At 41.7% G+C, this 1018905-nt stretch overlaps 1 protein-coding gene, 1 non-coding gene and 1 pseudogene across 2 annotated transcripts; 2 read left to right on the forward strand and 1 right to left on the reverse strand.

The window, feature by feature from the left end:
• The first annotated feature begins 43741 nt into the window (after positions 1–43741).
• LOC126234906 (voltage-dependent T-type calcium channel subunit alpha-1G) lies at positions 43742–834608 on the forward strand. The gene is made up of 37 exons (XM_049943646.1): positions 43742–43814; positions 82880–83013; positions 95728–95825; positions 204104–204275; positions 308177–308462; positions 321420–321512; positions 327680–327858; positions 335920–336056; positions 353444–353553; positions 389024–389116; positions 402442–402589; positions 425826–426154; positions 432920–433071; positions 453374–453577; positions 457507–457627; positions 549872–550027; positions 603099–603257; positions 632764–632899; positions 635175–635338; positions 642629–642828; positions 650870–651040; positions 689389–689584; positions 703430–703590; positions 706056–706214; positions 731286–731478; positions 735012–735161; positions 749150–749311; positions 751044–751262; positions 754417–754609; positions 768995–769146; positions 769233–769342; positions 780420–780550; positions 780668–780817; positions 784694–784986; positions 809531–809783; positions 823019–823251; positions 832711–834608. The coding sequence occupies exons 1-37, from the start codon at positions 43758–43760 to the stop codon at positions 833611–833613; spliced, it is 6957 nt and encodes a 2318-aa protein (XP_049799603.1). The 5' UTR covers positions 43742–43757; the 3' UTR covers positions 833614–834608.
• On the reverse strand, positions 358806–358923 carry LOC126238366 (5S ribosomal RNA; annotated as a pseudogene).
• On the forward strand, positions 677773–677847 carry Trnat-cgu (transfer RNA threonine (anticodon CGU)). Its single transcript has one exon. It is a non-coding gene; the product is annotated as a tRNA-Thr (tRNA).
• Positions 834609–1018905: the final 184297 nt, after the last annotated feature.

Below are 1018905 nucleotides of genomic sequence, written 5' to 3' on the forward strand. Positions count from 1 at the left end.
TACTCTTTTCCGTTTTGGCCTACTTAGGATCGTTTTGACTTTTTACACGGATCTTCTGTTTCTTCTTAGACAGGAAAAGTTTCAGTTTCTGGTTGTGAGCAGGCTTCCCCTCCTCTTTCCACTTCGATCTGCTGGTTCCTGTGCTCTTTTTGTTGTTGAGGGTCACTGAGAATGCCTCTCGTAGAGTGGTCTGCCAAAATTTGGACCGATCCTGTATGGTTTGTTGTGGAATTTTAAGTTGCCCCGGGTCTGATTTTCCTGCGCTGATCCATCTGCTCTTTGAGGTTTTCCCTATATCACTTGTGCTGACGATGCTGACTGCAGGGGTGAATGCGGCTCAGATTTCCTCAGCAGGCCAGTCGACTTTTCCTCATAGGCGTGATTATGACTTCTTGGACTTGGTACAGCAAGTTGTTGTGTCTGATGCTGTAGTTGCAATCCTACTTCTGGCTCAATCATACTCCTCATGATTTTCCCTTCCACCAGTTATTTATCACATTAGGAATTAAAATGGTGCTATATTCAAAGCTACTGAAGCTGCTCTAAAACAATATTTATTATTATTATTATTATTATTATTATTATTATTATTCCGCACTATTCACCGTCGTACATTCTTTGGAATTCTGGAGGTTGTACAGCAAAACTACAGAGAGCGAAGTGTTATCCACAACTTGTACCGAAACCAGGCTGCAGTTATAAAGTGTTCGAGGATATGCAAATGAAACAATAGTTGAGAAGGGATTAAGACAGGATGGTAACCCATCCCCGACGTTATTCATTCTGTACAATGAGCAAGAATAAAAAGAAGACAATGAGGAATTTCTAAAGGGAATTAAAGTTTAGTGGGAAAAAAATCAAAAAAAGTAAAACAAGGGTAATGGAATCAAATCTGGTGACACTAAGGTAATTATATTAGGAAATCAGGCACCAAACGTAGTACAAGTGTTTTGCTATTTGTACGGAATTAACTAATGATTGCTGAAGTATAGAAGATAGGAAATTCAGACTACCAATAGAAACAAAAATGTTTCTGGAAAATAATCTTAACATTTCTATAAGTTATTATGATAGGCAGTCTTTTCTTTGCCTGAAGTGTAGCCTTATAAGAAAGAGAAATGCGGACGAGAAATAGTTCACATAGGATGAGAATAAAAGCCTTAGAAATGTGCAGCTGCAGAAGAACACCGGGGTTGAGATGAGTAAATGGGATAAGTAATGATGAAGAGGTACTGAATAGAAATAAAGAGAATTTTATGTCATTACTTTACTAAGAGAAAGATCGTATGACAGGACATATCCAGAACCAACAACGGTGTACCGTTGAATACAATGAGAAGGTTCAAATACGAATATGTAGGCTGTTGGAGTACTTACGCAAAGATGAATAGGCTCGTACAGGATAGACCAGCGTGAAGAACTGCATCATACCAATATTTGCACTTAAGATCACAACAACAACATTATCTCTATAGCTTGTATTTAAAGGTGGGCAGCCTGAATACACAATGATTGTCGAACTAGCGGTGGAGTTGTTTGAGTTTGACAGCCTACGACTTTAATTCGTGGAAATTCACGATGGGAAGGTTGCGAACTGAACATCGGCCTCAATGCCCTCGGCTCCATGCCGAGCCTTAAGTAGCATCTACAATAGTTTCGTAGATCGTTAGATGCATACTGAATTAAATTTCTTTGTTTGTACGTCAGAATCTCTGTGGATGTTTTTACGTGATTTTCTCACTGGATTAAGAAGTTTCTATTAACACTGATGAAACCCCTGATAAAGCGACTTTCAAAATTGCGTTTTACAGTTTCTATAATTTTCCATTTTTTGGTCGTAATATTAACTGGAACTGTGGAACTTTCGAACCAATATAGAGGGTTTTTCAAAAAAATTTTAGAAGACGACATCTTCTACATAAATGAAATTTAAATTTCACACCAAATTTAGAAGTTTATTTTAATGCCAGTTGCAACTTGTCGGTTTAAGAGCTTACATGGATTCCACATCACCCCAGAATTTGTACAGATCGTCCCTGAAAAGCATTTTCATAAACTAACATCGCACACGTTGCTACAATTAGAAGCCATGTTTTTGGTACTTACCACTGTTTACATGCACATGTCCTTACGAAGGTGCCTTTCGTGAGAATCTGAAAATAGAGACTGAGCTGTCATTTCTTGGTTTATGGTGGAACCATCAACTATTGCGAATAAAGCGCGTCGCGTACCTCGTTTTACATGCAATAGCTCTGCCTCTACATCTTCAAATCATTTGTGTATATTCGGAACAACAGAGATGCTGTTACGCTTCCTTAGGCTCACACCCGATGTTACTTTCGTTTCTGTAGAGCATTCGCTATCCAGTGTAACAAACTGGGTTTTAATAAAACATTCATCGGGTCAATCACATGCAGGGTATAAATGTAAACTGCCAAAATTACACGGTGTGCTTCACAAAATAGTCTACTGAAATATCGTTATATTATGTTCTTTATTTTTGTATTCCTAAAAAGACAGATATTTGTAGGAATTATAGTAGACACATTTCCGTTTACATTGTCATAGGCGGTACACGACCTAGCTTATGTATTACCAACATTGACGCTGCGGTCAGAGAAAGGTAACGGACGAGCCAGAGTAATGTAAACATTGGACGTGTACAAGGACGTGCAGCGGCGGTCACGTGCTACCGAAATGAACCATGTAAACAGTCATTGGGTTGTCAAGAACGCGTAAACAAAGAATTAAGTTCAATCAGACATTTTCTCTTTTACAATATTACCGTTACGAAGGTCGTGGTTGTAAAGAACCGTAACAAAAATGAAACCCACATTACTTTGTTTCCTCTTATACCAATACTATAATAAGTGTTCAGATGCACACCATTCTATTCGACACATGCTTCATTACGGCAAACCCAGTTTTGTCGCACTGGTTGAGACACATGATACTGGCAGCATCGAAAATCACCGAGTAAGTTTGTCCACTGTATTTTCTTGCTGAGTATAAATAAGTTCCTTTATATGGCCCCAAAAATAAACGTCCAGTGAATTTAAATGAGGACCGCACGCTGGCCCTCGACGTGGACCAAAACGTCCTATCCACTGTCATGGAAATCATCCATTCAAAAATCTTCGTACCTTGTGACCACTGCTGGATGGAGCACCATCGTGGAGGAACCCCATATTATGATCTATAGCTAACGGAATTTCTTGTAATGAAGTTGGTGGTAATGTTTCCTCTAGAAAGGGTCGGTAATTGTTACCGGTTAATCGTGCAGGTAAAATGTAAGACCCAATAATATAATCATCGATTATACCCGCTAGCAGATGGACGGAAGAGCGGTGCTGAAAATGTGTTACTACTACTTGGCACGGACTGTGTACACACCACGTATGCGTATCATGGAAATTAGTTTTTTCGTCACGAGTGAAACACGCATCATCTGTGACGAATACTTTGTTTACAAAATCATGCTGCGCACTTTGTACACACACAAAAAAAAGGACTCTGAGAACTCTCATCGCGGAGGGATACCTTGCGCTTCCAACGCTTCAACGCGATGAATATGGTAAGGCAGCAGGAGCTCCTCTTTCAAAGTGCAATGAACAACAGTGTGCCATACACCCAGCTGGCGGGCAACGCTGCTGGTACTCTGAGTAGGATCTTCGTGGTAGCGGTCCTGAATTTGTTCCTCAGCTTCCAATAAACGTGCTTCGCGTTGTGGGCCTATGCCTTCTGCGCGGGCAGAAAGTAGCCAATATCTCTCAATCTATGCAAATTTAAATACTTACTCGTGAGTTGTATTCTCTCATGATTTATTTAATAATAAAATGCAAGCATATCAAAACAGACATTACGTTTCACATACAGAATTATATGTAAAGAGGTATAGATAACTACTGTACTTCGTTACGAATGAATTGCCAAATAATCGAGAAAAAGTAGAGAATTATAATGGTACAAACCTTTAGTGAACAGTAACAGTTGTCCATCGAACAGGAAGTCTTTGTTGTGGGAAGGTTTCCGTTAAATTCATAGAGCTGAAATCGCAACACCTTTTACCTTGCATAAATTAAGTGAATATCGCATTTTTCAGCCATAGTAAATCTCCCTTACATCCTAACGCTTAATTGAGGCCGCGCGGGATTAGCCGAGCGGTCTTTGGTGCTGCAGTCATAGACTGTGCGGCTGGTCCCGGCGGGGGTTCGAGTCCTCCCTCGGGCATGAGTGTGTTTTTGTCCTTAGAATAATTTAGGTAGCAGTTAAGTCCCACAAGATTTCACACACATTTGAACATTTTTTTTTTTTTTTTTTGTGTAACTGAGTTGCAATAACGTCTGCACAGGTAACTCGAGGACTGTGTATTACAATGACTCAACCACGCAGGCCGTAGTTCCCTAAGTGGCTCAAATGGTTCAAATGGCTCTGAGCACTATGGGACTTAACTGAGCTCTGAGCACTATGGGACTGAACATCTATGGTCGTCAGTCCCCTAGAACTTAGAACTAATTAAACCTAACTAACCTAAGGGCATCACACACATCCATGCCCGATGCAGGATTCGAACCTGCGACCGTAGCGGTCACTCGGTTCCAGACTGTAGCGCCTAGAACCGCACGGCCACTCCGGCCGGCGTTCCCTAAGTGCTTGCCTACTCACACTCGCAACGTCAGTACGCACAGCGGTAAATAACACGAACTGATTGCTTACATAAGTGGTGCACCTGTGTTGGGGGAGGAGTAGAGTGCAGTGTTTTGATACTGTTTAATGAATTCCGCCAGTGTACTGTACATAATATGTACACAGGTCACATCCAATCCGGGTGCACCGTCCAGTGTTTACTTGTCTGAAAACATGGTCACGAGATAAACTGTTTCTTTCTGGGACAACCGTAGGAAATGGACAAACATATTACTAGAAGTTTTAAAACAATTTCTTACCTTCTACTAATAGGATTTTTTTGGCAGCTGATACCGTTTACACCCTGTATATTCTAAGATAGTGTGACGTGGTTTCCGTTGATTGAAATAACTATATTGGTTCATTCAGGTTTGTATTTAATTCTTTGTTTTATCTTTACAGCGTGAAATAAAACAGCAATTTAATTTTATAAACGCCATTTTAGAAGTTGGTATGTTTCCCTAGTAAGCGAGGTGACCCAGGCACAATTTTGGAAGGTCCGCCTGCGGATCTGTTCTTTAGCCGGCTCTTTAGCGACATCGTGTTTACACACGTCCGTCGTTGGCGCCCTGGAGAAGCGGTAGACGTCTAAAGCAAACTTCCGGGACTCGTCCATTCCTCGCCAAAGCCTATAACAAACCAATTTTCGACGAAAATTGTTTGTTTTTTACCAAGAATTAATTTCCTTTCCAAGCAGTAAGGTTTATCTTGGAGAACTGCCTTAGTAAAGCACCAAGGAAGCAGTAAACATGAACGCACACGACCAGTATTCCTCTAGTACCTTTTTTGCATTGAGTTTTTTATTTCGTCACCAAACCTACAGGCGCACGCCGGCAATAGACTGCTATTGTCTGTTGACGCATGAACACTTTCGGCTCCTTCTCACAGCGACATCCATGTTATGCGATGAGACGTCAGTACAGTTGTATCACGATGTCAGTATGGAGATTATGCTGCAGTAGTTATTCTAATGTATGGTTTCTTTAAAAATACAACAAATTCGGTAAAACACGATCCCATTACAGCGCACTACAAGCAAAATAAAATTGAATTATTATTTCACATTATATGATTTGCTAACATGTACACACAAATCACACCGATTCTCAGAACTCCTGAAGACAGGCGTTGAATGCTGATATTGTATCACAAACACAGTCCTTTTGACTGTTCAGAGATGTCACTAAACCCGTCCAAAAATGTAAACAACCATGCATGAGCAGCTCCTATTACACGGAGAGGGTCCCACAGCCGATCAGTTCCACGAGGAAGGAGGTGCACGGCTCGTGTTGTCTGTAGTTCAACCATGCCTAGACGGTCAATACTTCGGTTCGATCGCGTCCGCATTGTTACTTTGTGCCGGGAAGGGCTCTCTATGAGGGAAGTGCCCAGGCGTCTCGGAGTGAACCAAAGCGATGTTGTTCGGACGTGGAGGAGATACAGGGAGACAGGAACTGTCGATGACATGCCTCGCTCAGGCCACCTAAGGGTTACTACTGCATTGGATGACCGCTACATACAGATTATGGCTCGGAGGAACCCTGACAGCAACGCCACCATGGTGAATAATGCTTTTTGTGCAGCCACAGGATGTCGTGTTACTACTCAAACTGTGCACAATAGGCTGCATGATGCTCAACTTCACTCCCGACGTCCATAACGAGGTCCAACTTTGCAACCACGACTCCAAGCAGCGCGGTACAGATGGGCCCAACAACATGCCGAATGGGCCGCTCAGGATTGGCGCCGTTCTCTTCACCGATGAGTGTCGCATATGCCTTCAACCAGACTATCGTCGGAGACGTGTTTGGAGGCAATCCAGGTCAGGCTGAACGCCTTAGACACACTGTCCAGCGAGTGAAGAAAGGTGGAGATTCCCTGATGTTTTGAGGTGGCATTATGTGGGGCCGACGTACGATGCTGGTGGTCATGGAAGGCGCCGTTGCGGCTGTACGATGCGTGAATGCCATCTTCCGACCGATAGTGCAACCATATCGGCAACATAATGGCGAGGCATTCGTCTTCATGGACGACAATTCACGCCCCCATCGTGCATATCTTGTGAATGACTTCCTTCCGGACATCGCTCGACTTGAGTGGCCAGCATGTTCTCCAGACACGAACCCTATCGAACATGTCTGGGATAGATTGGAAAGCGCTGTTTATGGACGACATGACCCATCAATCACTCTGAGGGATCTACGCCGAATCGCCGTTGAGGAATGGGACAATCTGGACCAACAGTGCCTTGATGAAATTGTGGATAGTATGCCACGACGAATAGAGGCATGCATGAATGCAAGAGGACGTGCTACTGGGTATTAGAGATACCGGTATGTACAGCAATCTGGACCACCACCTCTGTAGGTCTCGCTGTATGGTGGTACACCATGCAATGTGTGGTTTTCAAGAGCAATGAAAAGGGCAAAAATATTTATGTTGATCTGTATTCCAATTTTCTGTACCGGTTCCAGAGCTCTCGGAACCGAGATGATGCAAAACTTTTTTTGATGTGTGTATATATAATGGAATTTTGTTTTCTGAACAAATGTGTTAGAGTACTTTACCTTAAGAGTATTAAGGTACTGAATATTTAATCGATAACACAACAGATATCTATTATGTGTATGTGTCAGTATGGGAAATAATGTGCAATAATGACGCAAGTTTTCCTTATTTATAGAGGTTGGTAATGGGATCATCCCGAAACATCAAGCGTTTAAAAAAATCCTCACATTTGAACAAATGGTGAGTGTCATTATTTTCATAGTGACATTCATATTGTTTCTCTCGCTCTTTCACAGTGACGCTTAACATTAGTGGAACAAAGCCTTCGGTGTTGACTCCTTGCATTTCAGCCCGATAGGTGCATGGTGACACACTGTGCCGCAAATTGTAAGCCGTCTAGATAATATGCAAAATACTGAGAAAGATCTTGTTCTGCCTCTAATATTTCTCCTTCTTGCTACTGTGGGCATACGTTCGTATATTTCTGTGTATTCCAAAGGTCTGACCAACAGTTTTCCAGATATTTCTTGAATGCACGTGTATGATGGTGAGTGTATTCAAACTAAAACTCTAGTTTGGAAAAAGCCACTGGACTCGCATTCGGAAAGAGGAGAGTTCAAACCCGTGTCCACCCATCCAGATTTAGGTTTTCCGTGATTTCCCTAAATCGCTCCAGTCGAATGCCGCGATGGTTCCTTTGAAAGGGCACGGCCGATTTTCTTCCCCATCCTTGACACATTCCGATCTTATTCTCCATCTCTAATGACCCCGATGTCGACGGGACGTTAAACCCAATCTTCATTCATTTCTTCTAGAAGAAAGAGATTTTTAAACGGGTATCGACGGTACGATCTGATTCAAACTTACTTCGAGAAATGCTCATCTTTTTACAGGAACCACTTAGCAATAGCCAAAATGAGTCGGGAAAACCTAAAACTGGTCAGCCAAGTGGCGATTTGAGTCCTGTTCCGCCCAATATGAGTTTTCTCAACCACAGCACCGGCTCCAACAGTGGTACTTTTTTACCAACAACGCATTAGCTATGAATGTTTTATTTTCTAAAGATTACGTAAGTCAAACAAAATTTTTGCAGCTGCACAAAATCTTAACTTCGTTCTATCCGAACTGGACTTACCGTGATGAGCACTTCAAAGTAATCCCCTTCTGAACCTTCGGTTCGAATAGTTTCTATAATGCCGTCTGCGTTTCTAAATGATACGCTCATATTATTGTCGTTTCCCTTACACCGATCAGACAATGGAAAGAAAATCGAAATGTCTACATGTAGGACTATTAATTTGCGCGAGAAACTTCAGTTAAATGTTACATAACGTGTGTAACTCAGTTAGCTCTCTGTTCGCGTACGGCGGAACTGTATGCAGAGGAGAAGCGCTAACCGAAAAATCGTTTAAGGACGTCTTGCAAATACCATGAGGTGCATTTGTCATGTTTATTTGACAAACTGGTATTAGGGTGTGTAACCTATCGATAGTGGCATCTGATACAGAAGAACAAATGAATGTACCCCAATTTCTACAACTTGAACATAGCAATGACGTCCGTGTCATAAAATATTTAGGATTTATAAGATCGTATTTGTATACATCTATGACACGCATTCAATTACGTATATAAAAATGAAGATGTAAGAAAAAAACAACAAATATAGACACCTTGACATGTCAGTTCAACGTTTACACTATATGACAGTAATCTCAGATATGATTAAAAATCGTCACTACCCAGATTTGTCAGTAGTAACATAAATCCAACGTATGTACTTTGACATAGGACGCATGTCACATCCTATCGTGTTAAAGCAGACATTGTTGTCTGCTTCTTTGATGCACACAAAGCTGAACATCCTAGAGAATTTACAACTGACGCGCATGTTATTTCTGTAGGGATACATAATGTCAATAGACATATTTTTCAGCTTTTATACAGTATATACAGTTGTTCATGTTGTAGTAATTGATTACATACATTTTTTTCTTTTATCAGATGCCACTGAATACCTCTTTCTGAAAATGAACTTTTCAGGTGCTGCTTGTGGTGTTTAGAAGGTGCCCTTTAATAAATATTTTAAAACTGTGAAGCACAAGGCATTCAAGATTTTCACAACTTAAAATCTCTCCGTTACTCATGTATGCCTGCAGACGCTCGACACATCAAAAGTTTACCAAATGGTAAAGTAATGAGCAAACCTAAGCGATACGATCAAGTACGCAGCATTTTATTGGGTAATCGCAGGGCATTTCTGTCTAATCAGTTTCAACCGCCAAATATGTTGTTATATCCCTGCGGAGGTGCGCGATTATAATAGTTGCCGGGTGCGAAGGAACAAATTTGGTAAAGTATAATTCGTCATTGAGGTTGACTTTTACAGATTTTCGTCCGACTGATACTGAGAAGTGAGTGTTCCAGTTGGGTCATAATCAAGCTAAATTAAATAAAGAGGCGGAGGCAATTCCAATGTTACGTGTAATTTAAACCATAGTTTTCCTTAAACTGAATAATAGCTTTGTTATTGACGTTCCAGCGACTCAGCGACTTCATTAAACAATGCCGTGTGACACGGGCCTAATCTAGGTAATGACCACCGTTCTACAGTTACCAAATTTCTGGCATGCTGATTACTAACTGCTGTTCCAAGCAGCTCCAGACATTTTCTATGGGATTAAGAAGGGCTGATTTAATGGGCCAGTCGAAGTGCGTTAAGGTGTATGAACCTTCGTAAAATAGGAAACATAAGCGTGCAGCCTTATGAACAAGGCAGTTTACATTTTCGAATACGAGATTGTCCACATAATATTTGTTATTAAGTTGTAGAAGAAAGCGGAGCTCTGGACCACCTACAACGTTGAAATAACGTGCTGGATAACGGAATCCTGTAGGCTTACGTATTCGTTGTCACATAAGGTAAAATCTTCTAGTTTGTAGGCAGCGTCATATTTCTCCTACACAATCGACGTTTTGACTCCTCTGCTGGGATCATCTCAGGATCTTGTGGCGTACGCGGTTAGAAGAACATTTAACTATCCGTGAACACCAGGACTTTCCGAGGAAGATCCCAACAGAGGGGTCGGAACGTAAACCTTGTGGAAAAAATGTGACGCCTAGGAGATTTTACTTTCAATCCTGGTTAATGTTCACGTGATAAAAACCACGGAGAACCACCCCCACACCGCGTGATAAATACCTCATTGTAGGATTTATTTCAACATCTATCCTCTCCTACAATTTTTACCGTCTGCATCACTCCACGAGTACCATGGAAGTAATTCCTTAATGTCTTAATACATGTCCTACTACCAACTACTTTCCAACTGTTCCTCGTCTCGTAGATTTTGTGGAGAAGCTCGTCATTCCTTTCCTTATAATACAACATAATTTTCACCAATTTCCTGTAGCACCACATCTCAGTCGCTTCGATCTTCTTCTGCTGCATCGATTCTCAGAAATGTCTTCGGCAAATTAAGGCCTATGTTTGATAGTAGCACACTTCTTTTGGACAGGAATGACCTGTTTGCTCGTGCTATTCTGCTTCACATGTCCTTCTTGTCTCGTCGATCAAGTGTTATTTTGCTTCCAAGATAGTAAAAGTTCTTCCCTTCGTCTCATTCGTGTTCACAAGTTTGATAAATACATCGCTGATCCCATTTCTGCTATTCCTCATTACTTACTGCGCTGATTTTATTCAGCTGAAAGGTACGTCACTGCCGTGACGTACGTCAGTGTTGAAATGTCACGAGACCGTCTGCTACCAAGTCACCAACACCTTTTTTTAAATAAAAAGTTGAAATTTTGAGAATGTATGTGTTTTGATGTAAAAATAAGATTTAGAAGTTTATTAAAGTAGTAGGTCTCGCAATCTATGCCCTCAATCATTTGTTGTATGTATTCCAATCCCTATCTTCGCTCAGAGTTGTTACCTCTACAGCTCCCTCTAGTACCAAGGCAGTTATTCCGTGAAGTCTTAAAAGATATCCTGTCAGTTCTCTCTGTCAATGTTTTCATACATTTCTTTCCTCGCCGATTCTCTGGAGAACCTCGTCATTCCTTACGTATCAGTCCACCAAATTTTCAACTTTCTTCTGAAGCACCCCATTTCAGATACTTCTATTGTCTTCTCTTCCTGTTTTCCCACAGTCCATGTTTCACTACTATACGATGCTGTGCTGCAAACGTACATTCTCAGAAATATCTTCCTGAACATAAGGCCTATGTTTGACACCAGTCGATTTCTCTTGGCTACGCATGCCTTTTTTGCGAGTGCTAGTTTGCTTTTGATGTGCTCCTTCCTCCGACCGTCTTGGGCTATTTTGCTGCCTAGGTAGTAGAACTCGTTAACATCTACTTCATGATGACCAATTTTGATGTTAAGTTCCTCGCTGTTCTCATTTCTGCTGCTTCTCATCACTTTCGGCTTTCTACGATTTACTCTCAGACTGTGTTCTGTACTCATTAGAATGTTCATTCCATTCAATTCTTCTTCGCTTTTGGTTCAAATGGCTCTGAGCACTATAGGACTTAACATTTGAGGTCATCAGTCCCCTAGAACTTAGAACTACTTAAACCTAACTAACCTTAGGACATCACACACATCCATACCCGATGGAGGATTCGAACCTGCGACCGTAGCAGTCGCGCGGTTCCAGACTGAAACGCCTCGAACCGCTCGGTCACTGCGGCCAGCTTCTTCCCTTTCACTGAGGACAGCAATGCCATCAGCGTATTTTATCGTACACCACCTACTGCGCTCCAAATCGACCTGTGTGCTTTTTTTAGGGATAAATAATGTTATTTCCGGCGAGCGTAAGTGAAGTGGCCAATAACATCCTTAGCCAGGCACAACTAAAAGACACTAATAAACTTCTTTCTTCCTTCTGGACGCATCACATGTAATTACCAAGACATAAGAAAGTTTGTGCTCATGCAACAATGTGGCGAGAGATGTTGCTCGCTTATCATGTCGTTTCTGGAAACCCAGAATCTACTCTGTAGGAATCAACATGGATTCTGGAAACAGCGATCTTGTGAGGCCCAATTCGCTTTATTTGTTCATGAGACCCAGAAAATATTAGATACAGGCTACCAGGTAGATGGCATTTTCCTTGACTTCCGGAAGGCGTTCGATACAGTTCCGCACTGTAGCCTGATAAACAAAGTAAGAGCCTACGGAATATCAGACCAGCTGTGTGGCTGGATTGAAAAGTTTTTAGCAAACAGAACACAGCATGTTGTTCTCAATGAAGAGACGTCTACAGACGTTGCAGCATTAGAAAATTGCAGCGAAATGCAGGAAGATCTGCAGCGGATAGACACTTGGTGCAGGGAGTGGCAACTGACCCTTAACATAGACAAATGTAATGTATTGCGAATACATAGAAAGAAGGATCCTTTATTGTACGATTATATGATAGCGGAACAAACACTGGTAGCAGTTACTTCTGTAAAATATATGGGAGTATGCGTGCGGAACGATTTGAAGTGGATTGATCATATAAAATTAATTGTTGGTAAGGCGGGTACCAGGTTGAGATTCGTTAGGAGAGTCCCTGGAAAATGTAGTCCATCAACAAAGGAGGTGGCTTACAAAACACTCGTTCGACCTATGCTTGAGTTTCGCTCATCAGTGTGGGATCCGTACCAGGTCGGGTTGACGGAGGAGATAGAGAAGATCCAAAGAAGAGCGGCGCGTTTCGTCACAGGGTTATTTGGTAAGCGTGATAGCGTTACGGAGATGTTTAGCAGACTCCTCAAGAGAGGCGCTCTGCATCGTGGTGTAGCTTGCTGTCCAGGTTTCGAGAGGGTGCGTTTCTGGATGAGGTATCGAATATATTGTTTCCCCCTACTTATTCCTACCGAGGAGATCACGAATGTAAAATTAGAGTCGAGCGGGCACGGAGGCTTTCCGGCAGTCGTTCACCCCGCGAACCATACGCGACTGGAACAGGAAAGGGAGGTGATGACAGTGGCACGTAAAGTGCCCTCCGCCACACACCGTTGGGTGGCTTGCGGAGTATAAATGTAGATGTAGATGTAGATAATGCCATCTGAGAATAGCATGCATGTTGAATTATGAGGCGGAGGGTTGTTACAGGTGGACTTATACATGGTACTCATGTAGCTGTAGCCTACATGTAAATATTGGAGAGAAATATTTTAATGATTTATTCGTATAAATCAATTTTGTGCCAATCAAAAGATGCGTTACAAGCTTGTGCTTGTACCGTCCTAGGGAATAAAGACGCGCGCACTTCTGCGCACGCGCGCCTATGTCGCCGCTATACTTTCAGCATTAGTTCGCCGCGCCGCAATCCCGACATTCTTAATCGACAAAAGCGTTCACGCCTCCACGCTCAGCTGAGTTCAAAGAAGCGGCAGCGTGAATAATCGCGTTTCGAAGCGTGTGACATCGTCAGCAGAACGCAGCCGCCGCTCGCGCCGCTGCGCTGGGCAGGCGCGCGGCTCCCAGCTCGGAGCGCGGGCTCCACTAATGCTAATCCGGCACTGCCCATTCGCCTCACGCGCCGTACTCCCAACACGCCGCGTCTAATCGACTTAGAAATCGCGACGTACCGTTGTGTTGCTTTATTCATAGCGCTTGCTGCCAATGCCGCTGATCCTGGAGGTCAGTGTGCCATCAAGAAGAACAACGTCGGCTTTTTTTATTGCGGTTACTCTGCAGTTATTGCTTTTAAGTTCAAAGGAATTATTTTTTAATTTTACAAAACAACTTTCAGTAACTTTTTATCAACATTCTCTGGCATTGTGGTTGCCCCTTAGTATTGTTAAAAACGCAATGTAATAATAAAATGCTGCTATTTTAGCATTATCAGGTACTGTGACTATGTACCCCTACTGTTACATTTTTCAGTAACGAAATGCAGTTAGTAAATGTGTACAAATGAAAAACTGTGCACAAAAAATGCAAGAAGGGTGCATTGCATTACTTCTTTGATTCTCAATATATATATATATATATATATATATATATATATATATATATATATATATATATATATATATATATATATATATATGATAGGGTAGTTTGGACAAAAAGAGAATAGAAGTTTTCGAAATGTGGTGCTACAGAAGAATGGGTTGGGTTGTTTTTGGGAAGGAAACCAGACAGCGAGGTCATCGGTCTCATTGCATTGGGGAAGGACGGAGGTGGAAGTCGGCCGTGCCCTTTCAAAGGAACCATCCCGGCATTTGCCTGGAGCAATTTAGGGAAATCACGGAAAACCTAAATCAGGATGGCCGGACGCGGGATTGAACCGTCATCCTCCCGAATGAGAGTCCAGTGTCTAACCACTGCGCCACCTCGCTCGGTACAGAAGAACGCTGAAGATTCAATGGGTAGATCATGTAACTAATGAGGAGGCCCTGAATAGAATTGGCTAGAAGAGAAATTTGTGGCACAACTTGACTAGAAGAAGGGATCGGTTGGTAGGACTTGTTCTGAGGCATCAAAGGATCACCAATTTAGTATTGGAGGGCAGCGTGTAGGGTAAAAATCGAAGAGAGAGACCAAGAGATGAATACACTAAGCAGATTCAGAAGGATGTCGGTTGCAGTAGGTATTGGGAGATGAAGAAGCTTGCACAGGATAGAGTAGCATGGGGAGCTGCATCGAACCAGTCTCTGGGGTGAAGATTACAACAACAACAACAACAAAAACAAGGTGGGGTAAATCCGACCTAGTAATTTCTTGTGGCTATAAAATGCTTATCCGAGGTCTGATCTCAACGTTATATACGTTAAATTATAGGTAATACAAAGGAGCAACTGTTTTCAAAATAGTTTTGTTATATCATCAACAGTTTTTGAGATATCCGTATTTCATGAAACGTCCATTTTTGCCATTTGCAAAAATGGTGGGGTAAATCCGACCCGCTATTTGTTTGGCTGATTTTGCACAGAAATAATTCTAAATGAATTGTTTTTTTTGGGGGGGGGGGAAATAATTACAAGCAATTATATTTTTTACATAAATGAACAAAATGTATTCAAACAAATAACAATGTTTAGAGTACTAAATGTACTGAAAGTTAAATGAAAATAAATTTTAATTGAAAACGATGATTTCATTGCACGGCGGTGCAACAGCAATGTCGATCTCGGAATGTTAAAATCACGACCGACAGCTCGTAAAGATATTCCCATTTGCATTGCAGCAATTGCTCGGCGAATATCGTTTTGTTTGCGTTTTGTCGTTTTTCGTTTGTAATTTCGTACCATTTTCCTAAAAATAAACAGAAATTCACTTTATTTACATAAATAAATAATTCCACACACATAAATGATAAAAAATATGCGGTCGGATTTACCCCACCATTTATCGGTCGGATTTACCCCACCCTGTTATGTTTCATTTAACACACATAGAAACAATTTACACGACATTTCCAACAAAAACCATACATACACTGAATAGGTCACTAAATGCTCTATAACAATCACTTACCGTTTCTTTTACGATCGTTTTATTTAATAAGGTAAATATAGTGATTCTATTTCCACAAAAATTAAATTGAAACAGTCGAAGACACACTTGTTGTTTTTTGGGTGTCTAAATGTCTAATTCGGCAAAGTTGTCAAGGTGACATTTTCGTTAGGTCGGATGCTCTATACGGTAACACTAATCCGAAATCGCTCCGCTTTGCCGTTTCTCACAAATAGAGGGAGGTCGGGTTTACCCACCCGGTCGGATTTACCCTACCTTACCCTATGCATATTTATTTATAATGCGTGTAACGATACGTGGGGATACGACCTGATTGCGTAGTATGAACCGTAGATGAAACGGCTGGAAATTTTCGATTGATTTCTGGGATACTGAAGGAATTCAGAGTCTGCAGAGGACAATGTTTACAAATGTTCGTGCGGCCCATTCCACAATACCGTTCAAGCCTGCTGGATCCATACCAAATAAGACTAGCAGAGGCCCTTCAATGTGTACAAATAAGGGTAATACGAATGGTCATAGGTTTGTTCAAACCGTGGGAGATCGCCACGAAACTGCTGAAGAACTTGTATGTGTATACATTCACACACGTATAGGGTGATTCTTGTTAACATTTTAAAAAGCCCGAAGCACCTTAGGCGACGCTCAGGCAAGTAATTTGTTATAAGACACATGGGGCCGCAAATGTCGGGAAATATCCCAGAACTGGATGAAAAATATTGAACGTTTGAAGTCAGCAGGTGACATACCTCGCCACATGAGCAACCGCTGGGCTTGTCGACCCTACCCTCGCTGGCAGGGAGCGGTGCTCCACTTCGCTCAACTAGGCTACTCTGTTTTCGAACGCTTTTTGTAAAGCGATCTCATGTAAACGTAGAAGCAAGCAAAAACAGTTCTCATTTTGTGTTTCTTTCCTTTTGTCCCTTATTTTGTTTATGGACTTATTTAGTGATGAAAACGTAGATCATTTACTGGTAGTGGCGCAATTCAGAAGCTTGTACTCATTTACTTGTGACGCAATACGCTAGGTATCTGTTTTACTGGACTTTGCAATAAACCAGTGGAGGCCACGAAACCGGTAAACAAAAAAGTAAATCGTATCTCAATGTCAACACATAGCTGTCCAACGCAATGTAAAGAAGTACTGCCTGCCACACGCAAGACTCAAATCCTTCTTCCCAAGCGCTACATTCGCTAACGTAGGCGGAGAAGCACACCGACGTGAATACTAGACTTGGATTGGGATGATCAGGTGCGACAAACCGATAGGCTCAATCGCTGTACAACATCTGGTGACGTCACATTTTCAGCACTTGTCATCGAACTTGGGGTATTTCCCGACATTTGCGTCCCATGTGTCTTATATTAAATTACTTGTCACAAAGACGTGGAAATTGCTTCGGTGTTTTGTAAATGTTAACAAGAATCTCCCTATATGCATACACATGTATACATATACATTTACATCTACACTGTTTTTACGGGTACAAATTCAGATATTTACATATTTGGTACCTTAATACGTACACACATCAGTGTGTGTGTGTGTGTGTGGTTTTCTTTTTTTTTTTTTTTTTTTTTTTTTTTTTCTCTGCTTCGAACAGTCTTTCCACGAGCTCGTCACAAACTTTGCGACCTGATGTCTTCTGCATGGCCGTAATGCACCACTAAGTAGACTATGCCCGTCGGTGTAGACTAACCGTTTTGCGTCCATGCGCCCACACTTCAACAGCCGTCCTGTTGCCTAAGGGAAAATAAGCACTAATAGCTTGCTGTTGCCTCGTGTATTTGTAAGTACTACCCAACCTAAAAGCATGCGATTTGTAGTAACTACTGTTATTAGTATGGAAATGACCTAAATACTAATGTAATGTTCTCCAGTACAACGTCCTCGGTCACCAATAGAAATATCTGCCCTTATACCCGTTACACTCTGTATAAATTCATGCACGAACAGACCAGTATTCAGTGCCAACCGATCAGTCATTGTGTTGGTCTGTAACAATCGTCATGAGCAACGGTTGCAGCAAGTCCTCGGATACACTCCATAGTTCTCAGAGCCATTTGAACCATAATTCGCTACAATCACGTTTAATGCTCGCATTGGGTACGACATTCACAGCACAGCGCTCAGAAATTTACTGGACCTTGATTCGCTGCCGGAGAATGCGTGACGCAGGTGCGCAGTACAATCCTAAACTCTACCGCCCTCGTCCGTGACTCCAACTATAATGTACGATGGTGGGACCGAAACAAATGTAAACGATAAGGCCATACCTCAATAAATGAAATTTTTCTCCGTCTGGAATGACATGGCAGGTCATCGCCCCGCGAGAACGGCGGGCAGTGGATGGGATCACAGAGAATATTTATTTGCACACCCGCAAGCAGCAGCCGACGCGACGGCAGCAGAAGCGCTCCGCGCCCAGGGGACTGTCCGCGGGCGACACGTTTGCTCAGAGCGGCCGCCGGCAGCGGGCTGGCGTCTAGTTGGCCAACACAAACAGCCGCGCGACAGAATGGATGCCAGTGTCAATACGGGCCGCGCCGCAAACACGACAGTTCCCACAAACTTAAATTAACGCCGGTCCCGCGCCGCGGCCGACGCGCCCCGCCGCTCCGGCTCACACAGATCGAACGGCCGCAACACAGTCGCCGCCTAGCGCCGATCACTCACCAGTCATAACACACAAACACTGGGTTCTAAAATATTTCTGCAACTGACATAAATTTCTTTAAGTTGATCAATAAGAGTGGTACGAGAAAACCATAAAATCTCTTATTTTACACTACTGGCCATTAAAATTGCTACACAACGAAGATGACGTGCTACAGACGCGAAATTTAACGGACAGGAAGAAGATGCTTTGATATGCAAATGATTAGCTTTTCAGAGCATTTACACAAGTTTGGCGCCGGTTGCGACACCTACAACGTGCTGACATGAGGAAAGTTTCCAACCAATTTCTCATACACAAACAGCAGTTGACCGGCGTTGCCTGGTTAAACGTTGTTGTGATGCCTCGTGTAAGAAGGAGAAATGCGTACCATCACGTTTCCGACATTGATAAAGGTCGGATTGTAGCCTATCGCGATTGCGGTTTATCGTATCGCGACATTGCTGCTCGCGTTGGTCGAGATCCAATGACTGTTAGCAGAATGTGGAATCGGTTGGTTCAGGAGGCTAATACGAAACGCCGTGCTGGATCCCAATGCCCTCGTATCACTAGCAGTCGAGATGACAGGCATCTTATCCGCATGGCTGTAACGGATCGTGCAGAGACGTCTAGATCCCCGAGTCAACAGATGGGGACGTTTGCAAGACAACAACCATCTGCGCGAACAGTTCGACGACGTTTGCAGCAGCATGGACTATCAGCTCGGAGACCATGGCTGTCGTTACCCTTGACGATGCATCACAGACAGGAGCGCCTGCGGTGGTGTACTCGACGACGAACCTGGGTGCACGAATGACAAAACGTCTTTTTTTCGGATGAATCCAGGTTTTGTTTACAGCATCATGATGGTCGCATACGTGTTTGGCGACATTGCGGTGAACGGACATTGGAAGCGTGTATTCGTATCACCCGGCGTGATGGTATGGGGTGCCATTGGTTACACGTCTCGGTCACCTCTGTTCGCATTGACGACTCTTTGAACAGTGGACGTTACATTTCAGATGTGTTACGACCCGTGGCTCTACCCTTCATTCGATCCCTGCGAAACCCTATATTTCAGCAGGATTATGCACGATCGCTTGTTGCAGGTCCTGTACGGACCTTTCTGGATACAGAAAATGTTCGACTGCTGCCCTGGCCAGCACATTCTCCAGATCTCTCAGCAACTGAAAACGTCTGGTCAATGGTGGCCGAACAACTCGCTCGTCATAATACGTCAGTCACTACTTTTGATGAACTGTGGTATCGTGTTGAAGCTGCATGGGCAGCTGTACCTGCACACGCTATCCAAGCTATGCCCAGGCATATCAAGACCGTTATTACGGTCAGAGGTGATAGTTCTGAGTACTGATTTCTCAGGATCTATGCACCCAAATTACGTGAAAATGTAATCACATATCGGTTCTAGTATAACATCCGACGGCCAAGGTAATCAAAACGACGCAGGCACTGCTCAAGCACTCCAGAATCAACTTCGACAAGGCCAGAAGATTCATCCCGCAAGTGACACAGGCACCAAGGATATATGGTGTACCGAAGGTACACAAAACCGACTTCCCCTTAAGGCCCATAGTAAACAGTATAAATTCGCCGACCTACTACCTAGCGAAAGAACTGGCACCTAGGCTCCGACACCTAGTGCATCAAACCGAGTCCTACGTTAAGGATTCCACTCACTTCGTGTCTCTCCTAAAGGAAATGCGTGTTACGGACCAAAATCTGATGGTTAGTTTCGACGTCAAATCCCTATTCACGAATGTCCCAGTGTCAGATACTGTGAACATCCTAGAAGAACGCGTGGCACCTGATATATGTGAGCTTGTGCGCCACTGTCTGACGACCACCTATTTCATGTGGAGAGGTCAATTTTATGAACAAACAGATGGTGTAGCTATGGGCTCACCCCTATCGCCTATCGCAGCAGAAATTTTCATGGAGGCATTTGAGGAAACAGCCCTCCAGTCCGCACCATTACGTCCAAATTGTTGGTTTCGCTATGTCGATGATACTTTCGTTATCTGGCCCCACGGAGAAGAGGAGTTACAGAACTTCCACAAGCACCTTAACCAACAGCATAGGAAAATTCAGTTTACAATGGAAACAGAGAAGAATGGGGTGCTGCCTTTTCTCGACGTGGAAGTTTATCGAAAACCTGAAGGTAAACTTGGCCACAAAGTGTACAGGAAACCAACCAATACGGACAGGTACCTTCACGCCTCCTCCCACCATCACCCCACGCAGAAGAAGTCCGCCCTGCACACGCTAACGAAGAGAGCGTACAGGATAAGCGACGAAGAACGTCTGAAGACAGAACTTGAACGCCTCAGGTCCATCTTCGGAACTAATGGCTATGGGAAGCAGATGATAGACAGCACCATGTCGACAAGGGAGAAGACTAATAGGGAAGAGGAGAAGGAGGCACAGAGCATTGCTGTGTTACCATATGTACAAGGGGTCACCGAACGTATTGGCAAAATTCTACGAAAAGCCGACATCAAACCAATTTTCCGAAGCAGAAACAAAATATCAGACATGCTCGGTTCTACCAAGGATGCAGTTGACAAACACACAGCTGGCGTGTATGAAATTGGTTGTGCGTGTGGATTTGTCTACATAGGTGACACGGGACGTCCGATTAGCACAAGGCTCTCGGAACATGAAAGATATATCCGCCTGAAACAACACACTAAGTCAGCAGTGGCGGAACACCGAGACGAGAGCGGGAAACCAATATTTTTTCAAGAAGCCCGCGTCCTGGCGAAACAGCCTCTCACTTTCAAAAGAAAGATTAGAGAGGCGATAGAAATAGCCAAAAGACCCGCCAGCATGAATAGAGAGGACGGGTACAAGCTTCCGAGGTCTTGGCTGCCTGCAATAGCAGGGCTACGGAGCGGCGGCAGAGCCGTGGCGGCCCATGCAGACACGCGGAGAGCCGCAGTAGTGGTCGCGAGCACACAAAGCAATGGCACGCCGCAGCCGGCTTCTGGACAGCATGGAAACAGTGTGACGTCACAGCCATCACCTGTTCGCTATTCGTCCGTCTCCTCCAATGGGGTGGATTAATATAAAGACCAATAGAAAACAGCTATTTCAGCCAATGACAGATAATAAAGGAAACACCAATAAAGCATACCTTTCACCCCTCCTCCTCCTCCTTTTACAGTCAATCAAGTAACGACACGGTTTTCTCGTGCAGCTATTTAAGGAACCAAGTGTGTTCATTTAGCAGTTAACGTAAGGCCCTGATGAAGGCTAGCTGCAACGCTGGCCGAAACGTTGGCGCATTTTAAATTATGACGATGCGGTCTGATACCCTGAAGAATTTTATTGAAGAAGACAACGGCCGCGGAAGCCTACGCTTACAATTAGTATAATATATTTGTCCAATGAATACCCGTTTATCATCTGCATTTCTTCTTGGTGTAGAAATTTTAATGGCCAGTAGTGTAGTTGCATTTATTAGTACTACTGCACGATGTCGCCATCCGACAACAAACCGTAAATTTGCGTATAATGTTAAACAAAACAGTTACATATGCATGATGTTGTCGTCTCGCAACATACAGAGTCCGGCTGCATCGAGCTAGACTCTGTGTAGTGTCATTATTTTGGTAGAAACACTTAAAAATCGATCATTTTTACCGAAGATCGAATGTGCATAAACACACCCGAAAGCAGCTGACGCAGTGAATTGTTTCTGCCACTTAGATCACATCTAGTTGCATTTTAACATGTGTAAAATGACGCTTAATGACAGCACAGATATTGTTTTCGTGTCTCTGTAACTGAACGAAAAATAATTAATGGCAACAAACTAAAATGTTGAATAAATCAAAATTTCTATGTTCAAACTGTAGCACAGCATTTTGTGCGAAGGACCCTACCCCCACATATTTTTTTCACTAAAACTGGTTTCCTAAACAAAGTCGTACAATAGACGGTTAAGCCTCGACGGGTTTCATTCTTATGAACATCTCACGAGACGTGCAGTCGGTAAGGCCCATATTAGGATAAAAGATACTAAAACATGCATATACACTGACAGAAAAAACTGCAACACTGAAAACTAATTAATGTAGAGTAACGAAATTTTGGAAATACATTTGTCTAAGTGACACATTCAAGTGATTAACATTGCAAGACCGCAGGTTAAAATAAGCAAGTATTAATCAATTGCCAAAGTGAAATGCTAGTACATTAATAACCGGTGTAATGGCCAGAATGCTGAATGCAAACGTGCGTGCATTGTGGTGTACAGGTTCTGGATATCAGATTCTAGGATTGACTTCCATGCCCGTTGCACTATCTCGGTCATATAGGGGCGGTTAATGCTGGTTGTCGATGACACTGGAGCTGTCGTACGAGTTTGTCCCATTTCTGCTCGCCTGGAGGCAGACCTGGTGATCGAGCAGGCCAAGGCAACATATCGGCATTCTCAACAGCATGTTGGGTTACAAAAGCGGTCTATGGGCGAGCGTTGTCTTGTTGGAAAACACCCCCTGGAATGCTGTCCATGAATGCCAGCAAAACGGATTGAATCACCAGACTGACTTATAAATTTGCAGTCAGGGTGATTGGGATAACCACGAGAGTGCTACTCCTGTCATAAGAAATCGCATCCCAGACCATAACTCCAAGTGTCTAGCTGGCAGACAGGTTGGTTTGCAGGCCCTCAACTTGCCTCCTTCTAACCGAAACACGACCATCAATGGCACCGAGGCAGGAAACACAACAGGTGTCCACTCTATACTCCAATGAGCTCTCGATTGACACCACTGAAGTCAAAAATGGCAGTTATTTGGGGTTACTGGAATGCACACTGCAGGGCGTTGTCCTTGAAGTAATAGATTCGTAACCGTTTGATGTGTCACATAGTGCCAACTGCTGATCAAATTGCTGCTTCGATGCCGGAGCCATACTCTGAACACGATGGTCCTCCGTCTCAGCAGTGCCACGTGGCTATTCAGAGCCCAGTCTTCTTGCAATCGTACATATCATGACCACTGCTGCCAGCAGCCATGTACAGTGGCTACATTCCTGTCAAGTCTTTCTGCAATAAAGCAGAAGGAGCATCCAGTGACTCGTAGCCCTATTACATGACTCATACTCTGTGAGGCACTGATCATGGTGTCCTTGTCGTCTTAAAGACATCCTTGACTAAGATCAACTCACCATGTAACTAACGCTTACGACTGTTCCAGCGTGTATTTAAAACAAACTAGATATGCATCTGCATAGTGGCGCAACTGGCGTCATTCTTACGTGAATGGCGCGAAATCTGAAAACACATCTTTCAGACGTGGAAACAAGTCTATCAATTTTCCTTTATGTTGCACAAGTCCTTGATGTTGCGATTTTTTCCGTCAGTGTAATAACTACTCACTCCGAACCCACTGTATCGCGCCATTTTGCTCTTGCCTGACTACGTTTTGGTATTTTTATTATCATAAATGACTCATTAGCATACTGATGATTCTTTTTTGGGTAACATGCATTTTCGATCCATCTTATGTACCGCTTTCATTCCAGTGATGAAGATTATACAAACAGACCGCTAAAGAATAAAGTTGAGTGTGCACAGTTTCAAGTAACTGTTGCAAGTTGCCTACGTTGTTGCTGTGGTCTTACAAAAAAATCAAATGGCTCTGAGAACTATGGGACTTAACTTCTGAGGTCATCAGTCCCTAGAACTTAGAACTACTTAAACCTAACTAACCTAAGGACATCACACACATCCATGCCCGAAGCAGGATTCGAACCTGCGACCGTAGCGGTCGCGCGGTTCCAGAATGTAGCGCCTAGAACCGCTTGGCCACTCAAGCCGGCTGTGGTCTTCAATCCAGAAATTGGTTTGATGCAGCTCTCCATGCTACTCTATCCTGTGCGAGCTTCTTCATCTCCGACTAACTACTGCAACCTCCATCCTTCTGAATCTGCTTAGTATATTCATCTCTTGGTCTCCCACTACGATTTTTACCCTCCACGCTTCCCTCCAGTGCTAAATTGGTGATCCCTTGATGCATCAGAACGTGTCCTACCGATCGATCCCTTCTTTTAGTCAGGTTGTGCTGCAAATTCCTCTTCTCCCCTATTCTATTCAGTACTTCCTTATTAGTTACGTGATCTACCCATCTAATCTTCAGTATTCCTCTGTAGTGCCACATTTCGAAAGCTTCGATTCTCTTCTTGTCTAAACTAATTATCGTCGATGTTTCGCTTCCATGCAAGGTTACGCTCCATAAAATACTTTCAGAAAAGACTTCCTGACACTTAAATCCATACTTGATGTTAACAAATTTCTTCAGAAGCGCTTTCTTTCCAGAGCCAGTCTACATTTTATATCCTCTCTGTTGAATGGTCAGCTCGCCAGAAGGGTTCGATTTCTGGACGGGTCGGAGATTTTGTGATGATGTGTTGTCTTCATAATCATTTCATCCTCATTGACATGCATTAAATAAAAAGGCGACTGGACTACGCAGCAGGAGGCAATAGCCACACCGACGTTTAACTTTTTTCATAGCTGTTATAAATTCATAATCACAAATTATCAAGACTATCTTTATGTAGTTGGGATAGGAGAAAATATTTTATACGTTTTAGTCCAATTTAAAAGTGTATATTCAAAACCCATTTTTATTAAAATATTTCTTTTTTGTCCTTTTTTGGTGAAAATAGAAAGTGTTATAGCATGAAACACGAATTCGACAGTCATCAAAAAATTGTTGAGTCGTTTATCACATGGTGAATATTAAATGGATAATATTTAATTTCACTAGGATCTTCTGCTCATCATTTCATTCGTTGGTGCAACGAACAACGTCCGAATGTCAAACTGACGATTTTTTTCGACATGCCTGAAAGAGATACTGTGTCAGTTCAAGAAAAGTGCTGGGTGGAGGCAGGTATGGAGGTAGACACCTTCCCATCGCATCCCAGACATGCTCTATGGGTAACTAACGAGTCACGGCAGTCAAGGATCCGTGGTGTGAACTGCAGTCTTCGGTCTTGCGTCATCGTGCTAGAATACGCCATTTAGTAACCTGGTCAGGAAGAAAAAGAAACAGGTTTACCATTCTTGGCCTCTATTGGCGAGCATATAGCCTTCCTTTAACAATTACTAACTCAAGTTTTTTGTATGTCCATACTTGTGACTGGAGGTCTGAGAGACTTCGGCCGTTCACTTGGGTAATAAAATGGAACACCTACAGCCCTCCTAATGACGTCATTTATTATACCGCTATCAGTTTCGGTGCTTCAGGCCTGACGCTGATACAAGTGCTGGGTGATGGTGTTGAAACTGCATACTAATTACGGGAGGCGTCGATAAACATATGCAAATTTACCCTCCAAAATTGTGAATGAGGAAACATTACTCTTAAATGAAACAGTGGTTATAATTACTTTATTTTATTTCAATAAAAACGATTACTAAACAAGTGGCAATCTGTGGCAGCATTAATATGATAAAATTGTCGATAAATAAATGACAGCATATGGGAACATTAAATCCTTAGCATACAGAACATAAGTCTTCAGGGGGAAGACGCTAATAAAAATTATTTTTAACGACCGAATGAATAGCTACGGTTGCAAAGTTTATGGAACGAGAAAGTATTACGATAAGGAATACGTCACATATGTGGGTAAATTTGAAAGCAAACTGTTCAATACTGTAAAAATGCTTAAAGTAATCGGAATAAAAAAGTGACTCTAATTTCCTTACACCTCATCTCGCAAATGTGGCATGATCTCATCATAACATAGCAGGTGGTGGATGGAGGGTCTGGGAAACTGATCACTGGTGGAACCGATGATCCACCCCAGTGGCTGCCCAAATGAGACCGAAATGTTTCTAAGCCCACAAAAATGTATCCGTTCAGGCAGCTCTGCAGTGAGTCTCAGCTTCGAAGTCTGTCAGCAGACACTCTGGATCAAGATCTTGATCTGACTTATAATCAAATGAGAATTGAAAGAAGATTTTTCACTGACACATTTGTTGTCGTTCTCTGAATTCTAATTGGCTCGGCTGTAGATCTTTCGAGTGCCGACTAATCGAACTGCTCATTCTATAACACTTATCTCTTTCCTCTGACAGATTAACCAGTAATTTGCATCCTACGATCCTCTGCCGAAAAAAGTCACATCCCTCTCTCTATGTCTTTTTCTCTGGCCAATGAGATGCCCCGCCTGATCACTGTCTAGTGCCTCTTTCTAACTTAAAATCTATTTAGGCCAGCCAGTAATGGTAGGTTTTACACCAAGTATGCATTCAATTTTGCCAAGTCTAAGCGTTCGGCAGCCCTCGCGTTTACAGTGGCTCATGATCGACCGTCCCCTATCCATCAGTTAGATGTTTATGTTTCGTTCTCTGTGCTTTTATGGAGACAGCTAGCTTTCTATATGTTGAGTACAATGGTTTCTGCCTGGTAAATTAGAGAGTCTCCTCGCTCCATTTGTTGGTCATAAAATGTTTTCGCCAGGCGTTTTCTCCATGGGATATGCATCTGTGCGTCTATACAGTAGCCTGAAATCCCACTACGGTTCTCCACAGTAAAAGCTGCCGGCCGGTGGCCACTTACCCTTGGCCTCCTGCTGCAGTTTCCAAGAATCTGGCGCTAATGGTGGCTCTCTTTTACACCTTCTAGTGGGCTCCTGTCCGTTCTAATCATCTAAGGTGCTTGCAACTGCTGTCAATCTGTACAATGTGGGCCAAACGTGCAGGAATTTTAGAACCAGGTATACAGAACCTCACGCTCACACTCAACATTTTTAGACCACCTGGGCGCCGGCCGTTGTGGCACAGCGGTTCTAGGCACTTCAGTCTGGAACCGTGCGACCGCTACGGTCGCAGGTTCGAATCCTGCCTCGGACATGGATGTGTGTGATGTCCTTAGGTTAGTTAGGTTTAAGTAGTTCTAAGTTCTAGGTGACTGATGACCTCAGATGTTAAGTCCCATAGTGCTCAGAGCCATTTGAACCATTTGTAGACCACCTGGTAGCACACAATCATCATCCGACAAACAGTGAAACTGACTTACGCATCCTGAAAACTAGTAGCAGCTTATACCAAAAATTAACTGTAGAAGAAAACTATCACATCCAGAAATCAGTAGCCCAAGGAAAGAAAGTTCTAAATGAATACTGTGCAATAACAGTGCAATAACACTGTGCAATAAAACCCTCTTCGCCACAATAGAACTACAGCCTACAAATAACACCCACACCGCACCAAAACTACTCATGAGAAAAAAAAAATCTCTCTCTCTCTGTCTCACTGCCCCAGTCCTGAACATACATACACACACACAAACACACACACACACACACACACACACACACACACACACACACACACACACATACACACACGCGCGCACGCACATTCATACACACCAAACACCGCAAACACCAAATATACTTCATACTCGCGCGTCTCACCCAGCCAAACACGCCACGAAACAAATGAATACTACACAGCCACAACAACACGTAACCGCGGCGAAAACTCCGCCTATGTTTTGAAAAATCGGAGGAAGTTCAGTGTCAAGCGACCATAGGCCACGAAGTCAGCCTGTCCCACCTCGCCAACAACATATGAGAAACCACTGCAACATCAAAGCCGTAAGTTACACACAAAAAAGTGATATATACTCATATTCGTTTGTAAATGCATAATAAATAGAAAAATAAAAATTACGTCCTGCTGTTTGCGGATGGGAAGTTGTAGCTTGTGTAGCAGACTAGCTACCAACATAAATTTCAAATGGCTCTGAGCACTATGGGACTTAACATCTATGGTCATCAGTCCCCTAGAACTTAGAACTACTTAAACCTAACTAACCTAACGACATCACACACATCCATGCCCGAGGCAGGATTCGAACCTGCGACCGTAGCAGTCGCGCAACTCCCGACTGAGCCCCTAGAACCGCTAGACCACCGCGGCCGGCCAACATAAATGTCGAATAAAGGTATGTAAACTATTGCATACATCCACTCTTTTGCCGACTAAGCTATAACTCGAACTTTAGACATAATGTTATAAACAACACATAGTGCATCAGGTCGTTAACACATATCTCAACTGTGAACTATGAACAAATGATGTATAACATTTTACAACAATTATTTATTCAAAAATATAAATATTATGTACCAAAAGTTTCATTACATGTTAATGTGTAACAACAATTTTACAGTAAGAAAATAAAAAAATAACCCACTGAAGACAGCACAAAAAATGTTGAAACACGTCTTGGTAGAACTAAATTGAGAAAGGTGTCTTGCATAAGGCGGAATTCCTCGTCCTACTGCATTAGTTAATTACTAACAGTCACCAGTGCTGTGTCGTATGATTTTCATCGATGTGAGTATTTCGGTCGCATAGTTCTTTCATTACTAATTTGTATGTTGTTGTTGTGGTCTTCAGTCCAGAGACTGCTTTGATGCAGCTCTCCATGCTACTCTATCCTGTGCAAGTACCTACTGCAACCTACATCCTTCTGAATCTGTTTAGTTTATTCATCTCTTGGTCTCCCTCTACGATTTTTACCCTCCACGCTGCCCTCCAATACTAAATTGGTGATCCCTTGATGCCTCAGAACATGCCCTACCAACCGATCCCTCCTTCTAGTCACTTTGTGCCACAAGCTTCTCTTCTCCCCAATTCTATTCAATACCTCCTCATTAGGTATGTGATCTACCCATCTAATCTTCAGCATTCTTCTGTAACACCACATTTCGAAAGCTTCGATTCTCTTCTTGTCCAAACTATTTATCGTCCTTGTTTCACTTCTATACATGCCTACACTCCATACAAATACTTTCAGAAACGACTTCCTGACACTTAAATCTATACTCGATGTTAACAAATTTCTCTTTTTCAGAAATGCTTTCCTTGCCATTGCCAGTCTACATTTGATATCCTCTCTATTTCGACCATCATCAGTTATCTTGCTCCCCAAATACCAAAGCCCATTTACTACTTTTAGCGTCTCATTTCCTAATCGAATTCCCGCAGCATCACCCGATTTAATTCGACTATATTCCATTATCCTCATTTTGCTTTTGTCGATGTTCATCTTATATCCTCAAGACACTGTCCATTCCGTTCAGCTGCTGTTCCTGATCCTTTGCTGTCTCTGACAGAATTGCAATGTCATCGGCGAACCTCATAGTTTTTATTTCTTCTCCATGGATTTTAATACCTACTCTGAATTTTCCTTTTGTTTCCTTTACTGCTTGCTCAATATACAGATTGAATAACATCGGGGATAGGCTACAATCCTGTCTCACTCCATCCCCAGCCACTGCTTCCCTTTCATGCCCCTCGACTCTTATATAACTGCTATCCGGTTTCTGTGCAAATTGTATAGAGCCTTTCGCTCCCTGTATTTTACCCCTGCGACCTTAAGATTTGTATAGGTTGCGAGACTGGTTCCGGAAAATCTGTCCCGTAACGCGAGATATAGGTGTAAGAGCTGCTGCAGTCTTCTCAGACTTGAATGGGAGTCAGTCACTGCGTGTACTGTGTCTCGCCTCGTGCTTGCACGCAGCAGGCAGCCGAGCAGCGGCACCTGTGTCGGAAGCGGCAGAGCTTACGGCCGCGCCTGAGGACTGGCGGCCAGGTGGCTGCCTCGTGCTCCCCGCGGCGCCCTAATGAAGCGAACACAGCCGAGTGGCGTTCGTTACCGCTAACAGCCCACCACTGCCGCCGTTCCGTGGCCGCGCTGCAGCCTCTGCCGCGGCTGCTACTCCACTCCCTACCCCCTGCTCCCAACCGCTACGTCACAATAAACAATAACCTCAAGATAATGAGCACACCCACAACTTCCAGTATCACCAGATGTTTCCATGGAACGGCCCATGCCACTAGATTCACCAGCGTTGTCTTACAACAAACAATTTCAACTGAGAGCTCCTTGCTTAATAAAAATAAGATCGGTTATATTATACAGAGGGAAGAGTAAGAAAATGACGATGAGATGGGAGAACGGTACTGAGAGTAGAATTTGACAGAGGGTGGAAAGATCTATACCGAAACAAGGTGTCTCAGTATTATTGAGATAAACTGAGAAAGCAAGCCGTGACGAAAATATTCCATCGGGTGTGCAAGGTGAAATCTCAGACTTCAAGAAGAACATCATGATTTCAAGGCCATTATTTGGAAATTTGTGGTAAGGTCTTATGGGACCAAATTGCTGAGGTCATCGGTCCTACGCTTGTTGTTGTTGTTGTCGTTGTGGTGGTCTTCAGTCCTGAGACTGGTTTGATGCAGCTGTCCATGCTACTCTATCCTGTGCAAAAAAAATGGTTCAAATGGCTCTGGGCACTATGGGACTTAACTGCTCAGGTCATCAGTCCCCTAGAACTTAGAACTACTTAAACCTAACTAACCTAAGGACATCACACACATCCATGCCCGAGGCAGGATTCGAACCTGCGACCGTAGCATTCGCGCGGTTCCGGACTACAGCGCCTAGAACCGCTCGGCTACACCGGCCGGCTATCCTGTGCAAGCTTCTTCATCTCCAAGTACCTACTTCAACCTGCATCATTCAACTCTTGGTCTCCCTCTTCGATTTTTACTCTCCACGCTGCCCTCCAATACTAAAATGGTGATCCCTCGATGTCTCAAAACATGTCCTACCAACCGATCCCCTCTTCTAGTCAAGTTGTGCCACAAGCTCCTCTTATCCCCAATTCTATTCAATACCTCCTCATTAGGTATGTGATCTACCCATCTAATTTTCAGCATTCTTCTGTAACACCACATTTCGAAAGCTTCTATTCTCTTCTTGTCTAAACTATTTATCGTCCACGTTTCACTTCCATACATGGCTACACTCCATACATATACTTTCAGAAACGACTTCCTGACATTTAAATCTATACCCGATGTTAACAAATTTTTCTTCTTCAGAAACGCTTTCCTTTCCATTGCCAGTCTACATTTTATATCCTCCCTACTTCGACCATCATCAGTTATTTTGCTCCCCAAATAGCAAAACTCCTTTACTACTTTAAGTGTCGCATTTCCTAATCTAATTCCCTCAGCATCACCATACTTAATTCGACTACGTTCCATTATCAGAGGGAAGAGTAAGAAAATGAAGATGAGATGGGAGATACGGTAGTGAGAGAAGAATTTGACAGAGGGTGGAAAGATCTATATTGAAACAAGGCCCCTACGCTTACACACTACTTAATCTAAATTTAACTTACGCTAAGGACGAGACACACACACCCATGCCCGAGGGAGGATTCGAACCTCCGACGGGGGAAGCCGCGCGGACCGTGATAAGACGCCCTAGACCACTCGGCTACCCGGCGTGGCTCAATGCCAGCCGTGAATGGTGCGTATATTATCAAAACCAGTTCAATAAGTCATCATTGCAAAATACTGAGACGAGTATATCAACAGTAGCCACCCACCTGCATAAAACTAAGCATCATGTTATTAACATGAGTATCTACATAGTCTGCCTCTTATACCATTCGAAAGAAATAACACGTATCGCACACATTATTAGACAACAAGATTTTTTGGCATCCTGTAGTCATTTATACAATCAACGGGGCGCTTTGCTGGTGCTCTGTAAATTACAATTAAATCTCATGCGATTTTAAGATTAGAATAGTCAAATGCGGTACTGACTACTGAATTTTCAACACCAGGAAGCAGAGCAAATAACAACTTTCACGTACTGTAAGTGTACTGTATGGGACTAATAATAAGTATACAAATTTTAAGGTCATTTGTAAGTTTACCGGCTGTGAAATTTATTGTAATACACAAAGCTATCGATACCGGCAGCAACATCAGCATTATGCTTGGTGGGTATCGTGTCGAACTGAGCTTCGATAGCATATATCACAACTTAAATCCATGCTTTGCCATAGTAAAATCTTCTGACTTATGACTGGAGCCGAACGAGTCTCTCGCCAAGCCATGATAAGATGATTCCAATAAATGACAGATCTAGAGAATCAGCTGGTTATGGAACAGTCGGAAACTCTCTCTGTCGAGGCAGTTCAGAACAGCATGTAGTATTGCGTTATGTTATTGAAAGATAAAGCCACGAAGACCTCAAAGCGTCAGAAATGTGATGCCTACTGCCAAAATTGCCAGCATTGCGAACAAGAGGTTATCGTGTTTTGTGTCCATTGATACATCATACGATCACGCCAGGTGCCGCACCCATATGATGATGCCGAATGCAGTCTGGCAATATCTGGTCACTCAATACCCTCCACACATGGTTACGTCCATCGTGACGCCGTACGCAGCACTGTGATTCGTCTAAAAAGACGAGGTGGTGCCAGTCCTCTGTCCAGCGTCGCCGTTCGGTGCAACACTGTCTACGAGCCTTTGGCTATTGCTGTTATTTTTTACAATTCGCCATCAAGACGTTGCAGTTTTACTGGCTAGCACTGTAGATAACAGCGACCGCAAGTGAGGAGCTGGAAGTGGTAAGGCGTCAGGCCACAAAAAGCGTAATACATCAGCCAGAAATAATAAATGGATTTTACTTGACAAATTCCACAATTTGATAATCTCAAATTAATGCTATTATTTATGGCAATCTAAGAAAATCACCGATAAACATTTCTTATTTCAATTTCAATCAATATTAATCTGAGATTTCAAATCTAGATACTGCGTAGAGCAGTCTTTCCCAACCTTTCTGAGACCATTGCCCCAGAACGAGATCACATGTCATCCAGTACCCTAAACATTAGACTGTAAAAAAAATTAGCACTCTTATTTTTGAAATGACATATTATATATTATATATTTATATTATGTATTATCTATATTATATATGACAAATTACATATTATAATTTAGTTAACGTTCGAACAGCTGAAACTCGTGCGTTTCCCATGTTTTTGGCTAAACAAAAAATAAGTCAACGAGTTATTTGATTCTGTTTATTTCTAACAACCCCTTTTTTATATTTGGTTTGATGTCCGCTATTGCCTTCACAAGTCACATACCTAGTTCATTCAGGTCTTCACTTTTGTTGTTGTTGCTACTGTAGTGCAAAACCTACTTTCACACCTGCAAGACGTGGCGAATGGAATCGGGAAGCGGGCCGCTATTAAGTATAACACATTTGAACTGCAGTGGCGCGAAGAATCGTAGCAAGTTTTGTATTTAAGTCGTCCAACAACCTCCAAGCAAAATGGACGGATGTGACGTGGCTGTGATAATAATTTATTTCTTATGTGAAAAAGAAGACTATAAATTTATATACGTAAACGTTTGTGACAGTGGAAATAATAGCGATGCTGGGATCTTTTGACGGTCAGATTTAGCAACAAAAATGGAAATAATACTTTTCATATACAAGGCCCAAAAGAATTACCAAGCACGATAGTTCACCTAAAGTGCTTGTTGGAGACGAAGCTTTTCCAATAAATGCCTATTTGACGAAACTTATTCTGGTACACATTCAGAAAATATACAGTTACAGACATAATACAGCCCGAAGAGTTTCAGGCAATGTTACTTTTCCTGGTGCAATACATATAATGTTGATTTTGAAGGTAATATAACTTTGCATACACTTAGACATACAATTAACTTTCCCTCGTCTGATGCCATTTTGGTAAACAAACTTTGGTTTCGCACGTCATTAGAGCTACGATCTGGATGATGTGCAGTGTTGCGACATTTGTTGTACCCCACTAGCGACAACTGAACTACGCGATGCTGCGTGATGCGTCATAGTTGGCCAGTAGGTGAACTTTGGCTCGCAGTGCTAGGCCGCGCCCTTCCACTGCCAAGTACCGCGTTCTGTCTCGTACGGTTTCATACAAATAATATTTGCGATATTATAGTACCTGTATTATTCCGAACTACATGCATGCATGTCCGAAGGAACTTTGCACCGTAATTCTGAATAATGCAGACACAGCAGTATCGTATTTATCCGAGACTTCAAGTAAAATGTTTCTCCTGACGGGAATATACATAATGTATGTACGACTCAGGATGAAGACACATGGTTGACGACATATGGAAGTTTGGACCTGACCGTGAGTCGTGTTCGGATAGCCTAATGGCAAGGCGACCGCGATAAGCGGGAAATCCAGGTTATTGTCCCGGTCCGGCGCGAATTCTCACTATCGTCGTTCTGTTGCATACGTGATGGTAGTCAGTATTCGCAACTACGAATACACTTCATGCAAAACAGTATTTGGTCGCGTCGTGCCATGCCGCTCTGCTGCAGTGCAGTTGCGTTCAGTGCGGTCTTAAGTCGTCGCTGTGAGGAGTGCATATGCCCCCTGGCGGGATGCGAAGGAGACGGTTTCTTAGCTACACACGTAAAGAGATTATACTACAGTTTCGAGCTCATATCGAAGCACCAAACGGATCTGTAGATAGCAGCAGAATTAATATTGACTATTTTCGGCGCAGTTGTGAATCGTGTGATTATTGCCACAACATATTTCGGGACAACATTAGACCATTTTCAAGTGCTTGAAATTTTTTTATGCCTTTAGGCCTCGTCACAAATTAAAAACAAGCAGCACACGTGCACTGTCAACTCAAAGCATAAAACAAAAATATATCACAAGCCGGCGCATTCACTGTTCCCGAGGTATAATTTCGGTTTGCAATTGTACCTCGAGATGCACCAGCTTGTGATTTTTTATTTTTTACGGTTGGAGTTGACAAGGCACTTTTGGTGTTTGTTTTTAAGTTGTGAAGAGGCCTAATGGCACAAAATAATTTTTTGAGCGTTTGAAAATAGGATAACGTTGTCCCGGGACAAGTTGTTGCAATAATCACACGATTCACAACTGTGCTGAACACCTTTAGTATTGCTTGAATAACAGTTGTATGACGCCAGGATGAGATTTTCACTCTGCAGCGTAGTGTGCGCTGATATTAAACTTCCTGGCAGTTTAAAACTGTGTGCCGGACCGAGTCGTGCTTGGGTAACTCAGTTGGTAGAGCACTTGCCGGCGAAAGGCCAGAGTTCGAGTCTCGGTCCGGCACACAGTTTTAATCTGCCAGGAAGTTACATATCAGCGCACACTCCGCTGCAGAGTGAAAATCTCATTCTGCAAACATCCCCCAGGCTGTGGCTAAGCCATGTCTCAGCAATATCTATTTCAGGAGTGCTAGTTCTGCAGGTTCGCAGGAGAGCTTCTGTAAAGTTTGGAAGGTAGGAGACGAGGTACTGGCATAAGTAAAGCTGTGAGGACGGGGCGTGAGTCGTGCTTGGGTAGCTCAGTTGGTAGAGCACTTGCCCGCGAAAGGCAAAGGTCTCGAGTTCGAGTCTCGGTCCAGAACACAGTTTTAATCTGCCAGGAATTTTCAGTTGTATGATGGTTTCACATCATTAGCAGAATTAATTATATGATGCCGTCTTTGATAACGGCCAACGGCCTTGTCGCAGAGGTAATACCGGTTCCCGCCAGGTCACCGAAGTTAAACGCTATCGCAGTGGGTTTTCGCACGGATGGGTGACCATCCGGTCTTCCGAGCGCTGTTGGGAAGTGGGATGCACTTAGCCCTTGTGCGACGAACTGAGGAGCTACTTCATTGAGAAATGATAAAACGGCCGAGATAGCGGTTTGCTGAGCACATCCCTCTCCGCATCCAGTAACGCCTATGGGTGGAGGATGACACGGCGGCCAGCCGGTACCATTGGGATTATATTGCCTGTTTCTGCGGTGTTATATTTTAGTCTTTGATAACGGGTTTTTATCCGGTGTTTTGTGTCCATAAAAAGTTTAAAGTAAACCCTATGTTTATTGATGCGTTGTCTAACAGTATTTAAAGTACACCACTGGCCATTAAAATTGCCACACCAAGAAGAAATGCAGACGATAAACGGGTATTCATTGGACAAATATATTATACTAGAACTAACAAGTGATTACATTTTCACGCAATTTGGGTGCATAGATCCTGAGAAATCAGTACCCAGAACGATCACCTATGGCCGTAATAACGGCCTTGATACGCCTGGGCATTGAGTCAAACAGAGCTTGGATGGCGTGTACAGGTACAGCTGCCCATGCAGCTTCAACACGATATCACATTTCATCAACAGTAGTGACCGGCGTATTATGACGAGCCAGCTGCTCGGCCACCATTGACCAGACGTTTTCAGTTGGTGAGAGATCTGGAGAATGTGCTGGCCAGGGCAACAGACGAACATTTTCTGTATCCAGAAAGGCCCGTACAGGACGTGCAACATGCGGTCGTGCATTATCCTGCTGAAATGTAGGGTTTCGCAGAGATCGAATGAAGCGTAGAGCCACGGGTCGTAACGCATCTGAAATTTAACGTCCAGTGTTCAAAGTGCCGTCAATGCGAACAAGAGGTGACAGAGACGTGTAACCAATGGTACCCCATAACATCACGCCGGGTGATGCGCCAGTATGGCGATGACGAATACAAGCTTCCAATTTGCGTTCACCGCGATGTCACCAAACACAGATGCGACCATCGTGATGCTGTAAACAGAACCTGGATTCATCCGAAAGAATGACGTTTTGCCACCCAGGTTCGTCGTTGACTACACCATCGCAGTCACTCCTGTCTGTGATGCAACGTCAAGGATAACCGCAGCCATGGTCTCCGAGCTGATAGTCCATGGTGCTGGAAACGTCGTCGAACTGTTGGTGCAGATGGTTGTTGTCTTGCAAACGTCCCCATCTGTTGACTCAGGAATCGAGACGTGGCTGCACGATCCGTTACAGCCATGCGGATAAGATGTCTGTCATCTCGTCTGCTAGTGACCCAAGGACGTTGGGATCCAGCACGACGTTCCGTATTACCCTCCTGAAGCCACCGATTCCACATTCTGCTAACAGTCATTGGATCTCGACCAACGCGAGCAGCAATGTCGCGATACGATAAACTGCAAACGCGATAGGCTATAATCAGACCTTTATCAAAGTCGGAAACGTGATGGTACGCATTTCTCATCCTTACACGAGGCATCACAACAACGTTTCACCAAGCAGCGCCGGTCAACTGCATGAGAAATCGGTTGGAAAGTTTCCTCATGTCAGCACGTTGTAGGTGTCGCGATTGTAGGTGTCGCGACCGGCGCCAACCTTGTGTGAATGCTCTGAAAAGCTAATCATTTGCATATAACAGCATCTTCTTCTTGTCGGTTAAATTTCTAGTCTGTAGCATCATCTTCGTGGTGTAGCAATTTTAATGGCCAGTAGTGTAGATATTAAAGGTTTCCAGAGATTGCAATATCTCTATTACCAGTTACACCCTAGTTCGCTTCAGCCAAGCAGGCGACTACTACATGAGGGAGAAACCTGCAGCTGAGCGGTGGAGCTTTTGGAAGAGTCGCGCCCGCTTTTACTTCCTTTTTGTGAGCGCCGCAGCTGTGAGCTCCTCCCACGGCCGCGGTGTGTGACGCCGCTGGCCGTGATTCCGGCAGCGACCGGCCGGAAGCCGCTGTTTGGCGACGCGGGGGCGGAGGTGTGCGGCAACAGGTGGCCGCGCCCGATACAGCCGCGGCTGCCGCTGTCTCTGCTCCCGCGTCTGCTGGCTACATGCAGCGCTGCCGAACCGCCGCTGTTTAAATCGCCGTCTGCCAGGTCTAGTTAAACGGCCCAAACATACCTCCATTTGTATGAAGATAGTAACTGTTCTCGAAATAACAGATACCATTCATGACCGTGCAGCTTCTCTAGAATAAATGATAATTAATTGAACCCTCAGCTGCCGACAGGTGTTGTTGATATACCTCGATGGGGACAGCTGAATATGTGTGCCCCGACCAGGACTCGAACCCGAGATCTCCTGCTTGCATGGCAGACGCTCTATCCATCTGAGCCACCGACGACACAGATGAATAGCGCGACTGCAGGGACTAATCCCTTGAGCGCTTCCCGTGAGACCCACACTCCCAACTGTCCACAACCTACATACGTGATGTACCTAATAGATATTTGCCCAACCACTCAGGATACCACGGGTTCAAGTCCCGGTCGGGGCACACATTTTCAGCTGTCCCCATCGATGTGTATCAACAACACCTGTCGGCAGTTGAGGGTTCAATTAATTATCATACCTCCACTTTGCTTTTGCAAAAGAAGAGCTTACTCCGCGCTACTGAGAAGAATGCTCGCGACAAAACTCGTCGCTATTAATATACGTCCTAAAAGCATACGTATCGTTAATCTAGCATACCAGATTATGTCTCAAGCTCTTATCCTTTGGTGTTAGAAGGAACAGTTTCATTCGAAGTGCTTTTCTTTCTTCATATTTACATTGGTCAGATTTACGTTACCGTTTAACGAACTTAATATTTTTGCAAAGACTGTCTACTAATAGCTACTGCATGTTTTACACATTCTCTTTGCACATCGCTTCGTCAGATTCAGTCTCACTGTTATTTTGTGCCACTCGTTCATGTGTTTTGACTAAGACACGTTAGAGAAATATGTGTTGACTATATTCAAAAGGATCACTACACTGAGGTGTCAAAACCCATGGGAAAACTCCTGACACCGTATCTGATCTTCTTTGGCATGCACTAAACCGGTACTTGGAGGTTCCCTGCCTAAATATTGCACCGTGATGCGAAAGTCTTGCCGGTACACGATTTTGTGCACGAACTGGCATCTTGGAAATAAACGTTCGATGGGATTCATGGCGAAAGATCTCGGTGGCCAAATCAAATGGTTCAAACGGCTCTGAGCACTATAGGACATAACATCTGAGGTCATCAGTCCCCTAGAACTTAGGACTACTTAAACCTAGCTAACCTAAAGACATCACACACATCCATGCCCGAGGCAGGATTCGAACCTGCGACCGTAGCAGTCGCGCTGTTCCGGACTGTGGCCAAATCATTCGCTCGAACTATCGAGAATGTTCTTCAAACCAATAGCGAACAATTGTGGCCCGGTGACATGGTGCATTGTCACCCACAAAAATTCCAACTTTCTTTGGGAACAGGAAGTCCATGGAAGGCTGCAAATGGTCTCCAGGGAGCCTAACATAATCACTTCCTGTCAATGATCTGTTCAGTTGGACCAGATAATCCAGTCCACTACATGTAAACACGGCCCACACCATTATAGAGCCATCACCATCTTGCACAGTGCCTTGTTGACAATTTGGGCCCATGACTTCCGTGGGTTCTGCACCATAATCGAACCGTACTATCAGCCCTTGCCAACTGAAATTGGGACTCAGGCCACGGTTTTCCAGTTTTCTACCGACCAACCAATACGGCCACGAGCCCAGGAGAGGCGCTGCAAGCGAAGTGCTTTTAGCACAGGCACTCGCATTGGTCATTTTCTGTCATAGCTTATTAACGCCAAATTTCACAACACTCTCCTAACGCATATGTTCGTCGTACGTATCACATTGATTTCTGCTGTTATTTAACGCAGTTTAATAAGCTTTTCATAATGCGGAGCCACAGTCATTATATTTCTTTAAAGTCAGTACCGCAATTAGACTGTTGTTTATTTGCAGTGTTACATTTACACTTACACGATCATTATTTCGGCATCAAAGTGCCATTATCAAGTGGTTTAAGTGTTATACAGTACCTAAGATTCCATACTCTCGTATTTTAAATATACTATTAGACACATTGTCTAAGGGTCGATATTTCTGGAAAAGCCTACTGCTTTGTTTTATCACTGAGTATACCATCTTGACTCCTTAGACAATGTGTCTAATAGTATATTTTAAATAAGAGAGTATGCCCCGTTAGACACCGTATGACACTTAAAACGCTTGATAATGGCACTTTGAAGCCGAAATCATGATCGTGTACGTGTAAGTGTAACACTGCAAATAAACAACAGTCTAATGGCGGTACTGACTTTAAAGGAATTTAACCCAGTGTTGCTTTTGTGTTAGCACTGACAACTCTAGGCAAACGCGGCTGCTCTCGGTCGTTAAGTTAAGGCCGTCGACCACTGCGTTGTCTGTGGTGAGACATAATGCCTGAAATCTGGTATTCTCGGCAGATTTTTAACACTGATATTGAGTTCCCTAACGATTTATGAAACTGAGTGTCTTATGCGTCTAGTTCCATCTACAATTCCACGTTCAAAGTCTGTTAATTGCCGCCGTGTGGCCATAATCACGTCGGAAACCTTTTCACGTGAATCATCCGAGTACCAACGACACTTCCAGCAATGTACTGCCCCTTTATAAGTTGTGTAGCGATACCACCGTCATCTTTATATATACACATCGCTGACACATGAATTTTGTCATTTAAGTGTATATCTATGAACTGTTCGGAGATTTAAGCCTCTAACCGCTGGAGTGTAGTCGTGTGTCCATACAATTGCGCCAATACACGTCAAGCTTTTTCCCGTAACGCATCTTTCTTACGTCACTGTTTTTTCAAACACATTCCTCGAGAGTAAAACGTTACTACTTATTTTGACGCAGTGGATTGTCTGTTAGCGCGAATCTTTTCCACACACATATGCAAGCATCTGAAATGAGTTGTTCACCACTCGAAACTAGCAAAGCGTTTGCAGACAAAACAACAATAAAGCACAATGATTTTTTGTGCTAATAATATTATTATATAAAACGAATAATACATATGTTCTCCTCAAGCAATTGTCACGTTCAAAATAGCTTGCGGAACAAGTTTTCTGATTTTGTAAGATTTTGCGGAAGAATAGGAAAAATTTAACGTTGATTTTTCACTTTAAACTGCGCTACACCATAGCGTGGCTGATAGCGTACCTGACTGCCGCAGCAGTGCTAAGAATTTTTTCTGGATGAGAATAATGGAAACTAGGTGTACTCAACCTCCTGCGGCCAACTCAAAGGCTTCTTGAAGGAGATGTAGCGGCTCATGTTTAGAAAAACTAACTTTAAGTACTGGAAGAGTGGTGTGGTATCCACATTGCTTTCCATGCAAAAGTATGACTGAGTACAGAATGCACTTCAGAACGCAGAAACACGGCATTATGCGAAGTAGCGCATCGCGGGGTAGCCTACATCGTAGGCGATTCCAAGACCTATTGCGTTTGATGCGGCGTTCGTGAATTCTACGCATCGTTTCCTCCGAAACCGTTGTCACCATTTAAGATTAATATACAGGTTGCGTATGATTCGTTTTATTTCTAGTTTTGCCCATTAGAAGCTTTGTTCAGTATCATCTTTAGCGCTAATTTTATTATATTTGGCCGGCCGCTGTGACCGAGCGGTTCTAGGCGCTTCAGTCCAGAACCGCGCTGCTGCTAGAGTCGCAGGTTCGAATCCTGCCTCGGGCGTGGATGTGTGTGATGTTCTTGGGTTAGTTAGGTTTAAGTAGTTCTAAGTTTAGGTGACTGATGACCTCAGATGATAAGTCCCAAAGCGCTTAGAGCCATTTTTTATTATATTTGATAGTAAATATCGAGAATTTATTTGGTTCCTAAAAAGAAAATAATGTTCCACATTGACTTAATGAGAGAAAGAAAGATTAATAGTTACTTTTTTATCACAGAAAGTCTATTGAAGGCTGATGACACTGTTTCTGCCATTAGCATTACGTTTCCTGAAAAACTTTCCTTTATTGCATCAACACGATTGACCACGAGCAACCGAATATGCCACTTGCACCTGCTACCAAGTAAATGAATGAGAAAGAGTGTAAAAATGGTTTCAGAATTTCAGACAACATTGTAAGTGTCGGACATGCAAGGAATTCGGATGCATTCAGACACAGGTACAACGTTGGTCCATTTTTAAAAAAGGCTTACTAGGCATCTGTTCACACTCTGCAAGTAAGCAGCAGAAACAAAAAAAGAAACGGTATGCAATAGAGAGACTAACTGGTGTGGCTGCATCGCATTCAGACAACAATGAGCACCGTTTACACTAGCGGCAAGCTCAATTAGTAAATCTTGGCGTTTATACGCCCAAAATGAAAACTATCCCGGGGATCCAAATGGCGTCTTAGTGTCGACCTGGTTCAGCCCCGTCAGGTGGAACTCTCGTGGCAGTCCCCGCCGTGCAGCCAGAATAGATACCTAAGCTCTAAAGAAAAAATTTATTTTCTCTTGATCCTACTTGATACACCAGAGATAGAGGGTCAGCTGCTATTCTTCTGAATATATGCCAACTTTAGCGTAACAGAAGACGCTTAGTTATACTATTTCAAATAAGTTGTGTATCCTCGTGTTTAACTGAATAGTCTTTGTGAAAACAAATATACAGTCGATAGGCTACACACATCGACGGTGCGAGAGCCTCGTTTGGTACTGTATAAACAGAAGTAGCCGATTCCGAACGCTTTGTCTTTCAATTTTAGTACAAATTTCACATATATTTTGCGATACGTTTCACCGTTAACGTTAACAAACTTTATATCAATCTGCTTGTCTTTTCGAAAACTTTTGAAAGCTGTTAAAGAATTTATCGTTCCATTTAAAATAATAAAATATGCTTGTTTCAATATCTCGGTTGAATCAAGAGTATTAAACAGAACATGCGACAGAATTATGTACCTAGCTGCCTACCGTTATTTGAGATAAACTGCGTTACGATATATTGAATCAACGAAAAGGGGAGTCAAATATTATGCGAGTCACTCTGTATCTATGTAAAGGGCAGTCAAATGAAAGCGCTGAAGATGGAGAAAAGTAAAAAAACTCTTTATTATTTCAAAAGTAATGGCCCTAACTGTAATACATTTATCACACTGTAAGACAATACCGTCAAAGCTTGCAGGGAAGAAATTTGCGGTTGTCTATGGAACAATGATTGCACCCAAGCGTACACCACTTCGTCCGAAGTAAATCAACAGGCACCCAAATCTTCAGGGCTCGAAAAATACGGAAATCACATCAGTGAGTCCACATGTTGTGAAGCTTGTTTCTACACACTGCATCGTTTCGCTGGGAAGCCTTTACACATATTGTCCCGATCTCTCCCCATGCGATTACTATATTTTGGAGCCCTGAAGAAAGACATTCGTGGCTGTCGATTTGCTTCGAACGAAGAGGCGTACAGCTGGGGACAGTCATGGTGCCGTAGGCAACCGCGAACATTTTTCCATGAGGGCATTGACCGTCTTGTTTCATAGTGGGATAAATGTACTAACAGTTATGGCGATTAATTTTGAATTAATAAACAAAGAAGTTCCTTTTTTCCATCTCTCTCATTTTCATTCTACTCTCCCCTATAAACGAGTACATGCTTTATCTATTCTAATTATAAGTGAAACTCCCAGTATACTTGAGAGTGTGTTAATTAGTATTTCTTTTGTCGGAGATTCATGTTGTACATGCATATGTTTTTCAGCATTCTCTTGATGTGTGTTCATTTCATTAGTGATTAATGTTGTGCACGTGTCAGTTTCTGGATTTTTCCTTAACGTTTTCTCACGTGGTTCGAACGCGTCAGCATGCTGGTGATCCTGCTGAACTGCGTCACGCTGGGCATGTACAGGCCGTGCATCGACGACCCCTGCACCACCAACCGCTGCAAGATACTGCAGGTATGTATAGCTCCACTTACATCTAGCACTCAGAAAAAGCAATTCGTGGCACCTCTGAATTTTTGCTCACAAACTAATCACACTAAAATTTGAAACTTGTGTCATTTCTCGACGTAATACCCCTGCAGCCATACACATTTTTCAAAACGTCGACGCCAACATTCCGCAGTCGCTGCAAGCGCTTTAGGTGTCTGGGTTGTCCAATGGAAAATCGCTTATGCAATAGCGGCTCGGCTGGTGGATGAGTGATCACGGAGAGTGCTTTTCATCGTCGGAAACAACCAAAAGCGAGTAGCAGAACTCACGTCAAAGTTGTTGTCTCGAAGAAACTGCAGCATCACGTTAGCCCGATGAGATGGTGCGTTGTCTTGATGAAAGTGCGCACGTACAGCCTTTTCTAGCCGTTTTTTCAGGCAATGCTGGAAGGAACTTGTTCTTCAGAACATCGTGGTAGGATGCACTTGTCACCATACTGCCCCTTGGAACACAATGACTAAGGATTGCACCATAGCTGTCCCAGAACATGTACACCGCCATTTCTTCAACACTGGCGCTAGCCTGAAATCTTTTGGTGGCGGTGTGTGTGTCTGTGTGTGTGTGTGTGTGTGCTTCCATTGAGCTCCTGGCACTTCTCTTAAGAAGTGAAAAATGGTATCCATGTCTCATCCATTGTCACTGTTCCACAGTCTCATTCATGCCGTCATCACGCTTGAGCTTTGCCTGTGAACGTGCCACGCACGCATACTTGTGGTCGTCCGTCAGCATTCGTGGCACCCATCTAGAGGATACTTTTCGCATTACCAGGTCTTCATGCAGGATTGTGTGCACAGATCCCACGGAAAAGCCAACTTCGGTGGCCGCGTATTTCTTACACTTTCGGCGATCCTCTAAAACAACTTTCCGCTCTGGCTCGATCATGTCGTCATACCAGCTGCTGCGAAGCTGGGATTGTCATCGTTTGTTTTCACACTACGTTCTGCCTGCTTTGCACAGTCATACCCACGAACGAACATTAGACACATCGGTGAGGCCATTCTCACATACCCGAGCACGGGGTCCCGGGTTCGATTCCCGGCGGGGTCAGGGATTTTCTCTGCCTCGTGATGACTGGGTGTTGTGTGTTGTCCTTAGGTTAGTTAGGTTTAAGTAGTTCTAAGTTCTAGGGGACTGATGACCATAGCTGTTAAGTCCCATAGTGCTCAGAGCCATTTGAACCATTTGAACCATTCTCACATACCTCACTCAGCTGGCGACAAAATTCAATCAGTATCACATCACGCAAATGGAGAAAATGAATGGCTGCACTCTGTTTCGTAATGAAAACGTCGCCATTTTAAGTGTCGAAAACAGCCGTCACTCGCCGCTGTCCCTAGAGGTCTGTGTGCCGAACAGTGCCGCCGCGTCTGCCAGCATTTACAATGAGTGCACGCGTATTTTAAAACAAACCGCATATTTCTATTTGCTTCGAGTCCGAAGACAAAAACATTGGAGTTGTTATAACGTGAATGTACCTCGTATTTCCCGACAGCATAAGGAGATATGGAGATGCTGAGCTCCGATCAAAAATCAAGAATTCGAGAAATCGGAACTTGCTAAATACAGCCTCACAAATAAACACAGAACAATATTTAATGAAACTAATATCTTGTCGTACGTTTCTTCATGCCGGCATTATTTTATTACAGAAACAGTAGAAATTAGAATCTGCAAAAGCGACTTCAAATGGAACAGTGGCTGTAATCTTAGTGGAGTGTGGAAGCGAGCTGTCGGCGCTAAAACGGCTGAATTGCTTACATTGCCACGAGACCTTTGAGAACACCAGTGCAAACATTGGTGCATATTCTGGCGGCATGACGTAATGGTGATATTCACCGACCTGTCGCAAGCCCTCTATAAGCTAAGAATAGTCACCACAGCAGCAGTCACGACAGTCAGTTGCTCCTGATGAAGACGATGGCAAGTAAACCGAAAATTTTTTACACAGGATATTGTGAGGTGTGGGTGAGCTGTTTAGTATAACCCAAGATGCTGTAAGCCCGATCCCCGGTGACCTAAAAGGAATGAGAGCTCCTCATAAGATCATACAAATTTGAGAAAAAGCAATGTCAAGCAATGGAAACATTTTCTCAAAGGAAAACTACTAGGGTGGCCCAATTAAGCATAGAAGTACAGGTACCACACCACACATGATCAAAGGAATTCAAAGCAGGCTGACAGGCTGACAAACTGCCTATTGGCTTCTGTCTCGGGTTCTTCAGCCGACGTTCATCTGATGATTTTACTGACGTTTCGCCAGCACGAGTGGCTGGCATTGTCAAAGCTTCACCCTCCACTGCCGGTGGTGAACTGGAGCCGAGCTCGCGGTCTCAGACTATATGTACCTGGCGCGCCAACGTCCGAGGGCTTCTCCGCGGTCATTTCCGGTGCGGCTCTCCTCTTGCTACCTGCGACGCTCATTCACTGCAGTACGGGAAGCCAGGATCCCTTTACCTTAAGGCCTTCCTCTTTATTGTTGAAGCTATTCACATTTTTTTTTATTTCTACAGCTTCTCTGAAGTAGCCGGTGTGATAGTGCTTCTCTACAGCCAGAATTTCCATGTTGGCGAATTTTATTACGTGGTTGGTCTCACTCAGTGCGTGCTCTGTCACGGCCGATTTCTCCATCTGCCCCAACCTGCAGTGTCGCTCATGTTCTGTGATCCTGGTGTCAATTGATAGTCCACTCATCCCGACATAAACTTTTCCGCACGTGCATGGTATGCGATATATTCCCGACATTGCAAGTAGGTCCCTTTTCTCCTTTGCCTATCTAAGACACTCTTTGATCTTCCTTGTCGGTTTGAAAATCGCCTTTACGCCGTGTTTGCACAATATACGCAAAACAGGCTGCCAGATTTGTTACTGCCAGGTTTGAATAATATGCAAGTATTACGGAGATGATTCGGGAACTCAGATGGAAATCTTTGGAAGGAATGCGACGTTCTTTCCGAGAAACACTATGGAGAAACTTCAGAGAACCGGCATTTGAAGCAGAGTGCCGAAAGACTTTACTGCTACCAACATTCATTCCGCCTAAGCACCACGAAGATAAGATACGAGAAATTAGGGCTGACACGGAGGCACATAGACAGTAGTTTTTCTCTCGCTCTATTTGCGAACAGAACAGGAAAGGAAATGACAAGTAGTGTTACAGGGTACCCTCCGCCAAGCACCGTACGATGGCTTGCGGAGTATTGATGTAGATGTAGACATACATATTAAGAATGGACTCATATAATTGCAAAAGAAGTCAGTAGTCACTGTAACAGTTTGGTTTATTACAATAAGACATCAAATAAATGAATTAAGCATGTAGCCGGCCGCGGTGGTCTAGCGGTTCTAGGCGCTCAGTCCGGAGCCGCGTGACTGCTACGGTCGTAGGTTCGAATCCTGCCTCGGGCATGGATGTGTGTGATGTCCTTAGGTTAGTTAGGTTTAAGTAGTTCTAAGTTCTAGGGGACTGATGACCACAGATCTTAAGTCCCATAGTGCTCAGAGCCATTTGATTTGAATTATGCATGTAAACATTTACTGAGTGGATAAAAATTTTGTGATCACTAAATACAGCTTTGGGACTGGCGGGGGGACACATGAAAGCATAAAATGGAACTATGCAACAGATATGGCAGTGAAAATGATTAGTGGTTTAAACAAATAACCCAGAAAAATGAGCGCGAACACCATTAGAACCGCCAAAGTGCATAATGGTAGCAACTAAATTTGATTTAGACCAACCAACCTTGAGTCTCCCTCAGTTGACTGACTGCATTGCTCGCTCATTTCTATCTCTCTAATACAATGTGAATGTGGAAGACGGCAGGAATAACGGCTGGAAATTTTCAGTCTAACTCGACCTCCATGCTCAGTTCTAATATGGGGACGTGCTTCTGTGTGACGCTTCAGCAGCAAGAGTCTACTCTTCAGCGCCCCAGTAGCATGTATGTACACACTGATGTCTTGGCAGCAAGCATATTCTGACCTAATTACTTGAAACCTGGCTGGATCTGCCAATATAGGAATCTCACCGCCAATTACAGCAGACCTTGCGAGTTATAATCAATAATAATAACATAATCAAGCTTAACAATGTCCTACAGAAAAGCTCTCCCATTCCATGACAAGTCTCAGCCCCAGCCAAGCAAAAGTCTTACACGAGGACACCTGCAGTTACTGTGAGCTAATTGTACTCTGTATTACTAGGATTTTAAACGGATGTTCTTTCATGTTGTGGTCCACGCTCTCCTATTCTGAGGGCTACAATTGGCTTTTAAATTTTATCTTTCCTAAAAGGATTTCTCCTAGAATTTCAAACAAAGTAATTTTGCAGTTGACAGGCTGGTCCCCGAAGTGCCTGCTGTGCAATAATGGGAAACAGCGGATTCTTTGACATCTAATAGCTTGGGAGGGATGCTCTCAGCTCCGAACACTTTTGCGACTCTCTGGTCAATGTCCAGAGCCAGATAGGAAGAGTTCCCAAGGCTGCAGAAAATGACGTCCCCCTCACCATAATAAATGGAAAGTGGAAGAACAAATAAGGAGCTGTTCAAAAATGGCTCTGAGCACTATGGGACTCAACTTCAGAGGTCATCAGTCCCCTAGAACTTAGAACTACTTAAACCTAACTAACCTAAGGACATCACACACATCCATACCCGAGGCAGGATTCGAACCTGCGACCGTAGCGGTCTCGCGGTTCCAGACTGTAGCGCCTAGAACCGCACGGCCACTCCGGCCGGCAATAAGGAGCTGTGCAATCGTAGTAGTGAATATTGTCTGCAGTTATGATGCAGCATTAAGGATTAAATATACTGATTATCTGGATCTGCATATTACATTGTAAAATATGTTATGTGACAGTTTGGGAATAAATTGGTACGTACCACTGTCATCATTAGAAACTTCGATCTCATATAAGTTTGTAATAATACTTCTCTCACTTTCAGAAAGAAATGCATTATTAGTATACACATAAATCACAGGTTCTTAATCTACTTAGCAGACTCAGTGAAAGAGATTACAACACTTGCCGATATAATCAGATAACTGCTGACCTCACCTTTACCATTTTTGAGTAATATGGTCCCCAGGAGGACTCTCAGGCTCTCTGAAGACATTGGGATGATAAAAAAAGCCTTAAATCAAATTTGAACTCATTATATATCAGGTGCTGAACAATCATCATTAATCAGCACATTAGATGTTTCCGCCAGTGTGGATTTAACAAATGATGGACCATCCTCCGGTGAACACGTTTCAAAAGAATGTTTTATGACTTACTTTACTGCACTAAAATATCATTGTAAATATTTCAGATTGCCAGTATGTTAATGATCGTAGCACTGAGGTGTTGATCTAGCTCTGTATCGACCTTAAGACTTCCAATGAAGGGAAATTTCATGTGCCACAGATAAACTCAGTATGTCGTTACTTGCTGTTGTTTTTGTTGCTGTTTTTGTGGTTGCTGTGGCCTTAAGTCCATAGACTTGTTTGCTGCACTTCTGTATGCTAGCCGGTCTGGTGCAAGTACCGTCATTTCTGTTTACTTATTGCAGCCAACGTCGATTTGAACCTGCTTAGCATATTCAACCCTTTGTCTCACCCCACAGTTTTCACCAAACCCCCACTTCCCTCCAGAACGAGTTTTCACTCTGCAGTGGAGTGTGCGCTGATAGGAAACTTCCTGGCAGATTAAAACTGTGTGCCGGACCGAGACTCGAACTCGAGACATTTGCCTTTCGCGGGCAAGTGCTCTACCAATTGAGCTACCCAAGCACGACTCACTGCCCATCCTCACAGCTTTACTTCTGCCAGTACCTCGTCTCCTACCTTCCAAACTTTACAGAAGCTCTCCTGCGAACCTTGCAGAACTAGCACTCCTGAAAGAAAGGATATTGTGGAGACCTGGCTTAGCCACAGTCTGGGGGATGTTTACAGAATGAGATTTTCACGCTGCAGCGGAGTGTGCGCTAATATAAATCTTCCTGGCAGATTAAAACTGTGTACCGGACCGAGACTCGAACTCGGGACCTTTGCCTTTCGCGGACAAGTGCTCTACCAACTGAGCCACCCAAGCACGACTCACGTCCCGTCCTCACAGCTTTACTTCTGCCAGTACCTCGTCTCCTACCTTCCAAACTTTGCAGAAGCTCTCCTGCCAGGAAGTTTCCCCACTTCCCTCCATTACCGAATTAACTAATCTTTGATGCCTCTGGAAGGGTCCTACAGAACTGCACCATAAGCAGCTTTACCCTTTGACTTAATTCAGTATATCTTCATTGGTCACCAAATGTACACATTTTGTCTTCAACATTCTTCTATGATATCACATTACAAAAATTCATCTCTTCTTGTCCGTGCTGTTGAGACAAATGTTTTCAGAAAAGTCTTCCTACTAACTAAAACATCATATTACAAAAATTCATCTTTTCCTGTCCGTGCTGTTGAGACAAATGCTTTCAGGAAAGTCTTCCTACAAATTCTTAAATTGCTGCTTCATGTTCTCATTTTATACACATTTCAGTAACGCCATCATCAATTATTTTGATACCTAACTAGAAAACTTGTTTACTACCTCTTGTGCCTCATTTGGTAATTTAATTTCCTCTGTATCACGAGACTGAGTTCGATTACAGTCCATTGCCTTTTTTTAAAAAAATAATATAGTGAGCGAGAAACTGTGAGTGGTAAAGTGCCAGGTTACAAAAACCTAGCATTTGGATCAGAGAAAAATATTTTTAAAAGGGTACTCCAGTTAATTGTTGTGGGTTCCTTTAGCAATAATAAACCCAAATTAATGCAAACAAATGAACACTTCAATTTTATAATCAGAAATTGAACAGGTTAACTTGGGATATAAAGCCATTGAGTTCCACTTCACTCTGGTGGACCTACTTCAACACAGATTAAATAAACAGTATCCACTAAAATAGAGAGAAATACATTTCAATTAACAAATGTTCTAATCATAATAAAGCCAACATTAATAAACATTGTTTTATGAGGTAGAACAGTAAGTGATCCACTAAAAAACTGTGAAATAAATGGGTAACGATAAAAGATGTACAAATAAAATTTAAAGAACATCATCCAGTTGGCTTCAACACCGGGTAGTAGAATCAACCCTGAGAACCAGATCCAGCACAAATACTACCGATATACTGCAAACCAGGCTCAGAGATGATAGACTAGAATACTTGAATCGTGGCTAGACAGAAACCTTTAGCAACGTACAAAGTCTGATTTCAAACTGAAATTACTGAGACCTCTTTTCTTGTGCCATCAGTCTTCTGAGTGGTTTGATGTATGCCGCCACAAATTCCTCTCCTGCACTAACCTCTTCTTCTCAGAGTTGCAGTTACACATTTCTTAGATGTATTAAAATCTTTGTCTTCCTCTACAGTTTTTACACTCTATACATCGTAGGTTACTTCCTAGTGCCTCAATAGGTGTCTTATCGCCCTGTCCCTTCTTATTGTCAGTGCTTTCCACATGTGGCTTCCCCCAGCATTTTGCATTCATTGTCCTCAACCTTTAACGGTTCGCTATTTCCTGACGGAATGCCGTTATTTTAATCACTTACGTTCTAATGTACGTTTGCCGTCTGAGTTACTGGCTGCTTTAGCGAATGACACTCGGGCTGTCGACCGCGGTTTACTTTTTATCCGTCGTAGCAATACGGCGAAGGACATTTAATCTTTAATTCAGGACCTCCGTTGTGTCTATGCCGTATTTTATGGACCTTTCCCTAAGTCTCTGTTTTTAGGTGTCTTTCCTTACGTCGATTGGGCTTAACCTGCAGTCGCTTTTAACTCATTTTTCGTCTTTGTCTTCTACGGTTCTGACATGGGCGCATATGGCCTTAGTATTTTTTGTGCCCTAAAACAAAGCAAAATAAAACAATTCCTTATCTTATAGCCGGCAGGTGTGGCCGAGCGGTTCTAGGCGCTTCAGTCTGGAACCGCGCGACCGCTACGGTCGCAGTTTCGAATCCTGCCTCGGGCATGGATGTGTGTAATGCCCTTACGTTAGTTAGGTTTAAGTAGTTCTAAGTTCTAAGGGACTGATGACCTCAGATGTTGAGTTCCATAGTGCTCAGAGCCATTTGAACCATTTTTAACCTTATCTTATAAATCCACTTGATTTTCTACATCCATCTGTAGCATCACATCTCAAACGCTTTTGTTCTGTTCCAGTTTTCCTACTGACCATGATTCACTACCATACAACACTGTGCTCTAAATGAACTTTCTCAGAAATTTCTTCCTCAAATTAAGGCTCACGTTAGATAGCAGCAAATTTGCCTAGGCTAGGGATGCCCTCTTTGCTAGTCTGCTTTATAAGTCCTCTTTGCTTGTCCGTCATGGGTTATTTTGCTGCCTAGATAGCAGAATTCATTAAATTTATGCAATTCATGCTCCCCAATTCTGATGTAAAGTATCTCGCTGTTCTCAGTTCTGCTACTTCTCAATGGTTTCGTCTTTCTTCGATTTACTCTCAGTCCATATTCAGTACGCACTAGACCATTCCATTCAACAGATCCTGTAACTCCTCTCCGCATTCACCAAGAATAGCAATTTTCTTTCTTTTCTTTCTCTGCGCCTTGTCCCGCGCCAACGCGGGGTCGGCGTTGTTATTACCGATTTGGCAGTGTTAGTTGCAGAGGGTACCCGGATGCCCTTCCTGCCGCTACCCCGAACCCCCCGTGATGTAAATGGTATTCCCCCAGCTGTCTGCGTCTAGTGTAAGCCATGAAATAGTTCAAATAGTCGTGTAACTGAGGCGGAACGTGTAGACCAGCCCGGTATTCACCTAGCGGGATGTGGAAAACAGTCTGAAAACCACGTCCAGGCTGGCCAGCATACCGGCCCTCGTCGTTAATCCGCTAGGCGGATTCGATCCGGGGCCGGTGCGCCTACCCAAATCCAGGAAGCAGTGCATTAGCGCTCTCCACCCAGAATAGCAATGTCATCAGCGAATCTTGTTATTGATGTCCTTTTCGGTTCGATTTGTAGTCAAATTCTTGAAGCTTTCCTTTATTTCTGTCATTGCCTCTTCGATGCATAGTTTGAACAGTAGGGGTGAAACACTGCATCAGTTTCTTACGCATTTTTTAATCCGAGGTCTTACTTCCTTGTCTTTCAGTCTTATTATTCCCTCTTGGATCTTCTACAAATTATATATTAATCGTATATCCCTATAACTTATTCCTATTTTTCTCAGAATGTGGAACATCTCGCACCATTTTACACTGTATAACGCTTTTTCTAGTTCGACAAATGCCATGAGCGTGTCTTGATTTTTCTTTCTTTTTTTTTTTTTTTTATTTCAACCTTGCTTCTATTAAACGCAACTTACGAACAGTCTCTCTGGTGCTTTTACTACTGCTAAAGCCGAGATGATCGTCATCTAATTATTCCTCAAGTTTCCACTCCATTCTTCCGTATATTCTTCTTGTCAACAGCTTAGATGCATGAGCTGTTCAACTGATTGTCTGATAGTTTTCGCACTTATCTCCAGTGCCATCTTCGATATTGTGTGGATCATATTTTCCGAAAGTATGGTGGTATGTCGCCCGTCTCTTAGATTCTGCACACTAACTTGAATAAACGTTTTGCTACCACTTACCCCAGTGATTTTAGAAATTCAGATGGATTGTTACCTACCCCTTATTTTATCTCAAGTATTCCAGAGTTCTTTTAAATTATGACTCTGATACTGGAAATCCATATGTCATCCCTACAGACACCAATTTCTTCTTGTAACACGACATCAGACAGGTCCTCCTCCTCATCGAGGCCTTCAATGTACTCTTTCCACCGATCTACTCTATCTCCTGCGTTTAACAGTGTAATTCCCGTTGCATTCTTTATGCTACCAGCCTTGCTTTTAATTTCACTGAAAGCTGTTTTGCCTTTCCTAGTAGCTGAATCAATCCTCTCCATTTTTTTCGGTTTCTTCACATCTGCCCTGCATTTGATGTTTATTTCTTTCTTAATTTATTTACTCTGCTATATTTCTGTCTTCCCGTGAACTTTTTTTTACTTTCTTCTTTCATCGATCAACTGATGTAGTTCACCTGTTACCCAAGCTTTCTTCGCAGTTATCTTCCCTGTACTTATGTTTGTCTCTCCAACATTTGAGATTTCACTTATTAGAGATGTCCACTATTTTCTACGGAACTGCCCACTCTGGTGTTTCTTATCGCAGTATCCGCAACCTTAGCGAAATGCAAACGTGTCTCATCACTCTTCAGTGCTTCAGTATTCCACTTTCTTCCACAATGACACTGTCGGACAATTCTCTTAAATTTCATTCTGCTCTTCGTCATTACTAAATTGTTATCTGAGTCTATACCCGCACCTAGGTATGCTTTACAATCCAATATCTGATTTTGGAACTTCTGTCTGACCAAAATGTAATCATGTGAAACTTTTCCGTGTCTCCCCGTCTTCTACAAGTATACCTTCTCCTCCTATGCTTACCATCTTTGTCCTCTCTCATTCATATTGCCAAGCTCATATTCTCCAACAACCCTTTCTTTTATTGTTTCCCATACAACAGCGACCCAATCCCCTTGACTATTAGGTTTTCCCTTTACGTATTGAACTAGCCGTTCACTATCATCATATATTATATTTATTATCTGTATCTCTTGCTTGAGACGTATGCATCTATACATTGCTATTCGTAACTCCTGTTATGCTATATTTGTTTCTGTTGATGTCACTCTATGTTTTTCTCAACAGAAATCCTTATTTTCTTTCCCTTTTTCACTTCGCTGACCCTCCACCACATATAGATTGAGCCATTGCATTTCCCTTTTCAGATTTTCTTACTTCCCTACCACGTTCAGATTCTGACATTCCACGCCCCGACTCGTAGAACGTTATCCTTTCGTTGGTTATCTTTTTCTCAAAGTCAACTACCCTTTGGCAGTCGCCTCCCGGATATCCGAATGGGGGTTCATTTGAAATTTTTTACCAACGGAGTGATCGTCCTGACACCTTTTCAATTACGTGCCACATGTCCTGCGAATACACATTATGTGCCTTTAATGCAGTCGTTTCTGTTGCATTCTCCATTCTCATGTCGTTGATCACTGCTGATTCTTCCGTCTTTCAAGGGCAGTTTACCACCCCAAGGGCAAGAGAGTACCCTGAACTTCTGTCAGCTCCTGACCGTGCTTTTGTTCACTACCAAGTCTCCATAGACATTCTGCAAGCGCCTATGAATATCTGCGATGCTCTGGTTTTCCGCCAAAAGAAACTTCCGTTACAGACGCCTTTTTGAAGGCTACGTATGTCGCCACCTATTGAAATTTCATGAAACTAAAGCGGGGATATTCCACACTGACCCACAACAAATTCCTAATTTTTTCACCTGAAACTGGACAAGAAAAAAAGTTTTGCATTACTTACTGAGCGCCCCTCGGACAAACTATGAATGTAGGTTTGACGTTTCTCAGTCTATCTTCTGATATCTCGCACGATTCTCTTGATTCAAATTTTCTCTGGAAGCGAAACTGATCCTTCCCCACTTCGACTTACCAGTCGTTCCTTTCTTTAGAATTGGTGCTCGAGATTGTATTACAGAAAAGAAGAGCAACATTTTCCCAGGAGTTGGGGTATATTTGACAGTACAAAACTGGATGAGCCGGGGTTTTTCGAAGTTTAAAGCTAGCCTATCTATGCAAACCAGTAAGTAACTCGCAAGAATGTCGTTTATTATTTCTTCTGTTGATGGGTCTTTGCTCGGCTTTGCAACAGTGCTTGTATCAACTGCACACATTTTGCTTCTTGATGCAAACAAATTGGTAGATCTTTGACATGAAAACGATGAACGTTCCAATTAGTTAGCTTTGTATTCCTTCCTAAGTCATTGATTAACATTTTCTAACATTCTAGTTTCAAAATTATCTGTGGATGGCTCACGCGGATAGTCAGCACCTCGTACCGCTATTGGACCACATGCTACAATTAATAGGATTCGATGCAGACGCTTACTTAGCGAGGCTATATGCTCGAATATCCAGCCCATTACGTCGCCTCCCGCAGAATGGCGGCAGCTGTTGACACACAGACAACGTCGCTCTGTTGACACTACTTATCGCATTTGGAACGGCTTACTGTTCCCGTTGCTTTATCGCATGTGGCTGTAATTAATGAACTTGCTGACTCGAATTCAGAGCTTCGGAGTGGATATGGCGGAATTTCGCCGCCGTTGCTGGAAATCTCCTAACGTTGTCGTCGATGAGTAATAAACCCCACGAAAGTAGTTCCCAGCCTAAAAATATCTAAGTTTGGAAAACATAGTAAGGTTTAGTCTAAAGAAAACAATTTCCAAATGTAAAGTTTTGTCTTAAAAGATAACTTCAGTGTTATTTAGACGCAGGACATTCGTAATGAAACAAACTAACCCTTTCTGTATGGAGCCAGCTAACACAATATTAGCTATATTAAGACAAGTCCTGAATAGATGTATCCATTGCTTCTTCGGTGTATAGTCTGAATAGTACGGGCGAAAGATTGCATCCCTGTCTTACTCCTTTCCTAATGTTCAAATGTTCAAATGTGTGCGAGTTCCTAAGGGACCAAACTGCTGAGGTCATCGGTCCCTAGACTTACACACTACTTAAACTAAGTTAAACTAAATTATGGGAGGAGGGAGGACTCGAACCTCCGGCGGGAGGGCCGGGCAGTCCGTGACACGGTGCCTCAAACCACGTGGCCATTCCGTGCGGCCTTTTCCTAATTTTATCGCCTCGTTCTTGCTCTTCCATTCTTATCAGTGCCTCTTGTTTCTTGTACATAACTACCTGTACGTTACCACTATGTTAAAAAATCCGGGCGAAAATGTGATTTTTCGGGGGGTCATGCCTCAGGTTTTATTAATCAAGTGGTTTGAATAGACCTAGGCCTGCCGACCATTTGTATACCTATCGGAAGAACGGACGTACTGTAGCTATCCGACAGCACACGTTCAAAATTTAAACATTACACACTTCTTCCAGGCCAGGCAAACCGAGCAAATCAGTCGTCTAGGGTGGACCTTAGGCAGCCTATAAAAGCACGTTTTGTTCATGGGCAGCTCCTAAGAGCACCCCGGAAAACTGATTTTTCGGTGCGATGGGCACTTCTGTAATTTCAGTCGATGGCATATCATCTAAATTTTTGCAATATCTTGCTAAGATGATGGTCTCGGGGAACCCTGAATTTTTTTCGATATCATTATCCATTACGGAGATACAGAGGTTCGAACTTATGGTACTTAGACACGTACAAAATGCATATAACACTCGGTATGAAGCGTGGCTCGAACTGACGTAGTGAACGCATGATACGGGTTCTAGAGTCGTCGCAAGGATTCTGAGGCCACTAAACTATGTTTTAATCAGCATTTTTTCACCAATAATACATTATGACGCGCTGTCTCTGCATAATGGGCTATTCAGGCGTATACAAATACGCCCACAATGGTACATCAGCGACAAAAAGTGGGCCAAAAAGGGTCTTAACATACCTGAAAAAGACTTAAAATGACCGCCAAAAATTATGTTAAACTAAAAAGACTGCGAAGTAAAATGTTTCTAATACCATTATTACTCTTTTAAGATACTAATCATAAGGGGTTGTCGATGAATTGCGATCAATGAGCAAAGTATCTAGGAAAAATCTAAAGCAAACGATTTTTTGTTAACCTTATCGTATGCGTACTTAGTTGTTGTTTATATGTGTCACGGCATAAAAATAGGTCTAAGTATACGAATAAACTGTCAAAACTTTTCTCTCCTACAGAATTAGTTTTGTACAAACAACACACCCTACTGTGGCACGGAAAAGAAGGGAGATAGCTGAAAAATGCTCCGAAAGGCGAATACGTTCCTCTCTTAAAAACCCTGACAGAAAAGTGGGATACTTTTTGGCTTGCGAAAACATCCGTGCTTTTTTGTGCTGACAGTAGCAGAAAGGCAGTGACTGTGGAAGAGAGAGGGACAGTGCCAGTGGAAGAGAAAGAGAGAGGGACCGTGAAGATTGGAGAGAGAAAGTGGTAGTGAAAGAGAAAGAGCGACGGATGGAGACAATAACAGCGGAAACCAAAGAGAGAGAAAACATTGATGGTCAGTGAGAGACAGTGGCAGTAAAAGAGAGAGATGGATGGATATAGAAGCAAGGGGAGCAAAAGAGAGATCAGACTGTGGAAATGAAAAATACAGCTGAATAGAGACCATAGATAGGCTATGGGGGTTTGGAACCTCCCAGAATGACGAACTTCAACACTTAGGTGAAAGGTAGGATGCATTTTGAATAGAAATTTTAAACACGTGTGTATAGGGGAAAAATACGTTGTTCCATTCAGAATTTTTGAGTTGCAGACATATGGTGGAGATAGTGTCAGTGGGAAAGAAAGACAAAAGTAGATATACTGTGTATAAATCGGAGAAAAACCAGACCGTCTAGAAATATGGACTCAGCCGGTTGCCCTTCATCCATAGTTCGCAGTGTACCATGTGAGAAAAGAGCGAGCTGGGTTTCACAAGAGCGATGCTTTCTAAGCCACGCTGATTCGTGGACATGAGCTTTTCAGTCTCTATGGAATTTATTATATTCGAACTCAGAATATGCTCTAGAACTCTGCAGCAAATCCATGTTAAGGATATTGAACAGTAATTTTGTGGGTCCGTTCTTTTACCCTTGTATATACAGGAATTACCCGTGCTTTTTCCAGTTGCTTGGCACTTTGCACTGGTCGGGAGACACTCTATAAATGCAAACTAAGTAAGGGGCCAATGAAGTAGAGCACTCCTTGTAAAACTGGATTGGGATTCCATCTGGGTATGGCGACTTATATGTTTTCATCTCTTTCAGTTGTTTCTGTACGCCAGGAATGCTTATTAGTACGTCATTCATATGAGACTCCCTGTGATTGTCAAACGACGTTACGTTTGTGTGATTTTCCTGCGTGAACGACTTCTTAAATAGGGAATTTAAAATTTGGGCCTTTCTTTTGCTATCTTCTGCTGCCAAACAAGACGGCCAACGAGTAGCTGGGTGGAACCCTTAGACCCGCTTGGAGATTTTACATGGGACCAGAATTTTTCGGGTTCTCCGCCAGATCTTTAGTCAAGGTATGATAGTGATAGCTGTTGTATGTTTCGCGCATAGATCTTTTCACAGACGCACGAATCTCTACTAACCTTTGGCAGTCGTCATTTGCCCGGCCTCTTTTGAACCGAGAGTGCAGCAGCCTTTGCTTCCTCAGCATTTTACGAATTTCGTTATTAAATCATGGAGGGTCCTTTCCGTCTCTAAGCCACTTACTAGGCAAGTACTTGTCCATACCACGATTTGCAAATGGTTCAAATGGCTCTAAGCACTATGGGACTTAACACCTGAGGTCATCAGTCCCGTAGACATAGAACTACGTAAACCTAACTAACCTGAGGACATCACACACATCCATGCCCGCGGCAGGATTCGAACCTGCAACCGTAGCAGCAGCGCGGTTCCGGACTCAAGCGCCTGGAACCGCTCGGTCACAGCGGCCGGCCACGATTTACCCTGTTTAAACGTTGCCCATAATTCCTCTATGCCCATCACTCTGGAACTAAATGATTGCAGTTCACTATCTAAGTGAGATGCTAAAAACTGCTTATCTGCTCTTTCCAGCAGAAACACCTTCCTAGCCCTCTTGACTAATTTATAAACTTTCGTAACCATAATCGACGTGCCAGCATGATCACTAATCTCCGTCTCTACACTGACGCCATAAGGTCCCGCCTGTTTGTAGCTGCAACGTCCAAGGTTACATCCATTGCATGTGGGCTGACAAACTAGCTACTCAAGACAGTTTTCTGTAAACGTAATCAAAAGTACGAGGGTGGTTTGAAAAGTTCTCGGAACGAAATAGAAAAAAACTACTTGCATCACTGAAACTTTTTTTTGGTTTTCAATGTAGTCTCGTTGTAGATTAATGCATTTGGTTCAACGATGTTCCAGTGCCTTGATCCCATCTCGAAAATGAATTTCCTCCAGGCCTGTAAAATAGCTGCCAACTCCGGCAATCAGTTCTTCGTTTGAAGTGACTCTTCGTCCAGTAAAAAATTTTCAGTTTTGGGAAGAGATGGAAGACTGACGGAGCCATATCAGGCGAATAAGGTGGGAGTGGAAACAATTCATACCTTAGTTCGTAGCCTCGGCACCCATCTTGCAGATAAATTTTTCATTTCTAATTCCTCTGTTAAAATGTGATAGACACTTTCAGATGACATCTGGCAAGCGTGAGTAAGTTCACGCACTTTCAATCGGCGATCATCCATGACCATCTAGTGCACTTTTGCGATGATTTCTAGAGTAGTGGCACATCTTGGCCGACCACTGAGCGGATGATCATCTGAGGTCTCCCAACCAATTTGTCCAGCTGGCAATAGATGAATATGAAGGAGCAGAGTCCCCAAGTGTATTCTGGAAATCGGCATGAATGTCCTTTGCTTTCATAGCTTTCCTTACAAAGTACTTAATCACTGCTCGAATCTCGATTTTTTCCATCTTCGCAAATCACTACGCGGAAACAACAACAGAGCCACGTCACCGCCACAGATCTCTTACGAGAGCACTGACGTGGCACGTGTTTACAGGCAACAGTCCAATGAATATCACGTTAACAACTCGTTGCGCTAGCGCTGACCTCTCGTGGTGATCCAACAACTTTTCAAACCATCCTTGTACTAGCCAAGATTGTCTGTCCGTACATCCTGCAATGAATCCATCCATGTCCCAGTCTATACTCGGTAGGTTAAAGTCACCTCCAACTAGTCTGATCTGCCCAACTGACCATAAACTTACTTTGAATGACTTTAGAACTATCACAGCGGAGTCGCGTGGTTGGTAAAAACATCCAACAATTACCTTGGTTTCACCTAGACCTGTAATGCGCGACCAGATAACTTCACTATCACACTTAATTTCAACTTCAATAGAAACAATATTTTTGTCGACTGCAATGAACACACCCCCTCCTAAAGCGTCTAATCTGTCTTTTAGACAAACATTCCAGTACTCGCTAAGTATCTAAGAGCTTTTTACTTCGGCTTTTAGCCATCTCTCAGTCCCAAGAATGATTTGAAGTTGAGAACTTTCCAAGAGGACGGTAGATTCTGGAACTTTTTTGCGATTAATTTGCCAATTTACTTACAAAATTTTTGCAGTCGAGCTGTCTTCATCTGAACGCGGTCTGATTTCCCTATATGTGTATCGACCGGCGAGTGTTCATGAGAGTACCTCAAACTAGAGCCTAGCCTAAAAATCCCCCATACGCACTCCACAAGTACTCTGGTATACAAGTTGCTGCTTCCTTTGCGTAGTGTATTCCTGATCTATCAAGGGAAGTCCCACAAATGCCCACCCGATAATGCAGATCCAGTAATCTGCAGCCAAGACCGTCACAGAGACGTCGAAGCTTTTGGCTGAGACCATCCACTCGGGTCCAAACCAGAGGACCCCGATCAACTCTGGAAACGGTGCTGCAACTCCCAATAACTAGCAAGCCATAGCATGTATAGTGTCACGTGGTAAAGCTATATTCACAACACGGCAAACAAATTCGCACACTGGGAACGGAGTTTTACGAAGACGCAAAATAGTTCACATATTCAACCTCATAACTTATTATCACGGTATTTGTGTAGAATTTAGTACTCAATCATACATACCTTTTACAAACAGCATAATTGTGAATGTCATCCTTGACAGGTTATGCCTCAGAACATTGATGACTCAGATAATTTCGTCGTATGAGGAGGGGTAGCTTGTGCACAATTACGAATTTGAGATCACAACCTCCTTAAACAGCTGAGAACCAGAAGGCATCTCTGCGCGCCCTGTGGATAAGAACAATTTCGGTTAAAAATCGTATTATTCCTTCTGACAGGCAATATTTCGTCCTCAAATGTCAACAGTATATAACAAATAAAGAATAACAACATATTAAGGTTTCAAAATATATGGAAAACAAGTAAATAGAACAGGAACTAAAGTAGCAGACTTTAGTAGAACGATTTTATTGAAAAATCTTGAGATCTAACATAAATTGACAAGAAAGGGAGAGTCATATTGGCAGTAACAGACCGCTGATCCAAATCAGAGGTAGAATACGGTCATGAAAACTAGACACAATCATAAAATTAAAATTATACTAATAGTCCCCCTTCATTAGTTCTCTTAACACAAAGGAATAAAATGTTAAGTGCTTAAGACGCAATCACAAAATAATTTACAGAACCATGATATTCAGACCAATGGCCTTTGTAGTCTGGTCCCTTCACACCTCCCCCTCCCCCCCCCCCCCCGACACCACCACCACCATCATATTCAAGACAAATGACGGTCACAGAAGTGGTATAAAGAAATTGTTCTGAAAGTTGAACGAAGGTCATTAGCGAAAAATACATTCTTCAATTCAGTTTTTAGTCTGCATTCTAATGAAAACAGAAAGTACAAAACTACGAAACCTATCGCTTATTTCAAAAATTGACATCATTCGTTCTGTTTTCATTTTACGCCATTTTCCAGTCTTAAATAGCAACACATGGTTTCCTAAATCTGTTCATTCCTCATTACACATTAATTCTATTGGAGTGCGTTCCTAAACGATTGACGATGATGACAATGTTTCAGTTTTAGTATCGTTGCCCTCGATACTCTAATCACAACAGCAATTATTTTATATACACCCTGAGGACATAATTCACAAGGGCACAAGCTGGCCACCGTTTTAAAATACGATTAATTTTCGCAGAAGTATGGAGCATCAATTATCGTTCCACATCACAAAAGCTTTCATTAAACCTACAGTTTGTGTTATTTCAGCTCCACTGTTCCGGAAGCCTGCTCACGCTTTCACATCGGGGAATATTTTTCATTCTCTGTGACAGGCGACAGCAAAACCAACATAAGTTAAAATACCAGGCGTGCCGTTAATATAAAAATACGCGGCATTTCTCTTGTACGTTTGGATAACATTTCACTCCAGCTGTTCGCTGTATGTTCTGAATTCTTCACTCATTTTTTTTTTTCTGTATCATCGAAAACTTCGAACGATTATATATCAGTCAGCGAAGCAAAATATAAATAACACTTCAGTTCACCTAAAAGTTTGCCTACAAAGGAAAATTCAGGACTGAACTTTATCAAGCTTGTTTGCAGGAAAGAATAGGCTAGTTCCTAATTGAACGAAAGAGGCTTTACTAATTAATTCTTTGCGCCAAGGGATTTTATTTGTCCAGATAAATTGGTCATCATTTATGAGTGACAATGAGAGCGATTTGGAAGCGGCAATTCTGCAGGAATAAAGATTAGCCTTGCCGAGACAATTCTCCTTGAGCCGGAGTTCTTTTTCTATTATGCCTTCTGTTCTAAAAAAACAACACTAAAAAAACCACTGCTCCGTCTGGATGGTCCAACTGCTATATCCTCCAAGGCTCAACGCAATCGAATTACATTCCATCGTAAACCGTGAAGTACTGCAGTACAAAAACTTCCCTCAGTATTTTTCTGATCAGTTTATCGTAATTCTAGGATGCTCACAGCAGAACCCACATTTGGCTAATGAAACGAATGAACAGTCTAAGCAGACATATGTTGTACATCTAATATTGAAAAGCTTTATATCCAACATACTACGATGACGGGAAAGAAAAGTTAAGTAGCGGGATAAACATTAAGGATGAAAGGATATCAGAGGTTTCAGATGACATTGCTATCCTAAGTGAAAGAGAACTACAGGCCCTATTGAACGGAATGATGTAATGAATACATAAATAAAGCCGAAAGTAATGAGGAGCAGTAGAAATAAAATTATCTACAAATGTAATATCATATTTGTGGACACATGGTCGAAATAATCAAAGAATTCTGCTCTGAATCTCCTAAGTTGTGACTAAGCCATTTCTCCGAAATATCCTTTCATTCCACTGCAGAGTGAAAATTCGTTCTGGACGCACTGTCGCATGCTGTAGCTAAGCCACTTCTCTACAATGTCTTTCTTTCCATGGGGTGCTAGAGCCGCAACATGTACACTACTGGCCATTAAAACTGCTACACCAAGAAGAAATGCAGATGATAAACGGGTATTCATTGGACAAATATATTATACTAGAACTGACATGTGATTACATTTTCACGCAATTTGGGTGCATAGATCCTGAGAAATCTGTACCCAGAACAACCAACTCTGGCCGTAATAACGGCCTGATACGCCTGGGCATTGAGTCAAACAGAGCTTGGATGGCGTGTACAAGTACAGCTGCCCATGCAGCTTCTACATGATACCACAGTTCATCAAGAGTAGTGATTGGCGTATTGTGACGAGCCAATTGCTCGGCCACCAGACGTTTTCAGTTGGTGAGAGATCTGGAGAATGTGCTGGCCAGGGCAGCAGTCAAACATTTTCTGTATCCAGAAAGGCCCGTACAGGACCTGCAACATGCGATCGTGCATTATCCTGCTGAAATGTAGGGTTTCGCAGAGATCGAATGAAGCGTAGAGCCACGGGTCGTAACGCCTCTGAAATTTAACGTCCACTGTTCAAAGTGCCGTCAATGCGAACAAGATGTGACCGAGACGTTTAACCAATGGCACCCCATACCATCACGCCGGGTGATACGCCAGTATGGCGATGACGAATACACGCTTCCAATGTTCGTTCACCGCGATGTCGCCAAACATCGATCGACCATCATGATGCTGTAAACAAAACCTGGATTCATCCGAAAAAATGACGTTTTGCCATTCGTGCACCTAGGTTCGTCGTTGAGTACACCATCGCAGGCGCTCCTGTCTGTGATGCAGCGTCAAGGGTAACCGCAGCCATGGTCTCGGAGCTGATAGTCCATGCTGCTTCAAACGTCGTCGAACTGTTCATGCAGATGGTTGTTGTCTTGCAAACGTCCCCATCTGTTGTTCAGGGATCGAGACGTGGCTGCACGATCCGTTACAGCCATGCGGATAAGATGTCTGTCATCTCGTCTGCTAGTGACACGAGGACGTTGGGATCCAGCACGACCTTCCGTATTACCCTCCTGAAGCCACCGATTCCACATTCTGCTAACAGTCATTGGATCTCGACCAACGCGAGCAGCAATGTCGCGATACGATAAATCGCAAACGCGATAGGCTATAATCCGACCTTTATCAAAGTCGGAAACGTGATGGTACGCATTTCTCCTCCCTACACGAGGCATCACAACAACGTTTCACCAGGCAACGCCGGTCAACTACTGTTTGTGTATGGAAAATCGGTTGCAAACTTTCCTCGTGTCAGCACGTTGTAGGCGTCGCCACCGGCGCCAACCTTGTGTGAATGCTCTGAAAAGCTAATCATTTGCATATCACAGCATCTTCTTCCTGTCGGTTAAATTTCGCGTCTGTAGCACGTCATCCTCGTGGTGTAGCAATTTTAATGGCCAGTAGTGTACGTGAGAACGTCTGTGAAGTCTGGATAGCGGAAGAGTTACCGGCGGAAATGGAGTTACGAGGGTGGATCTTGAGTCGTGTTTAGATAATTGAGCCGGTAGAGTCCTTGCCTGGGAAATGAAAAGTTCCCAGTTTAGAATCCCGGCCTGGCACACACTTTTAATGTGAAGTAAAATTTCACACCTGAGCACACTCCTCTGCAAAGTGAAAAATCGTTCTACAAATTTATCCCATTGCGTGCAAGAAGGAAGGGTAGATCAATAGGCAAAATATTGACGGCTTCCTATATCTGAATAATCTAAAGAGAGAATGAATGTTTTATTAATAGTATAAGTCAACGTAGGCAGAACGTCTGTGAGGTAAGCACGACGTCTAAAATGAAAGTTCAATTCCCATTCGTGTTATCGTAATATAGACTACAATGTTAGGGATGTTACAATAGCGGAGGAGTGACATTTCTGTCAGCCAATAGCAGCTAATGATCAGTCAGTTGCAAACATCCCACTGCTGACGAAACAACAATTATCTGAAACTTAATGAAATGCATGTGAAACTTCGCACGTGGATAAATGTGGATGCTCGCGCGCCTGTGGCCGACAAGGTTAACCGTGTATTTCCTGCAAACGTTTATTGCTGTATCAGCTGTAACCACTTGGCACCTGCCTGGATCTGCTGAGCTACTGCATTATGAAACCAGGCACTGGAGCGTGCCTCCAAAAGAGGTCAGCGGGCATTTTCATCACAGCGGAGACCCTGCACGCTCCAGTAACTGGATCACGCCGTATCTTAATGAAATGTATTCCGGCCGTAGCATCGATCGAGCGGCATCTTATCTCCCAGGTCACCGTCCTTAGCAACGTCACACTGAGCGTGCGGCTCAGATAATGGCCTACATCTGCAGCTATAAACAAAGTAGGCCAGGAATTTTTTAATTTACTAAGTGTCCTCTCGCTAAGGAAACTATTATAACTATAATTGGAAGGAACAATCAGCATTGGCCGTATTTTGTTGTTTTATTGTCAGCAAAATCGTTTTTCGGTCACTTAGTGACCATCCTCAGTGCTGTAATATACAATTAAAATTGGTAGGCACTGGTATCAAGCTATACCAGTGCCTACCAATTTTAATTGTATATTACAGCACTGAGGATGGTCACTATGTGACCGAAAAACGATTTTGCTGACAATAAAACAACAAAATACGGCCAATGCTGATTGTTCCTTCCAATTCTATCCACTATCTGGTCGTGGTGCACACAACATGCCATGGAGTCGCCAATCAACTATTATAACATTGTATAAGCAAAAGCTACATGTACATACAAACTTTGGCAATGATTAATTTTCAGGGAAAGATCTTTGCAGGCTAATTTGATGTGCTTTACAGAATGGCGAGGTGTAATTTCACAGCGGTAATTGCTAAACTACAACGTGAAGAATGGACAGTCAAGTGCAGAAGAAAGAGGAGTGAGAAGGCAGGACTACATCTAAGATCTATACAATGAAGAAGAGCGAGTGCAGGATGGGCTATTAGGAGGAAAAGGTGAAACAAATGAATGATGCAGCAGTGTGGCCAGAGTTTGACGAAGGACTTAATTATTGCAGTATAAAAATTTCAGCAGTAGTCAGTATATGTCAGAAGCTGCTGAAGTCAATGACAGATGCGACTGCCAGCAGTTAGTTGGATGTCCTGCCAAAACACTATGAAACTAATGACTTGCCCTTCACGTTATCAGATGAACGTTACCATAAAATTAACTAAGAAGCTATCAATGGATAAACGGGACACTCTCACTGCTAGGCAGAAAAATATGGAAAAAAAACAGAGAAAAAATGGATTAACCAAAATTCTAGACTTGAGAGGTGATTAAGGTATCAGAAAACAAATTTAAACATCGCATTTAGAAACGAAAGGAAGAAAACAGAAAAACATAAATTTTTCAATGTCTTTTGGAGACCTAGAGGAAGCCTTCGCCGATGTAACCTATTCAAAATAAAATACAGTGACAGATGAGTAATTACAGTATCTACAACAAGCGTTACTATCACATTAACCTAGAGCTAAATGTTGATCTATGTGAAATGCATCGGTCGATCGAACTGACATGCCATCCTATTGACTACAATAATGTACAAAAAACGAGGAGATTATCTCATCCATAATAGTTGAAAGCACCTCCACTGTTTTCGCAAATATCTCTGAAGAAAAAATGCAACCAGTCGCACTTTTTGAATGAATGATTTTTTTCAGCGTCGTTATTTTAGGTCATTGGCCCATCGTCGTATGCCAGCGAGGACTTCTCGTCAAAATTTCACATTTTTGTCCCATACTTACTTACTTTCGGTGTCCGGAACTAGACTTCAAACTCCCAAAAATCAGCAGCCAATACAGCCGTGTCATTTGCCTCCCATAAGTCATTCATTGTGCTGGGATGGTCTAAATATGGACAGATAAGCAGGTGTTGAGGATCCTGGACAGAACCACACAGACAGAGAATGTTCTCATTCGCTTTTAGGAAACCCCATTGCTGCAGGATTGTCTTCTACTCTGGCACTTCTACCCTCATACGGTTTAGGGTTCTCCAGACTGTGTATGGTAGGTCTCCACCAGGCGCCAGTTCTTGTTTTACGTATTTATGGGGGTTTCTCAGGTCGATTTCCCACCTTTTCAAACGATTCTCTGCAGCCGACCCTTCCAGGGCTCGGGCACGTGACAGGAAACTCTTCCTCGAACAAAGCCGTCGGTCAGCAGGCTGGTGTCCAAGGGTGACGCATGTCCTTTACTTGCTTGGTTTTTTCGGCTTCGGCAGCGATGTCACGTCGTATGTTGGCCGGTGCGACCCCCATGATTAAGTACCTCTTGTGCACTGGGGTTGGCCTCAAGCATCCGGTAACAATCCGTGCCATTTCATTCACCGCAACATCAACTTTACTCGCACGTGTTGATGCAGACCATACTGGAGCGGCGTATTCCGCGGCTGACACACTGAGCGCAAGGGCTGAAGTTCTCAGGACTTTTGGGTTTGCACCCCAGGATCCCCTGATTAGTTTCCTGATGATGTTGTTTCTAGTTGAGACTTTTTCCCTTGTGGCATTACAATGATGTTTATAGGTCAGTGTGTGATCCTACGTGACACCAAGATATTTGGGCGTTTTACAGTGCTCGAGACGTTGACCTCTCCATATTACATTTAATTCACGATTTGCCTACGTGTTCTTTAAATGGAATGCACAGACCTGCGTCTTGGAAGGGTTCGGCCTTAGGTGGTTTGCCTCATAATACTGGGAGAGAGCTTCCAGGGTACTGGTTAATTTCTCCTCTACATCCATAAAATTGTTACCTTGGGTTGCAACTGCAGTTTTGTCCCATAGTATAACAGAATTCGTAATTTTCTGGTTTACAACAGCTTTTACATCACATACAAGATGTTTACATTAAACAAAATTTTGTGAATTATTTCTGCATACCACCTGCTATATTGCAGATCGCCAGTTCAATCCTAAGCACTGGAGATTATTTATTATTTAAAATTTATCGTGTCTACAAGGTTCTCGAAAGTTCCTATGTTTGTATGTTCCAATGTTCTAGAACATTCTATGTTCGTTTAAATAGCACTCTTCTCTGTAAGGGAGTGTAGTTCACTTCTGTAGATTGATGTTCGTTGTAAACCCGCTTCTAGTTCTACGTTTTATACTTCAGTGACGACCCTGGTTTCGGATTTGGACTTAGTACCGGTTACCAGGTGACACTGCTTGGTGCAGACGCCGGTTACACCAAAACACCAACATCTCCGAGATTCCAAATAGGCGAAGTAAAACCCGTCTCACAAGCACAGGAGCCGGAGTACAAGCACTACATCGTTCCCACGGTCCGCATATTCAGGAGAGCAGTGGATTCTAAAACTTAACAACTGGGATAAATCCCAGGCCTGCCTGAACAGTACGTGTGGCAACAATCAGTAGGAATTCCGCTTAGTGGAATAAACAACGAACAGGATCCAGTGTCATGTGGAAACGATAGTGGGAAACGACATAGTCCGAAAAGATTACACCCTATGTCACAGTGTGAATTCTAACATTCCAGAAGCTGAGAAAAACTCACACTTGATTAAAGGAGTTGTGGAAAACATGTAAAAGGTTCTTCTTGTAATGAAGTCACAAGAGCCAACGAATCCTTAAGCTGTGCCCAAGTCACTGCTGAATTGAACAGAAAAAGTTCACCCGAACAAGGTATGACGTACTCCCAAATGTGATTACTATGACAATTGTGGAAGAGAACCATGATCTCACGTGTCATACGCCGTCTTGTACGAGAAGAAATACAGCACTTTATGGCATCCAGAAATTGCGGAGCGAATAATCAAGAAATAACAGCCATGAAAGTCGACACTAACGTTAGGAGGTAATATAGAATTTTGACGAAGAGGCGTATCAATCTTTAGCACCAATCCACAGTCGAATGTACCAGCAAGAATGGACTCTGCCAACTCGCACTTCAGTCGTCAAACGACAAATCAGCACCCATCTGAAGGTACAGCTAATTTCTGCACCAAGCATATCGCCTGCAGAAGTACAGAAATTTGGATTGGTTGGTTGATTTGAGGGAGGGGACCAAACAGCGAGGTCATCTGTCCCACCGATATTTGAAGGAAAGAGGACAACACACCGGTATGTTAGCAATGCGGACACCCTGGATAGTAATATGCTACTGCAGAAAAAGAAAATGGGTTTTTTGCCGATAACTACTCTACTAGGCTTCAACCGCCACAGCATCCCTATTCACGCCAGGCATCTGCTGACGGTCACGCACTGAGGTGACAAGATTCATGGCGTACCTCGCAATACCGCGTCGGACCTCCTTTTGCCCGGCATAGTGCAGCTACTCGTCGTGGTATGAAGTCTACAAGTCGTTGGAAGTACTCTGCAGAAATAATTGTGCAAGATTTTGTGCACGAACCGACCTCTCGATTATGTGCAATAAATTTTCGATGGGATTAATTTCGAGCGATCTGGATGGTCAAACCGTTCGCTCGAATTGTCCAGAATGTTCTTCTCACCAGTCATGAACAATTGTGGCCCTGTGACAAGGTAAATAGTCATCCATTGAAATTCTATAGTTGTCTGTGAACAAGACGTCCGCTAACGGCTGAAAATTGTCTCCAAGTACCCGAAAATAACCATTTCCAATGAGTGATGAACACAGCCCACTCAATTATGGAGTCACCACCAGATTGCGCAGTGCCTTCTTGACAACTTGGGTCCATGGCTTCATGCCACACTCGAACCCTATCATCAGGTCTGACCAACTGAAAACGGACTCATCTGACCAAGCTGCGAATTTCCAGTCGTCTAAGATCCAGACGACATGTTCATGAGCCCAGGAAAGGCGCTGCAGGCGATGTAGTGCTGTTAGCAAAGGCAGTCACGTCGGTCGTCTACTGCCATAGCCCATTAACGCCAGATTTCGCCGAACCGTCTTAACAGATACATTAGTCGTACCTTTCACATTAATTTTTGAGGATAATTGTGCTGTTGTGGCACATTTATCATGTTAACAGAATCTTCCGTCGGTTCTTGGTAGAATATCATTACAATAAATGAAAAGCGCCAGTTTTCTTTTGTCCTACAATATTACTTTTACTGTCTGAAGATGGCCTTGTAAGCCGAAAACCGGTTAACAATAAAAGTAATATTGTAGAACAAAAGCAAACTGGTGTTTTTCATTTATTAATTTTTAAGGTTGTTTCATGCAGCATTGCTTGTCTGTTAGCACTGACAACTCCATTGCGCTCGGTCGTTAAGTGAAGGCTGTCAGCCACTGCATTAGTCGTGGTGAGAGGTAATTTCTGAAATTTTATATTCTCGGCGGAGTCTTGACACTGTGGATCCCGAAATATCGAATTCCTTCCTGCACCCTGTGTCTAGCTTCAATTACCATCCCGCGTTCAGTCTCTTAATTCCCGTCGTGCGTCCATAATTACATCGGAAACCATTTCGCATGTATCATCTGAGTGCAAATGACGGCTCTGCCAATGGACTGTCCTTTTATAGCTTGTGTACGCGATACCGTCATGTGTATATGTGCATAATGCTATCCCATTCTTCGCCATTCACTGGTGGTCGAGGCAGAAGGACATGTGCATATCGATGACGGGAGCTGAAGACCTGTTCGTTGATCTCGAAATTTCAATGACAATGGATGTATTCGACACTTCATCATAAAGAGGATGTGACAACGTGACCAAGATGTGCGTATCCTCTATCGTTTCCATACGACCATCGACAAGATCTAGACTCAGGGTGCTGTAGTCAGTCGGCCGGAGTGGCCGAGCGGTTCTAGGCGCTTCAGTCTGGAATCGCGCGACCGCTACGGTCGCAGGTTCGAATCCTGCCCAGGATATGGATGTGTGTGATGTCCTTAGGTTAGTTAGGTTTAAGTAGTTCTAAGTTCTAGGGGACTGATGACCTCAGCTGTTAAGTCCCATAGTGCTCAGAGCCATTTGAACCATTTTTTGTATCCCATGACTTATGTCACCTCGGTGTAGTCGACCTGTGGGACAAAGTTCATCGCCATACCCTGGACGAGGCCGCTCCCCAACACCCGGTAGCTGTTCCCCGTCGTCATATAGAGGTACCAGCCGTTCGTCGAACCGTCGAATTCGAGAAAACTAAACGAGGTGACTGTTAATGGAAATGAGACCGTCACAGATAAAAATCCTCCATGAACGACTATCAACAACATGTATGGAAATCTAATTGGTGTCATCATCGAAGGCTAACCACTCCAGGTGCCAATAGACTCAGGGGCATTCATGTCGAATGCTTACCGTCACTAGTTAAAGAAGTGTGTGTTCGTGATACGAAAGCGATTGCGCAGAAAGTCGCAAATGGGCAATATGTCCAGCAAACAGGAACTTGTATTGCAATCATAACTATCAATGACAGAACACAACCCTCTGCTGTTTTATCAGAATGTAGCCGTAATCTTCCTCTCGAATGGAATTTCTTGCAGTAACCACAAGTACTCATGAACTGTGGAATAACAGGGGTCCAGACTGACGAATCTATTTCAATAAGCAAGCATAATAAAGATTGCTCAAGACGGTTGTTCGTCGTCCTGCTGTTATCTGCGAGACGAGTTCCAGTCATCAATCTAGACCCTCAGTTAAGCTCTGAAGCTTTCCTCGATTGCAAAAGTTACTTTGGCTCAGAGAAGAAATGTACATGCAGTGACTGTCATAAGCATTGTAGCTGGTCAAGAACTTTAGATTACTAACTGTCACAAGGAACCACAACTCATTGCTAAAGGTACGCGTGTCGAGACAGTTAAACTGCCCCAGGAGGCGCAGCTGAAAGCCATCGGCGAAGGATAACAGCTCGCTAATCTTGCAGGAAAGGTAGAGGAACAGCCCATAGTATTGGGCCTGAGGAACAGCGTTGGTGAGTGTTATCCGTTCTATGGCAATCGTCGGATGCTGTACCTGGAGTGGAGGAAAGTCAGATCAAAAGGCTTATGGTAAAACACCGCATCAACAGTGGCAATCATTCACCAATCAGCCAGTGCTCGTATAAGGCGTTGCTGTCTGGTCAACGAATAATCCGGAAGGATTTGCTGCAAGATAATATCATTTAATCTTGAGAGAGTCCTCAGTCCCCTCCTGTGATCCTTGATGAATAAGGATGGCACATGGCCTTCTGCATCGATTACTAGTGACTGCCGAAGATCATGAAAAACATATCTACCGATTGTTTTGCATTGATAATACACTACACTACCTGAGAGGTGCAAATTATTTCTCAACTACGGACATGCAGGCAACCTATTGGCAAATCGAAGTTTTCAATGCGGTCTGGGAAAAAACCCCAAGATGGCCCTGACAGACTCCATAAGTTCTATGTTATGCCATCTGGACTATGTAATGCTTCAACTCAAACCAACCAACCAACCAGCTTCAAGTATTTCATGGACAACGTATTTCGACACCTTACGGGGACTATGTGCCTTTACTCTATGAATGACTGTTAATTTTTCGAAGACATTTTAAGACAATGTGTTGAAAAAAAAATCTGCAATCGTTGCATAAAAGAAATTTTATTTCTTGCCAGTTTCGGGCACCTAATGCCCTTCTTCAGAAGATTCGAATTATCACATTGTTAGCGAGCATCAAAAGTAAACTGGTGTATACATCATAATACTGCAGTCAGTTGGTACATAGTACATGAACAAATACGATAAAAGAACACTAAGCAACAAGTGGAGACATCATCATTGGTTCCAGTTTTTGCAATGTGTCTGCACTTGTCGCTTGTTGGCCTTATACCATACTTCTGCATATACAATGTTCCGTATACCTGCCTATTTTTGATACTCGTTAATAACGCGATAATACTAATCTGCTGAAGAAGGGCACTAGGTACCTGAAATAAGTAAAGAAATAATACTTCTTTGTGCACCTGTTAGCTGATTTATTCAAAAAATACACTTTTACAGAAAATGGGTAAAGTAATAAATCTTAAACCCTGTCCAACTGTGTGCAGACTGCAGGCCTCCAGTTAAATCTGATAAAGTGCGCCTTCACTGCCCAAGAAATAAAAGTCTTGAGGCCCTAGCTAATGGTGATGGCGCCCATCCTGAATCAGAGAAAATAAGAGTACTCACATATTTTCCAACTCCATGACACAGAAATGATGTGAGAAGTTACTGGCGATTCATAAACGACTTCTGTTGCATCACATGTCCCTTGCAGGTACTACTGTAGGAAGAAGCCAGATTTTTCTGGAACAAGCTGTTGCTTGTTGTTAGGGATATACTAACGTCTTTTTCAGTCCTAGTTCTGTATGACGAGAATTCCGAGACAGAATTTCATACAGATGCTAGTAGTTTTGGGATATACACAGTTATGGTACACATTCACAAAGTTGTTAAAAAAGTGATATCTTGTGCTTCCAGAGTACTTCCCACACCCCAGTGTAACTGATCTACAATCTAGAAAGAGCGCCTTACAGTTGTTTCGGCGATCAACAAGTACCACCTACATTTATTAGATAAAAGATTCACCACTGTGACAGACAACCAATCCCTATGCTGGCTGACCAGCCTATAGAAGTCACTAGGTCGACTGACAAGACTGGCACTGAGGCATCGGAAATACGACGTCACAGAGATGTCCCAAAATGGAAGCAAGTACGAGGTCGCTGCCTTCTTACAAAGAGGTGTCCCGTGGCAGAACACCGTACCCTGAACGAAATTTCAGTTATAGGTCGATTAAATTATATTGATACTGAATAGACGGAAGATAAAGCATTGCTGAAAACCATAGACGCCTTGAAGAATGAGTATCCGATTAAAGGAGAATTAGAATTAATAAACAGAGTATTGTGTAGTTGTATAAGAGGAAATACGATGCGATATGGCACAAATTATTGCTCATCATCTCAGCTCATCTATGGTCAGCTAGTCTGAAGTTTTTCCGTGATCCTTCAACATGTCGTCAGTTGTAATTCGAGAAGAGTCTAGACAGAATCAGATGCAGGTATGACTGAACAGGTGTCTACCGATCCGTCAGACATTGTGTGAGCCACTACAAAGAATGCCAGCGGAGCATGTGGAGAAATTACCTCTGGAGCATCAGGTCCCAATTCCACATACAGCAGAACCGTTCCACCGTATCGGAATCGAACTCTTGTGGAGGTTCACGCAATCGACAAACAGGATTTTACCGACAATAATACGCACTGAGTATTTTACCTACTACGCCATTACCAAAGCTGTACCGATCTGAATCTCTGGAGTTTGTGATGTTACTTGTAGAAGATCATTCTGATGCACGAAGCACCCCATGCGATGATCTCTGATCGTGCAAAAGTTTTTCACACGAGACTGATATCAGAGGTAGTTTCACTTTGTGACGTCACCCAAGGGCCTATCATACACACTGAATGATCTCACAGAAAGCTTTAGTAAAACTTTGTCACATATGCTCTGCATGTTAGATGATGTCGAACAGAGACGGGATAAACACTACCGGTCTTGACATTTGCGTACAACGCATCGAAGCATCGAAGGAAGACACAGCCGGCCGCTGTTGCCGAACGGTTCTAGGCGCTTCAGTCTGGTACCGCGCGACCGCTACGGTCGCAGTTTCGAAAATGGTTCAAATGGCTCTGAGCACTATGGGACTTAACATCTGTGGTCATCAGTCCCCTAGAACTTAGAACTACTTAAACCTAACTAACCTAAGGACATCACACACATCCATGCCCCAGGCAGGATTCGAACCTGCGACCGTAGCAGTCGCGCGGTTCCGGACTGAGCGCCTAGATCGCAGTTTCGAATCCTGCCTCGGGCATGGATGTGTGTGATGTCCTTAGGTTAGTTAGTTTTAAGTAGTTTTAAGCTCTAGGGGACTGATGACCTCGGATGTTAAGTCCCCTAGTGCTCAGAGCCAAAGGAAGACACTACAGACTTCATCTCTATTTCTGCTCCACAATCGTGAGGCCAACACAACAATGGATACACTGTTCCTGTTTCAATCATACAAAACTCACTCATCACCGATGAAGCTAGGCAACTGGTTTGCATACTGACACCGGACGTCCAGGAAAAGCCCGAGAGCGCTATATCGCCAACCATCAGCAAGTGAGGTACGTCTCGTGAGACCTGGTAAGGATTTTTACACCCGTGCGGAAAGTGGCACTATCAGAAAAGTTATTAAAACGCTACTTTAGTCATTATTGTATCCTTCGATGTTATTCATATGTCATACAGCGAAATAGAGGATTATGACGCTTCATCACCAAAGATAATAGCGAGATGTTGACTATATCCTTCATATGAAACCCTTGACATGTTTCTTCATGATCTTCGCCATTCACTGGTAGTCGAGGTAGAAGGACATGTGCATATCGAAGATGGGAGCTGAAGACCTGTTCGTTGTTCTCGAAATTTCAATGACAGTGGATGTATTCGACACTTCATCATAAAGAGGATGTGACAACGTGACCAAGATGTGCGTATCTTCTATCGTTGCCATAGGAGCATCGACAAGATCTAGACTCAGGATGCTGTAGTCAGCCGGCCTGTGTGGCCAAGCGGTTCTAGGCGCTTCAGTCTGGAACCGCGCGCCGCTACGGTCGCAGGTTCGAACCCTGCCTCAGGCATGAATGTGTGTGATGTCATTAGGATAGTTAGGTTTAAGTAGTTCTTGGGTCTGATGACCTCAGATGTTAAGTCCCATAGCGCTCAGAGCCATTTGGACCATTTTTTGCTGTAGTCGTATATGGTGAGTTCTGAAACAACAAGTGTCTGTTTCTTCAGGAGAGGGAGCAATGCTGCGACCTGTGTGGTGTACAGTGTGGTGAAACGGTTATCATCGCTGGTTGGTGAGCTACAGGTCGCCATTTCAAACTCGAGCGTCAGTAGTTATTGGTTTTTTGCTATCATTTCTGGAAGCTTCTCAAAAGTTCCTCTGGTTGTACTATTAGTATATTCTGGAACGTTCCAGGGTCAAATAAATAGCATAGGAGCTTCCAGAATGAGATTTTCCCTCTGCAGCGGAGTGTGCGCTGATATCAAACTTCCTGGCAGATTAAAACTGTGTGCCGGACCGAGACTCGAACTCGGGACCTTTGCCTTTCGCGGGCAAGTGCTCTACCAATTGAGCTACCCAATCACGACTCACGCCCCGTCCTCACAGCTTCACTTCTGCCATTACCTCGTCTCCTACATTCTAAAGTTTGGAATGTAGGAGACGAGGTACTGGCAGAAGTGAAGCTGTGAGGACGTGGCGAGAGTCGTGCTTGGGTAGCTCAATTGGTAGAGCACTTTCCCGCCAAAGGCAAAGGTCCCGAGTTCGAGTCTCGATCCGGCACACAGTTTTAATCTGCCAGGAAGTTTCAGCATAGAAGCTTAATTCTCTCCTGGCTGTACATGGGTGATCGTAATAGAAATACTTTCAGTGCTATGTGTGACGACCCTGCTTTAAGATTTGGGTTTGATTCTGGTTAAGGAGTGGCTATCTTGCAGGGCAAAAAAGTGAAATTGTAAGAAAGATCCTTGCTGTCCTCTGACGTTGGGTGGAAGCGTGAAACTAGTTATGGTGGAACAAAGCATTTATTCAAAAAGTGTGGCTGGCTGCAATTTTATATTCAGCGATATTTAAAAATTAAAGCGGTTCTAGACGAAGATTGTTTTGTGCCTCAGAGGAAGACAAGGAACCAGCGAAACAATTATGACATCTCCTGCAATAATACGAGCACGAACAAAGAGAAAAAAATTTCTCAGTAATATACCGAGGCGAATAAAATAACAGAAACTGTGACATGTGAGTAATTATAATATTTACGAAAAGAAGTGGGAATATGGTTTTAATTAAAGTGTAAGGCAGAGCTCGAATTTATCACTTCTTGTTATTTAACAGGTAAATGGAATAATGGAGGATGCGAATGAGAAGTTATGAAGAGGAATATTTGAGGGGGAGCAGAAACAAGAGGTTCAGTGACGACATAATAATAACGAACAGTCTTCTTCGTCATCATCTTCAGCCTCTTACATATCCACTCCTAGAAATAGGGCTCTTTCAAAGAGCATGGCTGTTTGAATCCATCTTTTTCCCTAATGTCGAAGAATGTCGTCTCAGTATCTCACCAGAGGACGTCCGACACTTATCTCTGAGACCCTAGGATGCCACTGAACCAGTATTTTGGTACGACTCAGGTTGTTCTTGGGCACATGTCCTCCCCAAGCCACTTCAGTCTCGCTATCCGCTCGACAACACCATACAACCTTGTTCTTCTCCTTATCTCTTAGTCTTTTATCCTGTTCCTCAGAACCACTTCAAACATTCCTGTGTTACTCTTGGACAAACCTGGAGTCAATTTCTACTGCTTGTTGTGTCACTGTTTCGAGCCCGCAGTTTGTTGCAGGCAGGATGCATGTGACAGAAAACTTCCTTTTTAAAATTATAAGGATACCTGGTTTGCGGAGAATGTAACGAAGTTTCCCGAATGTCATTCAGGTGAGGCGAATGAGTCGAGTGATCTCTGTTGTTTGGTCATACATTCCAAATTGGATTTTATGTCCCAGACAGACTTATTCATTTACTACTTGCAGAACATGGTTTCCGATCGAGACCGTAACACTGACAGGGCTCATGTTGGGTTAGTTTTTTTAAGGTTAATTTTGAGGCCTACAGCTTGGGAAGCATCTTTGATCTCTCAGATCATTGTTGACAGTTCTTTTGCGTCGTTCCTAAAGAGAGTAGTAGCATCAGATGATATCTACTCTCAGGACAAAACCTACTTTACGAATAAAAAGACTGAAACAAAGGTGATGAAGAACAACAGAACAGAGAATAGTGCACTTCCAAAACCATGATTCGGAAAGACACGGTAACTGATGTGTTGGCAGAAGAGCCAACACCGTGTTCCTAGAGGAGGCCGAAATGCACGCGTTTAAGCTCACGCAGACTGGCGTGAGGTCTGGAACAATTAAAGGAGTTGAGTCTAATAAATAAAGAACGTAGTTGCTTGAATACTTAACTTTAATCCATAATTGGTGAACATCGCTCTTGACGGTACATAATTACAATCTCAATATAAACTGGTAATGGCGCCTTGCTAGGTCGTAGCAAATGACGTAGCTGAAGGCTATGCTAACTATCGTCTCGGCAATTGAGAGCGTATTTTGTCAGTGAACCATCGCTAGCAAAGTCGTCTGTACAACTGGGCTGAGTGCTAGGACGTCTCTCTAGACCTGCCGTGTGGCGGCGCTCGGTCTGCAATCACTGACAGTGGCGACACGCGGGTCCGACGTACACTAACGGACCGCGGCTACCACCTAGCAAGTGTGTTGTCTGGCGGTGACACCACAGTAACTGGACAACTTAAGGAATTATACACTCAAACAAACTGCACAAAGCGGTAGCAAAAACGAATACATTGAAGTCCGAGGAGGCAAAGAAACTTTTCCGCGACGAAATATCTAGTGGTATCATATATTGGGATACAGATAAAGGTGAAGTTGTTTGCAAATTTAGCTAACATAAAGCTCTCTGGTTCCCAACCGGGTGAGCTCGTCTAAAAAGCGGAGCATGTCGGCAGCCTCATTCTGGGAGACAGAGACACTTATCGGACTGTCACCCCTCGGCCGGCTCGGTATGAGCTTCATAACCTGCTGAACTTTTAGGTCTGGATCAAAAAATCAACACGAAATTAACCGTGAATGATAAGGAATCCAAAAAAATACACCTAAAGCATAAGCACTTCGTGCCAACGACCTTGCCGCAGTGGTAACACCGGTTCCCGTCAGATCACCGAAGTTAAGCGCTGTCAGGCTGACCTAGCACTTGGATGCGTGACCATTCGGTCTGCCGAGCGCTGTTGGCAAGCGGGGTGCACTCAGCCCTTGTGAGGCAAACTGAGGAGCTCCCTGACTGAGAAGTAGCGGCTCCGGTCCCGGAAACTGGCCTACGGCCAGGAGAGCGGTGTGCTGACCACATGCCCCTCCATCCAGTGACGCCTGTGGGTTGAGGATGACACGGCGGCCAGTCGGTACCTTTGGGCCTTCATGGCCTGTGCGGGAGGAGTTTAGTTTTAGTTTTATAAGCACTTCGTAGAAAATGTTATCGAAAGCCGACGAAATAAAATGGGTAATGTATAAAATGAAGCGTTGCTACTAGGAGACTTCAAAAACTAAGTTACATATTATTATAGCAGGCCAAGAACAAGTATTTAATGGTGCACTGCCCTTAAAAGTGACAAAGATTCATGACACTATTTTTCAACGTAGGAGCCAAGCCTCTGTAAACGACAGTCCGAACCTTCCACCAATCATCCCATTCCTCGATGACAGAAATCCGTTTCCTGGTTACAGAACCAGTCGATAATCGTTGCGTAAACGTCCTCATCGCCAGAAAATCTGCGATTCCTATAAATCTGTTCGTTGACTGCCCGCATATCGTCGTCTGTGGGCGATACCGATGACCTCCACTCCCAATCAGTATTACCCACGTATGTGCGGCCTAGGTCAAATTTTTGGTACCATTTCACTACAGGTGGACGCGTCATGGCATTTGGTTCGCATATCGCCGGGGTTTCACGCTAATCTACGTGAGAGTTAGACATTTTGCCCACAAGAATCGTGCTCTCCCGCATATTTCAACTTTGGAGTACGTACCCAGTGCACTGTGTTGCACCTGTTATCCGTACTGCAGCAGAACTGTCTCTAAAATAAATTCAGAACATGTATTCACTTCTGGCGCCACTCTTGTGCAATGGTCTTACTGTGGGACGACATGCGTAACTTACTGTCTGAAGTTCCCTCGATGACAGAAATCAAGAGGAAAGACATCGGCAGGGAGAACTAATGGTTGGGAGCTTTGGTTACTAGTGAAAATCATAGGATAGGAGATTACACTTTTATCTGCATCTATATTCCGCAAGCCAGTTTTCGGTGTGAGGTCCAAGATCCTTCTGGAAGCACTAATAATTTTCCGCCCTCCCCCCTCCCTGTTCTAATCATGTATGATGTGCGGGAAGAATGAATTTCTTTGATTCTCCCACCGGCGGTCTGTACGAGATTGCCAGAGCTGTTTAATATAAGTTGTTTGTTGAGATATAAATATCAGCATAAGATAGCAAGAAACTCGGTATAGTATCAGAACTGCCGAAAGGCTGATAATTTCTTTGGAAAATATTAATTTAAGCGTAGGCTCTGGATATAAATTCCACTCATTAAATATTTAATTTCAGATATTTCCAGTATCGAAATCCAAATTAACAACCAAAAGCAACTAGCAGTTTTTCAATTGACGCTCTATGTGGGTAAAATACGCAACCAATAGCTTTTTGAATTTGATACGGTTTGTTGTATCAATAGTTTTCGTAGTCACTCTAGGCTGATCATCAGTAAGAAGGAAATAAGTGTTAGAGGAAGATTATTGTTTGGACCACGTGCTGCTAGACGAATGGAGTCGTAATATCCTAAAACATTACCTTCTTGTGGCTTGTTTCTGAAACTTATCCTAAATTTCCATTATCTCCACCAGCACCAACAGATGGTCCAGAAAATAATATTCCTGTAACACCTTCATCTGATGATAAGACTACAGTTACTCGGGAACTACTTAATGTATTAATTAATTACATGATTATTATAATTATGATTGTTATAAACTGTGCCGTTGCAGTGTGTATTCTGAATGGTAGTAATATAGTAAATTTCGAGGTGGAATATGTAGTCAGTTATAAAGGACGTCTCTGCAATATTTTTGTATAGTTTGAGCTAGCCTTGCTTACATGAAAAGATTAAACTCCTTCCTACTACACTGTCCAGACAGAAATACTGTTCTTCACGGGCTATCGGTTTTTGGTGGAGGAGTTTCGAACTTCACGTTTACGTAGGATGATACTGCCCAAAGTCGTTGTGGGTGGATAATCGCAGCTATTGTACATTGTGGTGATGCTAATCTCATGAACAGCAAAACCATGGAGTCTAATGATGTTACTCATTTTGTGGACTTCAACTCTGATGATATGCTGGTCTTGGCACAATTAGTTGCCTTTTATATTTTTCCATACCCACGTTACCTATCGCGACACAACTTGCTACATCTTATTACTTAGATGGGTTCGTCACCTATAAATAGGTCGTCAGGGTATTGCCTTCCACTCCAGGGAAATAGTATGACATTGTCGACTGAGATCTTGGAGGACTCCCCTTGATTAAGTAGAATTTGAGATCCTTGTGGGATTGTTCCAGTTGGTAATGCCGACCTGTTAAGTGATATAAAGAAAACCAAGTCACATCTTTTTGATTCGATTTGATATATAACCTAGGACCACAAGGTATTTGTGAATATTCTTAGCATGCTCTTTGCATTCAGTTTTTCTCTTAATATGTCGACTGCCGTTAGGTTTTTCGTCAGGCTGTTTTTTGATGCTGTGACAACTAATTATGTCACCATTTGTGGTAGTACCTAGGCCGTAAATATGCATATTATTGTACTTCATAGGACACTGTGTGACATTTTACTTTAAATTAAGATAGGTCCTCATATATACTAAGGGTTTTCTCATCTATAAGAATTTTATAGGATTCTGTACACATATATTAAAAGAAAAGGATACACTGTACACTGCATGTATACTCTTTTATTATGCAGGAGCCTGAAGATGGCATTGTCAGATGCTGAAACTGGTAGCCTTCAAAATAAAATAACATCTTAAGTTACACGGCTCTTTTTGAATTTCTTTGATATTGACAATTACTTAACCAGCCGATGTCCCCTGTCCATGGAAGATCAACAGAGAAATAGACATAACTTCTACAGAAAAATAAGCGTAATGCATCAATGTTAGGGATCAATTCTCCTCCCGGACTTATACTTTAGTGAAAGTTAGTTTAAATACTACAATTACCAAGAACAAAAAAAGCAATAAGAAATATGGCAGTAAAGGGTGACGCAATCAAGCAATTAGAAGACACTGTCCAGTGTGAAAGTGGCAATTATTATTCTCTTTACTGACAGAATGTTTAGTAATTTTACCGTTTGCATTTCAGATATTCGACGATTTTATATTCGCCTTCTTCGCACTGGAGATGTCTGTGAAGATGATTGCGATGGGGGCCTATGGGAAGGGAACGTACCTCGCCGATCCCTGGAACTGGCTGGACTTTTTCATCGTCATCGCTGGGTGAGTGAATTTGTGATTCATTTCCTTAACAAGACAATCACTCAGTTAAAGGTGTGTTATGTACAATACTGTGTTATGTCTTCCATTGTTTTTAATGTCTTTTGGTCCACTACGGATCTTTTTGGTGCTGAGAACTTCTAATCAATCTCTCCTCCGTTTTCGTAACATATTCCTTCTTCTTCCACTTGCAATATAAAATGTATATGTCTCTTAGGTAACAACGTATGTGGTTCGTTGACCTTTTTTTAGATAAACAGGTCTTTTATCTTCACAATAGTATAATGGACCATACAAAGAAATAATATGAGTGTCTCTACATCCCTCGTCATTCATTGGGAAGTCATCCTTAACTGGCACATTAATTACTCGGAGAACATCAGACACGCACTTCACCAAAATGAATATAAAGCGACAAATCTGTGGGCCTTATAGTTCCACAGATGCGTCCATGTCTCGTAAGACGAATATTGCTGGTTCAGATGCGATCTCTGGACGGCTGAGTGTTTTAATTGTGTCGTTACAGTATGCATTCTGAATGGTTATAATATAGTAAATTTATAGAAGGAAATATGTACTGAGATGTAAAGGATGTTTCCGAAATACTTTCGTATAGTTTGAGCTAGCCTTGCTCGCATAAAAAAATTAAAATCCTTCGAACTATATTGTCCAGACAGAAGTACCGCTCTTCGCGGGCCATCGGTTTTTGGTGGAGGAGTTATGAACCTTATGTTTGGTAGAATGATACTGCCCGACATGGTTGTGGGTGGATAACCGCAGCTATTGTAATTTGTGATGATACTAAAGATAAATCTGGTCTTGAAACTTTCAACGCAAGAGACATTATTGCTTATCACGATTTTCTGATATCAGAAGCTTTTAATAGGGACATCGGAACATCATATTTCAGTTCTAGTTATAAGCACTCGCAATGTTCGTAAGGCCAAAGAGACTGGCGATATATTGCTACAGATACGTGTTTATATTTCATATTTGTAAGATTTGAGGTTAGTCTGGTGAAAAAATTCACACGTGGATTGGTGATGAGCTACATGGCAAACGTTTTGTATCCTCATTTCGGGAACAGGCAGGTTTAATTTTATGAGCAGCCGCGCCAACGGTTTAAGACGAGAGGCCCTGCAGTTGCAGCCGAACACGTTTAATGACAAAAGTTAACTGCTGACTATTGCCGAATATCACAAACGGCTAATTAAGGAAGTTTAAGACTTACTAGTACGCCTGAGTGGGAAGAATTATGTCCCGCTCGATGCCCAAGAAGACTCTGACATCAGCATGCAATTTTTCGCCGAAGCAAATGATACGTATCATAGCAGCACGTGAGAAGACGATACTTCAGAGGCATTCATGTACAACTGCTACTCTGAACAGGAGACGGCGCCTACACGTCATCACTGATTTCGTCGTGGTTAATGGCGTATGCAGCACTGGCCACAAACGAAGGTGACAAACGTGGGAACTACAGGTAACCAAGCGTTTAGAAAAAAATATCGTTTTGGCGAGGATCAGACGAGGCGCTATCCTTTTGTGCTAGCGTATTTTACAGACAGCGTTAGGCGCAATGGAAAAAAAAGGATAACCCAAGGATCGTGGGGTCGAGGTCATAGGTGAAAAAATTTTTCTTTCCTTTACTTTCAGTTTCTACGCTACTAAACTGCAAATAAAGCGAAATATTAATCATTATATCGTATTTATTAATATTTCCGTAAAAGACATGAAAATCAAAGGCAAAGGAAAACTTGGTTTATGAGTACGTGGAAAAACATGGGAGTGTCGTAATTACTGCAAAAAACTTTGGTATTTACAACAACCTCATACAAAATTCGAAGAGTGTTGCTTGCAGGGAAACAAATTCCTTCTGTCAACTGAATCGTAGGGAGAAAAAGCAAATCCACGATTATGTAACGAGATTTTTCAAGATGAAGAAGGACTGCCATCAGCCCCCCCCCCCCCCCCCAAATGCATCTGCTAGGGCAATGCTCAGATGTCTGTTTTTATTATCACGTGCAGAATTTCATCAAAAAATCTTTAAAAGTGCTCTTATCTCATCTAGAGAAAAATAGAAATCCTATCCTGAGAAGACTGTATCGTAATAAATTCATTGTCAATATTTTGTGAAAGGATGTGGTTTGCTGCGACACTGTGGGACAAGAAAGAATCTTTTCTGAAGGCAAGCCAACTTTGTTTCTCTACGGAAACTTTAAAGTCACCATTTCATTATAAAAATTTGTCGTTTATAATGTGCGCAAGATCCCAATAAAATTTTTACGATGAATATCCCCACAGGATAAACTGTTAAATAATAAAAGAATCTACTTTTATTTATGAAATTCTCTTTTATGCCTTACAATCGCTTCCTCGTAATTTATTTGCAATCACAAATTTTCATTGACCTTTTCTTTTCCTGCCTTTTATTAAAATACCAATAGACAGAATATACTAACCAATATTTTGGTTTACCTGCATTATAATTAACGTAAAAATTGAAAATGAAAAAAATGTTTACACATAGGGACTCGATCCCGCTACCTTCGGAGTACCAGTGTACCCTCTTTCCGCTGCGCCAGCCTCTCCCTGCCTGCAATGCTCACACAAATGGCTCATATGTCTCCCGTCCGACCCAAAAATGCTGTTTTCTTCTAAATTTTTGACCATCTGGAGCTCCCACTTCAGTTGCTTTCATTTTTGGTCAAGCCCTGCGTATACCATAAAGCTGGACGAAATCGATGATGATGATTAGACGCAGTGTCTTTGTCAGATGAAGAGATTTCTATAAGAGAGGGATTTTTCGAGGGCAGCATCAAACCAATAAACAGATTGTTGAACACAATATCTTCAACTTGTGCGAGTTCTTTCACCTGCGGATCTTCAACCGCAGCACTGATTTTACTGTTGGCTGAATATCGAATTGTTAAACCATCATTCGTATCTTCAGCCACGTTTAGAGACGAGCCAATATTGACAGAAGATGAAATAGTAAACAGTCACAGCAAATTTGTCAGTGGATGAAACTCGTCATGATGACATTGAAATGATACCGGCAGGAGTTGATAATTAATATGTGAGCTAGAACTGTAGATGACTGGTAGGGCCGTATTTTCACGCAGCGCAGTAAAGGTACATATTGTCTACTATTCTCCGAGACGCGCTATACATAATATATTCCTAATATATTCCGAGCCACAGCACATAAAAACAGGTTTTTTTCCTGCGCTCATACCTCGGGTTCTATTGGTGACACAAAGGTAGGGTCAAGTATTTTGGATAGTCCTTGTGGTATCCTGCAACACAGGGTCAAAGTAAAAATACTGCATACTTCCTCCAGCGTACACAAATGGAACACATTGGTTGGTTCTTTTTGTATTTGATGTGGTCTAGATGGGCCTCAAGGGGCTTATGGAGTCATTTCTAGATCGTGGAAGGTACTTTAGAAAAACCCCCAAAAAAGTTTTTCAGCCATTTTTTCGGACCAAAACCGAGCCGCAGACCCCAAGACAGCTATGCACAGCAAGTGGCTGAAATTTTTGTTATATATTCCCACGATCCCGCTCTGTAACAGCCTTGAAACTTTTTTCGATATGTTACTAGTTTCCGAGATACAGGATACACACGGAAAATGCAAACGTAAAAATCCGATGTGAGCGGAAACGTAGTTTATAAAGTGACGGAGCGCGGAGAAAGATGCTATAAATTGTCTCCATTTTCACCTGGGGACCCCTTGTTGCACTTAAAATCCAGTCTAAGACGAGAAATTAGTTTTGCGTTTTCTGTTCCACATAAGTAAACTTGTAAGTTCCCCAATATGTGTTTCTGTATGAAATTTAGCCGGCCGCTGTGGCCGGGCGGGTCTACTTGCGTCAGTTTAAAACCGCGCTGCTGCTACGGTCGCAGGTTCGAATCCTGTGTGTGATGTCCTTAGGTTAGTTAGGTTTAAGTAGTTCTAAGTCTAGAGGACTGATAACCTCAGACGTTATTCGCAGGTTCGAATCCTGTGTGTGATGTCCTTAGGTTACTTAGGTTTAAGTAGTTCTAAGTCTAGAGGACTGATAACCTCAGACGTTAGTGCTTATAGCCATTTTGTATGAAATTTACCTCCCACTGTACCAAAGGTCTACGTATTACCAAAACTATGGATCCACAAACTGTTATTCAACTTAAACTCATGTGCTAACCTTTGACTAAACAGAACCTAATTTGAACTGAACTGTAGTTGGTCTGAATACCATTTGTCTTTATATTAAATGCGCAACTGAAGAAAAACAATTATCTGACCCTTATCAAAATATCCTCTTACCTCGCGGTTTGACAACATTGTTGCAGATTTCTCGAAAGCACAACAGCAAACAGCAATCAGGCAGCGGATAAGCTAGATTTCTACTTTTAAGTAAAATTTCCAAACTATATACAAACTGCTGCATACCACATGGTTCAATCTACATCTACATCTACATCTACATCTACATGGATACTCTGCAAATCACATTTAAGTGCCTAGCAGAGGTTTCATCGAACCACCTTCACAGTTCTCTATTATTCCAATCTCGTATAGCCCGCGGAAAGAATGAACACATATATCTTTCCGTACGAGCTCTGATTTTCCTTATTTTATCTAGGTGATCGTTCCTCCCTATGTAGGTCGGTGTCAACAAAATATTTTTGCATTCAGAGAAGAAAGTTGGTGATTGGAATTTGGTCAGAAGATTTCGTCGCAACGAAAAACGCCTTTCTTTTAATGATGTCCAGCCCAAATCCTGTATCATTTCTGTGACACTCTCTCCTATATTTCGCAATAATACAAAACGTGCTGCCTTTGTTTGGACTTTTTCGATGTATTCCGTCAGTCCTATCTGGTAAGGATCCCACACCGCGCAGCAGTATTCTAAAAGAGGACGGACAAGCGTAGCGTAGGCAGTCTCCTTCGTAGATCTGTTACATTGTCTAAGTGTCCTGCCAATAAAACGCAGTCTTTGGTTACCCTACCACACAACATTTCCTACGTGTTCCTTCCAATTTAAGTTGTTCGTAATTGTAATACCCAAGTATTTAGTTTAATTTATGACTTTTAGATTAGACTGATTTATAGTGTAACCGACGTTTAACCACATCCTTTTAGCAGTCATGTGGATGACTTCACACTTTTCGTTATTTAGGGTCAACAGCCACTATTCGCACCATTCAGATATCTTTTCTAAATCGTTTTGCAGTTTGTTTTGATCTTCTGATGACTTTATTAGTCGATAAACGACAGCGTCATCTGGAAACAACCGAAGGCGGCTGCTCAGATTGTCTCCAAAATCGTTAATATAGATAAGGAACAGTAAAGGGCCTATAACACCACCCTGGGGAACGCCAGAAATCACATCTGTTTTACTCGATGACTTTCCGTCAGTTACTACGAATTGTGACCTCTCTGACAGGAAATCACAAATCCAGTCACATAACTGAGACGATATTCCATAAGCACGGAATTTCACTACGAGCCGCTTATGTGGTACAGTGTCAAAAGCCTTCTGGAAATCCAGGAATACGGAATCGATCTGAAATCCCTTGTCAATAGCACTCACCACTTCATGTGAATAAACCCATGTTCTAAACCTATGTTGAATGTGTGTCAATAGACCGTTTCCTTCGAGGTAATTCATAATGTTCCAGCACAATATATCTTCTAAAACCCTACTGCATATCGACGTTAACGATATGGGCCTGTAATTTAATGGATTACTCCCACTACGTTTCTTGAATATTGGTGTGACCTGTGCAACTTTCCAGTCTTTAGGTACGGATCTATCGTCGAGCGAACGGTTGTATATAATTGTTAAGTATGGAGCTAATGCATCAGCATACTCAGAAAGGAACCCAATTGGGATACAGTCTGGACCAGAAGACTTGCTTTTATTGAGTGATTTAAGTTGCTTCACTACTCCGAGGATATTTACTTCTATGTTACTCATGTTGGCAGCTGTTCTCAATTCGAATTCTGGAATATTTACTTCGTCTTCTTTTGTGAAGGCATTTCTGAAGGCTGTGTTGAGTAACTCTGCTTTGGCAGCACTGTCTTCGATAGTATCTCCATTGCTATCGCGCAGAGGAGGCATAAGACCAGAATCTCTTTGGATTTTCTGCCAGGTTTCGAGACAAAGTTTCGTTGTGGAAACTTTTATAGGCATCTCGCATTGAAGTCCGCACTAAATTACGAGCTTCTGCAAAAGATCGCCATGTTTGTTTCGTTGTTTCTGCAACAGTGTTCTAACCCGTTTTGTGTACCAAGGAGGATTAGTGGTAATGCGTGATGATACACATTCTTTTAAACGTGGGATGGGGAGAGTAACTTTTGGTATGAAATAACATTTCAAGACAACGACTTTAGAATGAAGTACGTATTCAAAGAAACAGAGTAAAACTTAGCGTGATCTTCACACATAACACTGGTCTGAACAATACTAAGCTTACCGAAGAGAACAGTGATTTAAAAAGGGTAAATTTAAACAGAAAATTTCTGTATAAACCGAACATTTTAGGCAGTTGACTTATAAATGTATGATTCAGGGATGTGGGGTGGTCTTTGTCTTAGCTCTGAGCAATTGAAAATTATAAATCAGCTGACATTAATCATCCCAACAAACTAGCTGCGCGGTCTATCACCTACAACTGTTCAACTAAAAACGTATCAGACTGCGCAGAGGCAAAAACTGTGCCACAACAAGGCCAAGGGTTGTTTAACAGTAACATAGCTTGCTCTCCCCCTGAAGTGCATATCGATAACTTACAAAAATCAGTACGACATTCCTGCGTTACAAACTATCTAAATTTTACTCACCATCACATTTCTTTTCATATGATTTGTATTCCTGCTGCAGCAGAAAAAAGAGGGGATCCAGCAGAAAAAAATCCGAATATGTCCCTGTTTATTTAAAAGACTCTGACTGAAAAATGGGGTACCAGGCTGCCTCATCCCACCTTCCTCAGCACCTTTAAAATTTTTCCGAAAAATTGTGGCATGAGAATATATTCTCGCTTTTTTATGCTGAGAGAGGAGACAGTGGCAGTGGCAAATAGACTTAAAAGTAATAAATACTGGAAGGTAGTAGACAGTTGTCGGTTTATAGAAACAGCGAAGGAGACAATGGCAGCGCGAGAGAAAGAGAGGGACACAGTGACGGTGGAACATTATTGACAATGACAGAAAAGTGTTAAGAAAAGAGGCAAGGAGACATTCCCTGGGGATTAGGGGTTTGGGAAGGAGGGGGAGAGGAGGAAAGGCAAAGATAAAGTGGAAGTGGGTGAGATACAGAGTATACGACAGTGAAAACGGGGAAGAAGAACAGTGAGAAGAGGCAGCAGCAATAGGAAGGAAGTAATGAGATACTAACAGTAAGAGAGAGCAAAAGGAAGACAGTGACAGCGAGAGGAGATTGAATAGTAGGACAGAACGAAGGAGGCTGTGGGTGTGATACAAGGAAGTTTGAGGTGAGTTAAGTGTTAAAAAGGTGCGAGTATGTTTTTGGGAAAATTTTGGAAGATGCAGAAGAAAGTAGAATGAGGCAGCTGGTAGCTCTCTTCCGGTCCGAGTCTTTTAAATTAACAGGTACACAATCGCATTTTTTTGGGATCTGACAGAAACACTTTTCAGCTGGTTAATGAATGACCAGGAAGTTACTACACTTTTCTTACTATAAATTGTGTTACTATAGACTGTATAAAGCTTTTCCATTCAGGAACTGCTGTCATTTGTACAGTGCGCTTTGGAACCACTGTCTAAGGCTGTACTGAGATTACTGGCACGGTAGCTCAGCGTATTCGGTCAGAGGGCTGGCCGCCATCTGTAATAAAAAAAGCTGAGTGAAATATTCAACGATGAATTTAAAGTAGTGTCATGTAATGTCCGCTCAGACCAAATGATGAGAACAATGATGAACAAAAATAAAAAAGGTAGATACACAGGTTCCCGTTAGATCACCACCGATAAGCACTGTCGTGTGTGGCCAATTCTTGAATGGGTGACTGTCCGGGTGATGTTAACAAATTTTCCTTTACAGCAGAAAGAGTGGGAGGGGTGGTGGCGTAAAGTCCACGATCGCCAGTCTTCGTGCCAGTGTCCTAGATTCAGTTCCAAATCTCTCCGCAGAGTCTCACGAAGTGAGGGAATCCAACACTTTTGATTGTTATCCACCTGTCGTATGAGGTGTTATGCTTGACGGGACTCTCTGTGCTCTTTGAGAAGAGAAAGCTATGTGCCAGCCAAGTATTCCATCGTCTCCCTTCTCTCATCATGTCGAATACTACACACACACACACACACACTACAGTCATATAAACTTAACAGACACACTCACATACAGCTCTCATACTTCGCTAACAAGTTATGCCTGCGGCCGCGTAGCGTAGGGAAAATCTTTCCAGTTAAGGCGGCAGAACCTACCCTTCGCGATCTCCCTGAAGTTCTTGATATAAAAATTAACTTTAGTGAAGCCACTTTTCACACATCCACAGTATATCTTCCAAGGAGGGTGCCAATATATCTCTACATCTACATCTACATTTATACTCCGCAAGCCACCCAAAGGTGTGTGGCGGAGGGCACTTTACGTGCCACTGTCATTACCTCCCTTTCCTATTCCAGTCGCGTATGGTTCGCGGGAAGAACGACTGCCGGAAAGCCCCCGTGTGCGCTCGAATCTCTCTAATTTTACATTCGTGATCTCCTCGGGAGGTATAAGTACGGGGAAGCAATATATTCGATACCTCATCCAGAAACGCACCCTCTCGAAACCTGGACAGCAAGCTACACCGCGATGCAGAGCGCCTCTCTTGCAGAGTCTGCCACTTTGCTAAACGTCTCCGTAACGCTATCACGCTAACCAAATAACCCTGTGACGAAACGCGCCGCTCTTCTCTGGATCTTCTCTATCTCTTCTGTCAACCCGACCTGGTACGGATCCCACACTGATGAGCAATACTCAAGTATAGATCGAACGAGTGTTTTGTAAGCCACCTACTTTGTTGATGGACTACATTTTCTAAGGACTCTCCCAATGAATCGCAACCTGGCAGCCGGCCGGAGTGGCCGAGCGGTTCTAGGAACTTCAGTCTGGAACCGCGCGACTGTAACGGTCGCAGGTTCGAATCCTGAATCGGGCATGGGTGTGTGTGACGTCCTTATGTTAGTTAGGTGTAAGTAGTTCTAAGTTCTAGGGGACTGATGACCTCAGATGTTAAGTCCCATAGTGCTCAGAGCCATTTGAACCATTTGAATTTCAACTTGGTACCCGCCTTACCAACAATTAATTTTATATGACCATTCCACGTACTCCCACATATTTTACAGAAGTAACTGCTACCAGCGTTTGTTCTGCTAGCATATAATCATACAATAAAGGATCCTTCTTTCTATCTATTCGCAATACATTACATTTGTCTATGTTAAGGGTCAGTTGCCACTCCCTGCACCAAGTGCCTATCCGCTGCAGATCTTCTCTGTATACTACAGCATCATCCGCGAAAAGCCGCATGGAACTTCCGACATTATCTACTAGGTCATTTACATTTATTGTGAAAAGCAATGGTCCCATAACACTCCCATGTGGTACGCCAGAGGTTACTTTAACGTCTTTAGACGTCTCTCCATTGAGACCAACATGCTGTGTTCTCTTTGCTAAAAACTCTTCAATCCAGCCACACAGCTGGTCTGATATTGTGTAGGCTCTTACTTTGTTTATCTCCTGGAATAGGATTTTCGTTTTCAGGTCTAGAACAGTAATCTGCTGTAATGCATTGCTTGACTTATGTTGAAATATCTCCATAACTCCTAGATGAACATTTAAGCATCTTCAGATATCGGGAGAGCTGAGGCTGGGGTAACGCATATGATACCCTTATGAAATCGCCGTTTTCGACAGCATACTGATAGCAGGTTACACATGAGACAGGCTCTGCAGTATGGTAAACAGCTGACAGCTCCGGCTGTTTATTTATTTTACATAATATCTCACTTGAGGCAACGGCCTTGCCGCAGTGGCTACACCGGTTCCCGTGAGATCACCGAAGTTAAGCGCTGTCGGGCGTGGCCGGCGCTTGGATGGGTCACCATCCTGCCGCCATGTGCTGTTGCCATTTTTCGGGGTGCACTCAGCCTCGTGATGCCAATTGAGGAGCTACTCGACCGATTAGTAGCGGCTTCGGTCAACGAATACCGTCCTAACGGTCGGGAGTGCGGTGTGCTGACCACACGCCCCTCCTTATCCGCATCCTCCTCGGAAGATGACACGGCGGCCGGACGGTCCCGGAAGGGCCACTTGTGGCCTAAAGACGGAGCTAAAGAAAGAAGATAATATCTCACTTAACAACTGAAAATGAGTACTCATTTAATAAACTATAATTAACTCCACCGTATAAACACAAGCTCAGTGAAATATTTTGTCGTCTCACTTAAGAGAACTGCACAGGAAATGCTGGGGAGGTACAGACTGTCTGTAACCTGAAAATCGAGCAGCGCTCACTGTTATATAAGGTAGTCTCTCCCCGAAGAACGCTACAGCCGCCGTACAGGCGGCACTAGCAGTTTAGAACAGTGTGCAGAGATTTATGTAGATTCTGTCCACATTCGTCTCTTGCGTTAGTAACTCATATCTCTATTCAACGTAGTGTTAACGCACTTTGAGGAAAATAAACATCCCCTTGGTATGTCTGCACACTGTATCGGCAGTGATTCATAAGGCCCGAAACGGAGGGTCGATATAGCTTTGTGAAACATCCTGTAGTTGTCCCTTGTGATGTGGTGCGGTAGATAGGTTGGGGAATCACCATTCGCAGACCTGTGATTGGGGGAGCTGCATGACAACATTCCGGCGATACGTCTTCCCTCGCGCTTCTACCCTCCACCCCCGTCCTCTGCACCCTGTTACAGCCCCGAAACCCAATTTCTCAACACGGATCTACTGCCCTCAGAAGTGGTGCACAAATTTAATATTTGTTCTTAACCAATTTCGTTTAGCAATAAGCATTAATTTTATCCTATGAAGACATTATTTTTAATAATCCGCGAGTTTTTTATCCCCTATAACGCGGAAAGTATTAGCCCTACAGTAAATATCAGTAGGCACTTTTCTGCAGGTAATTTAATTTACAAGGGGAGGCCGCCAATTGTGAAATTCAGATTCAATTCATACTGCGCATAATAAAAGCTCATGGCCAGAGGTGTAATGTGGCAAAGCACCAAGATGCACTTCTCAGCCGTTGTCGAGAAAATTGACAGTTAAAAGAAACCGTTGCGGTGAAATACTCTCTACGATTACTAGTTTTCTATAGCGTCGTGGCGCAACGGTAAGCGCTCGGGTTCGTAATCCGGAAGTCGCCGGATCAAATCTCGCGCCATGCAATTTTTTTATTATTAGTTTTTTGTAATATATATATATATATATATATATATACTATTAATGAATTGCTTATGCATGTTGGTGAAGGCGGATCGCTCTCCAATTGTACCGCCTCCATTTTTCCGTTTTTTTAACAGCGTGTACCAAAGCTCTCCCGTCCGCATTGATTTTCGACGATGTTATAAGTTGCGCTAGGGACCGCATCTACCTTCTTTCGAAGTTAGCAGGTAACTACGTTCTTATGCGGCGGCTCGTTTCGGCCCATTCAACATCTGTCCTTCAAGTGTAACGAGCGAGTAACGCAGTTTATATTTCACACCTGCCACAGCAAATTTGTGTTCGTGGGTCCTATTCTAATTCGAACGTTTGACTTACGCTATACGTATTCGTTTCGGAATATCGTTTCTACGTCTTCCGTTAACTATACGTGATTAACATTATGAAGACAATTAATAACATTTGTGAAATACAACTTTGTTTGCGGAAAACATAATGATGTTCAAAGTCGCCAGTTTTACCACGACAAACGACTTTCAACAACTTATTATATGCATAATTGTTGCAACTGATTGCCGGGATATATATATATATATATATATATATATATATATATATATGTGTGTGTGTGTGTGTGTGTGTAAAAGTCCGGCTCGTTCGGCTTTTTCAAGGCATATATATATATATATATATATATATATATATATATATATATATATATATATATATATATATATTTGAATTAGAAAAAACAAATACTAAAAAAAAAATTGCATGGTGCGAGATTCGATCCGGCGACCTGCGGATTACAAACCCGAGCGCTTACCGCTGCGCCACGACGCTGTTGAATATCACTAATCACCGCAACGGTTTCTTTTAACTGTCGATTTTCTCGACAACGGCTGAGAAGTGCATCTTGGTGCTTTGCCACATTACACCTCTGGCCATGAGCTTTTACTATGCGCAGTATGAATCGAATCTGAATTTCACAATTGGCGGCCTCCCCTTGTTAGTTCAATATTGTACTCGGAAACATTTTCACTTGAAGCCGCGGATTTCGATTTATTCGCAATGAAAGTAACCTTTAAACTCCGCCACCCCAATGCTTGCTCCCCGCCAGTGAGGATTTTTAGTATGTTGTTCACGACACTCCCCATGATAGCACAAAAATCTGCAACTACACGATTCTTTTCCTCTAATTTTTCTTTGTTGACTGGACTGCTAGTCGAATCAGACAGGTCAGTTTGCTCTAGGTCATTCGTAATCCTCCTTCCTGCCAAAAACGCAGAGACAGGTACTTAGGGCACTTTGCTTGTCTTGTTTGTTCCAGGGCACTGGAGTACTGCCTGAACGTGGAGAACATGAACCTGTCCGCCATCCGAACCATTCGCGTGCTGCGACCTCTGCGCGCTATCAACAGGATACCAAGTGAGTTCTACTCCGTCACTTTACGCCGCACTCGACGACACTATTGTTTATTTTAAGAAACTTTATAACGCATAATCATTTTATTTTAAAACATGTATAATACCCAGAGAAAGACCTAGTGCAGGGGTCTCCAAACTTTTTAATCCGCGAGCCACATTGACTCCTCCACGAAGTCATAAGGGCCAAGATCTACCTAGTGGGATTAAAGCAACCTAGCACTCCATGATCACCGTAATGTAAGGCTAAAGGAAAGATGAAATAGCAAAAATCTAAGGTTGTGGGAACAGCTAGCACTGAAACGAGCTACGATTTTTATTTAATTACATAATTTTGATTGGTGGACGTACCTGACCGAAATTCTGGCGTATTTTATTCTGGCGAATTTCACCGACAAAAAAGTATGACACTGCACATTCTGTATGTATTTTACGACGTAATCAAAAGAAAGTGAAACCTCGCTTAAGCAGCATCTTCCATAATGATTGATTACTAAGGCTAGTCGCCGAAGTGGCGTCCATTTGAAAGACTTGCACCAGACTCGTGAGTAGAATAAAATGCTCGAATAAGCTTTTGACGTGAACTTCTTCTCATTTTTATTTTAAACTACAAACAGAACATGAGTTTTTGCACCTCTCTTTGGTTTTTCCGTTTCTTTTCACAGTTTATTGTTGACCTCAATGGTTGAGTTACTTCTTCAGTTTTACCGGCATGAGTAATGTAAACCTGCAGGTTGAAGGTAAGTAAGGGCAAGATTTGGGCAACTATATGTCTGATATGGTTGCATACCATACTTATTGTGATCAAAATAACACAAACTGCTATTGTGCTAGTCTGTTAACCGTTCTTTTTTTTTTTTTTCACTATCTCACGGAGCATGGTCTGTTTATTGTGGATAGCCACAAGTTTAACCATGACCTTCCGCTTTGTAAAGATAGAGCTCCGACAATGTCGCGATATATTGGTCGCGATAGGCCTCGAAAATCAATTGTTGCTAGTATAGGTACCACCTCAAATATTTGGCGGGCGGGATACCGGGGCTGTCCGGCCAGTTAACGTGGGCCGGTTTGCCGGTCCTCGCGGGCCGGTTTCGGCCCGCGGGCCGTAGTTTGGAGACCCCTGATCTAGTGTAAGGTAACGAAAATAAAACTTTCGGTTATCCCCAATCCAAAAACGATTTCTTCTCTTAAATGGCGCATCCCAGAATAGTGGCAGATTAGTCGAAACTTTCAACTTTCTCTAACACTGATTTCGATAACCCTGACAGTTTTATTCCAGTTCTAGGTGCTACAACAATAACCGAATACTGCTTTTGTTATTCACTTTTTTGCAAGTTTTTAGCCATTATGGAATTCCTTATTGGACGACGATGTAAATAAAAATAGTAAATGAATCCGGGAGCAAGATTCTGCACTCAACGCCCTTGAGGCTGTAATATAGGTTTTTCTCACGATGATATACTCTGCTTTCTCAGCATCATCTCCTGTCTGTCTACCCTTCGCGGTGTTGTAAAAACTGCAATGTTAAAATATTAGATCTATAGTAAAATGTAGGATAAAAGTGGGTGACGTTTGATACTAGATCATAGCCTGCTCCATCATCATTATCTTCATTTTTCTAACACCGCTTTATGATATCTCGACTGGAATACTCTCCTTCAAATTCCGAAGGTGGCAATGGTAAAATAAAGGGAGCGAAAGGTTATTTACAATTTGTACAGAAACCATATGGCAGTTATAAGAGTCGAGGGACATGAAACAGAAGCAATGGTTGGGTAGGGAGTGAGACAGGGTTGTAGCCTATCCCCGATGTTATTCAATCTGTATATTGAGCAAGCAGTAAAGGAAACGAAAGAAAAGTTCGGAGTAGGAATTAAAATCCATGGAGAAGAAATAAAAACTTTGAGGTTCGCCGATGACATTGTAATTCTGTCAGAGACAGCAAAGGACCTCAAAGAGCAGCTGAACGGAATGGACAGTGTCTTGAAAGGAGGATATAAGATGGACATCAACAAAAGCAAAACGAGGATAATGGAAAGTAGTCGAATTAAATCGGGTGATGCTGAGGGAATTAGATTAGGAAATGAGACGCTTAAAGTAACAAATGAGTTTTGCTATTTGGGGCGCAAAATAACATGATGGTCGAAGTAGAGAGGATATCAAATGTAGACTGGCAATGGAAAGGAAAACGTTACTGAAGAAGAGAAATTTGTTAATATCGAGTATAGATTTAAGTTCAAAAAATGTTCAAATGTGTGTGAAATCTTATGGGACTTAACTGCTGCCGACCGAAGTGGCCGTGCGGTTAAAGGCGCTGCAGTCTGGAACCGCAAGACCGCTACGGTCGCAGGTTCGAATCCTGCCTCGGGCATGGATGTTTGTGATGTCCTTAGGTTAGTTAGGTTTAACTAGTTCTACGTTCTAGGGGACTAATGACCTCAGCAGTTGAGTCCCATAGTGCTCAGAGCCATTTGAACCATTTGAACTTAACTGCTAAGGTCACCAGTCCCTAAGCTTACACACTACTTAACCTAAATTATCCGAAGGACAAACACACACACCCATGCCCGAGAGAGGACTCGAACCTCCGCCGGGACCTGCCGCACAGTCCATGACTGCAGCGCCAGAGACCGCGCGGCTAATCCCGCGCGGCTAGATTTAAGTGTCAGGAAGCCATTTCTGAAAGTATTTGTGTGGAGTGTAGCCATGTATGAAAGTGAAACATGGACGATAAATAGTTTAAACAAGAAGAGAATAGAAGCTTTCGAAATGTGGTGCTACAGATGAATGCTGAAGATTAAATGAGTAGATCACATAACTAATGAGGAGGTATTGAATAGAATTGGAGAGAAGAGATGTTTGTGGCACAACTTGACTAGAAAAAGGGATCGGTTGGTAGGGCACATTCTGAGGCATCAAAGGATCACACCAATTTAGTATTGAAGGGCAGCGTGGAGTGTAAATATCGAAGAGGGAGACCATGAGATGAATACACTAAACACATTCAGAAGCAGGTAGGTTCAGTAGGTATTGGGAGATGAAGAAGCTTGCACAGGATAGAGTAGCATGGAGAGCTGCATCAAACCAGTCTCTGGACTGAAGACCACAACAAAAACATCGATTATTAAAGCAAACTTGATCGCGACAGCTAGCAACAAATTATTTGATCCTAACCTAAACTGATATTACGTAATTGCTATTTTTATGCATAATACTTGTTGATAACAACAGCACACCATAGCTAACTGCTTCCTGATTTCAAGATACCGTTCAGTGCTACCGAAATTATGTGAGAAGTCTGTATTTCGAATATTGTAACCAGCTAAACCTTCGTCACGCGATATTTTGCTACCATGAACTGATGATCTATAACAACTAAAGATCATAATAAGACATTCATTTGGCCAGTTCCAAATATTGTTTCACGTATCAACGAAAGAGTCATGATGCAATATTGAAATTGAACTACACAACTATTTTTAAAGGTAGCGGTCACTTAACTGATGTTACAGAACAAAAGGTCACGTTTTATACATATCACTATAAACCGAGTGCGTCAGCTGAACTGATAGTAACGCAATATCAGTAAAAAATATTAAGTTCTCCAGAACTTCTGCAATATTACAGACTCGCAAAATCTAATACCAGTTTTGAACTTGGCCCAAAAATTCCTTCAAGATAAGACATTTAAAGCGTCATTTTACAATCCTTTTAATTTCGTAAAAATTATGTAAGTTTTATTTTACTAAGAAGTCAGAACGTGCTGTGGAAGGAATAATAAACTTAAATATTGTTTCTAGCTCATTAATATGCATTTCGGTTAATTTATGAGACAAAATATAAACTCATTTACGTAAAAAGTGGTAGTAAAATATTTCTAGCCATCAGACAGCTTAATTTTACTAGGAATTATATATTTATATTTCGTTTTCGTTGCATCACCTCCTGCAAACGGGTAGGGAGAGGGGAGCTTGTATAAAGATTTTTAAGAGACTCCAAAGGCAGTTCTGAATTAGGTAAAACTGAGATAGGTCGCTAGACTTCCAGTACATTATTTTGTACGACTGCCTACCAAAGTTAGGTTGACAACACTGGAAACACTTGGTTGATGCTTGCAGTTATTGTGAAATCTGCTTGTGATCTGTGCTTACCTAATAAATGTAATGGAGACATGTTTCGTCTTTGATTGGTGCATCGAACACAGTGACTAGCACAAGTGAACACTGGGACCAGACTTCTGGAATGGACTGCAGTCGGTTTCGTTAATTCAGCATGTTAAAATATCCTCAAGCTAGATTTGTGGCCCAGAATTTAACTGTTCATTGTCATCGACTTTAGAAAACGCCATAATGTTTCAAACCAGCTACTATCAGTTAAGTTCCAGCGTGCTAAGAGGGCTGAAACTGTCCTGTCGATTGGTGAGCTTATCAAACTTTCCTTTTCCTCCATTAAAAAACGTGAAAATGTTATTAAGCTATTTTTATGATTACCGTAATACACTCTAAAACAAAACAAAAATACAAAAAACAATGCACCACGAAGGAGTTATCTGAACGGGACGGAAACCGTTAGGTTTGACGTACATGTACACACAAACGAATGATAACAGTCTCAGAAGAATTGGATGATTTATTAAAGAGAAACAGCTTCACGAACGCGTTGGTCCACCTCTAGCCATTACGCGAGCAGTTGTCTGGCTTGGCATTGATTGATAGAGTTCTTTGATGTCCTCGTGAGGGATATCATGTCCAATTCTGTCCAATTAGAGAGATCATCAACAACCAGAACTTGTTGGAGGGCTCAGCTCATAATGTTCCAAATGTTCTGAATTTGGGAGAGATCAGGTGACCTTGCTGGCCAAGGTACGGTTTGTCTAGCACGACGACAAGGAGTAGAAACTTTCGCCGTGTGTGGGCGTGCATTATCTTCCTGAAATGTAGGTACAGGCAGACGTGGCTTGCCATGAAGAGCAACTAAACGGGGCGCAGAAAATAGTCGAAGTATTGCTGTAAGGGTGTCGCAGATGAAAACCAAAGAGGTCCTGCTATGAAATGAAATGGCACCCCAGACCATTCCCCCAGGGGGGTCACAAGTCTTTCGTGAGTATGTGGTAGGCTGCCATGGAGTCCCAGCCTTTGCACCATTACTTTCTTTCCGTACTGTACACTTATATTTCCACTATCCCTTTCTCCTCTGTCTCTCCATCGGATGGCTTTCTTGGTGCTGACTTTGCTTGGACCTAGTTTCTGACTGAGACTCGAATTCCCACTTCCGACGTTTTCTACAGCTTTTCATTAAATACACTCCTGGAAATTGAAATAAGAACACCGTGAATTCATTGTCCCAGGAAGGGGAAACTTTATTGACACATTCCTGGGGTCAGATACATCACATGATCACACTGACAGAACCACAGGCACATAGACACAGGCAACAGAGCATGCACAATGTCGGCACTAGTACAGTGTATATCCACCTTTCGCAGCAACGCAGGCTGCTATTCTCCCATGGAGACGATCGTAGAGATGCTGGATGTAGTCCTGTGGAACGGCTTGCCATGCCATTTCCACCTGGCGCCTCAGTTGGACCAGCGTTCGTGCTGGACGTGCAGACCGCGTGAGACGACGCTTCATCCAGTCCCAAACATGCTCAATGGGGGACAGATCCGGAGATCTTGCTGGCCAGGGTAGTTGACTTACACCTTCTAGAGCACGTTGGGTGGCACGGGATACATGCGGACGTGCATTGTCCTGTTGGAACAGCAAGTTCCCTTGCCGGTCTAGGAATGGTAGAACGATGGGTTCGATGACGGTTTGGATGTACCGTGCACTATTCAGTGTCCCCTCGACGATCACCAGTGGTGTACGGCCAGTGTAGGAGATCGCTCCCCACACCACGATGCCGGGTGTTGGCCCTGTGTGCCTCGGTCGTATGCAGTCCTGATTGTGGCGCTCACCTGCACGGCGCCAAACACGCATACGACCATCATTGGCACCACGGCAGAAGCGACTCTCATCGCTGAAGACGACACGTCTCCATTCGTCCCTCCATTCACGCCTGTCGCGACACCACTGGAGGCGGGCTGCAAGATGTTGGGGCGTGAGCGGAAGACGGCCTAACGGTGTGCGGGACCGTAGCCCAGCTTCATGGAGACGGTTGCGAATGGTCCTCGCCGATACCCCAGGAGCAACAGTGTCCCTAATTTGCTGGGAAGTGGCGGTGCGGTCCCCTACGGCACTGCGTAGGATCCTACGGCCTTGGCGTGCATCCGCGCGTCGCTGCGGTCCGGTCCCAGGTCGACGGGCACGTGCACCTTCCGCCGACCACTGGCGACAACATCGATGTACTGTGGAGACCTCACGCCCCACGTGCTGAGCAATTCGGCGGTACGTCCACCCGGCCTCCCGCATGCCCACTATACGCCCTCGCTCAAAGTCCGTCAACTGCACATACGGTTCACGTCCACGCTGTCGCGGCATGCTACCAGTGTTAAAGACTGCGATGGAGCTCCGTATGCCACGGCAAACTGTCTGACACTGACGGCGGCGGTGCACAAATGCTGCGCAGCTAGCGCCATTCGACGGCCAACACCGCGGTTCCTGGTGTGTCCGCTGTGCCGTGCGTGTGATCATTGCTTGTACAGCCCTCTCGCAGTGTCCGGAGCAAGTATGGTGGGTCTGACACACCGGTGTCAATGTGTTCTTTTTTCCATTTCCAGGAGTGTAGATACATGGTCCCCATCGTTCGGTTTGACCTGCCACCAATTTTCAAAATTCCAGAAGTGCTGATCGTACAGGGAATGTGCCCAATGCCGTGTGCACCTTTCGACATTTGCACCCTTCCCTTTAATAAACCCAACATGGTAGCCATCCCATTGTGGGTGGGTCATCGAGCACCTGCAAGGTGGTAGCCCTATGACGAAGCAAGTATCGCACTGAAGTTAAAATCTTCTGGGTTATTAGGCCGCGCTATATTTCTTCTAAAATGATCGACGTTTCGGCCCCTCTGCTGGGATCTTCCTCAGGATCAGTAGTAGTGGGAAGATCCTCAGGAAGATCCCAGCAGTGGGGTCGAAATGTCGATCATTTTAGAAGGAATATGATGCGGCCTAATAACCCAGACGATTTTAACTTCAGTGACAACGGCCCCGAAAGCCTGCAGACTTGAATAAGTATCGCACTGTTGGTGCCTGAGTTGAAAACTCGCCATGTAGGCGAAGGAGTATATGCCCATCGTCACCGGGGCTCGGGGATTCCAAGCAACGGACTACTGGCCAGGTAGCCATTGCTGAGGCTGGGTGGCGCCCATGCGCCGGCCGCTGTGGCCGAGGTGTTCTAGGCGCTTCATTCAGGAACCGCGCTGCTGCTACAGTCCCAAGTTCGAATCCTACGTCGGGCATGGATGTGTGTGATGTCCTTAGGTTAGTTAGATTTAAGTAATTCTAAGTCTAGGAGACTGATGACCTCAGGTGTTAAGTGCCATAATGCTTAGAAACATTTGAACCCTTTTTTGTGTCGCCCACGGGGAGAGCCCTCCTTCGGAGTTGGTGGCACAGTGGCGGATGAAGTTATGCCCCAGCAGTATCTGTGGTAGAAAAGTCCTCCTTTTAATGCAAAGGGATATGACTAAAATGTTCCCTTCCATGGCGGCAGTGTGGGAGGAACGTAGGGCTAAGCGGCAAGCATACAAATACTCCCCCCCCCCCCCCCCCCCCAATAGTTAGTTTGCACAAGAACTGATGGGGATTTCTTCTTGGCAACAAAGCCCTTATTCTTTTTGGAGAACTTACATGACAAGTTTGGGGAAGTGATAGCCATCTCTAAAATGAAAAACGGATCAATTTTGATCCAAATAGCGTCCTCTGCCCAGTCACGGGCGCTGCTCGCTTGTAACAACCTGGGTGACATACCTGTGACCGTCAGTCCCCATAATCAGTGTATGTATTGTAAAAGTAAGTGTACAATGTGCGTGCCGCTAAAACCTAGAAACGAGTCCCGGTGCGTTAAACGGAATTATATGGTGTGGTAGCCCTCTATCCCCTTCAATGAAGAAGGGTCCCGTTTTTACCTGCAGGGAGTGTTTTTGAAGATATAAGGGCTGAGAAGTTCCCCTCTAGAAATTCTAGAACCTTTCAAAACATGTGAGAGTATTCTAGAACATTCCAGAACATTCGAGAGCATTCCTCACCACTCCAGAATGTTCGGGAATTTTCCACAATGATCCAGGATGTTCTGGAATGTTTGGGAATAGTCTGAAATATTCGGTAAGATTCCACAATTTTCTGGAACATCTCTGAAGTTCCCAGATCATTGTGGAACATTTCATAACACTCTCGACTGTTGTGGAATGTTCTGGAAGGTTGTGGACAATTCGAAGCCTTCTGGTACGTTCTGGAATTCGCCATTTGGAGAGGGGGGGGGGGGGAGCAATTTGGTAGGAGTACATAAAGCAAGACCCGTCTTGGGTTCGAAAGCGTTTATTATCAGTGACGAAGGGAGGAACCGAAAAATAGACGAGTGAGTGAATAAAAACAGAGAAGAGCGAGTGGTCAAAGTGGTATAATAATAATATCGTGTGACGAGGGCCTCCCGTCGGGTAGACCGTTCGCCTGGTGCAAGTCTTTCGATTTGACGCCACTTAGGCGACTTGCGCGTCGATGGGGATGAAATGATGATGATTAGGACAACACAATACCCAGTCCCTGAGCGGAGAAACTCTCTGGCCCAGCCGGGAATCGAATCCGAGCCCTTAGAATTGACAGTCTGTCGCGCTGACCACTCAGCTACCAGGGGCGAACGTCAAAGTGGTGCAATGGACTGCATATAAACCAAAAAAAGTGTGAAAAGCATGTTAAGTGTACTTAGTGTATTTTTTAATAAAAACAATGAAAAAACGAAACAGACGAAATGCGCGAAGCATGTTTAAGTTCCCGACGAACGACAAGGACCACCATGAGAAGCAGAGAAACCGAAGAACAAGGAAATGATCGGATTGAAGAGTCAAGAATTGCGACGCAATCTTGTAATATACGATTGCGAACTCAAACCAGCCATGAAAATATGAAAATATCACCCTGCAAGAGGCGCGGGCGAAGACAAGTAAATAGTACAACCTAACAAATGAAGCATTCCATTATGACCCGATGAAAGAATATAACAAGGACAAACACGTCATAATCATAAAAATGGAAAACATCTGTCAATTTTGCAATGCGAAAAACCAGGATTTGGTTGCATGAATGGAAAAATTCCATTACCACCACTAGAAACACCTCCACAGGAATTTTTACATTAAATGACCAGAAAAACTAGTAATCAAAACACCTTCAGAATATAAAAGTGTGCCGGCCGCGGTGGTCTCGCGGTTCTAGGCGCGCAGTCCGGAACCGTGCGACTGCTACGGTTGCAGGTTCGAATCCTGCCTCGGGCATGGATGTTTGTGATGTCCTTAGGTTAGTTAGGTTTAAGTAGTTCTAAGTTCTAGGGGACTAATGACCACAGCAGTTGAGTCCCATAGTGCTCAGAGCCATTTGAACCATTTGAATATAAAAGTGTACAGCGCATACTTTCAAATGACTTGTCACGATCAACACTAACAGGGATGAAATACATTTTTTTTCATCCAAGGACAAATCTATCACAACATGGGGTCATTACTACCACTAAGCAACGAACACCATAAATTTCTGCAAGCATATTTCATCGGAAATGAAGAAACAGAAATTGATCAACGATGCACAAATATCAGTGGAATTAGAGGAGAAGAAGTCCCAGATGTACAGAGACTCTTACACAAATACGATCAATTGATTCATATATTCAAAACACCACTAGACCGAATGATTTCTGATGGCTATAAAGTTATAATTCGAGCCGACAAAAGACCACCTGGAGAACACGAACGTCTGTTTAATGCACCACAGACAGACGAAGCCCCCATCGTAATTGTTGACCATGAAAATACAAGCCGTGACGTAAATGTACAACGAAGAAGAGAAGGACTACAACGCACTGCAGAGACACGCCGTTCATATGATTTCCTCCGGGATCTGCTAATATTTCTGCACGGAAAGGACGGATATCATTTTAATGTAAAACAAATCCAACCTGAACCAGGCGTAGAAACAAACAAAATGTCACTTCCACGGAATTCTATGCTTACCGCTTAATGATCAGAGACAATAAAACATACAATCATATTCTCAACGCTCGCCGTTTATTCCAACAATTCCTGGAAGATATATATGCAAAAACAGAAGCGGAACGGATGATTTACATGAGACTGAATCAGATAAAACTACGCACGGAAGAATACATCCACCTTCGAGACGCAATCATAAATGACGGAAACACTGATGACATTGGAACAATGGTAATCTTACCCTCATCATACATAGGAAGTCCGAGACACAAGCACGAATACATTGAAGATACTATACCTGCATAAGAAAATATGGACGACCTGACCTCTTCATAACGTTCACATGCAACACCTCGTGGCCAGAAATCAAAGAATAACTAAGATATGGACAAGCGCCCATGCATCGGCAAGACATAACAGCCCGAGTTTTCCGACAAAAACAAATGATATTTATTGAATTCATCACAAAAGCACCATACCTTTCATTGCTGGATGTACATGATCGAATGGAAAAACCGAGGACTACGTCACACAATGCCGTATGGCCACACGACAGAATTCATCTCAAGGATATCGATAAAATCATCCAAGCTGAATTTAAGAATCCCCAAGAAGATCTGGAACTGTGCGACGCAGTAGTGAAAAGCATGATTCACGGACCATGCGGCCTTTAAACCCGTTTCGCCATGAGTGATGCAAAATGTACAAAAAAAATGCCACAAACCGTTCTTGGAGACGCTCAAACCGGTGTTGATGGCTGTCACAAGAACAGAATACGATCTCCCAGAAAAGGTGGCTTCACAACAAAAATACGAATACGAGGTAGCGACGAACTGTAAATAGATAATCAATGGAAAGTACCATATGACACACTACTTTCCACAATGTTCCAAACACAGATAAACGTAGAATACTGCAGTTCAAATATGTCTGTATGTATGTGACATGGCAGTATTTCATTTAGCCAAAGGCAGCGAAAAAAAAACAATAAAAGACGGCGAGATGATGTACCATATTACCATATGGGAAGATAACGTAACAGCAAAGAAGAAGAGTGGCAGGTTTTCAGTTTTCCCGTACACGAACGGGAACCGGCTGTACAACATCTAGCTCTAGATTTGGAGAATGGACAGAGAGTTTACTTCACAAAAGACACCCCCAGCGAGACTGCAAGTGAAACGCCTCGGAAAACAATATTAACAGATTTTTACCAACAGTGATAAATGGAGCCATTAGCGAAAACACTACTAATGTCGACGTCCCTACCTAAGATCTATTACATGTGAAACACAACAAGAAAAATATTTCAAAGACGAAAACATCTGCTTTCCCTGAAGACCTACATATGTGTTAATTATTAGTTAATTTCTTGGAAATTCATTCAAATAATGTCGATATTTCGTTAGAAATTATGGAAACAATAGAAGAAATGGGATATAATTGACGATTCCATAAACTGGGGTTCGAACGATGATTGTCTTGCTAATTAAAGTTCGTAACAAGAACGCATTACCTCCATAACCCTAAGAAAACATGTATGGTAACAGCTATCAGTGTTAAAGAAAAGATTATACATTATTTGGTCAAACGAAGAAGGGACAAAACACTTAAAGTTAAGCAATGGGAATTGTACAAAAGGAACAAACATTTACAAGAAGTACGAAATGCACGCCAAAATGAAACTCGCTAAATTGTGAAAGAAAAACTATCTGAAAGATATAGAACTGCTCGTGAGAATCAATGCACCTCTACCGAAAGAGATCTACGTGACATGGCCCTCTGAACTGCAAATGAGATTAACATTACAGATTTCCTGGTTTCTTCGACCTAGTTCAACAGACCCAGGAAATAATACGAAAAAGGAAGTCGCAAAATTACGGAGTTTTCTTGAAGTAAACGTGCAGAGGAGGTGTGATTAAAGGTAATACTTTAAAGAAATTCGTCACTGACGTAAAGATTAAGCTTCTTGTTATACCCTAAGATGCAGTGTATAAAGCCAATCAGTCCGGTTTCGTGCAAGAACTGCGTGTAAACTACATTTTATCATTTCGAGTGAAAGAACTACAGAGTCGCTTCTTCCGTCGATGAATGCTATAACACATTCCTATACAACAACACCAGTGAACGTGTCAGTGGATTATTGTTTCGCCAGTTTTATTCCTGTCTTCAGGAACCTCAAGGCAAATTAGAGTCAACAATTTAAAAAAAGTAATGTTTACTCGCAAAACTATTTCAAACGACGTAGCAGAATCTGGAAATATGGAAGAGAGTACTTTTCAGTGCTACATACTGAACCTCATCTTAGCATTTACAACAAGTAACGCATTGCTTTTCTTGGACTCTTGGCCTACACATAACATCACATCTGTCTTTAGGAGGGCGAAAAGATTCAGCCTCTCAATGAAGAACTTTTTCAGCACTGTAAAGCATTTTTCAGAAAATTGTCAAACACCAGAATTTTTTATAACTTGTGGTCATTTCAGGCTTGTCAGCGGAACAGTGTTCTTAAACTTCAGTCACTTATGGGTTGTCAGTTTGCATCAACAGCTTTTAAGGATATGATGAATTACGCAGCACAGTATACGAAAAAACGCCCATAGGCATTTCTTACTACAACCCAGTTTTGTCTAAATAAAACTAGTAATTACTGTGACGTGCTTAAATCATAAATCCTTCCTTTCCCAGAAGTGTATGGTGGAAAGAAAATGTTTTCTTCCCCGTCAAATAGACACTGCGCATTTTTGTAACGACTACTGGAAATAATCAAGAAAGTGTTTCATTGTTAGTAAAATTTACATTATTCAACACTATCATAAGAGAAGGGCTACAGAAATTCTTAGAAAATATTTTATATCAACATACTGATGTTCCGATCGATAGACGTCGTCTGTAATTTAACATCATACATTGCCTTCATGTTCTTTCCTCTGCTAGTCACTTGTATAACAATTACATCTGCAACAGTTCAGCTGCCGATATGAACTGCAATTTATTCAAAAAATTAAAGATTTGAGACATTTTATTGGGTTTAAGTGTTCAAAATTCCCGTGTGTACACTTTGCACTTCGAGGTACGCGGCACTAAGTTCCCTTGTCATGGCTGCGTCTATTTGTTCGCAGAGTCGCGCGCCAGGCAGGAAGAGTTATGCAAACCGCTGTTATAAGCCGTTCTTGTGCTACAAAAATGAGTCGGCTTGTACAGTTTCCTAGTACGTGCATAGTCTAAAAAAAATGTCACCTTCAGCATGCTTATTCAGGCACTTATGTCAGAACTACACTCCTGGAAATGGAAAAAAGAACACATTGACACCGGTGTGTCAGACCCACCATACTTGCTCCGGACACTGCGAGAGGGCTGTACAAGCAATGATCACACGCACGGCACAGCGGACACACCAGGAACCGCGGTGTTGGCCGTCGAATGGCGCTAGCTGCGCAGCATTTGTGCACCGCCGCCGTCAGTGTCAGACAGTTTGCCGTGGCATACGGAGCTCCATCGCAGTCTTTAACACTGGTAGCATGCCGCGACAGCGTGGACGTGAACCGTATGTGCAGTTGACGGACTTTGAGCGAGGGCGTATAGTGGGCATGCGGGAGGCCGGGTGGATGTACCGCCGAATTGCTCAACACGTGGGGCGTGAGGTCTCCACAGTACATCGATGTTGTCGCCAGTGGTCGGCGGAAGGTGCACGTGCCCATCGACCTGGGACCGGACCGCAGCGACGCACGGATGCACGCCAAGACCGTATGATCCTACGCAGTGCCGTAGGGGACCGCACCGCCACTTCCCAGCAAATTAGGGACACTGTTGCTCCTGGGGTATCGGCGAGGACCATTCGCAACCGTCTCCATGAAGCTGGGCTACGGTCCCGCACACCGTTAGGCCGTCTTCCGCTCACGCCCCAACATCGTGCAGCCCGCCTCCAGTGGTGTAGCGACAGGCGTGAATGGAGGGACGAATGGAGACGTGTCGTCTTCAGCGATGAGAGTCGCTTCTGCCGTGGTGCCAATGATGGTCGTATGCGTGTTTGGCGCCGTGCAGGTGAGCGCCACAATCAGGACTGCATACGACCGAGGCACACAGGGCCAACACCCGGCATCATGGTGTGGGGAGCGATCTCCTACACTGGCCGTACACCACTGGTGATCGTCGAGGGGACACTGAATAGTGCACGGTACATCCAAACCGTCATCGAACCCATCGTTCTACCATTCCTAGACCGGCAAGGGAACTTGCTGTTCCAACAGGACAATGCACGTCCGCATGTATCCCGTGCCACCCAACGTGCTCTAGAAGGTGTAAGTCAACTACCCTGGCCAGCAAGATCTCCGGATCTGTCCCCCATTGAGCATGTTTGGGACTGGATGAAGCGTCGTCTCACGCGGTCTGCACGTCCAGCACGAACGCTGGTCCAACTGAGGCGCCAGGTGGAAATGGCATGGCAAGCCGTTCCACAGGACTACATCCAGCATCTCTACGATCGTCTCCATGGGAGAATAGCAGCGTGCATTGCTGCGAAAGGTGGATATACACTGTACTAGTGCCGACATTGTGCATGCTCTGTTGCCTATGTGCCTGTGGTTCTGTCAGTGTGATCATGTGATGTATCTGACCCCAGGAATGTGTCAATAAAGTTTCCCCTTCCTGGGACAATGAATTCACGGTGTTCTTATTTCAATTTCCAGGAGTGTATATTCCAGTTTATTAATTGCAGCTTACTTTTTTCACCATTCTTCTGCAAACGTTATTGAACTGTACAAAAATTTTAAAAAATAGTCTAAAAGAAAAGCAAATTGCATTCCTTCCTCAACGGGATATGACATGCCTAGATGATTTTCAGTATAACCGTTCCTGGGATTATGAAACAACACCGAAACAAAAAATCTTGCAAAAAGACGGTATTTGTCTACTTATTTTATTATTCTTCATGGACAGGAGAACAGAATTTGAAATTATATGCTGATGTGAATCGATGGTGTATCAAGTATTCTGCCGCTGAACTTGGTACTTTAATCTCATACGTCTGCCACAAGGATTTCGAAAAGTTTCATATCATTCATTTCCCGCTAGAAGAAACGAACAAGTGTCTTGTTATAGCCAGCTAAGCGAATTTACCTCACAAGCTCTTCGTGCAGAAGCGTTCGGAAGAAATTCCTAGATACGGAGTCTTAGATGCTTCAGCAATGGAGTAATTGGCGCGTTTGCAGGATAATCATGTCCTCGAGAGGAAGTCACTCAGTGACGCCTGCGAAAGTAAATAAATAAACATGATGAAAGTTAGGTTCTGCAAGAGATTCCGCGCGCAGAAAAGATTAGGAAAAGAACAGTCCTTACAACTCTGTGCAGAAAACGTAGCTACTAATGAAAGGAAAAATCTGACTTTTTAAATACAGCGACCGAAGATGTCGTCCGGCTCCGGAATTTTCTCGGTATGGTTGGAATCGAGATTTTTGTCATGAAAAGGAAGGTAATACATGAACTAGCAAACAATATTTGAGTACTTTAAAAGATCGCCAGAAATAAATTAAGATGAAGAATGAAATGATACATGAATATACGCATTCTCATATTGAGTAAAAAATGTTCATTAATAAAAGTGATATTGATAATTATAAATTCTGTACCATTTAGTTGATTTCAACGATGTATAATGAAACTCCAACCGTTCTCATTACAGATACAGTTAGTCACAAATACAGACAGGCTGTGAATATGTAGAATATCACCGATAGAACTTCACCTATCATTTCTCGCAGCTGCGTTCTTGAACGATACGCGGAACGCCAAACAACATAAATAAACACATTAACAATGAGGGAAGTTCGGTTTTCTAACCTGTTATTTTCTAGTTACCTTTTTTAATGAATCCTCCCCATTGACGCACTATGCGATAGCATTTTTACATAAATGCCTTTGTTCCTGACCTAGCAGAAGATTAAATACGCGTGTAATATTAAGCCGGGAAATGGTAGAGCCCGAGAAATCTGAATGTCACGAAAAACGTGTGAGGAGCGAAATCCAAGCCATGATAAATTAAAAACTGTCTCTTGCACCTCCGAAGATGAAAGATAAGTTCCTGTGCGCAAATAACATTGATTTTCTATAAGATTAATCAGTTTTCGTGTTCTGATGTTACAACTGTTGTTGGAACCTCCACGCACACTTACCTTGCCAGTGAGATGAATTATTGAATCATCCGGAACTCGTACCAAAACCTTGTGGAAAACAAAATTCCTCAATTGGACAGTTGTAATAAAGCTAGAGCTGAACAACCGTCCAGCAAAGCCACTTAAGCTCCTTTCAGTTCTCAGAAGGGCTACAACTTCCGTGTGTTGCTGCGCACGGGAAAGAAGTATATACAGCACTCTACGACATGCAGTAATGGAATAAAACAGTAACGCAGAGCGCTAACTCCACCAACAGCTCAAAGTGGGCCCTCGACGCACTGCACTGCCTTCTCAAGCGTAATGAGGGCATCCAGTGCGGCAATTAGCGGCTTATTAACTATCCACCAAGCGGCCCAACTTCATAACACTCCTTGTTCAAGGGAGTCTCTCTGCGTTGCTGTTACTTCTTTGTTTCTCTTCCGCAGTTTGCCTCCATTTCTACGCTGCCGTTCACAGTCCACGCTTGCCACTAAAGATACTAGCAAAGTTTTAGAATTGAGTCCAATTGTTCTCCAGCTTCCGTTGCATCTGGCAGCTGCGCTCATTCTCGCCCGACGCCTTCAGATGCTCTTCTGTTATATCAGATAATCGTCTCCACGGATGAAAACCGAAATATAGGAAGCAGGTTAAGATTTATTTGTTTATTGTTTTACTTAGCTTGGTGGATTAGGGACCTGTGGTCCTCTCTTACATCGGACCAGGAACTGTACATCTAACAAGGTATTACAAAACATTCTCAGTTTATTTGCATATTTATGGTTCGAGTGTGTACTTTTGCAATATTATCACGATGATAATTATAATTACTACCACAAATAATAATAGTGAATAATAGTGACTGACATTAGAATAACAATAATATTAATTCATTTATTGTGGGATTCATAATGTCGATCGTAACTTCTGGGCTGCATCAGCGCATTCTCCAGACACTTTCAATAACTTTGCATGATGGAAACAAATACAGAAGAAACTACTTCAGATGCTACACTGAAAGGTGAATCCGTCATTGCAACAAGCAGATCCCAGACAAATATGCGGGGGTGAGAAAGACGCGCAGGTTTATGGAAATTGGAAACTCTAAAATACAATTCAAACGTAAATATTTCTTTGGAACACATTTACACAGGTAGAAGAAATGAAACAGTTCACCAAAATCCTTGATGAACAGGACATAATAATTTTAGCTCTACAGGAAACGAGAATCATAGATGAACAAGTAATGGATTTAAAGCCAAACCCGCGAAAAGGATAAAAGGATAACGAAAGGCATGCCGTACTTGTGAACAGCTACTGTAACCTACATGAACGAATTTACGTCTCCCACTGAAAGGAATTCTCTGATAACAAGAAAATGTGCAAACAAAACATATACTTCAATTAAGGCTCATGCACCAATCAATGGCGTTAACAGTAAGGACCCAAAAATAGTTGAAAATTTCTGTGAACTTCTAGAATCGGAAACTTCGAAAATACAAAATAATAATATAAAAATTCTACTTGGAGACTTTAACGCCCAAAGTAGGAAAAGAAAACGCTTTCAAAAAATTCTTGGGGACTCCAGCACATAAACAAACAGATACAAATGACAAAGACTTGTAGAACTGAATCAATCGTTTCACCTGAAATTGATGTCTACAAATTTCAAGAGATTGCCTCAAAAACGTCATGAATATGAAGTTAGAGAATGGGCTAAATATCGAAAAGACAGCTATCTCACATTTATTAGGATGAAGCTCATCCCCCAAAATTTGTTACACTGTAAGAAGAAAAGTGTAAATAGATTTAATTTAGGTAACATAATAATAACTTCGAGATACTGGTAAACAAATATAAGAAACGAAGGGCAAGACGATAAAAATGCTGAGAAAATAGCTTCAGCAAGTAGAACTAAGAAACATAGCTGGTGGAAGCAAGTCTGTGAAGGAACCCTCACCAAACGGGAACATGCATGGAAAGAGCGGTACTCGACATTTAAAATTTAAGGAATATCGACAACAAACAGCTAAGTGATAAGAAACTTTATGATAAAATGAACTCCAGACAGTTGAAAATTATTTTTAGGAAACAATGACCCGAGACTTCTTCATTATAAAGACAACCTCTTAAGATACAACAGACACCCAACCCCCCCACGCACCACCACCAAACCTTTTTTTTTTAGTGTAAAACTAGCATCGTCCAATAAAGAATCTCTATGGATTATTAATTAAATATTTTGAGAAACTATTAAACTGCGATTAAAGAAAAGCGACTCGCCACCTTAACTAGTGAGGTGAACTTTCCAGAATCGAAGCCACCTAGACTTGGAACTACTTAAACCCAACTAACCTAAGGACATCACACACATCCATGCCCGAGGCAGGATTCGAACCTGCGATTGTACCAGCAGCGCGGTTCCGGACTGAAGTGCTTAGAACCGCTCGGCCACTGCGGCCGGCCAGAGAGCTGTCACTGAGAGCATCGTAAGCACTTATAGGCGCTAACAGAATGTCTACGGAGGCCTGACAGCGAACAAAAGCACTGTGAGTGGTTGGGTGAGGCGTCTGTTGTGAGAACGTGCGTACACTCTCATTCGAGGTGATCGACAGATCACAATAAAACACCTACTCAACTGGTCGTCTCTGTTGGTAGTGCTAACACAACCGCTCGGTACCCCGCCGCGTAACAGTAGACCGTAATGAGCAACGAAACATCATCTGTGTGGGACTGCTTGCGCATTACGAGGCTAACTGTGGCAATTTTTTGTCGAACATCGTTACAGGCGATGAAACATGAGTTCATCACCCTGTAGCCTTCCGACTACCATCTGTTTGATCCAATGAATAATGTACTCCGCAGGTAGCAATACATGGGTGATGGTGAGGCTACTGTGTGTGTGTGTGTGTTTGTGTTTGTGTGTGTGTGTGTGTGTATGTGTGAATTGCTAAGGGAAGAAACTGCTCAGGTCATGGGTCCCTAGACTTATACACTATTTAAACTGAATTGAACTAACTTATGCTAATAACAGCAAACACACACATGTCCGAGGGAGGACTCGAACTTCCGGCGGGTTGGAGCCGCGCAATCCATTACATAGCGCCTTAAACCGCGCGGCTGCACCGCGCGGCGTGAGGTTACTGATGCAGCAAGATGTTGGCTCCGACGTCGACCAGTAGAGTGGTACCATTAGGCTATACGTGTCTTCCCAGTAATGTGGCGTAAGGCCGTCGCATTGAACCGAGATTATGTTGAGAAACAGGATTTTGTAGCCAAAAGAATGGGGAATAATACGGTGTATTGGAATCCTAAACCAAAAACAGCATGCTTCCAGAAAAAAATGTGTTGCATTACTTATTGAACGCCACTCGCAGAATATATGGCTAACAAAAAAAATTCCAAAGGATTCGGATTGCGTATTAATTCACCCTCTACGTAAAAGAGAAGGTAAAACTAATGCCAAAAACTACAGAGGAATGTCACTGTTATCAGTTGCATACATGCGGTACTTCACAGATTAGAGAAGCAAATAGACGACAAGGAGGTGAGTAAATTTCGTGGAACTGAACTGAGTCTTAAGCTCACTCTCCAACAAAGAGTAGCGAGATGAATTTACCACAACGCTGTGTTTGTAGACTTCGGAATACCATATAAGTCTGTTGACAGAACATCTTTATACCCATTATTGGGAGAGTTTGGTGCGGATGATAAAACATAATTAGGCAAATAAATGGGTTCAAATGGCTCTGAGCACTATGGGACTTAACATATGAGGTCATCAGTCCCCTAGAACTTAGAACTACTTAAACCTAACTAACCTAAGGATATCACACACATCCATGCCCGAGGCAGGATTCGAACCTGTGACCGTAGCAGTCGCGCGGTTCCGGACTGAAGCACCTAGAACCGCTAAGCCACCACGGCCGGCTTTAGGCAAATACTAATAAAAACAAAACTGAAAGTAAAATTTTTAGAAGAGATATCTGAAGCTTTTGGGGTGCAAGCAAGTGTCAGACAACGAAATGGTCTATCCTTTAAAAGGTGATCCGAGAAAGAGAACAAGAAATCAAGGGGTGGAGTTATAGAACAAGTGCAGTTGCGCTATAAAAACAAGAATCTTAGAATTCAGTGTTTATCTTTTCCCAATGATACTACAATACTGCCTGGGAACATAGCAACCAAATATCGTACCTAAAAATAGAATATATGAGAAATATAAAAAATGCTACAAATTTTATGAAAACAAGTTACAGAAAAATAAAAAGAGTTAATAAATTTAAATGTCTTGGTGAGGTAATACAGAAGAACGGCTGTGACGGCGAGGCCAATAAATTCAGGCCAAGGAAGGCAGAAACGACCTTTCAGTTAACTAAAGATCTGTACAATAAGAGAACCATCTCCTCTACAGCAAAGTTGCAGCTCTGCGTGAAAGTAAGGAAACGTTAAAGTATGAAAATTAGAACACTTATACGCAGCCAAATAGCGGAACTGGCTAACGCAGGACAAACAGAAATCTTGGAAAAGGAATAAAGAAAAATTCTATGGAAAATATAGCGACCAATAAAACACAACGGTGAATACAGAAACAAGCAGAATGCTTATCTGTACAAGAAAACCGAACATGTAAATGTAAACAAGAGAAAATGTAGGACAATATTGATTCGGGCGAATGAAAACTGTATGTCAAGAGAATTATTGAGCATCTGAACCATAAAAAATCTTCCTAGCTCAAAAGATCTGAGAGAGATCAAATTTGAAGAGAATGATATTGTGAAAAGAAATATGTTTCGAAAAAAGGTTTTAGTCTCAAATTGTTGGGAAAAATGTACTACGATGGAATTAAAAATTATTGGAAAAACCGGAAGGTAAATCAGAAGTAGCTATTTATGTGCTACATTAATAACGTCGTATGACTAAGGCCTGCCGTCGGGTAGACCGTTCGCCGGGTAGCAAGTCTTTCGATGTGACGCCACTTCGTCCGGTGTGAGACGTTCCCTGGGGGGTCCACGGGGGGCCGAACCGCACAGTAACCCTGGGTTCGGTGTGGGACGGCGGAGGGGTGAAGTGGACTGCGGTAGTCGTCGTGGGGTTGTGGACCACTGCGGCTGCGGCGGGGACGGAGCCTCTCCGTCGTTTCTACGTCCCCGTTTAACATACAGTACAATACAATACACATTGAATAACATCGGGGATAGGCTACAACCCTCTCTCACTCCATTCTCAACCACTTCTTCCCTTTCATACCGCACGACTATTACAACTGCCGTCTGGTTACTGTACGAGTTGTAAACAGCCTTTAGCTTCTTCTACATCACCCCTGTGACCTTCAGAATTAGAAAGAGTATATTCCAGTCAACATTGTCAAATGCCTTCTATAAGTCCTCAGACGCTATAAACGTAGGTTTGTCTTTCCTTAACCTATCTTGTAGGGTAAGTCGCAGGGTCAGTATTGCCTCGCATATTCTTACATTTCTCCGGATTTCAAACTGATCTTCCCCGAGGTCGGCTTCCACCAGTTTTTCCATTCGTCATAGTATTTCGCAACCATGACATATTAAATTGATAGTTCGATGATTTTCACACCTGTCAGCAACTACTTTCTGTGAAACTACTACATTCATCTTGAAGTCTGAGTGTATTTCATCTGTCTCATACGTCTTGCACACCAGGTGGAAGAGTTTTTCATGGCTAGCTCTCCCAACGCTATCAGTAGTTTTGACGGAATACCGGCTACATCCGGAGCCTCATTTCGACTTAGATCTCTCAGAACCCTATCAGATTCTTCTCGCAGTGTCATATCTCCCATCTCCTCTTCCTCTACGTCCACTTCCCTTTCTATAACATTGCCTTCAAGTTCATCTCCCTTGTATAGACCCTCTACATGCTCCTCCCACCTTTCAGCTTTGCCTTTTTTGCTTAGGAGTGGTTTTCCATCTGAGCTCTTGATATTCATACTGCTGCCTCACTTCCTCAAAGGCCGCTCTAATTTTCTGGTAGGCAGTATCTATCTTTCCGCTTGTGAAATATGCTTCTGAACTCTCCTTAGCCATCTCTCATTCCTTGTCAGTCACATTTTTTTTAAACGTTTGTATTCCCTTTAATCATTTTCGTTTGCTCCATTTTTAAATGTTCTCCTTTAAATCAGTTAAATTCAATAACTCTTGTGTTATCCAAGGATTTCTACTGGACCTCGCCTTTTTACCTATTTAATCCTCTGCTGCCTTCACTATTTCATCTCGTAAGGCTAACCATTCGTCTTCTACGATATTCGTTTCCCCTCTTCTAGTTTGCTGTTGCCTAATGCTCCTTCTGAAACTCTCAACAATCTTTGGTTCTTTCAACATAACCAGGTCTCTTCTCCTTAACTGCCTACCTTTTTCCAATTTCTTCAGTTTTAATCTACAGCACATAACCAATGAACTGTGGTCAGAATTCACATCTGTCCCTGGAAGTTTACAATTTAAAACCTGATTCCTTAATCCCTGTCTAACCATTTATAATCAGTCTGCAAACTTCCAGTGTCTCCAGCTCTCTTGCACGTAAATAACCTTTTTTTACAATTCTTAAACCGACTGTTAGCGATGATTAAATTATCCTCTGTCCAAATTCTGCCAGGCGGCTTCCTCTTGCATTCCTTTCCCCCAGTCCATATTCATCTAATATTTTTCCTTCCCTTCCTTTTCCTACTATCAAATTACAGTCCCCTATCACAATTAAATTTTCGTCTTCTTTAATTTCTTTTATCTCGTCGTACATTTCTTCAATCTCTTCATCACCTGTGGAGCTAGATGACATACAAACGTGTATTGCTGTGGTAGGCGTGGGCTTCGTGTCTACCTTCGCTACGACAATGATTTCACTATGCGCTTCACAGTATCTTACCCACATTTCCATTTCCTTATTCATTGTTAAACCCACTCCTGCATTACCCCTATATGAGTTTGTATGTACAACTCCGTATTCGCCCAACCAGAAGTCCTGTTCCTCCTGCCGTTGAACCTCACTAATTCCCACTATATCTAACTTCAATCTATCCATTTTCCTTTCTAAATTTTCCCGTCCACACTCCGATCCGTAGAGTGCCAGTTTTGTTTCTCCTGATGAAGACATATTCCTCTGTAGTCCCCGCACGGAGATACAAATGGGGGACTATTTTACCTCCGGAACGTTTTACACAAGAGGACGCCGTCATCATTTAAGTCCGCAGCTCGTGGTCGTGCGGCAGCGTTCTCGCTTCCCACGCCCGGGTTCCCGGGTTCGATTCCCGGCGGGGTCAGGGATTTTCTCTGCCTCGTGATGACTGGGTGTTGTGTGCTGTCCTTAGGTTAGTTAGGTTTAAGTAGTTCTAAGTTCTAGGGGACTGATGACCATAGATGTTAAGTCCCATAGTGCTCAGAGCCATTTGAACCATTTTAAACCATCATCATTTAACCACACAGTAGAATTGCATGCCTTCGGGAAAAATTACAGCTGTAACTTCGCTGTTGCTTTCAGCCGTTCCCAGTGCCAGCACAGAAAAGTCGTTTTGGTTGATGTTACAAGGCAAGCTCAGTCAATCATCCTGACATTTGCCCCACTGCTACCGAAAACGCTGCTGCCCTTCAACAGGAACCACACGTTTGTTTGGTCTCTCAGCAGATACCCCTCCGTTGTGGTTGCACCTACGGTACGGTTATCTGCATTGCTGAGGCACGCAAGCCACCCCACCGACGGCAACTCCATGGTTCATTGGGGGTTTAATATCAGGAACGGAAGGGATGATAGCAAAGTAGAAAGTTGAACTGACAGCTACCCTAACTGTTCAGAAAGAGTAGACTCTGTCTACAAAGGACTCCGTAGACAAAGGAGAGGGGAAAATTGGTGGAGGATGGGGTAACGTGTGTGAACTACAGTTAAGTATGAGAAAGAGACAGATATTGTGATCGAAGATGGATAGTAAGTTGGAAAGGAGTGTAATTCTCTGCAATTTTGAGGAAGATGGTTCTCGAGTTGGGTTCTTTATCACAGAAAATTATTTTTGACGATGATTGTGCTATGTAGTTGTATAGAGAGGATTTTGCGTCGTTGAGAGCGAGTATTTCTGATATTTTCCCGTTCCTATCCATGTTATAAGTGGAGTGGCAGATGAGGTGGGAAATTGTCAGTGAGCTTTGAGAAGGAACCATCCACACATTGTTCAGAGTGTTTTAGGAATCACGATAATAGCCGGATGATGATTCGAACTCCATTCCTCTCGAATGCGATTGCTCCCCCTCACTTATTTAGCTGAGGGTTAACATCCGTAGAACGACGAAAATTGTAAACCAGTCAGGTGGAACACTGTCACGATGAAAGAAGGAACTGTCGGTTATCAATCATCGACGAACCGTGTCAAGATCCTTGTGACAAATACTATTTCCCATATACCACTTACCGGTCGCTTTTATAGTCAAACGCATCTTTGGTGAACACTTCTCCTAACACTGAGTGACATAGCGAACATTCTTGTGTAACTGGGACTTTTGGTTTCAGTAGTATGCATCAGCACTGAAGATATTAAGGGTGGTCCATTGATCGTGACCGGGCCAAATATCTCACGAAATAAGAGTCAAACGTATAAGTACGTGGTATCACGTAACATACCGCCAGTGCGGACGGTATTTGCTTCGTGATACATTACCCGTGTTAAAATGGACCGTTTACCAATTGCAGAAAAGGTCGAACCTACCTGTTACCACCTGTTCTTCTAAAATTGTGAGCCATATGTTTGTGACTATTACAGCGCCATCCATCACAAAGCGAAAAAAGTGGTCCAACTAAAACATTCATATTTCTTTACGTACTATACGAACATGTAATAAAAAATTAGGGTTCCTATCTAAAAAAACGTAGCTGATATCCGTTTGACCTATGGCAGCGCCATCTAGCGGGCCACCCATAGCGCCATCTGGTTTCCCCCTTCAAGCTAGACGAGTTTCGTTCTTTGTAGTTTTTTCGTTTGATGCTTATTTCGTGAGATATTTGCCCCAGCCACTATCAATGAATCACCCTGTACATAAAGTGGGACGTTCCAGAATAGAGTCCCGATCCGGCACAAGTTTTTACTTGTCGCTAACGAATATATTTCAGTAACCGAATCCGGCTGATGCCTGTGCTTCTGTCAAGTTATAGTCAAACGTTATTTTTTTCCACTTCATGACACAAAATGATGTAAAGCCTATCGATAAAATGACACTGACAAAACTGATCTCATCGAGCGAGGTGGAGAGAGCAGAAGGTAGCACACTTATCTCGAGTTCCGAAGGACGACGGTTCAAATCCACGTCCCACCATCCTGATTTAGGTTTTCCTTGATTTTCCTAAAGCGTTCCAGGCAAATACCGCAAAGGTTCCTTTGCAAGCGCACGGGTGATTTCCTTCCCCATCCTTGCCATATTCCGAGCTTTTGTTCCGCCTCTAATAACCTTCTTGTATACAGGACGTTAAACCCTAACCTTCATTCCTTAAAACTGATCTAAGGAACTTTGTTAGAATTTAAACGAACGCTCAAATATTATGAGAGCGTAAATTACAACGTATTATGCATACTATATTTCATTAACACAGAAATGCGCACACGAGACTTATTGCAGCAAAGAGTCAGCTTCGACTAAAAACTGTTTCAGAAGATAGTTTTAAATTGTTGTGGTCAGCCAGGTGAGCTGCCGAGCGGCCACAACATGCACCACCAGGATACGAGTAAATGAGGGCTTCAACATCGACCCCATTGATTTGCACATCTGCTGCAGTATCGCACAAAGTTACTTGACTGTTCGCAAGGAGCAGTTGTTGAACATTCAGTGGTGCGACAGTAGTTGCTCAAACCTCATTTAATTTTACACCGAACGGTTGATACACCCTTGCCCTCGACAGTGAATCTTTGTCATACCATGCCACGAGTGTAGTACAAATTTCTTCTATTTCACATTCTGCTGCACAAGCAATGTTATTACAGTATGTTATCCTACGTAGCAAATACACTACGTCCGGCATGTTTGTTTATCCAGCCTACCATGTTTATTTAATCGGCTACGCATGCGCAATTGGAAACATAGCGGGCGCGCATTTATCGCGAAGCTTCAGGATACATTGTCGGTGTGTTCTATTATTATTTATTCGCAATTTGTTAATAAAAAATCCAGCCCTGTCGGCAAAGAATCTCTGTACAGTCGAAAAACAAAATAAGAAAACCCAAGTTTCCCGACAGTTTCCCATGAATATACTTTCTGATTCAAAAGTAATCGGACACCCCTACGTAATGCGAAACTGACGGCTAGATGGTAGGAGAGGCGGACACGCCAGTATTAAAGGCGACGGGGAGTACTCTGTGGTCAGTAAATAGGCAATAACACCAGAATGCCTCGTCCAGCAGAGTTGAGTCGTCTTGGGGTTGTGTAAAAACAACGTCACTGGACACTGGATGACTGGAAATGAATGAGAAATCACGCTATTCCGTGTGCTAATCTGATGAAAGGATTTAGATTTGACCATTGCCTGGACGACGGTACCTGCCATCAAGTTTGGTGCCAACAGTGAAGTACGTAGGAGGTGATGTTACGGTACGTGGAGCGTTTTTCATGATTAGAGTGCGGTCCCGTTATTGCGCTTAAGAAAACGTTAAATGTGGATGGAGGGCTATGAATACATTTTACAGCATTGTGAACTCCATACAGTATAGGATTAATTTGGAGACGAAGATTGTTTACATCAGCATGACAATGCACTCTATCATAAAGAAACATGCGTCAGGCAATAGTTTATGGACAATAATATTCCTGAAATGGACTGACTTGCACAGTGTCCCAATCTAAAAGCAATGGATTACCGTTGGGATGTTTTAGAACATCGACTTCGCTCCAGACCACAGCGACGCACATCAAAATCTTCTCTGGTTTCGGCTCTTGAAGAATGGCTTGCATTCCTCCACAGACATTCAGATATCTCGTTATCCCCAACAGAGTTCAAGCCGTATTAAAGGCGAAGAGTGGGCACACCCTACATTAATTTCAGCTAAGAGGTGTCGGGATACTTTTGAAGAGATAGTGTGTTTCTCTAGGCTGTAGGAAGACTTGAGTTCCTCAATTATCATAACAATGCAACTACTGAAAAGAAGTTTTGTATGACCTGCATATCTACAAACATGTGTTGGCGTACTGTTAAGAAGAGAAGGAATTGAATGGAGAAACTTTTTGGAACTAGCACTGTAAGTTCACTGTTAAATGAAAACTGGCAAGAATCGCCCAAAAAAGTTTGTCACCACCTGCACATCTGTGAACGTGACTGAGAGTAGTGTCTTGGAGAACAGAGAATGAAAGAGTAAATCTTACGTAGCGGGCTGCTAAGCTTATGAAACCAGAAAAAACTGTTTCTGCAAAGAGAAAATAAACAGCCAAGGTTAGGTCGGCATATTCGAAATTACAAATCTTTACACATGAACAATGAAAGTTTACTGCTGGGTAAGATCACTACCTTGTTTCTCCACTCTGTGGATTGCAACACGCTTATTTTGGTAGGAGTGTAACACGCTTATTTCGGTATTCTTTCCTCTTGCATTCTGCGCCAGGTGTGAGAGTCGTCTTTATTTTCGTTGACTCTTATCGTCTATTACAAAAACGTCCAATTCTCTCTGCACATCGCCATTTTTAAATCCACCCAGTTTCCTGCAGGCTTTCGTAGATCTCTGGAATCTCGTTACTGATCCCTGTTGTTTTGCTCTGTCAGCCACGTCTCTGAGCGGCAAAGTAGCGCTGGCACAGCCGTCATTCGTTCTAGAAATGTACCATTAATTGTTCCATATATGGTCTGATCCTTTCTCAGTTTGTAATCGACATGACGTTCAGTCATAATTAGGGTGTGCTGAGAAATAATAGTTAAGAAAAAATTCGATGCGTTGCGTCATTTCTGAGTTGATTGTCATTGAAGTTAGGCAATGAGGCCGTTGTGCCGGAAGTTCAAGCGGCCTCTCAGATGCAGTTAGTGTCAGTTGTTATCATAGTGTAGATGACAGCGCACGAGGCTCCTCAGTCTTTTGCTCGGCTTCCATCGATACTAACGTCGCCGCGTGCAGTGGCCACGCGGTTTGAGGCAGCATGACGCGGATTTCGTGGCCCCTCCCACAGGTGGTTCGAGTCATCCCTCGGGCATGGGTGTGTGTGTTGTTCTTAGCATAAGTTAGTCCAAGTAATAAGTAAGTCTAGGGACCGATGGCCTCAGCAGTTTAGTCCCTTAGGAATTCACACACATTTTTTTTACTAACATCTCATGTCCAGTTATTGTATCGCTCTCTTGTTCGGTTTTAGGAAACCAAATGCAGAGCGTGTTTTACGACACCGCCTAGGAATTTACTCGGGAAAAGACCTGATGGGCTAACTTCAATGCCAGTTAACTTGGAAACGATAAAATGTATCATATATTTTCTTAACAATTATTTCTTAGCACAATCAACACTGTTTCTGATTGTCCTATTTACAGGGATATATATCCGGAATGAAACAAAATGTAAGAAATTTAATTGGTCAGCGATGCACCTATGTTAGTGGCTCACACAATACGCAGGAACGTACAATCCATAAACGTAAACAAACATCATATTCAAGGCAAAGTTAGGTTTCTCTAACTGACGCATGTATGTTTTTTCTACAGAAATGAAAACTAGCGGTACAGTTAGTAACAATAGATTTGTTTTCACTGTCGTAAATCTCATACTTTCTGAAAGGCGTAGACTTTAAAGCATGACAAAGGCGCCACACTTTCTGCCCTAATGTGCAGAGCAAGGGTTGCCTGTAGAAAACTTCAGGACAGCGTAGGAACCCTCATTTCGGCATTACAGCATTACGGCAGAAACTATGTGACTGAGCTACCATCCTTCCTCCTAACGAAAACTCATGAAAGGGAAGGCAACCATCCTCTTCCACCCCCATCGTAAAACGAATGTTCAGGTGCATCGAGTTCAGATATTCTGAAAAGGCATTCAAATTCTCCCTACCATGAGGCCAAACAATAAAGTATCGCCAACGTATCTGAAGAAAAGGCGCGTTTCAAAGGCGCCAACCCCAATGCACGTTTCTCGAAGTCGGCGCATCTGAACTCGATCCACCCGACCATTCATTTTACGATTAAGGTGGAAGAGGATGGTTGCCTTCCCTTTCTCGACGTTTTGGTTAGGAGGAAGGGTGATGGATCATTGGGACATTCAGTTTACAGGAAACGTACTCACACTGACTTATATCAACAGGCTAATAGTTGTCACCATCCAGCTCAGCGTGAAGGGGTACTTCGTAACTTGGTACACAGGGAACATGTCATTTCAGACTCTGAAACATTGCTAGCTGAGCTGTCCCATTCTGAAGTTAGGGATCGTCAAAATGGTTATTGTGAAAAACAGATTGAACGTGAGTTGCCCTATCGACCAACTGTGCATCGGGTTATTAATGGTAATATTGAGTCGTCACCTACTTCTACTGCCTTTTTGCCTTACGTAGGAAGCACTTCCAACAAGATCGGTCGTATTTTACGGAAATTCTATGTGAAGTGTGTTTTCCGACCTCCATCTAAAATTAGAGTGCTTTTGTGTACTGTTAAGGATGATCTTGGTTTGCGTAAGGTGGGTGTATATCGCATTCCTTGTAGCTGTGGCATGGCTCATATTGGTCAGACTATCAAAACCGTGGAGGTCCGATGTACTGAGCATAAACGGCACACACGATTACAGCAGCCAAGTAGATCTGTTATTGCCGAGCATTGCTTGGATACTGGTCACCCCATGTTATAAAAGAATACCGAGATGTTGGTATGCACGTCCAGCTATTTGGACAGTGTTATTAAGGAGGCAGTTGGGATTAAATTAGCGAGCAACCTTGTAAACAGAGATGGAGGTTTTTGTTTAAACTCTGCTTGGAATCCTACTCTCTCCCTTGTCAAAAAACAGAGGGACAGATCAGTGTTACCTCATCTGCTAGTTCGTAGTCTTCCACTTTCGATATCTCTGGTGGCACTAGTGTTCAATGTATGTGTGTGTGTGTGGTGTGTGTGTGTGTGTGTGTGTGTGTGTTGTATGTTCCACGTCTCCTCCTAAACCACTACACCGATTTCAACCAAACTTGGTAAACATTTCCCTTACTGTCAGAAAATAATCGCCGTGGGGGTAAGACCCACCTACCTATCTTAGATCAGGAGCTATGTAGTCATAAACAATGACATGCGTGAGAAACTGCTGCATTATGTAAGACGTCTTGCTGCTAACCCAATCCGCAACATATTTTGCACATGATTTCCACATATGCCACTGAATGTACCTACATAAATACGTCACTGTACGACACATGGTTCAAGAGGTATGCTGTCATAAACGCTGAGATGGGTGGAAAAAATACCCACATCGTGTATGAAGTCTGAATACATTTATTCTTTCTACTACACTACTGGCCATTAAAGTTGCTACACCACGAAGATGACGTGCTACAGACGCGAAATTTAACCGACAGGAAGAAGATGCTGTGATATACAAATGATTAGCTTTTCAGAGCATTCACACAAGGTTGGCGCCGGTGGCGACACCTACAACGTGCTAACATGAGGAAAGTTTCCATCCGATTTCTCATACACAAACAGCAGTTGACCGGCGTTGCCTGGTGAAACGTTGTTGTGATGCCTCGTGTAAGGAGGAGAAATGCGTACCATCACGTTTCCGACTTTGATAAAGGTCAGATTGTAACTTATCGCGATTGCGGTTTATCGTATCGCCACATTGTTGCTCGCGTTGGTCGAGATCCAACGACTGTAAGCAGAATATGGAATCGGTGGATTCAGGAGGGTAATACGGAACGCCTTGCTGGATCCCAACGGCCTCGTATCACTCACTAGCAGTCGAGATGACAAGCATCTTATCCGCATGGCTGTAACGGATCGTGCAGCCACGTCTCGATCCCTGAGTCAACAGACTGGGACGTTTGCAAGACAACAACCATCTGCACGAACAGTTCGACGACGTTTGCAGCAGCATGGACTATCAGCTCAGAGACAATGGCTGCGGTTACCCTTGACGCTGCATCACAGACAGGAGCGCCTGCGATGGTGTACTCAATGACGAACCTGGGTGCAAGAATGGCAAAACGTCATTTTTTCGGATGAATCCACGTTCTGTTTACAGCATCATGATGGTCGCATCCGTGTTTGGTGACATCGGGGAGAAAGCACATTGGACGCGTGTATTCGTCATCGCCATACTGGCGTATCACCCGGCGTGATGGTATGGGGGTATTGGCTACACGTCTCGGTCACCTCTTGTTCGCATTGACGGCACTTTGAACAGCTGACGTTACATTTCAGATGTGTTACGACCCGTGGCTCTACGCCTCATTCGATCTGTGCGAAACCCTACATTTCAGCAGGGTAATGCACGACCGCATGTTGCAGGTCCTGTACGGGCCTTTCTGGATTCAGAAAATGTTCGACTGCTGCCATGGCCAGCACATTCTCCAGATCTCTCACCAATTGAAAACGTCTGGTCAATGGTGGTCTAGAAACTGGCTCATCACAATACGCCAGTAACTACTCTTGATGAACTGTGGTATCGTGTTGAAGCTGCATGGGCAGCTGTACCTGTACACGCCATCCAAGCTCTGTTTGACTCAATGCCCAGTCGTATCAAGGCCGTTATTACGGCCAGAGGTGGTTGTTCTGGGTACTGATTTCTCAAGATCTATGCACCCAAATTGCGTGAAAATGTAATCACATGTCAGTTCTAGTATAATATATTTGTCCAATGAATACCTGTTTATCATCTGCATTTCTTGTTGGCGTAGCAATTTTAATGGCCAGAAGTGTAAGACACTCCTATAATCGAGGCAACTTACGAAAATTCTTGAGACCTGGCAGCGCTTTTGACAGCTTTCAACCGTGAAGCGCAAACAGCAGTAGGCAAAAACAAACCTGTGTATAGAACTATGAAGACACATTACCAAGGAAACGTTTACAAAACAGCGTTATAGACATCCGAAGAAGCTGCACTCAGCATGCAGAAACTGTCCAGTATCATCTCACACCAACTCTACTGCAGCAGTACAATAAGGTTTCGCTTCTATTAGAAAATTGGCAAAATGAATAAACTGGTAATGTCAGCCTTTTCGGCTAGTTAATAAATAAAAGTAAACAGTTGCACATATAGGTTTTCGAGACCAGTTCAGAGTTTCATATTACTCCTTTTTTGGTCGCAATGCGGTACGATGTCAGAGCGAAACAAATATGTACTGGAGAAAATAGTTTTGCAGCTTCATGGTGTCTTTTATAGCCATCGTTTGCAGTTCTTCCGCATTTTCCGCGCGCGTTGCCATAACACTGGTGCAGATGCCTTTATTAAAATACGCCGTCCGCGCGCGTTTTAGCCCGCACTCATACTCCCTGAAGGGCGGGGCCGGAGCTTTATGAGACATTCAGGGCAGTCCCACCTCCCTCCTCCTCACCAACCCATCCAGAGACAGAAGGACTTCCGTAGCGCTCAGCGGAAATCCGTCGTCTCGCGCATTCGCTTCCTCCCAACAGCAGGCACCCGTATTTCGCCGCGTGCCATCGTATGCGCATATTGTCCTAGCGCGCACGTTCGGTCGTGTCATCCAAAAATATTAATTAACGAACGTGTGCCTCTGTCGTTGTAAATTTAGAGTGTTGTGTTCTGGAGTTCCCTATTCTGCGCTATTTCTCGTCCGCCGAGTATTTTCCGCGGCATTTCAATTTACTTTCACATGTCTGTTCCAAGTTTGATATGCTCCAGAAATTGTGCTGTCTAGGAAGCCTGCATACTCGCATCGCTAGACACACAATCAAGCCAGCCGTATTAATGAGTTTTATTACAATAAGCAAATTACAACACTTAACCTTTGCAATTGCACAGATGTGTCGCAAGCAAACGGCAATATAGAAAATACACTACTGGCTATTAAAATTGCTACACCAAGAAGAAATGCAGACGATAAACGGGTATTCATTGGACAAATATATTATACTAGAACTGACATGTGATTACATTTTTACTCAGTTTGGGAGCACAGATCCTGAGAAATCAGTACCCAGAACAACCACCTCTGGCCGTAATAATGGCCTTGATACGCCTGGGCACTGAGTCAAACAGAGCTTCGATGCCGTGAACAGGTACAAAGAGAATGGTTTATCTGTTGTTACAACACAGTTACCATAACTCTTATTTGGAACTACACCAATAGAAAACGTACGAAAGCTTATAATATCTCTCTCATTATAGCTCTCGAGTCCTCCAAGCGGTGTCTCACCTCCTAGTAGTATAGCAATCGTCAACCAAGAATTACCACTCACAACCTCTGTAGTTGTACAGGAAAAATTAACTTTACATCCATCAAAAGTTATTGGTCCTCCAAGTAGTTGCTGTTGTCCAGTTGGCTTTGGTGTAACATCAAAGGTATCTACATTCTTCACAATAAAAGGATGACAGCCAAAAACAGTTGCAGGATAAAATTTTTTTTATTAAAATTCTTGACCAAGGTTTCGGTACATATAAATATACCTTCATCAGAAGTAAAACTTCTAAAATTACATCATGCAATGGAGAATAATAAAACAATTATGCCAAAGGCGTCGTCAGTAATAAAGATATCATCTCCATTTGTATAACATGTGTAATGGGCACAGGGTCAAAGCGAACAGTTTAGCACCATTACTTCGCTTATGAACTATTGAGACACGAGTGTGAAAGCACTAGGGCAGATGGTTTCGCCGAGAGAGGGCACTTGCATCATGCATCATGCAAGTGCCCTCTCTCGGCGAAACCATCTGCCCTAGTGCTTTCACACTCGTGTCTCAATAGTTCATAAGCGAAGTAATGGTGCTAAACTGCTCGCTTTGACCCTGTGCCCATTACACATGTTATACAAATGGAGATGATATCTTAATTACTGACGACGCCTTTGGCATAATTGTTTTATTATTCTCCATTGCATGATGTAATTTTAGAAGTTTTACTTCTGATGAAGGTATATTTATATGTACCGAAACCTTGGTCAAGAATTTTAATAAAAAAATTTTATCCTGCAACTGTTTTTGGCTGTCATCCTTTTATTGTGAAGAATTTTAACAGTTGCTGCTGCAGCCATGTTTAAAATCTTGTTATCTACATTCTTGTAAACTGGTAGTCTCATTCTCCTTCTGTATCTTCTGCTGCTGCTACGGTAAGGCATGGCTGTGTGTACTGTGCGGCTGCCTCGAGTCGAATGAGCATGCTGTTGCCTCACGAGCACGACTGGGCGGATGTGGCTGCTGATAAGCCCACAGCCAGCGAATCAGAGCCCCGACCGGATGGGCATCGCCGCACCGGAAGGAGTTTTTGCAGCGGATCGCGCTCTGTTAAAACTAGAGCGCGATCCTCCGCGGCCAAGCGGCAGCGAGTGGAACTCGTTTCAAGGTCACCCGCCTTGCGCAACGTTATGCGTTGTACTGAAGACAGTTCATCAAAAGTAGTGACTGGCGTATTGTGATGAGCCAGTTGCTCGGCCACCATTGACCAGACGTTTTCAATTGGTTACAGATCTGGAGAACGTGCTGGCCAGGGCAGCAGTCGAACATTTTCTGTATCCAGAGAGGCCTGTACAGGACCTGCAACATGCGGTCGTGCATTACCCTGCTGAAATGTAGGGTTTCGCAGGGATCGAATGAAGGGTAGAGCCACGGGACGTAAAACATCTGAAATGTAGCGTCCACTGTTCAAAGTGCTGTCAGTGAGAACAATAGGTGACCGAGACATCTAACCAATGGCACCCTATACCATCTCGCCGGGTGATACGCCAGTATGGCGATGACGAATACACGTTTCCAATGTGCGTTCACCGCGATGTTGCCAAACACGGATGCGACCATCATGATGCTGTAAACAGAACCTGGATTCATCCGAAAAATGACGTTTTGCCCTTCGTGCAATCAGGTTCGTCGTTGAGTACACCATCGCAGGCGCTCCTGTCTGTGATGCAGCGTCAAGGATAACCGCAGCCATGGTCCCCGAGCTGATAGTCCATGCTGCTGCAAACGTCGTCGAACTGTTCGTGCAGATGGTTGTTGTCTTTCAAACGTCCCCATCTGTTGACTCAGGGATCGAGACGTGGCTGCGCGATCCGTTACAGCCATGCGGGTGAGATGCCTGTCATCTCGACTGCTAGTGATACGGGGCCGTTGGGATCCAGCACGGCGTTCCGTATTACCCTCCTGAACCCGCCGATTTCATATTCTGCTAACAGTCATTGGATTTCGACCAACGTGAGCAACAATGTCGCGATACGATAAACCACAATCGCGATAGGCTACGATCCGACCTTCACCAAAGTCGAAAACGTGATGGTACGCATTTCTCCTTCTTACTCGAGGCATCACAATAAGGTTTCACCAGGCAACGCCGGTCAACTGCTGTTTGTGTATGAGAAATCGGTTGGAATCTTTATTCATGTCAGCACGTTGTAGGTGTCGCCGCCGGCGCCAACCTTGTGTGAATGCTCTGAAAATCTAATCATTTGCATATCACAGCATCTTATTCCTGTCGGTTAAATTTCGCGTCTGTAGCACGCCATCTTCGTGGTGTAGCAATTTTAATGGTCAGTATTGCAAGTAATCTTCTCCATTAAACAATTCCAAGTCTGTGCTATGGAGAGAGTACAACCGAAGTGATTAGTCTTGATACTGCTATAGAACTGGGCCGTCATCAGTAGGTCGCGGCGCTATGTCCTCTTCACATAGGGACCACTGCTGTTGTTTTGTCGTCCTGGAAGGAGGTCCGGTCAGCTTGCGATTGGCTGACTTCTTCTCACAGCCTTTTCTTCCCTGTCGTTCCCGACTGGCTTAACAAAAATGTCGGTCAGCTGGGGTTTCTCTACCTCTGTAACATTTGATAATGCTCTAATCTGACTTCCACAGCCAAAATACACTAGTTCGTAAAACTAATGAACGAAAGTAACTTTGGCTTGATGTTCCACTGTCAAGAAACATAGCCACATCAAACTTGGGCTACCCACAAAGAAATCATACAGTAAAGTACAGAAGCAAAATGGAAGAAGTACGCAATGAGACGAATGGAACGACACTTTTATACTCAGACAGCAATTACTGGTTATTAATAGATCCCACACTGTGTGCGATGGCATTAACGTCAGGGAAACGGACAGGACAGTCCATTTTCCAGATATCCTAAGGTCCCAAGAGATCCTCTGCCTCTGCTGTTCAGTGAGGCTGCACATTGACATCCAGAAAGTTGAAGTCAGGGCCGAATGCACCCCTGAAAAGATGCATATGTGGAAGATGTACAGTGTCACAATAACGTTGGCCGTTCGGCATACCGTGTTCAAAGATTTGTAAGTCAGTACGCCCAGGCAACATTATGACTCCCCACATCGTAACAAATTCGACCACCAAATCGGTTATGTTGTCCAATGTTTCTGACTGAATGACTACCTTTCTCTGACGAGAGGTGGGAACGTGTAATGCATGCGACAACAACTTGGAAGTGATCGCTCTGGTGCTCCAGGTATTACGGTGTTGAGAGGCATGATGTTGCGTTTGCTTATAGGCCTCAGAATCTTTCAACCGGGGACAGTCATCGCTTAACGTTATTGTGACACTGTACTGCTTCCCCGAGTGCGCTTTTCCGGGGGTGCATTCGTTCCTAACTTCCTTTTCATGACAAATCGTGATAGCATCGAACAGAAGAGGCGAAGGAGTTCTTGGAAGGAGAAGACATTCGGCAAATGGGCTGGCTTGGCCGATCACACAGTTTAAATCCCAGTGCGCACATGAAGGATGCTTTCGAGAGACGTTTTGCCGCATGTCCGCATGCACTAACGGCCATCCATCAGTTGCCAACTACCCTGGTGGAACAATAGAGCGCCGTCCGCTGTGGCCAAGCGGTTCAAGGCGCTTCAGTCTGGAACCGCGCGACTGATACCGTCCCAGGTTCGAATCCTGCCTCGGGCATGGATGTGTGTGATGTCCTTAGGTTAGTTAGGTTTAAGTAGTTCTAAGTTCTAGGGGACTGATGACCTCAGATGTTAAGTTCCATAGAGCTCAGAGCCATTTGAACCATTTTTTGAACAATGGAAGGTCCTGTCACAGGACCTTCAAAAAATGTTCAAATGTATGTGAAATCTTATGGGACTTAACTGCTAAGGTCATCAGTCCCTAAGCTTACACACTACTTAATCTAAATTATCCTAAGGACAAACACACACACACACATATGCCCGAGGGAGGACTCGAACCTCCGCCGGTACACAGGACCTTCTTACCAACATAGTGTCCAGCATGAAACCACGTCACAGAGCAGTCATTACCGTATGTGGTGATCACACATCGTATTAAGAACCACGTCCCGCCGTTTATAATGTCCAGGGTACCGTGGTGAATCATGGTGACTTCAGTGTTATGACTGTCGTTGAATAAAGGCGTAATTTCTGTTCGTCTCATTGCGCATTTCCTTCATTTACCTTCTTGGTATACCTTTCATCGAGCTATGTTACTTAGCAGTGATAAATCATGCGGAAGTAATTCGGCTTTCAGTTTTGGAGACCAGCGTATTAACCACATCTTTCGCACTGGTCGCTATGGAGCGATATAGAAACCACCTGGTCGTGTGGCTCCACCGCTGATGAAAATCGCGGTCGTATTGTGAAGATATCGTCAACAGTGACCAGGGAAGTGTGATAGGACCTCTCCTGCTCTCTGTATACATAAAGGATTGATAGGTAACTTGAGTAGCAATTTGCGACTATTTACTGATGTTGTTCTAGCGTATGGGAAAGTGTTGGTATTCAATTATGTAGAACGATACGGTAAGACTTGAACGGAATATCTTTTTGTTTTGATGAATGGCAGTTTGCTCTATAAGAAGAAAAATGTAAGTTAATGCGGATGAGTAGGAAAGACAATTTTGTAATGTTTGAATATAGAATTAATGATGCTCTGCTTGACAGTCAAGTCGCTTATGCTGAAACTTGCAAAGCGATATGAAATTGAACATTAACGTGGACTTGGTAGTAGGAAAGACGAATGGTCGACTTCGGTTTATTGCGAGAACGTAGTTCATCCATGAACGAGACTGTGCATAGACCCCTGGTACGGCCCGTTCTTGAGTATTGCATGATTGTTCGGATCCCCAACAGTTCGGAATGAAGACATGGAAGCTATTTAGAAGCGTGGTGCTGGATTTATTTCTGGTAGATTCGAAAAGAAAAAGAATTACCGAAATCATTTGTGAACTCTGGAGGGAAGACGACGTTCTTTTAGCAAAACACTATTGTGAGAATTGAGAGAACTGTAATTATTTGCAGGTAACTGTAATACGATTATACTGCCACCAACATAGCCTTCATTTCGCGAAACGACCACAAAGAGAAGAGAAATTAGGACTTTTTCGTCAATCTTCTGACTGGTTTCATGCAGCACGCCAAGAATTTCTGTATAGTGCCAAGGTTTTCATCTCAAAGTAGCACTTGCAATCGACATCCTCAATTATTTGCTGCGTGTATTCCAATCTCTCTCTTCCTCTACAGTTTTTACCCTCTATCCGTTCCTCCAGTAACATGGATGTTACTCCCTGATGTCGTAACATATGTACTGTCATCCTGTCCCTCCTTCTTCTCAATGTTTCGCATAGCTCTTTTTCTTCAGCGTTTTTGCGTCTCCTCCTTTCTTATCAGCCCAGATAATTTTCAACATTCTTCTGTAGCATCACATCTCAAATGGTTCGGTTCTCTGCTGTTCCGGTTTTACCACAGTCCATGTCTCAGAAATTTCTTCGTCGAATTAAAACCTATGTTTGACACTAGTAGACTTCTCTTGATCAGCAATGCCCTTTTTGCCAGTGTTAGTTCGCTTTTTATGTCCTCCTTGTTCCGTCCGTCATGCGTTATTTTGCTGCCTAGCTAACAGAGTTCCTTAACCTCATTCTACTTCGTGATCATCAACTCTGACGTTAAATTTCTCGCTGGTCTCATTGCCGCTAATTCTTATTATTTTCGTCTTTCTTCGATTTCCTCTCAATCCATATTCTTTATATGGAGGCTTTTTCCCCTCGCTCTATTTGCGTCTCAGTCAGGGAATGGTAAAGGTAAAAGGTCCCTTCCACCACGCAGCGTACGGTAAAAATATTTAGATGAACTGGTGTGTCAGTCGGTTATATGGAATCAGATTAGTCACGAAGAGATATTTTTGGTATTAGCATATTTTTCATACATAACACAATATGCCACTGCTAACTCGAGCATTCCACGTCAATAGTGTAAAACTTTAGTCTGATAAAGAGGACGATGGCACAAAAGAACCAATATGGCACCTGTTTAAGTAACGCCAGAAATGTAACCTCCCGATAGATAATTACGAAGAATAATTTCACGTTTACTAAAATCAGTAGTGGCTGTCATATCACAATGTTGTAAGACAGCATTCAACAACAACAGCAACACCAGAATTACGGCTGAAGCAGCAGAGCCTGAGTCATCCCATATACTTAGGAACAAACATCAAATTTTCGTCTTTTATTTCTGAATACTTAAGTATTTTTGGAAAAAAATTTCGCTGAAAAATCTGTTACCTTGTATCTTGTCACATTAGTAATTTTGGATGCACAAAACTTCGTTCTGCGAAAATATCCGCTGCTACACCACAATGTAAACTACAGTAAAGATTTTGTAAAGTTTTTTTCTCATTTTGGGCTGCTACTGAACTACTTGATTCATGAAAATTACTAGGTGTTCGAAGACAATCTATTTCACCAATGGCTTCCACATGTAAAACGACCAAAAATGGTGATTCATAACAGCTGCATAATGGTCCATTTAACTTCTGTGGCAGATGATTTTTCATATAATAAAAAGTACTTCGCTCTTTAGAAGAAATCTCTCTCGACCGTCTCGTAAAACTGAAAAGATGATTCCCAGAGGTCATAACTCGTGCCGACAGTGCACCACTGCGAGAAGCCGCGAACTTTTACTTTTCAGAAGCTCGTCATCTGCATAGTAACGGAGTAGAATGTTCGAGATTACACAACCCTCCTCATAATTTGCTTATGGCGCTATCAGAATCATGTTTTGTTTACGTTAACTCTATCTCACTTTGAAATGAACCTTGTCAGTTAATTTATGTTCCTGCAACTTGTATATACGCTAAATTCTCGTGAGGTTCTTGAGTTCTGATCACTTATAACACAGCATAAGAAACAGAGCATATGTTGGACAAGTTTAATAGTGGGTCTTTCTGCGACAAAGGGGGGTGAGCCGAACATGGACAGGGTCTGCACGCTGGTTTGGTGACCTCTGTTCAGGTACACTGAGCAGTCCATGCATATCACTGAGTCGATTTACAAAAACATTTAAACAGATACGTTACTCAGATAACCAACATAAAGCAGTCATCAACCAGAACAGTAGTCTGAATCACAAAGTGCTTTTTTATACTCGGTCCAGTTGAAGATGGTATGCCAACATCCGTCCCAAGAATCACCTCACGTAGCCAGTTAGAGGGGTACAACAGTATAATTCACCATATAAAACACTGTCACGCTCGAAAGTCTCCATATGCATAAAACGCTCTCTAAGTTGTATGTCACACATTTTTCGTAGTGTGAGGTAGGGTGGTTGCAGTTCTAGTGTACTCAACGACGAACCTGGATGTACGATTGACAAAACGTCATTTTTTTCGGATGAATCCAGGTTCTGTTTACAGCATCATGATGGTCGCATCCGTATTTGGCGACATCACGGTGAACGCACATTGGAAGCGTGTATTCGTCATCGCCATACTGGCGTATCACCCGGCATTATGGTATGGGGTGCCACTGCTTACACGTCTCGGTCACCTCTTGTTCGCATTGACGGCACTTCGAACAGTGGGCGTTACATTTCAGACGTGTTACGACCCGTGGCTCTACCCTTCATGCGATCCCTGCGAAACCCTACATTTCAGCAGGATAATGTACGACCGCATGTTGCAGGTCCTGTACGGGCCTTTGTAGATACAGAAAATGTTCGACTGCTGCCCTGGCCAGCACATTCTCCAGCTCTTTCACCAACTGAAAACGTCTGGTCAATGGTGGCCGAGAAACTGGCTCGTCACAATACACCAGTCACTACTTTTGATGAACTGTGGTATCGTGTTGAAGCCGCATGGGTAGCTGTACCTGTACACGCCATCCAAGCTCTGACTCGATGCCCAGACGTATCAAGGCCGTTATTACGGCCAGAGGCGGTTGTTCTGGGTACTGATTTCTCAGGATCTATGCACCCAAATTGTGTGAAAATGTAATCACACGTCAGTTCTAGTATAATATATTTGCCCAATGAATACCCGTTTATCATCTGCATTTCTGCTTGGTGTAGCAGTTTTAATGGCCAGTAGTATACCTTAGAAATATCTTACGGACTCACTTCATAGCCTGACTAGAGTCGGTGTTACACGGTATCAGCGTGATATCTCTTGGGGGTAATTAATATCTTATTCGTTGAGCTTATAGATCTCTTTTCCTCGTAATTGAGTTAGTTTACACGTAACAGCTCTGGCTGTCGAAATAGAATAATTTAGACTTCTGCAGCTACAGAATTAGCACCCGGTGTTTCGCACATTCTTTTGTATTAGACCCATGTGTGTACTGACACACGTCATGTTCCGAATTCTCTTTCACGTCTTCCAACGTTTATGTATTTTTCGACCCGTAATTATGTTAGTTGCTGTAGCGACACGCGTTCAGCGAAGCCGGGGCAGGTAGGGAGAATTTACGACCTTCAGAGCTCGTAACGTCAGCCGGAAGGATCATATATTTCTCCGCGGCGGCACTGGCGGACCGCTGCACCGGCCCTGCCTCTGGAGCGAAGCGCGGAGAAGTATGCTCAGCTGCGGATTACGTGGCAACTCTAGACAGGCCGTAAACACCAGCTGCGTCTCCACTCCTAGCCCTCGTCTTCTTTTATAGACGCAGCTGAACCTAGACTACGCGTTGCTGTGAGTTTTAGTATTTTGTTGCAAGTTTCACAGCTCAGCTCGCAATACTGAACTGCCACGACAGCAGTTTGTGTCACGGACGGAGTCCCACAGGGTTCAATTTTGGGTCCACTGCTATTCCTTATATAAGGAATTATATAAGGAATGACCTTCCACTTAACACTTATCAAGCAAACTTGGTACATTTTACAGACGACACTAGTATTATGAAGACTCCTGATGGAGATAAAGTAACACAAGAAATTGTTAATGATGTTTTTCAAAGGACTATTAAGTAGTTCTCTGAAATACGATTCTTCCTTAGTTTTGAGGAAATACGCTATATTCTGTCCTGGTATTTGTGCTTCCTCTGTGACTTGTTCTTACTTAGATACATCAGCTTCATTGTGAATACTGCGGTGATTCACATTATTTATGTTATTTTATACTATACTATACAGCAGAGCCTCATTTATCCGACCTAAACTGGCCATAGCCTGGTCGGATGAGTAGGAAGGTCGGGTGAGGCGGAAAGTGGTAAATTAAAACTGACCAAATACATTAATTTTATGACTTTTTTTACAGTCGCCTTTTGTCCCGCCGACCGGTTCGAATTAAATAGAAGATCGGATTAGCGAAATTCGGCTGATTGTGACTCTACTATGTTTTTATTTGTAATATTTATATTCTTTCCTACCTTTTTCCTTAAATATGGTTAATCAGCAAGCGAACATAAATATTTGGCCTGTAGAACTATCACATGTGAAGATACATCGATTTGTATTACTCGTATTATTCTTTCGTAGGCTGTCTAAAATTGCTACTTAACACGGGAATAATCAGCAGGGCATTGTTGGAATACCGGCAAATCCGTAACAACATTTCATATGAAAAGCGGATTCTGAGATACTATAAATACTATGGCACGATCACTGGTACCTTCAGAAAATTTCCCTCAACAACTGCGAAAGTTTGTCGGAGGAGTCGGGATCACTGTGTACACAAAACCTAAATAGTTGTAGTAGTAAATAACTTTAACTGAACTTTTGCTTCACGTAATTTTCTCAGTACGTCTGAGAGAAGACCTATGCGTGTCTGGGTGTCCTACCCAATAAGGGTCACATATTCTGCACAGAGTTTAGGTTACTTAGACTGCACCCCAGCTACACAGAGAGCTTGCACCACTAACGAAGACAGCTGGGTCAGTCGTCGAAACATTGTGGTCCACGATGTAATCGTCCTTTTTTATCTTTTTTTAAGGATTACATTTTACAATAATTTCTGTGTTCTCCCAAAATTATAAGTTCCGCACGCTGTAATCGACCTAAAGTTTCCAGAATGAGTTTTCGCTCTGCAGCGGAGTGTAAGGTGATATGAAACTTCCTTGCAGATAAGCACTGTGTGTCGGATCAGGACTCGAAACTAGGAGCTTTGCCTTTCGCGGGCAGGTGCTCTATCAAATGAGCTACCCGAGCAGGACTCACAACCCGCCCTCAGCTGCCAACATCTAAACGTATTCGTAAAGGTGAGGGCCCCGTGTTTTGGAGTCCTAGTCCGGCACACAGTTTTAATCTGCCAGGAAGTTTCAGCCTAAAATTTGTTTCTGTTTTTCAACATCCTACATATTTGGCAAAATATAGTGGTCCAATTAGATTAGTTAAGATATCCTGTTGCACAATGGCGATAATATTGTGATTTAAATGGCATGCAGACATTAATTATTGCTGTAGGAATAATAATCAGCCTTACAAATATGAGCAATAAATTCAGCCTTCTTTCAAATATTTGAACTCCATTACTCGTCTGTTTGCAGTCATAGATTCCTCTTAAAATCGTTTTGCAGGAAGTACATTATTTCAGCAACATCATATCCTTAGATCGATGGAATGCTGAGTTAATGGACAGTGGTAATTCTGGTGGTAGTCTTACGATAACAAAGGAATGTCTATGGGCCGGCCGCGGTGGTCTAGCGGTTCTAGGAGCGCACTCCGGAACCGCGCGACTGCTACGGTCGCAGGTTCGAATCCTGCCTCGGGCATGGATGTGTGTGATGTCCTTAGGTTAGTTAGGTTTAAGTAGTTCTAAGTTCTAGGGGACTGATGACCACAGATGTTAAGTCCCATAGTGCTCAGAACCATTTGAACCATTTTTGAATGTCTATGGGGCAGTGGTACGGAAGATCAGGACGAGGTGCAGCAGTTACAACAGGAAGTTAAAGTCATCTCTTGCACGTAGCTCTGCAAATTGTGACAAGAAGTAAACTATCGACCAAAACTGACAGCATCCACCTTCATCACAGTGGTCTAAGTCAAACTATTCCCATGATGAGCACTGTTTCCAGAAAGTAGGATTATTCCTTAGGCATTGAACAGGGGACATGGTCAAAGTGAACACGCTGAAGCTGATATCACACACAGTGGAGTCGAACCGCAATTTATAATCGAGCTTGATACCAAACTTTTTGTATCAAGAGACAGTGTGAAATCTGAAACTACGTGCCAAAAACACCCTGTGGCATAGTGACGGGTGCAGGATTCATCATGAGCAAGCATATGACACAGCCCATCATCCTAAATGGTTCTCTGACAGATAGTAAGCACAGGAACTTCTTCGTCAGTATTTTCTTCTACAGTATGCCACTCCAAGGCAATTTGTTTCTGTCTCGTGGGTGAAGATAATCGTCCCAAGACAACTCCGTTATCGGGCATCGCATCAAACACAATGTGGGGACATCACTCTAAAGGTGCGTTTAGCGTTTACACTTGTATCTCGTCGCCGTACGGCTGTAGCTTGCCCCACGCGGAAGTAGCGGCACCCATTGTGAAGACGGATGTGAATGCAACCACTCGAACGCACAGTTTAAGGATGAGGCATGCACCTGCACGGGTGCTTTTACCTACGTGTGGAGCGAGCTACAGCCGCACGGCGACTAAAGGGGAGGCGCACAGGTTTGTTGTTGTTGTTGTGGTCTTCAGTCCTGAGACTGGTTCGATGCAGCTCTCCATGCTACTCTATCCTGTGCAAGCTTCTTCATCTCCCAGTACCTACTGCAACCTATATCCTTCTGAATCTGTTTCGTGTATTCATCTCTTGGTCTCCCTCTACGATTTTTACCCTCCACGCTGCCCTCCAATACTAACTTGGTGATCCCTTGATGCCTCAGAACATGTCCTACCAATCGATCACTTCTTCTAGTCAAGTTGTGCCACAAACTTCTCTTCTCCCCAATCCTATTCAATATCTCCTCATTAGTTATATGATCTACCCATCTAATCTTCAGCATTCTTCTGTAGCATCACATTTCGAAAGCTTCTATTCTCTTCTTGTCCAAACTCGTTATCGCCCGTGTTTCACTTCCATACGTGTCTACGCTCCATACAAATACTTTCAGAAACGACTTCCTGACAATTAAATCTGTACTCGATGTTAACAAATTTCTCTTCTTCAGAAACACTTTCCTTTCCATTGACAGTCTACATTTGATATCCTCTCTACTTCGACCATCATCAGTTATTTTGCTCCCCAAATAGCAAAACTCATTTACTACTTTGTCTCATTTCTTAATCTAATTCCCTCAGCATCACCCGACTTGATTCGACTACATTCCATTATTCTCGTTTTGCTTTTGTTGATGTTCATCTTATATCCTCATTTCACGACACTGTCCATTCCGTTCAACTGCTCTTCCAAGTCCTTTGCTGTCTCTGACACAATTACAATGTCATCGGTGAACCTCGAAGTTTTTATTTCTTCTCCATGGATTTTAATACCTACTCCGAATTTTTCTTTTGTTTCCTTCACTGCTTGCTCAATATACAGATTGAATAACTTCGGGGACAGGCTACAACCCTGTCTCACTCCCTTCCCAACTACTGCTTCCCTTTCATGCCCCTCGACTCTTATAACTTCCATCTGGTTTCTGTACAAATTGTAAATAGCCTTTCGCTCCCTGTATTTTACCCCTGCCACCTTCGGAATTTGAAAGAGAGTATTCCAGTCAACATTGTCAAAAGATTTCTCTAAGTCTACAAATGCTAGAAACGTACATCTTGCTCACCAGATGGTAGAGTTTTGTCATGGCTGGCTCTCCCAAGGCCGTCAGTAGTTCTAATGGAATGTTGTCTACTCCCAGGGTCTTGTTTCGACTCAGGTCTTTCAGTGCTCTGTCCAATTCTTCACGCAGTATCGTATCTCCCATTTCATCTTCATCTACATCCTCTTCCATTTCCTTAATATTGTTCTCAAGTACATTGGCTTTGTATAGACCCTCTATATACTCCTTCCACCTTTCTGCTTTCCCTTCTTTGCTTAGAACTGGGTTTCCATCTGAGCCCTTGATATTCATACAAGTGGTTCTCTTTTCTCCAAAGGTCTCTTTAATTTTCCTGTAGGCAGTATCTATCTTACCCCTAGTGAGATAAGCCTCTACATCCTTACATTTGCCCTCTAGCCATTCCTGCTTAGCCATTTTGCACTTCCTGTCGATCTCATTTTTGAGACGTTTGTATTCCTTTTTTCCTGCTTCATTTACTGCATTTTTATATTTTCTCCTTTCTTCAATTGAATTCAATATTTCTGCTGTTACCCAAGGATTTCTACTAGCCCTCGTCTTTTTACCAACTAGATCCTCTGCTGCCTTCAGTACTTCATCCCTCAAAGCTACCCATTCTTCTTCTACTGTATTTCTTTCCCCCATTCCTGTCAATTGTTCATTTAACCATCGCACAGGTTTAAAAGCACCTTAATGCTGTGATCATAATTCTGCATGACATTCGCTTGAGTGGTGCACTTTAGATGCACCAACATTTCCAAAGTTGCACATGGCTCCTCATAAACGCTAGCAAAAGATTCTCCAAAGAACTGAGAAATAATATCAATGAATCCATGCGACGAAACAACAAATTTACTCAAGGCAAATAAATAGAATAAATGAGTAATAAATCAATGAAATACAACAGTATGAAATTAAATCCGGGAAATCTGTATAGAACTACTAAACTTCCTATGTAACGAACTTGTGACAAATGAAATTTTGTGGGACACCAGAATTCTAAACCGAAGTTCATGCTTATTTTGGCCATTTGCTTTATTAGGCCACTAGTGCACAATACAGGACCATCCCGAAGATTCACTGTAATTTATGCTTTCCCCCTCTTTTTTTCCGAACAAAGAACCGGAGGTGCGGCCTTAGTGATTAGTACACTAAGAGGAAAGGTTATAATACTGGAACGAGGCTCGTTCAGTAAGTAAGCTAACAAGAGTCTCCCGTCTATTGTAGCAAATTTATTGTAGTTAAATTTTTTACTGGGATACGTTTTCCATGGAGGCCATGATTTTCGAATTATTCAAGAAGAATGTTCTAAAATGACCTTCAAATCCACATACATTCCCACACTGAGACCCCACCAGTCAGGATTTCTAGTATATTGTTCGTGGCACTTCCTCCCATCACTGTGCGAAAATTACGACAGCACGAAATATTCCCGATATTCGACATTTTTGGTCTCCATTGATCGCGCTGTTATGCCGCCAGCACAGGCGGCTTTTTCTGTAACGTTAATAATTTAAACGGGACCGTGAGCGTAATTAAAGAAAAACGACTTTTTTAAACTTTATAGTAAAATTAGATACGTTCACATTTCGATGCAGGCTTAACCCTTGCAGGTACAGTAGCTTCGTAGTCAGGAGCCCTGACAAATACAGCGTTGTAACAGTTAATTCTGTGTTTTAAAATTCACAAAATTATTATGTTAATTTTACACAAACGTCTATTTTGGAATCTGTATGTGCTCGATTACGCCGGTGTCGTAATAAGGAAAGTCAATGAAGATCAGAAAAGGTGAATGTGAGAATATTCGTGCACTCGCAAATTTTTGTAAAGTGGTAGCAGGGAATGCCATGAACGACATATTAGAAATCCTGACCGGAAAGAGCAGAGTGCGGCATAGGGGGATGCGTTTGAAAGTCACTTTTGCATGTTCTTCTTGAATAACTCGAGAACTACAGCCTCTAGCGATAACGTACCAGAGTTAAAAATTTAAGGGGAGATTGTATGTCCTACGCCGCAGTGTTAAATTATCGAATTTTGTAACCCATTGTCTTGCAAATTTTTAAAGACACCAACTTACAATTTTCCATAATTATTAAATGCAACTTTCTAGATATACTGAACAAGAATTACTACTAAAATTGTATTGTGGGGCATGTTATCATTCTTTTTTCAAACACTCAAATTTTGACAGAATTTTGTAAATAAATGAACATAAAAACAAAACAACTCAAGATATTTAAATTATTATAGTACCATATGTGTTGAATCTCACACTTGGCATGCTACGAAAATTTCATGTCCCTACCATCAGAATTTTCCTAGAAAACGGGTCATTTGTTGCAAAAAATGTAGCTCAGAGATATTGAGGTTTAAAATTTTTTTTATTACAAATTCTTATACACGCTTACATTTCTGCGTCTTTTATGCACTACAATTGCCCTGACCCATAGTCTGTGTCTTCTACAGTGTCACAACAGCTCAGTGCTTGCCTCCTCCTTTGCTTTCTTGCTTCTTATGTCATTTACTGAGCAGCTAACTCTGCTTCACGTACACGAAGCTCATCCAGTTCCCACAGTCCTTTAACTTTTTCTGCCCAAATCTTACCCCTTACTTCTCCAGAACATCAAGTTTTTCATAGTTGCCATCATTAAAAGTTATTACAGCATCAGACACTGCTAACTTTAGAGTCATAAGGCCAACAAATACATTTTTAGGCACATGGCAGCACACAACGTTATTGAAGGACTCATTCACATTGTGGGTCATCCCATCTAGACACATCTTTAATAGCTCAGGATTTGCCAAATCTCTGTAAATATGTTTGATTGCCTCCATTACTGCCAAAGGAAGAGAATGTTTATATGTAAATTCATGCAGGGTGCTAGAAAATTCAGCTTGCCTATATTTACATCAAGTGTTTCGGGGAGGTGGACACAAAGCATGACATGGCTTTTCATCGGTTGATCTTCTCTGAATTGTCACAGTTATCTCTAATGGCCTTCCCATAACTTTCCTGTAATTCACCAATTACTTTGTCCGTTAGTTTTCCAGCACATTTTATTGTCTTGCCATCAGACAGTTTTGTGTTACCCAACTTGCTTTTTAGGTTACGCAGACGTGTTCCCATCCTTTTCTTGGCATGTCCTACACACTCAAATTTTTGTATAGGCACATCATATGGCTTACTGTTTTGTACTGCAATGAAAGCCTTGCTGTCTCCATCACCTAATTAATTCACATATCTGACACCTCTATCCTTCTGCGAACGCTGGGAAATGTTAACTGCTCCTTTTACCTCCATTCCTCCATTTGTACCATCATAATTTTTTATACACTGCTGCTTTTGAAGTATTCTGTTCTTCTGGTTCGCTGTACAACCTTGACAGTACTTACTGAGAACTTCAAAATCCAAAACTTTTCCAGTGTTAATACTTATTGCAGATGAAAAATCATTTTTAGAACTAAACCCACGCTTTTCCAGGATGCATCCACAGTAGTGCTAATGTCTGTGTCACCCTCATTTTGTTCAACAGCTTGTGATGTAGCAGCAACCATTGAATCTTCATCCACAGCGTTTACAAAGTTCCCAATTGCTGTTACATATTTCGTATACCTAGAAAGTAGTTTTGGCAAATTCAACACAATGCAGAGATCATTACCAACCCTTGTACCTTTAACAATGCATCTAAGACCATAGAACAGTCTCATATTAATTTCATAAATTCATTACCTGAACACTTTGATGAAGTATGAAATGCTTTTTCGTTTTGCACTTCTGACATTTAATAATTAATTTAGGCACAACACCTATTCTAGCTCCAACATCCTCATAAAGTCTGACTTCACCACCACAATTACAGCAAGAGACAGTTTCAGAAAGAACTTGTGCAAGGATTTGCAGATCAGTAATGACGTTGTCCATAATATCATTACTTTAATCACTGTCACCCATTTCTAAAGTTACTTTCCTTTTCGAAGCACTAGGGGGGCGTGGTCACTTCAGAAACATCATCGTGGTTTCCTTCACTGTTAGCATGCATGTTTTCAAGTACTTCAGAAGAAAATGCAGGTCTCACATATCTGTTACCCACAAATTTGCCTTTCTTGAAATTACTTTTACGCTTGGTCATTTCATTTACGTGTAAAAAGCAATAGAAGTTAGCTTACTACAAAAATAGCCGGTAATCACAATACTTTCAACGAAAGCTAGTATCAGAAACAAAGGATTGATTTGTTTATGCCAACTTCTGAGGCGTAGCAGTAGGCACAAAACAAAGCAATTCACGGATTTCTAGACTGTGTAGTTCCCAAGATATGACTGCTCAACTGTGGCAGTATATGCGTAGCCGCGAAATTTGACAGTCACATGTCAACATTCAAAGTATTATTTGAAGGTCTCACAATTGTCTGATTTTAATGTATTACACACCAAAATGTTTAGAAAGGGCCAAAGTACATTATGGAGTAGAAAACAGAAAATAACAAATTTCAACGAATTTCACATGCAATGTCCCCTTAACTAAATTAAATTTCCTGTAAAAAGTTCATGTTAATTTTTTCTGTAGAACTAACAGTTTGAGCTTAGTGAGTGAGAGAATATCAAAATCTCGCGCGTGGTACTTGAAGGTCAGATACAACATTGTGGGATGAATAAAACCACAACTGTAAGGGCAGCTGAATCGCCATGTATATTCAGAATCATGTTGTTTCACACACACAGTATTTTTTATAAAGCACACCAATTTGTACTTCTCCAAACATCACTTGGCACAGTTCCATTTCATTTTAATTACTGTTCTGAAACTAATTGTTCTAATAATGCAATGTGCTCTTTGTTTCTCGCTTAAAAGTGATAAATTATAATACTCAGTTTGTGACACGGATATGGAATATAATGGGCGGCATACAAACCAAGTTAGAATAGACCAAAAGAGGCATTTAAAATATTAAAATTCACGAGAAAGTTTCCTGGCAGCACTCCAAGGCGTCCATACACAGCTAACCAGTGACTCGCGTTTGTGGCTGTGGATACACCACAGCGCGCTTCATTGCAGACCTCAGCACTGACATGTCTGACGACGAAAGACTTTGAGGCAGCTCCAAGAGTTACATAAATAGCCTCGGTTCCGACCGGGGCTGATCGTGAAACGCAACAGTAGCTGCTACTAAAACTCCCTGCACGTTAAATTATTAACAACGTTTTCAATTAGGTCCGTATCACAGCTATAATTATTCCTACTGTATGTCCATTCTCTTGGATTTTACTGTCATATCCAGTTCATTATAACTGTTAGGTTTTTTCAGCGGAACCTCGAGTGCACCCTGCCGTCTGAACTGTCCCCTTTATTATTGCTGTCCCGTAGTAAAATCCGTTAAATGCAGTTTGACGTCTTTTTTATATTTATAATCTAAATAAAGGGAATTCCACTGTTAAATAGAGACAGCAGATAGGTGGAGAGAGTATATTCAAGCTATCTATGAGGGTAATAACTTGTCTGATGACGTGACAGAAGAGGGAACAGGAGTCGATATAGAAAAAATTGGGGATCAAGTATTAAAATCAGAATTTAAAAGATCTTAGGAAGACATATGAACTAATAAGGCAGAGGGAATGGATAAAATACCATCATAATCTCTAAAATACTTGGGAGAAGTGACAACAAAACGACTGTTCAAGCTGGTTTGTAGAATGCATGAGGTTGGCGATGTACCATCAGACTGTCGGAAAAACATCATCTACACGATTCCTAAAATTGTAAGGACCGACAGTGCGAGAATTATCGCACAATCAGCTTAATAGCTCATGTATCCAAGATGCTGACATGAATAATACACAAAAGAATGGAAAAGAAGATTGAAGATGTGTTAGATGACGGTCAATTTGGCTATAGGAAAGGTAAAGGCACCAGAGAAGCATTTCTAACGTTGCGATTGATAATGCAAGCAAGGCTACAGAAAAATGAAAACATTTTTAAAGGATTTGTCGACCTGGAAAAGGTGCAAGATATTCGAAATTCTGAGAAAGACAGAGGTAAGGTATGGGGAAGGACGGGTAATATGCAATATGCACAATAACGAAGAGGGGACAATAAGAGTGGAAGACCAAGAACGTAGTGTTCGGATCAAAAAGGTGTTATACACGGATGTAGCCCTTCGTCCCTACTGTTGTGTCTATGCATCGAAGAAGCAATGATGGAAATGAAAGAAAGGTTCAAGGATGAAATTAAACTTCAATATATCTATGACAAGATTTGCTGATGACTTTGTTATTCTCAGTGAAAGTAAAGAAGAATTACAGCATCTGCTGAATGGAATGAACAGTCTAACGAGTATATAATATGGATTGACAGTAAACCGATGAAAGACGAAACTGATGAGAAATAGCAGAAATGAGAACAGTGAGAAACTTATTATCAAAATTAGTCTTCGCAAAGCAGATGAACTTAAGGAACTTTGCTATCTAGGTAGTAAAGCAACCCATGACGTACGGAGCAACGAGGACGTAGAAAGAAGTGTAGCAATGGTAAAAAGGGCATTCCTGGACGAATGAAGTCTACTAGTATCAAACATAGGCCTTAATTTGAGGAAAGGTTTTCTGAGAAGGTGCGTTTGGAGCACAGTGTTGTATGGTAGTGAAACATGGACTGTGGAAAAACTCTAAAAGAAGAGCTCGCAGCATCTGAGAGACGTTCAGTTGCTCCCTCACCTGGAACCTGCTTACTTTTACCCTGGTTTCGACTTATTGATTTACTAATGAAATAATTCTTAAGACAAACATGATGACTGCGTGCAAAAATAACACAGTGCATCTCCTTGACTTCTGGAATTAACCTCTCTTCTCAGAGGAAATGTTACCTTACATTTCAACCACTGTACATAAATTCGGAACAAATCTGTTAAAATACAGTGATATGAAACAATATCACTGAATCCTTTCATAAATGCTGAACCGACAGTACAGTCACTATTTCGTGATCCCGGTATCCCGTGAGACAAACGTCTGTAGCATTTTGAAAGGAGATGCACAACATAAATACCTCGACTCTATTCGTCGATCCTGGAGGCGCGAGAAAGTGTTCTAAATGGTGAACAAGAAAAGCAGAAGATTCAGGTTCGAATGCCGATCGGACTCAGATGTCCATTTCGCATGACATATTCATTAAATTGCAGGTTAAGTACACGGGATGGACAAATATGTAGAAACACCAAAATTGCAACACATTACCAAGGCTAACACGGTGTAGTCGCATCAAAATGAATAAATACAGATCCTGTATGATTTCCAAGGGACCCTTATACTATTCTTTCTGTAAAATACTGGTAAGTTTAGGTAACGAAGATGGGGGGTGGATAGTAGTAACGCAACCTTCTATCCAAAGTATACTACAAAGCCACATTAATTCTGCGGTCTGGTGGCCGTGTTAGCCAGGGGAGAAGCTCACAAAACCAATCCTGGACAGTGCGAGCTATGTGAACAAGAGCCATCTTGTCTTGAAACACAGCATCACCACTGGGGAATAAACAAACATGGTACCAAGTGATGGATCTGATCAGCCACAATGGTCACATAATCCTGGGCGGTAATGCGATCTAGCAGAGTAACCATGGATCCCACCGAATACCACGATGTGAACGTCCAAACCATCACCGAATCTCCGCCATCTTTTCTCTTGGGCCGTTAACAAACCCAGAAGTTGGAAACAGCGTGAAACAAGACTCATCCAAACAAATGACTTTCTTCCACTGCTACACAGTCCATTTTAGACCCTCGACACCACATTTGCCTATTTCAGGCGTTTGCATTAGTGATGTGTAGTTTTTTAATTCCAACTCGAGCTGCAATTCCCTGCTTCTCGAGCTCCCTTTGTGTTGGTTTAGGGCTCACAGGGTTCGCGAGTGCGATATTCAGTTCTGCAGTAACTTTTTCACCTGTCGTCCTCTTATTTGTCATCACAATTCTTTTTAATGGCCATCTGTCACGATGAATCATCACACACTTTGTCCGTGTTGTGACTTAGAAGATTTACCCGAAAGCGGCATAAATATTCGATACTTTAATTTTTGAAAGACCGAACACTTCGGCTATCTTGGTAATGGAACACACACCATACTAGTACCAACAATTTGCCAAAGTATGTGAAATTAAGACGGCCTGTAGAACTAAGGAGATGATAGAGGTAGAAGCACGAATGTACTGTAGCACAATCTGTGATGACTATGCTGCTATACACTGAACACACAAGGAAACTGGTACACCTGCCTAATATCGTGCAGGGCCCCCCCGAGCACGCAGAGGTGCTGCAACACGATATCTGAAGTAGTATTGGACAGAACTGACACCATGAATCTTGCAGGACTGTGCATAAATCCGTAAGAGTACGAGGGGATGGAAATCTAAGCATCACAGATATGCTCAGTAACGTTCATGTATGGGGAGTTTGGTGGCCTGCGGAAGTGTTTAAACTCAGAAAAGTGTTCCTGGAACCACTGTGTAGCAATTCCGGGCGTGTGGGGTATCGCATTGTCCTGCTGGAATTGTCCAAGTCCGTCGGAATGCACAATGGACCTGAATGGGTGCAGGTTATCAGACAGGATGCTTACGTACGTCTCACCTGTCAGAGTCGTGCCTATGCAGATCAGGGGTCCCATATCACTCCAACTGCACACGCCCCACACCATTACAAAGCCTCCAACAGCTTGAACAGCCCCTACAGGCTCAATGGATTCATGAGATTGTTTCCAAAAGAGTACAAGTCCATCCACTCGATAAAATTTGAAACGACCAGGCAACATGTTTCCAGTCATCAGGAGTTTAGCGTTGGTATTGACGGGTCCAGGTGATGCGTAAAGCTTTGTGTCGTGCAGTCATCAAGGGTACACGAGCGGGGCTTGGGGTCTGAAAGCCCATATCGACGATTTTTCATTGAATGGTTGGCACGCTTACACTAGTTAATGGCCCAGCATTGAAATCTGCTGCAATTTGCGGAAGGGTTGCAGTTCTGTCACGCTCGACGAATCTCTTCAGTAGTCGTGGTCCCCATCTTGCAGGATCTTTTTCCGGCCGCAGTGATGTCGGAGATCTGATGTTTTACCGGATTCCTGATATTCACGGTATACTTGTGAAAAGGGAAAACCCCTAATTCATCGCCACTTCTGAGATGCTGTATCCCATCGCTCGTGCGCCGACTATAACACCACGTTCAAACTCACTTAACGTTTGATAACTTGCCATTGGTGCAGCAGTAACCGATCTAACAACTGTGTTAGACACTTGTTGTCTTACGAGGCTTGTTTTTTAAGTAACTACCGTCTTGAAATTAAAAAAAAAAGCGTGCTATGGTATCTCAATAGCTTTATTTTGACATGAAATCCTGTACCTTAATCTACGCACTGACGCCATTGCAGTCTGATTCTTCCTTGTTTACGTTGTGTACTGAGTGTTTCAGATGCCTCCGGTAATCGAGAGTCCGGCCGACTGTGAAGTACGGGCTGTTATAAGATTTCTTAGTGCTAAAGGCCTAAAAGCGATCGATATTCATCGTTAGATCTGTGCAGTTTACGGAGAAAACATTATGAACGATGGAATGGTAAGAAAGTGGGTGAGAGCATTTAAAGATGGCCGCACAAATGTGCATGATGAAAAAGGGAGTGAGCGTCCTTCAGTCGTTAATGAAAGTTTGTTGCAGGAAGCGGACAATAAGGTGAGAGAAAACAGACACTTTACGATTTCCTCCTTGCGGGATGACTTTCCCATTGTTTCTCGTAGTGTTTTGTATGGCATTGTGACGGAGCACTTGAATTACCGAAAACTGTGCGCACGTTGGGTACCGAAAATGTTGCCGGATGGACACAAAACCAAACGTTTAGACAGTACATTTACTTTCCTTGAGCGGTACCGCAACGATGGCGATGACTTATTAAGCCAAATTGTTACGGGCGATGAAACATGGGTGGCGTACGTCACACCATAATCAAAGCAACAGTCCATGGAAGTTGAGCAAGGGCATCGTTTTGCTGCAAGACTATGCCCGTCCGCATGTGGAGAATCAGACCAAAGATCTCATCACATATTTTCGATGGGAAACTCTAGATCATCCTCCGTACAGCCCCGATCTTGCGTCCAGTGACTACCATCTATTCCTGCACTTGAAGAAACACCTGGGCGGTCAGCGTCTTCAAGATGATGATGAAGTCAAAATAGTGGTGATGCAGTGGTTAACAAGTCAGGCGGCAGACTTTTATGAGGAGGGTATTCAATAACTGGTACAACGTTATGACAAGTGCCTCAATATTGACGGAAATTATGTAGAAAAATAGATTAAGGTACAGGCTTTCATGTAAAAATCAAATTATTGAGATATCTTAGAACATCTTTTTTTAATTTCAAAACGGTACTTACTTAAAAAACATGCATCGTATATAGGCGTTGCCGACCGCAGCGCCGTATTCTGCCTGTTTACGTATCTCTGTGTTAGAATACGCATGCCTTTACAAGTTTCTTTGGCGCTTCAGTGTATCTTTCTGTATTCACGACCTGAATTCTGTCAGTCTGCTCATGTTCGTTGCAAGTCAGTGATGTAACTATGTAATCCTCTGGTTTTTATCTGAAACAGGATTCTGATGATTGCTAGTGCCGAAATGCGTAAAAATGGAATAATATATAAAGGAATACCGGTTTCTAGTTTTCTTTGCGTTACAATTCCTTCATCTGCTACAATTTCGGCAGACTGCAGACTACGCAAATTACCAGCAATCTGTACACGTTCGAAGTCACCTAGCTTCGATACAATGCTCTCACAACGAAGCGTAACTCGTTTCTGATCGCAACTGACAGGACATCGCACAGGTGGCGTTCGTCGTCAAATACGTCAGTGCAACCTGCAGACTATGATAGCGTCTGCATTTTTGATCAAGTACGCATTTCTCGCGATGTTTCCATATTTTTGTCCAACCCCTGGATTTCTGAATTGTTACGATGGTTTAGCGGCAGAATATGTACATCACAATGGTTTGCAAAGTACAGGTGTAGGTGTAAATGCAAATGTCGCGGCGAAATACGAGGAGACGGAATCTAGTTTCGCTGAGAAAAGCTGGAAAAGCGCCGTGACGGGAGGTCCGCTGGCGGCGACGGGCTCTCAGCGCGCTGACTGATGGCGACTTTTATCGCCGCGGCTCGGCCGGCGATCCGTCAGCGCCGCCACACACACTGCCATTAGGCGCCATAACAGGTGGCAGCGCGTCTCTCTGGTCCTCCTCTGGTGACGCTCGCTTTATGTTTTAAAGCGGAACGTCTCCAGATTCTCCTAGAATCGCGTAAATGACTAGAACATGGAACTGAGCGCTGTATTACAACAAAATTGAATTGACGTACTGTCTCTAGATTCGTAAAACTACCGTAGGCTACTGTAGATTGTATGAAGTATGTGAAGACTACGGTAGTTTTCCTAGTACCTTTGGTCAGTTACGTTCGTAGCCACGTTACCTGTACCTTAGGTGTGTTGCATACCTATCAGGTGTTACTTCACATCGATCAGTTTGTTTCTGTATGCGATCACTGTCTTGTTAGATTCCCCTAGAAACAGGAAGCGGTGAACTTTCTAGAAAATGAGTGAGAATATACAAAGAGTTGTGTAATCTACAGAGCATTTTTGTTCCATATAGTTACCCTCCTGTGTTTTCCTTAAAAATAAGTACTATTTATAGCAAAATTTTAAATTGTCATTGGTAAATTCAGGTTTCATTCGAAAATTTGTACCGTGAAACAGAGTGATGCTGTAGCAAAAAATTAAAAAAAATATTCAAATGTCACACAGAACTAGAAAATCCTATGTCTTCAAAACAAGGTAAAGTAAAAAACGCAAAACAAAAACATATCTAACATTGCTTCAATACTTTGTCGAGCTTATATAAAAAATGTTTCCATTACTCGTAAACAACTTCTGCATTCATCAATAATAATAATTACAGGAAACTCTTCCCTTTGATCATGATCAAGAACATTCTAGCGAGTACAAAATATAACAATAATAATATAGATTTTTTATGTTTCTGTATGCAAACTGTATTTACATCAAAAAGTAGTTACATAAAAGCGCAGACGTTAGGCGATCAACGAATTTTTATTGCGCATAAAATGCAGTTTGTATTTCGTAAAGATGTAGAATACACAGTGGACTAACACTGAACGATGTTTGGTTCTAATTATGTGAAACACAAACAAACAAACAAAGAGAAGTCTTCAGCCCCAATTTCTCTTTGACACATACATTTATGTTTCTTTCAATACCAACGCTGCTAATACTACCAGTATTACTACCATTGACTACTTCATTTATGTCTTGTACCAAAGCGACCGAACCATAGTTTTGGTAGAGTGCAATTCTTACTGTCCACATCATGGTTCCAGCTCTCCATTCACAACAAACTACTCCAGTCACTAACACAGTAAATTATTTAGGACTAACATTGACAGAAAGCTAAAACGAAATTCACGTCTCCTTTCCCAACATAAAGCCAGAAACCGCAACGGAAAGCCAAAAATGATCTACATTTTTCGTACTGAAACATGTTGACAGAAAAATGATGGTTGAAAATTACGTTATTTTACAACATATTGACCTTCCTTTCCAGTGCAAGTGGTCTAGCGGTCTACAGGTTTACGCCTTCCTCCCAAGAAGGAAGCTCCGCATGTGGGAAACCAAAGACATCACAAAGTATCCCTGAGTGGCCCAAACAAATACAATTCCAAGCGATAAATACCTGTGCAGTAGGGTAGGGGTTCGAACAGCTCAAAACTCGATTTCATGGTGGCTTCAACGGTGTGGCAAGCTGTCTGCGGGCGGACAGTCACGCAACAACATCTCTTCGATAACACACCTCATCTTAAACCGTCTAGATCTCTAAATATATCTGTATCACTACAAGAAACCTAGGCCTCTTTGGGGTGCTTTTCCATATTGACACTGAACCTTGTTTCACAACTTCTAAGTTTCAATCTGACAGTGGCAGAAGTCTAAACTACGTTATAAGTAACGAAATATATTAAACAATGTAGATAGTTTTATTCACTAAATATGCACAATAATCGGGGATTGTACGAGACTGTTTTTTGGCATTTAGCTCTGACTCCGTATAGCTGCCTACGTAAGTAAATCATAACGACATACAATCAGCTTTGGCTACAAAAGCAAACTGACAAAAATAAACATTAACGTTGTTGAGAGAAAGCAAAATCGACAGCAACTTAAAATAACGTACTCAAATAACACAAAACTATATTCTAAGACAAAAAAAAGACGCACCACGAAGGAATTATCGGAATGGGGCGGAAATCTGTAGATGTGATGTACACATACAGGCAAACAAATGATAACAATTTCAGAAAAATTGGATGATTTATTCAAGAGAGAGGGCTTCACAAACTGAGCAAGTCAATAATGCCCTTATACAAGCAGTTATTCAGCTTTGCATTGATTGAGAGAGTTGCTGCATGCCCTCCTGACTAATATCGTGTCAAATTCACTCCAATCGAGCGTTAGAAACGGGTGGAGGGCCCGTCCATAATGCTCCAAACGTTCTGGATTGAGAAGAGATGTGGCACCCTTGACGCCAACATAGGATTTCATAAGCACGAAGACAAGCAGCATAAACTCTCACCGAGTGCGAGTGGCCGTTATCGTGCTGAAATACAAACCTTGATGGCTTGCCATGAAAGACAACAAAACGGGGCGTAGAATATCATCGGTGTACTGCTGTGCTGTAGGGATGCCGCGGATGTCAACCAAAGGGGTTCTGCTATGAAAAGAAACAGCACGCCAGACCACCACTCCTGCCATTTCGGCAGTATGGAAGTGATAGTCAGTTTGGCTTACCACAGCTGTCCGATAAATCTCCAGACACGTCGTCTCTGGTCATCGGGGCTCAGTTACAAGCGGGACTCATCACTAAGAAAAAAAAATTGATTCAAAGGGCTCCGAGCACTATGGGACTTAACATATGAGGTCGTCAGTGTCCTAGAACTTAGAACTACTTAAACCTAACTAACCTAAGGAAATCACACACATCCATGCCCGAGGCAGGATTCGAACCTGCGACCGTAGCGGTCGCGCGGTTCCAGACTGAAGCACGTAGAACCGCTCGGTCACACCGGCCGGCTCATCACTAACACAATTCTACTCCATTCAATGAGATTTCAGGCGAAGACATGTCTGGAGACACTCAAGGCAGCGGTGGGGTATCAATTTGACCGTCCCCAGTTGAGAACGTTTGGAACTTTATGGGCAGGCCCTCCAACGAGCTCGGGATTTTGACGATATAACGGGCCAATTGGACAGACGTTGGCTTTCATAGCCCTCAGGAACACATCTAACAACTCTATCAATTAGTTCCAAGCCGAATAACTGCTTGCATAAAGGCCAGAGGTGGACCAAGACATTATTAGCTTGGTCAATTTGTGAATTTTTATGAAATTGTAATAACTTGTTTTTCAGTACGTGTATATCGCATCTACTAATTTTTCCCGAGGACATGCAGCTTTACTGTATGATTAAATGATGATGGCGTCCTCTTGGGTAAAATATTCCGGAGGTAAAATAGTTAGACATAGTGGGAATTAGTGAAGTTCGGTGGCAGGAGGAACAAGACTTTTGGTCAGGTGATTACAGGGTTATAAATACAAAATCAAATAGGGGTAATGCAGGAGTAGGTTTAATAATGAATAAAAAAATAGGAGTGCGGGTTAGCTACTACAAACAGCATAGTGAACGCATTATTGTGGCCAAGATAGACACAAAGCCCATGCCTACTACAGTAGTACAAGTTTATATGCCAACTAGCTCTGCAGATGATGAAGAAATTGATGAAATGTATGACGAGATAAAAGAAATTATTCAGGTAGTGAAGGGAGACGAAAATTTAATAGTCATGGGTGACTGGAATTCGTCAGTAAGAAAAGGGAGAGAAGGAAACATAGTAGGTGAATATGGATTGGGGGGAAGAAATGAAAGAGGAAGCCGCCTTGTAGAATTTTGCACAGAGCATAACTTAATCATAGCTAACACTTGGTTCAAGAATCATAAAAGAAGGTTGTATACCTGGAAGAATCCTGGAGGTACTAAAAGGTATCAGATAGATTATATAATGGTAAGACAGAGATTTAGGAACCAGGTTTTAAATTGTAAGACATTTCCAGGGGCAGATGTGGATTCTGACCACAATCTATTGGTTATGAACTGCAGATTGAAACTGAAGAAACTGCAAAAAGGTGAGAATTTAAGGAGATGGGACCTGGATAAACTGAAAGAACCAGAAGTTGTAGAGAGTTTCAGGGAGAGCATAAGGGAACAATTGACAGGAATGGGGGAAAGAAATACAGTAGAAGAAGAATGGGTAGCTCTGAGGGATGAAGTAGTGAAGGCAGCAGAGGATCAAGTAGGTAAAAAGACGAGGGCTAATAGAAATCCTTGGGTAACAGAAGAAATATTGAATTTAATTGATGAAAGGAGAAAATATAAAAATGCAGTAAATGAAGCAGGCAAAAGGGAATACAAACGTCTCAAAAATGAGATCGACAGGAAGTGCAAAATGGCTAAGCAGGGATGGCTAGAGGACAAATGTAAGGATGTAGAGGCTTGTCTCACTAGGGGTAAGATAGATACTGCCTACAGGAAAATTAAAGAGACCTTTGGAGAGAAGAAAACCACTTGTATGAATATCAAGAGCTCAGATGGCAACCCAGTTCTAAGCAAAGAAGGGAAGGCAGAATGGTCGAAGGAGTATATAGAGGGTTTATACAAGGGCGATGTACTTGAGGACAATATTATGGAAATGGAAGAGGATGTAGATGAAGATGAAATGGGAGATAAGATACTGCGTGAAGAGTTTGACAGAGCACTGAAAGACCTGAGTCGAAACAAGACCCTGGGAGGAGACAACATTCCATTAGAACTACTGATGGCCTTGGGAGAGCCAGTCATGACAAAACTCTACCATCTGGTGAGCAAGATGTATGAGACAGGCGAAATACCCTCTGACTTCAAGAAGAATATAACAATTCCAATCCCAAAGAAAGCAGGTGTTGACAGATGTGAAAATTACCGAACTATCAGCTTAATAAGTCACAGTTGGAAAATACTAACGCGGTTTCTTTACAGACGAATGGAAAAACTGGTAGAAGCGGACCTCGGGGAAGATCAGTTTGGATTCCGTAGAAATGTTGGAACACGTGAGGCAATACTAACCTTACGACTTATCTTAGAAGCTAGATTTAGAAAAGGCAAACCTACGTTTCTAGCATTTGTAGACTTAGAGAAAGCTTTTGACAATGTTAACTGGAATACTCTCTTTCAAATTCTGAAGGTGGCAGGGGTAAAATACAGGGAGCGAAAGGCTATTTACAATTTGTACAGAAACCAGATGGCAGTTATAAGAGTCGAGGGGTATGAAAGGGAAGCAGTGGTTGGGAAAGGAGTGAGACAGGGTTGTAGCCTCTCCCCGATGTTATTCAATCTGTATATTGAGCAAGCAGTAAAGGAAACAAAAGAAAAATTCGGAGTAGGTATTAAAATTCATGGAGAAGAAGTAAAAACTTTGAGGTTTGCCGATGACATTGTAATTCTATCAGAGACAGCAATGGACTTGGAAGAGCAGTTGAACGGAATGGACAGTGTCTTGAAAGGAGGATATAAGATGAACATCAACAAAAGCAAAACGAGGATAATGGAATGTAGTCAAATTAAATCTGGTGATGCTGAGGGAATTAGATTAGGAAATGAGACACTTAAAGTAGTAAAGGAGTTTTGCTATTTGGGGAGTAAAATAACTGATGATGGTCGAAGTAGAGAGGATATAAAATGTAGACTGGCAATGGCAAGGAAATTGTTTCTGAAGAAGAGAAATTTGTTAACATCGAGTATAGATTTAAGTGTCAGGAAGTCGTTTCTGAAAGTATTTGTATGGAGTGTAACCATGTATGGAAGTGAAACATGGACGATAACCAGTTTGGACAAGAAGAGAATAGAAGCTTTCGAAATGTGGTGCTACAGAAGAATGCTGAAGATCAGGTGGGTAGATCACGTAACTAATGAGGAGGTACTGAATAGGATTGGGGAGAAGAGAAGTTTGTGGCACAACTTGACTAGAAGACGGGATCGGTTGGTAGGACATGTCCTGAGGCATCAAGGGATCACAAATTTAGCATTGTAGGGCAGCGTGGAGGGTAAAAATCGTAGAGGGAGACCAAGAGATGAATACACTAAGCAGATTCAGAAGGATGTAGGTTGCAGTAGGTACTGGGAGATGAAGACGCTCGTACATGATAGAGTAGCATGGAGAGCTGCATCAAACCAGTCTCAGGACTGAAGACCACAACAACAATTTGCAGCCCATTCCGATAATTCTTTCGTCGTTTTTCATTTCTTTTGTTTTTCTTCCTCTCCCCCCCCCCCTCTCTCTCTCTCTCTCTCTCCTATATTTAGTATGCATGAGTTAGTTCATACCTCTCTTTTCGGTTCCCTTAGAAAGAAGTAAAGTATTTTATAAACTGCAAAGTCTGTGTTTGACAAAAATGTTCCCACAGAAGTTGGTAACTGGTATTTCTTGCTCTCAACTTCGATATGAGGTCCCATCGATGGATGCATACATAAAGTATATGATTTGTGTCTCCCACTCCACCATAATGACAAAGTGAGACAGTATGATATCCGTGCGGTGTAGGTACTGTGCATATCGACAGTCATTGAATTTTAGCTACGCTGTGGTATCTGAATATTTCCGTCAACACACAATTCCAATGGTCCCAAGGCTTGGTGAGTACCACTGGCGTTGTTTGAGCTTAGTATTTCCTTTAGTTTTCAGGGAAGCTTGCCATTATTTGTCGCACTCAGGTCGAACTGTCATCTTGTATAGGCCTCTACACGTGAGGTCACCGATTTCTTAGCAAAAGTGGCTGCAACCTCGTTACCCACGACGTTGGCGCTTTAGTCCAATAGATGGAGAACCTGTGACAGGCCGTCCCAGTTGTTTTACGTATGCTGTTATCTCGTTGGCTATCGGTTGTCCTCAATTAAAGTATTCAAGAAGAGTGATCGCAGACAGAATCCGAGAAGATGACAAAGTTTTCCTCTGATACCTCATATCAGTTCTTTAACGGTTTCCAACACCGCCGAAAGTTCTGCCATCAACACTTCCATTTCCTACTTGCACGTTAGTATTCCTCCTGGTTCTTTGAGTCGTCTGTGTAGAGCATCCTCGTCTGTAGATATTTGGCTCGGAGCTCGAGCAAGGCATGATTTGAAATAGTTGAAGAACTGTTTGATCAAATCGCACATCAGGTTCAGCAACAGTACATAAATAACTTTTTTCAAACGTGAGCAGTCTTCGTCCAGAGGGGTCTAATCGAATGTCCGGTGCTGCGTCTCTAAATTTCCTTGCTAGTGGTGGTATATCCTTACGCAATCAATAATTAGACGTGTAACATATCACACAAGGTTTCTGGATGCGAGATAATAAGGTGGGTCCTCTTCATTAGGAAATTAACGCTTAAATATTTGCGCCGCAAGTGTAGCGGTGATTCGTTACTTTCCACAAGTAATTCATCTGTTTGTGCTGACTTCGTGGCACCATGACGTATTCCAAGCCCTTTTTACTGTATCGTACTAAACTTCTATAGTAAAGTGTCCGTCATCGATCCGTAGAATATACCTACATCTGTAGTCAAGAAGCGACTGTACTAGACCGCGATACATGTACATGCATGTGTAATTGTCTGCATCCCTTGTTATTCCGGCCATTATTCTTAACAGGTTAATCTTTGTCTCACACTTTACTATTACTTGATCTATGTGTTATATCCATCGCAGTTTACAGTCGATGTTCAGGTCAGGATATTTCACCATTTTCTCCTAGAGTCGTAGAGGGGGTCTTTTGCAGCCGATGTCTGGTGTAGATGTTTACAGCATATTTGGTCTCTGAAATGGTCAGTCCGTTTTCCTCAAGCCAATGGAAGAGGGCTGTCATCGCAGCGTCATTTTACGCTGTCCTTCTCCTAAACTGTCGCTTGTTGTGTATATACACAAATTATCGGCATATTGTAGTATGTTGATATTGGAGTCGAAAATGGTGTGGGTATCTGCGGTGCAGATATTAAACAGTATCGGCGATAGAGCTGATATTTGCGGTATACTCTTACTCGTCCTCCTTGATTTCATCCTGCTACTACTAACATTCATAAAAAGTTCTCTATCTTTAAATAGACAAATGAGGCTGTCAATGAAGTTGGGGGGATATTGTGCCCTTCCATCTTCTTGGCTAGTAACCAAAGGTCAGCTACATTATATGCATTCTCGATAGCCATATAAATCGCTATTAGCAACCTGTTGTTGCTGACACAAAGCAGGATATCTGTAATAAGTTTTAAAAACGTTTCACAGGTTGCACTGCCTCTGCAAAGCTCATCTGCCCAGTTTGAACAGGCCCTTATGTTGCTACCTCCATTCTCTGCAATGTTTTATCATTATTTCTAACATCTTCAGTGATATGATTTTTAGCGCAACGGGTCTATATGACAATTTTTTCCGGAGGTTTTCCAGTCGTCAGAGCCGGAAACACTGTCTGCAACAGCTTAAGTCCTACTGGACGAGGAATTGCTTAACATATTGCGCAAGTGATTCTTTTCCTTGTTCAGTCAAATTATACAGCAAGGGGAAAACCGTGTAGTCAGGATCAGTTGCCGTACTTGCGTGAACTGATAACACTCGATCCAGTTCTGCAGAGGGTCGAGGGGAAGCACCTCTGTGTGAAGCCAGGTTAGCTGTTGGGAACCTGTGGATCGTGTTCGGCAATAGTAAAACATTATTGGAGTTCAGTCATTTGTTTACAAGTCGTCATTCTTCCGCACCAGCCCAGACTGACGCTTCATTCACCTGCATGTACGATTTTAGCTGACATCTGTCGAGTGAGCTCAGCTTCTGCATGTCCGGGCAACGGTGCGAGTGACATCAGCAGTGCACTGTGTTGAGGGCGAGCAGGCACGTCTGTTGCCCACCGAAGTCGTCTCATTTTGACTGCTGCAGTGTCCTTAGTCCCACTCCACATTCTATGATGACATTTGATGATCCACCAACGGTACATCTGATGTTGGTAGTGGCGTGATTTGTAGGTCTCCTCCCTGGAGAGTGGTAAGTTTCAGCACCCATGATGCACCTGGACATTCAACAGGAACATGGACCCCAAGAGACACTGTGGATGGCTACCACATTGCATACCCTCTGGTATGTTGTTATCGGATTACAGTCAGTTTCTCCATCAGTAGACGGTAGGCAACGGACAGCAGGAAGCTCATCAGCTGAAGACCATCATGGAGTACGTCTTTGGCTAGTTCATAGACTGTGCTCAAGCATCTAGGACATAGATTCACTGCAGCATCGTAATCATGGAATCGAGAGCTATTACTGTCAATTCCATCAACCCAACGATCAATGCCTGACAAGAGCTGAAACGCTGGAGTGTTTAGAGGGAGCTAGGTGAGGCTATGACATGAGACACAGTTTCTAATGACTGTGTGTGTCCTTATTCTGCTGTATTAACTTAATTCGCTGTTAACTGCTGTTCAGTTCCTCACTACATGTTCTTGTGTAAGAGACAGAGTTTCTTGCACTCTTATCTTATGAGCTAACAAGTATGCTTATCTCGCTTCCTTTCTACTGAAACTGTGTTGTGACTTGATTGAAGGTTTCGCAATGTGTTGAGGGCTCGACCCACTTGTGATATACTGGCTCACTTCCTGCTTCTTTTTCTGTCTCAGGCATAACTTGGTTTTGCCTGTGACAATGTTAATGAATTTTAATGAAAATTTCTAAAATTTCTACCCTGTACCATTCTGTGATGCAACACATCCTTTCTCTTTAAGAAATTCGTTCAGATTTTTCCCTTTCTTTCAATTAATACTAATGAGTCTGTACCTGCCTTCTCTGTTGCTCTCAATCTAAATCTTGAATCCTAGTTTGATTAATCTACTTCGTCTCCTTTCCTAGTTCCATACAATATTTACATCTTCCACTTACATTACTTATTATTAGTTGCTATCCATTCTACATGTATCTGATGGATGGTTGCTTCTGCTCAATGAGATACCTTACGCGCTTTATACAGAAATAAGGCGAACAAAGAAGCAAGATGTCTGATAACTGACGTCAGTCTCTGAGATGCCAGGTACTATCTTGGTAGTAAGATCTTCACGGCTACATATTCTCTATCTGCCAAGATAAAGATACCATAATATCACCAACCCATTAGCCAACTTTGTTTCAGTTACATAGACTAGCCAAGCAGCCTAAAGTTAACAAGTGACCGTCTTATTAACAAATTTATGTTACTGATTTTTCCGTGTTTTAACAGCATGGCTCACCAAATAAGGCTATATACAGTGATAAGCTAAATTTTGATATGCAATTAGCTGAAAACGTACGTTGTGTTTGAGACTTTACCTCCACATTTTTATACCTAGGCAATTGCTCTAGGCATAGGCGTGTTTAAAAAGGATGGCTCAATACTATAGTAGGGTCGAGCTCTACACGTCTATTTTCATGCCCTGCAGCTAGACTCGTTGCAGATAATACCATGTACCTGTCATCCTGTAGCCAAATAGTTTATATGTTGGCCAGAATTGAGAATCTGAAATTGATATAGATGACACCAAAGTATTATGCCGAATAATGTTTATTCAAGTAAGAAATCTCAAATAAATGGAAAGTTAACAGTTATAAAACAGCCAGAAGGCTTCCCCTATTATCACGCAGTTAAGTGGCAGTAAGTGCAGTACAAGAATGGGAGCAGAATTCCCAAGCTAAATACTCATCCGAGACACACAAAAAATTAGGTCCATTTCATGTTAAGGATAAACGAAATATTAGCCAGCTCAAAATAACTCAGAGTTCAGCATGGCGATTTGCAGACCAACACACAAGAGCTAAAGAGTAGATACCCATGCACGTCTACAACTTCGTAACGTAAGTGGAGAAGGTCAAAGTTCTGAACTGGAGCACATTCAGACTTCACAGAAGTTAGAGTCCTTTCGAAAGTTATAGTATTCTAGCGGCCATCTACTGCCCAGAACAAATCACCTATATGACTCCCCTCAAAAATAGATGTGTGTGTGCAATTGATTCCAGTTCTGTCGTTGTCTAATTCTCATTGGCCGAATGCCATCCCCAGTACTCGTTCTTTTGTTGACCAAAATGATTTGACTCAACTTGACCACTTTCTGCACTACACTAATAACTTATAACAACATTTAATAAACATTCAGTCACACTTAGACTATTCACAATAAGTACAAATAATAGTTTTTTCGTAAATAAATTACCCAGCACTGTTGTGCATGTCCACTCACAGTAGATGACTGTTTAATGTTGTTAAACGTTAGTTAAGCTGTTACTTAGACCAGATTGACAGAAGCATCTTTTGGCACTCATTCCAATGGTGGTACCAGTTAATACATGTGACTGACCACTTTTAAATTACAGTGGTTTCTAATATCAGTTATAAGCAACATTTAAATAATGTTACTGGCAGAAATAGAAAAATACTCATTAAATAACTACTCAAGTACCGTAAGGTGCGAGGCATTCATGCTGCATCCAGTTGCTGTGTTGTTGGGGAGAACGCTATGTTCTGACAGATATTTGTATAATGAAAAAGATAACGATGTAATAAGCCAATAAATGAAAATCAGGAATGACACCTATAGCCCTACGCTGTCATCCAATCATTTAAAAGTGGTTAATTTCAAGATTTATTGTGAATATACATATACTGTATATATTTAAATTCTGCAGTTATTAAGATTTTGAAATTATTTTTGTTTCAATGGATGCACCTCAATTTTCTGAGATCTCAGGGGTATTCATATTTGCTTTACTATGGAACTACGATTTATTATTGAATTTCTAAGAGTAGTAAGCAGCCATATTTTAGACTGCTTTAAACGCCACCATTACTGATACATCCTTTGCGCTTTGGCCATGTGAGAAACTGCCGTCCAAATTCTCCCTGCTTTTAGATTACCCATATTCGGCCACACCCTGATCGCTTTTGTATATGAGCTCATGTGGAACAGCCGATCGGCCTCCTTGCCTTGCCAAGCAAGCAATTTCACCTCTCCTCAATACCAATACTAGCTGGCTGAATAGCTCTTCTAAATATGTGTAATGGTACATGCTCATCTACTGCATAGACAAGAGCCAATTACCGCACACAGAGGAGACAAAAATTAAGGGCTAAATCACAATCTTCTATTTGTAAGTAGTGTAACTAATAAGTTAATAGATCACCTATTTCACTACAAAAACTTCATTTTTAACCAATGTACTTTTTATAAAAATACTGAAAGTATCTAACACGATTAGATGAAATATGACTGTTAAAAATAGTAATACATTTCCTTTGCGAAATACAGATACTAGTAATATTTATTCTTATCTACATGTTATACATAATTCAAGTAGCAAATGAGAAAGAATGGCTGCATTGGTGCCGGCCGAAGTGGCCGTGCGGTTAAAGGCGCTGCAGTCTGGAACCGCAAGACCGCTACGGTCGCAGGTTCGAATCCTGCCTCGGGCATGGATGTTTGTGATGTCCTTAGGTTAGTTAGGTTTAACTAGTTCTAAGTTCTAGGGGACTAACGACCTCAGCAGTTGAGTCCCATAGTGCTCAGAGCCATTTGAACCATTTGAGCTGCATTGGTAGTATAATACATGTTGGTATGAGAGCATCAAGAAGCACATGTTAAAAAGCGTTAAATGCCAAATTAAGCTTGCAGTTATATTCTTTATGAAGCGTAAACTGGTAGTATTTACATTTCGCTGGGAGCATGTAAGAAGTAAGAATCATACAGTATGATCAGAAACAGTCTGAGAAGCTCGTAAGGGTGTTGCAGGGTAGATTGTGCTGAGAAAAAAATTAAGAAAAAAACTGTATACGTTGGGCTGTTTCCAGTTAATTAACACTGAAATTAGCCAATTATGTCAATGCGCTTGCAATTTCAAGTGGTCCACCAGAGACGATGTCTCCAAACATGTTCTTCGTTTGGTGTCCTAAAACCGAACAAGAGAGTGATACAAAAATTGGACATGGGACAGTAGTAAAGCTCGAACCCGATCGAAAGGCTGAGCTGTCTCGCCCGCTATCGTCCACACTACTAGAACAATTGACACTAATTGTAGGTGGTGGGCCGCTTGAATTAGCGCGCGCATCGGCCTGATTGGCTAACTTCAATACTAATTAACTCTGAATAGGTGCAACGTATCACCTTTTTTCTTAATAATTGTTTCTGAGCGTAGTCTTCCCTGCAACACCCTTACAAGCATTTCAGACTGTTTCTGGCCACCCTGTTTAATGGTCTCTTTGAACGATGGCATGTATAAAACAATTTACTGTTATAAATCTCTCAGGTTTCCAACTTTATACATCAGTTCAATCCACCGAGAAAGATAACGAGATCATAATATACTCGATGTATCTATTAATTCGGAAAGCTTTTTTTGTTTTTTCGACACACGATTATGTAACTCATGCAGGAGTTTAACATAAAGGCACTTACCGAATATGGGGTATTACTTTTAAGTGGTTACGCACTTAAACTGCTTCCGAGTAAAATAAAGAGATAAGACTTGTTGAGGAAAAAGAGTTCAGCATGAGTACATTCTAGCTCCTGTTCGAACGAACTACGTTGATCAAAGTAAATCTCAAAACACAACACATAAGAAAGGTTTCTTCATACTCTTTCCCTTGACCTGTCTCTGTCTGGTGTACATTAACACCGCCGTATCGAGAATAATGCGAACTTTCGCAGACCCTGTCTCCACGACGTCACAGCATTACAAAGGAGTTCCTCAGGCGGATTAAGCCGGGGACCTCCGTGCCACAATGGATCACTTTTTCCGCTTGGCTTCGCCCATTCGCAGAGTGCCAAACAATACGAAAGGAATTTGTTAAACGACCGATTGAGCACATTATCCGCCGTCGAAGCCTGTTTCCAATACCGATCCATGATTCATGCAGCTCGCTACATCAATTCAAAATTATCTGCTTGCCGAAATACGCCCCTGCGTGTTTTATAGCAGACAAGGCAGATGAAAGGCCCCGTCTTACATATTTCTACACGCTTCCGCCAGCGATACTGGCTCTTAAAATTTATTTAGAGCAGAAAGGTTCAAATGGCTCTGAGCACTATGGGACTTAACTTCTATGGTCATCAGTCCCCTAGAACTCAGAACTACTTAAACCTAACTAACCTAAGGACATCACACACATCCATGCCCGAGGCAGGATTCGAACCTGCGACCGTAGCGGTGGCGCGGTTCCAAACTGAAGCGCCTAGAACCGCTCGGCCACTTCGGCCGGCGAGAGCAGAAAGATCCTCACAAATGTCTCTGATGTGCCGTTGGCCTCTAATTAGGTCCTGTGAAGTTTTCGCTGTTAATTTACCCTAGTCACGGTAGCTGTTTCCAGATGCTCTTCCTTAAAGCGTAATATCTGCTGTCTTGCATTGAAAACGGAGAATGTATGCATTACTTATACCGTGTGGCTATAATTAAAGTGCAGTTATTCATGGAGGTCCACTGTGGGCAGTAATTATCGTATGGCAGCGAAACTACGTAGTTATGCAAATACGTTTACGCTGGAAAAAAATTAGTTCCAATTTTAACCACGAGGTACAAATATGGCGCTGTATATTGCTTGTATAAAGGTGTGATATACACGCCGCCATTTAAGAAGCCATAACGTGATTGAACAGTCTGGCTATCGAGAAGAGAGACCGCGCACTGTTAGTGAAACTGTTTTAAGTGAACGGCAGAAATTGCAGTGCTGCATTTGAGAGAGTATCACCGATTGCCAGGTCTGAGGAGAGCGCGATGTCTTTAAATAGTTTAAAGAAGATGATAATGAAATTCGAAAATTGTGTGGCACAGGGAAGAGGAAGGCATCCTATCACAGTGGAAGTTATTGATGAGTTTACTGCCGAATTTGGCTTACTGTGAAACCGCCCTTCGTGCACAAACGACCATTGCTTCGCCGTATGTGATTGTGCGGGGTGGATTTAGTCACCTTTATTCTCAGTCGGTTCTTCCTTGAGGAGAATAAACCCAGAGGGCCTGTCAGGCGTACCGTGATGTCTGTACGTTTTCGAGACCTCCTTGTACAGCACGTGATTTCTGCTTTGGAAGATCGAAACTGTGTGGAAACTTTTGTGTTTTAGCAGAAGAGCCAACACCGTGTTACGAGTGGAGGCCGAAATGCACGCGTTTTAGCTCACGCAGGCCGGCGTGAAGAGGGAAGAACTATACTGACGTGAGGTCTGGAACATGACAAGGAATGAGAATTCAGAAAGCGGACATAATTAGTTTGACACTTAACTTTAATCCGTTAATGATGAACGTCGCTCTTGACGGTACATGAGTCACAATATTATCTGTTGAGAATACATTCTTGAAGATAGTACTTATAGTAACTGAATAGGGCGCCTTGCTAGGTCATAGCAAATGACGTAGCTGAAGGCTATGCTAAACTGTCGTCTCTGCAAATGAGAACGTATGCAGACAGTGAACCATCGCTAGCAAAGTCGGCTGTACAACTGGGGCGAATGCTAGGGAGTCTCTCTAGACTAGACCTGCCGTGTGGCGGCTCTCGGTCTGCAATCACTGATAGTGGCGACACGCGGGTCCGACGTATACTAACGGACCGCGGCCGATTTAAAGGCTACTACCTAACAAGTGTGGTGTCTGGCGGTGACACCACAGAAACCACTGTTTCCGTGGAAGAAGGGGTAAGTCCCACGTCGCTCGCCCAGAGAAAGATCTGCCTTACACAACCTTTCACCAACGTGTTATCTCCAGAGGTTTTCCAGATGTATGGTTTGCAATATTACCAGTTTTGTGATGTTTTGCTCTGGGGATATCTAAAAGAACGCCTTTACGGGAGACATGTTCGTCTCTACCTGATCTGAAAGCCAGTATACAGGAAACGTTGCTCAGATTCCAACAGAGCTGCTGCGAGCAACCGTTGGTCGTGTGTTTTTCTTATGCAGTTTCTCGCCGAGGTCTCCGCTGCTCATATTGAAAAAAAATGTGAAAGTATCGGTTAATAATAAAATCAACAATATGCTTTCCTCACTTGTTTGACATTTTCTGCCCACGTCCCGTTCATAATCCACTACATTTCTATACGTCTTTCTTGCATTCACAGCGCCAGATTTTCACCCGGTGGCTAAAACTGGAAATAATTTTTTCTATCGTAAATCGATTCCGCGTTAACGCATTAAAGTATCTACCAAGTTTCCCTGCCGTACAATAATGAAAGTCCACACTGCACCTTTGTGAGTGGCTGCAATTTAATTATAACTAATTGGTATCTTTGTGCCTTCCACTGCCACTGGAGTCATTGAGAAGGTGATGTATACCAGAATAGCATCTCACCTCAGCATCAATAATATCATCAGCAAATCACAGTTTGGATTTCGGAATGGTTTCTCTACTGAAAATACCATTTCCACGTTCAATCACTACATTTTACAAACATTAAATAATGAAATAGCACTGGCTGGTATTTTCTGCAACCTCTCTAAGGCATTTGAATCACAGTATTCTTCTAGATAAAGTGAACTTTTATGAGACTGTTGGTAGCCAACCAGTGGATAATGTCATATCTGTTGAAAAGAATGCAGAAACTTGCACTTAGTAATTCGATCAGCATAGTTCGGGAACATAATTCTGACTGGGAGAACACACTTATCGGGTTTCCCAAGCCTCTGTCTTAGGTCCACTATTGTTCCTCATTTATGCAAACGATCTTCTGCCTAATATACAACAAGCAGAATTAGTTCTCTTTGCAGATGACACTAGTATTGTTATCAATCCAAGCATATATACAGAAAGACAAGAAATGGTAAACAAAGTTCTTCCAACTATCATTGAGTGGTTTTCTGTGAATGTCTCACCATCAGTTTTTAAAAGACACAACATATTCAGCTCTGCACATCTAAAGGTACTACATCAACGAAAAGTGCAACATATGGCGAGAAAATAATAAATAGAATGGAAACTTCAAAATTCTTAGGTTTCCATATTAATGAGAATTTAAATTGGAAAAAAGCACATTTGGGAACTCCTAAAACAAATGAGTTCAGCAACATTTGCACTTAGAATCACTGCAAATCTTGACGAGAGGCAAATCAATAAGCTGACATATTTTACACACTTTCATTAGATAGCATCACATGGAATAATGTTCTGGGGTAACTAATCTTTAAGAAAAGAAGTCTTAATTGCGTAACAACATGCTGTAGGGATAATATTGGTGCTCCCCCACGATCATCTTGTAGACATTTGTTCAATGAGTTGGGCATTCCGACGACCGCATTAAATTTCGGGCACGCACCCGCACGAATGCTACTTCTTCTGTTGATATTTAGGCCGTGTATCGTCCGAATATCCTCAGAGTCGGAAGGCTTACGAAAAGTTGCCAAGCGCTGTCTTATATAGTCCACGGCGGCAGTGCTAAGCATGCAGGTCACAGCTGCTGGTCGGCAACAAAGAGGTACACTAATACACGCGCCATCTATTGTGAAAGCGTCCATACATTCGTACCGCTGATTGATGTTCATTCGGCGGCTGTAACACCTTGACCCTTTTTTCTCTACAATTTAATTACACCAAGAGCGGGATTCCATGCCCCACCCAAATTAAAACAATTGTCTCTGTTTATTATGTTATTGGTTAATGTAATGTCTATGGATTCCTTGAAAACAGAATCCCAAGAGGAATGTAGATGTTAAAATCTTCGCGTCACTGTAGTTCATAGAATAACCCATATCAATACAATGTTCGGCCGCCGCCCAGGGTGGTCGAGCGGTTCTAGGCGCTTCAGTCTGGAACCGCGGGACTGCTACGGTCGCAGGTTCGAATCCTGCCTCGGGCATGAATGTGTGTGATGTCCTTAGGTTAGTTAGGTTTAAGTAGGTCTAAGTCCTAGGGGACTGATGACCTAAGATGTTAAGTCCCATAGTGCTCAGAGCCATTTGAACCAATTTTTGCTCAGAGCCATTTGAACCATTTTTTTGTTCGGCCACAGCTGACTTGTCTGCCTTTAGTAAGTGGGTGTATCTTCGATATTCCACGCATCTCTCATGTACGGTGCGTGTTGTCGGACCTATATATGACGCACCGCAACTTTCGCAAGGGATCTGATACACACACCCCCTACCAAGCAATAAATTATCCTTCATAGGAGCGAGTAAGGCTGCAATACTCGTAGTAGGCCGGAGGATCACACTAACACGGTGTTTCTCTAGAATGTGGCTTGTATTCGAAATCACCCACATAAGGCGAAAACATCCCTGATCTGAAGGTTTTTTTTTTCTTCCAGATCACGTTCTTCCATTCTAGGATTCATATTGAATTCTCTTCGAATTTGTTGCTGGGACTATCAATTCGCTTTAAAATGCTGGTGAGGTATGTGAGTTCTTCTTGCAAACTATCATTATCGGATATACAGGGTGCCCTGTGCACTGAGGTCTTAAGGGCACCTAGGTTTTATGAAGGGTGATGGCAGCTAATGGGTTGTAACCAACAAGGTGACATTAAGAAGTGTTACCTTATTGATCGCTTCATCGGTACCAAAGGAAGTTAAAAGAAGTTGAGAAGTGTGAGGTGCGGTACCACCTAGACTTTACGGGTTTCCTAAGGTTCATAAGATGGATGAAGATGAGCGTCCAGACGATTTGTCTATGCGGAAAATAGCGGCCGCTAAGGGTTCACCAACCTATCTTCCTGCCAAATATTTGATTTCATTATTAAAACCATTGGTGCCGGCTGGTGTGGCCGAGCGGTTCTAGGCACTTCAGTCTGGAACCGCGCGATCGCTACGATCGCAGGTTCGAATCCTGCCTCGGGCATGGATGTGTGTGATGTCCTTTGGTTAGTTAGGTTTAAGTAGTTCTAAGATCTAGGGGACTGATGACCTCAGATGTTGAGTCCCATAATGCTCAGAGCCAATTTAACCATTTTGAAAAACCATTGGTAGGAAAATGCAGTCATCACATTCGTAATTCTATACATTTTACTCAGAGACCTAGCAACCTCAGGCTAAATAGTACCTATGTTCTGTTTACATTTGATGTAGTATCATTATATACCTTGAAAGGATTCTTTGTCTCGTATCAGCCAACATTTTGATAAAAGCCTCACGTCTGTCATTTTATTTTCAGTCTGATGGTGAATTTTATGAGCAGATTGGTGGCGTTGCTATTGGAAGCCTCCTCTCCCCACTGGTAGCAAAAGTTTGATACCAACTCTCTTATGTAGGTACGTGGACGACGCATTTGTAATTTGGCCTCACAGGAAGGATGAATTACATCGACTTCTTGAGCATCTGGATTCTATCCATGCTAGTGTTAAATTTACTATGGAATTAGAAAAAGGTGAATGTCTCTCTTTTTTGAATGTTTTCGTTCATCGTAACGTTGACATGCAGTAGATCGCAAACTAACACATACTAATCTACACTGAAGCGCCAAAGTAACTGGTACAGACAAGCGTATTCAAATACAGAGATATACAAACAGGTAGAATACGGCGCTCGTTCGGTAACATCTATATAAGACAACTAGTGTCTGACGCAGTTTTTGAATTGGTTACTGCTGCAACAATGGTAGGTAATCAAGATTTAAGTCACACTGAATGTGGTGTTATAGTCGGCGCATGACCGATCGTACACAGTGTCTCCGAGGTAACGATGAAGTGAGCACTTTTCCGTACGACTATTTTTTGAGTGTACCGTGAATATCAGGAATCTGGTAAAACATCAAATACCCGACATCGCTGCAGTCGAAAAACATCGTGCAAGAACGGGACCAACGACGACTGAAGACAATCGTTCAAAGTGACAGAAGCGCACCCCTTCCGCAAATTGCTGCAGATTTCAATGCTGAGCCATCAACAAGTGTCAGCGTGCGAACCGTTCAACAAAACATCATCGATATGGGTTTTCGGAGAGGAAGGCCCACTCGTGTACCTTTGATGACTGCACGAAACAAAGATTTACGCCTCGCCTGAGCCCGTCAACACCGACATTGGACTGTTGATGACTGGAAACATGTTGCCTGTTCTCATTTCAAATTGTGTACGGGTACGGAAACAACCTTAAGAATCCATGGACCCTACATGTCAGCAGGGCACTGTTCAAGCTGGTGGAAGCTCTGTAACGGTGTGGGGCGTGTGCAGTTGGAGTGATGTGGTACCCCTGACAAGTCTAGATACGACTCTGACAGGTGACACGTACATAAGCATTCTGTCTGATCACCTGCATCCATTTATGTCTATCGTGCAATCCGAAGGACTTGCGCAATTCCAGCAGGACAATGCGACACCCCAAAAGTCCAGAATTGCTATAGAATGGCTCCAGGAACACACTCCTGAGTTCAAACACGTCCGCTGGCCACCAAACTCTCCAGACATGAACATTATTGAGCATACCTGGGATGCCTTGCAAAATGCTGTTCTGAAGAGATCTTCACCCTCTCGTACTCTTACGAATTTACGGACAGCCCTGCAGGTTTCATGGTGTCAATTCCCTCCAGCACTACTTCAGACATTAGTCGACTCCATGGCACGTCGTGTGGCACTTCTGAGGGCTCCCGGTGGCCTACACGATATTAGGCAGGTGTACCAGTTTCTTTGGCTCTTCAGTACATATTGACATGCCAGTAGCTGCCATTACCCTTCACAAAACGTAAGTGTCCCTAAGATCTTAGTGAGCAGGGCACACAGTATATCTGGTAATGATAATTCGTAAGAAGAGCTCACACTCCTCAAGAGCGTTTTTAGTGCGAATGTATAGTCCCAGAAACAAATTCGCAGAGATTCAATGTGAATTCTAGAATGCAAGAATGCTACCTGAGGAACAAAATAATACCTTGAGATCAAGACTTTTTGCCATGTGTGGGTGTTCTTTCCTCGAAGATAGGACGTATTGTCGAGAAACACATATGGGACATCATAGGATGACAACTCCAGCGTAATCCACAACCCGCATTAACTGTGCTTTTGTTGACTGACAAAGCGCAATAGGCACGGAACTTCATCCCACAAACTGACATCCGACACCTGTACAACACAACGCTTGCACGTTTATATGCTTGCATTCAACATTCTGGCGGTTACACCGGTTATTTGTGTGCCAGCATTTCAATTTTTCAATGACGTATCTTGCGCTTACATTAACTTGTGATGTTGCAATGTTAACCACGTAACTATGCTACCTCGACAAATGTATCCCCAAAGATTCATTACTCTACATTAATTTTTTTTATTTTGTGATGTTTTTCCGTCAGTGTAGTGTTAACGCGTCTGAAGGCCGAAGTTAGTGATGCTTCATGATTAACATACCTTTCCAAAACGAAAATCCTACAAGAATTCTAAAGCGCGTTTCCAAGTGCGGGCGCGGATTTCTGGTTACTTATTTCCTGGTACTGTAAGCGAGTGTTGCGATTTAGTAAGCGCACATGAGCTCGGTAGGAAGGGTGGTTATACTAAAGCAAGGAATCGTCGGCTAGCTGGGGGTGATGGTTACTAAAAGAGGGGGATATGGCGAGGGCCAACTAAATTCAATAAGTGACATTGTTTACATGGGATCTTACAGCATGGTGTTTTCAAGTGTCTTGTGAGGTGTTGTGTTTGAACTATAATCCTGTTGTGTCTTTGTGAAGGTTGTCGGAAATTCATAGGGAACAATGGAGATGGTGTATTTACTCTCACAAGTATCCGTTTTCGAGTCCAGTGGCGGGATATCGGAATCTTGCTAGATGCAGTTAATTAGCTACAGCACATTACTATTGGTTTTGTACGAGAGACAATTTTAAGCCTGTCTCGCTTGTTAAAGCGAGTCTGGCTACACTTACATGGACTGATTTTAATAGTGTAGCAACAGTGCATAGAATTAATCCAGGTCCATCAAAAAGCGTGTCCTAATAAATCTGCGCATCAATGGGTCGCGTAATTAGTTCCATGCGCCACGTGGGCGTGAAATTCGGCTCTGGCAGGAAATGATATTTTACAGGACGCCACGGAGGCTCCGAGAACTATAGGAATGGACATGTCAGTTTGACATGACGAATTGCTATGCGCAGTCGCATAACGGCATCGAGGCTCTTAAATGTCTTCCACTGCCTTATGTTACACTATCCGATCAGAAAGAATCCGAACATCCCCAGTTAACGAGAAATTGACCAGTATATGCCATTAGAGTTAGAAGGAGGGGAACAGTATTGTATTGTCAGTCACGAGAGCGAAGTGACTTCGAACATGGACTATTGATTGGATGTCACCTGAGAACAAATCCTTCAGGGACAATTCAGTCTTCCCAAAGCTGTCCAGTTCGTCTGTTGGTGAGGTGACTGTGAAATGGAAGTGCTAAGGAACAGTCACAACTAAACCAAGGCCAGGCAGACATCATGTACTGACTGGGACCGTCGAGCTTTGAGGACGGTGTTTGCAGAAAAACAGGTGAAACCAACTGAGGCAATCACTCGTGACTTCCAAAAGTGCATACCTGTGCGTATGGATTAAAAAGAATGGATTTTTAATGGTCGAGTACCTCCTCATCAGCCATATACACTATCGGCCATTAAAATTGCTACACCACGAAGATGACGTGCTACAGACGCGAAATTTAATCGACAGGAAGAAGATGCTGTGATATGCAAATGGTTAGCTTTTCAGAGCATTCACACAACGTTGGCGCCGGTGGCGACACCTACAACGTACTGACATGAGGAAAGTTTCCAACCGATTTCTCATACACAAACAGCAGTTTACCGGCGTTGCCTGGTCAAACGTTGTTATGATGCCTCGTGTACGGAGGAGAAATGCGAACCATCACGTTTCCGACTTTGATAAGGGTCAGATTGTAGCCTATCGCGATTGCGGTTCATCGTATCGCGACATTGCTAATTCATTTTGTCGATATCCAATGACTGTTAGCAGAATATGGCATCGGTGGCTTCAGGATGGTAATACGGAACGCCGTGCTGGACCCCAACGGCCTCGTATCACTAGCAGTCGAGATGACAGGCATCTTATCCGCATGGCTGTCACGGATCGTGCAGCTACGTCTCGATCCCTGAGTCAACAGATGGGGACGTTTGCAAGACAACAACCATCTGCACGAACAGTTCGACGACGTTTGCAGCAGCATGGACTATCAGTTCGGAGACCATGGCTGCGGTTACCCTTGACGCTGCATCACAGACAGGAGCGCCTGCGTTGGTGTACTCGACGACGAACCTGCGTGCACGAATGGCAAAACGTCATTTTTTTGGGATGAATCCAGGTTGTGTTTACAGCATGATGATGGTCGCATCCGTGTTTGGCGACATCGCGGTGAACGCACATTGGAAGCGTGTATTCGTCATCGCCATACTGGCGTATCACCCGGCGTGATGGTATGGGGTGCCATTGGTTACACGTCTCCGTCACCTCTTGTTCGCATTTACGGCACTTTGAACAGTGGGCGTTACATTTCAGATGTGTTACGACCCGTGGTTCTACCCTTCATTCGATCCCAGCGAAACCCTACATTTCAGCAGGATAATGCACGACCGCATGTTGCAGGTCCTGTACGGGCCTTTCTGGATACAGAAAATGTTCGACTGCTGCCCTGGCCAGCACATTCTCCAGATCTCTCACCAACTGAAAACGTCTGGTCAATGGTGGCCGAGCAACTGGCTAGTCACAATATGCCAGTCACTACTCTTGATGAACTGTGGTATAGTGTTGAAGCTGCATGGGCAGCTGTACCTGAACACGCCATCCAAGCTCTGTTTGACTCAATTCCCAGGCGTATCAAGGCCGTTATTACGGCCAGAGGTGGTTGTTCTGGGTACTTATTTCTCAGGATCTATGCACCCAAATTGCGTGAAAATGTAACCACATGTCAGTTCTAGTATAATATATTTGTCCAATGAATACCCGTTTATCACCTGCATTTCTTCTTGTTGTAGCAATTTTAATGGCCAGTAGAGTATTTCTGTCATTGCTAACTGGCGCTTGTTATGGTCTAGAGAGCGACGCAAGAGGCCAGTGGAAGACTGGAAATGAGTGATTTGAACTGATCACACTGTATCTTGCGGCAATTCGATAAAAGTGTTTTGATCTGACGAATGCCTAGAGAACGTTTGCTTCATATATGACATGTGACATTTTTTTCCTGAAGTTGTGAAAAAGTTGTCCTGTGAATTTGACATCAATAAATTGTAAGCCTTCAAAAATAGTGAATGAGTAAATCTTGAGCTACAAAATTAAACAATAATGACACTTAATTTAGTTTGCAGCATTCGAATTAAATCGCATTAAATCATCTGACAAACATAAAGAGTATCAAACTGTTAACTTGGCAAAACTGGGTAGAAAATCTGGGTGTCCAATTCTAATAAATGCCGGTAATATTGGTGAACTCGTACCGTGGTTGCTGAAATGTTACTATTAAAAGATAGATAGGACATTCATTTACATGTGTGGGAGTAACTGAAAGGAGACTGATCGTAAAAATCTGCAAGCAAGTCTCGAGAGTGAAGATTTAAAATTACTGGAATGATTTGGCTGTCTCTACAATCTCATTGTTTCGACTAGATCTCACCTTGTTTGTTTGCAGCTGGAGGCTCAGGTGGCTGCTGAATCAGTCATTGGCTCAGCGCCAGTAAATTTCACCTGAGGCTAAGTGCAACTCAGCTCAAAATATTTCTAAATCCCCCAGCGCTCACCGAGGCTCTGGAGGCTGTAAATTCAACTAAATAAATACATAGGGATTACAACTACAAATAACCTAAATTGGAGCGATCACATAGATAATATTGTGGGTACAGCAACCCAAAGACTGCGATTTATTGGTAGAACACTTAGAAGGTACAACAGGTCTACTAAAGAGACTGCTTACACCACGCTTGTTCGCCCTATTCTTGAGTATTGCTGTGCGGTGTGGGATTCGCATCAGGTGGGACTGACGGATGACATCGAAAAAGTACAAAGAAGGGTAGGTCGTTTTGAATTATCGTGAAATAAGGCAGATAGTGTCACAGACATGATACGTGTATTGGAGTGAAAATGATTAAAACGCGTTTTTCGTTGCGACGGGATCTTCTCACGAAATTTCAATCACCAGTTTTCTCCTCCGATAGCGAAAACAATCTGTTAGCACCCACCTACATAGGGAGAAATGATCATCACGATAAAATAAGAGAAATCAGGCTCGCACAGAAAAATTTAAGTGTTCATTTTTCCCGCGTGCATTTCGAGAGTGGAACGGTAGAAAGACAGCTTGAAGGTAGTTCATTGAACCCTCTGCCAGGCACTTTATTGTGAATAGCAGAGTAATCACGTAGATGTAGATGTAGATGAGATGTAGACTGCTTATCTGGCGGTGACGGACCTTGGCGATGAAGATGAAGCATTAGGATGAACTCTAGAGCTGAAGTGGTTTTGTTCCATCCGCTTCCAATCAGGAAGACTCGGTTTTCGCTTTTCCATTCTCTGCATCATTTCTGATTGGCTGAGAAAGGGGTACTCAGAGTATCGGCTAGCAAAAAGAAGCCTTAAAAGAAACTAGTCCCTTCTCTGATATCATGCGTTAACCAGTAAATCGTATCCTAACAATCGCTGCTAGACGACTGTGTGCTGGTCTCTCTGTCTTTTCCTATGGCCAATGAGGCGGGTTCTCGACAGCACAGACATTTTTCTCTCTTCTGGCGGCTCTTAAAGTGTGTTAAAATTTCTGTTTTTGCGGTGCCAGAGGTCGTCATTACCTCGCGCTCACAAAGGTGTCTTCACTGTGGGTTCTTGCTCCACGTTTCGATCTTTATCTCCTGGGGGAAATGTATATCGGAAAAAGCTCTATGTTTTGCTCACAAAAGCGTTTCCCGCTCTTGCCAGAACTGGCATTTCTTCTCCTTCCACGTTCGAGTTGTAAGCCATCCGTACGCAGGACGCTATTGTTACTTCAGTGACCACAGGGCACCTCCTCAAAGAAAAGCTGATCAGCCATGTAGTGTTGACCGGTGTAGCTCACAGCTGCTCCCATCTGGAACCTCGAGAGGAGGTAACCCTCCCCTGTCGGCCTGCTTGACCTAACCGTACCTGACTGCTTGCAGCTCAGCTTACTATATTCCGAAATAGGCCTCTTATTTAAATTGAACCATGCGATGCAGTAAACAATGTAAACTACGCTGATTAACTGCTATCAATCACAAGTACGTATATACACCTCATTATCAGTGGGCATTAATTGTTGTGATACGCTTAATTTTTTAATTCTGATTGTATATCAGTTATGGGACACTTTTGGGAAAAATAGTCACGTAACAGCACCCATTCCTGCTTTCTTTTAAATTCATGCAGATGCAGTTGCACTCGGAACTTGTTAAAGGATAACCGCATCAAAAGATTTTGTCTATGGGGCACTGAGATTATGAGCTCATTTGAGGCACTGTTTGGGGCTTGGATTTTGCCAAGAGTACACGAAAACATTTTATTCTACTACTAATTAACCCTCAAAACCATCACCTACTCACTTTTTTTACTTCCACTCACTCTTTTATTTTGGTGGTGTCGAGTCAATTTGATAACAGTGTCTTTTAATGTACCATTTAACAACTCATTGACTCCTCCTTAAAACTGAAGTTACAACTTAGCTCTTAGCCTGACACACACTGACATTAAATGATTTCACAAACCATGTAATATTGCTTTACTTGTTCAATCATGCACTAGTTACTTATACACAATCGTACTTTCCATCCTTTAAAACATCGATTAATCACTCATCCCTACTTCAATTCCCGTCACTGAACTTACACATTTTCGAAACTATGCAGGCTAAGATATAGCAAACGTAAGAAAAATCTTGAAAAATTACATCATTGTACAGTGAATTCAGATATATAGCAATATAGTTGTTACAGAACAAAAGAGAATTCAAAACATATAAATGCTGAAAGATAAAACGAGATACATAAATACACTCCTGGAAATTGAAATAAGAACACCGTGAATTCATTGTCCCAGGAAGGGGAAACTTTATTGACACATTCCTGGGGTCAGATACATCACATGATCACACTGACAGAACCACAGGCACATAGACACAGGCAACAGAGCATGCACAATGTCGGCACTAGTACAGTGTATATCCACCTTTCGCAGCAATGCAGGCTGCTGTTCTCCCATGGAGACGATCGTAGAGATGCTGGATGTAGTCCTGTGGAACGGCTTGCCATGCCATTTCCACCTGGCGCCTCAGTTGGACCAGCGTTCGTGCTGGACGTGCAGACCGCGTGAGACGACGCTTCATCCAGTCCCAAACATGCTCAATGGGGGACAGATCCGGAGATCTTGCTGGCCAGGGTAGTTGACTTATACCTTCTAGAGCACGTTGGGTGGCACGGGATACATGCGGACGTGCATTGTCCTGTTGGAACAGCAAGTTCCCTTGCCGGTCTAGGAATGGTAGAACGATGGGTTCGATGACGGTTTGGATGTACCGTGCACTATTCAGTATCCCCTCGACGATCACCAGTGGTGTACGGCCAGTGTAGGAGATCGCTCCCCACACCATGATGCCGGGTGTTGGCCCTGTGTGCCTCGGTCGTATGCAGTCCTGATTGTGGCGCTCACCTGCACGGCACCAAACACGCATACGACCATCATTGCCACCAAGGCAGAAGCGACTCTCATCGCTGAAAACGACACGTCTCCATTCGTCCCTCCATTCACGCCTGTCGCGACACCACTGGAGGCGGGCTGCACGATGTTGGGGCGTGAGCGGAAGACGGCCTAACGGTGTGCGGGACCGTAGCCCAGCTTCATGGAGACGGTTGCGAATGGTCCTCGCCGATACCCCAGGAGCAACAGTGTCCCTAATTTGCTGGGAAGTGGCGGTGCGGTCCCCTACGGCACTGCGTAGGATTCTACGGTCTTGGCGTACATCCGTGCGTCGCTGCGGTCCGGTCCCAGGTCGACGGGCACGTGCACCTTCCGCCGACCACTGGCGACAACATCGATGTACTGTGGAGACCTCACGCCCCACGTGTTGAGCAATTCGGCGGTACGTCCACCCGGCCTCCCGCATGCCCACTATACGCCCTCGCTCAAAGTCCGTTAACTGCACATACGGTTCCCGTCCACGCTGTCGCGGCATGCTACCAGTGTTAAAGACTGCGATGGAGCTCCGTATGCCACGGCAAACTGGCTGACACTGACGGCGGCGGTGCACAAATGCTGCGCAGCTAGCGCCATTCGACGGCCAACACCGCGGTTCCTGGTGTGTCCGCTGTGCCGTGCGTGTGATCATTGCTTGTACAGCCCTCTCGCAGTGTCCGGAGCAAGTATGGTGGGTCTGACACACCGGTGTCAATGTGTTCTTTTTTTCCATTTCCAGGAGTGTAACAAACTCTGCTCGAGATAGTATCAACTTAAGCATACAAAACACAAAATTCAGTATTCAATTCACAAATCACACTTGTGTCACAGTGTATGAAACGAAGTACACGTTTATAAATAATATATAAATTGATACGAAGAAGGATACGTACAAGTGAAGTTCTCCATAGGTGATCATGGTTACTCAATTTAAAATAATAAAAATGTACAAAAATCAACAATAATGTTCATTTCAAGATCTGTAGGTCAATCTCTATCACATAAAATGTTGTATAACCCACAAAGTACAAAATGAAATTTCCCTGAAAAAGAAGCACACAAAACTGGTCTTTATTTAAGGCACAAAACAAGCTTGTCACACACGATGTCATAGTCTTGGCTCGAGGGGTACGCGATTATTTTCAGTGCTCAACGTTCGTGGAAATAAGTCCAGGTGGTTGACGCACATTGTCTTAAATTTGAAAAACTGGTGAAATGATTGCGATACAAGATTGTCCACATCATAGAGTCTTTCCATATTTTAAGTGTGGCACACATACGCACGAGATTACAAGTTTAGGTGTACACAACGTTGGTGACAGTAATGAGTCCAAGTCTCTGATCTGATCAAAGCTGTGCACACTGGTCTTTTTAAGTACAGATCTAGAGATAGTGTCCAACAATCCCTTTTCCTTCCTAAATAACGTCGCAAGCTACATCAACATTGAGTGGTTAATATCTTTTCATTTGCTGGACATTTTGGATTGTAACTAATGTTTAGTTGAGAAGCGGCCAGCAGCCTCCTCTCATTTCACAACAGAATGTCTCACTGTTAGTTTGGTATGAAGACACTGCCTCTTTGTTCATTATGTGTAAATACACAGTCAGTGTTCTTTAGGTATGAAAACAACAGTAAGACTCACTGAGGCTTGCTGTAGTGGTTTGTTGACAGCTGCGTGGACTCCTCACATATCATCGTTTGTATGTAAACAGTGTGGCTGGCGCTTGCCGGAGCCCTCAGCATACCCAGCTGTGCGATCGGCGAGCCGTTGCGCTTGTCAGTCCCCTTGAGATGGCTGCTTGCGTCGCAGATTCTTTTCTCAGCGACAGGAAATCCGCTGGGCGTCTGGCTTCAGACGGCCGTTTACGCTGACAAGCGGCAATCCTTGGCACGTTCCCCCAACTGTCTGACAGTCAGACCTAATCTTGTGTGCTCTGTGCATGTGCTTGGCAGAGTCTTTAGCAGTTGCACCTCATACTTGTTCCAGCCCTGTCGTTCCGGTTGGCATCTCCTCCACTCCCATGTCTCCTTCCAGTATGTGGCTGGTGTGATCTTTAAGAAGCTCCTTGGCTTTTTGCATAGTGCTCTGCCACATCTGGTGAACATAAAACAAAATAAAACAAAACCAATATGCAATCTTCATCAGGGCAACTACAGCCAATGATCCGGTTAATGTTACACTGATGTATCTCCCTCGCCATCTTCCTGACGCCTTCTGATGACAACTGAACTTCTTTCATGAGAAAAATCTCGTTTACTATGACTTCAAAAATCTTCTATTTTTCATAGGATAACTCCATTTAATTACTACTACTCAATCTTCTTACAACGGACTTTAAACTGGATATCACGTGTCTGCTGACTTCTTCAATGTTTCTCATTCTCTGGATACTTTAATATGGGAAATGTGATGGTTTACAATTGGCTTGTGGCTTTGCGGTGTTTCTTGTTCTACGACACTGGGGTGAGCAATGTTTCGTAAGGCTCATAGAATACTAACTCTTCTTGTATCTCTTCCTTGGCCATAGCAAAACTTTATCCCCCATGGTAAATATCATCTCTCTTTTCGATAACGAGTGGCTCATTTGCATTTACTCCAGTTAGCAAATAACAAGAAGAAGGGGTACTCAGGAAAGCAGGAACTGAATATATATATAGCAGTTCACGAGAAAATAAAAGAATCAGGAAGCATTGAGATTGCAGTTACTTATTCTGAAATACTAAATTTTGAAAGTAAAGTTAAATGGAATTAATGACTGGCTTGACTTGATCTGTGTTATGTAAAAACAGGACTTTCACTAACCTCAGGATAACATAATGCAGAGTTTAGAAAAAGGCAAGCAATTTACTTGTTATTATTGAAAGATTGAATTGAATTTACTTTAAGCAAATGAGCAACTCATTTTACTTTTACAATAACAACAATAAAATACATAACCACATGAGGACTCACTCGCTAAGCTGAATAGAGAATAAATGAAATTGCGCACTCTTAATTTGTGCTTCAGTTATCAGTTTTTCCAGTGAATTTTACATTGCTTTATATCAATGAGGTTAAAACTAAAATTTACGAATTAGTGTAGCCTCTGCTATGCAATACAAGAATGAAAAGTTACTGAGGCTGGAAATTTAGACTGAAACTGGTCATTAGCAGACACATGAAACTGGCAGTAAATAGCTCATCAGTTTTCATTTGCTTACAACACTCAGTGATTACATGGAAAGGAAAAGGACCCTGCCAGGTAATAATGTCTGAGGACAACAACAACACAGGTATCCTACAAGTTTTAACTACTGCAAGCTATTATTCAAGTTAGTCATACTTTGTGAAAGAAATGTAAAGCCTCTACATTCCTGTATCTGTCAGTTGATAATTGTTCGATGTTGTAGCTGTGCAGACGACGAAGAATGTAGCCAACGACATTTCTGAGCTGCAGTTGTCGCTGCTGCTGCTGTTTGAGAACCCCGAGTCGTCTACAGGGCCACGGATAATTACGGGACGGGCATTAGTTAGAATTTCAGCTTCCTCGGCCTGCCCACCGCAACCGTGCGCTCATCACTCGCGGATTAACGAATCATCCACGTCTGCACTGGCGCAAGCATAGTGCACGCCGCGTCGGCGGGAGCGCCCAACGAACACTTCCGAACTTTCTTAACTCAAGCTGGTCTGCCTCCTCTCTGATTGCAAAGCGACAGAGAGTCTCCATAACAACGGCACAGCTACTGCCATTTCGTCGTTGATACTAATGCGAATTCTTTACAGACGAATGGAAAAACTGGTAGAAGCCGACCTCGGGGAAGATCAGTTTGGACTCCGTAGAAATGTTGGAACACGTGAGGCAATACTGACCTTACGACTTATCTTAGAAGAAAGATTAAGGAAAGGTAAACCTACGTTTCTAGAATTTGTAGACTTAGAAAAAGCTTTTGACAATGTTGACTGGAATACTCTCTTTCAAATTCTATAGGTGGCAGGGGCAAAATACAGGGAGCGAAAGGCTATTTACAATTAGTATAGAAACCAGATGGCAGTTATAAGAGTCGAGGGGCACGAAAGGGAAGCAGTGGTTGGGAAGGGAGTGAGACAGGGTTGTAGCCTCTCCCCGACGTTATTCAATCTGTATATTGAGCAAGCAGTAAAGGAAACAAAAGAAAAGTTCGGAGTAGGCATTAAAATCCATGGAGAAGAAATAAAAACTTTGATGTTCGCCGATGACATTAGACAGCAAGGGACTTGGAAGAGCAGTTGAATGGAATGGACAGTGTCTTGAAAGGAGGATATAAGATGAACATCAACAAAAGCAAAACGAGGATAATGGAATGTAGTCGAATTAAGTCGGGTGATGCTGAGGGAACTAGATTAGGAAATGAGACACTTAAAGTAGTAAAGGAGTTTTGCTATTTGGGGAGCAAAATAACTGACGATGGTCGAAGTAGAGAGGATATAAAATCTAGACTGGCAATGGCAAGGAAAGCGTTTCTGAAGAAGAGAAATTTGTTAACATCAAGTATAGATTTAAGTGTCAGGAAGTCGTTTCTGAAAGTATTTGTATGGAGTGTAGCCATGTATGGAAGTCAAACATGGACGATAAATAGATTAGACAGGAAGAGAATAGAAGCTTTTGAAATGTGGTGCTACAGAAGAATGCTGAAGATTAGATGGTTTTGTGACGGCCTTCGTAGCGACAACACTTCGCTGTAGAAACGGCCTACGAAGTAACCGCCACGCTTTTAATAGCGGGCCGACCGGTACGCTGGAACAGTGAACAGAAAGATGAAAACCCAAACACTCGGATTAAATGAAAGTCGGTACTTATCTTTATTAACGACGATACAGAACACAGTGGTGAACATGGTCTACAGAAATCTGTCTAGTTGGAGTCGGAGCGGCTAGGTCAGCGTCGGCTGACGACAAACAACAACTCTGCTGCGATGAACACACAACTGACTAGCAGGTACACAATTCGGTGGCGAGTATACAACTGAGCGGCGAATCCAGAACTGTCCTAGCGCTCGCGACTCCAGCGCTTAAGAAGCCAGAAGCCAGCGGTGGCGCGCGCAGACTTGCGGCGATTTCCTGTATCGCTGGCGCTGCTTATGCGGACGGCGTCCGGACTTTGATGCTGCCAACCTTTTGGCAGCGGGCTCGGGTGGCATTACTGGCTAGGATATAACACTCCTCCCCCCCAAATCGCCGCACCGTCGTTGAATAATGACGTGGCGAGCGTCGACGGCGGGGGAGGGGTCTGGCCGCAGGCGTAGCAGAAGAGACCGGGGCGGAGACTGTTGTCGGTGGCAGTCCCCGGTCCGCACCCCAGCATTGGCTGCGCGGGGCCTCGGGAAACACCGACTGAAAACCGAGGTCAGGGTGCACGCCTGTGACCACGGGCGCAGCTTCTGGTACTGGACGCGACGGGGCGGCGGAACCCACGAAGAGAGGCAGCGTCTCCTGACGCTGCGTCGACGGCTACCGAGTGGGCGCCGGACAAGGCGCTGCGGTGTCAGACTCCTTGGGGGTGCCCAAGGAAAGCGGCTGCAGGACAGGCTGCACAGCCACCGCTTGGGAAGGCGGCCCGGCTGAGGGGTCGACGTCCATCAGCTCCGAAGGTGGTGGCGACTGAAGAGGGACCGCAGGCGCCGGAGCGACCACCTGGGGCGCTCCCGGATGAAGCTGCGCGGGAGGCATCAATCGGACGGGCTGTCGGCGTGGTAGCGGCGACGGCTGCTGCTGCTGCTGCTGCCCTGGGGGCGGCAGCGAAGTCGGAAGGCGCGGCTGGAACCCGCCGCGGACCAAATCTGTGGACAAAGAACGAGCGGCAGAATCCGGGCGGCCAGCGCGGCGCAACTGGTTCTGATGCCTCCTGTGCACCCCAGTAGCACCTTGAACAGTATAAAAACCGCGACCCTGGACACTTATCACGGTACCACGTTCCCAACGACGGCGACCGTGATAAACTCTGAAAAAAACGGCGTCGTTGCGCTGAAAACGCGTGCGATGCTCAGAAGCGGCGGGTCGATCCGGGGGGTGCAACAACCGTAGTAGGGTGCGATGACGACGGCCGTGGAGAAGCTCCGCAGGCGAAGGGCCGTCGCGTGGCGTGGTCCGGTACGACGACAGGAACGTGATGAGGGCCTGCTGACGAGAGTGCGTAGCACGAAGGCGGTCCATATGATCCTTGAATGTGCGTACAAAACGTTCCGCTGCACCATTCGATTGAGGGTGGAACGGCGGAGTAAGAACATGGCGAATGCCATTGGCAGAACAAAAACTTTCAAATTCAGCAGAGGTAAATTGTGGACCATTGTCAGACACTAAAACTTCTGGAAGACCCTCAATACAAAAAATTGAAGTCAACGCCTGTATAGTTTGTGCAGACGTTGTAGACTGCATGGACACAACAAACGGAAAATTACTAAATGCGTCTATCACGATGAGCCAACGAGAATTCCCATATGGACCAGCGAAATCAATATGTACTCGCTGCCAGGGACCGGCAGGGCGTGCCCACTCAAAATAGCGTTGAGGCGGAGCAGCTTGGTGTTCGGCACACGTCGAACAATCTGTAGACATCTGCGTAATCTGCTTATCAATGCCGATCCATGTACAATGACGGCGGGCTAGCTGCTTGGTGCGGACCACTCCCCAATTACCTTGATGCAACAAGGCGAGGACCTTGGATTGGAGCACTTGGGGAACCACTACACGAAGCTGGTCATTCTCGGTGCGTAACAGCAAAACTCCGTGCGAAACAGACAACAGATGACGTTGCGGATAATAGCGACGAACCACAGGATCCGATATGTCCTTTGCCTTGGACGGCCAACCACGTTGAACAAAACGTAATAGTAAACTCAGATGAGGATCCGTAGCTGTCTCACGTGCCACCTGACGATAATCAATCGGAAAATATCGGAGGGATTGATGCTCATCGGCGTCAATCTGATGGCAAGAGTCGTCAGAGGAATCGAAGACATCATCCGCAGCAATCGGCAATCTAGAAAGCGCGTCAGCGTTTGCATGCTGAGCTGTAGGGCGATACAGTATCTCATACTGGTATTGTGATAACAAAAGAGCCCAACGTTGTAGTCTCTGAGCTGTCCGCTGAGGAACTGGTTTAGACGGATGAAACAGTGACGTCAGGGGCTTGTGATCTGTTACTAAATAGAATGGTCTACCATAGAAGTAGTGATGGAATTTTGTGACACCGAACACAATAGCCAACGCTTCCTTGTCCAATTGGCTATAATTACACTGAGCTTTGTTTAGCAATTTAGAGGCGAACGCAATAGGACGTTCGGTGTTACCGACTCGGTGAGACAACACAGCACCGAGGCCGAAAGAAGAAGCATCACAAGCTAACACCAGAGGCTTGTTAGGGTCGTAATGGACCAGACAACGATCATTCAATAAAGCCTCTTTAAGCTGCTGAAGGGCTGATTGGCAATCAGCTGACCACACAAACGGAACATTCTTACGGCGGAGACGATGCAACGGTGCAGCAATGTGTGATGCATTAGGTATAAACCTAATATAATATGTCAATTTGCCAAGAACTGCTTGCAATTCATGCAGATTGTGAGGGGCGGGCAAATCACGAATAGCCGCTAAATGTGACTGGGAGGGATGAATGCCTTGAGCATTAATAACATGTCCCAGATACTCCAACTCCGTAAGGAAAAATGAACATTTATCGATGTTGCAACGTAGGCCTGCCTGAGACAACACTGTAAACAAACACTCCAAATTACGGAAATGTTCAGCAGGCGTCCGACCGGACACAACAATATCGTCTAAATAGTTGCAACACGATGGCACATTAGCGAAAAGTTGGGACAAAAAACGCTGAAAAACAGCTGGAGCCGACGCACAACCAAAAGGCAAACGCAGAAAATGGAACAACCCCAACGACGTGTTTATGACAAAATACTGTTGTGATTGCTCGTCGAGGGGCAATTGCAAATATGCTTCACGGAGATCAATTTTGGAAAAGAAACGAGCTTCCCCTAACTTATCCATCAGCTCGTCCGGTCTAGGCAAAGAAAAAGAATCAATGACAGTCTGAGGATTAACTGTCGACTTAAAATCAGCACACAAACGTAACTTGCCAGACGGTTTCTTTATAATAACTAAGGGAGAAGCCCACTGGCTCGCTGAAACGGGTTGAATAACACCGTTGTTTTGCCAACGACGAAGTTCATCTTCTACAGGTGCCCGGAGGGCGTGAGGCACTGGACGAGCACGAAAAAATCGAGGCTGAGCATTATCTTTTAACGTAATATGAGCGGCAAAGTTCGCAGCACAACCGAGTTCGTCTTTAAATATCTCACTGTATCGTTTACACAAATCGGTTATGCTGTCTTGAGGAACAACAACAGAATTAAGTTGCAACACATTGTCTTGGATAGACAGGCCAAACAAGTCAAAACAGTCTAATCCGAAAATGTTTACACTGTCTGTAGCGCGGAGCACTGTGAATGAAACTGTTTTTGTGTTGCCCCGGAATGTGGCTGGCATGCTACATACACCTAACACAGGAATGTGTTCGCCACTATAAGTAGCCAAAGAATGTTTTGCCGCTGAAAGTTTAGGGCGGCCGATAGCCGCATACGTAGCACTATTTATGAGAGTCACAGACGCACCAGTGTCTAATTGAAAATTGAAGGTCTTATCCCGGATGCGTAGCTTCACAAATAGTTTGTCTCTGGATCGGTGCAGCGGAGGCGGAAGACACAAAATCAGCGCGTTTAGCGCGTGTTCGCTGCTTACGACAACTCGTGGGTTGGGCGGGTGGAACAACAACTCCCGCTTCACTTGCAGTCTGTACATTGCTTTTTACAGCGTTTGAATTACGCTTGGGTCGCATAGCAGAGGGCTGGGTGGGTGGCTTATTGCGAACAAGTTTATTACCCACACGAACCGTGCAAGAGTCATTAAACGCGACCTTCTGGGCGGGCTGGCTTTGAAGAACATGAATATCCATGGGCTGGGCAGCACTAGAATTGTTCTTGCGTTTACGCAAACAAACAGTCTGGATGTGTCCTTTCCTTTGACAAAAGTGACAAACCGCGTTTCTTAACGGGCAACGTTCACGAGGATGAGAAAGAACACACTTAGGGCAAGACTTAACTCTATCATTTTGCACACGCGGCTGACGAATGTGTTTAACATGACGCGGCCGGCTAGTGTTTACAGTCTGACTCTGCCGGTGGGGCCGCGGGCGTGACATAACTTGCTTAGCACAGGCAATTTGAGAAATACATGGCTGATCTAACTCACACTCAGCATAGTCAAAAGTATCTTGGGCTTCAATAATGTTCATCACAGTCTCTAATGACGGGTCAGGCAACTTAAAGATAGCAGCACGAATACGAGAATCTGCAATGTTTTGAGTAATAGCGTCTCGTAACATGACATCACTGTAGGAAGCTCCACACACACAATTAAATCGGCACTGACGGGTGAGGCCCCGTAAATCTGTTAACCACTGTTTATTAGACTGATGTGGCAGTTTCTTTAATCTGAAGAACTTGAATCTGGCCGCTGCCACATGAACTCGCGACTCGAAATACTCAGCAAGCTTGGTAACAACAACGTCATAGTCTAAAGCTTCTGGCTTGGATTCCGGGAACAACGTACAAAGTAGTCTATAGACTTCCACGCCTGCAGTGGAAATTAAATAAAGCTGCCGCTCATTACCTGTGATTTTGTAGACTGACATGTGCGCCTGCAACTGCGCGAAATATTCTTGCCATTCTTCTCGCGATGCCTCAAAAGCACGAAAAGGCGGTGCTGCCTGTGCTTGTTCCTTATGTGATGGTGGATTAGCCGCTTGTTTGGCGATTGCTTCCACCAGACTTTGTATTTGATGACTCTGTAACAAGATCAACTGTTGTAATTCGGCAGACATAGTGAACACAAATTAAACCAGCCCCCAAAATTCTATCTCAAGAAACAAGTTGAACCAGCCCTGCACACGAGTTCGGAAGTCCTCGTCGCCAGTTTTGTGACGGCCTTCGTAGCGACAACACTTCGCTGTAGAAACGGCCTACGAAGTCACCGCCACACTTTTAATAGCGGGCCGACCGGTCCGCTGGAACAGTGAACAGAAAGATGAAAACCCAAACACTCGGATTAAATGAAAGTCGGTACTTATCTTTATTAACGACGATACAGAACACAGTGGTGAATATGGTCAACAGAAATCTGTCTAGTTGGAGTCGGAGCGGCTAGGTCAGCGTCGGCTGACGACAAACAACAACTCTGCTGCGATGAACACACAACTGACTAGCAGGTACACAATTCGGTGGCGAGTATACAACTGAGCGGCGAATCCAGAACTGTCCTAGCGCTCGCGACTCCAGCGCTTAAGAAGCCAGAAGCCAGCGGTGGCGCGCGCAGACTTCCGGCGATTTCCTGTATCGCTGGCGCTGCTTATGCGGACGGCGTCCGGACTTTGATGCTGCCAACCTTTTGGCAGCGGGCTCGGGTGGCATTACTGGCTAGGATATAACAGATGGGTAGATCACATAACTAATGGGGAGGTATTGAATAGAATTGGGGAGAAGAGGAGTTTGTGGCACAACTTGACTAGAAGAAGGGATCGGTTGGTAGGACATGTTCTGAGGCATCAGGGGATCAAAAATTTTGCATTGGAGGGAAGTGTGGAGGGTAAAAATCGTAGAGGGAGACCAAGAGATATATACACTAAGCAGATTCAGAAGGATGTAGGTTTCAGTAAGTACTGGGAGATGAAGAAGCTTGTACAGGATAGAGTAGCATGGAGAGCTGTATCAAACCAGTCTCAGGACTGAAGACCACAACAACAACATCGATACATTAAACAAAGTTTCCTTGGCTATTACCCATAAATTTATAATAGTTTCATTATAATTACAATCAGTTATATACAGTCAGAAATAAATACACTATTACATCGATTACTTATTAAATGTAGTTTCTGTAATACAGCTTACAGATTCAGAATCAGAAGCACAGTACAAATTATCAACGGATATTAAATGGCAGTATTTTTGGATGGTGCGGAAGGTATTTTATGTGCATTTTCGGTGTTACAGTCTCTGAAATCGTGCTTCCCCGTTTTCGTCTTATTCTTTGAAAAAGGCAGTTATAAAGCTCTGCAGGTTTTGTAAATCAAATTCTAAAGGGGTTGAGGTGTGGGCTCAGAAGTGGCATCGCTCTGAGCTGCATCACTGTGACCCCTTGTTTCTGAGTTGCCCCTACGTATTACTCTCGTCATCTCTGCTAAATTCTACTTTGTATACTTCGTCATTAATATGCACGTGATCCTTCTTGTTCCCCATGTTATTCTCGGTTTGCGATGCTGTTTCCCACAGCTCGCTAGTATCTACATCTTGAATATTTCCTTTTGCCGCTCTATTTCTGAACTAATGTCTTCTGTTTCTAAATTCTTTGAAGGCTCATTCTTTGTAAACTTCGAGCTCTCACTTTAGTAAGTTTTGACATATTCTAACTGTGGTGACAACGTTGGACACCACGCTACAGGTCGCGATAATCGATAGCGGTCCAGTACTTGCAACCTTTCTGGACTCGCAGACGCTTCCAGCGCCGCCGTATGGCACGGACAGAGACTGGCAAGATCTCACCGGCCGAGTCAGCTACAGATCGTGAGCGAAGTCAGATTAGAATAGCCTTCAGCGAGCTAGGTTTGCAGCCTCTAGTTTGCCCATGTATTACGCACGTAATACCAGAATTATGCCGGCCGCGGTGGTCTAGCGGTTCTAGGCGCTCAGGCCGGAACCGCGCGACTGCTACGGTCGCAAGTTCGAATCCTGCCTCGGGCATGGATGTGTGTGATGTACTTAGGTTAGTTAGGTTTAAGTAGTTCTAAGTTCTAGGGGACTGATGACCACAGATGTTAAGTCCAATAGTGCTCAGAACATTTGAACCATTTTTTGAACCAGAATTATGTTATCTTGCTTGTTGTATAATCCAGTTAATGTGCCATTTGTATTCAAGAAAGATAGTTGTTATTAGTTATGTTCCTGGAGTGCAGTAGCAAGACAAAGGTAATGGTTCAAATGGCTCTGAGCACTATGGGGCTTAACATCTGAGGTCATCAGTCCCCTAGAACTTAGAACTACTTAAACCTAACTAACCTAAGGACATCACACATATCCATGCCCGAGGCAGGATTCGAACCTGCGACCGTAGTGGTCGTGCGGTTCCAGACTGAAACGCCTAGAATTGCTCGGCCGCTGCGGTCGGTGTCAAAGTTAAGTATAAGTTATTTACTAAAGTATTGCAGTACTAATTATTATAGAATGTTCGAGATTCCTACAACCACCCCACTCGTGCTAGCCTCTATCATCCCACTGCAAATCCCAGGGGTACCGATCGAAAAGCATCCTGCATTTGTGTAAGGTCATGACTTGCTGCCATGGACCTTCAAATCACTAACACCATCGTTAAACTTTAACACACCTAACCTTAGAATAAAACTAATCACCCTATGGTAAAATTTCTCAAATCTCTCGTACGCACTGAAATTCAATTCCCTTCAAACACACAAAAATCTGTCTTTTTGTATAGGAAGTGAGGTGGGTCCTCGACGGAGCAGCTGTGTTTCTTTTTCTAGCTCCTAATTTATTGACGTTAGGGCAGTCCTAGCAGTTCTTACATTGTGTTAAACATTTGATTTTTGTAGTGCCAATGGTCAGCAGCATTTCACTCTCACAAAGGAGATTTGACTGTGGATTCTCATTCCGAGTTTCGATCTTTATCTCCTGGAGGAAGTGTATTTTGAAGAAAGTCATATTTTCTACGTTTTGGTTCCAAAGCATCTTTCCGGAACCTGCTGAAAACACAATTTCTCTTCCTTCTACACGCTGGTGGCCCTGCAGAGGAGGCTACTGTCGCTACAATGATGGACACAATGCGACACCCCCTCATAGTAGATCTGTTCAGGCAAGTGGTGTTGAACTTTGCGGCTCACGGCTGGACCCTTCTGGGGGTGTCACTCTCTTGTTGGCCTGCATGACCTAACCACACCTGCTCGGTTAAAATTCAGTTTAATTTTTCTAAAGAGGCCTTTATTTTACTGACCCAAATAGAGCATAAGAATGTAAAATACATTGATTAACTACTGGCAGTCACAGGTGCTGATATACATTTCATTAGCTGGTTGGGCTTAATTGTTCTGATGTGATTAGTCTTTTTAATTCTGATTTAATATTAGTTACAGGACATTTTTGTGAAAAAAGTTCGTGTAGCACCATCACGTCTCGTATCAACAGGGAAGTGAGGAAGAAGTGGTGTGTTACGGTATGAGTGAGTTTTTATTGATTAAAGTGTGGTTCCCTTATTGGGCTTACAAAAACATTAAATGCAGAACACATTTTATAGCGTTGTGTACTGCGTACAGTAGAACAACAGTTCAGCGATGGTGACTATACCAGTATGACCATGTCATAAAGTACTATAAGTAAAGCAATGATTTTGGACAACAACAATCCTGAAACGGATTGCCCTAGCCAGAGTCCTAACTGAACCCAATGGAACACTTATTTTCAGTCTTACTGACCAGGTTTCATCACTTCTAAGAGTGCCTCCATCAGTATTTAAACAATTAAAATTTCCTATAACATAGTTACAAATTTATAGGAAAAGATATATTTTTATATAAAAAGTGTAAGTACTGACTAACAATAAAAGACAGAGGCAGTACTTACATGTCACATATAAAATAATTAACAGGCCAGAAGGGCTTTAGTCAAAACTCGTATATAAAAAGGAATGCGTGAAAGCGATCCACTATGGGCTGCTCGCACCTGTACAGCCACAGCTTGGAACGGACTGAGGCGCCCGTGTTAACAAGTGCGTACAGGCGAACATGACATTACATCGAGAGCGCCATCTACTAGCCGCAGGTACAACTTGGCTGTTAACATTAAAGTGTAGACAGACGAAAATTATAATGAATCTTCTTCAGTATATAATGTAAAAAGTAATATTTTGTTAACAGCGACAGGTAAAGTAACATTTTGTCTGCAACAGAGCTTAGCAGTACAGTGTGAAGTATAAAAACGTCATTATAGAAAATACAGGAAGGGCTGAATGACACAGCTTGTAGAAAGCGATATAACATGAAATACAGCCAATAAACCATTTAATGGTTCAAATGGCTCTGAGCACTATGGAAACCATTTAATAAATGAAAAATTATAAGTTAACTTAGACGGGAAAAACATTTCGGTACACTTCACAAGGAGACCCGAAATTAAATGTCAAGTAACGGCTTTATACCGTTGAAGAAATTTTTATTACGCAACTGCAGCTGTTCGTTGAGAATGAGACCATCACTTCGAGAAAGATGTTTAAAAATCTCTAATTCTTCCACAATGTCTAAACGTCCTTTCTTCTCGGCGTGCAAAATGCTGATATCGCAAACAGCTTTAGGCGAATGACCTGTAATTAGAATATGGTCGGCAAAATACGATTTTTGGGGGACAGTGCCATTTTTTCTTAAAAGGTGTTCTTTGTATCTGGTTGTAAAGGCACGTCCTTTTTGTCCGATGTAGTAAGAAGAGCAGGTATCGCAGACAATCTTACAGACGCCACAAGTTTCTAAAGGGGAACGAATCGATTTTAAATTATGAATGAAGATTTTTTTCAAATTATTATTGGTAGAGTGGTGGTGGTTAGTGTTTAACATCCCGTCGACAACGAGGTCATTAGAGACGGAGCGCAAGCTCGGGTTAGGGAAGGATTGGGAAGGAAATCGGCCGTGCCCTTTTCGAAGGAACCATCCCGGCATTTGCCTGAAACGATTTAGGGAAATCACGGAAAACCTAAATCAGGATGGCCGGAGACGGGATTGAACCGTCGTCCTCCCGAATGCGAGTCCAGTGTGCTAACCACTGCGCCACCTCGCTCGGTTTATTATTGGTAGAAAATGCAACGTTGCAGTTGTATTTATTACGAAGAAGGCGTTGGATCTGATAGGAGATGAGCCCCACGAAAGGAACAGAGAAGTATTTCTTTGGGTTACATTCAATGATAGACGTTCCGAGCGTAGTAACTCTTTTAGTATTCTTTTTAAGGATGTCAAGTACTATGCTAGCTTTATACTCGTTATTGAGTGCTATCGTTTTGAGTAAATTGATTTCGTCGTTGAACTTTTCTTTCGAAAGTGGAATGGAAGTAGCTCGGTGAATTGCAGAATGAAAGAAGGCGTTTTTATGAGACTGTGGATGAATGGAGGGCGCAGCTACATTATCAGTATATGTTTCTTTACGAAAATTATTGAATGACATTTTATTATCTTCTTTTGTAAGCGTCAAGTCAAGAAAGTTTAATTGGCGGGCCTCGTTTTTAAGTTCGATGGTGAAAGAACCAAGCAGCCATGTTTAAAACTTTCCAATGGAACACATTGTCAAAGAGTTAGGAAGTCGGTTTCATTCCAGATCACGGTGTCCAGCATCACTACCTTCTCTGGTTTCAGGTTTTGAGGAGCAGCAGTCCGACATTCCTCCACAGACATTCAGAAACCTCTTTGAAAGAATCCCCAGCGCAGCTGAAGCCGTCATAAAGACAAAGAGTGGTCGAATTTCATATTAATGCCCATTAATAGTCGTCCGCGTATTTTTCATCAAATAGTGTATCTCACTGGATCTGAACACTTCTGCGCATACCAGTGCAAGGCTTTGAACATATAAACTCCACTGACCGGCCCATTCTCGAGTCACCAGCTGTCACATTCCACCTGGAGTTACTCAAATTTATTCAGTGCTGTACGTGGCGTGCAACTATTTCAACAACACTGTCTCAAGTTTCGATTCGGTATTAAGGAACTTTTCAACGCGGTCACGTAACTACCTGTCTATATGTGTGAACGCACTGTCTCCTGTGAATACGTGGACAGTGGTTTGTTGCCGGAAGGCATCTGTGCCCCGCGTTGGTCAGCTTCTCGCTCGTATCACGATCGCAGCAGGTATTATTCCGGAACAAGAGAGAAAGTGCCGACTCCAGTTTCGGAGTTTCGGCTGTGGGAAGAGCCGTACGAATTCCATTTCCCGGGGCAGCGGGAGCAACAAGGCGCCGGCGGCCTGCCTGCATAATGCAGCCGGGAAATTGAAGCGAACTGGCGCCAGTAGCCGTGGGGAGCCATTCCCGCCGACGAATTACATTTCACTTCTTGTTCCCGTCCGCGTCGCAAACAAATTCAGAACTGTGACGCTGAACAGGGTGACGACATCATTTCTTGACGTGAATGCTCAAATCCCGGAAATCGCTTGTATGATTCGACCGTTGGAACATGTCTATATTTTTTTCATCGTTGCTAGTCTGACAGTCAGCACCATTTGCTTGCACACTGTTAAAGATTCCAAGTACTCTGTTCACGGCAGTAGGGAACAGTATTGTGACTGAGAGTTTTTTTTTTCTTTAACAGCCCAACAGTAACAGCATTCACTACGTATCGTAGAAGTGAGGCTCTTAAAAGGCTCTAAGCGCTATGGAACTTAACATCTGAGGTCATCAGTTCCCTGGACTTAGAACTACGTAAACCTAACTAACCTAAGGACATCACACACATCCATGCCCGAGGCAGGATTAGAACCTGCGACCGTAGCAGCAGCGCGGTTCCGGACTGAAGTGCCTAAGAACCGCTCGGCCACAGTGGCCGGCCGTAGAAGAGACTTCAAGTGAATAACATAAGAGGCTGTTACACTTGCTGTTGTGCAAACATATAAACGAACAGTAAGAGAGTCTGCGTATGTTTTAATGTATTGCGTATCTCTTCTTTTGGCGATGAAGCCACCATGATCAATGTTTAGGTCTTCCAGTTCTTTAGTCTCCATACTCTCTTCCACGAATACTCATATCTTCAACAACATCCTGCTTCATATTGCCATATTGTTCTAGCTACATTACATTCAGGAATGCATAGCAAATTCTATAATCAGTTATTTCTGTTTTTTTGTTATTTGGTTATAAATCACAGTTCGTTTACTTCTTATTATAACCGAACAGTGAAAAACTAAGTTAAAGATATGAGACCATTTTATTGGTACCAGGTACTTTTTATGGTACCACACACCAGGAACGGTAATGCAATTATTTTATATAATACGAAGGAGGATTCCCTTCTCACTTTTGTGATCTAGCTTTCACTGCACTGACTTAGAAAACTTCTATATCTATTACGTTCATTGTAGCGCTTCAGCGATTATACAGTTGAAACTGCTTTTGCTCGGAATTAATTTTCTGCTTAAATGGGAGTCGTGTTTGTTTTCTGTGAAGATAAACTCGGTAATACGCGAACAGTGCTGTAGTATTACAACAAATGTCCTTGGTCTATCTGCCACCTTTTGTTCGTCTGCCTTACGTAACATCGATGGAGAAGAACCGTCAATGACCTCATTTTATTTTAGTTGTAAGATTATTTTATTCGTTCTTATTCTTAAAACTTAGTTACTACACAGTTTTCTGTTGGATTACTGCGCTGCGTCTCGTGTCGTATATGTGTTCCAAAAGTTGTCTCCTCCACATCTCTGAAAAAACCTTCTCAAATTTGACTCATACGTCATATTTGGTGATCGTGCTGGTGCAATGTGCATACGGTCGCCCCGCCCCCACCTTTTTTTTATTTTTTTTTAATTTTTTTAGACCCATGATGGGTTTGTTTTGCTGTGCAAATGTTCCCATGAGTGGCACTGACCTTTGTGTTTTACCACTCATTCAAAAATATAAGTTCAGTAATCATTGGCCTCGTAATAGTTTTATTATTTTCTTTACGTAAGTTACTCTGTAGCCAATACATATTTATAAGATTTAGTTGTCTTCGGGCTAAAGCTTCTTGATCATGTTCAGTATTTTCATTGATCTCTGTGCCTTTCTAATTTTCATTGATCCCACTGCCTTTTTAATTTTCATTGATCCCAATGTCTTTCTATTTCTAGTGTCCTGTTCACTGCTAGGCAATATTTTTGCAAGTAACCTAAACATTATCATACTAAAAAGGGTAAATTAAAAGATTAATTTTTATGTGGTTGACTGTTTCATGCTTATGTCGGTGACTTCCTATATCAAGCTATACTACACTGAAATAGAGCTTACATTATGTCGAAAGATTTATTACATATCTCCAGCTATTGCTTAACTACTTTTGTATTCGAATCTACATTTAGTATTCCGTGATTAATATGGTTACTTCTTGCGACGTAGGTAGGCACAGACGAGTAAGCTTACAGTTTGTCTGTCATATACTAGACTGGTACACCTGTGAAAATGATGTTCGTTTTATCGTATTACATCTGACTTCATAACACGATTCTAGGAGGTAGTTACAATACTTAACAGGAGTCCAAATTAACTGAAAACAAAAGACGTGCGACATATTTCGTAAAACCAACTGTCGTTTTGGGGCAGTGGATGGGAGTTTTATCAGGTAGTGTAACAACCGCTGACCTGAACTTGGACGCAAATACTTTTAATTAATGCCATTATCTGCTTCGATTCAGTTTCACACTTTAATCTAGAAGTCATGTTTTCTAATCTCAATTTCTGAATCAGAATCCTAAATTCATTTCACTATAGAGCTATTTAGATACCTCCAACTATTTCGACGCGAAAAACTGCAGGAACATTTTGACACTCCATGTTCTGTATTTGGGGGATCGTTTTATTGCTGGTTGGAACGATTCCAGTTCTCGACGTTTTGGACTTGGTACAGGTAATTCCCGTTAGTAATTCTATGTTAGTGCACAGTCTAATACAGGTCTGAATTCTGAATGAATGGTAAACCTCGAGAACGTATATGTATTGTTCATCACATGTGAAGAAAAACTGTGAAACTTGACCTCACTTTTTATTTAATTTTAACTATGTATAATTTCTCTATAGATAATGTAAGGTAGTAAATATCACAAAGCCGGCCGGAGTGGCCGAGCGGTTCTAGGCGCTTCAGTCTGGAACCGCGCGACCGCTACGGTGGCAGGTTCGAATCCTGCCTCGGGCATGGATGTGTGTGATGTCCTTAGGTTTAAGTAGTTCTAAGTTCTAGGGGACTGATGACCTCAGAAGTTAAGTCCCATAGTGCTCAAAGCCATTTGAACCATTTTTTGAAATATCACAAGAAAATCAGAATGATAAAATATTGAACAAAGAAATATCAGAAGTAAATAACAATGAAAATAATAATAATAGAAGTACCAGTAATTTTAACATGCAGCAAATGTAACATGTCCATATCTGGAAGTTCTCCAGTGGCTCGTTGAAACGTTAACTTTTTTGTTGATTTTGTGAATAATAAGTACAGTGAAAACTGTTGTTTAGCTGTTGTGCTAAGTAATATTTTTCTTCAGTGACAATTCGCCTTATTTATAGCTTATGTACCACTTTTCAATCTAACCAATACTTAGGGAGCAATCGCTACTTACCCGTAGCTCGCAAACAGCTAACAGATACGTAAAATTATTATCGTATTACATAGATTTCATGGAGCTGCTTCGTCTAAATGAACGATGGTCACAAACTGAACGAAAAGTTCCAGTAGTGAACGACGCTAGCTGGCAAATGTCATCGACTGTATGTATCCGCCGTATGTGATCAACACAGACTAGGAAATCTTCCATGTAGCTGCTTGTTCCATAGCTGATTTCCGAGGTCGTTACTTCACTGAAATAGGTTGCCGGTGCGCTTTAACAAGGGGATTTGCTAGGCCTCAGCGTACTAAAACATTTAACACGCACAAAGGCGGTAATAAACGCTCTACCAAGCCGCCTGCGACTGACACAACTACTGAGCCACTGTGTCGAAATTCACACTATTTATTACGGAATGAATAATATACGAAATTTAACTCCCGTTTGAAAGATATCCTACGTCAGGTACAAAATTTGCCAATTATCACTCTGAATCAAGGTCCTAATCCGGTTGTAGACACTTCCAAGAAATTATTCTAGATCCAATCGTGAAGCGGCGAACTAATGCATGAGCGGTGACCATTGAAGATAGGTTGCAGACAGTTTTCTGGCACTCGTCGTAACTAGAAACCTGAGCATCGGCTCCAGAAGTAGACCCAACAAATGACTCTCCAGCTGACTTTCTTACCGGGCTGTGTATCCCATGTAAATACCAGGCGGGCAGAATGATACCAAGCAACGCTCTATTTCCGCCCAACGACAGGCGATACAAAGTAGGGCGCGAACGTGTTGCCCTTTGTAGACCACACCACACAACGATTTCAGCCGCACGTTATCTCGGTGCTTAACGCCTGCTATGCAGGCAACCCAAATGACACCGCTGCACTGCGCGGAGCCTTTGCATGCCGTGGTATATAGCAGTGTGATCACCAATAACCTCTGATGTTAATTATTGACTAAGTCTATTGGCAAAGAAAATATTGCAAGAGATGTTTTCATGTGCATAATAAATTCAGCTACATACATATGACCAACTTTTCAAAACACTTGATGGCCACTGGTGCTCAAACTCGAGTCTGATACGAAATCTTATATTTTTTGGCCCGCTCTACGAACTCCTATAATCAACTCCCTTCAAAATTCGTTATAAAACCTTCAAAAATCGCTGGTAAAAAGTAGCAGATGCAACAAATACCATTTTGTCTTCTGGTATGAATGTATCAATACGAATGAAGTCTGTTAGTTTATTTTATTTTGTTGTATTAAGCTACGTTTGCTACAATATAAGACTGGTAAACTGAAGACAACCTTTAAACTGATCAACAATGACCAGTTGGTATTGGTTTGAAATATTAAAGCATCTTTGTGCATGGTTTTTTTATTTTATTTATTTATTCATTCCGTCTGTTCGACTTACAGAAATCGGATGCAAAAACTTTGTTGTGTTAAGATGGAGAATATAATAGATAGTGGATCCGTATTTTTCTTTGATTTTCGCCTACTTTAGTTAGAAGAGAATCTCTGTTCCGAGTGACTGGTGCACTTTGCACTTGGAAGACACTCTTCTTTATCCGATGTTGAAGTTTTTGCCCAAGTAGAAAAGACATTTCGTAAAATTTCGGAAATTTTAAATCCATAGACACACCAAAAAGTTGCCGTTGAAGTAGGTGAAACAAGGAAAGACTTTAAAATATTTGTTACAAGCAACTACGTAAAAATTTTAAGCCTATAAATAGGATCAGTGATCTGAAAAAGATTCATTTGAAAAAATACATAGCCGATGGAAGGGTAATTTTAGTGAGAAAGAACATTCGTCTTAGATACTTTTCTGATGATCTTTCAAAGTGCTTTTTTCCATTACACTGTTGTGGATACAACTTTAGCAAAGTAACCTATAGAACCGAAGTGTCATCTCTCAAGGGGATTGGACAAGAAAAATGACATGTTGGAGAAAAACTATTAAGCTTCAGATTTGGGAAAAATCGGAGAGAAGATGAGGTACTGGTACTTAAGTTTTTCATCGAGATTGTCAGCCTTCTATGTAATGACTTTATTGCACAAGATACTGTTTGTGATTCTTAGAATATGAACGTTTTTTTTGGAAATATAATGTGAACACTGTCATTGGAAATGAAGCAAGTTCCTTTTTTTCTTTCTACTTTTGGTGTTAAGGTGCTTTATTGAGTATTAAAAAGTGAATTTTCAAAAAATAAAGTGTATTTACCAATTCTGTGTAAATTAGAACTAATCAAAATCCATTATGTCGACATTAACTTATATCAAAAGACATATTGTCCAATAGAAAACAAGAAACGACATTTAGTCTATCACAAAAGTCCTCAGGTCTTGAAAGTAAAAAAAGAATACCTTGTAATAAATACATTTTTATGAACAACTCTGGCTGAGTATATTTTTTGTGACAAGTTTTTCGCCACTTCTGCAAATTTTGCTTTCTATGACATACGTTTTGAAAAGTTGCGCCTCATACATGTGGCGAACCAGAACGCCACTGAAATAACGTTAAGAGGTTATTTTGGTAGAAGGAGCCCAAGGTGTCATTCGACTTATTATAGAGTCATTGCGTTTTGTTTCTTGTCCCAATTAGCTTTGTACATGTACTGCACTGAAAATAGTGCACAAGAGTGCAAATATCGACGGTGATCGTACATCCATTATACCAATATTGTGTTATTCGTTGTCGCAGTTCGTCGACGTTTCCCGGAAGCGGAGCAACAAAGATATTATATTTAATGTAACCCCATACACAGAAGTCCGTTGGGATTAAATCAGGTGTTTCACCACGCCCAGTGCAAATCGGCACATTCCTACAGAGATGTCCGACAACTTCACGACGATAATTTGGTAGCGCACCACCTTACTGAAAAATGAATTCTGTACCTACATCCTGTTGTAATTGAGGCACTAGATAATGTACAATTATGTCCACGTACGACATGCCAGTTACAGCTGAACCGTAAACCTTTGGCGTCTTACAACGCAAAAAAAAATTACCTTAGGCGAGTTCCATACATGTTAGATTACTTGACGTGTTTTCTGCTCATCCTGTATCCGGACATTATGCCGATTCACTTTACCACAGGTATGGAAGTGGCTTCGTAACTGAACGCAATTTTATTAAGAAAATAATTTTCAGTCTGTATTTTGTTAAACATTTCTACATAAAATTCATCTCGTTTTTCTTTGTCACTTTCTCTTAAAGGTTGCAATAGTTCCAACTCGTAGGATTTGAATGACAGGTGTTTCGGTAATACCTTCCACTATGTAACATTAGGCATATTCAGTTATAGGCTGGCACGCCTCATTGATTTACCCAGACTACGAATGTATGACCACCGAGCTTGTTCAAATGCTACATCAGAGACTACTGACCGACCCTGACCCAGCGTCCTGTGTGGTACACATCAGGTTCGGTGAAACGATTATACCAACTAAAACAACTTGTCTCTGTGGTGGTAGCTTTCGATATTTAGTCGTGAGTTGTCTCTGAACTATAGCAGCGGATTTGGATTCCTGAAACAATAGATAACTCTGTGCACGCTCTGCACGATTGTACGACTCCAGATGACTGTTGGATAACTCATTCGCGCACGTCACCTAGCGGGAACGTCAGGAACTGACAGTGTTAGGCAGGAATAAATCTAGAAGATGTACAGCATTCAGTGCTGTATCAAATATTTCTGTAAGTTATTTACCTTTTTTACATTTAAAGATATGTTTAACTAATTTATAAAAAGAGGACCGGTGAGTGAGTTTATAGCCTGTAGCCGTGTCACGTGGTGCTGATGTTGGCAGGCATGCGCATCCTGGTGATGCTGCTGCTGGACACGCTGCCGATGCTGGGGAACGTGCTGCTGCTGTGCTTCTTCGTCTTCTTCATCTTCGGCATCGTGGGCGTGCAGCTGTGGCAGGGCATCCTGCGCCAGCGCTGCTTCCCCAAGACCCCGCCGAACGTCACGCTGCCCAAGTGAGTCCGCCGCCACCGCCGCCACCGCCTTGCGCTACGACTAGACACTTCCCCTGCACAGTGGTCACGCGTAAGCGATGTTTCTTGTTGCCATTAAGAAACAAGGAGAAGTAAGAAACAGAAATTTAACTTCCCGTCGACGACGAGGTCATCAGAGACGGAGCTCAGGCTCGGACTCGCAAAGGCTGGAAAGGCCATGCTCTCTCCAAATGATTTAGGGAAACCACGCAAATTCTAAATCTGGATGGACACATAGGGATTTGAACCGTAATCTGCCAAAATACGAGTCAAATGTCTTACTACTGTGCTCTACAGTCGATCTCGATGCTTGAGAACACAAGTCGCTTTGTTATAAAGGACTCATTCGTAGTACGCTAGCTCCACCAAATAAGATAACACCACTTTAGTAGTTTCATCATAGATATTCGATAGCACTCATTTTCGTACTTCCCAAGCCATCCCATTCTCGTTGCGAAACGCTTATAAACCCAGTACAAACAGAAAACTGATACAAAGAATTGACTCATAGCAATAAAACGAGACTCAAACTCTTCAGATTGTACTTCCCCTGTGGCTGTAAAACTTGTAGCTATTCCCCTTGTTCAACGTTTCACTTGCATCTCTCTTCTATAAAGGGTGCAACAAAATGTTGCGATCAAACTTTCAGGACATGTTCCTCGCACGTATTAGGATAAAACAGAATATCATATCAGAGTCTTCAGTTCAGCTCAGGTGCTTACAGACAAATAACAACGAGTAAAGGATGGGTCTTTTTCTTGCAAGTACGGTATTGTTATTTTTTTTTATCACCCAAACATGTTTCACCATAGTTGTGGCATTCTCAGTGTTTTTTTTTTTTTTTACATTTTATTTCCTGAAGCACATACATGCAGACTATGTTTAGGTTATGGAATATGATACATCAGATTGTGTTGTTATTTAAATTACGCCACTGGCCTTTAAAATTGCTACACCAAGAAGAAATGCAGATGATAAACGGGTATTCATTGGACAAATACATTATACTAGAACTGACATGTGATTACATTTTCACGCAATTTGGGTGCATAGATCCTGAGAAATCAGTACCCAGAACAACCACCTCTGGCCGTAATAACGGCCTTGACACGCCTGGGCATTGAGTCAAACAGAGCTTGGATGGCGTGTACAGGTACAGCTGCCCATGCAGCTTCAACATGATACCACAGTTCATCAAGAGTAGTGACTGGCGTATTGTGACGAGCCAGTTGCTCGGCCACCATTGACCAGACGGTTTCAATTAATGAGAGATCTGGAGAATGTGCTGTCCATGGCAGCAGTTGAACATTTTCTGTATCCAGAAAGGCCCGTACAGGACCTGCAACATGCGGTCGTGAATTATCCTGCTGAAATATAGGGATTCACACCGATCGAACGAAGGGTAGAGCCACGGGTCGTGACAAGTCTGAAATGTAACGCCCATTGTTCAAAGTGCCGTCAATGCGAACAAGAGGTGACGGAGACGTGTAACCAATGGCACCCCATACCATAATTCCGGGTGATACGCCAGTATGGCGACGACGAATGTCACCAAACACGGATGCGACCATCATGATGCTGTAAACAGAACCTGGATTCATCCGAAAAAATGGCGCTTTGCCATTCGTGCATCAAGGTTCGTCGTTGAGTACATCATCGCAGGCGCTCCTGTCTGTGATGCAGCGTCAAGGGTAACCGCAGCCGTGGTCTCCGAGCTGATAGTCCATGCTGCTGCAAACGTTGTCGAACTGTTCGTGCAGATTGTTTTTGTCTTGCAAACGTCACCATCTACTGACTCAGGGATCGAGATGTGGCTGCACGATCCGTTACAGCCATAGGGATGTCTGTCATCTCGACTGCTAGTGATACGAGGCCGTTGGGATCCAGCACGGCGTTCCGTATTACCCTCCTGAACCCACCGTTTCCATATTCTGCTAACAGTAATTGGATCTCGACCAACGCGAACAGCAATGTTGAGATACGATAAACCGCAATCGCGATACGCTACAATCTGACCTTTATCAAAGTCGGAAACGTGATGGTACGCATTTCTCCTCCATACACGAGGCATCACAACAACGTTTAACCAGGCAACCCCCGTCAACTACTGTTTGTGTATGAGAAACCTGTTGGAAACTTTCCTCATGTCAGCACGTTGTAGGTGTCGCCACCGGCGCCAACCTTGTGTGATTGCTCAAAAACCTAATCATTTGCATATCACAGCATCTTCTTCCTGTCGGTTAAATTTAGCCTCTGTAGCACGTCATATTCGTGGTGTATCTATTTTAATGGCCAGTAGAGTACATATGCACTTTATCATTTATTTTACATTGTATGTATCCTATGGCTGCCAACCAAAATCAGTAACAGGTCTAAATTAGCACACCATGTCATCTACAAACATGAGGGTTGTTGGAAAAGCATCTGCACTGAATTTTTGTGTATTATCCAATCTTTAAAATGTATGTTCTGGGAACATTCGTGGCATGAGCCCGTTTTTGGCCTTACCATTGTAGTGTTTGGCTAGTTCTGAGCTGTGACAAGTTTGTTTTAATGTAACACACGTGCTCTTGTGTAGCTGAGCTGAACCTGTGAACATCGGTAAAAGTTCTGTGAAGCTTAGTTATGGTGAACTATTTCCTGTCGTTTGTTATTCATACGCTATGTTTCGTATTCTGACAGTGTTTACTTCCGTCTTCTTCTGCCTGTTTGTGAACACTGCGTGTTGCTATGCTCCTGTGGCGTGGACACACGTTTCACTGCACAAATTTACGTCTCTCATGGGCTTGCTGAAGCTATGGCAAATAGTTCGCCGTACCTAAGCTTCACAATACTTTTTCCGATGTCCGCAGGTTGAGCTCAACTACAGAATAACACGTTTAGTACATAAAAACGAACTTGTCACAGCTCAGAACTAGCTAAATACTACAGAAGGTAAGAATGACAAAACACAACAATCATCGTACAACGGTAAAGCCAAAAACGGGCATATGCTACGAATTATACCAGAGCACAGATTTTAAAGCTTACATAATAAACAAAAATTCAATCCAGACGATTTTCCAACATCCCTCATCTTTACAGACGAAATTTTGTGCTAATTTAGACCTGTGACTGATTTTGGTTGGCAGCTACAGGACACACACAATGTAAAATAAAAGGTAAAGTGCATATACAATTTAAATAACAACAAAATATGATGTTTCACATTCCCCAAGCTAACCATAATTTTTATGTATGTATTTCAGGAAATGTATGTATGTATTTCAGGAAATACCGCTCAGGATCCCACAACTGTGGTGAAACATTTTTGGATGATAAAACAAAACAATAATTTGTGTACTAGTAAAAAAGCGGACCCATCCTTAATTCATTATCATAAAATGAAATATATGCTCATCGGTACGGAAATGCTTTATTTCCATTCCACACTCTTAACAATATATCAGTCATGATCAAGAGCCAGAAAATGAACGTACCAGCATACCGCATAACACTTTATTACATGAACTGTACAAAATTCCCGCTGCTTCCATTAACGCTTGAATCATCCCACAGCACACTTAATCTCTGGTGTGCTGACGACCCCTGGAGTACGTATTCCCTACTGTTTCGCAGTCCGAACAAGAACTTCCAAACGCCTCCACAAATTACTGGCCCAGGCGTGGAGAAAGCAAAGGCGAAAAATTCCGGCTACCCTTTCCAAACTACCTGGCGCTGAATCTGCCACTTAGAAACTCATGGTATTTACAATTTACTTAAACCGATATAACAAAAAAGGAACTTGAATCGTTTATATGCCACGTACGCTCCTTCCTATGTGCCTCCCATGATTAAAATACTATGAAGGTCTGTATGAAAAAGTGGAAATTTCCAGATCCACATACATGCAGTACATACTTTCCTTAAATGTGTGAATAATAAGCCCTGAAAGGTTTACCGTTCTCTTCTGTTACGCCTTAATACGGCATGCACATTTAACAATGCATTCGTAAGATCACGTGCCACATGCCGAATTTTGCTGCAAAAGTCCGATATACAAATAACATAACCTCGTAAATCAACACATCAGCTGCTATTCCGTACAGTGCTTTATTGGTTACATGCTTAGAACATTATCAGGTGACATCTGTCCATATACTGACTGATAACGTTTAAAATGGCGTACTCTGAAAAGGGAGTTCTCTTATATACAGTTCTCCCATTACCAGGTACGTTTCAGTTAGCTTATCCTACCGGTATTACCTATTCACCATTAACAGATACCTTTCAATTAACGGACGTTCTCTTTTGTATAGACCTCTCAAGTAATACATCTCTGTCAAAGCCTCTTGGAAATATTACCTGCAATTCTGCCTCTCGCTCTCTCTCATTTTTTACGTCCCCGTTATTAACAATAAAGAACTCTACAGAACAGCAGTTGCGGTGTTTATTTACGAATTTAGGTTAGCATGTAGTAACACAGTTACGCTCAAAGTCCATAAAATTCCTTAATTTATAGATCAGCGATGCCCGTCTTTCGTAGCAGAAAACTCGTAGCTTTACTTCCCAGAGCGAGCTATTGCACAGGAATGTTGTAACTCCAGAGTGAACAACAACAGCTATACATCCGGCTTCCATCACTTATTTCTAAATGAAAGAAATTACTTTTTTTAAGTTCCACCTAGTTAAATAGTCATTTGAAAATAAATTTGGTTTGAAAATTCCTGAAGCTGATACATGTGTTCTCGAATGTGACACCATTACTGCCGTGTTTGTAAATCATTACCTGCCTTAAACTTTATGACCCCTCTGCCGCAGCAAAAAGAATGAAAACATTATGTTTTAGGGTTGTAAGTAGATGAAAAAGAATTTTTTTTTTTCAATCAAGGTGCTCTCTGGCTCCACCAAATTAGTTGGAGAAGGCCATGCCGTTCATTGTGATGCAAAATTAATAATTATGTCTTAACATACTTTGTGGCATCCAGTAGTTTACGAATGAACATCAAAATCAGTTCTAAAGGTGTCTCGAGTAAGAAATGAACTGCATTACACAGATCAAAAACCAATTTCAAATAATTGATGAACCACGTAAATTGAACTCTAATCTCCACCATGTTACTAACGTCCGACTGCAGCATCCTGTAATGATTCGCCGATCGAACACCGTTTCTTCAAGCCTGTTTGTACTCCCAGCAATGATAACTGGAATAACAATACTATAGACTGAATCAGTTCGCCTTCAAGTGAAACAGACAATTTCCCAAAAGATTGTATTCAGGAGATTTTTCATTTAAAGACTGATTAAGTACAATATCAGACTTGATTTGTAGATTATAGATGCAAGTGTTGGAAGTACACATTTTGCGTGGTTATGTGCAGTGAAGGTTCCGGTAATCACTTTATTACCATTTACTGAACTATTCTATGTTCCACAGACTCAGTGAAACTGTGCGAACTGAAATAAATTACCTAGCTTTTTCCAGTCAGCGCGAGAGAGAGGGAGACAGATAGAGAAATTTTGCGAAAAGCCACAAATCGATCGACTAGGAGAGTGCCTGAAATATGCATAGAACTGGATGCCACGCATCGTGCTCATCACGTTTTAACAAGAGACGTCGCTTTAGAATTTGATGGAGCTCGTGGGTACAACACGCGCTGAATTTGTTCCTTCCTCCAATTGATTCTGCTCTAACAAACACGCTAACAATGTCCACATTACGAATTATCAATGTTTGTGTGCGTGTAGTACAGTCGAAAAATAAGAGACAGATAACGTGTGGAACATTGGTAACGAGATTCATGTTGTTTTTGCCGTTCCCATTATTTTTTCAGTTGTCAATATTACAGTCTATGCAAGAATGGACTTGTAAACTGAGTACTGTTATTAACCACTAAAATGCATCTATCAGGTAAATAAATTTTGTTAAAATACTGCATTGGAAGATATCCAGTAGTGGACATGTTTTGCATATTGCAGTTATTCCAGACTGTTACGTAAAACAATATTCAGAAACATCGCTTGCGTCGATCACATAATAAGACAAAAAAATATTTGTGCACTTAGCTTGATTTACTGTTTCCTGCTATCTGCTTGACTTCAAGCCTTTGTCAGTGTTTTTGCTGAAATGCTGCTTCTGCTTCTATGCTTTAAATGTTCTGCCTACTCATTTCACTAAGTTTCAATATCGGATCATCACTCAAGTATTAATCTATTCAGTATATACGTAATATGAAGTTCTTACATACATAATAATAAATGTACACTCATGCCATATCATACGCTTGAAAATAAATCAGCACGTTTTGTTTGAAGTATAACATCGGCAGAAAAAGTAATTTTTAATATTGTGCAGATTTACGTTACATTTATAAGCAGCTATTACTTTCTCATCAAAATACAACTTTAAAATATGTGTGTTTAAAATTGGCTTTGTTTCCTTAAACTAATATTGATTTCAGGAATGTTGAAAATTTAATTTTCCAATGTTGTTAGTATCTAGGAAATCTTCCATTCATTTTGTCAAGTGAAGAGTGTTTTTTATTTGTTAAGCTCAAATTGGCTGTCACATGTTTCTTAAATCCACAGAAATAATGAAGCATAATTATAATAGTTAATAAGTAATTCACAAATTTTATAATACTAAATGTTGTATAAATAATAGAAATGTATTGAATCGATACAAATATAAACCTTTAGCTACTGAAAAATTAACATGATTATAGTAGTGGTAAATATAAACATTCTCATCAAATGAGATCAAAAGTTAAAGCTACAGGATCGTATGGTAATTCACTTAAATACTATAATGTATTAACGATATTGAAATTTAACTGCATAAGTGCTAAATGACAATTACATATCTCTAGACAGACATAAATCATCTGTCATAGTACACTACATTGTAAATACCACATAAAAATGATTATAGATATCATAAGGTATGTACCATAAATCATACATTTTGCAGTGAATGCACAAATGCTTTCCCCTGTAATTTCTTTAACCAATTGGCATGTAAAATATTTATAATTGAAGTTTCCTTATAATCCGACTGTTTCCTATTAATGAAAATACTCTATTTAGTTACTATCATGACCAAACCCAAAGTGTTTTTAAAGCATCTCCGTGTGACTAAGCGCAAAGTCACCCAGCATGAATGTAATGTGTACAGTGTACAGTAACTATATTTCTTCGTGAAATGTAACTTTATAAACACTATCTGATACAGTCCTCAGTGACAAATCAGTGGTTGTGGTAACGACTGATCATATCACAAATATAATATATCCTTAACAAGGAAGCCGAACAAGCAAATAAGCTGCAACAATCTGTTGAGTTTATTTGTTGATTTAGTTGATTTGCAGGTGACCACTGACAGCTCCTGCTCTTTCAGGAATGTTAACGTATTACTTACTATTCCTAGCTTCCGCACCAAGAGCCATGGTACAGGGACCATTAAAAATCACTTCATGTCTTTAATAAACATCTAAAACAACTATCGATAATATGCTTGCAATAGTGTAACTATTACTTGCGAAGTAAAAATATGATGAGGCCAAATGGGATAAACTGGATCTCAGGGTCGAGTTATTCCATACATGTACATACTTTTCAGTTCGTACTCTAGCAAATTTCTACGAACCTGAGCAGGACGGAGAGTAGGGAAGGTCAACCATACAAGTGCAAAGAAAGAAGAATATGAATGGAAAGGAACACATTCTTTTAAACAGAGCTTAAAAGGAAGTGTGATAGACCGAATAAAACGTTTTCACGCATATTTGTGGAAATTTATGACAAGACATCCAGTCATGTGACACACAAGTACTCTTCAAATACCTTAAAAAGCTCCTATTGTCTCTGGCGAAAAGCAATTTGTGTTTATTACTGGCGATCGTCGAAGTATTCTGTTTGCCTGAGAAATGCCACAGGCAATAGAAGACGTGGACTCCATCGATTCGACAACATTAGTTTGGATTGCCACAGTAATTGCTACGTGGAAGCCTGAGTACCTTCACGCTATAATTCGTGGCGTTTTGTTCCGAACATGCAAAATTCGCCAAAAGCAAATATTTTGCTTTAGATTCATATCTTACTTATAGCTGATGCTGCACCAAGATGAAACACGCAGCAATAATGGACACAACTGTGTAAAACGTTTGACATAAGCCTCGTAAAGTAATCTGAATTTTTTCCACAGGATGCGAAACACTTTCGGAAATGTTAACTTCTGGCGTGAATATGAGTTTTTAAGTACGGAATCAGAAAGGAACTGTGAGAAAGCCATCTTATTAGTGTCGTTCACTCAGCGTTTCTCCCCTTTTATTCGAAACTCTAGCGTTACTGGAATACATTTCAGATTAATATTTCACTAGAAGATACGAAAAGTGTAGAAATCCAACAATTTCACAAGCATAAAAATCTAGAATTTTTGATGAAAAGATTTCAACACATTTACAACAACATAAGCGATTTTTTTTTAAAAAACATTGAACATACTGGATCTAACCCGCGTAAAATAATAAATGGTGTTTCTAGAAAATATCCAAGGAATGTCTGACAGCACTTACTCACGTCATCCTCTATACATCAAGTAGCACAAAAAATTAATTCACATCCTAATCATTTTCGAATTAAATCCGTAATTACCATTAGAATTTTCTTAAAATAATTTTAATGAATTCGATTTAAAGCAAGTAAATTAAATACACAAATTAATTCATTTTAATTAACAATATTCTTAAAAGAAAATCTTTTAAATTTTTGTTTCTTTGATAATATATTACAACACGATAAATCATTTCTTTCTGATTAATACAAAGACACTTCGAAAATTATCCTTTAAAATGCGCTTCACAAATGGTAGAGTGGATTTACATGTGAATATTGCTTATCTGCACTGAAATTTCAAATGTTTCAGATGGCTCTACGCAGAGACACCCAATCATAAGTAAGCTGCAAGTTAAAGCTCTCATTCCTCCACTCCAAATAATATTTGTATATTCAGCCTAGCTAATAGTTTTGCCTTGGAAAGAAGATCACAATATTTTACTGACATAGATTTTTCTTCCTTTTAATTTTGATTTTGATAAACAATAAATGTTAGATTTACGCCTGCCTACTATATTTTTCTCTTTTTTTGGTCCCGACTTGTGATTGGTTGGCATGTCTGGTACACACATTGATTTCAGTGTAGCGTTCTCTGACGAGATGCGCATGCATAATCGATTTTTCAGCTTGTCTGAGGTTGCCGGACCCGAATTTGTGAAAGAGTTCTGCTGCCGCCCCGCACACGAGCCTCTGGGACGTGACGTGTGCACCTCCCCCAACCCCCTAGCACCCCCTTCAAGGAACTCGAGCCGGCAGCCGCCACCCTCTACCCCACAACCTAACATCCCATGCATCCACCCCGCCCCACCCACCTTCACTCTCGTTTCGTCTGTTGCAGGGAGCTCGACGAAGAGTTCACGATCCATACCAGAGCTACTCTGTAAGCAGAAAATTAAATGAAAACACCCCTCCACGGTCATGTTCTGTTTATCTTATAAAATAACGTATGCCGTTGACGGAAAGCAGTCCTACATTTCCTGTGTTTTGTAAAAATGTTCGCCTTTAGGGCTTAGTTTTGTATTGTATGTGTGTGTCTCTTCGTGCATATTCCCTCCCTTGGTGTCGAGTTGCAGAATAATAATTGTCCCTTCCAGGATAGGGTAACATCATTGTCTCCTGGTTTGGCCATTTCTCTGAAACGCAGCAATTCTCGTAAGCGAAAGATGCTTGAAGAACAATATCATAAATGTGCTGTTGTTATGCAGCGTCTGGAAACTGCGTGTTTCGTTAAAATATCTTGCGGAACAGTGATTCGTCCAAATTTCTTACAGTCACAGCTCAGGCCACTGCGTTACCTTAGATAACCCTGCACGATTGTTATTGCAACTCGAATCAAGCTTGAGAGGAACTTTGCTATGTTTGCATTTATGTGTCAACGTGTTGCCTTGTCTGTCAGTGATAGGACAGTACGTTCATGTTTAAAACGTGCGTCGCATTTTCCTCATGTTTGCATTGTGTCATGGACTGTATACCTAACCACAGCGGCCTACAGGTGCTCGAAATGACTCCTTTGGCTTTCATAGCGTATTAAAATATCGCTGCTATTACTTCACAATGTTTGAGACAAGAGAAGTATTCCGCCCCTTTACAAGGATATTCCATTGAATGATATTATTTATGGTTATTCAATGATTACATCTTTTGATATTAACAGTTACACATAAGAATGACTTCCAATTTTTGCACAGAAGTTCACGCCCCCGAGTTCTATTCACGCTGTAAAAATATCTATGATATGTCTCAAATGGTTGCGATACTTACAGACGTCGAATATGCTGTAATGGAAAAAGAGAAGAAAAACATAGTTGTCTGGCATGTCATAGAAGGATTCTGAAGATAGCATGGGTAGATCGAGTAATGAGGAGGTACTAAATCGAACTGTGAAAAAAAGAAATTTATGGCACAACTTGCCTAAAAGAAGGGCTCAGTTGGCAGCAAGGAATCGTGGGTTTGCTGACGAAAGGAAGTGTGGAGGGTAAAAATTGTAGAGGAAGTCCAAGGAATAAATACAGTAAGCAAGTTCAAACGGATGTACGGTACAATAGTTATCCGGAAATACAGAGGGCACAGGATAGACCATCGTGGAAATCTGTGGCTAAACAGTCTTCGTACTGAAGGCCACACACCATGAGTGACTTCAGTAAATCACGATGCTTCTTAGGTCATAGTGAAATGCCGGGAGCTTATTTGCATTGGAAGATAGAACAACAAATGGATTCAATACATACTTGCTTTTGATGATGAAAAGGACCGGAAAAGACGTCTATAAGTAATGAATAAAGCCAGGATGCTAAGAGAGGTTTATGCCACAACAATAGTTCAGGAAAAAGTTAGCAATGTATGTGCTTATCATAAAATTTATTTCAAAAAACTTCACTTGTTTTATGCTTAGAAAGAAATATGAGTGCGCACATACGGAAGCGAGCATCTACAGGGTCTTTCAAGGTGTTGCCGTAAAATTTCTAAGGGTGATGGATCACTTCATAGGAAACTACGTTCGGCGCTTCCTGGCGACGCCAGACATCATTTTCTGAACTCGCTGGCAATGGCTCGACGAGATTATACCTAGCTATTGGGGTCTACTAACTAGATGAGCTGCATCTGCATGCTGCCTATCACCATTGAATTGATAGAGTGATTTTCAAAAAGAAAACATTAAGAATGATTGTCTAAGTAGAGAATGATCTTTTGCGATCTTCGCTACCGCCTTTCAAATGGAGCAGATGACTAGCTTATAGGCAGCACACAATGCATATAAACGCCGCAAAGTGCCTATGCCTTGCTGTCTCTCAGGGGAATAACTAGAGTTGCGCTCTACCAAAATTACGATTCGATAGTTTTGGTACACTACGTAAATGACGTATGAAATGATAGGATTACCTTTAGTATTGGTAGCATTGGTAGGGAAAAAAAAATAAATGAATGTTTTAGAGAGAAACTGGGAACCAATGATTTCACTTTTTTTCCTTGTTTGTTTTGCACATAATTAGGATTACACATCATTCATTTTTAGTCCATTACGTACCAGATATCCTTACATAATGTAAACAGCATTTTATAAGTGATACAAATTAGTTGGTCGCATAACTTCTGAGCTTTTATGTAATCAAAGCAATTACATTCATACACGTAGAGATTATGTGCACAAATATAAAAAATTATATAATAATAGTTGTTATTTTACATTCTGTACAACGTTCTCCATCATGATCAAAGGCAAGTGCTTCCTGTTATTATTGATAAATGCGAAACATGTTTATGAATAACAGAAACACGTTTTATAACAGTGTAACGAAGTATTGAAATAATGTTTGATATAGTTTTGTTTTGCAGTTTTCTTTATTTTGCCTTTTTATTGAGGAAATCACGTTTTCTAACGCCATGTGATAAATATGTAGTGTTTTCTTTATTTTTATTGCAATACCCCTCAGCTTCACGTTACAAATTATCGGTTTTCTCAATAAATCCTCAATTAAATATTGACAAGTTCAATTTTGCTGTGAATACTATTTATTTTTAAAAACAGACAGGAGGATATCTGTGTAGAACAAAAATGTTCCGTAGGTTACGGCTCTTTGTATCTCCTCACTCAGTTTCTAGACAGTTTACCGTTTGGGTTTTTAGGGTAATATAGTCAGACACTGATCGGATATGTAAAGAAAGCTATCAATAGGAGGTAACGCCCGACTGGAATGCGACACACCTAACGCACATTTAACGTGGGTATGATCTTAACTCACCACAGATATTAGGAAAATTCCGTAGTCGACGGCTAATTATGACAGCCTACAGTAGCCTGTAGTAGTTTTACAACTATAGACATAACCAATAATAATTGACGCCTATCGTCACTGGGAACCGTTAGTGAACATTTTGTCTCTAGAAAAAGTTGTTCCACATAACGTGATCTGTCTCCCCTAGACGTTTGGTTTACAGATTTTGAAACGCCCTGTATACAGTTGCTTCCATGTATGTTTATGCGTATCTCTTCTAAGCAAATACTTGTAATGTTCGTTAAAATAAATTTTAAAAATAAGTGTCATTCATAACGCTTTGTTTTAGTCAGAAACTAAACACAGGCTAATGGTGGCATGTCTACTGCAGGTGCGATCACTGAACGGCAGCAACAGAATGAAACTCAAGTGCTAAAGATGAATGCTTAAGGTTCGAAACTGGTACCTGCAAAACTCTCACTTCTTCGTCGATATTGAAGTCATTATAGTGCTGATTATCAAAAGATCATCATCAAAAGATCGGAGATCATTACAAAAGGTTTACTCACACCATAGGCGATCAAAAGATAGGTAAGGAAATAGTAACGGACTTGCTGAAGCAAGTATTAATGCCATCTTCTGGAAATCCAGAGAAAATCAAGGTGGCTGGAGGAGATGACCAGTTTTGAAGCATAAACCGTGCACCCCGAGGTGTCAGGTATACGTCATCAGCTTTAAAACTGGGTTGGGGTTCCTCTTTGTGCCTTGATGGGAGTCTTGATTGTGACTTTACTCTGTTTCGGTGTATCAGCAACAAAAATGATAATTAAAAATGAGAATTTCTGGGCAGTGCATACCTTTAGGAACCAAGATTATTAGCACATAGAAAAGTACGCGAAATAACTACAGATTTCGGAACTAGGATTAGTTTGGGGAAGATCATAAAGGAAGAGTACGATATAAAATATCTTTGTAAGTGGTGCTCCGCAACTGTAACACGTTTAATGAAAGACATATTTCTGGAGCTACAATATCAACTGCTACAAAAAGTTTACTGAAATGTGCTACTAGTTTCAGTCTGTACGGCCTACCTCCTGGCTATGAACATAAGATCGTTTTAGTATATCGCTTTCTAATGTATTATACATAGTTACCTCAACTTTTTCTTAAAGAGGCATCTGCAAAAAGCACAAAACTTATTCGTTAAAACAGCAAATAACTAGTCGACTGCTTCCTGAAGGATTTAGCATCTCGTGCGGGTCCGTGCAAAGCATTTTAACCGATAATTTGCAGTGAGACGTGTGAGTGCAAAATTTGTTCCCAGACTTTCATGTGATGAACAGAAGGAAAATTGTGAGTCATATTGCGTGGAATTGAAGGGTCATCTTCATTACGATCCATACTTCACGTCGAAAATTGTAACTCGACATGAAAAGAAGTATGACTCCGAGACGAATCGAAAATCAAGGTGTTTCCTCGTCCTAAAAAGGCACGCCAGTCAAAATCGAATGTCAAAGTCATGCTCGTTGCTTTTTTACGCTATTGAGGGCATAGCGCAATCAGAGTTCGTTCCAAGGGCAACAACTGCAAACGCCGAATTGTACATGGGGATACTACAACGTTCGCAAATGGATGTACGGAGAAAGAGGCCAGAAAAATTGGCCAATGGCTTCCTTCTTCATCACGACAACGCGCCGTGCCACACCTCGCATTTGATTCACCAGATTTAGCACCATGCGGCTTCTTGGTCTTCCAAAAAATTGCGCTTCAAAGAAAACGTTTTGACACCATTTCTGATTCGAGGGCCGCGTCAGAGCAGCTGAACGCCGTTCTGAAAGTAGGCTTCTAGACATGCATCCAGTCATGGATACAACGTGGAATAAGTGCATTGCTGGCCAGGGACAGTAATTTTAAGGAGGTTAAATCAAATTCCATGTAAACTTAAATAAAACTAAAAAAAAATCATTTCAGATTTTGGCTGTTAAAACTTTATTTATTGCGATTGCAGTTTAGGCATGTTACTCATTTTCAAGCAGTCTCAAATATAATATACGTAGGTACGAAACTGACAAACACTGAAAGTGAAAATTTTGGAACTACTTACGTGTGATGCTGTAACCCACTTAATAATATACAACAGTTCCGTCTACTGTATACATTATAGAGCTGGTGAAATAATTATATGAACATTGACCTTTAAATTTCATATCGTAGTCGGGTATCACAAAAGCAGCAAGTATGTAAATATGGGGTCCAACGATGCTAATATATGGAGTGGACACGGTGTGCTTTGGGAAATACGTGCGTAGACAAGTGACGGAAATACGTGTGAAATATAAAGGGAATCTACAAAAGATACTGAGAATACATTTTCAAAAACAGGTAAAGATGAAATGACTATTAGGTCAAAATAAACCAATATACAAAAATACAAATATAGAAAAGGGTCTAAAATCTCAGATACAGATGAAAGCTGTGGTCCGCATACGTACAACAATTGCAAGAAACACATGAAAGTAGGAGAAGTGTGAAGTAGTATTAAGCGTAGCGCAGCCTACAACATTTTCTGGGATTAACTAGATTATACGATGTTCTTGGAGCAGACCAGAAAATTGGCGTTTGTAATGTCCGTCTGTTCATTCAAAATGCATTCTGGCTGTTCGCGAAATGCCCTACCGATGTCTTCCAAATAATCAAGTTGTCTTCTTTTTCCTGAAAATGACAACCTGTCGCAACTGCAATCCCAATAAATAATGTTTTAACAGCCAAAAGAGGAAAAAAAAATTCACATAGGCTGTGGACCCAGTAACCACCAAACGTCTAATAAAATTATTCACCGTATTTTTTGATCACACCTCGTATGCGCCTATCAGCAGTTAGTACACGTCAGCATTTCTGTCTCATACTTTTACAGTCGTTATCAGAAGAAAGAAAACTGGCGTTCTACGGATGGGAGCGTGGAATGTCAGATCCCTTAATCGGGCATGTAGGTGAGAAAATTTTAAAAGGGAAATGGATAGATTAAAGTTAGATATAGTGGGAATTACTGAAGTTCGGTGACAGGAGGAACAAGACTTTTGGTCAGGTGAATACAGTGTTATAAATATAAAATCAAATAGGGGTAATGCAGGACTAGGTTTAATAATGAATAAAAAATAGGAGTGCAGGTAAGCTACTACAAACAGCATAGTGAACGCATTATTGTGGCCAAGATAGACACGAAGCCCACGCCTACTACAGTAGTATAAGTTTATATACCAACTAGCTCTGCAGATGAAGAAATTGATGAAATGTATGATGAGATAAAAGAAATTATTCAGTTAGTGAAGGGGGACGAAAATTTAATAGACATGGATGACTGGAATTCGAGAGTAGGAAAAGGAAGAGAAGGAAGCATAGGAGGTGAATATGTATTGGGGGTAGGAAATGAAAGAGGAAGCCGTCCGGTAGAATTTAGGACAGAGCATAACTTAATCATAGCTAACACTTGGTTCAAGAATCATAAAAGAAGATTGTATACATGGAAGAATCTTGGATATACTAGAAGGTATCAAATAGATTATATAATGGTAAGACAGAGATTTAGGAACCAGGTTTTAAATTGTAAGACATTTCCAGGGGCAGATGTGGATTCTGACCACAATCTATTGGTTATGAACTGTAGATTAAAACTGAAGAAACTGCAAAAAGGTGGGAATTTAAGGAGATGGGACCTGGATAAACTGACTACACCAGAAGTTGTACAGAGTTTCAGGGAGAGCATAAGGGAACAATTGACAGGAATGGGGGAAAGAAATACAGTAGAAGAAGAATGGGTAGCTCTGAGGGATGAAGTAGTGATGGCAGCAGAGGATCAAGTAGTTAAAAAGATGAGGGCTAGTAGAAATCCTTGGGTAACAGAAGAAATATTGAATTTAACTGATGAAAGGAGAAAATATAACAATGCAGTAAATGAAGCAATCAAAAATGAATACAAACGTCTCAAAAATGAGATCGACAGTAAGTGCAAAATGGCTAAGCAGGGATGGTTAGAGGACAAATGAATCGATGTAGAGGCTTATCTCACTAGGGGTAAGAGAGATACTGCCTACAGGAAAATTAAAGAGACCTTTGGAGAAAAGAGAACCACTTGTATGAATATCAAGAGCTCCGATGGAAACCCAGTTCTAAGCAAAGAAGGGAAAGCAGAAAGGTGGAAGGAGTATACAGAGGGTCTATACAAGGGCGATGTACTTGAGAGCAATGTTATAGAAATGGATGAGGATGTAGATGAAGATGAAATGGGAGATATGATACTGCGTGATGATTTTGATAGAGCACTGAAAGACGTAAGTCGAAACAGGGTCCCGGGAGTAGACAATATTCCATTAGAACTACTGAAAGCCTTGGGAGAGTCAGTCCTGACAAAACTCTACCATCTGGTGAGCAAAATGTATGAGACGGGCGAAATACTCTCAGACTTCAAGAAGAATATAATAATTCCAATCCCAAAGAAAGCAGGCGTTGACAGATGTGAAAATTACCGAACTATCAGTTTAATAAGTCACAGCTGCAAAATACTAACGCGAATTCTTTACAGACAAATGGGAAAACTGGTAGAAGGGGAAGATCAGTTTGGATTCCGTAGAAATGTTGGATCACGTGAGGCAATACTGACCCTACGACTTATTTTAGAAGCTAGATTAAGAAAAGGCAAACTTACGTTTCTAGCATTTGTAGACTTATAGAAAGCTTTTGACACTGTTGACTGGAATACTCTCATTCAAATTTTAAAGGTGGCAGGGGTAAAATACAGGGAGCGAAAGGCTATTTACAATTTGTACAGAAGCCAGATGGCAGTTATGAGAGTCGAGGGGCATGAAAGGGAAGCAGTGGTTGGGAAGGGAGTGAGACAGGGTTGTAGCCTATCCCCGATGTTATTCAATCTGTATATTGAGCAAGCAGTAAAGGAAACAAAAGAAAAATTCGGAGTAGGTATTAAAACCCATGGAAAAGAAATAAGAACTTTGAGGTTCGTCGATGACATTGTAATTCAGTCAGAGAGAGCAAAGGACTTGGAAGAGTAGTTGAACGGAATGGTCACTGAAAGGAGGATGTAAGATGAACATCAACAAAAGCAAAACGAGGATAATGGAATATAGTCGAATTAAGCCGGGTGATGCTGAGGGAATTAGATTAGGAAATGAAACACTTAAAGTAGTAAAGGAGTTTTGCTATTTGGGGAGCAAAATAACTGACGATGGTCGAAGTAGAGAGGATATAAAATCTAGACTGGCAATGGAAAGGAAAGCGTTTCTGAAGAAGAGAAATTTGTTAACATCGAGTATAGATTTAAGTGTCAGGAAGTCGTTTATGAAAGTATTTGTATGGAGTGTAGCCATGTATGGAAGTGAAACATGGACGATAAATAGTTTGGACAAGAAGAGAATAGAAACTTTCGAAATGTGGTGCTACAGAAGAATGCTGAAGATTATATGGGTAGATCACATAACTAATGAGGAGGTATTGAATAGAATTGGGGAGAAGAGGAGTTTGTGGCACAACTTGACAAGAAGAAGGGACCGGTTGGTAGGACATGTTCTGAGGTATCAAGAGTTCACAAATTTAGCATTGGAGGGCAGCTTGGAGGGTAAAAATCGTAAAGGGAGACCAAGAGATGAATACACTAAGCAGATTCAGAAGGATGTATGTTGCAGTAAGTACGGGGAGATGAAGAAGCTTGCACAGGATAGGGTAGCAACTCCACTGAATTTTTCTTTGGTGCACGTGTTTGCTTATGATTAAGTATAGGTAGATGCAGTACGAAACTAGAATCAGGTTGCGCTGACTGAATGGAATGGTAACCGAAAGCCAAAATTTAAAGAAAACGTCTAAACTGACCGTGTAGAAACCTCAGAACCTTCCACGGAGTCAGCTCGGGCGCCTGTGGCGGCTGCACCCGACTGCTGCATGCACTACCCCCTCACTGTCCCACGGCACCCCCGCCCCCCTGCTCGTGTGCTGCCTGCTGTGTCGTGTGCACTTGGAGACTGCGGACTGCGGCCTGCTCTTCTCTCTGTCTCTCTTCTCTCTCTCTCCTTCTCTCCTTCTCTGTCTCATTATGTTTGCCATCTCTGTGTCTGATTATCTTGTGTCTGCCGATCATCTCTTGTCACAATTACATGCACATGTGTACTCAGTGTTCGTATTAGTTTTTAAGAATCATCTACAAAAGTACAAACTTGTTAATGCTCTAGAACAGAAAGAAAAACTGAAAAAAAATTCTAATTTCTCATCTCTTGTTGGAATTTGCATCATAGTTTAAACGTATGTGTTGTATGAGTAATTTAGTCAAGTATACATAAGTCAAGAAATGTTTCTCATGTTATTTAGTGTTAAAGTTATTTAACGGTATGACTGAAAATGCAACACGAAGGAATGCAATTATAGACTAGAAAATGCATTGTATCGCTGTGATTGTGAAAATATTATTCATTGTACTTTTGTTTCAGAAAGGAATAACATTTCATTTGTAATATACAGGGTAATTCCATGATTATGTTACAAACTTTCAGGGATGATGTAGATGGATAAATGTATCAATTAGAGGTAAGGGACCGCGATCTGGAAACGATTTGGTCTAAATTTATAAGCGAAAAACTCTCTGATATCTCCGCGAAGTACGTCTACCGTTACCGTTGTTGCTAAGACTGTAGAGTGGGCAAGTTTCAGAAGTGGTAGAATGGACCAAAAGGATAAAAAAAATTTTGGTTATCACGGGCTCTTAAATGTATACCTTAATAGCTACGTGCTCTTGTTCATCTTCTATATTGCGGACACATCTCTTCCATCGAACAAGTGTCCATAGCTCTTAAAGTATGCGTTTAAGAGCCCAAGTTTACTGAACTTTTTTCCTTGTTTTGGTCCACACTACCACCTCTGAAAGCTGTCCACCCTAAAACCTTAATAACAGCCAGAAGTATCAGAACGACTTTCGCTTATAACATTCTACCTGATCCTTTCCGGACGGGGGACCTGACCTCAAATTGATACTTTTCTCCATCGCCCCATTAACTTTCTAGGATCATCAAGGAATCACCTTGTACGCAGTGGACAAAATAAAACTAGTCTGTGAAATGGATACGCAATCCCACTTACATCATCTGCATTTTCGCCAGGTGGTGTAAGTTGGGCTGCCTATCTTAAGGTGCACTATACAACATACAAACTGTTTTTTTGCCCACCCTATATTTGCCACACACGGTATCACACCTGTCTTGAAAATCGCAGTAAAATGTTAACATATGGATCACTTTTCTAATGTTTACACATTAATAATGATTCCATTACGTTCTTGTTTTAAAAAATCTAAAATTATACATAATATTCCAAAAGGACCTTAAATTTTAAGAGCAGAATAAGACCAGTACACCATGAACTGATCGTTAGGCAGCACACCGACGTTCTAGGTGAAGTTCTGCCTCCGATAATAATAATTTATCGTAGTTACATTTGCGAAAAAGGTTTCCAAAAAATGAAAAAAGGAGTCACACGTATCGCGTAGACTGCCAGCATAGCCGCTCCATGCAAAAAGCGTACTCTTTCAGTGAGCGACGTTTTTCACAGAATAAGAACAGCAGATAATTTCAAAAGTAAAACTGTCGTTCTAAAACTAAACTGTCCCAGCATTTTAACTTTCAGTGTCACAATTGATATTAACAACACAGATAAGATTGTAATCCGACACAAGTAATCATGAATATCAGTACACTACCACGAACACAATTCTAAATCTCTAATCCTAACAATTTCAGGAGTTTAAGACTGTTACACAGTTACGTAGTTCACAATTTGCCTACTATGCCGTATCTGACAAAAACTATTTCCGATTTTTCTACGTGCAATTTACGAAGAATGCGCATGCAGATAAAGTACACAGCAGGAGGTTCATCGTGTAGAAATACTATTTTTAAACAAAGATTTGTTTCCATGGAGCAGAATTTGCGGAATTTTTAGTTAAAAAATGGTGCTCTCTTAAAAGCTTTGTACACGATGATGGGCTGTAAGTACGCTGTGTAGCTGTTACGCGCCTCATGAAATATTTATTTCTCATGCAGGAAATCAGTACTGTAGGCGTCTCTGAAATGCGATTTTCATTTTTAAACATGTTATATAATTAATAAGCCCGTTTTACAAACACGCTGCTCATTATACGGCTTCATTAGCGAATGTATTGCAGTCGGTGGCAGGTTCGCTAAATTATGGCGAATCGTTCGTGGTTAAGTGCATCTTCTCAATCTATGAAAACTTTTCAGTAGCAGCAGAGCTACCGTAAAACCTGATAAATATGAAAAGATACCTAAGATCAGTAATACAAAACCATATACGATTCGAAAGGAGAAATGACATAGAAACAGAGGTGACATATAATCTGCTGCCAAAAACTGCGTATGGTTTCAAACTTATCTAAGTTTTTCATGAGCACATCATGACCTGTAACATGATGGTTTCTCATCAGAGTCGTGTTTTTCAATCGTTGAAAACATCACTGTTGTTCTCAATGGAGAGACGTCTACAGACGTTAAAGTAACCTCTGGCGCACCACAGGTGAGTGTTATGGGACCACTGCTTTTCACAATACATATAAATGACCTAGTAGATAGTGTCGGAAGTTACATGCGGCTTTTCGCGGATGATGCTGTAGTATACAGAGAAGTTGCAGTACTAGAAACTTGTAGAGAAATGCAGGAAGATCTTCAGTGGATAGGCACTTGGTGCAGGGAGTGGCAACTGACCCTTAACTTAAGCAAATGTAACGTATTGCGAATACATAGAAAGAAGGATCCTTTATTTTATGATTATGTGATAGCAGAACAAACACTGGTAGCAGTTACTTCTGTAAAATATCTGGGAGTATGCTTGCGGAACGATTTGAAGTGGAATGATCATATAAAATTAACTGTTGGTAAGGCGGGTACCAGGTTGAGATTCATTGGGAGAGTCCTTAGAAAAAGTAGTCCATCAACAAAGGAGGTGGCTTGCAAAACACTCGTTCGACCTATAGTTGAGTACTGCTCATCAGTGTGAGATCCGTAACAGGTCGGGTTGACGGAGGAGATAGAGAAGATCCAAAGAAGAGCGGCGCGTTTCGTCACAGGGTTATTTGGTAAGCATGATAGCGTTACGGAGATGTTTAGCAAACTCAAGTGGCAGACTCTGCAAGAGAGGCGCCCTGCATCGCGGTGTAGCTTGCTATCCAGGTTTCGAGAGGGTGTGTTTCTGGATGAGGTATCGAATATATTGCTTGCCCCTACTTATGCCTCCCGAGGAGATCACGAATGTAAAATTAGAGAGATTCGAGCGCGCACGGAGGCTTTCCGGCAGTCGTTCTTCCCGCGAACCATACGCGACTGGAACCGGAAACGGAGGTAAAGACAGTGGCACGTAAAGTGCCCTCCGCCACACGCCGTTGAGAGGCTTGCGGAGTATAAATGTAGATGTAGATGTAGATGTAGAAACCGAAGTTACTGATTGGGAAGTGCATAAATTTCGCAGCAGGGAGTGTTAATCAAATATATTTGCACAAATATTTCTTGAGAATTGCATATAATACGCGGCTGAGAACTGGTGTTTCATGACTAGTAGTCGATCTATACTCAGGTGACAAAAGTCATGGGATACTTCCTAATATCGTGTCGGACCTTCTTTTGTCCGGCATAGTGCAGCAACTCAACGTGGCACGAACTCCATATGCCGCTGAAAGTCCTCTGCAGGAATGTTTAGCCATGCTGCCCTTATAGCCGTCAATAACTGTGAAATTGTTGCCCCTGCAGCTTGTTGTACATCAATTAGATTATGTTTCATAAATGTTCGATGTGGTTCACGTCGGACGATCTGGGTGGCCAAATCATTCACTCGAATTGTCCAGAATGTTCTTCAAACAAATCGTGAATAACTGTGACCCGGTGAAAACTCCATCGTTGTTTGGGAACATGAAGTCCATTAACGGTTCCAAATGGACCCCAAGTAGCTGAACATAACCAATTCAGTCAATTATCGGTTCAGTTGAACCAGAGGACTCAGTCCATTTCATGTAAACAGTGTCCACACCATTATGAAGCCACCACCAGTTTGCACAATACGTTGTTGAAAACTTGCGTCCACGTCTTAGTGGGGTCTGCGCAACACTCGACCTCTGCCATCAGCTCTCACCAACTGAAATCGGGACTCATTTGACCAGGCCACGGTTTTCCAGTGGTCTAGGGTCCAACCGAAAACGAAATAGTTACGATCCCAAGTGAGGCGCTCAGGCGATATGGTGCTGTTAGCAAACGCAATCGTGTCGGTCGTCTGATACCATAACCCATTAATGCCATATTTCGCCGCAATGTCGTAACGGCTACGTTCGTCGTAAGTCCCACACTAATTTCAGCTTTTCTTTCACACAGTATTGATTGTCTGTTACCACTGACAACTCTACGCAAACGCTGCTGCTTTTCGTCATTAAAGCCGTCGGTCACTGCATTGTCCGTAGTGGAGGTAATGCCTGAGATTTGGTATTCTCGGATCTCAGAATCTCAGAACACTGAATTCTCTAATGATTTCAGAAATGTAATGTCCCATTCGTCTAACTCCAACCACCAGTCCGCGTTGAAAATCTTATTCCAGTCGTGCAGCCATGATTACATCGGAAATCTTCTGACATGGATCAGCTGAGTACAAATGACAAATCTGCCTCCGTCAAAGCACTGCTTTTTATACCACGTGTACGCTGTACTGCCGCCCTCAGTATATGTGCATATCACTATCCCGTGATTTTTGTCACCCTACGGGCCCCAAACTGTATACGTTTTCGACATTCATTTTGGTGTGTTTCCTTCGCAGACTGTTGTCCGAGCTGTGTGTAACGCCGTGGCCCGATAGTTCCTCCCGTTTGTTAAACGTAAGATACTCCGTAAGATACACCTAACGTGGTCGACAGCAGATCTCTAATTCCGTCGTTGCTGCGATAGAGCGTTTTAAAGTTCAGACGGTTAACGAGTTCCCCCACACATGGATGACTTCCTGCGCATACTCTAGAAGATCATGTCGTTTTTGTCCTTGTCCCTCTCTCTCTTATTATTTGCGGACATAATTTCTACATACGTTTTTCGTTGTATCCCTTAACTCTAGGGAGGGTATGTAGCCTCTCAATTTCCACATTTACGTGGTCCAGTAATTTACAATGGCATTCGCAACCTAAACTAATTTTGTGGAGATTGACACTGTCCGAGAAAACATATGAACTAAGAAAAGTCTTAGGCTTGGCAATAAATTAATTTACCACACACGTGAGGTTTCTAATAGCTCACAGAAAAATGTTTTGGATCTGCTGAGACTAGTAAGTTTTGGAATGATCGGATTTCAAGAGAACAGTGTATCTCACAATTCCCACATCCATTTATTTTAATGATGCTACACATGAAATGTGAACTAGGTGAAGTATTGGGTTTATTTTGAGAATATGTTCTTTTATTTTTGTATCTTGTGGCAATTTTACACCTCCGTAGCAGAGCATTTTCACCTAGCGTCCACACGTAATTATATCAATTCCAGACTTATTCTCAATCTTATTAAGCGTTTATCTCCCGACGAAAAAGAGATTATGCTTCAGTGTTCGTATGGAGGCAACATCCTAAGGCAATTTGTCGTTCCTTTTTATACACATGAAAATTTCCAATTGCAGCTAGCGGAAACTAGTGTATAGGAACTTCTAATTTAGTCCGTACCAAGAGTTGGTGGCGCTGAAACTGTTCTGGTGATTTCCTCTACTGTACAACACCTTTAGAACGTCGCTCTTTAACGTTCCGAAATTATACTGAAGCATTCTGCGCGATACCCGTTTACTGCTATAGAAATCCAATGGTTAATGAATAACTTCATGCATTTGTAAATGGAACCAACGCCAGAAGAAAATTGATAACTCAGCAAAAGAGAAATTGGATTTTAATATTTAACTGCAACATACAGGACATTTCAATTACCAGACAATGAGATTGGCTGATACTGGATTGATGCGGCCGCTGTATTGTCCTCTTTATATTATTGCGCGCGCGATGATTAGGCGGAAATAGGTGCAACCGTATGAAATTCGTAAACTAACTCCACCATTACTGTTGTCTAAATTCCATCCTAACAGATGCTGTGACACTCGTCTGAGGTGTCTGGTCACACATGCTGTGGGATTAACACGTGTCCCAAGTCCTCTATGGGCTACAAGGAAGGGCATGGGCAAGCTCTGACCGTTCCCATGACAACGAGCAGAATATTTTGTGTATTTTAATCATTTTATCGATGGTAGTACTAAATTTGGATGATGGCTACAAATCGTTAACGGCGCGGGACGCAAGCAGGGCTGCAGTTTAGATGCAGTTGACACAAGCAGCTAAACAAAAGTGTAATCTCGGTCTCCCTCATGGGAAGAGCTGTTAGAGCTAGTAACGAGACAGCGGAATCTGCTTGCAGTTTTCGGGCCTGAACGGAAAACATTAATAATAAATATTGGACAAAATAGACAACGGGCTCACATATCGATCAAAGGATAAAATTCTCATAAATTGCCTGTATCATTTTTGTTTTTAATTGCCTTAAAAATAAAAGTTTTACAAAACACTTGCCGGTGAGTTATGAAGCCGGAAAGCGAAGATGGCACCAAGGTTAACGGCATTCTGGTACTGCAATTTAATCTGCTAAGAAGTTAGTCAGGATCGGATTTGGTCTCTGGCGTATCATGTGTCACTCATGATGAACGTGTGAGAATGATTTCATTTTGTTGTTTTGATCGTACTTGAGAGAGAATGGACCTTGAAATGGTGTCACGTCACAAGTAATTTTTATACGATATGCGACGGTACTTCACAAAGTATGTTGCATATTATTATGTCAGCCCAAGTACATTTTAAAAATTTCATCGTATAACACACAGCTATACTACTTTATTTTTGTTAAAGGCGATCGATTTCAGGCATGAATATGACCATCTTCGTGTTGCACAGTAAGTAGTGGAGCGAGGTCTGGTTATTAAATTGCAGATTGACAGCTAAAGATATTTACGAATTAACCACATACAATCTGTTACTTGAAAATTAAAAAACACAGGCTTGTAAGCCAAGGAATAGAGAAAAATACTTAGTATAATAGAATAATAATTCAGTGAGTAAGGTTGGTAGCTTTTTAGACGGAGGTGCATCCACAACTACAAGACGGCAATACTTAAGTTCCATGTGGCCAGTCACTTACAGACTACTTAAGAAAGTGACTTCTGCCATCTGAAAAAATAAGGAAAAACCATTGCCAAGAGCGGTTACAATGCTTCTCGAAAAAAAATTTCATCTTTGTTTAACTTCCATCCAGCTCCGGCCGAGAATTGGATATTATAGCTCGGTGCAAACTCAAAGTTAACTCTTCAAAATACATTAGCAAATACAGAAACCACATACAGGAGAATACGCCTAAATACGAAACTCACTCAGATCAAGGCTCAACATTTGACAAGCTTGTCAATAAAATAACTTCAAATTACACCCTATTAGGTTACTATCATGAGGAGTCCCACTTCTAAAACCACAGAAGCAACACACGTCATAGAAAATAACTTATAAGACCTAACTACAAACTCTCAAGACAAAATACATTAAAATTTTTCTCAAACATCCTGCCCAACACTGTGGTCCACAATAATGAATCAGTTAAATGCACCAAACAACACGGTAAAACATACGTCAAGATACCACTTCTTACAACTGTGCAGTACAACGTTAACGCCCAACAACCACAGTGGAAATAAGCTCATGAGCACAAGCCCTAGTGGCTAGCTAGCTCCGTCAGTAACGGTCGCTACCAAACCCGAGGCAACGCCTGCGATGTCTGAACAAATTTCCTTCTTTAAAAAAAACCACACGAGTTAGAAAACGAAACCCCAGACAGTCAGTCTACAAACCTGGGACGGAATACGCTCAAACACTTACTATGTTAAACAAGTCACTTTAGTTACCAAAAGAGACGCACGGCTTTTATTTAATTTTCATTGGAGGGCCGTGTATCGCAAATTTCCGCCCTGGAGGTTCAGCTGCACACGCAGAATATTCCAAGGTATCGTAGATAGTGACAGTTCGTATAGCACTAGGCGCTAATCCTGATTCCAATACAAATGCCACTCAGCAACGTGCAACGTGGCCAAGAGTCAAACCACAACACGCTTTCCACTGCTCCATCAGCTGACTGCAGTATGCAAGGACTCCGGCATCAGGAGTGCCCCAGGTAAATGTGTTACAACCACTATTATTTTCTATATACATAAGTGATCTGGAGGGCAGGGTGGGCAGCAATCTGCGGTTGTTTGCTAATGACGTTGTGACGCTGTGGTGCACGGGAAGGTGGCGAATTTGAGTGACTGTAGAAGGAAACAAGAAGGCTTGGGAAAAATTTCTAGTTGATGTGATGAATGGCAGTTAGTTCTAAATGTAGAAAGATGTAAGTTAATGTTGCGATTAGGAAAAACAAACACGTAACGCTCGGATATGGCATTAGTAGTATCCTGCTTGATGCAAAAAAAAAAAAAAATGGTTCAAAAGGCTCTGAGCACCAAGGGAGTTAACTTCTGAGATCATCAGTCCCCTAGAACGTAGAACTACTTAAACCTAACTAACCTAAGGACATCACACACATCCATGCCCGAGGCGGGATACGAACCTGCGACCGTAGCGGTCGCGCGGTTCCAGACTGTAGCGCCTAGAACCGATCGGCCACCCCGTCCGACTGCTTGATGCCCTCATGTCGTTTAAATACCTTGGCGTAACGTTGCAGAGCGATATGAGATGGAACAAGTATGTGAGGACCGTAGTAGGGAAGGCGAATGGTCGACTTAGGTTTATTGGGAGAGTTTTAGAGAAGTGTGGTTCATCTGTAAAGGAGACGGCTTATGGGACGCTATTTCGACCTATATCGAGTACTCCTCCAGTGTTTGGGATCCGTACCAGGTCGGACTGAAAGAAGATATCGAAACAGTTCAGAGGCTGGCTGCTAGGTTTGTTGCCAGACGGTTCCAACAACACGTCAGTATTGCGGGTACGTTTCGAAAACTCAAATGGGAATCCCTGGGGGGAAAGCAATGTTCTTTCCGGGAAACACTACTGAGAAAATTTAGGTAACTGCCATTTGAAGCTGACTGAAGAACGATTCTGTTGCCGCCAACATATATTTGGCCTAAGGACCACAAAGAAAACATACGAGAAATTGGGGCTCATACGGAGGCACGTAGACAGTCTCGCTCAGTTTGCGAGTGAGGGGGAGCCGGAACGATCCATCTCCTCCATGTTAATTTTAACAAATTGAAGGAACATTTTTTCTAAAACCATTAAACATATTCCTCAGAAATTGGGACTAAATGTTCAGTGAATATTTCTCTACAAAGTTGTAATGCCATGTTATGAAATATTTATTGGTTTTTGTATTACAATTTTTTTAAACAGATGCTTATTTTATCTCTAAAATTTTGCACTTTTTCTTCTATAACTCTTTAATTATATAACTTTTTTTTACAATTTGTTATAATAATGAGGTAAAAGAAGTAAACAGTATTTTGTATAAATTTCATTGATATACTGTTAGTGGTTTTTGAGAAAATGTTCCTCAAAGATGAAAATTTTAAAGTCACGGGAAATGGCTTTGCAAAATTTTTTAGTACATTCCTGCCCCATATGCTGGATTATCAGCATCCTCTTCTTTTTCCAGTGTTAGTTTCCTTTTAACTGGTCTTTTCTTCCCTTTTGCTGCATTGTAGGCTTTTGTCTCTTCTTCCTGCACCTCTTAGTCTTTCGTCATCAATTAGGCGCAATGTGGAAATGGTGTTGTGTCCTGGATGGAAACCTAAACGTTTCAGCACATCACATTTGATAATGTTTCCTTCATTGTATGTTGCCACTGCATCATACACTCCAAAATTCAATGTTTTTATCTGTCAAACACTCTTTTGGCAATCCTAATCCAAATTAAATTATTTACACTTCCACTTGGATTTTGTGTTTTCGTATGTAAACACTTTTCCAATAAACTTGGCTGTGATAAATCTCTGAATATGGGCTTAATTACATCAATTACAGCATTTGGCAAATTGTTTTTATGGGCATATTCCTTTCCTGATTGGTACTTACACCATGAGTCATCACCTGTGGGGCACAGTGCATGTTGTGGGTGCTCATTTGTTGATGCAGTATGAAAAATAATGCCCATACTGCTCTCCTCATATACTCAATGCTTCTTGTATTTTGCCTAATTGCACACCCATAATACATCTGCACTCTATCAATTGCTTCATCTGTCAATCTTCCTCTTCCTTCAACGGTCTTACCATCACTAAGCTTCTGGGATCCTAATGTCTGCTTTAGTTTGCGCAAGCGAGCCCCCATGCTCTTCTGCACATCTCCAATGCACTCCTGTTTTTTAATGTGAATTTCTTTGCCATAAGGTTTGAGTTCCTCTACAGCTTTATATAGCTTAGAATCACCATCTCCTAGATAGTGTATCGTACATTATACCATTCCTGTGATCTGGCAAAAATTGCTTTCACTCCCTCTATTACCATCGCTTCACTCGTGCCGTGAAAATTTGTTTCACAACTATCACTATGTTGGTCCTTGGTATTGCCCTTACATCTTCAATGTTTTGAGGGAATAGAAACATCAATTACTTTGCAACTGTCTCCACTGGTAGTTGCCACAACTCCATTTAGAGATTTATGACCTCTACGTTGCCATGATCCACCTAAAGCAACAGTTAAATCTCTACAATTCCCATTATCTGTCACAGCTTCTTCAACTGCTTCCTTCATTGTTGCTTGAGCAATATCTTCAGGAGAAGATCCCACCAATTTATTATAAAATCCAAACTTGGTTGGTGGTTGTGGCAAGTTCATAATTCCACATAACATTGTCCCTGCAGCACTGACCTTGTCAATGCAACGCAAGCCATACACTAGCCTAACATTTACATCATACACCTTCTTTCCACTATTACCACTACGAGGAATACTGTTAGAATTAGAAAACGAAACTTCTGCAGCACATTTGTTACACTTCAAAAACATTTTACATGCCAAACCAATGTGTGAAGTTATTTTCAATTCCAGTCCTCTTTCTTTGCAAACGTGGCATAATACGTTACGTTTCAAAATATTAAAGAGCAATTATTTCATTCACATCATTACTGTCACTCTCATAGTTTTCAAAGTTTTCTTTGCTGGCACAAAGTTTCTTGCTGGAGGAAGTTCTATCACATTCATTTAGAGTTGTCGGTGATGCAGTCTGAGCAGCATCTCCCTTCGAAACAACAAAAGATTTCTTCTTCCACTCATTGTGCCTTTTCTTAAACAATCGATTGCTGAAACTTTGTATATTGATATCCACAAACCAAATACGTAAAATAGGTACGAGCAAAATTCGTCAAATACGCAAAATTGAACAGCTACGAGGTGCGGCTAGAAAAAAACCGGACTGATGCTGGAAAAAACATTTATTTACAATTATTTACAATTTCATGTTATCTCCTTCAATGTACTCTCCTCCTCGGTCTCTACACCGCTCCATACGAATTTTCCACTGTTCATAACAATGCTGCAGATCATTTTCGGTAAGTCCATACATTACTTCCGTCGCTTTTTCTTTTACTGCTTCAACAGTCTCAAATCTAGTTCCTTTCAAAGCTGACTTGACTTTAGGGAAAAGAAAAAAGTCACAGGGGGCCAAATCAGGTGAGTAGGGTGGATGATCTAAGATGGGAATGTTGTGTTTTGCCAAAAACGTCTTCACTGACAACGCACTGTGAGCTGGGGCATTGTCTTGGTGAATGATCCATGACTTTTTTCTCCACAAATCGTTCCGTTTTCTCCGTACTCGCTCACGTAGGGTAGCCAGGACGCTAATGTAGTAATGCTGATTCACTGTTTGTCCCTCTGGTACCCAATCAATGTTTGCATCAGTTTTTGCTGACAATGGTCTGCCAGTGCGAGTGTCATCACTGGTGTCTTCACGGCCATCTTTAAATCGTTTAAACCACTCAAACACTTGTGTTCGCGATAAACAATCATCGCCGTACACTTGTTGTAACATTACAAACGTTTCACTTGCAGATTTTCCTAGTTTGAAACAAAATTTGATGTTAACACGCTGTTCTTTCTGTACACCCAACATTTTCCGACGCACAGACAAAACGTCAACTACTTAAAACAGACGCCACGGGCAGACTGAGTGCAGGAGGCAGATGAAACTCGAGCAGTAGGCGGAGCGAGAGTCACGTGACAGGCCACGCGACTTTCAGCCTTATTGCATTCGTTTTATTGTTTCACCAGTACTAGTCCGGTTTTTTTCTAGCCACACCTCGTAAACAACACAAAGCAAACTCCACATGTCAACACACACGGTATGGCGTTTATGTTTACCGATATGAACAGTCACTTGTCACAGAGATAAAGCCATACAACATTGGAAAACAAAACACTGTCTAATTCCGCAAAGATACCATGCTTGCAGCCAGTGAGCAGCGCCGTCAGAGGTGACACACCAAGTCGCTACAACCGTTTACGCGGCGCAGCAACTTTGCGGCGATAAAAAACACACTTAGAATTACTCAGAAGGGTGAAACTTGATTCACAAAACGTTAATTTTGTCATTTTCATCGTTCCGGCTCCCCTGAAACAGGAAAGGAAACGACTAGTACTGATACAGCGTACCCTCCGCCACGCACCATACGGCTGGTTACAGAGTATGTATGTAGATGTAGATCTTCCTGGTCGTAGGCTCACAACAGACTTCCCGCCCCGGCCACTCCGAGCACTATTTCCATCAACTGCCTTCATGTGTCGCCATCGCAAAAGGTCGAAGATGCTCATAACAACTCCAATGTGTAGCCAAGCGGAGCACTCGGGTCAAAAAAGGTATTCGGCTATGCATCGTACAATTGCAATATCCAATTAAATATTTAAAATGTCTCCTTCTTAGTACAGATGACTGAGTAACAGAAATGTCATATAAACATGAAACACGTTTTACACTGTTTTTCAACATAGTCACCAAATCTCTGTATACAATGGTTGGAACGTTCTACCGACCTTCTTGAAAGATATAACCGTCATTTGACTGTACAAGAGGTTTTATTCCACAATCTAGGTTTCGGCCATAGACCATTTTCAAGTGCTACAGATTAAGGCATAACAAAAGTATCAGAAAAATAGCAGAGTAAGTAGTTAAATCAATGTACGGGCTACATAGTTTGTTCTCTTACTTATTTATCAAAAAACATTAGACTTGAGTAAAACGCAAGCCATCGCCAAAACATGCATCTTCGGTTACATAAACAAATTTTATCAAAAGTAAATGCGAGAACATTTGTGTAATAGGCTAATTTATTAGCAAATTAGCATGACTTACTCACTTGATATGGTTCTGGGAAAAAAAACAGATGACCAAATCACAAGTTTTAAACTTCGCTACACTGTGTCTAACCAGCCACTGACATAAACGTAAGTGAAACGATCGTCAAAATCCGCCATAAAGACATACCAGTTTGCACCATGTGATGTGTGGTATGTCATGGGAACGGGTAATGGAACTCTTTATTATAAAAGCTGGTTTCATTATCTTTGAAGCAGGCTGAAGATCCCAGTGTTTACATTATATGGTGTGAAGATCCAACTTCCAAATTCCCAAGTGTGATGATTTTTGATACATAAGTAAGAGAACAAACCATGCAGCCCACTCATGCTTTTTTCTTATATTTGTACTGTTACTGTGCTTTAATCTGTTGCAGTTGTAACACTTGAAAATGGACTAGGGCCGAAATGTAGGTTGTGGAATAAAACGCGTTGTACAGTCAAACGGTGGTTATATCTTTATATGACTGTGTCTCCACACCATAGTAAAATAATTACTTCTGTCAGGCTTTCAATTCCTCGACAGAATCAGCTCCTTGGTCACCGAGCCATTCGAGAACTACACTGTGAACATCCTCATCGTTGGAAAATCTCTTTTACCCGGATGTTCTTTCAGCTTCATGAATATTCTGAGGTGAAAGAAATGGAATGGAAACGGGATGGGAAAGAGATGGGAAGGAAATAATGCCTTCCGACGGCCCAAGGCATTGCGGCAATGCAGTGGCGAGAGTTAAAAACTTGTACCAGACCAGGACACGAACCCAGATGCTCCAGTTGTCTAGAACGGTTGCCATAAGCGCCTCGGCCATCCGGACACGCTTTCCGTCAGATCCAAATTCCCAACGTTCTGTTCACCAAATGGAACGAACCCAGCCAATTAACCCCCTACTCGCAGATTTCTGAGTCCCGTAGGAGTTCGGACGCATTCGAGAACTACACTGTGAACATCCTCATCGTTGGAAAATCTCTTTTACCCGGATGTTCTTTCAGCTTCATGAATATTCTGAGGTGAAAGAAATGGAATGGAAACGGGATGGGAAAGAGATGGGAAGGAAATAATGCCTTCCGACGGCCCAAGGCATTGCGGCAATGCAGTGGCGAGAGTTAAAAACTTGTACCAGACCAGGACACGAACCCAGATGCTCCAGTTGTCTAGAACGGTTGCCATAAGCGCCTCGGCCATCCGGACACGCTTTCCGTCAGATCCAAATTCCCAACGTTCTGTTCACCAAATGGAACGAACCCAGCCAATTAACCCCCTACTCGCAGATTTCTGAGTCCCGTAGGAGTTCGGACGCTGGTTGTCCATCCGCAATGAGACTTTTCATCAAACGGCCGTCGCGTACGTGTCCACGGCTATTTGATGGAAAAGTTTTAATGTGGATGCACAATCAACGTCCGAAATCATATAACGCTCGAAAATTTGCGACTAGGGGGTTAATAGGCGGAGGTCACTGCGGTGCGGTGCGGCTTCGATTGCTGGCCGAGTTGCGATTTTTCTCCACCCTGGGAGTTTATGTTTGTGTTGTCCTCGTTATTTCATCTAATCATGGTCGACGCGCTACTTACCGAAGTGGCGTCAAATAGAAAGACTTCTGTGGCTGAGCTATCCCTGACGGGACTTGCCGGTCTGACGCAAAGCGTGTTCCGGAAGGCCGAGGCGGTTACGGAAACCATTCCAGAGAAGCGGAGCATCAGGACTCGAGTCCCGATGCTGCACAGAGCTACAACTCTCGCAGTTCCGTTGCCACAATGCCTTGTGCAGTTAGAAGTCACTATTTCCTTCCCATCTCTTTCCATTCCATTCACCCCCCCCCCCCCAAAAAAAAACACAAAAATAAAAATATTCATTTATCTGTCCTAGCCCGCTGCTTCATCATAAGTAATGTCTGTTCTGTCGGAACAGACACCACTCATGTCTATAATTCTTTCAGCCTGCGAAGAGATGGATTTTGCTTGGCGAAAGATCTGGAGTATATAACAGATGCTTCCAAACCTCCCACCGAAAAGTCGAAGCGAAGCTTGTGTTGGCGCGCATTGTGGGGGGTTCCGTTATCGTGCAGGAGAATAATACCTTTTCTTAATTTTCCACAGCTCTTAACTCTTTATGACCATAAACCTCCTTGCCTTTTGTGTGCTTTGTTTTCCACGGCACTTGCTCTTTACGGCCGTAAACCTTTTGCCTTTTGTGTGCAGGTGACGATGGTTGCGGGGTCCAGATTGTGCACCGTTTCCGATACTGCAGACGACCTCGCTCACTGATGTGATCACTTCCTATTGTGATACGCATCTGCGGAGCAGCACCAGCGATAGTTAGTCCGCGACGGCCGCAATTAGTGGTCCCGTGGTTAGCCTCGCTGCCTCTAGATCCTGGGGTCCCGGCTTCGATTGCTGGCCGGGTTGTGATTTCTCTCTACTCTGGGAGTTTATGTTTCTGTTGTCCTCGTTATTTCATGTAATCATCGTCGACGAGCTACTTGCGGATGTGGCGTCAAATAGGAAGACTTTTGTGCAGAACTATCCCAGATGGGACCTCGCGACTAGTAATCCTGTACCATAATTTGTTTTTACTCTGTGATTGCAGCAAATGACCATCAACTCACATCTTTGCGGCCTTGGTCAGTTGGGTGGCACTGTTTCACTACGGCTTGACACGATATTGCATTTGAATCGTATGTACCCAAAATTTTACGGCGAATCTGAGAGCGGTTTGCTCACAAGAATTGTACTGTCCCGAGTACTTCAACTTTGGAGTAGATTTTCAGTCGCTGTGTCATTTCACACACTCACTGTGATGCACCTGTTATCCGTACTGCAGCAGAACTGTCTCTCCAGGAAACCAGGAAGGTGCTCTTACATTAGACAGTGCACCACTCTTATTGCGCAGCGGTCTTAACGTAGGACGTACTCGACACTTACTTCTCCACTCGATAGCGTTGGAGCAGTAAATCTCAATAGCAGCTTCAGGGGTTGCCCAGAAAGTAATGCACCGCATTTTTTTCTTCAATAATTCTTTATTGAAGCTAGTGAGAATTACACACACGAAGGAATCGTGTTTTATCTACACACCCTGTTTTTCCACATACTCTCCATCCCGTTCTATGGCCTTCCTCAAGCGCAAAACAAGGGCGTGTATGCCTTGTCAGAACCAATCCTTGTCCTGGAATGAAACTTCCACTCTGCAGCGGAGTGTGCGCTGATACGCTGATATGAAACTTCCTGGCAGATTAAAACAGTGTGCCGGACCGAGACTCGAACTCGGGACCTTTGCCTTTCGCGGGCAAGTGCTCTACCACTGAGCTACCCAAGCACGACTCACGCCCCGTCCTCACAGCTTTAATTCGGCCAATACCTCGTCTCCTACCTTGCAAACTTCACAGAAGCTCTCCAGCGAACCTTGCCCGCGAAAGGCAATGGTCCCGAGTTCGAGTCTCGGTCCGGCACACTGTTTTAATCTGCCAGGAAGTTTCAATCCTTGTCCTGGTGGCCAGTGCTTCACTGTGTGACTCACCTGCTCATCGTCCTCAAAAAGTCTTCCACGAATGGCATCCTTTAATTGCCCAAATAAGTGGAAATCTGAAGGGGCTAGGTCAGGGCTGTAGGGTGGATGGGGTAACACTGTCCAACCCAGTTTTGCGATGTGTTCAGCAGTCCTCAGACTTGAGTGGGGCCGATCGTTATCATGTTGCAGCAAAACATCTCTGGGATTGCTGTGGCGCCGAAATTGCAGGAACCGCGTCTCGAGTTTTGTTAATGTGTTGACACATACTTCTGAATTAATGGTACCGCCTCTTTGAATCACATCAATGAGAATCACACAGTCCCAGAACACGGTGATCAAGACCTTGCCGGCGGAAGCAGTTGATTTGAATTTTTCTTCTGTGGGGAGTGGGAACGGCGCCATTCCATCGAATGTCATTTTGTTTCGACCTCAAAATGGTAAACCCAGGTTTCATTACCTGTTACAATCCGGGACACGAAGGCCTCATCCTCAGTTTCAAAACGTTACAGCAAATCAAGACAAATGTTTTATCTGTGCGATTTGTGGTCCACAGTTAGACGCCGCGGGACCCATCTTGCACACACTTTTGAATATCCAAGAGTGCGGATAATTGCATCCACCCTTCCTTTACTGATTGACAGATGCATCGCCAACTGCCGAGTCGTAACGCGTCTCCTCGCGAATGACAACATCAGCTCGCTGCAACATGTCAGGTGTGACAGCCGTGGATGATCTACCCGAGCGCTGCAAATCGTGGAGCTCCGCCGAACCGCCTTCTGATGACCTCACCCTCAGTGCCCTGCAATTAACTGTACTTCTGTCGGCAGCAGATGCTCCATAGACTTTCCACAAGCGTTTGTGAATATTCCCCACAGCTTCTTTCTCTGCAGTGAGAAATTCAATGACGGCACGTTGCTTGTCACGTACTTAACTTCCAGACGCCATTTTGAAATTGTCCTACAGCTACGCTATCTCTCGGAAGTGAAGGAAACTTGGTGCGTTCACTCAGGAGACTTCAAATAATACATACGTGACGTTTCGCATTCGTAGCATTGTTTTCGGCTGAGAAAAAAAAGGTAGTGCATTACTTTCTGGGCGACCCTCGTACCTCCCGATTCGCCAATGTGAGCCAATCCATTTTCAGTTACAATGCATAAAGAACATGAGTCCCGCTTTCCATTGCAAATGAAGTCCCATGCTTCTTGACAGAGCGTAGGGAAACGATGCAGGAGACCCACACCGCCTTACTAGGCAAGGTCCTAATGGAGGTGGTTTTCAGTTGCCTTCCTCCGAATGTAATGGGGATGAATGATGATGATGAAGACGACACAATAACACCTAGTCATCTCGGGGCAGGTGAAAATCCCTGACCCCGCCGGGAATCGAACCCGGGACCCCTTGCGCGGGAAGCGAGAACGTTACCGCGAGACCACGAGCTGCAGACCCGCCTTCCATTAGTATGACGAAATACGCTCATTTGCAGTAACTATAGAGGAGAAGAGAATATATTGAGGATGCCTTGTCCCAGTAGTGTTATATACCGTTAATGAAGGCAGCTGCCGGCAGGAGTGGCCGTGCGGTTCTAGGCGCTACAGTCTGCAGCCGAGCGACCGCTACGGTCGCAGGTTCGAATCCTGCCTCGGGCATGGATGTGTGTGATGTCCTTAGGTTAGTTAGGTTTAATTAGTTCTAAGTTATAGGCGACTGATGACCTCAGCACTTAAGTCGGATAGTGCTCAGACCCATTTGTACCAATGAAGGCAGCTGGTTATTTTGGCTGAAATATTAATACATAATTTTTATGCATAATGCGGTCAACAATAACAAATTTATGGAAACAAAGGCTTTCAGTTTTTCATAATAATGAGTACAAAATTTGCCGTCTACCACTACAACCGATTTATTGCCATGAAGAGAGATCAACAAACCTGTCCTGCTCTTGTGATTCAACTAGTTGTCTTTTGAGACAGGGAGGTCGACCACACCCAAATCGATTCCTCGCGGCGGGTTAACGGCAACTGGTCGGCCAATCCAGCGTGGTTCTCGGGCGAATTTCCAAGATCGATTGGGTGAATGCTGGGCTGGTCTCCAGCCTCCTCCTCAGAAAGTTCAATACACACAGAGCAACGTTTCCATGATTCACAGACGGATGGCGCACACTACTTCCCTCCGGTTAACTGACAATAAATTGTAGTTATTTGCAGATCTAGAAACCTGGCCAAGTAAAATGCGACGATATGACTGGTGATTTAGCACCACTGCATACCAAGCAACAAAATAATAAAATGTCTATTTTCTCCTGGGCAGCAGGTCAAATATTGATGTGAGGATGCGTGGATGCGAAACGGTTAGTCTATACTGACAGTATAGTGCCTTTCACAGCAGAGTTATCACCTTGCAGAAGACATCAGGTAGTAAATTATGTGATGAGTTTGCAGGAAGACTGTTAGATGCAGAGACAAAACAATCAACATACTAATGTGTGTACGTATTAAGGTACCTCATATAAAAATATCTACACTTATTCCCTTTACTGTAAAGGGTCTCTCACATATCTTACCCGCAACAATAACTTTTTATCCAAGAGAAAACTAGCTTTCAGAAGAAAAATATGCATGCTCCATATAAGTCTACGGAGGTCAGCTTGTGGTATCCGTTCCTATTCTTCAATGACAGTCCATGAGAGTTCTTAAAGAGTCTATAGTGGAACAGGACGATCACGAACACAAGTGTTAAGCATGTCGCACTTATTCAAGATGAGGTTTAGGTCAGGACTCACTGCCGGCCACTCCATTACTTCAATGTACAGGCTTCGCAAGACATCCATTCTGGCGCCCGCCACATAAGCCCTAGCATTAGAAGGAATTCAGAGCCACCGCAGTATGCAGCTGCCACCACACGATCAACAGAATCTGTTGGATGTTCTGCCTGGCTGTAAGGCGGCCGTGGACAGTGACAAAATCCAAGTGGCTGTCAACCCTGAAGTGACCACAAAACATCACAGAACCTTGGAAATCTGTCGATTTCATGGACGACATTTGGCAGGTACCCCTCGTCCCGGGTCTCCGCACACGAACACGACTATCCCCTTGCATCAAATTAAATCGACTTGTCTGCGAATGACACGTTTCACCATAGAGGACGTTGCCAGTTAACATGGGAACGGTACAACTGAGGGAGTGCTGCAAGATGACGTCGCGTCAGGTGGGGTACTAGAACAGGACGTCTAGTTCGTAAGATCCTTTCTCGTAACCTGTTCATTACAGGCCTATCGGACACAGCGGTTCCACTCACCCTCCTGAGATCGTCTTGATGTGCTCTGAAGATGCTACGCAATGCAGAGATGACCGTATGTCGTTCATCACGTGAAGTTGTAATGCGTCGGCGACCTTGTCCAACTCGCCTTGTGTACTGACCTGTCCATTGCAGCGTGTCCACAGACTACGGATGACACACGGAGAGGCATTGGCACCTGAAGCAAAACGACCGAGGGTTCTTTTTGGATCAAAAAAATCGACCTTGCAGGTTGTATTGCATTAAGATGTCGCACTGCATATGTGTGGTTGAATACAACGTCCACAAATGACAAATGTCATCTGTGTATCTCACTAGTTAACACTGGGACACTGGTACCCACTCCCTTCTGAGGGTCACCTTACAATGAAAGAATAACACAGCCAATACCAGGCGAATGATTTTAATTGTTGCCTACATTGAAAGCGAAGATCAAGCCATGCTGTAAGACCACAGGCTGTCTCATTTAGCCTTTGCAGCTACGTAAGGCGGGTGACCTTGAACGGGACTTAGCCGCTGCACGAGGCGCCAGGCGGATCGCGCCTGTATCAAAATAGATTTCATATACTGGACGTTGACACTTGTGTTCCCCTAACTGTTTTGAAATGCGTACTTAATAGCGTGCTTCCTGGTGATCGGCCAAATTGTTTCCATTTTATGCACAACATTTCGACAACCGATCCAGCCGTGTTCTCCAGGTGCTGAGAGTTTTGCTGCATGTATACTCGCTGCCTGGAGTTTTGTTGCTATGTGTATTCGCTACCTGGGCTCCAGGAGTATAAAATGAAAACAACTCGGCAGCTTTCTGCTAATCAATCACGCCGAGAAAACCTGAGAAAATAATATATTTATTTCGCAATAATGTTACTGCTACGTATGTGCATCTCAATATATAATAAGCAATGATACACGGTTGTGTAATACCCTGCGCTTTTACAGCGACAACTCACAAAAAATCGTTTTCACATCTTGGAATAAGAACTGTGTTTCTCCTTAAGAGACTCTATCCCTGATGAAATACTTAGCAAACAGTCATCATTAGAGTGCACATTGCTTTCCTAACCAATTATCTTGTATGGACACATTAAGTACAGCCACTCTATGTCTCACCGATTCAAGGTTTGCCTAGTGGACACGGTAACTCCATGCCACTTGCTAATTAAGCTGATGAGCTATTGAATTAGGGATCGCTCATTTGTCATGCTGGAGAGACGGCAGACCTGTCAGCTCACCTCATCGTCCACATGCCGCTGCATTGTCAAGTCGGTCACTGCAGTGGCTGACCGAACCGAAGCCTTTTACGGATCGTTCAAGAGCTGAGATCTCAGCGCATTTAACGATTTAGTAAATCCGGTAAACGCATTTAATAAAAGCATAAGTGTTTTTCGATGGAAGTAGGATTCCCTGCAGTCCCGCTCTGCAGTTTGGTTGTTTCTCCCGACGAGGTCATCGACTTGATCGAAGCCTTAAAAACATAAAAGAAGCAGGAATGGACAGGATTAGTGCTGAGTGCTGGAAATATGGTGGAAGCTGCTTACATATTAGACCAGTGGTTCCAAATCAGAGACAATTCCCCTTGAGGGGCAAAATGTAGTTTTCGAAGAGGTAAAAGCGAAAGTGTCCAATTGTGTTTCGGTCACGATACAATATAATTTATAAAGATAATTACTAGTATCATTACTTCATTAGACTATAATACTGATTACAGAAGTTATCAGTAATTACATTTATTCATATACTAGCATTAACGCTTGGCACAATGTCTTGGAGGTTACAGCTTATGGAACTAACGTATGCACATCACCTTTCTCACATAATCCACTCACTACATACATATTTTGTAATTTCAACCTACAGGGTGACAATTATTGACCTACATGAAAAAAAAAGTTACAAACTACGGCGTCCACACACTTTATGCAACATGTACACGTCACTACAAATGGTTCAAATAGCCCTGAGCACTATGGGACTTAACTTCTTTGGTCATCACTCCCCTAGAACTTAGAACTACTTAAACCTAACCAACCTAAGGACATCAAACACATCCTTGCTCGAGGCAGGATTCGAACCTGCGACCGTAGCGGTCGCGCGGTTCCAGACTGTAGCGCCTAGAACCGCATGGCCACTGCGTCACTGCAAATATTCGGATTTAAGTTATGATATGTTCGATATGTCTGCCATCATTGGCGCTGGTGTGGCGCAGACAAATGTCGACTTTCTGCATGACCCACTAAAGTGTCGGAAGATCGACCCTGTCGATGACCTCCTGAGTGGCTGTTTTCAGTTCAGCAATGGTTTTGGGCTTTTTGCTATATACCTTGTCTTTAAATATAGCCCCACAAAAAGGAGTCGCATGTGTCCAGATCCGGAGAATATCGCGGCCAACCGAGGCCAATTTCAGTGGCTCTGGGCACCCCAAAGCCAGAATGCGGTCCCCAGAGTGCACCTCGAGGTCATCAAACACTCTCTTGCTTAGATGGGGTCGAGATCCTTTTGTATGAACCACGTCTTGTCGAAATCAGGGTCACTTTGGATAATGGGAATGAAACCATCTTCCAAAACCTTAACGTGTCACCGTGTCATCAAGGAATATCGCACCGATTATTGTGTGACTGGACACTGCACTCCACACAGTCACCCGTTAAGGGTGAAGACACTTCTTGATCACGAAAAGCGATTTCTCAGTCCACCAAGTGTGCCAATTTTGCTTACTTGACGAACCCATCTAAATGAAAGTGGGCTTTGTTGCTAAACCAAACCGTACTAATTCCTATCATGTCCCACGGCCAACCGTGCAATTTCAACGTCCTAACGCAAACCGTTCAGAAGTTACGACGATTTTATTTCGTACAGTTCAGTAACTGTCGTCCTGTATGACAGTAAACCTGAGACATACACATCGCATATGCTTAAATATCTGATGAAAATGCCTTTTCCGGGACGTACGTAGCTCCCGCAAAGGACCACAAATTGCTTCATTATTTACTTCGAAATAATAACCGAACTAATTGACAGCACAACACAAAAATAACTACGTAATGGCTACTACACTGATTATTATTATTATTACTATTGGCAGTGGTCAGAAACGAAGCAGTTGCCAATTGTGGCTTTCCAATTTCTGCCAGTTCAAAAGCAACAAGTCCAGAAATCAAGTGATTTACAAATAGTGAGTATAGTGCACGTATTTCAACTTAGTTGATGCACTGAGAATTGTTTTATCATTTTATAAAAGAAAGGGTTGCCAGAATAAGCAGTATCAATTGTTTAATAAAACGCCTACTGTCACTAAATATTATTTTTCTTTTGTCATTTTAAAAATGAGTATTCAAATTTAGTTCTTTTTCGTGTCAGAGTTTAGTTAGGCACTAATGTCGATAAGAGTGGGAGGTGGGTGTAGGGGCGGGGAGAGGGCGGGAAGTACCTAAAATATGATTGCATTCAGGGGCAATGCTCTCAGAAAGATTGGGAACCACTGTGTTAGACTCATATGCTGGAGACATGGAAAAATACTTGAAAATTATCTAAAAGCGAGGACCATTCCTATAAACAGTAAAGGTGAGATGAGTGCATCTGAAAATTAGTTTGCCGGATTTCGCGTAATCAAATTGAGGCGTACTAACATACTTTCTTCCTGTGTACCATCACTGAATTGAATGGAAGGTAGGTGCTACTAGCAATCTACGTAACATCTTCCATACACCCTACTGTGGCTTTCGAAGTAGCGCAGTAAATTTCATCGCTAATATCTTGGCAAACAACGAAATAAAGGGAATCGTGTGACTTTGTTCTTCATCTATATTTCGAGACATACACAGAAAAGGCAGAGGAAGAACAGCATATGTTTAAAAATATTTTCGGGTCTAAAGTTGTGCAGTTACAAATGCAAGAATTTTCGGTTGGTTGGTTGATTTGGGGAAGCGAACCAAACAGCGAGGTCATCGGTCCCATCGGAATAGGGAACCATCCCCGCATTTGCCTGAAGCGACTTAAGGAAATCACGGAAAACGTAAATTAATATGGCCGGACGCGGGTTTGAACCGCCGTCCTCCCAAATAAGCCTTCAGTGTGCTTACCACTGCGTCACCTCACTCGGTCGAATTTTCGGCAGGGTCCACTGCGACCATCGTCAAATGAATAAATGCCGTGCAGTGGCTGTATCAAAGATCGGCTACAAGTCCTGATATCGCTGATGGAGCGTTCCAGACAGATTTTCTCAAAAATGACTAATCAGAACATTGTATCCTCCCTTCGCACCTATGTTTTCTGATTTTTAACTGAAACAGGTTTCTTCGCATACGGGCAAGGGATGGCTAACAGAGATAACACGCTTCGTACGAAACCTGACCATGTGTCTGTTTTCTGTATGATTATTGAATTCATTAGTTCATTAATTTAAGAGAAAAGGCTGATTTTAAAGGAGAATATTTCATACTATTTACGTCGTTCATTGAGTTCGTAAGTAGCACATATTTTAGCAATGGCTAAACCCAAACATGCTCTTATGTACAGTAATATTCTCCTCTAGTTTCACACTGGAGTTTACCATTGCTGTACCACTTTCCCGAATTAAACAATATGTTAAAATATCTGCGGTCTTCTTAATAATTGCTGAAGTAATAATATAGTCCGTCAACGGATACTCACTTATCCGGAGATTTATCCAGTAATTAAAGCACACCCTCCGCCAATAAACGACTCATTGTTGCCCTGCTGTGGATAGAAAACGTCCAAACTGATATTTTGTCAACATCTGCAAACCGTTCATAATTTCTGGTACGTTACGCCTTCATACGTCCGTTCCACGCGAAACGTGACGAACTGCCCTCACCTCGCATAAACAGCAAGACGGTGTTTCCTGCCGAGTGAGGCACGTTCGGCTCCGAATGTTCCAGACAATCAACGATACGACTGACTACGTCTTACCACTATTAATATAAATACCGCTTACAGTTTTTCGGTTACACAGCGGTTTTGACGGATCTTTTGGATAAAATCAAAATCAGACATGCACTGCATAGGAACCGGAGAACTCTTAAAAACACTTTCAGAATATTAGACAGGAAGACGGTACGATATTAATATCGTCGAACGAAGGTCTCAGAATTGAAATACCTAATGATGGAACTGCTTTAAAGTTGCAATGCATCGCTCCAACCGCACAATGTCAGACCTAAGACGTGTACGAGAATTTTGATTCTAGATAACATTACTCGTATTTCATTTCTTGTTGTTCCTTGCCTCGCGTTAAGAGGAATTCCGGCGGTATGTGCACTACTAAACGTTTCTAGCATCTTTTCTAATTATTTCAGATAATGGCGTTTGTTAATAAAGAACCGTTTTATACTGCAGAATTCTGCAGAATTTACGGGCAACCTCCAGGATTTATATAGACGAACACAAGTTCGTCGACGACTGCCATAAGTTAAAGACACGGCTTCGCATTACTGAGTAAATGCAATTGTCCCACATTCGTAAAAATCAGGGCAGAACTATGAAGTATTCTAGGAACTGTATGAGATTTAAGGGAGAGCAAAAGTAATAGACTTTGTTGTACGTCGGAATACTTTTCAAAAACTTTCACCTCTGCCATCTCTGTAATAGAAGTTTAATACAGGGTGTTACAAAAAGGTACCGCCAAACTTTCAGGAAACATTCCTCACACACAAATAAAGAAAAGATGTTACGTGGACATGTATCCGGAAACGCTTAATTTCCATGTTAGAGCTCATTTTAGTATCGTCAGTATGTTCTTCCACCTACACTCAATGGAGCACGTTATCATGATTTCATACGGGATACTCTACCTGTGCTGCTAGAACATGTGTCTTTACAAGTACGACACAACATGTGGTTCATGCACGATGGAGCTCCTGCACATTTCAGTCGAAGTGTTCGTACGCTTCTCAACAACAGATTCGGTGACCTATGGATTGGTAGAGGCGGACCAATTCCATGGCCTCCACGCTCTCCTGACCTCAACCCTCTTGACTTTCATTTATTGGGGCATTTGAAAGCTCTTGTCTACGCAACCCCGGTACCAAATATAGAGACTCTTCGTTCTCGTATTGTGGACGGCTGTGATACAATACGCCATTCTCCAGGGCTGCATCAGCGCATCAGGGATTCCATGCGACGGAGGGTGGATGCATGTATCCTCGCTAACGGAGGACATTTTGAACATTTCCTGTAACAAAGTGTTTGAAGTCACGCTGGTACGTTCTGTTTCTGTGTGTTTCCATACCATGATTAATGTGATTTGAAGAGAAGTAATAAAATGAGCTCTAACATGGAAAGTAAGCGTTTCCGGACACATGTCCACATAACATATTTTCTTTCTTTGTGTGTGAGGAATGTTTCCTGAAAGTTTGGCCGTACCTTTCTGTAACACCCTGTATATTTCCCTATGCTGTTTGTGAATGCTGGAATTCAATTTTTGTGAACACCACTCTTTTCCTGAAATTACAAAGATTACTTGGGACAACTAAGGATTTACGAAACGTAAAATCGTGTTCCAACGTACAACATGGTCATGCACCTAGGAGTAAATATTCTATTGAAATTTAACAGTGCTGCAGTAATCTTGTCAATATTGTATTTAGTCGGCTACCTGTTACCTTATTTCTCTACTTCACCCCAGTAATCAGCAAGTGAAATTAAATTAAGCAGTATTATTATTAAAAGCCAGTCACAAAGTAAAAACATTCTGAAACTGAAGCTATTCGAAACTAACACAAATTTACATTTTCAAGACAGGTAAAATTGTCAAGACATGAACGAAACTCAGTTAATTTGCAAATATCGCACGTTTCATGGTAGCAGACCTCCTTCGGTTTCATTGTACAAAGAGGTACACAACTGACTAAACATGGCTTTACCGTACAAACGTTATGCAGTACAACTGGTTTCAAAAATGTATAAAGTTTTACTAGTTATAAAATTCTGTAAATGAAAAATTAACTCTATATTCCAAGCAGCTTTAATATGTTATCCAGCACTTAAATGAATAGAACACGAAATATTTACAAATGTTGCACCAAACACAAACTCATGTTACCAACAGAAAAACTATAGAAAATGGCGGAAACTGCTTATGGCGGTCTCTGGTGTCTATTCCTTCACGTGATTCTGAAACCGATTGCTAGACTAAAGTATCGAACAAAAAACATAATGTTTTCCTGGATATACTATCCTCTATGTACAACGATCTTCCCTGCCATGTGAAGAATTCAGCTAGTCTGTACTTTACATTCACACCATATCTACTACTATTAGCCGTTACGTCAAGAAGATATCCTAAAGTTAGCTTCCTTCTGCAGCTTGTTTCTAATCAAAATTTGCTTTTTGTATCATTCAGTTAAGAGACGAGACTACTTTCCCATCTAACGCAGTCCCAAATATCCATTACACTCACTAATGAAAGCGCCTGTTGTAAATCGGTAAGACTTCTGTGGCATCGGTAGCTTCTACACTTGATGTAAACTCATTTGTAATCAAGTTATCAAATTTCGCTTTGAGGAGCTTTTTACTGATGAGCGGAGCCATGAATGTTTGCAAACCGCGTTGATGAAATTCTACAGAATATTCAATTAGCAAGAAAGATTCTTAAGACACAAGCAAGAGTACTACAAGTGGGCTTATTTTTCATTGGTGACCAGGCATACTCCAAATTCTTTTCTTCCCTGTCGGTAGAGCGGGTGAGGGATCCAGTGGCTTGGTCGCAACAGCCGTCAGACTCAAATCCCCTACCTCTCCCTTTTATTTACTTTGGTATGCATCAGAGACGCTATATAAACAGTGAAAAGCAAGCCTGAAGTAAGCTAGTCCCTGTGAGCTGCACAAACATTCTGCGTACCCAGAGAGCACGGACACGGCCATTCTTAAACAAGAAGGAAAGCAATTTCAGAATCCGTAATATCAGACGCAAAATACACAATGTGTTCTCCCACAGTAAATTCGAAATGAAAGATCATTTCTAAATTTCAGATCTTGAATTTGTCACTGTTTGCATGGCAATAACGTTCATGTAAATAAATGTATAAGGAAAAACTTTTGCCAGCAAAACATTAGTACTTTCAAGCAGTCCACTATACGTCAAAATGTAGAGGTCATTCCTTAAGCGCCGTTCGGTTCTTCAGCATCAGGTACATTATTTAATGTCACCATGCTGCTCGTTGTAAGATACCAAAACACATTACAAAGAAAAAGAACCTTATTCCATGTTGGGTGCTATGTTCAAAAATTTTAATTCTGTACCAGCTTCATATTTTAAATTCTGCAGTTGACTACGATTCGCTCCCGTGTCCAGAACATTTTAGGTGATGTGAGGTGCACTTTTCATTAGGCCTTTACAGGCTGGCCTAAAATTCATTACACCCGAGGGAGCTGGAACGCAGCGTTTTCGAGCAAAAGAGCTGATACGGCAAGTCTTCGATTCCAGCTGTAAGCATTTTTTAGCCGAGAATCCGATGCACCAGTTTAGTTTGCTACCACTGGGCCCAATCCGTGGTGTAAATGCGTATCTCCGTCCCAGTTCAAGGAAAGTTTCTGATTTCAGCATTTTGTTGATAGAAAGACGTTCTGTTTTAAACACGTAAGTTAACCATGCCCATTTTCTACAGCACCTCTGCTCAAAGTAGATTTTTGTGGTTACTTTGCTACTACACATTTGATGTTTACTGTTTTGTTGTTTTACAGTTCGACGCTTAAAATAGAGACATTAACATGTAGCTAACAAATGCACAGGAAATGAGTACACCCGTTACTAGATAGGCACTCAAATACGGTAATGACTGTCTAACGTCGTCGATACATACAGGTCTTAGTACTTAAGTTATTTAAGTTTAAGTAATTCTAAGTTCTAGGGAACTGATGACCTCAGAAGTTAAGTCCCTTAGTGCTCAGAGCCATTTGAACACACAGAACACAAATACATAAAATTAAATTTTTACCTTGGACAATGGTCAACATTGTCCCATAGGAAATTAAAATAGTTTCTGTCCACTGCTTCAGACCAAGGTATTCTGGAGGTTTCCCTTGGTTACCAGGCGAAAACAGGAATTGAAAATCTTCCCCCAGATATTCACAGTTGTTAACCCTTCTGCCCCAATTCCAGCTTACTGGGTGGAATAAGGCTGAAGTGTACAAAGTTTTGCAACAACTTGCCCAGCTCTCAGCAATAGAGACCAAATCCCGTTCGTCCTGAACGATTTCGCGTGACATAACACTTTTAATTCAGCCGAAGTCTAAAATTCTGAATGCATGTACAGGTAGCCGGAACTGCTGCAACGTCTGATACTAGGAGAAAATTTACGAGTTGTTAGTTAATTAGCTTGTTACTTGCATTTTCGAAGTGTTCAAACCACAGCATATAACAATAACGAAGCAAGTATCAACTGTTTCAGGAAATAATCTTCCATAGTAAAATGGTATGGACAGCTGAATATTATTTACTTGAATACTTTGTCTTGATATTCCCATTATTGATAATCCAGGTTTAAACGTTCTGACTACAAACATACACACACACCTGAATTTCAGTAACTACATGATGAAGGTGAAGAAGTTGCATGAAAATATAATTTCAATTGTTTTTAAATTTAAATTTTGTGCATCATTACCTTTAATTAGAAACTACACTGAGGGACAGTTTTGACATCAGGATAATTATTAAGGTATGCTTTTGGTTTAAAAGCAACCTACACGATATGTAAATATGTATACAACATGTTATCGTCATTTAAAATCATTTTATACATTGTGTCAGATTTCAGAAGTTTGGAAACTATTATTCAGTATGACTTTAAGGAGTGAAAAAAAGGAACATAGGCTAAGCTTCGGAGGCATTCATCACCACAATCATTAGTCCAACACACATGGAAAGTTTCGAATTTCAGCACTCCAGGATATTTGTAACAATTGGTTTTCATGGTAGCTCTTTGTCAACATACACATCCAGAAATAATGAACACTTTGATTTAGATGTTGCCTTTACCCCATGTTCTGCTGTTTTTGCGTAAGCTTTACACAGATTTGTCTGTATTGTGTTTCTTTCAGACTACGGAAAGTCAGTCAAAGATTCCAATACAAATAGTAATTTTAACCATCGTTCTTTCTATCGATACGCTTCTAGCGATACCTTAATTACGATGCTTGTGTCATAAGTAAACGGAGTTTTATTCGCTTCACCAGGAGTGTCACTATTTATGACAGAAACAGGGGTGGTGCCAGTATGAAACAAGAAGAGACGTGGCTCCAGTGTTGAACTGTACGGCAGGCTGGTGGTGATTTGTCCCTAGCTGGGAGATAACTGAGCTTTACTAACTGAGCGGACCCTTAAATCAACGCGTTGTTTCACAGTTACTTATGAAGACAACCAGCTGTTAGTCGTTCCTTTGGATTCAACCGAATTTATAAAAATAGAGTTTAATATTATGACACTGAAGATACTAAAAACGAAGCTGATGGGAACAAGGACAGCAAGGGGAAACCGGCTGAAGGGATGAATTCTAGCGACCGATTCCAAACGTCTGGTTTGGCCAGCGAGGTCATACCTGAGACTAAGACGCTACACAGAAGCGATTTTTGAAGGTAACAGTCATTTCACAAGACGTTCTGCAAAGGTGACGTCATATCACGTCACGCGAAATATCGACAACCGCAGGAACTGCTGTCGGCTTCGTGACAAGAAAGAATAAGAAAGTTATTGTTCCTCGTTTGACTCGCAGCGATAGGTTGGGCTCTTAGATTCCTGCCTAACAGCACATTCGGAAATCGCCACATATTCGGAAATAAAGGGCCGAATATTTGTGAGAAGGAAGAATATGAATTTTATTGCTGCTTGTGTCAGTCGCAGCACTGAAAGACCTCTTACATTTCTGCATAATCGCACACTCGGAAATCACCACGTATTCGGAAATAAACAGCGAAGTATTTGTGCCAAAGGAGAATATTAATGTTATTGCTTCAGGGTGTTTCACTCGAAACAGTTTATCTGTCCTCTTAGGTTTCTGCCTAACCACACACTCGGGAATCGCCTAATATTTATTTCATTCTTCGTTCTCTAATCAGACAGAAATGTAAGTACCACAGAATACCGCAGAACATACTTGTATCACATTCATGAGGAAGTCCCGGAATGTGTTAACAACGCTAAGCTGAAACCTTTTTTTTGTGCGAACCTCCTTACTTCAATTCTACAAGTCCCCTTATTATATATTTTCCACTTTATAATGTGATATTAATCTCCTGTCTTGGATATCATAGCATATTTTGAAGTTTTATATCGTTGATGTGTTATTAATTGACATTTAATGATAATGGTTCCATGTTTGTAATAAATTTTCAGTGCGCCGTTGCTTGAAACGGAATACTGCAAATTATAATAGAAGTATGTTTCCTGCTTTATTTGTAAATTATTGACGTTAAAAACTCACTACTGAGAGAAATCTTATATGAAAGCATAAACTTTCGATAAATCATAATGTGACTTTTAATTATAACAAAAATTACAATAAATCGTAACAAGAACGACGTGTTTTTATAAATCCCGATACGTTTGCGTAAAATCTTGTGAGAGGACCGTATCGAATGCTAAAGAAAGTTCGTTACGCATGATATGAAAATGAGGTCTCGTTTGTAGAAAGTCTTGTGAAATTTTACCGGCTATTTGAAGGGAAAAACGAACAAAACAAACGAATGTATTACAGAAAAAAAGATAACACACATACATGCAATAAATTACAATTATACTTCACACGATCAATTACGCAACCACGAACTTCACTGACGGAAAAAAAATCGCAACCCAAAAAATAATTGATGTAGAGTAATGAAATTTCTGGAATACATTTGCCTACGTAACATATTTAAGTGATTAACATCGCAAGAACAGAGGTTAATGTAAGCACGAGATAAGCCTATTCACATGTGAAATGCTGGTACATTAATAACATATATAACTGCCAGCATGTTGAATGCAAGCATGCAAACGTGCAGGCTTTGTGTTGTACATGTGCCGGTTACCAGTTTGTCAAATGGCGTTCCATACCTAGTTCTCTAAGTCAGTACCGGGACGCTTAATGCTGTTTGTGGATGACACTGTAGTTGGCATTAGATGATGTCCCATACGCGCTCAATAGGAGACATATCTGGTGATCGAGGAGGCCAATGAAAGATGTCGACATCTCGTAGAGCATGTTGGGTTACAATAGGGGCACTTGGCCGAGCGTTATGCTGTTGGAAAACACCCTCCTGGAATGACGTTCATGAATTATGGCACAATATGTCGAATCAACAGACTGATGTGCAATTTTTCAGTCAGGATACGTGGATTAACCACGATAGTACTCCTTCTGTCACACGAAATCGCACCCCAGACCATAACTCCAGGCGTAGTTGCAGAGTGTCTAGGCCGCATATACACTACTGGAAATTGAAATAAGAACACCGTGAATTCATTGTCCCAGGAAGGGGAAACTTTATTGACACATTCCTGGGGTCAGATACATCACATGATCACACTGACAGAACCACAGGCACATAGACACAGGCAACAGAGCATGCACAATGTCGGCACTAGTACAGTGTATATCCACCTTTCGCAGCAATGCAGGCTGCTATTCTCCCATGGAGACGATCGTAGAGATGCTGGATGTAGTCCTGTGGAACGGCTTGCCATGCCATTTCCACCTGGCGCCTCAGTTGGACCAGCGTTCGTGCTGGACGTGCAGACCGCGTGAGACGACGCTTCATCCAGTCCCAAACATTCTCAATGGGGGACAGATCCGGAGATCTTGCTGGCCAGGGTAGTTGACTTACACCTTCTAGAGCACGTTGGGTGGCACGGGATACATGCGGACGTGCATTGTCCTGTTGGAACAGCAAGTTCCCTTGCCGGTCTAGGAATGGTAGAACGATGGGTTCGATGACGGTTTGGATGTACCGTGCACTATTCAGTGTCCCCTCGACGATCACCAGTGGTGTACGGCCAGTGTAGAAGATCGCTCCCCACACCATGATGCCGGGTGTTGGCCCTGTGTGCCTCGGTCGTATGCAGTCCTGATTGTGGCGCTCACCTGCACGGCGCCAAACACGCATACGACCATCATTGGCACCAAGGCAGAAGCGACTCTCATCGCTGAAGACGACACGTCTCCATTCGTCCCTCCATTCACGCCTGTCGCGACACCACTGGAGGCGGGCTGCACGATGTTGGGGCGTGAGCGGAAGGCGGCCTAACGGTGTGCGGGACCGTAGCCCAGCTTCATGGAGACGGTTGCGAATGGTCCTCGCCGATACCCCAGGAGCAACAGTGTCCCTAATTTGCTGGGAAGTGGCGGTGCGGTCCCCTACGGCACTGCGTAGGATCCTACGGTCTTGGCGTGCATCCGTGCGTCGCTGCGGTCCGGTCCCAGGTCGACGGGCACGTGCACCTTCCGCCGACCACTGGCGACAACATCGATGTACTGTGGAGACCTCACGCCCCACGTGTTGAACAATTCGGCGGTACGTCCACCCGGCCTCCCGCATGCCCACTATACGCCCTCGCTCAAAGTCCGTCAACTGCACATACGGTTCACGTCCACGCTGTCGCGGCATGCTACCAGTGTTAAAGACTGCGATGGAGCTCCGTATGCCACGGCAAACTGGCTGACACTGACGGCGGCGGTGCACAAATGCTGCGCAGCTAGCGCCATTCGACGGCCAACACCGCGGTTCCTGGTGTGTCCGCTGTGCCGTGCGTGTGATCATTGCTTGTACAGCCCTCTCGCAGTGTCCGGAGCAAGTATGGTGGGTCTGACACACCGGTGTCAATGTGTTCTTTTTTCCATTTCCAGGAGTGTAGAATGGGTACAGGCCCCCGACTGACCTCATTCTGACCAACTCACAGCCTTCACGAATGGCAGTGATGTAGAACCAACTTTCATCAGAAAACACAGCTGACCTCCACCCTACCCTCCATTGAGCTCTCATTGGACAGCACTGACGTCGCAAATGGATCGGTGGAATGCACGCTACAGGGTGTCTGGTTCGTATCTGTCCTTGAAGTAACCCATTTGTAACAGGTCGTTGTGTCACTGTGGCGCCAGCGGGTGCTTAAACTGCTGCCTGCAAGTGTTGTACGATGCGCCAGAGCCATATGCCGAACGGGATGGTCGTCCCTCTCGGTAGTGCCGTGTGGCCGTCATTAGATCGGTCTTCTTGCGACCGTACATTCTCGCAATCGTCGCTGCCAGAGTCATATACAGTGGCTACATTTCTGCCAAGTCTTTCTGCAATATCGCAGAAGGAACATCCAGTGTCTCGTAGCACTATTACACGACCTCGTTAAAATTCAGTGAGGTATTGATAATGGCGTCTTCGTCGAGTTAAGGGGCTCCGGAACGCCCTATGCTTGCAATGTTAAAATAACGCTTATAAATTACATCTTTCCTCACAAAGTATTTGAGGTAGGAAGTTGAACTTTTTACAGATTATTTATTGGAATATGGGCTACAACTTAACACAGGGATTTTACAAAATTTTAGTTCAGTTATTAAAGATGATTTTTTTTTCAATTGTAATGAAAATTCACAACATTTTTTTGCAATTTTTTATTTATATATTAAAAAATATACAGTTTTTTGGAAAAAGGCTGTGTTAAATTATGCAGAAGGTACTGTGTAACATTTACTGAAAGTTTGAAACAAATATGTTTGGAAGATCCTTAGAAAACATGTAATTAGTATGAGAAAATAAAAGTTTTGGGAATCTAGCGACAAAGATTGGATTAACTTTTTAGTGCATTCCAGGTCCATAGGATGGATTATCTTTTTCCTCTGCAAACTCCTCCTCCAGCTTCCTCTTGTACCTCCTCCTGTTTACTCTTGCTTGTATTTCTAGACTCTTTACAGCCCCGTCTGCAGCCCGAAGGCGTTCCTTGTCTAAAGCAAGCATCGCTCGTACCATGTTAGAACCTATCTTCATTCCCATATTTCTAAATACCTTGCACCTTACAATGTTGCCATCATTGAAAGTCGCAACAGCATCATACACACCAAAGTGAAGTGTTTCTATTCCAACAAATACAGTCTTGGGGATTCTCGACCATATAACACTATTTACACTTTCATTGGGGTTTTGAGTTTTTCCGTGAATACACTTTTTCAGCAGTTCAGGCGCTGCTAAGTCTCTGAAAATAGGTTTTATCACCTCCATTATTGCATGAGGCAGACTATGCTTATGAGTGTACACTTCACCAGTTAGCAATCCTTTGTTATATTTACACCAACTGTCTTCTTCTTTGGGACACAAGCTATGTTGGGGATTTTCATCGTCTTTATTGTTTACAGTAATAACACATACCTTTTTCTTTCCAACATTTCTCCTTTTCTTAAAAGCCTTCAGAGGATTTCTAATAACTTTACTTTTACTCATTATTATACTTCAACAAAACAGAGACTCAAGAAACAGAATTAATTACGAATATTTTCGAGATAACGACAGAATAAATAAACATGAAACAATCGACAATCACACCAGAGATATATATTGAACCATCACAGGTTAGCCACAACACATACTTTATCTCACATCACTAAAATGTACCTGATGAACACGGACGTTAATAATAACACCATTTGACAGCAGTTTAACAGCGCCACAGTGGGTCACGCCCATGTAGAACACATTTCAAAAAAAATTTAAAAATAGTTGTAGTCTTCGGAATTGAATAAATTATACATCTATTAAAAGGTAATAGTCTGCAGATTCAGAAAACGCAATAAAGTAAAAATTGAACTTTTCATGATTTTGAGCCTTTCCGGAGCCCCTTAAAGGCTTTCGTGATTGACATCAGCTCTCCAGGTCCAATCTGAAAGGTAACTGACGCCCACGACCGTTACAGCATGTATTTAAAGCAAACTGGATTTGCATCTCCACAGTGACGCTACTAGCGCCACTTCTATGCGACTGATGCGAAATTTTAATAGACTTCATCTTTCAGATATAGAAACACACCTACCAATCTTCGTTTATGTTGCACAGCTCCTTCTTGGTGACGTAATTTTTTTTTTCAGACAGGGTAGATCGCAAAGAAATTAAGGTAACGAAAAAGAAAATAAAATCCGGAGAAAATGAAATACACACGTGTGTAATAAAGCGCTATCATAGTTTACGCCAGTAAGTGGAAGAACCACAGATGACCTTTAAAATCCGCTACAATATCATGCATCGTAATCTCGTAATATAACGGAATAGCGGTAATTCTGAATACATATTGAATTTAAGGGGACTATCGCGGGTAAGTGTGTCTTTTGGACGAAGAAAAGCTAAAATCTAACATAACAACCGCCAAATGAAATCAATAATAACATAAGAAACGTAAAAAGGACGTAAACAGGAAGTAAAGAGAAAGTAACACAGACATCCTAAAAGAAAAGGCACTACACATGTAACGAAAATTCACGAAAAAATAAAATATCTTGAACTCGGTAACTAGAATTCAGTTATGTAGGATAATTCTGGCTACCGATTCCAAGCTTCATTATTTTCAGCGTTTTTGCAGCAGGTGTGTGCACTTATTTGAATACATGGATTTCAGTTTTTGGTACTTCTTTCACTGCTGGTGCAATAAATAAAAAATCTTGGAATCGTTTACTAGAATTGATGTCTATAAGTCAGTTCTCTTTGCCGATTCCATTGTTTTTCATCGAGTTTTCTGAAGTAGTACAAGGAGTGATACCATACGGTTAAATCGCTAAAGAATTAGCAAATACAACGGATGAAAATTTGTAGTAAAGGAACATGGAATCGACAGTTAGAGCGTAACCACATAAAATTCTAAAACAATGAACAGCGCACATCTGTCATAAAAAAGCGAAAAATAGTAAACCTTCGAAACAGTTACTAGAATTGACCTATATAGGTGATTTATTGTTGTCACTTTCGAAATTCATTATTTTTAGTCTTTTGCCAGTAGCTGTGTGACATGATTTGATGCAGGATTTCTATTTTTCTGTTTCTCTCTGGATTTCTGCGAAAAATAATCAGTTTTGAAATCAGTAACGAATTAACCTATATTGATGAATTACAGTTACTGACTGCATAGTTCAATATTTTTCGCGTTTTCTGAGTAGTTTGTGCAGTGGTTTGTTATAGCACTCCTATTTTTCGTGTTGCTTTTTGTACTACAGCTGTTTCGCTAGGTCCTTACTGTGCGTTCTTTGAGAATTTCCATAAATTTTTCGTGTTGCTTTTTGTACTACAGTTGTTTCGCTAGATCCGTACTGTGCATTCTTTGAGAATTTCCATACATGGTATCGTTCTCTGAACTACTGCTGAGACGTGATAAACAACAGATCTTGGAATCGACAACTAAAATTGACCTACTCAATTGTAGTTACTAATTCCTAGATTCGTTATTTTTCATGATAGTGCAAGAATAATTCACTTGTACAGGGAAGTCTGAAATAGTTTTGAAAGCTTGCAATGATGTCGAAGGGAAGGTTGTGCTGAGAAACAATTCTTAAGAAAATTCGACACGTTGCGCCGTTTCCGAGTCAATTAATGAAGTTAGCCAGTCAGGTCGTTGCGCGCGCAAATTCAAGCGGCCCGCCAGGCACAATTGGTGTGAACTGTTCTCACAGCGCAGGTAAGAGATTGCTCAGCCTTTCGCTCTGGTTCGATCCTTACTACCTCCCCGTGCCCAATTTTTATATTGTTGTCTTGTTCGGTTTTAGGAAACCAACTGAAAGACGCGTTTGGCGACACTATCCCTGGCAGGCACGTTGAATTGTGCGCGCAACGGCCTGATTGTCTAACTTGAGTGCTACTTAACTCTGAAACGGTGCAACGTATCGAATTTTTTCTTAACCATTATTTTTCAGCACAACCTAACCCGCAACACCTTTCCAAGCTTTCCAACCTGTTTCTGACCATCCTGTATAGGCCAAATGTACTTGTCGATTACAAGTATCTTAGTCTATTATTTGAAATACTACAGATATCTAAAAAATATCATTGCACACGCCAACTGGAAGAACACGAAAACCATGAAATCACAATGTAACTTCACCCTCGGAAAACGTGCCGTAGTCAAATATTTGTTAGAACCAAGATTATAAATATGACTTTACATCGTTTCACTTGCAGCAATATAAGCTGTGTTCTTAGGTTCCCGCCTAACCTAACCCATGGAAATCGTGACACATTCGCAAAAAAAAAAAAATTAATAAATAAATAAATAAATAAATAAAAATTGAGAACTGAGCTTGTAAATGGGATTGTACATCATTTCACACGCAGCCATTTAGGCTGTACTCTTAGGTTATTGACTAACCACGTCCTCATAAATCGCGACATATTTGAAATAAACATCAGTCAGTCGCCAAGCCAAATACAGATAAAATTTAATAACAGGCGGCTTACATCGTTCGCATCATTAAGTTATGACGTCACTGGTCAAAGCTAACGGCTGCAATCGGACATTAGATTTGGCCCCTGGTTTGCATAAAAAAAGGTCGCACGCATTAGTCTCAAGTGATCTAGAAAATATAGATACCCTGTATGTATTGTAAATTGAGTCGTCTCGTCTACCCGTACACACTTAATCAATTCCAAGGCTATTTAGTTGCAATATAAAGATTGTTATGAACATTCGAGATGATCTGATAGGAAACCAAAGGTCATATGACAGTAATAAAACCGCTGCAGTAAAAGTAAGCAGCGCAATCAAAAGTCATGTATATATAAAAAAATAAAATCGCTCTAGCTAGCCCCCTTAAGAAAGAAATGTGATTCCTCTACAATTTGTAAACTATAATGAGAATGATTAGTACAGCCGTAAACGTTTGAAGCTGGCATTTTTTACCAAAAAGTTCCACCAGAAGCTAATGTTTGGTCCCCCTTAAGAGAGAAATGTGATTCCTCTACAATTTGTAAACTATAATGAGAATTATTAGTACAGCCGTAAACGTTTGAAGCTGGCATTTTTTACCAAAAACGTTCCACCAGAAGCTAATGTTTGGTCCAACTAACATTGCCAACATCGGGTTCAAGTTTGTGACATTATGACAGCTATCCTTATTATACCTCCATGGACTGATGCGACAGAACCATGCACATTTCCGGTTCCTATGAAATTTCTTTCCAGGAAACATAAATGATAAAACTGAAAGAACACGGTTTCAAAGTCACAAACTGAACGTATAGATACTGCATCGGGAAACCAAGGGACGAGAGCAAAACTTTGCATAACGAGGCCCTCATACCCCACAAAATACTGCAGCATGGCTGGTCCGGTATTCTACATTAATTCTTCTGGAATGCGATGCAAGTATCTTTACCGTTGCGCTACCATGCTCACTGTACGAAATTTAAATTTATCCAAAATAACAATTTAACTGGTATTGTTAAACTTCCGAGACATAGTAGAGAAAAATTAGTTTGATGCTTTTAAATTCAGTTACGTTGTTAGACAATTGATGGTAAATTCACTCTAACTCATGTCTACTGATACACAAATCATATTACTAATAATCATGCAATCATACATAAATGAACAAACTAAAAGTATATGACTTGAAAATCACAAAAAGAATATACCAATACTGCTTCGTGAAAACTAGTTAAAAGACTGATACCATGCGAAGCTGCCTCCATCACCCCTGAAAACGGGCCTGCGTTAAGTGCGTAGCGAGGTGATAATACTGGCTGGGCCAGTGTTTACGGAAGTGCCCAGCATCGTCCACGTTGACTCAACGACCATAATCCTTTAGGGGAACAGATTCACTGCATCGCGAAATAAACAGGACGTTGGGGCTCGTTTACTCGCAAATTTTCTTCAAAGAGTTCATTAAATCTGAAAGAGTAAAACATACGAGATACGTCTTCAGAAGAGCTGATAGCTAGCTATCTGCACAACGGCGGCACTGCTGTTCGTAATTTTATTTTCGTTCATTGTCGGACTACGACGAGAACCCTAAAAAACTATTCCCCGAGTAAAGCAGCGATACTTTTTTGACGGGAGGGCAATAATAAGTACGTTTTAAGCAAATTCAGGTGTGTATCACAGTCTTAAACACCGACACATTACCAAGAGGTTCGGGAAACGCAATGACAAACCGCTCTCAACGAGTCCTTGTCAAGAAAGCAAGGTGGAACTGTCGTATGGTGACATTCCTCCTCCGTATGTGCTACGCAGTTTCTTTCTGAGTGTATTTAGACATCTGCCAAACTCTAGAGAAGTTCAAGCATTCCAAATTTCCGCCAGAGAGAGTTTAGTTTTATGCAGTTTCTCGATTCATTAGCTTTCGATTTTGTTCGCGCTAAAGTGACCGTCAAGTATATAGTTCTCATTCGAAGAATCTACTATGTTCTCGCTCCTTGAGATACTTCACGGAACTATGGGGTTGAACATAAAATACTGACGAACACTCTATTGACTACAAACTACAACCTAACCTCCCCTACTCGACTTCGGGTAGTTAAACAGTCTTACAGCAACAGCGAAGCGGCTACTTACTCGACAGGAGGGATGGGCAATGTTTAACGTAACTATTAAAATAATGCAGTTACTGAGTAGCACCTATTAAGCAGGTAATAAGTTCCATGCTTGAACCTATCAACTTTTTAATAGGGTAGTATTCAGCAACGGATAAGAGTATTTTCATTATTCACTCTTTTTATGGATAGCAATGAATACACTATTCAGTTTTTTGTGGCTTTTCAGTAATTTTAAACAAGTCATTGTCAATCGTTCCTTGTAATAAGTAACCTCAGAATTACCATCTCACAACCTACAGCACACAGAGAGGGCGGTCAAGGTGTTACGCACTTGCAAGGTAATCATTTCCTCGAAACATACCATAGCAGCAACATTCCAAGCGGCAGTCGTGACTCATTGATGTCGTAAGGATGTTACTCGTACCTGTAACTTATACAGGGTGTAACAAAAAGGTACCGCCAAACTTTCAGGAAACATTCCTCACACACAAATAAAGAAAAGATGTTATGTGGACATGTGTCCGGAAACGCTTAATTTCCATGTTAGAGCTCATTTTAGTTTCGTCAGTATGTACTGTATGTTCTTCCACCTACGCTCAATGGAACACGTTATCATGATTTCATACGGGATACTCTCTACCTGTGCTGCTAGAACATGTGCCTTTACAAGTACGACACAACATGTGGTTCATGCACGATGGAGCTCCTGCACATTTCAGTCGAAGTGTTCGTACGCTTCTCAACAACAGATTCGGTGACCGATGGATTGGTAGAGGCGGACCAATTCCATGGCCTCCACGCTCTCCTGACCTCAACCCTCTTGACTTTCATTTATTGGGGCATTTGAAAGCTCTTGTCTACGCAACCCCGGTACCAAATGTAGAGACTCTTCGTTCTCGTATTGTGGACGGCTGTGATACAATACGCCATTCTCCACGACTGCATCAGCGCACCAGGGATTCCATGCGACGGAGGGTGGATGCATGTATCCTCGCTAACGGAGGACATTTTGAACATTTCCTGTAAGAAAGTGTTTGTTGTCACGCTGGTACGTTCTGTTGCTGTGTGTTTCCATTCCACATTCCATGATTAATGTGATTTGAAGAGAAGTAATAAAATGAGCTATAACATGGAAAGTAAGCGTTTCCGGACACATGTCCACATATTTTCTTTCTTTGTGTGTGAGGAATGTTTCCTGAAAGTTTGGCAGTACTTTTTTGTAACACCCAGTATTTTCCGTTGATAACACTGATAGGAGAAGACTGGTGAGTGCTGAGCCGTTCCGCTGCACAAGTTGTACCCGTTTGTACGTGGAAAGCGTGACACTTGTGCGCCCTTGACTGCACTCCTGTACTCACGTATTCTATATCATATTGACTGATGACTGAGTAAGCTGAGAAAACTTATGCAGCGAGGTTGTCCAACAATAGATTTGCCAGTTCACAAGTATCCTCTCACTCGCTGAAGCGTGAAACGTATAACCAAGGCTCTCTTATCGAAATTTGAATTTTTATTTGCTAGAGAAAACATAAATGCGTTGTTTAGAAAAATTTCAAGTATGCAACTTGTACTCTGCAGCGGAGTGTGTGCTGATAAGAAACTTCCAGCAGATTAAAACTGTGCGCCGGACCGAGACTCGAATTCGGGCACACTTACCAGCGAAAGACGAAGTTCCCGAGTTCGAATCTCGGTCCGGCACATTATTCTACTCTGCCAGGAAGTTTCATATCAGCGCACATTCCACTGCAGAATGAAAATTTCGTTCTGGAAACATCCCCCAGGCTGTGTCTAAGCCATGTCTCCGCAGTAGCCTTTCTTCTAGCTGTGGTAGTACCGCAGGATAGCTTCTGTGAAGTTTGTAAAGTAGGAGATGAAGTACTGACAGAAGTAAAGCCGTGAGAATGTGTCGTGGGTCGTGCTTGGGTGCCTCAGTTGGTAGAGCACTTGCCCGCGAAAGACACAGGTCCTCAGTTCGACTCTCGCTCCGACACGCTGTTTTAATCTGCCAGGAAATTTCAAATTTCAACTCAACCAAAATTCAAAATGATATCTTTAGTTACATAAAACACTTAGAAAAAGATGCTACGATAACGTATACAGTTCTACATCTACATCTACATACACATACACACTCCGCAAGTTACGGTACGTTGCGTGGCGAAGTGTAGTCCGTATCACCACTAGTCATTCCCTTTTCTGCTCCTTTCGCGTATACAGAGAGGGAAAAACGTCTGCCTCCGTATGAGCTCTAATTTCTTGTATCTTATTTTCATTCTCCTTAGGTGAAATGTACGTTGCCAGCAGTAGAATCGTTCTGCAGTCAGTTTCAAATGCCGGTTCTCTAAATTTTCTCAATAGGGGTCCGCGAAAACAATGTCGCTTTTCCGGCAGGGATCCCCATTTGAGTTCCCGAAGCATCTCCGTAACACTAGCGTGTTGTTCGAACCTTCCGGTAACAAATATGTTACCGCGTGTCTGAACTGCTTAGATGTCTTCCTTTAATCCAAAGCGGTGCAGATCCTAAACACTAGAGCAGTACTCAAGAACAGTTCGCACTAGCTTCCTATATGAGGTCCCCTTTACAGACGAACCATACGTTGCGAAAATTCTCCCAATAAATCGAAGTCAGCCATCCGCCATTTCTACCACTACCCTCACATGCTCGTTCTATTCCTTACTGCCTTGCAACGTTATGCCCAGATATTTAAACGACGTGACTGTATCAAGCAGCACACTACTAATGCTGTATCCGAACATCACGTGTTTGTTCTCCCTACCCGTCCGCATTAACTTACATTTTTCTACATATAGAGCTAGCTGCCGTTCATTAAGCCAATTAAATATTTTAATTAAGTCGTCTTGTATCCTAGTACAGTCACTCAACTTCGACACCTTCCTGTGCACCACAGCACCATCAGCTAAACAATCGCAGTATGCTTCCCACCCTGTCCGCCAGCTCACATATGTATGTAGAAGAAAATAGAGGACCCATCACAGTTCCCTGGGGTAGTCCTGGCGATACCCTTGTCTTTGACTAACACTCGCCATCGAGAACGGTATGATGGGTTCTATTACCTATGAAATCTTCGAGACACTCACGTGTTTGAGGATTTATTCCATACGATCGTACCTTCGTTAACAGTCTGCAGTGGCGCACAGTGTCAAATGCTATCAGAAAATTCAGACATATGGAATCTGCCTGTTGTCCTTCATCCATAGTTCACAGTATATCATGTGATAAAAGGTCGAACTGAGTTTCGCACGAGCGATGCTTTCTAAAACCGTGCTGATTCGTGGGCATAAACTAGCGCTATCAAAGAATTTTATTACATTAGAACAGAGAATATGTCCATCAATTCTGCAGCAAACCGATGTTAGGACTGTTGATCTGAAGTTTGGCGGGACCCTTCTTTTACCATTCTTATGTACAAGTGTCGCCTGCGCTTTTTTCCATTCACTTGGGACTTTGCAGTGGGTGAGAGATTCGCAATAAATGCAAGCTGGTTTCAGTGTACTTCACGATCTACATAGAACCTATTTAATAGTTAATAGGTTTCTGGAATCTGTTATATGATTAGAACTATGGTATTTGACCATTTTATCCCACCCCTACTCGAAAACATATGTAAATGAGACTTCGGTTTGGCTGGACTAATACGCTATTCAGAATCAGATGCTAAATGTAATGGACTACAGCTTTAAGGTCGGGGCGAGCTCTAAAGGCGAAGCCAACTTAACTAGGAAGAAAACCTCGAGAACGAATCCCAGGGTCCAGGGACATCTGAGTGGCAGCCCATCTACTGGGCTAACCCCCACAAGGCCGCAACGCGCTCGGAGGACATTTCCAATTACTGTACTAACCAACGTCACACAGCGAAAGACGGAGACGATGTTTGCGGGACAACAACAAGCGACTATGTAGTAAGAATACCGTAAAATTAGCTAAGAAGAGACTTCAAATTATGATTTATTCTGGAGTAGACTAGAATATGACGTAGCACTTCAGGTAGGTAAAAAGTTGTAGCGGAAGATAATCAGTTAGTTTATATAAGTGAAAGAATTGTGATCAAGAGGTTGAATAAAATCAGAGATCATTATTTGAGACTGGTGCTTCTGTTCCAGTGGACGACATCAAGTTTTGTTTTAATCAATGGTGATTTCAACATACATGTATACATCGAATTGTTGGTGGTTTTGCCGAACTAATAATTAAACCTACACTGCATGGAGTTGAGACAATTTGTTACTGAGAAATACGAATTGTTAGGCACAAAGACAGCCATAAGGACGTCTAGAAGCTTAATATCGTTACCAGATCTTGTCACATAAGAATGCAGAGTCTCGCGGCGGTGAAACCGAACAAAAAGTTTTTCAGGTTTCCGCCGGCGTCAAGTGATGAAGTTTACACGAGCTTTGGGCCAAGCAGTCCCTGTCCATTGTCGACTGGTATGACTGCCAGTAGGGCGCTGAAACGTCCTTATATAGATTAGCTGCCGGTTGCGACGTTGACTCACGTTTCAACTTTGCCGGTACACATGTCGTGACGCACTAACGGCTTCTGGGATTGTCTAGTTAAAGAAGCCGTTGAAATAAAAGCCAGCAATAACGTCCTTAATAGAGACGACGGCATGCAGCTCATCGCGGCGTGGGATCCAGTGATCGCGCGGTTGAACTGGGCACATCGAACACCGAACCAACGTACATCCATATATGGGGATGGCACGAGACCAGTCACAACGAAGCCGGCAGCTAGTGTGTATAAGGGCGTACCTGCATACCACTTGACAATGGCCGAGTAGCGCTTACCTGGAAGCTAGTGTGATTTAATCACTTGACGCGCTTGGACCCCCAACAACTCATTATTCAGATCTTGTCACAGTTTAGGAACAATCATCATCTCATATACTGCCACTAAATGGTCTTGTATACATCCGATTATTGATGAGATGGATGAAAGCCGGTCCAGAATTAAAAACACCACCGTAGATGTCTTCAAACTGCACAAAAAGATGCATCAAAAAACCTGTATCGTCGTAATGTATTAAAGGGGACACGACCGTAAACTACCGGAAAAGCGGCCTTTTTCAAGTATTGGAAAGAATAAGAAAATCAGGAAAAGCTAGACTCTTGCTGTGCGGCGAAGAACTCGAAGTGACAGTGAAGAAGAAACGATGGCCAGAGTTGAAGCATTTTCCAAGTCGAAGAGGACAGAAATATAACCAAAATAGAAACAACGTTAAAGTGCTTACTCAAAAGGCACGTCAGTATTCCTGGGAGATTTTCATCGCAGAAATAAAAGTTCATGAACGTGTAAGATGGTTCAAATGGCTCTGAGCACTATGGGACTCAACTGCTGTGGTCATCAGTCCCCTAGAACTTAGAACTACTTAAACCTAACTAACCTAAGAACATCACACACACCCATGCCCGAGGCAGGATTCGAACCTGCGACCGTAGCAGCAGCGCGGCTCCGGACTAGAGCGCCTAGAACCACACGGCCACCGCGGCCGGCAACGTGTAAGACAAGAGGTAGCCTACAATATAGTGATACAGTGTAATAAAGTGCATTTTAATGTAACAAACAGAGGGAAATAAGTTTACCATTAGAACTTTTAGTACAACACACAGAAAGAGCTAGATGAAGTAGTACATCATCGTTGTTATTATTATTATTTACATATATTCTAAATGGTTCAAATGGCTCTGAGCACTATGGGACTTAACTTCTAAGGTCATCAGTCCCCTAGAACGTAGAACTACTTAAACCTAACTAGCCTAAGGACATCACACACATCCATGCCCAAGGCAGGATTCGAACCTGCGACCGTAGCGGTCGCGCGGTTCCAGACTGTAGCGCCTAGAACCGCTAGGCCACCCCAGCCGGCGCACATATTCTACCTTTCATATGCATAAACATGTATGCATTAAGCTTTTAATAAACTTATAGCTGGTGAAATTGTGGCACCCGAAAAGATTATACAAATTGAAAATTAAACTCCAAGGAGACAATTAAGTAGTTGCATTAACGCCGAAAGAGCTGTCGCAGGAAGTCAAGAAAAAAAAAAAGGAAGTTACTAGTAGCAGTAACATAAACAAAATGATTCTTCAGGACGAGAGCATCATCCTCCGCTCAAGACTTATACACTTACAATGGACGTTGGCAACGTTTAATAGTACCACAGGAAACATCAACACCTCGAGTCACAAACGCTGTTGATAAAACAGAACCGTAGAAGCCGGCCGCGGTGGTCTAGCGGTTCTAGGCGCTCAGTCCGGAACCGCGCGACCGCTACGGTCGCAGGTTCGAATCCTGCCTCGGGCATGGATGTGTGTGATGTCCTTAGGTTAGTTAGGTTTAAGTAGTTCTCAGTTCTAGGGGACTTATGACCACAGATGTTGAGTCCCATAGTGCTCAGAGCCATTTGAGAACCGTAGAAACGGTATGAACTACCGAGCGTTCATCCTGGTACATTCTGTGTACAAAACTTATTATTAAATTGTTGAAATGAAACTTCATATAATATTTGATTAAAAGAACGAACTTGAAAATGGAATAACGCTGTAACTAGTTAAATTATAGGAACACAGAATACTGCATTGACAAAGTTTGAAAATGCTGTGGACTACAGCGAACGAAAAACGCCTTCCAAAGCACTTGGTAGAATCTCTCATAAGCCTTTTTAAAATTACACTAGTGGTACCACACAACCTTGTAAAAATCATTACGCACGAACACACACACACACACACACACACACACACACACACACACACACACACACACACACACGAACAAACACACACAAACGTAAAATTACCAAATAAGCAGCAACCAGTCGCAAAAATCATGTTTTATTTATTCACTTTTGCAAATTGATTTCATCTGATTAACAGCCACCATCGGTGCTCTCAACGAATATGTGCCCTGTGTAGACTTTAAGACAGTTTTACTACGCAGGGCACATATTCGTTGAAAGCACCGATGATGGCTGTTAATCAGATGAAATCAATTTGCAAAAGTGAATAAATAAAACATGATTTTGCGACTGTTAGCTGCTTATTTGGTAATTTTATGGTTTACAGTCACTGCACAACTGGGGAACCACATGGAGCCCACCATTCACACACAAACATGTTTCACCACGACACATTATTGTGTTACAAGACCACCAGTTGACCATCCAGAATCTCAATTTTTTCACTTCTTCAATATTTTTAAATCTTTATTGCCGATTTATTTACAGGAAAATTATAAAGTACATGAAAAATTTTGAAAAATGGATATAGGTTAATGGGTAAACATAAAACATGGTGAAACTTCCTGGCAGATTAAAACTGTGTGCCCGACCGAGACTCGAACTCGGGACCTTTGCCTTTCGCGGGCAAGTGCTCTACCAACTGAGCTACCTTTCTTTCAGGAGTGCTAGTTCTGCAAGGTTCGCAGAAGAGCTTCCGTAAAGTTTGGAAGGTAGGAGACGAGATACTGGCAGAAGTAAAGCTGTGAGTACTGTGCGTCAGTCGTGCTTCGGTAGCTCAGTTGGTAGAGCAGTTGCCCGCGAAAGACAAAGGTCTCGAGTTCGAGTCTCGGTCGGGCACACAGTTTTAATCTGCCAGGAAGTTTCATATCTGCGCACACTCCGCTGTAGAGTGAGAATCTCATTCATAAAACATGGTGCCGGCAACTTAGTGTGGAGAAAGGCCGCCAGGAGCGCCACTGTCCACAGTTACAGAAAATGGCAACAAGTAAGCATTTTGTGTGTTAGAATTTGTCCGGGTGAGCGTGTAAATAGTTTGTTACGGCAAGTTTCACAAGGCATCACGAGTGTAACCAGCGTAGTGCAGTGTTACGAGATATTCGAGGAGGATGGTTGTTTGTCAATGGCATATCTCGACAGACTGTAATTGCGACTCACGCCACAGCGTGAAACTGATAACAGGGAATTCAACTTTCACTAAGATGGCACCCCTTCACAATTCCACAATACTGTGTACGAGATTACCTGAATGAGGCGTTGCTACGTCGCCGGATATGCTGCATTGCACCTGCTGACCTGCCGCTACTACAGTCGTCGCACTGGGCGCCTTGCGATTTTTTTCTTGTAGTTACATCAAGGATACGTTTATGTTCCACCTCTATCATAGAACCTCGAAGATTCGTGACATTAAATCACAGCAGTTACTCTTACCGTCACTCCTGTTTCGGACATAGGCGCAATTGGTCTATCGGTTAGATGCGTGCCATGTGACGAAGGGTGGGTACATACGAGGGCAAATCAAAAAGTCTTTGCCCTATTTTTTAGCCGAATTACGGTTGTAAATGTGAAATCAATATAACCGTTCCCAGCGTTGGACCTTTCTTGGTTTTTGCCGGCCTTATCTGCCGGTAGCTTGGCTTAGGGCATTGCTGTCAGTTATGGTGGTTGTGCTTCACACGTCCACGGCGTTGGAACAACGAAGTGTGATTCGTTTTCTAAGGAGAAAGGGAAGAACGCCCGTCGAGATCTACAGGAAAATTTAGCCCACATATGGGGAAAACTGTCTTGCTTTGAGAACTGTGAGGTGATGGTGCTGAAAGTTCGACAAAGTTTGTGAAGTCTCGTATGACAATGAGCAGACGGGGAGGCCGCGTACGTTGCTGACTGAGGACAACATTTCCCGAAAGGATGCAATGGTGAAAGCAAGTCGGCGTGTCCACATCACGGCCATTTTTCCGGGAGCTTGGCTTATCGTATGGAAGTACAGCGATTCACAAGCTGCGATAATGCCAAGACAGCAATCCAGTGGTGGCTCCTTAAAAAAAATGGCTCTGAGCACTATGGGACTCAACTGCTGTGGTCATAAGTCCCCTAGAACTTAGAACTACTTAAACCTAACTAACCTAAGGACAGCACACAACACCCAGCCATCACGAGGCAGAGAAAATCCCTGACCCCACCGGGAATCGAACCCGGGAACCCGGGCGTGGGAAGCGAGAACGCTACCGCACGACCACGAGATGCGGGCAGGTGGCTCCTTCGTCAGCCAGACGAATTGTACTGCAGGGGCATCTAAAATTTAGTGCTGCGATGGGACAACTGTGTGAACCGGTGTGGGGGCTTTGTGGAAAAATAGTGTGAGGTACGTAGAACAGGATGCATATTTGTTATTACCTGTATGTACCTTACTTTGGCTAATAAAGTATAGGGGCAAAGATGTTCTAATTTGCCCATGTAGAACAATATTGTAAAAACTCTTTGATAGTTGTCTTTCGCACAGTGTATCGTTTGTATAGCTTTTCTGAGATGTATCATGAACTCTATAATTTCCGTGTATAACGTTTGAGTGAAGCGAAGACAATTGTCACTTGTAGTTAATCGCTCTTAGGTATTCCGAAATGAAGAAAATAAAGCTCCTTCTGTTTTATAATTCGTTCTCCATGAGGACGTGCAAACCTTCCCTATCTAAACATTCTCATCCTCAGCGAAGTGATTTTGCGTGTTTTCGCGTTTAAGCGTTGGGGGTACTGTAGCAAACGATTCAGTTTACTTGCCGCTGCCTATTTCCTCGTTTCTCGCTGCCGTCACAAAGGAAACACGGCTCGCTTACTTAATTTTAATTTCATTTCGCGCTCTGCGAAGGGGCGGAGCGGAGTCTCAAATAACATTAACGAATAAAAGCAAATGGCAGGACGAGGTAAATTGCACCCCGTGAAAGACGTTCGTAGGCGCGGATGGCGAACGAGCGGGCCGAGGCATCCGCTGGGAATCCCACCACGGTGACGGCATTTGCTGCCTAACGAAGCCCTCGGCTGAGATGCGCCTTCAACAGTATTTCCATGGAGATGACGAACGACCTACCCAGTAACCGCAGCTTGCAAGAGTTATATTCTCGCAGTGTCATCACAGATCTGTCAAATAATTCCAATTGAACTGACTTCACTCAAAACTGATCAATTTTACCCAACATTGTTGAGTGTTTGTCTACAACAAGACTGTTCATTAAAAATCACTCTGTGACAGTATGTTGCTTATCTTGGTACACATTTTGATGTAACAAAATAAAAGTTATGTTGTTATTCAATGGAAAAGTAGGAAACTGAAATTTCGCTTACTGTTTTATCAATCACAATTGGCGTAAGAATCATGGACTGACCATTGTCATAAAATATTGCGGTGGTGGTGGTGGTTGTTGGGATGTTTAAGGGGGACTAAACAGCGAAGGTCATCGGTCCCCCTAAAATATTGCATTATGAAATGTGAATAGCCCTTACTTGCAGTTTCGCGTGGCTTGAAGCAGTCACAGCTAGCGTGCTATTGATTAAGAAATTGCATTATCGTCTTTCTAATTACTTCATGATCGTAGATACGATCATACCAGGTTGTGAAGTTATTGTCACGACAAAACAATTTCCTAAGGGACCAGAAAGTTCTTAAGGGCGAAAAAATAATTGTAACATCGCACAAAAGGGCAATTCAATATTAAAGCTGATGCAAGAAGACGAAAAACAGTTTTCTTTTTGTCAATGTAACATGCACATTGGACTGCTGATCTTGGTGTCTGTAATCTTATCAAAATGCATAACTAAAATAAAAATAATACTGAAGGGATGATAGGAATGAGCACTGCTAAATGATTCAGTATTTCCAGAACAAATATTTATTATAACTAACACATATCGTACCTTATGCCTAGTACTACAATGACGGTAGATTTTTATGTCCGTTTCATGTCCATTGAGCGCTCTTTTATATAGCCATTGTCCTTTTGAGTCGCCCGTGCGTCGTCACGATAAGTTATAACAGTTCTTCTTTTTACACTTCCCTCAAACTTAGACGTAACAAGTTTTTATTCATTTAGTAAAAATTAGATCAGACGGCCACAAATCTGCGTCCGTCTTACTTAAGAAAAACAGTACAAGTGTTTAGCGCTCAGGGCTTCATTTGTTCTCCAGCGAACAAAATAGTGAAGGATCGCATATCGATCCGTATTCTTTAGTTTATATCGCCGCCCAAAGACGATGAATTACATTATTTATGAAATTACACCGTCGCAATGCGACGCCTTATTATACATTAATCATTCTTTATAAACAAGTATTTGCCTTCTGGCTGAAAGCATTAGCTATTTGCTGTTTTAATTAAGCCAAAAATAGCGAATATCACAACATGGCACGCTCTCTCTTTCTCTGCGAAATTGTGGTTGGAAACAGGAGAAGTCTGCTATTTAAAAGAACAGTCTGTGATATCAATACAGTTCAGATGTTTATTCTTTTGTAAGTAAATCAAAATTCAGAGAGAGAGAGAGAGAGCTGACTTTATAGAGCGTTAATTATAAGAGTTGGACAAAAATGTGGAAACACCGTGAGAAATGCATTCTTGAACATAAATGCAGATGCTAGCTAAGCCTGCATGCAGCTCTGTTTTATTCGACTACGAACGGCACTTGTACGAAGTTACAGCTGTGATCAGGACGGCTTTCTGTGTAGTTGTGAGCGCATTATGTCGGATCTAACAAGGGAACCTCCCCATCGCACCCCCCTCAGATTTAGTTATAAGTTGGCACAGTGGATAGGCCTTGAAAAACTGAACACAGATCAATCGAGAAAACAGGAAGAAGTTGTGCGGAACTATGAAAAAAATTAGTAAAATATGCAAACTGAGTAGTCCATGCCAAAGATATGCAACATCAAGGAGAGTGCGAGCTGAGGAGCGCCGTGGTCTCGTGGTTAGCGTGAGCAGCTGCGGAAGGAGAGGTCCTTCGTTCAAGTCTTCCCTCGAGTGAAAATTTTACTTTCTTTATTTTCGCAAAGGTATGATCTGTCCGTTCGTTCATTGACGTCTCTGTTCACTGTAATAAGTTTAGTGTCCGTGTTTTGCGACCGCACCGCAAAACCGTGCGATTAGTAGACGAAAGGACGTGCCTCTCCAACGGAAACCGAAAACATTTGATCGCAAGGTCATAGGTCAACCGATTCCTCCACAGGAAAACATGTCTGATATATTCTACACGACACATGACAGGAATATGTTGTCGACCCACCTAACTTGTAAACTTGGCGAATGGGTAAAATCATTCTTCTACGTTGCCCGATTTAGGTTTTCTTTGTGGATGTGATAATCACTCCCAAAAAAGTGATGAAATCACAAGAGTTTGTCTCATAAACTGCAACAAATGAATGCAACAGTTTCACAGTCGCACAGTTATCCCTGTGCTCTGTTAAAACATATGTTTTTAACGTTTTCAAATTTTTCCGTGTGTACACCGTCAAATCCAGCATATGTCCAAGCAAATCTGAACATGTTTTGGAACTTTGGAGAGCGAAGTTGATTGTGTGTGTGTGCCTGAACTTTGATAATTGTCTCAAAAAAAAATTTAAATTTTCACGCGAGGGAAGTCTTGAACCAAAGACTTCTCGTCCCACAGCTGCTTACGCTAACCACAGGACCACAGCGCTAGTGAGCTGGTCCTTTTCTAAATGTTGCCTATCTTGAGCATGGACTACTCAGTTTGTATATTTTGCTTATATTTTTCATAGTTCCACACAACTTCTTCCTGTTTTCTCGATTGATCTGTGTTCAGTTTCTCAAGGCATATCCACTGTGCCAACTTATAACTAAATCTGAGGGGGGTGCGATGGGGAGGTTCCCTTGTAAGTAACTCCGAACTTGAGCAAATTGTTGGTGCTCGGGTGGTGGCTGCTACCGTAACCAAGGTAGCCGAAGTGTATGGTGTTTCAAGAGGCACCACGTTGAAGATTTATACCGCGTACAGGGAAAGCGTAAAGCATCACCCGCTAAATCAAAATGCGCTCAAACGTGTGTGCTCAGTGATCGTGACAGACTGTCATTGAAGAGGATTGGGTCGAAAAATAAAACGACAGCTGCAAAAGTCACTGCGGAATTGAATATCGCACTCGCGAACCCTGTCAGGACCGAAACGACACGAAGGGAAACCCGTAAGCAGGGAATTACAGGGCGAGTGGAATTCCAAAAGCACTCATCGGTGATGCTAACGTCCGTAACTGGAAACTGTGGTGCCGAACCCATAAAACCTGGGAAGAGTCGTTTGGTTGGATAAGTCTTGTTTCAGACTGCTCCGACTTCTGGAGAAGTTTACGTCCTAAGAGTGAAACACGCTAGTGTCCGGTGATGATTTGGGCGGCCATATCGTGGTATTCCGTGGGCCACATGGTTGCTCTACAAGGTAGCATTTTGGCTCAACAGATCCATCCGATGGCACAATGTTTGTTCCCCGGTGGTATTACCGTGTTCCAAAACAACAGGGCCCCTGTTCACACAGCTCGCATCGCCCGGCACTGGTTCTGTGGGAGCGAGGATGAAGTGTCGCAACACCCCTCGGCATCACAATCACCAGATCTCAGTTTTATTAAGCCTTTGTGGCCAGATTATGAGAGAATGATATGTGACCACTACCCACTCGCATTACCGTTACCTGAATTTGCCGCTATTTTCCAGGAAGAATGGTATAAGATTCTCTTGAAAACAGTTTATCCATTCCTAGACTAGTGGAGGCTACAAGGCCAACGGTTTCCCTACGCAGTATTAGGCACTGCAGTGTCTTGTGTGTTTTGTTTTGTCCACCACCTCTGGCTGTACTGCAGTTCAGAACTTTATCGATATTCACAAAGTGGTTTATGCTGGCACAGTAATAAATAACTCTCTAGCAGCACCATCAGTAACTCTGTAGGAAGCAACTATCCATATGGTCACATCCAGCGAGTCAGGAACAGAGCAGTTTATTCCGTCAGATACACTTTCACGTAATTTGTGTGGTCCAGAATTGTAGTAAAAATAGTTCCCTTCCCCTGGTTTTGATCACGGGTTTCACTTTGTTGTAAGGCAAATGACGCAACTGAAAATTCCGTCCAAAATATTCCCAATCGGAACCTCCTCTGTCCCCCTACCAGCTCGCGTGGTATTTGCCTCAAAAGTCCCTGAACCTACATGGGTTATAAACCGATCGGCTCTCACTACCTGGTGAATGAAAAGCACAAAAATAGGTAGCTTCATTCATTAGATTAATACATTGACAATTCACGATACCACGTCACAACGCCGTCCGCTCCAAAACACCACACATTCGATATCGACCGCCGTTCGCAGACAATGTCTATCTTCCCTAGCCAACGCTACCTAAAAAACAAAGGCTAACCGCGCACACCGTGACGTCATTACTGTGCAGCTGAGATGCGTCTGCATTGAAGTCGGAGCCTCAGTCAGCGTTTAAAGAAAGACGTGAACAAAAATGCAGAAACCTTTTACGGGTCCGCAGCTCGTGGTTGCGGTAGCGTTCTCGCTTCTCACGCCCGGGTTCCCGGGTTCGATTCCCGACGGGGTCGGGGATTTTCTCTGCCTCGTGATGACTGGGTGTTGTGTGCTGTCCTTAGGTTAGTTATGTTTAAGTAGTTCTAAGTTCTAGGGGACTGATGACCATAGATGTTAAGTCCCATAATGCTCAGAGCCATTTGAACCTTTTACGGCTAAGCAAGTACTGTGTGCTATGTTACACTAGGTTCAAAAACATAAAAGCTCTCATAACAGACTCGAATTATTCCTATGTTGGAACATTTACCTTTAAAGGCAAAATATCTATGAATATCGAGTTTTATATACTTACAGCATATACTTGCTAAAAATACGCGTTTACAATTAGGTAAGTTTCAACTCAGAGCTCTTACTTTATATTTAATTACAACAACAATTTTCTTTGGAGGTGGAAAAATTGCATCACAAACACATACAAAATATTTACTGCAAAATTCGTGCACAAATCCCAACCCAACGTATTTATTGATATTTTTTCGTTCAAACAAACAAAAATTAGGGCGAAAATGGTACTGAGTGTATTTAATAGTGTCACTCAAGGAGGAGACAAATAAACCGCTCATTTTTTTCTCTAAAGCATACTGAAACATAATTGGTTCAAATGGTTCTGAGCACTACGTGGCTTAACTTCTCAGGTCAACAGTCCCCTAGAACTTAGAACTACTTAAACCCACCTAACCTAAGGACATCACACTCATCCATGCCCGAGGCAGGATTCGAACCTGCGACCGTAGCGGTCGCGTGGTTCCAGACTGTAGGGTCAGGAACCGCTCGGCCACTCCAGCCCGCGAAACATAATTACTTCAGTATCTCACACATCAGTAATGCTTGCTCTCTCTCTCTCTCTCTCTCTCTCTCTCTCACACACACACACACACACACACACACACACAAGAAATCTGTACAGTATGTTTCTTCATTCGCCTTTGCAATAGTCGTCAGACAGGTGACTTGCACTAAGCCGGGGAATAACTCAAATGGTGTCATTTACATCATTTTTTCCCGTGTAAAGTTTTTAAAAAAATATTTGCACAGCATAACTTCTGATGGTGTCAGGTGTGTGGGTTTGAATATACAAAGGTATTCAGGAAACAAATGTCGGGCCATATCGTTTGTTGCTACTGTCACAAGCACACTTCATTGATTTGTTTGCTGCAGGAAAAAAATTTCCCTTGCTTTAAGGATTTTTTGAAAACTTGAGCTTAGAAATGAAACACATGTGACTACATCATCGGACGGATATTTTAGCCCTCCACTATCCTTTGTCACTATTAAATCATCTGCTTCTTTTATTTCTTCAGAGGCGAGAAACACTTTATAACACGTAAAACGAATTTTTTAAGCACCCGTTGTTAACAATAGGATATCGGACAATCAGCTTAATGTCTCATGTGTCCAAATTCCTGAAAAGAATAAAATTCAGAAAGAAGTGAGATAGGCAAAAAGTCGACAGACTGCAGCCAGCAGCGCGCATACCTTAAGTGAAAAATGTCACTGACCTGATTGGTAAACTCCTTCGCAGGGTTGGTGCCGTGTCTGTTTACCGCAGCAGCCGCAAGATTCAGGACGTGCTAGGCTTCAGGAAGGACATGATAGATGCTGTATACGCTGCAGGTGTGAACAATGTGGAATGTCACAGTGGAGAAGTATACATCAGTGACACCAGCAGGCCGAAAGTAGCGCGCATAAGAGAACATGAGCGCTACATCCGTCTGGGGCAGTACAACAAGTCTGCGGTGGCCGAACACCGGCAGTAGTACGGCGAATAAATCAAATTTAACGAATCCTGAGTCCTGGCTAAACAGCCGGCCTTGACGAAACGCAAGATCAGAGAAACCAACACGTGAACAGACCACAGCAGCATCACATGACGCGAGCGCAACGGCGAGTAATTGCCGCCGCGCGGCCTGCGTCCTGCAGGAGGAACACAGGCTCATTCGCCAATGAGCATCAATCATAGTAAACAATGGGAGAAGTCACAGACGGCAGCAGAGCTCCACTGTTTCCACCGCAGCAACCTATTATTGTACAGAACACGCTCCTTCCGACTCAGGTGATAAGTCATAAAAACGATCTTTTAAAATCATGACGTAACGTAATGCTCAGTAAGCAGCAGTGACAAACAATAGCAATAGAACATCAGTAGACCCAGAAGGAGGTCACTGAATGTGTGCCCGAAACGTTGGTTTCTTCAAAGCTGAGCCGTTTTTTTCTTTTTTTTTTTTTACATTATAATGCAGGTACGAGTGCTCAGAACACTTTTATGTCAAAATATAGAAGAACAGAAAAGAAAATTGCGGATCTTTAAGATGACCATCACTTTGGCTTTCGGAAAGGAAACGGCTCCAGCAGTTCTGACGTAGCACTTGATAATGGAAGGAAGACATGTTCATATGACATGGGCGAGACAGCAAAATCGTACGATAATGTGAAACGAAATTTCCAGGACAATAAGCTTAATCTATAGCCAAAGATGTTAAATTGGGAAATACACGATATGTACAAAAACCAAGACGGAACAATAAGAATGGAAAACCAAGAACTAAGTGCTCAGAGCAAATAGGGTGCAAGACAGGGATGCAGTCTTTCGCCCCCTCTGTTGAATCTATAAAGTGATGCAATTACGGAAATAAAAGAAAGGTTCGAGAGTAGGATTAAATCCCAAGGTTAAAGGATATCAATGACAAGATTCGCTGGTGGCATTGTTGTCCTAAGTGAAAGTGAAGAAGAGTTACAGGACCTGTTGAATGGAAGGACTGTCTAATGAGTGTAGAACATGGATTCAAAGTAAACCGAACAAAGACGAAAGTAATGGGGAGTAGCAGAAATGAGATTAGCCAGAAAATTAACATAAAACATGGTGACCACGAAATAGACGAAGTTCAAATATTCTGCTGTCTCAGAAACAAAATAGCATATGACGGACGAAGCAAGGAGGACATAAGAAACACTTTGGTGCAGAGAAAGAGGGCATTACTGCCAAGAAGCCATCTACTAGTACGAAAGGTATGCCTTAATTTGGAGAAGGTTATGAGAATGTACGTTTAGAGCACAGCAATATATGGTAGTGAATCATAAGACAGTGGGGAAACCGGAACAGAAGAGAAGCGATTGCGATGTGGTGTTACAGAAGGCTGCTAAAAATTAGATGGACTGGTAAGGAATGAGGAGGTTCTTCACAAAATCGGTAAAGAGATGTTTGAAAATATTGGCATAGAAAATGCATTTGACAGGATAACTTGGCGACAGCTTTTTAAGACGCTTAGAGAGATTGGCGTAAGTATATGCACGGGAGAGTAGTGCAGAGACTATAACGTACCGTCGACAACGGGGTCACTAGAGACGGAGGTCAAACTCGGATTAGGGAAGGATGGAGAAGTAAAGCGGCCCTGCATTGTCGAAGGAACCATCCTGACATCTCCATTAAGTGATTTAGGAAAACCCACATCAGGATGGCCGGACGCGGATTTGAACGTCGTCCTCCTGAACGTGAGTCCAGTGTGCTAACCACTGCGCTACCACGCTTGGCTTATAGATTGTGATAAGGTGTGGAGAACATCCAGGAGAAGCCACTATTAAGAAGGGCGTAATACAGCGCTATTCACTCTACCCTCTCCTGTTCAATGGATTCATTCACAGGGCAATAAATGAAGCTAGGGAAAAACTGAGAGCTTCCTATAAGATGAAAATTAACAAATGCAAAACAAAAATCCTAGTGGTGAGTTAACAAAACACAACAACCTAGCAATCACTTTAACAATGAGCGACCGGAGGTCGTCGGAACCTTTGACTACCTAAGGAGTAAAATTACATCAGGCGGAAGATGTAGGAAGGATGCTGCAGCTCATATCCACCCGTCAAAAGCTCTTATTAACAAGAGTAGAAACATTTTCACATCGAGCAGCATAGACAAACATCTCAGGAAAGACGTCATAAAGACGTTTGTTTGGAATGTGCTTCCGTAGAAAAGTGAACCATCGACAGTCGGAAAGCAGAAGAACAGAAAATAACAGCCTTCGAGATGTGATGCTACCACAGGATGCTCACGATTTACTGGGTAGACAAGATAGCAAACGAAGAGGTGCTCCACAGAGTGGAGGAAGAGACTGCTTGTCTCCTGAAGCTCACGAAACGCAGAAGAAGGGACGCATGGGTCGGCCGTCTGCTAGACGTGATAGTATCATCAAAAGCATCACTGAAGGGACACTAGCAAGAAAGAATGAGTGAGGTAGACCGAAACCACAATATATCAACCAGATCATGCAATATACCAGATTCACCACCTACACCATTCTCAAGAGGAAGGCCGAAGACAGAAATGCATAGCGAGCTGCTGCTAACGAACTTGATGGTTGGCTAGAAAAGAATAAGAAATTCTCTGATACATTTTATAACACTTACCACTTCTTATTAATGGTAATTTCTATTTGTACAAACTTGTCTAATTTTTTCACTATGCAGATCACTGATTTTTATTTCCAAATTACCGATTATGGGCAATGTCGTCCATCTTCGGATCATACAGTCAACCACCAAAGAAACTGATATAGGCATGCGTATTCAAATACAGAGTTATGTAAACTGGCGCTGCAGTCGGCAACGCCTATATAAGACAACAAGCGTCTGGTGCAGTTGCTAGATCGATTACTGCTGCTACAGTGGTGGGTTATCAAGATTTATGTGAATTTTAAAGTGGTATTATGGTCGGGGCGCGAACATTTCACGAGTGTACCGTGAATATCAGGAATCCGGGAAAACATCAAATCTACGACATCGCTGCGGCTGGAAAAAAGATCCTGTAACAACGGGACCAACGACTGCTGAAGACAATCGTTCAACGTGACAGAAGTGCAACCCTTCCGCAAACTGCTGCAGATTTCAATGCTGGGCCATCAACAAGTGTCAGACTGCGAAATATTCAACGAAACACCATCGATATGGGCTTTCGCAGCCGAAGGCCCACTCGTGTACCCTTGATGAATGCACAACACAAAGATTTAGGCCTCGCCTGGGCCTGTCAACACCGACGTTGGACTGCTGATGACTCGAAACATGTTGCCTGGAAGGGAGAGTCTCGTTTCAAATTGTATCTAGTGGATGGACGTTTACGGGTATGGAGAGAACCTCACGAATCCATCGACCCTGCATGTCAGCAGGGGGCTGTTCAAGTTGATGATGGACGCCTGTAATGGTGTCGGGCGTGTGCAGTTGGAGTGATATGGGACCCCTGATACTACTCCGAGAGATGACACATACGTAAGTGTCCTGTCTGATCACCTGCATCCATTCGTGTCCACTGCGCATTCTGATGGACTTTGGCAATTCCAGCAGGACAATGCGATACCCCTCACCTCCAGAATTGCTACGGAGGGACTCCAGGTACACTCTTCTGAGTTTAAACACTTCTGCTTGCCACCAGACTCCCCAGACATGAATATTATTGGCATATCTGGGATGCATTCCAACGTGATTTTCAGAAGATATCTCCACATCCTCGTACTCTTGCGGATTTACGTACAGCCCGGCAGGATTCATGGTGTCAGTTCCCTCCAGCACTACTTCAGACATTAGTCGAGTCCGTGCCACGTCGGGTTGTAGTACTTCTACGTGCTCCCGGGTGCCCTACACGATGTTACGCAGGTGTACTAGTCTCTTTGGCTCTTCAGTGTATGTTGTAGTTACAGAGTAACTTGTCGTTAAGGAACTATTAGTTCACTGCCATATGAAAGTGAATTATCCACTTCACGCTCATATGACAGTCAAATGACTGTCATGTGACATATGACACTGTCAAATGACAGTGAATTACCGGTTTCTGGCAATGTCCTCCATCTACAGATCATATGTTGTACTTACAAAGTAGCCTGTCGCTAAGGAAGTGTCATGCCACCGTCACATCACAGGTACTGTACAACTGCAGAATATGATCTGACGATGAGCGACATTGCGCGAAACCGGTAATTTGGAAATAAAAACCAGTGAAGCATTGATCCACAAACTGAAAAAATTAGACAAGTTATAAATATGGATTGCGGATGCTGTAATGTAAAAATATAAAAACAGTGATATGTAAAAAATATACCGCAGTCTGCCAATGTAATCGTATTCTTAATGACTCAATAGTAGGGGTTGAAAACGCTTTTCTGAAAATGAGTCACAAGAATATTCTTAATGGTGCAATATCTTTTAAGGTAGCCCGATACAGATCAGTAATTAATAAACTAGCTCAGTTCTCAGGGTAGTTACGTAATCGTCGATAGTTAACTGTCCTTTCCTTCTTTACCCAACACCACAGATATTATTCCAGGCTCGTGAGAAGTCGTGTGCTTATTGCACCACAGAATATTTCACAAGTCTGTTCGATGTAAACTACTGCAATATCGTGGTTTTGTCTCGATTCCCCAATATAAGATAACAGGAGTAGCATCTACAAACGAAATCCTATAATGGAACTGGAATCCTGTGACCAGACCTTTTCTGCCTGGGATGTTATCTCATTATATAAAGAAAAGTTGTAACTAAAAATTGTTCAATTATTATCAGCGGCCTCCGGGCTCGTAGGATCTGCAAGAAAGTGAATTGTCCTAACCGACGGCACGTCTCGTAGATGAGCTAAAAGAAAAATGTTAAAGATTTTCTAAGATGGCACCTAACAATGAAAATTCTTTGTTAAGGCCCATATCTACTTAGGACAATCCAGGTATCAGATTACAAATCGATTGCCTGCATACACAAATTCTTTTGACAAAATAACCCTTATATTTTTCTGGTTTTAAGTACAACTTACATTATTAGCAAGATGAGCGTTACACAAGAATTAGGTCCGCATCCAAGAAGATAAGATAAGCGAATGACAAAGGAAAGATAGTTCATGCATAGAAGCGCAAGAGTCCATGGAATAACATGTCCATTGTAGTTCTATCTCTTCTTTCTTGGGGCAACTTGTCGGTTCTTTGTAAAATTTATCGTAATATTTAGTTTACATATTTTTAAACCCAAGACCACTCAGGAGAAACAGTACAATGCCCCATGTGTCCAGTTTTGATAAAAGTTTATTTGGTTTTCGTTTTACAATGTTGGCGACTCTAGCTCAAGTCTATAACATGGAGCAGCAGTACTACCTTGATTCTCGGAGGCCTGTCACCTTATATGTACGTTCTTTTTATGATTAAATCTGGTTTTGTGTGGAGGTGTGGGTAACGGGATAGAAGAAGTGATGTGGCATGATATACGTACTGAATATTGTAAGCACTGCGTATTATACAAATATTAGGTATCATGTTCTCATGTAATAACTATAGTGCTCAGATGCTCCCTCGAAATGCAAAACAGTACACATGTACACAAAAGTAACACTACAACAAACAGACGGGCGAACAAGTTAGTGAGAGAACCCGAGAATAAGAAATGAACATAGACATGGTAAACAGGCGCAGGGAATATAAATGAGATGGCTCGGGGCGGGGGGGGGGGGGGGGGGGGGGAACAGGGTGCGAGCGCTGATGATCCGCCTGTCGGCTGCATAATTCTGACACAGCGCTGCACGAGGGTGGGAGCGAGGGAGAGAGAGAGAGAGAGAGAGAGAGAGAGAGAGAGAGGGAGACGGCCAACCACTGTAGTCAGCATTGCGCCGTTTGCTGACGTCATGTACAGCCGATCGGCGGGGAGTCAATGATACGCACTGCTTGTCCGCGCCCATTGGCTCCGACAGCGACACGTATCGTAGTACCAGAGCGAACATCAGCAGCTGGAGAGGCGGCGACTGATACCATGTATACAGTACATCGGCAGCAGGAGCGCAATCTGGCCTAACGCCTGGACCTGTCTGCAAACCCTATGACGGAGAGACCATCGTCAACATTGGACGTGCTACGCCTTTACCTTTCGAACATAATATTTCGCATTTTTGTAAAAAAAAGAAAAGAAAAACTGAAATTTTCGGAGTAGAACATTTAAAAAAAAAGCACCTGTGCACCAGCGCAGTTTGGAAGATATTTCAGGGGAGGTCAAGTGTAGACCTTAAAGAATTTATGTGTTTCGTTGAAAAAAATGTTGCACACAATTACATCATTTTTCAACGTAGTCTCCCTCAAGTTTGGTACACTTCCTCCAGATTCCTATGGAAAAAATTCCAGTGTTCGAGTGCATAGCAACCCCTGCACTGCCTGTGTACTTCTTCGTCGGAACGAAAAATCTTTTATCCCTCCGCCTCTTTGAGTGGCTCTAACGTCTAGTAATCACTTGGGTGAGATCTGGTCGGTATGGTGGATGTGGAAGAGTTAAAAGTTAAGGTCTTGATGGTTGCAATTGGTTGCACAGACGGTATCATGTCAAGCATTGTCATGTTGCAAAATGAGACCTGCGGTCAGAAGCCATTGTTAGTTTGTTCTGATTGCAGGCTGGAGATGATTTTTTAACGAATCGGAATGTGGCTGACTGGGAATGGTGTTTCTCCTAGGTGTGTCGAGTCCGAAGATAATGCTTCGTTCATCCCAAAACAGAGTGAAAACAACCTTCCCTGCAGATGGCTGCGTCCGATTATTACTGGGTTTTGGTGATGACGAAAGGCGCTATTCCATGCTTTCTCTCTTAGTTTACGGTTGGCGGTAGTCCTCAGGTTTCATTTCCTGTAATGATTCTCATAAGGAAACCATCACCTTCTGCTTCAAAGCTTCGCTATCGTTATTCACAGACGTCAACGCGTCAGTCTTTCAGATGTGGAGTGAGATGCCGTGTAATCCACTTTTCAGACAGTTTGCGAAATCTGAACGTGTCATAAGTAACGTGATATGCTGTTGTTGTGGTCTTCAGTCCTGAGACTGGTTTGATGCAGCTCTCCATGCTACTCTATCCTGTGCAAGCTTCTTCATCTCCCAGTACCTACTGCAACCTACATCCTTCTGAATCTGCTTAGTGTATTCATCTCTTGGTCTCCCTCTACGATTTTTACCCTCCACGCTGCCCTCCAATGCTAAATTTGTGATCCCTTGATGCCTCAAAACATGTCCTACCAACCGATCCCTTCTTCTAGTCAAGTTGTGCCACAAACTTCTCTTCTCCCCAATCCTATTCAATACCTCCTCATTAGTTACGTGATCTACCCACCTTATCTTCAGCATTCTTCTGTAGCACCACATTTCGAAAGCTTCTTTTCTCTTCTTGTCCAAACTGGTTATGGCCCATGTTTCACTTCCATACATGGCTACACTCCATACAAATACTTTCAGAAACGACTTCCTGACACTTAAATCTATACTCGATGTTAACAAATTTCTCTTCTTCAGAAACGATTTCCTTGCCATTGCCAGTCTACATTTTATATCCTCTCTACTTCGACCATCATCAGTTATTTTACTCCCCAAATAGAAAAACTCATTTACTACTTTAAGTGTCTCATTTCCTAATCTAATCCCCTCAGCATCACCCGATTTAATTTGACTACATTCCATTATCCTCGTTTTGCTTTTGTTGATGTTCATCTTATACCCTCCTTTCAAGACACTATCCATTCCGTTCAACTGCCCTTCCAAGTCCTTTGCTGTCTCTGACAGAATTACAATGTCATCGGCGAACCTCAAAGTTTTTACTTCTTCTCCATGAATTTTAATACCTACTCCGAATTTTTCTTTTGTTTCCTTTACTGCTTGCTCAATATACAGATTGAATAACATCGGGGAGAGGCTACAACCCTGTCTCACTCCCTTCCCAACCACTGCTTCCCTTTCATGCCCCTCGACTCTTATAACTGCCATCTGGTTTCTGTACAAATTGTAAATAGCCTTTCGCTCCCTGTATTTTACCCCTGCCACCTTCAGAATTTGAAAGAGAGTATTCCAGTTAACGTTGTCAAAAGCTTTCTCTAAGTCTACAAATGCTAGACACGTAGGTTTGCCTTTTCTTAATCTTTCTTCTAAGATAAGTCGTAAGGTTAGTATTGCCTCACGTGTTCCAACATTTCTACGGAATCCAAACTGATCTTCCCCGAGGTCCGCTTCTACCAGTTTTTCCATTCGCCTGTAAAGAATTCGCGTTAGTATTTTGCAGCTGTGACTTATTAAACTGATAGTTCGGTAATTTTCACATCTGTCAACATCTGCTTTCTTTGGGATTCGAATTATTATATTCTTCCTGAAGTCTGTGGGTATTTTGCCTGTCTCATACATCTTGCTCACCAGATGGTAGAGTTTTGTCATGACTGGTTCTCCCAAGGCCATCAGTAGTTCTAATGGAATGTTGTCTGCTCCCGGGGCCTTGTTTCGACTCAGGTCTTTCAGTGCTCTGTCAAACTCTTCGCGCAGTATCTTATCTCCCATTACATCTTCATCTACATCCTCTTCCATTTCCATAATATTGTCCTCAAGTACATCGCCCTTGTATAAACCCTCTATATACTCCTTCCACCTTTCTACCTTCCCTTCTTTGCTTAGAACTGGGTTGCCATCTGAGCTCTTCTCTCCAAAGGTCTCTTTAATTTTCCTGTAGGCAGTATCTATCTTAACCCTAGTGAGACAAGCCTCTACATCCTTACATTTGTCCTCTAGCCATCCCTGCTTAGCCATTTTGCACTTCCTGTCGATCTCATTTTTGAGACGTTTGTATTCCTTTTTGCCGGCTTAATTTACTGCATTTTTATATTTTCTCCTTTCATCAATTAAATTCAATATTTCTTCTGTTACCCAAGGATTTCAATTGGCCCTCGTCTTTTTACCTACTTGATCCTCTGCTGCCTTCACTACTTCATCCCTCAGAGCTACCCATTCTTCTTCTACTGTATTTCTTTCCCCCATTCCTGTCAATTGTTCCCTTATGCTCTCTCTCAAACTCTCTACAACCTCTGCTTCTTTCAGTTTATCCCGGTCCCATCTCCTTAAATTCCCACTTTTTTGCAGTTTCTTCAGTTTCAATCTGCAGTTCATAACCAATAGATTGTGGTCAGAATCCACATCTGCCCCTGGAAATGTCTTACAATTTAAAACCTGGTTCCTAAATCTCTGTCTTAGCATTATGTAATCTATCTGATACCTTTTAGTATCTCCTGGATTCTTCCAGGTATACAACCTTCTTTTATGATTCTTGAACCAAGTGTTAGCTATGATTAAGTTATGCTCTGTGCAAAATTCTACAAGGCGGCTTCCTCTTTCATTTCTTCCCCCCAATCCATATTCACCTACTATGTTTCCTTCTCTCCCTTTTCCTACTGACGAATTCCAGTCACCCATGACTATTAAATTTTCGTCTCCCTTCACTACTGCTGCGGTACAGTAATGTTCAGATGTGCGTCCATTGATCTACCGTCAGACGGCGGTCGTCCATCGCTGGAGTGGACTCCGGTGTCACAACACGACATGCCTGTCCAGGGCTAATAGCATCTGCCACAGAAATCACCTCGTATCTGAACTTCCTGCTCCACTAATACATTTTAGCAGTGATAAACATGCCTCACCGTAGTGGACTTGCACCACTTAAATAGGTTTCGTACCTTTACTGCTCAAAAAACATATGAACTGTTCTTCACTGGTGCGTGTCGCAAGTGAGGCAGAAATTTTAAATTGGTATTGTGGTAGCGTTTCGTTTTTGTGCAGTATTCTACCAAAGGTTGGGCGTTCTTTAAAGCACTGTTACTTGTACTACCAATCTGCAGAACAAAGGAGCGGCAAACTGAATTTTTAGTACGTTTTGAGGGTCTCCATTTTACTTCCCGTCGTACATCTCCCATCCTCCCCCTATCCCCAACAGAATATTTTAATGTCATCATGGCTGTTTAAATTTTTAATGTGGAATAATATTGGAAGTGTTACTCATCACGTAGTTCTCAGCGGGGATGTAAAGCTAACTGCGGCAGCAGCCCAAGCGAGTGTTATAAGGCCGTTAAAGATCACGCTATACAAAAACGTTTAAAAACTTGCTTGCGGTTTCGAAAGACAGTTACAAGGAACTTTTAATACAGGCGTTAGTATAACCACTATTAAAATTTAAGGAAAAATTTTTTAGTTTCCAAGCATATTTAACTCCGTCTGTCTTTTAAAGTCACTAAGACAACAAAATTTATCAAGATACGAACAATTTTACACCGATTAAATAACTGCAAAGCAAAATAAAAACACTTTAATTGACGGATTCACTGCATAGTTAAAAGGGAGCTGAAATTTAATGCACTAACCAAGCTCACGTCGGTACGTGAGCTCGGCCCACGCATCAGTTGCTTGGTTCAGCCCACACTCATATATTCAAAAGGGTACACATTAGAGATATACAGGAACAGATACAAATTACAGGTCACATCATGCGGGTGCTTGTTCTGAGAACAAGACAAAGTGTGCCCGTTTTACTCACAGAAACAAATACAATACTTACCAGGCAAACATTTTAAAACAATGTAAACAACCGATCATCCAGAATGAGATGCAAACATGATCCTCAAGAATCAACATACGAATACTTTAAATACAAAAAATGAAACACGGTTTGCCGGCCGATGTGGCCTAGCGGTTCTAGGCGCTTCAGTCTGGAAACGCGCGACCGCTACGGTCGCAGGTTCGAATCCTGCCTCGGGCATGGATGAGTCTGATGTCCTTAGTTTAGTTAGGTTTAAGTAGTTCTAAGTTCTAGGGGACTGATGACCTCAGATGTTACGCCCCATAGTGCTCAGAGCCACTATTTAAAAAAAAAAAAAAAACACGGTTTGAACCCCTCAGCATTCAAATTAGTCCTAGGTACAGAATTTTAAAAAAATCTCTGTTCTTAATCAGGTAACAGTGGAACTAGAGCCAGCCAACATGTGACCGCCTTTAAAACAGTCTTAAAAATTATTCGAGCATATTAAGGTTACAAAGGATGCTGATCCACTTTTTAAAACCTACCCCAAATAAAGGTCACCAGCGAGAGCCACATGCGGTATACGTGAACGGAACACAGCTCTGAGTTACCAGGGTTCAACAAAGAACACGGATTTCCGCAAATCGCATTCAATACTTAATCACACGCGAACTAGGTGCTCACCATTTATTTCTATGCCAGACCCCGGAAGTACCAGGTGTGGTGGCACGACCACATCCATCAACCAAAGCACCAGTAAAGGGAAATGACCGGCTCCAAAGACGCAGTCTGCGCCCACAAACGCAGCAATGACTCTTCAAATGGCCTCGGAACACATTTAAACATTGTGAACAGCCGCCAACCTCAGCACGGCGGCTACACCTCTGTTCTAGACGAGCGAGGGCTCTTAGCGTCCGGAACAGCCAGCAAAACCACCGCGTAATGTTAAAAATCCCGCCGGCCGGTGTGGTCGAGCGTTTCTAGGCGCTTCAGTCTGGAACCGCGCGACCGCTACGGTCGCAGGTTCGAATCCTGCCTCGGGCATGGATGTGTGTGATGTCTTTAGGTTAGTTAGGTTAAAGTAGTTCTAAGTTCTAGGGGACTGGTGACCTCAGATGCTAAGTCCCATAGTGCTCAGAGCCATTTGAACCTTTTTTGTTAAAATCTTTTCAAGCAGTAAGTTAGCTCCGTAGCGAGACGCCAAGCAGAAAGTCCCTTGGTCACGAAACCAGAGACGTACAGCCATTGGCTGGAATCGATATGAGTGCATTCATTTAACTTAAACTTGTCGTCTATTGTAACAACTGGGCAACAAGAGTGCCGCATTGTTTCAGTCTGACATTCATTGGTAGAATCCAAAACAAATGTAGTTCATTAACTAAGAAGTAATTTACAAAAGCACTTAGCCGACCAATTCTTGATAGCAGTCAGAGATTCTTACCAGAGAGGATTAACAGAGATGATAGAGAATAGCATCAGGTTTAGTCAAGGGGCCGTTTGGTAAGGGCATCTGTGTAATACGGAGAGGTTTATTATCAAACGTCTGAGAATACGCGTCCTGAGATGAGTCAAGCTATATATCTTCACGAATATGACTCGCCAGCTGAACGCGAATGGAAAATCCCAAAGTAGAGGACCTGCGGAGGCTTAGCAGCATTCGATTTTGCTAGGAAGCATATGCGAGTGGAAAAAGAATGTAATAAAATAACAGTGCATATACATTGTCATCCAATCGAACGACTGCTCGAAACATGCCACGGACACAGGACAATTGGTGCAGTATTACGCTTGGGGTGGGTGTACAGTGGGGGAGAAACATTCACTTGGGCTTCCTTGGAACTGTGTTAGTACTCGAACTCACCATGACAGCTATAAACATTATTGCAAACCACCTGTATCCCTTCATAGTTGATCTCTTCCCGACTGAGATGAAATCTTCTAACAGGATAACTGTCCTCGTCACTAGGGTAGAATCATGCTACAGTAATTTGAGAAGCATGATAGTGAACTCATATTGAAGCCTTGACTATCAAAGTCGCCTGGTCAAATCCGATGAAACACATCGGGGACGCTATCGAGCTCCAGTTCGGCATCCACAAACAACTTGCCCATACCTTTTGGGAACGGCGTGACCTGTATGTAGACATCTGGTGCCACATGTTTCCGTAAACCTAGCAAGGACTTAACGAAACCGTCCCACGCAGAATCGCGATCGCACTGCATTGAAAATGTGGATCAACACGCTGTCAAGCAGGTGATCACAATGTTTCGGCTCATCAATGTAAAGATACTGTATCCGCAAAGAATCTAAAAAAAATATTTTTGAGGCATGGATAGTAAAATTCAAAGTATCTCCATGTCACAGCTATCGTAATAAAATGAGAATGTAGACGAAACTCTCCAAGAGCTTAAACTCGTTTGAGATGCTCATCGGTGTGCAATGAGATTTCAATCGTGTTGAAGAAAAATGTACGTAAGTGGCCTTCAAACGTACCTCCACCCACACACTCATCCCTCACCAGTCATGATTTCTGGTATGTTATTCGTGGCACTCCCTCCTGCAGTTGTACATATATTTTTCACTACACGAACTATTCCCGATATTCGATCTTTTTTATCTCTTTTGACCGACTTATTACGCAACCAGCATAATCGGCTATTTCGTTAACATTATTAATTTAAAAATGTCCTTGAGGATAATGGAATAGAAATGACTTTTGTAAACACTAAGCTAAAACTAATTGCGTTGAGATTCGATCCAGACTTAACCCTTAGAAACACACTAGTTTCGTAGTCAGAAGCCCTGAAGAATACAACAATGTAAGTTTATTTTATGCTGTTAAAATTTACTGCCGCGCGGGATTAGCCGAGCAGTCTGAGGCGCTGCAGTCATGGACTGTGCGGCTGGTCCCGGCGGAGGTTCGAGTCCTCCCTCGGGCGTGTGTGTGTGTGTCTGTCCTTAGGATAATTTAGGTTAAGTAGTGTGTAAGCTTAGGGACTGATGACCTTAGCAGTTAAGTCCCATAAGATTTCACACACATTTGAACATTTTTTTTTAAATTTACAAAATTGTTAAGTAAAATTTTCACAAACAGTTTCTAAGTGCTCGACTAAGCCGGTGGTGCAATAAGGCCAGTCAGTGAACACCAAAAAAGGTAGAAAGTTGGAAATAATTCGTACAGTCGTAAATTTTTGTACAGCGGTAGGAGAAAGTGCTATGAACAACATACTAGAAATACTGACCGGCAGGAACTGACTGAGGGAGTGGTGGTGCATTTGGAGGTCACTTTTGTCCATTTTTTTTAATAACTTGAGAACTACGGCCTCTAGGGGAAACGTACCCCAATACAAAATTTAACTACATTAAACCCCCTCAAAAAGGTCTTGCTCGTTGCTTTTCTGTGGGACTAATAGTTCGCGCGTAGAGAGCGAGAGGCTATGAAAATCTCGCGAATGGTTTCTGAGGGAGTTATAAAACTGCGGGTTGCATACAACGACATGGGTAGGGGCAGGTGGATCACCCCGTATAATTGTTATAGAGTATCTGCATTACCATACTTTTTTTAAAAGTAGAGGAGAAACATTCAGCAGTGGGATTAAAATTCGGGGTTGAATGATACCAATGATAAGACTCACCAATGACATTGTCACCCACAGTGAAAGCGAGGACACATTACAGGCCCTACTTAATATAATGAACAGTCTAATGAGCTCAAAATGTGTATCAAGAGTAACTACGTAGCAGACGAAGTGAGGGATTATGCTACCTTGAGAGCAAATGAGCACATGAGCGAAGCAAGGAGAAGGTACGAAGTAGACTAGCACAGTCAAAGAAGGCATTCCTCGCTAGAAGAAAGTCTACTAGTATCAGACATAGGCGTCACATTGGGGAAGAAATTTATGGCAATGTACGATTTGAGCACAGTTTTATATGAAAGTTAATAATCCATTTCAGGGAAACCAGGACAAGAACATATTCTAAGTGTCTGAGTGTGGTGCCACAAAAGGATGCTGAAAATAAAGTGCACTGATAAAAGGAGGGGATTCTACGCAGAATCTGTGTCAAAAGGAACAAGACGAAATCGCTAACAAGAAGTCACGTGTTAAGAAACCGGGAAATAACTTCCCCGGTACTAGAAGAAAAATTAGAGTGAGAAAATAGTAAGGTAAGGCACTGAATGAAAAATTTTTTTAAAAAATTCAGGAATTTTGGTGAAAACTTTAAGGCAAAGAGTTTGCACGGAAAAGGAAGACGTGGTGGGCATCATAAACCAGCGCGTCTAACGTAAAAAACTGTTCGCATTTGGTAACATACCTGTAATAATTGGAGCCGCATTGACAGTGCAACGAACTTGAAGGCAATCCCTTCTTCGGCAGAACTGACACGTGTTGTCACAGAGTAGTCGAATCACAGGTACTCTCATGGCATGAAGAGGGGGCAAATTTAAGTTTCGCAACCACCAGGGGGCTCAAAGCGACAAGCTGAGCAGCAGATGGAAATATGTAGCAGAGTGTGTATATTTTGTACTTGTATCACGGTACATTTTATTACTTATGGAAAGTCCCTCACATGCAAAATATACTTATAAAAGCATTAAGTAAGTAGTATGTATTAGTGTGTCTATTAATAACTCACAATCATATCTCCGCTTAGCAGTCGTACCTCATGACAGCACCACAATGGACAAAATCAGTTCGATTCATTGGTATCACAAAGACCTACCGTTTTTTTAAAACCCTTTTTCCTTTTGCTACCCCGTTTGTAGCAACGACTTTGCTGCTTTTACATACACAATCAAATGAAATACACAACATTCATAAACACCTCCAAAAATAGCTCATTGCTGAGAGGATCTGATAAACACATCTTCACTGCAGCAACATAAGCACATAAAATGACTGTGTGTTTCCTCTTAAATTTACTGTTCGAAAAGGACCGCTCTACGTACGGTAGACGGCGATACCCGGCCAACTATTGCAGACTGCTTGAGAGAAATAAGACATTTACATATCCGATCGAAATGCCACCAGATGATTAACTTTCGCAATATTACACGTGTCACGTTTCCGACAAAAACCTTAAGTAGATTGATCACATTAAGCCGCAGGTGTTTTGTGATTCACGGAGCAACGGATTGTCAGGGAATAATAAGAGTGGCCGGTCTTCTTGGAACACAAAGTGCTGCTGTCTGTTCTTCTCTAAGACCCTCTGGGCGAAGCGGTCTGTTCAGAATAACTAGCACCTGAAGTTAAAGATTGTGGTAAAAAATATCTTCAGTTATTGTAAAGGAAACACAGTTACAAGCGACCTACCTGCCGTGTTCCAATAAGGATTTAAGCTCATTGTTTCTATGAGACCTGGCACATGAATGTGTAAAAAGAAACCTAATGTACTCATTACAGTTGCATTTCCACGACATGTTATTTTCACAATGTGCCTAAAAACATGCATCGAGTTAACTACACACCCCTGTCAAGTTTTTCATTACAAGCAATCTATTGTTAGAGATACCAAGAGCTACATAAATGACTGATTGATTTGAATTGATGTAATGTCCGGTGCAGGACACAACGAAACACGTGAATTGCCGTATATAACACAAGAAAGAAGAGATAAGATTTAGAAGTATATGCTGTATAAGAAATTTAACCAAAGTAAAATAGACACAATAATTATCTTCTATTTTCGTATTCTGACGCTTACTTTTGGAAACCTGGTAAACTTTCGAAATATTAACTGAGGTCTATATAAACAAGGGTTATTTTCTACAATACAAACCATCTCAAGAAACATTTAATCAACTAATATGAAATACAACATAATATGTTCATGACTGGATACCTACTTTTTTTCTCATTCTGTTTAACAGCCATAACTACACATGTTGACATTTTCTTATCAAATAGTTTTCATCAAAGACTAGATAAATATGCATATGGAAAATATTGTAACAATTCGTCCAGTGTAAGAGGTGATGATAAAACATAGAGTAATTCTGTTACTATGCATGTAATATAGTTTAAAACACATAGCACTTTGAACACCGTTACAATTACTGTAAAAGTTTCATTTTATTTATAATTTATATTATAGAAGAGTTCATGACTGCAGTAAATAAAAGATTCATAAAAAATACTTAAATCATTAGCTTTAATGAACGCTGACTATGCCATTACTGGTTTCGAGAGACAAAGCTCATCAATAAATTGCGTGTATTCTTATTCATACACACAAATGTAGATACTGTTCATCAATATTTAACTGACTGTTCTTCAAAATGTGTTACAAATTTCAAATGAAGACGTATGACATCTTCGGTTTCCATTAGATGCCACACATGCTGATTGGTGTCAATGAAACAAATGACATCAACGGAGTTTGCATAATTAATGTTCCCTATGATCACGATATGTTTTAATTTAACACTATAAAACATGCAGAAAAATGTCGTAAATTACCTCGCGCCAGACACAGAATCCATTTTTACTATCACGAAAATGTATTTTCACCTCCTACATAATTATTTGCCTAAGTAATGAACGAAATATTTTATAATTGGCCTACGATAAACGTCCTCGAGCATATACGGGGAGTGTTTCAGGAGTAATAATAAATATTTTAGGATGAAGTAGTGTACACTAATTCGAATAAAACATTCCATATAATATGTATCCAATTTTTATTGGTTACAAAGGTACGGCTGGTTACAGAGGTACGCCTGGTTTCAGAGATAAGTTTTAAATTCGTTTGTTGCTATAAAAGTTTCTGTTGTGAAGCCTGAGTTTCTCCCGGCGTATACAATGTTCAAATAACTTGCGGGAATGCAGCCGGGTGACATCGTCGACAACCGCCAATATTTCGACGGGAACATGCAGCAAGTAAGCGTTGTGTAAGGGAATTTAAAATTCGGTTTTCAGAGGAACTCCGGAAATATAAAACACATACACATACACACAAACACACATACTGTGAACATTAGCGCCATCATAAACCAAAGATAACAGATGTCAGAAGTTATCGATAGTGAAATTAATAACCAACGAGTGAGGTAGCATAAACTCTGTCCCCTTGTTTTTGCTATTATTTTTTATTCTTGATATTGGTGAGAGCAGGATTCCGCGCAGAATTTAAACAAAATCCACCATTTCTATTTATAATGTTTCTTTCTAATTTAATTTCAACTGCTTTCTTAATAACATTATCCCAATAGCTAGAAGTGTATGTCAGAATCTCCGTGTTGTTGTATTCCAGGGATACCGGTACCGAGACAATGTTCTGCAATGGCGGATTTGCTTGGGTGTTGTAAGCGAGTGTGACGCTTATGTTCAGTAGGCGGATCCTTCACATCATAGTATGAAGGCTTTCACGACCGAATGACATATCTTCTGTTAAACCTTCCGGGATGTAAGGTCGTGGTCCATGAAACTCTTCAGCTCCTAACGTTTCGTCCAGAGCTGCGTTGGACATCTTCAGAGGGGTGTTTCTCCTCCGGTGAGTCTTGCCGACTGACGGGTCGGACGTCTGAGAGCGACTTATATATCGTAGAAAGCGGTCGTGATAACGCACACAGACAGATACTTACATAAAAACTCTAACCACCATCCACAACAAAAGAGAGGTGTGATTAAAAGTCTCGTTGACAGAGCCAGACGGATTTGCTCGCCGGAGTATCTAGACGTCGAATTAAAACATCTGAAGCACGCTTTTGAGAAAAATGGCTACTCAAAGAAAGAAGTAAGCAGAATTCTGCACCCAAAAAACAAAAAGCCTAAGGACAATCCCGAAAAACGATGGAAGAATACAGTCTCTCTCCCTTTTATAAAGAAATTAACGGATCAGATTGGAAAGATTTTAAGTAAACATGATATTAGACCTGTTTTTAGACCAACGAAGAAAATTTGTCATGTTCTCCGGTCTGTAAAAGATAAACGCGCTCCTCTATCAGCCAGTGGCGTATATAAAATTCCGTGTACATGTGGTAAAGTTTATACAGGAAAAACAAAAAGAAGCGTAAATACACGGTTAAAAGAACACAGAAGTCTTTGCCGATTAGGAAAAACAGATAAATCGGCTGTAGCAGAACACGCTTTTCTGTCAGGAAATAATCAAGTGAAGTTTTCCGAAACAAAAATTTTATCTACGACGACGAACTATTACCCACGGCTTTTTAGAGAAGCAATTGAAATATATAAACATAGGGATAATTTTAATCGGAAAGAAGAGACCATGAAACTTAGTGATATTTGGACAGTAGCACTACAGAATTGCTAGACAGTTTTATCCGTGACGAGATTACGATCAATAGTTAAGTTTTATCTCTGACAAAGATTATCTCTGCATATCACGTGCAACTTTGGTCACGCCCACTTTCTACGATATATAAGTCGCTCTCAGACGTCCGACCCGTCAGTCGGCAAGACTCACCGGAGGAGAAACACCCCTCTGAAGATGTCCAGCGCAGCTCTGGACGAAACGTTAGGAGCTGAAGAGTTTCATGGACCACGACCTTACATCACGGAAGGTTTACCAGAGGATCCTTCACAGTCCTGGTAGTCTGGTCAATATATGATATGCCACAATTGCAAGGAATACCGTGGACACCCGGCTTACATAAACAAAAATCATCCTTCATGGAGCCTAAAATGACCCTGATCATAGATGGTGATAACGAAACACACTTCACATCATATTTCCGTAAAATACTCCACGCGTAAGGTAAAAAGGCCGTAGACTTCTGTGCTACCATGACTCACCCGATACACAGTTGACCGGTAGCACAACGCTCGTCCGATCTGTCTTTCACTGTAACCATTCCGATGAAAGGTGACTTCGATATGGGCTAGCTCAGCTGACAAACTCTCACAGTCCGAAAATTTCTGACATCGGTCACCTTTGGCTTGTGATGGTGCTAGTGCCTACAGTGTGTGTGTTATCATTCCTGAGTTTCTCTGAAACCGAGATTTTAAATTCACTTGCGCAGCGCTTACTTGGTGCAGATAAGCCTAGAAAATTGCGGGGTGTGTTCTTCTCCAAATATCGGCGGTTGTCGACGAAGTCGCTCGGCTGCATTTTTGTATGTTATCTGAGCAGGCTGCTATCGGTTTGTTTATCAACTGTTATTTTTGGTTTGAATTTCAAGTTGTGAAGTTGTGCTTGAGTTAACATAATCAAATTTTTCAGCTGTGATTGTGACCTGCTGGCTAGTTCTACGGTACCTTTTAAGCATGAATCACTTATTTACAAATGATAAATATGCCGATATGCTATTTGTGTACAGGTTTTGTAATGGAAACGCTGCTGCTGCTTTTAGAAAATACGTTAGACTACTTCCTAACCGCACAGTACCAGATTCGAGAGTCTCTAATGTTTAACTAAACTGCCTGAGACTGGCTCAGTGCCCAGCAGTCGCATTTCATCTGAAAGTCAAATGAGTGTGGATGAAGTAGAATACACCATTCACATGGCTCAACGTAGTCCTTCTATAAGCACACGCAGAATTTCTACGAGTATTGATGCGCAACATGCAAGAATATGATCTACATTACGCGTGCACGCTCTATCCTTATCATTTACAGCGAATTCGACACCTTCAAGAAGGGCACGAAAGTAGAGGATTGGAGTGTTGTCGTTGACTAATTACAAACGCCGAATAACCGCATTAATACTCTTTACTGATGAAGCCACTATCACTCGTGGCGGTTTCAGTATGACATCTAAGTCACGTCAGTGACCCGACAAAAACCCACACGTCTTCGTGGAGTCGTATTTTTAAGAGTACGTCCCTGACGTTGTGTTGTGTGGTGTGAAAATCAGTTGACTGGGCGTGTTGTTAAAATCGTTGAGCAGCCACAAGTTGCGTGTAACTTTTTCTTTATTTTTACATGTTTCACTCGATCAATGCGAGCATCTTCTGAACTGTTGAAATTAAATGTTTTACACCACCACACAATAAGGTAAATTCATAGAATCAACTTACAATCGGAATACTTACATTACGTAGCGGTAGCCACGCGTAACAAACATCAGGCTTTGCATAGCGCCGCTGGTGTGCCAGTGTGGCGGAAAGGGCAGCGCATCTGTCTAGCGACCTGGGTTCGAATCCTGGCAGTGGTACAAATTTTATTTCATTGTTTCAGCCTGCATCATTCTGGTACACAAAGGCGTGACCCCATAAGTGTCAGGAACATCAACTGTATATGATTCAAACTTCACCCGCCGCGTGGAGTGGCCGCGTGGTTTGAGGCGTCATGTCACGGACTGCGCGGCCCCTCATTTCATTGGCTCTGAACACTATGGGACTTAACAGCTATGGTCATCAGTCCCCTAGAGCTTAGAACTACTTAAACCTAACTAACCTAAGGACATCACACAACACCCAGCCATCACGAGGCAGAGAAACTCCCTGACCCCGCCGGGAATCGAACCCGGGAACCCGGGCGTGGGAAGCGAGAACGCTACCGCACGACCACGAGATGCGGGCTGCGCGGCCCCTCCCGCCGGAGTTTCGAGTCCTCTCTCGGGCATGGGTGTTTGTGTTGTTCTTAGCGTAAGTTAGTTTAAGTTAAAGTAGTGTGTAAGTCTAGGGACCGATGACCTAACCAGTTTGGTCCCTTAGAAATTCACACACATTTGAACATTTGAAACGGAGGAAGTCAGTTGTGTACAGTTAACGTAAACTCTCCGGTCAGTTACATTCTAAGATTAAACAGCAAGACATATCAGTTCTTGATGAGCGAGTCAAAGCCCTAGCAATACTCGCTTTAGTTGAAGCTACCTCATTAAGCTTAATGTAAAACAATGCAATAAAGAAAACGCTACCATCACTAAACTAGGGCAAATATCCGCCGCTTTCTAGGGCGTTCACAGAGATAAGTCCAAAAAACATATCTGGTTATTAAAATTATTTTAAAAAGACATAGTACTGTTAAAAACTAAAATTATAACTGTCGCTTTTACATGCGTTGATACACATTTGTCATGTACTGGATGGTTATAACTAAACTTTCCCTATTTAACATGTATTAACACGGAAACTAACTACCGTACGAGAACCAAACTTGGTAGCATAAATGTCACGAATATGGGGAAGACAAATACTGCAGAATCAATTAAACTGAAGCACTTTTAATGTGCTTCTACGGTACTTCGTACCATTACATACCGGTACCAGTACTGCTACAAAAGTGACTCAATATGGCGGCCATCAGTGTCCAGAAGAGTTTGCAAGCGCCGTGTCGCATTCTGCACAGCAGAACGAAGCATGTACGTAAGTACGCTGGCTACCTCTCTTGATATGCTGCGCTCCATATCAGCACATATGTGAATGTTCCCCTGGTAAACCCTGTCCCTCAGGTAGCCCCACAATCAGAAATAACAGGGAGTGAGATCAGGTGATCGTGCCGGTCAAGCATTTGGAAAAGATCGGCTGGTAATTCGATCGTTAGAAAATGTGTTTCGGAGAAGCAGGTGAACTTCAAGAGCGATTGCGGTGACCCCATCTTGCATTAAAACTGTTGAGTCCATTGCGTCTCTCTCCTGTGGGGCTGGTATGACATGGCTGGCGAAGCACATCGCAGTAACGCTGGCCAGTCACGCTGATCGTCTTTAGTCCTTGAGCGCCAACCTGTCCAGCATAGCCCTGAAGCCACACCATACGGTGACGAGTTCACCATACAGGGGAACTTTATGTACAATGACTGGAGGTGAAAATCCCCACACTTGGCAATTGGTTCAAATGGCTCTGAGCACTATGGGAGTTAACATCTGTGGTCATCAGTCCCCTAGAACTTAGAACTACTTAAACCTAACTAACCTAAGGACATCACACACATCCATGCCCGAGGCAGGATTCGAACCTGCGACCGTAGCAGTCGCGCGGTTCCGGACTGCGCGCCTAGAACCGCTAGACCACCGCGGCCGGCTACTTGGCAATTCTGTGTTTTCATATCACCCGTTAGAGAAAAGTGAGCTTCGTCTGTTCATAGGGTGGCCCAGGGCCAACCCTCGTCAAATACAATCCTTGCGAGAAAGTGGAGAGCGAAGTCAACGCGTCGTTGTGCGTCCTGTGGTGCAAGCTGCTGTACGATATGGATATTGCACGGATACCATTTGGGAATGGTTCGAAGCACCTTCTGTACAGTGGAGTATGGGATGTTCAGGTGTCGTGATACGGCACGCGCACTGCCTGACGATCTGGAATTGCGCGCAGCGTTGCCTGCCATAGCAACAGCGATTTCATCAACCACCTGTGCTGCAACCGTTCGTCGGCCACTTCCCAGAGCGACGTCCAGATCAGTTGATTTGAACTTCATCATGCTCCGCACAGTAGGTGGAGAAAGAGGACCTTCTGTCATCCTTTCAGCCGGCGATATTCTCGAGGGGCAGCCGCAGCATTACTGTTGTTTTGGTAATAGAGCTCCACCTGCCCCTTTTGTCCAAGCTCATGCTGACACGTCAACAAGCGCACTGCGACTGGTCAGGTGTGTGAGGCTATGAATCACGATGACTGATCACAGCACCTCGTGGCCATAGTTGGAACTGGACGGTGGCGCTGTGACGCACCCCATACTCTGGACATTAATGCTACCAAGTTTGCTACTCGTACGGTAATTAGTTACCGTGTTGTAATGTGTTAGATAGGGAAAGTTTAATTAGAACCATCCGGTATATAACAGTTCACAAATGCCATTAAAACTGCCCTATACTAGTGTAGATTAGTTATATCATTCAGATGTGGTGGCATGATTCTCCTTGTGTCTACAACTACTAGAGTGCAATACATCGAGAGGAAGGTATTTACAACATACATATTAATTTACAACGTACATATTTGGTACATATATGTATTTTCGTATACTCATGAAGGAAACGAATTTCAGATTGCATGGAATTTTCGTATTTAAACCAGACGTCAATTACGAAACCTATTCGTGTTGGCTCTGCTAACATCAATAAACGTGGTAAAGAATCGCCGCCTTTTACGGGGATGAGCAGATTCCTAAATTCGTAACTGGTTATATATACCTTTTAAATAAACATAAAAATGACATTAAAAGTGTCCTTTTTTCGGTTGTCGTCTTATGTATGTCGTATTTGTGAATGCTCAATACAATCATTTACTCGCTCATCAGGAAATGATGCGTCTTGTTGTTTAAGCTTAGAATGTACCTGACCAGAGGGTTTGTGTTAACTGTACACAAACAACTTGCTCTATTCTATGTATGATGGCGGCGCTATACACAGAACGATATTTGTAACGTGAGGGTAAGGCTCTGTAATATATGTAGTCGTTGTTGTTGTGGTCTTCAATCCAGACACTGGTTTGCTGCAGCTCTCCATGCTACTCTATCCTGTGCAAGCTTGTTCATCTCCAAGTAACTACTGCAACCTACATCCTTCTCAATCTCCTAAGTGTGTTCATCTCTTGGTCTCCCTTTGCGATTTTTAACCTCCACGCTGCCCTCCAATACTAAATTTGTGGGCCCTTGATGCCTCAGAACATGTCCTACCAACCCATCCCTTCCTCTAGTCAACTTGTGCCACAAATTCCTCTTCTCCCCAAATTCTATTCAGTACCTCCTCGTTAGTTACGTGAGCCATCCATCCAACCTTCAGCATTGTTCTGTAAAACCACGTTTTGAAAGCTTCTATTCCCTCCTTGTCTAAACTACACTCCTGGAAATGGAAAAAAGAACACATTGACACCGGTGTGTCAGACCCACCATTCTTGCTCCGGACACTGCGAGAGGGCTGTACAAGCAATGATCACACGCACGGCACAGCAGACACACCAGGAACCGCGGTGTTGGCCGTCGAATGGCGCTAGCTGCGCAGCATTTGTGCACCGCCGCCGTCAGTGTCAGCCAGTTTGCCGTGGCATACGGAGCTCCATCGCAGTCTTTAACACTGGTAGCATGCCGCGACAGCGGGGACGTGAACCGTATGTGCAGTTGACGGACTTTGAGCGAGGGCGTATAGTGGGCATGCGGGAGGCCGGGTGGACGTACCGCCGAATTGCTCAACACGTGGGGCGTGAGGTCTCCACAGTACATCGATGTTGTCGCCAGTGGTCGGCGGAAGGTGCACGTGCCCGTCGACCTGGGACCGGACCGCAGCGACGCACGGATGCACGCCAAGACCGTAAGATCCTACGCAGTGCCGTAGGGGACCGCACCGCCACTTCCCAGCAAGTTAGGGACACTGTTGCTCCTGGGGTATCGGCGAGGACCATTCGCAACCGTCTCCATGAAGCTGGGCTACGGTCCCGCACACCGTTAGGCCGTCTTCCGCTCACGCCCCAACATCGTGCAGCCCGCCTCCAGTGGTGTCGCGACAGGCGTGAATGGAGGGACGAATGGAGACGTGTCGTCTTCAGCGATGAGAGTCGCTTCTGCCTTGGTGCCAATGATAGTCGTATGCGTGTTTGGCGCCGTGCAGGTGAGCGCCACAATCAGGACTGCATACGACCGAGGCACACAGGGCCAACACCCGGCATCATGGTGTGGGGAGCGATCTCCTACACTGGCCGTACACCACTGGTGATCGTCGAGGGGACACTGAATAGTGCACGGTACATCCAAACCGTCATCGAACCCATCGTTCTACCATTCCTAGACCGGCAAGGGAACTTGCTGTTCCAACAGGACAATGCACGTCCGCATGTATCCCGTGCCACCCAACGTGCTCTAGAAGGTGTAAGTCAACTACCCTGGCCAGCAAGATCTCCGGATCTGTCCCCCATTGAGCATGTTTGGGACTGGATGAAGCGTCGTCTCACGCAGTCTGCACGTCCAGCACGAACGCTGGTCCAACTGAGGCGCCAGGTGGAAATGGCATGGCAAGCCGTTCCACAGGACTACATCCAGCATCTCTACGATCGTCTCCATGGGAGAATAGCAGCCTGCATTGCTGCGAAAGGTGGATATACACTGTACTAGTGCCGATATTGTGCATGCTCTGTTGCCTGTGTCTATGTGCCTGTGGTTCTGTCAGTGTGATCATGTGATGTATCTGACCCCAGGAATGTGTCAATAAAGTTTCCCCTTCCTGGGACAATGAATTCACGGTGTTCTTATTTCAATTTCCAGGAGTGTAATATTCCCCCGAGGATGTGTCGGCAGAAATGTTCACGTTTCTTGACACCTAGGTGCCCGGCCTTTGCGGCTTCATAATCTTACCCATGGGAAAGGTTGAAAGTCGTAGTATGAAGAGAAAAAAAAAACTAAGACACGAACTGAATAGCGCTGCTCTCATAAAACAACGTCAAGATCTCAGTTTTCAAGAGAAATCGAAAGCTTCTTGATACTGGATGTGGAAGTTATGAAAATAAACTTTGAACTTACTCACACGCTTCTGGTTAAAGCCCTCTGTGAATATTTGTGTGTGTTACTATTTAACGATTGCATAGCAATAACCAATAAAACTGTACGTATGTTACATGGAACGTTTTATTCGAAATGGTTTCTAGTATCACCCCCCAAAATATTTACAGCCTACGTAATCATATCCATGAGCAAAAATGCATTTTTTCTGATTATGAGCTCTGCAACTCAGAACCAGTAACGACATTAATAACATTTATTTACCATGATTGGTTGCTATATTTACAAGTTAATCCTGTGTTAATAGTCTACTACCAGCTCAGATATAAGTAATACTGGTGTTTCAGAATACAACTGCAGTACTTATACAATAGACACGGCAAAAAGACTTGTATCTCCAAGCTTTTACTGGTAATAACTGCCGGGACAATGTTGAAGATTGCACCACTAGACGGCATTAGTGTCAGAACGTGGGACCATATGTGCTAATTTTTAATTCGACGGACTCGAATAAATTTTAGAGATTCAAAGGCTTTGTACCACCAACTAAATAGAAAAACCTCATGTAATTATGGAACAAATTTATTATTTCCCAAGCTGAATATATTCTGTACACTATTTCCTCACCCAAACCTATAGAGCACTCTTATTCACAAAGTGCTATTGATTTAGTGTACCTGGACAGGCTGTAATTGTGGCTTGAGCCACAATTACGGAAGAAATGTGATGTTTTGATTTTGCAACATGATTGTACTTCATCTACAACACTTTCATGTACGTGATTGTCTGAACACAGAACTTCAGAAAACCCGAAATGAGTGTGCCTTCCATCACAATTCTCTATTTTTTAAATGATTCGTTGTTGCCTGCAACTGTTGATTTTTCTTTCCTTTTTCTATTTTCGCCTTACGCTATTTTCTTTTAACTGGATAAATTTTTACAACGTCGATACATCGCTTTCGGATAAATTGGCAGTGTTTGCCATTGCGGATATTTCACAATCAAAGAGCTGGCAAATGTATCAGAGTACCTGTAAATGGCCTAAGCTGGAACTGTTCAGTAGTACAAAGATAAAAAAGTCAACAGTTTCAGGCAATCAAAAAATCGTTGCAGCTGTGGACCTAGGATCAAACAAAAACTCTCTTCATTCCCAGTGGTCTCTAGTAAGAGATGATCTAACTCCACGCAATCTTTTGCAATGTTCGTGCTTCCAGCGAACCTTTGCAGGATGTCGAATGCGGTCGTGACGTCGACCATAACATAATGGTAAGGCTGTTGACTGTAATGTTTCATTTTTCAATACGCAATTGCAAATTTTGACACTTGGGCCACTGTCAAACGCTAAAAACAGTGCCTTAGTGATTCAGACACGTCTGTCATTACATAAACGTCGAAATATCCTAGAATGGTTTCAAGAAGACCTGGGTGGGATCACCACTTGAGTTGTCAGTGTTCAAGACATACTCCATGTTCAGAAGGAGAGAAAAATGTGTATACAGTTTGATCCGCACACGCTGACCCCCGAACGAAAACAACTATGCATGGACGACTGTTGCCACTTGATTGAAATGCAAAGCGCGCACAGTTTTTTTTTCCGGAAGAAATCATCACGGGTAGCCATACGACAAAGTGGAGAAATTCACATGAAAGATCAACGCATTGACGACATAACCGACATTCAAGCCAATGTGCTGCACGAGCTGTACTACATCCCAAAGAAGGAGTTTCCTGACAGTTTCACATCGTAACAAGGTTCTGAGTGTTTCACTCGAGGCGAAAGAGACTATGTAGCATTAATACAGCCATTTTAATGTTCCTCTATTTTTATTAGAATAGCAACGTTTTGTACGGACGGGGTATATTTACGGTGGTATGTCATACCGATCACAGTACGACAGTACAGGAAGAGACAGCGATAGCAGATGAATAATAAAAAAATTAAAAAAAAAACAATAAAAAGAAGCTGCGTGGAGGAAAACTAAAAAGTGAAGAGCCTCATTCTCCGCAAAGAAGTACTGACAGTTGCCCCTTGCGATGGTATACCTGAAAACTGAAGATATTCTTTGTACTGGGTGACTCCCTGGTGATGCTACAATCTTTCAACGATGATGGAGAATGTTAAATGTATCAGTTTGAGCTAAGGGACTCTGCTGGTCTGGAAACGAAGTATCGACAATTGTAAGCGAGAACCGTTGTGATACCTCTGATAGTGTAATGTATGTACTGACATTATTGTTCTTAAGCTTGTAGAGTAGGCAACTTCTAGGAGGTGGCAGTATGAACCAATAGAAGAAAAAAATGTTTAGTAAACATGGGCCCCAAAATGCTTAAGAGCTATGATCTCTTGTTCATCTTCGATACTGTGAAAAACATCTCTTCTACTGAAAGCACTGTTGATTCTCATTTTTCGAAGCGTTAGTATGGACCAAAACAAGAAAAAATAGTCCAGTAGACATGGGCTCTAAAACGTATACCTTACGAGCTATGAGCGCTGTACTAGTACCTGCGAAAAGAGCCTACCCTGCAGTCTCAGCAACAACAGTACCTGTAATGTATTCGACTGTCAGATGTGTCAGAACGATTTTCGCTTATAAGCATCGACTCAGTCGTTTCCAGACCACGGTCCCTTACCTCAGATTGCTACATTTACACTTCTCCATCACCTCCGACAGTTTATAACATCATCATGGAATTACACTATTTTTTCGCTGTGTCTATTGTAGCTATAGTGCAATCGTATACTGAAACAAAAGAGGCAGTTAGGAGTAGGTATAACTGGCCCCAGAGCTGGCACGTCCCACAGACGTGCATGAAAGTACGGCCGTGATGTGTAGTAGAGCTGTTAAGGCGAGGCGGGGACGAGTGAGTTGAGCGGCTCGGGCGCGGCTGCCGGCAGGGCTGTGGCGCAGTACTACCACAGTGTGGACCAGGAGCGCGACTACATCTGCTCGACGCCCAAGGACTCGGGCATGCACCTCTGCCGGGACCTGCCGCCGCTCGTGCTCGACAGCGGACTCGTCTGCAACGCGACGGCGCTGCCCAACAGCCCCAACGAGCCCACCAACGCCTCCTGCGTCAACTGGAACCAGTACTACACCGAGTGCCTGCCCTCGCCCTACAACCCCTTCCAGGGCACCATCTCCTTCGACAACATCGGCCTCGCCTGGGTCGCCATCTTCCTCGTAAGTACATAGCAACGTCGCGGACACTGCCAACCCCATTTTCTATAGACGCTGTAGATTATTTACTCTGAGGCGACAAAAGTCACGGGATATCTTATAATAGTGTCAGGCCTTTTTTTACTCGGCATAGTGTAGAATCTCGACATGGCATGGACTCAACTAGCGGCTGGAAGTCCCCTGCAGAAATATTGAGCCACGACGCCTCTCTAGCCGCTCGTAATGGCGAAAGTGCTATCGGAGCAGAATTCTGTGCACGAGCTCACCCCTCGATTACGTCCCATAAATGTTCGATGCGATCTGGGTGGCATTCGCTCGAGTTGTCCAGAATATTCTTAAACCAATCGAAACAGGTGTGGCCCACTGACATGTCATCGTCGTTTGCGAACATGAAGTCCATTCAGGGCTGCAGATGATCTCCAAGTTGCCGAACATAACCATTTCCAGTCAATGAGCCGTTCAGTTGGACCATGTTAAAACAACCTACATGTGCAGAACTATAGACCTATATCTCTAACGTCGATCAGTTGTAGAATTTTGGAACCCGTATTATGTTCGAGTATAATGACTTTTCTGGAGACTAGAAATCTACTCTGTAGGAATCAGCATGGGTTTCGAAGAAGACGGTCGTGTGAAACCCAGCTCGCGCTATTCGTCCACGAGACTCAGAGGGCCATAGACACGGGTTCACAGGTAGATGCCGTGTTTCTTGACTTCCGCAAGGCGTTCGATACAGTTCCCCACAGTCGTTTAATGAACAAAGTAAGAGCATATGGACTATCAGACCAATTGTGTGATTGGACTGAAAAGTTTCTAGATAAGAGAACGCAGCATGTCATTCTCAATGGAGAGAAGTCTTCCGAAGTAAGAGTGATTTCAGGTGTGCCGCAGGGGAGTGTCGCAGGACCGTTGCTATTCACAATGTACATAAATGACCTTGTGGATGACATCGGAAGTTCACTGAGGCTTTTTGCGGATGATGTTGTAGTATATCGAGAGGTTGTAACAATGGAAAATTGTACTGAAATGCAGGAGGATCTGCAGCTAATTAACGCATGGTGCAGGGAATGGCAATTGAATCTCAATGCAGACAAGTGTAATGTGCTGCGAATACATAGAAAGAAAGATCCCTTATCACTTACCTACAATATAGCAGGTCAGCAACTGGAAGCAGTTAATTCCATAAATCATCTGGGAGTACGCATTAGGAGTGATTTAAAACGGAATGATCATATAAAGTTGATCGTCGGTAAAGCAGATTATAGACTGAAATTCATTGGAAGAATCCTAAGGAAATGCAATCCGAAAACAAAGGAAGTAGGTTGCAGTACGCTCGTTCGCCCACTGCTTGAATACTGCTCAGCAGTGTGGGATCCGTACCAGATAGTGTTGATAGAAGAGATAGAGAAGATCCAACGGAGAGCAGCGCGCTTCGTTACAGGATCATTTAGTAATCGCGAAAACGTTACGGAGATGATAGATAAACTCCAGTGGAAGACTCTGCAGGAGAGACGCTCAGTAGCTCGGTACGGGCTTTTGTTGAAGTTTCGTGAACATACCTTAACCGAAGAGTCAAGCAGTATATTGCTCCCTCCGACGTATATCTCGCGAAGAGACCATGAGGATAAAATCAGAGAGATTAGAGCCCACACTGAGGCACACCGAAAATCCTTCTTTCCACGAACATTACGAGACTGGAATAGAAGGGAGAACCAATAGAGGTACTCAAGGTACCCTCCGCCACACACCGTCAGGTGGCTTGCGGAGTATGGATGTAGATGTAGATGTAGATGTAGATGTAGATCATTATAGAGGCACTATCGGATTGCAGAGTGTCCTCTTGACAACATGGGTCTGCCTTCGTGGGGTCTCCGCCACACTCGAACCCTACCATCAGCTCTTACCAACTGAAATCGAGACTCATCTGACCAGGTCAAGGTTTTCCAGTCCTCTAGGGTCCAACCGACATGGTCATGAGCGCATGAGAGGCGCTGCTGCCGATGTCGTTTTGCTAGCAAAGGCTCTCAAGTCGGTAATCTGCTGACATAGCGCGTTAACACCAAATTTCGCCACACTGTCCTAGCGAATACGTTCGCCGTACGTCCCACAATGATAACTGCAGTTCTTTCATGCAGTATTGTTTCTCTGTTAGCACTGACAACTCTGCGCAAAAGCCGTCGGCCATTGCGTTTTCCGTGGTGAGACAATGCCACAACTCTGGTATTCTCGGCACACCGCGACACTGTGAATCTCGGGATACTGAATTTCCTAACGATTTCCGAAATGGAATGCTTCTAGTTTCAACTCTCATTACGTGTTCAAAGTCTGTTTTTTTTTCCGTGGTGCGGTCATAATCACGTCGCAAACATTTTCACATGAATGACCTGAGTCCAAATGATAGCTCCGCCAATGCACTGTATGTTGTGTACACAATACGACCGCCATCTGTACATATGTGTATCGCTATCCCATGACTTTTGTTACCTCAGGTTAGTTTCTTATAGTAAGGCATAACAAATCACACATGGTGGGCAAAGTGAAAATGGCCCAGAAAACATTTCATGCACCTTAAGATAGGCAACCAAATGTACATCATCAATTCCAGTTTCAGATACCGTAAGTTTGCCTGCTTGTCTTAAGGTTGTAACATTATCTCTTTTAATAACAACAATGTTTAAACACAAGTAAATGTTTGCCATATCTCACTTGTTCGCTGTGAATGATTTTCAGTACTTTAAAAATCAAAAAAGAAGTTCAGATTCAGAACTGTTTCTTTGCATTTACGGTATTTATGGTTGAGTTTCTCACTAAACTTCTGATCGACGCCCGTTACAGATTTTTTGTGTAGTTATCAGAGCTAGTTGTCGACTATGATGATTCCTGCTTCATGGAAGACATTTTTCGGTTCACAATGTTTCTATGTTTAAATCTGAATGAAAAGTCACAGGAGTAATATTTCTTTGATTCAATCGACACAATACAATATGTTCAACTGGTATGCGCAGCCGAAGAGAAATTATTCGACTCCCAACTATTCGAACCCACCAAAACCGGTCAAAGATCAGTTAAGCTATACAAAGACACTACTAGACAATGCGATAAAATTATCTTTGTGTATTTAGCATTTACAAATTGGTGTTTTGATTTCATTATGATTAAATTCAAAATTAATGCCAGTGATGATTATGAGAAATAACAATAATAATTAGTGTCATTTTCTCAAAAATACAAAATATAATTGACATTTTTAGGGCTACAGCATTTCATTGAAAATAACTTTTCTACATACATTTTCCCATGTGTACATACATGAACTGTACTCATACCGCGGAAAAGATTTGGACCCAAAATGCAAACAATATATGGATGCAGAAAAGTTCAAGATATTTGTATTTCGGGATAGAATTATTTAGTTTGATTGTACGAAAAACGACAGAATTTTTGTGTACATGTAGCACAAATGGATGGCCGCAAGTTTATTCAAAAACGTCTTCAGCATCACAAGCATAACTCAAAAATCAAACTCAAATGGCTAGCCGACACCCAGAATGACAGCAGGGAAGTCGCTGTCAAACACTAGCAGCCACACGGACCCTAACAGACACAAGATCGACTCTCATTAAGTTCGCGCCCAAATAACTAACAGCGAGAAGTCTGAAACTAAAAGATGCATGGGCACTAGAACGTAAACAGACGCATGCTGCCAGGATGATGAAGTTTTAAAAATATAAAAAGAAGAAGAGTAAAGCTGACTACGGTAATGTCTCTAAATGTTCTTTAAAGGGCTAAATGATTTAATAATAATAGTAGTAACAAATGTCCTTTGGGAACTATCAACCGGTATCAAATGTGATTTAGAGCTGGAACTGTTAAAGTTCAGCTGTGCTAGTCCTTGCGTTTTTAAGTTATGGCGCCACAGTACTGGGTGAAATTACGTAATTGAAGCTTTAGAAAGATAAACATTGGAAATGACAGCGTTGAAGTGTTTCAGGAACGACCACGTGAATTATGTATTAGGTTCTTCGGAATTAGGCTAACCTTGAAAGTGATAAATTTAGTCTTTTGGGCCATGGTCAGTTAAAACCTGCTAATGACAGCGATGTTTTGTTTAAGTTCTGTTCTGCTGAAGAGTACATTGATTTACTCAAAGTAATTATCTCCATATAACAACTATTTCATAGTTTCTTCAATTACCTATTTCATATTAGAAATTAGTAATTTAAGCTTAACTTCTAGGGATCTAAAGCTCAGCGATCTGACTTATTCACTGTTATTCAAAATGAAAAAAAGTGCAAAAAAGTTGTTCGTTTGTGTCCTTTTGTCATGTATGTCCATTTCTTTTTATATGAACTTGTTTATCTTTTTTTATTTACTGATATGATCATAATATATAGGGAGGGAAAATTAAATCTGACCTTATAATTTTTAGCATACAACACGATACATAAAACAGATAAACTACCAGATATCGAACACTTTTCACACATAATTATTTTATGATTTTCTATTGCAAGAATAAAGTTTTGCCTTTCCATTTTTTCGGTGGCTTTGACATTCGAGGTTAATGATGGTCTCTCAATAGGTAAAATTGCTTCTGGCAGAACGACTGCTTGATAGTGGCGTAGTTTGGGCAGTTATTTATTTTATGCTTCAGCTGTTTGGTTATTGGAATGATTTAATAGCTCCCAAGGTTATGAAACAAGCAGTAGTTTTCTACCTTTATGTCAGCTCTCGTCGTTACAAAATTTAGCCAATCCTCTATGTACTACGACAAAACAAAATCATTTCATAGTTTCTACACAAATCCTTCTTCAAGTAACAGTAGACAGGATCAGTTCCTTTGCTAAAGCATTTAAGAATATGTCACTGGAATTTCTGCCTCTCTCTGGTGAATCTGAACTGCACATGAACGAGTGAAGTCTTGTTTGCCACATTAAAATTTCGTAATTTAAATCATCACAGTGACGTGTTTACATTGTTAAACTTATTGTAATTATGACTCAGGAAATTCACTTCTTGTCTAACTACAGCCACTTTATAAGATTGTATTGGAGCACATTTATTGTCCTTTTCAAATACAAGAAGCAGAAAGAAAGCTGATGTTCCTTCACAAAAACTAATAGGAACGAAATAAGATCTTGTCTTATTACACTTTAAAAATGCTATCCAGCTTGCACTTAGCAAATTGTAGCATGTCTAGATCGTCCATAGCAAGCTCTGTACCATTTCAACACGACTTTTCAGTGTTTTCAAGTACTACCATTCTCACATCATTAAACATCGCCTTTCATTACCAGATCATTCAACGAGCTCCAGTTTGACCTGCCTTCTTCCATATTTCTTCATCCAAGGCAATGTACCATTCGTAATTGAGTTTTCACGGCTTCATATCACTGCAACTGTTTAAAGCTTTGGCGTTTCCCACGTATCGTGCTAGAAAACCGTGGTAGAACACCACGAAGACCACATTCAAAATGTAATCGTACTTTTTCGCTACACAATTTTCTCAATTTGTATATTACAGTACACAAATAATAAATACCAATGTAATTAGTACAATTAGTAATACACGTAATGTTTAGAATGCACTGTGACGCTCCGCCGACGTGTCCCGGTAATAATGATCTTACTCACCTTACAGTAGTTTCACATAAACTAGATGAGGAAAACTGCAGACACGTCTCAGCAAGACATCGTTTGGACAAAAGAAAGGTAATTTAGGAACCGCATCGGTTGCCACAATTTGCAAATCCAGATAAATTACTGCCAATGATTACAATAAAAAACATAAACTACAGATGTGCAGTTATATGGTGACACGTGATACGGTCTGAGCTGCGTTCAATATTGCGCGATCTACTCAAAATTTTCAATCACTGCAACCTAATTTTTGTTCGTTTATAATAATAAAATAATACATTTCTGCTTAACATAAAACTTCCGGACGGATAAGACGTGGTCGATGCATAAAAATTCCCCTCATGTTTCATCTCCGACTGCGTGAGATATCTTCAAAGGTAAGGCGGCGAACTGCAACCATAACTAGAGAGAGTACCCAATATAGGCAGCGCAAAGGGCACCACGGTCCACCACATAACGTCAGCTACGAGGTTATCACCGATAATGCCAACAATCTCGACTGAAAGTAATCGATCGTCATTCAATTCAATCGAGAATGTTGGCATTAACAGAGATAATCTCGCAGTTGACGTCATGTAATGGACTGTCGCACCCTCTTCACTGCCTATGTATTGGGCGCTCCATCGAGTTATGGTTGCGGTTCGCCGCTTTACTTCTGAAGGTCTGCCGCAGACGGAGATGAAGCGTTAGGAGGAATTTTTATGCATCGACCACGGCCTGTCAGCCATGAAGTTTTTGGTAAAGTCAATACCGGCCGTGAAAGCCTACATTGTATGATCAATATATTTTTACTTCACCTCGATCTATAATAGGCTGCTACCAATGTCTTCAAAATAATTATAGGTGGAATTGTCTTTGAGACAGTAACTAAATCATTTTCTCTGTCCTTGCGTAAAGGTGGGCGTTCCATTTCGCATCGCAACTTTCCTTTGTTATATCTTCGACATTCCAACGATATTAAGCCCATTTAAACTACTCGTAGCTAAGCATCTGGTCTTTGCAAAATATATTATTTTTGTTTTCTGTAAAGTATAATAATATGGAGTATTATCTACGTTTCTTGTGGTACAATCAGGACAAATTACGGATCAGGGACTTTCAATTTTTTATCGCTCTCAGTTATGTATACGCTTTAACCGTGAGACTTTTCCCTAGAGAAATAGTGTCTATTTTAATAATAACGCTAGAGAATGATGCTGAAAATCAGATGGGTTGGTGAGATGAAGAATGAGGAGGTTCTAGCCTGAAACGGCTCAGGGGGGAACATGAAATACACTGACAATAAGAGGGGCTGGATGATGGGACCTCAGAGAATAGCTTCCATGGTACTAGAGGGGGCCTCAGAGGGTAAAAACTGTTGGACAAACTGGATATATCCAACAAGTAACTGAACACATAGGAGCCAGGTGCTACTCTTGGATGAAGAGTGGGCCTGGAGAGAAATACGTGACGGGCTGCATGACGCAGACCAATCAGAAGGTTAATGACTTAAAAAACACGCGGAATCAAATTTTTGAGATTTCGCTTTGAAATAATTAGGTACTTTATTTTATTTTATTTTATTTTCATTTTTTATACATTCACTAAACATCAGTTCCCTACCTCCCCTGGTTTACTCAAACTCTTGGCCTTCCTTGATTACAAGAAAAGGAAAAGACAGCTTCTGGATTGACACCCCCTCTTGTCACAAAAAGACAAACAGAAAAGATGTCACCTCATTAACAAAATAATCCCAAAATAAACTTGTCATATTAGTTTGTGGAAATTCAGGCCAGCACGTTTATAAGTGAGGAATAATGCTGTTACTGTTAACTACGGTTACGTTATCTACAGTACCACAGCGCTGGTAGCTAAAATCGCTGTTCATGTTGCCCTCTCTACGTAACACAAGCTATCAACGTCTCGAACTATCCGAAATCATTACATTAGTATCCATTTCACTAAAATCAAATTTATGAGCCTAATTTGCACTCATTCTCAGATTAAAATACCGCCTCAGAACAACAGCTACCGTTCTCACTAAATACGGCACTGTTCATAGATAATTTTTTTTAATAACACATCACTACAATTACCAGAAAAATTATTCTTCCCAAAATAAAGCCCTATTCACTTTGTACGAATGCGCTTTCCTCAAAGACCCACTGACGGTTATTTATTCAGCATAACATATTACTCAGAATCCGGATTCTATTTTATTTTCTTGAGCAATTTTTTTTTTCTAATTCCGCTGGAAAAATGTAAGCTGAATTCGGTCATAAATCAGGGCACTCGCTTGTCGTTGGTGTGGGAAACTGTCCCTAAAGGCGGAAGAATTAACGATGATCAACGATATGAGGATGCAGAAGGCAATGGAAACCACCGCATTAAAGAAACCTAACGTGTATCCACAGGACACGTGGCCTATGATTGAAAAAGTGTCATGATGATCTCTCTATTGGCAAAAGATTCCGGAATAGTCTCCCATTCGGTTCTCTCTGAGGGAACTACCAAGGGGAAGATGACCATGAGAAAAAGATTGAATTATTAACGAAAGGATAACGATCTGCAAGTCGGGGCGTGGGATGTCACAAGCTTGAACTTGGTAGGGGAACTAGAAAATCTGGAAAAGGAAATGTAAAGGCTCAATCTAGATATAGTGGGGGTCAGTGAAGTGTAATGGAAAGCAGACAAGGATTTCTGGTCAGATGAGTGTAGGGTAATATGAAAACTAGCGGAAAATAGTGTAATGGGAGTAGGATTCGTAATGAATAGGAAGCTATGGCAGTGAGTGTGTTACTGTGAACAGTTCAGCGATAGGGTTGTTCTTATCAAAATCGACAGCAAACCAACACCGACAACGATAGTTCAGGTATACATCCGACGTCGCAAGCTGAAGATGACGAGATAGAGAAAGTACATAAGGATACTGAAAGGGTAATAGAGCACGTGAGGGCAGATGAAAATTTAATAGTCATGGGGAACTGGAATGCAGTTATAGGGGAAGGAGTAAAAGAAAAGGTTACATGAGATAATGGGCATGGGGCAAGGAACGAGGGAGGAGAGAGACTAATTGAGTTCTGCAATAAATTTCAGCTAGTAATAGCGAATATTCTGTTCAGGAATCACAAGAGACGGAGGTACACTTGGAAAAGGCAACGTGACACGGAAGATTTCAATTAGATTACATCATCGTCAGACAGAGAATCTGAAATCAAATATTTACTGTTAAAAACAGTCTTGATCACGATTTATTTATCAAGGTGACCGGTTTCGACCATTACTGTGATCATCTTCAGACCATTGAGTAGGAACCTCTTTCTGTTGGAGAATCACTACTAATCAGTGATTCTCCAACAGAAAGAGGTTCCTACTCAATGGTCTGAAGATGACCACAGCAATGGTCGGAACCGGTCACCTCGATAAAAAAAAATCGTGATCAAGACTGTTTTTAATAGTAAATATTTGTAAGACATTGATCACTGCCTTTCCCATAGTGTATTCAAAAGTAATTCTGAAATCAGATAATGGATTGTAAGGCACACCCAGGGCAGATATTAGCTCAGATTACAATTTGGTAGTGATGAAGAGTAGGCTGAAGTTTAAGAGATTAGGCAGGGAGAATCATTACGCAAAGAAGTGAGATACAGAAGTACTAAGCAATAATCAGATACCCTTCAAGTTTCCTAAGGCTATAGATACAACAGTAAGTAATAGCTCATTAGGCATTACAGTTGAAGAGCAATGGACAGCTTTAAAAACGGCAATCACTGAAGTTGCAAAGAAAAGCGTAGATAGAAAGAACGTAACTGCGAAGAAACCATGGGTAAGAGAAGAAATACTTCAATTCATCGATGAAAGAAGGAAGTACAAAAATGTTCAGGGAAATTCAGGAACGCAGAAATACAGTCGCTGATGAATGAAATGAATAGGAAGTGCAGGGAAGCTAAGACGAAATGGTTGCGCGAAAATGTGAAGAAATCGGAAAAGAAATGATCGTCGGTTACAGGATTGTCAAAACAACCTTCAGTGAAATTAAAAGCAAGGGTAGTAGCATTAATAGTGCAACGAGAATTCCGTTGTTAAATGCAGAGAAAAAAGCGGATAGGTGGAAAGAGTACCTTGAAGGCCTCTATGAGCGGGAAGATTTGTCTGATGCAATAGAAGAAAAAACAGAAGTCTATTTAGAAGAGATAGGGGATCCAGTATCAGAATCAGAACTTAAAAGAGTTGTAGAGGACTTAAGATCAGGTAAGGTAGAAGGGATAACATTCCATCAGAATTTCTAAAGTCATTGGGAGAAGTAGCAACAAAACGGCTATTCACGTTGATGTGTAGAATGTATGAGTCTGGTGACACACTACCTGACTTCTGGAGAAATATCATCCAAACAGTTCCGAAGACACCAAGAGCTGAATAGTGCGACAACTATCGCACAATCAGCTTATCGGCTCATGCATCCAAGTTGCTTACAAGAATAATATACAGAAGAATGGAAAACAAAATTGAGGATAAGTTAGATGAAATCAGTTTGGCTTTAGGAAAGTTAAAGGCACCAGAGGAGCAATCCTGACGTTACTGTTGATAATGGAAGCATGATCTAAGGACGAGAGGATGTCTGTAAAGACATGAGGGAATAAGTTGCATGGTACTAGTGAGAGCCTTAGAGGAAAACAGAGATTGAAAAATACTCAGCAAATAATTGAGGACGTAGGCTCTGAGATGAAGAGGTTGCCACAGGAGAGGAATTCGTGACGGGCCTCATCAAACCAGTGAGAAGACTGAAGGCGATTTGGGCAGCTTGAGAAGGATTGAAATATCGCTGATGGTTTTGTTACTCTGGTGAAAAAACTAGTCTGCTTTCGAAGTCAGGAGCTCTCCTGATCCACCAGTTCAGCTGACACTGCTTCACCACTGACAACACAACACTGCTCGCCAACTTCAGTACTGGTGGATCGGCCTCTAGCGAGATCTAGTGGTCAATTCCGCTTTACCTATGGATGACCGGATACTTTTGATCAGGTAGTGTAGTTAAGAGGAATAGACACACAAGTTTTATTGTTTTTATGTGTAGAATGTCCATTGGTTGTATATGGTTTTTCCTATGTTTCTGCAGGTCCGAAGATGGTATCGTCGAACGAAACCAGTAGTCTAAGGATAAAAACACTTTTGTCATCATAGACGGGAATAAATGTGATTCATTCTAAACGTCAGATATATACATATGTGTGATGTTGTTACCTTACATACCGTGGTGTTTTACATAGTTTCTCTGTTGTCATCACATTGACATCTGCCTTGGGTTGTTCTGATCCTCCTGAGAGTAGTTCTTTTTTTCAAGTGGGAGGATAGTCCAGTTTTACTGTGATACAGGGAAGATCGTAGGCACATACTGATCAGACCTGTCCATAAATATTATTAAAACTGTCGGCGAGCAGTTTTCTGTCTTTAAGTACGGAGGAACTATACCTTATGGCAATCTGTAGATTTACGTACCTTCGGACACTTGATGATTTGGAAAAAAAAGGCTAGTTTGTAGTTTAATGCAGTCCGGGCAGGAGCACTGTCCCACTGTGTTTGAGTTAGGCGAGCAGGATCGTACCTCATGGAATGGTTTGCAGGTTGAACACGATGAAGATTTCATAAGCAAGGTAGTGAAACACAAACAAAAGCAGAGGGTGTGAGGGTTTAACATCCCACAGACAACGCAAGCCCGTACCACGCTACGATATTTGGTCGTCATGCAGATACAGTCAGGCAGTTTGGTGCACTTAAAGATAGCTTTGACTCAAAAGGCATCGTGACTCATTAAACATAAAATACAAATATAATTCTGTATGATAAAATGAGTGTTGTCCTCTCCCCTTTCAACTGTTCATACCATAGAACGTTTCTTGCCTCTAAATGATATCTTTGTGAGCTCATACGTGTACATTACAGCAAAATGAAAAGTTTCCGGCCTGATAAAGAAGGAGCTAAGCTCAGCACGTAAAAGGAACACAATATACACAAATTTCGCAGATCTCTTTCGATAATTCACTTCATAACGACTTTCTTGACTGATATGATTTCTCGGGTGTTCCTGGCGACTTGAAATAGTTTTTCGGATTGTCAACCTGATAGATAATTACATCTAGATGAAACCTGTTTTTGGAATAGTAGCTGTGACATACCGTCTATGAAACACTAGCTCTTCATCCCAGCATTAAATTTACAGTATATCGTAACTGATATTGTTTCAACGACTGATGATTTTTTAAAATTGTTGTCATGTATTTGTACACCCACCAGCTCATTCTGCCTTGTGTCTATCCCTTCATATCAGTTTATAAGGTACAGTCAATGCCCTGGAGAATTCACTGTCTAGTTTCCAGTCTTTGTCTGCCCCTACAATTATTCTTTCTACATCTTCACCAAGTTAGTTATTCCTTAATACCTTACCATGTTCCCTAAACTGTACACTCTTCCGCTAAGAAGACTGCTTTCATCCCCAAGCCCTTGTAGTAGTACATTTGGGGGTGCCATATGATATTCTATTAGCACAACAAAACCAGTACATTACGGATAGACGTTAATTTACGAATGTCACCCACTGGATGATGTGCGGTTATTCTTTATAGTAATGTTTCCTTATCTAAAGTTGACGATGTCTGTTTACGGCTACTGTAGGAAAAAGGGTAATGGCCAGTGGACACTTTTTTTTTCCTGTGACAGGTGTATTAACGTTCTCGAAAAGTTACAAGGAACTGAAGCGGTCAACAGAATAGCAGGAAGGGGCTTAGCAAGGATGTGTACCTGTGGGCCAGTGTTCATGTCCCACTGTGGCTATAATGCGTCTGAATCGGTGTTATCCTATATCATCGCAAGTAAGCTGAGCAGTACCACGGTTTCTTCCACCCTCGACTATCGACCAAGAGTTTTCGTTCCCTAGTGTTAACCAACTTGCTTTCCATGGAACGTTTGTACCCTACATACGTTAAAAAATTAACGAAACACACGTTCTGTAACAACACATGAACTTTTATTTTGTTTTCTTTACATTTTGTGACTGGATGAACAGTAGTTGACTGCGCTTTATTTGCGCATGAGATACGTCTTTCTTTCTAGAAACAATAGCGGTAGATACCCTTTCAGCATCCTAATCAGACCTAGAATATTGTTTTTCCTAATAGTGCAATGCTAAGATTTGTTACTTACTTTTTCACCTCCTTATATTGTAAATTGTTAAGTACTTGAAGGCTATAATACCTACAGATTAAATAAGATAGTAAATAATAGTTTTATTAGTAATGGTAGTAAAAATGCTGTTAATACTAATGGAACCTGGATAACTTGTTGCAGGTCATCAGTCTTGAAGGCTGGACGGATATTATGTATTATGTACAGGATGCCCATTCGTTTTGGGACTGGATATATTTCGTATTGCTCATTGTGGTAAGTATGTTATCAAATTACTTTTTCCTTCTGCTTTAACTCTTTTTCTCTTATTGGTATTGGATTTTTTGTTGTATTCATAACATATTAACTTATTATCTCTTGTTAAGTTAATGGAATTTAAATAGATGAAAAATATTGTAACTGTGTTTAAATTTGTACCCTCGCTCATAATGGTAACACATCCGCTAGACTAGATTATTTTCAAATTACTAAACACAGATGTATAATATTTCAAAAGGAGCAAAAGAAAAATAAAGCAAATTACAAATAAGACTGGTAGACTTAGGAAAGGACTTTCGCCAGATTAATCTCAACTGGTTACTGTTCGTACTTTTTCGTTACGAAGCTAAATGATAAGCTTCCGAGTATTCTCAGTAGCATTCTCCAAAACATTATCGTCTCTTCTCCAGAAGAAATCTAGAGAATAAGAATGTGAATTCGCGGGGAACGGGCTAAAGACATTCTACTAGAAATATAACACATAAATTGCCTGCGATACCTAATACGTTACTCTTCAAAAATTATTTCAGACTTCCTCATCCCCTTTGCTTACTTGGGTAGTTAATATTGCATTTTACGGCAGAAGGAAAATAATCATTTTCTGCATTCCCCTGTTACTGTCAACATTTTTTTCAGTTAGTGTGAAGATGGTGGATGTTGTGAACTAAATCAATAAAGCGCGTGTTAGTGTACTGATAACAAATGTCACGACGGGTAAAGAAGCTGAAAGCCCAGTTTTTTTCTGCTCGGTGTGCCGTCGCTTAAAATATAATGCCAGCTCTCGACTGCAAGGCAAGATAATGACATTAGATGCTTAAAAGTGCCGTCGAAAGACCTGACTTCTCTATTACTGGAAGATATAACTTCAGATAATAAAATTAAAAGTAACCAATATTTGTTTAGGACATTTTACAGAAAATTTAAGGCGCCGAAAATTCTACATTTGTAGGAGTTGAGGAAAAATAGAAATTAGTTATTATGCGATTTATAGCTAAAAAATAAACAAGGCACATATGCAAAAATCATCAAGGAAACATGCTGTGTTCCATAAAATAATGTTTCCAAATGACGTACAGATCAATTATCAATGCATTATTTTTCTCAGAGTGTGATCCTAAATTCTGCAAAGCAGTTTATGAATACCGATAAACATATTAACATTGTTTTGACATTGATACCAGCTTTCTTCACCATTGCATACCACAACGTAATGTGACCTGTTTGTGGTTTTATAATCTGAAATTTTTCTGAAAGGTAGTGTGTGTATCACATCTACAGGTGAAACATGTAGATGTCCGCTCACAGTTCTGATAGACATGGCAGGTCTGATTTCTGATATAAGCGTCTACCAGCCTCTTCGAAAGGTAGTAGCCTGTAGCGGTGATGGTTGCAACGATTTAGTTTCTTTTGTCTAGTACATGCCCTTCATCCTGCAGCAGGAGCATTGCACAGAGTCTAAGTCGTGACTCAGGAAGCAGCAGACGAAAGTTTTTCAAGAGCTGCAAAGAATGTACAGAAACGTTTCCGTAAAGCATAGTTCACAGATTTACTTCCCACTCTTTGGTACCCTTGAGAACCCAGTACTCTATGAATACTGTCCATTACTGCATTACTAGCTATTATGTGAATGGCAGAAAGCAATGTACATATACATAAATGATATTTCACCTGCAGTTACAGAAGATGTGAATTTTGTTCATTTTTGCAGATGATAGAAGTACAGGAATAAAAACAGTACCAGTCCTCATACTGAATAGGCAGCTGGATAAACATTTGAAAACATCAACTGATGGTTCAAGGCAAAATGGATTACCACTGAATTTTGAGACGATTCAGAACATGCAGTTCAATACTTATCATAGAACTCCACAAGCTATAAAAACTGGTTTCGCAAACAATGAAATACAAGAAGAAGGAAGTGTTGAGTTTTTGGAACTATAATCACAGCCGTAATTGGAAAATCCCAGAATTAATGAAGCCTGTTAGTTTACCTTGCACGTGATCACCACTAGGGAGAATTTTAGAATGGAGGTGCTGGTTTATTTTACATTTTTCTACTCACTAATGAGCTGCGCAATGATTTTGTTCGAAAACCAAACGTACAGGGAGAATACTTTCAGAATGCGAGAGCATGTTATAAGAATTATATCAAGTGTTAGTTCTAGAACTTCCTGCGAAGATATCTTCAACAGAAGCTGGTTATTTTGACAACGACTTCATAATATTATATTTATATATCTCCTTTTCTTTTAGAAATACTTCTTTCTCCTCGTAAAATAGTGAAAAGCATGAATATAACATCAGATAAAATAGAATCTATCAAGACTTCAGTGGGCGAACATTTGTGCGGAAAAGGCTGAGTCACATGGGTACACATGTATTAAACAACGTACCAGAACACATTACATGTCGTGAAGATATTGTGGTGAAATTTGAGACAGAATTAAAGAACTAGCTGATTAATTTCTCGTTCACGAGGTACACAACCATGTAGAACTTTTTAAAGGACATCGTACTCGCCGTTGACTGTAGAAATTATTCTTTGACAATTGTTATTTCAGCCTTTGGATCATTTTCAAGTGGTACTGCAAATAGATTTGCTTGAGCACATTTCAGACTTCAAAATCCTCTCACATGTATACATGTCATCGTCAAACACAAGCATTTTCAATGTAGGAATAGACTAACATCAAACGTGTGCGAAGCCGTTTACACCGTGAAATGATGTAAATTTCGAGTAATAACATGGTTTTCGACAGATACACAATCTGGTGAAAAGTATCCGGACACCCAATGTCATGCAGAATTGACCACTAGATGTAACGAGAGGCGGACCTGTCAGGATAAAATGAGGCGAGGAGTTTTGTGCTGTCAGTAGACAGGCAGTAACAGCAGAATGAGTCGGCCAGGAGAGCGCACTCACCTCGAATGTGTCACCTGAGTAACAAATCCATCAAGCACACTACAGCACTAGCTGTTGGTAAACCTTTCGGGATGTGATGTTGTGGTCAGAAACTCTTCTGTCCCTGACTTTTCGCCCAGGACTGCGCTGGATATCCTCAGAGGCGCTCCTCCGCTGAGTCTTACCGACTCGGCAAGATTCAACAGAGGAACGCCTCTGAAGATGTCCAGCGCAGTCCTGGACGAAACTTCAGGAGCAGAAGAGATTCTTGGACCACGACCTCACATCCCGAAAGGTTTACCAACAGCAATGTCATCAGGTCGTGAACGCCTTCATTCTACACTACTTCCAAAGCTGCCCATGTCGACTGTGGGTGATGTGATCGTGATGTTGAAATGAGAAGGAGCAACCGCAGCTAAAGCAACACTAGGGGACTCATATATGGACCTCATATACTGAAGTACAGGGACCGTAGAGTATCTCAGAGCGTGGTTGTAAAAAAATTGAGTGAAATCAGTGGAGGGAACCCCTTATGAGTTCCCCATTTCTGCCAGTTGTCCAGCTAGATCAATGTTTATGCGTAGAGGGTTAAAAAGCAGCTCCTCATAAGCCCCGCGTTTCTGTAGTCAATGCTAACCATGTGTAGTGCCAACGGTCAAGAACAGAGGACGTGGAGTTACGACGTTAGGTTCTGTTCCCCTTAATGCACCTAAGAAAACGCTAAGTGCGGAAGGATACGGCATTGTACGTAGGTTGTAACTTAAATAGGGCAACACTGCTGTGGAGACACTATGCAACGGAATCTACTATTGTCGCTGATAGCACACGTTGTTGACATACCTACCTTACCTGCGAGCAAATGGATTCGCCCGTCCCACGTCACCTGCGTGCGCACAATCGCACTTGTGAGTGAGCGGTCTAATGTAACGGTGTCACTATGTTATCGAAACAAGAACAACGGAGTTCGATCAAGATTTAATGTGCCAGAGGTCGTGCAGCACGACAGTGTAATCAAGGTCTTCAAGAGGCGTGCGAAAGAAGCGGTGACACTTTCTACATCTACATCTACAACCATACTCCGCAAACCACCCAACGGTGTGTGGCGGAGGGTACTTTGAGTACCTCTATCGGTTCTCCCTTCTATTCCAGTCTCGTATTGTTCGTGGAAAGAAAGATTGTCGGTATGCTTCCGTGTGGGCTCTAATCTCTCTGATTTTATCCTCATGGTCTCTTCGCGAGATATACGTAGGAGGGAGCAATATACTGCTTGACTCCTCGATGAAGGTATGTTCTCGAAACTTCAACAAAAGCCCGTACCGAGCTACTGAGCGTCTCTCCTGCACAGTCTTCCACTGGAGTTCATCTGTTATCTCCGTAACGGTTTCGCGATTACTAAATGATCCTATAACGAAGCCCACTGCTCTCCGTTGGATCTTCTCTATCTCTTCTATGAACCCTATCTGGTACGGATCCCACACCAGCGAGCAGTATTCAAGCAGTGGGCGAACAAGTGTACTGTAACCTACTTCCTTTGTTTTCGGATTGCATTTTATTAGGATTCTTCCAATGAATCTCAGTGTGGCATCTGCTTTACTGACGAACAACTTTATATGATCATTCCATTTTAAGTCACTCCTAATGCCTACTCCCAGATAATTTATGGAATTAACTGCATCCAGTTGCTGACCTGCTATATTGTAACTAAATGATGAAGGATCTTTCCTTCTATGTATTCGCAGCACATTACACTTGTCTAGATTGAGATTCAATTGCCATTCCCTGCAGCACGCGTCAATTAATTGCAAAAAATGGTTCAAATGGCTCTGAGCACTAAGCGACTTAACTCTGAGGTCATCAGTCGCCTAGAACTTAGAACTAATTAAACCTAACTAACCTAAGGACATCAGACACATCCATGCCCGAGGCAGGATTCGAACCTGCGACCGTAGCGCTCACGCGGTTCCAGACTGAAGCGCCTAGAACCGCACGGCCACACCGGCCGGCCAATTCGTTGCAGATCCTCCTGCATTTGAGTACAATTTTCAATTTTCCGCTGTTACAACCTCTCGATATACCATAGCATCATCCGCAAAGAACCTCAGTGAATTTCCGATGTTTTCCACATGGTCATTTATGTATATTGTGAATAGCAACGGTCCTATATCACTCCCCTGCGGCATACCTGAAACCACTCTTACTTCGGAAGACTTCTCTCTATTTAGAATGACATGCTGCGTTCTGTTATCTAGGAACTCTTCAATCCAATCACACAATTGGTCTGATAGTCCATACGCTCTTACTTTGTTCATTAAACGACTGTGGGGAACTGTATCGAACGCCTTGCGGAAGTCAAGAAACACACATCTGCCCAACCCACCCATCATTTTGCACGACAATGCGCAGGCGCATACAGCGCAAGCTGTGGCTGCTCTGTTCGGTCGATGGGACTTGGAAGTACTGTGCCATCCAGTATACTCCCCGTACTTAAGTCCTTGTGACTTTGATTTGATTCCGAAGATGAAGGACCACTTCGTGGCATTCGCTTCAGAACTGTTCCAGAGATACGACAGGCAGTAGACCGCTCCATTCGCACCATCAACAGAACAGGTTCTCCTGGCGGTATACTACGCCTTCCATATAGCTAGCAACGGGTTCTACGCAACGCTGGTGACTACTCTGAAGGACAGCAATAGGTGCAAACATGTAACTCTTTTGTATCGGTTGTGAATAAATAGTTGTCACTGTTTAAGTTCCAACCCTCATATACTTGCATTAGTGGACGAAGAGTTTGAGGACGGTAATTGTTTATATCAGCATGACAATACAACCTGTCACAAAGCATCTTGTGCGAGGCAATGATTTGAGGACAATAACATTCCTGAATGGACCGGCGTTTCCAGAACCCCGACGAGAACCCAATGGAACACCTTTGGGATGAGTTACAAAGTCACTTCCGATCCAGACCCCAGCCTTCACTTCAGCATCCAGCATCATCTGCTTTCGGCTCTTGAGGAAGAATGGTCTGCCCTTCTACCACAGACGTTCAGACCCTCCACCGAAAGTGTCCCCAGCCGACCTGAAGCCGTCATGGTGAACACGCATCATATTAATGTCCACTAATAGGTGTCCAGATGCTTGTGATCAGTTAGTCTATCTGTAAGCTGTAGTGCACCCATTGCTGGAGATATTTCGAAAATAAAATAAGTTATTTGGCGTGTGTCAAATTTTGGTGGCTGTACCCGGCGATGGTGTGTTGCCGCAGATCGGGTCGTTCTTCATGATCAACCTGTGCCTGGTCGTCATCGCGACGCAGTTCTCGGAGACGAAGAAGCGCGAGATGGAGCGCATGCGCCTGGAGCGGGAGCGCTTCCGGTCCAGCAGCACGCTCGCCTCCAGCACCAACAACTCCGAGCCCACCTCCTGCTACGCAGAGATCGTCAAGTAAGTCGCAAACTTGAAGCATCTTGATTCAAGTTTTCTGCACTCACTCTATCGAATTGGGTGAACTAGTGTCAAGTGGGTGTAAGATTCTAAAACTGCCATTATTTGTGTAGCTGATTCTATGACCTTAAAGACGTGTAGTGCCCGAAGAACTAAATATCATAGGAGAAGAAGATTCACAAATCTTATTGTATCTTTGTGCTGTGATATGTGTTTAACTAACATATTTTTCCAGAATGAGATTTTCACCCTGCAGCGGAATGTGCGCTGATATAAAACTTCCTAGAAGATAAAAATTGTGTGCTGGACCGAGACTCGAACTCGGGACCTTTGCCTTTGGCGGGAAAGTGCTCTACCATCTGAGCTACCCAAGCACCACTCACCACCCGTCCTCACAGCTTCAATTCTGCCAGTTCCTCGTCTCTTATCTTCCAAACTTCACAGAAGCTCTTCTACGAACGTTGCAGAAGTAGCACTCCTGGAAGGAAGGATATTGCGTAGACATGGCTGAACCACAGCCTGGGGGATGTTTCCAAAATAAGATTTTCACTCTGTAGCGGAGTGTGCGCTAATATGAAAGTTCCTGGCAGATTAAAACTGTGTGTCGGACCGAGAATCGAACTCGGGACCTTTGCCTTCGCAGAAGAGCTTCTGTGAAGTTTGGAAGTTAGGAGACGAGGTACTGGCAAAATTGAAGCTGTGACGATGGGTCGTGAGTCGTGCTTCGGTATCTCAGATGGTTGAGCACGTGCCCGCGAAAGGCAAAGGTCCCGAATTCGAGACTTGGTCCGGCAGTAAGTTTTAATCTGCCAGGAAGTTTCAACATATTTTTGTTGGTTGATTACTTTGATACCTTTCAAGTAAGCAGTTTCATTAGGGTACGCTAAGAGTAACTCTTTGTGTTATTAATATGTTCTAGATACCATTGTTTTTAAGTTGTTGTTGTTGTTGTTGTGGTCTTCAGTCCTGAGACTGGTTTGATGCAGCTCTCCATGCTACTCTATCCTGTGCAAGCTTCTTCATCTCCCAGTACCTACTGCAACCTACATCCTTCTGAATCTGCTTAGTGTATTGATCTCTTGGTCTCCCTCTACGATTTTTACCCTCCACGCTGCCCTCCAATGCTAAATTTGTGATCCCTTGATGCCTCAAAACATGTCCTACCAACCGATCCCTTCTTCTAGTCAAGTTGTGCCACAAACTTCTCTTCTCCTCAATCCTATTCAATACCTCCTCATTAGTTACGTGATCTACCCACCTTATCTTCAGCATTCTTCTGTAGCACCAAATTTCGAAAGCTTCTATTCTCTTCTTGTCCAAACTGGTTATCGTCCATGTTTCACTTCCATACATGGCTACACTCCATACAAATACTTTCAGAAACGACTTCCTGACACTTAAATCTATACTCGATATTAACAAATTTCTCTTCTTCAGAAACGATTTCCTTGCCATTGCCAGTCTACATTTTATATCTTCTCTACTTCGACCATCATCAGTTATTTTACTCCCTAAATAGCAAAACTCCTTTACTACTTTAAGTGTCTCATTTCCTAATCTAATCCCCTCAGCATCACCCGATTTAATTTGACTACTTTCCATTATCCTCGTTTTACTTTTGTTGATGTTCATCTTATATCCTCCTTTCAAGACACTGTCCATTCCGTTCAACTGCTCTTCCAAGTCCTTTGCTGTCTCTGACAGAATTACAATGTCATCGGCGAACCTCAAAGTTTTTACTTCTTCTCCATGAATTGTAATACCTACTCCGAATTGTTCTTTTGTTTCCTTTACTGCTTGCTCAATATACAGATTGAATACCATCAGGGAGAGGCTACAACCCTGTCTCACTCCTTTCCCAACCACTGTTTCCCTTTCATGCCCCTCGACTCTTATAACTGCCATCTGGTTTCTGTACAAATTGTAAATAGCCTTTCGCTCCCTGTATTTTACCCCTGCCACCTTCAGATTTTTAAAGAGAGTATTCCAGTTAACGTTGTCAAAAGCTTTCTCTAAGTCTACAAATGCTAGAAACGTAGGTTTGCCTTTTCTTAATCTAGCTTCTAAGATAAGTCGTAAGGTTAGTATTGCCTCACGTGTTCCAACATTTCTACGGAATCCAAACTGATCTTCCCCGAGGTCCGCTTCTACCAGTTTTTCCATTCGTCTGTAAAGAATTCGCGTTAGTATTTTGCAGCTGTGACTTATTAAACTGATAGTTCGGTAATTTTCACATCTGTCAACACCTGCTTTCTTTGGTATTGGAATTATTATATTCTTCTTGAAGTCTGTGGGTATTTCGCCTGTCTCATACATCTTGCTCACCAGATGGTAGAGTTTTGTCAGGACTGGCTCTCCCAAGGCCATCAGTAGTTCTAATGGAATGTTGTCTACTCCCGGGGCCTTGTTTCGACACAGGTCTTTCAGTGCTCTGTCAAACTCTTCACGCAGTATCTTATCTCCCATTTCATCTTCATCTACATCCTCTTCCATTTCCATAATACTGTCCTCAAGTACATCGCCCTTGTATAAACCCTCTATATACTCCTTCCACCTTTCTGCTTTCCCTTCTTTGCTTAGAACTGGGTTTCCATCTGAGCTCTTGATATTCATACAAATGGCTCTCTTTTCTCCGAAGACCTCTTTAATTTTCCTGTAGACAGTATCTATCTTACCCCTAATAAGATAAGCCTCTACATCCTTACATTTTGTCCTCTACCCATCCCTGCTTAGCCATTTTGCACTTCCTGTCGATCTCATTTTTGAGACGTTTGTATTCCTTTTTGCCTGCTTCATTTACTGCGTTTTTATATTTTCTCCTTTCATCAATTAAATTCAATATTTCTTCTGTTACCCAAGGATTTCTACTAGCCCTTGTCTTTTTACCTACTTGATTCTTTGCCGCCTTCACTACTTCATCCCTCAGAGCTACCCATTCTTCTTCTACTGTATTTCTTTCCCCCATTCCTGTCAATTGTTCCCTTATGCTCTCCCTGAAACTCTGTTCTTTCAGTTTATCCAGGTCCCATCTCCTTAAATTCCCACTTTTTTGCAGTTTCTTCAGTTTTAAGCTACAGTTCATAACCAATAGATTGTGGTCAGAGTCCACATCTGCCCCTGGAAATGTCTTACAATTTAAAACCTGGTTCCTAAATCTCTGTCTTACCATTATATAATCTATCTGATACCTATTAGTATCTCCAGGATTCTTCCAGGTATACAACCTTCTTTTATGATTCTTGAACCAAGTGTTAGCTATGATTAAGTTATGCTCTGTGCAAAATTCTACAAGGTGGCTTCCTCTTTCATTTCTTCCCCCCAATCCATATTCACCTACTATGTTTCCTTCTCTCCCTTTTCCTACTGACGAATTTCAGTCACCCATGACTATTAAATTTTCGTCTCCCTTCACTACCTGAATAATTTCTTTTATCTCGTCATACATTTCATCAATTTCTTCATCATCTGCAGAGCTAGTTGGCATATAAACTTGTACTACTGTAGTAGGCATGGGCTTTGTGTCTATCTTGGCCACAATAATGCGTTCACTATTCTGTTTGTAGTAGCTAACCCGCACTCCTATTTTTTTATTCATTATTAAACCTACTCCTGCATTACCCCTATTTGATTTTGTATTTATAACCCTGTAATCACCTGACCAAAAGTCTTGTTCCTCCTGTCACCGAACTTCACTAATTCCCACTATGTCTAACTTTAACCTATCCATTTCCCTTTTTAAATTTTCTAACCTACCTGCCCGATTAAGGGATCTGACATTCCACGCTCCGATCCGTAGAATGCCAGTTTTCTTTCTCCTGATAACGACGTCCTCTTGAGTAGTCCCCGCCCGGAGATCCGAATGGGGGACTATTTTACCTCCGGAATATTTTACCCAAGAGGACGCCATCATCATTTAATCATACAGTAAAGCTGCATGTCCTCGGTAAAAATTACGGCTGTAGTTTCCCCTTGCTTTCAGCCGTTCGCAGTACCAGCACAGCAAGGCCGTTTTGGTTAATGTTACAAGGCCAGATCAGTCAATCATCTAGACTGTTGCCCCTGCAACTACTGAAAAGGCTGCTGCCCCTCTTCAGGAACCACATGTTTGTCTGGCCTCTCAACAGATACCCCTCCGTTGTGGTTGCACCTACGGTACGGCCATCTGTATCGCTGAGGCACGCAAGCCTCCCCACCAACGGCAAGGTCCATGGTTCATGGGGGAAGATTTTTAAGTTAGTGATTCTAAATTACACCTGTATATGACGATATCCAGCGTATCCAAGGAGTCTTGCATGAGAGACAATTGCAGTCGCAAGTAGACATCTTGAGTAATAACTGCTTGGCTGTTCTTGTAAATTATTTATTTAACGACCTGTTTCGTAGCCTAGAAGCCGCATCATCAGGTGAGATATGGTGAATCATGATATTAAAGTTGCAACGTAGACGGGACCTAACATTCCTTGTCCAGTTCACGTTTCAACTTTAACGCTGTGATTCTTAACAGATCCTTAACATCTGTTTGCTGCAGAAGTGTAGAACATATTCTAAGTTGGAATGTAATAAATTTCCTAGAGACCGAAAAGCTTATGTCTATGGATCTGTAAGGTTTTAGAAAAAATCGTTTGAGCGAAACTCAGCTTTCCCTTTTCACACATGACATTGAAATTACAACGTGGAAGGGACAAGGAATGCTCGGTCCAGTGCAAGTTGCAACTTTAATGTCATGATTCACCTTATGTAACCTTATGATGTGGCTTCTAACCTACGAAACCGATAGTCAAATAAACCATTTACAAGAGCAGCCAAGTGGTTATTATTCAAGACGTACACTGCTAGAAACTATTTACAAAATAAATTTTTGTTCATATATGATAACGATAGGTTGAAACTAAAAATTCAAAAGCTGAAATAAGAAATGAAGACACATCTGATAAATCCCTCTTGAATACTACAAAATACAACAACTGCTTACAAAGGTTAACACCTTGCCATACTAATGGATTTATTACATTATTTTTATGACTTCTGTTTTTTGAAGTTGACTGGCATAAGCAAAGCTTAAGCAAATGTGCTATGAAATGAACATCTTTATGAGTTGTTTCTGTACAGTGCAACCCAGGACTGTCATTCGACTACATGAATGTTGGAAATGTCCCTGTAAAACCGAGTTCTTAACAGTCTAGGATTGAACCAAGGCCGTCTTCGCCTTCCCATTATGCATCCTAACCGACTAAATTGCCAAATTCGGCACTCTGTTATTTGATTATAGGATATGAACTTGTGGTGTCTGTTCTTTCGGACATTACAATAACTATAACATTCCTGTATGTTAAACATACGTGTTGTACTTGACTATAGCTCAAAACAAAAGCTTTTATTAGTTGCATGCTGGATAAAATTATTACTTATACGTGACAGCATGTATCGGATAATTCAGATGTAAATTAGGAACAAGTGCTTTTACAAACATTGGTATCGACTACTACAGTAGAAGAAGAGGGATGAAGTAGTGAAGGCAGCAGAGGATCAAGTAGGTAAAAAGACGAGGGCTAGTAGAAATCCTTGGGTAGCAACAGAAATATTGAATTTAATTGATGAAAGGAGAAAATATAAAAACGCAGTAAATGAAGCAGGCAAAAAGGAATACAAACGTCTCAAAAATGAGATCGACAGGAAGTGCAAAATGGCTAAGCAGGGATGGCTAGAGGACAAATGTAAGGATATAGAGGCTTATATCACAAGGGGTAAGATACATACTGCCTACAAGAAAATTAAAGAGACCTCTGGAGAAAAGAGAGCCACTTGTATGAATATCAAGAGCTCATATGGAAACCCAGTTCTAAGCAAACAAGGGAAAGCAGAAAGGTGGAAGGAGTATATAGAGGGTCTATACAAGGGCGATGTGCTTGAGGACAATATTATGGAAATGGAAGAGGATGTAGATGAAGATGAATTGGGAGATACAATACTGCGTGAAGAGTGTGACAAAGCACTGAAAGGCCTGAGTCGCAATAAGGCCCTGGGAGTAGTCAACATTCCATTCGAACTATTGACGGCCTTGGGAGAGCCAGTCCTGACGAAACTCTACCATGTGGTGAGCAAGAAGTATGAGACAGGCGAAATACCCTCAGAATTCAAGAAGAATGTAATAATTCCATTCCCAAAGAAAGCAATTGTTGACAGATGTGAAAATTACCGAACTATCAGTTTAATAAGTCACAGCTGCAAAATACTAACGTGAATTCTTTACAGACGAATGGAAAAACTGGTAGAAGCCGACATCGGGGAAGATCAGTTTGGATTCCGTAGAAATATTGGAAAACGTGAGGCAATACTGACCTTACGACTTATCTTAGAAGAAAGATTAAGGGAAGGCAAGCCTACGTTTCTAGCATTTGTAGGCTTAGAGAAAGCTTTTGACAATGTTGACTGGAATACTCTCTTTCGAATTCTGAAGGTGGCAGGGGTAAAATACAGGGAGCGAAAAGCTATTTACAATTTGTACAGAAACCAGATGGCAGTTATAAGAGTCGAGGGGCATGAAAGGGAAGCAGCGGTTGGGAAAGGAGTGAGACAGGGTTGTAGCCTCTCCCCGATGTTATTCAATCTATATATTGAGCAAGCAGTAAAGGAAACAAAGAAAAATTCGGAGTAGGTATTAAAATCCATGGAGAAGAAATAAAAACAAAAGCAAAACGAGGATAATGGAATGTAGTCATATTAAATCGGGTGATTCTGCAGGAATTAGATTAGGAAATGAGACGCTTAAAGTAGTAAATGAGTTTTGCTATTTGGGGAGCAAAATAACTGATGATGGTCGAAGTAGAGAGGATATAAAATGTAGACTGGCAATGGCAAGGAAATCGTTTCTGAAGAAGAGAAATTTGTTAACATCGAGTATAGATTTAAGTGTCAGAAAGTCGTTTCTGAAAGTATTTTTATGGTGTGTAGCCATGTATGGAAGTGAAACATGGACGATAAATGGTTTGGACAAGAAGAGAATAGAAGCTTTCGAAATATGGTGCTACAGAAGAATGATTAGATGGGTAGATCACATAACTAATGAGGAGGTATTGGGATATAATTGAGGAGAAGAGGAGTTTGTGGCACAGCTTTACTAGAAGAAGGGATCGGTTGGTAGGACATGTTCTGAGGCATCAAGGGATCACAAATTTAGCATTGGAGGGCAGTTTGGAGGGTAAAAATCGTAGAGGGAGACCAAGAGATGAATACACTAAACAGATTCAGAAGGATGTAGGCTGCAGTAGGTACTGGGAGATGAAGAAGCTTGCACAGGATAGAGTAGCATGGAGAGCTGCAGCAAACCAGTCTCAGGACTGAAGACCACAACAACAAATGGTTCAAATGGCTCTGAGCTCTATGGGACTTAACTTACGAGGTCATCAGTCCCCTAGAACGTAGAACTATTTAAACCTAACTAACCTAAGGACATCACACACATCCATGCCCGAGGCAGGATTCGAACCTGCGACCGTAGCGGTCGTGCGGTTCGAGGCTGAAGCGCCTAGAACCACTCGGCCACTCCGGCTGGCCGACAACAACAACAACAACATCGACTACTACAGTAGTATGAATTTACCTACCACATCTCTGAGATAAATTTCAGCATTTCAGTCGTTAAATTGAAGGGCAAACCCAGTCAGAGGCAGGTAACATTAGCTGTCTCCCTCCCCCCTCCCCCTCACATATGACCAGAAAAAAATCATCAGAAACTGAAGTCATATCCTGCCCCACCAAAAAGGCATGTGTTAGTTCAGTATGAGTTTGAAGAAAGCCAGAACATGTAGCGGTCATTGACTTGTAGCAAATGTACGTAATGCCATAAGTCATGAAATGTCAAAACTATTTCGTCATCAACCGCGAAATTAACAATGGTAGACCACCGTACCTCAGGTGCTCAATATGCCCTTATCTGTATGGTTTTGAATGTTGTGGAAGTTAACATACTTCCAAAACAGGACTGTGACAGTCACCATGGAGTGTGTCTTGTTGAAGTCAGTCTTAATTCGAGGCTGTGAGAGTGTGTTGTTGTGTCGGCAGGTACGTGGCGCACCTGTGGCGGCGCGGCAAGCGGCGACTGATGAAGAAGTGGCGTGTTTGGCGCTACCGCCGGCAACAGCGCCGCCAGGCCAAGGCGGGCGCCATCTCCTTGCAGCACTGCGGCAACAACGGCGCCGGTACGACTCCCGCTGCAATCCCGTATACTATAGTCGAGAAGGCGTAAGAAGCTTCCTGACAGCACGGAGCGCTGTTGCCAGCTTTCAACTGCAATTCGTAAACGGCTGCAGGCGAAGACCACAGCCAATATAGAAATGTGATAACACTGAGGCATTGCCACACAGACGTTTACAAAATAGCATTACATTACCGGTCGAGGTTGTCGTGAAAAGCTACCGCGACCAGCCTGTGGTAACTGTCAGAGATCGGCTTTCGCCAACTCGACTATACTTTGATTTATTAACTGCTGTTGCAGCATCTCGTACGATTGTCACTTGGTCGCGACAGTACAGTATGAAGTGCCAATGTTCACCATTTACCTCACAAACAGTGACGATTGCCTAACATTATCAGCTGTATTGGTGATCATTTCAGAATCTAAACAGGGTTGTTCTTCTATAAGGTCGCATAAAAATATACAATAATTACTAGTTTCAGCGAAATTAGGTCGCCATTTCAGATCATTTGCATAGGAAATAAATTTATTGGGCCAATCCATTTCGTCGACTGTTCCCATTAATTGGACGCAAACGTAATGTACATATAGGAACAATTATGGAAAATTCTAACATCAAACCAATATAAAATGCAGACAAATTCAAAGTAAATATACTGTATAGAGACGATATTCCATAGTACTGTCTCTCATCGTACGATAATTGAATAGCTGTGCAAACAGTGCGCAATAGTCGCAAATAAAATACCTAATATGTCTATAAAATCCTTTCATGTTGTGTCCTTGTTGACATCTGTTAGCAAACTTATGAGGCAATCACCGCAATACACTGTGTTTTCAGGTAACACCAGATGACAGGAGTCTTTTACAACATACAATTATATCTTCGAGAGAGAATGTAAAGAATTTTGCATTTTTTATAATCTTCATTCATACAAAAATCTATAAAAGTAAAAGGATTATTACAAGAATACTTTCTGTATCACATATCAGTGTTATGGAGATAGTTACCAGACAGATAATGTTTTAAGCTATTAACGTTACAATAACAAATTCTTGGTATAAAAAGATTAAAATGATGAAAACAGTGTTGTGTGTCTTTACTACATGCGAGTGTAGGCTCTTGTGTAATAATGTGTCTTCAATTATTTGTACCGAGTACCTCGAGGTCTAGGTTGTGGTCCGACGTATTAATTTGTTATCTGAGTCATGGTCTAGCTTACGATATGTGTTTCATATTGACTAATTATACAAAAGTTTCGGACCAAACTCCATCTTCAAACTTAAAAAGCGAGAGAAGGGCTCCAAGACAGAACCATAAAAATAACAGAGGAGGCATGTTGTTATCATCTATAAAACAAGCTGGTGAGCTCTATTTTAATCTACTGCAGCACCTTCCAGCGCTATTTCACATACAGTTATGTAACAGACATGAATATACTAAAAAAACCATTAATGCAGTACACAAAAACAACACTACAATCGTTACAATACCAGGTATAAAACACGCTGGTGAGTTCTTGTTAATTTATTGGAGCGCCTTCCAGCGTAATATGTTGAAAAAAGCTGTCAATGCAGTGCATAACGAAACCATTACAAAGCTTACAATAGCAGGTATCAGATCTCATTAATATCAATAAAACTACCAGCTTCATAGAGTATATCAAGTAATAATACTCCAAAGATATAATCGTTTATTGTGAAAGAATTCTGCCATCTGGTGGCACCTCAAAACACAATGTACGAGTATTCTGTTGATTGCTTCCCATAAATTTCCTATCAGATGTCAACAAGGGCACAACATGAAAGGATTTTATACACGTCTTGTGTATTTTATTTGTGACTATTATGTACTGCTCGCACAGCTATTCTCTTATTGTATGACGAGAGACAATACTGTGGAATATAGTCTCTATAACGTATATTTGCTTTACGTTTTATGTTGGTTTGATGTTAGAATTTTCTATAATTGTTACTTTATGTACGTCACAGGTCTTCCAATTAATGTCAACAGTCGACGAAATGGACTGGTGCCCTAAATAAATTAAAAAAAAAAAAGCAGATGAACTAAAGACGGCGATTGAATTTCGCTGAAATGTGTAATCATTGTATATTACTTCAATAATAAGAAGAACAACCGTGTTTACACACAATGATCTTTGCCGCTAGAGCGTCGCCTTACCGCGCCCCTCACTTCGGACACCGGTTGACATCTGACAGCTAGAGGCCTCGACTCTTCCCGCCACCGAAACACTAACGGGAGCCTGACATTGCTGACTACCTCTGTGTTGCCATTTCCGTTGCACAAAGCCTTGTGCCCGGCAGTTGTGAGGGAGCCATTACATTAGAGATTCGTATAGTGTTGTAGCAATTAGTTCTGAGCTGTGAACCTTACGACGTGCAATGAAATTAGAGCGGAGCATCGATTATCGGAAGGCACGGCGAAAGCAGGAGGTTTGGGGAGGTGGAGAGAAGAGATTTTCAGATAACCGATCATTTACGAAAACATGTACTAGTGAACGTATGACTGTGAAACAAAGAAACATTGAATCAAGAACAAAGCTATATGCAAATGGCGAACCAAAATGAGGTATAGCAGTGGATAAAATCTGGCATTGAAATAATCTGTGAAGTCAGTTCCGAGTCTAAGTCTAATTTTTTTAACATTCTAACTTGATAGTACATGATGCGATATCAAACTTATTCGTTGTACATTGATTACAGCAGCCATTATACAAAAGACGTGCAATTATTTAGCACTAATGCAGAAATTAGATTGCAATTGTAGACATTACTAACTCAGTATTTGGAATTTCCCAGGTTAGTTTATTTAACTTCTATTAGTGCATCTCCTTCTTCCCCTCTCTCTGTCCACCTCCTTCTCCACTCTCTCTCTATCCATTTACCCCACCCACCACTATCTGGTCATTTCCCGCTGAACCTGTCTTTGTCAGTTAATACCCACCTCTCTCTTTCAATATGCTGCTCCCCCAATCTATCTGCTCCTTCCCCTATGTCCGTCTCCTCCTATCTCCTCTAAACCTTCTCGAATTGCATCCCCTTCTCCGCATCTCTCTGGTCAACTACTCCTGCGCCATTTTTCTGTCCTTCTCTTGCCCCCTCTCTCTGTCCATTTCCTCTTCACTTTCTCTGTCCAGTTTTCCCCTCCTATCTCACTTTCCATCTCCTCCTTCCCCATATACGTGTCCATCTCCTCCTTTCTCCTCTCCTCTCTGTTTCTACATCTCTTCCTTTCCCCCTTCTCTCTCCACATTATCACCCTCATTCCAATGGGAGGTTGCTTTTTACCCGCGGCTTTGACCACATACACACATGTCACATATATTTAACGTATATCTACCCTGTTTTACACATATTTGCATATGTATTTCCCATGTACCACTGGCGAATTTAGTCCTGCTGTGTCGTTTTCACTCAAATTAATGTTTACGACGCCACATCTCCTGAACAGTGTGTCGTTTTGGAGGAACATTCAGTGGTATATGTGAATACCGTCTGCAAAATATCTAGCAAATAGCGTTATAAGTAAAGAAGTAATCAATTACAAGGTCATGCCTGATACGGCAGTTTTACTGCGTGAGCAGCAAAAATAAACTGACAAAAATTTTTTTGTTTCATGGTGTCGCGGGAAAGGGGGGGGGGGGGTTTGGGGGATGTGAGCTTGTAGAGTTCTCGTAAGGGTTTGACTTATGTGTAAAGTTTGTTACAAGTCAATAAGTGTCCTCATTCTCAAATAATGGATGAATGTAGTCTGGCTATTCACACGTCGTGAGATACGCTACTTTATCACGCCCACATCGCCCCTTTGAGATGTAGATGGTGCTTATCCCCACAGGGGTTCTTTCCAGACAGTAGACGATATTTGTACCAAGTCTTCTTGAAATTGGTCAAGCGGTTTAGAAGGAGATGTGAAGCAAACATAAATACACACATACATACATGATATATGCTTTAATTAAATGTATGGATTCTATTTTTAAGCGAACACTCCAGAGCAGCATGATCCAGTGAGTAGCTAAATGCTTGGAGATGAAGGTAAATCGATTTAGCAAATGCTCTAAAGACAGCGGCTTTTTTTTAAGACGCGGTCATTCATAGTGTATTTAAAAATTTGCAACTCGTCACAATAACTGAATATAGTCTCGATGTTAATAAGTTTTGTAATTATTTCTGTGCAGTTTTTATGTATGGTATAGGTAGCGTCTGGCGCAGACCAAGCAAACCAGAATAAACCAGAACGTCCGTCAAGATACAGTGCCCAACAGAGTTTGAAACTCTGCGCCAAGCAACCTGATTGACTGAGAAGGCTCTATTCTCAAAATACTGCGTGAAGACATGTTTCTCTACACTCAGCTAAAGATAAGGCTTCTGTAGCAGACGAAAACATGGACTGTGTGGTCTTTGAATCATTCGAGTGGTTTGCGACTTGCGCATTGATACGTAACATGGATGACGTTTATAACAGATGGCTTTCAACTTCTTCCTTCAGTCTAGCTTCTCAATACAGGCTAGTAGACCCCTGAGAAACGTATTTCTACAGTTCTAATTGTTTTCTCACTCGGCCGTCTTGTTCAGTATAGCACCACAAGCAGTAGAATACTTTCATCTACTACAATTGTGTAGTCTTCAATTGTGATGTTTGTCAAGTTGTTAAAAGTCTTCTTTTTCGTCCCAACCACATTGCTTTCTAAAGCGAGTTCAGAATAACGCAGGCACAGATGTGATGACTTAACGTTACCATGAGAATTTTCACGCTTTGTGATTTTATCACTCTCCTCTATTTATGTTTTATTATTTTCGTGTCCTCCGAAATTAAATAGCAGAGGCGAAAAACTTTAATGTAGAAAATTCTTGCTTATCTTTCCTTTTCTTGTACTCTTCTATAAGCAACATAGTAACATTCTTTCCTGTAGGCGCTATAAATTAGTACTATGCCTCCGTAGGAAGATCCCGTTCCGCCCCCCCAAACGGTACTCTACAATTATCATTTAACGTAAGCTGTCGGTTATATTCGCTACAGAATTAACATAGCTTCACTGAGGAAGGCACTCATTCAAAATGAGTGTGGATTTTGCAAGGGGTTGAACGACAAGAGTTTGTGCTAAATGGAATTCCGTCGATTGACCGAGGCTGTTTATCATTGTTCTCTCTACTTACAGAAACCTTCGTAGAAATCCTAAGATCAGCAGAGCCCTTCCAGCTATGTAACTTCTTCGCAGCGACTACAGCCTAACACAGTGGCTGCCTCCGTCGACGGTCGCTTATCACGCCTAACCCATACTGTCTACTCTGCTCAACCCTCAAGTTCCGACGGATGACCACATGTTTCTGACTCCATCTCTGACGACTGACTACATGTTTATAACTGCTCTCTGGACCCGAGGCCCTCTTGTTTTGTTCATCTTCGCCCCCATCAGTCCCAGACGTCACGCAGGGTCGAAAACCTCACATCGCCGTATTGCTATCCTTGTACTTTATTCTTCAGCTATTTTTCGGGTGATGAGTAGGGAGGATAAGAAGCCGTTCCCTATAAGATAAAGAAAAGCTTTCTAAGCCTTTCATTCACTTCCTATGACGCAACGTCTCTCCTACCACGAGCTCTTTCTCTCTCTCTCTCTCTCTCTCTCTCTCTCTCTCTCTCTTTCCCCTTGTCTCTAAGGCCATGGCCTCTGTTACATTACTTATTTCTCATCGTATAAACACAGCCTTGATTAACTCTGTTTATTTATTTACTCCATTATCCTCTAAGGACACCCTTCATAAATTCTGTCACATAACTTCTTGAGTTATCACCTACCCCTTGCCTCGTTAAGTCTGTCTCCTAGATTATTTTACTGGGGTTCGCGCCTCCTGACCACGACCGCAGGGTCCCTCGGTCAGTCTGTGACTGCTTCTCTTTCTATGCACAGACTCTGGCTTTGCTTAAATAATTTCAATACAGGACTTGTTTTACAGCTACTCGCACGACAATAGGTAGATGAAATAGGTTTTACCACCATCCAAAGGGCCACATTCGCCATATTTCGCTGAATTTAAAATATTACAGACTAGGAATAAAAACATTAAAACAATAAAAGCTATGGATCAAATCGGTTTCAATATTTCTTTTCAAAATTATTTTTATTGTCTACAGTGTGAACCCATACTGTGGCGATAAAACTGGGAAGGTTGTTTAGGTACATTTTCTCAGTATTTTGGTACTACGGCTCCAATGTCTTCGGTGGCTCGTAGCAGAGTAATATTGTAATTACGATTTCTTCCGTGTGCTCAAGCACTCTTAGTTTCCTCCAAATTCCTTTACAATAATCAATAAGCATGTAATACGCAATTACCAAACCGTACAACATAAAATACACAGTAATCGAAGAACTTTTACACAGATGGCAAAGCTGCTGTGATGTGGCTGCCTTTGCTGCCAGTACAGCTTAGCGCAACGTCGATTTTTGCCGTTTTTATACTGCACTAAGACACGCATATCGGTCGAGTCTTCTTCAGTAAACGTATCCATATTGCTACGTTCGACTGTTAAATTACAGCTAACACTGTCGGAAAAATAAACAGAGACAGACCAGAGCAGTACTGAATACAAGCTTGAGGCCTGGGAGTAAAGTGGTCATTTCTGGTGTCAACAGCAAGTACTGTGAGTACATGGAACAAGCTCGTTTGAAAACAACATGCAGCGCATATCATCGACAATGACACAGTTGTGCAGATATTTTTAGTCAGATACACATACAAAGATAAATGGAAGGGAGAGAGGAGAGGTGGTAAGAAGTCAAATGAAACGCAATTATTCTGTAACAAGCCACAGTAGACCACGGATGGAGTCAAATAAAATCGTATTGTAAAGTTCTGGGCTGTATTTATGTTTTTAGAACGTGTTACTTCCCCTGCCATAGTAATTTCACCTCAGTGAATAGTGGAAGTCATCTTCCTTGCTAATGTTATGTGCTTTACTCCAAACGTTACTTCGAGAGTTACTTGTGTTACGGCTTCCGCACCACTTGTTAGCAGCAGACACAGTGGCTGCGCCAAAGACAGAGACGGCGTGGAGTTTTACAATTATTTATTGAACTTTCTTTACAATTTCGCCCTCGTCGTCGCCGCCCAGCCCTGCGGGTCCCTCCGCCTGGCTGCTGCTGTGTAGATTCTCCGACAATGCGCGCAACGCGCGCCGCTGATCGCACTAGGGAGCCTCAGGCCACCAGTGCTCCGCTGAAGCCAGGATGCCCTGTGGTTGAGATGAACTCGTCGCCGCCAGGCGTCCCAGTGCGGCACGCCCACGGAGCCGCGTCGCTGTGAGGTCAGCTGCTGACGCCTGCTGCACCGGCGGCTGGGAGGCCGTCATTCGCGATGTCCGCGAGGTCCCGTCATGGATGGACCACGCGGCGTGGGGCCGGGTTGCCGTGAAGTACGGGCGTCAGTCCCCTGTAGCACCTGTGACCGAGACCGCGCTGCGGCCGGTCCTGCTGGAAGTTCTCGCTGTGGTTAGTCAGCCATGGTGCCGATCGAACTCGGGCTGACCTCCAGAGCTGAAGTTGACATCTGGCGGCAAACAGATGACTCCTGCGAGCTGGAACAGACTTCCGGAATCGTCACCTACGAAGATTGAACATTCGGACACGGACCACGTCTGTCCTTAGATCCGAACTGCTTCCTAATGGCTTCTGTCTGTTGCTGCCTGCGCTCCACTATTTATATCCGGCAGGAGGACGTTTTTTACCCTTGGTGGTAGCTTTTTGTTGTTACCCCCGCAGTATATTGCACCGTAACTTAGTGTGCTGGCCTCACTTCCCCTTACTCAGCACTCTCCAGGCTTCGCTCAGCCCTCTGTCTGTGTGCGTCCTTGCGTCAGTCTGTTGGTAGAGTGCTGCTGTCAGCAAGGCTATCTGTCTGTGCGTGCTTATTTCGCAACGCCTCGGTCGCCAGCATGCCTTTGTTTTGCCATTCTCCACTGCGTGAAGCAACACTTACTACATGTGGCCGCAACACTTGTAATGGCCAAACAAGGTAAAATCAGAATGAGATTTTCACTCTGCAGCGGAGTGTGCGCTGATATGAAACTTCCTGGCAGATTAAAACTGTGTGCCCGACCGAGACTCGAACTCGGGACCTTTGCCTTTCGCGGGCAAGTGCTCCACCAACTGAGCCACCGAAGCACGACTCACGGCCGGCACTCACAGCTTTACTTCTGCCAGTACCTCGTCTCCTACCTTCCAAACTTTACAGAAGCTCTCCTGCGAACCTTGCAGAACTAGCACTCCTGAAAGAAAGGATATTACGGAGACATGGCTTAGCCACAGCCTGGGGGATGTTTCCAGAATGAGATTTTCACTCTGCAGCGGAGTGTGCGCTGATATGAAACTTCCTGGCAGATTAAAACTGTGTGCCCGACCGAGACTCGAACTCGGGACCTGCAGAGTGAAAATCTCATTCTGGAAACATCCCCCAGGCTGTGGCTAAGCCATGTCTCCGCAATATCCTTTCTTTCAGGAGTGCTAGTTCTGAAAGGTTCGCAGGAGAGCTTCTGTAAAGTCTGGGAGGTAGGAGACGAGGTACTGGCAGAAGTAAAGCTGTGAGTGCCGGCCGTGATCGTGCTTCGGTGGCTCAGTTGGTGGAGCACTTGCCCGCGAAAGGCAAAGGTCCCGAGTTCGAGTCTCGGTCGGGCACACAGTTTTAATCTGCCAGGAAGTTTCAAGGTAAAATCAATTGCACAAATTTTTGCTCAAACTATTATTAGCCGAAACAATACTAAAAACGAATCAGAGGCAGGTGTTGACATCGTCGCAAAGTTTCGAGTTTCAGGAATAACGTTGCTGTCTTACGCTGAAACGTGAACCTTTTCTGTTTATATCTTCACAAGGCATGTATAGCAATAATTATAACCCTTCTTAATAAGTGCTTCATATTTTGTTATAGTCTTCGAAACACCTCATTTACTATATTTTGCTGTTCCATTCTGTGTTTCACACCAAAAGACTGCAAGACTCGTCCTCACGAGATGCATACACGCTATAACACCATCAAAGTACACAGGGGAATGAATGTTCGAAATACCATCTGCCACAGTATGTACATGGTGACACACAATGTCGTTACGTATAACTTACGTATGAAAGTCCAGTGCGTCCGGTGCCCCCCCCCCCCTCCCTCCTCTTCTCGTAAGTGAATTATAGCCTGTTTGCTTGCCTAGCCTCTTGCAGACTTTGCCCCATTTGGTTTCTTCTCCGTCGGTCGCGAGGCCAAACGCTTGTGCAGTTACCAGTGCATAATAATTTTGCAAGTGGAGATTTCAGTGCTTAAGCATAAAGAGAATCGTAAAATGTTAGGATGCCAACTAATCTTGTTTTATTTGTCCACTCGCAAAAGTAGTAAAACGATTTCTAGAGCATGTATGTCGTTAGTGTTCTCAAGAAGATTCCCGATCATTAGTCATTAGTTCATGGACATCGCAAACGTCACAAAATACTTCACGCGATCTGAGAACCCACATGGGACCGCAGAAATATGCTTTCCGAAGCAACTTTAACAATTAATTCTGTCTTTACGTGGAGTCGAACGTTACACACTTGTTCGTGTGTTGCCATCTTCAAAACCGATCGAAGACTGCCTTGGATTAACGCAACATCGCAAAAGTACATCATCCGAGGCAATTTTTCAACAAACTATTCCGTCTTTGCATGAAATCTGATTTTATACACTGATTCATGTATTGCCTCCTCGGAGACTGTTTGTAGACTACAAGTGAGCTGTCCGCCCCCGGTAGCTGAGTGGTCAGCGTGACAGAATGTCAATCCTATGGGCCCAAGTACGATTCCCGGCAGGGTCGGAGATTTTCTCCGCTAAGGGACTGGGTGTTGTGTTCTCATAATCACCATAATTTCATCCCCATCGACGAGAAAGTCGCCGAAGTGGCATCAAATCGAAAGACTTGCACCCGGCGAACGGCCTACGCGACGGGAGGCCCTAGTCACACGACATTTACATTTTAGTGAACTACCTCAGCAGTTTGGCGCCTGCCCTCTCAGGGCGCACTTCTGATTGCCCCATCCCTTCCATCAATGAGCACAACAGTAACTAAAATTTGGAATTATCATACCCTGATGAACTGAGCAATACCGAAGTTTTTAGACAACATAGTTGCGTGGAGATAGCAGCGATTGGTTTACTCATAATCAATTAATCGTGGAGGGCGTTACCGTCTGCCCACGTGTTGTTGGCCGTTATTTAAGCTCACGCAGAGAACCAACCATGCATAGTTACCAACCGTGAACAGGCAGGGTGACGACTCCAGCGAGCGACTAAACGGGTATAAAAATCTGTTTATTTATGTAACTTTGACTAATTGCTTGTAGATTACGTACATGATTACTTACTAATATTATAACTTTACAGTGTAAATTGCCCTGAAGATGACCCCATCGCAGGTTGAAACCGGTTGACAACAAAGTAAATAATGCGACTGTGACTGTCATTTTGATTAATTGAATACCGAAGTTATTGTTAACAAGTTCTCAGTGCAAGTAACGTCATCAGCGCTGTTAGAGCGGTATATTATTATTTAAACAGTCAACATAAATAACAAAAAATTCGCTACTTGGCGCCCACCGTTGTAGGTGAATCCCCACAGTCTCTCTCTGAAATGAAATGATCGTATGGCATTTTTTGCTGGGAGGCCCCATGCGGGGAAGTTCGGCCGCCGTATTGCAAGTCCTTTTCAGTTGACGCCACTTCGGCGACTTGCGAGTCAATGCTGATGAAATGATGATGAACAACACGCAACACTCAGTCATCACGAGGCAGAGATAATCCCTGACCCCGTCGGGAATCGAACCCGGGACCCCGTGCGCGGGTAGCGAGAACGCTACCGCAAGACCACGAGCTGCGGACACAGTCTCTCTCTGTTCCAGTACGATATTGCTCTTACTCATTCGGCCGTTCCCACGCTATGTGAGCATCTGGCGCGTGATTCGATGAGTCTGCTTTGTGATCCTACTTACTCGCTAGCATCCCGTAACAAAATCTTCCCATACTGTACATTAAAGCATAGCAACAAAAATGTAATAAACATGGGCACGTATGTGGCATAAACGCCACAACGCTCAGAAGTGCAACCTTAAAGCCTCGTCCTTACAGTGCTGTGGCGTCAAATTGAAAGACCGGCACCTGGCGAACGATCTGCCAGACGGGGGGCCCTAGCCATACGATGAAATGAAATGAAATGTCTTGGCGCTACTACTCCGACGTTCAACAACGCACCATTTATCAAGCCCTCAAAAGTTTACACAGTTTAATACAGTCAGGCATGCTGCTTTTATTTTCGGAAGGGGGCGTTGCGATTAAAACGCGATGACACCTCTGCAGCCCTCCCACTTAAAGCGGAATCGGATGTCTGGATGTCGGTTTTTTTTTCATCGTGACAATAGCAGACGCTGTCTCGTGGCGACAAAGAAAATCTCGCCGCGCCGTGCCGTTGGGTCCCCGGAGACGGACGGCAGGCTCGCATTGAGCGAGATTAATGCCCGTCGCCGAGGTTCCGGGAACACGCTCCATCTGTCTCCTCGAGCAGACGCGCCGCCGTTCCCAGAACGAGCTTTACACGGCGATCAACTCGCTCTCGAGTACAAAAGAATCGCGCGTTCGCTCCTCAAACCAGCCGCCCGCTCAAATGCGCTCGGCTGGCGTCAACACTTCATACTTCACTAACCAAAGCCGCCGTTGGCTGGCTGGGTAAAACCTTCCAAATCCCCGCTTCACTGTATTAAGCTCGTACTCAAGGATGTACTACAGTGTATAAAATACAGTTATCGAAATTGCAAGTGTTATCTCAGGAGAATCACAAGTCCGTTATTTATCAAACTTTGTGGAGATAGTATTAAATAAGTAACACTTTCCTAATGTTCTGCGAAATATTATTTACTTTATCACAAACCGCCTTTCGGTTTGTTAGGCCACCATCAGTTGACAGCTGAATGTCGTAAACACGAATAAATGATGAGCGGTTTTCAAAGATTTTACTTCTACAACGAATATAAAAGCGACGACATATACAATGCCTACAAGGGAAAGTATTACATTTTTATGTCACGCAGGAATAGTTACATTTAACGAAAAATGACACATGACGTTTCTAACGTCAATATTGTTACTTTTCACAATTACGAAAAATAGATTTTAACTTACAATTGTAGTCTAATATATGTACACCTTAGACTTAATTTAAGACACGGGAAAAAAGAAATAGAGTTTAATCATTTTAATACTAAGCTGACATTCCGTGTCATATGTTTTGATTTCAAGTATTTCCAGTTGGATATTCTTTCTGCTTATCGTAACAGTATGTGACACGTTACATGCCACATCGCATTGATGATTTTCTCTTGAAAGATGTTCTGCAAAGGTTGGCTATCTTTCGTAGCCTCTAGCTTCTCTCATGTTCTGAATAATGCTGCGGAAATCAAGTTATCAGAATATGAAAGAAGCTGTGGAGTAAATCAGACCGATTTGCAGAACATCTCAAAACAGAAACCACACGTGCGATGTAGATTGTGAAGTTTTATAAGCTTTTAAGAAAATCAGAACGATGACCCTACTGAAAATACTTCACATCAATAGTTACATGATACAGAATGTGACACTCAATTTTCTTTTTCCCCTCGTTTAAATTAACTTTCAATTCTATAAATAATAGATTACAGTTGTAAATTCAAAAATATGTTTCATCTGTTGTTAAATGTAACATCATCCACATCATAAACTTTATTTGTCATTTTTAATTAGATGTCATTATTTCTGCATGTCACAAAAATGTAACACTTTTCTTTGTAACTAAACAATGTGTCATCCTTTTTGAATGTTTTATATCTTCCATATAAGTAATAGCTGTCTAAGCCGCAAGTCATTTTATCTGTTGATGATATCCCAGTAATATATCCAGCCCCTCTTTTGAGTCTTTGAAACAATATTTAGAGGCCCTAATTGGAGCTTCACGTCGTACTATGTTGTCTAAGTTACCGGTTTGCCAACAGATTTGTGGTGTAACCGTTTATATATTGTGATATGAAGTTTATTTCAGCCACCTGTCTCCTTCATGGTTTCACAGTATTAGTAAACATAATTGGATTGCGTATCATCGCATTACATTTAAGTCGAAAGACTACTTAAAACGAATGGCAAGTAAGGCTGATATCCAACTCAGTGTTACTGGAAGATTCCTCGGGAAGTGTAGTCCACTCACGACGAAGGAGGTATCCTACAATACCCTCGTTTCCACAGACAGAATTCTGCTTGAGAATTGCTTGTCAGTGTGGGACTCGTACCAGATATGATTGATAGCGGGAACAGAGAAGATCCACATACGAATAGCGCGTTTCGCCACATGTTCAGTCAGTACGCGCGAAAGCGTCACGTAGATGTCGATCCAACTCTTGTGGCGGAAGCTACACGTGGGGTATTGTGCATTACAGGGTGGTTTAAATTCCGTGAGCTTACTTCACCAGAAGAGTAATCCGATTTGTTTCTTCCTTCTACATATATCTCACGAAAATGACAATGGATTAGCAAGATTCTAGCCCTCATGGAGTCTTACCAATAACTGTTTTGATCGTGCGCCATTCGCTACAGGAAAAGAAATGCCGGAAACTAACAGTGGTAACTGTAGTATGGTATTTTATAGTGTAAGTTCAGGAAAAACATTCACTATTTAAAAGATGCACCAAATCCACAATTTTGAAGGTAAGGCAATGAAACTTCGAATTACGTTTTAGTTGAAAGCAACACATTTGTGGTTGGGTTCGTTGGATTATATGTATTTTACTTTTTTCATATTCATGAACAACACACTGTCTTCATAGTGACCCACCACACAATCCTCTTAACAGTCTATCTCCATTATTTCTGGTCTTCTGCCTCTCGAAGTAACTGCCCACATGTTTGAAATGTCTTCTCCTTTATCTGGTCAAATCATAATCTCGTTGTCTTCCCTGCGATCTTTTCCCTTCGAATTTGATTTGGATGATCAACTTTTCCAAGTTATCCTCTTGTCGTCGAATTATGTGGCCAAAGAATTGCAGTTTTCGCTAGAAACAGACATTGGGAAACCTCTTCTCCACGCTGAGTTCCTAAATGGTTGATTTGTAGGTTCGTTTGTCCATCCATGATAGTCTCAGCAACCTCCTTTCTGTCCACATCTCAAAATCATAAAAGCTTCAGTTCTTTAGCGGTGCCCTTCCGTTAGTGTCCATGCCTCAGCGCCATAGAGCAAAACTGGAAACAACAGAGATTACAGCACTCTCAATTTAGTATACCTAGTTAGGGCTCGGTCTTTCCAAATCACTGTTAACTTCGGTGCAGCATTCCTACCCAGAACAATACTACATCGTATTTCCTGTGTAGAGAAACCCTCTTTCTGAACCACTGAACCCAGGTAGACAAAGTGATCAACTTCTTCATATTCTGATACTACATCAGTAGCTGGTGGTAACTCATGTCTCTCAGTTATCATCATCTTTGTCTTTCTCTTATTAATTGACAATCCAAATTTCTCGTTTTCTCTCTTAACTCTATCCAGTAGTTCCTTCATTTCCACTTGTATTTCTGCGTCCACTGAGGCGTCATCATCAAATCTTAAATTACTAATTCTTCGTCCTCCAATTCGGATCCCCCCAGTTTTCCCATGAAGACTCTTTCTTATAACATATTCTCTATAGATGTTAACTAGAACCTACGACAGAATACACTCCTGTCTAACTCGTTTACATGGTTGAAAAGGACTTGAAATGGTTTTATCTAGTCTGATTATTGCCTTACTATCAGAGTAAAGATTTCTGGTAAGGATAATAAGATGACCAGGAACGCCCATTCCCGTTTGTACATTCCCCTGTTCTTTCCGTCGAACACAGTCGGAAGCCTTGCTATAGTCCAAGAAACAAAAACTAATAGGTTATTTAACTCTCTACATTTTTCAGGTAGCTGCCTGATATTGAGAATCTGCTCTCGCGTTCCCTTACATGTACAAACCCAGCTTCCTCTGGTGGTATTTCTTTATCTAAATAGATTCTCAGGCGTTAATGGATGAGATTTAGAAGAGTCTCGCTGGCATGTGAAATTAATGAAATGATTCTGTAGTTCTCACAACACTTTGCGCTCCTTTCTTATAACACGGAGTCTTATGGTACATTTCTCTATCAATGTTCCGTTATTCCATATGCTGTTACATATTTCATGCATGATTTTCAAACCAAAACCTCGGCAGTAATAAGGTCAGGCCCAAGTGCTTTGTTATTTTTCAATTTAGCTATAGCTTTTCAGACTTCTTCTATTAAGATATTTGGTTCCTACTCTGCTGCAATGTTTGCACGACCAAGTTTTCCATTTTCATCCATGTATAACTTGTTGCAGTATGTTCTCTGCCGATCAGCAGCTAGTTCTATTTTAGTTAGAGGTATGCCGTCTTCGTCTTCTATAACCCATGTTCTTGGTTTGAAAGATCTTGTTAGTTTCTTTATTTCATTCAACATGCACCTGGTCTCATTACGATCCCCGAGTTTCTCAATTATCTCACATGTTTCATTGATGTAATTATTTTTGTCTCTTCGGCAATTTCTTTTTATTAAAGCCGATAACTAGTATTACTGCCGTATTCCCTGTAATCCTCGTACTGCCGTATTCCCTGTAATTCTCGCATATTCAGCACTTTCCTGTCCTCAATGACTTGTATAGTTTCGTTAGTAAGGCAGTTATTTTTATTCTTCCCTTTTTTACAGTCCTTGACCATTCCCCCCCCCCCCCCCCCTGTTTTAACTAAAGTCTCCCTCAGCAATTTCGCAATTTCTTTTTCTCTGCAGATGTCATGTCGTCTGACTGATCGGTCGAAAAGTGTTTCTTGGACTCAGTTTTTAAAATTTCAATTTAAGCCTTTTGCTCTAATGTTCTTGCTTTTTGAAATGTCCCTTTATATTTTGACAGTTTCATTCTCACTTCTACAAAACTTTATCTGTTCAATCTCTTTGCGTGTAGTAAGCTTCTCTCATGAGATTTCTTGAATATGTCGAACAAGAGAATTTTAATAATTTTTTAATTGTAATTCTGTAATTCATGCAGAATTCCAAGCATTTTGCCCCAAATCTCAACTTGGGCCCAGAATTTCAAAATTTAATGTTGAGAAAACGTTTATTGTGTTTATATTAATAAACGTACAAAGTATTATAATTCCAGACTTCATAGATACTGAGAAACAGGTACACAAATTTTTACAAAAGGAAAAAGAAGTACCATTTTCAGGAAATCTAATTTAAAATTCAACTTAATATTTTTTCTTATTCCACCTCTTCAGATTCCTTGTTTTCTGCCTTTTTCTTATGTCACCTCTTCAGTTTTATTGTTTTCTGCCTTCTTTTTCTTTACCAGGTCTTCAATTGGCTTTTCAGCTGCAGAGAGGCGCTGTAAATCTATTTTTCTTAGGATGCCTTCCGTGAAATTTCCTAACTTAAAGCCCATTCCCTCTCATACCTTCATCCTCCCTACGTTCCCATCATTAAATTCAAGAACTGCAATGTAAGCTGCAATTCTGGACTAAATCCGCCAGTAGCACAAGGCAAAACAGCAAATGTTTCTTCTTGAACGAAGCAGCTGCTTTGTTATTGAAGTTAAAATCTTCTGGGATATTAAGCCGCGTCATGTTTCTTCTAAAATGTTCGACTTTCGACCCCTCTGCTGCGATCTTCCTCAGGATCTTTTGGTGTCCACTACTGCACTCACGGAAAAATCCAGACGCTTGAGGTCAGGTGACGTTATAAGCCCAGATGTACACTCAGCTCCAACTATCCATCCTGCTACTGCTAGCAGTAGTGGACACCAAAAGATCCTGAGGAAGACCCCAGCAGAGGGGTCGAAACGTCGAACATTTTAGAAGAAACATAACGTGGCCTAATATCCCAGAGGATTTTAATTTCAGTGACAACGGCCACGAAAGCCTGCAGACTTACACGGTTTGTTATTGTTTCCAAGATATGGAACAGAGTCACAGGTGATCTACAAAACCAAAGAGTAAATATCACAGCCTTCTAGAAGTATCCCCCATAAGTATGCTTGAGAGTAATCCACGGAATCGTTGTTCACCGAGCTAATAGTCAAGTGTTGCTTCAAAAAGTGGGCTTGGCAAGAAGGTCGCGTCAAACATTTAATTATTTTTCAGCCTCTTCAGATGCAATTTGATCATTGAAACTTTCTGTCCACAAATTCTACTGATAACTAAAAGTAAACTGAAAATTGACATTTTCTCTCAGTTTCATAAACATCCCCACTTAAGGGCAGTTGTGTTCGAGCGTCAGGCCATGGACATTAAACGAAAGGAATATGTGTGTGTTGCAGGCATGCTGCGAGCCCACGCGCACCACCACCACCACCATCACCACCACCACAGGCACGGGCACGGGCACGGCCACCACCACAGCAACCACCACCACGGGCACCGCGGCCACCACTCGCACCACCACCACCACCACCATCACCACCATCACCACCACCACCACCACGCGGCGACGCCGCGGCACGAGCACCAGCCGCCGCCCCCGCCGCAGGCGCTGCCGCCGCCACAGCCGCCCCCGCAGCAGCAGCCGCCGTCGGCCGGAGACCGCGCCGCCCCCGACTCGGCCGACGTGGACGCGCCGCCCTCGCCGCGCGGCCTGCTGCGCGTCTCCTCCACCACCAACGGCTGGGACTCCGCCTCCGTCGCCGGCGACGTGAGTAGCCTACTCTAGCCGCGACTCACACAGACACTTGTCGAATCTCTCACTTTATTGCTCTGTAGATTACACCTCCCCTAATCTCTGGCTGGTCTGATGCAGCCCTCTTCTTCTTCTTCAGATTCTTAACCTCATAGCAGCACCTATACCCAGCATCTTTTCCTCGATTATTTGTTGGATATACACCCTAAGATTAAAAAAAATCGGTATCTACATCTACATCTACATCCATACTCCGCAAACCACCTGACGGTGTGTGGCAGAGGGTACTTTGTGTACCTCTACCGGTTCTCCCTTCTATTCCAGTCTCGTATTGTTCTTGGAAAGAAAGATTGTCGGTATGCCTCTGTGTGAGCTCTGATCTCTCTCATTTTATCCTCATGGTCTCTTCGCGATATATACGTAGGATGGAGCAATATACTGCTTGATTCCTCGGTGAAGGTATGTTCTCGAAACTTCAACAAAAGCCCGTACCGAGCTACTGAGCGTCTCTCTTGCACAGTCTTCCCCTGGAGTTTATCTATCATCTCCGTAACGCTTTCGCGATTACTAAATGATCCTGTAACGAAGCGCGCTGCTCTCCGTTGGATCTTCTCTATCTCTTCTATGAACCCTATCTGGTACGGATCCCAAACCGGTGAGCAGTATTCAAGCAGTGGGCGAACAAGTGTTCTGTAACCTACTTCCTTTGTTTTCGGATTGCATTTCCTTAGGATTCTTGCAATGAATCTCAGTCTGGCATCTGCTTTCAAAAAATGGTTCAAATGGTTCTGAGCACTATGGGACTTAACATCTTTGATCATCAGTCCCCTAGAACTTAGAACTACTTAAACCAAACTAACCTAAGGACATCACACACATCCATGCCCGAGGCAGGATTCGAACCTGCGACCGTAGCAGTCGCGCGGTACCGGACTGCGCGCCTAGAACCGCAAGACCACCGCGGTCGGCGGCATCTGCTTTACCGACGACTAATTTTATATGGTCAGTTGCTGACCCGCTATATTGTAGCTAAATGATAAAGGATCTTTATTTCTATGCATTCGCAGTATATTACACTTGTCTACATTGAGATTCAGTTGCCATTCCCTGCACCATGCGTGCAGGTACATGTGATGTACAAGTATAGGCAAACAAGTGATTGAATGTTCAGAAAAATTGGATGATTTATTCAACAGAAACAACTTCCCAAATTGAGCGTGTCAATAACGCGTTGGCCCTTATGCAAGCAGTTATTCGGCTTGGCATTGGTCGACAGAGTTGTTGGACGTCCTCGTGAGGGATATCGTGCCAAATTCTAATTGTAGCGTTAGATCATCAAAATCCCGAGGGGGTTGGAGGGCCCTGCCCTTAATGCTCCAAACTTTATCAATTAGGGAAAGATCCGACGAAGTTCTGGACAAGATAGTGTTTGGCATACGCTAAAACTAGCCATAGGAACTCTCGCCGTGTGAGAGCGGGGATTATTTACGTGGCATGGAAGCCCAGGATGGCTTGCCATGAAGGGCAACAAAACGGGGCGTAGAATATTTCCGACATACCGCTGTGCCATAAGGGTGTCGCAGATGACAAACAAAGGCGCCCCTGCTATGAAAAGAAATGACAATCCAGACCGTCATGCCCAGTTTTCGGTCCGTATGGCGGACGACAGTCAAGATGGCAGACATGTGTACGCCGGTCATCGGGGCTCAGCTCGAAGCTGGACTCATCAGTGAAGGCAATGCTTTTCCACTCAGCAATATTCTACTCTGCGGATGTGTCTGGAGACGTCCCAGACAGCTGTGGGATACCACATTACTGTTACTCGTCATACGGCCCAACAACCAGGAGTAGCAGTCTATGGTGTAATTTCATTAATTTCATTTCAAAGCAGGACCCCTTTAGCTGTCAGTCGTGGCACCTTTACAGTACGGCGGCACGTCGACGAGTCGACGAGTTTTGTTGCCTTTCATGGCAAGACATCCCGGGCTTACATTTCAGAAAGATAATGCCCGCCCGCACATGGCGAGAGTGTCTACAACATGTCTTCGTGTTTGCCAAACCCTACCTTGGCCAGCAAGATCGTCGGATCTCTCCCTAATCGAGAACATTTTGAGCATTATGGGCAGGCCTCGCCAACCATCTCAGGATTTTGACGACCTAACGCGTCATTTGGACAAAATTTTGCACGATACGATATCCTTGAGGAGGACATGCTTTGATAAAGGCCAGAGGTAGACCAGTGCTTTATTGACGTGGTGAACTTGTAAAGCTCTTTCTCTTGAATAAATCATTCGATTTTTCTGAAATTGTAATCATTTGTTTGTCTAAGCATATACATGACATCTATCAGTTTTCGTCCCAGGTCTTTTTTTCACTCTCTGGCGTGTCCTGCAGTTTTAGCTACCTACCGCTAATACCGTGAAAGCTATTCCCCGATGTCTTATCACATGTATCATTATCGTGTCCTTCTTTCAGTGCCTGTTATACCTTCCTTTCCTTGACGAATCTGCAGAAGATCTCCAACTCATTTTCAATGTCTTTCTGTAACTCCACGTCCTGGTGCAATTTCCTTCTTTTCTGGTCGTCCAACAGTCCATTACTCATTTCCCTACATTTGCTCTGCTTCAGACGTACGTTCTCAGAAATTTCTTTCTCAAGTTAATAACTCTATTCGACACTAACAGACTTTTCGTAACGAAGAATGCTCTCTTTGCCTGTGCTAGTTTGCTTCTTATATTCTCCTTGCTTCGGCTGTCATGCGGTAGCTTGTTTGCAAGGATAGTATCTCCAGAATACTCAAGCATCTTATAAAAATTATTAATTCTGGTACATCGTGTAGAGACCTCTTCAAAAATCTATTTTGACGGCTATTTCACAGTAGAAGCACTCTTCAATATCCTTTGTTATTACCAATATTTCGATTTTCTCAAAAATAATGAACAACAAGGATGTATCGCTAGCACCAAAAACAACATCTACAAAGACTTCAGGGGTCCACAATGGAGTTAGATAAATCAGTACACATGAATTCAACGACTTACCAGAGCACACGTCTTGTAGATAACGTGGTTGAGTTTAAAACTGCATTAACGAACTTTCTTTTGGGCTACTCCTACGCCACTGAAGAGTTCCGTCACAGAAACTCTTAAATTTAATGTTTCAAATTAATTTACAGTTATAATTAGCACTGTAGTATAGTAATGTAATGTCATTTCCATGTACTGCACTAAACTAAATATTACCTTTGACTTCTTTCCACATCCCAGAGTCCACTCTCCATAGGATCCATGGATTATGACTGCTTTAATGTAAATGTAGTGCGATGTAGCAAAATTTCTTTACTTCATCTGCTAAGTGGTCCCCAGTTTTCATGTTAAGTTTATAGCTACTATCATTTATCGTACTTTTCATAAATTTCGTCTTTAGTTTGTCTATCCTCATACACTCTTACTCTCAATCCATATTCTGTGCTCATCAGACTGTTCATTCCATTCAAAAGGACCTGTAATAATTGTTCCTCGCATTCTCCGAGGATAGAATTATCATCAGCGAATCTTATCGTTGATGTCTTTTCACCAGAATTTTAATTCTAATCTTGTTTCTTTTTTTCGTCGTTGTTTCTTCCATGTACTGACTGAACAGTAAACGCGAAAGCCTGCTTCCCTGCCTTACACCCTTTTTAATCTGAGAAATTCTCTCTTGGTCGTCCAGTTTTATTTTTCCCTCTTCGTTCTTGTACATAATGTATACTATCTTCCTTTCTCTACTGCTTATCTGCACCTTTCCGATAATTTCAAACACACTATCTCCGTAACCTACTCCAATTAAAGTCTTTTTTCACTTATTCAAGTGGATATCCCCTTCCTTCCTATTCCTGGACCGCAACTTGCGTAAATGGCTTATAGCACACCACATGCCAATGTCGTTCGGATTACCCGGAAGGGTGTCTCGCAAAAGTAGTGATTTTCTTGCTTCCAGATTCTTCTTGTGGTAACAAATAGTCTTGAAATTTGGTCCAGTCTCCTTGCGATTTGACCCAATCCTCACGTAATGACCTACCAAATAGGTAGCAATATTTCTTTCATTAGCAGCGTAGTTATTATTGAACAACTATCTACTGATATCCGTAAGCAAATCGGGCTTTTCAATAAGTGTCTTAACGACCAAACCTTCTTGTTCAGGCTACACGAACTAATTGCTTTATCACTAACGAAATTTAGACAGAAGTTTGCTCTTGGTATAGTCTTCCTATAGTTCCTAGTAATGATCTCTACATCTACATTTGCACCCCGCAATATTTCTTTCACTGTGGGCAGACAGCTGTTGTCTAGTCATACAACAAAGAGTTTTTCTCCCTACAGCTTTCATTTCTTTAGTTTGAGGGTCAGTTGTCAATCCCTGCCCCAACCGACGATCTTTTGCAACTCTTTCTGAATTTTGCTGCAATAGTATAGCAGTGCGACTTCTCCCTAACCAAAGGCATCACCAGTGAATAGTCTCTTAGACATAGACTAGATGCTGGCACATGAACACTCACAGGACGATTTTTCTAAATGAGAACAGACTGCAGGAAACTCGCTGAGTGAATGAGGAGCAAAAAATAACACAGGGGCGTAAGATTGGATATGTACTCCAAGAGAGGCCAACCAGCTTGAAGGTTAAGGTTAAAGATGTTTGATAGTGACTCCAGTATCAGCAATTGTTAGGTGGCCAGCCAGCGTGGGGTAAGCCAGGCAACAGTGTGGAACATCTTCCACGAATACTACCACTACCCGTACCAACGTACATTGAACTGAACTCCGTCAGAACAGGCCTTGGAAGACCCAACGGTACCGACCGGCCTCCGTGTCATTCTCAGCCTATAGGCGTCACTGGATGCGGATATGGAGGGTCATGTGGTCAGCACACCGCTCTCCCTGCCGTATGTCAGTTTACGAGACCAGAGCCGCTACTTCTCAGTCAAGTAGCTCCTCAGTTTGCCTCACAAGAGTTGAGTGCACCCCGCTTGCCAACAGCGCTCGGCAGACCGGATGGTCACCCATCCAAATGCTAACCCAGCCCGACAGCGCTTAACTTCGGAGATCTGACGGGAACCGGTGTTACCACTGCGGCAAGGCCGTTGGCTACCAACGTACATTAAGGTGACGAAACCCGTGGGATACCTCCTAACATCATGTCGGACCTCCTCTTACCAGCAGGAGAGCACCAACTCGACGTGACATGGACTCAGCAAGTCGTTGAAAGTCCCCTACATAAATATGCAGCCATGCTGCCTCTACAGCCGTCCATAATTGCGAAATTCTTACCGGTGCAGGATGTTGTGCACCAACTGACCTCTCGATTACGTCCTATAAATGTTCGATGGGGTTCACGTCGGGCGATCTGGGTGCCAAATCATCCGCTCGAATTGTGCAGAATGGTCCTCACACCACTCGTCAACAACTGTGACTCGGTGACAGATGACGTTGTTTGGAAAATGAAGTCCACGAATGGCTGTGGATGGTCTCTAAGAAGCCGAACATAGCCATTTCCAGTAAGCGTTCCGTTCAGTTGCACCAGAGAATCCGGTCCATTCCATGTAACTACAGATCATACCATTATGGAGCCACCATCAGCTTCCATAGTGCCTTGTTGAAAACTTGGGTCCGTTGTTCCGTGGGCTCTGCGCCAAACTCGAACCCTACCATCAGCTCTTAACCAGCTGAAATCGGGATTCATCTGACCAGGGCACAGTTTTCCTGTCGCCTAGGGTCCGTCCGATATTCTCACGATCCTAGGAGAGGCGTTGCGGGCGATGTCGTGCAGTTAGCAAAGGCAGTCGCGTCGGTCGTCTAGTGCCACAGCCCATTAAGGCCAAATTTCGCCTCATTGTCCTAGTGGATACGTTCTTCATACGTCCCACATTGATTTCTGCGGCTATTTCACGCAGTGTTGCTTGTCTGTTAGCACTGACAACTCTACGCAAACGTCGATGGTTTCGGTCGTTAAGTGAAGGCCGTCGGCTATTACCTTGTCCGTCGTGAGAGGAAATGTCTGAAAGTTGGTATTCTCGGACCCTCTTGACACTGTGGATCTCGGAACATAAAATTCCTCACGATTTCCGAAGTGGAATCTCCCATGCGTTTAGCTGCAACTATCATTTCGCGCTCAGACTCTGTTAATTGCCGTCGTGCGGCCATAAACACGTCGTAAACCTTTCCACGTGAATCACCTGAGTATAAATGACAGGTGCGCCAATGCACTGCCCGTTTATATCTTGTGTACGCGACAATACCTTCATCTGTACATGTGCATATCGCTATCCCATGACTGTTGTCACGTCAGAGTATGCAGGCCTTGTCACCTACGGACTTGCCCCCGTGGCGATGATTTTATGGCTGGTTCGTCGCACAGACCACCATGGTGCTGGGAACTCTGTCATCTACCCTATTTACACACGAGGCTACATTTACGAGGGGCTGTATCATCAACAGTCACCTGTGAGTAATGGAGAAATACCATGATGTGGTGGCACCAAACCATCAGCATCGGTTCAGTCCCAGTGTTGGGAGAGTATTTTTGCTGACCGCCTCGCGGGACCAGTCATCTTTCCACAACCCCTCATAGGCAAGGCATATCTGCTTTTCCTGCAGATGACGTTGCCTCTCCTTCTGCACGAAATGCCTTCAGTACGATGGGTAAGGTGGCTACTACATGATGGTGCTCCAGCTCACTGCTCTCTTGAGTGTGCGGCTAAAGCACTCGTAATGACAGAACATCCTCATTTGCCTGGTGCATTCTCATTAGAGATGGCAGTTATCGCTCAAACAACAGGTTTTCGGTTATACCGACGTTTTCCAACTCCAGGTTAACCTGACTTAAATCTGCTCAAAATAGCCGGTTTCTGAAGTAACTGATTTTCCATTTATTATTGCTTTTATTTCTAGTAAAACGTAGACATTGAGCAAAGACTGATATATTCTGAGATTCCCTCAGACTTTCACATCACACTTTTCAAGATACCTAGAATCTAAATGTGAAATAAAAAATAAAATTAACTTTCGCCGTATATTATTTGCGGTTTTTTTTTAATAAAAGTAATCGGGCGCTGTATACTTCCAAAAAGCATTAGTATTCTCCCACTGATTCTAATTATTTTGAAACTCTGCTAAAAATTGTTCAGTAATCGAGGGTCGTACAACTCTTCGGGCATTACGTACAATCATTGCTAAAGGATGAAAACTGAAGTTCGAGAACTCTATTTTGCGTGTTTTTATCCGTTTCCACGGGCTACAAATAGATAAAGGCATACTATGTAAACACAGGTAGCTGGCCAACTACTTTCCATTTTTATTATAAACAACGATTGAATTGTTGATTTTTTAATTTATTACTTTTGCCTTAATTTCCTGTCTCTTTTATTATTTGATAGAAAAAGCAGCTAAATAATAAGCTTATGTGCAACATTTGTAGCTTTTCTTGTGTAATAATTTCGAATGAAATCCGGTTTTCTAATCAAATATCTATATTTGATTTTTAACAGGCATTTGAATGCAGTTGATTTTTTTATGACAAAATCAAAAACGCTCTACCAAACATTTCAAATGAGCAGTTTAGACAGTAGGTAAAACAGAACCTGTAGTAGGAACCATTACTTGACAAAAATATCGGTAACGAATTAATCTACCGACCAATATTTACTGTCCAATCTGGTCATAAATACTCGTTCTATAATGTGTTGATCTCCAATTTGACTCCTTTCATCAGAAACAACATCGTTCGAAGACAATACCAGTCCATCAGAAGGCACAGAAATTCCTATGAACGAGAAATATTTTTGTGCTACAAATTACAAGTCTTCTACTCTACTCCCAAACAACAAACGGATCGCAACTTCTGGGTAGTAAAAGACAACAGGTATCTTATTTCCTCAGCAATGCTGTGCCGATGCTTATGACATATGTTTGTTCCTCGTTTCGTTTGGCGTTGTTATTTAAAATAGCTCTGATCGGTTTTCTATTTTGTATAATAACCCAATATTTCAAAGCAATGGAAACTATACGAATAGACATTATCCATTTTTAAAAACGTTTTATTTAAAAATCAAAATTTTAGAGCCACTTATATGGCAAATTTATATAACGGCTTTTTATCCGTTATTAATAACAAATAAACAAAACCTGCTATGACCGAAACTAAACAAATACCTAAAAGTGCCGGTTATGCAGAACCAAAATACCGGTATCTGTTTTAACCGGTCGGTTTTTCCCATCCGTAGATCTCATGTGTGCTTTGAATCTTCGAAATCTTTCAGACATCTCGAAGTGGGTGTACCTCCCTTGGAACGCATCTCCAGCCTTATGTCTCTATGACCGTGTTTGCTCCTTGACCTCTCAGAAAACTTTTCCTGCAGTTTGTTCCGACTTCATAAAATCACACTCTATCCTGGACATTGCGATCCCGTGGCACTATCTTGGGATACTCCCAGAGTTACTCTTACTTCTAAAGGTTTCTTTCTGTTAAGAATGACATGTTCTATTTCGTGTAATTCAATGAAATAAGTGCCCAAAATGGTGTGGAGTTGATTCCTGACACATACATTCAAACTAATGCAGACAAACGATGGGATGGCTCCTTATCCAACAGCGCAGGCAAACTTATTGCTCAATCATTGTCATCACGGACAAATATTACGAAAACTATCAGTAGAGACGTGGCGTTATGACTTACCACTGCTTCGTCCTATTCGTAATACGATACTGGACTCCAGCGTTGGAGCAGCATATCGCTCTCCTGACCATTAAAGTCCGCTTTCGAAGAAGAAGAAGAGAAAGAAGGAAGCTTTGGTTTTAAAGTTCCTTCGATCAGGAGGTCGTCAGAAAAGTTCGCTTGCGAAACGAGAGCAACTGCTTGCAGTTCAGGAATATCATAACAAACTGAATGGATCCCGATCCAGCCCTCCCACAGATTAAACTGCGATGTGATACTCACATGTACTAATCACTCTCAGCACCTTCCAAAATCTTACCTTTAAACGTTCTACAAACCTGACGAGTCCTCACGTTCTAGCTGAGATCAACTAAAGTAACTCATCACGTATTTTCAATTGGCGAATTTTTCTATCAAATGACACGATGCTTTAGAATTTTAAGGTTGCCTAAGTATCGAGATAAGAAGAAACTGTAGTTACTCAAGTGTATTTACTCAAGTGCTCAAGCGTTTTAATCCCTGAACACTAGTTACCTCCTACATCAGATGATGGCCACGTAGTCTCATCTTTCTGTCCAAGTCAAACTTTGTGGAAGTTAAAAATCAGTTTATGACACAGTACTAGCCATGCAATTCTGTTGTGAGATATTGGGATACAAAAACATGGAGCACTTCCGATATCGTCATACGATGTTCCTGACAGCAGCTTTTTGAATTTTGTCCCGTGCTAGTTCTGTTGCATGTGCCCGCACATCGACCGCGTATTATTGACTTCAAAATGATGTGCAAAAACTTCCATAATTTTCTTCTCTGTAGCTAAGCCGACTGTAGACGATGGATTCTAGTTCCTTGAGTTACGTAGTGGTATTCATTAGCACTCAACTCTTCCCATAAGACGTAAATTCTCGTATTTCGACGTTTTGACGACATTTACAGTCCCGTAATGTACGCAGGAGAAATTCAGTGGAGTTTCGGAAGTAGAAGAGGAATAATGGCGGTAGAGCCACTAGTAAGGAATCTGTCCGCGAGAGACAAAAGTTCCAGATCGATTCCCGATCTGACACACAATTTTAATCTGCCAGCAAGTTTCAAATCAACTCAGGCTCCGCTGCAGTGAGAATTCCTGCTAGATGGTAATAGTTGCCAATAAACGGACATGGCTAAATAAAGAGAATTTCTTATGAAAGGGTGGTACCTAACAGTGTATTTGTTTCCCTTAAGAAACTAAGCTTGATACTGGATTAACGTTTAGCAGTTAATCAGTTCCGCTACGTATGTTACTACCCTCCGAGCCATCGCTAACGGTTCAACTACATAATACTTAAATATTTGTTTGTACGATGGTACCAGCTCAAGGCTCTCAGTTAAACGATGGTGTTGGACAACGAATTCTGGGAGCTACAAACACAAGTTCGTACATACAATTTCCGTTTTAAAATAATTCTTTAGCCTAAAAGGGCCAATTTTCTGCTTCCTTTTATGGTTACCTGTAACGCCATCATTGAAGAGATTGAATTAGTTCATCAGTGATAAGGACAGGTGGAATGAATTGTCAGTCAGACGGAATGTTTTATCAATTCAAACCATTGTTCATTACAGGAGCAAATCATGTAATGTTCTAATTGCTTATGAAGACAACCTTCACAGCCGGACCAGTGAACTGCCAGTAATTACGGCCTACAGGAGGGCTCAACATAAGGCGGAAACATACTGCGATGGAGCAAAAGGCACTGGGTTACAGATGAAGGAAATTAGAAAGTGTGATGGGCATGGTTGTCGAAAGTGTCAGCAAACTTATCCATATCTTTCTGTCTTGTTCCAGTACCCTGATTCCTCCGGGAAACTTGACAAACAGAAGAATTTGTGAATAGAATTCTCGAATGATTTTAATGAATGAGCGCTCTCGTATTTGCAGTTTTGCTGTTTATCTTAAACTTCATACTGCACTGTGTTTTACTTACCAGTGTTCACCGCTTGTAGGTTTGAACTACCGCTACCTATGTGCACCATCACCTGCACAGTGGAATCTTTTGATGTAACACGCTTAATTCACTTCAAAGCACCTGCTTCAATCCAGGGTCTAGCTCTGTCCTTAATTCCAAAGACACTGAAAGAAAGCAACAGTGAAGATCAGTTACCGATGTCTTTAGTGCTGTGCAAATCTCTTAAGTTTTGTGATAACGAGGAAAGTTCTGAATATTGTTTTATGTTATTAGTTACACTTTACGTTTACATCTACAGCATTTCATTGGCGATGCATTCAATTGCAATCATGTAATGGAGGAAACTAGAGCCACCATCTGTTGGAAAATAAAATAAAGTTACTATAAGAGGCAGGAAAATCAAAAACAGACGGACGCGAAAAAACTAAATAAACTGTTCATTATTTCAAAAGAAATCGCTACAACTGTTAATAAATTTATCTCAATGTGAGACAAAACGGTCAATGACTTCATGGAAAAATTATTGCGGTTGCCTACGGAACCTTGATTGTACCCAGGCAAGCACCTCTTCGTCCGAAACAAATCGACTACCACGAATGTCCTTCGTCAAGGCTCCAAAAATATAGAACTCGCGTGGGGAGAGGTCTGGACTTAATGAAGGATGCGGAAGGCTTTACACACCCTCCATGCAGCCCAATTTCTTTCCATGTGAATTCCGTATTTTTTTGGAACCCTGACGAAAGAAATTTGTGGCCGTCGATTTGATAATACAGAGGTAGTGGAGCCATGACAGAAACATTTCTGAAGATACGTTTGTTAACATCGAATATAAATTTAAATGTTAGAAACTCGTTTCTGAAGGCATTTTTACGACTGTAGACCTGTATAGATGTGAAATGTGGCCAACTAACAGTTCAGACGAGAAGACACTAGAATATGAAAAGCTTTCACAAATATCGCTCCCTGTCATAAAACTTGTTGACTACTTAAATTATTTAATTATCTGCATCGTTCGAGGTTATTTCTCATCATCAGCCTACAGTGACAGTACAAAAAACATTTAACACAAGTGCACCTAGATATTAACGTTTCTTTGTATAGTCTTGGTATACGGGGTAAGAGAAGGATAAGCTAATAAATGGCGATGTCACTTTGTCTGTTGGTCTGCTGTTCACATGAAAAATGTTTCAAAAATAATTATTCAGTTTGTTCTTGTGACGTGACAGTCTTCTTATGATGTGTTGAGGTACCCCACCCCCTATTTCTATGAACCTTTTTGACTTGTAAGCCATTATTAACAAATTTCTAAATGTAACTTGAAACACGATATCATAAACAAATCAGCAGTGCAGAATACAAGGTGGCGGTCAAAACAAAGTGTATTTCTGTTTGATTATTGATATGTCGAACTTGTTGTTCTCAGTCGATTGCTGTGTCTTCTGCTGTCGCATCACCGATGTTTGGTAACGAAATATACTAAAAAATGAGCGACTGTGACAGTTTTATAATAACAGAATACCAGGAAGGTAACAGAATACATTTTTTGAGCTTAACAGTAAGCAGTACAAACCAGCCCCTGAACAGCAATGTGCACAGAAAAACCAACAAACGCAGGCACTGCCTTTAATAAATCCTCCACACACCCCAACTCGCGTAAAAAATTTGCATTACGATGTTTCTTAGATAGAGCACAGAACTTCCCACTTAATGCTGACGACTACGAGACAGAAATAAACACTTAACAAGAGCTATCGCGAACATCAAATAGATATAATTTCACAGCACATAACAAAAAATAAATACAAATAAAGTGACACAGCCACTTCGCACGACATTCAAAAACTGAAGTATATCAAAGCTCTGTAAGTCCATCTTTTTATAAGATCGTTGCGGGACCTCGGCTGTTCGGCAAGTGATGATCGAAGGGATCGCTGTGTTAAGAAGAAATCTACGGATACCAGTCACTGAATGCTGGTCCATGTTTTGATTGGGGCAGAAGTAGATTCTTCTCATACGTCGGTCAGGAGATATGAAGATGGCATAATATAACGCTGAACCGATTGCACAAATAAAATAAAACTGGAATTTTGGACGGCTGAAGGTGTTTTGATTTGACGTTTTTATAAACTACGTAACTACCAGCGGAAATACGCTCCTGTCGGAGAACAAAAAAGTGGTACGTTCTTCTAAGAGACTCTGAAAGGAAAATGGGGAACCACCTGTCTCAATCCTGATTTCGCCGTCCTCATCAAAAAAATTGGCATAGGAACATTTTCGTGCTCTTTTAACATGCAACATTCTAAATCCTTTTACTCAGTCTCTCTTTGCAGTTAAGTCTTCATACTCAGCATCTCCCTCTCACTGCCACTGGCTGTTCAAAGTATACCAAGTGTAGAAGTATGAAACCGGAATTTCCCTACAGATGATGCTAGCCGTCAGTGTAGGGCCCCTGGGAGCGCGTCTGCAGCGCCATCTGCTCCTGTAACGGCTGACTACGAATGTCAGCACCCAGTAACCCAAGTTCCATACATATGTATCTGCTTCAACCCCGTAGCAGGTCGATTTTTGTGCCTAAGAACTACGATTTGTGGAGAGAATTGGTTTTCTATTATCATTTGAAGAAAACTGCTGCAGAATCGCATCGAGTGCTTGTCGAAGCTTTCGGCGAACATGCTCTTGGGAAAACACAATGTTACGAGTGGTTCAAATTCAAAAGTGGTGGTCCTGATTTGAGAAATGGCGTGCGCAGGAAACCACCGAAAAGGATCGAAGACAGCGAATTGCAGGCCTTATTGGATGAAGATAATACTCAAACTCAACAGGAGATCGCGAGACAGTTGAATGTGACGCAGAAAGTCGTTTCTCTTCGGTTGAAAGCTATGGGAAAGGTGCAGAAAGTGGAAAAATGGGTTCCGCATGAACTGAATGAAATACAGCAAGTAAATCGAAAGACCACTTGTGAAATGCTGCTTGCAAGATACAAAAGAAAATCGTTTCTCCATCGAATAGTTACAGGTTATGAAAAATGAATATATTTCTAGAATCCTAAGCGTCGTAAATCATGGTTGAATACAGGCAAACCATCGACATCCACTACAAGACTAAATCGCTTTGGAAAGAAGACAGTGCTCTGTGTTTGGTGGGATCAAAAGGTATCATCTAATTTGAGCTGCTAAAATCTGGTGAAATCGTTAACACTGATCGCTACCAACAGCAAAGGATCAATTTAAATCGAGCATTACATAAAAAACTATCGGAATATAGAAAAAGGCAACACAGAGTCATATTGCTCCATGATAACGCCCTATCACACACAGCAAAAAGGGTCTGGGAAACTACCGAAGCGTTCAGTTGGGAAATACTAGGGCATGAGGCTTATTCTCCAGACTCGGCTCCTTCCGATTATCATTTATTTGCAACACAGAGACACCTCTTGCTGAATAGCGTTTCAATTCGTACGAAAATGTACGAAAATGGCTCGCTGACCGGTTCGCTTCAAAAGAAGAACTGTTCTTTTGGCGTGGCATTCATAGCCTGCCGGAGAAATGGGAGAAACGTATAAATAGCAATGGAGATTAATTTGAATGAAATATTGTTTATCAATTTCAGACAACAGACGTGTAATTACTGCAACCAAATTCCGGTTTCATACTTATACACGTTGTACATCTCTCACTGTCTTCTTTTTCTCCCATCGATTTATAGTACACCGTCACTATCTTCTCTCTCACTTACATTGTCCCCTTTTGTCTTTTTTTTTTCCTACTGCCACTGTCTCCACCACACCTCGGCAGCTCAAAAACTTTAGGGTCCCCAACTTATTTTTCCCCTATATCCACGCGTTAAAATTTCAGTCCAAAATGCGCCCTTCCCTACAAAAAATGGTTCAAATGGCTCTGAGCACTATGGGACTTAACATCTGTGGTCATCAGTCCCCTAGAACTTAGAACTACTTAAACCTAACTAACCTAAGGACATCACACACATCCATGCCCGAGGCAGGATTCGAACCTGCGACCGTAGCAGTCTCGCGGTTCCGGACTGAGCGCCTAGAACCGCTAGACCACCGCGGCCGGGCCATCCCTACACCTATATGTTAAAGTTCGCCAGTCTGGGGTGGGTCCAGACCCTGAAAGCACAAGCATCGTCTCCAGTCATCTCTCTCTTTTATCATTTCCACTGCTTTCTCTCTCTTCGGCTCCCACTACTTCTTCCTCCATCCATCTCTCTTCCACTTCTACTACCACTGTCTCACCGAACACCGCAATCTCCTCCCTCTTTTTCTTCAACTTCTATAGTCTTCACCCATCTCTCTTTTCCTTCACTGTCACTTTCTCTCTCTCACCATCACGGTCTCTCCTCTTTTTCTCTCCCACTGGCCTCCCTCCATTCTCTTAAAGGTCACAGTCGCGCTGCTACTCTCTTTTAGTACAAAGAAATGCTAATATGTCGCATGCCAAAAGTTTTTGGTGAAGAAGGCAGACTGGGTATTGAGGTAGTTGAGTCCCCACGTTTCTGTCAGGGACTTTTAGGGGAACATAGTCACACTTTTTGTGCTGCGACAGGAGCATTTTTCCAATGGTTCCCTTCTTTTCCCAGCTACAGCAGGATGTACTCCTTATACAAAATAAATTATATAGCTGAATAAAGTTTTGACTCATTAATTATATATGTTGTTGATGTTGTTGTCTTCAGTCCTGAGACTGGTTTGATGCAGCTCTCCATGCTACTCTATCCTGTGCAAGCTTCTTCATCTCCCAGTACTTACTGCAACCTACATCCTTCTCAATCTCCTTAGTGTATTCATCTCTTGGTCTCCCTTTACGATTTTTACCCACCACGCTGCCCTCCAATGCTAAATTTGCGATCCCTTGATGCCTCAGAACATCTCCTACCAACCGGTCCCTTCTTCTTGTCAAGTTGTGCTACAAACTCCTCTTCTCCCCAAATCTATTCAATACCTCCTCATTAGTTACGTGATCTACCCATTTAATCTTCAACATTCTTCTGTAGCACCACATTTCAAAAGCTTCTATTCTCTTCTTGTCCAAACTATTTATCGTCCATGTATCATTTCCATACCTGGCTACACTCCATACAAGTACTTTCAGAAGCGACTTCCTGACACTTAAATCTATACTCGATGTTAACAAATTTCTCTTCTTCAGAAACGCTTTCCTTGCCATTGCCAGTCTACATTTTATATCCTCTCTACTTCGACCATCATCAGTTATTTTGCTCTCCAAATAGGAAAACTCCTTTACTACTTTAACTGTCTCATTTCCTAATGTAATTCCCTCAGCATCCCCCGACTTAAGTCGACTACATTCCATTATCCTCGTTTTGCTTTTGTTGATGTTCATCTTATACCCTCCTTTCAAGACACTGTCCATTCCATTCAACTGCTCTTCCAAGTCCTTTGCTGTCTCTGACAGAATTACAATGTCATCGGCGAACCTCAACATTTTTATTTCTTCTCCATGGATTTTAATACCTACTCCGAATTTTTCTTTTCTTTCCTTTACTGCTTGCTCAATATAGAGATTGAATAACATCGGGGACAGGCTACAACCCTGTCTCACTCCCTTCCCAACCGCTGCTTCCCTTTCATGCCCTTCGACTCTTATAACTGCCATCTGGTTTCTGTACAAATTGTAAATAGCCTTTCGCTCCCTGTATTTTACCCCTGCCACCTTTAGAATTTGAAAGAGAGTATTCCAGTCAACAATTTCAAAAGCTTTCTCTAAGTCTACAAATGTTAGAAACGTAGGTTTGCCTTTCCTTAATATAGATTCTAAGATAAGTCGTAGGGTCAGTATTGCCTCACGTGTTCCAATATTTCTGCGGAATCCAAACTGATCTTCCCCGAGGTCGGCTGCTACCAGTTTTTCCACTCGTCTGTAAAGAATTCGCGTTAGTATTTTGCAGCTGTGACTTATTAAACTGATAGTTCGGTAATTTTCACATCTGTCAACGCCTGCTTTCTTTGGGATTGGAATTATTATATAATTCTTGAAGTCTGAGGGTATTTCACCTGTCTCATACATCTTGCTCACCAGATGGTAGAGTTTTGTCAGGACTGTCTCTCCCAAGGCCGTCAGTAGTTCCAATGGAATGTTGTCTACTCTCGGGGCCTTGTTTCGACTTAGGTCTTTCAGTGCTCCTTCAAACTCTTCACGCAGTATCATATCTCCCATTTCATCTTCATCTACATCCTCTTCCATTTCCATAATATTGTCCTCAAGTACATCGCCCTTGTATAGACCCTCTATATACTCCTTCCACCTTTCTGCTTTCCCTTCTTTGCTTACAAGGGAACCTCCCCATCGCACCCCCCTCAGATTTAGTTATACGTTGGCACAGTGGATAGGCCTTGAAAAACTGAATACAAATCAATCGAGAAAACAGGAAGAAGTTGTGTGGAACTGAAGAAAATAAGCAAAATATACAAATTGAGTAGTCCACGTGCAAGATAGGCAACATCGAGGAGAACGTGAGCCCAGGCGCACCGTGGTCCCGTGGTTAGCGCGCGCAACTACGGAACGAGAGGTCCTTGGTTCAAGTTTCCTCGAGTGTGAAAAGTTTAAATTTTTATTTTCAGACAGTTATTATCCGTCCGTGCGATGCGAGATAACTGCGCCGTAGTATGGGGCGCTACACCTTAACAAACATCGAAACACACGACGTCACTCGACTACAGCGCACGGAAGAGACAGTATTCCTGCTAACGAGGCTCCCTGGCTGGCAGTTGACTGTTCGCTACTTTGGACGAGAGTGCATTAAATACGTGAGGTGTATTCCGTGGGCAATATGAATCCAGCAAATATAGCTCGCGACTTCAATAATAATCGCGCGGTTCTGCGGTGCGGTCGTAAAAAACAGACACTAAACTTATTACAGCGAACAGAGACGTCAATGAACAAACGAACAGATCATAACTTTGTGAAAATAAAGACAGTAAAATTTTCGCTCAAGTGAAGACTTGAACCAAGGACCTCTTGTTCCGCAGCTGCTCACGCTAACCACGGGACCACGGCGCTCCTGAGCACACATTCTTCTTGATGTTGCCTATCTTGTGGATGGACTACTCAGTTTGTATATTTTGCTTATTTTTCTCATAGTTCCACACAACTTCTTCCTGTTTTCTCGATTGATCTGTGATCAGTTTTTCAAGGCCTATCCACTGTGCCAAGTTATAACTAAATCTGAAGGGGGTGCGATGGGGAGGTTCCCTTGTTATAACTGGGTTTCCATCTAAGCTCTTGATATTCATACAAATGGCTCTCTTTTCTCCAAAGCTTCTTTAATTTTCCTGTAGGCAGTATCTATCTTACCCCTAGTGAGATAAGCCTCTACATCCTTACATTTGTCCTCTACCCATCCCTGCTTAGCCATTTTGCACTTCCTCTCGATCTCATTTTTGAGACGTTTGTATTCCTTTTTGCCTGCTTCATTTACTGCGTTTTTATATTTTCTCCTTTCATCAATTAAATTCAATATTTCTTCTGTTACCCAAGGATTTCTACTAGCCCTTGTCTTTTTACCTACTTGATTCTTTGCCGCCTTCACTACTTCATGCCTCAGAGTTACCCATTCTTCTTCTACTGTATTTCTTTCCCCCATTCCTGTCAATTGTTCCCTTATGCTCTCCCTGAAACTCTGTTCTTTCAGTTTATCCGGGTCCCATCTCCTTAAATTCCCACCTTTTTGCAGGTTCTTCAGTTTTAAGCTACAGTTCATAACCAATAGATTGTGGTCAGAGTCCACATCTGCCCCGGAAATGTCTTACAGTTTAAAACCTGGTTCCTAAATCTCTGTCTTACCATTATATAATGTATCTGATACCTTCTAGTATCTCCAGGATTCTTCCATGTATACAACCTTCTTTTATGATTCTTGAACCAAGTGTTAGCTATGATTAAGTTATGCTCTGTGCAAAATTCTACCAGACGGTTTCCTCTTTCATTTCTCTCCCCCAATCCATATTCACCTACTATGTTTCCTTCTCTCCCTTTTCCTACTCTCGAATTCCAGTCACCCATGACTATTAAATTTTCGTCTCCCTTCACTACCTGAATAATTTATTTTATATCATACATTTCATCAATTTCTTCATCAACTGCAGAGCCAGTTGGCATATAAACTTGTACTACTGTAGTAGGCATGGGCTTCGTGTCTATCTTGGCCACAATAATGCGTTCACTATGGTGTTTGTAGTAGCTTACCCGCACTCCTATTTTTTATTCATTATTAAACCTACTCCTGCATTAACCCTATTTGATTTTGTATTTATAACCCTGTATTCACCTGACCAAAAGTCTTGTTCCTCCTGCCAACGAACTTCACTAATTCCCACTATATCTAACTTTAACCTATCCATTTCCCTTTTTAAATTTCCTAACCTACCTGCCCGATTAAGGGATCGACATTCCACGCACCGATCCGTAGAACGCCAGTTTTCTTTCTCCTGATAACAACGTCCTCTTGAGTAGTCCCCGCCCGGAGATCCGAATGGGGGACTATTTTACCTCCGGAATATTTTGCCCAAGAGGACGCCATCATCATTCAACCATACAGTAAATCTGCATGCCCTAGGGAAAAATTACGGCAGTAGTTTCCCCTTGCCTTCAGTCGTTCGCAGTACCAGCACAGCAAGGCCGTTTTGGTTAGTGTTACAAGGCCAGATCAGTCAATCATCCAGACTGTTGCACCTGCAACTACTGAAAAGGCTGCTGCCCCTCCTCAGGAACCACACGTTTGTCTGGCCTCTCAACAGATACCCCTCCGTTGTGGTTGCACCTACGGTACGGCCATCTGTACCGCTGAGGCACCCAAGCCTCCCCACCAACGGCAAGGTCCATGGTTCATGGGGGTATATACTGACGGAAACACCAAGAAGGAGTTGTGTGACATAGACGAAACTGGAAGACTTGTTTCTACACCTGAAATTTTGTGCCAGCCGCATACGAGTGGCGTGTGGCGCCCCTATGAGGGTGAAATCAGGTTTCCTTTACGCACATCCTGTAACGGTAATGAACGTTAGTTATTTTTAAGATTGGACGTGGTGAGTTTATGTTACCGAAGAATTCGTTTAAGGGGACAAAGACGCCATTACCAACAAGTCACTGAGTTTTAATGGGATCGTGTAATAAGGCTATGAGAAGCTGGAAGTTATTGTACAAAGACTTGGCTGGAATGTTGCCACTGTACATGATTGCTGGCAGTGGTGGTCACGAGCAGAAGTTTGAGCAGCACTTGGCATCACAGAGAGACAACGAACAGTTACTGATCGGTTACTTCAAGGACAGCTCCGAGACAGCCACCCTGTAGCGTGCATTCCTCTGACTCCAAACCATCGTCGTTGGCGACTTCAAGATGTCAAGCGAGAGCTCATTGGAGGGCAGAGCGGAGGTCTGTTGTGTTTTCTGATGAGAGATGGTTCTGCCTCGGCGCCAGTGATCGCCGTGAGTTGGTTAGAAGGAGGCCAGTTGAAAGCCTGCAGACAACCTGTCTGCGTGTTAGACGCTCTGGGCCTACACGTGGTGTTATGGTTTGGTGTATGATTTCGGATGACGGTAGCAGCAATCTCGTGGTTATCCAGCGCACCCTGACTGCAAATATATACGTCAACCTGCTGATTTGACCTGTTGTGTTGCCATTCACGAACAGCATTCCAAGTGGTGTTTTCTAACAGGATAACGCTCACCCACGTTCCACTGTTGCAGCCCATCATGTTCTACGGAGTGTGGACATGTTGCCTTGGCCTGCTCAATCACCAGAACTGTAGCCTATCGAGCACGTATGAGACATCATCGGACGACAACTCCAGCGTCATCCACAAAAAGCATTAACCGTCCCTGTATTGACCGACCAAGAGTAACAAGCATACAACTCCATCACGCAAACTGAGATCTAGCACCTGTGCAACATAACGCATGCACGTTTCCATGCTTGCGTTAAACATTCTGGCGGTTACACAAGTTATTAATATGCCAGCATTTACTTGCGATTTTGCAGTACTGATCACTTTAATTGTTACCTAGACAAAAGTATTCTCAAACGTTTATTGCTCAACATTAATTGTTTTGTTGTGGTAGTGCACTTCGGCAAGTTTATGTGCTTTGACGTACTTAACAAGACCTTACGCACAATATAAGGTTAACACGAAATCGCTCACTTTAATTTTTTTCCTGCGTACTTTGCTCCTCGATTGCAGTTTATAGCGAAAGATCGGCTTATGATTTGCATTTTAAAATTTTTAAAAATTTTACTACAAATATTTTACTCGATTTTGAGTCTTTCCAATTTTAGATAACTTTTCGTGTCATTCTCAGCTCTTTTCAGGCATGTTAAGAACCTTTGTCTTCATTTTTTGTCACTGCAGCACCACTTTGGGTATATTTCTATAGACGTGAAGTGCCCGTTATACAGAGACAGCGCGTCATAAAGCTTAATTGCTGAAAATATGCTGTCGAAAACATAGTTTAGTGACCTCAGAAAAGCTACTCTGACCTTAGAACCCTTGCCATGTGATCATTTCGTCAGTTAAAACTACATTTACGATGGCATTCAGTGCTGTATCAAACATTTCTGCAAGTTATTCATCTTTTTCGCAATTTAAAGTTATTTTTGTGTAATTAATTTATAAAAACCCTATAAGTAAACGATCTGACAGATAGGTTGAGCAGCACGGGAAGTCTTATCTTTGAGTTGAGACTGTAGGAGAAATGAGGATGACTTGGACAGGATTTGTGTTTGATGTGATGAATGGCAGCTTGCTCTGAATGTAGCTAATGCAGATGAGTAGGGAAAACAATCCTGTAATGTTCGAATACTGTAATAGTGATGTACTTTTGGCACCGTCACGTCGATTAAAAATCTAGGGATGATGTTGCAATGCAGAAATAGAGCGCAAGTACGTACAGTAGTAGTGAAGGTGAATAGTCGACTCAGAAATGGGAGAATTCTAGAAAGGTGTAATTTATAAAGGAGACTGTTGAACACTTGTGCGACCCATTCCTGAGTACTCTCGAGTGTTTAGGATCCCCACAGGTTGAGTTAAAAATAGTCGTTGAAGAAGACTGGTTACCGGTAGGTTTAGTCAACACGAAAGTAATACGAAAACGCTCCATGACGTCACACTGGAGTCTCTGGAGAGAAGATGTTCTTTTCGCGACACACGTTTGAGGAAGTTTAGGGAACCGGCATTTGCGACACAATACGGAACTATCCTACTATCTCCGACAGGTATATCGCATGAGGACCGCTAAGACAAAAGAAGCCAGAGCTCGTGCGGTACCGTAGCAACAGTCGTATTTCTCTTGTTACATTTGCAACAGGAGTATGTATGTATGTATTGAACTGGGGACCTAGAAACGACGGAGAGGGTTCGTCCCCCGCCCTCCCCCCGTAGCCCTCTGTGGTATACAATCCCACAACAGACTACAGCAGTCCACTCACCCCACCGCCGCCCCACACCGAACCCAGGGTTACTGTGCGGTTCGGCCCCCAGTGCCCCCCCCCCCCCCCATCCCTCCCCGGGAATGTCTCATTCCAGACGAGTGTAACCCCAATGTTTGCGTGGTAGAGAAACGATAGTGTACGCGTACGTGGAGACAGTGTTTGCACTGCAATCGCCGGCATAGTGTAACTGAGGCGGAATAAGGGGAACCAACCCGCATTCGCCGATGCAGATGGAAAACCGCCTTAAAAACCATCCTCAGAGTGGCCGGCACACCGGATCTGGACACTAATCCGCCGGGCGGATTCGTTCCGGGGACGGGCACGCCTTCCCGCTCGGGAAGCAGAGCGTTAGACCGCATGGCTAGCGGGGCGGGCTTTGCAACAGGAATAGGAAAGGGAATGACTAGCGGTATTACGCACTACCCTCCACCATACAATGTGTAGTGGCTTGCGGAGTATGCATGTATATGTAGATTAAAAAGAGGGATCGGTTGACGGGATATTTCCTGAGGCATCAAGACACTAACACAGTCGCACAGTCACACATCTGCAAGAATCTGACGCCAGGGGTTCGCCGTCATCGGTCTTCCTCCATACAGTCCCGACTTGGCCTCACCTGATTTTCCTCTCTTTCCCAACCTTAAAGAACACCTTTGAGTACCCCACTTCGGTAGTCATGAAGCGATACAAGTAGAAGCGAGTTGTGGCTCCGTCAACGAAGTCAAACATTGTATAATGATGGTATCAAGAAACTGGTCTCTCGTTGGAGAAACGCACTCGTCGCCAGGGTTTCCGTATTAACAAAACATTGGCCAGCGGCGAGTAGGATCGTACATTGAGGGCTCTACACAAACTTAATCATATATATAGACAGTTCATCCATTTCGGATAACGAGGATCTCGACCATTTTTGCCTGTTATCGACACTAATACTGACGAGATATCGGTCCTAGTGATACAAAAATTTTCGAGAAAGTTTTAATTTCAATAATATAAATGTGACAAAGTCATGCAGGGTGCAGGCTACCATTTTTATAATAATCAGTAGTTCTCCATTTAATCTGAATGGTTCGCAATGAAAAAAATCAAACATCAGGCAAGGAATGAATTTATTGCTCATATGACACGTTTCACAATTTATCCGTTCATCAGGTATCCAGGAGCAACTACTGCACATTGACATTGCTTTTCAAATTATATGTGAGACGCCATATCCATGTGCAGTAAATCGTTCGTGGATATCTGATGAAGGATAAATTCCTAAACGTGTCATATGAGCAATAAAAATCATTCCTTACCTGATGTTTGACTGTTGCCATTGCGACGCAGTCAGCCTGAATGCAAAATTACTGACAGTGTAAATTTCAAGTTTGACGTAGGACAAAGAACGACAAAAGAAATATTTTTTCATGCGATATAGTTAAAATTAGCAACTCTCAGATTTTTTTTCTTTACTTGTACTGTGAAACCTTACTTCTTGCCAAATTTCATCACTGCAGATCTATGAGAAGTACCCTACACGAGTCGATGAGTGAGATTGCAACTATCAGCATATGTGGCATAAACAGCCGTATATTTTGATTGCATTGACTCAGAAGCTACGATCTTTTACACCACCAAGGGGCCGTACACCTCAATATGTAACTTACATTTCAACTTCGTACGTCTACCCGTTCCTAAGGAAAAGGGTTTTTACAGCCAAATTGACACACAGAAGAACAGCAAAGCGATCCAATAAGGGTTCCGTTTTTACCGATTGAGACACGACACCCCAAAAACTACGTAGACGTAAAGAATAAAAATGTAAAATGTTAATGACGTTTGTTCTATTTAAAATGTTTGATGAGCTTCCACACAAAAATTTCGGAGGCATTACTTTTCAGCAAGCCCTCGTATAAACACGATCTAATATACACACATCAAAAAAAGTTGTGCATCACCCGGTTCCCAGAACTCCTGAAGACAGGCGTTGACTTTGGATATTGTATCACAGACATAGTCGCTTTCACTGTTCAGAGATGTCACTAAACCCGCCCAAAGACGTAAACAACCATGCATGAGCAGCGCCTATTAGACGGAGGGGGTCCGACAGCCTATCAGTTCCAGCCATACCACCAGGAAGGAGGTACACAGCTTGTGTTGTCTGTAGTTCAACCAAACCTAGACGGTGAATACCGTGGTTCGATTGCGTCCGCATTGTTACTTAGTGCCAGGAACGACTCTCAACAAGGCGTCTCGGAGTGAACCAAAGCGATGTTGTTCGGGCATGGAGGAGATACAGAGAGACAGAAACTGTCGATGACATACCTCGCTCAAGCCGTCCCAGGGCTATTACTGCAGTAGATGACCGCTACCTAAGGATTATGGCTCGGAGGAACCCTGAAAGCAACGCCACCATGTTGAATAATGCTTTTCGTGCAGCCACAGCACGACGTGTTACGACTCAAACTGCGCGCAATACGCTGCATGGTGCGCAACTTCACTCCCGACGTCCATGGCGAGATCCATCTTTGCAACCACGACACCATGCAGCGCGGTACAGACGGGCCCAACAACATGCCGAATGGACCCCTCAGGATTGGCATCACGTTCTCTTCACCGATGAGTGTCACATATGCCTTCAACCAGACTATCGTCGGAGACGTGTTTGGAGGCAACCCGGTCAGTCTGATCGCCTTACACGCATTGCCCAACGAGTGCAGCAAGGTGGAGTTTCCCTGCTGTTTTGGGGTGTCATTATGCGGGGCCGACGTACGCCGCTGGTGGTCATGGAAGGCGCCTTGACAGCTGTACGATACGTGAATGCCATCCTCCGACCGACAGTGCAACCATATTGGCAGCATATTGGCGACGCAATCGTCTTCATGGACGTCAATTCGCGCCCCCATCCTGCACATCTTGTGAATGACTTCCTTCAGGATAACGACATCGCTCGATTAGAGTGGGCAGCATGTTCTCCGGACATGAACCTTATAGAACATGCATGGGATAGATTGAAAAGGGATGTTTATGAACGACGTGACACACCGACCACTCTGAGGGATCTACGCCGAATAACCGTTGAGGAGTGGGACAATCTGGATCAACAGTGCCTTGATGAACTTGTGGATGGTATGCCACGACGAATACAGGTATGCAGCAATGCAAGAGGACGTGCTACTGGGTATTAGAGGTACCGGTGTGTACAGCAATCTGGACCACCAGTTCTGAAGGTTTCGCTGTATGGTGGTACAACATGCAATGTATGGTTTCCATGAGCAATAAAAAGGGCGGAAACGATGCTTATGTTGATCTCTATTCCAATTTCCTGTAGAGGTTCCGGAACTCTCGGAACCTAGGTGATGAAAAACTTTTTTCGATGTGTGTAGAACGTCGGAAGTTCCATAACGCTTTTAGCGGATAATGCTGTTGTATACAGAGAAGACGCAACGCTACAAAATTTTAGCGAAATGAAGGAAGACCTGCAGAGGATCAACGCTTAGTCCAGGGAGTCGCAATTGACCCTCAGCGTAAACAAATGTGACATATTGCTAGTATATAGACAGAAAGATCCTTTATTGTATCATTAGACGTTGCAGAATAATCGCTGGAAACCATACAATATACAGGGTGTTACAAAAAGGTACGGCCAAACTTTCAGGAAACATTCCTCACACACAAATAAAGAAAAGATGTTATGTGGACATGTGTCCGGAAACGCTTAGTTTCCATGTTAGAGCTCATTTTAGTTTCGTCAGTATGTACTGTACTTCCTCGATTCACCGCCAGTTGGCCCAATTGGAGGAAGGTGATGTTGACTTCGGTGCTTGTGTTGACATGCGACTCATTGCTCTACAGTACTAGCATCGAGCACATCAGTACGTAGCATCAACAGATTAGTGTTCATCACGAACGTGGTTTTGCAGTCAGTGCAATGTTTACAAATGCGGAGTTGGAAGATGCCCATTTGATGTACGGATTAGCACGGGGCAATAGCCGTGGCGCGGTACGTTTCTATCGAGACAGATTTCCAGAACGAAGGTGTCCCGACAGGAAGATGGTCGAAGCAATTGATCGGCGTCTTAGGGTGCACGGAACATTCCAGCCTATGACTCGCGACTGGGGAAGACCTAGAACGACGAGGACACCTGCCATGGACGAGGCAATTCTTCGTGCAGTTGACGATAACCCTAATTTCAGCGTCAGAGAAGTTGCTGTGTACAAGGTAACGTTGACCACGTTACTGTATGGAGAGTGCTACGGGAGAACCAGTTGTTTCCGTACCGTGTACAGCGTGTGCAGGCACTATCAGCAGCTGATTGGCCTCCACGGGTACACTTCTGCGAATGGTTCATCCAACAATGTGTCAATCCTCATTTCAGTGCAAATGTTCTCTTTACGGATGAGGCTTCATTCCGACGTGATCAAATTGTAAATTTTCGCAATCAACATGTGTGGGCTGACGAGAATCCGCACGCAATTGTGCAATCATGTCATCGACACAAATTGTCTGTGAACGTTTGGGTAGGCATTGTTGGTGATGTCTCGATTGGGCCCCACGTTCTTCCACCTACGCTCAATGGAGCACGTTATCACGATTTCATACGGGATACTCTACCTTTGCTGCTAGAACATGTGCCGTTACAAGTACGACAAAACATGTGGCTCATGCACGATGGAGCTCCTGCACATTTCAGTCGAAGTGTTCGTACGCTTCTCGACAACAGATTCGGTGACCGACGGATTGGTAGAGGCGGACCAATTCCGTGGCCTCCACGCTCTCCTGACCTCAACCCTCTTGACTTTCATTTATGGGGGCATTTGAAAGCTCTTGTCTACGCAACCCCGGTACCAAATGTAGAGACCCTTCGTGCTCGTATTGTGGACGGCTGTGATACAATACGCCATTCTGCAGGGCTGCATCAGCGCATCAGGGATTCCGTGCGACGGAGGGTGGATGCATGTATCCTCGCTAACGGAGGACATTTTGAACATTTCCTGTAACAAAGTGTTTGAAGTCACGCTGGTACGTCCTGTTGCTGTGTGTTTCGATTCCATGATTAATGTGATTTGAAGAGAAGTAATAAAATTAGCTCTAACATGGAAAGTAAGCGTTTGCAGACACATGTCCACATAACATATTTTCTTTCTTTGTGTGTGAGGAATGTTTCCTGAAAGTTTGGCCGTACCTTTTTGTAACACCCTGTATAGGAATATGCGTACGGAACGATATGAAATGAAAAGGCCACGTAAACATCAGATGTCAGACTGAGTATTACTGGAAGAATTCTCAGGAAATGCAATCCATCAAAAAAGGAACTAGCTTACAAAACATTCGTATGGCCAACACTTGAGTATCTGTACCAGATAGTATTGATAAACAGAGAAGATTCAAAGAAGAGCAGCACGTTTCGTTACAGGTTTATTTAGTAAGCGCGAAAGCATCCGCTAGATGATCACTCAACTCAGACGCAGACGCTGCAAGGGTGGCGTCCTGCATCACAATAGGATCTACTGTTAAAATTCCGAGAGAATACATTTCCAGAATAGACAACCAATACAGGATGTTTCAAAAAGGACGTTACAACTTTAAAAATTCATATAAATTCGTTGAAACAAGATATAGAACTGGGTTTAGTGTTATTTTGTAGGGAAACACATCAAGTTATTTTACCTTAAACTAAAGATGTTGTTTGTGACTTCCGTTGGTTATCCTGCACATATCGGAAGTCTATTTCTTCCCTAACTCGCTGTAGCATTGCAGGTGTAACTTGCTCAGTGGAGGCGCAAGTTCTTGCTCTAAGTTCAGATAGAGAAGCCGGCACAGGAGGTACAAACATGACGTCCTTTATGAATCCCCATAAAAAAATCGAGTGGTGTCAGGTTTGGGGAACGTGGGGGCCATGCAATTGGCGCATCACGGCCAATCCATTGACCTGGAAAGCGGTCACTGAGAAAATCCCGGAAGTCAGGCAGTAATGGAGTGGTGCACCACCTTCCATGAAGTGAACATTTCGTTCTTAGTCATCCTCATCGATCTGTGGTATCAAACATTGTTGTAAAATATCCAGATACACTATCCCATTGATGGTTCTCTCACAGAACAAAGGGGCGGTACACTTTGTTCTTGCTCAATGCACAAAAAACGTTCAGTTTAGGGCTATCACGAATACGTTGCAATGTTCTATGTGGATTTTCACTGCCCCAAATCCTACAGTTAGGTGTACTAATCTTGCCACTTAAGTGAAAAGTCGACTCGTCAGAAAAGATGATGTTGTCCAAGAAACGTTCATCCTCAAGTAATCGATTTAACAAATACGCACAGACGCTATTTCGAGTAATTTTATCTTGTCTTTTATTGCTTGTACGAACGTCAATATGTACGGTTTCAAATGCAAACGGTTTCTCAACACACGGCAAACAGTCGTATGTGCGATTTGCAGTTAGCTAGATCCACGCCGGGTCGATTTGGTAGGGCTGTTGACAAAACGTTGTCTCACTCGCTCAAGGATGCCGTCAGATGTGCTTGGACGACCTGAGGATTTCCCATGTCTTACCGAGCACCCTGTTTCCACAAAACATTTGTACCACTCATAAATTGTAGGCCTACTAGGAGGATCTTTAGCGTGCTTGGTACGGAAATTACGCTGAACTGTTGTCGCCGACTTCGATTCTTCAAATCAAAACAAACAGCTAGCACGCTCGCGTCCAGTGAAGGCAGCCATCCTTAACACAACAACTACTAGCGCTCCTTACGTTGTAATTTGGCACTAGCGAACTACGCGAGACAAAATTTGATGTATTTCTCTACAAACTGACATTACAATCACCTCTGAAAGTACTATGAATTAATTATATGAATTTTCAAAGTTGTAAAGTCCTTTTTTAAACACCCTGTAGATTGCTTCCTCCTATGTATAACTCGACAAAAGACCATGAAGATAAAATTAGAGAGATTCGAGTCAACATGGAGGCTTACCAGCAAATCGTTCTTCCCGTGAACCATACGCGACTGGAGCAGAAAAAGGGGATGTGGCAGTGATACACAAACTCCCTCCGCCACTCACCGTAAGATAGTTTGCGGAATGCAGATGTAGAAATACTTGCGATGACCAAACGAACGAAACGGCGATGGAAATCGATCGACTTTACTGACCTGTATTCAAACTAATGAACAGTTTAACTTTACTACAGCATGGCTGTGAGTATAGAACAATGCGGTCTCAGTCGGTGTAGAATCATCTACTAGTCGCTCCGAGAAGTTCTCACACAATGGGCAGAAGTGACGCTGGCCAGGCCTTTTAAAGACCGATTGCTGCCCCACATTAATATACCTACGCCTTCAAAGGAAGAGCGTATAGTTCTAGCCTGATGGGCCACAGAGACTGGCCACTTTCCTTTGGCCACAGAAGTTCCCTGCCCTGGTGCCGTATCAACCGTTAGAGCGGCTGTCTTTTCTGTGTTTTAGTGCGTCTCACGACTAAGAAGACGCTCCTTTCAAACTTGAATCGTTTTAACGATACCGCCATCTCGAACAAGCTGTTAACTGTTCTCAAAACGACGGCAGCCGAGATTCCAGCTCCTCTGTATGTCTGGCCTATAATTACATCGCTTTCTTCCTTTCCCCCAGGAGTTAGCCGTTTTCGACCTCCACAGGCCTCTTTCGTTGCAATCTGCCGGGGCTAGATTTGTGTCTTCCATTGCTTCCTGTATGATTTTTCCTATCTTAGTGCTGGCCTTCCTCTCCTTCTTCTTGCGGGAGGCTGCTAGTTTAAAATCTTCCTTGGCCATCTATGGCTGGGCACTCTCTGTACATGCTTGTACGTCTGAAGCGTTCCAACCTCCAAAGTTTTTGTTACGGAGCGCGTTATCTCCAGTCGCCTCCATACCTACACATTTCATATCCTACGAGTATCTTGCCTCCTTAAGTGAGATATCTTCTCATAAAGCTCAATTCCCATGTTCTACTTCCTGCGTAACTTTCATTGTTTCAGGACACATTTCAGCTCCATACCAAACTATTTTGTCCACCACATTTTAAATATTATTTTCTCTGTGTCTTGCTCAATATTATTATTCCGTATTACTCCACGCAAAGCTTTATTAGCTCTCTTCCCCACTGTTGTCCTGGAACTAATATCCTTGTCACATGTACCCAAGTTATCTGTTATTGTTCCCAAATATTTTTAGCTTTCTCAGCGTCAGATTTCATCAAATACAGTCCCCTAAACATTCACTGCGTCTTTTCCTGACTTATTGCCGAATTCCATTTGATGTCCCCCTCTTAAGCTTCCTCAGCATGTATCCACATCCTCTTGATCTTGAGAGAATATAACTTGATCACCGGCCAGAGCATTTTTTGTATCAGCCATTCGTTGCCTGTTCCAAATAAATAATAGATGACATTCCACAACCTGGTTTAGACATTTGTCTAGTAAAATACTTTGAGTAAGCTTGTTTCCCATGTCAATCATTACTTTTGTGTTCATGTGTAACATTTTAATCAGGTTAATCTATTTTTCTCTCAATAACCCTTCTCATTACTTCCCAAAATTTTATTCTAATGCTGTAATTATCGGTTGAATTTTTAGACAAAACGAAGTAAAATTGGTATACAAATTATTAATATACCAGCGGGTTGCTCATCATCAAAGGGTCCCGAATCTGTCACCTTATTTGTTGCGTCTGGATTCATCCTTTGTTTCTGCTCTTGTGCAGCCTCCCATCCGCTCGTCACGACACGTGGAATTCTTAGGAGAACTCGTAGCATCTGGTGCTGTGGGTTTCCCACTCGCAATATTTTCCTGGTACTCTGAAACTTGCTTCATCGGAATCCGACTGTATGAAGGACGTTGAATAAGTAATGCAATACATCTTTTTCTCGGCCAATTTCGGTTGAAAAAATTTTTGAAATTTGCTGTGGGTCGTCGCGGAAAACTATAGTTTCATGAAGTTCAGAGGGGTGGCAGCGCTGTACATAGCCTTCAAAATAGCATCTGTAACAAAGGTACGTTCCGAGCAGAGCGCTGTTTTTTAGTTTCTTTTGGCGAAAAACTAGAGCATATCAGATATTCATAGGCACTTGCAGAATGTCTACGGAGACTTGGCAGTGAACGAAAGCACGTTGAATCATTGGGCGATGCGTCTATCATGAGCGCAATAATGTTGCTCGAACCTATCGGATGTCTCACGTGCTTGTCGGCCATATACACCTGTGACTCCTGCAATGTAGGAACGTGCGGACACTCTCATTCGAGGTGATCGACGGATCACAATCAAACACCTCGTTGCTCAACTGGGTGTCTCTATTGATAGTGCTGACACACTCTTCCACCAACTGGAGTACTCTCGGTTGTATGTCCGGAGGGTTCCTGGCCACTTAAGTGAAGACCATAAAGAGCAAGGAAGGACCATCTGCGCGGTATAGATTGCGCGTTATGAGATTGAGTGTCTCAATCTTTTGTCGAACATTATCCGACGTCGAGCAGTAGAGTGGTGTTATGTGGGCACAAAGGTCCTCTCACTAAGGTGGCGTAAGGCTGTCGCATTAAATTGCGATTATGTTGAAGAATAGGATTTTTTACCCAGAAGAGTAGGTAATAATATGTTGTAAAACCAGGCCGATTTCAAGGAAAAAAATTTAAATTTGAAGTGAAGGAGAGGCAGAGGGGGCGGGGAGGAAAGGGAAGGGGAGGGTTTATTGATGTTAATTGCATCGGAACTTCATGCGGATTCAGCGGCGACGAGTGAAAATGTGCTCGGACCGGAAATCGAACCCAGTATTTCCTGCTTACTAGGCAGTTGCGTTAACCACTGTGCCTTCTGGACACAGTGTTCACCGCAGTTGCTCGGACTGTCTCGGCACGCCTTTCGGCTGACACACACTCCCGCCTAGCGCTACCTATCGACAGTCCCCCTCGACGTCCTCCTTGCTCGCTACTTTGAGATTCCCGCAGGAGCTCGCATAGAACTGTGCGCCCGCACTGAAGGTGGTGCATTCATGGCCCATCGAGGCGAGTCAGCTAACAGAAAGAGTGGTGTCTGTTCTTTCAGACTTGTCCGAAAGAGTAGACACTACGCAGACCTATAAAAAAGGTTATGTATTAATATCTTCAGCTGCTGACGGGCGTTGATATATATCATCGGGGACGGGCGAAAATGTGTGCCCCGACCGGGACTCGAAACCGGGATCTCCTGCTTGCATGGCAGAAGCTCTACCCGTCTTTTTTTTTTTCATTTTTGTTTGGTATTGTTCGTTGCGTTTGCTCTGGGCGGACGTCACAAGACATCCGTTCAAGTTGATCGTTGATTCCTGTACTCAGTTTTTTTATTACAGAGAGCGAGCAGCCCTCTGACAGAACACGCTGAGCAACCGTGCCGGCTCCCATCTGAGCCACCGAGGGCACTGAGGATAGTGCGATTGCAGGGACTATCTCGCGCACGCCTCCCGCGAAACCCACATTCTCACCTTATATGTCCACACTTTAAATTCGTAGAGTCCCTACCCAACACACTCATTACACGTAGAAGACAATTTTACCAAGTCTCGTAAGAGTTCGGGTAATATATGTGCATCCGCACAGAAGAGGAAGGTCATGGCCGGTATTGCCAGAACTATATACTTATATAGATATGGTGTCTGTTTTTTCGGACATCAGCAGTCGCACTGTCCTCAGTGCCCTCGGTGGCTCAGATGAATAGAGCGTCTGCCATGCAAACAGGAGACCTCGGGTTCGAGTCCCGGTCGGGGCACACATTTTCACCTTTTCCCGTTGATATATATCAACACCTTGCAGCAGCTGAAGGTTGTTGTTGTTGTTGTTGTTGTTGTTGTTGTTGTGGTCTTCAGTCCTGAGACTGGTTTGATGCAGCTCTCCATGCTCCTCTATCCTGTGCAAGGTTCTTCATCTCCCAGTACCTACTGCAGCCTACATCCTTCTGAATCTGCTTAGTGTATTCATCTCTTTTTTACCCTCCATGCTTCCCTCCAATACTAAATTGGAGATCCCTCGATGTCGCAGAACATGTCCTACCAACCGATCCCTTCTTCTAGTCAAGTTGTGCCACAGGCTCCTCTTCTCCCCAATTCTATTCAATACCTCCTCATTAGTTATGTGATCTACCCATCTAATCTTCAGCATTCTTCTGTAGCACCACATTTCGAAAGCTTCTATTCTCTTATTGTATAAACTATTTATCGTCCACGTTTCACTTCTATACATGGCTACACTCCATACAAATACTTTAGGAAACGACTTCCTGACATTTAAATCTATACTCGCAGTTAACAAATTTTTCTTCTTCAGAAACGCTTTCCTTGCCATTGCCAGTCTACATTTTATATCCTCTCTACCTCGACCATCATCAGTTATTTTTCTCCCCAAATAGCAAAACTCCTTTACTACTTTAAGTGTCTCATTTACTAATATAATGCCCTCTGCATCACCCGACTTAATTCGACTACATTCCATTATCCTCGTTTTGCTTTTGTTGATGTTCATCTTATACCCTCCTTTCAAGACACTGTCCATTCCGTTCAACTGCTCTTCCAAGTCCCTTGGTGTCTCTGACAGAATTACAATGTCATCAGCGAACCTCAAAGTTTTTATTTCTTCTCCGTGGATTTTAATACCTACATCGAACTTTTCTTTTGTTTCCGTTATTGCTTGCTCAATATACAGATTGAATAACATCGGGGATAGGCTACAACGCTGTCTCACTCCCTTCCCAACCATTGCTTCCCTTTCATACCCTTCAACTCTTATAACTGCCATCTGCTTTCTGTTCAAATTGTAAATAGCCTTTCGCTCCCTGTATTTTACCCCTGCCACCTTCAGAATTTGATAGAGAGTATTCCAATCAACATTGTCAAAAGCTTTCTCTAAGTCTACAAATGCTAGAAAGGTAGGTTTGCCTTTCAATAATCTTTCTTCTAAGATATGTCGTAGGGTCGGTATTGTCTCACGTGTTCCAACATTTCTACGGAATCCAATCTGATCTTCCCCGAGGTCGGCTTCTACCAGTTTTTCCATTCGTCTGTAAAGAATTCGCGTTAGTATTTTGCAGCTGTGACTTATTAAACTGATAGTGCGGTAATTTTCACATGTGTCAATACCTGCTTTCTTTGGGATTGGAATTATTATATTCTTCTTGAAGTCTGAGGATATTTCGCCTGTCTCATACATCTTGCTCACCAGACGATAGAGTTTTGTCAGGACTGGCTCTCCCGAGGCTGTCAGTAGTTCTAATTTAATGGTGTCTACTCCGGGGGCCTTGTTTCGACTCAGGTCTTTAAGTGCTCTGTCAAACTCTTCACGTAGTGTCTTATCTCCCATTTCATCTTCATCTACATCCCCTTCCATTTCCATAATATTGTCCTCAAGTACATCGCCCTTGTATAGACCCTCTGAAGGTATTAATATAGAATTCTAATTTCGTTCTATACGGCTGCAGATCATCAATGGTGTCTGTTCTTTCGGACATGTCCGAAAGAACAGACACCATACCCATATAAGTATTTAAAAGAAGTGCTCCATTACTTAGTGAACGACCCTCGTATCCATTGTCTATTAAAATCGTTCTGGTTGTTCATTTCCTTTTCCAACGTGACTTCTCCAGCTGCATCTAGACGCACTGCCAAGACAACAGACTCGCATTTGGTAGGGCGACTGTTCATGGTTCAAATGGCTCTGAGCACTATGGGACTCAACTTCTGAGGTCATTAGTCCCCTAGAACTTAGAACTAGTTAAACCTAACTAACCTATGGACATCACACACATCCATGCCCGAGGCAGGATTCGAACCTGCGACCGTAGCGGTGTCGCGGTTCCAGACTGCAGCGCCTTAAACCGCACGGCCACTTCGGCCGGCCGACTGTTCATGTTTCTGTCTGGACATCCGGTTTTTTTTCCACAAATCGCCCTAAATCGCTTAAGACAAATGCCACGGACATTTTCTTTAAAAAGCACACTGCCCATTTTCTGCTCCATGCTTCCCCCACGTGAGCTCGAGTGCTCCTTCTCTACGAGACGTTAAATCCTAACCTGTCCTGCTTCCTTGTCCCACGCTAGCAGATTTGTTGAGACACAGAGACACGGTAGTAGTGAGTGTGGAGCGTTCCCCTGAGACGAGCGCGGCCCGTGCACCGCAGGCGACGCCGGGCCTGCTGTCGCCGCCGGGCGGCCCGCGGCGGCGCTCCAGCGTCATGTTCAGCGAGGTGGTGCTGCTGCACGGCGGCGCCGGCGCCGGCCCCGGAGGCGCAGCGGGCGCGGGCGGCGCCGCGCGCAACGTCTGCTCCAGCGAGAAGATGACGCAGACCGGCGACGGCAACGTCTGGACGCCCGCCGCGCCGCAACCGCCGCCGCTGCGACAGGTGAGCCGCACGCCCCCCCCCCCCCCCCCCGTCCATCGCACCCAGTTTATTCACGTTTGTCACAAAGCTCCGCCTAGAATGCTCAACGCCGTCTTTCCAGCTCTATTTGCGAGAACCGGAAATACTACTAACGTACCCTGAAGAGCTAAAGAAATTGGTACACCTGCCTTATATCGTAGCACGCAGAAGTGAACAGCACATTGCAACGCATTACATATGCTCAATAATGTTCACGTCTGGGGAGTTTTGTGGCCAGCGGAAGTGTTTAAACTCAGAAGAGTGTTCCTGGAGCATCTTTGCAGCAACTGTACACGTGTGAGGTGTTACATTGTCCTGCTGGAATTGCCCAAGTCCGCGGAATGCTCAGTGGACATGAATGGATGCATGGGATTAGACAGGTTCTTTACGTACGTGTCACCTGTCAGAGTCGTATCTAGACATCTCAGGGGTCCAATATCACTTCAACTGCACACGCCCCACGCTATTACAAAGCCTGCGCCAGCTTGAACAGTCCCCTGCTCACATGAAGGGTCCATGGATTCATGAGGGTGTCTCCATACCCGTACACGTCCATCCGCTCGATACAATTTGAAACGATGATGATGATGATGACGATGTTTGGTTTGTGGGGCGCTCAACTGCGCAGTCATCAGCGTCCGTACACTTCCTCAATCTGAACACAGTCCAGTCTCGCAAGGAATGATTGTGGAAAGATGAGGGCAACACGAACACCCAGTCCCCGGGCAGAGAAAATCTCCATCCCGGCCGGAAATCGAACCCGAGACCCCGTGATCCGGAGGCAGCAACGAGACTCATCCGACCAGGCAACGTGTTTTGGAAGGTAGGAGACGAGATACTGGCAGAAGTAAAGCTGTGAGGACGGGGCGTGAGTCGTTCTTGGGTAGCTCAGATGGTAGAGCACTTCCCCGCGAAAGGCAAAGGTCCCATGTTCAAGTCTCGCTCCGGCACACAGTTTTAATCAGCCAGGAAGTCTCATAACAGCGTACACTCCGCTGCTGAGTGAAAATCTCATTCTGGAAACATGTTTCCAGTCATCAACAACCCAATGCCGGCGTTTATGATCCCAGGCGAGGCGTAAAGCTTTGTGTCGTGCAGTCATGAAGAGTACACGAATGGGCCTTCGGCTCCGAAAGCCCATATCGATGATTTTTCGCTGAATGGTACGCACACTGACACTTGTTGATGGCCCAGCTTTGAAACATGCAAAAATTTGCAGAGGGTTTGCACTTCTGTCCTGAACTATTGTCTTCAGTCGTTGTTAATCCCGTTCTTGCAGGATCTTTTCCGGCCGCAGCGCTGTCGGAGATTTGAGGTTTTACTGTATCCCTGACATTCACGGTATACTCGTGAAATGGTCGTACGGGAAAATCCGCACTTCATCGCTACTTCGGAGATGCTGTGTCCAATTGCTCGTGGGCCGACTACAACTCCACATTCAAACATACCTAAGTCTTGATAACCTCCCATTGTAGCAGCAGTAACCGATCTAACAACTGCGCCAGACACTTGTCTTATATAGGCGTTGCCGTCCACTGCGCCGTATTCTCCCTGTTAACATATCTCTGTATTTGAATACGCCAGCCTACACCAGTTTCTTTAGCGCTTCAGTGTATTGTCACAAATCCGATGTAATACCAGGATATTATTATTGAAATGCAGTTACTCACAGATATCAAATGTGCACTCAAATTATAGTGTGGCACCGAAATTTGGTAGCTACTATAATTCGTTACTGCGGCCTCCATCTCCGCTGAAAAAAAAATAGTTCAGATTTTGGCCACAAGGTGCAAATAAGGCGCTCTGAATGCAGGAAAGACATATAGAAATATGAGCTAATAATACAGTCTTCGTTGCGGAGGTCTTTATTTCTAAATTTCGTTGACTCATTTCGCCTGTGGTAGCCATCTTCAGATAACAGAAACTTGTCATGGCACACGCAATCCGTAAGAATGATTACACGATGCGAATGCATCGCAAAATGCCACCAGAATATCAAAAAGATGAAAATCCCCAATGGCTATCAACTGGGATCCTTACTCATTGCAACCCATTTCACAGGCAATGAGGTTTTTCAACTTTTTGGTATCCTAATTGCATTTTGCGATGTGTCTGCATCAGTAATGATTTTTATGGATTGTGTGTGCCGTGACAAGATTCTATAATCTGAAGATACCTACCACAGGCGGAAGGTGTGGTATCAGATATCGACACCGTTGGTAACAGAACCGCAAGTTTCGGTTAGACGCTTATAGCGGTCACGCGGGATCAGGCAGACCCAATGGTGTGTGCCCACTGAGCCACAACTCCAGCGGCTCTGGACCACGAGTGCCCTCAGCCGCCATGGTGTAGGACGGCCGGCGGCAGCCACTCAGCTCACTTGCACTGGGAGCCTCATCGCTACGACACCGTTGTTTGTGCTTACTTTAGGGAGTATCTTCCTTGTTGACCTTGAGAGCTGGATTCTATTTCTTGCTGCATTATTTGTAATGAGCTTTCGTCCACATGTAGAAATACAGGTTAAGTAAATCTTCTGCTTGCTGTGTCAGCTTGTTCGTTAATCATTCCTGCTCGTGCTCAGCTTTGCCATGACGAAAGTGGCTGGACCATTCTGTAGCCCACCTGTCCTTACTCTTGTGTACAAATTCCTACACAGCAAAACGCGTAACTCAAATTGGAAACAAAATTCTCTGTAACCAAGATTCCATTTTTTGCCAAAATCTTACACTGGTTGCTGCATCAGCCGCAACGGTGTAATGGAAGAAATTGTATAGATATTTATATGTATGCAATGAGTCAGGACCGGGACGTGGGCAGAAAATCTAAAAACAAGTGAGAAACATTTGTGTTTAAATGAAAATTCCGCCATTTGACTGCACGTTTGACTGAAATTTCATTTAAACGCTATTATGTGATTGTTGCCCCAAACTAACCAAAGATTATCAACTGAGAAAGGCATAATGTTGATTTTATTATGAAGTGCCGGTTACACAATTCGCCCAATATGAGAACCAGATACATCAACGAGATACTGCAACCATAAAACGCGGTGATCAACAGTTACTCGCAGCAGTTTCGGTGGCATCTGAGCAACGTGTTGCTGTATACTGCCCACTGCCGTTCAGCCCATGTAGAGACCGAATGTGCCCCTGATACAAGTGCTCTTTCAAATATCCCCAGAGTCAAAACCCACATGGAAGAGATCAGGTGATCTTGCACGTCATGCGTCTGGAAAATCTGTGGAGATAACACGTTCGTAGAAGGTTGCATTAAACAGATCTTTCACTGGGGAATCGACACGAAGTGTTACCCTTCTTGCATGAAAAGAGTGGTTTCCACACAGACGCGCATATCCAGAGTGGAAATCACATGCTGAACAAGAAGGTCTCCATAGTTTGGAGACGTCACGGTACATCTGACAGGCACTCTGGGTGTATTCTCTCCAAAGAACGGACAGAGAACAAATGTGTTTCTGAATCCACGCCATACATTCACATATGGCGAGTGCAATGACCCTTTTTGCACAACACGCCCCAGATTCGGCAGTTGTGTGTATTCACTGCATTCTTTAATGAAAAACATGCCTCGTCACTCAATACAATATTGCCTGGCGATATATCATCAGCTTCGATCCTTACGAGAAACCGAAGAGAAAATTCAGAACGTTGCTGCGACCATGAGGTTTCAGTTGCTGCAACGTCTGGATCTACCTGTTTAAAGTAGACTACAAAACTTTGTAGACTGCTGACCATAGGATGAACAATTCTCTTGACACTGCTCGAGCACTAGCACTACCGGTGGCACGTCTGCAAGGTCAGTTATAGCAACAGCAATCTCCTCAACAACTTTCACGGGGGTAGGACGCCCTGCTCTTCCAAATGCTACGCCTAGCTCACCAGTGTTTTCGAATTTCATTATCATCTTCTTTAACCCTTGTAATGACATTGGGCCTCTCCTCAAACTATTCAGTAGGCGATATTCTCTCAATGCAGCACTGTAATTTCCGCCGTTCACATAAAATATTTTGACTAAGAGCGCACCGTCTCTCGTCTCAACAGCCATACTGTTCACTCAGTTTATGGCTTACCAGATGAGAACGTGGATGTAACAACGTCATAAAACAATGTACAGCGCCAGATTTTCATCTAGTAGCAGCAATTGACTTTTTTTCAAGTATAAATTGGGTTAGCATTAAAGCATTAATTTATCTACTAAAGCCGGCCGCGGTGGTCTCGCGGTTCTAGGCGCGCAGTCCGGAACCGTGCGACTGCTACGGTCGCAGGTTCGAATCCTGCCTCGGGCATGGTTGTGTGTGATGTCCTTAGGTTAGTTTGGTTTAAGTAGTTCTAAGTTCTAGGGGACTGATAACCACAGCAGTTGAGTCCCATAGTGCTCAGAGCCATTTGAACCATTTTATCTACTAAATTTCGCTGCCATACAATAATTACAGCCCACAGTGGACCTTCGCGTGTAGCTGCCCTTAAATACAACAACCTGGTAAACGGAAATGAGCGTATGGCATCGTTGGCTGTGAGGTCCCTTTTCGGGGAAGTTCGGCCGCCAAGTGTAAGTCTTATTTCATTCGACGCCACATTGGGCGACTTCGCACCAGTGATGAGGATGAAATGATGATGAGGACAACACAATACCCAGTTCCCGAGTGGAGAAAATCTCCAACCCTGCCGGGAATCTAACCCGGGCCCGCTTGCATGGGACGCGAGCGCGTCACTACCCATCTAAGCAGCCGGACAACAACCTGGTAAATTTGATTACTCGTTTCGGCCATTGAATCCTGTCTTCAGATCTACAAAAATGACAAATATGCAGGAAGCCCCTAGATACCCTACTACACTCCTGGAAATGGAAAAAAGAACACATTGACACCGGTGTGTCAGACCCACCATACTTGCTCCGGACACTGCGAGAGGGCTGTACAAGCAATGATCACACGCACGGCACAGCGGACACACCAGGAACCGCGGTGTTGGCCGTCGAATGGCGCTAGCTGCGCAGCATTTGTGCACCGCCGCCGTCAGTGTCAGCCAGTTTGCCGTGGCATACGGAGCTCCATCGCAGTCCAGTCTTTAACACTGGTAGCATGCCGCGACAGCGTGGACGTGAACCGTATGTGCAGTTGACGGACTTTGAGCGAGGGCGTATAGTGGGCATGCGGGAGGCCGGGTGGACGTACCGCCGAATTGCTCAACACGTGGGGCGTGAGGTCTCCACAGTACATCGATGTTGTCGCCAGTGGTCGGCGGAAGGTGCACGTGCCCGTCGACCTGGGACCGGACCGTAGCGACGCACGGATGCACGCCAAGACCGTAGGATCCTACGCAGTGCCGTAGGGGACAGCACCGCCACTTCCCAGCAAATTAGGGACACTGTTGCTCCTGGGGTATCGACGAGGACCATTCGCAACCGTCTCCATGAAGCTGGGCTACGGTCCCGCACACCGTTAGGCCGTCTTCCGCTCACGCCCCAACATCGTGCAGCCCGCCTCCAGTGGTGTCGCGACAGGCGTGAATGGAGGGACGAATGGAGACGTGTCGTCTCCAGCGATGAGAGTCGCGTCTGCCTTGGTGCCAATGATGGTCGTATGCGTGTTTGGCGCCGTGCAGGTGAGCGCCACAATCAGGACTGCATACGACCGAGGCACACAGGGCCAACACCCGGCATCATGGTGTGGGGAGCGATCTCCTACACTGGCCGTACACCACTGGTGATCGTCGAGGGGACACTGAATAGTGCACGGTACATCCAAACCGTCATCGAACCCATCGTTCTACCATTCCTAGACCGGCAAGGGAACTTGCTGTTCCAACAGGACAATGCACGTCCGCAAGTATCCTGTACCACCCAACGTGCTCTAGAAGGTGTAAGTCAACTACCCTGGCCAGCAAGATCTCCGGATCTGTCCCCCATTGAGCATGTTTGGGACTGGATGAAGCGTCGTCTCACGCGGTCTGCACGTCCAGCACGAACGCTGGTCCAACTGAGGCGCCAGGTGGAAATGGCGTGGCAAGCCGTTCCACAGGACTACATCCAGCATCTCTACGATCGTCTCCATGGGAGAATAGCAGCCTGCATTGCTGCGAAAGGTGGATATACACTGTACTAGTGCCGACATTGTGCATGCTCTGTTGCCTGTGTCTATGTGCCTGTGGTTCTGTCAGTGTGATCATGTGATGTATCTGACCCCAGGAATGTGTCAATAAAGTTTCCCCTTCCTGGGACAATGAATTCACGGTGTTCTTATTTCAATTTCCAGGAGTGTATGTCATTAAATATGTACAGGATGGAACAAATAATACTGGTCCGCAAAATATTTCATGCATCTCAAAACAAAAAAACTTACACAATCTACCCCAGACGTGGACGATGTAAATTGGGTTGCCTATCTTAAGGTGCATGAAACATTTTCCGGGCCAGTTTTAGTTTGCCCATCATTTGCAATCGTTTCAGTACTTTCCAGCGTGTAGCTGGAGTCAGCCCAAATAAATACTCATCACCATGTGTTTTAAGCAATACTCCAGCCCTCGCCGCGTTGCCTGCTACTGCCGTGAAGCAGCGCTGCTCGGTCGCTCCTGGAGTACTGGTTATTCATCGTATCTTATTGTCACTGTTAACAAATATCGATAAAACGCATATTGCACTACACTAACTGGGGACCGCTCTATCAAATGGTCCCGTGAAATTACGCTTTAAAAATCATGCTATTTGTGACGGGAAAAAGACCGACGCTTTCCGTCGCATCAAGGACGTGATGAGCAGAGTTTCCTTGGGCTAACGCCAGCTCCACATTGCGAAAACAAAATTGCAAACATCCGCCGAAACGTCGGAGAAAACGCGCCTGACAACTCTGAAGAGGGGCACCCGGTGCATGTATAAAATTACTCTAACTGTTTAAGCCTGGATACGTTGTATATACATTTACGTGATTACTCTGCAAATCACACAATTTTTTTTCGCAGACCGTTCGTGATACCAGTTTCAGACTATTTCTTGACCGTTCCATTCTCGAACAGTACTTGGGAAAAATGGAAAACTCAATCTTACCGAGCAAACTCTAATTTCCCATACTTTATTACGATAGTCATTTCTCACCACGTAGGTGCAGTCAACAAAATACCTTCTCGCTTGGACGAGAAATTTGGTATCTGAAATTTCGAAAACCCCTTTGCTTTAATGATTGCCGGTCAATTCACATATCATAACGTGAACCCTGTCCCCTACTTCGTGATAATGCAAAACGAGCTGCGCTTTGAACGTTTTCGATGTCCATAAATCCCACCCAAGAAGGATTCCAGAAGAGGATGTTCAAGTTTGTTGTAGTCATCTTCTAAAATTTTTACCAAAATGTATATTTGGTTCGCCTTCCCCACAACATTTTCTGTGTGCCTTGACGATCTTTAAATTCTTGTGATTTATTGTGTAGCCCCAGTTTAACGGAATTTTTTGTAGTACTCTTGTGGGGGATCTCACACCTGTTAATATTTATGGTCAACTTGAACATTTCGCCCCATGGAGACGTCTTCTTTAAATCATTTTTGCGTTCTAATGACATTACTGGGCGGTAAACGACAGCACCGTCTGTAACCAATCGAAGAGGACTGCTCAGACTGTGTCTTAAATCGTTTACATAGACTGGGAACAGCAGTGGGTCTACAACGCTTCCCTAGGGTACACTAGATGACTTCCTGTCAGTCATTACAACACAATGACGTTTCTGACAGGAAATCACGTATCTAATCTCACAATTGAGACGATATTCCATAGGCATGCAATTACACTGGCACTCGTTTGTGAGAAACGGTGCCAAAAGCCTTCCGAAAATCCGGAAATACGGAATCACCTTGAGATACCCTGTCGATAACACTCATTACCTCGTCACCGTGCATGTCTCTCTCCATGTTCAAATAATGAGAGGGAATATCCAAATATCTCGCTGAGCTGTACGTCGAAACTGGGGAATGTGTGGGGAGGGAAGTAGGAGGTGTTAAGTACATAAAGTTACCGCTCACCAGTGAGTTACAGGATAACAAATTTTTGCGCATGAGGAAACGAAATTACTGACAAACTATAAAGTATTTTACCAATACTTCAAAACCCCAAACTACAACATAAAAAATTAAAATATAACAAGAAAAACAGTAAAAACATATTTTCAGATTTCATGTATTTATTCATACTAGATGTTACTCTTTAGTCCAATAGTGATTTTAATTTTTTAATTTCTAGTTGATTAAAAATCGTCATAAATTTTTTCAGAGATTTCGCCTGTTTTTATGTAAACACAGACGGATTGTGACATTGTTTCTTCCGCTAGATCTGAATGAAAATCTGGGAGGCACAGTTTTTTTTTTTTTTTTTTTTGCAAGGGGAGTCTAATGAGATCGCGGAATTGTGTCATAAGGCAAATAAAACTCCACATGTAAACAGACTTCGTCGTTAGTATTTATGTTATTGCTTACAAATCTGCTGTCAGTGAAGACCACTTTGTATTAAGTCAAGGCACTGATGCTCCACATTTTTCAATAACAGTCGAAATGTAATGCAAAGAAGCTCTGCAGGGCAACTCTGATAGTTCACTGCCTTACTCCGGATTGAAATGATCGCAGACAGATCTCGGTCACATATTTCAACCTGAGCTTCACCTGTTTTCCAACAGTTGTGTCTTCTGCTCGTTAGTCAGTTTGTACAACACGCGTGCCTCACTTGTTCGATGTTACTTGTTGCTAATCTTCTTGACCATTAATCCAAATGTGATGCGTCATCTGCCCCGGAAGTGTTTGAACCACTTTTGTGCTCCCCATTTTTGTCTGTACACTTGCACCTTCATCGTAACGATCTCCTCGGCCATATTCCACGGTTTCAAAAATGTTTCAGATTAATGCGTTGCTCCATTGGTCTATGACGCAAGTATTCAGCCTCGCTACCCTCCACTGATTGTAGATGATAATTCTGCTTCGTGTTAAATGTGTTTCATGTTATGCAATGTTTCTGCAAGCATGCATCTTCATCACATGTTGTCATTTGAGTATTAGACCATTCACCAAGTCTGTTAGACGCACCTAGTATTTAACGCTATTACCCAATATGTGATTGTGTTTAATCTGCTGTATCACATGCCTATTTCAAGTACATTGCTGCGTTATAGGGATAGCAGATCTCACTTCGTATCTCTTTTGAGGTTCAATTTAGGTTTGTGTTGCGTGTAAAACGCAGCTTTCCGAGACATAAGGGTGGGCGAAAACCGCCCGCCTTATTAACAATTGTTGATGTGGTCCGACGGTAATCTGGGAATGCTCTACACATCCATCTAAGAAAATTCATGGATTGGTAACTATTTCAGTTTTTCAGGTACCCAACACAAAAGCACGAAAATCTGTACAGCAACATTAACACCTAACTAATTAAAACACAAGTAATACACAACAAAATTAATGAACTTTTCAGATAAATGTTACACAACACTTTCCATTCGTTTGACATTAACGTGACGGTATGGCAATAGAAATGGCATCTATCGAAAGAAATATAATGAGTCACAGAACTATGTCAATAAAATGCTGTCGCCATACAGAACCCGGAAAGAGCGACAACGAAAGATAAAAATGAAATGAAACGTACTACGGTTTTCTTGCATTGGCTGGTTTTAAACACCGCCTCTTAGTTACTTTGTCACGATTCACTGTCTGTTCGTTTCAAACCGGTTACTAATGGTACGTCAAGTAGTCTCATACAAGAAAGAAATATACCCCCTGCATTTCCGAGTTTCCCATGGCGTTTCACTCATTAGTGGAACATATCTTAAGGCTGTTAATCGTAGCTACTCAACTGATGTCACTTTACATGGAGGGATTGGACGGGAGGATGTTTCTTCTTTCATTTCCCATTAATGTTGACGTCGACCTTACTAGTTTCAGATAATGTTTTTGGTAATAGGTATTCAGCTTTTATTTTGCACATTTGTGATCGTTTATCTTATGTTTATTCTTCCTAAGCATTATGATTCAAAATTTAATATTTTCTTTCTTTCATTTTATATATAGTTTTATATCAACATTGTTTGTATGCTATAAACATCGTTTACACGTACATTTTTACTTTCGTATGTTAACAAAAAAAAAAAAAAACTAAATGACTGTCAGCGAAACTTTCGACCCGCCATACAAATTCCAAGACTGCGGGTTTACATTTGTAAAGCCAAATAAATACATAAAATGCTGACTGCAATTGCTCTTTCTAAATGGAATGTTCAACTCTGTGACCCTCAATTGCTTTTAACAGAGTATGGTTATGCAGTGGCGTCTGGAACTGTACCGACAAAAACTCAATGAATTATCGCACAAGAACACTTTGCAGTCATCCACGTGACGCAGTTAGAGATCTGATGCAATATTAATGGTCGGAAGTAGCAAGATGTTAAACACCCATAATAAACCATTACTGACAGATAGTGCAAGATCACCATAATGAGACAAAGCTCAATTGTGAACATGCGACTTTCGGAAAGGATAACTGGTCAGATGTTGACTTGAGCTATAACATTACAATATTCGTATCTACAGTCATATTTCTGAAGGATCCTTAACACTTCTGTGAAGAATAACCTTTAGCATTTGTTTTGTAATTTGTGACCTGACAACCTCAGGGTCATTGCGAATGGACCCACAACTCAGCAGGATATGGACTGTATGTTTGTAAAGAAATAATTCAGCCCATTGATTTATCTCATTGAATATAAAATCATGGGGAAGCTAAATGAAGACGATATGAACGATATTTGAACCACATTACATTCCAAATAGAAGTTTTCTTCCTGCGTCATCTCGATCACTTAAGTCTGATATTAGAAAACAAAACGAAAAGAGAGTGTTTGAAACCTACAATTATAAAATTATGCTTTTAGCGGTGATTGTATTTACATAAAAAACCACACAGGAGCTTCAGCTTCTTAGTAATATCTAATAAATAACGCTTTCAAATATGTGACCGAAAATGTAAAATTATTTCAAATAAACCAGGTCATAGGCGACTAAATGTCTGTAGAAAATCTGAACGTCAGTAGTTATTAAATGCTGATTCAGACGCACTCAGCTTTGTTGCCAGATTTTCCACCGTCCTGTCCTCCTTTAAGTGCCACCCCCACTTAGCAGCGCTACATTTCCGATGGGAAACGCCATAGATAGTAGACTTAGCCCAGTGGTACTACTTAAATATGCACTATGGCGGTAATAGCACGCAAATCGTCCTAAGTTTATTTGATATGATTCACACTTTCAACATGCAAAATGAAATGATTTTAAAACCGTGTGCTAGTACTGTAATCGGCCAATCTGCACGAAGAGTTAATGGGATACATTTTTTTTTTAATATTGCACAATGAAAAGTAGCTGCACGCTTCATTCATTTGCCACCTATGAAGAAATTACTTCAAAATTACTCTTTTAGGTGCGTGCTGGGAGCATGCTGTGGTTTTGACATAAGCATCATCATCATCATCTAACGCTGGCATTAGATGGTAAAGAAGTCCTTTTGGTGAAGAGAAATGGAATTACTGTAGAAATACGCATGCAAAACACATGCACAAATTCTCTCTCTCTCTCTCTCTCTATCTCTCTCTCTCTGACACACACACACACACACACACACACACACACACACACACACACACACACACACACAATTTACTGAAGCATTATAGATTCTCAGTGACTCAGTGAAGTTTTCACAACTCGTCACATATTTTTGGATCCAGTCAAGGGCAGATAGCACATACTTTTAATCAGCATTCATGGATTATCACAGGTATACCTAACATTCTGAGCACATGTCCAACACATCATGCATTCATTTTATCTGTGACATTCGAAATCATTACAGAAAAATTGTCACAGAAGTGGGCGCGAAAGAATAGTAACAAGTGTGTAAGACCAGTATCTGCGTATAACAGCAATCAGAAACCTTCAACACAATGCTACACGTCTACAGCGGCAGTTCCAAGCAGGATCAGGAGCGCAGTTGTCAACACAAACAGTATGAAGCAGGCTCCATGAGCAGGCATTGTCTCTCAAGGCTCCTTCTCCAAACTGGGTTTGGAGAGGGGCTCGTGTTGCATGGCACAAGATCACAGTCTGTGTACTAGGCAACAGTGGCACACACTACTATTTTCTGATAAGACTGTGTCAGTCTCCGCGTTGACAGTACTGATATCCGTGTGTGGAGACAACAAAGACAACGTTTCACCCTAACTGTAGACTGCCACTCTTCTTAAGGTGCTTCGTTCATGTTTTGGGTTGGGATAATGTACTTCCAAACGACACTCCTTGTCCCAGTACATGGGAGGGTGACACGTGTGAAGGACTGGGACTTCATCCTTGCACGCATTATGGCTCCATTTGCTTAACATATCAGATCGGGATTCATGCTGATGGATCTCAATGCACGCCCCATCGTCACAATCTTGTGACCACTCTCCTAATGGAGCATAGAATTATTCGGATAGAGTGGCCTCCATATTCTCCAGATCTCAACTGCATTTAGAAAACAGGAGCCATGCTAAAACGAGCGGTTTGCAATCGTCTTCCCCCACCGTAGACCTTACAGGGCATCATAAAGGCCGCTATGGACGAATGAGACAATATCCGAAAGACTTATCTAGACAACTTGCTAAGGAGTATGCCTAACAGCGTTCAAAAGTGCGGCCAATTACGAAGAGGGCCAGTTGGTTCACGAACAATGCGTTATGCGAGATGACAGTGAGAGCAAACTGTGTGGAGTCCCTTACAAGGTTTTGTTTTTGTTTTTAGTTTGTGTATATCAAGTGGAAATACGTTTATCTTTTTTAATTTTGTTTTCTTATGACCGTACCTACAGAACGAAATCACGTTTGTTTCCTATTATTTTCTGTATAGGCAATATAGCAAAATGCAGCATTTATTTTGACCACTGTACTGCCGTTTGCAGACTCATTAGTGTAGCTTACAAGTTATGCGAGATAATACGTTTGTGGATAGGCTTCAAACGCCGAACTGCACCACACCTACCTTCACAACGAAGCCCCCACCAGCACCACTGTCCTCTCCGCTACCGCGCAGTCGCGCTCTACAGAAACAAACAACATGGAAGTTATTCGTGAAGTGAGTGTCAGTGTTGTGACGTTGTTGTGGCAGTGCCCGCTGTCGGAGAGCGCGTGCGGCGCCGCGTCCGAGGCGATGACGTGCCAGGAGCTGCTGGCGCTGTCCGGCGCGCTCAGCGCAGCCTTGCCCACGGGACAGCTCGCGCTCGACTCTTTCTTCTCGTCGCTCAGCAAGGGACCAGGTAAGGCAAGCCTCTCCTCTCACTGCTACCAATAACCACTGCCTAACAAAATAGTCATCAACTTTGGCATTATAATACATATATAATTAAGGCAACGATTGCCAATTATCTGTTACGCGCAGATACACATCATTCTCGAACTCTTACGGGAATTGGCGAAATGCCACGAGTAATGAGGATAATGGGCAAGGGACACTACACTTGTAGTGAGTGGATAAATGGAGAATTTGAGTCTGGCGGGAGGCGTGCTAGGGTAATCCGTACAGCTGCGATGTTCGCTGTGTCTCGATGGCTTACTGAGAGCCGGCACGGTAGCTAAGCGCGTTCGGTCAAAGGGCTGCTCGCCCTCAGTATTAAAAAAGAAAAGAAAACTGAGTAAGGGAATCAACGATCAACTTGAATGGATTTCTTATGACGTCCGCCCAAAAAAGAAAAAAAAGTGAGCAGAGCAACAGTCTAGTAAGCAGGGAACCCAGATTCCAGATTCGAGTCCCAATCTGGTACATATTTTTAATTTTCCCCATTGATCTAAATCAATGCCAATTCGTAGCCATTGTCTGTAATTCCTCTGTGTCGTAACTTTGACACTGCCACGTGACCTACGAGGGATGTTTTTATGGTTCCGTGCCTAAATCGGTAAAAACGGAATCCTCATAGTATCATGTTTTTATCCGTCTGTCTGTGTCCCTGTGAGTCTGTGCGACAGTTAACAACCCTTTTCCTCAGTAACCGGCAGCAAATCGAAATTTATGTCACATAATAAGGTCTATAGTCTTTTGGTGGCGTAAAAATGTTAATCTTCTACGTCAATGTAATCAAAAGATATAGCTTTATACGTTACGTATTTTGACAATTGTAAACACACTCATCAAAGGCTATAAGATACTTCCCATTGACTTAGAGTCTTGAAATCTGACAGGAAACAAGACCTCACAGTACAAGTAAAGAAAAGATTCGAGAATTAATTTGTAATTATATCACACGAAATTTTTTTCTTACGTTCATTACCCGACTTTGAACTTAAAATTAAAACATACTCTGAAGTCTTGGAATTCCTGGGAGCCATATCTTGCAAGTAACAATGTGGATAATAGGCAAAAATCGTCGCGATTCTCGATTCCCAGGAATGGATGAACAGCGTACGTATATAATTAAACTTGTGCAGAAACCTTAGAGCTTGAGTCCTGCTAGCATCTAGTCATTTTTTTTATTAACCTCCCATTGGTCGCGAAATGGAAACCACAACGAAAATCAAAAATGTTTTACTTGTAACATTTAGCTACACTATATATGAAGGTATGGCTACCCGGCCATTGAGCGTCTAGTGCGAACGCTCTCGCTATGCCCCATCTCGTACGGGACTTGGTAGATTAATCTGCCACGAGTAATGAGCGTGATGGGCAAACATCTATTAGGCGCACTACGAATGTAGTGGTGTGGACATGTCGGGAATGTGGGTCTCACGGGGAGCGTGGAAGGGGTAAGTCCCTGCAGGCGCGCTACCCTCTGTGCCCTCGGTGGCTCAGATGGATAGAGCGTCTGCCATATAAGAAGGAGATCACAGGTTTGAGTCCCGGTCGGGACACACATTTTCAACATGTCCCCAATGACGAATATCAACGTCTGTTTGCACCTAATTTAATTATCATTTCATTAGCTTCACCTTCCAGCAACTGATCTAAATAGTGGCCGCTCCGATATACACGATTGTCGCAGTGTCGTGCCATCTTTCCAATACCCTCGCCATAGAGGGCAGCCGCCTGTGATTTCCGCCAATTCCTTAAGCCTTCAGCACACGGGAGGAGTTAGCCAACATTGACGTGGCGCTCTACGAGTTTTCCGCCTTCACTTCCTGCTATTTCTCGTTGAGGAGCCATTTCGTCACGTGAGACACAAAACAAGTTCTGCGATATTTCTGCAACGTACCACGTGTAGTAGAACCAAAAGGTAACAAGAATGCTTCCTGCATCACAAGTATAAAGCAAGACCCCGTACTGTACTTGGCGTGTTCAGCAGAAGTCCATATTCGGCGAGTTTTATGTTATACGTTGCACCCTATAAATATTTGCTGTTTCTAAGTAGTTGACTCTCTCGAAAGAGAATCGTTATTGGTACGATTTGTTGTAATAAAATGGCGGGAAACGTCATATTGGTCGTTAAAGAACTTTCGTATTTAGTTCCTTTCACGTTATAACTCGTATGCTAGGAGAGTAAGCCATTTCAAGGCAATGACATATTGAAGAGTCATGAAAACGTATCGTTCTTATAAGGATTTGTTATAATTAAATGTCAATAATGTCGGCGAGTAAAGTCTTTAGAAGCATAAAATATGACGTTGCTAGAAGTTGAGATTCAGTATAGTGTAGTTGGCCGAGGTGCCCCGTTACGGAACCAAGGCTAGTTCGGTAGAGGGTTCGTATCCTACTGTACAGATATTTTTTCACTTCCCCTTTTCTATAAAGTTGTGGGAGTTTCCTATGAAACTGACAGAAATAATTTCTTAGTATGTTATGTAAATATAAGTCCTCTGTCTGCCAAGAGTGAGTTTGTTCGATTTGGTGAACTTTTATAAACCGATACCCTTACTGAATGAAAATGTATTTTTCGTTTTTGTCTTATTATACGTTCTCAGCTACTGAAGCTTTTATTTCTGTACGAAGGTTGCCTAGAAAGCAATGCACCGCATTTCTTTTTCTCGGCCAAAAACATTGCTACGAATGCGTAACGTTACGTATGTATTATCTGAAGTCTGCTGAGTGAGCACGACAAGTTTCCGTCACTTTCGACAGACAGCGTAGCTGCAGGACAGCCTCAAAATAGCGTCTGTAGATGACGTACGTTACAATGAATGTGCCGTCATTGAATTTCTCATTCCAGAGAAAGAAAATGTGGGGAATATTCACAAACGCTTAAGCAAAGTCTATGGAGCATCTGCTGTCGGTAGAAGTATAGTTAGTCGCTGGGCACGGAGGGTGAGGTCATCAGAAAGCGGTTCGGCAGAGCTCCACGACTTGCAGCGATCGGAGAGAACATCCATGGTTGTCATGCCTGACATGTTGCAGCGAGTTGATGTTTTCATTCGCGAGGACAGACGCATTACGACTCAGCAGTTGGCGCTGCATCTGTCAATCAGTAAAGGAAGTGTGGATCCAATTATCCGCACTCTCGGATATTCAAAAGTGTGTGCAAGATGGTTCCAGCGGTGTCTAACTGTGGACCACAAATCGCACAGAAAAAAAAACATTTGCCTTGATTTGTTGTTTTTTTGCAACGTTTTGAACCTGAGGGGGAGGCCTTCTTGTCCCGGATTGAGCCCAAACAAAACGACAGTCGATGGAATGGCGCCATTCCCACTCCCCACAGAAGAAAAAAATTCAAAGCAGCTGCTCCACCGGTAAGGTCATGATCTCCGTGTTCTGGGACTGTGAAGTGATTCTCATTGATATGATTCCAAGGCGCGGTACCGTTAATTCACAAGTATATGTCAACACATAAACAAAACTCAAGATGCGCTTCCGGCGACTTCGGCGCCACAGCAATCCAGGAAATGCAACACGATAACGCTCGGCCCCACACTAGCCTGAGGACTGCTCAACACAGGGTTTGATAGTATTACCCTATCCACCCTACAGCCATGACCTAGCCCCCTCAGACTTCCACTTGTTTGGGCGATTAAAGGATGCTATTCGCGGACGACATTTTGAAGGCGATGAGGAGGTGATTCACACATCGAAGCACTGGCTCCGCCTCCAGGACAAGGATTGGTACCGACAGGGCATACACGCCCGAGGTGCATTGCTTTCTGGGCAACCCTCGTATACCATAGACAGAACAACATGACTAGCATACAGTCAAGACAGCAGTTATGCGTTTTAGTAGAGCTAATACAGGAATTCTACGCACGTCCACTTTCGTGAACATACTGTATGGTTAGCAAGAAAATAAAGCCAACACCTGTCGTAGGAGAGCGCTGACAACGCAAAAAAATGTTAACCAGCTTGTGCTCTGTGCCATTAGCGGTGTCTCTTGTGACACTGGGTATTCCGTCTACATTCATGTCAGCATTTTCTGCCTTGTCCCGTGGGCCGACGGCCTTACACTGGTCTGCAGCTTGTCATCTGTGCCAAAATGCTATCCTCATAGCTAGTGGTTCATGTGAACCAATAGATGAAAGTTAGAGGGAGCCAAGTCCAGGCTGTATGGTGAGTGATCAAGCACTTCCCATCGAAGACGCAGTAGGATAGTCTTCGTTGCACCTGCTGTGCGTGGTCGAGAATTTTCATCAAGAAGGAAACTCATGGCAGTTACATTATACGGGGCGCTTGAAATCAGGCGAAAGCCTTCAGCAGGACTTCACACTTGGTGGGAGACACTATTTTCTACACATCTTTACTTGCTCACTGTGCACTCAGAAGTGAAACATGCGAAGTGACGTAATAGATGGACAAATTAGACACACTGCGCAACACCTATGCACAAAGCTTCACCCGATTTGCACTGTGGTTTTAATTTCGCGATCGATCGGAGGTTGAAAAAAATGGCACTCATAATTTTAAAAATACATTTTTGTTCTCAGTTTTCTTCAACACATTGGCTGGACTCGCAGCAATTTATCAATTTCGACTTGAGTGGCAATTCTGGAACATATCGATGGAAGGCAATGAAAACCTCATAAATATATTTTGCTTAATTTCAAAGGAGAAGCAAAAACGATTTCTTAAAATATATTAAGTGATACAGATAAATTTGCTGCATGTGCAACTTTATAGTAGAAACCTATTTATTAACACATTAGAGAAATCCATGCACTTTCAAATCTGTCTTTTATAATGGAGTTAGTGGTTAATGGAATTACGTGGTTTTCATAGACAGATGGACTTACGACGTTTTCATTGCCTGCTATCGATATACTGTGTTCTAGAATTATGTTATACCTTGAAGAAAACGATCTATTGACATACAACTAGACGGATGCAAGAAATATCGCTCTTATGAAACACAGCTGGCCTTTTATTCACACGAAGTACTGACAAAGGAACCTGCCCATCGCACCCCCCTCAGATTTAGTTATGAGTTGGCACAGTGGATAGGCCTTGAAACACTGAACACAGATCAATCGAGAAAACAGGAAGAAGTTGTGTGGAACTATGAAAAAAATAATCAAAACATACAAACTGAGTAATCCATGCGCAGGATATGCAACATCAAGGATAACCTAAACTCAGGAGCGCCGTGGTCCCGTGGTTAGCGTGAGCAGCTGCGGAACGAGAGGTTCTTGGTTCAAATTTTCCCTCGAGTGAAAAGTTTAATTTTTTATTTTCAGACAATTATGAAAGTTCAGGCACTCACACATAATCAACTTCGCTCTCCAAAATTCCAGGACATGTTCAGATTTGACGGTCTACACACGGGAAAATTTGAAAACGTTAAAAACATATATGTTCTGAGAGAGCACAGGGAAAACTGTGTGACTGTGAAACTGTTACATTCATTTGTTGCAGTTTATGTGACAAACTCTTATGTTTTCATCACTTTTTGGGAGTGATTATTACATCCACAAGAAAACCTAAATCGGGCAAGGTAGAAGAATCTTTTTACCCATTCGCCAAGTGTACAAGTTAGGTGGGTCGACAACATATTCCTGTCATGTGACGCACATGCCGTCACCAGTGTCGTATAGAATATAACAGACGTGTTTTCCTGTGGAGGAATCGGTTGACGTATGACCTTGCGGTCAAATGTTTTCGGTTCCCATTGGAGAGGCACGTCCTTTCGTCAACTAATCGCACGGTTTTGCGGTGCGGTCGCAAAACACAGACACTAAACTTATCACAGTGAACAGGGACGTCAATGAACGAACGGACAGATCATAACTTTGCGAAAATAAAAAACTGAACTTTTCACTCTAGGGAAGATTTGAACCAAGGACCTCTCGTTCCGCAGCTGCTCACGCTAACCACAGGACCACGGCGCTCCTGTGCTCGCACAATCCTTGATGTTGCCTATCTTGCGCATGGACTACTCAATTTGTATATTTTGCTTATTTTTCTCATAGTTCCACACAACTTCTTCCTGTTTTCTCGATTGATCTGTGTTCAGTTTTTCAAAGCCTATCCACTGTGCCAACTTATAACTAAATCTGAGGGGGGTGCGATCGGGAGGTTCCCTTGTGAGTGCTACCGACACGGGTCTCAAGCTGATTCCATCTTTCTACATTTTTTCTAGATTTCCAGAACAATTTTGACGCCGTTCCCCACAAGCGGCTTCTAATCAAATTTCCGACCTATGGAGTTATCGACTGAATTGTGCGACTGGATTCGTCATTTCCTCTCTCTCTCTCTCTCTCTCTCTCTCTCTCTCTCTCTCTCTCTCACTCTGTCTCTATTCGTTTAGTCAATTGTGATTCCTCATGATTTCTTCTATCCCGTACAATCTCCCGAAGACTTTCCAAGGTAGAATGCATTACTTATGAATTGTCATCAATCCATTTCATCCTTTGCAGTCTCTTCACTTTATGCCTTCCATCTTACCTAGCATAAGATCTTTTCCAGGGAATCATGTCTTCTCATGACCTTCCCAAAGTAGATCAGTTTATGTTTCAGTATCACAGCTTAAAGAGAGCAAACTTGTTTCAATAGCAGTAATGCTGAATTAAGATCTTAGCAGTCCACGAAACACTAAGGAATTTCCCCCAACACCACAATTCAATGGAGTCTATTCTACTACGTTCACTCTTTCCTGTGGTCTGGATCTCACATCTCTGCATCACAAACAGGCCTTACTATACAAATAGTCCATACTGTTTAAATAAATGTTGCTAAAGCTACACCTTTGGTCCGTGAAACGTTGTCAACATTCGATACTGACTGTCTAGCAAGTGACAAGCCTTTCTTGATATCATGGTTCTTTGTAATATGCGTGAAGTTTTCTAGAAAAACAAAAATTGTATCAGGAGTTCATCAAGGTAGCGTTATAGGTCCTCCACTGCGCTTAATCATTATAAATTCTTTAAATGTTTTCTCTTAGACTGTTTGCAGATGATGGTGTCGTTTAGCCGCTAATCATCAGAAGATCAAAAATAATTGCACAGTGCGTAAATCAATTAATCCTACACAACAAAAATTGTGAGCTTCTCCATATGAGTACTAAAAGTGTCTGTTAAATTGCGGTTACACGAAAATTGCACAGTTTTAAACGTTGTGCATTCAACTTCATAACTAGATGTTACTGTTACAAACAACTTGTATCGTAACAAATGGCTCTGAGCACTATGGGACTTAACATCTGTGGTCATCAGTCCCCTAGAACTTAGAATTACTTAAACCTAACTAACCTAAGGACATCACACACATCCATGCCCGAGGCAGGATTCGAACCTGCGACCGTAGCAGTCGTGCGGTTCCGGACTGAGCGCCTAGAACCGCTAGACCACCGCGGCCGGCTGTATCGGAACCATCACATGGAAAATGTGTTGGCGAATACGAACCAAAGACTGGCAGAACACTTGGAAGGTCCAACAAATCCATTGAAGGGACTGCCATTCTACGCTTCTCCGTCCTCTTTTAGAGCATTGCTGCACGGTGTGGGTCCTTACCAACCAGAGCTGACGCAGGACATTGAAAAAATTCAAATTCGGGAAGCTCGTTTTGTGCTATCGCGAAATACGGGAGAGACTGCATGAATAGGGTAATCGAGTTTGGCTGTCAAACATTAAAAAAAAGGCGTTTCTCGCTGCGGCGGCATCTTTTCACGAAATTTCAATCACCATCTTTCTCCTCAGATGGCCAAAATATTATCTTGATTCTTATTTACATACGAGCAAATGACCGTCGTAATAAAATAAGAGAAATCAGAGCTAGGAAAGAACAATTTTGGTGATAATTTTTCCTTCGTACTATTCTAGAGTGGAATGGTCGAGAGACAGTCTGAAACTGGTTCTATGAACTCTCGGCCAAAGGTGTTAGTGTCAGTTGTTGAGTAACCATGCAAATGCAGCTGTATGAGTCATCGTCAGAACTAAAAATTCAGAGAAAATAAGTATTAGATACAAAAAATTTAAATGCGCAAGGTAAAGAAAAATACTATTTTATTTTCCCCTTTATCTTGCATTTTCAATTCTGTAGTATTCGTGATTCCCCCTCCATCATAAAAACGACCTTTTATAGACCAACATCATTATATGTGATTATATCTTACCTGCTGTGTAAAGAACATTTAAATTTTTGTATCATAAAAATTTTTCATCTAAATATATTTAAAGACAGAATTTGTTCAATCTGTTTTATAGAATTAAAGAGTCGTTAATGACACAAAATCTTGAGATGAAGAGCGATTTTACCTGCTTCCAGACCACCCCGGTCGTCTGAAATAAAAATAACAGTAAAGAAAAATCTTACCGCTAATGTTGCATTTACCATACATGCGAACGATACCGTCTCGCAGTTACATTTTGTAGGAACCTTGTTACAGGTTCTGCTCTTCGTCTCTTTACTTGTCATTCTGCTACTGGCACTAGTCTTGCTTCAAACGTACATACAATGAATTTCTTTTAGTCTATGACAACTGTGCTGTTATAGGATGATTATCATATATCTCTGTATCCACTCCTCTAAAGCTTCTACGGCACATTGTTAATAAACTGACTTTTTGCGCACAAATAAGTACTATTCCTCAATTGTGATACTCAGCAAGTTACTAGTGCATATCTACTCTCTTACCTTCGTTTGCTATTCACAAAATTTTAGGCCAAGAGCTTGCCCACCCCTATGGAGAGAAAGTTAACTTCAACAGTGAATTCTAGCATTTATTCCTCTTTGATAACTTATTTTTAGTTTCCTTCAACGTCTTTTAGATATGGAAGTAATATCACGGTGCTATAAGCCAAAACCATACCTACCGTCAACACTCACAAGGTCTTTCTTGGTCTCAGTTTTCCGAAGCGACTCTTAACTGAACCCACCTCCGTATATGAAATCGTTAACACACGCTTTTGTAGTAATCCACAACTAGTGAATAGGCGCTACAGATCTTACGGTGGAAGTGCTTTTCACCACCAGTATTTGGCCGGCACGAGAGCAAAGGTGACACACTTCCACCATAGAACATAATCAAATTCCTAACCCCTTAGCTATATCTCTTGAAATGTCATACGGTTGACGGTGGTTGGTATTTTGGAGGGGGGCGTTGACTTCTTCAGCCTCATACACCATTTCCTTCACCAGCCAGGAATGCTGCGACATCGACAACAATCTGACGCTTTGAGTTCACTGTCATCGATCATTCTTCATACAATCCCGACTTGGCCCATCCAAATTCCATATGTTTCTTAAAGAACACTGTCACTAATTTCACTTTGATAGTGATGAAGCGGAGCAAGCAGGGGTGAGGTTGTGGCTCCATCAACAAATCAAAACATTCTATGGTGACGATATCAACAAACTTGTCTCTCGTTTGGAGAAATGTGTTTGTCATCAGGCTGTCTATGTTAAGAAATAAATCTTTAGGCATGAATATAAATATGTAGACTGTTAATGACATTCGTTTTATCTAAAAAGCCTTAAAAGTCTTCACATAAAAAGTTCGAAGGCATCACTTCTCAGCTCTCCTCAGTACAAGAGCTCATCGGGCATCTGCACGACATAGGTACAGATGCATGACCTTTTAGCAATCGGAGGAAGATATTTGAAAATCATCTACACTAGGACCTCATATCAAACGAAAATATAGGACTCCTGCATCCGCTCATTTCCTGACTTATTTAGCTACATATTGTAAGTGTTGATTACACAAGCGTACATTTTAAAATTTTTGTCAGGCGAGTTCTTAAAAGTAAGGTTAGAATCAAATAATAACGCTATAATTCTGAAAATTTGTTTCATTTTCTTCTGTCACGTCAGGAATTTCCGCAAAATAAGGTATCATACTCGAAAAGATTAAAATAGAATTTCAGCCGAGGACTGTGTTTTTATAATAATTGTTTTTAGTCAAATTTTCTTTTTTGTTGCTTCGACGAACCTTCAGCTTTACTGCCCCTCTTCAACGTCTAGCAATAGTCGGCCATCATACGGTCATTCCGTCTTTCCTGGTACCTGTTCTCCACTCCTTAACGTCCTAATTGAAGAGCTCTCCTTGTTCTTCACTTTAATGCTTCAGATTTTCAACGAATTATCAATATGTGAACTGGGCTATTGCACTCATATTTACTCAAATTTATGAAATTTTCCACCATATTTCTGACATTGTTCTTTTAATTTTGATTTTTTTTATTTTCTGTAATGTTTTCAGTAACAAGCCTTAAATTCGTTGTAGTGTCAAATTAGTGATCCATCATCAGTCTGAATCTGAGAACCGACGAAAATTCCAGCTTTCAGTGTCTCTAGACTGATGAAGAAAAGTTTCATTGAAAGCTACTTAAAGCAGAATCTGTCTTGTTGAAGTACTCTTACAAATTGTTTCATCAATCTTAGTTTGGTATGTAGTGGTGGGAGCAGTAATTTTTTGTGGTCTTCAAGTGGTTCATGCAATATGTTTCTAGACCAGTCGCGAAATGTCTCCTATTTGGCCAAACCTTTACACTCAGATAAATTTGCTTGCCCCAGCTAACCCATTCACATATAAATCAGGGAATTTTGGTTTACCTACATTACTGTCCTAGTAAAATTCTGGTATCTAAAAATAAAATATATTCCATTCCGAAGAAAAGCTGTGCGTGGTATAAGAAAATTAAGAATAGTTCTCTAAATCAGCATCTAAAAGTTCTCTGTGCACAATTCGGGTTTGCGCCGTAGATTTTCCGTGAAAATGTCGGGAGAAATGAATATCAAACGTTTCGTATTAATATGTAATTTAATAATCAATCATTTTAATACAGTGGTAGCACTGAGTAGTATAATGACTACAGTATAGATAAATTACGGTTTTTGACTGTCGCTGGCCGCTGCACGCCTGATGCACCAACTACATAATGGCTTTCATTTTCGACGCTGCCATAGCTCTCGCATTCACTCGGCACTGACATTTTAGGCTTTCTCGATTCCTTTTGTGGCTTAAATTAGTACTACAAGTTGTGGAATAAGCCTCGTCAGCTGCGAAGTTTCGCTGGACCGCCTTCTGAAAGTGTTGTTGTAGGACTTGTCCTTGAAATGAATAGCCAGAAGCTACCTCTTTAAGTTCAAAATTGAAAGTTTACCAACCTTTAATCACGTCTTTAAGATCCTACTGGTGCTGACCAGATTTCTTACAGTCTCTAGGTTTACAAACATGTAGTTATTATGGACATACGCGAAGCTTGATTGTTCTTCTCTCGTCACAACGTAAAAGAGCACACAGTACCTAAACTCACAAATATTATTTAAATGATCAAGATCACAAATTTTTGAAGTCTGTTGCTCATAATTATAAGCCGTGCTTTCTCAGCTTGAATGAAACGAAAGTAGAGGCAACCCAAACGGTTCCCGAGGCTACCCTAGAATACAGGGTGGCTAACCCGAAGAAATGCCACATAAAGACTAAGAGCAGAATAAGAACAGAGTCACACTGAACAGAACGAGCGCGGACGCAGACTCCCTGACTGTAAATGGAGCGTATTTTGGCCTAATAAAGACTCGCTTCAGCATATTGTTCAATGTTTTTAATTTATAGTATCTTATTAATTCTATAGGTCATAAAATCCATCTTTTACTTGCTATTGATTTTGTCGTCATATTTTGTTTGTATTTTATTTATCATGAGCAGCATTTGCTAAAATATGCAGTACTTATTCTTGTTTACACAGTTTAGAATCCTGGGTTCATAGCCACGGAATCCATTTTGGTGATTAAAATTTAGTTACTGAAAATAACACTTGATCATTACTATGGGTGTCAGTAGATTCAGAAAACTCAGGTGATCGAAAGTATATCAACAGATCACGGAAATTTACGTAATTTGTCTACAATTGGCACTTACAGTTTTGATCAGGTAGAATATTTACTTAACAATATCTTTTGAACTAATTAGGTTTGGGTTAACGTAAATACTTTACTGAAAAGAAGACAAACAGCTCTTTAATTTGGAAGTGGCCTTTCCTTTTAAGTTTAACCACTAGCTCATAAGATATTTCCCTATGACTAGATGTACGAACTTTTATGATTACAATAACTTTTGATTGCCATCATTTTTGAAGAAACTAATTTGCTCATTGCAACAAAGACAACAAATTGAGTGATCTCAATAATAAACTTTTGTGGTGGGGTCTTTGTTTCTACATTTTGATAATATAAACACTAATTGCTTAATGTAGGAACTTTAATATCGTATTTTTAGAAAGAAAGCGCACATTTTATGTGACCTTAATACATGAAACAGGAGTGCACACAAAGTAGGATAGTGGGAGTCAGCCTACTTGTCACAGTTTCGACGCATCTTTTGCTTTTACTTGCGTTTTCTGCAATTCCAAGCATGTTTACGAGTCATATGATATTACGCCGTCCATTATTTTGCAATTTTCAGTTTAATATTGCCTTTCCTCCAGTGAATATTTTTATTGTCTCAATCTGAGTCCTAGCAGTGCTCCTTAACCTATTCATAATGACGTCCGAATCAACGTCTTTGCTAAACGCGTTTCCACGCTACAACAATTTATAACTTTATATAAAGCTAATTCGTAACTGTCACGTGCATGCGCCAACACTGGTACGACGACGTCACAGACAAAACAAAAACATATAGACTATATCTACCTGTTGCGGGCTCAACCATTGTTTTCGCATTGTTAGTCTCGTAGATAACAGGGATTCAAATCTGATGGTATTTTGTTACACAACCAAATTCCACCGACGTGGGAACATATGTCAAAAGAAATTAGTTAAGAATCTAAATTTATTTTGAATCATCTAATATTACACAGACTGAGTTGACAAAAGTCATGGGATAGCGATATGTACTCGTACATATATAAATGGCGGTAGTATCGCGTACACAAAGTATAAAAGGAACTGTAATATTTACACAGGTGAGTCATGTGAAAAGGTTTCCGACGGGAATTCATAGACTTAGACACGGAATGTAGTTGGAGGTAGAGGAATGGGATATTCCATTTCAGAAGTCGTTAGGGAATCCAATAATCCGATGTCACAGTGTCAAGAGTGTACCAAGAATATCAAATTTCAGGCATTACCTCTCACCACACACAACGCAGGGTCCGACGGCCTTCACTTAACGCCCGAGAGAGGAAACTGCAGCGAAATTTGGCGTTAATGGGCTGTAGCAGCAAACGACAGACGCCAGTGCCTTTCCTAACAGCCATGTCACGATTTCAATTGGTAAAAGCTGATGATAAGGTTCGCGTGTGACACAGACCCCACGGTGCCATGGACTGAAGTTCTCAATAAAACACTGCGCAAGCTTTTGGCGGCTCCTTAATGGTGTGGGCTGTGTTTACATGGAATGTACTAAGTCGTCTGATCCAACAGGCTATGCCCGGCTATTTGGATACCATTGCATTTCATGATCCCAAGCAACGATGGAATTTTTATAGGCGACAATGCGCCCTGTGACTGGGCCACAACTGTTCGCGGTTGGTTTGAAGAACATTCTGGGCAGCAACTTCCTGGCAGATTAAAACTGTGTGCCTGACCGAGATTCCAACTCTGGACCTTTGCCTTTCGCGGGCAAGTACTCTACCAACTGAACTAGCCAAGCACGACTCACGATCGGTCCTCACAGCTGTAATTCCGCCAGTACCTCGTCTCCTACCTTCCAAACTTCACAGAAGCTCTCCTGCATTGGTAGAGCACTTGCTCGCGAAAGGCAAATGTCCCGAGTTCGAGTCTCGGCCCAGCACACAGTTTTAATCTGGCAGGAAGTTTCATATCGGCGCACACTCCGCTGCAGAGAGAAAATCTCATTCTGGAAACATCTCCCAGGCTGTGGCTAAGCCATGTCTCCGCAATATTCTTTCTTCCACGAGTGCTAGTTCTGCAAGGTATGCAGAGAGCTTCTGTGGAGTTTGGAAGGTAGGAGACGAGGTACTGGCAGAAGTAAAGCTGTGAGGACGGGTCGTGAGTCGTGCATGGGTAGCTCAGTTGGAGAGTACTTGCCCGCGAAAAGCAAAGGTCCCGAGTTTGATTCTCGGTCCGGCACACAGTTTTAATCTGCCAGGAAGTTTCATAACAGTGCACACTCCGCTGCAGAGTGAAAATCTCATTCTGGACAGTTCGAGCCACCCAGATCGCCCGACATCAATCCCATCGAAAATTCGTGGGACCTGATCGAGAGGTTAGTTCGTGCGCAAAATCCTGCACCGGCAACACTCTCACAATTATAGACGGCTATAGGATATGCATGGCTCAGTATTGGCTCTAGGATTAGCATCGCTCTGTATTTCTGCAGGGGCTTCCAACGCCTTGTTGAGGCGATACCACATGCAGTTGTTGCATTACGCTGGACAAAAGGCGGTCCTTCTCGATATTAGGATGTGTCCCCTTACTTTTGTCGCCTCTGTGTAGATCGGTGTTACAATTTCCGGTAGATAGGAAAACTCTAAGAAGACTTGGCCACAGTGAAGGTTTTGTGTGTGTGTGTGTGTGTGTGTGTGTGTGTGAGTGTGTGTGTGTGTGTGTGTGTGTGTGTGTGTGTGTGCGTGTACGAGTAAACTGAATTCATACGGAAGTCTAGAGAGTTTGAGGAGACGCTTTGAACAAGACGTCTGATGGTGGAACACGGCGTGCGGTCGCGGCAGCGTGTGTAACCGTCTGCGGCGGCGAACAAGGCGAGACGAGACGGGAAGCAAGGCGAGACAAGGCTAGGCCCGGCGCTGTAATGAGGAGCAGTCGGCAGCCGTGATTCGGCACACGCGTGGCGCGACACCCACGGCCCAATTACTGCGCGCGCTTGCCTGCCGCCGCCACCTCGTTACCCTGCAGTGTGGGAGCGCGAATATCGTGTGACAGCTGCTCGCGGCCGTGTACCGCGCGCCACTGGCAGCACAGCTGCTTTGTGCTCCCCACCGCCAGGCAGCACAGACGAAGGCGGAGACGTCCTACGTCATCTCGAAGACAGAAAAGAGGTGCCGCCATATGTGCACCTCACGGAAGGAAACCAGAAGCTGAATAATCTCGAACATGCGATTTTATACTGCTGGTAAACAACTCAACCAGCCACAAATACTTTTAAAAATATGTCTTTTAATGCCATTACCTACTTCAGTTCATCATGCCCATCTTCAGACGGCTTATTTTTTCAATTCTGTAGTAGCATTTCGTCCTCTCCTGCACCGTATAAGAATATTAAGAATACACTACCAACCATTAAAATTGCTACACCACGAAGATGACGTGCTACAGACGCGAAATTTAACCGACAGGAAGAAGATGCTGTGATATGCAAATGATTAGCTTTTCAGAGCATTCACACAAGGTTGGCGCCGCTGGCGACACCTACAACGAGCTGACATGACGAAAGTTTCCAACCGATTTCTCATACACAAACAGCAGTTGACCGGCGTTGCCTGGTGAAACGTTGTTGTGATGCCTTGTGTAAGGAGGAGAAATGCGTACCATCACGTTTACGACTTTGATAAAGGTCGGATTGTAGCCTATCGCGACATTGCTGTTCGCGTTGGTCGAGATCCAATGACTTAGCAGAATATGGAATCGGTGGGTTCAGGAGGGTAATACGGAACGACGTTCTGGATCCCAACGGCCTCGTATCACTAGCAGTCGAGATGACAGGCATCTTATCCGCATGGCTGTAACGGATCGTGCACCCACGTCTCAATCCTTGAGTCAACAGATGGGGACGTTTGCAAGACAACAACCATCTGCACGAACACTTCGACGACGTTTGCAGCAGCATGGACTATCAGCTCGGAGACCATGGCTGCGGTTATCCTTGACGCTGCATCACAGACAGGAGCGCCTGCGTGCCGGCCGAGGTGGCCGTGCGGTTAAAGGCGCTGCAGTCTGGAAACGCAAGACCGCTACGGTCGCAGGTTCGAATCCTGCCTCGGGCATGGATGTTTGTGATGGTTCAAATGGCTCTGAGCACTATGGGACTCAACTGCTGAGGTCATTAGTCCCCTAGAACTTAGAACTAGTTAAACCTAACTAACCTAAGGACATCACACACATCCATGCCCGAGGCAGGATTCGAACCTGCGACCGTAGCGGTCTCGCGGTGCCAGACTGCAGCGCCAGAACCGCGCGGCCACTTCGGCCGGCCTGATGTTTGTGATGTCCTTAGGTTAGTTAGGTTTAACTAGTTCTAAGTTCTAGGGGACTAATGACCTCAGCAGTTGAGTCCCATAGTGCTCAGAGCCATTTTAGGAGCGCCTGCGATGGTGTACTCAATGACGAACCTGGGTGCACGAATAGCAAAACGTCATTTTTTCGGATGAATCCAGGTTCGGTTTACAGCATCATAATTGTCGCATCCGTGTCTGGCGACATTGGTAGCGTGTATTCGTCATCGCCATATTGGTGTTATCACCCGGCGTGATGGTATGGGGTCCCATTGGTTACACGTGTCGGTCACCTCTTGTTCGCATTGACTGCACTTTGAACAGTGGACGTTACATTTCAGATGTGTTACGGCCCTTGGCTCTACCCTTCATTCGATCGCTGCGAAACCCTACATTTCAGCAGGATAATGCACGACCGCATGTTGCAGGTCCTGTACAGGCGTTCTGGATACAGAAAATGTTCGACTGCTGCCCTGGCCAGCACACTCTCCAGATCTCTCACCAATTGAAAACGTCTGGTCGATGGTGGCCGAGCAACTGGCTCGTCACAATACGCCAGTCACTACTCTTGATGAACTGTGGTATCGTGTTGAAGCTGCATGGGCAGCTGTACCTGTACACGCCATCCAAGCTCTGTTTGACTCAATGCCCAGGCGTATCAATGCCGTTATTACCGCCAGAGTTGGTTGTTCTGGGTACAGATTTCTCAGGATCTATGCACCCAAATTGCGTGAAAATGTAATCACATGTCAGTTGTAGTATAATATATTTGTCCAACGAATACCCGTTTATCATCTGTATTTCTTCTTGGTGTAGCAATTTAATGGCCAGTAGTGTATTTCAGTATTCAGATTTACCGCCACCTCTTACGTTGTGTGGACAGCAAAAACCTGACAACGTGCCTGTATTTCATTACATAAAGTGTCTTATACACTTACAGTTGTTGCGGGGAACGCTGTTTATTTTCTGTTCGAGTAATATGTTTCCACGGACTCCATTTTGAACGCTGCAGCTGCCTTTTGTTCATAACTTGCAGCTCCTTTGTCCGCCTTTATATACTGGGTTGTTATAATTAAAGTGCAGCAATTCAAAAAAGAGGTCCATTGTGGGCTGTAATTACCGCATGGCAATAGAACGGGTAGATATTCTAATACGTTAATGCGGAACCGATTTACGCTAGAAAGAAAATTGTTCCAATAACGGCCACCAGCTCCAAATATGGCGCTGTGAATGCAAGAAAAACGCGTAATGGATTAGCAACGGGGCCTGGGCACAATATGTAAAACAAGTGAGAAAGGCATTATGATGATTTTATTACTGGGCGTTGATTACAAAATTTGTTCAGTGTGAGCAATGAAGACGTCGACGAGATACTGTACAGCGACAGATTTGCACCTGGTGGCCAAAATTGGAAATGATTTTTTTTTCAGCGTACATTGGCTCCGCATCAACGCATTAGTATACCTACCAAGTTTTGCTGCCATACGTCAATTACAGCCCACATTGTACCTCCATAAGCAGCTGCACTTTAAGTATAACCACCCGGCATGTGGAAGTACGGTAGCAGTGCAGTAATAAGACTGTACGTGGAGGCATAATAGACATTTTATTCATTGCGCTTGTACAATAAAATAGGAAGAATAAGTAATTACATTTTAGGTGATCTGAGCGCAGGAAAAAGGTCCTAGTGTCTAGTCGAACTGGCTTCAGAACACGGACAAAGATACAACATTGCACACAGTTTCGAACCCATGCCATTTGTCAACTGTAGTGGCCAATGAGCGTTGGCGTACCAGATCCTCTACAGCCCATTACCAAATGGATTAACTGGCTTGGGAAACAGTCTAACACCCTCTGTATTTAAAGGTACCAGATGGTTATACAGAGGTCCAGCGAGGAATGTAATTATCACATCGCAGTGAAACTTGGTGGATATTCTAGTGCGTTAATAAGAGAACGATTTACGCTGGAAAAAAATTAGTTCCCATTTTGGCTACCAGGTGAATATCTGTCACAGTGAACGCTACAAAGATGTACAGAAATGCTTCCATACGTAATTTGATTAGGACATAGGCAAAAAACGTCAAAGGAGTGAGAATATCGTAAACCAAGGCTTACACAATTTGTTCAACAAGAGCACCGGAGACGTCCACGAGATCCTGGATCGGCAAAACGACGAAATCAACAGCAGTTCCAGCGGAATCTGAGCAAAGTACTCCCGTATACTGGCCTTCAGATCAGTAGAGATTGAACGTGTCCCTGACAAACGAGTTCTTTAGAGATACGTAGAGCCAAAAGCCACGCGGATTCAGAGCAGGTGATCTCGCAGACCGTGCATCCGAAAACCTCTGGAGATAACACGATCGTGGAAGGCTGCATTAAGCCGATATTTCACTGGGAGAGCGACATGAGGTGTTGCCCCATCGTACTTGAAAACAGCGGTTTCCACACAGTCGCAATCTTCCAAAGCAGGAATCACACGGTATTCAAGGAGACCTCGATAGCCGGAAAACGTCACTGTAAAAGTGACAGGTTGTCTGGGTGTACACTCGTCAAACACGAACAGACTGAGAATAAAGGTGCTTGTGAAACCCCAGCACACAGATTTATACGGCGTGTGCAACGGCTCTTCGTACACAAAAGGGGTTTAACAGTATCCCAATTTCGGCAGTTCTGTGTATTCACTGCACACTATAGCGAACAATGTGCCTGTCATTCCATAGTATATTATCTGGCGACTTGTCATCGACTTCGATCCGTGCCAGAAACCAGACAGCAAACTCATAACTTTGCTGCGGATCATGAGTTTTCAGCTGCCGCACCGTCTGGGCCTTGTAGGGGTACCAGAGTAAAAAAACAGACCATCAAACTTTCCGTACTGTTGACCATGGGATGGACAATTCTTGTGACACTGCACGAGCACTACAACTAGCTGCATGGTCAGTTGCAGCAACAGCTACGTCATCAATTACTTCCACCAGGATAGGACGTCTTCGTCTTCGAGGTAATACGTCAAGCTCACCCGTGTTTGGGAATTTCATTATCATAGTCTTTAAACCATTTAATGTCATCGTGCCTCTCCTCAGACCTTTCCACAGTAAATCGGTTCCACATTAACGAATTGGAAACGATTTATACTGGAAAAAAATTAGTTCTAATTTTGGCTACCAGGTGCATATCTGTCTCAGTGAACGCTAGAAATATGTATAGAAATGCTTCCATACGTAATTTTATTAGGACATACGATAATTATAGCCCACTTTGAACTTCCGTTAGTAGCTGCACTTTAATTATAACTACCCGCTACATAACAAAACCACGTTTAGGTTCACTGGTGGAGCACTGATACTCAAATTAACGTTCAAATTACAGTCGACAAAAACGTTATGTAGTTGAAGATGTAAATGAATTACACCAGCTGAAGATGGCTGAAAGTGTGGAACGCGTTTTAGCATAAATAAAGCTACGTAAAAAGTGGCTGTTAACCTGTACTGCTTCAAGTAACTCGATCCACGGTCAACAGACCATCTTTAACGTGGGTAAACCGAATATCTCAGCTTAAACAACGCTAAGGGAAAGTCGATGAGAAGCAGAGTTATATAAAACATGTTACATGCTGTGCTTCATTCATATTAGTTGACAATTACACGAGAAACTGAGAAATGCCAGCTCTATCTCTATATTCACATTCTAGTCAATGGCAACTTTACCAGGTTGTCTGCATATGAACAGAAACATAGCTGCCAGCAATAGTAACTAGTGTGATGTCGGTGCCAGGAAAATGCCTTTCTGGGACAATTTGAACAAATCCGAGAATGATATAGATAACTGCGATTCAGATTCTGAATATGTTCCTGAACATAAATACGCTTCAAAAGTTGTTGCTAATCAGATAATGTAAATAACCCTTAACCAAGAAGCAGTGTTGTTTCTGTTTCTATGGTTTACGTGAATTTAAATAAGAGTGTTAGTCACCAATCTGATTGGTCTCATGCGGGCCCGCTATGAAATCCTCTCCTGTGCCAAACTCCATACTAAGGCAACAGCGAAATACTTTTATATTGTGCTGCATCATAGATTAATTTTTGAGGCTGTTATACACTGCTTGCCAATTGCAAAGGAACAACAGCTGATTGTTGGGGAAAAACCGACAGTTGCTACGGACCACCCAACCAATGATAGTGAAAGGAAATGTAGAGGGTGGGACGCGTTAACTGCAGAAAGGCCTGTGCACGAATGCTCTGTATGCATTCGACAGTTCATGCAGTACCGTGTTTGACGAAGGTTGTTGTGGAACCGATTAGTGTGACATTCCGTGTGGAACGCCAATATCCCTGGAAGACATTATTCAAGTGATTAAGATCGGTGACGGCTCGAAGCCAGTCAGAGTGTCACTATTGTGACCACAGTAATAGGTGTGTCAAAAACTGTCATTTCACAATTAAAAAATACCGCCGAAGGTGTAAATGCTATGCGAAAGCACGCCCTTTGTCGTAGACGGACCATCACACCGCAAGAGGATTGATACGTAATTCAACTGGCGAAAAGGAACAGACTCACACTCCTAGGCACGTCGTTGCAGTCTTTGCAACCGGCACACGTGTCTCTGCTACAACCATTTCGCTACCTTTAATCAGGCCGATTTTTATGCTACGGAGCCTGTTAAGTGCATTCCGCTTCAAACACGCCAACATCGAGAACGAGTTCGTTGGGGCCAGCAACAACGGTCCAGAGTGATGTTCTCCGACGAATCCCGGCACACGTACGGCCACAATTTAGTGTGGAGAGGGAATGGAACACGTTATATCACAGATGTTTCATGAATGTCTACTATATGGCTTAGACTTTTGGTGTGGACAGGAACTATGGATTGTATGGAGAGTGGTCTAACACTTCCTAACAAAAATGCTGCAGCAGGTCCTCAGTGCGCCGGCAGTGTACGACCGAGATTTGTCATGAAGAAGGAAATGCTTAACAGTTACGTGATGTTACGGGCTGCATGAAATCATGCGAAATCTCTCACAGGCACTCACACTTGGCGGGAGACTTTGCTCTCTACGCATCGCCACGTGCTCACTACGCATGCAGAACTGAAAAGAGCGATACTACGCGATCGACGGGCATATTAGAGACACTATCTATCAAATTTATGCAAAAATTCTTCAGATTTTCACTGTGATTTCCATTTCGCGATGGATTGGACCTCACTTTCCAGAGAGCCGTCATTACTACGTATGCTGTGTTCCATGTTGTCCAACATTGCCTGTGATTATTCCCGTCCTATAATGTGTCTATTCATTAGCAGTTGTCAAACAGTGTACTTTATTATTGCAGTAACTGGTAATGCAGATCTTACAAGTGGAGGCCACGACGTTTGGAAGGCGGATTTACTGTAAACTTCGTACACTCGTAGTAACCCAAGAGGACAACAGAATGTGTAAGCAGTAGCGCGTACTTCACAAAGGTTACTGAGAAAATCGCAATATAATTTCGGTCGTCAAATATTAGTAGACTAACATTGTAAATTTAATAAAAGTTCATCCGATTACACGTATTTTCCCCATTACATCAATTGTCATATAAATAATAAAGAAAATGACTGTGTTGAAAATCAAAAAAACTAACGAACGGAACTCTAACCAGCGATCCAGCGACTTGAACGCCAACCACTTTTTTTTTAATTGTTCTATATTATTCGTTGAATTTGTTCAGGGCGGACGTCCGATGATACCTGTTCAGTTTGTTCGACGGTCCGTTTGTTCAGCTCTTTTATTAGAAAGGAAAGCCAACGCTCTGACCGAACACGCTGAACTGCCGTGCCACGACCACTCAGTTGCAGCCACTTCATGGTTAAAATGGCCACGCACAGATATATATTTGACGACCGAAATTATCTTGCGATTTTCTCAGTAACGTTTGAGAAGTACGAGCTACTGCTTACACATTTTGTTGTCCTCATGGAGTACTACGAGTGTACGAAGTTTACAGTAAATCCGCGTTCCAAACGTCGTGGCCTCCCCTTGTTAGTATCAGAAACTGCAACAATTCTGACCTTTAAAGTTGTATTTAAGGAATGTTTCGTTACCTAACCGGGCAAATATGCAGTGCTAAGTCAATGCTAACTGATGTTAAGCCCACTTAGTTCGCAAGTAAACAATATTAAGTACCCATTGACGTATTTTTAAGAATAGCAATTTTGATACATTTGACGATTTTAATAATACGTCATTACTTTGGAAATATTTGACGAATACACCTTACATGATCGAAAGATCACCATGGATTCAGTTTAATGTCTTAATACGATAGAATTACTTTTTCCTGGTGGCATATGAGCCTCAACTTTGTCTTTGATAAGGATAGAAGCTGACGTAATGAATGAAAATTTGTGCCAACGTCCAGACTTGAACCTGAGTCTCCTGCTTAGTAGGCAAATGTTGTAATCGTTACCCCACAAGAGCACTGTGGCTCAGACAGCTGCACGGAACTCTAGTCCAATCTTAAGTCATGAACTGAGGTTTGTGTTGTGTAGGGTATTGGACTAGAGTGAAATTAGAATTATATTAATACCTCCAGCTGCTGACGGGCGTTGTTATACATCAACGGGGACAGGTGAAAACGTGTGCCCCGACCGGTACTGGAACCCGGGATCTCCTGCTTACATGGCAGACGCTCTAGCCATCTGAGCCACCGAGGGCACAGAGGATAGTGGGACTGCAGGGACTACCTGTTCTTTCGGACATGTCCGAAAGAAAAGACACCACATCTACATAAGTATATTGGACTAGAGTAGTCGGTAGTGTAGCGGCTAGTTAATCTGGTTAGTAAGGAGCAGAATTGTGTTCAAGTTCCGATCTTCGCACAAATTTTAATTCATTGCTTCAGCGTCTATCCTTAAGACGAAATTTTATTGAAAATTTTCCGAGCAATTTCTAAAAAGAGCCTACTTATGCCTTACCCAGGTGTTCAATCAATTTCTCGTGTAACCTCACAATCTGGTGATTTTGGTGCCCGCAGGAGGCGGCGAGCCGCTGTGCTGCCAGGAGGCGGGGTGCTGGGAGCTGGAGCTGGAGTCGGGGCTGTCGGAGGGCGCGTGCTGCGCCGAGCAGCCGTGGGCGGCCATGCTGGAGGACAAGGCGGCGGCGGCAGCGGGCGCGGGGGCGGCGGGGGCGGCGGCGCGGCGCCGCAGGCAGCGCTGGAGGCACGCCCTCGCCTGCTGCACCGGCTGCCTGCGCTGGGTGCGCCGCGGCGTGCGCGCCCTCGTCACGCACAAGTACTTCCAGCAGGGCATCCTCTTCGCCATCCTCATCAACACGCTCAGCATGGGCATCGAGTACCACGACCAGGTCAGCGACACCCAGCTAACTATCATCGGCGTAGACCTACAGTCGATCCATTCTCTGTTGTCACCAATAGATTCATCATGCATGATGGTTGTAGAGAAAAAGTAAGCCCCGATCGGTCGCGAAATGGAAACAACAGCGTTTTATTTGCAACAGGTACTTCTTTACCCTGACGCCGCTCCAGCTCAGACATTCGTCGTAGCGTTGTATCAACCTTCCAATGCCCTCATCATAGAAGGCAGCAGCCAGCTCCCTACGCTGGTCCCCAGTTCGTTTTCTGTGCCAAAGTGTTGTCTTCATGGCCAGCGGGAGGTAAGAAGAGATGAAAATCAGAGGAAGCCGCCTCCCGCCTGTGTGATGGGTGACCAAACACTTCCCATCGAAAACACTGCAGAAGCGTCTTCATCGCTCCTGCAGTGTGCGGCCGATAATTGGCTTGAAGAAGGAAATGCATGACAGTTACGTTATGTGGAGTTCCATCTCGGCTGGCATCCATAATTGCGGGGTGGTTATTTTCTAGGTATTTTTATGTGCTCATTGAGGACTCAGAAGTGCAAAGTGCAGTGTGACGCGCTCGACAAGGATACTAAAGACACCGCCCAATACCTCAGTGCAAAGCTTCATAGGACTGAATGAATTCTATCCATAGTGGATGCTGTCGAACTCCGTGACTGTTCCTTTATGGGGTGTAGAAAATATCCGCTACCAGTCGCAAAAAAAAGGTTATTTATTTTTCACACGACCGGTTTAGGGCTTGCGCCCATCTTCAGGTGTTTATACATTCATGTACATGTTTATACTGTTGGAGATCACTGTATAAATACAAAAAAATTATTTGCTGGTGATTACACAGATACAAGTGGGACAATTGTAAGTGGTAAGGCAGCATTTGACGAAAATATATCTGTACTTACATAAATATGAAGGACCAATATTACAGTTATGCTGTGGTGATAGTTGTAACTAAGTGGCAAAACTATCACCACAGCATAACTGTAATAATTGTGCTTCATATTTATGTAAGTACAGATACATTTTCGTCAAATGCTACCCTACCACTTACAATTGTACCACTTGTATCTGTGTAGTCAACATCTAATTAATGTTTTGTCTTTATACAGTGATCTCCAACAGTATAAACATATACATGAATGTATAAAGCCGGCCGGGGTGGCCGAGCGGTTCTAGACGCTACAGTCTGGAACCGCGCGACTGCTACGGTCGCAGGATCGAATCCTGCCTCGGGCATGGATGTGTGCGATATCATTAGGTTAGTTAGGTTTAAGTAGTTCTAAGTTCTAGGGTACTGATGACCTCAGAAGTTAAGTCCCATAGTGCTCAGAGCCATTTTTGAATGTATAAACACCTGAAGATGGGCGCGAGCCCGAAACCGGTAGTGTGACAAACAAATAACCTTTTATTGTGACTGGTAGCGGATATTTTTCTACACTTCATAGAATTTTCATTGCGGTTTCCATTTCGCGACTCACCGGAACTTACTTTCTGGACACCCCTCGTAGTAAGCACACTGTAGAGATGGGCGGTACTTAAACCTCAATAAAAAAGGAATCACACTGCAACCACGAAATTTGGTGCTGGTGTTAGTCCTCCTCTATATATTCGCCCTTCAGACCGAGACTTTCTCACAACGATGGATGACTTAGCGGAGGCCTCGGCAGTAGAAGTGTGCCTATTCAGGAACCGTAACACTTCGGTAATCATCTCATCGTCTTTCTAGAAATATCTTCTACATCCGTCGAAAGAGAGAGACACTGGGTTCTACGTCAAGAGAATACGGCCGGTGAGGCAAATACTGATAATACAAAGAAGCAGCATGAGTGGCTCTGTCGTGTCCAGAACGAACTGATGCGTTGTCATTTAGCAAAAACGCACCCTTGGACAGCTTTACTACACGTTCCGCCTTGACAGCCTCCCATTATCCCCTCAGATAAATTCGGTAATGCGCTCCAGTGACGGTTTTCTCCTTTCGAGTAATCCATTAGCATCATGGCAATCTCAAAAAACACTCAATATTACCTTGCCTAATTACGATTCGGTATTCGTCTCTTGCGTAGGTTCTGAACCCGCTTATTTCCTATTTCCTTCGCTCCATTGTCTAAGGGTCATAGATCTACATGCAGCTCTCGTTCGTGGTGATTACGCGCCTAAAAGAGTCATCTGGATTCGACTCATAGAGCTGCAACAATTCCACTACAGATCCGTTAAGGGGCATTTTTGTAGAGTGTGAGCAGTCGCGGAAATCAGCGGCGGCGACCTTTGTGGTGTTTCATTGTCAGGCAAGATATAGACAATGATAATGACGATGACGATGGAGGTAATCGTCGAAGGCTCGAAATTTTATCCAGAACTGACGCGGCAAGAATACCGAGAATGTTTTACATATAAGTGTCTAAGGAGCAGTTATTATATCAAAATTGCAACCAACATGCTACAGAAGCTGATTACATTAGTATTCAACATTAGTCTCAGATTACACTATCTATTTTCATATTTGGGCATGTTTCCTGGGAACATGGGGGCAGTGAGGAACAAGGTTGCATCACGGTTTCCGAGAAATGGAGAGGAGACACCAAGAACGATGGAATACTTCAGTGATTGCAGATTACTGCTGGACGCTGTGTAGGGAGTCTAAAGAAAAACACAAAATTAAATCCGAGAGACAAACGTTCTAGAACAAACGAACAAGATCTTACTAAAGTGCTGCTTATAAGGTAAACAGGCCTGTAATTTGATAGTAAAATGCTAAATGATAAAATGCTAATATGATAGTAAAATCTGACGTGATTGAGAAAAATGAAAGTCATTTTTTAAAGTAATGGCATTGAAACGTTAAGAATCACATCTCTCAACAAGTTTTAATTTGTAGATCTGTGTTATCAATTAATATCCTAGTAGTTGTTGCCAAATGAAATGAAACAAAATAGTCATTGTAAAAGGTTAATCTCTGGAAATACACAGGGTGCATCGAAAAGAATCATCCGATTTGCCACGTCTATATTTCTGAAACTAATAAAAATATACAATGAATTTTGTTTTTTGATTAATGAGAAACTCAAAAAGTTGTTTTTATACCTTTTCACAGGTGTTCAACATATCCCCTTGAGATGCAAGGCATATGTCAATGCGGTATTCAAATTGTTCCCACACTGCAACGAGCAAGTCTTAACTTACAGCTTCTACAGCTGCTGTTATGCGATGTCTCAGGTCATCCATTGTTGTTGATAATGGAGGCACATGAATAGAGTCTTTTACAAACCCCCCACAAGAAATAATCACATACAGGCAGATCCGGTGACCTTGGAGACCAGTAATGTAAGGCTGAATCATTTGGCCCAGTGCGACCGATCCATCCTTCAGTAATCGTATAATTTAAAAATTCCCGCACTTCCTGATACCAGTGTGGCGGTGCTCCATCCTTTTGGTAATGAAGTCGTCCGCATCAGTCTCCAACTGTGGGAAAAGGAGGTTGTCAGTCATATCGAGGTATGTGCTTCCCGTAACAGTGTTCTCGGCAAAGAGAAATGGACCATACACCTTCTCCCGTGAAACTGCACAAAACACATTAAATTTTGGCGAGTCCCTCGCTTGAACAACTTCATGTGCTTGTTCCATACCCCATATTCTCACATTATGACGGTTCACCTTTCCATTTAAAAGGAATGTTACCTTGTCACTAAACACTTAGTGTGGAAGAGAACTGTCATCTTCGATCTTGCCAAGAACTAAATTGCAGAACTCCACACGCTGTTGTTTGCCACCTTCACGAAGAGCTTGCAGTAGCTGAATTTTATATGGTTTCATGTGTAAAAATCGACGCAACATACGCCAGCCGGACGTCGGGGGCATGTTGAGCTGTCGAGCTGCACGGCGAACGGATTTCTGTGGATTCCTTGTGAAACTATGGCAGATGCTTTCGATGTCTATGTCAGACACTCGGAGATGGCACGGCGACTTGCCTTTACACAACCAATCTCTTGCTCGGAATTGTTCATGCCATCGTCTAATGCTCTGTGCTGTAAGAGGGTCCACACCATACCTAGTACGAAAGTCACGCTGGATAGTTATTACTGACCTGCACTACGCAAAAGCGTAGAACACGCAACACTTTCTGTTGTCCCGACACCATTTTCCCTAGAAGTGAAGTGGGCGCACACTGCTGCTACCTAGCGGGAACCATGTAAAACTCAAGAATTTGCTCTTTCCAACAGTACGTTGTTCACGCACATATCTCAAATAACATAATAGTTATGACTTTTTTTAAATCGGATGATTTTTTGATACATTCTGTACATCATTTGATAATACTTTAGTGTAAGTAGGTCATTAATTACAGGGCAAACCTGTGCAGGACACTTTTTTTCTGTCTGCATTTCATCAACAATTGCATAAAAGAATAATTGAGAAAATGTTCATGCATCTACGATCATAATAGGTCCACTCGTATGTCCACAAGTTTAAAGAGAAGTTGAAATATTGACAGCTGAACACATATACGAGTACATGCATCTGATTCTGATAACAATACCTCCATTGATTTGTCTGCAATCCCAGAAAAAGTCGAAGCACTGATACACTTTTGACTGTCTCCATAGTCCTCAACAGAGTTCGACTCCTGACTCTCACAAAAATTTGTACTAAATGTTGTCACATCTAGCTGAACTCACCTTAACGAAGCTGAAAATTACAACAAACATAAAAACCGCTTTATTACTGTAGGAGGTTGTAACGTAGAGACATTTGTATAATTTAAAAGATTGTTTTAGAGTACTCAGGCATTGGCATAGGTCATTCGTAACGGATAGCCTGACGTTAACATAATTTTAAAAAATTCTCATGTGGCAAAAATGAATTTTCAGACATCTGTTTATTTAACAAGCAGTTACATATGTGACCACTGATAGTACTTGGTAACCAGCTTATGAAATCATTATTTACACATAAGCCACCTGACCAAGATAATTCACACTATAAAAGTTCAGACTCTCAAAGAATTATTGAAAAAAATTAAATTTTCCTCCACGATATGTTTCTATTAATACTTCTGGACAAACACACGGCGTCAAATCCAAAATGTAATAATTAATGGCTACACACTGTTTCCGGTCACGTCTAACTAAAGGACTTGGCAGGAAATCTTGACACAAAAAACTAAACATTACCAAAACAAAATAACAACGGCAAGAGGAAGCTTACTGTCATTTCTGTTTGAAAGATCTTGACTAGACTAGATACAAATACCGATGGACAAATATCATATGGATAGACTTATTAACGTGGCCACCTCATGCAAAACCATTATGAAATTGTAATGGTTATGAAAACCGACTGGTAAACGCACTCGCACAAAGTCACTAGACTAAAGAAGCCTATTAGCAATGACACACAAATTACCTGTTGCAACGTATTTCACATACAATGAGTGGCTAAATTTCGCCAGTAGAACTCTTTCACCTGGAAAGAGTTCGCTTGCCGCTCTTCGTCTAGGCGGGCTGAGAACTCATGAAGATACTACTGCCTACGTACTAATTCAAAAAACACAACGCAAGTCATGCTAGGATCGACTACTGCGCGCGTCTTTGGAGATGCTAAACGCCAATAAATGCATCTTTGAAACAACTGTATCCTAGTAATGAGACGATGTTTGTAGCCACGCTTCAACACTACCTATAAATAAGGAAAATGTGGTACTGAACATATGTCAGTAGTAGTTATTTGGCTAAAGACTACACAATTTTTAGTGTTAGACTGTTCATCTCTGGGTGCGTATCAACTGAGATAATGGAAGTATACAATACTGAAACTGATGCTTGCAAGGTGGCACCAGTGGATAAACATTTGTAGTATTGTCTCCGCCTTTATATCTGCATCATTTCTACAGTCCAAACACATGTTGACATCAAACAGCACATTATAAAAATAGCCATGTAAACTACACAAGTATTACTGTGGTACACATTCATGTTCGAGAAGAAAAACCTACGCTGTCCCATCCATTTTATCTAGTAAATTTACAGGTCCCAAAATAATGTAACGAAATGTATTTCGCTATAGCTTTATTTACGTAGCCCATTAACGATACTCCTAAGATGTACAGGTAGCTTCTCGTCCAAGTAATTAAACATTCATCATACAGTTGGTGTAGTCCCACCTGCTCGTGTTATATAATTTGTGTGTTACTTACATCTCAGAACGACATCTACGTCTACATCTGAGCTTTGTAGAGTGGCTAAATTACAATGCGTTGAGAGACAACAGTGATTTTCCGATTCGAGTTCTTCCAAATTCTTTCTGATTCTTTCACCCAATCCTAATTTGTGCAATGGTAGGAGGATAAGAGGGAAAATAATCATAAACTTTTAATTCACTTGTTCGGTTTCACAATGCCAATCTGTAAGCAGTTATATGAAGTATAGCACAAACAAATAACCGCCTGTGTTAAGCCAAACTTAGAAATGGTGGCACCTAAATATAACACACGCGAAATGGATGCAAAAAAATGTGTTTTTGGTATTTTAGTAAAAAATTATCGTAATTCGGAATGAAGGCACTGGAAGATTTGATGTCAAGTCCTAGTTACGAATTTGTCCCGTTTATCACTCTGACATTAATTTCATAAGCTGACAGTACGTTTTGATACTAATACTGTATAAGTGCTTTTCAGTAATGGCAATGATTACATCTACACTATAGTTCTCTCTTACATTAATAAGAGTATTGTCGTAAATTATTTGCTCTCTTGTTGTACAGCCCGAAGAACTGACCGTGACGGTGGAGATCAGTAACATCGTGTTCTCCGCCATTTTCGCCGTCGAGATGATGCTCAAGATAATCGCCGAAGGGCCGTTCGGCTACATCAGCAACGGCTTCAACGTCTTCGACGGAGTAATCGTGGTACTCAGGTGAGCGACACGCAACGGCTCGTGGAGATAACATCTTGGATCTACTGGTAACAAACAGACCCGAACTTTTCGACTCTGTAAGTGCAGAACAGGGAATCAGTGATCATAAGGCCGTTGCAGCATCCCTGAATATGGAAGTTAATAGGAATATAAAAAAAGGGAGAAAGGTTTATCTGTTTAGCAAGAGTAATAGAAGGCAGATTTCAGACTACCTAACAGATCAAAACGAAAATTTCTGTTCCGACACTGAGAATGTGGAGTGTTTATGGAAAAAGTTCAAGGCAATCGTAAAATGCGTTTTAGACAGGTACGTGCCGAGTAAAACTGTGAGGGACGGGAAAAACCCACTGTGGTTCAACAACAAAGTTAAGAAACCACTGCGAAAGCAAAGAGGGCTTCACTCCAAGTTTAAACGCAGCCAAAACCTCTCAGACAACCAGAAGCTAAACGATGTCAAAGTTGGCGTAAGGAGGGCTATGCGTGAAGCGTTCAGTGAATTTGAAAGTAAAATTCTATGTACCGACTTGACAGAAAATCCTAGTAAGTTCTGGTCTTACGTTAAATTAGTAAGTGGCTCGAAACAGCATATCCAGACACTCTGGGATGATGATGGCACTGAAACAGAGGATGACACGCGTAAAGCTGAAATACTAAACACCTTTTTCCAAAGCTGTTTCACAGAGGAAGGCCGCACTGCAGTTCCTTCTCTAAATCCTCGCACAAACGAAAAAATAGCTGACATCGAAATAAGTGTCCAAGGAATAGAAAAGCAACTGCAATCACTCAACAGAGGAAAGTCCACTGGATCTGACGGGATACCAATTCGAATCTACACAGAGTACGCGAAAGAACTTGCCCCCCTTCTAACAGCCGTGTACCGCAAGTCTCTAGAGGAACGGAAGGTTCCAAATGATTGGAAAAGAGCACAGGTAGTCCCAGTCTTCAAGAAGGGTCGTCGAGCAGATGCGCAAAACTATAGACCTATATCTCTGACGTCGATCTGTTGTAGAATTTTAGAACATGTTTTTTGCTCGAGTATCATGTCGTTTTTGGAAACCCAGAATCTACTCTGTAGGAATCAACATGGATTCCGGAAACAGCGATCGTGTGAGACCCAACTCGCTTTATTTGTTCATGAGACCCAGAAAATATTTGATACAGGCTCCCAGGTAGATGCTATTTTCCTTGACTTCCGGAAGGCGTTCGATACAGTTCCGCACTGTCGCCTGATAAACAAAGTAAGAGCCTACGGAATATCAGACCGGCTGTGTGGCTGGATTGAAGACTTTTCAGCAAACAGAACACAGCATGTTGTTATCAATGGAGAGACGTCTACAGACGATAAAGTAACCTCTGGCGTGCGGCAGGTGAGTGTTATGGGACCATTGCTTTTCACAATATATATAAATGACCTAGTAGATAGTGTCGGAAGTTCCATGCGGCTTTTCGCGGATGATGCTGTAGTATACAGAGAAGTTGCAGCATTAGAAAATTGTAGCGAAATGCAGGAAGATGTGCAGCGGATAGGCACTTCGTGCAGGGAGTGGCAACTGACCCTTAACATAGACAAATGTAATGTATTGCGAATACATAGAAAGAAGGATCCTTTATTGTATGATTATATGACAGCGGAACAAATACTGGTAGCAGTTACTTCTGTAAAATATCTGGGAGTATGCGTGCGGAACGATTTGAAGTCCATCAACAAAGGAGGTGGCTTACGAAACACTCGTTCGACCTATACTTGAGTATTGCTCATCAGTGTGGGATCCGTACCAGATCGGGTTGACGGAGGAGATAGAGAAGATCCAAAGAAGAGCGGCGCGTTTCGTCACAGGGTTATTTGGTAACCGTGATAGCGTTACGGAGATGTTTAGCAAACTCAAGTGGCAGACTCTGCGAGAGAGGTGCTCTGCATCGCGGTGTAGCTTGCTGTCCAGGTTTCGAGAGGGTGCGTTTCTGGATGAGGCATCGAATATATTGCTTCCCCCTACTTATACCTCCCGAGGAGATTACGAATGTAAAATTAGAGAGATTCAAGCGCGCACGGAGGCTTTCAGACAGTCGTTCTTCTCGCGAACCATACGCGACTGTAACAGAAAAGGGAGGTAATGACAGTGGCACGTAAAGTGCCCTCCGCCACACACCGTTGGGTGGCTTGCGGAGTATAAATGTAGATGTAGATGTAGAACGGCAGTGTTGCCACGGAAGCTGCGCCATATCTTTGCTGTTGCACCAAATATAAATATGCATTCCTCACCAACTCACTGTTAGTCATACGGTGAGATGTGTAGTAGCGTCTCAAAATAAGTCATTGAACTAAGCAGACAAACGTGACACTTGGATGCAAACAAGCCGTGTGGGTCAAATCTTATTGTACACAGAAGTTATTCTCTATCCTGACCTTATCTGGTGTTTTTCTGACTGAACGTAATTGCCTCCACATACACTGCTGGCCACCGTAAATGCAACACCCTGAAGGAAGCATCCGAATCAAGTGAAATTTACACCATGGGTTTGCAGCGATGAGATATGCAACTGATTAGAATTTCAGCGCAGACGCACATCACGCGCGCCTGTGGCGCCACCTCACAGTGCCATTTAAGGCTTGGCGATTTCGACGAGTGTACGTTCGGCACGTGTGTTTACCTTGTGGTTGTTTCACAAGACGATCAGTCATGCCTCGTAGACAACAGCGAACATCTTTTGATCAAGTATCCGAGTTCGACAGAGGAGGGATAGTGGCTTATCGAGATTGTGGATTATCATACAGAGAAATCGCTAGTCGTGTTGGACAAAACCAAACAACTGTAATGCGGATATGTGACCGTTGGATGCAGGAGGGTGCGATGGACCGACGTGGTCGATCGCATTCACCTCGGTGCACCACTGCACGTGCTGATAGGCAAATTGTGCGCATGGCAGTGACGGATCGCTCAGTGACATCCCGAACCATAGCACAGCACATTGCGTCTGTAACGCATCATCCAGTGTCTGCGCGTACCATTCGACGCCGTGTACAGCAGAGTGGTCTGTCCGCAAGACGTCCATTGCTTCGTCTACCATTGACGCAGAACCACAGACGTCTCCGTCGCCAATGGTGTGATGACAGACGGATGTGGACGGCAGAATGGAATGACGTTGTCTTTACTGACGAGGCACGCTTCTGTCTGCAGCACCACGATGGTCGGATTCGAGGATGGAGACACCGTGGAGAGAGGATGCTGGACAGCTGCATTATGCACCGCCACACTGGTCTTGCACCGGGTATTATGGTATGGGGCGGTATTGGATATTACTCTCGCACGCCTCTAGTACGCATTGCCGGTACTTTAAATAGCCGGCGCTACATATCCGAGGTGCTGGAGCCAGTTGTCCTTCCTTACCTTCAGGGCTCGGCCACAGCCATATTTCAATAGGATAATGCGCGACCACACGTGGCACGCATTGTCCAAAGGTTCTTCGTCAATAACCAGATTGAATTGCTTCCCTGGCCGGCTCGCTCTCCGGATCTTTCGCCGATAGAAAACATGTGGTCCATGGTTGCTCAACGAGTGACCCAGATTACATCCCCAGCTGCCACACCAGATGATCTTTGGCAACGTGTGGAAGCTGCTTGGGCTGCTGTACCCCAGGAACACATCCAACGTCTCTCTGACTCAATGCCGAGACGTGTGGCAGCGGTGATCTCCAACAATGGCGGCTACTCTGGCTACTGATTCTGGCAGGAACCACATGTTACAGACGTCTGTAAACGTAATCATTTGATACTTGGTCAACATGTTATCTATAAAATAAATCTTGTTGTGCTACCTCTTGTCTTTCTTGGTGTTGCATTTACGGTGGCCAGTAGTGTATTTTCTACGTCAAGTTATATTTGATACTACTACTATATAGGTGTTGTTCAGTAATGGCAATGATTACTTGATCGTCCGAATTTAGTTTTCGAAATACTATTTTATAACATTAAGAAGACAATCCATTTCGGTATGTACATCATTTCTCTCCCTGTACGCCAGATGTTACCGCATAACGCACTCTTATATAAAATTCTACTAATTCCTTAAAAAGTAACATATATTCGTCAAGTTTTTTTTAATACTCCGTCAATGTCCTTCTCCATCTATTTCCATCATGAGCTAATCTTTTCGTTTCTGCATACTTACTCCACTCAACGGCGTCACGGTTACACTTAACACGTGTTTCCTTCTGTAGTTTTTTCTCTCTACTGTTCCCACCAACGTCAAGTTCGCAACTCGTAAACGCCGACGCCAATAAAGGACAAGCCCGTCCTTTTTTCTGACAATGATTTCAATTAGACATTAATCACGGCCTGTTGTCCCAGATGCCTCTTGTTTCGTACTTCCTCGTGCATCTGATGTTTAACACGCTTCCGTACCACCATATTTCAGGTGCTACCACTTTTTCTATTCAGTTGTTTTTCAATAGTCAACAATCACTTCCGAAAAATGTTGTGCCCCACACATAATGGTTCAGGAACATCTAATTCTATTCTTTGTCAATATTTGATAGCAATATTGTATTTTAAATCTCCTTTTCGTCTGCGCCAATTTCTTTCTTTTGTCTTCCTCGGTCCGTCTATTCCTTGCAGTCGTACTTATCGTGCAGGAAAAAATTTTCTGTACTTCTACTGCACATACTACATTGTCGATACTTATGAAATTATTTGTCTCCTTCTACGTTTCATCACTTTTTTATTTGCCTTATTTATTCTTTACTCAAGTTATGCACAAAGTATTAAGTTCATTTTATTCAATAGTTCTTCTAAATGTTCCTTACGCTCACCTAAAAGGCCTATGTCGCATCTGCCCTCCTGACACATTTACTTCTTTTTTTAAAATTTGATCTTTGGTCTTCTTCATTGTTTCTTAGACAAAGGATAAACTGCATTCTGTCCCTGCACATTCCACAAATAATGTTTTTTTCTTGATTTTCCGTTTTCATTAGTCCCATCTAATTCTTGGAAATACTGTACAGTACTCATCCATCACTGCCTTTTATCCCTGTTCATCTATATATATTTAACTCCTTATTCCTCTTTACATCACAAAAAGCCTTTTCTAGTTCTTCAAATGTGATAAAAGCGATCTTATTTTTCCTTTTCCATTTTTCTGTTAATGAGCTCAAGGACAGAAATTGGTGATACCTATACATTTTCTGAAACCAAATTCATCTTCATCCAGCGCTTCTTAATTTATCTTCCTAGGGATTTGTGGGAAGTTCAAATTCCATCACAACAATGCAATACAACACGACTACCTCCACTAACCTAAGAAAATGCGGAAAAAAGGGCACTTTGACTACCTCCAATAACCTAAGACATCCAACCACCACCTCCTCCTACGAATTGCCTGGAAAAAGACTCAACCTGTGCTGGACCTAAGTCTTTTTTTTCATGCACTATTTATTTAAACAATTAGAGGCAGTACCGCCATCAAGTGTGTTCACCCCGAGGTCGAGAGTTCAACTGGCCTAGTACACAGTATGACCACCAGAGGGTGCTGTCATCCGTTCCATGACATCATCCAATATGGCAGTCTGGGGTGGGGGGAAATGGCAGGAAACACTGTGGTCGCCATGGAGTCCAGAGTCCAACTGACCTAGTACACAGTACTGCCACCAGAGGGCACTGTCGTCCACTCTGTGATGTAACCCAAGATGGCTGTCTGGAGGGCAAAATGACTCAGCCTGTGCTGGGCTGCTGGAGAGAGGAAGATGTGTACTTTATTTTTGTGGAACAATTTATTTATGAATGGATTTGACATAGCATATTTATCACACTGATACAGAATGCACGCTGTGACATGCTTGGAGTCACGCCACACAGCCTACAGACCTGTAAACTACTCGTAAATTACCTAAAAAACTCTCTGCAGACACGCAAACAGCTCCTAAATTACCGAAATAATATCAGTACACAGTACATAGACATGCAAATTCCTTCTAAATAATGCAGTACACTAATGTGCAGACACGAAATCAACTTGTAAACTGTCCAAATAACACATAGCACAGCCTACAGACCTGTTCGCAAAACAATGCAACAGACACGCAAATAACGTGTGCAGGCACCACCCACTGCCCCCTGTCCACTGGACTGCACAGGAGACTACAGCACACACTCCCAGAAGCTGGGATACACCAGCAGCCCCCGTGAAGTGACGTGGCTGTCAGCTGCCAAGCCACACCCAGGTGCCGATTCTGGTCCCTTAAGCATAAGGTGGTGGCATCCCTTTCATACCGACACCTGAAAAATTCCTCTTCACTGGGGCTGCTGGTGTATCCCGACTCCTGGGAGCGTGTACAGTAGCCTCCTGTGTGGTTCAGTGGACAGGGGGTGGGAGGTGGTACCTGCAAACATTGTTTGTGTGTCTGTTGCAATGTTTTGTGAGCAGGCCTGTAGGCTGTGCTATGCGTTATTTGGACAGTTTATGAATTGATTTCGTGTCTGCACAACAGTGTACTGCATTATTTAGGAGGAGTGTGCTGTGTACTGAAATTATTTCGGTAATTTATGAGTTGTTTGCGTGTCTGCAGAGCGTTAGTTCGGTAATTTACAAGTAGTTTACAGGTTTGTAGGATGTGTGGCGTGACCCCAAGTATGTCAGATCATGTGTTTTGTAACAGTGTGATAAATATACTATCTCAAATCCATCCCTAAATAAATTGTTCCAAAATAAATAAAGTACACTCCTTCCTCTCTCCAGCAGCCCAGTGCAGGCTCACTCATTTTCCCCGACAGGCAGCCATCTTGGGTTATGTAACAGAATGGACGACAGCACTCTCTGCTGGCGGTACTGTGAACTAGACCCGGACCCCCTGGTGAACACACTGTGTCCTACCATTTTCCCCACCATCTTGGATTATGTCACAGAATGAATGACAGCGCCCTCTGGTGGCAGTACTGTGTATTAGGTCAGTTGGACTCCTGACCCCATGGTGACCACACTGTTTCCTGCCATTTCCCCCCACCCCAGATCGCCATCTCGGATTACATCACAGAATGGATAACAGTGCCCTCTGGTGGCAGTACTGTGTACTAGGCCAGTTGGACTCTGGACCTCAGCGTGAACACACTTGATGGCAGTACTGCCTCTAATTGTTTAAATAAATAGTGCATGCAAAATAAAGACTTGGGTCCATCACAGATTGAGTCCTTTTCCAGCCAGTTCCTAGGAGGAGGTGGTGGTCACATGATTTAGGTTAGTGGAGGTAGCCGAAGTGACCTATTTTCGTGCCATTTTCTCAGGTTAGTATAGGTGTGTTGCATTGTCCTGATGGAATTTGAACTTTCCACCATTTTTTGGGGAAGGGAAGGGGAGGGGGGTTAGGTTAGTGGAGGTAGCCTAATTGACCTATCTTCCCAACAACATTTGCCATCTGAATGACATCATGGCCATCACCTTGGATGACGTCAGCAGATGACATCACAGACGCCATCTTTGATGACGTCATCGCCACCATCTTGGATTTGGGACCACACCGCCCTTGTTCCACTACTAGTGTTAGGTTACATCTGCACAGAATTGCTGACTAAAAATGATGAAGAAAATGATAGAAAAAAATGGTTAATGCCGCTCTCTTCCATGCTTCACCTGCGTTCTATTTCCGGTAACACCGCAATTTTTTCTGAGATAAGGAGATCTGGAAGGGGCTACACACAGCCTCACGAGGCCAAACAAGGAGTTGCTTGAATAAAAATGCAGCCGCACCATTAGGATACAGGTTTGGCGAAATGCTGAGCACACATGCCATGACCATAGATCGCTCCTCGTACTGCCTTGTAGGCAGCTGTGGGCCTGTAGGAATATGCATAAAGCCTATTCATTGGTGTTTATGTTTTGGGCACACAAGTCCATCATCTGCATTAGTATGAAGTGCAGCCCTCACGAGCCTAAATACACTCTGGTATATGTTGTGGTATGGGAGCAACCAGCCTCTGAATGCCATGAGGAATTTCTTGCAATGTCGGAATGTCCTTTTGTGTCAGTTCATAAATTTTGCTGGTGGAGGATGGTGTGAAATTATACAGCTACCCTTTTCATCCTGGACATGCTCTGATAGAAGAAAATCAATGGGCCTGGCAGGCCAGTCAAGCATCTGTATATTCTTCACGGCACTTGTGGTTTGAACTACAGTATGGGGTCTTGCATTATCCTGTTGGAACATATCAGCAGGAAGGGCATGACAACAGCGTTTCCCATCATGACACATACACATCAGCATTCAGCCTCTTTTCCACAATTGATACATCACTTCTGTTGTCACATCCAATACATCCCCACACCATAATTCCAAGAGCTGGAGAAGTATGGGTCTCGAAAATCGCAGCTTCCTGCATCGTTTCACACGTAGTCTGAGAACACGTGGGCGTCGATCTGATCGCCAGAAACCGAAGCTAGTCTCACCGCTGAGGACAGCAGGACAGCACTCAATGTCCCATTTGACTCTGATTCTGCACTATGCAAGTCTGTGTTGTTTGTGGTATGATTTCAGCGGTAACTCGAGATCTCATTACAGGTCACTGTAATCTGTTATCGATGGTTTGTGGTGACTCTTTACCTGTAAGCACAGCCCAGATTTCAGCTGGTAACATCTGCATATTTATCAGTGCCAGTCGAACAACTCGACAATCTTCCAGAAGGTAAGAAGCTGAAGTAATGAATTCAAATTTGTGCCAAAGTCAGAACTTGAACCCCGTGTCCTGCTTACTAGGCAGATGTGCCAACTACTACCTCACCGTGACGTTATGACTACCACACCTGCACAGACTACCGTGGTCCAGTGATCTCCCTAACACAAACATTAATTCACGCCTTGAGTCTATTTTAATTCATTACTTTATCTTCTGACCTTATCGAAGATAAAGATGAAACTCACATGTCTTCAGAAAAATGTAATTCCATCATATCAATAGATCACCTACGTCCAAGATACAGGCGGTATTTTCCCATTATGTACAAAGCTGGAGTGCTATTCCAATATCAAAGAGTCTTGGCAGTAGCGACTCTTAAGAAGGGGAAAACGAGCTGAAGGCATGAATTGAAGTTTGCGTTAGAGAGAGCACTGGACTGTGGTAGTCAACGCAGATGTCGTAGCCACTCTGCCACGATGGTGTAGCGGTTAGCACACCTGCCTAGTAAGCAACAGACGTGGGTTCAAGTCCTGACCTTGGCACAAATTTAAATTCATTACTTCAGCTTCTGTCCTTATCGAAGATAAGGAAAATTTTATTCTAGCAGATCAACTCTACAGTCTTATAGTGGTGTAGTTATTCTGAAAGAACCACTGTCTAATCTTCTTGTCAAATCGTTGGCTCCATCTCGTCAACAGGCGTTCTGCTGCCATTCTACTGCAGCTAACTGTTCGTGCGATGTGTCACTATGACGCTTCCGCATCCCTCATGGGGATGATTTGACCATTCTCAAATCCCCAGAGATGGCGATAGGCTACGTGTGAACGACCTCTGGGAATGCTGTGTTGCGATCTCCACCCTAAAATGTCAAGTAACATTAGATACGACCTACAGCTATCATGTACTCAGATCATTCTTCATCTCTAGGAATGGCTTTTTTCCAGGATAACTATATTTAAAACACTCTTCCATAAGGATCAAATTTTGAACATCATCCCCAGTGGTATGGAAATGCTTGAGTATCACTTTGGTAACGCAGGGGTCAAGGAGCTGTTCATGGTTCGGTACCTTCCTTTCACGTCAGAGTGCGGCTACTCGAGGAGAATGATTGAATAATTAATTTGGCTGTCTGTTTTCCTTGTTCCCCTAAGAACTGGTGATATTAAATCTCACTCGTGATTCGTCCGCTGTCCAGACCGCGGCCACCATTAGGCTCCATCACGTCTAGCATGGTTTCAGTGATTGATTGATAAAGAAAGAGACAACAGGGAGAGACAACAGACCAAGAAAACAGACATAACTGGTATGATGTGTACATTGTTTCAATACAACACGTTAAACGAGAGGTAGCCTTTTAGATGTGAATAATGGTTACTCCTCACCAACGAAGTTAAGAAACTGGGGAGAACTCGTCTTGCTGCAGGTCAAGACACAATAACAATCAAGCAGTACAAATTACGGACAAAATATTGAATGATCCAACCCCTGAATTAAGAGGAAGTGCACTGAGGGATGTTGAAGTACTAATAGTCATGAGAATTGATGAGACCAGCACAGGCAGGGGTGAATGAGATTGCTTTAACGGAAACATAATACGATTCCTGCACCAACAATTTGGTGAACACGTATCGTGTCATGTCGAAATTATTTCCGATTAGCATGAGTAAACTATTTACTGACCATTCTGCATTGTGTCGCGCGATCAATGGCCGCTACCAATGTAACTAGCATGTACGTCTGTGAATTATGGCGGCGGCTCACTCGCGGACGATTGTCACGAACTTGCAGCTACCTTCTTGCAGCTGCCTTCGACTGGGACATCGAGAGCGTCTCCCATCACTTTCGTGTCCGAAGCTCGAACAGCACTATCTGCCTCCGCCGACAGGAAGAGAAGTTCCGTGACCAGCTTAACAGGTGCGCCTCTTGCGCACTCGTTCCAGCCCGTGAAGGCAGTGTCGGCGGCCTCTCAGTTGGGAAACCTGGAATAGCGGGTCTTCCGCAAGAACGGGGGGCGAAGTGTGTGTCCCACTTGTAGTGCCAATTCTATATTAAATAAACCATGCGTCAAAAAACTGCAATCTCTTCACGGGACGCGAGTCATGTTGTTAGGCAAGCCTACGGAGGTCCCTCATTGTCGGGGAAAATCCATTTTATATTATTTAATCGGAAATTAATTGGTTAGCTCTGAGCACTATGGGACTCAACATCTGAGGTCATCAGTTCCCTAGAACTTAGAACTAATTAAACCTAACTAACCTAAGCACATCACACACATCCATGCCCGAGGCAGGATTCGAACCTGCGACCAGTACGGTCGCGCGGCACCAGACTGAAGCGCCTAGATCCGCTCGGCCACACTGGCCGGCTCGGAAATTAATTAACTCAGCTTGCAATCAGCCCGTGACTTATACATATCGACTCGTAATCTAAGGACGAAGCTAAATCCGTTGTCGAAGGTTATGACTAAATTTTATTGGGGCACTTTCCCTATATTAGAGATCTGGAATGGCTGCTACTTTGCCTCCAAATGTTTCATAGCTGGGTCGCACAACATATCAGTGTTACAAGTGTCGTCGCTACACCGCCGGCGAAAGTTAGAGTTACGCTGCAGGTACTTCGTCTTACGCCTTTAGAGTGTTCTTTCACTTAGTTTTGGCCCATTGCGAGGCGTCCCTCATGGCCCTGGTTCACCTGCTGCGACATTTGAGCCGCCCACGCCGCTCCCAAAGGGCGCGTTTCACAGCCAGCGGCCCGCGAAGCCGGCAGATTAAAAATACCGCGCACCTCCGCCCGCCCGGAGCTCAATCCGATTCCCTTTGAACGCCCGTCTTCGATTTCTGGAAATTCTGCCCTTTCTGCCTGACGAAACGGAAACATTGACTGCAATATGGTTAATCCCTGTTCACCCCTGTTCATCGTCTGCATTAAAAAGTCGAAAGTTAATGAACAACGAACATGACGTATTTTCATTTCCTTACTTTGTTATGCTACATACACTTCCCACTTACTTCCTCGACACAATTTTTATAACTGGCTGTTTTGATTTATTACTTCATTCGAGTATTTCTTAAAAATACTTACTAACACAAAAAGCTACAGTTCATACTTCTTACTCAGCTCGTCCTCTCCTGTGCCAACCTCTTCATCTCGAAGTAATAGTTGCATTCAACATCCTTAACTATTTGTTGGATGTATTCCAATCTCAGTTTTACCCTACAGTTTTTACCCTCTGCAGCTCCCTCAAGTACCATGGAGATTATTCTTGTTTCAACACATATCCTATCATCTTGTCCCTCCTCCTTGTCAATGATTGCGAATGTTCCTCTCCTCGTCGATTCTTGGAAGCTCCTACTAATATCTTTTCTTTTCAGTTCACTGTTGTTATTTGAGTTTATGTTTTGTGATTCTGTCATTTGGAGATAGTGAGTGGAGCTGTCGACACTAGAGTATGAGCTCCAAGTGGAGAAATCGGTACATTTCCGACATATCCTCCTGTTTGATTTCAACAGAGAGGTGATAGCAACGGAGGCAGCCAAAAACATTTGCGCCTGTATGGCGTATTGCAGTTGGACAGAGCACTATAAGAAAACGGTTTTCTCGTTTTAAGGAGGGTCGTTTTGACATTAGTCACTCCCCACATTCAGGAAGACTTTCGGGGTTTGATGAAGATCGTTTAAAAGCATTAATCCATAATAATCCATGACAGTGCATTCGAGAACTGGCAAATGTGGTGCACTGTGATCATTCCACCATCGTAAGACATTTGCATGCAATGGGGACCCTTCAAAAATCGGGTGTATGGGTACCGTATGCTTTAAGCCAAAATCACACAAATCTGCGAGGTCCTCTATGTGAACATCTGCTTGCTCGTCATCAATTGGCTCTTGAACAACATCGACCACTCCCATCTTGTTTCGTCACTATTGACGGTAAATGGTGTGTCCCAGACGCAATCCAATAACAACGATTAGGAACACTGCATCAAGTGACACAACTCCACGATAACGTCCGAGCGCATTCTGCTTGAGTTCCCATCTTATTCACCTGATTTTGCTCCCTCAGATTTTCACATTTTCCACTCTCTACCGAACAACCTTCAAGAAACTTCCTTTCCGGATGAAAATGCGCTCCGAACAGGGATCGACGAGTTCTTCATTCAAAGCCACGTGATTTCTACAGTCGCGTAATCGAAAAGTCACCCCATCGTTGGGGTGTGAAGTCTCTGATAAGTGTATCTGTTATGCTTATTAAGCTTCTGGAAAAACGCTACGAACTTACGCATCAACCTCATAATTCAACAAATCTCAAACACTTCGATTCTCTCACCCTTCAGTTTTTCCACAGTCCATTATCACTTCTATACAATGCTGTGCTCCAAACGTACATTCTGAGAAAGTTCTTTCTCAAATTAAGTTGTGTGTTTCATATTAGCAGACTTATTTTTGGCGAAGAATGTAGTAACATTTATTATATCCAGTAGACTAGAACAATGCAGCGAGTAACTGCCTCACTGGAGTGATTAAAACATATAGACCTGCGCGAAGTAACAGGGCAAGTGAATCCAGTCATGTCGACTCCAACTCTTAAAAAAATTGCAATCTTCACTGCTATCCAGGGATTTTGAAGGCACCAATGATACCCTGAATGCAGTAGAAGTTGACATTTTGAGAAATATTATGAACTATTTTGAGGATAATCACTGTCAGTTGAGAGGAACCAGTGGAACGACTACGTTAGATGATATTATTATTTAGACAAGTCTTCAGTTCAGTGATCGCTCTCACGCTCACCTGGTAAGTTAATTGGCGCTACGTGACCATTTGCAGCGACTGGGAAGCACACAAATGACAGAATGAGTTATAAACATTTCTCGCAAGTCGTGATGAGAAAAATACAATTGTTACGTTTAGAAATGATACACATCTTTGGAGAAAAGAGAACCAACTGTACGAATATCAAGAACTCAGATGTAAAGCCAGTCCTAAGCAAAGAATCGGAAGCAGAAAGGTCGAAGGAGTATATAGAGGGTCTATACAAGGGCGATGTACCTAAGGGTAATACTGTGGAAATGGAAGAGGACGTAGATGAAGATGAGATTGAGATATGATACTGCGTGAAGAAGTTGACAGAGCACTTAAAGACCTAAGTCGAAACGAGGGCCCGGGAATAGACAACATTCCGTTAGAAGTACTGATAGCCTTGGGAGAGCCAGACATGACAAAACACTTCAAACTGGTGACCAAGATGTACGAGATAGGCGAAATACCATCAAACCTCAAGAAGGATATAATGATTCCTGTTCCAAAGAAAGCAGGTGCTGACGGGTGTAATAATTTGCCGAACTATCGGTTTAATATGTCACGGTTGCAAAATAATATCAAGAATTCTTTAAAGACGAATGGAAAAACTGGTCGAAGCCCAGCTCGGGGAAGATCAGTTAGGCTTCCGCAGAAATGTTGGAACACGTGATGCAATACTGATTTTATGACTTATCTTGTAAGATAGGTTAAGAAAAGGCAAACCTACGTTTATAGCATTTGTAGACTTAGAGAAAGCTTTTGATAGTATTGACTTTAATACTCTCTTTCAAATTCTGAAAGTGCAGAGGACAGACAGCGAAAGACAATTTATAATTTGTACAGAAAACAGATGGCAGTTACAAGATTCGAGGGACACGAAAGTGAAGCAGTGGTTGAGGAGGGAGTGAGACAGGGTTGTAGCCTATCTCCGATGTTATTCAATCTGTATATTGAGCAAGCAGTAAAGAAAACAGCAGTAGGAATTAAAAAAACAGCAAGAAGAAATAAAAACCTTGAGGTTTGGGGAAGGAATTGTAATTCTGTCAGAGGCAGCGCCGGCCGCGGTGGTCTCGCGGTTCTAGGCGCGCAGTCCGGAACCGTGCGACTGCTACGGTCGCAGGTTCGAATCCTGCCTCGGGCATGGATGTGTGTGATGTCCTTAGGTTAGTTAGGTTTAAGTAGTTCTAAGTTCTAGGGGACTAATGACCACAGCAGTTGAGTCCCATAGTGCTCAGAGCCATTTGAACCATTTGAATCAGAGGCAGCAAAGGTTTTGGAAGAACAGTTGAACGGAATGGACAGTGTCTTGAAAGGAGGATATAAGATGAACATCAGCAAAAGCAAAACGAGGATAATGGAATGTGATGCTGAGGGAATCAGATTAGGAAGTAAGACATTTAAAGTAGGAGATGAGTTTTGCTGTTTGGGAAGCAAAATATCTTATGATGGTAGAAGTAGAGAGGATATAAAATGTAGACTGGTGATGGCAAGGAAAGCGTTTCTGAAGAAGAGAAATTTGTTAACATCGATTATAGATTTAAGTGTCAGAAGTCTTTTCTGAAAGTATTTGTATGGAGTGTAACCATGCATGGATGAGAAACATGGACGATAAACAGTGCAGACAAGAAGGGAATAGAAGCTTCTAAAATGTGATGCTACAGAAGGATGATGAGGATTAGATGGGTAGATCACCTAACTAATGAGGGGATACTGAATAAAATTGTGGAGAAGAGGAATTTGTGGCACAACTTGACTAGAAGAAGGGATCGGTTGATAGGATACATTCCGAGGCATCGAGGGATCGCCTATTTAGTTTTGAAGGGAAGTGTGCAGGGTAAAAATCGTAGAGTGTGACCAAAAGGTGAATGCAGTAAGTAGATTCAGGAGGATGTAGGTTGCAGTAGTTAATTTGAGGTAAAGAGGCGTGCACCGGAAAGAGTATCATGGAAAGATGCAGCAAACCAGTCTTTGGACTGAAGACCACAAAAACGACATATGTCTTATTTGAAATATAATATGTGTAAGGTTTTGACGACAGAACAACTGTGTAACCTGTAAATATTTTCGTTTAATGTTGCAATCTTATCACAGAAAGATATGCATTTACACAGTTTACAATGTGACAATGCTATGACAGTTGTCAAACGAACGCATCTCTTCCTCAGAAAGTGAAATAATCTTAAACACAACAATGGTAAATTTTAACTAGAAGTTTCTTTACAAAATTATTCTTATGACTACGTCATGATGTTGACCAGTACTGCAATAAATCATCCGATTCCGCTTCAAAGTTCGGTACTATTTAGGATAACAGTCAAGTCTACGGAGGGTGGTCAGTTTTGTGACAAGTTGAGCAAAAGATTACCCAAGGTCGCTCAGATTTACAGTGGATGCAAGCTGGTGAACCAACAAAATTTACGCCTCTGCTCACGGTATTTACCTTAGCTGTGATGAGCTGTCGTCTGCATGGCTGCTCTCGTCCTCTGAAATTCCTATAAAAACTAATTAAGCCTTTACTGATTTTTCCAGCAAAAACCCTCCGTATGTTTCTCGTTGGAATATGGCGATATACACTGCATGTTTGGAGCAGCGTGTATATTAAAATGCCCTCTCAGTCCTCGCAAGAACAGTTAACTAACTGGCTGGATCGTTTCCCCACAGTTGGAGCTCAACGACGCTACAGATGATATCTAGCTGGATGTCAGACACAGTAAACGCAGTTTCACACTAATTTCTCCTCTGCATCGTACAGAGCATTCTGCACTTGATGCCAGTTCAGAGAAGAGTCCCTGAAAATTTCCCTCTTGTCTTTCTTGTAACCGAACTATCTCCCAACCTGCGTTCTTTCGTTCTCCACATCACAGCTTTTTTCGACCAATAGGAGCATTCCTCTTATTTTGAGGAAACTCTCCCTGCCAATCGCAAGGGCCCTACCATTAAACTGCGTTGAAATTTCGGCACTTTACTCCTTCCTAGTTTGTTTCCGCCTTTGTACCCGCTCCAGATGCCTAAAAGTCACATGCGTACACCACAAGTGTACCACTCGCTGTTCACGTGATCAACTGCGTGACTGGTTTTGTTCATGTCCATTTGGAATTCTGAAAGGCAGTTTTCTGAAGCTTCTTTCTGTCCTACTTCTGTTAGCCCATTACTTGCTCTCCAGTATGCGTCACCTGCCCGGTCACTGACTCCCGCCGCGGAACGCCCCCTAAGAGGTTTTCGTGGTGCCTCCCATCCATGGTGTGGCCTCTGCTTCTGTCCACGCCTGCTCCCGCACAAAACGTTTCCTTTCGCTCCTTCTTTCACCTTCTGCTCATTGGCATGCATTTTATACGAGTGGTGTGTTAATACCGTCGACTGAGTGTCATCCCTTTTGCTTTACATACTTATAGGCAAATCTGCTCAGTACCGCAAAAGTAAGTTAGGTTTCGTATTCACCTTCCTGTTACGATGTATGAAACTCTTATGTAAGGTGCAATATTCACCTTCATTTATTCTGCTGCCTTACATACGTACTGTAATGTTTTTATACTGCTCACGTTCGGTGCTTACATGAAAATTGCACAGTTAGTGTGGTCCACAGTGCAAATATTTCTGGGGTCCACAGGGACCATATAATCAAATGCGCCCACTTCGCCACATCATGCTAGTAAGGAAACATACCAGCCTCTTTGATGCCATCCTCTGCGACGCTTCCAACTATCCAGTAGTCTTTGTGCATTGGAAATCGCACATTAGAAGACAGTTGACTTACATTACTCGTCAACGGAACTGTCAGTGGCTCAGAAAGGAAATCTATATTCATCCAAAAAAACCTTTAATCACTGGCCCAATAGCAAAATGTGTCTGACAGGTAGCAAAACCTCCAATTATTTTTTCTAACTGCACTAGCAATTCCATAGACGATTTGTAATTGAAAACTGGAAGCAAGCACAACTAAAAACATTAAATTTAATTGATTCACTAGTTACATGAGTAGTCTTATGTTACTTCTTGTGGAAAACTCTTTCCTGTCAGTAAACGGATTTTTAATTAAAAATTGGTGGTTTGTGAAACATTAGTAACCCTTAATCAATAATTTTTGTTGTGGACAACACTTTCCACTCCGCAGACGATAATTTTATTAAAAGCAGAATTTAAGTGTGTCAATAGTTATGCGAGTAGTATTAAAGACTAATATGTTCACTCGTATTCCTTTTAAGTCACTTTCCTATTTAGTACCATGTAAACACATAGCACATAGCCATACTCACAAACAGCTCTAACACATGTAGCAAGTAAAGTGAATCCGACCAAATCATTTCGATAAAAATTGTGTAAATTATCTGTGGAACATGTAACTAACAAAGTAAAGATCCTAGCAACTTGTAAATTCAGAGGCCAAAAGTCAGGGGATGCATTGTCCCGTTTGAAAATGTGCCATACACAGCGCCCAAATGTTGCGGTTAGTCGTGGCGCTTGGCACAAATATAGAAATGATATCAGACTAGTATGTTACAGACACAGCAACACGGCGCCAGTTAACGGACTTTAAAGAGTGAGATGATAATCGGTGCAAGATTCGTGGGTCATAGCATTTCGGAAAATACAGTAGAATTCAAGTTTCCAAGATCACCAGTGTGTGTGGTGGATTTTCAACATCGCGGAGATAATTTTTCCGCAGGAACACCACAGGTGTTTGATCAACGGGGGATGTAAGGAACCCACAGTACAGGTCATGGCGAAAGGAATGGTACAAGTACTAGCGACTTTCTTTCCTGTTCCTTTCTGGTACTGAGTGAGGAAAAAATTATGTCTCTGTACGTGTCATAATTTCTCTTCTTTTACTATCATGATTCCTATAATGGGGGCAGGATAATGGTCACTCAGTCTTATTGGAATACAGATCTCCACATTCACCCACCAAGGTTCCAAGGGAACGTCGTCGTCTTTCTTCCTAGGATCCCCATTTAAGTACCCCTTAGACTTCCGTTTGGAATATACGAACATGTTACATTCCAAGAATCGAGGCTCTGAATTCACTCGATGTACACCGAAGTCACGAAAGTCATGGAATACCTCCCAATATCGTGTCGGGCCTCCTTTTGTCCGGCATAGTGCTGCAACTCGACATGGCATGGACTCAACAAAGCGTTGGAAGTCCACTGCTGAAATACTGTGCCATGCCAACTCTATAGCCGTCCTCAATTGCGGAAGTGTTGCTGGTGCGGGATATTGTGCACGAACTGACTCCTCGTTTACGTCCCATTTCGGGCGATCTGGGTGTCCAGATCATTCATGTCCAGATCATTCGCTCAAATTTCCCAGAATGTTCTTCAAACCAATCGCGAACTATTGTGGCCGTCATATGGTGCATTATCATCCATAAAAATTCAACTGTTGTTTGGAAACATTAAGTCCATAAATGGCTGCAAATGTTCTCCAAGCAGCCGAACGTAAGCATTTAGAGTCAATTACCAGCTCCGTGGGACCAGAGGACCCATTCCATTTCGTGTACACGCAGAACATACTATTATGGAGCCACCACCAGCTTGCACTGTGTCTAGTAGACAACTTGGGTCCATGGCTTCGTGGAGTCTGCGCCGCACTCGAACCCTACCCTCAGTTCTTACCAACTGAAATCGGAACTCATCGGTTGTCTAGCCGTACAAAGTCCAACCAATACCGTCATGAGCCCAGAAGAGGCACTGCAGGCTGTCGGTCATCTGCTACCGTAGCCCACTAACGCCAAATTCCGCCACACTATCCTAACTGATACTTTCGTCGTACATCCCGCATTGATTTCTGCGGTTATTTCGCGTAGTGTTGTTTGACTGTTAGCACTGGCAACTCTGCGCAAACGCCGCTGCTCTCGGTCATTAAGTGAAGGCCGTCGGACACTGCGTAGTCCGTGTTGAGAGGTAGTGCCTGAAATTTGGTATTCTCAGCACACTCTTGACACTGTGGATCTCGGAATATTGAATTCTCTAACCATTTCCGAAATGGAATATCCGATTCACCTAGCTCCTACTACCATTCCGCGCTCAGAGTGTATGAATTCCGGTCGTGCGACCACGGCGGAAACCATTTCACATGAGTCACCTAAGAACGAATGACAGCCCTTTAATACCTTGTGTACACGATACTACCGCTACCTCTAGGTGTGCATATCGGTACCCCATGGCAGTTGTCAAAAAATGGTTCAAATGGCTCAGAGCACTAATGAGACTTAACATCTGAGGCCATCAGTCCCCTAGACTTAGAACTACTTAAACCTAACTAACCTAAGGACATCACACACATCCATGCCCGAGGCAGGATTCGAACCTGCGACCGTACCAGCAGCGCGGTTCCGGACTGAAGCGCCTAGAACCGATCAGCCACAACGGCCGGCTGACTGTTGTCACCACAGTGTATTCTACAGCAGTTCTTGCCACGCATGGTCCAAGTGCGATGGAGCTTGGTAGTGACAGGTGACACGAAAGTTAATTTGATGCTAAAGTTTTGCACCCCAGTATACGTTCCTAACCACGTCACGTGCCCACCTCGCCGCCCGATGGCATCAATCTTAATGGTGGGGCTTGGGGTGCGGGTCCCAAGGTTGGTTATAATGTTTTGACTCATCTGTGCATATCGTGAATAGTAATGGCCGTATAACGCTGCCTTGGTGGTCGCCCGAAGTTACTTTTGCGTCTGAGGACCTGATATGCTGAGTTCACTGTAAAATCCGTATGGAGAAAAATGTACCGCATAGTCCGAAGCAGTCAACTGTTGACTCGCACCACAGCGCATCCCCCTGACCTTTGGCCACTGTGTGAGTAATTGTACAGAGTAAGTGGGTGAAGGTTGGTCTGTGTTCGTTGCGCAGCGTGATCGAGATGTGCCAGACGTACCTGGGAGAGGGTGAGGGCAGCTCGGGACTGAGCGTGCTGCGCACCTTCCGGCTGCTGCGCATCCTCAAGCTGGTGCGCTTCATGCCCAACCTTCGCCGCCAGCTGTTCGTCATGCTGCGCACCATGGACAACGTCGCCGTCTTCTTCTCGCTGCTCATCCTCTTCATCTTCATCTTCAGGTACGTACCCCGGAGCGCCGCTCAGCATTCGCTGCTGGCTCGCTGCGAAACAAAGCGCCGACACTCCTTTGACACAGCAGGGACGCCTCCCAGCTCGTTAAGCCCTGTTCATAGAACTAGCAGCAAACAACAGATACCTGCACTTTCAGCCGTGGCGCAGATCTGTACAGACGCGACAAATACTCGAGCTGCTCTTCTCTAAATGAATAGATCCCCTTTTAATTACTTCGGATGCTGGCTTAGTAGAACTCTGTGAGGTACCTTTTGAGACCTTCCGGAGCTCGAGTCTGGTACAGTTCCTGCTGCTTTTGCCACTGGTCTTTCCCACCATATCTTTCCTGCAGTATCAGCAGAAAACCACAAATCTGAAATAATTTAACCAACACACCCATTTTAATAAGAAATGTATTACGTCCTGCACATTTCGTTAAGTTTTTTGCTGCTCTCGTTTTAAAGCCTGTATCAGGCAAATGCGTTTGTGTTGAAATACATCCAATAGTCCTTCGAGTTCACTGATACGCCTGTAACAACAAAACGACATAATATTCCTGCGAGTTATAGTTGTTTTCTACGATTGCCTTTAGCAAAATTAAGTTTCCTTTCCAATTCTCATTTCTAGTACAACAATGAACTACGTATCTTTAAAGTGCAGTAGTCAAATGTTCCCCCAACATTTGTAATAAAATATTGTTCAGTTGCTCAAGTTATACACAACATTATGTACGCAGTGGGTACTGACTCTAGTGGTAAGATTTCAGGTGGCTAATCAAAGAGGTTTGCTGAGCAGTTTGCACATAAGAACTCCATGATCTCCATTGCTTCGTAACCGAGTGCTTTGGTCTCTGTTTCTTACAAAATTTTCACCTCTATGATAATGCCATGGATTTTTATATGACAAATAAATCGATAAATGTCCGTTACCCCCTGAGAAATTAACACCGTGTTTTACAAGAATGGAACAAAAGTGAACAATGATACTTTTATTGAGTAACGCAAAGATTCTCAGACGATACACGTATACTTTAATTGCGGTGCTGCTCAGTATACAGCTCTAGGCCATCCCATAAGAAAGGCGAGCAATTTCAAAGACTGCAAGAATCCTACAAACCAAATGCTTTCGAGTAGTGACTGAATTCTCGTAATCTGTTGTTTTCATTGACAGTCCCATCTTCATTTATGGTGGGCTAGAAGGCTATAGAACAAGAGTGCAGCAACATATCCCACATTGATCAAAGTTTACGGTAAAGATAGTGCAAAAATTTCGTCCTAAGTGTCCTGAATTTCCCAGCAAGCAGAAGTTCGAGTCCCGATCCGACTCACAGTTTCAATCTGCCATTAAGTTTCGTAACAGCGCGCACTCCGTTGCTGAGTGAAATATTTATTTTGTTAATAGAACTCACTTAAGTATACCAACTGTAACTGGCACACCTTACAGGAAATGGAGCACATAGGCAAAAAACCGTTTGTAGGCGAGTGTTATCAGTACTTGGGAAATACTCAGGTACTTCGTAACGAGTAATTGGAGATCGTGCTTTACTTATATCAGACCACTCAGCCAACGTACTGAATAAATTTTGGGAGTTAACCACTAAAGACTATACACACACTGCGCACCGTATGTGTCCTAAATGTTTTGAAGGAAGGTAACACTTAAAGGATAACAAGAACGCATCGTTAACATCTCTTGTGTTTAAAGTACCTTAGGCTTCCAGTATTCCATTTGTTTCGCAGTTAAACGATGGCTAAATACTACCATACTGGCACTGTTTGCTTTTGGTCGATATTGAGATATAGCTTTTTAAGTCTATTGATGTTATTTTCGATCTGTGTCACGTTGACTGAGGCTATTATGAGTACAATAATCTTCAGTAACTGTCACAGGGTATAGGGATAAAATAACAAATAAAAGGATTAGTTCTTGGAATAATGGTATTATTTCTGAATTTCTCTAATTTATCGATGCGCTCATGAATATATGTGGATAGGTGCTACACCAGGGTACAGACACATAATGTAGTTCCGATAAGATATATCTAGTAGCTTTAATGCTTCATCTGAAAATTAGTCAAGTAAAAACGCACTAGAATTTGGCAGTTTTGACGTTCTAATGAAGACTTGCCTTGAATGTGGATTTGTTGCAAATTCAGGTTCTTATTATTTCGTGGATATGGCTTGCCGTGTCAGAGCTCGTTCCTTTATGCTGCTTAGGTGTTTGCTGATTCATTCACCTTACAGCAATAAGGCATCAAATAAAGCATTCCAATAAAACTGCTAAAAGCAAAGCGTGCTGTGCTCATCCATTTATAAAACCAAACTGTTAAAGCATGTTCCTAAGACTGCTGCTTAAATTACTTGAATGAAAATGCACATGTAAAAACAAACAAAACAAAAATGAAAAAATTAAATGATGCATGTCTATACAGCTAAAAGTCTTAAACTAAAGTGCCTGCATCATATACTTCATAACAAATGTCACTGCACAAAGACAACTGTACAGGTTCACAGTAAATTCACACAATACTGAATAAATTACTGTAAAATTGTTATCTTAGCTCAAAAGATTCCAAATGTATGTCCACGATCTAAACAATATTGTCAACTCAGGCTTTACTTTGTAAATTTGTCTGTGGTATGTTTGGTTATAAATGAACTTGCGCTGTTGTAAGTTCTTAACAACGTTTCGGTACTTACGGCATTTATTTATTGGAAGCACTTTCGTTTCAGTGTACCCGCTCTTCTTCATTATTCTGTCGTTGAAGATGAAAACTAAATTTGAAATCTTTTGAGCACCGTTTGGTATATTATAAGAACCATATATTTTGCGCTTGTAGACTACCTATAAAGCTTCACTCTACCAACAACTGTCTCTTTTCCTTTTTTTCTCACCTACATTGAATTTTCTCTTGTATTCTTCATAACTGTCTTTTCTCTTCTTCCAACAGGCGAAGAACTGTATGCCTACAGAATTCGTCTTTCATAGCAGAGACTACTCTTAAGACAATGGATCTCTTCCTTCTTTTAGTGGATAAAAGTAGCAATTTCTCATGTAGTACAACTAAACGATGCAAATTTCTTTTCCCTGAGACCACAGAATTTTTTCCATGGTTAAATTCTATTAGTGTCTGCACTGAACGCGATATATTTTATGCACGTTTAAAATTAGAGCAATACACTGTATCATACTCATGCGAAAAATAGTTGCTATATAACTCTTCTCACACAAATCTGTGTGTAAGTTCAGTTCTTAATTAAGTCTGTTTCTAACTTAAAGATTCATCACCTGGCTATCACAAATTTCATTAACTTCAATCGCAGACACACACAACTATTCATCAACAATTTTATAATTTTTATTGTAGACTGTTTCTTTATTTCCTTTGTCCCTTACTTGCACTGTATTGTCAACGCAGCTGCCACATTAAGAACAGTAATGTAAATATCAAATACAAAACACTCACCCATCATTCAATTTTGTAGTTTTATATAGCCCTTAAATCAGTATTATAACTAAATAACGTATGAGTTAACATGCATTTATATAAAAAGAATGTCTTCATTACAAATTTGTGCAAATTTGCTAATAAAATTGGTATACTGTCACCTGTTTGTCTGTCCTTATGATCCAAGGACTCATGTCCCTCAGTTTTACGCCATTACTATTAAATCATAGATCGACACAGAAATGTTGCGGAATAGATGCACAGAATCTGTTTTTTATACTTTAATTAGTTAGAAACTGACAAATATTCATACTATAAAAGCAGAACGTTTAAAAGGATAATGTAGTTTGAAAACTTATTATCACACCGTCGCCTCACGAGAATGCTAGTATACATAATAAATAATTGTGTTAGTGAATCGAATTGATGACTTACAAGTTTTCACTTACATACATTGATTACATTTATCCGTATTTCTTTTCGTTATAGTATACTTGGAATGAACCTGTTCGGTTGCAAATTCTGCAATAAGGCCGACAACGGAGACACAGATGAATGCGACAGAAAGAATTTCGATTCCTTGCTCTGGGCAATTGTGACGGTGTTTCAGGTACACTCGGCTTCTTGAATCAAAACTGCGCATGCGCTGCCTCCCATAGCGCCTGCCAATCGTGGTCACCGTCCAACAGCTTGAGACGAAACGTAACACACACGAAGAAATTATGCCACTTTTTCTCTCTTCCCCTAATGGTCAAAATTATCTGTTCTAGCGTAGGATTCATATTTGAATTCCTACGACCTGTAAAACCCTAAAAGTACGTGCCCTATTTCATTCACGTTCCGGTGTTACATTTGCAGTGCAGAGGTCATGGGAATGGCTTAGTGAAGTGATATCGATACAAGTATAAACCGTGTAGTGGCTTGGCTACGCAGAGGCCTTTCTCAAATGGCTTCCACTGTAGGAAATAAATACTATTTATTTATTTTTCAGTTTTTATGGAAACAGATTCATTTATTGTCTTCCACTACAATTGTTATCGATTTCGAAGCCGCGAGGCTTCATCTTCAGACACAAAATGCAGTAGTCGATGTACAATACATCTACAAGAAGCTAAGGTGTTTCCGTACCTCTTCATGGATGGATGAGCAGTTTCCTCACACTCATATGATATATTTGCGTATATACTGTACTTCGATTCCTGGCTTTTGTGCATCAAGTTGCTAGCAGCTCTGGAACATATAACAAAGTGGAAAGCAATAATATGACCGTTTCAACATATAAATAAAAATTTAATAAATAGTATTTATTTTCGTCCGCGGACCTGGCGTCCCCACCAGCTCCTGTCACCATGTAAGCTGCAAGACTGTCTCAACTGGTTTCGATCATTCCTTGAAGACAGGTTCTCCTTCTCGTGACAAGAAGTTATGACCGTACAGAACTCCCTCTTGATGGTACACCCAATGGGTTACTTCATATCCAAAACTCTTCTGGAAGTCGAAGTTCGTGGATCCACCAAGCCACAAAAGCACCCGGCAAACTACACTCAAAGTACTAGCAGTGTCGGCAGCGAAGTGGCCAGCGCTGACAGCGAACAGTAACGGCTAGTAAGAAATGGCTGCAGTAACAGACAAGACGCTGTGGATAACGCTCGTTAGTACAGAACACGTCCAACAAGGTAATGGAGTCGTTATTGCCTTCCAAGAGAAAGAGGAGTGAATGATTCACCAGGAAGTCTCTGTCACGGCATTAATACTCGTCAGAGAAACATGTGGATTATACAGAAAACACAGTATCTAGAGGCTGCATTTGGATATAGCGGACACGTCACGAGATCTTAGAGTGTGATTCTGGAGAAGCTACTGGAATGAGAGGGTCGGGTACCTTTCATGGAATAATTAACTGGCGAAAGCCTCTACGAAAGACTGTGGTCATTTGCTTATTTATTTTCTTAGCTTTCGTGAAAGTAGCAATCCGTGCTTCATCTTCGTAGAATAAGTTAATGCATAACAATCGCCTACGTTCAACGTCAACGTGCAATAAACACGCACAGACGTCAGGTGACAACACCAGTACTGGAGAGTACATAAAACGCGTCGAAGGGAAACGCGGAAAAAGTTGGGTTGTTTTGGGGGAAGAGACCAAACTACGAGGTCATCGGTCTCATCGGATTAGGGAAGGACGGGGAAGGAATTCGGCCGTGCCCTTTCAAAGGAACCATCCCGGCATTTGCCTGGAGCGATTTAGGGAAATCACGCAAAACCTAAATCAGGAAGGCCGGACGCGGGATTGAACAGTCGTCCTCCCGAATGCGAGTCCAGTGGTGTGCTAACCACTGCGCCACCTCACTCGGTAGGACGCGGGAAAAAACGCAGCCGTTGTCGCAATACGGAAACGGAGCGATTTACCTGACGTGCAGAAGGGCATTATCATTGGCCTTCGGATCAAGGGGTAGAAGCATTTCCGAAACGGCTAAGTTTATAAACAGTTAGCGTACGGCCTTGGTTAAAGTATAGCGTGTGTGGCAAAACAGCACTATCCAAAACCTGACGTCCAGAAGGGCATTATTATTGGCCATATCAAGGGTAGAAGCATTTCCGAAACGGCTAAGTTTGTAAACAGTTAGCGTGCGGCTTTGGTTAAAGTATAGCGTGTGTGGCAAAACAGCACTATACAAAACCGGCGCCTAGGCAACAGTGGCGCCAACTGTGACGCACCAAAGGCTGTAGAAGACAGGGGTGAGCGACGGTTGTGTACCGGCAAACAGACGTGCAACTGTTGAGAAACTACCCGCGCAGATGAACCAATGGACTACCAATAGTGTCTCCTCAATGACCGTACAGAGAATGTTACTGCGCATGGGCTCTCCGTGGTTCATACACTCATACTGGCTGCTTTTCATCGGCGACAAAGGCTGGAATCTATACGTCAATACCGCATCTGGACGTCTACCGAGTGGCGAAAGGTGACTCGCGTTTTATGCTGCGTCGGACATATATGGCCGTTGGCCCAGCATCAATCGTCGGAAGGGTCCAAGCCGGTGGAGGGAGTGTTAGCGTCTGGGGAATGTTTTCGTGGCGTTCCCTCGGTGATGTTATCATTCTGGAAGCACAATGAATCAACACAAGGATACCTATCCACAGCTACACGCAGTTTATTTTTTCCTCGTCACGATGGCAATCACCAACAGGAAAATGCAACATGTGACACAGCTCGCGGTGTACGTGCGTGACTCGAAGAGCAGCAGGATGAGGTACCGTGCTCTCCCGGCCACCAAACTCCCCGGAAGGGGAGTAACCATTCCGACCATGCCGACCCTTCGTAAATGTGGGACAAAGGCACAAGGAAAAGAAGAAATCTGTTTCTATTTACACACAGCTAAACCGTCTTCCAAACTTGCTTCCATTCAGTTAACGAATATATCAAAAGCTGAAAGCTCACATTTCTTCAAGTAACAGGGGATCACACGAGCCATTCTCATGACTTCTGTGCTGACAAACATCAACGTTGCGATGATGATGGATTTTGCTGATACAGTAAACCGACTTCTCGATTAATTGCCTAACATGTTGAGAGACTGGATGTGAGTATGACACGTACGTAACTCTTCTTCTACTAAGTTACCAGTACTCGTTGTGAGATATAGCTCCTGTTGAGAAAATTATATCTGAGCTGAACGTAGTGGTAAAAGTTGTCACACAGTTGGTCGATGGCGGTGAGCGGCACGCCACCTGGGAGGCAGCGCAGCGAATATTCACTCACTAACTGTCGCTCTCTCACAATCCCAACCCTTCTCTTCGGGAATATTCGCGGCTCTGTGGCCGTCACAGGTAAAGTATCTCTGTGAGACAGAGAAACATTTTTTAATGATAATACTAACAGTATTTTTCTCACGCCAATGCAGAATAATCGCATGCACTCAGCCTGTCCCCGAAGACGATGCAAGCAGACTGATTACGTCACAAAGAGATGAACGTCGGCCCTGGACATGTGGTCAGGCATCTTGCCCTAGATTAGTGCATGCTCCATCCCACCAGCCCAGGCATGCCACCGAGTAGCTAGCGCCCACCTGTCCAGCACGCTGAATGCGCATCGGCCAAATTTCCATTCAGCAGGCACTGTTGTTTCCCTTTCTGAATGCATTCGTGGATTTCTGGGAGACATAAACTGTGTTTCTCTATGATTTTGTTTCTTTTTTGGAAGAACGCAGAGCGAGCATCATTATCCTTGTTCTGCATTTGAGCTGCCCTTTGTTTCCCCGTGCGAGGGAGCTTGGAAGTGACCGTGATTTGTCTGTTTCTACTTACCCAACACACTATGCAACGTCTGTTTAGATGCGACACGTTGTTGATCCCGCATTGAGTACGTGTGACTGCAAATAGTAAGAAAATGTTATGTTTGTTAAATGTATTCCTTCAAAAACTCGTGTTATATGTGCATGTACTTGTATGCTATCTCATAGCGAAATAGCGTTTCTAGCATTCTCAGAGGAATGCCTGTGCAGTGTGATCTTCTATTCTAAATCTGCCATCTATTTGCGTGAATGATTAAGTGTTTTTATTATTTTTGTAATTCTGAGAATGGCAGTGTAGAATACCTACGGTATGATTTGCCTGAACTTTTGCGAATTCGATGTCAGCTTACTTCTTTAATGGGTATGGAATGAAATAGTACGTCGATTACTTCATACTTAACTTCTACAAGGAATAAATGTTCTCCGTTTCCTCTCTGGGATCTTTTTATTATTCTTTTTATCTTGCAGAAGTATTCTCTACTAGGAAAAATTATTGATGTTTACAGTAGTAGCTCACTTAGCCCAGTACAAATTCTGTTCTTTTGCTGATAAAATGCTTTTTTATTGCGGCGGTTTTCTCTCGAAACGGAAAGCTTCCCGCGTTTCGGACGAGTAGGACACTCTTTCTATTTCAGAGGAAACTTTAGCCGTCCAAGAATTTGTGACGTATCTGTGAATAGATTAGCCATAATGACTGTTTAGTAAGTGTTGTATCTATCCATTTCTGACGGAAGTATGGCATTGATGTGTGTTAGAATAGCATGCGCATGCATTCCTCAAACAAGCACACTTGTGACGTAATCAGATAGCCTTGCACTGCGACAGAGAGTTATCGTAATGCTTGCTGAAGCCACGCTTAAGCTTACTTGCTTAAACACTCAAGTCGGACTGGTCGCAGAATGTTTACAGCTTACGCTTGACAGTAAAGCCTGGCTAGAGAGACGCAGCGATACGTACTGTACATTAGCGTTGCGTGTTGCTTCAGTAAAGTCTCACCTAGATCACCGTTTCCCAACGACAAAGATGTAGTCGCTAGTGTACCTCCTACGCCACGGAGAGACCGAATGTAACGCAAAATCCATTATTTAGTGTTATTATAGAATTCCTTTGACATATTTATATACTGAAGATCTAAACTGTCGAGAATTTCCGAAACCGCGCGTATGAAATTGGCATCGCTAGGATTCTTTAAGTAAATATTTGTGAAACGATTTACAGCCAAGGGATCGAGATCGTTCTTCGGGATACTTTAGCTTAAACTTCTATTCTTCCATTGTCATTGTTTACAATCTGTTATTCCATTGCACCGTCACTTTTTATTTGTCTTCATTGCTATAAGCACGTCACGTTTCGCACCATTTCTCGAACCGTAGTTAGAATCTTATATCAATCTGGCGACATGTGTTTTCTTGTGGGATTTTGAGTTTCGCACATTAGCTTCGTTCAGCCTACAGAAAGAAAGAGACTATCACAATTGTGCTGAAATTTATGAAGCACTATAGTTATGACTTTCAGAATGTTTAGAAATAGGTAAATTGTTGACAACACTAGAATTAACTGTTATTTCTCATATGAGCAAAACTTCGAACCGTGTCACGCTCGGTGCAGTAAACACAATTAAAAAGTGACGTATCAGAGGAAAAACGTTTCGGCATAAGTAACCTTCTATGACAAGCATTAGAGATTTTCAGTAAATAAAAGAAAGCAGAACGTATCTAGTTGAATTCAGGTACAAGGTCGGAAATAAGACTGGAACAACAACACAAAAATCTGTAGACAAGAAGAAAACTTTTCCAATCCAGAACAGCTACTTCGTGAACCGTTAAGCATCCACAGACAATACATTGTGACATCGAATTGCAGCAATAAGTTCACTGTCAGTTGCCTCCAGATTCCTCCGATAAGAGTTATCACTTCTTTACTAATCTCTGCTAATGAACTGAACAATTTCTAGATGACCAGACCACATCATATGTATCAGAACACACATCTGATAAGCATTTAGGCTACTGTGCTATGAAGATGGTACCGATAGTTTGGTAGGTATGGGGTCATTAATTGTCTTACTGAAGTATCAGCAATCTGCTGAACCGCAAACACGATATTGGAATTCAGCGATAGCTGCTGAGATGATCGAACTTTTCAGCAATCATCTTCACACACACTACATTCCAAATTTTCACTTGTTGTTCGTCAAATACACCTTGAGTGTGTTTTATAAGTAGTTGTTCGTAACTGTAAAGCTGAGACATTGCTCTGAAACGTTATATTAACATCATATGTCATAACTCTCACACTTTTCTTTTCTCTTCGATGCAAAGTGTTCTACAGACATTTGCCGCAGGAAAGTAAAATATAAACGTAATTAGTCGTAGTTGAAATCTTATGACGGATTGTTACAGATTGCTACTTGGACTTGTAATTCACAGAGTGATTTTAAAATTTCACGGTGAGATTTCACTGTGAGACCTAATACACATCTGCTTTGTAACATTTTATTTTGCCGGAAATATCGTTCATGCGTGGAAAATATTTCATTAATACTCATTACTTCTGCCATCTGTTGTAATTTTAATTTATGCGATTACCGTTCCAAGACTTGGTCCCCTATGTGAAATGTATATGATTTAAGCCGCATAGTATTTAAAGCAATTTACTGTTTCCACTTTCAAATAAGGTAAATTATACTGAAAACTGTTATGTTTTTCTTTCCTCCAACGATCTGCTTCCTTCTCACACTTTCACAATAGAATCTAAGTGTGCTTCCACGACGTTTAAGCAGAATTTCAAAATCACATGAAACTGATTCAGATTCATAGCTTTGGAATTATTTTCTAGCGTGATGGCCGAAGCAGAAAAATCAAGCTGTCCGAATAAAGTGGTTAATAAAAGGACGGTTCAAGTTTTAAGACATATGATTTCTTATAATATTCGTAAATACGATAAAAAATTAAATTCATCCATATCATAGAGAAATTTAATTTCCATTTAGTTATTTACATTATATATTTTAAGATATAACTTATTTCTTCACTTCGACTAAAGATCTGTTATTCTATAATCACATTTCTAGAAATTTAATCAGAGATATTTGTGAGAGGATCGCGTTTGCGTAATGGGGGTGTTCTACGAACCTTAATTTATCTCTACCACTGTATTGTGTAAATTTCTACAGCCAAATGAATCTGCTGATTCCAAATAATTGACATGAAGCACTGCTACATGATAATCTCAATACACAAGTTGGCCGTCAAACTATCTTGAAGTGGAGTAATTGGTCGTGCAGTGTTTCTTTCGCAGGCTTTCTCTCATGATTGTAGAGATCCAAAGACCCTCAAGTCAGTTCAGAGTTTTGGTGAGGTAAACGTTTAGTCACGGTGGAGTCTCATGATTCGTTGATTGCAAAAATTCCACCTAAAAAATGTCGCCTCAGGTACGAGAAGTTGAAAGTAAGTTTATGTATTATGTGCAGTACAGAAACATTTTTTTTAACGTTGATTGAAAGCAGTACTCCGTGATCTCCCCTACCACAATACCACGACTGTCCTCGAAAGAAATTCTTAGAACATTGATACACATTTTCTGTGTATTCTTTTGGTTTAAAAACTCCACCTTCTGCAAAATACAATGTGTATCAAAATAGAGAAACACTGCGTTTTGCCGAAGACGGAGTTTTAAAATAAATGCAGAGAACACGTACCAATGTTTTGAGAGTCTCTTGTGAGGACAGTCGCGGTATTGTGACTGGCTAAATCACAAAGTATTGCTTTCAGTCGAGATTAAAATGTGTCTGTCATCATCTGTGGGTCTCCTTTACATTTCTGCAAAATATTATACCAACGTTCGGTTGGTTTTCTGGTTTAGGCCTAAAACTATAACACGTGCATCTATCTTGTCGTTATTGCTCATTTGAAGCTGTATAATTTAAAAGCTTGATTTTACACGGTGGCCTGCTGTTATGAAATTTGAAAACTGACTTCATGTTATCCGCATTTACTTTTTTTCACTTACTGTGCATTCCTGTGTTTCGTATAATTTAATTATAAATATGTAACTTTAAACTTGATGAAAAATAAATATTGCACGTGCACTACTGTTACTCTAGAACAAAACAACAAAAACAATTATTGTTCAATGAAGAAAACATTTTTGCTGCCATTTTGTAGATGACATTCTATTAGGTCAAAGATTACTGTACGATAAGCAGGCGATCATCTAAAACTCAACGTTTAATATAAATGAAACTTCAGATGAGCGATCACTATTTCATATGTTGTAGTTTTAGGTCTAAAACAAAAAACCAACTAAAAGTTTGTACAATGTTCTACAAAAATAAAATCATGTTGATGCGTAATGTAAGTCTCGAAAATTATAAAAAATAAGGGAAAAAATTTGTATTTCGCGGAATGGAGGTTTCAAAAAAATCAAATTTAATTCTTACACACGGGCAAGCGGGAACAGAAAGTTTCAGTCTAAGGAAAGTGGTGGTTCGAAGTAGATATGCCATCTACACACCACATCTGTGTCCCTCAAGCAAATAAACATTTAATAGACAGTACTATCCTATCCCACCAAATATTTTTAACAAGATGCGAAATAGATTTATCATACCATATTAGCATGGCTAAAGACAAAAACACAACTTATGATATTAACGTCCGTAAACTTCAGTTAACAGCGTTTATAGCAGAGTTAAAGACATTTTCAAATCCCTTTGAATTAAACAAAATTTGGTACATTGGTAGAGCAAATCCTGTTTCTGTTCGTTCTTTTTAGTATTAAAAGTAAGGCCCGTAAAAAGTGCCTAAATTCAATTGCCATTTTCTTTCGAAATGTAAAGTATTAAAAGAAGTTCAACAACCAAACAAAAAATTGTACTTCATAGTGTCTATCATTCTAAGACTAGCTGCGCAGCGTATTTCGTACGTTTAAGTGCGAGCATAAGTTAGTGAGAAACTGAGCAGTTGATGTGCCTTGGCTGTTTCGCAGCTACGCTGCTGATGCTTCGAGCCTGCTGCCTAATGCACTTCAATCTCGCTTAGAGTTAAAGCACGTGTGGCAAGCGAAAGGGAGGAACTGTTTTTTCAGTGGGACTCACTACTCTGGCTTCATCGCCTCCATCGTACAGAGTATGCCAGTACCGTGGAGCGGAAATGACTAAAAGGAGTCCAAGGAGACAACAACACAGAGATAGGCAGAGGATCACGTAAAAAGAATTATTCCAGGACAACAGCAACCCATACCTCAAACAAAACGTAGCTCTCCTTAGTTTTAGTAATCTCCAGGGGCGACTGCTGTCAAGTCATATCTACAGCTGAGTTCAATATGTGGCGACGCGCCGATCATTGAAACAAGTACCAAATGTGAACAAATGTATGTCCTATGTACCTGTTCCCCATGCCATCCCTCAGTGTCAGTTACGCAAATGACTTTCACGCTCACAATAACCAGAAATTAAAAATGGCTGGAACGTTACCCACACTTTGTAAACTTTTGATATTCGCCCAGTAGTCTCAAGAATCACCTGGAGGAATGGATTCGAACGCGTAACGACCGGATGCGCGTTAACCGGACGAAGCAGCACATGTGGCCTTGTCCTCTTTTTCGCACGATTAGGCGAAAGAAAAGTCACAATCTATCATCCCTTCTACGATGACCTCGTTACACACAGAGCACTGCTTCAGCTGGAGAAGTAAGACCCATTTAAGAAACAGTCACTGAGTGCGGCTGCGATGGTTTAGAGAAACTTCAGAACATCGAAATCGAATTATCCGGTGGGAATCTGAGTATCACTGCTCTCAAATAACAATGGTTGCCACAGGCATTTGCGTGAACCTTTGTTTTTCATAAAATAACAATATAAAAAATATTCAAGCTAGTATGTTAAAAATTTATATAAATTCAAAAAGTAAAATATTGCAAGAACCACATTGTCGACGTATTTCTAACAACGAGTAGAGGGGACTTTTCCTGAAGCGTGAAATTAAAGTATCTAACAAGGGAACAGCGCCTATTCGTCATCACCGACTGCGTCCAAATTTATGGTGTGTGCACGGCTTGGCCAGAAATGAAAGTGAGAGAAAAGGGAGCTCCAGATGGTAAAACGTTTAAAAAAAATAGGATTTTGGTGCGGGTGGGACGAGACATGTTACTAAAGTTTCCAGGCAGCTGTTGGCGCATCTGGAAGAGTGCAGAACGGTAATCCGTGGGTCGTGGACTCGAGTCCCTGTGCAGATGTTTTTCATATTTTCAATTTTTATATTACTCACACTGCAAACCGAAATAATGCTCAATATATTATATTTATTCATACTTTCATAAACAGCATGAAAAGGAAAGCAAAGGAAAATTTGAGACTGCAATTAAATTTCCATAAAATATGCAATATATTGAGCATTATTTCGGTATATTTTCAGTGTAAGTAACGTAAAAACTGAACATCAAAAAAATTCCGCACAGGTGCTCAACCCCATGACTCTCGGATTACTATTCTGAACTCTTGTCGTTGCGATTACTATTCTGAACTCTTGTCGTTGCGACAAACGCTGCTTAGGAGCTGTGCTACCATAATTGGCTTATGCCCTGCTTTTTACGCGCCAAAAATGCTATTTTTTCTAAATGCTTGGCTATCTAAAGCTCCCACATCTATCACTTTCATTTCTAACCGAGCCCTGCACATACCACAAATTGGACAAAATCGATGCTGACGAGTATTCCGGGTCGCTTTGTAGGTCCTATAGCATTTGAATATTTCCTGATCATGGTTACAGAAACTGCTGGAGCAAAAATTAGCTACAGCTGACGGCGATATGAGTGATGATAATAGCTGACTGTAATGACTATATAAAGATACTATTAGACATCGTCCATAGGTCAGCGGTGAGGTTCTAGCTTTACAGCACCGTACTCCAGGTCGCCTGGCAGTCGGAGAGACACCATCATAATTAGGTTCAAGAATCTAATCTCAAATACTTGCAATATTGCTTAGCTACGGAATGTAGTGTGGGGTTTCTACATAATTCTACACAGCTGCAAGGTTCGGCGTCAGACAAGTAAAATATAGAAGAGCACCAGAGTAACTACTCTCAGGAAAAATAGCGTTTCTCCATTCCTATTGTTCGATTACATGCATCATTGTCGTCACTTAAGAGGTAGCTCAAAAAATGGCTCTGAGTATTATGGGACTTAACATCTGAGGTCATCAGTTCCCTAGTCTTAGAACTACTTAAACCTAACCAACCTAAGGACATCACACACATCCATGCCCGAGGCAGGATTCGAACCTGCGACCGTAGCGGTCGCGCGGTTCCAGACTGAAGCGCCTAGAACCGCTTAAGAGGTAGCATTATGCCGTGTTGCATGTATTGTTTACATTCATTGCTCTAACTAGAGATAGCACCACAGCCCGTGGTTTTAATTACTGGAATACTTTCTGCAGATTTCAAAGTAAAATACGAGGGCTATTCATATATTAACCTTTGATTGTCTATTAAAATGAAATTAATGCTTTTAGCTACATGGCGCTGGCGTGGTTACAAAAGCAGACTTTGACGGTCACATTGCCTCAGTTAGCTCTACTTTTCGTTAGTCAGTGTATAAGCAGCAAGCTGTGTTATTTCGCCTCCCTCCAGCTGCGAGGTACGTTCTGTCATTCGCTTACTTCAGGTGGGAGTCAGTGTAGCCGAGATTCATCGTCGACAGTGCGTGCGTATGTATGGGAATAGGACTGACTGGTAGTGTTCTGAGGGAGTCGTGCAGAAATTCAAAGCTAGTCGCAAGGATGTGTACGATGATTGTGATCATTGAAGAAATTCTGATGTGACTAATGAGCTTGTGCAAAATGTTGATGATGCGTGCGACACGTTGCTTCACAACTTTCTGGAAATGTACCTCAGATTTCAAGGACAAATCTCTTTTTTAACATTGTCACAGAGAGAGTATCATACCCTTTGTGCTCGGTGGGGACCAAACTCTGTAAACGGTGTTCACAAAACTGAAAGGATGGGTCCGGCCTAGAAATTCCTTCACTGTTACCCTGAAAAGCGGAGGAATTTCTATACAGATACGCGACTGGGGACGAAGCATGGGTGCAGCATGTGAGCTCTGAAAAAAGGAATAGTCCAAACAGCAGCTGCACACTTATTCTCCAAATAAGCCCAAAAATTCAAGCAAAGGTTTTCAGACCGCAAAACGATGGCTGTAGTTTTTTGAGACAGAAAACGAAGTTTGACAACAGATTTCAGGAGAGTATCATGGGAGACTACTGTGACATCACAGGTTTATCGTGACACTTACGAAACTCTGAAAGTCGAGCCAAAACAAACGGCGCGAAGGAATCATTCTCCTTGGTGACAATGCACGACCCAGCACTGCGAACTAAACGAAGGAAAACTCGGACGTTTTGACTGGGAGGTTTTTCCTCCTAAAGTCCGGAGTTACCATCAAGTGACTTTAATCTCCTTCCCAGTATGAAGGCCTGATTGGCTAATCCACAATTCACGACATGGGACGAGCCCAAGGATGTTCACAACAACTAATTGGAGCACCAGGTGGCACCATTCTATGATGAATGGTTAGAGAAGCTGGTGTCAACGGTACGACAGATGTTTGAATTTGTAACATGTAAATACAGACTGCACCTAAAAATAATAATCTATTGTTTTCTTTATTTAATAACCAATCGGAGGTTAATTTATGAATAGCTCCGCAAACGCTCAACCCACAATGATATCCTATTTAAACTGATGGAGAGGTCTGCAATTGCCATGCGCACCATACACGCTAAGAAATGAACGTCTTAGAATTTTTGACGTATATTACCATTAAGTATGATGTCATGCATAGCCGTCAGAACACCCAACACCTCAGGATGTCAAATAATGATGTCATTCACAACTGTCATCGATTAAAAATGATTATGACTTACGTAATGCTATATAACTACTATATTTACCTGTGAAGATATAGGGCTTTGTATATCTTACATAAAGATGTATATCACGGAAGTTTATAGCGGTTCGCTGTTACGATTGGTAACACTATCACTGCACTGCCAGGAAACCATTCGGATGCACCTCATAGTCTCTCACTAGACTTCAGCATTCCTAAGGAATCTAAATCTAAAACGCTGTCCATGCAAGAACTGCAAGAAAATATGTTCCGATCAGCCTAAGGCATTAGCTGAGATTTCAACGGAATAAAAACCTAAAACAGATAAAGCAAAAAGCGGTTGATGCAAATATAAAATGTGATTGTGTGGTTCTCATTTTATACAGCACATATTCTATTTTCTGCTGTAAAATGAACTTTGCGACACATTAAAAAGTAATGTTGATGTGTTAACGTATTCGCAAACGATATCTAACAAACTACAGTTAGCGGTTTGTCTTGCATTTACGTTTTCCCTTAATGTTGCTCTGGAAATAGAAGATATATGTATTTTACGTAAACCCTAATTTAAACAGAAATTGGTATTAATCATTACACCACGTGTTAACCTTGAGACGCCTAATTATAGCGCTCAAATCTAAACCGTGATATTTATTGTGGAGATAATATAGCGAATGATATCATTAAGAGGTTAAAAGCTATTCAGATGGCGACAAATGTATGTACGAAATTGCAACTTCCATCGTACTAAACAGACTTGGAGCTCTAAGCGTAATGAAAGCTATAATAATAGCAATGTTTAAAGCTCAAACATAAAGTCATGGCATCAAAGTCACAGGTTAGCAGACGTTTCGAATACGATGTAATTGCATACTTGAATCAGAAATGAGCCTTATGTGGAAATCAAAAAACTGAAAAGTTAGGAAAATTCCTTTACCTGCATCATTTTGTACCGTACGAACATTTGAAAACTACTGAGGTAGACTGGAGTATGTGCGCGCAGTAATTGTAGGTACCTGATAGATAAATAAGCAAATGCATTACAAATACCTTGGGATCAATAGAGAACAACACCAGTTCGGTAAAGAAAAAGAAAAGAAGTACTGAAAAATGCCGAGTACATCGTTAGCGCCTGATCGTGCTGTACGGTTGTCCCTTATCACTTGCCACCTACGTCTCACTACGTTCTTCCCTCTGTTTAACGATGCACTCGTCTTCCCATTAATAACCCGCACTTCTATCACAATAACTGAGCTAATAGGTAATAGCTTCCGTAAAGTAAATGATATTTCTGGAGGTTATTCGTAAAACGTCAACCGAGAATTCAGGAAATGTGGATCATCCTTCCAAATGACATCTAATGATTTGCTGGGAATCGTTTTTGTCTCTATTATTGAGGTAACGAGCCATAGTGAATTTCATGTCAGTTTCCTTTTGCCACGACACTAGAATTTTAATCTGCTGAAGTGAAACTACGACCGCCGATGTGATAATGTTGCTTCATATATTTGAGCAACCATAACTTTGTATTTTTCGTAGCAATTCGTATTGTTTCGATAGATATTATACTACTATCTAGCTGTTGTGTTAGCCCAGGCGTTTCGAAAGAAATTTATCTATTTATAAAATTAATATTATCCACTCCGGGATTTGAATTACCACCCACAGCAAAAGTGAGGCATCAACGAAGGTTGGCGGATTGAGCAAGAAACACTTGGGAATCACCAACGAATAGCTCAGGAATGACTATCCCTCCGTTAAGACCGCCGTGCAAAAATCACAACAATACACAAGCGCCTGTGAAATTGAAAGTTTTCCTGCCTTTCGTTAAGGACATTACTGACGCACAGGAAAAGTCTTGACAAAACGGGCATTCGGTAATCTACTAGCCACCCGAGCGATACAACATCACCCAAAATTGACCAAGAAGAATGCTCACGAACTGCTGAAAAAAACAAAGAATTTATAAGATTCCATGTAGCTGTGTGGAGGTGTATGTAGATAACGAAAAAGGACCGGTCAAAAAAGACTAGTAAAGGACAGCTGCAACAGTAAAAGGGGACGCGTTGACAGATCAGCTGTTGCGGAACACAGACCTACTACGTAGCCAGGAGATCACAATATTCAATTTGGTAGGACTCACGTACTGACAGCCACAAGTGTTTACCATTAAAGTCTATACCTAGAGTTTGTTAAACGCCCCAGGTACTTTAATAGAATAGTGCAGGGCGTGAAAATAAATGACATCTGGATCCAGATACTGAAGAATATGTGTACGTGTCTTCCACCATGGGGTGATAGCAATAGCGGCGGTAACCGACAACGTCCAGTTGCGCCTGGTTATACAAAGCACGTGACGTCACACCACTGCGCTGGAAAAGGCGTAAACGGAATTTTTCTGCAGTCACTAGCGAGCCACGGTGTGAATCGAACATTCAAAGAAGCTACGATGCCCGTTGAAAGCGTCCTCCGTAGATGGGGACAAAACATTGGCTTTTAACGTGAAATCCATCCGACCATGACATAACAGCCTGGAATATTTTATTAATGGTTACATTTCACATAATTAATGTGTTTCGTCCTTCAGCTGTAAGTATTAGAGAACATTCCTTCCACAAAAAAAATTAAATTGTTACTTTCTAATTCGTCATACTCATTTCAGTAATGTATGGTCTTTCTTAAAAATTTACAACCCCTTCTTCACCACCATAGGAGTTAAATATCCAAAAACAGTGAAACATGTATTTCTTATTTCTAACCGAGAACTCAAATGGCCACTTTCAGATGCGTAGCCTTAAAAATACTTTAGTTGCACCTTAATAATCATTTATTTCCAAATAAAATTCATCCAGAGCCAAAGAGGATAAATTTCCAAAATAGTCAAACACGTATTTCTTTATTTCTAATGGAGAAACCAAATACCAATTTCGTAGGTCTAGCTTCAAAATTGCCTTAATACCAACATATTTTCCAAAAACCTTATATCCCCTATTTCAGCATCTTCAGGGTGAAGTTTAGAAAAATCCCTTTTTAAGCTATGCCTATAGTATACGATCAACGCATCCTCGAAATATGAATTTTCTAACCTTAGCGGTTTGAGCTGGACGGTGATGAGACAGTCAGGACACTGTCGTTTCTGTACACAGATATTAGTATCAAATTTTCTATTTTCTTTTACGATTTTCTTTATTCTTATCCAAACATTGAAAGAAAGTATGTATTGAAACATTTTAAATTAAGAAACACGTTGAAATTCAATTGGAAAACGAGTAATAGCTATACATTTCTACAAGATAATCAGAATATATTTTAGATACTCAGCGAATCATGTAATTTACAGGGTGAGTAAAGCAACCAACAACAAGCTATTTAATTGAAATATGACGTAAACAGGAAAAATTATGATGAGGAACAGCAAACTATAATTTATTATTGCACCTGTAGGTGAAATTTATCATATACTTCAAAGCTTCACGACATAAGTCACATTTACAGAAGAAAGCGTAGATAATTTCATAACAGGAAAGTGCAGTGTTCCACAGCAAATAAAACAGAAAAAAAATAAAATTCGATGGCATTTACCACTTCTGAATGTACTTACACCAAAACTCCTTTTCGTTTAATATGTAGTAACATAGACATAAAAGAAATTTACGGACTGCAGCAAAGCAGAATAGATCGCCTATTCCAGTTATGTTAATTATTTCTTTGAAAGAGGGTTCCCCTAATGAATATACTCATGGTCTGTTTAATAACCGAAGAAATACTGTCGATCTAAAACAACACGGAAAATTTCTGTACCTGGAATATCTTAGAACATAGGTAGTTAAGCGCTGAACAGCACTTATTCTTTACGAAATCCTTCTATAATTTTTGGCGATTTGTCATGTGCGAGTACTTTATCAAGAGAGAAACGTGAAACGTTACCACATGTTTTGATGCTAGATATCCTTTCAAAATGCTCTGATGACACCATTACAATGTTTACCTCCTCTCATTTTTTTGAGGAAACCTACTAAGGTAAGAGCGATAACCACTATTTAGCCGATGATTTCTGAAATTGCATTCCAAGCAAGTGATTATCAATAACGTGAAAAGTGCACATTGTGATGGAGATACCACAGACCTATCTTCTAGTGCATCTACAGTGTCCAAGTGGAAATCGAGTTCCTAAACATTAATTAGCGAATGAAAGCCTTTAGTTTACCTTAAATTCTAAAACTCTAGCATTCGTTTCGCAACATAACCAAACTCTAATTAATGTAAGTGGTAGCAGTAAACAAAAATATTTATTGCTTGAAAGTTAAGAAGAGTTAATGAATGAGAGTACATTTAACGATCAAAATGACAGAATGGTTGCGTAGTAAAGTACTACTTACGCGGAAGCATTGATTATAAAAGTTGTGGAAGCGGAGGAGTGACGAAAACAGAAATCCGTTCCCACAACAACAAAATAAATGATATTTGACCGGCTGAAGTGGCCCGCTGGTTAACACTGAACGCTCGGAGGGGCCGGTTTATACTCTGGCTCGGATATCCTGCGTTAAATTTGTCGTGATTTTTTAAAAATCAAGTAAAAGTAATTCCGGAATGGTTCCCTTAAAAAGTACACTGTCTATTTCCTTTCCACTCTTGGCGTATTCGAGCTTGTGCTATCTCTCCTTTTTTGGGTTAAGAGGGATTATGGGTACCCCTACACCCTACGGCAGTAACATCGATCCCTTTGCATAAAATGGCTCACTGGCTGAATTGGCAGCCGATAAGTTTTCGGAGAATGGAGTTTTTGATGGAAGTCAGTTGTCGTGTTGGTGTTCGTGATATGTATGGTTTCCACTCAGAAACACATGTGGCTAGTCATTGGGACAAATATCCTTCCATGCAAGGTAATTCATAAGTTAGACGAAAGTGACACGCAAGCATATCGCCCATGGAAGACACTCTGCTTCAACTGCGCTCTGAAAAGTCGAACATGTTTTTCCAGTACATTAATGCGTTAATAGAATGCCTCTGAACACCAAAAAATTGTGACTGCACCGTCTTCCACTTTTACGAGACTCATTTGTAAGTTCAAACTCACGCCGCAATGCCCCATGTCTGAGCACGAAACAATCAACCATAATATTAATATACAATTATACGTCCGACGTGGATTACACGCACGTTAGCCTCTAATTCAGCTATTGAGACCAACAGGGCATCCGTCGATAACGATAAAAAGCCACTCATATTACTCATCCGATCTTCAAGCGGTATTTGTCACTCTTCTTCGAAAATGCCAGTTTAATAAACAATTTCACCGACACAGAAGGCATGGCAAGCAACAACAAGTATTTCACAAACCTAGCGATAAAATCTTTACCAACTTCAGAACTAAAAGGCTGAAGTTCAGTTTATTCTGAACCGTGGAGCTAAGTTTTGCAGGTAGCACCCAGTGTCTGTCAAAAGAGTGTTGAAGCAGACTCTGACACTAGTGGCAAGAAAGGGAAACATAGTCAAAATTGCCTAAAATCTCATTTATGACTTCTGAATCTTTTTTACGTTCTCTTCAGTACATTTCTATTGACTTCGACTACATGTAATGTTTCAAAGAAAACATTTTAACTTTTACTGATTTTACTTTATGCGGAAGACACAAAGAAAAGCGAAAAAAGGTCGTGCTAGCCTCCGTCAGTGAACTGACTTCTAACGGCTAAATTCGATAAAGTTGGAATTGTCTATCTTTTTGGGGTAAAAGTAGTCAACAGCAGAAATATGATTACAGCTCCGCAATACCGGCTCTTCTTTTGGAAAATCCCTGATTGAACACTACGATTTAAGTAATTTTTCTGTCAACCGTTCTGTTCTACGATAAACGTCAGTAGTAAAGCGGCGAACACGAACAACTTAGGGCACGAGACAGAAGTAGCGGAGTATTATTTTCGTACCATTATACTGTCAGTTATAGTTACCACATTTAATCAAGCAACTTTCTCTGATTCTGCATTCTCTTGTGCTCGTATTACTGCAACATTCATCTCACTGAAATATTGGTTGTACTCCTGTACGTTCACATTCGACAAAATTTTATTTCCTTCTTGTGGAGCATTTAGTGCCAGTTGCTGTAGGACTGCACCAAATGTTTTACGTTAAGGAGAACGAATGAAAGTGTGTCATCCAGAAACTTCAGTATTTCGCCAGGATATTACTAACTGTGAGAGAATAAATTCTGGGGAGGTAGTTTTTCAGACTTGCATAGAAACGTGTATTATGCCTCAGTGAACTCAGACAGGTTGTGTTGCTGAAAATCACACATAGAAATGTTACATTTGTCTCATATGTAAACTGCTGATACGTTGCACTTTCACTCTGCACCTAACATCAACATAAACAGGTGACTACAGAAATTTATCTCATATGCAACTGATCAGTAACATTTCTTAATATGGCCGCTGCTTCATTTGTTTCACTAGCAGCAAAAGAAATTATAGTGAGAGATGTTTATCGTCAGGTACATGTTTGTCCGAGGTACGATGGAGACAGTTGTACCTCGATAATAACATGAATTGTAGAATTTTTGTGATTTTTTTAAATATATAAACAACTTAAACCAAACTGGAAGGCATTAATGTCAGTCAGTTTCTTTAAAAGTATGACGAAATAAGTATTTGGGTAATGATAATATAGCTTCGTAGGTTGTAACCTAGCAAGCAAAATACGTTTGTGTTTACAAGACGCAGAGCATTGCGTATAATTCTCTCACTGGGTTATACACTCCTGGAAATTGAAATAAGAACACCGTGAATTCATTGTCCCAGGAAGGGGAAACTTTATTGACACATTCCTGGGGTCAGATACATCACATGATCACACTGACAGAACCACAGGCACATAGACACAGGCAACAGAGCATGCACAATGTCGGCACTAGTACAGTGTATATCCACCTTTCGCAGCAATGCAGGCTGCTATTCTCCCATGGAGACGATCGTAGAGATGCTGGATGTAGTCCTGTGGAACGGCTTGCCATGCCATTTCCACCTGGCGCCTCAGTTGGACCAGCGTTCGTGCTGGACGTGCAGACCGCGTGAGACGACGCTTCATCCAGTCCCAAACATGCTCAATGGGGGACAGATCCGGGGATCTTGCTGGCCAGGGTAGTTGACTTACACCTTCTAGAGCACGTTGGGTGGCACGGGATACATGCGGACGTGCATTGTCCTGTTGGAACAGCAAGTTCCCTTGCCGGTCTAGGAATGGTAGAACGATGGGTTCGATGACGGTTTGGATGTACCGTGCACTATTCAGTGTCCCCTCGACGATCACCAGGGGTGTACGGCCAGTGTAGGAGACCGCTCCCCACACCATGATGCCGGGTGTTGGCCCTGTGTGCCTCGGTCGTATGCAGTCCTGATTGTGGCGCTCACCTGCACGGCGCCAAACACGCATACGACCATCATTGGCACCAAGGCAGAAGCGACTCTCATCGCTGAAGACGACACGTCTCCATTCGTCTCTCCATTCACGCCTGTCGCGACACCACTGGAGGCGGGCTGCACGATGTTGGGGCGTGAGCGGAAGACGGCCTAACGGTGGGCGGGATCGTAGCCCAGCTTCATGGAGACGGTTGCGAATGGTCCTCGCCGATACCCCAGGAGCAACAGTGTCCCTAATTTGCTGGGAAGTGGCGGTGCGGTCCCCTACGGCACTGCATAAGATCCTACGGTCTTGGCGTGCATCCGTGCGTCGCTGCGGTCCGGTCCCAGGTCGACGGGCACATGCACCTTCCGCCGACCACTGGCGACAACATCGATGTACTGTGGAGACCTCACGCCCCACGTGTTGAGCAATTCGGCGGTACGTCCACCCGGCCTCCCGCATGCCCACTATACGCCCTCGCTCAAAGTCCGTCAACTGCACATACGGTTCACGTCCACGCTGTCGCGGCATGCTACCAGTGTTAAAGACTGCGATGGAGCTCCGTATGCCACGGCAAACTGGCTGACACTGACGGCGGCGGTGCACAAATGCTGCGCAGCTAGCGCCATTCGACGGCCAACACCGCGGTTCCTGGTGTGTCCGCTGTGCCGTGCGTGTGATCATTGCTTGTACAGCCCTCTCGCAGTGTCCGGAGCAAGTATGGTGGGTCTGACACACCGGTGTCAATGTGTTCTTTTTTCCATTTCCAGGAGTGTATGTTAACTTCAGTTAGTTTTCACGTACTGTAACCTAGACACAAACACGTATTTAGAGATGCAATATTAGAGCAGCAAAGTAAGCGAATTTAAGATAGCAAACTTTTCCTGGACAGTGCCAAATAAATGGAAGTACTCGAAACAAATGAGAGGTGTTCTTTACACTTAAAAACAAAACAGATGCTCCAAAATGCATAAAAACAAAAGTTCTGCTATTTCCATTATCAAAAAGATGTACCTATTACTATGTGATAGCTAAAATTATCAGAAAAGTTAGTTTTGGCAATTTAAGTTCAATGGTTCAGTGATGCAACAATTATTAATCGAATATGTCGAAGCTGGATATTCGATTTTCGTATGCTTTCTCTTTCCTCTGTCGCTTTGTTAGCGTAAGCTCTGGCAACACAGATATATGTGCGAAAATCGCCTATTGGACGATTGTTAGGGCCTCACGATAAACTGCACCCTCCTCGTAGGGTAACACGTACCACATTGTGCATTGTAAGTAACTAAAACAATATTTAATCAATAGGTGAGAATGTGAAACATGAAATATGATTAAATGTTTGTAATGCATTTATCAGAATCTTTCCTTGCTCTTTTCACCTAAAAGACACGCTGCAAGAATTAATTTTCTAGTAAGGTAAAATCGTTTCTGTTGTAAAATAGCCGGCCGTCGTGGCCGAGCGTTTCTAAGCGCTTTAGTTCGGAACCGCGCTGCTTCTACGGTCGCAGGTTCGAATCCTGCCTCGGGCATGAAATTGTGTGATGTCCTTAGGTTAGTTAGGTTTAAGTAGTTCTAAGTCTAGGGGACTGATGACCTCAGATGTTAAGTCCCATAGTCCTTAGAGCCATTTGAACCTTAGAGCGATGATATATTCCAAAATGTAATTCTACAATCACAAAAAGTTTTCAAAAGAGCTTTTATATTCCCTTCGGAACGCAACTGTAATCAAGACATTAATACAAATCGAAGAACTCTTGATTGTCGAAATTTACAACCCAGCGATACTTTCAAGAAAGAAGTCAATGAGCTCATCTATCAAGAGAAGACTACTGCATTGTGCGATAGGCGTAGTGCTGATGTGAATTTAGATTGGATTTTGAATCGGGGCAGATATCAGCAGCTTTAAATCACTTAGCCGGCCGTATCTGGGAACGTACCACGACAGCAAGTCGATAACAAGACGGATTACAGTTGGCTGTTCTTCGCAGCCTCAGGTCCCATTGACTCCCCGCCTTGTTATCCCAGGAAATGTCGGCGGTGGCCACCAAGTGGTGGTATCAAAGAGATGAGATCTGTGGCTGCACTACGTAACTCTCACGGCTCACTGAAAGATGTCTGCCTCCGTTCCTTGCCTTGTAGTTCGCGACAATTGTAGTTCTGTTATATCAGGCTTTTTTCGATGACATCAAGCCGGAATGGTCAGAAGAAGCATTGCTTCGAATCACGAGGCGTGATGAAATAACTTGACGACTTGTAGCATTCTCGAGAAACGCAGAAATCCAAGTTTGAGTGCCGATTCGACACACCCGTAATTAATGTGAGTGTTGTGATTTACGAAATCAAATTTGAGCAATGAAAGACGGAAACGAAAGTATTATAGCTTCCATTTCACGAGAAATAATTGCGATAATTCTTTCAACTTTTTAATTACTGCAACTGTATGGGCTCTTCGTTTAAAATTGAGTTTCGTAGTAATTGACAGAGGCTCTATTTTGTCAAGTGGCCTTTCAGTGGACACGGTGAGTTTCTTTGTCTTAAAAAAGTCTTCATACTACACTGTAAGGGTTTTACAAAGCTTTAACAGTTATAAAATTAAAAATTGCATGGCGGCTGAACAGTGGTAAGAATATACTACCTACAGCAATCGTATCCAGAATCGCCTAAGAAACAGCAACCACTCCAAAACTGTCTACATCAAAATTATCCGTCACAGTGAGAGTGCGAACCGCCTAAAGCAGAGAAAAATATCAATGAAAACTGTAACAATGTGTATACGCTGTCTCAACACAAACGCCTCTCGTATTCCACAAATTAAAGAGAAATTTTGCTATTAATTTCCATGGTTTAATAGTTCATGGAGACTGGATCAAACAATTCTTCGATTGAAATAAAATCTTTTGAGCACACTGTTGGATGTAAGGTCCGCCAGTTACGCAAAACACCGTTTTTCCAAGTTCCCAAACATGTTTCAGAACCTCTTTGCCATCATCAGTAGTTTCTGTTTTATTTAATCTATAATGTGAACGATTTTACTAAATGATTACAAAATTGCGGGAATATTTAGCTCAAACAACAACTTGTTCCTTTTGGTTAATTTCTTTAGACTCGGTTGGTATGGTTTTTCAGGACCACTTGTGTATTATTTATTACAGGTAACTTGTCATCTGCAACCAAACGATGTTTATGAGAAATTTTGTTAAAAGTTAACCTATAATTTTATGCTTTAAGCGTAATTCAGTTTGTCGCGATATTTCGCGCCTATATTCGTTTTCACTTACGTTTTTGTGTGGCAAGCCATTTTTTCTCAGCGTCTTGATGAGGTGGTGTGAAGCACACGTAAATATAACACATATTTTCAGTAATATGGTCGTAAAATCACTTTGCACTTCACCAAAACACACTGTAATCGTGGTTGTTATGTGACCCAGCCCAATCAGTATTCATTTGTTCACCAGTGAATTTGACGCCAAATTTGAATTTTGTTTACATTTTATCAAATGGCTCTGAGCACTATGGGACTCAACATCTTAGGTCATCAGTCCCCTAGACTTAGAACTACTTAAACCTAAGGACATCACACACATCCATGCCCGAGGCAGGATTCGAACCTGCGACCGTAGCAGCAGCGCGGTTCCGGACTGGAGCGCCTAGAACCGCTCGGCCACCGAGGCCGGCTGCATTTTATGTTTGTGTATGTGTGTGTGTGTGTGTGTGTGTGTGTGTGTGTGTGTGTGTGTGTGTGTGTGTGTGTGTGTGTGTGTGTGTGTAGACTTTTTAGCTGTTTATGTTTTGCATAACTGGCGGACCTTACATCCAACAAATTTAACTACAAACACGAAAAACACAAAGAGCTGCAAATCCAAATGATGAATATCTTTCGAGCACTTCATTCTAAAGTTTTCAAGTGGATAAAACAAGGTTCCGAAATACGAGGTATGTCCGCAAAGTAAGTTTCGTTTGGTTATATAAAACAAACGTGTACAGATACAGAAAAAATATTTATTGTGCAAAAATCTAAAACTGTTAAACTACTTTTCTACATAGTTTGTCATAGCGTGGCACAAGTTTTTGTACGCCTTCTTCATAGAAGGTTGCCGCCTGTGTATTCAACGGCCGGCCGCAGTGGTCTCGCGGTTCTAGGCGCGCAGTCCGGAACCGTGCGACTGCTACGGTCGCAGGTTCGAATCCTGCCTCGGGCATGGCTGTGTGTGATGACCTTAGGTTAGTTAGGTTTAAGTCGTTCTAAGTTCTAGGGGACTGATGACCACAGCAGTTGAGTCCCATAGTGCTCAGAGCCATTTGAACCATTTTTGTGTATTCAACCATGTGGTAACGTGTTCTTTCAGCTCGTCATCATCGTTGAAGTGGTGACCATCAAGCACAGGTTTTAGGTGTAAGAAGAGATGAAAGTCGCTAGGAACGAGGTCCGGGCTGTACAGAGGATATCAAACGCGTCCCAGTGAAATTCCCATAAGAGTTGTTTGGTCACATTCGCCGTGTGAGATCGGGCATTATCGTGATACAAAACAACACCTTTTGACAGTAATCCTCGGTACTTATTCTGTATTGCGCAGTAAGCATGTGCATTGATTATTTGGCCTCGTGGTAAGAAATCAATCAGCAAAATTATTTTTCAAGGTGTCAAGATTTGCTTAGGCTTAACCTTCGGTAGGGATGAAGTGTGCCTCCGTTCCATTGACACCCGTTTCGTTTCAGGGGTGTCGTACGATATCCACTTTTCATCCCCCGTGACTGTACGAGAAAGAGAACCAGCGCCTTCTTCATTGTAGCGTGCCCATCCGTTGTTTTTTGTGTTGTTCAGTAAGAATTTTGGGTAAGCAACGTGAGCATTGTTTTCGAAATTTCAGTTTTTCAGTAACAATTTAATGAATTAGTGATCGTGAGATTTGCGGAACTTCCATATCAAGGGCATTAAGTGTAAACTTAGGGTTGTGCTTAATCTTCTCTTCAATTGTGTGAACCAGTTCATCAGTAACCACAGACGGGCGTCCACTTCGTTTTTCATAGTGCACTTGATCACGTCCTTCATTGAACAGTCTGACCCATCTTCTAACCATTGAATCACTTATAGCAGTTTGTCCATAAGCCTCGCAGATTTGCCGACGAAATTCCTTTGGTTTAACTTTCTCTGCATTTAGAAAACGAATCACAGATCTGATTTCATACGCGGCGGCACTTTAAATTACGGTTGACACTATAAAGAAGCACTACAAAGCACACGTCGGCAACAGCGGCCTGAAAATGGCGTACATGTCTTCTCCTTGAGTCAGAGTAACTGCCGCGCATGCTCGGAACTACGATTGTAGAGCTGCCGCGGATAGAAATAGAAACGGAACTTACTTTGTGGACGACCCTCGTATATACTTTAAAATGTCATGACCGGATAATTATAAATGAGATAGCAATATCATGGAAAAGTATCGAAATATTAAACCATATGACAAAGACAAAGTCGATCCATTACGTTATCTGACACGAATATTTTTCTTTTTAAAAAACTATAGGAGCCATTAAATTACCACTTATTATAGATTAAATGTACGAAGGTTACTTTTCTTACAATAAACTTTCAGGTGGCTTTCGGTTACGTAAGTCCGCTGGGGAATCAAGTGCGTTGCTACATGTTAGACACTGCAGACGTACGCCGGCGAAAGAAAGTCTCATTTACAAGCACAGCTGAGAATTATGAGGGTCTAATGAAAGATGTAACTAATAGGATGCAAGTTCAGTATGTAGGACAATATTTTCGCGGACCAGTGCTCTATTTCTGTTTCATTTTCTTCGCAACAGAGTTCGAGAAAAAACTGTTACAAAAATGTTGTTTTATACAAAACGTATTCCCTCATTCAGACGAAATACCATCACAGCACACACTTTCAGATTGGACAGTACCTGTATCATTTGGCGGACCAAGAAATTTTATTACGCTCACTCATTCACCTGCCAAGATCAACATGGTTACAGGAGACGCTCTCCAATTACACTTCGTCGTCGCTATAGACGACAGATAACCATCTGAAGTTATAGCCCTTACGGTCTGGGAAGTGACATACAAAGCAGTTTCTTATAGCGTATCTTACTTTCGTGGGAAATTATGTTACAAATACAACCTAAGTAAAAAAAAAAACTCACCACGAAGGAATTACTCGAAGGAGACGGAAATAGGTATATATGCTGTACATGAACAGAGAAACAAATGATTACAATTTCAGAAACACAGGATGATTTTTTCAAGAAAATGAGCTTCCCAAATTGAGCAAGTTAACAATGCGTTGGTCCACCCTCTGACCCTTATGCAAGCAGTTATTCGTCTTGGCACTAATTGGTAGAGTTGTTGGATGTCTTCTAGGCGCTACCGTCTGGACCGCGCGACCGCTGCGGTCGCAGGTTCGAATCCTGCCTCGGGCATGGTTTAAGTAGTTCTAAGTTCCAAGGGACTGATGACCTCAGAAGTTAAGTCCCATAGTGCTCACAGCCATTTTTTGTTGGATGTCCTCCTGAGGGATATCGTGCCAAATTTTGTCCAGTTGGTGCGTTAGATCGACAAAATCCCAAGCTGGTTGGATGGCTCTGCCCATAATGCTTCAAACGTTCCCATTTGGGGAGAGATCCGGCGACGTTGCTAGCCACGGTAGTGTTTGGCAAGCATAAAGACAAGCAGTAGAAACTCTCGCCGCGTGAGGGTGGGTATTATCTTGCTCAAATTTAAGACTAGTATGTCTCGCCATGAAGGACAACAACACGGGGCGTAGAATAACGTCGACGCACCGCTGTGGTGTAATGGTTCACCATTCGGGCACGTGAAGGTATCCTTGAACGGAAGATATTTACATGGGACGAATGACGCTCCAGACTGCTACCATTTCTCACGGATAACATACGAGAACCTGCTGTCACATCGCGTCAACATAAAGCAGAACAATGTACCTATCCGTCATTCCCGGATTTTGTCAGAATTGTTAGATTAACGCCACACACAAATGACAGTGGTGGTGTGGCTTGCTAACTTCAGTCCTTTTGAACATATTTGCATTTCCAGAATGAGATTTTCACCCTGCAGCGGAGTGTGCGCTGATATGAAACTTCCTGGCAGATTAAAACTGTGTGCCCGACCGAGACTCGAACTCGGGACCTTTGCCTTTCGCGGGCAAGTGCTCTACCAACTGAGCTACCGAAGCACGACTCACGCCCGGTAGTTTTAATCTGCCAGGAAGTTTCATATCAGCGCACACTCCGCTGCAGAGTGAAAATCTCATTCTGGAAACATCCCCCAGGCTGTGGCTAAGCCATGTCTCCACAATATCCTTTCTTTCAGGAGTGCTAGTTCTGCAAGGTTCGCAGGAGAGCTTCTGTAAAGTTTGGAAGGTAGGAGACGAGGTACTGGCAGAAGTAAAGCTGTGAGTACCGGGCGTGAGTCGTGCTTCGGTAGCTCAGTTGGTAGAGCACTTGCCCGCGAAAGGCAAAGGTCCCGAGTTCGAGTCTCGGTCGGGCACACAGTTTTAATCTGCCAGGAAGTTTCATATTTGCATTTCTTGGATTCGGCCTCGTCCACTTCCGTAGACTGTGTGTGTGCGGCTGGAGCTTATGGCCGCTCAAAGGCGAGGTTATCAGCGCCCTGTAGGCCTAGGCTTTGGACGGCGGTTTGGGTCATGATTCCGATGTCGATGATAACGAGCGTATGCAGGAGATTAATCAATCATCATAATCATCAGCCGTTTGACATGCACTGGTGAATGAAGGCCTCCTCTACACCTCTCATGCATTACACCTGCTCCTGTTTGTTTCCCAGCGTCATCTATCTACTTCCATTAAGTCGTGGTCTCGTTTTATGATTTTTTGAAATTCAGCAAAAACACCTTGGTCCGTCTACCATTCATTCGTCTCGCTACATGTCTCACGTTTATCTCATTTTCATTACGATAATAATTTCGTCTCTCACTGCACGCGATCCCATGATGCTATCGATAGTTCTCCTGTCCCTTACAGTAATTCGCATCATGCGTCTTTCGTTATTGTAGTACAGTCTTCAGTTTCCGTGTGGTTTTCGCATAAAAAGTCCGTGTCTCACTGTCATAAGACAAAAGCTTTGTTCTGTAAATGGTATAAAGCCCAACAACGGTGATTATCATGAAATGTCCTTTTTAAAACGTTGTAAGAAAATAAATCCGCGTGGCTTAACAAACTTAACAATTACAAAATTTCCATCGCTTAGTTGCAGATAACCTAAAGTGATCAGCAGACTTCATTAGTTTGACCTCAGAAGGTGAAACAAGAGACAATAATCGTTAACGGCCCTCAGTTGGGTTACCTGGTATGTTGCACTCTTCGTGCACTGTGCATGAGGGCAATAGTTTATTTTATCGTGCGCAGCGGAGAGCAGTTAACTTGTGCATACAGTGTAGCCAACTGGGTACCTGTTCTGTTACTTAAGAGGAGAAATTAAGCTTCATCTTTGTAAAAGACGAAAGCATAGCTCTTCAGTGTCTCTGGTCGTGATGTGATACACTCTGTACTTGCGAAAGTAATCGACAAATTATTTACTGATCTAAAATACATCAGTGTAAAATTATAAACGCCATAATTATAAAATTACATTTTAATACAGCATAGATGAAATTATTAACGTGCTTTCCTAAATGAGGCAGGAAACGTTCAAAGGTTCCTTTGCACGACAGTGCCACTTCGCAACCTAACGTGATTTTAGAGTGAGTTAGGCGTCCCAAAAGATGGTGACTTCAGATGCGTTATTCAGCGAGGAACTGGAAACCGCTTGCAGCAACCTTACAAAATTGGTATACAAGCAGAAGTTACCAAACACGTTACTGCACAGGACGACATGGAAATTACACAAACAAGGGTTCACACCGTTAATTTTTTTATGACTATGTAACCTTGGATTTGTAGCAGAATTACGCAACCAGTATTCAAAACGTAATTAAAAGAGTCAACCACATAGTATCTGCTTATCCTCACTATTAAAGCAGAAATCAAGTTTTATGTAGACAGCGAGGAGGTGGTTCCCTGGGAATTTGTCATACTACAGAACAGTGTACATGGCACAGAGCAGAATATGGGCAGGTTGGTGGTTGTGTCAGCAAGATTAAGAAGCAAATACAATCAATGAAGTTTGCGTCTATTTCAGTGATACGGTACCCATTTGGAAGGATGGAATTACACCCAATGGCACTCTCTTGTGCGACAGAGATGATCACAAAAGATAAAGATATTCTAACGGAACTAATCATTTCCAAGGCGAATGCAGAATAATACCGAGAGGTGGAAATAAGGCCGGTTGCACTATAGCCGGTTTATAAAACACAAGAGATGGCTCAGTCACAAGGCCAGAACCGAGCTACAGTGGTTTGAGGAGCATGGTAGTGATGCCTCGGGCAACAAATTGGCCTGATCTGAATCCTCTGTAAGACACTTTGGACACTATCAAACGCGAGCTCCGCACTCACCTATTACCGGCCGGTAACTACGGATACAACTTCTGGCGCCACTTCTACATCTACATCTACATTTACATACATACTCCGCAATCCACCACACGGTGCGTGGCGGAGGGTACCTCGTACCACAACTAGCATCTTCTCTCCCTGTTCCACTCCCAAACAGAACGAGGGAAAAATGACTGCCTATATGCCTCTGTACGAGCCCTAATCTCTCTTATCTTATCTTTGTGGTCTTTCCGCGAAATGTAAGTTGGCGGCAGTAAAATGGTACTGCAGTCAGCCTCAAATGCTGGTTCTCTAAATTTCCTCAGTAGCGATTCACGAAAAGTACGCCTCCTTTCCTCTAGAGACTCCCACCCGAGTTCCTGAAGCATTCCTGTAACACTCGCGTGATGATCAAACCTACCAGTAACAAATCTAGCAGCCTCTGAATTTCTTCTATGTCCTCCCTCAATCCGACCAGATAGGGATCCCAAACGCTCGAGCAGTACTCAAGAATAGGTCGTATTAGTGTTTTATAAGCGGTCTCCTTTACAGATGAACCACATCTTCCCAAAATTCTACCAATGAACCGAAGACGACTATCCGCCTTCCCCAGGAAGGGCTTGTCAAATCCATAACACGCAGAATTACTGCTGTATTGCGTTCCATAGGTAGGCCAACACGATATTAAGCAGGTGATCATAATATTTTGGCTGATCAGTGTGTTTCCCTATTTACACACAAATACCGAAAAAATGACGCACCACGAAAGAATTATCGTTGTGGAACGAAAACCGATGGATATGATGTACATGCACAGACAAAAGAGTGATCAGAATTTCAGAAGAATTCATGATTTATCCAAGAGCAAGTGCTTCACAAATTGAGCAAGTCAATAAGGCGTTGGTCCACCTCTGGGCCTTATGCAAGCAGTTATTCGTCTTGGAAGTCACTGACAGAATTGCTGGATGTTTTCCTGGGGGATATCGTGCCATATTCTGTCCAGCTGGCTCGTTAGATCGTCAAAATCCCGAGCTGGCTCCAAAGCCCTGTCCATCATGCTCCTGACTTTCTCAATTGAGGAGAGATCCGGCGTCCTTGCTGGCCAAGGTAGGGCTTTAGCAAGCACGAAGACAAGCATTTGAAACTCGCTCCGGGCATCATCTTGCTAAATTGTAAGTCCAAGATGGCTTGCCATGAAGGGCAATAAAACGGAGCGTAGAATACTGTCGGCGTAACGCTGTGCTGTAAGGGTGCCACGGTCGACAACCAAATGAAATGAAATGGTACCCTACACCATCACTTCTACACTCCTGGAAATTGAAAAAAGAACACATTGACACCGGTGTGTCAGACCCACCATACTTGCTCCGGACACTGCGAGAGGGCTGTACAAGCAATGATCACACGCACGGCACAGCGGACACACCAGGAACCGCGGTGTTGGCCGTCGAATGGCGCTAGCTGCGCAGCATTTGTGCACCGCTGCCGTCAGTGTCAGCCAGTTTGCCGTGGCATACGGAGCTCCATCGCAGTCTTTAACACTGGTAGCATGCCGCGACAGCGTGGACGTGAACCGTATGTGCAGTTGACGGACTTTGAGCGAGGGCGTATAGTGGGCATGCGGGAGGCCGGGTGGACGTACCGCCGAATTGCTCAACACGTGGGGTGTGAGGTCTCCACAGTACATCGATGTTGTCGCCAGTGGTCGGCGGAAGGTGCACGTGCCCGTCGACTTGGGACCGGACCGCAGCGACGCACGGATGCACGCCAAGACCGTAGGATCCTACACAGTGCCGTAGGGGACCGCACCGCCACTTCCCAGCAAATTAGGGACACTGTTGCTCCTGGGGTATCGGCGAGGACCATTCGCAACCGTCTCCATGAAGCTGGGCTACGGTCCCGCACACCGTTAGGCCGTCTTCCGCTCACGCCCCAACATCGTGCAGCCCGCCTCCAGTGGTGTCGCGACAGGCGTGAATGGAGGGACGAATGGACACGTGTTGTCTTCAGCGATGAGAGGCGCTTCTGCCTTGGTGCCAATGATGGTCGTATGCGTGTTTGGCGCCGTGCAGGTGAGCGCCACAATCAGGACTGCATACGACCGAGGCACACAGGGTCAACACTCGGCATCATGGTGTGGGGAGCGATCTCCTACACTGGCCGTACACCACTGGTGATCGTCGAGGGGACACTGAATAGTGCACGGTACATCCAAACCGTCATCGAACCCATCGTTCTACCATTCCTAGACCGGCAAGGGAACTTGCTGTTCCAACAGGACAATGCACGTCCGCATGTATCCCGTGCCACCCAACGTGCTCTAGAAGGTGTAAGTCAACTACCCTGGCCAGCAAGATCTCCGGATCTGTCCCCCATTGAGCATGTTTGGGACTGGATGAAGCGTCGTCTCACGCGGTCTGCACGTCCAGCACGAACGCTGGTCCAACTGAGGCGCCAGGTGGAAATGGCATGGCAAGCCGTTCCACAGGACTACATCCAGCATCTCTACGATCGTCTCCATGGGAGAATAGCAGCCTGCATTGCTGCGAAAGGTGGATATACACTGTACTAGTGCCGACATTGTGCATGCTCTGTTGCCTGTGTCTATGTGCCTGTGGTTCTGTCAGTGTGATCATGTGATGTATCTGACCCCAGGAATGTGTCAATAAAGTTTCCCCTTCCTGGGACAATGAATTCACGGTGTTCTTATTTCAATTTCCGGGAGTGTATTTGTCGGGCCTACGGCGAACGACAGTCAGGTTGGTAACCCTCACTCTCGGTGATAACTCCTGACACGTCTTCGCTGGTCATCGGCACTCATCACTGAAGACATTTCTACTTCAGTCAATGAGATTCCAGGCCGAAGACGTCTCTGGAGACACCCCGGACACCGGTGGGATACCAACTAGTATGTCGACCGCCATACGGCCCGACAGCCAGGGATGATGGTCTGGGGTGACCCTTTGGTTGTCATCCACGGTACCCTTCACAGCACAGCGGTACGTAGACAATATTCTACGCCTCGTTTTGTTGTCCTTCATGGCAAGCCATCCTAGTCTTACATTCAGCAAGATAATGTCCGCCCACATGGCGACATTTGCTACTGTTGATGAGCGAGGTCTTCGGGTATCTCCCCAGTTGAGAACGCTTGTAGGATTATGGGCAGTGCCCTCTAACCGTCTTAGGATTTTGACGCATCAATTGGACAGAATTTACCAAGATATCCCCCAGGAGGACGTCCAACAACTCCATCAATCAACGCCGAACCAAATAACTGCTTGCATATGGGCCAGAAGTGGTCCAAAGCATTATTAACTTATTCACTTTGTCAAGCTCTTTCTCTTGAATAACTCATCCATTTTTTTTAATTGTAATTATTTGTCTATACATGCACCTCCCATCTACCGTTTTCAGTCCCATTTGGATAATTTTTTTTTTTCCTTAGAGTCTAATTGTCCTCAGGAAACTCTTGTGAAACACAACTAGCTCTTTATACTCATGAAGTAATAAGTGCTATCGACAGGGGATGTTAAATTGATTCCATATTTTTAGATTTCCAGAAGGCTTTCGACACCCTTCCTCACAAGCGTCTTCTAACCAAACTGCGTGTCTACGGAGAATCGCCTCAGTTGTGCGACTGGATTCGTGATTTCCTGTCAGAAAGGTCACAATTCGTAGTAATAGACGGAAAGCCATCGAGTAAAACAGAAGTAATATCCGGCGTACCCCAAGGAAGTGTTATAGGCTCTCTATTGTTCCTGATCTATATTAACGACATAGGAGACAATCTGAGTAGCCGTCTTAGATTGTTTGCAGATGCTGCTGTCATTTACCGTCTTGTAAACTCATCAGATGATCAAAACGAATTGCAAAATGATTTAGGTAAGATACTGCATGGTGCGAAAAGTCGCAATTGACCCTGAATAAAGAAAAGTGTGAAGTTATTCACATGAGTACTAAAAGAAATCAGCTAAATTTCGAGTACGCGATAAGTTACGCAACTCTGAAGGCTATAACTTCAACTAAATACTTAGGGATTACAATTACAAATAACCTAAATTGGAACGATCACATAGATAAAATTGTGGGTAGAGCAAACCAAAGACTGCGATTCATTGGCAGAACACTTAGAAGGTGCAACAGGTCTACTAAAGAGACTGCTTACACTACGCTTGTCCGACCTATTCTCGAGTATTGCTGTGCGGTGTGGGATCCGCATCAGGTGCGCCTGACGGATGACATCGTAAAAGTACAAAGAAGGGCAGCTCGTTTTGTATTATAGCGAAATAGGGGAGATGGTGTCACAGACATGATACGTGAATTGGAATGGCAATCATTAAAACAAAGGTCTTTTTTCGTTACGACGGGATCTTCTCATGAAATTTCAATCAGCAGTTTTCTCCTCCGATTGCGAAAACATTCTGTCGGCAACCACGTTCATAGGGAGAAATGATCATCACGATAAAATAAGAGAAATCAGGCCTCGCACAGATAAATTAAAGTGCTCGTTTTTCCCGCGTGCCGTTGGAGAGTGGAACGGTAGAGAGACAGCATGAAGGTGGTTCATTGAACCCTCTGCCAGGCACTTAATTATGAATAGCAGAGTAATCACGTAGATGTAGATCTAGATGTAGAAACTGCTCCAACGGGTCAGCACTTAAGAATGACACACGTGTGAACATAAGGAGGCTGTTGAAGAGCTCGTAACCTTGACACCCATACTGCGGTTCTACCTCAAACATAAACATTTTTTCGGTTGCACACAGAACTGCATTCAAAGAAAGTTTTTGTAATATCGAAATATCGCATACAAAACGTTGAAGCCTCGCTGCCAACAAGCGCCGAGCGTCGGCAAGTGCGAATGGCCGGCGGAATCGTGATAGAAAAAGTTCCGGAAAATTCGTTCAAGTTTTAGGCGCTTGAAGAGCGCGTCGAAGTAAGAGTTGCTGGAAAATGAACAACGAACTCCATATCGCCCTCTTTCAGCAGTGGGATGAAGTGCTTCCCCGAAATACGCGAAAATATCGCCCTACGTTTTATTCTGGTCGTGCACAGAAACCACAGAGTTAATATTATTTTAGACTTTAGAGCAAACATTGCAATAAGACTACAGTTTATAAATATGTAATCCTGCTATATTCGACCGCAACGGAAATGGTAAAAACTTAACTCATAACAACTGTAGTTTAGTTTGAAGAACCAGCGCATCTGCCACTATGATATCTGTTTTACCTTCACTGAGTAAAATCCGCCTTTTATATTCATATTAGCTTTCTTCTTATGTCGAGTAAGATTACCTTGCGCAGCACTAATTCTTGAGCACCTCTCTTGACTAACTTCCAGATTCTAACCACCTAACCCGATCGATGCAGTGAATATTTTCGAGAATAATAACGATCACGATACATGACCTAACAATCATACGGGCGAATGTGGACATGAAGGGTGCTTGGAGAAGGTATTTACCGGAGTCTAAGTGGCAACAGCGAAAATTATGCACGCAGTGTGAAGCCCAGGGCCTGATTTTTTCTTCCTGTTTTGGGCTACCGCAACTAGTTTTTCTCTATGGAAAAATGAATTCGGTTGCTCATGAAAACATTTTAGAGAGCAGCCTGCATTCAAACTTGTCGCCATAGTTTGTTGTTGGACCTTTTTCTCTACGAAGTCTGCCTAGAAAGCATGGAACACTGCTTTGCGATTCGAAGAAACTAACCTACACGATACCACAGTCTGAAATAATCCAGCGTCTTTAGGGTGAACTAGAGTAACTACGGCATGGCGGATCAGTTCGCCCAAACGCGTAAAAGCAACAATCCACCAAACTTCAGCAAGAATGGAAACAAATTCTGTCATCAGCGTACCACAGCTTAATAAAATTACGGGGACTACAAGCTGCAAAAGCAGAAAAATGAGATCACAGGCGCTGTTACGTGACTCTTTGAAACGTACTACACTGGATGTCCACAACCTTCTGTGACAACATAGTGTACAGGGGGTGGACAAAATGTGGAAACCCCGCAAACACAACATATTATCACGCCAAACACCGTACACGGAAATAGTTGACGTTCAAAACAGCTTCCAGTAGTCTCGGAATGGATAAATAAAGGGCCCGCGTGGTTTTCAAGGAAATCGTATGGCATTCTTCCTGCAAAACAGTGGCAACTTCAGCTGATGACGATGGGAGTGGATAGCGATCAAACACCATTGCCTCCAAAGTAAACCACAAAGGCTCAGTAATATTCAGATCTGATCGCTGTGGGGCCAGAAGAGATGCTCATAAAAATAGTCGTGGATGATGCGAGCTGTGTGGATAGGAGACCTGTCGTCTTCCAAAACAGCATCACCATTGAAGAACGAGCATTGTAGCATGGGAAGGATCTCATCAGCCAAAATGGCCAAATAATCCTTGGCAGTAATGACCCTGCAGATTTCCCATGGAGCCCATGAAATACCACGGTATGGAAATGCATATCATCCAGAACCCCCGCCACGTTTCACTCTTGGGACGTAAACTCGTCCAGTGTGCAACAAGAACCATCTGAACAAATTACTTTCTTTCATTGCTCCATTGTCCATGTTTTATGGGCTCATCACCACGTTTTCCTGTTTCGGACAGTCGCACCACTGATGTGTGGATTTGGGATTCCACGTCGCCCTACAATTCCCAGCTTATGGAGCTGCCCTCGCTTTGTTTTGGTGTTGGCAGGGTTCGCGAGTGGGACAGTCTGTTTTGCAGTGACTTTCGCGGGTGTCGTCCTCCAATTTTTCGTAACAATCCTCTACAATGATCGTATGTCACGATCACCCCAACACGCACTTCCGTCTGCGTCGCGACTTGGCGGATGATGTTTTCCCGCTTCCACTGTACGCCATATAAATCTTCGACAGATCTTTCTTGAGACGCCAAACACTTCGGCTACCTTGATTAAGGAAGCACCCACGATACTAGCATCAACAATTTGCGCACGTTCGACTTCACATAGCTCAGACTTAATGCTCGACACCAAGTACTGTTCCCACCACGAATGATACTTGTATTGAGGACACTGCGCAGATGCCGTTTGTGATCAGGTACAAGAACGCAACCCGCAGGCTTGGCTAGCATCTGTGTTTATGTTCAAGCATGCATTTCTCGTAATATTTCGATAAATTTGTCCAACCCCCGTATTTCTGCACGAAACACTCGTTGTTACATGGCTCTGTCGAAATGGTTCGTCCTCCAAACTGAAATTCTTCTGTCCCGTATCACTTCTTCTTCCAATACTTCACACCAGTTTCTAACCCATGTCGTTGAAGTGCTTCGCCAGTTTCTTTCATGTTAAGTCGAATTCGCACAAGATGTTGACCTCTTAGCTAGACACATCGTACAGAGATATCACGCTGATGTTGCAGTATCTTAAAATACCATGTTTTCTCAATCGCGCTGTCAATAAATCGCCGTTCCGTACTCTAAGCTCTCTCGTTTTATTTTACAAACAAAAATGTACTTACTTTCTTTTCACATGCCTGTACATGAATCAGTACTGTGTTCATCTACACCTACGTCTACATCTACATTTATACTCCGCAAGCCACCCAACGGTGTGTGGCGGAGGGCACTTTACGTGCCACTGTCATTACCTCCCTTTTCTGTTCCAGTCGCATATGGTTCGCGGGAAGAATGACTGTCGGAAAGCCTCCGTACGCGCTCGAATCTCTCTAATTTTACATTCGTGATCTCCTCGGGAGGTATAAGTAGGGGAAAGCCATATATTCGATACCTCATCCAGGAACGCACCCTCTCGAAACCTGGACAGCAAGCTACACCGCGATGCAGAGCGACTCTCTTGCAGAGTTTGCCACTTGAGTTTTCTAAACATCTCCGTAACGCTATCACGCTTACCAAATAATCCTGTGACGAAACGCGCCGCTCTTCTTTGGATCTTCTCTATCTCCTCTGTCAACCCGACCTGGTACGGATCCCACACTGATGAGCAATACTCAAGTATAGGTCGATCGAGTATTTTGTAAGCCACCTCCTTTGTTGATGGACTACATTTTCTATGGACTCTCCGAATGAATCTCAACCAACAATTAATTTTATAGATCATTCCACTTCACATCGTTCCGTACGCATACTCCCAGATATTTTACAGAAGCAACTGCTACCAGTGTTTGTTCCGCTATCATATAATCATACAATAAGGGATCCTTCTACTATGTATTCGCAATATATTGCATTTGTCTATGTTAAGGGTCAATTGCCACTCCCCGCACCAAGTGCCTATCCGCTGTACATCTTCCTGATACCGATGTTTTTTCGCAAGGGGGAGACAGTTTGGAGGATGGTGGGCCACAAATGGTTCGAACTGAATATAGAATCGAAGAGGTTGCAATGCTGGTGCGTTCCGACCAAATGGTAGACGATCTTGCAGCAGCTATAGGCATCAGACGTAGTATCTGCTACAAAATTCAGACTAATGACATTATCATGTCGTGTATTATCCAACACCGTGTGCTATGTATCCTGAAGAAATACCAACTTGATGTTCGCATGATGAGTTGTGGGGACTTGGTGGATGCTGGTGACGATGAGACGACGTTTCTCAACCGGATCATAACTGAAGACGAAACACGGTGTTTCCTCCACGACCCGCAGCAGAAAACGCCAGTATCGCTTCGACAGAAAGAACCGTGACAAGTCCAGTCAAAAGGCACGGTGACGCTTGAACGGTGTTGTATTTGATTCATAGGAAATTTTTCGCGTGGAATCCATCCGAGACGGTACAACAACAAAAACACTACAAGGAGAGCCTTGACCGTTTACGCGATTCAGTTCGCTGTAAGCGTCCTAAGCTTCGGCGTGGGAAGAATTAACTGTTGCTGCACGGCAACACCCTTGCACTTGGCTTTGTCTTCGTCCAAGACGAACTTGCAAAGCAATAGGACACCGTGTTGCCACCCTCACCGTACTCACCTGATCTCGCACAATGCGGTTTTTGTCTCTTTCCCTATATGAAATCACTTCTTTGTGGACGTAGATTTCATTTGTCCTAAGAGACCATAACAGGCAAAGAGAAACCGTACGGTACCTCCCTGCCAGTACGTTTCAGCGGTTCTTCCAGAAGCTACGTAAACGCTGTCAGACATGCACAGGATGATGGGGGATGTGAATCTGTTTAAGTGTACACCTTTGCCGTATGGAATTCAGGCCAAATGTCATTTTTTTTTAAAGTGTACACTGTTTTCTGGGAAATCACGAGAGATATCCAGGTTCTTGTCGATACCTGCTCTCCAGGCGTCAGTCTCAAAACTTAGTGACTGTCGTGTAAGGGCGAGTCAAATGAGAACCGAACACCCGCCGTGACACACAGTTTAGCGGCAGATGGTCCCACTGTTACGTTCCCATACTGCCATCGCTGTGGTATAGCAAAGGCATAGTGCCACATCACAGTTGCACACAGTTGTTGGGTTATGGACTTGGTTGTTGGCGGACTGGTCTAGTGTGTTCGTCCAGCTGCCATAGTATCGTACGGCTAGCCCCTACGACTCGACTACCTTTCAGACAGCAGAGTTGGCCTGCATACCCCGCCAGATCGCTGCGCGAACACCGGCGATCACATGGAAACAAGTTCCTCGGGCGTGGAACCACAATCGGGTGAAAGCTATGCTTCAGCGATTTGCTTCTGAAACACTACAACATCCTCCAAATAGCCGGGATCTTTCACCGTGTGATTTTCACCTTCGTTGACCTGAAGAAAGACGTGTGGATGTCGGTTTCAGTTGAACGAGGAAGCACAAGAGTGGGCGCGGTTGTGGAACCGTTAGCAAACGACCGCGTTCAACGAAACAAGAACTGATCGTCTCTTCTTCCAGTGGGATAAATGTCTTAACGCGTATGGTGGTTACTGACGAGTGAAACCATTCGATAGTCCCGCTGTGGAGTGTGTTCGGTTTTCATTTGACTGTACCTCACAGCATAGTCCTCGACTGGGCATCAGGCGGCAGTACATCTTGACTAGACGACAGCAGCAACCACACGTCAGTCACCAGTTGACAAGGGCGGAGGAGCACTCGTACAAAAGCTTGTAGATAAATAACTACTTGAAGCGACTTAACTATTGACGAGAGAAAACGAGTGACAGAGTGTAAGAACGTAAAAAACTGGATTAAAGAAAAAGTAATTGCATTACAGTGTGGTTTTCAAAAACAATTTAATGGAACCTTGAAATTCTAATATCGATTTTTTGTGTAAGTGCAGTAAAACAATTTGATAGACGACGAATTAGTTATTAAATGACAGCACATGAATGAGACCTATGATCGGAAGGAAAATGTATTTTAGAAGGCACATAAGTGTTGCACCTTTTATGAAATCGTGTCATCTAAAATAAATAAATAAAAACTAAAAGAAGCTGCTACACGTTATTTCTACAAATAGGTAGTTAAAATGATGCTACACCTCTTACGTGACATACATATTCGAGTTACGGAGTTTAGTTTACAGCAATTTATACAAATAAATTTCAGGTTACCAAATTGCGCAGTCTGCTGTCTGACAGAAGAACACGGACGCATCCGAACTAATGTTTCAAGCTAAATATGTACAAATTAATCTATATTCGTTCGTGCGTTTTCGAATTAAATTGACACAACGTGCACATTCACTGAACATGACATTCCGCCACTTACGATGCGCTATCTTTGTCAGTTTCATTTCATTTACTATGCGTTTATGTAAAGCTGACAGTGAAGATGAAACTTAATGCTTTTTTCCCACCGGCAGTCACATGAAACAGTCTCATTAAGGAGAAAAGAAAACTGAATGGGTGCACGTTTGTAAATCTACGATGTGAAACCGAACTCCACTGACAACATTTTAGAGATTTTTCGGAATATTCTACGAATGTTTTGGTTTAAGAGACCCGTGAGCTCTGATGGCCTCTTACAGAGGCTTGTATTCAGTGAACCTATATACGACGTGCATATAGGACAACTCGTCATAGCCAAACCTATCCATACTGCTGTGTATCACTGTGAGTGTCCAGCTAAGTTCCTTATTTATAAGTGTATTTCTGTTTTGATTTATAAGTAACATACGTGGAGCATTCAGTTACTAATGAAACACATTTTTTTCTGAAAGTAGGTAGTTTTCATTCATTCCAATACATCATATTGTTCTCCACTCTTTTGACTACAAAATCCTATTTTTCAGCATAATTCCAGTTCTTACACCACCTTACTGTTAGGGCCTGTATGCCTGCGTGGTACTACTCTACTGGTCGATGTCGGAACCAACGTCTTGTTGCATCAATAACACGCCCGTCTTCCACGTACTGCTTCCCTAGGAGTGCATTCTTCATTGTGCCAAATAAAGGGCAGTCTGAAGATGCGAAATCCGGGCTGTAGGATAGATGAGGAACAACAGCCTAATGAAGTTTCGTTAGCTCCTCTCGGGTGTGCAAATTTCTGTGAGGACTTGCCTTGCCTGGAGAAGGAGAAGTTTGTTTGCATTTATGTGGCCATGAACATGCTGAAGTCGTTCCTTCAATCTCCCGGGGGTATTACAGGACACTTGAGAGTTGATCGTTGCCCCACGAGAGAGGACATCAAACAGAATAACACCTTCAGAATACCAGAATGACGTCCCCATGACTTTACTGGCTGAGGGTACGGCTATGAACTTTTTCTTCGAGGATAGGTGATGTGGCGCTACTACATGTATTGTCGTTTTGTTTTCAGTTGGAAGTGATAAACCCTTGTTTCATCGCCTGTGACGATAATCGACAAAAACTGTCATGATCAGCCTCGTAACGCGCAAGCAATCCGCGCAGATGGTCCCTCGTTGCCCTTTGTGGTCTTCTGTTACGCAGTGAGGAACCAAGCGGGCACGCACCTTTTAGTACCCCAACTGGTGGGCCAGTGTGTCAGCACTACCAACCGAGACGTCCAGGTGAGCAGCGAGGTGTTTGTGATCAGCTGATCACCTCAGACGAGAGGGTCCGCACGTTCCAACACTGTAGGAGTGACACCTACGGGCGGCCAGCCGGCACGCAAAAGATCGAACATGTTAGCGCGACATTTTTATGATGATGACAGACGTCTCTCCTAAAGACTCAGCGTGCTTTTTTTCAGTGTCAGATCTCCATAGACTTTCTGGGATAACCTATGAATAGCTGCAATGCTCTGGTTTTCGGCAAAAGAAACTCAATGACAGCTGTCTGTTTGCAATGCACCTCCGTTAAAGACACAATTTTCAATGCTACTTATGACACTGGCACGTATTGGAACTTCATGAAACTATAGGGGCTGTAGTGGGAATATTCCAGAATGTCCCGCAACAAGTTCTTCATTTTTTAAGCGAAATTGGCCGAGAAAAAAATGTGTTGCATTGAACATCTACATCTACATGGTTACTCATTTCTCTTATATTATTATTATGATCATTTCTCCCTACGTAGGTGGGTGTCAACAAAATATTTTCGCATTCGGAAGAGAAAGTTAGTGATTGAAATTTCGTAAATAGATCTCGCCTCAAAGAAGACCGCCATGGTTTCAGTGACTGCCACCCCAACTCGCGTATCATATCAGTGACACTCTCATCCCTATTGCGCGATAACACTAAACGAGCTGCCCTTCTTTGCACTCTTTCGATGTCCTCCGTCAATCCTACTCGGTAAGGATCCCACACCGCGCAGCAATATTCAAGCACAGGACGGACAAGTCTAATGTAGGCTGTCTCTTTAGTGGGTTTGTCGCATCTTCTAAGTATTTTGCCAACAAAGCGCAGCCTTTGTTTCGCCTTCCCAACAATATTATCTATACGGTCCTTCCAATGTAAGTTGCTCGTAATCGTAATTCCTAGGTATTTAGTCGAATGGACAGTCCTTAGTTTTGTGCGATTTATCGTATACCCAAAATTTATCAGATTTCTTTAGTACCCATGTGGATGAACTCGCACTTTTCTTTGTGTATGCCAAATGCCACTTTTCGCACTATACAGGAATTCTCTCCAGATCATTTTGTAATTGGAAGTGATCGTCTCATGATTATACTAGACGGTAAATTACAGCGTCATCTGCAAACAATCTAAGGGGGCTACTCTGATTGTCACCTAGATGGGCTACTCTGATTGTCACCTAGATCATTTATGTAAATCAGGAACAGCAGAGAGCCTATGACAGTACCTTGCGGAACGCCAGATATCATTTCTGTTCTACTCGATGATTTACCGTCTATCACTACGAACTGTGACCTCTCTGAGACGAAATCGCGAATCCAGTCACACAACTGAGACGATACTCCAAATGCACGCAATTTTATTAATAGTCGCTTGTGAGGAACAGTGTCAAAAGCCTTGTGGAAATCTAGGAATATGGAATCGATCTGAGATCCCTTGTGGACAGCACTCATTACATCACGGGAATAAAGAGCTAGCTGCGTTGCACAAGAACGATATTTTCTGAATCCGTGTTGGTTATGTATCAATAAGTCATTTTATTCACCGGCCGCTGTGACCGAGCAGTTATAAGCGCTTCAGTCCGGAAGCACGCTGCTGCTACGGTCGCAGGTTCGAATCCTGCCTCGGGCATGGATGTTTGTGATGTCCTCAGGTTAGTTAGGTTTAAGTAGTTCTAAGTCTAGGGGACTGATGACCTCAGATGTTAAGTCCCATAGCGCTTAGAGCCATTTGAACCATTCATTTTCTTCAAGGTGATTCATGATGTTCGAGTACAGCATATGCTCCAAAATCCAACTGCAAATTGAGGTCAGTGATATGGATCTGTAATTCAACGCCCCTCGTATGAAATTTCAGCTCCACGAGGCAACGAAATATGTTGACATCTATCGCCTATGGCCCGTTTTCAACGTTCTGATATTTATCTACACGCTTAAGTAGGGCGCAACACGTGTAACAGGAAGAGGCGGCCAGCGTCTATATCTTTCCAGTCATTCGCCGTGCTTTATCCTCTCACAACGGGCTGCCAGAACCTCTCGCTTCTTCCCCACTACGCTACGTCGATTGCCGCTCCGAAGTGCAACACGTGGCTCATCGCTCTTCTCGTGGCCCCGCGCGCTTCTCTATCGGTTCAGAGACGACTCTGTATCTGTCACAGCGGAGTTTCTCGTCGGATTTGATCTCAGTGGATCTTCTCGGTGCATTTAAACTGAACAGTGTGTGAAATGCTTCTTCAATTTATTTTACTGGAAGTATCTGATAAGCACTACTGTCCAGATTTCCAGTCGATTTAACTGCAGTTTCTTGGTGACGCATTATGCCAATGAGGTATTTTTACATTTTCTTTTTAAATGAGTTCCCCCGATTCATCTTATAATTATATATCTGATAAATCTGTTTTCCATTTAACCTGGATCTAGCTTTTACTAAGCCAGTGGGCTCGGTCACATAAATAAGAATTTCTGAATGACTCGAAAATGAGCCTATGTGTACACCTTTTTTTACACATTGTGCTTATTGTCTTGGACTTGAATTATAACACTAATTCTCACTTAAATCCATGCATTTAAAGCAAATTGAAATGTTTCCGCTGTCAACGGCGGATTAAACTTGTTCCTTTATCCTGACCAGACTTGTGTAGCAAAATCTCCATTGTAATCCTATTTACTTAGATCTTTACGCCTTGTTCAAATAACTTTAGGTTGGCTTCTCCTCTTGGCACTGCGCAGTCGTCAGTAAGACCGATATAGAGCATAAAGCATTGAGCGTTTGCTTCTAATTCCGTCTTCACCTTTGAGATTTACCTTGACCGGGCCAGTATGGGACCAATAATTAGCAAGCAATAACTAACAAGAAAACGGCAACGTTATACAAGCACCTCATTGGTGTGAAGATGCGTAACACAACAGAAGTAACTGCTGTCATTGTTTGGTGGAAAGACTCTTCTATTTTTTCTGTCTTCCACTACAGTGACCAAAAATTAAGCCTTATCAAGAAACGTGCTATCATTTCTTCTGACATCATCAGATAATTTGCTCTCCAGACAACAAAACTCGACTACCATTTTCTGTTTCTCTTTACCTCGATTAATTCCCTCAGCATTATCTTATTTAATACTACAAAGTTCCGTTATCCTAATTATACTTTTGTTACTGAACAACATATATCGTTTTTTCAAAGCACTATCCATGTCGTTCAAGTGATCTTCCAAGTCCTTTATTGTCTGCGGCCGAATTGCAACACCATCGGCAAACCACTTATTTTTTTTTTATTTCTTATTCCTGCATTTCAATTCCGTTCTCCCGTTTCTCCTTGCTTTTCCTTAAATACTCGCCCATTGCACAGACTGAATAAGATGAGGCACCGGCTACACCCCTTCGTCACTCTTTTCTAGACTATTACCACCATTTTATTTCCTTCAACTCTTCTATACTAGCTGTACATAATTTTTCGCGCCCTGTATTTACTCCCTGATACCTTAATAATTTCAAATAGTGTGTCCAGTCAGCACTCTTAAAAGTGTTCCCTAAATATACAGATGCTACAAATGTAGATTTGCCTTTCTTCCACATATTATACAAATCGTAGGGTCACTTTCGCCTCGTGTGTTCCTACATCTCTTCTTCACTCAAAATTATCTTCCTCGAGGTCGGCTTCTACCAGTCTTTCATCGTTTGGTATATAATTTGTCTTAATTACCACATGGGACAAGAAATGTGTCACCTCCAGGATACATCAGGCGAAACGCGTGTAACACCTCCTTTACCCTGCACAAAATTAGAAAGTACACCTGTTTCTTCAGGCACGACACAATCAGCTAAAGCTACTCTTTGATGATCAAACTTTGTACAGCTATCAAATTTTAGGGATGTCGACTGCTCTGTTTCAACTGCTGTTTTAAATAGTCCCAGACGTTTCCTCTGGGATTAAGATAGGATTGTTTAGAGGTTCAATCAGAAAAGTAAGCCTGTAGTCCTATAAGCACAGTTGTTGTCTATCTGGAAGACGGCAATGTCAACAGCTTACTCATTATGAAGAAGTAGTAGAAAGAGCAACACTTGGTCACATAAACATCCCGGTTCATGCTTGATTTTAGGTTTTCCTTGCGTGGGGGTATCTTGAACAGTTTGAGTATTCCAAAAGTTACGATACTTAGGTAACAGCAACCGCCAGATTCAACGTGTCTTAAGAACGAAGAAGCCGCGACCACAACCTGCTGAAGACTGGTTGCGAAGACGATTATTCCACACATTGCGAACAGATCAGCAAATATCAGAAAAATATCCCGGGAAATGTCAAGTGCGTGTTCCGCCCACCAACCAAGACGAATTCCTTATTCGGACCAGTGAAGGCTAACCTAGGATTCCGGTAACCGGGAGTCTACAGCATAACTTGCCAATGCGCGAAAATGTACGAGAGGTTGGTTTGGGTTGGATTGTTTGGGGGAGGAGACCAGACAGCGAGGTCATCGGTCTCATCGGATTAGGGAAGGATGGGGAAGGATGTCGGCTGTGCCCTTTCAAAGGAACCATCCCGGCATTTGCCTGGAGCGATTTAGGGAAATCACGGAAAACCTAAATCAGGAAGGCCGGACGCGGGATTGAACCGTCGTCCTCCCGAATGCGATGTACGAGAGGAATTCAATAAATAATGCAAAACATTGTTTCCTGAAAGCAAGTTGGTTTTATTTAGTATTCCAATACACCATATGATTCCTCACTCTTTTGGCTGCAAAACCCCTTTTCCAACGTAATCTTCAATGTGACGCCCTTACGGCAGGTTACTGGGAGAGCCTGTATGCCCGCATGCTACCACTCTACTGGTCGACGTCGGAACCAACGTCTTGCTACGTCAATAACCTCCCCGTCATACAAGTATTGCTTCCCGCGGACTGCATCCTTCACTGGCCCCAACTAGTTGCAAAGTCTTTATGGTCTTCTGTTAGGCGGAGAGGAATCCAGCGGGCTCACACCTTCGAGTACTCCAGCTGGTGGACAACTGTTCCAGCAGTATCAACAGAGACGTCCAGTTATGCAGCGATGTGTTTGATTCTGATCCCTCGCTCACCTCGAATGAGTGTGTCCGCACGTTCCAACACTGCGGGAGTCACAGTTGTGTGCGGGTACACGGGAGACAGGACAGGTTTCTGCGATCTTGTAGCAATTATGACAGACGCCTCGACCACCGTTTCACTGTGCTTTTGTTCACTGACAGGTCTCCGCAGAAATTCTGCAAGCACCTATGAATGCCTGCGGTGCTCTGATTTTCCGCCAGAAGAAACTCCGTGATACCTCTCTGCTTGGAACGTACCTCCGTTACAGACGCCATTCTGTCAGATACGTATAGCGATTCAAACTGTCGGAACTTCATGAAAGTATAGGAGCTGAAGCGGGAATATTCCACGATGTCATACAACAAATTCTGCGTTTTCTTCAACCGGAAGTGGCCGGGAAAAAGTGGGTTGCATTACTTATTGAACACCCCTCATGTACAGGGTGAGTCAGTAACTACTGCTACCTAGAATAACTCCGAAAGTATGATAGGAGCTGAAAAGTTTGTGGGACAAAAGTTGCATGGGACAACGGGGGCTATAATATGACGTCAGGTTTTTGTTGATAGGTGGGGTCGCTTCAGAAATATAAAGGTCAACTTTGTTTTTTTTTTTTTTTTTTTTTTTAAATGGGACGCTGTAGTTTGGTACTTATTTTCTGACGGCGGCTATCGAGACTATTCCAGTGATGTATAACACTATGATCTTTGAAGGTCAACGAAGGTCACAAAAGTGGCATGAACTCCATTTAGAGAAGGTGTTCGAAGTGATAACCATTGGTATCAATGCAGTGCTGCAATCTTCTTATCATAGACTGAGTGGTATTTCTTATCACTTCAGCACTTATCGAAGCACATGCTCTGACAATTCTCTCTCGCATATCTTCAGGTGTAGTTGGAACGTCTATATAAACAATGTCTTCTACGAATCCCAACAAGAAAAAATCCAGAGACGTCAAGTGTGGCGAACGAGCCGGCTACGACACATCCCCTCCGCGTCCTAGTCAACGATTTGTGAATTGTCTCTTCAGCTCATTTCTAGCCATCAGCAAAAATTGTGCCGAACACCCATCGTGTTGATACCACATTCTCTTTCTTGTTCCTAAAGGTATTTCCTCCAATGACAGACCTAATGTTTCTTGCAGGAATGTGGTGTACTTCCTACCATTAAGATTTCCTTCGATGAAATAGAAGCCTTATAATTCTGTACTCCTGAATCCCACACCATATATTCACCGACCACGGTTTTTGGTGTGCAACTTGCCGCAGTCAATAAGGATTTTCAGTTGCCCGATAATGAATGTTACGCGAATTAACATATTCATTGTTCGTGAATGTAGCCTCGTCAGTAAATCAAATCAAATTAATAAATGTGTGATCCCTCCGAATCTGAAGTTGAGCGCTTCGGCAGAATTCAGTGCGACGCATACAATCCGTACCAGTTAATTCTTTATGGAGACTGATGTGACAAGGATGATATTTATGGCGATGCAGAACACGAACAACACTACTCTGGCTCATGCCAGATTCCCTTGCCATTTGACGCGAACTAACACAAGGATCTCGAACCACAGTGGCAAGAGTACCAATTTCCGTTTCCTCGTTAGTAACTTTCCTTTGCCGGATATGTTTCCGATGCGTTAAAGATCCAGTTGTTCTCAATTTATCGTACACATAATTAAATGTACGACGTGAGGGTGAGTACATTGAGGATACCTTTCAGCGTATAAGTCTCTAGCCCTCACTGAATTTCGTTGGCATTCTCCGTAAATGAGAAGCATATCGACTTGCACTTCAAAGAATATATCATTCACATTCACATGACTCGACGATGCTAGTCTCACCGTTCCTGTTAGTGTTGTATTGCGAGACCGTCGAATGGTGTTCACATGTCAATGGCACGTCAGATGGATACGCCGTATTCGGCGATATTTACTATTTGCGCGATACACGGGAGAGAATTGTCCGAGCACGTGCTTCGATAAGTGCCGAAGTGATAAGGAATACTAGTCACACCATGATAAGGAGATTGCAGCACTGCATACATACCAATGGTCATCACTTCGAACACGTTCTGTAAATTGACGTTCATGCCACCTTTTTGACCATCGTGTACCTTCAAAGACCTTAGTGTTTCACATCATTGGATTCGTCTGGATAACCGCTATCAGGAAATAAGTACCAAATTATAGCATCCCATTTGAAAAACAAAGTTGACCTTCACATCTCTGACGCGACCCCACCTAGCAATAAAAAACCTACGTCATATTATGGCCCCGTTTCCCCATGCAACATTTGTCCCTCAAACTTTTCAGCTACTATCATACTTTCGGAGTTATTCTAGGTGGAAATAGTGGATCACCCTGTATAAGCTAGACTATCCGGACAGTACAGGGGAGATTCACTGAGCATAAACGGCTCACTGACAACTTTCAGCCGACCAAGTCCGCTATGACAGAGCACTGCATCTCCCGCAGACATACCATGGATCATGACGACATCAAGTTATTGCAGCAACAATCCAACGCTTTCTGGGATTGTATTCTCAAAGGAACTGTAGAGACCCCACTGCATGACAGACTAATAAATAAGAACAGCGGTTTTCTACTAAGAAGCTCTGGGATCTATCTCTGGCACGATCGCCGCACAGTGGCAGTCTACGGGGATGTCTGCTCTCGTCATTACAAGTGGAAAGAATGCAGAATCACTGTCGCCACGCCAGCAGGGGTCCGCGCTCGGCACCGGCCGGGGCGCTACTGAGGACTGGATCGACGCCCGACGCCGCTCTTCCCCCACCACCGCATCACACCCACACCCGGAGGCGCCGGCTAGAGAGGGCAGGAGGGAGGAGGGAGAGGGGATCTAAAGGCGGCACCCAACCGATATCACTCAGTCATCAGAAAAGCCTCAAGATAGCAAGAAGTTGGCTTGCGGAAGCATCGCGCCTTTTGGACGAGGCCACTCGGCTGAATACCCGAGAACTATTCAAGATCCCGGTTCATGCTCACGGTAACCTGAATTTCACCGTAATCCTGAAGTTCAAATGGCTCTGAGCTCTATGGGACTTAACATCTGAGGTCATCAGTCCCCTAGACTTAGAACTACTTAAACCTAACTAACTTAAGGACATCACACACATCCATGCCCGAGGCAGGATTCGAACATGCGACCGTAGCGGTCGCGCGGTTCCAGACTGAAGCGCCTAGAACCGCTCGGCCACAACAGCCGGCAATCCTGAAGTCGTGCTGCGAAAAACATCCCCCAAAACATCACAGATCCACCTCCGAGCTGAATTACACCCACCACACATGGTCGGTTAAACATCTCATTTGGCAGTCTTCAACTTGCGTTGTCTGAAAAGATTGAAATTACAACTTGTCGCACCACACTGCACACCTGCAGTCAGCTACTCTTCCTGTGACTTTTGGTCCATTGATGACGTGCAGTTTCATGTGCCGCTGTGAGCAGTGACGCTTTGTGGGGCATCCGACTTCAAATGTCCACCGCATGCAGTTCCCGTCGCTTGCAAAGTGTTTAAGATGAACTTGCATAACAGACAACAGCAGTCTCTGTCGGAGCTGAAACATTGTCGTTAACAAGACGTCACATTCTTCACCAGTCCCGACGGTTAGACTCTTCTTATGACCACGCCGTGTTATATGAATATGAGTGGCACACCACTCATTGTAGACATGTTGACAGTCAGCGTTGAGATACCAACAAATCGTGGACTTCTTTCACGCTGTGGTCATGTGCGTTTCCAAGCACATTAGCTTCTTTCTGGCATTTTGTCATGTCTCAAAGTCAAACCACCTTACTGCAGTGGTTCCATACACCCGTCTGGCATGTACAGGCCACTTCACGGCCATGACTTAGTTGACGGCTGGAAGATCACAGGCCGCGTGAAACCCTAAACCATGACGAGAAAATCGCAGGGTTCTGTGGACTTACCACGTCAGTCGTGGTCGGATGCTTTTTCTTCCAGGACATGTGGGGTGCTTCTTTTCAAACTGTCTTTGTGACGGGTGCGAGATACGCCGATATGTTACACAATCACACCATCTCTAGCCTAGCAGATAAACACCGCCATCTATCACAAAGCGAAAAAAGTAGTCCAACTAAAACATTCATATTTCTTTACGTACTACACGAATATGTAATAAAAAATGGGGGTTCCTATTTAAAAAAACGCAGTTGATATCCGTTTGACCTACGGAAGCGCCATCTAGAGGGCCAACCATAGCGCCATCTGGTTTCCCCCTTCAAGCTAGACAAGTTTCGTTCTTTGTAATTTTTTGTTTGATACTTATTTCGTGAGATATTTGACCCGGTCACTATCAATGGACCACCCTGTATACTTGTACATATATACTAGTACGACTATGATTTGTCTTAGCTTTGTGTCTTTCTTAACTGTTTCACCCGTGTTTCTACTTTCTGATTCATTATTGAACTTGCTTTTGCATTATCCCTATTTGATTTTGTGCTGGTAATCCTGTGCTCACCTGAACAGAAGTACTGTTCTTTCGGCCACCGAACTATTTTCTCTATATAGAACTTCAACCTATCCATTTCTCTTTCCATATTAGCTAACCTACCTTCCCGATTGAGGAATCTAAAATTCCTCGCTCCGATCCTCAGAACGCCACGTTTGATTTTTCTGATGATAACATTCCCCGAGTAGTCCCCGACAGGACGACCGAATAGTGGATCATTTATCCTCCGAATTATTTTACCCAAGCAGGTAGAGCTGCATGTCTTCACAAAATATAACGTCTGCAGTTTCTCCCTGGTTGCAGCACCAACATATCAAGACCATGGCTAATGTTATAAGGCCTGATCAGTCAATAATCTAGACTTCAAACGGCTGCTGCCTCTCTTCAGGAATCATCGTTGAGGCACGCACGCCGAACTACCACGACAAGAACGATGATTTGTGTCAGAAGACAACAGGCTAGAAAGCCAGAAGTATCTGTCTTGAAAAGATCAGTTTGCCAGAGCACTGTACAACGTGAAGGTATTAGCATCTACATCAGTATTAAGAAACACGTTGTTGATCGGTCAATAGTTAGTAGATAGTCATCAAGTAGATCCCATATTGTCCACCTAGTTTGATTTCAGGAGAGCAATCTCATAGTGCCTGTAGAGATTTAGCTCAGATAACAACGGCATACCCTGAGAAATATGCTCTTTTGTACGTCTCAACATTAACCATATACTGTGGAAACTTTAGTACACATTCCCCATGCAAGGCCCTATTAGACAACCCGGATAACATGTTGGCAACCAAACGTTTGTTCTCTGATGAGTCAAAACATTATGACCACTTGTTTAATAGTTTCTCTCTCCGTATTTGGCACAAAACACATCACTGATTCTGCGTATCAGGGATCCGACAGTTTGTCCTTAGGATTGTGGAGACATGTGGCATTAGATGTTAACGTAAATAACGGGCGGCTGATTTGCGTCGGCGGTGATGACCCCCTATAGCGACCCAGATAGGTTCTGCAGGAATTACGTCAGGCGACTCTGCTTGCCGAAATATCAACGTAAGTTCAGTATAATGCTCCTCAAACCACTGTAGCGTTTCCGAGACACGCACCATTATCCTGTTGAAAGATTACATCGCTTTCGGGGAAGATATCAAGCATGAAGGGATGCAGTTGGTTCACAGCTGTCAGCGTGTCTTCAATTACTGCCACAGGTCCCATGCAAGAGCAGGAGAATGTCTCCCATACCATAATACTACTCCCACCAGCCTGCGCCAGTGGCACGTTGCACGTTTCGGGCCGCCGTTCCCTTCGAAGACGCGTTTGTGAAGACGATCATCGACAGAGTGTAGCAAAAATGTGATTCACCCGAAGAGCCGACACGTTTCCATTGATCGAGAGTCGAACTCCAATGGTCCCGTGCCCACTGCAGTCGGAATTGAGGATGTCGTTGGGTCAACATGTGAACACATAGGGGTGGTTTCTGCGGAGCTCTATGTTCAACAACGAGCTATGAGAGGCGTGCTTAGAAACACCTGTTAGTGCACCAGCATTGTGCTGTTACGGCAGAAATGACACAGATCACCATCTATTCAACTTTACAGAGCAGACAAGCCTCCAAACCCTCAGTTCTGTGAAGAGTCGTGGACGTCCAACCACTTAGCGACTAGTGGTAGTTTTACTGTCTTGCTACCTCTTTCCGTAGATGCTCACGACAGTAGCACGTGAATATTCGACCAGTTTCGCCTTTTTCGAGATACTCGTTCACAGGCTCTGTGTAATAATAATATGCCCTTTGTCAAAGACACTTATCACAATTGACTTCCCCATTTACCGCCCATATCTTCGCTAGGGTGATCCCCCGATCGTGTCTGCTCGGCTTTCGTACTTTTGTTACCGCGTCATGTGCTCACAACGCCACCAGGCTGGTCATAATGTTTTGACTTATAAGTGTATATTCTGAATCGTTAACATATGATCAAGGTGTAATTCTTCCGAAGTGTTCTGTTTCGAAAGAAAGGCAAGTGGAAAGGATGGTCCCCCGTAATTACTTTTCTAGAACCATACATAAATTCCGAGTACCCCAAAACTAGAAAGATCAGCTTGTTTAGCATTTTGTGCTACTAGAAAACATTTCTAATTTCTGTATCTCAGATTGCTATACGCAGCAATTCGAAAACGATGTCCATTAAGACAAATTTGCTTAAGGCATTCTGCTTTTCTTACGTAACATTGGTTCATCAGTTCACGAATAAACTCATATATAAAAATCGCATAGAATAGTTTCTGTTAAACTTTTAGAATTTTACTCACATTCTCTGTTCATAAACATAATGAGATACTGCTATCAGTAATGACTTTAAGAACAAAATAGCATTATGTAGTAAGAAGTATGGTATGTTCTCGAGTTTAAAAACACATAGTTTCATACAACTTCGCTGCAAAGTTACAGAGCTAACCCAGACATATAATTTGAGCTAGGCGGAGCATGTAGTTATGACAGTGGGCCTGTACTCGTGATGCGGAGGTTTTAAATACCTATAAATCCAGCCCCATTGATATTTCTCATGAAATTCCCAATCCATGAGACGACTGCTTGCATGACATGTGTCTTCCTTCTGTGTTAAATCTGATATTGTGCTCTGTCTGTAATGATCTTGACAACGAGGGTTTGTAAGAAATGTGGAGAAGATCCCCTGCGTTTTCCATACAGAACCCAGAATCATTTAATTAGTGTTATGTATGAACATGTAGGTAAATTATGGTTCAAACTCATGTAGACAGTTGACACACCTCTAAAAATGACAGGTATCTACAGAGAATAATTATTAGAGATGATAACAACTTTTTTTATTACTATTTACTCTGAAATTACTATACAAAGAATAAACGTTCTTAAACTATATTTTCAAAATATCCCTCCAGGTGTTTCGATCTTGTGTGTCCTCTTCCTCTGCGCCCATTCTCCCCATTGTGTGCTGTACATTTTGGAGCCAGGTGGTCATAGGTCGTCCTCTTCTTCTTCTCCCCTCCGGTTCCCACGTCAGTATCAATTTTGGTATTCTGGCTTCCTCCATTCGTCGTACGTGCCCATACCACTGTAATTTCTTCCTATCCATTACGTCATATATTCTCTCTTTTATTTCCATTCTCCTCATTATTTCCGTGTTCCTTATCTTCTATTTCCTGGAGAGTCTTGCCGATCTTCTCCAGAAGTCCATCTCTAGAGCTTGTAATTTTTTAATGTGCTTCAGGTTAATTGTCCAGATCTTCGCTCCATACAGAACCACACTCTCTAATATAGATTTGTATATCAATTTTTTAGTTCTACTCATTACATTCCTGCTCCATAAGACTGAGTTAAGTATCCCAATGACCTTCCGTCCGCTACTAATTCTTTTATTGATTTCTGACTCTTATTTTCCCTCGATTTCTAAAATGGATCCCAAATAACAGAAAGTGTTTCTCTTTTTGATTTTCTTTCCTTCAATGTATAGCTCATCTGAATCATTAGTCAAGTATTCTGTTTTATGGTAATTAATCTTCAAACCCCAAGTTTTGTATGCTACTGCTAGTTGATTGCACATATAGTTAGCACCCTCCCCATCTTGTGCTACGACTACTTGATCATCAGCAAACAATAAATGATGTAGGTAAACTCCATCTCTTATTCCCAAACCCATACTATTACATTTACGAGACCATGTTCTAAGGCTAATATCTATATAGGTTTTAAATAATGATGGTGGCATGGGACAGCCCTGCATGTTCTAAATTTCTGTGAAAGTTTATTACCAACTTTCACTTGGAAAAAGTTATCTTTATATATCTGTTGTATTATTTTAATTAAGGAAGGGATTATGTTTGCAATATGTAGTGCGCTCCAAAGTAGTTTTCTTGGAACAGTATCGTACACTTTTTCTAGATCTATAAAAATTAATCCTATATTTTTTTTATTTTTACCTATATTTCTGCAAAATCTGTCTTAATATGAAAATATGGTCTACACATGATCCCCCAGCCGTGAAACCACATTGTTCTTCTAGGGTTCTAAATTTTTTTCCAGTTTGTTTTTAATTACTTTCGCAAAAATTCTCATTAATGTGTTTGTAGCACAAATTCAGCAAAGGACTTGGAAGAGCAGTTGAATGGAATGGACAGTGTCTTGAAAGGAGGATATAAGATGAACATCAACAAAAGCAAAACGAGGATCATGGAATATAGTCAAATTAAGTCGGGTGATGCTGAGGGAATTCGATTAGGAAATGAGACGCTTAAAGTAGTAAATAAGTTTTGCTATTTGGGGAGCAAAATAACTGATGATGGACGAAGTAGAGAGGATATAAAATGTAGACTGACAATGGCAAGGAAAGCGTTTCTGAAGAAGAGGAATTTCTTAACATCGAGTATAGATTTAAGTGTCAGGAAGTCGTTTCTGAAAGTATTTGTATGGAATGTAGCCATGTATGGAAGTGAAACATGGACGATAAATAGTTTGGACCGGAAGAGAATAGAAGCTTTCGAAATGTGGTGCTACAGAAGAATGCTGAAGATTAGATGGGTAGATCACGTAACCAATGAGGAGGTATTGAATAGAATAGGGGAGAAGATGAGTTTGTGGCACAACTTGACAAGAAGAAGGGACCGGTTGGTAGAGCATGTTCTGAGGCATCAAGGGATCACAAATTTAGCATTGGAGGGCAGCGTGGAGGGTAAAAATCGTATAGGGAGACCAAGAGATGAATACATTAAGCAGATTCAGAAGGATTTAGGTTGCAGTAAGTACTGGGAGATGAAAAAGCTTGCACAGGATAGAGTAGCATGGAGAGCTGCATGAAACCAGTCTCAGGACTGAAGACCACAAAAACACAAATTCCTCGATAGTTTGAACATATTTTGCGATCAACTTTCTTAAATATGGTATTACTGTAACCTAGCTTCATCTCGTTGGGTATTGAATCTCCATGTATCATTTTGTTAAAGAGCTGTGTTATCAGTTTCACAATTTTGTCACCACCGTATTTCAGACAGCCGGCCGCGGTGGTCTAGCGGTTCTAGGCGCGCAGTCCGGAACCGTGCGACTGCTACGGTCGCAGGTTCGAATCCTTCCTCGGGCATGGCTGTTCTAGGGGACTGATGACCACAGTAGTTAAGTCCCATAGTGCTCAGAGCCATATTTCAGACACTCCAGATTTATATTGCCAAGTCCAGATGAATCTTTCCTGTTCTCAATGCCTGAAGTACTTCGCTTTCTAAAGTCGGGATCGCATCATCTTCATGTTCATTTTCTTCCACTGTTCCTTCTTCTAGATATTCTTCTCTGTCCTCATTTAATAATTTTTGGAAATACTCTTCTCATTCCTTTTGTGTTATCAGTTGGAGATTGGTTTTGCTTTTGCATCCTGCCGAAGCCCTTTTAATACTGACCATGCTTCCTTTGCTCTCCCAAATTCCAATTTGCTATTAACCTTGGCACATGTTCTTTCCCATGCTTCATTTTTTACCATCCTTATTTTTTTCATCACTTCATACTTCTTTACCTTGTGTATTGATCTTGTTTCTTCTGATTTATCAACCATTGAAGGAACCCAATTCGTTCTTCTCTAACTAGAACCTCTATTTCCTCTGACCACCACTCTGCTGCACGGTTGTGGTTGCTATCTTTTTTTACCCAACACCTCTGTTGCTATGATTTTCACACTAGTTTTTATACAGTCATATATTTCCTCTGTACTTCCTTCAAATGATTCAACCAGTTTGCTTTCCATCCTGACCGCAAAGAGTGTTCTGATACTTTCGTCTTGTAGACTGTCAATATTCAAAGGTAAATTTTCATCTTTCTCAGTCTGGTTCGTTTTATTTATGTTACTTGTATCATTCCTTGCATTCTTCAATGGCTAAAAAGATTTCATTTTTACTACATATTGGGCCCCTCTGTAAGATCTGACGTCTACTGCCTTGAAACTACTTGTTTGTCGAATGATAATATAATCTACTATAGAACGAAGTTCTTTAGTGTTCTGTTGCCAGGTATATTTATGAATAGCCTTATGTTTGAAAAATGTGTTGGTAATTTTTAGATCAAATTGTTCAAAAATTGCAATCAATCGTTCCCCATTGCCATTATATTGTTCCTCTCCATGTTTTCCTACTATTCTACAGGATTCTCTAATTCCTACTCTCGAATTCATGTCTTCCATGATAATCAGTTCCTTTCTTCTTGGGATTTTTTCAATAGTCTCCCTGAGGGTGGACCAGAATGTATCTTTCTCCTTATCTTTTGTGCCGTTCCCCAGAAAATAATGTCATTTCAACAGTTATAACGCGCTGATTCATGAATGTCCAATTTGTGATTCTTTTTTCCATGATTTATTTATCATAATGGAGACTCCTGCTTTGGCTCTTACTGCTTTTGATACCCCACTCCAGATATGTACATAATTATCCAGTTCTTCTTCTCCTTGGCCTTTCTTCTTTGTTTCAGAGAGTACGACAGCATCCATGTTGAACATGTCAAGTTCTGAAGGTAGTAAATTTATTTTAGTGGAAATACCTTGCACATTCCAGCGCCCAAACATCATTTTCCGTTTCTCATCGCCACTTCTTCGTCCAAAGTTCCAATTTTTCCGAGGCATATTATTAGGCATTTTAGAATTTTTAGGTTTTCATGTGAGTGAGGAGTTGGCCCACTGCACTAGCCCAACCCGGAGAACCGAACCGAGTGCAACAGGCACTGTTTCTTAAGAAGCTTCCATATTTTGATTTTATACAAATGTAGTTATGTTGTTTTTGTGATAATAACAACTTCATTCCTATAAAATCAAAATATGGAAGCTTCTTAAAAAACAGTGCCTGTTGTATTATGAGTAAAAGTAAAAGCAGATATTGATCGAAGCACAAACGTCGCTACAGAAGAGTAATGCAGGTAGCCCCTATCATAAAGCGAGTACTTCAATACAACGCTATCGTAAAACATTTCCATAGTCCAAACAAACTAAGGAAATATGTTGAGGGAGTATGCAACACAAAAAATTATGTTATTAGTTGGTAACTAAATAATCAACTAAGATATCAGAAAAATGAGAAAAGAAAGGTAGAATTTTACTTGAAATATTTCTCCAAAAGGCAGAATCTAGGATAGGTTTCAATATTCAATATCCGTTCCACTCGAAAGATGAGTACTACAGTAGTCCGTGCTGGTGGTATTGAAAATAGCAGACAAGACCCCAGGGGCGACCAAACCCCTATCAGCTTCTGTACAGAATTTTGTAAGTGCTTCAGCTTCATTCGTAACCACAATTTATAATTGATACCAAAAGAAAGCATATCTATCAGAGACTGGAATAGGCATGGGCCACAGTCGTCTACCAGAAAAGCAGCCGGAAAAACCAATAGAACTAGTCATAAATAATCTCTGGGGTCTCTTAAAGATGTTTGATTGGGCTGTTATCGTCCATTATATATTAATAATTTAGCGGATAGAATTAATAATTACATCGTCTGCAGAAGTTTGAAATTGGGTCTTGGAGAAAATATACTGCCGGAAAAAATCGTAGAGTACTAAAATTTCGTGAATACCTTTCTGTAAGTAACATATTTAACTGCTTAACAATTTAGTGTAAGCGCGAGATAAGCCATTGCAAATGTGCAATGTTGGTACTTAAATAACCGGTGTAGCCGCCAGACTGTTTAATGCAAGCATGGAAACGTGTATGCATTGTACTGTACAGGTATCGGATACCGGTTTGTGGGATATAGTTCCATGCCTGTTGCACTTGGTTGGTTAATAGAGGGACGGTTAGCGCTGTTTGCGGATGACGCTGCAGTTGTCGTCCGATGATGTCCCATATGTACTCGATTGGAAACATATCTGATGATCTAGCAGACCAAGGCAACATGTCGACACTCTGTAGAGCATGTTAGGTTACAACAGCGGTATGTGGAAGAGCATTATCCTGTTGGAAAACACCATTGGAATGCTGTTCACGAATGGCAGCACAAAGGCGAATTACCAGACTGGCGTACAAATTTGCAGTCATGGTGCGCCGGGTAACCACAAATGGTTCAAATGACTCTAAGCACTATGGGACTTAACATTTGAGGTCATCAGTCCCCTAGACAGAACTACTTAAACCTAAAGACATCACACGCATTCATGCCCGAGGCAGGATTCGAACCTGCGACCGTAGCAGTCGCGTGGTTTCGACTGAAGCGCCTAGAACCGCTCGGCCACAGCGGCCGACCCGGGTAACCACGAGAGTGCTCCTGCTGTCATATGAAATTGCACCCCAGGTCTAGGTCTAGTGTGTGTAGCAACTGACCTAAGCAATACACGGCCGCCACTGGCACCGATGCAAAACCAGCTTTCATAACAAAACACAAAAGACCACCATCGTGCAGAACGAGCTTTCATCAGAAAATACAACAGATCTCCACTCTGCCATCCAATGAGCTCTCACTTGATACCACAGAAGTCGCAAATGGCTGTGGTTTGGAGTCAGTGGAATGCACGCTACAGGACGTCTGTCTCGATTGGTTCAAATGGCTCTTAGCACTATGGAACTTAACATCTATCGTCATCAGTCCCCTAGAACTTAGAACTACTTAAACCTAACTAACCTAAGGACATCACACAACACCCAGTCACCACGAGGCAGAGAAAATCCCTGACCCCGCCGGGAATCGAACCCGGGAACCCGGGCGCGGGAAGCGAGAACGCTACCGCACGACCACGAGCTGCGGACGACGTCTGTCTCGAAGCCGTCCTCCAAGTAACCGATTTGTAGCAATTCGTTGTGTCACTGTGGTGCCAACTGCAGCGAAATTTGCTACTGCAGATGAAGTACTATGCACCAGAGCTGTAAGCTGAACACGGTGACCTTCCCTCTCGGTAGTGCCATGTGGCATCTCGGAGCCCGGTCTTCTTGCGACAGTATGTTCTCGTGACCACCGCTGCCAGAAGTCATATACAGTGGCTACATTACTTCCTAGTCTCCGTGCAATATCGCAGAAGGAACATCCAGCTTCTCGTAGCACTATTACACGACCTCTTTCAGTGAGTTGCTGATAATGGTGTCTTTCTCACCTTACTTCCTAGTTTCCGTGCAATATCGCAGAAGGAACATCCAGCTTCTCGTAGCACTATTACACGACCTCTTTCAAACTCAGTGAGTTGCTAATAATGGCGTCTTTCTCACCTTAAAGGCTTTCTTGACCAGCATCAAGTCACCACGTCCAATCTCAAAGGTTAGCAACACTCACGACCGTTACAACGTATACTTAAAGCATCGGTCCGCAGCTCGTGGTCGTGCGGTAGCGTTCTCGCTTCCTACGCCCGGGTTCCCGGGTTCGATTCCCGGCGGGGTCAGGCATTTTCTCTGCCTCGTGATGACTGGGTGTTGTGTGCTGTCCTTAGGTTAGTTAGGTTTAAGTAGTTCTAAGTTCTAGGGGACTGATGACCATAGATGTTAAGTCCCACAGTGCTCAGAGCCACAAAAAGTATGCCACTTAAAGCATCCTCATAGTGGCGCTACTAGCGACTGGCGCGAAATTTGAACAGACACCGTCTTTCAGATGTATAAACCAACACAGCTTCCAGCTGTTTACGGACAGCGGATAATTGTCACTGTGTCCACATACAATAAGCACAGTCCCTATCCATTTCGTGCTGTGTAAAATTCTGTATGAAACCTCAAGAATAGACAAGATGCGCAAGACTGAAACACACAGTTTCTAAGTAAACACTGAATCGATAAGTAACGTATTTACCATATACAGAAACTGTAATCTGCTACAGTGGTTACGAACGTCAAGTGAAGTAACTGTTTATATGGAAGCGATGGTAAACCAATCATTTGTGAACATAACAGCTAGAAACTGCAGGGTGGACCAGAATCAAGTCCAGATGGTGCCGCATAGATAGCAAGAAGAAACAGAAACATACGTAATAGTTGAAAGAAAAACAAATTTATTGAAAAGAAGGATTTTTTCCCGCAAAAGCAAATGACAGCAGAACACCGACAAAAAAATTAAATACTCAACGTCTACATTTTAATAACTGTGTTCATTACGTTATGTTTCATCCCGATGATGCAAGCTGAATCTTTTTGGTAATAGTATTTTACCATCAAAAAATCACCTAAAACTTGCACCGCAAATATTGACGAAATGGAAAGTGCTATTGATATGTGGTTTTCTCACATTACATTGGTACCCAGGGGTTCGTGTTGTTGGCCATCAACAACTGTAATAATAGTTATAAAGTGTATCTTTTGAGCAAACATGCACTTTTTTAAATGGTACAATGCCTATTGATATTAACATAGAGATCAATTAGACTGTCAGTAGTGTTTGTTGCACGGTACTGAGAGTCGATTACGAGATACCGTATTCTGAAAAATTCCCACACCGACGCTTGTACAATACCTCTGGTAGCACACACTAAAGAACAACACAACTTCATACACTAGTCATGTGGACTCTGACTAGTAACGAGACAATTGACTTTCACAGGTCAATTACGCTTTGATTCTGGTATGTAATGACTGCTGCAGACGTGCTAGCATTTCAGCGGAGAAGTCCAAGCAGGCTGCAGTAACACGTAGTTACATATCATCGGGTGTAGTTGGCACGTCCTTGTAGGCAGCGTCTTTCAGCTTTCCCCAGATAAAATAGTCCACAGGCGTCAAATCCGGGGAACGGACCGGGCCACGGCACAGATCTCATGCATGCAATCCGGCTGCTTGGAAACAATTCGCGAAGACATGCTGTATTGTTTCGTGCACTATAGGCTGGACAGCCATTATGTTGACAGCACAGGTTCCTCCTAATCTGCAGTGAAACGTATTCTAGCATCCGAGGAAGATGTTCTGTAAGGAAGATGCAATACTTGTGCGCCTTCAGTACTCTTTCTATGGAAAATGGGCCTATGAGCTGATGGTTCGCTATCCCTCACCCAGTGGTTACACTTCACGGACGCTGACGTTCCACCTGACGAAGCCAACGGGAAAGTCGACAGATCGATAGTGCATTTTTCGGCCGTTTACCTGGCCCTGGTTGGTAAATGTGGCTTCGTCACTAAACAAGATACGGGATAAATCAGAAGAATCCTGTCTTAATGTCCATGTATAGTAGTTAACATGATTCTCACAATCGTTTCCTTGCAACTCTTGGCGGAGAGAGATGTAATAGGGATGGAGCCCGCATCGATGGAGAAAGCGTAGGACATTTGCCTGACTCGTGCCACTTCCTCGTGCGACTCCGCGGGAGCTAAGATGTGGATCAACTGCAACAGCAGCAAGAACATTAATTTCCCTCTTTTCTGTCGTCACTTGTTTCCTTCTATAACGTTTTCTGTGTGTTACACTACCACTTTCACGTAACTGGTTGAAGAAATTGATAAATAACTGCCGATATAGTTGACGTCTATTGGGGTATCTTGTCGCTTACACCGTACAAGAACGAACTGCACTCTTCCTATACTCTCCATACATCAAGAGCACATCGGCATTTTCTGCATTGGTAAATCACATCGTCCACTCACAACCTATTGCTTGGACTATCACACACTAATTGACTAGCAGCTTCCAAAGTCTTCAAAGAACACACAAGCAGAATGTAAGCAAACACAGCAACATCGTGCAGGTTGAATGGCACAAACAAGTGTGTATGGCTCAAATGGCTCTGAGCACTATGGGACTTAACAGCTATGGTCATCAGTCCCCTAGAACTTAGAACTACTTAAACCTAACTAACCTAAGGACATCACACAACACCCAGGCATCACGAGGCAGAGAAAATCCCTGACCCCGCCGGGAATCGAACCCGGGAACCTGGGCGCGGGAAGCGAGAACGCTACCGCACGACCACGAGCTGCGGCCAAACAAGTGTGTATGTGGAAACTTTTCAAACTACGACGTCTCATAAATGACTCCCACTAGAATACTGCAACAAATACGACAGATATTCTAATTTGACCTATTTTTAGTTTGCTGACGTCAATAGGCATTGTTCCATTCAAAAAAGTGTATCTTTGCACAAAAATCCTCTTCCTAAATATTATCACATTTTGTTGATTGTTTAACAATAAGAGCTCCTGACCACCAACCTATTCTGTGAAAACAGCACATCAATAGCACTTCCCATTTCTGTAATATCTGCGGTGCAAGTTTTAGGTGATTCACACTGGATACAAAGGAGCAAAACCAAAGTAACATTCAAATGGTATGTCACTGCCAAGTAACATAGCTCGTTGAAACTTGGACCATACTTAGAACGAACTGCTGGAGAGTAGTACAAATGGTAACTGAAAGAAATATGCAGTGAGACAAGCATAAATGACACTTTCATTCAGAGACAATAATTACACTGAAGTCCCTGCATTTATGATGGTTCCATGAACATTACAAAAGGCAGGACATGGTTCTCAATAAAGGGTTATTATCACGGACAGCAATGCATGTTCTGCAGCGTGCTCCCGTTCTGGCCACTGGGTAAGTATGAAATTCTTGTGGCAGGGCGTCACATTCCTGCACCAGCGTAACAGACAAATACTAGATGGTCGTTGCTGCACGTGAACATGCCGAAACACGTCTCCCACTGCATCCCACACGTGCTCGATGGGATTTAAGTCAAGGGAACAGGCAGGTAATTCATTCGTGAATATCCTCTCGTTACAACAGGTCCTCCACCTTCGCCGTTAGATGCAGTAGCGCATTGTCATCCATAAAAATGAAGTCGTGGTCGATTGCATCCCTGACACAAGGAAGAAGTACAGATTCACAATAATTGACCGTCGAATGTATCGTGCTGAAAGATTTGGAGGTCAGTGAGCCCATGTAACATTATGCCTCGCCACACACTTACAGTTGGACCGCCGAAACGATCATGTTCGACAATGTTCCTGAGTGCATTACATGTTCCCACTTCTTGTCACACGAGAATATGTCGAGAATCACTACGCAGATTCAATTTGCTCTCATCCGAGAAAATCGTGCGACCCCACTCCTTGTTATTCAAGTCCCTGGGCACTTGACTCCATCCCAGAGAGTGTCACCAAAGCGCGGGTTTTAACGGAACACAACGTACTACTCGTGAGGCAAAGACACCACTCCTCATGCAGTCCTCGTGCCACTGTGGAGCGTGAGAGTAAGTGCCTTGCAATCCTGTTAAATGTAGTTGTAATTCGACCCACTGTTTGACGTGCGTACCTTCTTGAATGTAACGGACGTCTGCTTCTGTGGTTGACATGTGGTTGACCACCTCCATTCCTTCAGGAATGCTCCACATGCATGTGAAACAAAACTGCGAGCAATACCAAACTCCTGGGCTACACTCGTCACACTTCGTCCTTCTTCAAGTTTCGCAATGTTTCTTCACCGTGTGAAGTCATCGAAATGTTCTCTCCGGCCCATGTTGTTTAGATTAGATTAGATTTACTTTCATTCCAATTGGTCCGTAGTGAGGAGGTCCTCCAGGATGTAAAACATCTCACAAAACAATAATACATGACGACCTTCAACATCGCAGCGCGTCAGCAATCGTTGGTTAATATATTAAAAAACTAAAAACACGCCTCGATTGCGAAAAAAGCACCTAGTGTTAAGTGTTAATCCAGGTTTCGGCGTAGATAAATACACCTTCAGCCGGCCGAAGTGGCCGTGCGGTTAAAGGCGCTGCAGTCTGGAGCCGCAAGACCGCTACGGTCGCAGGTTCGAATCCTGCCTCGGGCATGGATGTTTGTGATGTCCTTAGGTTAGTTAGGTTTAACTAGTTCTAAGTTCTAGGGGACTAATGACCTCAGTAGTTGAGTCCCATAGTGCTCAGAGCCATTTGAACCATTTGAACCAATACACCTTCTTCAGAACAACAATAAAACCCACAAGTGCCTAAGAAGACCTTTGTCAATGATTAAAAGAACACCATAGCTATACATTTATAAACGAAAAAGAAAAGGGAAACACAAACAGTACGTATGTACAAAGTCAAAACCACTACTTAACTTAATGGTGTACGCTCCATCTCAGACCGGCCTGTGTTCGATGGGCCATGACCCGCCATAAACTGCAGCTACAAACGGTCGCTCACCTACAAGCCTGACGCGCTATCTATGCACAAGCGCAAGACGAGGGACGTTACTTGAATGCCCATGCGCATACGAATACGAGAAAGTTTATACATGGGTCAGGGCTAAATAGCTCATATATTCCCAACCGTGGATCAACGTATATTAAAAAATGAAATGGATAGAACAAGAAACGAGGTAAATAGGAGGTGAAACCTCAAAATAACCGCACACGGTTGCTTATGCTAGTAAAGAAACTTATATATGAAGCTACCTATGACAACAGGAGTAACTCTTCAAAACTATACCTAAAGCCAGTAGTTAGCCTGGGGAGGGGGGGGGGGGGCTGACGGGACGTAATCTAAAAACGTCGTGGTAATAAAGCTATAGGAATAAAACGTGAGGTGCTCAACAGGCTAAAATCACCTTCATCGTAAAATGAAAATGAGGATAAAAAGAAAGAAGATGAAGAGCTTGACCAACCGCGCTCACCAATCAGCGCGCGCATGGGATAATCCCCAGATCATCAGATTTACAAGTATGAAAAACAAAGTAAAGGCGCGGAACCTTCAAAAAATTTTCTATTTCTTAGGAGTTGGTCATTGAGGATATTGTCTTTAACATGTTGCAGATGCTTAAAGATCTGCATTTCTTCTAAAACATCCAGTTTTAAGCCGTTAACCTCGGCATGAAGTAACTCGATATTAACTGGAGGGCTCGGCGCATGAGCCGTTTGCACAAGGTGTTCCGCATAAGTAGAGCCCTTAGTACCGTCACCGCTTCTAGTAGGAATACGCTCTTTATACCTGAGACCCAGAGCTCGCCCCATTCTGTGGTGTTGAAGAATCTTAACAAATCTCTTTTTGTAATGCGAATTGTGTCAGACATAGGGGATATAAAAATGAAAAAGCTGGCATACTATGCTTACTTTCATTCCATAATGTCATATGGGATTATATTTTGGGGTAATTCATCAAGCCAAGCTAAAGTTTTCCGGGCACAAAAACGTGCAGTAATGAAGAACATCATCACAGTGTACAGTAACTGCCCACTGATTGGCAGACACTACCTTTTCCCGTTCCTTCAAATGCCTCGCGTTGTGGGGCCAGCGCCATTTGGTGCCACAGTCACACTGACCTCGAGCCATGAGACATCCAGCTTTGTATGCCCGACAGGAGGTCTTCAGGCAACACGCCCCTTCACATTCATTCATGCTGCTTTATGTATCTCGTCCTTCAGTTTCGCGGAGCTGTGTATGTGGTATCGGTGTTCGCTCTTGCACTGTCCTACAATAAATAACATTAGTAACTTCGTTAAAACTCTGAAAAAAACTTGCTGTAACTTCTTACACATATATTGGAAGTTACGATAAGATGGAATACCTTCGGTCAAATATTTCATATTGCTTTATTTGCAACCACACAACTGTTTCCACATCATGCAGAAGATCTCGAAGAGGATTTTCAGAACTCCAACGTCGATTGCTTTGCAAGTGCAGGTACCTCACTAAGTACAGCAATGCTTCATCAACAAAAAAACAGAATTTCTGGATCAACCTCTCCATTATACACTGAGGTGACTAAAGTCATCGGATACCTCTCAATATGGCGTCGGACCTCTTTTTGTCCGGTGTACTGCATGGGCTCCACAAGTCGTTGGAAGTCTTGCTGCCTCTCTAACAGTCCATAATTGCGAAAGCGTTGCCGGTGCAGGACTTTTTGCACGAACTGACTTCTCGATTATGTCCCATAAATGTCCGATGTGATTCACGTCGGGCGATCTTAGTGGACAAATATTTCGCTTGAACTGTCCAGAATGTTCTTCAAACCAATAACGAACAATTGTTGGCCGGTGACATGACATCGTTGTTTGGGAACGTGAAGTCCATGAATGGCTGCAAATGGTCTCCAAGGTGCCGAACATAACCATTTCCTTCGTATATCCATAGCTGAAATGGAGGACAGTGGGACGTCAACTGGTATAAGTTTATATTAAAAATGAAGAAATTCCTCCAGCTGTATTTAAGGTGTCGATTTTATTTTGGCAACTAGTTTCAACGTTGTAACAACGTCATCTTCAGACCCATACACTTGTTGACGTCAACTGCGTGCGGCTGATACTAGAAGTCAGTGGTGAGATACGTATCTCATCTTCAGACCCGTATCTCACCACTGACCACTGACTTCTAGTATCAGCCGCACGCAGTTGACGTCAACAAGTGTATGGGTCCGAAGATGACGTTGTTACAACGTTGAAACTAGTTGCCAAAATAAAATCGACACCTTAAATACAGCTGGAGGAATTTCTTCATTTTTAATATAACCATTTCCAGACAATGATCGATTCGGTTGACCAGAGCATCCAGTCCATTCCCTGTAAACATAGCCCACATGATTATGGAGCCAGCACCAGCTTACACAATGCTTTGTTGACAACTTGGGTCCATGGCTTCGTGGGTCTACGCCACACTCGAACCCTACCATCAGCTCTTTCCAACTGAAATCACGACTCATCACACCACGGTATTACAGTCGTCTATGGCCCAATCGATGTGGCCACGAGCCCAGGAGAGGCAGGCAATGTCGCGTTGTTAGCAAACGCACTCAGGTCGGTCGTCTGCTCCCATAGCCCATTAACGTCTGATTTCGCCGTACTGTCCTAACGAGTATGTTCATCGCACGTCCCACATTGATTTCTGCTATTATTTCACGAAGTGCTGCTTGTCTGTTAGCACTGGTAACTGGTGCTCCCGGTCGTTAAGTGAAGGGCATCGGCCACGGCGTTGGCCATGATGAGTGGTCGTGCGTGAAATTTGACATCCTCGGCACACTCTTGGCAATGTGGACCTCGAAATACTAAATTCCCTAACGATTTCAGAAATTAAATGCCCCATGCGTCTAGCTTCAGCCACCTTTCCTCGTTCAAAATCTGTTAATTATATTCGTGGGGCCATAATCATTTCGGAAACCGTTTCATATGAACCACTTGAGTGCAAGTGACAACTCTATCAACGCACTGCCCTTTTATACCTTGTGTGCGCGATACTACCGCCATCTGTATATGTGAGATGTGCAAAGCTCTGAGATCAGACACTACTGACAAGACAGTGTGAAGTGCTAACAGGCACAACAAATTACTCTGTCTTCTGTCCAGCACCGCCCCTGGCTCGTCTAGTTTGCTCTCGATGAGCTACCTTCTATACTGACCAATGGGCGAGAGTGTCAAATGATGATAGAGGCCTGCCTGCGTGGACAGAAGATCCCGCGCAATCCCGGGTGAAGCCCATGCGTGTAAATTTACAAAAATACTCCACAAGCCACTGCACGGTGCATGGAGGAGGATACATCGTAATTATGGAATTTGTTTCCAGTTCCATTCGCGTACTGAGCGAGGGAAAAATTATATAAATGCGCCTGTACGCACCCTAATCTCTCTTATATCTTTCTCACAATCCTGTACGCGATATATGGAGGTTGGACAAAAATACGGAAACACCGTGAGAACATAAATGCAGATGCTAGCCAAGCATGCAGGCGGCGCTGTAGAATTTGACCACGAGCGGCACCCGTGCAATGTCCTCATTACGTTGAAAGTGTTAGTTAAGGACAGAACAGTGTCCTGTGCAGTTGTGAGTGCATTGTGTTGGAGCTCAGTGAAGTCTAACGTGCGCGTAATTTTGCTGCTCGTATTTTGGATGCTTCCGTAACCAAGGAAGCCTAAGTGTTTGGTGCTTCAAGAGGCACGTATCGAAGATTCATAACACATGCAGGGAGAGTGGAAAGAAAATAATCCGCTAGGCCGCAACGCTGACAAAAGTGTGTGTTGAGTAATCGTGACAGACGGCCATTGAAGGGACTGTGACGAAAATTAAGAGCTGCAAAAATCACAGCAGCACTGAATGTCGAACTCGCAAACCCTACTGCAACTGTACTCGGGTTCATTCACTACCTATTTTACACGTGGCTCATGTGCAGAGTGGGTTGGTAGTAAACGGTTGCATTTGCGCCCCTAATACGGAGTCATATATTGGCTATGCTTCGAACAGCAGTGAATTGAATATACAATTGTCTGTACCACAACCTTGCGCAAAATGAGGTACAGTATACAAGTTCAGATTGAAACTTATTCATTAAAAAAAATTCTAACTTTGTGGCCATGCACATTCGAGTTATTGACTTGTCTTTGTGTTTTTCACATCCCATCCATTTTTCCATAGCTACCGAGCGAGGTAGCGCAGTGGTTAGACACTGGATTCGCATTCGGGAGGACGACGGTTCAATCCCGCGTCCGGCCATCCTGATTTAGGTTTTCCGTGATTTTCCTAAATCACTCCAGGCAAATGCCGGGATGGTTCCTCTGAAAGGGCACGGCCGACTTCCTTCCCCATCCTTCCCTAATCCGATGAGGCCGATGACCTCGCTGTCTGGTCTCCTTCCCCAAACAACCCAACCTTTTCCATAGCTGATATTTCCATTGCCAGCAAAGCTGCTCTATGGCCATATTATCCCCCGTGTCCTTACACTACCAGCACCAGAACATCACGAATGAAGCTCCATAAGCTGAGAATTGCAGAGCGACCTGGAGTCCCAAAACCACATAACAGTTGTGCAAATGCCCTTAACAGGAAACCATGGTGCCGAAGCCATAAAACCTGGACTATTTAACAGTGGAAGGAAGTCATTTGGTCGGATGAGTCTTGCTGCACAAGTGGAGTTTAAGTTTCAAGAAGGGAACATGGCGGGAGTTGGGTGATGATATGGGCACTATGGGTACTCTGTAAGGTAAAGACGACAGGAGCCTGTTCACACAGGTCTCATCGTTGAGGACTGGTTGAGGATGAATTGTCGCATCTCCCATGGCCAACACAGTCACCATATCTGTATATTAGTGAGACTTTTACGTCAATTTTGGAGAGAAGAGAAAAAAAAATAATCCGCTAAGTCACAACTCGGAAGAATGTGTGTGCTGAGCGACCATGACAGGCGGCCATTGAAGAGATGTGTGACTATCAGCCTCCATCATCGTTATGCGAACTTGCCATAGTTTTGCAGGAAGAATGTTGTAAGACCGACACTCCTAACTGTTGCTCGATTCAGTACAGATTCTAAAACATACACACAGAAAATACAGTACATTTAAGTAACAAAAATAATACACAGGCCCTCACCCATGACAGTGGAAATGAGTGCAGACAACTTAGTCCGTTTGACCCACAAGTACTTGTTAACAGACTAGAATTTACATATCTAAATAAATTACAACACACATATTGGGCTGTCAACCCTGACAACGAAAAGTGTTTAAGATACCAAACCCAGGAAGAGCACGCAGTAGTATTGCAGGTAAAAGCAAATCTATTAGATCGAAGTTAAATGACAATGAGTAAATATATCTAAACCTAGAAAATAAATTCACTAATAGTGCAGGTACAGATCAAGGTTATCAGACAACGAAAAATTTTTAAAGGTACCTAAACGTAGTGCAAGTAGAAACAAGTCTTTCATAAACAGAAGACGATGAAATCGAAGCTCTCTTACAGTTGAGTAAATGTTCAACTTGGGTACATTCTTATTAACTGAAATTCCTCATAATCAGATATTAGAACGAGTGATCTGTATTTGTTTGAAGCAGCTTTTAATAGACAAGATGGCATTCAATACTTTTTATTATTGATGACCTGAAGACCGGTTTCAGCAATTAAGACTGTCATCTTTTGATCTGTAAAATGATTCATTTACATAGAGTACATCTATAACCATTAAAAAAGGTGCCTTTAATAGCCAAGATGGCATTCAATACTTTTTATTACTGATGACCTGAAGACCGGTTTCAGCAATTAAGACTGTCATCTTTTGAGCTGTAAAATGATTCATTTACATAGAGTACATCTATAACCATTATTTATATTTGCCATTTCAAATGAGGAAATGGAAATTGAACATTTTCATACCTTCAGAAAACATGTTGTTATACGTCCGTTTCTATTATGACTGTATCACAAATGCTATGTTGACATTATAATGCATAGTATGTAGCAAAAAAATGTCGTGTGAGTAGGGCCTCCCGTCAGGGAATCGAACCCGGGCCCTTAGGATTGACATTCTGTCACGCTGATCACTTTTTTTCTTTTTTTTTGCATTTTTTTCGTTTTTGATCGTTGTGTTTGGTCGTTGCGGACATCACATGACTTTCGTTCAAGTTCGTTTGTTGATCCTTCCACTCAGTTTTTTTTATTACTGAGGCCAACCGGCTCTCTGACCGAACACGCTGAGCTACCGCGCCGGCAGTTTTTTTTCTTTTTTTTCTTTTTGTAATCTCATTTTGTTCGTATTCGTTCGTTGCATCTGCTCGGGGCGGACGTCGCAAGACACCCGTTTCATTTCGTCGTTGATCCGTTAACTCAGTTTTTTATTACAGAGGGCAGCTAACACTCTGACCGAACATGCTGAGCTACCATGCCAGCGACCACTCAGCTACCGGGGGCGGACACGGTATGTAGCAAATTCCACACAGGATCCCTTTGGTTGTCATCTGTGGCACCATTACAGCACAATAGTACGTCGACGATATTTTTACGTTCCGGTTTGTTTCCCCTCGTGGTCCTAGACTTACATTTCAGCAATACATGGCCCACCCACACAGGGAGAGAGTTTCTACTTTTTGTCTTTGTGCTTGCCAAACGCTACCTTGGCCAGCAAGGTCGCCGGATATCTCCGTAACTGAGAACGTTTGGAGCATCATGGACAAGGCTTTCGAACCTGTTCGGTATTTTGATGATTTAACGCCCCAGTTGGACAGAATTTGGAACGATATCACTCAGGAGGACATCCAACAACGCTTCTTTGAGTTGCTCAGCTTGTAAAGTACTTTCTCTTTAATAAATTATCCAATATTTCTGTAGTTGTAATTATTTGTCTGTAAAAGTAAATTACGAATATCGGTTTCCGCCCCATTCGGATCTTTGTTGTGTGTCTTTTTTTTCTTAGTGTCTTATTGATTTACAAGTAATATCTAACGATCTTAGAAACCTGCTGTGTACTAGAGGAAAGGTCTGCAGGAATATAGTCACTTGAGAGTAAAAATTTTGTTGCATTTATCGTAGTTGCACAGTAAGGCATAAACATGGTCCCTAGGGAGGGTAAACCCATAGGCCTTTCCACTCTCAGTCCACTAACAATATGAGAGGTAAACATTTGCATCGACTTCAGGTGACCTGTCCAAACACTGAGCAATCCCTTTCCGGCAACAGATGTAGAAGGTATTGCAGAGACCACTGCCAGTTTCTCTTCGTAACTGTGAGCATTATGCTGCCTACTCTAGCAGAGTACTTTGATGCATGTTCTGTGCAGTTTGCTATTGACATTGTTTTAACAGGTAAATTATACTCCGAGGTCTTCGCCACATTACGAATATTACAAGCGTTGTCTGCTCTCTACGCGATAACGGTCTTGCTGCAATCTTCCGTCAGCAGAGAGATCATTATATTTTTTTCCGTTATCTTGCTGCCATAGGGTAATAAAGTTATCAGTTATTGATTGTGGCTTACAAACCATCCCATTACTATAACTGAAAAATTAAGCACCGTGCAAACGACAGAGGTTACGCTTTGTAATTTCTTTCCCACAGAATTGTAAAGTTGATTATTGGTGGGTTTTCATTCTAATGTAACAAATTATAAATTCAGTTGACCAAATTACTACCACAATAAAGACAATCTCTCAGATTGACCCAGGCTGTTTATGAGGTCACATGGAAAAATATCCGTTGTAGTTTAATGGTATGATTGTGAAGAGCAAGGTGACGATTAGGATGTCTGTGATCTATGGTACAACGACCGCTGAAACCTTTGGAATCTCTGCCTTCGTTTATGACGAACACAATATAGAACACGGTTCATTTAATGTGCCTAACTCCGTGTTCCACACGTTCGTTAAGGAACTTATAGAGCGTCGTGGTTGTAAAGTTAACGATGAATGAAACAGCTCCACCAGCAGCTGATTTATTTCTTGGCAAGTAAAGACCAGTTTAAGCCTCATGGGATGCCATTATGAAGTTTTGACGTAGTTCGATATACCTAATCAAGAACATGACCCATTTGATAATAGCATCCCAGGAGTCCGAAACAGACAGTGACTGTCATCAAATAAATCAGTCGTAACTGGAGGTGTTGTGCACATTATTAGCAGTTTATAGGTGCGCATGAACCTGCTACTTCCCGCTATGGAGCTAGTTATTGCTCCTCTAAACCTAATACACAGTCACCTGAAATTACAATAGCTACCAGATTCTGAGACAAATAATTGCGTCAGGGTTAATATAGGGTGTCCCAGGAGGAATGGTCAGTATTCGGTTATATAACAGGAACGATCTTTCGAAGCAAAAAACGCTAGTAAACAAGAGCTGTAAAATTCATACCTTAATAGCTATGAGCACCTTTTCAGTAGAAGGTGTTCTACAGTAGCTAAAATGTATAAGTGGCCATAGCCTTTAAGGTACGTACTTCAGCGGCCACGTTTACTAGACTTTTTTGTTTCGAATGACCGTTTCTGTCAAATTCCTAAATACTGACCGTTTCTTCCAGGGTACCATGTATACTTTACGAAGAAAAAGTCGAAAATATGCCTACTAAACATATTTGTATTATAATTCCAGCTACTTGTACGATGATGTGAAACTTTTTAAAGGTAAATCAAGTTCCACAGCCAGTGGCTATTTTGGGAAGATTTGAAGCATGCAACATCTAACCAATCACGGAGAGGAAACGTAAAAGCTGAAAGCTTAAACAAACACTGTCAGTGTTGACATAAGTGTTCTAATGTTAAACTGAGTATATGATGCGTTCAAAATTTATAACAGTTTACAGATTTGTGCTCGGCTGATAGTCGGAAAGACACTTACGTTTTTTTTGCCGGCCGAAGTGGCCGTGCGGTTAAAGGCGCTGCAGTCTGGAACCGCAAGACCGCTACGGTCGCAGGTTCGAATCCTGCCTCGGGCATGGATGTTTGTGATGTCCTTAGGTTAGTTAGGTTTAACTAGTTCTAAGTTCTAGGGGACTAATGACCTCAGCAGTTGAGTCCCATAGTGCTCAGAGCCACTTGAACCATTTGAACTTACGTTTTTTGGGAAAATGTAAAAATGTTTACGGTAAAGTACATTTGACACTTTATTTAATCTTTATGGTAGCACAGCATCGCATAAATATCAGAACATCATCTTTCTTCTCTCTCTCCGATGGCTAGAGTTACCCTGTTCGTCTGCCTCATTCCGTGGATGTACTGGACCAGCTGCTGTCCCATCTCTTATGTGGTCGTCCAGGTAGTCGTTTCCATGTTTGCAAATTAGCTATCTTGTGCGGTCTATCATTCCAGTTTATTTTTCTTGTCTTCATCTTTTATTTATGTCTTGTATTCCACACCGTTCCCTTATCAATACATTTGTTCTCTTGTTCCACGTAGTTACTCCTTGGATCTGTCTTAGTACATTCATTTCCACTGTCGTTAACTTTTATGTTACCTTTTTCGTTTCCGCTGTGGTTCCTGATGTATATGTCATAACAGGACGCGCCATTGTTTTACAGGTTTTTATTTTTCCCCTCAGTTTTATTAAATTTGTTTCTCCATACAGCATTCTGCAGGTAAACGACTACCCTTACTGCTTTTGTCTCTGTCAGAAAAGTCCTTCTTCGGGGTGTAGTTCAACTCCCGTTTACCAATGCCTTGAACGTCGGTTATGTCCTCAAAGCGTTGATGTTTTATGGGAATATCTGCACTTTCTTTTTTGTGAACGATTCGTATTGATAATACCAAATCTTGTCACCCGTGATGATTTTTCTCCAGAAAAAGATTCCGGAGAATGTTTTGAACATCGATTTAGAGGTGCAGTTCGTTGCTCCATTGCGATTTGTAACACAAGAATGTTGGCAGCAGACTGGTCGAAAGCAAAATATCGTTTACAGTTCTTGGTTCAGGCTGCTATCGTAGTTACTGCAATGACATGGCTTATAGGATACGAACAGTCTCGGATCTTTTTGGACGGACGGTGTATATCTCTGCGAGTTTGTGATAGGCATGTATGGATAAATATGTTCTTGCCACACTGATCTTCGCATTAGGACGTCAGCATCCAACTATGAATCCCCATGGAACCCTTCACTGAAAGGGAAATCAGTTGTACTAAAAGATCTCGGGAGATGGGGGTGTGCACAACATTTTGACAACAGACGGCGCTGTCAACATCAGGAGCGCCGATGCACTGATGCAAAAAATGGTTCAAATGGCTCTGAGCACTATGGGACTTAACATCTGAGGTCATCAGTCCCCTAGACTTAGAACTACTTAAACCTAATTAACCTAAAGATATCACACACATCCTGCCCGAGGCAGAATTCGAACCTGAGACCATAGCAGCAACGCGGTTCTGGACTGAAGCGCCTAAAACCTCTCGGCCATATCGGCCGGCTGCACTGATGCCAGAGGGCAGTTGCGTTCTCTGTTTATATGTGTAGGTGTCCCACTCTACTTCCTTGAATCATATATCACTGTTACACAGTTTCTCAGTTTCTGAGTTTCTCTATCACTAGGTTTCGGTATCACCAATATTCATGCTTCAATTCCCCTCTATTTGCTATTCTGAAATTACTTTCAGTCTGCGATCACATAATTGTATTACTACATGGACGTTTGTAGTACAAGAATGTCTACAATGATTATGATGTAATGTGAAACACTTGCCATGACGTCCATAATAACACATTAGAGCAACGATTCATTATATACACTAAGACAGAAAACGACACACCAAGAAGGAATCATGCGAATGAGACGGAAATAGGTAGATGCGATGTACATGTACAGACAAACAAATAATCACAGTTTCAGAAAAACTAGACGATTTCATCAAGAGAAAGTGTTTCACAAATTGAGCAAGTCAATAATGCCTTGGTCGGTTCAAATGGCTCTGAGCACTATGGGACTTAACATCTGAGGTCATCAGTCCCCTAGAACTTAGAACTACTTAAACCTAACTAACCTAAGGACATCACATACATCCATGGCCGAGGCAGGATTCGAACCTGCAACCGTAGCAGTCGCGCGGTTCTGGACTGTAACGCCTAGAACCGCTCGGCCACTCTGGCCGGCGCGTTGGTCGGCCTCTGGCCCTTATGCAAGCAGTTATTCGGTTTGGCATTGATTGACTGGGTTATTGGATGTCCTCCTGAGAGATTTCGCGACGAATTCTGTCCAATTGGCGCATTAGATCGTCAAAATCCCGAGCTGGTTGGAGCGCCCTTTCGTAATCCTCCTAACGTTCTTCATTGGGAAGACATCCGGCGACCTTTTTAGCCAAGGTACGGTTAATCAAGCGCGAAGACAATCAGTAGAATCTTCGACGTGTGCGAGCGGGCATTATTTGCTGTAGTGTAAGCCCCAGGATGGCTTGCCATGAAGGACAACAAAAAGAAGCATAGAATACCGTCGACGTACCGCTGCGATGTAAGGGTGCCGCGTTTGGCAACCAAACTGGTCCTTTTATGAAATGAAATTGACCATTACTTCGGTTGTCGGGCCATATGGCGGGCGACAGTCCGGTTAGTAACCCACCGCTGTCTGGGGTGTCTCCAGATACGTCTTCGTTGGTCATCGGGGCTCAGTTCTAAGTGGTACATCTAACTGCAGACAATTCTACTTCAGTCAATTCCAGGTCGATGCGGGACGTCGACGATATTCTACGCCCTGTTTTGATACCCTTCATAGCAAGCCATCCTGGGGCTTACATTACAGCAAATAATGCCCGCCCGCACACTGTGAAGTTTCTACTGCTTGTCTTCGTGTTGCCAGACCCTACCTTGGTCAGCAAGGTCACCGGATCACTCACCAACTTAAAACGTTAGGAGTATTATGCGAAGGCTCTCAACTACTAAAAAATAATCCGCCAGCTGGAAAGAATTTGGCACGATGTTCCTCAGGAGGGCATCCAACAAGTCTGTCAATCCAACCCAAGCCGAATAACTGTTTGAATAATGGCCAGATGTCGATCAACGCATTATTGACTTACTCAGTTTATGAAACTTTTTCTTTTGAATAAATCATCCAGTTTTTCTGAAATACACTCCTGGAAATTGAAATAAGAACACCGTGAATTCATTGTCCCAGGAAGGGGAAACTTTATTGACACATTCCTGGGGTCAGATACATCACATGATCACACCGAAAGAACCACAGGCACATAGACACAGGCAACAGAGCATGCACAATGTCGGCACTAGTACAGTGTATATCCACCTTTCGCAGCAATGCAGGCTGCTATTCTCCCATGGAGACGATCGTAGAGATGCTGGATGTAGTCCTGTGGAACGGCTTGCCATGCCATTTCCACCTGGCGCCTCAGTTGGACCAGCGTTCGTGCTGGACGTGCAGACCGCGTGAGACGACGCTTCATCCAGTCACAAACATGCTCAATGGGGGACAGATCCGGAGATCTTGCTGGCCAGGGTGGTTGACTTACACCTTCTAGAGCACGTTGGGTGGCACGGGATACATGCGGACGTGCATTGTCCTGTTGGAACAGCAAGTTCCCTTGCCGATCTAGGAATGGTAGAACGATGGGTTCGATGACGGTTTGGATGTACCGTGCACTATTCAGTGTCCCCTCGACGATCACCAGTGGTGTACGGCCAGTGTAGGAGATCGCTCCCCACATCATGATGCCGGGTGTTGGCCCTGTGTGCCTCGGTCGTATGCAGTCCTGATTGTGGCGCTCACCTGCACGGCGCCAAATACGCATACGAGCATCATTGGCACCAAGGCAGAAGCGACTCTCATCGCTGAAGACGACACGTCTCCATTCGTCCCTCCATTCACGCCTGTCGCGACACCACTGGAGGCGGGCTGCACGATGTTGGGGCGTGAGCGGAAGACGGCCTAACGGTGTGCGGGACCGTAGCCCAGCTTCATGGAGACGGTTGCGAATGGTCCTCGCCGATACCCCAGGAGCAACAGTGTCCCTAATTTGCTGGGAAGTGGCGGTGCGGTCCCCTACGGCACTGCGTAGGATCCTACGGTCTTGGCGTGCATCCGTGCGTCGCTGCGGTCCGGTCCCAGGTCGACGGGCACGTGCACCTTCCGCCGACCACTGGCGACAACATCGATGTACTGTGGAGACCTCACGCCCCACGTGTTGAGCAATTCGGCGGTACGTCCACCCGGCCTCCCGCATGCCCACTATACGTCCTCGCTCAAAGTCCGTCAACTGCACATATGGTTCACGTCCACGCTGTCGCGGCATGCTACCAGTGTTAAAGACTGCGATGGAGCTCCGTATGCCACGGCAAACTGGCTGACACTGACGGCGGCGGTGCACAAATGCTGCGCAGCTACCGCCATTCGACGGCCAACACCGCGGTTCCTGGTGTGTCCGCTGTGCCGTGCGTGTGATCATTGCTTGTACAGCCCTCTCGCAGTGTCCGGAGCAAGTATGGTGGGTCTGACACACCGGTGTCAATGTGCTCTTTTTTCCATTTCCAGGAGTGTGGTAATAATTTGAATGTCTGTACACGTACGTCACATCAACCAAGTTTCGTCCCCTTCGGGTAATTCCTTCGTAGAGCATCGTGTACTTTTTTTCCATTTTCTTTTTTTTTTTCTTCGATCATGTTATGACGCAGAAACTGAATTCAAGTATACAAATGCATACAAAATGAATAAAATTACGTGCCACAAACTCTGCGAACGAAATGTTAGGCTATCTTCCCGTTCCAACGGCGTACGAACAACGACTGCATAAACGCCCCTATGCGTGGTGTAATTAATGTAATCTTGCTGTAAAAAATTTCAAACTCCCACCACATCATAAATAATCGCTTATATTCTAGCTTAATACAGATATAAGATAGTGCAATGGCATTTCTTCGGTGTCATATTTCACAGGAGACGATAAACACGATACGTTTAACAGAATGAGTCTCATTGTGCTTAGATACCCTACAGGAACCTTCAAAATTAAACAGGTATCATCTATAAAGTTAAGACACCACAACAGATAAAAGTGTAATACTTTCAACAAAAGAAAATTATTTTCAGTTCATCTTATAAGCAGACTTTGTGTTAAATTAACCTGATAGCACATAGAATCCCGACAGAAAAATATCCTGATTAAAATGTCCTTTTATATCTGTGAGTATTGACTCATGAAAGTACTATTATAATGTGATCTGACTTTATCCCATGAATAAGCTAACATAGAAACCTATTACTTCGAGCAACAGTTAAATTGGGTATTAAGAATGTTTAATTCACACTAAGAATCAAGATTCTTAACAAAAGAACTATTATTTGGCCATGGAAAAATTTAATATAGTTCATTTCATAAGCAAGTTATGTACAGTGAATATTATTGACTCATAATTGTAATTCAAACACTTTTCTACAAAGAACCTGAAAATATTGAACGATAGACGAACACTGCGTGACACGTGACTCAGTATTTGCCGTTCTGAAGATCTCAAAGAAAACTTACCTTCTAGAACCTGTAAGAAACGTACGAGAAACACTGCTAGCACACTTATGCTGACTAAATGCATGCAGCACATGGAAAACAATTTCTGACCTCGGCTGTAAACAGCCATAAAGGGCAAGATTTTTTTCTTTTTTTTTTAAGAAATTGCTCACTAAAGGTTCAACGTTCAGTGCGATTTTTTTTATTTTTGGTAGGTCATTGGTTTCAAATATATTTACAATAATTACATATTTTTAAAATGATAAAGTCCACCCAAAATTTTATTCTTAAAATTTCGTCAATGGGTATTTAACACTGTTTACTTGCTATTTCATTGCACTTAACATGTGTTTGCATGGACTTACCACTGTATAGTTGCTGGGCGACAGAACCCACCAAAAATAGAAATTGAAAAGATCCGAATTGCTCCAGTTCTTGATAATATGATTTCCTTTAACAATTTTTGTAATACTAAAGTACAATAACCTCAAAAATTAATCTATAATTCAGCAAAATATAAAATTTATTTTAGCAAGAAACTTACTACAGCTCGTAAATAATGTTAATGATGTCCCTCAACATGTCTACTATCACCCTCTCATATAAATTCACATAAACTATGGCAAGGAACAAAACTTAACGTTGTTTACTTGCTTAAATAAACATTCACATTTACCTGATTAGTGATGGTTTTTGAAGCGCATATGCGTACGGAAACATTTAGTTAGCCACATCATCATCAAATTCCTAAAAATCGCCCCTGAAAAGCATTTTCTTGGCACGAACACCGCACGTGAAACTACACTCCTTGAAATTGAAATAAGAACACCGTGAATTCATTGTCCCAGGAAGGGGAAACTTTATTGACACATTCCTGGGGTCAGATACATCACATGATCACACTGACAGAACCACAGGCACATAGACACAGGCAACAGAGCATGAACAATGTCGGCACTAGTACAGTGTATATCCACCTTTCGCAGCAATGCAGGCTGCTATTCTCCCATGGAGACGATCGTAGAGATGCTGGATGTAGTCCTGTGGAACGTCTTGCCGTGCCATTTCCACCTGGCGCCTCCGTTGGACCAGCGTTCGTGCTGGACGTGCAGACCGCGTGAGACGACGCTTCATCCAGTCCCAAACATGCTCAATGGGGGACAGATCCGGAGATCTTGCTGGCCAGGGTAGTTGACTTACACCTTCTAGAGCACGTTGGGTGGCACGGGATACATGCGGACGTGCATTGTCCTGTTGGAACAGCAAGTTCCCTTGCCGGTCTAGGAATGGTAGAACGAGGGGTTCGATGACGGTTTGGATGTACCGTGCACTATTCAGTGTCCCCTCGACGATCACCAGTGGTGTACGGCCAGTGTAAGAGATCGCTCCCCACACCATGATGCCGGGTGTTGGCCCTGTGTGCCTCGGTCGTATGCAGTCCTGATTGTGGCGCTCACCTGCACGGCGCCAAACACGCATACGACCATCATTGGCACCAAGGCAGAAGCGACTCTCATCGCTGAAGACGACACGTCTCCATTCGTCCCTCCATTCACGCCTGTCGCGACACCACTGGAGGCGGGCTGCACGATGTTGGGGCGTGAGCGGAAGACGGCCTAACGGTGTGCGGGACCGTAGCCCAGCTTCATGGAGACGGTTGCGAATGGTCCTCGCCGATACCCCAGGAGCAACAGTGTCCCTAATTTGCTGGGAAGTGGCGGTGCGGTCCCCTACGGCACTGCGTAGGATCCTACGGTCTTGGCGTGCATCCGTGCGTCGCTGCGGTCCGGTCCCAGGTCGACGGGCACGTGCACCTTCCGCCGACCACTGGCGACAACATCGATGTACTGTGGAGACCTCACGCCCCACGTGTTGAGCAATTCGGCGGTACGTCCACCCGGCCTCCCGCATGCCCACTATACGCCCTCGCTCAAAGTCCGTCAACTGCACATACGGTTCACGTCCACGCTGTCGCGGCATGCTACCAGTGTTAAAGACTGCGATGGAGCTCCGTATGCCACGGCAAACTGGCTGACACTGACGGCGGCGGTGCACAAATGCTGCGCAGCTAGCGCCATTCGACGGCCAACATCGCGGTTCCTGGTGTGTCCGCTGTGCCGTGCATGTGATCATTGCTTGTACAGCCCTCTCGCAGTGTCCGGAGCAAGTATGGTGGGTCTGACACACCGGTGTCAATGTGTTCTTTTTTCCATTTCCAGGAGTGTATTACTGGCAGTTACGTGTCTGGCACTTGCCACTGTTTACACGCACATATCCCGACAAAGTTGGCATTAGCGAGAACCTGAAATTGGATATAAGAGCTGCCATTTCTCGGTTTATCGTGAAACTATCAACTAATACGAATAATTTTACTATGATCTGCATGCGACAAATCCGTTTCTCATCGACTGTCCCTGACCAATGTTTACAGCCGAGGTCTTCATTTCCCACTGAATGAATACTCTTGCTGAAGGCAAAAGATTACACTAGGATCCCCATGACTTAACAGTTTATAAGTCGACGACCACTTGGATTCTTGAAAAGAAATGTCACATAACTGCTCTGAAATTAATAATGGGAAAGTGCATAAATAAATACAGAAAATTTTAATATCAGTTGTTAATTATTACAACCCACAGGAACATTACAGAAGGACATAGTTAAAGTTGCATGAACCACATGGCCTCTCTACCACAGTATGACGAAGACTTTGTTTGCAAAGATTCATGACAGCAACCTTCATCCTTAAGCGCAACACGCCACAGAATGCACCAAAATGGAACAGAATAGCTCCTTTACTCCTCATTAAAACATGCTGACCATGCTGCTCGCACAGAACGTGTAGAATTCCTACTGACTGAGCCGCAGCTCACTCTGAGAACTGAACCAGGGCTGTTTACACCGCATCTATCGACTAGAGGGGGGACATTGTCACAGAAACTGCTTGCGAGGTAATAGACGCGTAAAATGCGATAAATTGGAAATTGACGTACTTTTAATCTATCATACGAGGTGCATTGCCAGTTGATAATGTGAAAGTTATTACTCAGTTAATGCCTTCAAAGGAAGTACTTGTTTCAAAACAAAGTGTCTGTTTGCTAACCAGGCAACAACACTTTCTCCCACGATACTCGTAAATAAAAGAAACATCTGGAGCAAACCTTAGGAATGCAGCTTTGTAGACCTGATGTAGTTAACGTTTGTAACAATATGATGGCTTTGACATGTTAAGCTTTCCTTTGTTATCATTTGCTCAAAATGTAAACAAAAGATGACATTAAATAACAATCCACGATAAATAAAAGAAAAGCAAACATTCCGAGGATTAAATGAACTGCGCCATTTACACTATATCTCCGTGGCACAACGCGTTTCTTCCCATGTTAAGTGGTCTGGGAACTCATGAAATATGATGTCTCTGTAGTGGATGTAGTTATCGAAGCACTTGAAAATATGAATCGCTTTCCGAAGCACCTTATATTACATACACAAAAAACATAGTGAATTTAATCTGCTATTCTGATTCTGTACTGGTAGTGTTGCATACGTCCAACAACATAATTTATTATAGATAAAATTAAGTCAAAGTTTAAATTACACATGAGGCTATGTGGCGGTAATCACAGCAGTAAATATCTACCCTTTACCATTGTCAATACAAGACAGAAGCTATTATTATCTCAGACAATTTCGAATTATTTATTCTGATATTTGATAAAAGTATTTTCTTACTACCAACGTTTAAAAATATTTAAAACAGACGGTAACAATGCAAAATTTAACCCTTTCAAACGATGTTGATGTTGCAGACATTATTACAGGGTTGTAAGAAAATTGAAACTCTCTCAGTACTGAAAAATCGTTTTAGGCCTAACTGTACTACCACATCACGCGCCAGCCAACGACACTAACCACTATGCCACTCGACATGGACCACAACCCGCGGCAATATATCTTGCATACCAAGTAGAACAGTTATGGCTGGCTCTTAGTAATTAGTACGAGCTTTGAAACTCTGTTGGTTTTAAAGCAGCTACAAGTAACACGCAAAATAGGGCGGAAATATTTCTTACATACTGTTTTGCTTGGCTCTGTAAAATTAGAAACTGAAATGTTATCGGTGTTACATCATGGAATTCAGGCTCTAGCCTAATATGTTTAGTGTTACAGGACGTCGCGTACAGCTGCTATGTAGTGCTTGTTCATGTATTTCAGTACCGTTAGAAGCTTCGTAAGTAAACATACTTTGGGGGTGGAAGGGGAGGGGGAGGGGGTAAGATGGGGTCGAATGACCACACGGCACTTATCCTTACGTGTAGACCATTCTCCAACTTTTCAACTGATATTACTAGTAATATTACTTCTCAAATCAATCATTACTTCATTTTCGTGCATTATCTTTACCGTGTCTGATCTCATGCTGGTATTTTTTTTCTTCGGGACGTAGTAGGCACGTTTTTGCTATTTGCGGAACAAAATAACGGACGATGGCAAAAACAGAGAGACTAGAAAATGGAGAATTACAGTAGCTAGGAAAAACTTTTCTAAAAATGACAAGTATGTCAATATCTAACGGAAATTAACGTATTAGGAAGTCTTTTCCGAAGGTACTTGGGCGTTTACGAAAATAAAACAGAAAAGACAACAAAACATATAAATATCGAAGGTCAAGTAGGAAAATAGAGTATCAAACGGAAAGGTATTGAATCAAGTTTTTTGGTATCGTCAACCAGGAGATACGCGATCTGTCATACTTTTTTAAATTTAAGTTTTGATTAAAAACCCATCAATTCAAGGTGGCACATGGAATCTTTTTTATTTGGATTGATTATTAGTTTCAGCTAACAATCTAGCCATCTCCAGGTCATAAAAAAATCTTGATTAGTGTTTGTGCCACTACGGCTTCACAAACGTTAAAATCTTTCTTAAAATGACAACATCCATACATGACGTAATTAAAAACAGCTTTTCATCATTCGTGGCTAGTATAATTGATCGATGGTCGCAAAACAAAGGCGTTACGCCTTTATAACTTTGTACCTGACACAATCTGTATTTATATCATTTCGTAATAGAGATCATCATATATAAATATATAACGTAGAAAAAACAGTATTTACATCTGTATATGCACACTATCCACATGTACCACGTTACGGCAATAATATATATATATATATATATATATATATATATGCCTGTCATGAAATGATGTAAACACTGATGGTGTCAGGTTCAAAGTTGTAACGGTATAACGCCTTTATTTTATGATCATCGTTCAATTACACTGACCGAGAACGATGAAAAGCTGTTTTTCATTATGTTATGTATGGATGTTATCGTTTTAAGATACAGTTTAACGATGTGCGAAACTGTAATGGCACCAACACTTACCAAGAATATTTTATGATCTGAAATGGCTAGACTGTTAGCTGAAACAAGTAATCAACCCAAATAAATAAGATTTCTTGTGGGATCTTGGCTTCGTGAGTTTTCAATCCCCAACATAAATAAAAAAAGGTAATGACTCGAATAGGGAAGAAAAGGTCATCAGGGCATAACTTGACTGAAAAATAGAGATCAACCGATACGTTTTATCGTGTGGCACAGGATTACAACATACTTTCGAAGAACATGACTGGGCAATCATTGTAGTAATGGTAGTATTTGTTGATAATTACGTCATCATTATAGTTTATGTCAACATCAAGAATAATTTGACTGAAATTATGCAATTGTCATTATTGCCAAAAATCGAAGAAAATTGAAAGCTAGAAACAAATAGATTACACTTACGTGTTATGAGAAATAAAGACAGGGTCATTCGTAAGTGATTCCGAAGACACCTGCGCAACAACTACAAGACATATAGAAAACAAATATATATTCATGGGTAGAGCATCTCTTCAACTTTTTAAACCCCATTACAGTTGCTCACCTTTTGTGATGCGGCAAACTACGAGTGGAAGAGCACGCACATGCAGTTCATTGAAGTCACTGCTGCCCAGGAACGTGCAATCATAACAGCGCACTTCGAAGTGTGTTCATTGGGATCCCTATCAACATTCGTAAATTAATTCGATGCGACAATGCACTGCAGATGATTTGTCTGCATGCTCTTACACGTCTGTCCCCCAATGGTGAGATCTAATACTCCTCCATGGCATGTATTACGAATAGAAATTTGAATTGATGCTCTGTCCACTGAGTGTGTCATTTTTCTCTATGTATTGCAGTTTTCGCGCAGTCGCCTTCTCAAACCCTGGAGGTACTTATGACTAACCCTGTACAAGAACTACCATGATGTTTGTCTTATTTATGGTGTCGAAACCATCTTACAACAAGCACATGTCAGTCTTTGATAGGAAACAACACTAATGCTGTACACTTCGTTTTTATAAAGTGTTGTTTCTTAAACAAATATTAGATGATAAAATGCCACATTAATTTAGTCGTACTATAACTAATTTCATCTCGCTTATATACACAACATACCATATCAGCTGAAGGGAATCAACAATAAAATCTCACGATGTAGTGATTTGCGGAATTATATACAGAACAAATGTATTATTAACACATTACATAAACTGTTTTTCCTTTATTTTAAAAAGTGCATTAAATTTGAGAGAATTTGCTTTCTTCTATTTATTCTCTCTCTCCTTCTTTCTCCCTCTCTCTATCTCTGTCTCGTTCGCTCTATCTCTCTCTGGCCTAAGAAGTACTGAATTGGTTTACCAACATGCAACAAAAACCTCTGAACATTACTGGTGGGTAGTGAGCTCTTGCCGGGTGCTGAGAACGTAACACAATGGGCACCAAGAACATATTTCCGTATGAGTGAATTCCAGCCCTATAAATAGCTGCATAAGAAGAATTACAAGTTCTAAAAACTACTGTATTTCAAAAGCTAACTCTGCAAATATGTTCGAAAAATTAGGACCATTGTAGTGCTCAGAGCGTAACTGATTGCTGTAGTGGTTTCCGAATTTCTAGTGTGCAAAATTAATAAAGCATTTCTGTCACATGCCCACTGTTAGCGCATGGATACCTAGAAAATAAAAACTAGCGTTTGTATACCGAAGCAGTCCAAGTACTAATTAAAGTAAAGGAGACCTGTAACACATGCATTCACGGCAACAACAACCACTGATTAATAATGTCGCATGTTGCACAGTTGTTGGGTAACTGAGAGACGAACGCTTAGTATTAAAGTGCTGCTCCTCACGTAGTGTGACACCTGTACTATACTTCCCCACTCTGCCACATTGCAGTCGAGTCGTGTATAAACATGTATCGAGTGCCTGTTGAAAATCTTCCTTAAGACATACTTTGTTCCACACCCTGCTTTAACTCTGTCTTTACTCACAGTAACAGTGCAGACAGATAGAAATAGATATTTTGCAAGCGCTTCTGTATTTATCACGACGGGAGCGACGTCGGGGCGTTGGGTGGTGCTTGCCAGGGGCGAACATTGCCTCCTGTCGGGGCAGTGTCGCCTTCCCAATGACACAAGCCAGCCAACCGTCCCTGCGACTCTCTTGCCACGCTTACCTCACCTTACCTCTATAGTTACTCATCTTTACATGTACTTTTCGTCACCACTTGTTTTGGGCTGTTTATATTGTGTGTTTCTGTCTCTTGCAGTATCTTAGGAATGTACCTGTTTGGTGGTAAGTTTTGCATGCTCTCAGACGGATCCAGAAGATGTACTTGTCACGAAATCATCACGAGGCACCCGAACTGTGTCTGTGATAGGAAACACTTTAACAATATTCTCTGGGCAACAGTCACAGTTTTCCAGGTAAGCCTCAAATTTCTCTATACAATTGTAATTTTGTGTTTACTTTGTCTGCTTTCAAATTCACTGTAGTTGGATTAACACATAAATTTTAATTTCTTTACTGCACGATTAATATGCAAGTTATTTTCAACTCATTATTAATATAAAGATACAAATTGTCTATTGTTTACATTGTAGTGTTTCTATTCTATTTTTTGCTATAAAGCTGCAAACTTCTAAAGAAACGCTAGATCTATAATTTACTGAGAATAGCTGTTTTGAATTAATTTCTACTGGTTTCTTACATTTTAGTCTGACTATCGAATCACTTATTAATTTGTTAGAAAATTTTGACAAATAGCAGATATAATGATTATCGTAGCGTTATGAGCGTTATCTCAAGGACTAAAACAGTTCTTTCAACGATAACTTGTTTTTTACGACAATAAGTTTACCTTATCTTTAAAAAATTAATTATGATTTAATGTATTGTCCGTCAGATGTCAAACGGTAATTTCTTTGAAATTAAACACGGAATCAAAATACGGTGAGGTTAACTGTAGTAGATTCTCTCATGATATATTATTGCACCTCTTGTGTCATTATGCCATATAGCCTAGGAAACAAATGGGTAAAGAGGCAAGTGCTTTGTTATATCAGAACGGACTAAATAAATGTGGTGTGACTAGGGCCTCCCGTCGGGTAGACCGTTCGCCAGGTGCAAGTCTTTCGATTGGACGCCACTTCGACGACCTGCGCGTCGATGGGGATTGAAATGATGATGATGATGATGATGATGATGATTAGGACAACACAACACCCAGACCCTGAGCGGAGAAAATATCCGACCCAGCCGGGAATCGAACCCGGACCCTTAAGATTGACATTCTGTCGCGCTGACCACTCAGCTCCCGGGGGCGGACAGAACAGACTTCTTATATTGTATTAATCGTTCTACACTCTGACACAATACTCATTCAGAGTCTTCTGTATTGTCTTACTCCTGAGGTTCTCATAAATATTTTTATACTAGGAATGCATACTACGGCTCAAAATTAACTGTAAGGTAACTCTGAAATTCAGATTATGCAAACAGAAACCCTCCTGCGGCAACGAGTCCTCTGGAATCCATGCTCTTATGTCAACGTTTACGATCTGGGAGTCAGTGGCTATGGGCAGTTCGTCGCTCAGAGCTCCCCAGGAAACGCCGTAAAAATATGAGGAAACTCTATAAACTTCATCGGCCAATTTCGAATTGATGAAGTTATGAAGCGCGTATTGTTCTTGCTTCTGTAAACTTTGGAAAGCTCTTTTCTTTGCCCATAACAGGTCTCTCGTTTCCAGCAAGTTTATTTATCTTCCTTAACTTGGAAGGCACGCACAGGTCAAAGCAGTTTTATTTGTGCGGTCTTCATTCCGCAGCTCTCGAGTGTCCCCGCTGCTTCATCTTTATCAAAGTTCTGGCTATTTATCAATGCTACACAGCGGGCGCTACTGATACTATCAGTAACATGATATAGTATATTACTCCATGACAATATCGTCTCTTTAAATTATTTTACACTTGATCAATTTTTACTTGATCTTTATTGTACACGTCCCCGATTCCAAGTAAAAATGAAGGAGATTTCTATCGGTTGCAAGGAAAGTGACGGAACAGTAACACCTTCCTCAGATTCTTGTCAAGTCGTATTCCTTTTGGTACTGGACTCCGTAAAAATACCGCAAGCTCTAAAACTGCATGTCCTACCCGTTATGGCACGGAATGAATTATATCAAAGTTTTTTTGTGAATATTTACTCCGCGTTATTCAGTAAATGCACCCTCACTGTGACACTTTGTTTGTAATTAACGTCCAACCAAGTGAACCATCAAATGGTCACAATTAATATCGTAGTTCTTCATTTCCCTAGGTGAATGACTAAGTGTTCATCTGAAGTCAGCAGTTGTTGTGAGAGGATGCAACTTCATATCTCTGAGTTAACTGTGCATCGAAATTGCACTTATGTTGACAAAATAAATTTGAATGTAATAATTCTTCCAAAATATGGTCAAAATGATAACGCACTTTTGTCTCTCATATCGATTAAGACGGACACTGTGGCCTTGCTTGTCGTACATTCAAAAGCTTTAGCTTCTCGAATTCACTTCATTTAAACATTACTTTCAAGGAGAGAGACCGACCCTGATAATAATACTTCCCTAGCCGAAAGCGTCAGTTTCCTTGGAAGCAAAATGCATTCAGCAGATTTTTTACAGTATCAGCTTAAAAAAAACCGCAATCGATTGCATGTATCAGAGTGTTCCTTGCAAATTGTCCCATTTTCTTTTTCCCCGAAAGGCAATGGAGAGCTTGGAGTCTATAAATCCCAAGTCCCTCTTCGTGTGTACATGGCTGCTACAGCCAACACTGTGAAGAATCCGTGAGACGTACACCAATGTTTGTGGTCCTCTTCAGTTATTCCTCTCTCCTGCTTCTTCACTCGCAAGATTAACTATTTCCGAGGGCGGCACACATCCCACTAGCCAGCTCGTTCTTCTGGAAAGAACGTCAGGTAGAATAGTTCTACACGTATTCCAGCTAAGCCTGCCTATTTCGTACATTACCTGCCCTGTAAAAATTTCTTCTAATTTGTCTTCCCCGCATCTGGTGTTTAGCAGGTCTTGCTTTCGTTCATTCTTAAATTGAATGCTGTGCAAAACTATCTGTCCATCAAATTGCAAATTTCTTCTCTTTCTCTTTACTTTTCTCAATTGCAAATTTTATCAATGAAGTCTTTTCCCTTCGACTTTTATTTCTCGTGCGAGCTTTATTTCTCACAATTCATTGATTTTCGAACATACAAATTAAATATCATTTTTAATTATACAACGCTTCGCAGTCCACGTTAATTTGTTCTATCGTCACAGTATAAGGTTTAATCTGTTCAACTGTGACAATATAAGGATACTCCAATGAGTCAGAAAAATACTGGGTAAAGTATTTGTACGAAGTCGTACCTTAGCAAGCCGTAAATGCCCTTTCTTTCCCCTAGCACAAGGTGATCAGAAACAGTCCGAAAAGCTTGTAAGAGTGTTGCAGGGTAGGTTGTGCTGCGAAATAACTCTAAAGAAAAAATTCGGTATGTTGTCCGTTTCAAAGTTCATTAGCACTGAAGTTAACCAATCGGGCCGTTGCGCGCACAAATTCAAGCGGCCCGCCAGGTACAGTGTCGCCAAACGTGTTTTTCGTTTGGTTTCCTAAATCCGAACAAGAGAGCTGTACAACAATTGCACATGGGATGGTAGTAAGCGTCTAACCTGGGCGAAAGGTTGAGCGATCTCGTGCACTATCATCTACGCTCTGACAACAACCGACACTAATTGTTTCTGACGGACGGTTGAATTTGCGTGCGCTACGGCCTGATTGGCTAACTTCAACGCTAATTATCTCTGAAACGGTGCAACGAATAGAATTCTTTCTTAACAAATATTTTTCAGCACAATCCACTCTGCAACACCCTTACAAGCATTTCAGTATGTTTGTGACCACCGTGTATAACTTCCATTACTTATTCACCTTAAATTTTCAAGTGAAAATCATTTCCACTAGCTATTTAGAGTTCTATTAGTCAAGTCGAGAAATAAAGAGTACATCACTGACACTACAGTTAACCTAAACCCGAAATTTTGAATGCTTCTAGTCTTCGTATTGAATTTGTAGTTGGTAATTTATGGAAAATGATTTCATTCTTAGCTTATATCTCCATCTAGTTTTCCATCATATACCTGTGAGCAATAACGGCATTAAAATAATCGACATCAAATTAATTACTATTATGTTTAAGGCTGTAATATCACAAATAAAGTTTTAAGTACCACCTCGAAAAAATAAAGTTACGCAGTTAAGTCTTTGTGTGGTGGCATATAGGGTAATTCCGCAATGACATTACAAACTTCCATGGGTGATGGTAGAAGGGTAAATGTATCAGTTTGAGATAAGGGATCCTAGTCCGGAAAAAGTCGAGTCGAAAGTTACAGGCGAAAATCCTTCTGATGCCTCTGACAGTGGAGGTGGTAGTATGGACCAAACGAGAAAAAATTGTCCAGTAAACATGGGAGCTAAAGTACATAGCTAAAAAGTTACGAGCACTTATTCATCTTTGCTAGTGTGAAACACTTCTGTTCTACAGAACAAGTGCTCCGAGCTCTTACGGTAGCCATTTTAAAGCCCGTGTTTACTAGACAATTTTTTCTTGTTTGGGTCCATGTTACATCCTCCCAAAATGTGGAAAATAAAGAGACTGCAATAGAAAAGGCCCACTGTTAGAGGTATCAGAACGATTTTCGCTTATAACCATCGACTTACTCGTTTCCCGACCAGGGGTCCCTTAACTCAAATTGATACATTTTCCCTTCTCCATAATTCCTGGATGTTTGTAACATCATCACGGTATCAACATCTGTATTGGAACCCCACATCATAATGCTTCAGCATGCCGTCAGATGAACCAAAGCAAAACGGGGGAGACCATTGATAAATTCGGATATCAGTGAAAATTCATTTTCAGCAGCAGCGGAAAAGTTCGAGGCGTGTCACGCCAATCCAGATAACTTCTTTAACGTTTAGAATTCGCCTGACACAGCTGCAACATTTCTTCGGCTACCGAAAACGTATTGCCACATGATACACCAATTTATCAATGGGCTCCCCATTTTGGTTTGGCTCGCCTAGAGACATCATACGGTACTGTGGAGTGGTGATTTCATTGTGTACCAGGATTCGAGACATTTGCATGCAAAAAACAATGGATAATTATCTAATTTTATTTTTCCGAGGTTATAATTAAAACTTCATAACTACGCCGTGTACACTTCCGCTAATTCCGAAAGAAATTAAACTGTCACACTAAAACAGTCAGTCGATGTTTCTGTAGTACATCCGATAAATTCTTTGTTGATAAGAAATGTAGCGTACAAGCGGAAAGTAAGTGTGCGTTTGGTGCGTGTCACACAGATCCTGACGCAGGAAGATTGGAACGTGGTGTTGTTCAATGGCATGGAGAAGACGACGCACTGGGCCGCCCTGTACTTCGTGGCTCTTATGACGTTCGGCAACTACGTGCTCTTCAACCTGCTGGTCGCCATCCTCGTCGAAGGCTTCTCCGCAGAGGTACGTATCTGCCCGTCGCACATACGTCTAACCGTGGAACAGCACTCAGGCGTCTCATATTCAACATTAAGTATTGTTTAAAAACCTGTATCATTAATCAAAAACAGAATTCCATACAATGTGCATGCTATCGTATAAACATGGGAAGATAAAAGAAGAGAAACCAGAGTGTGGAGAGAAGCATGTAAAACGATGTTGATTTAAGCACGATAGGTAGATTGAGTCTACTTATACAGTTGATGGTTTCAGCTGAAAGATTGATTTGTATAACCGATGTCACGTTTCATATTCCCAATTAAACTGAAGATGTGTCCCTTTAAGGACGTCTCTATCCTGTCAAATAATTGCTCACCGTTTAGCTTTTCAAAATAGTTCATCAATATAGACATTTTAAACTGAATCTTCCAAGTTAGCTGCTCATAGTTTTACTATATTTCGCTCAATAGGCCCATTTCGGCGGTATTGCCATTATCAAGTACACCTGCGATTATTACAGTTTGTAAGTTTCATTTACTTTTACTATATTTGTATATGGAGTTAACCTTCCATTGGTCTCGTGAACTGACAAAATGACCTGAAGAGCGGTGTGCTGACCACATGCCCCTCCATATCCGCATCCAGTGACGCATGTGGGGTGAGGGCCTTCACAGCCTGTTCGCGAGGAGTTTAATTTTAGTTAACTGTTCATGTATACTTACGTCTAGCTGGGCGAGACATACATATTGCGTCACTGATGAATCCTTTTGTCAATTGTCGCTGTTTTTTTGTTGGTAAAATAAAGTCACGTGGTAATCTGACTGATAGTTGACGTGTCTCAGTGATTCTGTATATTTACATAGTAGTTACAGCTAGTCAGCGTTATTGTTTGAGTTACAGATAACAATCAAAGATTACACAGACAATTATGTTAGGTCTTAAGATCCGTGAACATCATTTGCTTTTTATCTTTATCCTAGAAAATAGGCTGACTTATGACATTTATTGATCTTTTTTAGTAAGAAAGCATGTTACTTTCTTGGCATCGATGATGATGACGACGACGACGGAGGAGTCATGAAGTGCTGTTTCCGTCTCATGTGTTCATACTTTCACCCTCTTCTGAAAAATAAGAATCTAACGAACTAAAAAACGCTGCATTGAATCTCCGCTTCAGAATGGATTTCCTTTTATTTCAATTATATGCACAATTTAGAACGTACTTATTTTATTCTTTTTTGCCTGTATATTAAATCAGTAAGTGGAAAATAGACCTGAATCAGTTCCTTCCTGTGTCAAGTGTCCCTGGCTGTTTTCTCTTTACCCACAGTTTCGCGTCTATCAGCTTGGTCCTTTTTTTCCCTCGTCCCAACATAATCAAGCTTTCATACCTTCAACATTTCTGTTTCTGCCTATTCAGAATCATATACACATCCCTCCGTCACTAGTCGTGCGGTTTGCATCTAAAATATACAACGTTGTTCTGTAGCTAAGACCTAAGTTCTTCCAGACTTCAGTTCAGAGAATGGTAATTCACAAACAGAAATACCGTTCTCATAGATGTTTTAAAGTGTGTTAATGATAGGGAGAACGCAGCTATTAACAGGTACTGTTCTCTCAGTTCATATTAAGAGAGTGATAAAACGCTTGATTTGCGTCCGAGGTACAAGGTTCACTGTGCAGCCTTCCGTTTTCCATATATCTTTCAATAAAAGATAAAAATCTGTGGAAGTGGGGAAATATGTAATTCATACCTATTATTTACTTATTTCTGTACCCCATTTCTAGCATCCCTGTAACACATGACGTGTTTTCCATGACTAAAAAGAAGTACTAGTATAATAATTACCTGCACATTGTATATGTGCCTGAAACTTGTAACCGTCCTCTCCTCAGGATGTTAAAATTAATTGCATTCCACAAAGCTATTTACGTTTGTTCAGTCGCTGGCTATCTATTCATGTTTTTCGATAAAAATATCATCTCTCCACATTTTCTGTTTTCTTTCTTATGATACTGAAGCAGTTACTCGAAGTTCTCAAAACTAGGAAAGAGAAACAGTTATTTAAGAGACAGAGGAGTAGAGCGGGTTCCGAGTTGCAAGACAGAGCATGGACAAAATATTTTGTCTAAGACAGACAACTGGAAAATATCTCGCTATAGAAATGGACTTTCACTTGATTTTTGTAGATATTCGATCGATATGTCACCAGAGTGTCAGTAAACTTTGGCATGCAATGCAATAGAATGGCATAATTTAAAACGTCATAGCAGTTGTTCGAAACGTTCACCATAAAATCTTTGCAAGTATTAGACTGGGGAAAGAAGTTAGTCATCCTGTAGAAGTCACTAAAGAGATTAAGGCAAGGCTGCTGCCTATGTCCAGAACGCACTACAAGATTTATGTACTAAATGCACTGTCCAACAGGATAAACAAATGCTACGGTATGGGAAATTAATGGCTAATGTAATCCCCATGGTCTGCAATTAACCCCAGATCGGATGATCATAGCATTATAGATTATGTTCGCTGTATGCTACACTAGTTAAAAGAAAATTATGGTAATTGTATCTGTTCTTCAATGCTTTGACAGACCTACTGTGCGACAGGAATTCCGTCCGCTTCCTACCCAATTAATTCCATCAGTTTAAGGATTTCGTCGTCTGAAAGACCTTCTCGCCTAACATTATTGATCTAAAGACGTTAAATATCGTCAGAGAATGCTCTAAGAATCTTCGATGCAAATGTTCTACCATACGCATTCACACCTTAGTCGAGTGCGTCCTAAGTCATAATGCCTGGGTTACATTCGATATAGGTGGAGTCAATTGCTTCTTTATAGGTTTCGTACTATCCGTATAGTCCTACCTAACTCTGCACATATTCTATCCTTGCTGACGTAGCGAGGCTTAATTATCGCCTTCGTTTTTTCGCATGTTTCGGTCGTCAGCCGACTGCTCGAACTGTTTCCAAAAGCGTGTCCCTGTTTCCATGCCTACTGAAAAGGGCTTCAGTTTTATTCAGGGGAGTTTTACTGTCGTTAACAGTACAACTGATAAGACAGTCGCTGCGCGTGTCGTTAATGGTAGCACGTGACACAGTACCGGACTGTTTCGTCCTCATTTTCTGCGAAATTCTTGAGAGAACACATTTGATGGTCTCTGTGTATTGGTTGCATTTTTTTACGTCAGCAGCGTATTCTGCATGGTCGAGAGAGTTGTGGATCTCGTCGTCAGTCCCTCTCAGTTCATCGTTTCTCCTGTAATCTGACCGTTCTATATTCTACGTTTTCCAGTGGCGCCGAATCGGTAAACTCCTGTACCTCCAACAAAGCGCGTATTGTTTGTTGTTTTTCCTGTCCGTTGACGTCTTAATTAATACTTGCATGCGTCATAGTACCAGTTTTCTGTATCTGACATCTTAGTTCTAGTACTGAATTTCGCCCGTTTACAGAAATTCCGTTCCTATATAAATTGTGTTCTGTCTATAACGTAGTGCAAACGAGGTGCATACAATAGAGCTGGTGTAAACGGGAAAAAATAGATACTCTTTTATTACGTTTACAAGGGGCTCACAAAAACGGTTTTCATAATACGGTTTTCTAATGCCGTTTCTGGCTGGTCATTTAAATATTTCAAAAGATATTTAGGAAGTGCTGTATTTCCTCTTCCATTATCGATTTTCGTGCCAACCGCTTCTGAAATCTGCTTGGATCGTCGGGTTCATTCAAGCATTTAAAAGTGTCAGTTTATCTGACAAGGGAACCCTCCCCACCACACCCCCTTCAGATTGAGTTATAAGTTGGCACAGTGGATAGGCCTTGAAAAACTGAACACAGATCAATCGAGAAAACAGGAAGAAGTTGTGTGTAACTATGAAAAAATAAGCAAAATATACAAACTGAGTAGTCCATGTGCAACATATGCAATGTGAAGGATACTGTGAACGAAGGAGCGCCGTGGTCCCGTTGTTAGCGTGAGCAACTGCGGTACAAGAGGTCCTTGGTTCAAGTCTTCCGTCGAGCGAAAATTTTACTTTATTTATTTTCGCAAAGTTATGATCTGTCCGTTCGTTCATTGACGTCTCTGTTCACTGTAATAAGTTTAGTAGTTGTGCTTTGCTACCGCACCGCAAAAGCTTGCGACCGTGCGATTAGTAGACGAAAGGACGTGCCCTTCCAATGGGAATCGAAAACATTTGATCGCAAGGTCATATGTCAACCGATTCCTCCACAGGAAAGCACGTCTGATACATTCTATACGACACTGGTGACGACATGTGCGTCACGTGACAGGAATATGTTGTCGTCCCACCTAACTTGTACATTTGGCGAATGGGTAAAAACATTCTTCTACCTTGCCCGATTTAGGTTTTCTTGTGGATGTGATAATCACCCCCAAAAAGTGATGAAAACATAACAGTTTGTCACATAAAATGAAAATGAAGAATTAAACTTCTCACTCGCGGGAAGACTTGAACCAAGGACCCCCTCATTCCGCAGTTGCTCACGCTAACCACGGGACCACTGCGCTCCTTCGTTCACACTCTCCTTGATGTTGCCTATCTTGCACATGGATTACTCAGTTTGTATATTTTGCTTATTTTTTCATAGTTCCACACAACTTCTTTCTGTTTTCTCGATTGATCTGTGTTCAGTTTTTCAAGACCTATCCACTGTGCCAACTAAATCTGAGGGGGGTTCCGATGGGGAGGTTCACTTGTGAGTGGAATGACTTTTGTGCCGCGAAGAAGAACGAGTATTAGGCTCAACAGGAATTTAATCACTTGTGTTTAATTTATCGTGCTGACTTAATCGGAAAACGGAACACTTAATGGCCAGAGGGCATTTGTGTAAAGCGCATACCGATCGAAAAACTGATCTTTCCGACATTTTAAAGGGTTAGCAAAATTGACTCAGGGGTCACATGTAAACAGAACAGGCAAAAACGGTTTCGAAATTCTATTTTCGTCGTCCGGAAGTTGTATCACACGTAAACGTAGCGTTTTCTGGGCTCTTCAGCATTACTCTGAACATAAGAGAAGTTGGCAACGCCAAACAAGGAGTGTGATAGCGCCTCTTTCGGATAATGTACGAACTAGGTTCGAATCAACGCTGATGTGGCGCCTCTTGCGGAATATATGTGAACTAAATGAGATATGTTGAGATATTGTTTAGGAAACAAAATCGAACGTCTTTGATTTGCCTTGGTATCTTATCGAGTGATGTTCGGCGTACGTTTATTTTCTGAATACGTCGTGAGTTCCAAGATGGCGGTTAGTTTGGCACCTAATAGCAGAGCTTAAATTGCTCGAGCAGCAAAAATATTTGCAATCATCACTGTCACGAACTTTCGGAATAAATTATGTCTTGATTTCCGAAGTGGTGGTTAGGTTTATACCTGATAGTGCTAAAATTTGACTCCACATTCTGTCTGCTCTTTGTCATGTCCTAAAAAGTAACACTTCATTATGGTGCCGAAATACGCACATTTTTCTTAAAACCCCATTCTAACGCACTTTATGACAATGTTTATGATTTCAAGTAATAGACATGACTATAGTCTGCAGTTTAGTGTCATATACATGTATTTAAAGCTTGTCCTGAAATCACTTTTGAACTTGCTAAAATTATACCTCTTTGAATACAAAAGCTCATACTTACTATACAATAATACTGCACGTTTGCGGAATATTACTGCTATTACTAACCCAAACACGACTAAAGGAACCTAAACAGTATCAGAATGTTGGGAATACTCACCTCAGCGACTTCCTGAGACGCAGAACGCGTGGCGCGACCATACATCGCAATCCCCTAGTATTACGATACGGCGTGATGCAACGTGTTCAGCCAGTCTGCGATCTCCACGCTAAATATACTCAGTTGAACTGGAGTTAAGGGTTTTCCCGGCTTTCGATACCAGCATCTTTAAATGTCGCGTATGCGTTTTGTATTTCATCAAATATCATACAATCAAAGATACATCAAGATATAACCAAAGATAAAACATTCGCAAGTCGATACTTCATAAATCACAATATTCATTACATCAAAGATTCCACACACGTATGTTTGATCTAATATTTCTTGACAAATAGAAGCCAGCACTTAGACGTATGACGAGGCATTCATGAACCAGAGTAAGTCTCGTCGTGCACATAGCTTGGAGTAACAATGTTTTAGAGATGAAATGGAACGAACAGATAAGTCTAGTTATAGGTTGAGCAAACGAAAGATTTCGGTTTATGGTATGATGGCTGGGAGAACGTAATTTGTCTACTAAACAAGTGGGTTAAAAAACTTGTACGGAATTTTCGTAACGTGTGTAATCAACATCAGATCTGACTAACAAGGGATACCGAGAACATATAAGTAAGGTCAGGCACTGGAAGAAATTGTATTTCTCACGAAAACATAATTTTAAAATTCCAGAAACCGGCGTAAATGTTGGGTACTACGAATAGTTTTGAATACTCTGCATACAGGTCTCGCAGTTATCGCGTGGACCAAAGTAGACTAATAACAATTAGCACATAGAATAAAAGTTCATCAATCTTTCCGTGGTCCATCCGTAAATGCAAAGGGACGAAGCCTTAATATACTGTCAAATAAAAATTGTTCATTACTGTACATGCAGTATAAATTCACAATGTAGACAGTCTAAACGTAGAAATGTTTTGATTTTGCCCTACTCTTTGAAGAGCACGACGTCAAACGGACATTTTTAGTTATCCCTCGGTAATATTTGTCAATAAACTGTGATCTTGAATCGAAGACGATTTTGATGCTGTTATATACAGATGATCATCGTTTGGTTACTAGCAGCTTCAGAAACACTTACTATTGGAAAGTATTCAGTAGTCTTTGTTGAGAACATAGAAAGAGTCAGTCATTTCTGAGGTCTGCTCGTTCAGCATAAGACGTAGTAGACCATTAGCTTTCGATGGCCTGTTACCATAGCCAGCTTGATATTTATGTTATATTTGAACTCGGGTTTGTGCACCTACCTCTGCATCTGGGTATAAGACTGATAATCAGTCTGAGACAAAATAGAAGAACACGCAATGGCAGACAGGTGGTCTCTCCCATAACATTCTAATGTCAGAAGGACATCCGGACATAGAAATTAGCGTCAGATCCACGACGACAAAATACTCATCATGTTTGGATCTTGCAGTCGTGCCAAATAAGGAAAAAATTGTTTTGACACTGAAAGGAGCAATGTAACATTGCAAGGAAGGGCGTGAGCAATGATTGTGCTTTTCTATTAACTGGAATTTAACCATGGCCTTGTAGTCATCACTCACCTCGGTGCGCCTGTGCAGTAGCGCTCGACTCGGAAATAAGCCGGTTCGAATCCCGGTGGTGGATGACATTTTCATTGGCAGAGTTTGGCCGGCAATGGGGCACAGATGTGGTGCTGATTATCAGTCTATGCACCAACGTCCTGGTGATCCGTCCGTCAAATGGGGAAAATGAGTTTGACGCCTCCTTGTTGCTACTCACGAGGAGTACGCTATGTGCTGGCATGGGATTCCATCCTCTCTCTTCCCCTCACCGTAACAACACAAAATCAACTGTATTGTACAAACACTCATCACAGTCATGCACATGATACGGAAACATACTTGACACTACATACCAGGTCGGACAAATTCAACGGCAAATCGTCTCCATTAGGTCCTTGTTTAGAACGGCTGCCGCTTCTGCTTCCCTACGTTCACGGTAGAAAGTAGTATGCTACTACATACTTCATAATTTAAATTGTCAAGGATGGAGCAAAAATTCGGCAGTGGTCTATTCAAAGCAGTAATCTTAGCATTTGCCTCGGGTTGTTTTGGAACATCACGATAAACCTAGATCTACGTGGTGGACAGTTGCTCTCGTGAGCGAATTTAATTCTTCACCTGATATACTAGGAGTCAGGTATGTACTCATTTATTGTTTGGGACAAAGTACAAAATTGTTCCTGAAATAAAGTGGAAATGGGCTTAGCCTCCTCCCCTTTACAGCCAAAGATATTTAGCGGTTTCTCTTAGCGAGGTGAATCCCATATTGGTCACTCCTTCCGTCCTATTCTCAAATTGGGTACTCCACTGCCCCAATGCAGGCTCGTCTCTCCGTTGGCTGCAAAGAACTGCGACTCTACAATTAGCCGAATCACAAATGACTCTCTTCTGCTTCTTCTTCTTGGAGTAGAGAGTGAAACAAAAAAGTAATACCTATAATAAGCTCCATATGTTTTTGCCTCAACGGAGAGCGGAATGCAGGAGGGAGAGCAGCTTGAACATACTTTTAATTAATTTCAGGAAAATGTTTCGCGCATTGACCGAAAATATCTAAAACTTTTGTGTATACAGAGTGTAACGGATATAATTGTAGATATTTTTTATATGTGGTGCTTTATTATGTACGCCTATCAGTGAGTTGGTTGTTTTTTCTCTGCGTTTAACAATCGTCTCACTAATACCTCACGTAATTTACTGCTTGATGTTTTCCGTACAGTCGTAACTGCATCACTAAGTGGACTGCACCTACCAGTATAGACTGTTTGCCGTTCACGCCTCCACCCTTCTACACCTGACCTGCTACCCAGGACAAAATAAGCATTTACGGCTTCTTCTTGCCACATATACTTCGAGGTATTAACCAACCTAAAAACATACAACTTGTAATAACTATAATTACTGGCCTGCAAATGACGGAAATACTGGTGTAGTGGTGTTGAGTAAACCATCCGCACTCAGCAGTAGAAATATTTGCATTTATACCCATTACGCCCTATATTACGTGTGGGTGGATGGGCGGGGTAGGGGGGGGGGGGGGGTTGGTCGGCGTGCGATTTCTCATCCCAAGTCAAGACAAAGGTGTATCTAGCAAAACCTGTTCCCAACAATAGATCTAATAGAGATGCGATTTAAAAACAGAGACTCTGGCTATGCTGTATCGGCGTGCTGCATGGTGAAGAACAGGTAGCATGAACTCCCCGCTGTGCAGGAGCCGCCCCAATAGTTCAATGCGGTGGGGAACGGGTAGACAAACTCACCGATGTTCGAGTTGCGTTCGCGTCAAACTTCCCTCTTTCTTCAGTTCCATCAAATTGTATTCAGTTTAAACCTCCACAATGCTATATCTTGTGTATTGCTTTCTGTTACACCGACCTTTATTTACACATTAAGACATAATACTGAGGTCTTCTAGACGTAAACGACCACTTTGTTTCGTCTAGGATACAAATAAAGCCAATATAAAATAACAGTGGATACAGTAACATCGTCTGTATCCAGTGAGGTACAAAAAACCTAATAGGTAGGGTACACTAGATTGCACATTATGCTAAGCACAGTAATTCCATTCTCTATCTTTGACGTCCAGGCTTATTTTCACAGAGACAGTATTAACACATAGGAGCAACGTTCACTTTAGAGAAGATGCTCAAAGCGACTACCTTGCGTTCTCAAAAACTTCCCCTGTTAAACGGATATTGCGGAGACATGGCTTAGCCACAGCCTGGGGGATGTTTCCAGAATGAGATTATTCACTCTGTAGCGGAGTGTGCGCTGATATGAAACTTCCTGGCAGATTAAAACTGTGTGCCGGACCGCAGGAGCGCTTCTGTAAGGTTTGGAAGGTAGGAGACGAGGTATTGGCAGAAGTAAAGCTGTGAGGACGGGTCGTGACGCGTGCTCGGGTAGCTCAGTTGCCGGCACGGCAGCTCAGCATGTTCGGTCAGAGGGTTAGCTGCCCTCTGTAATAAAAAAACTAAGTGAATGGATCAATAACGAACTTCAATAGGCGTCAGAGGACGTCCGCCACGAACAATTGAAACGAACTATAACGAACAAAATGAGATTTTAAAAAAAAAAGTTGGTAGAGCACTTGCCCGCGAAAGGCAAAGGTCCCGAGTTCGAGTCTCGGTCCGGCTCACAGTTTTAATCTGCCAGGAAGTTTCATATCAGCGCACACTCCGCTGCAGAGTGAAAAATCTCATTCTGGAAACTTCCCCTGTTGCTGGGTCATACTTTTCTGGACTCTGCGCAACACACCTGCATCCACCTTTGCCGAAGTGGCATACTCGCGAGCTTTTAGGTCGTGTACGTGCATTGGTGGTGTACTATAAACTCGTTCCTTGAAGTGCCCCCAGAAACAAAAATTGTAGTGGATCAAGGTCCGGGGAATATGGAGGCCAGAGCACTGAACCTTCACAACCAATTCATTTCCCTGGAAATGCTTCATTTAAATAGTTACACACATTCATTCCAAAGTGTAGCAGTGCATCATTATGCTGAAACCATAGCTGTCGCCAAACACGAGTGGAACGTTTTCTAATATGTCAGTCAAATTACTGCAAAAAAACATACGACAGATTAGGGCAGTCAACTTGCACGGAAATAGGTAAGGACCCGAAAGCACTTCTCTCAGATTCCACCCCACAAGTTTACGTCAAAGCGTGCCTGAAAGCCATGTTTGCGGGTGACATGTGGGAGGTGTTCTGACTAATAATGGCTGTTGTGGAGGTTGGAAATACCTTCACGAGTGACGCAAGATCCGTCAGTGCATATAGAATGTTTATAAAATGTTCGTTATCTTCCCCTTAGTGCAAAAGCCATTCACAGAACTGTACTCGTTGAATGCAGTCTTCTGGATCCTGGTGCTGAGTTAACGTGTAATGATATGGATGCAGTTCTTCATCGTGCAATACTTCAACTGGAACTGCCTTGCAAGATCACGGATATTTCGCCGAGGTGACTGGTAAACGGTTTCACGAATCGCATCCCTGTGTGTGGAGTACGTTTTGTCCTTGGACGACCTGTGTCCAATACTTGTGGGCGAAGACTACTGGTTACCCGAAGGCGTTGCTCCAGGTGACGAAAAACAATCTTATAGAGATCGTGCCTTTTATGATACCTTGCAGCATACACAGGAGCAACAATAGCAGCAGTTTAGTTATCGGTTGCACCCAGTACGAAAAGTATATTGACATATTAATCGGTTGCGTACTTCATTGGCAAGACGCCCAACATGAAATTGACAGAACCAGTTAATGTTGTGTGTGATGTGTGTGAAATCTTATGTGACTTAACTGCTAAGATCATCAGTCCCTAAGCTTACACACTACTTAACCTAAATTATCCTAAGGACAAACACACACACCCATCCCGAGGGAGGACTCGAACCTCCGCTGGGACCAGCCGCACAGTCTATGACTGCAGCGCCTTAGACAGTTATTGTTGTGCTATGCGTGTTTAGTAGACACGTGCATGCAGTTCAATGGATTCCACTATCATGTCACAAGCTATTGTCATGCAACAAAATTATGTCCTCCTAATAAACGACGAGAACTAGGGAACGGACGTCTTAAAAAAATAAAAAAAAGAACCTAATGAGGATTCAAACTATAGCATGTGGGTTTGATGTCCCACCAGTGTATTCAGTGAGCTATGACGGCTGGTAAGGTACTGGTGGGTGATACGTTCCTCTGTGCATTCCGGTGCGCTGCACGATGTGAATTGTCAGCTCCTCGTTGTCACACATGTGTTTTCAAAAATGCACCCGATGTGATTTTATTACATAGAATCTGGAAGAGGAATTGCATGCCAACCTACAAATGCGGCATATTTTAGTCAACCTGTATACGTACAGTGTAAATCACCTAAAATTTGCAACTTTCTAAGCATTATTACTAACTGCCTATTGGCTAACAAGACAAGCCCCTGACTACCAATCCATTCTGTGAAAACCGCGTATCAATAGCAGTTCCCGTTTTCGCAATATTTGACAAGAACGGTTCTACAACGGAACTGACGTATTGAAGAAATGTACGATTAGGGATACTTCTCTTAGCTATCAGTCGAGTGCCAGTACTGAAAGTCCCTTTCTGATTGACGCGGACTAAGAGCTGGAGTTGCACTACATACCTTCCATTCTTCCTGCGTCCACTTCATTACAGCAGAGTGCATCTGTTTCTCCGATCTCCTACAAGTCTCCATTGAGCCAAAGGAAAATCTTTGCTGTAGGTACATTTATATGATTTCTTTGTCTTTTCCTATTCCACCCTTCCGTTTCTTGGATCGTATTTGTGGTCGTTCAGACCCCATACATGAGCCAGTCTACATTTTTGTTCCTTCGTCTTTCGATGATGTTTCTATGCAAAACGTGCTTCACTTCCTTTCGTACCTGTTAATTGCATTTCCTCGTCTCATTGATTAAATGCCGTCTCCCGTCAATTATTCTTACCCGTTCCTTACCACTGTCTTTCCTTACTTGTACACTCATTTCAATAACCTTAAGTATTTCGTTCTTTTTTGCTTCTTTTCCCTAATTATCAACTTCCCTTCAGTGCTTTGCTCTTGTTCGAAAGCTTTCTTAATTTGTCTTTTCGTTTTACCTGTGCTCCCATTTTCCACTGTGATGTACCTCTTCCTTCACTTTTCTGAATTTCTTGTTATTTTTAGTCATAGTTGTAAACCTATCATCAAAGTATCCATAGTATCCTTTTTTTACACAAAATCTGATTTCTAAATATCTGTGTAAGTAAAATATTTTAAATCATGTATTCCTTTTTTTCTACTCATTTTCTAAATACTGTTTTCTCTCTTATGATTTACTAATAACAGACGAAAACCATTAAAGAGCTCCAGATTCTTGGCTACTGCTCCATTTCCATATACCAGCCCATAGTTCCTCACCTTGGTGTCATAGTCTACACCACATCACTTTCAGAATTCCTTACCTTTCTTACGTACTGCCTCTGTTAAATAGTTCTAGATCTCACTCCCCTGTTCTATTTCCGTTCCCCAATCCTTTTATTTTTTACTAAATGTCATTCCCCGCCTTCTGTCACGTTTTGTAGCCCCCTCCCGTTCAATATTCTTACATTGTACCTCTCTTTAAAAAGTTCCATTTTCTTGTCCCCTCTTCCGTTTCTATTCCTCAGTTCATATTCTTTGATGAAAGTAATTCTTCCCCGTCTATCACATTCTATTCCACACCACTTTTTGGTTTTCTCACTTTCCATTTCACCTAAGCTCTTTTTCATACTCCTCACTTTCTGATCAGATGTTTGGGTGAAGCTTGTGCCTCTTGCAACTTACTGGGAAGTGACTCCAAAATGACGTGTCTTCCGTAACACACGATACGAACACGAATTCGGTAGCAATCGAAAAATTAAGAATTTTGAAGGCGTCATATTGGAATACGTCGCTTTTACCTACGTCCTGTGAATACATGCTGTCACATACACGTCACTCTTGGTACGATTTGTTATAACTAAATGTCAGTTAATGACGTTTCGGTGGTAAAAGTCTTCAGGATATCCTAAGACGAAAGTGTAAAATGTAATGCTAATAGTTCACCGTACTGTAGTAGATGGAGGATTGCAGCTGTGAAGTCGAAGGAGTAGGTTCACGTCCTGGTATATTCAAATATATTTCATACATTCTTCCATTTGTAGAAGGTTCTGGAATTTTCTTATCGTGTTCTGTAGTAATCGAAGTTATATATTTATAAGAGCGCTGTTTCTCATGAGTGAGTTTATTCAATACGGTGAATTTGGATGAACAAGTTGTTAGAATGGTGGTTTAAACCACATCCACATTAACAGCGCGGATATAACGTGGTAATGAATTTTAAATGACGTGCTGATACAATTAATTTCAAACAGTCACTGAATATATGTGTCAAGTGCTAAAGTTGTGAGATAACTTTCGTTTTTTAGTAAGAATGACGTGTATCCTTTGCAACAAATTTCCTTGTTTATTTTTCCACCGAAGCAATTACACACGTTTTTGGATTCTACATTCACTGTTCCTGGAGTACCTCTACTAGCATTGCATTTCATTATTCAGGTGTGGAGAGCACGTAATACTCTGTAAATACTGGCTGGTTATAATTAAAATGTACCTACTCACGGAGGCCCGATGTGAGCTGTAATTATCCTATGGCAGCGAAACTTGGTTAATATGCTTATGCATTAATGCTGGACCTTTTACACTCGAAAAAATTAGTTCCAATTTTGAAATTGGCGCTGTACATTGTTTCTATGATGGTAATACATCCACGCTGTCATATGACAAGCCGTAACGTGAGTGAACAGTATGACTATTGAGAAGAGAGACCGTGCGCTGTTAGTGAAACTGTTTTCTGCGAACGGTAGCAATTACAGTGCTGCATTGGCAGAGTATCGCCGACTGAAAGTCTGAGGAGAGACCCGATGTCATTACGTGGTTTAAAGAAGAAGATAATGAAATTCGAAAACGCCGGTGAGCTTGGTGTGGCACCTGGAAGAGGAGGGTGTCCTATCCCGGTGGAAGTTACTGACGAGGTTGCTGTTGCAGTAACTGACCATGCAGCACGTGCCCCGGGTAGTGTCAGTGCTCGTGCAGTGTCAGGATTGTCCATCCCACGGTCAACAGTACGGAAAGTTTTGCTGTCTACTTTGCACTGGTACCCATACAAGATCCAGACGGTGTAGCAACTGAAACCTCATGATCTGCAGCAACGTTCTGAATTTGCTCTTTTCTGTCACGGATTGAAGTTGATGACATGCGGCGAGGTAATATTCCATGGAATGACGAGGCACATTTTACAGTACAGAGAGCCGTAAAAACACAGACCTACCGAGTTTGAGGTACTGTTAAACCGCGTGTTGTGCACGAAAGACTCGCCGTATGTACCTTTGTGGTGGGGATTCACAAGCACCTATGTTTTTGGTCCGTTCTTCTTTGAAGAGAATATACCGAGAGGGCATGTCATGTGTACCGTGATGTCCGTACACCGTCAAGACCTCCCCTTACAGCAAGTGATTCCTGCTTTGAAAGAACACAACTGTGTGTGGAAACCATCATTTTCATAGAAGATGAGGCAAAAAACACCACATGTCGCTTGCCCAGTGAAATTAATGCAACATTCCACTAACGTGTTATCTCCAGATGCTTTCCAAATGTATGGCGTGCAAGATTACCTGATCTGAATCCATGTGACTTTTGGCCCTGGGGATGTGTAAAAGAATGCGTTTACCAGGGTTGTGTTCGGTCTGTACTTGATCTGAAGGCCAATAAACAGGAATACGTTGCTCAGATCCCACCGAAACTTCTGCAAGCCGTTATCGATCACGTCGTTCTATGGATGTAGTACCTCGTCGACGTCTCTAGTGCTCGATCTGATCAAACTGCGTAAGTGGCGGTTGATAGAAAAATCAGCATATGCCTTTGTCACTTGTTTTACGTTTCCTGCTCATGTACTGTTCCTAATCCACTTCATATGCGAACTTTTCTATACTTTTTTGTTGCATTCACAACGCCAGATTTGCATCTGGTGACCAAAACTGGAACCAATTTTTTTCCAGGGTAAATCGGTAGCACATTGTCGTGTCTACCGAGTTTCGCTACCATACGATAATTACAGCCCACGCTGGACCTCTATGGGTAGTTGCACTTTAATAATGACGACATGGTGTAACTGGAAGGCAGGCCGGAGTAGCCGAGCGGTTCTAGGCGCTACCGCTACTGTCGCACGTTCGAATCCTGCCTCGGGCATTGATGTGTGTGAAGTCCTTAGGTTAGTTAGGTTTAAGTAGTTGTAAGTTCTCGGGGACTGATGACCTCAGAAGTTAAGTCTCATAGTGCTCAGAACCATTTGAACCATTTGTGACTGGAAGACATTTGTAGAATAGATTTTGTATCACAACTGAATCGACAGTTAATTCAAACACGACAACAGAAGACTTTATGATTTATCCCGTATTAACACTATGCCTCCGGCGATAGCACAGTGGTGTCGTGCGGGAAATAGCGGTCAACGGCCGGCGACACCACGGTGGTGTCGTCTGCATAGTATCCCACAGTGGCCGGCGACAGTACGTTAGTATCTTTTGCATTCTGTTGGTGTTTTGTTTAGGTAACAATAAGTTACACATGTCAACAAGTGTTTTGTTTTTATAAGTACTTGTGCCCTTTCATCAAGGCGGACGAAAAAGACAATAGGATTATTTACGATGAATGCATGGACGTCTTGTCTGTCATTCCCGACGACTTGGCCGATTGGGAAGAAGATATTGGATATTAAAAAAAATGAAAGTGAAGCAGAATCGTAGGAAGACAGTGAAATACGTCCAAGAAGAGTGCGGCGTACGCTACGATTGCCAACTGATTTGGCTGAATCAGACGAAGAAGACAGTTCACAGTGGTCAGACTTTGATTTGCCGAGGACCAATAATAAATTTGAAGGATCCCCGAGTCCAAACATATTTCCCGAAGATACACAGAGCGTCGAGGATGTCGTACAATTATATATTGGGAACGATCTATTTCAATATATTAGCAACGAAACCAAAAAGTACTGCAGTCAAAATATCAATGGAAGGAAACTGGATTAAAAAACTGCCAAATTTGTCAATGTTACGGGACCCGAACTTAGAAAATGGTTTGAGCTTGCTATCCCATAGGAATTGTAAGAAAAGCAAGGATCAATTATTATTGGTCAACGAATCCGTTGATAGACACACCGATATTTCGCAACACGATGTCCCCCAACTGATTCAGACAAATATTATCATTTTTTACATTTTTCCGACAGCAACAATAAACTGGATAGTGCCGACCGGCTTGTCAAAGTGCAATTCGTAATTGATTATTCTTCCAAAAAGTTTAAAGAAACGTTTAATCTAAGTCAAAACATGTCAGTTGATGAAGGAATGATACAGTGGCGAGTACGGTTAAATTTTAATCCGTCGAAACTTTCGAAATACGGCATACTCATTCGGATGCTGTGTGATTCGAGTACGGGATACATTTCCTCATTCAAGATATATTCCGGCGCTGGACAGCCTTTAGCAAAAACAGTGACGGAACTATTGACACCTTCTGATGGAACGTGGCATCACCTCTGCATGGATAATTATTATAACAGTGTAGAACTTGCAGAGAAGTTACTTGAGAAGAAAATTCGAGTTTGTGGAACGATACAGCAAAATAGAGGATCTCCGGAAAATGAAAGCGCGCAAAAGTCAATGGGTTTGAAGCTTGTCATCAACGGAAAGGTGACAAGCGGCCGGCGACAAGCCAAGTAATCCGACTTGTCACTGTCGGCGCCAAGCGAATAAATTTCTACGTGACGTGCGGACGGCAAAGTGTTAACTACAAATCCTTCTTTCTACACTGATGTTTAAATGAAAGGCTTCTACCGCTGATCTGTAATTAACTGACATTGAATTGATAAGATCCAACTGACATTATTTTCTCCCTTACAAAAACGTTTCCTAGCTGCTAGCGTTGTATCAACACGACCACAGTGCATAGTCATTACCGAATCAGCTTCGAGTGAATCCCTTCCTCCCCCTAAGCACTCCTCAACCAACCTTACTTCCCCTCTTCACATACCGGGTGATCAAAAAGTCAGTATAAATTTGAAAACTGAATAAATCACGGAATAATGTAGATACAGACGTACAGATTGTCACACATGCTTGGAATGACATGGGGTTTTATTAGAACCAAAAAAATACAAAAGTTCAGAAAACGTCCGACAGATGGCGCTTCATCTGATCAGAATAGCAATAATTAACATAACAAAGTAAGACAAAGCAAAGATGAGGTTCATTACAGGAAATGCTCAATATGTCCACCATCATTCCTCAACAATATCTGTAGCCGAGGAATAATGTTGTGAACAGCACTGTAAAGCATGTCTGGAGTTATGGTGAGGCATTGGCGTCGGATGTTGTCTTTCAGCATCCCTAGAGATGTCGGTCGATCACGATACACTTGCGACTTCAGGTAACCCCAAAACCAATAATCGTACGGACTGAGGTCAGGGGACCTGGGAGGCCAAGCATGACGTAAGTGGCGGCTGAGCACACGATATTCACCAAACGACGCGCACAAGAGATCTTTCACGCGTCTAGCAATATGGGGTGGAGCGCCATCCTGCATAAATATCGTACGTTCCAGCAGGTGTTTATCAGCCAGGCTGGGGATGATGCGATTCTGTAACATACCGGCGTACCTCTCACCCGTCACGTTAGCAGTTACAAAACCAGAATCACGCATTTCCTCGAAGAAAAAAGGCGCGATAACGGTAGATGTGGTAAATCCAACGCATACCGTGACTTTCTCGTCGCGCAATTGAGTTTCCACGACAGTTGGGATTTTCGGTTGCCCAAATTCTGCAGTTGTGGTCGTTGACAGACCCTCGGAGCGTGAAATGAGCTTCGTAGGTCCACAACACGTTACTCAACCAATCGTCATCTTCCACCATCTTTTGAAACGCGCACACCGCAAATGCCCTCCGCTTCACTAAATCGCCAGGTAACAGTTCATGATGCCGATAGATTTTGTACGGATAGCATCGGAGGGTACGCGTAAGTGCCTACCAACCAGTAGTGTACGGAATGCCGGTGCGACGTGCGACTGCACGAGCGCTGACTTCCCCGTGCATAGACGAACCCGCTACAGTCCCCATTTCTTCCTGAACTGTCTCAGTAGCATTACGCCTTGTGCTCGGTCGGCCACTACGGGGTCTATCGTCTAAACGACCCGTGGCTTCGAAATCATTCTCGCCACAGCTGCATTTGTCAACGGACCTTTACCCGATCGAATCCCCTTCCTATGGCGATAGGATCGTAACGCTGAACTAGCACATTCCCCATTGTGATAATACAGCTCCACTGAAAGCGCCTTTTCAGGTAACGTCAACATGCTGCGACTGCTGGCGCATTTGATTCTCAGAGAGAGAATGACAATTGTGTATAAAAGGAGCTGTAATGAGACAGCTCCTTTTATACACAATTGTCATGCGCAGTCACTGACGTTTTGCTGTCCAGCGCCATCTGTCGGACATTTTGTGAAGTTCTTTTTTTTTTGTTCTAATAAAACCCCATGTCATTCCAAGCATGCGTGTCAATTTTTACCTCTCTATCTACATTATTCCGTGGTTTATTAAGTTTTCAAATTTATACTGACTTTTTGATCACCCGGTACATAACATCCACAAAACTCAATGCGATACTCGATAGCAGTCGACGAATGTGCGGGACAAGTGCACGTCATTTAGACGCAACTCTCATGTTCCTTAAACCCGGTAAACCGCCATCCGGTGTCTCCTCCTACCGTCCCATCAGCCTTACCTCGGTCTTCAGCAAGGTCCTGGAATCCATCCTCACCCGACGCATCCACCAGCATCTCCGCCAGCACCGCCTCCTTCCCGTTACGTGTGGCTTTCGGCCGTCCTTCTCTTCCGATGACCTTCTCCTTCACCTCACTCATCTCCTCTCCGAACAGCTTAATTCCCGTCGTTCCGCCATCTTCCTCTCCCTTGACCTTGAACGAGCCTATGACCGCGTGTGGCATTCCGGTCTCCTCTTCAAGCTCCAAACCTTCGCCCTTCCTATTAACTACATCCGTCTGATCGGCTCCTTTCTTTCCCACCGTCCTTCCTACGTCACCGTCCACAACATGGATTCCTACACCTTTTTCCCCTCCGCCGGTGTGCCCCAGGGTTCCGTCCTCTCCCCTCTTCTGTACCTCTTGTATACGGCGGACATGCCGCCGCCTTCACCCCCCATTCACCTTCTCCAGAACGCCGATGACACTGCCTTCCTTGCCCTTGCCCCCACCCTCCAGCGCTCCCAACACCTTCTCCAATCCCATCTTGACCGGTTCACCGCTTGGTGCAACCAGTGGTTGCTTAAGGTCAATCCTGCCAAATCCCAGGCGATCATAGTAGGCAAAACCACTCCTTCCTTCCGCCTACTCGACTTCTACATCACCATCTATGGCCGTCCTATCGCCCTCACCCCACCCTTAAGTACCTTGGTGTCACCCTTGACCGTCGCCTCTCCTGGACCACCCACCTCTGGGCCATCCAAGCCAAGGTACGCTCCCGCCTCTGTCTCCTCAAACACCTCTCTGGCCTAACTTGGGGTCTGGACCCCTCTACCATCCTCCATACCTATAAATCCCTCATTCGCCCTATCCTTTGCTATGCCCACACTGCCTCGATCTCCACTCCCCCTACCTTTTACAAATTCCTTCAGATCCTGGAACGCCATGCTCTTCGCCTCGCCTATCGCATCCGTCTCCCCTCCCCCACACGGATCCTGTACGACCTAATTCCCTTCCCCCACCTCCTTTCCCTCGAACGGATACGGATCCTCTACACCTCCCACAAACTCGATCCTGCTCACCCGCTGGTCTCTCCCATCCTCTCCCGCCCCCGTCCGCTGCCGCGCCTGTACCTCCATGTCCCACCTCCTCTCCATCCCTTCACTCTCCACGCCCTCTCCCAAGGTGGCTTCCGCCAGCTCCCCCTCCCTGATTATGCCCTCCTCCCCTCTATCTATCCCTCCTATCAACTTTGATCCTCCCCCCTCTTCTTGTGTTTGTTTCCTTTGGGCACCCTCTCTCCCTTCTCTCCCCCTTCCCTCCCTCCTCCCTTTCTCCCGACTCCTCCCCCGGGCTTCCCCTACCCCCGTCTCTCTACTCCTCCTCCCATCTCCTCTGCCATTGGCATCTCTGCTCTCCCCTCTTCCTCCCCCTCACCCCTCTTCCCCTCTTGGCAGGTCCCTGGACTCGTACACGTCACGTGGACATTCGCGCGCAGTAGATCATCGCCATCAGTTTCTCGTGTGTGTGCCGTCGTGTTTGTGTTAGTGTTCACCGTCACACTCCTACGTTCACCTGTGCCGTCGAATCATCAGTGTTTGTGCGCCGTGCCAACGTGTTTCAGTGTAATTTTCATCGAGTGTGAACGGCTCCGTGTTTTGTATTTTTGTATGTCTACTGTTTTTTTTTTTTACCCGTCACACTATTATGTATCTTCTTACTGTTTTTTATTATTGGAAAATCGAAGGCTGAAGAGCAGCGTACGATGCTGCTGCCAGCCTACCTATGTATCTGTATAGGAATGAAAATTTACAATAAAGGAAAAAAAAAAACACTCCCCAGCAGGCTTCGAGTTCAATTAGCTACTCCTCTGATGTCTCACATCGCTGGTGCGCATTACTATCTTTGGCGTCAGATGGTTGTTGGTGTGCCGAGTGTGTCGCGTGCCCACCGGGTTGTGGTACCGGTGGAGCAACGCCAGGCGGCGGCCCACAACGGCAGCACGGCACCGCGTCCCCACGGAAGGGGCGGCTGGCTCGCCGCGCAACGCCAGACCAGGAGATGATTGCCTGGCGCGGCCGACAGCAGGCAGCCGTAACGAGCACGCCCGCCTAAACAGTCACGGCGCCCGCGCTCGCGCTGGGAGGCCACAGCGCGCGCGGCGCGTCAATATCGCGCTGACGTCACGCGCGTGGCTCCGTGGCCCGCCTCGGACGCGCGCTATCTGTTGCCTCGCCGTATCGGAATGCCACAGCCAGCTTCCCTCCTACCCCGTTTTTCTCCGTGAACCGACACCGTCTGTTCTGAGTTAGCAAAACTAAGTGTAAAGCGCTCAAAACATTTTCTCCCCCCGTGCTTATCTCCTAGCGTATCGGGGGTTATATGCAAACAGAGGATGAATGAATTATGAGGCTAAACTTCGTGAAATAAGAACAAAAGTAATCAGAATTAGCTTAGTCTGTTCGAAAATTGGGATATGACCTTGATCTTGATAAATGAATGTAAAGCGCATGTTGTTGTTGTTGTGGCCTTCAGTCCTAAGACTGGTTTGATGCGGCTCTCCATGCTACTTTATCCAGTGCAAGCTTCTTCATCTCCCAGTACCTACCGCAACCTACATCCTTCTGAATCTGCTTAGTGTATTCATCTATTGGTCTCCCTCAGCGATTTTTACCCTCCACGCTGCCCTCCAGTACTAAACTGATGATCCCTTGATGCCTCAGAACATGTCCTACCAACCGATCCCTTTTTCTAGTCAAGTTGTGTCACAAACTCCTCTTCTCCCCAATTCTACTCAATACCTCCTCATTAGTTACGTGATCTACCCATCTAATCTTCAGCAATCTTCTGTAGCACCACATTTCGAAAGCTTCTATTCTCTTCTTGTCCAAATTATTTATCGTCCATGTTTCACTTCCATACTTGGCTACACTCCATACAAATACTTTCAGATGCGACTTCCTGACACTTAAATCTATACTCGATGTTAACAAATTTCTCTTCTTCAGAAACGCTTTCCTTCCCATTGCTAGTCTACATTTTATATTCTCTTTACTTCGACCCCGTAGCAAAACTCCTTTACTACTTTAAGTGTTTCATTTCCTAATCTAATTCCCCCAGCATCCCCCGACTTAATTCGACTACAGTCCATTATCCTCGTTTTGCTTTTGTTGATGTTCATCTTATATCCTCCTTTCAAGACACTGTCCATTCTGTTCAACTGCTCTTCCAAGTCCCTTGCTGTCTCTGACAGAATTACAATGTCATCAGCGAACCTCAAAGTTTTTATTTCTTCTCCGTGGATTTTAATACCTACACCGAACTTTTCTTTTGTTTCCTTTATTGCTTGCTCAATATACAGATTGAATAACATCGGGGATAGGCTACAACCCTGTCTCACTCCCTTCCCAAACACTGCTTCCCTTTCATGTCCCTCGACTCTTATAATTGCCATCTGGTTTCTCTACAGATTGTAAATAGCTTTTCGCTCCCTGTATTTTAGCCCTGCCACCTTCAGAATTTGAAAGAGAGTATGCTAGAAACGTAAGTTTGCCTTTCCTTAATCTATTTTCTAAGATAAGTCGTAGGGTCAGTATTGCCTCACGTGTTCCAGTATTTCTACGGAATCCACACTGATCTTCCCCAAGGTCGGCTTCTACCAGTTTTTACATTCGTCTGTAAAGAATTCGCGTTAGTATTTTGCAGCTGTGACTTATTAAACTGATAGTTCGGTAATTTTCACATCTATCAACACTTGCTTTCTTTGGGATTGGAATTATTGTATTCTTCTTGAAGTCTGAGGGTATTTCGCCTGTCTCATACATCTTGCTCACCAGATGGTACAGTTTTGTGAGGACTGGCTCTCCCAACACTGTCAGTAATTCTAATGGAATGTTGTCTACTCCCGGGGCCTTGTTTCATAAAGAAACGGAAAGATCAGGTATTGTTTGACTGTGTGGTCGTTGATCATTCTGCAACGACCCAGGGTGGATGTCGGGTTGTTAGCAAAGAATGCGATCTAGTGGTTCAGCACACTCCTGGAGGCGTCAGTGATAAAGCATCGTCTGTAATAAAATTTATTCGAGCAGAATTTACAAAGGTGTAACAACTGTCTTCAGAACTGCAGGCGGCGGCCGGGCACAGGCGCACATGCCGCGATGTAATGTTGACGCCTCGCCAGTGTGCTTCACGTCGCCCCCGCAGGTTAGTGTGACAGATGCGTCCTGTGCTGGACACGGTACTGGACGAGGAAGGCGCACCCCACCCAGGCCTATTGCAATGACCCCGTGTGACTTCCTCCTCAGGGTTCTCGAAGACAGCCCATTGAGTGGTCAGGTGGAGACTGTCGACTGTGGTCCAGGATGCTACTTGCTGTGACGACTAGACCCCAGTCACCCACCAGGTATGCAGCAAAACTGCAGCAGATGTTCGTGAGTCGGCTAGAAGGTTGCACAGATCGCTTCGCCTGATCGGTTCGAAGATGGTACGTAGCTTGCTGATCACCCACGATGACCCAGTACTGACTGCTCACCAGTCCTTTCAGCCCCGATGTTCCAGTAAGCAGCTGTGACAGACCGCGGCTGTGTTATGCACCAGTTGGCTGTCCCCTGGTACTGAAGTCATGATGCAAGTAGCAGGATGACCATCATCGAACGGTGTGTCATGGTTTCACTAAAAATCAACAGACTGGCATTCTCCCTGGTTCTAGCCACACAGACACCATGGGAGCACGACAGAATGTGTTACTGAGATGCAACAGCCTCTCTAATTAACAGATCGAGCTTGCATCTACGGCTTAGTGGCTCTTGTTGTATGACTGCATTGGTCCCATTTATCGGACCTGTCACGTTGTCATCAGGAGGTTGAGCACAGAGTGAGGATACATCGTTATCTGTAACAACATTTACTGGGCGATCTGAGCTTACAAACGTCTTCAGAGCTGCAAGCGGCGGCCAGCCATGAGGGCACGTGCTGCGTCGGTATACTGACGCCCCGTCAGTGAGTCGTGTTGTCGCCACCACATATCAGTTCCACATTCGCAAGCTGTTCTGGTGACGGTAACTGGACGAGGAAGGCATGACCGACTCAGATGCAATGCGATGACCCAGTGCGGCATCCATCTCAGCGCTCTCAAAGACAGCCCGCCTTGTGCCCAGTTGTAGAGTGCCGACTGTGATCTAGGATGATGCTTGTCGTGAAGACTAGACTCCGGTCACCCACTAGGGATCGACTAAGACTTTAGCAGGTGTTCTCGAGTCGGTCAGGGGGCGGCGCGGACGCGCCTAGCCTGGTCGGTGCGAAGATGGCGGCTTGCAGATCATCTGTGATGACCCAGTAGTGAAGGAATTCTGGCTGCTTACCAATCATCTCATCTGCAATGTCCCAGAAGGCAGCCGTGACAGACCATGGCTTTGGTATGCATCAGCTGACTGTCCCTTGGTGTTGTAGTCAGCAAGCAAGTAGCAGGCTGGGCATCATTGATCAGTGTGACATGGTTTCAGTGAAGCTCAACAGACTGTCATTACTCCTGCGTCTATGATAATCCACTAGGATTGGTGAAAACGTTCAAACAATTGTATGGTGCGTTTTAAAGGCGAACCACCACACAAATCTAGCCCTGTGGAAGGCAAATGTCAGACTTTGATTTATCAGAAACGTATTTCTGCCACAAAATAAGGTTTCTCATAAGACCAGTCGTCTGTCTGGAACCCTTACCAAGGTGGATTTTGTCAGACAGGGTAAGAGATTCAAGGAAGAGATAGACTTGTCTCCATTTGGTTTAGTCACCATGAGAATGTCACAGAGATGCTGAAGACAGTTCAGTGGAAGACGTTAGATGAAAGACTTTTTCCATCGTGAAGAAACTTACAAAATTCCGAGAGCCCATGATGCCAAACAAGAAACCTACAATTTCTGCCAGTATACATCTCGCGTAAGTATTACGAAGCTAAATATTGAGGAATCTGTGAAAACTGTATACCGATTGTCTTTTTCTCCTCGCAGCACCTCTCATTGAAGCAGGAAGGGATGGGAATGATTCTTGTGTCCTATGTACCCCACTAAACACACCGTGCGTCGGTTTACGGAATAGAGCTGTAGATGCAGAAATGATTTTTCTTGTCGTTACACTAATACCCGCTGATACGAACAGAACCAGTTAGTAAAATGTGAAAGCGTGATAACGGTATAGAAAAATTTCAAACCTGTCATACAGAAGTTCAAAGAGGTAGTGTCTCTTTGCTGCCAATATCTGTTTAATATCATAATACATTTTAGAAACCTTCGTGCATTTATCCAGACATCTTGTTGTCTAGCCGTGATTTTATGACTGCAAATTTGTGAGATCAATAATAGCCACAGCGTAACATTTGATACCGTGTTGCTTTATCTCTTGCATTGTAACATTCGTGGAGCCTCCATAGCATGCTGTCCACAAAGTAGTGGAGACACTGATGCACACGCCTGGTCCACTATACAATAGCTGCGCTACTGAGGTCACTCAGTCTGTGAGGCTGATTCTTGAGATAACACACTGTAAGTTTCAACTGGTTCTGTCCGTAGACTATTCCAGCTAACGTGTGCAACAGCGGCAGCTGGGCCGACCCGGGCACAGGTGGACAGGGGTGGACAAATGGCTGAAGTGCAAGCAGTTTTGCAGCCAAACGGTGATGCACACGATTGTACTCCACTGACAGGCCGCTCGCGGCCAGGGGTGACCAAACAGCTCGGGTTAAAGCAGGCCAACTTGGTTTTCTGCAGGCCTGGCTAGTTTCACGGGAGCCTTTCAACCTGCTGCACCTGATGACAGGTTGTAACAGGTTGCGCTGTCGATCCAACGTGGCTACAGAATAGCCAGTTATATGTTTGCATAGGTAGTTTCGCTACAGCTCATTTATCATAACGGTAGTTCCGGACTTAACCCTAGATTACTAAACCCTCGTAAAATATTCGAATGCAGTTGGTACCAATTCCAGGTTAACGCCAATCTGGTATTGCCAGTGTAGGGTATAAAACAAGGCATTTTATACTTATTTTGTATGTGGCATATCACTGGAGACCTTATAATTGTAATTAATTAGTGCATAAACCATAAATTGTGACTTAAATAAAATACGATACGGAGTACTAAAATTTACGATAGTTTAGTAACAGTGTAACATTTTCCCACCTTTAGTGTTCTAGGGTTAAAGGAGGTTGAGGAGAAACTAAGAATTGCGGAATATATACCAGACATGGAACAGAGCCCAAGTTCAGCAGGGGAAAAGTTGTGTGTATAAGAGAGCTTTAAAGAAACCTATTGGTATCTCGTAATGCAAATTGTTCAAAAAGTTAATAAACACACATTCGGGAACCGCAAGTACGTAACGAGATGTTTGTAAATTTGGGCATCGGTTCCCTCACTCCAGGAACACTTTGAAGGAGGACAACGATTTAGGGGCTGACAAGTGTGTGGAAATGTTTGTTAAATATCTGAAGCCATTTAGCAGTATACAGACATCCTAAATTTGGGGCAAACATTTATTGAAACAGGAAAAAAGTGTGGCTTATTGGATGTTAAAGGCCACATACCAGTGGTACACAACGTAGAGTGAAGAAAGCTTAATTTGAAAGAAAAGCTTCTTCTTTCATACTTGCACTTTTTATATTAACATAGTATGAAAAACGAACTTCGTGTTAGCTAAAAAGCATTTGAGGAATTTAGAATGGACTATTTTTCCCATTTATAAGGCATTCGACGAACTCACAATACACATCCTGGAGAAAGTAATTAAAATCTGTATAAGTGGGGTCATATTTGGCTGGAAAACACTTAGGTTACAGAAAGTAGACTTCCAAAACCTTATTTTAGTTGGTGTTGCAGTATAATAGACACCTTCAGGTTCTTAGGTGGAAAGGATCTCGCCTTTCAGAGATGGTTCTGCTTACTACAGAAAACATGTGTTAGAGGTGACCTGATGCTGGTCATAACGGAGAATAGTCAGTACTAGTCGAAAGAGGGTGTAACTGCGGAGATAACCGTTCATATCGAAATAAGTAAATAAGCCGAAATGAGGGTAACAGGAAAACAAGAACAAATAAAATCATCGTTTTTTGGCCTAGAAAGACGTAAAATGAATGTATATTTCATTGAGTCTCGTCATTTGATACTCCCTGTCCGCCCCCGGTAGCTGAATGGTCAGCGTGACGGACTGTCAAAACTCTGGGCACGGGTTCGATTCCCGGCTGGGTCGGGGAATTTTCTCCGCCCAGGGATTGGGTCTTGTGTTGTCCTCATCATCATCCTATCATCCTCATCTACTGCAGGTCGCCGACATGGCGTCAAATTGGAAGACCGACACCCGGCGAACGGCCTGCCCGACGTGTGGCCGTAGCCATACGCTTAAATAAATAAATGTGATACTCCGGAAAAAAAAGACTTTTCATCACCTTCTACTACTCGTAAGACTACAACAGCATACAGAATAAATTGCTACGTAGCGCAGCGCAGAGGAAAGACGGGCAGCGCAAGCAAGACTTCTTTAGCCAGCTTAGGTTGGGCATAGCTTGACTTGGATGGAGCTGCCAGTCTCTTAGGTTAATAGGCAACCATGGGCAGGTTAAGAGCGCACCTGTGCTCATGTGCAGGAGGAGTGCAACATGACCGTCTGGCGGTCCCCCAAATGGGACAGCGTTGGAACATCCTACTCCACTGGGTTCATGTTACCAGATAACGTAGGCAATCTCATTCAGTTGATTCCTTCCTCTTGAAAAAATGTGTTCATGAGGAGAGGCAGTGTGGTCGTGGTCTATAATCGTGAAAGAAGAACCTGTTGCTGAAGTATTGACTGTAGGACTGGATGAAAGGTGGAGGACAATGTCCAAGTGCCTCACTGCTCTCAGTTTACCTTTGATGGCGATGAGAGTCATTCATACATTATATCCGCCCACAAAGCATGATTGACGCACCTCCTTGCTGAATCTGTCGTTCTGCATGTCTGTGACATTCTTTGTCACCTGACAACCTCCACACACTACTACGACCATAGATGCACTCGTCGGTGAAGAGAACCCAATGCCACTGATCCAGCTTCCATTCTAGTCGTTCCAATGGTAGGTAAGTGGGGAGGGGGCACAGTTGTTAATATTGTACACCTACAGGACAGACTGATCGTGTGGAGAAGGCTGCGTTCTGTCTTGCTCAACACAGTCCTTGCTGCGTAACTGGCTATGAGCCAGTTTGAAGGCAGTGGTCAGTGGTGTTGAACACAGTGGACTACTCCGTGCCGACTTTTGATATTTTGTGTCTCACGAATGTACGAATGATGTCGCTGTGATACACAACAGTTCAGTGTGCAGCTTTTTTTCTCTTAAAGTGGCAATGTGTGCGAGGTCTAAGCTTGAAATGACCTGCTCAGGCATACTGACAGGCTAGACAGTCTACTCGAGCCACACTGCCGCGTTCACGGTACGTCGCTCAATTATACTTTGAATGCAGGTTTGCTTTTACTTTCACTACACAGGTGGCTGTAAGTTGCGAATTCCTGTGCTGAAGACAGTATTGTAGAAAAGTGTTTGAACTAAAAAATGCAAACTGCGCACATTATGGAAGGGTGAAATAAATTTTTTAGAAGGTTACTTCTTGTTTTGCTTTCTGTTCCTCCATTTGTCCTCAAGGAATTACGGTGAAGACAGCACCGAGCCAGAACTTTTTGGTCCCACCACATACGGCCCACAAGCAACAAAATTCTAACACGGTTATGATAAAAGCGATTTTATCGGAGACTGAAGTCAACGAAAGTGTAGTCAAAAATCTAGGGTTCTGTACATACACTCCTGGAAATTGAAATAAGAACACCGTGAATTCATTGTCCCAGGAAGGGGAAACTTTATTGACACATTCCTGGGGTCAGATACATCACATGATCACACTGACAGAACCACAGGCACATAGACACAGGCAACAGAGCATGCACAATGTCGGCACTAGTGCAGTGTATATCCACCTTTCGCAGCAATGCAGGCTGCTATTCTCCCATGGACACGATCGTAGAGATGCTGGAGGTAGTCCTGTGGAACGGCTTGCCATGCCATTTCCACCTGGCGCCTCAGTTGGACCAGCGTTCGTGCTGGACGTGCAGACCGCGTGAGACGACGCTTCATCCAGTCCCAAACATGCTCAATGGGGGACATATCCGGAGATCTTGCTGGCCAGGGTAGTTGACTTACACCTTCTAGAGCACGTTGGGTGGCACGGGATACATGCGGACGTGCATTGTCCTGTTGGAACAGCAAGTTCCCTTGCCGGTCTAGGAATGGTAGAACGATGGGTTCGATGACGGTTTGGATGTACCGTGCACTATTCAGTGTCCCCTCGACGATCACCAGTGGTGTACGGCCAGTGTAGGAGATCGCTCCCCACACCATGATGCCGGGTGTTGGCCCTGTGTGCCTCGGTCGTATGCAGTCCTGATTGTGGCGCTCACCTGCACGGCGCCAAACACGCATACGACCATCATTGGCACCAAGGCAGAAGCGACTCTCATCGCTGAAGACGACACGTCTCCATTCGTCCCTCCATTCACGCCTGTCGCGACACCACTGGAGGCGGGCTGCACGATGTTAGGGCGTGAGCGGAAGACGGCCTAACGGTGTGCGGGACCGTAGCCCAGCTTCATGGAGACGGTTGCGAATGGTCCTCGCCGATACCCCAGGAGCAACAGTGTCCCTAATTTGCTGGGAAGTGGCGGTGCGTAGGATCCTACGGTCTTGGCGTGCATCCGTGCGTCACTGCGGTCCGGTCCCAGGTCGACGGGCACGTGCACCTTCCGCCGACCACTGGCGACAACATCGATGTACTGTGGAGACCTCACGCCCCACGTGTTGAGCAATTCGGCGGTACGTCCACCCGGCCTCCCGCATGCCCACTATACGCCCTCGCTCAAAGTCCGTCAACTGCACATACGGTTCACGTCCACGCTGTCGCGGCATGCTACCAGTGTTAAAGACTGCGATGGAGCTCCGTATGCCACGGCAAACTGGCTGACACTGACGGCGGCGGTGCACAAATGCTGCGCAGCTAGCGCCATTCGACGGCCAACACCGCGGTTCCTGGTGTGTCCGCTGTGCCGTGCGTGTGATCATTGCTTGTACAGCCCTCTCGCAGTGTCCGGAGCAAGTATGGTGGGTCTGACACACCGGTGTCAATGTGTTCTTTTTTCCATTTCCAGGAGTGTAGTTAGTTAGTTACTTGTTCCATAGATCATTTGAACAAATCTTATATCAAAATGTTGTGGAAAGAGTCAGTTTAAAGCGTATGTATACATGATTAGTCCATGAGAACTTATTTTACGTTAGATTTAAAACTTGCTTTGCTACCTGTCAGACATTTTATGTTATTGGGAAAATGATGAAATATTTGTTGCTGTACATTGAACTCGTCTCTGAGCCACTGACGGCGTTAATAATGGCTAGTAATTGTCATTTTTTCCTCTCGTGTTGCAGGTATGAACATCACTGTTCACAAATTGTGATGGATTCTATATGACAAATTTCATTAGGAATATATGTACTGCAACGGTACAGGCAAAATTCCTGTTTCTTTGAACAGGTACCTATATGATGACCATGATAGATCACAAGATATTATTCTTTCTGCTCGCTTCCTAAGTGGTGAGCCACCCCAGAAAATTATTGCGTAAGACATTACTGAGCGGAAATATTGCGAAATATTTGAGGATGTTAATTCGTTTGTTTCCAAAAGAGCAATTGAGCGAAGAACAAAATCAGCTGAAGTTAGCGGTTATAGGAGCTAAGTAATATGTTCTTTTCAGTTCAAGTTTTATATGTAAGTACACCCAAAAAATCTGGAGCATTCTGCCCTATTTACTGACTTCTATTAATATGATACATTAATTATTTGTATGGGTCTGTTTGTTTTACAGAACTAAATATAGTGGGTTTTTTTTCAAAGTTTAATGAGAATACTTTCAAAGAACAATTTAACAATTCGTTGAAAAACAGTCTTCTCTGTGGCTTCCTCTCAACGAGACTTATTATAACACTAGTACTGACTGCGACAAATATCAATTCTGCTTGCTGAATGTAACAGGAAGATCATTCACATATGTAAGGAATAGGAGTGGACCAAAACTTGAACCCTGTGGGGCTCCCATTGTGATTTCTTCCCAGTCACTAAAATATTCTACCCTCTTGACACTGTCTGCATTATTGAGCACAACTTTTTGCACACTGTTTGCTAAGTATGATTGAACCCAGTTGTGTGTAAAGCCTTCAAAACTTCGGTTTTTCTCAGAGTGGAACATGGTCTACTTAATCAAATGCCTTAAAAAGACCACAAAAAATATCAACTTGCGCTATTTTATTGCTTAATGCTTGTAGTATTTGATAAGTTAATATACAAATAGCATTCTTAGTCCAGTAACCCTTCTGTAATCCACATTGATATGCTAAGAAAACTGTATGTACTTAAATGTGAGTCTACTCTCGAGTACATCAATTTTTCGAATATTTTGGAAAAAAAGATGTCAGTAAGGAAACTGGACAACAATTATTCAGGTCTTTCTTGTCACCTTGTTTATGAAGAGATTTAATAACAAAAGGGATATAGTATAAGTTAGTGCAGAAGAATATGAAACAGTATACAAAGGGGATAGGGTCTTTTGTCCTCGTTCAGTTGCATGATTAATAGATAATCAGTGCACCATCCGAGCTTAGACACAAACAACTGAGATGCTAATGAGGAGCTATTTGAAACAACTGCTCATTTATGAGAAGCTGTAATTACTGACCAGGATGAAGTGTGCGGACCACCTGTCTCTCGAATGCAGACGTGCGAGCCTTGGACATACGGATGACATGTGTTCCGTTTTGATACGCAGAATATTTCCGAAGAATTCTCGAAAAATATTGTGTTCTGGGAACATCCTTGTGAAATAATTGCAGCGTGACGAGTTGCGGCTCAATAAATATCGTTTTAAGTGATTTGTTTTGAATGCACAAATTCTTCCATGTACATTTAAATTCAATATGCGTATAATTCAGTCGACATCAGCAAATGTTTTCATAAGTGGATATCCATTGGCTCAGTTTACAGGGTCACCGGATTATAAATATAAACATATTCGTAACTGATGCCATTGTAACTTCTGAGTTTTTGAATGCTGTTACGGTTTATTTCAGTAACAAATACTGACCCTACGTTGTAACCAGTTCTTGCTGCGAATAGTTTCCTTCTGAAAAATATAACACGAAAAACTTAAATCAATGTTCCTCTTAAAAGACCGTTCAGTGCCAGAGGATTTTGCACTTGTGTTTAAGGATAACGAAATTCAAATAAGCCACCTATTGCATTCTTTTAAATCCAAATCATACCTGTCGTCTCCGTCTCGCATACTGAAGCATCTCAGTACAAAATTAGAGTACTGCCGACTTCTCGACTGTTTTTTTTTTTTTCGTACATCTACAGTTCAGTTTCATTAACTGTCTTTGAAATGTACCAAATCACTTTTATTCATACAGTCTGTAAGTAACGGAGATAAGAAGAAAATAAAGTCGCCAATTCCTGACGTCACCGTGACGTCGTGCTACGACGTGTGGTGTCGGCAAAAACTCGTAACAGCACCCGGCATAAGCACTGCTCAATGTGGCTTGAGCTCTGCTCCAAGAACTAGTGCTCGAGAAGTTTTCGATCCGTTCGCGGAGCTGTGTCTCGTCTTTCTATTCCTATCTAGGATAAGGTTGGAATGATGCCACACGTGCAAAAGTCTTCCACAAGCTATAGTGTCGTGGTATTCAGTTCAAGTTATTAACTTACGAATCACACGTAACTGAAATTTTCACAAACTTCGCGTTTTGGCAGAATTATTTTTATGGCCAGTTTAAAACATATCAAAAATTTGTCAGAAATATCATAATCCACAGCACAGTGAGCGTGTGCAGATATGTCGTTTCTTTCAGTTTCTTTCTTTTGTATTCAACTGAAAACAATTCACTGTTTTCACTTAACTGATTTGGAAACTTCAATAGCTTTGAAAATAAAGCTCCGAAAAGAAAGGCGTATTCACGGTGTGGCAGGATTGCGGTTTCTTTCACTTTGAAACATTCGAGGAAGAAATTATATAATATTAGAAGGAAATACCACGATAGAAAACAATTTTGGTCGAATTACGTCACCTGGGATTCGAATAACAGCACAATTTAATTTCAGCAATCAATAGTACATCTATAGTTTTCATTTGCTATGTTGCGCAACTTGCTTCCCCTACAACTAAATATTCTCACGTCGTTTATTACTTTTTTCCTTCGTGTTTAATGTGTAGTTCTTACTGTTCAGTCTAAGTTACTATCATTATTCATTTATTTCTCCTTAAATGTCACATTAATCGCGACAGTCACTGCCGTCATCGCTGCCTGACGAAAATTGGTTTTTTCCCCTGTTTCACATCATTTAACTTCTGTAGTAACCATCTTTTGAACAACTCTATATTTTGATAATAAGTGACTTGCTGTATTTTTTGATAATAGCTGACATACTGTATATTTTGATAATAGGTGACATACTGTCATCAAACATAATACAACTCTATTTTTTTTAATATTTAACAGCCTTAATTGCAAATTCTAACAGATGGTTACTAGTTTCAATCACTTAATAGTCATCTTCAGATCCGATTAATCAGAAGTTGTGAAAAGTCTTTTTTCTAAGGAACTCAATCATAAGCTGTGAAATATCTTGCAGCAAAACTAATTTACAGTTTATGACTGGGTCCCTTTAAAAAAAGAAAAAAAGCTTTTCACAGCTCATGATTAATAAGATGACTAAGTGATCGAATCTAGTAGTCATTAATGACAATTTGCAAACTGAAATCTTTAAAATTAATGTTTTTAGCCTTACAGTTCTTCCGCCTCATTTAGACTTTTCACAGCACCGACACTCAAACCCAAAGTTTCACACTAGCATTCATAAAATCATTTTTTTCTTGTGTAATTTTCCACCATCATCCCTTTCTATTTGTCTTTGAAGATTTACCATTCGAAGATTCGAGTTGGATAATTTCCAGAGGAGAATATCTCCTCGTAATTAAAAACGATGTATTTGTACAATGTATAGCTTCTTTCCCGTCTCTCACGTCATGATATCACTTCTGTTCTGAAACTAAACGCCATTGATCACGACTTATTACCCCACAGTTTCCTATTCTTATCTCTACCCCTGCCCGTTCTTTCGCCATTCACTCTGCTTAGAACATTTTAGTCTATAATTTCGCCTATTTATTATTTTTTCTACTGTTTTTACTAGGATTAGGGTATCCGTGTCTTGAGAATAGAATCGAGTGACCGATTTTCATTCTATTTTTCTTATGAACTACATAGATTAGAGTGCTGGCTGTTTCGGTTTCATATATTAAATATTCTTCGTAAATAATAAATTCACAGTGATGTCTTGAAATTTGTAAATACATTGCACACGTTTTGACGGCAACCTTCTGTTTGTTTTGAGACTTATCTGCGCCGTTATCACCCTTTCATTTTTTTTTTCTAACTGGATCTTTTCGTATCTATGGACGTTTGTGTAGTGATAATAGAAATTGCTCTACCCCGCAAGCTAGAGTACGGTATGTTTCAAAGGGGAAGGGGTAAACCTTTATTTATTTATTTATTTATTTATTCAGCCACCAGAAATGTTATACATATGTCCACGTGCTGCGAGTAGAGCCTTCACACTGGTAGGAAACTGTTGTCGACGGAACGCCAAGAATTGCTGCAGTTCGGATGTCACGTGGAATCACAGTGGGCAGCTCAAAACGAAGTGGCCAATGTCCTCCTCTGCGCCAAAGTCACATAGAAGGAATCAGTCAGTTCCAGCCGGTAGAGGTGCAGTCGGTCCGTCCATGGCTAAAACTGGGCTTAATATTGTGACCAGAAACTTTCTGTGTCATATCGCAAGTTAGTACCACGGTCGTGCAGGAATATTTGATAGAATAGCTGCTTAATGTCAACCCCTTTGTTAGTACTACAGGCGCCATTTATTGTTTTGCAAAGTTCTGATCTGCTGCCGCACGTCTCGCTGGAGGTATGCGTAAAGAAAATGTTAGTACGTCTTTGTCCCACGGTGGATGGCATCCTTAGTGAGATCACCGACAATTTCATTGCTCCTGACGTCACAGTGCCCCTTTAACGACAGCTTGATGATTTTCTTGCTACGATGCTGAAATTCGTTCAAATGGCTCTGAGCACTATGGGACTTAACTTCTGAGGTCATCAGTCCCCTAGAACTTAGAACTACTTAAACCTAACTAACCTAAGGACATCACACACATCCATGCCGGAGGCAGGATTCGAACCTGCGACACATTAGCCACGTCAGGGTTCTATAACAGTTTAAAAATGTACCCAAACAGTGTCGACCGCAAAAATATTTATTTTGGTGGTAGCGCCTACAAACGCTCGGCCATCCCGGCCGGCTGCTACGATGCTGTAGTTCTGCAATATGGTCTATAATGTGATACACAAAGTAATTATTGCTGATACTGATGACATGCCATCAGCATATTTAAGTCTCTCTAGTATTGCTTCCGGAGGGAGCTGAAACTGGCCGCTATGGCTAGCAATTGGCCGCAAATCACACTTCCCACGACATCTGCAGTACGTGATCCACTTGTGTAGAGATGATGCACATGTTCCCATCCACTTAAAAATCTTTTAACATTTGTGTGGTCGTATTAGGTTCCATAATGTATCAGTTCGAATGTGTAAATCTGTTAGCGTTTTGCTACAATATATCATTAGACACTCAGGTTGCGCAACTGTTGCAGTTCGGTGACACAGAGGTAAAATATCATGAAAGATATGTGCTAGTTGTTGAATTTTCTGTACAAACCAACATCTATTAGTAAAGAATTTCTCTGCCAACACCCGAATCCAAGCTATTTGTCCCCGTCCATCCTAATGGAACCTTTCATGCTAGAGAAATATTCTTTCTGAAAATGGAAATACCTTTTAACTGTCACTGCGAACAAGCATACGACGTGGAGGGTTTTATTCTCCGGGTTATTCATGAAATGACTCACTTGTGGGTTTTTAATTGAGTTTTATTCAACAGTGGAAATATTGCGAGGTAGAAAACCTTAAATGTTGCTTAATTATTTTCAATGAAGAAAACTGTGCAACGATTTAGAACGTGACTATGACTATAATATCAATGAGTCACAGTTGGAATAGTTCAACTCTTACGAACACCAAGGTGTAATAATAAGGATATGAAACAGAAGGACAGAAGAATTACACTTTTTTGTTGGGGTCATCGGTCTTCTGACTGATTTGAAGCGTCCCGCCACGAATTCCTCTCTTGTGCCAAACTCTTCATCTCAGAGTAGCACGTGCAACCCACGTCCTCAATTATTTTCTGGATGTATTCCAATCTCTGTCTTCCTGTACAGTTTTAGCCCTCTACAGCTCCCTCTAGTATCATAGAAGTAATTCCCTGATTTCCTAAGATAATATCCTATGCCTCCTCCTTGCCAGTGTTTTCTACATATTCTTTCCTCTCCGACTCTGTGCAGAACCTCTTCATTCGTGACCTTATCAGTCCACTTAATTTTCAGCATTAGCCTGTAGCACCACATCTCAAATGCTTCGATGCTCTTCTGTTCCGATTTTACCACAGTCCATGTTTCACTACCACAAAATGGTGTGCTCCAGACGTACATTCTCGGAAATTACTTCCTCAAATTAAGGCCTATGTTTTATACTAGTAGACTTCTCTTGGCCCTGAATGCTCTTTCTGTCGGTGCCAGTCTGCTTTTCATGTCCTCCTTGCACCATCTGTCATGGTTATTTTGCTGCCTAGATAACTGAATTCTTAACTTCACCCACTTCGTGACCATCAATCCTCATGTTACGTTTCTCGCTGTTCTCATTTCTACTACTTCCCATTACTTTCGTCTTTTTTCGATTTACTCTCAATCCATATTCGGTATTCATTAGACTGTTCATTCCATTTTGCAGATCATGTAACTTTTCACTTCCATTCAGGATAGCAACGCCACCAGCGAATCGTACCACTGATGTCCTTTCGACCGCCCTGAATTTTAATTCCACTCCTGAACGTTTCTTTTATTTCCATCATTGCTTCTTCGATGTGCAGATTGAACAGTAGGGGCTAAAGACTACGTCCCTGTATTACAACCTTTCTAATCCGAGCACTTCGTTCTAGGTTACCCACTTATTTTTAAGCATCACATAAATGTAGGCAAATCAGGTGTCAGACTGCGGTTAATTGGTAGAGTACTAAGGAAATGTGCTCATCCTACAAAGGAGGCTGCATACAAAACAGCTGTGTGACACATCCCTTAATATTTGTTAAGTGTGCGGGAGTCATATCTGATGGGAATCAAAAATGGCTCTGAGCACTATGGGACTTCACATCTGAGGTCATCAGTCCCCAAGAACTTAGAACTACTTAAACCTAACTAACCTAAGGACATCACACACATCCATGCCCGAGGCAGGATTCGAACCTGCGACCGTAGCGGTCGCGCGGTTCCAGACTGAAGCGCCTAGAACCGCTCGGCAACACCGGCCGACCCTGATGGGAATAACAGGAGGTATTGAATGGATACAGCGAAGGACAGAACGAATGTTGACACATATATTTGACCCCTAGGAGAGTGTCACAGAGGTGCTGAAGAAACGTAAGACTCTTAAAGATAGACGTAAACCATCCCGAGAAAGCCTGCCTACAAAGTTTCAAGAACCGGCTTTAAATGATGAATACAGGCTTATACTACAACTCCCTGCGTATTGCTCACATAGGGATCGTGAAGACAATATTAGATTAATTATAGCACGCACAGAAGCATTTAAACAATTATCCCCCCTGCGTGCCATACGTGAATAGAACGGGAAGAAACCCTAATAATTGGTAATGGCACATACCCTTCATCGTGCAGTTCACAGTGGTTTGCAGAGATTTACTAACATTGTCATAGCAGCGAGCTATCGTTAATCTACGCTATGAATATGTCATACAAACATATTGGAGAGTTTTTATAAACGTCAACGTAGAATTATGTCAATGTAAAATAAAAAATTCATGTTTAGGTAGTTTGTTACCCATATAAAGTTGGTCTCTTCCGTGCTTAGGGCCTCTTTGACTTGTTTATATGAAACTGTCTCCTTCTAGAAGACACATGGTCATTGTAATCTAAGGGAGAAGTGTCGTGACCACTATGAACCGTGTACACTTTGTTCTGTGTGTATTCACGTCACGTTCTGTGTGTTGTGTGTGGGGTGCGAATCAGGTTAACATGCAGTTACAAGGCTGTATGCAACCGAGCCAAAACCACACCCAGTCTGGCCGTTGTACCAGTCCATCGGTCGTTAAGGGACTGCGGCTTCGAAACGAGTCTGGTACACCTCATTGAGTCACAAACCAGGGCTTTACGCAGGTACGTTCGTGATTGATCTATTGTTGAAAACTAAACAATAAACGGGAAAAATAAACATTTAAATTTCGAACAGACGCTCTTTGAAATCGTGCAATCAAAATTATCTACTAAAATATTACAGCACGCTCTTAGCTAGACGACTGCATATAGTCAGTAATAAAATGCTGAATCTTTGAACCTCAGCTGATTCATTCCGGACACTACATGTTTCGGAAGGCACCTTCCAACTTCGTGTGTTTAGGCGGAATATTTAAATTAATTTCAAGAGTGTATTTCTGCGCGCCGCGCGGGATTAGCCGAGCGGTCCTGGACTGTGCGGCTGGTCCCGGCGGAGGTTCGAGTCCTCTCTCGGGCATGGGTGTGTGTGCTTGTCCTTAGTATAATTTAGGTTAAGTGGTCTGTAAGCTTAGGGACTGATGACCTTTACGGTTAAGTCCCATAAGATTTCACACACATTTGAACTTTTTTTTATTTCTGCGAATAATCTAAAAATTTCACTTAAACACACTTGAAAATGGAAAATATTATTCCGTGTGAGATATAAATCAACTTTGCGGCGAAGGGTGAACATTTTATTACTGCTTACCTAGGTTGCAACGATCATCACAGTTCCATGTACGGAGCCGGCAAGTGTGATGATGATGATGTTTCGGATTGTGGGGCGCTCAACTGCGCGGTTATCAGCACCCGTACAAATTCCCAACCTTTACTCAGTCCAATCACGCCACTTTCATGAATGATGATGAAATGATGAGGACAACACAAACACCCATTTATCTCAAGGCAATTGAAACTCCCCTACCCCGCCGGGAATCGAACCCGGGACCCCGTTCCGGCAACTATACATCAATGAGCCAAAACATTATGACTACTGCCAACAACGACGCTGGATGCCGCCTGGTGGCGTTGAGGGCACGTTACGCGGTAAAAAAAAATTTTTAAAAAATAAAAAAAACTATTTAAGCGGAGTAGACACGGATGGGGGGATCACCCTAGCGAAGATATGGCCTGCAAATGGGGAAATCCATTGAGTTAAGCGACTTTGACAAAAGGCAGATTATTTTCATGCAGAGCCTGCAAACGAGTATCTCGAAAACGGTGAAGCTGGTCGAATGTGCTACTGTCGTGAGCATCTGCGGAAAGAGGTAGAAGGACAGAAAACTACGTCTAGGCGCTAAACGCTTGGATGTCCACGACTCTTCACAGAACTTGGGGCTCGTAGGCTTGTCTGCTCTGTAAAGTAGGATAGATGGTGAACTGAGGCACCTCTGCCGAAAGAGCGCAATGCTGGTGCACCCATAAGTGTTTCGGAGCACGATGTTCATCGTAGATTGTTGAACACGGAGCTGGCAACAGACCACCCCTGTGTGTTCACATGATGACCCAATGTCATTGTCAGTTACGATTACAGTGGGAAAGTACCATCGAGATTCGACCGTCGATCAATGGAAACGTGTCGGCTCTTCACTTGAATCACATTTTTCCTACACTAGGACGATGGTCATCTCCACAGAAGCGGTGAATGGCGCCTCGAAAGGTGCAGCGCGCCGCGGACACAGGCTGGCTGGAACAGTATTATACTATGGGAGACATTCTTGTGCATGTATGGGTTCTGTGGTAGTAATCGAAGACACGCTGACAGCTGCGAACCACCTGCATTCCTTCATGCTTCATGTCCTCCCCGACGGCACTGTCATCTTTCAGCAGTATAATTGTCCGTGTCTAGGAGTCAGAACCGTGCTACTGTGGTTTGAGCAGCATTATAGTGAACTCCCGTTGATGTCTCGGGGACCAAATTCGCCTGATGTAAATCCTATGGAACCCACCTGGGTCGCTATCGGGTGCCGTCAACACGTACGCAAATCAGCGGCCCATTGTTTACTCGAATTATATGACCTCTTCGTAGAAATTTATTGTCACATACCTCCACAAACCTACGAACAAACTGTCGGATTCCTGACGCACATTCATTGATGTAATTCGTTCCAAAGACGGACAAACAAGCTATTAAGCAGGCTGTCATAATGATTTGGCTAATCAGTGTAAGGTTGAGTTCAGTATTTTGTGGATACAGGATCATTGTAATAATTTGCATCTGCTTTAGTATGATCGATTTTTAGTGTTCGTTCTGAACAACGGAGAGATTCATATCGACTGGAGAGCTAGTTACTGTCAGTTTTAACTTTAGTGAAATAAAGTACGTATTTTTTTTTGTGTGTAAATGCAAGTACATAATGCTGTAAAATGAGTTCAGATGCTTGCTCGCTTGGCATATTCTTATGCGCAGTAAGGGGACCACAACTTAGGCACAAAAACGGCACCCATACCACCTCTGCTCGAAATTTAGTGCAGACGTCAATTCGAGATGCTTTTAATACTTTCCACAATGAAACATCGTCTCAAAATATGGTGGAAAACCCAAGGAGATTCTGGTCGTATGTAAAGTACACCAGTGGAAAAAAAAACAGTCAATACCGTCACTGCGCGATAGCGATGGGAATGCTTCCGATAATGGTGCCACTAAATCGCAGTTACTAAAAACAGTTTTCCGTAATTCCCTCACGAAAGAAGACGACGTAAATATTCCAGAATTCGAAACCAGAACAGCTGGTACCATGAGTGACATAAAAGTAGATATCTTAGGTGTTGCGAAACAAATCACTTAAGAAAAGGAAGTCTTCCGGTCCAGATGGTATACCAATCATGTTCCTTTCAGAGTATGCAGACACAATAGCGCCTTTCTTATCAATTATATACAACCGCTCACTTGACGATAGGTCTGTTCCTAAAGACTGGAAAGTAGCAAAGGTCACGCCAATATTCAAGAAAGGAAATAGGAGTAATCAATTGAATTACAGACCCATATCGCAGACCTCAATTTGCAGTAGGATTTTGGAGCATATACTGTACTCGAACATTATGAATCACCTTGAAGAAAATGACTTATTGATACATAACCAACACGGATTCAGAAAATATCGTTCTTGTGCAACACGGCTAGCTCTTTATGCCCATGAAGTAATGAATGCTGTTGACATGGGATCTCAGATCCCTTCCATATTCCTAGATTTCCAGAAAGCTTTTGACACCGTTCCTCACAAACGACCATTAATCAAATTGCGTGCATATGGAGTATCGTCTCAGGTGTGTGACTGAATTTGTGATTTCCTCTCAGAGAAGTTGCAGTTCGTAGTGACAGACGGTAAATCATCGAGTAGAACAAAAGTGATATCTGGCGTTCCGCATGGTAGTGACATAGGCCCTCAGCTGTTTCTGATTTAGATAAATGATCTAGGTGATAATCTGAGCAGCCCCTTAGACTGTTTGTAGATGACGCTGTAATTTACCGTCTAGTAAAATCATCACACGATCAATTCCAATTACAAAATGATCTAGAGAGAACTTCTGTATGGTGAGAAAAGTGGCAATTGGCACTAAACAAAGAAAAGTGTGAAGTCATCCACATGGGTACTACACTACGGATCATTAAAATTGCTACACCAAGAAGAAATGCAGATGATAAACGGGCATTCATTGGACAAATATATTATACTAGAACTGACATGTGATTACATTTTCAAGCAATTTGGGTGCATAGACCCTGAGAAATCAGTACCCAGAACAACCACCTCTGGCCGTAATAACGGCCTTGATACGCCAGGGCATTGGATCAAACAGAGCTTGGGTGGCGTGTACAGGTACAGCTGCCCATGCAGCTTCAACACGATACCACAGTTCATCAAGAGTAGTGACTGGCGTATTGTGACGAGCCAGTTGCTCGGCCACCATTGACCAGACGTTTTCAATTGGTGAGAGATCTGGAGAATGTGCTGGCCAGGGCAACAGTCTAACATTTTCTGCATCCAGAAAGACCCGTACAGGACCTGCATCATGCGGTCGCGCATTATCCTGCTGAAATGTAGGCTTTCGCAGGGATCAAATGAAGAGTAGAGCCACGAGTCGTAACACATCTGAAATTTAACGTCCACTGTTCAAAGTGTCATCAATGCGAACTAGAGGTGACCGACACGTGTAACCAATGGCACCCCGTACCATCAGGCCGGTTTATACGGCAGTATGGCGATGACGAATACACGCTTCCAGTGTGCGTTCACCGCGATGTCGCCTAACACGGATGCGACCATCATGATGCTGTAAACAGAACCTGGATTCATCCGAAAAAATGACGTTTTGCCATTCGTGCACCCAGGTTCGTCGTTGAGTACACCATCGCAGGCGCTCCTGTCTGTGATGCAGCGTCAAGGGTAACAGCAGCCATGGTCTCCGAGCTGATAGTCCATGCTGCTGCAAACGTCGTCGAACTGTTCGTACAGATGATTGTTGTCTTGCAAACGTCCCCATCTGTTGACTCAGGGATCGAGATATGGCTGCACAATCCGTTACAGCCATGCGGATAAGATGCCTGTCATCTCGACTGCTAGTGATACGAGGTCGTTGGGATCCAGCACGGCGTTCCGTATTACCCTCCTGAACCCACCGATTCCATATTCTCCTAACAGTCATCGGACCTCGACCAACGCGAGCAGCAATGTCGCTTTACGATTAACCGCTTCCAGTCATCTCGGAATGGATAAATACAGGTTCTGTATGGATTTCAAGGGAGTCTTACAGCATTGTTCCTGCAAAATAGTGGGAAGTTCGGTAACACTGAGAGAGGTGGAGGCGATCAGGCACCCTTTTTTCCAACGTAGACCACAAAGGCTCAATCATCTATAACATCGTGATGCGATAACTGCGGTGGCCAGGAGAGGTGTAACAGTTCATCCTCGCAGTAATGTGACCCAGCAGAGTAACAAAACGGCCCACGGAATAGCATAATATCGTTATCCATATCGTACCGAATCCTCGTCATCTTCCATTCTTGGGATATTAACTCGGCCAGAAGTTGCAAACAGTGTGAAACAGGATACATCGGACCAAATGACTTTCTTCCATTGCACCATAGTCCAAATTTTATGGCTTCAGCAGCACGTTTATGTTATAGGAATTTGCATCACTGATGAGTGGTTTTGGAATTCCAGCTCACGCTGAAATTTCCAGCTTCTGGGAGTTTTCTTTTTTGTCAGTGTTTTCAATACATAGCAATATAAGTGCCAGTTTTGAGTGACACACAAAAATGGCAATTAAACTGCTATACATTGAAAACGGTAAAAATAAAAGAAAAACTGCAAACTTTCAACCAATTCGTCACCCGAGAGAAAGCTGTTTGGCTTAGAAATAAAGAATTAGACGCTGATCTGCCACCCGCTGAAGACGCCTTGTAATTAAGGCGAAACGCGTCTGTATGCACAAGATAAATAAAAAAGTCTAACGAGCAACAGTGCAAAAGGCTTTTTTCTTTTGAGTTACTGTTACTTAAATTACTTAACACCCTTCCAGTATGACTGACAATGATATAATCCTGTACTCATTACTACGAGGACATGTTCAAATGTGTGTGAAATCATACGGGACTTAACTGCTAAGGTCATCAGTCCCTAAGCTTACACACTACTTAACCTAAATTTTCCTAAGGACAAACACACACACCCATGCCCGAGGGAGAACTCGAACCTCCGCCGGGACCAGCCGCACAGTCCATGACTGCAGCGCCTCGGACCGCTCAGCTAATCCCGCGCGGCTACGAGGGCATTTCGAAAAGTAAGTTACACATTATTATGGCAGGCCAAGTAACTTTTATCGAATGCTGCATTACACTTCTTACTTGATATCCGATATCAGAACTGGGACGAACCCAACTTTGGTCACAGAACGCTTGCATCTATACGGATGGCTCTAAAAGTGAGGATGGTGCGAGGTACGCCTTCTTCTGCCTCTCTAGAGGCACCTACCAAATGTTTGTATTTTCGCCTGGGGCGTCGATCTACACAGCGGAGTTACGGGCATCTGTGAGACAATTTATTACGGCACACAAACGTACCAGCTCGAACTAATCATCACGGACTCCCAAAGCGTGTTGCAGAAATTACAATATTTAGCGTTGATAAACGGACTATCAGATATGTCTTGGATTTTTTTGGAAGCTATAGCAGAGGCGCAGACATTGGGCATTGACATAATAAAATGAAACACCTACAGCCGTCGTTTTGAGATAATTTTATGATTGAGTTGCTAGTTGATTTTACAGTATTCTACGGAAGCCAGTTCATAGATGACATCTTGGGTTGTTCGACGTTCTGCCGGATATCAACGTCGTACTTGCACGATATTTCGGTAACGTAGCTCGTTACTTTCATCAGGTGCGACCTGAGACTGCTCCGCGAGTGGACTTGGTCCAGTATTTATGCCTGTGGCCTTCCCCCTTCATCAGGCGCTCCCTTTGCGGTCCGCGCCCGCTCGCTGTGATCTTCGGGAGCATTGCTGTTCCCTTTTCCGTTTTGCTGTTCCCGGTCACTTTTATCTCTATTGACTCCCAAAATCTGGGCATCTGTGCTAGAAACTTGGTTTCTTCATAATTCATGGCATGACCTAGCTCTAGACAGTGTTCAGCAACGGCTGATTTTGTTGCCTGTCTTAATCGGGTGTGCCTCTGATGTTCCTTGCACGTGATATCTACTGTTCTTGTCGCCTGGCCAATGTAGGACATGCCACAGTGACCGATAATCTCATGAACCGTGACACGGGGTACCAGCTAAGTAGAGCTGTCGTCGGTGGCTCAGATGGATAGAGTGTCTGCCATGTAAGCAGGAGATCCCGGGTTCGAGTCCCGGTCGGGGCACACATTTTCAGCTGTCCCCATCGAGGTATATCAACGACACCTGTCGGCATCTGAGGGTTTCAGTCAGTTATCATTTATTCTAGAGAAGCTGCACGGTCATCAATGGTAGCTTTTCTTTCGAGAACAATACCTATCTTCATATATAGTTAAATGGCTACCCGACCACAGGTTGCGCGAAATCTTAGGGGAATCGTCACCTTAGTGGGCGCGAGTAATAAGTGGATGGGAAAATATCTATTAGGAACATCACGTATGTGATTGTGGACAGTTGGGAGTGTGGATCTCACGGGAAGCGTGCAAGGGATAAGTCCCTGCAGTCGCGATATTCATCTGTGTCGTCGGTGGCTCAGATGGACTGCCGGCACGGTAGCTCAGCGTGTTCGGTCAGAGAGTTAGCTGCCCTCTGTAATAAAAAAACTGAGTGAATGGATCAACGACGACCTGAAACGGATGTCTAGCAACACCCGCTACGAGCAGATACAACGAACGAAAACGAACAAAATGAGAATATATATATATATATATATATATATATATATATATATATATATATATATATATATATGTGTGTGTGTGTGTGTGTGTGTGTGTGTGTGTGTGTTGTTGTTGTTGTTGTGGTCTTCAGTCCTGAGACTGGTTTGATGCAGCTCTCCATGCTACTCTACCCTGTGCAAGCTTCTTCATCTCCCAGTACCTACTACAACCTACATCCTTCTGAATCTGTTTAGTGTATTCATCTCCTGGTCTCCCTCTACGATTTTTACCCTCCACGTTGTCCTCCAATACTAAGTTGGCGATTCCTTGATGCCTCACAATGTGTCCTACCAAGCGATCCCTTCTTCTAGTCAAGTTGTGCCACACACTCCTCTTCTCCCCAATCCTATTCAGTACATCCTCATTAGTTATGTGATCTACCCATCTAATCTTCAGCATTCTTCTGTAGCACCACATTTCGAAAGCTTCTATTCTCTTCTTGTCCAAACTGGTTATCGTCCATGTTTCACTTCCATACATGGCTACACTCCATACAAATACTTTCAGAAACGACTTCCTGACACTTAAATCTATACTCGATGTTAACAAATTTCTCTTCTTCAGAAACGATTTCCTTGCCATTGCCAGTCTACATTTTATACCCTCTCTACTTCGACCATCATCAGTTATTTTACTCCCTAAATAGCAAAACTCCTTTACTACTTTAAGTGTCTCATTTCCTAATCTAATCCCCTCAGCATCACCCGATTTAATTTGACTACATTCCATTATCCTCGTTTTGCTTTTGTTGATGTTCATCTTATATCCTCCTTTTAAGACACTGTCCATTCCGTTCAACTGCTCTTCCAAGTCCTTTGCTGTCTCTGACAGAATTACAATGTCATCGGCGTACCTCAAAGTTTTTACTTCTTCTCCATGTATTTTAATACCTACTCCGAATTTTTCATTTGTTTCCGTTACTGCATGCTCAATATACAGATTGAATAACATCGGGGAGAGGCTACAACCCTGTCTCACTCCCTTCCCAACCACTGCTTCCCTTTCATGCCCCTCAACTCTAATAACTGCCATCTGGTTTCTGTACAAATTGTAAATAGCCTTTCGCTCCTTGTATTTTACCCCTGCCACCTTCAGAATTTGAAAGAGAGTATTCCAGTTAACGTTGTCAAAAGCTTTCTCTAAGTCTACAAATGCTAGAAATGTAGGTTTGCCTTTTCTTAATCTTTCTTCTAAGATAAGTCGTAAGGTTAGTATTGCCTCACGTGTTCCAACATTTCTACGGAATCCAAACTGATCTTCCCCGACGTCCGCTTCTACCAGTTTTTCCATTCGTCTGTAAAGAATTCGCGTTAGTATTTTGCAGCTGTGACTTATTAAACTGATAGTTCGGTAATTTTCACATCTGTCAACACCTGCTTTCTTTTGGATTGGAATTATTATATTCTTCTTGAAGTCTGTGGGTATTTCGCCTGTCTCATACATCTTGCTTACCAGATGGTAGAGTTTTGTCATGACTGGCTCTCCCAAGGCCATCAGTAGTTCTAATGGAATGTTGTCTACTCCCGGGGCCTTGTTTCGACTCAGGTCTTTCAGTGCTCTGTCAAACTCTTCACGCAGTATCTTATCTCCCATTTCATCTTCATCTACATCCTCTTCCATTTCCATAATATTGTCCTCAAGTACATCGCCCTTGTATAAACCCTCTATATATTCCTTCCACCTTTCTGCCTTCCCTTCTTTGCTTAGAACTGGGTTGCCATCTGAGCTCTTGATATTCATACAAGTGGTTCTCTTCTCTCCAAAGGTCTCTTTAATTTTCCTGTAAGCAGTATCTATCTTACCCCTAGTGAGACAAGCCTCTGCATCCTTACATTTGTCCTCTAGCCATCCCTGCTTAGCCATTTTGCACTTCCTGTCGATCTCATTTTTGAGACGTTTGTATTCCTTCTTGCCTGCTTCATATATATATATATATATGGATAGAGTATCTGACATGTAAGTATGAGATCCCGGGTTTGAGTCCCGGTCGGGGCACACATTTTCAGTTGTCCCCATCGAGGTATATCAGCTGTCGGCAGCTGAGGGTTTCAATCAATTATCATTCAAATAACGTAGGCAATTATGGCTTATTGTGGTGTCTCCCACAGCCATTGCTTCATATGTACTTGTGGAGCACTTACTTCTCCACAATTTATGTCCGGAAATTCTTACACCCGCAACGAAACTTTTGTTGAGATGGCTTATTGAGACCTGGTGGTCAAGGAAGGCAGGATTCGGTTACGATTGTGGACGGGGCCGTAATCAGTTTCAATTGGTTGGCTTTTCTTTTAATCACACACAATTTATTTAAAATCAACAACAAATTAAAATAATGGCAATAATTTAAGAATTGTTTCACGGCTGAAGGCCTTAATGGCAATAAGTTAAGAATTGATTAAACTTGCTTTAACTTACAATTACTGTTATTAAAATACAAAAGACAAGGGACCAAGGTCTTAAAGCTCGCTGCAAAATACAATTGCCAAATTAAAATTTTAAGACAAGTAACGACACTCACAGTTGAAGGCCTTGATGATAAAAAATTAAGAATAGTTTCACGGCTGAAGGCCTTAATGGCAATAAATTAAGAATTGTATAACTTGTTGCAACTTACAAACTACAGTTATTAAAATACTGAAAACAAATCACCTAGGTCTTAAAGGTTAACTGCTAAAATACAGTTGCCACATTAGAATTTTAAGACAAGTAGCGACAGTCACGGCTGAAGGCCCTCAACGCCAAGAATGGCAATTATTTTAAAAAAATTAACAAACATACTGTCAAACAGCAAGGCAATAGCAAAAGCTAATTTAAAAGACAGGCAACTGATCACCAAACAGGTGAGACAAAATGATAGTAAACTTGGTAGCACAACCGTTTAAACGTGCTGTAACGCCAGGAATGGCAATTATATTTAAAAAAATTTAGAAACATACAATAAAACAGCAAATATAATAACAAGTTTAATTCAAAAGGACAAGCAACTGGTAGCTTGGTAATACAATAATAAAATAATAACACAATAATAAAACAAGGGCTAGTCACAGACGGTGTTCCAGGAATCGACCTCTGAGTAGGTCAGGCCAAAAACACTTTCGCGAGCGATGAGAAATGCAGCGAAGAGTTGCATCCACTTCACAAGATGGTAACTGAGACTAGTGGCAGTCTAACGAATGACTAATGATAACGTGCTGAAGCTACCTAACGTCCGATAACCAATGCACCACACCAAAGCCGGAACCGGCTGTCAGCACTACGTCCTCAGAATGCTGTGTTTGTGGCCGAAGGTTCTAGGCGCTACAGTCTGCCTCGGGCATGGATGTGTGTGATGTCCTTAGGTTAGTTAGGTTTAAGTAGTTCTAAGTTCTAGGGGACTGATGTCCTCAGAAGTCAAGTCCCATTTTGCTCAGAGCCATTTGAACCAACGCTGTGTTTAGAGCGTCCGAAAGGAGAAAGGAACCACTACTACCAGAGTAGAAGAAACACCAACCGACCTACAAATCAAGGAAACTGTCAAAACAACACGCCTTACCGGACAGCAGCGGCAAGGCGAGGAAACGTACTCTGCCGTTACATACACTAACCTCCAGGGCAGGTCACTGGGGCGTTAGCGGCCACCAGGCAGGAAACATACCGCTGGTTGAACTTAACAAATAGTAACACATGGAATGCAGCAATTAGGAACAATAAGTCGAGGAAATCTATTTAGATCCGCCTTCCCCAAGCACTCCACTCGCTGCTCTTCGTCTCGGCGACACTGCGAGCAGCAACACGAACCCATCTCACTGGAGAATCGCGAGATCTACAACGGTTGAGGTTTCACTGCTAGAATTAAAATCCACTGAACTTAAAGCTTGTTGGATCCGGTTGACGACTAGGTCGTGTACCCTCGCGACCACAGCCATTCCATCTGGCAGCGCATGCGTGCCGCCAGTGGTCCCGGCATGGTCCCGCACTGCCCTCTTGGCTCCTCCGGAGTCCCCAACCGTACTGCTCACTCACACGGCCCGGAAGAACAACGACGTCACCCCAGAGATTGTCTGTAATATAACATACAGTCACCATTAATCACGGGATAGATAAGGATGGTTCTCGGGTAGGACAAACTTTATTGTCTGTAATATAACATACAGTCACCATTGATTTTTATTTTACAATTTCCATTACCAACTTTAGCCCATATAAACAGATACTAATCGGCGTTTAGTTTCTTCTTCCTTCTAGTACTCAACACAAATGGCATACTGGGAACAGCCAGAGTGACCCAGAGGGCATCCCAGAGTGCCCCAGAGGGCATCCCAGAGTGCCCCAGAGGGCTAAAACACCAAAAAGAATCGCTTCTCGGCTTTTGGCAAGATCAATGTGTAGGGTTATGTATTAATCATTATTACTATATATATATTCCATTGAGGTTATAAACATATCACCCTACACAGAATGCTGCGCCGCCAGCGACGACGGTAACCACGTCGCAGAACCGTGGCGGGCGTTCAAATCCGCGCAACACGCTCTCTAGTATTACTAGGAGCGTGTTGCTGGAAAACTCACTTCCGGTCACTTGCGCAACCGTCTGATAACGTGCGCTGGCGCAGACCGGACGTTGACGTCATGATAAGGGCCGCTGCCGGCTGCAGCTGCGCCGCCGCACGTGCCACTGTCATTACCTCCCTTTCCTGTTCCAGTCGCGTATGGTTCGCGGGAAGAACGACTGTCTGAAAGCCTCCGTGCGCGGTCTAATCTCTCTAATTTTACATTCGTGATCTCCTCGGGAGGTATAAGTAGGGGGAAGCAATATATTCGATACCTCATCCAGAAACGCACCCTCTCGAAACCTGGCGAGCAAGCTACTCCGCGATGCAGAGCGCCTCTCTTGCAGAGTCTGCCACTTGAGTTTATTAAACATCTCCGTAACGCTATCACGGTTACCAAATAACCCTGTGACGAAACGCGCCGCTCTTCTTTGGATCTTCTCTATCTCCTCCGTCAACCCGATCTGGTACGGATCCCACACTGATGAGCAATACTCAAGTATACGTCGAACGAGTGTTTTGTAAGCCACCTCCTTTGTTGATGGACTACATTTTCTAAGCACTCTCCCAATGAATCTCAACCCGGTACCCGCCTTACCAACAATTAATTTTATATGATCATTCCACTTCAAATCGTTCCGCACGCATACTCCCAGATATTTTACAGAAGTAACTGCTACCTGTGTTTGTTCCGCTATCATATAATCATACAATAAAGGATCCTTCTTTCTATGTATTCGCAATACATTACATTTGTCTATGTTAAGGGACAGTTGCCACTCCCTGCACCAAGTGCCTATCCGCTGCAGATCTTCCTGCATTTCACTACAATTTTCTAATGCTGCGACTTCTCTGTATACTACAGCATCATCCGCGAAAAGCCGCATGGAACTTCCGACACTATCTACTAGGTCATTTATATACGAGGCCTGTTCAGAAAGTAAGCTCCGATTGATTGCCAAATTGAAACCACAGTGAACATCAGAAATGTTTTACTTGTAACAATTAGCTACACCTTTCAACTACTTCTCTACGTAGTCGCCGTTCTGACTTAGACGTTTGTCATAGCGTTGTACCAACTTTTCAATAGCCTCATCATAGAAGGCAGCCGCCAGTGCTTTCCGCCAATTCTCCACGCTGGCCTACACCTCGTTGTCTGTGTCAAAATGTTGTCGTCAAAGACAGCGGTTCATGTGACCAGAGATGAAACTCAGGGGGAGACAATTGCGGACTGTATTGTGGGTAATCTAACATTTCCATTTGCAAACGATGCAGGAGCATGTTCATTGCCCCTGCAGAATGCGGCTGAGAATTGTCTTGAAGACGAAACAGCACGACAGTTATGTAATGTTAGCTGCATAGCTTCAGGCGAAATTTCTCACCAGGCCCTCGTACTTGGCGGCAGACACTATTTTCTAGACATCTTTACGCACTCACTGCGAGCTCAGAAATGAGAAGAGCGACGTGATGCTAACTGGGGTTATACTAGAGACACTACCCAACACAACTGTGCAAAGCTTTATCGGATTTTCATAGTCGTTTCCATTTCGCGACCGATCGGAGCTTACTTTCTGAACGCCCCTCGTATATTGTGAAAAGCAATGGTCCCATAACACTCCCCTGTGGCACGCCAGAGGTTACTTTAACGTCTGTAGACGTTTCTCCATTGATAACAACATGCTGTGTTCTGTTTGCTAAAAACTCTTCAATCCAGCCACACAGCTGGTCTGATATTCCATAGGCTCTTACTTTGTTTATCAGGCGACAGTGCGGAACTGTATCGAACGCCTTCCGGAAGTCAAGAAAAATAGCATCTACCTGAGAGCCTGTATCTAACATTTTCTGGGTCTCATGAACAAATAAAGCGAGTTGGGTCTCACACGATCGCTGTTTCCGGAATCCATGTTGATTCGTACATAGTAGATTCTGGGTTTCCAAAAACGACATGATACTCGAGCAAAAAACATGTTCTAAAACTCTACAACAGATCGACGTCAGAGATATAGGTCTATAGTTTTGCGCATCTGCTCGACGACCCTTCTTGAAGACTGGGACTACCTGTGCTCTTTTCCAATCATTTGGAATCCTCCGTTCCTCTAGAGACTTGCGGTACACGGCTGTTAGAAGGGGGGGCAAGTTCTTTCGCGTACTCTGTGTAGAATCGAATTGGTATCCCGTCAAGTCCAGTGGACTTTCCTCTGTTGAGTGATTCCAGTTGCTTTTATATTCCTTGGACACTCGTATATTGGCTGTGGTGTATCACAGTTGCCTCGGCGCCGGTTTTGGATAGCGCTATTTTGTCAGGCACGGTATACTTTAAACACGGTGGCACGCGAACATTTTACAGACTTAGCCGTTTCGGAAATGCTTCCACCCTTGGCCCGAAAGCCAACGATCAGACCCTTTTGGGCGTCAGATAAATAGCTCCGTTTCCGCATTACGACAACGACTACACTGTTTTCCACGTCTCCCCGACACGTTTTATATAGCTTCCACTCCAAGTGTTCTCACCTGCCGTACGTGAGTGATTATTGCACGTTAACGTCGAGAATAGCCGGTGTTCACGTTAATGTGACTTTACTGTATATCATGGTAAGATAAGCTTTCTTTTATAATTCAGTATCGGTTCAACATAATATCGATTTTTACCAGTATACAATGTCATAAAAAGTTTTAAACTGTTCGGCGTGTAGACATGTACTTTGTTGTTGTTACGTTACCGACTGTGTTCCTTTGTGCGCAGCGCAACGAACGGCGGGAGCGCGAGCAGCGGGAGCTGGCCAAGCAGCAGCAGCTGAAGAACGAGCAGATGCACCGCGAGGCGCAGCTGGCCGCCTCCAGCTACGAGTGCTCACGCACCGACTCCAGCTCTGACACCACAGACTCCTACTTCGCCACGCAGGTCAGCCGCGCCGCCACTTTACTGGCAAAAGCTCCCTTTCGTTATTGTTCCTTTCTGAGGCGGTACCCTTTTATCTTTCACAAGCTGCGACATTGTCGCGAATAAAACAGTGGCCCGTATATAGAATAAATTTCCTTTAATTTACATGTATGGTCACAAACGTTTTGTTCACAGATTACCGGTTTCGGTCTATAATGACCATCTTCAGATCCGTGTTTTATAAAAACAGTGTCAGTAGTGCTACTGACAACATGACTCGTGCATGTTTGTTGCTGTTGTGGTCTTCAGTCCAGAGACTGGTTTGATGCAGCTCTCCGTGCTGCTCAATCCTGTGCAAGCTTCTTCATCATCCTTCTGAATCTGTTTAGTGTATTCATCTCCTGGTCTCCCTCTACGATTTTTACCCTCCACGTTGTCCTCCAATACTAAGTTGGCGATTCCTTGATGCCTCAGAATGTGTCCTACCAAGAGATCCCTTCTTCTAGTCAATTTGTGCCACAAATTTCTCTTCTCCCCAATTCTAATCAATACCTCCTCATTAGTTATGTGCTGTGTTGGCAGAAGAGCCAACACCGTATTGCTAGAGGAGGCCGAAATGCACGCGTTTAATTACACGCAGACTGGCGTGAGGTCTGGAACAGGTCAGAGAAATGAGAACTTAGAAAAACGGACGCAGTTGCTGTAATACTTAACTTTAATCCATAATTGGAGTACATCGCTCTTGACTGTACATTAATATGCTCAATATAAACTGGTAATGGCGCCTTGCTAGGTCGTAGCAAATGACGTATCTGAAGGCTATGCTAACTATCGTCTCGGCAAATGAGAGCGTATTTGTCAGTGTAGCATCGCTAGCAAAGTCGGCTGTACAACTGGGGCGAGTGCCAGGACGTCTCTCTAGACCTGCCGTGTGGTGGCGCTCGGTCTGCAATCACTGACAGTGGCGACACGCGGGTCCGACGTATACTACCGGACCGCGGCCGATTTAAAGGCTACCACCTAGCAAGTGTGGTGTCTGGCGATGGCACCACATTATGTGATCTACCCATCTAATCTTCAGCATCCTTCTGTAGCACCACATTTCGAAAGCTTCTATTCTCTTCTTGTCTAAACTCGTGCATATGCTGTTATTTATATATATTCGACGATGGTGGTGCTGATTTTGCATTTAACATTTGACGATGCCACTGTGGCTGCAGCACATTAGGATACTGTTTTTTACAAAACAGTATCTGGTTCGTCGCCTTCTGTACACTGATGAGCCAAAACATTGTGACCACCTGCTTAAACGCACATTGGTCCACCTCTGGAACGCAATTCAGCGGTCATTCTGCGTGCCGTGGATTCGATATGTACTTGCTAGCTTTCCAAAGATTTGTAGCACCAGATGCCTACGCACAGGGCACACACTTCCCGTAATTTACGGGCGGCTGATTCGTGGGCGCCGAGCTAACGCCCGATAACGTCCCAGTTGGGTTTCATCGGATTCAGACAAGCCGAATTTAATGGCCATGAAATTAACGTGAGTCCACTGTCACACTCCTAAAACCATTGCAGCACGTTTCTGGCTTTGTGGCACTGACATCTTTTTGGAAGGTGCTGCCGCTATTGAGGAAGACATAAATCGTAAGGAGTTACAGGTGGTCCCTAATAACGTTCACGTAATCCACTGGTGTCATGGTGCCTCCTGCTAGTAACACAGGTCTCGTGGATGCCCAGATGAATTCCCCACTACTCCCATCGGCCTGAGTCCGTGGCGCGTTGCATGTTAGAGGGGCCGTTCGCCTGGATGACGGCGCATCTGGACACAACCATTGGCCTGGTTTAAAATAAACGGGGTTCATCCGACCAGGCGACACGGTTTCATTGATCCGCGGTCCAATCACGATGATTCCGTGCTCACTGTAATCGTAACTGACGATGTTGTTGGGGCAACATGGGAACACGTAGGGTTCCTCTGCTGAGGAACACCATGTTCAACACCGTGAGTTCAGCGGTGTGCTCCGAAACACTTTTGCCTGCGTCAGCACTGTGGTCTGTCGTCAGATCTGCCGCAGACCGCCGCCTATCCTGCCTCAGAGAGCGGACAATCCTTCGATCTCTACGTTCTGTGGCGATGTATGGACGTTTAACTTCTTGCCGTCTACTTGTGGTTTCAGCATTCTTCTACCACTTTACATAGATGCTCATGACAGTAGCACTCGAGCAGAAGAACAGGTTCGCCCTCCGAGATACTCGCTCCCAGTCACGGGGGCACAGCAATCTGGCTTTTTGTCAAAGTCGCTTAGCCCATTTGCGCCACCTATAGTCGAATGATTCCCCATTCGTCTCTGCTCCGCTCACACAGGGTGTCCCAGGAGGAATGGTCAATATTCCGGGATATTACAGACACGGTCATTCGAAGCAAAAAAGTCTAGCAAACGTGAGCTCCAAAATGCACACCTCAAGAGCTATGAACACTTCTTCATCTTCAACCGCAATCTCTCTGCTTTACCCAGCTTGAGACGTGATAGCATGTACCAAAACAAGAAAAAACTGTCAGCTAACATGGGCTCCAAACTGCCCACCTTAAGACCTAAGAGCACTTGTCCATTTTCGATGCTATTAAACACATCTCTTCTACTGAATAAGTGTTTGTAGCTCTTAGCGTATGCATTTTAGAGCCCATGTTTAATAGACAGTCTTTCCTTGTTTTGGTCCATACAGCCTCCCACCTAAATGTGGAAAGCAAAGAGCTAGCAGTAAAAGACATATGTTTCACTGTATAGAAGACGGTGCTAATAGCTCTTAAGTTATGTATTTTAGACCCGTGTTTACTAGACTTTTTTGCTTTGAATGATCGTTCCTGAATCCTGCCTCGGGCATGGGTGTGTGTGATGTCCTTAGGATAGTTAGGTTTAAGTAGTTCTAAGTTCTAGGGGACTCATGACCTCAGAAGTTAAGTCCCACAGTGCTCAGAGCCATTTGAACCATTTTTTATCGTTGCTGTCATATCCCCGAATGTTGACCATTACTCTTGAGACACCCTGTATACTTCTGTTACCATGTCACGTGTCCTCAGCAAGCAACCTAGCGGTGGGCAGTGGTCATAATGTTTTGACTCATCGGTGTATGTCACTGCCATTTTATGGAGTAAGTTTGGTGGGGGATCACATTATGGGCCATTCAGAACGGATAAAACATCCTTTAAAATGCGCTCTGTTCTCAGTGGTTCCCAAATGACAGCCATCTGGGACTGTGAAGTAAGTAATTGGTACACGTGACACAGAATTAACAATTCTTTACTCGTTGTGCCAGGTGGTTATAACCGAAGTGCAGCTACTCACAGAGGTCTAATGTGGATGGTGATTATTGTATGGCAGTGAAACTTAGTACATACTCTAATGTATTAATGTGCAACCGATTTCCGCTGGAAAAAATTAGTTCCAGTTTTGGCCATCAGGTGCAAATCTGACTCTGCGAATGCAAAAAAGACGTACAAAAATGTTTCCATATGTAATCTTTTAGGAACGGGACGTGGGCAGCAAAAATCAAAGAAGTTGGGAAAAGCATAATGTTGATTGTGTTGCTATCGGCCGCTTACAGAGGTTGTTCAGTGTCAACACCGGACACGTCGACGAGATGCTGCGTCCGTAAAACGACATGATCAACAGTTGCTCGCAGCAGTTTCGGTGGATTCTGAGCAACGTGTTCCTGTATATTGACCTTCAGATCAGGCAGAAACCGAACGTGTCCCAGCTAAACGGGTTGCTTGAGATATCCCCAGAACCAAATGTCGCATAGATTGAGACCATGTTATCTTGCAGGCCATGTATCTGCAAAACCTCTGAAGTTAACACGTTCCTGGAAGGTTGCAATAAGATTTTTCATTGGACGAGCGACATGAGGAGTTGCCCCGTCTTGCATGAAAAAAGGTGCCCTCTTCCACAGCGGAAATCATATGTTGTACAAGGGGGTTCCGACAATGTGCAGACGTCACGGTACAGATAACAGGTCCTCTGGGTGTACTCTCTTCAAAGAAGACCTGATCGAGAGTAAAGTTGCTTGTGAATCCACACCACACAGTAGATACAGTGATAGCAGTTGCTCTTCGTGCACGACACGTGATTTAACAATACCTTAAATTAGACATTTCTGTGTGTTCACTGCATATTGTAGTGTAAAATACGCCTCGTCACTCCATAGAATATTGCCCAGCCACAGGTCATCAACTTCGAACCGTGCCAGAAACAGAAGTGCAAATTCAGAACGTCGCTGCAGGTCATGAGGTTTATTTTTCAGCACCATCTGTATCAGCCTAAAATAGATCGCAAAACTTCCCGTACTGTTCACCTTTGGGCGGACAATTCTTGTGACACTACACCAGCACTAGCTGTACACGGGGCACATGATGCATGGTCAGTGACAAGAACCTCGTCAATAAATTCCACCGAGATAGGACTCTTTCCTCTTCCAGGTACCACACCAAACACCCGTGTTTCCTATTTTTATTATGATCTTTTCAAGCCATTTAATGACATCGATCCTCTCCTCAGGCCTTTCAGTCGGTGATATTCTGTCGATGGAACATTGTATTTGCTGCCGTTGGCATAAAACGGTTTCACGAACAGCTCATTCTCTCTTTTCTCAATAGCCATACTCTTCACTCACGTTACGGCGTGAAAATGACAGCGTGGATGTGATAGCGTCAGATAAACTCTGTACAAAGCCAGCTTTGCATCTCCGTACATCCATATTTAAATTGGATGATGGTGGGACATCAGCTGATATAGTTTTTATTAAAAATGAAACTCCTCCATCAGTACTTAAGATTTCATATTCATTTGGCTATTAGTTTCGTCGTTGCGTCACCACCATCTTCAGACCCGTACACTTTGATGATATCATTTGTGTTTGGATGAGTATTAGAAGTCCGCCACACTGAATTCTGCTAAGACTAAAGTTATTGGTGATGTGACACATTGCTATAGAAACTGAAATAAAGTACCTGTCCTTTACTTCTAGTACTCACAAGGTAACCTCCCCATCGCACCCCCCTCAGATTTAGTTATAAGTTGGCAGAGTGGATAGGCCTTGAAAAACTGAACACAGATCAATCGAGAAAACAGGAAGAAGTTGTGTGGAACTATGAAAAAAATTAGCAAAATATACGAACTGAGTAGTCCACGTGCAACATATACAACTTTAAGGGTGACGTGCAGCCAGGAGTGCCGTGGTTTTGTGGTTAGCGTGAGTAGCTGCGGAATAAGAGGTCCACGGTTCAAGTATTCCCGCGGCTGAAAATTTTAATTTTTTGTTTTCAGACAATTATTATCTGTCCGTCTGTCCGTCCGATGCGATCACTTTTTTGGGAGTGATAATCACATCCACAAGAAAACCTAAATCGGGCGAGGTAGAAGAATCTTTTTACCCATTCGCCAAGCGTGCAAGTTAGGTGGGTCGACAACATATTACTGTCATGTGACGCACATGCCGTTAACAGTATCGTATAGAATATATCAGACGTGTTTTCCTGTGGAGGAATCGGTTGATCTATGACCTTGCGATGAAATGTTTTCAGTTCCCATTGGAGAGGCACGTCCTTTCGTCTACTAATCGCACGGTTTTGCGGTGCGGTCGCAAAACACAGAAACTAAACTTATTACAGTGAACAGAGACGTCAATGAACGAACGGACAGATCATAACTTTGCGAAAATAAAGGAAGTAAATTTTTCACTCGGGGGAGGAGTTGAACCGTGGACCTCTTATTCCGTAGCTACTCACGCTAACCACAAGACCACGGCGCTCCTGGCTGAATGTCACCCTTGAAGTTGCATATGTTGCACGTGGACTACTCAGTTCGTATATTTTGCTAATTTTTTTCATAGTTCCACACAACTTCTTCCTGTTTTCTCGATTGGTCTGTGTTCAGTTTTTCAAGGCCTATCCACTGTTCCAACTTATAGCTAAATCTGAGGGGGGTGCGATGGGGAAGTTCCCTTGTCAGCCACACAAAGTTGAAATGATCAAAGTGTACGGGCCTGAAGATGGCGTTGACGCAAAGTCGAAACTAGTACCCAAAAAAATATAAAATCTTAAGTAAAGCTGGAGGAGTTTCATTTTTAATAAAAGCTTTGCATCTGGTGGCCACAATTGGAACTAATTGTTTTTCCAGCGTAAATACGTTCGGCATTAACGTTTTAGCGTATTAATCAAGTTTCGCTGCATATGTTGCACGTGGACTACTCAGTTCGTATATTTTGCTAATTTTTTTCATAGTTCCACACAACTTCTTCCTGTTTTCTCGATTGGTCTGTGTTCAGTTTTTCAAGGCCTATCCACTGTTCCAACTTATAGCTAAATCTGAGGGGGGTGCGATGGGGAGGTTCCCTTGTCAGCCACACAAAGTTGAAATGATCAAAGTGTACGGGTCTGAAGATGGCGTTGACGCAAAGTCGAAACTAGTACCCAAAAAAATATAAAATCTTAAGTAAAGCTGGAGGAGTTTCATTTTTAATAAAAGCTTTGCATCTGGTGGCCACAATTGGAACTAATTGTTTTTCCAGCGTAAATACGTTCGGCATTAACGTTTTAGCGTATTAATCAAGTTTCGCTGCATATGTTGCACGTGGACTACTCAGTTCGTATATTTTGCTAATTTTTTTCATAGTTCCACACAACTTCTTCCTGTTTTCTCGATTGGTCTGTGTTCAGTTTTTCAAGGCCTATCCACTGTTCCAACTTATAGCTAAATCTGAGGGGGGTGCGATGGGGAGGTTCCCTTGTCAGCCACACAAAGTTGAAATGATCAAAGTGTACGGGCCTGAAGATGGCGTTGACGCAAAGTCGAAACTAGTACCCAAAAAAATATAAAATCTTAAGTAAAGCTGGAGGAGTTTCATTTTTAATAAAAGCTTTGCATCTGGTGGCCACAATTGGAACTAATTGTTTTTCCAGCGTAAATACGTTCGGCATTAACGTTTTAGCGTATTAATCAAGTTTCGCTGCCACATAAAACTACAGCCCACACTGGGCATCCGCGAGTAGCTGCAGTTTAACTACAACCACCCGGTATTACAACGGCAATCTCACTTTACAAGTCATGACATATAGCAAGCAGTAGATGCTTAAGAACAGATCGATTCCGCCCTCCTAGATTTCCAAAATACATTTCACACTGTCCTACATTGTCGTCTACTAACCAAGATACGATTATAGAGAGTAGGTCCGCAAATACACTGGTGTGGAAAACTGAAGGACGAAAGTAACTTTCGCATGACGCGTCACTGGCAAGTAACATAATTCTGTGAAGCTTGGACCATACATAGAAAGAGAACTGCTACAGTGTAGTACAGAAGCTAACTGAGGGAAACAAGCGATGAGATGGACAGACATAACACTTTTATTCAAAGACAAAAACGGCTCTGAGCACTATGGGACTTAAATTCTAAGGTCATCAGTCCCCTAGAACTTAGAACTATTTAAACCTAACTAACCTAAGGACATCACACACATCCATACCCGAGGCAGGATTCGAACCTGCGACCGTGGCGGTCGCGCGGTTCCAGACTGTAGCGCCTTTAACCTCTTGGCCACTCCGGCCGGCATTCAAAGACAAAACTACACTCAATTCACCAGAAGAGTCATGATAGTCCCCTGACCACTATAAAACACGGGACACAGTTTGTGTGATCACCATGAACGGCAGTGCATGCTCTGCAAACAGCTTCCGTGCTGACCACAAGGTTGGTAAAGAGCTCTTGTGGTAAGGGAGATTAGGGCGGGCGTAAAAGCATAACGTCGTTTCTCCTTCGCTCTATATGCGAATGGCACAGGGCACAAAACAGCTAATAGTGGTGCGAAACCCTGCACCACACTTTTTACAAGGGCTCGCAGAGTACATATGCAGATGTAGATGTAGCTGTAAGTATAGATGTAGAGTTTCAAAAATGTAACAAACGTCTTCGACTGATTTTGTCCTCTATGGACACATATGTTATTTTGCTAATCGATACAGGGATCTGGACGACATGTTAACAAATTTATTATTTAAAGTAGACTGTAGGAACGTAGCATCTGGATAGGACTGCGAAGTTTGTCTTTGACTACCGGCCTCAACACACTGAAGAAAAACAAATTATCAGAAGCCGAGTTAATCACCCTTTTTCCGGCCGTCATGCCCACAGCGACAGATGTTGTTGTCGGAGATTACTTAAGAGACGCCGAAAAGGCAGATCACTGGTGGAACTCGTTGTGCAGCGTAAACTTGCTGACAGATTAAACCCATTTCAGACCAGAATTCGAACCTGTATCCTCTCAAACTCTTTCAATAGTGACGTCCGAAAGGCTAAGAGGGAACCTAATCGACAATCGTCCACTCTCTTACCCGTTAGCTTGCCCGCCTGTTTGCCGGAGAGGCATTTGTTTCATAGTTTCTTATTTTCTCTGATTATTGTCTCATGCGTTTCAACGGATAGAGGGTGTTCTACATAACATGTTGTTTTTGTGCAACTTACAAAATAATAAATGGAAGGAATATTTATTTACATAGGTAAACGTAAGAAACGTTACTCTTTCTGCGTACTTATGCACATCATTTGTTTGGTTATTTTCCAGAGGTTTGCAGCAACGACTCATAATTATTGAATAAAACTGTTTTTGTGCTGTAGCTCATGCATTCCAACCAAGTGTGTACAAACAAGTTTAAATGAAATTTCTGTCAGTTTTATTTAGGGAGACAGAAACACTGAAAATTTTGGTGGTGGATGCAACGTGGGAGTACATAACTGGTTGTGTTCAGATGGATGTTCTATGTTGGTGGAATTTTCATGTAAGTGAGATTTTCAAACAAGTGCCCATTTTCCTGAGTGCGAAACTTAGCGCGCCTTCTAAACACATCACTTTTACATCTCGACGTAGGTTGTTAGATGGCGCACTAACTTTTGCGTTCAGAAAAACGGTCACTCGCTTGAACATCTCACTTAAATGAACATTCCGTCACTCTGATATCCATATGAATACATACAGTTATGTACAGCATGTTGCGTCCATCCGTAAAACTTTGAACATTTATAGTTTCATAACTAATATTGATAGAAATTTCATTTAAATTGATTTGTACACAGTTTGTTTAAACGCATCAGCTACTCGACAGAAAAATAATGTTCTATTAAAAATATTATAACTCGTTGCTACAACTGTCTGAAAAATAACTAAAACAACGTTCAAAACTCCACAGGAAGAGTAAAGTTTCTTGTGTCTATCTGTCTAAATAAATATTCCTTTCACTTATTATTCTGCAAGTTACAGAGAAAAACGCCTTATCTGAAACACCGTGTACGTGAAACTTCCTGGCAGATTAAAACTGTGTGCCCGACCGAGACTCGAACTCGGGACCTTTGCCTTTCGCGGGCAAGTGCTCTACCAACTGAGCTACCGAAGCACGACTCACAGCCGGTACTCACAGCTTTACTTCTGCCAGTACCTCGTCTCCTACCTTCCAAACTTTACAGAAGCTCTCCTGCGAACCTTGCAGAACTAGCACTCCTGAAAGAAAGGATACTGCGGAGACATGGCTTAGCCACAGCCTGGGGGATGTTTCCAGAATGAGATTTTCACTCTGCAGCGGAGTGGTCCCGAGTTCGAGTCTCGGTCGGGCACACAGTTTTAATCTGCCAGGAAGTTTCATATCAGCGCACACTCCGCTGCAGAGTGAAAATCTCATTCTGGAAACATCCCCCAGGCTGTGGCTAAGCCATGTCTCCGCAATATCCTTTCTTTCAGGAGTGCTAGTTCTGTAAGGTTCGCAGGAGAGCTTCTGTAAAGTTTGGAAGGTAGGAGACGAGGACTGGCAGAAGTACAGCTGTGAGTACCGGCCGTGAGTCGTGCTTCGGTAGCTCAGTTGGTAGAGCACTTGCCCGCGAAAGGCAAAGGTTCCGAGTTCGAGTCTCGGTCGGGCACACAGTTTTAATCTGCCAGGAAGTTTCATATCAGCGCACACTCCGCTGCAGAGTGAAAATCTCATACCGTGTACGTATTTCTCTAAGTGTATCACAACTGTGATGAAACGTGGACGTGTCAACACAAACAAATAAAAGTTTTGTGGATCCTGCCAATCAAATTTTATACTGGCACAGGAACAGAGCTTAATAATCCAGAAAGATTGCAGCAATGCCTTGCCAGTCATTTTCCTCAAAGCTCTACAACAAGTATGGGAAGATAAAAACGATTCTCAACCACACCACATATGACATCAAGTTTAACAAAACATATTTACCCAGCAATGTTATCCTTAATTATGTCAAATGAAATGGGAGCAACATGTCATGTCTCAGAAAGGAAATATAAAACCAATCTGTCAAAACGTCAGTCAACAACACATAATACAAAGCACTCAGTCAACTAGGAAATGCAACGAAACAATTGCCATTCTTAATGAAATTACACAGAGGATGGAAACCCATATAGAACACCTGTCTGACAGAACATCACATGTATCTATACGAATATACTCCATAGGTTTGCTACTTTCAACTAACGAAGCGAAACCAATGCCAAGGGAACATTGCTGCAAACTCCGAAAGTCCTTTTATATGTCAGAAGAATGTTCTCCCATATAACAGTTTCACGCAAAAACAGTTTAAAAAAATTTCATATTTGGAATTTGATTGGCAGGTCCTTTGATACGTCGACCTCACGCTCTATCAACGCCCCAACGCGAGATCTACTGCAGAAACACTCACAAATACGCTTTTCCCGTGCTCCCTACTTCTGGTTAATTACTGTTTACTCATGTTCTACAGGACGACAGCACACAGCACGAACTAAATCCGTGTTTTGGTTGATACTCTATCGACATGCAACGTTTGATACCGAACTGAGTGTCTGACATCTGGAGGTTTGGATTTAAGAACAGAAACACCATTAGCTATAATAAGAGAACTGCAGAGTTAAAAGACTCAAATATATGTGCAAGAATGCAACTAGAAAGCAACCCTATTCAAAGATTTCACAAAAATATGTAAAGCTCTTGAACTAGAAACACGTACTCACAATAAGATTGGTGATAAATTTTTAAATGGTTCTAATATACCATTTGTAAAGATACGTGCACACTTTCCTACGAAAGCATTACGCATAAACAACATATGCGTAGAAACATCAGTTACTTAATCTCTAAATTTAAGACACAAACTTACCTGTATCAGATACACTCGTTCAACTAATGCCACAGCAATGTACTATCACCCATCAAAATGGAAATGGAAATGAAGTCCCATGCTTCTTGACAGAGCGTAGGGGAACGATGCGGGAGACGCCTACCGCCGTACTAGGCAAGGTCCTAATGGAGGTGGTTTGCCGTTGCCTTCCTCCGACCGTAATGGGGATGAATGATGATGATGAAGACGACACAACACCCAGTCATCATAAGAAACAACAATAAACATAGCTGAAAAACAGTTACAACTGCGTCAAACTAAACTAGAAACACAGATACAGGAAGTATCAACCATACTAAAAGTAATCAGAGAACAAATTTATAATAAATTTTCTGCACAAGGTACCCACTGTACCAAAGGAAGAGGCCTTCTAGTTTATATCTTCCTAAACTACTTTGAAAACAAAATCTTTGGGGCAATAACAAAAGCTTTTAATATCATGGGGGCAGGTAGTGAGTCATGCTCGGGTAACTCTTCCTGCTCAAGTCTAGTGATGTCAATATTGTGGCCTCTCGCTTATCCGTGGTATACCTATTTCAGGCCATCAGTTATCGTAATGGATGTTGTGTTTGTGTTATGCTGTTTGCGGAAGCTGGACTGATATTGGTCACAAAAGTTGAATTTGCCCAAGTTTTCAGTAACTTGGTCGTGAACAATATATTCCAGGGCTTCGGGTAAAACAGGATAAATGCTGATTCGACGGAAATCACAAGGTAACTACGAGTTTTCGTTCTTAGGGATAGCTTCAGTTCCATGGCGTGGAATATATTTCATTCACGAGAAGAAAATTAAATTTGCCTGTTCTACAACATTCTTGATCATTGCAATGCTGAAAGCATAGTTGCCCATCTCTGTAGAAGAGAGTTTCGTTGTTGTTTTTCTTTTAATGTGTTTTAGGTGGAAAGTGTCTTGGTTAAGAATGTAGTCTGGTGATTCTTGTGGACGACAGTACTTTGCAGCTTTGGGGCTTATTTCGTCAGCTGAGACCTGAAAAACAATTTGTGATTTTGTTTTTCCGACTCCCAAGCTACGGAGCTTCTTCCACAGACCTGCGGGTGTCGTATCACTGCATGCGATGGAACGCGTGTGCCTGAATTCGGCACTGCAGATGCATTGGTTTGCCCTGTTTGGCAGCTGTCTGTATGCTCCGTAGTGTTCTTGTTTCGGAATTGCCTTGAAATGTGTATGTGCAGGGTCCCTGTTGTTCATCATTAGACATAAGTCAGAATGAAATGTTCACTCTGCAGCGGAGTGTGCGCTAATATGAAAGCTACTGGCAGATTAAAACTTTGTGGCGGACCGAGACTCGAACACTAGACCTTTGCCTTTCGCAGGCAAGTGCTCTACCAACTAAGCTACACCAGCAAGACTCAGGACACGTCCTCTCAGCGCTACGTCCGCCACTTTTAATCTGCCACGTAGTTCCATGTCAGCACACACTCCACTCCAAAATGAAAATTTTACCATGGGAACATTCCCTAAGCTGTGGCTAAGCCATGTCTCCGCCGTATTCTTTCTTCCAGAAGTGCTAGTCTTGCAAGTTTCGCAGAAGCATTGCTTTGAAATTTGGAAGGTAGGAGACGAGGTACCCGAGGAACTAAATCTGTAAGGACGGGTCCTGAGTCATGCTTGGTTGGTAGAGCAATTACTTGTGACAGGCAAAGGTCCTGAGTTCGACTCTCGGTCTCGGTCACAGTTTTAATCTGCCAGTAAGTTTCAGACGTAACTGCCAAGGAGGACGGCTTTTTCTTATACGGGTCGTACGTATAGGAGTGTGTATCGCAGAGAGCTGTGAACTTATCACTAAGTTCATGGATTTTGCATTCAGGTATGGTTTATTCTGATTATTTGAGTTAATTTGGTTTCTGAGCAGTCCAGTTGTTAGACGTCTCGCATTATACGTTTAGCGTTCCTTTCTAGTTGCGATTACATCTATAAGAATGTGTCTGTGCGTCATGCGGTGTGTTGGTTGTAATGTGAGAATGGTCGGGCCCTAAAATGAATGCGATTCTGACTGAAAGGAAGGCACTGAGCGGATTTTTTGGACGTTTAGATAAAACCCTAGCTAAACACTTTCGGCTCTGTATACTTATTGCAATGGACATAAGTTCTGCCTGTCTTTCTTCATAATGGTTCAACGTGCTAACGACCTTGGGTTTGAGGTAAGATTCTGTATACGCACTGACATCTCCGCCGCGCTTGTTTGGGCTGTCAGTCCTAAGGAACGTATATCCCGCAAGAAAAATAGATGCAGATGATATGTGTGGTTTTGGCAACATTTCAGATAAGACTGCTTGGTAGAAAATAAGAGTCAGTTTTTCGTAATGTGCGGACAAGGATTCCACATTACAGTTCTGAGACATGTCTCTGGGCAATCTGCAGGAGAACGTCTGACAATTTCGCATCTGCCTGAGGCGAAGAGTACTGTCAATACTGATACACATTTCCAAAAAGCGGCATAGGTCAGGGCTGGCCAGGATTTCGCGCGCACAAGGTGGTCCCCACTTAAGGAATTGAAGGAGACGACATCGCAGAGTTAAGGCTTTCTGAAATTACAGTGGTACAAGAAATGCAGAAGAATATTCGTTGTGAGGAGATATAGACAAGATACTGGCGAGCGTGAAACAATTAAGCCTCAGTCGTGGCTTGAAGTGGAAAGAAAGTGGGATTCGCATGCCCATTTCTGCCTGCAAAGAAAAGTAAACTTAATAACTACAAGGAAACTACAGTTCCATTAGTACAATGGTTCCTAACCTGGAGTAATTACCCCCTGAGGGGTAAAATGAAATTTTCTGAGGGGTAAAAAAAAGAAAAAATGATTCAGTAGTGTTTGGGTCTCGAAACTGAACTATCTCTGGAAGAACGTAAAGTACCTAGCGACTGGAAGAAAGCGCAGGTCGTTCCCATTTTCAAGAAGGGTCATAAATCAGATGCGAATAATTATAGGCCTATTTCGCTTACGTCAATCTGTTGTAGAATAATGGAACATGTTTTATGTTCTCGTATTATGACGTTCTTAGATAATACAAATCTCCTTCATCATAACCAACATGGATTCCGCAAACAGAGATCATGTGAAACTCAGCTCGCCCTATTTGTCCAAGAAATTCACAGTGCCGTAGACACTGGCGAGCAGATTGATGCCGTATTCCTGGACTTCAGGAAGGCATTTGATACGGTTCCGCACTTACGTTTAGTGAAAAAAATACGAGCTTACGGAATATCGGACCAGGTTTGTGATTGGATTCAGGATTTCCTAGAAGAAAGAACACAACATGTCATTCTTAACGGTTCAAAATCTGCAGATGTAGAGGTAATTTCGGGAGTACCGCAAGGAAGCGTGATAGGACCTTTATTGTTTACAATATACATAAATGACTTAGTTGACAACATCGGTAGCTCCGTGAGGCTATTTGCAGATGACACGGTTGTCTACAAGAAAGTAGCAACATCAGAAGACTCGTACGTACTCCAGGAAGACCTGCAGAGGATTAATGAATGGTGCGACAGCTGGCAGCTTTCCCTAAACGTAGATAAATGTAATATAATGCGCATACATAGGGGCAGAAATCCATTCCAGTACGATTATGCCATAGGTGGTAAATCATTGGAAGCGGTAACGACCGTAAAATACTTAGGAGTTACTATCCGGAGCGATCTGAAGTGGAATGATCACATAAAACAAATAGTGGGAAAAGCAGGCGCCAGGTTGAGATTCATAGGAAGAATTCTAAGAAAATGTGACTCATCGACGAAAGAAGTAGCTTACAAAACGCTTGTTCGTCCGATTCTTGAGTATTGCTCATCAGTATGGGACCCTTACCAGGTTGGATTAATAGAAGAGATAGACATGATCCAGCGAAAAGCAGCGCGATTCGTCATGGGGACATTTAGTCAGCGCGAGAGCGTTACGGAGATGCTGAACAAGCTCCAGTGGCGGACACTTCAAGAAAGGCGTTACGCAATACGGAGAGGTTTATTATCGAAATTACGAGAGAGCACGTTCCGGGAAGAGATGGGCAACATATTACTACCGCCCACATATATCTCGCGTAATGATCACAACGAAAAGATCCGAGAAATTAGAGCAAATACGGAGACTTACAAGCAGTCGTTCTTCCCACGCACAATTCGTGAATGGAACAGGGAAGGGGGGATCAGATAGTGGTACAATAAGTACCCTCCGCCACACACCGTAAGGTGGCTCGCGGAGTATAGATGTAGATGTAGATGTAGATTTTCAAAACATCCTTATTATTATCATCACTGTTCCGTAAAACGTAATACTGATTACATAAGTCACCAATAACTAAATTTTTTTTTCTTTCAAATACTACCATTAACGCATGAGGCAATGTGGTGGAGGCTACAGATAGTGAAACGAATGTATGAACATCTTCCTTGTTCCTCACATAGTTCACCTGCTGCACACAAACTTTGTATCTCCATCTGTGACAGTAAAATTTATACATATATGCTTAAATATCTCAGCGTTCTCCGAGTTGTATGTAGTTCCCGCAATGAACCAGAAACTGCTTCATTATTCACTTCTCTAAAGTAGACGATTTAACTGGGATCAGAAAATGGTTGTAATTATGTAATGGCTACTACGTGGTCAGACGCAAAGCAATGGCAGCCTAAAGTCTTCAAATTTTTATCATTCCAGGAGTAAGGAGTCCAGGAATCTAGTGATACACGAGAAGTAGGTGTAATCTACAGTCTTTGGCTTGGTTGATTTTAAAATGGCGTTGCAGGGTGTGAGGGAAGTAAGCGTCACTAGGGAGAGAAGTGCTGCAGAGGAAGTACATTTTGTAATGAGTATCTACCATCATAGTGGATAGTTAGCTTTCTTTATAAGGTGTTGTGGTAGCACTCGCGATGCACTAATAATTAATTCATCTTTTTATAAATACCAATAAAATGTTGTTAGAATTAAGCGGTACCAATTGTCTCATTGACTCTCAATTTCGGGGCTTAATAAGACACCTACTGAAACTACGTATCGTTTATCTTCCATCATTTACAAATTAAAAGCGTTCAAAGAAAATTCTGTTTCATTCTAAAGTTTAGTTAGGCGATAATGTTGTTGATGGTGTGTGTGTGTTTTTTTATGGGGGGGGGGGGGGGTGGAGGGGGAAGATGGGGAGCGTGGTGGATACTAGCCAATAGCTGATCGCACTCATCGGTAATAGTCTAAGAAAGGTTAGAAACTTCTGCATCAGTAGTTACTCTAATGACAATGGTTGTAATTTTTCTAATGTCGATAACAATGAATCACGCTTCAGAACATAGCTGCTATACAGAGATATCAACAAAATGCGTTTCACAATTGAAACAGAAACAAACAAGAAACCTAATTTCCTATGCCTCGTAACAGGAAACAAAAATCGATAACATAAATTCTCAGTATATAGGAAACTGACATCAACCGACACAATGTTCCACAGCAGATAAAACCAATCTACAACAGACGAACAGTTGTGTTTTAGACACATGCTGCACACAGTTTGAATAACATTTCAATGCAGAGACAGCAACGCACAATAACTTAGCATAATCAAATAAACGAAACGTTGCTCAAATATGTTTCGTTAAACACAGATAAATAACTATTTTATACAAGAGTGGGTAATTTGTTAATTACGTAGTTCTCAGAGTGTTTACGAATTGTTTATGTCACACGTTCTGGGCACTCTGTCAGTAACCTGCTTCAGGCCGAATGTCGTTTGATGCAATTGATTTTCTCTTTTGTTGGTAAATTATTTCCAATACAAAATACGTAAAAACTCGAGTATTGACTGATTCAGTTCATCTTCGTTTCCATTGCTTCATATCAGAAAATCTATATACTTGCTTAGAGTTAATATTGCACTCCTCTCTTGGATGGATCGAACCCTGTCCCCTGCATTGCTTTTTTGGTACCACTCGTGTTTTGGATATGGCTATATTTCCATGTGTGTCGGCATTTTGATGCGTACAGACAGTGTATAATCACGAGAAATTTGCATATAACAGGCTCCACCACATGTAACTATCGAACATCTGTTAGCTCGGGGGTGGACTCCACACCACGACACAGATAAACGAAGAATAGGAATAATAATATGAAATATACAGGGCGTTTCTGTGATGATGATGCGAACGTATCACGATGATGTAGAAGGGAATAAGTATTCATCCATACTAATATTATAAATGCAAAATCATCTATTACATTTTCACGACTAAACCGCTGAACTTACTCTGATGAAATTTAGTGTGGGGTGGTTTGAATCATGAAGAAGAACATAGTCCACTTAAGAAAGTGTACAAGATGATTTGAGGAATACAAAGCGCATTAGGGAAAAATATTTACTTGCTGAGAAAGCTACTTACTCTTTGACTTTTGAACTTTGTCATATTTGTAAAAATGCTTTTATTGATTGATATATTGTACATAGCACGATTCAACCTAAAGAATTCAATGCATCTACAGTTCTCAACGTGTTTAATCCGTAGTTCCATGCTAATATTATAAATGCGAAAATAGCTCTGCCTGTTGCGTTTTCATGACGAAATCGTTGAACCTATTTTGATGAAATTTGGTATGGAGAAGGGTGAAACCCTGAGGAAGAACATAGGCTACATTGTACCTCAAAAAGCAAAAAATTAAACAGTCCAACCCTACAAGGCTAAAGCAAGGAATAGAAAATCTTTTTTACATCATTGAACATAAAATATATTTTATATAATGCACACGTTTTACAATGTATAGCTACTTCAATAGCACGATGAATTGATTTGCATTCATGTCCACACCCCTCCGCACACACCACTCGGCAGTAACATTGCGCCTGTGTAGGACAGTTAGGGGGGCAGCTAACATTGTTGCACATACAGATGCTTACTTACTGACCATCATTCATCATAACAAAACTAATGACATGCGAGTGCACCCACTGTTAAGAGCTAATGTGAAATGAAGAAGTCTGATCTAGAAACAACTCAGTCGAAAGTTACAGGCAAAAACGATGAATTTTTTTAATTTACCGTCTTTTTCTGACTGGGATAAAAACGTAAGTTGTCTTTTTACTTTCGTCTTCGGTTCGAACTTCAGTTCGAACTTCAGTTCGAGCTTTAGTTCTTCAGTTCGAACTTCAGTTTGAAGACTCGTTTGATGCAGCTCTCCAAGAACCTCCATCCTGTGCAGGACTCTTGATATCTCTATAATTACAGTACTTTACATCCATTTCAACCTGCTTGCTTGCCCTTTGCAAGTTTACCACCCACACTTCCCTCCATAACAAAACTGACGATTTCTTGATGCCTCAGGATGTGTCTTATCAACCGATCCCTTCTTTGAGACTAGTTACACCACGACGCCAGGACATCTTCATTAGTTAGTCGATCTGCCCATCTAATCTCTACTGTTATTCTGTAGCATCACATTTCAAAAGATTCTATTCTATTGCTATATAAATTATCATCCAGTTATGTCGACTTTGGTGATCTAGTGATAAAACTCATGCCCGGGAACTGAATGGTCGTGGAATCGAACCCTGGTCAGAGCTTAAACTTCTAAGTCTGCCTTCACCTCTAAGTCACGTGAGGACACGTCAGGAAACGTGGCTCCAATTTGACGTAATACTGTAGCTTCCCTTTCCCCGTAAGATTAATGAGATAGGTTAGGAGCACACAAGTCGCCTGAGTGGCATTCTTTAAAAGACTTTAACCCAGCGGCTAAACATTCCTCTGGAGGGACTCCCAACCAATGCTCCCGTAAGAATATTTTTTTTTAACTTCCACGTTCCACTTTCGCACAAAATTAAACTCCAGAACATTACCTTCAGAAAGGACTTCCTAAAGTTCGAACGTTTTATTACATTTTTAAGAAAGTCCTGTTTTTCGGAAATGATTTACTTGCTGTATCCAATCCGTATGTTACTCGTATATTCTCTCTACTTCGGTCATCGTCAATTATTTTGTTGCCCAAACAGCAAACCAGTTCTACTCCTTTCAGTGACTCGTATTCTATCCTCATTCCCGCAGCGTAGCCTGATTTAATTCATTCCATTTTCCCTTGTTTTACTTTTGTTGATGTCCATCTTATAAAACTTTTCAAGACAGTATCAATTCCATTCAACTACTCTTCGAACTCCTTTGTCGCCTCTGACAGAATTACGATGAACGTGGCAAACCTTAAAAGTTTTTATTTAGTCTCCCTAAAGTTTAATTCCCTTTCGAAATTTCTCATTGGTTTCCTTTACTGCTTGCTCTATGCATAAATTGAGAATCATTGAGGATAGGCTACAACCCTGCCTCATTACCACGAAATAATTTTATCTATATCCGCAACCTGCACAAGATGCTACACTCATAACACAGTTGCATCCTATAGCTTGTATGTATGCCTGACGTCATTGTACAAACCACTCAACAAGAAATCAAGTGGCAACAGAGCAGTCGAACACCCTTGTCACGAAACAGTCGCTGCTCTTCCTATCCACTTTTCAGGGAACGCCCGTCGCAGGCGTTACAAAGTGAGTTGCGACTCCAGTATGTTGGAACCACATGCAGTAGTGCGCAAATTAATTGAGGCAAGCTCAGATTTTACAAGGAATTGAAGTTTGTTAGCTGTAACCAATGTAATGCCATCGAGAATCTCTGGAGTACTGTAAAAAGGCGTCTTATGATATGGACTGTTCAACAAAATGCATGTTAGTAAAACTGATAAATATGTGGTTTCATGACGAAGAACTATCAAAAATGGTTCAAATGGCTCTGAGCACTATGGGACTCAACTGCTGCGGTCATTAGTCCCCTAGAACTTAGAACTAGTTAAACCTAACTAACCTAAGGACATCACAAACATCCATGCCCGAGGCAGGATTCGAACCTGCGACCGTAGCGGTCTTGCGGTTCCAGACTGCAGCGCCTTTAACCGCACGGCCACTTCGGCCGGCGACGAACTATCAACCATTAGCTCAAACCTGGTCGAATTTATGATGCAACGTGTTCAGAAGCTCATTATAACAAAAGAAGGAAACATTAATTGTTAATATTCAGTAAGCTACACTGTATTATGCATATACTAATAATGGCTCTGAGCACTATGGGACTTAACATCTATGGTCATCAGTCCCAGAGAACTTAGAACTACTTAAACCTAACTAACCTAAGGACATCACACGACACCCAGCCATCACGAGGCAGAGAAAATCCCTGACCCCGCCGGGAATCGAACCCGGGAACCCGGGCGTGGGAAGCGAGAACGCTACCGCACGACCACGAGATGCGGGCATATATACTAATAAATGTGCAAAGTGTGCGCAGTTAAGTTTAATCGATTTGACCCAATTAATTTGCACACTACTGCAGCTACTCTAGATAGGTTCCAGTATGGTGGAAACTCACGGTTCTGTGTGTATACATGTACCTGTTCACTTCCCTATAGTCATCACCTGCACGCGCGTACCAGAAAATCATGTCTAATAAGTAACCGGAAACAGCGCTGTTTCACTAGGACCGAGAGATATTTCAGCTTGTAAACATAGAGTACATGAAATGTATTCGCAGTTGCGATATAGATTACCATCAGCTGTATAATAAAATGACGACAATGAAAATTTGTGCCGGACCGGGACTAGAACCCGAATTTCTCTCTTATCGTGAACGGTCGCCTTGCCTTCAGGCTATCCGAGCAAGACTGACTGCCAGGTCCAAACTCCCATATGTCGTCAACCATGTGTCTGCAACCTGTACTTGTACTCCCAACCATGCATGCGTGTCTGAAGGAACTTCGCATCGTAATTTGAAATAATACAGGCACTGCAGTACCGTATAGATTACAGTTGTGAGGCATAAGTTTCTACCGGCGTATACAACGTGCAGATACTTTAAGGAAATGCAGCCGACCATTCCCGTAAGTAACTTGAACGTAGACTACAGCTGTTTATACACTGCCGGAAAAAATTTGTACAGCCTTTTAGAGGTTTCCAATTGACTCAAGACTTATCGTTGCAACAGTGCGTATGGGGTACATGAAATGATTACATTTACAGATCAATAGCGCGAGCGGTACTGAAGTACCAGGTGTCGACTCATGCTGGTAACCTATATAAGTACATAGCACAGCCCCCACTGGTTGCAGCGCAGGTACTGACTCCTGCATCGAGTCAATCATTCAGATGTCGAATACTGTCCTGGGATACATTATACCACGCCTGCTCAACCTATCACGTAGTTCTGTAAGAGTTGTTGGTTGATGAGTGGTTCAAAAATGGTTCAAATGGCCCTGAGCACTATGGGACTCAACTGCTGTGGTCATAAGTCCCATAGAACTTAGAACTACTTAAATCTAACTAACCTAAGGACAGCACACAACACCCAGCCATCACGGTTGATGAGTGGCATGAGTCACTTCTCGTCCCATGATATCCCACACGTGCTCGATTGGAGACAAGTCCGGGAATCGTGCTGCCCAGGGAAGTTGCTGCAAATCTTGCAGAGCACGTTGATTTTCACGGTCAGTGTGTGGGTGAGCATTATCCTGTTGGTGCAACACTTCACCTTCTTGTTGCAAGAACGATAAAAGAACGTGTTTAACAATATTCTTCACGTACCGAGCCCTGGTTAGTGTCCCCTCCAGAAACGCCAAAGGTGAACGAGAGTTGTAGCTTGTCCATCCCAAACCATGAGGCCTGGGGTGGGGTCACTGTATCTTGGACGAATGAACGAGACAGCACTCACCAAGACTGCGTCGTACGCGCAAACACTGGGTGCAGGTTCCGAATCCAAGACCCCTTGGAGATGCCCAGAGACTGGATGAAGTCACCCGAAAGGGGGCTTACTGTCGGTGTCTCCGGCTCGAATCTTGAAATCATTTAGTATACAATGGTATGAAGAGCAGCAGCTAGCAGGTGAAGTGACTAGATGTAGATGAAGGTGGTTGGACCATATGGGACCATTAGTTACCATGGAGTATGTCTCGGCGTCCGTAGTAGTCGACGACAAGATACTGTGAGGTCTGAGTGGGGATTGTTTACAGTGGATTTGTCCAGCTCTGCTGTGACAGGACCCCACCTTCGCCCACTTTGGAGACCGAAGCGGCGTAGCATTAGGCCAAGTCTTGCACCATTCCGCCTCACCAGTATTTCAGTCCTGGCATCAAGTTTTCACAGATAGCTAGCTTGCTCGCCTCGAACACGCATTATGTAGCCACAACACTCATCCCCCTTTAGAAGTTTGATCCATTGAATCCAAGACTGCTGCTACGTCTGTGAACCACATTTGCAGAGTACTATTTACATTCTCTTACATTCTTATTTATAATTCTTGCACTGACGGCCCTTTGTACACTCTGGCACCTGGTGTACGGATAATGGTACATTCTATAACTATTTATATCTTAGGGACGCGCCACTCGGTCGGTAAGTGACAGAATGAAAGTTCAGGAAGGTGGATTATTCTCCGTTGTACGCAGGATGAAGATGATGCCCGATCAATATGAGCGTGTACTGGTATTTGCTGCGATACTGCTGGATATAATGAAATATACGTTCTGCACTAACGCGCCTCTTCTGGGATGCTTAAGCTCGTCCAGAGAATTGAGTAATGTGGGATCCAAGCGATTATTCAAGAAAGTCAAGTCCTTACCCGGTAGTACTCAAAGGATTGTCGGACAGATGTAGTGGTGGATATGTTATGTTCAGAGCGGTAACCTCCGTTATTGTTGCAGTAAGTCAGGGAGTCCATCCTGAGATGTTGTACTTTATGCCATTCAGCACATCTCGCTGCCCCCTAATCTCAAGCGTTTGTACTCTTTGCCTGTCCCTCCTTGGAGCAGGTGCTGATTTCTATAACTAAACAGTACAACCTTGCCGTGGAAGACTGGGCACCCAATAGGTCCGTCTCGGTTTGCAACACGCTCGGAATCCGATTCATCGAACTGGTTGTCATCCATACACAATCAGCCCTCTCCTGTTAACCCCCATGGCAACCTAGTGTTATTCAGCACTCCTGTTCCAAGTTTGCCAGCTGGGTTATGCCAGTCTGCCAGGACTCTGATATTTTCCGTTTCCCCCAGTACGGGAATCAGTGTATCGTTTACCTGTCTTACATCGTCGCTGTCGTTTGTTCCTCCCACAGTTTTCAACAATCGAACCTCCGCATCTATCTATCGCTGATTCCATCTCCTCTGAGTGTGGGGAATCAAATCCATGGCTTGCTCTAGGCATTCCCGAAAATGATCATAGGCGACACTGATTAATAGATATTCCCTCTGTTCTTCCACCCTCCAAATCTCATTTCTCAATGGCCAGGCGATTCTATGACACTTTTAACGTCCAGTGCAAGATCTCAACCATAAGGAAATGTATGGAAAGATGGGGCAGGGACTGTCTGCTCGATGTTCTGCATTCTCTTCCCTTTTCTACATCCTGCTCCCTTTTTGGGACTGGTGCCAGCAACGCTGATAAAGAGTCTGGCGCGCCTTGAAAGGGATGGATGTGCCAAGTGTGAGTGACCATAGTTGTAGGTTTACATTCACTAGTGAAGTCATTTCACCCTTTTGATATTGACCCTGACAATGTGTGAGGAGTTCCTTTTTCTTACGCTATAGGGTGTACGGGTTCGCTAACATTACATAATGTCTTATATAGCATTCAGATAACTCCACACTCCGTTGTCTCACACATTCCTGACGTTCAAGGGCCTTCGTACTGGCTTTTTGTACTTGCTTCCCGTAAAGTTCTTGCGAAATTTCTTACCAACTCCTCACTTTTCCCTACTTTAGGCATGACTATCTCAAATGATGATGACATTTTCCGTCTATCTGCTGTCTCATACGGTTACAGATACATACTCTTGTGAACCTTAGAAATACATGCAGCGATTTTGTATGGCGACAGGGTATCCCAGTAATTGTGATGGCACTTCACACAATGGCTTAACATTTTCCCTGTTCTCTGATGTACTCGTTCAATTCTCATTCAGCCGGCCGCTGTGGCCGAGCGGTTCCAGGAGCTTCAGTCCGGAACCGCACTGCTGTTACGGACGCAGGTTCGAATCCTGCCTCGGGCATGGATGTGTGTGATGTCCTGAGGTTAGTTAGGTTTCAGTGGTTCTAAGTCTAGGGGACTGATGACCTCAGATGTTAAGTCCCATAGAGATCAGAGCCATTTGAACCATTTGAATTCTCATTCGCCTGTAGATGCAATGCAGTCGTCCTTAACTAACGAAAAAGCAATAGATGACAAGGCATTTTCTTCAATTCCGATATAAATTTGGTCCTCTGATCCGTAATTAACATCTCTGCAACACTGAATTTCAATGACCAGTTGTTCAACACTGCCTGAGCCACTGTGACAGCTTGCTGATTTGGGATAGTTACCATTCTCATTTACCACGAAAAATGGTATATTATTGTCAGCTCATAGCGATACCGTGCTGGTATTTGCGAAATACATGGAATACCCTGATGGCCCAATTCAACCTGCTGTGCAAGCAGTTGCAGTTCTTCACATATTGTTCCACATCCTGCTTTCGTGTACTCCACATGCCATTCCATGGTTCTCCAATCCCCAAGGCTTGATAACACATTATCATGTGCCTGTCTCAATACTTCATCATGCATTGTGTCTGGAACTACAACACGAGATTGAGTTCCGTTTTGTTTCGTAACACCCTGTCATGCGCACTGAACTGTGGTTGCGTTGCAGATAGTCCATAGTTCTGGTCAGGTGCTTGCCTTTCCACTCTGTAGTGATGTGAATCACTCTTCGCAACATACAGACCTTCCTACTGAGGTCACCTATACTCCTGCAAAAAAAGAATGGAAATGAGAGTATGGCATCGTTGGCCGGGAGGCCCTTATTTGGGGAAGTTCGGCTGCCAAGTGCAAGTCTTATTTCATTCGACGCCATATTGGGCGACTTGCACATCGTTGATGAGAATGAAATGATGATGAGGACAACATAACACCCAGTCCCCGAGCGCAGAAAATCTCCAACCCGGCCGGGAATAGAACCCGGGCCCGCTTGCATGGGAGACGAGCACGTTACCACCAAGCTAAGCAGACGGGCTGTACTCCTGCAATTATCGCAAGACAGATGTGTGACCTCAAAATCGACTTCACTAAACTACAGTGCCCAATGCGTCAATCTACTTGAGTGGTCTTTCGACCCCAGTAGGCACTTCAGTGCTGCAAGATATGTTATTACCTTAAATTTTCTACCATATAGATAACATCGGAAGTACGTTACGCCACTCCACTCCATTTGCTTATTTATTTAATGTACAGTGAAGCTCATGATTACTTGTGTCACATACAAATTCCCTCTCATAATACAGAAAAATTAACGCTGGACTAGTGGTCCACAATTCTTTTAATTTCCAAAACGCATCTTCACATTCTGATGTCCACTGGAATTGAATGAGAATCCATATTATTTTTCCGAATTTTGGGACAAACTGTTTATAATAATTCGCTAACCCCAAGGGTAACTGTAACTCCTCCGTGCACTGCATTGGGAAATCCTAATTTACTCCATTATGTTATAGTATCATTTCAAAACAAGAAAGCGAAACGCTTTCGAGTGGCCCACTCAAACCCATTAGCAGTGGGAAATAAAAAGTATTAAAAGGATGCCAATGAGCACTCTCATGTAGCACCTGGTGAAGATAACGAGTCACGTTGTCGAAAATGGTTCATAAACGACGCTGGCGGCTGGCAGAGTACGCGGCACCTCATGATGTCACATTATTGACATTATCATAAAACTGTACTCGTTTCGTTTTTTAAATAATATTTGTCTTATGGCGACCATCATTTTTTAGCGCAGAACTCAATATTTTCCCGGAAACTACTAGCTGCGCATCCTGTCTTGTTATGGCAAATGACCGTGATTTTCCTATCGTCTGGCAGTCTTAAATATCCTGTAACATATGTGGTCTGAACCCATAGAGGATATGGTTTGACAGATGCCCCTAACAAAATCGCACACGGAAAGATCCAGGAACTGGAGAGACTACTCAGTGTAACAAAGCCGATCACTCATATACAAGAAGCACGTCGTGCAGGCCACTCATACTGGAACAGGCTGTGAAATCGGTGACCTCATCTCTCTGACATCCCGTCATAAGTAACACGTCACTTATCAGAGCAAAGCAGCGTTGGAGGGTAACTCCGTCGCTCTGTTGGTGACTTTCTCTACAAAGTATTGTTTGGAAATAACTACGCCACTTTGTTGACAACTTCCACTGCACTATATGACTCGATTAAACCAAACTATGCCACATACTCCAGTCATCACTTAAAGTCAATGATCGATGTAATGCAAAATCCTAACTCTTCCTTCTTACGCTGAAGCTGTCCATGAAACTCAAGTGATATATTCGCAAGCACAGTACGATAGTTTTATTCATTTATTACACAAATGAGGTGAAAATTGAAAAAATGTCGTTTTGAACAAAACATTTGCAATTTATTTTGCAGAGCCTTTGCTTCTGGCACGGTCTGGTCCATGCGTTTGATACATTGTGGTCATTTTATGTAGAATGGTGGTGACTTCACGATTTCATCCGTTGCAATGAGGAACCGGCTTCTGCATAGATTTCTGCCTGACCGACTCTACCCCGTGTCATGAAACGGCTACAACCACGTGATTCTGTTGTTGCGATACGGCACTTTTTAATTTCGATCAGATTCGAAATGCTTGGTAAAGCGCCCAGTGTCAGGTATCAGGTCACACCATCCTCTCGACGGCGAACACAGAATGTGGACGTTCTCTTTGAAACATGATTTGTAAATGGCAGTTTCTCTAGCCACCACTCCTCACATGCTTCATGTTGTAGCGTCCATTTCAAAAACCTCGGTGACTTTATCCCTCTGACACCTCGTCATAAGCAATATGTCATTTATTATAGCAAATTACAGTTGGAGAATAACTCCGTCGCTCTATTGGAAACTTCCTCTGCAGTACACGAGCAATAAAGTAATGTTTGGAAATAGCCCCGTCACTTTGTTGCCAGCTTCCTCTACATTAAATGACTCGATTACCTCAAACTAAGTCCCACATAAAACTCTCTGGGATGAAACAAAAATCATTATAAATCATTTTAGATTGTTGTAGAATTTCAAAGATAAAATTAAGTAAGACCCTGGCAACTAGTTTTTGGAGGCACAGGCAGAAGAAGTCGTAGCAACTTGTAGGTATTTAACTGGCGTCGACTATCCATCATGAACTACCAACAAGGACTTCGCTACTGGGTTGCGCATGTGCATAGGATACATTCCTTTTACCATGCTCCTCGCCCCTCTGACAGAAGTCTTCTCGTGATGAGTATGTTTATAAAGTTCTAACATACTAGAAGATAGGACCAGTAACTTGGCTATGAAGTATTTTTATTTTTTTCCAATATCTTGACAGTTGTGATAATTGTCCTTTCTTTGTGGCGACTAGTTTCGGGCGATCTATTACTCGTGTATACATTGGAGGACTGTATCATTACGATTACGTCTAAGGTTATGGTTTGAAAATGGATGTGACGGTCCGAAACTAGTCGCCACAAAGAAATCACTACTCTTGCAATTGTGATGGATTCCAAAAAAAATTCATAGTACATTTTTCTTTTTCCTCAAGACTGTAGCAGTATTAAACGCTTTCAGCCTGTATGATAGTGACTGGGTGACTTTCAATGACCCATCTCTTAACTGTCTGAGAGTCACTGCTCAGGTAATCTGCTTCGTTATCAAACTTGATTTGAACATACACTACTGGCCACTGAAATTGCTACACCAAGAAGAAATGCAAATGATAAACGGGTATTCATTGGACAAATATATTATACTAGAACTGACATGTGATTACATTTTCATGCAATTTGGGGGCATAGTTCCTGAGAAATCAGTACCCAGAATAACCACCTCTGGCCGTAATAACGGCCTTGATACACCCGTGCATTGAGTCAAACAGAGCTTGGATGGCGTGTACAGGTACAGCTGCCCATGCAGCTTCCTCACGATACCACAGTTCATCAAGAGTAGTGACTGGCGTATTGTGACGAGCCAGTTGCTCGGCCACCATTGACCAGACGTTTTCAATTGGTGAGATATCTGGAGAATGTGCTGGCCAGGGCAGCAGTCGAACATTTTCAGTATCCAGAAAGGCCCGTATAGTACCTGCAACATGCGGTAGTGCATTATCCTGCTGAAATGCAGAATTTCGCAGGGATCGAATGAAGGGTAGAGCCAAGGGTCGTAACGCATCTGAAATGTAACGTCCACTGTTCAAAGTGCCGTCAATGCGAACAGGAGGCAACCGAGACGTGTAACAAATGGCACCCCATACCATCACGCCGGGTGATACGCCAGTATGGCAATGACGAACACACGCTTCCAATGTGCGTTCACCGCGATGTCGCCAAACACGGATGCGACCATCATGATGCTGTAAACAGAACCTGGATTCATCCGAAAAAATGACGTTTCGCCATTCGTGCACCCAGGTTCGTCGTTGAGTACACCATCGCAGGCGCTCCTGTATATGATGCAGCTTCAAGGGTAACCGGAGCCACGGTCTCCGAGCTGATAGTCCATGCTGCTGCAAACGTCGTCGAACTGTTCGTGGAGATGGTTGTTGTCTTGCAAACGTCCCCATCTGTTGACTCAGGGATCGGGACGTGGCTGCACGATCCGTTACAGCCATGCGGATAAGATGCCCGTCATCTCAACTGCTAGTGATTCGAGGCCGTTGGGATCCAGCACGGCGTTCCGTATTACCCTCCTGTACCCACCGATTCCATATTCTGCTAACAGTCATTAGATCTCGACCAACGCGAACAGCAATGTCGCGATACGATAAACCGCAATGGCGATAGGCTACAATCCAACTTTTATCAAAGTCGGGAACGTGATGGTACACGAGGCATCACGACAACGTTTCACCAGGCAAGGCCAGTCAACTGCTGTTTGTGTATGAGAAATCGGTTGAAAACTTTCCTCTTGTCAGCACGTTGTAGGTGTCACCACCGGCGCCAACCTTGTGTGAATGCTCTGAAAAGCTAATCATTTGCATCTCACAGCATCTTCTTCCTGTCGGTTAAATGTCGCGTCTGTAGCACGTCATCCTCGTGGTGTAGCAATTTTAATGGCCAGTAGTGTTTAAACGCCTTTTTGCTTAACAGTGGTTGTTATGGATTACATACAGATGGTTATAATTATTGGTTATTCACACTGTTCCACAATATCTCCTTGTGTATTTTGTGTCAACTAACAGACAACTGTCTTGCACCAATGAAGCATTACCAGAAGGGGCGTTTGTGTCGGCAGGGCATGACGAACGAGTGGCGCAGCGCGGAGGAGCTGAGGAAGTCGAAGCACAACGGCCACCGCGAGAAGGAGAACAGCTGCCACCGGCGCCGACACCTGCTGCACGACTGCGAGCCCAAGTGCAACATCCAGAAAGGTGAGCAAGTGCGGCACGCAGGTAAGTGAGCAACTGCGAACAAATCTTATACACGAAATGTATTCGTAGTTGCGAATACTAACAACAAGTAGCTGTAAAAGAGAATGGCGACAATGAAAATTTGTGCCATACCAGGTCTCAGGCCCGAATTTCCCTCTTTTACGCGAGCTGTCGCCTTAACTGTTTTGTCTATCCGTGCCCGACCCACGGCTTGACCCAAACTTCATATGTCATCGTTCCTGCGTCGCAACCTGTACTCGTACACACATTATCTGATTGCCCTACAAAACGTGCTCCCCTGTACAGGAGCTACATCGTGTAAGTACGAGTACAGGTTGTGACGAGCGATAAATGCGACGGTTCGCTTAAAGCGGAAAATCCAGGTTCGAGACCTGGTCTGGCATAAATTTTCATTGTCTTCATTCCTTTATACAACTACACTCATGCTCATAAATTAAGGATAATTGCAGAATGTGGTGCCACACAACGTGGTACTACACAAAACTTGCGCTAAGAGCATAGATATGTAAGTCCACCGGTATTGGTGATAAGTTGAGAAAACCGTCCCGAAACACATGTGCTACAAAACGCCACTGTTTCCTGCGCATGTTCCCCGACGTAAGCAGGGGTATGATCACCATGCACATGTACACAAGCCGCACAACGAGTTGGCATACTCTGGATCGCATGGTCGAGCAGCTGCTGGGGTATAGCCTACCATTCTTGCACCAATGCCTGAAGTGCCATAGGGGTTAGCAGCGATACGTCGACCGAGATCATCCTAGACGTGCTTGATGGGGCTTAGGTCTGCAGAACAGGCAGGCCACTCCATTCGCCTGATATCTTCTATTTCAAGGTACTACTCCACGATGGCAGCTCGGTGGGGCCGTACGTTATCATCCATCAGGAGGAAGGTGGTACCCACTGCACCCCTGAAAATGTGGACATACTGGTGCAAAATGACGTCCCGATGCACCTGACATGTTACAGTTCCTCTGCCAGGCATGCAGGGGAGTACGTGCACCAATCATTATCCAACCCCACACCATCAAACCACGACCTCCATACAGGTCCCTTTCAAGGACATTAAGAGGTTGGTATCTGGTTCCTGGTTCACACCAGATGAAAACCCGGCGAGAATCACTGTTCAGATTATACCTGGACTCGTCCGTGAACATAACCTGGGGCCACTGTTCCAATGACCATGTACTGTGTTCTTGACACCAGGCTTTACGGGCTCTCCTGTGACCAGGGATCAGTGGATTGCACCTTGCAGGTCTCCAGGCGAATAAACCATGTCTAGCCAGTCGTCTGTAGACTGTGTGTCTGGAGAAAGCTCTTCCAGTGGCTGCGGTAAGATCACGAGCAAGGCTACCTGCAGTACTCCGTAGCCGTCTGCGGGCACCGACGGTGACAAATCGGTCTTCTTGTCGTGTTGTATACTTTTGATGTCCCGTACTGTGGCGCCTGGACACGTTTCCTGTCTGCTGGAATCGTTGCCATAATCTTGAGATCACACTTTGTGGCACACGAAAGGCCCGTGCTAAGACCTGCTGTGTTTGACCAGCCTCCGGTCGCTCTAGTATTCTACCCCTCATAACGTCATCAATATGTGTTCTTTGAGCCATTTTCAACACACAGTCACCATTAGCACGTCTGAAAGCGTCTGCACACTTACTGGTTGCACCGTTGTCTGACATGTACCAACATACCTCTGCGTATGTGGACTGCTGCCAGCACCACCGTGCGACGACCGCAGGTCAAATGCACCGCATGGTCATACCCAGAGGTGATTTAAAACAGCAAACGGCCCACCAGAGCGTTGTTTCACCATGTATCAGTATTATCCTTAATTTCTGAGCATGAGTGTAATAGTTCTGCATTTTGCAACTGAGAGTTCATTTCACGTATTTTATAGCGGGAGTAATCGCGGTAGTGCCTGTTCCCTGCATCTTCCTTCTTTACAAACAGGTACTGCAACATCGTAATACCTGTAAATATTAAGGCTCCTAGAACCAGAAATGCTGGCGGACCTAGGCTAATGTGGCTGCATTGGTCTCACACTAAAATCTTATTCTTTCCATCAACTGAGCTGCAGTTTTAACTAGCATTAGGTTACGTTTATCCAACGCAACACGTGACACGGGACTCAAGTGACGAACCAAAATTGGGCTCAAAGGAAGTAAAGAATTACGTTAGTAATACGAGAAAGGGAGCGTCCAGCTGATGTATCCTAGAGATGCTGCAGGGCACCGTCGACCGCGGCCTGTTGCAGAGAGCAAGATGTTGTCGCAGCCGCCCATCATCACGCACACGGCGGCGACGCCCCAGGACTCGCCCAACACGACGATGGACCCGGGCATGCGCGACTGCCGTCTGGCGCCGGTGCTCGCCCTGCACGGGTCCTCCATGTCGCTCGAGTCCATCGATCGCTCTCTGGTGAGTACCACTTCTTCTCTCTCTCAAGCAGCAGATTCAACTATGCAGCAGGTAATACACTACTGGCCTTTAAAATGGCTACATCACGAAGATGACGGGCTACAGTCGCGAAATTTAACCGACAGGAAAAAGATGCTGTGATGTGCAAATGACTAGCTTTTCAGAGCATTCACACAAGGTTGGCGCCGGTGGCGACACCTACAACGTGCTGACATGAGGAAAGTTTCCAACCGATTTCTCATACACAAACAGCAGTTGACTGGCGTTGCCTGGTGAAACGTTGTTGTGATGCCTCGTGTAAGGAGGAGAAATGCGTACCACCACGTTTCCGACTTTCATAAAGGTCGGATTGTAGCCTATCGCGATTGAAGTTTATCGTATCGCGACATTGCTGTTCGCGTTGGTCGAGATCCAATGACTGTTAGCAGAATATGGAATCGGTGGGTTCAGGAGGGTAATACGGAACGCCGTGCTGGATCCCAACGGCCTCGTATCACTAGCAGTCGAGATGACAGGCATCTTAACCGCATGACTGTAACGGATCGTGCAGCCACGTCTCGATCCCTGAGTCAACAGATGGGGACGTTTGCAAGACAACAACCATCTCCACGAACAGTTCGACGACGTTTGCAGCAGCATGGACTATCAGCTCGGAGACCATGGCTGCGGTTATCCTTGACGCTGCATCACAGACAGGAGCGCCTGCGATGGTGTACTCGACGACGACCCTGGGTGCACGAATGGCAAAACGTCATTTTTTCGGATGAATCCAGGTTCTGTTTACAGCATCATGATGGTCGCATCCGTGTTTGGCGACATCGCGATGAACGCACATTGGAAGCGTGTATTCGTCATCGCCATACTGGCGTACCACCAGGCGTGATGGTATCGGGTGCCATTGGTTACACGTCTCGGTCACCTCTTGTTCGCATTGACGGCACTTTGAACAGTGGACGTTACATTTCAGATGTGTTACGGCCCTTGGCTCTACCCTTCATTCGATCGCTGCGAAACCCTACATTTCAGCAGGATAATGCACGACCGCATGTTGCAGGTCCTGTACAGGCGTTCTGGATACAGAAAATGTTCGACTGCTGCCCTGGCCAGCACACTCTCCAGATCTCTCACCAATTGAAAACGTCTGGTCGATGGTGGCCGAGCAACTGGCTCGTCACAATACGCCAGTCACTACTCTTGATGAACTGTGGTATCGTGTTGAAGCTGCATGGGCAGCTGTACCTGTACACGCCGTCTTAGCTCTGTTTGACTCAATGCCCAGGCGTTTCAAGGCCGTTATTACGGCCAGAGGTGGTTCTTCTGGGTAGTGATTTCTCAGGATCTATGCACCCAAATTGCGTGAAAATGTAATCACATGTCAGTTCTAGTATAATATATTTGTCCAATGAATACCCGTTTATCATCTGCATTTCTTCTTAGTGTAGTAATTTTAATGACCAGTAGTGTAAAATGTTCAACCGACGCGTTGGACGAACTGCTTCTGTGCATTTGTTCTTGTCGAGTTCACGCTTAACAGCTTTTCTTGAAACACCTTCCACTCGATCAGAAAACTTTAACTGTCATATACAGAGCCAGGCTGGTGGGGATGCAGAGCTTTCAGCAGATCAGATGTTCAATCAACCTGTATCTGAAACTATCCAATTTTCGCACTAGTGCTTTGTATATCACTCTACACAAATACATACTCATTTCATATCTGTCTATTCGTGAGAAACCAGGCAGTATTATTCTGAATGCCAATTCTCACTCATTGATTCAAATTTCCTGCTTTTAACTCTATCCGAAACAAATCATAATTTCAATCCCCTGGGCGTCCCTTCTGTTCATTTTGGCTACAGAGCTTGAGATATCCTTAAGGACTTTGCGCTGGTTCCTCCTTGCCTCCCCCAGTCCATTTCCATTGATCCTCAGCGAGATTCGTCCGCCTTCTGGTTCAGTTTCCCTAACCCAAGACAAGAGATTGCACTGACTACCTCATGATGGTCATAAGGAAGGAGACGGCTTTTATCGGCAGCCATTCGATCCTCGCGTACGTTCGCCACCTATGGCGAATTAATTAGACATAACAGATTTCTTGCAAAGAAATTACCTAAAAAATCAAGGGGCAGGTTCTGCACGTGCATATTACAAAGTGCAGCAACTACAACCAACTCGTACAGATGGCGAGAGACAGAGAAGGATCGCTAAATCAACAAGACATTGCCTTTACTATCTGATGATCCCCGACCCAACCAAGGTTTTCGAGGTTTCTCATAGATGTAAGACAAGTGCAGCAGTTTGTAATCCGCTCCCGATTTATTCCCAATTGCGAACACATACACCTACTTCTGATGTTCGTTTAGGGCGATATACAGTTTTACTCACCATGGTTCCAATCCCTAATTTCATAAGATTTCTCTCTATTGGGTGGCAAATACCAAAACTGGTAATCCCCTCCCATTTATTTCCAGTTGGGGAACGCTCTACAACACTACCAGACATCCTGGTATTTGGCTGAATAGTGCTAAGGCTCAACAATTGAACTGGCAGGTTCTTAAACAGTCCACTATACCATCTCGGGTACAGAATGGAAAAAAATGATAGTATGCACTGGCTCTTCTGTAGTTTCCGTCAGAAAATACTAACGCACATCTTGTTTCCCATCTAACAGAAGAGGGCTCCTGCGGGGTTGCAGGGGGGAGGGGGAAGGGGGCGGCGTATTGGAGCGTACAGAAGTAAAAGTAATTTTACTCTTACCAATCTACGATGTATTTCATGAACGGAATAATATATCTGTTTAAAATATAGTCCTAAAACACAATTGATTTTGATAAGAAGGTGAAGGGTTCTGCTGTTACTGCAGCTGATCGTAAGACTAACATTTCTATGCTGATGAGACTGAAAAGCAACAGTATGAATTAACTGAAGGGAAGGCTAGAAAGACGAGAATTACTGCGTACTACAAGAAGGCGGCATTAGTTCGGAGACAACAGACAACTTTCAGCTCGAGACATTTCGAAAGCGCAGTTTCAAGGCGGAGGCTCCCCTGGATGAATGTAAAACCCTCGAACAGCAACACTTGTACGAATACTGCAGCAAAAATGTGTAGGCTGACAGAGTTTTCATAAAGAAATTACGGTTAGCAGAGTATGTCATGTTCAGCTATTTAGAGTTAGACGATAAAATTTTCAACCGATGAGCACGTAGTGATTATGCACGTTGTGCAAGCCAAGCAACAATGATTACCACAGAGCCAAATACGAAAAGTGTAGAAGACTAAGTTTGAGAAGAAAGAAGCGTTATCAGGCGCTTTACTGACACTGCTATCGACTGTTCACGACCCCAGGCAGGAGGTGATTCGTGATTCATCATCATCAGACAAAGAGCTCGTCAGTTTATTTAGCCATTCATCCTTTGATTGCTGTTATACGTAAGTGTATATTTACAATAAACAGTTGCAGCATACTTTACAATTTGAGGACTTATATTATTTTACAGTGGATTTACTTATGTAAAAATAATAATCTAAAAACCATCGCCAGCGAAAAAACCTTCTGCTGGCATAGCGATCCAACTCATTGAGTTCCGAAATGATAACTGTACTGTTCACTGTATACAAGCATGAAGGACGAACTGAAAATGCTCCGTGTGATCGAAATTTACCGTGCCAACAAAAAAAATGAGACCACGTGAAATTTCCAGTGGAATATCCTCAAACATCCTCTACGTACAATACGCTTTGTTTCACGCAAGCTTTATTTGCTTTTTGTTCTTTAACATAACTGTACGTGCAAACGTTTTCTTGAAGATTAAGATAAAGAAAGAAGAGACTTTAGCCAAACTCGACGGCCTCCAAAAGAATTGTTGGCTACTACTTCCACACATTTGTGAAACGATGCTTCAAATGCTTCATAGAGCAGGGAGAGCAGTATGCTGAAAAAGGGCATTATTTTTCTAGATTATTTTCTTTTTGTGTAATTTTCATGACGAACTGCCTATATGCTCTCGGGTTCTTCGGGCGACGTTCGTCTGATGATTTTACTGACGTTCCGCCAGCACGAGTGGCTGGCATTGTCAAAGCTTCAACCTCCATTGCCGGTGGTGAACTGGAACCGAGCTCGCGACCGCAGACTATACTGAATGTATTTGGCACGCCAACGTCCGAGGGAATCTCCGCGGTCATTTCCGGTGCGGCTTTCTGTTGCTACCTGCGACGGTCGTTCGCTGCAGCACGGGAAGCCACGATCCGTTTACCTAAGGCTTTCTTCGTTCTTGTTGAAGCTATTCCCGTGTTTTTGTATTTCTATAGCTTCTCTGAACAAGCGGGTGTGATAGCGCTTCTCTACGGCCAGAACTTCCGTGTCGGCGAATTTTATTACGTGGTCGGTTTCACTTAGTGCGTGCTCTGCCACGGCCGATTTCTCCATCTGCCGCAACCTGTAATGTCGCTTATATTCTTTGATCCTGGTGTTGATTGATGGTCTAGTTATTCCAACATAAACCTTTCCGCATGTGCATGGTATGCGGCATATTCCCGACATAGCAGGTACGCACAGTATAGTCTGCGGCCGCGAGCTCGGCTTCAGTTCACCACCAGCAATGGAGGGTGAAGCTTTGACAATGCCAGACACTCGTACTGGCGAAACGTCAGTAAAATCATCAGATGAACTTCGGCCGAAGAACCCGACACAGGAGCCAATAGGAAGTCTGTCAACAAGTAGCATTCAACTCCACCAACAGCTACATCTGCACCCTGAGGAACCCAGTGAATTGCGTGCCTAAGGACGCTTTATATTACGTAAGGGGCTCAAGAACAGTTCTTGACCTGAAAGACGTTTCTTGAAGTTTATTAAGCAAACTATTACAAAATCTACACTGTAATTCGTCGTTTTAAACCAAAAGTCTATTGTTTTCCTTGCCAGTCAATTATTCATGTGATCACACGCATCGCTTCTTTATACAAAGTCAATTACCGTAGTTAGTCGGCATACCTAAATTTTGGTTTCTTCTGGGATGAACAACAGATGTGTACGAATGTTTTTGTGATGCATGCAAAACTAACGTGATGGCAATGAAACAGAAGTCAATATTCAACCACCGCATCAAGAATTTCTGTATATTTCATAATTCCGCAACCATCCGTTAAACGTCAACTTTCTCCCCTTTTCGACGACTTTCCGTGAGCCTTTTGATGAACACGTCAGAATATCCTGTATCCTTCTCGTCGTCAGCGTTTTCACCGACTCTACATGGCAAACCCAAAGCTAGTTTGGATTCCATTGATGCCTCTTCTCTGAAAATGAGTAGTATGTTGTGTTAGATAACAACTAATTACCCCTTACTTATTCCACCGGCTTAAGTGGACAAGCCTCTTAGTAAAATGAGTTGTCATTATTATTAAGCGACTAGGCAACTTCTTTGAGGCGCTCGTCCGCATTCTAGCAGCGAGATGACACACCCATTCAATCCAACAGTCCCATTATAGATATTACTACCATAATAGAAAAATCGAAAAAAATTAAGCATGATACTCCAACGAGAATTGAAATCTGCATTACACCCATGAATGTTTTCTATGAAAAGTGAGTACTGGGAGTTATTTAATTGCATTTTACTCAAGTAATTTAATAGTAAACGTTTGAATGAATTCTGTTTCCAGTTCGTGGTAGAACTACTTCATATTTAAAGGTGAAGAGAAGTTTATTGCAGACCAGTTTTCAGCTTATTAGATCATCATCAGGTCATAACAGACTAGTGTCCCAAAAACACTAGTGTGCAAAAAACCAAAGCCAATGTTTGTACTTAAATTAGTCTCCATTACGTTGGTATAATTTAAATTGTAATTCATCCACTATTATTAGAAAATGCTCTAATTATCGTAATATATTTCATACATAAGACGAGTGATGATTACTCGATTTGACATATTCTGACTAATGTCATGACCAGTGAGTCTGTATGTTAGTAAAAACTTTCGTTTCCAAGGTTTTGTACCTTGCACACTAGTGTCTTCGGTGAATGTTAGTCAGTAGCTACCTGGTAAGGGTGCAATGACTTGAAAATCGGTTGTAAGAAATAAATAGTGGACCAAAACTCAATTCGTTCGTCTTTCTCCCTTTAATAAACATCTACATACTCTTAATCAGTTTTTGACGTTCATTTTCGATTTATGTGCAACATTCACACAGCTGAAACCCTACATTAGCTTAAAGTTGATCACATGTTTATACCAGCTTTACCTACTACTAATCATGTGTAGTTGTGGAACCCTCCTCAAATACAGAACGCACATTTCAAATATTTGTTTAACGGTTTTTTTAGACAAATCGACTGCAATACTATTGAGGAAAAATAAAGCGAGAGACGTAACGTATAAAACAAGATAGAAACAAAGAGATATTAGCAACACACAAAAGAGAGATGGAAAATAGAAGGTGCATAATTCCATTTTGGGAAAATATATGAGAGAATTAGATTTAAATTAATTTATAATGTCACGTTGTGTTTTGTGATTGATTGAATTGTGGGTCGTTTTATGCTTGTACAACAAGTTATGCACTTAAGAAAACCAAGAACGAAGCCACTGTTTAATCTCACTACAAACAGTTTTAGATCAATTGATTGATGTTTTAGTTGTGACACAGATATGTGCAGGTGCTCCCGTTACCGAAGTTCTATTTATCCCTCTTTATTTCATATTTAAAGCTCTCACAAAATAAAATAACGTTTGCTGATGTTGACTTATATGACAGAATAAAATCGTGTGCGGGACCAATACTCGAAGTAGTATCGGCTTTTCCAAAGCGAAAGAACTCAGCCACTCGTGAAGGAATTATTGGACAGTTTTGAGAACCGCAGTAACTGAAAATCTTACAGTAAGTTAGTATTCCTGTCTGCGCCAAATTTACTCGGATAAGCAATTATTTCTTAAAAAAATTGCCTCTTGTGTAATTTACTCAACTGGAGGTAGACTCAGATACTTACCCTCCCTCTCGTCTGTCTATCGTCCTCTCTTTCTCTCTCACGCACACTCTTCTCTCTCTCTCTCTCTCTCTCTCTCTCTCTCTCTCTGTCTATCTCTCTCTCTCTCTCTCTCTCCCTCTCTCTCCTCTCAGGGTCGTCTGTCTATCGTCCTCTCTTTCTCTCTCACGCACACTCTTCTCTCTCTCTCTCTCTCTCTCTCTCTCTCTCTCTGTCTATCTCTCTCTCTCTCCCTCTCTCTCCTCTCAGGGCAAGCTCGGTCCAACTTGGAGTGACCACTACTCAACACTGACATGTTTACTTTGTTGGCAGACATCCGAGCAAAGTGTGCCTGGCCTGCTGAAGCCACCCAACACCAAATTCAGCGGCAACGGCGCCAGCGGTCCTGGCGGCAGCAGCTACAACAACCACGGCAACAACCACAACAATAACAACGGCCACCAGCTGCATCAGGGCCGGCGCGTCAGCTTGGTGGCCATTGTCAGCTCCCGGCGGGAGTCAACGGCTTCCAGGTGAGCGAAGGAGTAAACTCCAGGCAGGCTAAATGTCGTGATAAGCTAAGAATTCTGCTTAAGAGCACCACACTGCATATTCATAATCACTATCATTATTGTTATTCTCATGGCCTGTCGAGATTAGCACGCTAACCTTCTTCGCTTGGTGGATTCGTAATAATATGAATACATATTTTGTATTGCTGTAGCTATATCAAACAGCGTTTGGATATGATGTGAAGTTCAAGAATTCGATATCACCACATTTCATCAAAAGAAAATCTTCCCTCGGTTTCTTTCCACATTTGATTTCTGTACGTTGCGCACTTTCATTTCTTATTCGTTACCGCTTTTATACTGCTGTCCTTCCACGTTCGGCAACTTAACTTCTTAAAAATTACGCGTTGTAACACCTATTTAATACATTCTCGTCTTAATCCTCTGTGAACTATTACTTGCATTCATTCCGAATGCATATGCGTTTCACTCTAGCGCTTCTATCACAGTTGGAAACACGGGTACCGAATATCTTCCCGTTAATTTCTCAAGTTTGATAGTCTTCGATTAAAATCACCTTCATATTTTCCTTTAGTTTCTATTCTGCCTACATCAGTAGTTCCAAACCTGGGGATGATTACCTCTGAGGGGTAAAATGAAATGTTCTCAAAGGTAAAACAAAAGGGCTCGATTGTGCTTCTGACACGAAACTAAATTATTTTCAAAAGATTATCACTATCTCGTACGAGTGTAATACTGATTGCAGAAGTTGCGAACAATTACATTTTTCTCAAATAGTAGCATAACGCGTGACTTGAGGAGCGCTCTACCAAAACGACGGTTCGGTAGTTTTGATAGAGTACATACATGACGCAGTAAATTGTCGTGTTACCGGTGATAGTGGTAGCATTGGTACGGAAAGAAACTGGGAGCTGAAGACTTCTGGTTGTTTTTGTATGTTTGTTTCACACTTAATCAGAACCGCACTTCGTTCAGTGTTATTCCATTGTGTATCTGTAATTTTATACTCGATAGAACTCTCTTCGTCATGATCAAAGGCAATTGTTTCGTGTTATTAGTGATAAGAGCGAGCGAAACTATTTTATAAATAACAGAAATGCATTTCATATAAGCTCGACGAGCTATTGATGCGATGTTTGATATGTCCCTGTTTTACGTAATTTTTTTTATTTATTCTCCAGCGCTAAATTTTAAATTTCATTTTATACTACAAATCCCTCTGTTCTCAAATAAAACCTGAACTGAACATTGAATGTTTCAATTTTGCTATAAAGACGTTTTATTTTGAATTAACAGACAGGAGGATAATTATGTAGAACAAAAGCATTCTGTAGGTCACGCGGCCCTTTACATACCCACACCCAGTTTCTAGACGGTTCACCGCTGCCGGTTTCTGGGGGAATCTAGTAAGACACAGATCACATACGCAGACAAGGCGATGGAATGAGACCACGCCCGATCGGTATGCAACACACCTAGTGTACATGTAACGCGGCTACGATCTGACGTCACCAGGGCTGCTAGGAAAACCACCGTAGGTATGATAGTCTACGATAGCCTACGTAAGTTTTACGACTCTACCCGTGACACAATGTGGTGGAGGGTAGAAACGAATGTCTGAATAAAATGTTCCTTTTTATTATATAAGCTACACACATACTTTCGACTGTGTACTATGCTTCCAAGATAGTAAAACTGAGACATAAAAGTGTCTTATGAAAACACATTTTTCCAAGTTGGTAGTTCTCACAATGGACCAGAAATTGCGTCATTATTCACTTCTCAACGGATAAACGAACTTATTGACAGCATAACACAACAGTACCTACGTAATGGTTACTACATTGCAGTAGGGCCTGTATTGTTCTTATCATTAGCGGATGTGGCCAGAAACAAAGCATTGGCAGCCCGAAGTCTTTCCATTTCTGTCAGTTCAGAAGTAAGGAGTCCAGCAGGCAAGTCATTTACAAACAGTAATTCTAGTGTACGCATTTTAATTTGACTTATTTTAAATTAGGAAGCAGTGTGTGGATGAATTAAGTGTCGCTAGGGATAGGATTGGTGCAAATGAAGTATGTTAGCTTCTTTTTCTGAGAAGGAGCTGTAGACGGCACTTGCGATGCATTGAAAGCTGCTTCATCACCCTACAAAAAAATGTTGCTAGTTCTAAGTAGTACCAGTAGTATCTCTGAATCATTGGTTCCTGGTTCTATAAAACACCTCAAGAACTAAATATCTTTTATTTTCGTAACTTTAAAAATAAACGTGTTCACAGAAAATTCTTTTTCATTCTAAAGTTTAACTGATGATAGGAGAAGGAGGAGGAAGGAGCATGGGGGAAGGGGCGAGGGGGGGGGGGTGCTAGCTAATATCTGATTGCACTCAGCGGTAATGGTCTTAGAAAGGTTGGGAACCACTGATCTCGACTATGTTGCTAATTAAAAATTATATTTAAAAATTTTACAAGGCACTGATACTATTGTTATTTCTAATGGTACGTCATAAGACGAAATATCATTATAATTACAAGAAGCTTTCACCTACACCGAAATCGTTCTTACTCTCAGAAGATGTATTTCAATACATGTTTCTTCATTAACATCTAGTACAGCAGTATCATTAGGTAAGTATTGAGCATTCATTCTTCTTCACTCCTTCATTTTACCCAAGTTTCTAATACTTTCCGTATGACAATTACATTATACCGGCCAATGTGATTGTGACTTTTTTTTTAATGAGGGCACAAGACGCAACTTATGACCATCCATTTGCCCCTTTCTTTCTTCCTTTCAACCTTCACATTGCGAACCCACAACACATAGTTATTAGTTATTGTTATTCACATTACCCAGTTGTGCACGTGTCTCAACGCCAGTTCAGAAAGAAGGCAACAGCGACTACTAGGGAAAATTTCAGGGGCCTCGAAGTGCATATTACTGATCAAGTGTCAAACGAATTGACGCAATTTCACTTTTTAAAAATTAATGCTGATTGTTTCAGGAAGATCTTTCTACCACAGTTTCGGGGTTTTCTGTCTGTGTTTAATGTACAGAACTTTTCATCGAGACCAAAGATAACTACGAGGGGCGTTCCAAAGTAATGTAATGCAACACATTTTTTTCTGAAAGCAGACTGGTTTTGTTCAGGCTTTCGATTCACGGTATTATTACCCATTCCTTTGGCATCAAAGCCCTAGATTTCAACATAATCTCGGTTCAATCCGATGACGTCACGCCACCTTACTGGGGGGGGGGGGGGTACCACTCTACTAGTCAATGTCGGAGACAACTTTTTCGTGCATCGATAACTTTCCCAACATGCATGTACTGCCTCCTGAACAGTGCATCCTTTATTGCGCCAAGCAGATGGATGTCGGAAGGTGAGAGATCCGGGCTGTAGGGTGGATGGGGCAGAACAGTCCAATGAAGTTGACCTCCTCTCGGGTGGGCAGACTCGTGTGAGGTCATTCGTTGTCACGGACAAGAAGTCTGTTAGCATTTTTGTGGCGACGAACACGTTCCAACACCGAGCGAGGTGACGCAGTGGTAGCACACTGGACTCGCATGCGGGAGGACGACGGTTCAAACCCGCGTCCGGCCATCCTGATTTAGGTTTTCCGTGATTTCCCTAAATCGCTCCAGGCAAATGCTGGGATGGTTCCTTTCAAAGGGCACGGCCGACTTCCTTCCCTAATCCGATGAGACCCATGAACTCGTTGTTTGGTCTCTTCCCCCAAAACAACCCAGTCCCACGTTCCAACATTGCAGGAGTCACAGCTGTGTGCGGCTGGGAGGCACGCGGGAGACTGGACAGATTTGCGCGACCTTGTTGCGATAACGATAGACGCCTCGCCCAAAGACTCGCCGTGCTTCTGTTCCCTGTCAGGTCTTCGTAGACATTCTCCAAGCGCCTACGATTATCTGCAATGCTCTTGTTTTTTTCTGCAGAAGAAACTCAATGACAGCTCTCTGCTTGGGACGCACATCTGCTACAGACGACTCTTTCAAGGCTACGTATAGCGCCGCCACCTATCGGAACTTCGTGAAACTAAAGGAGATGAAGAGGAAATATTCCACGGTGCCCCAAAATAAATTCGCATTTTTAACCGAAATTAACCGAGAAAAAAATGTGTTACATTACTTATTGAACGTCCTTCGGTCCGTATCTGCGCATATTACACTCATGCTCATAAATTAAGGATAATGCTGAAACATGGTGAAACACCGCTCTGGTGGGCGGTTTTCGAGTTCAGATCACCTCGGAGTATGACCATGCAATGCAGTTGACCTGCGGTCGTCGCTCGGTGGCGCTGGCAGCAGTCCACATACGCAGAGATGTGTTGGTGCATGTCAGAGTACGGTGAAGCGAGTATGTGTGCAGACGTTTTCAGACGTGCTAATGGTGACTGTGTGTTGAAAATGGCTTAAAGATCACTTATTGATAACATTATGAGGGGTAGAATACTAGGGCGACTGGAGGCTGGTCAAAAACATCAGGTCGTAGCACGGGCCCTCCGTGTGCCACAAAGTGTGATCTCAAGATTGTGGCAACGATTCCAGCAGACAGGAAACGTGTCCAAGCGCTACAGTACGGGACGTCCATAGGTACAACACTACAAGAAGACCGATATCTCACCATCAGTGCTCGCAGACGGCCACGGAGTACTGAAGGTAGCCTTGCTCGGGACCTTACCGCAGCCACTGGAGCAGTTGTTTCCATACACACAGTCTACAGACGACTGAACAGACATAGTTTATTAACCCGGAGACCTGCAGGGTGCATTGCACTGACCCCTGGTTACAGGAGAGCCCGTAAAGCCTGGTGTCAAGAACACAGTACATGTTCATTACAACAGTAGTCCCAGGTTATGTCCACGGACGAGTCCAGGTATAGTCTGAACAGTGATTCTCGTCGGGTTTTCGTCTGGCGTGAACCAGGAATCAGATACCAACCCCTTAATGTCCTTGAAAGGGACTTGTATGGATGTCGTGGTTTAATGGTGTGGGGAGGGATTATGATTGGTGCACGTACACCCCTGCATGTCTTTGACAAAAGAACAGTAACAGGTAAGGTGTACCGGGATGTAATTTTGCACCAGTATGTACACCTTTTCAAGGGTGCAGTGGGTACCACCTTCCTCCTGATGGCTGATAAAGCACGGCCCCACCGAGCTGCCATCGTGGGGGAGTACCTCGAAACAGAAGACATCAGGCAAATGGAGTGGCCTACCTGTTCTCCAGACCTAAACCCCATTGAGCACATCTGGGATGCTCTCGGTCGACGTATCGCTTAAAGTCTTCAAACTCCTACGACACTTCAGGAGCTCCGACACTCACTGGTACAAGAATGGGAGACTATACCCCAGCAGCTGCTCAACCACCTGATCCAGAGTATGCCAACCCGTTGTGCGGCCTGTGTACGTTTGCATGGTGATCATATCCCATATTGATGTCGGGGTACATGCGCAGGAAACAGGGGCGTTTTGTAGCACATGTTTTTCGGGACGGTTTTCTCAATTTATCACTAATACCATGGACTTACAGATCTGTGTCGTGAGTGTTACCTACGTGCCTATGCTATTAGCGCCACTATTGTGTAGTGCCACGTTGTGTGGCATCACATTCTGCAATTGTCCTTGATTTATGAGAATGAGTGTAGATTAATTTTTGTAGAAAGGAAATTCATACACTGAGGTGCCAGAAGTCGTGAGATACCTTCTAATACCGGACCTCCTTTTGCCCGCCTTAGTGCAGCAACTCGACGAGCGTGGAGTCAGCAAGTCCCCTGCAGATATATTGAGCCATGCTGCCTCTATAACCTTCCAAAACTGCGAAGGTGTTGCTGCTGCAGGACTTTCTGCTCGAACTGACCTCTCCATTATGTCCCACAAATGTGCGTTGGGATTCAATCAGGCGATCTCGGTGGCCAAATCATTTGCTCCAATTATCCAGAATGTTCTTCAAACCAACCGCGAGCAATTGTGGCCCGGTGACACGACGCACTGTCAGCCACAAAAATTCCATCATGGCAACATGAAGTCCATGAATGGCTGCAAATGTTCTCCAAGTAGATGACCATAACCATTTACAGTCAAAGACTGGCTCAGTTGTCCAGTGGACTCAATCCATTCCATGTAAGCACAGCCCACACCATTATGGACCCACCACCAGCTTGCACAGCGCCTTGTTGACAACTTGGGTCCATGGCTTCGTCGGGTCTGCGCCACACTCCAGTCCTATAATCACCCCTTACTAACCGAAATCGGGATTCAGCTGATCAGGCTACGTTTTCCAGTCGCCTAGAGTCCAACTGATATGATCACGAGCCCAGGAGAGGCTCTGCAGGCGATGTCGTTGTGTTAACAGAGGAACTTTTGTCTGTCGTCTGCTGCCATAACACATTAACCACAAATTTGACCTCACTGTCCTAATGGATACTTTCGTCGTGCGTCCCATATTGATTCTGCGGTTATTTTACGTAGTGTTGCGTGTCTGTTACCACTGACATCGCAGGATTCGCGATGAATGCAAGCTAAGTAAGGAGCCAATGCAGTAGAGTACTCTCTGTAAAACCGAATTGGTATCCCATCAGGACCTGGCGATTTATTTATTTTCAACCCATTCAGCTGCTTCACAACCTCAGGGATATCTATCACTATGTCCTCCATACGGGAATCTGTACGAGACTCAAACGGCGGTATGTTTGTACGATCCTCCTGCGTGAAAGATTTCTCGCAAACGATGCTTTTGGATAGGGTGGATAGTAATGTGCGGCTGTTTGCTGATGATGCTGTGATGTACGGGAAGGTGTCGTCGTTGAGTGACTGTAGGAGGATACAAGATGACTTGGACAGGATTTGTGATTGGTGTAAAGAATGACAGCTAACTCTAAATATAGATAAATGTAGATTAATGCAGATGAATAGGAAAAAGAATCCCGTAATGTTTGAATACTCCATTAGTAGTGTAGCGCTTGACACAGTCACGTCGATTAAATATTTGGGCGTAACATTGCAGAGCGATATGAAGTGGGACAAGCATGTAATGGCAGTTGTGGGGAAGGCGGATAGTCGTCTTCGGTTCATTGGTAGAATTTTGGGAATATGTGGTTCATCTGTCAAGGAGACCGCTTATAAAACACTAATACGACCTATTCTTGAGTACTGCTCGAGCTTTTGGGATCCCTATCAGGTCGGATTGAGGGAGGACATAGAAGCAATTCAGAGGCGGGCTGCTAGATTTGTTACTGGTAGGTTTGATCATCACGCGCGTGTAACGGAAATGCTTCAGGAACTCGGGTGGGAGTCTCTAGAGGAAAGGAGGCGTTCTTTTCGTGAATAGCTACTGAGGAAATTTAGAGAACCAGCATTTGAGGCTGACTGCAGTACAATTTTACTGCCGCCAACTTACATTTCGCGGAAAGACCACAACAAAGATAAGATAAGAGAGATTAGGGCTCGTACAGAGGCATATAGGCAGTCATTTTTCCTCGTTCTGTTTGGGAGTGGAACAGGGAGAGAAGATGCTAGTTGTGGTACGAGGTACCCTCCGCCACGCACCGCATGGTGGATTGCGCAGTATGTATGTAGATGTAGATGCTGCTCGCGGTCGTTAAGTGAAGTCCATCTGCCACAGTGTTGTCTGTGGTGAGAGGTAATGCCTGAAGCTTAGTATTCTCGACACACTCTTGACAGTGTGAATCTCGGAATATTAAATACCTTAACGATTTCCGAAACGGAATGGCCCATGCGTCTAGCTGCAACTAACATTCCGCGTTGAAAGTCTGTTAATTACCGTCGTGCGACCATAATCACTTCGGAAACTTTTTCACATGAGTCACCTGAGTACAAATGATAGCTCCGCCAATGCACTATCCTTTTATACCCTGTGTACGCGACACTACCCCCATTTGTATATGTGCTTATCGCTATCCCAAGACTCTTGTCACTTCAGTGTAGAGTGCTCGTTCCTGGGAGTCCGAAACGAATCCACGGCGAGCCCGTTCGCCAGCCTGACCTAACAGCTTGCTGCTTGTCCTGCAGCACCAGTGGGAGCCGCGGCTGCCCCTGGAAGCTGTCCCGGCCGTCGCTGCGCAGGAGGGCTTCGCGACGCTCCTCGGACGCCGACGACGCGTCCGCCGAAGCAGACGCCGACGCCGCGCTGCCCGTCCTCAACAATGGCCTCAACAACCACAACCACCTGGCCAGCCCTACGTGAGTACACAACTCACCTTGCTTGCTTACCAGTTGATTCACTGCTCACCGTGCGTCAATGTTCCTCGGCACGCGCGTTTTGAACGGTGATCCTGTATGGGGTTTTGATACATCATTGCCCGTTTCAGCATTACGTAATTTGTTTCTTGGAAGGGCTAGAGGCCAATAAAACATATGTTGCTTAACACTCTCACTACTACAGACGTGGTCTCTGCATTCCGTGCTGAGCACAGTTTTGTTTAGGCTGTACTGATCGCCAAATGCTAATACCTGTGCTGCATTCCGACCGCTACGAAATACTTATCATCCGACTTTAAGAATACTGATAACTGAAAAAGACTGATTTTTTCACATTGATTTTTCCGCATCTTACAGTCTAATATCTTCGCTCGGTATAGGAGAGAATTTTTATTCGCTACACGTAGTAGTTACTGCGCTACATCAAATGAACTGAAACACTGCTGTCTGCTGAGGTAAAAAATGCATTGTCTAATCTTTGCTTAGGGTTGATTTCAGCTCATAAATTTCAGTATACAAAATATAGATAATATATCTAAATTTTATTTAAAATTGAGAGCAAAATGATATCTTATTTCATTTTCGAGGTATTGAGTTTTGTATCAGACAGACGACCGCAGGAGCCACGCAGACTTCCATCCCTGCAAATGGGGAATCATGTGCCCACAGCAATAGTCGTATTTCGTAAACGGTTCAACATATCGGAATGAGTTTTTTTTTCCAATTGATAGCACGCAAAGAGGCATATGTGTTGTATGACAAATACTCCAAACTGTTTTATTCACCAAGATATGAAAGTAACTCGTCCGCAGCACTGAAAGATCAGCGATTCAGGACGCATTCAGACGTCAACAGCACTGTAGGAAAAGGCAAGCGGCGCGCGTTTACCCGTCCACAGCACCTGGGGAACAGTGGAGCAAGACGTGCATAGACATCAACAAAAACGAAAGCAGTATGTGTTGTTAAAACGTACATCATACAGAACGATGCAATTATTCCGATCGTAGACAACGCAATGGACAAGCACAACTATTTCCGTCACTATTTGCACTTAAACAAAACAGTACAAACGAATAAGCAACATTGAACCTTCCTTCTGCGAAAGAACGCATTTATGAAACCCTAGATCACTTGAAAGTGTAATTATGTCTGATAAACCAAATTTTTATTTTGTGCATTATTCGTGGCTCTATGGTTCTTAGCTACAAGCAACATGACACGCTGGTGCGCAAGGAAGAAAATAACTTCCGTAAGATGAATCACTACCATGTAAAAAACCTCAACGAAACGCATAGAAAGAACTGCTGCGGTGCAAAACATAAGGTAACTTGAAGAAGTACGCGCTTGAGACGATCGGAAATGACACTTTTAATCAAAGACATCGCGATTTATGACAGTCCCTGGGCATCACAAAAGGCAGGACGTGCTTATTAACACGGTGTGTGAGCATCTCGGACAGCAATGCACGCTCTTCCACGCGCTCCCATGCTGACCACAAGCTTGGTAAGGAATTCTTGAGGTAGGGCGTTCCATTGCTCCACTAGCGCGGTTGAAAACTTCTGGAAGGTTGCTGGTGCATGTGGACGTCCTGCAGTACATCTCTCCGACGCCTCTTGCACGTGCTCAGTGGATACGAACACGCCAGTTCATTCGCTGAACATTCTCGTTCCAACAGCTCTTCCACTTGCGCCATTCGATGCGGTTGAGCATTACAACTCTTAAATAATAAATTCAGTGCCGAATGTACCCTAGGAAGGGCGCACATGGAGAAACAGTACAGTTCCACCTTAACGTTCACCGGTGACCGTGCCGCGTTGAAAGATTTGGAGGTTAGTACGCCCATCAACAGCGTACCTCGCCATACAACATCACACAGACCACCAAAACGATCATGTTCGACAATGAAATCAGGACCGAATGCAACCCTGAAATGACGCACATGGGAACAGAGTACAGTTTCACAATGACATTGACTGGTGTGTGTACCGTGTTCAAAGATTTGGATGCCAGAACGATCATGCAGCGTTGTGCCTCCTCATACGATATCACATCGACTACCAAAATGATAATTTTCGACAATGTTCCTGGGTGCATTACCTATTTCGACCTCATGCCATATCGTTGTACTTCCAGAATCACTACTCATTCTGGATCTGCTGTCATATGAGAAGACAAACAAACCCACTCCCCGTTGACCCAGCCCCCATGCTCTTGGCACCATCGCAAATGATGTCATTGATGCGCAGGAGCCAACGGAACAAAACGCACTGGTCACTGGGCAAAGAGGCCAACCCTATGCAGTCCCCGTGCCACTGTGCAGCGTCAGATTACGTGCCTTTCAGTCCTGTTAAATGTTGTTGCAATTGCACCCACCGTTTGACGAGGGTCACTTCTTGCCACTTGCACAATGTAGGGGTCATCTACTGCTGCATCTGACCGTCGTCGACCACCTACTCTTCATCGGGCAGCAGTGCCTGTGATTCGGAACGCTCTCCATGCACGTGAAACAGTGCTGTGACCAGTATCACAGTCCTGGGCTACACCCATCACACTTTGTCCGTCTTCAAGTTTCCCTATAATTCTTCCCCGTGTGAAATCATCCAAATGTTGCCTCTGAGCCAAGCTGTAATGAAGGACACCACCATCCTGCAACGTAACTGCTTGCTGATTGACACACACTGTCTTTTCCCATTCGTTCAACTGCCTCGTTTTCGGGGCCAGTCTCTTTTGAAGCTACAGTCACGCTGACCTCATGTCATGCAACGTCCAGCTTTCGGTGCACCACTGGCAGGTATCAGCATTTTCATTCACTTACATCGAGTTGATAATATGTTACGTTACTTTATCTACCTCGTTCTGAAGTTTTGCAGAGCAGTGTATTAATAAATAATTTTATTTATGGATTCTTCCGTCGCTTCTTGATAGAACAATTCCATATTGAGGGTTGAATAACACTTACGCAGTTTTTTGTTCTACTGAATTTTATTTGTATGAACTAGTTTTCGGCTTATTAGGCCATCTTCAGATAACTACTGGCTATTGTTTACAAGGAGCTTGTGTTCTTACAAACCAAACATTCTGGACTAATAAGATACGACGCTCTTACATACGATCTTTAGTTGTGGTACTGTCTTTGGAATTGTGAGACGGGTTTTTTGACTTTTTGTTCCGTAAAACTGTTCTTTAACATAATAAATCACATTTTATGGTTTCTCAGTACCATGTATGACAACAATTAGAATTATTTAGAATACACGTTATTATAAAATTACAATTTTTTGGTATTTGTTGTGAACAGTTGCACTGGACACTAATTGTTGGTTGTAAAACAGCGTTGTTTTCTTTGGTAGTTGCATTTTGTTATTAGAAAAATTGTGCACTAATAAATACCAAATATTACACTGTCACAGTTGAGTTACAGTTAGGAATGTAAACATATAAGGGATAGTAAATTATATTGGGGCGTGAATTTGTTTACTATTGCGACACTTTGTGGTTTTTAGCGGGTGTACTGTATTGTGTAAAGTTTAAGAGTGGTGATGTGCTCAGTTGCAATTGGTCATTTGCTGGGAATTTAGAGCTACGTGTTTGTTAATCTCAAGTGCTTCTAGTAGGCTGAGTTTTCTGCCTTTATTGGCTATATGTAGCACTTCTGTGTGTGTTAGATATTTGTGTCCTTCTTTGAGCACATGTTCAGCAAAGGTGGAGTCTGATTTATTTAATCTCCAGCTGCGTTCATGTTCAGTAAGCCTTGTTGGTATGGCCCGTTTGACCAATGTATAGTTTATTGCAGACAGTGCAGGCTATTTTGTAGACCCCACTGTTGCTTAGTTTATCTGTTTTGTACTTGCTGTTGAGTAGGAGATTAGCTGCAGTGCCTCTTACATAAAAAGATGTTTTATAGTTTTGGGATTTTAGTGTTGTGGCTAGTTTGTCTGACAGCTTACCTAGATATGGTATAGTACACAAGCTCCTTATAAACAATAGCCAGTAGTTATCCGAAGATGGCCTAATAAGCCGAAAACTATTTCTTACACATAAAAATCAGTAGAACAAAAAACCGCCTAAGTCAGAGGTTCCCAAACTTTTGTTTGTCACGCCCCCCTTGCCGCAAAAAAAACTTCCGTGCACCCCCCCCCCTTAAAAAATATAGAGATTTTTAGTAATTATCAAGACACTATTGAAAAATTTGTGATTGTGATGTCATGTAACATGGTGGGCTGTTAACGTATCGAGTCGCAGTTATTACATCAGTCTAGTCTAGTGATTATAAGCCACTCCTAAAGCAAAGAAAGCCCTAGGTAAACAAGGAAAAATAGTTGCGACCTTTGCAGATTAGTGGATGCGGGCCATTATTTTAAGTTGAGTGTAGCTTAGTACTTTCACTCATAATCAAAAATAGTCACTCAGTCACGGTGTTAACGAACATCACTGATTTGTACGCCTATAGCGCTCCCCATTGTCATTGCCCATAGGTTGGCATTTATGTCAACGACGACAGTTACCGAACAGCGACAAAGGCCCAGTTCCCAGAACCAGACAAAAAATAAAAAATAAGTTTTACCAAATAATTTTTCAGACTACACAGAACTTTAAAAAATATGAATAAAACAACTTCCTTACCTCGATTACATTCCATTGCTGCACACCATTTCTTCACCAGTATACGATTTTAGGACTACTCTTTGCTTGCTATATCTAGGATAAACTTTCGCTGTGTCTTCATCCAGAAGAAATACTATTGTTAGTTGAAATAACATACCACACGTAACATCAGAATCCATAAGGATCATACGCAGTATTTATATTTAAATCAGATTCACTATGTTTATTTTATATTGTTTCTTCGAAATAGTTTTTGTAATTTTACAGTGTTACCTACATATAAGGATAGGAGGAAAATAACAAGTTCTCTTTTAATGTGACGTATTAATTATAAAAATATTATTTCCACACACATATGGCAAGAAACAAACAAATAAATCAATGTGAAGGATGAGCTTGCATATTTTTTACAAGATTTCGAATTCTTGGCTGAATAGTAGAAACTGCGCAACGTAAATCATTGGCAATACTGAGTTTGCTTCTAAGCTTATTTTTACTGCTGAAAATGCTCTTTCGCACAAATAAGTGCTTGAAAATGGTAAATACAGTTTCAGTGCTTGTTCTGCTGTGCTGGGATACACCGTGAGATATTTCACCCAAAATAAAGGCTTATCCATCTTCTCAAAGTCATACTTCGCTGCAGAATCATTTTTAATTTCTAAGACTTCCTCTTGTAGTCTGTCTGGCAACACATCCACGTCAACATGAAATGGATCCGTCGCTAACCTATAATAAATTTTATCATCACAACTGTTAGGGAAGTATCGTTCGAATTCATCAATGAGGTGCTGCAAATGGTTCGATATTTTACTCTTAGTATCAGTATCCTTAAAATCGTTTTGATATCGGGCTTCTTCCAGGACTCCAAACAATCTTGGAAAGCAGGAATAATTGCAGGCTAAAATTTTACGTTTCCATAGTTGCAACTTATCAGTAAACGCTTTGATGGCATCCCGATGAAAAATTATGTTTGACTCTCCACCTTGTAATTTCAAATTCAATGTGTTTAATGATTCGAAAATATCTGACAGATAAGCCAATGCAACATGAACACCGGGCTTTCTAAAGTCCATATACAATTCAGTTTGTTTTCCAAAAACTGTATCACTTTGTCTCGAAGTTCAAATAATCTCCCTAGCATATTTCCTTTTGAGAGCCAGAGTACTTCTGTATGAAATAAGTGTTTTATACTCTGCTCTCAAATCTTCAGAAAGAGCCGTAAATAACCTGGAATTTAACGCACTCTTTTTAATATGATTCACGATTTTGATGCACAGTTTCAAGACATCAGTGAGTTCCTTTGGAAGTGCCTTAGCTGCCAATGCTTGACGGTGTATTACACAGTGGATAGCAGTAACACTAGGGTTTTTTTCTCTGACCATCTGCACGAATCCTGAGCGACATCCAAGATTGATGGGGCGCCGTCTGTGCATACGTCTATCAGTTTCTGCCATGATAACTCATTTTTACAAACGAATTCAGAGACGGCTTCCATTATATGAATTGCTTTTGAAGTTGACTTTAACTCTGTAGGAAACAGCAACTCTTCTTTAATTGCTTCATTTTCTATATAGCGAACGAAAGCTAGCAGTTGGCAACAATTCGCAACATCGGTACTATCGTCTAACTGTATTGCGAAAAACTGCGATTGTTTGACGGCCTAACTAATTGATTTTGTATGTCTTCGGCCATATCATCAATCCGACGTTTCACAGTATTGTCAGAAAGCGGTATTTGTGAAAGTTTTTGTTTACTTTCTGACCCAAGAACAATATGAGCAGCTTTCAACAAACAGGGTTTGACTAGTGTCTCTCTGATAATATGACTTTTCTTGGCCCTTGAAATAAGTAGCAATAACTCATACTAGGCTTCCAGTACCTTTTCTGATGTCTGAGCGAAGGATCGAGCAGTGTCCAACTTCATTCGTTTCAAATTATCACATTTTTCAGCAAAAAATTCCTTCAGCTTCTCTTTCAATGCACCATGCTTTGCCCACAAATGGCGCTCCAGGCGAGGTGGTCTCATGGAATCATTGCTCAATACCTCATAGCAAATAACACATTGCGGCTGGTCAACGCCATTTTTTTGTATAGAAGCATAACCGTATTTGATATAATCATCATTATATTTACGTTTTTTCACGACACTCATGGTGAAGTAAAAAGAAAACAAGAAGTTAACAGTATAATTTCGCGCTAACACTGATTTTACTGGGGCACAACTGTGAAAGATTCAACGCGATTTCAGCAAAATCCAATACATAAGATGCGTCAACAACTGCAAGCAACCAACTGAAATAAAGGAAAGCTACTGTCGTCTGTCGGCACCTTAGATGACTGCCTGTGAGGAGTGGGGCGAAGAACGGGGAAGCCCAGCCGCAGCGCAGGTAGTCAGTGCACTGTCCGTCTGCGACCTGTGGCCGAGCAGGGCTCTTGCTAGTCAGAAACGGGCTTTTCCCGGATTGGGGCAGAAACAGCCCACAGGCACCCTAAGAATTTGCTACCTGTTCTGCGGTGCTGTTCTGAGCAGTGCAGCCTGGGGTTTTATGCGAAAATCGTTTTCGTGCCCCCATCTTTCGTTACTTATAAATGAAACGTTATAAGTTTTGAGATAACATCAATGAATTGGTTGTCAAATTTCACAGTAATTAAGTAAAGTCATGGATACACCTCATACATCGCTGGCAACTGTGCACAGTGCCAAGCAGTTATCTCTGTACTCGTGCTAAAAGAAGTCATTGTCGCAGCAGAGAACGTACACTAATTTCAAACGAAATTATGCCATATTTCAAAAAGGCAGAAGAAAAATAACTGTTTTGTCAGATAAGTAATCGGAATGAAAGAGCTGTACTAAAAAAAAATAGCCTCACTAATGGACTTCATTGTCTACCTAGCTGGGTTATGTTTCATTGTTAGCAGTCACGACAATGTTTCCAGAACGGCGTGAAATACTCTGTTCAGAACGAACACTTGTGCTAGTTTCGCATTCACGTCGTGCACATTTTTCTGGTGACAAAGGGCATAACCCTGGCGTCCAAATTACGAACCCGCCAGTTTGAGGTGTATACAGTCTATTAAAGTCACTGTAATCGCATCACATGGGGATCCGCGTGTTGACAAGGTAATAAAATGGCATTTTTGCGGTTACGCAGTATAAGTGATTATTACACTGATGAACATAGCCTACTACGGCTAAAAGTTATAACATGATTACGTTCAGTTCATGTGTACAAATGTACGGGATAGTTAATACCTGACTTTTCTGTTTTCCAATTGTCAGAAGCTGTATGTTCTAGGATAGGTTATTGAGATAGGATTGCGGGAAGTGGGACGCCAAACGATTGCATTTAGCACCATAATCTATCATTAATACCTGCACATTCATTTTTATTAAAATATCGATATTAAAAAGAAATATTAGGTTTATACCGCTAACTCCACCCGCGCCCCCCTTGCAACATCATCTTTCTATTAGACGCCACTTCGACTACCCTAATAGTCCTAATAGTCCTGCTAGGGAAGGCGAACCTCCAGTGTAATGTCGAACACGAGCCACTTGTTGTTCCCAAAGAATCATCCTGCGACCTCTTCGTTTCTAGTCACGAGCTTTACCAGTAGCCCACCATGTCCAACATCACAAAAATAGTTTACTAAGTCGTGACATCTCCATAATGACAAGGGCCGTAACTCTATGTCATACCTTGGATCGTTCGTTAGTAATGTACCGTCGTTGTCAGTTCATGCGCCCCACCGACGGTACTTAAGTTTGCCTGATAAAACTTATGGAACACGAGACGCTGTGATACAATTTAAATTGAAATATTATGACTACAACTTTCAGTGGAATCAGCTTCACGGTGTTACGGTTGGAGGAAAAACATGGCTGGAGTCAGGGAAGGTAACTACTCAGCCTTGATAATTCAGTCTTCAATCATATTGGCCTTGTCTTTCGCTGAAAAGTCTATCATAATGTGTCATAGGCAGAAAACATGTATACTTACAATTAATTAATCATCAGAAGATATACCACAATCACAGTTCGGACATAGGTAGGTTAATAAGGCTTGATTCTGCCCACATCTGGAATGGACCCAGTTCTTACATTCTTGATACTGAAGCCATTCTTCCCTAGAACGTGAATTACAGTAAATGTCACTGAACACTAGACAATAATACTCTAAACTGTCGTCTTCACTCTCAGACCTTTCACAACTCGTTTGTAAAGCCTGTCGTTTAACAGAATTCCCATTCCCTTTGCCTTTTCCCTTTCCATTTCCTTGTGTTGCTTTACCTTTCCCTTTTCCTTTTTTTTCAGTTTTTCATTGTTGTTCTTCACTTTGCTTTTCTTGCTTTGCTCTTCTGCTAACGTCTGCTTTACTGGAGTATCGGTTAAAATAGCAGGTTTCTAAGACGTCACTTATTTGTTCCAATCCTTAGTGGTGGAAAAGGACGTACTGCTTCTGGAAAGAAAGGGACTTGATCTCCGAGTTGTTCTTCTATGACACCAGAAGATGCGGGCAGATTAACAACCCCTGATGGCCCTGTCGCATCAACGATTTGTCTTGTATCTGTACTAATGTTTACAATTTCAGATGCATTAGCATCTATGCTAGTAATAACCTCTGGTACTGCTTCCGACCTATTGGTGACGATGTCATGTGAAATGCCTAAAGCCACATCTGATGCGTTTACTAAAGCTAAAGGGCGATGTATAGCATACGATGATGGAGTATAGTCGTTTTCTGTAAATAGTTGGGTCATAAGGTCAAATGTCAGCTTTTCTGAAAGTGCTCATTACCTTTATGCACGAGGTAGCGCGTATCTAATAACTTCTGGGATCTCATATATCCACACTGTCTTGCGAGGCCTATTGCGTAGCCAATTGTCCTGAGCCTTTGCGCATTAGTTTTTGAAAGGTGCATTTACTCCAGCATCCAATGGCTGTAGGTGGTGTGTACAGAGAGGTGGGAATGGAGTTAGACTTCGCTTTTTCCACCACATTGATATCAGTATGAGACTGGTGATTATCGAGCAACAACATAATTGGAATTGTAGGTGATGGTTTAGTATGTTTGTCAAAATGATTGTGGTGTGCGTACTGTAAGACCTTCAGTACACACACAATCAGATTATTTGACTTGTCGCTCTAACGGAGTAGGTGAGTGTCAGCAATATGTCTCATGGTCTTATCGTGGCGTGGCCGTTAGGTCAGACGATAGAAATGCCACTTGCACGCTTAGAGTAGCAGATTGACGGTGACCAACTTTAAACAGAACTTGATTAATTTTCACAGACATTTATTAAAATAATAACAAGCTTAAAAATTACTTAACGTGGTTCGGGATGCTATTTACAATTGACAATCTGAAGTTCCTTTGGTATTGGTACGTTAATCTTATTCCCACATATATCTCTGATACTTGCCAAAAATGTCTATACATTTATCTTCATGGCTATGTACAGGAATATGGTAATCTTATTAGGCGCAGACTGAAACTTGACTATAGACTGGTACAGACAAATGTAGAACTTGTACAGACTGATACAGACTAATGCAGACTGGTACAGACTGATGCAGACTGGTACAGACTGATGCAGACAGGTACAGACTGGTGCAGACAAATGCAGACTGACTAATCGGTGGTCTGTACACTCGTTAAAATACCTTGCGCATTCATGTATTAATACGCGGATCAGCAGAAGCAGAATTTGGTCCGTCTCTATGGCAGCGCCATCTTGTAGTGCGGAGATGGACGAGCGCTGCGCCTGTGCTGTTGTGCTTAGTTGGGTGCGCTCTAGTTGGAAAATTGTATACGCGCTGACTACACGGAACTATGTACACAACAATGACCCGCATATTTCACGAGCTCTGTAGCTGTCATCCATTCTGAACTGTTTCCTGCACCGATAGGTTCTGGTGGTCCGCCTTTTATAAACAAATCCTTGTATTTAAATCTTGGGCAAATAAACATGGGAGGAACTGCATGACCAAATGCATTTACTGCCAGTCCACTATAAGCAATGTCCCTTGTTCAGCAGCCACTATCGTCCAACTTGCTTCATTCCCTTCTTGGCAATAATTTTCCTTGGCTTTAGCACTGTGGTAACGCCTGTTTCATTTAAATTATATATTCTTGAAGATGGGGATTTATATTTATCCAACACTGTGCTCAGCTTTTTAAAAAATTCGGTAACATTATGTTTGTTAAGTGATGTCGCCCTGCTGGCACTCGTTGACTTTGGTGTTCTTATTGGGAGGTGAGGATGTCTTTTTTAAAAAATCGGTCAGCCAGTCTGGACCAGCTTTTTTATTTTCGTGCCACAATGGTGGAATATTGCGAGCACTGAATTTCAGTGCACATTCGTACGCTAACTTTTTGACTTCTTCTGGCAGAAGACCAAAGAAAATTGAAGCACATTACAACAGATATTCTGCTAACTTATCTTCCTGTTCTTCAGTAAACACCAATCTTACTTTTTTGTAAACAGTCGCGGTATTTTCTACCCCAGATCGTAGCTTTTTGAAACATTTGTATAGAGTCATATGACAAATATCTAGTTCTTTGGCAACAGTTTTTATTTTCCTGCCATCGTTGAGAACTGCATCTGCTGCCTTTTTGCATCAACTCCTGTGACACAGAACATCGTATTGTTTTTCGGGTGTACGTCCTCATAGTAAAAAAGAAAAAAATAATGATATTTACATTCCATTGGTGGAACAAATGAGTTGGGGCAAGTTGTTCCGAGGTTACAACGTGCCCCCAAAAACGGAACATCTGGCCCCAATCGCACATGTTGAAATAAAAGCAAGATATCGGTTATGTTACGAAACATAGGTAATTTACGCATTGTGTACCAAAACAGTAGATAAATCCTTATAATAAAACATTGAAACACTAAAGGCTACTCGATAAGATTCGTGAAATAGATCAAAAATGCCAAATACGAAAATATTTACTTGTTCCGGGGACCACTGATCTGTTTACAATGCCTGCCGTCGGTGCGCTGTGGCGTTTCATTTCACGCTGTGTTTACTTCATATTCATATCTCTTTCCCTCGTGGAGTTATTTCAATTGGAACAAAAAAAATGGTTCAAATGGCTCTGGGCACTATGGGACTCAACTGCTGTGTTCATCAGTCCCCTAGAACTTAAAACTACTTAAACCTAACTAACCTAAGGACATCACACACATCCATGCCCGAGGCAGGATTCTAACCAGCGACCGTAGCGGTCGCGCGGGTCCAGACTGTAGCGCCTAGAACCGCTTGGCCACACCAGCCGGCTCAATCGGAACAACTTACCTCGGTAACTTTTAGCCGAGCTCTCCTTTACGCAGGTCACTGTTTTTGGAAATTCAACTCCTGAGGGAGTGAAATAGGGGGTGGAACGTTTTATGAAACTATTTCATGGTGAAAGCATTTTTAAAGCCAAATCTTTGAAAATTGATGTTTGGCTTCTCGGATAGAGATGAAAAAATAAGTGTTTCACTGTTTTTGAAATTCAACCAATAAGGGGTTGAAATGAGGTCAAACTGATTCACTGACTCATCATCGCCGAGGATAGAAACTTGAAGTTTGGAGAGGGTGTGGAACTTGTACTGGAGGTATCGTTCAGGAAGGAGTTGTCCGAAATTTCGTTCATAAGAGGGTCAAATAGGGAATGAAAGGCCTTTTGAATGAAGATCGCTATTAAAGAATTTGAAACTAGAAGTTCGAAAGCTGGTATTTGGTTTCTCAGCAAGAATATAAAAAATTGGTGATCCAGCATTTTTGGAAATTCAACCACTGAGGGGGTAAATAGTGGGTGAAAGTTTTTTTTAGAAATAAATAATTACTAAAGAACTACTAAAGAATTTTTATGGCTACATCTATGACAACTGATATTTGACTTCTTGTGAGAAACAAAAAGATACATGTTTCATTTTAATCAGCCACATAGATAACTCCGAAAACTGGTAAATGTGAATTTTTAATAGTTATGATAATACTTATAAGATTTATAACGAAAAACGTGGGGTGTGTGCAATAAATAATTGATGCATGAATAATTCACCTCGAATCTTATGTACTTAGGACAAATTATTTTATGTTTTTGGTCCAATATAGAAAGGTGTTATATTAAAAACTTATTTTTATTTAAATAATTATTATATTACGAGAGGCACTCCAAAAGAAATTCACACTATTTTTGTAAAAATATAGTTTTCATTCTGCATGTGTGTAGATACATCCTTCCCACTTGTTTTCAAACTTAGTTCAACCTGTTACCGTGAGTGGCGCCGTCACAGCATGTCTTCAAGATGGCTGATACACTTGACGTTCGTCAGAAGCAACGTGCTGTCATAGAATTCCTGTGCTGTGAAAACGAGACAGTGGGAAACATCCACAAGAGGTTGAAAAAGGATGGAGATGCTGCTGTCGATCGCAGTACAGTTGGTCGGTGGGCAAGCAGGTTACGTGATGAAAGCGGGCACGGCAATATTGAGAATTGTCCTCGCAGCGGCTGGCCTCGTACTGCACACACTCCAGACAATGTGCAGAGAGTTAACGAATTGGTGACTGCTGACAGACGCATCACAGTGAACGAATTGTCACGCTACGTTGGGATAGGGGAAGGAAGTGTTTGCAGAATACTGAAAGTGTTGGCGTTAAAAAAGGTTTGTGCCAGGTGGGTTCCCAGGATGTTGACAGTGGCTCACAATGAAACAAGAAAACGGTATGTAGAGAACTTTTGGAACAGTACGAGAATGGTGGAGATGAATTTCTTGGAAGAATTGTGATAGATGATGAAACACGGCTCCATCATTTTTCACCAGAGACGATGAGGCAATCAATGGAGTGGCATCATGCAAATTCACCCAAGAAAAAAAATTCAAAACAACAGCTTCTGCTGGAAAAGTTATGGCTACGGTGTTTTTCGATTCCCAAGGACTCTTGCTCGTGGACATCACGCCAAGTGGAACCACCATAAATTCTCATGCATATGTGACGACAATGAAGAAACTTCAAGCTCGACTGAGTCGTGTTCGACCACATCGGCAAAAGCAGGATGTTTTGCTGTTGCAGGACAATGCACGGCCACACGTCAGTCAAAAAACCATGGAAGCGATCACAAAACTCGGATGGACAACACTGAAACACACGCCTTACAGTCCTGACCTGGCTCCATGTGACTATCATCTCTTTGGGAAACTGAAAGACTCTCTTCGTGGAACAAGGTTTGAAGATGATGACTCCCTTGGCTCAAATGGCTCTGAGCACTATGAGACTCAACATCTGTGGTCATAAGTCCCCTAGAACTTAGAACTACTTAAACCTAACTAAACTAAGGACATCACACACATCCATGCCCGAGGCAGGATTCGAACCTGCGACCGTAGCAGTCGCTCGGTTCCTGACTGAGCGCCTAGAACCGCTAGACCATCGCGGCCGGCGATGATGACTCCCTTGTGCACGCTGCCAAACAGTGGCTCCAACAGGTTGCTCCAGAATTGTACCGTGCGGGTATACAGGCGCTGGTTCCAAGATGGCGTAAGACAGTTGAGAGGGATGGAAATTATGTGGAGAAATGAAAATATTGTTCCTAAAGGATGTATCTACAGACTGTAAAACTTTCAAACATGTGGAATAAAAGATGGATTTAAAAAAAAAAGTGTGCATATCTTTTGGAGTGACCCTCGTATTTAACTAACATTAAATTATTTCAAAAGTTCGTAAAAGTGTAGCAACAGAAGAACGGTTAGTACAATACACTAGGCCTGAAAATTCACATTGACTATCAAAACTGAAAATCGGTTAAATGAAGCGGTTTATACACATTTCTCATTCACAGCTGCTGAAAAAAAAAGACATACAAGTTGTACTGGAACGGTTCGTCAGTCAGTCGAGACAGTGGGCGTGCGCTCCTTCAGGGAGAAGCGAATTGCAGGAGCGTCTTGCCCGTGCAGTTTCGACCCACGGGTGCAGCAATTTGCGAGTGCGGGAGCGCTGCTCATTCCGCCTCCCTCCAATCAGCAGCCATTGTCCCCGCCCTGCTGACATCAGGTGTGACCGCTCTGTTCTTTGTACTAACAGTAGCGCCCCGCAGTCTTCCCGTCATCAATTCCGTGCCATTGTCTACGTATCTGAAATGCAGGACAATTCGAAATGAGTACAGCGAATACAAAGGGCTGTAACTATTTAATGTCTAATAATAATTACAGAGAACGTTACAGAAAGTTTTTATATAATTTATAGATAATTCCCTTTGGTCACACAAACTACAGCTCAGTGGTAATCCATTCCACGCCATACACTCTGAATCATGTGCAGAGTCACCGCAAATGTCTTTCCATGAGTGTCAGGTCGGGATATATAGATGGGCAAGAGTGCAACAGAACGTCGTCATATCCAGTGCGATCGATTCAGCGGTTTGGCGTAAGTTAATTTAGAAATGGGTGAACCTCCACACCTCAACGTGGGGGTGCCTCATCTTGCCGAAAAATACAGGGTGCGTCAAAAAAATGTATACACACTTTGAAGTGTCATAGAAAATTTTTTCCCGTTCTACAAGGTTAAATTTCTGGAAATGGAAGTCTTAAAGTCCAATTGGAAAAATAGATTTACTTTGCAAATGTGATTAATCTTCAAACTGGTGGCCTTCAGCATCAATACATTTCTGAGTACGAGTCACCACTGATTCCGCACATCGTACCAAAGTTTCCAATGAGATTTCTGCGCACACCGCCTGAATCTAATTCCAAAGTGTGTCCAGGTTACGTGGTTTACGTTTGTACACCTCATCTTTTACTGTGCCCCATAAGAAGAAATCCATCGGCGTGAGGTCTGGAGAGCGTGCAGGAAACTCGATTGGTCCCCTGCGTCCCAACCACTGGCCTGGCACATTGTGATCCAGGTATGCTAGTAAGTCCCTATGATAGTGCGGCGGGGCGCCATCTTGCTAGAAATAAAACTCATCATTACCGTATAATGCACAAATGGCAGGGAATATGGATTCAGCAAGCATTGTTAGGTACGTTTTTTGAAGCGAACGCTGAAACAGTTCCAAGACCGCAGTTGTGGAGTCATCACTTGTAGCTGTACCAGGTCGCCCTGACCGACCTTTATGCACATCACACTCTGTTCCATGAATTTCGATTTTGTCTCGTAGACATGTAATTGTTAACCTTGAAGGTGGTTCTGTACCATACTCACTTCTCCACTGTCTTCGAACCGCAGCTACATTCTCAAACTTCCAGTACCACTTAATTATCTGCTTCCGCGCTTCAAAGCTCAAACGCACGTCCGCCATGTTGCAGTTACTTCTTTGCCACTGCTACCACCTGTTGAAGAAACATAACATTACTTTCTCACAGATATTTAACCTTGTAGAACGGGAAATAAATTGTCTATGACAGTTCAAAGTGTGTAAGCATTTCTTTGACGCACCCTGTATAATCAAAAATGGTTCAAATGACTCTGAGCACTATGGGACTCAACTTCTGTGGTCATAAATCCCCTAGAACTGAGAACTACTTAAACCTAACTAACCTAAGGACAGCACACAACACCCAGCCATCACGAGGCAGAGAAAATCCCTGACCCCGCCGGGAATCGAACCCGGGCGTGGGAAGCGAGAACGCTACCGCACGACCACGAGATGCGGGCCCTGTATAATCCCTATCAGGCTGTGACATCCGCCATTGCTCAAGCATGTCCAGATAAATGTATGTTGAAACACCTAGCTTAGTGAAGAAAAAAATGACCACACAATTCTTGTGCTGGCATTGCACTGAACATATTAACTTTCAGTGAGTTATACTGATGTTGAGATTACTCACAAGGGAACCTCCCCATCACACCCCCCTCAGATTTAGTTATAAGTAGGCACAGTGGATAGGCCTTGAAAAACTGAACACAGATCAATCGAGAAAGCAGGAAGAAGTTGTGTGGAACTATGAAAAAAATAAGCAAAATATACAAACTGAGTAGTCCATACGCAAGATAGCCAACATCAAGGAGAGTGTCAGCTTAATAACGACGTGGCCCCGTGGTTAGCGTGAGCAGCTGTGGAACGAGAGGTCCTCGGTTCAAGTCTTCCCTCAAGTGAAATTTTTACTTTCTTTCTTTTCGCAAAGTTATGATCTGTCCGTTCATTGACGACTCTGTTCACTGTAATAAGTTTAGTGGTTGTGTTTTGCGACCACACCGCAAAACCGTGCGATTAGTAGACGAAAGGACGTGCCTCTTCAATGGAAACCGAAAACATTTCATCGCAAGGTCATAGGTCAACCGATTATTCCACAGGAAAACACGTCTGATATATTCTATACGACACTGCTGACGGCATGTGCGTCACATGACAGGAATATGTTGTCGACCCACCTAACTTGTGCAATTGGCGAATGGGTAAAACGATTCTTCTACCTTGCCCGATTCGGGTTTTCTTGTGGATGTGGTAATCACTCCCAAAAAAGTGATAAAAACATAAGAGTTTGGCACATATACTGCAACAAATGAATGCAACAGTTTCACAGTCGCACAGTTTTCCCTGTGCTCTGTCAAAACACATGTTTTTAACGTTTTCAAATTTTTCCGTGTGTAGACCGTCAAATCCTGCATATGTCCAAGCAAATCTCAACATGTTGATTTTGTGTGAGTGCCCGAACTTTGATAATTGTCTGAAAATAAAAAATTAAAATTTTAACTCCAGGGAAGACTTGAACCAAGGCCCTCTCGTTCCGCAGTTGCTCACGCTAACCACAGGACCACGGCGTTCCCGAGCTTAATATATCCTTGATGTTCCTATATCCCGCACGGACTACTCGGTTTGTAAATTTTGCATATTTTTTCATAGTTCCACACAACTTCTTCCTGTTTTTCCATTGATCTGTGTTCAGTTTTTCAAGGTCTATCCACTGTGCCAACTTATAACTAAATCTGAGGGGAGTGGATGGGGAGGTTCCCTTGTCAAGAAGGATTTTCTGTGCCAGTATTCGAATGTTGTGCCGGTTAACCTTGCCACTTATTTGAAAGATTGCCTCATCGCTAGAAATGAGACGTGCAACAAATGTTTCATTCTCCATAGCCCACAGTACCGTACCATAATACGTACATTTAACGTAGTCTTGCTGTAAACTTTGAATTACCTACGATTACAAAAAAAATGGTTCAAATGGCTCTGAGCACTATGGGACTCAACTTCTGAGGTCATTAGTCCCCTAGAACTTAGAACTAGTTAAACCTAACTAACCTAAGGACATCACACACATCCATGCCCGAGGCAGGATTCGAACCTGCGACCGTAGCGGTCTCACGGTTCCATACTGTAGCGATTTTAGATCGTTGTCTGTGGCATTTGCAGCCACTTACTGCATTAAAATGTCGATTTTAGAGGAACAATAAACGAAAGAATAATTATTTCTACGTTTTGCGCTGATACATGCAGCCGGCCGTAACTTTTTCCTTTGCACTAACGTCCTACTTTTTCGAACAGCCGATGCCATCTTCCAATGTTTGTGGCATTTAGAGGTGCTTGATTGTATCGTCAACGAAATCTTCTCTGCACTGTCGTGACAGAACGAAAATTTTTTTATTCTTACATTAAGAAATCTTTCTGAACGGGATCACCCATTTTCTCTTATGACACATTATCACCGCGAACGAGGTGGCTTCAGATTCTCTGTACTTGCACAGCGATCGAAATTCTGAACTTTCTTTTACATTGTATATCATTCTTCTGTGGGTATCGCTACGTGTTACATAGTTGCAATTGTTTGGAATCACTATATACACACATCAAAAAAAGTTTTGCATCACCCTGATTCCCAGAACTCCTGAAGACAGACGTTGACTGTGGATATTGTATCACAGACACAGTCCCTCTGACTGTTCAGAGATCTCACTAAACCTGCCCGAAGATGTAAACAAACATGCATGAGCAGAGCCTATTAGATGGAAGGGGGTCCTACAGCCGATCAGTTCCAGTCATTCCACCAGGAAGGAGTTACACGTCTCGTGTTGTCTGTAGTACAACCATGCCTAGACGGTCAATACCGGTTCGATCGCGTCCGCATTGTTACTTTTGCCAGGAAGGGCTCTCAACAAGGGAAGTGTGCAGGCATTTCGGAGTTAACCAAAGAGATGTTGCTCGGACATGGAGGATATACAGAGAGACAGGAACTGTCGATGACATGCCTCGCTCAAGCCGCCCAAGGGCTACTACTGAAGTGGATGACCGCTACCTATGGATTATGGCTCGGAGGAAACCTGACAGCAACGCCACCTTGTTGAATATTGCTTTCCGTGCAGCCACAGGACGTCGTGTTACGACTCAATCTGTGCACAATTGGCTGCATTGTGCGTAACTTCAGTCCCGACTTCCATGGCGAGGTCCATCTTTGCAAGCACGATACCATGCAGCGCGGTACAGATGACCCCAACAACATGCCGAATGGACCGCTCAGGATTGGCATCACGTTCTCATCACCGATGAGTGTCGCATATGCCTTCAACCAGACAATCGTCGGAGACATGTTTGGAGGCAACCCGATCAGGCTGAACGCCTTAGACACACTGTCCAGCGAGTGCAGCAATGTGGAGGTTCCCTGCTGTTTTGGGGTGGCGTTACGTGGGGCCGACGTACGCCGATGGTGGTCATGGAAGGTGAATGCCATCCTCCGACCGATAGTGCAACCATATCGGCAGCATATTGGCGAGGCATTCGTCTTCATGGACGACAATTTGCGCCCCCATTTTGCACATCTTGTGAATGACTTCCTTCAGCATAACGACACCACTCGTCTAGAGTGGCCAGCATGTTCTCCAGAAGTGAACCCTATTGAACGAGCCTGGGACAGATTGAAAAGGGCTGTTTATGGGCGACGTGACCCACCAACCATTCTGAGGGATCTGCGCCGAATCGCCGTTGAGGAGTGGGACAATCTGGACCAACAGTGCCTTGATGAACTTGTGGATAGTATGCCACGACGAATACAGGCGTGCATCAATGCAAGAGGACGTGCTGCTGGGTATTAGAGGTACAAGTGTGGACAGCAATCTGGACCACCACCACTGAAGGTCTCGCTGTATGGTGGTACAACATGCAATGTGTGGATTTCATGAGCAATAAAGAGGGGGGAAATGATGTTTATGTTGATCTCTATTCCAATTTTCTGTACAGGTTCCGGAACTCTCGGAACAGGGGTGATGCAAAACTTTTTGTTTTGTGTACATTCTAAATTTCCCTACAGTATAAGACATCAGTCTCCGTTTCGCAGATATTTTTTATTCAACTACGGTTTGTTTAGACTGGTATAGTGCAAGGCAGTAGCATAAAATCAAGATAATCATTCGGGTTTTTATGAGGATCTTAGATCACCTGGATTGCTCACCGGTTTGCAGGGTGTGAGTTAACCTGTCAATAAATTTTAATTGCCTCTTTTAATGACCATGATACTTTCGGATAGAAATTTTCACTCTGCAGTGGAGTGTGCACTGATATTAAACTTCCTGGCAGATTACAACTGCGTGCTGCACCGAGACTCGAACACGGAACCTTGGCCTTTCGCGGGCAAGTGCTCTACCTTCTGTGCTACCCAAGCACGACTCACTGTCTCTCCTCACAGTTGTAATTTCGTCAGAACGTCGTTTCCTACCTTCCAAACTTCACAGAAGCTCTGCTCCGAAACTTGCAGAACTAGCACTCCTGGAAGAAAGGATATTGCGGAGACATGTTTTAGCCACAGTCTGAGGGATGTTTGCAGAATGAAATTTTCACTCCGCAGCGCAGTGTGCGCTGATATGAAACTTCCTGGCAGATTAAAACTGTATGCTGCACCGAGACTCGAACTCGGGACCCTTGCCTTTTCGTGGTCTCTAGGGACGGGTCGTCAGTCCTGCTCGGATAGCTCAGTCGACGCCGGCAGCGTGTTCGGTCAGAGGGTTAGCCGCCCTCTGTAATAAAAAACTGAGTTACTGGAACGACGATGATTCTGAACAAGTGTCATGGGACGCCCGCCCCTAACAAACAGAACGAACAATCACGAACAAAATGAAAACAAAAAAGTCGGTAGAGCACTTGTCCGCGAAAGGCAAATGTCTTGAGTTCGAGTCTCGGCCCGGCACACAGTTTTAATCTCCCAGGAAGTTTCAACCGTGATAATTGTCATAATACTCACTTTATGAAAATTATCTCTCTTGGTTATTCAATTAAATATGTAACTTAGCAACGATACCGTTTGAATGGTTGTAATCGATGTTCATACTGCTTCCAAAAGCTTAACTCATCTCAGTGTGACCCTTGTAGGTCGCAATTAAGTCTCTGTCTTTGAAATGAGTGAGATATTTAAGTCCAGCACATTGTTAGCCCCGGAAAACTGAGAGATAGATACCGTCAAGGGGAAACTTCACTCAGATTTAGTAGTAAGAAGGCCCAGTGGATACACCGTCAAAAACTGAACACAAATCTAGCTTGAAAATAGTTAGAAGGTGTACTTAAGTGTGGAAGAAAAGCAAAATAGAAACAGTGAACAGTCCTAGCACCAGAAGTGCAATATAGAATGCATTAATGTAGCTGCGGTGGCGTAGGTAAGTGGTTGCGGTGACGGAAAACCAAATGGAAGAGCCGGGTGCATAACTCCCCCGTGCCCACTTTTTTTTTTTTTTTTTTGCTGTATTAAAATTAATGTTTGTGTCGTGTTGTAATGCCCTTTCGCAACAGAGAGGTGTAAGGAAGGGATCTATACTGAAAACTAATTCTGCACAACTGCTCTATTAGCAGCCGAAAGGAAGTGGCTTTCGTATGGGAAATGCAAACTTTTGAATCTTCCACTGGAAAACATGTCTGGTGTGTCAAATGGCTCTGAGCATTATGGGACTTAACTTCTAAGGTCATCAGTCCCCTAAAACTTAGAACTACTTAAACCTAACTAACCTAAGGACATCACACACATCCATGTCCGAGGCAGGATTCGAACCTGCGACCGTAGTAGTCGCGCGGTTCCAGACTGTAGCGCCTTTAACCGCTTGGGCACCCCGGCCGGCTTGGTGTGTCACACACGGCATTAGTGACTGTATGTGGGACATATGATAGGAATCGCTAATCGACGCCCCTAATCTGTATGCCTGGTGAGTGAATGAGATATGCCTCTTTGGCCGATTCAGGTGTTTGTATGAATGTGAATGTGGTCACTCCCAAGGATATGATGAAAACATAATTGTTTGTTATGTAAGCTGCTACAAATGAACGCAACAGTTTCACAATAACACAGTTTGTCTGTGCTCAGCCAAAACACATGATTTTAATGCCTCTGAACGCAACTTCAAAAACATTAGAAACATATGCTTTGACAGAGCACAGACAATCTGTGTTGTTATGGCACAGTTCACACCCGTATATTTGTTGTTTTCATTTCTGTGAGACGATGGCTCTGAGCACTACGGGACTCAACTGCTGTGGTCATAAGTCCCCTAGAACTTAGAACTACTTAAACCTAACTAACCTAAGGACAGCACACAACACCCAGCCATCACGAGGCAGAGAAAATCCCTGACCCCGCCGGGAATCGAACCCGGGAACCCGGGCGTGGGAAGCGAGAACGCTACCGCACGACCACGAGATGCGGGCTCTGTGAGACGTTTATATGGTATCTCGCCTGCTCTCGCTATCCATCACATTTATTTGCAACGCTGATGCATTCTTCCCACGTTATATTCTATAACCAATGTATAGCATGACAACTGCCAAGACTACTGAAAGGGCTCAAACATTTCAGTGATCGGACGTACAGTTCATAATGTTGAGGGAAAAATAATTAATGGACGATAATTAATTGAAACCCTCAGCTGCCGACAGGTGTTGTAGATACAGCTCGATGGGGACAGCTGAAAATGTGTGCCCCGACTGGGACTCGAACCCGGGATCTCCTGCTTACATGGCAGCTGAGGGTTTCAATTAATCATCATTTATTCTAGAGAAACTGCATGGTCATCAGTGTTATCTGTTCTTTCGAGAACAGTTACAATCTCCATACACAAAAATTAATGGCACGAGGGAGTTTTGAACAAGCCCGTCCACTTTGCAGTCTAACATCATGACCACTTACCCACGACACCGCAGCTCCTCCACTCTGCTCAATGTTGCACTTGTTAAGCTAAGACCGTTCCCTGTTTTTATCTTGCTTTTTTTTCACGGTTCAGTAAACCTTCTTCCCGTTTTCATTCTTGATCTGTATTCATTTTTTGATGGACTATCCACTGGGTCATCTTACCACTAAATCTGAGGGGAGTGCGATGGGGAGTTTCCCTTGTAAGGGTCAGAGTTCTAGCTCACGAGGAAGTGATTCTCTAATTACATGAACAGTGCGTCGAACCAAAATACCGAAGTTCCAGAGGTCCGCAACGTAGAGGCAAGTCTCAGCTTGAGGACGACTGCTGGAAGCTCCACACAGTGCCGGAGGCAAACATCCCAACCAGGTAGACTGGCGTCAGATGACGGATCGCAAGAGGATTGCAGGAGAGCTTCTGACTGGGCAATCGCGGCAGTGGTCGGCGTCAAGCCCAGAGAGATCGCCTATGGAGAACTGTTTAGCCATAGCCAGCACCAGCCTAAATACCCAGTACTCGCCAGGATACGCTGAGACCTATTTTCGAGCACGTGATCCTACGTAAGCGAGTAGGTCCACGCTGACTGCGTACTCTTGCAGCGATGCTGCTGCCGTCTTTCGGCGAGGCACGTACTCGGAACTACAGTAGGGGTTTACGCCGATATAGCCCCTACGACTTTTGGCATGGGCTACCTATAATGCAGGCGTGTTCTGCTGGAGGACTATGAGACCCGACGTAGCATCCGTTCCACCTCGAAAGAGAGATGGTAACACATCTCAGTGTCCCAGAAGGCGGTGGCGCCGCTGACGTGTCCCGAGGAGGCAGAGAACCTGAATGGCTGCTGTTGATATTCATGGGAGTGGGCGTCTGGTCCACCGGAAGATTGGTGCCACCGAATGCTATGGTCTGCGTATCTGTAGCTGAGGTAGCCGGCGGTCACAGTTGACAACCCTGCGTGCTGAGGCGATCAACTCTAGAACAGAAAAATGCTAAAAATATTCAAAAACCAAGATCACATGAATATTTCTTTTCGTAGACTTTTTTGTCATCTTCAGGCCTTAAAAAATCTTTTTGTGATGAATCGTTTTCATTTTAAGTTGGGCTCATGCCAAGTTGTTATGTAGATAAAAGAGGAGCTCATTATAAAAGGTTTGTCATAGCCTTTTATATTGTGCTGCTTTTTATCTACAGGATAACTTGGCGTGAGGTCCAACTTAAAATGAGCACATTTTATTACAAAAAGATTTTTTAAGATCTGGGGGACAGCAAAGTCTGTCGAAATCGGCTTTTTAAATAAATAAATATTTATGTGATCTTGGCTTTTGAATGTTTTTAGAAAGTTAAACAGATCGCTCCTTCAGTCTTCTCAAAATGAGAAAATTCAATCTGGAACAAAAAATGTGAGAATTCGTCTGCCTGGACAACCGATGCCCGGCGACAAGCACCTGGTTGCCGTGATTTTTGCAGGAGGAGCCATCACACAGCAGACTTTGTTCACTGATCTGCTCAAAAGGTGTGTGACGTGAGCCATCACCCTCTGTTGGCGACCATTGGAAAACATTAGTGCCCAGACTGTATCCTGAAGGGTATAGCAGTGACTGTGTGAACTATAGGTGGGAGCCAAAAGAGTGACGGGATGGATGGTAGACAATTGTGATCACTGTGGCTAACCATGGAATTTTTCAGCATGGCTGCATCTGTCATGTGGAAAGGAGAAGTAGGAGGCAAGAAATAAATAGAGCGATCCGTCGAGATCACGAAGTCGATGCAGCTCCACCAACTGAGTATTAAAAGAGTGGATGAACATCGTCCCCAGTATGTTGGAAGCAGGGTGGAATGGCGCTGTAAGTACCAAAGCTATGCCGCTCCCCATACAAAAACAGCGAAACTGAGAGCAATGTGCCGTCCTTCAGTTGAGGAGACGAGAGATAAATCCTGGATGGTTTTTAATTATACATCCTTGAAATTTATGGAAAACTCCTGCCAGCATCAATCACGACCAACAAAGGGTAAACCAGAAAAGGCCTGCGAAGTTTAGATGGATGCGGTCCACAGGGATGCCCCAGCAGGCCAAGAAAAATATCGACGGGTAGGTGCTGTCTGTTTCCTATGACATGTAATGCACACTGCAACCACGCGTTCTATATCTTTGTCCTTGCCCCTCCAGAAGACATGTTTGCAGGCCAACCGTTCGTTGAGGACCATATCCCAAGGGTCTTCGTGAAGTAATGCCAAGACGCGGCGTTGGACAGCTTGTGAATTGACCGCTATGGCGCGGCCGTTACCTCCTTGGAGGAAGAGAACGCCACTGAGTGTGGGCAACTTGTTTCAGCAGTACCAATAGACCTGAACGTCCAGATATTCAAGTCTTGCGATCCCCTGGTCAACCATTCTTCATCAGTCGCAAGACTTCCAAGAGGACCGGTACTCCACGACTAGCGGGCGACGACTGTGATATCAGTGGTAAAACTTTGTCTGGACAAAGCTTTAATGTAACAAACAAGAGTTATCCAAGCCGTCGAATTCCACAAACTGGATGACTGAATTGAGTTGAAAGCCTCTGAAATCCAGTTAAATGTGGACTACGACAAAACATCAGAAAAGGAACACTCATAAAAAGAAAATCTGAAGTATAGTTTATGGAGAACGGGTAATGAATTTAAAACACACGTATCGTACCCCAAAAACTCTTCATCTACATCAAAAATTCTAAGAGAATAGACAAGAACTAGTGCGATGGCAAACCGCCTAGAAAAAATACTCAAATGGATACAGCTGGACAGATTGTCAAAGACAACCTAAGTGTACAGAAAAACTGTTTGATGTATTACAAGAACAGGTAATGAAAATTCAACTATTGTTTTCGTTAGGAAAAAAGTAATGGAACATATCAACGCAGGACCTTATGAGACAGATACAGACCTACCTGTAAACTCCTGTTATGTGACAATATCGAGAACATCCTGCACATCAACCAGTTCATTTCTGACATAAACCATTAAAAGAACATTTAGATAATGTAAACAGTGGATCATTCCCTTGAAGAACAAGTTCGACGGACAGGCTCCCGAATCAGGTAGGTTCGTATCATTCTCCGTTGCAAAGTGGAATTTACATTCTGTGCGCTTCCAGATCAAATTATTTGAACGTGACGTATTATTTAGATGGTATCGAGGAACCACCCCTGAAATCACATTATCCGCCACGGAAAACAAATAAGGAACAACTATTCTTTTGTTATTTCCCTCAATTGTCGCCGGCCGCGGTGGCCGTGCGGTTCTAGGCTCTCCAGTCCGGAGCCGCGCTGCTGCTACGGTCGCAGGTTCGAATCCTGCCTCGGGCATGGGCGTGTGTGATGTCCTTAGGTTAGTTAGTCCCAGTTGAGTCCCATAGTGCTCAGAGCCATTTGAACCATTTGAACCTCAATTGTCCCTGACAAATGGCTCAATAGAAAATGAGTATCTGAAACTTAAGCTTGTTTTGCGTACCGTACGAACACTTGATAACCGCCTGCTGTCATCTGGGCTAACTAAAAAAAAATTATCGTTTGTCACATTCAAATAAAAATTTTGTTTCCGAGTACTCCCTTGACTGTTTAAACTTCCAAGCGCAAATCGTTTCAAGAAAGAAGAGCAGTTTGTCTCTAAAGCGTCTCCTGGTACTCATAAACGTGCCTCTCTGTAGTACCTCCACGAACGTAATAAAGATGCTCGCTCGACGCAATAATTTCTGCTTTTGAGTAATGAAAAGCTGCCCCTTAAAACGTGTATCTTTACTACCTTCCAAGTACTGACCAGATGCTTTTTCTTGCGAAATATCCCTTACAGTTATGGGGAAAACTTAAAATATTTTGAAACTTCCTGGCAGATTAAAGCTGTGTGCCCGACCGAGACTCGAACTCGGGACCTTTGCCTTTCGCGGGCAAGTGCTCTACCAACTGAGCTACCGAAGCACGACTCACGCCTTGTCCTCACAGCTTTACTTCTGCCAGTATCTCGTCTCCCACCTTCCAAACCTTACACTCGTGCTTCGGTAGCTCAGTTGGTAGAGCACTTGCCCGCGTAAGGCAAAGGTCCCGAGTTCGAGTCTCGGTCGGGCACACAGTTTTAATCTGCCAAGAAGTTTCATATCAGCGCACACTCCGCTGCAGAGTGAAAATCTCATTCTGGAAACATCCCCCAGGCTGTGGCTAAGCCATGTCTCCGCAATATCCTTTCTTTCAGGAGTGCTAGTTCCGCATGGTTCGCAGGAGAGCTTCTGTAAAGTTTGGAAGGTGGGAGACGAGATACTGGCAGAAGTAAAGCTGTGAGGACCAGGCGTGAGTCGTGCTTTGGTAGCTCAGTTTGTAGAGCACTTGCCCGCGAAAGGCAAAGATCCCGAGTTCGAGTCTCGGTCGGGCACACAGTTTTAATCTGCCAGGAAGTTTCATATCAGCGCACACTCCGCTGCAGAGTGAAAATCTCATTCTGTTAAAATATTTTGTTTATTTCCAGTTAAGGTATCGTTCACATTACATGCATTATTGTTCATTAAGCTGTTCAGCTGTGATGCAGCAGTTAGCCTACTTATGGACAGTATCTCTCTGGATAAAAGTTGCTCTTGCCTGTCCAGCTTATATGTTAGAGGTTCTCAGCAAAGTTTGCTTCAGTGGGAGCATACACTGATTTTTCTAGTCTTTGGGAGCAAAGGGGGCCACTTCAGCTTTGATGTCATCGTGATGTAATGCAACCAATCGGATGGCGTCCTCTGGACATAAAAGCGTAAGACTCGCAAGTTTTACGGCAGCCAGACATAGCCTTTGACAACGATGATGTTGGAAATCATCGAAATGTCAGAATTTTATCCTTATTTGACAGGGCAAGTTAACCCGAACTTTCTAAGTATTTCTGCACCTGTGCAATAGCGACAGGGCGAGGAAAAAACGGGGTGGGACTTAATTGCCTTAATCAGAACAGGAAAGAATATTACTGTTTAACGTCCAACCGACTACGGTGACTTTACGGAGGGGTGTAGGAAGAATGGATGAGGAAGACAGCCGCATCCTTTCCTAAGAAACCATTCCGGTATCTGCATTGAACATTTTGGTGAAACTACGGGAAAATTAAGTATGGATGGCTGGACGTGAGTTCGAGTCACCCTCCTCCAGGATAATACAAGTACGTAACCTCACTCCGTCTCCACTATCAAAACAAGACATACGCACGCACAATGCATTATTAGTCAGTTACATTTTAGTATACGGAACGTACAGCGGTCGCCTCAATCAGTCCGACATTAGAAACGCACAAATCGACCTCCATAAGCAGCAATACATGCATGGTAGGTTTTCAATATGGACTAGTAAAGTTATTCGATGATCCCTGTTCAAGAGCTGCACAGGCGATAAGAACACACTTCTCAAGCTAACAGATGTCGTTAAAAGGAAATATCGTACACTACACTTTTTTAATGTCGCCAGAAAAAAAGGTTCACGAGACTGAGTAGGTCGATGCACTAGACTTCGGGCACCTGATCCATTGTCATGGGACGATTTTGTCCAAAACCTGACTTATATCCAAATTGCGCAGGGGCTCCATCATCCATGAATCGCATAATGCAGCGAACTACTACAAGATCTTCTTCCAGTGCTACAGTCCGATCCACGAACGAAGCGGTTCGCCCATTTCGAGGCACGGATGCGGACTGCTTTGTTAACGATTCCAAGCGACTGTAACGGTGTGCGCATGCGCGTGCTTTCCGCTTCAAAAGAGCGTACATCCTGCAAATTATGTCTCTCGCTTGCTTATGCAGAATTCATCACTTACCACCACAATCAGCGATGACAACTCGCAACAAATGGAATCGAAATTTACAACTCGCTACGGTCACGTTTAATGCTCGCATTAGCTACGGCATACACAGCAGAGCGCTCAGAACATGCTGAACGTCCACTGAATGTCGGAAAATGCGTGGCGTAGATGCACAGAACAAGCCTAAACTCGATCGCCATCGTTCGTCACTCCAACTATAGTATGTTGTCACACAAGAGGTGAAGCACGTTAGTCCATTTAGTCGTCGGAGCAGCATGCATGGGCTGGTCCTGGATAAAAATACACCAAATGAGACCAAATTATTATTGATGACTAGCGGCAACTATTTCGTTGACATTAGCATATGCCCAAGAGTGAGTGATACATACGATTTTAATACTATAACACTCAAATATTGCGTAATCGGAGACGACATGGGCGGCATAATAGACAGCAGGCATGTGGAGCAATGTACAGCAAATTATAGCGGCAGATGGTAATCAGCCTCGCTTAGTCTTTTATATGATGTATGGATACTAGATATCATCAAGACCAATACGCCACACAAACACGTGACTTACTTGCATTCCACGACGCATTTGCTGAAAATTCGTGTGTGAATCATTGTTCACATGTGGTAACATACGTTTCCCTGTGGCAAGTTGCGACGTTTCAGGTAAATCTTGTATTTTTCTCTTTTATTTCACTCGTTGGTAAAGATCGCGCTTTGTTCTTGACGCTCGACATGGTGCGGCGTGCTGAACCTAGGCAGTGCAGAGAAGCTGTTTCTGTCGCTTTGCCACTTGTCACCGCTGACCCTCCCATCGAGGAACGACGGATGCTGGGTGGTACCTCATGTGAACACCTTCAGAGGCCAGCACTATAGACCGGGTTAGGGGAAAAGGCGAACACTGCACATGGATTTTGCAAGTTTATTAGTAACCATTTCTTTTTCTAACATGAAACTGTAAGCAGCATGGAACCGCGCGACCGCTTCGGTCGCAGGTTCGAATCCTGCCTCGGGCATGGATATGTGTGATGTCCTTAGTTTAGTTAGGTTTAAGTAGTTTTAAGTTCTAGGGGACTGATGACCTCAGAAGTTAAGTCCCATAGGTCTCAGAGCCATTTGAACCTTTTTTTATAAGCAACAAGTGCAAAAGGAACAGAAATTATGAGATTTTTATTTATAAATTTGATGGAATGTTTCAGGTTTAAATTACGAAAACGAGTCGTATTGTGCCCAAAGTTACACGATCTCGTGTAACAGCACACTCCGTAATTCTGCAGTCAGAACAACCATAATTGCATGGTCGCAGTGCGTAGAATTTGTAATAAGTTTTTGTTGATTTGTACTACTAAATCTTATGAAAAAAGGAGTAAAAGTATTTTGACTGAGCTGTTAGGCATCATAGAAGTATTTGACGGCGTCCGTGACCTTTCTTGAGTGAAATCTGCTAAAGTTGATATCCAAAACCACTAGCACCTAACGCAATAAGAGATGTGTATCGGTGCGCTGTCCTCTCCGAGGAAATATTGAGGAGTGTACATCTGACAAAGACACTCGACTGACGCTAGGGGCTCCCCCGAAATACGTGATCGCTTCAGTAACTGGTATGCTTCGAAGAACATATTTAAGTAGTAAACCAACTGTGCAGGAACTGTCATCGATACCTGTAGGTCAGAAGGGATGTTTCAAAGTGTTCGTATGTGGCTGAGTCTTTCGGGCAGGCTGTACTGAGACTATTGGACATGTGTGACAATACTCGCACACTGCTGCCAGTATCCCAGTTGGTGCTGTCAGTGCGAAAAATCTTCCCGATACTGTCACACTGGTTCACTCTCAATGGCATTTGTACAGTCGTACACAGATACTTTGTCACCTAATTCTTGGTTTCAGTGACGCAGTATGCTTTACACCTAATCAGCAGCCAAGAAGCTGTCTATTATGAATGAAATGGCAAATACCACGAAAAGGTATAACAATGAACAATTCGTATTTTAAAAAGAGATACGCTCAAATTCCTTCGAAATTTGGTGTTCGTAGAAATGCCGTCTCCATCTTTACTCGCCAAACTATTACTTCCTTTCCAGTTTAAAGCGCACTATGTGCCAAACACACACTTACTTTTGTGTATAACAGTATAGCAACGCAGATTCACGATGCCGTAGTTGGAATGCATTGAAACTCGGACATATTCAAACGAAGGACGCAGTAATGAAATGCGATACGTAAAAAGATACATCTATTAAAAGTTAATGCCCCAATTTTATCTCAGGTTCGAGGAGACATTTAGTGATCGGTATAGTGTCTAAAGATATTTATATGCCTAGAAGAAATAAATAATAGTAACGGTACAGTCCTACTGATGATTTTAATCTGAAAATGAACGTTAATGAGTCTGTGTTATGGCTAAGGAATTATTTCAAAAGTTTTTCATCGATACAAAATGAGTAAAATGCTTCTCCCACTTTGCTGGAATCACCGCACTTGGAAACAGCTGTTTCGTTTAGTGTTCCCGGTAATAAGGATTATATAGTTTTTTCTATTTTATAAGCCAATCACATCCAGATTTTCTATCCATTCTGAGAGAAACATTATTTCCGCCTCATTTTCCCTCTAATTTTCAACGCTAAGTCGTCTAATAACTCGTCGACAATTCATGAGTTATGTACATACCATTTGACAAAGCTTCTAAACTAACGTGACTGCACTCAATTTATGAGGGCTAGTCATAAAGGTGTAAGCGTAATCTCCAAAAAAAACCAGACTGTGAGCGTGAAACATGCGATGCTGCTTATCCTTCTCCATTTCACAACGATTCATTTCTCCCAACAATGAACGACTTGGTGTGCACTTCGGTTGTAGAAGTCTGTATCACAAAAGTCACCTCGTCGACATTCTACTGTGCACAACAAAATTAAAGGATCACTTCATCAAAGCGCCATGATTGTCTCCCATCCGACGCCTAAGTTTCAAATTTGGCTCAAAGATGCCTAGAGCCTTCCTCTGTAATGGTGCAAAATTGTGGCGCCCTGCGAAGTCACCCTCAGGCTCGGCGACCCTTCGAACACCGAGGTGTCGATACAGCCCTCAGGTGCCTAAGGGGTTGCCTGGCCCTCAGGCACTAGAACATCCACTAGACTGAATGTGTGGGTCGAAGTTTCTGACAGGTATGTTTGTAACATGCTCGTCTAAGGCGCGTGGTTGGCCTCGAGGGTGTTGCCGAACTGCAAGGTCGTAGAGGGACCCTTTGCCGTTTTATTCACGCATATTTTAATGTTGCACCCGCCGCCCCCCCCCCCCCCCCCCCATGATCATGAGATGGGAGGGTGCGGAGAAGGAGGGATGAAGAAGCAAAAGCACACTTTGCTGTTTAGGATCAAGTTCAGCTTTCGTCGAATGGTTTTAAACAGTCCCTAGAGATTCCTAGCTGTCCAGAAGAGCAAAACCTGCGGTCGCGGTAGACTCGACAGCGGTGAGATCACGTTCAATGGGGTTGCAGCCTCACTATGTCCTCAGGTTAGAGCTGGAACATCCAGGGGATGGCAGCAGTGTCGAAAGTTGTGAATAAAGTCGTCCTGTTGCTCGTCGCACTGTAAGCTGTCGTTTTCGACCACGAAATGTATGGGAAAGAACTCCCCAAGCGAGGAGGTCGTTTCATTGACGCCCTTTATGCCACACCCTGAGACGTTTTCACCTCGAATCTGAGCGGCAGTGTGTCTGAAATTCTTTCCTCGGCCACCCATAAGAAACACGCGTAATTTCAACGCTGGTCGTCGCGATTCTGACCTCCAACGCTGAAGTGTAAAAAAAAAGGGGATGAAATGTTGGAAAGAATGGCTGATGGCCTTCCCATGGTGCGAAACGTCTATAGGTATAATTGTTGTGAAACTTGGTGCCAATGTGACATTATTAACCCACCTTGCAGTTCACATGAACCTCTGAGCTGTGGCCTCTTTTTTCGCATGTGTCAACACCTTGCTGTTTGAAGCTTCGCCCAGCCCGAGAGTAACGTTTCAGGGAGCCAACGCCTTTACACCATTACAGAATAAAGTTGTAGGCATCTTTGAGCCAAAGTTCAAACTTATACGTTGGAATAAGAGATAATTTCTGGGTTTCGAAGAAGTGACCCTTTAATTTTGTTGTGCTGTGTAGAAACGGTTTCTTCACCCGTGGAAAGAGAAAGAAGTCACTGGGTTCCATGTTAGGAGAACACTAAGGGGTGAAGTAATACTTGGTAGCTCAAAGTAGCAGCGTATGTGACTTCACCTGTTTAGAAATGGATGGGGTGTTATCGTGGAACAAAACTACTCTCTAGGAGAGCTTCCCGTGACACTTCGCCTTGACAGCCTCCCGTAACCTCGTTAAGAAATTTCGGTAGTATGCTCCAGTGACAGTTTGCCTCTTACGAGCATAATCAGGTAACTGATTTCCCCACCCCCCTTCCAAAAAAAAGAAAAAAAAACAGCAACAAAAAAAAATGGTTCAAATGTCTCTGAGCACTATGAGACTTAACATCTGAGGCCATCAGTCCCCTAGAACTTAGAACTACTTAAAACTAACTAACCTAATGACATCACACACATCCATGTCCGAGGCAGGATTCGAACCTGCGACCGTAGCGGTCGCGCGGTTCCAGACTGAGGCACCTAAAGCTGCTCGGCCACATCGGCCGGCAATCAGCAACACCTCGTCTCTACTAGAAGTAGTGAATCCGTATGTTTCCATTGTTTGGTTTGCTCCTTTGCCTACGGATCACTGTGACACAATCACCACTCGTCCATGGGGATTAGACAACCAAAGACACTGCTGCGACATTTCCGCTGCTACCTCAGTTCGGCGATTTTTTTTTTTCAGTGGGTGTGAGAGTCGCGGAACACGGTGTGTGCCGGCGACTTTTCTCACGTTCCAATTGTACTGCAAGATGTAGAAAACTTAGCCACGACTGATTTTCATTTTTCCCACTATCGCTTCGAATGTGATACGCCGGTCTTAAAGCAGAAGGGCCTCCATTTATCTTGCTTTTTTCGAATCTTCACAGCGAGTTGACTTGCCACTTCGTTTTTACAAATGAGATTCGTTTGACCACACTTGCACCGTCTGCACCCCTTAACCAATGTGTCTCTTGATGGCGCATTCTTGACCTTCCACACCTCTGCATGGGTTCTTCAGTACTTTTCCCTTTCAAATCAGAAAACGTATTGCCAGTTTCCTTTCGCTCCTCTGGTGGAGTGCTATGGTACCGCGGCGCGGGAATTTCATTGTGTACCATGACTGCAGACAAAAAGTAATTATGTAACCCTATTGTTGAGATGATAATTTAACTTTATGGATACCTGTCGAGGGACGAATACTAATATGGAAACTACGCTAGTACAGAATCAAATACATTCATCGAGAGAATGAAATGTTGTTGTTGTTGTGGTCTTCAGTCCTGAGACTGGTTTGATGCAGCTCTCCATGCTACTCTATCCTGTGCAAGCTTCTTCATCTCCCCGTACGTACTGCAGCCTACATCCTTCTGAATCTGCTTAGTGTATTCATCTCTTGGTCTCCATCTACGATTTTTACCCTCCACGCTGCCCTCCAGTACTAAATTGGTGATCCCTTGATGACTCAGAACGTGTCCTACCGATCCCTTCTTCTAGTCAAGTTGTGCCACAAACTCCCCAATTCTATTCAATGCCTCCTCATTAGTTATGTGATCTACCCATCTAATCTTCAGCATTCTTCTGTAGCACCACATTTCGAAAGCTTCTATTCTCTTCTTCTCCGAAATATTTATCGTCCACGTTTCACTTCCATACATGGCTACACTCCATACAAATACTTTCAGAAACGACTTCCTGACACTTAAATCTATACTCGATGTTAACAAATTTCTCTTCTTCAGAAACGCTTTCCTTGCTATCAGTCCACATTTTATATCCTCCCTACTTCGACCATCATCAGTTATTTTGCTCCCCAAATAGTAAAACTCCTTTACTACTTTAAGTGTCTCATTCTCTAATCTAATTCCCTCAGCATCACCCGAGTTCACTCGACTACATTCCATTATCCTCGTTTTGCTTTTGTTGATGTTCATCTTATATCCACCTTTCAAGACACTGTCCATTCCGTTCAGATGCTCTACCAGGTCCTTTGCTGTTACTGACAGATTTACAATGTCATAGGCGAACCTCAAAGTTTTTATTCCTTCTCCATGGATTTTAATTCCTACTCCGAATTTTTCATTTGTTTCCTTTACCACTTGCTCAATATACAGATGGAATAACATCTGGGATAGGCTACAACCCTGTCTCACTCCCTCCCCATCACTGCTTCTCTTTCACGTCCCTCGACTCTTATAACTACCATCTGCTTTCCGTACAAATTGTAAATAGCCTTTCGCTCCCTGTATTTTACCCTTGCCACCTTCAGAATTTGAAAGAGAGTATTCCAGTCAACATTGTCAAAAGCTTTCTCTAAGTCTGCAAATGCTAGAAACGTAAGTTTGCCTTTTCTTAATCTAGCTTCTAAGATAAGTGGTAGGGTCAGTATTGCCTCACGTGTACCAATATTTCTACGGAGTCCAAACTGATCTTCCCCGAGGTCAGCTTTACCAGTTTTTCCATTCATCTGTACAGAATCCGCGTTAGTATTTTGCAGCCGTGACTTATTAAACTGATAGTTCGGTAATTTTACCGGCTGGAGTGGCCGAGCGGTTCTAGGCGCTACAGTCTGGAACCACGCGACCGCTACGGTCGCAGGTTCGAATCCTGCCTCGGGCATGGATGTGTGTCATGTCGTTAGGTTTAAGTAGCTCTAAGTTCGTGGACTGATGACCTCAGAAGTTAAGTCCCATAGTGCTCAGAGCCAGTTCGGTAATTTTCACATCTGTCAACACCTGCTTTCTTTGGGATTGGAATTATTATATTCTTCTTGAAGTCTGAGGGTATTTCGCCTGTCTCATACATTTTGCTCACCAGATGGTAGAGTTTTGTGGAGGACTGGCTCTCCCTAGGTTGTCAGTAGTTCTAATGGAATGTTGTCTACTCCCGGGGCCTAGTTTCGACTTAGGTCTTTCAGTGCTCTGTCAAATCTTCACGCAGTATCATATCTCCCATTTCATCTTCATCTACATCCTCTTCCATTTCCATAATATTGCCCTCAAGTACCTCGCCCTTGTATAGACCCTCTATATACTCCTTCCACCTTTGTGCTTTTGCTTCTTTGCTTAGAATGAAATACGGGGCTAAAAACTGGCAGTGTCAAATACACCAATATTCGAGAGCGGTGCTGAAAAGTAATGCCTCCCAATTTTTATTTTGTACTGAATATCAGTTGAGGTATTACATGCCATGCATGTTATTCGGTCGATTTTTCCGCTTTGCTGACATAATTTTAAACCCTCTGCCGCTAGAAGGACCCGAATTGCAGCATGTAGTTAGAGAGCCCATATACATAGGGAGAGCGACCGTTCGTGATTGGCTGATCAGCTACGACGCCATTTTGGTCCATATGTTCCTCTCGATTCGTATATGCTCAGTGCTTGCTGGAGTTGGGTTATTGGTCTGTAGACTTTTGGGAAACTGTTTCAGTCTATAGCACACAATGTATACAGACTTGTTGTATTGCGAAAAAAGTACGATTTAAAAATTTATGGGCACCATTATGTACAAAACATTATTTCGCCTGTGTGTCTCAAAGTCGCATGTATCTCGTAAGTAGCATTCAAGATTACAAACTATTCTGTTGGCAGTTCGTTTCTCGCTGTTACCAAATTAGTTTTTTTCGAATTACTTATTTTGTCGAATTGAAATGTCGATTAACAAATCCTGAATCATAAATCATAATCTTTTTATGTTTAATTGCTAATCGCATGAAAACGCAAGTATCTGTAATAACACATGCTTCGTTTTCGAAAATCAGCTACTGTGAAATTGTGTTTCCATGCTTTTATTCGTTAGTGTTTCTAAGCATCATTACAGAAATGTGTGTTCTGGATTTTCCCGGTATGAGACGGTTTGTTGATTCACAATATCTCATCTAAAATATATTATCTCGGAAGGAAAAAACTACATATAGACGCAATCAAGTAATATAAATGAAACATTTTTTTTCCTGGTCGATTCCCATTTTTTTCGGAACGTCGTAATAAATGGCTAATATACTGCATCACGACACTCTTTAATTTATATCGTATTAAATGCACAGTAATCATACATTATATAACAAGCTGGAGTTTCTGCTATAATGTGTATTGTGATAGTTAACAGTCGACAGTGTTTATTATCTATGGTCTAATGAACATTGTCCACTTCCTCTCTCCGCATATGAGTATAGACTCCCTAGCGTGTAACATGTCGGTGTGTAACGTAACTATACCGCTGCGTGAGAAACAGCATGCTCTAATCAAGTTTCGAATTCGAAGAGTTCGTCCACACATGTGGCACCCTCACCTTCTGCACGACAATGCCATATTAGGTACGAGCGCTACGTCATCTGTAACAATCCGACGCTTTGGATTCACAGACATCGATCATACTCCATACAGTTCCCACATGGCCCCACCCGATTTTCATCTGTTTCCAAACCTTACAGTACACCTTAAAAGCCTTCACTTTGATAGTGATGTAGCGGTGCAAGCAGAGGTGAGGTTGTGGCTCCGCCAACGAAGTCAAACATTCTACAGTGACTGTAGCAACAAACTGGACTCTCGTTGGGAGAAATGTGTTCCTCACTAGGGTTACTATGCTGAGAAATAAATATGGAGATATGAAGAATAAAGATGTATCATGTAACTAAAGTTTGTTCCATTTAAAAAGCTTTAAGAGTTTTCACATAAAAAATTCGGAGGTAATTTTCAGCACATCCTTGCAGAAATCATTTACAATACTGTGTCGCATACATCACATTTAGTAACCGTCAAAAATTATATTAGTCAACAACAAGCATAAGATTAGCTTCACTATGTATCACGCGTTTCTGCAGAGACTCTAAGTCTATATACTTTTTTCTTCCTCTAGTATTTATCGGAACCTCAATCATTTATTATTATTATTATTATTATCATTGTTATTATTACAATAAGCTAATTCGGAACCAAGACTGCACCGAGAAGTAAGAAACACTAATAATCCAAAATACATATCATTGGAAACTGCTATAATTACTGTATCTGCAATACATGCTGCGTGTCACTGATGACTTGCACATTTCTCGCCGGAAATTAACAACTTATTTTCAAAATTGCGCTTTAAATACACTGTATTTCGTACCCTTGCTTTCAGTTACTTTCGGGAAATAATCGTCCAACTTTTCTCTGTTTCTGTCTTTCATTCACTTCCATTTTCCGTCCTGACGATGGTCCTATTTTCTGGAGGGTCAAAATATTGGCATGCTCAAACAAATTTTGTCATAAATATTTTAATAACAGATCAACGTATTTCATTACCTCGGTGTGCACGATAAAACATGAGCTACAGGCAAAATAACGTATTCTAAACGAATTTATTGGTTCTAATTACAAGAAAAGGCTTCAGGTTTTGTTTTTTCAATAACCACCGAACTAGCCGCATAATCGGGAGCGTGCTTTAGTTCAAACGTCTTATGCTTCCCAATTTGTAATAGGTGTAACAGTGATAACGTTTGCAGCATTGGCGAAAATAACTAGTAGAGCTTTAGCACAATGAAGAGTGTAGTGAAACTACGTTGCCTGATATCTGATGGAGAACTCCAAGCTTCTGCTGATCTGACAGTGATGTGAATTCCACGTACTGGAGTCAGCTAGTCTTGCTTGCTTTTTTGCGCCTCGCTACTCTGTTCGCAGGCTGTCGTAACAGCAGTCGTGATGTATTTTTTTGCCGCAGTGACAGGACGAGCCATCGGAGCTGCAGCCAGTGCGGGGAGCACGCACACGCTCACTGCAACGGCGGGCTGGTGGGCAGCATCCGCAACGACACTGGCAGCGGGGGCGGCGGGGGCGGGGGCGGCAACGGCGCAAGCCGACAGCTCAGCCCGCAGGGCTCGCTGCGGGGACACGCCTCCTACTGCCCGCTGCCGCAGGTACAGTATCGAAAGCAGGATATCGATACTTTACTCATTAGCCGCATGGAAAGGAAAATATCGATACCATATTGAATCCACCTTCGATAGCAAAAAAAAAAAAAAACGCAGCTCAGCCCGCAGGGCTCTCTGCGGGGTCGCGCCTCCTTCTTCCGACTGCCGGAGGTACAGTATCGATACTTTACTCATGGTCGGCATTAATAGAAGAGTATCGATACGTCGCGATGTCGAAGTTATCTTCGATAAATACTACAATTTGTTTTTATTTACACCCTTCTTACATCCCTGTCGTCATACTTATATTACTAAAACGTTATCCCGGAACACGGTACCAGTTGCAGCGTTAAGGCAACAAAACTTCGATTTTCAATATTACGCCCAATTACGAGGGCTGATCAACAAAGACTGAGACCGATTTTTTTTCACTGATCTTTGTTCTCCATTTCAATGTTTACATGATATTTTTCAAAGTGCTGCACTCCTACTTGAATGCACTTCTTATAGCGCCTCTGCCCGTCCTCAATAAAGAGGGGCAGACCATTCTTTGTCAGGTCCTTGAAAATCGCCTCACATTTCTTAAGCACTGCTTCAGAGTTTTCAAACTGAACGTCCCGAAGCTTTGCCTTTAGTGATGGGAATAAAAAAAAAAAAATTCACATGGTGCAAGATCGTGGCTACAAGGGCGGATGCGGTACACGGGTAATGTTGGATTGAGCCAGAAACTGCATGACTTGATTTGCGACATGAGGCCGTGCTTTGTCATGATGAAGACGCCACTCAGTGAAAGTTCTAGTTCTTTCCTTGCAATACGTGTGCTCAGTCTAGCCAATATTGACACGTACTATGCAAATCTAACGGTAATGCGAGAGGGAACTGCATTCTGGTAAATCTTTGCGTGATAGTGAGAAAATGTGATGACGATCACTTTCACTGCAGATGGAAAAACTTTCGCCTTTTTTGATGTTGGAGAATCTGGCGATTTCGCGCTATTCTGGTTCGTTTTTCTCCAGGATCATAATGATGTCGCCATATTTCGCCACCGGTAATAATCGATTTCGGAAACGCATCCCATCCACCAGCAAAGAGACGCAGCCCCTCTCGGCTTGTCTTTATTCGCACACGCTTTCGTTCGGGAGTCAACAGACGTGGCACTCAACGGACACAAAAACGGGTCATGTGAGATGATCGTGGATGGTTGGGTGGTTGATTTGGGGGACATCGGTCGCATCGGATTAGGGAACCGTCTCCCTCCCGAATGCGAGTCCTGTGTGCTAACCACTGAGCCACCTCACTCGGTGATCATGCATGATCGTAAAAACACTGTCATATGAAATTCTCAACACTTGACTGATGTTACGCAATGTTATCCGCTCGTCCTCATGGACAATCAGAGCAGCTGCGTTAATGTTGACTTCAGTCACAGCAGAAGCCGAAACACCATTGCTTAACACAGAGAGGTCGGCGTTCTTTGAAGTCCTTGAACCACCTAAGCAAGATAGCGCTGAGATAGTGCATCTGCATCGTACGCTTGCTGCAGCTTTTCGTAAGTTTCACTGGCGACACGGCTTAAACGAACACAGAATTTTATTGCGCCGCACTGCTCCTCCTACGTCACTTCACTGTTTGGTATGCGAAATTCAAAGAACATCTGCAAAATAGAGCTTACTTCCAACCTGTATACGCAAGAGTACTGCTGACTACGGACATTATACATGCAAACTCGCTCTTCTCAAAATTCACGGTACAGGTAGGAAACTATCACGGAAGCAACAGGAAAAAATCAGTCTCAGACTTTTTTTATCAGCCCTCGTATTACTAAATTTAAAAATCTAACATGCTGTCATAATCTACTCATTAAGAGGTATATCTTATGTTAAAAGTTCAACGCAGGAAGGCAAGTATTACAGTGTGTTTGTCTTGAGGCAGGGTAACTGACGGCGCACAAATGCACAGACTTCATTCCTCCAGTATTTTAGAATGAGAGCACTTATCGGCTTCCAACAGACCTTATACATAATTTGAAACCTTTACGGACGTTTCCTTGCTAACATCGCCCGTAAAATGACAAAAGAAAAAAAAGTTCATCGCTTACACATTTTCACCAGCAAGCATGACGTTTTAATTTGCTACTTCTTAACTGTTAACTCGATTCGCTACACACTTTGTAGACAGTAACTACATACATCATCTAATGTACCTCCAAAATTATGTCAAAGTGCGACACGTATTTCAGGGGATACGACGTAATAAACATTGAGATGCGTGAAAAACTATCTTTTGCTTAAAATAGAGCATAAATTACTCAGTTTTTATTCACCCAGTGTTGTGTATATCCATGTCAAAGTTCAGTGATTGTAGAAGGATACAAGACGACTTAGACAAAATTTATATTTGGTACAATTAATGGCAACTAGCACCAATGTAGAAAAATGTAAGTTAATGCAGATAAGTAGAGATAAAAAACCGCAATGTTCGGATACAGTATTAGTGGTGTCCTGCTTGATACAGTCGTGTCGTTTAAATATCTGGGGATAACGTTGCAAAGGGATATGAAATTGAAATGAGCATGTCAGGATTGTGGTAGACAAGACGAATGGTCGACCTCGGTTTATTGGGGGAATTTTGGTAAAGTGTGGTTCATCTGTAAAGGAGACCTATTCTTGAGTACTGCCCGAGTGTTTAGGATCCATACGACGTCAGATTAAAAGAATACATCGAAGCAGTTCAGAGGTTTGTTAACGGTAGGTTCGAACACGCGAGTGTGACGGAGACGCTTCGGGAACCCTAATGGGAAGCCCTGGAGGGAAAGTGATGGTCTTTTCGAGGAAAGCTATTGAGAAAATTTAGAGAACCGGCATTTGAAGCTGACTGTAGCATGATTCCAATGCCGCCAACAACTATTACGCTTAAGGATCACGAAGATAAGGTACGAAAAATTAGGTCTCATGTGGAGGCGTATAGATAGTCACTTTTCCCTCGCTCCATTTCATAGTGGAACAGGAAGCCATCGTACGGTGGTTAGCGTAGTATATATGTAGATGTAAATGTACGAGGGTCACTCCAAAAGAAATGCACACTATTTTTGTAAAAACACAGTTTTCATTCTGCATGTGTGAAAGTTTTACAGTGAGTAGATACATCCTCCCCGCTTGTTTTCAAACTTATTTCAACCTGTTACCGTGAGTGGCGCCGTCACAGCATGTCTTCAAGATGGCTGCTACACTTGACGTTCGTCAGAAGCAACGTGATGTCATAGAATTCCTGTCCTGTGAAAACGAGACAATGGGAAACATCCACAAGAAGGTGTATGGAGATGCTGCTGTCGATCGCAGTACAGTTAGTCGGTGGGAAAGCAGGTTACCTGATGAAAGCGGGCACGGCAATATTGAGGATTGTCCTCGCAGCGGCAGGCCTCGTACTGCACACACTCCAGACAATGTGCAGAGAGTTAACGAATTGGTGACTGCTGACAGATGCATCACAGTGAACGAATTGTTACTCTACATTGGGATAGGGGAAGGAAGTGTTTGCAGAATACTGAAAGTGTTGGCGTTAAAAAAGGTTTGTGCCAGGTGGGTTCCCAGGATGTTGACAGTGGCTCACAAAGAAACAAGAAAAACGGTATGCAGCGAACTTTTGAAACAGTACGACAATGGTGGAGATGAATTTCTTGGAAGAATTGTGACAGGTGATGGAACATGGCTCCATCATTTTCCACCAGAGACGAAGTGGCAATCAATGGAGTGGCATCATGCAAATTCACCCAAGAAAAAAAATTCAAAACCACACCTTCTGCAGGAAAGGTTATGGCTACGGTGTTTTTCGATTCCGAAGGACTCTTGCTTGTGGACATCATGCCAAGTGGAACCACCATAAATTCTGATGCATATGTGGCGACACGGAAGAAACTTCAAGCTCGACTGAGTCGTGTTCGGCCACATCGGCAAAAGCAGGATGTTTTCCTGTTGCAGGACAATGCACGGCCAAATGTCAGTCAAAAAACCATGGAAGCGATCACAAAACTCGGCTGGACAATACTGAAACACCCGCCTTACAGTTCTGACCTGGCTCCATGTGACTATCATCTTTTTGGGAAATGAAGAGGCAATCAGTGGAGTGGAACAGGGTTTGAAGATGATGACTCCCTTGAGTACGCTGCCAAACAGTGGCTCTAACATGTTGGTCCAGCATTTTACCGTGCGGGTATACAGGCGCTGGTTCCAAGATGGTGTAAGGCAGTTGAAAGGGATGGAAATTATGTGGAGAAATTAAAATATTATTCCTAAATTATGTATCTACACCTTGTAAAACTTTCAAACAAATAGAATAAAAGATCGATTTTAAAAAAAATAGTGTGCATTTCTTTTGGAGTGACCCTCGTAGATAACAATAGCATTTATCAATTTCCAACAAACTTTTAAGTATAATTTCAAATCTTTCCTAAGCTTTTTCTAACTTATCTTGTTAAAGTGAAATATTTAACGCATTAACTCGTTTATAAAGTAATCAGACGTCTGAAGTTGTTTTATATGTGGGAATTCGATTCTTTCTTCGTATTCATACTAAGAAATTCGTGCCGGGTCGGGACTCGAACCCGCATTTTCCGCTTATCGTGAGCGGTCGCCTTAACTACTCGGCTATCCGTGCATACTTCCAGCACCGATCCAAACATCCATGTCCTGTAGAGTCTACACCACCATTGCTCGCAACTTACCTAGATTCCCACAACAGGGTTAATGGGGCAGTCGTGTTCAACGTAGTCGTTATCTTCAGAAGACTGTGCACCACAGCTCTTATATATTTGAAAAATGTCATTATACCGCCCTGTGCTGCTGGTAAAATACTTTATTTCAGTCGCCTGACCATCATCAGGTTCCCATATACCAAATAAATTAGTACATAAGTAACATTAAAGGCTTAAGCTGTTACGAATGTGTTAACTGATGTAAATATCAACACCAACTAATGCGTAATGGAATGTCACTTACTCACATAAAAGTGTACACAGAATCATGTTAGGCGAAGTATAAAACAAACTCCATGAGCATGAAATTTCATGGCGAGCTGGAATCCCATAACAACTCACCAGCGGTGCAAATGCCAGCAACAGGAAAGCATGGTGCCAAAGTCTTTAAAACCTGGATTATGGAGCAATAGAAGTACGTCATTTGGTCGGATGAGTCTTGTAGCAAGGGCTCTAACGGACTCACGAAGTTACTTCTATATCTGTGCATCATTCTCGATCAGACATAGCATGCTGCGTCCTCCTTGACACGAAATTAGTGGCAAAATTCGCTTCATACCCCTTACGATCGTACTGTCGATAATAAGCGTAGCTGTGTTACTGAGTCACTTGCATCTCGGCATCTAAGTAAGAGATTGTTAAACGTTAAAGAACTTCTGTATGAAATCCTTTAATAGTTTAGATCGCAATATTTTAACAATCATTGATCATTAATTTTCTGAGCAATCAGCCGTCTTCAGATCTGAATAGTAAAAAAACTGCACATAAAGAGGAAACAGTTTAAAGGACGCTAACGAACTGAACAGGAAGTAAATGAAGGCAAATACATACAATTAATAAAAAGAGTGTAGTGTCTAATCACAAACATGGATGTAGACCCATTTTCATCAATAAAACATATGCTTGTGCACAAAAGTGACCACAGGAAAAGTTTTGATGTTACAAATCGATGAAACTTTACGGAAGCAATACCCAGAAAATGTAAATAATCCAAGTATTATCAAACGTGACATAATGCGGAACTACACGAGTGTAAGTTTATGAAGATAAACTTTTCTTCTTCAAATGTGTAAGGACGTCCAACACAGCACGGGTTCGATTCCTGGGCAGGCCGCAGATTTTTTTTTTCCCCTCGACGACTGGGTGTTGGGTTCTCTCACGTTGGTATCGTCATAACTGACTGACCACTACTGGGATGGTTGTATTGTCATGTCCTGAAAGCCAATAAATTTTTAAAAAAGGTCATACGCACTGTACAGCAACATTGTAGCACTTACTAGCAACATGTGTCATAAACCCAATACGGAGCCGTAAAAAAAGGTGCAGCCGTGACGAAGTTATCAGGCAACAATAGTGATGTGTGTCCAATTCAGAGCAACGAGCGGACTGGCTGATATTACGTGCTCGGCCTCACAGGAAAACTACATGCTGATAGGTGGCCCTGTCGTAAACACACTTAAATAAAGAATACATGTTTGTAACATAAACTGTAGCCTCTTTCACGCACAACAAGCACGTGTTATATTGATGACACTGTGTCTGAGTCCAAATGGTTCAAATGGCTCTAAGCACTGTGGGACTTAATATCTGAGGACATCAGTCCCCTAGACTTAGAACTTCTTAACCTAACTAACCTAAGGACGTCACACACATCCTTGCCCGTGGCTGAGTCCAATCTTAAGATTAGACGTTACACTCATTTTATTAATTCGTATGTATTTGCCTTCATTTATCTCTCGGTAAATTTGTCAGCGTCCTTTACACTGTTTCTCCTTTACGTGCAATTTTCCGTAATAATTCAAATCTGAATATGGCTGATTGCTCAGCCGAAAGTAGTAATCAATGATTGTCAAAATATTGGAATCTGGATTGTTAAAGGATTTTATATAAAAAATAGCTGAGTACCCGGTGTTGCCCAAGTATGTATTCATTTGCATCTTCTATTAGTCCAACTCCCCTCTCTCTCTGTCCATCTCATCCTTCCCCCCTCTCTCTACATCTCCTCCTTCCCCCTCCCTCTGTCCTTCTGCACCACACTCCTCTGTCTGTTTTTTTTCCCTTCCCTCTGTTCATCTCTTCCTGCCCCCTCTCTCTGCCTGTCTCTTCCTCCCCCTGACTGTTCATCCCTTCCTCTTTCCCCTGACTGTCCATCTTCACGTCTCCCCTCTCTCTGTCCGTTGCCCCCCCCTCTCTCTGTCCATCCCCCCTCCCCCTGTCTGTGTGCATCGCCCCCTTCCCCTTCGTTGTCCGGCCATCTCCTCCTCCTCCTCCTTTCTCTCTCTACGTCATCAGACTCACCCCAATTGGAGGGTGCTGGTTCTTACTCCCACGATATTTCTTTCCAGATCGTAACTAATATGTGCACCGATTTTGGTTGCAATCGTTCCAGAGGTTTAGGTTGAGCTTTTTACCCGTGGCTTTGCCTGCGTATGTATATGTCAGATATATTTCACATATATGTACACATGTTTCACCCGTGTCTCAACTGAATTTTGCTCTGCAGTTTCAGTTTCACGCAGTTTAATGTTTATGACACCATATCTTCTGAACTATGTACTGTACGATGATATAATTTTGCAGGCACATCCAGTGGTCTATGTGGCTTCTGTCTGTAAAATAGTTAGTAGTAACGAAGTAATAAATTGAAACGACATGCATGATGCAGCAGTTTTCCATGCATCGCAGTGTTTATGACGTTTGAACTGTGTGTAGTAATACGACATATTTTGTAGGTACATTCAGTGGCATACATGGATACTGTCTGTAAAAAGTGCTGCGAATAGAGTAAGTAGCAAGAAGTAATAAATTTAAACGTCCTGTATGACGCGGTGGTTTTTCATGCATGTCAGTGTTTTTGACGCCATATCTGCTGAACTATGTGTCGTATATTGATAAAATGTTGCTGGTTCGTTCAATGACACACGTGAACAGTACAGTTTTGAACATGGCTGTTATTCAGCAACCGTATTCTAATTTCAATATAAGATCAAACATTGTCTGAAAAATGTGTCACGAATACAGTTAGTACAAAGGAGTAATAAATTAAAACTTCATCCAGAATGAGATTTTCACTCTGCAGCGGAGTGTGCGCTGATATGAAACTTCCTGGCAGATTAAAACTGTGTGCCCGACCGAGACTCGAACTCGGGACCTTTGCCTTCATCCTTTGTGTGGTAGTTTTAATGCATGAACAACCAAAACATAGTACACAATAAACTATTTTTCCTTTCATCATCTTGTAGGACTTCTCAGCGAGAAAGAGTTCTTTAAAAGTTTCACATTATGTGTAAAGTTTCTTGTAAGTCTCTAAGTGCTCTCACTCTCAACTATTGGACAACTGAAGTACGGGTATTCTCGTGTCGTGAGCTACATTGCTTTCCCTGTCCCCACTCCTTTGATAGATGGTGGTTCTTAACCAACAGCGATAATGTTCAGACAGTAAATTATATGTGTACCAAGTTCGGTTGAAATCGGTCCAGTGGCTTAGGATGAGATGTGGAACATACATACATACGTACATACATACATACACTACTGGCCATTAAAATTGCTACACAACGAAGATGACGTGCTACAGACACGAAATTTAACCGAGAGGAAGAAGGTGCTGTGATATGCAAATGATTAGCTTTTCAGAGCATTCACACATGGTTGGCGCTGGTGCTGACATGAGGAAAATTTCCAACCGTTTTCTCATTCACAAACATCAGTAGCCCGGCGTTGCCTGGTGAAACGTTGTGATGCCTCGTGTAAGGAGGAGAAATGCGTACCATCACATTTCCGACTTTGATAAAGGTCGGATTGTAGCCTATCGCGATTGCGGTTTATCGTATCACGACATTTCTGCTCGCGTTGGTCGAGATCCAATGAGTGTTAGCAGAATGTGGAATCGGTGGGTTCAGGAGGGTAATACGGAACACCGTGCTGGATCCCAACGGCCTCGTATCACTAGCACTCTAGATGACAGACATCTTATCCGCACGGCTGTAACGGTCGTGCAGCCACGTCTCGATCCCTGGGTCAACAGATGGGGACGTTTGCAAGACAACAACCATCTGCACGAACAGTTCGACGACGTCTGCAGCAGCATGGACTATCAGCTCGGAGACCATGGCTGCGGTTACCATTGAAGCTGCATCACAGACAGGACCAGCTGCGATGGTGTACTCAACGACGAACCTGGGTGCACGAATGGCAAAACGTCATTTTTTCGGATGAATCCAGGTTCTGTTCATAGCATCATGATGGTCGCATCCGCGTTTGGCGACATCGCGGTGAACGCACATTGGAAGCGTGTATTCGTCATCGCCATACTGGCGTATCACCCTGCGTGATGGTATGGGGTGCCATTGGTTACACGTCTCGGTCACCTCTTGTTCGCATTGACGGCACTTTGAACAGTGGACGTTACATTTCAGATGTGTTACGACCCGTGGCTCTACCCTTCATTCGATCCCTGCGAAACCCTCCATTTCAGCAAGATAATGCACGACCGCATGTTGCAGGTCCTGTACGGGCCTTTCTGGATACAGAAAATGTTCGACTGCTGCCCTGGCCAGTACATTCTCCAGATCTCTCACTAACTGAAAACGTCTGGTCAATGGTGGCCGAGCAACTGGCTCATCACAATACGCCAGTCACTACTCTTGATGAACCGTGGAATCGTGTTGAAGCTGCATAGGCAGCTGTACCTGTACACGCCATCCAAGCTCTGTTTGAGTTATTGCCAAGGCGTATCAAGGCCGTTATTACGGCCAGAGGTGGTTGTTGTGGGTAGTGATTTCTCAGGATCTATGCACCCAAATTGCGTGAAAATGCAATCACATGTCAGTTCTAGTACAATATATTTGTCCAATTAATACCTGTTTATCATCTGCATTTCTTCTTGGTGTAGCTATTTTAATGGCCATTAGTGTATAAATACACTGAGGTGAAAGAGTGGCCAAGCGGTTCTAGGCGCTACAGTCTGGAACCGCGTGACTGGTATGGTCGCAGGTTCGAATCCTGCCTCGGGCGTGGATGTGTGTGATGTCCTTAGGTTAGTTAGGTTTAAGTAGTTCTAAATTCTAGGGGACTGATGACCTCAGAAGTTACGTCCCATAGTGCTCAGAGCCATTTGAACCAACACTGAGGTGACAAATCAAGGGGTGTGGGTATGCACACGTACAGATGGCGGTAGTGTCGCGTACACAAGGTACAAAAGGGCCGTGCATTGGCGGAGCTGTCATTTGTACTCAGGTAACTATTGTGAAATGGTTTCCGACGTAATTATGGCCGCACGACGGGAATTGACACACTATGAGCGCGGAATGATAGTTGGAGCAAGACACAGGGGACATTCCATTTCGGAAATCGTTAGGGAATTCAATATTCCGAGATCCATGGTATCAAAAGCACGCCGAGAATGCCAAATTTCACACATTATCATTCTCCACGGACAACGCAGTGGCCCTCGGCCTTCACTTAACGACTGAGAGCAGCGGCGTTTGCCAAGAGTTGTCAGTGCTAACATACAAGCAATACTGCGTGAAACTGAGAGGTGGCATGAGCCCCCTCTCATATTTCTATCTTACGATTCTCCTCTCTAATTGCATGTGGTGGAAAGTTGCTATTCCTTCACACGCGGACTTCCCACGCACAGTCTCTCGTCACCAGGGTGGTCCGGTGAGAGGCGGGCTCTGCGGATCTCGAGAGGGTTAAGCTGACACGTGTGAGGGAGTCGAGTGAATGCTTTCCAGACGCCTACATTGTCAAGGGACACGCCCGCCAGGGCCTGAAGTAGCGGCTGGGCTAGAGGTTCCGTTACTTCGCAGAAACTTAGCGAAAACACTTTCTGGCGGGCTACCAGCGAGGCGTGGGAATGACTTGTGTACCCAGGCAGTTGTGGCGGGAAAATTCCCGCGCTTTCTGCAAAATAGTAACTGTGATTGGCTTGCTCAGGGCATAGCTCCGTGACGTAGCAAAATCAGCGCAGAAATTGGCGCCAAAAATCTCCATTGGTGGAATGGTAGTGCTCCGGCAATGGAGTGGAATTTTCCGCCGGTTTTAGAGTTGCTGATTGGAACGTTTAACCACGGCCACTGTCGTGGGGGCGGGAATGTTCTGTGTTCGGCCTGTACGGGTGCTCAGGGGTAGTCGGCTCTCCCCTTTCGGTCGAGGACGTCGAAGCAACCAGCCATCGCCGCCGATACGCCAGATCGTGTTCTGGCAGTTAGAAGACAGTTTGGTAATGTATGTCCGCAGCACCGGCAGATAGGGATTTTCCTAGGTGATAATCAGAGCTCAGCAGAACGCGCCTGTTCGTCTTTTTCTAACTTTGTTCTGTCTTGAGTAGCAGCAATTACTGTTGGGTTAGCTGCGTGTCTCTCTTGAGATTTGAGTGGCAAGGAATTGGCTCCACATACCACTTCGTCTTAAACCTCACGATCTAGTTTAGGGACAACTTCACCTTTACAGTGTTTGTATGAGTCTCCAATTTGAGCCAATTTGATATATTATAAATATTTCATGTGTTTCTTTTATTATTTTGTGTTTAGTCTTAATAAATCATATTGTTATTTTGGACAGAACTTTCATTCTGTTAATCGGTAGAGCAACCCATCATTTCCCACTATGTTAATGAAACCTTCGTTTATTTAACTTATTTATCAAATTAAATTATTGCAGGTGCCAAACTCTCTTCTACTCCACTGGCAGGGTTGATTAGAGTCAGTTCGCGTGGTTTTTTTTTTTTTTATCCTTGTGCAACAGCAAAAGTCGGAGTTAGAATAGGGGGGGCTTAGAGCATCATTTACATATGTAGATTCAAGAAGAATTTAGTGTCAAGTACACTGCTAGCCCCGGCACCTCGCAAAACAACCGCAGAAATCGATGTTGGACGTATGACGCAAGCATCGGTTAGGACGGTGCGGATATTTGGCGTTAATGGGTTATTGCAGTAGACGACTGACGCCAGTGCCTTTGCTAACAGCACGACATCGCCTGCAGCGCCTCTCCTGGGCTTGTGACCATATCGGTTGGATCCTAGACGACTGAAAAGCCGTGGTTTGGTCACATAAGTTCCGATTTCAGTTGACAAGAGCTTAGGGTAGTGTTCAAGTGGGGCGCAGATCCCACGAGGCCATGCAGCCAAGTTGTCAATAAGACACTGTGCAAGCTTTTGGTGGCTCCATAATGGTGTGGGCTGATTTTACCTGAAACAGACTGGGTCGTCTGGTCCAACTGAACCGATCATTGACGGAAATGGTTATGTTCAATTGCATAGAGAGCATTTTCCTCCAATCACAGATTTCATGTCTGCATAGAAAGGTGGACTTGCTCCATGTCGTCGGGCCACAATTGTTCACGATTGGTTTGAAGAACATTCGAGCGAATGATTTGGCCACTGCAACACCCACATTGGCATTATAGAGAGGAGGAAGTACTTCTCTGGGTGGTATCACTAACCTGGTGTCTTGCTGCTTCGGTAAGTCCCTCGTAGCACGGTGGTAGCGCTCAGTCGCCAGGTTCCATGTAGGTGGTGATCCTGCTGAATTGGAGTGTTTAGAGATGCCAGTTGTCAATTGTCAACAACGTTTGTACTATACTTCTTTTAATACAGAGATTGCTTTGTTACACACGTCACAGAATCAGCATTTGCAATATGGCGGCTCTGGACTACGCCACTATATTCGACCCTTTACACACATTAATCCCGTTTTCTGTCTTTACATAATGATGGACTCTGCCCACGACACGTGGCGTTCTTATAACTAATAACTTCACTTTATATCTTGTTTAACATCTGAAATATGCAATCGCTACCGTTCTTTTGGAGCCGCCCCGGTCACACGACCGTGCGTTTTGAGTGGCTCCTCGCGACTAACTCGCCCTGTCTTCCCGATGGACAAGAGAGACCACCCCACCCTTCTCTCTCAGCCAGTAAGGACACTTCTCTCGTTACCTTCAGCCAATGGGCGATCAGATCACTGTTGCTAGGCGGATCTGACGTCACGTTTGCAGACATTATATATATATATATATATATATATATATATATATATATATATATATATATATATATATATATATATCCAAACCTTCAGCCAATGGGCGATCAGATCGCTGTTGCTAGGCGGATCTGACGTCACGTTTGCGGATATTGTGACGGAAATTTGTCTCGGAACCCTGTCTCAGATTGCAAGAACCTACTCCCAAATAATCGGATCTTGTCCCTACTACGTTTGCACAACATTGCCTCCTATGATTTCATCACTAATGCTTTTGCTGACGCTTAATTGTTAAATGTACATGTAGCCTGGCTGCTACTGAGCATTCCCGATCGCATAAATGTGCGTAATACTTGGCTTAAACAAAATGGCTCTGAGCACTATTGGACTTACCATCTGAGGTCATCAGTCCCCTAGAACTTAGAACTATTTAAACCTAACTAACCAAAGGACATCATACACATCCATGCCCGAGGCAGGATACGAACCTGCGACCGTAGCGGTCGCGCGGTTCCTGTCTGAAGCGCCTAGAACCGCTCGGCCACACCGGTCGGCACTTGGCTTTAACACGTGAAGGGAACGCATATATGCATTACACCACCCAGATCGCCCATCGTGAATCCCATCAAATATTTATGGGACATAATCGAGAGGTAAGTTCGTGCACAAAATCTTGCACCAACAACACATTCGAAATTATGGATGGCTATAGCTGCAGCATGGCTCAGTATTTCTGTACGGGACTTCCAACGACGTGTTGAGTCCATGCCACTTCGAGTTGCTGCAACACGGGCAAAAGGAGGTCCGACACTATATTGAGAGGTATCCTACGACTTTTGTGACCTCAGTATATACGTACATCTATTTTTATAATTTGTAAGGATTCTGTAAAGCTTAACATTTTCACGGATCGCTTGTCTGCACCCTGACCATGTCAGGACATAATGAAAATCGTGTGCTCGTACCGGACCGCAGGTGTCGACGCCGGCTGGAGTGTCGAGGCACGGCTCGCTGGTGTCGTCGCCTGGGTCGGCGACGTCGACGTCGGCGGCCGCTGCGGCGGCGGTGTCGGCAGCTGGTGCGGCGTCGTGCCACAAGCCGCTGTCCCCGCAGGCGTCGCTCGTCTCCTGCAGGGCCGACGACGAGCTGCCGCAGCCCAAGTGCGTCAACGCCCTCGTCGCCAGGGGTACGTCACCGCCCAGCTCATTTTTCATTATACAAATCAGCGGAATTTGGTTCCGGTTCCAGTCTCTAACAACCCTACCACAACAAAAGTAAAAAATTATGATTTGTAGTGTTGCTCACGCTGCTAAATATTGCATTTTCGTGCAACAACAAAGTTATATTATGTGGCAATTGTCATTAGAGCACAGTTAATAAAGTCATTTCATGAAATAATGGATAAACTAGGCACTCGTCTTTTCGTGTTTCCCACGCTGGTCTCGTTGTGAACTCATGACTCAATCGTCGAAAAATCTAGGTAGTGATGATTCCAAGCTCGGATGCAAAGAGGCCTAGGTGTTATTCTGCTATATTCAAAAGTTTTATAGATGTGTTTCACAAACTATACTTGAAGATTAAACCTTTGAAAGTTAGCACAATGGTGATGTAAAAAAGTAATCAGCACTCCGAATTTAAGTTACACTTCTTTTTTATTACTTTTGTTGCAGTATCACGTAACACACAAAACATCACATTATAAAACATACCTGAAAATATCTTCCTCATTGTTAAAATTCACATTTCATAAACTGACTACAATTTGCGTCTTTCTAACATGGCGACCAAGACTTGACTCTTTAATCACCGCTTACGCTCCCAAAACTCAAAGTTACAAGTACGACAAAGATCATAGTGACAAAAGAAAGAATACACATAAGAATAATATCATTGCAACATAAACATATCGATGTATCAAAGTACCTCTACATTAATGAAATCAAATCTGAATGTTGCCTCAGAAATATGTTAACTACTTTACAGAAACACAGTAGAATATTGCTGGTATCAAGAGGATGAGGTAGGGTGCCGTAATGGTTACGTAATTCAAGTACCATTACAAGTCCCACCCTGGAAATAGGTTCCAGAAACCTATTACTTGTTTAATATGGTCCACGTACATCGTAATATACACGGAAACCTAAAAAAAGAATAGTGAAGCACCCACAATATTGTGAGATAGTATTAATTAAAGAAATTCAAACAAAATTAACGATTGATGGTAAATATTCCCCTCAAAAATGAAAAATAAAATTCTTCTGATAAGCTACAGTACATGCTTGAAAAGCAAGCGATTAAGTCGACAAACAATTTTTAAAAAAATATGTTTTCTTTTCTTGCCATTTCACCATTTACCAAAACAGAATTATCGGCAGAGAGTACAAACCAGCGGGAAGACGGATACAAAGCTTCATTAAATTTAAATTAAAAGTAATTGATAACCTATTTATATAAAGATCTTTAGTTTATCTCAATAATTAATGTTTTCAAACCAACTAAAAATCCATATTTAATGCCAGAAGTATGAAAAATTCGCATTTAAATAAATAAACACACAAATTTTGGAAATAATTCATTTTTAAAAATATACTTTTTATTCGCCTCCACTTGAGATAAGATACATCATTTGTCTCCAAAAAAAGTTGACAACCCTAGTCATGGTTCATACATAACCGAAAAGGCTGAAAAGTATGCAACTCTAGTCACTCAAACCCGGAGACTGAGTGAAATTTATATAGCTGACATTGCCGGTTGATCCTTCGACTGTCTCATTCGAGTGAAAAAATCGACTGAATGAAATAAAAGGCAGACTGACCAATAGGTTCTTAAAGCCAGCCATTGCCCTACCACTACGAAGTTAAACGTGCAAACTGGGAAGTTTGAATAATCCTGTTGTGTTAAAGGTGCAAACAATTAAAACGAAACATTCAGTGACTTGGTGAATTGTTTTGGTAAAACATATTTAGATCTTGATTTTGCGAAGTAATGAAGGCAGGAAGAAGAAGAGGGCGGCCCTGCCACTTTTGGGATACTGTCCATCCTACATTGTTGTTTTCCCTCCGATTCAGCCAATACTGCTTGACCACCTGCGTACTTAACCCTTTCAGACCTGAATTTTCATGGAGGAAGGCAAATTTTTCTGTGTGCTCTAATGCTCTTAGATGATTTTTTTAATGATTTTAGATGCAAGATTTATCCACATACATATACCAGTTTTCCAAATATGCTTTCTACTCTTGGCTTCTTTTTGCGGACTAAAGTAATCAATTTTGAAACATTCATTGTTTTCTTAAATAAACTTATCATTCAATAATTAACATGCAAAGTAACACGTATAGTATTATACAGTGGAATATAACTAACCAACCACTTATGTGTCTTCTGGTGGCCACAAACTGCTGTGTAGTGCTACATTCACTTGTTGATTTTTTTATTGTTGTGTCCAACAGGTGGCAGCACTTATGCATGGTGAAAGGACTGAACATTCATAACTGTGTACATGTGGTTTCCGTTGAGGAAAAGTATTTCTGTTGCAGCTAATACACAGTGAACATTAATGTACACAATTGTAGACAGAGGTTCTGAAAGAGTTAACAATGTACAGAGATACGATCAGCATTCGTGTTGCAGGGATGGCCGAGGGCTCGCCACTGCCTCGCGTGGGAGCTGCGGCCCTGCCGGACGACAGCGGCGGAGCCGGGGGCGGAAGCGGGGGCGGAAACGGCGGCGGGGGCGGCAGTCGGACGTCGCCCCACGGCTCGCTCAGCTCGGGCTCTGCCGAAGGCGCAACGCCCACACCGCCGGAGGCCATCAAGAAAATATTCATGTTCTTCGAGCCCCGCGGCTGCCTGAAAGAACGCGACGACTATTCGCTCTATATGTTCCCTCCGCGCAACAGGTAACGTGAATGCGCAGGCGCTGCTAGCCCACCCGTAACACGTTCCGACTGAGTGAATCCTTCCTTCGAGTAAATAAAACTCCTTGCGTAATTTCTAGCCTTCCCTCAGAAGGATATTGTGCTCCTCTTTGTCACAATGTCCCTTCAGACATTCTTCGTTATATCCATCACTGTTTCCCGAGGCAGCGAAGCCATCGGCGCTCAAATACCCACATTATTTTTGTCAAGTGTTTGAGAATAAAAGCACTTAACGACTTCAAAAATGGCTCAAATGGCTCTGAGCACTATGGGACTTAACTGCTTAGGTCATCAGTCCCCTAGAACTTAGAACTACTTAAACCTAACTAACCTAAGAACATCACACACATCCATGCCCGAGGCAGGATTCGAACCTGCGACCATAGCGGTCGCGCGTCTCCAGGCTGTAGCGACACGGTTCCAATACTTTCCCAAATTATTTTTCTCAAGCACCTCCTACGAAATTATGAAACGGAAAAAGCTTACCACTTATAACATGTTCACTGTGTGAGGTAACGGGCGAGCTGTGGCGCCCTGAAAATATTCTAAGTTCAGAGTTCGCGGCCACCACTCGGGCCGTTTGGCAAGGCGCGGCTAGTTAGCAAGCGCGTGGTGCCTCACAACGGCCGGAGCACGTGGTCCATCGAGTACGTGGCTCGGAATTCCTTGGTGACGTTGTGCGCCGGGAGGACCAAAGATGGCGGACTTTGTGAAACCATCATGGCAGACTTTTCACAGTTCGTATAGAAATTAGTAGTAGCCAGATGAATCACGATACCTCAAAAAGAAACATGTACATTATTATTATTTGCACGACGACTCTGATGGTGTATTCAGATTTTCAATATCTTTAATAGTTTAAGGTTTAGTATCTGAGGTAAATTATACAAGAAACACCCAGCAACTAATTTCCAAAATCTAAACGGTTCATCCGATTTCGTTGATCTACATGTCTATAAAAAGCTGTTAGTGTAAATCTAAATCGGTATAAATTACAGGCATGTAACTTGAATAGTACACGAGCTATTGGAGGTCAAAGTGGCCAATTACTATCGATCGCGTAAGGCCATAAGTACTCCACAGTTACACGAAAAAACGGTAGCAGCATGCTCATAAATATATTGATTCATCTATGTCTTTGTTTATATCCTATGTATGCTATTCATGAAGACCGTAAAGGCCATAAGTACTCCACAGTTACACGAAAAAACGGTAGCAGCATGCTCATAAATATATTTATTCATCTATGTCTTTGTTTATATCCTATATATGCTATTCATGAAGAAATTGGTTAAATATTTACTGTGTTTTAGAAAGCACAGAGACATTAAGCTACTGGCCTACGTTTTGTTCTCTTCCTTTGATATATGTTTATTTAATTTGTTTATGTATCTAATTTTGTAAGTTAGAGCGTGTTTATGGTCCAGCCGTAGGAATATTATTTAATTTCAAGTTATTTAAATGTAAATCCAGTATTTCGTATGTGTTTTAATATGTTTGTGAGTGTACGTTGGCCTGGAGATATAGAGGGAGCGCTCAAGTCAATGACAGCGCTCGTTACTAAGAGAGACGTATGGAGGCTGGGGAGGAGCATCGTTTCCAGAGAGGACACTAGCAGTTCTGGAAGGACGGCACAGGACACGGGAGTGAGTGCTGGACGCTCGGTCGCGGCAGAGACTTGGGATGTGCAGCGGTTTGCGCATGGACGCGAGAGATAGAAAGAAAGACTTGGACAGTGAAGCAGTTTGCCCGTCGTCGCGGTGGATGGAAATATTTCTGAGTGCCGACTTGTACTCTTGTGTGATTTCCGTGGCTTATACAGTGACGTCGTAGAATGCGTTCAGAAGTGAATATCTCGCGAGCTATGTTGTTGTTCATAACTAATTACGTAAAGTAGGAATCTATTGTTTCCCTCTTATTCTACTTATATTTTATTCAATTGCTAGACGATCGACACCAATAAGTGTTTTGCAGAAATATACCGCATTCTCAAAAGTACTTCTACTATCGCGCTCATCATTTAAAGTCGTTAAGATAGTACCTGCAGATTTTATTTAAATGCAATCTTTCATTTATAAATTTATATGTTACATTCGTAATTCGCTGTTGCCGAGTGATAGAAATCTTCGACCATTACCATTCGATTCATATGAGTATTCTTATCGTATACTGTAGACTCAGTAGTATTTGGCCCGTAATGCGGCAACTACGTATCCCAGCCCCTTGACAACGAAACCAGTCAAAACTTTTAATATTTCAACTCTGGGTCGGAGCGTGCGTAGTTATTGGAAAGCACGCAGCTGTTTATGCAGTAAAACTGCCGCATGAGGCATGACGTTTTCGATTTATTACTTCTTTACTATTTTTATAGTAACTCTATTCGCAACACACTTTGCACTCAGTATCTACATATTTCACTGTATGCACATGAAAAATTATATCATTCACAACATGCACTTCAGGAGATATAACGTCATAAACTTTGAGATGCGTGAAGAACTAGCCTTTGCTTAAAATGAAGAGCAAATTACTCAGGCTACATTTACCCAGTGTTTCGTAATGTGAGCACTTTGTCGACTTCCAACAAACATTAAACATAATTTCAAACATTTCCTACACTTCTTCATCGCTTACATGCTTAAAGTCAAGTCTTTAACACATTAACTCATTTGTAAAGTATTCAAACGTTTGAATCTGTTTTATACATGCCATTTCGATTCTTTAAAGAATCAGTGGTTTACTGGTTTCTAACTGCTTCCCGCACGACCAACGCTGGTTATGCGGATACAGACTCTTGACCTACGAACGGATCTGCGACAGGCAGTCTCTCAGAGATGTGACAGGGTATGGTAGACTATGAAGCGTAACAGCTCACTATTCAGATGATTCCAAGAACTAATGTAGTTTATCTTTCACACGACACTAAAGCTGATTCAAGTTGCTTAATTGTTATATCATTAGGCAGGACCTATGTAGTAATTTCACCTTTTGAACACTGAAGTGCAATTTTCAATAACATCATGTCAAAGTACTCGTCAATATTATATCCATCTATCGCTACGCATAATCAGTTCGTTCACTTACAATTAGAAACCTTCAATTACAGACGTGTGAAAATCGTAATAACTCTGATTAACGCACTGCCAGCTTACTATGCAATGGTGGGGGTGTTTTTATGAGCTACCACTTTATTTTTAAACCATAAATTCCAAAATTGTTAGTGAAATTTGCTGAAAACCTCAAAAAATAATCTTTATTATGTTATAAAAAAGCCAAACATATATTTTTGGTTTACATCAATATGACATATTGTGAAAAAATGAAAATGTGGTGGTAATATGGGTTACCCTACAAAAACAAAAAAGTTAGTATTATTTCCTGTGAATTTTTATAGAGTAATTAGAAAATAGCAAACCCTTGATACTAAGACATGTTTATCATAAGTTGTTCATTTAGGGTCCGCAGAACTCACAAATATAATGTTCTGTTTCGCAGCCAGCACACTCGTTGTGCGCCCACGTCTCGCACATTAGGCACTGAATCCATAGCTCTCCTTTAGTGTCTTTGGAATATAACTCCTCATATAAAAGGCAGGTAGCATCTTCATCTCAAGGCCTTTCAGCACCAATACACGGCTCTAGAACTGACTTCTCAGAGTCTATCGCTCCCTCCTCTGAGCTCTAGGATGATGATTGGAGATTGATGATCAATTTTCGCTTCACTGATGGCATTTTGCTTTTTATTCCTTGTTTCTTTCTTTTCTCAACACCTTTCCCACATTTCACGTTCTTCGTATTCTCTTTTATAGCATCACTTTCGATCTTCCTTTTTTTGTCCACTTCTTTTTCCTCCTTTATTTTCCTTTTTTTATCAGCTTCCTTTTCTTCATGCTTTTTTGAGCTTCTTCTAAATATAGCCTATTTTGTAGGGTAATGCTGTTATTACAGCTGCCTTTCCTGGCTTAGATACTTTCTTTGTTGTTTTTTCCTTATTTTTTGGAACAGGCAAAATGTCCTTGGGTGATATCTTAATGTTTCCTATTGGAAGGTGAGACGTACTGCTAGGGCCAGCTTCTGGTAGGTCTTTGGCATATGGTGTGGTGGCTCTGGTCGCTGGTGTGAGCCTTGTGTGGACCAGTAGGGGCCTGGCGTGTATTCTGGGCGAGTCTTCTGTGTTATCAGGCTGGGTTTCTTGAGGCAGTAAAGTTGGTTTTGTTTTAGAGCGCTTCCTTCCTTTATGTGTATGGAGGGTGTTAATATCCAACTCTTCCATGTTTGAGGGCCCAAAGTCGACATCTGTCAAAACACTTCGATTTCAAGGGAAAAGCCCACTAACTTCAAACCCATTCACAGCTATTAGATCACTCTGGCACCTTAGGTATGCTTTTCCAAACAGTTCAGCTACCTGATAAGGACCAAGTGGTTTATCATTATGGAGTATTCATTGCCTAACATTCGCACTATAGTGAAACTTGAGACTGGACATGAAGGACTTATCCAATGGTTGCATTTTGAGTGACGTGTGCGGCGATATACTTACAATTGTGACTTGGTTGCTTCTTGCAAGATCCACGGCGTTAATGTTCTTTGTATGTGTGTTATGCCCATCCAAGATAAGAAGAAATGGGCTTTCTTCCGTAGACTTGACGTTGTTAATGTAGTGATCCAACATTTCCATAAACAAATACCCTTGTATCCAACCAGATCTGTTGCATCGTCCTGTGGAGCCTGGCAGAGCAAAGAAATGGTTCAACTGGCTCTCAGCACTATGGACTCAACTTCTAAGGTCATCAGTCCCCTAGAACTTAGAACTACTTAAACCTAACTAACCTAAGGACAGCACACACATCCATACCCAAGGCAGGATCCGAACCTGCGACCGTAGCGGTCACGCGGTTCCAGACTGTAGCGCCTAGAACCGCTCGGCCATTCCGGCCGGCCCTGGCAGAGCACCTTTCGTCAAAAGTTCAGACATATATTTCCAGGGAAAAATTAGTATTGGCGGAACAAACGTCCCACCAGCGCTCATTCAACAGACAATTGCAACCAGGGATCCCCTATCGTCAGCATTCAAAGCACCGACCTGCCGCTTACCTTTGAGAACCAGACTTTAGATACTTACTCTGGACGACAGATAAACCCGTCTCATCCACGCTGAAAATGCGGTCAGGAGCATACTTCTTGTTTTGGTATTCAGCTTCAAGAATATAAAAAAATTCGTGTACTACATCTTTATTGAAACCATTACCTCTGGAGAATAACGAATCTGTGGGTTTGAGAATTGATAACAAATATTTATGACGATTTATAAAATGGTCAAACCATGCTCTCCCAGTGACTCTACTCCGTTTCTGTAGCACAACTGATAAGGCTTCACTTTTCTTTCGCGGATTCAGCACTTTATGAGGCATCTGATACAGAAAACTACACAGTATTTGTAGGGGTTGTAATATGGGCTAGTTCAGTTGGTAGCCCATATAACCACCCTCGCCATCTTGGAAAGTGAAGCATCACTATACGTTTTAAACAATCTTTAATTAACCAACTTCAGGAGTGTTAGAGAACTAAATACTTACATAATACGTAGTTAATAAGTTAGCAGTTAACTACGCATTAGCAGTACGTCTAATATAACTGTAAATTCGTACCTTTCAAAGTTTTGAAATGAGAAAATTCACAAAGCAGCTCACCACTAACGTTCAACACAACTGACTGCGTCAGTGCATTCTGTGGAGATTGCCCGAACTAGCTACAAATATTTATCGAGATTGCCGTTAGAATGCGCGGGCTTGTTAGTCAGATATTAAGGTAGCCCATATTGCAACCACTAGCCCATAATACCACCATCGCCTCCAATTGGTAATCACAACACCACCTAATTACTTAGTAATTATCGAAACTTATAAAACGATTTCCTACTGACGATGTAAACAAAGCGACTATCTGGACCACTGTAACCCTCCCATATTCGAATTTCTGTTCACACCAAAAAATAATGAACGCTTATTTGAAACCAGAAACATGTTCAGACGATTTGGGATGGTGTAGTTTCTGTGCAGTTAACAAATACGCAATCAGCATTGTTTATTCAAAGCATTTCGACGATAATTCCTTAAAAGCAGAAGAATTCCGGTTGAATTATCACATTCAATGCATTTCATTTATAACTATGAATGATGTTAATTTTTGTAATTGGCGACAACTTTTGTAATTGTAATTGGCGAGTTTGCTGTACATAGCAATGTACTGATTGTTGTAAAAGGTAAGAGTGAAAGAGGGTGTATAGGAGCCAGATGTAATATTTCGAGGATGACTCTGAGACATTTTAAACAGTACACCTGAAACAACAATTGTCTTTACACGATTATTGAGAACCATGCAGTCTCCAGCCCATTTTCACTTAATAAACTTGCAGGGAACAGCATCTGTAGCGAAGCCTCAAGAGCATCAAGAACGAGATAAGTTGACGACATTAATAATTATTCAGAAGATACTGAGTTAACACTCACAAAATTACAGGAACTTTATTTACAGTTAATATTAACGTTACGAAAAGACAGTTAACTTTCAGTTTATTCTCTTTTTGAACTACATTCTTTTATTATCTGACCCTGACTTCATCCTACAGTGAGACACATAATCAATCGCCCCATCCGTCCCCGCCGGCCGCTGTGGCCGAGCAGTTCTAGGCGCTTCAGGCCGGAACCGCGCGACTGCTACGGTCGCATGATCGAATCCTGCCTCGGGCATGGATGTGTGTGACGTCCTTAGGTTAGTTAGGTTTAAGTAGTTCTAAGTTTTAGGGGACTGATGACCTCAGAAGTTAAGTCCCATAGTGCTCAGAGCCATTTGAACCATTTTTGGACTTCTTACACTTGATACTGACAGACGATGGTACAACAGCTGAACAGCTTTTATGCTTTCTCCAAGAGAGTGTGTTCTATTACAGACTTTAATGGTTTGATCGCAATTGATTGGGGTTGGGACAGCTGTGGGAGGGATACCTACTAAGTTCCGGGGCATTCTCGACTGTGTTTGCTCACACCTTTGGCCCGGTCTCTTTTATTGTCATCTTTGTCTTTCTGGTTTTTATTGTGTTTTGGCCCCTTTCTCCTTCACTTGAGTATTAAATACGGTTTTCCGAAACTCATTCACCAAAGAAGACGAAGTAAATATTTCCGAAATCCAATCAAGAACGCCGGCCTTTGTGGCCGAGCGGTTCTAGGCACTTCAGTCCGGAACCGCGCTGCTGCTACGGTCGCACGTTCGAATCCTGCCTCGGGCATGGATGCGTGCGATATCCTTAGGTTAGTTAGGTTTAAGTAGTTCTAAGTACTAGGGGACTGATGACCTCAGATGTTAAGTCCCATAGTGCTTAGAGCCATTTGAACCAATTAAGAACAACTGCGAAGATGAGAAACATAGAAGTAGATATCCTCGGTGTAACAAAGCAGCTTAAATCAAATAAAGGCAAGGCCTCCGGTCCAGGTGGTATACCAGTCATGTTCCTTTCAGAGTATGCAGACGCAATAGCTCCATATTTAGTAGTTATATACAACCGCTCGCTCACAGAAAGTTCAGTACCTTAAGACCGGAAAGTTGCTCAAGTCACACCAATACCCAAAAAGGGAAATAGGGGTAATCCGCTGAATTACAGGCCCAGATCACCAACGTCGATTTGAAGTCGGGTTTTGGAACATAAACTGTATTCGGACATTATGAATTACCTCGAAGAAAACGATTTATTGACTCATAGTCTGCACAGATTCAGGAAAAATCGTTCTTGTGAAACACAACTAGCTCTTTATACTCATGAAGTAATGAGTGTTATCGACAGAGGATATCGAATTGATTCCATATTTTTAGATTTCCAGAAGGCTTTCGACACCGTTCCTCACAAGCGTCTTCTAATCAAACTGCGTGCCTATGGAGTATCGCCTCAGTTGTGCGACTGGATTCGTGATTTCCTGTCAAAAAGTCCACAGTTCGTAGTAATAGACGGAAAGTCATCAAGTAAGACACAAGTAATATCCGGAGTTCCCCAAGGAAGTGTTATAGACCCTCTATTGTTCCTGATCTATATTAACGACATAGGAGACAAGCTGAGTAGCCGTCTTAGATTGTTTGCAGATGATGCTTTCATTTACTGTCCTGTAAAGTCATCAGATGACCAAAAAGAATTGCAAAATGATTTAGATAAGATATCTGTATAGTGCGAAAATTCGCTATTGAACCTGAATAAAGAAAAGTGTGAACTTATTCACATGAACACTAAAAGAAATCCGCTAAATTTCGATTACACGATAAGTCACACAAATCTGGAGGCTGCAAATTCAACTAAATACTTAGGTATTACAATTACAAATAACCTGAATTGGAACGATCACATAGATAATGTTGTGGGTAGAGCAAACCAAAGACTGCGATTCATCGGCAGAACACTTAGAAGGTGCAACAGATCTACTAAAGAGACTGCTTACACTACACTGGTCCTCCCTATTCTGAAGTATTGCTGTGCGGTGTGGGATCCGTATCAGGTGGGATTGATGGATGATATTGAAAAAGTTCAAAGAAGGCCGAGTAGTTTTGTATTATCGCGAAATAGGGGAGATAGTGCCACAGAGATGATACGTGAATTGGAGTGGCAATCATTAAAACAAAGGCGTTTTTCGTTGCGATGGGATCTTCTCATGAAATTTCAGTCACCAGTTTTCTCCTCCGATTGCGAAAACATTCTGTTGGCGCCCACCTACATAGGTAGAAATAATCATCACGATGAAATAAGAGAAATCAGGGCTCGCACAGAAAAATGTAAGTGCTCGTTTTTCCGTTCGAGAGTGGAAAGGTAGAGAGACAGCTTGCAGGTGGTTCATTGAACCCTCTGCCAGGCACTTAATTGTGAATAGCAGAGTAATCACGTAGATGTAGATGTTGTACTGACTTCCCCTCCCCCGTTATAGAACTGTGTATATTATTACGTCACTATTTTGCCCTCCTTAGAGTCGGGCCTTGGGAGGGAGGTTTCTCTCTCGCTGCAGATATGAGTCCGCAGCCCGGTCTACAAGTCATCTAGACCCTACAAACACTCTATATCTGGTGCAACCCCAACCATCGTTATTGCTCCAAATACCTAGATTCTCCATTACTACATGCCTTGGTAATACATTCAAATGGCCTTTACCACTATCTGGCGACACTATCGTTTTAGGGTTTTCTGAAGGTGGGTCTGATGACTTAGTTTCTTGGTTCTTTAACCTCAACACAACCAACCAACCAATCAACCTAACTACTTTCCATACAATGATTAGACGCAACCCCCACAGGTCGCTACTAGCTTTGCTTCCAAAAGCTTCAGAGAAATACTGAGTGTGAGAATTTTTTAAAGCTCTCTGAGGAAACTCATTTCCCATCTCAAACATTCTCGAGAAATCCACATAGCCCATGATTTCGTTATAATGTGCTCTATCGCTCTGTGTTGAGTAATGGCCGAAAACATTGATCATACACAAGACGTGAACTAGGGTTTCTCCTGAAAATTCCTTGATATTCCAAATTACTGTCCTCAATCGTGGTCAGCAATCTAGAATTTACTCCATAACATACCATCAGAAGTATTTGCTCTACAAAAACGAGACAGATGTCAGAAGAAATAACTAATCCATCATGATACCATGTAACTCCTCGATTTTCTTAAAATTTCCTTATCCTAGACTGATACAAAATATGTCCGTTATGATCTACTTACTACTGTCCTATGTCTCCCAACAGTCTCTGTTTCTTTTTGATGCAAAATACTACTTCTGTCAGTTATCTGACATCTGATAATCCATGACCATGATATGTCTACAAGCCACGAGCAGTGCATGGCTACCAGCAATTTCCTCTCTCAACCTGCAGCAACCACTTCACACTGTTAACCCTAAACTCAAAAAATTTCTCTACAGCAAATAATTATAGCCAGAATAAATTATGAAAACAACTATGTAGCTCTCTCCCCTGAATAATCTGTTCTCTACTTCTTTATCCCAGTCTATCGTCCCAGGTTTCCCATACTTTGGCACAAAACAATCTCTGGATCGATTGTGCTGCGAGTAGACAACACTGATTTGTGCATCAACTGCAATTCTGCTTCTGAGTCGAGAAGATATGACCTACAAAGAACGTCCCCACACATCACTAAGGCCCCGCAGGAAAAACAAATCTTTACAAACCTAACTCGTATTATGCCCTAACAACCAAACTAACATTTCAGTTCAGTGTCATAATACAGGAAACTACAACAAGAAGTTGAAAATAGCACTCGTACATGAAGACCCATACGTGAAACACTTTCGGATAGCGAAAACTACTTTCGAGTACTTGTAGTGTCGTGATTCGAGCCCTTGTAAAAATTCAAATATTCACATTAAAGATGCTGTCCTCGCTCAAGTAAAACCAGAAGTGACACCACAATATTTAACATCTGGCGACTACATCTTTCCAATATTTAGCCATATGCCACGTTGTCAAAAGTACAATTTAAAAGTTCTTAAATTATACGTTGGATGTTACTTACGATTAGCTAAAGACTCATTTACAGACTAATATTTTCACTCTTGCACCCAACATCAGTTAAATGCAACAAAACAATTGATTTGTTCTTCAGTCCCTACTGAATCATACTAGTGCACAAAAGACACTGTACTATAGTCGATTTCCTTTACTAAAAACTACGCTCAGTCTGAAATAGTACTGCTACCAGACAGCTTCTTACCTTCTTTCTCTAATCCTGGGTAAGTGTTTAAAGAGCACTGAAGTTTCCAGTAGTAGAATCGGATTATCTGAATACAGTGCCAGTATTGCATTAATTTTCACAGTTTTAGTACTGTTCCCAGTACTGGCCCATTTTATTGGGAAAACAATGACCAGACACAATATTATTTGGTTTAAAATGGTATTAATCAAAACAAAAACGTGGATTTTTCTTGTCCTCGCGGCTATACGCGGACGGATTTCAGCGATTTCGCACCAAAAGATTGTTTCAGAGGGTTCTGGTGAATGGGGAAGTTATCAACCATGGACATCCTCTATAGGCTATACTCCTAGCCAAGGACCGTTCTTCTGTGCATGTTGTAAATATTATTCGCTGGTGCAAAATCTGGTTTCGGTGATGGGAGACATGCGGGAATAAAAATAGCTAAACATGAAAAATCTGCACTCTCACGGAGGGTGCTTGTGTTGTTGTGGTCTTCAGTCCAGAGACTGGTTTGATGCAGCGCTCCATACTACTCTATCCTGTACAAGCTACTTCATCTCCCAGTACCTACTGCAGCATACATCCTTCTGAATCTGCTTAGTGTATTCATCTCTTGGTCTCCGTCTACGATTTTTACCCTCCACATTGCCCTCCAATACTAAATTGGTGATCACTTGATGCCTCAGAATATGTCCTATCAAGCGATCGATTCGCCTAGTCAAGTCGTGCCACAAATTTCTCTTCTCCCCAATTCTATTCAATACCTCCTCATTAGTTATGTGATCTACCCATCTAATCTTCAGCATTCTTCTGTAGCACCACATTTCGAAAGCTTCTATTTTCTTTTTGTCTAAACTATTTATCGTCCAGGTTTCACTTCCATACATGGCTACACTCCATACAAATACTTTCAGAAACGACTTCCTGACACTTAAATCTATACTCGATGTTAACAAATTTCTCTTCTTCAGAAACGCTTTCCTTGCCATTGCCAGTCTACATTTTATATCCTCTCTACTTCGACCATCATCAGTTATTTTACTCCCTAAATATCAAAACTCCTTTACTACTTTAAGTGTCTCATTTCCTAATCTAATCCCCTCAGCATCACCTGATTTAATTTGACTACATTCCATTATCCTCGTTTTGTTTTTGTTGATGTTCATCTTTTATCCTCCTTTCAAGACACTGTCCATTCCGTTCAGCTGCTCTTCCAGGTCCTTTGCTGTCTCTGACAATGTCATCGGCAAACCTCAAGGTTTTTTTTTCCTCTCCATGGATTTTAATTCCTATTCCAAATTTTTCTTTTGTGTCCTTTACTGCTTGCTCAATATACAGATTAAATAACATGGGGAATAGGCTACAACACTGTCTCACTCTCTTCCCAACCACTGCTTCCCTTTCATGTCCCTCGACTCTTGTAACTTCCATTTGGTTTCTGTACAAACTGTTAATAGCCTTTCGCTCCCTGTATTTTACCCTTGCCACCTTCAAAATTTGAAAGAGAGTATTCCAGTCAACATTGTCAAAACTTTCTCTAAGTCTACAAATGCTAGGAACGTAGGTTTGCCGTTCTTTAATCTATTTTCTAAGATAAGTCGTAGTGTCAGTATTGCCTCACGCGTTCCAACATTTCTACGGAATCCAAACTGATCTTCCCTGAGGTCGGCTTCTACCAGTTTTTCCATTCGTCTGTAAAGAATTCGTGTTAGTATTTTGCAGCAGTGGCTTATTAAACGATAGTTCGGTAATTTGCACATCTGTCAACACCTGCTTTCTTTGGGATTGGAATGTTTATATTTTTCCTGAAGTCTGCGGGTATTTCGCCTGTCTCATCCATCTTGCTCACCAGATGGTAGAGTTTTGCCAGGGCTGGCTCTCCCAAGGCTATCAGTAGTTCTAATGGAAAATTGGCTACTCCCGGGGCCTTGTTTCAACTTAGGTCTTTCACAGCTCTATCAAACTCTTCACGCAGTATCATATCTCCCATTTCATCTTCATCTACATCCTCTTCCATTTCCATAATATTGTCCTCAAGTACATCGCCCTTGTATAGACCCTCTATGTACTCCTTCCACCTTTCTGCTTTCCCTTCTTTGCTTAGAGCTGGTTTTCCATCTGAGCTCTTGATATTCATGCAAGTGGTTCTCTTTTCTCCAAAGGTCTCTTTAATTTTCCTGTAGGCAGTATCTATCTTACCCCTAGTGATGTATGCCTCTACATCCTTACATTTGTTCTCTAGCCATCCCTGCTTAGCCATTTTGCGCTTCCTGTCGATCTCATTTTTGAGACGTTTGCCTGCTTCATTTACTGCATTTTTGTATTTTCTCCTTTCATGAATTAAATTCAGTATCTCTTCTGTTACTCAAGGATTTCTACTAGCCCTCGTCTGTTTACCTATTTGATCCTCTGCTGCCTTCACTATTTCATCTCTCAAAGCTACCCATTCTTCTTCTACTGTATTTCTTTCACCCCTTCCTTGTCAATCGTTCCCTAATACTCTCCCTGAAACTCTCTACAGCCTCTGGTTCTGTCAGTTTATCCAGGCCCCGTCTCCTTAAATTCCCACCTGTTTGCAGTTTCGTCAGTTTTAATCTACAGTTCATAACGAATAGATTGTGGCCAGAGTCCACATCTGCCCCTGGAAATGTCTTACAATTTAAAAGCAGGTTCCTAAATCTCTGTCTTATCATTATTTAATCTATCTGAAACATGTCAGTATCTCCAGGTTTCTTCCATGTATACAACCTTCTTTCATGATTCTTGAACCAAGTGTTTTAGCTATGATTAAGTTATGCTCTGTGCAAAATTCTACCAGACGGCTTCCACTTCCAACCCTTACCCTCATTCCATATTCACCTACTACGTTTCCTTCTCTTCCTTTTCCTACTATCGAATTCCAGTCACCCATGACTATTAAATTTTCGTCTCCCTTCACTACGTGAATAATTTCTTCTATCTCATCATACATTTCATCAACCTCTTCGTCATCTGCGGGGCTAGTTGGCATATAAACTTGTACTACTGCAGTAGGCGTGGCCTCCATATCTATCTTGGCCACAATAATGCGTTCACTATGCTGTTTGTAGTAGCTTACCCGCTTTCCTACTTTTTATTCATTATTAAACCTACTCCAGCATTACCCTTATTTGATTTTGTATTTATAACCCTGTAGTCACCTGACCAGAAGTCTTGTTCCTCCTGCCACCAAACTTCACTAATTCCCACTATATCTAACTTTAACCTATTCATTTCCCTTTTTAAATTTTTTAGCGTACCTACCCGATTAAGGGATCTGACATTCCACGCTCCGATCCATAGAACGCCAGTTTTCTTTCTCCTAATAACGATGTCCTCCTGCGTAGTCCTCGCCCGGAGATCCGAATGGGGGACTATTTTACCTCTGGAATATTCTACCCGAGAAGACGCCATCATCATTTAACCATACAGTATAGCTGCATGCCCTCGGGAAAAATTACGGCTGTAGTTTCCCCTTGCTTTCAGCCGTTCGCAGTACCAGCACAGCAAGGCCGTTTTGGATAGTGTTACAAGACCAGATCAGTCAATCATCTAGACTGTTTGCCCTGCAACTACTGAAAAGGCTGCTGCCCCTCTTCGGGAACCACACGTTTGTCTGGCCTCTCAACAGATACCCCTCTGTTGTGGTTGCACCTATGGTATGGCTATCTGTATCGCTGAGGCACGCAAGCCTCGCCACCAACGGCAAGGCCCATGGTTCATGGGGGAGGAGGGTGCTTATTAAAATTGAAAAACAGAGGAAACGAGATGAATAGAGTTGACGAACGGTTGCTCACCTAGCATGAATATGAAGTTACACACTGGAGAAATGAACTGAAAAGGGTTGTTTCTGTAGTTAAGAAGCTACTCTCCAGAAGTCTTGCACTTCGTGGAGACGAAGAGGTATTGGGCTCTGTGAAAAATAGTAATTTCCTCATGCATCTGGAATTAATTGCGGAGTGTGAGTCTTTTATGGATGACTAAATAGCAAGGTTTGGTAACCATGGAATCGGATTTACTTCAACCAGCAACTTATGAAGATTTAATACGTCTTAGACCTTCTGACAATGTTGTCTGGAATACTCTCTTTCAAATTATGAAGGTGGCAGGGATAAAATATGGGGGGCGAAAGGCTATTTACAATTTGTACAGGAATCATATGACAGCTATAAGAGTCGAGGGACGCGATAGCGAAGCAGTAATTGCGAAGGGAGTGAAACACGGTTGTAGCCTATCCCCAATGTAATATTGAGCAAGCAGTAAAGGAAACAAAAGAACAATTTGGAGTAGGAATTAAAATCCAAGGGGAATAAATAAAAACTTTGAGGTTTGCCGATGACATTGTCAGAGACAGCAAATGATGAAAGGAATATGTAAGGTGGACATCAACAACAGCAAAACGAGGATAATGGAATGTAGTCAAATTAAGTCAGGTGATGCTGAGGGAATTAGATTAGGAAATGAGACACATAAAGTAATAGATGAGTTTTGCTACCTGGGGATCTAAATAACTGATGACGGTCGAAGTAAAGAGGATATAAAATATAGACTGGAAATGCCAAGGAAAGCGTTTCCGAAGAAGAGAAATTTGTTAACATCAAGTATAGATTTAAGTGTCAGGAAGACTTTTCTGAAAGTATTTGTATGGAGTGTAGCCATGTATGGAAGCGAAACATGGACGATAAATAGTTTAGACAACAAGAGAATAGAAGCTTTCGAAATGTGGTGCTACAGAAGAATGCTGCAGATTAGATGGCTAGATCACGTAACTAATGAGGAGTACTGAATAGAACTGAGGAAAAGAGGAATTTGGCACAACCTGACTACAAGAAGGGATCGATTGATAGGACACGTTCTGAGGCATCAAGGGATCACCAATTTAGAATGGAGGGAGGCGTGAAGAGTAAAAGTCGTATAGGGAGACCAAGAGATGAACACACCAAGCAGATTCGGAAGGATGTAGGTTGCAGTAGTTACTCGGAGATGAAGAAGCTTGCACAGGATAGAGTAGCACGGAGAGCTGCATCACACCAGTCTCTGGACTGAAGACCACAACAACATGGAGAGATCAGTGACCCAAAAAATATGTAATGAGGTTATTGCTTCTAAATATTTATCAGTCATAGTAGATTCTACTCCAGATACATCCCATAACTGGCTAAGTATAATAATTAGATACCATACGTAAATGAAGATGAAAGATTCGTATGTTTTACCAAAAATGCAGCCGGCCGTTGTAGCCGAGCGGTTCTAAGCGCTTCAGTCCGAAACCGCGTTGCTGCTACGGTCGCAGGTTCGAATCCTGCCTCGGGCATGGATGTGTGTGATGTCCTTAGGTTAGTTAGGTTTAAGTAGTCCTAAGTCTAGGGGGACTGATGACCTCAGATGTTAAGTCCTATAATGCTTAGAGCCATTTGAATCATTTGAACCAAAAATGAAGGTCACACTGGAGAGAAGATTTCTGAAGAAATTTTGAGTTCTTTAGAATCCTTCGATTGAAATTCGACAACTGCAGAGGTCAGTCACGTGATAACGCAGCCAAAATCTCTTGTACACATTCAGGCTTGCAAGACTCAAGGACCGAAACTCACAAGTTTTCTTCATTCCATGTTCAGCTCACTCGCTTAATGTAGTTGGCTCACGAACTGCGCAGCTGCAGTATGATTTTTTGTGTTAATTCAAGGTTTATACAACTTCTTTGCAGATTCTACAAATGGATGGAATATCTTGGAAAGTTGTTTTAATTCTGTGAGTATGACACTGAAGTCACTGACTACAACAAGGTGGTGTGCATGTGAGGCTACTAGCAAGAGTTTGAATTCAGACTGGAGAGCTGTGTTTTTTTCATTAAAAACAATTTCAGAAAATGAGTGTGATAGAGTTAGATGTGAAGCTGAAGGCCTTCTTAGAAAGTTAAGTAGTGTTTCATGACATCCGTGTGATGTTGTATACTGCAGCAGTTTGGCAAAGCAATGGAAAAACTGCAAGCTGAGGATGTAAACATTTCTACTTCTGTTGAAATGTGTGACTTGCAGTGTTTTTAGCTGTGCTTCAGACATCTTTTTCATTTCACAAGGACTCAGCTGAAAAGAAACTTATGGACATCAGGAATTTGGAATCAGTTCCACCTCCTTCAGCTGCTAAGAATCAAAAAAAGGAAACGTAAAATCAAACACAAGAGATTCTTTGATGAGTCATCTGACTCAGAATACGAACACAAAAGCCCTGAATAAGAAATAGGATCAGATTGTGAGATCTGGAGCAGAATAAAAATGTCTTAATCTAAGATTATACAAATTCTTCAGAATCTACATCTGTACTCTGAAAACCACCGTGAGGTGCATGGCAGAGGGTAGGTCTCATTGTACCAATTATTAGGGTTTCTTCCTGTTCCATTTACGAATGGAGCGCGGGAAGAATGATTGTCTGAAAGCCTCTGTGCGTGCATTAATTATTCCAGTCTTATACTCACGATACTTATGTGAGCGCTACGTAGGGGGTTGCACGAGGATAAGTCAATTATCTGCAATTTAGTTACATTTTTGTTTATTTTGGTAGTACTGTCGTTTTATGTTGATGACGCATGCTTTGTTTATTTTTTGTTAGATCTTTGCAATTTTCTAGCTGCTAGGTTAGTTTCGTTCTCGCTGCCGCGCTGTTAATCATGGCTTCATGGCTGCTCCGCTATTTGCACGAAAGAAGAGCAACGTTCAGTATTTTTTTTTTTTTTCGGAAGATGTATCAGGGGCCGAAATTAATCGATTACTTTCGACAAGTGCGGGAATAGTGTTCTGCCACAACGGAGTGTCTACAAATGGATTGAAAAATGGTTGCACAAGTGTTACGCACGATGAAGGAGCCGGACAACCGTTTACCGCCAAAAATGAAGAAACCATTGAGGAGCGTTCACGTAAAATGATTCTCTTAGACAGACGATTAACTATTGACGAAGTGGCACATCGTCTACAAATAAGTCACAGTTCTGCCTATGACATCATCCACAACCGACTTGGGTTTCATAAAGTTTGTGCAAGATGGGTCCCAAAACACAGTTGCATAAATAAACAAGCTTGGACATCTGCAAAAACATTTGGAGCGATGGTAACGGAGGGGACAACTTCTTAGACAGGATCATTACTGATGACGATATCATGGATCCATCATTACGAGCCGGAGAGTAAGCGGCAGAGTATGGAATGGAAACATCAAAATTCACCGTGCAAGAAGAAGTACAAGACCCAACCGTCCGCAGGAAAACTGATGCGTATGGATTTTTGGGACGCACAAGGTCCAGTACTGGAACGTTATGGTGAAAGGGACACAACAATAAACAGTTTACGTTACAGTGAGATGCTTACTGCCAGGCTAAATCCTACAATTCGAAGTAAACGCCGAGGATTGCTGTCAAAAGGTGTTGTGTTGTTGCACGACAATGCCCGTCCGCATACCGTTGTCCACGCTGCTGAAACGCTCCAGGAACTCAAATTTGAAGTACTGGATCATACTACATATAGTCCCGATCTTGCACCTCCTGACTATCACATTTTTGGTCCACTCAAGCAGGCATTAACGGACCGTCGATTTGCCTCGGATGAAGCAGTGAAAGAAGCGGTGCATTCCTGGCTCGCAGCTCAACCGTGAACCTTCTTTTATGAGAGCATCAGGAAGCTTGTACAACGATGGACCAAGTGCGTTGAAATGCAAGGAGACTATGTCGAAAAATGACGTTCTTGAAAGTTTCCCACTTGATTACAATAAAATTTTATAACTACTTTGGAGATAATAATTGACTTATCCTCGTAGTATACACCTAGAGTAATTACTTAAAGCCAGTTCTTGAAACTTCGTTAACAGAGTTTCTCGGAATAGTTTACGTCTTTCTTCAAGCGTCTGCCAATTCAGATTCTTCAGTATCACTGTGACACTCTACCACAGATTAAATACACCTGTGACCATTTGTGTTGCCCTTACTATCTATGTTCAATATCCCCTATTAGTCCTATCTGATGTAAGTCCCACAAACTTGAACAATGGTCGCACGAGTGATTTGTAAGCAATCTCTTTTATAGACATTGCACTTCCCCAGTATTCTACAAATACACCGAAGTCTACCGTCTGCTTTACCTACGACTGAACCTGTGTGATCATTCCCTTTCATATCCCTACAACGTGTTTCACCCAGATATTTGATAAGTTGGCTGATTCCAACAGTAACTCACTGATGTCATAGTTATAGGATAATACATTTTTTTCGTTTTGTGAAGTGTTCAATTTTACATTTCTGAACTTTTAGAGCAAAAAAAAAAGTTATCAGTCTGTGCACCACTTTGAGATCTTATGAAGATCTGACTGAATATTTATGCAGCTTTTTTAAGCTAGCCCTTCATTGTAGATAACTGCATCATCAGCAAAATCCTGATTTTATTATTAATTCTATTAATTGTCTGCAAGGTTATTAACATACAACAAGAACAGTAAGGATCCCAACACACTCCCCTGGGGAACACCCAAAGTTACTTTTACATCTGACGATGACTTCCATTAAAGATAACATGCTCGTCTTCCTGCCAAACAGTCCTCAACCCAGTCACAAATTTCACTTGATACCCCATATGATCGTACTTTTCACAATAAGCTTACGTGCAGTACTGAGTCAAATGCTTTACGGAAATCAAGAAACACTGCATCTACATGATTGTCTTGATCCACAGCTTCAGTATGACATGTGCAAATTGTGTTTCACATGATCGATGTTTTCGAAATCCATGCTGGTTGGCACTGATGAAGTCATTCTATTCAAGATACCTTATTACGTTTGAGCTCAGAATATGCTCTAAGATTCTACAACAAATCGATGTCAAGGCTATTGGATGGCAGTTTTGTGGATCACTTCTACCACCCTTCTTGTAGACGGGTGTGGCCTATGCCTTTTTCCAAGAACTGGGCACGGTTTTTTGTGTGAGGGATCTACAATACATTATAGTTTGAAGAGGGGCTAACTCAGCTGCAAATTCAGTACAGAATCTCACAGGGATTTTACTGGGGCCTGGAGCTTTGTTCAGTTTTAACGATTTCAGCAGTTTCTCAGCATAACTGACACTAATACTTGTTTCATACCTTTTCAGTGGCATGAGCATTAAATTGGGGCAATTCGTCTGGGTTTTCCTTTGTAAAGGAACATTTAAAAATAGAGTTAAAAGTTTCAGTTTTCTCTCTGTCTATAGCCATAAGCTTTGTTTTACACCTTTTATGCAGTCTTTTACAGTGTCTCCAATTAAAAACTGTTCTACTGGGAGCACATCTATCCAGTGCGTGGTCAACTATTCTCTTAATCTTGAGCCGGAGTTCCTCTACATGCTCCTGACCTGTGCTGAAAGTTTCAATTCCCGCACTGAGATATGCCACTACTGGTTTTTTATCTAGTTTACTGATCATCACTGATACCAGTTTCGATGTGGACATTCTCAAAGATGTCAGGTCTGTTTGTTGCCATTAGATCCAAAATATTTCCATCATGAGCGGTGTGGGGCCCTGCCCACTCGTCGCTTATAGGATGCCCAAAGGATGTTGCGTTCTCGGATAGCTATAGAACAATTCAAAGAAATCACATTAATAGTTTTTATTTCAGTAAATCAGATTGACAATACTTTGAATTTACAATGGTGTCGCAAGCAATGAGCGACATGCAAACAATCAAGAGTTCTTTGCTGTATACAAGGTCCATGTAAGCAATTTATATGCTATCGTAGTGCCGGTCTAGTACTGTCCAATATTGTGCGAATACTGTGTGCTGGTGAGGCTGGCAGGAGCGGCGCTTATATTCTCTTCCGCTAGAGGGCACTCCTGTCTTGATGCAGTCCTTGTCAGTGAGCTATTGGCTGACGTCGTCTCAGAACCTTCTTTGCTCCTGCTTTCTTCGTCTTTGTGCCGGCACATGTGGTTATGCAGGAGCAAGTGGAATCCCTAATTATTTGTTCTAGGTAGTTTTCAGAAAAGGCATTTAGCAAACTGTCACAGGATTCCTTATCATGCCCACCACTAACAATATTGTAATTTTCGCAATTAATAGTTAGATGATTAAAGTCTCCACCAATGATTACATTAGGTATGGGGAAGTTAAGTACAAGTTAACTGAGGTTTTCTCTTAAGTTTTCAGTTACATCAGGAGATGGGTCTCGTGGGTAACAGAAGGATCCAATTATCATTTTATGCCCACTTCTGATAGTGAGTCTTGCCCAAACAATTTCGCACGCAGCTTCAATTTCTATCTTGGTGGACTTCAATTTCTATCTTGGTGGATTTGAGTTTCTTGTCTACTACGACAAATACACCACCTCCATTTCCCATTTGCCTGTTCCTTTCGGTATTCACTTAAATTTTCCCAAAAAATCTCACTGCTATCAATTTCAGGTTTCAGCCAGCTTCCTGTACCTAGTATTATGTGAGCTTCGTTGCTTTCCATGAGCGCTTCAAACTATGGCACTTTGTTGTGAGTGCTTCGGCAGTTTACCATTAGGATTTTAATACTCTCACCTGTTGGAAGCATTTCTTTCGCTCTTATGGGTTCAACCTAACTAACCTAAGGACAACACACACATCCATGCCCGAGGCAGGATTCGAACCTGTGACCGTAGCGGTCGCGCGGTTCCAGATTGTAGCGCCAGAACCGCCGGCCACCAGCGGCCGGCCTTTCGATCTTACACTGGTACTTCTGGGTTTTCTACAGCTGTCGTTATCTGTATTGGATAGAGTGTCGCCTAATCTAAAAAAACTCTGCACTCCACACACATTCAGCTACCTACGTAGCAACCTCTGAAGTGTAGTGCACACCTGACCTATTTCGGGGGAAGCTACAGTTCTCAATCCTATGGCGCAAGTCCAGGAAGCGGCAGCCTAGCTTGTCACAGAACTTTCAAAGTCTCTGGTTCACTCCTTCCTCTCGACTCACAACCAAAGGGCTACGATCAGTTCTGGGGACAATGCTGCAACTTGTGAGCTTTGTTGAAATTCCACACACAAGACTGGTCTTCTCTGCCAGTCCCTGGAACGACTCAAGAACGACCTCGGAGACCAGACGACAGGTATCATTTGTTCCAACGTGCGCCACAATCTGCAATTGGTTGCTCTCTGTTCCCTCAACGGTTGCCGGGATAGCCTTTTCAACATGTTGAATGAGGCTCCCAGACATACACACTGAGAGCACCTGGTGTCCTTTACTGACCGTTGCTGTCATTTCCCTAAGGGGTACCACCATTCGCCATACGTTTGAACTGCCAAAAATTAACATACCCCTACCCTTTTGTGCCTCCTCCTGACACCCGACAAAACAGGTTTCTCTAAAGCAGGTGAAGTGAGTCCCATTGGCTCAGCTTCAGTTTCATTGAAAGACAGCATCTCAGACTTGTTGGTTAAGAGGATCAGTACAACACCCTGAGTCCTCCCTGGTCCTCGTCCACCCTGTGCAGGACGCCTAGATCCGACATTGATATGTCACTCGCAGTCAAGTGGACGGGTAATGACAGATCCTGTTCTTTCTACAGAGGAGAGATCCACAGGAGAGGATAGTACTTGAGTTATTTCTGGTACAGGTATCAAGACACACGACTTTCGGGAGCTCCTCCAACACACCGATTCACATCAGCTGCCAATCGTTTGACTGTACCACGGCGATTTCCAGCTGCTTACGAACGTCAACCAACTCATCCCGTGTTTAAGAACACCATTCACAAGGGGGCTGTATTTTAGCTGGTGCAATATGCTACAAGGCAGTGAACAAACGACTTTAAATTAAACCTGCTGATTATCTTTTAATCCTTTGAGCTAAGACGTTGTTAATTTCCTATCGGAATTGAAGCAAATACACAAAACAAGATTTCTATTACGGCAACATAAAAACCTATGGTAAAATTACCAGTTTCCTGAAATATTTTGATGTTAATTATAGTTGGTAGGAAACTCGAAAACAGAGTTAAGTTACCATAAATGCAGATAATATATAGGGCTACTCCTGTTTGACGGAAAACAAGATGTAGGCCTAATACAATATGTTAGTTAATATCTAGACCACAAGCGACGATTTGTTACAATTATGCAAAGGACGATGATAACTTCCGAAAATTCTCAAAAACGCACGTTTATTAGAGTTGATATGCAATGAAACTCAGGGTTGGGGCATACTTTGGCTGAAATGTGAAACACGGACGTTGATTTGCTTCGAATTTAATTACCTATCCAAAACACTCGCGCCGCCAACGTACCAAAATATAGTTTTGTAAGCGTCCAACAAATTCTGAAACTAACGTGTTTCTCACGTAATTGTAGAATGAAATTAGAGAAAGATTATTTTGAACGAGGGCAGTCCTAATGTTCTCAAAAAATTTTAAAAGATCACAATTTAGCTAAAGATTACAATTGACGATAACAGTACTAGTTTATCGCAGCACTCGCGAATGTTCGAAATTTCACATTATATCACAATACAAACGGGTATTGATAAAATCAATGAAAAATTACGCACAAGAAACGACACGAACAGTAAAATATGCGAATCTAGAACTTTAAAGCGACACATGATCTTGTACAAGCGGTCTCACACAAGGGACAATTTCTAAGTTGGCTTTTACAAATAAATAAACTTGCGTATTGCACGGAGTTTTTCACTTGGCTGATTCTGTGCACGCTTCTACACTGGTGCGCCGAAGAAGAACACTGCAGAGTAAGTTTATCTCGATGAAAATCGCTAAAATGTGCAGCACCAACAAAGCACGTTTTCTGACTGTTGCAGCTATCAGTGAGTTACAGAAGAGAGTTAAAGCCTACAGAGAATATAACTTAAAATTTTCATTTCTCTCAAATACCACCAAACTGGAAGCTGTCCAGATTTATTATGTTGTAGAGGAACTTCTGACGTAGACCAACTATGTGAACAATGTGTACATTTTAAAAGCCATCTGTAGTCTATGAAGAAAGAAGATGGGGGACAAGTTGCCCCCTTTTCCATTTCTCTGTAGAATGCTGGTTTTAAAAAATTGGTTATGTCTGTTAAAGAGAATCAAGAACAGAAGTGTGAAGTGGAAAAGATCAGTTAAATTATATTGTAGAAGTAATTTTGGTGTAGGGTATTAAACTGTAACGATTTACTTTGTATTTTTACCATTTGTAGTGCCCAAATTTGATGCTTCTGTATTAATTTTTAGGTAAAACTGGCTATTAAACAGTAGTGCTTATTATTTAACTTGCACATGTACTTTGTGCTATGTTGTTGTTGTTGTGGTCTTCAGCACAACAACAACAACAACATAGCACAAAGTGCATATGCAAGTTAAATAATAAGCACTACTGTTTAATAGCCGATTTTACCTACCTACCTACTTTGTGCTATACGTTGTTTAAATAGGCTACGTCTGTAAAGTATAGAAGTGAAGTTAATGATTACCGTACGCAGATTTACTGTTGGTAGTCTGCAAATGAACAGTAATGCTGAAGTTTTGGAATGGGAGGCATAAAATAAATTACGGTCCTGGCTGCAGATCATCTTGTAATGCTATAGTAGCAGTGAGAAGTCATTTTTAAAGATTGCAATGTTAGTATTGATTATCTTCCATTTTCCATAGCTCTGGCTGTAGATGTATATATAACACCTATGAAATTCTTCCTTTTACTGACTTCTGCGTACCTGTCGACGATAAACAAATCGAATGCCTCTAAGTTAAACGAACTTGCAGTTGAACCGAAATAATATTGCTTCACCACTCAGATTATATGACTTCATTGTAGGTTATCTGCATGACTTGACACTGCAGCTCTGTAGGTGTGAGAAAGAGGAAGCATTGCTGACAAGACGCAGAGGAAAGATTTACAGACAAGGATAGAGATAGATATGGTCCAGCCATACAGAATATTTCCAGGGCTTGGTGGGCAACACCAGCAACACATCAGCTGTAAGTCTGCAACAGCCTGCTCCATCAGCAATACTGCCTGACTACACCACAATACTGTGATGTATTGCAGTTCTTTTTGATCAGTGTTGACTGCAATAATATTGCCATGAATATGCCCTTGTAAGTGGACCTTTAGGTTCAGTATGTGAGAATGACATTTTTTCAATTTTTTTTTGTCTTTGTGCTCCTTTTTAAAAACGATTTGCTGTGTTATTACTGAAGACCAGCATTTGAAGCTGGCTGAGTGTACGCTTTATGAAAGAATGAATGAATACTAACATACACCTCTTACCAGTAGAAAGTTATACTCTGTCATTTACCCTGACTCTGGTTTATGATGCAACTATTCTGGATGCCACAGATTCCGGTTGCTCTGTTGCTGGTTCGTGGAGCAGAAGTGGTTTGACAACATGGTGTTGCTCTTCATTGGGCTCAACTGCATCACGCTGGCCATGGAGCGGCCCAACATCCCTCCAGACAGTCCAGAGCGTTTGTTCCTCTCCACCGCCAACTATGTGTTCACCGCCGTCTTTGCTATTGAAATGTTTGTCAAGGTGAGCTACATAATACTTTCACTATTTTTGTTGTCTCCTTGTAAACGAAGACAGAAAGTTACCTCAGATAGAAAGTGTACAGTTTGATTTATCAGGCAGTCTAGCTGCTGGCAGGGGTCGCCGAGCGGTTCTAGGCACTACAGTCTGGAACCGCGCGACCGTAACACAAGTGACTGTGCTCATAGAGGTACTGTGACTGGGAAGTATGGACTGCTGATGAATGGGGTTGCATTACATTCTATTATGCATCACGGTTCTGAATTACCGTGGACGACCACCGTTGGCAAGTGTGGCAGCGACCTGGGAGAGACACAGCAGTGTACTCTTGGCATCGTGATGTGAGGAGCCATTGAGTATGATTTCAGATAAAGGCTGATAGTAATTGAGGGAACTCCGATGGCACAACAGTATTTCACATACTTCCTGAATCCTCATGTACGGTATCTCATGTGACAGTATTTTTTTGCCATTTTTCTAGTGGAGAATGCTACTCCACACATGGAGCTTGTCTCTATGAACTGTATGCATGCTACTGAGGTACTTCCATGGCATCAAGATCCCCAGATCTTTCTGTGATAGAACATGTGTGGTACCAGCTCAGGTATAATCTCTGCTCCAGTGCCAATATCCAAGGTATCAACAACCACTTACAATCAGTCAGTCACCTTGTCTCAGGAGAGAATACGAAGGCTTTATGACACCAGTCCACCCGACAGGAGGCCCTAGCCAGACGACATTTCATTTCAATGGTGCAAACTCAACCTTAGGAAATACCATTCAGATGATTTTGTTGCAGGCCTACAGGTTTTCCAAAGGTCCCATTTTGAAACTTATGCTCACAAAGACTCCTATCATATAATTTCAAACAAGCAATAATGACCTACTCAATTGAGATCGTTATTGTGAAGCTTGAAATTTTTGAGGTGTATTGAATACTTGATGATGATCAGGAGAGCAGCTTGTTGTTATTGTCTACCAAGCATGATATTCCATCTCGGCACCTGCCAAACATCTTTAGGTGAGCCATCAAAGACTGACATCAGTTACCCACGTTACACAATTTATCCAGGCGAATCACTCGCATGTACGGATCTATGGAATACGCATACCAAATAAAAAAAATAAAATAAAATATTAGTGTATTGTTTGCATTTTTAGAATGATCATAATTCCAGGGGCAGCCACACTGCTTACAGGCTATACCCTCAATGGGGGAGTGCCGGTCAGTCTTGCAATAACAATCATAACATAATTGCAAACACATACAGTGCACTAATAAAATGTACAGTGTGGGTGAGCAGTGTCAGACTTGAACAGCTCACCTATAGACATCTGGGTGGTTCTCAGAGGAAATATCAGGCTGGGTGAAAATAACGACCAGCTGTATTCCTGAAACATCACTGAGCATCCAGTACACCTCGAAAATTTGAAGCTTAACAATAATGACCTATTTCCACCAAAAGAGGACATAAATGATCATATACTAAATGAAACACACTGTTAATTCCCATGGCTCCAACTGAATTAAAACTTACAGTGGAGTCAACATATAGATAAACTAATTGAGAAGCTCAGTTCAGTTGATTTGCACTTAGAAATATTACTCAACAAGGGAACCAAAAGACAAGTGTGTTGGCTTATTTTCTATAGGTTCACTCCCTTTTGTCTTTTGTACTTATTTTCCTGGCCTTAAATGTGACGAGAACCAAACTGTTGTGTTGAGTATATTGTTTCTATTTCAGTGTGGCACGACTATTGATTACATAAGAACTTCATTTGCACTGGCAATTATATATATTTTCCTTTGCTGTTTACTATCTACTTTAGTTATCGCTGGTGCTTTAATTATTTTAATAAACTTTTCGAAGTGTTGTTTAGAGAGATACTTTCAAATATTGATATAAATTTTTAGACATTATTTTAAATTTTACAAAACCATATTTTTCCTTACAGAGGGTATTAAATGATAGTGTCAAATATTTTGAGAGACAATACTACCCACTAAAACCAAAAACAGTATAATAAATATCGGGTCTAAAATAATGCCATAAGACCTGTGAGCACTCGTTCATCTTCCCATTTCAGTACTGGAAAACACATCTCTTCTATGGCAAGCTCTTTGCTTGCCATATTTTGGGAGGTGGTAGCATGCCCCAAAACAAGGGAAACATCTCCGGTAAACATAGGCTCTGAAATGTGTACCTGAAGAGCAATGAGCACTTGTTCAATAGAAATGTGTTTCACAATATGAAATATGAACAAGTACTCATAGCTCTCAAGGTTTGTATGTTAGAGCCTGTGTTACTGGAACTTTCTGTTTTCCTTGTTTTACTCTATATTACCTCCTCCCAAGATATGGAAAGCAAAGAACTTGCAGTAGAAGAGATGTATTTCACAGTTTCAAAGATGGACAAGTGCTTCTAGATCTTAAGGCAAGCTTTTTGGAGCCCATGTTCATTGTACTTTTTTTCCTTGTTTTGGAGGATACTACCACCACTCAAAACATTTGACACCCTTTTTTATCAGCCTGTGTACCCCATACCAAACCACTCTTATATCTTATTCTTCAAACATTGTTCCTTGATATTGTCAGTAATATTCATTGTTTCAATGGACATATATCATGCCTGTATGGTACCATGCTGTTCATTTTTAGTATTTGTCTACCGTGGTCAACTAGTGTACTAATGGTGGGATAAACAATAATTTTTTGTGTGAATATTGCCTGCGAAAATATTATCAAAGTCCTGCTACCTATCTGTAAACAGGTTGGAAGATTCTACACTGAAATAGATTGTATCAGCAAAATTACTTATCAAACTCATTTTTCCTGTCAGAACCTGAAGAAATCCAAACTGAAATCTCCACATACTGTTCACTGTTTCTTCATGTCCAGCAAGTAGCTCAATAGTTACTCTAGATTTCTCATAAGTGCATGAAATGTTCCCAGAATTGATCTGTAGACTGTTATAATTATTACTCTTCAGTAATAATTCACAAACACATACTTCTGAGTTCTGAGATACACAAAAACTAACAAAAAAATATTTATGACTTTGTGTTCAACTTTTACACATAGAGTAATAGGCCTACTTTTTTTCCATATTGGTTATGCATTAAAATGGTGAGAACCCAAAGTCACTTCCATCTGATATCACTAGCCCTGTGATTGTGAAACAAGGTGCCATAATTTTTTTGAAAACAGTTAGATATTTTGTGTACTTATTTTATTCTGATTTCTTTCAAGACAACCTGTCTGCAACCTGATTCCAGTGTAAAAAATGTAATCCCTCTGACCCCAGACATCAAAGACATATTGCCTTGTTTGTTTACATTTTCTGTCTTACCTCTCCTGTTCAGGTGCATGTGTTATGTCCTGTTCTATCATATGGTATTTATGAATAACAGACATAGCATTCTTATTTTTTTGCTGGAGCTGTCTAATAAGAAATTATTTTTCACTTTCAGGGAAAATTGTTCGTTTTCAGGAATAGTACAGTATTTTACAAACTGCAACAAATCTTTTCTTGCAGGTTATTGCTACAGGTATGATTTATGGCCGAGATGCATACTTCACATCTGGTTGGAACATTATGGATGGTTCACTTGTTATAATATCAATCATAGATCTATTGATGTCACTCGTCTCTGAATCCAGCCCTCGCATCTTTGGCATCCTCCGTGTGAGTAACATCTCATATTTTCAAGACACTTTTAGAAACTAGTGGTCTCATTTTCTTCACTTCTTAGGTAAAAGAAAGTTATCTAGGTCACTCTACAATAAAAAATGCACTTAGTTAGCGAACACTTAGTTCTAAAATTGCTTCAGCTAAGTACTGTATGTATCGATTACATGGGTGGTGACTGCAAATGTTGTAATATGCGATATCCATGGATTTGACTGAGCTATAGTATTTTATTTTCTAGTAATTGTTTCAACTGTAGCTATACTTATTTTGCAGTCCTGTCTATTGGATGAATTTGCTCTAAAAAAGGCGTATGAAATGGTGAAGTAGGGTGGCCACTGCTATGGTCAGACTGGCTGCTTCTGGCAATAAGACATGCATATCGTTTTGTACCAGCAGCATTCAACTGCAAAGCATGCTCTGTGTGATGTGTCCTGCTGAGGTGTGATGAATCAGTCACACCTGTGTGTGAACATCTCTCTACCATGAATATCTTGAATGGAGGAAAAGATAGATTGCTACTTACTGTAAAGAGGACATGTTAAGTTGCAAACAGGCACAATTAAAATACACTTACATAAAGCTCACAGTCACAGCTCTCGTCAGCAAAAGAGAAACACACACACACCATTCATACACACAAGCAAGCACACCTAGTGGACACATGACTGCCAACTCCAGCAGCTCAGGCTGGAATGCAACCATCACATGGGATGCAAGCAGCAAGCTGGAGGGGCAGGGTAGGAAACAGGACAGTAGTGTATGGGTGGGGGGGGGGGGGGGAGAGGTGAACACTGTCTGGCGTAGTGTGCAGGGACTAAAATTCCGCCGGCAGGAGTGGCCGAGCGGTTCTAGGCACTTCAGTTTTGAACCGCGTGACTGCTATGGTCGCAGGTTCGAATCCTGCCTCGGGCATGGATGTGTGTGATGTCTTTAGGTTAGTTAGGTTTAAGTAGTTCTAAGTTCTAGGGGACTGATCACCTCAGATGTTAAGTCCCATAGTGCTCAGAGCCATTTGAACCATTTTTTACTAAAATTCCAACAGATGCAGGAGGTTGCAGGGCAGGTAAGTGAGGAAAAAAGGAGGGGAGTGGGGAAAGATGGATGGGTGCATTGGCATAGGGTGGGAGACAGGAATGGGAAGGAGACGACACAGTAGAGGGGGTGAAAACTGTTGGGTGGAGGGTGTGCAGACAGCACATTACCGTAGGTTGAGGCCAGGATAATTATGGGTATGGAGAATGTGTTGTAAGGATAACTCCTAGCTGAGTATTTCAGAAAAGCTGATGGTGGAGGGGAGGATCCACACAGTTCAGGTAGTGAAGCAGCCATTGAAATCAATCATGTTATGTTCAGATGCATGGCTTGCCACAGGATGGTCTACTTTGCTCTTGGCCACAGTTTGACTGTGGCCGTTCATCCTAGTGGACAGTTGGTTTGTAGTAATACCAATATAAAGAGCTGTGCAACGATGGCAGCAGAGTTGGTAAATGACATGGTTGCATTCGCAGGTGGTTCGGCCCCTAATGGGGTAGGATAAACCTGTGACAGGACTGGAACAAGAAGTGCTGGATGGGTGGATTCAGCAGGTCTTGCTCCTGGTTCTTCAACAGGGCTATGATCCTTGTGGGAAGGTATTGGGATTGGGAGTGCACAGGGATGGACTAGTATGTTGTAGAGGTTGGTTGGGCGACACAACACCACTTTAGGAGGATGTCTCTGTTTCAGGGCATGATTATAGGTGATCAAAGCCCTGGCCAAGGATGTAGTTCAGTTTTCTAGCCAAGAGTGGTACTGGGTGATGAAGGGAGCCCTCCTTTGTGACTGATTCCTGGGGTGGGGGAGGATAGGGCGTGTTAGGGGAAATGGCATAGCAGATCTGTTTGCTGACTATTTCTGAGGGGTAGTCATCATCCTCATCCAGCCTCTGGCCAGATCAATATGGAACATAGGCCTCTCCATCATCTTCTGTCTTGCCACCATCTCTCTGTCTTCAGCTTGGTCCAGTCTTCTCCTTTCTTCTGAGCGCATTCCTCTACTCCTTTCAGCCATCTGTCTCTCGGTCTTCCTCTTGCTCTTTCCTTCCAGTTTCATCTTGTGTATCCTCCTGGGTATCCTCTTCTCCTCCAATATCTTAATGTGTCCATACCATCTCAGCCTAGATTTCTCTATCTCCTCCTGTAATGGTTCCACCTTCATTAACTCTCTGATCCTCTCATTTCTTAACCTGTCTGTCTTTGTCACTCCAATACTGTTTCTCAAGAATTTCATCTCACTAGCTTGTATTTGCTTTTCTCTCTTCCTTTCATAACCCAGGTTTCTGATGCATATGTCAGGATTTGGACTTAGTATGACCAGTATATAACCTTTTTACTGATTTCGGTACATCTTTGCCCCATATCAGACGTCTGACACTCTTCCGAAATGCTTCTGTTTCTCTCCCGCACTCGTTTATTTCTCTATCGTTTTTTCCATCTTCCTGTGTCAGGCTTTTAGGTCCTTGAAACTCTCCACTCTCCTCAATTGTTCCTCACCAATTGTTATTCCAGTTGTTCCTCTCTCCTTCTTTCTTGTTGTGATAATCATCTCACTCTTACTTATACGAGGGCTATCCACAAAGTACATTACGTTTTGGAATTAAAAATAAATGAAATATTGGAATTTTTTTTTATTATATACAGATGAAAGCCACACTTAAATACTACTTTTCTACATAGTTGCCATTGAAATTAAGGCACTTATTGTAGCGATGGACGAGCTTGGAAATTCCTTCGTCGTAAAATTCGGCCGCCTGCACCTTAAACCACGTGGTTACCTCTTCTTGAAGCTGTGCGTCGTCATCAAAACGCTGCATATCCAACCACTTCTTCATTGCTGGGAATAAGTGGAAGTCGCTCAGTGCCAGGTTGGGACTGTACGGCGGATGAGGAAACAACTCCCACTTAAAATATTCGAGAACTTCACGAGTGGCATTTGCCGTGTGGGCCCGGGCGTTGTCGTGAATCAGCAAGATCTTTGAGCCCAACTTTCCCCTGCGCTTGTTTTGTATTGCTCTTCTGAGGTTGTGCAGAGTTTGGCAATACCTTTGAGAGTTTATTGTAGTGCCTCTTTCCAGGAAATCCACAAAAATCACACCTTTTCTGTCCCAAAAGACAGTCGCCATCACCTTCCTTGCCGACATTGTCTGCGTGCATTTCTTGGGTTTTTGGGAGGAATTTGTGTGCCCCCACTGCATTTACTGCAATTTTTTCTCGCAGTTCACATGCTTAACCCATGTTTCGTCACCGGTAATGATGCCCCATTTTTGAGAGTCTCTGTCAAGATTTTTGGTATCCATCTTGCACAAAATTTGTGGTAACCAAGCTTTTCGGTAATGATTTCGTGCAACAAACTTCGTGAAATTTGTGGAAAACTCATAGAGTTCCGTTATTGTGTAATTACAGTTTTCACAGACCGCGGCATCGACTTTTTCGACAAGTTCGGCAGTCACTATGCTGGGTCTTCCACTTCGCTCTTCGTCGTGAACGTTACTTCAGCCATTTTTAAATTTTATGACCCATTGACGCACTCCACCTTCAGTGATTATGTTGTCCCCATACACTTCACAAAGCTGCCGATAGATTTCTATCGGTGTACAAGTTTTTTGCAGTCAGAAACTTTATTACAGCATGCACTTCACACTTCGCGGCATTTTCAATTAACGCTGACATTTCAAACTGTCATAGTAACTCAACGGAGTACAGCACGAACTTCTCACTAGCACAGCAGGATGCCGACTGAGCAGCGGAATGCCATGACACCAAGATGGCCACGCTAGCCCCGCCTCTAACGGACACAAATGAAAATGTAATGTACTTTGTGGATAGCCCTCATACTAAATTTCATCCCATACTCTTGTACTGTTCATTCCCATACGTCCAACTGCTCTTGTACTTCCTCCTCCTCATTCCCCCAGATCATTAGATCATCTGCAAATACCATAGTTTTCATCTTCCTTTCACCAATTACCTGTGCTACTGTACTCATTATATCATCCATCATTACAATGAAGAGTAATGGTGAAAGTGCACTTCCCTGCCTCAAGCCATTCTTCTGTTCAATCCAAGCTGACCTCTCTCCTTCCACTTTCACACAGCTCACACTTCCATGGTACATTTCGCTTATCCTCCAAATAATCTGTTTTGCTACTCCTCTGTTCTCCAGGGCTTTCCACACTTTGCTTCTACATACACTATCATACACTTTTTCAATGTCCAGGAAGGTCATTAGTAGATCTATTCCTTATTCATAGTGCTGTTCCTGCAGTTGTCTTACAGCAAAAATTAGATCCACCGAGGACCTTCCTGTTCTGAAGCCGTGTTGCTCTTCCCTCATTCTTCCTTCTAATTTTGCCCGAATTTGTGCTTCCAAAATTTTCTCAAAAATCTTTGCACAGTGACTCATCAATGGAATCCCCCGATAGTTCTTGTACTCTTTTCTGTTTCCCTTCTTAAAGATCGGGACAATTGTTCCCTTCTTCCTGTCTTCTGGGATCATCTTCTGTCTCCCCACAATTTTCATCACTTGATATAGCCATTGTATCCCCACCTCTCCTGCTGCTCTGACCATCTCTACACTTAGCTCATCCAGACCTGGTGACTTCCCTCCCTTCATCTTGCCCAATGCCTCTTCCACTTCTCCCCATGCAAGGTCTTTTTCTATTTGCTGTGCCACCTCTCTTTTCTCCTTGGCTTGTTCCTCCTCATCCAGGTCCCCATTCAGGTTCAGGAGTTCTTCAAAGTACTCCTTCCACATATTCTTGAGTTCCTCCTTATTCTCTACATCTTGTCCACTTTTGTTCACCATTTGAGCATAATCTGTTGTACCGTTCTTCCTCTTACCTTTAATCATCTCATGTAACACCGTTTTTGCATCCTCACCATCCTCCTCCATCATTCTGGTCCACTGTTCCATTCACTTTCTTCTTTCCTCCACCACCACTCTTTTTGCTTTTTTCTTTCTTGCCTGATACTCTTCCCTTGTCTCTACTGTTCTCTTCTGGAACCATACCTTAAAGCCTCTATTCTTTTGTACTATATCCTTTGTTTTATCATTCCACCAGGGTGTTTCTTTCCATCTCGTTTTGTTGCTTGTCCTCCCACGTATTGCTTCTGCCGCACTTACTAATGTTCCCTTGAATCTACCCCATTCCTCTTCTACCATTTTTAGTTCATCCTTTGGGATGCTTTCCTTTGTTACTTGTAGGCACTGTAGCCTGCTTTCTTCCTTCTTCAACTTCCATACCCTTATACATCTTTCCTGGTTTTCTGTCCCTTTATTATCCTTGGTCCCTCTCAGGTTCATTACCAGCAAACGGTGGTCACTATCCAAGGCCTCTGATGGTAATACCTTAATGTCAGTAATGTTCCTATTCATCTCACTATTTCTCTTTAAGTCTTGACTGTACCAGGTAATCTTGTCGCTCTCCCTTTTCCTGAACCAAGCACACTTTTGCAGCCTTGTCTGTCACTTACAATGTGTGCGTTTAAATCCCCCATTGCTATCATATTCTTCCTTCCCATCTGCTTCTGCATTTCCTCTTCAAACTCTTGCTTCTCCTCAGAAGTGCAACCCACCTGTGACGCATACACTTGTATTACCTCCATGGTCAGCCCCTTGAGTGATATTTTGGTCTTCATCATCCTATCACTTATTCTCTTCACTTCCTCTTTTAATCCATCTCTTACTACTATTCCAACTCTATTTCTCCTTCCCTCCTCATATCCACTCCAGTTCTCTCCTTCCTTCTCCTTTCCTTCTCGTTTCAGCTAACCCCAACAGGTCTAACTTCCTTCTTTCCATCATGTCTACCATCTCCTCCACCTCTCCAGTCAATGTTTGTATATTTAATGTTCCAAATTTTAGTCCTTGTTTATAGCCAGTTCGTTGTCGATTAAATCTGTCCTTTGCGAGGCCCATTCTATTTTTGAGGGATAGTGCCCATGAGTAATTTTCTAAGTTCTGTATTAACATGGTTCACAGAAAACTTCATTCGGGACTATCATACCTCTCAATGTGCGATACATTCTTCACAGAGGTCTGAGGAGCATTCTCAGTAATGTGCCTGATGCCATCATGAGCTGTAGGTGTATAACTGAGATTATAGTCCTAACTGTTACCTATACCCACTACTATGTTGTAATACTTTAACAATTTGTGTGTAATCATCTGGAAACTAATTCTTCTTGGCACATGATGACAAATATTTGCTTCAGTTCATATTGTAAAATTGCAGTTGCCAGTCACTTGTAGAGTTATGGAACGTGCTTTTTGCTCACTATTTTGGACACCAAAAATCTCCCTTGAAGGTATAACACTGCGGACTATCATGTCTCACTCCCTTCTCAACTTCTGCTTCCCTTTCATGTTCTTCAGCTCTTACAACTATAGTCTGGCTGCTGCACAAGTTGTATGTTACCGTTCACACCCTGTATTTTATATATGTATGTAAGTGTATTTTATATGTGTATGTGTGGGGCATGAAAAGTGGGAAAAGACAGAGTTATATTAAGTCTCCCCTGCACATATTGTAATTTGGATTGTAGCATGTAGTTGTAGATTCAGATCTTGTTTGAAGTTTGCCACATATAGGCTTACATGAGCCCTAACTGAGACTTCATTTCATCAGTTACATTGTTTCCTTCATCTGCCTCGTACAGAAGTGACTCAGAGCATTCCACTGTGACAACTCATGTTCTGCATTGAACAGTAGTGCCCTAGAGGGCTCCTGGGCTCTTACTGCTTACATGACATGTGAGCATTTCCTGTCATTACAGCATGTCTATTGAGCTGCATTAACATTATATCCCATATAATTATTAAAAAATTGACTAAAAGCTAAAGTAATCACAGATAGGTAAAACTAAAATGTTGATAAGGCCTGGAACAAACCCTAAAATCTCGTTAGAGATTACTTCTGGGTCTCCTTTCTTGTACATAAATACCATGCGTGTAATGACACCACAGATTATTTGTTGATCTTCTCTTCAACTGCACCATCCATGTGTTCTGACATTGGACTTATTCAGAAAAAATGGCATAAGTTGTTGCCTGCTGTTTTAAGACACTGGTAGTGGTTTGAGAGTTTTCAGTTAATGTAATACCTACATTGTTTTCTATACAGTACCCCCAGGGGATCACAACTCTTTTGTGAGTACATGTGTGGCAAGTTTAGGCCCAAACACTGTGGCATTTCTTCTCTTTGTGTACCACATTTGTATTCTCTAACTATTTCTTTTCCTTTGAGTTAATCCTCAACAGATGACCTATCAATGTTGACTCCGTTTTCTGTTACTCAGTTTTACTTTTTTGTTAAATCATACACCTTTTTTGGCTTTTGTTTAAAAATATCATCTGTCACTTGCTTTGACCTCCACTTTATGTTCAAAATTTTTTCAGTAGTGCAGGCCATGCGAGATAGGTTGCCCAAAACCATGGTACCCAGTCTATGGTATGGATTGTCAAGTACTAGTATAGTGGTAGCCCCTTGCTATTGGTTTCTGCACTATTTCCTCCCTGTGAATGCTGAGGTGTGTATATTGATATACAGGGTCTCCACAATAACCTCTAGGCTGTGTGGTCGTCACTTACGCAGGCTGGAGCCCTGGGTGACAGTAGGTACCAACATGGTGGACTAAGTACAGTGAAAGAGAACTAAGGTGAACCCCACTGGTCCCAACAGCCTCATCAAAGCAAACAAGTCATTTTAACGCAGAAGGTTATAATCCAAGTATGTTTTCCTCATTAGGTACATATCAAGATGGAAAACAACCTGTCAAGCAGGGACAGAGATGTATGCCTCAATTCCTAGTCTGTATCAGGCCTGTTGGTGAATCCTTCCTAAATATTGAGCCATTATTTTTTGTTGAGGAAATCAAAGACAAGTATAGCGAGGTCTCTTCGATAAAAAATGTGGAATGGATCCGTACTGATTAAAACATCCATCTCCGCATTGTCAAGGGCATTGTTCAACTGCAAGAAACTTGGCATAGTTCTTCTCACAGTTATCCCTCAAGGGTCCTAAACATGACCTTCCACAGGGACCTTGTACTTCGAATATGTGAGGAATTATGTGCTAATTTGGACTGACATTGTGTCCATTTTATCCTCCAATCCAGTAAGAGTCTAAAGATAATAAAGTAAACACCAGAACATTTATCTTGGGGTTTGAGTATGAAGTACTACTGGATAATGTTAAGTCTATGTGATGCAAAATCTTATGTCACAACCACCATGAGGTGCTTCGAATATATGAAATTTGCCCACGTGTAGTCTACATGTGCAAATCAACGCATTTGTTGTGACTGCAGACAGTCGCTGCATGGGGATGCCCTCTAACTGCCTTAATGGACACCAACCTGCCACATTGTAAGAAGGGAATGTGAGCTCCAAGACTTCAATATATTTGATCCTTTAACATACCAGGAAGTAAGGAACAAGTATAAGTGCCTTTTTCAAGTCCAGAAGACAGCTCCTTGTCAATGGGCCCTGGCGCCCACATTAATTAATCCAGTCAACACCTCCCACACCCCAGCCCCGAATCCCCAACCCCACCCCACTCTCACTTCTACATCTGCCCTTGAAATCCTGGCCCCCTCCACTTGTATAATAAAGACCCCTACCTGGTTCACATCCATTAGTGGAGGGTTACTACCTCTTGGTCCTGCTGCCCAACCACCATGACCCCACACTGTAATAAGAGCCAGCAGCTGCAAGAGGCATGGACGTCAGGCTACAGAACTGTCTACCTCTCATCTGGACCAGACTCATATCTGGATACTTCTTCCATCAGACATTAACCCCATAAGGATAAGAAGAAGAAGGAGGTGGAAAAGGAGAAAAACCCTAAGGTGAAGGCAGACCTGGTAGCCCTGCCTGCCCAGGGTCACTCCTCCACTACTATCAAAATCATGTAGGTAGATGACTACCAGAAAGTGTTGCTAACCCAAACTGAATTATGATTAACACTTCTATCCTTTCTGCACTGCCACAGGATGCACACAGTAGCCTAGTCCAGTGGAATTTTATTGGCTGTTTTCATCACCGTGCAAAACAGAAAATTTGTCCTTGATTTATTCAGCATTTTGCATAACTCTGCTGGAAACCCGATTTCCTACAACATATTCACCCATTTTACATAATTATCTAGCCTATTGTAAGAACAGAATTGGGCCTAAATGAACTCCTGGCAGTGTATATAAAATAGTCATAGAGACCAGCTCTAGTGTTCAAAAACCACTTAATACCAGCAATGGCACTACATACATATGAACAAATATAGGATTCGTTAATTTCAACAGCTGTCTCCCCCCCCCCCCCCCCCTCCCAAGTTCCCCACTAAGTGAAGATCTCCTAGTTACTCCACCCTCTCTTTTACTGGTGATATTAATGCTCATAAGCCTTTATGGGGGAGCTGTAAGACCACTAAACGTGGTTATTTATTAGAGCTGGTGTTTTTGATTCTTGACTTTTGTATACCAAATAATGACTCATCCATTCTAATACAGCACACGGAGCCTATTCAGCCATTGACCCAATAAACTGTAGCCCTGGTTTTCACCCTTTTCATCAAAGGAAGATTCACGATGACCTGTTTGATAGTGATCACTATGCAGTCAGTTTATCCCTCCCTCCCTGATACTCAATGGGACACTACCTGCAATGGGTTTTTAAGAATGCTGGCAAGCACACTTGTAGTTTTTCCCTAATGTTTGTTACATCTCCCCAAGGGGCTATTGAAGAAACCCTCAGACATACAGCAACCGAGATCTTACTCTCAGCAGAACTGGTGATACTACTTTTTCAAGATCTTACTCTGTGAGGCCAGTTCTGTGGTCGATGCAGGAAATTTCTGCAGTCATTAAATGCTGCAGAAGGGTACTCCAACAGTACAAGTGCCATTCATTGAAAGATGCTCTTATCGCCTTTAAAAGTCTCAAAGCCACAGCTGACTACCTTCTTTTTTTCATAGCATAGCCTCCAAAACAAACTGTGACATAGCCATGTGCACCCACGTGGCACCCTCCTTTGCCAACCTGTTTATGAGTCATGGATATGAAGGATGTTTGTGTGTAGGTAGGTGGCTTCAACAGTGATGAGAAGGAATCCAGGTGATAAAGAGGTTGGGAGTTGGTGAAGGAAGTATTTCTTGACTTAATATCTGTGTGCATGTAGCCAACCAACAAAATATGCTGCACATATTGGAGGAGCTACTGTGGTGACTGTCCGTTTCTTAAGTCCAGGTTCCTGGCAGTGAGGAGCTTCCACTGGCTGTCATGTTATGGGTTCAAGTCAAATAAAGTGTATTAAATTTTGACAAGACTCAGTACATACAGTTTAGAATTCATTATGTACGTAAATTTTTAGGACTACAGGTAACCACATACTCAAACAAAAAATCCACACCAAAAACTTAATGAAGTGCCTTGAGCTACAGTTGCAGTGTACAAACCTGCGAAGTTTCATTTTGGTTCATCTTCCCCTTCTGGATGTTTCTCTTTTTCATCAGGCAGTGTATTTAATTTTAATCAATTTAGATGGAACCAGGTATCTAATTTTCTAATTTTTCTAGGTCATCTACAGTCCTCCCCCCAGTAGCTGATTGGTCAGTGCGACAGAATGTCAATCCTAAGGGCTCGGGTTCATTTCCCAGCTGGGTCGGAGATTTTCTCCACTCAGGGACTGGGTATTGTGTTGTTCTAATCGTCATCATTTTATCCCCATTGACATGCAAGTCGCCGAAGTGGCATCAAATCAAAAGACTTGCATGCGGCGAATGGTCTACCTGACGGGAGGCCCTAGTCACAAGACATTTACCTTTATTTTTAGGTCATCTACAGTATTTCTGGGAGGTTTGTCTGCCTTAATATTTTCATTCAGCACTAATGTATCATTTGCGAATAGTACAGAATCGAAATTTTACATTTAGTGGTAGGTCATTTATGTGAAAAATGAATGGAATTGGCCTTAATACAGAGTCTTCTGGAACTCTATTTACAATTTTCTTCTGTTCTGAGGAACATTTTCTATTACCTGAGGAGGTGAGAGCCCCTTGTTTTCTTTTTGTCAGGTATGACTTAAACCATCTTGAAACGCAACTCTCAATTCCATATTTTTCCAATTTGTGCAGAAATGAACAGCTGTGTGTGCTGTTGAAGGCTTTTAATAAGGCACAGAAAATTCCTGCAGGTCTCTAAGACTTATCTATATGTGAACAAATTCTTTCCACAAAATCTTTAATAATACAACCTGTGCTTTTGCATTTTTGGAAATTGATATTCTGAGTATGCATTAAATTTTTCATGAAATTTATAACCTGTATTGCAGCAAGTTTTTCAAATATTTTAGAAAAAATTAGAACAAGAGAGATGGAGTGGTGGTGTCCCATGTCTTCTATGAAGACTTTTTTAAGTTATTTTTTTATTTATTGGCTCAAAGACAGCTTTCAAGCTGCTTAAGATGTAATCCACAGTTAGATACATGTGATTTGTTTTAACTACTTAAATATAGGTTGCATTGGCCCATACATAGTTGCATAATTGCACCACAGAATTTTTCAATGCATCTGGGAAGTATCACCTTTTCAAATAACTGATTTGTAATCATGGATAATAAGCGTGTTATTGTACGGCATGTCCCAGGAGGAAGGTCAGTATTCAGGTGTATGAGAGGAATGGAATTACCATTCGAAGCAAAAATGTTGAGTAAATGTGGGCTTTAAAATGCATATCTTAAGAGCTGTGAGCACTTCTTCATCTTCAATACTGTGAAACGAACCCCTTCTGTTGCAAGTTCTTTGCTTTCCTCATTTTGAGAGGTTGTAGTAGGGACCAAACACAGAAAAAAATTCCAGTAGACATAGGCACTAAAGTGCATACCTTAAGAATTATGAGCACCTGTTCATCATTGCTACTGTGAGACATCTCTTCTACAGAACAAGTGCCCAGTCTTTAGGTATGCATTTTGGGTGGAAAGCAAAGTACTTGCAGTACAAGAAATTCGTTTAATAGTATCAAAGATGAAGCAGTGCTCACAGCTCTTAAGGCATACATTTTAGAGACCATGTTTAGTAGACTTTTTTGCTTTGAGTGATCATTTCTGTCATATCCCTGAATAATGACATTTCGTCCTGGGACACCATGTAACGGAAGGTCCTTTAAGAATGTTGGTCAGTATTTCATCCAATATTACAGAGTTATTATTTTTTGAGTGTATTTGTCTGTTACTTCACCAAATTTACTAAAACATCTAGTAACATTTTGATTGGGAAGGAATAAATGTTCATTTTCTAGATAATCCTACATTGACATCATATTTTACTACAGTTATAAAGAAATTATTGAAATATTGTGGTATATGAGCAGGTATTAAAGAGACTGTTGGCTTTATTTGCAAAAAATTTATTATTTGTCATTTCTTTCCCTTTCTTACAACATTCTTAAATTTTTTTATAGTTTTCGACATAATTTATAAATCTGGACTTTATTGTATTTCAGTTCTGCATATAGTTCCATGTATTTGTCGCTAGATTTTTTAGGCCAGCAGTAATCCATTTCAATTTATTAGCTGCCTTTCTATGGTAGTCTAGTGGTGGAAATGTTTCTTTGTGGAGTAGTGGAAAACTCTGTAAAAAATTCCAAAATTTTCCACATAGTGAAGATTAATTTGTACTGGTCAATGAATCTCATTTAATCTAAAACAAAAAATTTAAACAATGAAAAATCCAGGATACAATAATAACAATATGAAATTATGAATAGCCCCTTGCCACATAAAGGAACATTGTGTGTGGTTGATGGGCAGAATGGGATAAAGATTGCTAGATATCACTTAGCTGTTGGACTAAGTCCTTCCTCAGAAATAGACAGTATAACTCACAAATATTCACATAAGCGCAAATCACACACACATCATACTAAGGTCTGACTGCAACATTCCAGCCCTACACACACCGTCTGTCTTGACAGTGCACCTGCATAGTCCTTTGTCATTCTATACTTGTCCCCCCTTGCATCCCCCCCACCCCACCCCCTCCCTGCAGATCTTCCCAATACCTGACCTAGCAGCCCATTATCTTGGCCCCATCACCTGCCTGTATGCTCACACAGGCAGCACTGTCGTTTTCCTCAATTCCTATCCTGCTATCCCTCCCTGCTCCACAACTCCGCTGTACCCCACTACCCATCCCACTAAAAATCAGCGCTCATCTCAAATGCAACTGCTGTTGGGCCTTACAGCCTGGAGATGGCAGTGGCTATGTGCATGTGAGTTGTGCTTGTGTGAATGTGTGATAGTTTTGTTACTGGTGTCTGATGAAGGAATTAGTCCAATAGCTGAGTGATATCCAGCAGTGCCTGTCTGCCACTCACTGCTTCCTCTACAAGACAAGTAGCTATGTATACTTTCATATTGTTATTACATAACAAATTCACGTTTTCCTGACTGAATTTTCTTGTGGAAAAGTTTTCCTGGTATTCTGTATGTTTATTACACCAAATCAACCAGTAAAGAAGAATGATTTGAAATTTCTGGGTTGAAACTGAACTGAGCAGTGTTGTCAAATACATAATTTGTGAAAATATTGTGTAAGGTCTACACATAGTTGACTTACCATTTGTCCTAGTAAAACTGGTGAAATGTAAGATGAAACCAGAGTCCTGCATAGATCAGTTCCTTTTAAGTTTCCCAAAAAGACACTGTAGTTTGGCTGAAAATGATTTGGTTACTTCAGCAACTGGAATCCTGTTTACAGAGTTAATTGCCCTAATTCTGCACAGCAACTTCCAATATAAACTCTTCATTCAAAGTGGTAAAAAATGAAAATATTTGTTTCCAAATACTATCATTGTCTGTGACAAATGACTGAATTCATATTACATAGATAATACGCCTGCATCATTTTTTGTTGCTAGATATGCAGAATCATAATAGAATTACATATTCCACAGGTTTTTCGGCTGCTGCGTTCCCTTCGCCCGTTGCGTGTTATCAACCGTGCCCCAGGACTTAAACTTGTTGTACAAACACTTTTGTCTTCACTACGTCCCATTGGAAATATTGTGCTTATATGCTGCACATTCTTCATTATTTTTGGTATTTTAGGAGTGCAGGTTAGTACCCACAATTTTTACATAAATATTCTAAGTGGTACAGTTAGATGAAAGAAAAAATTATGCAACTTGCAAATAGATCAAAAGAATAATTAGCAGCTGTTTATTTTATGTAATGGATTCACTAAATCATTTTCAGGAATAGTGAAAGCAGAGCAGCAAGAACATCCACTGTTCTTGGGTTAATTGTACAAATTGATGTATGTTCCCTACATTTTGCTGCATTAACAGGGAGATTTAAAAAATAATAATTTTATTCCTTATCCAATAATTTAAAAAGAAGGAGTTACTTCAGACAAATCAAAGCCAAAAATTGCAATGTCAAATGGTATTAAGTGATTTGCTGACCATTTTAATTTGGAATCTACATCAATATACAAGTTTGATTTCAATCATATTCTCATAATTTAAGAAAAATGCTAGATAATTGTGCAATCATTAATTAAATAACACTGAAAGGACAACGGTTCACATACCACCACATATTAATTTACTTATAATGTGAGGTCACTTATTACTTTTCTGGACCTGCTGAATTGTATTTGGATGCAGATGGTTTATATTGTCTTTATCCAGATTTTTTTTTTTATTTTTATTGACCACATACAGAAGGATCGGCTTTCTGTGTTGGCAAGTTACAGTTCCAATCAAAGTATTAAAATTTATGTTCACACTGTATGTACCATACAGCTTAATCTTAATTCACAGCAAAAGGCAAAGTTCAATTTTCACACATCAAAATAAATTCCAAATGAAAACAAGATAATTTACACATTGTCATACCACATATTAATATTAATAAAAACAACCAAAGAAAGTAAAAGTAATGACTATAATGGAAAGAATGTGTTTTAAATAGTATTTTGTAAGATACTGCCTCAAGTAATATCCCTCTTTTCATAGAAATCATCATTTTGGATGAAATTAAATGCCTCCTTTTATAAGTCCATGGCATGAACTGAGAGGCACAGAAAAGAAACACATTTCTCAATCATATTAACCCTTGCAAACAGATTTCTCAGTCATATTAACCCTGAAGTGTGTGCACCTATGTGTAAAGTACGCCAAGCACAAATAACTTTGTCTGGTACCATTCCATTTTAGTTTTACAGTTGTGAGGCTATACTTATTCTGCCATTATTGCTTCAGCTAACACAGTGATATGTTTTCATAGGTCCAATTGAGAAGCAGTAATGTAAAACAAACAGTGAACTAGATGAGAAAAAAAATTATGATCTGTTAAAGAAAATTACCCAGATTCCAAGGTAGCAATTCAGTCACACAGTGAGGCAGTTGTCTACAAGATAATTTGTGACTGAATAAGTGTTTGGCTGGAATCTGATGCAACTGCACTGTTTAATGCTTTGAGTGGGTTGTTACTGGGGATAACACTCGTAAATGACAACAGAGTGATACAGTGAAAGTTTATTTTAATATTGTTGAATTAAACAGCAATTTAGCTCATATATTATAAATGTATTTTTTTGTTGTTTAATTAAACTAAGATTAAGCTGTGATTTTGCTCATACACGTTTACCTTAGTAATGTAAAGACAACTATTCTCTAAATGTGTATAAAGTAAGCTGTGTGTCCACTTGTGTTATGAAAATCAGTGCACCTGCTTGTGGGTTAATTGTATGATTATTAAAAAAATTTCTGTGCCCATCCATTTTTTTTTTTTTTAATTGTGTATCAGTTCTGTATGCTTGACCTTAAACTGCAAAATTTTCAGTTATTTAAAGGTACATTTTACTACTGTGAGGGGGCAGATATAAAGAATGTTCGCAACAAAACAGACTGCCTGAAGGACAAAAACAATCGATGGGTTAACCGTAAATACAATTTTGATGACTTGGGAAAGGCACTCATGTCTCTGTTTGTCCTCTCATCAAGAGATGGATGGGTAAACATCATGTACACTGGTCTTGATGCTGTGGGAGTAGATCAACAAGTAAGTCTTGCCCATAAATATTAAATGTAGATTTATTTTTAAGGAATATATAAACTGTAGTATAGAATGTCCTCAAATAAGGTTAGTTAGTTACGTGTTCCATTGATCAATAGCATGGAAAACTGTTACGATGTGGAAGGCATATGTTCATGATTACTTACTGTTAATTATTAAGAGTGTTTAAAAATAGACCCAAGAATTATAATGTAAACTTAATCAATATACTTACAAAAAGTCAAGCAAAGCAAGCTGCCCCATTGTGAACACTTGGCCTTCAGTATATATATATATATATATATATATATATATATATATATATATATATATATATATATATATATATATATATATATATATATATATATATATATATAAAACAAAGATGATGTGACTTACCAAATGAAAGTGCTGGCAGGTCGACAGACACACAAACGAACACAAACATACACACAAAATTCAAGCTTTCGCAACAAACTGTTGCCTCATCAGGAAAGAGGGAAGGAGAGGGAAAGACGAAAGGATGTGGGTTTTAAGGGAGAGGGTAAGGAGTCATTCCAATCCCGGGAGCGGAAAGACTTACCTTAGGGGGAAAAAAGGACAGGTATACACTCGCTCACACACACATATCCATCCACACACATACAGACACAAGCAGACATATTTAAAGTTTGGGCAGAGATGTCAGTCGAGGCGGAAGTGAAGAGGCAAAGATGATGTTGAATGACAGGTGAGGTATGAGTGGCAGCAACTTGAAATTAGCGGAGATTGAGGCCGGGTGGGTAACGGGAAGAGAGGATATATTGAAGAGCAAGTTCCCATCTCCGGAGTTCGGATAGGTTGGTGTTGGTGGGAAGTATCCAGATAACCCGGACGGTGTAACACTGTGCCAAGATGTGCTGGCCGTGCACCAAGGCATGTTTAGCCACAGGGTGATCCTCATTACCAACAAACACTGTCTGCCTGTGTCCATTCATGCGAATGGACAGTTTGTTGCTGGTCATTCCCACATAGAATGCATCACAGTGTAGGCAGGTCAGTTGGTAGATCACGTGGGTGCTTTCACACATGGCTCTGCCTTTGATCGTGTACACCCTCCGGGTTACAGGACTGGAGTAGGTGGTGGTGGGAGGGTGCATGGGACAGGTTTTACACCAGGGGCGGTTACAAGGGTAGGAGCCAGAGGGTAGGGAAGGTGGTTTGGGGATTTCATAGGGATGAACTAAGAGGTTACGAAGGTTAGGTGGACGGCGGAAAGACACTCTTGGTATATATATATATAGTTATAATAGAGGGAAACATTCCACGTAGGAAAAATATATCTAAAAACAAAGATGATGTGACTTACCAAATGAAAGTGCTGGCAGGTCGATAGACACAAAAACAAACACAAACACACACACAAAATTCAAGCTTTCGCTTTCGTCTTTCCCTCTCCTTCCCTCTTTCCTGATGAGGCAACAGTTTGTTGCGAAAGCTTGAATTTTGTGTGTATGTTTGTGTTTGTTTGTGTGTCTGTCGACCTGCCAGCACTTTCATTTGGTAAGTCACATCATCGGGAAACATTCCACGTGGGAAAAATATATCTAAAAACAAAGATGTTGCGACTTACCGAACGAAAGTGCTGGCGGGTCGATAGACACAAAAACAAACACAAACACACACACAAAATTCAAGCTTTCGCAACAAACTGTTGCCTCATCAGGAAAGAGGGGAAGGAGAGGGAAAGACGAAAGGATGTGGGTTTTAAGGGAGAGGGTAAGGAGTCATTCCAATCCCGGGAGCGGAAAGACTTACCTTAGGGGGAAAAAAGGACAGGTATACACTCGCACACACACACTTTCCCTTAAAACCCACATCCCTTCGTCTTTCCCTCTCCTTCCCTCTTTCCTGACGAAGCAACCATTGGTTGCGAAAGCTAGAATCTTGTGTGTATGTTTGTGTTTGTTTGTGTGTCTATCGACCTGCCAGCGCTTTCGTTTGGTAAGTCACATCATCTTTGTTTTTTTAGAGGGAAACATTCCACGTATGAATGTCTTTAAATATGTCTGCTTGTGTCTGTGTATGTGTGGATGGATATGTGTGTGTGTGCGAGTGTATACCCGTCCTTTTTTCCCCCTAAGGTAAGTCTTTCAGCTCCCGGGATTGGAGTGACTCCTTACCCTCTCCCTTAAAACCCACATCCTTTCGTCTTTCCCTCTCCTTCCCTCTTTCCTGATGAGGCAACAGTTTGTTGCAAAAGCTTGAATTTTGTGTGTATGTTTGTGTTTGTTTGTGTGTCTGTCGACCTGCCAGCACTTTCATTTGGTAAGTCACATCATCTTTGTTTGTATATATATATATATATATATATATATATATATATATATATATATATATATATATATATATATATATATAGGCCTATTTACTAATATTAGTTTTTAGTAATGATACAAAGCTTTTGTGTTATGTGTTACTAAGTATGTTGTATAGTAAAAGTCAAACATCAATATTAATAATCTTTGTGACAAAATATGTATGGTTGTTTACCAGTCACTAAAACATCTACAGTTTCAATAAGACTAGCAGACACACAAATTTATATTTAATTCTGTGGAGACCCTCCTCCTTACCTATCCTATCAGTCCACTTAATTTTTGGTGTCTTTCTGTAACACTACACGTCAGACATTTTGATTCTTTTCTGGTTTCCAACAGTCCACGATTTACTTCCGTACAATGCTGTACTCCAGACTTACATTCAGAGAAATTTCCTCCTTAATTTAAGGCCTGTATATGGTACCAATGCACCTGACAATACTATGGAAAGGATAGATTGCTACTCACTATATAGTGAAGATGTTGATCGCAGTCACAGAGTGTGTGTGTGTGTGTGTGTGTGTGTGTGTGAGAGAGAGAGAGAGAGAGAGGTGTGTACTTGCTTGCCTGAATGAATGTATGTGTGTTTTCTGTTCTGGCAAAGGCTTTGGCCAAGAGTACCTGTCAGCAACTTAACATGTCGTCTTTACGGCGAGTAGCAGTCTGTCTTTTTCTTATATTGTTAATTTAATGCAGGAATGTTAACCTATAAGTGAATGCATGTTATAAATAATACAGAATTTTAGTAAACTGACCCACAATGTCTTATACTTTGTTTTTCTTATGGTTTTTTTCAGCCAATTGAAAACTATTCAGAATGGCGACTACTATATTTCATCGCATTCATCTTGCTTGTTGGATTCTTTGTCCTTAACATGTTTGTTGGTGTTGTGGTGGAAAACTTCCATAGATGTAGAGAAGAGCAAGAGAAAGAAGAGCGTGTTAGGAGAGCAGCTAAAAGAGCAAAACAAATGGAGAAGAAAAGGAGAAGTAAGTTTTTGAACTTAGTGTTCATGTACGATATTTTTCATCTTTTATGGAAGCACTAAAATTACGATGAGAGAATTGCAAACTGTTGAAAAATGATATTGCATGTACATTTGATGCTGGCTTGGTTAAATCATTTTCCATGAGTCAACATGTAGAGAAACTTGTTATTTTGTAGTGAGCTCATTACTGTTATGAAAATAATTAGTTTGAGTACACGTGTAAGAAGATTGACAAAACACTCTGAATTTGTAATAAAACTCATTAACCAACATCAAATACAGTAAATGACTAATCTGGCACTTTAAAAGTGTTGGAAGCAAACATAAACAACAATAATGAAGCAAAAAACTTGGCCATAAATCTATCAACTGTCTATAGCATTTTTACTATGCCACTGTATATTTTGAATTCATGGCTTCATCCTCAGCAGTTGATCAAACTTTAGCTTCAGAAATGGCATAGTAAAAATGATATGAAGGCAGCAGATGGATTTTATTATTAAGCTTTCTATTTGTATCACTATCTTGATTTGCCAAGAGCAGAAACTATAGCTACCATGAAAAAAGAAAAAAGAAAAATAACACAGCATTTTCAATTTCTCGTTCTGCATCCACCTATACAGATGAAATTCCATAATTAATGCAAATTACATTGCTTCAGTTTCACTCTATCTTTCAAAAAGGCAAGAAATATTATTAATGATATGCTAAAACTATGTATCAGAAATCGGTTTACTAGTACTGCTTCTGTAGCTATGGTAGCTTTCCAGAAAACAATGTCAAAGTTATTCATAAAGCAATATTTAAATTGCCATGCTTTAAGACTTACAGCTGCCAGTTTTACATAAGAACTAAATATAATTTTTTTTAAATTTCATCTTGCTTACATGTGGACTTTTGGAAACAAGATTCACTGATGTTGTAACTGAGTGTATAGAAAACCAAATTAGGAAAATCAACCACTCATCTCAAGTTGGTTGAGCTGTGGCACATAGACACATGACATAGCACAGGTACTAAATTAGCTTTCAAGCTACTGCTCTTTTTCATGTAGAAGCAACTACACATTGTCTCTCAAGCAGATACCTAAACCCAGTCACTCTTAGTCATGGTAACACTCAGTAAATAGAAATACATTTTGAAATCAAGTAAGTGGTCTTAAAAATGCAATAAGCTTGAAACTATTCCTTCTGCTGGTTTTGTCATCAGTGATTGTAAAACTATAAGGGTGTTTCTAAATTTTTGTAATGTATGACCAAGAGAGGCAGGCATGGTGACTCATAGGGCTAAGATATAACAAAATGTTACTATGATAATGAATTCTACAAAATTTTGGTAGAGAAAGAGAGGCATTGCATAAAACATAGTACCATGTATCCCAGCTGTGGGAACGGTAGTGTGTGTTCTGTCTGTGGTTGTGTGTGTGTGGCGGAGGTGTGTGTGTGTGTGGCGGAGGTGTGTGTGTGTGTGTGTGTGTGTGTGTGTGTGTGTGTGTGTGTGTGTGTGTGTATGCGCGCGTGCTCTCTTTTACTACTAAAGGAGCATGAATTCAAAACATAGCATGAATATGGTTTTCTGTTATGTGTTTCTATGTTCCACACATCAATCTGCTACATGTGAGTGGTTGCCTTTCCCTTATTTTATGGATCCATCCAGGAATTTCCATTGCTGTTAATGAGTAATATGGTGACATTTGCTGTGAAAACCACTGTATCTCTTCAAAGACAGTACAGAATAAACTTGTTTCAGTATGTAACACAAAGACAACACCTGTAGTCATTCACATTAACAGCACATGGGGTACAGAGGAATAGCACAGTTCTGCAAGGGTATCAGGTAATGAATGGTGCACCAAGGTAATATGAAATGTGGTACAAACATTATGTAAACCAATAACAGGGTGACAAGCACTTCATAAATGGTCATGCTAATTGCATGCATTTATCAGGAATGTTTCCAACAATGGCAACAACCTTCATACAGGGCCTGTGCAGCAAATTTTTTGTCAGACAAATGAAACAAGTTTAGCACACTTCAGTGTGAATATGTGCCCATCTATGGAAGCCAGTCTCTGAAGATGCACTGTCTATGTACTGTCCATTAGCCTCCATCTGATAACCATTCTTAAAAACAAAAGAAGATACGTTGAAATAAGGCACTGAGCACTTTAATAGCTCACACAACATAGGCCATATGACAGATCCGAAATACCTTAGGTCCGTACCTAACATCCCTTAAGCAACTGGCTTGCACGGAGTGACAACCAGTACCACCTCAGTTCAGAGAGTGTTATATTTGCACACTGTACAAAAAACAAAGAAGACTGTTCTCATCATGACTTCTGTGTAATCATCCGTCATCTCTGGTGGAAGTGATCTTGCAACAGACTCAACTTGGCTTTAGACCAGAAAGGGGAACATATGAACCTATATTTTCCATATAACAGCTCCAGGAGAAAAGTAGGAAAAGAAGTCCAATCCCTGTACCTCTGTTTTACTGACAAAGATAAAGTGTTTGACAGGGAGAACAGTTAGGGTAACATTAGAATCCTCTGAAAAATTGGTGCTGATGATTGACTCCTATCCAGTGGTATGATGTTCTGTGTGACAACTAATAATTATCATTCAGATTTCTTCTCTGTTAGCTTGTGGAGTGAAACAAGATTGTGTTCCAGTGCCAACACTGCTCACTCTGTATGTTTCTGTAGTAGCCAGAAAAGCATTGCACCAGACTTCTGTTGGCATCCATACATGATGTTTTTCAACTGACGTACATGTATTTATCTAATACGGACTTGAGGCTAACATAAAAGTATCTCATGCTCATATCAAAGACATAATGAACTCCAGCAACCTGTGCTCTGTGGACCTCTACCAAGCAGCTTCAAAATCTCACTTTTACATTTGATGAGTCTTGAAGATCAGCCACAAAATAAACATCAGTGTGACTGAAGTTATGGTGATAGACTCATCTCACAACAACCAGCTCCTTAATATATATCTTGATGGGGACTGTTTGAAGCAGCAACGGCATGTGCTAACAATATGTTTCAATGGGCCACATATAAAAATGTGATTTTTCTGAGGCTCATACCTCAGGTTCTATTGGTGATAGAAAGGTGAGGCCAAGAGTTTTGGTTAGCCCTTGGGCTGGGGACCATTTTTATATGCAACAGGAGGATCGTCTTACTGTAACTATCCTGCAGCACACGGTCATATTTTGAGTATTACACGCTTCCTCCAGTTTAGGCAAATGGAGCAAATTGGTTCGTTCCTTTTGCATTATATGTGGTCTAAGGTGACCCTTAGGGCTTATGGAGATCCCATTTAGTTCATGGGTGGTTCCTGAGACAACCCAAAAAAAGCAGTTTTCACTTTCAGCATTGGATATCTGAATAATTAACTGCAGCAAATTGCTTAAATTTTAAAAGTATATTCTTTAGGCATTTATGAAGAAGTACCATCTTCCTGTTTTCAAATATCTTTATCCATTATTGAGAAACAATCCAAAAACATGGTTTTTTGGTACCAAAACTGAGTTTCAAATTCCAGGATGGCTATACACAGCAAGTGGCTGAAATTTTTATGACATATTCCTAAGATCCATATTTTGAACAATCTGAAAAATGTTCTTGATATCTTTATCAGTTTTCAAGATACAGAGGTTCAAGGTTACCCTACCTGTACATGTAAAAAAACTCTCATAAAATCCAAAGTGAGGTGAAAACTTAGTTTATAAAGTGTCGTAGCATAGAGAAATGTGCTGTAAAGTATCTCCGTTATCACCAAAAGGCTCCAGGAAACCCCATGTTGTAGTAGTGAAGCACATAATCCCCCCCCCCCCTCCTCCTCCCCTGTGTAAATCTAGTATGAAGTGTAAAATTAGTTTTGTGTTATTTCAGTTTCATGTAAGTAAATTATCTAAATTTTACTGACCAAAATATTTTTTATCATGTGAGTTACATGCCCTGCTGCAGCAGGGAAAAGAAGGGAACCAGTGTAAAAGTGCTCCTGTTGGAGCACAAGAAAAGGCAAATACGCTCTTGTTAAAAAGACTCTGACTAAAAAGTGGGGTACCTGCTGCCTTATTCGACCTTCCTCAGCATCTTTACAAATTTTCTCAAAACTATTGGCATGTGAACATATTCACACTTTTTTATGCTGAGAGAGGAGGAGACAATGGCAGTGGGAAACGGAATTAAAGACAATGTCCATTGTGAAGAACTACACACACCAGGGGGAATAAAGGCCTTCAAAATAGGATTCCCATTCGAATTCCTCAAACATACAGAGCGACCAGAGTTCTGTCCGATAGGAGTAGTCATGAGATGTTTCCATTTTCGGAGGACATGCTACATCAAAGAAGGAGAACTACAATAAACTCACAAGTGTACTCATAGGGATACAAAGATTTGAATCTTCCCAATAAAAATGCTAAAAAGCTATGACGTCATCATACTGACAGAAACTTTCCTAATATAGGAATACAAGATACAAGGATATTATGGAATCCACCATTTGGCCATCAGACTGCAGGAAGACCAGCAGGAGGGGTCTCAGTTTTTCTCAGACTGATCATGGGAGCAATAAAACTAATAATAAAAGAAGAAAACACAATCATCATAAAGACTAACCAACTCTCAGTCATCAGCTGAAAGAATTACAGGAGTGCTATGCAAATGAAAAAAAGATGATAGGGTAATTCTCACAGGGGATGTCAATGTTAGGATAGATAAACCAACCAAAAAAATGGAACTGATTAAGGAGACACTATAAGAAGCTGGATACTCTCTCATTAGTGATCCTAACATGAAAACTCACAATGTTCCGAATGGAACCAGCACCATAGACCTAGTCTTCTACATAGCATCAGACATCACGTCACTCAGCCAAAATGCACTATGGAACTTGGACATGGCTCCAATTAGAAAGCATCTACCAATCTCAACAACCTTTGAAATCACTCGCCAAGAACAAGTGCCCATACCACCAAAGAAGAAAATATCTAGGAAATTAGATATGGAGAAACTTGCACATAACACTGAAGAAATAGACAAAGCAAGACAGTTAATACAACAACACAAATTAAGTAAAGCAGTAGAAATATGCACAAGAACTCTACAAGTGCAAAATTCAAAATAAAGAAAGAAAATCGCAACCATGGTTTAATAAGGGCTGTCATAACGAACGGAAGAAAACGCTGCTAGCACTACATCGAGCAAAGGATACAAATCACCCAAATGACCTATTCCAATATGCTGAGCAAAGAAGGAAATATAAGACACTAATCAAGAAGACGAGTGCAGAATATATTGAAGAAGACGCCAGGAGACACGTAACAAGTGCCCAAACTGACCCATTCATACCACTCAGGAAACATGAGGGCCCAGAAACAAATAGTATCTTAATGGAATCATGGGAAAGCGACTTCAAAACATCCTCAACCATCAAAGTCGACCAACAGCTTTTGAACTAACTCCAGATACAATGACAGCAAATCACACCCCCCATAATGAAACAGGGAGTACTTGAGACAATAACAACAGCAAAAAACGGAAAGACCCAAGGCCCAAACAGCATCTATATCGAACACCTAAAGGGATGTCATGCCAGACTACTGGGTAGAACTATTCAACAAATACATCCACTCCGGGAAAATACCAGAGCAATGGAGGTCATCATTAATCAAGGTGATGTTCAAAGGAAAAGGAGACCCCTGCAGTCCTGACTCATACCGAGGTATAGCACTCAAAAATACATCTTTCAAGATATTCATGCAAGTCTTAACAAACAGACTCACAAAAATGATAGCCTCACAAATAACAGAGAATCAACTCAGCTTCCGAAAAGGAAGGAGCATGCTACATGCCATACGCTACCTAATGGAGCAAGCACAAGATACACTCAGACATCCAAGAAAGAAATACTTTGTAGTCATCGTGGACTACTTCAAAGCCTTTGACCTCAATGACAGAGCGACACTAGTCCAAAAACTCAGTCATCTGATAGGAGCCACACACCCGTTGTCAATCACAGTCTCAAATATCCTCGGATACAACAATATCCAAATATCAGACAGCGTAGCAAAATCCAAGGACATAATCCAGACAAACAGAGTTCTACAAAGAGACCCAATTAGTCCAACATTATTCAACATCATGACCGCAGACATCACAGACATAATCAGAGACACCTTAGCATCACTTATTCTCTATGCGGACAACATGGCAATAGGCTCAGAAATTGCAGAAGAGCTCCAGGGTGTCCTCAACAGGCTCATATCATGGGTGGAAAGAAATGGATTGCAAATAAACCACAGCAAAACCAAACAAATGACTTTTAGGAAAGGAGGGAAACACACTCTCAGAAATACAATGACCCTCCACAATAAACCTTTAGAGGTAGTGACAAAATTCAAGTATCTTGGAGTCATCCTGCAAACCACCTTGTCATCCTTCAGTAATCATGCCATAAAAGTCATCTACCACATCCAACAGCCTCAACAAATATCACTGGATACAGCAGTGTTACTGTTCAAGACTGTCATTTCCCCAATAGCTACTTGTGGGATCAGCATCATATGGGAAAAACTCACCCTAAGCGACCTGATAACAGTAGAAAAAGTCGAAGGTCACTACAAGAAAAGGATTCTAGGCATAGGGAAGTCAGCACCGTCAAGGCTAACATATGTATTAACCAAGGAAACTACTTCATCAATGACATCAAAATGCAGTATTGGCTGCCAAATATCAAGCCCTACGAGAAAGCACATCAAACCCTCACCAAGAAGTGCAGAGCCATCTGACCCGATTTCTACTCCACAGACTACTCCATGACAGATAAATGGAAACAAGCAAACTACAAGCTACGCCACGCGTGGATTTCACCATAGACTCTGCCAAAACGAGAGATTTCACCAGTCGAACAAATACTGTGTTTGTGATTTGTGTAAGAAACATTGTGAGATACCACACTCAAAACTGTAAAATGAGGAAAACCTTGATTATAAAACTGGCTCTGGAATAACTATTCATTTGAAATTTCTCTTGGCACATTGTGCACTTTTCAATTAATAATAATAAAAAGATGGAAGAGTAATAAATACTGGAAGGTAGTAGACAGTGACTGTATTATAGAAAGAGTGAAGGAGACAATGGCAGTGTGAGGCAGAAAGAGTATCACAGTGGCAGCGGAACATGTTGACAGTGACAGGACAGTGCCAGGAAAAGAGTGAAGGAGACAGTGTCAGTGGGAGAGGGATAAAGAGAAAAGAGAAGGAGAAAATAGAAGTGGGTGAGAGCCAGTGATAATGAGAGACAGAGACTATGCCAGTGACAATCAGGAAGAGGGAGATAGTGACAGTGAGAAGACACAGCAGCAGTGGGAAGGAATGAATGATATAATAACAAAAAGAGGAGCAAAAGGAAGACAGAAACAGTGAGAGGAGACAGTAATAGCAGTACAGAACATAGGAGACTGTGGCTTTGAGTCAGTTAGCGAGATAATGGCAATGAGTTGGGCTGAATGAGTGAGTGGGCATGGGAAAGTGGAAGTGGAGGGGTATGAGTGACTAGCGGCAATGGAGTAGTGGGTGTGAGTGAGTTACAATTGGGGGAGCTTGTGGGAGTGAGGGGCAAGTTCCACGTTAAAAAGATTGCAAATATGTTCGCATGCCAGAATTTTTGGGAAAAATTTTACAGGTGCTAAGGCAGCTGGTACTGCACTTTTCAGTCATATTTGCCTTTTTGTGCTCCAATAGGAGCATTTTTCATGGCTTTTAAATGCCGTGGTGTGTAGAACATAAACAACAAAAGTAACTTTCACATGATGTGTCACTACCAAGGAACATAGCTTGATGAAACCTGGACTATACTTGATGAAACTTAGACTATACAGTGAAAGAACTACTGCAGTATAGTACAGAAGGTAACTAAAAGAATTATCCAATGAGATGAACAGAAATGACAGTTTTATTCACAGGCAATAATTACACTGAAGTCACTGTGATTCATGATGGTCCCCTGAACATTACAAAAAATGGGAATGTTTCTTATCATAGTGTGTGATCACCACAGACGGCAGTGCATGCTCTGCAACCTGCTCCCATGCTGACCACAAGGTTGGTACATAGTTCTTCTGGTAGGCATTCCATCTCCTCCAGTGTGGTTGACAACTGCTGGATTGGATTGTCATTGGTGCATTTTAGCATGCTGCTAAATGTCTTCCCTATGTTTCACCTACATGCTCAATGGAATTTAAGTCAGTGCAGGGGGGAAATAGGCAGGCTAATCCACTCTCCGAATATTCTCTCCTTCCAGGAGCTCCCCAACTACGCTGTTCAATGCGATCACAAATTGTCATCCATAAAAATGAGGTCAGGGCCAAATGCTCCCCTAAAAAGGTGCACATGGGGGAGGAGTACAGTCTCAGAATTACATTAATCATATTTGACAATGCTTGATGTATCCTTATTTCGTGAATGGTAGGAACACGCAATACACTCAGGAACATTGTTACTAGTAAACAATATGCATCTAAAAAAGAGTGTTCAAGATACCAGGCTCCCAAAACCTGAATACAACCAGTCTGCTTTGAGAAAAAAAAAGGTGGTGCAATACTTGTTGAATGTCTTTCATCTGTGTACATTTAACAAAGTTGCAGTGTATCATGATGTGTAGTAAAGAGACATATTGTGCACTACTAATGGTGAAACCCTTTCGTTTACATTAGACCCTGATACTGTCATTTATTTCATCTATGTTTCACTGAATGAGTGTCTCATCAAGTCAGCCCTACTGAATTGCTCAAAATAGCTCTCCTGTCCATTTGTACCCAATGGATCTTCCCTATTTCTCTTCATTTGTTATGAATACCCACACCAGATATTAATATGTCTAGATGAGTAATTACAAGACAACTGTTATCCAGTAGGAAAAAGATGAGTGTGAGTCATCAATTATGGATAGGTGGGCAGAACCGCAGTGGTTCATATGTAAACCATCAGTGCATTATGTAGTTGCACTTTGATGTGGAATTTTCAATGGATAATCAAAGGAACTGGGGAAGGCCATGGCTTAAGTTTCTAAACCCAATCAACGATACCACTAAGTTGGGAATAGGAACACCAATAACAGTAGAGAAATACTGATCACAGACATACCAAAATTAGAGTGTTTTTAACATCTTCACCCAATATACTTCAGGTAATTACACAATTGTTTGTTACAATCATTCATTCACTTAGTTGCAGATCATGTTTCAAAACAGCTGCTATTTTGAAAAGTGTCACTGCCCTTTCCCATACACTATTCAGCTGCTGTTTTAACCAATATTTTAAACTAAGCATTGAAGTAACTTTACAGTGAAAAGAGGTTATTCTATATCACTTACATATGGCAAATTGCTCTTAAAACTACAGATTTTTGCCCCATTGTGAAAACCTGATAGTGTGCTATGTTCCATAATAATTTACTGTATTTGACAGAGTTGTTTGTATCCCCTCCAGAGCTATCAAATGGTTAAAATGGTGATAGGCATCCAAGTTGTTGGTAGTTATAATGCCAGTTCCAAATGTGTCATAAAATTCTGTGGAAACACATTTTATCCCCAAATTGTTACAAAGGCAGATTTAATGTCTTTCCACATTGCTTAATTTCTTACAGCTTTAAACTCTTTTTTTTAATTTCACAATTTTATTAATTTCTCTTCTTTATTTGAATAGTCTTAATTGTTTTTGAATAGGTACTAATAACATACCACTTAAAGTTCTAGGCTGAACTAGAATGAAAAGTAACGAGTATACTCACAGGCTTGTCAACTTTGTTGATGCACATGAAGAGCAACTAAATAGTATGATTAGAAAAGCAAGAGCTGTTTTCAGAGCTGTGATTCTTTTAACTGTCTAAAATGCTAATTTGCAACCTTTTTGGTGCAAAAAGTGTATGATAAGTACCTTTGGTAACCAACCAGTCACTGATGAGCTGTTTGTAAATGTAATCAACAGATCTCCATCTCTGTGCTGTTGTATGTTTGTCCTCATCTACACCCCAGAGAGTTTTCCTCATGAGGTGAATTACAGAACATGATATGTGAACAAATGAAGTAAGCAAGGAAATGAGAAATGGTAATGGTAATAAGTATGATGTCTCAAGCTTGCACAGGAGAAGAAAATGTGGTGCACAGCAGACTGCAATTGAAATATGCATTTGTGAGCAACACCAAAAGTGTTAGAAAGCCATTATAATCCAGAATTGCTCAGTCTCCATCCACAATATATAAGCTCTCAATTGGTTTGAAACAGATTCAGTCTTCACTGGGATATGAAATCATACCTCATTCACAACACATGAATAACTTCAATACTGAAGCTTTAATTTACTGATTTATAAGCACTGAACTGCAATGTGACCCCTTGTTCCACTTATAACTTAACTTACACTGTTCACTATGATAGACCTACATTATGCTTTGGTTATTGATCTTTTGCATCTTTACACTGTTGTGGGTTTAAAACTTGTGCAATGTGCAGACAGCTCAATAACTGGTATGCTCCAGTCTGCCCACAGTGTGTGTGTGCTTGATGATACAATTTGAAGCACAAGTATTGTTGGTTCATAGCTGCTGATGCAAATTTATATGAAGTCTTAATAATTAAACAATTACTATAAGCAAACTAAAGGTAAAATTTATACTATTTAGACACAACTGGTGCCTTATTCGTCTAACAGAGTTAGATAAAAGTTAAGTCTGAAGTGGAAGCACAGATGTGTGAAATTTTTGGATGGAGATTAGTAGGGACAAGATGGTTACATATTTTGGCAGGTCAATAAAGTGGTTAGTATCATAGAGAATGATTAGTAGGTAATAGTCAGTTAAAGTAGAAACATGTTCAGCAGGGAACCTGAAGTCGGTAGGATGATTTTGCTGTTATACACAGTGTCCATAATTATAAAGTTTCAGTTTCAAAACGCTGTAGAAAGAGAATCACTGTTCAGAATAATGTCAAATTTGAACAGTGTGTTATTGATGCAGAGGAAAAGGTGGCAGAACAAAAAGAAAATTAGTGAAAATTTGATCAACAGATGGCGCTGTAAGTGTTGGCATATGCTCACAGGCACAGGGTTGTTTCCCAGTTTGTGTCTGTGACACCCAGTGTGGCTTCCATGAAGGTTCACATGCTGTTGGTAAAGCTCTTTTACAGGAGCCATGCACCAGTTGCCCTGCAGAAGTTCCAGACACTCAAGGGCATGAAAAATGCATTGGTCCAATGTCTGCTAAAGGTCTGGGGAAAATGATAATGAAATTCAAAAATACAGGTTCTTTTGGACTACAATGTGGCAGAGGGAGGGAAGAGTTGATCCGACCTCTGTTGAAGATGTGGCCACAGCACTGCAAGAGAGGTTGAGCAGTGGTATGCAAACATGCTGTGCACAAGCAACTGCCCAAACATTGGACATGCGTACAAGCACATTGCATAAAATCCTATGAAACATCTTAATTTGCTATCCATACAAAATCGCCCATGTTCATAAGTTGTTTCCTGCTGACTTGACAGCAAGACAAATGTTCACTCTAGAATTTCTGGCTTGCTTGGAAGTGGACAATGAAAGTCAATGGAACATTCTGTGGATAGACAAAGCCCATCTCCAAGGATATGTCAATACACAGAATTGCAGAATATGGGCAACAAACACACTCACACACACATCAGCCAGTACCACCTCATTCTGCAAAAGTAACTGCTTGGTGCAGGTTTATGACATGCTTTAACATAGGGCTGTATTTTTTCAAGGAGGTGAGTCGTAGGGTCCTGTTACCTGTACAGCCACTGGTGAATGCTATAAGTGTCTTTTGTACACCACTGTCATTCCAACCCTTCTATAGCATGGATGTCTGAGATCATTTTTATGCGAGATGGCACTCCTCTGCACAATGCACAGCCAGTGAAGTGGCTGCTGCAGAGGAATTTTAGAAATTCTAGAATTATCAGTCATTATTTCCCTGATCTTAATCCATGTGATTTCTGGCTGTGGGGTTATCTGAAATATGTTCTGTTCTGTGCTCCAATTACAAATGCTGCTGAACTAAAGGCAAGCATTGTGCGACATATTCTGAACATGACCCCCAAGACACTCTGATATGTTGTGGAACATGCTGTTTCTCAATTTCAACTTGTGGCAGAAAGCAGTGGACAGCATATGGAACATGTCTTGTGATAGTCTCATGACAATTAGAAACTGATAAAATTTTGCTTTTTGTGGGTTCCTGGTCCCAGAATAATAAAAAACCAAAGTTTTGCTTTTTATGCTGTTTTTGGCTCCAGGACAATTATAAAATGATGCCATTTTGCTTTTTATGCAATTTTTGGCCTTAGGACAATTAAAAACCAATTTTTCCCATCTAATGTGGCACAATCTTTCCATGGTGGATGGGCTTGCCATACAGTGCCACAACTTTTGGATGCCAATCTTTTGTAGTCATGCACATTGAAAATTTCAGATGTTGTAATATGCAGCTTCAACGATTGTCATTGTATTGCGATTCACGTGTCATTTGTGGACGATCTCATTTATGTTAAGACACTTATAGTGGTATCTATTGATAAAATTTGTGGCAACCTCATTTATGTTGAGACATTTACAGTGTCATCTATTGATAAAATTTTTGTTACACTTTTTTTTATTCCGTGGCCTTTCTCCTTGTGTCAATAATCTGACATCATTCCGAGCAGTGATTCTCTTTCTGCAGCATTTTGAAACTGAAACTTTAATTGTGGACACCCTGTTTGTTAAAAAGCCCTTTCTTTAATATGCTATCTTTTTTATCATACCAGACATTTCATTGTTTGTGCTCTACAAATTAAAATGCAGGTATTCCAAATTTTTATTTCTTATCTTTACCTAGTGTGGCTCTGTTCAAGAGCACCCACACAATAGTTTGCAGGGAGAGTGGGAGCCAAACTAGCCGGGAGGGAGGGTGGTTGGTCATTAAGTATTTTTAATACTTTGTAAGATGAAAGGTGACTTGTAAGTAGCCATAATAAAGTTTCAGTTCCAGCCATGTTAAATATCTGCTTAATACCAACATTTAAATATTTTTTTGGAAGAAAAACACCAGGTAACACTGTATTTTTTCCTTTCCCTAAGAACTGCTATGTGTGCACTTGGCTCTATTCCAGAGTTGTCAATACTTTTATTATTTTTATTTTTTATCAAAATCAAATCATTCCTGAATATTTTCCTCTTTTGCTTCTGCCTTAGAATGTTTTGACAGTTCAACTTGGCTCTGTTCCAGAGTTCTCAATAGTTTTATTATTTTTATTATTTATCAAAATTAAATCATTCCTGAATATTTTCCTCTTTTGCATCTGCCTTACAATGTTCTGACAATTCAGAATACTGCCTTTTTCTCTGTTTGTGCATATCAGTTTTCCTCATAACATTCCTGTTTGAAAATAAGCACTGTTCTACAGATCTATGTAGTACCAGGTGGTTATAATTAAACTGAAACTACTCACAAATCCCAGTCTGGGCTGTAATGCCAGTGAAACTTGGTAGATATTCCCTTGCATTAATGCAGAACTGATTTATGCTCGAAAAATTAATTCCAGTTTTGGCCACCAGGTGCAAATCTGGCACTGTACAGCATCTCATCAATGTGTCCAGTGCTCATATTGAACAAATTGTGTAAGCGTTGGTTAATAATCAAATCAAATTATGCCTTTTTCACTTGTTTGACCTTTCCTGCCCATGTTCCATTCCTAATCCATTACATATGGAAACATTTCTGTACGTCTTTCTTGCATTCACAGAACCAGATTTGCACCTGGTGGCCAAAATTGGATCCTTTTTTTCCCTAGAATAATTAGGTTCCACATTAATGCATTAGAATATCCACCATGTTTCACTGTCATACAATAATTACAGCCTACACTGGACCTCTGTGGGTAGCTGCACTTTAATTATAACCACCCGGTATAAATCATCACTCCTAATGTTGGTATTTAGATTCACATTCTTAGCAGTTACAGAAGTTCTACAGAAAATGTGTAACATGTCATGCCATCTCAGTAGCATACCATATTTTATATAGCTTTCTCATCATTGACTATAACAACAGTACTGCTAAAGTGTTGGAATAACATTAATGTCTCTGTACAACAACAAAAGTTGAAATAGCATTGCTTCTCTACAACATTGGACAACTTCTTCAGTGATAACTATTAACTGGCAGTTGCATTTGTGTATACTTTCATTTGATCAAAACAGGCATTGTTACATAAACATATTTATTCCTAAAAATGAAAACTCATTGACCATTCATAAATATATTTGCCTCTTTGTTACATCTTATTTTGAATACATTCAGTAATATATAATTTCTTTCAGAGATGCATGAGCCACCATATTACACTAACTACACACATTCACGGCTGATGATTCACAATGTTGTGACATCTAAATATTTTGACTTGGCTATTGCTGCTGTAATTGGCCTGAATGTGGTAACTATGGCTTTGGAATTCTACAAGATGCCTAAGGTACTGTCCTCAAATAATATTCCTAATAAATAAATAATCTGATATTTTGTAAAAAAATTAAAATAACTTCCTATTATTTGTTTCAGCCTTTGGAGTATGCATTAAAAATTTTCAATTATTTCTTCACGGCTGTGTTCATTTTGGAAGCTGTTATGAAACTTGTAGCTCTGGGTTTCCTATTGTATTTTAAAGATAGGTAAGCAGCCCATAAATTCTTTTGTAGTCCTTAGAAAAATTGTTATCTTTTAAAGACAGACAAGAAAACTGCAGATTATTAATCATGCATTGGGTAAAATATTATTTAGCATCATTAATATTTAGCATAATTAACATTTCAATAATGAGTGTTTATTATGTGTATTATCTCATTTTTGCCTATATTAATCCAGATTTTGATGTTTTGGAGTACTGCAGCCTCAGCCATTCCATTTCAGTCATAGCAGCAAGCTTTACCATAATTTCTCTAATATCTTTGTCATTATCCATGAAATGCCATCATTTTGTCAACAAATATTTCAAACAGTTTAGTAGTTTTCTTACAGTGAAAACTAATAAAAAGAGAGTATGTTTGCAGAATAGTGATATTACTATGGGTCATGATTCCTACTGTTTATAACAACAAAACTGATATACGAGAAATATAAATTTTTGTATGTTGTTGTTGTGGTCTTCAGTCCAGAAACTGGTTTGATGAGCAGCTCTCCATGCTACTCTGTCCTGTGCAAGCTTCTTCATCTCCCAGTACCTACTGCAACCTACATCCTTCTGAATCTGCTTAGTGCATTCATCTTTGTTTTTGTGCTCCAATAGGAGCTTTTAAATACCGCGGTGTGCAGAACATAAACAACAAAAGTAACTTTCACATGATGTGTCACTACCAAGGAACATAGCTTGATGAAACTTGGACTATACTTGATGAAACTTGGACTATACAGTGAAAGAACTACTGCAGTATAGTACAGAAGGTAACTAAAAGAATTATCCAATGAGATGAACAGAAATGACAGTTTTATTCACAGGCAATAATTACACTGAAGTCACTGTGGTTCATGATGGCCCCCTGAACATGACAAAAAATGGGAATGTTTCTTAGCATAGTGCGTGATCACCGCAGATGGCAGTGCATGCTCTGCAACCTGCTCCCACGCTGACCACAAGGTTGGTTCTTTATTTTAGAAGATAGACTGCAGAGAGACATCTACAACCTGCTCCCACGCTGACCACAAGGTTGGTTCTTTATTTTAGAAGATAGACTGCAGAGAGACATCTACAACCTGCTCCCACGCTGACCACAAGGTTGGTTCTTTATTTTAGAAGATAGACTGCAGAGAGACATCTACATTTACAGCATTTTTAGATTAAAAAAAATTGGTTGATAGTGTTGACTGGAATATGTTCTTGAAATTGTGAAATCATCATAGGTAAAACATATGTTTTATACCTTTTGTCCTCACATGGTGGCAAGGACATCATTTAATAAAGTCAGCTCCCAAGATACAGTAAAAGAAACACATTTATTGGTAAATACATAAGTGAACAATTCACAGTTCTGATGTGAAACAGAAAATAATAGCCACTTCTTGTAGAATGATAAAGCCTCTCAACTGGAGTACAGCTCGAGACCCTGGGTCAGTATCTGGCTGAGTCCTAGATGGTATTTGAATAAGTAGGGTGCAGTCTAAGCGGTTAGATGTCAGTCAAATGCCAGCAGCCAGTGGGGAACTTGTGCTCGGACCAATGGTGGTGGCTGAGATGCAAAGGTGCCAACAGACTTGTCCAGGTGGTAATGTCATAAGTGATATCCCGTTAGGTGCAGGCTGGCTGGTGGGACATAGGCTAAGTGGTGGCAGGCAGTGGGAGACTTGTGCTTGAACCATTGTCAGCTGTCAGGATGTGAAGATGCCGAAGAGCTCAGTCAGCCAAAAATGTCATAGACCATTTCTGGCCAGTGTCTACGTTGGAGTACAGTTAGAGTTAACCTTTGGTTGGAAACCTGTGCTGTGCTGGATGGTACTGAGAGATGGGCTGCAGGGTGCACCTGGCGTCGAGCCCAGAGCATGAGCGAATGCTGTCAAGTTGCGGTCATATAGTGTCTTAAATAATCCAGTGGGAGGATCTCCATAAGGTGTCATGTGACATGCATAGGCAACGTAGTACTGTGCTCACAGCACTGTGTTAGATGCATGCACTGCTGTTGGGTGATGCTGCTGCCTGTAGTGGAGCCTGTTGTGTACACAGAGTGACATGCACTGTGTACACAGATCAGCTGGTTGCTGTCATCATTTGCTGATGTTAGTAATCAAGCAGTATGTGTGGTTGCATGTAGCTGGCTTCGACAGATGATGTCAGGAGTACAGCAACTCACTGGCTGCAGATGTATGTTGGCGGCAGTAATTGCCAGGCAGCTGGCATGGTACCAGTTATAGGAAATGAAAGAGTAACACAAATGAGATTACAATTAAAAGAATGAAGGATAAATGGAGGCAGTAGTTGAGAAACAAGTGGAACAGGGTCGTAACTGAACCCCACATAACTCAGTCAGTACATAGAGCAGTGAATAAAGAAAACCAAGGAGAAATTTGGGGAAAAAATTAAAATTCAGGATGAAGAAATAAAAGCTATGAGATTTGGAAACATTATTGAAATTCTGTCAGAGATGGGAGGGAACTTGGATGAGCTGTTGAATGGAATAGGTATCGTGCTGATATAGGTAATAAGATGAACATCAACAAAAGTAAAACACTGGTAATGGAATGTAGCCAAATTAAGTCAGGGCATGGAATTTAGTTGAATTGAATCAGGCAATGCTGAAGGAATTACTGTAGGAAATGAGGCACCAAAAGTAGTGGATGGGTTTTGCTATATACGTGAAGGACAGGCTACTATCCAAGTGCACTCCCTTCTTGTCTACTACCTCCCTATCACTTCTGTCAACTCTTGGAAATAAGTTAGTTCCTAAACAAGGTATAGATAACCTTGTCTTTCCTGTAATTTCTTCCTGATATCTCAAAATATCAGTGAGTGTATTAAACTCAACATTGTCAAAGCTTTTTCTAGATCTGCAAATCTCGGTCAATGGCTCTTCTTCAGTCTCTTTTTTTAAGATGTGTAGTTGAGTCAGTATTGTCTCAAATGGTTCTACATGTCAACAGAACCCAAACTGATATTCCACCACAATGTCTTCTACCACTTATTGCATTCTCTTGGCTCCACATTTGTATCCTTCTTTCATCATTCTTAAACTCAATGTTAGCTATGATTAAGTTTTGTTTTGTGCAAAATTCTGCCATTTGCATCTTCATCCATACTCTGCAAACCACTGTGTGCTAAAGGTACTTCCTGTTTTATTATGTATTAGAATTCTATTCCATTCCATTCACATATAGAGTACAGGAAGAATGGTGAAATAAATGCCTCTGTTCATGCTGTAATTCAAAACTAATATGAAGAGGACTGTAGTATATTCCCATATTCTTCATTTGGTAGTGTTTCCCGAATGCTAAGTAAGGTTTTTGCAAGATGATTGACATTTGTATTCCTGCTGATGTTTTCCACCATTTGCATGATGTTTTAACAAGAGCTGTTAAAAAAAGTTACATTTGTGTTGCAGTTCTTTGTAGACATTCAGCATCTCCTGTTAGTCATATTTGGTCTGAGTTCGAACCACGGTTTTGAGTAATACTCCAGAATGGTTCAAATCTGTGTTTTGTAAACAATCTTCTTAGTAGACTGACAACATTGTTCTGGTGTCCTACCAATGGAGCAAAGTCTGGCATCTGCTTTACTTACAAGTGACACTGTGTCATATCCCCACAAATTGTTAGGTTCATGTATGTGCGGCTGATTGATATTGTAATCATAATATACTACTCATTATAGCATAGGGCAATAGTATGGAAATGGAAGAGGACATAGATGAAGATGAGAAGGGAGATATGATACTGTGTGAAGAATTTGACAGAGCACTGAAAGACCTAAGTCAAAACAAGGTTCCGGGAACAGACAACTTTCTGATAGAACTACTGATAGACTTAGGAGAGGTAGCCATGAAAACTCTTCCATCTGGTGAGCAAGATGTATTAGACAGGTGAAATGCCCTCAGACTTCAGAAAGAATATAATAATACCAATTCCAAACAAAGCAGGTGCTGACTGGTGTGAAAATTACCAAACTATCAGTTTAATAAGTCACAGTTTCAAAATACTAGCACAAATTCATTACAGAAAAATAAAATAACTGGTAGAAGTCGACCTCGGGGAAGATCGGTTTAGATTTCAGAGAAATGTAAGAACACATGAGCAAATCTAACCCTACAACTCCTTATAGAAGATAGCTTAAGGAAAGGCAAACCAACATTTATAGCATTTGTAGACTTAGAGAAAGATTTTGGTTATGTTGGCTGGAATACTCTCTTTCAAGTTATAAAGGTGGCAGGGGTAAATACAGGGACCGAAAGGCTATTTGCAATTTGTACAGAAACCGGATGGCAGGAAAAGCAAGCAATGGTTGAGAAGGGAGTGAGACAGGGTTGTAGCTTATCCTCGTGTTATTCAATCAGTATATTGAGAAAGCAGTAAAGAAACAAAAGAAAAATTTGGAGTGGGAATTAAGTTCAGGGAGAAGAAACAAAAACTCTGAGGTTTGCCGATGACATTGTAATTCTGTCAGAGACAGCAAGGTACTTGGAAGAGCAACTGAATGGAATGGACAGTAAGCAAAACAAGGATAATGGAATGTAGTCAAATTAAATCAGGTGATGCTGTGGGAATTAGATTAGGAAATGAGACACTTAAAGTAGTAGATGAGTTTTGCTATTGGGGTAGCAAAATAACTGATGTTGGCCGAAGTAGAGAGGATATAAAATGTAGACACGCGATAGCAAGAAAAGCATTTCTGAAGAAGAGATATTTATTAACATCAAGTGTACATTTAAGTGTCAAGGGGTATTTTCTGAAAGTATTTGCAGGGAGTGTAGCCATGTATGAAATTGAAACATGGATGATAAACCATTTAGACAAGAAGAGAATAGAAACTTTTGAAATGTGAAGCTACAGAAGAATGCTGAAGATTAGATGGATAGATCATGTAACTAATAAGGACGTACTGAATAGAATTGCGGAGAAGAGAAAGTTGTGGTACAACCTAACTAGGAAAAGGGCTTGGTCGGTAGGACACATTCTGAAGCATCAGGGGATCACCAATATAGCACTGGAAAGAAGCATGGAGGGTAAAAAATTGTAAAGGGAGACCAAGAAACGAATACAGTAAGCAGTTTCAGAAGGATGTGGGTTGCAGTAGTTAGTTGGAGATGAAGAGACTTGCACAGGATAGAGTAGCATGGAGAGCTGCATCAAACCAGTCTTTGGACTGAAGACCACAACAATAACAATACTAGTTTATATTTCTGAATACTTAAATCAGTTTGCCAATCACTGCACCACTTCAAAATCTTACTGCTGTTTATGCAGCTTTTTTCACACAGTGCTTTAATGTCGGTCGTCTTCAAAAACTGTAAGTTACTATTAATACTGTCTGCCAAGGTATTAATACATAACAAGAACTGCAAGGAACCAAATGCACTTTTAAGGGACACACTTAAGTTACTTCTGCATCTGTGAATGACCCTTCATCTAAGAAAATATACCGATTCCTCTATACTAAGAAATCCTTAATTTAGTCACAAATTTTGTTTTATGTCCCACAGTTGTATTTTCATTCAAAAGTGTTACTGTGATATTAGTCAAAATTATTTTCAGAAGTCAAGAAATACTGCACCCACATAATTGTCTTAATCTATAGCTTCCAGGATGTCAAGTGAGAAAATTGAAAGCTACGTTTCACGTGATCATTGTTTTTCTAATCGATTTTGGTTGTCATGAAGAGACACCTCATGTTTGCTCTCAGAATATTTTCTAAGATTGTAGAACAGGTGGATGTCAGTAATATTGAACAGCTGCTTTGTGCATCACTTCCTCTACCCTTTTTAGGGTTCCGTACCTCAGTTAGTAAAAATGGAACCCTTACAGGATCACTTTGTTGTCTGTTTGTCTGTCCGACTATTAAAAGCCTTTTTTCTTAGGAACAGTTTAGACATAACAACTTAAAATGTATGCCACATACAAAGGTCTACAGTTCCTTAGTGATGTAAAACACTGAAGCTTCTAAGTCAATGCAATCAAAAGATATGGCCATTGATGTGACAGATTTTCATTCAAAAACTCACTCATCCAAATGTATAGGGTACTTGCTGTTTAAATAGAATCATGAAATTTAGCAAGAAGCAAGGTTTCACAGTACAGCTAAAGGCAAAAATCTGAAAAGTGTTAATGTGTATTTATATCACATGAATTTCTTTTTATCTCTCTCTCTCTCTCTCTCTCTCTCTCTCTCTCTCTCTCTCTCTCTCTCTCTGCTGTCCGTCTGTTAAGACCACTTTTTCTCAGGAACTAGGTAGATGTATCAAATTGAAATTTATGTCACATACTAATGTCGAATGTCCCTTGGCAGCATAATAAATGTAAGCTTCTAAGTCAATGCAATCAAAAGGTACGGCTGTTTATGGCACATATTTTGATTCTTGCAAACTCACTCATCAGAACCCATAGTGTACTCCGCTTTGGCCTAGGATCATGAAATTTGGCAAGAAGTGAAGTTTTACAGTAAAAGTAAAGGGAAAAAAATCTGAAAATTGTTAATTTGTAGTTATGTCTCACAAAGAAATTGCTTTTTTCATTCGTAATCTGTCTGTCTGTCCATCTGTTAAGACCCCTTTTCCTCAGAAAAATTTAGACATATCAAGTTGAAATTTATGTTACATACTTAGGTCTTTTGTCCCTTGGTGGAGTAAAAAACTTAAGCTTTTAAGTCAGTGCAATCAAAAGATAAGACCATGTATGTCACATATTTTGATGCTTGCAAACTCACTCATTAAAACCTGTAGGATACTTCCTGTTGGCCTAAAATCAAGAAATTTGACAGGAAGCAAGGTTTGAATTTACAACTAAAGGAAAAAAAAATCTGTAAATTGTTAATTTGTAATTTTGACAATATTATGAAAAGAATAGTTGCTACTCACCATATAGTGGAGATGCTGAGTCGCAGATCAACAAAAAGACTGTCAGAAAATAATGTTGGCCCAAAGCTTACTTTCTGAAAGTCTTTTTGTTGTGACTGTCTGTGACTCAGCATCTCCATTGTATGCTGAGTGGCAACTATTCTTTTCATAATAATGTCATATTCCAGCCTGGGTTTTCATTGTTTAATTTGTAATTACGTCAACTAAAAAAATTTCTTTTGTCCTTTCTTATCTGACTTCAATCTTAAAATTAAAACAGTCTTGAAAGTCTTGGAATTCCCAGTACCAATAACTTGCCAGTATAATTTTCAATAACAGGCAAAAATCATTGAGATTCTTGATTCTCAAGATGGATGAACTGTATACATACATAATTAAGTTTGTACAGAACCCTTAGTGTACAAGACCTACATGCACATGTCCATTTGATGTGTATGACCTACTCACACCTGGCCATTTGATGTATGCGACCTGTGCTTTCTACAAACCAGTGGCCACAGTTTGTTTTTTTACAAGATATTATGTTTAAGAGAGGAGCTAACTCATCTGAAAATTCTGTAAAGAAACTGAGTAGGATTCCATCAGGCTCTGCAGCATCATTCAGTTTTAGCAATCTCAGCTGTTTCTCAATGACACCAACACTTGAAATATTATCAAATCTATGAGAGTATTTTGTTTTAGAGAACTTAATTACTTTTGTAATTTACTTGGTAGAGACCAGAGTAATTGTGATTTGCCTATCTGTATATGGCATTGCTGCTTGCATGTATTCTATTACTTCCCCCTTGAACTGTGGCAGTGATGAGTGATAAGATGTAAATATTAAATAATCAACTTGTTTGGAAACCTGAAACCATAACATTAACTTACTGGTAACTTTCTTTGGAGGATTCTCAAAGTACTCAGGAAAGTATTTTGAAAACACTCAGAGCACATGAATAAATTATTAAAATTATATGTAAGTGAGGACAAAGCACTAGTAATGTATCATAGTTTTTGGTATATACAGGATGTCCAGTGAACGAGTCTCTGATTTCAAAATTAAATATCTCAGAAACTAAGATCGACGGATGAGTGCAACAAGTGATATGTTTGTGTATATTTATTGTGAAAGCTGTAAGAATTTTACACAGAACTTATGTAGAATATGAATGTGTTGTGTCTGTTCTAGCATCTCGCAAAAAGAGAGAGAGAGGAGAGAAGGAGAGAGAGAGAAAGAAAGACAGAAAGAACAGACATTGCACTTTACAATTGCTTCACCTGAATGGGCAATGAGTAACACCACCTTCAGTGCCAATGCACAACTTTGTTCGACCTTCGGTGGATATCTCAAAGTAGCAAATATGGATGCTAGGTGGGAATGTGGATCGGCCAAGGGGCACACCAAGATAGTCCATGCAATTGCAATAAACACTGTGTCCATATGGTGCAGTGGTTAACTCAACTGCCTAGTAAGCAGAAGATCCCCTGTTCAAATCCCGATCTGACACACATTTTCACTCCTCGTCTCTGATTCCACATGAAGTCCCAATACAGCTGACATCAATAGTTCCTTCCCTTCCCTTTCCTTTCACCCCCCTCCACTCACAGTTTACATATTAGATATACTGAAGTTTCAAAATAGTTCAGGAAGCTGCTAACAGATGGCACTGTAATCACAATACATAGTGCCTATAAATAGTGTGCCGCAGCTCAGAGTGATCAGTTCCATTGTTGAAATATGAAAGAGGTTAGTGTGCTGAAGGAAGGGTTTGAAATCGTGTTTCATTCAACAGTGTGTTTTTCTGGTACTGGAAAACAACAGGTTAGAATACAGTCCAATGGCAACAAGGCACAATTTTCAAACATGACTTAATGTTCCAAAACAACCCAATGCAGTAACCATTCACAAGCTCTTTGCCAAATTCCAATCGACAGGCTAACACATTACTTTTTAATTACAAACGCAATGTGTTACAGAATTATTCGTTTTTGCATGTGCAGTATTTAAGATCAAAAAAGAAATAAAACTTTAATTGCTCATTGTCTGAATATCAATGTATATTACTAAGAAAACAAACCTGAGTGACAAGCCACAGGCTACATTATCTTGTTTTATCAAGAGTATGTTTTAATTTCACTTGTCACTTCTGTACTTACTTACCTGTTCTCTGTCTTGTCACTGTGGGTGCGACATTATGTGTCGTGTACAGTCTGCTTATGGAACAATAAGTTAACATGAATTGTCTTACTCTGTTTAATTTCGCAGTGCCAGATGAAATTACCATATCTGAATAACATTTTTTGATTTCATGTGTTATTTATGATTTTCAGAGACCATTTTCAAAAGATCGAAGCAAGACTATTAGTGACCAAATGATTCTAGCTTCATTTATGCCCTTTTGTTAATTATTCTCTTGATAGAGATAGAAACTATCTTCATCTATATCAAAGTCCAGTTACATTAATTTCAACATTTATCCAGTGTAAGAATTTTGTTATGCTTTCATAGTCAAGAATCCCTGAACAATATCAGCAGAAAATTAAAATGCATTGGCCTGAGTTATTATCAGTTTTTTTAAATGGTGAAGGGAATAATTATTACTGACATTTTTATCTTTTCAGATCACAAAAGGTGTCTTACAGAAGACATTCATATGGTTTGTAAGCATAAAAGATAACCTACTGCATTTGAAGTGTGCCTGCTTGATGCGACAAAATATGTATGTGAAACATTTAAATCATTCATAGTTTTCAGTTCATTTAGCTGGAGGATTTTTCATTTGAAGAATTTGATCAAGAGGGCATAGTTTCAAGACATTATGGCTGATGATCTAGCAGGGAATGTTGGCACCGGGCAAACTGTAGTTACTCTTGAAAATATTTCCTACTGTTTCTGGAATTATTCAGCAAAACACAAGAAACTCCATTCAAAGAATTGTAGCAGAGACTGGTTTGAAGTGTTCCAACATGCAGAAAATACTGAAGCAGATCCTACACATTTCCATTCAGAATCTGAGGCCACCAGGCCATAATTGTAGGAGATGTGTAACAGAGGGCTGACTTTGTGAACCATATCCTCACAAAGATCGATAATGGTGTTGGCTATCTGATTTACAGATGAAGCACACTTCCATGTGAAAGGAGCCCTGAATAAACAAAACTGGCAATCCTGGGGTTCCGGAAATCCCCATTTGTGTGAAGCGAAACTACAGCTTTCTACCAAAATTATTGTTTGGGCTATGGTATGCAGCAGAGGCATTATTGGTCCTTTTTTCATGTGAGAAACAAGCACTACTGAACATTATGTTGCAACTTGTGGAACAATTTGTCACCATACAGGAGGATCAACAAGGCATGAAGTGGTTCATGCAAAATGGGCCCAGACCACATCACACTGAAAAGGTTTTTCACTTTCTTGATGAATAATTCAAGTATACAGTCATTGTGTTGGATTATTGTAAATTAACTGTCACAGGAACACATTGGCCTCCATATTCACCCGACCTGACTCCTTGTGACTACTTTTTGTGAGGCACATTAAAAAGTACTGTCCAACTAAACAATCATGTCATGCTGGATGAGCTTGAATTGATGATCTGTGTGGCATCTGAATCAATTTTCTTTGAGACAATACAGGACGTAATGGCAAATTTCATTGTGCAATTTTCCTTACCTCTGTACTGCGAGTGGTGGACATTTTGAGAAGATTGTAATGTGACTGCAGAGACTGCTTGCAGAAGATGAGTTTACTTATTATGCACACAAACAAAGTTGACACTCAGCGCAGTATCTGATGGGAGTGGCTATATATGGGAAATGCCTTTATGGTCGCTCCCAGAAGCCAGTGCACCAAGTGTCAATTTTGTTTGCAGATACAGTATGCACACTGATACTGTATGCACTGCACAGCATACAGCACTGCCTGTTAACAGCTTTTTGAACTATTTTGAAACTTCTGTATAAAATTCTTACAGCTCCCGCATTAAACATACTTTTTGCTGCACTCATCTATTGATGTTAGTTTCTGAGATATTTAATGTTGAAATCAGGGACTCCTTCACTGGAAACCCTATATGTGTCATCAGTAACTTTCTACTGGTTTTTTTCTTCTTTCTAAAATGAAGTGACGTATTAATATTTTAATGTACATCTTTAGCCTTTAACTTATTTTGTTGCACTATTTGTCATTTGAATCAGCACTCTGATTTTCTTCCAGGTGGAATCAGCTGGATGTTATTATAGTAATATTATCTATTGTTGGAATTGTGCTAGAAGAAGTTGAATCAAAATTTATTCCTATAAATCCAACAATTATAAGAGTGATGAGGGTCCTCAGGATAGCAAGAGGTATGCACATGTGATTTCAGCCATATATTTATCTTTAGAGACACACTCATAAAATTTCTTGACATTATTTCATATGTTAAATTACACAATAATACAGTTCTTATTTTCAATCTCTAGTGCTCAAACTGCTAAAGATGGCTAAAGGAATACGGGCCCTGCTAGACACAGTCATGCAGGCTCTACCACAGGTCGGGAACCTTGGGCTGTTATTTTTCTTGCTGTTCTTCATTTTTGCAGCACTTGGTGTTGAGTTATTTGGGCGCCTAGGTAAGTGTTCATGCAATGTACCTACCACAGTTATGTAACATTAGAATTATATTTTTGGAGCTTACCGGCTTTATATTGACATTTTTCCAACATATTGAATAATTATGGCAGGTAAAATACTATTGTCTTGAAGAAATTCAATTATTCCAGAAGGTAAACATTCCCACTGTTAGTGTTATTATTATTTTATAATTAATCTTTAAACAGTACAGGTTATGTGATTCTGTGACATGGAAATCCTGTACTATTTATTTCCATTTTAATACAAATTTGAATGACTTATACACTACATGAAAGTTTCTGAAAGGTTTTTAAAATAAACAATATGCTCAACATACAGTGGCAGCAGAAAACACATAAAAGATATGGAAATGCATGAGCTTTCACAGGCAGTGGATCCTTTTCTGACAGAATGGTTAATCTCCTCAGTCATCTCTTTTCTATAGGGACATTCAACAGTTATTTGAAATAGTCCTTCCATAAGGTCATGCCATGTTCTTGGTTGGTCACCAACTCCCCTCCATTGTTTTCCATCCATTTTCGGTTTTGCACCCCACCTTGAAATGTCTTGTACATCTATACAATTACAACAAGAGCGAAAGTATACTGCTACTCACTACATAGGGGAGGCATTGAGACATACACAGGCGCAATGAAAGCAGTATTACAAATATTTAAACTTTCGGAGAGTCTTTCCTCCTGAGGAAGGAATTTGTCCAAAATCTTAAATATTTCTAGTGTTCTGTTCATTGTATCTATCTGCAACTCAGTGCCTCCTGTATTTGGTGAGGAGTAGTCTATCCTTTCCATGCACTTATTATTCCATCCTCATCTTTCCATCATTTGACATCTACATAATTCTCTTATGTCCTTCTGGTTTCTGTCTTCTTCAGCCTTCTCTGGTTGCTTGTTGATGAACTACCTCTTTTCTCTTCATTTTACTTTTCTTGTTTCTCTTGCTGCCTCTGTGTAGCATCCTCTTTTGGTACTCCTTTCTCTTTTTTCTTGCTTCATTGCATTCCTCACTGAACCATATTTTATTCCTCCCTTTCCGTTTTGCATCTTTAGGTGTTTCTTTGCAGTCTCAGTTGTGGTGGATTTGAATGTTTCCCCCCCTCCTCCCCCCCCCCCCCCCCACCTCTGTCCCTTTTCTTTCACCTTCACCTTTTAGCTTATGCGGAATATGAAATCAATTCTATAGCTTCAGTTGATATTTGCTTCTTATTTCCTCGTATCCCACATAGACTTATATCTATTTTGCCTTTCATATTGTGTTGTGATGTTCTTTGTTTTACTATAATTTGTACTAAATTATGGTCTCTTCCCACTTCTGCTCCTCATGCTACTCTGGCACCCTTGATTCCACTTACATGTTTTGAATCCATCCATACACAGTCAGTCTGGTTGGTATACCTCCTTTCTGGAACATCAAGTTTATAACTGTATTTTCTTATGCGGCAACATTGTGCTGACAAACTTCTTGTTCTTTGCAGTTGAAAATGTTACAAGTCTTATCCCATTGTCAGACTGTTCGTGCAAGGTGTATGGTCCACTCACAAATCTCTTAGTAGATGCAGTTATCAATGTTTGCATTTTAGTCTCCTGTCAACATCTTCATGTAATTTTGTGGCATCTTGTAATTCACTTGTTCAAATATTTCATAAAAACGTTACATCTCCTCATCATCCTTTTCTTCTAGAAGAGCATGTAAGCATGTACAGCAAGGATGGAAGTGTTCTTAAAACTTATCTTGAGTCTCAAATAGCAGAGCCTTTCACTGGTTGCTTTATATTTAGTTAGAACATGCACAGTTTTATTGATTTTGTATAACATTATTGGAAAAACAGTGATTTGTATTGAAATTTAGAAGAAATAATCATTTTGATTGCAAAAATACTTTTTTAATGTTTTATTTTAATGGTAAGTGGTTTCAGTCCATTACACATCTCCATAGACAGAGTGCAGAGATACCAAACTGAACACGAACCTATGCCAAGAGACACGTGTGTCTCTTGACCTGTGTTCATACTGTGTTCAGCATCTCTGCACATAACCTAAAGAGACTTATAAGGGTCTGATGATGACTGTCAAGATTGAATACCATTAATATAGAACATTAAAAAAAAATATTTTTCCGATTAAAACTGATCACTTCTTGTACACTATTTTATTGTCGACTGCTATTCCTGTTCAAACATGTCATTTCCTTTCTCCAGATCTGTAGTGAAATGTGGTGTCTTTCTCTCCATTCTGTATGGCTTCATCTTTCCACCTGATCCTGAAGAGACACCACATCCATATTTTAGTTACACAATTCATCATCCATTGCCTTCACTGCTCTCAGTCCATTCACTGTTTTGAAATTCCATATCCCCAAACATAAATGTTTGTATCTTAGTACCTGTACTTTGCCATAACTGTCAACATATGAATCCATCTCTGAGGCTGGTTTTCAGTGTTCCATAGAAGGTCCTTGTAACAGAGTGGGTTGTCAGCCCAGTGTCCAATCTCCCACCTGGAGGACCAGTATTAATGTGGGTTTATTCCCATGGAAACACAGGCTTCACTTTGCCATATGAATTTCTGTCCAACAGTGATCTGTTTTGGTTTGCCATCCTTTAAACCTTGTGTTGAATGCCTACCCATAAGGCAGCAGAAGCAGCATTTATTTTCTAGTGGTGCTTACTGGGCATCTCATACAATCAGCATTGAGCAAGGATGATATTTGTCAAGTGTATCCTTGGCATCGAATACTTTCCCATGCCCCCTAATCCTGCTGCCTCAGTCCTTGATTGTGGATTCAAATTTATTGCAAACCAACCTCCATATACTGTCACCCTCATGGGCTAAAACTGCCTTAGATTGACACTCATTCTTTCTTTCCTCCACTGTGTTTCTCAAAGCTGCTTTATTATTATTTGTTTGTTCATTCTATTCTCCAATACTTTTTTCATATTATTCTTTCACTTACCATTTTCTCTTCTTCATCTTCTATGTGTATCACCACTTCTGAGTTTCTACTTTCTATCATTTGTGAACTTAACCTCACATAGTGAATTCTAACATACTACCCTTGATCTTATATTCTCTCTGATGCCTCTACTTTCATCTTTACCTATGTATGTTAAGTATTCCCTCACTGTACATCTATGAACTGATTATTTTTGTATATTATAGCCCAATTTATTTGTAGCAAATCAATTTCCAAATGATTACAACACTAGGAATCAAAATAATATTATGCCACCCACCGATTATTTATAAATTTATGCCCAAACTCCACAGTAAATAGGTATGAAAATTTAGGAAAAATAAAAGGAAAAAAGTTGCTCAGCATTAATTTAGAATCACTGTAAAAACTTGTATGACAAACTGATTCAGAAATATTATTATTCAACTGGAACATTCGTGAGGGATGCTCTGAAAATTTGAGCAGAACACATACTTAGAATTACAGTTCATTTTTTTTTTCAGTTATGTGTCCAGTACAGTATATTATATTAAAGATATTTTAAGAAAAACTGTTAATCAATTTTTGTGTTTTGACAAGTTTCTTATACATTAAGTCAATAACTTGAAATGGTAGGTTATGAGACAATAAACGTCTATTCTATTCCTCCTCACGCAAAGTTAATACTTTGTAACCAGGGTTGGTTCTAAATGATCTAGTTCAAAATCACTATCTATATCAGAACCTAGTTAATGCGGAACAAGCATTTGTGAAAGAGAGTCAAAAGTATATCTTCTTGCATAAAAATTTCGGTTACTAGTTGCAGTTTAAATATATGCCTGACGTAATTAATGTAACTTTAGCTAAACAGTTCACGAAAACAAGTTTTGAAAGGTCAGAAATTCAAAGTATTTTATATCTTACAGAATGCAGTGAAAAGAGACCATGCCAGGGACTGGGTGAACATGCACACTTTAGTAACTTCGGCATGGCATTTCTCACTCTGTTCCGTGTAGCTACAGGAGACAACTGGAATGGAATAATGAAAGACACATTACGTGAAGACTGTGACAATTCAGCTGATTGTGTCAGAAACTGCTGCGTTTCGACAGTGATAGCACCCATCTTCTTCGTTATATTTGTTCTTATGGCACAGTTTGTGCTTGTGAATGTTGTCGTTGCTGTGCTAATGAAACATCTGGAAGAATCACACAAACAGGTAAGTAAACTGTTAAAGTTTCATTTGCAGACTATAAAATAACTATGCACTGTCACTTACTGATTTTTTGTTGCTATTATTCATGCATTACACTCATTTCCAGAAAAATTATGTTTTCCAGTCTCATAGCATTTTAATATTTCGTAGTTACATTTACACAGTATGGTAACATGAATTTACACAGTTGGGTAACACGAAGGAAGAAGGATATGGATGTCGGCGCAGGATCCGTAATTCTCATACAATATAAAACAGATTATAGTCATAAGCTCAAGATGTAATGTTCCATTGAGTAATAAATACAGCATCAGGTATTGCCAATATCGAGTGGGCCTTAGGAGTGTAGTGCCTCTCAAAGTCATAAGTTTTGAAATAGCACATGATGTTCAAGATGGGTCAAAGAGAGACTGAAGGAAAAGTCCATCCTGGATGTCAATCAAGTGATAAATCTGAGGACAAAATGTGCTACAAGCATAAATTTTAGAATACTGGCTGTTGATGTGACAGATAAATGATAGCAGAGATTGTAGGGATGGAAAAAGTACTGAACACAAAAACTTGTATCTTAAATTTGCAGATGAGGAATTGAGTGCAAGGCTGATGTTCAAAGTGTTATGCAGTGAGCAGAAGAAACTGAATGATCATGTGCTTGTTTTCCAGAAAATTTGAAGCATGTTTTTAAATTCTAATTATTGACAATAATAACTCTGTTTTTAGTATGATCTGGATACAAGATTCCAAAGGCCAAAGACATGTATGCCAGCTTCTTTGCACCACATAGGCATGCCATGCTCACTGCATTCACTAAGGGCAAGGGTGAAGGGAGGGAATTTTGAATCTGAACTGAGAAGTGTTCCAGATAAAAAGAGTACTGATGTCACTTTGAACAGTGGAAGCATGAAAGAGACATAAAAGGGCACCTAATCATCATTACAGAAAAGGCCTTTGAGGATGCCTAGCAACTTTGAAAATCATGATAGGCAATCTGTGGCAACACCCAAGGAACCTACTGCAAAAAATTTTAATCATAGTACTGATAAGTTCTTGAACTAGGTGTTCCAGATGTCAGAGCTGCTGTAATTAGTATTGCTGCTTTTCATTGAAATGGTAATTATTAGAATTTCTATTATTGCTGAGATCCTTTCTCATTTCATTCTAGGAGTTTCAAAATAACTATATCCATAAGTAATGGAGAAAATACATGCACGAAAGTTTGAGAGTTATCAGACAGTCTTTTTGTAATGTGTTCTCTGGACTAACATATAGACATGTAAACAGGAATGATGACAATTGAACTAAACATTGTCAAATACAATGCAGTACAACACAACAAATCTGTAAATATTGTACTGGGCTCTACAGATCAAGTCTATGAACATTGTGATTAACTCAGTACAAGTGCAATTTCCAATACCATTAAGGAGTCCTGAGTGCAAAACTGTAAGCAGAGGAAGCAGATGCCATTGCATAAAATGGCAGGGAAGCCTCTGCTGACCAAGCACCTTGGTGAATGTTTCTATACATTTAAATTCCAAAAGACACCATGGGAACTGGAATATAGCCCAAGTCACACCTATCTACAGCAAGAACAACAGAACTGATTGACTGACCTATTGTCCTAATTTCCATTTCTATCTCTAGCTCTAGTGATGTTTTAGAACATATTATGAGTTCGGACACTGTAACCTATCTGAAAAAATGTTGTCATGTTCAAACAGTGGAATTCCATGTCAGAATATGAACAACATAAGGAAAAGATAGATTGCTACTGACTGTAAAGATGAGAGGTTGGGTTGCAGAAAGACACAACAAAAAGACAGTTACATATTAGCTTTCAGCCAAAGATTTTTTTAGAAAAGGAAATACACACAGAGTCATTCACAAAAGCAAGCACACTTCAAGTGCAATAATGCATGTATGAGGTGTGCTTGCTTATGTGAATGAATGTGTATGTGTTTCCTTTTCTGAAGGAGGCTTTGGCCGAAGGTTAATATGTAACTGCCTTTTCCTTGTGCCTGTCTGCAACTCAAAGTGTCATCTTTACAGTCAGTAGCAATCTGTTTTTTCCTTAGATTGTTGTTATCATTTTCTGCAGATGCGGCATCCTAAAAGCCATAAACAGAGATAAACAACTGGATTCTGAGTTTCTATGTTTTCAGAAACCTTTAGTTCAGTACTACACCAATACCTACTACATAAGATATCTAGCTGGGTTCGCAACTGGATTGAGGACTGCGCCCCCCCCCCCCTGACCCCCCCCCCCTGCCAAAAAAAAAACTCCCAACCTAACCTCGTATTCAGGGCTACGCTACAGATCAATTTATTTATGAAAATACAGTGTACAATCTCCTACAAATTTAACATATTCACAAACACCTTTTCCTTTACACCAAATAAATACAGTTTCGTTAACATTAATCTTACGTCTATTACGGGTATACAGGAAGAATGGTGAAGGTGACATATATGTTGATTTTCCAAAGTCTTTATTAGCATTTTCCGTAACATGGTACGTCTTGTAAGCGATGATGTCTCTGTCCACAAAACTCTCCAATCCAGAAACGTTTGGGACACCGGTACCACCTCATACAATGGCAACTGTAAGCCATCCATTCCCATGGGTAAATGTATCGTTAATGTCAATGCTGAAATTCAGTTTACATCCACAAAAAACTGCGGGTCCGTCTAGCAGAGAGTGAGCAGCAACGGATTTTACTGTATTCTTCTTCTTGTCGGCGGCTGATGTCGTCATTTCCACATCTTCTATGGTCTTATATATTGTCTGCCTCGCGCGACGTCGTAGCCTTCTATATCGCATCTCGGCATTAATCTTACGTCTATTACGGGTATACAGGAAGAATGGTGAAGGTGACATATATGTTGATTTTCCAAAGTCTTTATTAGCATTTTCCATAACATGGTACGTCTTGTAAGCGATGATGTCTCTGTCCACAAAACTCTCCAATCCAGAAACGTTTGGGACACCGGTACCACCTCGTACAATGGCGACTGTAAGCCATCCATTCCCATGGGTAAATGTATCGTTAATGTCAATGCTGAAATTCAGTTTACATCCACAAAAAACTGCGGGTCCGTCTAGCAGAGAGTGAGCAGCAACGGATTTTACTGTATTCTTCTTCTTGTCGGCGGCTGATGTCGTCATTTCCACATCTTCTATGGTCTTATATATTGTCTGTCTCGCGCAACGTTGTAGCCTTCTATTGCCTGTACTAAATATATAAGACCATAGAAGATGTGGAAATGACAACATCAGCCGCCGACAAGAAGAAGAATACAGTAAAATCCGTTGCTGCTCACTCTCTGCTAGACGGACCCGCAGTTTTTTGTGGATGTAAACTGAATTTCAGCATTGACATTAACGATACATTTACCCATGGGAATGGATGGCTTACAGTCGCCATTGTACGAGGTGGTACCGGTGTCCCAAACGTTTCTGGATTGGAGAGTTTTGTGGACAGAGACATCATCGCTTACAAGACGTACCATGTTATGGAAAATGCTAATAAAGACTTTGGAAAATCAACATATATGTCACCTTCACCATTCTTCCTGTATACCCGTAATAGACGTAAGATTAATGCCGAGATGCGATATAGAAGGCTACGACGTCGCGCGAGGCAGACAATATATAAGACCATAGAAGATGTGGAAATGACGACATCAGCCGCCGACAAGAAGAAGAATACAGTAAAATCCGTTGCTGCTCACTCTCTGCTAGACGGACCCGCAGTTTTTTGTGGATGTAAACTGAATTTCAGCATTAACATTAACGATACATTTACCCATGGGAATGGATGGCTTACAGTCGCCATTGTACGAGGTGGTACCGGTGTCCCAAACGTTTCTGGATTGGAGAGTTTTGTGGACAGAGACATCATCGCTTACAAGACGTACCATGTTACGGAAAATGCTAATAAAGACTTTGGAAAATCAACATATATGTCACCTTCACCATTCTTCCTGTATACCCGTAATAGACGTAAGATTAATGTTAACGAAACTGTATTTATTTGGTGTAAAGGAAAAGGTGTTTGTGAATATGTTAAATTTGTAGGAGATTGTACCCTAGTTAATTAGTCATCCAAGAATGAAGAATGAATTTAAGATGTTTTTCAAGGAAGTGTGATGTATTGTATAGTGCTGATTTGAATCTTAGGGCTTTTGCACATCATGTAACAACATAATAGGAAATGTGATAAGATAATAATGATAATATCCATTCAGTGTTGACAATATTGTAAACTACACTGTGTGAGGCTCCACTTAAATTTATTCCAGATGTTCCAATCACACTGTGATATACCATCTCCTACTTTAAACAAAATGAATTTATGTAAACTTGTACAGTTGGAATGATATAAATTTGCTTCAGTTTTAACTTGGTGAAATGTGAGCAGTCTAAATGGGTGGTGCAGCTCAGAAATCTTAACCTAATATATGCTCATTGTCCTAGAGTTCTTCCTGAAAACTGGATTCATATCCTTGGTCATTTGGCATGCTATGTGGATTAAGGAACAGAATTAGATCTTTGTACTAGTATAAACAGCAGTTCTGTGCATCAGACTAAAAGGACTTTTTGATAATTTTGTTGACATCTTTAAGGCTGCATTATTTTGCAAATTATTTGAATTACTTTAAAAATTAAAGACTTGCTTCACATTGATTAGTTTTACAGATTGACAGTGTAAGATCATAAGCTATTTCAAGTTGGTGAATAGAGGAAAATGAGTAGCATTCTATTATATAACTTCATTACATGTTAATTACAACTGAATATGATAATCTCTGACGTTCCTACCAATTGACCGAATTATGTAAAGTAGATGTTGATGTTTCATAGTAATTTATATTTTATATTCTTCAAAAGGTATAAATTACTGCTTCTAACAATTTTTGGATATTGTAATTTTCCTGTTAATTGAAATCTCAGTGATTACTTGCCCTAAATGATCTGAGAGTTGTGGTATTGATCAGTGCAATATACTTCCAAAACTGATTTGTTATGTATCAACTGCTGACAATAAATGTGATGCAACAAGAAGATATGACTGTATGTCAATGTAAGTTTACACACATGTACACCATCAGCAGATATGTAAATGATTAGAGATGCAGTTCTGTGGCAACTAGAACAGCCACCAATATGTGTTAGCATTATTCATGTTTGATGGTGTTACAAGGCTAGTGGGGTATATAATAGGTGAGTGGATAGTGTTAGATGTTGAGTGAGCACTGTGAAGGACAGAGAGATGAGACATACTCTTGTGAGACAGTGTTATCAGCACCTGATAGAGTTTCAAAGGGGCGTCATTGTGCGTCTCCCTTTGGCCACATGGTCAAACGATGCAATATCCAGATTGGAGGGGCATACAGATGTGACCAGATGGGAACATGAGGGCTGGCATACTCGCCATCAAGGTTCTAAATGACCATTTCTGTTCACCACAAGGGAGGATCACCATAGTGTGCACTAAGTCCACAGTAAACCCTTCACATCAGTGCCTGCCATCTGAGACCAAGTAATGTACTCCCTTCTACATTTTGTGTCATCCTGCACCATTGGTTGGTGGCTAGCAGCAGCCAGATTCCAGCATTACCCTCCCATGCATAGGCTGCCATTAACAGCACAACATAAACAGCTGTATTTTGAGTCAGAGTACCTGACCATGAAGCATAGACTGCTGATGAATGACGTCATGTTGTTTCAGTGATGAATTGTAGTTCTTCACTATGTGTATGATCATCATTGGCGAGTATGGCAGTGACCTGGGGAGAGGTTCCATTCTTCCAAAGTTATGGAGAGGCACATTGACATTACTCCTTGCATCAAGGTCTGAAAATCCATTGGGTAGGACATCATGTCATGACTGGTAGTGATTGTGGGAATTCTGACAGCACAACTGTATGCATGGACATCCTGCATCCTCATGTGTTACCTCTAACCTCTCATGTAACAGTATTCTGGTGCCATTTTTCAATAGGATAATACTCATCCACAAAGGAAATATGTCTCTATGAACTATCTGAGTGATGTTGAGGTACTTCCATGGAGAGCAAGAGCCCCAAATCTGTACCTGATAAGAAATGCGTGGGACCAGCTAGGAGGTCAACTCCATACCAGTGCCAGTACCCAGCGTATCAAGGATCAGTTTCAATATTTTCCCAACTGAATCAGGGCATGCATCCAGGACAGAGGGAGTGCAGTGTCACACTGATAACTGGGCTCACAGTGTCAAATTTTGTAAATTTGACTCATTTTTGTAGTCCCTGAAACAACATTAAATATCCCTCAACCCTGATGTTTAATTTCATTTCCTCCTCCCCTTCTGGGTGCCTCTGGGAAAATGCAGTACATTATAAAACAGACTGCTTACAGAAAACAATGTAATGGCCTATACTGAAATAGTTCTGAAGGATGGACTCACAGGGAACATCAAGCACATACAAAGATGGACAACAAAAATTGCCAGTTGCTTCATTAAATCATTTGAGAACATAACAGACAAGGTGCAAAACAGAAAGTCAGAAACCTGAAGGACATATAAAAGCTTTCAAAAATTATTTCTGTAACCCCCCAGAGCTAGTTTGCAAATTGGAATGTTAGTGTTCTTCGGACTCTTATCTGGTGAAATTGGAACAGTAAAATCAGACTGACAACAGCTGACACAGAGGCAAATTAGGAATCACTATTCCCATGCTCTATCCCTGAGTAGAACATGTGGTGAGATAGAATGTAGCTCTGATACACACTTAACAGGAATTGCTGAGTAGAGATGCTTATACAAATATCAATGAAGAGGTGTAGGAAAATTCTGTGTGGATAGTTGTGTACTATCATTTCTGTTTGACACTTCTTTTATACTGATATTACATGGGAACAATGAATTTCTCCACAAAAGTGAGAGTGGTCTTCATGAAGTATATACATATGAAGCTGAACTCATCCTTTGTAAAGATGATACACTGAATCACGCTATTAGATTTCAAATTTATTCTACAGTTCTTGAATTCTGAAAGATATATCCTAAAGTCCCCAGAAACTGGCTGCAGTTTGTGCCAAAGATGTAAGCAATATAGACAGTGTCTAGCATTTCTTTTTGTTACTAATTACACCATTCAATGTTTGGAGTAGATTTTCTGCTAAGCTCTAATATAGTAAAGACAGCATATATGTCTATTCTTCCCAAGGCAAAGATAGCTCCATACATGTTCCATCGATCACTAGCATGAATTATGTCAAAATTCTGCCTATGCATTATTTCATTCCAAGTATGTTCAACAGGTGCAGGAAACTGATCCTTGCATGACAGCGCACAGGACCAGTATGTTTCAAAAAGGTGTGCACAAAAATGCGACTTTTCAGAAAATTATATCTTGGGTTCTATTCATTGTAGAGATAGGGGTTCAAGTGTTCTGGATGGACTGTGGCCTTGTTACCATTTATATACCTATCAGAAGGATCCTCAAAAATGTTGTAAGGAAAGCTAAAACAATGGCAAATGACAAATACATTGAAAACTCAAAAACAAATCTAAAGCTATACGGGAAGTTATAAAAAATCAAACAACAAGTGAAACTAAACAATATAAAAATGTGAACTTATGTTATGAAGGACAAATGATTTCTTGCCCAACAGAAATTGTAGGGACCTTCAACAAATATTTTGCAAACGTAAGTGAACAGTTGGTGAGTGGACTGGAAGAACACAACAAAATATCACCTCCAACATGCAATAGTATGAGAAATGTGTCTACATCTTTGTTCCTTTCACCCACAAATTCTGAAGAAATTTTATCAGTTAAAATAACCTTGAAAACAGGGTACTCATGTGGAATTGATGGAATACCTGATGGAATTATTAAAAAATTCTGTCTCACCTTAGCTGAACCCTTGACACATTTGTGCAACAGCTCACTGGCATCAGGAACCTTCCCTTCATGCTTAAAAACAGCAAAGCTGAAACCACTGTTCAAAAAAGGAAATCCAGAATGTGTTTCAAATTATAAACCAATAGCCCTACTGCCTGTATTTTCTAAAATTTTAGAAAAAGTTTTTTATAAGAGATTGTCTGATTTCCTAAATAAAAATAAAATTCTCTCTCCTTCACAACATGGCTTCAGGAAAGGCTATTCAAGTGAAAGTGCAATATTTGAATTTCTTAATGAAATCTATACTAAACTGGATGCAAGTGAGTTTGTGACAGGCATATGTCTTGATTTATCTAAAGCTTTTGACGTCATTGACCATAGTGCCCTACTGCAGAAGCTTGACCAGTTAGGAAGTAGAGGTATATCCAATGAGTGGCTCAAGACATACCTATGTGGTCGCAAACAGGTGGTTGAAGTGCAATATACTGACCATAACAAAATCAGCTACTACTATTCAGGATATGAAAATGTGAAATATGGTGTCCCTCAAGGATCAGTATTAGGACCCATTCTGTTTCTCCTCTATGTCAATGATCTTATGTACAACAAGTATTACCACACTACCCTCCAATTTGCAGACGATACAAGCTTCCTTATTAGTGGTAAAACAATGAACAGTGTAGAACAGTGATTCAGCTACAACAAGCTTACAACAAGCTAATTATAAACAAAGAAAAGACAGTAGCACTGAATTTCTATAATGTAAAAGGAAGACACCACCCAAACATAGAAATAGAACTTAGGGACAGAGTTCTTGATAGTGTTGACAGCACTAAATTTCTGGGACTCTGGCTCCAGAACAACACAAAATGGAAGGTACATATTGAATATTTGCAAAGAAAACTAAGCAAAACCTGTTACATGACACGGATCTTAAAAGCTTGTTGCAGCAAAGCCAGCCTGTTAAATGTATACTACTCCTATGTGCATTCTGTAATTAAATATGGCATAATCTTCTGGGGCAATAAACAACAAATATTAAACTTTTCAGGATGCAAAAGAGAATGCTAAGAATTATTGAAGGGGTAAACAATACGAAATTGTGCAGACCCATATTCAAAAAACTGTCAGTTCCTCCTCTTCCTTGCATTTTTATCTATGAAACACCAGTTTTCATCCAACAATATATCGATAGACACCCAGATATCTTATTAAAAAATGAAGATATACATGCACACAATATAAGGCAAAAATCTGACCTTCATGTGAAACAGGTGAGAACATCATTGTGCCAAAAAGGCACACTACATACTGGGATAAAGATTTTCAATAATCTACCTAAACATATTAAATCAATAGGTAAACTCTGTAGTTTTAAGGCTGAAGTAAAGGCATATTTAATTGATCATTGCTTTTACAGTCTGACAGAATATATAAAAGCCAAACAACAAAAATAAAGATGCATTATTAATATTCTACTTTGTATGTTGCCTGTAATGTTTGTTGTATTTATGAATCTGTGCTAAATTACTTCAATATCTAGTCCTTAGGATTGCAATACAAACTGTATTTTATCTTGTAAATACCTAACCATGTCCAATATCCTTGTATATATTCTATACATATAGGATTTGAAGGACTAAATAAATAAATAAATAAAGGATGGTCATACTATAGGTATCCTGCAATACAGGGTCAAAATTTAAACACTACACACACTTCCTCCAGCCCAGGCACATTGAGCAAATCAGTTGGTTCTGTTGTATTAAGTGTGATCTAGGGTAAGCCACAGATGACTTATAAAAGCCCTATTAGTTCATGTGCAGTTCATGAGAAAACCTTGAAGAACCATGATGTTTAGGTACTAAAAGTACCAACTGTGGGGGTGGCCACTTCTATAATTTCTATTCATGGCAAATCATCAAAATTTTTATTACATGTTCTTAAGATGATGTTCTCAGGAAACCTGGAAGCTTTTTTGATATAATTATACATTACTGATATCCAGAGGTTCAGAGTTACTGTACTTGTGCACATAAAATATACTCATAATATCCAGCCTGAGAAGTAATTGTAGTTTTAACTGCCACAATGGTGAGGGCACTGGTGTCATTGCAAGATTTCTGAGGTCACAAAACTATGTTTTTAGCTGCCATTTTTTCACCAATAAAACTTGATGATGCACTATCTCTGTATAATGGTCACTTCATGCTGATACAGGCTGTCTTGACCTGGAAGTTATTGATTGTGCCACCTGACAGTGTAAGCACCTTACAAAAGTTATTTTGTCATTCAAAATTCTTTGTAGTTGCAAATCAGATACCGGATTTTTTTGCGTACTGAATTTGTAGCCTAAAAATGTGCATTTTTATGTAAAGTAGTGTAAAGTGAACTTGTGTTGGATGGGAAACAGTTTTGTGTTAACCTTATATTATGTATACTTATATGTGCAAAAGTATGTACATGTGTCAAAGTGTATAAATAAACCATTAAAACTTTACTGATCCACAAATTAATTTTATATAAGCAGCGCACCCTGCTGTAAAAGGGGAAAGAAGGGAAGCAGCTGAAAAATGCTGCTGTTGAAGCACATAAAAGATAAATATGTTCCTCTTTGAAAGATTCTTTAAAAGATTCTGACATAAAAGTGGAAAACCAGCTGCCTCAGTCCTCATTCCACACTCCAAAAAGGAGAGGGCAAGAAAGCAGAGAGTTTTAAGGTATTGCATGAAACTATAATTCGTGTTATGGGATGCCCATGCAAGCTTTTTATCAAAGGGGAGTCCTTAAAATGGGGACTGTGCAGAAATGTCCAAGTGATGGCTCTCCAAGTGGTGTTCTGAGTCAGGATGTACTATGGTACAACATCAAAAAAGCATGGCTCATGTTTTTGTGGGAGAGTTGGAAAATATGAGAAAGGATCCAAGTGGATGCCCTTCAGATGATGCCCTGGAGTTGGTTTTCAACCAAGGCTGCAGATTGGGAGCTTTACCAAATGCAGAAGTTGCATTTGATGAGGGATACCTGTGGGCCAATGGAGGTTACTAGTTGATCGATGGCGATGAGGAAGAATGCAACACTCAGCATGGAGTCCTGTGGGGATGCCGTTTGCTTGGACCCATGGGGAGCTGAATGTTGTACCAACTCTAACCCAAACAACCACTGAAATAAAAGTTGATGAATGAAAATTAATAAAGAGCCTCAAAAGCCCCAGTCATGGAGAGAAAGTAAAAGATAGTGACTCAAAGCTGTGTCATATGAATTGTGTAGGTTAAAAAAGACTGCTTTATGGTGTCAGCATTTAGAAAAAGCCTGTTAGATTGCTCTTTCCAACATAACCAGATGATTGGTTGTGGATAGTTCTTCCTGGAAACCTACTGATAGGGCAACAAAATGCCCCGTGGTTCGAGTATGCAGCATAATTGGCCGACTACCATCCTTTCAAGCAGCTTGTGTTGATGAGGCTAATCGGTTGATGGCTGTCAGTCAGTGGATGTTGGATTTTTTGCCTGGCTTAAGGATCACAACATTGACACTATCTCCCCACTGTGAAGGGAAAAAATGCTGTACCCAAATATGGTAGAATATTCTAAATTGGTGGAGTCCTTGAGTAACATTCGGATATTGGATTATCTTATTGTGAATACCAATCAGCATCTGGGGCCACATCATGTGGCACAGCAGTTCCCTGTCAGCAAAATATTCATTATATAATTCGGGATGGTGGGGATGGAGGGTAGGAGAATGTTGTCAATTTGCCTTTAGGTGTTCTGTAGATAGCCAGATAGAAAGAGGACACTAATGCTGTTACAAAGTCAGTCACAAGGTGTTCCACAAGAACTGATATGTATATGCCCTGAAGGAAGTGTTTACTTAGATAGCTAGACTTAGTGTGAAGCCACTTATAAATGAGAATGGTGGTCTGTGAAGAATATCACTTGAGACACTGCATTGCCTTTCAATGATTCTGAATAGCTGTTTCAATGTCTTTGGTCCACCATGGTACTATCTTGTGGTGAAGGGAGACTGCAGAAAGGCAACAGCAGTTCCAGCAGTGTGGTTCATCACATTGGAGATGTCTCCCACAACCTTATGGATGCAATCTAACAGAGAGAGGGCGAAGCTGATGACAGAGTACGCAACTGACTGCCTATTGGCTTTTTGAAGAGCGCAACATGGTAATTCATCTGTCAGGTGATGACAGGCAATTAACAGGATCACCAGAAAGTGGTCACTGTCATGCAGATCATTGTGTAGCGATCAGTGCAGTGAAGTCACAAGATTTAGAAAAAACATCATAAGGTCAGTAGCTGAAAAGGTTCCACAGGAATTACTGAAGCACACGGGAGTATCATAATTTAGGAGACACAAATTGAGACCTGAAAGATGTTGGTTAATCAGAAGGCCCCTACCAGATTAAGTGGTACTTCCCCACAGGGAGTAGTGTGCATTCAAATACCCAGGTGGAAGAAAGGAGGAGGGGGAGGGGAGAAAGTTGTTGGATTAAGGTGGCCATCTCAGAACAGGCAGTGGCCCTGCCTGGAAGTAAAGAAATGTTGCAAATGATGAACTCTTGGGTCTTTGGTTCTTTAGCACTCGCAATGCTATTGCTTCCAACATGATGCACGGGGAGGGGGAGGCCTCGCGGAATCCACTCACTGATGACATCTATGTCAATGATACAAACCCCTCCAGATGCTCTCTCGGGACCAGTATGGTTCCAACAGTATTCGTGGTAACTTGAAGAGTTGGGGAATGGTCATCAGTGTTCTTGGTGAACAACACTTTTCACAGAACAAGAGGAAATTAGTTAATTCCAGCAGGTAACAGTAAGATACATTGCAGTTCCACTGGATCATCAGACTGATGGTTTCATTGTTAGGCATGAAGGCACCAGGGGGACAGTTTATGCCTCAGCATACTGTCTGTCACTGTAGGCAGATGGAACAATCTTAGCAAACACTGATGTGTAATCCATAGGCATGGGGGGACCTCACACCTCCGGGATCACTAGAACAGCCTTTTCCCAAGACTTCTTATTCTTCTCTTTCATGACATTTGGCAGTTGAGGTTCTTCTGAGGGCTTATCCGCTGTGGGTGTAGGAATGGAAAAAGAGCAGGCAGTAATGGGATTGCCAGTCTATGACTCCTTCAGCCACTGGCTGGTGACAGGTCTCTGATCTCTAGATTTCCAGAAAAAGGGTTCATGTGAGGGAGCCATGTCACTGCTACATGCTGGAGGAGGATGCTGCCTCCCCAGGCAAGTGGCTGAAGTGGTTCCATACAAACCATGAGAGGGGAAGGACTATTGCCCCTAGTGTCAAGTTTATTTCTGTGGCTACTGGATGTTTATGTGGAGGGAGTAAGTGCCTAAGATACTGCTGACAACCTGGCCACAGCAGTTGTAGAAGTCAATATCAGTGAGACTTGATACAAGTGATCATATTATTCTGAGATTCAAAATATGAGAGATGGTCTGTGACTCTCAGTTCCTGAATTTAGCATTTTGTGAGTAGGTTAGGATGCCTTGGGGATTGGGTTGGATAGTGATCCCTGCAATTGAGACAGACAGATGATAGTGCACATGGTGATTTTTCATGAAGTGGACATCACTGTCTCCCCAAACCATGCTGTATGTACTCTGAGAAGACATATGTGCGAAACTTGGACATTTAAAATGCCACGTTTGGGGCAGGAAATACAGCTTTACATCACAGTGGTAACACTTGATTTTAAAATTTTCTGGAAACAGAGCCCTTAACAAAGAGGATGACTACACTGGTGTCTACTTTTTCTCTGGATGGCCATGATATACACAATGTATACCTTGCCTCTCCAAATGTTTGCATAGTTCTTTGCCTTCCTGCAGCATTATCTTACATGGAAAATTAATCCCTGTACCATGTTGAGGTTCTTATTCAGCGTGATGGTAACAGGTAAATCACCATCATGTTTACAAGGGAGTAACATCTTGGACTGAGGGAACCTGCAGCATATGAAGTTCCACTCCTTTCACATGCACACTTCCTTGAAGCTACTGAAATGCAGTTCTTAGCTAGAGAAAGCTACAGAAAAAGCAGTTGTACACCTAGTAACCACAAGTCATACACTAAAAATTGTTTTGTTGGTGGAAGGTTAGTAATAGTTAAATGAAAGTATTCATGTACATAAAATTTCGCTCTATTATGGTAAGCTTGCATACACCAGTTACTACCAAGCCTTACTCTAAGATGTACAAAGTCTGCAAAGTCCACAGGTACACATCATTCATAACCATAGCCAGTTTATGGTAATTATTAGTTATCCTTCACTGAATGTTTAAAAATGGATTTTTTTTTTAGAATAGCTCACTCAAATGTTGCTATAATCAGTCTCACATAACAAAATGTTCATGTTCGCGAATAAGCAACAAGCCATGCAGAATTTAATTATTTAAAATATCACCAAAAGTTCTTAATTTCACACCATGCATTAAATTGTACTCTCTTCCACACTTTATGGCACTTCTCAAACATTTGGGTACCAAAATATCACAATATTAATAATTTTCATCATAAGACCTATCAATAGGTCTGATCACTCTGCGATCTAAGCCCCAACTCTACTCATCTCTCTACACAAAAGAAGTTTCTGTTTCCCAAAATACATGTGAATATGCTAATTTCTGATTGGCAGAGAAACATCATTGCCAGTCAGAAAGCAACATCAAACCCACTCAATCCCACGCACACGCACAGACCCTATCAAAACTTGTCACTGAACCAGAACAGTAAATTAACATAAATAAATTTTGAAAACCCACAAATATAAAATTAATTGCCTCTTAACAGAACTACTTTACTGAAATAATAATCTCGTTTCCTACTACCATAAAGTGATGAAATAGTTTATAACAAATTCCATGGAATGAATGACTAACACACACATCATTCTCAAACATTCCTCACAAGACTAGTTGCTTCAATGTATAGTACAAAAAACTTTACATGTAACATTACTTCACATTCACACCTTCATTACTGTCATGACTAAGCTCAATTGTAATAGTAGTTAATAAACAATTAAGAGATTAAAGGAACAGAACTGATATTTCAACTGCAGCTCAAACAGTGTCCGTCAGCTAGTGACCTCTACCAGATGCCACCTGTCCTGCCCATGACTCATAATGCATGTCTGTTCACTGCTGTTATGATCTCAATAGGCATGATATAGGGCACTATGCCTCACGCCCCCTTTAAATATGAAAAAGTTTTTCTTGCAAATAAAAATTTTGAATATTTCACTCAGACATCAGGCAAATTCCAAAACCAAAATATAGTAAATTACATTTCCCTTATTTCAGACATGGTAGTTCTAAAACTAACCTAGTATATGATTTGACAAAGTTATGTTGCTTTCAAATTCATTAAAGTAGTTTTTCATACAAAATTAGTTTTTTTCACATAACAGTGAAACTTTTATTTCCTGTGCATTTTCCAATAGTTATAAAATTTTCCTTTTTCATGATGGACTGTATGTCTGTATTTTACACCAATTAAATTCTCTCCTACCTTCATGTTGGCATTCATTAGCATAACAATTTTCCTACTCTTGTTTCTCATATATGTAGGGCACCCTGGTGTGTGGCATCCATAACATTTGACCTTCAGCTGCAGTCCAAGTTTCAGTTAGAAGTCCATACTTCCTAAAAACAGAGTTTGATCTAAGCCTGCAAATAACTATTACATCTTCCAGAAATGAATCATTATTACATATGTTTCTTAAATTTCATTTCCCAATTAACTAAAGTAACAGAGACTTTACCCTAACTAGTGAATTAAAATGGCACTCAATTAAATTTACTTGAAACCATAAGTAATCAAATCAAAATAATTTCAAAACTTCAGCAAGTTACGGTAGCTAATGCAAGTGCCTTGGTTATTTACTTAGTGAAGTGAAGTATTAACATTAAGTAGATTCAAGTTATTTAAAAATGGATTTCATCTAGTACAAATCATTCTTTGACAATATTTACAACTCAACATAGTTACCACTGCTTATACCAGTTACTTCATTACAACTCATGTACAGTCACTCATCTGGTAAAAATACTAGAGTGAAGCCACAATGTCTCTCTCTATCTTCACCATGATGTTTTGACTTTACAAATTCAAAAAAACTCATTTACAACTTTTTTGTTTCACCTTCCAACTTCAGTAGATTCTTTACATCACCATACTAATCAGTTAATCTCAATAATCACATCCAGTATTTTCCCATGTTACAAAAATCTGTTAACCATTTTCCACCAGAATGACATGCCTCTCCTTCCAACAAGTCATCTTACTCCATTGTTACCTGTTTTTCATCATGACAACACACCTCTAATTTTTCATTAGCACAAAACCTCTCATTACCCCAAGTTACCTCAAATTATCATAAGTCACTTCATTTTCACAACCAAATCCTATAATCACTTCAAATTACGTTAACCCCTAATTAAACATTTCTCTCTTTCTATAAGTTTCAACATGCAGTACCCCCTGTTGCTTCTACTTTTCTGCAGAAGTGAGAAAAGTTAAGGATGATAGACAAAAGTTCAGAATGAGAGAAGAGAAAGGTTGACAACACAAAAATAAATTAAAGTAGTACTGTCAGTAACTTGAGTATCTGGTAATCGACAGTTATCTAGCATTGCAAAGAGTGCAATGCCCTCTGAGGTATTTACCCCAACTCCTCTTTTTTATCTTCAGTGTTACTAAACTCACAACTTTCAAGGGCTCATTTCTGAATCTATTTTTCCCTGGTTTACCAATTACTACAATCCAATTCTCTCTCCATCTTACTTTCACATGGTTTAACAAAACGAATGTGCCTGGTCAACATGTACATTCATACCACAAGCAGCAGAGCTTACCTCATTAAGCTACATTTCTTTGCTTACAGCGTCAGCTATCACAACAACATCAATACCTTTTTCTTCCATATAAAACTCTCATACTTCCTGAAAGTAAGCATTTCAACCACAACATTCTAAACTTCCACTTTTTCATTGGAGTAAGCACCCATTTTGATGTATTACTACATGCAAAAACACCAGTTTCAGTCCCTTCTGCCTGTACTCAATAACCACTGACTTTCACTGAAGCAGACTCCACTTTACTACCTTCAGTACTGTCACTGTTGTCCATAATTAATCTCTTATCACCACAGTACACATTCATTTTACCAAACTCCACAATTGACCCTAATTTATCATCCAGAATGGATACCAGAACCTCATTACTTCCAAATTTAACTTCCATACAGAACATTAAACCCTCAGAACATAAAATTATACTACAACAAAAATTATTTCTTCCTCTATTTTGTAAGAATTTTTATGCAAGAGATGGCAGGTGTTACAAGTGTATAACTGTACTAAATATTCCTTTTCCAAATCACCTCATCCACACAAGTTGTTGTCACATCAAATAGGAACCTGTCAATAGGTCTGATCACTATGAGATCCAAGCCCCAACTCTATTCATCTCTCTACACAAAAGAAGTTTCTGTTTCCCAAAATACATGTGAATATGCTAATTTCTGATTGGCAAAGAAACATCACAGCCAGTCAGAAAGCAACATTGAACCTACTCAATCCCGCACATATGCACAGAACCACTCAAAACATGTCACTGAATCAGAACAGTAAATTAACATAAATAAATTTTGAAAACCCACAAATATAAAATTACCTCCCTCATAACAAAATTACTTTACTGAAATCACAATATCATTCCCCCAGTACCATAAACTAGTGAAATACACTGCCTTTTGTGAAAAGTGCAACACCGAGAAGGAATCACCTGAATAGCGCCCCACTTGGTGGAAGTGGCAACAGATGTGCAAGCAATACGTGATGCGTTGCAGCGAGATGGGGTACACATAGGCTGAGCAGAGCCCTCTTGTGTCAGTCTGACAGGGTTGGTGTTACGCCCGGTGTAGTCAGTGCAGAGCTGTCACACAGGGTGGAAACAATACAGTGAGAGCCAGTATGCCGCATTGACGTCAAAGGGAGCCATATCAGCAAGTTTGAACAGGGCAAAATGATCGGTCTCCAGGAAACAGGGCTGCCATACCATGACATTTTGGCGCACACAGGACATGCTGCTATGACAGTGATGCCTGTGTGGAAGCAGTAGATAGAGGAAGGTCGTACACAGTGACGAGCAGGAAGTGGACCATGGAACATGACCACAGCATGGGATGACCATCATCTTGTCAGCATGGCCATTATGAACTTTACAGCATCATCCAAAGTTGGCTTATCGTTGGAGCACTGCAACAGGTGGGAACTTGTCTGCATCAACAGTTCTTCGTTGTCTGCTGCAGTTGGACTGCTTGCTTGCATGCCATTACGTCAGCTTCCATTGTCCATAAACCACAAGCTCCTCCAACTGCAATGGGCTCTTGAACACCGTCACTTGGGTGCTGAGTGGCAACATGTAATCTTTTCGGATGTGTCCCACCACAAGGTGTGACGGTTTGGGGCACCATTGGTTACAACAATTGATCTTGCCTCATACATATTGCGGGTGCTTTGAACAGCAACCGACACCTAATGGAGGTTGTGGAGCCTGAGGCACTTCCCCTGCTTCAGGCATCTCCACAGGCCACATAGGCATCTCCACAGGCCACATTTCAACAAGACAATGCCCAGCCACATATTGCGAGGAATGTACAGGACTTTGTCGAAGAGTGAAGTATCATTGCTTCCCTGGCCTGCATAGTCGCCAGACATGTCACCCATCGAACATGTCTAGGATATGGTCGGTCAACACCTGGTGTGTTACGATCCTCCAGTAAATGGTGTCACAGATTTGTGGGCTTGGATACAAACTGCATGGGGGAAAATCCCTCATGAACATATTCACAACCTTATTGATTCAATGCCACTACGTATAGCATCTCTAATTGCAGCACACAGTGGCCACACAACATCCTGAATAGTAGGGCTCAAAGGACATATACAGATTTGAAAAGGTAATCATTTGTTGCTTGTCATGTACCTAATCTGTGGTATTAAATTAATTGAATTCATGCATTTTCTTCTTTTGTTGCAGTTTCCACAAATGGTAGTGTAGTTTATAACAAATTTCATGGTATGAACGTTCCTCACAAGACCAGTTACTTGAATGTATAGTATAAAAATTTTATATAAAACATTATTTCACATTCACACCTTCATTACTCTCAAAACTAAGCACAAGTTTAATAGTAATCAATAAACAATTAGAACATTAAAAAAACAGAACTGCAAATAAAAATGACAATATTTTGACTGCAGCTGAGACAGTGTCCGCCAGCTAGTGACCTCCACCAGATCGCATAGAAACTACATGCACTCGAGTATCTGATTCCACCTGTCCTGCGCGTGACTCATACAGCATGTCTGTTCACTGCTGTCACAATCTCAATAGGCATGATGTAAGGCGCTACGCCTCAAACGATTTCAAATTTTGCTAACGGAAGTGATTTGCCAAATACTTTTTCAATATTCTCCACAAAGAAACATTGGTTTAATATGGAAAAAGGATGTTCCATCTGTGGGTGCAAATCAGGAACTGTGGGGAATACCTGTCTACAAGTTTCTGGGTTTTGCTTTCCTCCCACAGTGGAACCAAGGAGGGAACGTTCCTAGGGTTGTAACTGTTGGCACTAAATTTTGGTCTGTCTAAAGAGACTGCCAGAGTCTCATGGCCACAGGCTGATAACTTTGGTCTTTAAGCTGAGTACCTGCCATCATGTCACCTACTCCAAATAAGTGCTCTCCACACAGGCACCACCAATCCTGAGCAAAGGTCACTTCATATGATGGCCAGTGGCTGAATATCTGGTGCCTGCAAATGGGAGATACGTATTGCTTGATATGCATGAGGAGGTGCAGTTCGGACAGCAACAGAGTGATCCCTGTGCAGTCGAGGGGGCTATCACTTTAAGTGTACCTGAGGATCTCCCCCAAATTGGCTGTAGTGAGCAAGCCCCACCTCATGGCCCACACAATTTGTACAAAATTTTAAAAAGTGTGAGGACTAGACATTACTTAACTAAAATGTGTGATATAAAATGAGAGTACAAAGTGGAAGAAGCTGATCAATATCCAATGAGTGAACTACGCTGTTGCAGGAAATCCGCCCTAGAGAATTAATCAGAGAGAAAAATTGTATCACAGGGAAGGAAGAAGTGCCTCAATAGCTTGGACCCCTATGCTTGCCATGCACATACTCATAAAACAGTTGTGGGCTGTGTCATCCAGCAGTTCTTATGTGCTGAGTTACTTGAATTCTTCACAAGCTTTTCAAATGATTGTGGGAATGACAATCCATATTAATATGAGTATACTTTTAGTTACAAACACGTTATTAATTGAAACTGGTATAGCACTTGCCCGCAAAAGGCAAAGGTCCTGAGTTCGAGTCTCAGTCGGGAACACAGTTTTAATCTGCCAGGAAGTTTCATATCAGCGCACACTCCACTGAAGAGTGAAAATCTCATTCTGTAAACATCCCCCAGGCTGTGGCTAAGCCATGTCTCCGCAGTATCCTTTCTTTCAGGAGTGCTAGTTCTGCAAGGTTCACAGGAGAATTCTGTAAAGTTTGGAAGGTAGGAGACGAGATACTGGCAGAAGTAAAGCTGTGAGGACCAGGCATGAGTCATGCTTTGGTAGCTCAGATGGTAGAGCACTTGCCCACGAAAGGCAAAGGTCCCGAGCTCGAGTCTCAGTCGGGCACACAGTTTTAATCTGCCAGGAAGTTTCGTATCAGCGCACACTCCGCTGCAGTGTGAAAATCTCATTCTGGAAACATCCTCCAGGCTGTGGCTAAGCCATGTCTCCGCAGTATCCTTTCTTTCAGGAGTGCTAGTTCTGCAAGGTTCGCAGGAGAGCTTCTGTAAAATTTGGAAGGTAGGAGATGAGATACTGGCAGAAGTAAAGCTGTGAGGACCGGGCGTGAGTCGTGCTTTGGTACCTCAGTTGGTAGAGCGCTTGCCCACAAAAGGCAAAGGTCCCAAGTTTGAGTCTCGGTCGAGCACACAGTTTTAATATGCCAGGAAGTTTCATATCAGCGCACACTCCACTGCAGAGTGAAAATCTCATTCTGGAAACGTTATTTATTGACTAATATAATACACAAGCTATGAAATGAGGATACAACTTTTGTGGAAACATAAGACACACTGGCAGAAAAACAGATACAGAAATCATGACAGTTCAGAAAGGAAGATATTCCACATTTTCAGTCTGTCTTGGACTACCCCTACCCCTATAGAGTGGAGCTCCTGGAATGAATGAACATTCAAGTGGTACACTCCGGCCAGTCTTCATGTGGACCAGCCATAAAATGGAAGAAACTGGGGAAGTATCCTGTGGAGGCTCATCCGGCAACGGCATGGCATCTTTGGCAGCTGTGTCAATCAGTGTAGGCATTGGTTGTGCATGTTTATCTGGGGATTGTGCGAAGTGGTCAACTGGTGCATGTTGCAATGTGGGCAATAGTCTGGAGCTGTCTGCTGTGCTGAAAGGAGGGGTCATGCCCACAGTGTATAGGAATGTCAAATGCTCTTTTTCTTGTTCTTGGCCAGGTGTTAACTTGGATGGCAGAACAGTGATCGGCAATCCTGGTGGGGTAGGAAAGCGATGGCAGCTGTTTTGAAACATGGCAATGAGAGGTGCATGCAGCTGTTTAGTGGCAGCAGAATAGACAGGGGAATGATGTCATCTTTTATCTTTATGAGTTTTGTCAGAGCTGTCCTGATTGCAGCGGCTCGATATGTTTCATTGCTGTTAACAGTTGGCAGTATCACTTACCGCATGGCTGTCACCTATAGGTGTGAGCATCATATGAACATGTTGTATGTCTGTAAATACTCTCATTCTTCATTCAGAATTGAGCCTCTTGTATGGACACACAAGTGTTGAAATGGTGCAGAAAGTCTGCTCAATGAATAGGCTTGGCCACATCCATGACAAACATCTGCTAGAAATTTTTCTTGAAACTCAAACACAAAGGTCAAATCATCTGAAAGTAGGAATTCTGGAGTTTTTTGCTGCCGTTAGCCAGGATACAGTAGAATCTCAGGCTTCAGATTTTGCTGATGTGCAACTCTGAGTCTATTAAGTGTGTTCGGAACACACACATTTTCTGGACATGTAAATGACATGATGTACCAATTTTTTGAGCTGTAGATTGTCGAGTTTAAATGTCAGGGTGAGTCACATATCCAATATTAGTAAGGCATCTGCCCTCTTGAGAATGATTGTCGTTAGTCAATGCAATACTATGTGGAATGGAAGATCCTTTGTTTGCCTAGTAGAGGACTGCAGATATTGACAAGGGACATTCAATAAGTAATACAACACTTTTTTTTCTCAGGCAATTTCAGTTGAAAAAAAATGTGGAATTTAATTTGGGACATCGTTGAATATTCAAGCTTCAGCCCGCATAGTTTCCTGGATTTCCAATATGTGATGGTGCTAAACATAGCCTTCAAAATAATGTCCATAATGGAGGTGCATTCCAAGCAGAAAACTGTCATTGAATTTCTTTTGTTGGAAAGCTAGAGCATTAAAGATATTCTTAGGTGCTTGAAGAATGTCTACAGAGACCTGGCAGTGAACAAAAGCACAATGAATCATTGGGTGAGGTGTCTTAATTATTGCAACAAGGTAGTGTAAACCTGTCCAGTTTCTGTGTGCCAGCAGGCTGCACATTGGTGCAGTGTTGGAAAGTGCAGACACTCTCATTTGAGGTGACTGACAGACCACAATCAATCTGGGAGTCTGAAGGGGTTGTTCTGTTTGATGTCCTCCCTCATGGTGTATTGATCAACTCTGAAGTGTATTGTGCTACCCTCAGGAAACTGAAGACATGACTTCAGTGTTGTGCATCACCACAAAAATCCGGATGACAATGTCAAGGCCTCACACAAGTCTGCACATCTGAAGGGATGTCACAAAACTTCATTGGACTGTTCTTCCTCATCTAACCTACAGCCAGATCTCGCAGCTTCTGACTTCCTGTTTGGCCCAATGAAGGATGCACTCCGCGGGAAGCAGTATGTGGATAATGGGGAGGTTATTTCTGGATGTTTGCTCTGACAACAACCAGTAGAGTGGTACCATGTGGACATACAGGACCTCCCAACAAGGTGGCATAAGGCTGTCATATTGAAAGGCTATTATGTTGAAAAATAGGGTTTTGCAGGCAGAAGAGTGGGAAATAATATGATGTATTGGAATTGTAAATAATACCAACCTGCTTTCAGAAAAAAAGTGTTGCATTACTTATTGAATGTGCCTCATACATTAGAGCATGTGCTGACATCATGGCGAGTGCCATGTTGTGCAGTAAGCTGAGGAATGCTGGGATCTGCTGGAAGTTGCCTGCAGTGTCATTGGAAAGTGCTGGCGTCACACTGTAGAGAGTCAACTTGTTCTGTGAGTCGATGCTGCTCCCCTCTAGTGGCCTCTGGATCTATGGTCACAATGCTATATCCAGTTTGTGGGGCTCCACTTGCATTATCATCTAACAACAAATTATGTATCTGATCAGCAATGAGTAACTGTAAGTGTACGTTTGAGGCATTAATTACAACTGCAGCACAAGTGATGGCAAAAGGCTACTGGATTATCCATAACTGTTTAAGTGTGGTTTCAGACACTTTGGCATTACTCACAAAGGGTCAAAGATGATTCCAGAATTCAGAAGGTGATCTGTTGCTGATAAATTCACTTGTCAGAACATGTTGGATTTGCAGTTCAACTGGTTACATGTCCAACAAAGCACATTGTCCTTGAGATGCTTGTATCTGCACACCAAAGATGTGGTATGCACGATATCAGTCATCAGTCACTAGCAAATAGGTGAGAGAGTCCAAAGTGTTTAAAGTCAGGATGAATTGCAGGTTATCATCTATTATGCTATAGGTTTCAAAAGAAAGGTCCAGAACCTGATATCATAGTTCTAGCTGTTCAGTCATGTACGGCGGGGTGGCAAATTTTCAACAAGGCATGGTATACATGATGCAGCTTTTTAGTGAATTGTCCATGAGCTGCATATAGTGGAAAGTGCAGACCATGCGTGAGAAATTTATTGCCACTGATGGAATGTAGTCACTTCCTCCACAGTACCAGATGAAGTACCAAACAGGTGACCTGATGAGGTGGCACACGTGGTAGTATCCATATGTGTGATGCATTTGTCATCTGCCATGGTCTTGTCTGGGTCACCACATGTGGGAGCGATCATCCACATTAATATATGTATATTTTTAGTTACTCACACTTCATTCATTTGCTAAGACAATACATGAGTTATGCAAAGAAGATGCACATTGTATGGAAACATAAGCCACACAGGTAGGAAAGCACAAAGATCATGTCAGATCAGAAATGGAGATCAGTATTTTGCAAATAATAGAAGACATAAAAAAATACTTATCAAATGGTTTTATCATTTTTGTGGATTTCTAATACTGTGGTAATTCCACCCAAAACAAGTAGTATTGCATTGCACATCATGTGACAAAAACTGTCAAAGAATGCAAAAATAAATATATAATATAGCTTCAGTCAGAACTGGCATGACCTACAATTATAGTATATAGGATGAAGTTACAATCACCTTTATTTTCAGATGGAAGATGAATTGGACATGGAAGTGGAGTTAGAACGAGAACTTGCAGCAGAGCAAGAAGAACTCCTGGAGGAAGAGCAGCAAGAGGAACTACAGCGTGTTCTAGAAATGGAACTTGCAATGTCACAGCAACAACAGCAGCAGCAGCAACAACAAGAGATTCAGTTGCAGCAAGCCCATCCCACTCTCACTAGAGGTCGCTCTCTGCCAGCAGACTTCATGTTCACATCTCTTGATTCTGCAGCAGAAACAGGTCAGATTTCATCATAAACTTTTTAAAAAATGTAACTTGTGTGGCATCTTTAGTCTGGCATGATAACAGAGATTTTGTATGAACCAAAGAGTTTTAACACACAAAAAGCTAATCATTTCTTCAAAAATTAAAGAAAGATAATGTACCTACAGACTGCAAGAGTGAAGCTCTATTGAAATTAGTATTACTTCTTGCCACATTATTAACAAAGACTTCCAGTACTCCAGTGTAGACAATCCAGTGCAGACAATTAGATGAGTTGTAAAATAGTGGCTGCTGAGATGTCCTGTTGCTTTCTTTTGAAAGTCTAGGGGTCTCCAATTTCTTGCTTTATGTGTGCATTAGGTTGTCCCAAGCCATAAGAGATATTTTTTTGTGAAATCAAATATGCATACCGTATATTTTTTTCTGTTTGGCCTTAATAACTCACATGGTAAATATTACTTTGATTTAGTTACGATAACACCTGCTGACTCAATACCAAACACAAGTCGTAAAAATTTGTAAATATGGAAGGATTCTATAAGTTAATGTTTATTTATTAAATAAAACACCAATATGTCCAGATCATGTTTATTTACTGTTTAAAATGTAAAAAATATTATTCTTTAAATTTTCTTTTCAAAGTAAACTTTCTGCATTCAGAATAAATCTTCTGATGTTTTTGTATACAATGTAATAAAAATTACTTTTGTTCCTCCTGAACCATGAAAAAAACATGAAAATCTTGCATCAACTTGACTGCTCTTTCAGCTGTATTGTTCACTGCCCTCAGCATTGAAACCTGCTTTCTGGCGTTTTGAAATGAAGCATTTTTAACCGTATAATAGGACATTCGTAGAGAAAGCTGTCATCAATTTTAAGATGCTCTTCAATGACTTGTGTCTCGCTGGAATGAAGTTGTAGACATTTTTCTCTGAAATAAAAAAAAGAGAAAAATCACTTAACAAACTTGTGAAATAAACAGAAAGCTAAAGAAAGAACTTCTATATTTACTTCTTTAACTTACCATAACTGATTGCAAAGTTCTTTCTTTGATGGGATGTAAAATTTATAATGAGCTGCTAAATTCTCATTAATTCAATTTTCAACCATTTTTACTTCAGTTTCTTCCAATCATAATATTTGTGTCACCTAGGAAAGTCCTTAGAAAGTCTTCATAAGTGGGTTATACATCAAACAATTGTAAAATGAGAATTTCACAAGCTCACCAAAAATTTCTCAACTGTCAAATTCTCTCCTCATGAGATGTGCTTGCACCACTTGCTACTGTTTGCTAATGTCACAGTTGCATATAGGAACATGTCACTCTGCTGTAGAGGCTTTGTGATTGTCTGCTGTGGACTGTATAATTTTTATTACTATCAATATTACTCATGTACTCATCCCTGGATCATCTTACAATGGTAATGGATTTGTCATCTTAATACAATGAAAATAAATAGCTTGAAAAATGTATATACACATAGGCTATGCAGTTGTGCTTTAAGAGATTGTAGATTGTATTTTATTGATCCATTTGTCTACATACATCTTATGCATAAGACATTGGACAAGTCAAGTTATAAATATACAGGTTGAAAGTAATTTCAAGGCATACATATTTAAGCTTACAATAATACACTTTACATGTAAGTATTTATATAACACATTTCATAAATTTAAATATTCTTCAATGGAGTAAAAGCAGTGATGCTGTAAATATGACATTAGAGATTTTCCAAATGTATTGACCTCAGTGATAGCTTTTATGTTTTCAGGAAGTTTGTTATAAAGCTTAACTCCCATGTGAAAAGTACCTTATTGGCACAGTGCTGTGCTGATTTGGGTCATATGTAAGTTTCTGTTTTGTCTGGTAAAGTGCTCATGTATATCACAGTTTTTTTGTAGTCTCCGGTCCTTGCCTATTACATTTAATTTAAAGAACAAAAGGGTTTCCATAATGTATACACACGGTAATGGGGGAATACCAGATTTCTTAAACAGGGGTTTACAAGAGTCTCTAGGCTTGCACCCAAACAAGATTCTAATGGCCCTTTTTTGTAGTTTAAAAGTGCTATTAGCTGTTTTTGAGTTTCCCCAGAAGGTGACCCCATATCTAAGACGAGAATGAAAGTACGCATGATATGCATTCAATACTGTTTTCTCACTACAGCATGATTTTAATGAACAAAGAAGATAACGTGTTTTGCTCAGTTGTGCATTGAGATATTCAATATGCTTATTCCATCTTATGTTACTCTGCAGCCAAAGCCCTAAGAATTTGGTTTCAGTACTGTTACCAACTGGTTCGTCATTGATAGAGACTGATGGGATAAACATGTCCTTGTTAGGAACATTGTGGAATTTTAGAGCAACAGTTTTCTTACTGTTTATTACAAGCTGATTACTCTGTGCCCAGCTGCTAAGTTGTTTCATGACCGTGTTTACTGTCTGCTGTAACTGTACATCGTCGTCTCCTTTTAGAAGAATCGTGGTGTCATCTGCAAATATGATTGTTTTGTGTGCATCAATATTTAAGCTTAGATCATTTATGTACAGAAGAAACAGAAGGGGTCCAAAACGGATCCTTGGGGTACACCACATTTTATTTGTTTATAGTCAGATAAGTGATTAGATACAGTTTTTAGTTCAATATTTGTGTGCTTGATGCACACTGCCTGCATACGATTTGTCAGGAAGGAACTGATCCACTTGTTGGACAGACCTCGAATACCATATCTTTCTAGCTTTGATAGCAGAATTTTATGGTCCACCATGTCAAAAGCTTTTGACAAGTCAATAAAGACTCCTATTGTTTCCTGTTTTTTGTCCATCAGATTTAGGATGGAATTGATGCACTCATAGACAGCAGTAGTCGTTGACCTCTTATTTCTGAATCCATGTTGTTCATTACATAGGATGCTGTTTTTATTTATAAATTTCATAAGTTTCCAGTACTTTAAAAGAGATGCAGGAGGAAATTGTGATGGGTCTGTAGTTATTTACATTGTCTTTATCCCCTTTTTTATATACAGGAATAACTTTCGATGTTTTCAACACATCAGGGAAAGTGCCTGCCTGAAGTGAGCAGTTGCATAAATGTGTGAGTACTTCAATTAGGTTTGATGCGCTCTTCTTTAACATTGTTGCAGGTATACCATCAATACCTGCCGATTTGGAATTTTTTAGTCCTTTTATTGCTTTAGCTACTTCATCTTGTGAAACAGAACTGATGTACATTGATCCTCTACATGCACTTATTTTATATTCATTTGCCTGGATGCTCTTAAAGTTTGATTGTAACATATTTTCAGCGACACCTGTGAAAAAGTTGTTAAATGTGTTGGCTACTTCTAAGGGGTTTGTTACTTTTTTATTTTTATGTGATAGTGTTATATTTTTCCAAGGTTGTCTGTATTCTCCACATTCTTTTTTTATAACACTCCACATAGCCTTTGATTTATTAGCTGAATTATAAATGATTTCATCATTATGCATTATTTTTGCTGCTTTTATTACTTTTATTAATATTTTGGAGTATTTTTTATAGTATGCGCGTACTACAGGTGAGGAATTTTTTTTATTTATTTCTCGTTCAGCTACAGGCAAAGCGTGATACACTTACAAACATCAACATAAAAATTTAAATTAACATTAACAATGATTTACAATAAAATTTTCAGGGTTTCCAGCCACAAAAGTGCTTGGTCACTTATCACATGTATGTCCATCAGATTTCCTCCCTTAAGTCCGTGTACGTCGCACTCAACTATATGCTGCATGGTTTGACTCTCTCCGCACTCACAATTGGGGTCCTGGGAGAAACCCCACTTTTTCAACAAATATCCGCACCGACCAACACCTGTCCGCAGACGATTTAGAGTTACCCACACTCTACGTTGGAGTTGGAAGCCTGGAACTCGTTGAGATGGGTCCTCAATAAGGAAACTGTTATTCACTTTGCTTTCCTGCCATTGCTGTTTCCACAGGTTATCGATATCAATCTGTTGTTTGAGTTCTTTCCAGAAGGGATTTCTTGACATCAATCTGTCAGGGGGAGGAGGTAGGTCCCTGAACTTTTCTTTGTACCTCTGGATTGCTCTTTCACGTCTAATCGAGGGTGGTTCGATGTTGGCAAGGACGGGCAGCCAAGGTTTCGGGGTGGGTCTTACTGTTCCTGTTATGAGCCTCATTGTCTCGTTAAGTTGCACATCAATATATCTGACATGCCTACTGCGGGCCCAGACGGGTGCGCAATATTCCGCTACACTATACAGAAGTGCCAGTGCTGATGTGCGTAGAGTTTCAGTGGAACATCCCCAGGTTGTTCCTGCCAGTTTCATTATGATGTTGTTTCTTGTTTTCATTTTTTGGGCGACTTCGTACAGGTGGCTCTTATATGTGAGAGTGCGATCTAGCTTAACACCCAGATATTTTGGCGTTCTATCGTTTTTCAACAATTTACCTTTTATTTGCACTTTTAGCTCACGATTTGCATCTTTGTTACACAAGTGCATTATTGATGCCACGGATTTAATCGGATTTACTTTGAGGTGCCAGTTGTCATAATATTGTTGTAGTCGTTCCAGATCCCTGTTTAAAATTTCTTCCAGTTCTTCGAAAGTGTTGGCGTGAGCCGCGATAGCGATGTCATCTGCATACATAAAAGAACGAGAATTTTTTGAGTTACATATTTCATGAAGTAGTCCTTTCTTCTGGCATGAAACCCTTATTCCCTTTGTGATCCAGCTGTTTGTTCTAGAGTTTCCCCATATGTTTAATGTTTTCAGTGGGAATGCAAGTTCAAAGAAATGGGTTAATGTATCAATGAAAGTGTTGAATTTTTCATTTAGATCGTTCATTTTGTACACTCCTAGCCATTTTCCTATCTGTAATAAGTTGTTGAAGTAGTTCACATTATACTGATTATAACTTCGATATGCTGTTCTGAAAGACATGTTGTTAATAATACTGCCTTGTACTTTTATGCTTAATATTTGAGCAAGATGATCACTAAAACCTGCATTGAAAATTTTTAGTGAGGTGTTGTGTAAACTCTTCTTTACTAGAAACTGATCAAGAGCTGTTTGGCAAGTTTCTGATACTCGGGTAGCTGCTTTTACTTCAGCCTTTAAATTGTAGGACGTTGCAAGGTTCAAAATGGTCTCCCTATTTCCACTATTCGTGAGGAAGTCAATATTGAAGTCACCACAGATTATCAATTCACAATCCATTTTATTTATTTTATTTAGCAATGACTCCATTTTGTTTAAGAAAAGTTCAAAATTCCCGGACGGTGATCGGTAAACTGTAGCAATAACCAGGTTGAACTGAGTAATTTTTATAGCTGCAATTTCATAATCCTTTTCGACATTTGCCCTACTTAAGTCAGGTAGTGTAATAAAATCTACATTATCCTTTGTGTAAATTGCTACCCCACCCTGCTTGCTGTTTTTCCTGCAGTAGTAAGCAGCCAAGACAAATTTGTTTATTTTCATATTCTGGATTAATTCTGGGTTAAGCCAGTGCTCAGAAATGCATAACACTGAGATATCATTAAGCTCATGTGTTAATAGAACGTTAATTTCATCGATCTTATTACGCAGGGATTGCACATTATGGTGAAAAATTTTTAGTTCGGGCGTATTCATGATTTGGTAATTGGGAATCATATTTACAGCATCACATACCTCTAGTTTAAATTAGGAACGTCAGCAGTGTTGTATTTTCGTTCTTCTTTCTTGTTTATTTTGTTTTCCTCGCTGTTGGAAGGATGTTCAGGAAGTTGATAAATTGTTCTATCCCTTACAATTCTTTCTTTAATTATTTCACTAACACGATCACAAACAAATCTTTTCCCTTCATAGTTCAAATGCATTCCATGCTTTGTGTGCAGATTTCGATGCAGCTTGCTTATATCCAGTACATCGCACTTAGTGTATTGAGAACACAGTTTCCTTATTTTAATGTTTGTTTTCCAAATTTCTTTGTTTACACACGTATCATAAATCAGATCATGCCTATGAGGAAGTGTGGCAACTACTGTGTTTCTGCATTTATTAGCTTGTAAAAAATTCTGTAGCGTTTTCACGCAAACCTCTGCTTCATTTTTTGCCACATCATTTGAACCCATTATACAGACGATAAAATTTTCTTGCATTAATTTCGTCTGAGAGTTAATGTCTACAACATTTTTACATCCCGCTCCCGGTTTCACTACACTAGTCACTGCTATGTCGCGATTTTTCTCACGGAGCATGCTGGATAGATTCCTGCCATGACTGTCTGTTAGTAATAGTACATTACTCTTTTTCCCTGAAGATCTGTGTTTGTTGTTGACATTATTTGAAAAAACTCTATTCATTTTCAGTTCACTGACTTTTTCAAGTTCACGATCATTTGGAGAGTCGTTATCACAGTCACTTGTTTGCAAAACATGATATTTGTTTTTTTCCAAAAATGTGACAGTTTTAGCAAACTTTGTTGTTCTTTTTGTAGTTGGAACACTATTTTTGTACGGCACTTTTACCCACTCGGACGATATATTACTTTTGTCTTGTATCACTTCACTTAGTGTTGGCTTCGATCGCAGATCCCGATTTTCTTTCTTGAGTGAGTCAATATCGCTTCTTAAGGAACTGACTATGAATTGTAAGCTAGCAATTCGTTCTTTTAGCGTTGTTATTTCAGTGTTACAATTCTTACAAACTCCCTTTTTAACAGCATAACTATAACTATTTCTCAAGTTAGATTCACACACTTCTACACTCGCGGCCATATTCCCCATGAGGCCTTCTTCTTGTCATCCCCTCAGTCCACCTGAAAAACTGAGTCACCACAATGAGTGAGGTGTTGTACTCACAAGAAGGACAAGATATTACTATCATGTGCTATTGATATTGGCACATAATGTTCTTGTAAAAGCATTACATTATTGTAATGTGATAAATTGTTGTAGTTATACCCTTTTGTTATTAACCACTGTTTTGAATCCTCTAAGTAATCTTTGATTGAGCAGTATGTATTACTTATGAAGAATGGTTTGCCTGTCTTTTTAAATAGATGTATTTTAGAAATCTTTTCCATATCCTTGGGCAATTTATTATACAATTTTATTCCTTGATAGAAAATGCTGTTTTGGATTTTTGTATGTTTCTCCTTAGTAAATGTGAGTCAAAACTGTAAGTTCAAACTGGTTCTTGCTCCTTGATTTGTTGGTGAAATTCTTAGTTATATTTATCCTGATGTGCACAGCAGATTCGTAGGTGTACGCACTTGATGCAGTATCCAGCTTTTTTCTTAAAAAAAAAAAAAAAAGAAAAGAAAAGAAAAAAGTTCCTTACAATGAGCCCACATACTACTTCTAGTTATTAATCTTATAGCCCTTTTCCGCAGATTAAAAGTTGTATCCTTGCCTTGTGCCATCAAGCCCCAGAAGAGAATCTCCTAGCAAAGAAGTGAGTGCATGTAGCAATAGTATGTCATCACAAGACATTGGCTGTTGCAAACTGATGACAGAACCTTAAGAGAAAAGCATGCCAGTGACATTCTTTATGTCAGCATCTTTGTCAGTTAATTTCATGTTAACTAACAAGCACATCAATCCACAATAAAAACAAAATTTCTTTGTTTCAAGTCTTTTTGGTGTGTGGATTTTTATCCCTATACTCATTGGAGGTAAGAGAGGTAACCCAGCTATAAGAAACAATGTGAACTTGATTGTCTGAATAAACTGTATACACAAGATCACAAGTATACATCATGACAGCAAAGCCCAAAGATGTTAGCATTTATCATCATAGAGGCTTGGTGGACTATCAGTAATTGCTACAGGTGTATTGAAAAGTTGACTCTGCCACCTTATGTTACAACAGCTCCAAATGATACTGAACATAAATAAAATCATTCTCTTACACTAAATTCAGTAATTCTAATAATACTATGGCTGTATGAAAATGAAAGTGGTTGAATTGGCAATACTTCATATTTTAATGGAAAAGATGAAATGGCCGAGGCTGACCACTTAAAAGTACATAGTCAAACAATGGAAACTCGAGGTAGGAATATCAACAATGTAGGAAAAGACAGATTGCTACTTACCATAAAGAAGACATGTTTAAGTTGCAGACAGGCACAAATAAAAGATACTTACACAAAGCTTTCAGCCAAAACCTTCATCAGCAAAAGAGAAACACACACCATCCATACACACAAGCAAGCACACCTCATCTGCACATGATGGCCAAATCCGGAGCCATTCTAGCCTGAGCTGCTGGAATTGCCGGTCATTTGTGCATATGGGTCCCACAGACTTGAGCAATATTCTATAACTGGTCACATGATTTATTTGTAAGCTGTCTCCTTTGTAGACAGATTGCACTTCCCGATTATTCTACCATTAAACAAAGTTATTCACATGCTTTACACATAGCTGAGCCTATGTGATCATTCCATTTCATATCCCTACAAAGTGTGACACCCAAGTACTTGTATCAGTTGGCTGATTCCAACAGTGACTCATTGATACTATAGTCATAGGATACTATGTTCTTTTGTTTTGTGGAGTGCACAGTTTTACATTTCTGAAGATTTAAACAGGTTACCAGTCTTTGCACCACTTTGAAGTCTTATTGAAATCTGACTGAACATTCATGCAGCTTCTTTCAGATAGTACTTTATTATAGATAACTGCAAGGTCATGAATATGCAACATGAACAGCAGAGGTCCCAACACACTTCCCTGGGGCAGACCTCAAGCTACTTCTGCATCTGACAATGACTCTCCAGCCAAGATAACATGTTGTGTTCTTCCTACCAAAACCTCCTAAATCCACTCACAAATTTCACTTGATACCCCTTGTGATCGTAATAATGACAATAAGTGTAGGTGTGTTACTGAGTCAAATGTTTTCGGCAATCTGCCTTGATCAAAGGCTTCCAGTATGTCAGGTGGGAAAAATGCACGCTGGGCCTCACATGATCGTTGTTTTTAGAATTGATGCTGGCTGGCATTGAGGAGGTCATACTGTTTGAGATATCTCATTATGTTTGATCTCAGAATGTGTACTAAGATTTTACAACAAATCAGTGTCAAGGATACTGGACGGTAGTTTCATGGATTACTTCTACTACGCTTCTTGTAGATGTGTGACCCATGCTTTTTTCCAGTAACTGGGCACTGATTAGTATAGGGGCTAACTTAACCACAAATTCAGTATAGAATCTGATAGGAATTCCATCAGGCCCTGGAGCTTTGTTAAGTTTTAACGATTGCAGCTGTTTTTCAGTACCACTGATGCTCATACTTATTTTTCATTCATGTTTTCAGTGGTACAACAATTATATTGGAACAGTTTTCCTGGGTTTTCCTTTGTGAAGCGGTGTTTTAAAACAGAGTTAAGCATTTCAGCTTTTGCTTTGCTATTCTCAAATTCAGTTCCTGTCTCATTCACTAGGGACTGGACACTTAACTATGGTGTCCCTAACGGCTTTTACATATGACCAAAATTTCTTTGGTTTTAGTGAAATATCACTCGACAATATTTTGCTATGGTACTCATTGAAGGTGTCACACATTTCTCTCTTGACATCCACACATTTCATTCAGCATCTCTTTATCTATAGCCCTACACTTTGTCTTACACCTATTATGCAATAATCTCTGTTTCTTTAGAAGTTTCTTTACAGTGATTATATATGATGTAGGTTCCCTCCCATTATGAACTGTTCTGGGTACGTATCTATCCAGTGTATGGTCATCTATTCTTCTGAACTTGAGCCATAGTTCATCTACATGCTCCTGCCCTGTGCTGAAAGTTTCAAGTTCGTCAGTGATGACACTACTGGTTTTTTATCTAGTTTACTGAACATATGTATCATTCTACTAGTTTCAGTTGTACTTTGGTAACCATTGTTGCCACAACCATGTTATGGTCAATAGTTTTGATGTTGACATCCTCAAAGAGGTCAGGACTAATTGTTGCCATTAGATCCAATATATTTCCATAATGAATTGGGTTCCTAACTATCTGTTCTAGATAGTTTTCAGAGAAGGCATTTAGTAATTTCTTTAAAGTCAGTACTGCCATTAGACTGTTTTTTATTTACAGTGTTACATTTACACGATCATGATTTTGGCTTTACAATGCCATTATCAAGTGTTTTAATGTTATACAGTGCGAAGATGGCATACTGTCGTATTTAAAATACACTATTAGACACATTGTCAGGTCAATATTTCTGGTAAAAGCCCAATGTGTCTAACAGTTTTTTTTTCCCCCCCACTCAGTGATAAAATAAAGCAGTAGGCTTTTACCAGAAATATTGACCCTTAGACAATGTGTCTAATAGTGTATTTTAAATACGACAGTATGCCATCTTCGCACTGTATAACATTAAAACACTTGAAAATGGCATTGTAAAGCCAAAATCGTGACCGTGTAAATGTAACACTGCAAATAAAAAACAGTCTAATGGCAGTACTGACTTTAAGGAAATATATTATGACTGTGGCCCCACATTATGGGAAAAAAACCATTTAGTAATGTTTCACAGGAAGTTTTGTCTCGCCCACCACTAACAAAACTGTAATTCTTCCTATTGATTGTTGGATAATTATGTCTCCAATGATGATTACAGTATGACCAGGTAACTAATGTAGAAGTGAACTGAGCTTTTCTGTAAAGGTTTCAGTTACATCAGGAGATGAGTCTCTTGGGTGATAAAAAGATCCAGTTATCGTTTTGTGTCCTCTCCTGATACTGAGTCTTGCCAATACAATCTCACATACAGCTTCAATTTCTATCCTGATGAATTTGAGTTTCTTGTCTACTGTGACAAATACACCACCTCCATTTCCCATTTGCCTATCCTTTCAATATACTCTTAAATTTTCCATAAAAATCTAACTGCTATCAATTTCAGGTTTCAACCAGCTCTCTGTACTTAGTATTATGTGAATTTCACAGCTGTTCATGAGCACTTCAAACTCTGGCACTTTGTTGTGAATGCTTCAACAGTTTACCATTAGGATTTTAATACTCACACCTGTGGGAGGTATTTCTTTCGATCTTACACAGTTACTTCTGGGTTTTCTACAGCTGTCATTATCTGTATTGGATAGAGTGCACCACAGTTTGCAGTTGGTTGCACACTGTTCCCTCAGTGACTGTTGGAATATCCTTTTCAGCTTGTTGAATGAGGCCCCCGGGCATACCCACTGAGTGCACATAGTGTCCATACCTGTCTCATGCTACTCCCTAAGGGCTACAATCATTCTTCTTCAAGATGATTTTTATGTGTTGCTTGTGTTGGTGACCAAAACTCTCATGAGAGACCATGACTGTCATGACCAGTCATCATCTTTTCCTGAGTCACTTTGTCTTCAATTTTGATACTTTTGCTATCAATTCTCTTCCAAAAACCATTTCTTGCATCTGCTTTTGTGGACAACAAAGGAGCACTTGCTTCAGGAACATAAAGTACATTTTTCAATTCAGCATTTTTTCTGGCATTATTCAACTGCTTCTCTCTCTCTCCAACAACGAATTTTGTATACAATACAAGGTATAGTTTATTTACATTGTTGTGATTTGTGGCACTACTGTTGCAGTACTAAGAGTATACTTCAACACATTTATTGACTGAGGCACCAGAAACATGTATCAGAAGTGCAACACTCTTTTGAAATTGATTGATGCAAGTGTTACTATCTGTCTTGCTCAACACACTCTGATATCCAGTGGTGCACTTACGACAACGAATTTTCATATTGCGTATTCAAGATTGTTTTTAAAGATTGCAATATCTTCACTTTTACATCACTGAATTTTCTTCTTAGGACCATTGCGCGCAGCAACCACAGTTGACTCAACTATACTTTGAATGCAATTCAGTCGTTCACAGTTTTTCAATCAAATGGTTCATACTTAAACTTTCAAAAGCAATCATTTCCCACTGGTCTAAATTGCCACTTTCTTTGCCTAGTGAGGATAAAACTTGACCATTTAAGATTCTTTCAGGCAAAACATTTTTCTCATGCTTCTGCAGTCATCGTTCAAATCCACAAAAACCTTTCTTTCAGACAAAACATTTTTCTCATGCTTCTCGAGCAGCGCGGTCTATTGCCCAACAAAATTATAGCAGTTCTGAAATGAATGCCGTGAAGTGTTTCCTTCAGTTTATAAATAGAGTTGAAATTATGAGGGCTTAAGTCAGGGGAGTGTAGTAGGTGGTACAGCACTTAGCAGCCCCATCAGTCAAGCAAATCAGTAACAGCTTGCACTGTACGTGCTTGAACATTTTCCTGCAAAATGATGGTCAGGTCCTGCAGAAAATGTCATCACTTCTGTCTCTACACTGTTCATTTTCGGAACATAACCTACGACCAGCTTAGAGACAGAAGTGATGACACTCTCTGCAGGACCTGACCATCATTTTACAGGAAAATGTTCAAGCACGTTCAATGCAAGCTGTTACTAATTTGTTTGACTGTTGTGGCTGCTAAGTGCTGTACCACCTACTGCACTCCCCTGACTTAAGCCCTCATAGGTTCAACTCGATTTCTAAACTGAAGGAAACACTTCACGGCATTCGCTTCAGAACTGCTACACATTCGTTGGGCAGTATACCGCGTGGTTCAAACTGTCAATACAACTGGCACTGCTAAGAGTATCCTACAACTTACACATTGCTGGCAGTGAGTTACACACAATGCTGGTGACTACTTTGAAGGTCAGTAAAACTTTGAAACATGTATCTATTTTGTATGAGCTGTAAATAAATAGTTGCCACTGTAAAAGTTCCAACCCTTGTACTTTCAGTTTACCAGTTCAAAGATTCAGTTGTACCCACGTAGCAAAGATACAAAAACTCACATTACACAGATGTGACAATTATTACACATCATATTTTTCTTTTCAATTATTTTAAGAATAATGAACAAAGAAATTTATGGGCTTCAACTGTAAAACTTAAAAGCATCACTCCAATATTGGAAGTACATTCCTCAAAGCAAATTAATCCTTTCTTTTTTAAAAAGGCTAATCTTTTAGTTTGTATTTATATGTAACATATACAATGTCTATCAGCTACAAATGACACTAATTGCCTCATAGGTAATAGTTTTGAAGGAATAATGAAAGAATCTTTGGATCCAAGTAACTAAAACAGATAGATTCATACTTCACGTTTTCCTCCTAATTTATTTTACTGTAAGCATCTTGAAATGTGTTAAGATAACACTTTCTCAATAGATGAAGGAGTACGTGGTATGAATGAGAGGCGCAGAGATTCCACTGAGCTTCGCAGCAGACGTGGAGCACATAATCGACGCCGGCAGACTTTTCACTCTCATCAGGGGCCTCTTCTGCCTCCCAGCATTCCTCCTGCATATCCTGCAACTGAATATACAGCTGTCTACAAAGCAGCCAGTGACATCAATACTGATACAGTTGAGGAAAATGCTGAAGAAGAATCGCCAAACTGGGTAAGTAAGGTACCTAGTACATAGTATCCACTAATTTTACCCCATACTTTCTTTGAAGTAATACACAGGTACGAACTACTGGTATATGGAGTGACATATTTCACACAATTCATTTGTTTCTGGATAATTATATTATTTACAAGTCATATATTTTAAAACATCAAAATCTTTCAGTGTTACACAATCTTGTTAGCTCAGTGTCCTTTACGTATGTTAAACACTTGCCAGGATAGATAAGAGCATTAAAGCATCCCCTTCCAGGACATGGATGTGTGCCAGCTCCTGATCAATCTGTCTCATAGATTAACAATGAGGGCCGGCATGCTGGCCAGTCTGAATGCAGCTTATAGGCACTTTTGCACGTCCACTTAGATAAATATTTGTCTGTTTCCCAGGTTTTGCCTCAGTTGTTTGATGTGCTAACACGCTGAAAAACTATGTCACATTTGACCATGTGATATCACTAGACACAGATAACAGTGGTAATTGGATTCCCCCTCAAGTAGGGGGCAGGGTGGAGCTTGAAGGCAGCAGTAGCTTTAAAATGTCTTTCGGGGTCACAATCCCATTGTAATAATAGCCTAAATACAGGTATTGTTCACCGTGGATGTGATGATGATGATGATGGTATATGATTTGGGGGGTGCTCAACTTCATGGTCATCAGTGCCCGTACGAATTCCCAATCTTTTCACTGCCCAGTTTCACCAGTTTCCTGAATGATGATGAAATGATGAGGACAACACAAACACCGAGTGTCTGGGTGAAGAAAATCCCCAACCTGGCTGCGAACAGTACCCAGGACTCGGTGATTCAGAGGCAGCAAAGCTAGCCGATAGACCACGAGCTGTGGTCGGTTCACCGTGAAATTACAGAAATATCATGCCAGTCACAAACAGCCTTTGGCTGGATATAGGGTACTAGAATGAATGGATGGGCTGTACATATGTTAAATAACCAGTTTCACTACTGATTGAAGTTACTGTTGTTAATCAGCACATCAGTCAGTTCTTAGTACACAAAATGCACCAAGGTAAAACTAAATTCAAAGCTTTTTGGGAACATATCCACTATCTTAGCTAAAAGGAGATGAAATTTAACTGCTTGAGGTTCCTTTGTGGACCTTCTCCTGTTCACAGTAGCCCTTGCTTTCCACTTCAGACTGCCACAGCATGAGGTTTTCATCACCAATTTGTCTCTCTTGATATCAGTGTCAGGCTTGAGTTGACACAACTGATATGTATGTATATGATTATAAAGTTGTTTGTCGAATCTGACTTGCTTTGAAATTGCTGCTTAGTGAGCCTACATTTGGCTCAAATTTCTTGTGAAAGATGATGATTTATGTTGGAACACACATTCCAAAATGAGATTCTTCCATAAAGTCTTATATATGAGCCTTCAACATGCCAAAGGATTATAGTACTGCACTTTTATTATTGTTATTGCTTCATGTTATAATGAAAATAAGCTCTGTAAGTCAGTAAGTAAATTTGGTATCCTCAACTGACTTCAGTCTCTTCTTCCCTTCCTAGTCTCTCTTTCTCAGTACCTTAAGATGGGGAAATATCAGACACAAAGGCTATTTCGGACGGGAACAGTGTATTTCTGTACTTACCTTGGTATCACTGAATGCAGGCTTTTATTTCACACGCACATTTTGCGTACCTTAATTATTGTCAAGCATATACAAATACACATTGTTGCAGTTGGAAGTTGAAACAGTGGTGTTTAGCAGGTTACAGTGCAGTGTGCAATTGTTGTTGCTAGTTATCTGTATGCGAATACTTTCATCATTGTACAAGAAGAGGAAAAATTGGTAAGCCTAATTTGCTTATAGTTTACTTACTTAAATGTTAAGAAGAAAACGTAAATGCAGTTTGTCTCCACATCTCACTTTCACTAGTGACTAGTAAACTATTTTTAGATAACTACAAATATTGAGATAATATCGGACAGTGCCACGTACTTACAAAAGGAGGCTTGGTGCTCTTCCAAGGTGATCATGAAAATCTTGAAAAGGTGGTTTGTTGCTGTAAGATCAGGAAAACTATCGTACTGAAAGATGTCAAGCAAATTCAATGTACCATGTTCAACATTAGAGAATAAAGTTAATAATACAAACCCTCTAGTGATTGGAAGGCCTTCTGTCTTAAGTACTATTGAAGCGAACACACTTGTCTGTGGTATTTTAAGGCCTGCACATTGGGGTTTTCCTTTTACCTCTGATGATGTTTGGTACATAGTGAAAGGATATTGTGATAAATGTGGATGAAGGGAAAATCGCTTGCCTTGTAACACGAGAGGGATTGAGTGGTCGCGTTCATTCTTACAGCATCACTCTGCCATATTAAGTGTCTAGCTATCTGATAACATTAAAAGGCAATGTGCCGAAGTGAGTTAGAGACACTGAAATCATATTTCCCGAATGTTGGTGAAAAAATGTAAAATATTGATCCCAAAAATGTAATCAATTATGGCAAGACCAATCTGTGTGATGACCCTCAGAGGAAGCATATGATAGAAGGGGAACAAAACATCCTGAAAGGATCTTAGATTCTTCTACTGCCACGCTGCTCTGCACTTAGATTCTTCTGCCACTGGGGATGGAAAACTATTACTTCCCTATGTGTTCTTCAAATTGGAGCATATATGGGACACTTGACAAGAAGGAGGTCCAAAGGAACATGCTATAACCACAATAAAAGTGGATGGTTTTATCTGTCTATATTTGAAGACTGGTGTATTACTATTGCAGTGCCTTACCTGAACTCAGTGGATGGGGAGAAAGTTATGATAGGAGACAACCTTTCAAATCACATTTCACTGTGAGTAATTGACAAATGTGAGAAGAATAAAATCTCTTTTATTTTATTGCCACCAAACAGTACTCATATTTTGCGGCCATTAGACATAGGTTTCTTCAGACCTTTAAAAGTTGCTTGGTGGGCAGTGCTTATGCAATGGAAGAAAAGCTCCTGCATTTCGTGCAATGGGATTAATTCCATTTGACCCTGAAAGAGTCCTCAAAAAATTACCTGATGGAAGTCATTCTCAAAACAGTTCTGTAGAAGCCTTGTCTTCAAGCTTTGAAGATATGCTTCAGAATGTTCACTATGGAATGAAAATAACATGAGTGTCCAACAAAAGTGAAAATTAGATGTTTCCCAACGAAAATCCATTTTATGCATCGATAAGAGAAAGATATATAATGCTGACTCAGTGTCTGAATTGCTTGTGAATAATGATGTAATACCAACTGGTGACAAAAGCAGCAGTGAGGGGAAGCAGTTTTGGAAGTGGAGGCTTTTGTTCTTGTGGATTGTCCACAAATGTTTGGGGGGAAGCAGCAAAATAGGCAGTTTGTTGGAATCACAACAAATGTGGGCACAAAAGAAGTGGAAGTCAGATTTCTGCATCCATTTCAAGCAGCAAATCTGTATTTATTTTTCCTGCCATTCCAGATGATGATACTGTAGACAAAGACCAACTTGTAAGAGTGTTGCTGGCTCAAAGAGAAGAAAAGGGGGAGTTTTCTTTCACTGAGAACATATTGTAGATTATTATTTATTTGTTGTATGAGTAGTTTGCCTTAATTAATGAAATATTTTGTAAATATGTCTGTGAAAGTTTTCTGAATATGTGTCAAACATTTACTGAAGATGTGTAGAATATTTTGTAGCCATCTGCAAAAAATGTTTTCTAAACACGTAAAATGTGTTTCTAAGTATGTCTATTTTTTAAAAAGGTAGTCACTGTACAAAATTATCCCATTAGATGTAATATGGACCTTTGTGTGTAAATCCAATGAATGTCAGAAATTATCCCATCCTGGGGGTAACATCAGACAGTTTTATTTGTTGGATTCTAACTAATTAAAAATATTTGTGACTGAAGTTCTTTGATCATATTATTCTCCAATCTCATCCAAAATATCTTGCACTTTTTGTCTCAAGAATTTAATATTCTTTATAAAGTTACCTTAAAGAAAATGAAAATTCCATCTGATATTACCTCATCTTGCAGTATATGAACAGAAGAAAGGAATCAATCAATGTAATTCCTTAACAAATTGGTCCATCTTCATATATTTATTCTGAGCTTACCAGTATCAGAGTCTTTGGAGCTAGAGGTTCCTTTATTACATTGTATAAACATAGATGCCTTTCCCAGCAGATTTGTTTTTCCTGCCATGAATGAATTTTTTAAAGTTCATCAAGCAAATATTTCCAACTTATAGAGGAATTCTCAGTATTTCAAATGAAAAATAAGCACTCACTTCTTTAGGTGTCCTTCCGGAGAGTGCCCATTGTTTCATAAAAAGTTTCTCCCAAACAGTAAATCCTAAATAGTTTTCTTCTAGCTCAACCAACTATTCACTATACAGTTTTGCAATCCTTACTTTGTAACTTGCCTGAGTGTGCATATCAGAACTGAGTAAATCTCCCTCAACCCCCAGCTGTTCAGTGAATAATGAGTTATTTTCCAACTAATGCCATAATCGTACCTGTTCAATATCCACTGCTGATACAGGCCTTTCCTATGGATTACAGTCTTCACCTCTGCACATCCATGTTGCTTCTGTGTATCTTCCAGTCTCATTTGCCACTTTAGATTAAGTCATAGTGTCAGTGTTTTCTTATCTCTTGGAATCCACCAAAGGATTTTTTATGTGGATTTACATTCCAGTCACTTGGGTATAAGTTCCCTCCTGCTCCAATTCATTTTCAGAACAGTCATTATGTCTTCTACTCCATTCTATTCATTCTGTCTCTCCCGATAATTCAAAACATGCATATCTTCTCTGCTTGCCCTGATACCCTCAGTTCTGGGGTGTTCTTTTTCTTCATTAAAAGTCCATGTCTCATTCCCATTAAGTAATAACTGGTTCCATATATTGATTGTAAGCTTTCCTTTTGAATTACATGGAAGCTTGGTTTTGACAATGGCATTTAATTTAGCACTTTTGATAATGTGATATATAAGGATAGAATTGTTTTTCCCTTTGCTACATTCAGCAATCTATTCATTGAAAATCATAAAATGCTTTTTTAATACACATTAAAAATATGAATTTGTTGTTTAATTTTTCATCTTTAAGTAGTTTTTGCCATTTATTATTGGCTCCATCATCATCAACATACCAGTACATAATATTATCCTGGAGGGGTTTTCTTCTTTGCATATAAAAATCACATTATTGTGGTCTCTGCAAATGTTTCTGAATATTATTCTGATAATGTACAACGTGAATTTATTTAGATCCAAATAGTTAACACCATTAGTTTAAAATGTTGTGGACAACGTAATTTTTCTGTAATGAATTGGTTTTTGTAACAGGAATAAATGTTTCTAAACTTCCACTTAGCCTTTCGAATCATGGCTATTGTAGCTGTATGATTACACTGTGAGTTACTGATTGTATGTACTAGCATTACATCCTTCTTCTCTGTCAGTATGACCTCAAATGTTATGAGTACAAGGTTCATCTATGAGAATAGTGTATTCTAAGCCTATAGACTGATACCTATTTTTAATCAGTGTATAGCCAATCCAGTTGCTCCAATAGTCTGATGGCAAAGTCATGCCAGAACCAATTTACGTACTATATCATGTAACATGGGTGCTGTAACACTTGACTTAAGTTAGCATCGGAACAGTAATGCAATTTGTGTAAGTCAGTTTTGCAAACTATTTTCATTTTTGGTGGTGCTTGGTTACAATAGCATTTGAATTATCTTATGCAGCTTAGTATGTAGACAATATAATAGAAGGAAACATTCCACGTGGGAAAAATATATCTAAAAACAAAGATGATGTGACTTACCGAACGAAAGCGCTGGCAGGTCGATAGACACACAAACAAACACAAACACACACACAAAATTCAAGCTTTCGCAACAAACTGTTGCCTCATCAGGAAAGAGGTGAAGGAGAGGGAAAGACGAAAGGATGTGGGTTTTAAGGGAGAGGGTAAGGAGTCATTCCAATCCCGGGAGCGGAAAGACTTACCTTAGGGGGAAAAAAGGACAGGTATACACTCGCACACACACACATATCCATCCACACATATACAGACACAAGCAGACATATTTAATGACAAAGAGTTTGGGCAGAGATGTCAGTCGAGGCGGAAGTGAAGAGGCAAAGATGATGTTGAATGACAGGTGAGGTGTGAGTGGCGGCAACTTGAAATAGCGGAGATTGAGGCCTGGTGGGTAACGGGAAGAGAGGATATATTGAAGAGCAAGTTCCCATCTCCGGAGTTCGGATAGGTTGGTGTTGTTGGGAAGTATCCAGATAACCCGGACGGTGTAACACTGTGCCAAGATGTGCTGGCCATGCACCAAGGCATGTTTAGCCACAGGGTGATCCTCATTACCAACAAACACTGTCTGCCTGTGTCCATTCATGCGAATTGACAGTTTGTTGCTGGTCATTCCCACATAGAATGCATCACAGTGTAGGCAGGTCAGTTGGTAAATCACGTGGGTGCTTTCACATGTGGCTCTGCCTTTGATCATGTACACCTTCCGGGTTACAGGACTGGAGTAGGTGGTGGTGGGAGGGTGCATGGGACAGGTTTTACACCGGGGGTGGTTACAAGGATAGGAGCCAGAGGGTAGGGCAGGTGGTTTGGGGATTTCATAGGGATGAACTAACAGGTTACGAAGGTTAGGTGTATGGCGGAAAGACACTCTTGGTGGAGTGGGGAGGATTTCATGAAGGATGGATCTCATTTCAGGGCAGGATTTGAGGAAGTCATATCCCTGCTGGAGAGCCACATTCAGAGTCTGGTCCAGTCCCGGAAAGTATCCTGTCACAAGTGGGGCACTTTTGTGGTTCTTCTGTGGGGGATTCTGGGTTCGAGGGGATGAGGAAGTGGCTCTGGTTATTTGCTTCTGTACCAGGTCGTGAGGGTAGTTGCGAGATGCGAAAGCTGTTGTCAGGTTGTTGGTGTAATGGTTCAGGGATTCCTGACTGGAGCAGATTCATTTGCCACGAAGACCTAGGCTGTAGGGAAGGGACCGTTTGATGTGGAATGGGTGGCAGCTATCATAATGCAGGTACTGTTGCTTGTTGGTGGATTTGATGTGGACAGACGTGTGAAGCTGGCCATTGGACAGGTGGAGGTCAACGTCAAGGAAAGTGGCATGGGATTTGGAGAAGGACCAGGTGAATCTGATGGAACCAAAGGAGTTGAGGTTGGAGAGGAAATTCTGAAGTTCTTCTTCACTGTGAGTCCAGATCATGAAGATGTCATCAATAAATCTGTTCCAAACTTTGGGTTGGCAGGCCTGGGTAACCAAGAAGGCTTCCTCTAAGCGACCCATGAATAGGTTGGCGTACGAGGGGGCCATCCTGGTACCCATGGCTGTTCCCTTTAATTGTTGGTATGTCTGGCCTTCAAAAGTGAAGAAGTTGTGGGTCAGGATGAAGCTGGCTAAGGTGATGAGGAAAGAGGTTTTAGGTAGGGTGGCAGGTGATCGGCGTGAAAGGAAGTGCTCCATCGCAGCGAGGCCCTGGACGTGCGGAATATTTGTGTATAAGGAAGTGGCATCAATGGTTACAAGGATGGTTTCCGGGGGTAACAGATTGGGTAAGGATTCCCGGCGTTCGAGAAAGTGGTTGGTGTCTTTGATGAAGGATGGGAGACTGCATGTAATTGGTTGAAGGTGTTGATCTACGTAGGCAGAGATACGTTCTGTGGGGGCTTGGTAACCAGCTACAATGGGGCAGCCGGGATGATTGGGTTTGTGGATTTTAGGAAGAAGGTAGAAGGTAGGGGTGCGGGGTGTCGGTGGGGTCAGGAGGTTGATGGAGTCAGGTGAAAGGTTTTGCAGGGGGCCTAAGGTTCTGAGGATTCCTTGAAGCTCTGCCTGGACATCGGGAATGGGGTTACCTTGGCAAACTTTGTATGTGGTGTTGTCTGAAAGCTGACACAGTCCCTCAGCCACATACTCCCGATGATCAAGTACCACAGTCGTGGAACCCTTGTCCGCCAGAAGAATGACGATGGATCGGTCAGCCTTCAGATCATGGATAGCCTGGGAAAGCATTTTAATTAACATGTACATAAATGAAAATGGTATTTTTTCACTTGTTAAACATAAAACACTCTTGAGGGTATGTGGAAGAAACATGAGCATATCATATTTTATGTATTTTTGTTTGTCCGACTTTTTCTCATCCTTGAGGTGCTTTCATTAAGGGCCATTGGAATGAATTGGGTAATTAATCTGTATGGAAACTGCGTGATGTCAGCACGATAAGAACTTTTCCGCCGTAATTGTGAAAATGGTTAGATAAGTAACAACTTTGACAGTAGTTCAGAACCATTCATATACTTACTCAGTAAAAAATTGATAGTTTGAAAGGTAAAACTTTAGTTAAAGAAACATCATTAATGAAATCTGTTTTTGGGCTCACACACACACACACACACACACACACACACACACACACACACACACACACACACCTTCACTTACATCTTAACCTCACGAAGACCGAATTATAGTCCCTAACAAAACCATTAATATTGATCCTTAATGGAAATCTACTTCCATACTTACTAATAGATACTATAAGCCCTGGACCGGGAAAGGAATTTCCATCTCTTTTCAGGTGACAGGCACCAAAACACTTATTATACAGGGTATTTCACAATTACTTTTACAGGCTTCGAGGGGTTGTAGAGGAGACTAAGTAGGTAATACTTAGATAATGAACCCACATCTGGAAATGTAGCAGTTGGATGTAAAACATGTTTGAAGATCAGACCACATTCAACTCTCACATTCAAATCTCCCATATCACAGTACAAACACAGTAGAGCCAATGAACTCTTACTTGCATGCTGTACAGGAGCCCATGTAAATGACAATGCTTTGAGTACTCATTGTAAGCAGTACTTATTGTTGGGTTCTCCTCTAAGTGATGAAGGACATCCTCTTCAAAGTCAAGAGTGAGGCACATCTATGGAGCACTACATTCAACCTTCCTAGTTGCAGATGTACCAGTTCCTTGCAGCCATTGTTGTAGGTGGACAAAAATGGTACCTGACACCATAACTACAACAGAGACTGATGACAGTGCCCTCTTCTTGGTTTCTATGTATACCAGGAAGCAGGAGATTTGAAAGTAATTCAAACTTCAAACTTATTTCATAACCAAATGGTACATTTCTAGACATGGGTTCCTTATCAAAACATTATCATTCCCACTACAAGCCCTAGAAGCCTTTAATAGGAATTGTGAAACATCATTTACATCTTTTGCTTTTCAGTGAAGCTTCTGTTTTTAATTCTGAACCAGTTCTTAATTTATTTATTTTTATGTTTGTCAGACTGCTTATCCTACTGTTCTTGTTTCGTTATTAATAAAGATCATTTTAATTGTGTTATTGAAAAGATGTTTCTTGGCACCTTCATTAATGCATGTATTTTCAAATTTTAAGCTGCTGCCTCAGGTGAAAGAGAAAGCACCAATACAAAGAACTGCAAGTGACCCACATGAGGGGAGTAGAGGTCTGCTGGCAGTGCCTGGCTTGCGACGTAGTGATCTGGGCAGCACACAACGTCTAGAGCTCCTGGTTGGCACCCAGTCAAGGAGAACTGACTGGGCAGATCCAGAGTCCGTGACTCCATCTGATGATATTTCCCCTGACTGTGTATCTCCAACAGCTACACTAATACCCCCACCTTATCGTGCAGCCACAGCAGAACAGTCTACTCTACAAGCCCCTGTTTTAGACAGAACTATGGCTGGTCCACGGTTTTTAACTCCCTCTTTGACTTTAGTAACAGCTCATGATCTAAACAGAAGTGGCAGTATGACTAGCAGCTTAAGAAGTGAAAACATTTGTGAATTAGCAACTGCTATTCAGTCCCCACCAGCACTGTTAACAGAAAAGGCAGTGCATACTCACTTTCAGTCCTCATCAAAAGGTGAACATGCAGATGATAGTCTTTCAAGTGATGCCTCCAGTTTAGAATTAACAAATGTTACACCATTGTTTGTTACACACAGTGAAATTACGGTATCAGTTCCAAGTTCTTCATCCTCATCACACAGTGGGAGAAAATCTCCATCTACCTCCAGACCGGTCATTGTAGGTGAAGTTACTGACAGAATCATTGTAGATTGTGACAGTGTGGACAGTGAAAAGGACAATGTTTGTAAAATAGATATAGACACAAGAGAGTGCAAAGCAGATAAGGAATGTGATGATACGTGTGACCTTTTCCAAGTTTCATTTGAGGTGGATGACAGTGCTACCGAACCAATTTACAGAAGTTTCATTTCAGAAGACAGTAAAAGTGCTGGACACAGCAGTGAACCAAGAACAATATCCAAATGACTTACGCAGTAAACAGTCTGGTCAAAAACTTAATTATGTATTTAATACTTTTGTTCATAATAAATTTAGTTCATAGTTTGTTACTGAAGTTTGATTAATTTCTTTTTAATGGCTAACAGACACATATCATAGTTGATGTGAGTAATAACAGTCACATAGGATGACAATAGTATCTGAGAGAAAATGGAGGTACATAGACTATTCGCTGTTAAAATTAGGTGAAATCAGTACCTGTCATTTCAAAAAGGGAGGTGCATAAAAATAGAAACAACATTAAATAGATGTTCTGCTAAGAAAGAGATTACCAAATTAAACAGCAAGCGTATAGTACTCTCTTCTAAAACATGGTTATTTTAGTTTAAAAGAGTACTGAAATAAAAGGATCCTCAAATGTTGCAAAAATGTGTCAAATCTTTTTATTTTAACTTTTCCATTTTCTCTTACTTCTAACTATTAAAACTCTCATCATCCATAATTAGCACCTCTTTGTAAATTTCTGACAGTGAGAAACTGCATAAACAATACTTGAAATTTAGTTAAAATCAGAAATGTCTGCAGGTTCTGTTACTTCCCATGTCTGGCACATTGTGCCTGCAATGTTTGAAAGAAATGCTCCAGTACACAGGAACAGGCATGGGAACATAATTAGAACCTGTGACACAGGAGCCAATATGATTTTAGTGACACAAGAATTGTGTCTTCATTAAGTTTTTCATATCTGTGCCAACGGGGTCTCTTCGTTTCTCCATAAAAGTGTCATTAGTAACATTATTTTAATTATAAATCAAGAAAATGACATTTTTATCCTAATTCATGTTTAAAAAGATTTTTGTATGATCATTCAAGTTTCAAAAAGATTTAGTAATGTTAGTACATCAAATTCAATTTTTGTAAGCATAAAGTTTTTTAAAAAAGGTTTTGTTTTATTTATATCAAAAGTCTAATGCTGTTCAGCTAAAATTATGTTTCATTTATGAAAGGAAAACTGTTCAAAAAACTACACCTGTATAAAATTGTTTATAAAAATATACAATCAATTTTTTGATAAATGATTAGCAGTTGTTAATTGTACAGTGTTGTTTTAATCATAAAAGAGTCTGTATAAAATGTTATGTTGTATAAATTATACAGCATGAATATTTTAATGAATGGTATTAAAACATATGTTGTGATTGGCATAAACAGATAATTGGTTCAGATCTTTGACAGAGACTCAGAATTTGCTGAAAATGCTCTGGCTGACAGGTATAACCCACACAAAAATCATAGTAATAAAAATTTATCATGAATATTTTTACTATTTAGTTGGTTCCCTCTTAATTTTTTTAATAGTTCTCAACATTTTTATTTACTAAACTAATTCTCATTACTGACCACATATTAGTCATTCATAAAAATTCAAAACAAAACAGAATGGTAAAACAGTAAGGAGCTTCAACATGTTTGTCATTTTTCATCTGCTACATACTATGTTTTAAAATCGTGTCTGCTGCAGATATTCTTTCTGATTTACTATGCCTGCTTAATTGGTGCTACTATAATGTCCTTATATTCACTTTTTTTTCACTGAATAGTTTTATAAACCATTATATTGTGGTAAAGTAAGTCATCACTAACTTCGCATTGTGATGCTAAAAAGTAGTCAGTAACATTGCCTCAAAGGTAGTGATTCTCACAAAAAGTATGGAACGTAGATCTCTAATGTTCATAAAATAGCATTATTTTAGTACAAGCAACTACACTTGTTGCTACACTGCATTGATAGCCAGTGCTAAATATGAGAATCTACAAAGCATCTTTATTGGAAGCTGTATATAATGTCCTAAGTGCAATTAAAATTCAAATTTGTATGACTGGTACTTACACTTAATATTATCTGTGATCTTAAGTCCATGTAGCAAGATATTTCTGTAACATTTCTACAGTATTTGTGTGGCATTCCTCAACACTAAAATTTCAATGGTGTAGAACTGCAAAAATGTTATGTGGGTTATTAGTAGTTATCTGTTAGTCTAACAACATCTCAAACAAATGCAACTAAATAGTTTTTTCCAGTTTTAATTCTAGAAATATTCTATGAATGAGTAAATTAACAATGTTTTTAAAACTTTATATGTAACATTTTCATATGGACAGACATGTTTTAAGTTGTCTTCAATTATTACACTGCAGATTACAATAGATTTTCATCTATCCTTTGTTCTTTCTACTGCTCCAAACAATGTTGTGGAAAGGACTGTTCACTCAGATGTGAAGCTTGGAAATAATTTCATTGCATACCATATATCATTGGTAGAATTGCTTTGAATTTGTATAGCTGAATATTTTTCTAATTATAGAGAAAAAGCAAACACTGATTACTAGTTTGTTGTAGCACAATGATATTTTTTTACCATATGAAAACAGTACATAACACAAAATTTGAACTGTGTGTGTGTATGGAGGACATCATTACAAACCACAAAACAGTTATTTTGTGCAATAAACACTCAGTCTATCCTAAACATATATTTATAAGTTAATGGTACTCTCTGTCACATGCTTCTAGATAATTCTAATGTTAAAATCTATTTCACTTTGTGATGAAGTTTTGAGTATCATTATGCTTCTATTGATAATGTGATGCCATTGAGGGAGCTACCATTCAGGAAATAGGAATGTGTAGTTTTGGCCACCAGTTGTTACTTGTTTACCAAATGATTAAATTCATGTAATACCTCTACATAATCTGCTACCTCTACCACACTATTAACTGAGCTAATTATAACTTTTCTCTCTGTCTCTGTCCAGTAGTATCTAATATTTAATGGTAGAATTTTCATGTATGATTTTACCTTTGAAGTGAAGTTAAAGAGAAATGTCAGAAGTATGCATATGATTTGAATTTAATGAGAAAATTATTTGTTAGGAAAAGTAAGTTTGCATTCCTTACACAAGGAATTGATAGTGAATTGAACAGAGTACTGATGATTGTCCTGCTACATAAATATGTTGTCTTAAGGAAATCTGATATATACAGCAACTAATAAAGATGCAAATTTTTGTGAAACAAAGTTAAACATAGGTTTTGCCTTCTTTTTTAAAAAATCAAGAAAAATACTGATGCAGCTATGGCAAATTTAATTTCAAAACCAAAATTATCATGGTGTGCTTAAACTATAGTGCTGACTCAACATTCTGGGAATATTATTTATTTTCAAAGCACTGTGATTCTTATTTTTTAATAACAAATATGACAAACAAAAGAAATCAATTTTTTGAGACAAAAAGTTTGTGACATTGCTGCACATAACATATTTTCTACAACATACACTATAGTACTGGCACAAAAAACCTTTATTATATTTGTTTACTTTGAGTAGTCGAACAGGATTGAGTTTGTAGGCTGACTTGTATCAGATTTCAGCCATTTTAATACTTTCTTTGTGTTTCCTGCTTACACCTATGCTGGCCCTGTTTGCAACACAATTCTTATTGCTTAAAATATTTTGTAATACGCTACCACATAGACTAATGAAGCAGTGGCATTTGTAAAAATAAGAATAACTTGGTAATTTGCTACAAGACATTTATCCTTTTTTAATGGCATCCTATAATCTATTTCTCTCCTTCCCCTTTTTCATAAAAAGTAATTATTTTATGTGGTTAAACATTATGCTAATGGCTTTTCAGTTCCCACTTGAATCTTTTTTATATTGATTTTTCCTTCCAAAGCCTGGAAATCAGTATGGCTGTCTACATGTTTTCTGTATTTATACATGTTCATTATACACACAGACTTAATTTTGTCACTGTTTTCTACATTACATCTGAAGGCTCTGTGAAACTCATTCTTTTGGCATAATTCACTAGTGGGGCCAGAAGTATCACTAATCACAGCTATTAATGGTGATCTGAAGAGAAGTCATTACCTAACTCAAATAAAATACTGAATATAGAAAAAGCATCCATTCAGAGAAAGTCAGAGAAGATTAAATCATTGGTGAAGATGCATTATTCATATTGTTCAGTGCTTCCATATTTATATCATTATCAAGCACAAAACTGAGTTGTAACCTCAGATGTTTTCTCAGTTGTCATAATTTATTAGTTCTTGTTTAGTAAAACTACTTATTAATTAAATGAGAAGATAAACACACCTATAAATTTTCGTGTCTTGGTAAATTGGTGTATATAAATTACTGTTTCTTTTTCAGATAGAGTTCTTACATAGATACATAGGCATAGAAGAATTTGCCCAGCACAGTATAATCAAATGACGGCAGACAATGAATGTTGGACTCCTGAATGTGGTTTCCCACTCATAAAATAAGAGATAATCCATGTATTCTCTTTCGTGACCACACATATTTCTTTTGTTTCAAGTTTGACAGTTTTTTTACTCATCTTTCTGCAATTTTTCCATTTTCTGCTTCCACTTGTACCTATAACTGCATGGTTTCCAGGTTTCATTACTTTTTGTCAACTTTTCACATCCATTGTTCTCAATACTTTATTGCTTTCAGAATTTTACATTGTAGCCTGTGGCACATATACCATACTTCATTTCAGCTTGTAATCGAAATGAACAGGTACTTTGTATTTATACTATGAAAGGATTATAAGAATGTGGTGAAATGTTTGAATACTTGAATAACTCGATAGCGATACAGCAAAATGTTTCAATTTTGGCTGCTGAATACCTATTTTGAAATAATTTATGCAAACTGAATTTTTGTTATAGTGGCTAAAACATTTAAACTGAAGAGGATGCTAACACTGTACTGCCAGTATTGCAACAAAGAAGGTACATGGTGGAAATATGGCATGATAAATCAGGTAGAATTAAAATGACACAGTAAATGAGATGTAGAATGTAAATTAAATTAAAAAGAAATCAAGCAAGAAAATGAAAAAAAAAAACAATATTCTAAGGATAAAGTGATTATTTGATGTGAGAAAAAAATTATGAAAGAAGAAAAATCATTAAATATGGATTATAAATTGAAATAAATTCTAAAACAAAATCAGGCCAGATTGATAATCTAAATTAAAAATGCTGTTATAAATATAAGACATTTTACAATAATTAGTGTTTGTATGCATATTTCTATTAGATTAGATTGGGAAAAAGACATGTTTATATAATAATTTATTGCATCGAGATAATCTAATAACTAAAAAATTCACATTACTGGTTTTGACAGTATATTGCATCTTTAGGTGTGGTTAATCTGCTAACAGCTCCGTCATGATATATAAAAATTCATTATGCTCTCTGAACATCATGAAATATTATAATATACCTCAACAAATTATGCATCATTTTACACAAAGCAGAAGAAACTATCTTCAATGAATTGATGACATGATGCATAATTCATTGACATATTTATACCACTTTGGACGTTCAGAGTGCATGAACAGAATTTTTATATAGTATGACAAAGCTGCTACTGGATTCATCACATATGAAGATGGCAATCAGTTAGGGAAACATAGTTGTTAGGCAGTCTTCACACCATAAATTATTATATAAACATTTATAAGGACATATGCTTCTGTTTGACAACATGTCACTTCTTAAAAAAGATTAACATCTTCATAAATATTAAAGAAGAAAGATATACGAAAATTATTTCAGTTTGAACTCAAAAGTACCACTGCTTGTATCAAACTACTCAGCATAAAAAATATTATTAGCAATGTATTATTTTGTCGTAAACTTAAAATCTGTCTCAAGCGGAATAACTATAAATGGAACTGAAAAAAACTAAGGGGAAAGAAATGTAAGTGGAGGGAGTGTATTGTCAGTAATTCGCATTAATTATATGCCTGCACAGTGCATTCAAACTGGATAGTTACTCAATCTCTTAATTTTGTCACTTCAGTCTTAAATATTGTGAGAAAGATATGATAGGAATACATGTCTTGCATTTTGAACAAAAAATTCTGGGTATATTGCCGCCCTACTTTTTTCCCCAGTACGAATAATGAAATGAATGCTGATATTATAACCCAGTGTCTGTGGTTACATTCTACTATCTAACACTGATACTGTGTTTCTACAGGCAAACAATGTGTTTAAAGTACCTCTCATGAAATGTGGTATGAACAGTATATGATTTGTATCAGTTTGGCAAATAATACTGTAATATTTTTTGGTTCTGTACACTTGCATATATGTGGTAATGTGATACCATTGAAAATGGTTTGTTAATATATGGGGGGTTAGTCATTTATAGTTATCTCCGCCTTAGAAGTTTGAAACATTTGACAGCTTTTAGAACATACTTCAACGGGAAATTTTCAGAATTTATAGTCTTTCTCTTTTACCTTCCAAAAAAGGCAAAGTCAACCAAAATCTTCTAAAACACACACAAAATTGATTTTCTTTAATAATGGTGAGACATAACCTAAATCAAATGATAAATTTTTGAAATCTCATCACTAACTTATGCAGCAACTTTGTGAGCAAAGGAGATTCTCATAATTGTGTATCATGTAAATGAATGAGCTATGTAAGCAGAGCCATAAAGTTTAAGGTTTGCATCTACATCAGATACAAGCACATGATGGGAAAGGCATGTTTCATATGCAAGCTCTTCCACTAACTCTTTAACACTACTGATAAAACTACGAAAGCGTGATAGTTTGGTAGCAATTTCAGCCTGTACTTGATTGCATCAGTCATTGTATAGGTCATCTCCAAATAGGAATTATAAATGAAGGAATGGAAATAATTTATCATATAAGCATTTCATGAATATTCATGATCCTATAATTCCATAGTTTTTCACAGCCCTTGAACAATCAATGAAAGACATTCTTAATTTCTTTATTTGGCCAGAAGAGAAATTACACTATGGTGTTGATGATATAGTTTCATTAGCACATATATATTATCTGTTACCTTTTAAGTAAGAAGTAACGATGACATTTTTAACATAGATATGATAACTTCTGTTTTGAATTTCACCTGGAATTACTCAATAAACTGATGCATACTCTTTCAAAATCTATGTGCCTATCACTTTATTTTGATTGTGAGTCTAGGCATGGTTTCTTTATCTGTCAATCTGTTCTAACACAAAGTTTCTTAGCAAGCACACCACCAAAATCACCATATTTCTACGTTACATACCTCTCACAGTAACTTTAGCCTTGGACAGATCTGGTACTGCATTTAACTTTCACTTGTGCTTCATAACCCTCCAATCAGGGGCCACATATGTCTTACACCAGCCATTGAAAGAAGTCTTCTGTTCCCCGTGCATTCTGGAACAATCTTAGCAAGTTCCTTTCTCTTGTTCTCATCTTTGGGACTACGCCCACTGCAAACCTGTCCTATGGATACACCTGCTAACACTTGTTCCATCACTAGTAATATATATTTCAGTTAGTAGAGTATCACAAAATATAGTAATCCAAAACAGCTAATATGTATATGTCATTCACTATCAATCCAATTCTTTCTACTATAACAGTGCTTCATGAATCTGTTGATGTAAGACTATTATGAAAAGGAAAGTTTCTACTCACAATATAGTGGAGATGCTGAGTCGCAGATAGGCACAACAAAAAGACTGTCACAATATAAGCTTTCGGCCAACAAGGCCGAGTATCACAAAATATAGTAATCCACAACAGCTAATATGTATATGTCATTCACTATCAATCCAATTCTTTCTACTATAACAGTGCTTCATGAATCTGTTGATGTAAGACTATTATGAAAAGGAAAGTTTCTACTCACCATATAGTGGAGATGCTGAGTCGCAGATAGGCACAACAAAAAGACTGTCACAATATAAGCTTTCGGCCAACAAGGCCTTTGTCAAAAATAGACGACACACACACACACACACACACACACACACACACACACACACACACACACACAAAAGCAGCCTCTGGCAGCTGAAGCCACACGCCAGAGACTGCAGTCATGTGTGGGAGTTGTGTGTGTGTCTGTGTGTGTGTGTGTGTGTGTGTGTGTGTGTGTGTGTGTGTGTGTGTGTGTGTGTGTGTGTTTGTGTGAGATCTATTTTCGACAAAGGCCTTGCTAGCTGAAAGCTTATATTGTGACAGTCTTTTTGTTGTGCCTACCTGCGACTCAGCATCTCTGCTATATGATGAGTAGCAACTTTCCTTTTCATAAAATTGTTACATTCCATTCTGGAATTCTTGTAAGACTGTTTGAATAAATTATCTTAACATCTATTAGTGATTTTACTTTTGCAAACTACACAGTAAGAGAAGGAAGCTACAGGCTGAAACATTTATTTTTGAAAGCTATTTGCAAGCACTGAAGCTTCAGTATGCATACTTTCACCTGCAACAAAATATTAAAAGAAAACTGGAAAATATATTGAGCAGATCAGGTGCTACAGCAAATAAATCCCTAGCAGAGCAGTCATAGTGATTCCTATATATTGCAGACTGCTTCCATTAGAAACAGCATCTAATTTGTGTGAACTAACTGTGAATTAATAACTAAAAATTAGTAAATTTTTATTATCAAATTTGTCTTACATGACACATTTTATTTACTATGCGCACCCTATTTCTGAGTTTTTGGTTCACCATACCATTCATATTGGGAGGGAGGAGGGAATACCATATTTGTTAACATACTGTTGTGTAAAAATTTTATTGAGCATCACTTGTCTTTTATGACATAATGTGTGCTTTCAAAACATGTGCACGAAGTACTTGTGTACAATTTACATGAGTGATGCTGTATATATTGTTGCTTATAATAAATGCTACACAATATAATCTCATACAAAACTTATTTATCCACAGTAGGAAACTAACAAACATGTACCAGTATGTAGTAGTTAGTAAATCAACAAGCACTGAACTACTGGCATTTGGATTTCTGGCCAGAATAAGGTATCAGCCATGACAGATCTACCATATACACAACTTTTCTTGAATTACACAATTTTTATTCAATATTTCTTAAAGCATAGTTTCTAGTCTGAATTTTCAAGTAACTTAAGAAAATTAAAAATTGCTGCATACAGGTAAACTGTCTACTTACTTTCCTTTTGCATTTCTTCTTCACTTCTCTTCCAAAAGTAATTTTTCCTCCATCTTTTTACTTCTATCATGTATCTGTTGTTGTTTTTAGGCATAAATACCCTCCACATCTCTAACCCATATAACATTTTTTTCTGTGGCATGTCATTAAAACATGCTGCTTCTTAAAACTTTAGCATCAATTGACCTAGTGAATATTCAGTGAGTAGAACCATTTATCTGTGTTCTGCAATTTTCTTTCATGATTTAATTTCATCTTCAGTTATGAACTGTGCAGAATTTCACAATAGAGTGGTATTAACAAAGGAAATACAGCCTGAATGATGGTTTCCATTTTAATTTCATTAAGAATAGAATAATATGAACACAAACAGAACTTCCTTTCAGTGCTTGGCATTATAAAACTTCACTAACAATTATGGTATTTACAGTCATATATCAACTTCTTTGGCTATGCTAATTCAACAGTTACTCAAATTTCTAGTTCACCTGCAGAGTGATAAATCACTTGTAGGACCTATCTTCAAATGTAGTGATTATGTTTTTTAAAATGTTATATTAAGTTGCCACTAAAAGACAGTAGTAAAATGCATATCACAGTCCAGTGCATAACTGAAAGTAATTCTACGACATTAAGTATTAAAGGTACCATATGGTTTCAGTGCTCTGTAACCTGTATTGTGTTTTTTATTTCATAAGTTTATTTACTCCAAAAAATGTTATGTCTTGGTAAGAACAAATGTAACTTATTACACTTTTTTGGGTCATTACCTTTTTATGTTGTCCACTGCCCATAATGAAATTAAATTAGAAGCAATCTAGCAGCTGCACTTTTCTGTATATTTTGTTAGCTCAGAAGAGGTAACAATAAATTATTCCACATTTCATTATTATTTATAGGCACACACAAATATAAGTCTACAGAGAAAGTAGCAGTTCAGTTTCAGTACATAATTCCATCAGAAGTCAACACTATTTTAACTCATTACTATACAAATCAGAATGTAGGCCCTACAACATATTGATTGGTGTCAAATTAAGTACCTAACATTAATTAAATATAAAGAAAACAATTAACAGTGTTCAATTTTTATTCGTTTTACAAAGAAAGAAAATTACCAGAATGAGATTTTCACTCCGCAGTGGAGTGTGCACTGATATGAAACTTCCTGGCAGATTAAAACTGTGTGAGACTCGAGTCTCGGTCGGGCACACAGTTTTAATCTGCCAGGAAGTTTCAAAGAAAATTAAGTTCAATAAGCAACCGAAGGTTATGATAGTATTTATTCCTCTGGTATTCAATATACTCATTACTAAAAAGAAATGATAAAACATTATCATCTATTAACCTCAAGATTTTATCATTATTTTTAATTTATTTTTAATAATCCTATAACTGCCTGAACAATGTTATCAGTCACTTGTAACTAGTAGCATGGAAGACTGCTAACATCTGCATTTGCGTAAAACAACCATTATTACAACTGTTGTTATTATTTATATATTATCATCAGTGTCCATAAAATATGGGATTTGGCCATAATTTAACTATACAATAAGAAATTAGATGTATGCATGTCACTCAACAATGTACCACTTCATAAGAAAACAGAAAATAATTGTGTACAAATGATTAATGAAAAGAATTTACGATATCAGCGGAATATGCAAATGACTAATGTTAAAAATCACATCAAAAATTGTCACAATGTAAACTAACATAAATGCCTCTCATCTTAACATTAACTTATTTGACACCTATATTTTATATTCAAATGGAATTACTGCAGCATTTTGATTATGCTCATTGTCATCTTTGTCATGCACCAATAAACAGCAGAACAACTAGTGTATACAGATTATGACACAACAGAAAGTTCCGTCTGGCATTTGTAACATTATACTGAAAAAACTCCAGGTGACTGCTACTAAGATTTCTTATGTTATTATGATTTACAGCAACATTTAACTTTGTTTCACACTTATATCTTACAAAAGATAATGACTCTACCTGGAAAATCTGTGATATCTTAAGATAAGTCCTTATTTAATCTACTTTGTATAGTCATGTAAAGTTTAAATGTTATCTTTACTTGTGTCTTGATGTAGAATAGTTTTTTTATCACCCATCTTCTCAACCTTGATCTCTCTGCCGAATTATACTGTAAAAAAGAGGTGAAATTGGAAACAATAAATATTTAACAAGAAGTTTATCACTTTTTCATTTCTTCATTTCATTACAAAATTGTTTTGTAACCTACTTGTCCTTCAAGCTTCATTATGTATTTATCATTGTTTCCTTACAAATATTTTAATAATATGCTGGTATTAGAGTTCATATTTTATATCAAATATCACTGATTCACCCATTTATTTAAGTGAATAACATGTGAGAAGCAACATTGACATTCCCTGTTATTAGCTTTGTATGAACGCACGGTCTCACCACGATATGAATTAATAAAATCTTCTCAGTCTCCCAGCTGCATAAGGTGGTTAAAATCTCACGAGCATTCAACCGATCCCTCGTTGGCCATTGTCCAGTGGTAAACGAATGTCGTGTTGCCGTTGCCCCACTATTATATAGCCATGCTGCTGGCTGCTACGTCATTGGTGCCCTCTTCCTTGCAAACTATGGAATGTTTTCATCCCATGTCTGTCACACTCACTTTAGTCTCATGACAACCAGGTCCCATGCTGTGCTGAGCAGCAAACCACTATCCTTGTTGATGATGTTCTCACATATTTTAATTTTTACCACTTCTTTTATGACACTATCCCAAAATGCCTTAATCCTCATAATGACAGATGTTTCAACAAATAGAATTCGGTGTCAATTTTGTAAAGAAAGCTCCGCCATTGTTGATTTTTCAGGATAGCACAGACTTAAGCATCTCTCGCATTCCATCTGGCATTGCTCCACAAAATGTACTGTTTGACCAACTTAATAGCTGCCACACTAACATGGTATTTTGTACACTGTAGGCATTCTAAGATCTAGATTGTCCTTCAAAGGTCTCATGAGCTGTTGTATTTTTACCGGGGCCTGAACAGGAATGAGATGTTGTGTCTCAAAGGCAAAAACACAAGTTTCTTGTTCTCACACCAGCGAAGAAATTCATGCACTTCTTTGAGATGCTAAGTGGCTCCTCTGTCATTGACATGTTGCTTATCAATTGCAGTAAAATTTGCAACAAAGGAATACTATAATTCAGTGGTATTTATTTGAATTTTTTTTCATCTTTTGAACTATGAATGTCACAAGCAAAAATGTAGCTTACTTTTTGTTCCATAGATTGTGATTCCTTAACCTCAGTCCCAGATCAGTATAACTTGAGGATCTCAAACAAACATAAATCCTAAGGCAGTTTAATGAGTTATCATAGAAGATTCACTGTCATGTAATTATGTTAATCTCCAGATTGTCATGTTTGCAACTAGAAATCGTCAATTCTGTCAACAAAACTTAACACATCACATTAATTATTTGGTTCTCATTGCATGAGATGTTTATTCTTCTACAAAAATGAGTTGCTCTGCAAAGCATTTTAGGTGAGTGGATAATACCCAGGATTAAGTCAGTCAGTTAGTTACATACATCATTTCAATAATTCTTTTATCAAAAGGATGTGGAACAAATCAGTTTACAGGATATGTATACATGATTACTTTTAATATTAATGACCACATTATCATTTTATTCCTATTCATGCATTGACACTTAAAAACGAGTTTGTTTAATTATTTTTTACACTGGCTACCAGTTATTAAGTAGAAATTCATCAGTGAAATAGAAGGAGTTGTCCAGGGGAAATGATTTTCAGTCAGATTTAAAACTTGCTTTACTATCCATCTTTTATTTATGATATATTCCCTTAGTGAAAATATGTATTGTGAAAGTACAAAAGCACAGTTAAAGTGCTACCTACATGATATCTGTGGGTGGACACAACATATTATATTGGTCAACAATGAGAACTTTTCAAGTGTGTAAATGGGGATTTCTTATGTATTTTGATCCCACAAGCTCATACGTCCCTTTGTCCCCCTAAGGTAAGTCTTTCCGCTCCCGGGACTGGAATGACTCCTTACCCTCTCCCGTAAAACCCACATCCTTTCGTATTTCCCTCTCCTTCCCTCTTTCCTGATGAAGCAACCGTGGGTTGTGAAAGCTTGAGATTTGTGTGTGTGTTTGTGTTTGTTGTTGTCTCTATCAACATACCAACGCTTTCGTTTGGTAAGTTACAGCATCTCTGTTTTTAGATATATTTTTCCCACGTGGAATGTTTCCCGATATATATATATATATATATATATATATATATATATATATATATATATATATATATATATATATATATATATATATATAAAAACAAAGATGATGTGACTTACCAAATGAAAGTGCTGGCAGATCGACAGACACACAAACGAACACAAGCATACACACAAAATTCAAGCTTTCGCAACAAACTGTTGCCTCATCAGGAAAGAGGGAAGGAGAGGGAAAGACGAAAGGATGTGGGTTTTAAGGGAGAGGGTAAGGAGTCATTCCAATCCCGGGAGCGGAAGGACTTACCTTAGGGGGAAAAAAGGACGGGTATACACTCGCACACACACACATATCCATCCACACATATACAGACACAAGCAGACATATTTAAAGACAAAGAGTTTGGGCAGAGATGTCAGTCGAGGCAGAAGTGCAGAGGCAAAGATGTTGTTGAATGACAGGTGAGGTGTGAGTGGCGGCAACTTGAAATTAGCGGAGATTGAGGCCTGGTGGATAACGGGAAGAGAGGATATATTGAAGAGCAAGTTCCCATCTCCGGAGTTCGGATAGGTAGGTGTTAGTGGGAAGTATCCAGATAACCCGGACGGTGTAACACTGTGCCAAGATGTGCTGGCCGTGCACCAAGGCATGTTTAGCCACAGGGTGATCCTCATTACCAGCAAACACTGTCTGCCTGTGTCCATTCATGCGAATGGACAGTTTGTTGCTGGTCATTTCCACATAGAATGCGTCACAGTGTAGGCAGGTCAGTTGGTAGATCACGTGGGTGCTTTCACACGTAGCTCTGCCTTTGATCGTGTACACCTTCCGGGTTACAGGACTGGAGTAGGTGGTGGTGGGAGGGTGCATGGGACAGGTATTACACCGGGGGCGGTTACAAGAGTAGGAGCCAGAGGGTAGGGAAGGTGGTTTGGGGATTTCATAGGGATGAACTAAGAGGTTACGAAGGTTAGGTGGACGGCGGAAAGACACTCTTGGTGGAGTGGGGAGGATTTCATGAAGGATGGATCTCATTTCAGGGCAGGATTTGAGGAAGTCGTATCCCTGCTGGAGAGCCACATTCAGAATCTGATCCAGTCCCGGAAAGTATCCTGTCACAAGTGGGGCACTTTTGTGGTTCTTCTGTGGGAGGTTCTGGGTTTGAGAGGAAGAGGAAGTGGCTCTGGTTATTTGTTTCTCTACCAGGTCGGGAGGGTAGTTGCGGGATGCGAAAGCTGTTGTCAGGTTGTTGGTGTAATGCTTCAGGGATTCCGGACTGGAGCAGATTCATTTGCCACGAAGACCTAGGCTGTAGGGAAGGGACCGTTTGATGTGGAATGGGTGGCAGCTGTCGTAATGGAGGTACTGTTGCTTGTTGGTGGGTTTGATGTGGACGGACGTGTGGAGCTGGCCATTGGACAGGTGGAGGTCAACAACAAGGAAAGTGGCATGGGATTTGGAGTAGGACCAGGTGAATCTGATGGAACCAAAGGAGTTGAGGTTGGAGAGGAAATTCTGGAGTTCTTCTTCACTGTGAGTCCAGATCATGAAGATGTCATCAATAAATCTGTACCAAACTTTGGGTTGGCAGGCCTGGGTAACCAAGAAGGCTTCCTCTAAGCGACCCTTGAATAGGTTGGCGTACGAAGGGGCCATCCTGGTACCCATGGCTGTTGCCTTTAATTGTTGGTATGTCTGGCCTTCAAAAGTGAAGAAGTTGTGGGTCAGGATGAAGCTGGCTAAGGTAATGAGGAAAGAGGTTTTAGGTAGGGTGGCAGGTGATCGGCGTGAAAGGAAGTGATCCATCGCAGCGAGGCCCTGGACGTGCGGAATATTTGTGTATAAGGAAGTGGCATCAATGGTTACAAGGATGGTTTCTGGGGGTAACGGATTGGGTAAGGATTCCAGGCGTTCGAGAAAGTGGTTGGTGTCTTTGATGAAGGATGGGAGACCGCACGTAATGGGTTGAAGGTGTTGATCTACGTAGGCAGAGATACGTTCTGTGGGGGCTTGGTAACCAGCTACAATGGGGCGACCGGGATGATTGGGTTTGTGAATTTTAGGAAGAAGGTAGAAGGTAGGGGTGCGGGGTGTCGGTGGGGTCAGGAGGTTGATGGAGTCAGGTGAAAGGTTTTGTAGGGGGCCTAAGGTTCTGAGGATTCCTTGAAGCTCCGCCTGGACATCAGGAATGGGATTACCTTGGCAAACTTTGTATGTGGTGTTGTCTGAAAGCTGACGCAGTCCCTCAGCCACATACTCCCGACGATCAAGTACCACAATCGTGGAACCCTTGTCCGCTGGAAGAATGACGATGGACCGGTCAGCCTTCAGATCACGGATAGCCTGGGCTTCAGCAGTGGTGATGTTGGGAGTAGGATTAAGGTTTTTTAAGAAGGATTGAGAGGCAAGGCTGGAAGTCAGAAATTCCTGGAAGGTTTGGAGAGGGTGATTTTGAGGGAGAGGAGGTGGGTCCCGCTGTGACGGAGGACGGAACTGTTAGGTGTGAGTGGCGGCAACTTGAAATCTGTTAGGTGTGAGTGGCGGCAACTTGAAATTAGCGGAGATTGAGGCCTGGTGGATAACGGGAAGAGAGGATATATTGAAGAGCAAGTTTTATATATATATATATATATATATATATATATATATATATATATATATATATATATATATATATATATATATATATAAAAATAGAGGGAAACATTCCACGTGGGAAAAATATATCCAAAAACACAGATGATGTGACTTACCGAACGAAAGTGCTGGCAGGTTGATAGACACACAAACATACACACGAAATTCAAGCTTTCGCAACAAACTGTTGCCTCATCAGGAAAGAAGGAAGGAGATGGAAAGACGAAAGGATGTGGGTATTAAGGGAGAGGGTAAGGAGTCATTCCAATCCCGGGAGCGGAAAGACTTACCTTAGGGGGAAAAAAGGACAGGTATACACTCGCACACACACACATATCCATTTGCACATACACAGACACAAGCAGACATATTTAAAGACAAAGAGTTTGGGCAGAGATGTCAGTCGAGGCGGAAGTACAGAGGCAAAGATGTTGTTGAAAGACAGGTGAGGTATGAGCGGCGGCAAATTGAAATTAGCGGAGATTGAGGCCTGGCGGATAACGAGAAGAGAGGATATACTGAAGGGCAAGTTCCCATCTCCGGAGTTCTGACAGGTTGGTGTTAGTGGGAAGTATCCAGATAACCCGGACGGTGTAACAGTGTGCCAAGATGTGCTGGCCGTGCACCAAGGCATGTTTAGCCGCAGGGTGATCCTCATTACCAACAAACACTGTCTGCCTGTGTCCATTCATGCAAATGGACAGTTTGTTGCTGGTCATTCCCACATAGAATGCATCACAGTGTAGGCAGGTCAGTTGGTAAATCACGTGGGTGCTTTCACATGTGGCTCTGCCTTTGATCATGTACACCTTCCGGGTTACAGGACTGGAGTAGGTGGTGGTGGGAGGGTGCATGGGACAGGTTTTACACCGGGGGCGGTTACAAGGATAGGAGCCAGAGGGTAGGGAAGGCGGTTTGGGGATTTCATAGGTATGAACTAAGAGGTTATGAAGGTTAGGTGGACGGCGGAAAGACACTCTTGGTGGAGTGGGGAGGATTTCATGAAGGATGGATCTCATTTCAGGGGAGGATTTGAGGAAGTCTTATCCCTGCTGGAGAGCCACATTCAGAAACTGATCCAGTCCTGGAAAGTATCCTGTCACAAGTGGGGCACTTTTGTGGTTCTTCTGTGGGAGGTTCTGGGTTTGAGGAGATGAGGAAGTGGCTCTGGCTATTTGCTTCTGTACCAGGTCGTGAGGGTAGTTGCGGGATGCGAAAGCTGTTTTCAGGTTGTTGGTGTAATGGTTCAGGGATTCCGGACTGGAGCAGATTCGTTCGCCACGAAGACCTAGGCTGTAGGGAAGGGACTGTTTGATGTGGAATGGGTGGCAGCTGTCATAATGGAGGTACTGTTGCTTGTTGGTGGGTTTGATGTGGTCGGACGTGTGAAGCTGGCCATTGGACAGGTGGAGGTCAACAACAAGGAAAGTGGCATGGGATTTGGAGTAGGACCAGGTGAATCTGATGGAACCAAAGGAGTTGAGGTTGGAGAGGAAATTCTGGAGTTCTTCTTCACTGTGAGTCCAGATCATGAAGATGTCATCAATAAATCTGTACCAAACTTTGGGTTGGCAGGCCTGGGTAACCAAGAAGGCTTCCTCTCAGCGACCCATGAATAGGTTGGTGTACGAGGGGGCCATCCTGGTGCCCATGGCTGTTCCCTTTAATTGTTGGTATGTCTGGCCTTCAAAAGTGAAGAAGTTGTGGGTCAGGATGAAGCTGGCTTAGGTAATGTGGAAAGAGGTTTTTGGTAGGGTGGCAGGTGATCGGCGTGAACCACAACTTCTTCACTTGAAAGGAAGTGCTCCATTGCAGCGAGGCTCTGGACGTGCGGAATATTCTGCACGTCCAGGGCCTCGTTGCGATGGAGCACTTCCTTTCACGCTGATCACCTGCCACCCTACCAAAAATCTCTTTCCACGTTACCTTAGCCATCTTCATCCTGACCCACAACTTCTTCACTTTCGAAGGCCAGACATACCAACAATTAAGAGGAACAGCCATGGGCACCAGGATGGCCCCCTTGTACGCCAACCTATTCATGGGTCGCTTAGAGGAAGCCTTCTTGGTTACCCAGGCCTGCCAACCCAAAGTTTGGTACAGATTTATTGATGACATCTTCATGAACTGGACTCACAGTGAAGAAAAACTCCAGAAATGTCTGCTTGTGTCTGTGTATGTGCAGATGGATATGTGTGTGTGTGTGCGAGTGTATACCTGTCCTTTTTTCCCCCTAAGGTAAGTCTTTCTGCTCCCGGGATTGGAATGACTCCTTACCCTCTCCCTTGAAACCCACACCCTTTCGTCTTTCCCTCTCCTTCCCTCTTTCCTGACGAAGCAACCATTGGTTGTGAAAGCTAGAATTTTGTGTGTATGTATGTGTTCGTTTGTGTTTCTATCGACCTGCCAGCACTTTCGTACGGTAAGTCACATCATCTTTGTTTTTAAATATATTTTTCCCGCGTGGAATGTTTCCCTCTATTATATTCATATCATATATAGCACCCTCAGTTTTAAAAATACTTCATTGCACAAGAATGGTTATAAAAAGCAAATAGGCAGATTTCTTAAGAAATGCAACCTATTAATGCTGTCCTCATGATGTGACTCCCGGAAAGTTTTCTTGTAATTAATTTTTCCCAATATGGCAACAGTGTCTGAGACTCATCTTTTGCTCCTGAACACCATGTTCTTATCAGACCTGAGGAAAGGGTTCCTTTGTTTGGCTGAGCATTCTCTAATGTGAATTGTGCTGTCTAAATATACCTTGTGCTGAGTGTTTTGTTTTGTTTTGGTGGTGGGTATGTTTAAATCACCAAATAACTTCTGCTACATCTGTGGGGAGTACACTATTAAATCACACAGATGACATGTGACACCCATATTGAGGAAATTGTATAATCTTTATTTCGGGTGCAAGTTAGATGATCAGGACCGAAAATGGGCTCCACATATTGTCTGTGTCAGCTATTTGTCTCATCTTAACGGCTGGGTGAAGGAAAAAGGTAAAGTTGCTACATCTTTTGCTATTCCAACGATATGGAGGGAACCAACCAATCACATACATGATTGCTATTTCTGCATGGTTAAAATAGCAGGGATGAAGGGCAAGGATACAAAGACGATCAAGTATCCCTCCATCAAGTCAGCTATTCGACTTGTAAAACACAGTTCTTCCTTACCTGTCGCCATTCCTGCAGACACATGCTTACTGAAAGTTGAAATCCAAGTAAAATCTAGTACAGTTGCAGAGAATGATAGCTCTGATTTCAATTAGGAAGAAATAATGGCACATCTCCTGACATATACCGAGCGAGGTGGCGCAGTGGTTAGACACTGGACTCGCATTCGGGAGGACGACGGTTCAATCCCGCATCCAGCCATCCTGATTTAGGTTTTCCGTGATTTCCCTAAATTGCTCCAGGCAAATGCCGGGATGGTTCCTTTCAAAGGGCACGGCCGACTTCCTTCCCCATCCTTCCCTAATCCGATGAGACCGATGACCTCGCTGTCTGGTCTCCTTCCCCAAACCAACCAACCAATCTCCTGACATAAAATTATTTAAATGACCTCATTAGGAACCCAAATCTTTCTAAGGCACAAGCTAAACTTTTGGGTTTGCATCTAAAACAGTGGAATTTACTATACAAAGATGGTAGTGTTTGTTTCTTTTAACATCACAGGCTACCTTCACACCATTCTTTGAAATGGAAAACTCACTTACTGCAATAACATGAATGGTCTGTTTAATGCTTCGGGAATGAAACATATAAGAATGGAATGGCGACTATTCATTGATGGCTCCAAAACTAGCTTCAAAGCAGTACTCTTTCACAAGAGCAATGTATATTGTCCTGTTCCCATAACTTATCCCACTATTTTTAAGAAAACATACAGCAGTATGGAACTTTCATTGAATGAAATTCAATACCACACCCACAAGTGACAAATCTCTGCTGGCTTCAAAGTAATTGGGATACTTCAGGATTACGATCTGGGTATACAAAGCATTGCTGTTTTCTTTGTAAATGGGATATCTGTGATCAGAATTGTCAGTACAATATACGGATTTTCCCTGCCTGTACACAAATGGAACCTGGTTGCAAGAATGTAGCAAATGTTCGATTGGTGAATTTGAAAAACATTTTGTTGCCACCACATAACATAAAACTTGCACTTATGAAGTCATTCATTGTTGCAAGGACAAAAGTTGTCCTGGTATTATGTGCGTACATCAGAAATCCACAGCGCAAGTGACATCAAAGTGAAAGCAGTTGAGTTTGTTGGCTCTCAAATCATACAGCTTATTTACGATCCTGATTTGAGCCGTCTTGAACTGGACTGCTGGAATTCTTTCAAAAAACTGTGTTCTGATTTCTTTGAAAACAAGAGAGCAGATGATAGTGATGTATTAGTCAACAAACTGCTACAGTCTTACCATAATCTTGATTGTTACACATCATTAAAACTGCATGTTCTTCACTCACATCTGGATTCTTTTTATGCTGGTGCTCTCGGAAAAATGAACATGGGGTAAGATTTCATCAAATCATACCTACATTGGAGCTATGCTGTCAGGGGCAAGGTGTGACAAGTATGCTGGCTGACTGCTGCTGGACACTACCGCAGGATAGTAGTTCCATATGTAAGAGGTGCAGTAAATGTCCAAAAATAATTTAGATATGCATGAAAACATATTTCATTAGCATTTCATGCTCTTTGTGTTGATAAATTAGCAATTAAAGACGAAATAAAATTGTTTAATCGTGCTCGGTAGCTGAGTGGTCAGCGTGACATAATGTCAATCCTAAGGGTTCAATTTCCTGCTGGGTCGGAGATTTTCTCTGCTCGTGGACTGGGTGTTGTGTTGTCCTAATCATTATCATTTCATCCCCATCGACACGCAAATTGGAAGACTTGCACCCGGCGAATGGTCCGCCCAACAGGAGGCCCTAGTCACACTACATTTTATTTAACACAAAAACAAAATACAATTAGATAGTGACGAGTACAATTCACACAAAAACTGTATGTGCTGTGAACAAACCAATGCCAAATTCATGTTCAGCAGATCAAAATACATTTGGATAGCCTATTCTGTTGCTTGAAAATATTACAAAGTTGAAATTTGTAAATCGGTGTTATTCTTACTGCATGCTTTTGTGCAATCATTCCTTCCTTTTTTAAGTGATGAGTTACCCTAGAAAATTATTCCATATGACATAATTAAATGTAAATAAGCAAAATACGACAGGAAGCTGGTATGTTTGTTTCAAAGATTAGCAATTATGCATAGACAAAAGAAGCTGAACTTAAGTGTTTGAGAAGCTCAGTAATATGCTTATTCCAGTTCACATTTTCATTCAATATGTATACCCAAAAATTTGTATCTAGTAAGGAAACAGTGCATGTGCAAGAGTGTGCTAAGTCAGACCCATTATTTCAAATGCATTGGTGATGAAGTTTACCTGCAGCTGCCTTTCTCATCATCACAAAGCACTTGGAAGCTCAATTAATTTCACATGAAACTTAGTTTTGGGAGTCACGACAGTAGACCTAACTTGTTTACACGTATCTGTGAGAGTAACTATACCTGTAATAGGTCACCAATACATACAAACAAGTACATCAGTGTAAATATTTATAATATTACAGCCATGGGCGAGAAACGTGCATGCTGCCATAGTTCGGTTAATGGTATGGCACTGGTGTGTGGGAGTTGTCAATTGTTGTTTCACTGAGGTGAATGCAGAGGGACAAAGGAAAGGTCATAGTGGGGTTCTCCCTTGGATATGTAAAAGAGTGGAAGATCACAGAAGAACAGGTGAAGATATGTGCCCTTCAGGCAGAGAATGAGGACATGAAAACTGTGTTAGAGTAGTTGGGGGAAGTGGGAAAAGGTAGCAGGATAGGAACAAGAAGGATGTACAACACATATTGCCTGTTGCCTGCTAAAATGGGTGGGAGAGAGCCTCATTCAGCTGTAAAAGAAAACAGGACACAGTACACCAATAATAAGAATGTAGTTGATAGGTCAGGAACTAAGTTTAGTACAAAAGCAAATATTCTGTTGCTAGGTAACAGACATCAGAGGGTTCTACGCCAACATCGGAAGGAAAAAATAGGATCAGGGTACCATGTAACCAGTACTGTAAAATTTGGCAGTGGCCTTGGTAAAGTAACAGAGAATATTGAGGCACTGACTTCTGCATATTAGGTATCGATATATAATAATAATAATAATAATAATGCTTTATTCAACACTGAATGTCTCATTGTATATGTACAAAAACAGCAGTGGCTACAATTCTGATACACAACTCAATAATAAATTCTTTTGAATTCATCATTGATTAACATTTGGTGCTATTATACATAATGATTTGCTGATTCTTACATATATTTCAAAACAGTTCTTATTCTGTGTATAACTATGATATTCTTCCAACATAAAGAAAGGAATTTCTGAAACTGAAACTCAAGCTTCACTGTGGGAATAGTGATAACTGTACTGGACAGTGCATTGGCTAATTACAACACTGTATACTGTGAACCCTTTTCCTAGAGTTCTATACTGTGGCTGCTAATGTAAATTTTTTCTTCATTTCTCATATTGTTGTTGTTGTGTACTTCTTTCCAAAGACTGGTTTATGCAGCTTGCACAAGTCTCTTCATATCTGCATAATTACTGCAACCTACATCCATACGAACTTGCTTACTGTATTCAAACCATGGTCTCCATCTAGAATCTTCACTTACTGCATTTCATTGTATTACCAAATTGACAATTCCCTAATGCCTCAGCATGGGGTCTAACGGTACCATCTGATTATATGTCAAAGATCAAAATTTGCAAACAGCTAAAAATTGTTACCTATAGGTGATCTGACTGCAACAAGCCAATGTACATAACCAAAAGTTAACAGTACTAAATGGTAATGCAGAATTAAAATTGATTTATAATAAAAGTTACTTAAACTGATTGTTGCCTAAATATGTTCTTCATCATCAATAACCGAATTTCAGATTTCTCTTAACCTTTTATTTATTGCTTGAAATGAATACCAAATCTTTATTTTATTCTCCAATTACATGTTTCACAGTTCTCATAGAATTTATAAAGTTCAAGTTCTAACACAATTTAATATCAGCATATTGCACATGGAAAAAAAGTAATACTGAACTTGTCTGGACTGAACTGATTACAAAATCTGCTTTTTGTGGCTTCTGCCGTGTTTTAACAATCAGAAACTATTAACAAAATCTGCCTTGTGTGGAATCTGCCATATTTTAACAATCAGAATTTTATGAGTCATTTTAAGCCACTTACATGAATGAAATTTGTTATACTCACATACATATAAGCACAGTCTATGTATGTGTGCCGGAAATCATCTTCCAAACTAATGGATTGATTTCAGCCAAATTTGGTACAGAGACAGCAGCCCTCACAAGTATCAGCACTATGGGGTTTATAACTTTCTTGCTCCAATTGTAGCAGAGATACAGGCAAAAACATGTACTTCCCAGCCCCTGGTGCATATGCTGCATTGCACTACAGGCATGTTGTTTGGGAGCTGTATTGGTCTACCAAATCAAACTGCTTTGCAAGGCAGCCTACATGTCAGGGGCAAGAAACTGATATACAGGCTGTCCTGCATGACAGGTGTGTTGTGTTGGAATAGTGTCAGCCTCCTTTATCAGCCTGCTTTGCACGGCAGCCTGTATTTCACGGGCAAATAATTTATTGTCAGGCCCCTGATTTGCATCCTGCCCTGCATGACATGTTGTGGGAATATCATCAACCTGCTTTGTTGAACTGTATTGCAGGGCTACACATGCTGTTGTGCGAGGCTGGAGACAGGTTGAGATGGATAGAGGAGGTAAGGACAGAGTGAAGGGTAGGAGGAAACGGACAGAGAGATGGGAGCAGGGAGAGATCCATGAGGCAGGTGGAAGGTGTAGAGGGTTAGTGGGAAGGCAGAAAACAAAGAGAGGGAAGGTGGGAGGATAGGTGGACAGACAGAGGGAGAAAGAGATGGACACACAGAGGGAGAGGAGTTGGTGTGTTTAATATGTGTGTTGAATGAAGCTGCAGGGAAAAGCCTGGTTACAATTAAAATTTACTATGGATCATGCTGATTATCAGTCTCAGTGTTGGTAAGTACATAATGTTGTTTTTGAAATCTGCCACATTACAATGTCCTGTCAAATGATTCCTTCTTTTAATCAAGTTTGCCATAACTTTCTTTTTCCCCAATCCACTTCAGTACCTTTTCATTTGTTATTCAGTCAACTCACCTAATCATCAGCACTCTTCTATGAGGGGCATTTGAAAAGCCTGTGCAAAGTCTGAGAGATGTTATGACTGGCATGTATCGAGGTCATGTTTAGTTAGTAGCATCTTTGGAAAGAGTGCACACCAAGTTTCAGCCATATTGGTCTATTTCTTTGTGTTTGGCATTCGCGTGAATCAAGGAAGTCAAGTGATTGTCAAAAAATTGACATAAAAGAATTTCGTGTGGTGATTAAACACTACTTTATGAATGGCAACATGCCTCAGGAGACTAAACAGAAGCTTGATACTCATTATGGTGACTTCGCATCTTCAATTAGAACAGTTTGTAAGTGGTTTAAAAATTTTTGGTGTGGCCATATGGGCACAAGTGATGCTGAACATTCTGGATACCCTGTGGAGGATACAACTTCAGAAATCATTGATAAAATCCATGATATGGTGATGAATGACAGAAGAGTTAAGTTGCATGAGATTGCTAGTGCTGTGGGCATCTCGAATGAATGGGTACATAATATTTTGCATAAACATTTGGACATGAGAAAACTATCCACAAGATGGGTTCCACAATTTCTCACACTCAACCAAAAACGGAATTGTGTGAAGTGTTCCAAAGCTGTTCAGGAAGAATTTGCAGGACTTTAAGCATCGTTTCGTCACTGTGGATGAAACATGGATACATTACTATACTCCTGAGACCAAAGAACACTAAACAATGGGTTACCAAGGGAGATCCTGCACCAAAATAGGCAAAGACCATTCCTTCAGCCGCAAAGGTTATGGCGACTGTCTTTTGGTATTTGCAAGGGATAATCCTCATTGACTATCTGGAAAAGGTTAAACTATTACAGGTTCATATTATTCATCATTATTGGACCATTTGAAAACTGAGCTGCAAAAAAAAAAAAAAAAAAATGCTGGCGATTGGACCACAAAAAAGTCCTTTTCCATCACGGGAATGCACCAGCACACACCTCAGCAGTTGTTGTCGCAGAATTAATGGAAATAGGATTCCAATTCGTTTCACATCCCCCCTATTCTCCAGACTTGGCTCCCTCAAACTACTATTTGTTCCTCAATTTGAAGAACTGGCTGGCGGGACAAAGATTTTATTCAAACGAGGAGGTGATTGCAGCAACTAATAGCTGTTTTGCAGACTTGGACAATTCCTATTATTCGGAAAGGATCAACAAATTAGAACAGCGTTGGATGAAGTGTATAAGTCTAAAAGGAGACTATGTCAAAAAATAAAAAAGGTTTACCCCAAACACGTAAATAGTTTTTATTTTTGCACGGACTTTTCAAACACCACTTGTATAACATCACATTTCAAAAGCTTCTATTCTCCTCTTGGCTCAGCTGTCTGTTGGCCACGTTTCACTTCCATACAGGTCTATACTATAGACAAATAGTATTAGAAAAAGCTTCCCGACATTAAAAGTTATATATATATATATATATATATAAACAAACACAAACATACACACAAAATTCAAGCTTTCGCAACAAACTGTTGCCTCATCAGGAAAGAGGGAAGGAGAGGGAAAGACAAAAGGATGTGGGTTTTAAGGGAGAGGGTAAGGAGTCATTCCAATCCCGGGAGTGGAAAGACTTACCTTCGGGGGAAAAAAGGACGGGTATACACTCGCACACACACACATATCCATCCACACATATACACACACAAGCAGACATCTCACAAGCAGACATATTTAAAGACAAAGAGTTTGGGCAGAGATGTCAGTCGAGGCAGAAGTGAAGAGGCAAAGATGATGTTGAATGACAGGTGAGGTATGAGTGGCGGCAACTTGAAATTAGCAGAGATTGAGGCCTGGTGTGTAACGGGAAAGAGAGGATATATTGAAGAGCAAGTTCCCATCTCTGGAGTTCGGATAGGTTGGTGTTGGTGGGAAGTATCCAGATAACCCAGACGGTGTAACACTGTGCCAAGATGTGCTGGCCGTGCACCAAGGCATGTTTAGCCACAGGGTGATCCTCATTACCAACAAACACTGTCTGCCTGTGTCCATTCATGCAAATGGACAGTTTGTTGCTGGTCATTCCCACATAGAATGCATCACAGTGTAGGCAGGTCAGTTGGTAAATCATGTGGGTGCTTTCACATGTGGCTCTGCCTTTGATCGTGTACACCTTCCGGGTTACAGGACTGGAGTAGGTGGTGGTGGGAGGGTGCATGGGACAGGTTTTACACCGGGGGCGGTTACAAGGATAGGAGCCAGAGGGTAGGGAAGGTGGTTTTGGGATTTCATAGGGATGAACTAACATGTTACGAAGGTTAGGTGGACGGCGGAAAGACACTCTTGGTGGAGTGGGGAGGATTTCATGAAGGATGGATCTCATTTCAGGGCAGGATTTGAGGAAGTCGTATCCCTGCTGGAGAGCCACATTCAGAGTCTGGTCCAGTCTCGGAAAGTTTCCTCTTGTGACAGGATACTGCCCTGAAATGAGATCCATCCTTCATGAAATCCTCCCCACTCCACCAAGAGTGTCTTTCTGCCGTCCACCTAACCTTCATAACCTCTTAGTTCATACCTATGAATCCCCAAACCACCTTCCCTACCCTCTGGCTCCTATCCTTGTAACCGCCCCCGGTGTAAAACCTGTCCCATGCACCCTCCCACCACCACCTACACCAGTCCTGTAACCCGGAAGGTGTACACGATCAAAGGCAGAGCCACATGTGAAAGCACCCACGTGATTTACCAACTGACCTGCCTACACTGTGATGCATTCTATGTGGGAATGACCAGCAACAAACTGTCCATTCGCATGAATGGACACAGGCAGACAGTGTTTGTTGGTAATGAGGATCACCCTGTGGCTAAACATGCCTTGGTGCATGGTCAGCACATCTTGGCACAGTGTTACACCGTCCGGGTTATCTGGACACTTCCCACCAACACCAACCTATCCGAACTCCAGAGATGGGAACTTGCTCTTCAATATATCCTCTCTTCCCGTTACCCACCAGGCCTCAATCTCCGCTAATTTCAAGTTGTCGCCACTCATACCTCACCTGTCATTCAACGTCATCTTTGCCTCTGTACTTCTGCCTCGACTGACATCTCTGCCCAAACTCTTTGTCTTTAAATATGTCTGCTTGTGAGATGTCTGCTTGTGTGTGCATATGTGTGGATGGATATGTGTGTGTGTGTGAGTGTATACCCATCCTTTTTTCCCCCTAAGGTAAGTCTTTCCTCTCCCGGGATTGGAATGACTCCTTACCCTCTCCCTTAAAACCCACATCCTTTCGTCTTTCCCTCTCCTTCCCTCTTTCCTGATGAGGCAACAGCTTGTTGCAAAAGCTTGAATTTTGTGTGTATGTTTGTGTTTGTTTGTGTGTCTATCGACGTGCCAGCGCTTTTGTTTGGTAAGTCACATCATCTTTGTTTTTAGATATTTTTTTTCCCACGTGGAATGTTTCCCTATATTAACTAATTGATGCATGATGCATCCAATGACATTTCACAAAATCCAAAGAAAATCTGGTCATATGTAAAGGCTGTTAGTAGCGCCAAATTTAGTGTCCAGTCCCTAGTGAATGAGACAGGAACTCAAACTGAGGGTAGCAAAGCAAATTCAAAGTGCTTAACTCCATTTTCAAATGTTCCTTTACACAGTAAAACCCAGGAGAATTGCCCCAATTTAATCCTCATACCACTGAAAAGATGAATGAAATAAGTATTAGTCAGTGGTGTTGAGAAACAGCTGAAATAATTAAAACTGAACATAGCTCCAGCTCCCGACGGAATCCCTGTTGGATTCTATACTGTATTTGTGGCTCAGTTAGCCCCTCTTCTAACTATAATCTATTGTAGATCCCTCAAACAAAAAACCATGCCCAGTTTTGGAAAAAGGCACAGGTCACACATGTCTACAAGAAGGGTACTAGAAGTGATCCACAAAACTACCATCCGAGACCCTTGACATCAGTTTGTTGCAGAATCTTAGAACATATTCTGAGCTCAAACATAATGAGGTATCTTGAACAGTATGTCCTCCTCAGTGACAACTAGCATGGATTTCAAAAATATCGATCATGTGAAACCCAACTCACACTTTTCCCTCATGACATACTGAAAGCTTTGCATCAAGCCAGCATTTTGCTCAGTACCACACTTATGCTTATTGTCAAAAGTACCATCATATGGGTGTCAAGTGAAATTTGTTACTGGACTGAGGACTTCTTGGTAGGGAAGATACAGCATATCATCTTGGATGGAAAGTCATCATCAGATGTAGAAGTAACTTCAGGTGTACCCCTTGGAATGTGTTGGGACCCTTGCTGTTTTGGTTGTATATTAATAATCTTGCAGTCAACATTAATAGTAACATCAGGCTTTTTGTAGATGATACAGTTATCTGTAATGTAGTACTATCTTTAAAAAAAGCTGCATAAATATTCAGTCAGATCTTGATGTGATTTAAACATGTTGCAGAGATTGGCAACTTGCTTTAAACGTTCAAAAATGTAAAATTTTGCATTTCACAAAACAAAACGAAAAAAAAGTTGTATCCTATGACTATAATATCAATGAGTCACTGCTAGAATCAGCCAACTTGTACAATTATCTGGGTGTAACACTTTGTACAGATATGAAATGGATTGATCACATAGGTGTAGTCATAAGTAAAGCAGGTCGTAGACTTTAGTTCATTGGCAGAATATTGGCAAAGTGCAACCATTATACAAAAGACATTGCTCACAAATCACTTGTGTGACCGGGTATACTGAACGTATACAGAGGTGGGCAGCATGAATGGTCATAGATTTGGTTAATCTACAGCAGAGTGTCACAGAGATACTGAAGCAACTGAACTGGCAGAAGAGAGATGTAAACCATTCTGAGAAAGCCTATTAACAAAGTTTCAAGAACCAGCTTTAAATTTTTACCCTAGGGATTTACTACAGCCTCCTATTTATCGTTCACATAGGGATCCTGTGGATAAAGTTAAAATAATTAAAGAACACACAGGGGCATTCAGACAATCATTCTTCCCGCACTCCATACATGAATGGAACAGGAAGAAACACTAACAATTGGTACAATGGGATGTACCCTCTGCAATGCAGTTCATGGTTGTTTGATAACTGTATATGTAGTTGTGTATGTAGATTCCTCTTTTACAAAAATGATTTTTGAGCTGTAGCCAGTCTGCATTTTATTCCTCTCTACTTTTGCTATCATCAGTTATTTTGCTGCAAAAATGATCCCTTCTTTTACTCAGGTTCTGCCTTACATTTCTCATCTACATCTATGGTGATACTCAGCAGTCCATCTTATGGTATGTGGTGGAAGGTACCCCATACTGCTACTTGTCATTTCCTTTGTTGTTCCACTCGCTAACAGAATGAGGGAAAAACAAGTATCTGTATGCCTCAATCTGAGCTCTAATTTCTTGTATCCTATCTTCATGGTCCTTATGCACAATGTATGTAGGAGGCAACAGAATCATTCTCCAGTCAGCTTCAAATGTTGTTCTCTACATTTTCTCAAAAGTGTTTTTCAAAAAGAATGTCGCCTTCCCTCCAGCGATTCCCACTTGATTGTCCGAAGCATCTGCTTCTTGCCTGTTGTTTGAACCTATCAGTAACAAATTTAGCAGCCCGCCTCTGAATTACTTCAATGAATTCATTTAATCTGACCTGGTTCAGATCAAAAATACTACAGCAGCATTCAAGAAAGTTCACACTAGCATCCTATGTGTGGTCTGTTCTACAGATGAACCACACTTTCCTAGAGTTCTCCCAATAAACTGAAGTAGACCATTTGCCTCTTCTACCACAATCTTCACATTCTGATTCCATTTCATATCGCTTTGTAATGTTATGTCCAATATTTAAACAATGTGGCTGTATCAAGCAGGACACTATTAATGCTGTATTTGGACATTATAGGTTTGTTTTTCCAACTCATTCACATTAACTTACATTTTTCTACATTCAGAGCTAGCTGCCATGCATCAAACTGACTAGAAATTTTGTCTAAGTCATCTTGTATCCTACTACTCAATGACAACACCCTATCGAACACTACAGCATCATCAGCAAACCACCTCAGATTGCTGCCCACCCTGGCCACCAAATCATTTCTGTACGTAGAGAATAATAACAACCCTATCACACTTTCCTGGGCCACTCCTGATGATCTCTTGTCTCTGATGAGCATTCTCCATCAAGAACAATGTAATGGGTTCTATAATTTAAGAAGTCTCCAAGTGACCCACATGTCTGTGAACCTATTCCATATGTTTCTTTAACAGCCTGCAGTGGAGCACTGTGTCAAATGCTTTCCATAAACCAAGTGACCCACATGTCTGTGAACCTATTCCATATGTATCTTTAACAGCCTGCAGTGGAGCACTGTGTCAAATGCTTTCCATAAACCTAGAAACAGGGTATCTGTCTGCTGCTCTTCATCCATAGTTTGCAGTGTATCAGCTGAGAAAATGGCAAGCTGAGTTCCACAAGAGTGATGCTTTATAAAATCATTCTAATTTTTGGACATAAGCTTTTTGCTCTCAAGAAAATTTATTATGTTCTAACTTAGAATATTTTCAAGGATTCTGTAGCAAACCAAAGTTAAGGATGTTGTTGTTGTGGTCTTCAGTCCTGAGACTGGTTTGATGCAGCTCTCCATGCTACTCTATCCTGTGCAAGCTTCTTCATCTCCCAGTACCTACTGCAACCTACATCCTTCTGAATCTGCTTAGTGTATTCATCTTTTGGTCTCCCTCTACGATTTTTACCCTCCACACTGCCCTCCAATACTAAATTGGTGATCCCTTGATGCCTCAGAACATGTCCTACCAACCGATCCCGTCTTCTGGTCAAGTTGTGCCACAAACTCCTCTTCTCCCCAATCCTATTCAATACCTCCTCATTAGTTATGTGATCTACCCATCTAATCTTCAGCATTCTTCTGTAGCACCACATTTCGAAAGCTTCTATTCTCTTCTTGTCCAAAATATTTATCGTCCATGTTTCACTTCCATACATGGCTACACTCCATACAAATACTTTCAGAAATGACTTCCTGACACTTAAATCTATACTAGATGTTAACAAATTTCTCTTCTTCAGAAACGCTTTCCTTGCCATTGCCAGTCTACATTTTATATCCTCTCTACTTCGACCCTCATCAGTTATTTTACTCCCTAAATAGCAAAACTCCTTTACTACTTTAAGTGTCTCATTTCCTAATCTAATCCCCTCAGCATCACCCGATTTAATTTGACTACAATCCATTATCCTCGTTTTGCTTTTGTTGATGTTCATCTTATATCCTCCTTTCAAGACACTGTCCATTCCATTCAACTGCTCTTCCAAATCCTTTGCTGTCTCTGACAGAATTACAATGTCATCGGCGAACCTCAAAGTTTTTATTTCTTCTCCATGGATTTTAATACCTACTCCGAATTTTTCTTTTGTTTCCTTTACTGCTTGCTCAATATACAGATTGAATAACATCGGGGAGAGGCTTCAACCCTGTCTTACTCCCTTCCCAACCACTGCTTCCCTTTCTTGTCCCTCGACTCTTATAACTGCCATCTGGTTTCTGTACAAATTGTAAATAGCCTTTCGCTCCCTGTATTTTACCCCTGCCACCTTTAGAATTTGAAAGAGAGTATTCCAGTCAACATTGTCAAAAGCTTTCTCTAAGTCTACAAATGCTAGAAATGTAGGTTTGCCTTTCCTTAATCTTTCTTCTAAGATAAGTCGTAAGGTCAGTATTGCCTCATGTGTTCCAGTGTTTCTACGGAATCCAAACTGATCTTCCCTGGGGATGGCTTCTATTAGTTTTTCCATTCGTCTGTAAAGAATTCGTGTTAGTATTTTGCAGCTGTGACTTATTAAACTGATGGTTCGGTAATTTTCACATCTGTCAACACCTGCTTTCTTTGGGATTGGAATTATTATATTCTTCTTGAAGTCTGAGGGTATTTCGCCTGTTTCATACATCTTGCTCACCAGATGGTAGAGTTTTGTCAGGACTGGCTCTCCCAAGGCCGTCAGTAGTTCCAATGGAATGTTGTCTACTCCGGGGGCCTTGTTTCGACTCAGGTCTTTCAGTGCTCTGTCAAACTCTTCACGCAGTATCGTATCTCCCATTTCATCTTCATCTACATCCTCTTCCATTTCCATAATATTGTCCTCAAGTACATCGCCCTTGTATAGACCCTCTATATACTCCTTCCACCTTTCTGCTTTCCCTTCCTTGCTTAGAACTGGGTTTCCATCTGAGCCCTTGATATTCATACAAGTCATTCCCTTATCTCCAAAGGTCTCTTTAATTTTCCTGTAGGCAGTATCTATCTTACCCCTAGTGAGATAAGCCTCTACATCCTTACATTTGTCCTCTAGCCATCCCTGCTTAGCCATTTTGCACTTCCTGTCGATCTCATTTTTGAGACGTTTGTATTCCTTTTTGCCTGCTTCATTTACTGCATTTATTTTCTCCTTTCATCAATTAAATTCAATATTTCTTCTGTTACCCAAGTATTTCTACTAGACCTCGTCTTTTTACCTACTTGATCCTCTGCTGCCTTCACTACTTCATCCCTCAAAGCTACCCATTCTTCTTCTACTGTATTTCTTTCCCCCATTCCTGTCAATTGTTCCCTTATGCTCTCCCTGCAACTCTGTACAACCTCTGGTTCTTTCAGTTTATCCAGGTCCCATCTCATTAAATTCCCACCTTTTTGCAGTTTCTTCAGTTTTAATCTACAGGTCATAACCAATAGATTGTGGTCAGAGTCCACATCTGCCCCTGGAAATGTCTTACAATTTAAAACCTGGTTCCTAAATCTCTATCTTACCATTATATAATCTATCTGATACCTTTTAGTATCTCCAGGGTTCTTCCATGTATACAACCTTCTTTCGTGATTCTTAAACAAAGTGGTAGCTATGATTAAGTTATGCTCTGTGCAAAATTCTACCAGGCGGCTTCCTCTTTCATTTCTTAGCCCCAATCCATATTCACCTACTATGTTTCCTTCTCTCCCTTTTCCTACACTCGAATTCCAGTCACCCATGACTATTAAATTTTCGTCTCCCTTCACTGTCTGAATAATTTCTTTTATTTCATCATACATTTCTTCAATCTCTTCGTCATCTGCAGAGCTAGTTGGCATATAAACTTGTACTACTGTAGTAGGTGTGGGCTTCATATCTATCTTGGCCACAATAATGCGTTCACTATGCTGTTTGTAGTAGCTTACCCGCATTCCTATGTTCCTATTCATTATTAAACCTACTCCTGCATTACCCCTATTTGATTTTGTGTTTATAACCCTGTAGTCAGCTGACCAGAAGTCTTGTTCCTCCTGCCACCGAACTTCACTAATTCCCACTATATCTAACTTTAACCTATCCATTTCCCTTTTTAAATTTTCTAACCTACCTGCCCAAATTAAGGGATCTGACATTCCACGCTCCGACCCGTAGAACGCCAGTTTTCTTTCTCCTGATAACGACATCCTCTTGAGTAGTCCCCGCCCGGAGATCCGAATGGGGGACTATTTTACCTCCGGAATATTCTACCCAAGAGGACGCCATCATCATTTAATCATACAGTAAAGCTGCATGTCCTCGGGAAAAATTACGGCTGTAGTTTCCCCTTGCTTTCAGCCGTTCGCAGTACCAGCACAGCAAGGCTGTTTTGGTTGTTGTTACAAGGCCAGATAAGTCAATCATCCAGACTGTTGCCCTTGCAACTACTGAAAAGGCTGCTGCCCCTCTTCAGGAACCACACGTTTGTCTGGCCTCTCAACAGATACCCCTCCGTTGTGGTTGCACCTACGGTACGGCTATCTGTATCGCTGAGGCACGCAAGCCTCCCCACCAACAGCAAGGTCCATGGTTCATGGGGGGGGGGGGGGGGGGGAAGTTAAGGATATTGGCCTATAATTTTGCGGGTCTGTTCCTTTGCCCTTCTCATACACAGAAGTCAACTGTTCTTTTTTTTCACTTACTTGGGACTTTGTGCTGGGCAAGAGATTTGTGATAAATGCAAGCTAAGTAAGGGGCAATGCTGTAGAGTACTCTTTGGAAAACCAAACTGGGATTCCATCCAGGCATGGTGACTTATTTTTTTCAACTCCTTCAGTTGTTTCTCTATGTTAGGGATGCTGAGTACAGCAGCACCTGCTTTCTCAGCAGTTTCCAAAGCTTGTTATTAAACCATGGTGGGTCTTTTCCATCCTTAATCCACTTACTAAACACATGATTCTCCAGACCACAATTTACAGTCTGCTTAAACTTTACCCATAATTTCTCTACATCTATCTGGAACAAAGTGATGTCAGTTTACCATCTAAGTGAGATGCTAATAACTGCTTATCTGCTCTTTCTAGCATAAATACCCTCCTAGCCTTCTTAACAGATTTATTAACTTTTGTAACATAGTTGCTATAATGACATCATAATTCTAATCCCTATTTCTATACTGATGTCGATAAGGTCTGGTCTGTTTGTAGCTACAAGGTCCAAGGTATTTCCATTGCATCTGGACAGCTGAAGTTGCTGCTCAAGACAGTTTTCATAAATGTGTTCAGAAGTAGTTCACATGACTGTCTGTCTGTCCCCCCTGTAATGAATCCATAGACATCTTAGTCTATACTGGGTAGTTTAAAGTGGCCTTTGACAGGCAACGCATGATCTGGATACTTACACACTACTGATTATAGACATTCTTTGAATGGCTCTAGAATTGTAATAGCAGAATTGTCTGGCCAGTAAAAACATCCAAAACTTAACTTTGTTTTACTTATGCCTGCTTCAAGCAACCAGGTAACTTCACTGTCACACTCAACTTTGACTTCAAGAGAGACAATATTTTTGTCAACTGCAATGAAAGCTCCCCCTCCTACAGCCTCTAATCTGTCTTTCTGGTATACATTCCATGACTTGTTAAGTATCTCAGAGCTTTTGACTTTGGGTTTCAGCCATCTCTTGGTCCTGGAATAATTTGTGCATGAGAACTCCCCTGGAAAACAGTAAATTCAGGAACTTTGTTATGAATACTTCACCAATTTAGTACTGATAGTTGTATGAGAGGTGCAGAGTGAGGATCAGACCATTTTGTGCTAATGTCTAAGATATTATTCAAGTTTATGAAAGACACAGAAATTCAAGTGGAAGCCAAACCAGAGAAAGCCAAGAATGTTCAATATAACTTACAAAGCCCTGACCATAGTTCTACCCGCTTTTTGTACCAGCAAAGGCTAGCAGAAAAACTTCCTGCCATTGAAGAAACCTCTGCAAATAAGATGTATGAGACTTTTAAAGAAGCCATCCATAATGCAGCTTATGAAGCACTGGGAAAAAAAGAAATCCAAAAGAGTAATAGAATATGTGATGAGTGGTTGAACCACTCAGTACAAGAGAAGGTAGAAAGTAAGAAGAAAGCTTATAATAAATCATTAAACTCAAGATCAGACAATGATTGGCTGGAATACAAAGAAAAGATGCACAAAAAACAATAATTAAGGCAAAAAATGAAGCCTGGCAGAAAACCAGTGAAGAGATAGAAAAAAGCATGGGGAATACACAAGCAAATAAAGCCTGGAAGGTATTAAAAACAACAAGAACACAGAATAAAGATAAAGCAAATATAAACCTCATTAGCTTGCAGGAATGGGTACAACACTACCAAGGACTACTAATTGAGAACAGAGCTGCATTAACTGAGAACCCACCAGGCATTGAAACCAGTAATGATAATATACCACCAATAACCCCAAAGGAAGTCCAAAATACAATTAATGCCATGAAAAACAGAAAGTTGCCAGGTCCAGGATTAATTTATATAGAACTGGTTAAAGCAGCACCATCAAAACTCTTTGAGATATTGGCAGTGATTTTTGACAAATGCCTTAAAGGTGACGAAGCCCCAAAAGAGTGGAAAAAGGCAACAATTACATCAATATTTAAGAAGGGCAATAGGAGGAATTGTGCAAACTATCATGGTATTAGTGTGATGCCATCCATGGTGAGAGACTATGGCTGTATCCTAAAAAAGAGGATAGAAGAAAAAATAACTGAATCTGAAGAACAAAATGGATTAAGATCTGGTCGCTCCTGTACTGGTGGAGTATTTACCCTCAAAAACCTAGTGGAGAAAAGGACAGCGAGGAGCCTTACAACCCACCTTGTCTTTGTAGACCTCCAGAAAGCTTATGACACAGTTCCACAGAACAAGCTATGGACAAGTCTAATTGATAATGGTGTGTCACCGAGCTATGTGAAAGCTGTCAGACTCCTCTACCAAGGTTGTACGGCAATGGTTAAAGTGAGAAATCAACTATCTCAAGAGTTTGAGGTGACAAAGGGACTACATCAGGGATGCACACTTGCCCCTACACTCTTTAAGATCTACCTAGAGGAGGCACTAAAATCATGGAAAAGGAAATACGAAGGAATGGGTGTCCCTATAGACAACGAGATCTTGTTCACTCTATTTTTTGCTGACGACCAAGTGTTAGTAGCTGTAAATGAGGAAGATGCAAATTACATGCTCCGCAAATTAAAAGAAGAATACGAAAAATGGGGTCTTGTCATAAACGTATCTGAAACAGAATATCTGAAAGTGGGAGAAAATACTGTTAACGACTTACAGCTCGGTTCTGATACTGTTAAAGGGTGTCATAATTTTAAGTACTTGGGAGTGACACTGTTGTCCAATGGTAGAAGTATGGATGATGTAAACAATAAAACAGGCCAGGGCAAGTGAGACATAAAACAACTAAATGGTATTCTCTGGAAAAAACATAACGTGCAGAACAAAACTTACCATCTACCCCACAATTGTTGAAAGTATCACAACATATGGTGCAGAGTTGTGGGAACTAACTCAGAGGCAGAAAGATCGCCTGCTGGCTGTCGATATGGATTTCTGGAGATGGAGTTGTGGATACTCCAGACTTGACCATATTAGAAATGATAGGATCAGAGAGGTTATGAATGTCAAAAGCACAATCCAAGACTACATAGAAAGGAAGCACCTGTATGGTCACTTACAGTGTATGCCAGACACAAGCTGGCCAAAACGGGTATGGCAATTGACTCCACATAAAAGAAGAAAGCGCGGTAGACCTGCAAGATGCTGGAAAGATGACATCAACGAAGCAATGGCGGCGAGAGGTCTTAATGAAGGAGACTGGAATGACCGTGCATGATGGAGATTGGGATGCGAGAGGTGGCGGCAGCTGTAGAAACCTCGCTCATATAATAATAGTACTGATAAAATTTTGACATTCAAAGTACCTTTACTCTGAACATGGACTGACTTCACTTGCTGTGTATTGACTGGTGAGTGTTCATCAAAGTGTCTCAAACTACTGCCTAGCATAAAAATCCCTCATGTGCACTCCACAGCTACCTGAGTAGCTGCTCCCTTTCTATAGTGCACCCCTGACCTATCAAGGGGAATCCTACAAATCTGTAACTGATAATGCAGATCTAGAAATCTGCAGCCAATACCATCACAGAGCCATCAAATTCTTTGGTTGAGGCCCTAGACTTGGCTCCAAATGAAAGGACCCCGATCAGCTCTGGGAACAATGCTGAAAATTGCAAGTTCTGCTTGCACCATATGTGTGAGGCCAGCAGCCTTTACCACTTCCACCAACCACAAATATGAACTGGGGGTGGCCTCACAACCCATGCAACAGGAATTATTGGTGCTTATGTGAGCCACGACTTGCAGATGACTGCACTCTGCACACTCAGTAGCTGCATGCAAAGCTGCCTCCACATCTCAGATGAGGCCACCTGCTGGACATACCAAGTTCACATTGGCTTTCTTTCCAGCCCTGAACACCACCTGCCTAAAGGGCTCCATGATATGCCTAACATTAGGGCTCCCTATAACAAGTAACCCCCTCCCCCCGACATGTCCTCTCGCAGGGTGAATCGACGAGCAATGCGAATGCATTACCACCCACCGTTCATTCTGCTGTGAGGGCAGATCCACCATGTCGGGTAAACTAGGAGGTGAGGAGGTGCCTTGGTACCACAACCCATGGGTGAATCAAGCAACACCTGAGGTGTGCCAAGCAACGTGCCAGACTCTCCACCACTGCTACACCCCGAGGCAGCAGTCTGAAGGTGACTGACCGTAGCCAAAAGTGCATTCAGCTGTTCATGGACTGTTGGCAGCACCTCCTGCATCTGCACACAACATGCACCCATCCTAATAAGACTAAATGAGAAATTAAACTATAAAAGCAGACAAATCTTAGATATGTAACTTCCTATCCTCCTGATGTGCCATCAATCAATGCTGATGCCTCAATAAGCTATGTAGCTGGCTGTCCAGAAGAAGTGTAACCTGTGCTACAGGTTGCCCAAATATACACTTACAAAATGTGAGGTTACACCTCTTAAATGGAAACATGCACAAAATTTTAGAGATATACTACAAGGGAAAGATAGTAAAAGAGAAACACTTAACTTGCCACTTTTTTCACCAATTCATTTCAGTACCTCCTCATTTGTTATTTGAGCTACTCGTATAATCATTAGCATTCTTCTATAGCATCACATGTCAAAAGCTTCTATTCTTTTCCTGGCTCAGCTGTTTGGTGTCCACATTTTGCTTCCATACAGGGCTACAATCCAGACAAATACCTTCAGAAAAAGCTTCCCAAAATGTAAATTTATATGAAATGTTAACAAATTCCTCTTTTTCAAAAACGCTTTTCGACCTACAACCAGTCTGTATTTTACATGCTCTCCATTTTTGCTGTCATCAGTTATTTTGTTGCTCAAATAGATAAACTCATCTACTATTCTTAGTGTCTCATTTCCTTAGCATCATCTGATTTAATTCAACTTCATTCCATTATCCTTGAATTACTTGTGTTGATCTTCATGTTATAACTTCTTTTCAAGACACTATCCTTTCCATTAAACAGTTCTTCCTAGTTCTTTACTATCTGTGATAGAATCACAGTGCCATCAGTAACCTACAAAATTTTTAGTTCTCTCCCTGAAATTTAAGCACCTTTACAAACTTTTCCTCAGCTTCTTTCACAGTTTGCTGAATGTTCAGATCAAATAACATTGGGATACTTCAGTTTCTACCAGTCTTTCCATTCTTCTATACATAATTCATTTCAATATTTTGCAACAATGCCTGTCAGCACCTGATTTCTGTGGAATTGTAATTACACTCTAAGACAAAAAGAATGTGTTGTGACTCGCCGATCATTCAAAGCGCTGCCGTGCAATTACACGCGTCCTCTATGTGCGGTGCTGTCTGCCAGCCATGCAGCAGTTGTGCCACCTAAGCCCAATTGTTATAACATCAAGCTGAACACATATATTTCAGAATGACACAACACATATAAGTCACAGAGTAAGTTGACAAGCAAGACGTGCACACGTTAACATTCGAATGAGCACTGAGTCCCAGTCTAGCGGCCGCTGCTCGGCTGGCTGCTTAGGTGGCGCAGCTGCTGCATGGCTGGTAGACAGCACCGCACGTAGAGGACGCGCATAATTGCGCGGTGGCACTTTGAATGATCGGCGAGTCACAACAGAATGGTTCACCACAAAATAGTTATGGAAATTGGTCACAAATTGATATTAATACAGATATTGGCAGAAATTGCAAAACAATAGACTTTGGCAGCCAATGGATGAATGTGTGATGCTGCAGTGCAGTTTCACTGTACAGCTGGCAAGAGTTGTAAACAGGGGACATGTCAATACCAGATCATAAAATGTTTGTGCATATCATTCTGTGTCTTCAGCTGGATGGTAACTATGCCTCACAGATAGGCGCAAGCACAATATATGCAGATGCAAGCATTTGAGAGAGGACATGCAGTTTGTCTCGAAAGAGCCAATTGGAGTAATCGGTGAATCGCTCAACTTCTGAATAGGAGCAATACCACTATTTGATTATGTTGGGAGGACTGGATGAACTACAACAGATCACAGCATCAAGAAGAAAGCAGTTGATCCCGAGAAATGACAGAAGGTGAAAGCAATCATCAGAGAGGCACTCAGAGCCCCAGATTCATCCTTATCATCAACCCTATGTGCAACTGGTGCTTCAGTGACTACAAGGACCATTCATAGGTGACTAGCTCACCTTATGCTGACTACCACTGACACCTGTAGACCAAGACTACCTAGTCAAATACTAGGTGGGAACTGAGGTCCCAGAAGTATACAAAACAAAGATCAACTTGAAGACATAATATACATATGATGTTCTGGCCTATCGATCCGTGGATCAACACCACAATTTCATTTCATAGTAGGACCTCTTTGGTTGTCATCCATGGCACCCTTACAGCACCATGGCAACTAAATGATATTCTATGTCCTGTTTTGTTGTCTTTCATGGCAAGCTATGCTGAGCTACATTTCAGCAAGATGATGCCTGCCTACATGTGGTGAGGGCTTCTACTGCTTGTCTTCATGCTTGCCAAACCCTATCTTGGTTAGCAAGGTCACTGGATCTCTCCCCAACTGAGAAGAACATTTTGTTGTAATGTGCCCCCCCACCCCAACCAGCTTGGGATTATGATGATGTAAAGTGCCAATTGCACAGAATTTGGCACAACATCCCTCGGAAGGACATCCAACAACTCTACACCAAAAAGAAAAACTTCTTGCATAAGGGTTAGGGGTGGACCAGTGCATTACTGACTTGCTTAATTTGTGAAGTTCTTTCTCTTGAATAAATGACCCAAATTTTCTGAAATTGTAATCATTTGTTTGTCTGTACATTTACCAATTTCTGTCCCATTCAGATAATTTCTTCATGGTGTGTAGTTTTCTTTTTATTTATTTATTTATTTTTTTATTAGAATATGTTATATTCTTCCTGAGGTCTGAGAGTGTTCTGTCTGTCTCATATACCATGCGCATCAGTTGGACTTATTTTGTCATGAATAGGTCATCCAAGAGTCTCAGTTCTGTTGAGGGAATGTTGTGTATTCCAGGATCCGTGTTTCCATTTAAATCTATCAGTTCTTTGTCGCAGTCTTCTCACAGTACCATATCTCCCATCTCAATTTCACCTACTTGCTCTTCTCTTTCTCTAACTTTATCCTCCAGTTGTTTTCCTTGTAAAGAACATCTATATATTCCATCCACCTTCCAGTTTTCTCTTTCTTGCATAGTACTGGCTTACCTTCTGAGCTCTTATATTTGTATAGCTACTTCTCTTTTGAAACTTCCTGGCAGATTAAAACTGTGTGCCCAACCGAGACTCGAACTCGGGACCTTTGCCTTTCGTGGGCAAGTGCTCTACCAACTGAGCTACCGAAGCACGACTCATGCCCGGTGCTCACAGCTTTACTTCTGCCAGTACCTGGTCTGTGAGTACCAGGCATGAGTCGTGCTTCGGTAGCTCAGTTGGTAGAGCACTTGCCCACGAAAGGCAAAGGTCCTGAGTTCGAGTCTCAGTCAGGCACACAGTTTTAATCTGCCAGGAAGTTTCATATCAGCGCACACTCCGCTGCAGAGTGAAAATCTCATTCTGGAAATACTTCTCTTTTCTCTAAATGCCACTTTAAATTTCATGCAGGGAGTATCTATCTATCTACTAGTTACACATACTTCTACAATGTCACATTTGTCTTCCAGCCATTCCTGTTTTGTTGTTTTGCACTATATGTCAATCTCATTTTTACACATCATGTTCCCTTTTGCTTATCTCATTTGACGCATTTTTATATTTTCTACTTTCATCAATTAAATTCAGTATCTCTTGTATTACTCAGAGATTTCTACTAGGCCTCCTTTTTCTACCTCTGTTGCCTTCCAGCGTTCAACTCTCAAGGCTATCTATTTGTCTTCCATTTTACTTCTTTCTGCTTTATCAGTCGATTGTTTCCTGAAGCTCCCTCTGAAACTCTCAGCAACCTCTGGTTCCTTTAAATTATCCAGGTTCCATCTCTTTCATTTCTTTCTTTCCTACCATTTCTTCTGTTTTAACCTGCAGTTCATGACCTATAAAGTATGGTCAGACTCCAAATCTGCCCCCATAAAAGTCATACAGTTTAAATCTGGTCACAAAATCTCTATCTGTCTCTCTCTCTCTCTCTCTCTCTCTCTCTCTCTCTCTCTCTCTAGCTCTCTTTTCTTCTTTTTTTGTCATCAGTCTTCTGGCTGGTTTGATGTGGCCTATGACAAAGTCCTCTCCCATGCTACCCTCTTCATCTCATAGTAACACCTACATTGTCAGTTATATGTTGTATGTATTCCAATCTCTGTCTTCTTCTATAGCTTTTACCCTCAACAGCCTCCTCTGGTACCAAGAAATTTATTCCCTGAAGTCCTAATACATGTCCTACAATCCTGTGTCTTCTTCTTGTGAGTGTTTTCCATATGTTCCTTTCTTTCCTGATTCTGCAGAGAATCTCCTCATTCCTTAGCTTATCAGCCCACCCATTCTTCTACATTCTACTGTAGCACTACATCTCAAATTCTTTGATTCTCTTCTGTTCTGATTTTCTCACAGTCCATGATGCAATAGTGTGCTCCAAATGAATGTTCTCAGAAATGTCTTCCTCATGTTAAGGCTTAACTTTGATACCTCTTTGTTTCGTCTGTCATGAGTTATTTTCCTTCCATGGTAGCAGAATTTCTGAACTTTGTCTACTTTATGATCACCAATTTTGATGTTAAGTTTCTCAATTTTCTCATTTCTGCTGATTCTCATTACTTTCATCTTTCTTTGATTTACACAGTATCCATATTCTGTACTCATTAGACTATTCATTCTGTTCAACGGATCCTGTAATTCTTCTTCACCTTCAGTGACAATATCAATGTCATCAAGGAATCTTATCATTGATATCCTTTCACCTTGAACCTCTCTTTTATTTCTGTCTGCTTCTTTGATGTATAGATTGGACAGTAGGGGTGAAAGACTAACTACATCAGTGTCTTACACACTTTTTAATTTGAGCACTTCATTCTTCATTTTCTAGTCTTATTGTTCCCCCTTGTTTCTTGTATATAATGTACCATCTTTTCCTATAGCTTATTCCTATTTTTCTCAGTATTTTGAATGTCTTGCTCCATTTTACATTGTCAGACGTTTTCTCCAGCTTAACAGATCCTATGAACATGCCTTGATATTTCTTCAGTCTTTCTTTCATTGCTGTTGTTGTTGTTGTTGTCTTCAGTCCTGAGACTGGTTTGATGCAGCTCTCCATGCTACCCTATCCTGTGCAAGCTTCTTCATCTCCCAGTACTTACCTACACCCATGAACCATGGACCTTGCCGTTGGTGGGGAGGCTTGCGTGCCTCAGCGATACAGATGGCCGTACCGTAGGTGCAACCACAACGGAGGGGTATCTGTTGAGAGGCCAGACAAATGTGTGGTTCCTGAAGAGGGGCAGCAGCCTTTTCAGTGGTTGCAGGGGCAACAGTTTGGATGATTGACTGATCTGGCCTTGCAACACTAACCAAAACGGCCTTGCTGTGCTGGTACTGCGAACAGCTGAAAGCAAGGGGAAACTACAGCCATAATTTTTTCCCAAGGGCATGCAGCTTTAACATCAACAAAAGCAAAATGAGGATAATGGAATGTAGTCAAATTAAGTCGGGTGATGCTGAGGGAATTAGATTGGGAAATGAGACACTTAAGGTAGTAAAGGTGTTTTGCTATTTGGGGAGCAAAATAATGTGATGGTTGAAGTAGAGAGGATATAAAATGTAGACTGGCAATGGCAAGGAAAGCGTTTCTGAAGAAGAGAAATTTGTTAACATCAAGTATAGATTTAAGTGTCAGGAAGTCGTTTCTGAAAGTATTTGTATGGAGTGTAGCCATGTATGGGAGTGAAACGTGGCTGATAAATAGTTTGGATAAGAAGAGAATAGAAGCTTTCAAAATGTGGTGCTACAGAAGAATGCTGAAGATTAGATGGGTAGATCACATAACTAATGAGGAGGTATTGAATAGAATTGGAGAGAAGAGGAGTTTGTGGCACAACTTGACAAGAAGAAGGGACCAGTTGGTAGGACGTGTTCTGAGGCATCAAGGGATCACAAATTTAGCATTGGAGGGCAGCGTGGAGGGTAAAAATCATAGAGGGAGACCAAGAGATGAATACACTAAGCAGATTCAGAAGGATAGCAAGCACAATGTCAAGACTGCCCTTCTGCTGCCCTCATTTTTTTTTCAAAGCCGAACTTATCATCACCTACCAGGTCCTCAGTTTTATTTTCCATTCTTTTGTCCATAGTTCTTGTCAGTAACTTGGATACATGAGCTCTTAAGATGATTGTGTGATAGTTCTCACACTTATTAGATCTTGCTATCTTTGGATTTCTGAGGATGATATTCTTCTGAAAGTCTGATGGTATGTCACCAGCATCATAAATTCTGCACACCAACTTGAATAGTTGTTTGGTTCTGCATAAATCCCAATGGGATGTTATCTCTCTCTTCTCTCTTATCTAATCTCAAGTATACCAAAAATCTTTTACATTCTGACTGTAATACTGGATTCCCTATCTCTTCCATATCAACTTCAATTTCTTCTTCTATCACATCAACAGAAAACTCCTCCTCCTCATAGAGGTCTTCAGTGTACTGGATCCCTTATCTCCTCCATACTGACTTCAATTTCTTCTTCTGTCACATCATCAGACAATTCCTCTCCCTCATAGAGGTCTTCATTGTACCTTTCCATCTATCTGCTCTCTCCTCTGTGTTTAACAGTGTAATTCCCATTGCACTCTTAGTGTTGCAACTTTTATTTTTAATTTCACCAGACATTGTTGTGACTTTTGTATATCCTGAGTCAGTCCTTCTGATGATTATTTCTTTTTCCATTTCTTCACATTTTACCTGAAAACATTTTTCCTTCACCCTGCACTTACTATTTATTTTATTCCTAAATGATTTATTGTGCTGTACTCCGGTCTTTCTCTAAACATTTTTGTACACCCTTCTTTGAGTGATCAACTGAAGTATTTCTTCTGTCACTCAAAGATGTGTTTGCCTTTCTGACTTCAGTGATTGATCTTTTTAGTGATGTCTACCCTTCTTCAACTATACTGCTTGTTGTTTTATTCCTTATTGCAATATCCACATCTTTTGTGACATTCAGATGCATTTCATTGTTCGTCAGTACTTCAGTACCCACTTCCTTCCACAGTGTTTCTTCTGTACAATCCTCTTAAAATTCTGTCTACTCTTCATCACTACTAAATTGCAATCTGAGTCTACATTTGCTCTTGGGTACACCTCACAATCCAATAACTGATTTTGTAATCTCTGTCTGACCATGATACAATCCAGCTGGAATCTTCCCATGTCTCAGGGCCTTTTCCAAAAATAACTCCTCTTCTTGTAATTTTTGAACACTTTGTTTGCTATTACTAGCTGAAAGTTATTTTAGAACTCAGTTATTCTTCCTCCTCTCTAATTTCTATCAAGCCCACATTCTTGTGTAACCCTTTCTTGTACTCCTTCCCCTCCAACTGCATTCCATACCCACATGATTATTAGATTTTCATCTCTCTTTATACACTGAAAAAAATTACCCATTAAATATCCTTAGATACTTTCTCTCTCTCTTCATCTTCTGTTTGTGAAGTCCGCATGTTTACATTAACTATTGTTGTTGGTATTGTTTACTTCTTGATTCTGGTAAGGTGAACCCAATCACTGAATTGTTCACAGTACTCACTCTATGCTTTACATCCCTATTCGTAACAAGTCCTATTCCTGTTACTCCATTTTCTGCTGCTGCCCTATATTCGTCAGAACTGAAATCCTCATCTTCTTCTAATTTCACTTCATTGACCAACACTATAACTAGATAGACCCACAGCACTTCCCTTTTCAGATTTTCTAGCTTTTTTACCATGATCAAACTTCTGACATTCCACACCCTGACTCACAGAATGTTACCCTCTCATTTGTTATTACATCCTTTTCTCATGCTCACGTCCCTCTTGGCGGTTTCCTCCCAGAGATCTGAATGGAGGATTAGTCCAAAATATTTTGCCAATGAAGAGATAATCGTGACACTTTTACTATTACCAGACCTTGTGTGTCTTCAATGCAGTGGCTTCCATTTCCTTCTGCATCCTCATGCCATTGATCACTGCTGATTCATCCACCTTTCAGAGAAAGTTTCCCACCTGAAGGGCACAAGGTTGACATGAACATCAGTTCCTCTACCCTACTTGACAAACCCATTAGCAGAACATGGGTGAGTTCTTATGGCAGAAGTCTTTAGCCAACATTGCTAATGATTATTATCCAAAATTTAAGCAGTGATTAGGTTCAGCCCAAGACATTTTGATGCCCTGAGACCACGGGTCCATTATTCCTGTCTTACCATTATATAATCAATTTTAAATGTTCCAGCATCTCCAGCTCTTTTCCACATATACAGCCCTCTTTCAGGTTTGTTAAACCAAATGTTATTGATGATTAAATTGTGCTATCTGCAAAATTCTGCCAGATAGTTTACTCTTTCATTCCTTTCCACTAGTCGATTTTTCCCATTTTACTTCTCTTTCTTTTCCTACTAACAAATTCTAGTCACCTATCATGATTAAATTTTAGTCTCCTTTACCTATCAGAATAATTTATTTTGCCTCATCATACATTATTTGAGCCTCTTCATCATTCATGGAGCTACTTAGCAAACGAGCTTGTACCGTTGTAGTGGGTGTTGCCTTCATGTCCATGCTATGATAAGGCAATCACTGTGCTGTTGTAGTTCACCTGATTCTTATTTTTTAAATTCATTATTAGTCTGTCTCCTGCATTCCCCCTATTTGATTCTGAGTAACCCTGTACTGACACTATCAGTACAGGGTTACTCAAAATCAAATAGGGGTAATGCGGGAGAAAGTCTAATAATGAATTTAAAAAATAAGAAGTCCTGTTCCTCCTGCCATAGCACTTCTCTAATACCCACTATAACTGACTTCACCCATTCATTTCCTTTTAGAAATTCTCTGACATATCTACTCATTATGGGATCTCACATTCCACAGTCCAATCTGTAGAAAGCCAGTTTTTTTTCCTTATTACAACATCCTGCTGTGCAGTCTCTGCTCTGAGATCTGAATAGGTGACTATTTTACCTCAGAATATTTTATCCTAGAAGATACCTTATCACTTAAACAGGAATATTTTAACCAAGAGAATGCCTTATCATCTAACCAAACTGTAGAGTTTAATCCCATCAGGAAAAAACCAACAGCTGTATCTACCACTTGCTTTCAGCCATTCATAGTACCAGCACTGCAAGGCCATGTTGGCTGATGTTAGAATGCCATATCAGCTAGTCATCCAGACTGTGCACCTACAACTACAGAAAAGGCTTCTGCTCTCTTCAAGAACCAAGTGTTAGGGGTCAGTCTGGCCTCTCCACAGATACCCCTCTGTTGGGTTTGTAACTATGGTACAACTCTCTGCATTGCTAAGTTTCATAGTTCTTTGCTTTTAACAAGCACTATAGCTTTAATGATATACGTGGGATTAGAAGACAGCGTGCATGATGAACTTAAAAAAGAACTTGATATTATAAAAAAATATATAAAAACAATGGAAAATGTGGCACTAACCATACGGGAACTGACTGAATCGTCAAGGCAACAAGATCTCATTAATGCTAGCCATAAAATTCGTAGGTCTGCACAACCAAATGTACAAAGTGTAAACAGTATGACTGTAACTAGAAATATGAATGAACTGATCACTCAAAAAGACACAAGTGAATTAAACGCAAGAAAAGAAAGTTTTAATAGTGCATCTATGGATAAAAATATGGACAAACTATCCACACAAAAAGATACAAGTGGATTAAATGGAGAAAAACACAAGGTAAATATTTGTAAAGAAAGAAAAGTAAACAACCACATTATGCATAAGCAAGGATACAAGCAACAGACATATTTTTGCAGATAGTCATGGGAGAGGAGTTTCAGAAATTATGAGAAGAAATCACCCAGACCTTAATGTAACAGGCATCACCAAACCAGACGCGCCACTACGCGAAATTTTGAAAAACAGTGACAACATATTGATGACCGGTAACAGCTGCGTCACAATTGGTGGCGGAAATGACGTTTACTGTAATGAAACTTGGTGTGCAATGAGAATCCTATAGGAAACAATCAAAAGGATGCCTCGAGTGCATTTCTACATTGTTAGTATCCCCAGGAGACACCATCTGATGGAAAAGTCATGTGTAAACATCAAGATTGTTACAGCAAACAGGCTATTTGAGAAAATATGTAGAGGTTTCCAGAATACGACTTTTGTAGAGATAAACAGTGTTCACAGAGAGCACTTCACAAGACATGGTCTCCATGTGAACGTAAAAGGAAAAAAGATTATTAGTGCTGAAATACTTAAATTATTAATGAGTCATCTGTAATGAAAGGGTCTCCAATCCCAAATCCGCCAAAACAAGAGTCGTCTGTAGCTGTGGAACCATCATTATCTGCAGGAGAGCTACAACAAACACCAGTAGCAGCAGCAAAGGCTCTGATATTCTCAGCAGCAGTGTCAGATAAACCACTAGCAGCAGAATCACCACAATCATCAGCAGAGCTGTCATCACCAGCAACAGCATCCAGAACAGCAGACCCCATAATACTATCCCAAGGCAGTGAAAATGCTGGTGAGGAAAACATACAGGGGTCATTAGCTGCAGCAGCTAACAAATAAGGGCAGTCACCAAGTCGGAGAGTACAGGAGCCACCAGCAACAGCAACCACACAGAAGAGGGACCTGAGGCCTGGGAGATCAACAGCAGAAGCAGCTTCCAATCAAGAAAGATGCCTGAGAACTAGGAGACCTGCTACACTAAGTGAGGATTTTTTATGGTATCGAGTAAGCAGAAAGAGAACATGGAAAAAGATGTAAGTAAAACTGTCCATCTTCAATACCAGTGTGACAATAGTGAGAGGAATATAAACATAGGACAAAGATATGACCCAGGTATAATGACACAAACTGAAAAAAATCACTGCATAATACCAGAAACAAAGGGAGCAAGTGAAGTGCTTAGTATATTACAGGAAGGGGAAGTATTAAATTTAAAGCCAACTGTTAGAATACTTCACCAAAATGTTCAATACATAAACAATAAAACAGAGGAACTAGAGGTAATATTACAGGAATATAGGCCCACAATTCTAGTAGTTACAGAACATTGGCTAAAAGAAAATCACATAGAAATGTACAACTTGAAAAATTATGTGGAAGTAGCCAGTTTTCGCAGAATTTCCTATAAAGGTGGTGGGGTTGCCATTTTGTTCTAACTATAAATCAACTAAAGCCATAAATATAATAAAATATACTATAGAATTGAGCTTTGAAGCTACAGCACTGGAAACTAAAATTGCTGGGAATTTATGTTGTGTATTAGGTTTGTATTGATCACCAAATGGTGTAATTAAAATCTTCTTAGAACAGCTGGAAGATATAATCCAACACCTCTCAAAAACATATGCTTATTTGATCATTATAGGAGATCTGAACATAGACATAAGTAAAAATACAGACAATACTATGACCCTACTGGACTTATTATCCATATACAATCTAAAAATAAAAATAGATAAACCAACCAGAGTAACAAAGCACAGTGAAACTATAATTGATCATGTAATAACAAATATTCCTACATGCTATTGTGACACAGGGGTAATAAACTCCACATTAGCAGACCACTTTGCAATCATGATAGACATAAATATAAAGACTAGTGATTCAGTGCAGAAGATATGGGAAATGAGAAGACAGAACTACCCACATAACATAAATCTGCTAAAAAAGATGTTAGAGGCAGAAAACTGGGAAACAATATACGCAGCTAAAGATGCAAACACAAAATGGAACCAGTTTTTTTCTTTATTCAATTATTATTAGGATGTTACATGTCCTGTTAGTAAAAGGCTTGTCAAAAAGCAACAAAAAAAGAAAATCTGGGTGACTGGAGAAGTAATCCATGCCAGAAATAATCTGAGAGTGTATTATGACCTCTCCAAACAAAAAAATACTGAGGCCTACAACACACTGTATAAAATAAAAAAGAAACAGTACTGTACTTTTATCAGAGAAACTAAAGCATCATTCATCAGGATGTCTATAGATAAGGGAAAGAACTACTCAAAAGGTTTATGGTCTTTCATTAATGTAGAGAGAGAAAAAGTAACAAATCGGGCAGAGGACATCTGCCCACTGAGCAATGCAAACCCTCTAGAAATAGCCAATACTTTTAAGAGATATTATATTACTGTAGCAGATGAATTAATAAGACAAAATAAAACATATGCAGTAAGTAAATTGTTAAACCCCCCACATATAAATCATACCATGGTTTTCATACTTATAACAGATACAGATGTGTCAAACCTAATAAAACAACTTAAAATTAAACATTCATCTGGCTTGGATGGTGTTACATCACATCTCATAAAGGAATGCAGAGAATGTATATTAAAACCATTGACACACATGCTGAATGCTGTGATAGAAGAAGGTATATTTCCAGATTCACTGAAAGTAAGTAAAGTGAAGCCAATATTTAAGAAAGGGAACAGGGATGAATTAGGAAATTACAGGCCAATATCATTGATCTCAACATTTGCTAAAATCTATGAAATGATAATAAAGAATAGAATTGTAAGTTTTATAACAAAGTACAGTATACTGCATTCATCACAACATGGTTTCAGAGAAGGGAAGTCAACAAAAGCAGCATCAACAGACATAATCGAGCACATTCTTAATTTACTTGACAGGCAACAAAAGACTTGTGGGATTTTTATGGACCTATCTAAGGCATTTGATTGTGTGAACCACTCAAAATTAATGATGATATTATGTCAGATGGAATTAGATGAAATGCTATGACATACTTAAGTCATACATTACAAATAGGAAACAATGCATGGAAATCAGACATACTAGTGAGAGAAATATAACAAACTACAGATCAGAATTGCAAACAGTTAAACACGGTGTGCCGCAAGGGTCGGTGCTTGAGCCAATACTATTTATACTCTACATAATTGACTTCCCTAGCTATATAAATCAGAAACTTATAATGTATGCTGATGACACAACAATCATTTGCACAGGTGACACAGAGGAGGAGCTTGAGAAGGAAGCACTCCTGAATATCAAAAATGCAAATAAATATTTAACACAAAACAACCTGTTTATGAATCAGTCTAAAACAATGAATGTAGTATTTCAGACCAAGCATAGTGAAAATTATAATATAAATGTTAATATAAATGGAAAGACTATTAAAGAAGTAACCAGCACAAACTTTCTAGGAACTATAATAGACAAACATTTGGCACGGGGGGAACACATAGATGCACTGTGTAAAAAGATAAACAAACAGATCTTCATCATGCATAAAACAGCTAAGACTGTGGATGATAAAGTCCTCAGATCAATGTATTATGGACTTGTCTTCCCACATTTGTCTTATTCAGTTCATATATGGAGAAGTGCACAAGCTGGCTACTTAAAAAGAATATTCACAATTCAGAAAAGGGCAGTGAGATGCATTGCAAAAATACAACCAATGTCATGTAGGCAAGCTTTTGTACACTATAATATTATGACAGTATATTCACTGTACATATACCAAAGCATAATGGCAGTAAGGTCAAGCTATAAACACCTCCTAAATAAAGATGTACACAAACACGGTACAAGAGGAAATGAAAATTACTATATGATAAACAGAAATCTAAAACTGTCTATGAGTGCCCCTGAAGAAGCAGGTAAAAGATTTTTTAATAAACTCCCCAAAATCATTAAACAAGAAACAGACCTAAAATGTTTTAAAAATCATGTGAAACTTTATCTCACAGAGAAATGTATATACAGTTTGAGTGAATACTAAGATGGTGTTTAAATATGTTATATCATTACTGAAATGTACCTTCAAAAATTATCATTTCTGTATGTTGTTTGAATTTGTGTATATATATAATGTGAAACATTAATACCTTTGTATGCTTATAGACTATTTTTGTTTACTTATTTGTTTCATTTATAATAATGAAATCAAATTTGATGTTAATAGCCTATCGTATGACACACCCAATACTCTCAGCTGGATTTTCAGCTGGATTTCATGGGCAAAGTATAAATAAATAAATAAACGTTTGATCAGCATGCCAGGTTTTGGAAAAAGGCCACAAAATGCTTCCTTATGTTTAGCTCTGCATCTGATTCTTATAGCCCTGTCTTCAAGCATCAGGAACTTATTGAGATTTACTTTGGTTGTTGTTCCTCAGATTTATTTTCCATAGCTTAGGCATGAAAAAAATAATGCTTGGTATGCAGTCCTTAGGACAACAGTATCTTTGCAAAAGTTGCTGATCATATTTAATGCAAATATATACTTAGATAACTCATACACTAAAGAGCCAATGTGCATGCCTCATTTTAGATTGCTTTAAAGGTTTAAATCACAGAAATTTACACTAAAATCTTTTTTTACCACTTCATTACTTATGTACAGTTTAATTTCATTGTTTAGTTTAATGCTGTTGAACTCCATGAGTCGTGTCTTACTGGTGCTTGTACTTAGGTGGCTTTCATTAAAATAAAAAAAACAACTTCAGTTGTAACATTACTGCAAGGTGTTTTTAGTTCATTAACTGATCACTTTTAACACAAATGGATGCATCATCAGCATACAGAGCTACTTTGGAGCTTAGAGAGTGATACTGAATGTCGCTCACAAAAATCAAAAACAGAAAAGGCCCAACACTGAGCCCTATGAGAAACTATATTTGATACTAGTAATTTTAGATTTGCGAACACTACTTTCAGTTTTAAGCAGTCAAATGGGTTTTAGTAGGAATTCATTACATCCTAAGCAGCGCCTATTATGTCAGTGTTCAAAAGCTTATCTAATGGGTTAGGAATCCTTGTTAAGTCAAAAGCTTTCTCAAGATGTAGGTATGTAACAACAGCAATTTCCTTGGTCTCAATGACGCTTACCACTCCTTCAGTTGCATTTGCAATTTTGTACCTGGAATCTTTTTCAAAGATACATGTTACCTAGGCTATTTTTTAATTGTCTAGGGTATATTGCTTACTGCTACAGACAGAGATAAAAAGACATGTTCACTATTTCTTTGCAATTTGTAGGAGTTAGATATATATGCTACATCTATCTACATCTACATTTATACTCCACAAGCCACCCAACGGTGTGTGGCGGAGGGCACTTTACATGCCACTGTCATTACCTCCCTTTCCTGTTCCAGTCGCGTATGGTTCGCGGGAAGAACGACTGTCTGAAAGCCTCCATGCGCGCTCTAATCTCTCTAATTTTACATTTGTGATCTCCTCAGGAGGTATAAGTAGGGGGAAGCAATATATTCGATACCTCATCCAGAAACGCACCCTCTCGAAACCTGGCGAGCAAGCTACACCGCGATGCAGAGCGCCTCTCTTGCAGAGTCTGCCACTTGAGTGTATTAAACATCTCCGTAATGCTATCACGGTTACCAAATAACCCTGTGACGAAACGCGCCGCTCTTCTTTGGATCTTCTCTATCTCCTCCATCAACCCGATCTGGTACGGATCCCACACTGATGAGCAATACTCAAGTATAGGTCGAACGAGTGTTTTGTAAGCCACCTCCTTTGTTGATGGACTACATTTTCTAAGCACTCTCCCAATGATTCTCAACCTGGTACCCGCCTTACCAACAATTAATTTTATATGATCATTCCACTTCAAATCGTTCCGCATGCATACTCCCAGATATTTTACAGAAGTAACTGCTACCAGTGTTTGTTCCGCTATCATATAATCATACAATAAAGGATCCTTCTTTCTGTGTATTCGCAATACATTACATTTGTCTATGTTAAGGGACAGTTGCCACTCCCTGCACCAAGTGCCTATCCGCTGCAGATCTTCCTGCATTTCGCTACAATTTTCTAACGCTGCAACTTCTCTGTATACTACAGCATCATCTGCAAAAAGCCGCATGGAACTTCCGACACTATCTACTAGGTCATTTATATATATTGTGAAAAGCAATGGTCCCATAACACTCCCCTGTGGCATGCCAGAGGTTACTTTAACATCTGTAGACGTCTCTCCATTGATAACAACATGCTGTGTTCTGTTTGCTAAAAACTCTTCAATCCAGCCACACAGCTGGTCTGATATTCCGTAGGCTCTTACTTTGTTTATCAGGTGACAGTGCGGAACTGTATCGAACGCCTTCCGGAAGTCAAGAAAAATAGCATCTACCTGGGAGCCAGTATCTAATATTTTCTGGGTCTCGTGAACAAATAAAGCGAGTTGGGTCTCACACGATCGCTGTTTAGGAATCCATGTTGATTCCTACAGAGTAGATTCTGGGTTTCCAAAAACGACATGATACTCGAGCAAAAAACATGTTCTAAAATTCTACAACAGATCGACGTCAGAGATATAGGTCTATAGTTTTGCGCATCTGCTCGACGACCCTTCTTGAAGACTGGGACTACCTGTGCTCTTTTCCAATCATTTGGAACCCTCCGTTCCTCTAGAGACTTGCGGTACACGGCTGTTAGAAGGGGGGCAAGTTCTTTCGCATACTCTGTGTAGAGTTGAATTGGTATCCCATCAGGTCCAGTGGACTTTCCTCTGTTGAGTGATTCCAATTGCTTTTCTATTCCTTGGACACTTATTTTGATGTCAGCCATTTTTTCGTTTGTGCGAGGATTTAGAGAAGGAACTGCAGTGTGGTCTTCCTCTGTGAAACAGCTTTGGAAAAAGGTGTTTAGTATTTCAGCTTTACACGTGTCATCCTCTGTTTCAATGCCATCATCATCACGGAGTGTCTGGATATGCTGTTTCGAGCCACTTACTGATTTAACGTAAGACCAGAACTTCCTAGGATTTTCTGTCAAGTCGGTACATAGAATTTTACTTTCGAATTCACTGAACACTTCACGCATAGCCCTCCTTACGCTAACTTTGACATCGTTTAGCTTCTGTTTGTCTGAGAGGTTTTGGCTGCGTTTAAACTTGGAGTGAAGCTCTCTTTGCTTTCGCAGTATTTTCCTAACTTTGTTGTTGTACCACGGTGGGTTTTTCCCGTCCCTCACAGTTTTACTCGGCACGTACCTGTCTAAAACGCATTTTACGATTGCCTTGAACTTTTTCCATAAACACTCAACATTGTCAGTGTCGGAACAGAGGTTTTCATTTTGATCTGTTAGGTAGTCTGAAATCTGCCTTCTATTACTCTTGCTAAACAGATAAACCTTCCTCCCTTTTTTTGTATTCCTATTAACTTCCATATTCAGGGATGCTGAAACGGCCTTATGATCACTGATTCCCTGTTCTGCACATACAGAGTCGAAAAGTTTGGGTCTGTTATCAGTAGGTCCAAGATGTTATCTCCACGAGTCGGTTCTCTGTTTAATTGCTCGAGGTAATTTTCGGATAGTGCACTCAGTATAATGTCACTCGATGCTCTGACCCTACCACCCATCCTAAACATCTGAGTGTCCCAGTCTATATCTGGTAAATTGAAATCTCCACCTAAGACTATAACATGCTGAGAAAATTTATGTGAAATATATTCCAAATTTTCTCTCAGTTGTTCTGCCACTAATGCTGCTGAGTCAGGAGGTTGGTAAAAGGAGCCAATTATGAACCTAGCTCGGTTGTTGAGTGTAACCTCCACCCATAATAATTCACAGGAACTATCCACTTCTACTTCACTACAGGATAAACTACTACTAACAGCAACAAACACCCCACCACCGGTTGCATGCAATCTATCCTTTCTAAACACCGTCTGTACCTTTGTAAAAATTTTGGCAGAATTTATCTCTGGCTTCAGCCAGCTTTCTGTACCTATAACAATTTCAGCTTCGGTGCTTTCTATCAGCGCTTGAAGTTCCGGTACTTTACCAATGCAGCTTCGACAGTTCACAATTACAATACCAATTGCTGCTTGGTCCCCGCATGTCCTGACTTTGCCCCGCACCCGTTGAGGCTGTTGCCATTTCTGTACTTGCCCAAGGCCATCTAACCTAAAAAACCGCCCAGCCCACGCCACACAACCCCTGCTACCCGTGTAGCCACTTGTTGCGTGTAGTGGACTCCTGACCTATCCAGCGGAACCCGAAACCCCACCACCCTATGGCGCAAGTCGAGGAATCTGCAGCCCACATGGTCGCAGAACCGTCTCAGCCGCTGATTCAGACCCTCCACTCGGCTCTGTACCAAAGGTCCGCAGTCAGTCCTGTCGACGATGCTGCAGATGGTGAGCTCTGCTTTCATCCCGCTAGCGAGACTGGCAGTCTTCACCAAATCAGATAGCCGCCGGAAGCCAGAGAGGATTTCTGTTGTATCTATGCTAATACAGCATAGACACAATGAGTGGCTAGAAGCACGCGAAACTAACGCAGACGGGCGTAAATTCTGAAACAGGAGACTGGATGAAAAACTATAAAGAAAAGAACTTGTCTTGTATTATACTTAACTTTTAATGATGTTCTTCTTGTTGAAATACATCTCGTGAGTAGTAGTAAGCAATTAGCACTGATACATATGGCGCCTTGCTAGGTAGTAGCTATGGACTAGCTGAAGGCTATTCAATCTGTCTCTCGGCAAATGAGAGGAAGACGTGATACGTCTTGTCGCAAGCTATGTCGTCCGTACAACTGGGGCGAGGTCATGTCCGTGTCTTGTGACCTGCCCTGTGGTGGCGCTACGTTTGCGAATACACAGTGGCGACACGCGGGTCCGACATGTACTACAGGACCGCGGCCGATTTAAGTTACCACCTAGCAAGTGTGGTGTCTAGCGGTGACACCACAATTTCCTCCGATCCATAGCGACACACATCATTGGTGCCGACATGAGCGACCACCTGCAGATGGGTGCACCCTGTACCCTTCATGGCATCCGGAAGGACCCTTTCCACCTCTGGAATGACTCCCCCCGGTATGCACACGGAGTGCACATTGGTTTTCTTCCCCTCTCTTGCTGCCATTTCCCTAAGGGGCCCCATTACGCGCCTGACGTTGGAACTCCCAACTACCAGTAAGCCCACCCTCTGCGACCGCCCAGATCTTGCAGACTGAGGGGCAACCTCTGGAACAGGACAAGCAGCCATTTCAGGCCGAAGATCAGTATCAGCCTGAGACAGAGCCTGAAACCGGTTCGTCAGACAAACGGGAGAGGCCTTCCGTTCAGCCCTCCGGAATGTCTTTCGCCCCCTACCACACCTTGAGACGACCTCCCTCTCTACCACAGGTGAGAGATCAGCCTCAATGCGGGCAGTATCCCGGGCAACCACAGTCGTAGTCCGATCGGGGGATGCGTGGGACGAGCTGGCCGTGCCCGACAAACCCCCATCCGGACCCCCACAGTGATGCCCATTGGCAACAGCCTCAAGCTGTGTGACCGAAGCCAACACTGCCTGAAGCTGGGAGCGAAGGGATGCCAACTCAGCCTGCATCCGAACACAGCAGTTGCAGTCCCTATCCATGCTAAAAACAGTTGTGCAAAGAACTTCTGAACTAATCTACAGAGAGCACAAACAAATCGACAAAATTTAAATGGTTATTAAAATACAAGATTGCCTAGTAAATGCAGTAATGCTGCTACTTGCGCACTGCTGACACACTGCTCGGCAGCGGAAGGAGACTACGCGATTTTACACTATTCAGGTACTAAAACGCGATGCTACAACTCTCAAATACTATAATACGCCCGAAATTTATGAATTAAACAATGCTAGTACCAAAAACACGCAAAGAAATTAAGAATTAAACTATGTAACAAATGAGTGAGCTAGGAGTATACGACTTGCTGCTGCAGCTGCTTATCCCACGGCGGCAGGGAGCACACTGACTGTGACCAACCGACACTGGCCGTTCAAAACAAAAACAGAAGGCAAACGACTACGCGAATTTACACTATTCAGGTACTAAAACGCGATGCTACAACTCTCAAATACTATAATACGCCCGAAATTTATGAAAAACAATGCAAGTACCAAAAACACGCAAAGAAATTAAGAATTAAACTATGTAACAAATGAGTGAGCTAGGAGTATACGACTTGCTGCTGCAGCTGCTTATCCAATGGCGGCGGGGCGATGGACTGCCTTTAATTTGTACTGTAGGTTAACTTATCATCCCATTATTTCTTAGAACAGCAATTTCATTATTACAAACAAAATGCATAATATTGTGTATGTTCCACATAATACAGTAGAAAATACTATGTAACGTACACTATATTGTGCTTTTCATTTGTAATTATACTGTAGGTTTTTATATCTGTCATTGATGGCTTTCCCTACTGAAGAAAAGTATTCACAGTATACTCTAGCAATTCCAGGTTGTTTTTTATTTATATACGATTGCAGTTTAATAATAAAGTCCACACAGAATTTGTCTATGCCCATTCTGAAAGTGTTTAGCACTGCCTAAACATCAGCAGTAATATTGTGTGAAGCCTGAATTTGGTTGCAACGGAGTTGCTCCTGATCTGTTAATAAATCTTTTTTGCACTCTTCATAAATATGAGGAGGATCTGAGTTTGATTCCTGGTCTACCGGGGATGTTTGCTTTGTAGGAGGAGAGAAATAGAGTGAAATCAGCTTCATGATACTAACTGAAGAGCTACTGAGTGAGAAGCAGCTCCAAGGTCTGGGAAGCTGACAATGGCCAGGAGAGCAGTGTGCTGAACCAATGTTCCTCTGAACAATGGCACTGGCAGAGACTGACATGGTGGCTATTCAGTACTGATTGGCCCAAAAGGGCCAGTAGACAGAGCTTTAGCTTTAACTCTTGATAAATTTCGAAGGCTTCTTTTAGCTTCATATTTTCTCTATCACTCAACATTGCACAATGGAATAAGTTTAATTTTTCATTTGCTTTCATGACATATCCACATACTTTTCTTTACTGTTTCTCTTCACTAACAATATTTAACTGCCATGGAGTTCATGAGATCTGGCATGTGGGAACTCTGTGCTAAGTAACATTACTGAAAACTGATTTTCATAAGAGTGGAGAGTCTTTGACCTGCCTGTATGCTCAGACACCACATCCTATGCTTTCTGATAGAACAGGTGTGTGTGTGTGGCATACATCTGAATCCACATCTATACTCTTCTGTAAATCAATGTGAGGTGCATGGCAGAGGGTATGTCCAATTGTACCAGTTATTAGGGTTTCTTCCTGTTCAATTCACATTTGCAGCATGGGGGAAGAATGATTGTTCGAATGCCTCTGTGCATGCAGTAATTTTTCTAATCTTATCCTCAAGATCCCAATGTGAGCGATATGTAGGAGGTTGTAGTATATCCCTAGAGTAATCCTTTAGATCTGGTTCTTGAAACTTTCTTAATAGACTTCCTCGGGCAAGTTTATGTCTGTCTTCAAGAGTCTGTCAGTTCATTTACAATGTAATATTCAAGAAAGAAAGAATTGTTATCATATCCTAACATGCTGTACTTTAATTATACTGCTCTTACACCATACCGGACTACACTGGTCACCCACGATGAATGTGAATCGTAGCAAATATGTACCAAAACTGGATACTACACAACAACAATGCAGTTTATATGTACTCATTGTACATCACAATTCGCAATGTTCACCCATAAGTACAATGCTGTGGCATACCGTGTTTCACATCTGACTTTCCAACAAAGTGCTTAAATTAAAAGTGACTGTGGCACTCAACAGTGCACTGAAGCAACTACCAGCATCAAGGCTGAACAACGGTGTCCTACTGTGGACCTACCATATGACTCCAGCACCACTACTACTTCACATTTGGGTACATTCTGAACCCTTACCACTTGACACCAACAACCACTAAAAGTGCACAATGATCCTATTGCGCCACATGAACTAAATTTTGAACTGATGTCAACAAAAATGCCCATACAACTGCATGGTTCCCTCATGCTACCAACTGTGCTTCATACGGTAACAGGACATTCACCTGCACTACCAGTGCACATTCTACCATGACCACAGGTTCAACCAACCACTGATAATCCAGCTCTCATGATTTGGAGTCCAACCCAAACTTCCACTGTTTCCCCCGGATCACACTTTTGTATCGTTCACCATTCCCACTAACCACAATGTCACAAGCGACATAGCTAAACTTGTCACAACCTAGGTTAATGTGCACACATGATTAGTGATATCATCTTGGCATTGCCAGTGGAAAATAAATATTCGACAGCAAAATCAACACTCCTGCAACATCCCTCCAGGTTGCCTGAAGTGCCATTACAAGAAGTAACATAAGATGAATATCTAACAAATAGAAGACCATCCAACTACGGCACCAACATGTACACCAATAAATCCACAATTAATGTCTAGTCACACACTGTGAACCATGTGGGCAGCAAAACTTCTGCCCCAAGTACGTGTCGCCATGATTACTGCATGGGAACCGCTGAACCATAAACACATATTAGAGGATAGAATCTTTGTCATTATACAGCACAGACAGTGTATCAATTTAGTTGACAACAATGCCACTGCATGCAGCCAGCAGCAGCAGCCTTGTCGTGCACTGCCCCTGCACCTGCCAAACCGGCCCGTCTGCCTCTGACTGCTGCTGGCCTATACATCACAACTTCTGCCTGGGACAGTGACCCCCTCACAGTTGGGACAACAAAGCAAACCACTGGCAACTGTGCTCCATTGGCGACCACCCTGTGCTACTGCTTGTATCATGCACAGTTTGGCAACACCACACATAATTGTCGCTCACCCTCTTTCAACCCAAAAGATTCAGACAGTATGCAATAGGCACACAGAGCTGTGATTACCATGCAAGTTGCCATATTTCAAGTGTTAATGGTTCACTGCATGCCTCATGAACATGCAATAATGGCACGCTCTGTATCACAGACCAACTCGGACAGTGATACTCCCTCATTGATTCAGGTAAGACTGGCAATACAACAAGCATTCAATGAATTTGCCACAGCATGACCTGCAACGAATTCCAGCCATTGATGATGACTTCACCATGCAGACTCAACACAGCCAAGGCATGTCTCCATCTGCCTTATGGGAAGAGCCACCGCATACAAAACCTTCACATTCCAGCAATGTCAGTAATGTACACCCAGTCTGCACCTGCAGCCACCTATGCATCTTGCATGAGTGTCTTTCACTCAATGTGCCATCACAGACAGTGTTGTACACTGGAATATTACCAAGACAGGAATCCTGATTTGACACAGACCACACGAGCAAAATCAGCAGTTGATGACCTACTCAAATAAGAAACAGTTAGACCCTCAGACAGCCCTTGAGCTTCACCCATCAAACTAGTGCTGAAGAAAGACAGTACTTTATGCTTATGTGGTGATTGCTCTATAGTGTAACACATGCACTATCATCAACAGTTATCAACAACCCAGTATTCAAAACTTTACTAACTGTCTTGTGGGTGTGTCTGTATTCAGTGTCTGGACTGTAAACAAGCTTATCATCCAATACCAATGTACTTGGAAGATGTTCTAAAGACAGCAAACATTGTGCTGTTCTGCCAATTTGAATATCTCTTCATGCACTATGGCCTCAAAAATGCAGCCCAGATGTGCTACAGATTTGTAGACAGTGTCCTGTTCAAACTGTCCTTTTGTTATGCTTGCATACTTCAAACAAGCTTTCAATGTTCTTTCAAAAAATGGCATCATTATCAAGAATGAAAAAAGCCAACTATGACATACCAAAGTTACCTTCCTGGGTCACTTACTTAACACAGCAGGCATCTGCCCAACATCACAATGAACAGAACTCATCTATCAACTATCCCTCCCCACAACTACCGAGAATTATGCCACTTCCTGGGGATGATAAATTTCTACTGGTGCCACCTACCGCACACAGCTACCTTACAGGCCCCACTAACACAGGTGCTACAAGGCATAAACACCAATGGCAAATGGAAAGTGCACTAGACTATTGACATGCAGACAGTTTTTTAACAACTAAAAGACTATCTCACCCATGCGACAACCTTGCAACAACTATCAGTAACACAGTTACCAGTAATGGTGGGTCAAGCAACAGGCATCCAACTACGTTTAGATTCTTTCCCCAGAAACTCTCTGCCTTATAAAGCAATTGGGCAGCTTACAAAAGTGAACTCCTCACGGTCTATGAGGCAATTCCCCAGTTTAAGGACGATGTCAAGGGCAGACATTAATTATCTGCCTGGACCACTGGCAACTATTAGACTCAATCCATAACCCTCCAAAAGACTTACACCTGAGGTGTTTCTGAAACCTGACAACATCATGCAATTCTTAATGGATGTAAATCACCTAAAGGCTGTGGATATCATTGTCACTGATTACTTACAATGCTTCAAAGCTACCTCGATACTGATTATGACTAGTTCTCGAAAGCATAACAGCAAGGTAAACAAATTCAAGACCTGCTCAAAGACACAACTACAAATCTCAAGATTGAAAACCACCTTCAACCAGGTACAATAAGACAAGTCTTGTGTGATGTCTCACAAAATCAAACTCATCCACTAATACTATGGCAATTTAGGAAACTCGTTTGCAAGCAGCTGTGCAACTTAGCACACCCCGGCATCCAACCAATGACAGAAGTTGTTACTGACCATCTTGTATGGTCACGTGTCAAGAGAGATAGCAGAGAATGGGCATGCACATGTATACTTCATGAGAAAAATATAGTGAGACAGCATGCAACAACCATCACTTGAACAATTTACCCTACTAAAAGGGTGGCTTCAACTTCACATCAACTTGGTGGCACCTCTTCCTGAATCTGAGGATTTTGAAATATACTGTCAATCGTTGACCACATCACTTGGTGGGTGGAAGCTATTCATCTACACATGTCAGCAGAGAGAACAGCCAGAGCTTTCATCGACCCCTGGATTGCTTACTATGGATGCACTGTGTCCATTACCACTGATGAGGGCCAACACTTCGAGTTCGCTTTGTTTTAGGCACTGTAAACTCTCTATGGTACTCACAGTTATCAAACTACTGCATATACCTACATTTGCATCTACATCTATACTTTGCAAACCACCATGAGGTGCAAGGTAGAGAATGTCTCCCATTGTATCAGTTATTAGAGTTTCTTCCTCTTCCATTCAGGTATGGAGTGTGGGGAGAACAATTGTTTGAATGCATCTGTGTGTGCAGTAATTATTCTTATCTTATCCTCACAATCCCTATGTGAGCAATACATAGAGAATTGCAATACATTCTTAGAGTAATCATTTAAATCTGGTTCTTGAAACACTGTTAGCAGGCTTTCTTGGGATAGTTTGTGTCTATCTTCAAGAGACTTCCAGTTCTGCCAGTTCAGTTCCTTCAATATCTCTGTGACACTCTCCCATGGATTAAACAAACCTGTGACCTGCCCTCCTCTGTATACATTTAATATCCCCTGTTAGACCTATATGGTGTGGGTCCCACACCCTTCAGCAACATTCTGGAACCGGTCGCATGAGTGATTTGTAAGCAATCTCCTTTGTAGACTGATTGCACTTCCCTAGTATTCCACCAATAAACCAAAGTCTACCACCTGCTTTATCTGTGACTAAACCTATGTGATCATTCCACTTCATATCCCTACAATGTGACCCAAGCGGATATTTGCATGAGTTGACTGATTCCAGCAGTGACTCATTGGTATTATAGTCAGAGGACACTACATTTTTTTCGTTTTGTGAAGTGCAATAGTTTACATTTTTGAACATTTAGAGCAAGCTGCCAATCTCTGCAACACTTTGAAATATTATCAAGACATGATTGAACATTTATGCAACTTCTTTCGGATAGTTCTTCATTATAGATAACTGCATCATTCACAAAAAGGATGATTTCACTATTAATATTGTTCGCTAGGTCATTAACATACAACATGAACAGCAAGAGTCCCAACACAATTCCCTGAGGGCACACCCAAAGTTACTTCTACAACTGATGATGACTCTCCCGTCACAATCCAGTCACAAATTTCACTTGATACCCCCTATGAATGTACTTTTGACAATAAGGGTAGGTGAGGTACTGAGTCAAATGCTTTTCAGAATTCAATAAATACTGAATTTACCTCACTACCTCGATCCAAAGCTTTCAGCATGTCATGTGAGAAAGTGTAAGTTGGATTTAACATGATCAATGTTTTCAAAATCAATACTGGCTGGCATTGAGGAGGTCATTCTGTTCAAGATAGCTCATTGTATTTGAGTTTTCTGGATCACTTCTACTACCCTTCTTGTAGACGGGTGTGACCTGTGCCTTTTTCCAAGAACAGGGCACTGTTTTTTTTTTTTTTTTTTTTTTGGGGGGGGGGGGGGGGAATCTATGATAGATTATAGTCAGTATAGAATCCAACAGGGATTCCATCAGGCCCTGAAGCTTTGTTCAGTTTTAATGATTTCATTTGTTTCTCAACATCACAGACATCAACACTTATTTCATTCATCTTTTCAGTGGTGTGAGGATTAAAGTGGGGCAATTCACCTGAGTTTTCTTTTGTAAAGGATCATTTGAAAATGGAGCTAAGCATTTCGCTTTTGCTTTGCTACCCTCAAGTTCAGTTCCAATCTCATTTACAAGGGACTGAATTCTAATTTTAGTGCCACTAACAGCCTTTACATATGACGAAAATTTCTTTGTGTTCTGTGAAAGACTACTTGAGACTATTCTACTACGCTAGTCACTGAAGGCATCACTCTCTTGATAGCCAAACGTGTTTCATTCAGCATCTCTCTGTCTATAGCACTGCATCTCTCTGTCTATAGCCCTGTGGCTTGTTTTACACCTGTTATGCAGTAATCTCTGTTTCTTTAGAAGTTTATTTACAGTGACTATATACCATATGCTCCTGCCCTGCACTGAGAGTTTCAAGTTCCTCATTAAGATATGGCGCTACTGGTTTTTTTAAGTTAGTTTACAGAATATGTATATCTTTGTATTTGTTCTAGTTGTCCTTTGTACTTTGGTAATTATTGTTGCCACAACCACATCATGGTCACTGATATCACTTTTGATGTGGATATCCTCAAAGAGGTCAGATCTATTTGTTGCCATTAGATCCAATATATTTTAGTAATGAGCGGGGTTCCTAAATATCTGTTCTTGGTAGTTTTCAGAGAAGGCATATAGTAATGTTTCACAGGATGTTTTATCACATCCACCACTAACAAAATTGTAATTTTCCCAATTAACTGCTGGATAATTAAAGTCTCCAATGATGATTACAGTATGACTAGGGAACTAATGTACAAGTGAACTGAGTTTTTCTCTAAAGTTTTCATTTACATCAGGAGATGAGTCTGTTGGGCTATATAAGGATCCAGTTATCATTTTGTGCCCTCCCCTGATGCCCAGTCTTGCCAATAGAATCTCACTGACAGCTCCAATTTCTGTCTCAGTGGATCTGAGTTTCTTGTCTACTGCAACAAATACATCACCTCCATTTCCCATTTGCCTATCCTTTCAATATAAACTTAAATTTTCCCCAAAAATCTCACTGCTGTCAATTTCAGGTTTCAACCAGCTTTCTATACCTAGTATTAAGTGAGCTTCACTGCTTTTCATGAACACTTCAAACTCTGGCACTTTGATGCAAATGCTTAGGCAGTTTACCATTAGCATTTTAATCCTATCATCTGTGGGAGGAATTTCTTTCGATCTTACATTTATACTTCTCGGTTTCCTACAGCTACTGTTATCTGGATTGGACAGAGAGTTGCTGAATTTAAAAAAAAACCTTGTATGCACCCCACACACAGTCAGCCACCTGAGTATCAGCCTCTGGTGTGTGCCACCTGCAAATCAGTGATGTAGTGGAACAATGACACTGCATGTTGAAGGTTACACTTATGTCCCTTGGAGATTACTGGACTGAAGCATTGCTATGGGTGCTTTTAGGCATATGCACCACACACAAGACAGAACCCAATGCATCCCTCACCAAACTCTTATATGGTGATTTGCTCACCCTCCCTCTGATATCATGCTTCAGGTACCATTGTTGTATATTACTGAACTTTCCACCTTCATCACAAGAGTTAAAGAACATACTACTCACCTGAAAATTCTGCTTCTACAACCTCACTGTGCCCCTAAGATTTTCACATATGAAGTGCTTCTGGATTGCACCCACATCATGCTCCACAATGATACAATCCGACCTGCTTTGCAGTCTCCTTACACAGGCCTGCACAAGCAGCTGAAATACAACATACGTACTTTTGACATACTTATCAATGGCAAAGCCACCACAGTATCAATAAACCACTTGAAACTGATGTGGACACTTCAAGACAATCCACCCACTGCCGATAAATTGAGCCCCACCAAGATCCGTGACAATGCAATCATGCAGACAACGCTCACAGTCGACCAGTGATTTACAACCTAATGACCTCACCATGGAAGTGGTGCACACTTTCCTCTTCATCAAAGATAAGCACATTGAACATGATCTTATGAACTGGCTAATGATGTTGAACAACAGCTAACTCATTGCGGCTATCTTCCAATGTTAAAATTCAGTACCACAGTCTTGATCACAAAGGATGTTTATTTATTAGGCAACTGGTTTCAGCCTATAATTTAGACAATCTTCAGGCTGTAAGCAACATGATGGCAGCTGGTAGTGGTGGATGGATCAATATCCATAAGAGCACGGTCGTTTACTGCAATTGAGTAATATGGTACACTTTTATATGACAAAAAGAATATCCCAGAATTTCGACTGCTGTGAGTGATGAGTGGAGTGTATGGGCAAGACAACATCCTACTACAAATGTCCAGAACAAAAATATAAACCATTTAATCAACTGGAGGTTTTAATACGAATTATCAGTCCACCACAACTAACAACACAGGACTGTTTTCAAGTACCAGAGCCCATTTATTTGAATATTAATGCTCATATTCACACTGTACAGTATCATTAATATATGATATATTCTCTTCGTAAATAGTTACCATAGTGTAACATGTAGTTTGAAAATGAATTAGTTGATTTCTGAAATATTGTACACTTTTGTATTTACTCTAAAACTTTCTGAATAAAGTTCAATATTTCATGTGCTTGCCTTCTTTCCACCCAGCAATGCTTATACATCCAAGCAGCATTGGCACTGATATCCCCACACCCTTGTGTTCCTTGTGTTGGTGCTCCTCTCATAACCTCTTCTCAAGATACTATCCATTCTGTTATATTGATCTTCCAAATCCTTTGCTGTCTCTGACAGAATTACAAAGTCATGGGCTCACACCAAACTTTGTATTTCTTCTCCACGAATTTTAACGACCTTTATAAATTTTTCCTTGCTTTCCTTCACAGATTCCTCGGTGTACTGACTGAAAAACTCTGGGGATAAGCTACAACCCTGTCTTCTCAATTACTGCTTCCCTTTAATATCCTTTAACTCTTATAACTACAGTCTGATTTCTTTACAAGTTATAAATAACATGTCACTCCTTGTGTTTTATCCCTGCACCCCTTAAAATTTCAAAGAGTGTAGTCCAATCAGCATTGTCAAATGCTTTCTCTAAATCCACAACTGCTATAAATGTAGATCTGCCTTTCTTTAGTCTACCTTTTAGTGTAAGATGTACATTCAGTACCAGTATTGCCTCACATGTTCCTACATTTCTCTGGAACCCAAACTGACGTTCCCTAATGTTGGCTTCTGCCAGTCTTCCATTCTTCTGTAAATAATTTGTGTCATTTTTTTGCAACCATGACTTATTAAACTGATGATTCAGTAATACTCACATCTATCAGCAGCTGTCTTCTTTGGAGCTGAAATCGTTCCCTTCTTCCCGTTTGAGGGTATTTCGCCTGTCTCATGTATCTTGCACATTAAGTGGAATTATTAGGTCATAGATGGTTCTTCCAAGGATCTCAATTTTTCTGAGGGAATGGTGTCTGTTCCTGGTGGTTTGTTTTCAATTTGAGCTTTCCGTGCTTTGTCAAATTCTTTGGACAGTATTGTATCACTCAACACATCTTCACCTTCTTCCTCTTCTTTTTCTATAACATTGTCCACAAGTTTGTTTTCCTTATATAGACTTTGTATTTGTACTTGTATTTCTATTTTATTCATCTCATAACATACACTTACAGACCATCCAATCATGTTGTACAGGAGACATGTCAATTTTAGTCTTATGATATATGTAATTACGTAATTCCCTAACACTACTTTTTACAGTACAGGTTGACATTGGACACAGTAATATTATTAAATTGTTTTTCTTGTGGGTTAACAGTACATTACCTTTATATATGTATACAGTATTATACACAGTGCAATAATATTAAACAGTCGCACTGTTCAAATGATGATTTCATCATTCATAAATTCCTCAACTGAATAGTAGCATTTTTCCACCAGGAGATCATATAGTTTTCTCTTCAGTGAACCTATCACCATGCTCAGTACATCTCTACCCTTGAGTTTATTGTAATTTTTCATTCCCATGTACTACATCTACATCTACATAGTTACTCTGCAATTCACACTTAAGTGCCTGGCAGAGGGTTCATTGAACCATTTTCATACTACTTCTCTAACATTCCACTCTCGAATGGCGCATGGGAAAAAGGAAAACCTAAATCTTTCCGTTCAAGCTCTGATTTCTCTTATTTTATTATGATGATCATTTCTCCCTATGTAGGGGGTATCAACAGAATATTTTCGCATTCGAAAGAGAAAGTTTATGATTGAAATTTTGTAAATAGAACTCGCTGCAAAGAAAACCACCTTTGTTTCAGTGGCTCCCACCCCAACTCGCTTATCATATCAGTGATACTCTCACCCATATTGCACGATAACATGAAACGAGCTGCCCTTCTTTGTGCTTTTTCGAAATCCTCTGTCAATCTTATCTGGTAAGGATGCCACACCGTGGAGCAGTATTCCAGCAGAGGACAGACAAGTGTAATGTAGGCTGTCTCTTTAGTGGGTTTGTCGCACCTTCTAAGTGTTCTGCCAACAAAGTGCAGTCTTTGTTTCGCCTTCCCCACAATATTATCTATGCGGTCTTTCCAATTTAAGTTGCTCGTAATTGTAATTCGTAGGTATTTAGTCGAACTGATAGCCCTTAGATTTGTGTGATTTATCATATACCCAAAATTTATTGATTTCTTTTAGTACCCATGTGGAAGACCTTACACTTTTCTTTGTTTAATGCCAATTGCCATTTTTCGCACCATACAGAAATTCTCTCTAGATCATTTTGTAATTGGAATTGATCATCTGAAGATTTTACTAGACGATAAATTACAGCGTCATCTGTAAACAATCTAAGGGGGCCGCTCAGATTATCATCTAGATCATTTATGTAAATCAGGAACAGCAGAGGGCCTACAACACTACCTTGCGTAATGCCAAATATCACTTCTGTTCTACTTGATGATTTACTATCTATCACTACGAACTGTGACCTCTCTGAGAGGAAATAACGAATCCAGTCACACAACTGAGATGATACTCCATATGCACGCAATTTGATTAATAGTCATTTGTGAGGAATGGTATCAAAAGCCTTCTGGAAATCTAGGAATATGGAATCGATCTGAGATCCCTTGTCGACAGCACTCATTATTTCATGGGAATTAAGAGCTTGCTGTGTTGCACAAGAACGATATTTTCTGAATCTGTGTTGGTTATGTATAAATAAGTCATTTTCTTCAAGGTGATTCACAATGTTCGAGTACAGTATATGCTCCAAAATCCTACTGCAAATTGAGGTCAGTGATATGGGTCTGTAATTCAATGGTCACTCCTATTTCCTTTCTTGAATATTTGTGTGACCTGTGCTACTTTCCAGTCCTTAGGAACAGACCTTACGTCAAGTGAGCAGTTGTATTGCTAAGAAAGGTGCTATTGTGTCTGCATACTCTGAAAGTAACCTGATTGGTATACTATCTGGACCAGAAAACTTGCCTTCCTTAAGTGATTTGAGTTATTTCACAACACCTAAGATATCTACTTCCATGTCACATGCTAACAGCTGTTCTGGTTTCATGTGGTGTCTGTTTGTAGAATTTTAGGTGATGTTGTGGAAGCATGAAATTTTCTTTGTGTCTAGTGTTGTACATATGTTTGAAATGGTTTTCTTCAGTTACCTGACAGTTACTATGTAAAAATATGATAATTTCAAATATGAACAATGCAGGGGCAGATAATATTTTTAGGTTCTTGAAAGATGTTCTTGGAGTGGCAGCACACATTTTTCTAACAATTCTTTTGTGAAGTAGCAGTATTTGTGACATGAAGCTTGAATTTCCCTAAAAAATTAAACCATATCTAATCATGGATTCAAAGTAACTTTTCTTCAGCTTATGTCTGTTATACCAGATAGTATATCCATTGCAAAGGCAAGCCTGTTTACTTTTGTAGTTAAATAATCTATATGTGCTTGGCAGCTTAGATTTTTGTCCAAGTTTAGTTCCAAGAATTTAATGGACTGAGCTTCGCCCATAACTTGATTTTTATGTGCAATACTGATGTCACTGAATCTGTTTGTTCCTTCTACCTTCCAGATTTATCTCCTTTCCTTTGTACTGGGTTGCCCTCTGAGTGCTTACTATTCATACAGATTCTTATATTTTCTCCAAAGCCCTGTTCAATTGTTCTACCTTTCCCTAATTACGCATGCTTCCATAGCCTTGCATTGAGCTCTAGCCATTAAATCTGGGCCATTTTGGACTTTCTATCAATCTCATTTTTTTGACATCTGTGTTTCCTTTTGCCTGCTTCATCTGATCCCTTTTTATATTTCTCCTTTCATCAACTAAAGCCAATATCTCCTGTGTTGTCCAGAGATTTCTACCAGGCCTCATCTTTCTATCTCCATGATCCTTTGCTGCCTTCCCTATTTCATCTCTCAAAGCTACCCATCTGTCTTCTATAGCATTCGTTCTCCCTTTTTCAGCCTAACTTTTCCTGACACACCCTTTGAAACTGTCAACAGCATCTGGATCCTTCAATTTATATGGCTCCCATCTTCTTAATTTTCCACTTTTTGTGATTTCTTTATCTATAATCAGCAATTTATAACCAGAAAATTGTAACCAGACTTCACATCTGCTTCTCGAAATGTGTTACAGTTTAAAATCTCTCTCTTATCATTACATAATTAATCTGAAACCTTCCAGAGGTGCCATGTCTCTTCCACATATAAACAACTCTCTTTCAGGAATCTTAAACCAAGTGTTAATGATAATTAAATTATGCACTGTGCAGAGTTCTATCAGATGGCTTACTCTTTTATTTCTTTTGTTCAGTCCATATTCTCATACTATTTTTCTTTTGCTTCCTTTTCCTACTATAGAATTCCAGTCACCCACCACGATTAAAATTTCAGATCCCTTAACTGTTTGAATAATTTTCTTTATCTCTTTTAACAATAATTTTCATTATCTTCTTTAACTATTTGAATAATTTTCTTTATCTGTTTTAACTATTTGAATAATTTTCTTTATCTTGTTGGGATGTCACAACTTATTAACCTCACTGATTATTGACGGTGGTCTTCCACAGGTGATCTCTGGAGTTGGAATTTATTCTATGGCTGTGTCTTGTACAGATATGATAATGTATTGTTGTTCACGTAATTTCTTATTGGGGAGTCTAATGGTACCCTGTCCTGCCTATAATTGAAATTATTGTTACCTAAATACTGTTATAATTTTGTCCTTAATTACCAGACATAGAAGTTATTAAGTTGAATAAGAAGACATAGATCCAAGAACTAATTCATTAACACAGCTCATAGTAAAAAAAGTCAGTAGGTGGAAACAATACTCATATTTCTGTTTGTATCTGTAGATGTTACTCTTGTTTCTCATTGTCCTGAAAATAAGTGAAACATGATTTCACTGAGAGGGTTCCTGGGTCTCGAAAGTGTTTAAGAACAACATGTTAATCTTCCTCTTGGTCCTAATACTGTGACGTAATTCCTTCATTCAGCGAACACAGTCGTCAATAAAGTAGATCAGTTGTGCTCCCAAAATGACATATTTCAGGTGTACATATGCTTTCTTAAAATGAAACACCAGTTTTAAGTCACTTTGATATGTATACTTCACTTTTAAAGAACTATAAAAAAAATTTTTGCACTTCAGAAAACTAAGAATGTATTCCAGAAGGGTACAACAGAAACGAGTTACATTTCGAGTTCTCTCCATTAGATCTCATATTCTACAAGGCTTTAAACTCATGTACTACAGCAAATGTGTCGATTGGTAGACCACATAGTTGGCAAGTCATGATCAAAGTGATCGCTCTGTTAAGAAATAATCTATGGATACCAGTAACTGAATGCTAGCCCATATTTCGACTATATAAAAGGTGGGATTCTTCCTATACATCGATTAGGGGCCTGACAGTGAAGTAATGTAATGCTAAAACTGTTTGCACAAATAAAGTAAAACTGCAAATTTAGATGGCTGAAGGCGTTTTTCTTTGACATTTAAACTAGAACACCATTAATTGAAGCTTTGATCCTCTTAGGCTCTCGCTTTTCTAAAAGAGCTCACCAGTCAATTTTGCAACCTAAAAGCATGGCTATAAGTTGTCTGTACATACGTGTGTGTGAAATGCAGCAGGGTGTAACAATTAATAGCAAACACTCATCTTCGTTTCTCGGTGATCTCCGTTGCTGCAGTAGCTGTAAAAAGATTTTCAAGTATCTGTTCCACCACAATTTGCTGCCACTTTCTGAGTTATTGACAGTGTAGCTAATTATTTGGAACTTCCAAGAAATTTCAAGAAATTCGGGTTGACACGATGTTCTCTGTCAGAATTACATGTTTACTGTGTAATATGGTTACAAAACTGTAACAAAACTGGTTCACATAAACTGATAGGAAAATGAGACACTGGTGACTGATTGTCATGCCTTATATATTATTTTAACAATTATTTGTTATGTCATCCATTACTAGACACACAAAATTTTTGGATTGCAATCATAAACATGCTGGTGTATCGAGGCTGACATCACGAAATTATGTATTAGTTCATTCCTACCAGATTTCAACATAAAGTCATATATGGCTTTTAGCTTTTAGTATCGAAATTCACAAAAATGTTTGATAACAATGCTTTTTATGAAGTTGCTTATATCATGACGACTAACTATTACTTGGAAAATGTTTCTAATATTTGCATGGGTTTATTCCATAAATACTAATGGGACACTTGTGTCACTTCTTCTGAAAGTTATTTCAAAACCAGAGTTGTTTTTGTTTTATCTTGAAGTATCGATTAGTAATAGTGAAACCAGCACAGAGTATGATTGCTAAAATCAAAAAGAAATTATAGGCAGAATTTGAATCATTATAAGAATTGAGTTCTAAAGTGACCAAGTAAGTGAAATAAGATGGTTATAAAATGTATATAAACCAGTAAATATGGGAGCCTGACAAATGAAATGAACACTTCATGTCACACGCATCCTAATGATCATATATTTCCACATTTCATATGCACATGCAAAGCAAAACTGTGCAACACAGAATGTTCTCTAGTCCCATAAGCACTGATGTTACAAAATTACACCATGGATAACCTCCTCACTAACATCACTTACAATTACACGTTCTGTTACGATCTCAGCTTTCAGATTGCAGCAGCACTGCATGGTAGTAACCTCTGAAGACTTCCATTAGCCTTCTGCTGTGACCAACATAGGTATGATTTATACAGCACCCAATCTCTATCTAATACTTTGAACATAAAAAATGCTCTCTATAACTTCCCCCTGCTGTTGGACTGAATTATACATCTCCTCAGAGCTGGCTGACTATACTCTATAACATCAAAATTACTCTCCATAACCAACACACAGCTAGTTTCTATCGCTCCCACAGCTATCTGGCTGTACTCTATGAAACCCCATGGCTATATGATTACAGGCCAGCAAGAAACATTGCCTCCCTCCCATCTCTTTTGCAGTCCTCTCGAAGAATACACTGTCACACTTCTCTGCATAGCGCAGAATCCAAGAAATACCCCCAAGAATACTTTTTTATGGCTCCCTTGCGAAAAGAGAAAGCTGTTAGATCCTTCTTGAATCTTCTCTTGAGAAATCTGAAAATCCAATGAAACATCTTGCCCAAAAATTTGGAGCGAAAGTTCATTTTTCCACCCTCTTACACCCCATGAGTCCCATAGCTCACAAAGAAATGTGCAACCCTTTTTTTTTTTTTGTTTCATATCCATCCTGCCAGTGGCCAGTGTCCCATGAAAGCTAACAGCTCTCCCTGGCGTCCTCCAGCAAGGCAGAGTAGCAACACCCAGCTAAACTTATGCAATTCATTTTCATGCAAGGAAGTCAATAAGCACAGAGTAGAGATATTTAACCATAAAGAACACTTAAAAATATGCTGAAATGCAGGTAACTGAGCATCAGTATTACTCAGTTGAATTTGAAACAGACAAGGAAACAATATGTCACCTAGTCAAATTAATGAGTTCTAGAGTTAATTAAATCTGTACCAAAATCAACATATGACATTCAACTTTAATCCTCTTCGTTGTGTCAAGCAGTCAGAGGGTAGCAGTGGCACACACACATTATCCTTCATGAAAGTAAAAATTGAATGGTGTTAGATCAGGCAAATGTGGAGGCCATGTGAAACCAGCTCTGTCATCTGGTCCCTGTGGCCAATCCAGCGGTCAGGTATGACAATGTTTAACCAATCGCATACCAGTACTCAGATATGCCAATGAGACAGTGCACCATCCTGCTGCCAGATAAAGTTCTGTGGTTCATACTCTTCCAATTGTGAAAGAAGCAATAGTTCTAGAACATGAAAATAAAAACACTAGTTACAGGTGCTTCGACGAAAATTAAAGGCCAGTAAACTTTCTAAAGGGATATGGCACAAAAAAAAATTCAACATCTGGAAGACTCATTGCAACAGTACCATTTCATGGGGATTTGCTGAGCCCCAGATGTGTACATTATGCATGTTCACATTTCCACTAGGGTGAAATATCATTTTATCATTAAAGAAAACAATCCACAAAAACTTCACCATCACACAGCAATGTTTCACTTGCAAATTTGGTACCTAAACTAGAGTCTGTAGGCTTTATAGCTTGTAACAACTGTGAATAAGGATCTAGTTGCAAGCATCTTCTTAAATGTCTCCATACAGATGTCGCTGGAACTGAATTTGTGACTAGCCTTCCATACTGACTTTTTGGGACTACACGAAAATACTCTCTCACTCATTCAAAATGTTCGTTCCGACAGAAAACGAAGGAAACATGCATGCCCATGTAAACCCCAGATATGAGAAGTTAATCTTAGTTTTTGATTCACATTTCTCAAATAGATATATTACTTTGCAAGGTCACAAATGCCTTTTGGTTTCCAGACATGCAATTTACTATTAGAGTATGAAGCTCACCCATAAAGTGTAAATGAAAGACATTGTCATCTAAAACACGTATTTTGAATTAAAAACAGATTTTTGTGCCATATTTTCTCGTATTCAAAGTTCACTGCCAAGCCACTTAAAGTGCTGTTGTAGTTTTCTGCTTTTATAACACAGTATGTGTTAATTACACCACTTCTGATTAGGGGTAGAGACTCTTATGCTGTAGGCATGAGAAACTGATCAGTAAGCTGGACTGTTTGTTCATTGTAAGTATAGTGGGTTTTGGGAAAGACTTTTATTCTTCGCTGATTTAGAACTCTTACTTCTGATTGAGACTGAGAAAAATAAACGTTGTGAAATATATATGGATTTCACATCTGGCCTGCGTAATTCTTGATCCCAAAAACAGGAAGTTTTAGTCACAATAATACTTTTCACATAACATTAGTTAAACTTGGAAAGCACAAAAATCTCTTTATTACAAACCATTGGTGATGAGATTTGGTTGCTGCAACAGGAAGTTGAAGTTTTAGAACTTTTGAAGCTGAGAGATAACAGCAAGATGGACATAATGAGATAAGAAGCTTCAGCAATCACAGCTACACCACGATCATACACCCATGCTAAAAAATTTTAATGTGTTGTCACATTCACATCAACCATCCTGTGCCTACAATTGCAAGCATCACTGTTGACAACCATACAACAGGACATATGGTTTGCTATCTTGGAGAGCATTTCCACACAACAATGGATTACAGAAGACTGAATGATTTACGCTGGCAATCAGCAATTTGGACCAGAGAGCAACAATGACACTTTCCAACATAATTCTACTTCCACCTCACCAACACGCATACCTCATACTGAAGACTTCATTAATCACACACTGCACAAAGTTACTTACACAGAGGCTTTCAGAAGCGATTTACCAGGAGAAACACGGAGACAGAAACCCATCTGGATTTTGGAGGCATTTGCATGTGACAGTGAACATTAGCATAATATCTAACAAGTTGCTTTTATTTATTTATTTATTATCATCCCAATGATCACATTTGTGATACAGGATTTTTCAGTATACATTTTAACAACTATATAATATCTTTACAAAAAAATTTTCTATGCTGAATTCATATGAATCTACCTAATGTTTAATATAATATACAACTAATAAGTGCTTTTATAACAACTTCTTATGTGCTTGACAGACCTATTCCTTGATGTTGTGATTCCATTTGTCACATTTATGATATCATATATTCTTATACAGTTGAGCAGAGCTATTCATTTACACTGTAGTGACATTTGTTAAGCATGTGGTTCTTAATCTTCTTATGTGCTTGACAGACATACACATCCAGTGACAACAGCTTCCGCCTCAAGTGCAGTTGATATTAATAGCATATGATGGACAACGGTTGGATAGGTAACTACATGTAGCTGATAGAACATATGACACATTAGAGTGGATTGCTGTGGTATCCGTAGCAGTGACAACTACCAGCTTCACAGCGGGATGCTACAAACACCAAGGTTCTTGGAGGAGTATATGCCAAATTCTGCTGCTACACATTATCAACAATTACTGAACATCACTGAGGAACTCCAAGAGCTGCAGACCACAGCTGGAAGGACTGCAATGCCCTTACAGAACTTAAGACTTATGAATGAACTCTGATAAGAGGACATACTTACAGTGTACATCCAACCTACAGCCATTACACCCCAGTTAAGGTCAAGCCAGCACTGATAATATCTTCTGATACCACACATGGTTCATGTTATAACCTTTAATCACTAATAATTGCGTGGATAGTCAAACACTCACTTAAAAACAGTAGCTGGTTATATGATAACAACTCAGTATCTCTTATTCGACTGCCGTGCCGAGACATGCGGCCGGCGCCGTTCATAGCTAGGTGGCACTCCCGCGCTCAGCCGAGTTGCGGAGCGCCTCTATCGCCATTTGGGTGTACTGTCATGGTGGCACTGTTAAATGTTGTGGCACTGTCACAACACTTTTCCCCCCTTTAAAAAAAAAAAAACACTCACTTCCTTCGAGACATGGACAGTGCGGAGACATCCATGGCCTCTTGTGAGGCCCCAAGAAGATCCCGTGGAGAGACACGAGAGTAGGGTCGAAAATGTCCAGGACGGAAGCTCGTGCATGGAATGTGCCTCCTGGACGAGATGATGGGTGAAAACTCCGGAGAAGCATCCATAGGTGTCGTGGACCTGGGGGTGTGCTCCAGCGAGATGGGTCCCGGAGAAGGCGGCGTCGCGACTGGGGCCGGTTCCGGTGTACTCTGAAGTGGTAGCGATGTGGGCTGCTTCAACACGTATGGTAGATCGGCAGCAGCGACAGGACTGGCTTCTCGGGCTGGTGGACGCGAAGGAAGGGGCGGTGGCACCGGCGTGGACACAATTCGTGGGCGCATCTGGTCGTAATGGCGAACAACCATGCCGTCGTCCGTACGTATTTCATAAAGCCGGCGGCCGCGAAGAGCCTTGACCACCCCTGGAATCCATTTAGGACGAGATCCATACCCCCGTGCCCACACGTCGGCGCCCACCGAGTATTTTCCCGCACTAGGGGACACAGCACAAGGCCTGACAGGGTGAAGCAGGTGCAGTAGAGTGCACGGTTGGCGGCCATGCAAGAGTTCAGCAGGGCTGCGATCACCTAGAGGCGTGAAGCAATAAGAACTCAGAAATTGCAGCAGAGTGTCATCTGTGGAAAAATGATTAAGGAATTTTTTCATCTGGCTTTTGAAAGTGCGGACAAGGCGCTCGACCTCCCCATTCAATTGCAGATGGAAGGGCGGTGCTGTAACATGATGAATCCCTTGTCCAGTACAAAAATCACGGAAGGCCTGCGAAGAGAACTGAGGGCCATTGTCCGTGATGATCGTGGATGGAAGACCTTCTAGCGCAAAGATTTTGGACAAAGCCAGTGTCGTCGCCACAGTGGTGGGTGACGGACATCGAACAACAAAAGGAAACTTCGAGAAGGCTTCAATCAACAGTAGCCAATAAGTACCGAGGAAGGGGCCAGCAAAATCAGCGTGCACCCGTTCCCATGGCTGCGCCGGATCAGGCCACGGAGAGGGCATTGTACGAGGTGCAGCCAGTTGTTGAGCACACTGACCACACGCATCAACCATGTGGGCGAAGTCCAAATCAATACCAGGCCAATAAACTTGCCTGCGGGCCAGGGACTTAGTCCGAGAAATCCCCCAATGGCCTTCATGCAACACTTTGAGAACATCTTTTCGAAGAGAGGCTGGCACCACGACCCATGGAGATGCGCCATCCGTGGCCAGAAGAACAACACCATCACGAACAGACAGACGAAGGCACAAGGCATGGTAGTTGCGAAGGGGATCCGATGCCCAGCCCTTGGTCCTGTCCAGCCAACCCCGTTGAACAAAACCGATCACCTGACGCAGGACTGGGTTCCACGCAGTAGCCGACACGACCTGCGAACCTGTAAGTGGAAAACCCTCGACCGCATGACGTTCTTCCTTATCAATGTGGAAACAGGGTAGTTCATCACGATCGAAACCCGGGTCGGAGCGCATCAGCAATCGCGACAATGTGTCAGCGTTGGCGTGCTGGGCAGTGGGGCGATAGTGAATCTCATAGTGAGAACGAGACAAGTATAAGGCCCAACGTTGCAGGCGGTGAGCTGCCTTATCCGGAAGCGACGCCGATGGGCTGAACAGAGAGGCCAGCGGCTTGTGGTACATGATGAGGTGAAACTTAGAACCATACAAAAAACCGCTGAACTTTTTTTAGACCATAAATGATAGCGAGCGCCTCCTTTTCGATTTGAGAGTAACGCCATTGCGCATCGTTGAGGGTCTTGGAAGCATAGGCGATGGGACGTTCCGACCCATCCTCATACCGATGGGTGAGAACAGCCCCTAGGCCATATTGTGACGCGTCAGTCGCCAGAACCAAGTGCTGACCCAGACGGAATGTGGCAAGACAAGGCGCCAAATGGTAACCGCTGGTACTGATACAACCCACAAGGAGTGTTGATGACGAGAAATTCCTTGGAAGAAGCATCCAACGGCAACTGATGGTACGCCTCCGATAAGTCAAGTCTGGAAAAGAACTGGCCCCCAGCGAGCTTGGTAAATAACTCCTCAGGACGGGGAAGTGGATAAGTGTCAATGAGGCGTTGACGGTGGCTTTAAAATCACCACACAATTGCAGACCCCGTTTGGTTTAGAAACCACCACGATTGGCGATGCCCATTCGCTGGAGGTAACAGGAAGGAGAATCCCTGAAGCTGTTAACCTGTCTATCTCAGCCTTGACAGGTGCACGCAACGCCACCGGAATAGGGCGTGCCCGGAAAAACTTAGGGCGAGCTGTAGGTTTAAAAGTAATGTGGGCTTCAAAATCCTTGGCACGACCCAGACCAGCAGAGAACACGGACGAAAATTCAGAACACAATCCATCCAGCTGTTGATACGGAATATCCTCAGATATGAGGTGCACATCATCATCAATGGAGAACCCAAACAACTGGAAAGCATCATAACCGAACAGGTTTTCAGTGCCCGCATGATCCACCACATAAAACGTGAGGGGCCTAACAACAGACTTGTAGGCAGTGGAAGCATCAAACTGGCCAATGATAGGAATTTTCTGTTTATTATAAGTTCTCAGATTTCGCGTAACTGGAGACAAGGGAGGGGAGCCCAACCCGAAATACGTGCGAGAATTAGTGAGAGTTACTGCAGAGCCAGTGTCCACTTGCATGCGAATGTCTTTATCCAGAACACGAACAGTAACAAACAACTTATTTGTTTGAGAAAGCACACAGTTAACATCCATGTCCGATGCCTCGTCCTCGTCGACAGGAACTTTAGGGGACTGACACACAGAAGCAATGTGGCCTTTTTCCTACATGAATTACACGTGGCCCAACGTTTTGGACACGCGGTCCTGTCATGCTGTACGAAACAACGTGGACAAGAAGGAAGTGCGGAACGAACCTGCTTCTGTGGTTGCTGTTTTCGCTGCGAGCGTTGCGGCCCAACGCGACGTTGTTTACGCGAGTGAACCGCCGCCACATCTTCATTCTCCTGTGAAACAGGCAAATTGTCCGTGTCGAAAGTTGACTGTACAGCGCCTACATCACACCACGCGTCTATTTGCGCGCCAGCAGTGTGAGACACTTCAGAGGATTGAGCGACGCTTAGAACTTCCGATAACGACGGGTTTGGCAGTTGTAGGGCACGTTGCCGAACTTCTTTATCAGGAGCAAGCCGTAGAATAGCATCCCTAACCATTGAATCAGCATAAGACTCATGATGAGTGTCCGTGACAAACTGACATTTCCTACTCAGACCGTGTAGTTCCGCCGCCCAAGCCCGGTAAGATTGTTTACGACACCGGTAGAGCGCCACGCGGGCGGCACCGAAGTGGGTGTTTTTGCAGTAATAGTTAGACAGTAAGTCACACATTTCTTGGAAGGACAGGGAGGCAGGTGCCCGCAGAGGGGCTAACTGAGATAGTAGCTGATAGATCCGTGGGGAAATCCAAGATAGAAATAACGACTTACACACAGGAGCGTCGACAACGCCGAAAGCCAAGAAGTGTTGCCGCAAACGCTTCTCATAATCCTCCCAGTCTTCAGCGGCCTCGTCGTAAGGAGGGAATGGAGGCGGAGGAGAGGAAGACAGACGATGAGTAAGCGACGTTGACAACGCCTGAATAACAGCCGTCAGCTGTGTTTGTTGTTCAATGAGCACTTGCATAAGCTGTTCCATGTCTGCACCGTCACGAACACACAAATCCACAACGCAGTGAAAATATCCGACCTCGTCGCCAAAAAGTGTTACAACCTTTAATCACTAATAATTGCGTGGATAGTCAAACACGCACTTAGAAACAATAGCTGGTTACATAATAACAATTCAGTATCTCTTATTCGACTGCCGTGCCGTGACATGCGGCCGGCGCCGTTCGTAGCTAGGTGGCGCTCCCGCTCAGCCGAGTTGCGGAGCGCCTCTAACGCCGTTTGCGCGTACTGTCGTGGCGGCGCTGTTAAATGTCGTGGCACTGTCACAACAGTTCGGTCCCCAAGCTACAAAGTGCATGATACCAAACAGGCACCCAAATGGCAAGGGTAGTCCGAATTAGGTACTATGGGCTGCAGCACTCACAAACAGTACCGTCAACATAAGAAGAGTCATATCACAGCTGCATACAGATGGACTCGTGGGGAAGTTGAGGTCCATGGTGGCATACTCACTTCTGTTCTGGTGAGTCGCAGCATGGCATGGCGTCAGTTGCACATGTTTGACAAGATTCTGGGCTTAAGGTTTTTAACAGACATTGGCTCAGAGGTCAGCATCCTTCTGGTTGTGGGTACAGTTTGCATCTAAGTTAAGTCATAAGATTTAGTAAGGTCATTATGACCAGTCTGATCAACAAGCCAGCTAAGTCTATCCACAAAGTATACATCTGTCTGCATTTGGTGGACCCTGTATCCCAACTATTTCATTTGTTTATTTTTTATTTGTTTGTTTCATCTGATCTAATTAGTGTCATCAGGCCCTCTTTTACATTGAACCAGAGTTTCACACATTTTTTAAAACAAATTTTCCTAGAAAAATAACAGCTTTAATATGACAAAAAGTACTAAAATGATTTGAGTGTATTAAGTGGCAATGAGAGTAAATAATACTGACTATGAACAAATAATAATGATAATACTGGTAGTAATTGTACTACTGCAGTTGCTGCCACTAGTAGTGATAACAATAATAATACTAATGGCAATAATAACAATAATGATAGTGATGGATATCAAAAGAATTTATAGGTGTTTGATGTAACGAGTCCTCAGGAAAGGAAATTTAAGGAGACTGCACCAGTAACAAGATCTGGTTGTAAATAAGGATGTACAAGGGTAACAACTGCATACAGGACAAAGGTAATTCTTATTGTCGCTTTAGTATATAGGTCATTAACTGTCTTCTGAAGCTGGAGATGTTACTCAGAGTCGGGTTGCTTCTGCTGAGAGGCACTGTGAGAAAGTGGCTGAAGGATGGAGTGGGACAGAAAAGATTTTCCTCTGATGCTAACAGGTGTTTATGTCATGTTGTTCAGATATGAGTATCAAGGTTAAGGAGAGATATGAGGGACAGCATTTGTTGATAAGACAGTAGAGAAGGCAGAGGGTATGGAAACCTCTGTGCTTGTCTGTATGTAGCCAGGATAGTTGTATGTATGATGATGAAATATGTTCAAAAATTTGAACATCACAGATGTAAGGAACACAGGCAATATTAAATTATATGTGCTTTGAGCTTTCCTGAGAAATGACTTTCAGGATAACATCATTGTAATCAATAATTGAAAGTATAAGTGTTTGTACAAGGTTCTGTTTCAAGTCGAGAAGGAATAGGTCTGTATATTTTCGTACGTCATGGAGAGATGCTAAGACCTCCTTGCACACTGTAGTTATGTGCTCAGTCCAAATTATATTTTCATCTGTTATTATTCTTAGACTCTTTACTGAAGGAGAGAAGTTCATTTTGTTCCTATTTAGAGTTAAAGATGGTAGGGATTCCGGAAATTTCGGGCTAATAAGCCTAGAATGACCAGCCAGTATGTCTGGGTTTTTATGGGTTGAGTTTTAACCCTATATCTTGCACCCATTTTGATAGTGTACGCAGATTGGTATTGAGATTCTTGAAAGTGGTGTTCATTGTTATTGGTTTGACTCAGATACAGCTGGAGCCATCAGTGTACATTTGCTTTTTACAAAAGGCCAAACTGATGACACATCGTTTACGTACAATGAAAAGAGTGTAGGACCCAATACTGAACCCTGGCGGACGCTTAATACTACCTGCCTCCATTGTGACTCTGTGGTGCCACATATGATGCATATGACATCAGGTATGAGCGAAACCACTGCACAATACTTGACAAGTAATTTAGGCTGCTAATTTGCTACCTAAAATGTTGCAGTCGACAGTGTCAAAGGCTTTGTTGATGTCTAAGAAGTACATGATATTTGCCTCTTGTGGACCCAAAGCAAGCTTCAGATCATCTGTAACCTTTATTAAGGCAGATGTCGTGCTGCGATGTTTACGGAAATCTGATTGGTATTCGTTTAGTAGGCTGTTTGTAGTTATGTAGTATATTAGCTGATTGTGGACTATATATTCTAAGGCCTTGGAAGTGTAGGAGGAATGCAAATTGATCTGTAATCAGAGGGTGCTGTGACAATGTCCTTTTTATGTACTGACTTAACCAGTTCCTGTTTCCAGACCCCTGGGAAAATGATGCTTAGCTAACTTAAGGTCATTACCATGGAGCAAAAGATCTGAGATTTCAGATGATCCTTCTGTGATGCCGTATTCAAGAAAAGTATTTTTTTAAATTGGTATATCCTTACTAATATAAATTGTCACACCATCACCTTTATGACATTATCTGCAATAACTGTTTGCTAGTAACCTTCTAAACTACAATATGTTGTTTCACTAGGTTTTTAATCAATGGTATTAGCAAGATATTTGTGTTTCTCTAAGAACATTTGTAGTAAATCGAGTTTTTTCTGAGATACTCAATATTTAAATGTATCAGCTTTAAGAGTATTGTCCCTTCTTGCTGATTTATCACATTGCACGAATCAGATTTATTTGAATTATAATTTTTACGATTACCTATTGCATTAACTGGGCCTCATACCGTTTTTTCGCTCAGAATTGTAGAACTGTATTTCTTTGTCTACACGTGACCATTGTCGCAGAGAGGAGCAAGTCTCACAGGCGATTTTGTGATCACGATGTTCATATGAAATAGTTTATGCAATAAGTTTTGCAAACATCGCTGGCCTGTTTTCATTTTTGTAAGCATCGCTGTTGCTGCCTATAATCACAACATGAACTTTTTTTTTATTCCCCCACTTCAATTAATATGGGACGAGGCTTAACCTTCGGAAAAACGAAGTTCTATGAAAGCGTACTTTCACAAACGCTTGTGTAGAGGTTGTTTTTCACGTCTGTAGGCACTGTAGCACACAGTAGGTTTCATTTGATGCATCTTTGCATCAGACAGTTGATTACCGAAACTTTTTCGAAAGTTTTATCAATGTTTTTCGGTTCGCCTACATGGTTGTATTACCACAATCAGTGTCCGGCGCCTAAAATTTATATGAATGGAATAGAATAGAATACATTAGAATAATTTTATTCTCCTTAGGCCATTAAGGCAATAGACAAAATCAGATATATAATACAGTACCGGTATAACTCATGTTGCAATAGAACAAAAGGTTTGTTAGTACAGTCAACAGTGTAGTGTTACGATTGGTGAAATCCTACAACGTCATACTTATAATACTATATAATTCCTGTTGCAAAAGAGTAATTGCTTTGTTATTACAGTATAATATTACAACTGATGAAATCTGTTATGTCATAGAGTGGGTGGGCAACTAACCAATCATACCATACAGTGCTTGTTTGAATGATTGCTCTGGTAAATCTTGCATAGCGAGTTGAAGTTTATTAAATAATTTGTCCCGTTAGTTCATAACTGTTCATTGATTTTAAGAGTCTGTGGAATGGAGTATAAATACATCTATTCGTCCTAGTGTTGCAGCAATATATACACTCCTGGAAATTGAAATAAGAACACCGTGAATTCATTGTCCCAGGAAGGGGAAACTTTATTGACACATTCCTGGGGTCAGATACATCACATGATCACACTGACTGAACCACAGGCACATAGACACAGGCAACAGAGCATGCACAATGTCGGCACTAGTACAGTGTATATCCACCTTTCGCAGCAATGCAGGCTGCTATTCTCCCATGGAGACGATCGTAGAGATGCTGGATGTAGTCCTGTGGAACGGCTTGCCATGCCATTTCCACCTGGCGCCTCAGTTGGACCAGCGTTCGTGCTGGACGTGCAGACCGCGTGAGACGACGCTTCATCCAGTCCCAAACATGCTCATTGGGGGACAGATCCGGAGATCTTGCTGGCCAGGGTAGTTGACTTACACCTTCTAGAGCACGTTGGGTGACACGGGATACATGCGGACGTGCATTGTCCTGTTGGAACAGCAAGTTCCCTTGCCGGTCTAGGAATGGTAGAACGATGGGTTCGATGACGGTTTGGATGTACCGTGCACTATTCAGTGTCCCCTCGACGATCACCAGTGGTGTACGGCCAGTGTAGGAGATCGCTCCCCACACCATGATGCCGGGTGTTGGCCCTGTGTGCCTCGGTCGTATGCAGTCCTGATTGTGGCGCTCACCTGCATGGCGCCAAACACGCATACGACCATCATTGGCACCAAGGCAGAAGCGACTCTCATCGCTGAAGACGACACGTCTCCATTCGTCCCTCCATTCACGCCTGTCGCGACACCACTGGAGGCGGGCTGCACGATGTTGGGGCGTGAGCGGAAGACGGCCTAACGGTGTGCGGGACCGTAGCCCAGCTTCATGGAGACGGTTGCGAATGGTCCTCGCCGATACCCCAGGAGCAACAGTGTCCCTAATTTGCTGGGAAGTGGCGGCGCGGTCCCCTACGGCACTGCGTAGGATCCTACGGTCTTGGCGTGCATCCGTGCGTCGCTGCGGTCCGGTCCCAGGTCGACGGGCACGTGCACCTTCCGCCGACCACTGGCGACAACATCGATGTACTGTGGAGACCTCACGCCCCACGTGTTGAGCAATTCGGCGGTACGTCCACCCGGCCTCCCGCATGCCCACTATACGCCCTCGCTCAAAGTCCGTCAACTGCACATACGGTTCACGTCCACGCTGTCGCGGCATGCTACCAGTGTTAAAGACTGCGATGGAGCTCCGTATGCCACGGCAAACTGGCTGACACTGACGGCGGCGGTGCACAAATGCTGCGCAGCTAGCGCCATTCGACGGCCAACACCGCGGTTCCTGGTGTGTCCGCTGTGCCGTGCGTGTGATCATTGCTTGTACAGCCCTCTCGCAGTGTCCGGAGCAAGTATGGTGGGTCTGACACACCGGTGTCAATGTGTTCTTTTTTCCATTTCCAGGAGTGTATTTTCTCTGTGTTTAGCTTCGGTTAGTTTCTTTTACGTATAGATTAAGACATATTATGTATATAGGTTTACTATTGTCATACTTTTTGCTCAGAAAACAAAGGTTTACAGTGTGTCTTATATGGTGAGCCATTAATTGCCCTAATAGCTTTCTTCTGCAGTAGAAGGATGTCACGAAGACAACTGGAGTTTCCCCATGTAATGATACCATAGGCTATTATGCTTTGGAAGAATGAGAGATAGGATATTCTAACATAATTTTTAGGTACATAATCCATTAGTCGCCTTAACAGATAGCTTACCCTAGAGGTCTCCAAACTACGGCCCGCGGGCCGCAACCGGTCCGCGAGGGCCGGCAAACCGGCCCGCGTTAGCTGGCCGGACATCCCCCGTATCCGGCCCACCAAATAGTTGAGGTGGTACCTATACTGACAACAATTGAGTTTCGAGGCCTATCGCGACCAATACATCGCGACATTGGCTCTGCTACTCGCTACAAGACTGCATAACTAAGCTTATTGTTGCGCCGCGTGAAATAACAATGCGTTAACATACTCTACCTCTGTTACATCTTGCAGTTATAGTGTTGCTAACAATGATTTTGAGCTTTCGTTAACTTTGCAGGACGCTTTCGTGAAGAATGTGCAGTGACATACTTTTTTGTCGGTGAAATTCGCCAGAATAAAATACGCCACAATTTCGGGTTAGTACGTCCACCAATCAAAATTATGTAATTAAATAAAAATTGTAGTTCGTTTCAGTGCTAGCTATTCCCACAACCTTAGATTTTTGAGATTTCATCTTTCCTTTAGCGTTACATTACGGTGATCGTGGAGTGCTAGGGTGCTTTAATCCCACTAGGTAGATCTTGGCCCTTATGACTTCGTCGAGGAGTCAATGTGGCCCGCGGACTAAAAAGTTTGGAGACCCCTACCGTAGACAACTTACCACTAAGATACCGTACTTGACATGTTGGCCCCAAGATAAATTGTCATCCAAATATACCCCTAAAAAATTAACATAACTATGATCATCAGATGGTAGCTTGTCTTTAAGACTAAATACTATCTGCTGAGTTTTATTTTTATTAAGCAGAAATCCATTTTCTTTAAACCAGTATGATTCTTGAACAATTGTCTCTGTAACACAAGTTTTAAGGCTATGAAGCAATGTCACTGGGCTGTACTTTTGTGTTGTGCCCTGCTTGCACCTTTTGTTCAGCACACAACACGTTTAATGCGCGTGTGGTTAATAACACAGTTAAGACAAAGTACGTCATTAATAACACACGATTCGAAGGAAATACGTTTATTAAACTCCGAATAACTAGACACAATAAAGTAGAAAACATGAGGGTAACAGCACGTGAGAAAGCTGACATCAGTCTGCTCTAAAGAAAGTCGTTCACAGATAAACACACTTTTCGCTCACAGATACCTGTTACAGAGTCCCCCCACCCCTTTCCTGGAAGTGCGGAGCACAATGGAGAAACTGTCCGGAGGCTCTTGGGGGTGTGTAGGAGCCTGGCTGCAGCGAAACATGGTAGTCTTCAAGACAGCAGGGTGGTTGAATACAGTATCCATCTCTGAAGACAGGAGATGCATCAGCTGGCCTCAGTTCAGCGTAAGTATTGTCATCTTGTCCGTACACAGAGGAGAGGCCTGAGGGGGCGTCGTCTTGGGGTGATGGGGAAGCCAGTGCTTCGGGGGAGTCTTCCGGGGTCCAAGCGGATTTGACATGGTGCACCGGTACTGTCTGAGGCTATCCATAAAGCATGATGCACATAGTATTGGTGCTGCATGAGTAGGGGGGTTGAAGAGCTGCACATACGGAATCGCCCTATAACATGAAGAGTGGCATGTTTCCAAGTCCTTATGGAGGAGCGTGCATGGAGTGGTGTGAGGCTTAGGTGATGGTGTCTGAAAGTTAGAGATGTGTGTGCAGACATGCTAGACCAGGGCAGGTAATGAGTTTAGAGAGGAATGTGGAACTTTGTCCATGAAATCGGTGGGTAGGATTAGTGGCTTTCCATGCAGGATTTCTGTGAGTGATGGCCTAGGTCCTCCTTGTGCTCCACACCCATGCCTAGAAGTATCCAGGGAAGTGCCTCAGACCAGAGCCCGCCATGGCACATGAGTGCAGCTTTGAGTAACCTGTGCCAGCATTTGACCAAGCCATTGCTCTATGGGTGGTAGGGCGTGGTGTGAAACTTCGACACACCACACAGGGCACACAACCGGTCGAACAGGTTAGACTTGAAATGGGAGCCCTGGTCCATTGTCAGGCACAAAGAAGAGCCAAATCAGGAAATCCACATGTTGACAAACACATGGACAAAAGTGTCAGCCATAATGTCCTCCAGAGGAACCACTTCAACTCACTAGGTGCCCCTGTCGATCACAGAAGTCCTCGGCTGGAGGGAATTGGCCCATGAAATCGATGTTGATGTGCCTCAGCCTGCTGGGATGGGAAGACAAAGGTACTGAAATGGGTGAGGCATGCTTGCCAATCTTTCTACTTTGGAAGGGGTGCACACCATAGCCCACATGCGGCAGTCGTGCTTGACTCCAGGCCAGATACAACACTTGGTTACCAGCTTGTAAGGCAACAATGATGTCACATGGCAATTCAGTTGGGACGACTGGTCAGACCATGCCTGTCGATGTGTCTCAGAGTACTGTTGTCATCGTTCTGGGAAGGTGGCACATTTCAAGTGCGAGTGAACTCAATTGGTCAGTGTGGAGCTGTTGCACTAGGGTGTTGGCAGGCTGCCAGTGTGTGAGGTCTTCGAGGTCGACACGTGTGGCAATGATAATGATGCGTGAGAGGTAGTCCACCACCACATTCTCTGCCCCATGGATGTATCGTGTGTCTGTGGAATCCTGGCAGATGAGGTCGAGGTGGTCATGAGAACACAAGGATATCTTCGAGCTATGCATAGGCAAAGGGAAAAGTAAACAAAAATGATTCGATAGAACGTAGTCACTTTAGGCGTCGTTTTTAAGGCCATAAGGCATGAATTGGTACTCAAAGAGCCCAAAAGGCGCAATGATAGCAGTCTTAGATGCGTCAGGTGGGTGCATGGGAGTTTTGTGGTATGCCTAACGGCAGTCAAGCGTTATAAATACCTGGACACCATGTAGCAACTGTTTGAAGTCCTGGATGTGGGGAATAGGGTAGTTATTGACGATTGTGCGATAATTTAGGATTCTGTAGGCACTGTGTAGAATCGAGACAGGAAATGGTGCCTAAACGTGCCCGCCGTTGGCGTTTGGGTGACTGCACAGAGGCCTGCAGTTGCCTGCAGCAGCACCAAACGTTGTGTGAAATGAACAGTGCAGATAGGTAGGGAGGGGAGGCAGTGTTGGCAGATGGATCGCGTCGTTGCTGAGTGATCGAGGGTTGGCTGGGCACGGCTTCGGCTAAAGTCAGTGCACGTCAGGTTATTGACACTGGCAGGGCAGTGCAGGTTGGAGGCCACCAGGCGGCAGCAGTGTAGCAATGAGAGTGGCCCGGTCGAGGGCGGCTGTGGCCGCGTGAGGGAGGGTTAGCAGTGAGAGCGCTGTCACCACCACCATCATTGGCGACAGCACTCGAGGCACACGCTGGCGGTGGCGAATAATATTGAATGTTTGGTCAACGAAACGGAGGCGTGACTCCAGAGGGACTGTGACATGCAACAGCATTTGCAGCTGTATCATGTAAGGAAGTTTGACAAGCCAAAGGGCTCAGAGAGTGACGTCAGGCAGAATTTCTGTCTATTTGGGAGCGAAAGTGCGCTTGCCTAGTAGTTCATCGTGAGTAAAGTGGTATACAGCCTCCACTGGAGGACTGGAGAGGCACTCGATGGGGCAATTTTTAGTCAAAATATATTTGCGTCCTTAGGTGACGAAAGTGGTAGGTCACTGATGAGGTCGAAAAACCTCATGCTATCATCTGAGATACCATGGAAATCTAGGATATTGTCCGCTAGGGCAAACCACGTCCTCGGATCGTCTTTTCAAAGGCCTGGCAGCTTGGGACACCTTGGAGGGGTAATATTACGAGTGGATGAGGAAGCAGCAGAGCAGGAGTGGCATGGTCCTTAACAGCAGGGTAAGGCGGGTGGGCGGCAGTGGCAAGCAGAGCAGGTGCACACGAGGCAGCAGTGCCATAGTCAGAGGCAGCAGGCGTAAAAGAATTAGGTGCGAGCAAGGAAGGAACACCATGCTCCATAGCAGCAGGAGTGGGTGCGAGCGAGGCAGGCATGAAGGACGCTGCGGCGCCATGGGCTGGTGCATTTGAAGCGGGCGTGAACAGAGTATGGGTGCTGTAGGTTAGTGCGATAGGAACAGGCGCTGAAAGCGAGAGAGTGAAAGCAGCCATCACAGCAGAAGCCCAGCATCGCTGAAATCCGTGTGTGTGGGAGGCGAGATGAGTGAAGGTGCAGGCATCCGATGTGGCGGAGGCGACCAGCGTCGCCGCTAAAGCAGGCCATAGAGCCGATGCAGAAGAGAGGAAATGTGACACCTGGTGAGCATGCAGGCTAACTGAGTCGGCAGAGGCGCTATCATCGCCGAGTAAGCGTGTAAAAATGAAACTGTGTGAACGGAGTCCATCGTGGCAGGGCAGGTGAGCGTCGTCGACGTGAACTGTGAGAACACTGCAGAATGAGAAACTGAATGGAACAAGGCAGCATGCTGCAGACTCACCAAGTGGTGGCTTGAAACGTCTCCGTGGGCTGGCGAAGTGGTGTGGAAAAGTGTGGCGACATGCTTTACAGGGACAAGGTTGGTGAGCAACCTGCACAGTGTGGCATGGTAGGCATGCAGGGCAGCAGTTGAGGTCGGCCATATTGTGCAGGGTGAGGCTGACTCAATGGCTTCAGAAGCCTGTGAAAGGAAGCCACATAGTTCTGCCTTAGCCATGAGTGTCAAGGTGGATACGATAGCAGATTCACAGTCAAATTTCACTGTAGACATGGAGAAGTCCAAAAGTGAAAGAATAATGTGGTCCATGTTGTCGATGAACAATGGGAACCGAAGCACACAAAAGAAAGGTGATAAACACTCACAGTTTTTTCTGATGTCACTAATGGCTGTTGGGGTTATCAGTGTGGTTATTAACACAGTTAAGGTAACATATGTCACTAATAACACATGTTTTGATTGAAATAAATTTGTTAAACACTGGATAATTGGACACAATACAGCAGAAAACGTGTTACAGCACATGAGAATGCGGGCATCGAATTGCGCCAAAGAAAGTCGTTTGCAGATAAGACAAATCTTTTCATTTTTCGGCAGTGGCCAAAAGAGGAATGTCTGTTAACCAAGGCCACACAAAGGCCATGGTGAGATAGGCACCCACTAAGGATGTACACACAGGGGAGAGGGGGGGGGGGGCAAAAACTGACTGAAAGAAAGAACAAGAAAGACGATTTAGGAAATACTGTGAGAGGTACACAAGTTCTCATGACCCACATGATGCCACATTCTGCCTTTGAGAAGAAGTATTTTCCTTTGGCTCGAATTTATAAATGCTCGCTGTTGTCAAAGTGATATTTCGTCCAAGTACCATCAAAAATAAATGATTACTAACAAATAAATGTCACAAGGGTTGTGTGTGCAATTAATTCATACAGCTGCCACATGTACAGCTAGCTCATGTTGAACAATGGAGGTTTTGCTGCTTGTGTGGTACGAAAATGGGGGACCTCAAAAGGTTGTCCAGAGGGTGCTGAAGGAAATATGCCTTTTAACCAAAGACTTCCGATTTTTGCCAATTTCTGCAAATGAGGGCTGGAGTGAAATTGTGCTTGAAAGCATTGGAGACAGTATTAAGTGAAGTGGGAAACAGATCTCACATATAACACATCATCTCATCTCACTTTAATTTTCTATCAGGAAGGCCTTAACGGAGCTGCAGATTTCAGCGCAAAATCTATAGTATGTATTGATACAGCAGAGCTAGTTAACGAAATAGCGTCTTCCAAATCCCAGTAGAAAGAGCTTATGAAGAATACTGACAATGTTTCCCATTTGAATATTTTGCCTTTTCTTTTTAATGTATGGGTAAATGGAAACGTCGTGTGACTAGGGCCTCCCGTCGGGTAGACCATTCGTTGGGTGCAAGTCTTTCGATTTGACGCCGCTTCGGCGACTTTCGGGTCGATGAGGATGAAATGATGATGATTAGGACAACACAACACCCAGTCCCTGAGCAGAAAAAATCTCCAGCTCAGTTGGGAATCGAACCCGGGCCCTTAGGATTGACATTCTGTCGCACTGAACACTCAGCTACCGGGGGCAGACAATGTAGGGGTAACAAGCTGCTTATTGAAATACTGAAGTAGCTTAGAGAATATTTATAGCAGTTCGACTCACTAGTGCAACTCGTCAATGCAGTTTCAACAAATTAAAGATGATGATTAAAGTGCTTAAGGTCAAGTGTAGCTTGATGCAGACTGTTAAATTCAGCTGTCTTGTCCATAGAATGCAAGACAACAGCTAAATTTGACTTCAGTGACACAATCAATGAGCTTATTTCACTTAAAACAAGGAAATGGAAAGTAAAAATTATAAAGAAACGTACTGTTTTCAACACTTCATTATAGCCTTTTCTTAATTTAAATTAATTAATGCGCTGCTAATAATTAATGAAGAGCAAATAAAATGTTCTCTTTACTACACATCATACTAAAATCAATGCACAGTAGCTGTCATAAACAATAAGATAAGATTTTCTTTACTTTCAATTTTTAGAATTTTTTACTGTAATAATAACATTTAAATTGTTGTGTACAATAGTTTCCAGCTCTAAAGCTCAATTAAGCAATATTATTCAATAATGGTTTATTTTTATGGAACTTGGCTTACAAAATACAAAATTTCGCAAACCTGTCTAGAAAGGTTCTTTACAGTGGCAGGGCGAGGAGAGGAAGGTGCAGTCTTGGGAGTTCTTCCAAAAGGTGCAGGATCGCCTCGGTATAGGTCTGTCAGTAACCTCAGTGCATTCTTGGGCTTAGTGATGTTTCTGATTGAGTCCTTTATATTTCATATCTAGCTCTTGATACTCCCTCCATGTTCTTGATATTTTGAAGCGATTATCACTAAATCTATTTCAGACACTTACTGTTTTTTCTTCTCAAATTGGTGTGTTCCTTACTTCTTTTTTGTGGCACTTACTAAACATTGACGACATTTCCAGTTATGTTTGTCTTTTATACTGCGTCCTCTCCTAAGAATCGTCGGGCGTCTTTTCTCTGGTGTTTCGGCAGATATTTGCAATTTCATTTTTTTACTGTGTACTTGGAGCCGGCGCAGATAATTATTAGTCGTCACGTCTTTCAAACGACTCTCAGTGTCAACAGAAAGCATCGGCTTGTTTCCTATTGCGAACAAATTACTTTTTAATGCGGAATTTTTCCTGCCCATTCGACAGAGTGGTCCAACATTAGTCTACTGCGAAATTTGTTTTATCGATATGTATTATCAGGGAGTAAATTATGAAGACTAAACAGGAATCCAGTAGCGACTCAGTAGCGCTGCATGCTTGGCGGTAGAAGTCAGCGTGGGCTAGAGCAGTGGTGTCACTGCTGGAGTACTCGTCACTCTTTGAGATTTATTGCTCCTTTTAATACATACCGATAGGACAAATATCGCGCCAGACTAATCTGGGATCGCTCTATCGAATGACACGTAAAATTCCGCTTTAAAAATAATTTTGTTTATAACAAGATACAAACCGACGCTTTCCATCGACACTGGGCGTCGCATGAAAGATGTGTTGAGCACTGTTTGTTTGGCCTGATTCCAGCGGCACAATGCAAAAACGAAATTGAAAGTATCTGATGAAACACCAGAGAAAAGGCGGCTGACGACTCATATTAGAGATACCCTTTATGTTTCAGATTTACTTTTACACATTCATCGCGGTTCTAGAACTTTCAGTGCACAAGATACCTCTTTCAACCCCTTTTAGTAGTAGTAGTAGTAGTCGTAGTAGTAGCTTAATTCATCTGTAGATCTCTTTTTACAAGGGTATAGGAGATGTCAAAGTATTTACAAATTTAGATCAATTTAAAATAAGCTAATTCGTATACACATATATTTACAGACTTCTAGTTAGAGACAATCATTAGATTTACTCCTGGTATGCAATACTATTTTTACAAATAATTTATTAAATAATGTAATGCCACATTGTTCACTCATATCTCACTATCAGTCATTGCACACACTATACACATATTGTTTCATAACACTACACACACACACACACACACACACACACACACACACACACACTGGTGATCTTTGGGCCATTTTCTGTTCCACAACTTCCCATTTGCTACCCTGAAAAACTGAGTCAGCATCCCTCCATAATGAGTGAGATGTTGAGCTCAGAGCTATTTTACGAGGATTTTACAGATATCACTACCATTTCTTAAAGAAACCGAGACATCATGACATTAAAAACTGTCCTTTGGTGCCATCTTGAAAATATCAGTTCTAATTTACAGCCAATAACTATTAATATTCTTCTCATCTCATCTTTTTACTACGTAATGCCTGTTTATAATCCACCAGACGTAAAGTAGAGGCTGAAACCTGGAATAATACCTTCTGTCAGTTAGTTATTCCTGTCATTATACAGGTTGTCCGGAAATTACTTTGACAAACTTCAGGGACTTGTAGACAGGAGTGAGTACAAAATATTTTGAACAGGAACCCATGTCCAGAAATGTAATATGACAGTTTCAGTTCAGATGTTAAACTAATCCATGTTTCTTTGAGGAACTGAATTAGATGTGACATAGTATGAATATTAGGTAACAATTCGAAAGGAAGTGTAAAGAAACATCCATTTATCATTTAAGCGCATTTTTTGTGTTAACACATAAACATTATATGTTTATATTATTCCCAGATAAGAAAGAACCCAGTATACTGAACACTCTGAATAGTACTGATTCATTACAACACTGGCTCGATCTGGCGACCAGCAACATAGTTACAGACATTGTGCCTACAAAGTATTTTCTGGTACACACTCTCCATCTACCTGGTGTCTCTTCAGTTTCTAGTGAAGCGTCCAGAACTCGTGCCAGCAGATTTTCCTGTGGCTCTACAGGAGTCCCGTAAATTAAACTTTGCATATGACCCCACAAGAACTAGTCCATAGGAGTTAAAACTGGCGATTGCGGCGGCCATACGGTTGGACCATCTTGGCCTATCCATCTTTCACCAGACTGTCTGCTGAGATATCTCTGAACTGTACATGAGGAGTGAAGTGGTGCACAATCATGTTTCAACCACATTTCCTGACGGAAATTTGGTGGTCCGGCTTCCAAAAAGGGGTCCCATGCATCTTATGGGAAGATCAAGTATGCAGGACCAGTTAGCTTGAGAGGAAGGAGGTATTGCCTAATCACATGACCAACCAGAATACCTACCCATACTTTAATACCGAACTGGTGCTGAAATCCCTGAAAATGTGTGTCATGTGGGTTTTCGTCCTCCCAGACAAGAGCCACATGGGGTAGCCATGTGGTCTGAGACGCCTTACCACAGTTCGCACTGAGCTTGAGAGGAAGGAGGTACTGCCTAATCACATGACCAACCAGAATACCTGCCCACACTTTAATACCGAACTGGTGCTGAAATCCCTGAAAATGTGTGACATGTGGGTATCGTCCTCCCAGACAACAAGGGATAGAGCAACGCGGTCTGAGACGCCTTCCCACAGTTCGCACTGCTCACTGCTCCCCCCCCCCCCCCCCATAGGAATTTCGAGTCCTCCCCTATGGGTGTGTGTGTTGTACTTAGCATAAGTTAGATTAAGTAGTGTGTAAGCCTACGGACCGATGGCCTCAGCAGTTTGGTCCCATAGGAACTTACCACCACTACCGCTATTACTACTCAGACATGGCTGTTTCGCAAATTGAGAACACAGTCCGTAGTGAACTCAGGTTCATTTGTGAACAGAACTCGACTTCGAAACTGGGGTGTGGCGATGCAACAGTGCAGGGACCATGTGCGGTAGGCAACACGTTGTGGAAAATCAGCTAGACCCAAATCGTGTACCCTTTGCAAGTGGTGCTCATGTAATTATTGTTCAAGCAGAACTTTCCAGACGATACTGTGGCTAACACCCACTTCACACGCAATTGTTCGAGTGGTCATTGACGGGTTCTCTTCAACACGATGCAGTACATCTTCAAATTCAGACAGGCAGCATTGCCATGGAGCATCACAGTCCTACCGCCTCACAGTGTAGATACCTGTTTCTCGGAGCCACTGCGTAACTTGGGCAAAATGTGTGTGCATTGGCCTGCTACATTGTGGAAAACGTTCATGATGCAAACGACTAGTAGTTCTTCCGTTACCTCGAGCTTCGCCATACACAAGAAGCGTGTCTGTGTATTCCGAAAACGTTGACCGAACCTTGTTTACTTATCGGAGACGCACAGGCACTGAATGTCTCGCAGCAAGGAGCACGTTAAGTGACATCAGGTGACCAGTGTATGAATTACACATCTGAACTGAAACCGTAGTAGAACGGAAACGTTAAGTTTCTGGACATGAGTTCCCATTCAAAATATTATGTACTCACTGTCCTCCACAAGTTATAGAAGTTTGTAATGGTAATTTGCGAACACCCTGTATATGGAGATCTTTAACTCCCATTGCAAAAGCTTATTAACAGAGATAGAGAATAATCAAGTGATTGTATGAATGTTGGGTTACCAATTCTAATATCTCATTCCTCCAAAAGACCATCATTACTGGCATTATATTATGTTCTCCTAACTTTACCAACATTTACAAATGAAAACTTTTCACAGATCCACTAAGATCTGACCATGTACCAATTTTGTTGAATGCTATCAACAATATAATAACTCAAAAAAGCCAGCCACTATATGGATGGAATATTAGAAAGTTTAATGGAAAGTATACAAGGTCATCTTATTTCAAAACACCTTTAAATCTGGGGATTTATCAAATGTGAGAAATTAGTATAATAACCTAAGAACTTCAATACTGGATGCAACAGAGCATTCAGTACCAAGGAAAAACTCAGTGCAGTTGAATAAGAGGCCTCTTTCTTGCTGGTGGACTGCAGACTGTTATAAAAGAATTGGCATAAGGATACTTGCACCTCATAAATACAGGAAAAGTCCTCCTCTAGATAATTATCTTCAACTAACGAAAACTGAGGTACAAACTAAAAAAAATTTAAAACAACAAAAAGTCTCATTGGCGAACTTTACGCAAGAACTTGAGTGAATGAACGAACTATGTGAGGTATGATATTGTCTCAAGAAACCAAGAAGCAGGGTTTAACTGGCAAGAAGTACCTTCAAACAACTGGATGACTCCTGTTTAAAAGCATTGATGACAGACTGAATCAGCCCATTGGAAATTTTGTATATATCTTCTTTTAATCAGGCCTAATTCATTTCTCCCTCTTCTTTGCACGCTCGTTTCACTCTGATTTCTGGGTCACCCTTTGTTGGAGGCTACATTTTCTTTAAATATGATGATAACGGAGGAAATAATTTTGGAATGACTTCTGGTAAAAACAGAAGCCTCTGACAAGGGAACTCTGGACAATTCCCATCTGAGTCCTTGTGAACTTCCACTCTTGACACATCACATTCCTCAAGTTCAATATGGATAATTCTTCTGTTGGATGTATTCGTCCACTTTTAAATTATCACTCTCCATCAAGTTCAATAAAAATAATACTTGTGATGGGTGGATTCCAGTCGCTTCTGCAGATGTTTTTTATCCAACATTTTCTGCTTCCCCCTTTAGTGGGGAATCTAAACACACCTTCTTCCTTGTTGGATTTGTAATTGCTCTTGCAACTAGGAACACAACATTTTTCTGGTGTCTGTAGATAGAATAATGCACTGCTGGTTAATATCTTAAACCACCTACTATTGTTTCTGAATGACAACTGAGAGATCCAAAACATAATTTTAAGGTCCAATGTAATTTTTTGTTCATTCTGTTGGCGAAGGTCGATCGGATAGCACAGCTGCAAAAATAAATGTATAAAGACGTTACACACTTAACAGAATGCTACACTTACTTTAGTGTTTTATCTTCAACTGTAGTCATGACTGTATGCTACAATTTTAGCACAGTCCAATATGCCACAAATATGTAATTCGAGACGTGTTATTTCGAACCCCAGTATTTCATGCTGGTATTACAAAAAATTAAATTTTACATAAAACTAGAGTAAAAATCCCTTTCCATACGCTGTCCGTATGTATGTTTTACATACTTCTGAATGTGTTACATTTTGAACTTTGTTTCAATTTTCCATGTACAATACAGGTAAAACTGTCCCACTTAGTGTTTTCGTTTATAACGCACAGAAATAACCTTGGCCTCAAATTGTTATAGAATTTCTGTTGAGATGGACAGCTACCATTAGATGAACAGCTACTATTAGGTTTCGGGTGCGCTTGCTTTTTCCTTGTCGACTCTTCACTAGTTGGGGCCACTTGACAATCAGTTGCACAGTGCATAGCATCCTTATCGTTACCCCTATTGTTGATCCTACTCAGCAATAGTGCTCATTACAACAGAAAACCTAAGGAACTATAGAGTAAACATTTTACATGAAGAAGAAATTGTCAAAGTACACACAATGATTCTCGGGTTTTTCAATGCAGTCCAACATGTTTAGGACTACTCTTGATCCCAATAGTAGGTCATCCCTTGCAGTATCTTCTGGGTCCTTTCCACAGTCTAAATCAAATTTGAAACAATAGCCACTTGCTCCACAAAGAGACCACAACTTATAGCCAAATCTAATAGGCTTGCCTCGGATAAACTGTCCATCTGGAACTGTATTGTTTACTAATGGGTAAGATATTCATAAATATACTTACATAATACACTGTAAATTTCAAAGTAGCTTCGTATCCTATAATTTATATACAAAAGAGGGGTCGTTACTTACCTCAGCAACAAAATCTGGTAAAATTACCACGTTCTAAAAAGAAAATACATCAGCAGTAGCAGAGTTTCATATTGGAACATGCAGCAATACAAATAACTGAAATGATAACACAAAGTCCCAGTGTCCTACTTCGGGTACACCAAATTTTATAACAATAGAAAACAATGAATATAACTCCAATTGAGCTAACAATGCAAGTAGTTTAAGAGACATAGTGTTGACTATAAATAATCGCAAAAAGATCTTTGCCACATATTTCAAATATTACTAAATTGTCGATAAAGTAAACACCTGTAATAACGAAAAGTGTACCTTAGTATTCAATAATCAATTAACGGTAGGATTTATTGCTTTTAATTTTCTCTAAGCATACATTTGTTATAAAAAGCATCAACAAATGACGTAGAACAGTAATAGATGCAAATTAATAATTTATTGTGTATTTATAAATGAATATGTGCTCTGTTCTCAAAATAGGACACTGGTACTTAATGGGTTAAGAGATTAGTTACTGGAATTGATCTGGGAGACCAAAAACCTAGTCAGTTATTACGCAAAATGCAAGCCTTGGCAGGTGTAGATGTGTCAGAAAAGGTCCTAAAGACACTTTGGCTAGAAAAACTTTCGGATTCTGTTATAAACGTTTTAATTGTCAGTGACGAGGGAATCGAAAAGGTGGCTATAATGGCTGACAGCATAACAGAAATAAATCCCCATAACGAATTGTTCGTCACAAAAAGTGGTGCTTGTAGCCAACAGGATGTTTCGATAACAATGAGTGCCTTGATGACAAGAATTTCGGGGCTAGAGCAACAAATGGCCGCGCTGTCAACTGGTTATCGAGGCAGGTCTCGTAACAGAAGCTGTTAGCGTAATGTAAAAGAAGTCGTAGTAAGTCTCGAAATAAATACAGCCCCAAGGGCAAGTACTGTTATTACCACTTTCGCTTTGGGCAGAACTGCAAGCCTGAAAAATGCACACCTCCATGTAGCTGGACTGAAAAGGGAAACTCGACCCAGCAGCTGAATTAGCGGCAAGTTCTGCTGCCCAAGTCCATTGCCGCAAAACCCGCTTATCTGTAACCGACAAAAAACGGGATTGCAATTTTTAGTCGACAGTGGGGCGGATGTTACTGTAATTCCCGCTCACGCAAATGTTAATGGTGAGTCACCATATAAATTGTATGCTGCAAATGGTACCGAAATTCCTACATACGGAATCGAACTATTGGTCTGGGACTGCGACGTCAATTTCAATGGCCATTTATAGTTGCAAAGATCATTAAAGCTATATTCGGTGCCGATTTTCTTAATAAATTTCAATTATTAGTAGATGTCCATTATTAAAGATTAATAGATGATGTAACCAAGCTCAATGCTGAGGGTAAAGTTATGTCAATCTCAGAGGAAAACGTCCTGAGCACCATGAGCCAAAACTCAAAATTTACAGATCTACTGTTACAGTATCCAGACATGGCTAAACCTAATTTGGTACCTAGTGAAATTAAACATGATGTCAAACACTATATTACCACTGAAGGCCCGCCTGTGTTTTCTAGGGCAAGACAATTAGACCCAAAGCGCATGGCGATGGCAAAACAAGAATTTAAATTCATGTTAGACAATGGCATCATTAGACCATCTAAATCTGCATGGGCAAGTCCTCTCCATATTGTACCTAAGAAGGATGGCTCAATACGTCTGTGTGGAGATTAGAGACGGCTAAATGAAAGAACAATTGCAGACCGTTATCCTGTACCTAGAATAGAAGATTTCCATTGTATTCTTCAAGGCAAAAACATATTTTCTAAAATCAATCTCTTTAAGGCCTATTATCAAATACCTATTGCTGAAGAAGATAAGCACAAAACAGCTGTAATCACACCATTTGGACTGTATGAATTTAATGTCATGAGCTTTGGCCTGCGCAATGCACCTTCAACATTCCAGCGATTCATTAATGAAGTTATGTTTGGGCTAGATTTTGTGTTTCCTTACATCAATGACATTTTAATTGCCTCATCCAGTATTAAAGAACACCGAACACACCTGAAACTAGTCCTGGAGAGATTGTCTAATTATGGACTTCGAATCAACATATCAAAATCAACCTTTGGAGTAAATGAAATTGAATTCCTGGGGTACTGGATAACATCAGAGGGATCCTGTCCACTAGCTGAGAAAGTGCAAGCAATTTTAGAGTATAAGTTACCTGACAAACTGCATGAGCAAACTACTACTGTCGCTACCTTAAAGATGTGGCACAGACTCAAGCTGTTTTGCATGACTACCTTAAGGGAGCAAGAAAGAAGGATAATAGGCAAATACAGTGGACTGAAGAAGCAGAGAAAATGTTTGAGAAATCTAAACAAGATATAGTAAACGCTGCATTATTGGCTTATCCTAACTCGGAGTTACCCCTAGCATTATGTACAGACACATCAGATATTGCTGTTGGTTCTGTGCTCCAGCAACTGGAAAATGGAAATTGGAAACCTGTTGCATTCTTTTCACAGAAACTGAGTAAATCACAGAAGGGTTACAGTACCTATGACCGAGAATTATTGGGAATTTACCTTTCAATAAAAAAGATTAAGCATTTACTGGAAGGAAGAGACTTCATAATCTTCACTGATCATAAGCCACTCACATTAGCTTTCAAGCAAATCAATGATAAGGCATCTCCTCGACAGATGAGACAGTTGCAGTACATTTCACAATTTTCGACCGATATTCGTCATGTCAGTGGCCATGACAATATTGTTGCAGATGCCCTATCCAGAGTTGATGAAGTAGTAATACTGGACTATGATGAAATTGCCAAAAACCAGCAACAAGACCAAGAACTACAGCAACTCCGAACATGGGACAACTCCTTAAACTTCAAGTCATATCAACTTCCATCAGTGAAAACATTGTGGTGTGACACATCCACTGCAAATATCAGACCTTATATTCCTCAACCTTTTCGTTATAAAATATTTCTTCATTTTCATGGTTTAGCTCATCCTGGCATAAAGACAACAGTGAAACTGTTGAGTAGCAGAGCCATTTGGTCAAACATCAAAAGTAATGTGCGACAGTGGACTAAATCCTGAGTCAGTTGTCAAAAAACCAACGTCACTCGCCACACAAAATCACTGCTAGACAAATTTGAAGAACCTGATGAACGTTTCAGTGTTGTACACATTGACCTCATTGGACCTTTTCCTCCTCCTAATGGCATGTTTAACTTGTATTGACCGTTTCGCATCTTGGATGGAAGTCATACCACCTGAAGATATTTCAGCTGAAAAGTGGCAACAGCCTTCTACCAGCACTGGATTGCAAGATTTGGTGTACCATCACAGGTAATCACTGACCAAGGAACACAGTTTAGATCGCAGTTGTTTAATAATTTGGGCATAGTATGTGGAATGAAAATTCAGCACACAACGCCATATCATCCTCAATGCAATGGTAAAAATTGAGCGACTACATAGAACTCTGAAGTCTGTAGTCAAGGCCCATAACAGTTCTAATTGGACAGAAATTCTGCCTACTGTTCTATTGGGGTTGCACACTGCAGTGCTAGAAACATCGAATCATTCCATTACACAGATGGTATATGGGAAAACTATAAGACTCCCTGGTGAATTTTTTGAAGAGCCCACTACAAAGATTGAACTTGATTCATTTGCATCTAATTTGCAAAAGCAAATGCTTCATCTGAAACCTAGTAGGCCTACACAAAGCAAGTCAAGATCAATATTTGTTCCAAAAGATCTGCAAACCTGTTCCCATGTCTTACTGAGATGTGACAGTGTTAGAAAACCATTAGAACCTACATATGATGGTCCCTTTCCTGTCATTTCAAGACATGAAAAATATTTCACTATTGAAAGGAAGTGCAAACACATAAATGCGTCAGTGGACAGACTTAAACCAGCTTATCTGCTGCAAGAAAAATGGTAATCAGAGAAGGAACTTCCAAACTTTTCCAAGGACACTGAACCACAACATACCACAGAGGAACAATCTCCAAATATCAGAGTATCGAAGTCAGAACGGATTATAAGGTTCCCACCTCGATTCTTAGAACAGTTGTCTCTGTGGAGAATTAATCATATATCATACCAGATATTGTAAAAAGCTTTTGTAATTATTTTGTATCATATCTTTTGTCATTCCAATATGTTTTTCATTGATTTGTGTTAATGTTGTGATGATTTTTTAAGAAAATTCCTTCATCACCATGTATTAATTCGTAACCATGTTACTGGTGGGGGAGAAGTGTAAAGGCAACAGTGATGAAATCTAAATGGAATTTTTATATTTTGTGAAGTTGCCAAGACCGTTAATAGTTACAGTTCATTACTGATAACATGATGTAATATCTTTAAATTTTATTCTTTTTGTTTATTCTTTGGTAGCAAAGATGTGATGATTCGGGGATAGCTGCTAAGTAAAAGTCAATAAAGAAGTCTTAAGCAGGCCAAGTGGCGTGTGTTCTTGGTGATTTAAAATTAGACTAAATATGGTCAAGCAACATCTTTTGGGAACTGCCGCAAATATTACGTTACAGCAGTTATATTTGGTGACCCTGACGTGATAATAAGAAGATATGACGACAAACGGGAGCGTTTCCGAAGATCGCCTGGAAGCAAACAAGGTTAGCATCAAAATTCCGCCTTTTTGGAGTGAAAAACCCGAAATTTGGTTCTATCAGGTAGAAGCACAGTTCAGCATTTGCAAAATTGTCACAGACGAAATTAAATTTAACCACCTAGTGTCACAATTAGAACCAAAATACATCGAGATTATGTGGGACATTATTTGTGGCACAGATGCGAATAAATATTCGTTGGCTAAGGAACGTCTACTGAATATTTTCAAAGAAAGTGAAGATAAGCGTATTAACCCATTAAGTCCCAAATTAATTTTTTTTTAAATTGAATTTTTTATTCCTGAATTATAATGTAGATAGTGTATCAACCACAATAAGTACAAAAATAGCCAAAGAATATTTATACATGCTGATATAATGGCCGTCCTCAAAATAGGACACTGGGATCTAACAGTATCGTATAGCATACTAAACTGTATTCTAGTCTCAACTATTTATTTCTTGTGAAATGGTACAATCGACTTCACACACAGTGTTCCATGGCATTTAACACAATATGTTTTTGGTTTCCCATTGCATTTAGCTTTTACACATCCTCTTTGCGTGCTTCTTTTGTCAATCATATGACCAATTCCATCAAACCTGATGTCTGGTATCACTCTCAATTGACTTGTTGGGTATTCCATTGGACGTCTAATATTCGGTCTTCCAGAGTCCAATTTCAGGTATGTAACTGTAACAGCACGTCTGAAATCCAGTAAATCCTGTGCATTTTTCCCATGTGCTAGTCTGTAGAAGAGTCAGGCATTTACGATGGCCATTTCCAGCAAATGTGTAATAGGACCCAGTACCATTTTTTCCCTCTAATTACTGTCACATATTTTCCAACTAACCGGTCATGGTGGTCAACACCTCCCATGTACGCGTTATACACCTTCAAAACGGCAGGTTGTTGCACTTGTGTCTTCTTACTTTCTTGTCTACTGTACCACGTAGCTGCTCCCAAAGGTTCAACTTGGTCAAAATTTGTATCAATTGTAACGCATTTGTTGTCGTGCCATCGAACAAATAAGACTTCACCATTCCTGTCGAACTGGTAGTCATAGTTTCCTCGAACTGTCTTTTTCAGTTCGTAGTGGACAGTCAGCGACTAGATCTTCTCTGACAGTCCCAGTTGCTCAAAAACCCAAATTTCTCAGATGAATCAGAAGATCTCTACTATTGAAGAAATTGTCAAAGTACACACAATGATTCTCGGGTTTTTCAATGCAGTCCAACATGTTTAGGACTACTCTTGATCCCAATAGTAGGTCATCCCTTGCAGTATCTTCTGGGTCCTTTCCACAGTCTAAATCAAATTTGAAACAATAGCCACTTGCTCCACAAAGAGACCACAACTTATAGCCAAATCTAATAGGCTTGCCTCGGATAAACTGTCCATCTGGAACTGTATTGTTTACTAATGGGTAAGATATTCATAAATACACTTACATAATACACTGTAAATTTCAAAGTAGCTTCGTATCCTATAATTTATATACAAAAGAGGGGTCGTTACTTACCTCAGCAACAAAATCTGGTAAAATTACCACGTTCTAAAAAGAAAATACATCAGCAGTAGCAGAGTTTCATATTGGAACATGCAGCAATACAAATAACTGAAATGATAACACAAAGTCCCAGTGTCCTATTTCGAGTACACCAAATTTTATAACAATAGAAAACAATGAATATAACTCCAATTGAGCTAACAATGCAAGTAGTTTAAGAGACATATTGTTGACTATAAATAATCGCAAAAAGATCTTTGCCACATATTTCAAATATTACTAAATTGTCGATAAAGTAAACACCTGTAATAACGAAAAGCGTACCTTAGTATTCAATAATCAATTAACGGTAGGATTTATTGCTTTTAATTTTCTCTAAGCATACATTTGTTATAAAAAGCATCAACAAATGACGTAGAACAGTAATAGATGCAAATTTTTAATTTATTGTGTATTTATAAATGAATATGTGCTCTGTTCTCAAAATAGGACACTGGTACTTAATGGGTTAAGAGATTAGTTACTGGAATTGATCTGGAAGACCAAAAACCTAGTCAGTTATTACGCAAAATGCAAGCCTTGGCAGGTGTAGATGTGTCAGAAAAGGTCCTAAAGACACTTTGGCTAGAAAAACTTTCGGATTCTGTTACAAACGTTTTAATTGTCAGTGACGAGGGAATCGAAAAGGTGGCTATAATGGCTGACAGCATAACAGAAATAAATCCCCATAACGAATTGTTCGTCAAAAAAGTGGTGCTTGTAGCCAACAGGATGTTTCGATAACAATGAGTGCCTTGATGACAAGAATTTCGGGACTAGAGCAACAAATGGCCGCGCTGTCAACTGGTTATCGAGGCAGGTCTCGTAACAGAAGCTGTTAGCGTAATGTAAAAGAAGTCGTAGTAAGTCTCGAAATAAATACAGCCCCAAGGGCAAGTACTGTTATTACCACTTTCGCTTTGGGCAGAACTGCAAGCCTGAAAAATGCACACCTCCATGTAGCTGGACTGAAAAGGGAAACTCGACCCAGCAGCTGAATTAGCGGCAAGTTCTGCTGCCCAAGTCCATTGCCGCAAAACCCGCTTATCTGTAACCGACAAAAAACGGGATTGCAATTTTTAGTCGACAGTGGGGCGGATGTTACTGTAATTCCCGCTCACGCAAATGTTAATGGTGAGTCACCATATAAATTGTATGCTGCAAATGGTACCGAAATTCCTACATACGGAATCGAACTATTGGTCTGGGACTGCGACGTCAATTTCAATGGCCATTTATAGTTGCAAAGATCATTAAAGCTATATTCGGTGCCGATTTTCTTAATAAATTTCAATTATTAGTAGATGTCCATTATTAAAGATTAATAGATGATGTAACCAAGCTCAATGCTGAGGGTAAAGTTATGTCAATCTCAGAGGAAAACGTCCTGAGCACCATGAGCCAAAACTCAAAATTTACAGATCTACTGTTACAGTATCCAGACATGGCTAAACCTAATTTGGTACCTAGTGAAATTAAACATGATGTCAAACACTATATTACCACTGAAGGCCCGCCTGTGTTTTCTAGGGCAAGACAATTAGACCCAAAGCGCATGGCGATGGCAAAACAAGAATTTAAATTCATGTTAGACAATGGCATCATTAGACCATCTAAATCTGCATGGGCAAGTCCTCTCCATATTGTACCTAAGAAGGATGGCTCAATACGTCTGTGTGGAGATTAGAGACGGCTAAATGAAAGAACAATTGCAGACCGTTATCCTGTACCTAGAATAGAAGATTTCCATTGTATTCTTCAAGGCAAAAACATATTTTCTAAAATCAATCTCTTTAAGGCCTATTATCAAATACCTATTGCTGAAGAAGATAAGCACAAAACAGCTGTAATCACACCATTTGGACTGTATGAATTTAATGTCATGAGCTTTGGCCTGCGCAATGCACCTTCAACATTCCAGCGATTCATTAATGAAGTTATGTTTGGGCTAGATTTTGTGTTTCCTTACATCAATGACATTTTAATTGCCTCATCCAGTATTAAAGAACACCGAACACACCTGAAACTAGTCCTGGAGAGATTGTCTAATTATGGACTTCGAATCAACATATCAAAATCAACCTTTGGAGTAAATGAAATTGAATTCCTGGGGTACTGGATAACATCAGAGGGATCCTGTCCACTAGCTGAGAAAGTGCAAGCAATTTTAGAGTATAAGTTACCTGACAAACTGCATGAGCAAACTACTACTGTCGCTACCTTAAAGATGTGGCACAGACTCAAGCTGTTTTGCATGACTACCTTAAGGGAGCAAGAAAGAAGGATAATAGGCAAATACAGTGGACTGAAGAAGCAGAGAAAATGTTTGAGAAATCTAAACAAGATATAGTAAACGCTGCATTATTGGCTTATCCTAACTCGGAGTTACCCCTAGCATTATGTACAGACACATCAGATATTGCTGTTGGTTCTGTGCTCCAGCAACTGGAAAATGGAAATTGGAAACCTGTTGCATTCTTTTCACAGAAACTGAGTAAATCACAGAAGGGTTACAGTACCTATGACCGAGAATTATTGGGAATTTACCTTTCAATAAAAAAGATTAAGCATTTACTGGAAGGAAGAGACTTCATAATCTTCACTGATCATAAGCCACTTACATTAGCTTTCAAGCAAATCAATGATAAGGCATCTCCTCGACAGATGAGACAGTTGCAGTACATTTCACAATTTTCGACCGATATTCGTCATGTCAGTGGCCATGACAATATTGTTGCAGATGCCCTATCCAGAGTTGATGAAGTAGTAATACTGGACTATGATGAAATTGCCAAAAACCAGCAACAAGACCAAGAACTACAGCAACTCCGAACATGGGACAACTCCTTAAACTTCAAGTCATATCAACTTCCATCAGTGAAAACATTGTGGTGTGACACATCCACTGCAAATATCAGACCTTATATTCCTCAACCTTTTCGTTATAAAATATTTCTTCATTTTCATGGTTTAGCTCATCCTGGCATAAAGACAACAGTGAAACTGTTGAGTAGCAGAGCCATTTGGTCAAACATCAAAAGTAATGTGCGACAGTGGACTAAATCCTGAGTCAGTTGTCAAAAAACCAACGTCACTCGCCACACAAAATCACTGCTAGACAAATTTGAAGAACCTGATGAACGTTTCAGTGTTGTACACATTGACCTCATTGGACCTTTTCCTCCTCCTAATGGCATGTTTAACTTGTATTGACCGTTTCGCATCTTGGATGGAAGTCATACCACCTGAAGATATTTCAGCTGAAAAGTGGCAACAGCCTTCTACCAGCACTGGATTGCAGGATTTGGTGTACCATCACAGGTAATCACTGACCAAGGAACACAGTTTAGATCGCAGTTGTTTAATAATTTGGGCATAGTATGTGGAATGAAAATTCAGCACACAACGCCATATCATCCTCAATGCAATGGTAAAAATTGAGCGACTACATAGAACTCTGAAGTCTGTAGTCAAGGCCCATAACAGTTCTAATTGGACAGAAATTCTGCCTACTGTTCTATTGGGGTTGCACACTGCAGTGCTAGAAACATCGAATCATTCCATTACACAGATGGTATATGGGAAAACTATAAGACTCCCTGGTGAATTTTTTGAAGAGCCCACTACAAAGATTGAACTTGATTCATTTGCATCTAATTTGCAAAAGCAAATGCTTCATCTGAAACCTAGTAGGCCTACACAAAGCAAGTCAAGATCAATATTTGTTCCAAAAGATCTGCAAACCTGTTCCCATGTCTTACTGAGATGTGACAGTGTTAGAAAACCATTAGAACCTACATATGATGGTCCCTTTCCTGTCATTTCAAGACATGAAAAATATTTCACTATTGAAAGGAAGTGCAAACACATAAATGCGTCAGTGGACAGACTTATACCAGCTTATCTGCTGCAAGAAAAATGGTAATCAGAGAAGGAACTTCCAAACTTTTCCAAGGACACTGAACCACAACATACCACAGAGGAACAATCTCCAAATATCAGAGTATCGAAGTCAGAACGGATTATAAGGTTCCCACCTCGATTCTTAGAACAGTTGTCTCTGTGGAGAATTAATCATATATCATACCAGATATTGTAAAAAGCTTTTGTAATTATTTTGTATCATATCTTTTGTCATTCCAATATGTTTTTCATTGATTTGTGTTAATGTTGTGATGATTTTTTAAGAAAATTCCTTCATCACCATGTATTAATTCGTAACCATGTTACTGGTGGGGGAGAAGTGTAAAGGCAACAGTGATGAAATCTAAATGGAATTTTTATATTTTGTGAAGTTGCCAAGACCGTTAATAGTTACAGTTCATTACTGATAACATGATGTAATATCTTTAAATTTTATTCTTTTTGTTTATTCTTTGGTAGCAAAGATGTGATGATTCGGGGATAGCTGCTAAGTAAAAGTCAATAAAGAAGTCTTAAGCAGGCCAAGTGGCGTGTGTTCTTGGTGATTTAAAATTAGACTAAATATGGTCAAGCAACATCTTTTGGGAACTGCCGCAAATATTACGTTACAGCAGTTATATTTGGTGACCCTGACGTGATAATAAGAAGATATGACGACAAACGGGAGCGTTTCCGAAGATCGCCTGGAAGCAAACAAGGTTAGCATCAAAATTCCGCCTTTTTGGAGTGAAAAACCCGAAATTTGGTTCTATCAGGTAGAAGCACAGTTCAGCATTTGCAAAATTGTCACAGACGAAATTAAATTTAACCACCTAGTGTCACAATTAGAACCAAAATACATCGAGATTATGTGGGACATTATTTGTGGCACAGATGCGAATAAATATTCGTTGGCTAAGGAACGTCTACTGAATATTTTCAAAGAAAGTGAAGATAAGCGTATTAACCCATTAAGTCCCAAATTAATTTTTTTTTAAATTGAATTTTTTATTCCTGAATTATAATGTAGATAGTGTATCAACCACAATAAGTACAAAAATAGCCAAAGAATATTTATACATGCTGATATAATGGCCGTCCTCAAAATAGGACACTGGGATCTAACAGTATCGTATAGCATACTAAACTGTATTCTAGTCTCAACTATTTATTTCTTGTGAAATGGTACAATCGACTTCACACACAGTGTTCCATGGCATTTAACACAATATGTTTTTGGTTTCCCATTGCATTTAGCTTTTACACATCCTCTTTGCGTGCTTCTTTTGTCAATCATATGACCAATTCCATCAAACCTGATGTCTGGTATCACTCTCAATTGACTTGTTGGGTATTCCATTGGACGTCTAATATTCGGTCTTCCAGAGTCCAATTTCAGGTATGTAACTGTAACAGCACGTCTGAAATCCAGTAAATCCTGTGCATTTTTCCCATGTGCTAGTCTGTAGAAGAGTCAGGCATTTACGATGGCCATTTCCAGCAAATGTGTAATAGGACCCAGTACCATTTTTTCCCTCTAATTACTGTCACATATTTTCCAACTAACCGGTCATGGTGGTCAACACCTCCCATGTACGCGTTATACACCTTCAAAACGGCAGGTTGTTGCACTTGTGTCTTCTTACTTTCTTGTCTACTGTACCACGTAGCTGCTCCCAAAGGTTCAACTTGGTCAAAATTTGTATCAATTGTAACGCATTTGTTGTCGTGCCATCGAACAAATAAGACTTCACCATTCCTGTCGAACTGGTAGTCATAGTTTCCTCGAACTGTCTTTTTCAGTTCGTAGTGGACAGTCAGCGACTAGATCTTCTCTGACAGTCCCAGTTGCTCAAAAACCCAAATTTCTCAGATGAATCAGAAGATCTCTACTATTGAAGAAATTGTCAAAGTACACACAATGATTCTCGGGTTTTTCAATGCAGTCCAACATGTTTAGGACTACTCTTGATCCCAATAGTAGGTCATCCCTTGCAGTATCTTCTGGGTCCTTTCCACAGTCTAAATCAAATTTGAAACAATAGCCACTTGCTCCACAAAGAGACCACAACTTATAGCCAAATCTAATAGGCTTGCCTCGGATAAACTGTCCATCTGGAACTGTATTGTTTACTAATGGGTAAGATATTCATAAATACACTTACATAATACACTGTAAATTTCAAAGTAGCTTCGTATCCTATAATTTATATACAAAAGAGGGGTCGTTACTTACCTCAGCAACAAAATCTGGTAAAATTACCACGTTCTAAAAAGAAAATACATCAGCAGTAGCAGAGTTTCATATTGGAACATGCAGCAATACAAATAACTGAAATGATAACACAAAGTCCCAGTGTCCTATTTCGAGTACACCAAATTTTATAACAATAGAAAACAATGAATATAACTCCAATTGAGCTAACACTGCAAGTAGTTTAAGAGACATATTGTTGACTATAAATAATCGCAAAAAGATCTTTGCCACATATTTCAAATATTACTAAATTGTCGATAAAGTAAACACCTGTAATAACGAAAAGCGTACCTTAGTATTCAATAATCAATTAACGGTAGGATTTATTGCTTTTAATTTTCTCTAAGCATACATTTGTTATAAAAAGCATCAACAAATGACGTAGAACAGTAATAGATGCAAATTAATAATTTATTGTGTATTTATAAATGAATATGTGCTCTGTTCTCAAAACAGGACACTGGTACTTAATGGGTTAAGAGATTAGTTACTGGAATTGATCTGGAAGACCAAAAACCTAGTCAGTTATTACGCAAAATGCAAGCCTTGGCAGGTGTAGATGTGTCAGAAAAGGTCCTAAAGACACTTTGGCTAGAAAAACTTTCGGATTCTGTTACAAACGTTTTAATTGTCAGTGACGAGGGAATCGAAAAGGTGGCTATAATGGCTGACAGCATAACAGAAATAAATCCCCATAACGAATTGTTCGTCAAAAAAGTGGTGCTTGTAGCCAACAGGATGTTTCGATAACAATGAGTGCCTTGATGACAAGAATTTCGGGGCTAGAGCAACAAATGGCCGCGCTGTCAACTGGTTATCGAGGCAGGTCTCGTAACAGAAGCTGTTAGCGTAATGTAAAAGAAGTCGTAGTAAGTCTCGAAATAAATACAGCCCCAAGGGCAAGTACTGTTATTACCACTTTCGCTTTGGGCAGAACTGCAAGCCTGAAAAATGCACACCTCCATGTAGCTGGACTGAAAAGGGAAACTCGACCCAGCAGCTGAATTAGCGGCAAGTTCTGCTGCCCAAGTCCATTGCCGCAAAACCCGCTTATCTGTAACCGACAAAAAACGGGATTGCAATTTTTAGTCGACAGTGGGGCGGATGTTACTGTAATTCCCGCTCACGCAAATGTTAATGGTGAGTCACCATATAAATTGTATGCTGCAAATGGTACCGAAATTCCTACATACGGAATCGAACTATTGGTCTGGGACTGCGACGTCAATTTCAATGGCCATTTATAGTTGCAAAGATCATTAAAGCTATATTCGGTGCCGATTTTCTTAATAAATTTCAATTATTAGTAGATGTCCATTATTAAAGATTAATAGATGATGTAACCAAGCTCAATGCTGAGGGTAAAGTTATGTCAATCTCAGAGGAAAACGTCCTGAGCACCATGAGCCAAAACTCAAAATTTACAGATCTACTGTTACAGTATCCAGACATGGCTAAACCTAATTTGGTACCTAGTGAAATTAAACATGATGTCAAACACTATATTACCACTGAAGGCCCGCCTGTGTTTTCTAGGGCAAGACAATTAGACCCAAAGCGCATGGCGATGGCAAAACAAGAATTTAAATTCATGTTAGACAATGGCATCATTAGACCATCTAAATCTGCATGGGCAAGTCCTCTCCATATTGTACCTAAGAAGGATGGCTCAATACGTCTGTGTGGAGATTAGAGACGGCTAAATGAAAGAACAATTGCAGACCGTTATCCTGTACCTAGAATAGAAGATTTCCATTGTATTCTTCAAGGCAAAAACATATTTTCTAAAATCAATCTCTTTAAGGCCTATTATCAAATACCTATTGCTGAAGAAGATAAGCACAAAACAGCTGTAATCACACCATTTGGACTGTATGAATTTAATGTCATGAGCTTTGGCCTGCGCAATGCACCTTCAACATTCCAGCGATTCATTAATGAAGTTATGTTTGGGCTAGATTTTGTGTTTCCTTACATCAATGACATTTTAATTGCCTCATCCAGTATTAAAGAACACCGAACACACCTGAAACTAGTCCTGGAGAGATTGTCTAATTATGGACTTCGAATCAACATATCAAAATCAACCTTTGGAGTAAATGAAATTGAATTCCTGGGGTACTGGATAACATCAGAGGGATCCTGTCCACTAGCTGAGAAAGTGCAAGCAATTTTAGAGTATAAGTTACCTGACAAACTGCATGAGCAAACTACTACTGTCGCTACCTTAAAGATGTGGCACAGACTCAAGCTGTTTTGCATGACTATCTTAAGGGAGCAAGAAAGAAGGATAATAGGCAAATTCAGTGGACTGAAGAAGCAAAGAAAATGTTTGAGAAATCTAAACAAGATACAGTAAATGCTGCATTATTGGCTTATCCTAACTCGGAGTTACCCCTATCATTATTTACAGACACATCAGATATTGCTGTTGGTTCTGTGCTCCAGCAACTGGAAAATGGAAATTGGAAACCTGTTGCATTCTTTTCACAGAAACTGAGTAAATCACAGAAGGGTTACAGTACCTATGACCGAGAATTATTGGGAATTTACCTTTCAATAAAAAAGATTAAGCATTTACTGGAAGGAAGAGACTTCATAATCTTCACTGATCATAAGCCACTCACATTAGCTTTCAAGCAAATCAATGATAAGGCATCTCCTCGACAGATGAGACAGTTGCAGTACATTTCACAATTTTCGACCGATATTCGTCATGTCAGTGGCCATGACAATATTGTTGCAGATGCCCTATCCAGAGTTGATGAAGTAGTAATACTGGACTATGATGAAATTGCCAAAAACCAGCAACAAGACCAAGAACTACAGCAACTCCGAACATGGGACAATTCCTTAAACTTCAAGTCATATCAACTTCCATCAGTGAAAACATTGTGGTGTGACACATCCACTGCAAATATCAGACCTTATATTCCTCAACCTTTTCGTTATAAAATATTTCTTCATTTTCATGGTTTAGCTCATCCTGGCATAAAGACAACAGTGAAACTGTTGAGTAGCAGAGCCATTTGGTCAAACATCAAAAGTAATGTGCGACAGTGGACTAAATCCTGAGTCAGTTGTCAAAGAACCAACGTCACTCGCCACACAAAATCACTGCTAGACAAATTTGAAGAACCTGATGAACGTTTCAGTGTTGTACACATTGACCTCATTGGACCTTTTCCTCCTCCTAATGGCATGTTTAACTTGTATTGACCGTTTCGCATCTTGGATGGAAGTCATACCACCTGAAGATATTTCAGCTGAAAAGTGGCAACAGCCTTCTACCAGCACTGGATTGCAGGATTTGGTGTACCATCACAGGTAATCACTGACCAAGGAACACAGTTTAGATCGCAGTTGTTTAATAATTTGGGCATAGTATGTGGAATGAAAATTCAGCACACAACGCCATATCATCCTCAATGCAATGGTAAAAATTGAGCGACTACATAGAACTCTGAAGTCTGTAGTCAAGGCCCATAACAGTTCTAATTGGACAGAAATTCTGCCTACTGTTCTATTGGGGTTGCACACTGCAGTGCTAGAAACATCGAATCATTCCATTACACAGATGGTATATGGGAAAACTATAAGACTCCCTGGTGAATTTTTTGAAGAGCCCACTACAAAGATTGAACTTGATTCATTTGCATCTAATTTGCAAAAGCAAATGCTTCATCTGAAACCTAGTAGGCCTACACAAAGCAAGTCAAGATCAATATTTGTTCCAAAAGATCTGCAAACCTGTTCCCATGTCTTACTGAGATGTGACAGTGTTAGAAAACCATTAGAACCTACATATGATGGTCCCTTTCCTGTCATTTCAAGACATGAAAAATATTTCACTATTAAAAGGAAGTGCAAACACATAAATGCGTCAGTGGACAGACTTAAACCAGCTTATCTGCTGCAAGAAAAATGGTAATCAGAGAAGGAACTTCCAAACTTTTCCAAGGACACTGAACCACAACATACCACAGAGGAACAATCTCCAAATATCAGAGTATCGAAGTCAGAACGGATTATAAGGTTCCCACCTCGATTCTTAGAACAGTTGTCTCTGTGGAGAATTAATCATATATCATACCAGATATTGTAAAAAGCTTTTGTAATTATTTTGTATCATATCTTTTGTCATTCCAATATGTTTTTCATTGATTTGTGTTAATGTTGTGATGATTTTTTAAGAAAATTCCTTCATCACCATGTATTAATTCGTAACCATGTTACTGGTGGGGGAGAAGTGTAAAGGCAACAGTGATGAAATCTAAATGGAATTTTTATATTTTGTGAAGTTGCCAAGACCGTTAATAGTTACAGTTCATTACTGATAACATGATGTAATATCTTTAAATTTTATTCTTTTTGTTTATTCTTTGGTAGCAAAGATGTGATGATTCGGGGATAGCTGCTAAGTAAAAGTCAATAAAGAAGTCTTAAGCAGGCCAAGTGGCGTGTGTTCTTGGTGATTTAAAATTAGACTAAATATGGTCAAGCAACATCTTTTGGGAACTGCCGCAAATATTACGTTACAGCAGTTATATTTGGTGACCCTGACGTGATAATAAGAAGATATGACGACAAACGGGAGCGTTTCCGAAGATCGCCTGGAAGCAAACAAGGTTAGCATCAAAATTCCGCCTTTTTGGAGTGAAAAACCCGAAATTTGGTTCTATCAGGTAGAAGCACAGTTCAGCATTTGCAAAATTGTCACAGACGAAATTAAATTTAACCACCTAGTGTCACAATTAGAACCAAAATACATCGAGATTATGTGGGACATTATTTGTGGCACAGATGCGAATAAATATTCGTTGGCTAAGGAATGTCTACTGAATATTTTCAAAGAAAGTGAAGATAAGCGTATTAACCCATTAAGTCCCAAATTAATTTTTTTTTAAATTGAATTTTTTATTCCTGAATTATAATGTAGATAGTGTATCAACCACAATAAGTACAAAAATAGCCAAAGAATATTTATACATGCTGATATAATGGCCGTCCTCAAAATAGGACACTGGGATCTAACAGTATCATATAGCATACTAAACTGTATTCTAGTCTCAACTATTTATTTCTTGTGAAATGGTACAATCGACTTCACACACAGTGTTCCATGGCATTTAACACAATATGTTTTTGGTTTCCCATTGCATTTAGCTTTTACACATCCTCTTTGCGTGCTTCTTTTGTCAATCATATGACCAATTCCATCAAACCTGATGTCTGGTATCACTCTCAATTGACTTGATGGGTATTCCATTGGACGTCTAATATTCGGTCTTCCAGAGTCCAATTTCAGGTATGTAACTGTAACAGCACGTCTGAAATCCAGTAAATCCTGTGCATTTTTCCCATGTGCTAGTCTGTAGAAGAGTCAGGCATTTACGATGGCCATTTCCAGCAAATGTGTAATAGGACCCAGTACCATTTTTTCCCTCTAATTACTGTCACATATTTTCCAACTAACCAGTCATGGTGGTCAACACCTCCCATGTACGCGTTATACACCTTCAAAACGGCAGGTTGTTGCACTTGTGTCTTCTTACTTTCTTGTCTACTGTACCACGTAGCTGCTCCCAAAGGTTCAACTTGGTCAAAATTTGTATCAATTGTAACGCATTTGTTGTCGTGCCATCGAACAAATAAGACTTCACCATTCCTGTCGAACTGGTAGTCATAGTTTCCTCGAACTGTCTTTTTCAGTTCGTAGTGGACAGTCAGCGACTAGATCTTCTCTGACAGTCCCAGTTGCTCAAAAACCCAAATTTCTCAGATGAATCAGAAGATCTCTACTATTGAAGAAATTGTCAAAGTACACACAATGATTCTCGGGTTTTTCAATGCAGTCCAACATGTTTAGGACTACTCTTGATCCCAATAGTAGGTCATCCCTTGCAGTATCTTCTGGGTCCTTTCCACAGTCTAAATCAAATTTGAAACAATAGCCACTTGCTCCACAAAGAGACCACAACTTATAGCCAAATCTAATAGGCTTGCCTCGGATAAACTGTCCATCTGGAACTGTATTGTTTACTAATGGGTAAGATATTCATAAATATACTTACATAATACACTGTAAATTTCAAAGTAGCTTCGTATCCTATAATTTATATACAAAAGAGGGGTCGTTACTTACCTCAGCAACAAAGTCTGGTAAAATTACCACGTTCTAAAAAGAAAATACATCAGCAGTAGCAGAGTTTCATATTGGAACATGCAGCAATACAAATAACTGAAATGATAACACGAAGTCCCAGTGTCCTATTTCGAGTACACCAAATTTTATAACAATAGAAAACAATGAATATAACTCCAATTGAGCTAACAATGCAAGTAGTTTAAGAGACATATTGTTGACTATAAATAATCGCAAAAAGATCTTTGCCACATATTTCAAATATTACTAAATTGTCGATAAAGTAAACACCTGTAATAACGAAAAGTGTACCTTAGTATTCAATAATCAATTAACGGTAGGATTTATTGCTTTTAATTTTCTCTAAGCATACATTTGTTATAAAAAGCATCAACAAATGACGTAGAACAGTAATAGATGCAAATTAATAATTTATTGTGTATTTATAAATGAATATGTGCTCTGTTCTCAAAATAGGACACTGGTACTTAATGGGTTAAGAGATTAGTTACTGGAATTGATCTGGGAGACCAAAAACCTAGTCAGTTATTACGCAAAATGCAAGCCTTGGCAGGTGTAGATGTGTCAGAAAAGGTCCTAAAGACACTTTGGCTAGAAAAACTTTCGGATTCTGTTATAAACGTTTTAATTGTCAGTGACGAGGGAATCGAAAAGGTGGCTATAATGGCTGACAGCATAACAGAAATAAATCCCCATAACGAATTGTTCGTCACAAAAAGTGGTGCTTGTATCCAACAGGATGTTTCGATAACAATGAGTGCCTTGATGACAAGAATTTCGGGGCTAGAGCAACAAATGGCCGCGCTGTCAACTGGTTATCGAGGCAGGTCTCGTAACAGAAGCTGTTAGCGTAATGTAAAAGAAGTCGTAGTAAGTCTCGAAATAAATACAGCCCCAAGGGCAAGTACTGTTATTACCACTTTCGCTTTGGGCAGAACTGCAAGCCTGAAAAATGCACACCTCCATGTAGCTGGACTGAAAAGGGAAACTCGACCCAGCAGCTGAATTAGCGGCAAGTTCTGCTGCCCAAGTCCATTGCCGCAAAACCCGCTTATCTGTAACCGACAAAAAACGGGATTGCAATTTTTAGTCGACAGTGGGGCGGATGTTACTGTAATTCCCGCTCACGCAAATGTTAATGGTGAGTCACCATATAAATTGTATGCTGCAAATGGTACCGAAATTCCTACATACGGAATCGAACTATTGGTCTGGGACTGCGACGTCAATTTCAATGGCCATTTATAGTTGCAAAGATCATTAAAGCTATATTCGGTGCCGAATCTTTTAATAAATTTCAATTATTAGTAGATGTCCATTATTAAAGATTAATAGATGATGTAACCAAGCTCAATGCTGAGGGTAAAGTTATGTCAATCTCAGAGGAAAACGTCCTGAGCACCATGAGCCAAAACTCAAAATTTACAGATCTACTGTTACAGTATCCAGACATGGCTAAACATAATTTGGTACCTAGTGAAATTAAACATGATGTCAAACACTATATTACCACTGAAGGCCCGCCTGTGTTTTCTAGGGCAAGACAATTAGACCCAAAGCGCATGGCGATGGCAAAACAAGAATTTAAATTCATGTTAGACAATGGCATCATTAGACCATCTAAATCTGCATGGGCAAGTCCTCTCCATACTGTACCTAAGAAGGATGGCTCAATACGTCTGTGTGGAGATTAGAGACGGCTAAATGAAAGAACAATTGCAGACCGTTATCCTGTACCTAGAATAGAAGATTTCCATTGTATTCTTCAAGGCAAAAACATATTTTCTAAAATCAGTCTCTTTAAGGCCTATTATCAAATACCTATTGCTGAAGAAGATAAGCACAAAACAGCTGTAATCACACCATTTGGACTGTATGAATTTAATGTCATGAGCTTTGGCCTGCGCAATGCACCTTCAACATTCCAGCGATTCATTAATGAAGTTATGTTTGGGCTAGATTTTGTGTTTCCTTACATCAATGACATTTTAATTGCCTCATCCAGTATTAAAGAACACCGAACACACCTGAAACTAGTCCTGGAGAGATTGTCTAATTATGGACTTCGAATCAACATATCAAAATCAACCTTTGGAGTAAATGAAATTGAATTCCTGGGGTACTGGATAACATCAGAGGGATCCTGTCCACTAGCTGAGAAAGTGCAAGCAATTTTAGAGTATAAGTTACCTGACAAACTGCATGAGCAAACTACTACTGTCGCTACCTTAAAGATGTGGCACAGACTCAAGCTGTTTTGCATGACTATCTTAAGGGAGCAAGAAAGAAGGATAATAGGCAAATTCAGTGGACTGAAGAAGCAAAGAAAATGTTTGAGAAATCTAAACAAGATATAGTAAATGCTGCATTATTGGCTTATCCTAACTCGGAGTTACCCCTAGCATTATGTACAGACACATCAGATATTGCTGTTGGTTCTGTGCTCCAGCAACTGGAAAATGGAAATTGGAAACCTGTTGCATTCTTTTCACAGAAACTGAGTAAATCACAGAAGGGTTACAGTACCTATGACCGAGAATTATTGGGAATTTACCTTTCAATAAAAAAGATTAAGCATTTACTGGAAGGAAGAGACTTCATAATCTTCACTGATCATAAGCCACTCACATTAGCTTTCAAGCAAATCAATGATAAGGCATCTCCTCGACAGATGAGACAGTTGCAGTACATTTCACAATTTTCGACCGATATTCGTCATGTCAGTGGCCATGACAATATTGTTGCAGATGCCCTATCCAGAGTTGATGAAGTAGTAATACTGGACTATGATGAAATTGCCAAAAACCAGCAACAAGACCAAGAACTACAGCAACTCCGAACATGGGACAACTCCTTAAACTTCAAGTCATATCAACTTCCATCAGTGAAAACATTGTGGTGTGACACATCCACTGCAAATATCAGACCTTATATTCCTCAACCTTTTCGTTATAAAATATTTCTTCATTTTCATGGTTTAGCTCATCCTGGCATAAAGACAACAGTGAAACTGTTGAGTAGCAGAGCCATTTGGTCAAACATCAAAAGTAATGTGCGACAGTGGACTAAATCCTGAGTCAGTTGTCAAAGAACCAACGTCACTCGCCACACAAAATCACTGCTAGACAAATTTGAAGAACCTGATGAACGTTTCAGTGTTGTACACATTGACCTCATTGGACCTTTTCCTCCTCCTAATGGCATGTTTAACTTGTATTGACCGTTTCGCATCTTGGATGGAAGTCATACCACCTGAAGATATTTCAGCTGAAAAGTGGCAACAGCCTTCTACCAGCACTGGATTGCAGGATTTGGTGTACCATCACAGGTAATCACTGACCAAGGAACACAGTTTAGATCGCAGTTGTTTAATAATTTGGGCATAGTATGTGGAATGAAAATTCAGCACACAACGCCATATCATCCTCAATGCAATGGTAAAAATTGAGCGACTACATAGAACTCTGAAGTCTGTAGTCAAGGCCCATAACAGTTCTAATTGGACAGAAATTCTGCCTACTGTTCTATTGGGGTTGCACACTGCAGTGCTAGAAACATCGAATCATTCCATTACACAGATGGTATATGGGAAAACTATAAGACTCCCTGGTGAATTTTTTGAAGAGCCCACTACAAAGATTGAACTTGATTCATTTGCATCTAATTTGCAAAAGCAAATGCTTCATCTGAAACCTAGTAGGCCTACACAAAGCAAGTCAAGATCAATATTTGTTCCAAAAGATCTGCAAACCTGTTCCCATGTCTTACTGAGATGTGACAGTGTTAGAAAACCATTAGAACCTACATATGATGGTCCCTTTCCTGTCATTTCAAGACATGAAAAATATTTCACTATTAAAAGGAAGTGCAAACACATAAATGCGTCAGTGGACAGACTTAAACCAGCTTATCTGCTGCAAGAAAAATGGTAATCAGAGAAGGAACTTCCAAACTTTTCCAAGGACACTGAACCACAACATACCACAGAGGAACAATCTCCAAATATCAGAGTATCGAAGTCAGAACGGATTATAAGGTTCCCACCTCGATTCTTAGAACAGTTGTCTCTGTGGAGAATTAATCATATATCATACCAGATATTGTAAAAAGCTTTTGTAATTATTTTGTATCATATCTTTTGTCATTCCAATATGTTTTTTTATTGATTTGTGTTAATGTTGTGATGATTTTTTAAGAAAATTCCTTCATCACCATGTATTAATTCGCAACCATGTTACTGGTGGGGGAGAAGTGTGAAGGCAACAGTGATGAAATCTAAATGGAATTTTTCTATTTTGTGAAGTTGCCAAGACCGTTAATAGTTATAGTTTATTACTGATAACATGATGTAATATCTCTAAATTTTTTTGTTTATTCTTTGGTATCAAAGATGTGATGATTCGGGGATAGCTGCTAAGTAAAAGTCAATAAAGAAGTCTTAAGCAGGCCAAGTGGCGTGTGTTCTTGGTGATTTAAAATTAGACTAAATATGGTCAAGCAACATCTTTTGGGAACTGCCGCAAATGTTACGTTACAGCAGTTAAAACACTATGATTCTTAGAAGATGGCGCGACATTGCTGCTAAAAAGTGAGGTTCCGTTTTAAAACAAAGGACTATGGCAAATTTATTTAAAATGCAACCTATATTTTTGCAGCTTGGAAATGTGTTCCCATATAAATTCATATAAAACAAGTATGTACTATATTGTTTTTTATTGTTTTTTATTATTTATTATTTGTTTTGTAATAATTATTGTGCCCATTACTCATTTATTCATGATTTACACATTGATTTAGTGATATTTCCGCATTATCGGACTTTTTTGTAATTCGAGGTAGCCTCAGCCCCAATTAGCTCCAATTACTGACTCAAAAATACACAAACATTTCGATTTACTATCAAACATTCACATTGATGCAGATGCTTTAATGTAACATTGCCATACTGCAGCCCTCAAGTGGCTAATACAGGAGCTGTCCAAGGACTCCTCCTCCATTCAAGTCAGTGGATCATGCGAGAAATCTAAATTCAAACCATTTACCTTCGGGGTCTTTATTGTTATAGCATTTATGGGATTCAGTGTCATATCAACACAACTGATGTGGGTATACCATATCAATTCCCATTCAGCTGCCAAAATTATGACTCATTATTGTAACTTGAGAAGACAGTTTTGGAACAAGAATGTATGAACTGGATTTTTGAAGTTCCACAGCTATCACAGTTAAAACAATTTATCCTCGCTGCTCTTTTTTCCTTCTTCACAGCAAAAGCAATACCCATAAAGAAACATTAATATTTCATAGATAAACAGGATATTGCAACATAGCAATTATATCAGATTGTGACGTTACTGCTCTGCATTTAATGTGATGAAGGGGCAAATGTATGACACTGAATAAAGCTTGGCTCACCAAAGCCCCAGGGATGAGCAGGACACTGCCCGCTCTATGCTCTGTTGTTGCATTATCAAAATAATTTACAAAAATGTCGTTGTGTGATCGAATAACTGAGCATAGACAAGTTACGTGAATTATAAATTAATGAACATAAATGGCCAGGGAAACATTTGTAATAAAGATAAGCAACACTGCAAATTTAATGCAAGCTGTGACATGCACTAGGTACATAAGTTCCCTTACCTGCGCTCTTAAATGCCTATGAGCAAGATTTGATTAGTGATTCGAAGCGTATCCACATAAATAAAATCACACCACTCTGCTGCACTCTCCGATGGCAGAAATCTAGAGTCTTCCCTTCTCGGCCTATGACTTGAACCTTTCTTTCTTCCCTTCTGTCCCTCCTGCTCCCAAGAGCATCTGTTTCCCCACTAAAATCATCAACATCACAACATTTCAGCCAATGGGAGCTCGAACAGCTCCCCAAGAAGTTGCACACTTCATACAACAAATGTACCACCATTCCTACACTAATGATTCTATAACTAAAATACATATTCTAATCGACAGGTTATGACATGACATGTCCATTGACATCTAACAGCAACATTTTTGTGCTTCTAGTGCACACTAATTTATATTATAATCAGCACTGATCACAGATTAATAAATCGATTCACTAATAACATTTTATGAGAATAAGTATCGAGAATGGTCTGGTTCAATACCCAACTTAATGTTATAGAATATTTGACTACTATTGTTTGTTACATGAAGGCTACTGTTCAATGCTGTTACTGGACTTACGGTTTATTGTGTATCATAGAATTATTTATCACCCAGTAAATGTAAATATTTGCAGTGGAATGAATGGTTTGACAGCAAATGTATTTATGGTTCCTGTTGGAAATTTTTTGTGCGATGTCTTACATTCCATTGATTGACTTCATGCTCTTGCATTTACTGTACCAGTTTTTCTGGTCTCTTTTCGGAATATTTAAGTGTGTGTTATATCTGTCGTTATCCAACCACATACACTACTTTGGGTCCAACTACCTGCAGTCGAAGGCAACTCTCTGCAGATGGCTGTAAAGATCATGCCGGCAAAACCCCGTCACTCATCGGCTCTAATCCCCTCATTGTCCATAGGCTGACTCATTACTTACTCAGTGGAAACCATTTCCAACCTTGTAGCTTTTTGTTCTTACCCTATTCGAACTCAAATCCCACTTAACTATTTATTTTGTTCTACCACAACTTCGGAATTTCCCCGTGACTCGTTAAGTTACGGTCTTCTGTTGTGTGTCCTTGTCGCACTTGCCGAATGGAAATTATACCTCGATCGCTCAACAAATATTAACCGCTGTTTTTGTTCATTTCCAGCCAAAGATTTCTCCCTAGATTCGTTATGTTATAATACCTCCATTTAATGTGACATTTAGCTTCCTGTATGGCACACAAAGTACCACCTAGCATAAGTTGTGACATTGAACATATTCTAAAAATTAGTGTCTAACCAGTAATTTAAACAACCTGTGGCACACTTATCTTAACTACGAGGATCAGCAGAAACCAATACACTGCGTATCCAGTCATCATTAATTCAACTCGTACATCTGAATTAGAATAATAAAACTGTTTTAGCTTTACAACTCTTAGATGTCTTTTAGGAATTTGCATTCATTTGAGTGGATTATTGCTTGCCTTAGTTAGTTAGTTAGTTAGTCACATGTCCCATGGATCATTTTGCATGATCGATAGAAATGATGTGGAGCGAGTAATTCTACACAACATTGCAAATTAATTTGAACATGTCTAAGGATTTTTTTTACAAGAAGAAAAAAAGATATCTACATGTGACTTAGTAATTCCTACCCATCACCTTTTAGACATCACAGTGATAGAAATTCTTCTATGGAATAGAAGGAGTTGTCAAGGAGAAATTGTTTGAGTTGGTTATCAAATTTCACTTTGCTGTCTGTCAGACATTTTATATCAGTGGGTAAGAGGTCAAAATTTTTGTCGCAGCACTGTGCACTCTTTTTTGTGCTAAAGACAACCTTAATGTGGAGTAATGAATGTCATTTTTCCTTCAAGTATTGTGATTGTATACCTCATTTTTTCTTTTGAACTGTACTGGATTATTTACAACAAACTTCATAATGAAATAAATATACTGTGAAGCAGTAGGCAGAACTTTCTGTTGTGGCGTAACAAGACAGCCACGCCACTCGGAAGTAGCCGAAAGGCACGCGTTAACTCACGCAGGCTAGTAGATAGGTCTGAAACAGGATACTTAATGAATGCTATAAAGAAAAATACGTAGCTCCTGGAATACTTAACTTTAATCCATCCTTGTGGTACAGCGCTCTTGACGATACAAGTGAGACTCTTTAGATACAAGCTATGTAATGCTAATGGCGCCTTGCTAGGTCGTAGCCATTGACTTAGCTAAAGGCTATTCTAACTATCGGCTCTGCAAATGAGCGAGGCTTCGTCAGTGTGCATCGCTAGCTACGTCGTCCGTACAACTGGGGCGAGTGCTCGTCCGTCTCTCGAGACCTGCCGTGTGGTAGCGCTCGGTCTGCGATCACTGACAGTGGCGACACACGGGTCCAATATGTACTAATGGATCGCGGCCGATTTAAAGCTACCAACTAGCAAGTGTGGTGTCTGGCGGTGACACCACACTTTCATTCTTAAAGAAGAGTTAATCCAGAACTTTATTACATATGACATTATTGAACAAAAATATGCAAAACGTGTCAAATTACTGATTTGTCTCTCCCAAATATTTGCAATGATTCTAATCCCATATGTGGCTGAACTATGTTGTTTCAGCAGTTCCAAATTGTGTCTTTTGCAATCTCAATTCTCATCAAAATAAAACCCCTAAAATTTTTGAACTTTCCATCGTATTTATTATTTTCCTCACCATGTGTTACACTTATCACTGCTGCCGTAAATCTAGATGTGCAGAACGAATTTGTTGTGCCTTTTTTAAATTGAGTGTGGAACCATTTGTAGAAAACTGGTCAATGATACTTTTAAGAACTTTAATTTCTTCTGTTTCTGAACATATACTTGGGATTATTAAGATACTGATGTCATCGGGAGAAAGAACTAATTCTGCTTGTTGCATACTTGTCATCAGTTAGTGGAAAGATTACTAAATTCTTATTTCTATGACCACTTACAAACTCTTCAGAAACCAGAGACACATTGCTTTCTGAGTCAGGAGGCATGCATACCTTTTCATCACACATCTCAATCTCTATAACTGGTTGTATAATTTCAGCTTCTTTCGTCTCTAAACATTTCTCCCTTAGTAGATCATTTGTGATAGCCCTTCCTCTTTCTTCAACTTCAAATTTATGCATCTCATCTGTTGAACAACCTTCAACATTTTCGCGTCCCTATACCCAAATGAAAGCGATTCCCTGGTCTGAAACACCCAAGCCAGTTGTGACACAATCAATGTCCACAACGTTATTTCCTGAAATTTCTCCCTCTCCTTCCCTTACCAATAAATGTAGTACTTTTGTTAACACACACTCAACCTTTTCCAGATCCACTGTTGAAACACATGATACGCTATAACTAGCTTCTTCAATATCCGCTGATACAATATACAAAGCACCATAACTATTCCCTTCAATGCCCATCAACACATTAAAAAAAAATTTGTGGTCACTACCCACATCACAAGGATTGCTGCTGTTAGATTCTGTGCCAGTCAAGTTTAATACAGTCTATTTCCGTCAAATTTGCACTTACTTCTGGTCTCGAATTTGGTATCCAGTTTTCCACCAAACGTTTTCTATTGTTATTCTTTTCTTCCCTTGAATCAAATAAACTTTCCAGCCCCATTTCATAGTCATTTAAAATATTTTTCTCACTTATCCCTCTCCCATTTTTATTACTTTGCTTCATACTACTCTCTACTTTCATTTCTTACTTCCTCCATTTCCGTTATTAAAGCTCTGTTATCCAGGTTCCTTAGATTTGGTACCCATTGTGTGCTTTTTGATGACAGTTTATTTTGAATTCTGTACCAGAGACGTGGCGAAAATTATTTTTCCGATCTTCTATCATGGTTATATGGTCCTTCTGTTTCCTATCACAATTCCTAAAATTCCTTTCTTGACTGTTGTCCACTTGATAAGTATTCTGATGAAATTGATTATGTTGGTTTCATTCATGAACGGTGAAATTACCATAGTGATTCCCATTGTCTTGTCTGCTGTAAAACTTTTGCAGCTTAAATTTCAGTGCCTGTTCTAACTTTTCTGTAAAATCTGGAAGTTCATCAATTGAGTTGGTCAGGCTAATCACTAGGTCCCACTACAAAGATTCTGTGCCTCATCGCTTGATTGTTGTAATTTCAGTCAAAAAATCCAGCAGCCAGCTTATGTGCATTAACTTATTTTGCTCACATACACAAAACCCTTGCATCCTCATATTTCCATGTCTGTAACTTGGGCCATTTAAGAATTCATTATGGACTCATGTCTACCATGCCTAACTCAAGAACATATTCACGAAGCACTTTTCAAACATTACGTAACTGATAAATGAATTATTCATCATATTTGTCTGTGATTGCACATCACCATCTAACTGCCTTTTAAGTAATTTGAACATAGTTTCATCAGACATTCCCTGTGCAAAACTATCTCTGCATCTGCATGAGGCAAGAAAATTTGCCATCACCCCAGCTCACAACACATCTTTCCCACTTTTACATCTATCAATTTTTTGACCTCACATATTTTTCTTTCCACCTGGATGACATTGTAATGTAGCATGTTATTACGAAATAACATTCGATGCAATAAGGCACACAGCCGTGTAGCACAGTGGCATCAGGATGGCTACGTTTTTTTCACTCAGACTCACAGTGCAAATGACACTACTGGCCGTGTGTGCGGTCTCAAGTAACATTCAGTCGGTACGCAAATTCATACCCCCTACAAATCTTGTCATCCGATTTTGTTCAAACTTGGTATGCAATCTTTTGTTATTAAGGAAGGGGTCCTGTCAAAATTTCAGGATTTTATCTGTTATAGTTACAAAGATTGAGAAAATTACTTAACTGTCCTAAAACCGACACTTAGGTTTCAAAACTCAGGAACAATAACCAAATGTCTTTTATTATCATCTGAAGTCATAACAAAGCTCACAGTACATAAAATGACTTAATTGTAATATTCTTTGCAAAACTTCAATTACTCTACGTTATGTAGTACAAAAATCATTCAAAATTATTATTATTTTTTGGTGTGAATACATGGGAATGAATGAGAGAGTATATGAGGGACAAACATTAAAACTTAATGTCATTTTATGTACAACCTTATAATAACGTACTGTGGGAAAACTTGTGTTTCAACCAAGTTGCTGATGACGTATGTCGATGGGTGCTTGCTTTTGTAAGAGAGCAGCCAGAATAAAAGTCTGAAGTGGAATAAGTTTCTATATTAATTTAAAGAATATTTTGGATTTTGTTCTATTTTATTAAACAATACATTATAAAATGAAATTGTAATGACATTAATGACTGGTTATTGGTTGGCTATGGCAAGTTTTGCCACGAGAATGATCTGGAAGGAAGATTCTGATTGGTCATTCAGATCAATAGCTAATCAGAATTAAGCGGTTCCCACGTGCAGATAGTTAGATAGGCAGTGAGGAGAGGAGCATCGAGAGGCTCAATCTGACCTGCTTCCGGGTAACACCATGCGAGATGTCTCCGTGAAAATAGTATGTAATATGAAGAGCTAGTGAGATCATTTCAGATAGAATGTGTCGTGACTACAGCGGTTTAAGTTACCAACATTTTGAGGAACATATGATGTTTCGGAATTAATTAGTTGCAGTTTTATAGGCATGTGAACTTTTGGTCGTAGAGGCAATTCCGAGTGGCATATTCCGTGTTTTTGATGGATTACTTCTGTGAGCATTTCTGACATAGAAGACCATTGAAACGACTTGAAGTTAAACTCGCTAATAGGGGTGGGTCAGTGATTGTTAGATCACAAAATTAATTGGGTCGGACGTGCAGAAATTCTGGCTGCTTTTATGTGTGAAATGTGTTGGATAAACAGTGAACTTGGAACGATAAAGCATTTGCATCATTAAATAGGGACTTGACAGCCATTTCATGTGATTCCTTGTGAACAAAAAGACGTTAATAGAATTTTCAAATGCTACTGCAATTAAACTACATTTGCCTACTGCCCAAAATTTGTGAAAATGAACTTACAGGAACTGGTTTGCAACTCGAGTTACACGGCATCTGTGTGGTAGGTATTAGGTAGTGGTTTCATCAACGCTGCTTTACACTGCCTAGCATGTATCTACTACTGCAGAGTGAAGGGACGTCAGAAGGAAGAAATATAGAGGCAGGTGAACTGTCTGATGAAAGTGACAGAGAGAGAGAGAGAGGGAGTAAGGAGACGAAAGAACGGCTGACCGACCCCGCCCCGCCGTAACTGGTGCATTTAGCGTCTAGGAAATGATAAGTTCGAGTGTATACAAAGTTCAAAAGCAGCAGTGCAAATAATCAGATAAATGAAAGACCCACACATGTATAAAGAAACTTTAATAGGACCACAGTAACGAAGTGGAGAATATAGTGGCGAGAATAACCGGTGTAGAAAGCGGCTGACGACGTCGGCAACAGCTGAACCTCGCGAGGCAAGGAGCAACAGCAGCCTGGAGTCTGCGGCGGTTGGTAGCAGTGGCCAGAGTGTGGACCCAGAAACTACACCTGCAAGGGCAGAGCTTGGTGAATGTGGACCCGCAAGAGTATCTCGACATGCTGATGATAGTAGATAAAAGCTCTTCGTTTGGTGTGTGTGTGTGTGTGTGTGTGTGTGTGTGTGTGTGTGTGTGTGCAGTGAAACTTGTGAGCGCGGTGTAAAATAATAACCATGAGATAGTAGACGAGAAAGTGGGGTGGATTTGGGTAGAGTAAAATATGAAGATGATGCAATGACTAGTTAATTTAATTTTGATGTATCACAAGTAAATGATAATGGTCTGCGAAATTCAATGTATGTTAATTATCAGAGTGATAATGGACAGAACATGGTGGAAACCGATGTCCCATTTATACCTGTTACTGTTACAAAAATAAAGCAGGAGCCAGTGACAGTTGTTTGTGAGCAGAAGGATAGTGTGTGAGATATGTTAGCCAATATTTTAAAACATATAGGTGAGATGAATATCAATATGAAATAAATGGGTTCTGATATTGACACTAAAATGAAGAAAATTGGTTCTGATATTCAAACTTCATTAAGTTCTGTCATGACCAGATTGAACAATGAAATAATTGGGTTGCATGCTGAAGTTGATGGATTGAGGTCTGAAGTTAATCAAGTTTTACGAACTTACGAGTAGAAATGGAATCCAGAATGGAAAATAAAATTTCTAAATTACGAGATTCATGGAAAAATGATATGACTTTGTTTAGTAATGGTGTAAAAAGTGAGGTTAATATAGTAAAGCAAGAGTGTAATCATGCTGTTGTGATAGTAAAAAGTAATTGACTTCTCGGATTAAGCAAGTTGCTGATGACAACAAACAGTTAAAGGAACAAGTAAATACAGAGTTAGATAAAATCTAGGAACAAGTCAATAATGTGGGAAAACAATGTGAGGATAGCCACATTGTAATGGAAACCAAATTAAGGATGAAAAAGATGTGTATGCGAAATTTGAAGTGCAAGTGGCTACTAAAATTACTAACCTAGAAACGAATGAAAGTCAGTTTAGTACTGCTGTAGATGAATGACTGTGTGACCATGATGGTAGACTAAACAGAGTAGAACAGAGTGTTAATAACAGTAGTGGTTGTATAGTACCTAGTGGTGGAATAGTATCGCCGAAAATTGGATATGTGACTCATCGGCAATTTTTGCGGTTCGACCCGAGTAAAAATGTACATCCAAAGGAATTGTGGAGTGTTTTTGAAGACGTCTTGCCCAAGTTTTGGAATGACAAACAGAAAATTGGTTTCATTACCTCAAATTTGATGGAGAAGCTAGAATTTGGGGAAACTGGGCATCAGATAAATATGACAAGTTAGAGGAGTTTAAGCAGGCGTTTTTTGAGGAATATTGGGGCAAAAGAAAGCAGATGGAAATTTTAAACAAATTTTGCGCAGGGGCAAAATTTGATCCAATGAGAGAAAGTATTAAAAGATTTGTACAAAAATGGGTAACAATTTTATCGCATTTGAACTCTAAAGTGGAGACAGAACAGATTATTATGGGAACAGAGAATAAGTTGCCTTTATACTGGCAGAATAAAATGATTTCGGCATCTAGGGATGATATTGACAAATTCATTCATTATCTGGAGAGAGTAGGAAATATTTTAAAAGAGGAGATGAGTGTAAGAAGAGATTATAGGACTCACATTAGGCAAAGTGAAAACTGAGCTGTAGTACATGTAAACAGAACAGGAGTACAAAGATCTAATAATTACAGAGGCAGGGTCCTTGTGGAAATAGATATAACGACAGAGACAGAAACATTGAATATAGACAGCAGCAACCAGCTGACAGGGTGATGTGGCGCAGATCGCCAGTCAAAAGGAATTTCAGGGTCAATGACCGTGTAGAAGAGGAGGAAAACAAATGGCAGTCTGTAATGGCGCTCGTGTTTGCAGACTAAAGCAGCATAATTTAAACCTGCTAGCAAAACCTTCTGTAAGAAAAACATCAGCTGAACAATTTGGGGGCGATGTGGTAGAGATAATTATTGCAGAGGAAAGAGACACTGTAAGAAATTGGTTTTTCAGGGGAAATGTAGTCGAATTTTGTGAGGGAAAAGATCAAAACAGCTATTCAAGAAACCAGGTTAATAAGGAAGATAGTAGAAAGTAACGATTCAGAACAGGTTGTGAGGGTAAATGAGCACTGCAAAGCAGATGAGGGGCTTACCGTAAACTGTGAAATTAGCACGAAAATAGGGGAAACGGTACTGGAGGTACCGGAGGTAGAGAATAATACGACAGACGAAGTTTTGTACAGATTAAATGGAATAGTTTCAGATAGTGAGTAAGAAGAAACAGAAGAGAAGGAAGCAGAGGGTAATTTTGAAAATTCTGACAACACCATGGTAAGAGTTGCAGAATCTGGTGATACTATTAAAGAAGGGGAGTATTTAAAGAAGTGTTTCAATTTATCAATAGTGGACAGGCTAATGAAAGCTGCCAGAGATAAAGAAGAAGAAGAAACCCCAGTGAGCATGTGCGTTATTTCCCCAGGAGTTTTAGACTTCAATAGACATGATGTGATGCAGGATTTGTTAGAAGAACCTGATTCTGAATTCAGAGAAAAACTACAGGACAACCCATAATCGAAGTGACGATTTTTTATGAAAAGGTTCCTTATTTATTGGATAGCAGTTCTGATGTATGTGCAGTGTCACAGTGTTTTGGAAATGTACTCCCTGCTAGTAAGGAGGTGTTTATAATGCCAGTGGGCATCATAATATTATGGTAGCCACAGGGAAAAATAAAAAAGTAGTTAAACATGAAATTATGCTACAGTCAGGTTTGGTGAGGTACAATTGGACCAAATTTCTTTTTATAATTAATGGATTAAGAGTTGAAATGCTGGCAGAGATGTTCATAATGCCAGTGGGCGTCATAAATATTATGGTAGCCACAGGGAAAAATAAAAAAGTAGTTAAACATGAAATTATGCTACAGTCAGGTTTGGTGATGTACAATTGGACCAAATTTCTTTTTATAATTAATGGATTAAGAGTTGAAATGCTGGCGGGTGCAGATTTCTTACAAATGTACCAAGGAAAAGTAGATTTTCGAAATAATGAAGCAGTCTTTGTAGTAAATGGAAGAACAATAGTTACAGCTTTCTCTGGAAAAAGACAATATGTATCCAATGAGCAAAATTACATTCCTATACGGTATTGCAGAATGAAAGAGTATATTGAGGGGTATAATGAACATGACGAAAGGAAGGAAGTAAATCCTTATGAGGTAGAAAATATCAGGATGAAAATTGATGAAAAAATACACGAAGTATCAAATTTGACTGAAATACAAAAGGACGATGGGGACAGTAGTAACTAACATGCATCGGGGGATGCGTGTTCTTTGTGTCGTCAGGTGTTTGACGAACACCAGGCATCCCCAGTTGTTGGCAATATTATTTCCTTTTCGTTTCGTATTGTCAACCTAACTCTTCCTCATTCAGAACTTATTGCAATCTTCTTTCCTTCTTCCCTATTGTAGTGAAGAATGGAGCTAAAATGTAGATAAAGAGAATAGGGGCATCAGAAAATAAGAGAGGGAGTAAAAGACTATTTTGGCAGTAGATGATTAAAAAAACTAACAGGTGTTGATGTGGAATGAAAGAAGCGAAAGAAATGAATAATTAAAGGAATAAAGTAATGTGACTAAGTAATAAGTGAATTTTAAATAAATTTTGAAACATACAGAAATCTTGTAAGATCTTTGGAGTAAAGGGGAATTAGGGAATTAGAAATGAGTAAATATTTTATATATGTGATGTGTGTTTGAGAGCCACAGAAATTGGTATAAGTGATTTTCAGTATTTTCAACAATTTTGCATTCTCTTTGTATAATAATTTATTTTCTGTAAAATCATGAATTTTAAATAGTAACTGTAAAGGAAATATTTTTTCTGAAAGGAAAAATTAATAGAGAAAATGTTTGTAATTTTTTTGGAATAAGTATTGCTTTCAGCAGGAACTTGCTTAAGTAATCTATCATTAAGAAAGGCATAAAATGATTGTTAAAAAAAAATAAGGCAGTAGTGCCAATTTGGGTACTGTTGGTGTTTGTGAATATGGTTAATTCATTTTCTACTGAAAATAATTAGAACTATATGAGACTATGGTATACAAGATGTTGGATTGCAATGAATATGGAGGTGTCTTGGGAAAAAGTTTTGTGAAAAAAAAATAAGCAATAATTTTTGGGTACACTAAAATTTGGAAGGTTCCTTCTAAAATTAAGGACTATCATAAATATATATGTGTAAAGTTAGGATGCAGACCTTAAGAATGGAGTCTTAGACTTACTTTATTTTGCAGGTATGAAAATTTGAAAAACTCGATATGAGAATGTAAAAAAAAAAAGAAAAAATGTTTTAGGACTGAGGCTGGAAGCTGTATCTCAGTGGTGTGCGTATAATGTAACTAAAGTGTATGTGCGAAAAAGAAAATTGTTATACCAAATATGTGACGCTACAGGAAGTCAGTGTTTTGGTTTCCTTTTTTATTATATAAAAAGGACATACCCTCTATGTTCTCATCTGTTGAAAGGTCATTCCCCAAAGCAATTATAATAATATATTAGGTTTTATAAACGCTAACGTAGCAACTTGTAAAATATTTGATTATGTTCAAAATAATATAGAAATGTCTAAGATAATTCTTCATATGAAAATTTAATTTCAAGGAAAATCGAATATTTGCTGATGTAACAGGTTTGGTAATACTTTCTTTTTTGATAAATGTTAAAAAGAGGAATTTTGTACGAAAGATATTAATTCTGAAGAAAAAAGGTAATTTTGTATATTAATTTTGCTAATTGCTATCAAGTCCAAGCCTTTGAAATTTGATGTCACATTGTGAAAAAACTATAATGTAAGTTTTGATATTTTGTTCACCTGAAAATTTATTTTTTGTAAGTAAGAACAGCTTTCATTAGAAGCCCCATAGTGAAATGTCTCGGTGTAGTTAAAGAGTTCAGTAATAACATTGCCATTGTAAGAATTTCAAATGCACTCAGGAGTAATTTTAGTTTCTTAGGGGGGGGGGGGTGTAATGTAGCAAGTTATTACAAAATAACATTCGATGCTGTAAGGCATGCAGCCATGTAGCATGGTGACTTTAGGATGGCTACGTTCTTTCCTTGCTCTGCGTCACAGCACAGCTGACACTACTGGCCGTGTGAACGGTCTCAAGTAAAGTTCAGTCGATATGCAAATTTATACCCCCTACAAATCTAAATAAACCATAGTAATTATCATCTGATTTTGTTCAAACATGGTACGCAATCTTTTGTAATTAAGGAAGGGATCCTGTCAACATTTCAGAATCTTATCTATTATTGTTACGAAGATTGAGAAAATTACTTAACTGTCCTAAAACCGACACTTAGGTTTCAAAACTCAGGAACAATAACCAAATGTCTTTTACTATCATCTAAAGTCATAACAAAGCTCACAGTATGTAAAATGACTTAATTGGAATTTTCTTTGTACAACTTTAATTATTCTACATTATGTAGTATAAAAGACATTCAAAATTAATATTTGATTACTATTATTTTTGGTGTGAATACATGGGAATGAATGAGGAGCAGCCAGAATAAAAGTCTGAAGCAGAATAAGAATCTATATTATTTTAAAGAATATTTTGGATTTTGTTCTATTTTGTTAAATAATATATTAAAAATTGAAATTGTAGTGACGATAATGACTGTTTAGTGGTTGGCTATGGCAAGTTTTGCCATGAGAAAGATCTGGAATGATCATTCTGATTGGTCATTCAGATCAATAGCTAATCAGAATTAAGCAGTTCCCATGTGCAGATAGTTAGATAGGCAGTGAGGAGAGGAGCATCGAGAGTGTCTCTCTGAGTCCTGCTTCTGGGTAACACCATGCTAGATGCCTCCGTGAAAATAGTATGTAATATGAAGAGCTAGTGAGATCATTTCAGATGGAATGTGTCGTGACTACAGCGGTTTAAATTAAGAAAATTTTAAGAAGAATGTGATGTTTCGGATTTAATTAATTGAAGTTTTATAAGCGTGTGAACTTTTGGTCGTGGAGGCAATGCCGCGTCGCATATTCCATGCTTTTGATGGATTACTTCTGTGAGCACTTCTGACATAGAAGATCATTGAAATGACCAAAAGTTAAACTCGCTAACAGTGGTGGGTCAGTGATTGTTAGATCACAAAATTAATTGGTTCGGACTTGCAGAAATTCTGGCTACTTTTATGTGTGAAATATGTTGGATAAACAGTGAACTTGGAATGGTAAAGCATTTGCATCATTAAATACGGACTTGACAGCCATTTCATATGATTCCTTGTGAATAAAAAGACGTTAACAGAATTTTCAAATGCTACTGCAATTAAACTGCATTCCCCTACCGTCCAAAATTTGTGAAAATGAACTTACCGGAACTGTTTTTCAACTTGATTTACGCGGCCTCTATGTGGTAGGTATTAGGTAGTGGTTTCATCAACGTTGCTTTACACTGCCTAGTATGTATCTACTACTGCAGAGTGAAGGGTCGTCGGAAGGAAGTGGTAGCTGAACTGTTCGATGAAAGTGACAGAGAGAGAGAGAGAGAGAGTAAGGAGAATAAAGAATGACAGACTGACCCCGACCCACTGCAACATCTTCAGTAGTTTTGCCCATTTCGGTTAGAATCTGTGGTAGCTTCCTCTCAATCATATCCCATATACCCATTTTAATTTTCCAATCTCAGTTTATATGTCCATGTTCAAATTCCCCCTCTCAGTTCAGAACTCACATTATAAATACTAGTTCGTACGTCTTCCATCATCATCGACAACATCTGTGCAGTTGGGCCCTCCATAACTAAACTTTCCCAATTTGATTTGGCGCTATTCGATTAGGAACAACAAGTGCACGTAGAGTGTTTAATCGGGACAAAATCTGTTTCTGTCATTGAGCCTGCTAAGTCATATATTTACATTTTCTCTACCAGTATTTAGGTTTTCTGCCTTGATTACTGTCTTTGATGTGTTGCTGATCCGTAAGTGAAGAATTCTGCCGACGATGGACTATAGTCGATGTCGATGGAGATCTATGTGTCGTAACTGTAGCCGTTTCTGAAACCTGTGCCTTCATTCGAGTCTCCACTGCTGCAGCCGACGTCTTGTACTCAGCAAACGTTTGCGTTGCTGTCTTCTTCTCATTTGAACATTGCTCTACAGTACATCTCCCGCGCCAAATTTCTATCGTCTTCGTATCCCGGACGAGAAAACCCCATTTGCGATGTAACTGCTCTGCGTTTGATGTGACAGAGTGGCAAATGTACCGCTCTGAATAAAGCTTGGTCTGCAAAAGTCCTAGGGACGAGTCGTATACCGTTTGCTTTACGCCCTGTTGCTGCGTTGGCTAAAAGTGATCCTATGTTCGAATAATTTATGTTAGAAAAGTTATGTCAATTATAAAATAATGAACATAAACAGACATGGAAAGAAATTGTAATAAACATAGGAAATCATACATATTTAACTTTAAGAGCAGATGATATATTCAGTAAGCACCAAACTCCTACTGAATGGTGGTCCTAAAGCAGTTTTATAATTAAAAAGTTATTGAAATATATCAACAGTCTTTGAGTTAACTAGTGTGATATGGAGGAGGACACAATCCCCCTAAGATCAAGGTGCGATGTGTACTCAGTACATAAATTCCTTCGCCAGAATTCTTAAATGCCCATAAACAAAATCCGATCAGAGATCCGAAATGTCTCTGCATAAATAAAATCATACCACTCTGCCAGATTCACAAATGGCAGAAAGCTAGAGTCTCTTTCTCGCTCGATGTCACGACTCGATCTTTCTTTGTCTATTCCCTCTTGCTCTCAAGAGCTCCGCTTCCACCACTAAAATCCACCAACGTTACGACGCTTCTGCCAATGAAAGCTCGAACAGCTCCCCACAAAGATACTGACTTTGTACAACACTTTGACATTGACGCAAATGGGTCACCATTGCTACACTAATGAATCTATAACTGATATATATATCCTTAGTCGACAGGTTATATCGTGACATGTCTGCTGACACCAGTCCTCATCATTTTAATTACACTGATGGGAATAAATCGCAACACCAAGAAGGAGTATTGCGACGTAATCGGAATTTGGTAGGCGTGTTTCTTCATTTGAAAGATAATGTCTATTCAAATTTCGCGCCAGTCGAGTAAGAGTGGCGCTAGCAGCACCACTATGAGGATGCAAATCAGGTATGCTTAAGATAAACTCTGTAACTGTCGTGAGCATTAGTGACCCATAAGACAGGATGTGGTGATTTGATGTTAGTCAAGAATGCCCTTAAGGCGACAAAGACCCCATTATCAACATCTCGCTGCGTTTGAACGAGGCCGTATAATAGGGCTGAGAAACTGGATGTTCCTTCAGCAATACTGGAGAAAAACTTGGCAGGAATATAGACATTGTACATGATTGCTGCAGTAGTGGTCACGAGAACATACGGTCGCAATTTTAAGACGTGGTCTGGATGGCCACGTGGCACTTTGGAGAGGGAAGACCACTGTGTTTGATGTATGGCTCTGGTACATCATACTGCATCTCCAGGATCAATCTGAGTACCAGTTGGCACCACAATGACACAACGAATGATCATATAGGTTATTCTAAGAACAGCTCCGAGCCAGATGGTCTGTAGTGTGCATTCCACTGAACCCAAACTATCGCCATATGCGACTTCAGTAGTGTCAAGCGAGAGCTCAGTGATGGGCAGGGTGGATGTCTTTTGTGTTTTCTGATTAAAGCTGGTTCTGCCTCAGTGCCAGTGATGCCCATGTGTTAGAAAGAGGGCAGTTGAGGACTTGCAACCAACTTGTCTGTGTGCTATACACACTAGACCTTCACTTTGTCCAGTTATGGCCTGGGGTGTTGTCCTGTACGACGGCAGGAACACTCTCGTGGTTACCCCATGCATCCTGAATGTATATTCAGACGTCAGTCTAGCGATTCGACCTGTTGTGCTGCCATTCCTATTTGTGTTTTCCATCAGGGTATCGCTCGCCCACATACCGCTGTTGTAAACATGCTCTACGAGTGTCAACATATTGCTTTGACCTGCACAATCACGAGATCTGTTTCCAGTCGAGCGCATGTGCGACACCATCAGACGACAACTCCAGCGTCATCTGCAACCAGCACTAACTGCCCTGTTTTGGACGACCAAGTGCAACAGGCATAGAACTCCATCCCACCATCTAACATCCGGCACCTGTACAACACAATACATACACGTTTTCATGCTTGCATTCAAAATTCCGGCGCTTACTCCAGTTATTAGTGTACAACCATTTCACATTCCCAGTGGCTTATCCCACACTTACTTTAACCTGTTATACTGGCATGTAATTACTGGCGCCGTAAGGAGGTGCGAATAATGTGAATTATTTCGATGTGTGTGGCTCATAGATACTCTCATCAGCAGCAATTGACGAATTTGAGTTCGCACTTCCACAGTCTCTCACTACGATTACCACTGTAACAGTTTCAATTGATTGATATATTAACTGTTCTTTGAACACAGTGATATTTGTCTTCTTTCTTGAAGAAGAAGATGCAGCGTCCAGGTCCATGATAAACAATACAGTATACTACAGTCATAAATAATGTCGCCATATGTTCCGAACTTTGCAGGCCACAGTGTATCCAGATATCATTTTCGGGATGAAGCAGTTTAGAACTGAAAGAAACTTCCTCCCTTTCCACAATATATATTGTGTAAAAACTTTTGTAGTAGTACATATGTTGTCTGACATACGCACCAAGAATCATAACGGGAATAGACTGATACCTGAAGAGTGAAAACTTTGATATCAGAATAAGGAAACATTAGAATACAGATTTCTTTTCTTACATCTCTTTTTGGCTTGAGCATTTTTATATTGCATCCTTTCCCTGCACAATGTTGTGATACTTATTAAATGACATATACTTGATGGCTAATCCAAAATAAGATGTACCATACCTGAAGCCTACTTTACACTGGTGTTGTCAATGATTATTGGATGACCGGATACAGTAGTGGTGCATGTTACAAACATTAACGCAGATAATCATATTTCGCATGGAAGTACCATTTAAACTACTTTTTTTGCCTGGTTAGGAATCAAGTACCTTTATTTTTGGCCATGTTTACATCTTATTTATTCCCTGCACATGTCATATTCATTTGTTTTACAATTAATTCAAATGAAATTTACAAAACTTCAAATGTTCAGTTTCTGAGAGATCATGACTCGGCAAAGGGCAGGTTTGAATTAGAGTCTTTTGCTCCATTTTCGAGATGTGACCACCACCCATTGTTTGCATGGCCACATTTCCAGTTTTTAAGTGGTGTTCTTTCTATGCATACCTCATGGGACCATCGGTATGACTATAGAGAACAGTTCTGCCTCGAATCTATAATGTTGTAGACGATGAGGAACTGCATGTTGCTGTAGTGTTCCGAGTATAGCTCCATAGGATAAGTATATGTTGATTTGTGTTTCGTTAAAAGTTCGATGCCACAATGGAGAAGCCATAAAGTTCCAACAATGGTTATACAAACCATCTTGTCCATCATGTATTTCAGTGTGCAAAAGGCCATCCTCTATCATTGGCTTAACGTCAAGAGCTCACCATATTCCAGGTAAGTCCATAAATTACTTGCTGTAATTCCTCCTTCGTAGTAAAATTCGGCGTCCAACGCCACTACAAAGGGCAGTTAGAACGCTTTTCTCCTTGTAAGCACACCCAAGTTTGATCACTACTTCACAAAAGTGTGTATTCCTCATTTGACACACGCTAAATATATGATATCTGGGCAGTTTTTCTTGAAGTTCCTTTTCATTTCGCATATGGTAAACACCCTTTTCACATAATTTTCTTACATGTGTTTGTACTAGTGAATAAAATTTTATATGACTTAAGTGAAGAAAATAAAACATGACATAAATTTACTTCTTATAATTACACATAAATGTCACTTTAATATTAGCTGACTTGTGAGGTCTAATACATTTTACTTATATACTAGTTTATACATGAATTTATCACATCATTTTCGATGTTTGTATAACAATATTGAAAAGCATGTGAATAAATTTAAGTCATTTTCGCCTTCAAAAATTCATAAGGCAACATTTTCGTGACAAGTTATTTCATATTAAATCTCATCATTAATATATCATTTATGTTTACAACTCCCATGAGGAGCTATTGCTCTCTTTAACATTTAACCTCATGATTTAATCTTTGTTTACATGAATAATTTGCAAAACGTGTTACATGTTGGGCTGAAAAAACAATATACATATATGCAATCTGATGATATGCATGAACTACTACCATCATCTGATGTAACTCAAGCCTTTGTAATTCTAGATTGCTAACGAAAGGAACAGAGAGCCAACTTATGCATTTTCAGCACAGGAAATCATAACTACACTTAGCCATGCCTCTCTCAAATCTACCAGGTAGTGGTCTACGAATCTACAGAGAGATATGGCAAGGAAGGGAAAGAAGCATTTATCATCTCCCACTGAAATACGTCGGTTACACAACACACAATAATTTAGTAAATTGTCTGTGAACGTTTCTTTGTGTTTTACGACAAACTATTTACTCATTGTTTGAAGCCCTATAGATAAAATTCTAACATCATTGTGTAATACAAGTTTATTAATTTGCTTAAAAGTACCTGTAATGATTGTACTTTAGTGTACTTAATTTATACTTTTCACTGCACAATACAGTTCCTGTGTACGATAATATGTTTACACACAAATACTTTGCTATGAAAGTTGTGTCAAAAGAAGTGTTTGTGGAAGGACATTCAGGTAAGTCATGATCATGTGTAATTGTGTTTTGAACACTTGTATTCAGCGTTCATATCTGTTACATTCTTCAATGTACGGCCCAACCCCCATTTCTTTCAAGTCCTCTTGCGGAACTGGCCCTAGACTTCATTTCACAATGTTTTATGTAGCATAACTTCGTTACAACCACACAACGTTCACAGTATCACATTCATGCACATATTTATGTATAAATAATTACCTATATTGTGATGTAGCCTGTTTCTTTTCGTGCCAGCTACCTAAATTCTCTTTCTTCTCATTACTGGGATGTGTCCTTGCATCATTCCCTGTAAAAAAAACCTGACATTGACTTATAAATCAAGTACATAGTTGCTCCAAGGCCAATCAATGTATGATTCACAATTTTTACGTTTATATTTCCATCCAGCACACAATTTTTAAATTTTCTCACTGATTCTCAGAATTCAGTCCTTTTTTGTGGGAGCACAAATATTAACAGTATGTCTACTGTAACGTACAGAAAGTTCTGGTTGAGAGTTACAAATTATTCAGGAATAAATGGGATAAATCATCAAAAGGCAGAAGTGCTGTGTCATCGATAGGCACACAGACAAAAGGTATAGAGATTCGCTAGCTTTTGGAATAAACTTCCATTTTCAATCTTGTAGGAATAACATGTACACAAACACACACACACACACTCAGTCGATCTCCAGCTCTTTCCTTGCCCACAGTGAGTGTACTGGGGTGAGGTGAGGGTGTGAGGTGGGGTGGCCGTGTGATAGAGAGAGGCAGGAGGAGAGAAGTGGTTGGATGGAAGCTTCTAGCAGCTAATAGCCTAACCATTAAAATCTCTATTTCTTGATTCCACCCCTCCTTCTTCTATGACCTTCATCTTTTCAGATTCCCCCAGTCTCTTTCCTGAGAAACCTGGTTCCACAAAAATACATCTCCATGGCACCTGAACCACCTCCACTCTCTCTGCAAAATACTGTTACTATGCAATCCCCACTGGCTACACCCCACCACCCACACTGAAATCCTGACACTCCAACACCTAGAAGAACCTTCCAAACAGCACCACTACAAGCTATCCAGCCTGCTGACATCCTATTCTCGCCTTGGGGCACCACTATCCAACCCCCAATCCTATCCACAGTGGAACTAACCCCCATAACACCCAGGCCCTGCCTAGCTGATCTTTTCAACCTACCACGTCCTCCAAAGTCCCCTACCAACACTCAGAAGAAGGTCTCACAATGAGCCCTGTACCCACATAAAACCATGTTGGACTTGTGAAAGACCTGTTCCCTTCTCAAGCTCCCTACAGTTGAAACACTTCTTGGCATCAACCCCTCCAACCAAAGACAATCCAATCCCAACATCGAACCCTGCCTGTCCCAATTCATACCACCATGCAACCATGACCCTACCACACTCCCACCTAACCATCCCTTAGACACCTTCCATGAATTTCTAACTTCCAACCTGGCCTCACCATCCCTTCCCCAGGTCCCTCCCTAAGAACAACAACCTTTCAACAAAAGGAAGGACTGTCCTATGCAACCAAGAAAAGGATCCTGAAGTGATCATCCTCCCAGCAGACAAAGGTTCCACCATTCTTGTGATGAACTGGAGTGACTATCTGGCAGAGGGCCCCCACCAGTTGTCTGACACCTCGACCTAGAAGCTCTGCCAAAGTGACCTCATCCCATTAGTCCAACATAACCTGCAACCCCTGCTGAAATCCTTAGGCGCTTCTCAGAAACGTTCCACTGAATCCATCTCTCTACGCACCCCAACGAGAGCCTGCACACCCACCTTCTACATGCCCCCCAAAATCTACAAACCTAACTATCCTGGGCACCCCACTGTGGCTGACTACTGTGCCTCACTGAAAGAATCTCATCACTTGTTGATCAACATCTTCAACCAATTGTCCAAAACCAAGCAGCCCACATGAAAGATACCATCCACTTCTTACATCAGTTCTTCACCATCTCCACATCCTTACCTCCCAGTCTCTACTTGTAGTTGTTGATGCAACCTAACTAATTTACCCTTGAAGGGAAGGTGAACAAAAATATTCGTGGCATAGCCATGGGCACCCATATGGCACCTTCCTGTGCCAACCTCTTCATGGTCCACCTAGAGGAAACACTCCTAGCTTCCCAAAAACCCAAACCCCTAGTGCAGTTCAGGCTTATCCAGGACACCTTATCCTGATTCTTTCACAACCTCTACACCTTTTCTCCCACTCACTTCACCTGGTCCTTGCCCACCCATCGTGCCACCTTTGCAGGTGTTGGTCTCATTCTTTCAGATGTGTCCATCCACACCCCAGTCCACATCAAACCCACCAATCACCAGGTACCTGCACTTTGACTACTGCCTCACTTTCCACACCAAAAAGTCCCTCCTTTACTGCCTTTCACTCATGATAGAGGCATCTGCAAAGATAAGAACTCCTTCGCTCAGTAATCTGAAGGCCTCACAAAGGCCTTCACATATATGCAATACCCTCCAGATCTAATTCTCAAACGTGTCTCCCTTGGCACATCCTGACACACACCTGACTGTCACATTCATTCCAAGTAGTGACCCCCAAAAAGCGCTCCCTTTGTCACCCAATACCACCCATGACTAGAAAGGTTTTAATTATCTATCATCATTCCCTAAAATGATGGAAATCCTATTCCTCCCAGAGTGGTGTTCCACTCCAAACTCCACTACATCCTAGTCCATGCCTATATCACTCTGTACCCCAATCCCCTGTCACAGGTCCATCCCCCCATGGAAGACCTAGATGCATGACCTGACCAGTACACCCACCCAGCACATCTTACCCCAGTCCTGTCACACACTTATTCTACCCCATCAGAGGCCGGGCCACCTGTGAAAGTAGCCATATTATGTACCACCTCTGCTGCAACCATACACAGAACTTTACATTTGTATGACAATGAACCAGCTGTCAACTACAATGAATGACCACCGCCAAACTGTTGCCAAAACCAATGTGCACCACCCAATGCCACAACACGTAGTGAAGCACAGCTTCCAAGATTTCCGTAGCTGCTTCACAACCTGTGCCATTTGGATCCTCCCAACCACCACTAGCTTTTCTGAGCTGCACAGATGGGAGCACATCATTTGCTCCTGTAACCTTCCTGCCCTGAATGTAGCTCATTACCTCCCCTGCCCCACCCAACAGTGTGTGTGTGTGTGTGTGTGTGTGTGTGTGTGTGTGTGTGTGTGTGTGTGTGTGTGTGTGTGTGTGTGCATGTGTGTGTATGCACACCATCCCCTATTCCAGTACCTCGATCCAATTTGTGTCCCCAAATCAGCTAGTTGTGTGCTGTTGTCTCATGCCCTAGTCTATGAAATTACATGTCCATCTACCTGTCACCTGCATTCCTAACTAGACCACAGACAGCTCCCCACTCACCCATGAGCGGCTAGACGCTTATCCCAACACCCTCCCTCCCTCTGCCTCTCTCCATCCCTCACGCCACCCTACCCCACTCCCCCACCTCACTCCAGTATACTCACTGTGGCCAGGAAAGAGCTACAAGTTGACTGATCACAATGTAGGAAGACAGGCATGTACATGTGATTGTGTGTGTGTGTGTGTGTGTGTGTGTGTGTGTGTGTGTGTGTTAGTGTGCATGTTTTTCCTACAAGATTGAAAAAGGGAGTGTATTCCGAAAGCTAGCGAATATATGTACCTTTTGTTTGTGTACCTATTGATGACAAACGCTTCTGCCTTTTGATGAGTTGTCTCCTTTATTGGACTGATGGCCTTTGTAGTCTGGACCCTTCAACCCCCACAAACCAACCAACCTCTCCTTTATTGCTGAATAATCAGCATGTCTATCACTTTGACTTACCTTTTTACTTGTATTCCATATTCATACAACGAGTACACCTGAAACTAATAGGTATCTTCCTAGATGAGGCTCAATGTCATGAGTGTAGCAATATGGCGTCGAGTGAACATTTTTCGTATAGTTGTGTTTCAGTTTCTTTAAAAAGTGATAGTGAGGTTTGTAAAATTTGCGTGAAGGAGCTCAAAAGAGGTATCCTGTGTGCCGACTGCAAGTACTGGTACTACGATAAATGTGTCAAAGTCAATTTGAAATATATAAAAGACGAACATGACTGGACATGCCGACAGTGCTTCGTAAGTGCCGCAGAAAACGAAATACCGAACACGCTAAAGACAAAAGGAAAAATAATAAGCGTGTTAACAGATGATTTAGCGTAATCAGTACAAAATATCAAGAACATCTGAGGAAATATCAAGAGCCGGAAACTAAATATAAAGCAGTGGATCGGAATTATCGACTAACTCAAGACAACGCTGTTGTTAATAGTTATTCGGCGCAGAAAATGTGGCGTGTGCCGAAAAAAACAAACAAGCAAGAACTACATGTAAGTACAGGCTCAGTGATACCATTATCAAACAAATTCTCAGCACTAGTAGCGGATTGCGGTAACACAACAGACATAAACGAGCCAGAAAGTAATCGCAAAACTGCCCCTAAAGAACCAAAAAAGAACTTGCCAACATTAAGATGCACCAAAGGGCTCCTTCTGTATGCCGACAGTCATGGAGAAGATCTATCCAAACGTTTTCGCGAAAGTAAGCCTTCAAAGCATTCAGTTTTCGCGAAAATCAAGCCTGGTGCAATGTTAAATGCAGTGGTGGAGAAAATTACACCAGAAACAAGTCAATTGAACAAAGACGCTCACGTTGTGATTATTGGCGGTGGCAACGACGTATACAAAAACGAAAGCAAGACAGCCCGGCGATGCTTCCATAACATATTACCAAAACTATTTCAAACGAACATTGTCATCACAAACGCGCGAGTGCGACATGATTTACCACTGTGGTCGTGTGTAAACAAGGAGATTCGACACTACAATTCCAAGCTAAAGAAACTGTGTGATAAATTTAGCCATGTACATTTGGTAGACTTAAGTAAGATGAGTCGTGGTGAACATACAAAATACGGATTCCACTTCAATAGGAAACGGAAGGCCAAGCTAGTTTCCCACATAAGCAAACTGTGCGAGAAAGACAGTGTGGAGAAAGCTCCAATTGCTCTGGGCTACAACCACGAGGTTTTTTTTTAGAATAAAGGACGATAATAATAGTTTTCAGGGATGTATTTCGGATATTACTGAGTCCCGTTCGCGCAAAGAAAACGCAGGCTGTGAAATAAGTGATCAGTCATTGCAGGTCAGTTCTAAAAAACCAGTGTATGCCAAATGTTGTAAATTGTAACTCAAACAATTTTGATTCGTGCAAGATGGTAAATGAACAAGAAGGGATAACGCCCTTAAAGTTAATGCACTTAAATGTACAATATCTCAGAAACAAACTAGACATTCTACAAATATTCACTTGCCACACATACTAGTAATAATGGAACATGGGCTAAAATGCAGTGAAATAATATATTATAAATTAGAACGTTACACACTAGCAAATATTTATTGTATGTAAAACCATAAAGGTGGTGGTGTGGCAGTTTATGTTAATAAGGATATAGAAACTAAAAAATTTCCTTTCTTGAACACCACACCAAAGAAGGATCAATTGAAATGACAGGTATTGTACTCCACAGTAATGAAATTAAGTTAACAAAGCATAAAGTGATTGGAGTATATAGCCCATCAAATGCTGATGTAATGCTTTTTATGGATAAACTTTGTAGTGTTATTGGTCAGGCCGGTTCTAAAGACCTTACTATATTAGGTGACTTTAATACAGATGCAAACTCAAATAGTATAGTAAACTTGAAACTCAGTGATGTACTGACCTTATACAATCCTGTAAATATAGTGAACTCTGACACCAGAGTGACAGACACATGTTCCACTAGAATAGATTATGCTATAATCAACAAAGATGTTGTAGATAAGGTAAATTACAGTAACTTAGATTCTCTTTTTTCTGACCACATCTGTCAGATGATAGAATACAACAATTCAGTTGTGCCTAAAATAACAAAAATTGTGCTACAGAAACGAATGCTGAATACCTCAAATATTAATGCTCTTAAAGACAAACTAGCGAATGAGAAATGGGATTCTGTGTAAGAGGTAAAAGGGTCGGATGAGAAATGGAATGAATTCTACTCACCCTTACTGCATCATTAGGAATATAGTTGTCCAGTCAGAGAAATCCAGAAGGTAGTTAAACACTGTCAAAATGGAAGTAATCCTAGACTAAAACTCCCAAAAAATCTGATTATGCTCAGGCACCAAGTACATGACCTAAACCAGCTTTATAAAGCTACTACTATGCAGGTTTTCATGGAAAAATACAATAGGGCTAATCAAACTTTTAAAACTGAAATTGTTAACCTAAGGAAGCAGATTAACAGCAAAACAATAGAACAGTCTGACAACATAAGCAAAGCATCTTGGAAACTGATTGACAAATACCGAAAAGGTCCCAACAAGATGAACATGGAACCACTCAGCATAAGACATGATGGTAACATTATAAAAGACCCAGATACTATATGTAATATTTTTAATAACTACTACATTTCTGGTGATCAGTCAACCCATATTATAGAATCACAGGTAGAGACCCAATGCCAATCTACCTAATGTACCGAATTTGAATTTGTGGAAGTGAATGAGCAGGAGGTTCGCAGGGTAATATACATGCTAAAGAAAAAATTTTCATCTGGATGGGATCGTGTATCCAGTGCTATTGCTAAAGCGTGCTTAAAAGAAATCTCTAAACGTCTTACTCCCCTGATTAATTGCAGCATTAGAGAAAACATGTATCCAGCGGTTCTAAAAATGAGTGTAGTGAAACCAGTGTATAAAAAGGGAAGGAAGGAAGATGTCTCCAACTATAGACCAATATCATTAATTCCCACTTTTAGTACGATACTCGAAAGCATTATCCTTTCTCTGCTAAGTGCCTTTTTCACAAAACATAAACTGCTTCTAGATTCACAGCATGGCTTCAGAAAAGAGCTAAGTAGAACCACAGCAGTTACACAGTTCATCCATGAAGTTTACTGGCTGTTGGACCAGAAGATGCAGACTGTAGGTATATTTTTGGACCTGACAAGTGCATTTGATACGGTAAACCATAGGGTACTTCTTAAAAAGCTAAAATCTTATAGTATTGGGTATCAGGCCATGAATCTTCTAACCACATACCTGCTCAATCGTAAGCAAAGCACTAAACTGTCATACAAACTAGATAATAAAATCATGAACTCCCAGCCCACCAGTGAACCTGTATTACAAGGTGTACCACAGGGCTCAATCCTTGGACCCTTTCTCTTCCTTATTACATTAACGACATCACACAACCCATTAGCTCCCATATAGTAAGCTATGCAGATGACATGTCAATCTTATTCTATGGGAGTGAATCTAATGAGCTAGAATCTCTTGCTACTATTGGTGTAACAGAAGTAACAAAATACTTCAATGATCAGGGACTCAAGGTGAATGTCACCAAATCTCAACTACAGACATTTAAAATAGGCAGTTCTCACCACAACAATATGAATAGTGTGTGTAATACCTCTGCAACAGAAAATGGTAACTGTAAATTCCTGGGTGTGTATGTTGATGAAAATTTGGGTGGACATACCACATTAATTTCGTATGCGGAAAAGGCAGTAGTGCCATATATCTCCTCAGTCAGCTCGCAAAGATAGTTCCTAGCCAAGCACTGAAATTAGTATATTGTGGAACACTTTACCCCTTTCTCAATTACGTAATTGAACTGTGGGGCTGTGCATCTGATGTACATTTAAAATGTGTACTACTACTTCATAAAAGAGCAATAAGACATTGTGCAGCATAAATATCTGGCAATATATTCTCTGTACATCTTCAAAATAGTTGTATTTTTTATAAGGCAACCAACAGAAGCTATCAAGGGCAGTGATGTACATGATCACAACACTAGAACAAAGTGTAACTATTTCCATAACAGAACAATGTTAAAAATGACTGATAGAAGTCCCTATATCAGTGGTTTGATTTGGTGTAACAAGCTACCAAACTCTCTAAGAACGTACACGGGAAACGTTTTTAAAACAAAATTAAAATCTTTTCTAATAGAAAAATGTTTATTTTCTTTCAACGAATTTTAAGATAGTGATTGTAACATGAGGCACTAGCATATCAGTTGTAATGTGATAAATGTAAAAAATAGACATAAGAAGCAACAGCTACAGAATATAGTGTATTTTATAATTGTAACTATAACAATAGTATTAAGTCTGACGTTTGCAAAAGCCATCATTACGATGGCTCCATGCAAAGAAAATGTAAATAAATAAATAAATGATCTCCTCTCATAGCTTACACAGGGTGCAAGCATATCTCTGGAATATTCATCCTTTTGGGGTATATAGTGATTTCATCTACTTTAGTGCTTAGTTTATTTTGTATATAGCTGTACCATAGATTTTTGTGTATACATTGTAAACCGTAACCTAGCTTGCAGATGCATCCTGTTGTTAGTTCATTTTGTTTCCTTCAATGTAAATATTTCCTTAGCTTATTTCTCTATTCTTGAATTAGTTTTATTCTTGTAATGTCGACCTTGGTATTTATTTTAGTACGCAATTTATGTTCATAATCTTTCTTGTATATTATGCTTGGTGTACAGATATTAATGTTCACTGAGCACCTAGTGGGTTATGCAGCTTATTGGACTTCTTTTGCCTTGGCTCATGCACTGAGGCCACTGTCCTGCAACGCAGATTTCCACTGCACTTGCACGTTGCTCCTTGTCGTAGTGCTACATCACTTGTTTCTCCCCACCAAATTCATCAATTTGCAGTTGGAAGGTGTATGTATATTAGTAGTGAATTCGCATCATGGCAGTTAAATTCAGTTTATTACTTATTTCACAACATCCATTTGTCAGTGACAAAATCTTAAATAACTAATGACTTACCTTATTTCTATTTGCGCATATATAAATAACAACAGAGAAACTTCCTGGCAGATTAAAACTGTGGGCCGGGCTGAGACTCGAACTCACGACCATTGCATTTCAGAGGCAAGTGCTGTACCAACTGAGCTACCCAAAAACGACACGCATCGCCTCCTCAAAGCTCTAATTCCTCCAGTATCTCGTCTCCTACCTTCCAAACTTCACAGAAGCCCTCCTGCGAACCTTGCAGAATTACCACTCCTGGAAAAAAGGATATTGCAGAGACATGGCTTAACCACATCCTGGGGGATGTTCCCAGAATCAAACTTTCACTCTGCAGCGGAGCGTGCACTGATATGAAACTTCCTGGCGGATTAAAACCGTGTGTCGGACCGAGACTCGAACTCGAGACTTCTGTGAAGTTTGGAAGGTAGGAGGTACCACCGGCCGGAATTTGAGCTTTGAGGACAAGTCGCGAGTCATGCTTGCGTAGCTCATTCGGTACAGCACTTGCCTACAGAACGCAACGGCCCGAGTTCGCGTCTCGCTTTGGCACACAATTTTAATCTACCAGGAAGTCTCATATCAGCACACACTCCGCTGTAGAGTGAAAGTTTCATTCTGGAGACGAGAGAAAGTTATAGCATACAAATCCCTTTTGATCCTTGTGTGGATAAAGGCGCTTGTCCCTTCCACTTAGAGGATAAGCTGGCCTACATGATCCTGGATGAGGGCCTTGTGTAATTACAAATGGGACCATGTATAAGAATTGCCATTTGCATTTAAGTTAACCATGTTTGGAAAACTTTGGTTGCATTCACAGCAATACTTCTTGTTCAATGCGGAATTGTACAGTGCGCCCCAATCTTTTGCCATAAGGCTTTTTTCTGTGCTCAGCCTTTTCTCCTAGATTAATCAAGGCTTGGCGTTTTTTTTTTTCTTAAAATGACGTATCTCAACATTATTTCAGTTGGTGTAAAACATTTCGAAGTATGTGACAAGCTATTAATTATCTGCTGAAACAGCAAGCCGAACTCGATCCATTACGTATGTTTCTGTGGTGTGTAGCAACGTATAAATCTGTTAAATTCCTTAAACACCCTTCCTATGGGGCTTGCTTTGGGGTGGAATTGTGATACCAGTATGTGTTTATTTTATTTGTGGTTGCGAATTCCTTCCATCTGTTAGTGCGAAGTACGATGCATTAACAGTTAACAGTATCTGCAGCTTCCCTGCTCTTGGGAGCTACTCGTCTGTAATTCTTCTAATAATAGAACTGGGGATCACTGAGGTCACTGCATACAACTTAACAACTTGGAAAAAAAAACATGAAATAAGACAGCCACATGCTTTACACCCCCTTTTGTTTTTGGATAAAGACTGGCAGCATCCAATGATGCTAATTCTAAAAATTTTACAGGAACTACTGGATGCAGTTGAATTAATTTTGATTGATTGGAGTGTTTGGTCTTCTGACTAGTAATGCAGTTACGAATTACTTGGAAGATTTGGTGCTGCATGTTGAGCAAGTAGTAGAACGTGTGTATCTTATCATCACATTTAGAAACACCATAGTGACTGTATATATTGTGAGTGTAAAGAATGAATTCATCTACAAACTTATCAGGTAAACATAAGCTCCACTGTTCTTTGTTAGGTGTACGTCGGTAAAACGGTACTCCTTTATAATAATTATAAATTTTTTTAAAGTTATTCCTCCTTTGCATAGTTTGAGTCTTATCTTTTTCCAGCAGTTGCTTCAGACTATTTTTTTGTTTTGCATAAGTAAGCTGTGGATTTCAGAATCCTGTTTGATGAGCTCTAAAATTTCAGTTAAACTTAGGGGTAGCCTTGTAAAGGCGTCAGCAATTATGTTTTTCTTACCTTCAATGTACATCAAATCGAAACTGTAACGCTGCAAGTAAAGACACCATCTGGCTAATCTTCTGTAGAACAGTTTGCATGTCAAGAGAAAAGAAAGTGCTTGGTGGTCACAGTAGACTTTGGTGTATTTTTCCTACAAATAATTTTCAAATTTTTTAAAAGCACAAAATATGGGTAAACTCCGATCTTTGACACTGAATCTGATCGTTCACATTCAGTAAGAGTTCTTCTTGCATAACTAATTATCTTAGGTGTTCATTGTTAATTTATCTCAGTGATTTGGAATAGGCATGCCCCAAGAGCCTGCGTAGATGCATCAGTATTTAAACAAAACTCTTGTGACCTGTCTGGGTGATGCAATATGTTTGCATTGAGTAGAGATTCCTTTATGTTTTCAAAGTCGGTTTGGCATTGATTGGTCCATATCCATGGATTATTCTTCGATAACAAGTTTAACAGGGCATCTCTGTCGAGCAACTGGTTAAGAATAAATTTTACAAAGAAACACGCCAAGCCCAGACAAGCTTTGAGTTGTTTTTTTGTTCCGAGGTAGGGGAAAATGTCTGATTGCATCTAGTTTTCTCGGATCTGGCAAGGTATCTTGTAGTGGTATGATGTGTCCTATGAATTTGACCTTTCCTTCCCAAATTCAGACTTCTTTGAGTATGGTGTAAAGCCATACTCTGAGAATCGATATAGCACTTGCTCCAAAAGTCGCAAATGCTCCTCTTATTGTAAGGGGTCATCTTGAATGTGCAGCCCGATTTTGTAATATAATTCATAAACTATGACTTGAAACAGTTGTCATATGTAGAAGAGATGGTATCTTTGACACCATTGAACCAAAGATGTTGCCTGAGTGACAGAATCGATTGTAAGCAGAAATGTACAGAGTGCAGTAGCAGTTGGCGTTGCACTCTGTTATAGGTAGAATGTAAGACTTAAGGCTAGTGGCTAGCTGTGAGATATTAGTTGCTGGTCCATACACACAGCATAATATGTTCTTATAAAATGAAGTGATTAACAATACTGTTTGTGCTCACATGGAGCCAGTAAACGTCAGGTCCATTGTCCATGGCAATTATGTAAAGGTAATGATTTTATACTGCTGCTTAAAGGGAAAGCAACTGCAGCAAATTTGTAAGGTAATGAAATTTTGTATATTTAGTTATAAGTATGCAGCAACGTTATATGTGGATTTAGCTGAATTTTATAATATTGACCCTTGACTTTAGGAACCAAGTATTTTCCATCATTTTTAAAGTATAGGTTGACAAGGTGTAACAAGCCCAGGAGTACGAATGGGTGGTGTACTTTAAACTGACTTCTCGTTTCGTGACCGTTGCTTTTCTTGACCGTGGGCCCTGTCCACATCACGTACCTGGTGATCCCGCAGCGGTCGTACTGTTCTGTTCCACACTGCTGCTGGCTTGCCTGAAATTATTTATTGAAATATGCAAGCGAATAAGGGGAGCCACTCAACGTTAAAACACAACACTGTTTGACGTGACAGCCAGAGCGAGAGCACCAGCAGCAGCGAGTACTGTTTGTATAAAGCGTTTATTTTGCATTTTGTTTACGACCTTCCACTAAGGAAGGGATTCTATTAGTGTTTATCTGCTCTGCATAGTAACTAACAGTTCTTGATAAAACTTTACGTAGTTTTCGTGTTAGATTTCTTAGTGTTTTCTTGATCGTTTAGAACAGAAAGCGCCCTAAAACCGTCTTTTGTTTGTTTCGCGGCCGTTAGCCACTAGTCACTTGAATCAGCAGTTGTCTTGTGACAGCCAGAGCGAGAGCACCAGCAGCAGCGAGTACTGTTTGTATAAAGCGTTTATTTTGCATTTTGTTTACGACCTTCCACTAAGGAAGGGATTCTATTTGTGTTTATCTGCTCTGCATAGAAACTAACAGTTCTTGATCGTTAGGAGAGAAATTTATTTTGTACTTATTTGCTGCGCTTAGCTTTTAAATAGTTTTTCTGGGAAAACCTAGCGTAGTTTTCGCGTCTCGTATTTCAGTGAGTGTTTCTTGATTATCAGAGTAGCTCATCAGAAGATTATCTTGGGAATTTGTCACCGTATAGAGTAGGGTAAACATAGTCATGTGTAGGGACTGTGGTTGTTGTGAGCGGACGCAAGGAGAATTGGCCACTCTTCGGGGGCAGGTGGAGGCTCTGTCTGTTAGGCTCATCAAGCTCGAGGCGCAGGCGTCGGCTCGTAGTGGCGTTGGGGCAACTGTGGTGAGACCTGTGCCTACTTCGGTGGCCTTGGAATCACATGGAACCCCTGATGTCGCTGCGTCTTCCGGCAGTGAGCATCTTACCGGTCAGCCATCACTCCAGGGTGAATGGCGGACAGTGGTGGGCTCGCGCGAGCCTGGCCGAAAGGCGAAGGTGGGATCTGGCCGCATGGCAGCTGCCTTACCCCTTTCCAACAGGTACGGGGTGCTTCCTAGTGGTGATGACATCGTTTCCGAGCCACCACAGGATGCCTCGCCTGTTGGGCCAGTGGCCGATTCTCCGGCAAGGTCCCGACAGTCATAGAGGGCGGGCCTATTAGTTATAGGGAGCTCCAACGTTAGGCGGGTTATGGAGCCCCTCAGGAAAATAGCGGGTAGGTCGGGGAAGAATGCCAGTGTGCACTCGGTGTGCTTGCCGGGGGGTCTCGTCTGTAATGTGGAGGAGGCACTTCCGGCAGCTATTGAACGCACTGGGTGTGACCGGCTGCAGATAGTAGCACATGTCGGAACGAATGACGCCTGCCGCTTGGGTTCTGAGGCCATCCTTGGTTCCTTCCGGCGGCTGGCTGATTTGGTGAAGACAACCAGCATCGCACGCGGAGTGCAAGCTGAGCTTAATATCTGCAGCATAGTGCCCAGAGTCGATCGCGGTCCTCTGGTTTGGAGCCGTGTGGAGGGTCTAAACCAGAGGCTCAGACGACTCTGCGACTATAATGGTTGCAAATTCATCGACCTCCGTTATTGGGTGGAGAACTGTAGGGCCCCCCTAGACAGGTCAGGCGTGCACTACACACCGGAAGCAGCTACTAGGGTAGCAGAGTACGTGTGGCGTGCACACGGGGGTTTTTTAGGTTAGAGGGACCCCCCCTTGGGCGAAACGATAAAATACCTGACGGCTTACCAGAGAGAACATTATCATCGTTGATAAAGAACGTCCGTCCTCAGAGACCAAAAACAGGAAAAGTTAACGTAATATTGGTAAACTGCAGGAGTATCCAGGGCAAGGTTCCTGAATTAGTATCTCTTATTGAAGGAAATAGTGCGCATATAGTATTAGGAACGGAAAGTTGGTTAAAACCGGAAGTGAACAGTAACGAAATTCTAGACACAGAATGGAATATATACCGCAAGGATAGGATAAACGCCAATGGTGGAGGAGTATTTATAGCAGTAAAGAATTCAATAATATCCAGTGAAATTATTAGCGAATGCGAATGTGAAATAATCTGGGTTAAGTTAAGTATCAAAGGTGGGTCAGATATGATAGTCGGATGCTTCTATAGACCACCTGCATCAGCAACCGTAGTAGTTGAGCGCCTCAGAGAGAACCTGCAGAACGTCGTGAAGAAGTTTCGTGATCATACTATTGTAATAGGGGGAGACTTCAATCTACCAGGTATAGAATGGGATAGTCACACAATCAGAACTGGAGCCAGGGACAGAGACTCTTGTGACATTATCCTGACTGCCTTGTCCGAGAATTACTTCGAGCAGATAGTTAGAGAACCAACTCGTGAAGCTAACGTTTTAGACCTCATAGCAACAAATAGACCGGAACTCTTCGACTCCGTGAATGTAGAAGAGGGTATCAGTGATCATAAGTCAGTGGTTGCATCAATGACTACAAGTGTAATAAGAAATGCCAAGAAAGGAAGGAAAATATATTTGCTTAACAAGAGTGATAGGGCACAAATCGCAGAATATCTGAGTGACCACCATCAAACGTTCATTTCTGAGGAAGAGGATGTGGAACAAAAATGGAAAAAATTCAGAAACATCGTCCAGTACGCCTTAGATAAGTTCGTACCGACTAAGGTCCAAAGCGAGGGGAAAGATCCACCGTGGTATAACAATCATGTACGAAAGGTACTACGGAAACAAAGAAAGCTTCATCATAGGTTTAAGAGTAGTCGAATCATAGCTGATAAGGAAAAGCTGAACGAAGCGAAAAAGGAGCGTAAAGAGAGCAATGAGAAAAGCATTCAACGAATTCGAACATAAAACACTGGCAAACAATCTAAACAAGAACCCTAAAAAGTTTTGGTCATATGTAAAATCGGTAAGCGGATCTAAATCCCCTATTCAGTCACTCGTTGACCACAATGGCACCGAAACAGAGGACGACCGAAGAAAGGCAGAAATACTGAATTCAGTGTTCCGAAACTGTTTCACTGCGGAAAATCGTAACACGGTCCCTGACTTCAGCCGTCGCACGGACGCCAAAATGGAAAATATTGAAATAAACGATATCGGAATTGAAAAACAACTGCTATCACTTAGTAGCGGGAAAGCACCCGGACCAGACGAGATACCCTTAAGATTCTACAGTGATTATGCTAAAGAACTTGCCCCCTTTCTATCAGCAATTTATCGTAGATCTCTGGATGAACGTAAAGTACCTAGCGACTGGAAGAAAGTGCAGGTCGTTCCCATTTTCAAGAAGGGTCATAAATCAGATGCGAATAATTATAGGCCTATTTCGCTTACGTCAATCTGTTGTAGAATAATGGAACATGTTTTGTGTTCTCGTATTATGACGTTCTTAGATAATGCAAATCTCCTTCATCATAACCAACATGGATTCCGCAAACAGAGATCATGTGAAACTCAGCTCGCCCTATTTGCCCAAGAAATTCACAGTGCTGTAGACACTGGCGAGCAGATTGATGCCGTATTCCTGGACTTCAGGAAGGCATTTGATACGGTTCCGCACTTACGTTTAGTGAAAAAAATACGAGCTTACGGAATATCGGACCAGGTTTGTGATTGGATTCAGGATTTCCTAGAAGAAAGAACACAACATGTCATTCTTAACGGTTCAAAATCTGCAGATGTAGAGGTAATTTCGGGAGTACCGCAAGGAAGCGTGATAGGACCTTTATTGTTTACAATATACATAAATGACTTAGTTGACAACATCGGTAGCTCCGTGAGGCTATTTGCAGATGACACGGTTGTCTACAAGAAAGTAGCAACATCAGAAGACTCGTACGTACTCCAGGAAGACCTGCAGAGGATTAATGAATGGTGCGACAGCTGGCAGCTTTCCCTAAACGTAGATAAATGTAATATAATGCGCATACATAGGGGCAGAAATCCATTCCAGTACGATTATGCCATAGGTGGTAAATCATTGGAAGCGGTAACGACCGTAAAATACTTAGGAGTTACTATCCGGAGCGATCTGAAGTGGAATGATCACATAAAACAAATAGTGGGAAAAGCAGGCGCCAGGTTGAGATTCATAGGAAGAATTCTAAGAAAATGTGGCTCATCGACGAAAGAAGTAGCTTACAAAACGCTTGTTCGTCCGATTCTTGAGTATTGCTCATCAGTATGGGACCCTTACCAGGTTGGATTAATAGAAGAGATAGACATGATCCAGCGAAAAGCAGCGCGATTCGTCATGGGGACATTTAGTCAGCGCGAGAGCGTTACGGAGATGCTGAACAAGCTCCAGTGGCGGACACTTCAAGAAAGGCGTTACGCAATACAGAGAGGTTTATTATCGAAATTACGAGAGAGCACATTCCGGGAAGAGATGGGCAACATATTACTACCGCCCACATATATCTCGCGTAATGATCACAACGAAAAGATCCGAGAAATTAGAGCAAATACGGAGACTTACAAGCAGTCGTTCTTCCCACGCACAATTCGTGAATGGAACAGGGAAGGGGGGATCAGATAGTGGTACAATAAGTACCCTCCGCCACACACCGTAAGGTGGCTCGCGGAGTATAGATGTAGATGTAGATGTAGACGTCTGGTATGAACAACTATATTCTGAGACGATTAAAGGAAAACCGCAGGTTGCGCTGTTTACATTCTCATTCAGAAGTGTTATCCCAATTAATAGATGATTAACAGCCCACAAAATATCATTTAGACGAGCGTACGCGTAACCGACACGACGCGGTTGATTGTTGATGATGCGGAAGCCGAATGATCGAACGAAAGTTCTTACGCTCGTCACACACACAGATACCTGGTAGTAGTCCTCCTTGTCACTAGTAATGATATAACACTGTTCGTAAAGTTAATTTTTCAGTTCTCAGTTCTCACTTGTACGAGCGTGCGCGTAACCGTCGCGGCGCGGCTGATTGTTGATAATGCGAAAACGCGATGATCGAACTCACGTCCTCACGCTCGCTACAGGACACTGGCATTTGACTGCACTCTATCATGGTAACTAAATTTTTACTGATTCACATCAGTTCATTCTGGGAGACCGAACACGGTGCGGATGATCGATGCTGTGCGACACGCAACGAGAGGATACATAAATATGTTATCGACGGCACTGCTCATTTTTTCATTACTTCTAGACACACTTTCCTCTGAATCTCTTCTGTGTTTCATCACTTTGCTGTAGCAGCACTTGTAGCAACGCTTCAACCTGAATACTAAAAAAAGCCTCTCACATGCAGAGCTACACACTACACAACATAACAGTACCGTGTCCCGCGCTCGACACTCTACAGACGCGGCTGCCCGCAAAGATACTCCACAATTAAGCCAGCGATATGACAATACGCTTAGGAAGGTATATCTGATTTGTAATATTTTGTGTGTTTTGTAATCCTGATACAGAGAAGTTAAGTTTTGGAATTTATTTTGTCAAACGTTGTCAGACTTTTTCTCATGTAACAATCTAAATGTTTTTAACTATGACAGTAAGTGCGAATTGCAGAACGGTTGAGAAGTTCACTGATTTTGAAAGGAATGTAAAATGTTTCATATCAGATTTTGTGAAGGTGAAACTTTATTTTGAATGCAATTTTCAAACTGAAGCATTTGGTCTTAGTATATCCCCTTATCAGTACCTCATCCTCTTCCATGCTGTGTTTGTTTAAATCCAATGAATATTTTACTAAAAGAAATAATTTTTTAATCAGAGGCAGAAAAATATCAATATGCCAGAATCAGAAAAGTATTAATGTTTCTAACAGTTTCAATGTGGCAGCATTGCACAGTGCTGAACCAATATCCAGTATTTTCAACAAACATTTGCAAGGTTTTTCATGTATCAGCCAATCTACTGATATTATTTGTATGAAGCTATGTTATGGCTGGCTTTGCACTTTGCTGTGCCAAAATTGAATATGTCCTATGCCTACTGTGGAGAGATCAGAATACCAAGATTACATCTGTTGCGACTCTAGAGCAAACGAAAATTTATTTCATTATTTATTTGCACAGGAAATTTTGTCAATTTATTGTCAGGGCATAGAACTTGGTGCTCAAGAGTCTAGGTGATTTCAGAGGGATTGATTTCATTATGGGCACTGTGTATTGGTTTTCCAGATTAAGTTGTTTAATTTTTTGGATTACAGTAAAACTTGAAAGATGGCAGTGCCTTCCAGGCAGGCCACTGCCAATGTAATACCCATCCGGCACCTCCCCTGTTATTTTATTTTGGTGATTATCATTCAATTTAATTCGCCTTTGGTGTATGTAAATTTTCCCTGATTGATATTAATCTGATGATTATTAGGGTTAGGGTAAAACGCTGATTATCACACACTACTTGCATGACTGGAGTAGCATTAGTAGAATTAAACTCGACTATAGAGACAGATTTGTGGACGCTGGAGGTAACCTGTGCATTAGGGGCAGCTTTAGAACTTTCCCTGAGCAGCAAGCGAGTTCTCGGATTCCTTTGTATTCAGCGAAGTGGGCCATGAGCCTAGCAAGGCAGTGGTTTGTGGGTGGCCATTCTGGCGGCCGGCCTCGTTCCACTAGCGGCCGAACAAGAGGGTGGGAACGCTGTTGCTTAATTTGAAATGACATTTCTTTAGAAACTGGCGCCTCTGGGCGTCCTGGCGCCAGCCTAACCGCTTTATTAGCGAGTGGACGTGATGTGGGAGTCTTGTCTCCTTATCTCATGATTCCCGGCGGGGTCAGGGATTTTCTCTGCCTCGTGATGACTGGGTGTTGTGTGATGTCCTTAGGTTATTTCGGTTTAAGTAGTTCTAAGTTCTAGGGGACTGATGACCATAGATGTTAAGTCCCATAGTGCTCAGAGCCATTTGAACCATTTGAGCCTTATCTCATGTGCGGGTCCAGGAAAAGCGTATTCGGGCTGGCGCCTGACTAATGTGTTTATTACAAGAACAGTGTACCTTATGAGACAGGATAACGAATTTCTCTGGAAGTCGCGTTTCTTAGATGCCGCCGCGCCCGTCCAAAACGGCACCCATTACATCGTGTTATGGACGAGACGGAGCTAGTTTTCACAAGGAAGCTTCCTTCATCTTGTGAAATGCGCCAGGGGTTTGGCTGCACACACTGTGTGCAGACTTGTTTTTTGAGAACAGAATGTGTACTGCAATACAGTGGTTGGTTGGCAGGTCTCCTTGACAGAAAACATGATTAGCAGGGTAACCACTGTTGGTAAATGATAGTTTTATTCGAGAACATTGGGGGGAACGGCTGTTTTCGGAAGGTTTTGAGCAAAAGGGAGAGGCGGTGACTTGGTTCTCGAGTGTCACGGAGTACAGTAGCTAGAGCACTTCCGTTTCCATGGAGAGAGAAGTCTGTTGTAAAGACATCGCGGACGTGAGACAATCAGCAGCAGATGTGGCATCATCTCCCACAGTATGACACTTCGGCTGTGCCCACTCGCAGATGACAGCATCTCGTCTTTGACTGGTTATATCGGTAACGTTGCGAAGCTTTGGCATATTCAGAAGCCTATCAATCGCTTTCACGACCATCTTTTTTCATAGCAGCTTTTTACTCGCAGTAGTCACTCCCAGTGTCCATTGCATGCTTAATTATATTTTGATGTTAGAGACCAATCAGTGGAATGATACTGCAGAGTGTGCTTGCCTAGATTGGCATCCTTCCACCCACAATAGCCAGTTTCATTTACACATAAATTCCAGTTAGGATCCCCAAGCTATTGCCAGCCAACCTGAATTCATGTTAATGAAATGTTACACAGTTGAAGTTTCTGTTTATATGTTTGTTCTGTCTTGACACCGATATTAGTTAATAAATCTCTTTGTGATACCATAGGTCTTGTTATTAACTTCTCAATGATACCCATTCTCATTACCTATGTTGTCGTTTGTGTTGTGGGTTTGAAGAAATTAAATTAATTTTATATCAAGTTAGCCAACTCAGGGATGATCCTCACTGGGGCCACTAGTCACATATGCTTGCGCCATTGATATACGTGGCACCTCTTGGGTGTGATGGATATGACTTTTTAGTCGTTCGGCAGATGGAGAACTACCGCTACCACAGGCTAGCTTGCAAATTGATTAAGCACACCATTTGCTCAACAACACATCGTACAGTAAATTTTCGTAACACGAACATCCGCATTTCAAATTCATTGGCAAACAAACACACAAAATATTTTGAAGAATGTTATACACACACTATGTGATCAAAAGTATCCGCGCACCCCCAAAAACATACGTTTTTCATATTACGTGCATTTTGCTGCCACCTACTGCCAGGTACTTCACATCAGCGACCTACGTAGTCATTAGACATCGTGAGAGAGCAGAATGGGATGCTCTGCAGAGCTCACAGACTGCAAACGTGGTCAGGTGATTGAGTGTCACTTGTGTCATACGTCTATATGCGAGATTTCCACTCTCCTAAACATCCCTAGGTCCACTTTTTCCGATGTGATAGTGAAGTGGAAACGTGAAGGGACACGTACAGCACAAAAGTGTACAGGCCTACCTCGTCTGTTGACTGACAGAGACTGCCGACATTTGAAGAGGGTCGTAATGTGTAACAGGCAGACATCTATCCAGACCAACACATAGGAATTCCAAACTGCATCAGGATCTACTGACAGTTAGGCGGGAGGTGAGAAAACTTGGATTTCTTGGTCGAGCAGCTGCTCATAATCCACACATTACGCCAGTAAATGCGAAACGACGCCTCGCTTGGTGTAAGGAGCGTAAGCATTGGACGATTGAACAGTGGAAAAACATTGTGTGGAGCGACGAATCACGGTACACAATGTGGCGATCGGATGGCAGGGTGTGGATATGGCGAATGCATGGTGAACATCATCTGCCAGCGTGTGTAGTGCCAACAGTAAAATTCGGAGGTGGTGGTGTTGTGGTATGGTCGTGTTTTTCATGGAGGGGGCTCGCACCCCTTGTTTTTTTGCATGGCACTGTCACATCACAGGCCTACATTGATATTTTAGGCACCTTCTTGCTTCCCATTGTTGAAGAGCAATTCGGTGATGGCGATTGCATCTTTCATCACGATAGAGCACCTGTTCATTATGCACGGCCTGTGGCGGAGTGGTTACACGACAATAACATCCCTGTACTGGACTGGCCCGCTCAGAGTCCTGAACGGAATCCTATAGAATACCTTTGAGATGTTTAGGAAAGCCGACTTCGTGCGAGGCCTCACCGACTGACATCGATACCTCTCCTCAGTTCAGCACTCCATGAAGAATGGGCTACCATTCCCCAAGAAACCTTCCAGCACCTGACTGAACGTATGCCTGCGAGAGTGAAAATTGTGAAGTCTAAGGGTGGGCCAACACCATATTGAATTCCAGCATTACCGATGGAGGGCGCCACGAACTTGTAAGTCATTTTCAGCCAGGTATCCGGATGCTTTTGATCACGTAGTATGTATATAGAACGTTACACCACGTAGGAGTTCTTATCATCAATTATTCGACATACACAGTGACTTCATTAAGTAGTTATGGACCTAAAACTTTGTCTAACGCGGATATGAAGACACCTGCTCTCAATTTTAAGCCGAAAGCCAAGACACAAAATTTATAGCTTCTGCACCCATATAAAAGTCTGTGTACTTCGTACTGTCTTCATGGCTGCCATTTTACAAGCCATAACGTGAGCGAACAGTATGGCTAAAGAGAAAAGAGACTATTTACTGTTAGTGAAACTGTTTTATGTGAACGGCAGCAGTTAGAGAATTGCATTGAGAGAGTTTCGCCAACTGAGAGGACTGGTAAGAGGTCTAATCTCATTAAATAGTTTAAAGAAGATGATAGTGAAATTCCAAAACTTGGGCGAATTTTGTGTGACACCCGAAAGAGGAAGGTGTCCTATCCAGTAGATGTTGACGAAGTTGCTGTTGCTGTAACTGACCATGCAGCACATGCCCCAGGTAGTGCTAGTGCTTGTGCAGTGTCACGAGAATGGTCCAGATCGTAGTCAACAGATCGAGAAGTTCTGTGGTCTGTTTTACACTGGTACCCATACAAGATCCAGATGTTGCAGCAATGGGAACCTCATGATCCGCAGCAACGTTCTCAGTTTGTTATTTGGTTTCTGGCATGGATCGAAGTTCATCATATAGGGCAGGGCAATTTTCTGTGGAGTGTCGAGGAACATTTTACACTGCAGGGTGTGAGGAATACACAGAACTGCCAAGTTGGAGTACTACTAAACCGCGTGTTATGCACGAGATCCTTATGTGACTGTGTGGTACGGATTCACAAGCACCTTTACTGTTAGTCTGTTGTTATTTGAAGGGAGTACACCCAGAGGACTGTCAGGCATACCCTGGCGTCTGCTTGTTATCGAGGCCTCCTGTACAGCATGTGATTCCTGCTTTGTAAGAACACAACTTTGTTGAAGCTATTGTCTTCATGCAAGATGGAGCAGTACCTCATGTCGCCCGCCCAATGAAAGATCTTCTTAATGCAACTTTCCACGAATGTGTTATCTCCAAAGGTCTTCACCACGCAGTCTGTCGCACCTTGTCACGGTCCACGTGGGCTGCCCCCATCGGAGGTTCGAATCCTCCCTCAGGCAAGGGTGTGTGTGTTGTCCTCAAAGTAAGTTAGTTTAAGTTAGATTAAGTAGTGTGTAAGCTTAGGGACCGATGACCTCAGCGGTTTGGTCCCATAAGGCCTTACCACAAATTTCCAGTTTTTTTTCCAGAGGTCTTCCAGATTCATGACTGCAAGGTCACCTGATCTGAAGCCATGTGAGTTTTGGCTCTGTGGAAATCTAAAGAGCGCGTGTTCCATGGACATGTTTGGTCTCTATCCAATCTGAAAGTCAGTACACAGGAACACGTCACTCAGATTCCACCAGAACTGCTTTGAGAAACTGTTGATCACATTGTTTTATAGATGCAACAACTCGCTGACGTATCTGATGCACATATTGAACAACTTGTGTAAGTGATGGTCAACAATAAAATCAACATTATGGCTTTCTTACTTGTTTGACCACTTCTGGCCATATCCGGTTCCAACTCCGTTACATATGGAAACATTTCTATACGTCTTTGTTGCATTCACAGTATCAGATTTGCACATGTTGGCTGAAACTGGAGCTAATGTATTTTCTAGTGTATATCGGTTCTGCATTAACTGCATAAGAATATCTACCAAGTTTCGCTGCCATACGATAACTGCAGTCGATACTGGACCTCTGTGAATAGCTACACTTAAATTACAACCACTCGGTATTTGTTATGTTCCATTGCAGCCTTAAGATTCTCCAAAGACTGGTCAAGTTGCTCTCTTCTGTTGTAAGTGCGTCCTGGTCACACTTGCTGGGAGTACACTGTACCTCGACTGGTCAGCAAATATTAACTACTTATTATGTGCATTTCCTGCCTAGATTTTCTTCCCAGACTTGTTATGTTATAAGATTACAAAAGTGTTATTCAGTGTAATGAATGTTCAAAATGGAACTACAGCAAACTGAATTTTCTATCAGTGCTTTGCAGTACATGATAATTCCAGGTGGTTATAATTAAACTTTCCCTATTTAACACATTATAACTAGGAAACTAATTACCACATGAGTACCATACTTGGTAGCATTAACGTCCAGAGTATGGGGTGGGTGATTTCCATGCGTCACAGCGCCACCGACGAGTTCCAGTTATGGTCACCAGGTACAATGATTTGTCATCATCATTCATAGTCTCACACACCTGACCAGTTACAGTGCACTTGTTGACGTATCAAAATAACCTTGGACAACAGGAGCAGGGCATTATTGGTGAAGCTCTGTTATCAAAACAACAGTAATGCTGCAGATGCCCTTCGAGAATATCGGCAGCCGAAAGGAGTATGGAAGGGTTCTCTTCCTCCACTTGCTGTCTGGAGCATGATGATGTATGAATCAACAGGAGAACTGTGTGTCGCTACAAGAAGAGGCCGACGACCGGTTGCACCACAGGTGGTTGATGAAATAGCTGTTGCTGCACGCAATTCACGATCATCAGTAGTGTGCGTGCTGAACATCTGCAACTGTACTCGGGCTCGTTCACTACCTATTTTTCACGTGGCTCAGCTGCAAATGGGTTGGTAGCGAACGGTTGCATTTGCGCCCCTACTATTAAGTCATATATTGGCTAGCTCATGAACAGCAGTGAATTGAACTATATACGTTCAGATTGAAACTTATTTATTCAAAAGAAACACCTTAACTTTGTGGCCACGCATTTTTAAGTTCACAAATAAATCCGATCTGTACAAATAATAATCGGTGCAATTCGTACACGGTTAGTCTCGCACCTACACACTTTCACGTTGTTCCTTCACATACACTGGCGTCCATGCTAACACTCGCGGCACTTTGCCGCTCCCAACTTGCCACCACAACCGACAACGACCAAAGACCCGATTTTCCCGCTCATATCCACAGTCCTGAGTCAGGTCATGTGACACTACATTAGTCAAAATAATCCTTAAACATGGCCATAATTCGCTTACAATTTTTATAAGATTTAAATACTTAAATCTAAATACATTATATAATTTTACACATTTATCACCACAATGTTATAATTCGTTGCAATTAAAAGAAAACCAAAACACTATGCAACGGAACTACAACGCCCATCAAAACACAAAACAAGTATTTTCCGGTCTATTTTGCCCAACATATTATCTCTGCTGCTGTGCTTTAAATTTAAATTACGAACTACTTGAAATAGCTCCATATTATCCCCTGTTACCTTACACATTCTGTGGTCCACTGTATGGAAGGTGCTTCGAACCATTCTCAAAGGGTATCCATACAAGATCCGTATCATACAGTAGCTTGCACCACAGGATGAACAATGACATGTTGACTTCACCCTCCATTTTCTCCCAAGGATTGAAGTTGACCAGGGCGGGCTGTGGACCATCCTATAGACAGATGTAGCTCATTTTTCTCTGACGGGTGAGGTGAAAACACAGAATTGCCTAGTGTGGGGATTTTCATATACAGTCACTGTGCATGAACTTCCTCCGTGTGGTGAACGTGCCATCATATGGCGTGGCTTCACTGCTATCACGGCTATGTTCATCATTGGCCCATTATTTTCGAACAGGTTGGTGCTCAAGTACCAAGGACATTTAGTAGCAGCGTTACTGTGATATAATTTGCCAGCACATCATACCCACCTTACAGGAGAGAGACACATTGAACTCAACAGTTTTCATGCAAGATGGGGCCCCACCGCACTTCACTCATGAAATTCACCTGCTTCTCTGAAACACATTTGGTAATGATCGAATTATCAGCCAATCGTTTCCAGATGCTTGGTGAGCACAATCACCTGATCTCACTCCCTGTGATATCTGGTTGTGGGCCTACCTGAAGGACAGGGTTTATGAGGGGAACATTCTCACTTGTGCTGATGTGCTGATCTGAAGCACAGCATATCAAGAGAGGCAGCCAGCATACTTACAGACATGGTTTGTTCTGTTGTGCAGAATGCTATCCTGCATTTGTAGACTCTTCTGAACACTGATGGGCGCCATATTGAGCTCCTTTTTTAGCAGTAATGTTACCAGTATGTAATGTACTGTAGCAGCACATTAAAATTGTTTCAATTGAATTGATTGTGCATTATTTCTCTCCCCCATATCTTTGACATTAATGCTAAGAAAGTTGGTCCTTGTACATAATTAGTTTCCATGTTATAAGGTGTTAAATAGGGAAAGTTTAATTATAACCACCTGCTAATATTAAGTAGGAAACACTTCTTAAGGTTACACAGAATTATATTTATGTGGTCACAAACTGACTTTTGACTCTTAGGCTGTCGTAGGGTGACAACTGAATTGCACAAACACAGATAAAATGACACGTGACTTACACAGACATTATTTACACAGAAGATACAAAAGAAACAAAACTTGCAGCATGTAGAGGGTTTTCATTGGAAAATATTACATTTTTATCATGCAGAAATAGTTTCAAAAATAAAAAAGAATGTTTTTCGTATGGAGATACATTTATCAACTAATGAAAAACGATTTTCAATTTCAGTATATTATTTGTAACTAAAACTTGATTTAACAGAGGGGAAAAAGGTAGCTGAGTTTAACCAATTAATTCAAAGCTGACATTCTGTGTCATATGTCTGTTGATGTTGCTGATTTCCAGTATTCACGGTAGTGTCATCTTTCTGTTTCTCTTTACAGAAAGTAAAACTTCACGTTCTAAGCACATGAGTGTCTTTCTGTTAAAATATGATTGGCCAAGGTTAATCTTTGTTTCTTAATCTCCAGCTTCTCTTATGTTCATATATCCTAATTGCCACATCTCTGCTTCATTGGCCAATGTGTACCTTATGCTTGCATATGATTTTATAGACAGCACTCTGTACCAAATATTGCAGTTTGTCTTTACTATTAATTGAAATTTTTCATGTTGTTACAATTTTAAAATGCAGGTCTGTAGTTGGAAGACTTCAGATTTTTTGGGAGGTTATTTGAAATTTTGTCAATACACAGGCAAAAACAAACCCACATTTTATAATACCAATGGCATATCAAAAATTTTATTCAGTAAGAAAGTCAAACTACAATTTCAAATTGTTAGTGGGATTGTCTAACATTGTTCATATAGTGATCCAAAACGATGACATAAAAAACATCTCTTCTTTCGTTTGAATCTCATTACACTCTGGCAATGCTCACAATGAACAGGTAGAACAGTTAGCAAAGTTAACAGTTAGGTTAGAAATTATCTACCATTTGCCAGTTCCTAAATCAGACCTTAGTCCATGGATGAAAGAGAAAATCAGTATCTATTGGAAAGAATATATCAGTTTGTCTATTCTAGGAAGGACAATTGTATGCCTTGATACGAACATAACTTCATCTAAATCTTGGTTTCATGATAAAAAGATCTCTAGGAAGCTAATAACTTGTGTAATTCAGATGCATTATGGCCATGGATATTTTCCAACCTATCTACTTCTACATCTATACTCTGTGAACCACTTTGAATGCAATGGCAGAGGGTACAAGGGAATATCCCACCGTACCAGTTATTTGGGCATTTGACCATTCCATTCATGTATGGAGCATGGGAAATGATTATTTAAATTCCTCTGTGCTTGCCGGAATTAATCCATGATACTTAGAAAAACTGGTAGAAACCAACCTTGGGGAAGATCAATTTGGATTCCGTAGAAATATTGGAACACGTGAGGCAATACTGACCTTACGACTTATCTTTGAAAATAGATTAAGGAAAGGCAAACCTACTTTTCTAGCATTTGTAGACTTAGAGAAAGCTTTTGACATTGTTGACTGGAATACTCTCTTTCAAATTCTGAAGTTGGCAGGGGTAAAATCCAGGGAGCAAAAGGCTATTTGCAATTTGTACAGAAACCAGATGGCAGTTATAAGACTTGAGGGACATGAAAGGGAAGCAGTGGTTGGGAAGGGAGTGAGACAGGGTTGTAGCCAGTCCCCAATGTTATTCAATCTGTATATTGAGCAAGCAGTAAAGGAAACAAAAAAAATTCGGAGTAGGTATTAAAATTCATGGAGAAGAGTAAAAACTTTGAGGTTCGCCGATGACATTGTAATTCTGTCAGAGACAGCAAAGGATTTGGAAGAGCAGTTGAACGGAATGGACAGTGTCTTGAAAGGAGGATATAAGATGAACATCAACAACAGCAAAACGAGGATAATGGAATGTAGTCGAATTAAGTCAGGTGATGCTGAGGGAATTAGATTAGGAAATGAGACACTTAAAGTAGTAAAGGAGTTTTGATATTTGAGGAACAAAATAACTGATGACAGTCGAAGTAGAGAAGATTAGAATGTAGACTGGCAATGGCAAGGAAAGCGTTTCTGAAGAAAAGAAATGTGTTAACATCGAGTATAGATTTGTGTGTCAGGAAGTCGTTTCTGAAAGTATTTGTGTGGAGTGTAGCCATGTACAGAAGTGAAACATCGATGATAAATAGTTTGGACAAGAAGAGAATAGAAGCTTTCGAAATGTGGTGCTACAGAAGAATGCTGAAGATTAGATGGGTAGATCACGTAACTAATGAGGAGGTATTGAATAGAATTGGGGAGAAGAGGAGTTTGTGGCACAACTTGACTAGAAGAAGGGATTGGTTGGTAGGACATGTTCTGAGGCATCAAGGGATCACCAATTTTGTACTGGAGGGCAGCGTGGAGGGTAAAAATCGTATAGGGAGACCAAGAGATGAATACACTAAGCAAATTCAGAAGGATGTAGGTTGCAGTAGGTACTGGGAGATGAAGAAGCTTGCACAGGATAGAATAGCATGGAGAGCTGCATCAAACCAGTCTCAGCTCTGAAGACCACAACAACAACAACCTATAGGAGTAGTATGAAGAAAGTTGTAGTATATTCCTAAAGTCATCATTTAAAGCTAGTTCTTGAAACTTTGAAAAAGAAGACTTTCTCAGGCCAGATTGTGTCTATCTTCAACAATCTGCCAGTTCAGATCTTTCAACATTTCAGTGACTCCATCCCATGGGCCAAACAAACAGTGGCCATTCATGCTGCCCTTTTCTGAATATGTTCAGTATGCCTTGCTGGTCCTGTTTGGTGCACACCCCACATACTCCAGCAATATTCTATATTCGAATAGCATTAGAAGGTACCTCACAGCGCACAGAACTGCTGCCATCTTTCAAATGTGAAGCACTAAACGAAGCAGGGGAAACAGTAGCGATCTACAGAGCAGTGACACCACTGAGGTGTTGCCATAGAGATATTTACAAAACCACATTATGTTATTGGTTGAAGTAGGCCCACAAAGTTGCCGCAGCCATCCCACTGCCACTATCAAGGATCAACTTACGCCGACTCAGCTTCAGGGTTGGTCGCAGGAATGATCTGTAAGCAATCTCCTTTGTAGACTGATTGTATTTGATTAGTATTCTAAATGAAGTCTGCTATCTGCTTTACCCACAATGGAGAATATGTGGTTGTTCCACTTCATGTCCCTACCAAGCATTACACCAAAGAATTTGTAAGAGTTTACAATTTCCACTTTGCAGGTTACTAAGTGTTTTCGTTTTGTGAAGTGCACAATTTTATATTTTTGAACATTTAAAGCAAATGGCCCATCATTGCATCTCTTTGAAATCTTATTAAGATCTGACTGAATATTTGTACCATTTCGTTCACACTGTACTTCATTCTATAAAATTGCAGAATTTGCAAAATGTCAGAGGTTACCATTCATGTTGTTTGCGAGATCATTAAATACAATGTGAACAGCAAGGGACCCAGCACACTTCCCTGGGGTACACCTCAAGTTACTTGTAACTCTTCAGCAAATGGGAATCTTGTGGTGGTACATGATGCTATAAAACATAGCAGCATGTCTCACTTTCTTGTACTAGCCTGATGAAAGACGTGCATGTGAAAAACCTGACTTTAATTAATAGTAGTGTAAAGAGCATCTACTGTGGCCAGGTTTGTTGCAATTTATGTGGAGATATGAGAAAGAATAATGCAGTCACAGTTCAGAAAGTGAAGATGGATGTGTAATTTAAACTGGCACCTTGAAGTTATGCTTTGGGGGTGCTGTGGACTCCACGGACGAAAGAGGCCTGACAACAATGATCGAGTAGTAAAGAAAAACGAATGTTGCTGTATAGACTCTGTGTTATGCTATCTCGAGTTAAATACAAACTAATGGTTTTGGTCAAACACTGAAGGGTCATGTATGAACATTTTGTCTGAAAAGCTTTGTTAATCATCAGTTGTTGTGAGCTGAGAACTGTATAAGCTCTCTTATAGCCCTTACCCTCTGCAATTACAAAAGAAGTCAATGGTCAAATACGTGGCACTGCATAACAGGAACACAACATCAAGAGAAAATAAGACGGTGACCGGGAAATTCGGAAAAGAAGGTGATTGTTGTTACAGGGAAGAGTAAAGACTGGGCAATTCGCACTATATCGATCGCTTAAAACCAACTCACAACAAGGAAAACACCTCATACAGCGTCTAACTTGAGAGTAAAGACAAGAGGAAATAAAATAAGAGAGGTATAACGAAAAATTAAAACCAAAAACGAGAAGATGAACATCGTTGCCTAGGGCGACGGAAGTACGCAAGCCATCAGGACTGCAAAACACAAGGAGATAAGCCGACTAGGGAGAAGATTTTCGAAGAGCGGATTCGACGACGACAAGTGTTGTGCGAGCTTTCAACAGCAGCACACCATTGCTTTCCAAGAGTGTGTTACATGCACGATAGCATAGGCGGGGCGCTACAGCACCTGGTGCGGCAAATTACATGAGCTGTACAGTGTACCAACTCCAGAATTTGTGTGCAGTTATTTAATAATTGACTGTGACCTAAGGTGACACTCTTGATACTCAAATATAAAGATGGCAGAATACTAATATTTGGTGACAACAATTAGGTTAAAGATTAGAAATGTTGATCATTTGCGAAATATATTAAGATCGAGTAACTTCAGCTGCATAAATGACAACTGGAAGGCAGGAAGCATGTCTACATAATATAATGTGTTATTTTCATCCAAACAAAACAGAATTTGGTACTCTTAAGAGTAAACCAATTGAAACTTCTACTACATGTAGAAAAGTTATAAGATCAATTAATGACTCAAAGCTAAAGAAGTTTAAAAGTAAGTTGAATTTAATACAATGGAATAAAATAATAATCACTGCAGATGCAAATTAATCTATCAAGAAATTTTAGAACTGTTAACTTAACGTTTTGAAGCATGTTGTCTTAAATACCACAAGAAAATATCGAAGCAGATTCGCTGCACCACACAGCATAATCTAACAACCTGGTCCACCCCACATCTAAGTAGAATAATAATCATAATGCTATTCTGTCACGATATGTCTAAGCATAACAATGCTGACAAGGAAATATATGTGAAACGTCTGAAATCAAAGCAGAAAAGTGTGAAGCAAATGATACAAATATACTGAGCACAGTGAATAAATGCGAAGCTGTATGGGAAATTATTAAAACAGAAATAAACTGTGATGATAAAGTAAACCAGTTACCAATTCCGCCTGACAATCTAAATTGCACATTTTGTCAGTCCTTAATCAGATGACGGCATCATGAAGCATGTGAGTAAAGCAGACAGCTTTCAAGGGACTCGAGTAACTGAGAAGACATCAATTAATCAATAAATAATCTCAGAATTTCTACAGGAGAGAAGTACTATGGCCTCTCAGATTACGTTATTAAATATATCAGAAATCAAATTGTAATGCCATTGACGAAAATAATCAGTAAAATTTTAAATGAAGATATTTATCTGGAATACTTAAAAATATCTGTAGTTAAACCAGCACATAATAAAGGAGATATAGCATGTCCAGATAACTCTTGACCTATATCACTTAAACTCATAATAATACTGTATGTATAAACAGATGATTCAATGTTTTGAACATAATGATATTCTTTTGTCCTCACTCTATGGTTTCAGATCCAGCCTTTCTACATTCAAAGTAATTGAGAGCATGGTAGCAAAAATATACAATTCTTTTGAAAATAAGAAAATTATCTGTGCAACTTGGTTGGACCTCAGAAAAGCTTTTGATTTTCTCATAAAAAAAACTCCAACATTATAGAGTGAGAGAGAATGCTCTGTGCCTAGTGCGGTCTTACTTGGGCAGTAGAAAACAGTTCATTAAAGTAAAAAACCATATACAGAATATCTTCCGCTTGTAAAGAGGTCACCTCAAGGATGTATTCTTGGACCTTTCCTTTTCATAATTTTCATAAATGAATAACCCACAGTTGTACCATGTGATTCATTGCTATATGCAGATGACACAACCCTCATCGCATGTGATATCAACCCTGAAAAAGTGCAACACAACTTGACAGTTGCAACAGAGGCATATACTACCAGGCTTGAGGCAAATGTACTGCAGAAGAGTGATGGTAAAACTGAAGACACTGTATTCAGTCTGAATCCTCCCAGTCATGATAATAAAACAGTCAAATTACTAGAATTTCACATAGATTAAAAGTTCAGTTGGGATACTCACACAGGTAAATTATGTGACAGACTAGCAAGTGCCATTTGTCGGCTGTACAAGCTGAGGAGCAGTGTCAGTAAAAGAACTGCTACTATATGCACATTTTGCATTCTTACATTCCCATCCGAGTTTGGGATACTATTATGGGGCAATTACATAGGTTCGAAATTAGTGTTTAAATGGCGAAAGGAAATTGTAATATGCACTGAAGGACTCGAGCCATATGAATCATGTCGAGATTGTTCAAAGAAACTAAATATAATGACAGTGACTAGCCTGTACAATTGCAGTTGCGTTGTCTTTGTTAAATAAAATCTAGGCATATTTGACTTAGGGAGGGCAGTTTATGACCATAACAGAAGAACTGGGCATACAAATAATGTGCCATACGCTATGCTTGCAAATACTCATAACAGTTACAAATATCTTGGTCCTGTCTACTTTGACAAATTACCTGAAAATGCATATACAGTGCCAGTAAATAAATTTAAAACTAGTCTTTTGATATGAATGAAAAGTACAGTTAATTAACTCTGCTCAACAGTTCCATCACTGTGTGTCAAATGAACCATGTTTCTTATAAGAATTAACAATAAATTAACTACAAACTTTACACATGCCACACTGTGTAACTATTTCATTACTGTTTCATATATTTATTGTTCATTATCTGTTTGATTACTCAATAACTTTGTCATTCACTCACTATGTATTTCATATATGCTCTAATTATTAGGAAACTTTTTGTTGTTATTGGCATTTATTTAAATATATAGTTTATATAATTATCATTATTTGTCAACTTTGATGACACTGACTGCATGTGAATATGCTCAAAGGTGAAATAAAACATTTTTAAATTTGTACATGAAGAAACAAATAAACCAAATAAGATGTCTAATGAAGTCGGGCAACTAGATGAACTATCTCAAAATAATAAAAAAGTAGACGATATGGCCAAGAAATAGAAAAAGTTTCAAATTACAGGAAACATTAGCTAATTTACCTAAGGAGTTGAAAACGAAGATAGTTGAGCATTGTGATATAGAAGAGAAGATTGAAAATAAAGTTTAAAAATGAAAATCATAAGATGACACACTTAGAAAAATCATCTTTGAGCAATTATGAAACTATATTCAATCAAATTGCAGAGATTCAATATAAGGTAGAAATATTATAACTACATAAAAAACTTTATTGAAATTTCTACCGATCCAAGTACTTGACTGATTTGGAGAAGCATCTAGAAGAAATGGTAAAACAAAAAGTACACGAAAAAGTAGGTACCAACACCGCTACCTCTAATACTGTGGAAGATACCATTAATAAAGGAGTGAGTCACACAAATTGGGGAAAGATTTAGAAGACACTAAACAGGAACTTAGAAGCAAAATAGCTACACCTAACATAGAATTATCGCCAGAATTATTGAAAGAATTGTGAACTGGAAATGGAGTTAGTTGTGCTAAGCAGTTTTCAAAGTTTAAGATGGAAGGAGAAGTACATCTATTGTACTTCTTAAGAATATGTTCTCGATCTATGCCTCAGAGGTATTGTGAGAGTTTAAATATAAAGAAACAGATGAGTAAGTTTTTCCCAAAATATACCGGCCCTTTCAAGATAATAGGGATACCACATTCTAAAGCAATATCTCTGATAGATCTCAAAATGGAATGCGAAACAGGACTTCATAACATTGATACAATAAACATGTTTAAGCCGTCAGGATAATCTGCCCTCTTTGCAGATTATGCAGGGTGACGACTGCCAGATTCCAAGTTAATTGCTTCATTTCTTTCCACCTTAGTTTACTATGGGGCAATTTTTTCCTCTTTAACTATTCTATTGTCTTTCAACTATCTCCTACTACCTTACAGAGACTTTTCCAACATGAAAGGTATCTGTCTGGCTTTGTAAGTTATTGCAGGTAGGTAAAGATTTACTATAATAATTGAAGAAAATACTTGAGTACAATAAAATTAGGTATTTATTTGTACAATCTTTATTAAAATTATCCCAGTACTTGTATATACCTTGTTTCTGGGATTCTATATTTTTTTCCTTCCATATAAAGATTAAGTTGGGTTTTATGCATGTTTTATAGGGGAGGTTAACTCCTGGAATGAGTTATATAGTTTTCTAAGTACCGTAGTACCTGTCACATGTAGGGTATATATAGGATGACCAACTATCCACACAATCGTTAAGATCCACAAAGGTGATTCGCGAAGACATTAGGACAAATGATAACAACTAAATAACAAATAATGTGTGACTACCAGATCTTTACTGGCTATCTGTTGGTGGGGGTTAGGATCAGTTTTCAGGGTATGGAATAATGAAGCTACAACAGTTCGTTCTGTAGGAAATGCTGACCATCTTCTTCCTCTGGCGTCATAGTCAAGAGACTTAGCAGAAGGGGAACCTTGGGTCGGGAGTGGGGGTTGGCGGTTGGAAGGGAATCTGTCTTTGGCGCGTATCATCTTTTTCTTCTCAATCATAACGCACTTATTCTTATACTTTCTTTTTTTCCTTCTCCATTAGGAGTACCAATTACATCTTCCCACTTTCCATATGCATGTGTTACTATCGCAGTAACCCTTCTCTTATCCAAACCATGTAGTGGTAATGACACCCTCTTATCTCAGCTAAAGCCGAGAGCTCATAACAAAAACAACATACCGACACTGACTAAAGCTTTTTTTCTCATAAAGGCATTAAGTTTTGTCTATTAAGTTGAATGGTTGTAGCTCATATTAGTGAATTCATCTGAGTGGGGGGCAAAGGATAGAAGGAGGTTCAAGTTAAGAAATTACCAATACTAATATAAGCTAAGTTATTCAGAGGCACTCATATAACACATAAATAATAACAGATCGAGAAATAGGAGCAATAAGAGGAAAAAGGAAGTAATAAACTTATATAGATTTTGGGTAAGGTCACTATGCTAAAGGAAATCTTCAATATTAGAAATAGTGTAAGCCATATGGTCACAGTTTAGCCATATAGTATAAGCATGAAAGTGAAACGTATCCAAATTTGCGGAGAGGTAGAAGAAGGAGAGGGTAGGTTTACCTAAGAAAGAGGGGAACCTATATCTGAGATCAGATGAATCCAAAGAAGGAAGGACCTGAACCAGTTTGGTAGGAATGAGAAGAAAGGTTTACCTATGAAAGAGGTAACCTATAACTAAGGCATATATATATATATATATATATATATATATATATATATATATATATATATATATATATACATATACATATACATACATACATATATATATATATATATATATATATATATATATATATATATATATATATATTGAGCACACTGTATTGCCTTCACAAGGTATGTGCTCCTCCATGTGTGTGTGTGTGTGTGTGTGTGTGTGTGTGTGTGTGTGTGTGTGTGTGTGTGTGTGCCCCGGTCAGAGCACACATTTTCAGCTGTCCACCTCGAGGTATATCAACAACACCTGTCAGCAGCTGAGGTTTTCAGTTAGTCATCATTTATTCCAGGAAAAAGCTGCACAGTCATCAACAGTAACTGTTCTTTCGAGAACAAGTTACTGTCTTCGTATATGTAGTTAAAGGCTACCCAGCCATTCACCTTAGTCTGTGCGAATGCGCACAGGTTGCCCAAACTCTTACGGGAATCGCCAAAGCGTGCGCGTGTAATGAGTGGTTGGGCAAATGTCTATAAGGTACAAAACATATGTAGAATTGTGGACAGTTGGGAATGTGAGTCTCACGGGAAGCGTGCAAGGGATAAGCCCCCGCAGTCGCGCTATTCATCTGTGTCCTCGGTGGCTCAGATGGATAGAGCGTCTGCCATGTAAGCAGGAGATCCCGGGTTCGAGTCCCGGTCGGGGCACACGTTTTCAGCTGTCCACATCGAGGTATATCAACAACACCTGTCAGCAGCTGAGGTATTCAGTTAGTCATCATTTATTCCAGGGAAAAGCTGCACGGTCATCAACAGTAACTGTTCTTTCGAGAACAAGTTACTGTCTTCGCATATATAATTTATAGATTGCTTGTAAGGGTAGCCACACTATCTCTAATTGTGTAAGGTATTCCACATGACATCTTTCATATTAGTGGAGGAATCTGTAAAGCATAGCAACAAGTCTCACTTTCCTTTTACTAGAACAACGAAAGATGTGTGTGTGTGTGTGAAAAACGTGACTTTAATTATTAGCAGCACAACGAGCATTTGCTGTGCCCACGTTTGTTGGAATTTATGTGCAGATATGAGAAAGAAAAAATGCGGCACTGCCCAGAATATGACAATGGATGTGTAATTTAAATAGGCCAATGAGGGGTCACCTGCACTTTGCAGTCATGCTTTGGGGATGCTGTGACTCCAAAGAAGAAAGGGGCCTGACAACAATGATCGCGCACTAAAGAAAAACGAATGTTTTTACATAGACTGTGTGCTACACTATTACTGTGCTACACTAGTACGAACTTATAGTTTCGGTCAAACATTGAAGCATCATGTATTAACATGCATGAACATGCTGTCTGAAAAGTTTTGTTAAATATCAATTGTGTGAGTTGAGAACTTATTTGGACATAGAAGAATCATGGGAACCATGTTTTGTGGTTTTGTAGTGAGTTGTTTGGATGTAGAAGCTCTCTTCTAGACCTCACCCTCCGCATTTGAAAAAAAAGTCAGTGGCACTGTATAACAAAACGACATCATCAAAAGGAAACAAGGTGGTGACCCGGAAATTCGGAAAAGAAAGTAACTGTTATTATAGGGAACGAGTAAAGACTTGGCATCTCGCAATATATCGACTACTTAAAGTCAAACCACAACAAGAAAAACACATCGATCTTTAATTCTCCTTATTGTGATTGTGATATGTTCTATTTTGGTCTCAGCTGCTTTTTCTGCATTTGTTCCAAATGCAGTGCACTCTGGCAGAGTGCTATGGAAAATTTGGTAAGAACTAGTGTTCATCTAGCATGTGGTTTTCCAAGTACACTTTATGGCCACTCGACCCATAGGTATAAGTAAATATTTAAATTTTGTAATATACTCTTACTTTACATTACTGCTTGAATATAGCTAGAGGCTCTGGAAATGAATACTTAAAATCATATTTGTAACTAGTATTAACAAGGAACTGTATTAGTATTTGTAATGTGTATGGCTGTATGGTAATTTTTTGCGAACTTCCAAATTAATAAACAAAAATGAAATGTACATCTTAGGCTTCTTTCCGGTCCCAGAGACTCCTCTCCGTTAACTCCCCGGAAATCCAGTGCAATGTAATATTTTCAGAACTGGTCGGTTCTTGTATATCACACTTTTCTATATAGTTTATCGCGTGACTGTCGGCTTTTTTTATATATCAGTGCACAAAAGGAGAGAAAGCAAACCTAACTTGATTACATGTTGAAATGGTTTGGTATTTGTTCGGAAAGTTGTTATTGTCAAGCAATCTGTGCATTTATCTGTTTTTTAAAAAGTGAGTTTGTTCTTCTAATTGTTAACGGCTTAACAGCGTAACTGATTAAGGCAAAACAGTGTAACTCTTGGTGCCTAAATAGTGTATCTAACCTGAAGGGTAAATAAATAAATAAGTCGTCTCTCTTAAGGGGCTCCGGAACGCCCTATACTTGCAATGTTAAAATAACGCTTATAAATTACACCTTTCCTCACAAAGTATTTGAGGTAGGAAGTTGAACTTTTTACAGATTATTTATTGGAATATGGGCTACAACGTAACACAGGGATTTTACAAAATTTTAGTTCAGTTATTAAAGATGATTTTTTTCAATTGTAATGAAAATTCACAACATTTTTTTGCAATTTTTTATTTATATATTCAAAAATATACAGTTTTTTGGAAAAAGGCTGTGTTAAATTATGCAGAAGGTACTGTGTAACATTTACTGAAAGTTTGAAACAAATATGTTTGGAAGATCCTTAGAAAACATGTAATTAGTATGAGAAAATAAAAGTTTTGGGAATCGAGCGACAAAGATTGGATTAACTTTTTAGTGCATTCCAGGTCCATAGGATGGATTATCTTCATCCTCTGCAAACTCCTCCTCCAGCTTCGTCTTGTTCCTCCTCCTGTTTACTCTTGCTTGTATTTCTAGACTCTTTACAGCTCTGTCTGCAGCCCGAAGGCGTTCCTTGTCTAAAGCAAGCATCGCTCGTACCATGTTAGAACCTATCTTCATTCCCGTATTTCTAAATACCTAGCACCTTACAATGTTGCCATCATTGAAAGTCGCAACAGCATCATACACACCAAAGTGAAGTGTTTCTATTCCAACAAATACAGTCTTGGGGATTCTCGACCATATAACACTATTTACACTTTCATTGGGGTTTTGAGTTTTTCAGTGAATACACTTTTTCAACAGTTCAGGTGCTGCTAAGTCTCTGAAAATAGGTTTTGTCACCTCCGTTATTGCATGAGGCAGACTATGCTTATGAGTGTACACTTCACCAGTTAGCAATCCTTTGTTATATTTACACCGACTGTCTTCTTCTTTGGGACACAAGCTATGTTGGGGATTTTCATCGGTTGAAGAAGTAGGAAAAAAAAGAGCCCAAACAGCCTTCTTCATTTCGTCGACACTTTGTGTATTTTGCCTAATAGCCATTCCATAATAGTTCTGTATTTTGTCAATTACACTGTCAGTTAACCTTCCCTTCCCATCCAACCCTTTACCATCACTGAGTTTTTGTTTTTTGTACGAAGCTTTCAGTCGCCGAAGTCTTGTTCCCATTCGCTTCTGTACGTGTCCAATACACTCAAATTTCTGCACTACAACATCATCACCATAGTACTTCAGTCCTTGAACGTGTTTGAAACTTTTAGAATCACCATCACCAAGGTAATTAACATATCACACTTTATCACACGCCTCAGAACGCTGGAATATACTGGCAACACCAGCCACTTCCATTCCTCCACTACTGCCACTATAGTTAGCTTTGGAATTATTTTTATGTGTACCTTTATATTTTTGTGGACATCTACAATACTTTGATATTACTGCTACATCTAAAACTTTCCCTGTATACATACTGGTGGCAGATACTACACCATGAACAGATGTGTGTCCCCGTTTATGCCAGGTACGCTGCAGTCAAATCTCTGTTACCATTATTTTCCATTACTGCCTCTTCCACAGCGTTCTTCATAGATTCTATACAGACATCTTCTACTTTAGACCCTATTAATTTATTATAGGTCGTAAACTTGATTGGGGGATTTGGAAGATTCATGATGCCACAGAAAATTGCACCTGCAGTAGCACCCTTACCAACTGAACGCAAGGAATAAACAAATCTAATGTTGTGTTCGTAGATTTTGCTACCATTTTCTTCAGTTGCAGTTACTGCAACACTGTTCCAAAAGGTGGTCATGTATGAACACTTATCACATTTCAGTTGTATTTCACTAGCAAGTCCTACGTGCTTTATTATGGAGAGTTCCAGACCAACTTCACTACAATGAATACATCTTACACAGTTTGAAAAAATTCCTTTGAGAACCGACATATCAAATATTTCATTCACATCCGATTCGCCCATAAAACATTCATAGTTTTCACTCATTGAACCAAGCTTCTTCTGTGAAGTATTTTCTTTCCCACTTTGACTGCTATGGGCAGGTGTACTTGAGAGGTTAGGTTCACTCACTTGGTTATCGTCTTTATTGTTTACAGTAATAACACATACCTTTGGCTTTCCAACATTTCTCCTTTTCTTAAAAGCCTTCAGAGGATTTCTAATAACTTTACTTTTACTCATTATTATACTTCAACAAAGCAGAGACTCAAGAAACAGAATTAATTACGAATATTTTCGAGATAACGACAGAGTAAATAAACATGAAACAATCGACAATCACACCAGCGATATATATTGAACCATCACAGGTTATTTTATTTATTTATTTATTTATTTCTTGTTCCGTAGATCCAGTTAGTGAGTCAATCACAAGGATATGGAACGTGTCAAATTGTACAGGTTTCAATTTAAACTTACAATAAATACAACGGCAATTCAATGGCAAATTGTACATAGTTTAAGTAAGACATACTATAAATACAGTAACAGATACAATGTCAGCTAGATAACATAACAACCATTTGACAGAAATAGGAGTTTAAAATAAAGGTTAAAGATAAGAGCACAAAAAAATTAAATCAGATATTAGGCCTACAAGAGTAAATACATATACAGCCAATCTGTTGTTACAAAAAGTGTGCTAGCGCCCAAATGCACAATAAAATCAATTGAACTACTTCTAGACACAATAAGTTTAGTGGTGGTAAACATTTTCTTTCAGGTATTCATCAACAGTATAATAAGATTTCTCTGTCAGGTAATCTTTGATAACTTGTTTAAATTTTGGCAGTTCTGTATGAACACATTTAATATGTAGTGGTAGAGCATTGAACAGCTTAATGCTGGAGTAGTAAACTCCTTTTTGTACCAGAGTGAGACGTTTCATTTCTAAATGTAGATTGTTTTTGTTTCTGGTCTTATAACCATGGAATTTACTGTTGTCTTGGTAGATGGTATAATTTTTGCACACAAAGGTCAGCAAGGAAAAAAATACTGTGAGGCAGTTGTTAGGATACCCATCTTCCGAAACAAGTACCTGCAAGAGTGTCTTTGATGGACCCCACACATTATTCTGATTGCTTTTTTTTTTTGGATGGTGAAAACTTTTTTTGCAAGTGGCTGGTTCCCCCAGAATATGATAGCATATGACATCAATGAGTGGAAGTAGCCAAAGTAGGCAACCTTAACAGTGTCAACTTCAGCCACTGAAGAAATTACCCGTAATGCAAATGTTGCCGAGCTAAGTTTTTTACATAGATGAAGAATGTGAACTGACCAATTACATTTACTGTCTATGTGAGCACCCAGGAATTTTGTGTCTTCAACTTTCTGTATTGGTTGATCTCTACATTTTATGTCAATTTCATCGGGATTACTTTGTGATGTGTGGAACCTCATATAATGAGTTTTATCTGCATTGACTGAGAGACCATTTGAGGAGAACCAATTTAAGATGTCATTAAAAACAGTATTTGTAGTTTTTTCAAGATCATGATCAATCAAATCGTCAATTAGAATTGTGGTATCATCGGCAAACAGGGTAAATTTGCTGTTTGTCTCAGAACAAAGAGGAAGATCATTAATAAAGATGAGGAAAAGCAGTGGGCCCAAAACGGAGCCTTGAGGCACACCACACGTTATCGTGCCGCATTCAGATGAGGCAGGTTCTCCAGAAGAGCCATTTAGCATTACAGTCTGCTTCTGATCCTGTAGATATGATTGTAGCCACAAGCCAACAGTACCACCATAGTGTTCTGCCTTTTTCCAAAGAATTTGGTGGTTTACACAGTCAAAGGCTTTCGTAAGATCACAAAAAATACCCACTGGAGACATTTTTTTGTTAATGGCTTCCAAAACTTGGTTGCTGAAAGAGAATATTGCCTGTTCAGTACAAAGACCGGCACGAAAACCAAACTGATTTTTGCTTAAGATACTGTGGAAGTTGAGATGGTCTACAATCCTCCTGTGCATGAGTTTTTCTAGAATTTTCGAGAAGGTAGTTAATAGGGATATTGGGCGATAGTTTGTAACAATACTTTTATCCCCTTTTTTAAAGAGAGGAATCACTACAGTCAACTTAAGTCTGTCAGGGACAATCCCATCTTGTAGGGATGCATTGTATATGTTGCATAAGACGGGACTAACAAATTTATAACAGTGTTTCAGTATTTTACTAGAAATATTGTCCACACCAGCAGAATTTTTATTTTTTAATGATCTAATTACTCTTATGACTTCGCTTACAGCAACTGGAGATAAGGATAACTGTGGGATTCTGTTGCTAATAGCTTTCTGTAGGAGGGACAATGATTCTTCCATAGAACCATTACAGCCTGTCTTCTCTGCTGCTCTCAAAAAGTGGTTATTAAATATTTCTGCAACCAACTCAGGTTTCTTTATGATACTGTCCCCTGTTTTAATCTCTACCTGAGACATGTTCCCTGTTGTCCTGTCAGTTTCCCTCTTTATTACATTCCATATAGTTTTAATTTTATCTCACATCACTAAAATGTACCTGATGAACACGGACGTTAATAATAACACCATTTGACAGCAGTTTAACAGCGCCACAGTGGGTCACGCCCATGTAGAACATATTTCAAAAAAAATTTAAAAATAGTTGTAGTCTTTGGAATTGAATAAATTATATATCTATTAAAAGGTAATAGTCTGCAGATTCAGAAAACGCAAAAAAGTAAAAATTGAACTTTTCATGATTTTGAGCCTTTCTGGAGCCCCTTAAGCCGATTCACACACGCAACTAATGTGGCGCCACAGCTCTTGTCTTTCGCTGGTGACACCTTCAGCTATCCCTCGCACAGGACGCCACAAATTCTTCGTAGTTGCACAGCTTTCAGTACGGCGTCTGTTGAAATCATGTGGTCGGGTATGAATTTTAATGTGCTGGGTATGGCATTAAAGCTGTGACATGAGTTAAATACAAGGAAGACGAAACCCAAATGTGGGATCCATAAATAGATTTCACACAGGTCCACAGACATAATTATAAAAGAAATATCACACGAAGACGACAGTGCTGTCTACAATGGCGAACTAACCAACGGCTGGCATGTAAATATCATCTGCAGGCACGCCACTCTTCCGAGAGTTT

This window comes from Schistocerca nitens, chromosome 2 (assembly GCF_023898315.1).
Source record: "Schistocerca nitens isolate TAMUIC-IGC-003100 chromosome 2, iqSchNite1.1, whole genome shotgun sequence".
Lineage (NCBI taxonomy): Eukaryota > Metazoa > Arthropoda > Insecta > Orthoptera > Acrididae > Schistocerca > Schistocerca nitens.

Excerpts from the sequence above, each read along its gene's own strand:
- LOC126234906 (XM_049943646.1), top strand. The coding sequence starts at position 43,758 with ATGTACAGGCCGTGCATCGACGACCCCTGCACCACCAACCGCTGCAAG. Across the intron at positions 308,463-321,419 it reads CCTGGGTCGCCATCTTCCTC|GTCATCAGTCTTGAAGGCTG; the intron begins GTAAGTACATAG and ends AACTTGTTGCAG. Across the intron at positions 735,162-749,149 it reads GCATCTTTGGCATCCTCCGT|GTTTTTCGGCTGCTGCGTTC; the intron begins GTGAGTAACATC and ends CATATTCCACAG.